The sequence below is a fragment of the Manis pentadactyla genome, chromosome 9 (assembly GCF_030020395.1).
Source record: "Manis pentadactyla isolate mManPen7 chromosome 9, mManPen7.hap1, whole genome shotgun sequence".
Lineage (NCBI taxonomy): Eukaryota > Metazoa > Chordata > Mammalia > Pholidota > Manidae > Manis > Manis pentadactyla.
The window spans coordinates 102,748,135-103,806,667 of record NC_080027.1 but is presented as its reverse complement, the minus strand read 5'-3'; the positions used below and the strand labels follow the sequence as shown (position 1 = coordinate 103,806,667).

Sequence of the window (1,058,533 nt, the reverse complement as noted above, 5' to 3'; positions counted from 1 at the left end):
CCTCTCACACAAAGCTCCAGGAGTACCAGGAGCTCCACTCAGCCTCTCTGGGTGGTCAGGTTTCCTCCAGGTGACAGTGACAGAGACGTTCAAACTCTGAGGAAAGGTGAGTCACAGGGCTGGCTTCTGGGCTAGGCCTGTAGACCTCTCTGGCTGTACCCCTGGGTCCTTCGGCCATGTTCCTGAAGGTCTTTGACTAAAAGCTCCCCTAAACCTTTGTTTCAGCCATAAGCCACTTCCCACAGATGTGAGAAAGTTCCCCTGAACTATGCAGGAACATTTTGGCATCACCAGCCAAATGAGAACACACAGACCGGAGGAAAACCTCCAAAAGCAAGCAGGGAGAAAAACTAGCGTAGTTTAAGAGGGTGTACTGGCGTAGATTCAGGCCCGGTCTGGAAGGGTGGCCCCGGTTCATCCTGATTGTATCCACACTGGATTTGCTCATGTTTGGTCTGCGTCCCCCAAGCTTCAAAAAACAGCTGGGAAGAAGAAAAAATAAAACACAAAATACAAAATGAAATCAAAAAGAAGCTGATGGATTGCTGGAGCCTAAAAGCGAGTTTTCTACAGATGGCCCCACAGTAAAAATGCAGAGACCAGGTGTGAGGTGCCGTGGTAGAAGGACAAGCCTTAGTTCCTTGAGTCCCAGCCCCCAAACTGCCACCAAGGCCCCCGTCAGCTCACCCACTTCACAGGAGAGACTAAGGCCCCAGAGGCAGCACTGGCCAGAAAATGGACAGCAGAAGGACATTCTTTACTTACTCAACCAATCCCACTGGACCTCACTGTTTCTTCCCAGCAGGCCCAGCCTGATTTGTCATCGCCAGCATTTCTTATTAATTTTTCAAGGTCACCCCTTGCCTGAAGCCTGACTTCACTGCACCTGCAGCCCTTTGTTGTCCAAATGTCCTTGGCAAACCTCACAGCCTTTGGACAGGGATGTGGATGTATTTTCTCCAAACCGGAAATCCTCCCTCCTTCCCCACGCTTACTAAGGCTACCACAGAGCATCCAAATAATACAGCTCTTGTTCCTCAGACCAACTCCGTGGCCCCTGTTAACTTAATAAAACAGCTCCTCATTGTCGGCTATGAGGCTGGGCTGAGGCTAAATTTCCAGTTGAGAAACATTTAACTCTTTCCATCTCACTGGTTCAGTTCTCCGTCCTGGCAATGGTTCATCGGCACCATAGGCTCATGGAAGGCAGTGCAAACATCCCAGGAGGCCCAGAACTCCTAAGCCACTAGAGACAGTGTGGTCCAGAAGCATGGCCAGGAGGCAAATGTGTTTTCTTCTCATCACTGCTGCAGCAGCCCCCAGGGAGCCCCTGGGTTGCTTTTTAACACCCAGCCCTTGAGCACTAATAATGATCAACAGGACTCCCAAGAGCCCAAGGCTGGGAACACACCTTAGAGCTGGAGGGGACTTGAGATCATCTGTCCCACCCTCTCGTTTCATGCTCCCAGAAACCAAGGCCCAGAAAGGTTAGGCAACTTGCTCAAGCTCACACAGCTGCTAATTAACAACAGAGCTGAGACCACATATGGCACAGCCTTTTTAGTATTTCTCGCCCCAAATAAAGACTAAGACAAGTGGTATTTATTGCTCCTATTTTTCCAGATACTGTGCCAGGAGCTTTACATATATTACTTTGTTAAATACCCACCACAACGCTGACTCAAGTTTAACCATTTTACAGATGAGGGAATGAAGGGGCAGAAAAGTTGAATCGCGTCCTCAAATTCACACAGTTACCAAAGGAGCCGTAATGGCACGCTCGTCATCTGATTCTCAAGCACCTCAAGGCGTGTGCAACTCCATGAGGCTGCCACCCTTTTTATTTATTTAGCCAAGTGGCCACCATCCTGGATTTTACTAATGTTCACGCAAAGGAGCTTCTGATGTCATTTAAGGAAAAGGAGCCTTTGCATCCTTTTGCCATATACCCCAGAGGACCTCGGACCTTACTAGGAGGAAGCAACCTCCCCAAAGCTTTCCTTTTTTTCTTCTGTTTTCCTCTTTGGGAGGTGAGGGAGAGGTCCCCAGCAAGCTGGAAGGGGACGGTAGGGACCAGGACACAAACACTATCCCCTGCGCCCTACTCCTCCGGGCATCTAGAACCCACTTTCTCACCCAACATTAGAAGAGTGAGAAGTGCCAGAGTCACTCTTCTCAAACTGGCACAGGCAGTATAACCGGCATTGGGGGAAAAAATAAACATGGTACACGTTCCTGGAGTATTACTTTTACTCCAGAACTTGGGAGGAAAAGAGTTAAATTATTAATATTTTCAAGCCCATGCAGACGGTATCAATGCAGACATCCCATACATTTTTAGGCTAAAACCAGCAGGTTGCAGACTGATTTGGTCTCTCTCTTCTCACAGAGCACACCAGTGGAATTTTGGAGGAATGAGGCTAGAAGAAAGCAGGAGACAATTTTCTTTATTCTCTGGCTTCTCTTCCCTTCTCCTTACCTGCCCCCATGTCCGCAGTGGTGGTGGTGGTGGTGGCGGGAGGGGCCGTGGGGGTGGGTTGGGGGTCTCAGAGGACAGTGGGCTACAAGCTCAGTTCCCTCTGCCACTTTGGGGCATTTGGAAGGAATTGGTACTTGAGAACTTGTCTTTTTAGCTGCCAGACCCAAACTCCAGAAATGAACCCCTTTCTCTTAACTGAATGACATTTATATATAAAGGAACAGATCTTTTGAGGAGGCACTCTGCATTTTGTGGTCCTCTTCCCCAGGAGGGCTGCTCGAGCAGCAGCGACACCTCCACAGTAGATGCCGCAGACTCCGTGGTTTCTGCAAAAGTACCAGCCAAACAGATGCTCCCTTTCCCACCCACGGTCTCTCGGAGGCCTAGCCGCGGGCCACGGTCCCACAGACTCAGCGCTCAGAATCTGTGAGACCCTTCCTTCCCATTGTCCACACACACCCATCCAGTTATTCCAACCTCCAAGGCCCTCCAGGCCCCCAGGAGCCCCAGGTACTCGAAGCAAGTCACTGTGACTCTGAGGGAGCTGCTACCTGGAGCCCAGGCAGCCAACAGCCAGCCCGCTGGTCTCTAGGCTGCTGTTCTGAGAAATCATAAACACCAAATCCTCCGGTCCCTCTGAATTTGAGTTTGTCATTTTAACCGTTAACAGCCTTTTCAGGTAAAAATAACAAAGACCAGTTTACTGACTTTGTAGCTACAACATGCTTGGAAAAAACATTTACTTAAAAGAAAAACTGGGAGGAAAGAAAAAACAAGATGGGGTCCATACTCCTTCAGCGATGTACACTCAAATGAACTAAAATTACAAAAACGTAGGAAGGGAGGGAGAAAACCAGCCTCCCCCACCCTTTCACGGCGCTGTAGCTCAAAGACCGGAACCTCGCTTGTTAACCATTGTTAACTAGTATTTTTAGTCCTGATTGCTTTTAGCCTCTGTATAGTTCCTTTTTTAAACACATTTTCTATACGTTAATAAAAGATCCTGAGGGAACGGTGTGCATGCTGAGTCCTGTGGGGGGCCAGGGATGCACGCCTTTCTCAGGGTGGGCCTCCCTTCGCCTGCACTCTCGCCTCCATTCCTCCATGGATGTTCTCTGCACCACCCTCTGGGTAGGCCGTTCTCATTCCCGAAGGTCCTGCTCTTCCTCGGCACTCCTGCCCCCACCCCCTTTCGGAGTCTCTCATCAAGGGCTCACCGTCCCTGCCCTGCCCTCCTTCTCCCCAGCTCCCCGCCTCCCCTCCTCACCTCTCCCTCTCTTCCTTCTTTACCTCCACCTACTTGGAATTCTTCATCCCACCCTTTGTTTTTACCATCAGGAAAGGTCCCTGGTGAGTGGCGGATGCTGGATGCCCCAGCATCACCTGGACTGGTCTTGTCTACAGTTTCGAGGCCTTGATCAGCCGGAGACGGACTCACTGCCCGGCTCCCTCAACCCTGAGTGCCCAGTGGCAGCCAGATCTCCGAGGCTCTAGTGCCACCTACGGGGACGGGTGGAGAATATTTAGTAGGTCCACTTGCTGAGCCTGCCTACCCTCGGCTCAGTCCCGGCTCCTGTGACCACCTCCCTCTCAGGCTTATCACCCGGGAAAACAGCTTCCCTTTCTCTCCCTTGAAAATAAGCCCTGTGTACACGGTAAGATCACCTCTAACCTCCAGGAAACGTTAGGTAAGACCCAGCCAGGTAACAGCTGCAGAGGAGGGTCAGGGGGGAAACTTCCATCCAGGTCAGATCCAGAAGCACCCAGAGCCAAGAGTATAGAAGTGTCAGTAAAGCACGGGGTAGGTGCCCGAGATGTAGACAAGCCCTTTCCCTGGCACAGTGGGGTGGGGCACTGAGGAAGCTGTATGGAGAGCTCAGCTGGCTGTGTCTTACGAAAATAAGGGTTACCCAAGGGGCAGGGAGCTAGCAGGGAGCAGCATCAGTAACAGTGAGAGGGCATGGGGCAGCAAAACCTACAGGAGCAGGGCCAGGAGTGGTGGCGTCTTTCCGTCTGCCTGGCTCTCTGGGCGCTGGGGGGGACTTTGATGACAGAGTTCCCCACATGCGCCCAGGGACGGCCTGAGCACCGTGAATCCCAAGGCCAAGAGGGAGGGACCTTCCTCCACGGCCCCATGGTAAAAGGGAGACACAGGGAGAATTTCTAAAAAGGGACAGAAACCCAGCCTTGGGAATTTTTTTCTAAGTTCATTCCTCCTAAGTCTTTCCTAGACATCAGCAGGCCTCTCCTCAACTCGGGGCCATGTGAGAAACAGGGATAAAACCCCAGCTTCCAGCCACACAACAATCTCCCACTGCAGCGGCCCTATGCAAACAACAGCCAGGTCACTTTTCTTAGCCCTTTCCCTGTGCCTCATTTTCTCTTTCTTCATCATTTCCTTAAAAACACACTTCTGTGATATCAGACAAGAGATGCTTTAAAAACCTTTTCCTGGTCTTGAAATAAGCTATCCTGGGAACACATGCCTGTAACTCGTATGTTACAGGGGGAAGTGATATGCAGATAAAACCCATCATGTGATCTGCCCTGAAAGTTATCTGGAGTAACTAGAATGTAAACTAGACGCATAGAGCATCACAGAAAGGAATTTCAGGAATTAGTATGCATTCCTGAGGTGGCTGGATGCCAACATTATGCTTTAACTTAAATGAGTATAATTCACCCACTGTGTAAGACCTCTGGGTGCATTTACAACCATCTGAACACAGATGTAATTACTGCTGTGTTTTGGGGACAAAGAACTGCCACAGGTAAAATTGAAAGTGGATTATTAAGCAAGAAAAATGTTAACAGCATTAGTTATCAGGGCAATTACCAAGAACCCGACCTAAACACGGTAGTCTCTCTCTCCCAGTGGCTCTGGGGATCCAGTCCTTGGCAGCCACCGCTTTGCCAGTCGGCAGTAAGGCATCATCAAGGAATAGGGGCCCGTGGGGTCTGTCTTTCCTCTCGTGTGATATGCACAGTACACTCCAGTGTGCAGGATTTCAAGGAGTTATAAAAAGAACGTGCACTAGACTCATAAATCTATATATAACTGCATCCCTTGTTCCTCTTTGCTCATCTCACCTCCTGAGTTCAATGAACACCTACCATGGGCCATGCCCAGCCAGGCTCTGGATGTACAGAGGCAACAGGCCTGGTTCCTCCTTGGAGGGAGTTAGTCTCTTTTACCTTTCTGTTTCCATCTACTGGTACAACTCCCTACTCCCAGATCCCATTGCTTCAAAGGTTTTTAAAATAGAGTAGAGTAAAATTTCCAAATTTATATTTGCGTGTTCGTGAGGAACTAGAAAAAAATATACAGTAAAATAATCTAGTTAATTAGGATGAGGGCTGTCATTTCAATATTGACAATATATTTTTTAACTCAGACACGTTTCAAACACTTAAAACACTAAGAAAAGTGGCAATTAAGGAGCTTCTTGAATCCAAAAAGCAAACAGAACCTTCTCAAAGGACTGATGACTGTAGAATCTTCTTTAATGGGATAAGCTGCAGGGAAGGGGGGCATTCCAAAACGTTCTGGAACTTTTAGATGTTGATGACCTTTAATGCCTTAAACAAGAATCAGTATGATCAGAGATCACAGCTAAGCACTCATTCACAGCTTATGTGAAAGCTTTGGATCTTGCTCTTCATGATAAACAATAAGCCCTTTAGAGGTTTCTGGGAAATGAGTATAAATTACAAGAAATGCAGTAGCAATTATGAAAATTCAATATGCTAGCTGTAAAGGAAATTTAAAGATCCAAGAAAAACAGTAAGAACTCAGAGGGAATGTGTAAATTATGTCTACATGCAGCCCTTGCCTGGCATGATTTGTGACACACACTCACTTTTTATGACTTTTTTTCCCATAAATAAGAGCCACAGAGTAATAACCAAAACTTGTATTTACAACCAAAGGTACCCAGAAACAATTGGCAACAACCTGGGTTGCAAGGCAACTCAGCTGCCTAACTGACAGAACAAGGGGTCCCCGAAGAAGTCGAGGCAGAGCCACCTGCCTCCGACCTCCAACCCCCAGTCCCATTCTTGGAAAGACTTGCGAGACATTCATATAAATCTATTTTCAACTTTTTTTTGCCAACGAAATGACCTGAATTTTAACTCAGTTTGAAATGCCCATGCTTGCTATGGGGCAAGGTTTGGGCCTGTACTATTGACATTTTGGTCAGACAATTCTTTGTTGTAAGAAATGGTCCTGTGGATCGTAGAATCTTTAGCAGCATCCCTGGCCTCTACCCAGCAAATTCCATTGGACCACCACCCTCCATCCAAGTGGTAACAGACCCAAATATCTCCAGACATTGCAAAATGCTATTTTGCCCTCAGGGTCAAAATCGCCCTCTGTTGAGAGTCACTGTTGTAAGCAGATTTATCATAAAAAGATGACTTCAATCCACACTTCATTGAAACAACATTTTAAGAAGCTTCAGCCCGTCCATTTCAGTCCAAAAGGCAAAAGATTCCACCAAATAGAACACTCATAAAGCTTTTCTTTTAAAAGTTTTTATGTAGTTTATAAATGTTTGGAAAACATATATCTGTGTTTTATTTTCATTTGATTTTGTTGGAATTACTCTGGGCACTTTTCTGGTATGAGATTAGATTCCAAGGTAGGGAGGAGAATTTATAACATGGTGCTTTCAGAAAATGCAAGTTTGACTTGCAATGGTTCAGTTTGTCATGGCTCTCCAGGAATCAATTAAGTTCCAAATCAAGGGCCACTTGTAAATTAGACCTTTGGCTCTGTTACTTCACCTGACAGGCAATAATAAATGGCTAAATGGTATTGATTGTTTTAGATCCCTAAATACCTCACAGTCTATATATGTTCTAAATGTTTCTTAAGAAAAAAAAATATCAAAGGTAAGTTAGGCAGCAAAGACAGGAAAAGGGGAAGACTTTGTCCCCAAATTCTGTCTAGGACCAGGACTCTGGTCAACTGAACAAGGATGGCCAGTATCACTACCTATATTCCCCAGAAGAATGTGGATATCAAAGTCATGCCCCCAGGAGAGTGCTCCACGGTGTTAGGGAAAGCAAAGGGTTAGCCAGCCCCTGAGCAGAGGAAAACTTTGTGTCGCAAGAATAGAAATGGGGCCAAAGGGGAAACTAGCTGTCCATGAATAAAATCTACCATAGCCTCAGCATGTGGCTGAGAAGCACCTGCCCTAACCCCGTTACCCCCTCCCCCGACAAACAAGCACTTCCGGGACACGGGACACAGGACGGGGATGCAAGGAGGAATGCCAGTTTATTTCCAACTTTCTCGGAGACTTACAATGTTGATACTTCTTTCCTATTGTCCCAACCAGACCTGATGGGCCACTTGGCCTAGGTTTGTGCAGTTACCGAAGTCGATCTCGGTAATGCTGTGTTAGTTACGAAGTTAACGCTATGATAGTTGTGAAGGACATCTGCATTCAGGAGAGGATCAGCAGGCAAGTGTGACAGGCAGCAGCAGCCCTCACATTTGCTTCTCTTGGTCAGATGGGAGAGATCTGCTCTGTCTCTTGAGAGACTCTGACAAGGCCCCTTCCTGCAGGGGTGTACATAGCCCCAGAGCTTCAGGGCAAGGGAGGAAAACCAGGTTTGGCCTTGGGGCCAAAGGAGGTGTGCTTCTCTGCCTCGTGATCTTTTTCACCACAGGGTCAGTCTTCTCGCAGATGAAGAGCCACTGAAGCTCCAAAAGTACCCCTCCCATTAAATCTGGCTGCAACCCACCGTCAGATTTCCAGAACCACTGATACCTCTTCCAAGACCAAGCCACTTGGAAAAGTCAAGTCCTCCACTTGGTGGAATCAGAGTTTATTTTCTTTCCAAAGGGTTGGAAGGAATTGGGGAGGCACTGGAGAAGTGTCATGTGAAGATCATTCCCCTAATCTGTGAGCTCCTTAAGGGCTGAGCCTAGGTTTTCCATCTCAGTTCCCATATAGTATTTAGCCCCGTGTTCTGTACAGACTCAGTATAGAATTGATGTAAGCTGAATTGAATCAATCCTGCCTGACATCTAGAAAGAGGCTCAGTTAACAGTTTTAATCATGTTTAAATTTAGGATAGATCCCTAAAATAACATACTTTGAGACTAGCTGGAGAACAGAGGAAAGTACACTGGACTTTAGGTCAAAGGCCTAGTGATGAAACCACTTCTGCCCCGTACTGGTGACGTGCTCTGAGATAATTCCTTTTGCCTCTATGAAGTTTAGCCTCCTCATCTTTAAAATGGGAACAAGAGTAACGGTCCTTCCTACTTCACTGACTACTGTGTGGGGCAACGGGGAAGACACCAGTACTAGGAAGGTGCTAACTTGGTGAAAGTAGAAGGTGGTTCAAATCATCCTTATTTCTCAAATATCTTCCCAGCAAGGTTATGCCCTGAAATTACACTAACCTAGTTCCCAAAAGCTACTTACAGCCTTAAAAACAATGCCCTGAGCAAAGTAAAAGCACCACCTTGCTCTCAGGGATTAGCTGATGGTTGTTGGAAAACAGGAGGAGGGCAGGAGTGGAGGGGAGTCAATGAGAGGCGAGAGAACAAAAACAGAGGACAGGGCAGTGGAAGGAGCCACCGAGGCCAGGCCAGCTCCACAGGGGGCAACTCTTCCAGGGGGAGGGGTGAAGAGGCCCAGGCGTGATGAAAGGCAGCCTTCTATGTTCAAGAGCTACCGTCTGTCTAAGAACAGCCTGATTCAGTCTATTCCACCCACCCACCCTATCCTGAGACATAGAATCAGGACCAGAGAGACCCCAGCAGACACTCAACAGACACCCCTGAGATGCCCAATAGCATTGTTTTGTATGTGTGGGGGTGAGGGCTCCTCACTGTGCCCTGTATTCATCAAAACTCCCCCCAGGAGAGCACCCCTGTGGTTGAGGCCTGCTGGATTCAGGCATTAGTCCCCGACAAATTGTATGCTTCAATCACATAAATGATGGCTTTCAGGGAGGGGGCTTCTGTCTGCTTTCTGAGGAGCTGTGGACTTTGGTTTTGTTGAGTGGGGTGTCTGGGTATGGAAGGAACTGCTCAAGGAACAAACGGGCCGAGTGCTGCCACCGCAACCCCTATAGCTACATGGGTCCAGACACTTAGCTCCACTTCTACATGAAAGTGACATGTTTGAGGATATTGATTTGAAAAGGTAATTTATTCTGATGCCTGCATGTCTTAACCCAACCTTGACCTCAAATTTGCACAGAAGCCCTAGACAGGAAAGAGTGTCTGTTTCTACCCCTTAGAATGGACCTGAAACTTCCCATCAATGGAAGCTTGTGTCTCAGAGGAGCTCCCTGCCCTGCCCAGGCCCCTGCCCAACCCCAGGAGGGTGAGCCAGGGCTGAGCACTCAACTCTCTCCACATCCTCTCCAGGGGCCTGGGATTATCACATGCCAGTCCTGATTCTGTCCTGGTGCTAGAGGCAGCAAAGGACTCATAGACACCTACAGAGCAACTCACCTGTCCCAGGTCCTGACCTATGAAAAGAAGAGGAGCAGAAATTACCACATTCACACTCAGTCTGGGAACACAGACAAACTGGTGGTTCATCAGTTTGTTTTCACTCTGGTGGTTGTCAACTGGATTGTCCTGAAGGACCTCTTGCCAAATTCCCTTGGTTTTTGGTTTTCTGAAAATATTTTCACTTAGTTCTTATTCTTAAAATATCCTCATCCTGGGTGCAGAGTTTAAGGTTAGGAGTTCTTTTTTCTTAGCACATTGAAGATTTGATTCCAGGTTTTGATTGTTTTTGTTGAAAAAAATCAGTTTCCTATCTTACTGTCTCCCCCTACCCCCAGTAGATTTTAAGATTTTTCTTTGTTGTTGATGCCCTGAAGCTTCACCACAATATGCCTAGATGTAAATTTTGTTATTTATTCTTTTGGGGATTTGTAGGGATTTTGAATTTGTGGATTTTAATCTTTAACAGTTTTCAAGAACTCTTAACTATTATCTCTCCAAACATTGTCCCTATCCCACTCTCACCTCTCCTTCTGAACTCCAATTAAATTTTTGTTAGACCTTCACCTTCTATTCTCCATGTCTCTTGCTATCCCTTTTGTATTTTGTTTTCTTGTGTCTCTATGCTACATTCTGGATAATTTAGTTGACCAATCTTCAAGTTCACTCATTCTCTCTTGACTTCTGCCTAATTTAAGGTTAAACCCATTATTTAGGTTTTTAAATTTTATTATTATAATTTTCATTCCAATAAATTATATGTGGCTCTTCCTCAAGTCTGTGTTATATTGATTAAATTAAAAAAGGCCATGACAGCCTATGGAAACAAACCAAAATCTAAGCCTGTGACTACCTCAAGGTTATAAAGTCAAAGGTGAGAGACAGCCAATCACAGTCAACTAGTCTTTGAGCTACAGCCAACCAATGATAGCCTTACTTTTCTTCTGCACTCCTCTATGTCTTACCCTGGTGCCTGTCAGCAGAGTTCCTTACCACTTCCAGGTCGGTGCTGCCAGATTCTAGTTGATTTTTGATCAAAGAAATTCCTGAGTATTTCATGTGCTTGGATTACTGCTTGCTTTTACTGGACAGTTGGGATATTAATATTCTGGGAATACTTTATAATCTGACTTTAAGTTTTCTGGACCAGCTAGGTCACATAAATTTGACTTGAATGTCTATACAAAGGTCAGCTTATGACTAATTATCAGGGAGAGGGTTTCTTTTTGTTTTGCTGTTTTTATTATTATTATTATTATTATTATTATTATTATTATTAACAACTCCTCTTTTGTCTGGTGCCTTGAAATTCCTGTGTGTGGAAGGAGTTCAGGTGGATTTACTTCTGGCTCACATTTACACTTAGCCTGTGACCCACTGGGGTTCCAGGATTTGGGAACAAGCACTGGACTTTGCTTGCCTTCTCTCTCTCTCTCTCTCTCTCTCTCTCTCTTTCACACACACACACACACACACATAGGCATTTGTCCTAAAATACTGAAAACTGAAGTTCAAGACCATCAGGTTCAGCAATAGCCCTCCAGATAAAAACTTCGCTTACTTTTCTCTTGTGTCCTGCCTTCCTTAGATGTTGGGCTAATGAATCCTTGCTGCTATATTTTACCAGTTTTTCAACACTTTTAAGAAGATTTTTAAAACATACATCAACTAACATTTCCCATTGTTATTAGCAGTAAGACTGTTCCAGGTACCTAGTCATTATAATACCAGAAACAGAGCTATCCATTGTCAGAATAAGCGTGTTTGTAGCAAGGAGATAATTCAGAGTGAATTCCTACAAAACAGAATGCAGAGTTCTGTGACTTGTTAATTTTTCAAAGGGAAGTTGGAGAAATATGATGGTAATTGCCTTTACACACACATTTATACCAAAGAGAAGTTTCAGGCTGGTGGGGATTAGAGGTTCAACCTCTGTCAGTAGTAAGGTCTAACAAAACTAGTTATTTTCTAAGCCGATTTTATTAATTTTACAAATATTTATAGGGCATCTATTCTACTATCCTGGGGATACAGCAGTGAAAAAACCAACAAGCCCCTATCCTATTGAATATAAATTCAAATGGAGATTCATGTCTGTACTTCTCTCAGCACCATATTCTAGCCAGCAGTTATGTAGCACATATCACTGAGTGTCATATTTCCTGGGGACAACTCAGCAGGTGAAGAAAAATAATAAAGTGAAAAGGACTTTTTTCCTTTAACAGCAGTGCCCCAAAGATGATCTGTTATTTCTCTTTCCTCTGAGTTAAGTCTCCTTAAATCTCTGCCCTTTCCACCCGGGGCATAATTGGGAGCAACAAGGATACTGTATGTCCATTTGCATGACAAACCGCCCTGCAGCGGGTCCTGCTGCACTTGAGTTGCTGCCTTTGAGGAAAATCAGATCATCTTTCTCCCTTTATAGTCTGTGTCACATCACTGTGAGAGGTCTCACCCTTAAGCTTGGCAAGTGGATGGGAAGTTGGAGATACTCTTTAGTGAGTTGGAGGTGCCCAAATAAATTAAGTTTGTTTCAGGAATAGGTCTTGGCCTTAATTTCAAGTACTGACAACCTGCTTCTACCAGAATACACATAGCAGAGACTAAATACCATGCTGTGGCTGCCAGTTCAGGGCAGGGGTTCCCACTCTCTCACCAGCTATGATCTCAGGTTCACACTTAAAGATTCCAGAGACAAAAGGAGAGAAGTTTCTTCTTGACAAAGTCCTGCCCTGAAAGTTCCTATGATACAATATAGAAGGAAGCAGGGCATGAAATTACATGTGCCCTGTGAGCACCATGATGTGGGTCTTCCATGTTTGAAAAGGCCATAAGGCAGCATTTTGCAGCATGTGTTACTCAAAATCCTTTGAAATATTCCAAGGTTGGGGGTGGGATGTGATTGTTTATTTCTTCCTTAAATCTTCTCAAAGTGAACTAACGTACTAAAGTTTCTGAGAAGTTAAGTATCAAGATAGGAGAAATCATGTAATATTATCAGAACATTTCCAGATTTACAAAATCATTTGATGATGGAAACTTTTCTGCCCACATGACACCTAATGTCCACAAAAACACTTTGGGAAATTGTTGTGAGGGAATCATAGGGATCCTTATTTTTGTGTTAAAGCGATAGGATTATGGGTGCACCTTTTTCTCCCTTTCCAAATATTTTGTCATCTAAAGGGATGATTTTGCTTGTTTATTTTGGTATCAATAGTCTTAGTTACAAGCTGGGTAATTGAGGCAGACAGGGAAATATCAAAGGATATTGGTTGTGCTCATGGAGGCTTCAAGGATGATCAGAATCAGGTTTAAATGCCATGTCTAAAATTCCATCATAGAACTGACTCTATGAAGATACGGTTGTTGCTTCTACTGGACACAGACACCACAGCCCATTCCACTGTCCACGCTGATACTGGACGTCAGTACTGCTGCTAGAACCGTTACCACCACGGGCTCTGGAAAATGGACCCAGCTTCCAATGGCACCATTAGCCTCAGCACGACGGTGTCTGTAATGCCCCAGCTCTTTTGGATTCCTAGCTTCCAAGTCAAAGTTCACTCTGGGTGAATCTGACTCATGAACCATTAGTTACATTACTACAGTTCAGCTGTAAGGAAAGCTGAAATGCTGTCTAGCTTCTACTCTCTGCTCTCTGCCCAGAAATGCTCTCTGCTCTCTGCCCAGGTGGAAAATATCTCAAAGATAATCGGAAGAGGGATTGGGTAGGCAGCCAAAAATAATGACAAATGCCCTCCTCCTTCAAGTACTTTTTATCCTCCCCTCCCAACTTTCTTACTTCATATTCAATTATACTTTGGTCTCTCACCCCACCACATACATTCCTCCTCCATCTAGTCCATGTTTCCAGTACAAATATGAAAAGTTTCGGAAGCTAACCCACAAATAGTTGTGACTCTCTAGCAAGCTATGATACCATGTTATTTAACGATCCAAGTTCACTCAAACCTGTGGAGCTGTTGCTGCTGGCGTGTGACACTGGGGTGTGAAAGTTCTGATGAAAACCTTTTTTTGTTTGTTTTGTCTGTCCACTTCACCACCCTTACTCCAAGTAGACCTTTGGGGCTTCACTGTGCATGTTTGCATTTTGAAAGAGAATTGTTGATCTCCACAATAGTGGCACAAATACAGACCCACTCTCCTACCCTCTCCTAGCCGCACACGCAGCTGGCTGGGTCAATGTGGTGAAGTTGGGGGACACCTTCCCCAGAACTTCTTGGGATTCCCTGAGCATGTTCAGGGAACTTGTTAACTGCCAGGAACTATTCCAGTATCTTAAAATAACTGCCCAGTAATAGCCCTGGTATGCCTGGAGCCCAATAGCCAAACCATATCATGACTGAACAAGGTGGCAGAATGGGCCTGGGGTTTGAAGAAGCGAAGCATCCAGAGAGAAGTGCGATGTGGAGCCTGACATCCCCTTAACCAAGCCCCTCCTAGATGAGCTGCCCATCCTGGGTAAGTGGGCTGTGGGACAAGGAGAATGTGCCACTGAGGTCCAACAGCTCTGTTGTGCAAAACACTTCCAAAAGAGCAGAAGAGAACGGCATTGCCAGACTGGCCCAGAGGGAGATGGGCTCCAGAGGCTAACAGGCCACCTGGACAGAAATACAGCATCCCTGGTTGGCTGACATCTGCAGCCAGCCAAGCCCAGAGACGTCAGAGCTACTGGCCAGGCTCTTACAGCTGTTAGAAACTGCTGGCCCCATATACACTCTACCTAGGGTGACTCCAGGAAACCAAGGGAATATTTGGGATGCACAAACAAAACCTGTGAGGGAGGCCCCAAAAACATTGAGGAGAGAGACTCCTGGAAGCAAAGAACTTCCTGCCTGGATGGTAGGGCTCTGAGCATTGATATGTGGGGTATTACCATAAATCTGTTTTGATTTCAGAGCCACAGATGAGTTAGATCTGAACCTTCCAGTTACTGGGCTGGAGACTCCTTGTTTAAATTTTAATACACCCCTTTGGGTACTCATCAGGGCAGGAGCAAGATGTTACTCACATACCCCAATTCGTAATCCCCAACCACAGAGGGATCATTGTAATGAAAACCACACACAAGCTCAGAAGGAATGGCCTCCTCACCCTCCCTTTGCATATGTGGCCCAACTATGCTGTCTGTAGGTTGCGAGTTCACAGTGCTCACAGCTCTAGACTAAGGTCACACTCAGGTCAGATGAGGGCAATGTCAAGAAAGAATAGTCAGCACGCTTCCTAGGAGACCCCCTCTCCTTGTGGTCCCCCCATGTATGGCTGATCCAGGTAGGAAGACCCTCCATAAGGTCAAGGTTCCTCAGCCCTTGTTACCTTGTCCTGGTGCTAGTCGGGCACACGAACCATGCCTTTGCCTCTACTCTAAGTGCAATCCACATCTGCTCCTTGTTTGTATCTCTGTAACTCTTGGGATAGTGGTAATATTTGAATGGCAGCAGCAATCCTGTGCCACCAGAGGTTCCAGTGACAAATCAACACCACTGACACCAATGACAATCGATAAATATTACAGGGAGGCTTTCACGTTTCCAGGTAAAAAGTGTTGGCTCATGCTAAGAAATTACTGGAAGGATGAAGTAATTCAATACACTCTTCCCAGGTCCCTTTCAGCACTTCATCTGATTTAAGGTTTCACATTTTTAAAAACATAAAAATAATCTAAAGAATGCAGTAATAGAATTGGCCAGGGCCCATGAATCCCTAGAAATGTTCTCACGGCGTCTTTGTGGAAACCCAATGTTGTGTGTCTAAGTGGTCTCCCGGGTGAACATGCAGTTCCCTCCCAGGGAATGCATCTTGGAGCATGAATGGAGTTTAGTTTGGGTTAGAAGGTGGGTATTTAGAAATAACTAGTTTTAGCTGACTGATTCCTGAGCCCCGAGTACACTGCAGTCTGGCTTCTGAATATCTCAGTAGAGCTGCTCCAACTAAGGCGACTGATAATTCCCTTACAGGTCAAATCAACAGTCCCCTTCTCATCCTTATTTCACACAATCTTTCTGCAGCTTTGGCACCTCTCCTGCTCCAGCCCTTCGAGTCTCTTCTCCTGTAGCTGCTGGATGCTACTTTCTCTTGGGTTTTTCATTACTATTCCAGTAGCTCCTTCTTAGTCTCCCTGCAGCCTTCCCTCGCCCTGCCAATCCCTAACCTGTTAGTGTATCCTCCAGTGGTTACCCTTGGCCCTCTTCCAGTTTCATTTACTGTCTGTCAATGACTCCAGATCTCCGCTTCCCTCCCTACTGACCCAGCCCTTCTCAGTTGGCTTCTAAGCCAACTGCCTAAGGGCATTAAACCCTTGTGCCCTTAGGCATCCATTGCATATAGTTAATTCTTTCCTGTGGAGTAGCTATCAAGCATCCTGGGAAATAATTGGTAGATAGTCACTCAAATCTTTTCCTGCAGGGCTTAATTTTCTCCAAGAACCCTTTTGGAGATTGGTTATCACTGGACCCCCACAGCCAGCAGCCTAGGAGACATCTCCACTTGGCCATTTTACAGGTACCTCTGAAGCCAGACTTCAACAATAAATCTATTACCTTTTTTATAGTTCCTCTCCTCCTGTGTTTCCTAACTTGATAAAGATGACCACTATCCTATTACTCCCCATTTTTCCATTTTTACACATAATTTATTGATTTTCTAATGTGGAACATTAGGATAGAATGTTCTCTCCCACACACTTCTTCCCAACACATGCTTTCCATCCCTCCATGCTACTTGTAATTTAGAGTTTAGGTAGCATGAATATTTCATCTTGCTATTATTATGGTGATATTTCATATATTTTATAACTGAGCAATGTTATATCGTATAATAACTCATTCTTTCCTGCACAACTTTCTGTTTTCCCAGGAGTTAATAGCTGTGTTGCATGTTTGTTTATTTGCTTGGATTTCTATGAACATAACCTTAATTTCTTCTTCATACTTATCAATAATTCAGCTCCAGGCTCTCCTCCAACTGTGTAAACATCCTTGGTGTATTAGGCTTTCTATGAATTTTACTTCTTGAAGGAACCACCTATGGGTGGACTTGGGGTCTTCACTGTTGGCATCTCACTAGGCTCCCTGCAGAAGCCCTGAATACATGTACTTCTAGATCATTTTTCTTGGGTTGGTCATATTTACAGAGAAAGCTCTTTCCCTCTCTTTCCTGGAGAATAAATATATGATTGTTAAAATTCTAAGAGCCTGGTAGGAAATGAGGACTAGAGGTATCTCACTCTCGGTATGTAAACTTCAACTAACCACATTTTCAATACGATATCCCCCTATTCAACACAAATGGTATCTATTTTATCCCCTCAAGAGAATAACTCCCCAGTCTTCTGTCAGAGTGGAAGTGGGAGATCATCTTCTTATACAGATAGGGAAATGATTTGGGGGGATCCAACTCTTTCTTTAAAATAATCTGAACAAGTTATCCTGGCTTCAGGTCCTCTTTTACCTCTATTTCCAGAATGTCCATTACCTCTGATTCTTGAGATTTTTGAGGGGCAATCTGTGGCTCATATCTTCTTCCCATAGCGTTTTCCCCCCTGCTTGCTTGGAATTCAAAATTCCACTTTCTCCAGTCTGCTAAATCAGTTGCTACTCTTCCATATGTTGCTTAGCTTCTAAGATTTTGTTACTGTTGTATTTCTCCTGTTCTGTCGTATATTTATAAAAATCCCATCATCATCCCTTTAATAGAGTTTTGGCAAGAAAGGATATAATACAAGTGTTCAATTTATCTTCTTTAAATAAATAAAACCCCCTGACCTTTTAATTATATCCTTGCTACTCTTCCAAACATACTCTACTTGTGGTTCTTCAAATGTACTCTTCTCTCTCCTCCTCTCTCATACACACACACACACACACACACACACACACACACACACACACACATTTTCAAGTTACTCTCTTCTCAGATTGGCTTTCTTACCTCCCCTTCCCCACATCTGCCTGAAGAACTCTTGCTCATCCTTCACCAGATGCTCTCACCTCTTCCAGAACACTTCCCAGGCCCCCTCTTGTGATCCTGCAGCTCCCCAGATATCTCCCTACCACAGCCCTCATCTTCCTGGAAAATGACTGCTTATTTACTTTCCTATCTTACCCACTGGACTATAAAGACACATCCTCAGGTCTTTCACAGGATCTTCTTCCTCCAGGGGTGCCTCCAGCCAAAGGAAGGTCTTTACCTAAGTGGGGAATGAGAGACTAGATGAGATGCTCCCCTATGGCTGTGTTCCAGACCAAGAGAAAGCTTCAGTCCAAACCATTAAAAAAACTGCTATTATTATTATTATAAAATCTCTCTACTACATTAGTCCTCAAAGTTAGACCAGAAATTAACTGCCCTAGAAATTATGTATAGTGCTTGGTAGTCAAAACACTGTAGCACTCATCAATTAATTATGATAATTTACCATCATTAGCTAGCTAATTAAATTTGAAACTGAACCTCCAGAGGAGAAAGACCAATTTGGAAATATCACTCCAGATGTCCATAGGCCCAGCTCCTCCTTTCTTGACCTTCCATAAAAAATAATAGGCTCTGGGCTGGAACTGAGCCAAGCAGCCATCCCATGGGTGCCTCCTCCTCATTATGCCATCTAATGACAGCAGCTCTGAGAGTGTCCTCCCAGGTGACGTACTCATCAGAATCACAGCATCCTTATTTTCGTTCAGAAACAAGAGACTGCCTGTCACACAAACACCAAATGCAGAGCCTCTCTAGCTCACACTTTGCCGTCAAAGGAGGAATAAAGTGGCTAGAACTGTAAACCAAGCAAGTCTTGCAGTGCTTGGAAGCTGCTTAAAAAGTGGTCTTTTGGGGGTGGGAGGAGGGATGGTGGAAACAATAGATGGAAAAAGGCTCTTTTACAAACCTCTGCTAGGGGAACTAATATTCTTCTAACAGTGCAGTCAGACTCCCAGATTTATTTCTCTTCCATACATCAGAGACATGACCTTTCACTTGAAATCTTTGGAGCTCTCCACTTCTCAATGCAAAATAAAGAGGAGAAAAAGAATTACCTTGTGTGTAGTGTAGCCCCACATATGCCTTGAAATTGCTGGAAGCACTCTCATGGAATGCAGACCAAAAGCCATAAGATGAGAGTCCTTTTGCTTTTCATGAGATGTTGCGTTCATATCTCATTATGGAACTCTCCCACCCCAAACTGTAGCTGGCCTGGCTATTTCTCATGTGTGCTCAGGAGAAAGGGGAGGTACAAATTGTCTCAGGATACAGGGATTTTCCTAGAAACATCAAAAGATTTTAAAGCTTTCTCACTGCCAATTGTTTATGATGCAGCCTGATTATGATGCTATTGTTATTATAAATCACATAATACTAATAAAGATGTAAAAAAAACAACTATTTTCAAGTGTTTTCACAGTTGATGTTAGAGCTTGTTATTACCTGAGGTAGGTTATATTTTCTAGATTGTATTATCTCCATTTTTATAAGGAGGCTCTTGTAGAGAAAGTGACTTACCCAAGGTCACAAAGCAAGTTGGTGATACAGCTGAGATTCTAATCCTAATCATCTGATGCCAGTTATGACAGAGCTACTCCCAGTCTCTCTAGATATAGGGATACTTTGAGCTGCAAATAAAAGAAGCCCACACTAAAAATCCAAAGGAAGAGCAGTCCTGGATTTGGTTGGTTCTGTGCCTCAATTATGTCATCAAGTACCCAGTTCTTCCCATTTTCTTCTCTACCCAGATTCTTCCATTCTCTTTGGGTCAGATGTCTTTCTCTCATGGTTTCAAGATGCTGCCACAGTTCTAGGCATCACCTATGTAGACAAAGTCCACAAAGAGAAGAGGGACTATCTCTGTAACATGGTCCTTTTTTAAAGCAGAGGCAATCTCCTCCACATGTCTCATTGACCACAATTTCATCACATGCTTTCTCTTCAACTTGCCAGTCACTTGGCAAATGATGCCATCGTGATTAGCTGAGTTCAATCAAGATTCAATGCCCTAAGTCTAAGAAAGGCCAAAACACTGCTGAAGAACATGGATTTCCAGAGGAAGATACATCATACTGGTCAGCAAAAAAGAAAGGGGAAATGCTCTGGGATTGGCAACCGAAATGGCCATCACTCTCACCAATATGACAAACTATTTATTTTCTGAAACATCTTGCTATCGAATAATGAAACAAAGCATCTGGCAGTTCTATAACCATAACTGGTTTGTAAATTTAGTGGGGTATGAGAGAGAAGTCAAAGTCCAACATGATTAAGTATGTGTGGTGCTAGGTACACAACACTGTAGAGGTACTCCACTGACTGAGGGTGAAGAAACTGAGTTATAATCCAACACTAATGGGCTGGAGAGCCTTAACCTGCTTACTTCTTCCTATTTTACATTAGATAACTATGCCTGCCTCAATCTCACAAAATTTTTATTAACAGAAATGGCTTACTAAATCATTATTGCCATTAGATTGAAGTCATTTTCCAATGAATAAATGCAATAGGGAGGATTTCTAGTTTTGAATTGCGTGAGTTTTCATCACACTCGGGCCTCCCCACCCTTGCCTTCTCCTCCCCAGTTCTCAGACAAACTTGGAATGTGTGTTGAGGATCCTCCTTTCCTGGTGCCTGGCTAAACCAAGGACCAGGATGTCTAATGGTAAGCATATAAGCAGCTTTTCAGAATTCCCCGTGCTGTACACTCATGAACCCACTGTCATTATGGACCTGCTGTCTTTGCATTTTAGAGAAGCTATGTGATGAGCGAAGGGTATTCAGAGATCATAGTGACAATATGTCCTCCAAATGAAGCCAGAAGACCCAGAAGGAACTGAAAGAAGGCTAAAAGAGCTCTGGTCCCTTTTGTTTGTTTGCAGGATGAGAGATGCTTCATCAAGCATTTTTACCTCTCATAAGATGCCTGGGAATCTTCTCCATTGCTTTTCCCACTCTCTGGTCACATCCTCTGGACTGAGATTTCTTCCCTGATTTTAACTTGGTTCTTCTGCCTGTCTTGCTCTTTGAGTCACTGAGTCAAACTTCACTGCTAGATCCTTCCTACTGCTGTGCCCAAATCACCTAATTTGTTTTTACTAAGAACCGTAGTTCTGGTCATTGCTCTACCTTCATTCCCATAATTCAGGAAGTTTTTTAACTGACTGCCTGTGAAAAAGTGTATTATAAAGCCATGTTCAATTAAATGGAAGGGACATAGAGGTCATCAATATCCTTGTTACTCAAAACATGATCTGCAGATCAGCAACACTAGCATCACCCAAAAGCTTATTAGAAATGTAGAATCTCAGGACTGCCCAGACCTACTGAACCAGAATCCACATTTGACAAAGTCCTTAGATGATCATATGCATAGTAAACTTTAAGAAGTGCTGATCTAAATAAACTACATTATTTCACAGAGAGATCAAGTGACTTCTCTAAGGTCTCAGAAAATTAGTGGCTGAACTGAACTAGATCTCAGGTCTCCAGATTACTAAAACTGCACCACACTATTTCTTAAATGCCATTGACTCATTTTTATACTTAGCTAGTTTACCCAGCTTTAATTTACCTATAAGATAGGCACTAACATGAAGGTATGTCAGTATTTGGCTTTCACATTCCCTTCTCTTACTTACTACTATCCATTATTTTGACAGCACAGCTTCAGAGTTTTCTACAGCCTTTTTATCTTTCATTCTTTATTTAATTAATTCACCAGGGCCTGCTCTGGTCCAAATAATGACTTGAGTAGAGCATCTCTTTGATGTCTTTCTAGTCACCTCTTGCTTTCCCATTTCCCCTTTTAGGACTCCATCAACTGGATTGGCAATCAGTCTATTTAACACTTTATTTAGAATTCTTGTACCTATATCTTAAGTGAAAATGTTCTAAAACTCTCTTCATTTTAGTTCTTGATGAAGACTTTGAGATTAATATGATGACTGCTTTGTAAAATGAATTGGGGAGTTTAATAATTTATTTTAAAACTATGGCTCTCCTAAAAGAAGGATTTAGTGGGTCATACTCTATGGCTCAACTGTATTTCAAACACTTCTCTAAGATTATCCTATTTGATGGATCATAACTACCTAAAATCATAAACAGAATAATCTTTTCTTACACAAAATATATAGCCATTTGCACCTTTGTGCAATTCAGTTCCTCTTGAGCAGATTGGAACATGTAAGGAAAAAAGGAAAAGGGGTAATATGCCCCTCAAACCTCCCACTTTATCCCGCACTGACCCTAATTTGAAATACATCATTTCATGTATCTGTAGTGCTGCTTATCTACCCATTCCCTCCACCTACGACACCTGCATTAGTTTTCTTCCAACCACTTGTGTCTTGTACCAAGAAGCCAAGGATATCAGGGTCTAGGAGTCACAGACTCCACTGAAATACATTCTTGGAATTTTCCCATCTCAGTGCTTTAAAAGTAGGGAAAGAGCGTTTGAACAGCTCACAGTCACACTCAGACCCTCTGACAAAGCACATGTCCGCATTTATGGGTAATTCTGAGGCCCTTTCTGCTCTGGAAAGATGTGGTCATGATTCATGTTTCTGCAGCAAATGACAAGAGGAAGAAGAGAGTCTGCCACTTATTAGCAAGTGTCCCTGCTGTCCTTGTCCACACATTCTCTATTTCCCAATTTAGAATTGTCTCTTAACCTCAGGAACAGCCTGCAGTAAGAAGTTCCTGGATAACAAAGAAAAAAATATAATTTTATCACTACCCTTCACACCCACTCAGTTTGCTTTGTAATTGGAAGAAGCAAAGGAATATACATGCAGTCTGAAGAATCTTAAAACTTACTCCTCAAAGACAAATGTTTCCTTATCTTGATTAACAGGTCAACTAGGCAATTGCTTCTCTAATGTAGTCTGAAGACATTAATCAACAAAAGGTCTGCCTACCTCATGCATTTCTCTCTCTCTGACCTGAAATTCTGCCACTAATTTGCTGATGAAAGGGCCCAACTTCTCTTTCTGTGTTGCAGGGATGGACAGGACATGAGACAGTTCATCTACATCCATGCCTTCCACAGTTTGCCTAGGACTAACTTTGCTTTAAATATTTCACATATGTTTGGACGATTAGAAGTGGTCCCAGGTGGGTAGTGGGGGCTCTGGAGAGGGGTGGGGGGAGTATAGAAATCACAGAAAGGAAAGCACTTCTTAACTGGAAAAGTCTCCCATTCTAATGCAGTGCTCTATAAACTCCAGGAAGAAGCAATGCTTGCAGTGTGTCAGCATCCTCAGCTCCAAGAATTTCCTTTTCTTGATGAGGGACCTCTTCTCATCCAGCAACTTGAGTAGAAGAATAAGGAGCAATGAACAAAAAAAGAAAATCAGCAAATACATCCTCTATAGTAGCCTGAAAATAAACATGTTTGTTTATGTGCATGCAAATTTTATGCAAGTAATCCAAGAATCATAGTGGCTTTCATTATTTCTTGCATGTAAGTCCATGGAGAAATCCTCCTATTATTACAACAGCACAAGACTGAAAACACAATTTGAGAATTACAATAGGATGTGAAACATGGGCACAAGGGTCAAGGTGGTCTTAGAGGAACCTGTAGGCAGTTGTTGGTTCACTCTTCAAATTCTGAATTGAAGCTACGAAGGGGACCAATCAACAAAGATACAGGAGACTGAACTTCCTAGAAGATATTCATTCATTTTTTTCATTCAGCAATTATTAAGAATTCTGGGCCAGGAATCCTTACTATGGACTGGTCACTGGTAGCCCAGATATTAATGTGACTGCTCTCCACAGTCATAAACAGAAAATTACAGTGCAATGTGGTAAACTGCAAGGATAGAAATGGCAGAGCCTTGTAGTAGACTCAATAAATGGCATCTACCTTAGAAAATTAGCTAGGCAAAGTGGTGTGTGTGTAATATGCAAAGGAAACAAAAGAAAGTTTCTGTTGATGGAGAACAAATTGGGAGGCAGATGCCAAGAGATAAAACCTGGAGAAGCCAGCGGGGGTATCTCAGGAAGAAACCTGTGTGCCACATTAATGAATGTGCATTTCACCCTGTAAATAAAAAAGTGGGGAGCCATGGACAGAATTCAGTCAAAGGCATAGCACACTCAAACTTAGTTATGCAAGTGCAATCCAATGCCTGCTGTGTGGAGGATGAGCTGGAGGAAGTCAACGATGGAAGTTGGGGCAGCAGTTATGAAGTCATTGTGGTTAGAACAGAGGTAATAGCGACTTGAACTGGGGGAGTGGCTGTGGGAATGAAGAGGCAGGAATAGGACTGAGAGCTCTGTGAAAGGCCAAACCAACCACATTTGGTGGTAGATTGAATGAGGAGAAGGGACAAAAGGGAGATGTTCTGGGGTGGCCCTCAGGCATCATACTTAAGTGATTAGTAAATGGTGGGGCCACCAATCTAGCTAGAGAATACTGGATGGAGGAAGTTTGGTAGAGAAGGTGATGAATTCAGCGTAGCAATGTTAGGTTTGAGAGGGCTGAGTGGCATCCTGGTGCAGATTCCTAACAAGTCATTCAATAGAAGGGTTTGAAGATCAGTCAAGAGGTCTGAGATTTAGGGATTATCAGCAGCAAGGTGATTTTTTAAACCATATAAGTGGATGCACTGACCCAGAGAGAATGAGAAAAATTTAATGGTGTAACCTTAACGAACAGCAAAATGTAAGGAAGGGACAGACAGACAGAGGAGTAACCAGCCACAAGGTATCTAGAGGAAAGATCATAAAGGACAGCCAAGGAACTAGGGCTACATGAACGACAAAGTAGTAAAGAGATTCAATAACCTGCATGAAATGCAGCAGAAATATAACAAAATGTAAACATCCCATTGGAAATGGAAGTTAAGAGATCATTGATAACTTTAGCTTGACTATTTTAATGGAATGATGGAGCCAAAAGCCAGTTGCATGACTTGAAACTCAAGTGAAGGAGTGGAGACAGAAAATACAGCTCACTCTAAACAGTTTGCATGAGAAGGAGAGGAGAGGTTTGTTGAGAGCTAGAAGAAGATGTGGATTTAAGGGAAGTTTGAGAGCAACTTGAGCAAGTTGAAAGCCTTAGAGGGAGAGAAGTAGGAGATAAAGGATAAAGGGGGGTGTGAATGATGTGACAAAGTTCCAGAAAAAGCAATAAGCACCAGGATCAAGAACCCAGGTGAAGGGTTTATCCTTAAGATGAGCAGAGAACTTTCCACGGCTAGAAGGGTTAATATGACATTTGGAATCCTTTGGGGTGCAAGCAACAGAAAAATCCAATCAAAAGAAGCTTAAACACTAAGGAAATTTATTTTACATACCAAAAATACAAACAGTAGGATGGTTTCAGGCTAATTCAGTGGCTTGAAAATATCATCAAGGACCCAGATTCTTTCCAAGTTTCTGCTTTGGAACCCTCAACACATCAGCTACTCCCATTATGGTAAAAAAAAAAAAAAAAATCACTGCAGTCACCCTAGGTTACACAGACAGCAATATCCTAAAATCAGGAGAAAAGAAAAAAGAGATCTTGATTCCATTTTGAGAGAGAGAAAAATTTTCCCAGAAGCCCCTCGACAGACCTCCATTCAATGACCAGCATTTCTTTACATGGATAAGCCAAGGGTTGACAAAGAAAATGAAATAGTTACAATTGTGAGTTAGACTAATTTTGATTCATCCCATCCTTGAGGCAAGAGCCCAGCCTCCCTGAAGAACAGGGCCATCAAATACCCAAACCACACCAGGGTGCTGTTATCAAAAAAGAATTGATGGGCATGGCTATTGGGTAGGCAACCAGAAGTGTCTGCTACAGTGGGGAAAAATATGGAAAAGTTTGTATCCAGGGGTAGAAATCATGTTTAATTCCCTCAATTTTCTAGAGTGTCTGTTGAGAGTGAAGGACTAGGGATTGAGAAGGAGATCTGAAGAAATAGATAGTATATGGAAGTCACTGAAGGGAATGAGAGAAAGAGTTCACTAAAGACAAAAAGCGTTGTGCTAAGAGACAAGCTGAGATGGGTAACCCTGAACTTTTCAACGTGCCAAGCTACGTATGACTATTTTTCCAGTATATTTCCCTCCTCAGGTGAAGGACGAAGGAAGTAGAGAGTACTAGTACCATTGGTTCCAGGTTGGAATTTTATGGGTGATCTGACAGAAGGATAAAGATTGGAAAGGAATCAAAGATGCTTGTGAAAGAGTAATTCAGATCTCTCTGTATACCTGGGATCTAGGTTGTATAGAAAAAAAGTAGAGTCATAAAGGTTCAAATAAACTGTGGGAAAATGAAGTGACAAGAAATGCATAATGGGAAAGATATTGTGAGAACAGGACATTGCGTCCAGAGAGTAGGATACTGTAGTGTTACCCAAGCAAGTTTGGTTGAAGAGGAGAGAAACAAAGGGCATTAGAGTAAACAAGGTCTGGGAATTTGGAGACTGTTGGATTGGATATTAAAGAAGTGCTAAGCTATCCTAGAACTCTGTCTGAAATAAATATAATAATAACTGACAGCCATCCCAAAATTGTTAGTGAAGGACACGAACTAACCAGGAAATAGGCAGATGTCAGTGACCAGGATGAAAAGAACATGATATGCATGGGTAGATGCCCTGGAAGGAAAAAGAGCTGCTTCCTGCAGGTTGATGAGCATTGGTCTGGAGGCAGAGGTGAGAGTCAGAAAAACAACAGACTTTTTCTTGGGAGGATGCAGCCTGGGATATAGAAGAATGGACAGCGTCTATTGGTATAGGATGCAGAAGAAATTGAAACATCAAGGAAATACAGGTCCCAGTTAAGAAAAGGAAGTTGAGGGGTCTTCTTAAACTTCTTTGGGAATGAAAAGGAGTGGATGGTAGCAATAGAAAGGGGTCATATGTCACCAGCACCCCCAAAGAATTCTCAGGTCCTCAGTAGTGCAGACGACAGCCTGACTCAAAGTTAGCCTCCATTTCAATAAGTCTAAAAGTCCTCCATCTATTGAGGGAGGATTTCAATGTGACCATGACTTCTACGCCCTATAAAACATTAACAATATTATTACTATTGCAAGGAAACCTTCTTATGCCAGAGTAAACGAAAAATAAAGGTGTGAGTTTAGATATGAGAAAATGTGGCTCTGAGCAGGAATTTATGTTTCTGCTAAGCTGGCTCCTGCTTACACTCTTTGTCTTTCTTCATTTGCATTTCTGGTTTCTTTTCTCATTATGGTCACTATTTACTTGACAGATGATAGAAGGCCAGGGGAGGGGAGGGTATGATTAGCATATAAACAAGATTTTAAAATAGCTGGAACAGAGAAGGACGTCAGAGCCTGTTACTCCCTGGAGACTTGACCTCAAAATAATCAAGAGGAGCATTCTTAGGCAGCCCTAAGTCAGCCCTAAGAATGTCCCTGCCTTGCCTTGAGTGACCCAGGGTGGGTCACCATTTAACTTGGCTACAAGCTACCAATAGGTCTTTCATTTAACTCTAGGGTTCAAGAGACTTAGCAGAAATACATAGAACTTGAAGGAAATGTGGAAAAAGTTTTAGAAATGAAGACTTGAGACTTAGACAGACCTAGGTCTGAATGCCAGGTGCCATGCCAGACTTTACTTCCCTCAGCAATTACATTACTTGAGCTGAGTAAGAGAAGTCACCATTTAAGGAAAGTCAGCTACAAGATCGACTTCCTTACGTGAAACACCAGATCCCCAACTGCACCAGCTACTTGGGGTAGACTGTGTTCCTACTTGGCTTTTATTTCCATAAATTTGAGAAATGACCTCATAGATTCATTCATGTAAGACACCTTCATGAAGCAACTACTGGGTTCCAGCTACTATTCTAGGCCCGTTGGACTCCACCACAAAAAAGGTAGACATGGCTCTATTCTCAAGGAAATTCAATTCTAGTACTAGGAAGACGAGCAAGAAATAAGGAAACAAATCAATAAAATATACAATTTAGAGGAGTAAGAAGAAGAATTATGAGGCAAAATGAAACATGAGCAGGGATAGAACATGGTGGGGGAAGGTGGAGTGGACCAGGGAATGCTGTCTATTTTTAAAGTCTTCTCTGAAAAAGGGACTTTTGAGCAAAGACTTGAATGAATCAAGGGAAGGAACGAGGTGGAGAAATAGAGGAAGAACATTTCAGGAGGAGAGGAAAGCATGCGCAGAGGCTCTGAGGAAGCAGCAGGTTTGGGCTATTCAAGGCAGAGCGAGAGGGCAGTGTGGCTGGAGTGCAGGGAGACAGGGGTAGATTGGAGAGGTACAGGAGGGTCACATGGGGGAAGCCTTCATACTGTGGAAGGGAATGTCAATTTCCTTCCAGCCTTTTGTGGGAAGGCACTGGGGACCTCTGATCAGTTTGTCTCAGGCCTACTGTGTGAAAAATAGACTGCAGGGGAAAGTGTGGAAGCAGAGAAACTGTCTGAGAAATTACTGCAGTTGTCTAGAAGAACAATGATAGTGGCCTGAACCTGGATGGTGAGAAGTGGTAAGACTCAAGGTGGAGTGCCTCAATTACACACACACCATTATTATTCAGATGGAGTTCTTCAGCTCTAAGATTTGGAAGCACTTTCATTTTTTAAACTGATAATTGAAAGAGCTCACTAGGTACTTCATCAATGCCCCCAGAGGCAATGTTTGGCATTCCATGCCTGCCCCTGAGTCCAGAGAGGCCCAAATCACCTGGACAGCTCTATGGGTGGGGAGATGAGTGCCTTTGATTTGATCCCAAAGGAGAGCTCCGTGTAAAGAAGGGCCAGAAGGCCTCTTGCTTCTCTGCTTAGGTGGAAAGATCAGTCTTGCTCATCAGCCATTCAACTATCCATTGAGTTTGGAGGAAACCTTACTGTTGTGATGTGTTTCTTGGAGAACAATACAGTTGAACATTTGCAGCCTGAAAAATATTCCTTGATATGCAGAAATAGTTTCTGGGAAAAGGGGTTCCATAAGGAACCCAGGATCTTCTTCTGGAAAGGAAGTCACACAGACTCTAACACCTCTCCCCCAAGGATTTAAAAGGAGAGGAACAACGGTAGCCCTGACCATGTTTTGCTGTCAGGAGAAGATTCCAAAGACTCCAAAGACAAGACAGGCAAAGGGTCGCCATGCTGGGAGCCCAAGCTCATCATAGGAGCCTGAGGTTTATGGGGCTGGGTCAGCTCTAGGATAGCATGTGACTGAGGCAGAAGGAGCTTCTGGTGGCCCCCAGTGTCCATGGGAACACTTTAGAACAACGCTTAAGAGGAGAACATAAACTTAGAGAGCTGTGACTTTGGACCTCAAGCATGGCCATCCTCAACAGAAGTGACAAGAGTCTAGGCCTGTGCAGATGCCACATTGTGGGCAAATAGTTTTCAACAGGGGCACCATGTGGCAGTGACAAAAATAAGTAGCAAGTAGCATAGGACAGATTAGACACCCGTTGTCACTTCTTGATGTTTGAAAGCCCCTTTAGATTCCTTTGGACTGAGTGGGCCCCTGGTCTTCACAGAAAAAAGAAGAGGGAAGGGCCTCAAGATCCTTAAGATGAAATGCTGCACCTCCTGAAAGTAAGGACTGGTGAGGACTGTAGTGGTTAACTGAGGAAATAAAAAGCTCCATGTATTTAGTAATGGACATATATATGATATGGTATGTATAGTATACATGTGGTAAGATGTGTGTGTGTGTGTGTGTGTATGGTTATGCATATGTTTATAATATACTGCCTTACAATCATAAAAAATTGGCACTGGGTATCTTCACTAGTAGGTCAATGGGTGCTTTTACTTATCTTTGTATTTCTTTTCAAAGTTTCTATAATGAACATGCCTTACATTTTCCCAAAAAAAAAGAAAAAAATAGATCAAATAGAAAGAGCATATTTAGTCCACACCCTCCCAAAGCCACCCAAGTGCCCCTGTGGGTTACCCCAGGAACCTTTAACTAATGATGACTTCCAGGTGCTTTTGTAGCTCCTGTGATGGCCACAGGTACTGAGTTCTAGGCCAGTGAGTAGCCAGAGCTGCAGCCCCTCAGCAGGAATCCTGAGCAGCCTGTCTTCTGAGCTGAAGGGAGCTTCCCCAGCACAGAGCAGGACAAGCGGCAGGACCTCTGCTACAGATCAGGGCTCCCTCGCAGTTCAGGTGGTCCCCTTGAGGTACCCACCTACCCACCGGGATGTCAGGTGGGGATTTCCCACACAGGCTTTCCGGCCTTGCACGTGTACCAGAGAGTTTCACTTCAAGAACCAGGCATCACACCCACAGAGCAACAAACAGACCCTCTCTTGGGTGATTTGCATGCCACAGGCCATCCTTCTGGGTCCACTCATCGGGACAAACATTGACGTACTACCTTCACGCGGTCAGAGCTCTGAGTACAAGTCTGAGGGGATACAAAGATGAAAACCCTGACTGCAGTTCAACAGACCTCCAGTCCAGAGGGGGACAGGAGACAGCAAAGAGCCTCTGACCTGGGTAGAACATACTGTTCAAAATAGAGATAAACAGATGAACTCATGATTGACTTCCTCCCACACCAACCAAAACTACTTCTATTTGGTGTCAGGTCCTGCCTTCCACACCTCTCTGAAATGAGTCACCCTTGCACCCACTCCACCACTTCTGCAATGGTTCTGCCTCTCCAGCTCTCACACACTGGCCACAGACCACCTTTCAATGCATTCTTCATTCACTACCAGAAGGATTTTTCAAAAATCCATGCTTTCCCCCTCTCCTCATTAAAAAGAGTCAACAGCCCCCCATTACCTTCTGTGGGGAGTCTTAAATCCTTAGCACAACATTCAGTGCCCTTCCTTTCCCAATATAACCTGCCTTTCAAGACTGAGCTCTCTCTTTTGATTTTCTTCTGCCCTTCAGCCCCCAGCAAACCCTTACAGCCATCTCGCACCCCTACACACACACACACACACACACACACACACACAGAAATACTCTAGCAAGACCAGACTTCTCAACATCCCTCAAATACAAGCCAGCTTGGAAGATCCTTTTCCTTAATTTCTGCCTGTCAAAGTTCTACTCATTCTTCGAGGTGCAATTTAAATGTCTCCTTTTCCATGGAGCCTCCTCCAGACCTCGAGTCAGAACGAATCCTCCCTTGGAACACAATAGCGCTTTGCTTCTCTCTTCTTAATCACACTCGACCTACTCCCCGTGTGTCTCCCCAGTGTAAAACCTAGCACATAACAGACATCTGTTTGCTACTTACTAAATCAAGAAGCAAATCATTCTTATCTGTTTTCAGTACAAAAAAAATATTTAGGAAACATCATGGCTCAGGCAAAGGTCCTCAGATCCTAGATGTTTATAAGGTCCAAGGCTTGATATCCTGATATCAATCTTTACAATTTAATTTTGTTCAGTGAATTTACTTACATTGACTTCTTCCCTCACCACACACAAACACACACAGGCACAGACATACACTGATTCTGTTATTTCCCTGGAGAACTCTGATTAACACAGCAATCAACCCTCCACAGGCTGGAAAGCTAAGCAACTCTCTCCAGCACAGAGGGCCCGGCCCCAGTGGTATTGACATGACATGTCAATTCAGCGCAGTTATTCACCAAGAAACACTTTTTTCCAAGCCTTCCGTGTGGAGGGATATCCATTAGTGTGACACTCCTGACCCTCTCCACCCCTCACCCACCTGGTTGGTGAGTTAAATGGAGAAACCAGACAGAGTTATCCAGCCCCTTCCTTTCCTCTTGATTCCCACCACCTTTTCATGCTCTAAGTCTTACCTGGAAAAATGTCCCGCCATGCCTGTCCAATCCTGTGCTCAGTGAGCAGGGCCATTTTTTCTCAGTATAAGATTTACTGTCCAACTCAGCCTCTGTCAGTAATAAAGGCAATATTTTTTCTCCATTCTTACCTTTTGTTTGCTGTCTAGAGCTCTGAGCAGAGAAGAGCCCCCAAGCATTGTTTGACTACACAGCTTTTGAATTTTATCTACCTGAGCAATAGTCCTGGGGGGTCCTTGGGCATCTCCTAAGGACCGGGGCGGGGGACAGAGCTGATGGGGTCTTGAGGTCGCCTTCCAACTCCTCTTGGCACTAAGCAGGACTACTGTGTAACTGTTTGGTTCTGCCTGGGGGCAGTTATGAGAAGCAAATAAGAACACGTGCGTGAATATTTCTGTAAAGTGTAATGTGAATGTGTAAATGTGAGGTGGTACTATTCTCGTGGCTGTTGTAACCCTGCCGCCGCAGGATCCAACGCTCGCCCAGCGAAGTTCCAGCAACCAAGTCTCGGCACCCTAGGAGCTCTCTCCCACGGCCTCTACCAGCCTGTGGATCAGCAACCTCAAGGCACCGGCCGTGTGTCCTCCAGGCCCCACCAGACACTCAGTTGCATAGGGCAAGATAGAGAAGAGTACTTCCCCTCCCCACACGGTGTTACAAAGTTCTTCAGGACTCATGAGGCAGAAATGTTCTCACCTAGTGTTTCGTGGGTCTACGGGAACTCTCCTTTCCTCCTGCAGCTAGCTCCCTCTCTCCCTGGGGCCGGGAGCCAGCGCTGGGAAGGAACTGCCTGACGCACACCAGGCTCAACCCATCATTCCTCACTTCAGAAACCTAAGGCCCTGCTGCCAGGCTAAGATTCTGGTGCTCGGTTCCTGCTGCCTTGGGATGAGGGGGTCTCCTGGGAGGTTCCTGAGTCCATGGCTGGACCACTGGACCAATTTGCCATATTCCCAGACATGCGTGAGTTCCAGCAGCAGTTACAATACACCCCCTCTTACAGTGACTGACATGGCCAGGCTTCAGTCCCCTCAGGCACTTACACTGGTGCCCTCGGGGAAGAGGGCCTTCCCAGTCTCATCCCATGTCCTGGCCAGACCTGCTCCCAAACTGACCCCTGGCCCCCTCTTCCCTCCTCTCCTCTCATCTCTCTCCACCCATTTACTTGTCCAAGAAGAAAGGGAGTTGGTGGGGGGTAGTGAGATTTGGAGGAAGTCACACGCAAGAATCAGCCTGGGGATATTTTTACCCCATTGCTCAGGCAGATAATACATTTCCTATTCTGCCAATCCTCAGAGAGAGTCGGGAGGTTTCACCCTGTGCTGTGTGCACTCGTCTCCCTTGGGAAGAAGGAACATTCCAGCATGGAGCAATCCCACGCCCACAGTTCAGGCTGCAGCCTTAACTCCCGCCAGCTACGACTGCCATGGGTGGGTGGAGAGCACGAGACAGATGGGGCACCTGCCCTTTTAAGCCCGGCCAGAGAAGCTCTGCTTCCCCAACAGTAGCGGGAGTGCCACTTCCAGCTGCTGGCTCCACTTGGTGGGAAATTCTCTGAGCAGAATCTCGTCCTGTCTGCAGCTTGAGCTGGTTTCCTTCTCTGCAGGTCATTCTCTGGGAGGGTGGGGGGAAGACTTGGGAAGAGAAGCAAGTTTCAAGCCAAAAAAGGGTCAGGAAGGGTTTTATTCTCTTCCAAAAAAGGACTGAGCCAGCAAGCCTAGGCACTTCCCTTCACAAGCTGCGGTGCTGAGGACACTATAAGTTGTCACTGATTGTCCCCGATCTGGACCATAAGAGGCCTCTGATGCCTGACCCTGGGCCCTGCTGATGGAACATACATGGCAGATGCTATGACTGCCAGTTCCTAAGGAACACAGCTGGGCAGGAAGCTGGACCCTCACTCTGGGGGTAGGGACAGGCGCTAAAGTCAAGAGGCACACCTGGAAGGACGCTGTCGGAGGGTGACAGGAAAGACCTGAGAGAGCCCATGGGGACCCTGGCACAAGGGGTCCATGCTGCTGTGAAGTGTGGTGTTATACTTGCCCTGAAAACCCTTCCCAGCTGTCTCTCCCACTCGGACAAAAACAAAATGTCAAGTAAGAGGGAGGAATATCTGTTTACAAACTGGATGTGCTAGAAACGTCACTGAGTTCTTTTTACTTTAATTAAACCAGAGTCCCTCACCTTCTAGTCTGGCATCCAATCCAGTCAGGGTTGTGCCAAGGAGATGCTTGCCAAAATATTTGTGTGGCCCCTCCAGCGCACACATGACCCCTTGAACTCTAACTTGACAGTGACTTTCATGCAACCTTAGAAGGGAACTGCAAGGCCATTCCCTGTAGGACCCGGGATCTCACCGCCCCCAAGTGTACCATCCCCTCCAAAACCTTGCCAGCTCCTCAGAGATACAGTCAGGGAGAAGACCAGGGGTCCCCACTCCTTGAGGGGCTCTCTTACTGCTACTTCCTCCCCAGAGGGAAAGAATCTCTCCCTCTCTCTCTGTTACTTCTTCCCCTTCAAAGGTCCCAGACTCCCAACCCTCTACCTTCCAAGAAACTCAACATGGTGTCTACACAAGCTTGCGGTTGTGACTTCAACCTGGAACAGAAACTGCTTAAAGCTTCATATAGTGGGGGCTGCACATGTACATTTTCATTTCTGAATCCCCAACACCTGGCATTTTAGCTACACCCAGCAAATACTTGTTGAATGAATCACTGCATGTGAAATGTACTCTTTATGATGTCCTAGTAGGTAGGTCAGTGCTGAATCATCTACACAGGCCCCTATTTCCCTTCTCAGACACTTCTGCCTCCCTCCAGCCCTGCAAACATCCCTGATCCATATCAGTGCCCCCCCACCCATGAGATGGGTCCTCCCCAACCCTAAAGGGAAACTACCTGTTTCCAGAGACCATATTATAAGATTCTTGGAGAAAAGGCTGGGAATGCAGGTGAGTGTGGAGAGTGTGACCAAAGGAAACAAGTTAGCCAGTCAACCTCACCTCCAGGCCGGCATCACTGACTCTACCTTTAATGGCTGTACTCCAGCACAGCATGCCCCCCTTCATCCCTCCCCTCTTTGTCCCTTCCTCCCACGGAGCCCATTCAATATGCACTATAGATGTCCTCAGAAAGGAATTCTGTGCAGAGTCAAGACATGCCTAAGGCACACAAATAAGCAAGAGAGGCGGGTGTACTCATCTCATTGTCGTCAGGGACAGTACAAGTGGGCATACCAAATTTTTCCCAGAGCCTAACAGTGTCAGTCAACAACTGAGAAAAGCAAGGAATGATCACAGCCCCATCCCCACCCCTCCCTGTCCCACACCAGCAGAGGAGGGCAGCTCCAGACAGCATGTTCTTAGGAGACCTCACTCCCAGAGAAGAGCAGAGTGACAACTCTGTGTTCCAGGGCTATCCACCAGGGCACTAGACCTAACTCAGATGGGAACCTTGTAATGATGCTTTGCAAATGCTTTTCAAATTATCAGGCTCCACCAAAACTCCATTCTCAGTCACATTAATCTCTTCCCTCCCCACATTTCCTAAAAGAGCCTCTTGCAGCCCCCGCCCAGTCACTCCCTCCTCACACAGTTGCCGTTCCAGGGGCCAAAGGGACGGTCACCTGCCAGCTCTGCAAGAGCACCCAGAATCAAAGGCGAGCAAACAATGCAAGTGAGTGTAAAGGTTCTCTAGAAAGGTGAGCACTTTAGACAAATGTTACTCAGAGGTCAGCAGGGTCACCATGCTCCTTAAAATACACATCTATTTGGCCCAAACCCCTGCTTATATCTTAAGGGAAAATCTAATGCCCGCCATGAGATTTCTGCAAATTGCAAAGGAACCTATATTCTCCTCTCCCCTCTGGCTCCAATTTCATGCCCTCACTGAATTCTTATTCTCTGCTCTCCATAATTCTGTACCTTCTTCACCCAACCCTGTCCTCTCACCTAAAAGCAATCAATTTTTCAAGCAATGCACGTTAGTAGAATTTTTATTGATGGTTTGTAGGTCATGAGGGATGGGTTACCCTTTCTCACCATGTAGCAAACAACCTAACATCTGATACTAGCTGTCCCATTTCTTGAACATTCTTTAGGGATTTTTCACAGGCCATGTGTTAATGTGGGGCACCGCGACTCCAAGTTTCCTCTCTCCCCTGGGAATTCTCCCCACTTCTTGCTCAGAGCTTGGTAGCTCCCTTCCCCATCTCACATATTCAAAGCCCACCTAGGTGTGCAAGGAGACCAGAGCCCTTTGGCTCCTTCAGAAGCATCAGCCTTCAAAGACACTTGCTTTAAATAGTGACCCTTTTACTTTGTTTCACCAAATATATATATATATATATGTGTGTAACGTTTTTTTGTTATCATTAATCTACAATTACATGAAGAACACTATGTTTAACAGGCTACCCTCCTCACCAAATCCCACCCCCACACCCCATTACAGTCACTGTCCATCAGCGTAGCAAGATGCTGTATAATCACCACCTGTCTTCTCTGTGTTGCACAGCCCTCCCCGTGCCCCCCCCCACAACACTATACATGCTAATCATAATGCCCCCTTTCTTTTTCCCCGCCCTTATCCCTCCCTTCCCACCCATCCTCCCCAGTCCCTTTCCCTTTGGTAACTGTTAGTCCATTCTTGGGTTCTGTGATTCTGCTGCTGTTTTGTTCCTTCAGTTTTTCTTTGTTCTTACACTCCACATATGAGTGAAATCATTTGGTACTTGTCTTTCTCTGCCTGGCTTATTTCACTGAGCATAATACCCTCTACCTCCATCCATGTTGTTGCAAATTATAGGATTTGTTTTCTTCTTATGGCTGAATAATATTCCATTGTGTATATGTACCACATCTCCTTTATCCATTCATCTACTGATGGACACTTAGGTTGCTTCCATTTCTTGGCTATTGTAAATAGTGCAGCAATAAACATAGGGGTGCATCTGTCTTTTTCAAACTGGGCTGCTGCATTCTTGGGGTAAATTCCTAGAAGTGGAATTCCTAGGTCAAATGGTATTTCTATTTTGAGCATTTTGAGGAACCTCCATACTGCTTTCCACAATGATTGAACTAATTTACATTCTTACCAGCAGTGTAGGAGGGTTCCCCTTTCTCCACAACCTTGCCAACATTTGTTGTTGATTGTCTTTTCAATGATGGCGATCCTTACTGGTGTGAGGTGATATCTCATTGTGGTTTTAATTGCATTTCTCTGATGACAAGTGATGTGGAGCATCTTTTCATGTGTCTGTTGGCCATCTTTATTTCTTCTTTAGAGAACTGTCTATTCAGCTCCTCTGTCCATTTTTTAATTGAATTATTTGCTTTTTGTTTGTTGAGGTGTGTGAGCTCTTTATATATTTTGGATGTCAACCCTTTATCGGATCTGTCATTTATGAATATATTCTCCCATACTGTAGGATGCCTTTTTGTTCTATTGATGGGGTCCTTTGCTGTACAGAAGATTTTCAGCTTGATATAGTTCCACTTGTTCATTTTTGCTTTTGTTTCCCTTGCCCATATATGTGTAACTTTAATTCTAACTCATCAGAAAGCAAAAGAAATGCCTTCCATTTCACTTTATAAGCTCACTCCCTGCTTTGTAGCATTTTCTGCTTACTGTCCTTTAGGCCCTGAGCCTCCAATTCCATTCATGCCTTCCCTACCTCAGACCTAACCCCAGACCAACATCAGCAATTAGCTCTTGTAAATAGTGTCAAAATGTCTTGGCATCACCACATTACAGCTGCTGCATACGCCTCTGACATCAAGTGGTCTAAACCAAGAGGTTTAATCTGGAGTCTAGGAAACTCTTAGGAAATGGGTATAACCATACAATGTCCATGAATCTTCCCAGAACTTTATGCAATTATGTGCATTTTTCTGAGGATGGGATTTATACCTTTAATAAGCTATTTCCCCCCCAAAATTTTAAACACTATCAAGCAGCCAGTTAACAGGACCAGGTCTGTTTAAACAATGCAGCCTAAGGTGCTAAGGTTGCCTTAAACCAGGTTACTACTTAACTGGCAGTATGGCAAGGACAAGAAATCATTATGAAAAGACCTAAGTCTTCAAAAATGGCCACTATAAGACTTGTACAATATCAACAGAAATTAAGAAAAGGAAAACACAAATGTAGATTCTTGGTTTTTTGTGGAGTTTTTAAAAATGTGATTCAATAAGCTAATGCCTAATAGCCAGTGCCTCTTCACAGACATTGGCAAAGTAATTCTGACCAATTTACTCCTGTATTTCACATACTGAAAAGCCTGGTTTTATCATCTTAAAATATTAACCATAAAAACAAAGATGAATCAGACACACAGATTTATTGTATCACTAGAAAACAACTTAGCTCAGACACAACAATGGCAACAAATAAACTCAAAGTTAAGGATGGATGGAAGCCTAGAACCAATTAAAACTAAACGGGAAAGAGATACAAGTTTGAAAATCAAAGATAAGGGTTGGTAATTATCCTGCCATCTAACCAAATACACAACTGCTACTGTTCTGGGTGAGCTGATATATTTTTAATTATCATATCAAGTATTTGACTCTAGTTAGAAAAAATGAAATTGACCATAAAATAAATTCAGCTCTTTCCTCCATAATTCAGAGAGAGAAATATGCCTTTTTGCCTACACAGTGTCACTACACAAAGACACAGTGGTGCAGGGCCATTAAAATTGCATCATAAATTGTAGAGAAAGAATGCTCACCATCTCCTGATCTGTGTTTACCTCATATTAATTCTCAATTGAATGTGGAAATGTTTAGTTTTGCCTCATTTACATTGTGAATAGTATTACATGAGATTATGAGAAGCAGATGAGAAAGAAAGCCATTAAAATTCATGTAGTTTCAGAGTCTTAGCTGAACTTGCCCAATGGAAGATAATACTACCCTTAGGTTCCAGGCAAGAGAGTTCCTGGCCTGGCCGTATGTGTTAGAGGGGGTACCATACCTCACAGCACACACACACACACACACACACACACTTAATGAAGAGCTCTGTCTTGGGATCCGGTGCTCAGTGCTGGCAAAGAGCCCCACAGAATCCCAAACATCCACTCTTGTTACTAGCACCCTGCAGGCCCCAGGGAAATACTTCATACCTCTTGCCCAGTCCTCAAAGCAGAAGGCAGCTGTGTCTGAATGTCATGAAGGTTTGTAAGCTTTGTCCTAAGAGACATTGAACCATGGGGAGAATTTGGGCAATAGAAACACTTAGATATGAGAAGAGACAAATTAACTTGTCAAATCCTTGCTCTCAGCATAAATGCACTACTTCTTGCTTACTGAATGATTATTTCCTAGTAAGTGCCAGGTGTCTGTTTTCTTCCTTCCCTTTGTTCTAATTAAAGGTTCCAGAAATATTCACAAATGATCACACTCTTTGCAACAGATGCAGGCAGCAGCTGAGGAGCACTTTGCAATACTAAACAAATCATATTACACTTAAATTTGTTTATATGAGTGAAGCATGACACCAGTATTTTTATTGGTAACTAGAAGAATACTTAATGTGAAACTGTACATGATTTTATTTGTATAAAATACTTTAAAATGTTTAATTACATTTCAAAAAAATCAAATTGAAATTCAACTTTATCAAAATATTTACACTTGGTGCTTCTTCAGAGAAAGTAGAATAGACAGAATTTGATGTACCTATTCCTTCCATCACATACAAATAAAACCATGGCCATTATACATAAAATCAAGATAAGAAGACTTGGAAAGACACATAAAAGGAGGCAGACTGACTAGAGATGTCAGAACCCAAGGAATGACAGAGTGGTCTGTCAGTTGCCTGGATTTTCTTTTGGACCCCTAGATCCCAGACTTAGAGCTAAACAACCCAGCAACTCTGAAACACCAATAGGCAGACAAAACAAGCCTCAACCCAAAGCTTTCTCTTTACTGACAAAGGAAAAGGAAAAAGGCAGCCTAGCAGACAGGAAACTTTTTAGAAACTCAACCCCAGTCAAACACCACAGAAACTATCTATGGCCCTACTCTCACCCGCATCAGCAAAGTCATAGTAGGAACCTAGACTTCACCCTCATGAGACTATACTGAGGTGCGCCAGCACACTTGGGTGGTGTCAGAGAAGGTCAAGTAGGGTGCCTGCACTTTTGTCCTCACTGGCCAGTAATGAGCTCTTCCCATCCCCGTGATGTCAGTGGAGATCACACCGAGAGCATGGACTTCTACCCCATCCAGCAGTAACAAGGAGCCCCTCTCCTTCCCCTTTGGGGTGCTGTCAGAGGAGGACTAGTGGAGAGTCAGGACTTTACCATATAGCCCAGCAGTAACAAGACTGCCCTAACTGCAGAGTTAGTGGAGACCACATGGGGAACTGGACCTCCCACCTCCACCTGGCAGTAAGAAAAAGCAGCCCTCTCAGGAGTCACTTTCAACAAAAGGCAGGTGAGGAACCTGGACTTCTACCTCCACTTTGCAGTAATGAAGTGGTGCCCCCTAAAACACCAAGAAAAAAACCAAAAATCTCAGAACATAATATGAAAATGTCCAAGTTTCAGCTGAAAATCACTTGTCATAACAACCAGGAGGATCTCAAACTGAATGAAAAAAAGATAATTAATCGATGCCCACATTAAGATGAAAGAGAAATTAGAGTGATATCACAAGTATTTTAAAGCAGTCAAAAAGATTTTAAAGAAGCTATTAAAAGTGCTTCAACAAACAATTATGAACATGTATGAAACAAATAAGAATATAGAGTCCCAGCAAAGAAACAGAAAGTGTCAACAAAGAAATAAAATCAAAATAGAATTATAAAATATGTTCAAGTAATTTACAAGAAGGAAAAATAAAATAAAGAAATGAGAAAACAGAGAGAAGAGTGAGAAAACAAAAAAGACTTCAGCCCAATATTTACATTAAATGAAAATGATCAAAATATACCAGTTAAAAGACAGAGATAGGAAGAGTGGATTAAAAACATGACCCAACTATATCCTTTCTACAAGAAACTTATTTCAAATATAACAATATAAGCAGGTTGAAAGTAAAAGGATAGAAAAAAATATATAATGCAAATGTTATCCAAAGGGAAGCAGGTTGACTATATTAATATCAGATAAAGTAGAGAAAATTCAAAGCACAGAAAATTACCAGACTCAAAGGTGGATGTTAAAAATGATGAAAGTGTCAATTAACCAAGAAGACATAGTGGTCTTAAATATGTATGCACCAAACAACACAGCTGCAAGATACATGGAGCAAAAACTGATAGAACTGAAAGAAAAAAAAACAAATAAATTCACAATTATGTTTGGAGACTTCAACACCCTTCTCTCAATCATTGTTAGAATAACTAGGCAGAAAATCATTAAGGATATAAAATAATTCATCAACACTATCAACCAACAGAATCTAATAGACATTTATATAGAACACTCCACCCAACAACAAGGGAATGCACATTCTTTTTGAATGCCCACAGAACATATACCATAGATAGAACATAGCCCGGGCCATAAAACTAACCCTAACAAATGTAACGACACTGAAATCATACATAGTATGTTTTCTGACTACAGTGGAATCAAACTGACCCAAGTAAAATCAATAACAGAAAGATAACAGGAAAATCTCCAATACTTGGAAATTTAACAACACACTTCTAAATAACTCATGGGTCAAAGAAGTCTGAAGAGAAATTTTTAAAAAACATTGCGGCGAAAGAAAATGAAAATACAACATATCAACATTTATAGGGTACAGGTAAAACAGTACTGAAAGATAAATTTATAACACTAAATGGATTCATTAGAAAATTATTGATACATCAATGAAACAAAGAGCTGATTCTTTGAAAAGACCAAACAAATTGGCATTATTCTAGCAAGACTGAGAAACAATAAAGAGAGAAGACACAAATTACTGACATCATGAACAAAACAGAGGATATTGCTGCAGACTCTGCAGGCATCAAAAGGATAACAAATGAATACTACAAACAAATCTACACGCCAATAGACATTTGGACCAATTCCTCAAAAAATATAAACTACCACAACTCCCCCAAAATGAAATAAGTCATTTGAATACCCCTAGAACTATTAAGGAAATTGAATTTTTCATTTAAAAACTCACAGAAAAGAAATCTCCAGGACTATATGGTTTCACTGGAGAATTCTACCAAATACATAATGAAGAATTGACACCAATTTTTCAAAATCTCTTCCAGAAAATAGAAGAGGAGGGAACCCTTCCCAATTCATTTTCGATAGCGAGTGTTACTGTGATAACAAAGCCAGACAAAGACAGTATATAAACAGACCAATATTCCTTATGAATTTAGACACAAAAATACTTAACAAAATATTAGCAATAGAATTCAATATGGAAAAAGAATTATATACCACGACCAAGTGTGATCTATTCCAGGGATAAGAGGCTAATTCACTATTTGAAAAGAAACTGAGGTAAGCCACCAATCAGCAGACAACACATGATTATATTAATCAAAACAGAAAATTTGACGAAAGTCAACATTCATTCATGACAAAAAGTCTCAGAAAAATAGGAACAGGAAACTATCTTAATTTGATTAAGAGAATCTACAAAAACTTACAACTAACATTATGCTTAGTAGTGAAGACTGCATGCTTTTCCCCTAAGATCTGAAGCAAAGCAAGGATGTCTCCTCTCACTACTCGTAGTTAAAATGCCAGAAGTTCTAGCCAATGCAAGAAGCAAAGGAAATAAAAGGCATACAGATTAGAAAACAATGAACTATGAAATAAAACTATCTGTACCCACAGATGACATGATTGTCTACAGACTATCCTAAGGAATCTATTTTTAAAACACTTGTAGAACAAATAAGTGAATTCAGAAAAGTCAGAGGATTCAAAATAAGTATCTTAGAAATCCATCATTTTTGTATACACTAGCAATGAACACATCTAAATTAAAATACAACACCATTTAAAATCATACCAAAAAAGCAAATACTGAGGTGTAAATCTAATAAAACATGTATAGGATTTGTATGCTGAAAACTACCTAATGCTTATTTAAAAAATCAAAGAATATTTAAACAAATAAACATACTATATTCATGGATTAGAAGACCTAAAATAGTAAAGATATCAGTTCTTCCCAAACTATTACACAGGTTTAATACAATTCCTATCAATATCCCAGCAAGACTTTTTGTAGATATAGACAAGATTACTCTAAAATTTATATGGAAAGGCCAACAGGCTTGGATAGCTAAAGCCATTTGAAATAAAATAATAAGGTAGGATTCAGTGTACTCTATTCCAAGACTTATTGTGTAGCTACAGTTATCAAGACTGTGTGATATTGGTGGAGAGACAGGTGCACAGATCAGTGTAACAGAATAAACAAACAGCCCAGATAGAAGCCCACACAAATACACCCAGGTGATTTTTGACAAAGGTGCAAAAGCAGCTCAAATGAGGAAATACAGCTTTTATAACAAATGATATACTGGAGCAATTATGCATCCACAGGCAAAAAAAGAAAAAAAGAACTCTGATCTAAATCTCGCACCTTATACAAAATTTAACTCAAAATGGAGCATAGACTTTACTGTAAAACACAAAACTGTTAGAAAAAAAATGGCAGAAAATCTCCAGGATCTAGTGCTAGGCAAAGAGTTCTTAGCCTTAATATGAAAAGCACCGTCCTAAAAAGGAAAAAGTGATGCATTTCCAGGGAGAAAGAAGTGAATGAGTGAGAGAGGTGAGTGTGTGGCTAGTAAAAGGGCAACATGAACAATTCTTGTGGTGATAGAAATATTCTTTATCTTAACTGTATCGATGGTTGGGAAACTGTACTGCAGTTTTATAAGGTCATATTATTGGAGAAAATGAGATAAAGATTATATAGGACCTCTCTATAGTATTTCTCATGATCTACAATTACCTCAACATGAAAAAATCTACTTAAAAACACACTTATAATTTAAAATCTGTGTTTTTCTCTTAAATGTAATATAAAATTGTAAATGCTTTAGAAAAAAACTTTTTCAATAATCTTAAATTTTCACTTAATATTTACTGCCATTTACATTTGACATAAATACACTCAAGTGTCATTCTGATATCATTCTCTTGTTTAAAAATCTTATCATGATTTTCCAAAGCCTAGAGGATAGAAGCTCCTTAGCTTCATATTCAAGGCCATTCCTTGTCCACCAACCCAGACGCACTCTTCAGCGCTGCCCACTTGCACACACTTGTCCCTCCAGTTTCTGACTGCTTGGCTTTCCTTGACTGTGCCTTGCTGTTCCATGCTTCTCTGTCTGCTCACTCTGCCCCGCAAACACCATCGTAGTTTCAAAGGATCAAAGAATTTTCATAGTTGCCAAAAGTCAACTATAACCCACCTCGTCAAGAAGTTCTTGCCTCTTCCTCACCTTAAAAGCACAGACCAGAAAGAATGCACCATCTCTGGCTAGTCGCCCTTCAACTTATACATCAATCTTAGTATCTAACACTCAGTTGCTAAACATATCGTTTTCCCTCTTTTGGTCTGTGAGCTCCTTGAGGACGGGGACTGTGTAACATCCATCTTTGCATTTCTGGTGCCTCAAATTGTGCCTGGCACATAGGTGATGGTCAAGTAAATGTTTATGGAATGACTGAATATCAAGCTCAGGCAACTCCTCCATTTTGTTGGTTCCTTGTTCTCCACTTCTCTCATCCTTCCCTCACTAAAATTCAATTCTCAGTCTCCTGAAGTCCCTTAGACTTTGTCCACAGGACTAATATGGACTAAATATGTGGTCTTGTAGTCAGCTGTATGCATGCTTGCCTAAGAGTTGTACAAGAACGGACACTGTGCATTTTTCACACACTCCGTAGACACATCAAAGAGCTCAAAATTCACTGATAAACAAAATTCTCAATTGAGTGAATGAACCTTGAGTGACCTTGAAATACTTTGTAAATTACACAACATAGGTTTGTTTTTTTTTTTTTACTTTGCTCCAGGACATTCTATAAAGAGAGAGAGAGAGAGAGAGAGAGAGAGAGAGAGAGAGAGAGAACAGAAAGATATACATACCTTTTATAAGGAGCACAAATAAAAAAGAATAAATATGTGGTTTGAATCATGAACATCACTATACAGCTTTTCAGTTTGGGGTTAGATCCTGTAAATCATTCTTTGGTGCTGATGGAAGGTGTGGGGGGAGAAATCATCACATCATTTCTAGCTGCTGAGAGAGGAATCCCCAGTGTGAGTCCTATTTCTCACATAAAGGTGGAAAAATGACACAAAGACAAGTCAGAATCATCAAGTGGCACATTACTTATTTTTGTACAGTTCCAGCCTTGAAGAATTTAAAATCTACTTTTGGTTGTAATCATTCCATACTTTTGCCTTTGGGATAGTTTAATGTAATAAGAAAATAATGCATGGAGAAAGAATGTGGGCTTCAGCTTCAGATGGGCCTGAGTACAAAGCCCTGGCTTGACCCTTTGCTAGTAACTAGAGCCTGCCATCTCTGAATCCACGTCCTTAACTGTAAAATAGGGATCAGACCACCTACACAGGAGACAGGTGTGAGAACCAAATAAGATAATGTATGTAAATTGTAGAGCATAATACCTGGGCACATAAATATTTTTCTCATTTAAACTGCATATGCTGCCAAAGTTAGATCACCAAGAGAATACTTTAGAAAAGCTGATATGTGTTAAAAAATGTTATATACCCTGCAGGCTCTCAATAAATACTTGTTGACTGACAAATGTATTGTCAAAGTGTAAAACCACAGAGACGGAAACAGATAACAGCATAACCAGGTAATTTGGAGTCAGCACAGAATAATGATTATGCTTCAGTAAGTATTTCATTTTTTAAAAGCCATCGTAAAGGAAACTGGAAATCATTTGGAAAAAAATCAGATTTTCTTTTACCTTTGCAAGTTTATATGAACACAGTACCCAACATGTTGGCATCTTGCTGGCAAATTGGAAGCAAAAGTGTTCCAGGTGCCAAGGGGTGTATGCATTCATGATGGCTGTTGCCCCCTCTTCCCACCTGACCAGGGAGCAGGAGACCAGGCCGCCACTCACCCGTGACTGGAGCACCTGCTGGGACACTTCCAGGGCATCATCGTCCTGAAGACATGGTGCACCTATCAGTTACTTACTGACCTTTACTATGTGCCAGTTGCCACGCTAGGCTCGGGGACACCAAGATGGATGGATCATGAGCCCCATCCTCAAGGAGAGAGGTAGACATAAATAAACAGCTGCAACTGGAGAGTGATCAGCTATACTTGAGGCATATACATGGTGGCACAAAGAAAACAGTGGTCCGTTTCCTGAGGGAGATAATCTTAATCTCAGGGGTAGTAACAGTTGAGCTGAACCTTCAAAGATAAGATGCTCACAACACCAAGAGGGTGAGGGCAGTCCAGGCAGGACAAAGGCTCAAAGTCCAAGTAAAGGGGCGAAATCAGGGAACTGTGGGTAGTTCCATAAGAACTGGGCATTTATGTTATACATGATGTTTGTCTATCTAGTATTTTATATATATGTTTACACATATATATGTAGAGAGAGAGAAAGTATATACATATCTTACTACCCTTGTGAAATTGTCAGCAAATAATTATTCTCATTTTACTGATGCATGCAACACAAACTTACACTCCCTATTCTATGAACTCATCAGGTTCACCTACTATTTTTAAATTAAACACCTGGAATTGTCCTTGGTTATAGGCCATTAAATGGTCATGAAACAATGTCTTGCACCTCATAGTTTCCTGCACCCGTATACGACAGGCCACCCACAATTACGATGGTCCTGGGGAGGGATGGGAGGAAGGCTGAAGGATGGGGGATGCAACTTCCCACTGTGGGCACCTCAATGGCCTCCTCCCCACCCCAAAAAACACCAACATCTTGGAGACATAAAATATTTTGGAACTTTCAGATATACAGTAGAACTGTGAGTAGTACAGGAGTCAGCCTCGCACACTGTGAGATCTAACGTAGGCTCTTTCTTCCACAATCTAAAAGTAGAACATTTTCCATCAAGATAAAGAAACAAGACAAGACGTGCCAGTTTGTGAAGAGACCCACAACACCTCAGGGTCCTGTGCATTACAGAGGACCTTATTCCTGCTACACAAATAGGCAATATGCTGCAGTGAGCCTCCCCCATGGGCGCCACTAAATGATCTCAGTCTGTCTTCCCAAGGAAGCCAAAGTGAGACCAAAGCATATGGTGAAAGAATCGGTTGGGCTGTTACAAACTGCATTTCTTAGGCATCGTCAAAATGTCCCTACGGTTGCATTAAAATTGTCACTTTGAAATGTCATCTACTCAATTTCATTTCCCATGCTTGCCACAAAACAGTTATGTGACCTTTCCCAAGGTCACATAATTTATCTGGGCTTCTGACTCCTCTGCAATCAATGAAGACCTGGACTCAATAACCTCTAAAGTCAGTTCCCATTCCGACAGTTTACAGCTCCTCCTTTTTACCCCCCATCTAGTGATCTCAAGCCCCTGGTACTAACAACCAATTGTCTCAGGAAGCAGAAACCCAACCCGTAAGTCCCCAAAAGCACATGGGTGGAATTGGGGCCCAAACAGCACAGTTCATTTGAAATGCCCCACACGCCCATCTGGTCAGTGTCTTTGCCCACCACCTCGGGCACATGTGTGCTGGATGTAAAACCCAAGACAGTTGCTTACTCCCAAAGGGGTAACTTAAAAAGCAAGGTTTGCCTTGCCCTCTGTGGTTTCACTTCCTGCCCGGAAACAGAGCTCAGCACTGCAGATGGGGTCTGAGATAACACACATTTCTAAGACAGGTTCTGCATTCAGCATGGTTTCCTTTGCTGTGAGATAATGATAAACACTACAGAGCCTCTCCTATTTGTGGGATCAGGCAGAAAGCACAATCTGGATGGACTTCACCCTGGATTCCCTCCTTCTGGATGAAATGAGTAGGACATGTATCCCGGAGTTTTGGTGTTAGATGGAGCCCCACGGCAATGATTCTCAGCCATGTGGAACCTACTGGGCAGGGGGAGGAGAGCCCCCCAAGGGTTCCAGCTGGTAGGTAACAGGTGCGAGGAGTGCAGCTGCTCTGAACCCCCCACCCAGGGAGACCTTAGGGTTGCCCCAGCAGAGCCCACCACCAGCTCACTGGGGCAGTGAACTCTGTCTGTGTATTTGTATGGGCATATAAGGCAGTGTTTAAAAGCATGGATTATAAAGTCAAAGACCTGGGTTCAAGTCCCATTCCTGTCCCTTACCACCTCTGTGACTTGAGCTCTGTAAGCCTCAGCTTTCTCATTCGTAAAATGATGCTACTAGTAAAATCGAATCATAAGGATCATTGTGAGGACTAAACAGTGAATGGAAACCACTGAGGCTCAGTAGCGTGCAGTACAGCTGAGCCTACTTCAGCCTGAGACCAAAGGAAAAGTTAATACTACTGAGCTTGTCTTTATTTAATATCTTGATAGTTTGTTCATTATGCATGTTTTTTCATTTAAAAAAATATTGCATTGAAGTATCTTGATCACTGAGAGTTTTTTGGAACCCTTTAAAACTTTCACACTCACCTATGAAGTCAATAAATGTTTGTTTGCTATCATTTCACCATTATCACACAATGACTACACAACACAACTTAGCACTTGATTATCTAGTGTCTCATATTAGTCATTGTTCCAAGGGCTTATGTCCTGTTTTCCCAGCTAATCTGTACACTTATTAAGGGCAGAAATTGTGGCATAGGTCTTTCATCCCTACAACTGCTGAGTAGGTAAGAGATTCAAGTAAACTCCTGCCAGTGATGTTCATGTCCTATGGTTCACAATTTAAGACTCTACTTTACTGTAATTAGTTCGTGTGTTTGAAGGGTTTGTTCCATGATCCTTGAGGGCAGGGCTGACATCTGGCATTTATCCTATGTCACATCTGTCATAAAGCTTGGGGGGACAGAATAAAAGACCTGACAGGGACCTTTGAGTTCCCCTCATTCCATCTCCTTGCTCACTTTACAAATAAATCATCTGATGCCTAAAGAGGTTGCAAGATGTGGCTAAACCAATCAGTGATAGCATTGAGTTGAGAATTCAGTTCTCTTGGGCTCTTTCCACTTCAGCACTTTGCAAACTTTCTTCTCTTCTCCATTCCCTTCAGTATCAAGCACAGAGTTGTGCATGTAGCAGACTTGAATATATGATGTAGATTATTGATTTCTGGAACTTGAATGATTTTTGCTTACAAGTGCAATATGGTGTCACAGCCTGGGAAAGCGTATGCGTATTTACCAACCATCCATATTTCCTGGCTCAGCACAGCAAGGTGGTTATAAGAATACTGGATTTGGAGTTGGAGTTACACAGCTCTGAGTCAAGTCCTGGCTTCACTATTCATACCTATTTGACCTTGAATGAAATTAAGTTTCTTAATTTAATTTTCTAAATGTGAACATAATAATGGTATTTACCACATGGAGTTATGAAAAATTATACAAAATGAAAATATGTAAAAAGTATTGTAGGCTTCCTGACACATGATCAATGCTATCACTATTGTAAAAGTAAGCCCCAAGAGTTAGCTGGGCTTTAAGGACAGATGGATAGAGTTATACATACGGTTGTGTACTATACCCACATTTTTATATTATGATAGATAAAGATTGGGAATGAGGAGCTAAATTATTAGTGAAGCACTTATGCTTATGCTCTATCCATCCAAAGAAGCCCCATAGATAACTCTGATGCCCACTAGATTCTGTGGGATCTCAGCTCCATATAACCATTGACAGGGTCCCCTCCCCTACAGTCCCCTGCCACCAGCTGCCTAGCTCCTGAAATTTTGTAGATTTCCAAGAGCACCAGGAGGCCAGGCCTGTAGACTATAAAAAGGGACCTGTCAGACTCAAGAATATCAAAATACAACTGCGTTTGTTGTTCTATTTGAAGAAAAAACAAACTATATTAACAAAGACGCCCAATTCACAAGCAGAAGCCCAGACAAATACACGACACACCATAACTTGGAATGTCACCAGCACAAGCCTGGTGCTACGAGCCATGGACAGATTGACCCAGGGAGACCAACTGAGTTCACACACTACTCGCCTACTTTTATTTTCTTCTGCCCTCAGCACAAAGCAAGACTCTGAGCCCAAACTCACATGGCTCTGCAGAAGAATGTGAGGTAGAGGTCTGAGTGACAAGTATCCTGTTTTTCAGTGCTTAGGACTTGGGTGAAAAACAGACTTAGATATCCATTATTTCCGATCAAAGACCACAATGTTCTGCATTTTTCCTGCATGTTTATTCCAAAATCCTCAAGCCACTTAAGCTTGTCTGGCATTAACAGCCCAAGGAAGCAGCTAAGAGTTCATTGAGGCCACAAAAACTTTAAAGAGCACTTAGTATTCAAAGCATTTTGGAAAGAAAAATGAAGGAAAATAGAAATATAACTGTTTTCATCCTGGGTCAAACCCTCCATTGGCATTCTGAAAGTTCTCTTAAAATTCATGATTTCCCAAAAGCACTGTGGTATCCTAAATTGGATCCCCCCAAAAAAGGACATTAGTGTATAAACTGATAAAATCCAAAGAGTCCATAAATCAGTTACTAGAACAATATCAATGCTAACTTCTTAGCTTTGACAAGTGCACCTTGGTTACATTAGATGCTGACATTAACATCACTAAGCTATTTCATCTTTGAGTGAAAGCTATTTATCTTTGCGACTTTTTTGCAAATCTAAAATTATTCCAGAGTTTATTCAAAAAATTAGTTTTAAAATGGCAAATAAAAACAGTAAGTCAAGATTTCTTTGCTGAAGAACCTTTGTTTGGTGGGGGAGGGGTGGTAGGGATCACTGCTCTCTTCCACCATCAAAAACGCATATTGAAAGGACAAAAGTCCCTAGCCTCTTGCCAGCAATCGACCAAAAGATGGTGGCCAGTGCCTTTTCTCCTCAAGGTAACATGGTGGGAAGGTAACGAGAGCTGGGGGCTCTAGGATTTGGGCTCTCAGTCTGTAAAATGGGGATCATGGCACTCCTTCCAGGCTTCCCTGTGGAGAATAAAGGACATGGCTGCAGAGCACTTGACAGTCAGGATCTGGGCATGGGGCATCTCCCTTTGCTCCTTCTCAGGATACCCCTGCAGGCAGCTGCTGCCAGCCCCTCAGGGAAACTCTTACAGGGGTCCCTCTGGGTGGAAGGACATCTGATCTGTCTTGTCAGGCAGGGCTCCCCGTGTTCCTGGCCTCCTGAGGACCTGCCAGATGGCTGAGCACCTTGACAACGAACTGGGGTCCCTGAACCTCACTTATAGAGAGCAGCTTGCAGTCTGCTGGGCTCTTTCCAAACCCTCTATCCTTGTGCCACTTTTTAAAGAACAGCACACCCATCACTCTGTAGGGATAGGAAGACAGCAAGGCCCAAGCTTTACTTACTGGGTTACTTTAAAGCAAGTGTGATACGAGATACAATGAGCCGTGAGCTGAGGCTGGGGTCCAGCCCCTGTCCACCAACGGACACTGTGCACTGCCACGTGGTGGCTCATTTCGAGAGCAACCTTTGCTCCCCTTGTCTTGACCCAACTTTAAGTACATCCACTTTGACGCACTGTCTTTTGCTTTAAGGAAACTCTCAAGCTAACGAGACCTTGTCATCACGTGGGTCTTTGAGTCACTGCATGGAGCCTAACTGTTTTCCTGGCATTCTCTGGTCTAGCACATAGAGCATATTCGGTGAAAGTCCCAAGTTTTTATGTCCTACCTCCATAGGTTGTGAATTTTCCTAATCTCTAGTCCACATATTCTGCCTTACTGATTCTAGAAAACATCCAAATTTCCCAGAAATTTGAAATGTCTCAGTATGCAGTCTCTCTCACAGAACCTCTTCTCCCCAAGGTTCTTGCCAGCCCATGGGTTTTCTTCAGAAGTGGTCAGGGTACCTTGCATGTGTGCATACTGTCACAGACATTTTTCATGCTTTTTGTCCACTTAACATCTGAGCCCTTTTTCTATGTTTGAAATTTCCCTGTCCCTGAGAAGTATAGCTAGTCTCCCTCTATGGAGGTTAGCAGGATAGCTATTTGCTTACTTGCCTCCCTTGCAGCTGGGGGGCTGGCTGTGAACTAGGCCGGACCAATCAAACGTGCCTAGTCCAGACTTTAAATTGTAAACAAGTCACACAAAAAAGCAGGAGTCATAGAGAATCCACACTGGCAACAGGGAAGGCTCCATCCTGCTTAGTGACATACTGGTGGTGGCAGATTCATGCTCAGCAGGAGCATCACTGGGCCTTCACCATACCAGTTCTCCAGCACAATTTGCATGTTTCCCATGGCCAAATAGCCTCTGAACCTGGTCCTTTGACTTTTCTGGAAATTCTACGAGACAGCACCTACTTCATGGGTCAGTAACCTGTGTAGTCACACAAGCCCCCAGGCTCAGCATGGTCCTGGGCTTGCTTTAATGCTCTGCTGTCCATCTTCTAATTCAAAAAATTTTTGGCCTAGAGGCCTCACATTTTCATTTTTCACTGGGCCCTACAAATTACATAGCAAATTCTGCTGTGAGCAGCCAATATGCTGTAGGTCAAGGAGTTCTTAACCTTTCGTTTGCTACAGAGTCCTTTGGTGGTCTGGTGAAGCCTATGAAGAATATAAAGAATGATGTTAAATGCACAAAATAAAATACATCAAAGCCCATTGTGCCGAAATATAGTTAAAAAATATATTTTTTAAACAAATATATGATAGCATAATTTGTGTGCTTTTTAAATTAGTACATTAAATAAATCCAGTGGCAGATCTAATAACTGCTGGTACCCAGAAGTAGTAATGAGTGGAAACAATATTTTTGGAATGTCTGTAACACCTGAAATATGTGACTTGAAAATATCTACGATTTCTGAAGGAGCTAACATCATAGGAACCCAGTTTGTTGTCTACATTCAAAACTTTACAAAATGCTAAATTAATGAGAAAAAAAATTTTTTTTAAAGTGATCCAAGTCCCCGAACCCCTAAATCTTAATTAAAATTAAGTTTAATTTTAACTTAACTTTAAAACTTAATTAAAATTTAATTTAAATAAATTCCCTTTCTGCTTCCATCAGTTGAAGCTGTTACTCTGTTGCGTAGGACAGAGAAGCATGTAGGTTACAGGTACCCTCTGTGACCCAGGTTCCAGGACCTGCTCTGGGTATACCAGGTTCTCACAGAAAACAAGCAAATGCAATAGTCATAGCGGCTCTGGGTGAGTCAAAGATGCATCCCACAGTGATCTGCCTTTAGAATCCGGAGTGATGACACTCCAGGAGACTGGAAAACATGTGACAGGCCCTATGTGGTATTAATCAAGTAATCTAGATGGCTGAGCAAGTGGAGATCCCTTCTAGCTGGAAAGACCAACTATTAATCACATTTCTATATTACATGAAGGGAGAGAAGACACATGGTAGTAGAACTGTAGCTCCAGAGCCCACAGCAAGCAAATAGAATGCTGAAGGGCTCCCTTCCTTGATTTCCCAAATCCTCATCCAGGATTCCTTGCTCTAGCCTAGATCACCTCTTAGGTATTTCAACATCCATTTGTTTTTTGTGTATCTCAAAGGAACTATGTTCAAAACATACCTCCCTATGCACAGTTCTATTGTTCCCCTTCTGCTCCACCTTTTGGCAGTGAGGACTCAGAAGCCCTTTGTGGCAAAGGGAATAGATATCTTTTGGACACACTTGAGAAGCCTGGGTTTGTTAGCAAAAGTGGAAAACAATCCATTTGCAGTTATCTTGAACTTTTCAAAGTTGTTTCATATCCATTATTACACTTGAGTTCTGGGTGTATACTGTTATCCCTATTTTATAGAAGAAGAAACTGAGGGTCAAAGAGGCTGTGATTTGCTCAAGGTCACAGAGCAAGGAAGAAAAATGCAGGTTTCTTGCCTCCAAGCCCAGTGTCTGTCTCTAAAAGGAAGTACATTCATGCAGATCACTTAAAAAACAAGATACCTAAACCCCTGATTCTGGAGGGCAGGTGTCAGCTAAGAGGGGAGAGGCTCAAAAATCAAAACAGATCACCAAATCCTCTGGCCCCAAAGAGGCTTCCATTTGAGCCCCCAACATAGGACAGAATTCACTTGGCCAGTGACCAGCGCACAGTCCTTCCCATTCCTGCCTGGGAGTTATAACAACAGCCACAGCAGGAAAAGGGTTTCATGAACATAAAAATAAACAAACTTTCTATTCTTAGCAGGCTGCAGCTGTGAGAGCTTCATTATTTGCTTTTTAACTGCAGCATTCTGAGGGAGGAGCCACAAGGGTGGAGGATGTGGGGCACAAGGACAAGTAGGGGCAGTCGCACTGGGAGTCAAATTTTCCATTGCAGAACCTAACTACATGCAGGCCGTAGAAACCAAGGTCCAGCCTGGAAGTCGCCGGAGTCTGCAGGTCTGGAAAAATTGAACCGCGTCCACCAGGAAGCTGTCTGGTGATTGGGCTCTTTTCTGGCCATATATAGAAATGAATCATCTTTTACCCACATGGTTTTTAGAGCCACTGAAAACTGTGTTGCCTAGCGACTCCGTCAGAGGAGTGAAAGATAAGCTTTTAAGTAAGAGACCTTTTTCTCTCATTTTAGGCTCTAGCTAGAACCTGTGTGCATCTCACAGGAACTCATATCCAGCATCTTCCAGGCTTAAACCCTGTGTCGAGAATTTTCAATAAGCGCTTGCCGACAGCTGGCAACATCAGGAGCTTGAGGAAGGGAGGTGCAGAATGATGGCAGCTGTGCTTGCTCCTTTCTGTTTGCCTGGAACAGGACTGGATGCTGTGAGAAGGGAGCTCCAAGGCCACCACAGAGGAGGGCAGAAAGGTCCTTTTCTTATGAATGTCACAGTGCCTTTAGGCAAAGTGTATACCTGCTCTGATTTCAGAGGTGCCTGTTTAGCCTCACCATTCCCTGACCCCATGTCACCTTTAATTATGTTCTTTTCCTCTTGTGTGCCTTTCCCTGTAGAGTCCTGACTGCATCTTCAGTCCTTTGAGAGGATACAGAAAAGTAGACCCCAAAGCAGGCCTGAGGAAGGGAGGAACGAGGAGTAAGGGCAGAGCAAGGGTGTGCGCGCTCCCGGCTCGGAGAAAGCCTCCGCGGCTTCCCAGGGGTGGCCAGGCCCAGGGCTCCAGTCGGCGGCAAATGTGCCCAGCGCCTCACCGGACCGTCCCCGCTCACACAGAGCATGCGGGCAACTGCTTCCTGTGGGGCCTGTCCTAGGATGCCTGAGGGGAAACCCTAGGATTCACTGAGGTGGAGCAGAGCCTCCCGTACTTCTGCCTCAGTCTTGGAGGGTCAAGGTCTCTTCAGAGGAGACGGTGGCTGAGTTGGGACCCAGACAGGTAGAGACTGGGTAGGGGTAAAGGTTGCCCCACGTGAGTGTAGCTCTCAAATAATAACATGGCGAGACACATAGCAGGGCTAAATCATACAAGAACTTAACCCCAGCACCTCAAAGATAATTGAGTTCTACCTCCCAATAACATTCACCATGTTACTCAGTAACATTACTGAGCAAACCAATTGCTGTGGAATCACAAGAAAAAACACAGCATCATAACCTCTTTGATGGTGAATTTTCACAATTAATGATGTCAGGTTGTTAGAATCTTGGGGTTGGAAGAGGTTATATGGGCTACTAAGTCCTCTCACCACGTGGAGCAATCCCTTCTTCAGCATCTTGCCAAGAGGTGCAGCTTCTGCTCAAATCTGCTCAACGCAGAGCTCTCCACTGATACAGGCAACCAGTTATTTAGTTCATTATTTTAAAGACAGGGACTAGAGGACAGAGTGGTGTTCTACCAGGATGGAGTTTCCGACTCCAATCTCCCAGTGTTTCCAACTTCCAGTAAATCCTACAAAAGGCCACAAGACTAGCTTTCTTTGAAAGTGGTCAGTCCATTGTTGAAAATATGCAGTGACCCCCAACTACTGATATACAAATTTCTCTCCTCTTTCTAAAAGATTAGAAGAGCTCATATTCCAAATATGACAGTGGTTATCTTTGGTCACCAGGCTTATGGGTGAAATTTTGTTTTTCTCTTTCATATTTTTGAGTCTTTCCCTAGTTTTCTACAGTAGAGAGAGAGATTGAGAAAGGATCATCAAATGATTAATGCTATTTACAAAAAGTTCCACCATGTTTATTCCTTTTTTACACCTTTTTCAATGCCAACCAAGAAGACTTTCACTCACTTTCCCCATCTTCAAATTCTGCATATCCTAGATTCTGGCAACCCACCTCTATTAGGAATGTTTCCATGAAGTGTTTTGGCCCTACTGCCCTTAAATCCAAATTATAAAACTTAGCAGTTTATTATAAACAGCTTTCTACCATCTGCTAATCATTTCATGGGTCAATTCCACATTAGATTGTAAATCCCTTAAAGGCTATATCATAGGGCACAATGCACAGGTTATAGTAGGTTCTTCATAAATATTTGCCAGCAGGTATGGATGGATGATATTCCACTGGGTTGTATTGATTAGCTCAGTTGGTTAGAGGACATTTCCAACGGTTAGAGCAAAGCCTCTGATAAGTTTTATATGTCATCTGATCCTATGATTCTCAAACTGGGAAATCCATATCCCTGGAGGTATATGGAAAAATATGTCAAGTGTATATGAAGCCACAGATACTAAATAATGTCTTGCTACAGCAACAATTTCCTACCTTTTAGGGATAGTCTGGTGGAAAAGTCTGAGAAGCATTTTTATAGTCATGCTTTTCCAAGTACAGGAATTCCCTCCGAGGCTGATTTCCAGATTCTGCTTGAGTTCATCAGATTAGGATTTGCTTTAGGTACTTTCACATGACCAGTAGGTCTATACTCCACCAAGTGTTCCTGGAATGTATCATTCATCCTGTATACAGCAATTTGGAGACCACTGGCCTACAAGCCAGAGAACCTTGGTTCTCATCCAATTATGCACCTACTGTGTGCAACCAGCTTCTTCCAGCCCCAACTTCTCCCCTACCCTGCCCTCCTAATGAAAGTTAGGTTAAATTAAGTATTACATGTGAAATGTCTTTGTAAACTAAAAATTATGTGTAAGTTCCATTAGTACTGTTGTTATTACCACCCCAAAATCAGTTGGTTTGATTGTGTCCTACAGACACAGAGGCTGCCTCCCAAACCTGCCCAGTTGAATGTGGGTAACAGTGGAGAGCTCTGAATTCAGAAAATTCTGGGTTGAAACTAGACTCTAGACTGAATTCCACCAGACTAGAGTCTCATCCATTTTTGTATATATCACACTTGGCATGTGTGCCAAATAAATGTGTTTCTAACTATTTATTGGAATCTCTGCCTACCATCTACCTTGCATTTGACAAATTTTTAAGTTTTCCAAATCTCAGTCTCCTCATCTATTAAATCAGTATAATAGTACCTCATCGCATTGTTAGAAATTTAAAGACAATGCACATAAGCTACTTAGTATGGTGCCTGGCACACAGAAAGCAATAAGACCATGGCAGTTCAAACAGAGAGGGCATGAGTGCATTTCTGCAACTTAGTAAATGAAGGCTATTACATTACTTTATGTTCTTGTCAGCCCTTTCTCCTACCTGTTATGAAACAGCCAGCCTAGGGAGAGGAAGTTTGTTTGTGGCAACGTTGATGTTCTGAGTCACTGAACTAGTTAAGGAAGCAAATTTCAAAGACACAATTACTTTGTGGGCCCTCCGGGTAAGAAGAATAAACAATTTCAGCCTTCACAAAAACTTCTGCCAGAATGAACGTGCTAGGCAAGGCCAGCTGGGGTTTCCCAGACGTCTTTCTGACAAAGTGACAAGACATGTTTTACCTAATCCATGTAAATGCCCTATGAAACCCACAGGATGGGCTCACTCAATAAGCTGGTTAGTAAACCCATCCCCAAGAGAAGACCCGAAGGGAACCACTAAGAGAGGTGCAGTGAGAACTCTGGGGCTCTTTTCTGCCCTGAGACCCCATCAGAAAAATGAAATCGGGAGGTCCCCTGTTTACACTGGAACAAAACTGAGGCTGAATCCCAACAAAGAGCACTGAACAGTAGTGCTGGTCAGTTTACAACTGCCAGCAGTGGTACTGTAAAAACGGCTTTCAAGATTCAACTCTGGGGGGCTGTGCACCAGGAAGAGGAAATGAAAACTGAGCCCCTTCATGCCCAGAAGTATAAACGAAGGGCCTTCCACACCAGCACCACCCAGCAGTCCCACGAGGGGAAGGGGTGCTCTATCTCTAGAACTTACAGGAACGCTAAAGAAAAAAAAGCACGAAGTTCATGGAAGACAGGGACAGTCGGTATGTGTGTGGAGACATGTGGATTATCAGAGGAGACATCCAAGAGCTCCTTAACTTATCCCAGTGCCACGATTTGGATCTACAGCCATAAAAGTAGCATTTTTCCTGGCACCCTGATTGCAGCACTGAAGACATTCAGGATGTTGCATTAGAAAAAGCTCCCAAGAAAAGTATATTGTTACTGTTCTTTTTAGAGGAGCTTTTATAATTAATTTATGTCAGAATAGACAGTTTGGGAGGGAAGGCCTGGACAGAAATCTAATCACAAGAGATAAATATTATAACCAGTATGAAAACAGGCTCCCAAAACCCATTTAGAAGTCCAAAGCTAAAATGAAAAAGCAATGCATTTTAAAAGGGCTGTAACGGGTGGGAGGTGTGTGTGGGGGGAGGGGGGGACAAGGAAATGCTTTCCTAAAATGATTATAATTAAGCTGGAAAACTTGCTGTATTTTGGATAACCTGCTAAACACACAAGACTAAAAATAAAAGATAGTATCTTCAGAAAATATGTCACTAAGGTAAAAAGAGCAACGGCGTACTGCCTTCATGAGGCACAGGCCACAGCGGCTGCAGAATTCAGGAGGGAATGTTGGTGCCACCCAGGGCTCAAATCCAAGCTCTGTCAAGGTCAGGACTCATGCCCACAAAGAGCCCACGGACCCACAGTGTGAGGCCTATTGGGCCACCCTGATCTCCCAACTGCATGGGGCATATCTCAGCTTCCTGTGGCTCTCCTTTATGGCTCTGCCACTCACACGTCTGAGCAAACCCTCTGGAATCCGTTTACGTTGCCAACTTGTGCCACCTGTGGGAGAAACCTCATTCTGTAAATTCATTACCTCCTGGGTGGTGGAGTACTTCTGCTGACTTGTCCTGAACTTGCTTTGGTGGTTTCCAAGATGCTGCTGTATTTCAGGATCTGGTGAACAAGCCCATGCTCATCTTACCCACACCATTCATCTTACCCACACCATTTATAGGCAGATCATTTCCTCCTCACAGCCTGCACCTTGTCCACAGCCCTTCTGACTTCCAGCCAGTTCCTCAGAGTATCCTGGCTGCCAGTCAGTGACATTCTGTAGCCCTGTTTATGCTTCTAGACCCTCACCCCAGGGTCACAGGCAAGAATACCACAATTTTAGATGAGAGTAAGATAATGTTCTCAATTTTACATTTTCCATACCTGAACGATATGCTTATTTCTAGGCAACACTGTCCTGGGTGCAGGCAGGTCGATGCTGGTCAATAGTGTGAGCCAACCTGTCTGAAACGGGGCACTGCCAAGAAAGAGACGCCAGTGTAGTCAGTCCTTGTCTTCACAGCAGGCCATATGGAATACCCAGTGCTTTTCGCAACCATATGAGAGGGAAGAAATACCTTTTGTCCCCATCTCACTGATGTGAAACTGAGTTGGGCAGGTGCTGAAGTTTGTAGGAGGTGGCCACTCAAATTTTCAGTCTCTGTTCACCAATCTGCTTATTTGGGCTTCTTTTTTTTTTCTTAATTAGATGTTAATGCTCCATTTCACTCCATCTAGAGCCCACTAACCTCTTGACTACCTTCAAATATCTTTACTGAAAGCATGAAAAATAGTGAGGATGAAGCAAAATGTAACAGCACCACGGTTGCCTGGACTCATTCATGAGTTCGTCAGAGTTGGGATTTCACTGCCAGGAGAATAAAATAGTAGGTGAGTATTCTAACTTGCTTTTTCCTAAGCGATGCATCACCCTCCCAGAGTGAGAACATTCTGGCCAGGTGCCCACCCCTTGTCTTCCTCCATAATTTTCCTAATAGTGTCAGTCCCTCACCAGACTTTGCAGTCTTGGCCATCCAGCACGAACAAGTCCACACCTTGCTCACCCATGAGTCACCAATTTCCCTGCCACAGAAGCTGTTGACTTTCCTCTTTTATGACATGACACACCACAGACATAGCACCTTAAGGATAGGCCTCTGTTTTCCTACCACTGATAGCCTCGCTCAAGTCAATTGCTCAGTTTCTTGTTTCATTTCTTCCTGTTTTCTCTTAAAAGCAACCTTAATATATATCCCTTGGGCCACAACCTGGAAGGTTCTAGATTTCCAGGGAAGTATTTTGTATAGCCTCCCCTTAACAGGCCTCATTCCGGGCCTGAACATGGACCCTGCTCAAGAGAGGAACACCTCCACAGGAGGTGACCACCTCCTCTCCTTGATGACATTGTAGGTAAACGATGCCTCAGGGGAGGGGAAGGGACAAAACACTTGGACTCAAATCTGGGCCCCACCATTTATTAGTTCTGTGACTTTGAGAAAGTTACTTACTTTCTCTGTGTCTCAGTGTCCTCATCTGTTACATGAGGATAATACTACATGTGGCAATGCATTGTGAGAGATTGAATAATATTGGAAACTCCTGGTACAGTGTCTGGTGTCCTTCCTCAACATGGAAGGAAATGTTCATTTCCAAAACCTTAGGCCAGCATTAGAGGCCTCATTGCCTGCCCTGACGCCTGTCTTCCTCAATGCTCTCTTCGACTCTGTACGCCGGCTTTAAGCTGCTAGAGTGCTAGAGGAACCCACCCTACGTAGGTAGTCAGTGAAAGGCTGCAAGTGTGACTACAGATTGAGCTCTTCCTAGCTTGGTAAACACATCTACTGGGGGAAGCCCCTCGGTATGGACACTTCCAAGGAGTCTTTCAAGCCCAATCTTCCCATCTCTGCGGACTCTACCTGACTCCATGTTAGCCTACCTGCTCCTGGAACCCACCATCCCCCTTCTTGTTTAAATCCAGACTGAGTCCACTCCACCTGGATTTCTGGGAAGGAGGTCTCATGTAATCATCTTCCACTGAAAAAAACCTTTTTTTTCTCCTCGTTTCCATAAATGCCATCATCTTTGGCATTTCTGACCAGAAGGCTAGGTTTTTTCTTTGGCCTTTCAGCTCAGAGCCATTTAGTTTCTCCTGCACTAGTGGAAGGGTATCTCTTGTTTCCCAGTTGAAAAAGTTGGCTGCACCAGTCACTTTAACGCCCACACACAGAGGCCAAAGGACACCAACGCTCAAGCACAGTAGGTGGAAGGCAAGACCCAGCTCAGCACTGGCATCTGGCAAACGGTCAAGAAGGCAGTATCTCAGGTCTGTATGATGGAGAGACCCCCCCACGTGACTCTGAGGAGACCCCCTCCATGGCCAGGTCCTGGTTTCACCCCACTTTCCTTCCACAGTAACACTGGAGACACTGAACAAGCCCCCAGCCCTGGGTCATTAGAAGCTATGTGTCTGGAATCCCGCATCCCACGCTGGCGCAGGCCTTTAAATTTTCTAGCTCTTCAGGGGCTTGAAAAGGGATCCATGAAGGTCTGAGGAAAAAGTGAACAGAGAGCAAGCAACAGAGGGTGCCAGGGGGAAAATCTCTGAAGACTTTCTGAAGGCAGTTTTCCCCTCTGTCTCTGCTTTTGGCAGCCCCTGATGGGGCAGCTTCCCTACTGCCAGTGGCACCTGGACTTGGCGGTGTTGGGTGCACCCCTGAACACGCAGCCGTGCACTAGGAGAGCCAGTGGTTTCTGCTTGTGCAGACAAGGCTTTGGAGCTTCTCCCCACCTGCCCATGGCCTCCCTCTCCCACGCCTCCCACCCCCCTTTTTCAAGAAGGCTGCTCGGGGCTGTATTCATTGAAGCCGGGGACCCTCCTCCCCAGAACTTAGTCTCACGTCGCTGGGGGCTCTGGTGTGTCTGGAAGAGCGAAGGCGGACTGCTCCTTCCGCAGGAGAGGCCGCGTCCTGAGGGCGGCGCGCTCGGGACTGAGGGGCACTCCGCGCAGGGGCGGGGCTGGGGCCCGGGGCGGCGGGGCGGGGGGCGCGCGGGGCGTGTGCACCCACGGCCAAGGGCACCTGGTCAGCGGGCCGCCCTGGAAGCTTGGGCCCAGCCCAGCCCAGCGAGTGAGTCTCATTCAGGAAGTTGTGCCTCTGACATCAGGGGCAGGACGGAGTTGGAGTGAAACCTCCAAAATGTGAGGCGCCGGCCGGCGGGCGTGCCAGGAACGCAGAGGGCGCCCTTGCCCGCGCGGGCGGCGCGACGCGGCCCCCACTGACCCTGCCCTCGGCCCGGCCGGGATCGCTGACCGCCCCGCCGCCCCGGGACTCCCCGGGCCCCGCGCCTGCAGGAAGCCCTCCGGGGAACCGAAAGGTGGGTCTCGAGGCGGCTCGTGGTTGAGTGTGTGTTTGATCGTGTTAAGCTGCCTTGGGTTTGGAGGGGAACTTGCCGCTCACTTCTTCCTTCAGCAGGGAGGGACCAGCCCCAGGGGTCGGTGAGATGAAGGACCGTTTCTCGGAAGCCTCTTGCCCCTCTGCAACTTCAGTCCTAGTCTGTTTCCCTTTCGTGCGAGGATTCTCCGCAGCCTTACCTCTGCTGGGGGCCGCGTCCCCGCGGGGTCCCGGGGGCTCGGTGGAGCCCTCCCACCCAGTCGAAAACGGCTGCGGATAGCAGCGGTCTAAAGGGACAGAGGAACATTTTTGTTTACTGCTGAAAAAGTCAAGGCCTGAAACCCTCCGAAAACCGTCCGAGGCTTATATGTTTCTAAATTATTCTAAGTGAAGCCAAATTTTCAATGAGGCTAAGAAACTGGCGGAAACGAAAATATGGCCTGGAGCCAGGGCTGGAATGGGAACCTGCCTGCTATTCCCTGAGCCTCCAGGCGGTTTTCGGTGACACAGATTGCTTCCCAGTTTCTTTGACTCTCTATAAACAGTCCCCCTCTCAGCTCCCCACCCATCCCATGAAGCTAGCATTGAGGACATAGAAAAAATGTTTCTCTAGTATTTCGAAGAGCTTCACAGGAATACCTATGAAATAATAGAGTTAAATAAACTATAGACATTAGCTAGTGGGAACACCAGCCCTGCCTAACTGAAAGGGAAACCAAAACAGACGAGCACAGCTCGAATTTCCCAGGGAATGCCGGCAGCCAGCACCTTAGCTACCTTGCAGACTGCTCCACGGATTCCGTACAACTAGGGGGCTGGGGAGTGTGGACAGGGCACTCGAGCATCTCAGAAGCACCTTCCTTCCAAAGCTGTTGCATTTCCTTCAATCAACTAAAGTTTATAAGAATCCAAAGCTAGTTTTAAGACCCCTCTTTCTGAAGTCCTGTTGGATAGTGGGAGAGCCATGAGTTATAAGGAGCAGGACCTAAAAGTAGTATGGATGCATCGTGTTTCTAACCATTTTACAAATGGTTTGTAAGGTCCACCGAAAGAACTCAGCAAGGGTATTAGCCTTAGCATGAGTCAACCTCCTAGGCTGCTATGACTTCCCTGCTCAGTACTGGGTGATGCAGGCAGCCGTGCTGGAAAATCTGACCAAGTTCTTCATTTTCTCTGAAATTCTGGCTCCCCATCCCCACCCCAGATACAATTTTTAGGAAAGAAATAGATGTTTCTCCAGCTTCCCAAATTTGTCAGTATTTTGACTGTGGAATAAAGGGGATGACTTCTGCCCTTTTCCCTAAAGACTAAAACCAAGAGAATAATGAACATTTAACAAGCTAAGCTTCTTATTTCAACAAAGAGAGATGTACATCCATCCCATCCATTCATTCGACAGTTACTGTACCTACTGTGGGCCAGACAGTATGCCAGGACCTTGAAGTCCAAAGACCATGAGACAGTTTCTGCTTTTGAAGAACCAAAATCTGGTGTAAATGAGACAGATACAGAAACAGAATAATACACATCATAAGAGCAGTGGTTGCAGGACACTGAAATGATCCAAAGGAGGGAGGGATAATCTCCCCCCAGGAATTACCTGGGAAGTCAACACTGCAGAAGTGATCAATGAGCAGGGTGTTGAAATTATTCCCAGGAAAAGGGTTTTTCAGGCAGAGGAAAGTATATGCAAGGTGCAGGGCAGGTTGGGGGGAACTGCTAGTAATAGGGATCATGCTACTATACTAAGAACAGTGAGCTCTTTCTGTAGCAGTAAGATGTCATTTTGGTTTTTAAGCTGGAAAAGGGTATGGTCAGATTTGTGTTTGGAGAGAGAACTAAAGGCCAGATGGAAGCTGGCTTAGAGAGACAGGAAGCAGAGATAAGGAAGACCACGGCTAAAATAATGGCAGTGGACACTGAGGACAGGGAATGGATCTTAGTGGAGTTTAGGAAGTGGAGTCAGAATTAACCTGGTAACCTGGTGAATGTGGTAAAGGAGGAATGCATGGAACAGAGGGTGAGTATAAGGTGTTAAGTTGGAGATGGGAGCATGCATGGTGACACGCATGGAAATCACATGAACTAGGGAGGGGTGGGCTTAGATGGCAGATTTGTGGTAGGAGAAGGCAATGGACACTTTACACACATTTCAGTTGGCTATGCCCAGGGGATGTCCAGGCAGAGATATGTGATAGGAAGTGGGGCCTGGGGAGAAATGGAAGCTGCTCCAGTTTAACTATCCCAGATGCTGTAAATCAAAGCAGTGACGAGACACTGCTAAAAGGCCTGTGCTCACAGTCGGGAAGACCACCATGACACTGAAGAGTCTTGGATTCGTCCGTAGTGGCCTACAGATATTATGTTTGTATTATATGGTGACATCCAGGTGACTCTCTCTAGACTCCCAAGGCTTTCCTAGGATGCCTTGCAGAGTGAAATCTAAAATGTTGGAGAGAGTCCTGGGTTAATGGCACATAGTTGTACAGGTGCATTTAACCAAACAAGCGAATCTCCAGGAATCATTTCCCCATGTGAGAAATGAATACTTTGACTTGACTGTAAGATCTGCCAAGACCTCTCCAGAACTTGTATTCTAAGCCTCGCTACTACAGCTGCATGGAGAGCCCTTCTATAGTTAATACAAGAAGGATGGCTTTCTCAGACTAATTCTAAACCCTCAAAGAATAGTTCTATAGGTCTGGCTGCCACTGCCCAAATCAGGATCTTATGGGACCTGGTGTGGAAGAGAAAAATCTTGAACTTGGAGCTAGACAGACGTGGGTTCAGTTCTTGCCTTCACCACTTATTAGCTGACCTTGAGCAAGTCTTTGAATCTCTCAGCTTCATTTCCTTTACATTTAAAATGAGGATAATTATTACTCATCAGGGCAATGGTTAGAATCAGAAGCAAATCGAAAAGGCAAGTACATTTAATGTGCTACTAAATTGTAAGGTTCTATAAAAATGAAGGAATTTTATTATTATTACGAATCTTGCCCCTTGATGCTTCCAAATCAGATGGACTGTGTGAGTGTAGGATCTGGGCAGCATCTTAGGCCCAGACTTACAGCTTTTTAACTGTACAAAATATTTTAAGGCAGTAATTATAAAAGTCTCCTTCTGTCATATCAATGGCATGCATCTGTTCTGGCCACTTTTTACTCCTTACCTTCAGTGGTCAGAGCCCAAAGAAGTGAGCACTTTGCGGATGCTCGTACAGGTTGTGCACTGCACAAGGACTCCTGAGAGCTCACTGGGCTGAAAACAGCTGGTATGCCACCTTCTAGAACATGGACCCACCTGACTTGCAGCTGAGTCCACCCAGAGAAGGTGCTTTTTCTTCTCACACTAACCAAGGTGCTGGTTACACCAGCCGTGGCCCTGAATCTGAGCATCATTTGGTGTCTTGGATGTATCTGTGGTTTTTGTCTGCCGCAACCAGGAAAGCCTGACATAGTGAAGCTCCAATTTTATGCCAACTTCAAAACTTTCAAGTAAACATACTTCTGATAGGGGCTGGCTGTTGATGAGGAAAAGGAAGTAACCATAGACCCAAAGACCTCAAAATGGAAAAACACTGTAGAGATGAGTCAGCCCCGCCCCTTCACTTCACAGATGAGCAAACTCTGGTTCAGGGAGACAAGTGTGTACCAGGTCAGCAGCCGGTTGAAGAGGGACCAGAATCCAAGCTCTGTCTCTCAGTTAAGGAATAGCGGACACAGGTGTTTCTCTCTTTGGTTTCTATCACCTGGAACTTCTGTACCTCACACACAGACCCCCAAATGCTGGCAGAGGTAAAATGAAAAGACTGAACTTGGAGGCTGAATCGTCCCCAGGTGGCCTCTGGGGTAAACCAGGAGCCTGTCTTGGAGACATGCAGGCTGACCTCATCCTTTCAGGCAAGCCCCAGGCCACACCCATCCCTTCTGTTTCCTCAGCCTCAGTCCTTACTCCTTTCTCAAGAATCCCCAAAAACCTCTCCAGAAGGGAAACAGCCTTGAGTGCTTTAATTAACTAAAACCCTTTTAGTTAATTTCATCATTAACTAAGTGTTCCATGAAACTTGTCACAAAGACTGTTCCAAAGACCCGTGGACAGGTCAGCATTCTCTATCAAATACCGACAACACAATTCACCATTCGCTGAGAAATCTCCCGGTGAATAACAGGAGCTCCTGAGACTCACCTCAGGCACAGTCAAAGAGATCAAACAATTGGCAGATAGACTTTATCTCTGTCCAAGCAGCAAAAGGAAAACCTACAGCAGATTCTTTGAAAGGCAGTCCCCAGGGCCACAGCCCAGCTCAGATTTCTGACTTTTCGCGCACATCTGCCTGAGCCATCTGAACAGAGCACCACCTGGGGACATGGCTGAACCTTTAGTGGAGACCTGAGAAGGCAGCTGAGTTCCAAACACAGGATTCCTTTCCCAGGGCAATCCCCCAGGGGCTGCAGCAGGGTCCAAACCGAATCCCAGTTCCTGGGAAGAGACTTCCTCCCACGACTGTAAGCAAGCTGCTCTGTGGAGTCTCCTGCTAAGAAATGGAAGAAAACCCAATCATTGCTGTATTTCCTGGTCAAAATTGAAGATTGTGTTTGTAGATTTGGCCCTTTTGCAGAGTCTCCCCGTTGCAGACCTGCCCCTGATCTTTACTACCGATAACTTCTTCCTGTTAGTATGGTTTTCAGTTGACTTTTATTCTCCTCCAAAACAGCCCTAATTTCAAGGTGGAGAGGCTTAAGGAATATCTACCCAACATTTCTTCAGTTTTCCAAGTGAGTCATAAAATTGTCAGAACAGAGGGAAAAACAATGTCAACAAAGACAGTTGTATGATACAGTACTTCTAGTTTTTTTAATTTGTTTTTAAAAGGAGAAGAAAAGGAAATTCATTTAAAAATATTTTTAATTTAAAAATTTTTTAATTTTTTGCATTTTCTAATTTTAAAAATGTCCTGGGAAGGGACAGTTGGCAGTACACAGGTTTAGAGATAGGTGCAGAGGCTGGGGGTTGCAGGCAGAGAAAGAAGCAGTGGAAACTGGAACATTCCATTAGCTTTAGTATTATGGAAACAGAATGGCACACGGAGGACATGGTGTGTCTTAACCTAAATGACGTGTGACCACTGTGGCCACCGTACATAAGAGAAGAGAAGGGTACAATGCAAGTCAAGGCCACAAAAGCAGGCTTGCTTTTCCCTCCCCAGCCTGAGTGAGATCCTGAGTCTGTGTCCTGCTTGTGGTTTCTAATCTTAGATTCCTATGCAGCTCCACCAATGGGACAAAATACCAGCAGCTTTCAAAAGCCCCACTGCTGTAAGAGCCCTGGCCATAGCCCAGAGTTTCCAGACACTCATGCACACTGGCCTGAAATCTCCCAGAAACTAACTCTGAGGTCACAGCCATCTTCTCAGTGTTTAGGGACCCGGAATAAACAAGTGCTCATCCAAGCTTGGTGACTCCCATGAGTTTTGGGCATGCATGCTAGGCTGTCAATAGCTATTCCTTGCATGGCACTGCCAAGAATTTGAGGCATGAAAAATAACAGCCAGGTGGCCCTCACCCTGCAGGTTGCTTTATGGGCATGTTGCAGCTGTTTAGTCAACATTATGCTAGGGAGAAGTGGCAAAGCTGAGAGAGAACACATCATTCTTAAGGTGCCCTGCAGACTCAGCCGATCTATCAAGCCCCTTTCTTGTAAATGGCTGAGCTTCCACCCTCCCTTCTCTCTGTCTACCATCCACTCCCAACCTGAAACTCTCCCTCTGGCCCAAGGTACAATCTGCTGAGCAGCCGTTGCCAGCGCAGCAGCGCAGGGGTCTAGATGGAAACCTCCGGCTAATTCAGTGGATGACCCTCCCCATTCCATAGTGAAACCTGCATGGGAGAGGGAAACATATTTGCACTCTGCACCGCCTGGACATGACCTGCTCAGAGCTCTCCTGGTTTCCAAATTAGAACCTGAGTTCCTGCTTCGTGGGCTGTTTGGCCCAAAGCCTCTGTTTCCAAAAAAAGGCAGTGATGTGCCCGGTGCCTGGGGTACTTGCTGACTTCTAGCTGTTGTCATCTTCGTAATTTAGCACAAGGACATTATTGATCCCTCTGAGGGAAGAGCTGACCCTTACTGGGTTTTCAGTGGGCAGATGGCACAGACTCCACAGCTGGCCGTGGAAAGACTGTCTTACTTCCAGACAGGCACTGCATTTTCCCCACCCTGTCTGGGACAAGGGAAGGGGACACAGTAACAGACCATGTGCCACATGAGGAAGAAGGTCTGGTGCTTCTGACACATTTTCTAGGAATCAATTTCAGTGGCTTAAGAAGTATTATTCCTTTAATAAGGAATATTTAGACCACTGAGGTATGTGGTCACTCAACATTTGATATTGGAGTAAATAAATAGATGCACACTAGAAGAATAATTGATGATTTTTTATACTAAACAGTAATGGGAACTAGACCATTCTTTTCCATTTATCATCTATTAGCTTTCAAGAGATTTGTATTATCTCCTCCCACATTTTTTAAATTGAGGTAAACCTCTTATTACATAAAAACCGTTTTAAAGAGAAAAATTCAGTGGCATTTAGTACATTCCTGACATTGTGCAACTACCACCTCTGTCTAGTTTCAAAACACTTTCATTGTTCCAAAATAAGCCCATAGCCATTAAGCAGTTCCCTATTGCTTCCTCTCCCCAGCCCCTGGCCACCGCCAAACTGCATCCGGTGTCTACAGATTCATGTATTCTGGACAGTGTCACATAATTGGAATCATACAATATGTGACCTTTTGGGTCTGGCTTCTTTCACTTAGCATGTTTTCAAGGCTCATCCATGGTGTAGCAAGTATTGATGCTTCATGCGTTTTCATGACAGAATATTCCATTGTATGTATGTACACTATCTGTTCATCTATTGATAGACATTTGGGCTGTTCCCACCTTTTGGCTGTTGTGAACATGTGTGTACAAGGATTTGTCTGAGTACCTGTTTTCATTTGTGTGGGGTATGTGCCTAGATTGTGAAATTGCTGGCTCATATGGTAATTCTGGATTTAACTGTCTGAGGAACCACTCACCTGCTTTCCCTTCTTCCACATTTTTATCAATATACTTATAAATTCACTTTCCTTTCTTGGGAATAATAGGCATACTAAGGGGCATGCTTCCCCGGGCCTAGTCTCTTGTTTGTTGCCTTTGATTTTGTGCTTTGAGAAAGAGGAAAGCTGCCCCTTGTCCTAGAGGTGCTCAAGAGCCCCTTGTCCTCTCATTTAACTGTCATGACAGCTCAACTATTATCCCTATTTTATAGATAAGGAAACCAAGGTATCTACCAAGAGCTAGCTGCTCTTCCCCTGGCCCCAGAGTATTATCCATACGCCTCTTCTACAAAGAAACTCTGCAACTGCTTCCACTGATCAATACAAAGATGTTCTATTTCTCAGGCGCTCATGGTCTGTTTTGCAGATGGCTAGACCAAGAGACAATTATAAAGCAATGTAATCAATGCTAGGAGATGTGGACCCAGAGCAAGAGCCCTTACCCAGCTCTGGGCAACAGACTTCCCAGAGACGAGGAAATCTCAGTTAAATATGTTATGTTACTTATAAACCTTTGTGAACCTTGGTACGGTCTGACTCTCCCCCAGTCACCCTTCGGCCACCACTTCATCATTCTACCCCAGTGCATGGCATCTGGCGCCTAGTAGCTGCTCATTAAACACAGGTTACTAAACATTTGCTTCTGCAGGCGGAAGATACAGTGCCTGTCACACTGTTACACAACTCTACACCTGGGACCTATACTTCAGCTCATAGTCTCTCTCAGACCAGATGTGGCCCAGGGGTCAGGGGAGGGGATGAGAAAAGGCCTAGAATGGCTTTTGTTACTCTCTCCCTTCTAAACAGGCTCCATGGGCATGAGAAGACAAGAGAGGAGGGGAAGAAGCCTGGGGAGATGGATGGGAGACTGTTCAAAGGGCATTGGGAGGAGTCTTCCTAGGCCCTGGAGAGAGACTGTGGGGTCGCACAGGATCCCAAGGGAGAATAAAAAGACTGGGTAAAGCAGCTTCCAAAAATGAAATTTCTCCATTCTTCTCAAGGTTGTATCATTGCTTCAAAGACTCCTAGCTGGTGGCTGTGCCTTATCTGAGGCTGCTCATCCCTGCCAGTGGGCACAAGAAGCAGCAGCTTCATGGAAGGGCTAGACCCTCCGCAAATGGTAACTCTCCCTCCACTGTCCAGGGAGCCCCAGTGAGGTCTGGCTGCCATCCCTCGCCTCCAGGAAGCCATGTTCAAATCCTGTCTACCAAAGGAGGATTGGAGAAACACTTAAGAGGGCTGGAGGCCTTGCATTAGAAGGCAAAGGCTGCCCCAATGTGACTCTGGCTGCATTTTTCCCATACATATTCCTTAAACATCATTGTGTGTGCCTGACACTATGCTAGAGACCATGGGGAATTTAAAAACCAAAAGTGAACAACAGGCACAGACCCCACCTTCAGAGCCCACCACCTGCCACCTAGGAGCTGGTGAGCGCCTAGCTGCAAATCCTGCCCCATGAGGAATAACCTCTTCCTTGGGATTAGAGCCTGTCCTGGATCTCTGCTTGCCAGCACCACCATCCCTTTCCCCACCACCCAGGCTCTAGACCGTGCTACCGCTCCCTGTGCCTGACACCTGCTTCATCCCTGGTCGGCTGGCTCTCAGGCTCCAGCAACTTGCCTTAGCCACAAGCTGCTGCATTTGGCACCAGCCCCAACTGTGAAAGTCTGACCCACTGCAAGGCCTTCTTGTTCTATACAGGCCCCAGTTGTGGACCCCTCAACCTACTGGCCCCTTACCCTGTTATACCACCCATGAACTGGCCCTGCAGAGGCCTGTGCTAAGCTTGCATAGATATGAGGGCTCAGGGCACCGGTGAGGAATGTGGGTGCCCTGGCCCCGGGAAGGTAGCGCAGAATCCTCACAGAGACACTCTCAACTCTGGTTCTTTTCCATCCCCCAAGATCACAACCAGTCAGTCAGTCTATTAACCAGCCAACAGGCATTTATTGAGCATCTACTATGTGCCAGCACTGAACTAGGTACTGGGGTTCCCAGAGGAAAAAAGCTCTCAAATGTCTTGCAGTCAAGTGGGAAAGCAGACCTGGGCAGTGTCTGTACTGAAAGCACAAAGTAACCTCGCCTTCACTGTCAGGGAGGGAAGGTGGGAAAAAGGGAAAGAAATGTTCAACTCTGATGATCTCTGCGTAACCCAGGATTCTGGAAAAGGCCCCCAGGCCACTAAACCCTCCTGTTCTTGTCCCTCTGGTGGACACTGTACCCCGGTTATTGTTGCTATAGTTTTTCAGGCCAGAGCATGGCTGCCTGGCTCTGCCTGACATAACAAAAGGCATCTTCCGTGCTGCACACAGGGGTCACCACTGTGGTCCCTTTTGCATCCTTGAGCTCCTCACCACGGGAGCATAGCAGGGATCCAAGCTCAAATGCCTACAGGCCTGAGGACAACGTGAACATTTACTCTGCGCCAGGCACTGTTTTAACCACATTATACAGATTGTCTGATTTCCACAACAGTCCTCTGATGTATAGTCTGTCCTTGTTCTCTTTTTATAGCTGAGGAAACTGAGGACTTCCCAAGGTCAGACAGCTAGTGAATGCAGGTGGGGCTGGCTTTGATCCAGGTTGGCCTACCTAAAAGTGTGACACAGGCGGTGTGGGAACACAGGGAGAACGTGCTGTGCAACTGGAAAGCTCAGCTCAAACAAGAGGTGCTCATGGCCAAATTAACCTCCCAGCCTTCCAGTTTGCAACCTCTGGTCTAGGTTTTTCCCCTTGGACAAACATCTCATATGGTTTCCACAGACATTGTGCTAAATATTAGTAGTATAGCTACATGTGTTGGTTAGCCAAGTGTGTGTGTGTGTGTGTGTTTTGAGAGCTAGATCCCTCTGAACTTGTGCCAACTAGAACCAGCTTCGACTGGTTACCCTTGTGACCCTAGATTTGTAATCAGGATTATCACCAAATTCAAGAATATATAAAGGGATAAAGTGTGTAGGCCCGGGAAGAGGAGGGGAGGAAAACCCACCGTGCGCTCAGGTTCTCACAGTCATCTCCCTCACAGGCAAACCTGAAAAGCATCCCTCACCATAGTGGGGGGCCCAGCACAGCACCAGCACCCCAGCCCTGCCCCTCGGCATTCAACAAGGAGGGGAGGAGGGAGAGAAAGTTTCCCCTAGCAGCCGCAACCCTGAGGAACCCCGGCCATGGGCTGGCGGCTCACTGGACTGTCATGGATTCAAGCAGCTGGCTGGGAGAGAAGCCTGAGTGAGGGCAGGGCCCCAGTGCCTTGTTTGAGTGTTGCCATGGTAACAGTGGGAGGTTGCAAGGCCCCAGATCTGGGCCAGGGCCCGGGGCCACTTTGATTGGACTCTTTCTCTGAGCCAGCTGTGCTTCCTTGAGCAGCCTGGAATCCCTTCCTCCGGATCCTCACTGCATTAATTGCCCTGCTCCCCCTGCAGGGGCCAACTCAAATCACACCCCTCTGGAAGCCTTGCCTGGATCCCTCACTGGAATAAACAGCTTGCTGCTCCCATAACCAGTGTTTGCATTTCCTTTGAGACACATAACCAGTCATGGTTTTGAGTTCTTCTCCTATGCTCATCCGTCCCCCCAAAAATATAAATGCTTTGAGTTCACAGTCTATATTTTTAGTTCAATATAATCTGGACTTCCTTTCCCAGATGAACGGCAGGTTTCCATTTCTTGTTAGGCAGCATTATCTGGAAAAGCCTTAGAAAAGAGATGGTTTCTGTGCACATAGCAGCTACTCAGCAGATGTGCTTTGAATTGGATTGTCTGCTGCTGGACTGCAGGGCAGAGAGGCCGTTCTTGGCCCCCTCCCCTCAATTGTTTCAACAACCCAGGCTCAGGAAAGGAAAAACAAGGCCAGCAAAGGGAGTTCCTCCCTCTGGGAAGAAACAGGAAGAGCCTTTTGCAGGAATAAGAGTGAGATAGTAAGACTTTGAGCACTACGCACATGTACTTTCTCAACAGGCTTGGTTGGCAACTGGAAGTCAGCGAATGAGATCACATAATTCATGAACACCGAAGTGTCAGAAACAGCCAATCAGGGCTTTCCAAGAACATGGCAATAGTCTAACTTCCAAGTGATGTGATCAGTATGGCATCCTAGGGGGCCGTGTCCAATCTCCATTTGGGGCCAGCAATCTTTGGAAGTCAGGTCTCACTGCTGTCTTCTGTTCCTTGGCACTGACAGCAGCACTGGGGATTCAAAAGTAGCCATTCACCAGACACCTGCAGTGTGTCTGCATGCGGGGGAGGCCAGCACATCTGGTATCCAAATACCCCCTAACTGGGTTGAAAAAGTTCTCCAACCCCAGAAGATTGAAATTGCACTTGGTGGATTTTTTTCTTGAGTCTCTTCTATCTGGCCACAGTGCTGCATGTGAACCCAGACACCAGTGTGGAAGAGTAAAACAAGCCCTGGATATTGAGGGGAAGGAGAAGTGCCCCATCACCCTTGACCAGCTATGAGACCTTGGGTATTTAATTTCAGTGAGCCTCTGTTTCTTCATCTATAAAAACGCTCAGTCATTAACTCAGCAAGTATTTTTCAAGAGTAAAACACATCCCAGACATTGGGACACTATGATGGGAATAGATTCCATCTAGAAAGGAAGAAGGATGATTAAATTAACCATTAAACTCAAGCCAGTTGTGCTGTGGTAGCAACATAGGGATGGCATGGGGCACAGGGCAGGGCTGTCACCTTCGTGAGGTCACAGGAGGCTGCCCAAGGGAGATGATGTTCAACAGAGACTTAGGAGAAATCAGGGGATCCGGCAGTAGTGGTTGGGGTGGGATGGGGGTCCCATATAAAGACGTTTGTTGAGTTCCCAAATCAAGACAGGGAGCACACATCTCAGTCAGTCTGAGGAAAAGAAAGCTTGGTAAACTGTGGAAGGGACTGCTTGCTACTCTTTGCTCCTCCTCCGTTGCTGTTTAGGAGACAGTGTAGAGAAGAGAGCACCGCACTGGGAAGTTGGATGACTAGAACCCTGTGTGCCTTTGGCCACTAACCAGCTTTGCAATTTTAAACATATTTTAAATAAATTTCTGCTCTTCAGTTTATTCATCTGTAGAAAAGGGCAAGAAAAATCCTCCCCTCCTTACGTTACTGTGAAGAAATGTTTGCAGAAGACTTTAAAAAAAAAATGAGTTGTAAGTGCAGGGGCTCTTATAGGATTTCCCCCAGTCATAAATAAATGCAAGCCCTTTTGGCATCAGTTCAAAGACTGGAGAAGTGACTGCATCGCAGTTTTTATCCCCCCCAACCCTTCATTCCCAAGGCATCAGGAGATAAATAGCTGTTGCTTTCTGATCAGTTTGATGATATTTCATTTCAGTTCATAATCAGATGTTGCATAAGGGAGAATATATGCTATTATAAAAGAGTTTTTTAATTGTAGTATCAGTGATTACTGAGCCTGGCTGGTTCGGGCAGATGCTCCTGAAGCCGGGGGTGGGGGCTTAGTCCTGCAGAATGCCAGGCTCTGGCCATGATGTACTTTGAATTACAAGCGGGATCAAGTAAGAGACCCTCTGGAGACCCCACTGTGTCTCCTCTGCCCACCAACCTCAAGGCCTCTCTGGGGCCCATTTCCAAACCCACATTCGGCCCTCAAAGCCCTCTGTCGCCTCACCACCCTCGCCTGTACCCCCTCATTCCCCACTCTTCCTCAGAAGTTTCTTCACTGCCATCCCAGTCCCAAACCCTGATGTACCGTCTCTGTCCCTTTGCTCTTGCTGTCCCATCCTGTCTGGCGCACCCTAACTGCCCTTCCCCCGCCCAAACGTCCAACCCTCCATGTGACAGCATGCAGCACAGCGTGGGGCCAGCACAGCCTCCAGCCCCTCCAGACGGTCCCCCCTGAAAACCCAAGCCGACCTTGGCCACTCTCCTTTCTCAGGGTGCATGCGTTTTGACACTGCCTGATATTTACTTTGGTCTCCAATTGCTATGATGATTTTTGAGAATTAAACTTGGAAGAGCATTTTCAGTTTATAAAGAACTCTTCATGTATACTATTTGCTTGTGTGACAATACTGGATGGTGAAAGTATTATTATCTTCCCATCCTAGAGATGAGGAGCCTCAGGTTTGGCAGCTCAGGGACTTTGCACTATCACCTGGCACGATGCACAGTGTTCTAAATAGTATTAAGAAACTCTCGTAGGTTAGCACCATTCATAGGTTTCTTTGTTTCCTCCCAGCACCATGTTGACATTGTAGATACATAACCAGCACTTCTTGATGAACTCCATATGCAAGTTCAGGAAAAAGAATTCAAAGGGCTATTTTATTGATGCAAATAATTGTTATTACTATTATTAGCCTCTTCATATACAAAGAACAATCTACCTGCCACATAATTTTTATCCCAGTGACTCAGTAAACAACCTAAAGGAGCCTCACACATTCTATACCAACCTCCCCACCCCAGGGTCAATCAGAGGGCAGCCTCAAATGTGGGTTCCACTCCCTCTGTTCAAACCAAGCAGCACAGCCCCACTGCCTCCTGGCAAAGTATGAAATATGTTTGCAAGGACTTGCTGAGCAAGATGGACATGCTTGGCTGGCCCTTGGAAACCTGGGACCATTTGGGCACATGGAGGATCCAGGTTGCCCAACACCCCACTACCAACCAGGTGAAAGAGCCCCCCAGGTAGGCGTGAGGTGGAGAGTGTGGCCATCCATCCATCCATTCGTGGGTGGAGGCAGGAAGGCTTCCCAGCATGGGAGCACATTTCCCAAGAATTTCAGGCCATTTTGACCACCTAGCAGGATAGAGAAGTGATGTTTTTAGCCATGTCCCTACCTCTGCCCAGAAAAATACCAGTTAGGACTCTAAACTTTGCACATTTCCTAAGAGCCTGAGAACCTGTTTGCATGCAGTGTCTGCTTTGGCACAAGAACCCTGTGAGGCAGGTATCCACTTCCAGTGGTTTGTTTACTTTAGAAAGTATGTGCTGATGCTCAAGCCTTCAGAATAGATGAGAGAAGTGAGAGGAAAACCAGCCTCCCCTCCTCCTTCCTCAGAGGCACCGCCACTCTCATTTTCTTGTGTATCTGTCCAGATTTGTTCTGCACTCTGGAGGTGAAGAAACTGAGGCACAAAGCAGCTGAATGACCTTCCAGAGGACACACACTGAGTCTCAGGTGAGAACTTCCCATACCACATTCCCTGCACGTCTCCTGTACCCCCAGCTCTCCCATGATCTTTTAGCCAAGAATTCAGCTCATAAGAAAGCCTATAGGGGTGTAAACAAATAAATTCAGATAAAGCCAAGGCCAGAACCAAGCCCCGCAAGCTCTCCTCCGAGGACCCCACCCCGCCCCATGACACCAGCTACAAGGACACCGGCCCCCTTCTCGGGGTTTCCCAGCTAACTCCCATCCCCAGGACCCTCTCCTGCCTTCTAACCACACTGTTCAGACTGTTTTGCTCTATCAGTGTTCTTCTCATGGGGCACTCAGAGACCAGGTCTGAGTTCCCTGGCCTCTCCCACCATCCACATGTGCTTTCTGGAGAGTCCTGTGAAGCTTTGGGGGTGTCCAGGCAAGGATGGAACAGAGGTGGCTGAGAGAGCGGAGTGAGGCTGTGGAGCCGAGGGAAGGGTGTCTGTGTGGGTGTGGGTGTGCACCTCACTACCTGTGGTGCAGCCCCCATGCCCCTGCAGTCCTGAGTTTAAGCCTTTTCTTCCTTCCATACTCCCAAAGCACCTTTGTGTTTCAAAGGCTGAGAGGGAGATGTGTGGGGGGAAAGGGGGGCAAATGGAGGAGATCAGGGTGGAGTAAAGCCAGTGGCAGTTCCAAAATGTCTCTATAGTGGGAGCTTAGGAGTAAAAATCTAATTCCATCAAAGCCCCTAAAGCTGTATTTGATGAAACTGGGAAAATACTGTCCGTATCAAAGGAAGAGGGTGCTGCTTGCCTGAGTGGGTGTTCAGTAAATACCTTAGTGCAATCGTGAATGTGCTCTGCAGTCACCAACAATTATCTACCAAAACTAAAAAAGTGTCTCCATATGACATTCAGGATGCAGGTTTAAACCTGCACAGTCAGGAAGTGAAGGTTCATCTTCCGGTGACATTAACATCTCTGCACAACCTGCCCTCTGGGACGGAGCCTGCAGCCCAAAGCCTGGGGAATCTGAGCTGTTCCACACTGTGCATTCCACAGGGCTTGGGTATGACTGGAATGAGAATATTTCTGCTCACTCCCTCTATGATTTGGCCTTTACATTGTAAGCCTTAACATTACAGTAAGGTAGCTTTTGACTTTTAATTGCCCTGAACTTCTGTTAACATTAAATGAAGGGAGGAAAACGGAAGGAAACTAAAATCATACCTATATTGCTTTTGAGTTGCATAATTGTATATTTTTGCCACTCCATTAGTTTTCAGCTATTCCTGCCTATAAACCTCTCCACCATCACCTCTGAGAAAAATAAGTAAGCCAGTCATTCAGTTATTGCTGCAAAGTTTGCAGACCACTAAGTTCTCTTCTGTAATATTCAAGAGAATTATGCAACTTTAAATTTAAAGTCTGTTTTTCAATGACCACCTGTGTGGGGGACCCTGAATCACACAAGTACATGGCTGTCTCCTTGCTTTTTCAAAAAAACAATCTTTCCCTCCAAGAGGCTGTGACATTTGGAGACTTAAATGTCAGTTACTGGAGGCAGCCACAGAGCGTTCCCTTTATTGGTGGACCAGAGAGGGGACCACCCCTCCCCAGCTGCCTCTAACTTGAAGATGACCTCAGAGCCTAGGCTCACGCTTTCCAAAAATAAAGCTTTACATAGGCGCTTTACCACACCCCAAAAAATATATTGGATCCCAAACCTTTTACCAAATAGTTCTGAAGAGTGAAAATGGCTGTGTTACCCAGGGACTTCACTGTAACCGTGGCTACAGGCTTTCCTAGTACTAATACAAGGATGCAGTCAGACGAAGTAAGTACAGACAGATGGCAAACACAGTATGAGTAGTGTCAGACTGAGTGCCCACAAATTCTCCAAACTGGAAATGTAGCTCCTAAGGACTCTGATTCACAAAGGCCTGGCATGGGGAGTGGGAAGGGCTGTACCTGTGAGAGAAGCTCAGGGTTCTAATTTTAGTTTAGTTTTTAAATATAATCCTCTAACATACCACGACCTTGCATTTAGATGGCGATTTCCCTTCTCAGTGCTCTTTGACGTGTCTTGTCTCCTTCACGACAATCGTGAGAGACATCTGGGATGATTCTTCAGAACAGGAAAGAGCCAAAAAGGCTTAACCCATGTGCCCAAGGTCAGAGGCTCAGAGGACAACTGAACCAGGATGAGAATTGGGTCCCCTGACTCCTTGCTTAATATTCATCCCATTCACCCTCTGCCAGCCTTCTATGTGGTGCTCGGGACATTTTAATATGTTAATCCCTCTTGCAAACATCCTTTATTCTTATCATTTGTCTGATTAGCTGAAGACCAGGGTCTTCCAGTCAACCTGGAGGTTACGGCTGGACAGTAAGGCTTGCCTTTTGCCCTTGTCTGTCTTGTTCAAGCCCCCTGGGCAGTTTTCCTCTACACAGATTACAGTACAAAGAAGAGGGAATGCAGTCCCCACTCCGGAGGGAGTTTTTGATTCATGGGCCGCAAATTTAAAATGCCTTCAGGGACAAGATAGGTGGCAGGACTAGGTGAGGCAGGCAGGGTGGGGACTAGGGGGTGGCATGGGGTGGGGTGGGGGCAACTGAGATTGAAGGCTGTTCTAAAGTGCCAGCAGATTATAGCTATATGAGAGGTTAGGTCAGTGTGGCACACTTGGGGGAACTAGCTAAAAACTGATCATTTTATATGAAAGCAGAGATAGAAAAAATTAAAATAAAAGTGCCTACGGGTTGAATATAGCTCCTAGACTGCCAGGGAGGACTCTAAGGCATATTTTGGCAGTTCCCAGCACCACCATATGTGGTATATTGCACTTCTCTCCTTACATTTTTGGCCCTATTAAAATGTGAGCTCTTAGAGGTCACACAAGACTTCTTCATTAATGAAGAGTGTATCCACAGACTGTGGCACACATGTCAGGGTTTCAAACATCTGATGGGTTCGTGACTGGGTGAGCACCCCATCATCCTAGAAGAGAAGGTCCAGAGACTGAGGTCCTCAGCCTCCTGAGAATGGTGGCTCTTTTGCACAATGGTTACAGCATGGTCTTTGGACTCGGATGAGACCAGAGTCAGACCTCTCCTGCACTTTAATGGCTCCATGGCCTTGGGCAAATAACTTAATCTCTGATAGCCTCGATTTCCTCATCTGTATATTGGGGATAAAAAGAAGCCCTTCCTGAGTTGTTAAATCAGGCCACATCTTTAAAGCGTTGATTGCGCACTTAGTAAGAACACAGCAACAGATCGTCCTGTTCCTGTGAAAGGTGATAAGATACCTTGCCAGACCTCTGTTCTGAGGCTTTGGCCCTGACGTATCTATGCCAAACGAGGCTACTCAAAGGAAAACAAGTGAGCATTCTAGGTGAAATGAAAAGAAGAAAGTTGATAGTGAAGGACAAAACAAGGCCCCCAGGAAACTAGATCTTGGAGGTCAGGATGGCTGAAAGGGGGAGATGCGGCTGGGAATGAATGGACATAAAGTTAACAAGAAAGCAGGGAGAAGCAAATGTTTCTGCCCTGATTCCCTAGGAGTTAGCCAGGTAACTAACTCTTTAAATCAGTTCTGTGAAAAATTGATCAAATGTTAGTTAGAACAAAATATTTCTTTAATAAATGCATGTTTTCCACATTACACACAATAGGAATAGTATAATAACACATATAGTGCTATACAGTTCTCAAGGCAGCTTTAAGGCATCTACTGTGTGAAACATACCTAGGCTGCATGCTTTACACACATTATCTCTTGTATTCTTCCCAGCAGTGCATTCATTCACTCATCCATCCATTCATTCATTCGTCCATTCAACAAATACATCTTGCCAGCCCACCTTCTACAAGCACTGTGCTAGGTATTCAGGATGAAGATTGTCACACAGTGGATAAAACACCTACCCCACTGAGAAATGTGCTAATAGCTCTGTTTACAGAAGAGAAAACTAAACTCAAAGTGCTCAAGCACCAATGTTTGTAGGGGAGGCAGTGTTCTTGACTGCATGTTTTTTGGTTTAAGAAGGGATCTCAGGAAGATATTGACTTGCCAACAGGCTGGATATATTGTTTGTATTCATTTACATTTAGCACAGTTGGAATTTTCAGAGAATCAAAGAGACATGATTTCTAGTGTTTAATCCTAAGGGTGACTGAAAAAGAGTAATTATTTGCAGAGTCTATGGCAAGGACTGTTTGGAGACAATGTAATTAGGAATGAGAAGAGAGAAAAGGAGGGAAAGAGAAAAAGCAAAGGAGAATAAAGTGGCTACAGATTCAAGGCCTTCCATAACAGAAAGTCAGAGAAAGCCCAGATGAAAACCTTTTAAACTCTTTTCATTGTTCTTAAACCATGCTCTCATTACTTCCCTGGTATCATCTTTGAGTAGAGAGAGAGTGTGTCTTTTACCTCCCCTGTATCCCTAGCATAGCTTAATTAATACTATTGATTGAAAGATTGACTCACTTGAACTTGGAGTGAAATGGAGCTTTTTAATTTTCTTTTCTGCTGAACCTGAAATAGAGCATATAGTAATTAGGAAAGGATCCCTTGTTATCGGAAAGTCCCAGGTACAATGAGCTTTTTGTAACAGCAAAAGGAAGGTAGGTGATTATTTAGGAGCTGATAAAGCACCCCCAACACATACACTGCTTTCAGTGATACAGGGTTTTCTTGATCATCATTTCCTCCTTAAATGAATGCGTTACCTGGCTGGCGGATCTGGCTGAACTTGTGGTGGCTAAATTGTAGGTAACTGTCATCAAAACCCAGCCACAGATGTGACTGATGGTCACATTTCTATGCCCTCAATGACCTGGGTTGACTCAGTAATATTTTTTCAAGATCTCTTTCCTCTTGGGACTCCTGGATTAGCTGGCATGACTGACTTCATTCATTCAGCTAAAGGACAGACTCCGGGCATCCAAACAGAGCAAAATAGACAAGGACCCTGTTCTCACTGAGCTCATTTTCCAGCACAGAAAGATGGTCAATAAATATGTAGACTAAAGTGACATCAGCTATGAATGAAAAATTTTACAGTGGGAAGTATTACAGAGGCAATGACAGGATGGTGTGGGGGAGGTGGGCGGGGGTAGGGCTGCTTACATGACTTGGTGAAGAGGGGCTTCTTCAGGAGGTAGCATCTGAAGTCACATGTGGGTGGAAATGTGTTTGAGCTGAGCCCTGAATATCATGAAGTAGTCAGCCATGCCAGGATCTGAGAACAAATGTACCAAAGAGACAACCAGGGTCTTGAGGGGGTGGCTGGTCCTGAAGTAAGGTGTGCCCGGGACCCAGTGAGAAGGGAACACAGGTAGATGAGAGGAGGAGGCAAGGCCAGGTGACAGAGGTGCTTGTGACACACGTGTCAGGAGGGTGGATTTCACTCTATAGGATTTGGGATGGTTCTTTTGGCCAGCCTGGAGTTTGGGGTCAAATAATAAGGGCTCACATTTATTACCAATGTCAACTCTGAGAGGCTCGACCTCTACTGACTCATTTAGTTTTCCTAACAGCCTATTATTATCAGCTCCACCTCACAGATGAGAAAACAGAGCCCCAGAGAGCGAGGGTAAGTAACCTGCCATGTAACCACAGGAGCGTTAGTGAATAGCAGAGCCAGGATTCAAATGCAGGATACTAGGTCCCAGAACCAGCACCCTGAAGCGCCTACCTGAACCCCTCCTGGGTCAGAGCTGCACTGGGAGAGTGGGTGAACTCACTGCATGTCCATCACAAGCATTATCATATCAGCACTAGCTTTTCTGGCACTTGTATTAGTCAGGATAGGCAACTGATACAGCACATAATCCTCAGATCTCAGGGGCTTTACCCCACAAGGCTTGTTTCTCTCATTCCACTGTTCACTGTGGTGGGTGCCTCTGCTAGAGTCAGAAGATACTGGTTCTGGCCATGGTCCTGCCAACTGTCAGGTGTGTGACTTCCAGCAAGTCACAGACTCTTTTGGGGCCAGATTCCTTATAGTAAAGCAAGGGAACCCAGCCAGATGGCCCATATTTGGATTCTCCCAATTCAGAATGTTTATATGATAAAGAATCACTTTATTATTTCTGATACCATGGCACCTTAATCATTTTATATTGATACCTGTTAGGCTGGAGGAAGGAAAAACAAGGACATGCAAACAGAACAGAGAGATACCATAAAAGGAGAACAGACCAGACCCCCAAGGTCTGTGCCTTATATGGAAAGGGGACAGCTCTCCCTGAATTCCATCCTTCTGATGTGCCAACTAAGGTCCGGATGTCAGCCTCCTCCCTCTTGGAAGGAAAAAAAGTTTCTAGTTGTCTATTATGTCACCTTTAGCCAATCATACCTCTCCACGCCCCCTAGGATAGCTTGCTCACTCCTCCCCCTGCTAACGCCTTATAAGCCCCCACCTCCCTGACTGGGTGTGACTTCCCCGGCCTGTAATACCCAGACTGGGGAACATCACCCGGGAATTGTGCTCAAATAAACTGCCTGGCCCTTTGTTGCCTCTCATCGCCTGCTTATTTCAGCTAGAATTTATCTTACAATACCTATTTGTGCCTTTATTCAGAACTACTATCATAATTATACCATTGATTCTAAGGGAAAATACTACTTTCTTCTAATAATTAATATCTAATTACACACATAAATGTATACTTGGTTGGGGGGCAAGCCTCCAACTTTATATTAGGATTAGCTACTTGAAGCAATGAATTAAATGGGGAAAAATACAGATCTGTATTTCATCATGCCAGGAACCAGGTTTAAGTTATAAATATAACATTCTACAAGCAGATTATTATTGTGATTTGACAATTTTTATACAAAACAGTACTTATATCTATGAGAGGCATACTTACATCTATTAGTTGGCCAGGTGAGAACCATCCAGAGTGGCAGAGTTCATCACTCCTGACCGGGGTCCACTCTGTGCCCTCCCTGCCCACCTTGGTTTCTGAAGTGTGAGGTGTTATCATGACCATGGAGATCTGCAGGGATGGCAGGGAGATTTGGGGAGCCGGGCTGGGCAGGCAGGGTGGAGAGGGCTGTGGCTGAATAAAGTATTTTAAACCCCCAGGAGAGACAGCAGCGATTCAGGTAGATGACAGTTTGATGGTATTCCCATTTTAGAAAAAAATAAAATACACTAGGCTCAGAGACCTGAGAAGAGACTGGGGCTAGAAGAGGAAGAGCAGAGCCCAATGCAGGGACATGTCCTCGTGTCCCCCTGCCTGAGAGCTCTCCTGCCACTTCCACTGAGAACATCGCCCTCACCCCGGCTGCTGTTTTCCCCAAACAGCTGTAATCGTCAGTCTGTTCTCTCTCACTTTGGTGACAGTATTCTTTACGAAACACAGATGGATTATGTCCCCTCCTTGCCTAAAACCTTGGAGCTCTTACCGCATACACCAGCCATTAACAGGGCCGAGAAGGTGCTGTAGGTGTGTGCCGCTGGCTGCTGGGCCTCAGAGCACCTCGCTGTCCCCCCGACTCACTGATGCCACATGTAGCCACACTGTCCTTTCAGGTCCTTTTCAGGAAAAATAATGGGTCCAGTTTGTCATCCTGAAAAAAGCACAGTAAACACTTTATTTCCCTGTGTTTCCAGAGTTTGGGGGGACTTTTTATCGCATATTAACAACTGAACCCATGGCTTTAAATTTAGAGGCACTTCACCTGAAAAGATATCTGAGGGTTGAAGAAAAGCAAACCAGGCATATTACTTGAAAGTGCTTTAAATAAGTTTATTCTCTGTTTTGAGACTTTGCAGAGACCCTGGCCATGTCTTCACCATTTTTAGCAATTCAGAGCCTGCCCCTCCTCCCCATGGGAATCACTCATTTTCCTAGCATCACGTGCTTCTTGTCGTCGCACTTACCATATTAGACCTTCACACCTGTCTGCATGGTTCTCTGATAAGTGTTTGCTTCCCACAAGACAAGGATCAGGTCTGCTTGCCTCTGGAGGCCCAGGACCCCACTTGTAAGAAGTGCTTCCTAAGTAGGCATTGGCAGAATGGCTGAGCAGACCCCATCCAGATTGTCCTTTCCTTTTGGTCTCTTCCCCTTAACCCTGTCCAGGCCAAGTCACTTACTCCTCCCCCTGTGTTGTTCCCATGTGCCTTTACTCAGAACCTGACCACGGGCCTCATCACCCTGAACTTGTATGTTTGTCTCTCCTCCTTGCTAGACTGGGAGGTGCTCAGGGTCTGAATGCCCGGAGCCAGATACAAAGTGAGTATTCAGTGAATGTTTATTGCATAGAATCATGACGTCCAGGAAGACAATTCTGGCCCAGATGCCCCGACTACACGAAAGCAAGAAATAACACCAAAGGAGGCTCCCCACAGCAGGCTACACAGCTGCTCTGTGTGAAGACAGACCGCCTGCCCATGGTCCATTCCCTCATTCAGCACGAGGCTCCTGTGTTCATAGAAGAGGGTCAACTTGCTTATACAACAGTGTTTGACCTGACAACTGTCCAGAAACCTTTGGGCTGTTTGTTACAGACATAAATTCCTGGACCCATCCTAGACCTATTGAATCAGGGTTTCAGGAGCGGGGTCAGGAACCTGCATCTTTAACTCCCCAGGTGACTTTTAAGCAGCCAGCCTGGCCACAAGTCTGTCATGCTGTCACCAAGATCCCTGGGTGAACAGATAAAGCAAACATGCTGATAACCCCAACACAAGGTAGAAAACTCAATGAAAGCATTTGAGGAAAAGTCTGCCAACTTTCAGTTATAAGATGGCCCCCAGCACATACCCTGCAGCCTGAGCTGCATCAGAGGAACCTTTTAAGGTTCCGAGAGGCCTGAAGCTCCTGCCTCTCCCCACCCGCCATGAGAAGACTTAAGATTTGGACCATTGGAGGTCACTCTGGAGGTGATCTCAGGGATTTTAATTGGGCACCATTTTGATCCTTATTATTAGCATTTCTAGAAAGCATCTACTATCTAACAGGTAGTATTCCACAGCTTTGCATATATAATTTAATCTAAGAAATTTGGTGCAAAGTAGAATGCTCTGCCTCCTGCTTGGGGACCTCCAGAAGGAACACCAGTCCAAGGGTGAGCCCTGGACATGACTCTGGAGCTGCTCTTGGCCCATGGGAACAGATCAGACCTCCCTGGGAAGGACCCATCCCTGTACACGTCCAGGGGTTACAAAGCCTGGCCTGCTGAGGGCTAGGCACTCCTCCCAGGCCTCACTTGATGAGCTCAGCATGCCCCCAGATACCATGAGATGTTCCCCAAGAGGCTTTCTCTATCCTTTTTGCTGAGTGCCAGGGTCTAGAATTAATGCCACAGACCGACCTGCAGACCAGCCTTAAGTAGAGAGGTTACCTGTGAAGCTCTGTGAATGGGGTGGGTGCCATGGTCCTTCAGCAGTAAATTTAGGCTCAGAGGTAAGGAAGGGTCGGAAGAAAAGCTTAAAGATAGAATCAGTCCATTGTTATCTGGAGATAACCCATGACTTTATAGATTGTTTTAGAATATTTTGCAGTTTACAAAATGCATTAAATACATTGAGTTCTTTTAATCCCCACAGCATCATTATGAGGGAAGCTTGTTAGTTTCATTTTGTAGCTGAGGTTCAGTAATTCACCAAGGTCATAGGGACGACCTAGAGCTCAAACCCAGGTCTTCTGTTTTCAGGATCATTATTCTCCATCAGTACCTCACACACAGGCAGATAGCAGGTTGTTGGAAGCACAAAAATGAGTAAATGACTTTCTCCCCAGCCAGATACTAAGGAGGCTCTGCAGACAGGGGGTTTCAAGGAAACTGAAAGTAACTTTTCTCCTGTCTGTCTCCTCACACCCACCCCCATAACCACAATCAAACAATCAAGATTGGTTAGCACCTATTGTTGATTTTATAGATGAATAATCTTTTAAACAGTGTCAGTATTAGTTGAGAGCTAACAAAGGATAGTGTCTCCCAGGTGCATTTCTGAGGCCCAAAGTGGCTTTTACAAAACATTCCAAGGCAGCTTTAACTTTTAATTCATACCACCAAGGAGATAGTTGATTGTTTCCTGGAAATGCTAACAATGCAGAGCGCATAAAATACAAATGAAACACTATAGATTAGCAGAGCTCAGCAAGTAACCTGGGGGGCCTAGAAGAGAATTCTCAGATTAAAAAAAAAAAAAAAAAGAATACTTTTTAATCGAATTTTCCCCAGACTGGGTTCCCAAATGTTAATGGATACCCTCTATGGCTATATGGAGAAAAGATTCAAATTTGTACCTTTAGGAATCTAGAAGTGAATTATTGGCTTAGCTTTAGCTTGAAAAGAAATCTATTTATTCAAAGACTATTTTAGGTGCCATGGGATGGATGAGTTTGAGACAAAGGTTGGAACGGGCAAGAAAGCCTGGGACTGGGAAATAAACACGTGATCCCTCAATAATAACAACTCCCCTGGAATTATAAAATGAATGAGGCTCTGTGATACTGGAACCCGTATCTTTATCCTTCATTGCTGAATCCTTAACACAACAGAGTATGTGTGACACGTACTGGGTACTCAATAAATGTTTGTTAAATAGATAAAGACCACTCTTAAAACATTTTTCAGAGCTTTTCAGATCCTGTTATCTTCTCTTGAGGGGAGCTCTGATTACAACACCCTTCTAATAAACACACACCTCTGTGAAAACTCCAGCCACAACCCAGTCTTCCCCTCTCCCACCCTAAGCCCCCAGGCTTACCAGAGAGCCCCTGTTCCACTCATGTTCTAGACATTTCTCTGCCTAGAACCACTGAACGTCCTTATTTCCCACGTTTCTCTGTCAAGGCACTACTCATCTCCAAGGTCCTCCTCAGTGGCTCTACCCTCGTGAAAACCGCCCTGATTTTTTCCGTGGGCTCGATGCCCTCCCCACCTCCCTGGCTGGAACCAAGCATGGGCCTCAGTGCACTTAAGCCTCCTGCAGGGACCAGCACGGCCCGGCACAGAATGGTTTGCCAAAAAATGTGGTATTACTATTCTAATTTGAGTCACAGAAGTGTAGTGCGAGGAGCATTTGGTCCCAGAAAGGTCTATGTGTGGGTCAAATGAGAGAAAAGCATCCAAAGTCTTCCCATCACAGAGGAAAAACCCTGTTGATAGGCAAAAAATATGGGGTCATACAAGGCCTACTAGACACAAAGGCCGTGGCCGAGGGAGACGAGAAACAGAGACACGTGGTGTGAGGAGCAGCAAGGCTGCGGGCGGCTCGGGGTCCCCAGGACGCCTCGGGGGCTGTTCTGTAAACAGAGGCTGTGGGCTTGCTGGCACGGCACGCGGGCAGGTCCACAGCTCGCGGCGTTCCCTGGGCTGCAGAGCTGCGGAGGCAGAGCCTCTGGGGCGGGATGTTCGTCTCTGTTGCACACTGAGTTTCAGTTTGGGCGACCATATGCTTTCCGTGAGCATCCATTTGGGCAGGACTGGATTTTTGTTACATGTATCTTCAGACATTTGTGAAGTTTCTAACAATGGGAAATAAGTCTCTTTGCCGACTTTTTCTACAACAGACTGCGATAAAAATTAAAGTCAGTCTGGGGAATAGCCACGTATCATGAGATTCTCTAAATCCTGGGCAACTTGCCGAAAATGGGTTAATTCTACACACAGGAGTGAGGCACCCAGAGCAACACCTGTGAGGGGCTCAGCCTGGGGGATGTGGGGCCAAGCTTCCCAGGATCAGCAAGGCCAGCTCTGCTTGTCACTCACCGTGTGACCTGTACCTCTGTCTCTGCAGCTGTAGGATGCAAGGAACCACTGTACCTACTTCAGAAGATCCTTGTTAGGAAGACTAAGTGAGATAATAGGGGGAAGGGCCCATGACAGTCACCTGCTTATCAGTTCTTCTTACAGCAGTACTTCACCTCCAGGGGCCAAGTGGCACAGTAGCGGGTGCTAATTGACACAGTTGCAGAAATGTATAAGTAATGTTGTAAGGGTGTGGGGCCCCATGCTGGCACACTAGGACTGAGGTCAGGTGGGGCTTGGATGGACGCACGGGCACGGGGTGCACGGGACACCTACTGAGTGTGTTATTCAAGGAGTTAGACCTCGGAGGACAACTCCTGGGGTACCACGTGTAACTTGTGCATCCCACGCAAGTGGGGCCGCACGTCTGTGCTCATGCAGGACAACAGAATGAAGCCTTGGCTTCAGGACGCCTCTGGACACCCCCTGCCCACCACAAAATACCATCCCGTTGTTCCCTTAAGAGATACAATTCAAGCAAGAGTGATTAGAAAAGTATTAAGTGAAATACAAAGACAAGGTCCAGGCATACCTCGGGGAGATACCCGGTTTGCTTCCAGACCACCCCAATAAGGTGGATGCGGCAATGAAGCAAGTCAAATGAACTTTTTGGTTTCCCAGCACATAAGAAAGTTGTGTTGTTTACAATATACTGTAGTCTATTAAGTGTGCCGTAGCCTTATGTCTTAAAAAAAGTACATACCTTAATTAGAAAAATACTTTATTGCTCACCATCATCTGAGCTTTCAGTGAGTCATAATCTCTGGTCACAAATTGCCATAACAAACATAATAATGAGGGAAAGGTTTGATACATTATGAGAATTACCATAATGTGACACAGAGACATGAAGGGAACAGCTGCTGTTGGAAAAATGGTGTGGATAGACTCACTCCATGCAGGGTTGCCACAGAGCTTCAATTTGTATTAAACACATTATCTGCAAAGTGCAAGAAAATGATGTACACCATAATGCCATCATCCTTCACTTTTCTGCCCGCCCAGCCATTCGGGAGAGCGCTGGCCCATTGTCCAGTGGTCTAGGTGTTCATCCCAGCTCTGTGTGGCTTCAGACAGGTTACCTTCCCACTCTGGACCTCAGGTTCTTAATTCTTCAAGTGAGAGCCTTGGAATGGTCCCTAAGGTCTCTGGCCTGAAAATCAATGACTCTGATTTCTGGGTTCAGGGCAATATCTTGCACCAAGAGGCCTCTTAAATTTCCTTGAACCATGCTCAGTCCTGTTTGGACACAGAACCTGTGGATTCCAGAACCAAAGGAGCTTCTAAGACCTTATACTTGAGAACTGAGGCCTAAGACATGCATGGAGAGGTGGCAGGGGGTGCTAAAAGAGTAAGTACTCTGTACAAGCACACAGAACAGCCCTGAACTGAGCTCAGGATGGAAGTAGGGAGTCATCCAAGGACCCCTTCCCAGTTTCCAAGCACCATTGCTGAGCAGCCTGCAAGCTCCCTTCCATTACAAAGAAAGGCAGCCGGCAGGGCAGGAGACTTGAGCATAATGATGGGAAGAAAGGTAAAAATAGAACCAGCAGGTGACCCCACACCCCAGAGCACAGAGTGTCCTTGTCAGGTGCAGGAGTGGGGCAGGAGGAAGCAGGAGACACGGAGCAGGGAGGAGAGCATGAAGGAAGGCAGCGGAGAGGCAGGACAGGGATGATGGTCTCCTAGCCTGGGGGAGGCCCAAGGCCCCGCAGCAGGCAGCGAGACTTCCCATTCCATCATACGCTTCAGCTTTAATAAGTGTCGAAAATGTCAAGTTGTGTGTGTAGAAGGTCAGATACAGGGTCGTCCTGCGGCGATATGTGTTCAACACCCATCAGGTGAGCTGCAGTGGAGAAAAGATTGAGAACCGCTCTTGTGGAGGAACCTAGGGAGCCAGCCCCTAACCAGAACACCAGATACACTGATTCATCCAGTAACTGTTGAGCACCTATATATGCCAGGAATGATATACTATTAATTTTTATATCCTAAGCCCAACATGGTATGTACAGAACAAGAATTAGTTAGTACATATTGATTAAAGGCATGCATTTATCTTATTTATCGTGTCTCAATACAGTCGCAGTGAACTCTGGAAATCTTCAGTTCCCTCCCCTTTCCCAAGCCTAAAATCCATTATGTCATTAGAAATTGCAGACCATTCCCACTGCATTCCTCTGACTCGTGTGTTTTGCCCTCCTCAGGTGCCGTCGGTGGCATGCCAAAGCCCAGAGCTGGAGGAGGAGTAAACTGGGCGAGGCTGCGTCCTCTGGAGCCCAGGATTTGCTAGCGACCTGAGACTCCCCTGGCCCCAGGCTAGCCAAGCGCCATGGGGAAAATCAGTGCCTTCTTTAGTGCCATCTGGGACACCATCCTGACCAAACACCAGGAGGGCCTCTTCAACACCGTGTGCCTTGGCATTATCCTGGGGCTGCCACTGCTAGTGGTCCTCACGCTCCTTTTCATCTGCTGCCATTGCTGCTGGAGCCAGCCAGGCATGAGCGGTCAACAGCCAGAGCAGAACAAAGGGAAGAAGAAGAAGAAGAAGAAAAAGAAGAAGGCTGAAGAAGACCTCTGGATCTCTGCTCAGCCCAAGCTCCTCCAGATGGAAAAGAGGCCGTCCCTGCTTGTGTAGCTGGGCAGGAAGCAGAGGTGTCCTCCCTGCGGACCAAGCCGCCTTCCATCTACATGCAAGGTCGGGAGCAGCGGCCCCTGAACTGATGCACTCAGGTCCCCAGAGGAACTACTCAACCAAGGAACAGACCTCAGAGCAAGTGCACCCACGAAGGGGATCCGTGGGAGGACACGGGCCTTTCTGGGGCACTTCGCAGCCATATGCCCAAGAGCAACGCTCTTTACTACAGACTCAGGTGTGCCTTCCCCCTGTGTCTGGCCTGTTCCATATGCAAAAGCACAAGGAACACTTATCCATACATTTTGACATGTCTCCCACATGCACACACATGCACACAGTGTGTACCACACACACACACACACACATGAATTCAGGCAATAGATACCTGGCAAGTATATTCTATTCACCAAATAGCCACTAAATGTCTACTTTGTGCAAGGCCCTGTGCATAATCTGCTCTTGCAAAAACATCTCATAGGAGGGCCTGTCCAGATTTGGGCACGTGTGCACAATTATATAACCAGACAAGGCATTACATATACCACTCAGGGTAGAGATGTGTGCCTTCCCATTCCTAGCCCTTCATAGTTTTTTACTGGAAATTCTTGTATTTGGACATTCCAGCATCCTGGTGCAGTCCCTTCCCTGTATTATAATACACACCAAGTTCCCAGGCTTCTGACCTCTTACCTGGGAGGAAAAGTTTAATATGTGATGAATCAAAATTCGTGGAAAGCTGTTGTCCTGGGACTCATACCCAGGTCCTCCTTACCACTGGTAGGTATGCAATGTGGCCCAAGACCTTGCTTTGAGATGCTGTCCCCGGAACCTCGCAGCAAGGCACCCTTCTCCAAGCAAGAGCAAACAGCTCTTGGCAGACTGCTAGCAAGATACAGAACCCAGGTGTACTCCATTCACTTCCTGGACTGCCGTGGTGTACCTGTGCAAGGTGTGCTTTACAAATGGAAAGGAGGTGGCACACTTGAGCCAGATGCCTCCTATGTGACCAAAGGTTCTCAGGTGGGGAAGAGAGATGGTCACCCATACAGTCCCGCAGAAGGCCCACTGGAAATGATTTTATAATTTTGTAATGGATGCATAGTATGTTGCAGGTGGGATGCAGAAGTTACAGAGTTTAAATGAAAGTAGGATGAAGTTATATAGAGGTTTATTAATATTTATCTTGATGCTAAGGCAAGTGCCTTGCACACAGTTGGTACTCAGACTGGCTGTGGATGGTGTTGGATATGTGAAGATGTTAAGGGTCAACATGTAATACCTCGTCAATTCCCCCAAGTGACCCTCTCTTCTAAGTGAGCCCACTAATTGCTGCAATGGATGGAAGCTGGGTATCAAATTCTGCAGGAGGATGAATGCAGAGCAAGGGTCAGGTGGGCATGGGCACCCTGAGGTCCATGAGGACGTGTAAACTAGGTCTGCAGTGAGTTGAGGAGAGGGTCTCCCTGCCCTGCTGAGATTGGGAGGCCTAGCTAATGCACTTGTATGATGAACTGGTTGGTATTTTGATTTTATTGTGAGCATCTTGCAAAGATGGGTAATTCCCAAATTAGGAACAGGTTGTGCTCTGAAAGTTCATTTGCAGATCTGCTGGGTAGCTCTCTTGAAATATTTTCCCACCTAAATGGTGTTGAAATTGCGATTTAATTAATTAACTAAACTATGATATTTATAGTAGCAAAAAGCGGAATTCTGTAAGAGTGTGTTAGTGGGAAAATGTACTCTGTTTGCTTACTCGGACCACCTGGTACTCACCTGCCCTCCAGGTTCACGCCAGGCCTGTGGAGGGCAGCGTCTGGTGGTGGCTGCTGCCCCAGAGTCTTCTAGCCTGTGACTCTGTGAATCACAAAGCAGGCTTCTCAGACCATAGGACCAGTCACAGCCACCCTCTCACACTAAGTGGCCCTAAAACCCCAGGCACTCAGGCCGCTGCTCATAAACCCCTGTGACCAGAGAAAGAAGCATTCTCTGATTTTCTGTCCCCTTGTCACATGGCTTGTCATGGAGCATCGGGCAGTCCCCTTCCCATCACAGGGTGACTATTTGTCTCCCCACACCAATCGCACATGCTCCCCATGTCCACCGCTGCCCACCAGGACAAGCTCCCCTTCCTGTCCCCAGCTGTCAGTCCCCCTAAAGTGGATGAGCTGGGGAAGGCGGAGAGGCTGATAGCAGAACCTGGGTGTCAGATACAATCTGGGCAAGTGGATCACCCAGATCTGGCCCCACAAGTAACATGGTTGCTATGGCAACTGGCTGCTAGTTTGAATGAGGATGGCAGTCGGTTGTCATAACTGTGACAGGGCCTCTGTGTCCAGGTGCAGCGCCCTGCTGTCCATCGCATGGACTTGCTCTACCTCTGGGCGTGAAACACCGAGAAACTCCCCTATTGGCTGCTTCCTTAGCCAGGACTCAGGAGACCCCAACCCTGAATGAGTCTCATCGCCTCCCCCCAGCCTCCCCTGACAGCCTTCACAGAGTACCACACCACTGCCCAGTGCAGGACGGGCCCTCGAAGTGCGTTAAGTGGGTCATGGAAGGGGCCCGAGGCGATTACTGGAACCCACTCCCTTCTGCACTTCGTCTTCCCATACTGTTTCCTTCCTCATTCCCACTTTCCCCACCCCTGCCCTGTTCCATCCTCTCCATGTTTAATCCTTCCCGGCTTCTGTCCCAGAAGTGCAGTGGGGGCTGCCTCAGGACCGAGCCCGTGGCCCATCTTGGGGAGGGGGGTGTTAAGCTAATGGAGGACAAACAGGATTGTAAGCAAGAGGTTCCTAAACCAGCACAGGCTTGGGGAGCAGCCCCCAGGCCTAGGATTTGAACAGCTTCAGCCCAACTCAGCAAGGAGGTCTTCTCACCACTGCTCCACAGATTCGCTTTTTAATTTTTGGAGGGGGAAAGCAAAGGTGTAGAGAAAGGGCAGTCACCTTTTCAAGAAAAATATAAATGGTCCAAGTTGTATAGTATTTGTCAGTATTTCTTTTTTCTGGAAAATTCAAACACATAAAAGAAAATTTTATTTAAATAAAATACTTTGAAAATAAAAGTCATGCCTGGCCTCCTTACCTGCTGGAATCACTTTCTTGACATTAGATAGAACCCTGTCCCAGACATCATGAAATGATGGAGGCAGCATCTTGCCCTTGGATACAAAAGACCCAGCCGGCCAGGTTCCCGCCTTCCTGAGGCAGCCGCAGCTCAGAGGACAGGAAGGTACTCTACCTCTGCCTGCACAGCAGACACCTCGGAGGCTAGGCACCCGCCCACGTACCAACTGAAGAAAAACACACTGGTGTTCTTGGGAACATTCGGAGAACATTCCCTTCAGTGCAGCCAATGTCTTCTTAAAGGAAAAGAGAAAAACAGCAAAAAGTAAGTAAAAATAGACCTCTGAGTTAAAGCCGGTTCTGGGAAGGGGAGAGATCAAAAGCCTCTGTAGTAGCTGCTAGGGAGATATGGACAGACAGATGATGATAGATAGACAGATGATAGATAGCTACAGACAGACTGATAGACACACATGTGTTATGTGTGTTTGTCTTTTTCCAGGTTGGCTGTAGCTTTGCATTGGTTGTGAAATGTAATGACTTAGATGCTCCTAAGTTCTCCCTTGATGCTGCTAAGCTGGTCATTAAAGCCAGTCTGTCTAGAGCAGTGCTGTCCAATAGAATGTGGAAAGATGGAAATGTTCTATATCTACACCGTTCAAATGGTAGCTCCGTGTAGCTATTTAAATTAAGTAAAATTAGAGGTGCAGTAGCTGAGCTACATATTTCAAGTGCCCATCTCCAGGTGTGGCTAGTGGCTGCCATCCTGGAGGGCATAGGTCTAGAAGCTCATGGGGGAAGTGGTCAGACATGCTGGCAAAACACTGCACTTACTGCATGGCAGCCAGGGCTGAGGAAGGAAGGTGGGTGGCACAGGTTCCCCAATTGCTTTATCTCTTCCAAGGCAGGCTGACATTTCTGTTGTTTGTTTTAGTTGAAATCTGGGTTCCCTTCCCCATCATCCCACATCCTATGACAACCCGCAAACAGAGACTCTCATTCAGGTCTCTGTTTTCCCCCAGGACTTCCAAAACGTTCCAGTGTAGAGGAGGGAATACTGCCCAGAAGCCATCTCCAGGGAGCAGCTGCTGTACCCCTGAGGGGATACCAGAGCTCAGTGCCACCAGCTCCCACCTCGCCATGCCCAGGATGATGACCACTAGGCAGGGTGAGCTGGGCACAGGGAACATATAGCTTCATGCAGCAGATCGCAATCTGTGTTCTCATCAGGAATCTACGACTATAATATTCATGGTATCCTGCCCGGGCCTGGCCCACCCTTGGGGGTGGGAATATAGATTTGGACAATGCTATGAGCATTCTGAACTCACCAGAACACCACACTGGTCCCTTGCCCTTTGACTACTATTATTCCCAATTTCAAAGTCACAGGATTACAAGACTGAAGCAGCACAGCTTTCAGTCTCTACCGTAGATTCATAGGAATGTTTTCAAATAGCTGTGATACTTCACCCAGGAATGGCCACTCATGCATGCAGCTAACTCTCTCCTGGGGGGGTCTTTATTCCTAACTTCTTTGACTCTTCACTAGGTGTCAACACACTAGATGCCAATGACAGAAAGTTGTCCTGAGGGGCACACAGCCTGGGTTGGGGGACAGACAATAGACCGTTAGGGTCTGGTCACTGCTTCCTCAGAGGGAAGTTCCGAAGCTGGCATCGGGACAGGCTACGGGGGATCTCCAGGCCCTGTCTAGGGAGTTGCAGAGGTAGAAATTGGGATCATGGGGCACCGTGTACTGCCTGCAGCCTGCAGGACTGCCTGGAGGTGTGCTGAGGGTCAGCGTGACGAGGACCGCCAGCAGTGTGGGGGGCTGGGATGCAGAAGCAGCCGTGTCCCACGTGGGTCCTAACAGATACCCCATTGGTGATGGGACTTGGGCTCTCGGCATCATCTCCGTGAAGACTTAAGACAATGCAGAGCTAGTGCTCATCTCACAAGCACAGGGAGATAAACGCATATGAAGCGTTTAGCACAGGGCCCGGCTTATGGCACATGCTCAGTATAAGTTAGTTGTTATTATTAAGGGTAGAAGGAAGATCATGGGAGAGTTGTGTCCTAGAAGTCAAAGGAGAAGAAACTTTTGAGAAGAAGAATCCGTGGATTCAAGTGGTGCAGACAGATCAGATGAGAATGGGGTTGAAAATAATATATTTCTACTCCCCTTGGTGTGTGATATGTTCCCTTCCTTCACCGCACATTGCACTGTCTGTGATACTACCAACACTCCCAGATTGCAGTCCGTGTCTGGCAGGTGCCTATCCTGCCTCACCCCAGCCCCCTCTGCCCACGACCAAGCCACCCTGGGTGACAGCGCCCCCTGTTGGCCAGATCAAGAGAGACCTTGAGTCTACACTAAACAGTGTTTCCCTTAGAACAAAATCCAGCTAGATCACTGGCTGTCGAACTAAATGTGTGAAAGACTCACTGGGCTTTCTGTAATAGTCACAAATTATTCAGGGTCAAGACTGCCCTGAGCACTTGACAGGTAAGGGGTTGTCATTACCCTAAGTCTTAATTGTTGCAAATATATTTTTGGTAATGTGTTCCATATTTTATACCACTGCGTATGAGAAAGTGTCCCTAACCAACAAATCTTCCCCATTGCGGCAAGACCAGACTACATTGTGATAGTGAATGTTCCTGTGTTCCCAGCTCTCCACTCCCATGCCCACCAGCATTAGAATTAGCCTGAGGCCGGAATAGTTAACTGTCTTATTCACCACTCTGTCTCCAACACCTAGTATGAAGCCTAATGCCCACTACATGCTACATGCTAAGTAAATCCACTGATGAGGGAAAAAAAGAAAAAAAATCACTGGGGTGTTTCTTACAAGTACTGATGCCCAATCCTCTCTGCCCTTCTGGAAGATTTATTAAGTCTCGGGCGGGGCCAGACAACCTGCTCTTCTAACGAGCACTTTAGGTAAATGCCAGTGTTCCCTGAAACACACCTTGAGAAATATTACCTAGATATTCAGACAACAAAGGAACTCTATGATCATAGAAGTTTGCAAAACATGCATACATCCCCACTCCTCCTTGAAATGTGTAACCCATGGATTACATTAAAGGTTCTAACAGGTATTATAATAAAGAAGCTGGTGTTAAGCCACTTACCTCAGAATTTTCCCAGGGTTATCTGACCGGGAAACCTCTTCTGTCAGCACACATGGAGGAGCAAGGGTTCCGAGGAACATCGTTTGGGAAGTGCTGCCATGGAGCATGTGTGTACCCCATGTTTCATCTCATGTCTTCACTGCTTCTTCCTCAACTCCTATTAGCCCCAAAAAAGTCCTTTCTGAAATGTAGACATTCTCCTTTACTTTCATTAACCTTTCTTTCTCACTCTGCTCTTTCTCTTTCTTCCATTTGTGACCCACAGTAATCCTACTGGTGGCTATTCACAGCACATACGCCTTACAGCTGGCTAGAGAGACACCTCTATCAAGGAAGAAAAGGAAATCCAAAAGTTTTGAATGAAAGTGTAGAGACTAAAGAGCCAAGGCCTCTAGCTTACCATTCCAGAGCGCTGCACCTTGCCTAAGAGCACTTTCATTCTTACTTGCTTCTTGCAGCAGCCAGTGTAGGAGTAAGTCAGGACTGATGTCATTCCCATTTTATAAATGAAGAAAATGAGGTTCAGAGAAGGCATGCAATTCACCCAGACCTGGAATGGAAACTGAAGTTCTCAGACTCCTATTCTAGGGCCCCTTCTGTATACCTGGCATCGTGATCCAGGCCATTCCACTGACTTCAGCTCCCCAAAGACTGTTAACTTTCAGGAGCACCTCCCCTGAGTCAGAAGCATATTGGCTACAAAAAAGGACCATGCCTACCAGCCTTTAGAGTCCCCACACAGCTCCTGGAGATATTCCACAGCCAGCTTCCTGTGTCTCCTTACCTTCCTCTAGTCAAACCTAAGGTTTTTCACCTACTGAAATAAAAGCCTGGTTTCGTTCCTTTTTGTTTCCTGCTTTTATTGAAATTACAATACTGCAATGCCATTCTTTTCTACCTGTAATGATAAATGCCCTGCAATTTATCTGTATTATAGAATTAACAGGTTTTTGTGGGATAACCTGGAAATCTTCATACAACACTGGAATTGAAACTCAACCCATCTCCCATTTCCCTCATAGAAACAACCAGCTCACAGAAGGACCTTGGGAAGTGGATCCATTTGCACATTAAGAACTGCCTAAACACCTCTTCCAGGGGTACCCCTGTCCCGTCTCATGTGCCACTGCAGGCCAGCAGGCCAGGTCAGGGGAGAGGGTCCAGGTGTCCCTAGGCAGTCTCTGCAGGGTATTTCCCAGTTATCTGCTTTGTGCATTACTCCATCAGTAACATGCCTGCACAGCCGAGCACCGGCTGGACGCTGAGCTGTCCCCACTGGTCGAGTCTCCAGACCTGGTCACGCAGGAATTGCCCTTCAGGAGGAGAGGTGTCGCGAAGGGAGAGGTTCCCGATAGGACAGCACTGCCATCTGCTGGCCTATCTGGGAACAGCATGCCCCCCGCCCAGGACTGCTAGTCCCAACCGGCCTGACCGGTGCCTGTATTGACACAAACTCCTTCCTGATCAGGGGAGGATTTCCTCCAGCAGATGACTGTGTTTCACCAAGGGCTTTTCATCATTCACACCTGCCCCTCCTTCTGCCCTACTGTGCCTCCACTGGCAGCTCCCCCATCCACATTCTCCCTTTCCGCACATACCAGTTCCTTTTCCTTCCCAACATCCCCTTGCTCACTGTCCCTTGAGTCCTTAGTCTTTCTCCCGGGCTCCTTCAGCATTTTCTGGCTTTAATGGTCCTTGAATCCCTCAGAACTCTAAGTAAAAAAGCAGAGCGCTTGATGTCACGTGACAAACTCTAGGGCCCTACTCCCAGAGGAAGCCACTGTCAAGAACAAACAGCTCTAAACTCCGCCACGAAAGGACCCCTCCCTTGTCTTTACCGCCCTGCCCCTCAAATACTTTTGATTCTTCCTCCTGAATATATTTTTAATCTGAGCCTTCTCACCTTTCCCACCATTTCAGCCACAGGCCAAAAGAGCCATTACCTATTGCCTATGCAAACCCCTAAACCCCTCTGTGAATCTCCACCCTTTCCCCAAAACCTCTCAACACCTCGTGACCACTCCCTGTCCTGCACCAGACCAATCTTTCCAAAATACAAGTCTCCCTGTAAGAGTCATTCCAAGGCTTGAACGCCTCTGAGTGGTCTCCACTGTCCAGCTCCTTCATCTCAGCAGGATTCTCAGGCGTGGTTGCAAGTTAGAAGCCCCTAGCTTTAAAAAGATCAGATGCACAGTTCTCAGCTGAGAGCCGCTGAAGCCGAGTCTCTGGAAAGGAAGCAGGATCTGGCTATCTAACAGGGCCTCAGATTCTGACGGACAGGGAGCTGAGAAGCACAGCCCTCACAGGGCCAAGACGAGTCCCTGCCCATCTCTCTCTCCAGCTGGGCTCCCCACCAACCGTCCTCACTCCACCAAGAAACCGCCCTCTCCCCAGGAACGCACCACACTCCTCTGCCCATCTTTGCCACCAAGTTTCCTCTCCGAGGCATCCTGCAACCCCGGGCAAACTCCGACTCATCCTTGCAGACATCACACCCGTGAGGCTTCTCCAGCAGGAGAGGCTGCTCCCAGGGGGCCATGCACACCCCTGCTGACCTGGATTCCCCGTCACACCACCCACTGTCATGGTTTGTCCCCACAGTGGTCCCCACCGCACCACACGCTGCTCCAGGGCAGGGCCCGCGTTCTGTCCACCTCTGCCTGCTATGGTTTTGCATGGAATGGGCAATGGCTCAGAAAACTATCACCCGCTTTTGATATTTCGGTCCTCACTTCCATCCTAGAGCTTGGCTTACAGCCTGTCCTTTCTGTGACAGCTTTTGTTCCTCCGGCTTGTCCTAAAGGGTGAGAATCACCCCTTAAGCTTCAAAACCCTGAAGGCTCATAACCTGACTCTAAGAAAAGTCTTTACCCTCTGAAATGCAGGTTTATCCAGAAACCCATTCCTGGGGCCCAGATTCAGCTACCAGAGCAGGAGCCGTCAGAGCTGGTTATGATAATGAAGTTAGGCATGGGGGTTCAGGGCTGGAATGTCTCCTCAGTCAGATAAACATCCTTGGAGAACAAAGCTCCCTGCCCCCCCACCCCCACCGTCCTCCTCCACCCCAGGAGAACCTCTGCGGGGCCACCTAAGGGTCTCTCTGCCTGTCCCTCCAGCCAGCACCCCTTTCCCCTGAAGGCCTCATCTTGGCCAGTGGTGGAGAAATGCTGCAGAGAACATGGCTTCTATCATGGATGCCCCTGCGCCTGAGCTGCTCAGAGCGGTCCTTGTCCAGCAGCAGCTCCCAGCCCAGATCTGCAGAGTCAGAGGTGTGGAGATGAGGCCTAGCAACTTGTGATTGACAGAGCACATTTTCCAAGCGTGTTAGAAGTTGAGAAACATCACCCACCATGCACTGCCCCAGCTCTGAATCATCCCAGGGTTTGGCCCATTTGCAAAGGAGACCCTTCTTTTCCAGAAAGACTACACCCACTATGATGCACATGGGTTCCTGTGTCACCAAAGTGAGGACCATCTGTGCCAACAGAAAAGAGGAATCAGAACCAGGGAGTGGTACAGAAGGACCATTAAGGCAGACAGGGAGACAAAGATGGATCAAGACTAAAGAAATCTGGCAGGTCTCCACCAACATCTCCTCCCCGGGGAGCCCTGCACAGTCAACACCTCCAGCACCTGTCTCTACCTCCCTCTTTTAATCCTGTAGTTTTCTTCCACAACTCTTAACCACTTCTTAAAATTGTACGTTTATTTGTTAGTCTCCACCTGTGGAATATAAGCACAAGGGCAGGAACATTGTGTTTTGTTCATTTCTATAGCACTAGTGTTTAGAGTAGAAATTGGCACTTAACAGGGCTTACTCGATATTTATCGGAATGAATGAGTGAGTGACTGAATAAATGAAAGCTCACACACTCCATTAGCACAAGGACAGTGTCTGGCTTGCTTACCTCTGTGAGCTCACCTCTGTCCCCCATGTGCCTGGCATACTACCTTGTAAGAAGCAGGCAGACAGATTCTCATTAAATCAATGAACAGAGTGCGTGCACATCTTTTAATGATCAGCACCTACCCTGGAACCATATTCAATTCAGACCACCCGTTATCAGATCTAGGAGGCACTATGGCATTGCTCAAGCGAGTTTGGAGATTGGGGGAGGATGCTGAAAACTTTAAAGGTTGACAAGAACTGTTTTGAGAGCATGGCTTGGCTTTCAGCCAGAGGTTAAAACATGGAGAGCCCGAGGCAATAAACAACACCCATGGTAGGGGGGTGGGCTGCAGCTTTTAGGGCATTTGCCTGCCTTCCCACTCACTCAGTTATCCTGGTTCCAAATGCCATTATTTGCCATCATTCAAGTAAGAGACCACAGCCAACTGAATTCCATCATAATGCACAAATTGGACCTCCTCTTGCACTTAGGTTAAATTTAGATTTCAAGTGCACTTCTGTGGGGAAAACGACACAAGGCAAATTTTTCTTAATCAAGTGGTTTCTTTTTTTTTTTTCTTGAATAGGATTTTAAATTACTTCAATGGTCACAGACTTTGCTACAGAAAAAACTTCCAAAGTGATAGGAAAATAAGCTCAAAGGATGACTTTGCCAGGTCTCCATTCAAACACTACGTTCTGGTGCTAAGCCCTTTCAAGCCCTGAAAACCCCGAGATCCAGCAGTGCAGGGGGCCGGGGAGAGGAGGGAGGCTGAGGACTTGACGGCATGAGAGGGAATCCCAGAAAAGAGTCTTTGGGAGGAACCAGTTATCAAGAGACTCAAAGTATTTAAAGTTGAAATGAGTGAGAATTTATTCACAACATATGCAGATCTATGAAAGTGATTATGCAAATAGCTGGAAAGGGGGCACTTAAAAATAGCAGCAATGTGGAAGCTTTGGTTTCCAGCACGCTGGATACTAGTCAGAACTTAGCTGCACGTGAATCCATCTTGGTCTCTTTGGGTCCCCTTATTCTTCTTCATAACGCCAGCATGTTCTTAAAGAAAAGGGGGCAGACTGACATCTTTTTCCTCAAAGCCCAGTGGAAATGGGAGGTGACAAGCATCAGGCTACCTCAGCCCCTTGGTTATCAATGAGAACTCCTTTAATGCTTCTTTATAAGGAGGAGACTTGTATTAGCAGAGCTTTATATAGATATAGATATACCAATTTCCAGAGATTTCCAAATCAGCAAAGTACTAAATGATCCTTTTCTTCTCCTTTTTCCTCTTCTTTTTTTTTCCCCTAATTCTGCATATTTGTTACTGAAGACAGACTGAGAAATTCTGCAGTCCCAGTACTGGCTTCCCATATACTCTGTGCAACTTCTATGGTGCTGATTTTCAGGCCCCCAGTACGAATGGGCAAAAACGCAGGTGACGGGAAGTAACCTCTGTTGTTTGAGGCTCGGTGACACACTTCATCCTGCAGGTTATCCACCTCAGAACCAGAGCTATAAGCATGCTTCAAACTTCCATTAACCAGGCGCCACCCCCACCCCCCACCCAATACAAAGCCCCAATCCCCGGGCTGCAAATAGGACTCAGAGGACTGCTCAAACTGCGCATCAGAACGTTCTCGAGTTTTCTCCCAGTGTCCGCTTCTTTCTGTCCGGGACATGCTCCGTGCTGTAGCCATGAGGGCGGATTTTCAATTCCACATAAGGAATGGAGAATTCATGTCCTTTCCACGGCTCCCAGTTCACCCCCTACATAAAAAAGCCAACATCAAGAAGAGGTGCTTGGGAGGAGGGTGAGGCAGGTCACAGTACAAAGGAATGCTTCCTTGCTAGGGAAACCACTCCCTCTCTGCTTAGAGGAGGGGAAAGAGGGGCAAGTGGTGACTGGAACAGTTATGACCAGAGGAAGGGCAGACGCTGGAAACATGCGCCCTCTGCTGGGCAGCTGAGTTTGAGAGGCTGCCGACTTGGAGGCCCCTATGGGTGGGGCTGGGGGTGGGGGGTTGAGCCCAGTGGGTGGGTGAGGCCGGAGCAGCAGCTAAGGTAACACAGCGCCCACCTGGCCAGCAATGATCAAATTACCCTGGCCTCACTCTTGTTCTTTCCAAAAAATTAAAGGCAAAAATAAACATATTAATTGGCCAATTGTGTAAAATCATTTTCAATTTAGACTGTTTAGATATTAGGTCTGGGGTAACGAATAGCCTGCTGAAAACTAAATTTCATTTTATGTCTTTTGACTGGTGATCACAATAATATTTAATTCACTTAATAACCTTGCAACCTGGCCAATAAAGAGCCCAAGTGACCAATTTTATGTATTTTAATTTGTGAAGTAAATAATAAACAAGAAGCTAAATGCCTTGCAGACTGTGAAAAGCACATTTACCAGATGAATGTCTTTTATTAGCAAATATGGGGATGGTTTAGGGCATACTGGTTGCTCATTTCAAATATCTGATCTCTGATCACAGGCCTCCCTGAGTCAGCCCCCACGCAGCCCCCATGATTCATGGGCCTACCCTCCATGGCTTCCCTGGGGGCAAATTTTTTCTTCCCTTTGAAAAATCACATAAGGATTTGGAAGTCCTGCTGCCTTGTCAGGGCCACAGTAACCAAATGTGCCTGGACTTTGGATGTGCTGATATTTGCAGTAACATCAGTACAAGGTGAGTTCTGGGAGAGGCGGCCCCCAGAAGGCTGGGATCAGGATCCAGGATGGGAAATTTACAAACCCAGGATGGGGACTCCCAGAGATCATGGAGGGGATGGATTACTGAAGAGTAGGAACAAAGATGCAGTTTTCAAGAAGCTGTGAGGCAGCAGGCAAGAGATGCCTGGTAGCCGGCACTGAGTCAAGATGATGTTCTCCGGCCACGCAAGTTTGAGAAATCACTGGTAGGAAAGTTTCAGAGCAGGGGAGGGGAGGGGAGCCCTTGAGAACTCTCAGCCCTGTGGGCACGCTCCTGAAATGGGGACACTGGTTCAGCACAATGCTCTGCGCTGACTCTGAGTGGCTCTGGAGGAAGCAGATCAAGGGTGGGTCTGGTCTAAGGCAGAAAAGACTCTGCTTTCCTGGTGATCAAAAGACTGGAGAAAAACAGCTCTGGTTTAACTAGGAGAACAACTAGGAAGAGTCATGAAATGTCTGTTATGGATGGAATGTTTGTGTCCCCCTAAAATGCATATGTAGAAACCCTAATCCCCAATGTGATGGTATCTGGAGGTGGGGCCTTAAGGAGGAACTGGGTTTAGATGAGGTCATAAGGGTAGGGCCCCCATGATGGGATGAGTGCCCTTTTAAGAAGAGGAGGAGACCTGAGCTCTCTCTCCATTGTGTGAGGACTCAGTGGAACGACAGCTATCCAGAAAGAGAGCTCTCACCAGGAACTCATTCTGCCAGCAACTTGATGCTGGACTTTTGAGCCCCAGAACTGTGGGAAATAAATGGCTGTTGCTTAAGTCACGCACTCTGAAGTACTTTCTTATAGTTGCCCGAGCTAACTAAGGGTCCTGTGTAAACTAGCAAAGGGATGGTGTGTAGCCCATACCACTGGTCTCTATTCAGCAGTGGGCCACCTGAGCTCCCCCCGCCACACGCGGTAAGCATACAGTAAGTGCTGGCAGGGATGCAGAGCAGGGCTGCCACAGATGGGCAGAGAGGGCCTTGAAGCCAGGCAAGCTGGGCAAAGAGGCTCTCTCACCCTGAATGAAGGCATCAGAAAGGTGGGGTAGAACAGAAGGTGTCACTTTGGGGACTGAGAGTGGGCAGAGCCTGGGACAAGAAGTTCACCTGTCACCTACCTCACTATGCTTGGTCTCCCCGTATCTGCCATTGGGGTTGGCCAAGTGGCAGTTCTTGTACCACCAGCCACCATGATGTGTCAGGGCACAGTTGCTGAGGGCGATATCATTGTCTCTGTCAAAAGTTGTAAACTTCCATCCATTGTGGTAAGTAAGAGCGTCCCCTGCAGGAGAGAGGAGATGAGAAGTGCGAGCCCCGGCTTTGCCCCTGAGTGGGTGGGAGCCCGGCTCGAAGGAAGACTCAGAGGGAAGCCTCTGGATGCGAGGCCGCCGAGGGTCCCGTCAGCCAGGGCACTCTTCTCTCAGAAGGGCCAAGACAAGGACACGACACAGGCCCAGTGTCTTTCCCAGCCAGTCACCCAGCTTCAGGCCTGTTTCTCCAAAAGCCTCAACAGCATTTGTGGAATACGTAAGGATCAAACTCTTCAACCCCCCTCACAGCACCTGAGCACCCCTCACTCAGCTGGCCGGCTCCCAGCCTCCCTGCCTCGGCTCGGCCATCCCCCCAGCTACCCAGACTCGAGCTCTGAGCCACATCGGGCAATCCTGGCATGCCCCTTATCAAACCATCGCCTCTCTGCAGATCACCCGGAGCACCCCCTGCTCCCACAGCTGCCGCCCTGGGCCTGGGTTCACACCGCAGCCTTCCCAGCCCTTCTGAAGCTCAAGCGTCTGTTTTCACCCTCTCAGGCCTAGTGTCCTCCTTCCTCCCATATAAGGGTGATCATTCCCCCTTGCTTGGCAGGCCTGTACCGTAGCTGCACCCTGGGCACGACCTCACAGCCTGCTGTCCCAGGCACCCTGCCTGCAGAGGACACAGGCCCACCTCCCATGCCTCTGCTTTTTCTCGGCCCACACCCTGACCGATCCTCAAAGCCCAGCTCTGAAGAAGAGTCTCCTTATTGATCCTCCCACACACACACTTGAACTCTAAGAGCCCTTCTGGACACATACATACAATTTAGTGCCTCATACACCCTGTCTGGAATCCACTTTAATTAATTACTTCTATTTCTATTTCTCCATCAGTCTTATCATTCTTTCATAAGTTGATTTTTTAATTCAGTACAAGGGGCCATAAAGGCCCATATCAATCCCAAGCTTAACCAGGTTCTGTTTCTACAACAACGATGCTAACATTTACATCTGAGCTCTGCGTTACTGATCATCTCCACACATACATGCTTATTGGTACCCCACAATAAGCCTGCGAGGTGGGCTGGGCAGCTTTTAGTCCCTTAAGGAAACAAATTCACAGAGGTCTGACCCAAGGATTTGTCAAGGTCACAAACAGCCGAGCCAAGACTCAAATCTTGGTCCTTGGATTCCAAGTCCAGGGTTCTTTCTGAGTCACCAGTTTGCCTACAGCATCCTTATTTCAACAGAGAACTTGCGTTATGCTAGCAAGAGCAAGCCATCGCCTTCAGTTCACAGCAGTGGTTCTCAGAGGGGATCCCTGGTCCAGCAGCTCAGCATCACCTGGAAACTTGTTAGAAATGCACATTCTCAGGACTCACCCCAACCTATAGAACCCAAAACTGCACTCTGTGCTTTAACATCCAAAGGGATGACAAGATGCAAGCTAAAGTTTGAGATCTTTTGCCTTGTGACTTCACTCGTTTCTTCAGGAGTCCTCAGGATGCCTGCTCTGGCCTAGCACCACGCTAGGACCAGGGAACACAAAGAAGGCCCTTTGTCTCAAGAGCAGATAAGTAAAGAATTGCCAACACCTTGTGAAAAGGGAGGGTCCCAATTTGTCCCTCTGACTTAGCAGCTTGAACAGCAGCTCCTCCATGCCTCACAAGCACGGGAAGAGCGAGCACAGGGCCAGGTAGGCCACTCCCGTGATGGCACACCTAAATGACTCTGCCCCCATGGGTTTGTCCAATCACAGAAAGGCACACTGTCACTCTATTCACACACATTTCCTCTTTGCAGAGAGTTAACTACAGCTTAAAACCACACACGATGGCTTTCTTAATGATCACAGATTACCTAACTTGCACAGAGAGTTCCCAGAGCTATTTTCTCAGAATCTGTGCAGAGGCTACTGCTTAAAGATTCATTTGTGGTTATCCAATCTTGGGCACTGGGATAAAGAAAGATGAAGAGGCTTTAGCCAGAGGGTGGGGGTGTTACCTGCAGATGGATTTTCTCTCTTTCTCGGCCATACTGAGGTCCGGAGTATAAACACTGAGTATACTTGTAAATCAAAAAATAACTTTTCTCTAGTCATCAGGCCCCAGCTGGGACAGTATTCTGATTTACTGAGTATATCTCCTCTAAGTAAGTTAAAGCAGAAAAAACAACGGTGGCTAGACAACCTCTCTTTTATAGGGGTTTTAGAAGAAACCATCTGATGAGAAATAAGCAACCCTCACTTCTGGTACAGTGACTCTGGGGGGGATGCTGGGTGTTCCCAGGAGGTGGTTTGGAGGAGTTGGTAGTGGCCCATAAAAGCCCACTGTGGGGCCACCAAGCTGTCATCCATCTCATCAAAACATCACACTGAGATGGAACTCTTCTCCTTCCTGAGCCAAGAAAGATGGCCCAGCAGCTGAGCCACCTCAGCCCAGGAGCAGCCACCCACGCACAACCCTAAGCTTCACCCGCCCACAGCTTATCTGGGCCTTGTGCATCTTCCACCCTGGGACCAGGCACGGGCCAGTGATGGAGTGGGTGGTGCCATCTCCGGGTTTGCCTTTTATTCTCATACCCAACAAGTTTTTCTCTCTTCTCTAGTTAAGACCAGTATTTTAAAATCTGCTTCAAAGCAAGGATGGTGCTGGCATTTGGGTAGAACAATTCTTCCCTGTGGTTCTTTAGCACGCCTGGCCCCAGCCCACTAGATGCTGGTAGAGTCCCTCAGTCACATTTGCAAGTGCTGCAGGGGTGGCCCCACCCTTGGTTGAGCCCTGCTGAGTCTGCCGCAGGTGGGACTTGGAATCAGCTGTGAAAGTAGACGTCATTCTGCACCAGGCCAAACATCTATTTATGTTTTCAATATAATCACTAAAGAGAGGAATGGCATCTTGAAGGTAAAGCTCATGAGATGTGCCTCAACTCCAAGATTCAGAATCAGAAACTAAATGTATACAGCATTGCCCTGCTGGAGTCTTCCTGTCTTGATGAACAATGGGCTCTCTCTTATGACTCCAGGGAAAACAAAAGTTGAAGGGCCACCAAGTCCGAGTAGAGGACAACTCTTAAACCATTTAAGGATTGCATGTCTCTAATTCTAATCAGGGTGGTAACAGAATTAAAAGCTGGAGGAGGGGCTGGCGTGTGCACAGAGATACCAAAATGTTTGCCTTCTGTTTGAATGCCCTGTCCTCTAAACAGTACTCATCATTTAGAACACGAGCAGCCAGGAGCTTCCTAAATTTCAAAACCGTCCTCCGGGAACCAATCAGCATATACAAGGAAAGATACAGCTCCACTCACCCCAGCCCTGTAATTCTGAATGTAAAAGTAGGAGCAATGGTACACATGGGAAGACTGAATTGCTGCCTAAATGCCGTGTGGTGTGAATGTCTCTCAAGGGTTCCTATTAAAAAATGCATCCTCCACTGACCAGCACTGAACAACCTCACAATAGGAATTATCCCCTAATCACAGTTAAAATGCAGATGGAGTATCTGGGAGGAGAATTACATTAATTCACGAATATGTTGACTCCCTTTCATTCATTTTCCCATTAGCATCAGTTCATTTAGTGCATTATTTTAAGACAGGCTGCTAGAAAGGTCCATTTCAATGCTAGAGGAAATGGGAATAGGAGACCTGGGAGGCAGGCTGGAATGAGGTTCGCGGCCAGGGGGTGGTGAGGGCGCTGCCGTCAGGGAGAGAGGTGGGACACGGGCCAGAGGGGCCGCCCGACTCCACGGTTGGCCTGGGGAAGGTCCCAAGGAGGGAGTCATTGAAGACAGACACTCTAGCCTGAGAAAGGGAGGCTAACTGATCACCACGGTCAAGAGTGAACAGGTCACTGGAAAGAGAAGAGGACCAGATATTCTCCAAGTGGATGGAGGCCAGAGCAGGAGGCGGCGGATCTGAGGGACCCTGCAGCATGAGCCTCTCTGCACTGAACAGTTGGGAGGTCCTGGGGCCAGCCATGGAAAATGGTCCAATCTTATCTAGAGCTGGGAGAGCAGGGCCGCCAGAGTTCTTAAATCCTACAAACGGCCTCTATAAATCCCCACATTCAGTTATATCCTTATAATCACATGAATGTCCACCTGCATTTCCCAACTGTATTTTAACTGCCTTGTTTCTAGGCCTAACTTCTGTGTTTTATACTATCCTTGCAGTGGATGTAGGGTCCATGCTAAGCACTTGCAGAATTCATGTGATTTTTTTTCTTAAATTACAAGACCTGAAAGAAATTTTGCACTAGCAGTTGGTAGCTTCAGATCATGGCCCAGACACTCAGAAGTGTCTGTTCACAGTCCTCAGCCATCAGGGGGTTCTTGAGTGGACAATTTTGAGAAGGCCTGCAAGGCTTCAAGAGTCCAGCCCCATTTCCTGGGCCTCAGCTCAGCCCTTGCTCACCCCTGGATGCCTCCAGGCCTAGAGTGCCCTTCCTTTCTTCCCTTCTCAGTTCTAACCTTGAGAGCCCACTGAAGCCCACCGCCCTGCAGGAAGCCCCCTTTAATTGCCTCAGCCCCCGGCGTGCTCACCTCCTCCACACTCCTGCAGCTCCTTGTTCTCCTCACCACATACTTGACTTCACAGAACTTATTTGTATTAGCATTTGTCTGTTCACATGTGAGTCTAAAGGGAGAGCCCCTTACCAACGTCTTATACAGTCATTCAGTCAGTATGGCTGGTAACTCATTCCAACCTAGTTACACGAAAGTCAAAAACATGCAAAGCCAAACAGACTTACTGGGCTAGGGTTTTAAAAACTATAAACACGGGTTTAAAATATAATATTAAAGTAATAACTGCCCCCCCTCTCTTAAATAAAATATTCAATGGCATAATTCCAATACTCCAATACTTGCTCAATTTTGTTCTTTTCTTTCACAACTGAACACACCATCAACTGGCTTAACTCCAATGAGCAGCTAATTGAGGCTAAGGATGGCTCGCTGTCCGCTGAACTGCTAATTTCTCTGTTGTCACAGTTGTAAGAAGTTAATGAGATTCACATATCCTATTGTTTGAATCAGCACTTTCATTTTTCTGTCTTTATTTATGGCAAAGTGCCACAAAATATTTAAATGTTCACACACACACACACACACACACACACACACACACACACACACACACTGTGGTGCAAGGATGGCTCCACACCCCTGAAACTGAACGAAAGGGGAAGGGGGACAGGCACCATGCAGTTGCTCAGAGCATGGGTTCTTCAGCTTATGTAGCATAGCCCAAATCTGGGGAGTGTAAGAGGAGGGTTTTTCCTGGTGGAGGGGATGGATGTATAACGCACAAAAGTTTCCATTTTACGGTGGTCAAGGATTGTTTCAACGACTCTGCTCACCCCAGCCCCCTGCAGGGAGCAAGGCCTTTCCATGCCCCAGATCATGGCATGTGGCAAACCAATCTGTAGTCACACAGACAGCAAGAGACTCCTTTTCCTTACCAGCAGGACGAGACGCTTTTCCTTACCTGCCGTGCCTCTGTATTTCCCGACAGTGAGCTTGTACCGCTCCTTGCTGGAGGCCACTTGGAAGAAATCATATATGGCATAGGCGGATTCGTTGGCGGTCTGCAAGTCCACTCTCACCTCATATCGGGCAGGAGAGCCAGTGGTGAGGCTGTGTAGCTTGTCAAGTCCTAAAAGTAAGGAATAGATTTCCAGCAGCCAGTTAGCCGACTCGTGGGAGCGCTCACCACCGGCACACGAGCCTTTCAGCCCCGCAGTCACCTTAGCCTTCACCTCCACGGCCAGCAGGAGCCCTCCCCACATTGCCTCTTTCGCCTGCTCATTTACTCCTCTTATTTTCCTTGAGCACAGTCGTGCTAACGAGTCTGGGAACCATGTCCTCTGGGAGGGAGTAGTCAGGGTGACCCTGGGATGAACATGGCCCCCTTGACTCCCCCCCTCTGAAGCCTGGACAGCTCTATTCAGGGCCCGCTTGTCTCACCACGTGGGGGGAGGCCCACACCTCACTCTATGGTCTCCAAAGAGATTTGGTACCACGCGAACCACAAGCATCTTCTACTCTATCAGACAGTGAGCATCCCAGTTATGATTTTTTAATGCTTCATTTCCCAATTGATGTACTTGGCTTTTTTACTCTCTGTGAACATCTGCTCAGAATAGAGCAGAAGGAAAAGGGAAAAAATAATGATGGGCATTACGAGCAGAATTTAGGGACTATTTCTATAACCTCCCAACAACAGCCCCAAATCCCAATCGAGCAACTGCTTTTGTCCTCTGCTGTCTGAGAAGCTCGGGCCCCAGGCAGCTCTTAGGGGGCTCGGACGCAGCATAAGGAGCAGCTGTGGCAGGCCGGCCCCTCCCCAGCGCGGAGCACACGAAGGCCTCCCAGCCGCGTGCCCCACCCACACACTGCTCGGAGGGTTGCTCGGTGTGCCCTGCCACTTGGACCTCATGCTGAGTGTGGTGAGCTTCCCTGAGCAGCCTGACCAGCTTTCTGAGGGAGACATCTCCCCTCCACAACCAGCCCTCCTGGATTCTCAGGGATCATACCAAGCCAGAACTCCTTCATGGGGTCCCCGAAGCCTTCCACATAGGTCCGCCAACGCTTGAAGAAATCCAGCTGCCCCGTGTTCCGCCGCTGGAAGACCTGACGAGAGAGAGGGCTGTCTTGCACCGACACACTTGAACAGACATGACTGAGGGAAGGAGGCTGGCGGCAGGGCCCGGAGGCTGCCCTGACAGCGGACAGAAGGTAAATCTGGCAGATGCAGATCCTTGACAGAGGAACTAAGAGAGAAGGAAGCCAAGGAAGATTCTTGGGGCACCAGATGCAATTCTGAGATGGGGGCTTTCAGAGAGGACAGGTTATGTGAATGCACGTGAGCTCACTGGGGACACGGTTAGTGTGAGTCACTCCTGAGTAGCCTGGTGAATGAAGATGGCATGGGAGAGGCAGATGTAAGAGCTTGAGTTCTAGAGAGACCTAGGCCACACCTATGACGGTGAGGGTATGTCTGAGATGATGGTAGGTGTTCACCAAGGCCCACTCCACACTCCCTGGGCACACAGGAAGACTTCCTTTTCCAGCCTCCATGCAGTTAAGCTGCAGCCATGTGACTTGTTCCCACCATAGGACTGTAATGGGGAGCACTGGACGGGGGCTCTCCGTGCTCTCCTCCATGGCACACGCCATGGTGCGTTGGCAATGGCTCTGTGCAGCCAGGGCAGAGCCGCACGTCAGAATCAGCTTGCACCACTGAATCACCACTTAGAAGGGACTGCCAGAGACAACTTTGCCACAGAAAACATAGTTTATGTTCTCATACCATGGAATTTGGTGTTGAAATTTGGTGTAGAGGAGTGCAGCCCATAGAAAGCCACTGGGACAGAGAGAGGAAAATGAAGCCATTGGAAAAGGATGAGACCACCTTGGAAGAAAACAGACAATGAAAAGAGAAAATGGCCTGGAATCAAGCCTTGAGGACCTCCAGTATAAACCAGCCACATGGGGACGGGGTCCAGCAAGGAGCAAGTAGAGACGTAGAAGGATGATAGGAAAATGTGCAATCACCAAGAGCACGAGGAGGAAGGGGCAGTCAAGGGGGGAGATGCTGAGGAGAGGCCAAGGAACGTATCTATCCCATCCGTAGGCATTAGTGACACAGAAGTCAGTGGTGACCTCGGCCAAAGCTGTGTGACTGAGAGATGAGGGCAGGAGCCTCAGTGCAAGGGGTGGATGAGTGAGACCTGAGGACATGGAGGCCTAGCTGCATACTGTATCATGGGAGTATGGGTGGTTTTATTTTCAAAAAGTCCTCTATTTGGGGAAGGAAGGCAGCTCCAGTCAGAATAAACTGGCTTCTTTTACACAAAGTAAGCCTAAAACATACCCAAAAGCTGAGCACTCAGAGTTTACAATTAGAAATGATACTGCATATAATTCCTCATGACTCTGAGAGCCACGCTAAACAAACAGCATCTCATCTAACCTCAGAAAGGACTCCGGAGTTCTGGAAAGCAGGAATCACACTCTTTCCTCTACCTACTTCCCTTTTTATTCATTCAACCAGAGAAGCTCCAACACAAAATCCATCTCCCTCCTTTCCACCATAGCATGTACTATAAGTAAAACACATTATCTTGACTTTGGTAAGATAAACCTCCTAATGTTTGTGCATCCTTCACATTTTTCTCTGGGGAAAGAGCAGGCTGCCTGCAGCAATGCTGGAAGCTCCGTGTGGGAGCTCACATTTAACTCCTTCTGAAGCGCTGTCCTTGTTTGCTGGCCCACTAAGGCATCAGTGTGCAGGGGAAGCCCTAAGCCCTCGGGCAGAGTGTGGCCACCTCCTGGCAGGGGGTTGCTGAGTCCATCATTTCTATGACTGAGCCTGGGGTCAGTTCACTGACAAACAGGTTAGAAGGGAGGGAAATGCCTGCCTCCGAGGTGCTGGGAGAACTAAGCAAGATGGTGCGTGTACAGGTGGGGCAGGAGGGGTAATGGCAAAGAACTGCCGGACAGAACTTAGGAACGACCAGGGCCAATCATTACACACTGCACGGATGCTGCGGCTCTTGGTCCCCTTTTCTCCTGTCCATCTTTCAGAGACCTCCCCTTCCTCTCTTGGCTGCCTTCATTACTTCCATCATTTATTCAGTTAAGTAACAACTGTTTTTTGTGCCTTTGCTAACTGCCTGGCTCCAGGGCAAGCAGTGACCCCACTCCATGGATGTGAAAGTTCAGAAAAGCAGTCAGAGTCATACAGCTAAAATAAGTAGTGGCTGATGTTAGGATAAAACACAGATCTCATCTTTCCATCAGAAAGTTTGAAAATACCAGCTCTACTGAGTCTATTTTCCAAAAGGCACTTCTGAAGATTTTGAGGTTAATTGTTAATTTCCTAGCATGATGCCTAGTTTCCAGTTCCTTCCGTGGGACCATTCCTGTATCACAGACAGTGGAATCCTAAGGCAGATGTGTGTTTGGTTCCAATGTATATAGAGTCAAATTATGTTTCTACGTGCATAATTAGTTATCTTAAAAGTCCGGCTCCAATCCAGTCCTGCCAGTCTAGGACAGATGTGTTGCAAAGGCATTATTCAGTCAGTGAACATGGTGCCCAAGGATGACAGGAGCTTTCCAACTGATTTTTTTTTTTGTAATAATGCTTCAGCTTGGCTAGAAAAATATTTTTTTTTAATGGTTCTGATACTCTGCATCACGCTTTAGATCCAACTTTACAATTACTAGTTGTGTCCTTGGGCAAGTTTGCTAACCTTGACAAGCCTCACTTCTGTAAATTATTAGATCAAGGTGTTAATAGTCCATTTGTCATGCTCTTAAATCAAGGCTTCAGCAAGATCATTAATCATGATAAATCATAAAGGATTGAGGCCAGAGTCTGGCACATACAGATATAATAAGTTATAATTATATCTCAATGAATGTTAGTTTGCATTTTATTATGTCAGATTCCAAATGAACTGACCCACAGGGATCATTTGTACATCTTGATCAGGCAGCCTTAATTGACTCATTCAGAATCTAGTCTATTTCCATTCTATGAGATAGAAACACTTTATAATGAACCATTTGAGATAACAGAAGCCCCTAAGCAAATAAATCTCAAGGGGAAAAAAAAATCTCTTTCTGTCTGGCTTTATACTACAGAGCTGTCATTGTACTCTAGAATTTACTTGATGCCATGAATGATTAAATAAGGAGAAAAAAAAATGAAAATCTCATTTTAATGCCTTGGAGAGAGCTCAAATGTAGTCCTTAAAACTCATAAGATGGAAAACAAAGACAGAAATATTTGAGACGCTCAAATGTTCCCTGATCGTCCTCATTCCGGCCTCCCACCCACAGACATGGCCTCAATTACCTTAGGACAGAGTTCTTCTGGCTTGTTAATCAAATTGTATTCTTGCTACCTGGGTTGGAGAAGAATTTCCTTAAAAGGATTTTAGAAGCTCAGTTGAAAAGAGCAATGTACGAAGGACATCTTTCGGTGACAAAAGACTCTTGAACCCAAGACACATGGACACCATCGGTAAAAGATCTGGTGGAGATGGCAGGACTCCACGTTTTCCAGAGCTATGAGGAGAACCCTACAGAACTTCAGTTCACGTACTACCTCCAGGAGTCTGTGTCCTCAACAAGACTTGGGAAGGGTGGGGGACTGGAAGTGGCTTACAATGCAGAGTGATTTTACCATTTCTAGAATTGACCTCAGTGTTCTAGTGAGACAGGGACCGTAGGCGTAGTCAGAGTAGGGTGAGAGACTCCAGAAAAAGCAAAGCAAAATAATTACAGTCAGAGCAATGTAACTACATGCAAGGAAACCCCCTACCAAAACTCTGTGTTAAACATTAAGCTATAGAGTCATTCTTCAGTGAGATCAGTTAATATTCCCTAGATAAAGAAGAGCAGCACATGTTTTTATTATGTTAATCATTTGTAATCATGTGTAAGACTTACTTTAGCATGCTAAAAGGCCCAGGCCTATGTGCTGTCTTTCCTCCTTCAGACCTGATGAAGTGATTTGCAAACTAGGCAACTAATTTAGCATGCAAGCCCAGTCATCAACAACATAGTAAAAGGCAGGAAGGATTCTGCCTTAAAGATAAGATTGCATTTTAACACCCAGGAAGTTAACAAGTAAGATTCTTAACTTGCTCTTTAGCAAACAATATCTCAGCCCACCTTGGGGGCTGAGCAGGCAGCCTTGTTTGATATGCTCCCAGACCAAGGCACCGGTATCTCAGGGAGAAGTCAGAACAGGAAGTTTAAGTTAATTCTAAATATTCAGGGACCACTTAACAAGTCCACATCCCTAAGCCTTTATCCGGTTCCCAAAAATCCTCAACTGCCTATAAAACCCCTAGACAACGCACTACCACGGATTCCCTTGGAGCTCTGTCCTCTCACTGTATCTCTCAATAAAAGCCTCTCCCTGGCTCTCCTACCTTAGGTGTTTGCGAAATTCATTCTTTGACTCTGCAAACAAGAGCCTGGGCATCACTAGCAGCAGTCATTTGTGTGGGCAGGATGTAAAAGGCAAGCTCCTTGAGGGCAGGGACTTTGGTCTTCGTTTTGCTGCTGGTTCTTGAGTATATAAGACAATGCTTGACACATAATAGACACTCGATAAGTATTTGTGGGAAAAAGTCATGGGTATTCCCAGGGAGAAGGACTAGCAGGTCTCTTTCCAAAAGTTGCCCTAGACAAAAATCTCCTTCCTTATAAGAGGCTGGCTTCCAAAAAGCCCATACTAGACAATAAAAACATCCTGCCACTGGGCAATTATGGGCACAAAAGCAAGGAAGGGACTGACTTCAAGCCCGAAGGGAAAGAATGCTGATGGCTACAATGTTGCTGATGAAAAGCAGCAGGTACTGCCTACAGGTCTGGTCAGGTGAAAGACCTCCCAAGTTACGTTCTGTTCCATTATTTTTAAAAGTCAATTGGGATGTCCCCCGACCAACTCAAGTATTGCCTTTTAGCCATCGGATGCAGCTGTGTGGGTAATAATTTTTCTTCCTCACTGCTTATCAGATGGGATCATTTTATCCGTGGCTGCTCAAGTGTCTGGTTTCCTGGGCCCCTGAGCGAATGTGTGAATGAATATAGTTTGAGCACCATGAGATTATGCTTTTTCCTTCCCACAGTGAGTGGCAGATGCACAATGGGTAAGGCGGCATGCTGGTTTGGAGCAGTGAGAGGCTCTATCTGTTCAGGCACAGCGAGAAGGGGCTGAGGCGTAGATGGAGAAATAAGATAGCAACCCTCAAAGCAGCTCTTGACATAATTGAATCAGGCCAATGCGATCAAAGTAGGTGCCATGTGGTTTAAACCAACAAGGGCTCAAGAGAATAAAAACTCCACACAGAAAAGGGACAATCAGAACACTGCCAAGTTTCCTCCTTTCAGGCTTTAGCCTTTCAAGTAAAGTCTCAAAGGCCTTGCTTCCATACTGTGGAGCTGAGATGCAAAACCTGGACAAAGGGTCCCAACTCAAAGGACTGAGACCCCAAAGAGGTCACGCATTTCCACCGTGGATGGCCTGAGATGACCCATTGGGAAGACCAATGATCTAGGAGGCTGGAGTTCTGAAATCTGGTCTCAAGTTTGTCATTGACTTGAGTGACTTGACTAAGGCACTTCTTGTGGGGCTTAATTTACCTACCTGTAAAATAGAATAATCTCTCTTATTTGTGGGTATCTAAAGCTTTTGTGTGGGGGTATAATTAGATAGTGATAAATTCTTCACAATCATCGACCTGAGTTTAACCAAGTCTGCTGGATCCCAGTGTGAAGTGCTTCAGGCTTTATTCTTGACAGTGGAGCAGGGCGGGGGGCTCTCTAAAAACAGCTGTAAGTCTCCAAAGCCCCTCTCTCCCAGGACAAAGAAGAAATAGAGTTCCCTAGGCTGAGAAACAAGGCCCTGCCTGAGCTGCCCAGGGCTCTGTGTGACTCACAATCCAGCCGCCTCCATCCGTGTCCATGTCACAGTACACCTGCAGGGGCTGGCTGGCGTCCCCGTGCAGGTAGATGGTGTACAGGCCACTGGCGGCGTTGCTGTTCTGCTGAACTTGACTGCAGTCTGAAGGGTGTGGAAAACGGGCACCAACTGGGGGCCAAGCAAAGGAATGGGGTCATTAGGAGAAGGGAAGGAAGAAGGAGACTGGGGCTAGTCCCCTCTTTTAAGATAATTTATTTTGTTTAGAAATTATTTCATAACCTACTACTTTGTTTCTTCCAGCTCTTCACTCACATCTTGTTTTTCTCTCTCTCTCTCTGATCTCATCAAACCCTCCAAGTACATTAAAGATAAGCTTAAGTTCACACCACTTGCTCCCCTGGCTCGACTCCCCCCACTCTGCTAAAGGAACACTCCATTTCACCCCTCCATCAGTCTCTCTACCACGGGACGGATTTCTTTTGAACCCATAGCCCCATTTCCATTTCCCTGCGTCTAGAGACCCATGGCTCTGTATCTACTCACTCCCCCTTGGACACCTTCTCTGGCTTTTACAATGCTTGTCCTCCATGGCAGCCCCGTTCAGAGTGCAGAGTCCAGCTTACCTGTGGAAAGGGTGGTGGACACACTCCTGCTCCGGCGATCACCCTTAAAGGCAACCAAGGAGACAGGGTAGGCGGCACCCTGCTCAAGGCCTTGCAACTCAAACCTCTGGTCATCTCTTCTGAGCTGCACTTCCTACCAAACAAAGGGGACAGTAGACAGTCATTCTGTTTATCACCCCAGTGCCTAAGTGTCAATAGCATTCCCTGGTACTAATGACAGATGCTCTGTGAGGGCACAATGTGCTGTCTTTGCGGGTTTACCGGCAGCCAGAATTTCTCTGGAGGCCATGCCACAGAGATTCAGCACTGCTGGGAGCACTAGCTGGGAGCCAGAACCAGACACTGCCACTGGAAAAGTGTCTGCCACGCCTGCCAGGACCTCTGCCCTCCAGATACACACTAGGGTACCACCCACACCCACCGAGGGCAGCAAAAGGCCAGCAATGCCAGGCTGAGGAGTTAATAGGGGAAGTGAAACTGGCCACGGGTATCCGTGAGGCAGGGAAATAGACGGCTTTTCAATCAACTTCCTTCTGAACCTGTCCTGCTCCTCTAAACACAGGGTTGATTTTCCTAGCAGGGACAAGTTACAGAAATCTGATGGCCTTCAGATTCCAGGTGGGAGGTACCTAAGTTTTGAAATAAGGGCCAACCAATTCATTCAAATACATATTTATTGAGCACTGGCCATGTGCCAGGTCATAAGCATTTTAGATACAATGGCAGACAAAACTGACAAAAATCCTCTGTCCTCACGGAACTAACATTTATTGGGAAGACAATAAACAAAATAACATGGGACTAACATGTGGCCAGGAAATATGCAATGGTCAGCTAGGCACAGGCCCAAAAGCTAGTCTGATAAAATGAGACCACATACGTGAGGTTTAGAAATGACTGTGTTTAGTGCTGTCCCGTGCCACAGCAGGTGATCAATAAGGATCAGCAGGTTGCCATGAGACCAGCCATCGAGCTGGTTGGTCCAAGTCAACCGCATCATATGAGGACTGGGATGGATATGAAGAGAAAAAACAGGAGGTATCTAGTACCTTAATGGTGCCATCTGGGAACTGGTAGGTCAGAATGTAGCCATCGATCTCAGCAGCAGGGGGTGTCCAGATCAAAACCCCTCCTGACAGTGTTACAGCCAATGGACGAAGGTTTCGGGGAGGGTCGATGTCTGTATATAAAAGGTCAAGCAACTGTTATTACTAAGATGCGACAGAGGTGAAGTAATTTTTGAAGTGCTTATGTAAAGGAGGAGGGCTAGAAAGGGAAAACAAGATGTGAAAAAAAGCAGAGCCTGCTTCTGATTCCCATGCACTTTCGCACTCAAACAGCAGAGCGAACGCATGGGTGGGTGTGCACACACTGAGACCGGGAAAGCCAAGGCTCAGCAGAAATCCCAGTCAACAGCCTAATAACTGGTCAGACGGCGCACTTTTATGAATGGAAATTTCCATTTTTGAAAAATCATTATCACAGAAGGTGATTTTAATTTAGAAGTTTCAAAAAAAGATGCCTCTGGGCTATTTTCTACCCAGTAGCATTTCAGCTAAGAACAGAATTGCAGTATTTTAATAGAAATCAGACAGCTGTTGTTTATGAATATGGATGTTTTGACAAATTCTGAGTTTCTGTAATATCAGCTTGGCTGAATTTTCTAAAGCATAACATCTGGTATGGATTTTATGCTATCCATCACATGGAAAAACTGAATTTCCTGATTTCATAATTAAAGCAAAACCTTAACTATTTAAATATCCTAAGCTGGCTTCTGCCACTTCTTTGACCCACCTCCCATCCCTTTGTTATAGACTTGAGATGTCTGTCTCACTTATTTCCACATTTCTATGAAGCTAAAAGATGATAATGTTGTTGTCTTTAAAAATGGGCAAAGTGATGAAAAGAGAAGATAAAAAAGGAAGAGAGGAAGAAAGAAGCGAGGGAAAGAGGAGGACAGAGGGGAGAGGGGAGGAGAAGGTACTGGTCACCTCCAGAGAGTGGCACTGGGTATTACGAAGTCTGTGATGTGGAAAAGATTCTCTTTCTATACCCCTTTGTTCAGTTTAAATTTTTTTACTATAAGCATGTGTTACTTTTATGATTAAAAACTCATGCTAATTGTAACTAATAAAAATAGTAAAGAAATTCAGGACACCTCTAATTCCAGTTAGAGTTAGAGAATCCCACTGGGTTCTGGCATGATGTGCTCAGCCCCAGAGGGACTGGCCCGGCCTTGCCCAGACTGTCTGAAGAGGACCACGGTCTTCGGCGCAGGGGGCACAGTGATCTTCTCAGGTCCCACAGGGGCCAGATGTCCTCAGGTGAAACAACCGCCTGCCTGCTTCCCCTCGCCTCCCCCACTTATGGAGGAAGACTCTCTTGACAGGTGTGGAGGGTTCCGTGTCCCAGTCTGTCACACACCTGTCAGGGCTGTGGTGGTGGCCTTCCTGCTCTCCCGGTCCCCCTTCTGGGCCCACACGTGGACCGTGTACTCCACGCCCGGCCTCAGGCCCGTCAGGGTGGTGCTGCTCTGCTCCTTCCCCACCGGCACCTCCCTGGTGTCTCCATCAGCAGAGGAGTAGCGCACCAGGTACCTGTCGATGACGGCCTGCACCGGGTCCCAGGAGACGGCAGCTGTGCTCTCTGTCACCTGGCTGGTCACCAGGTTTTGGGGGCTGTCAAGGTCTTTTTGAAAAGCAAAGACTGAATTTCAGAGACAAAGGAGGCATCCCACTACCTCACCACCAGTAACTCTCCATCCAAGTTATCTTTAATAGCAATACAATTCCATTTAAAACAGCAGGGAAAGGCCCCTGGTTTCCATTTTCCAGGGAAACAAACCACTGGGTATTTAAACTCAAAGGTATTAGATCTTCTCCAAGTTTATCAAAATGGACATTTTCTGTCCTTTTAGTTCCCACAAAAACATGAATAAAAGTCTCCTGAGCAACAAGATAAGCCACTCAAATTTCTGTTGAAGCAACTTCTTTTGTTACTCCATGGCATTTGGTTACTTGTTTCATAGAATTTGAGAGCTAAGAAGTCACATCTTCTAGACCTCCTTGTTTCTACATATTTTTAAATTAATCTATTCATTTTATTGAGGTACCTATAATAAAATGCACAAATCTGATGAATGTTGAGATGTGTATAAACTTCTCGTCTTTCACAAAAGGGAAGGAGAATGGAGGCCCAGAGAAGTAAAAGACATGCCCAAGATCCCCTCTTGTCTCATGTGAAACCCAGACTAGACCCTTGCTGCTTGAATTTCAAGCCCTCCCACCTTGGCAAGGACTTTGCTTCTTTTCACCTACAATCGCCCCCATCAGTCTTTTCCTCCACCATCAGACAGACAAGCTCTAGGACCTGCCATCCCTCTGCACCCCTTAACTGACAGCCTTCTCAGGGAGCTGTCAGCACAGCTCCCATTCACTCCTCAGCTCAATGAAGCCTGGTGTTTTTCTACACCACACCACCAAAATGGCAAGTTAGGACACCATCTTCATAAATCCAATGGACACGTGCTATCTCCACCTTACTCGGCTTCTGAGCAGCATTTGGCAGAGCTGGTCCATTCCCTCTGTCTTGAGACACACCCAGCTCTTGGCTTCACGCTACCCCAGTTTTCTCCTAATTCCCTGACCCCTCCTCCCCTCCTCCTCGTTCTCCACTGTTGACAACGTGAAGATGTTGGGGTTTCCAAGACTCCCTCTCTTTCTCTCTTTCTACACGTCCCCTGAGGTGATCTCAACCACGGTCTCAGCTTTAAATACCAACTGGATGCTTTCAGCTCCCCAGTGTGTATCACGTCCGAGCCCCTAACTAGTATCTATAACCACATAGTCACTACAGTACCTGGCATGTATTAGACAATACAAACTTATAAAATCAATAAATACATCCCTCAGTTAACCAAGGAATCTCACAAGTATCTGAAGCTTAAATATCTGAAAGTCTTAACATTCCTCTCCAAACCTATTTCTCTCTCAGTCTTCCCTCTCAGAAAATGATGTGTAGCTCAAGTCAGAAACACATGGCATGCTTGATTCTTCATTTTCTTCCTGCCCCACATCTCCTCCATCAACAAATACTGTCATTTATTCCTCCAACATATGAACTCAGGAATCCCCTTGTCTCCATCCCAACTGCCATCACACTTGTCTGAATCACCATCACCTCTCACCCTGACCTCTATGATAGCCTCCTTACTAACTCTCCCATGTATTCTTGTCATCTCTCCTATTTATTCTCCTCACTGTGGCATGAATTACCTTTTTTTAAACAAATACTCCATCATGTTACTCTTCTTCTAAAAAATATAGCATGTTCCCCCTTCTAAACACCATGTGGTCCTGCATGATCAGACCCCCACCTCCTTCCCATGGCATCTCAGGCCCCTTCCTTCTCACCCTCCATCCTCCAGCAACACCAGCCTCCTCTGAAGCCTTCACCCTTCATGCTGCTCCAGTTCAGGGCCATCACGCTGCCCCTCCCTCTGCTAGAAATGGCTCATTTCCCCAACAGCCATTCTCCCTTTCTTCCATAAGCATGCTGTCCCACAGACCTCTCTGCAAGAACAGAAATATTCTGCCATCAGCCCGATCCAATACAGTAGCCACTAGTCCATGTGGCTCTGGACCATTTGAAATCTGGCTAGTCCAACTGAAGAAATCATTTTTATTTTAATTATTTCTAATTCATTAAAATTTAAATAGCCATATGTAGCTAGTGACTAATGTGCCGGACAGGACAGTATAACAGAAGCTTAAGCTGGGCACATGGCTATCCAGCCAAAGACTGCTTGCCCAGCCTCCCTCGTAGTGAGGTCTGACGCCATGTCCTGGATTGGCCAGTGCAATGTGAGAAGAGCTGGAAGGGGGATGAGTGATGACTGTGTAGATGAAGTCAACCCACTAGGGGTGGCTGAGAACAATCCAGAAGGAGCCTGGGTCTCCTGTATGTGGAGCCACCCCATCAGCCCTGGCCTCCTTACACTAACCATTCCACAGGAGCGGAATAAACTTATTCTTCTTCAAGTAACTGTGATTTGGGTGTTTTTGTCAAAGTGTATCTCAGCTATTACTCACCCTAACCCATTTAAGAACTATCCCTACCCTGTTATTCTCTATACCAACATGTTCATCTATTTCACAGAACTTTTCAATTTATAGTTATACATTTGTTTGCTTGTGATTGTCCGTCTTTCCCGCTGGACTTCCAAGAAAGTAGGAATCACATTTTTTTGTTGTTGTTCACCACTATATCCCAGGCCTGGCACCTAGAAAACGTGCATTAAAATTTAGCAGCATATTGAACACAGAACTCCGGCTGCCAAGGGTAACACTTGTTTCTTTAAACTACACACGATCTTTTAAGTCAAACCTACACAAAAGAGCTAAACAGTCCTTTAATCCAGTGTGAGAATTTTATATTTGTTTTATCTTATTCCCTATAATTTTCTATAACTGAGAGGCACACTGGCTGAAAATCCAGTCTTTAAGAAAGACTTTTAAGATATTCATGGGACTGCCAAGTATGGAACCAACTTACTATGCTCTGATCTTTCTTTAGGTGAATAAAGCTCTTTACAGCAAACTGTCCTAGAAGAGAGTACAGTCCCTGAGGTCACAGACCCCAAAAGCAATGCTGTCATTATTCAGCAGCAACAGATCAAACCACAGTGAGGACCCTAGTTCATTATCCTCCTCCTTCCTGTTACCTGTCGGGGCCGTGGTGTTGGCCTTCCTGCTCTCCCGGTCCCCCTTCTGGGCCCACACGTGGACTGTGTACTCCACGCCCGGCCTCAGGCCCGTCAGGGTGGTGCTGCTCTGCTCCTTCCCCACTGGCACCTCCCTGGTGTCTCCATCAGCAGAGGAGTAGCGCACCAGGTACCTGTCGATGACGGCCTGCACTGGGTCCCAGGAGACGGTGGCTGTGCTCTCTGTCACCTGGTTGGTCACCAGGTTTTGGGGGCTGTCAATGTCTGAAAGGAAAAGTACTAATCAATATACATCATGAATAGGCCACAGAGTGCAGAAACTCATGGCCCTTTTGCTTGGGGTGAGACCCTTTCATATTTTGTGGCCTTTCCATCACATATGCTCTAACTGCTTCATGGACATGTATCTTCTCTCCCATCATAGACTCTGGCTCCTCAAGGAGAAAGCACAGCAGACCAAACCCTGGGAATCTAGGCTATTACATCTACCAAATTTTAGCAAAACAAATTTCTTCATTCATTTAGTAAGTATATGTCAGACTCCCATAAGGCTCAGCTCAGGGGGTGTACAAGCTCCAACTGCTGAAGATCTCTTTGGTCACAAGCAGCTAATAATTTCATTTCTAGAATCACATCAGTGAAAAACCTCCCATTTCATAAAACAAGATTCTTACAGTCGGATGCAAATGTAAACTTCTAAAAGAAGGGGGCTGTGCCCTATTCCTCTCAGGGTTCCTGCTGCTTGGTTGAGAAGAGGGCACATGGAAAGTACTTAATACATATTGTTAAATTAATCAGCAAAATTAAAACCTGGGTTTAAAACCCTTCAGCAAATCTTAGATTCATTTGTAATGCTGGTTTGCTGGTTAAATCATGGTACAGAAGTATAGTTGCATATCTGTTCCACAATAAGATAAGAATGTCACATAAAAGTTAGCCTTTTCCTCAAAACCAGAATTATCATATGATCCATTTATAATAAAGCAAACCACATATATATCTACTTGCTCTGGTAGATACAAAGTCTACTTTTCTAAGGTTTAATCTTCAACATATTCTATTAATATTAACAACATTTGATTTTCATTTTCTGTTCCCAATCAAAACCCAATGAGAGACAAATACTGTCCACAAAAGACACATGCAATCAGAGGAGGAGTGACTGGACATGAGCTTCCAATCACAGCAAAATCATAGCTTGGAGACTGCCATGTGGACTTGACTTGTAAGAAAACCAGTTAAAGGGAAGTCAGGGATGCTGTGTGCAGTCCATTATAAAGGGACACCAGCCTGCCGGTCCATAGATCATTGATTCTGCCAGTGTCAGGGCAGGAAAAGAAAATCTCACCAGCCATAGGCTTAGCATGAAACATCTCACATTCCAAAGGAAAGATGCACCATTACCTGTCGGGGCTGTGGTGGTGGCCTTCCTGCTCTCCCGGTCCCCCTTCTGGGCCCACACGTGGACCGTGTACTCCACGCCCGGCCTCAGGCCCGTCAGGGTGGTGCTGCTCTGCTCCTTCCCCACCGGCACCTCCCTGGTGTCTCCATCAGCAGAGGAGTAGCGCACCAGGTACCTGTCGATGACGGCCTGCACCGGGTCCCAGGAGACGGTGGCCGTGCTCTCTGTCACCTGGTTGGTCACCAGGTTTTGGGGGCTGTCAATGTCTTTAAGAAAATGTTGGAAATGACTCAGCTTTGAATCCATGGGAGAAATACTCACCACCCCATCACCATGATTTTCCTGTACTTGAGCCCTCTTAGCACAAGGCAGTGGGCCTCCCATCCAGAGCCCCTTATGCGATTCCAGGGAGAAATCAACCCCTGGTCCTCAGTTTCAGAGGACGGCCCATTACGTACTTTCCTGGCTTTGAGGTCCCTAAAATGCAGGAGAAATGATGGCTTCTTAGAATCATCATGGCACATCAAGACAATCAATTAAACATCTGCCAGGATGGTCAGGGTACCTAATTTATCATTTCTTCAAGGGCCACTTCACGGGCAATCATTCTGAAAGAGTTCTCACAGCGTTGCAGTGACTGGGTCCTATCAACATCGTTGCTGACTCTGCTAAACACATGGCTCCTGGCCAGCTCTACCTCTGCCTGCTAGTGGGGGGAGTGGTTTCATCACCGTCAGGGAGGAGCAGCCCACCGAGTTCACCACCAGAACTCATTTTTTTTTTTTTTTATCTTTAAGACTTTCTTTGCAAAAATCTCTCATGTCAGGCCACATCTTTGGGTACCCTGTACCCTCAAATCCACATGCTCAAAATACAATTCCAGTTGAGCATCTACTCTTGTTACCTGTCGGGGCCGTGGTGTTGGCCTTCCTGCTCTCCCGGTCCCCCTTCTGGGCCCACACGTGGACCGTGTACTCCACGCCCGGCCTCAGGCCCGTCAGGGTGGTGCTGTTCTGCTCCTTCCCCACCGGCACCTCCCTGGTGTCTCCATCAGCAGAGGTGTAGCGCACCAGGTACCTGTCGATGACGGCCTGCACTGGGTCCCAAGAGACAGTGGCCGTGCTCTCTGTCACCTGGTTGGTCTCCAGGTTTTGGGGGCTGTCAAGGTCTGAAAGGAAAAGCTTACTTTAGCAAGCACCAAAGAGTGAGACACGTGGCCCGGGTGAGGCAGTTTTCTGTCCTAGAGGTTTTCTGTCTCCTGTGCTGATTTTCAGGTGTGTCATGGGCATAGACCTTCTTGCCTCAGTTGGACTCTTGGCTCCTCCAGGAGGCAGCACAGGACAGTAGAACGAGCACTAGGTCCACAGATGAAGAGCTAGGCTCTCATTCCAGCCCAAAGAGGCAGAGTAGAGGGGCAGGAAGAGCCTTGGGCTGGAGCCAACCACCAGGGACTTGGCCCAGCTCTGCTGTCAGCCAGCTATGTCCCTCAGCAACTCCCCTGCCTCTGCCTGGGCCTCAGTTCCTCATTTGTAAAATGTGGCCATTACTAAATAGATTTTAAGGAACCTAATATTCCATGAATATTCCACAAATCTGACTCTATGAATCATCAGCTAATTTTGTGACTTGTAGGAATCATTCACTTCCCTGTATTTGAGGTTTCTCAACTGCAGAATGGGGAAACAGACTTCTGCTCCACCCATCTCAACAAATCCCTCTGAGGACCAATAAATGAGGAATATAAACCTCATGCATTGTCTGGGAGCAATTGGGCAGTTCCCCTAAAATTTAAACACAGAATTACCATATGACCCAGCAATTCCTCTTTCACGTATATACCCAAAAGAACTGAAAACATATATCCACATAAAAATTTGTACACAAATGTACACGTTATTTACAATAGCCAGAAATCAGAAACCCAAACATGTGTCAACTGACAAATGGGTAAACAAAACATGTTATCTCCATACAATGGAATATTATTCAGCAATAAAATGAAGTGCTGGTATATGCTACAATATGGATGAACTTGAAAATAGTATGCTTAGTGAACAAAGTGAGTCACAATAGGCCACATATTATGTGAATCCATTTATATGAAATGTCTGGAATAAGGAAATCTATAGAGACAGAGAGTAGTGGTTTCCTAGGGCTGGAGGAAGAGGAGAGGGGGAGTGTCTGCTAATGGGTGTGGGGTTTCTTTCTGCGGTGATAAACATGTTCTGAATCAGATAGTGGCGATAGCTGTACAATTCTGTGAATAAACTAAAGACCACTCAATTATACACTTTAAAAGGGTGAATTTTATAGTATGTAAGCTATATCTCAATAAGTTTGGCCTTCAAAAATGAGAAAACAGAGATGGAAGAGCTTTAAAATTATGAACTGTTATTGTATATAAGTATAACCTTAGGGCCTCAGGACAGAGCACAGAGTACACAGAAGAGGATTTATCCTCTATGAAAGAAATAACCCTTCCTTGTTTCAAAAGCAGATCACTGCAAAAGCCATTTCCCTAAAGGATTTCATTCACAGATGCCAAAGTATATGGTTTCTTTATGTTTTCCCTTTCAAGAAGAAATATTTCATGATTGATCACAAAGGAAAAGTAAATATTTGGAGGAACAGTGGGTAGGTAGGCCCAAGCACTATTTTAAGAACAAAGTATGAGGCCAAATATGAGCTTATTTTGAGGTAATGTGTGACAGTGAGACAGTGTGTGTAGTTTGACAGCAATCTACCATCCTGCTCTTCCATAAATCATCAATTCTGCCAGTGTCAGAGCAGGAAAAGAAAACTTGACCAGCTACAGGTCGTTAGCATGACAAATCTTACATTCCCAAGGAACGATGCGCCATTACCTGTCGGGGCCGTGGTGTCGGCCTTCCTGCTCTCCCGGTCCCCCTTCTGGGCCCACACGTGGACCGTGTACTCCACGCCCGGCCTCAGGCCCGTCAGGGTGGTGCTGCTCTGCTCCTTCCCCACCGGCACCTCCCTGGTGTCTCCATCAGCAGAGGTGTAGCGCACCAGGTACCTGTCGATGACGGCCTGCACTGGGTCCCAGGAGATGGTGGCCGTGCTTTCTGTCACCTGCTTGGTCACCAGGTTTTGGGGGCTGTCAAGGTCTGAAAGGAAAAGCATACTTTAGCAAGCACCAAAGAGTGAGACACGTTGCCTGGGGCAGTTTGCTGTTCAAATGGTTTTCCCATCTCCTATGTTGGTTTTCAGCTGTTTCATGGACATAGTCCTTTTTGCCTCCGCTAGACCTTGGATCCTCCAGGAGGCAGCACAGGGCAGAGTCAGAAGAGCTGTGGTTCCAGACACTTCAGCTGTATCTGCAAGGGCCTCAGCTGCTGCTTTGTGAATCTTGGGTGTCAGGTTGCATGGACTTTAAGATTCTTTTGAGCATTAAAGTTTAACTCATGCATCTAATTTTATGAATTATTAACTTGTTTTGTAATCTTGGGCAAGTCGCTTCACCTCTTTGCATTTAGAAAATGGGGTTGTTCATAGTTATTGTGCATATCCCTCTGGGTAGCTCTGAAAACCACGACAAAAAATGTCATGTAGAAAGGGCCCTTGAAAATATTAAAGTATTACACTATTTATCGAAAAAACAGGCAGGGGGAGAGAATGTTAGTGCATATCTTGTAGAGCGGTTGTGAATATTGCATGAGTTAATAACATGCCCCTTATGATGGTTCTTGGTACAGGGTGGATGCCCAATGACTGTAAGTTATTATTACTAATGATTTCAGCTTATTGATATTTTATCAATGTAAGAGACTATCCTCCTCCATACCACACACAGAGAAGGTATTCAAAAATGTATTCACCAAGAAAATAATAGCATTTCTTTCTTCCAAATGGTTCATTACAAGAGTCATTTCCCTAAAGTCTCTACTCCTGGGCCCTATCACATTTGTGCAATGGTTATGTTCAAGTGGGACTACTCTAATCTTGGTTTAGGCCATGACTCCAAGAAAACTGGTATCTACACTCCAACATCAGGGTCCACAGCCAAGATGGAACCAACAATTTTGTTGCCCTTTACTGACCACCCATCTCCAGTCTATGAGAAGTTGGAGAGGCCAAGAGGTGAGACTTACAGAGTGGATTTCTTTGGAGAGAGTTACACTGTAGTCCCATGGGTGAGACCCAAGGCTCAAATAAGCAGTTGCAATGGGATCCCTTTCAGAGCTAGTTATATACACCCTGGAGCAGAGGTGCTCTATCAGGGGCACTCAGCAATGTCTGGAGACGTTTCTGGTTATCACAATTCAGTGTGGGATGAGAAGCCTGCTGGAGTCTGATGGGTAGAGGCCAAGATGCTGTGAGACATCCTACAGCACATGTGACTGACCCCTGTACCAATGAATTATCCAGCTCCAAATACCAATAGTGCCCAGGTTGAGAAACACCATCCAAAGCTCGGGGAACACCATGGGCTGGTGTTTGACATGTACCTCAAACATCCAAGAGTTGAGAAAAAGCTGGTTGCCCTGATGCAGAGCAAGGAGAGTCTGCAGCATTGCAAAATACCTGTACCTCCGGTGGAGTGGACAAAGGATGCATATGTGTTCCCCATGGACCAGATGTGGGCCAAGGAAGGGGAGCCCATGAGGGACTATTTCAGAAGCTGTCCAAGAGGATTGCCTAGAGGAGTGAGGTGACCCCACCAAAGGGCATTATAGTGCACCCCTAGATGTGTGGCAGAGGAAGGGGAGTAGGAAATCAGAAGGAGAGATGCCTTTGCTCACAGGATCACTACAATGAAAGAGCCAAGCAGAACAGGACAGATGTGGTGTCTCAAGAACCCAGAGAAGGGTTCCATCTAGGGAAAAGGTCGGCTTTCACACCTGTCAGGCGCCACAATGGTCACAGTCAGACAAGATCCTTTACCTCTCCTCTTCTTGATTCCTTACCTCTGTCACTCCCAGCTGTGCCAAACACAAATGGGCCAGAATATGGGTCAGAAACTGCAGTTAGCACGTGGGAAGAACAAGCCTTTAAGTGCAAGAAAGGAAATACAAGAGAAGCTGAGCCCATGCCCTCCCCATGGCAGGCTGTCGGCTCACAAATGGCCCAACTGAGGGAGGGAAACTTTCACTTTAAATGAACTCTGTAAAATTATATGGACACAGATATTCCAACTACTAAAATTACTAGGATCTAATTACTAAAGTGATATATTTTTAGTCAGGGACCAGAAGTGACTAGATATTTGCTTATTTTTACCTAATAAAAGATGATTACTTCCGCCTGAAATGTTCAGCCAAAGGGCAGAAACAGAAACAAGCTCAACAGAAAGGGTTTAAACAGGTGAAGAGGGAAAAATAGATGGTTTTGGGTCACAATCTGCAGATCGGGCTCCCTCAGCGTGATAATTACCTGTACTTTCTTCATATTTATTCCTTATCAAGGTGAAGCATTTAGTGGGTCAATAACAATAAAGATGTCCAGGCAGAGAACAAAGGACCAAGAGTAATAATACCAGTATTTAAAGATGAAACTTTGGAGACCACAGATGAAATATGCATTCTAAGAGAAGTCATTCAATGCGAGCAAGGGGCGCACAACTTACTATGCAAGGACACCAACCTGCTCTTCCAAAAAACCTTCCTTTATGTGAAGATCAGAGAAAGAAGTCTACACAGACCATGAGCTTAGCAGTGACACAGTGACAGTTCATGAGGCATTACCTGTCGGGGCCGTGGTGTCGGCCTTCCTGCTCTCCCGGTCCCCCTTCTGGGCCCACACGTGGACCGTGTACTCCACGCCCGGCCTCAGGCCCGTCAGGGTGGTGCTGTTCTGCTCCTTCCCCACCGGCACCTCCCTGGTGTCTCCATCAGCAGAGGTGTAGCGCACCAGGTACCTGTCGATGACGGCCTGCACCGGGTCCCAGGAGACGGTGGCCGTGCTCTCTGTCACCTGGTTGGTCACCAGGTTTTGGGGGCTGTCAATGTCTTTAAGAAAATGTTGGAAATGACTCAGCTTTGAATCCATGGGAGAAATACTCACCACCCCATCACCATGATTTTCCTGTACTTGAGCCCTCTTAGCACAAGGCAGTGGGCCTCCCATCCAGAGCCCCTTATGCGATTCCAGGGAGAAATCAACCCCTGGTCCTCAGTTTCAGAGGACGGCCCATTACGTACTTTCCTGGCTTTGAGGTCCCTAAAATGCAGGAGAAATGATGGCTTCTTAGAATCATCATGGCACATCAAGACAATCAATTAAACATCTGCCAGGATGGTCAGGGTACCTAATTTATCATTTCTTCAAGGGCCACTTCACGGGCAATCATTCTGAAAGAGTTCTCACAGCGTTGCAGTGACTGGGTCCTATCAACATCGTTGCTGACTCTGCTAAACACATGGCTCCTGGCCAGCTCTACCTCTGCCTGCTAGTGGGGGAGTGGTTTCATCACCGTCAGGGAGGAGCAGCCCACCGAGTTCACCACCAGAACTCATTTTTTTTTTTTTTATCTTTAAGACTTTCTTTGCAAAAATCTCTCATGTCAGGCCACATCTTTGGGTACCCTGTACCCTCAAATCCACATGCTCAAAATACAATTCCAGTTGAGCATCTACTCTTGTTACCTGTCGGGGCCGTGGTGTCGGCCTTCCTGCTCTCCCGGTCCCCCTTCTGGGCCCACACGTGGACTGTGTACTCCACGCCCGGCCTCAGGCCCGTCAGGGTGGTGCTGCTCTGCTCCTTCCCCACCGGCACCTCCCTGGTGTCTCCATCAGCAGAGGTGTAGCGCACCAGGTACCTGTCGATGACGGCCTGCACCGGGTCCCAGGAGACAGTGGCCGTGCTCTCTGTCACCTGGTTGGTCACCAGGTTTTGGGGGCTGTCAATGTCTTTAAGAGAGGTGAAAGAATGTATCATTTATCAACTCTAGTTCCTGAAAGGCCGACTGCATACACAGCCAAATTATGACCTCAACAAATTTCACAGTCTGTTATATGTCAATTATTAGGATAACTTAAGGGTTTAATTAAGCAAGTGGTCTGAAATTCCAAGACTGAACTAACAGCATTTAATGAGCAGTAGTGTTTTCAGACAAAGTCAACATAAAGTCTCAATGCTAACAATTTTCCCCACAAGTTGCCTTTGGATAAAAAGAATTGGTCTTCATATACAAATGTCTCCTTTACCCTGAATTTATATAATACACTCTTTCAGTTCCTGACTCATACCTGAAAGCAATTATAGTTCAATATATGTCTGCATGAGCTCTAATGTTTTCTTTGGGAAGAAAAATAACCCAGAAGGAGGAGCTGTCAGTTCTTTCCATATAAAACATTATGTCTGTGGACAGAGAATCAGGAGACTTTCAAGTTGATGGTATTTGATGTCTGGATTATTTGTAGAGTATGTCTGGGTTCCTATGCAGTTAAACTGGGCTTGAATCTAGGCTCCACCACTTCCTGGATGCTAACTTTGGATGGAGTATATAATTTAAGTCTCAGTCTCATCATCTCTAGGAAGAAAGAAATATCAGTACCTACCTCAGAGGTTATATACTGAACACCAAATGAGATACAGCATAGTACATGCTTAAATATAAGCTCTTTATTATTGCAAATGCCACTTGATGTCTGAAATACCACTTTCTCCTCAAAATGTAAACCCTTAGAAAGTCAAAAAATCTAAAAACATGGATGCAAGGTTAGCATGCGTTTATTATCCTGTTTCAAAAACCACCTGCTCAAAAGGCTGAGCTTTCCATGGTAGCAACTGCACTTCACACCACAACCTGCCAAGTATGGCCGGGCCAGCTCAGTGGAAATCATAGCCAAGGGAGATAACTTGCCTTAAGGAAAACAGAGTTCAGAATGCACTCCTGACATATAGGAACTAACAGTTTAGCTCCTGGGGTACTGAGCTGGCTCTGATGCTCTAGCTTCATCCTTCAGTTCCCCACCACCCTCCTGTCCACCACAAATACCTCTTAAGATCACATTATTAAGAAAGCTGCACTTGAGAAGGACCTGAACAAACACTTCTCCAAAGAAGAAATTCAGATGGCCAACAAGCATAGAAAAGATGCTCCACATCACTAATCATCAGGGAAATGCAAATTAAAACCACAATGAGATAACACCTCACACTGTTAGGATGGCCAACATGCAAAAGACAAGCAACAACAAATGCTGGCAAGGATGTGGAGAAAGGGGAACCCTCCTACACTGCTGGTGGGGATGTAACTTAGTTCAACCATTGTGGAAAGTAGTATGGAGGTTCCTCAAAAAACTAAAAATAGAAATACCATTTGACCCTGGAATTCCACTCCTAGGAACTTACCTAAAGAAAACAAGATCACAGATTCAAAGAGACATATGCACCCCTATTTATCACAGCACTATTTACAATAGCCAAGATATGGAAGCAACCTAAGTGTCCATCAGTAGATGAATGGATAAAGAAGATGTGGTACATATACACAATGGAATATTATTCAGCCGTAAGAAGAAAACAAATCTTACCATTTGCAACAACATGGATGGAGCTAGAGGGTACTATGCCCAGTGAAATAAGCCAGGCAGAGAAAGACAAGTACCAAATGATTTCCCTCATTTATGGAGTATAATAACAAAGCAAAACTGAAGGAACAAAACAGCAGCAGACTCACAGACTCCAAGAAGGAACTAGTGATTACCAAAGGGGAGGGGTGTGGGAAGGTGGGAGGGGAGGGAGGGAGAAGGGGATTAAGGAGCATTATGATTGGCACAGGGTCATGTGGAAGGCAGTATGGCATGAAGAAGACAAGGACTGACTCTATAGCATCTTACTATGCTGATGGATAGTGATTGCAATGGGGTATGTGGGGGGTACTTGATAATATGGGTGAAGGTGGTGTAACCACAATGTTGCTCATGTGAAACCTTCATAAGATTGTATATCAATGATAACCTTAATAAAAAAAATAATTAACAAAAAGAAAGTTGCACTTGAGATAATGACAGGAAAACAAGCTGTCATAGTCCTACACCTTAGGCCTTATATGCTGCTCCCACTGCTGACACCACCCAGCCTTCTAGGCTCCATGCAGCTGTCCCCTCCTCCTACAGTCTTCCATCACCCTGCTCCCATCCCAGTCTTGCAAGGTACCCTTTATTCATGTTACTATAGTTCCAGGGACATCTGTTTGCTCTAGAACATAACTCATTGCATTTTATCATTTTATCTTTCCTCTCTACCTGCAGGATTGTGAATACCATATGAGCACACATTAATGTCTTTTATCTTTGTACTCCAGAGCCTAGCTCCACAACTGAACACCCCTGGGAACACCACACCTCAGTGGCTCCCAGTAAGCTGGGGTGCTTACACCCCCCACCTGACAGAGGGGAAAGTTCTTCTCTATTCCAATTCCCACTGTCTTAAAAAACTGACCCACACGTTCTTTCCTTTCACAACATTTAAAATCCTGGTAAATGGAAAGCATATGTAATATAAACCAGGAGTTGGCAATCTACAGCCCACGGGACAAATCTGACTCACTGCCTATTAGTAATTAATAAAGTTTTACTGGAACACAGTCAAACCAGTTCATTTACATATTGTTTATGGCTGTTTTCTATTTTCAGTGGTAGAGGCTGCATAGTTCCAGAGAAACTTTATGGCCCCCAAAGCCAAAAATATTTACTATCTGTCCCTTTACAGAAAGTTTGTTGAACCTGACTTTAAACAAATCTAGATTTCATCATCATTACCATCACCTTCTTCTCCTTCCCTTGGAGGAGGCAAAGCCCACCCAGACCCAGGAGTCCATGCACGATGAAATGCTTCAAGGGCCAAATTCCAATTAATATTTGCTATGGACTGAATGTCTATATCTCCCCAAAATTCATATGTTGAAGCTCTAACCCTTTGGGAGGTGATTAGGTTTAGATGAGGTCATACAGATGGGCCACCCCATGGCGGCATTAGTGCCTTCAGAAGGAGAAAGTGGATCTTCCTCTCTGTACTATGCATGGGCACAGGAAGAAGGTAGCCATCTCTAAGCCAAGAGGAAGGCTCTCACCAGGAACTGAATCGGTCAGCACTCAGATCAAAGGACCTCCCAGCCTCTAGAACTTTGAGAAATGATTTCTATTGTTTAAGCCACCCAGTCTATAGTATTTTGTTATAGCAGCCCAAGCTGACTAAGATCCACTCCAAGAAATAATCACTATGACTTACACACACTCATTACATGTCAGGGACTTACATGATTTAACTTGCACAACTCTATGAGGTAGATGTAACCTATGCCCCATTCAACAGGCAAGAATCTAAGAAAAAGAGGTGAAGTAATTTTCCCAGAGCCACTCAGCTAGCAAATGGTAGAGCTGGGGTTAAAACTTGGACAGTCAAGCTTCTGAAACCACATTCCTAACTAATTATCTGCTTCACTCCACTAAGTGACTGTCCAGAACAGAGCCAAGTCAATAAGCGAATCCTTTCCTGTGATTTCCTGTCAAGTGTTTAGAACCTCAAGTGGACTCCAGGATTAGGTTTCTCTGAATTAGGGGTAGTGCCAGAGGAGGGTATAAGTAGAAAGAATGTCTGGGATATGCCTGGAAATGTCTGGGAATGTGCAGTCTTGGGACACCTGCAGGCCCAAGCTGAGCAGACAACTGGGTGAAGTACAGGGACCCTTACAGTGTCTGAAAGTTTAACGGCAGAATCGGTCCATTTGGCGAATGTTGACTCAGGGTGCAAACCATTTCCATGGTCTGAAAGAGAGTTAAAGATTATAAGCAAAATGCCTGTACAGTCACTGCGAACTGAGATAAGCATTCAAATTCACTGTCAGCCACATGTTTTGAGTTTGAACAGCCCAAAAAATGAAAATCAGAAAGTGTTACTCTACTGTGAGAGTTACATAAGGAATTCTAAATCAAATAAGTGTGACCTTCTGTATCAAACTAAAAGGCTGGTCTCTTTTACTGGAGGCTATAAAGGAAAAATCTCATAATTATGAATTTTGAAACTGCTTTTGCAATCCCCTCCCATACCTCTGTAAACAAAAGAGCTGATGCCAGGTAGGTTTCAGCCTCAATTCAAAATAGACCTTCTCCCATGTGGAAAGCTGCTTATGCTCCGTGCTTCCATTACCTGTGAGTGCCTCCGTGTCAGCCTTCTCACTCTCCTGGTTGCCCCTCTCAGCCCACACATGGACTTTGTATGCTTCTCCCGGCTTCAGGCCGGTCAGGACGGTGCTTCTCTGCTCCCCAGGGACTGCCGTGTCCTTGGCCTCCCCATCAGCCGAGGTGTAGCGCACCACGTACTTATCTATGACAGCCTGGACTGGGTCCCAGGAGACCACCGCTGTGTCTTCTGTCACATGATCAGTGACCACATTGGTTGGACTGTCAATTTCTTCATAAAAATATAAGAGAAAGAAAAGTCAGAGAAGACCTTGACTGGTCAAGATCACAGATGCTTCAAGATCTAGTTTGGGTGACCTAGTTTCATAGTCTACACAATCCAGGAGGATCTATTCATCATCTGTGGCAGGTGAATAACTGGCACATGCTTGAACCCTAAGCAGAGAAAGGGCTTCTTGATGGATAAAACAATCCCTTCCATTTTCAGACTACTGAACACATTAGAGAAAACTCCTCCCCACCATAGGGAAGAAGGCAGCTTAACAGGACCAAAACCTCCCTCTCTGCGAGGAAGGGATCACAGACAGTTTTTCCATGGAACAAAGCCTTCGGGTAGCTCAACCACTGGACAAATCATGGATGAAGCACAGTCCTTCCCCAGCCCCAGCTTCCTTCTCAGGTTGCAACTTCCTTCCTGCTGGACACTGGCAGCCCTGATGGGACCTTTATCAGAGCCGTTACAGGTCAGAGAGATTTAAGACAAGACTTGTAAGGCTTGGAGGTGGGACTCACCTTTGAGTGTGTGTGTAGTTAGAACAAAGGTGAGGTCTACTTCAAAGAGATCTAATTTACAAAGCTGGGTATACAGAAGAGGCTTATTAAAAGCGGCAGGCACATCAGGAATGTGTATTCCACTTAATAACCAGATTCACTGCAGGGTTGGATACGGTTTGGCTGTCCAACAGCACATGTCCACACTCCTGCCCATGGCCACAAGCATTAGGAACAGATTTCTCCATTCACAATGCCACTTATGAGTCATCTGGTTGACACAGTAGAAAATGGCATAGCCAGGGTCTAAATCTATGGGGATGTGGGCTGGGGACAGAGATGGGGGACAGAGACTATGCCACTGGTTTGGAGATGAGTTCATGGAAGAGATGCCTTCAGACTACAGCAGCTATGCATTTTACAAGCTTGCTATCTCAGCCTTCCTTTACTGCTTTTCATTGTGATAATAAAATTATTTAAAAGGCACAGAGAATATCCCTGAGGTTATGGCCTGGCTTCAAACAAACCCAGGTTCCAATGCCATTCACTGGTTCACCTTGAATCCCCTAAATTTTATAGGCTTTAATTTTCTCACCTGTAAAATGGGAATAATAATGCTTACAATGCTCCTATAAGGATGGAAGATAATGTCTATGAAGCTCCACCATACCTAGAAGATGGTAGGTACTCAAATGATCAGTGACCACATTGGTTGAACTATCAATTTCTTCATAAAAATATAAGAGAAAGAAAAATCAGAGAAGACCTTGGCTGGTCAAGATCACAGATGCTTCAAGATCTAGTTTGGGTGGTCTTTAATATTTTTTGGCATTTCTAAAGCAGACTGCCTGAGCAGACAGAAATCATTATTTTCCAGCCACCAGGTATATGTGGGTGGCTATACATGAGAGCAGAGCTCTGAATGCTAAAACATCTTGAAACATGAAGGAGTTTGGGAAGGAAAGTTTCAGGGGCTGGGCCATTTCATACAGAGCATTATGTTTGAACGTAGTAACAAATGAAAAAGATAATAGGAGCAGCAAAACCGCCATTTCATAGCAGAGTGTGAGGGGAGAAGTTCTGAGAAAAATGTCAGTGCACGAATAGGAGACGCTGAGCGCTCTGCTGTGCGTGGGAGCTTGGGAAGTTAAAACAAAGCAAGTCATCCTTTCTTCTATACTCACCATGGAGAGGCATGACTCATGGGAGTTATTAAAAGTCTCATAATCATAATAAAAAGAACTCATAATCCAAAAAAAGAGAGAAAGGACTTGAAACTCATTTAGTTCAACCTTCCATCTTACAGATGGAGAAGCTAAGGACCAAGGATCAGCATCATCTCGTAGTTAGTAGCCCACCCTTCCTGTCACTGGATGTGAGGTGGCCATGAGGGTGTCTGATGGAGAAGTCCAGGGACAGTTCCCCCTGAAGACACTGGCCTGGCTGGTGCTTCTGCTCTGAAGCTGACTTGCTTCTAAAACCTTGCTTTTCTGGAAGGTGCTTCAGGGCACTTCGAGTGTGTTAACAGACAGGGTGAGGACTTTCAATCAACCCTTTCCCTTTTGTGGAATTAGTTCCACTGAGTGACTTCTTAAATGGAAAATACCTGAACTGTGTCATTTCCTCCCTGTACATGCTTATGCTGTTTTTATATTCCAGTGTCTTTTTCCATCTCGTGGAATGCAAAACATTTGGAGAAAAGAGAGATTTCTTTTTCCCCTCTTAAATTAATTAGCAGTCTAGCCAGGTTTGAGAGTGTTTCCTGACCTTAGAATTTTTGTCTTTTTTTTTAAATGTCGGCATAACACGTGATGCAAATTTATTTGCAATCCAATAAAATATCCCATCCTGCTTTTAGAATATAATTGACAATAAAAACACATCCTGAGTGCTCACATTCTAGTTGGGATAATATACTTGAAAGGTTAACTAGCAATTCAAGGGCATATGTGATTAAATGCTCTGGGAGCTCAGGACAGATGGCTGCCATTTAATGTGGTCCTAGACAGCCTCAGGTTGGGGTCAAGCCCGGAGGGGATGAGCAGCATCATTGCAGTGAGCCCCTGAGGGGCAGGAACCAGGACCTATCATCTTTGGAAGAGCGGATGTCTCTAGGGCCCAGTGGTACTCTGCAATTATATGAGTCAAACTAATTGATAGCTCGAGTTCATTGATTCCCAACTGAATGAATGAATAGCTGGAGGTAACAGTGGAGGGTTTTCTATGTTGGGACAACAATATGAACAAATTCAGTTGTAGAGGTAAGCCATCTGTATTTAAAAAAAAAAAAAACACACAAGAAAAATCCAGCGGTAGGAAAGCTTCCTGTTGGCAAATATGGAAAATGACAATGACGCAGGCTGGACAGGCCCAGGAAGCCAAGATGAAAGGGGTCCTGCATTATCCAAGGGGAATGAGGAGTCACAGACATTGTTTTAGTTAGGGAGCAAACAGCAGGAAAATTAACCAGAAATAGCGGCAAGAAGGTAAAAGTAGAAGCCACTTTAGCTTTGTGTCCACCCAAGCGGATGGACCCTCCTAGGATCCAATCCCACCTCTGCATTTCCTGGCTGGGCCATCCTGAGCTTTCCTTCTCTAAGTTTCAGTTTTCTTTCATGTGATTTAGAAATAATAATAGGACCAACCACACGGGATTAAGGTCATAAGGTCACAAATGAGACAATTCAGGAAAAGTGTTAGTAGGGAGCCTGGTGCCTAGTAAGATCCCAATTAATTCACAGCTAAAGAGAACGCCCTTGAGAGCAAGGAAGTGCTTGCCATTTCCCATCTCACTAAAATGTTTCACCAGTCCACTATTCAGGCACGCTGCACAGTCTATATTGTGTGGCTCATTAATTAAATTATATCTTGACCTTTACAACTGCCCAACCAAAACTCATTTACACTCCAGATATGCAATCCATGAGGCAGCCAAAATATCGAATTCAATTCCTGCACCAGCCCACCCTTGTTCTCAGCCATTGCCAAGACTGGCTTGAAAAAAACTAAAAAACTTCTCAAGGAAATCTCAAAATGCAAAGACCCCTCCTTTGCTGGCTCCACCCTGTGGCATTATGTTCTAGATCACCGGTCCTTGACAGAGGCAGGGTTAGTGCAGGAGAATCACAAATAAATATGGGCTCAGGCATTGCCTGAAAACTAAAAATTATGTAGGATATCCTGAACGTCTTACAATGATTTCAAATTCTTTTCTGATTAATAAATTACAAATTTATTGTCAAATGTTACTGGTTTATAACATTGTCATTATATATTTCTCAATTCACAGATGTTAAAAATACCACTGCTGCCATTTAATATTTTTTGGCATTTCTAAAGCAGACTGCCTGAGTGTGGCTGTCAGGAAAAAACACAGGAATGACAAGTAAAAAAATTATAGATCATCTGTCTTAGGTAATATGGAGCTCTGTGCTTAGGCCCCAGATAATAAATGCCTTAAAAATAATCCAGTGATTGAAGCTATTAAAATAAGCACAGCAGTGTCAGAAATGGCCTTTCCCCTAGACCCCAAGATCCTGGGGGAGATTTTCATTGGTAAAAAAAATTGAAAGAGGAGAGGTGTGCTTCCCCTTCCCTGCCCTGCAAAACAAATGTCAGTACACAGAGACAGACTTTTGCTGCACACAAATCCCAGTTTTTAACCAGAGCCAAGAAAAATATCAGAATGTGAACATGAGACGTGTTCACAGTGCCTCCAGGGAGCTCTCACCTGTCCTGCCATTCAGGAGGATTGGCTTGCCCTCCAGTTCTCCTCTCATAGGGACAATTGTGATCTTATACTCCGTCCCGGGCTTCAGACCTGGAAATAAAGCCAACCAGCCAGCGCTGGGCGTGAGTACAGGCTCCAGACCCCTACTCCGAGCTCAGCTACTCCCCAGGATTTCTCTGGTCGGGGGGATAGGAGGGGCTCCACTTCTCATCTAAAGAGTAAAAATCCACTTAAGGCAGAGAAGCAGCTACAGGCCCAGTGGAATCTGGGCCTCATGGAGAGGGCTTGCAGGCTAGCGGGAGGGCGAAGGGGATGAGATGAAATCCATCATCTTTGGTGGGCCACCTAGCACTTATCTCCCCATTTATAGTCCCGATGTTTTTGGCTCCCAACCAACCACCTTCTTCCCTCAGAAGTTTCTGTCCTCATTGTAATAATTAGCCTAATTTTTTTCCTCTTCCTTTTTTTCTTTTTCATTTCTTCTTCTTTTTTTTTTTATTTCTCTGTAACAGCAACTTGAACAATTGTTCTTCATGACACAAATACTCAGACTGCAGGGGCAAAATGCAGCAAGTAGCAGCCTGTGTGAGGCACACACACTATTTTCCACTCTACAAACACTGGGAACCCCAAGAGGTCCTCTCAAAACGGAACTTAGGGAGTGGATGGAAGACCAAGGCTCCAGAGGAGGACTTACCATGGGGTTAATATGCCTTGGGGCCCCTGCGCCTTCAAGGGCCACTTTCAAGGCCCTATGTGGGATTGAGTATTCATGACTGTGTTATTTTTCTTAAAGAGGGCCCTGAAAATTGTATGTGCTTCAAGAGTTGCAAAACGTGATCCAGTCCTGCATGGCCCCGTTTCTTTAGCAGCCATCTGATTCCCAGGCCTCAGCTGGACAAGGACCTCTGTCCCACCAAGGCCTCCTACCAAAACTCCTTCCACGCGTAGTGCTGAACAAACCAAACCAATGTCTCTCCTTCACACACACACACACACACATACACACACACACACACTCACTCACTCACTCACTCACTCACTCACTCACTCCCTCACTCACTCACTCACACATGGTTCTTCCTAAAGGAGCTTCTGTGGGCCATGATATCCACTGTGATGTACACAGAGTTTTCAAGAGGACACTGGCCCTGGAACGTGCCAGCCAGGCGCCCTGAGATTCCCGAGTCAGCTCTAAGGAACTGCAGCAGGTCTGCAGGCTCCAGAGTGGGCTCACGTCTGGGAGGTTCCGTGGCCAGGGTTCAGGTGATTCCTAAGGCCCCAGTACCTTCTGTGCACTTGAGTGGAGGACATGGCAGTCCCCTCTGTACACACTGTCCCACCTCAGCACCCACAGCGCACATTTCACAACCCCAGCCTTGGGTCTTACCCGTGATGTCGTAACGGCTCTTGGGGTCCCTGCTCTTGGGCACGGCAACCTCTGCCACCTCCTGCCCTGTCATGGGGCCATACTGCAGCTTGTAGTAGTCCACCTCAGCTGCAGGATTCTCCCACTCCACATCAAGCGAGCTGGCAGTCTCTTCAGCCACCCATGCAGAGCCCACCACAGCGAGCCCTAGGGCAGGGGACAGGGAGGGCAGGAGAGAGCAGCGAAGAGCTGCAACTGGCAGGCCTGGAACAGGCTGGAGGCTACCAGTCAGCTCCCTTCCTTGGCTCATTGCGGGCAGGCTTCAGCCCCAGGACACAGCCCTTCACTAGTGTCTTAAGAACTACCTAGGTAGCAAATAAGCTGTTGGCTTTCACTTTATCCATGGAGGACAGACTCTGTCCCGGGCAAGTCCCCTCTACCCAGTCCTATCCCATCAGATGCTGTGTAGCCCTCGCTGTCTGCACTGCTTTGGCCAAGCCCTGAGCCTCTCCTCAGGCCAGTCATCCAGGCCCCTTGGACCAGGGCTCACACTGCTCTGAACTTACCCTCACCCTTTAGCTGCCTTACCCTCAAAGACTCAACCCCAGCATGAGAAACTCAGGCTCTTCCAGGAAAAGTTGCAAAATGTATCTCAGATTCCTACATTAGCACACTGATAATACAACCAGCCCCTTCCTCGGTCTCCCAAATTCTCCTGAGGATCAAACCTAGGGGAAACTCTAAAGTAGGTACATTTTAACTTGGTCCTTCAGAGTATCCTTCCTGCCCTTTCTACCAAATTGGAGCACCTCCACCAGGTACCCAATGTCCTCAGCTGCCCAACCTGTCTGTCCTCAGAAGGAGGAGGGTGATTGTACACATCTATTCTAGTAAAGTATTAATGGCTAAATGTTACCCCTCTGCTCAGAAGAAAAAAGAAATTATAATGATTAATACAAAGGATATGTATATAATGATTAAACCAAAGGAATGGGTTGCTGATGTGGGTCTAAGGGAAGAACTTTTGGGTTGTGGTTGGAGAGGGGACTGGGGTCTTTGGGAGCACTTTGAGTTCCAATGGCCATGTCCCTGGCAGACGCTGCCTGGTCTGAAGTTTGGAACAGACAAGACAAGTCCCCAGACTCTCAGCCTTGCCCCCTTTCTGTCACACCCCCACCTGCACCGTCTTGGCAGTGTTCCCACCCAGGCGGGCTGAGCGAGCATTTGTCAAGCATGTGGACAGAGAATTTGTGCATCAGGCAAGAAGTGACCTTGGTGATCTCAAGATCCCTTGGCTCTGGAAGTTTCTCGTTCACTCTGCTCTGGACAAGGAACCTCCCAGAACCTTTTCTCTGAAGCATTTCTTCCCATCCACTGGCTTCAACCTGCCCGTCTCCAGGGTCTTCCTTCAAAGATGGGAATTCCTTGAGGGAACAGGTCAAGAGATGAGTAACTACAGCGACTCAACGATTACAGATCTAGAAGGGTCCAACATGGCTAGCAAATGAAAAAGCAAGGACTTAATGAAAACATTCAAGATTATTATGGGGATAAGTTTCTCTCAGACTGAGGCTCCCCTAAGGAGCAAATAAGGATGGATTTAACTTAGATCAGACAGAATGATGAGCTTCACAGTTTCAGTGTTTTGCAAGTCCCTGGAGCAAGAAGCCAAGAGGGGCTGCCTTCAAAACCGATGTCTCCCCTCTTCATCAGGAGGCTTTGGACACTGACCTGTGTGAAGGTGGAGGCAGCCACAGACAAAAAGAGGAGAAAGAGCAAAGCAGCCCAGAAGCCAGAAGCTGGCCAGGCTCTCTCGGTAGGCTTCGGATGTTCTCCCATCCAACACAAACAATTTCACAGAACACCGATAAGCCACTCTCGGGTCACAATGGAACAAGACAAAACACACCATATCTGAACACAGACAAAAAAAATGGACATGGTCCACACCACAAAGATGACTAAACATGCTCCCCTCATATGAGTGACGGCTGCTTCTGTACCAGCGACACTATGGCCTCCCCCTAGTCTGGCCTCTTTCTAGATAAGATTCACTAAGATACCAATCATAGAATTACCCCCACTTCCTGACAGCGTACAATCCCAAGCAAATCCCTGCTACCTTAAATCTTCTCCCAAATCATCTGACACAACCCCCAACTTGATACTGGCCGGCCCTTGTAACACTCTGTTATCCAGACCCCCATAGCCCCCATGGTGTGCGTTCTCCCACGCTCTGATGGTCAATAAACCCAACCTGTTCAGCACCAGGGGTCTTAGCTGGAGGGCATTGGCAAAGGCAATCACAAATTGTTCTTCCAGGATGACAAGGCCCTCATGACCCTTTCCAACACTGAACCACCTCTGTCCCCACCACCAAGTAGGATAGGAAGCCTGATATTTCTGCAAAGACAGCTGTGCCAAAGGCCCTGCCATCCGAGTCTCCCTGGCTCTTTCCCTAGGAGTTTAGGGCAGGGTGGAGGCAGCTCATTTGTATTAGCACCTAGAACAGTGCCTGACACACAGTAGATGTTCAACAAAGTAAGTTGAATGAAAGAATGAATCAGAAAACTAGGTTTCTCCAAGCCTTTGAGATCAAAGCTGCCTTGAGAACTTTCATGAGGAGATAAGAATTTCTAAAGAGTAAACAGTGATGCTTGTCCTTCCAAACATTTTGGTAGCATTTGATGATGCCCTGGAGATCTGTCTGTCCCTCCAGATCCATACTCTATCATGCTTTGTATGGCAGGAGAGAGAGTTCAGGCTACTGATCTCCTCTACTCCCTCTGGACAAGGACGTGGTGGGCTGCCTGCATCCCTCTACATCAAGAGTCCCTTCGGGCAGCTCTCTCCTACAGCTCTTTCTGGGTCCCAGGACTAATTCTCATTCACTGCCCTTCGGGCTGGAGTGGATCTCCACTGATGCTCATCCCGAAATCTTTCAACATCTAAACCCCACCCACATCTTGTAAACAAGCTCTTCATTAAACTTTCCTAATTACCCTGTTTGTTCCCCCTCTTTCCTGATGGGATAAATCTGACACAGGTTGCTTCAGCAGATCCTCTCCCATCCCAACCTAAACTGCTGAAGGACCTCAGATGCTCAATGAGGGCCTGGGGATGCAGGTGTACTCCTCAGCTCTTGTGCAGGGGTGCAGGGCAATCAGACCTTAGTACTGTCAGGGATGGAGAAGACCCCTGAGCCCTAATCCAGTAGATTCTATCACTGGTGAGGAGGACCCTCTAATCAAGGAGTGGAGAGAAGGGATAAAGTACTGAGATTTTTCTCCACAACCTAGGATTGCCACAGCGGTGTTTTTCAAACCCCAAATCAGGGCAATGGCCTGACCATAAAAAGGGCAATTGTGGGGACAGTGGGAAAAAAACATTTAAAATGGGGTCTCTGCAGGGAGCATTTGGCTGCTTCCTCACCCGTGGTGGCAAGTAGATGCTGTGGGCTGCTGGAAACATCTTTCTGCACGTTGCGCAATGAGACTATGTACTTGGTTCCAGGCAGCAAACCCAGGATCTCGTAGACGTGCTGCTCCTTGGGCACCTGGATCTGCTTCACAGAGAGCTCCTTCCCCAGGGGGTAGTAGCTGAGGATGTAGTGATCCACCTCACTGGATGGCTCCCAGCTCACCAGCAGGGAGTCCTCCGTGCTCCTGAGCAGCTGCAGTCCCTGGGGGGCAACCACTGCACACAGAAGAGGAACAGGTTGGGAGAGGGTAAGGAAAGAGGGCTGGGAATCCACAGCCAATGTGTATTCACTGAGCACCTCTGTATACCTATCACCCTAATGGTGGGCGTGAAGGATACCATTCTGGACCCCCAGATGTTACTGGCTGGGAGTTAATACTGATCCCCTCCCTCCTAAACACACACACACACACACACACACACACAGTCGTTAGATCATATAAGACTACAGTCCTCAAACCAGCGTCAGCATCACGTGGGTACTTGTTAGACGTGCAAATTCCCACCCCAGACCTGCTGAGTCAGAAACTCGGGTGGCCCCGGCCATCTGTGCTGTAACAAGCCCTCCAGGGCTTCTGAGGCAGGCTAATGGCCCAGACCCCTGCCTAGGGCAGAGTGGGACCGATGGTAAATGGGGACGAGCCAGGCAGGCCGCGCGCGTAGGCTCTCACCCTGCGCGCAGTCGAGGCCCACGAAGCCCTCCTCGCAGTAGCACTCGCCCGTGTCGCAGAAGCCGTGGCCGCTGCAGTCGCCGGGACAGCGGCGCTCACTGCAGTCGTCCGCCGTGAAGTCGTCGTGGCACCGGCAGACGCCGCGTACGCACTCGCCGTGGCCGCTGCAGTTCTCCGGGCAGGCGCGGTGCGCGCAGTCGGGCCCCAGGTAGGGCTCGTCGCACCGGCAGCGGCCGTCCTCGCAGCGCCCGTGACCGCTGCAGGCACCGGGGCAGGCGGGCCGCTCGCACTGGGCGCCCTCCCAGCCCTGCTCGCAGCGGCAGCTGCAGTTCTCCGGGGAGAAGGTGCCGTGGCCGCTGCAGGAGCGGCTCAGACCTGCGGGAGAGGAAGACAGGGGCTGGGGCTGGGGCTGGGGGACTTGTGAGGGGGACCCTGGAGGAGCAGGCTGGAGACTCCTGGGCTCTTTTCTTGGAGAGTGGGATCCCTGAGAGAGGCAGGGGATCTGCCCTTTCCAACCAGGCCAGATGGTGACCTGGGAAATCTACAAATGGTTCCTCCTTTTCTGCCTGAAAGGCCACACGAAATACTGTTCCTTTTCCCTTCTTGTACCAAGAGCTCCTGTGAATTCTCCTGGGTCTCTCCGCTCCTCATGGTGATAATTATTTAGTGCCTTTCTATGAAGGAGCCTTAAATGCTCAAACCCGGAAGTCAGCAGGCCAGCTTAGCCTACGGGGTGCCTCGGGGCTGCTGGGGCAGGCAGGTGAGACCCAGGCTGGGCGGGAGCTTGTCCTATCTGGGCTGGAGGGGCTGGACCTAGCAAGGCTGGGTCCTGGGGAAATGAGCCCAAATTGAAGCCTCAGAAAGCGGGCCTGTAGATGCTACAAACTAGCCTAGCCTCATTATCGGGGTGAACGGTGAGAGGAGGGGTTGGCCCGGCTCTGCTCTTGAACCCGGGATACCAAGAGGCAGTAGGAGCGCAGGTCATCAGCCCTGTCCCTTCACCAGCCCCTGCTCCTGCTTCTCCGAAGACCCCCTTTCCTTCCTAAAAGCTTTTGACATGGAGGCTCCTTGGGGCAATTCCATGCTGTTTCATTCATGGCAGCGTCCTCCCGTGCCTGGTTCTGTGTCTGGCATATGGAGGTGCTCTCAACGGGAGCAATAAAAATGTATGCCAAAGTACCACTCATTATTATCTGGATTGACCTGGGCAGGTTTATGTTTTAAGAAAAAGTGGTGACGAGGGGCTCACTATAAAACCAAATTGTAGTGCTTTATTACTAATAAAAGCATTAACAATTTGCTAGATGTCTACTATGGGCCAGGAATCTTACGTACATCACTTAGAGTACTCAGGAACTAAACTAGTTTAGAGAATTATCCTCACTGGACAGTTGAGGGAACTAAAGAATTTGCCCAAAGTCACAGCTAAAAAGTGGCAGATGGGAATTACCCCCAGTCCTGTGTAGCTGCAAGGCTGTCAATCTTTCCCTCTTTACCCAATTGCTTTCCCTTACAGCTGAGACTGAGTCCATAGGTAAAACAGCACCAGGAAGCCTGCTTGTCTGGAAGCAGTAGCCAGGAGCCCAGACTCACTTGAAGAGTTGCTGGACGCCCCCTGCTCAGGCTTGTACATGTACCCTGAGCTAGGGCGAATGACGAGACCCAGGGAAAGCCAGATGGACAGGAGGCAATGTACCGGACTCAGAAAGCTCATGAGGTTAGTGGACCACCTGGCACATAGAAAGGGCTCATTAAATGTTCACTGAATGAGTAACAGGTGGCAAGCTCACCGGCAGCCCCTTGGCAGCAGTGCTGGAGGTTACACTGCTCCTTCACCTCGGCCATCTCTTCCTCCAGCTTCTGCACCCGGGCCAGGAGGTCCTGAATGCTGCCTGCCAGCTCGCACTCCTTCTGCGGCGTCTGCAGGCGGATGTTGTGTCTGAAGATGATGTTCTGTTCCTCAGCCTCCCGGGGGACTGGGAGCCAGGCCCCATCGTCACTGAGGGGTGGAGGGTCTGCCTCCACCTGGACCAGGGCCGACTTAGGCACATCAATCTTGTAGGTATGGCTGACGGTGACCTGCTGCTCCTTGTCACTGCAGCCATGAGGCTCGAGAGTGGCCGGGGCTGAGGCCACCAAAAGCACAGAGCCAAACAGGAGCCCCAACAGGGAGCAGAGCTTCCCCTGGAAACCCATCCTTGGCGAGATGGGGAGCAGACCCTCCTGGAGGCCTCTATCCTGAAAAAATGCAAAGAAGGCATGGAGATTGGCTAATGGAAATTGGCCTTTTTAATGTATTCACAGGGTCCACAGGAAGCTGTGACACCAACAGGAAGATGTCATCCTGTGTCTCCTGAGGATCTGAACTAAATTATTTTTGTCCCCTCCTCACCCACTGCACATTCCTCCCTCCTATCTTTGCTTACACTGTTCACATGAGCTAGGTGCCTTCTCTTCACTCCTAATCCTGTACTCACCTGCACTTGAAACGGCGAGAAGAACTTGGATTGAGGTGCTAGGCTTCAATGGCCCCATCCTATCTGTACATCAACTCTAATACTATCCTCCCCAACAGATAGCTGCACGTAGGTCACATACTATATGCCAGGCACGACTCTACCTGTTCTGTGTTTATTACCTCATTCAATCCTCACCACAACCATTCGTGGAATATACTATTATCAACCCTTTTTACAGATAGTGATATCAAAGTGCATTACTACCAAAATGACCTGCCTATAGGCACACAGCCAGAGAGGCAGAATTTCAGCCCAGGCAGTGTGGCTCCAGAGCCCATGTTTGTCACCCCTATGTCGTGCTGCTTTGCACATGAAGAAGCCAAGCCCAAGGGACTGAGCACGCTGTCCTGAGTACCATGGCCAGGAAGGACAAAGTCTATACTCAGACCCCGGGCCAGCGTCCTGCTCAGCACCTCTGCCTGAGAGCCAGCCGAAGATCAGACTTTCTAATAAAACACCTTCTCTGTGAAGTTGTTTTTTCTTGTCTCATGCTCTCCTACTTCATCCTAGCTGGAAACTACTCACCTTCCTTCTGCTAAGCATGTATTAGTCCCTCTGTGGGTCTCTTGATGGTTTACCTGTGTCATAGTTACTCTTGTATATCAAGCATATGTTACTCAGTTTGTCTTCCCACAAGCAGTAAGCCTCTTAAGGACAAGACCCAAGGCTGATCCTCTCAGGGTCCTCCCAAGGCCGGAAGCCAGAGTCACACACGCTGTGGGGTTCAGTCACCCTAAATCCATTGGTGCTCAGGTGACCTGCTTAGTCAGTCAGGCCAGGCCACCAGGGCCAGAGCAGGCTGTTGGGTTTGGCCTCCACGCCCCCCAGCAGGGTGGGCCTTCAGCTCCAATAGTGTGCAAAGCACCTCTCCACAGCCCATTTCCCTGAGCCCCAGCCCCCACCTGGGAGGGCACACCCTTGGTCATTAACAGGCTGAGGCAGGGCCGACCGTGAGATGCCTCGTGTGCCACTCCCACGTGCTCGCAGGCACTGGGTCACCGGAAAGCCTCTGTCAGGGTCACAGCCACTCCCATCTAGGAACCAAGCGGCTTGGCTGCCTCTTTCCAACAGGCTTCTGGGACCAACGCAAGACTCAGAAGCATTTGTACAAGAGACGAGGAAGTCAGGAGCCCAGTCCCTTCCTGGTGGCTGTGTCCCGCTCAGGCCCAGGCTCTGCGTCCCCATCACGAGAGGCAGCTGCGACCTCCATAAGGGCAAATCAGACAGGTCTAGGGGCCTGGTCTTGCAAAGGCTACTTATCCGGAGCTTTAGTCTCATCCAGATGTGGGAATGAAAATGCCTACCGCACTGCAATGTAGGAGCAAAGCACTTAGCCCCAAGCACAGAGTAAGGGCTCTATGGCTGTTTTGAGGTTTATTTTGTTTTCAGTTAGATACTGAGTGTGACTTCCTTTTCTTTCTCCTTTTTTATCGTGAAGGGTGATTTTTCTACTGAAAAGGGCATACAACATCAATCATATAGTTGTACTGGGTTGTCATAAAGGTAATGACCCTGAAATCACCATCCAGGTTAGAGCTAGAATCCTGCTGGCACCCCAGGAGGCCGCTGCGGGCTTTCGCCTGATGCTGCTTCTTCTCCAACTCTGTAGTTAGATTCCAGCTCTAGTCAGAACGCAGTAAAAAAAAATTGACCTGGGCAGATAACTCATTTGGTCAGAAAAGGAAGAAACCCTCCTAGTCATTAAACCAAATTCTAATACTATGTAAAATCTTTAACTTGGAATAGTCATCATGTATTTAGTATCAGGAAGCAGAGGAAATAGAGGAAGAAGGGCTCTGGCAGAATTATTATTAAAAATAACAATAATGATATTAGAATATTTTAAATGTTATTTGTCAAGCTGCTGCTGTGTGCCAGGGATGGCCAGGTCATTAACTGTCGTACCTGCTATGAAGATTGGTGCCACTCTCCTTTCCTGGGTGAGGGACCAGCTGTGGAAGATAAAGTCACTTACCAGAGGTTGTCCAACTAGTTAAGTGGCACCATCAGGATTCGAACCTAGGCCCATCTGATTGCAAGCCTGTGCTTGCTCTGCATAGACAGGACATTCTGACACAATAACAGATGAGGTCAGTATGGATCTGTCCCCTGCAATTTCCTCCTTTGGGCAGATGTCCTGTATATTGTACTCAAGAAATGTACTACCACTGCAAACTAAACAAAACAGCACCAAAGGAAGTTCTTCATGTAACCCCTTCCCCCACTCAATCCTCCTTGGCTCTTCCTGTTATTCAAAGCACATGCTATTGATGATGATGATGATAGCTCACCTTTTCTGAGCACTTACTACATCCCAGGAACTGGACTCAACACCACCTTGTAGTAATGGGATGGTCAGTGGGATATTTCTTATTGCAGTGGGATTTGGACAGTGGGTTGTAAGCACCCACATGTTTTAAAGAGACATGTTTTAGAGGAGGTTTTCTGGGGATGGGGAGCTGGGTGAATAGGGGGTAGACAATGAAGTGCCTTCTCCTTGCTGGAAGGAATTCAGGGATAGGAAATTTACCTGGAACAGCCTGCATGGCAGAGAATGGAAGGAAGTCATGGTGGGAGAGGCCTGCACCCCAGGCTTTGGGGAGACCAGCTTATGTAAGTCTTGCCATAAGTCAAACCGATGCCACAGAAATAAGGCTGAAGGGGACCAGAGCTGGCAGCCCTGCAGCTCAGCAGGAATGCATCCCCTCGTGGGCAAAGTCAGGTGGTGGTGCCAGTGGGTAGAATGCAGACTGTCTGCTGAGCCCACGAAAGGTTCCCACAGGAGGGGGTGGTGTAGCCAGCCCTGGAAGCAGCTGCCATACAAGGGTCCCTGATGACCAGACAGAACTATGACAGCCCCAAGTAAATACAAATACCTTTTCCCTTCTCTTCTGACCCCCTTCCCTGCCTCAGTCGGCAACCTGGGAAGCCAGAAGCAGTCACGCTAGTTGGGGACAGTTAAGGAAGGAAAGTACCCTGCCTTTCCCAAAACGGCTCTCTTCCAATACCAAAAGCAGAAAAGCTCTGGAATCAGCTTGCGACTTTATCTGAGGATGGAGGTGAGGATTGCCAGGAGAGTGAGCTGGAAGGCAGGTGTGGGATGAAAATAATGGTATTTCACAATTGCTACCTTCAAAAGTTCAGCCCAGTGATAAAACAGTCACACCCATGTTCTCCGCTTCCTCAGACTTCCTGAGACTGAGGCTCAGAGGCATGGAGCAACATGCCCTTGATTATGCAGCCAGAGTGCAAGGTGCAGATTCAAACCTGGGCACCATGTCCACTAGATCCTTGACCTGTGCACCCCACTGCAGCCCTCCCCGACAACCCCACACACTGATGTCAAAAGCACCTTCTTTGTACTGGACAGCATGCAAGTTTCCACTGTCCAGAATCCCCTTCCTGAGCAGCAATAGAGCTAAAAAGGCAGACCTAGACTTCTCTGCTCACTCCTGCCATCCAGCCACCCATCCCCACCCTGTAGCTCACTCTTCTCCAAGACAGAAATGGATGCAGATGGTTTTCTGAAAAAGTTCTGAACAATAGCAGAAAAGCCGTAAACTGCAGCAAGGCAGCCCAAAGCCCAGTCTCGTGGTGTTTGTGTTTTAAAGCCTGGAATATGAGAAGTTCCCAGAAGGCCTCATATGAGCCCTCAGTGTCGCCTGCCCTGCTGCTTTGCCTGTAATAAGATGTCTTCATGAATTACAGCCTCTGGGCTTCCACATGTTGAGCTCAGATTTTCCTGTGCAGGGTGGTTGCTAGAAAGACGATGGGAAGGCGGGGGAATCCTCGTCCTGGGACTTCTGTCTAGTGTAATGAGCAAGAGGAGAAGCCTTTGGCTGTCTCTCCAACACGTGGCAGGAGAGATTCCTGCCTTGTGTAACAGCGTTAAGGGTGGGATGACTTCATCTCTTTCAGTATACCCAGCCGACCGCAGATCGCTCTACCAGGGCACGGAGGGAGCGGATAGGGCAGTAAATGTTCCCAAGAAAAATGCAGGATAATAAGTTTCCAAATGGGGATGATTATTCTACTAAAGATAGTTTCTCACGGAAAGTAGGGGAAATGCTGTAGGAATGTATGAAGCAAAAGGGGGGTCATGCAAAGAGCATGCATGCGGGAAACCAGGCGTCCCCAAGAATCCTTGTCATTGATGTGGATCACGTCTTTAATTCTGCCTGCGGGAGGGGTGTGGGTGATGTGGGGAGGTGGGGGGCAGAGACACATTTAGACTCAGGACAAATGCTGCCTGGTGTGTTTTTTTTTTTTGAGGAAGGCTCTTTGAGGTGTGTGTGTCTGAGCACAGCTAGATAGATGATCCCCCAGTTCTGCCTGGGAGACATGCTGATGTTGAGGGCCCTGCATGTGTAGTCTACCTCTTCTCTCCTGGTGGTCCCCCCTACTCTACCCCTGTGGCTTTGGTTTCTAGCCAAACACTGACAGCTCCCAAATCTGTTTGTGCGTTCCCATCCCAGACATCCCTGTAAGCTCAAGGATGGCAGTGGCCATGACTGTACTGATCCCTTTTGTAAACCCAGCCTTTCAACATAGTCCTAACCAAAGTAATATTTTATGTATTAAATAATAACAGCGTGTGTGTGTGTTAGCTGATGGGTACTGTACCAAACACGTTATAAACATTATTCTCAGTTAATCCTCAAAATCCTGGGAGCCAATTGATAACATTTTTTGTTACTGGTGCTTACAGAGGTTAAGTAATTTGCCCAAGGACACACAGCTAATAAGCAGCAGAGATCAGATCAAACACCAAGTCGGTCCACTCCCTGGGTCTGTGTTCTTCTCTTGTCTGTAATATATACTGTCCCAAGTGAAAAATCCAAAGAGATTACCACATGTGACAGAGACCAAATGTCCTCGTTGCTATCATATTTAAGAGAGGGGTTCTGAAAGTAAAGGAAACCCAAGGCTCACTGGTTGCTCAGTTAAACATTAATTGCTTAAAAACTGAGCCTCCATTTTCTCTGAGCAGTGCCCAGGATGATCCCCGAGAAAGAGAAATTAGATTTTCCCCCATAGGGAGGTTAAATCCTGGTCACTTGGTCATGAGAAGCTGGAGGCAACACATAGCAGACCAAGACTTCTGTCTGCAGGGGCAGCTGTCAACCAAGGCTTGGCCAGGGAAGGACGGACTCTTGGGTTCTGGATGGTCCTTTCCTGGCCTAGTGCTGATGGTCTCTGTGTCACTTCATTTTCTCCAGAGAAGGATACACACCCTGGTCAGGAATAAAATATGCCGATTTCTAGCCACCATCATAGATCTTTCTACTTAAATGCAGGCTTTCTGTGGTCCCTGTTACCTCATCCTGCCTTTACAGTTAACCACAAGCCAATGAGAACACTGCTTTGGGTTTTAGAAAAACCCTGTTATCATGGATTTCCATGGAGTCCCTTAAAAAGATATTCTTTCCCCGAATGACAGGGTGGACATCACTGACCTATGAGGGAAAGTGAGGGAGGTGTGTGGCTAGGGATGCATCAACATCACAAAAGTCACCTGGCAAACATGTCACTCCTTCCCCAAGGTCTCTTGGGGATATTCTGCCAGTGATCAACTGTTTGGGCCCTGGGTGACTCTGGGGTCTTCTGACCCAAGTGCTTGGTCCCAGAGAACAAGTTCCCAGGTAGCTGAGAACCCCCCCTGGCTCAGCTCATCCTGGAGCCCTAGGCGACCGACCTGCTCCGCACACCTTCCTCCTGCAGTGCACAAGCCCTGACGGCACACAGGGTGGGATTGCTCCCTCGGGCCAAGCTCCAGTTAAACCAGGTACGTGCAAACTTTTTATTTCTAGTGTCTGTGACCCTGAGCTCTTTGCACAGGCAGTCTGCATAGGATATGAGTTACCTGGGTGTGGGTGGGAATGAAACATTGGTTTCTTGTGATTAAGACTTAACGTGGTTACTTTCCAGGCATCATTTTGTCCTTCACTCTTCTCAGTGGAACACACCCAGCAAGAGCCCAAGAAACCCTGTGGAGGACACGCCCCGCGGTGCCAGACACCATCAGCTAGAAAAGATGAAGGATGGCATCCGTAATCTGGCCTCAGTACCCAATCGCCTTTTCATGGGTGGCCACAGGCTGGTGTGGCTGCTTTGTCCTGCCCACCAAATCTTAATCCGCCTTGTGGAGGCTCAGATAGGTGGGTGATGATAGCTACCACGTTCTAACCACTTGTGATGTGCCAGCTCTGTGCTCAGCACTTTCGAAGCTCTTCCTGAACATCAAGCAAAGATGCTCATTTACCCCACAGGGATGACACTTTCTCTCAGAAAGCCCTGCCTTTTGCTTTCATGGAAATGCACAGGCTCACACACATTCAGAAGAGCAAATGGGCACAAGGGCACAAATTCAGGGACCTGCCTCCCCTGCACCCAACCAGACCCCCAATCTCCAGAATGACTAAGTATTGCTTTCTACACAATTAGTCCCAGTCCCCATGGGCATGAGGGTATCTGATGACAAACTGTGCTTCTGCTGAATGATAATGAAGGGAAATTCAGGATGGAAAAGTTACAATTCTTTTCCTGAGTTGAATGTGTGGTTTGCCACATTTTGAAATAACTTTAAAGTGCCAGCTTTCTATCAGAGAGGAGAGGCTTTTCATCTCCAAGGACTTGCACTGCTCCACCCACACTCCCCAGGTCTCTCTTTGAGACCAACAGCTCAGACCCAGCCGGTGGCTGGTTGGCATTAGCAGTGAGTCTGCAGTGGCGAGACTGAAGTCCCTGCCTTTGGAGGGATCAGGCTGAGATCTGAGTACAGTCAGCTTGCAGGCCGGTGACTCCAGATGCTGCTGCAGAACCTGAACCATGATCTCATGTCTGTATGCAGATCCCACAGGAGCCAAGGCTCTGCATGGACAAGAGTTTCCACTGGGTCTGGGCACGATTTCCTCAGGCATCTTCGGTGGAACATACCTCAGTCTACCCTACATTTCAAACCACAGAACAGGGCTGGAATGGAAACCAGAAGCCACAAGATGATTTGAAGTCATCCTGTCCTAGTTTCCCTCCTTCAGGAGTCAGCTGCAGCCCACACACTTGGGAAGAGAGCACGATTCAAAGGCATACAAAAGAATGTCAGGTAAGTTTTTCCCTCTGCCCTGGGAAAAATGACACTGATATCAACTGATTGATGGTCTCTATTCTTTCCTGAGTTCCTGCCTCCAGCTCCCCCACCTTGATCCTGAGCCTCCAACAAATGCCTAAATGCCAAGCCCCCCCCCACCCCCGCCGATTCTTTCCATGCAGATTCCGTGCTCTGCCTGCCACCAGCCTATAGTGCTGGCTAAGCCAGTGACACCTGAGTCCTGCGTGGTACCCTGGCTTCTCCAAGAACCAGTGGACGTGAGGCACTGTTGCTAACCTAGGTCTGGATCCAAGAACTTTGTTATTTTTCTGTGACTCCTTGTTCTTTTTTAGTGTTCATATAAGCTACTCAAGTTTCATGCTTTTAAGTGACTGTACTCACTCATTCTCTCTCCTTCCCCTACCTCTGTCCCAAGCACAAAAATAAATAGAGAAATAAAAAGGCTTCCAAAAACTGGACCACCACATCATTTCTTCAAATGTCTCAAAATATTTTCTTTGAGGCATTGTAAGGGTAATAGCATGGGAATTTTGGCAAAAGATGTTGTCCTCTTACAAATAAAAAAACCGATAAAATTAAATTTTTGAATAAACTTCAAAGCTTGTCAAGTGCATTTACAAACATCATCTTAACTGGCATATACAAAATCCAGGAAAGAGAAAAGTTATGATAGTTTCCTGATCACCACTAAAATAAAGATTTTTTAAAAAGTGAGGTATAACATAAATTACAAAAAAAGAGAAGCCTTTGACATTGCAAAGAAGCTGACAAAGAAATAAAGATGAGAAGGACATGTTAGACTTAAAGGAAACATTTTCCATAAAAATCTATTAATCTAGGTAGAAATTGCTTTACAACACAGGACATGTGGCCAGGTAAGATGTACTCAGTCCCCTTGAGGAACTGACGGCACTATTGTCTAAGGACATGTTAGTCGGGTCCTGGAATGAATTTCCTAACGGACTTTTCACTCCTCATGGAGGAGACAGGGGACTAGTTACACTGCCTGGATTTTCAGACCCCAGAGCTGGGGCGCCTGAGTTCATTCCCACCTGTCCACCTCCCTCCCTCTCACAGGTAAAGCCTTTGGAGGCTGGCGCGCTTACCTCAGAGGCTGCCGGGCCCCACTTCTGATGCTTCCGCCCCCTGGGAGCCGGGCCCGTGGGCTTGCAGACCTTGGTGCTGGTCTGTGCCCTCCCTCCTTCTCTTCACTCCTCAGCTTCCCTCCCTGGGTTAAATCCTGTCCAGGCCAGGGGAGGAGTCAGTGAGGGTTTCCTCTCTTCCCATCAGGGACTCAGTTAAGATAATGAGCAAGTCCTTCTTATTCTAACTAGGAAAGAAAAAATAATACACATTTTTCCCTTCTTTTCTACATTGGTTATGCAGCAGCTAAAAATTCTAGAGGCTGTTTCCATTTAAGTGGATCCAGAATAAAGCTGTTAAAAGACTTCGCGTGTCTTCTGGCCAAGAGCTGGGTCTCAGGGTTTGAAAGTATGCGTTTTTAACGTCTCTTTCTCTTTTTTCTGTTTCGGGCACTCTGGGACTTACTGCCCACAACTTTTAAAATGGGAAAAGGCCTTGGGCATAGAAAGAAATGAGCAGAGACCCTCAGGGACAGAGTCTCCTGTGAGCCCACCCACTCCCTCCATCAGCTCACAGCTCTGAGTGGTAGGGCTCTGAGGACGGCTGAGAGCAAGAACGGCAGACCCAGGGTATCCAGTTCCACAGCCGGTGCAAGAGGCCCCCCCACCCCACCCCAGCCACGGAAGAGCTCCCTCACCAGGAAAGCCTAATGGTACCCATTTCCTGCCACCCTTCCTCTTTCCCCATCCGATGGACAGACCCTAATCCTTCCGAGGAGCCAGAGCTATCGCGGTAGGTCACCACCGACCCTTGCTGCTGTCTCCACACTCCACCCCTCCCCTGCAGGCCTGACGCTGACCTGGAGTCCATCCAGATCTACAGCACAACGGCAGGAGCCCACATGGCTCGGCTCACCTACGTGGGCATCAGATGGCATTGGGGATAAAGAGAAGGAAGAGGACAGGAGAGAGAGGGGTTCAAGTGCTGCCTTCAGAAGCCTGAGCCTGCATCCAGAGCCAGACGGCCTGTATCTGCAGCTTGTGTCTGCTGCTTACAGATGAAACCTTGGACTTAACTTCTTCGTGCCTCAGTTTACTCATCTCTAAAAAAGGAATAATAGAGTTGAGGTGAGAATTAAATGAGCTGATACATGTAAGGAATTTCAACAAGTCCCAGGGACACAATGAGGATCCAATAAATGTTAGCTTATCACATTTATTGTTGTAATTATTATTATCATTTTTTAATCCTTCTGTATACCCCATGAAGCAGTCTTTGATAATCTCCATCTCAATCAGATGGGTTCATCATTTTTTACTTACAACAACAAATGGTCTTGCTGTCTGCCCTGAAATTGAGGCCAGCTACACACAGAGGTGACCACTGTGGTGTGAAATAGGGGCCCCCAGAAGTTCCCCATCCCCTAAATATTTCTCTTCTTCCTTAGGCCTTTTTTCTCTTAAATAAGAGTTTCCCCCTGGAGGCTTCTAGGACCTTGCTGCCCCTCCAGTTGCTGTCCTATTCTTAATTTTCTTCCACTAATCTTCCCCTAATGAGTGGTTTTTGCCCACTCTTTCCATCACCCCACCTTCCATACCCTAAATAGGTTTAACTTAACCAATGCAACAGGCCCAGAAGAGACCACCTTCCACCAGCCTGTATTAATCAGGAGTGGGACACGTAGCTATAGCAGAGACCACCCTCCCCCACCCCAATGCAGCAGCTCAACAAGACAGATGATTTCTCTCTCACATAACAGTAGAAGAAGACTACTGTGCAGGGCTGGCAGGGCAATGCCACCACTCACAGCGCATGGTCACCACTCTCTAGGGTCATCTCCCAGCCAGTGGGAAGCATAAAGGCATGAGGGCAAGGAGAATGCTTGCCCATTCCTTAAAAACATAAAAAGAAAATCTTTTTATTTTACAATTATTTCAGACTTGCAGGAAAATTGCAAAATATCACAAAGAATCTCCCTATAACCATCAACCACTTTCTGTAAATGGTAGCATGTTACCATATTTGTTTTATCATTCATTCTTCCAATATATTTTCTTTTCTAAAAGACTTGAGAGTCAAAGACATGATTTACCTCTTTTACCCTTTACCTCTAAATAACTTCAATGTGTATTTCCCCCAAACAGGGAGATATTCTTAAATAACCTTGATACAATGATCAAAACATGGAAATTAACAGTGATACAATACTGCTGGATAATTTACAGACTGCACTCAAATTCCATCATTGTTTTTCCAGTGTCCTTTAGCATAAGAAAAATTGTACTGATGCAGGACCTGACTGGCTCAGGATCACTCATTGCATTTACTGTCCTGCCTTTTGCGTCTCCATTAACCTGGAAAGATTCTTCAGTCTTTCTTTGCCTTTCATGACCCTGATACTTTTGAAAAATAAAGGTCAGTTATTTTGCAGAATTTCCTCAGTTAGGGTTTGTCTGATATTTCTTCATAACCAGATGGGCAGGAGTAGTGCAGAAGTTGCACGTCCTTGGTGCATCTTGTCGGAGGCCCTTGCTATCCATCTTCTGTACCAATGTTGGTGATATTACCTTAGATCACGTGGTTAAGCTGGTGTCTGACAGGTCTCCACCTTAAGTATCTACCCCCTTTATAATTAATAAGAGTCTTGTATGAAGATATTTTGAGATCATGTAAATATTCTGCTTCATAATGTACTTTTGCCCAGGAGTTTCAGCACCCACTATTGCTTCTGGCCTGAAACAGGTACTACGATGGTAGCTGTCAGATTGCACTTTTTCTAATTCCATCACTCTTTCTGTTAATTAGATGGAGTTCTACTATAAAGAAGAGACTTCTTTCCCCTCCTCCCATTTTATTAATTAATTATGTTATTTATCTATATTTATACTGACTCATGTATTCTTACCTTTTATTCTATGGTATATATTTCTGGGAGTGCCATTACTTATTTTCTTGCTCAAATTGTTCCATATTTGGCCAGGGAGAGCCCTTCTGGCTGGTTCCTGTGTCCTTTTCACACGGTCCCATTATTCTTAAAGTATTTCCTTACTTTCTGGATGGCAAGACAGTCAGGCCCATCTTGTACTTCTCCTGCCCCAGCCCTAGAATCAGTTACGTTTCCACGGAGCCCTGTTTCCTTTCACTGGAGAATGAGGCACATTTTGGATAAGTGATAGAAGCCTGAAAGGGGCATACACCACTTCCATGGTACACCTTTGGGCAGAGTGTAAACACATGATTACACAGAGCTGCCAGAGAGCCTGGCATGTCTCCAGGTGGGGGGTCATGTGTCCAGCTAAAGCTCAGGAGCCCATAGTAAAAGAAAGGAAGGGAGAATGAGCACTGGTAGACAGCTTGGCTTAGGCCAGAGCCCTCCCAGATACCACTGCCTGAACCGTGAACTCGCATCCTCCTTCAGAAGCTCTCACTACTTACAAGATGAAGCTTCTAAAGTTCCCTTGTAACTACCCCATCACACCCCATATCAAAGTTCATCTCCCACTGTTTACAAATGGTCAGCTTGGCCACTCAGCCTCCCCTCGGTCTCTGTTATACACAATGCCCTTCTCACCTCTGCTCCCACTTCTTGAGGTACTTTCTTTGGGAAAATACTAGGGATCTTAAGGGTAGGTTTGCAATGAAACAAAGAAGCAAAAAACCAAATACAGGCTAAACTGCTCTGTGTGGAACGAACAGGACTTGGCAGGGGAAAATCAAAAGATTGTGGAGGTGCTGAGGCATGAGGGCAGAGGCTGGGTTCTGGGAGTGGGACCCCAGAAATATTCCTTAGAAGATGAAGTACTTTTAAGAACAAGAATGTCTGTTGAATATTAAAGTGTTTACTTTGCTTTATATAAATACCTCTTCATGCTCCCAAAGCTTAGGCTGAGTCTTCCATACACACAGATAACTTTTTCTGACTTGTCTGAAGGGGAGAAAAAAAAATCAAAGCAAAGGAAACAGGACTAAGAGGGAGCAACGATCCAGAGCCAGGCATGTCCATAACCCACAAGCCCCTTCACCCTGTCCAGGACAGAATTCACAGAAATCCGTGATGGGAATGAGGGGTGGGGGTGCTTTGGATTTCCCACAGGTCGTAGGATGGGGTGCCATTTGGAGCCAATTTTATTTCACTAAGAAACATGACTTCAGCTGCCACCTAAGTTGCAGGATTTCTTCTCAGTCCGCCTTATTTCCAGACAGGGCATTTCCGGTTGGCTTTCCCACATAAAGGCTATGTTTATACAGAGCCTCCTTAACTTCAATATGTATGACTTTGTATTACAAAGTACATACTAGGTTACCTGAAATTCCATCACGACTAGATTATTCCTCCAAACATATCAGATCTAAGCCAGAGTGGTAAGCACTGTTCCATTTGCTCCCCAACAGCCTTGCCCTTCCCCTTTCCCAAGAGAACCCAATTTATATCCACGCACCTCCTCCTGATCTTGGGCTTCAGGGGAGTCTGGGCCCATTCTCAGGACGGTCCTGAGTGATTTAAGCCAACCAGGTAATCCCGTTGCTCTGGCCACTGACTGAGTCAGACAAGACCATGCAGTGCGCTGGGAATCAGTGACGTAAGGAGAACGCAGCTGGAGGGGCTTCAGGGAAGGTTCCTTCACTTGAAAAATACATAAATGATCAAAAGGAACCAGACATTGTCACATCTTTATAGAATGCCTGAAAGTGTACCAGACACCTTGTACCAGATACAAGGGGGGCTAAACAAAGACGAAGAAAATATAGCAAGGATGGAAGAGCAGAAAGATGGAAGGACTCTGGCCTTTGGATGACATTGCTAAGCTGCTAAATGAACTACCCTTCAAGTTTTACTACCTCAGAACTTTCTTCAGTGTAAATTTTTTTTCATAGAGCAAAAGCATTCTAAGGAATCCAACACTGCTCAGTTACTTTCTTAGCAGGTAGCAAAGTGACTGTATTGACATCCTGCTGAGAACACAGAGAGAGATGCAGGGAACCCCAGGAGGAAGTAGTCACAGCCAGTGAGAGGCCACAGCTTGGAAACAGGGAGGTCAGTTCGCAAAGCTCCCTGTTCTTTCCGCTCCACTGTGTTGCCTTTAGGCTGGGAATCCATGGTATACTTAAAATGGCCACAGATTATTTACAGTACCTCTCCACAAGAGGGTGAGTCTGTTTCCCCACTTCTTGAACCTGCCCTACCTTTGTGATTTCCTTTGTCAAACAGAATGTGGCTAAGTGACATGATTCTGAGCTTGGGCCTCAAGCAGCCTCGCAGCTGCCACTCTCACCCTCTTGGAATACAAGTGCCTTCTGAAGGATGGAAAGGGCACAGGGGCATGGAGGCCTGGCCACCCTAGCTCAGGCCCCGGACACATGCCAATATTATGTGGGCCAGCCCAGCCCAGCCTCATCCAAACTGACAACCCACAGAATTATGAGCAAATAAGTAACTGTTGTAAGTCACTGTATTTTGGAGAGGTTTGCTATGCAACAAATGGAAAAATGATACAGAGCCTATACCCAAACTAAAGGAATAATTTAACTGGAAACTAATTTCAATCCGTTATGTCATCGAAATAGTATAACCCATTCCAGAACGACCTGGAAAAAAACAAAGCTGCTGGTCCAAATGTGGGTTCAACCAACATGTTTTGAGAAAAATGTAGGAAAAGCATTCCAACTGCAGTCATCTCCAATTTTATTTGTCCTAAGAAATTACCTAAAACCCAACAGACCAATGAGCTGGCTCTGAGGGAGCCTTAATCCGCTGTGTCTGAGATCTGGAGCTGGTCACAGCTGGTGTGGGTCTTTTTGAGCTAATTGGAAGGTATGTGTTAGTATCTTCAATTAGGATTCTGCTGAATCTAAATGAAATGAAACCAACCTGAACAGACCTGCACTGTCAAGATCTTGTCTCAGCTCTCTTGCTCTGCTACACGTTATGCATATTCTATACACATATTGACACCTTCTATTTGGGGGTAGATTCTGTGGTGGATTCTCTAATAGTGCTTCCAGGGTTGTACCATCTTTGACTTCAAATGTGTAAGTGCCCACAAAACTAGACAACAGAATATGGCATTTATCAAGGAGGAAGGTTTATTAAACCTTTCAAGGCAATGAAAATTTTGATTCTTCTTTCATCCATATTTTCTCCTCTTGGGTCAATATTTGTTGATATCCACCTCAGTAGAGGTTAGTGTACTATTAATCTCATTCAGCAGTAACAGTTGCTGTGAGCCAATGACCAGAAATGTATGGGGCCAGAAGGCTGGATTTGCAGCTAGGGGCCTGGAACTGTGGAGGAGATGGTAGTTTGGTCTTTAAAGGGCTTTTCATGCATTCCTGACCCATAGATGGCTAATTTGTGATACCACTATAATTTTCATATAAAAGTAACTTATTACTGTAGACTAACTAAAACATGCAGAAATACACAGAGAAGAAAATGAACATTTCCTGTAATTCCCACAACCAAAGACAACCACGGTTTTTTAAATAAATATATACATATAAGGAGAGATGTATCTGTGCACATATATAAAAAAAGATTAAACAATTAAGATTATATAAAATTTTTTCTGCTCTTTGCTCTTTACATCGTAATTTTTTTCCATTTTCTTATATGTATTTTCAAGAACTTGTTTTTTAATGTTGGATAGTATTCTAGAATGTGCACTAATAGGTGGGGGAAGGGTTTGACTACCAGGGGGCACAAAGGCATTCAGGGGAGAAATGGAAATGTTCTGTATCTCAACTGCAGTGATTGTCATGGGACTGTATACATTTGCCAAAACTCACTGAACTATATACTTTAAAAAGGTAAATTTTAATGCATATTAATAATATCTCAATAAAACTGACATGAAGGGGAAAATATTTACCTAAAAACTCACCTTATAATATGACCTCGTGATGCCCAGATCTTGGTCTACTCTAATTTCCCAGTCTTCACAGCACATGGGAATCACCTGGGAGTTCAAAAAATAAGATTTCAGGGTTGCAGGGAGGTGAACCAGAGACTCTGACTTAATTGGCCATGAGTCAGGCCAAGGCATCCTATTTTCCAAAAGCTTTCATGATGATTCTAAACTGTGTAGCCAGAGGTGATAACCATGGATCTGCATAATAAGCCATTTGGATCAAAGAGATAGGACAAGAAAAAATGGAAGTATAAATTTCAGAATCATAAAAGAGTTTTATAAATTTTGCAAACTAAACATTTATTGGCCCACTGATTATTATTTTTTTGTCCTTCCCCCTCCCAAAGGCCTGACGTCGTCATAGCACTGTTTTTATTGTAGTATATTTCACATACAATAGAACTTATCCTCTTAAACTATACAATTCAGTGGTTCTTAGCATGTTCACAAGGTTTTTTCTTAATCACTCTCATTTTTTTTGAGAATACTTCCATCACCCCAAGAACAAATCTCACACCCATGAATACTAACTGTCCATTTCCCCTCCCACCAGCCTGAGATAACCACTAACCTACTTGTCTCTATGAATTTGCCTATTCTGGATATTTCATATAAATGGAATCATACAATACATGACCTTTTGTGACTAGCTTCTTTCACTTAACATGGTTTTTTTAAGGTTCATCCATGTAGGTTGTATCAGTACAGTTGGCCCATGAACAATGCAGGGGGTAGGGTGCCAAACCCTTGTGCTGCTGAAAACACACATATAACTTGACTTCCCCAAAATTATACTAATAGCTTACTGCTGATTTAATGGTAGAACAGACTACTATCTACATATATGTCATGCATTTATGACATACCTAAATTTTTCTTAATTTTTTTAACTTGTAGGCTACACAGTTCATCTGCTTTCTCAAATTCTCCTACATCTCCAACAAATTTTCCAATATATTCATTTAAAAAGATCCATGTATAAGTTGACCCACACAATTCAAACCTGTGTTGTTCAAGGGCCAACTGTACTTCATTCCTTTTCATAGCTAAATAATAGTCCATCATTTGGATATACCATATTTTGTTCATCCATTCATCTGTTGATGGAAACTTGGGTTGTTTCTACTTTTTGACTATTATGACTCATGCTGCTATGAACATTTGTGAATGAGCTTTTGTGTGTGTGTATGTTTTCATTTCTCCTGGTATTAATCTAGCAGTGGAATTGATTGCTGAGCCATATAACTTTACATTTAACTTTTTGAGAAACTGTCAAATGGTTTCCAAAATGGCTACACCATTTTACATTCCCACCAGCAATATATGTGTTCCAATTTCTACATTTCCTCTCCAATACTTGTTATTGTCTATCTTTTTTATTATAGTCATTGTGGGTATGAAGTAATATCTTGAAGTTTTGATTTGCATTTCATTAATGATTAATGATGTGTAACATCTTTTCATGTGCTTATTGCCCATTTGTATGTGTTCTTTAGAGAAATGTTTGTTCAAATCTTTTGCCCACTTTTCAACTGGATTATTTATATTTTTATTGTTGAGTTGTAGGGAGCTCTTTATATATTTTGGATACTAGATTCTTAATGAATACATATTTTCTTCCCTTCTTTAGATTATCTTTTCACTTTCTTGATAGCTTCCTTTGAAGCACAAAAATTTTTAATTTTAATGAAGTCCAATTAATTTTTCTTCCATTTGCTGCTGTGCTTCAAGAAACCACTGACTAATCCAAGGTCATGAGGTTTACAAGTTTTCTTCTAAGATTTTCATAGTTTTAACCCTTACATTTAGGTCAATGATCCATTTTGAGTTAATTTTTGTATATGGTATTAGGTAAGGGTCTAACTCTAACTTCATTTGCACGTGGATATCCAGGTGTCCCAGCACCATTTATTAGAAAGACTATTCTTTCCCCCATTGAATTGTCTTGGCATCCCTCCTTGAAAATCACAGTCATGTACTTTTTTTTAAGTATTTCTCTCTGCTCACCTGGAAGAAATTTTTATTCTGTCAGTTGATTCGGAGCTCTATGCCCAATTGTCCATATCTATACACCAAAGGGTCCAGTGCCTAATAGTTGCGACTTTTAAGTGCCAGGTACCTACTAGGTCATTAACAGTTCCTTTTGATAAATTGATCTTGAGGTTAATCAATTTAGTAAACATACATAACTTGTTTCTGAACAAGCTGATCGAGATTATTCAAGGGGATTTCTCTGATCAGACAAAAGGACCAAACTGACCCGAACAGTCAACAATCTTAGTATTGGAATAAGGGAAGAATCACTGGGATGACATTTACCTACAAAGCAAGACCACAATTTTGTCTGGGTGTTTACCTCTCCTCCATGTTCCTCATGGTTAAATCCTGATTTATTCTAAGTTAATCATAGTAATCCCAGTTTCTTTCACATGGTTGATTCATGAAAGGATTTTTTGACCCACTTCTACCAAATGGGGCTTCTGGAAAAGTTTTCTTATTCAGAAGAATTGTTCTTTCCCTTTCCAATGGCTGTTGCCATGCTTTCCTGGAATATGCCAGTCATCTTATAACCAGCAGCATTGCTAAACAGGAAAAAGGATGACAGAGCAGAAATATGGGAAGAATCTGGGTTCTTAATGATGTTCTTAAGCCTCTGAATTAACTAACCTTGGCGCTTTCCTCCCCTGGGACTTCTCATTATCTGTGATAATATATTTCTTCCTGGTCCGAGTGCTTTCCTACTTGTACTAAAACCATTCTAACCAATACACACCTCTTGACCTCACAGGAAATGCCCTTAGAAGGTAAAACTTTAAGGGGACTATAAAATTTGAAATTCATTAAGGGGACTTTCCAAACTTAGCCCCAGATGAAGCTTCCCTGAGATCTGCAAGGCAACCTTCCCTCTAGGCTGATGATGGTGAGGAAAGTATTGTAACACATATTGAAATCAATTCCCAACCCTGAGTCCCTGGCTTCTTCAGGGAGGACAACTCATCTCCATTGCTTTTCTACAGAAGGAATAGAGTTTTGGTATTAATGCGTTTATATATTCTTATCCTCTAAAAATGTTTGGCTATGAAGGAAGGGCTTTTACATTCTAAGTGGAATGATGAAATCTCAACATCTTTGGATTGAGAGGGAGCCAGGAAAGACCACAGATCTGGGAGTTTCCTCCCTATGGCTGAGACCTCCAACACTGGTAGGAAGGAAATGTCAGTTGTATGTTGAAGGCAGCATGTATGGGTTTTTGAAAGACGCTTATGTGCCTAACTCCTCTCAGCTCCATGCCCAGTGGCAACACATTGGTAGTTTACAAATCAGCCACTGGGAGAGTATTTATGCCATGGAAATTAGGAAAGACCTTTTTCACTCTGGAGATCCAGCTGTTTAATATTACCAGCACATCATTAGAAATTCCTCTCCTGGTCATTCCGGAGATTAGAGATTCCTTTATACAACCAAGGTATCATAACATCTCCCAAACTTCACGGATGCAAATCAAAGAGAAGAAAGACCCCACTGTCCCTCCCTAAAGATGACCAGCTGCTAAAAAAATTACAGGAAAATCTAATCAATTTCTTTACAAGCTGAGTCATAGCCTCCCATCTCCAGTTTTCCTCTTAAGGCCAGGCTGTTCAGGCTGCTGCTGCTTTTTTTTTTCTTTTTTAACATAACTTTGATTCTTCCTAATAGCCTAACTGCCAACCTTCTGGCTTTTTTAAATTGTTGTTTTCTCATAGTGTAGGATTACAGCAAGGCTGCCCTGTGGTAAGTATTCCATTGCATGCAAAGGCATAGCCACAAGTAATGAAAAGGTCTTCTTGTGGAACTTCTGAGGTCACTCATTTGAAGCCATCTGTGGTCTCTAGGAGATGAATCTATGGGTGGCTCCCTGAGCGACCAAGGGACAGGGCTCCACAGGCTGCCTCTGCAGATGGCCATCCGCTGGCCCTCTCTCCTCCCATCTCCTCCCATATCTAACATCCCAAATCCATCTCCTGCCCAGCCTTACAGGTTCTTCTTTCTCCAGCCCACTCTTGCCAATTACACATTTGGAAAATGTAAAGCAGGCAGAATTTGTTGTCAACACTGTCATCCCTACTGGAGTCTAAAGCTGAAAACAGACTTTTTAAAAAATCAAGGGATGTCACAGATATGAAAAAAGGTATAGAGATGAGTGGTATCAACACTCTTGTCTCTCTACCCCACTTAGGAAATTAAACATGATAAACAATGTTAAAGTTTCTGCATATGCCTCCTTGATCGTAGTCCCCTCCCTCCAAGACAGAAACACTTTCCTGAAATCAGGGCTATCATTCCAGTGTGTGTCTTTATAAGTAAACCTAAACAGTAGATAGAATTGGTTTGTATGTTTGTAAGCTTTCTGTAAACGACATCATACAGATTGTATGTCTCCTGTATGTCTCTAGCAATTCTATCAATATTATGTTTTTATCCACATTCATATTAGTTTTCTAATACAGCAGTTGACCTTTGAAGAACACAGGTTTGAACTGCACAGATTCACTTATGTACAGACTTTTTTCAATGAATATACAGTGTTTGTAATTGGATGTAAGGCAGCAGATTCCACAAGTGATGCGGTAGACAGAAATAGAAAAGAAAAAATGTTGTATAGTGGCCTGTAGAAAGATCAAACCCACAACCTCAGTGTTAATAGCACCATGTTATAAACAACTGAACTAACTGGCCACAGTCTGGACCAGAGAGAAATGCCTGGATCTGAGAGGAGCTAAGGAGCCAAGATCCAAGCAATTCTGAGAAAGGAGATGGGAAGCCTTTGCCCCTTCAAAGCACCCCTATCAGCTTTACCTGATCCATCAACTGGCAGGTGCCAACCCCGGTAGGGACCAAAAGAGCAGATAACTTACCTTCTGCCTGCTCTTTGCTCTGTTGGACATTATAACCCTCCCATTTCTTTTCTACCCTTCATTGCATCTGAATTAAGTAATCCATTTTATATATAATAGGCCATTAGTAGTTAAGTTTGGGGGGAGTCAAAGGTTATACATGAAATCAGTGACCCTATCCCCTCAGATGTTCAAAGGTCAACTGTACTGAAAATGTAGTTTAAAACAACACACATTTGTTATCTCATACCTTCTGCGGATCAGCAGTCCAGGTGTGGCTTACCAGGGTCCTCTGTGCAGGGTCTCACAAGACTGCAATCAAGGTGTTAGCTGGGCTGCATTCTCATCTGGAGGACTGACTGAGGAAGAATCTGCTCCAAGCTCAGGTTGTTGGCATAATTCATTTCCTTGAGTTTATATGCCTGCGAACCCTAGCCTCTAGAGGAGACTCACGTCCCTGACATGGGACCCTCCTCTCCCTAGGCAGTTCACACCACAGCAGCTTGCTTCTTCAAGGCCAGGGTAATCTCTCACCCTACTCTGCTAAATGCAATCATACAATGTATAAGATTTAGCCCATCAATTTTTTCAATTCATTAGAATCAAGTTAGAGGTTTGCCTGCACTCAAGGGAAAGGGTTTGCACAAGTGTGGACAACATCACATGGGTATTACTGTGCTCTGTCTGTCTGCCTATGATCTATCTGGCACACTGTTGCTCTAGATTATTTACTTCTGCTGTTATATACTATTGATTCATATGAATACACCACAAAAATGATGTGTCTTCTTATTTTAATCAAACTACTCCGGTTTACACCCAGTTACAACATTTACTTATATGGCCTTGGGCAAGGTGCTTCCTCTCTCCTGCCTACTTCCCTGGCCTGACAAATGGGGATCCCAGTAGCACCTACACGAGTGGGATTAACTGAATCATTAATGTAACTCATTGGGAACAGTGCCTGGTGCATAGTAAGCACTCAATGAACACTAGCTGAGCCCATGGGATGGCCCTCTTGCACTGTCCTTCAGTTACTTAGTGGGCTTTTAGATTTCTTTTCTTTTTCCTTAAAAAAATCTCAAAATATGATATTTTAATGTTACTCTATCCACTGTATGTTCCACCCTGCAGTCTGGCACAGGGTATGGCTCGAACTTGTGAAAGTTCATCCCACCCTGTCGACAATCATATTACTTCTTGCCTTGCCTCTTCTCAGTATTTAGGGTTGGATGCCACTGGCTTGCAGGCCAGCTTTCCACAATGAGTGAAATGCTGAGCTAGAGGTGAGCAATCCTGAAAGGAACAAGCTGAACCTGGCCCTGGAGATGCTGATGGTGGGGGAGCTCCAGGGATGGCCTGGTTTGCAGCGCATTTATGCTGGGGGCTTGGTGGGCCTGGTGAGCTTGATGACATTCATGCCAAGGTCACAGGGGTGGGGGTGGGAATAGTGAATGTCTGGCCTCCTTACTTTTGAGTAACCATCACTGAGCAATGAGATTTCTAAATACTGATCTCTGGGAAAGCAGAGAGCAGTACTTTTATTCAATATGCAATTCTGACACCTGGCACCCACTTGGTACATACTAGAGGCTTACTAAGTAGACACAACTTCATCGTAGCTTTCCCTGGCGTCCAACCCTAGGAAAGCCTAGCGCAGGCTCTGCACACAATAGACAGTTGATAAATATTGAGGGGGGCCACTGAGTGGGGATTGTACCTCAAAATCGGTATTAGCCTCAGGGAGCTGAGTCACTGACATGTGTTCACCTATCTTGTAATACTTTTTTGTTATATTTCTGTAAGTGTACATGCCCTCAACAAGCTGCGACAGAGGAGAAAGGTAAATCACTAAGGAGGTACAACTCTGTCCTCTCAGGTAAGATGCTTTGTTTACAGTGATGAAATGTCAGGTGTCATTGTCATTCTAAGCAACAGTAAATAAATAGGAGGAACTAAGCTAGGCAGGGCACCATGCAGGTGAGATGGTACAAAGAGGCACAGGACACTGGCCTTGCCCACAAGGGTGCTCAGCAAGGCTTTGGCCAGGAAAACAAAAGCACTAACACGGGCGGGACAGAGACAAAGACTCCTCAGGTCCTCGTCTACCTTCCAGAATATCAGGAGCTTCTGGGACTGCAGGAAACCACCAGTGATAGTCTCTGCTGCCTCCAGCATCAAGGCAGGAAATTCCCAAGGGCCCACCTGGCTGCAGGTGTGCCTCCACAGCCGCAGGAGCAAGAAAAACACTTTGGCCTTTCTTTCTCCTTCCAAATCTCAGGCAAATGCCTCCCGTTGGTAGAATCCACCTGGGAACCCTGACAGCAAAGGACTCTGGGAACTGTGGTTCTCAGGGTTCCAACCCCTAAAATAAGGGTGGATATAGAAAGCATAGAACATTGAGCTGTCAACAGGCTATTCAACATAAAAGGTTTCCAAGTATAAATTTAGAAAAGCAACATTTGAAGGCAGTTAACCTTTGCTAAGGACCTTGGAGGCCAGACAAGCTGTGCTTAAAGACAAGCATTCATGAGAACTGGAGCCTTTGAAGAAGGCTTGGATAGAGTCATACCCTAAGACAAGACCTTGTTAAACAGGTGATGATAAGAGGAAGAGTGCATGAAGGTGAGCGTATATACATTTGTTCCCTCACTTGCTCATGCATTTGGTCATTCATTCAGCAAACATTTATTGCTAAGCACTGGCTCGGCACTTGAACTCCTAGACAGTAAGGAGCCAAAGATTAGTTTTCGGGAAGGAAATATGAGATTTTTAGTGTAGGGAGATCATTTTGAAAATGCCTGTGTGCATGGATAAAACTGAAAGGCCATGCACCTCAGTGCAGTGTGCTTGTCTCTGGATGGTGACATTGCGAGTCAAGATTTTATTTACTAAATCTCTCAGTGTTTCCCAAATATCCCACAATGAAGGTATATTACTTTTTATTGGAAAAAAAAGTTTTAAGAAACAAGGCACAAAGATCAAACTGGTAACAGTGTGGAAGAAATTCATCAAATATTTATTATTTGGTATTTTTTCTGACTAGGACAACCTTCCCTTCCTTTCCCCTTTCTCCCCTTCTCCTGGTTGCCTCCTATTCATTCCTTTGTTTTCCGTTGAAACTCTGTGCCCTGTAAAGCCAGCTTAGAGCTCCACATTTGATGCTCCAACCGCCCGACTCTCCTACCACCATGTGTCATACTTACAGGTGTAGGTTTGACATCCGTCTCTCTGACCAGAAGGTTGGCCTCACAGAGCAGGCATCATATCTGCCGGGTCACAGCTGTTTTCCAAGCATATGGGTCACTCCATAAATATTTTTGGAATGAATCAACAATGGCTTCAAAGGATGTAAGACTGGAGACACACAGATTAGTAAGGAGGCAATTATGAGAGTCTGGACAAGGGAGCAAGCAAGCCTAAACTGCACAAAGGGTAGTGCGATGAAAGGTCAATGTTTACAGTATCAGATCCACACAACCTAGTGATTTCTTGGATTCAGTCAACAAGAAGCAGCGATTTGGGGAATATTTTGGAGGTAGAACTGCTACGACTTGCTGATGGATTAAGTGTGGGAATGATGGTAAGGGAGCAATCAAGAAGGCTTCAAGAGTTTTTGTTTTGAGCAGCTGGATGTATGATGGTACAATTTCCTGAACTGGAGACGACGTGTAGGGGGAGGGATCACGAATTCCAAGATGGATGGGAAGAAAGATGGAAGAGAAATGGAGGATGAATCCCAGATTTTGGTTCAGGGGTCATTCTTTGAGGCGGGAAATATGGAAGGTGAACCAAGTCTAAAGAGATACATGAATTCAGCTTTGGACATGCTGAGTTTGAGATGTCCACTGAGATATCCAAGGAGATTATAGGGGTCTAGAATTCACGAGCGATTTCAGGACACAAACAGAAATGTGGACTGAGTGGTGGTAGTTGAAGCCATCAAGTGAATGAGAACACATAAAATGAAAAGGACAAGCTTAGGAAGTAGAGAGTGGCTTATTAGGAGTACTTTCCTCATCAAAAAATATATCCTCTCACCCAAGTCACCACTGACTTGAGTAAGCTGGAGAGTAAAACCCAGAATTTCAAAAGGCTTGGTTCTTACAGCCGACTCCTCAGCAATGATAAAGGACAAAAGACCTCTGCCAGGAACTCTCCTGGTCCAGCCAACTCCAAAACCAACTGCCGCTCATCCCACAGCCTTTACAAAGAGCCTCTGCTGCAGAGCTTCGGCACCACACAAACCATGTGTCAGTTTATATTTGGGAAGAGCCACCAGACAAATGCAGAAAAAAGGCTGCCCTTTCCATCATAATGTTCCAGAAGAAGAAGAAAATGGCCTAAGGCAAGGAGAAGACAGGCAGCATGACTCTTAAATCCTGGCAGCCTTACTTTCTAGCATACCACTGTGGTTTTGGGAAAGGTTTAAAGCTAAGCTTCAAAAACAATTACAAATGAAGGATCTGGCTGAACATAACCACAGAGGACAATGGAGACAAGTTGGGTCTTTGGAGAAGGTGTTGGGATGCATGGTGAAGATGTGAAGGTAGAGTAAGGCTTCTCAGCTGGTGCCTTGGTGGGCTGCATGCATTAGGGAGCATGCATGTCACAGGACGAAGCTCCTCTCTGTGAGGACTGGAAAGATAAATAGCAATTCAGACTGATGGAAAAGAGTACCAAAGATGCTTGGTGTGTGGCAGTGTGTTTACGAATGTCTGCGTGAGACTGCACTGGCATAAACACTTTGCAGACACACACTGTGGGGTGCCTTCAGAAAGCCCTAAGGCTCCAGTCACTGACAGAAGCCAGAAGCTGCACAGACGTAACTGGGAGATGAGCTGGACAAGTCCGCTGCCCTCGGGGGAAAGGGCTGGCCCTGAGAACTTGGTTCTTGGGAGCCTGGTTAGGGAGAACAGGGATGGAAGAGCAAGATCAGCCTCATCGTGGTGAGGTTCTTGGATCCAAGCTTCGGCCAGCCCTCCCCCAGCCCTAATTTCACCACGTGCCGGCCTCCTCTCCCAGTGGAAAGTGAGTGGCTGGGCTGTGGATAGGCACGAGAAATCCAAGAAAGTGGCATGATATGAATGGTACCCTCAGAGAGACAAGACATAAAACAATTAACAAATAACACAAAGGAATATATTAGCTATTTATGCCAGCAAAGCACAGAGGATTAAAAAAAAAAAATCCAGAAACACAATTTTAATTTCCTTTCCAAAAATAAATCAGGACAAAATTCAAATTCACCTGGTTTGACTGACAACTGGTAAACTCATCAAGGAGACAAGTCAGATGCAGGAACCTATTTCTAAATTCCTTAACCCAAGTTAGCCTGGAGGTGAGGTGGAGCACGGGACAGAACTTCAGGATCTTTGGGTTCTGGGGAGGAAGCCACAGAGCTGGGCCTTGGAGAGACGCGGAATGTAACGTGCACGTGCTCTCCCCCTGCTGCCTCCCAGGCTCCAGCCCGGGCCGCGGACACGAGGACACAGCACACACTTCTGCTGGGCAGCCTGCAGTCGCCTGACCATGCATCTCAAGGGGACCTCTGCCTTTTTGCTGACATCATCAGGCCTCACTCTGAGCTTTGCTGAGGTTTTTTTACCCTTAAATCCCACTAATTTATGGCTCTCTTTGATATTTTTATCCCTATCACTACCAAAAGCCATGCATTTCAGCTCAATTGCTAACATTTTTGCCATTTCATCAGGGTTTGGGAGTTAGAAAAACTAGGTTAGTGGAGAAATGAGAAAAAGAGGAACGGTCCGCAAGAGGGAAAAGCCACTTTCCTATCAACTGTTTATTCTCTTACATGAAAATTTACAAAGGACATTATTGCAAAAGAAAATGGGTGTGGCCCCGTCCCTGAAACCACAGCAAACATTCTGTGTCAGCCTGGGCCGCAGGCAGCTGGGAGGGAGCGCCCTGGAGGGCCTGGGTCAGATGCGAAACCTCAGAGGGAGGAGGCCTATCCCTCTGATAAGAAGAGAGGGAGGCACCCTCGGCTAGATCAGAAGGACCAACAGACTCTTCTTGACCACTAAGGGGATCATGGCCTTGGGCACAGAAGTAGCCTGGAGGGCGTGCTGGGGCTCTCCCGGAACTCACAGAGGCGGGAGGTCTGGAAGCCACGGAGGCCGGTGGCTCCGGTGTTCCATGGGTCTCCAGGTAACAGGCAGGCTCTCTTAGGCACTGTAGGGCACAGGAGAGGGACATCTGCTTGCATTCCCACCAGATGAATAAGCACGTCGTCATCATCAAGGGTCTGTCAGGTCTGGTTCTGTGCAGGGCAACCTACCTGATCCTGGGAATACAAAGGCCACGTCTCATAGACTTCACTTTCCTACCAGGGGGAAAAGACACATGCTTCATGACAGTGCTTTGGTGAGGCCTGTGAAAGCCCTTCATGCCCCATCATCCTCTTGAGGCAACTCTGGTTTCCTCTCCTCTGGAAAAGACAAAAAGTTAGGTCACTCCCATCACCACTGTGAGCATAGTCTTGCAACTGAAGGGAGAGACAGAAGGGTACTTTTTTCCAAATGACTGGGCTGGTAGGTAGTATCCATGCAGTCTGAACTTGAAGGAAAAGTCTTTGGGCAATAGAGACAGAATTTTGTGCCAGTTCAGTCCTGTCCTAATTAGCAGTGTCTGCTTAGGACATGGTCACAGGTAAGAGTTTGAATCATTTCAACCCAACAAATTATTTATGAGCACTCACTACTTACCAGACACTCTGCTAAGAACTTGGTATTAAGTTGAAAACAACAGCTTGGAGAACATGTCAACAAAGTACAATATTGAAAGAGTTGTATGCAAATGTATCAATCCCATCCTCTCTGACTTTGACCTCCTCCTGTGAGAAATTTTAATAAATACATGCTTACTGTTGCAATCTCTTGAAGTCAGGAGGGCCAAGTCTTGAGCACATAAATTATGAGTCACTCTTAATGGAGTCAAATAGGTAGAAAGGAACTGGGGGTGAGGGTAGAAAAGGGAGGTAATCAAAAGGCAGAGGCAGTAGTGGTCCTGACATTGTCACCTTGATGAAGTTACAGTGAATTAACATGGTAGGTTGAGTAGCGAGCCCCCAAAATTCATGTCTATCCACAGCCTCAGAATGTGACCTTATTTGAAAACAAGGTCCTTGCAGATATAAAGGTAAGGCTTTAGATAAGGTCAGATTGGATGCGAATGACCTAAATACAAAGGCAAGTGCTCTTTTAAGAGGCAGAAAAGAGCACAAAGACACACACAGGGAAGAACCAGGGTAAGAGAGCAGTGGAGGTTAAAATGATATAGCCACAAGCCAAACAATGCCAGGAGTCACCAGAAGCCGGAGGAAGCAAGGAAGGATCCTCCCCTAGAGCCTTCAGAGGGAGTGTGGTGTGGTTAACAGCCTGATTGTGAACTTCCAGCCTCTTGACCTGTGAGAGAATAAATAAATTTCTGTTGTTTTAAGTCAGCCAGTTGGTGGCAATATGTTATGGCAGCCAGGGGAAACAAATACAATGAGGAAAACCAGGCCCTTAGAACCAGGAATAGCTGAGCTTGAAAAAGGAGTTGATAGCGTGTACTTCTGCACACAGATATCAAGGCCATGACTCACCATGAAACCTCAGAGCGGGACGGAAGGGTTGAGAACCAGCTGCTGAGCTGCGCCTCACTGGCTCAGGACGATCCAAAGTATCCCTATCTCGAGCATCAACTTTCTTGATGTCTCTGAATCATAGCAGAATAAAAGAAAGGTAAGACAGCTGCAAGTCAGGGAGAGGGACTGGCAAAATGAGTGGGCTGGATGTCAGGCCCATAGGCTCATTGGCCGGTGCCAACCTGCACAGTATCCAGTGGCCTGCAGGCAGAACTAGGGAGGTAGGAAATCAACAAGTCCACATCCTCAAGTCAGGAAGCTATTGAATATGTGACTCAGAAAGGAAAAACCTCGTTGTATGCATATTATCAGCAACAAATATGCAAGCATCTCCTTGAAAGTGCTGGGAAGAAAATGTAACACTTTTTTTGTGCGTTGGGGGATGGTAAGCGGAAATTGAGTGCCATATCCGCTACTAATTTAAAATGTGCAAAATGTCAGTCACATTGCCTTTATTTAGACATCTGTCTTTACAATTAACATAAAGATAAAAAGGTTTTTCAGACACTTAGCCTACTCAGAACCCAATCTCACCACAAGATCTCAGGGTCTGCAAGTGCCAATTCTCCTCTCATCCTACCCAAATCCCAGGAGCGGTTCTGACCGGATGAAAAGGTTTTCAGTCCCCTCAGCTGGAGTAGACTAGCTAAAATGCTTCACACGGGATCATGTGACATGTGCCACATCCTGTGCCATGAACCCACTGATTTGTCATGTCTCTCCCAACCCACCTATCTTGTCCCCTGCTCTGCACCTCCCTGTATGGCAGAAACTATGATGTGCCTGGTGTCCAACTAAGCCTCTGAGTAGCTAAACCAAACTGAATGGAAAGGTTGCCTGACGTGAAGGCTTCATAAGGAAGGACCACCAAGGAAAACCTTGGATGCTGGATAACCCAGTGTGCCTGGAGGAGCTTGGCAGGGACAGGAAATGGTGCTGCAGAGGTCTGGCGCAGTGGGCACTGCAGGAAGGGGTTTGGACTTTATTCTGTAGGCAATGGGAGCTACCAAGAGCGAATAGTTGCAGTGTTTTAGAAAGTTCAGTCTGCTAGCAGAGTGGGGATGGGTTCAGTAAAAGTAAATAAACAAACAAATAAATAAAGGGGAAGCAAAAAGAGCAAGTAGGAATCCAGTAAATTCTAATTCAAGCAAGAGATGAAGAGGGGCTCACCTAGAGAAGCTGGAGCAGGAATGGAGGAAATTATCAAGACAATGAGAAGTAGCATCAACAAGCCTTGGATGATCTGTTGGATGGGATACTTTTGTCTTGGGCTGAGTTCCCCCAACTCCCCCACCACTCACAAAAGCAGGATCCAGGACACAGGTGTGCGCTAGTAGATCTAAGCGGAGACCCCAGGGAGCAAGAGGGAGGCATCAGGGCAGTGGAGGCAGAAAGGAGGCAAAGGCAAAGTAGGGAGGCGTTGGTACACTTGCCAGTAGGGCCCGTGGCTCTGAGACCTTCAAGGAGTCGTAGGAAAAATGTGATCCATAGGCTTCCGGCCCCAGTGGTTCAGGGTGTCCCCAGTGCCCACTGCCTTGCCCTTGGTAGCCATGATGTGAGAGTGCCAAGCAGGCTCCTGGCTCCTTAGGTGTCCCGTGTCAACCTCTGAGAAGCCCCAGGGCAGGAAGTGACAGGGGCCCAAGATAAGCCCGCGGCACTGACTGGCTCAAGGCACCTGAGCTCTGCTTTATATTTGACTACCTTTAACAGCACTCTTTCCTGCCTTTTGAACAACACATCCCACATTTTCATTTTGCACTGGACCCTAGAAATCATGTAGCCTGTCCTGCCTGAGTTCTACTAAAAAAAAAAGGCAAACTCAATTGCAAACACAGGTTCTACCTGATGATAGGTAACATTATCATGAACTTATTTGAAGGATAGTTGTGTGTGCATTTCCAGTTTACATCAAAAACGATCCCCACCCACCCACCAACCGTTGGAGCTCAGGTGTGGTATTACTACCACCTTGTGTTCAATTCGGTGCATAGCACAAAGCTCCGGGCGGGAACTCCAGGCAGCAGGCACTGTGGCTGCTTCCCCAAGTGCCAAGGCCCCAGACACTCCACACCAAGCTGGTGGTATCCAAAAAGGCAGCTGATCCATGCCCACCGTTTCAGAGCCAGGGCTGAAAAGGCCTCTGTGTGTCTGTGCCTTTCTCTCTGCACATCTTTTCCTTCACTCCCACCTTCCCCCTCCTTCTTCTAGCTCCTCTCATAGCTGTCCCCATAGAACACCCCCAAAAGCCCAAGAGGTTGGGTTCTTTTGGTCAAACCACATCCAGCTTTCTGTAGGCAGGAGGCCTGACCCCAGACCCCCAGTCTCTCCTGGAGAACCCTGCAGTCGTGGAGCCCTGCAGCCATGAAGCAGGTAAGGTGTTCAGGTCCTCAAAGCTGGGAGCCAGCCTGGACCAGACAAGGGCCCTAGGAAAGGGCCTTTGCCAAGTGTGCCTTGTCATCTACCAGTTACAAAATAAAAAGGAATAATTCACTAATCCTCCCCAAAAACAAAGAGGTTGAGGAAATATCAGTCATGAAGTATAGACTAGACACCCACAACTTGGTTGGTGGTAGACACAGAGGAGCCCAAGAAATGAAGCCCAAAGGGAGAGTGAATGACTTAGTACTAAATATGAATGAAGCAAGCTTCCCTGAATTCTTCATTTCTTCCTGCTTTGTCCAGGGTTCTGACCACACCTGTCCCCAATGATTAGCACAGGCAGTATAACTAGCAGAGGATATCTGACCCCCTCTTCTTGCACTGTGAGAAACACATTTTCAGATATTTTGGATGAAGTAATAGAGGCATGAAAAAGACAAGAACAGGTTAGTATTTTTAAATCAACTCGAACATTTTTGTGACTCTAAAAGTAAAGCATATAAATTATAGGGAAATTGAAAAAATTTAAAAACATAAATATAACTAGTTATCTGGAAACTCACCTATTAGTCTTACTATTTGAGTATATTCTCTTCTTAATCTTTTTTCTATCTACCTTACCTATACCTGTATCATTATGTATTTTAAAATTTGGAACCCATTGAAAATTTTAAACTAGAACCACAACTTGTTATTTCTTAACTCATTTAACTCTCCTCCTATTGTTAAACTTTTAAGTTATTTATTTGTTCTTACTATAAATAATTCCATGGTATGTGTGCTCATATATAAATTTTAGAGTTTCTCTAGGAATATTCCAAGAGAATATTGGCATAACTTGGTTGTTAAAAACTTTTAAATATATATATATATATTTATATATATTTATAACTTTTAAATATATTTATCTATTTATATATATTTTATAACGTTTTATAACTTTAAATATATATATACTTACATATATATATATTTAGAGTTTCTCTAGGAATATTCCAAGAGAAGTGGCATAACTGGGTTGTTAAAAACTTTTAAAAGACTCTTGCCAAACTGCTTTGTAGACAAATTACACCAACTTCTAAGATTAGGGTATGAAATAACCCATTTTCTCATTCTCTTGGACACTAGTGAGGTTGAATACTCTTAATGTAATTAGACATTCTGAGAATTGTCTACTTGGATTTAAGTTTGAAAATATGTTTACCTGTGTTTTCTTTTTTTTACACTTTGTTAGCATTTAACTTTTTAATTTACCTAAACTATATTTTGACAAATGGTAAGAGATAAGATATAATAATTTTCTGAAATCTTCAACCAGTTGTTCCAGTACTGCTTGCTCAATGATTTTTACACTTCCTTAATATATAACCAAATCATAATTACACTGGGGTTTTTCTTTCTGGCCTATCTATTCTAGTTCATTTACCTATCTTGTTAATTTTGGCACAAATACCACACTAGCTCAATCAATGTGGCTGTAAAATGTATGGCATTGTAATATCTGGTAAAGCAAGACTATTCATTAATTTTCCTTTTCAAAAATGTCATAGCTTTCTACCCCCATTCCTACCCCATTTATTCTTTTTTTTGTATGTTTTAGAATTACTTTGTTAAGAAAAATTCCAGTGGGGATTTTGATTGAAACAGCACAAAATCTATACATTAACCAATTGATACATTTTATAAATGAGGATTTCGTGACAGCTGCCAGGCCTTTATCCTTGAGCTGTTGCTTCTCCAGAAGACAGCACGGAGTGGGGATTAAGAGCATGGGCCTTGGCCTGCAACTAGCTCTGTGAGCTTGGCCCGTCACCTAACCTCTCTGTGCCTCTGTACAATGATTCTTGTTATTTGATTAGGCCTGGAGTCAATATGGTGACTAGATCAGTCTCTCACAATCAGATCTCAAAACATTTAAAACAAATTTTCATCTGTCCACCTGGAAAGTACCTTTGAAGCCTCCAAAGAAAGACTATATGGAAGGCCATATAACTGACAGTGGTGGATCTCTCCACCTATATCTAAATCTATAATCCCCAGTGGAATATAAGCATCAGAAGGACAGGGATTTTTCTGTCAGCCCACCAAACACACTCATACACAGTGGTACATAATAGGCATTTAGTATGTATTTGTTGAAAGAATATATGATGGTGGTTCTCCTGATTCTAGAATTCCAGGACAGTAAGGCCAATGGTCTTCCCCACTTTCTGTCAAATGGCCAGGGAGAACTGCAGACTCCTTGGGGAAACTCAAGACGAAGTGTGACTTCCTTAGGCCTTGCCAAGCTTCTCTACAGACTAATGGAGGAGGTTTGAGGAAAAAATTTTAAATTGCTTTACAAAACCAACATAATTAATTAAAGAAGTCCCCAGAGTCTTCTCTTACTATCTCAGAGCTTCCTATCTCACCAGCTATTAAATTGTTTTATTCTCATGACAGTGAAAAACAGCCTAATAAGATTTTAATGCTGTTTAAGATACCTGTACACAAATGTTCGTAGTAGCATTATTCCTAATAGCCAAAAACTGAAGCAAGCAAGTGTCCATGGACACACGAATAGAGAAACAAAATGTGCTATATCCATACAGGAGAGTATTATTCGGCTATAAAAAGTAATGAAGTACTGACACATGCTTCAACATGGGTGAACCTTGAAGACCTTATGTTAACTGAAAGAGCCCAGTCACAAAGGACAAGTGTATGATTCCACTTACACAGCATGGTCAGATGCACAGAGGCAGGAAGCAGAATGGCAGTTGGCAGGGGCTTGGGGGGGATTATTATTTAACAGGTACAGAGTTTTGATTTGGGACGACAGTTCTGGAGATGAATGGTGGTGATGGTTGTACAACGATGTGAATATACTTAATGTCACTGAACTGTACTCTTAAAAATGGTTAAGATGGTAGATTTTATGTTATGTATACTTTACCACAATTTTTTTTAAAGTTACTAATGCCATTTAAAGATGCTTTCAGAACTAGTTTTACAGAAAGGAAGCAAAAGGCCACTGTGCACGAAGTGGGCTCACCCACTTTGTGAGCTGTTTATGGAAGACAGCCCTCAATTGTGGGGAGGGAGAGACGTATTACATGGCTACGGCTGCGAATACATGCCTGCCTGACACTGGTCTGGGACTTCTCTGATTCCACCGTGACAGGGGCTCAGGTTGTCCTTTCCCGTCAGCTGGCCTCAGTCAGTCCCTCCCCAGTCCAACAGGTTCCCATAAACCAGAACCTCTAAAGAAAGGAGTCTGCATTCAGCTTCCCTTCTCCCAGAAGGCTCCTATTCAACAGTGTAGTTGTGAATAACACATGGCATCTCGCTTTATGCATCAACATATGTAAGCCACAAGCCTTTGCTAACACATACTCCTTGATGCTCTTCTGCCATAACGGTAGGTGGGTCGTACTTGCCTTACATCCACACAAAGGAAAGGGGCCTTTCAAAGGGTTTCAGTCCAGATCAAGTACACCCGCTATGAAGATGACCTGAAAATTACCTGTACTGAAGACTAAAAACAGCAGTTTTTAAACGGCAATGCTTCTTCACCCTGCAAGATGTTTCAAGTTCTTTCCACCGAAAGTTCTAATTCAGAATGCATACATACATACATAGTGTTTCTCCTAGATAAACAATTGGGAAATACATCGCCACTCTCAACATCATCTTTATCACCATTATAATGGGAAGAAAGGAAAAGATTTGCAAAATCTACAGGAAGGATGACCGAGGATTTGGCAATAATTCCAGGTTTCTGGTAAGTAGCACCCTAAACTCAACGGAAGGTACAGGAGGAGGAGGCGCAGGCTGAGCAAGACCGAGAAGGACTAGGCGGACGAGAAACCGGTGACGACGGAGTGAAAGGAGGTGGGGAGGGACGAAGGCAATCTAAGGGGGTCCGCAAAGCGGACGGGCGCTGAGCCCCGAGCCAGCAGCGCCACGCCGCAACCGCAGCACCGCAGCCGCGCTCGCGGGCTCCTGATGTACCCAAGCTCGGCTAAGCACCCCGGGACGCAACCCAACGGCGAGCCCCTCCTTTCCGTGGGCAGGAGACCCGCCGCCGCCCGGAGGCCCAGGCTCCGCCCCTTGCGTCCTCGCGCTCGGCAGCGTCAACACCGTTGCGGCGGTGTGACTTTTGCGGCGGACAATATGGCGGCCTCCGTGCTGGGCCCTCTGCTGCGGACCGTCCGGCAGGTCAGGCCCGAGCCCTCATCCCCACCACTCCTCCCGCGGGATCCCCAAGCCTGCGGGTCCCCCACTCCTCTGCCTCTTGTAGCGCCCAGGAGGGACTCGTCCAAGTGGTTCTCCCTTCGTCCACTTACCTCCTCCGGCTTAATTCACCGGACGCCCCAGCCACACATGTAAATTTAGTATCCGTGAGCGTATAATCCACTGACATTGAAAACTGCACATTGCTTACGATTTATAAGGAAGTGAGTGACGGTAGGAAAGAGAAGACGTCCGAGGAGGGAGGCTCCAGGGGGTACAGCGTTGAGATGAGAACCGAGCAAAGGAGACTGGAATGGAGCTCAGTGAGGGAGAAGGAAAGCCAGGGGAGTGTGGTGGCCTGGGAAGCAGGCGCTGACGGCATTTCAAGGAGCAGGAACTGGTCAACTCTGGTCAGAGCTGATAGGTCAATGAAAATAAGGTCTGAGAATTAGCCCTTGGTTTTTGCACCGTGGAGGCTATTGCAAGGCAGCCAAACCGGGAGACGTGCAGCTGGCTCTAATCGTCTCTCCTCTCATGAGCAAGGGAGGCTTTTTAAAGGAGCGTGGTGAAGTGCAATTGGTTGAGGGTTGGAAAATTCCTGCCCAGGTTTCTCCATGCCATAGTAATTTTCATTAGGTAATTAGTTGCATGCTGATGTGGAACACGTTTTCTCTTGCTGATAACAAAAATGGTCAGTGACCTTTAAAACATTTGTTAGGAAAAATGTTATACAAAAAAGAACGAAAGATTGTTTTTTTTAAAAATAAATATAAACCTGTTAGGAGACGGTAGAGAGGAAGTTGATTAGGAACAGTTTGAAAAAGAGTTGAAGGAAAAAATGTTTAATTTTCTTTTGTAAGTCTCCTTACCTTGCAATTTCATAGGTAGAAGCAAACCTTGCATTGCCTCTCAGCTGTTTGTTTCAGCCAGAATGATCTTCCCTGGTCTTACGAATATATGTTGTTCATTTCCTCCTTGGGTTTTGGATAACTTCACCTTCTCCCCCCTTCTTTCCTCCCAACTGTATCAAAATTTTGTCGTCCTTCAAAGTTTTACTGAAGCGCCCTTTCCCCTTGATACTTACTTCCAGCCACAGTGACCACTGATATTCATTCGACTCAGTCATGCATCAAATCAATATTGAAACTCCATTCATTGTTATAAAATTCCGCTATTTCCAAAAGGTGACTGTAGAATTGTTGTATTTCTCCATGACACTTTCAACATTGAAGGCGCTCAATTTATCTTTTAGTAGTTTGAAAAAAATGTTGGCTTTCGAGTATTCTCATTTTCAGTTTTATATTCTTGTAATGCTATACATACATTTCTTCTACAAACAGCTGTTACAGGAATTCATTATTTTCTATAACCTCAATTTAATTAACATGTAATGTCTAAGCTGGTTTGGGAGAGACTCGAGATTCTAGGGGCCTGTACTCTCTCTGCTTGTACTGTTAGAATGTAAACTGTTACCATATAACCATGTGACAATAGCCCACTGTCTTATTACTGGACAACTTGTGCTAAGAAATAGTAGGTTAATGGTAATTTCAAAGACCCAGCAATTCTGCTTCCAAGAATTCATCCTGCTGACATATAATACATGTGAGATGATTTACATAGGTTATTTATTGCAGCATTGTTTGTATGATAAATAGTGAAGTGTGGTCTAGCTGCTCACCAGTAGGTTGCAGGTTAAAGAAACTGTGATGAATCTGCGGAGAATTATAAAAAAATTTACTTCTACCCTTCTTAGGTCTCAGTTGGAGCCCCTATAACAAAAGACAGATTAACAAGAGAAAAGCATACAAATGTATAAGTTTTACATGACAGGGGAGCCTTCATAAGGAAATAAATACCCGAAGAAGTGGTTAAACCTGAATGTTTTTATGCTAGGCTTGATTTGATGAACAGTGGAAAGTCAGAAAATGTGGTAGGACAAAGGGTATGGGTTAAATTTCATGAACTGGGGGAAACTTAGCAAGACGTACTCATTCAGACTCCTCTCCTGTCCCTTGTCTGTGGAGGTGAGGATATTCCTTTTCCCCCAAGTATAGGGAGGTCACCTCTCACATGAAGGTATTATGGCCTGCTTCAGGAACATGGAGAGAGTCCTTCCTGTATTGGCTGTTTCTCAGATTCTTTTTTCTTAAAATAGTCAACATGCCAGTGTGCCAGATTTTGAGGTAGTGTGCCCTGAATTCCATCACATCCACACAATGAAATACGCAACCTAAAGAAAATGAAGCTTTTTGACATATGGATATGGAAAGATCTCCAAGGTATATTACATGCAAAAAAAAATGTGGGGAAGGGATGAAACATGCGAGAGGAAGTATATGGGTGTAGATATACAGACAAAAGTTTCTGGGAGGTTACACAAGAAACTAGTACAGTGGATACTTTTGGAGGTGGGGGATGGTCACTGGGCAGGTGAGGGATGAGGTGGGAGAGACGCCACTGGATGTCTTTATCCTTTTTTGATTTTGAACCATATAACTTAAAAAATTTCAGGAAATTTTTTGCCTTCCAACACGTTATTTGCATTATATTAATTACCACTGTTTTGTCTTAATGTACATCCATAAAAGTTATTTATTCTGAATTGTCTATTACTTTAAATTATTAAAGTGAACCAAAATTACTTAACAAGATATATGTATGGTCATAACAGTGATTAAAAGAGGATCACAGGATGGGATACACTGGTAGAGCCAGATCTGACTATCGTTCGTTCCTTGTGTCTGTCTTGTAGATGGTTCCTTCACCAGCTTCAGGCCAAGTACGAGGTTACTATGTAGACTGGAGAATGTTGCGTGATGTGAAGAGACGAAAAATGGCCTACGAATATGCAGATGAGAGACTACGGATCAATTCGCTCAGAAAGAATACCATTTTACCAAAAGACCTTCAGGTTAGCTATTTTAAGATTCCCTATCTCCACAAGATTGTTAAATCAAGGCACCTTTTATATTGTCTATTGTGACTTAGTATCAATATAATTTCTTGAGAATATGATAGATATTCCCAGTAAATATAAATGAATATCTTTGAAACTAATTTGGATAAGTTTCAGATTAAAGAGAACTGTTCATTCTTGACTAGCCTTTTAACCATTAGGTGATCTTAGAAAGTACTGGTACATGGTAACCACACAGAAATTGGGCATTAATTTGACTTAAGATCTCTCCCACACTTCATGCAATTCTTTCAACTCCCGAGACATTGGGTGGCTTTGCTAATGCACGGAGCCATGTGCCTAGCGTGTGGCCTGATCTGTTCCTTACCAACAGCCATTTCTAGCCTATCTTTCTGAACTCCTTTGCTTACCTCTGTGTGCTGAGGTGGCTTTGTATTTAGGATTACTTTCTTGCCATATTCCCTTGAATAAGGATGTGAACCCTGTTTGGTTTCCTGAAGCATAAGGTCCTGCATCTAATTGGTGATATAGAATACCTGCATTCAGATGTTTTATCAGGGAGTATAATTCAAACTAAACCCAACTTATCAAAAGCTCAGAGTTAAAAAAAAATTTATAGAAGTTGGCAGAATAATATACAAGCCATTCATTACTGTGGATTCTTTTAACTCTTGTGTAGATTAAGCTAGATGAGCAGAAAATTGAGTGCCCTGGACCACTCTGGTAGGGCTTTTACCATAATGGCATTAAGCTATCTGTCTGTATTTAGGAAATAAGATACAGCCCCTGAGAAACTCCGCTTATGATGTAGAGGACATTGCTTTGGAAGATGAGAACTAGCAATAGCCATGCAGAGATTATGAACTGTGGCAACTGATTGTTCCTGCCAAGTAGCTTACAAGTCAAATTTATGTCCCAGTTCTAACAAACTTAAAAGCTTTCACAGCATTTACTTTTGTCTCATTTTTCCTTGCCCGAACTTCCTCCTTTTTATAAAATGCCTTCAATTGTTTTGGGAACAAGGAGAGGTATGTATGTACATAATATGTAAAATATTTGTAGCTATTCTTCAAGGTCTGCCTTCATGAAACTACTTAATTCTTATGGCTTGGTCATTTCTCCTCTCCAGTTCCTTCTACAGAACTCTTCACTGACCTGTGTTTTATATAAATCTCTTTAAGTATTATAATGGCAACACATGAAGCAGCTTTTGGAGATCCGGAACTATTGTGAATTGTTAATAGTTTATGTTAATAGTGACTTTCATATACATTTTCTCAGTGTACCTTTAGTATGTTAGAGTAATTTTGCTTTTACTACAGTCTAGCACTGGGTCAATCATACTTGTCAGATTAAAGTGAATATAATACACATTAATATACACATTTTAAGCACATATATAAGAAGAAATCTCTACTGACAAAACCTTAGTTCAAGCTTAGTAATCTATTTTTCTCCCCCTTAACAATTTTTGTCCTTATCAGGTTCATTCTCTACATTATAAATGATCTTTTAAAAATGTAAATTTCACCTGATCCCTCATCTTTGCCTCTCCAGTTGTCAGTCTTTAACCCAAATGTCAAGGCTCTGTGAGATCCTACACTTCCTCCTTCGCCAGACTCATCTCAAACCATATTCCCTCTTACTTGATCTTTAGCTGAGAAGTTTCAAGGTTTCATGATTGTAAAATGATATGGGAAATAACCTAGGTTTACAACTCAAGGAACTAGAAAAAGAAGAGGGCAAAATAAGCCTGGAGTTAGCAGGAGAAAGGAAATAAAACCAGTACAGAAATAAACTAAGTAGAGACCAGAAAAACACTAAAGATCCATGAAAGTAAGAGCTAGTTCTGTGAAAAGATAAAATTGACAACCTTTACCTAGAATAACAAAGTAAAAAAGAAAGCAGGCTCAAATAAGATCAGAAATGGAAGAGGAAACATTATAATTGATACCACAGAAATATAAAGAATCATAAGAGATTGAGACAGTTATATGCCAGTGAAGTGGATAATCTAGAAAAAAATGGATAAATTCCTAAAAACATACAACCTACCAACACTGAATCATAAAGAAATAGAAAATATGAACTGACTGATAATTAGTAAGGGGACTGAATGAATAGTTATAAACCTCCCAACAAAGAAAATCTCATAGGTGAACTCTACCAAACATTTAACAAATTACTACCAATATTTCTTAAACTCTTGCCAAAAACTGAGGAGGAGAGAATTCTCCCAAATTCATTTTATGAGGACAGCATTACCCTGACACCAGTCAGGTAAGGATACTACCAGAAAAGAAAGCTATAGGCCAGTATCCCTAATGAATAAAGATACAGAGATTCTCAGCAGAATAGTAGCAAACCAAATTCACCAATACATTAAAAGAATCATACAACATGATCAAGTGGGTTTATCCCTGGGATGCCAGGATGGTTCAACATACTCAAATCAATAAGTGTGAGACAACATATTAGTAAATCACTCAACATATGCAGAAAAAAACATTTGACAAAATTCAACATCCTTTCATGATAAAAACTCAACAAACTGGATATAGAAGGATCATTCCTCAACATAAACCCACAGCTAACATCATATACAACAGTGAAAGATTGAAAACTTTTCTTTTAATATAATGAACAAGACAAGGATATCTACTCTCACCACTCCTATTCAGCATAGTGCTGTAAGTCCAGAGTAATCAGGCAAGTAAAAGAAGAAGAGCATCCAAATAAGAAAATAAATAAAATAGTCTTTATTTGCAGATGATAGGATCTTAAATGTAGAAAACCCTGAAGGCCACCAAAAGACTATTAGAACTAATCAATGAATTCAGTAAAGGTGCAGGAAAGAAACACAGTTGCATTTCTGTGCACTAACAACAAGCTATCTGAAAAAAATAAAACAGTCTCATTTACAATAATATCAAAACCAATAAAATACTTTGGAATAAATTTAAGGAGGTGAAAGATTTGTACTAAAACGCAGACACTGATGAAAGAAATTGAAGAAGACATTAACGGAAAGATACCTGTGTTCATGCATCAGAAGAACTGAAATTGTTAAAGTGTCCATACTACACAAAGCTATCTGCAGATTCCATCTCTGTCAAAATTCAATGGCATTATTCACAGAAATAGAAAAAATCCTAAAATTTATATGGAACTACAAAAGACTCCCAAATAGCCAAGGCAATCATGAGAAAGAAGAGCAAAGCTGGAGGCACCATTTTTTCTAAAGTTTTATACAAAGCTATAATCAAGATAATATGGTACTGGCAGAAAAAAAGACACATAGACCAATGGAACAGAATTGAGGGCCCAGAAATAAACACATGCATATATGGTCAACAAATATTTGACAAGGGAGCCAAAAATACACAATGAGAAAAGGATAATTTCTTCAATAAATGGTGTTGGGGAAACTGGATATTCACATGCAAAAGAATGAAATTAGACTCCTATCTTATACCACTTACAAAAAATTAACTCAAAATGTAAAGACTTAAAAGTAAGACCTACAAATATAAAACTACTATAAGAAAACATATGGAAAAAATTCCTTGACATTGGTCTTGGCAACAATTTTTTAGATACGACACAAAAGCACAGCAACAAAAGTAAAAATAAATAAGTGCACAGCAAAAGAAACAAATACGAAATGGCAACCTGCAGAATGGGAGAAAATTTTTGCAAACTATATCTGATAAAGGATTAATATCCAACATATATAAGGAACTTAGTAGTAAAAGAGAAAAACAAATCTGATTTAAAAATGGGCAGACAACCTGAATAGACAATTTTATAAAGCAAATGGCCAACAGGTACATGAAAAGATGCTCAACATCACTTATCCCCAAGGAAATGCAAATCAAAACTACAATGAGATGTCACCTCACACCTGTTAGAACGACTTGTCAAAATGACAGTAGATAAGCATTGGTGAGGATGTAGAGAAAAGAGAACACTTGTGCACTGTTGGTAGGAATGTAAGCTGGTATAGCCACTGTGGATAAGTGTGGAGGTCCTCAAAAAATTAAAAAAGAAACTATCATATCCAGCAATTCCATTTCTGAGTATTTATCTGAAGGAAATGACATCACTAGATACAGGCAATATATCTGCACCCCTGCCTTAATTGTGGCATAATTCACAACAGCCAAGATAAGGAAAAAGCCTAAGTGTCAATGGGTGAATGTGATACTCATTCAAAGGAAATATGGTATACATACAGTGCAATACTATTTAGGCATAAGAAACCCTGCCTTTTGCAGTAAGCTGGATGGACCTTGAGGATATTATGCTAAGCGAAAATAGAGAAAGTTTTAAACTCACTTGTATGTGAAATCTAAAAAAGCAAAACTCAGAAACATTGTAGAATGGTGGCTAACCAGAGGTTGGTGGGTGGGGGAAATGGGGAGATGTTGGTCAAAGGGTACAAACTTTCACTTACAAGAGGAATGAGTTCTGGAGATCAGATGGACATCATGGCGACTGTAGATAACAGTACTGAATTGTATAGTTGTTATTTGTACCATATATGTTCACCTGTATCAAATCACGTACACCTTAAACTTACATACTGTTAGATGTCAGTTGTATCTCAACAAAGCTAGGAAAAAATCGTATGGGGAGACAACAGAAATGCATTCACGTATATCCCAAATAACTTAAAAACAAGAATGTACAATGCCCTACTCATGAGAGCTGAAAAGTAGAAACTACCCAGATGTCCATCAATTGTACAGTGGATAAATGACTTAAAATACATTCACATAATGAAAATTACCACTGATTAGAATGAACAAATCATGACGTGCGCAACAGTATGGATGCATCTCACCAAAAAGCCAAGCAGAAATGAATAAAAAGGAATGCATACTCTGGTTACATTTGTGTAAAATTCACAAGAAAAACTCATCTGTGGTGGTATTCAGGTTAGCTGTTTACCAGGAGGTCAGTGACTCAGGAGGCAGAGGCAGGGCCTGGGATGCTGATAATATTGTTTCTAAATCTATTATTGGTTACACAGGTATATTTTGTTTGTGAAAAGTTAATCGAGCTTCATATATACACTTACAATTTGTGGATTTTTTTGTATGTTAAGATTCAGTTACATTTTTAAAAATACTATCGGGAGCATATCAAGTATCTGTCATTTTTCTGGTCTATTTGTTCCTACTCAGAGGTTCGGGTTCACTACTGTGTCCATGGCTATTTGGCTGGACTCTGGCTACAGTAGTGATTCTAGCCCTTTATTCTCTTCCTCTAAGCATTGACTTAAACATCTAGAATAAATAAATGCACATGATCAGTGTAATAATGTTGTAACTTCCCTTAGGAAGTGGCTGATGAAGAAATTGCTGCCCTCCCCCGGGATAGCTGTCCTGTTAGAATCAGAAATCGGTGTGTTATGACGTCCCGTCCACGTGGTGTAAAGCGGCGCTGGAGGCTTAGTCGTATCGTCTTTCGTCACTTAGCCGACCATGGGCAACTGTCTGGGGTCCAGCGAGCAATGTGGTAATCAGCTCCAGAACTTACTGAGCTTGCAGGGAAACCAGTTCTGGCAAGAAAAGACTTTTCAAATAGACAAAACCTAGTTGTTATTCAGATCCAGTATAGGAGTCTGACAATCTGCCTGATGCTGTCTGTAAATTAAATTACTTTCAAATTTTAAAATGAAGAAATTTGAATGTTTCATTCTGCCAGTGAGTTCTGACTGTCAGTGAATTATTCTCTTGGATTTAGTAAATTAAACATACTATTCCCATGCATGGTTCAAAGACTAGAGTAATAAAAATAGTTTCTGTGAAAATATGTTCTTTATGCTTGCCTTTTCCTTCTAACAACATGTAGGAGTTCCTATATTATTTAAGGGCATCATTTCATAAAGTATTATAATTAATCAAACTCACTGACACACAGCTCATACATGGCAGTTTGTAATCTTGGGCTGACCTGACCCACACAGCTCACTTTACTATTCATTGTTAGAGAAACAATTTGTTGGAAGGAACGAGCTGATGTTCTGCATTATCTAAGGCTCAACTTCTTTGTATGGTGGCTGAACAAAAGGCAGAATCACTGAGTGTTTTCTTGTTTCTTCTTCAAAGGCCCTTAGAACAAAATGTCTCTTTAAGCTACTGAAAATCTCTCCAAAGCAGAAAAGTTTTATTGGAATAGTATGTATTTTCTGTATTCATCTTTGACATCTGTAAAGGAAATGAGTAAAGGTAGCAAAGGTTGTCTTGTGCAGTAACTCAACAGTGTGCTCAGCCCAGTAAGAAAAATGCACACGGACTATTATGGAAGTATCTACTTAACATCAGGAAACTATTCCTGGAGCTGAAACCTGAACTTAAATCAGGAGGCAAGGAACGAGGAGATTCTTAGCAGGGCCTGAAAGGTATCAAACAGTGAAGCTGCACTCCTTTCAATGTATCAGAAGTAGGAAGCGCAAGATGGGCCATAGCATGGAAGATGTCAGATATGTGAAGGAGTTAAGACTTAATTTAAATGTCAACTGTTGGAGAGTTTTAAGCAAAGGAACAGCATCATCAGTTTGCTGGCAGCTGTGTGGTAGATAGCCATGAGAGGAAATGGCTACAAGCAAGGTACCTGGATAGGACATCATAAAGACAAGGCCTGAATGAAGGTAATAATATTAGCAAAGATGAGAGGACAGATTTTTTTCTAATTGAAATGTAGTTGATACACAGTATTATATAGGTTCCAGGTGTCCAACATAGTGATTCAACAACTATATACATTCTCAGTGCTCACTGCAACAAGTGTAGCTGCTGTCGACATACAGACAAATATTCTTGACTATATTTCCTTTGCTGTACTTTATAATTTCCATGACTAATTTATTCTGTATTTCAGTGTTTCTGCTTCTTCATCACCACCTAACTCACCCATCTCCCTATCCACCCTCGCCTATGGCAACCACCAGTCTCTTTGCTATATTAATGAATCTTCTGTTTTGGCTGTTTGTTTTTTAGATTACACATGTAATTGAAATCATATGGTATTTGTCTTCCACTGACTTACTTAATGTAATTACCCACTAGGTCCTTACCTCCCTACTGCTTTCCACAGTGGCTGCACTAATTTACATTTCCACCAACAGTGTAAGAGGGTTCCTTTTTCTGCACATCCTCACCAACACGTATTTCTTGTGTTTTGGATAGTGCCCCATTCTGACTGGTGTGAGGTGATGATCTCATTGTGGTTTTGATTTGCATGTCCCTGATGATTAGTGATGTGGAGCATCTTTTCATGTGTCTCTTGGTCATCTCTGTGTCTTTGGAAAAATGTATGTTCAGGCCTTCTGCCCATTTGCTACTCAGATTGTTTTTTTTGGTGTTGAGTTGTATTAATTCTTTATGTATTTTTGGATACTAGCCCCATATTGGATATATCATTTGCAAATATTTTCTCCAATTCAGTAGGCTCCCTTTTTGTTTTGATGATGGTCTCATATATAATATGTATATCAACAACTTGCTGTGCAGAAGCTTTTTCATTTGATTAAGTACCACTTATTTTTGCTTTTGTTTTTCTTGCCTGGGAAGACACACCCAGAAAAAAATTACTAATGCTTATATTCAACAAGAGTTTACTCCCTATGTTTTCTTCAAGGAGTTTTGTGGTTTAAGGTCTCATATTTAGGTCTTTAATCCATTATGAGTTTATTTTTGTATATGGTGTAAGACAGTGGTCCAGTTTTATTCTTTTGCATGTGGCTGTTCATTTGCCCAGACTCTATTTATGGAAGACACTGTCTTTTCCCCATTGTATATTCTTGCCTCCTTTGTCATATATCCACTGACCATGTAAACATGAGTTTATGTCCGGGCTCTGTATGTTCCAATAATGTATGTGTCTGTTTTTATGCCAGTACCATACTGTTTTTTCATTGAAGTATAGTTGATATACAGTATTATATTGGTTTCAGAATATTATATATGATTCAACAGGTATATAAATTACTAAATGCTCAACACAATAAGTATAGTTACCATGTCAACATACAAATGTATCACATTATTGACTATTTCCCATGCTGTACATTCATGCCCATGACTAATTTATTTTGTAATTGGAATTTTATATCCCTTTATTTCCTTCACCTATTTCACCCACCTCCCCCATGGCAACTACCAGTCTTCGGTATCCATGAGTCCATTTCTGTTTTACTGATTGGTCTCTTCACTTGCCATGTTTGTTAGATTCCACATGTAAATGAAATCATATGGTTTTTGTCTCTCTGCCTGGCTTATTTCACTTAGCATAGTACCCTCTAGATCCATCCATGTCGCCACACAGGGCAAGATTTCATTATTTTTGATGGCTAAGTAATAATCTGGTGTGTGTGTGTATGTGTGTGTGTGTGTAAGTACACACATACCACATCTTTGTCCACCTGTTGGTGGACAGTTAGGTTGCTTCCATATCATGGCTATTGTAAATAATGCTGCAGTAAACATAGGAGTACATACATCTTTTTGAATCTGATTTTGTTTTCATTGGGTAAAGTCCCATAAGGGAATTATTGGGTCAATTGGTATTTCTCTTAAGTTTTTTAAGAAAGCTTCATACTGTTTTCAGAGGCAGCTGCACCAATTTACATTCCCACCAGTGCATTAAGGGTTCCCTTTTCCTTACGTCCTTGCCAACAGCTTTTGGATACTATCCATTCTTACTGGTGTGAGGTGATATCTCATTGTGGTTTTGATTTGCATTTCCCTGATGATTAGTGATGTTGGGCATCTTTTTTATGTGCCTGTTGGCCATATGTATGTCTTTGGAAAAATGTCTATTCAGGTCCTCTGCCCATTTTTTGAACAGATTGTATTTGTATTTTTGGTGTTGAGTTGTATGAATTCTTCATTTTAAAAGTGAACCCCTAGTTAGATAAGTCATTTACAAATATATTCTATTCTGTAGGTCCCTTTTCATTTTGGTCATGGTTTCCTTTGCTGTGCTGCAGCTTTTTTGTTTGACAGAGTCCCCATTTATTTTTGCCTTTTTTTCTCTTGCCTAGGGAATCACATCTAGAAAAAATTACTAATGCTGATATTCAAGAGTTTATTGCCTGAGTTTTCTTCTAGCACTTTTATGGTTTCAGGTCTCATACTTAGGTCTTTAATCTATTTTATTTTTGTGTATGTTGTAAGACAATGGTCTAGTTTCATTCTTTTGCATGTAGCTCTCTAGTTGTCCCGACACCATTTGTTGAAGACAGTGTCTTTTCCCCATTGTATATTCTTACCTCCTTTGTCATATACTAATAGAACATATAAACTTTTTTTTTTTCAGGGTTCTCTATTCTGTTCCATTGTTCTGTGTCTGTTTCTGTGCCAGGACCATAGTGCTTCTCATCACTGTACCATTGTAGTATAGTTTGAAATCCAGGAATGTGATACCTCTAGCTTTGTTCTTTCTGAAGATTGCTTCAGTCACCTGGTCATTTAGTGTGGCTTCACAAAAATTTGGGGATTATTTGCTCTAGTTCTGTGAAAAATGCCACAGGTATTTTTGATAGGGATTACATTAAATCTGTAGATTGCTTTGGGTAGTATTGAAATTGTAACTATCCTTCCTATCCAGAAGCATGAAATATCTTTCCATTTATTTGTGTCTTCTTCAATTTATTTCATCAGTATCTTATAGTTTTCAAAGTACAGGGACTTTGACCTCTTTGGTTAGATTTACTCTGAGGTATTTTATTTTTGATGCAACTGTAAATGGGATTGTTTTCTACAAGTTCATTATTTGTATAAAGAAATGCAACAGATTTCTGTATATTGACTTTTTTTTTTTTTTTGAGAGGGCATCTCTCATATTTATTGATCAAATGGTTGTTAACAGTTAACAACAATAAAATTCTGTACAGGGGACTCAATGCACAATCATTAATCCACCCCAAGCCTAATTCTCATCAGTCTCCGATCTTCTGAAGCACAACGAACAAGTTCTTACATGGTGAACAAATTCTTACATAGTGAATAAGTTCTTACATGGTGAACAGTACAAGGGCAGCCATCACAGAAACTTTCAGTTTTGATCACGCATTATGAACTACAATCAGGTCAGATATGAATATTCGTTTGATTTTTATACTTGATTTATATGTGAATCCCACATTTCTCCTTTATTATTATTATTATTATTATTACTTTTAATAAAATGCTGAAGTGGTAGGTAGATGCAAGATAAAGGTAGAAAACATAGTTCAGTGCTGTAAGAGAGCAAATGTAGATAGATGATCAGGTGTGTGCCTATAGGCTAAGTATTAATCCAAGCTAGACAAGGGCAACAAAACATCCACGGATGCAGAAGATTTCTCTCAAAACCGGGGGGTGAGGTTCTAAGCCTCACCTCTGTTGATCCCCAAGTTCTCACCTGATGGCCCCCCTGCGAGTGTGCCTGTCTTAGGTTGTTCCTCCCTTGAGGAATCTTACCCGAGTATATTGACTTTATCCTTTGACTTTACTGAATTCATTATTAGTTCTTTGGTGGTGTCTTTAGTATTTTCTATATATAGTATGTTATCTGCATATAGTGACAGTTTAACTTCTTCCTTACCAACTGGGATGCCTTTTTTTTTCTTGTATGACTGCTGTGGCTGGGACGTCCAGTACTATGTTGAATAAAAGTGGTGAGAGTGGGCACCCTTGTCTTATTCCTTCCTCATCTTAGAGGAAAAGCTTTTAGCTTTTTCACCATGGAGTATGTTAGCTGTGAACTTGTCATATATGGCCTTTACTGTGTGAAGTATGTTCCCCTTATACCCAGTGATCATGAATGGATGTTGAATTTTGTCAAATGCTTTTTTAATTGAGATGATCATGTTATTTTTAGCCTTTGGTTATCTGGTGTATCACATTGATGGATTTATGGATACTGAACCATCCTTGCATTTCTGGACTAAATCCTGCTTGGTCATGTGAATGATCCTTTGATGTATTTTTAAATTCAGTTTGTTAATATTTTGTTGAGGACTTTTGCATCTACATTGGGGATATCGGTCTATAATTTTCTTTTTCTGTACTATCTTTGGTTTTGGTAAAGATTAATGCTGGCCTTGTAGAATGAATTTGGAAGCTTTCCTTCCTCTTCTGTTTTCTTGGAAAAGTTTGAGGAGAGGTATCAGCTTTTGTTTAAGTGTTTGTAGAATTCACCCATCAAGCCAACTGGTGCTGGACTTCTGTTTCTTGAGTATTTTTTGATTATCAATTCAATTTTAATAGTCTGTTCAGATTTTCTGTATCTTCCCATTTTAGTCTTGGAAGTTTGTATGTTTCTAGGAATTTATTCATTTATTTTAGGTTGTCCAATTTGTTGGCATATAATTTCCCAAATTCTGTTGTAATCCTTTCAGTCTCTGTGATGTCAGTTGTAACTTCTTTCATTTGTGGTATTTTTTAGTCCTTTCTCTTTTTTTCTTGATGAATCTGGCTAAGGGTTGTCAATTCTCATTATCTCTTCAAAGAACCAGCTCTTAGTTTCATTATTTTTTCATTGTTAGTCTCTTATTTCATTTATTTCTGCTCTGATCTTTTTTATGATATCCCTTTCCAACTTTGGCCTTCTTTTTTTCTAGTTCCTTTAAGGTTAGATTGAGATTGTTCTTGTTTCTTGAGACAGGCTTGTTTGTATCTCCATATATTTTTTTATTTCCCCTTTGATTTGTTCACTGATCCATTAGTTGGTTAGTAGCATGTTGCTTAAACTCCATGTTTGTGTTCTGTCCAGCTATTTTTTGTAATTGATTTTAGTTCACATAATTGTGGTCAGAAAAGATGCTTGATATAGTTACAGGTCTTTGTAAATTTATGGAGACCTGTTTTGTGACCTAACATTTGATCTATACTGGAAAATATTCCATGTGCACTTGAAAAGAATATGTATTGTGCTTTTGGATGGAATGTTCTGTATTTCTGTTAAGGCCATCCAGTTTAATGTGTCATTCAAAGCCACTGTTTCCTTATTTTCTGTGTGAATTATCTATTCACTGATATAACTGGGATGTTAAGAGTATCTTACTTTTATTGTAATACTGTCAGTTTCTCCCTTTATGTCTATTTATTTGTTTTAAATATATAGGTGCTCTTGTGTTGGGTGCATATTTACAATTGTTATATCCTCTTGTTGGACTGATCCCTTTGTCATTATGTAATGCCCTTATTTTTGTTACTTTGTTTTGAAATCTATTTTGTCTGAGTATTGCTACTCCTGCTTTTTTTTTTTTGCCTCCATATCCATATGCATGGAATATCATTTTCCATCCTTTCAGTTTTAGTCTGTGTGTCTTTAGGTCTGAAATTAATCTCTTGTAGGCAAGATATATGTGGGCTTTGAATTTATGCATTCAGCCACCCTGTCTTTTCACTGCCACATTTAGTCCATTTGCATTTAAAATGATCGACAGTTATATACTACCATTTTGTTAATTGCTTTTTGGTTGCTTTTGTAATTCTGTTCTTTTGCTCTTTGCTCTTCTGAAAATAACTAACATAATGGCTGATAGCTTTTTTTTGTATCTAGCATAGGTTTCTGGTTTGTGGTTACCTTAAAATTCACATGTGACATCCTAAGTATATAGCAGTCTATATTAAAGTTGATGGTTGCTTAAGTTCAAACACATTCTAACAGCCCATTTTTACTCCCCTCCCCTAAGTTTTATCTATATGATGTCCTATTTTACACTTTGATTCCAACTAATTTTTTTTTATTTAACTACTTTTGTCTATTAACCTTCAAGCTAGCATTTATGATTGATGTATTATTTTTACTGTATGTTTGCTTTTACCAGTGAAGTTTTTTCCATTTGTAATTTTCTTCCAGTTAAGGCCTTTTCTTTTCCTCTTAGAGAAGTCCCTTTTAACACTTCTTGTAAAAGTGAACTCCTTTCACTTTTGTTTATCTGGGAAAGTCTTTATTTCTCCTTCAATTCTGAATGATAAACTTGCTGGGTAGAGAATTCTTGGTTGCAGATTTTTTTCCTTTCAGCACTTTGAATATATCATGCCAATACCTTCAGGCCTATAAAGTTTCTGATGAACTATAAGCTTCTAGCCTTAAGGATTTCCCCTTGTATGTAACTCATTGTTTTGCTGCTTTAAGATTCTCTCTTTATAATTAATCTTTGACACTTTAATTACTGTGTATCTTGGTGTGGACCTCCTTGGGTTCATTTTGTTTGGGGTTCTGTTTTCTGCACCTTAGTATCTGTTTTCTTCCCCCAAGTTAGGCAAGTTTTCAGCTATTATTTCTTCAAGTTTTCTGCCTTTTTTCTTCTCCTCTTGGGCCTCCTGTAATGCAACTGTTATTAGATCATTTGATGTTGTGGTAGAGGTCCCTTAACCTATCCTTATTTTTCAAAAATTTTCCTTTTGCTATTCTACTATTACCCTGTCCTCCAGACAGACTTGATATGTTCTTCTCTTCTGCATCCTCTAGTCTGCTTTTGATTCCCCCTCGTGTACTTTTCATTTATTGTATTTGTCATCTGTGACTGGCTCTTTTTCATATTTTCCATCTAATTGCTGAAGTCCTCCCTGAGGTCATCCACTTCTCTCTGAAGTAAGGTTATCTTTATAACCATTGCTTTAAACTACTTATCAGATAGACTGCTTAGCTTGGTTTCATTCAGTTGAGTTTTGTCTTGTTGTTTGGAGTATATTCTTGTCTTTTTTTTTTTCCCCCAGTGAATTAGGTGAGACAGCTTCCTCTCCCAGCCTTGAGCATGTGGTCTTGTCAGAACATCCCATTAAGATTGTGTGCACCTGGCAGCTTTGGCTGGGTTGCTGAAGCCCCAGGAGGCTCAGGCCAAGTGGTCCTGTGGGGCATTCCATGTTGGTGCTGCTCAGGGAAGGGGGCCAAATGCACATGGGCATGGGTTTAGGAGTTCCGGGGTGCTCTCTCCAGTGAAGTCCACTGTGTGTGGATTAGGGTAGTCAGAGGCCGAGGTGGGGAAGAGTCTTCCCCAGTGTGCACCTCACAGCTGTCCCTTTGGCAGGTCTTCCAGATCTTTTGGGCTGAGTGGGGCTGCTTGGTGGGTTTATCTGAATATATTGTTGCTGGAGCTTCTCGAGCTTACTAAGGTGGAGGGAGAACACACAATGGCACTTGCCAGCACCTCTGATGCTGGAGGGAGTCCCTTTAAGCTCCCCTGCTGCTTGGTGTATACTAAAGTAAGTTGACTTCCTTCACTCAGCCCCTCAGTTCTTCCACAGAAGGAATTGTTCTGTATGTAAGTATAGATTCAGTGTATATGTGGGAGATGAGTTCAGGCTCTTTCTGTGCAACTATCTTTTATCTTCCTCCCTATTCATTGCTTGGTTCTGAACTGTCACTGCTTTTAAGACTTCTTGGTGGACCTTACTAGAAAATGTGGATCTTTTTTTTTTTAAAAAAATATGCCTAAATGTTAAGTTTATGTTGATTGTATACTTGTAAAAATCTTAGCTCCTAACATCCATCAATTTCATTACTGCTTAGTTTCAGTATAGTGAGCTTGCTTCTACTAACTCTGGTGAGTGCGGGGCAAGATTTCTGTATAGTTGTCCTTAGACTCCATCTCAGAAAATACTGTGTTCTAAAGTCACCTGAAAATGTTTTAACAACTTGATATGCATTAGGTTTGTTTTCAAATTTGGGGAGGTTCTTATTTAGCTTTTAAATTTTAGGTAGGTCTAAACAACTATAGAGTACTTACACAGATCCCCCCTCTTTCTTCCATACAGTTGAAGGTATGGGGAACTATCATGTGCCAACATCACAACTTTAATTATATAGAGGCTTTGTAATGTGTTCAGTATTTAATAATAGCTCTTCTGGTTATAGGCTGGTTTATGTTAATTTCAAGCCCTACCAAATTTTACCCTAGCAGTTCTACCAACCAAATTCTTTTAGTCGTAGTAGCTTAATACTCCTGATTTTTCCTCTGTGTTTAACTGCTTTCTTTTACTTATAACAGCAAATATCTCCAATACAATGTGAGGACAAGATCGTAGGTATTTTGCTTTTACTCCTGAATTTAGAGGGGGAGAGTAATTCCCTATGAAATCCCTGTAAGTGATCAGATTCATAGCTAAAAAGTAATTAGTCCTATACAAGATGTCTTTGTCTAGATTTAGCTTCAATTTATTCATAAATATATTTTAATCTGGAGAAAAATGCTTGTGACTGGATTATTAGTGTGTGGTGACACATGGTGTATGCATTAAGCTGCTAACAGAAAAGAAAGATCAACCTATACAGCAGCCTTGAAGCACAAGCACAAACTGGCATTTTATGCAAAAATTCAGGTTTTATTTTTAATAATTCTTACACTGGAGGGAGCTGATGTCAGGAACTTAAAAGCAAACAATAACTTTTCTATCTCTACATTGAACAATGGCATTTGCATTAGTCAAGACTTGCTTTTTTACATTTCACACAGAAATGCATTATTAATCTTTCTTGAACAAAATGACCAGGTTACTAAGGAAACCATCTTTGGAGGAAGTGTTTAATAAGTGTATTTTATTTAAATAAATCCTCCAGACAGAATGAAATGGAGAATTTACTGCCTTTACTTAGGAGGCTGTGTAAATGGTTATCTGTCAGATGTATCTGTGCAACTCACCAAATTTCTTTATTGAAAACATAATATTTCCACATCACAGTTACCAAATGGACTTTAAAGTCTCAAAATTCTGTGTCTCCTTTGGCTTGCTTCTCTCTTGATTCCACCCAGGCTTTATTAATGGTTCGCTTCATATCATCATCTCCATCTTCATAAATTTTCTTTAGAACATTCATCAATCCCTCACTAGGGTCTGTTTCATTGTCATAGGAGGGTTTTCTGTTAAAATACACAATCAATAATGGAGATATGTGTACATATATCAATGATCCCATTTACTGCCAAATTTTGTTATGTGTAATTTCTAGGTATGGAATGATACAAATCAGGTTAACACTGGTAGGAAGTGGAGGGGTGGAGACAATTAAAATAGCACAAAACTCATCTTAATGAAAATATACACACACGTTTGAAAGAGTGATAATCAAAACAGTAAGAGGTTATGTGATACTGGGATGTAAATAAGCCATTTACTTTTCTGTTTTAATTTTTTTAAAGTGTATTTTCTCATATAATTTGAAAAATACACTTTCACTAAGGGAAAAAACACAAACAGGTAACATGTGAACACATACTGAAGCTCAGACATTTTTAAATTAGAAAAACCCTCCTCTTAAGCCTGAGATAGATGGGTCTGGACCTGGTGTTAAAAAAAAGCACAGTCCTTAATGTAGTCAATACCTCTAGCTGAATCAATGCCCAACTGGGCCTTTTAACTTTAATTCTTCATTCACCTCATTTATTGTCAGATTCTGTACTGGGCACTGGAGATAAAGTTACAGTTAAGCCAGGGTCCAGTACTCGGGTAATTCACTCTAGATTTAAAATCAGTTCTACATGCAGTGCCTAACTCTAGCCAATCAATCACATCCTAAATGTACGCTATCAGAAGGGAAGAGTGAGAGAAATGTGTATGGCTAATGATTCTACATATCACCACTGGAAGAGAAAGAAAATTTCAAGCAGAGGAATGTTTCAACTAGAATGGAAATTATCTTGAGTATTTTTTTTCCTATTTTATTCTAAGAAAAAATATTTATTCAGTCTTTTTCACTCTACACCAGTGACAGTAAAACTACCTATCAGAAACTTCTGCATAATTAAAAAACCATACATGTTATTATCTGGGCCTCTCTGGTACTACTGAAATGAAATTTCTGGGAATATGCACAGTATTTACATGGAAGGACTACTGGCCTACAATTAAGAACGAGTACGAAAGAGCCAGCCAAACCTATAGACTCTTCACAACGCTACTTGCTGGGCCCTCCCCGCGTGGGTCTTGACAGGATATATAAGATAACAAGGTCAGTCATGGATATTAGGAGGTTAAGTGGTCAGATCACAGACTAACTGTTTTGTCCATAAACTACTAAAAATGTTTAAGCCCACAGAGTACATTAAAGTTCTTAAGGAGGTGAAAGCAGACTCACTCTTTCTCTTTGCATTCCTTCTCAACCTGAGTCAGGTAGTCCCACCGTGTGTTTTCCACTTTCTTTCTACATAAGATAAGAACTGTATCTGTCTTGACCTGGAAGAAAAGTAGGAAAACAGGTATAATTCAGAACACATGGAGATAACCATGAATATTTAGAAATTTATTTAGTTGATCAAGTTACTATTATGTGTAGGATCTGTTTTAGGTGCTAGTGATACATTTATAACTAGGTCAGAATCTGTACACTCAAGGAAAAATACCTTAAGTGAGTAAAAGTGGAATACCTTCAAAACTCAGTGCTATCAAGGCAAAGAGGGTGGAAATGGGCTGAGGGAAGAGCTTCACTAGGAAGAGCTCTGAAGGGAAATCTGAGCTATGGCCCAAGATCTGGGGGGGGGGAAAGGGCCTCACAGGCAGTTACTTCAGCAAGGAAAAAGGATCCAAGAAGGAATGATTACGGAGTTGGAACAAAAGGAATGACTAGATTTTGGTGATTGAAGAAGGTAAGAGGGATCAGAGAGAGGAAATCAAATTATGTAAGGCAGAACGCATTGATAAGGAGTCTGGAAGCTGGGAAAGCAGAACAAGAATGTACAACTCAAGCAATGATCCATACACCACCTAATGTCTTTTGAATATCCTTCAACTCTGGGATTAGTGGATGAAGAAGGGAGCCCTGAAACACAGTTAACACTCTAAAATTACCTTTAAGCTGCTTCAAAACTGTCTAATAAATACAGATGGCAAAATGACACTTCCATATACCAGATGCATTAAACTTCATTTATTCAAATTAGGTAGAAAAGAGGGATTATCTGAATTAGTGAAAAGTATGAAATCTTAAATATTTCTTTTTATAGCTTCTAACTGCAACTAGACCAAATAGTTAAGTCCTTTTTATGTATAAAAAGTTACACGTTGTGCTGACAGCAGCTACCATTTAAGCACTTTATGTGTACTGCATTTCAGTCTATCATTTCAACTTTGTGAAATTATTATTTCAATTACACAGGCAAGGAAGGAAACAGGCAGAGTGAATCAGTGAGTTGCCAAAGGTCACCGAGTAAGTGGCAAAAAAAAAAAAACTGCTATCAAATCTCAAGTCTTACTCTTAACCATTTAAAAGTTTATTTCCCTCCCAATTTTAATGCACTATTCTCACAATAATCTGCTCTTCTAGAGCAGGAGTTAGCAAACTTTTTTTGTAAAAGACCAGATAGTATTTCAGGCTTTGTGGGCATAAGGTCTGTTGCAGCCACCTGGCTCTGCTATCATAGCACAGAAGCAACCAGACAACACATATACACAAAAGCTTGGGGATGCACAAATAAAACTTTGTTTTTAAAACAGTCAACAGGCAGTAGTAGTTTGCTGATCCTGTTAGAAGATAAATTCTAGTTCCTCTCAATTCTAAATTGCCCAGGTTCAATTTAATAAGGCTTGATAATATGACAAAAACAGTACACTTACTTTTTTTGAACTGCCTTCCACAGAGATGGGTTTCAAGAGATTGTTCACAATCATGGAATAACTCTTCCCATTTAGATTCTTTACCAAAAGATCAAATGACCTACAGCACAACAGTGAACACATATTATCTTTTGGGTTCTATGAAAGATGCTCTACAGTTCTTGTGGAAAAAAGCCACCAGTTTTATTTTAGGATATGCATTTAGCCATGCAGATGATATTCGACTCACCCCTTCAAAGCAGGTGCAAGGGATAACTGAATTCTTAAGGCAATCTCTGACTTATTGATCACTGTCTTCCCAGTTGTGGAAACTCACCTCTCTGTGAAATGCACCTGCACATTCTCAGCAGGGACTTGATGAACTCCAGTCAGAGAGACATAGATTTTCACAAACTTCTCTGACTGATCCCATCCTAGTAACAACAAAAAATGGAATGTGAGTAAAGTAATTCTCGCTCTAGAACAACAAATATGTATGATCCATAATAAAACTCAATAAAATGAAAACCCAGTAACAGAACATGAAAAAAATAAAAATACAAGGAATTTTCTAGATAGGGAAATTGAGCTTCAAGGCAGTTAGGTAATCTACTCTAAGTTAGGCATCTACCTAATGGTAGAACTTGGCTTCAAATCAGACCCATTTTCTTATATCTTAGAAAGATATTATGATCATTAAATACATTCTTTAAGAACAGCTCATTTCCCTTTTGGAAACTGTTTTGTCCTATACCTGAATATTGATAATGCTCCACTAAGCTGGATGGCTAAATATCAGTATTATCCCGTTCCATAATTTCTACTTCTCCAAGCAGTTCAACAAATGCAATCTTAGCTTCCTCAATTCCCTTCCCTGACAAGGTAGAATATAAATTTTTAGAGTCCAACTCATCCAAATCTAATTAAGACTACTAAAGACTACCCTACCAGTATCTACTAAATGCCATTGCAGCATATAGTATCAAATTGAGTCTCTAACCTCCATGGTCAATGCAAATCATACAAATATTACATAAATAGCCTATTACGTTGTAAAAAAAAAATGTAAATGTATGTATATATATATAATCCATCCTCACTGCTATATAATAGATATGTAGTGTTAATCAAAAAGATGCCCTAGAGGGTTCTGTAGAACTTCATCTATTTTCTTCCTGTCCATTCAATCCATCCTCCTTGATAGCTTTTTCTCCCTAAACACAAATCTATGTTCCCAGTTAATATGCCACAATCCTACCACCTTCAGACCAGTTTGCTACAGTCAACTAAGTATATAGTGTCTCCCCTATAGTACATCTCTTGAATGAGAGACACATTTTTTAACTTATTTTTATTAAGATATGATTGATATACACTCTTATGAAGGTTTCACATTAAACACAATGTGGTTACTACATTTACCCATATTATCAAGTCCCCACCCATACTTCAATGCAGTCACTGTCCATCAGTGTAGTAAGATGCCACAGATCCACTATGTGCCTTCTCTGTGCTACACTGCTCTCTGCGTGATCCCCCACACCAAGTGTACCAAACATAATACCCCTCCTCTTTGGTAACCAATAGTTCATTCTTGGAGTCTCTTGAGTCTACTACTATTTTGTTCCTTCAGTTTTGCTTCATTGTTCTACTCCACAAATGAGGGAAATCATTTGGCATTTGTCTTTCTCTGCCTGGCTTATTTCACTGAGCATAATATCCTCTAGCTCCATCCATGTGGTTGCAAATGATAGAATCTGTTTCTTTCTTACTGCTGAATAGTATTCCATTGTGTATATGTACCACATCTTCTTTATCCATTCATTTACTGACACTTACGATGCTTCCATATCTTGGCTATTGTAAAAAGTGCTGCGATAAATTATAGGGGTGCATATGTCTTTTTGAATCTGAGAAGTTGTATTCTTTGGGTAAATTCCAAGGAGTGGGATTCCCGGGTCAAATGGTATTTCTATTTTTAGTTTTTTGAGGAGCCTCCATATTGCTTTCCACAATGGTTGAACTAGCTTACATTCCCACCAGCAGTGTAGGAGGGTTCCCCTCTCTCTGCATCCTCGCCAGCATTTGTTGTTCTTAGTCTTCTCGATGCTGGGAGACACATTTTGCTTCTATTACAATATTCAAAATACATACCTGTGCCTTTCATGTATCTATCCATGTCCTTTGCACATGCAATTCCCTTCCTTTTTTCACATTTGAACTCACCCTCCGAACTCCAAAGTCTCTTCTAACTCCCTGACTATTCCTGTCCAGCAGAATTACTTCATCAGCTGTATTGCTGTAATATTTGATACTCTATTCAGTCAAGCAATTATTTACTAAGTACATACTACTTCTAGGTACTGCGAGCATGAAGGGAAAGATCATCCCTGCCCACTGAAAGCTCATCGCTCAGATTCAAGGTATACTGCCCCAAAACAAAAACGTTTATAGGGGTGGTATTATTTCACTGTTATGGTCTTATAACACATATGCTATGTATTAGTCTTATGTCTGTGTCCCTACACCAAGAACAAGTATTGGGTCCTGATAACTGTTGTATATCCACAATCTAAGGACAACAGTGGCACATATTAGGTGTTCAAAAATGTTTCTTGAGTTTAACAGGATTCCTTTCCTCAGTTAATACTGATTGTCTAGCAAAGTACAAGGCAAAACAAGATGAAAAAAACAAAACAAAACACCAAAAAGCTGTGTTCCTTATATACTAAACATATTTCAGAACAGGTTCCTTCTTATTGCTATTCATCATTGTAATATATCATCTTGCACTCCTGTTAATAGCTTCTAGAATGTATCCTTTCCATCTCTTAAAAAGCACCTTACTAAGAACTAATGTACCTTCTCTTTCAAACCACCAAAAACAAAACTGTTAATTAAATTTGTTAGTGGGCCACAACTGAGGAATAGGTTGCTCAAAGGCAAAGAGCTGGATGTAGGGGAGTGAGTCTTACCGTAATTACTGATTTTCACTGTATATCCCGTTGTAATGGGGGCGACCACAGCAGCTGGCTTTTCATTGTCAAGAGGTTCTGCTTTCCTCTGTGATTTCTGTTGCATCTTGTTCTTGATTTCTGTCTCAATCTTGGATTTTTCAGCTGTAAGGGCATCATGTATTCTTTTTCTAGTGGCCTTTTCCAGCAGCACCTTCACCTCTTCTAGATCTTTCTGTAGCTGTGTTAAAAGATAGGTTAGCTAATGATAAATAATAGTTTAATATTTTGCCTCTGGGTCATTTCAATTTACTGAAATAAGAGCTAAGAATCAAGAGGTTCGTTTACATTTTCTAGGGCTGGGCTCCAACTTGGATTCCTTCCTGCAGCCTATTCAATAACACCAGCTCCCTCCCACCCCACCCCTTGAGGAAAACTTATGCTTGAAGTAAGGTAATCAAGCCTAAAATTTCCAGTTTGGTAGATTCCTATCTACCTTTGTTTCACAGCATTTTGTTTGTAAGATACTTTCGTGAATTATAAACGCAGGTGAAAAAATTATTAAATAAAAAAAAGCTCATGAATTTCCTTACAATATCCAGATTTAGGCATCAGATACTAGAGTTTTTAAAAATAATAAAACTAAAAAAATGAGTGAATACACGGGGAGTGTTGAAATGCTACAGCAAGTTTACCAGGGTAATCTACTCTATCCATGATTGTTCCTGACTTCCTACCCCAAATACCCAAATACCACACACAAAAGCTCGAATTAAAAAAATATATATTTAAAAAATAAAGATATTTCTACTTTTAAGAAAAAGTCTCATTCAGAAGCTCTGGGTTAATCTTATAGTTAAAAGTCTGGGACTTGGTTGCACAGTAGAGGAAAAAAACCTGGACCAACAATCCAAAATGCAACACACTCCTGGGTCACTGAGAAAGCCACCTGTTCTTTTTCTTATGCCAATACACTGCCTACTGGAGTCTATTTCTACTTCTTTCTTTCTAGAGAGCCAACATTTATGAAAATCAACAGTTAAAGATGCTGTTAGAAAATTAACGGGCTTAAGTTTTTCTCCCAGTTATCCTGACATACTGCAAACATGTAAGAGCTTTATAAGCAAGAGGGATTCATTTTTTAATTAAAATACACTTATATCCTCTGGCTTGATCCTAGCATTTGACATTATACATTATAGCCTGAGATCATATAAAAGGCTCAATATAAAAACTTTTAAAGTGCTCAATAACTCAGTGTAGTATCTGAAGAACAGAGTATGAAAGTCTTTGTTTTTTAGCAGTCTTATAAAATGCAAGAAAAACCAAATGTTTTTCTTTTACCACCCAAGTCTTTTATTATCTGATACAACTCACACAATGCTGTTTCACCAATCTGTACCTGAAAACATGGTTAGTCAAACTGTGCCCAACCTAAACAAACTCTACTCTCCCCAAACTATTTCTAAGATAAAAAGATTATGCAAACTCCTCTTTTAAGCATAAAAACAAGATGCTTTAGTTCAATCCTTTTTATTATAATGGTTTTAAAATTTCACACTCATTCTAATACCAACATGATAAATATACTGAAATATAAAATAAGCATATTTGTTCCCAGAGTCAGGGTTTAGTTTAAAACAACAAAAAAAGAAAATGTATCACGCCGAATAAACACGAGCTTTTACTTCTTGAATGGAATAGGAACCCTTTTTCTATCAGATTCAGAAAAGAACTCAGAATTAAGCCAGGGGTTCCCAGGCCCTCTTCATGGCCAGTTTTTCTCTCTGGAGGACTACAAAACACGGTATCCGCTGGAATCTGAAGCAATTTACAGCAAGCCCGTTTTAGGTAATTCCTCAGTTCTTCTATACGCAGATATGAAACCAGTACAATTGATCCCTTCACTGCTTTTCCTGAACACATAACTTTAAGCTGTCTTAGACTCAGCAGTTTCTCATCTAATTTATCCTGGCACTCATTTGTTTTCCTCATGTAAATCTCACATCCCTTTCATCCCCACACATAACACATTCAAGCTTTATCTTCTATTTCCAAATTTTTCACTAGGAGACATTTTAAAACCAAAGTTCCTCAAAATGGGCAAAGGACTTGAACAAATTATTTCTCCAAATATACACAGATGATCACCAAGCACATGAAAAGATGCTCGTATCAGTCATTAAGAAAATGCACATCAAATCCACAATTAAATAGTTCGCACCCACCAGGATGGCTACCACCACGATCCAGAAAATAACAAGTATTGACAAGGATGTGCAGACCTTAGACCCTTCTTATGTTGCCTGTGGGAATGTAAAATTGTGCAGTCACTCTGGAAAGGAATTTAGCAGTTTCCCAGTTACGGTATGACCCTGCAATTCAGCTTCTACAGAACTGAAAATATATGTCCACATAAAAAACTGTACACTGTATAATCACAGCAGCATTGTTCACAACAGACAAATGGAAACAATCCAACTGTCCACAACTGATGATTAAATATACAATATATATCATACAAAAGAAATACATGCTACACCACGGATGAACTTGAAAACATGTGCTACATGAAATAAGCCAAAAAAGCAAAAGGCCATATATTATAAGACTCGCAGATTAGGCAATCCAGAGGCAGAAAGTCGATTAATAGTTACTGGGGGGGAGGAGGGAGACTGACTGATCAATAGACACTTAATAGGCTTCTTTTGGGGATGATGAAAATGTTCTGGAATTAGATAGTGGTCATAGTTGCACAATACTGAATATACTAAAAAGCACTTAACTGTACTCTGAAATGTTAACAGCAGCAATAAAATGCAAAGTGTCTATATTTTTAATTGAGAAAGTCCCTTACTTTGAAGATTAACAGAGCCATCCACATGTACCCCCGTAAAGTCACTTCAAAGATTCCTTCCTCAGGACACATGGTACCATAACGCCTATCTTCAACAAATAAAGTTGTGGCAAGTTATCCAGAATAATACTTACACGCACACTTTCTCATTTAAAGCAGATTCTTCTACTTAAAAAGTCAAATGTGCGATTTCCCAGACTGTTCACATTAAAGAACAGATTTCCAGAAAACAAATCTAGCTAACAGATGCCCAGTACTTCACTGTGAACAGTATTATGTATTGACATCTACTTAGGCCAAGAAAACAGCAATGTAAGCATTACAATTCCCAGTTTGTAACCGCACAAAGTTAAGCCTCCCCTGTTAAGAGTTTACATAGCTTGGGGGCGGGAGGCTATTTCCCACCACTAGTTAAAACCAACTTGCCATTTACTTGTTTATAAAAAACGCGTATGGCAGATTGCTGTTTGCCAAGCAATGTTTTAAACACTTAGTACTACTATACTACTTGGTTTTCAAAACCTTATGAAACCTATGAGACGGATTCTACCGTGGCACAGAGCAGCACTGTAACTGAGGAACACAGCTACTCATTAAACGTAGAGAGAACATGACTCGGTGCGTGCCGGATTATACTTCACACCTTCCAATACTTCTGCCAGAAAACTGACACCTGGTTTTTGCAATCAGCCATAATTTAATGAAGCTTCACGCCCTAGGGCGAGCACAACGGGAACGCCAAGGCAGGGACCCGAGGAAGACGTGAAAGTGACCAGCTCGCTCAGGTCCGCCACCGGCGCTGCTGCAGCCGAGAATCGCCACAGCCCACTCGCCAGCACCGCGCCCAGCGGCAACTCCCCGCGCAGCTTAAACCCAGGGCCCGCAGGCCCGTCCCCGCCGAGGCCGCAGCAGGTGGGCGGGCGGAGCCTGCGCGGTGAGCGGACGCCCGACGGCGCAGGCAGGAGGCCGAGGCAACCTCCGTGCGCTCAGCACAGGAAACCGCGGCGGGGGACGGAGGCCAAAGCCCCTGCTGACCGGGTGAGGAGGATGGAGCCGGACCCCTTACCTCTTCCGCAGCTGAAGCCATTCCGGCTGGGTCCGTAAGGCCCAAGCTACAACCGCGCAGGGGAGGCCGGAAACGCCGCACCCAGAGCTGAGGCCGAACCGCACAAGCCGCAACCTCCGCGCACACCCGCTCCCTGCACGCGGCGCCTCTGGAACCTTCGCAAGGCCGTCGGCCCCGCCCCTAGTTCCGCCCGCCCCACTCGGCCCCGCCCTACCGAGCCTGGCCCCGCCTCGCCCCCTAGGAACGCGTGACTCTCGCGAGCAAACCGGAAGTTCGAGAAGAGTTAACGCCTCTTCCTCCCTGCCCGGGCAACTGTATGGCTTATACTTAGATCGCCTAAATTCTGGCTGCGCAGTCGCATCTCGAAACGGCCGCCTTCGCGTACCTTAACCCAATCCCGGAAATAACGTACGTACCTGTGAGATCTAAATCGGAAGTTGACTAGAGAGTCGGCTACTTCCGTGCCCTCTAGGACACCAGGCCAACTGGGAAGCCGTCTTGCCGGAGGTTAATCTGGGAGCTGCTGAGAGAAAAGGCCAAAAAAGGGTAGAAGAGACAGCCCATTTATGTTAAAACGGGAACACCAAGGTCTTGAGTGTGGAAGGTCCTGAAGGGAACAGTTGTTCATTGGCTCTGGTCCCGGAGGCGTCACCGCTAGTCAGTGTTACGAGTGATGACGTCATACCACGGTGGGTGGCGGGGTTTGGCTAGACACGTGAAGGGCCCGGCGGCGCCGCGGGAATAGACTCGGGGTGGTAAGATTTCGGTTCTTGGTGGCTGTTGTGCGCTTGCCGCCTTCTCGCGGACGGTGGAAGCACCCAGCTGGTGCCCTTTCCTCTTTACCGAGAATAATGAGAATTTCTAGGTCTCACCCCGCTTTAAGTGAGTCTATTGACGACTTTTGAAAACGTGGAGCTGCGTTCGGCAACTCTACTGGCCCTCGCATATCCGCAAAGTGAGGCCCCTGAAAAGCTCACTTTCCAGGTTTGCCTCTGGCAGCCTCCAAACGTCTGCAACACGGTTGAGAACATAAACAACAGCCCTTGGGGAGTCAAGTAGCCTGTATTCAGCTTTATATATTGCCTAAGGTAGCGAGCGATTAGAATCAGCAAATCAGAAGGAAAAAAGCTAGAAAAAGGCCATATGACCATCAGGGTAGTAAAGAGGAATCGGAAGTACAGCCCCCAAACAAATTACAGCTGCGCACCACGACATGTCTCCCAACCGTGACGTTGGGACGCACATATAGACAAGTTTATATCATTTGGTTCCATTTAAGTGAAATCTTAAAACAGCAAAACTAGTCCATGGTGTTAAAAATCAGGATAGTTTTTCCTTCGGTGGGGAGGACAATGACAGAAAGGAGCCACAAGGGGGCTTTTGAGGATCAGATAGTGTTTCTTGGGTTGGATGCTAGTTACACGTATGTTCACTGTGAAAATTTACATTGAGTAAACTTAGCATTTGTGTAGTTTCTATTCTATGTTATATTTAACTAAAAATTAGATTTATTTAGGCCCAGGGGAGAATTTTCCCGAAGTGACAGAAATGTTACTCTTGATAGCCACAGTTGTCAAAAGTCATAGAATGAAATACTCTTAAGATTTGTGCATTTTCTTGTATGTTAATTGTGTCTGTTTTTTAAAAAGTGCCCAGTGGAAACCCTGGAATTATTTAGGTACTTAGTGCAACTGTGTGAAAGCTCGACCTAATAGATCGATTTTTATATTTGCTTGATTATGCACCTGAGGCAACTCCTCACTCCAGGTATCTTAACATCACAATATTTTGAATACCTACTATCATTCAGTGACTCCAAAATCCATATTTTCAGCTCCACCACCACTCTGAGCTCCAGACTGTGCTCCATTAAGCACAAATTCAGCTTGTCTTAAAAACAAAGGAATGAACACCGCTCTCCCAATTTCTCATCCTCACGCCCCTCCAATCAGTTCCTCCTATTATTCTCCAGCTCTGTGAATAGTCACTTCATTCTCTTAATTGCTCAAGACAAGTAGCCATACTTGATCTTCAGTCTCAGTTCCTACAGCCCATCCTTGCTGGCTTTATCTTCAAAATATGTCAAGAATCAAACCACTTCTAAAACCTCCACTGCTACCACCCAAGAAAGACTAAGCTGTTACTATTTTGTGTGGAGGTTTAGCTTCTTAACTGGTTTGTCTGCGTCCCCCGTGCCTTTAGTTTTCAACAGAGCAGCCAGAATAATCTTTTCAAATCATTCTATCACTTTGCTTAAAACCTCCAATCACTTCCCATTAGGCTTAAAATAAAGTCCAAATTCCTTACTATGACCTAGAATGATTTCCATGATCTTATTTCACCTTTGTCAGTCTCATGTCTCACCTCACAGAACTCATTTCTTGCCACTCTCCCTTCTCTCTGGTTTAAACACTTGCATTTTTGTCATTCCTTGAATCCACTGAATTTGCTCTCACCTCCAAGTCTGTACTGTGTGTTTTCTTTCTGTCTGAAATGCTGTTCCTCCAGATCATCCTATAGATGATCTCTCTACTTATCTCAGGTCTCTCAAAGTAACCCTAGGGGGTTCTTCCTGACGATTATTTAGGGTTCAATCAGAGCAGCAGAATCAGTAGGAGACAGATACTCACACAGTTGTGGGAACTGGCTAAGCAAGTCCGAAATCTGTAGGCCAGATGGGGGAATGGCTCACCAGGCCGACTGCACCCAAGAACAGGTTGAAGCTTTCATCCACAGAAAGTCATGAAGGGAAGAACAAAGCGGCATAGAACTCCATTCTTCCGGGGAGGGGTTGGTGGGGGGAATCTCAGACTGGCTTTTAAGGCCTTCCAACTGATGAAGCAGTCCCACGCAGATCATCCAGAATAATCTCCCTCATTCAAAGCAAACTGATTAAGGGCTATAATACTATGTGGGAAATACCTTCATAGCAACACTTAGTGTTTGGATAACTAGGGAGTGTAGGTTAGCCAAGTTTACAGATACAAAACCATCCTACCCGCCATCCTACCAACTTCATCCTCATCACCCTCACAATTTCTCGCCACCCTCCTACCCTGTTTTTCTTCATAGTACTTTCTAACACCTGAAATGTATTAGTCCTTCCCTACTACAGCGGTCAGTTCTCTACTGCAGGGCAGTTGTGGGCATCGTGCTCACCCCTCCCCTGACACTGAGCGATGTCAGGAGACTTGGTTGTCACAATGGGGCAAATACATGGCATTTAGTGGGTGGAGGCCAAAGATGCTACTAAATAGCCTATAAGGCGCAGGGCAGTGCCCACACAAAAGAACCATCTGGCCCAGAATTTCAACAGAGCCAAGGTTGAGAAGTTCTGCACTAGTTTAAGCCCCACAGAGGCAGGGTCTTTCTGTTCACTCATTTCTCACACTTAGAACTGCGACTGGCACAGCAGGCAATCGGTTAATAGTACTTGAATGAATTTAATAGGCCTGGCAATCTACATTTTTAATACCCACACCCCTACCCTTGCAAATAATTCTTACCAGGAAGTTTGGGAAACAGGCCTAGATGTTAAGTAAAGACTTTAGATGCTTGACTTCAAATACACTTTCTGTTTATTACTGACTGACTTAGGGTTAGTTACTTAAACTCTCAGAAGTCTCTGTTTTCTTGTATCTAAATGGGGACTTGAATATCTAGTAACACTCTGGGATTAAATTAAGGTTACTCACATAAAAGCATTTAGCACAGTCCCTAAAAAAACAGTAAGCACTCTTTAAATGTTAGCTATAATTTATTACTAAGCCACCTATACCTATGTCCATGCTGTGACCTTATCATATCCTCCACTACCCATCTCTGAAACCTTAAACTCTACAAGGGCCACCTTCTGAACTCAGTTTTTTGTTTGCCCAGCACTCCGACTTCCTAACATGCTTATTTCCACCTCATCAATGCTGTAGTCCTTCAGCTCCTCCGTTTTTTCCTCTTTTGGCCCCTCAACCTAGATTTATGAGGATCAATGTTGCTATTCTCTTCTTAACTAACTCGTTTGGCCTTCCGTCATTCTATGCCTACTCAGCAAGACTCCAAGCTTGTGTTTTCCTTTCCCCTAAATCAGGCTGGTGACCACCCTCATTCTCTCCCGTATCTTCTCCCATCTTCCCTTTCTGACAGCCTTTCTGAAAACACCTCACATCTCCCATTCCCAAGAGTCAACAAAACAAACCCAGCTCTGCTTCTCTCCAGCTGTGTCCTATGATTGTCCTTACATCTGTCATACAGAAGCAAAACTGACTCCTTGTCCTTCTGCTACTGTGAGTACATCTGATCTCAAAGTAAAAAAAATTAAAACTTTGCATCCTGAGATAAACCAAAAACAAAAGATCATCAATAAGGCATACATACACACATCAAGGCTGTTGTATCGAGTTCTAGTTCCCCAAATAAATGAAACTGAGCCTGAGGCTCCCCTGTAAAATTAAATTCCCTAAAAGCAAACAACGTTTTAATCTTTTGCAGCGCTGGTGTCTAGAAAGATGTGATAATAGCATGAGAATTGTTTTTCCACCGCGAACAAACTAATTATGGGCTCTTTACTGGAAATTGTGTAATTTTTTCCTTGAAATATGTATTATTACTATTTGGTTAGTCCATCCTTCTAAAGCCTGAATATCTTGTACATTTTTCTTGCAAGTAAACTTTTAAAAGATTTTGCTCTGAGTCTCCATTGGACAGGAAGCTGACCCTTGAACAACAAGAGGGTTGGGGGCACCAATCCCCCGTACAGTTGAAAATCCACATATAACTTTTGACTCCCCCAAAACTTAACTGCCAATAGCCTACTGCTGACTGGAACGCTTACCATCAATTGACACGTATTTTATATGTTACATGTATTATATACTGATTCTTACAATAAGCTAGAGAAAATGCTTTTTCAAATTATTACAAATCTCAAAATTTGCAATATATTTATTGAAAAAAATATGCATGCAAGTGGACCCTCATAGTTCAAACCCAACTGTAGTAAGTCTCGTTAAAGTATAATTTCAGAAATGTGAAATCAAGACTCTCAGGAAAATATAAAATGAACATCTGGCAAATATTCTATTCAGTTCATTAGTTAATGAGGGAACCAACAAGATGTCAAAAGTGTATCAAAGTGCTGCATAGCTGGGTACTTATGGGTAGTTTCACAATGGAATGTTAGCGTAAGGTTGCAAAGTTAGATACAAACTGGTTGTCATACTACAAAGCAATAAACTATATAAGCTTTGGAATTACGTTTCTGAAAAGTAGGGATTTACATCCTTACCAGACAAAAATCTACAACATATCATTTCACTAAATGTAGAACTTCTAATCAACAGTGAACAGTGAGTTCCACCTACAATTCACATCAAGACCACTCATGACCTCTTAACTGACAAATTCAGTAGATATTTTCTGAATTATTTGTTTTACTTTTTATGTGAGATTTCTCAGTGTTTAAAATACCACATGCCAAACAAAAGATGTTTGTGGGCTGGATTTGAGACACAAACTGTAATTTTACTATCTCTGATTGTTTTTTAATACATGCTGAATTCCACGAGGAGCTGACTAGTCTCTTGGACTCCCAGAACAGAATGCAAATTAGAACAAAATTCAAATTGAGGTTCTCTGCCCCATCCCTCCACTTCCAGGGGCACCTCTGGGATTCTGTTGGCATTAGATGGCATCACCCACTGTGCTGTACCTTGGAAGACTAGCAACAGTCACCTAAGCCCGGATTAGCTGATCAGATTTCTCCGAGATCTTGGAATTGGGACACTGAGGTGCTAGTCCATCTCTGCCGGTCACTTGGAGAGAGGGCAGGGGAACTTGGCAGTTGTGCACTTAGAAGCAGGGAAAGCCTGTTTTCAGAGAAGCAACAGCAGATGAGCACCACCTGGGGCAGGACAAGCAGAAGAGCGATTAAGAGCACAGCTCCCTAGGTTCTGGACAGCTTCCAGTCCCAGTGCCTCTTCAGCCCTGCTTTGTCTTTGGTACCTATGAGATAAATATTCCTATTTCCTTTTAATTAACTGACTCATTTTAATTAAGGTAGCTTGTGGGAGTTTGTGACTTGCAACCAAGGACTCTATAGAGAGGAAAAGAGGGCACTTGGCAGTGCTGCTCTACAAGACCTCACTTTGTAGGGTGTGGCCTGCAGCAAACCTGGGCATATTTTTCTTTCTAAATGGCCTGGAGGCTACTGTCAATAAGAAGTATTACATGAACACTGGGTTCAGACAATTCAGAATAAAGGTACATGTGGACCTCAGAACAAATGTTTATTACTGCTTAATGGGGCCAAAGGGGCAACACAAAGGACTAAAAACATCACTGACTTACAAAAGCACTCACTTTGTTACCTTCTTGGCTGAATTTGTTTATTTCACAAGGCTTCATTCACACATGAAAACAAGATATTAATCCAATTCAAGTTCATAACGATTATAAAAGTAAACATTTGTGGGGACAATGTACAATAAATTGCACTTTTCTTAACAAGCATTACATTTACATTTATAGTGTACTATACATAAGACATGAGAGTATGGAAACACCTAATTGGTCAGTGTTTATAGAGGAGAGAGGCTGCTAGCTGATATTTCTTTTGTAGTCAGTGCTGCTTGGGCTAATCAATTCCTTTATTCTAGAACCTGTTTTCATTAGAGAAGCTGTGGGCAAAATCATGGAATTCATAAATATAGATGGTGCAAAATTTCTACCACCTCCTCAGCAAGGGAAAGGTAGGAGCTGAAAGAAAGCACATGGGGCTGACTGAGAAACTCTCTCATGTGGACTAAAGATCCATGTGTTAACGCAAAACACCAAAATACAAAACTGATGCCAAAGGCTATTGGGGCATCTTAGATTCTGGGACCATCTCTAGCCTGTGCTTTCATGACACCAGAGTCTTAATGCATTTATATACTTATAATTCAATTTCTTATATTTTATTCCATATATAATATATAGTTATTAAAAGTTACATTTTAATGGAAAAGGTTTTACATATTAACATATTGCCAATGAAAAAGAGAAGTAACTTAAAATTTTCTACTCAATGATTCTGTTTTCAGAATACCACTAATTATAAACCAGGGATGGTGGTGGAGAGAATGGAACAGGTTGAAGATGTTTTATAGCAGGGAGCAAATCTGTTTGGAGATAAGCTTGCATGTAATCATTTAGATGAAAACTGAGAAGGGACCTGACTGCCGTCACTAAGGTCCTCCTGCTCATCCTCCTTTCTCGTTACAGCTCAAGGTTGCCACCAACCTATTGAGGTGCAGCACACACCAAAGTTTTCATTTTGACAGTTTCTGAAAAACAAGGGAATTCCTATGGTAAAGGGCATTGCCTGTATTATTTGGAAGCCCCTGTGAGAGAGGAAGGATGTTTGTATCTGATTGTAGGAAACAGGCCACTGAGCTGTTGTCTGGCCTTCTGTATTTATCACCAGTGTGAGTTCAGTTACATAGTCCCTGGGTATTCAAGAGGCAGGGAGGGCATACTCTATATAAAATTCCACCCATCACTCTCACACACATATTCCCTAACACACATACACCCTAACACACTCACACACACACACACACACACACACACACACACACACACACACACACACACACACACAATATTTAAAACAACAGAGTCTGTCCATTCTCTCATTTACTTGTAATCCAAGCAAGAAATTCAGAGCTGTTTTGGAGTGTTTTTTTAAAAGAGTGATCATCTTGTTAAGTAATTAAAAGTGTTCTTTCCCAGAGAGACCAAACAAACAAGGTATTTGCTTTTTCCTTTAAAGGGGCCCTGAAATCAGACAGCCACCTTAGCAGAATAGTTACTAGACTGATTTCAGCTAAAGAAAAAAAACTCAGTCCCTTACATGAGTTGCACATGTTATTCTCATCTCAGTAACTTTTCACCTCCTTGAAGAAGCTTTCATCTCTTGTGCCCTAAACTGTGTTTTCTCTTTTTTTTTTTACTTTAAGGGCTTTGCAACAGGGGTTTGAGAAAAATAAGTATTAATACATAGTATAAAAGAATGAAAATTTTGAAAAAATTGAAACAAGATAAATACTATTAATATCCCAACATCAGTACAAAACTGCTTTTCTACTTTACAGAAATTTAAGAACACCAATGAAAAAGAAACTGCTAACTTAATAGCTAGGAGAGGGGAAGAAAGATTTTCATTATATGTAAAGGTAGGTCATAGGCCTATATGACATTCTTATTAGTGTTTCTGATAGGCACTCCTATACAGAACATTAGATAACAGAGAATTTCTTTGCATTAAATTACATGTAACTAAATATAACTGAATTTGTGCCATGGCTCAGGATGTGGGAAGCTAGCAAACATATGCACTGCAAAATTCAGCTTGGTTTCTTTTAGCTTTAAAGAATGTGTTAAACAAGATTCTAAAGATACAAAAGCTAATGAACTGAATTACAAAGTTGAAATTCACTCCCTTAATTTATTCTGTAGAATTTAATGAATAGAGAAATCATCATTTTTCAGAATACTGTAAAATGTTGAATGTTTGGTGGAATGTTTTATACAGTGTATCCTAGGAAAATGTGAAAAACCCTCTAGAATATTGAAAATTTTCTGGATATTTGGGCTGGATAATCTAAAAGAAATTCTGGATAATCTAAAAGAAATTCAAGAGAAGAATAGCAATTCTCCAATGTACTTCAAAATAATATTTAAAAATCAGAACTAGCAGTTACGTAATGCTGAGATGCATGAGTTTTCAAATAATAAAGGATGAAGGACAGGTGGTTTGGATTTTGAATTTTGTTTTCCATCTTTTACTATTGCTACTGACCTAAAGGCAATGCAGTGAGGAACAGTTTGGAGGTATGGTACCAATACACATACCCAAGTATGATATGGAACTGGAAAAGAAAAAAAAATCTATAGATTGCAATTATGATCTTTTGAAATAATTTAAAGAACATGCAAAGGACAGATTTATTAAATATTTGGAATGTATGAGTTTTCAATACATCATACCTGATGATTTTGTTTAGAGGAAAAAATACAAGGGGCTATGAAACTGAGCGAGGTTAACAGGTAAGCACTGGACCCAAAGCCTTTCTACTTCTCCCTAAACCACCATTTAAGGAAAATTATGCAAGTTAGGCCTACTGTGGAATGTGCTGATTTTTGAAAGTTAAAAAGAGATCTGTACAATAGAACTGTGAGATGCACAAAATATAAAAGAACATTTTTAATTTAGCTGGCCGTTTGATAAGGCAACTTGTACAAGGCTTCTTGAAATCAAAGCATAAAGTACCAGTAAAGCCAACAAATTATACTAAATGATTTATACAAACAAGTACCAATGCAATTTTCTAGCCATTATACTAATATATATATGATATATATCATATATATATTTGCTTTACTAAACCACTATGTAGGGAATCTTTACATTAACAGAGACCCTTGGAATGCTGGATTATTTTCCTTTTTTAGTAAAAGGAAATGAATATTATGATGAAAGGTATCAGAATAACAACAAAAAAGCGAATTCTGTAAGAAAGTATTATTTGATGAGTGTAACAAAGGATAAGAAAAAACCCCATCAGTTTTATGAGCTGTAATGATATGAACACTTACCAATGCAGGGGGCTTCACTTTTTAGAGAGGGAAGGATCCACCATGAGCAACTTGTAGTGCAGGCTCCTGGATTTGAGGCGGCTCTTATTTTTACTTGCAAGAGTGTGTTACTTTTAATTGCAACATATGGCACAGATGAGAATCACAATGGCACTACAGAGTTTAAGATCCTTTGCAAATAATATGTTCAACAATGAAGCCAAGGATGAGATTCACAATAAATGTTACTGTACATAGCAGACAGTAGTTTGGTAGGCATCAAAGGACCAAAGGCCTCCAAAAGAGCTTAGAAAATGGAAAAATTCGATTTGCCCTTACCAGAGGATTCCCTGCAAGGACTATTTATATAGACATGTTAACTATAATTGAAAAAAATATTTCCATCAACTTTTAAACAACAGCTTTACCTTTCCATGAGATAGGTATTTCTATAAAGATTTCATAGTCAATCAAAAATGTTACAAATGCATTTGCCTCTTTTCACCTTAGAGGGACCAAGGACACATTTTTAGGGAGCTACAGAAATCAGGAAAAGTTGCCTAACAGTATATTAAGATGATGTGAAGCTGACTTCTATCTAGTTCCTATTTCATAACTTTAACAAAGGTACAGTATATTAGTGTTTCCTTGAGCAAGTATATGTCAACATTCAATGAAATACCCTGTCCCTGGTTCTGTATTCCAGTCTAAGCACAACGGCTGAACCTGGGCCTTGCTAGGCTTCCCTGGTGAAGGTTCCCTAACACTGCAACTTGGAATATCCACTTTTGACTTTAGGTTTTGCCAGAAGTCACAACTGTGTTCATACTAAAGGAGATTGCAATTACCAGGCAGAGTTCTTAAAAGAATGTGTTAGAATTCCAGGGCTAAAATGACTTATTTTATCCTGTGTTTATTAAAATCTAGTTCCTTTTATCAACAGCCTATCTTATTCCATGATTCTTGGTATTTCATTTCCAGATGTACCCAATGGAAAATGAAAATAAACTAATTATCTTGGGAGACTGCTCAGTCCCAGGTCTGTTCTTTCCTGTGACCTGATTATCACTATCCAGGGAATCAGTTTCAGGAGGAAACCTAATAGTGGTCATGACTGGCCCCACAGTGTGCTTTATCAGAATGAATCCTGAAAAGTTAAGAAGTTTAGGTTTCAGTCTTTTTTTTTCTGTGACAAATATCTTCCTGTCACTTTAACCTTGGAATAGAAGACATCTCCATTTTTATGTATGATAAAAATAATTATGAATAATTAGTTCTAAATAAAAAGCATTTGGTTCTAAATAACTTATTTTCAACTAAACATCAGGCATATAAAATAATATAATACCATGATGGATCTGAACACAGCCTTCCATGAAGAAGCTTGAAACGGGTATTCAACACAGATCAGTTTAAATAACATCCCTTTGAAAAGTGTCGTACAAGAAAGAGTGAGAGCTATGCAAAGATTCTGGCTTGTTTTCTGGCCTGCTTTATTTTCCTTCACAGGGGACACCAGGGAGAAGCCTGCTGGGTTTCTGTCGCTCTGACTGCTGTGCTTGGGTGCGGCGAGAACTATGTGCTCTCCTTGGGTGGCTGGGTCACCTGTGGCAGCTGCAGTGGCTGGGTGCCCGTGGCCGTTTTGATAGAGTTCAGGGTTTTGCTAAACCAAGAGTTTTTGGCAGCTTGGATTTCATTCATAAGGGCTCCTCTCTGATGTTCAAGTTCCTAATCAAAGAAAAAATATCACCTGAGTTACACAAATGTTTTCTATCTGAGTTATATAAATGTTTTCTCTCTGTCAAAAAAACAAGAGTATAGCTTTTTGGAATCCCCAGGTCTATATAGCAAATGGTTTTCCTCCCACAAAAGCCAGGAGAGATTTAATTGGCTTCTTAATGCAAGAAGAGTTTAGTGCTGAAAGAGTTACCACTCAACCCAGAATCTGCACTTTCTCTGAACAGTGAAATGAAACCTCATTTTAGTTTTACCCCCTGCAATTTTAGGTCCAAATTTAGGTTTAGGTTGCAACCTGAGGTAATATATTTAAGACCACAAATAAAACATTTAAGTGACTGTATTTCTGCTGGTGCAAACATGAATGAGTTCTCATTCCAAACCCATGGCTTTCGCACCAAAGAGCATCTAAGGTCCAGCGCAGACACAGTTAAGAGTTGCTAGCGTGGCACAGGTTGGGGCATACGGTGGTGGGGAAAGATCACTGGTGAAAAGGAAATGGGAACAGTCCATCTAAAAGCAGGACTATTTTTCTAATTATGTTATCCTCTAACATGGAAAGGGATTATGGGGAACGGGATTTGGCAAAATCAGGTGAAAGTGACAAGAAGCTCCAAAGCTAGGAATGGGCGTCAGCCGACAGCCCACTGTCAGGGAAGGGACGGTGGAGGAGCCTGCCTTTCACCTGCAGGGTCAGCTGCCGAGGGACTGACTTCAATGAGAACACACCTTGGCAACAAATCTCGGTAGATTTAAAAAGCGTATGCTTAAATTCTCAAAGATACAGTTTTAATTATTAAACCTTCATTTGAAATTAAGGGTTTGTTTATACCAGTGTTTATTAAAAAATAATGACATAAAAACTATGGCAAGACACATCAGTGGGCAGGAAAGAGATTCATCATATCCATAACACCTCAGGATTCTGAGCCAGACGGTGCATTCTGAGGCACTAGAATACCCTAGACCACTGTTTGCTTTCTCTTGTTCTTTACCGGATCACCAACCTGGATCTTACACTTGGCCTCCACCAGCTGCAGTTTGGTTTGTGCCAATTCCAGCTCCATCTCCCTCAGCTGCTTCTTGAGTGAGTCCTTCTCGTCATCCAGTTCGAGTCCCTGGTCCTCTCTGCTTGTGGCTGCTAGTTTCAAAGTGCCCTCCTTGCTGAAAATGTCACTGCAATGTTTACATGCCATCATTTTACCCTGAAACAGCCAAAAGAGAGGACCAACATCAAACTCTATGTCACAGCATAGATCACCTCCTGAAACGATACAGGCTTTTTATTTGGGGGTTGCTTGTTGTCATCAAATGCAGGCCCACTTCTAAAGGTAATTATTGCTCTTGTGCTGCAACCAAAATGGATCTAATCAGCACAAAATGCAACTGTCTGTGAAGAGTGCTCCTGTTTCTTCAAGTATCTCTAGAGAGACCCTGGGAGTAGAAATATGATGGTATCCCTTTGAAATATGTTCCAGAAATTTTGTGCTACCATGACTCTTAGATCCCAAGCCCCATGTCATATCCTCTACAGGCAGGACCCTCACTACAGCTAATGCCTCCAGCCCCATTTGATAAATGAAGAAACTCAGAGTTTAAGTAACCTGCCTCTAGTAGACCGAGGACGGTGATTATAACTAACCTAGATCTACCCCCCCCACACACACACACACAAAGCAACTCTCCCCATGCTTCTGTGTCATGGGGCACAGCTCCACCATTCAGGCCTGCAGTGCCTTCAGTGTCTTCTACTCAGTAGCTTCTCCTTCATTTCACATTCAGCCCATAATTCTGTATCCCAGGCCCGAATCTTTGTCAGTCACCTTCTTGACCCCACTGATTTCCTTCTTACTGTGCTTTTTAGATTACTGCTTGACTAATATTCATTAAACCCTTAAAAGATATCTTATAACTCTCTTAAGAACCTGTAAGAGTAATCAGCCCAGAACTGGCACTAAATAGACACACAGAAGTATTTGCCATGTGTTTTTGGTTGACAAAATATTTGTTGACCAAATGAACAGTTAGTGATGGCTTTTCAGTCTGGGTCTTAAATGATTAAAAGTTTACGGAGCTGGGTAAGCAGTTTTATTAGGTGAACCATATGAAGGAACAGATTAATCTCATGATAGGGAGGACATTCCAGCAGCGAGAACACTGCAGGGCATCCAAGGTGACAGCTCAAGCAGAGAGTACATAATGCACCAGGGAGAGGTACGAGGTGAGCAGAATTCTCCACGGCCATGTTGCAAAGGTCCTTAAATGTAATGCTATTGATTCCTGACTTTATCCTATAGGAAAGGCATTCACTTCATGAAGCCTGTGCCACATGCCGGACACAGAGCTATGCACCTCATGATGCCGAGTGTGCCAGGCATGCTGAGGTACTAAGGTACAGCAGAGACTGCAGATTCCCACCCAACACCCATCTCGTCCTCAGCAACAGAGCCCTGATTTTATTTGGGCTAGGAAAATGCCTAATTAAAAGGTGCCATTTTCCCGGACTCGCTTGAAGTAGGTGTGGCCATGGAAGTAAGTCCTGATATGTAAGCAGAAGTATGGTATGGAACTTCTAAGAAGGCTACTTGGAGAAAGCTCACCCAGCTGGAGGTGGACCCTTATATATCCTTGCATCTCCTTCTGGCCCAAAATTCTACCATCGAATATGGGTGTGATGGTGGAAATGCCAGTTGACAGGCTTGACTTTTAGGTGGCCTTGCGGATGAAAGCCCATGCTGAGGATGTGGGTCACCGATAGCTGACGAGCTGGATTTCTGACGAAACCAAGGCTCTTTCCCCTATCAGATTCCTGGTGCATGAGATAATCAACGTATTTTGTGTTCCAGCCAATGTTTTTCAGGTTTCGTGTATGTGGTCAGTCTAATTCTAAACAGATACACAATGTGATACAGTCAAATTTATATTTGGGAATGCTCATTCTGCGCATAGTGTAGAGGATTAATTGAAGAGGGGATGGTGATAGAGGAGGACGGAAAGTTGGGAGCTATGGCGTCACACGAAACAACAGATGAAGGGAAACAGCCCTGGGGAAAGAGGAGGCAGTATGACCAAGTACGGACTAGTACTGACTAAGGGTATGGACTGTAGTGTCTGACTCCCTGGCCTCAAATCCTGGCATTGCTGCTTAGCAGCTGTGTGACCTTGAGCAAATGAATTACCTATTTCGGTAATCATCATCAATTAAAAAAAAAGATATAATAACTCAGTCAAAAGAAGATATAACAGGGCCTGTCTTCTCAGGCAGTTGTGAGGGTTAAATGGGATAATACGCATAAAATCTTGGCACATCACAATCAGTTGGTGTTTAGTAAGTGTTAGTTGCCACTCTTTATTTGGCTAAAACAAGTTCAAATTCCTCTTCCTGAAGTCATGGCCTTTCATTAGGTAACCTACCTACTTATCCGGCATTTTCCTCTGTTCTGTAACATGCACTCTAATCACATCAGTCCCCTCAGTGAGATACTGAGAGGCTCACTGCAATGTCTGGGTCTTCTTAAGTCCTTTTTAAGAATGTCCTTTTTAAGTCCCTCTAACTGAATTCTACCCATCCTGCTCTAGTCCACCCTCCTTCATAGAGTCATCTTTGGTCTGTGGTTCTTACAATTTTACTTTCTCTACCCCTCTGATTGTCAGTGTTATCTAACTTGGCACTTAGATCCTTTTGAACTATCTCTTAAATGTTTCACGGGCATATGTATAACTTGGCTCCTGTAGGAAAACTCTAAGTTTTTGTCATATATAATTTCTGTAAAAATACAGAAGTCTAATAGCTATGTCTACAATAGATGCTCAAGAAAACCTTTACTGGGGGATCAGTATAAATCCTTGATTCATTTTTACTTCCAGAGATTTTAGTTCTGGACTAAAAAGTTAACCATTTTATGCCAAGACACTTCATCAACTGAGTCTCAGTCCGTGTTCCTACACTGAACAAAGAATGATAAAGGATAAGTAGGAAGAAGGGCAAAGGAAGACCAGAAAGGGATGGTATGAACCCAAATTTCAGCAGCTTTGGGAAGGGAAACCACTAACTCTATACCCACTAATAATCACAGGCTTTTTTTTTTAAACCTGAAAGAAGAAAAAAACACTTCTGGAAAACAATGTCAGAACAAGGTTTATGTTTTCAATTCTCATGCCTCCGATTTTCAGGTTATTAACATATAAATATGTATTTTTGAGCATGTATTGTGTAAGTATTAAGCTAATCACTGTATACACATTACCTTATTTATTCTGCAAAATGATCTTCTGAGGCAGGCCATGTTATCTCTATTTTATAGAATGCAAAATAAAGCTTAGAAAGATTAAAATGTCTTGTCCAATTAAATTATATGCTAAAGTGACCAGAAGGCATTTATTTACTAGTATGAAACCTGAATATATTCAAATGGAAGTGTGTCAGGTTTCTGTAACACAGGTCCCAGCATGGGCTGTACAAGCACTGCCTCTTAAGCATACCGTTCAGTTTACCCTGGTTTGTACAGATTAAACACTCCTTTTTTCAAATAGACAATCAACATAGGGAGTTTTACCACCAGGGGGCAGTATGTAAACAAAGCTACAGGTTTTCTTGCAAAACAATCCTCTAAAGAACCAGTTACCCAGCACGTGTTTTCCAGCCAATTCCTGCATTTCTCTTTTGTGCCTGGTGCTTAGGGTTCACGAGAGCAATCGGACAATCCTACTGGGCTGCATGCTGGAGTCACATCAATCTGGGTGCAGTCAGGAGGCAGGCTGCCCAGGGTTCCCAGGTTTCCCCCATCCAAGAACCCCCAGGCGGCTCTGGGACAACCCTGGAGCCCCACTGCCTGCCCCTGATAGCCAGTAAGACTTACGGGCACTTCACCTTTCAGGTGGCAGGGAAGAGAATCCACCCAGATCAGAAGAGCTACTATTCTTCAAATTTCCTAAATCACTTAAAACAGAGCGGGAGGTGGGCGTGATTCTACAAGCTGTCCTGCCTGTGGGTGTCATCATGTAAGGGGATTTTCCTATCAGGTACTTACTTAAGACTGACTTTGGAAGAAGTTATCACAAAACTATTTCACTGTTCCTCACCTTTACCACTTCCAGCTCCTCCTTGCTGGATGCCTGCTGTTTCTCCAGTCTGGTACTTAACTGGGAACAGATCTAAAGAAAAGAAGAGAGTTTCTTTACTGGAAAGTAGAACGACTCTTGCAGCGTGTGCACGTAACTGTTTACCAACTCACACGACCCTAGCATCTCTGATGCTAGAAGGGGCTCCAGATGAAAGTACATGTCTATCTTCATTAGTAGACAAACACATGGGGTAGTTATTTCTGTCAGTAGCCTTTGAAATTAGTTTCAATCAATCCCAGTCCTCACTTTGGAATCAATCTATAGAATCTTTGCTGAGTGCCCACTCTGTGCAAGGTAAAATGCTGAGAATCTGAGGAAAAGAATTCTGAATGAGAAATGTGTCTACAGCCACGAAGAGAGTCTCTGTTGGGTCTTCCAATCCAAATGTTTCTTAAAGTGGCAGAGTGAGTAAAGCAAAGGTAAAGTGACCAGGGAATATAAAGGCTAAACTCGTATCAAGTGGTTTGGCAACATAGCATAAAGTGAAGAGCCTAGAAGTCCAGCTCTACTGCTTCCAGCACTGTGTCCTCGGGCAGATTCACTGGCCTAAGCTGCTGTTTCCTTGGGACTGAAGTGTTGTGCTGTGATAATCAATGGAAAAAAGTATATGTGAAGGAATTAGTATAGCACCTGGCCAAGTTTAAGTGCTCATTAAATAAATCTCATTATTTTGAATCTGAAATAAGATGCTAACAGCGAATACTAGGAACAGGTAGAAATAAGTGTTTTCGAAGCCAAAACACTGTTTAAAAAAACTACTGGAAGTTCAAATTCCTTGAGTGAAATAAAATCTTTTAATTTTGAAAAACATAATAAAGTTAGGGGATGCCAAATTTTACAGTACAATTTGGACTAGAAACATAAAAGGTCTACCTCTATTATCAAAACACATTTAAAAAATCCCAGTCTATTCAAAAATGGCTCTAGAGACCAGAGCCTTCTTGTTCAGTTCAGTGTCCAGTTTCTGCAGATCCAGTCCTGTAGACAGCAAGCAGGACTGTCCTGGCTGCTGATAAAAACAAGCAGTCTCCCTAGTAATTCTGGCAAGCCATATGCCCTTTTAAATAAACCCACTGTGAAATATAGCCAATTCCAACTATAAAATACATTTACATTATGTTTTGTATCCTAATTACCTTCAAACAGATTGGGCTGTTGCCTTTTACATTACGTGAAGTGCATGCCAGATAATATTCAAGGATAGTCCCACTATTACTATTTTGAAGAGTGTTGCATATGGCGGCCACCCATGGCCTAACATGGTGAAGAAAGAAATGCCTTTGCTGTGATGGCAAGTTCCATGGTACATGGTCTTTAACCTGTGTTGGTTAATGTCTAACCATCCCTTCTTCTAGTTACCCAAATTCAAAATCTCAGGATCACTTTCAGTGTTTTCCCTTGTCTAGCAAAAAATGACTACTTCTTATATCTTCCTCTGCTCTGTTGGACTACCATTTTCTGTAGTTCAGGGCCCTACATTTTCTCACCTGGACTCCACTGTTAGTCTCTTACTGGTCAGTGTCTTTGCCTGTGAGTCTCTCCACTTGGTTCTACATTTCTCACTGGGACAGATTAATGCCAACAGTATGTTCCTGATCACAGCAGTTTCCTGCTCAGACATCCTACTACAAATCTGAGGAACCTTCCTTGAACTGGGCCCCAGTTCACCTTTGTTTCTCTTCTGTACTCAAAATATGCCAAACACAATGATTTCTGTTCAATGACCTGTGCCTCCACACCTTTGCACATGCTGTTTCCCTTTCCACCATTTCCATCCTCTCCTTCTCCATCTCCACATACCCAAATCTCACTCAACCTTTGAAGCACAGCTCAAATCACCCCTTCTCCAGGAATGGTTTCCTCATTTCTCATATTTAATAGGTTCCCTTTCCTCCTATTTATGCACAGGTACTATCTCCCTATTACAAGATCAGCTTCTAGAAGAAAAAAACTGAATTAACTCATCCTTTTTCCCCCAAAGAATCAAGTCTCTCATATAGCAGGCATGAATAAATAAATATTATCATAGGAGAGTAAGGCAGCTCTGAATCCTTATCTCTATGTTATCTCCCATAAAGAAGAAAAATCCATTTGAAAAGATGTTCATAATATATGAAATGAACTAGTTCCAAAAAAAAGCATGAACATATTAGACATTTTTATTTAGACAGCAATAGTGTGTACTCAGTATATTACAGTGATTATTTCTAGTTGGCAAGTTTAAGGGGAGTTTGTTTTCTTTGTGCTTTTTTATACTTGCCTAATTTTCTACAAGGAACATAAATTTCATTTATAAGAAGAAAATACTTTTTAAAAAAGGGTAAGCATCAGAATTTGAAGTCCTCTAGGAGGGAGGAGACCCCAGTGAAATTGTTGGCTAAGTAGGTGACATATAGTCCTTGATTAATTCTGGAAAACTGGAACTTACCTATTCTATTCATGGTCTCAGCAATGAGAGGAGTCCTCGCAATGGCCTAGCATGACCAGCAGAGACGAGACAGTATGACTCAAGCTGGCATGAGGGTTTTCTGGGCCACTCTGGTGATGGGGCCAGACATGCCCTCAGGGACAGCAAGCCCTCCATTACATTTTAAGGTTCACAGGAGGGGGGGTTCCTGCTAGCTTTGGCCTCCTTTGGGTGAGGCCACATAGCCATGTAGACAAAAAAGCTCCCACATTCTATACTGTGACATCAAAGGACACACTGATCCCCCAGCTATTGCCATTTCATACAATCACTGAACTTTACTCCTTGGCAAAGAGGCAAATGTTACTAATGTGGTCTACTGGAAATTAGCTTCTGAGTAGGGCACAGACAGGATCCCAATGGTAATAATAAAGTTTCTCGTTCCTCTAAATCTACCAAACATTGTAAACAACCAAAAGATTGTTTTGCTCAATTAACCATTATCAGTAAGCATTCCAACCACTGTCTATTTCAGAGGAGGCAGCAAGCCACTGAATTTAAGGAGTGCAGTGCAGGCACTGTTCTGGAGATTCTAAAAACAAAAACATTTTTTCCCGACGCAAAACAAGAATAATTATTTTTATAGCAATAAAAGCCACAGCAGCACATTACCTGTTTATACTCAGCAATGATAGCTGTGGTCTTCTTTATTTCATATTCTGCCTTTTCTAGCTGTTTCCTAAAGACTTCTTTTAGCTAGAAAGAATGAGAATGAGAAACAGCAAGACTCAATCAAAATCTTAATAAATTTCCACAAACATCTATAGTCAAGGCTGCCCGACTGAGAGTCAACAACAATGTTAACAACTATATAAAATTTCCCCATTGAAGGTGCTTCTTGATCATTTAGAAACCTAATCACCTTACTTTGTGAATATAAAGTTAAAAAAGTGTATTCAGAAGCTATCTTTATCCTTAGGAGAGTCTAAAATCATCAGGGCAGCGTTCCACGTATTCTTGATACTATATAATAAATTACTAAAAACTATTTCAGGCCTTCCTATTCACAGTCCCCAACTGTCACTGCTGTTAACTCTCTGAAGGTAGAGCAAGAAACTTTTGGACTGGAGTCAGGAAAGATGGGGGAAGATAAGGTTCCTGAGGTCAGGAGATTCAGGTACTAAAGAAGCAGTGACTTTAAAAAGAGCTAAAGTGACACACAATGCAAGCACTTGTTACAGTCATAGAAATACTAAATTATGAATGCTAAACTTAAAACCAGTTATTTTTGTAGCCTGGCAGCCCTAGAATTCCAGGTAGAGGGGAAGGTTAAGGCGATGAGAAAGCTCAGGTACCGCTGGGTAAGTAGGAGGGAATTCAATTCTTCCAAGTTGTTGATCAAACAAAAACCAACTTTGGCTAATTACTTTAACTACATAATCAGAATAAATAGATGCATTCTGCATTGCAGCCTCCCAAATTGTGAATGGGGTATATACTCCTGATAATTCACCAATTATTGCAATTTGTAATTAGACTGTTAATCATTAGAAGATTTCTGTATTTCTATGTATCTGTTACATTGAATTATGAAAGCAACTTGTAGGTTATATTGATTCAAACTTAGTTGTTTATATTAATCTCTATTGTCTATCTTACATAATTTGAGAACATAAACCATACCCTTCTCTCTCAGTGACAAGACTCCACTGCCTTCAGGACAGACTTAGCTGAGAGGCTTTGAGTAAGGGGCTCTTACGTTCTCTAAGCTATTATTTCCTCATCCGTCAAATGAGAATAATCCCCATCTCACAAAGGTGCCATAATGACTAAAACAGAACATACATGCGTATATAAACATGTGCACACACACACAAAGGGAGGGAGCAGGGATTAAATTCATTTGCTAATAGCTTCATTCGTTCCTAAAGAAATAAAGTAAGCCCAAAAGAGGTAGGAGGTAAAGAAAAAAACCCATCAAAAAGGCTTAGATCAAAGTGGATAATTAGCTCCTGAAAAATTTTGAGTATATCAAAATTACGAATCTCGGTCCACAGTAAATGCCAAGTCATTTCATCATTTTCCAGTTAAAAATAAGTCAAGGAACACTTTTTCCAAACCCTAAAAGATGCTAAATGACACATCCCTTCATCAGTAACTTCACTGGAACTTTTCCTGCTTGGACGTAGGTCTTTGAAATGCTTTGTGTTCGGTTTTATATTCAGTATTATTGATGTCTTGGAATGAAACTCATTAGAATAAATGAATTAATCATGGCTGGCCAGGACTGACAGAGATGGAGGACACTGGGGAATGCTCTTCTTCAGGGCAGCGGGAGGCATCAAGGCCTTGGGCGGAGGGGCCCCTCTACCACCCATCCGGGACTCCTCTGCGATGGTGGGCCTGCAGCTGCTCAGCCTCACAGCTCACATGAAGGCTGTTGGGTGCAGACTTCAAGGCTGATGCCTAAAGCGTTCCTTTTCTCATACCTCCAAGGAATAAGGCTTGAGAGCTCTGCTGGCAATGCGGGCACCCCTTCTTCTAAGTCATGAATCAGGCAAATTAAGTGTGACTGACTGAGGCAACTCCCAGCAGAGATCTCTGTAGGCTGTCGGCTCAAACCACTTCAGAAAAGTCAGTTACCTTGGAGACGCAACATGAAATTTGCAGAAGTGTCAAAGCTCTTGGATCATCATTCCAAGTCACTAAACTTAGAGAAAACTTAACACTCTTGCTAGACATCTCAGGAAAGGCAAATTCCTAAAAGCTGTTCAAGGGCAGAACGCTGTCTCCGCTTCCAACACCCCTCCAAGAAATGCTGGGACCCAGTGCCACTCACATGTGCAGCTTTAACATCACCCTTGATCTAAAATAAATCTGATTTCGTGACAGGTTTACCGAGGTGGTCCGCTGCATACAGCAGAACGCCGGGTAAGGAAGGGCCCGCCTACGCCTTTTACCTGGGCAGTCTCTCCCTCTTGCTTCCTCTTCTCTTCCTCAGTTTCCACCAGCCTCTGTTTGGTCAAGAGAAGCTCCTTATTCAACACATCTGCCTTGTCTTCTGCCTGCAACCAGAGCACATCACAATCATAGAGGGTAAAGAAAGTGCATGTATATTTTCTCCAAACCTAGTCTCTAGTTGTTATTGTGCCACATTAAGTAGCACACCATTCCCATCCCTCCGAGCTCACCCAGGGGTGGCTGCTTTCCCTGAAGGCTAATTACATACCAGGCACTTGGCACACACCTCCCTGATCCTCATACTGTTTTACAGATGATGACGGTAAAGTTAGGAGAGGCCCAATAACCCGACTGGGGCGCACGTCTACCAGAGTCATGGTCTGAATTCAGACTTGAATGGCATCAAAGCCCATGCTCTTTCTGAATGCCTCCCACGTTTTCAGATGTCACAACTGCACTCAAGCTGACTGTGGGATGGACTGGATGAATGGGTGGAGGCTCACATGGAAGCTTCTCACTGGCCGCGCACAGGGGCACGTGGATTCAGAAAGCAGTAACAGACAGGCTGACCCATGGACAACAGGGGAGAAAATCCCAAGACCCGGTAAGGAAACCGGCCACTGGGCACTCACACAGGACGGTGAGCACGCACATGCCATGACGGAGACGGCCACATGAACGGAATCCAAATGGACAGGACCCTATTTCTACAATGGCCAAGGAAAACTCAGGGTGAGTCCTCTGGCCTTAGCTTAGATACAGAGCCCACGCTGATGAGGAAAGCACTGTGTATCCATTTAACTTAGTTAACGTGAGTGTGTTTTACACTCCATGGCCCTTGCCGCACCCTTGGGGTCTCAGCTTCCAGCTGTGACCTCAGCCCTGTCCCTCTCAACCCTTTCTTAATCAGCTCCTCTCATGTTTCCCTGGATGGCACTTAGCACAATCTGTAACAACAAATTACATGTGTGACTTACTTGTCTGGCCCACTAGACATTAAGCTCTGGGGGACAGGATCCACTTGTCAGCTTATCCCAGCACCGCATCCAGCATTAGGTACCCAGAAGGCACTCCATATTGATAAGTGAATGGATGGGGCTCTCTGAGGCACTGCAGAAGTGGACTGTGTGGAGGGGATGTGGCTGAGTGCCACAGGATGAGTTCAGCAGAGGAAACCACAGACAGAGAGGAGGCAGCTATTTGAAGAAGCTATCCCTGGCTGACAGCAGCAAAATGCTATCCAAGTAATTGTGAGAACGGGCCAGGTGGCCTTCTGTCTGTGTTTCGCCGTATCTCCCACATGTCCAGATGGCCAGGCCAGCACAGTCTGCTGGGTACTGGCAGAGAAACTGCATTCCAGCTTCTCTGTTCTCACTGTATTTTAGCTCCCGATGTCCCATATCCCAGGGGTTAGAGCTCTGTTTTCAGATAATTTGGAACTGTCAGATAGTTAAGATAAAAAACCTCTCAGTTTGTTCTCTAATTTGACGCTCAAATTTGTTCTGATACATTAGATTTTAGGCAGGAAATCTACACAGAGAAAGAACACCCTAAAATCAGATGTGAGCCTCAACAAATGCAACATACATTTTGTAAATTAAGTATTCTTGAATTGTTATATTATTCGATGTAGATTATGGAAATTCAAAACTACGAATTCTAGATCTACAAGCCAGACGACTGAAGTTACCCACAGAGCAGGGAGACCCTTCCCAAAGTCTCTGATGCAGGGGCCCAGTGAATCAGGAGCAGCTGTGCCGAGCATTTCCGTGTTCTTGAAAATCTAATCAAATCTGTTCCCTACAAGTTCTCTCCGCCATACCTGAGTGACAGCCCTGCTAATAAAAAAGATTACCATCTTACCTCCTCTTCCAGTACACTGGCAATTTCCATTTTGTGAAGAGAATAGTCCTTTTATAATATACATAATGACACTGAAATAAATGTTTTCTAAGTTTGGTTTCTTAAAGAGAGATTCACTCAGACTTTTAGCCTTCCGTAAACTTCTGAACAGTCAATGCTACCCTGCCATTCAGTAACAAGCTTCTTAAATTCTTCAGCATATCTAGACATATTATATTTTACATTTCTAATCCCTGAGAAGTCCTTACTTAAGGAGTCTGGGGGAGGGAGAGTTGTCAAAAGAGAAGGTTCTGTCAGAGAGAAAAACTAAGAGCCTTGGGCTAGGAGCGAGCAGCAGGCCCCAAAAGGATAAATGTAAGGAATCATTTATTTTTTAAAAGTACCTCATTACTTAATTAGTGTTTGTTTGTTTTCTGTATTGTTTCAAATGCCATCTGCTCTCAGGTTTGTCTAATGTTTGCCAAAGTGTTGTTATTTTAAAAAAGAGGTTTGATTTTGGTAAACTGGGAATGGAAAAGTACCTGCACACGAGGGAATGGGCCCAGGGTACCTCCCCTGAGGGGGGGCCCTGCCCTGCAGACAGCGGGCCGGCATGTTATAGGCACATACACCCTGCTGCCCATCAGATGTTGGCGGATCTGCATGGAACGGCAATTTTTATTGTTTCATCTAAATAATGAGCTTCAAAAGGCAGAGGGCCGGGTCTTATCTACTTTTTGAAAAAGAGGGAGAGAGGTATGAAGGGAGGGAATAGGAGAGAGAAGGAATGAATGAAATAATCGTTTCTTCAGGGATTGGTCTAGTATCTATACGATGTACTGAGGCATTGAATAATCAGTTACTTCAGGAGTACCAATCAGTACAGCATCATTCCAGACTGGTCCACAAAACGGATTTTCTTGGTGGTGAAACAAATTCTTAACTATGTTTTTTTCTGGTGATTATAAAGTTATAATGTATATTATGACTTAAACAAGGGTGGTTTAGAAATTTAAGGTATTCTTATAAAAGATAATTGAAAAAAATGAAAGTATAAAGATGAATATACATATTAGATTTATTCTTATCACCTAGAGATATCCAGTCATAACATTTTGATATATTTCCTCATAGGCCTTTTTTTCTGTGGAGCCTTATTCTAGCCTCCTTTCCTATGTGTGACTCTATGCCAGCCACATCCCTTGCAATTAGATGCAAACATTATATACAGATAAATTCAGTTTTAAAAAAACATTATTATATCATTACCTCCCCATTGTTTTTTAAAAACGATTCCAAAAACATATGCTTTCACTGTCCCCTTCTACTGAACACATACATTATTCCTATTTTTTTCTTATAAGTAACACTGCAGTAAACAACCTTGTACACATATTTTTGACCAAATCTTTTTCTTAGGATGACTTTCCAAGACACATATATATATATATCAGTTTCCTCATTTGTAAAATGGAAGATTAAAATAATACCTGCTTAATGAAGTCATTAGGAAGATAAAATGAGATAATGCTAATAAATTGCTAAATATAGTGCTTGGTGCCAAGTAGGTACTCAGTAACTATTTTTAAAATCTTTTAAAGGCTTTATATATACTATCAAATACATTTGCCACACAACTTTCAAATTACAACTTTCTCCATTTCACTGCATTCCCAATTTTCATTTAAAACCTTCCTCATTTAGTTAGCATCTTAAGAAAACTATTAATGGATAAAAAGATTCAAAGTGGCAGAATCAAGTGTGCCTCGAGGCTGTTTGTAAAGCTAAGGAAGCACCGAGAATTTCCCGACGGTACCGACGCACGCCTGGGTCTCTGAGGGCGTAACCGTGCGGCAGAGGCCGGCTGGGCGTGGCCGCACTGCACGGGGACCTCCCTGCCTCCCTCGGTTCCAGCTTAGTCACACATTTTTCATACCACCTCCTACAACATCCAAGTAGGCTGGCTGACTGGGGTTTGAGGTTAAAGGGGCCCCCTCCCCGCCCCCTCCAACCGGGGCCACTTTTTCTCCCTTCTACGTCCTGTATCCCAAGCAGCAGTTTCTGTTTCTGTTTCAAACTCCATTTAGTATTGACTCCTTCGGCTTCCTCCTCTTCCGCTTTAGTTCTGTTCTCCTTGCCAGGGGTCTTATTTCCCATCTTACTATGGTTAAAACTTCAAGCTGCGAAATTAGCTGTTCATTGTGGAGGGACCATTTTTAAACACTGAAATAACTCCTTCAATTTTAAACATTTGATCAACTTTCTATTATTAATGGGTCTGCATTTTAAATATTGTCATGGAAGAGTGAGAGCACAGGTGATACCTCTTTTCTACATATCCAACAGTATAAGTCTCAATTTTTCTGACCCTGTACCATTTTGCTGGGAAGATTTGCTTTTTTAAAGAAAAGACAGTGATAATTTTAAATCTGCAGAAGACTCCTTCCATATTGCCAATTACCTTTGAAAACACTGGAAACAGAACACAGGAAGTCCTAAAGCTGTCAGTACTTGGAAGGAACAAGGGAAGTTAAGCAGTTTAAGGTCTTTCTAGCAACAGCTAATGTTTATTAAACACATACTACTGAAGTGCTTGGCCTTATTTAATTCTCATGCCATTCCTATAGACCCCTTTTTGTACCTATAGTTAGGTGAAGAACTGCCCCGGGTCACTGGGCTAGTAAATGGCAATGCCAGGGTATACATTCCCAGGCAGTCTTGGCTCTAAGCCACGAGGATGCCTGTCAATCCAACAGTACATATATCTTAATGTGCATATTTCATATGGAATCTTCCCATTTATTGTAGATGAGAACTCTTCATGGAACAAAAAGTAAAGTGCCTGCCAATATTTAGAATGGCATTAATATATGCTCGGTGACTGATACTCTCAGGTAATTACGCTGGCAGCCCCTTGGTTTAGGAAAAGCACAAAGAGACACAAGAGAAGTTTAGAGGCATAAAAAACTATGTTGGAGATGCTGTCTGGAAATGACCCGAACCTACCTCAAAGGCTTGCATTTCCCACCCTCTCGGGCTGCACAAGCAGTCCCCTCCCCCTCCCACCCCCCATTCATCTGTCAAGCAGCTCAGGGTCCAGGACAGAGGGGGGCCCAGCGGGACTGTGGCGAGTGTGGCTTGCTCCTTGCCCTCGATGTGGGCATCATGGTCTTATCGCTACCTCGTGAGTGACAGGTTTACCTGATCCAAGTCATTCCGCAGAGCAATTTTGCTGGTTACGAGTTCGTGGGCGAGGTCATCATTCTCTTGTTCTAACCTCATGCTGGCCTCCTGTAATCTGCGGTTCTCCCTCTGCAGAAAAAGAGCAACAGCCAGAGGTGGGCATTAGTGCCTGGAAATCCTGGCAGGAACAAATGGGACTGGCGAGGTTCTACAAGCAACGACAAAGTGAACGTTTGAAGGTGTCAAAAGAGAAGGCGCAGGAGGTACAGGAAGGCAGGAAGCTGTCCGGGAAACAACAGTGAGTTAAGCTAGCGGTGCAGACGTGGTGCTCCACCCAGTGAGACTTACAGTTTTCCCTGAAACCCTCCAGACAAGACTTCATTATAAAAAACACACCACAAATAGCAAAATTTCCAAACATACCCGTCCTGTGAGGTTTTCATACAGACCTAGAACACAGACACAGGCAATTCTTTATTTGAAGCATGCACGGTAATCCAACGCTTGACCCCAAAGGAAACAGTGAGACGCAGTAGGGGTGAAAATGGGGACCCACTAAATATATCTTGCAATTGTTTTTCCAATATCAGGGTTCAAACTAACCAAATATATTTAAGAGCACTAAATTGGATTCCTGGGCCCATGACTTTGCGATCAACTGACATTTTTATTTTTTGGGTAAAAATACATTTACTTTTCTGAACAATTTTTGTGTTAGAGTAACAGTCCTTATAATGTTTCTAAATGTTTCTCTTGGTTTTTCAAAACTTCAGATTAAAAGATTCTGGGTAAAATAAATTGCTGAGCTGTTTTTCTCCCCCCTTCAACTGCCAGGAAATACCTGAAACCAAAGTTACATGATGAAAGCCCGCAGTCACATTCTTACGAAGCAAGGTCTCCCCTTTTCTAGCCATGGTGAACCTTGTACGTTCATGTCTATTTTCAGAATAGCGACTTAGTGTCTTCCAGTCCAAATATCAAAAGCACTTTCTTTGTTACTATTAGCAGTTACAGAGGACTCAAAAGAGATCTGACAGGAAAGACTTTGATGTGATGAGACCTTCCTGTTTTTCAGACTGACACTCCTACCAGTGTTTTCTGCAAGGGCGGCAGAAACTCAGACACAGCAGCATTGCACAACCAGAAGACACATCCGTGCCCTGGAAGGCAGTGTCTCACTGCACAGTGGGTGGGGTGAGGTGGATTTTAGCTCCTCTGGGACAACCCAAGGTTTGTTATATGGAAAAAGGAAAACCTAATTTCTTTTAGACCTTCATGGAGGCAGAGGGTCCTGAAATAGGGCCACCAGAGAAGCCAGAGGACAGACCTGCACTGTGACAGGGTCTATTTCTGTCTTCTCTTCTGGAAAAGGTAGACTGAGATAGTTGGTGAACATCAAAATGCTTTTGAAAAAGATAGCTACTGAAAAACATAAAAACAATCCCAGATTATTTAAGTCCTTTGAAATAAATTCATGGTAGAAGGACATAGAAAATAGCAGTGAAAAATTACTAATGACATTAGAAATACTTATGTTGTAGAAAATAAAAAGACAAGTTGATGGAAAATCCCATTTTTGTAACAACATAAATAACATAAACTGTGAGTAGTGGATCATTTTTATTGTCTTTAAAATGTTTCTAAGTTTTCTACAATGACTGTATAATAAAATACATGTGTTAAAAAAGAAGTTTAAAAAGTTGTTTAAAAAATAAAAAGTGATCCAGAATTTGAATTCTACTGGAAAGGATGAAATGCCTAAAGGAGAATTTTTTTAAGTCCACTCCTGTGCAAAGCACATATTCTATGCAAAACTGTACTGGATTTTCCCCTGTGATCAAGATACAATGTAACCCCCTCAAAAGCACTGCCTTGCCAGGAACTTTCCCAGAATATTCCTGAGAAGACACTGTACATATTTGTAGGGGCCAATTGTACTCCTCAAATTCTGTCTGACCCCTCAGTCTACACAAGTTCTACCCTGCCACAGAAGCATAATAAGAGGACAGACTAAAATATAAAAAAAGCCAGGTGTCTACAGCTCAATTATCAATCTTTCCTTAAGTAATGCGGATGCCAGCAGGGGCTAGCATTAAGTCAGTCTTTCATTCTGATGTATCTTACCCCTTTGTGTAGAAACAACTCACATACTTATTGACAAAGTATTAGAAAAAATGTTTCAGAAATTTTTCCAATAAACGTCCTCCTTGCCAAGGAGTGAGCAGCAAACACCCAGCAATTTCATCAGAACCTATTTCCCAACGCACACTGTCGGCACTGAAGAGATCGCTCTCATTTCTTGATAAATCCCTTCAAAAGAGGCCAGGATGAAACTACTTCAATACCTCTTTCTGAGTTAAGTGTCCTATTTCTACTGAAACTCCACATGCAGAACTCCAAGGTGCACAAAGCCCCCAGCTATTATTTACACGACATGCATTTGGCACAAGTGAAAATGTTGCAGCTACACCAGTTTCTCAGGCCACAATGACACACTGAGGGCTGAATTACCATAACCTCCAGGTAAGGGCCCACGTTGCTCATGGAAAAGCACTTTGTTCTAAGTATTTAAAAAACACACCAGGGAGGCTACTTCACAATTGCCTGGAGATAAATGTCTGATGGGTTATATTTTATAAGCAAGAGAGGTGAGTTCTGCTTCTGACTGGTAACTTCCCAATTACAGTGACCTGCAACTCGAACCCTTCCTTATAGACACACAGCTAAGGGGACGGGTGGGTGGGGAAGATTTGGATGAAAGTATGAATGTCTGAGAGTCAATAAAAGCCAAACAGCCTAAGGGGCACACCTACTGGCTTTTGCTTTAGCAAGAAGCTTCTGTTCGTGTCTGCAAAGCAAGCAGCATGGTGGCAGTGTGAGATGCCTGATCTGCACTCAGACACATGGGAAAGCAAGCCGGGGGACAAAAATGCAGTATCGTCCTCCAAAGCATGAACCGGGGTGGGGTGGGGGCACACGTCCCCCCGAGTCCTCCAGTGCCACCGAGTGTAAGGCGGCGAGTCACAGCTGCTGAGAGGGAGACTGTCCAGAAGGCGAACTTGCCCATGCTCACCAAGGGTGAAAGGGCAGCTTCACTGCTTGGCTGTCTCTTCCAGCCTTCCCCGAGGAGCTAAAACTCTTTTCACAACTGACTGATTCAAGTTTTTGCCTGTATACCAGAGTGAAGAAAGTGGAGTTTTGAAGGGCTTGGGGAAGCTGGTGACTTTGCTTGGTTCACTCTGAAATATTGGCCAGGACTGCCTATCCAAGGGAGGCTGAAGCCAGCCCCGTTAACTTCAAGTCAGTCCAGAGACACTCACCTGCCCTAAATTTGCACAAGCAGATGTGCCGAAAGCTCAGAGCCCATAAACAAAACAGGCAAATTGCTTCCCTTGCCTTTCAGAAAAGACTGTAGGAGATGCTGCTTACACAACCCTGTAACTCACATTGCACTGTTTGAAATATCCTCCATCTCACACAAATGACACCCCTGAGCAAAAAGCAGACAACTTTCCTCCTTGATTCCCTTCCCTGGCATAGAGGACAGACAGTTGGGAAAGTTTAGTTAGTAACTTTTGGGAGGAGGATACTGCATTTTTCAAAGACAGACGTTGATAGCACAGACATACACAGATGAAAAACTTACCTCCTCAAAAGTCACAGACCAACTACCGTTTTCAATCATAGGTACAAAGACAATTGAAAAAAAAAAAGAGTATCAAATGAAATTGCACACCTACTAATACAGTTAGGAAATGGCAATAACAAAAACAGACACTTGTTAATGCTATTTGGTATTTTGCTTTTCCTTGGACTGTCTTATACTCTAAAACTGCAAACATTCACTAGCCACTGGGCAAGTCTCAAGTCAGGAAGACTGATACATGAAGGCTCCTCCCTCTGCGCAGTGCAGTTGCAGTCTGCATGTCTGTGAACATGCGGCCTGGGGACTATTCCCAGCTACCGGGTGCGTTGTTTATGCTGTGTTCGCCAAGTTGGGTGGAAGGAACTTCCTTATATGACAAGGTCGGCAACCTTGCAAAATAGCTCATTTTCAGGCCACTCAATGAAATTGCTGGGTAGGGGACTTCATGAAAAGAAAACGGATCCCAGGTCTCCTTTGTAGCTAAGGGCTGAAGTTGGGGTGAAGCAGTAAAAGAGATGGTAACTGTCACTGATTCCAAGATGAGAAACCAGAGAAATATGAACTGGCAATTTCAAGAAAATAAACTAAGCCTTAAAGGAAAAAATGATGGGGAAGGAGTGGCTTTATAAGTTCTAGATCTGTATTTGGGATGTGTTGTCTGTTGCTAGAGTGAATTTTTGGCACATGTTTTCAAAGACACTTAAAGGTCAGGAGAAAATATTTTCCTAAAAGTACAAGTTTATCAGCAATACACACTTAACTCTCATATGCTTTCCTTTGGATATCTCTTTCAAAAGAGACGAAAATCATATTCAAATCTCAGTGAAGGGTTTTTTGGCATTCAAAGACAAGTGCCTAAAGGTGAAATGTTTAAATGTCTATATTGTCTCTAAATGAAGACCTCAAAAAGAAACTCAGGATATTAAAAATCATTTTATGCTCTTTCTTCACCCAACATATCCAATTTTATCTTTCTGGTAGAAATTTTGAAAACCTTAAATGTCAGATTGAAAACAAAATCGTCTCGGTAGTAACTAACTGGCAGTTGGCAAACCAGACTGCATTTCTTTCAGGATTTAGAGAATCTTAGATTATATTCTAGCACAGGGGTCAGCAAACTTACAATGTAAATGGCCAGATAATAAATATTTTAGGTTTTTGGGTGATATGGTTTTTGTTCAGACACTGAACTCTGCTATTGTTATGCAAAAGCAGTCATAGCTAGTAAGTACACAAATGGGTGTGGCTGTGTCCCAATAAAACTTCATTTATATAAACAAGCAGTTGGCCAGATTTGGCCCCTTAAGCCATGGTTGGCACCTTTCTGCTCTACTCTAGTACACAAAAAAAATTTTTTTAAAGCAAATGCGTTACAGATGATGTAGAAACATATTAGTATGATGTAGTTTTCTCAGTAATAGAAACAGGAAGCAAAACTTACTAGAAACTGAAGAAAAGTTTTAGAGAATTGTGAAGATATCAATATACATGCTCAGAAATTCTTAATAGGCATGAAATGTATACCTTCCCCAAGGATTAAGTATAACTCAATCAGCAGACAAGCATGTTGAGAAACCATCTTCTCCGTCTCAGCTAAGCTGCTCAAGGAGCCTCCAGAGGGTTTAGGGTGGCATTCTCCCCCATCCTACACCACTCCGTTCACCAGATCATCCAAGTGCAAAGGGTCAGAATGGCAGCCTTCTCAAGTTTATCACTAGTTATCTCAGGCAGATAGAAACCATCCTCTCGACTATTACTATTCACTAAAAGCTTATTATTTCATAACATAAATATTTCCAAAAGCCAACGGTCTCTGTGATGTGGGTAAAGTAATAAAAGGTAAGTTCATTTCCACTGGTAGAAACAAATTATTCAAGGATGGATTCACTTATCTTGACTTTCCTGAGTGAGGAAGAGCCCACCACATAAGAAAAAGGGAAATCTTTTTTTTTTCCAGGTAAGCAGTTTAGCAGAATTTAAATTTCTCTACTTGTCAAATTAAAAACAAAATTGGTTTAAATTTTTTCATTAGAAACACAAAGATAGAAATAAGTTTTACTTGAAGTATTTTGTTTTGTTTTTACCACGTATAATTAAATGGCTTAATTTTAAATTACATGCAAGGCCAGTTGCTCTACAGAAATTAGTATGTGCAAGAAAAACTTTTTGTAAACTCAGAGGAATCATTTTCCTCCTGTTTGAGTTAAATTTTGATAAAAAATTACTCTCTCAAAATGAAGTTAAGCATTCTAAATTTAATTACATTGAGCATGGATAAGATATTTCAAATAGCAATTACATATTTATAATACTATCTGTGTACCAAACCCAAGAGAGGTTAAGCATTCCTGACTCTTTCTAGGATTTGCCCAGGTAATAACATACCACTCATTATGCTTTGGGAGATTCACTGAATTTAATTAATCAGCTGTGCTTTTTGAGGCTTAACCCACATCTGTGCAAGTAGTTCTTTAATTAAAAAAAAGCATATTATCTTCCAGAGGTAGATGAAGGCTGTAGTTCTCTATAAAATACTATCAACAGATTACATCATTAGAAAACCAACTTTCCCCAAATGGAAACAATTCATCTCCTTAAAAAGAAAATATTTTAATTTCTGAAATTGGTAAATGCTTATTAGGGGCTTGGCTATTAATTTTTAAGATGTACTAAAACACCAACATATATTCATGAATGTTTGTTTTCTGGGGACTTGTATGAAAATGAAAATGTAAATGATGTATTTCTACACATAAATTTTTATACTGTACTTCACTTCATTTGAAATCAATCAATAAATTTACAAACCAAAATATGAGTGCATAAATGCTTCTATACAGGTTTGGCTTAATGACAATAAAAGAGGCTTAAATTAAATATTCTACATTCTTCTTTTAATAGTTTCTTTTCTGTGTCTTGGAGTCTCATTATGAAGATAAACAGAAAGAGTACACCAAAGGCTGTTAGCAGTCATTACGGAGCTTGCTGAGTTTCAAATATAAACTGATGCCAAGACCAGGTAGTATAGGTAGTATGTATACAACTGCATGACTTATGTACGTTCATGTATGTGTATATATATGAAGTGAATATATATGTAGGTATGAAAATGAATGTACTATATTGGCCTTTCCCCTATAAATGTGGGTACACATAGGATCTGTAGGCATTAAGTAGCTACAATTCAGACACAAAGGTCTGACCTTTCACATGTCTGACCTCTGGTGTGACTTTATAAAAGGAACATGGTGGGCTAGATGCCAATCCTCTTGGAATATTTCATTTGTTTTTTTTTTTTGAGGTATAATTCACATGCCATAAAATTCATCTTTTTAATGTACAATTTAGTGGTTTTAGTATATTCACAAAGTTGGTTCAATGAAATAAAAAGTGAACATTTCCAGGACACAGATCTTATTTTTGACAGGATTAAATTTACAAGACGCTAAGAGGTATTTTCTAAGACACTTTCCTCCTTTAAGATAATTATAATTTGCTTCTTAAACTAGATACTCAATATCTGAGAGAACAAATCTGTTGATGGTTCGAAACTATGTTGCCAATTGTCACCTTGAAAACGTGATTCTAATTTGAGGACTATAACTTTACCAAGTGTATCACCAGTACAAATGTCTGGACATTATTAAAATAGCATAGAGATATTAGTTGTTGGATATATTGATAAGCTATTGCAATAATACAAAAGAAGTTAGCTATAGAAGGTATCTGATATGCATCAAAACAAGAAACCACAACTCAAACTTAAAAGTAATGTTTTCAAAACAAAAACAAAAAAAGTTTAATTCTACTTTGACCTCTCAGTAAAGATTTTATACACTTATAATCTTATGAATGATGAGTACTTTTTAAAAGATAATATGTATTGTACTAGTTACACATGCCTGCTTTGACACAAAAAGGATTTAACAATAAGTTCAGGCCAGACTGATTTTAAGTATACAGTTTGAGTCTTTCCTTGTCCTCTCTTCTATTTTAAAGCACTCTTCCTAGATTTTATTCATAACGATGGCCCCAATAAGAACATTAGAATAATACAAGCAGTAGGAGAGCTTCATTTTGGACCTTAATAATATTTTATAATTACTACCTTCAAGTATTTCTAAAGTTGTATGCTACATGAGCTAAATTAAAGTTGATTTTATTGGCAGGGGTGGTAGTGGAAATTAGCTTTAGGCCTTATTCTGTGAGCACCTTATGTATTAACAGTTATCTACCGCAGCAGTATGTGAGATTTTATTGTCCGTTCTTCAGCCAGTTCTATAAACAAGGGAAGAAACACACTGATGTTAGACTATTGGGAGAACTTATCATTAGAACCTGGGAGAAATAGGAGGAAGATAATGAGGGGCTGGCAGAGCAGATCCATATAAAGAGATACTTTCATAATACTTGGGTAATTAGAGGCAATAGGCCTAATAAGGCTAATAGCCATTTATTCAATACCATCTACTTGCCAGGTACTTAACTTACAACATCCCTCATCCTCACAACAATCCTTCAAGATGTTTATACACTATATGCTACACGGATGAGGAAGCGGCTCAATAACTATTCCAAGATGCTGAATAATGGTATAGGGATCAAAAGCCCCAACTGGGATTCCAAGTTCTGTGTTTTGTTTTGTTTTTAAAGAAAGTCAGCATTTGAACTCAGCTGACCACAAACCCATAAACTCCCTCCACCATGACCCTCTGTGAACCCCCCGTGGCTATTCAATTTAGCAATAGAGACAAGAAGCACTGTGCAACTATTGCTGCCCATGTGCAGCTCTCTGACCACATCAAGGCAGCCCTAGTTACCAAAGTGGAAGTCATCCCACTGTGGGATTTAATCGATGATCTATTCCAGCACCTTTTGTGGCAGGACATTTCAGCAATGGTGGTATGTATGGCAAAAATACAACACTCTCTTATCTTAATGAACTGATGTGGACAAGGGAGGGAACCATTAACCATCTGTAGGAATTTGAAGAATTAAAACACATTGAAGAGGGAGAGTAATATTGGAAAAAGTTAAGTTAGAAAGCAGTGTTTCCCCAAGACTCCATCATGGAACAGTGTTGCTAATCACCACTGAAGAGGTCTACCTTTGGGAAAGGGCTCATGTTTTAAAAATACTGCAATCAACGAAGATATTAAACAGAACTTTGATTCTGAAACTGCATACTGTAGGGAAACATACCGTTACCCATACATTCTTTTGTGGAAATAAATGTCGCAACAAACACCATCAGTGTGAGTAATACACCTTTGTGGTTTTTTATTTTTCCTTCCAAATGAGTTTGTATTTTTAACATTTGCTACAGACAGAGGTCTGGAACATTCTTGTGCCAGTCTTGGAACAGTTCACCTTCTAAAAGTCTCTCTGGATGTGACCATACACAGCTAAAACAGTACTTTGCCATTTTCCTTTTTTTCTCATTTTTGAAAGTAGTTGATAGCCACTTTCTTTCTTTCTCTTTCCCTCTCTTTCTCTCAGCTTCTCATGAAGATCCCCAGAATAAATGCAACAGGTGGAGTTACCTACAAATATACAAACTGAAAGAAAAGAAATATTATGGTTGGCAACTCAGCAGTCTCCTGCAATGAAAACATACCTGGACATTTAGCATAGTCAGAAAATGTCTAAATCAACCGAGAAGGAACACAGGGAACTGAACTCCACAACTGCTGTGCAGGATGAAGAAGGCACTCCGCTCCGACGGGCGACCCCCGTGTCCCATACCTTGTATCTGTCCATTGGGTCTTCCTGCTGCAGCTGGCTCTCCCGCATGGTCTGATATTCTTTCTCATATTTCTTCAACTTCTTGGTTGGTACCTGCAGGGATTAGAGGAAGAGCATGTTAGACAAAGAGGTCACTGAGGAAAACATTTTCTGATGCGTTTTCTGATTCTAATGGAGCACCCCCAACTCAAAGTAGGGGAGAAATCTAGATCAGAGAGCAGGGCTCTGCAAGCTTTTTCTGTAAAGGTCCAGACAGTATACATACTAGGCTTTGTCAGCCATAGAGGCTACGTGACAACTGCTCCACTCGGTTGTTAGTGCACAAAAGCAGCCATAAGTAATATATGAAAAAATGGAGTGGCTGTGTTCCAAAAGTTTACTTAGGAAAACAGTAGTTTGTCTATCTCTGTTCTATAATCTTGCTGATATGTCATACCTTATTCTTGTTAATGTATTTAACAGTGCTATTAATTCTGTTAACTACCTTTAAGTAAAACTCACCCAGAGGCTTCAACCGTGTTGAGAGGGAAAATAATTGTGCAAATTAAAAACTGAGCAACAAATTGTTTCAAATGGAGTTAATATACCAGTGAGAAAGAAGATTCTAAAGTTCATCACTGAAAACGCAGAGCATACAGAACCATTGTGCTATATAATGTAACAGAAAATCATCTAAACAACTTCTCTATTTTTTGTTAAAATTGTTATCCTTAAAAGACAGCAGTCTACTCTTTCCTGAAAAAAGACTAGAATCTCACAGAATGTCTGAATTCTAAAAATAATAAACAAATGAGTATAGCATAGTATAAAGGTCATAGAATTTGGCACTAGATAGGCCAGGGTCTGAATGCCTACTATGTTTCTGTTAACTGTGAAACCCCTTGGCAAACAGGTATTTAGCCCCTCTTAGGCTGAGTTTCTTCATTTATAAAATGGCAGGCAAATAAATTTCTACTTCATAATGATTGTCAGGAGAATTAAGGGATATAACATAAGTAAAATTTCTAAAATAATGCCTGGTGCACGCACTTTTTAAAGTTATTTTTAAATATTCAATAAAGTTAATGGGTTATTATCTACTAGAGTCCATTTATATCAGATTAAGTCTGCTTTCAGGCTTTCCTTGGACAATAAAAATTATATAATTCTTTTAGACATCAAAGTCTTCCCTCAGTGTTAAGGTCCTAAAGGTTAAGTGACTGGAAATTAAGAAAAAAACTAATTTTTAAAAAGATAACAAATGTACTATTTTGCTGAATCCCTGGGGACTCAGTGACGGCAAGGAGGAGGTGTGATGCCCCTCAGTATCTGTCATTGTACTTCTACCAAAGTCATTTGGCCCATATGAGGCCCTCAACAGATTGTTTCTTGTCAAGTTCAAAATATGGCATTACACAACATGTACTATGTGTATGACAGAAAGCAAGACAGAATGCAAAGCACCCAGAATGACTATAAAATTATCTTATGGTTTTCTTGGTGAGTGTTAATTCTCTGGAATCCAGCCAGATAATTTGTTCAATAAAGAGCAAAGACATCACGTGCCATTCCCCAGCTTTCTCTAATTGCTCTGTCCTCCCCATCCTGGAGCACTCTGAAGTCCTGGATTGTCTGCTTCTCACCACTACTGGCAAGTTTTACCAACTTAGTCCAAACTTGATAGACAGTCTAAATCATTCAACAACTACGTGATGACAATATTCATCTGGCTGATGGGGGAGAGTCTCCCCAAACAAAAAGGAAGGACATTTTCCAGGGTGTAACTGAACTGCAAAGCCACTGTTGAATGTCGTCATGAGGAACTACAATCCTTTATTCCCCCATCTCCAGAGACCTTCAACAGCACACTGTGACCAGTGGAGCACAATCGGGAGGGAAGCACCACCTTCCAGCTGTGTGGCCTCAAAATCATCGGACAAACAACAAGGAAAATACACACGACCATGTGCTAACAAAGTAGCAGCAGCCACATTATTTTTCTTGTCTTTGAAGGTGCCTCAATTTCCTCTAATTTTCTTTTCTCTGTATTAATTCCTACACTCTGGAGAAATAAAACAGACTCTCCAGATGAAGGGGCAAATCATTAGCACTGAAGTAGCCCTGAAGCTGAGGAAAAAAGGAACGAAATCTCCAAGTTTTAAGCAGTGACAGGTGTTTTGTATGACAGGGGGGTCAAGGGGAGAATTGAGAGCTATATACCATGTCTACTCCAGCAGCCACTCACCCACAAGATCACAAGTATTTTGTTGTTTTTGCAACTGAACACTCGCACCAGTGGGTACCAGGATGTACATCTGTCCTATATATGCAAGTATTTTCTACATGGTTTTAAAATGGAACCACTTGCCAAGAACTGAACTACATATAGTAAGCTTATTCCTAGAAAATTTCTGAAACTATTTAAGAATTCAATCTATTACTTATATATATATATGTATATGTATATGTATACTTTACATGTAAAAGAGTGTCCTTTTAAAAGTCATTCCTGCTACTTATGTTGAGGCTCATTTCTAAGGAAAATTTTTTAAAAGTGCATTAAACACCCTCAGTAAGCTGATCCTTTACCATCTGGCTGAGATTCTGGGATGTTTGGCTTCATCTTGTTCAGGGAAACAGAGCAGGTTCCCAGAACAGTATGTTGCTAGGAAACCTCCCAAGCTTATTTATCTTGGGCTGTGGGGCGATATTGAGCATCCACCTGTGACTGGAACAAAGTGAAATGGGGAAAGGGTGCAGGAGGAAGGACAGCTGAGATGAAACTCCTGATATTCAGGAGATAACCAAAGAAAACAGACTTGCCATTTTTAAAACTATATTTCAGAACAAAATTGATTTTACTTAAGGGAATGTAATATTGAACTTGAGATTATTCCTTACCAGAGAAAGAGACAGAAAAACCTCTTAGCATTCAGTTTTAATCAAAAGAACAAAAAGTCACCAAGAATTATTAAAACTGAAACAATCTATTATCTTAGGAGCAATATAAGTATCTCACTTCTTAGGTTAAATAAATGTAATGTAAGTGTGCACTTGAAGAATGTGTTAAGAACCCTCAATCCTTTTAACAGTCTACCTAATTTGGAGTCCAGTTCTACTAACCATCCATCTTCTTTTCTGCCTGTCCAATACCTCATACTTGGCTAAATACAGGAAATGTCCTCCAAGAATCCACAATTGTTTGATAAGTACAACTGATAACAAGCACTCAACAGTTCAAAATGGTATTTATTAAAAACAACCAGAAAGTAGAACCACCCCAGCAAGACAACCCTTATTGAGTGCGAGCGCCATCATTTAAGTAATCAGCCAAGATGCAACATTTTGGACTTGACAACTACATTTAAGGAAGGCAGCATTTAAGACAGAACCAGTGTTTTCATCATTATGATATTCAGATATTTCACGATGTGCTCGGCCCTGACACTTAAGTTCGTAACACGACCATTTACACAGAATTCATATTGAAGCTGGAGGGACCTTTGGAGACTGTCTGGTACAATCCCTTTCTTCAGGATGAGGAAACTGAACCCCTGTGGCTAGAGCACCAGACGGCCCAGCTGGCTGTGGCGGAGAATCTGGGATATGGGCGGGTCTACTGTCTCTCTGGCCTGTACTCCTTTCTGGATATTGGGCTGTAAGGACAAGTGTTTCCCAAATGTTAAGTCGTTTGAATACCATTATTCCATTATTTTTGCCATCTCCAAACACATTTTACTATGTGTTCTTTAAATCAACTAATTTTCTTACCCAAATTTACTTTATAAGAAAACAATCAATTTGAAAGAGTCAGTACAGACAACTGGGGTAGGCAGAAAACCAGCCTCCCAAACACGTCTGCTTTCTACTCCTCAGAACCTGTGAAGGTGTTCTTTACACGGCAAAATCGACTTTGTACATGTGATTAAGGTTAAGGATCTGAGATGGGGAAATTATCTTGGATTATCTGGGTGGGCCCAATGAATCACACAAGACATTAAAAGAAGACTTTTCCAGACTTCAGTCAGAGGACATGTGACGACAGCAGCAGAGCCAAAGGAACTGGATGTCGCCAGTTTTGAGGCTGGGGGAAAGAGGTCTGTGAGTCAGGGACTGTGGGTGACCTCCAGGAGCCGGGAGAGATGAGGACATGAATGGATGCTCCCCAAGGGCCTTCAGAAAGGAATGCAGCCCTGCTGACACTGACGTTAGCCCACTGAGACCCGTGTTAGACTATAGGCTACAGAACTGAAAATGATACATCGATGTTCTTTAAAGCCTCTAAATTTGTAGGTATTGGTTATGGTGACAATAGGAACCTAATACAACATATCATAAACAATAGCTACTATTAATTGAGCTATTGCTTACAAACAAATCTCAGTTGAAAGTCTTAACACTTTTGCTGAAAGCAAGATTAAACTTCCCTGCCCTTCATTTCACAACCAATAGTGAATTTGTAAACTTGTGTTACAAATTCCAGAACAGCAAAATACATAGCAGTAAGCAAAGACAAAAACAACTTCACCCCAGCCAGGCAGAGTCACTGAGTCCCTTCCTACCACTCCTCTTGTATCACTAATGACAACTGGTTGTGCTATTTGTTCAGTTGCCCCCAGTTCATGCTGCAGACCTGTGTGATGTCCATTGTTATTTTCTATTATGTTTCACCATGTTGCATTTTTCAAATGCCTGTTTAGACCTTCTAAAAATGATTTCATGACCAGCAGTCTGAAGGCCACTGCACTAAATCAAAGGGTTTTTTCATCTATTCCCCTGAGGATCATACTCACTGGGTGGTAATACAAAGCCACTGAGGAGGCTTTCCTAACTCCCCTCCTGGTGGCCAGTACTGTCACCTGCCATTACTGATGAAAATGGGTCCTAAGCACCTGTTACCAGGAAATACACAGCAAAGAGCTCAATGAGCTTAAGGGAAAGGGCAGTAGTGGGGAGCGTTAAACAGTGACCTTCAACATTACAGGCACAGAGGAAGCACAACTGTACTAACCTGCTTTTCTCTCCCAGTGTTAATCATGCTGGTCTCAGCTGGAGACACGGGAGGGGAAGACTGAAAAAGAATGGGGGCAACTTTCCTTATTTCCCATGCTCTCCCTCTTCTTGTCATTTAAAGCATGTATTCCTTCTTTTTATGTATGACTGATGGAAATCATACACTTATATAAATTTTTGTTACATATCAATTAATTTTAGATGAGCTTCCCTTAATGATCTTTACCTCACTAATCATACCTACCTGGGTTATTGCCTTATTTTATATTACTGCTTTAATTTTACATTATTTTGAATACTCCTTTTAATACCTGAATTTCTTCTCCTCTTACATACAAGATTTGCTTAGGTTTCCTGATTATCAAATGTGACCTTTAACATTCAAGGTGTTCAGGTACCTTGAAACAGCACACATCTTCAACTCTGGATTGTAATTCGTGTTATACTAGAACTCTTAAGTAACGAAGTTGTAGCACTCTGATTATATTAACTTCAGGAAAACTTAGACACATAAAGGAGGGAAACAAGACAACATGCCAGAAGCCCTGGGTGGAGATTATTCAGCCTGACCTATCTCTGCAATGTAGATGGCATGATCTTCAGCATAAGCTGATCTTCTGGAATAGTACATCAGTTTTGTGAAAAGTTGACTCTGAATTTAACCAAGAAAAGAATCGAGGAGCTACTACTGTTTCTCAAGGCAGGGGGCACCTTGGGTGGGGGTTAGACTCTGTGACCCCTTTCTGAGGCCCTAGCATCCTTGGCCCATTAATCCTCTCACCGCTTCAATGTCAGCAGTGCCCTTCAGTCACTGTGACAAGCAGGATGCCCACACACCTTTCTAAACCGGGAGGGGAAGGCACCAGAGGATGGGAAGTGTGAAGGGTCTGAGCTCGAGAGAAGTGGGATTCCCACCGCAGAACTGTCAACAGACACAAAGGGAGGCTCCCAGTTTCAGCGCTGTGCTCATATAGATTCTCATGGCCCTGGCCCCTGCTGTTCTGGATCAGGAAAAACATGGAATGTCTTCATGTCAGAGGATTTCCTGACAGTGTTAAAGCTGTAATTTAGAAAAGTCTATACTTAAGCCTCCTAACAACTCTGTGAGGTAAGTATTATTTGGATTTTTCATATAAAAAAACTGAAGAGCGGTAACTTGCCCAAGACCATAGGGCTGGTAAAGAGTCAGAAGCAGGCCCCAGGCAGCCAGCCTCGGAGGCAGCCCTCACTGACGGCTCTGCTCTGCTGCCCGGGACCAGGTGATTGTGGCAAAGAAAGTTCCTCAAGAAGTTGACAGTCTGGATACAGGGCCAAACATGTGTCTAATTACCACATAGTTTTAAGTGCCATAAGAGAGGTTCACAAAAGGTACAAGGGTGGCCAAGAAGAAATCTGTTGGAGGGGGTGGGGAGCAGTGAGGAGGATTTTCATGGTGACACGTTTACATCAGCTTCCTTGCTGGTTAATAACATCGGTATCTCCCCTGTGCTAGATTTTAACAATGGGTCATTTGCTTGTAAGAGCTGTTATTGAGGGCTTGACAAATGGCCTCTCCATTTCAGAAATAAAACATACAACAATATTTACTGATGGATGCAAATGTGGGCAAAGTAAATCACTCTTTAAAAAAATGGTTGATGAGAATATTCATATTTGACCTGATTGTTTATAGTTCATAATGTGTGATCAAAACCGAAAGTTTCTGTGATGACTGCCCTTGCACTGTTCACCATGTAAGAACTTATTCACTATGTAAGAATTTGTTCACCATGTAAGAACTTGTTCGTTATGCTTCAGAAGATTGGAGACTGACGAGAATTAGGCTTGGGGTGGATTAATGATTGTGCATTGAGCATTGACTTCCCTATACAGAATTTTATTGTTGTTAACAACCATTTGATCAATAAATATGAGAGATGCCCTCTCAAAAAAAAAAAAATGATGTACTGGAGATATGTCTTTACATAGAACAGTGAAATATATATCTGTAAATATGTAATATGTATATATATTTACCTATAGTTGACCCTTGAACAACATGGTTTGAACTGTGTGGGTCCACTTATGTGGGTTTTTTACAAAAATATGCTGGAAAATTTTTTGAGATTTACGACAGTTTGAAAAAATTTTCTTTCCTCTAGCTTACTTTAAGAATATATTATATAATACATATACATATAACATGCAAAATATGTGTTAACTGATTGTTTATGTTATCAGTAAGGCTTCTGGTTAACAACAGGCCATTAGTAGTTAAGTTTTTGGGAAGTCAAAACTTGCACATGGATTTTACACAGCACAGAGGGTTAGTCTTCTAACCCCCAGGTTGGTCAAGGGTCAATAGTTTATGAGTATTTTTTGTATAATTTTATGTAATATATATATATATATATATATATATATATATATATATATATGTACATGTATATCTGTAAAATATGTGACTATTATAATGGATCCAATTTTAAGGGTTCAATAAAATTATCTAGTTTACATTGAAAAAAAAAATGGTTGATGAGATCTGATTATTTTCCTCATGGTCAGAAGTCTGAGTGCCTAAAAAATTAACAAGCCAAAGGTACCAGCTATTAGGTATTGCTATTGCTCATTTTGGATAATTTCTTAGGATGAATATAAATGATCCCATTTAATATATTAATCATTGGACAGAGAAAGAAATTGAAAAAATAGGTAAGAAATATAGTACCACATTTCTTGGTGATTTGGGGCTGGGGGATTGCTGAGAGTTTCCAATGCAGTCCCTTCAGAAAGGGCTTGTCAAGATCCGAACAGGAAGTGGGCCAGTGGTAACCTCAATTCTAGCAGACGATTTGCGGTAGGCTCAGGGACTTGGGAAGAAATAGACAGGAAGCAATCAAGAGAAGACGACATCTAAGAAGAGGGACCATGCTCTCTCTACAGGTTTCACTTAATCCTTTTCAAAGTTAGTGTTCAGTAAAAGCAGCTCGGCCCTTTTTGAGCTTTTAGCACTACAAGGTGCGCGAGCATCATCAACGGTATTTAACCCTACGGGACCAAGAGGAAAAATCCTTCAGAGAACATAAGAACCTATAAATGATCATTAATTGTATTCTTTTTATAGTTGAGATGTAACTGACATATAACACTATATTAGTTTTAGGCGTATGATGTAATGATTTTATATTTGTATATATTGCAAATGATCACCAAACAGCTCTGTCTTGTGCACAGTCACAAACTGGTTTTACTTATGATGAGAGCTTTTAAGATCTACTCTATTGGAGACCTTCAAATGTACAGTGGTGTCACCATGCTGTACATCATATTCCCATGACTTACCTATTTATAAATGGAAGTCTGTACCTTTGGGTCCCTTCATCCATCCCCCCACCTCTGGCAATATTAACTGTATTCTAATACTTAAGAAACAGAATGGTTTCAAGAGTGGGGGACAAGGGAAGTACTTATTTCCTGCAGTAACTCTAGCCTAATGCCCAAGGCTTCTAGACTTCAAATTACCAGGCACTCTTTCCTTAAATTCCATACATTGCTGTCACAGAGCTGTCTTGCTGTCATCTCATCTGGCGTGTTCAGCTCTCCCAGTCACTCAAGTGCACACGGTGCACACACCTGTGACAGGTTCCTGGGCTTATGCATAGTTGTATGATGTGAGTCACTGTCTAACATTTATGGCGTGCTCCTGAATGTGGTGTGCTCATCCAAGTATCTATGAAAGCTTCTGAAATACCAATTTCCACTTTCATTCCCACGTTCTGACTTAAGCTGTTTGGTCCCAATGCTGTAGTAACTTTAAGAGACTCTGCATTTTATAGAAGCTGCCTCTCTGTTCATTTCTAATTGCTCAGTCCTATATATCTAATCTTGTACACTACTTTTATGGAATTCCTTGGTACTTCTGCTCTACACTTCACTATCATAGATAATATCTGAAGGTAGGGTAATTTCTTTACTAGCTATGTGCAGCCAACTCCTAAATGTTTAGTTTCCAGCCCAGGACTTCTACTGAGTCCAACCTACATACCCAACTGTTAACTTCATATTATCTTTTGGATGTTTCACATTTGAAGCATTTTACACCTGGACTCATGACCCACTCCCTACCTCCAACCTGTTCTTCCATTGTTCATCTTGCATCCAGTTACTCATTCCAGAAGCCAGAAGTCACCCTTGACCTTTCCCCACCATTGTGAAACCAATTACTAGATTCTATAAAGATTGCTTCCAAATATCTTTCCAGCTTTTCCTCTGCTGAACCTCATCGGCACTACCCCAGTTCAAGCCATAAGCACCTCTCATCACTGCAGTAACCTCCAAATGGGTCTCCTTGTCCACAAGTGCTCTGCTCCAAATCCTTTCTCCACTGGGCAGTCACCTCTCTTTCAGGATGCAAATCTGATGTCATTCCCCTTCCTAGATTTTTCAATTGCTTCCTGCTGCACTTAGGATAAAGAGAGAAATACTTGACACAGTTCTGCCAGCTCTAAAGGACCTGGTATCCACTTCTCCCTCTCAGTCTTCATGCAAAATCTCCAAAGTTACCCCAGGAAGTACATAAAAGGACACACATAGGTGCAAAAGACAGTTATTAGAATTTCTAGTTTTTACCTTACCAAATCTCATCTTTTAAAAATGTCTTTATTTGTCGTGGTCATGGATAGGAAGAATTAATATTGTCAAAATGGCCATCTTGCCTAAAGCAACCTACAGATTCAATGCAATTCCTATCAAAATATTGACAGCATTCTTCAACGAACTAGAGAAAATCATTCTAAAATTCATATGGAACCACAAAAGACCTCGAACAGTCAAAGCAATTCTGAGAAGGAAGAATAAAGCTGGGGGGATCATGCTCCCCAACTTTAAGCTCTACTACAAAGCCACAGTAATCAAGTCAATTTGGTACTGGCATAAGAACAGACCCATAGACCAATGGAAAAGACTAGAGAGCCCTGATATAAACCCAATCATATATGGTCAATTAATATATGATAAAGGAGCCATGGACATACTATGGGAAAATGACAGCCTCTTTAACAGCTGGTGTTGGCAAAACTGGACAGCTACATGCAAGAGAATGAAACTGGATTATTGTTTAACCCCATACACAAAAGTAAATTCAGAGGCGGAGCCAACATGGCGGCGTGAGTAGGACAGTGGGAATCTCCTCCCAAAAACATATATACTTTTGAAAATACAACAAACACAACTAGCCCTAAAAGAGAGACCAGAAGACGCAGGACAGTGGCCAGACTGCAGCTACACCAGCGAGAACCCAGCGACTGGTGAAAAGGGTAAGATACAAGCCCCGGCCCTGCGGGACCCGAGCGCCCCTCCCCCCAGCTCCCGGCGGGAGAAGAATAGGCAGAGCGGGAGGGAGACGGAGCCCAGGACTGCCGAACACCCAGCCCCAGCCATCCGGGCCAGAGCGCAGACACAGTACATGCCCAGGGGGCCCTGGATACTGGGGGAACAGGGAGTAAGACCTCTGAGCGGGTGCCGAAGCTGATGCCCCTGTGACAAAGAAAAGCGGGGGCTTTTAGAAAGTCTTAAAGGGACAGGGACTTAACAGCTTGACGGAAACAACCCAGGTCACAGTACAGCAGCTGGAAATTACAGGGAAAACCGGGTGCACTAACCCCCTGGGCAACAGCTCTGAGACCCCTCACGAGGCAAACAGTCAAGCAGCCCCCCCATCCATTACCCCACCGGGCGCTGCGAAAGCAGAGAAGCAGCCTGAGACAAACTCCGCCCACAGAAAGGGAAATTTCTCCCTTCTGGCCAGGCAAGACACAAAGACCCAGTCTACACGCAATTACCCAACACAAGCCACTAGGGGTCGCAGTTGTCCCAGTAAAGAAAGGCCAGGAGCAAGTGAAAATTTTGGCCCTCCCAGCTGAGAGTCAATAGCACCTGTCAACATGAAAAGGCAAAAAAATATGATCCAGACAAGACTAACCCAGACAGCTTCAGCATCTGCTACATCTTCCCCTGAGAAGGAATCTGGGGAGATAGATTTAGCCAGTCTTCCTGAAAAAGAATTCAAAACAAAAGTCATAACCATGCTGATGGACTTGCAGAGAAATATGCAAGAACTAAGGAAGGAGAATTCAGAAATAAAACAAGCTCTGGAAGGACTTCAAAACAGAATGGATGAGATGCAAGAGACCATTAATGGACTAGAAAACAGAGAACAGGAACGCAGAGAAGCTGATGCAGAGAGAGATAAAAGGATCTCCAGGAATGAAAGAATTTTAAGAGAGCTGAGTGATCAATCTAAAAGGAATAATATAAGAATCATAGGTATTCCAGAAGAAGTAGAGAGAGAAAAGGGGATAGAAAATGTCTTTGAAGAAATAATTGCTGAAAATTTCCCCAAACTAGGGGAAGAAATGACCTCTCAGACCACAGAGGTACACAGAACTCCCATGACAAGGGATCCAAGGAGGGCAACACCAAGACACATAATAATTAAAATGGCAAAGATCAAAGACAAGGACAAAGTATTACAAGCAGCCAGAGAGAAAAAAAAGGTTACCTACAAAGGAAAACCCATCAGGCTATCATCAGACTTCTCAACAGAAACCCTACAGGCCAGAAGAGAATGGCATGATATACTTAATGCAATCAAACAGAAGGGCCTCGAACCAAGACTACTGTATCCAGCACGAATATCATTTAAATATGAAGGAGGGATTAAACAATTCCCAGACAAGCAAAAGTTGAGGGAATTTGCCTCCCACAAACCACCTCTACAGGGCATCCTACAGGGACTGCTCTAGATGGGAGCACTCCTAAAAAGAGCACACAACAAAACACCCAACATATGAAGAAGGGAGGAGGAGGAATAAGAAGGGAGAGAAATAAAGAATCATCAGACTGTGTTTATAATAGCTCAACAAGCGAGTTAAGTTAGATAGTAAGACAGTAAAGAAGCTAACCCTAAACCTTTGGTAACCACAAACTTAAAGCCTGCAATGGCAATAAATTCATACCTTTCAATAATCACCCTAAATGTAAATGGACTGAATGCACCAATCAAAAGACACAGAGTAATAGAATGGATAAAAAAGCAAGATCCATCCATATGCTGCTTACAAGAGACTCACCTCAAACCCAAAGATGCGCACAGACTTAAAGTCAAGGGATGGAAAAAGATATTTCAAGCAAACAACAGAGAGAAGAAAGCAGGTGTTGCAATTCTGGTATCCGACAAAACAGACTTCAAAATAAAGAAAGTAACAAAAGACAAAGAAGGACATTACATAATGATAAAGGGCTCAGTCCATCAAGAGGATATAACCATTATAAATATATATGCACCCAATACAGGAGCACCAACATACCTGAAACAAATATTAACAGAACTAAAGGAGGAAATAGAATGCAATGCATTCATTCTAGGAGACTTCAACACACCACTCACTCCAAAGGACAGATCCACCAGACAGAAAATAAGTAAGGACACAGAGGCACTGAACAACACACTAGAACAGATGGACCTAATAGACATCTACAGAACTCTACACCCAAAAGCAACAGGATACACGTTCTTCTCAAGTGCACATGGAACATTCTCCAGAATAGACCACATACTAGGACACAAAAAGAGCCTCAGTAAATTCCAAAAGATTGAAATCCTACCAACCAACTTTTCAGACCACAAAGGCATTAAACTAGAAATAAACTGTTCAAAGAAAGCAAAAAGGCTCACAAACACATGGAGGCTAAACAACACGCTCCTAAATAATCAATGGATCAATGACCAAATCAAAATGGAGATCCAGCAATATATGGAAACAAATGACAACAACAACACTAAGCCCCAACTTCTGTGGGACACAGCAAAAGCAGCCTTAAGAGGAAAGTATATAGCACTCCAAGCATATTTAAAAAAGGAAGAGCAATCCCAAATGAATGGTCTAATGTCACAACTATCAAAATTGGAAAAAGAAGAACAAATGAGGCCTAAGGTCAGCAGAAGGAGGGACATAATAAAGATCAGAGAATAAATAAATAAAATTGAGAAGAATAAAACAATAGCAAAAATCAATGAAACCAAGAGCTGGTTCTTCGAGAAAATAAACAAAATAGATAAGCCTCTAACCAGACTTATTAAGAGGAAAAGAGAGTCAACACAAATCAACAGTATCAGAAATGAGAAAGGAAAAATCACAACAGATCCCGCAGAAATACAAAGAATTATTAGAGACTACTATGAAAACCTATATGCTAACAAGCTGGGAAACCTAGGAGAAATGGACAACTTCCTAGAAAAATACAACCTTCCAAGACTGACCCAAAAAGAAACAGAAAATCTAAACAGACCAATTACCAGCAACGAAATTGAAGCGGTAATCAAAAAACTACCAAAGAACAAAACCCCCGGGCCAGATGGATTTACCTCGGAATTTTATCAGACATACAGAGAAGACATAATACCCATTCTCCTTAAAGTTTTCCAAGAAATAGAAGAGGAGGGGATACTCCCAAACTCATTCTATGAAGCTAACATCACCCTAATACCAAAACCAGGCAAAGACACCACCAAAAAAGAAAACTACAGACCAATATCCCTGATGAACGTAGACGCAAAAATACTCAACAAAATTTTAGCAAACCGAATTCAAAAATACATCAAAACCATCGTACACCATGACCAAGTGGGATTCATCCCAGGGATGCAAGGATGGCACAACATTCGAAAGTCCATCAATATCATCCACCACATCAACAAAAAGAAAGACAAAAACCACATGATCATCTCCATAGATGCTGAAAAAGCATTTGACAAAGTTCAACATCCATTCATGATAAAAACTCTCAGCAAAATGGGAATAGAGGGCAAGTACCTCAACATAATAAAGGCCATCTATGAAAAACCCACAGCCAACATTATATTGAATAGCGAGAAGCTGAAAGCATTTCCGCTGAGATCGGGAACTAGACAGGGATGCCCACTCTCCCCACTGTTATTTAACATTGTACTAGAGGTCCTAGCCATGGCAATCAGACAAAACAAAAAAATACAAGGAATCCAGATTGGCAAAGAAGAAGTCAAACTGTCACTATTTGCAGATGACATGATACTGTACATAAAAAACCCTAAAGACTCCACCCCAGAACTACTAGAACTGATATCGGAATACAGCAAAGTTGCAGGATACAAAATCAACACACAGAAATCTGTGGCTTTCCTATATACCAACAATGAACCAACAGAAAGAGAAATCAGGAAAACAACTCCATTCACAATTGCATCAAAAAAAATAAAATACCTAGGAATAAACCTAACCAAAGAAGTGAAAGACTTATATTCTGAAAACTACAAGTCACTCTTAAAAGAAATTAAAGGGGACACTAACAGATGGAAACGCATCCCATGCTCGTGGCTAGGAAGAATTAATATCGTCAAAATGGCCATCCTGCCCAAAGCAATATACAGATTTGATGCAATCCCTATGAAACTACCAGCAACATTCTTCAATGAACTGGAACAAATAATTCAAAAATTCATATGGAACCACCAAAGACCCCGAATAGCCAAAGCAATCCTGAGAAAGAAGAATAAAGTAGGGGGGATCTCACTCCCCAACTTCAAGCTCTATTATAAAGCCATAGTAATCAAGACAATTTGGTACTGGCACAAGAACAGAGCCACAGACCAATGGAACAGACTAGACAATCCAGACATTAACTCAGACATATATGGTCAATTAATATTTGATAAAGGAGCCATGGACATACAATGGCGAAATGACAGTCTCTTCAACAGATGGTGCTGGCAAAACTGGACATCTACATGTAGGAGAATGAAACTGGACCATCGTCTAACCCCATATACAAAAGTAAACTCAAAATGGATCAAAGACCTGAATGTAAGTCATGAAACCATTAAACTCTTGGAAGAAAACATAGGCACAAACCTCTTAGACATAAACATGAGTGACCTCTTCTTGAACATATCTCCCCGGGCAAGGAAAACAACAGCAAAAATGAACAAGTGGGACTATATTAAGCTGAAAAGCTTCTGTACAGCAAAAGACACCATCAATAGAACAAAAAGGAATCCTAGAGTATGGGAGAATATCTTTGAAAATGACACATCCGATAAAGGCTTGACGTCCAGAATATATAAAGAGCTCACATGCCTCAACAAACAAAAAACAAATAACCCAATTAAAAAATGGGCAAAGGAACTGAACAGACGGTTCTCCAAAAAAGAAATACAGATGGCCAACAGACACATGAAAAGATGCTCCACATCGCTAATTATCAGAGAAATGCAAATTAAAACTACAATGAGGTATCACCTCACACCAGTAAGGATGGCTGCCATCCAAAAGACAAACAACAACAAATGTTGGCAAGGCTGTGGAGAAAGGGGAACCCTCCTACACTGCTGGTGGGAATGTAAACTTGTTCAACCATTGTGGAAAGCAGTATGGAGGTACATCAAAATGCTCAAAACAGACATACCATTTGACCCAGGAATTGCACTCCTAGGAATTTACCCTAAGAATGCAGCAATCAAGTATGAGAAAGATCAGTGCACCCCTATGTTTATCGCAGCACTATTTACAATAGCCAAGAATTGGAAGCAACCTAAATGTCCATCGATAGATGAATGGATAAAGAAGATGTGGTACATATACACAATGGAATACTACTCAGCCATAAGAAAAGGGCAAATCCAACCATTTGCAGCAACATGGATGGAGCTGGAGGGTATTTTGCTCAGTGAAACAAGCCAAGCAGAGAAAGAGAAATACCAAATGATTTCACTCATCTGTGGAATATAAGAACAAAGGAAAAAGTGAAGGAACAAAACAGCAACAGAATCACAGAACTCAAGAATGGACTAACAGGTACCAAAGGGAAAGGGACTGGGGAGGATGGGTGGGTAGGGAGGGATAAGGGGGGGCAGAAAAAGAGGGGTATTAAGATTAGCATCCATAGCGGGGTGGGAGAAAGGGGAGGGCTGTACAACACAGAGAAGACAAGTAGTGATTCTACAACAGGTTGCTACGCTGATGGACAGTGACTGTAAAGGAGTATATAGGGGGGACCTGGTATAGGGGAGAGCCTAGTAAACAAAGTATTCGTCATGTAAGTGTAGATTAATGATTAAAAAAAAAATGCAGTTCCTATGTGTTGACCTCTAATGAGTTCTACACAATGATATAAAGGACATATAAAAGTGTAGGCAAAGGGTCTGTTTGTGTTTATACAGAGGATCAAAGCCTAATTTGGCTACCCCGAAAATGAACTAAGATACGATATGAAAAAGAACTTCCAACATCAGCACTCTCGGGAAGACTCATGACAGAAGATGATCAGAAAAAAAAAAAAAAAAAAACTTCAACAAAGATCCACGCACTGTCACAGGTGTAGATGCACTCATCCCACCAGTTCCTAGACTTGCCATGGGAAAGATGAAGGAGATATCTAAGCTGGCCTGTGCATGCAGTAAAACAAAAATTGGACTGGATCTATACTGTTGGAACTCAACCAAGAATTAGGAGAAGTGCAAATTGTAGCACTCCAAAATCTTACAACCACAGACTATTTATCGTTAAAAGAACATATGGGATATGAACAGTCCCCAGGAATGGGGTGTTCTAGTTTATCTGAATTCTCTCAGACTGTTTAAGTTCAGTCGGACAATATCCACCATATCATAGATAAGTTTTCACAAATGCCTAAGGTGCCTAACTGGTTTTCTTGGTTTCACTGGAGATGGCTGGTAATTACAGGTATGCTTTGGTTAGGTAACTATATTCCTATTATGTTAATGTGTCTGCACAATTTAATTAGTCGTTTAAAACCTATCCATGCTGAAGTTACTCTACAAGAAGATATGTCAAAGAAATAATCAATCTTCCCAGGTTTTCTTCTGCCTGCTACTTCTATAGCTTTTCTTCTTCCTACCTAATCACAACCTTTAAATAGAACTCGTGCCACATGTCGAATTTACCGAGTATCATAATTCTTCCAAGTGGTAAAGACACCTCAAGACAAAAGCTGGGCATTGAAGCCACAGGGCATAAATATGCAAAGAAGTAAAAAGCTAACCTTTTCAAACGATAAGGCTTCTCTCTCACTTACCAACTTTACATTTCCCTGTATGGCCCCGGAAGATGACTGGTTAGCCAGAGACAGGTAAGATTCCTCAAGGGAGGAACAACCTAAGACAGGCACAGTTGCAGGGGGCCATCTGGTGAGAAAATGGGGAGCAGCAGAGGTGAGGCTTAGAACCTCCCCCCTCATGTTCTGAGAGAAATCTTCTGCATACGTGGATGTTTATTGCCCTCGTCTAGCGCGGATTAACACTTAGTCTACAGGCACACACCTGATCATCTACATTTGCTCTCTTACAACACTAAACTCTGTTTTCTACCTTTATCTCGTATCTACCTACCACTTTAGCATTTTATTAAAAATAATAATAATAGAGAAATGTGGTACCACATATAAATCAAGTTTAAAAATCAAATGAATATTCATATTTGAACTGACTGTGTATAGTTCATAATGCTATAACAAAACCGAAAGCTTCTGTGATGACTGCCCTTGCACTGTTCACCATGTAACTTATTCACTATGTAAGAATTTGTACTCCATGTAAGAATTTGTTCGTTATGCATCAGAAGATTGGAGACTGACGAAAATTAGGCTTGGGGTGGATTAATGATTGTGCATTGAGTATTGACCCCCCTATACAGAAATTTATTGTGGTTAACAACTATTTGATCAATAAATATGAGAGATGCCCTCACAATATATATATGTATATATATATATATTTATATAAACACACTTCCAATTGTAAAATAAATAAGTAACCGGGATGTAATGTATAGCATAAGGAATATAGTCAAAATATTTTAACAACTTGGTATGGTGATACCTGGTACCTAGAATTATCATGTATATAAATGTTGAGTCGCTGTGTTGTACACCTGAAACTAATGTAATGCAATGCTGTTGTCAACTACCCTTCAATAAAAAAAATAAATAAATAAATAAATAAATAAAAAGTAAATTCAAAATGGATCAAAGACCTGAATGTAAGTCATGAAACCATAAAACTCTTAGAAGAAAACATAGGCAAAAATCTCCTGAATACAAGCATGAGCAACTTCTTCTTCAACGCATCTCCTTGAGCAAGGGAAACAAAAGCAAAAATGAACTCATGGGACTACATCAAACTAAAAAGCTTCTGTACAGCAAACAACATCATCAACAGAAGAAAAAGGCATCCTACAGTATGGGAGAATGTATTTGTAAATGACATATCTGACAAGGGGTTAACACTCAAAATATATAAAGAACTCACATGCCTCAACATCCAAAAAGCAAATAACCTGATTAACAAATGGGCAGAGGATATGAAGAGACAGTTCTCCAAAGAAGAAATTCAGAAGGCCAACACACATATGAAAAGATGCTCCACATCACTAATCATCAGGGAAGTGCAAATTAAAACCACAATGAGGTATCACCTCACACCAGTAAGGATGGCCAGCATCGAAAAGACTAAGAACAACAAATGCTGGTGAGGATGCGGAGAAATGGGAACCTTCCTACACTGCTGGTGGGAATGTAAGCTAGTTCAACCATTGTGGAAAGCAATATGGAGGTTCCTCAAAAAACTAAAAATAGAAATACCATTTGACCCTGGAATTCCACTCCTCGGAATTTACGCAAAGAATACAACTTCTCAGATTCAAAAAGACATATGCACCCCTATGTTTATCACAGCACTATTTACAATAGCCAAGATATAGAAACAACCTAAGTGTCCATCAGTAGATGAATGGATAAAGAAGATGTCATACATATACACAATGGAATAGTATTCGGCCATAAGAAAGAAACAAATCCTACCATTTGCAACAACATGGATGGAGCTGGAGAATATTATGCTCAGTGAAATAAGCCAGGTGGAGAAAGACAAGTGCCAAATGATTTCCCTCATTTGTGGAGTATAACAACGAAGCAAAACTGAAGGAACAAAATAGCAGCAGACTCAGAGACTCCAAGAAGGGACTAGTGGTTACCAAAGGGGAGGGGAGGGTGGGGAGGAAGGGAGAAGGGGATTGAGGGGTATTATGTTTAGTACACATGGTGTGGGGGGGTCACAGGGAAAACAGTGTAGCACAGAGAAGACGAGTAGGGACTCTGAGGCATCTTACTACACTGATGGACAGTGACTGCAATGGGGTACGGCTGGGGACTTGATAATATGGGTAAATGCAGTAACCACATTGTTTTTTCATGTGAAACCTTCAAAGAGTGTATATCAATAATACCTTAATTTTAAAAAGTTTTTAATGTCTATATTTGTGCCTCTTTTATTAAGGTACATGAACAAAATTTATTGAAAAATGAATACATATGCATAATATATATGGTACGTGCTTGAGTTACTTTTATGCCGGGGATGCACAATCCAAAGGCTTTAGAGACCAGCACTCTCCCCTCCTGCAGCCTGGTCTTCCTTCAGTTCCCTCAGCGTTGGGCTCCTGTGTCAGGACGTTGTGCTCCTGTCTCAGGGTGTTGAGCAGTGGTGCTCCTGTGGGTCCAGCACATTCACCTCAAGATTCTAACTGAAGAGTCCTGAGGCATGTGGTCAGGAACTCCATTCTCTATTTTTAAAAAGCTTCTCAGGCAATTCTAACATACTGTCTGTTTAAAACCCACTGGATTGAAACATCAAGTGCTAGAAGGGGTGAGTGAGAGACAAGAGTGAACTGGTCTGAAGCATAAATCAGTTTCTAAGGGAGTATCAACTCTGCATTTCAAATAACCAATTTATAAATATTAGAAGACAATAAATTTGTAAGACCAGGAAGGACTATTCATAATGTTCTGAAATACCTCAAAAGCCAATTATACAAACAGTTTGGATATAAGGATAAAATCAAGTTTTAAGTAAAGGACGAACCATATGCTTCCAGAACAATTATTTAAGCAACAGTTTCAATATTATATGTAGGATGGTTTAGGGGTTAAACCGGCTTGCATCTGAACATTGCTCTGTCAAATACTAGCTACATAATTTTATAAGCAAATAATTTAAACCTCTTATTCAGACCTTCAATTACTTTTTAAAATAGGGCTAACAGGAACAACAACTATGACCATCTCCTTTGGTTGAGAACATAACACATGCCATGGCCCTGGGCTAAGCACTTAACGTATTTTATGTTACTTAAGTCTTGCAAAGTTGAGCTGGGTTTCCTACACCCATCCTCTAAAATGAATACACTGAGAAAAGACTGACTAACACGCACAGGGGCCATAACAATGACTGAACCAACAGATATTTTTGACACCAAAGTTATAACCTTAATTGCAATATATACCTGACATCGACACAGCCTGCCATCTACCCAGCACCTAGGACCCTTGTTGGGCCTCATCAATAGCCGGCTGCAACAGAGCAAACCAACTGCAGAATGAGGGAGATAATACTTTCACACTTGAGCCTAAGACATCTGCCTTCTTACCTAGCAAAAAGTAGCTCAGAAAAATAAAAACACCTTCACTCTGAACTTGCTGGGCAAGCTAGAAAAAAGACAAGGTCAACTGACTGTACAGTGGTTGAACCAGGAATTTAACTCTGAGAGAATCTGGTTCAAAATTCCATGACGTCTCAAAAGGGAGTAGATTGAAATGATCTATTTTCCTCCTCTTCCAGCCTTCTGAAAAAAGTATTGAGGCATAAACTACCCAGGAGATTTACAACCTAACGCAAACTACCTGAAGGTATTATAATCAGTCAGCACTTAGGTGGGACACAGTTTGAGGCCTACAGCCCCCCTGAGAATGCCCTTCTTCTCTGTGTATTATTTCCTATACTTCTTTCTTTCTGTTCCCACTGCTTCATGTACTGATTTGTACAACAAATGTGGGGGTCTTTTTCTTTGGCTACATGCAATGGGTGGCAGCTAGGTGACAAACAATCCTTCCATTGGCTTTTAAATCTGTTTTTTTCAAATCCTTTGCACTTGAAGGAAAAATGACATTTTGCTTGTTTTAAGCGATAAAAATTCTTATCTCACTATATTATCCTCAACTTTAGGCTGAATTACGCAAATTGTTTTCTGTGTGAAGATTAACAAGCACTAGCATCTGAGTCTGGCATACATACTGGACGGTTTCATTCATTTTGGGAGGAGGTACTCAAAATCCAGTGTGATACCTCAAGAAAAGTTCCACTTCTGAATGAGCTTTTGTTTACAGATTTACTGCCTGAAATTTTTTTTTTTTTACCTTTTTTTTTTAAATTAAGGTATCACTGATATACACTCCTGTTTTGTGAGGTCTGCTCTGTTCTCCAGGTGTATGCAGTCTGGCACAGCCTTCTTTCCTGTTGCTCTTTTAAGATTAGTTATATTAACTATATTTTTGTATTATATGTGGTTTTGGGAGGAGGCCTCTGTCTCACCTCTCATATCACCATCTTTAATACTCTGCCTGAAATTTTTATTACAGTGCTTGGAAAATAACAATGACTACCAAGTGCTAAAAATTAAGGTGATGAGATGGTATACAATACACTCAACCTGGTTACACATTAAATGGTATTGGGAGTAGATTAACCAGATGTAGTCCCAAAACTGGGCCACAGAAAACTGATACAGCCAAGCATTCAGAGTGAGCTAATCAAGCTTATTTAAAGTAGACAATGAGACAGAAGAGAAAGAATTGTAAGGACGCCAAGTAGGACACTGTTCTGTACCGTCACTGAATGCTACATTCTCTCTAACAGTGCTCGCCTTTGCACCACAGAACGCTTAGAAACTTGAAACTGTACTTTTATGTCAGTTGCCACTGGTAATTAGATCAATAGTAAATATACATACCTCTTGATAAAAATACTGTAGGCAGAAGATATTTATAAGAAACTTAATTCAAGACTGATATACCAAAAAGTAGCTAATAAGAGATGTTATAGAGCAATCTGAGTAATTCTGTCTTTACAGAAATTCAACTATACAAACTATCTGAGAAAGAGTGAGAAAGAAGAGAAATGGGGAACCTTTACCATATTTATCTACCTTTAAAGGCTGTAAATAAAGTTAATTAGACATCAGTATAGCAGCATTAAACTGCATAATGACTGCATTGCTATTTTAATACATCAACTTTTTAACATGAGAAGAAAAACTTATCCCTAAGTTTTTAAAAGATCATCCATTCATTCACTCATTCAACAAGTATTTATTGACCATGTATCTACTATGTAGCAGGCATAGCCACCCAGGACCAAATACACAGTCTGTCCTCTTAAGGAGCTTATAGTCTGGTGGTGAAAGTCTTTAAAGAAGTAATCACACAATTTAAATAAATACTGCACTTACAAAGTAACGTAAGTTCTGAGGAAGAAACAAAGGTGGAGGGGTCACAGCACACACGGCTCTGAGGCTGCGCGCTCCTCTGCGGGGGTGGCTGTGAAGCCGATACCTGAAGGTAAATTAGCCAGTGGGGAGCCAGTAGCCAGAGTGCTCCCAGCAGAAGAAGGGAAAGAGTAAGACTGGATACCTAATGTGCCAAGACCAGTACAAAGCAAAAATCGAGGCTCCTTATTAAAAAAGTGAGACCTACAGTATGGTGACAGTAGAGCATTAAACCAAGGACGGGACCTCTGTGACCATGCAGGTCACATGCCCATGCAGCCAGCTCCAGGACAGATGCAGTTTGAAGGATTGCAGGCCTGCTTCAGAGAGAAACGGTGAGCCAAGGCTGAGCAGGTACTAGGATCGTGGATCACAGGCACCAAGCCAAGGTCCAGGGCCACCAGGGACGAGGATCACAGACCAACCTGCTGCTTCCTCATAGTTCCCCAAATAGTTATTAAAGAGCTATTGTGTAAGCCAGGCAGTCATGCAAGCACTCTGCTGAGTGCCAAGAGGAAGATAAATAAGATAGTCTTGGCTTTTAAGGAGCTTACAAATAATTCTGTAATTGAGGGTAGAATGTGGTAAGTTCTACAAGAGGGTATAAGCACCAATCTGTGGAAGACTGAAGGCATGAAGTTTACCCAATTGAGGTAGAGTACATAAACACACAAGCAGAAGGCTTCACATAGACTAGAAATAGCACTCTTCTGCCCTTAGAGCAATGATTCGGCCATGCCACTGTAGAAAAAGCAAACATCCAATCCAGTACCTCCTGCACTCCAGGCACTGAATTCTACCAGCTTTACATGTATTCATTTCAGCCTCACATTTAGGAACTAGGTGCCATTAACATCCTCACTTTACAGAAGAGGCAATAGAGACCTAGAAAGGTTAACTAACTTGCTCAAGGTCACACAGCTAACAAGGTAGGGATTCATTCCAATCTGGGCAGTCCAGGTCCAAAGTCCTTGCTCCAAACTATTATGCTACACTACCATTTTACTAACATTGTTTTATCTTGCTTTTTTTTAAAAATCTATGTGCTATACTTACACCCTTTTAATTTTTTTCTCCCTAGTCTTTTGCTGTCACTTTAACCTTTTTATCTACCTACATATACTGTCTCAAATTGGCTAAGAGATATATGACAAGAAAAATAATTTTCTTAAAGAACTTTCCATCTCTATCCTCTAGAGCCAGGGTTGGCAGGAACAGCAATATGAAATACATTAGGTATGAATTTCTGGAAGAAGAGGACATAGGCAAAGCCACTTTCCTCTGCTACTGATGACTGTCCCAGTGCACCTTCATACTGATGGCCAACCAGAGCTAGGGTAGCTATGGAAAATTACTACTGGCTCCCTAGAACTGTGCACGCTGAATTAATGGGACTCTGGGAACCCACACAGAGTCCCCCGTGACCCAATGCTGGATCTGTTCCTTATAGAACTGGGAACTGCATGTGTGTGCTCATTAATTCAACTTTTGTGTGCAAGGTGCTAGCCAGATGCTACATGGGTTACAAAGATATCTGACACAATCCTATCATCATGAAATGTACAATAAACTTCAAAATTTGATCACTGCCATCACAGAAATATAAGCCTCATGCTATTGTAGTTTAGAGAAGAATGTTTTCACAAATCCACCAGGAAATTTAGGACAGACTTTAAAGAGGAGCTAGCATATAGGCACTGTCTGGAGGGAGCGACTGACCATTCACAAGTGCTAAGATTTACCTTTTTTTTAATCACCTCACACTAGTCGGAATGGCTACTATCCAAGAGACAAGAAATTGTAAGTGTGGGTAAAGATGCGGAGAAAATGGAATCCTTGTGAACTGTTGGTGGAAAAGTAAATTGGTGCACACACTACAGAAAACAGTATGGAGGTTTCTCAAAAACAAGAAATTGAAATACCATATGACTCAGCAATTCCAGTTCTGGGAATTTACCCAAAGAAAACAAACTTGTCAATTAAAAAAGATATGCACTCCTATGTTTATTGCAGCATTATTTACAATAGCTAAGATAAGGAACCAACCTAAGTGTCCATCAATAGATGGATTAAAAAGATGTGGTACATATATACAATGGAATATTACTCAGCCATAAAAAGAAACCTTGCTGTTTGCGACGATATGGATGGACCTAGAGGGTATTATGCTCAATGAAATAAGCCAGGTAAAGAAAGTCAAATACCATATGATTTCACTTACATGTGGAATATGAAAAACAAATGAAAAAACAGATGACCAAAACAGAAATAGACTCATGGACACAGAGAAGAGACTGGTGGTTGCCATGGGGAAGTGGGGGGAGTAGGTGAGTGAAGTGGGTGAGGATAAAGAGGTGCAGACTTCCAATTATAAAATAAATTAGTCATGGAGATAAAGATACATAGAGAATATATATAGTCAACAATGCAATATTTTTATATGATGACAGGTGATAACTACACTTATGTGGAAGTATTTAGTAATGTATATAATGTCGAACCACTATGTTGTATACCTGAAACCAATATAATACTGTCTATCAAATATTTATTAAAGTTAAAAAAAAAATCTCTCTTCCTTCCTTCTTTGATATTGGTAGCCTCCAAAGATTGGTGATAAACAAGGCCATAGCTTCTTCCCCACTACCTTTCTACCAGGAAAGAAGCATCATTTGTGAGGTGGCAGTTCACAAGCCCAGAGTACTCTGCCTCAGGCACCATTCTGCAGGTCTGAGGCTGCCTGGCTTCTCAGGATCTTATCAGCCCATGCAAGGCTAGAGGGACCTATATAGGATTTCTAGCCAATCCATTTAAAATTACTTGATATCCTTTATAGTAATTAGAAAACCTTCTAATGTAGATTTAAACATTAGTAGTTAAAATTTACACTAGGTTTTTCCTCACTAGGGTCTTTCCAATGCCAACTACCTATCTTAGGCTGTATATTCCCCTATCAGGGTGCTTCAAATATATCAAGTCCAAGATGTAGTCTAAAACTAACACACATGATATCACACTGTGTAGGATGTTAATTACAGAGAGTGTAACAGTAGGGCAGGACTGTAAGAGGTACAGAGAGGGTAGGATATGGAGGGAACAACTCATTATTGCTTCTTTCTTTCCTCATTCTAAGAGGAAGTAGTAGGAAACCGCTGTAAGCAAGGGTATGGAGCTAAGAAACATGGGCCTACTAACTGTGCTCAGCAGTTAGGTTTGGGTAAAAACCTAGGTGTGGGTAGATGGCACAGGTGTATGGCACCTGCAGAGCCACCTGGGAAGAATACACTGGAGCCAGAAGATCTAGGTTACTGTCAGTGATGAAAGCGAGAACCTACTTTGGTAGTTAAGTGATCATATTTTCTAAAATAAAAATCAGACATATTGGGTCAACAGATGTTTGCATCCATTCTGGATATGAGAAGTAATATGAAATATGAAAGAACCTAAAACACTAAAAAAAAAAATTTATTGTTAGCTTATAGGGTTTAGCAGGCAGAATATTTGACATTAGAACTATCTTTAAAACAAGTCTTATCCTAGGAGTGGTAAGTCACTGAGGTTTTAAACAAGGCAATAGAGGGATCCAAATTGTACAAATAGGAATCTTGTGTAAATGCTGTATATGCTGAACGAGAATGGGGGTGAAGAAAAGGAAAAAAGGTGGAAACTGAAAGAAGATTTAGAAAATTATGAAAATAGTTTGGGAGAAAAGACCTCGGTGAAGAAGGTGACAGCAGAAACATAAAAGCAGGACTGTTAAAATCGATAAGTAGAGGTCTTCAAAGCCAATCTTCCTGGCCATTTCAGTTTAGTCAAATGACCTTTCCTTTCCTTAAACTTCTTCAGAATTAGTCTCTACCACTCATTCAATAATCACACATGACTGTAATGAGCTTTTCCCGGGATATGAGTTTTCCTAACCTGGTCAGGATACCTTAAGGCAAAAACACAAACAACAAAAATAACCACAAAATTCTGAGAAGGAAGAATAAAGCAGGGGGGATCTTGCTTCCCAACTTCAAGCTCTACTACAAAGCCACAGTAATCAAAACAATTTGGTACTGGCACAAGAACAGAGCCACAGATCAGTGGAACCGAATAGAGGGTCCAGATATTAACCCAAACATATATGGTCAATTAATATACAATAAAGGAGCCACGGACATATAATGGGGAAATGATAGCCTCTTCAACAGCTGGTGTTGGCAAAACTGGACAGCTAGATGCAAGAGAATGAAACTGGATCATCTAACCCCATACACAAAAGTAAATTCGAAATGGATCAAAGACCTGAATGTAAGTCATGAAACCATAAAACTCTTAGAAAAAAACATAGGCAAAAATCTCTTAGACATAAACACGAGTGACTTCTTCATGAACATATCTCCCCGGGCAAGGGAAACAAAAGCAAAAACAAACAAGTGGTACTATATCAAACTGAAAAGCTTCTGTACAGCAAAGGACACCATCAATAGAACAAAAAGGCATCCTACAGTATGGGAGAATATATTCATAAATGACAGATCTGATAAAGGGTTGACATCCAAAACATATAAAGAGCTCACACACCTGAACAAACAAAAGCAAATAATCCAATTAAAAAATGGGCAAGGATCTGAACAGACACTTCTCCAAAGAAGAAATTCAGATGTCCAACAGACACATGAAAAGATAGATGCTCCACATCGCTAATCAGCAGAGAAATGAAAATTAAAACCACAATGAGGTATCACCTCACACCAGTAAGGATGGCCACCATCCAAAAGAAAAACAACAACAAATGTTGGCGAGGTTGTGGAGAAAGGGGAACCCTCCTACACTGCTGGTGGAAATGTAAATTAGTGCAACCATTGTGGAAAGCAATATGGAGGTTCCTCAAAAACTCAAAATAGAAATACCATTTGACCCAGGAATTCCATGCCTAGGAATTTACCCTAAGAATGCAGCACCCCAGTTTGAAAAAGACATATGCACCCCTATGTTTATCGCTGCACTATTTACAATAGCCAAGAAATGGAAGCAACCTAAGCATCCATCAGTAGATGAATGGATAAAGAAGATGTGGTACATACACACAATGGAATATTATTCAGCCATAAGAAGAAAACGAATCCTACCATTTGACTTGGGAATCCCACTCCTTGGAATTTACCCAAAGAAAACAACTTCTCAGATTCAAAAAGACATCTGCACCCCTATGTTTATCACAGCACTATTTACAATAGCCAAGATACAGAAACAACCTAAGTGTCCATCAGTAGATGAATGGATAAAGAAGATGTACATATACACAATGGAATATTATTCAGCCATAAGAAGAAAACAAATCCTACCATTTGCAACAACATGGATGGAGCTAGAGGGAATTATGCTCAGTGAAATGAGCCAGGCAGAAAAAGACAAATATCAAATGATTTCACTCATCTGTGGAGAATAAGAACAAAGGAAAAACTGAAGGAACAAAACAGCAGCAGATTCACAGAACCCAAGAATGGACTAACAGTTACCAAGGGAAAGGGACTGGGGAAGATGGGTGGGAAGGGAGGGATAAGGGGGAAAAAAAAGAGAGGGGAATTACTATTAGAAGACATAATGTAGGGGAGGCACGGGGAGGGCTGTACAACACAGAGAAAACAAGTAGTGATTCTACAGCATCTTACTACGCTGATGGACAGTGACTGTAATGGGGTATGTGGGGGAACTTGGTAATGGGGGGAGTCTAGTAAACAATGTTCCTCATGTAATTGTAGATGAATGATATCAAAATAAATAAATAAATAAATAAATAACCACAAGAAAACCCTCCTGTCTTTTTAAACTTGGCATCTCCTGTTTCACCCTGACACAAAGCTGAATACTTAGTAGATACCGACCTAAAGCCGATTTGTTTAGTTAGGTATATTCTTAATGTCTCATGGCTCCAATGGATTTTGTTAATTCGTAAAAATACTGAAATAAAAAAGGCAGATGAAGACCATGCCCACATATTTTCCTTGAGTATGACACAGAGCTGGGAAGTGGGAAGACACAGAAATCCATTTAACATAGGATATTTTTGTTACCAAAATGAGAAGATTGTGATAACCAATTAAAAACGGCAGTTTTCCTTGATATGTTTGACAGAGCCAATAATTACCTCCACTCTGTGGGGCAATTTCTAAAATAGTGCATAAGAATGAGACTGTGAAGAGATCTTTTATGCTATGTAATTGGATGCCATACCCCAATTGAAATTCATTTCTTTAATCTTAGGGGGAAAGCCTAAGAAGAGAGTAGAAACATGCATATTAAATGCTTACTACATGAAGAATAAATACATACCTGGTAATCAGTAACAGTATGTCTAAAAGAATTCTCATTTTGGAAAAAAGGTAATATTATCAAACTAACCTAAAAAATTAACTAAGCCATCTTCTATGTAAAGACCAGATCATGGAGAATATATTTGAAATTAGGTTTGGCACACAGGTAAGAAAAGACCATATGATGCTTTTTTTTTTTTTTGTCCTTGTTCAAGGTCTATCGACTATTGTTTACAACACATGAATGACTGCTCTCCAAAGCCTGGGGTGGAGTGACATTTATATTACCATTTCCATGGAAACTGTGGGGAGGCCATAAAATTAAGGTATGAGGAAATGTGTATTTCAGCCCTCACTTCCCCTCCACCTGTCCAGCCCTCATTTCCATGGGAGCAGCAAATGAGAGGCCTCCAGCAGCTGAAAGTGAAAGCTCGGCGCAGACTGCAGCTGCTTCAGTGTCAGCCGAGAGCTCCAAGTGACAGTTTACGGCAGCTGTTAAAATTTGAAGTGATGTTTTCCCTAATAAATTCCCCACCATAATAATTTACAAGGCGGAAACTGAGTGTATAACTAGTACGAGGAAGAACACTCAAAGGATCTTTTGAGGTGCATCCTGTTAACTGTCTTCTATAATTCCAGTATCATACAGCATTTCAAAGCAAACGACTTGGGTGGGAGATGCCGCGAAGTGAAGAGTGTGCCCATCAAGGCACTCTGATGCCACGACTCCCTCCCGAATGTGTGAACTGGGGAGAACTAGGCAAACAGAGGGGAGGAGGGAAGGGGGAGGGCAGGAAGGGATCTGACTTAACTTTTAAAAAAGACTTAATTACATTTTACTCAAGGAACTGTGTGAAGGTTGTAAGCTACACCTGGAGTGGGAACACCGATACAACTGAAAAGGACAGGCCAGAACTGGCTAAAGATTACCCGTGTCCTTGACATCCCAGGGCTTTAGAAGACACCCGTAAAATGATTTACAGGTGGAAATCTGTGTTACAAGCTTTTCGGTCAAGGAGAAATACCCTCATCAATACCCAAACTGAACATCATCCTTTTCAACATACATGCAGATCGAAAAAGAGAAAAAAATGAAAGAATTCTCCTTGTTTTAATTGTCCATAACTCAGTTTTATCTCTAAGGTACTTTTCACTCTTTTTGGAGAGGTTGTTCACTGTAACTTAGCTTCTACTCACACATGCCTCAGGCAAATAAAAAGCTACATGCAAATACAATTCAACAGCAGGATGGCAGGGGTGTGAGCCAACATGATAAGGAGGAATATTAGAATAGACCTCTGGGGCCTGCACAGGCTTCTTACTCTAACCACAGTCTCCAAGGTGGTATTTCTAAAACCAGAATGTGAGAATTAACTAAAGAGGTGCTCTAAAGTAGGGTATCTATCTGGTTTTCACTGTTGATTCAAGTAAAGGCTAATTCTGCTTATGTCAAGAAGCACATACTAAGGTAAGGACCTTCTTATCACATAGCACCAGGTAGTAATACCAACACTCATAAGACAGAGTTTCTAACTGCCAAATTTCTGCAATATTTCTTAAATGGAAGTATTGTTATTTTAGAATTAACCTTATTAAAAAATATATGGTACCTCTCTTAACCATCCCTCACTACTACAGACCTTGATGTGCATCAATACAGGCCAAAGCAGTTGATAAATTCTGGCACTTTCTAATTCTCCATAAATGTTTTTTTCTTTCTCTTTTCATAAGCAAACTTTCACTGGCAAACATAATAGGAGAGTTTTATGAAGCACTTATAAAGTATACAGTGATTTAGGTTCATAACATAGATAGGAACTACTGTGAAATTAGACAAGTCAAAGCATGCTTTAATTTAATCCAAATTGCTTTTTTCTGGCTAAAAACTATAATTTCCTTGGCCTTTGTGTTCTCATAAATTCTATAATCAGCACTAGTGGTTGACTTTTTTCCTGGGGACATTTTCCACCCAGAAACAAAGCTGAAATCTAGATGCGGAGAAACTGGGCTCATGAAGACTTGCTCCTTCCTCACCACAGGGCATACATTGACAGCTAGGACTTCAGCAAAATTACACAATATTACAGTATCATGGCTCTTAGGGGGCCTCTCACAAACATGGTGAAATCACAAAAGATAAATTCTTGATTTAAAATTCTGCTAGATCATACATTTTGGAATACTGTTTCTCAAACTTCCTTTTTCATCGCTACCAACTTTCCTGAGATACATTTTCAAGGGCTTGTTTCTACATGCAAATATATAAGGACTAGAAAACAGCCAAACTTCGCATTAAGGGACTTAATCTCCTAGACTTTGTATATTTGAATGGGTATGTACTTATATGTATCCAGAAAAAGTGGATATGTAATGGGTATGTACTTATATCTAGTCCAGAAAAAGTCAAAAGTATTACACAGCTAGATATTTGCAAAACTATTATTCCCATGAAATCAGAAGAGAGAACCCAGAAACATTTGCAAAATTTTTGTAAAAAAAATCATAAAGACCTTCTTTGAAAAGAAAGAAAATGAAAACTAAGAAGTATCAATCACTTTTTAGGAAGAGAATCAGCTTTAATCCAAGGGAACCTTTAATTTTAATTGCAAGTATTTTTAATTTGGGAAATGTGTCATAATTATGCCTTTTTACTGATAAAAAAAGCTAAAGGATATAGAATATATCTGGCCCAGGAATCTAAACAAAGAACAGACTTCTTGGCTAATCTAGTTGAGGTGAAAGTTACACCACTGAACTGACTATGCTTTGCTTATAGTATAAATACAGATCTTTTGCTTATATTCATGCCATTCAAGAAAAGAAAAGATTTTCTTGTTGTCAAATTGTTTTAAAGCAGAACCTCTTATTCACCTGGAATGTAAACCTCCATGTCTAGATAGAGTCAATTTATGAAGCATATTTTTTCTTACAATCTAGGACATGTGAAGAATTTTTCTCCCAGCTTTATTGAGAAATAATTGGCATATATAACTGTGTAAGTTTAAGGTGTACAGCATGTTGATTTGATATATTTATATATTGTAATATGATCACCACCAGAGTTTAGCTGATATCTCCATCATGTCACATAATTACCATTTCTTTTTTGTGATTAGAACATTTAAGATTTACTCTCCCAGCAATTTTCAAGTATGTAATACTGTTTTGTTAACCATAGTCACCATTCTGTACATTAGATCCCCAGAACTTATTCATTGTATAAATGGAAGTGTGAACTCTCTGACCAGCATCTCCCCATCTCCCCCACCCCTGGTAAGCACTATTCTACCTACTCTCCTCATAGCTGAATAATATTCCATTGTGTACACACACACACACACACACACACACACACACACACACACATACATCTTCTTTATTCATCGATTGACAGGCTTATGTTGTTTTCCTGTCTTGGCTTTTGGTGAATTACACTGCAGTAAACATGGGAATGTAGATATTTCTTGAAATCCTCCTTTTATTTCCTGTATTACCTGAAGAAGAAATGCTAAATCATACAATAGTTTCTATTTTTAGTTTTTGAGGAGCATCCATACTGTTTTCCATAGTGGCTGCACCAGTTTACACTCCTACCAATACTGCACAAGGGTTGTACAGCATACTGTTGGTGACTGCAGAAAACTTAGCCAGTATGGGAGAGTAGCAGTTGATTAATTGTAAATGCTTCTATGGTTGGTAAATGAGCTTAAAATAAAAACTACAACCTCCATTGTTCTGACATTGCTCTTAACATTTCTGATCCCTGCTTTAACTGTTTCCATTAGGCCAATAAAAAGGTTTCTAAACCAAAAAGACAAGGACAAGTTTAATTCTTCTATAATTTCACAACTTTCCCTGCAGGGTTGGGCTTTCCACAGCTGATGAGCTGAACTAGACAGATATTCCACAAATGCTGGGATGGCTGCAAAACCCTAAAAATGATCATAGTTGACAACTAGGGAATCTTCATTGTGTACTGATAACTGGGATGCAGAAGGGAATGTGAAGTAGTGACCCCATCGCTCCCTAGAGTAGTGAGTAGTGAGTCTGAACACTAGTGTGCACCAGAGTCTCTCAGAGGGCTTGTTAAAGCACATATTGCTGGGTCCTAATCCACAGCTTCTACTTTAGGACATCCAATAGGGGGGCTGAAAAGCTGCATTTCTAGTAAGTTTGCAGGTGACACTGACAGTCCTAGTCTAGGAAACACACTTGGGGAAACTCCTCCAGTTACCTCTCACTGGGGCAAATTCTTAGTACTCAGCAGTCATCCGATTTCCCTCTGTATCCAAATGCATGAAAAAAGAATGCAGGGTGGCTTAGGGTAAGTAGACTGGACTCAAGCAAAGTGAGGAGGGTAACCATTGAATGGGACAGCCTTGTGTGAAACCTTAGAGCCAAAGAGGGCTGAGGAGGGCATTTACACAGAGAGGCAACCTGGCACAGGTGCGTCGGAGCCCAGGGTAAGATATCCACGAGGGGGTGTGATCTGACATGGGGAGTTAGAGCCTGAGGGGGGTGTCCACACAGGGCAAGGGGTCAGGAGGCACAGCAGAAATGGTAGACTGGGCACATAGAAGCGGACTAACCGACTAAATTAAAGATCCAGATTTCTCAATGCCAGAGAAGGGAGTGATAATAATGGAATGGGAGAAAACTAGAATGAACTGTGTAGTGCTGGACTGGAATAGAGGTAATGGTGCACAGTCAGAGTTTTCAGGTACACAGAGAGCAAGATACAGTTGCAATGCGCATGCGTGTGCGTATTCCCTAGCTCTGTCTGCCGAGTGCTCCCAGATGCAATGATACTTCCCAGGTGAGCATATCTACCACACAGACCTTGGTTTCTAAGTATCATTCTCAACCAAAAGAATGACAACTAACTACTTAGAGAACACCTGCTTCCAATGCTAAAGCCAGGAAAGCACAAAAACATCCTACAGTATCTTGCTGTCCAAAAGCAACTTAAGCTCAAAGAACAATGAGAACATGTCATCAGGACACAAACCATTTAGAAGGAACTTCTAATGGCCTAAACCAGGATAATTTGACTATCAAAATAATGACAGTAACAAAATAGAATATAGAATAAAAGAGAAAATTATGAGTCCACATAGAGAGAAATGAAATGGAAAGTTTTATTAGGAATGGGATATTTAAATCATTTCAGAGTATCTACCCATAAAATTCTTATTAGTTATGAAGGGAAACAGAGCAACTTTATATGCAAAACCTGGCAGAAACCACCTGTAGTCAAATGATCAAAGAGAGGATCACCAATAATGGGACAAATTAAAATCATGCTCCATCTGATAAAATGGATACAATGAGAAAAAGAAGAGCATCGTCTCTGATTTTTCTGGTCAAAAATATGTACCTTAAATCTCACCACAAGAACCATCTGATAAACTCAAATTGAGAGATACTCTACTAAATAACTAGCATGTAATCTTCAAAAGTATCAAGGTTATGCAAGGCAAAGAAAGACTGGGAGACCTCAGGTGGCCAAAGACAGTGCCTGGCTCAGAATTCATCTTTTAAAAAGTCTTTTATATATGTATGCATATTATGTGTGTATGTAAATTAAATATTCTTTTTGAAAATTTTAAAAGGATTGACTTTCTGGAGTAGGGAAAAGAGAATTACCAGATGGTCCCTATGCATTCTTTCTAGTTTACCAGTTGTAGCCTATTTATTACCTACCTGCTTTTCTATCATCCAGAGTGCACAGAATAGAATTTGAGCGTGTATAGCTCAGAACTTCACTGGACAGGCAAATAACCACATACCCAAAAAACATGTGATCAGTCTAAGGAAAGCTATTTTATAATTTAAATCTTAAAAATTTAAATCTTATTTTAATAAGAAGGCAAGCCTCAAAAATCTACAACTGGACACAAAAAAAGGAGGCAGACAGTATCCCCAACAAAAGACACCAGAATGTGCAGTCTTTCTTTCATGCAGTATTTATGCCACCTGATGCAGACTCAGACAGGAAGTCATAAGAAACAATATGTTTCAGTATTTTTTCTTAAAGTCATATATAAACGAAGCCTTCTGGTATAAAACGGGATTCATCTTTTTGTTTCCTACAGTGCCTAGGAGATTTTGGCAAGCAGTAAATGTAATCTCAAGTACTATCAGTTTATTTTAAAATAAGTCGAGATGGCTACAGTTTACTGATTAATCAGAATCTTTCACACCTTTAGGCAAAGAACAGAACAGAGCTAGATATTGTTATATAGATACAAAAAACTCTCTCCCTTCCCCTCCCATCATAAATACTCCAATTGGCTGAGACAAATAATTCTGGTTCAGTATAACTGAGTAAAACACACAATAGCTGTCTTCCCTCATCTCTTTTTAAAAAACATCTAAGTCTTGCCAGAGTCAAAGCAAGCTTTGATTTGGCTCAAAGCACTGGCTTCTATTAAGCTTGAAAAGCCTCACAAAGACAATCACTGAAAGAGGATGTGTGAAAAAGCATTATCTGTTAGAAGCCATAGAGAAGTGAGCTCCCTTATTCAAAGAACTCAAAGCTAGGCTTAGAACTAGAGTATTACAGTATCAATCTTATCATTAGAGCTAGGGATTCTGAATTTTTTTCCCTAAAATATAATGCCAAAGACACCTGCATCAACTTTCTCTTTTAAAAGAAATGAGAAATGTTCATCTCATAAGAAAATACTGGGTTTCACTGGACACATATCTTCATTCTGATTACTTAGAGCCTCCTCCCAGAGGAGGTACAAGTGTATTATTAAGCACCCTGAAAATAAATGGAATTATGTATTATGGGCAGCCACATGCCTTTTGTCACTCTGTTTTAAAAGAGGGAAAAATGAGGGGATGGTTTTTTAAATGTTTCTGGTTAAAATTTAATCAAAACAACAAACTCTCACTCAACTTGGGGATAAAAAACAAAAGCAAAAACAAAACTCTTCCCCACTCGGTAAGTGGAAACCTAGCACAGCCCTTCAGTTAGACTTTGTTTCCTATTCATTTGAATTTCAACAATGTACCCAGTATTAGATTACTGTTAACTTCAGTAGGTATGACCTTAATATTATGGTTGTAATTTGTTAAGACATATACTTAAGTATTTAAGTGAAATGATATATCAGAAATTTTAATATTCCAGCAAAAAAAATGTGAGGAGAAACGAAACAAGAAAAGCAGGAGACTGATGTTATTAAAGCAGGGTGACAGACACATGGACATCCATGGTACTCTTCTACTCTTTTGTGTGTTTGATAATTTCCATAATGAAAAGCCTTTATTAAAGCCTTGGGTATAATTATGGTAATGACACAATAAATTCTGGTCTGGGTTTAAGTCCTTTCATTTAAAACACTGGTTTAGAAATCTAACTCTACCTTTGATGTACCAACTACCTAATACTATAACTAGAGATATTTAATAACTACAGTCAATCTCAAATATAACAAAACCGTTTTCATCCACACTCAGATTATACTGTGGGGCAAACATTTAGTATAAGACATAAAGGCTTATATGGTAAATTGGTCCTATTTCCTACTGCCCAAGTTGTAAGCGATCCCATTGTAAATGAATTCCATTTTGTCAATTTCTGGAGCAGAGTTCTTTCAGACACATCTTTCCTTATCTCCTCCTTCACATAGAAAATAAAGAAAATAAATACCAACTAAATTACCACTCAACAATGACCAAATGAAGCTCATTAATTTTTTTGCTTTAAAATCTATAGGAATTAACACACCTGTTAAATGTCTAGTTTCTAATCTAACTGAAGCACACAAACCTAGTCAATTGTTTTTTTTACCAGTCTGAGGAACAGAGTCCTTCTTCAGTACTGGCAAAGGGGAACAAGGAACAGAAGGCATTAAGTAAAACAGGAGTCTGGCCTCTCAGACAATTCATTTCCAGCACCCCATCCTCAATTATTTCTAGATACTTTTTGGTTTGCCAAGCACAACTGTTAAAAACCCAGTAAGTAGCAGACTAGAACTAGAACAAACAGTCCTAAAATTTATATGGAACCACAAACACCTTGAATAGCCAAAGCAATCTTGAAGAGAACAAAGCTGGAGGTATCATGCTCCCTGATTTCAAACTATACCACAAAGTTATAGGAATCATAACAGTAGGGTACTTGCACAAAACCAGGCAAACAGTTCAGTGGAACAGAACAGAGAACCCAGAAATTAACACACGCTTATATGTCAATTCATCTATGATAAAGGAGATAGGAATATACAATGGTGAAAAGAAATCTCTTCAATAAGTGGTGCTGAGAAAACTTAACAGACACATGCAAAAGAATGAAACTGGATCACTGTTTAATGCCAGACACAAAAATAAACTAGAACTGGAATAAAAACCAAATATGAGAAACCATAAAACTCCCAAGGGAAAACATAGGCAGTGATCTCTTGAACATTGACCTTAGCAGTATTTCCTGGATCTGTCTCCTCAGGCAAGGGAAACAATAAAAAACACACGGGGCTACATCAAACAGAAGTTTCTGCACAGTGAAGGAAACCATCAACAAAATGGAAAGGCAACCTACAGAATGTGAATACGTATTTGCAAATGATAAAACCAATAAAGGATTAATATATAAAGAACTCATGCAACTCAACATAAAAAATCAAATAATCCAATTAAAAATGAATAGACCTTTTTTTCAATGAATAAAGATGGCCAACAGACACATGGAAACATCCCTAATCAGCAAGGAAATGCAAATCAAAACCATGAGATATTACCTCACACCTGTTAGAACGGCTATGATCAAAAGGTAAGAAATAACAAGTGTTGGCAAGGATATAGAGAAAGGAGAACCCTCATATACTAATGTTGGGATTGCAAACTGGTGCAGCTGCTATGGAAAACAGTATGGAGATTTCTCAAAAAATTAAAAATAGAAGTAACACACAACCCAGCAATTCCACTTCTGAATATTTACCTAAAGAAAATAAAAACACTAAAAAGACATATGTTCCCCATTTACTGCAGCACTATTTACAATAGCCCAAATATGGAAGCAACCCAAGTGTCCACTGATAGATGAATGGAGGAAGAAGATATGGTGTACACACACACACAAACACACAATGTAATATTACTCAGCCATAAAAAGAATAAAATCTCATTTGCAACAACATATACAGACCTAGAGGGACATGATGGACTATAATGAAGTAATAAATACACAGTTTAGGGAATAAAAGCTATGTTGATGATGACTAATTTTTAGCATATTTGAACAGTTCTTATCAGCTGATAACTAGCTGTATAAAACCAGAGATTCTCATCTTCATTTCTGGATTACTTTGACATAATCTTAATTAAACCTGACCTTTGCAGAAAATAATCCCCTTCAGGCCTATTAATGCTTATATCTCAAAAGAGGGAAGAACTTTAATGTTACCTTATAAGTAAGAGTATGAGTGGGAGAAGGTATTTTTACTTTGAAGAAGTTTACATTTTATTATATGCCTCAGCAAGTGAAAATGGTGAGAAAGAGTTGGTAGATCCATATACAAACACATGGAACCAATATAGCTAGAAAAAAAGTCATTACGGATAATATCTTCATAAGGGAGAGGACAATATGAAAGACAAATTCAAGCAGGCTGATAACACACACGCACATAATCACAAGAAAAAAAACTGTATGGTGCGAGATGTTAACTAAAACTATGGTGGTAATTATTTCACAACCTATACATAGATCAAATCATTATGTTGTCCACCTAAAATAAACACAATGTTCTATGCCAATAATATTGCAGTAAGAAAAGAACGGTGACGAATTAAAAACAACATACACATATTAATATAGTGTTACTGTGTTATTAATGGTAATATGAGTTTGCAAACGGCTGCCGTAACAGAACACCGTAGACTGGGCAGCTTTAACAATGGAAATAAATATATGTTCTCCCAGTTCTGAAGGCTCAAGTCAGAGAGCAAGATGCTGGCAGATTTGTTTCTTCTGAGGTCTCTCTACCTGGCCTGCAGACAGCCGGACTCCCGCTGTTTTTTCACATGCTCTCCGCTCTGCCTCCTCTTGTAAGGACACCAGTCATATTGGTAGAGGACTCACTCACATGACCTCATTTAACCTTAACTACCTCTTTCAAGACTCTGTCTCCAAATACAGCCATATTCTGAGGTGCTAAGGGGTTAGGACATCGACATAGGAGTTGGGGGAAGGGGCACAACTCGGCCCCATAACCATAGTTAAGCAACAAGCTTTGGAGTTAGGTTTGTTTTGAGTCACAGTCCGGCCACTTAGCAGCATTCTGACCTGGACATGAAGCTTAACCTCGCCATGCCTTGGTCTCCCATAAAACTGCTGTGAAGAATAAATGGGATAACCCACAGAAGTGCTTACAGAACAATGCCTAATACTGAGTACGCATTTTTAAATAATTAAGTCAACACAGAGATACGGTTTTTAAAATAATTCTTGCATTGTTTAGTCCACTAAAATCTTTCAATCTTCTCGTAAGATAAAACCTTGTTCTTGGAATACACTAGTTCCTGGAATCCCTGAACTACCATGTGAGACACTCAGGCCACTGAGCTGTGAGGAAGCCCAAATCTTAAGGAGAAGCTGAAGGTGTTTCATTCAACAATCCCAGCTAAGTTCTGTCCTTGAGTCATCCCATTCCAGTCAACTGACACAAGAGGGAAGAACCTCCAGATGATTCTGGCCCCTAGTTTTTTAAGTCACCTCTGGCTGTTTGAGTCTTTCCAGATAAGGCCCCAGATGGTTATAAAGTCACACCCACCACACCCTGTCTGAATTCTTGACACACAGACTCTGTGAGCATCATGGCCATTGCTTTAAGATACTGTGTTTTGGGGTAGTTTGAAATACATAAAGTAGAACTATAGATTTTAGATCACCAGAACTTCAGACTCATAGAGACAGAGGCTACACATACTATACAACATGTAACGTACTGCATATATTATATGTTACAGATATCAAGAGGTATAGAGTCAGAAAAACAAAGGGGACTGTAGAAAGTATATAATCAATCCCCTGATTTTAAAGATGAGGAAAGGGAAGCCAGTCCACAGTTGCCTGATGAGTGACAGATCTGGGACATGCTAAAGTTTCTCTGCGTCCAGTCCTAGCTCCTTCAAAAACACAATTACTTCCTAATATAATTCTGTATTATAAAAGCCTCTTACTATTATTAAACTGTAACTTTTCAGGATATTTACATGTTTTCTGTTCAAGGCCAAACATAATTAAATTTCTGGATACAGAAAATTTACCCTCTTTCTCTGGCACATGACAGATTCACAGTAGATGTTTTATTTGAAGTGAAGAATCACTAAAACAAGGTGGCTCAAAAATTTTAAATAGTACAGGCTGGCTCTTTCTTCAGTATTTGTGTTTGAAAAACAAACATTTTCAGCTTTGGAATAAATTTTTGAAGTTCTAAAACTATGACTGCTTTCCCATTTAATTTCCGGAAATCTCACTAAGGGCAATCTTTACAGTCCTGATAATGGTACCTCAAATGTAACTGCTCATCTTCTGATGTATACACAAAATATATTTATAAATTTAACTATACATAATATAATTGGAGGAATCACTCTTGCTTTTTTAGTAATATATTTTCAGCTGGATACATGGCCTTCAGCTCAAGATTATGCCTTCGAGCCTTCTTTGCATCTAGGTATGTATGGCCATGTTTTGGCTGATGGAATCAATAGAACTGATATGTGAAACTTCTTTCAAAGAAGAAGCATGCTCTCCCTTTCCCATTTTCACCCTTCCCTCCAATTAGAATATGGACCTAGAAAATGTGGTGATGAGTCTTCCCTACCATGAAGATAAGGACAACATTCCTGACGATGGTAAAGCAACAAGATAGGAAGAACCAGAATTCCTGACCTCAGCACAGCCACCACCACATTCCACCTGGACTGCAGACACTCAAACTGATACTGAAAGGAAAAAATGAAGATCTCCCTTGTTTATTAAGCCACTACCTGTTTAGATCTCTTTGTTGACCTATATTTCAATACAATAAATAGTACATTTTTGTGACTATAAGTTTTTTTCTCCAGTTTTGGCCTTTCTGCCCTCTGGACTCTCATCTGGCCTGAGAATACAATGCTTTGTTTAGCTCCTTTATTGCTGTATTCCGTGATGTGTAAGTGTTGTGAAGTCATTTCAGGTCCCATCATTGACTGGACTGGATGACAAAGCAAGAAGGTAAATTCACATATATTACTGTGAAAGCCTTAAAATCTAGACTGGTGAGGATAGACATACAGATCAATGGAACAGAATGGAGTATCGTGAAATAAGCCTTTATATTCATGGCCAATTGATTTTTGACAAAGATGTTGAGGAAATTCAATAATCTTTTCAACAAATGGTACTGGGTCAACTGGATATCCCTAAGCAAAAAAATGTATGTAGACTCATATCTCACACTATATAATAACAAAATCTAAAAAAGAAGAGAGCAAAATGGATCACAGACCTAAACATAAGAGCTAAAACTAAAAAATGTTTACAAGAAAACCTAGGAGAAAATCTTTATGATTTAGAATAGGCAAAGATTTCTGTGATATGACACCAAAAGCAAACTCCATAAAAGAAAAAGGAAGGTAAACTCTTCTGCTCTTCAAAAGACACCATTAAGTAAAATGAAAAGTCTTAGATTGGGAGAATATATTTACAAATTACATATCTGCCCAGAATATATAAAAAACTCTCAGGACTCAACAAGACAAAATAACCCAATTAGAAAATGGGCAAAAGTTTTGAACAGACATTTTACTAAAGACGATATACTAATGGCTCATCAATACAGGAAAAGGTTCTCAACTTCATTAGGGAAATGTAAATAAAAACTTCAAACTACTGCACACTCAGTTAGAATGGCTATAATGAAATAGAATAACAACAGCAAGTGTTGTTGAGGAGATGGACAAAGTGGAATTCTCATACACTGCTGCTGGGCATACAAAACATTATAGCTGCTTTAGAAAACAATTTGGCACTTTCTTTAACAAGTTAAACATAAGGATCTGAACAGACACTTCATCAAAGAAGAAATTCAGATGGCCAACAGGCATAGAAAAGATGCTCCACATCACTAATCATCAGAAAAATGCAAATTAAAACCACAATGAGATATCACCTCACACCAGTAAGGATGGCCACCATCCAAGACAAATAACAACAAATGTTGTCAAGGTTGTGGAGAAAGTGGAACCCTCCTACGCTGCTGGTGGGAATGTAAATTAGTTCAACCATGTGAAAAGCAGTATGGAGGTTCCTCAAAAAAACTCAAAATAGAAATACCATTTGACCCAGGAATTCCACGCCTAGAAATTTACACTAAGAATGCAGCACCCCAGTTTGAAAAAGACATATGCACCCCTATGTTTATCACAGCACTATTTACAATAGCCAAGATACAGAAACAACTTAAGTGTCCATCAGTAGATGAATGGATAAAGAAGATGTGATACATACACACAATGGAATATTATTCAGCCATAAGAAGAAAACAAATCCTACCATTTGACCCGGGAATCCCACTCCTTGGAATTTACCCAAAGAATACAACTTCTCAGATTCAAAAAGACATCTGTCCCCCTATGTTGATCACAGCACTATTTACAATAGCCAAGATATAGAAACAACCTAAGTGTCTGTCAGTAGATGAATGGATAAAGAAAATGTGGTACATATATACAATGGAATATTATTCAGCCATAAGAAGAAAACAAATCCTACCATTTGACCCGGGAATCCCACTCCTTGGAATTTACCCAAAGAATACAACTTCTCAGATTCAAAAAGACATCTGTCCCCCTATGTTGATCACAGCACTATTTACAATAGCCAAGATATAGAAACAACCTAAGTGTCCATCAGTAGATGAATGGATAAAGAAAATGTGGTACATATATACAATGGAATATTATTCAGCCATAAGAAGAAAATGAATCCTACCATTTGCAACAACATGGATGGAGCTACAGGATAGTATGCTCAGTGAAATAAGCCAGGTGGAAAAAGACAAGTATCAAATGATTTCACTCATCTGTGGAGTATAAGAACAAAGAAAAAACTGAAGGAACAAAACAGCAGTAGACTCACAGAACCCAAGAATGGACTAACAGTTATCAAAGGGAAAGGGATGGGGGAGGATGGGTCAGAAGGGAGGGATAAGGGGAAAAACAGGGGCATTACTATTAGTTGACAAAATGTAGGGGGGGGCACGGGGAGGCCTGTACAACACAGAGAAGACAAGTAGTGATAGCATCTTACTATGCTGATGGACAGTGACTGTAACGGGGTATGTGGTGGGGACTTGGTGATGGGGGGAGTCTAGTAACCATAATGTTGCTCATGTAATTGTAGATTAATGATACCAAAATAAACAAAAAACAAACAAACAAAAAACATAAACTTACCACACAGCTTAGCAATTCCACTCCCAGGCATCCACCCAAGAGAAATGAAAGCATATGTTCACACAAAAATTTGTATGGGGATGTTCAGAGAAACAAGATCCATAGTAGCTGAAAACTAGAAACAAGTAGAAAGTCTACCAACTTAGTGAATAAATAAACAAATTATGAGAAAGCCATGCAATGGGATACTATTATGCAATAAACAGGAATAAACAACTGATGCATGCAACAGCAGAGATGACACTCAAAATCAACATGCTAGGTAAAAAAGAAGCCAGGTACAAAAGACAATGCATTATATGATTCTACTTCTATGAAATTTCTAGAGAATGCAAATCTGTAAAAACAAAGTAGACTGTGGACAACTGGGTCTGGGGGATGGGGACTGACTGCAAATGAGGATGAGGGAAACTTTGGGGATGACAAAAATGTTCTAAAACTGGATATGGTGATGGATGCACAACTCTATAAATAATTATCCTTCTTGAGTGTCAAATGAGTTCATGCATGTCCATCTAAAGATTATCTTTCCCAGACTTCCCTGAAGCTTGGTGAAGACATATGATGATGTTTGGCTATAAGCAAAGGTGATGGATGTTGTTTTGCACTAGTGAGTGCCTTAAAAGGGAAGGTAGTATCCCCCCTTCCTTTCCCCTATTGGCAGTGAGATGGCAACTCCTGTACACAACACATAGCAGCAGTTTGTGAGGATGGCAACCATCCTGTTAGGCTTTGACCTCTCGATCCTGGACTGCGTGTGAGAAACCACTGGAATTTAGGATAATACAATTACATATAGAAAATGAACAATGAAGTTCACCACTCAACATTTGTTAACTGTAAAGTATCTTAGGCAGCAGCTATCTTTATGAACTGCTTGCAGACCAGCAAAAAGAATGCTCTTACCTAATTAAAGAAAAGTTTATGCAGCAACTTCTGCTGGTTTCTAACATTTAAACTTGCTGTAGACCAATCTGCTATCTATCATGGGAAATCTATTGTGGACAAGCCTATATCTGTATGTGTTGAAAGAATGTTCCAGAAAGTTACTAAAGCTTTGTAATTTGCTTCTAAAATTTTTTAAGTGTTAAGACATTTTCTACAATGAATTGCTGGTCTTTTTCATTTCATGCAACCACTGGCATTAAAATAGTGCTAATAAGTAAAAAATCTGCCCCTTTTCTTTTTTCTATAGTTATTCCAAACTTTAAGATAGTTAAAAAATACAAAAACCTTTTGTAGACAGCTCATTTATATAAAAAGCTAGGTATTTACTTGCCTGCCACCTGACTAAAATAGAACCATGGCAGGTTATCAACCAGGAGAGAGCAGACAGTCAGAAGGCAGTACCCTTTTCTCTACTCTAGAAAGTGCAGGGTTAAGCCTTGCAAAACTTCCACAAAGTAATGGCTTGGTAAACATATTTACCTTATGGGGAAGATTGTATCTCAAAAACAGGTATGTTGTTCTTCAGGCAAGACAAGAAAAACTTCCCATCCTAATCGGCAGTCCACACAGACAAACCTTTCATCTCTAGAAACACAAGTTTTAGTATTGCTCCCTCACTCATGGCAATGATGTAAAAATCTTAGGGGGAAATAATCAAAATCCCTTACAACTATATGGTTTTATAACCTGGTCCTTATCAATAAGCATGTATAGTGGAAAATGAGTAGCTACCTCTACTTAAAGCCAGTGGTACAGTCTGTGTCATATATAGAGATAGAAGTTTTCACACAGTGCTAGGCAGTATTTAAACTGAATTATTATGTTCCTTAGTGGGTATACCAGATGACAATGGAAATGACAGCAGTAAGAGGTTGATGCCATTGAAATGGCACATATTTCAATTCTTTTCACTATTTTCTAGGTTAAAAATCTGAACAAACACACTATAAATACCTGAAATAAATTTTATTGTTAAATAAATCATTTTCTGACTATCTTGAAAAGACCAGAATTCACAGAAAATCTCAACAAACAGGCATGCCTCATTTTAGACCAATATACACTTTCCATAAGAAATAAACCTACCTGATTAGACACAGCAGGCACTGGCCCAAATACATTTAGTTTGTACCCTTTCATATCTTGCTTTTAAGTCATAAGACATTTCTAGATATAGGTGTGTTCTTTGCTGAGAAAACTGAAACTTCTTTGAAAACAATCAGAGACTGTGTATTTCCTTCTTTGCTCTCTCTTGCAATAGGGCATGGCACACCCTTGCCACTTATAAAGGCACAGTTCCAACTTACCCAAGGATGGAACAAAGATATCCAATACTTTGGTCATATCTTTTGGTTATTCTTTCAGAACAATGGATGTGAGCTGATCTGTCCATATTCTCTTCCCTGGTCATTTTTGTGAGATAAATCTGAGAGGCTCTTAGCAAAGAAAAGTAGTAAAATCTACAAACAATATAATCATCCATCTCATGTGGAGCATATGGCTAGTATCTCATTAACACCTGCCAGGCTTGGACAATGCTATTGACCAATCTTTTATGTTTTCTTTTATTTTTTATCAAACAATGAGTTTGTAAAAACATAAATGCTTACCCAACTCAAATCTGTACTTTAAATTTTCAAAGGTAAAAATCAAATCTTATCTATATACTTATTTGACCTACAAAGCAAAAGCAAGGCTGCCATGGGTAGGAGGTACTGTAAACAGCAATGCCAGAAACAGCACTAAGAGGAAGTTTCCAAAGTTTGTAGGGCTTTTTGCCTTACTCTAAGCCTAATCAGCACATCACAGGAGCTCCAGGAAGAAAACTGAGATATCTGGAATAAGACATGTCCTGGTTCTGGGAGTAGTTCACAAATCACCTCCGGTGTCATCTATATCTTCATTCCCCACCATCAAAGCATGCACAGCCTGATTACCTGGGAGCAGTAAGGAACTCTTACTGTCTTACTGCCTCAATATTCAGCAGCTTAGAAGAATCAAAGGAGTAGCAAGGGAGCTTTGAATTTTATAACAAATAATTATTCAATTATAAAATAGGAGTATATGAATGGGCTATTTTCAGTATCTTGAAATCTAATAACACAGATGATGTCATTACTAAGCAGTCAATATGCTTACAAAATCTACCGCCGGTCTTATAAACATTCTCAGGCTCTAAAAGCATTAGTTAAACATCTGAAAATATCCTTTATAGGTAGATGGGACACTCTTATACAGAAAGCTAAAGCTTATAGAAGGTAGAAAACAAGACTACTCAACTCATACAAATTTGCATTTCGATTTAGCTATTACGTTATTCTGCATATATTCAACTAGACAGTTTGCACTCATTAAGGTTTTCTTTCTTAAATAGATGTTTTTATGAATTTTATGGCATCTTATCAAGTGAAAATACCTTTGACACAGCTACAAAAAACAAGCTGGACTTCATCAAAATTAAAAACATGTGTGCAAAGAACATTATCAAGAAAGTCAAAAGGCAATCTACAGAATGGAAGAAAATATTTGCAAATCATGCATCTGATAAGGGTTTGATACCCAGAATACATAAAGAACTTTTATAACTCGACAACAAGAAAAAGTTAAAAAATGGGCAAATGACTTGAGTAGACATTTGTCCAAAGAAGATATGAAAATGGTTGGTAAGCACATGAAAAATGCTCAACATCACTAGTCATTAAGAGCAATGAGATACCACTTCATATTCACAAGGCTGGCTGGAATCCAAAAAAAAAAAAAAAAAAAAATGGGAGAGAGAGAAAGAGTACCAGAAAACAAGTGTTAGTGAAGGATAGGGAAATTAGCACTTTTGTACGTTGTTGGTGGGAATGCAAAATGGTTCAACTACTGTGGAAAACAGCATGGCAGTTCTTCAATAAGTTAGATATAGAATTATCCTATGAACAAGCAATTCTGCTCATAGGTATATACCCAAAAAACTGAAAGCAGTGACTCAAATGAGATCCTTGTATACCCATGTACACACTTCAGCATCAATCACAATAGCCAAAGGTGGAAACAAACCACATGTCCAACAACAGATGAATGGGTAAACAAAATGTGGTCTACACGTAAAACAGAATGTGTTCAGCAATAAAAAGGAATTAAGTTCTGATACCTGCGACTCTTGGGGCCACGGGCAGGTGCCCTAAGATGTACCATTGACATTCATTTTATGTCAGAGCAGAAAACAATGGAGGCCCAAAAGACTCAGGAAAAAACTTTGGCCTCCCGTACCCACTCCCCTCAACAGCATAAAATGAATTTAGATAGAGGAACTGCTCCAGAAGGACAGCTGTGGTCGCAGATAACTGTGTAATAATAAGAACTAGGTGTGGTAGGGAGGACGGTGGCAAAGTCTGTTAAAATTCCTCTCTGTGCTCCATTGTTTCTGTGTGACCCATCAAACGTTTGTTTACCAAACATTTACTCTTTCAAACTCCTGTGAATTGCTTTCCTTCCCTACCCGCCTCTTCTTAGTTCAGGAAAACATGTATACCACTCTGTCCTGACTGTCTTTGGAATCTTACGTGTATAGATTCCCTGTATGTATGTAACAGAACTTTGTTTTTTATCCTCTTAATCTGCTCATATCAATTTGATTCTTAAACCAGCTAGAAGTACCTTGAAGGGTCAAGGAAAATTCATCCTGCTCAACACTGCAATACAGATTAACCCTGAAAACATTACACTAAGTGAAATAAACAAGACACAAGGCAAATATATATGATTCCACTTACATGAAATACCTACAACAGGCAAATTCATGGAGAAAGAAAGCAGATTAGAGGCTAGGAGGAGTTAGGAGGAAGAAGGGAAATAAGGAAAAAACTGCTTAATGGGCACAGAGCCTCTATGCTGGGCAGGGGGAAAAGGGGGAAACAAGCTCTGGAAATGAAGTGGTGAATGTAATTAATACCACTGAATCTTACACTTAAAAATAGTTAAGAAGACAAATTTTGTTATATTTATTTTATCACAATAAAAAATACTTTTCAAAAAAGTAATTCTATATTAACTTATTGAGGAACTGCCATGCTGTTTTCCATAGTAGCTGAACCAATGAGGTCTGACTTCATACCCACAAGGATGGCCAGAATTACAAAGTAAGAAAATAGTGTGTTGGCAAGGATGTAGAGAAATTGGAACCCTCATGCCTGGTGGTGGTGATTTACAATAGCCAGAAGGGGGAAACAGCCCAAATGTCTATCAGCAGATGCATGGATAAATAAACTGCAATGTATGTATATGTGTGGTGGAATATTATTCAGTCATAAAAAGGAATGAAATACTGATATATGCTACCATGTGGACGAACCTTCAAAATATTACACTAAGTGAAAGAAGAAAAACACAAAAGGTCACATATTGTATATTTCTATTTATATGAAATATCCAGAATGAATAAATCCACAGAGACAAAATGTAGATTCTACAAAGATCTAGAAGAAAGGGGAAGTGGGGACAGACTGCTTAATGGGCATGGGGTTTTTACCTGGCATGATGGAAATGTTCTGGGACTAGACAGAGGTGGTGGATGCACAACACTGAAAGTACTAAATGCCACTGGATTGTTCACTTTAAAATGTTACAGAGGGTGGAATGATGATTATGAATAATGTAAAAGATGTTGGTCAAAGGATACAAACTTGAAGTTATGAGTAAGTTCTAGAAACCTAATGCACAGCATGATGACTATAGTTAATAATAATGTATTATATACTTGAAATTTGCTAAGAGAGTAAGTGTCAAAGTGTTCTCACAGCCCCTCCACCCCCACCATACACATACAGGTAACTATGAGAGGTGATGGATATATTAACTAGCTTAATTTTGGCAAACATTTTGCACTGCATACACATTTCAAAACATCATGTTATACACCTTAAATATATACAATTTTTTTTTTCATGTTTACCAGTTTATTAAAGGATAAGGATTCAAATCAACAACCCAGTGAAAAGATGTGTAGGGAGATGTCTGAGCAAAGGAGCATCTTGACTTTCATGGAACCTTGGGCCCTGCCATGTGACACATGGCAGCGGCCTTCAAGTGTTGAAGCTCTCCAAAAAGGGGTAACAGGGCCAAAGTGCTGTTCTCTTGGGGTTTTACAAAATGCTTCATAAATATATACAATTTTTATTTGTCTATAATCATACTGGAGAATACAATAAAAACAAAATGGAAAATATCAGGTTATTTATATTTCACCTAAGGAAAGTATTATGAAAGAAATTCTTTGAGAAGATCTAATAATTGAAGAGACTACAGACTCTTAGTGTCAAATCCTATCACAGAGCTTTCTAATAAGTACGCCATATGCTCCATTTAAACAACGGCTTTTTAGCATCTCAAAACTTTTATAATGGCAAACTTTAAATTATTCCTTATAAGCAAAGTTTTTACAGTTGCTTCCCAAGCTAGCTCCATGATCATATTCTCTGAAAATGAGTCTACATCCAAATGTCACCATTCCCAAGACAGCGGATACTCCTACTGTTACAAAATCTTACAGTCCAAAGGTCTCAAATTGGAATTTTTTAAATCCATTTCTTACCCACCTATACCCACCACTATATACCTTTCTATGGTGATAGTACTAATTCATTTGCTTAGAATTCTTTCTCCTCATTTCCTACCCAAACATTCTGACTTCCCAGCTGCACTGTCATGTATCTTAAAGTCTGTCTTCAAGAAAGTAGAATTTGTGGGAGCTCTGTATTTTAGAAAAATACCCATCTGATATTAAAATGAGTTTCTCAGCACATACTCAGATACACATTCTCACCATGATCTTAGTATAAAAGGCTCCTGCATTTCACTAGTAGCACATAAATCCAGAGTTGTAACAGGACAACCCCAACTACAGAACAATATGCAATTCTGCTGCACATCCGGGTACTGAAGCTTCAGGTGCAGGCAAATGCTTCTGAACACTAGTAACATAGATCATACATGTGTGTCTCTGGGGATTCCCAGGATTTCCCAAACTCTCTTGGAGGAAATAATCACTGTTGCCTCTCCACCTCTAATACACAGCAAATTCACTTCAAAGGATGCATACGACGGAGAAGACCACACAGCTGCTGGTGTCACAAGGCTGGAACTGGAATTTCAATGCCAGTTTTATCACTAAGCTCTGAAGCGTTAGGAAGGTTCCCTAATATCTCAGACCCTTAGTTTCCTCATCTGTTAGTCAGATGTGTACCATCTGCTTTAGGAGGTGGTGAGAACCAAATAGGATAAAATAGGCTCCTAGCAGTTTGGGACAAAGTAGACACTAATTAAATGCATGTTAGTTCTCTTTTCCCCCTCACCATTGTATCACGTTAGTTTTTCCATCTCCCATTCTCCCCACCTTGAAGGCAGATTCGGGTTTTATTTATTTATTTTTCTAGCACTCACACCTTACATAACAGCTGACATAAAGTAGGTGCTCAATAAATGGAATAAAAGTTAAGTATGACTATCTATTTTAATTCATTAAAAACGTTTCACCTATTGAAAGGTTTTATTCCTAAAATTCCTTAAGTTTTAGTCCTAAAATTTCCTTTACTATTTGCTGGCATGGGTGATGACTGTTCAGTTAGCTCTTACCTGTATACCCTATATTGTATATTTCTGTCATCTTGTACATTTTAATTTTATCCCTAATGTTTGATAATTTTGCTTAGTGGAAGGAGATCAGTATTTTAAGAAGTTCCAACTACTCTTACTTTCTGTGTATTCATCCCAGAATTTTTTTCTGCAGTTCTTTTTGTCCAGTTCAAATATAGCAGACTGCTTAATATTGCATTATTTTAGTTAAGAAATTGAAATGACTAGGTAGAAGTGGGTTTTCTAAACCGTCTATTTTAATAAATTATACATAGTGGTTAAAAATCATTATTCCTTTGAAATAGATATTTGTGGTAAGCTTCTGATATATAGAATCCACCTCCCCTCCTTATAAGCACTCCTCTCTCTCCCTTTTTCACATTTTGAAGAATTTCAAATGTACAGTAAAAGTAAAAAAAGAAAAAAACCTTTACAATGAACATCCATCACCCAAATTTTACTTTGAAGATTTTCCTGTATTTGCTTGATCACATCTGCTCCTCTCTCCCTCCATCCATCCTTTCAGCTTATTTTTGTGATGCATTTCAAAAGCTCAGACATTAGTATTTGTCTGTCTAAATACTTGAACATACATATCATTAGAGATTTGTTTCTCATTCTTCTTGCCTTTTTGGGTAAAATTCACATACAATGAAATGCACAGCTTTTAAATACTTTAAACCAATGCATACACTTATGTAACCCAAATCCTTACCAAGATGTCAAACATTCCCATCTTCCATCCAGTTTCTTTTTGGACTGGGTTTTAGCAAGCTTGGCTCCCACCTCCCACTGCTATTTCCATGAGAGAAGCTGAAGGGTCGGTACAGTAGGGTCACATCTGTGACCTCACTACCAATCAGATGCTCACCTCTTGAGTTTTCAATGTGAAGCACAGGGTACAGACTGCCCAAATAGAATGTCTGGAGATTCACTGATGTCACAACAGCAGGACTCAGCCAAGATTTCCCCCAGTCTGACTTCCAAACTTTCCTGTCAGCTAAGCCTATTCCTCACACATTTCATTTGAGCCTGTAAGCAACAAACAGCTATTCGGTAATAGCTATTCGCTAATAGTTTCCTTAGGAAACTAAGGGTCTATTGCATGCAACCAAGAAAACCTGGCCCACTGATTATTAAATACTTCTTTACAAAGAGTGAAATGTTCTCTTGAAACCAAAGGCATTAGAGATCCAGAACACTACAGTAGCCTAAGTGGCACAAGCAGACATCATGTATGGCTTAAGTTGTGCTATTGCTAGTCTGTGACATACCAAGAGAACAGCTCAATACTTCAAGCATCTCTTCAATAGCAGTTTAAATTGCTTTTTTTTTCAAACAGGCATTAAATTATGTAATAAATTAAGATTCCAAAGTAAATCTTAATTAAGGAGTGAAAGTTAATATAATTCAACTTCCTTTCTGATGCCTTGATTTCCTCATAACATACCCCAGTGAGTACATACTGCTTAAACATATGTAGTACTTTATGGGAACACCTACGGATATTCAGAGGAATTCACTGACTTCCTGGTGAACAGTTAGTTCTGTTAGTTTTTTTTTTCCCCCAATACTGAGCTCAAATCTGCATCTCTAGCAGCCTCTACCCAGTAACCATGATTCCACCTTCTATTCCAACTTCCACTCAGGAGTCCTGCAGGAATCTGAAGACTATTACTGTGCCTCCAATAAACCCCATCCAAGCAAGGATTGTTTCCCCTGTGACAGGATTTTACCAGCCTGAAACCTCCACTCAGCTATATTCCAAGTGTTTTAGTATCACGGAATCCATGACTATGATTTCCTTCTTTTTCATTTTCTACATTTACAATTTTTTCCACAATATGTCTATACTTCCTTTATGAAGACAAAATGACTTTAGAGAAAAAGCCACATCGTAGGAGGCATTAAGGTACTGTCTCTAAAATACTGACTACAATATGCTTTATGATGAAATTTATAGTCCAATCTGAAAGGAAAAATACCAAAATAGAATCAGCAGAGTAATGAGAAATATGGTTACTTCCTTCTAGTCATGACACTTCCAAATTACTGAACTCAAGTAGAGATCTCTGATCTGAAGGGGCTAATACAAATCTCTCACTGCAAAGATGAGAAAATTTAGAACTAGAAAGGTCAAAGGAATTGACAAGTTTAAATTGTTAGCCTAGTGGGTTTAACAATGCCATAAAATTAATGTCTTCCATGCTTAAAACCTTTTAAACAGCCTTCCACTGCCTTTGCACAAAGTCCCATTTCCTTCGCCTGACATTAAGGCTCTTCACGATCTGGTTCCTACTTTCTTCTCCAGACTAATTTCAAGCCCTTCCCTGCTCCGCTCACCTACATTCTCTGTTTGTTTATTTGAGTTCTTTGGCTCACCTCTGAGATGCAAAATATACCCCCTCCTCTTCCTGGAACAATTTCCCCTCACCCTCTCTCCTGACTAAATCGCATCTCCCAGATCCTCCCTGATCTCCAACTTGGATTAGTTCTCCTTGTATGTTTCCATAAAACCTCAGATCCCTGAGTTAGATTAGGTCTCCCCATGTGTCCCCATAGGCCTCAGGATACCCTCCCTTCACAAAACTGGTAACCTGTTTTAGGTGAGGATTTGTTCAGTATTTATCTTGCCTGCTAGATCATAAACCCTTCGAAGGGAGGAACCCCTGTGAAGGGAGGAACCCCTGCGAAGGGAGGAACGACATTTACCTCGCTCTCTGCTGTCTCAGCAGTAACCCACTACTGGGCCCAAAGTACATACTTAACAAATATTCAATTTTTCAAAGGCTTAAATTACCTTTAATTGCCTAGAGTATTTATTACAATGCTGTTAACATGCTACACTACACAGAATTCTTTAGGATTCAAAATTCATCTATTACCCTTCACCCTATTATGTTTCATGAACACAATATTCTAGGCAGATCTTTCTGAATCTTGATTCTGTCAACCAATATGATAGATATCCATGTTGGGGCCTCTATAAATTTGATAAACATGCCATAAAAAACATATTGCCTTTTACATAATTGTCTTTCCTTTAAGAAGCTGTCCAAAGATAATTTTCAGTATAAACCCCTTCTGAATCTATATCTGCTCTTCTAAACTACTACTTTCTAGACTATAAAAGTTTTTTTTCATTACACTATAAGTAGGTCTTAGCTTTGTTCACAGAATTATTTGAATAAATAGGCTGAAAAATGAGATTCGACACAGATGGCAGCAGTTACATTTGAACAATAACTTTCTCATTAGCCTTCTCCACAATCAGGGAAATTCAAAATAGAACTGTTGAACTGGTTTATTTATTCACTGTAAAGTATGCCTGCTATAGAACAAGTTTGTCTTTCCAAGCATAGCACAAAAAGTCCAGTAGGAAACTTTGAGAATTTGGACAAGCAGGTTTACCTTAATATCCAAATACCCGAAAGCGAATAAAGATCTGGTAATAATAGTGCCAATCACTGTTAGAGCAATCATTCCCCTTCAAGATTTATGCTTCAGAAATTAAGAAACTCTAATTATAGATTCAATGTCTAACTTACCACCTTCCTCAGACACTGCTAAAGTGTAGAGCAGTTCAGAATTCTGGTAATCAAAGGGACAATCACAGGACTAATGGGTGAACTGACTCCCAACGGAGTATGAAGCACAACACCATGCACTCTGAATAATGATGAAGGGCACTGCCCTGGAGCCGGGGAGTCTCTGCTCAAATTCAGACCTCACTACTTTCCAGGAACATGTCCTTGAGCTAGTTATTTAATCTGTGCTTCAGTATGACCATCTGTATAAGAGCAGCCTAAAAATGTGTACCTACCTCATAGAGTTGTGAAAAATAAATCAGTTTAAAAAGAATGTTTTAAATGAATTAAGTTAAATGAAATTTTTAAATAACAATGTTATTCTTTTGATTCTGGGTCTATTTTAGTACTACTCAGATGAAACCCAGGTTGTAATGCTGAAGGACCTGTGGGCCCTGCCCTTTACGGGACTTACCATGCCAATTCCCTTTCATCTCAGTGTGTGCGTATTCTCACCTCCTATTCCTACTCCAAATCTCCTAATATGAAGTCAGTGCAGAATCAAGAAAGGAAATGAACTCTTGCCCTTTGGAGGGGTAACGAACACACCAAAGGCAAGTTCTCTACAAGCAGCGGAAGACTGACAGTCTGCACAAGCAGATGGATGGGCACGTGCTGGTGTCACAGGCTTCGTCACACCTGTCCCGGCACAGCTGGGCCCAGGCTCCTGAGACCAGATGCAAGCTGAACCCTTGAGTTTGGTCTGAATAAACCACAGGGGAAACTTCTCAGTATGAATTCATAATTATTTTAAACAACCTTCAAATATGTTCAATATACAAAAAATTTCTAACTATATAGGCTAAAAGATTGAGTAGACTGAATGTCTTCCTTTCACTCTGGATGGAATCAGTACTTTCATTTTATATTGTTTTTATTTCTGTTTTCCCTTTGGAGATTATTTACAGGATGCAACAAGGGTCATTTATTATGGGATACTAACAGCACTTCAAATCTATATAGCCTTTAAAACTTTAAATACTTTTATTCTCAACTCTGCTGAGAATACACAGAACTGTTTCTATTATTTCCAGTTAACAAAAATTAAAAATTTTCATTCAATTACTCCATTTACACATTTGACCTGTTTTGGGAGAGTATCTACCATGTTTAGATCTGCGAAGAGTTGAGAAAAAGTCTTCATCTCTTGTTAAATGTCTGTTTACAAATGACTTTTCTCCCCTGGGTCCAGCCTCAATGACTCTTCTCGCATTAAGTGCAGCAGCCAAGCTCCACTTCCATCAATGATTATAAAGAGTGCTCACCTCCCAACTTAATGGATCAAAGTCCATTTTAGGAGAAAAATGAACTTGTGGGTCCAGCTAACTCTCAGTCATGCCCCTCTCAGACAAAACATATGCTGATGTATTCCAGCTTTCCTTCTTACCCTCTCTGTATCTTCCCACCACTGGGAAGGCTGGTCACTGAAAACATTTAATTCTTGTGTAACAATCTTGAGTGCTAAGTGACACCTTGTCTTCCAAATCTCCTTTGGGGAGTTCAAGGCAATGGCAAATTAGACTATAAATTTACAGACAGCATTAATACTTTAAATGGAAGATATATTTCCTATCTCTTCCATAAGAAGGAAGCTAAGCAGCCCACATCCAAGAGAAAGCAATTTGCACCTTTTATGCAGGAACAATAAAAATGACCATTTTTCATGAAGGAATCAAACTGATGCATGGGACTGTTAGGTCAGAGGGCACTGCAGAGCTCTTGGGCTTTAAACAAAGGCCGTATCTTAACTATTAAGAGAAATTACACTGATTCCAGCATTTATAAAATATTGTATGGCTTTTAACATTACCTTGGATATACTGAATTCCAAATTATCAAAATTATTGTCACAGTGTATCCACTAGGAGTATTTTAATCGCCAGCTCAATAAATGGATCTGGGACCTTCCTTCTTTCCCCCTTAAAATCTTAGGATGAAATTAAGGAGGGAAAAAATTATTCAGAGGTGCCTTAGTGCACTTGTGAAGCAGCAGGATGCACGTGTTCAAACACAGCATTAGTGACTCAGAGATGATATTTTTCAAATCCTTCCCCCAAAGAAAGACAGCCTGGAAAGAATCTGCCACAAACTGTTCCAACAGGCCCTGAAAGTAAAAGACTTGGCTACTAATAAAATTCGGATTATTCCACAATTAGACTTCTGAGAATGAATAGTCAGATTCAGCTTTCTGAAACTTAATATCCTTCCAGATATTCAATACAGTTGATAACTGTTTAGATCCTGATTAGAGAAGCTGCCAGGTCACAAAAAGGAAAAGCAGCACCTGTAATTGGGTTCCATCTAAAAGGTTTGCAGGAAGACCTTTAAAGAAAACAAAATAAAATGGCTCTTTATGTTTCTAAAAAACATAATTTGTTTAAGAGAAAGCCTTCATTGTACAGTCTGACATTAACAATTGGGCTGTGAGTTATGCAGTAATATGTACCAATTTTTCTTCCTGTAAGGAATCACAACAATCTCTTCACAGGTGGCAGTCTCTGGAAACCACTTTGTTTCATTTTCTAACCTAATACACATATTGATTTTCTTTTATTGTTTTAAGGACAATGGGAATTATTGGATGTGGCAAATCTGTGAATGGTAAACTTCTAAATCATTTCTGTGTTTTAGTTTTTATTTATATGTATTTTCTAAATTTTGTATGATTAACATATTATTTTAATCATTGATGAGGAAAAAACCTTTAAATTACAATAAGACCTTTAGAAAATGGACCTATTTGGCAATCTTCATTTTAAGGAAATAGATACAGCTCATCTTTCTGTAATATGTATTTGTCAACTTTATTACATCATTTCCTTACTCAAAATCTTCATCTGTAGAATGAAAAATGTAAATTCCTTAGCAATACACTCAAAACCTTTCATGACCAGCTCCCACTCTCTTACTACTTCCTGGTCTTGCTCCCATATACTAGCCAGATGGAATAAGATGAAATGCCCAGCCACACTACCTCTCTTACTACTCTGTGCCTCTGAAAATGCTGTTCCTTCAATCTAAAACATCTTTTCCCCCACCTGAAAAATCCCTCTTTCTTTCTTTAGAATTCTGCTCAGAAATCCACCTCTTAATGGGCACAGATATAGACTGCTGGTTGGAAAAATGATACATCCTTTAAGAAGAGCAATTCGGCCCACCTATTGAAATTACAAATTACTATACCCTTCAACCCAGAAATTCCACTCCTAGCAATTTAACCTACACATATACACGCACATCTGTGAAATGGTGAGATTATTCACCACACCACTGTTTGAAGCAGCAAAATACTGGACACAACCCTACATACACATACACTTGGAGTTGGCTGAATATATTATAGAAATCCATACATGAAATGCTATGCAGCTGTCAAATGAACAAGGAATCCTTGATGCACCGACATAGAAAATTCTCCAAAAAATACAGGCGATCTCATTTTATTGTGTTTCACTTTATTGTGCTTTGTAGAAAACTGCAATTTTGCACAAATTAAAGATCTGTGGCAATCCTGCATCTAGCAAGTCTACTGGCACCATTTTCCACCAGCATTTGCTTGCACATCTCTGTCACATGTGGTAATTCTTACAATATTAACCTTTTCCATTATTATTACATTTGTTTTGGTGATCTGTGATTAGCAATAACAACTTGTGGAAAGCTCAGAGGATGGTTAGCATTTTTAGCAATGAAGTATTTTTTAATTCAGGTATATACATTGTTTTTTTAGACTTAATGCTATTGCTCACTTAAAATACTAGAGTATAGTATAAACATAACTTTTATATGCACTGAGAAACTAAAAATTCATTTGACTCGCTTTATTGTGATACTCTCTTTATTGCAGTGGTCTGGAACCAAATTCACAATACCTCTAGGTATGCCTATACTGTAAGAAAAGCAAAGCACATGAATGGGACGCCAAAAGTTCTGGAAAAAGAGAGAGGAAGAATACATACAAATTTGCTTATATTTGCATAAACTATTTCTAGAAGAGTGCCTCTAAAAAACCAGTAACATCACTGGGACAAACCATTGTATTCATCTGATACCATCTTATATTTGTTGAGAGTTTAAGCCATGTGAATATACTACTTATTCAAAGTAAAAGTTTAAAAAGCAAAAAGTTAAAAAAAAAAGTGTCTACACCTTTATGAAAATATCTCTATTTCCCGCAGTCTCCTTCATCATTTCCTTTTCATTTATTAGAACCTTTATTGACCATGGATACTATGTGCCAGTTGCTATGGTAGGTAGAAAATAAAAACAACCTGCAAGGAAAGTGAATCTCAATGTACAACTCAGAAAAGCAGAGAGACCATCTCATTTCGGTGAGTGCCCAGCATAGAAGACAGGTGCACAGAGGAAGTGCAGGCATCATACACATGAGTCATAGCGTTCACACTGCTGGTTCACAGTAACTGTTTACTTGGCTGCCTTCCAAACTAGACTGTCACTCTGAAGATATCTTAAAGGTTAACATAGTGCTGATTACAAGTTTATAATATGTGTGGTGATGGATGTTAAGTAGACTTGTTTTTGTTTTATGTTTTGCATTATGTACATACACTGAGTCATGCTGAACACCTGAAACAAAAAGGAGGTTATATATCAAATATGATTATTTTTAAAAATCTAGTGTTTCTCTATTTTGGTAACTGTATTTCAATATAATTGGTTTCCTTTATAATTTTGTGTATTGTATGCATTTAAGAAGTTGTCTGATAAGGGGTCCATGGACTTGACCAATCTCCCAAAGAAGTCCATGATCCCAAAACTGTTAAAAATCCCTGGGCTATAACATAAAAAGATGGATCAGGATGGAATAAAAATGCTGGCATACCACAGCTTTCACTGAAGAAAAGAGATTTATGTTTTTAATCACCTTTGGGAGGGATGAGAAAGAAAAATGCCATTTCACTCCAAAGTTTCAAGTAAAATGAAAGAGAGTGTTTGGTAAGTTTGTATTTCCGATCAGGTTTCATTGTGTTTTAATTGAGTATATGTCATTTTCTGATGAAAAATCTGTGGATATACAGGTTTTGTGAATATAAACTAGGTACACTGTTGAGAAACATAGCGTTCAGTTATTTTAGACAGCTAACGTAACAATAACAATAACATGAAGGGTCAGTCAATTATTATATATGTGGTAGATGACTATGCAGCAAAGAATCACTTTCCCCCCTCCAACCTCTATGGTGAAGTATACCTTCCTGCCCCACTATGCTGGAAGTGGCCTTTTGATTTGCTCTGGCCAGTGGAACATGGACAGAAATCAAAGTGTGCTAGTTCTAAGCCTAAGCCTTTAAGAAACATCAAATGTTTCTGCTGACCCCTCTGGGAACTCCTAGATTCTGCCATGAGAAGATATGCTCCAGAGAGCCTACTGATCACAGAAGAATAAGAGGTGTGGAACACATCAGACTGAAGCTGGAACCTGGAACTAAATAAGGGTCCAGCTATACCCAGCTATGCCCAGCCAAGATCAGCCAAAGTCTAGCCACCCAAAGGATTCATAAGGCAAAGAAAAATGCTAACTGTTATTTGCCACTGAGATCTATGGTTGTCTGCTATGCAATATCTGACTAAGAAAATATGATAAAAGTAATCTTTAAAAACCTTGCCTGATTCTTCTCTCTCTTACCAACTTTACATCTCCCTGTATGGCCCCGGAAGATGACTGGTTAGCCAGAGACAGGTAAGATTCCTCAAGGGAGGAACAACCTAAGACAGGCACAGTCGCAGGGGGGTCATCAGGTGAGAAATTGGGGATCAACAGAGGTGAGGCTTAGAACCTCACCCCCCCTGTTCTGAGAGAAATCTTCTGCATACGTGGATGTTTTATTGCCCTTGTCTAGCTTGAATTAACACACATAGTCTACAGGCACACACCTGATCATCTACATTTGCTCTCTTACAACACTAAACTATGTTTTCTACCCTTATCTTGTATCTACCTACCACTTCAGCATTTTATTAAAAATAATAATAATAAAGAGAGAAATGTGGTATCCACATATAAATCAAGTATAAAAATCAAATGAGTATTCATATTTGAACTGACTGTTTATAGTTCATAATGCATGAGCAAAACCGAAAGTTTCTGTGATGGCTGCCCTTGTACTGTTCACCATGTAAGAACTTATTCACTATGTAAGAATTTGTTCTCCATGTAAGAACTTGTTTGTTATGCCTCAGAAGATTGGAGACTGACGAAAATTAGGCTTGGGGTGGATTAATGATTGTGCATTGAGCATTGACTCCCCTATACAGAATTTTATTGTTGTTAACAACCATTTGATCAATAAATATGAGAGATGCCCTCACAAAAAAAAATAAAAATAAAAATGAAAAAATATAAATAAATAAATAAATAAAAGTATACACTTCCAATGGTAAAATAGTAAGTAACCGGGATGTAATGAATATAGTCAAGATATTGTAACAGCTTGGTATGGTGATAGCTGGTACCTAGAATTGTCATGTATATAAATGTTGAATCACTGTGTTATACACCTGAAACTAATGTAATGTAATACTGTGAGTCAACTACCCTTCAATAAAAAATAATTATCTAAAAAAAAAAAAAAAAACCTTGCCTGATTAACTAATGCTCTCAAATCCCTCTATAAAGAAATTTGATACCCTGGGCATACTGAAGTCTTGTGGCTATTAGGTTATTTCCAAAACTGAGTTTATGCTTTAAAAAGAGTTAACTGCATTGGTTCTAAAACATGTTTATGTTCATAATAAAATGAATGTGAAAAAAAGCTGAATTGCTATTTCTATAAAACTAAGTTGAGTGATTTGGGAAGACCTGGCAAAGAGGAGTGTTTAAATATAAAGTCACTGTCACATTAAATGGTGGCAATGCTACCATTAAAAGATATAAAAACAGTTATAAAAGAACTCTGAAAGTCTTCATTAAAATGCTTCTTAAATTTATTTATTACCCTTCTTAAGGAAACTGAAATGAGAAGTATTATGTATTTCAGAATTCCTATTCAAAGGGCATTAAGGGCCCTATAACACATTGATAATGAATACATATTTATGTTTTAAGTCAAAATAAATATTTCAGTTAGTATGTACTATTTTTTGCTTTGTCTCCTGAGCCAACGTTTTCTATCAACCAACCAACTGCAGTCCTGACTTTGTGAGGTAAGAGGGCTCTTCAGGATTTCAGCCTCTTAGAAATCCTACTGTGGGCGTTACAATAATCGGGGCTTGGTATTATTTTATATTTGCTGCAAATCCTGTTTAAAGCCAGCTTGTGGACCTTGTATTCAGTACGAATTCTACAATTTGATTTCATACTGAGCTTGAGCACTGCTGAGTTTTTGATCTAGTATCTCTAATAATTTAACTATCATTTTAAGTCTCTGTTAATTAAGCCTAAAATCTGGCTCATTATATTTTTAAAATATAAGGATATCATGTCAGAAGTAAAATCAGGCTCCTTTTTCTGGCTTACAAAGCCCTATACCATCACCTGTCCCCTAATTTCTTACCCAGCCTCATTTCTTACCACGGTCTACTGGTTCATGGTGTTCCGTACCATGATACCACACTGACCCTCCTGTTTTACAAATATGTCAAGCTCTTTGCCACTTCGGGGACATCCTCTCAGTTTTCCTTTACCTAAGCTCTTCTTTTCCTGATTTGCCCATGGATGTCAATCAGATCTGAAATGACACCAATGAGGCCCCTACTGACTACCCAAAATAAAGCCTCCAATTAATCATTTCTGATTATATCACTCCATTTTAGGACTCTGCAAAATACTTATCACTAGCTGGTAAGTGATATCATTACCTATAATTTGTAACTTACTTCTCCAAGTAGTATAAAATTCACAGTTGATACACGTTTTTCTTGTTCACACCTAGATTCTTAAGGCCAAAAATATAGCATAGGACATAATAGCAGATCAATGAATATCTCTGTTTGATTATTAAATGGAATACAAACATGGGAGTTAAAACAAGCACCCACAAATAAGATTTCTCAACCAATGCAGACAAGCTATGGTTTTAAAAAACAAAGAAATAAAAACTTAACATACGTCTTATGTCAACTGTCCCTACACCTTCCCTAAAAAGATACTTTGAAAAGTATTGACTTACAAATCAACCCCACCCCAGTATCAAGTACAGAAATACTATGTTTCAACAATCTGAAACAGGATTAAATTCAGAGAAGTTCTAATTATTGTCATAGAAGCTAGTTCAATAATTTCATATTTATTAGCAAAACAACCTAAATAATTTTTGGATGATATATGTATTTATAATCTTACCCAAAGTTTATCTCTTTTTCTTTCAAGATTTTGTGATGGAAGAATCAGTTTGGAATAACATCAACTAATATACATAAACCTCTTACTAAGTGCTAGTATTCTTAAGTGTTTTATATGCATTAACTAATTCTCACAACAACCCAAAAAGTGCTTCTAATGTTCTTCCTTCTAGCTATTTTATAGGTAAGAAGAATTAAGCTCACAGAGGTCAAGTAACTGCCCTAAGTCAGTGAGCTATTTAGAAGCAAGATGGGGTTTGACTCAGACAGTCTGGCCCAGAGTCTGTGTTCACTCGACTCTACACTGTGTCACATGCTATTAAAGCAGATTTTCTCTGAGGAATCTGGAGTTGTGATTCAGGGATAGCAACTTAGCTCCCTGCAAAAGACAGAACTGGATGCTATATAGCAGTCATATTCTGCCATGGGAATGAAGTGCAGAGAAAACCTGGGGAAAGAGGGATAAAGAAGAGGCAGAGAGAGAAGCTAATTAGATGGCAAGAGACAGGGAGAATGCTTGCCGGCATTAGTCCAGTGCCAGCTCGGGTATGTAGCTGAACTCCTACCCTTGTGTTTAAAGGAACACACCCTGGTATCCATATGACAAATTCCCTTTCTTGTTCAAGCTCAAGATTTTACTACTTGCAACCTTAAAAACCTTAACTTCTATCATTAACTCCTATCATACCTTCCCATATCACAAATGAGGGAAAATAAGGCTCCTTGTTCTAAACTAAAATTGATGAAATATTGCCAAAATATGTACATGCTAAAAAAACAATGAGAAAAAAAACTGTTTGCTAACATTTAAAAAAAAAATATGGGTGAATCTTAATTCGCTTTGTTTTATTCTAGGCAATATTTGAAATGTATATCCAGTGAAGATTTAGAAGTAGCTGTATTGATTTCATTGTTCTCCCCACCTCTGGTGCATTGAAATTGCTCTGATTTTTTTTTTTTAATTTGGCATGCTAGATGAAATTTATGTGCCAACCCGCTAATGAGGAAGTAATTTCAGAATGCTTACCCTCATCTCCCATGTACAGAATAGAGAAACGGTAGCTCCCTGAAAGAGCTCCTTTCCTTTGCTGGCTCAGTGCTGCTATTTCAGTATCTGTCAGTTAAGAACACATACCCAGTGCCAGAACAGTCCAGACATGTGTTAGTCTGGGAAACAGCTTTCGTTAATGCACAGAGTTCCATCCACTGAACACCAAGCCTTTTATGGTGATACTGTGACCTAGAAACTCTAGACACGGAACATGGTAAAGCTAGACTGCGCCATCTTTCTTCCTGACATTCTTAATATTCAACTTTCCCCTGCAAGTAGACACCAGAGCAATCTTTCCAGTTTTGTAAAGTGGGAAACTTACAAGAATTTTCACCTTATCTCAATCATTTCCTCTTCTTTCATAGCTCAGCTGCTGCAGCTTCCCAAGCAGTATTACTGTGTCTATCCAGGGAAGAACTCACTGACATGTATGGCCTAATTTCTTTATCTCACTGCCGTTGTTAGGTATCTGACTCTGACACTCATCAACTCCTTTCACCTGCATTGTTGTAATGCCCTTTAAAATTCTTTCCATGGCCTGCGCGGCCTGTTAGTCCATTACTGTCAGGTTATTGCGGCTATAATCCACACATGTACTCACCAGATGGTTTAGCCCACATAAATCCCTCCTACTGATTCTACATTGCCTCTCCACCATACTGAGGCTGAAACATAATAACCTGCACACCATCTTCAGAGCAGAAGGCTTCAAGTTTCCTGTAGGACTGACATCCTGATAGTGACACCCTCATCCAAGTAATTCGCCAGGACAACCCAACTAATCCGTTTCTTCTTTTGCCCACTGCCCTCCTTCTCCCACATCCTATGTGCCTTATCAACTCATTCCACTCCTTCCTCTAGGCCTTCCCAAACAGTCTGAATACCCCTTTCTTTGACAGAAGGGGAGACAGAAGGAGCTTTTATTGGGCTAAATACTCCACAAGTGCTCTACATTCATCCCTAAGTAATCCAGTGAGGTACTACTACTATGTCCCTCGTTTTCCAGATGAGAAACTGAACAAAAATTTACTAGCAAGTAGCAAATGTAAAACTTAGACTGAGGATGGTGTAACTTTCAAGCTCCCCAGAGAGTTAAGCCTTTGCACAAACTGCTCCCCTGCTCAGAAAGGAGGTCCTTCCCCGCCTACCGGCTGCCAGGCACCTGGTCAGCCTTCATGCCTGACTTGAATCTCCCACCCGGCTTTGAAGGCTGCTTTCACACTATTCACTGGTCGTGATTATTCCCCATCTGGTCCTACTCCAGGACAGCAAATATCACCCCCACAAATATGTACTTTGCTTTTTTTACTTGACTGTGAGGTCTTTGGAGGAAAGGGTATTATTCTATTCAACCCAGCACATTGTAATAACCCCAAAATGCTTGCAATGTTACATATGGGTCTCTATTAACATATATCAGCAAGCAATGTTCCCTTCATAACCACTTCATAGATTTAAAAAGTTGAAATAATTCAGCAGAATAGAAATTAACATTTAACCTGAAATATTCAAGTTGATAGATGTGCATTGGTTATTAGGCTTTTCACTGTTTAAACATTAAATCATACATTTTGAATTTAAATACATATTCAAAGCTTCCTTTGGAATGTATAATAAATGTAACAGGTGTGATCTTTTCCTGTTATTTATACTAGTCAGGTATAAAAATAACTGGAAATGGTGTAAGTGGTAGAGGAATGCTGGCCACCCCACTCACAGGCCCTGAGGCAGAGGAACTCCAGAGGCCCCTCCCTCAGTTGTCATCACTCCCTGGGTGAGCACCTTGGGCACAGGGGGTGGGACAATTTTGTCTCAAAATGCAAACCACTTAATTTTCACCAGTGACTAACCAAAGAAAATGTGATCTGTTGGATTTAAGGGGAAGCAGCAATGCTGTGTCTATTGAGGCACCTTCCTAAAGGGTCATTTTGGAGTCACTTTGACTATATTGGATTTTCACCTTACATATCAACTTATCCATGTGTTAGAAGTTCTTAAGTTCTGCTAGTGGTGACTCTAGGCTTTAGTTTATGTTAGTAGATACAACGTAGGTCTAGGTAGTTTACTTTGTGTTTGTGTGGGGAACTGGAAGACGAGACGCTCAGCTTCCTCAACCTTTTTTCTTACTTGTGATTTGTCTAAAAGGACCCATGTAAGGGAATTTATTATTTTCTTGCATTATCATTCATTTTTAAGTAATCAGTAGGATATAGCCATATTTTGCAAAGTATGGATCGAGATATATCTGAAATCAATTTAGTGACTCATAATAACCTTTAAATGATTAAATAGAATAGAAAAAAAACAATATGTCACATGTAGCGACAATATTTCAAATTAAGTTAAATTTTCTTTCAGTCTTGTGTATATAATGGTTTGCAATGTATATTTTTACTATGAGTCTCCATCAGAAATGTCAGAATGCCACAGGGCTACTTATAAACAAGAAAAAATTCAGTGTCCGCATCAAAACCACTGTATGGGATTTTACCGTTTAAGGAGCCAAGATACCCCCCATTATGAAAGAGTCCAATTACAGAATGATATTTAATTAATTCTGTATTAAGAAAACTTCTAAATATCCTTTGTAATAGTCAACCTAAACCCAAAGGATTTCATGTTATCAAAAATGTAATTTGCTTCACAGTGCAGTATCAGGTTAAGAAGCAATTTATTTTATACTATAGAAAATCTGAGTATCTCATATAATTTAAAAGGTTCATCTCAAAGCAAAAAATTCATTATGGAATCAAAAGCAAATAATAAATATTTTATCTTAGCACGATTGTAGTGTAACTTTTCCAGATAAACCAAACATCACCTTCAAAAGCCTATACCAGTCAATTCTTTTAAATTTAAAATCTGATCAAGATAACTATCTCCAGAAAGTTGTATAATTAAATTTAACACCCCAACATATATATTATTTAAAAGTTTGGTATACAGAGAACTATTTTGTGTCATTATCATACCTCTGAGTTTTTTCCATATTATTGACCAAATTTCACATCAAATAAGCTGCAGGGTTAGGAGTACAAGTCCCCTTCGGGGAAGATGAAGTTGCATCAAGGCATAATATATATGAATATATTAAATATTCATAAAGGGAACAGTGTTTTCTGGTAAGCACATCAATATTCATTCATTCTCTCTCTGTGTCTCCTGCATGTGTGTGCGCACATACCCACTCCACACAGCATCTTGTACTCCCTGAGCATGAGATGCTCTCTCTGACTCATCTCTGTTCACCTCTTCAGCCCCCTCTGCCCTCTACACTGTGCCACTTTACATCTCTGTTCTTGTTTCTTTTTTCCTTTGGCCTGGAAAATGCCTACAAGTTTTTGAAGACCCAGCTTAGACTCCTAAAGAGGGTCTTGATAACACCATCAGAAACAAATGAAGTAGAATTCTGAATTCTTTGGTAAGTTTTCATGGTGGAATACAGTGAGATTAATGGCTAAAATGAAGTTGAAAGGTTATCCACAATGATAGCCTATCCCTATCCTGAGTTGCTACATACATTGTGGTTAACTAAGGATTGATAATCATCTCCATTTATGCACATAATTATAAAAATAGAAATTATATATTAAATAGGAAAAGAATGCAATAGGCTAGATGTTTCTGTATTAAGAACACTTGTAGGAGTACCTTATGGATCTGTATTTGTTTTGCTTTTGCTTTTCTAGCTGATTCCTTTAAACTGCATCTACAAAACATCTGTGAAAGTAGGGAGAGTATAATGAATCCTTACGTACTCATCTCCCAGTTTCAACAATTACCACAGTCTCTACTTTCATCCAGATCACCAACCCTTCTACTGGATCATTCTGAACTTTTGCAGACATTTCATCCCAAACTATTTCAGTATGTATCTCTAAATCATCATTTTTAACACAATTGTAACACTATTACTGTACAATTGAATAATTCTCTTAATATCATTGTACCTAATTAGTGGTCAAATTTTCCCCTGATTATCTTAGAGATGTTTTTATCAGCATCTGAACAAGGTCAGTACACTGCATCCGGTTGATATAACCTTTAAGTTTTTAAGTCAATCTATGAGTTGCTTCTTTATTTTTTAATTGCAATTTATTGCTTGAAGAAATTGCCATGTTATGTTTTTAAGGTTCCCATGCCTGAAAACAGAATTAAGTTTTCAAACTAGTAAGCTAACTCTTATGATGTAAACTTTCATTCTGTTGCTTGTGATGAGTACTATTAAATATAAAGAATAAGAGGTTACAATGGTAGGAAAGTTTGTTTAAAAGGTATGTAATCACTGATACCTTAAACTTAATAGCCATTATAAGGATAACATTTACAAAGAATCAACAAACATCTGCAAGAACTTCATTTTCTTTTATGCCAGAACATAGAAGAAGACCCTCAGAGTAAAAAAAAAAAAAAAATTACAAATATTAAATACAAACTATAATTACACTAGAAGTTACCTTCATAATAGTTCTTAGTAATAAAGACTGTAAGTTATTTGATTTTTAGAGAGTTCAATTCTCAGTGTTGATTTATGACATCCAGGTAAAAATGTTCATACTTCAAAAACACTGAAATACATGTGTGTAAATGTAGGTAGCCCTCACCTAATAATCATATGTATACACACAAGGCAACCTGTGGGACGATGGGATGTCCGGCACTATAAAGCTCCTCTTAACTTTGCTACATATGAAAACATTAACCTAAATTTCACTCCTAAAATATTTCAAACGTACTAACAACACATAGTAATGTTTAGTTATGTAAAGAAACTACTGAAAACCTGTAGGCCTTGTTATAGCCTATAACACAAAGCCAACAATACTTCTATTTTAATTCCCAGGAAGCAATGCCTCAATTGCTACAGAAGCATTAACTATCATATTGGAAAAGAAAAACCAGCCCCCAGAGTAGTGTGCAAGGCACCACCTACCATAGACCTGGGCTTGCTGATGGCCACCAGACTAGTAAGGAGGTCTTCATCGTGCAGCTGGCTGAAAACATGGGCGTCATAGGCAACCATAATGGAGATTTCTTCCATCATCTTGCCAGCTGGCCTTTCCACAGCAGCAGCTGCTGTCCCGGCTTCAGACCAGACTATCCAAGGAAAAAGCCTCCCGAAGCTCAGTGCCAACACACACACAGCCACCTGAGTTTGAGGGTGGAGTGTCAAAAATCCAGAAGGAAAAAAAAAAGAGAGAAAAAAGCAGCTGCTATCACAGGCTTGTCTAGCAATTTACTGCCAGGAGAAAACTAAGGGAGGCCTCTTATCTATGGAGGAAGTATATACTATAAACACCTTCTGCATTCTTAACACGGCAGCTGGAAAAATTCAGTTTGGGGAAATCTTCTTTAAACTTCCAAAAGAGAAATAAAAAAGAGTTTCCTAACTGGAAATATCCTCTAGCAAAACTGAAAAAAAAAACATAAAAACCACACAAAACAAAAAACTGGTTTATGTTATTTTCTTGGTAATTAGAAATTGTTAAAGTTTTATCTTCTTCAATATTATTTATATCAAGTTTCTTCTTGGAGAAGTAGACTTTCTTATTGCTTATTTTTTCACAATCACAGAAAACAGTTGGCAACCTTTAGTTTTTCAGAATTTATTGAATTCCTTCCTGATGCAGTTAAAAATTATCTCCTGAAGTATGGGGAAAAGAAAGATCCTTTTTCCCCTCTGAGTATTTCTGTTAAAAAAAAAAAAGTACCAAAATATAAAAATGAAACAGGGACCGCAAAATCAATTAATAAATATTTCCCCTTTTTCCCACTAAAAAGCACAAATGTTTTAAACAGAATTCTTGATTTTGAGAACTTGGTTTTTTGTTGTTATTCAGAAAGCAACACAAAGGTCTCATTTCCAAACTGATCGTTTTTCTATGTAAAAGTTCTCATCTTTTATTTTTAAGCTTAAAGGTTTCTTTTAATTACCTAAATTGGCAAATAGCCATGAACTGTTGGTACCTTAGCCACCAGAAGCATTTCTTTTAAGTAGGCTGGAGACTGTAAAAGAACCTCAGTGTGGCCTGATGAAAAATTTTGATAGCTGCCCTTAATTATCATTACAAGATTGCCTAAATACCAGGAAAAAATAATGAATGCTAATTGCAAGAAAAAAAGTACTAAGCAAATAAAAAAGGAGGGAAGCAAATAAAGTGCCTCCAAAAGTTGTTTTTTCAATACTTCTAATTAGCTATTCTCTGCTTTTTACAGTTTACAACAGTACAGTTCCATGAGAAATATTATGTTAGAATGAAAAATCAGTTTGACAGTGTTTGTCTACAATCAAATACAGACACTGGTTGGAATTTTTAGTCCTAGCGGTATTATGTTCTTTAAGTCTGTTTGCTTTCCACAAAACAAAAAACTTAGGGTGGGATTTATAGTGTCTGGTTTTCCTTGTTTTCCTAAAGTAACTTCACCTACATTACCATGATTACTCAGACACACACACACACACACACACAGGGAAACCCACCTTACTGCTAGGAAACAGAAGTGAGCCTAATAGGCTTAAACAGAAAATGCAATACTTTAAATAAATCCTCAAGATTAAAACAGCTTCAAACTGTTTGATCCTTGCTGGAGCCAGTAAAGCATTTTTACTTCATTTCTTTCCCTTCAATGCAGCTTTGTCTTTTAAAGATTATTCTGTTAAATACTTTTCCAGCACATTAATCTTAACACTGACTAACGAGTAAAAATTAAATGATAACCAGGAGACAAGGTATTCTAAGGCATCCGTGCAGTTCATACCTTTCAAATTCCTTTTTATATTTTCAGAAGTACTTTAAAAGATACTGTGAACCTCTTCATGCATTCATTAGCACCCGAAGATTTCAGATTTATCTTGAGACAGCATTTTCTAGATGTGAAAGCAATTGCTCTTCCTTTCATATTTTTCTTTGCAACAGTGACTCAGTGCTTCTACCCTGGTATCGGAATAAGGTGCTCTGACAAAGACACCTGTTGTGGAAGGTAAAGAAACTACTTCCCATAATGCCTTACTCTCTGCTGGCAACCGCCCAAGGGCAAACAAGAATTATAACCGCGGCTGAGCAGTTGCTTATGCACCTAGGGGACAGCACATTCAGCGTGACAATAGGTAATCTTCTCGGGTAGGAACACTGTAACCCAAGCAAAAAAAGGGGTGGGAAAACAGTATCAAATCTTTCAGGCAGTGTGTATTAAACTCATAAAACATTTAAGGCATCACGGCTATCAAGGTGCAAACCATTTTTAGAAACATAATCAAAGGCTGTAAAGATAGTTCTACAATTTAGCAAACAGAAGCTAACGGCTTCTAATAGTTCAGTCCTTTTTAGAATTCCACACAGGTTCTTAGGTAAACAATTAGGTATTTTTAAAGGCTTCTGATTTATCGCAAAGATTGTTCTAATTATCCACAGTGGCTAGAATTATCCATAGCATTTCATTTCTAAATCTAAGAGGTCCTCCGCTGTAGCCACAGTGCACACATTTTTTAGAGTAAGGACTCCCTAAGTTTGATGTACATCCCCTCATTTTTTTGTCAGCCTTAAAATGTTCTTCCATACTTACTTTTGGAGTCTGGAAAGGAAAATTCAGATGTTTCTTTGCTCATACAACTAAATGTATATTTGTGATCCTAACAAAAAGCAAACTCTGAATTTGCATACTTTAATCATGACTAAAAACTGATGATCTATTAAAAAAAAAACTGTATTGGCTTTCTCTTTTCCTTTAGACATTTTCCCAGAAATAATAGCTACAATATTACAGTAGTCTCAGATATAATAGCTGCAACGCCCTCCCACACTTCAGGAGCCTTTGTACTCAGTCTTGTTTACCAGTCCTTTACTCCCTTCCACGTCTTACTCTTGCCTTTTCCCCAGCGAACTGAGACCCACTGATTTCCCAGGATTGTTTCCACCTTAGTTCCTGCAGTTATGTACTTCCCACTGTGCAACCCCACTGAAAAAGGCATGGGGATGGGGAAATTACCTGAGATCAAGGGGTGTAGTGTCGAGAACACAGCTGGCTGCTACAGTTTACCAGCAGAGGATTGCGTATCCAACCGGCAGCAGAAAACACAGCTTTGGTAGTAACCAACGGGTAGTCCCCAGGTCAAGCAGGAACTAGCTAGCTGTCTATCCCAGGGCAAGTCATTTAACCTCTCTAGGTTTCAGTTTCCTCATGGACATGTAAATTGAGAGGGATAGAATAGATCAGAGGTTTTCACATATGCTATGTCAAAAGCAGTGTGTCCTTTTTCCCTCCACTAAATAGGCTTATGAGGATTTGAAGGTGGAAATACCTTTTCCTTCTCTATCAGAATAAAAAAACAAAGGGTAACATTAATCCCAGATGTCAAAAAAATTCCCCCAGGGTTGCTATAATGTGTGCCAACAAATGCGATCTACTTGGACCCTTTGGATTTTCTAATATCTTATTTGCCTATAAAAAAGGATCCAGTGACAGTTGTTATACTTCATTTATCAGTCATTCTTTACAGTCTTTCTATTCAGAGGCCAAACTGGCTACAAAATAGGTTTCAAAACCTCTACAGATCTCACTAAGATAAGAAAATACCGATGATAAAATATCTCCATTTTTAAATGCTTTAAGATTTCACCCAGAAACATTTTACTCTGGTAGCTAATTTTGTTCCAAAAATCATTCTTCTAGGATTATTACTTTTTAAAAAAATATACCTGGATTCTAATGAAGGAGTATGAGTCTAATAAACCTTTCCTGGCCTTCGGAGAACATCCTCAAGTGTCAGATGTAGACACAGCCAAAACAAAAATCAAGAAAAGCCTACTCTGAATAAGATGTGAACATGGTTCTCTCTCTGTGTTCTCCCCAAATGCAGCAAAGTTGTTTCACTGTGGGAGTAGCATTTTCTTACTCGCTAGTCAAAGCAGCAAATACATTAAAAAAGGATCACAATCATTAAGGAATTATCACACTCCATAAGAGAGACTGTTAAGACCCTTTTCCCACGCCTCAGGTTCTACTTGTTGAACATTCTCACCTCAACAGCCATAAAATCAGAATAAGATGGAAAGGAGGACAAAACCACCATGACAGAAATATGGTCTAGAGGGCAGAAAGGTCTTCCATGGCTCACACATGTACAGGCAGAGCCCTGGAGAGACCCTGTTCTTCCTTCCCCAACAGCTCTGTCTAACCACTCATGAATGTCTTTACAGACGTTCCTAAATAACTCAATATAAACATTCATGAAGTACACATGACTCAATTTTAAGTGATCTTCACAAAATGTTCTTGGTATTGACACAGATTTAAAAACTGTAAGACAAAATTCAACAAGCAGTTTCTTAATCACCAATATTCCAAATAGGTTTCTATTCACACTTAAGATTGCATATTACAAAACCCAAGTGCTCTAAGATAAAATGAGAATGAGAAATCACAGAAGTTATCAAGAGAAGAAAGCTTTTCAGAATATTTTGGATTTCAAAATAGTCCAGTAACACACACTGAATTTTTACAAAGGGAAAAGAACAAAAAGTCAAAGATAAGCAAAATCTCAGTTCTCTTTAAAGTCATGTAAAGGTAAGTAAAGAAAACCATTATTCTTGTGTCACATTCCAGCCATTCAGCTCATTATCTTTCCTATCTTTCCTAGCAATTGCTAGGCAAATTCAAAACCTCAGAAAACACAGATTCCTTAAAAAAAAAATCCTGGCATTAAACTAAGAAAACCCAGTGGACTTAAACAAGTACTGGGTATCTTACTTCCTCATTTGCATCTCAGTACGAAGAAAAAGGGTGAGGTAGATTCCAGAGACTATGAAAGAAGAGCTGCAACTCTTTGACAATTGAGCTTTTTATCTCATTTCTAATTTTAAAATCCACAGCCAACTGTTAAGAACAAGACCACAGGCCCAAAATGTAGTTGCTTATGCTAAGCCCATGTTAGCAAATAGACTTAATTACAATTTCGGTTCTCCCAGAAATGGAATCTTAAACCAATCATCTGGAATTGTCTGATGAGCACTAGTTATCTGCCTGACAGACCCCTGCTATCCTCTAACCCAGAGAGGTACCTTGCAATAACCAATCCACTTTTTTGCCTAGTGTTAAGTCCTAGTCCCTGCTCCTGTCTGCTTATGAAAGTTTTTCATTCGGTACAGCTTCTTGAGCTCCTTTCTCTCTGCTAGCCTGGATTGCCCCATTCATGAATTGTTGAATAAAGCCAGTGAAATCTTTAAAATATACTCAGTTCAATTTTGTTCTTTGATATGATACAATCACTTAAAGTTTCCCTAACCAAAAATAAGTGTTTCAAGTGCTCCTAAACATTCACTGATATTTACTATCACCCAAAGTAAGGATGATTTCAGATATGTCTAAAAATACGAGTTATGCCTCATCTTGTCTCATTTTGAGAATATACAACTGAATTGTAATTACAAATAACCTTACCTTAATTTCCTAAACAATTCAAATAATGTTTTAAAAAGTATTACTAACAACCACATCAAACTATTTGTTTGCATGAATATTTGAGATTCATTTTTTCCCAAGATCAGAAGGTAGATTTAGGGAACAGCAATAAAATATGAACTTGTTTTCATTTGTCTCAAGTTCTTCCTGTAGCGTGGGTGACCCCAGCCTGGTAACTCTCTTTCCAAAAAGCCCTCAGGTCCCTGTAGTTTAAAGCTTGTAGCAGTGAAGTTGGCTAAAATCCTGCAGTTGAAATTTGATGAATTTGATGGTATATGAATTTTATCTCAATTAAAAAAAAACCAATAGCATTTACTAAATGCCTGTAATGTGTATGAGGGACGGCTTACAGAAATAGTAATGTAGTAATATATAATCAAGTTATAATACTAATATTTACTAAAAATTCTTTTATAATAATAGTAGCTAATATTTAGTAGGTAGTCCCTACATCCTAAGCATAGAATATCTCAGTTCATCTTCATAATAAGTCAATCATCTAGGACTATAATTATCCCTGTTTTATAGATGAGGTAACTAAAGGGTGGAGCAGTTTAGCGATTTGATTTAATTCTCACAGCAAAAATGGAGATGATAGGATTCAAAAACAGGTATGTCTGGCTCCAAAGTACATGCCCTTGATCACTATAAGGGCAAAAACGGAAGTTAATAAATATGCACCAGAATCAACCATGTGCCAGACACACTATCTCCTTGACACACATGCAGGCTAGAGTATACGGGACATTATATCTGTCACATAATGCAATAAGTGATATTGGGACTGTAATAGAAGAAAATCTCTCTGCAGACAGAAAAGTCTTCGTGGACAAGATGGACTGGATTTGGATAGGCAAAATGAAATATTTTTTTTTCTACAAGGAAAATAAAATTAGCCTGGCCAGAGTAGTGAATTAATATTGGGTACAGTAGGAGATAAGGTTTCAAAGGTAGATCTGAATCAGCATGTGGTAGGTTTCAAGTATCAGCTCAACACATTTGGAATATATGGTGTGTAGGCCAAGGGCATTACTGAAGACTACAGGGTTCCTGCTTTTCTAGCCTCCATTTTTGTCCTTAGAGGAAGGATGTATAGTGTAATGGTTAACAAATGTGCTCCAGAGTTCAGAATAACCTGGTTTGATGCTTGGCTCTGCTAACTGTGTGCCACAAGTAAATTACGTAAGCCGTCTCATCCTTGGTTTTCTCATCCATATAATTAAGAAATAGTAATAGTGCTGATATTCTGAGCAATAATGAGATGATAATGCATGTAAAAGCCCTTAGTAAGCTGCCTCTCTGGAAGGTGTTTGGTTAATGTTACTTGCTGTTATTTTTTTTTATCAGTAGTAATAAAAATGATCTCTGGAGGGACAAGATTATCTGCTAAAAACTGAAGATGAAATTCTAACCTTTAGAAATGAGGGGGGTTGTTCTCAGTATACAAGCACACAGTCAATGCCTCCATTTTCTGTTTCCTTGTCTCATTAATAAAAATCCAGGAGGGAGAGATAAAAGGAGCCACACAACTCCAATCCTCTACCAGTTTTCCCTAGACAATTAAATATTTCTAGATGTTGCTTTATTTGGGAGCAATGTGGTAATTTACATGTGTCCTTCTGTCAGAAATAACTAAGGCAGGTTGGAGGAGGTAAAAGGCTGATGTATGGGGAATCCGCTATCGCTCAGCTGCCCTCTCCAGTTCCTGACACGCAAAGCAAACAGCATAATCAATTACCTCTTATTAAATTGAGCAATGTGACAAGAACAGGGAACAAAGAGAGCATTTGTTGTGTAACAATATTCATCTGTTGTAACCTGATCAACAAAACAATATTACTAAGGGCTATCATGTGAAAATACATAATCATTCTTTAAAATTTTATTATAATAAGATTTCCCACTGTTCATTTCTACATTAGAGTCAAAAGAAATATCCTACGCAATGGTTTATAGTAGTAGCTTATCCAGAAACTTAGAACTGACCAATAAAACTATAATCCACTTCATTTCAAATATATCCACTGAGTGTGACCAGGGGTAAAGGGGGAAAGAGAAGAGAAATAACATATTTATTATCCACTGTGATGGGATGGAGCTTTAACAACATTATCCCTTTTAGTTTTTACAACAATACTATGAAGCTGGTTTTATTATCTTCATTGTACAAAAGAGAAAACGATTGGCCTGAGAGTTTAAGTAATTTAAGGTCACACCACTAGTAAATCATGATCAAAACCAAACTACGTGATTACAAAGACTCTGGTTTTCTTATTTTCTTTTCCCACCTGTAACAGTTCATCATAAGATGAATGCAAGAAAGAAAAGAGTAAACTCAACTTGGAGATCCTGAAATAGAAGCTTTTAAATTTTCAAAGCCGGACTCTGTATTTCTCTTCGTGTTTTGCTTTTAATATTTTATTACTGTATATTGAAAATATGAACTAAAAACTCATATTGCACCTAATAATATTATTTATAAGGCATTTGAAAATATAAAGAAAAGGGAAAACCTCCAGGCACACTATTCACAGTGTGCTGCGGTAGAACACATCTTGTGCGTGGAGGCAGCATCACTCCAAGTATCTATCAATGGTAGCTTCCACGATGTAAAAATTTGGCTTTTTGTTTGCTTTAAGAGCAATAGTAAATTGCTTAATTGGCTAACAGTAAAGTAACAAAAAGGTCTGAATGACTTTTCATGGTGGTCCCAGTAGCAGCAGTAATGCCCAGGCATTCTAGTTCAAAAGGCAGTTTGGTACATTCTTAGAAAACTAAACACATCTTACTGTGGGAGTTCATCTTTTATGCTCAACCTGAAGTATTGTCCTCAAAAGTAGGTTTAAGAATTGTCCTAAGTATCATTATAAAGACTCTCTCTCGAATATCATTAAGATTATAAAAATAGCTAAAGTCTTTATGCTTTGATAACTCTTCAAATTAAGCAAGAAATTAAGAAATAATACCTACATAGTAGATATAGTACCTACATAGCTGCCCAAGGGTTTACTGTCAGTCACAAATTCTAAAACGATAACCACCTTGAGTCCTAAGGATATACAGATTCTTTGATACATTTTCCTTATTTAAAATGCCTGCTGGGATCTAAGAAAACCTTTAAATGTTTAGGTGAAAAAGGTCTATTACCAATTAACTAAAGATAAAATAAAGTATCAGAGGCAACACAAGCAGCTGTCAATTCCCAAACTGCTAGTTACCCTTGCCTTATTATGTCATCCTAATTATCCTGTATTTAAATCTTCAATGTAGTTCTTAAATATGAATTTTAAATATTCAAAACTGCTATGAGCTATTCTTTTATGTTAAACTTAGCATGCACTTGTGGAGAATTTTAAGTATGCAGTGCAATATGAGATTATGATTTATAATACTAAAATGACCAACATTCAACTATTATTGAAAAGGTGGTGAAATAACAGTTACTTTAACAGGATGAGACTAGGGGAGTGTTTATATATCAGCAAATCTGTATACATGAACAGGTTGTAAAACTGAATACAAATATGTATTAAATATTAACGGCATGTGGAGAGTTTCACTTTATGTAAATAATAATGCCTTTTGCTTCTCCTAATGGCCAGAGAGTTCTCTGACACTTCACTGCTTACTGGTATCTCTACTCCAAAGAGTATAAAAGTAGACAAAAAAAAGAGAAAACCCTAACTGGTGGCTAACTAGTAGATGTTATTATTATATTTTTTTAATTAATGGGCTTCATTTTTTGGAGCAATTTTAAGTTCACAGCAAAACTGAGTGAAAAGTGCATAGAGATCCTAGATTCTTGCTTGCACCCCTGTCCCACAGCATTCCCCTCCATCTACTAGCCAGAGTGGTTCATTTGTTAAAACTGATGAACCAACACTAACACATCATTATCAATGAAGTCCACAGTTTACATTCCCTAATGTATCATTCTATGGGGTTTGACAAATGCATAAGCATATGTATTGATCATTATCATATACAGAATAATTTCACCACCCTAAAAATCCCAGCAACTATCTTTTTACTGGTACTCATCTTTTTTACTGTCTCCATAGTTTTGCCTTTTCCAAAATGCTATATAGCTGGATTCATACAGTATGGAATCTTTTCACATTGGTTTCTTTCATCTGGTAATAAGAATTTAAAGTTCTCTTCATATCTTTTCATGACCTAATAATCCATTTGTTTTTAGCACTGATGAATATTCCATTGTGTAGAGAACCACAACTTAGCCATTCACATCGATAGGACATCTTGATTGCTTCCAGGTTTTGGCAATTTTGATTAAAGTTGGTATAAACATTTGTGCGCAGGTTTTTATGTGGATGCAAGTTTTCAACTTATTTGGGCAAATACGAAGGAACATGATTGGTGAATCATACAGTAAGATGTGTTTAGTTTTTTAAGAATGTACCAAACTGCCTTTTGAAGTGGCAGTGCCATTTCACATCCCCACTGTCAAAGAATCAGAGTTCCTATTGCTCTATATCCTTGCTAGAATTTCTGTCAGCGATTTGGATTTCCACCATTCTAATAGCTGTGTAGTGGTATCTCATTGCTGTTTTATTTTTTTAATAAAAAATTTTAATTGAAATATAGTTTATATATAATATTATATTGGTTTCAGATGAACAACTTAGTGATTCATTACATACATTACTAAATGATCACCATGATAAATGTAGTTACCATCTGTCACCACAGATATTCTAGTATTAGTGCTCTATTCCCTATGCAATATTTCCACCTGTGACTAAATTATTTTGTAATTTGAAGTTAGTAACTCTTTATTCCCTTCGCATATTTCACCTATCTCCCCTTCCCATGGTAACCAACCGTCTGTTCTCTTTATGAATCTATTTGTTTTGTTTATCGATTTCACATGTAAGTGAAACCATATGGTATCCCTCTTTCTATGACTGATTTATTTCACTTAGCACAATACATTCTAGGTCTATGCATGTTGTCTGAAATGGCAAGATTTCTTTCTTTTTTATGGCTGAATAATATTCCATTGTGTTTATGTGCCACATCTTCTTTACCTATTTATCTCTTGATGGACACTTCAGTTGCTTCCGTACCTTGGCTATCGTAATAATGCAGCAATAAACATAGGGATGCATATGTCTTTTCAAATCAGGGGTTTTGTTTTCTTTGGGTAAATTCCCAGAAGTATAATTGCTGGGCCATATGGTATTTCTATTTTTAAATTTTTGAGACCTTCATACTGCTTTCCACAGTGGCTGCACCAATTTGCAATCACACCACAGTGTACCAGGGTACCATTTCTTCCACATCCTCACAACACCTGGTATTTCTTGTCTTCTAAACAGGAGCCATTCTGACTGGGTGTAAGGTGATACATCATTGTGGTTTTGATTTGCATTTCCCTGATGATTAGTGATGCTGAGTATCAGTCATGAAAAAGATTGACCATCTGTATGTCTTCTTTGGAAAAATGTTTATTCAGGTACTTTGCCCATGTTTTTACTGGATTATTTTTTCGTGTTGAGTTGTGTGAGTTCTTTACATATTTTGGATATTAAACCCTTATCAGGTATCTCATTTGCAAATATCTTCTCCCACACAGTAGGCTGTCTTTTCATTTGTTGGTGGTTTCCTTTGCTGTGCAGAAACTTTTAGTTTCATATGGTCCCACTTGTTTATTTTTGCTTTTGTTTCCCTTGTCTGGGGAGACATATCCAGAAAAAAATTTCTAGATTCAAGAGTTTACTGCCTATGTTCTCTTCTAGGAACTTTGTGGTTTCTGATCTTATATTAAGTTCTTTAATCCATTTTGAGTTTACTTTTGTACATGGTGTATAAGACAGTGATCCACTTTCATTCTTCCGCATGTAGTTGTCTACTTTCCTAAACATCACTTATTGAAGAGACTATCTTTTCTTCATTGTATAGTCCTGCCTCCACTGTCATATATTAATTGACCATAGAGGCATGGGTTTATATTTGGGCTCTCTCTTCTGTTCTGTTGGTCTCTGTATCTGTTCTTGTGCCAATACCATACTGTTTTGATTCCTATAGCTTTGTAGTAGAGTTATTTTTATCCCCAAACCTTAGTTTTATTCAGTGACTTCAAAATTTTTCCAACTATCTTTTTTTTTTTGAGAGGGCATCTCTCATATTTATTAATCATATGGTTGTTAACAACAATAAAATTCTGTATAGGGAACTCAATGCACAATCATTAATCAACCCCAAGCCTAATTCTCAACAGTCTCCAATCTTCTGAAGCATAACGAACAAGTTTTTACATGGTGAACAAGTTCTTACATAGTGAATAAGTTCTTACATGGTGAACAGTGCAAGGGCAGTCATCACAGAAACTTAAGGTTTTGATCACGCATCATGAACTATAAACAATCAGGTCAATTATGATTATTCGTTTGATTTTTATCCTTGATTTATATGTGAATCCCACATTTCTCCCTTATTATTATTATTATTTTTTTTTTAAATAAAATGCTGAAGTGGTAGGTAGATGCAAGATAAAGGTAGAAAACATAGTTTAGTGCTGTAAAAGGGCAAATGTAGATGATCAGGTGTGTGCCTATAGACTAAGTATTAATCCAAGCTAGACAAGGGCAACAAAACATCCACGGATGCAGAAGATTTCTCTCAAAACAGGGGGTATGAGGTTCTAAGCCTCCCCTCTGCTGATCCCCAATTTCTCACCTGATGGCCCCCCTGTGACTGTGCCTGTCTTAGGTTGTTTCTCCCTTGACGAATCTTACCCATCTCTGGCTAACCAGTCATCTTCTGGGGCCATACAGGGAAATGTAAAGTTGGTAAGTGAGAGAGAAGCAATATTGTTTGAAAAGGTTAGCTTTTTACTTCTTTGCATATTTATGCCCTGTGGCTTCTATGCCCAGCATTTGTCTTGAGGTATCTTTACCACTTGGAAGAATTATGATACTCGGTAATTTCGATATGAGGCACGAATTCTACTTAGGGGTTGTGATTATGAAGGAAGAAGAGAAGCTATAGAAGTAGCAGATGGAAGAAAACATGGGAAGATTGATTATTTCTTTGACATATCTTCTTGTAGTGTAACATAAGCGTGTATAGGTTTTAAATTACTAATTAAATTGTGTGCACACATTAACGTAATAGGAATAGAGCTACATAACCGAAGCAGACCTACAATTACCAGCCATATCCAGTGAAACCAAGAAAACCAGTTAGGCACCCTAGGCATTGTCTAAGTGAATTTGAATATTTTGAGAAAAATCAGACAAATTAAAACAACACATTCCTGGGAACTGTTCATATCCCATATGTTCTTTTAACAGTAGATAGTCTATAGTTGCAAGATTTTGGAGCGCTGCAACTTGCACTTCTCCTAATACCTGGTTGAGTTCCGACAGTATAGATCCAGTCAAATTTGTTGTTTTACTGTATGCACAGGCCAGCTTAAATATCTCCTTCTTCATTCCAATGGCAAGTCCAGGAACCAGTGGGATGAATGCAGCTACAACTGCAACAGCACCAGGATCTTTGTTGAAGTTTTTTGATGATCATATTCTGGAATGACTCTTCCAGAGGATGTTGATATTGGAAGTTCTTCTTCATATTGTATCTTAATTCGTTTTCTGGGTAGCCAAATTAGGCTTTGATCCTCTGTTAGTCCATTCTTGGGTTCTGTGATTCTGCTGCTGTTTTGTTCCTTCAGTTTTTCCTTTGTTCTTATACCTCACAGATGAGTGAAATCATTTGGTATTTCTCTTTCTCTGCTTGGCTTATTTCACTGAGCATAATACCCTCTAGCTCCATCCATGTTGTTGCAAATGGCAGGATTTGTTTTCTTCTTTTGGCTGAATAATATTCCATTGTGTATGCGTACCACATCTTCTTTATCCATTCATCTACTGATGGACACTTAGGTTGCTTCCAATTCTTGGCAATTGTAAATAGTGCTGCGATAAACATACGGGTGTATCTGTCTTTTTAAAACTGGAGTGCTGCATTCTTAGGGTAGATTCCTAGGAGTGGAATTCCTGGGTCAAATGGTAAGTCTATTTTGAGCATTTTGAGGAATCTCCATACTGCTTTCCACAATGGTTGAACTAATTTACATTCCCACCAGCAGTGTAGAAGGGTTCCTCTTTCTCCACAACCTTGCCAACATTTGTTGTTGTCTGTCTTTTGGATGGTAGCCATCCTTAGTGGTGTGAGGTGATACCTCACTGTGGTTTTAATTTGCATTTCTTTGATAATTAGCGATGTGGAGCATCTTTTCCTGTATCTGTTGGCCATCTGTATTTCTTTTTTGGAGAACTGTCTATTCAGTTCCTCTGCCCATTTTTTAATTGGATTATTTGTTTTTTGTTTGTTGAGGTGGGTGAGCTCTTTATATATTTTGGATGTCAAGCCTTTATCGGATCTGTCATTTACAAATATATTCTCCCATACTGTAGGGTACCTTTTTGTTCTATTGATGGTGTCTTTTGCTGTACAGAAGCTTTTCAGCTTAATATCGTCCCACTTGTTCATTTTTGCTGTTGTTTTCCTTGCCCAGGGAGATATGTTCAAGAAGAGGTCACTCACGTTTATGTCTAAGAGATTTTTGCCTATGTTTTTTTCTAAGAGTTTTAAGGTTTCATGACTTACATTCAGGTCTTTGATCAATTTTGAATTTACTTTTGTGTATGGGGTTAGACAATGGTCCAGTTTCATTCTCCTACATGTAGCTGTCCAGTTTTGCCAGCACCATTTGTTGAAGAGACTGTCATTTCCCCATTGTATGTAAATGGCTCCTTTATCAAATATTAATTGACCATATATGTTTGGGTTAATGTCTGGAGTCTCTAATCTGTTCCACTGGTCTGTGGCTCTGTTCTTGTGCCAGTACCAAACTGTCTTGATTACTATGGCTTTGTAGTAGAGCTTGAAGTTGGGGAGTGAGATCCCCGCCACTGCATTCTTCTTTCTCAGGATTGCTTTGGCTATTCGGGGTCTTTGTTCCATATGAATTTTTGAACTATTTGTTCCAGTTTGTTGAAGAATGTTGCTGGTAATTTGATAGGGATTGCATCAAATCTGTATATTGCTTTGGGCAGGATGGCCATTTTGACGATATTAATTCTTCCTAGCCACGAGCATGGGATGAGTTTCCATTTGTTAGTGTCCCCTTTAATTTCTCTTAAGAGTGATTTGTAGTTTTCAGGGTATAGGTCTTTCACTTCTTTGGTTAGGTTTATTCCTAGGTATTTTACTCTTTTTGATACAATTGTGAATGGAGTTGTTTTCCTGATTTCTCTTTCTATTGGTTCATTGTTAGTGTATAGGAAAGCCACAGATTTCTGTGTGTTAATTTTGTATCCTGCAAGTTTGCTGTATTCCGATATCAGTTCTAGTAGTTTTGGAGTGGAGTCTTTAGGGTTTTTTATGTACAATATCATGTCATCTGCAAATAGTGACAGTTTAACTTCTTCTTTACCAATCTGGATTCCTTGTATTTCTTTGTTTTGTCTAATTGCCATGGCTAGGACCTCCAGTACTATGTTAAATAACAGTGGGGAGAGTGGGCATCCCTGTCTTGTTCCTGATCTCAGAGGAAAAGCTTTCAGCTTCTCGCTGTTCAGTATAATGTTTGTAGTAGAGTTTTAAATTAGGGAGCATGACACCTCCAGCTTTGCTGCTGTTTCTCAAAAAGAAAGAAGCTTTGGTTTTTCGGGTTCTTTTGAGATTGCATACAAATTTTAGGGTCATTTGCTCTAGTTCAGTGAAAACTGCCATTTGGTATTTTGATAGGTATTGCACTGAATTTGTAGTTTGCTTTAAGCAGTATGGCCATTTTAACAGTGTTAATCCTTAATTCTTCCTACCCATAAACATGGAACAGATTTCCATTTATTTGTGATTTCTTCAATTTCTTTCATCAATGTTTTATAGTTTTCAAAATACACATATTTCACCATCTTGGTTCTATTTATTCATAGGTATTTTATTCTTTTTGATGCAATTGTAAATGAGACTGATTTCTTAATTTCCCTTTCTGTTAAATCATTTTTTTGGTAGATGTTATTTCTAATCATCACTCTCAAATGACTAGGCTGTGGGAATAAATTGAAGTTAAGAGCTAAAATAAATAAAAGTTCCTAAAAATGTCTGAAAATTTCAGTTATCAGATGTTTTAGTCAAAGTTTCAATTTTCTATTCCCATGTATAGAGCAGAGCTCCCTAAATGAATGTTGCTGAGAAACTGGCTATGAGTTTGACTAAATAAACACAATGTTAAACATAAACTTCTAGTATTAAACATTATAAAGAAAAAAGTGAACCTGCCTGTTGTCTGTGCTTTGATCCAAAGAATTGAAGAATTAGTAACTGGCTTCTTTTATTAACTATTTTATTCACTGTTAACAATCTTCTGAATTTCTTTTTGCTGAGGAAAACTGAACAGCAAGCTGGTCTTAATGTTAACTTGTTAATGTTCAACGAGTTTAAATCTCAACCATAACATTTTTTTTCTTTTCTTCTCTCCATTCTTATTTCATTATCTCTCTTCTCCACTCCTATTACTACCCCTCTCTCTCATACACATCCCTTTGAAAAGATTACTTCTGTCCTAAATTATTTGACTATTTGGCACATACTGCATTTACATCAGGTAACTTACTATGTATACATCTTTACATACATTTTTAAACTTAACTCCAGTTATTCTACATTGTTCTCTTTAAGGGATGACAATATAAATGAAATCTGAACACAGTATATGTGGTCTTCCAGATCACAGTTGATAAATGAGTCTAGTGTTAGCCAATTTAGACAGTTGTTCTATTATAATTAATATATCTACCAGTAATTCAATACTGCTTTACAAAAATACTTTATTTGGGTTAACATTAAAAATACATAAAGAATTCATATGCCTCAAAACCAAAAATACAAATAACCCAATTAAAAAAATGGGCAGAAGACCTGAACAATATTTCTCCAAAGAAAAAAAAATACAGATGGCCAACAGGCACATGAAAATATGCTCTACATCATGAATCATCAAAGAAATGCAAATCAAAACAACAATGAGATATCACCTCACACCACTTAGAACGGTCACTATCCAAAAGACAAGAAATAACAAGTGCTGCCAAGGATGTAGAGAAATGGGAACCCTCCTACACTGTTGATGGGAATGTAAATTGGTGTAGCCACTATTTAAAGTAGTATGGAATTTCCTCAAAGAACTAAAAATAGAAATACCATATGACCCAGTAATCCCACTTCTAGGAATTTACCTAAAGAAAACCAAATCCCTGATTTGAAAAGATATGTGCATCCCTTTGTTTATCACCACACTATTTACAATAGCCAAGATAATGGAAGCAAGCTAAGTGTCCATCAGTAGATGAATGGATAAAGAAGAGGTAGTATATATACACAATGGAATATTATTCAGCCATAAAAAAAGAAATCCTGCCACCTGCAACAACATAGATAGAACCAGAGGGTATTATGTTAAGTGAAATAAGCCAGGCAGAGAAAGATAAATACCATAGGATTTCACTTATTTGTGTAATCTAAAAACAAAATGAAACAAAATGAACAAAATTGCAGTAGACTCTTAGTGAGAAGGGTCTGGTGGTTAACAAGGGGGAAGGGTTGGGGTGGGTGAGTGGAGAGGGTAAGGGGCATAAAGGGGCACAAAAATTCTTAATCAGAGAGGGGCGGAAGATGGCGGCGTGAGTAGAGCAGCGGAAATCTCCTCCCAAAACAACATATATCTATGAAAATATAACAAAGACAACCCTTCCTAGAATAAAGACCAGAGGACACAGGACAATATCCAGACCACATCCGCACCTGAGAGAACCCAGCGCCTCGCGAAGGGGGTAAGATACAAGCCCCGGCCCCGCGGGAACCGAGCGCCCCTCCCCCCAGCTCCCGGCGGGAGAAGAGCAGGCAGAGCGGGAGGGAGACGGAGCCCAGGACTGCCGAACACCCAGCCCCAGCCATCCGGGCCAGAGTGCAGGGCGCTCGATACTAGGAAAACAGGGCAGCAAGAACAGTGAGCAGGCACTGGAGGCTGGGTGACAGAGGACATAAGAAAAGCGCGCGACCATTTTTTTTTTGCTTTTTTGCTGTTTTGTTTTGGTGAGCGCTTTTTGGAAGTCTTAAAGGGATAGGGACCCCAATACTAGGGAAACAGGGCAGAAAGACCGGTGAGCAGAGGCCTGAGGCTGGCACCGGAGAATAAAGAAAAACGAACGAACACCTTTTTTTTTTTTTTTTAATTAAAAACTCTTTTTTTTTTTTTCATTAAAAAAATTTTTTTTTCTTTTTTTTTTTTGGTGGGCGTTGTTTTGTTTTGGCGGGTGCTTTTTGGAAGTCTTAAAGGGGCAGGGCGGGTCACTTAAACCAGAGGTTGGGAATCCGGGATCTCTGGGCACACTAACCCCTGGGCTGCAGGGAGCAGGGAGGCCCCTTACGGAGATAAATAGCCTCCCAGCAGCTCCTGCTCCAACGAGACTCCACCATTTTGGAGTAGCTGCCCGAGCCAGGCCACGCCCACAGCAACAGCGGAGATTAACTCCATAGCAGCCGGGCAGGAAGCAGAAACCCTGTCTGCGCGCAGCTGCCCAGCACAAGCCACTAGAGGTCGCTGTTCTCCCAGGAGAGGAGGGCCACAAACCAACAAGAAAGGAAGTCCTTCCAGCCGTCACTCGTCCCAGTTCTGCAGACTATTCCTATCACCATGAAAGGCAAAGCTACAGGCAGACAAAGATCACAGAGACAACACCAGAGAAGGAGACAGACCTAACCAGTCTCCCTGAAAAAGAATTCAAAATAAGAATCATAAACATGCTAATAGAGATGCAGAGAAATACGCAAGAGAAATGGGATGAAGTCCGGAAGGAGATCACAGATGCCAGAAAGGAGATCACAGAAATGAAACAAACTCTGGAAGGGTTTATAAGCAGAATGGATAGAATGCAAGAGGCCATTGATGGAATTGAAATCAGAGAACAGGAACGCATAGAAGCTGACATAGAGAGAGACAAAAGGATCTCCAGGAATGAAAAAATATTAAGAGAACTGTGTGACCAATCCAAAAGGAACAATATCCGTATTATAGGGGTCCCAGAAGAAGAAGAGAGAGGAAAAGAGATGGAAAGTATCTTAGAAGAAATAATTGCTGAAAACTTCCCCACACTGGGGGAGGAAGTAATCGAACAGACCACAGAAATACACAGAACCCCCAACAGAAAGGATCCAAGAAGGGCAACACCAAGACACATAATAATTAAAATGGCAAAGATCAAGGACAAGGAAAGAGTGTTAAAGGCAGCTAGAGAGAAAAAGGTCACGTATAACGGGAAACCCATCAGGCTAACGTCAGATTTCTCAACAGAAACCCTACAGGCCAGAAGAGAATGGCATGATATATTTAATACAATGAAACAGAAGGGCCTTGAACCAAGGATACTGTATCCAGCATGACTATCATTCAAATATGATGGTGGGATTAAAAAATTCCCAGACAAACAAAAGCTGAGGGAATTTGCTTTCCACAAACCACCTCTACAGAACATCTTACAGGGACTGCTCTAGATGGGAGCACTCCTAGAAAGAGCACAGCACAAAACACCCAACATATGAAGAATCGAGGAGGAGGAACAAGAAGGGAGAGAAGAAAAGAATCTCCAGACAGTGTATATAACAGCTCAATAAGCGAGCTAAGTTAGGCAGTAAGATACTAAAGAGGCTAACCTTGAACCTTTGGTAACCACGAATTTAAAGCCTGCAATGGCAATAAGTACATATCTTTCAATAGTCACCCTAAATGTTAATGGGTTGAATGCACCAATCAAAAGACACAGAGTAACAGAATGGATAAAAAAGCAAGACCCATCTATATGCTGCTTACAAGAAACTCACCTCAAACCCAAAGACATGTACAGACTAAAAGTCAAGGGATGGAAAAACATATTTCAAGCAAACAACAGTGAGAAGAAAGCAGGGGTTGCAGTACTAATATCAGACAAAATAGACTTCAAAACAAAGAAAGTAACAAGAGATAAAGAAGGACACTACATAATGATAAAGGGCTCAGTCAAACAAGAGGATATAACCATTCTAAATATATATGCACCCAACACAGGAGCACCAGCATATGTGAAACAGATATTAACAAAACTAAAGGGGGATATAGACTGCAATGCATTCATTCTAGGAGACTTCAACACACCACTCACCCCAAAGGATAGATCCACTGGGCAGAAAATAAGTAAGGACACGGAAGCACTGAACAACACAGTAGAGCAGATGGACCTAATAGACATCTATAGAACTCTACATCCAAAAGCAGCGGGATATACATTCTTCTCAAGTGCACATGGAACATTCTCCAGAATAGACCACATACTAGGCCACAAAAAGAGCCTCAGAAAATTCCAAAAGATTGAAATCCTACCAACCAACTTTTCAGACCACAAAGGCATAAAACTAGAAATAAACTGTACAAAGAAAGCAAAGAGGCTCACAAACACATGGAGGCTTAACAACACGCTCCTAAATAATCAATGGATCAATGACCAAATCAAAATGGAGATCCAGCAATATATGGAAACAAATGACAACAACAACACTAAGCCCCAACTTCTGTGGGACACAGCAAAAGCAGTCTTAAGAGGAAAGTATATAGCAATCCAAGCATATTTTAAAAAGGAAGAGCAATCCCAAATGAATGGTCTAATGTCACAATTATCGAAATTGGAAAAAGAAGAACAGATGAGGCCTAAGGTCAGCAGAAGGAGGGACATAATAAAGATCAGAGAAGAAATAAATAAAACTGAGAAGAATAAAACAATAGCAAAAATCAATGAAATCAAGAGCTGGTTCTTCGAGAAAATAAACAAAATAGATAAGCCTCTAGCCAGACTTATTAAGAAGAAAAGAGAGTCAACACAAATCAACAGTATCAGAAACGAGAAAGGAAAAATCATGACGGACCCCACGGAAATGCAAAGAATTATTGGAGAATACTATGAAAACCTATATGCTAACAAGCTGGGAAACCTAGGAGAAATGGACAACTTCCTAGAAAAATATAACCTACCAAGATTGACCCAGGAAGAAACAGAAAATCTAAACAGACCAATTACTAGCAATGAAATTGAAGCGGTAATCAAAAAACTACCAAAGAACAAAACCCCCGGGCCAGATGGATTTACCTCGGAATTTTATCAGACATACAGGGAAGACATAATACCCATTCTCCTTAAAGTTTTCCAAAAAATAGAGGAGGAGGGGATACTCCCAAACTCATTCTATGAAGCTAACATCACCCTAATACCAAAACCAGGCAAAGACCCCACCAAAAAAGAAAACTAGAGACCAATATCCCTGATGAACGTAGATGCAAAAATACTCAACAAAATATTAGCAAACCAAATTCAAAAATACATCAAAAGGATCATACACCATGACCAAGTGGGATTCATCCCAGGGATGCAAGGATGGTACAACATTCGAAAGTCCATCAACATCATCCACCACATCAACAAAAAGAAAGACAAAAACCACATGATCATCTCCATAGATGCTGAAAAAGCATTTGACAAAGTTCAACATCCATTCATGTTAAAAACTCTCAGCAAAATGGGAATAGAGGGCAAGTACCTCAACATAATAAAGGCCATCTATGATAAACCCACAGCCAACATTATATTGAACAGCGAGAAGCTGAAAGCATTTCCTCTGAGATCGGGAACTAGACAGGGATGCCCACTCTCTCCACTGTTATTTAACATAGTACTGGAGGTCCTAGCCATGGCAATCAGACAAAATAAAGAAATACAACGAATCCAGATTGGTAAAGAAGAAGTTAAACTGTCACTATTTGCAGATGACATGATACTGTACATAAAAAACCCTAAAGACTCCACCCCAAAACTACTAGAACTGATATCGGAATACAGCAAAGTTGCAGGATACAAAATCAACACACAGAAATCTGTGGCTTTCCTATACACTAACAATGAACAAACAGAAAGAGAAATCAGGAAAACAACTCCATTCACAATTGCATCAAAAAAAATAAAATACCTAGGAATAAACCTAAACAAAGAAGTGAAAGTCTTATACTCTGAAAACTACAAGTCACTCTTAAGAGAAATTAAAGGGGACACTAACAGATGGAAACTCATCCCATGCTCGTGGCTAGGAATAATTAATATCGTCAAAATGGCCATCCTGCCCAAAGCAATGTACAGATTTGATGCAATCCCTATGAAACTACCAGCAACATTCTTCAATAAACTGGAAGAAATAATTCAAAAATTCATATGGAAACACCAAAGACCCCGAATAGCCAAAGCAATCCTGAGAAAGAAGAATGCAGTGGCGGGGATCTCACTCCCCAACTTCAAGCTCTACTATAAAGCCATAGTAATCAAGACAATTTGGTACTGGCACAAGAGCAGAGCCACAGACCAATGGAACAGACTAGAGAATCCAGACATTAACCCAGACATATATGGTCAATTAATATTTGATAAAGGAGCCATGGACATACAATGGCGAAATGACAGTCTCTTCAACAGGTAGTGCTGGCAAAACTGGACAGCTACATGTAGGAGAATGAAACTGGACCATTGTCTAACCCCATATACAAAAGTAAACTCAAAATGGATCAAAGACCTGAATGTAAGCCATGAAACCATTAAGCTCTTGGAAGAAAACATAGGCAAAAACCTCTTAGACATAAACATGAGTGACCTCTTCTTGAACATATCTCCCCGGGCAAGGAAAACAACAGCCAAAATGAGTAAGTGGGACTATATTAAGCTGAAAAGCTTCTGTACAGCAAAAGACACCATCAATAGAACAAGAAGGATCCCTACAGTATGGGAGAATATATTTGAAAATGACACATCTGATAAAGGCTTGACGTCCAGAATATATAAGAAGCTCACACGCCTCAACAAACAAAAAACAAATAACCCAATTAAAAAATGGGCAGAGGAACTGAACAGACAGTTCTCCAAAAAAGAAATACAGATGGCCAACAGACACATGAAAAGATGCTCCACATCGCTAATTATCAGAGAAATGCAAATTAAAACTACAATGAGGTATCACCTCACACCAGTAAGGATGGCTGCCATCCAAAAGAAAAACAACAACAAATGTTGGCGAGGCTGTGGAGAAAGGGGAACACTCATACACTGCTGGTGGGAATGTAAGTTAGTTCAACCATTGTGGAAAGCAGTATGGAGGTACATCAAAATGCTCAAAACAGACTTACCATTTGACCCAGGAATTGCACTCCTAGGAATTTACCCTAAGAATGCAGCAATCAAGTATGAGAAAGATCAGTGCACCCCTATGTTTATCGCAGCACTATTTACAATAGCCAAGAATTGGAAGCAACCTAAATGTCCATTGATAGATGAATGGATAAAGAAGATGTGGTACATATACACAATGGAATACTACTCAGCCATAAGAAAAGGGCAAATCCAATCATTTGCAGCAACATGGATGGAGTTGGAGGGTATTATGCTCAGTGAAACAAGACAAGTGGAGAAAGAGAAATACCAAATGATTTCACTTATCTGTGTAATATAAGAACAAAGGAAAAACTGAAGGAACAAAACAGCAGCAGAATCACAGAACTCAAGAATGGACTAACAGGTACCAAAGGGAAAGGGACTGGGGAGGATGGGTGGGTAGGGAGGGATAAGGGGGGGAGAAGTAGGGGGGTATTAAGATTAACATGCATGGGGGGGTAGGAGAAAAGGGAGGGCTGTACAACACAGAGAAGTCAAGTAGTGATTCTACAACATTTTGCTATGCTGATGGACAGTGACTGTAAAGGGGTTTATAGGGGAGACCTGGTATAGGGGAGAGCGTGGTAAACATAATATTCGTCATGTAAGTGTAGATTAGTGATACCAAAAACAAAGCAAAAAAAAAAAAACAAGGGCAGTTCCTGTGTGGTAACCTCCAGTGAGTTCTACACAAGGGTATAAAGGACATATAAAAGTGTAGGCAAAGGGTCTGTTTGTGTTTATACAGAGGATCAAAGCCTAATTGGGCTACCCCGAAAATGAACTAAGATACGATATGAGAAAGAACTTCCAACATCAGCACTCTCTGGAAGACTCATGCCAGAAGATGATCATCAAAAAACCCCAACAAAGATCCACGCACTGCTACAGCTGTAGATGCACTCATCCCACCAGTTCCTGGACTTGCCATGGGAATGAGGAAGGAGATATCTAAGCTGGCCTGTGCTTACAGTAAAACAACAAATTTCACTGGATCTATACTGTTGGAACTCAACCAAGAATTTGGAGAAGTGCAAATTGTAGCGCTCCAAAGTCTTACAACTACAGACTATTTACTGTTAAAAGAACATATGGCATGTGAACAGTCCCCAGGAATGGGTTGTTTTAATTTGTCTGATTTCTCTCAGACTGTTCAAGTTCAGCTGGACAATATCCATCATATCATAGATAAGTTTTCACAAATGCCTAAGGTGCCTAACTGGTTTTCTTGGTTTCACTGGAGATTGCTGGTAATTACAGATATGCTTTGGTTATGTAACTGTACTCCTATTATGTTAATGTGTGTGCGCAATTTAAGTAGTAGCTTAAAACCTATACATGCTGAAGTTACTCTACAAGAAGATATGTCAAAGAAATAATCAATCTTCCCATGTTTTCTTCCATCTGCTACTTCTATAGCTTTTCTTCTTCCTTCCTAATTACAACCCTTAAATAGAATTCGTGCCTCATATCAAATTTACCGAGTATCATAATTCTTCCAAGTGGTAAAGATACCTCAAGACAAATGCTGGGCATAGAAGCCACAGGGCATAAATATGCAAAGAAGTAAAAAGCTAACCTTTTCAAACAATAAGGCTTCCCTCTCACTTACCAACTTCACATTTCCCTGTATGGCCCCGTAAGATGACTGGTTAGCCAGAGACGGGTAAGATTCCTCAAGGGAGGAACAACCTAAGACAGGCACAGTCGCAGGGGGGCCATCAGGTGAGAAATTGGGGATCAACAGAGGTGAGGCTTAGAACCTCACCCCCCCTGTTCTGAGAGAAATCTTCTGCATACGTGGATGTTTTATTGCCCTGGTCTAGCTTGGATTAACACATAGTCTACAGGCACACACCTGATCATCTACATTTGCTCTCTTACAACACTAAACTATGTTTTCTACCTTTATCTTGTATCTACCTACCACTTCAGCATTTTATTAAAAATAATAATAATAAAGAGAGAAATGTGGTATCCACATATAAATCAAGTATAAAAACCAAATGAGTATTCATATTTGAACTGACTGTTTAGAGTTCATAATGCATGAGCAAAACCGAAAGTTTCTGTGATGACTGCCCTTGTACTGTTCACTATGTAACTTATTCATTATGTAAGAATTTGTTCTACATGTAAGAACTTGTTTGTTATGCCTCAGAAGATTGGAGACTGACGAAAATTCGGCTTGGGGTGGATTAATGATTGTGCATTGAGCATTGACTCCCCTATACAGAATTTCATTGTCGTTAACAACCATTTGATCAATAAATATGAGAGATGCCCTCACAAAAAAAAAAAAAAAAAAAAGGACAGACTTCCAATGGTAAAATAAATAAGTAACCGGGATGTAATGTATAGCATAAGGAATATAGTCAAGATATTGTAACAGTTTGGTAGGGTGATAGCTGGAACCTAGAATTATGTATATAAATGTTCTACCACTGTGTTGTACACTTTAAACTAATGTAATGTAATACTGTGCATCAACTACCCTTCAATAAAAAATAATTATTTAAAAAAAAAATTCTTAATCATAATATAAGCTGTTCACAGTGATGGTAGTACAGCATAGAGAATACAGTCAGTGATTCTGTAACATCTTCCTATGTTGACAGTAACTGCACTAGTTGGGGTGAGAATTTGATAATGTGGGTAACTGTTGAACCACTGTGTTGTATACTTGAAACCAATATAAGATTGTATAACAATGATACTTCAATAAAAAAAAAAACACTTTATTTTATGTTAGGGTAATACCTTACTGAAGAAATTCCATTAAGAAAAAGAAATACCTCTGATATATGTAGTAGGTAATTTACATCCCATTACACAGGATGATATTCTAGGGCTTATTTCCTGGGAAAGAAAATGAGTTATAAATTTGCCACAAACCTCTGTAAGAGAGAATTCTAAAGCAGCCATTTGTAAAGGAGCTCCATTCCAGGAGAGAAGTTCTGTTTGAAAGTATGCAGCTTCCCCGTATGTGGACTGCCTTAGCCTTATTAACGTGAGTGCCCAGTGCTCTTTTTATTATTAATGTATTTGTAGAAGTAGTCTTTAACTTTACAACACCGCAGAATACAAAGGGAGCAGTAAGCAAATTTACTGGGATTTTGTTTTTATCCCAGAGCGGTTGAACAGAACTAGAGTAAAGAAAACAGGTCTGAGATTTGGATAATAATAAAGTTTCATATGTTATAGGTGGAAAACTTAAACCTCTGACAAGTGAATATGCCAAGGCTAAGCAACAGGAGTCTGATAGGACATTTCAATGTGACAGCACCACTTTCCACCCCAAAGCTCAGGTGACTCTTCTGAGATACCTCTTGGTCAAATAATCAAAAAATTAAACCACTATTGGCAATAGCAAACATATCAATTCAATCTCCAAGTATTTCCTTTTCCTAAAACCGTAATATCTTTCATCTAAAAAAGTAGCTTCTTAGCATTAAAAAGCAATACTATGGAATTCTGTATCCAATGAATTAGAAAAATTTCTTTACCCAGCATATACTGTTGACAGGCTATTCTGCTGGGAAAAAAAACCTTAAGCATATGATGAATATAGAGCAATGTTACTAAGAGGTCGACAGGAAAAAAGAGACATTCATGTTAAATATACTGTTGTTTTTCTTTTTGCTTTTGCTACAAGGAGCCCACATATAAATTAACAACAAAAAGGAGAAATCAGGAGAAATTCAAAAGTGAAACAAACTCCTCTTGATTTTAATGGTCAATAAAGAAGTATATAAATTAAAAATTAAACCCCTCAAGCTTTTACTAGATAGATATAGGCTTATCCGTTATTTTGGTGGTTGCTAAGAAACTTTCTCTTCTATAGGGCTAACATGAAATTAGCAGATTTTCAGAAAAAGATACATTAAATGCAAAATTGGGGAAAAGCATTTGAAAAGCAAAAAGGAAAAAAGTTTTAATGTGCTAATCAGGCTGTGAGAGAGGGTTAGTGCTTTTTGCAATAGGGGTTAAACATTTTGTTTTCCACTAGTGCCAAATGAGATGGTACTTTAGCACATTAATATTTTAACTTTATTTAAATGGTGATCATTATACTCATCTCCTCACTCAACAGCCTAATTATTTTGAATAGCTCAAATTAAAAGAGAAAAGGATACTCCAATTATTACTACTAACAGTGATCTCTATGGATTCTTTACCAATATTTTCCTCAAACCCACATTTTTATGGTATGTCACAACCCTGCTTTGTATTTTTAAAAAACATTATCTTATTGTAACATGAAATTAGTAAAGCTACAGCTTCATGATATTGCTTTAACTACTAAATGCCTGAAAATTTTGTTCTTTAATGTCAATACTTTGGAATAACTCTTTACAGATCTCTGTAAGTAAAGAGGAATGCTGTTTAACCTATAAATATAATAGTATCAACTTTCTAAGAAAGGAAAAAGGCAAATAGCTGAAGGGAAATTACTGTGAAGTTCTACTGTTATAGCAGAAGAAAAGATACGAAACAGAATACAGTTCTATCACTGTGAGGATTTAAGGGAAAATTCCCTGCCCTATCCTGTCCTTTTCCTCATTTTTAATATGATAAAAGTTGTATAAATGATGTAGGGATTGCAACTGCTGATCCCCTAATTTACAAAATCAATTCCTCCCTGAGTCTTTTTTAACTCTACATTGAGAAAAACTTGATGCAGCAGCAAATGAGAGTCAGCTTTAATAGATGAGTCGATGAAAAGAACCTACAAATGTGATGAACATCTTCATGAAGGAGAAGGAAGAGCCTTTGGATCTGGGTTGTAATCATGCCTTGTATTGGTTCTGCAATCACACCACCATGTGAGCTTAAATAGGCAGTTTATTTTATTTTAAAATAAGAGCAGTGCACTAAATGATTGGTTGGGTCTATTTTGCTTAACAGTCTATGACTCCCTTTGAAGCATACTATCATATAAGGATTGTTACCAATCTATAAAAGAATTAATCTTTAAACCTGCTCAGATGCACCCTTAAATACTGAGGTAGGGCAGGGACATGGGACAACCATCACGATTAACTTTTCCTGCCTATGAGGAAAAATGCCAATATATAAACAGTATAGTAAGAACAGGAGGGACTCTGTTTTAAGGTTAAGATTACATTTTAAAAAACATGTTTAGGAGGTAAGATTCCTAACGTATTTTATGGTACCAGCCAAAAACTGACCCTATCTTAAGTCAGGACAAGTAGTCCTAAATGGTATGTCCCCACTGCTTGAGAGTAACCACTATCTTGGAGAAGAACAGGATCAATACATTCTTTGTGTTAAGTTTATCTTAAAGAATTATCTAGAGGACTGACTGTGGATGGTGATATAATATCTCTCACCAGAGGAAGACATCATCAGACCACATCAAGCCTATGCCCCATCCCCGCGCCCCCCCCTTTGCCCCATTCTTGAAAGCCTTAAAAGACAGAATCCTAAGCCCTTAAACGTTCCTGCTCCTGAGGTGGCCCACACCCTGCTTTCTTGGAGTGTGTACTTTTTGCCTTAAAGAAAGACTCCTCACTGCTCAACTTAATTGCGTTTTGTCTCTGTGCTCTTCAATGGTAAATGTCATTGTCATTTTGCTATTTCATTCAACTTTCTAGACTTAAGCACAAGTCTTCACTTCCTGTGTCTTAGGCAAGTAGGGAAGGGCTACTGAGGTCTCTGATTTGGGCTTGCAAGTTTCCATCGCCTGGGTGACCCAGACAGGACTGCAGTTGTAAGATCATGCTCTTTAGTAGGCTGCCTGAAAATCTTCTTTCTTTGCCTTTGGGAAGTTCTCAGAACATAATCTCACTCCATCCAGTGCTCTGTGGTTCCCCCAAATCCTGGGGTGGTAAGGGGCTTAATTCCCACGCCATGCAAATTTAAGTGGACACTGGATGCTAGATGACCCTGGCTTCAGGAGTTGGCAAGGAATTTGTCCTATGCCAAGCAGGAGTTCAATAAGCTTCCCTTCCCTCCCTGTGTTCTTTCTTGCTCACTGCTGAAATTCACTACTATTCTTGTTTTAATGAATTCCTTCCTTACCTATATTTGTCTGACCAGTTCAAGAATTCTTCCTTATTCAGAGTCAAGAACCCTCCCTGATCCAGGGTGAGGTTTCACCTAGTGCTCAGGAACAGACCTCCCCAGACACAGCTGCCCAGCAACAATATCAGTTATTAGTGATAAGGAAAAATCCTGAGATGTCCTAAAATTAAATGACATACTGGATGAAGAATGGGAGAAAGAGACAAGGAAGTTGATCAGTCAAAAGCTGTGGACCACAGATAACAAGAGACTCTAGCTCCTGTATGAGGTCACTTCAATTATCTAGAAGGTTCCTAGAACCACTGTATCCCCCTTTCCCGTGAACAATGCCTCATCACCAATAGCTAATCAATGAGTCTTCACCAGGGACTAACCACCTATCCCCAAACTTTCCTCTCTTCATATTAGTCCCTCTTCCTTAATTACAGCCAAGGTAAATTTAAAGAACTTTCTCCTTAAAGCCCCTTATAAATACCCTGTTTCTTGAGTCTGGTTGCTTCTGTGAACTGGCCTTGCTGCTGGAAATGCAGAAACTTCATCCCAGGACTCGGTCCTTTCACCGCCTGCATGTGCAAAGGCTCAACAAGCCCTTTAATTTTAGAGATCTCTCAGTCTGTAGAGTTTTTGATTTGTCAGTAGGATCTTGGGGTGCTTTTCTCTTTCTGTTTTCCCATTAGCAACAACATTACCTCAGACCAAACTCAAGAAACCATTGTGAAAAATCTAATTGTCCAAATAAGAGCAAAACACCAAGTCAGTAAGCAGTTTATAAAGAAATGCATGGCTAAGTTATAAGTTTTAGTGGCCTTTGTTTTCAAGACCTACCAGAATTAAACAGGTGCAGACACTCCAAATTACAGAACTTTTATGCCGATTCACAGAGTCATATGCAGAAAAGTTTCTCAACCTTGGCACTATTAACATTTTGGGATGGATACTTTTTGTTGTAGAGAGTTGTCCTGTGCATTTTAAGATGTTTTGCACCATCACTGGCCTCTACACACTAGATGCCACTAGAATCTATACTCCAAGGCTGTAACAACCCAAAATTTTCCAGAAATTGTCAAATGTCCCTTAGGTGACAAAACTGCCCTGAGTTGAGAACCACTGATAAATAGTAAATTAAAATTATGGAGAGGGGTTATTTTCTTTTAAATCTTAAATTGACCTTTAACCATTAGACTTTTAAGAATAATTTCTGTGATTTCAGACCCTACTGAAAATTATCATAAATGAGTCATTGATTAATATCTGTGAAGAGCTTTCTTTTACTTTGACAGGTTTTGCCTCATAGATAACAACCAGAATATTTAAATATTCTTTTTGGTTTTTAGCTGTATTGAAGTATTCTTGACAAATAAAAATCATACACATTTAAAGTACACAATTTGATGTTTTGGTATTATTCTTAAAATTGGAAAATCACAAATCAGTTACCAACAAATCTCCATGCCTTTAGGGGGTAAGGCAGGCCAAAGCTCACAGAGAATAAGAACTAGAGAAGTAATGGGTGTAGTTTTACAGCTCGAACAAAGTCAGTGCTTTCTTTCAAGGGGGAATTATTGCTGGTGGAGACATAAAAGCAGGTGACGATGGGCAAACAGAACCTCCTCCCTGGGTAGTAGTGGACAGAACCCCCTTCCAGGTTGATGTTTTATGTTATTTGATAATCTCTATTTGCTGTTATTCGACAGAATGCAGGGTGGGAAGAAGGATGTGTGTTGAGTACACTTTAAACTTTTATATGTGGAAAGTTTTTCTTACATGTTCATCCTGAGGTTTTTTAATCTAAAGGTATAACTTAATAAGTAAAAGAGAGAAATAAAAGACAGGTCCAGTAAAGCATAGTGGTTGATCTTTGGTTGCTTCTGTACAGGTTTTAAGTTGTATTTTAAATCTGTTCAGGTGTTTCAATGTGTAATTGGTCAGACTGACCTGAAAGCATCTGGATGGGAACAGGACTACATAACATACCTCAAGATTAAGTTACAAATGATCTTCCCATTTAAACTAGTCACTTAATGAATGCTCTGTCACTACAACAAATAAAAATGGGTCATTGCATGAACATCAATCTATCATTAAAGGCTTAGAAACAATTCAAATACTAGAAGGCAGTTAATACAACTTCACTTTTTTAAGTGGTAGTTCAGTGAAATTCAAGAGGACATATGGTTACTGAGTGCCTCCTATGTACAAAGCAGAGCGCTAAACACCTGGGGTATAAGAATGAAAAACTAAAGGAAACCAGATTTTTATCAATAGGAAGAAAATGAAAGAAACTTCCATACATAATGTAAATAAGTATATAAACCCCTCATTCCCCATATAAACACAAATACCTTTTAATCTCAATCCATTTTTAAATGTCTTTGATTTGATGTTTCTGTTCACTGCCCTTAACAGTCTCTCTTTCTCAAGAGCCTGTTATCTTTCATAGTGCTGAACACAAGGTCCACAGAAAATAAGTGGAATGCTTACTTCAGGATTTTATGAAATCACAGGTGGAATTTAGACTCCTATGACATAAGAGCTACGCATCCTAAGAGCCCCTTTGGAGCCCTCAAACTCAACAGTTTATGTTAAAGGGCCCAAATAAAGCTGTTCAGTGGTGAAGTTAAGGTGGTCATCAGCCCTCTTGCTCTTAAACAAGGGCCCGAATGGAAGCCAAAGCCCATCTTGCCTTTGGCCTATATGTAAGATACAATCATACCCAGTCTTCCACAGAGGACAGCTAAACTCTTAGATATGCTTAAGAAAGATGGGATAAGATTCCTCCAGCACCTTTTAGTCTGGAGAAGCTCTAGGCCTAAAAGGGTCATTACAAGTAGTCTGCGGTGGCCACCCTGGTTCAAACTTGCTATAGTTGCCCAAAACTAAACCAAAAATGTATTATCTCTACTACTAATACATAGGACCTAGGCTCAATAGTAATTTGATGCCCACACTTAATATAAAATCAGGCTTTCCTCAAAATAGGATTTTAGGTAATTTATTCTCTTTATTGAGAATGTCAGATCTTCAAAAGGGTTTGAATAGGAGAGAAAGAGAGAACATTTCACAAGCATTTTTTTTTTTTAAAAAGCATGGATATTGAGTATTGCAGTCAGATTTTTTTAATAGGCAAGAAGTTTTATTTCAAGTTCACTGGTGGAATCTATAAATACATTACTCATTTCCTGGTTGCTTAGGCCATTAAGTGTCTAATCTATTTCCTGAGCTGAAACTAGCTAATGGAAAAATATTTAGAATACTAATCATCTATAATAGGGGCATTTGGCATCTATTCACCCAAAACATATTCTTGGTCATAATTCCCTTCATTAACTTATATGGTTTCTAATGGAATAATCTCACCTTTTTTTTAACAAACGTTTATTTTTAGGCACTATTTTTTTAAATTTAAGTATAGTTGGCATACAATATTATATTGGTTTCAGTTGTACAATATACTGACTTGACAATTACATTATAAAATGTTCATCAAGATAAGTGTAGTTACCATCTGTCACCATACAAAGTTATAATATTATTGACTGTTTCCCCTATGCTGTATTTTTTATCCCAATGACTTTGTTACTTTATTCCTAGAAGTCTGTACCTCTTAATCCCCTTTACCTGTCAATCACCTCACTTTGTACAGTGAAATATCTTCACTATTAAAACATGGTACTTAGCTCCCCCTTCTCTCCTCCTGTTAGGGCACCCCTCAATGACATTCTTTAGCCTCAACACATATGTAATATAAGGCTGGGAATTATACTACTTGCTTTTCTACCAAGCAACTCATTAATGAAATCACTGAACAAAAAAATAAAAACATGAGGTTGGTATTATTTCACAACAAAACTGAGATTTTTTTATTTACGCAATGGAAATTTGTTAAATAAGCTTATTATAACACCTATTTCCAATACTGCTCCAAAGCTGCAAAGGTTCAAGTTACTGAAAGCAAACTATGATGTGCTGAGGCTGATTTACCATGGAGAGCCTGCCATCTGACATTCACAGTGCTTCTCAAAGTCTCATTCCCACAAGTTTCCTTCATTTTTGTAGTCAGCCTATTGTTGTTGACTATCAGCCTACCTCTGACACATCTGTTACCAGGTGGAGGGTTCAGAGGGCAAACTAACCTTTTATATTTAGCCCAGGAGAAGCATTATTCAGTAGGTAAACATGACAGAGGAAAATCCCAAATGTAGGAAAGAGCTGAGCATGACTGTAGGATGACCTGTACCAATTCCTCCCTTTCTTCAGCAAAGTTCAAGAATTGTGTTTGAAAATAGTCTACCAGAGCCAGGTTTGTGCTTTTGAGAAAATTGAGCCTTTGAGTTGAGTGTAGGTGTGCGGTACTCATGAATTATACACAGTTCTGAAATCTGAGCCCACCAGAGGAAACTCCCTTTAAATCATGATGTATAAAGTATGGTTTATACAGAAGATAAAGTCAGTATAAGGTGTAGTTTGATTAGATAAAAAGATTACTGACTTAAAAAAAAATACCCTTTCTTTCAAAATAGCATTCTTATATTATATAAGTTATTACATTTTCCCAACTCAGACACCAATCAGTTATAGCCATTTAATCTGTTTTGGTACAGAGCATTAATATAATTGTTGTTCCTCTAAATGCCTCAATCCACAACAGAATTAGCAGTAAAACAGAATAGCAATGTTCCTTTTAGAAGCATCTCATAAAAAACAAAACATTTAACGTCGTTTTCTAAAGAAAAATAACAAATTTCTGCTAAAAAAATGACCAGTGTCGTCTTTAGAGACATCTGATTATCAAAGTAAAATAAGTCTTTGTTCTGTCTGCTAAGTCACACCTGGCACAGTTACTAAAATCAGTGGTTAAATTTTCCCTCATGGATTTCACATTTATCATTGACAAATCTTTTCATATAACACATTGCCCAGTGGTGGTATACAGGAGGCAGAAGCATTTCCTGACATCAGCAGGCTTACAGCAAGCCTCTGGAATCAGTCAGGAAAGGAAAATTACACAATGTAACTTATCAAAACTCAGTATCAGAGACTGGCATGTGTTATGACACCTGATCATGAGACTCTGCAGCTGGCCCCCTGACTCTGACTTGATTGCAAATGTTCTGTGCTTTTCAACTCAGAATCTGAAGTGAAGGAGATCACAGAGACAATTCCCTACACCCGTGAATCTTCCTCTGCTCTTTAGAGGCCTGAACAGATATGATTTTTTTCTGCAGTTCTCGGAGTCAATTAAATACAAATTAAATATTTGATTCCCACATCACTAACCTCGAATACTTAATTAATTAAAAGATAAGTTTTACTGTCTGACAACTTTAGGTAAACTATATTCAGTCTCAGATAAAACTGCTGGTGTAACAAATTGGGGCAACTCAAGTGAGAGACTCTAGAAAAATTTAAGTAGTCAAAGAATTAGTGACATTTGACCACTATCATGACCAAAAACTATTCTGACTAATTTAAAACCTAGGTCACATGAGCCCAAGAATTTTTAGAAAGGTAGGGTTAATTTCTTAAGATATCAAAAAAAAAAAATCCAACTTCTTCACTGAAAGCAGGCAAGATTGCTTAAAACAGAAATACCAAAAAATTTGCTTTCAAGATTATACTCTGAACATGGAAAAAAAAAAAAAAAAAACAAGACAGGTGTGAAAAAGGATGATTTGCACCATCCCACCACATCCAGACTGGAGGGAAGATGGCTCCATCTCTAAGTCCTCATAAAGCCCCACATATACAGAGGTTTTAAAATCTAATGTATTCTCTTAGTTTTCTATTACTGTGTAACAAGTTACCATAAACTTATGGGCTGAAAACGATACTCTTCATTATCTCATAATTCTGTTGGTCAGGAATCCGGGTGGGCTCTGCTGGGCTCTCCAGGTCTCACATGGATGAAATCAAAATGCGGGCTGGGCTGGGCTCTTATCTGCTGCTCTCTCCGGTTGTTTTTAGAGGGTTGTCCCTTGCAGTTGTGTGAGCGAGGTACTATTTCCTTGCCAGCTCTCACCTGGGGGCTGCTCTTGGCTCCTTGACACTGCATGAATTCCTTCTCCTATGATCCCTTCCAGCTTCAAAGACACAGTTGTGCTTAGCGTCCCCATACTTCCTATCTCCTTGACTTCCCTTCTGCTATCAGCCAAAGAAAGCTCTCTGCTTTTGAAGGCTCACATGATTAGATCAGGCCCATTTAGATAATCCAGGATAATCTCCTATTTTAAGGTTGACTGTGACAAGTAACAACAACAGAACTCAGACCTCATCATATCCACAGGTTCCAGGAATTAGGGTGGGACATCTTTGGGGGACCATTTAAGAAATTCTGTCTAACAAAATAATAAGTAAACAAAATAATAAAAACAAAAATAAAAGCCAACTAGTTTTGTGAATTTGTTAAAATGTGAAACAAATCTTCATACATGAATAAACATTTGCAAATGGTATAAAATAAGAAAGGTACAAAAGGTACATAGTAGGAGATAAGATGTCCTTCTAATACTCTACCTTAGGCCCAGTTCCATTCCCTAGGAATTATAACTGTTCCTTATGTCTCTTTTCAGAGCTATCCATAGTAACGAAAGCACATGTATTGGGGAGGGCTGGTATTATCTGTTCCTGAAATATTTGGTAGAAGTCCCCTGTGCTTCACTTAGGCTTTTTTGGAGTCAGAGGGAAGTCTTCCTGTGATAAATAGTTCAGATTTTTTAAATATCTGAGGTTATGTTGATCTAATACCAACCAAATTGATTTCTAGTTTCCTAGAACATCACCCATTCCTTCCAGATTCTCAAATTAATATGCACAGGATTGAGCCAAATATTTTCTTGATTCTCTTACTCTTTTCTGTTCCTATCATTTCCCCATTATTATTTCTCATTCTATGCTCTCTTCCCCACCTTTTAATTTTATTAGGTTAGCTAAAGATTTATCTATTTAATTGATTTTTTAAATCAAGCAGTTCTTTTATGTATTTCTGATCAATTTTCTTTTTTATAATTAGGTTTTACCTATATTCCTACCTTCCACTTCTAAGGTTTATTTTGTTGATCATTTCTCTAGCTTTTTGAGTTAGGAACTCAATTCAGTTATTTTCTTTCTTCATTAAGATAGATGCTTCTGAACGCTGCTTTAGCCTGTCCCACGGGTTCTGAACACACAGCATTTCACTGAGCTTTTTTCCCCTAGATTTTCTATAATCTGTTCGGTTTCCTTTGTGATCCAAGGGTTATTTAAATAATTTTTAAAGTGTTTTTGGGTGATAAAAATTTTTTTTCTAATTCTCAATTTCTAGTTTTAGTGCAATGAGATTAGAGAATGCTGCATATATTCATTTTGGCTTTGGAGTTTATTAAAGTTTTTTTCATGATCTTTTACGGTGAATGTTTTATTCAGCATTTAAAAAGGTCTGATTCTTAGTTTTCAGGATACAAAGTAACAAATAGCAAATAATTATTTATTCGTTTTATTTGGGTTTTCTTTTTCTTATTTTTTGTTAACCTGATTTCTGATGAACTACAGGAAGTGAGTTAATGTTTCCCACCACTAACATGTAACTGTTTCTCTTCATATTTCCTACAGTTTTGCTTTATAAGTGCTGGTGGTATATTGATGTTACGAATCCTCCTTTTTTGTCTTATTTAAAGCTTTTCCACTCCATCTAATCTTGTCTAATATTAAAGATGCAAGCCTTACTCTTCTGTTTGTGTTTTCCCGATAAGCTTTTCCGTTTCCCATCTTGTCTGTGCGATTCTTTAATAAGTCCATTACTCTGCTTCTTCTTTAAGCCTAACCAGGGCCCTAGGAGCTCCTGCTGCCAGCCCACACACCCATTCCCAGTAGTCTAAACTGGGCATCACTGGTTTGTTTGACTTGGATCTAGAGCTGTGGGTATTTTTCTTCAATTGCATTTACTGTTCCTCATTACATACTGTGGTTTGGGATTGCATGTGTCTCCTAGTTTCTTTAAAGATAGTGTTCATAGTTTTTTTGTTCTTCTAGTGCAGTTGGATAATTTATAAGAGAGGAGGATAATGCCACCATATTTGCTCTGCCATTTTATTTGGGGGGAGGCGTATTGTTTTACTGTCTGTATATACTCTGCCATTTTAAAACTAGACTCTAGAAAAAAATTTTTTGCTAGTTCTCCTCCCTTATCCATTCCCAGCATCAAGCTCTCTGGCCAAAGGCCACACTGTGCTCTGCAGATTTTTCTGCTAACAGTATTTTCTGGGGTCCTGGGCACCCCAAATGGAAAGCAGTCTCTTATCTGGCTCTTTGAAATTAATCTCAGGTTGTTTCTAGGCTACTCTACACTGACTATCTATACCTTCCCCAGAAGCTTCTGAAAATTCTACTCTGATCTCTGACTCAAGTCTCTCTCTTCAGTTCAGTTTAGTCTGCCTGACAGTATATTTTTACCAGCCAATTAAAAGCTGATATTAAACCTTAAGACAAACCAATGGCTGGGCCACATTAGGTGATCAAATTAGTGTTTCACCTACTATGTGCAAAGCCCTCTCCTGGGTGTTGGTGAAGCATATGAAGATGAATGCCTCAGGAACTCATAATCTAGTAAGAAAAAATGAGAAATACTGTTCTTACACTTTTTTGCTAAATGTACATTTCCACATAGTCTCCTCAAATGCCATGTAGTGTCATCAGCATTATCCATCTTCCTCTGGGCCCTCTGTGTATCACACTAACCTTCTTAAACAATTAGAGGTCAACTGCTTTTTCCTGTTCAAAGTCTGTCCCCCCTCTTTGAAGAGCATAAAGCTGCTATTGTTCACCCATTCTTGCCTTGGTTACAGAGGCAGAACAATAAACACTGAATACACAGAGCAGTTGTGTGAATTAGGATCCTCTGGCCACAAAGAACAGAGACTCACTCAGATTATCCCAAGTAACTGTGTGTGCACATGTACACATGTGTGTGTGAAACAATACCAGTGGGAAGATAACTTTAAGATTTCACATGAAAATAAGGAATGAAAGGATCATATTGCAACGCCTCATAATAGTTCAGGGAAAGCAGCTTAATCAGGTCTCATGAGAAGTACAGAACATAGATTGAGGAATTTCAAATTGTGATCTCAAGTTTTCCTGGGTCAGACAGATGTGCAGTGATTTGGTTAGTTCCTTATGCCTTTGAAAGTAATGATTTATTAATCATCCTCTTCCCTACAGGTATATCTTAAAATCCTTGTATCCACACATACACACACTTTTTAAAAACTTCATGACTTAGCTTTTACTTACTCATCATTCTTGCTTACTCATGGTTTCTACTTAACCATGTCATCTTTGCCTGTCTTTTTCCTGGTTAGATATTTGACTTCTGTCCCTATCAAATAATTCTTACTATCTCAAATTTAAAATTTCCTGAGAGAAGATCTAATCAGTCCTCTACGTCACCATAAAATGGCAGATAAAGCACTCATGCCAGGTCATCTAACAGGTCAGGCTTCAAACAGACTGGCTGCTTGAGGTCAAATGTAGATGGTAAGCAATGCAGAACATGGTCACCCCATATATGCTTAGAGCTGATGTCATCAGGAAGGAACTGTGGATAGAATCCCTCAGAAAAGGACTGCGTGGATACAGATACTCCTAGATTTAGCCTACCTAGTACAGCGCTAAGCTTTTCTCAGCTTTTCCTCAAATGATTACCAGCATCATGCATTGTACCCCAGGTTCTCTATGAGTTCCAAGAAACATTAGCTATGTGAAAGAGATACTCTTATTTTATTGCATTCCAAGCTTATCTCTTATACTTACATGCAATACTTACATGCAAAATAAAAGTTCATATACTATACTACCAATAGCATGAGAATTAACATAGCCAGCTAGAATTATATTTCTATTCCTTGCAAAGTGTTTTATCAAATAGCATTTACCGCTAGGTTTTCAAAGGGTCAAAGTGATTCATATACCTGTTTCTATTAAAGAACATCCATTCACTATGGTCAGGGACTGGTATACCAAGTAGATACCAGAGCTTCCTTATAATTACATTTCTGCCACCTAAAACCACATAGAGAAAAAACTTTTACTTTTTACTTATGACCATTTAGACCTGAATTTCACAATGCTTATCACAATCCCTAAGAGAACAGGTTTTATTATCATCTTATAGACTGGAAAAGAAAATAATTCCAGAAGCCAACAATGCCATATTCTAGATCAGAGGTATACTGGATTCAGAGAATAAACTGCTATATGGCTTCAGAGTTTCAACTTGGGTAAGCTGTAAACTTTAGCCTGGCCTTGCGCCTGAACTGAGACAGTAAATGCCTGACTTGGTACAGACATCTGTTTGCCCAAGTCAAGCCATATGCCACTGGAATTAAAGAGGAGGCAATTATCCACAGGGTCAGAATGTATTTCTTTAAAGTTCCTATTGGGGCACATGCCCAACCTGTCCCTGGGTGTGTGATTTGCCTGATTCTTGCAAAATTATAAACTCTGTCAATCATAATAATCTTATAGGTTTTTTAAGAGTACATAAATTGGAGATACATTCATCAAACAAAAGGAATATAAATTCAGATAAACTATTTATATGATGAACATTATCACAATGATGTTCTTCATAAAAATATATTCAATTGCCAGATGATGATCCATACCTTAAAGGCACATCACTGATGTAGTTAAAAAGAAATTCTCCATAGTGAATAGTTCGGAAAATGCACTACAAGGAACACTTTTCATACTAGTCAGACACATACCATACTACTTGCAGCATTCATTCAGTTTCCAACCAAGGAGTTACTAAGCACTTACAATGCCAATATACCAGAAACTATCCTGGGTATTTAGAATATGGAACTGAATTTACCTCTTACCTTTCCTCAAGGGAAAGAGTCATGAAGATCTAACAAGGCAAATAGACTGATAAATAAATAATAAGAAAACAATGTGAGAGTATATAAATTTGGTTATATGTGAATGTTAAACTAGGCAAAGAAGGGAGAGGTGATCAAGATCTTCATCAACTCTGATTTACAATGAGGGTGTTATCAACAAGTGAGAAGAAGTGGCTGCAGGAGTATAAATCTTTGGAATGAATTACTGGGCCAGAGAGAGGGGGAGTAATGGTTATTTTACATTGAGAAGAGGAAGCAATTATATCTTTCAACTCCTCTCTTACATCTCAAGTATCTCAAATTCCTTCACTTGCTCTACAAACCTCCTAACATCTTAATCTACTCATATTGCCTGGTCACACATGACAACCAACATATATAGAAGAAAAATGAGAGAAGAAATGAATGAGAATAAAATTAGCACCTTGGTATCATCTTGAAAGAAAATCACCATCTTCTTATAAAGTGATGCTAGCTGCTGAAATATGTAAATCACAGAATCTTGGTGATTTAAAGGAATATTAGTTTATTTTTTGTTCAGGCAAATTTCAGCTGGCAGGAGGGTGCCTTTGGAGGTTCTTGAACTATGTAGCCACTTAGGAACTCTGACTGATGGAGATTCTATCACCTTCAACATGTGATTTCCAAGGTCACTTTCCTGCCACTATCCAGCAGGCACAACGGGGTAGACAGAGAGCATGGAAGCTAATGGAGAGATTTTTTTCTTCTTCTTTAATAGCCAGGCCAAAGGAAGAAATGTACATCACTTTTACTCTCATTCCTCTGACCAGACTCAGTCATATGACTACACCAGTTGCAGAGGAAGCTGGGAAATGTAGTCCAAGCTGCATCAGTAGGAAAATAGGAGTGGTGAACATTAGCCAATCTCTGTCTCAGGGTCCTTCCCAGAACATCAAACTTGATCTGCAAATACACCCAGCTCTTCAACAACTGAGGATGTGGATTTAAATGAAGCATTCATTACAATTAGATCCTACTACTTAACAAATTTGTCTCCCAATGAAAGGTAAGTCTTTATTATCATTACACACTGCCTTATTACATATGAGTTCAACTACATAAACTTACTTTAAAATCTCTTTAGTTCTATTATACTGACTAGTGGTACTCTCTCCATTTGCATTTCTTACTTGTCAGACTTAATATTTCTAAAATTTAACATCTTTAAAACTGAACTGATCTTCCCCTCCAAGCCTCCTCTTGACTTCGCCAGCTGAGAAAAAGACCTCTGGACATCCACTTATTCAAGCCACATGCTTGGGGATAATTCTTTATATCTTATTCACTCTCCAACCCCATCCAATTTATTACAGGTTTTACTTTCAAAATATACCCTGAATCCATTAATTTATTCCTATTTCCCTTAATGCAGGCCAGATTCACTTCCCACCTGGATTACTAGTTGTTTTCTCTCTACATTTATCTTAGAGTAGCTCTCTTCTTTTACATTTTCTCAGTCTTTTCTTTCTCACATAAGTCAGATAATCTTTTGAAAACCCTACCTAGGATAAATTCCAAAATCCTAACCAAAGCCTGCCCTGCAAGAATCTGGGTCCTGGATTCTTGTCTAACCTCATTTGCCAGCATTTATTTTGCTCAATCTGTACCAGCCTTTCGGTTTCTTTAAAGGGCCTCCCCACATAATGCTCATAATATTTCCTCTGCCCAGGAGCTTTTTCTTTTTTTTAACATGAAATACATTTCTTTACCATGAAATATATTTTCATATAAAAGAATGTAACTGATGCGTATGACTCACACTCATTCATGCACCAAGGCCGAGACAGGCAGTTATCCCAAATGTTTCCCTCTAGGAAGAAGAGGTGTATAGGGAAGAGCTTTTTTTTCACCTTGATAGAGAAGTCTTTCAAGAAGTCCTGGCTTTGTCTTTGTCTTCTGCACAAGGTCTGCTAAAGCCCAAGATCTAGGCCACCAGGATTGGCAAATGCCCAAAAAACAAACTACAGGTTTAGAATTCACTTGTATCTTAGGATTTGGGTTTTCACATAATTTCTAGCTCCTAAAAATTTTCCTTCTTTTCCCAACAAATCAACCACACATTTAAAAACATATTCTAATTATTTTATCCAGAAGTTTGAGATGTTCTGGACCAGAAGGGTTTATAGTGACCTCAGTCCAACATTTTGCCAGAAACAAAAGATCTACTATTGCATATTTTACTACTACTCTTTAGTTGACTGTCTCCTATTAATCTTTTAGAGGTTCAGAAAATTTCCATTTTCTCTGAAAAGTTGTCCTTGACCCTCATTCCCCAATCTAAATTAGTTTCTATTTTCTATCTTGTAATGAACTTGTCTTTCCCTCTGCAACCCTTATTACAACTTCCGACCATGCATTACTTTTGTGTTACCTGTCACTTCTATTACCTTGTAAGCTCCAGGAGGACAAGACTCTTGTCTGTTGTGATTACTACTGAATGAATTGCCTAGCACATTACTAGGACAGAGGCCGTGTCTAGGACAGGAACCTTAAATCTTATTAAGCAAAAGAATTAATAGATGCAATGTAATGTAATCAGGTTGCATCAGAATAGTCTTCAATTCTGGAAATGATCAATAAATACTGGCAATATCAAATAATTATTGACTGCTTTAAAAAACTATGCAGTTTAGTTAGCATAAGAGAGATAGTAAAGCACAGACTCTGGAACCAGACTATCTGGTTTCAAATTTTGGCTTTGTCATTTATTAGCTAACTGGCCTTTGTTGGAGACTTAAACATTCTGTGCCAGTTATCTGGTCTGTAACAACTGGGTCAATAAGAGCACTTCATGATGTTAAGGTGATAATTAAATGATAAATTTGCCAGGCATCCAAGGACACAAGATACAACTGTTGTGGCTGCTATCTTTATGAAGTTAATGTTAACCACTGGTGCCTTCAGACAAAAATGGCAAGTTACATAGACTCAGATGGGAAAAACACATAGGAGAGCAAGCTGTAGCAAGGGACTTGGGTTGCTGATGCACCAACAAGAGACAGGAGCACAGACACATCCACGAAGGAGACAGGGAGGAGCTGACCACGTAGGTGTCTAGCGCCAGCATGCAGACATCACTGACACAGTGATCAGGAGATAAGGGGCTGCTAGGGAGAGACTGGGATGGGCCTGCCACCTCCTTTTGCAACAAGCTCACAGCACTTAGTTCACTCGATCCATCACCAGCTCTTTGTGGAGAGGAAGTCTTTGGATCTGATTTCGGGCTCAGTTCATCAAAAATACTTGGGAGCATCAGCCAAGTAGGTATGATTAAATTGTACACCTGTTGACTTCAGCAAGCATCTCCTGGCATTAAAGGCAAGTTCTCCCTAAGGCAGCAGTTTTCTGATGAATGCAAACTCTACTCATGGATCCTAGTTTCCATAAGACAAAATACTAAATTCTTCCTCATTTTCTTCTGTCTTCCTTCTTTTTGCAATTGCATTTTTCCTCCAAATACTGAGAATATATTACACAATCTCCTCTCTTGTGCTCATTTCCCACCCCTCAGATAGGGATCCATATAAAATAAAATAAAGTCTTTTGCATTTGGATCTTGTGAATTATACTGACTACTGGTCTGATTATTTTAAAATAAAGTTTTACCTTTTCTAAATATAAAACTAGTTATTTTTTTTAGTCATCCCAAAACTATCTACCATAGCCCTCCACGAAAAAATTGCATTAAGATTAGTTTAACTATGTCATCCCTACTGAGAGTTTAAGGTTACACATGTTGGGATAAAATGACTACAGCTGAGACCTGAGATGAATTCAAACAAAAACAGATTAACTAAGTCCCACAAAGGAGTCTGCCTACAGCAAAGCACTGAACAGCTAGGATGGTATCATGTGAGAAGCTTTCATTTAGTTCTAACATATTTTCAATTGCTAAGTGTCAGAGAAAGAATATAAGGTTGTTCTTTCTTAAAACAGGGTAAACTCACACTACTGCCAGAAAAAAAGTATGGGACATATATCTTGAAAAATCAATTGTAAAAGTCAACCTTAACTTCCTACTACAATCAGAATATGTGAATCTAAAGGTCAGCTTCTGTTCTACTTTGGCCAAAAAAGTTGGTATTTTAGGAGATTCAGATTAGTCTCTGAATCTTTGATTAAAATATTCTTATGTGCCATATTGTCTTAAGAAAGTGTTTATGTTCACTTTGGTAAATGTATTTTTTTTCTTTTCCCAGTGATTTATGCTACCTAAACAATTCTTTCTAGAGTTAACAATGTTTGATAGATAATGCACAGCACAACTAAAAGAAACCAAAATCTTAAGAAAATGAAATAAAATTAAATAAACATTTGATTTTTCTTTTTCCCTCACCCCCTGCCTCTGGCAACTACCAGTCTGTTCTCTGTATTGATGAACTTGGTCTTTTGGGTTTGTTTGCTTGACAATTCTATACATAAGAGAGATCATATCATAACTGTCTTTGTCTGACTTATGTCACTTAGCATAATGCTAAGGTCCACCCATGTTGTTGTAAATGGCAAAATTTCATTCTTTTTTATGACTGAATAATATGTGTGTGTGTGTGTGTGTGTGTGTGTGTGTGTGTGTGTAGTGTATGCCACTATTTCTTTATCCAGTCATCCATCGATGGACACTTAGGTTATTTCCATATCTTGGCTATTGTAAATAATGCTTCCATGGACATGGGAGTGAATATATCCTTTCAAAGTTAATTTTTTTTTGGAAAAATACATAAAAGTGGCATTGCAGGTTCACATGGTATTTCTGTCTTTAAATTTTTGAGGAGCTTCCATACTGCTTTCCATAGTGACTGCACCAATTTACATTCCCACCAACAGTGCACAAGGGTTCCCTTTTTACCAAATCAATACTAGTTATTTCTTGTCTTTTTGACAGGTACCCATTATCCTCATCAATATCCTCATCAATACTAGTTATTTCTGCCTTTTTCACAGTAGCCATTCTAACTGGTGTTGAGGTGATACCTCACTGTGGTTTTGATTTGCATTTCCTCATGATTAGTGACATGGAACATCTTTTTATGTGTCTGTCAGCCATCTGCATCTTTGCCTATTTTTTAATCAGATTTTTCTTTTTTTCTATTGAGTTTATGAGTTCTTCACATTAAAGAACATGATTTATAAGATACATGATTATAAAATACATGATTTGCAAATATTTTCTTCTATTCAGCTGGTTGCCTTTTCATTTTGTTGATGGTTGCCTTTACTTTGCAGAAGCTTTTTAGTTTTATGTAGTCCCACCCACTTGTTTATTTTTGCTTTTGTTGCCTTAGCTTTGGGTCAAATCCAGTAAGATCCTCACCAAGACCAATTTCAAGGAGCTTAACACCTAGATTTTTGTCAAGGAGTTTTATAATTCCAGATTTTATGTTCAAATCTTTAATCCACTTTGTGTTAATTTTTGTGTTTGATGTAAGATAGTGGTCCTATCTATTTAAAAAAAAATTTTTTTTTTTTTGCATTTGGCTGTCCAGTTTTCCCAGTGCCATTTATTGAAGAAACTATCTTTTCCCCATTGTATAATCTTGGTTTTCTTGTCATAAATTAGTTGGCTATATATGCATGGGTTTTTTTTTCTGAGCTCTCTGTCCTGTTCCATTGGTCTATCTATCTGTTCTTGTGCCAGAGCCATAATGTTTTGAGTACTATAGCTTTTAATATAGGTTTAAATCAGGGAGCATGATGCCTCCAGCTTTGTTCTTTCTCAAAATTTCTGTAGGTATTCAAAGTCTTTTGTGTTTACATATAAATTTTGGGGTTGTTTATTCTATTTTTGTGGAAAAAATGCAATTGAAATTTTGCTAGGAATTAAACTGAATCTGTAGACTGCTTTGGGCAAGATGGACATTTAACAATATTGATTCTTCCAACCCATGGACACAGAATATCTTTCCATTTATTTGTGTTTTCTACATTTCTTTCATTAATGTTTTATAGTTTTCAGTATATAGATCTTTCACCTTTTTGTTTAAGTTTATTCCTAGGTATTTTATTATTTTTGATATAATTATAACTGTGGTTCTTTATTTCTCTTCCTGATAGTTTATTATTTGTATATAGAAACTCAAAAGATTTTTGTGTATTGATTTTATATCCTGCAACTTTACTGAATTTATCAGTTATAAAAGTTTTTTTGATGGGTCTTTTAGGGTTTTATATATGTAATATCATGTCATTTGCAAATAGTGATACTTTAACTTCTTCTTTCCCAATTTGGATGCCTTTTATTTCTTTTTCTTGCTTAATTGTTCTGGCTAGGATTTCTAATACTATGTTGAATGAAAGTGGCCACAGTGGGCATCCTTGTCTTGTTCCTGATCTTACAGGAAAGGCTTTCAGCTTCTCACTATCAAGTATGCTATAAGGTAGAAAACTAAACCTCTTAAGCTTCCTCTGAACTCTGGAAGCCAACTTTCTGATGTATGATAAATTCAATATCACAGGCTGGATTTTCCTTTTAATCAGAGTATCCCTATTCAAGTTTTATTAACAATTCATAAGCAAATAATTGCTTCTGCTATCAGATGTCAGAACTTAAACAGATGTCAGGCTTATTCATACACTTGCACTGGATATTTTTTTTTTCAATTTATAAAAGCAGTATCTGTTTGTGGTAAAAGAAACTGCATAAAAGGATACTATTGAAAGTATTAATAAATGAAAGTGATCATTATTTAATAGCAAGGAAGTCTCCTTTCCACACCAACCTCTCAGCCCTCTCTTAGAAACTAGTTTTTTTTAATGTACTTAGACATAAATGCATGTATGTGGTAGATTATTATTGGAATTGTTTTTGATCAATAATGCTGACTGGCATCCATTTCCCATGTGTGGTCTCCTCTGACACTGGCTATATGGCATGCTTTGGTCAGTGTGACACTAACAAATGTGACACAAGCAAGGCCTTGGCAAGTGCTTGTGTAATGGGCCTTACCTTCTTAGAAACCTGAGACCACAGTGTTGTGAAGAAGTCAAGGATGAGAAAAGATGTGGAAAGAAAGATCCTACCCTGAGCTGTCCCACCTGCTGAATGCTACCCCATGAATGAATCCAGAGATAACAACAGATTAACTACCCAGCTAGCTAACAGAATCATGAGAAATATTTTTTTGTAAACCAGTAACTGTTGGTATGGCTTGTTACACAGCAGTATGTAACTAATACAATGTGCAAGCATAAATATGTTGATATACTATTTACCTTCCTTGAATTCCATTTATGAAGAATAAAATACATTTGAAAATTATGAAATAAAGAGAATTTCAGGAAAATACAAACCATGATTGTAACTTCATACATAAAGAAGGAACAGACTAGTCTGCCTTTTGGAATCTATAAAAGCAGTCCTTTAATTTTAAACTCTATTAGATATTCTACCTGTTTAAAAAGGCTGTGACAAGTACATCTTAGCCTCAGTTCTTTCAATAGTTATTTTTACCACAGACAACTAAGAAGTTTATGCAAATGTAATTTGAAAAACTTTTAGTATTCTAAAATTATTGAATAATGACCTGAAAAATCTAATAGTTAAAGAAAAGGAAGGGTATCTGGTTACCCACATCATCAAGGAAGAAGGTTGACCTTTTATCTCAGTCTTAGAAATCTATAAAGGTCGAAAATTCACAAATTCATATATTATGATCCCTGTCATCTACACAGTATGATAGACACCTTCTTTAAAAGCATAATTCAGATCAAGAAACTTAGCTATTTCAGTTTTCTGTAGGAAGAAACCTGGAATACTGTTCAGTGTAACACATGAGGATTTTCCCTGTTTATTTTCAGAGATGATTTAAAGTCCAAAATTCTTCCTTAGGACTTGTTAACTGGATAAATGTTTAATGAGTGACTTCTTTATCCCAGCTACTATGCTAGGAGTTGGATCAGGTACAGGGTATCCAGAGAGGGGCAAGTTACAGTCAAACCCTTGAAGAACTCACAATGAGAGAAACTGAGGCAAGATGAATATAGTAATAACGGCTAACATTTTTTATGTACCAACCATGCATCACACTGTGCTAAGTTTCTTATATATATTATTCCACTTAATCCTCAGAGTACACCTATTACACAGATAATATTATCCTCATTTTCACAGAAGAGGTAACTGAGGCACAAGGAGTATGTGACTTTCCAGCAATCATACAGATCATAAAAAAGCCAAGATTTGAACTCCAACAACATGGCTTCAGAAAACCATATTCTGAACTCCACTGTGGTGTTCTAGTGGAGGAACTGCCAGAGCTAAAATAAATAACAACTGAGGCTCCCACAGGAGGGAACATCTAGTCTGGGTCCTAAAGGGGGAACAGGGATTTGCCTGACCCTGTAACTTCAACAGGAATTTATACATCACTTAGCCAGGGCTTCACACATATGCTTAGCTTTATTAATTCTTACAACATTCTTGTACAGTAGGTATTAGCTTCATTTCCTAATGAGAAAACTCATACTCAAGGAGATTAAGTAACATTTTCAGGATCACTCAGTCAGAACTGAAGTCAGAATTCAAACCTAGACTTTGTCCAGGCACTCCACAGACACAAAGTATTCCAAGGACAAGATGTGACAAGGCTAGGACGGGGCATGGCCTTCACATATTGGTGTGAAAGAAGGGGATGTATGCCAAGCTGAGGGGTGGGGGTCCATCCTGCAGGTATAGGGAGCCAGCAGTACTGTCTGAGATGAAGAGTGGTAAGAGGAGGCTGGTTTTCCAGGCTGACAACTCTGGTGGTGGTGAGTTGAGGAAAGTAAAGAAGACAAAAATTAAGGCCAGAGAAACCTGTTAGTCCAAGGTGGCTAGAACAATCCAGAAAAGCAATGTTAGAGGCCTGAAATTTTAAATTCTGAAGGTTCCACAAGGATCCTACAATGTTTGATGAATTTCTTCAAAGTTTTTTCCTCACAGGAACATTGTGTACAATTTGGTTTCCTTAACAATAGCCACCCTAAAATTTGGTGAAATACTTTAGAATAAAAGGTTTTATGTAAATTATTTTAGAAAACAAATGAAGTCCCTATTTGATATGTAGTATTCAAATTATGTTTTGCTTACAATACTCATTCTATCAGAATATAGACTTTCTATTATCACTGGACCTCCTGCTAAGACCTAACTTATTTATTTGCACAACTTACTGTCTCTCTTTTAAGAAAGGAATGGAATCAGATGTGGTTGTGTAAGATATGATACACACAAAAGCAGGGCTTAAGTAAGTAAAGGCAACAAGACCACACCAGAAGAGGGTATAGACGGTAAATCAGAACTTTAAAAAAGCTAACATGCATGCCAGGGGAAATTTCTTGCCAACCAAGTGGGCTGACAGAAGTGGAGCATAGAGTTGTGAAGAAAAAATCTGAGAGTGTAGGAGAAGATGGGAGAACTTGGGTATGCTGACAAACATAGGAAATTGTCATGGGTTATCAGATGTGGGAGATACAGTTCAGGGTTGCCAAGTAAGACTTGTTTTCAGAGAAACTGGTATTCGGTTGACTATGAGAAAGACAATGTTGTAGGTTGAACTATATGCCCCCAAAATTCACATGTGGAAGCCTTAACTCCCAGTACTGGTGTCCTTACAAGAAAAGGAGATTAGGACACAGACAACATAGACCAAGGGGTGACCATGTGAGGACATGGCAAGAAGGCGGCCATCGGCAAGACAAGGGGAGAGGCCTCAGGAGAACCAAACCTGCCCACACCTTAATCTAGGACTGCCAAGCCTCCAGAACTGTGAGAAAATTTTCTGCTGTGTAAGCCACATCGTCTGTGGTATTTTATTATGGCAGCCCTAGCAAAGCACTGCAGACATGAAACAGAGCAGCCATGAGGCCCAGAAAAAAGTACTGCCTTTTTAAGAAGCAACCTAATGAGAAACATCAACATGTATTAAGAACTAGTAGGACATACAGCAATCCTGAGGGCAAGGGATGATAGAGGATACTGCAGTGCCAGAGAAGAGAATGGAACACTGCACACAACATGTTGATAAATGAGTTGAACCTGCACCAAGTTGAGTAACTGAAGCTTCTTTTAACCTAATCATGAACACCATGATGATGATGATCATCACCATCACCATCATCAGCACCATCACCACCATCATCACCATCACCACCACCATCACCATCACCACCATCATGAGCATCACTATCATCAGCATCACCATCACCATATCATCATCCCATCATCACCATCCCCACCATCATCAGCATCACCACCACCATCATCACCACTGTCAACATCATCATCATCCCATTGTCACCATCATCATCATGATCAGCAGCAGCAGCATCACCATCAGCACCACTACCATCATCAGCGTCACCCTCACCACCATCACCAGCATCACTATCACCACCATCACAGTAACAGTGAAAAACAAGTATTTGAAGGAGAGCATGTGATCCACATATTACAGTGATCTGGGTAGGAAGTGGTAGAGGTAGGGGAAAGGGAAAGTGCTAGACACTCCAGATGAAAGAAATAGCTCCCTTCCGTGGCTGGTAGCAATAAAAGTCCCCAAGCCAGAGGAACTGACAATGAGAAAGGATCACCCATTTAATCACAACCATCAGCTGCAACTAGGAATATAAATTTTCCCCTCAGTAGTTTGTTTGCCATTAAGTGGAGCTTCAGAAAGCTTGACCAGCAACAGCTGGAGGTATGTGAATAACACTGAAAATTTTTTAGTATCTTTTTTGGGCTGCTATTCTCATTTACACATAGTTTCCAATGTTTCAGATGAAATGATTTTTTACAGGAGGGGCAAGGAAGAGGAGAGATAAAGGCCTAATAGTGAAATAAGTAAATTCTCCAGGGTATTAATTAGACTTGGTTATTTGCCAGTTAAATGCTAAATGGGTACATGAGTTGGTGAAATGAGAATATGAGTAAATAAGTAATTACACTGTAATGATACTTTATGCTCCCCAGAGGAGAGGGTACCGGCATCTGAAAGAGCTGTGGTTGAAGTAGTTGGAATACTAAACCTTCAGGATTCAATGCCCAACCTGTTTTAAACACCTAAGACATTTAAATTCATTTTTATTGCTACCTAAAAAAAATTCTAATTATTTTCAGTGAGCAGAAACAAGGGCACAGAAACACCATATCTATTTTCTTGTCTAAATCAGATTCCCCAACACAAACTCTGAAGCACACTTTAAATATAATCTTAATATGAATTCAAATAGATAAAAAAATCAAAGAAATGTGGATCTCATTGTAAAGAGTTGTGGTAAAATTACTTACTACCACTGTTTCCAAAGAGTAAAGACAAGTTCTAACTTTATTTGTCAATCATACCAATTAGATAAAAGATAATTGGCAAACTGTAGAAAGGTATATGAAATATGAAAATTCCCACTTAAGAGCATAGCCATTAGTCTTTCTATGTCTTTAAAAGACTGCTGAGAGTGAAATAACTATGGGGGAAAAGTACTTAAAACTGGAAGGGAGATAAACTCCTAGTAGAAATAGCAGTTCTGCAATGTTCTTTTCATTGTTAATGCTTCATGGAAAGCTCTGAGGACACTGTAACAAGTTTGGAATATGCATACAAGGGCAAAATGCTTTATTCCTATGACTTATTATTTCTTTTTCTAAAAAAAGAGACAACCACATAAAAATCTATTTTTATATCCATTTATCTCATTTTTCTTTGGGGAAGGAGAATTTAATGATTTATATAGATTAGTTCATTATACAATAACCAGGTTTACCCATCAAGTTAATTTTTTAAATGTCTATATGGCTTTCTCCTTAATAAACTGAAAGAAAATGACTGTCATAAGTAGGTATAATGGTAGAATGATGGCAGAAGTAAATAAAGGAGATAAATGCATTTTAGCTGAATAGCCAGTAAAGCTGCACTTCCTAATGTGGAGGGTGCCTGATACCTGGGCACCTGGAGCTGTTGCCTGTTTTCTCCACTGTTATCAAGAGTTTCAGACATTTACATATCCCCTGCTCATTCTCACAATACATGATTTGTGAGAGGCAAGATTGATTTGTACTAATCACTGTTTTGGGGAAAAACAAAGCAATGCCCCAAATAGGGCACACTGAGGATTATGAATGTTAACAGAAGCCTCAAAGGAAATAAGAGGTAAATGTTTTGATAGAGAAACTACCTCATTATCAATTTGTCAATTATCACATCTTTGTATCCTCTAACTTAATAAACATTTCTCCAGAAGAAGATCTTGATACTTTTTTTATCTTTATTTTTTCATTTCAACAATTTTTTATTAAGGTATCACTGATATAGACTCTTAGGAAGGTTTCACATGAGCAACATTGTGGTTACTATTTTCACTCATATTATCAAGTCCCACACACACACCCCATTGCAGTCACTGTCCATCAGTGTAGTAAGATGTTACAGAGTCACTACTTGTCTTCTCTGTGCTATACTGCCTTCCCTGTGAGCCACCTACATTAAGTGTGTTTATCATAATGCCCCCAATAGTGATTCTATAGCATCTTACTAAGCTGATGGACAGTGACTGTAATGGGTTATGTGGTGGGGACTTGATAACAGGGGGGAATGTAGTAACCACATGTTGCTCATGTGAAACCTGAGCATAAGATTGTATGTCAATGATACCTTAATAAAAAAATAATAATAATAACACCCTCCCCCCGCCAAAAAATTCAAAAAATGAACCTTTTCTATGGTGCATAGAAGGACACACTTTAGATCCATGGAGTCAACAAAAGCTTGTGTGGCCTCATTGACAATTCAAAGAAAGCCTCTATTTGGGAGATTACCTTGTTTACACACAGCAACAATAGCCAGAAATAAATAGCAAACTGAATGAAGAAAGTAGAGGTAAATTGCTTTTAATACAAATACTCTTTATAGTTTTGCTCTAGTGTGAAAGTTATTTTCAAATGGTTAAATTCAAATCTATGGTTACAAATATGGAGATCTCAGAGGAGAAAAATCTTAAATTTCTAGATAAACAAATTCACCACATTCCTTTAAAAACATGATTTTTGAGAGGCAAAATCAAATTGTATTAATTCACTCTAGGAGAGTGGGTAATTATCCATCAGAGTATATAGGTAACTGAGCTGGAGCATAGCTTAGGATTTTCTGGGGCAAACAATTTCCATGGCAACATCCTGTTATTGGTGGCTGCCTGTCCAGCATGGGGTAAGATAACAATTTTTGTGTGTGAGAGGAAGATGGCAGGGCGAGACTTTGTTTTTAGCCACTAGAGGCCCTCCTCATTTCCCTAGCTCTTATTGCCTCTGGCTTCTTTACTTCTACAGTGCATTTCAAATCTCTACGATTAGAGTAAAATGGTAGCAACGGTGGCACTGTTATTAGGACAGAGAGAAGCAGTCATAGGAGCTGGCGGCCATGGATGGCAAAACTGGAATGGTTTTGCTGACACTAACCTGAGCGACCAAATGAAAATCTTAAGCACAGGTCAGTATTATCTTCCAATGTCACTAAACGGTCTTTAGAATACAAGTTTTTGAAGAAAAGATGCTTTTATTCCTAGGTAACCACCACCGAGTGATTTAACGTCCTCCCTTACCATTCTACCTGCTTTTGGAGTTCAACAGTTCTCTGTGCCTCTCCGCCGCCCACTTTTCTTGAAGCCTCTCAGTCCCCATCTGCCCTCACTTTTCTTTTTACTAGTGAGACTCCATTATCCATCGTGTCAACCATGTTCCAGTTATGAGCCTCATCTCCCTGACCCTGTGGTGGTGGTGCCACAGTCATGACTACCACTTCCTGAGAAGTGACTGTTAATATTCCAAATTATGTGAGCCAGTTAAGTCATTGGTACCCTGAAATTGGCCATGTTGGGAGCACTTACAGCATGGAACCTGGCAAAAGCCACAAACCAGGTACTCCCTTTCATTTGTCTCTCTTCCCCAAGATCTGGTATATTAATGTACCACTGCTCTGACTTTGAGTGTCTTTCTTTTGCCTCGTGCTGGCAAACCTCAACTCTGGTCAAAACAACTGTCTGCCTTCTTCACATATACATTTGGGTGGCTGAGTTTCTCTAGAGAAACTCACAAAACATTGCAGATTTTTGCCATGATGAATTCATGATCTCCAGCAATATGATTCTTTTGTGTTTTTCCAGTTAGTTCTTCACATCCTCTACAATATCTATCTAAAAGCTTTCCCATATTCTTTAAACCTCTCACTATGCTGTATTCTCTTCATTCTAGAATCTTAATTGTAAACAACAGAAATGGAGTATTTCAATTTCCTCCTCACCAAAATGCACATTCCCTTTATCCCTACCTATTCTTTGCTCATTTCCTCCTGCTGTAAAGGAAGAAAGGTCCGTTCTTTTAAGTCTAATCCCTTCCCTCCTCAAAGGCCTATCTCTGTCAATATAATCTCCTTTGTTTATCAAATCTTCAACTTTTCTCTTTCTATGGACTTTTCCTTCTTATTTGAAAATGGAGTGGTCTAGTCCCTAAATATCAACCCTTGTTAATCTCTGAGCTATAGTCAAGTCACACTGGCTGTCTCCTAGTTTCTTGAAGATACTTTTACTTCCTCCCACCTCACGATGTTTGTACATAATCTTCCTTCAGTCTGGATGCTTTCTAATCTCAGCTCAGAAGCTTTCCCTAAATCACTGGGTCAAAGTCACGTTCCTTTGCTCTTTGCTTACATATATCCTTGTTATATCCCTTGTGAGCACTTATTTCACTTTATAATTACACATTTATTGTGATTATCTAGTGAACATTTCTGCACAACGGTATAAACTTCCTGAATTCAAAGAAGGGAGCATACCTGCTTTTCTTCAACCTTGTAATCCTTGGGTGTACCACAGTACCTGGGATACAGCATGGGCTGAATGAGGAAACTAATTCATTGAGGATTTTAGTATTTAAAGAATCATCTTTCCCATCCTCCAAAAATCCATCTCAGTCTCATGTCTACTTATCTCTCTCTTGACTTACTCTTTGGCTTGCTGGCTGTCTCTTCCATCCCCCATATAAATCTTCCGAGAAGAGTTGTTCTATCTACTCTTTCCATTTTACTCATCTCCCATTTATTCCTCGAATCATTTTATACTTTTATACTTCATCACACCACAGAAATCACTCTCGCTAAGGCCATTAAGCACCACATTAGCGTGAACTATTGCAGAATGCCCACTTCCCATTCCTCAGTACCTTACATGACCTCTGGGTATCATGGACACTTGTTCAACTTTTCCTTCTTGAAAACAACCACCTTTCCCCTTAGTGTTCACACTTCATGCTCTTCTGGGTTTCTCCTGCCTTCAAAGTCTCACTGGCTTCTGTTCCTTAGCCCATCTTTTATGCTAATGCATCTATTCTGAACCCTTCTCTCTGCTCCTCTGTGAGAATTCACCAGCATCCATGGTTTCAATGGTGATGACATCTACTTTTAGCTCAGATCTCACTTTACTATCCACATGCCTACTTGATACTTCTGTGTACTTGGATATGAATTTGTGGCTATTCACCATAAACCTAGCATGGCTGACACTTACCTCATTATCTTCCATCCTTGCAATCTGGTCTCCTTTGTTGGTTCCCTTTTGCAGTGTGATTGTGATCAATTTGCCTAAGTAAGGATCCTGAGTGTCATCACTGGCTCTCTTCCCCTGCCCTAATGCTCACATTTAATCACTATCTGTTGATCTGAGCTCTTGCATATCTCTGGAATCTGTCCATGTCTCCCTGGCCTGTGACAAATACTCTGGTCACTTCTCATCTGGATCAATAGCAACTGTCTCTGAGTTGGTCTGTCACCAATATCTAACCTACTCCTTCCAATCCAATCTCCACATAGCAACCAGAAAGAACCTTCTAAAACATAAATCTGATCATTTCCATCTCCTACTTAAAATACTTCAATGCTTCCCAGCACTCCCAGGATAAAACCCAAATTGCTTAAGATGGCTTACATGGCTCTGTGCCAACTGTCTGACTTCTGCTTTAACCCTCTAGTCTTCTCTCCAACTAATCCCCTCCTTCCCTATTCTGCAGTCACGAACTATGTTTAGGTCTTAGATAACTGCATGTTCTCTTACTTCTGCATATTCTCTGCATGGAACATGCTCCCCGCTGCCTCTAACCCCCTGCAAATCCTTCAGGTCTCATTGTAACTCACTTCCTCTAAGAAGTCCTCTTCATACTTCCTGGCACGCAACAGGCACTCAATAAATGACCTTTCTTTCCTAAATCCATTTTAGTTGAAGTCAGACTTTGCAGTTTTAATTTTGCTCAAATTATTTTACTAATAAAACACAAACTAAATAGGCTGATTTATAATTTAAAACATTCTTTTATGAAGATCTACCAATAGAGTATTTTGAGAAATGAGAAGAACTTTGCTATTAATGAGTTTCATCATAAATGTGACTTTGCAACATTATTCAAAACCAAAATCAACTTTAAAAAAACACAACAGACTTACTAGTCTTTGGAGAGTAATTCTCAGGAAAAGTTTACATGTCCATAGCCCTAAGGTATATAATCGTACTCTAACCTATGCTACAGATGTTTTACTCTTTAATTATAAAGGTTATACATATATGCACTTGAACATATATATAGGTCTCCCATTAATAAATTATTATGCTCTGTAGAAATATCAATTTGTTTGCCAAGTTTAAGGTTGTCACACAGTACAGAGGCTAATTTCTTTGAGCCACTGACTTCCCTTTAAGAATTCAATAAAAGCTATATATATCAGGAAAAACAAAAGGCTCATATGCTTATACAAAGAAATTCAAATTTCTACTGATTTAGAGTTCATGAAACCAATATCCAAGTTTAAGAAACTTTGCAATAGCAAAAAATTTTCACTATTGAATTATGACATTGACAAGAGCTGACATCCTGGAAAAGTGCAAAATAGTCACATATTAAATGATGAAATGACTTTTTAAAGTCAAGTCTGATGGGTCAACATATTTTCTAATTTTAGCCTGTTAGAAACCATAGGAATGAGAGGGTATCAGAATAATTTTAAATCATGTTAATTAAATTAAAAAGAATAAACAACAAAATATATTCCTGATATTTAATATTACACAGGTTTTAGATGAATAAAGTTACTTATCCAATCCAACCTGGCTTATAAATGCATCCTTTTGGTTTACTCACAGAAATAAACCACATACAGAGCTAATAAGCTATTTTTCACCTGCAATTATTGCACCTATTTTAAAACCAATCAGTTCACTGAAATCACTGATCACCCAGTTTCTTAAAAGAAAGAAATTCATTTTCTTGGGTAATTGAACAAGAACATGTCCATTCAAAAAAGACACAGTGAAGAAAAAAGATGGTGGCGTGAGAGGAGAGACAGAGGCTTCCTCCTAAAACTGGATACAATTAGAAAATTTAATTGGTGCAACTAATCCTGAGAGAGCAACAGGAAAGATGATGGCATCAGACTGCACACACCTGGAGAAAAGAGCAGACCTCAGCTAACAGAGTAATGCACCAGAGCTGTGGCTCTGCAGGACCCCAGCCCCTCCCCCACCCCAGCTCAACGGCGGGAGGAAGACAAACAGAGCAGGGAGGGAGCGGAAGGCTTGGGACTGCTGAATACCTAGTTCCAGAGATCTGCTCTGGGAGCACAAACCTACATTTCATGGTGCTTTCATGAGACTCACATGACTACTGGGTTGGAAAGTCAATACAGGCAGAGTTCCTGGGGAGACTGGGATTCCGGCTGCTTGTGGAAAGCAGGGATCCAAATCTGGTTGCTCTGGGACAAAAACTTATACCTGAGTGACCGGCCCACTGGCTCAGGCAGTGGAGACAGGCACAGGAGCCAGGAGGCAGGGAACAGCTCTTTCCTACCCCCAGGCACCAGTACCACTACCCTGCGACCCCCGACATTGCTTCAGGGGCTCAGCAGCTCCAGAATAGAGCTTCTGGACACTAGAGGGTGCCATGTACAAACATGAAATACCAAAGGAACCTTGTCCAGAGTAAAATTGTTAATACAACTCCCAAGAAATATTTAAATGATATGGAACTCGTGACTCTTCCTGAAAGGGAATTCAAAATAAAAATCATCAACATTCTAATGGAGGTACGGAAAGACATCCAAGAACTCAGGAATGAATTCAGGTCAGAGATCCAATTGTTAAAGAACACGATGGAGGGTATTAAAAGCAGGTTGGATACGGTGGAGGAGACAATAAATGAAATAGAAACTAGAGAAGAGGAATACAAAGAAGCTGAGGCACAGAGAGAAAAAAGGATCTCTAAAAATGAAGGAATATTGAGAGAACTGTGTGACCAATCCAAGCGGAACAATATTCACATTATAGGGATACCAGAAGAAGAAGAGAGAGAGAAAGGGATAGAAAGTGTCTCTGAGGAGGTAGTTGCTGAAAACTTCCCCAATCTGGGGAAGGACATAGTCTGTCAGGCCATGGAGATCCACAGATCTCCCAACACAAGGGACCCAAGGAAGACAACAGCAAGACATATAGTAATTAAAATGGGAAAGATCAACGAAGGACAGACTGTTAAAAGCAGCCAGAGGCAGAAATAAGATCACATACAAACGAAAGCCCATCAGGCTAACATCAGACTTCTCAGCAGAAACCTTACAGGCCAGAAGGGAGTGGCATGATGTATTAAATGCCATGAAGCAGAAGGGCCTGGAACCAAGATTACTTTATCCGGCAAGATTGTCATTTAAATTTGAAGGAGGGATTAAACAATTTCCAGATAAGCAAAAGCTAAGAGAGTTTATCTCCCACAAACCATCTCTGCAGTCTATTTTGGAGGGACTGCTATAGATGGAAGTGTTCCTAGGGTTGGATAGGTGTCACCAGAGGTAGTAAAATCACGGTAGGGAGGGTGGAGCAGCTGATTGCGAGGCAAAAGCAAAATTAAATTGACTATCCCCAAAGTCAATCAAGGGATAGACAAAAAGTACAGAATTTGATAACTAATATATAAAGAACGAAGGAGGAAGAAAAAGGAGGAGAAATAGGAAAGAACCTTCAGATTGAGTTTGTAACAGCATACTGAGTTAAGTTAGACTCTTAGATAGTAAGGACAGTATTCTGGGACCTTTGGTAACCATGAATCTAAAGCCTGAAATGGCAATAAGTACATACCTATCGATAATCACCCTAAATGTAAATGGACTAAATGCACCAATCAAAAGACACAGAGTCACTGAATGGATAAAAAAACAAGACCCATCTATATGCTGCTTACAAAAGACTCACCTCAAACCCAAAGACATGCACAGACTAAAAGTCAAGGAATGGAAAAAGATATTTCATGCAAACAATAGGGAGAAAAAAGCAGGTGTTCCAGTACTAGTATCAAACAAAATAGACTTGAAACAAAGAAAGTAACAAGAGATAAAGAAGGACATTACATAATGATAAAGGGCTCAGTCCAACAAGAGGATATAACCATTATAAATATATATGCACCCAACACAGGAGCACCAGCATATGTGAAACAAATACTAACAGAACTAAAGGAGGAAATAGAATGCAATGCATTCATTCTGGGAGACTTCAACACACCACTCACTCCAAAGGACAGATCCACCAGACACAAAATAAGTAAGGACACAGAGGTACTGAACAACACACTAGAACAGATGGACCTAATAGACATCTACAGAACTCTACATCCAAAAGCAACAGGATACACATTCTTCTCAAGTGCACATGGAACATTCTCCACAATAGACCACATACTAGGCCACAAAAAGAGCCTCAGTAAATTCCAAAAGATTGAAATCCTACCAACCAACTTTTCAGACCACAAAGGTATAAAAATAGAAATAAATTGTACCAACAAAGGAAAAAGGCTCACAAACACATGGAGGCTTAACAACATGCTTCTAAATAGTCAATGGATCAACGACCAGATTAAAATGGAGATCCAGCGATATATAGAAATAAATGACAACAACAACACAAAGCCCCAACTTCTGTAGGACACAGCAAAAGCAGTCTTAAGAGGAAAGTATATAGCAACCCAGGCATATTTAAAGAAGGAAGAACAAACCCAAATGAATAGTCTAATGTCACAATTATCAAAATTGGAAAAAGAAGAACAAATGAGGCCTAAAGTCAGCAGAAGGAGGGACATAATAAAGATCAGAGAAGAAATAAACAAAATTGAGATGAATAAAACAATAGAAAAAAATCAATGAAACCAAGAGCTGGTTCTTTGAGAAAATAAACAAAATAGATAAGCCTCTAGCCAGACTTATTAAGAGAAAAAGAGAATCAACACACATCAACAGAATCAGAAATGAGAAAGGAAACATCACGACGGACCCAACAAAAATACAAAGAATTATTAGAGACTGCTATGAAAACCTATATGCTAACAAGCTGGGAAACCTAGAAGAAATGGACAACTTCCTAGAAAAATACAACCTTCCAAAACTGACCAAGGAAGAAACACAAAATCTAAACAAACCAATTACCAGCAAAGAAATTGAAGCGGTAATCAAAAAACTACCCAAGAGCAAAACCCCCGGGCCAGATGGATTTACCTCGGAATTTTATCAGACATACAGAGAAGATATAATACCCATTCTCCTTACAGTTTTCCAAAAAATAGAAGAGGAGGGAATACTCCCAAACTCATTCAATGAAGCCAACATCACCCTAATACCAAAACCAGGCAAAGACCCCACCAAAAAAGAAAATTACAGACCAATATCCCTGATGAACGTAGATGCAAAAATACTCAATAAAATATTAGCAAACCGAATTCAAAAATACATCAAAAGGATCGTACACCACGACCAAGTGGGATTCATCCCAGGGATGCAAGGATGGCACAACATTAGAAAATCCATCAACATCATGCACCACATCAACAAAAAGAAAGACAAAAACCACATGATCATCTCCATAGATGCTGAAAAAGCATTTGACAAAGTTCAACATCCATTCATGATAAAAACTTTCAGCAAAATGGGCATAGAGGGCAAGTACCTCAACATAATAAAGGCCATCTATGATAAACCCACAGCCAACATTATACTGAACACCGAGAAGCTGAAAGCTTTTCCTCTGAGATCGGGAACAAGACAGGGATGCCAACTCTCCCCACTGTTATTCAACATAGTATTGGAGGTCCTAGCCACGGCAATTAGACAAAACAAAGAAATACAAGGAATCCAGATAGGTAAAGAAGAAGTTAAACTGTCACTATTTGCAGATGACATGATATTGTACATAAAAAACCCTAAAGACTCCACTCCAAAACTACTAGAACTGATATCGGAATACAGTAAAGTTGTAGGATACAAAATTAACACACAGAAATCTGTGGCTTTCCTATACACTAACAATGAGCCAATAGAAAGAGAAATCAGGAAAACAACTCCATTCACAATTGCATCAAAAAGAATAAAATAACCAGGAATAAACCTAACCAAAGAAGTGAAAGACCTATACCCTGAAAACTATAAGACACTCTTAAGAGAAATTACAGAGGACACTAACAAACGGAAACTCATCCCATACTCTTGGCTAGGAAGAATTAATATTGTCAAAATGGCCATCGTGCCCAAAGCAATATACAGATTCAATGCAATCCCTATCAAATTACCAACAACATTCTTCAATGAACTGGAACAAATAGTTCAAAAATTTTTATGGAAACACCGAAGACTCCGAATAGCCAAAGCAATACTGAGAAAGAAGAATGCAGTGGCGGGGATCTCACTCCCCAACTTCAAGCTCTACTACAAAGCCATGGTAATCAAGACAATTTGGTTCTGGCACAAGAACAGAGCCACAGACCAGTGGAACAGATTAGAGACTCCAGACATTAACTCAAACATATATGGTCAATTAATATTTGATAAAGGAGCCATGGACATACAATGGGGAAATGACAGTCTCTTCAACAGATGGTGCTGGCAAAACTGGACAGCTACATGTAAGAGAATGAAACTGGATCACTGTCTAACCCCATACACAAACGTAAATTCAAAATGGATCAAAGACCTGAATGTAAGTCATGAAACCATAAAACTTTTAGAAAAAAACATAGGCAAAAATCTCTTGGACATAAACATGAGTGACTTCTTCATGAATATATCTCCCTGGGCAAGGAAAACAAAAGCAAAAATGAACAAGTGGGACTATATCAAGCTGAAAAGCTTCTGTACAGCAAAAGACACCATCAATAGAACAAAAAGGAACCCTACAGTATGGGAGAATATATTCGTAAATGACAGATCCAATAAAGGCTTGACATCCAAAATATATAAAGAGCTCATGCACCTCAACAAACAAAAAGCAAATAATCCAATTAAGAAATGGGCAGAGGAGCTGAATAGACAGTTCTCCAAAGAAGAAATTCAGATGGCCAACAGACACATGAAAAGATGCTCCATATCGCTAGTTATCAGAGAAATGCAAATTGAAACCACAGTGAGATATTACCTCACACCAGTAAGGATGGCTATCATCCAAAAGACAAACAACAACAAATGTTAGCGAGGTTGTGAGAAAGGGGAACCCTCCTACGCTGCTGGTGGGAATGTAAATTAGTTCAACCATTGTGGAAAGCAATATGGAGGTTCCTCAAAATGCTCAAAATAGACTTACCATTTGACCCAGGAATTCCACTTCTAGGAATTTACCCTAAGGATGCAGCACTCAAGGTTGAAAAAGACAGATGCACCCCTATGTTTATCGCAGCACTATTTACAATAGCCAAGAATTGGAAGCAACCTAAGTGTCCATCAGCAGATGAATGGTTAAAGAAGATGTGGTACATATACACAATGGATTATTATTCAGCCATAAGAAGAAAACAAATCCTACCATTTGCAAGAACATGGCTGGAGCTAGAGGGTATTATGCTCAGTGAAATAAGCCAAGCGGAGAAAGACAAGTACCAAATGATTTCACTCATCTGTGGAGTATAAGAACAAAGGAAAAACTGAAGGAACAAAACAGCAGCAGAATCACAGAACCCAAGAATGGACTAACAGTTACCAAAGGGAAAGAGACTGGGGAGAATGGGAGGGTAGGGAGGGATAAGGGTGGGGAAGAAGAAAGGGGGTATTATGATTAGCATGTATAATGTGGGGGGTGGGGGAAAGGGGAGGGCTTTGCAACACAGAGAAGACAAGTAGTGATTCTACAACATCTTACTATGCTGATGGACAGTGACTGTAATGGGCTTTGTGGGGGGGACTTGGGGTAGGGAAGAGCCTAGTAAACATAATGTTCTTCATGTAATTATAGATTAATGATAACATAATAAAAAAAAAAAAAGACACAGTGATGCAGGAATACTAAGTTCAAAAATAATTCATATCCAAAAACACTTTATATTATTTTTGACAGAAATTCTATCTTTAATTTTAAACAGGTTATAAGATAAATTATGACTTCCACTTTCTTGTCTACTACATGCCTGCAGCCACATTTGTCTGTGAGTGCTCTAACACACGGCCTTAGTCTGTAAGCCCATTATTTCCTAAAATTCTCAGGTGCCAGCACAACTGCTGTAATTATGACATGATGACTCACATCTCTACCACACTCCCACTTCCATTACTCAGTGTAACACCTCATCCTCCACAGCCCCTCCCGGGTTGCAGTATACAGGAATGGGGAAGAGGGAAGTGGTGAGAACAGTGGAATAGGCCTTCAGTGTTTTTTCAAAACTGCAAGCCGCTGTGAAACTGATTTAGTGGGTTGTGACCAGCTTTTCGGTTTGAAGATATTCTAGGGGGAAGGGGAGAAGCTTAAAATGAATAGAAACGACTTAAATGAATACAATGAAATAAAATTAATTTAAAATAGAATGCAATATAGTAGAAGAGAAGATATCAGAGTACTATACATTGTAAGGATAAGTATCTCTTCAGATATATATGTGTGTATTTATGGTCAAGGTCTTGATATAAAAGCTATTTTTAAATGTGGGTCTCAGTTTAAAAACAATCTTAAACCTTTAGATTGGAGACCTATGTTCTAGTCTCAGCACAGCCTCCAAATACTGTCTTGCTTATATCTTCCTTCTCAATTTCACCTCACATCTGCCTCATAATCATGTTATAAATTAAAATGGTGTCCTGAAACAAAATCAATAAATAAAAACCTGTCATATTTCTATGCACTAATAATGAACTATCAGAGAGAGAAATTAAGAAAACAATCCCATTTACAATTGCATCTAAAGGAATATATATAAAATATCTGGGAATAAATTTAACTGAAAAGGCTTAAGATACATACACTGAAAACTATGACATTAATAAAAGAAACTGAAGATACAAATAAATGGGAAGATATTCTATGCTCATGGGAAGAATTAATATTCTCAAAATTTCCATACTACCTACAGCACTATACAGATTCAATGCAAACTCTGCCAAATTTTCAATGGCAATTTTCAAAGAAATAGAACAAATAATCCTAAAATGTGTATAGAACCACAAAAATCCTATATAGCCAAAAAAATCTTGAGAAAGAAGAACAAAGCCAGAGGTATTACCAAATTGGGGCAGGGTGGGGTGAAATGGCTGATGGGGGTCAAAAAGTATAAATTATTAGTTATAAAATAAGTCATGGGGATATAATTTACAGCATGGTGATTATAGTTAATAATACTATATTGCATATTTGAAAGTAGCTAAAAGAGTGGACCATGGAAGCCCTCAGAGCAAGAAAAAATTTACAACCACAAGTATACCTGTTTTACTGTACTTTGCCCTACTGAACTTTGCAGATATTGCATAATTTATAAATTCAATATCTGTGGCAACCCTTCATTGAGTAAGTCTATTGATGCCATTCTTCCCATAGCATTTGTCTCGGTGTCACAGTTGGTAATTCTTGCACTATTTCAAACTTTTTCACTACTATTATATTTGTTATGGTGATCTATGACCCCTGATTAAAACTCTCTGAAAGCTCATATGATGGCTAGCATTTTTTAGCAATACAGTATTTTTTAATTAAGGTTTGCATACTGTTTTTTTAGGCATAATGCTATTGCACACTTAGTAGACTACAGTATAGTGGAAACATAACTTTTACATGCACTGGAAAACCAAAATATTCACTTGACTCACTTATTGTGATATTTGCTTTATTGTGACTGTCTGGAACTAAACCCATATTATCTCTAGGATATGCCTGTACATATGGTGATGGATGTTAACTGGGCTTATTGTGGTGATCATTTCGCAATATATACAAATATGAAATCATGATGTTGTATACCTGAAATTTAGTGTTATGTTAATTACACCTTAGTTTTTTTTTTAAGAAAAGGTGTCCAGTGGGTACTGTTTTAAATATCTAAGAAAAAAGTACTCTCTTTAGATAATGCAAAAAAAAAAAAAACCACCAAAACAACTAAAACCAAAAAATAAAACAAAATAACAACCTTATTATTACTTTGAAAAATATATCTATCTGTTCTTGTCCTTTGTACATTCTAGGAACAGCTCATTCAGATCACATTTTGAACTTGCTTTCTAACATTTTATGTTTCTGTGTCTTTCAGATCCCATGTCTCTGGCTTGAAATTGTTACCTCCATCCTCTAAGGAACTTCATAAATTATATTGAGAAAAGAATCTTTCCCTGTAAATTTCAAAAATTTGGATAATTTTCTTGGGATTTGTGTTTCCAATATTTCCATGCTTCTAGATTTCCTTTGTAAATACTTAACTTTCTACCTTATCTGTACCTCTTAACTCCATATTCCTTTATTCTTAGAAATTAATGTTCTATTTTAATAGACTCCTACAGCATTGCTCCAGTTTACAGTACTTTTCTCTGACAGCTCTGGAACAATGAGCTGGCTGAAACCTACCTTTCAAACTTACTACCCACAAAATTCAGTCAAAGCCATCATGACCACTGGAATATATTTTCAAAGACTACAGATAAATGTGGCTTACACTTGGTCATTTGGCCCAGCCACATAAAATTATCATTTCTGAAGGCCTTAAAAGTTTGCAATTCAGGATGAAGACTTCAGAGGTCTACTTTCTTAAAATCTTTAGAAAATGATCTCTTTTGATATAGAATTCATTTGAAAAACAACATAATTTTTTACTACTCAGTTATTTACTTTCAGCCTTGAATTCTACTTTTTAACATTTAGAAATCACTTCAAAATTCAAAACAAAAATGCTACACCAAAAAAGTGTTATAGTGGGTATGGTACTTAAATGAAGTCTACGTCAAAGTACAATTTAAGTAATGAGCTTAATAAGTCAACAGCAACTCTGTCTTCTAATCACTCAATCCAAAATCTTTGGAATCATCCTGACTCCTCTTTTCTTCTCACACCCATCTCTAATATATCACGAAATCCTGTTGGTGCTAACCACCCCCATCTCCACTCCATCTCTATCCCCAACATTATCACCCTGGTTCAACTGATCACATTTCAGGATTACTGTAACCTGCCCTGTCTCATCTTCTTACTTCTGCTCTTCCCTTCCTAAGTCTGCCCTCAATGCAGTAGGCGTTGTGAGACTCTAAAACCTGAGACAGATCATCTCACTTTCCCACTCAAAACCCTGTAAGGGCTACCCTCTTCACTCAAAGTAAAACCTAAATCCTTACAGAGGCTTACATTTTCTGGTTTCTTGTGAGCTCTCTAAGTTTCCTCTCCTATTGCTTTCATTTTCATTCCCTTCACCCCAACTATATTGGCCTTTTTGCTGTCCTCAAACCCACCAAGCATGAGCCCGCCTCAGGGTCTCTGAACAAGCTATTGCCTCTGCTGGATTGCTCTTCCCCTAGACATCTCTCCTTCACCTCCTCAATGAGGTCTATTCTACCTAAGAATAACTGTAACTTTCCCTCTCCCCACCAATCCAATCTTGTTTGTTTTGCCCTACTTTTTTCTTCACAGCTATTTATCACTTTCTAACATATTAAACATACCCCTTATTTAATATGCTAATTGTTTATGGTTTGTCTCCCTCTGCAAGAATGTAAGGTCCATAAGACTTGGGATCTTTGTCTATTCATTCAGAAAGTAAATTTATGTTTATGTTATAGTTAGATAGGAAGATTTCCTAGTATATTCCAGAGGTACAAGAATTGGTTCCAAAATTTTTTTAAATGTGCTCTCTCTGTTGATACCACAACTTTCTGGATAGAGATGTCTATTTCAGATTATTTTATGAAATTCATTTAGTTTTACCAGACATACGATCAGAAGCAATGTATCCACAGTTATGTGGCAGGTGTGGGATGGGAATGGGCATATCAAGACATCGCAGATCCCGTACAGAAAGGAAAGCACTGTCTAGGCAGGCTTTTCTTGCTTTGTCCTAAATAATCTTAAAACAGATGGCAAAAGCTAACTACTAAGTCTGCTGCCATGGAAACCACTATTACAGCAGCTCATCTTAAAGCCACACCTATAAGATAAACGTTTGTCTTTCTATTGTTACAATCTTAACCTGCCAAATTTCACTCTAAGTCTAACTAGAAGGGACAGGTACTCTGCACATACGAACTGACAAAAAAAGTCTGAGAAAGACTAATTAATAATAATACCACCTTAAACATAATCCAAATCCAACATATGGAGAAAGGGTTTTACATAATTTTCCATGTTACTCTGCATTCAAGTTCTGCCTTTATTTTATATTCATGTGTCTTACCTTAATGTTGCAAGCTTGCTCCATCAATCTTCTTGCATTTTCCTCTGCCCTGTATCTCTTTGGAAGCTGAACTCTGAAAAACTTTAAAGCACCTTCAAAATCAGCCTGCAGAAGATCTTCCTTTGAGGTCTATAAAATAATTATGAAGATTCATTAGGACATGCCGGGCTGCATTCAGGACAAATACATTGAAAGAACAATTTCTATTTTCCTGGATGTACTTTTATAGCTAAAATCTAGGTGAGTTGCAAAACTTGGAGGAAGAGATTTATAACCTCTTGACATAAATTGAAGGATGTCACCATAAATCCTAGAAGCAACAGAAGAATTAACAGGCTAATATATTTAACTCTCATTACCTGAAGATTAGAATGGTGGATCCTGGCAATGCTAAGCCAAGTTACATCACTGAGAAAAGAAAAATGGCAGAAAGGAAAACATTTGAACTCTAGGGCTAATGTGTGACTTTAGCTTGCTGTCATTTTAAGGATAGACTAGAAAGCTGGCTGAAGACATAAACAATGCACCAAAGTACACCAGAATTCTGAGATAAACACCCGGTGGGAAGATGGCTCTCCAGCTCATGACAATAGCAGATCAAATGACAAAAATATGAAATTGATACCACAACTTAAAGGATGTTATGAAGATGTAAATGAAGCAAGCCACTCAACTACTGAACTTCTTATGAAAACTGTTTGCAAAATGTACTTATTTAAGAAATAACCACTTAGATATAAATATATGCATGCACAGAAAAAAGATGGAAAGGAATAAAATAAAATGTTTCTTTGGACAGTGGGACAAGATTTTTCTTTATATTTTTCTGTATTTTCTGCTGTAAAGATTTTATAATAAGAAAGATAATAAATATTTTAATAAACAAGTAATATTTGGCAAACACCGTGGTACAAATTACAGATTCAGGCAGACTGGCTACACAGAAGTAAGCCAAAAAGCAATGAGATGTTTTAAGAGTTAGATTTAATTGACAAAGAGTTTATTAATAAAAAAAAACAAAAAATAATGGTTTGAAATCACAGAACTATGCATCAGTTCAAAATATTATTTTACTGACATTCAAATGTAAAGTTGATTAACCAAAGAAGACTGCACTGGAAGAGAATAAGAAGTCAGAAATGCCTGCTAGCTACAGGCCTGACTTGTCATCACCTCCCTGTCCAAGCTCCTGTCATCTCTCAGGTGGGTCCCTGCAGGAATCCCTTAACAGGGCTCCCTGTATCTGCTCTTGCTGCCCGCTACCTACTCTCCTTATAGCTGCCAAATGATACTCTTTCAGATCATGCTGCTCTTCACTGTAAAGGCTCCAGTTTCCACTACACTGTGCTCAGAATAAAACCCAAAATATTTACTAGTGCCCACAAGGCCCTTCACCTTCCCCTCCAACCTCACCTTGAACCACAGTTTCAGGCACACTGTTCTTCAATCTGGTTTTTGTACATACCAAGTTCATTCCTAACTGAAGGCTACTGCCCTTGATTTTCCCTCTGCCTGAAATATTCTTCTCCCAGATCTGCATAAGGATGGCAACTTTCTGTGATGTAGATTTTAGCTCAAATGTAAGATCTGAGTGAGGCCTTTCCTGAGCATTTAAATTCTTCCCTCACATCCTGTCAAGTAATTTTTCACCAAGTCACTTTTTAGTTTTATATTTATTTTCTTCCTAAAGAAAGAAAACTTGTCTCTGTTGTTCACTGCTGTAGCAACAGTGTCAAAACTAATACCCAGAGTATAGGAGGACTCAAAATGTACTGAAGGAAGGAATGAATAAATTCTATTTTCATCTCTCTTTCACCGTGTATAGACATATAATTCTTTTCTCCCCATCTCCCCTCCCCTTTAAACAGAAACATGTAAAATAAAATCATATACCAATTCATATACCAGGCATTTTCAAAAGGAGAATACGTTGGCTCAGCTTTAGAAGAGACAGGTTACATGAACTAGTAACCGGGAAGTAGAGCTAGGCTAACAGTGGCAGTGAAAAATCAAGCTTCAGTATATGACAGACTTATTTCCTCCCTCACAGATACTTAGACATGATAGCAGTAAGTTGTGGAGAGAATGCTTATCATGATTGCATGCTATCAACTCACCTTAACTTGGTTGGAAAAGGCAGTTACTGGAAACAACATCAGTCCAAAAGAGGGCTCCTCCAACTAAAATTTCAACTGCAGATTATTGGGAAAGCATTTAGCTACCAGTTATACCAGACAAACTGCATTCCTACTCTTCCTTTTTCATATGTAATACTGGTTCTGATGACTAACTCTCTGGTAATTAATGGGAAAATTCAAGATGAGCTGCTTATAGAGTTTATAGGGGAACAGGATGAGCAGCTTTCCTCACTACTAAAAAGTTCTCTGAGGGCACTACTTCTATGTCCAGTGCAACTAACCTCTAGTTACCTGGTTAACAGATGCTCCAAAATGGTGGAAAGCAGTCTCTTGTCTACAAACAGCAGTAAGGTTACCTAATTTTCTGGTAATGCCCCAGACTTAATTTCCAGGCTCTGAGTTCATACAGAAGCAGAAAGGTTAGGATGAAAGATGAGTTTTCATACATCCTGTGACATCTGACCTCTGTCCAGGCAGGGATGGCCATGTAGACAGAGAAGCTGTTTGGAGGAGGCTATGGTCTCAAGGGAGGTGCAGCAAGGAGCTCCCCACCTGGGCTCAGGCCAAGTCTCTGGAAACCAGAATTCAGAGCCTGTGACTGTCCTAAGGCACTGTCGGTGTTAATGATGTTCCAGATCATATGGCTTGCCCAACTCACTTAAGTCCAAAAAGAGAGTTCAGACAATCATGGAGCAGGGAGGCTCAAGTAGACAAAAGTGTGGAAATTGTATCATATTCCATCCTCTAACCCAGTCTCTAAAAAGTACAATTAAAAGGCAATTAAAGGTACTCAAACAAGGTTACAAAGGTTGGAATAATTTCATTCTAATTTGAACTCATGGTATTGGGTAAGTCTTCACTATTCTCCTACTTAAAAAATGAGAATATCTTCAACCCTCAAGTATTTGAAAATGAAATAAGATATGAAATAAGAGTGCATTTTGTGAACCTCAAGACTAATATAAGGGATGATGGCTTGGAAAGTTATCTCTGTGTTGCTCAAAGATGCTCAGATACTAATATTTTAGTAGCTAAAAACAGTAGTACCCTGTTGTCACTGACATTTTTAATTCCAAAAAAGCAGTCGGTCTCAGTTGAAAGAATTTATATTCTTCTCAAGGACTGAAATAAAGCTAATTTCATTGGGAATGAAAAAGACATGCCACAAGACAACCCTTGGGGAAAAAAATGAGCCAGTAAGCAAAAAACATATAAACAAAAACCTTGCTTGCCAGTGTTCTAAAAGACAACCTTTAGTCCTATTCAGATAGGTTTTTTTCTCCAATTTTCTCTTTAATATCTTCCATAATCATTAAGTATCACTTCAAATGCCTCCATATGCCATAAGTAGATTATTAGTTTATGGGGCTAAACTCCCATTTACTGACAACTGTATCTGAGAGGTTTTTCCTTCTACAATAGAGAAATAGATAACCCTTGCTTTGCAAAGACTTAGGTGCCTCACTAAGAATTTATCAGAAAATTGGTTGTTTTTTGATACATTTAAAAAATCATAATTTGTATACATATGTGTATTCTACATAGGAAGGTCATACATTTTTTTCACTTACTTAATATATTAATATATCACTTACTTAAATATATTTTTTATATTCACTGCCCCCAAAAAAGGGAAATATTTTTTAAAGGCCTAACAGGTCTCACCACCTAGAGATAAACATAATTAACATAATTAACATTTTGCTCATTGCTTATAGTCCTTTTTTTCTATCCCTACACACATATATTACATACATTTAACAAAGATTGAATCACATCATACGTGTTACTTTAATATATATGCTTCACAAAAGTCAAGAATTTATGTAATAATATTAGTCCAAAATATAAGTGCTGTCTATGAAATTAAAACATGATTTCAATCATAAAAACTAATCAATAATGAGCTGGGTATGGAGATGCTGACTTAATTAATGGTTATAATTAGGTTTATGATTGTATGAATGCTCATCTTCTACCCCGACAGTGAAGTTAACACATGATTTTGTGACAAGACCCAAGCTTTAAAAATGCACCCCTAAAAGGCAGACTAACATTTGAAGAACTAAACCAAGAAGCCAAAAGAGGCTGTACAGGCTCCTGGATATCATTAGTCACCTGTGCTCTCCACACAGAACCTCATTGGGCTAGAAGACTTGCTTGAACCTGGAAAAGCTGTTCTTCATCTGGGAAATTCTTAAGAATTTGTCTATATCACCTTCAGAACAATTGTGAGGTAAGAGTAAAATGATGAAGTGCAATTACTTCCCCAACATTACTTGTTAAGTAATGTTAGCCAGAAGAAAATATAGATAAGAACTAGGGAAATTAGAATAAGCAAAAGCATGTTTTCTTCCTTTGTAAAATAAAGGAAAGAACTCTATCAGCTTTTAAATAAGAATAAGTAATAACTTTTGAAAATTAATGGCTCTACCAGATATAAACCCAAGCATATATGGTCAATTAATATACAATAAAGGAGCCATGGGCACACAATGGGGAAATGAAAGCCTCTTCAAGAACGGGTGTTGGCAGAACTGGACAGCTACATGCAGGAGAATGAAACTGGATTATTGTCTAAGTCCATACACAAAAGTAAACTCAAAATGGATCAAAGATCTGAATGTAAGTCATGAAACCATAAAACTCTTAGAACAAAACATAGGCAAAAATCTCTTGAATATAAACATGAGCAACTTTTTTTCTGAACGCATCTCCTCGGGCAAGAGAAAGAAAAGCAAAAATGAATAAATGGGACATCATGCTAATAAGCTTCTGTACAGCAAAGGACACCATCAGTAGAACAAAAAGGCATCCTACAGTATGGGAGAATATATTCATCAATGATTTTTCTGATAAGGGGTTAACATCCAAAATATATAAAGAACTCACATGCCTCAACACCCAAAAGGCAAATAACCCTATTAAAAAATGGACGGAGGATATGAACAGACAATTCTCCAAAGAAGAAACTCAGATGGCCAACAGGCACATGAAAAGATGCTCCACATCACTAATTATCAAGGAAATTCAAATTAAAAACACAATGAAGTATCACCTCACACCAGTTAGGATGGCCAACATCGAAAAGACTAGGAACAACAAATGCTGGCGAGGATGCGGACAAAGGGGAACCCTCCTACACTGCTGATGGGAATGTAAACTAGTTCAACCATTGTGGAAAGCAATATCGAGGTTCCTCAAAATACTAAGAATAGAAATACCATTTGACCTGGGAATTCCACTCTTAGGAATTAACCCAAAGAAAACAAGTTCTCAGATTCAAAAAGACAATCTGCACCCCTATGTTTATTGCAGCACTATTTACAACAGTCAAGATATGGAAGCAACCTAAGTGTCCCTCAGTGGATGAATGGATAAAGAAGAGGTGATACATATACCCAGTGGAATACTATTCAGCCATGAGAAGAAAAGAAATCCTACCATTTGCAACAACATGGATGGAGCTAGAAGGTATTATGCTCAATGAAATAATGTAAGCTGAAAAAGACAAGAACCAAATGATTTCCTTCATTTGTGGAGTATAACAATGAAGCAAAACTGAAGGAACAAAACAGCAGCAGACTCACAGACTACAAGAAGGGATCAGTGGTTACCAAAGGGGAGGGTTGGGGGAGTGTGGGTGGGAAGGGAAGGAGAAGGGGATTGAGGGGTATTATGATTGGTACACATGGTGTTGGGGGCTCACGAGGAAGCACAGAGAAGACAAGTAGTGACTCTGGGGCATCTTACTACACTGATGGACAATGACTTCAATGGAGGTATAGGGGGGACTTGATAATATGGGTGAATGTAGTAACCACAATGTTTTTCATGTGAAACTTTCATAAAAGTGTATATCAATGACACTTCAATTAAAAAAACATTTTTTAAAAGAAAATTAGTGGTTCTACTAACACTCAAGTTTGCTTCCCAAACTTCCTGTCAAATCCTTTTAAGTGACGATATGAAACGTGTTTACCAACTCTATTTTCCAAGGTAACATTACTTCTTCCTTCATTTGAACAAAATACATAAAAATTACCTGGACAACAAAAATACTGAAACAAATTCTACTTCTAGTTCTTTTCAAGTAGGTAGAAAGAAGCATCCAAAGCAAAAAGGTAAATAGGATGTTAATTGTAAGTAGCCTCCCTACTCACCCCAGGAAAATAAATTAAGAAAATTGCAATTGGAAAGTAGATTTAGGACTTATTTAGACATAAAATTAGATTTTTATCTTTTGGGAGGCACCAGCAGTCTACATGGCAACTTTTACAAGTGGGTGTTTAACTTTCTTTAAAAGTTGTAATCTCCCTTCAATGAGTAATCCTTGCAGCATTTAATACCAGAGATAAAAAAGGAGACATATTTTCTCCTCTGCTCTTCTATTCCCTGCTTAAAATTAATGTTTTAAGAAAGCCTCCAAATTAAAAATAAAGCTAGGATGCAATTTGACAGCCTAAGAAACTTGATGAAAATTCAAATGGCTACTGAAGGGACAGTTGGGGCATTTCCTTCAATACATCAGCCCTGCTCAGCCTGACAGTCCTTTGGATTCACTGTGCACAATGCCAAGGTACCAGTATTGTAACTACATCCAATGTTGATATTCATATATAGTGATCTGGTAAGGACTTCCCATGCCATGTAATGGCAAAAAGGAAAAATCTTGAGGAGGAAAAGGGAGATTTTGAACAGGAGTAAAAGTGTTTCCTCTTTCTGCAAATTTCACATACTTAAGAGGATGTACTCTGGCTATGTGCCACTGCTGATACCACTTTGATTGTGTTTTTCACATTGAAAAATTCAGTGCAAGAGTATCACATTTTAAAGTGATTTTTTTTTTTTTAAAGAAGGCAGGGTGGGTGGAAAAGAACAGTTCTAATATTTGAGTGTTAGCTCTAGATGCTTCTATTTCAAACTTCTCATGATAAATCTTTCTTTAAGGGTCTCTGATAAGGAAGAAATTCTAGGTTTATGTTAGAGGATTATTTGAAAAAAATCTAGGCATGGTTCTCTTTCTCCCCTTCACTATTTTCACCACTAACAGCTTTTTCTTCCTTTAGTTATAGTGTCTAACAGGATATCTGTTCAGCTGAGAAATATTTTTGGAGGTCTCAAAATCATTTGGAAGCACAAATTTTAGAAGAGGGAACCATTACTAAGCTGGTATCTAGAATACGTGTATCTCTTGCTTTGGTATTTTAATTCACTAAAGAAATGTGTGTTTGGTAAGTCTGCACACAGAATTTATGCCTTGTGATACTATGTTAAATGAAGTCCTTGTACCTGATTTATTAAAGGGAAATTGTTCTTTACTAGGTAGGTATACCTTTGAAGGACAAGGAGCAAAAATTCCAAATATGCTTGGGGTTCTAGAGTTTGATGGTCCCTCTGTGAATCAGGGAACAATAAACAAGGAAGTCCAAATCTAAAATATTGTCTTGGAAAATCTCCTTCTACTTGATCAGTTCATTATGAAAATTAACTTCTTATATGTATGAAAAAAAACTACTAGATTCTTAAAGCAAAATAACGTATTTATATGTACTTATCCCACGTGCACTCATATTTAAAACATGACTAAAAATCTAAACTTCAGTTCTACCTCTTGAGTAGTAATGGAAAGACTGCAATATTGTGTGTGGCAGGATTCCTCTTAGGACCACCCTGTGCAGATTAGCCATCTATCCCACATCATTAGCCAGTCCAATAACACAAGGCTTAATAACTGTACTCCCCCCTGGTACACATGCCAAACTCTGAGCAGTAACTTATTGGATAGCTGATCTCGGTTCACAGCCTTATTGCTAATCAAAGGGCATGTGATTTCCAAAAATGTAGAGTACCCCAGTTGTATCAATAATCTTTAAAGTCCAACACTATATAACAAAGTCAGAGATTTCCAAATGGTCCTGTAGCCAACTCAGCATATACTTTTCACCTGTGCTGCACATGGTGCTTGCACCTGGCCTCTGAATGTTAGAGCCCAAAACAACATGAGGGGGTACCACCTCAGATACTACCCGCTTAGGCAACCACCCCCACAAAGATCTGAAGCTTAGGAACCTAACACCCTGTGGATTTTACTGTGGACAATTTGTTTTAAACTACAGGCAGTTTAAATTTATCCCTGATGCAGGTTTAAGTATGAGAGAGATCCTCAGTTGTCAATTTACGCTTTCCTTCAAAACCATGAAAATGTAAATATCAAAGGAAGTCACTGGTGGAAGCACGTGAGGCACAAACTTGAGAAGGAATCTTTAAGAACATGAAAATATATTAGAGCCAGACTGGTTCCTCAAAGAGATGCAGACTTTGCGGAAATATATTTTAGCCTGGCTCAGTGTCAAAGCTCCTGAAATAAAATGTTTCTTATTTCACTCTTTTAAAAAAAAAAGTCCTTTTAACAGAATCATGAGTCTTCAGTTTTCTCCTTTATTAAGAAAAAAATGTTACTCAGGGAAAACAAAATTCAAGTGTGCACTGATGACCTCACCTGGGCATTGAAACATATATACTGAGCTCTTTCTATGTCTTCCTTAAGTGACAAAGGAACTGTGTTTCTCAAAAATCCCACTCTCCTCTTATAACTGCATGCTGGTTATGGCATCTAACCTACTCTTGCAATGATAAACAGACTAGCTTCAGGGTGGGAAGTCTCTTATGTATATGGCTACCTAATGTGTCTGTTATGATTATACAGGAGAGACTATATTTAAATGCAAATACATCAAGAAGACTGAATTATAATTGTAAAGGTAAGTATAAACAGAGATGAACTGTAGTGGAGAGAGACGTGGAAGAAAAGTTAAATTCAGTCAATATTGTACTTTTGAAGAGACTCAAATGTGAGAGAACCACAATGAAGGAACAGTCTAGAATGGTATTAAACTCTATTGTATAAGATGGACAAAGCTATATTATTCTTGTTCGATCACCAAATAATGGTATAGGACTACTGCAGACCAATTACATTATAGAACAGTTGCTAGGTATAGTTTTCAAACCACTAAAAAGAAACCCTGCACCAGTGATTGTGGGTATTTAATTTTAACTCTTGGTAGGAAGTGAGGAAGGGTGTTTTCTCTCTTGCTCAGGAAATCAAAAAGCAAGCAAGCCAGAATTCCCAGATTCACAGCACAGAGCCAACAGCTTTAAGCCGTTCCATAGCTACACAGTTCAAACATCCCAGGAGAGCAATTTCCAATTGCCTAACCAAGGATTTTTAGGGGATAAAATTCCCTACAAAAAAGACCCCTATTAAATAGGAGCTCAAATGGAGAGGTTAGAAAGCAAACCACAAGTAGTCCAGATAAGTAGCAATAGTGTCTGTTGTAAAATTTAACCCTTTGGAGACATAAATAACAGAAAACCTACATCAAGCACTTGAGTATTCTGCTTCATTACTAAGCCCAGTCAGCCAGAAACACCCCCCACCTTTATTTCCCCCTTTTTGCTGCCACAAGGAGAAGGCCACTAACGTAGCCCTGGGCTCTTAGAAGAGAGCCCTATCTCCTCCAGCCAATTAAGGAGTGGCATGAACCGGGCTCAGAGCCCCAGTGCAGTGGCCACTCAGCACTTCCTTCTTGGTAGAGTGGGGAGGAGATGAAAACAGGAGATTGCAAGCTCTTCCAGGGATACAAGGAATTTTCACAGATGGAGGCACATTCCCTACAAAATGAAGTTCAATGAAAAACAGTCTCACCGCCAGAAGTCGAGGCACAAACAGACGATGCCCCATCCCCAGAAGTTCCAGCACGCGACAGGCATACTCATTCACCAGCTTGCTCCTCTCGTCGTGCATGTCCTGGGACTTTTTGACAGGAGGTGTGAGCTTAGCAGCTGGGGCTGGGCAGGGCACCCCTTCTTCCATGAGCAGTAAGTAGGTATCCAGAATGAGAAAGCTGGATCTCTGATCCACAATGTTAAGAACTGCAGTGAGAGGGGAGCCTGGCTTAGGTCTCCCCGGGAGCACGCACGAGCCAGTCTGTGCTGGGAATTGTCAGCTAATGTCTCCACAAAAAAAACATTTTGGCTAAATTATCCACTGTGCACGAGCCCCCAAGTAGACAGGAAAATGAAATCAAATACTGATCTAAATAAAGAACAGCAAAAACGATCAGAGGCAAAAGGATGGCCAAGAGTGATGCAGGAGAGTTCAGGTACATGTGTACAGATGCATAGGCTGCTTAGAAGGGTCTAGCATGTGTGTGTGCGCGCGCGTGTGCGTGTGCGCGTGCTGAGCATATGTGTGAGAGTGTCCGTGTGTGTGTGTGTGTGTCCGTGTGTATGAGCCGACAGCAGCAGTAGCCAGGAAGCCAGGGCAGTTGTGAAGCTGCAAGGAGAAAAGGATGAGCTCATTGCAATCCTTGATTCGTGACAAGCTGCCGCCGCCGCCGCCGCCGCCGCCTACACGACTGCCTCTCACGAAGGGAATCAGTAATGAAGGGGCAGGGAAGGGAGGGGAGGGAGAGGCGGGGGTAGGTGAATGAGCATGCAGAGGGTGTCTCAGGGGAGAATGCTGTAATAGGAAGCCAATGGCAGCCGTTGGACAGCTGTGCTTCCCCCTCACAGTCCACCTTCAATCAGTGTTAGTCTGACAGCTTATGTTGTTGAATCCTAGACCCAAAGACAGAAGAACTAGCCTTTCATAACATGTGATGCTCACAGAAAAATCAGACAGCCTGCCAGCTAAAAGGCTGACCTTTATCCACTCCTGCTTTCTAATGATAAAAGATGAAAGTCTGATTTTATACTGCGTATTTAAAGCAGGATGCACCAATCCTTGTTAGGTTACTGAAATCTCTGCAGAGAAGGTTCAGGGCAAAAATCATAGCATATGGACAGAAAAGCAAGAACTGATGAGCATCAGAGAAATGACACACCCTCAACTTGAAGTGTTTATGCAAGAATAATGACTTTTTGCAATGCCAGGATGTGCGGAAGTATTTCAGTGTTCTGGGAAGGCTACTCACAATTAAAAGGCTGATTTTTATAAACATATAATATGATAAAACATAAAAACTTACAACATAATAATAAAAGTATACATAAAAGGAACCACTAAAGTTGAGATTCTCAAAGCAAGAAATAATTTTCTGAAGCTACATAGCCAAACTAATCCTTCTCTAGTACTAATATAACAGAATTTTCCATAGTTTGAAACTTTATAATCTTAGTATTACAGTATTATACTAATTTTCTTGATAAGAATAATTAATTGCAGCCAAATAAGCAAAATCACCTTTAGGACAGTTTCTTAACTTCATCCTAACAATTAACTAATCTGTATTCAGGATCTTGGTGCTACAGTTCTGCATGCAGCTGGTCTCATGAACACCAGACCAGCTTCTCCATGTGAGCTGCAGCACAGTACAATGAGGAATGGGGCTCAGAGAGCCAGAGCAACTTCCTCCTGGGTCTTAGTTCCCTACTCTGACAAATCAGTTAATGGAGCTCTGCAAGTAACACAATAGAAACGTATTTCTCAGCATCTCTCTGTGATCCTGGTTAAAGAAACAGATTAATTATGGAATTGAGGTTAAAGGGAAATACTGCCTCCCTTAACAAAACCTCAAGAAAACAAAAAAAATTTTTTTTTGGTAAAACATTTAAAGAAGTAATTAGCAAAATATTTGAACATATTTATATATTTTGTCAAGCCTTTTGTTTCTTCCAGAACTGAGTTCTTAAAAAAACATACAAAGATTTTAATGTATTATGATCAAAACCATTAGAGTATGACATATACAATATATACATTGCAGATCCCTAAGGTTTTGGAGGAAATGTCTGATGAGCTACCCAGGGTGGGGGCTGAGGACTCGTTCAGCTGGACGGGGAGACTGTAAGGAATAGGGCAGAGGTTCTGGGCCTTCCATGCCTCACCCCTACACACAAACACCCCTCCCAGGGAACAGCTCCATTTTTATCTTGTTTACATACAGGAGTTCTGCATGAGATACTGCCTGAGGGCTGTGCTGATGCTATGTGAGTGGGAAAGGCACTGGCACAGAAGCTTCACATTTAGGAGCAAGAGGACATTTTGACTTACAAAGGAAGGAAGAATTCAGTGATTCTTTGCTTACAGAATTTTTTTTCTGACTGATTTTTTTTTTAAACTATATGGGAGATGTTACCATCCTACTGACTTGGTCCCAAAGAACACTGATAGAAGCATTTATTTTTCCTTATATAAACTATAAACAAAGAATTTCTTGCCCAAAAGGAGTCTAGTAAAAAGAAGTAAAAATTAATCAAAGGACTACGGAATTGTATGGTTTAGCTCTGATGCTCACAAAATAAGTTAATACTATGGTTTAGCTCTGATACTTATGAAAGAAATTAATAATACATGTACTAAATATTAAATGTTACAATTAAAACATGGTATTTTAATAAGCAAACCAAGTTACCTTAAGACATTCAGGCACATTTAACAAAATGCTGTGTAAAAGGTGTGACAAACAAGCGGTCATTATTTCAGTTTTCCCAATCTCTCCATCATCCTTCTCCCCCAAAGTGCATTATTCTTGACGTGAAGGTGCAGATTCAGCCTTGGGCCCTGAGTGGCCCCTGCCAGGATGGTAATAGTGGTTTTAGGGGGAGGCAGCATGGCTCCAGACACATCTTCCCCAATCAGTATGGGGAACTGGGGCCTCCCAGGGCCCTACGGAAGGCTCTGGGGATCAGAGCAGGGAGGGGCCTGAGGACCAGCGGAGGAAAAGGGGGCAGGCCCAGCTGACCACTCCCAGCAGCCGCTGGACCAAGATCCTGAAAGGAGGGTGGAGCTGGCACCACTGGGGGATGAAAAGTCATAGCCGCTGACATCCAGGCCTAGTGCTTCACTCCTGATCCAGCATTAGAGAGGGAGGATGCAGATGAGGAGACAGCTACAGCACAGAACAACTACAGCTCCACTGCCACGGACCCAGATGTGCGGACCTGGAGTAATGCACAAAAAAGATGGAGACAGCAAGTGCCCAATGGGAAGATGTGGTACTGAAGGCCCTCCAAGCCCAGCAGGCATCCCTGCCTGGAAACAATAACACGGAGCTGCCACATCTCCCTGCACCCCAAGCCACAACCAGCATAGGACTGAACTCACCCCAGGCTGTCATGTCCATCCCCATCCTCCCATCTCCCTTTCATCAAAAGAAAGTAGACGTCTCAGAGACCTACTTACTCAGTTCTGCACATATGGGAACATCAGCCAAGCCAAGCCCACCTCATGGAGGATAGCAGACCCTTTATACACAGCCACAGAAACAAGCCAACAAAAGTGTCATCCTTGCTTTTAAAATATCCATAATTTTCAACCCAGGTCCTGGTTTCAGGTTGTACTTTGAGAACAGGCTATTGATCAATATCATGTAAAATTCCTTTTAGAACATCACTTCATGAATGGAAGAATGGATTCCAGGGATTTTTGAAGCCCTAGAGGAGTGACTCATCCCAGTGGGCATTTCTCCTTCTTCCTTCCCAACTCCCCAAATAATTTACTGACTGTTGATGAGATTCAGCAATAAATATTGTACACTTTTGAGAAATACATTTTTGAGTTATAAAGTGTCCAAAAACGAAACTAATGATAGAAAAGAAACTTTTCTGAACTAATCAGTTAATAATACATGATTTTTCAAATTTCCTTATACTATCATAAAGGAAATTAAAAGAAAAATTATGTAAAGGAAGCTCAACAGCAAGTTGAAGATAATATGGGAAATCTGGATGAATCATCCGCTGAGACAGAGTGAGAGAAAAGTAAAGAGGACCAGGCAGTGGTCCCAAAGCCATGATCCACAGAACAGAAGCCTCACTCCCGTGTGCTGGAAGCAGGTGGATGGCGGTGACGCCCAGTTACAGCCTGTGCTTGAGTGCTCTTCCTGAGCTATTCCACTGCGCATGACTGGGGGACATGCAGAACGCAAACAGACTTCCACTGTAAAACGAAAAGCACATATGACTTAGGTTACGGAACTTTAATTAAGAACACGGAATGCAAAGAAACATGTTAAGTAGTTACTTCAGGGGTCTTAAAGGTGAACAAGGAAACACTTTTCAACCCACAGGAGCTTAAAATCAGGGAGGCATTCAAACACAAAGATAAAGAGGGATGTAGACACCATTAAAGGAGGAACACACCATGTGTTCTAGTCATGTCTTTGTTGTCCACAGAGGATGCAAACAGAATCAGGCTTATACTAGTGGGACTGGCTTGAACCTAAATCTGAAAGTAATGAGATTAAACATGTCTTTAGGAGCTAGTAATTACATTATCTTTCAGTCACATTTACTAGCTGTATTACATAGCTAATAATATAATCTCAGAGCTTCTGTTAAATGGCAATATCACCTACCTAGCCAAGCTGTTCTGAAAATGTAACAATTAATGCATACAAAGGAATCTCTCATAGTGCCTAGCACAGAGTAGGTGCTAGGTAACTAGTAATTTCCTTCATTCTTTCCAGGAAGTCACCCAAAAGACAGTAAGTCTAAAAATGTATTGTGTTCATCTGGGTTAGGGTCTAGAAAGATAAAAAAGACTCTATAGCTGTATTAACACTAGAAAGACCGATAGACAAGCACTGGTAAAAGACATTCCTGTGAGACCAACTGCCTCTTCAGTTCACTTCAAGTTTAGACACATTAACAATAAGTAGCAAATAATCCATGCTCTTCTCAACTAAGAGAGGGAAAATTGCAAAAACTGAATTCTATAGCTATTTCTTTTTTGAAAACTGTCTGATAGAACAGTTTTAAAAGGATGAGGCTTCAATAATTTGGCAAGTTCCTAAGATCTAACAAACAGGTCAAATAACAATGACACAGTGTGTAGTATTGGTATCCTGGCATTGTAAAATCTCACACAACTCAAACTCCACCATTCAAGTCTTGACTCTGCTCAGTGGTTCTGGAGGTAGAAATATTTATCAGAAACTGTTTCTAATTTTATGTATTATTCAAGCTACTTGAATAAAAGGCTAAAGTGAAATGTAATAAGACTGAACATACAAGTTATATCAGAGGGAAATGAGTATCATTATTTTGTAGTTGGAACTCATACACTTAAGAATTAAGAGTACAAAATAAAAGAAAATATACAATTAATTGACACTGTGGTGGGTGCTTCAGGTAACAAGTTAATAAGAATTCAGAGAAAACAAGATGCCTATAAAATACTAATAGACTTACTTAGTTATTTTGGAATATTCTGGCCTTGGAAGATTTAAGGCATAAACATCTTAAAGGAGTTTTTTATTGTGTTTTGTTTTTGAAAAGAGCTTTTCCCCATGAAAGACAATTTAATAACATTCTGAAAAGTCATTGCTATTACCTTATTACCAATCCTTGCAATTAGATTCTATGTGGTGCCTTTATTAATGTAGGAACTACTTCTAAAGTCTCTTAAAGAATTGGTCATTCTGTCTTTACTTATCTTGACAATGATTCAAAAAGGCTGCCAATTACTGGACATTTATTTGTTTAAAAAGGACTACTCATGGGAGATTCAAGATGGCAGCATGAGAGGTGAGACAGAGAATTCCTCCCAAACCAGATACAGTGTGAAAATATAGTTCATACAACTATCCCTAAAACAGCAACAGAAAAGAAGGCTGCACCAAACTGCGTACAGACCTCACAAACAGAGCAGACCTCACAAAACAGGGTAACGTACGAAAGCCTTGATCCAGTGGGACCCAAGCCCTTCCCCCACCCCAGCTAAACAGCGGGAGTAAGAGAAATGGAACAGGGACAGGATGGAAGCCTAGGACTGCTGAACATCCAGCCCTGGAGGTCTGCTTTGGAGGACAAACCTACATTGTGTGGTGCTCTGGAGGTTGATGGGGTTGGGGAGCTGGGACAGGGGGAGTGCTTGAGACACAGAGATTCTGGCCATTTGTGGAAGACAGGGATACACATATGACTGTTCTGGGACAAAGGAAAGCAGGTGGTCTGAGAGGCTTCCTAGCAGCGAGAGGGCTGCTGAAGGGGCGGGGTTTGCACGGAGTTTGCTACATGGGAGAAGGAATAGGTGGACAAGGTTGTCAGGGGGCACTCTGCCCAGCAGGTTGGGAACTTTGAGGAGCTTCAGGCGTTCCATCCCCCTGGCTACCTACTCAGCTCCAAGGCCCCCCGCTGTGACACATAGCCTGCTGCACCTTCCTCCTGGCCTGCCGGCACCTGCTCGCAAACTGGCAGTCACTGCGCTGGCATCAGGCCAGCCAGAGGGACGCCATGCCTAAAACAGAAAACAGACGCCAAGCACAGAGGCTTATACCTGTGTGCTCCACCAACTGGCTCTGATACTGGAGACAGCAACTGCAGCTGGGAATCAGGAAAAGCCCTTTCCTCCCCCCAGGCACCAGCGCCACTCCTCTACAACACCCAACATCACTTGAGGAGCTGAGCAGCTCCAGAGACTAGAGCTTCTGGGCACTAGTGGGCACCACAGAGAATTATGAAACATCGAGGAACCTGGTTCATACCAAAATCTCACAAACTCCAGAAAAAGGGCCAAATGAAACTGAACTCACCAATCTTACTGAAAAAGAGTTTAAAATAAAAATCATAAACATGCTCATGGAGGTACAGAAAAACATTCAAGAACTCAGGGACAAATTTAAAATGGAGATTCAATCATTAAGAAATTCCATATCTGAAATGAAACATACAATGGAGGGATTTCAAAGCAGATTAGACGTAGTATAAGAGACGGGAAATGGAATAGAAATTAGAGAAGAAGAATAAAAAGAAGCTGAGGCACAGAGAGAAAAAACGATCTCTAAGAATGAAAGAATATTGAGAGAACTGTATGACCAATCCAAATGGAACAATATCCACATTATAGGGGTACCAGAAGAAGAAGGGAGAGAAAAAGGTATAGAAAGTGTTATTGAGGAGGTAATTGCTGAAAACTTCCCCAATATGGGCAAGTAGATAGTCTCTCAAGCCATGGAGGTGCACAGATGTCCCAACACAAGGGAACCAAGGAAGACATCAAGACATACAATAATTAAAATGACAAAGATCAAAGATAAAGACAGACTTTTAAAAGCAGATAGAGAGAGAAAAAAGATCACATACAAAGGAAAACCCATCAAGCTACCATCAGATTTCTCAACAGAAACCTTCCAGGCCAGAAGGGAGTAGCATGATATATTCAATGCAATGAAGCAGAAGGGACTCGAACCAAGAATCTCTACCCAGCAAGGTTATCATTGAAATTTGAAGGAGGGATTAAACAGTTTTCAGATAAGCAAAAGCTGAGAGAATTTACCTCCCACAAACCACCTCTACACTGCATTTTGGAGGGGCTGCTATAGATGGAAGTATTCCCAAGGTTAAATAGCTGTCACCAGGGGAAATACAATCACAGCAAAGTAGAACAATTAACTACTCAGCACACGCAAAATCAAATCAACTACCCCGAAAGTCAATCCAGGGATAGACAAAGTGTACAGAATATGATACCTAACATAAAGAGTGGAGGAGAAAGAAAAAGGAGGAAAAAAAGAACCTTTAGGTTGTGTTTGTAATAGCATATGAAGTGAGTTAAGTTAGACTGTTACATAGTAAGGGAATTACCCTTGAACCTGTGGTAATCATGAAACTAAAGCTTGCAATGGCAATAAGTAAATATCTATCAAAAATCACCCTAAATGTAAATAGTCTGAACACACCAATCAAAAGACATAGAGTCACTGAATAGATAAAAAAACAAGACCCATCTATAAGCTGCCTAAAAGAAACTCACTTTTTCTAACCCAAAGATATATACAGAATGAAAGTAAAGGGATGGAAAAAGATATTTCATGCAACTAATAGGGAGAAGAAAGCAGGAGTTGCAGTACTTGTATCACACAAATTAGACGTCAAAACAAAGAAAGTAACAAGAGAAAAAGAAGGACATTACATAATGATAAAGGGGTCAGTCCAACAAGAGGATATAACTATGATAAATATCTATGCACCCAACACAGGAACACCTACATATGTGAAACAATTACTAAGAGAATAAAAGTGGGAAATATAATGCAATGTTTTCATTTCAGGACACTTCAACACACCACTCAACTCCAAAGGACACATCAACCAAACAGAAAATAAATAAAGAGACAGAGGCGCTGAACAACGTATTAGAACAGATGGACCTAACAGACATCTACAGAACACTTCATCCAAAACCAACAGGATACACATTCTTCTCAAGTGCACATGGAACATTTTCAAGAAATGATCATACACTAGGCCACAAAAAGAGCCTCAGTAAATTCAAAAAGATTGAAATTGTACCAACCAGCTTCTCAGATCACAAAGGTATGAAACTAGAAATAAATTATACAAAGAAAATGAAAAAGCCAAATACATGGAGGCTTAATAACATGCTCCTAAATAATCAATGGATCAATGACCAAATAAAAACAGAAATCAAGCAATATATGGAGACAAATAACAACAATAATTCAATACCACAAAATCTGTGGGGTGCAGTGAAGGCCGTGCTAAGAGGGAAGTATATTGCAATACAGGCCTACCTCAGGAAAGAAGAACAATCCCATATGAACAGTCTAAACTCACAATTAACGAAACTAGAAAAGGAAGAACAAAAGAGGCCCAAAGTCAGTAGAAGGAGGGACATAATAAAGATTAGAGTAGAAATAAATAAAATCAAGAAGAATAAAACAAAAGAAAGAATCAATGAAAGCAGGAGCTGGTGCTTTGAGAAAATAAACAAAATAGGTAAACACTAGTCAGACTTAAAAGAAAAAAAGTTTACACACATAAACAGAATCAGAAATGAGAAAGGAAAAATCACTAGAGACAACAGAGAAACACAAAGAATTATGAGAGAATACTATGAAAAATTATATGCTAACAAACTGGATAACCTAGAATAAATGGACAAATTTCCAGAAAAACACAACCTTCCAAGGCTGACGCAGGAAGAAACAGAAAATCTGAACAGACCAATTACCAGCAACAAAATTGAACAGGTATTCAAAAAACTACCTAAGAATAAAACCCCTGGAACAGATGGTTTTACTGCTGAATTTTATCAAACATTTAGTGAAGACCTAATACCCATCCTCCTTAAAGTTTTCCAAAAAGTAGAAGAGGAGGGAATACTCCCAAACCCATTCTACGAGGCCAGCATCACTCTAATACCAAAACCAGGCAAAGACACCACAAAAAAGGAAAATTACAGACCAATATCCCTGATGAACATACATGCAAAAATACTCAATGAAATATTAGCAAACAGAATTCAAAAATACATCAAAAAGATCATCCATCATGATCAAGTGGGATTTATTCCAGGGAGCCAAGTATGCTACAACATTCAAAAATCCATCAACATCATCCACCACATCAACAAAACGAAGGACAAAAACCACATGATCATCTCCACAGATGCTGAAAAAGCATTCAACAAAATTCAACATCCATTCATGGTAAAAACTCTCAACAAAATGGGTATAGAGGGCAAGTACCTCAACATAATAAAGGCCATATATGACAAACCCACAACCAACATTATACTTAACAGTGAGAAGCTGAAAGATTTTCCTTTAAAGATCAGGAAAAAGACAAGGATGCCCACTCTCCCCACTTTTATTCAACATAGTACTGGAGGTCCTAGCCACGGCAATTGGAGAACACAAATAAATAAAAGGTATCCATATTGGTAAGAAAGAAGTCAAACTATCCCTGTCTACAGATGACATGAAATGTGTATAAAAAACCCTAAAGACTCCACTACAAAACTACTAGATCTAATATCTGAATACAGCAAAGTTGCGGGATACAAAATTAATACACAGAAATCTGTTGTATTCCTATACACTAATGATGAACTAGCAGAAAGAGAAATCAGGAAAACAACTCCATTCACATTTTCATCAAAAAGAATAACATACCTAGGAATAAATCTAACCAAGGAAGTGAAAGACCTATACTCTGAAAACTACAAGACACTCATGAGAGAAATTAAAGAAGATACCAATAAATGGAAACACATCCTGTGCTCATGGATAGGAAGAATGAATATTGTCAAAATGGTCATCCTGCCTAAAGCAATCTACAGATTCAATGCAATTCCTATCAGAATACCAATAGCATTCTTCAACAAACAACAGCAAATAGTTCTAAAATTCATATGGAACCACAAAAGACCCCAAATGGCCAAAGCAATCCTGAGAAGGAAGAATAAAGCAGGGGGCATTATGCTCCCAGACTTCCAGCTTTACTACAAAGCCACAGTAATTAAGACAATATGGTACTGGCACAAGAACAGACCCATAGACCAATGGAATAGACTAGAGAGACCAGATATAAACCCAAGCACATATGGCCAATTAATATATGATAAAGGAGCCATGGACATACAATGGGGAAATGACAGTCTCTTCAACAGCTGGTGTTGGCAAAACTGGACAGCTACATGTAAGAGAATGAAACTGGATTATTGTCTAACCCCATACACAAAAGTAAACTCAAAATGGATCAAAGACTGGAATGTAAGTCATGAAACCATAAAACTCTTAGAAAAAGCATAGGCAAAAATCTCTTGGACATAAACATGAGCAACTTCTTGAACATATCTCCCTGGATAAGGGAAACAAAAGCAAAAATGAATAACTGGGACTATATCGAACTAAAAAGCTTCTGCATACCAAAGGACACCATCAGTAGAACAAAAAGACATTCTATAGTATGGGAGAATATATTCATAAATGACATATCCAATAAAGGGTTCACATCCAATTTATATAAAGAGCTCATGCACCTCAACAAACAAAAAGCAAGTAAGTCAATTAAAAAATGGGCAGAGTAGTTAAACAGACACTTCTCCAAAGAAGAAACTCAGATGGCCAACAGGCACATGAATAAATGCTCCACATCGCTAATCATCAGAGAAATGCAAATTAAAACCACAATGAGATATCACCTCACACCAGTAAGAACGGCCAACATCAAAAAGACAAACAACAACAAATGTTGGTGAGAATGTGGAGAAAAGGGAATCCTCCTACCCTGCTGGTGGGAATGTAAAATAGTTCAACCATTATGGAAAGCAGCATGGAGTTTCCTCAAAAAACTAAAAATAGAAATACCATTTGACCCAGGAAAGGAATTCCACTCCTAGGAATTTACCCTAAGAATTCAGGAGCCCAGTTTGCAAAATACATATGCACCCCTATGTTTATTGCAGCACTATTTACAATGGCCAAGAAATGGAAGCAACCTAAGTGTCCATCAGTAGATGAATGGATAAAGAAGATGTGGTACATATACACAATGGAATATTATTCAGCCATAAGAAGAAAACAAATCCTACCATTTGCAACAACATCACAGGAGCTAGAGGGTATTATGCTCAGTGAAATAAGCCAGGTGGAGAAAGACAAGTATCAAATGATTTCACTCATCGGTGGAGTATAAGAACAAAGAAAACACTGACGGAACAAAACAGCAGCAGACTCACAGAACCCAAGAATGGACTAACAGTTACCAAAAGAAAAGGGATTGGGGAGGATTGGTGGGAAGGGAGGGATAAGGGGGAAAAAGGGGCATTACGATTAGCACGTATAATGTGGGGCCAGAACACAGGGAAGGCGGTATAACACAGAAAAGATGAGTAGTGATTCTATAGCATCTTACTAAGCTGACGGACAGTGACTGTAATGGGGTATGTGTTGGGGACTTGATAATAGGGGGAGTCTAGTAAACATAATGTTGTTCATGTAATTGTACATTAATGATAGCAAAATAAAAATTAATAATAAAAAAAAGGACTATTGATGGTAAGTCAGAAATCTGAAACCTCTAGTCACTGGATTGGGTTATATATTTTATAACGACAGAATAAGTATACTTTTTTCCAAGAAATGTTAATTAAAATATTTGAAAACAGTCTTAATTTGCTTTTCTCCAAGTCAACCAGCCCTTCTGCCAACTGGGGCTCTGATAAGCTCGTTTTTGGACTGTTCTAGACTGTTCACAATCCTACCTCCTACCGCAAGGAGACATTTTTTGGACAGCGTCCCTCAGTAAACACAACCCACACTGAAAAGAATCCTTTAGATATGGTAACAGAATCATTAAACAATGCAATGTTATTAGACCCTAGAAAAAAATCGAAGTCTCCCATGCTTATCCAATTGAAAAGACCGAGGTAGTAGAGAAGTAACTGGGTCTGGATCATAAAACTTGTCTGAGGCACAGCCAGGAAGTCAAGGTCCCAGAGCCCAGATGCAAGGCAGTGAACCAAGCATTTCCTGTGTAACTTGCCATCTTTCAATTAACATAGCCCATTAAAAACCAATATTACTAGGAAGACTGTGCTTTATCATTTTATTCCACATGGAATTGGTCTGGAGCCTATGCCTACTGTCTGACATGAAAGAATCTAAAATGCTGAGACCTGAGTTGAGTCAGGGGCATCCAAAAGCCTGCCTTGAGAAGAGTCACTCCTAAACACACTCTTGTGATAATAAAGTGCAGCCACCTTCTCAATTTTTTAATTTTGTTTGGTATCATTAATCTACAATTACATTAAGGACATTAAGTTTACTAGGCTCCCCACTTCACCAAGTCCCCCCCACATCCCCATTCACAGTCACTGTCCATCAACATAGTAAGATGCTGTAAAATCACTACTTGTCACCAAGTTCACAGTCACTGTCCTTCAACATAGTAAGATGCTGTAGAATCACTACTTGTGTTCTCTGTGTTGCACAGCCCTCCCCGTGACCCCCCAACACTATACATGCTAATCGTAATGCCCCCTTTCTTTTCTTCCCGCCATTATCCCTCCCTTCCCACCCGTTCTCCCCAGTTCCTTTCCCTTTGGTAACTATTAGGCCATTCTTGGGTTCTGTGCTTCTGCTGCTGTTTTGTTCCTTCAGTTTTCTTTTGTTCTTATACTCCACATATGAGTGAGATCATTTGGTACTTGTCTTTCTCTGCCTGGCTTATTTCACTGAGCATAATACCCTCTAGCTCCATCCATGTTGTTGCGAATGGTAGGATTTGGTTTTTTCTTAGGGCTGCATAATATTCCATTGTGTATATGTACCACATCTTCTTTATACAATCATCTACTGATGGACATTTAGGTTGCTTCCATATCTTGGCTATTGTAAATAGTGCAGTGATAAACATAGGGGTGCATCTGTCTTTTTAAAACTGGAGTGCTACATTCTTAGGGTAAATTCCTAGAAGTGGAATTCCTGGGTCAAATGGTATTTCTATTTTGAGCATTTTGAGGAACCTCCATACTGCTTTCCATAATGGTTGAACTAATTTACATTCCCACCAGCAGTGTAGGAGGGTTCCCCTTTCTCCACAACCTCGCCAACATTTGTTGTTGTTTGCCTTTTGGATGGTAGTGATCTTTATTGGTGTGAGATGATATCTCGTTGTGGTTTTAATTTGCATTTCTCTGATGACAAGCAATGTGGAGCATCTTTTCATGTGTCTGTTGGCCATCTGAATTTCTTCTTTAGAGAACTGTCTATTCAGCTCCTCTGCCCATTTTTTAATTGGATTATTTGCTTTTTGTTTGTTGAGGTGTGTGAGCTCTTTATATATTTTGGATGTTAACCCTTTATCGGATCTGTCATTTTCGAATATATTCTCCCATACTGTAGGATGCCTTTTCGTTCTATTGATGGTGTCCTTTGCTGTACAGGAGCTTTTCAGCTTGATATAGTCCCATTTGTTCATTTTTGCATTTGTTTCCCTTGCCCAGGGAGGTATGTTCAAGAAGAGGTCACTCATGTTTATGTCTAAGAGATTTTTGCCTATGTTTTTTTCTAAGAGTTTTATGGTTTCATGACTTACATTCAAGTCTTTGATCCATTTCGTACTTTTGTGTATGGCGTTAGACAGTGATCCAGTTTCATTCTCTTACATGTAGCTGTCCAGTTTTGCCAGCACCATCTGTTGAAGAGACTGTCATTTCCCCATTGTATGTCCATGGCTCCTTTATCGAATACTAGTTGACCATATATGTTTGGGTTAATGTTTGGAGTCTCTATTCTGTTCCATTGGTCTGTGGCTCTGTTCTTGTGCCAGTACCAAATTGTCTTGATTACTGTGGCTTTGTAGTAGAGCTTGAAGTTGGGGAGTAAAATCCCCCCCACTTTATTCTTCCTTCTCAGGATTGCTTTAGATATTCGGGGTCTTTGGTGTTTACATATGAATTTTTGAACTATTTGTTCCAGTTCATTGAAGAAAGCTGTTGGTAATTTGATAGGGATTGCATCGAATCTGTATATTGCTTTGGGCAGGATGGCCATTTTGACAATATTAATTCTTCCTAGCCACAAGCATGGGATGAGTTTCCATTTGTTAGTGACCTCCTTAATTTCTCTTAAGAGTGTCTTATAGTTTTCAGGGTATAGGTCTTTCACTTCCGTGGTTAGGTTTATTCCTAGGTATTTTATTCTTTTTGATGCAATTGTGAATGGAATTGTTTTCCTGATTTCTCTTTCTATTGGTTCATTGTTAGTGTATAGGAAAGCCACAGATTTCTGTGTGTTAATTTTGTATCCTGCAACTTTGCTGTATTCCGATATCAGTTCTAGTAGTTTTGGAGTGGAGTCTTTAGGGTTTTTTATGTACAATATCATGTCATCTGCAAATAGTGACAGTTTAATTTCTTCTTTACCAATCTGGATTCCTTGTATTTCTTTGTTTTGTCTAATTGCCATGGCTAGGACCTCCAGTACTATGTTGAATAACAGTGGGGATAGTGGGCATCCCTGTCTTGTTCCCGATCGCAGAGGAAAAGCTTTCAGCTTTTCACTGTTCAGTATGATGTTGGCTGTGGGTTTATCATATATGGCCTTTATTATGTTGAGGTACTTGCCCTCTATACCCATTTTGTTGAGAGTTTTTATCATGAATGGATGTTGAATTTTATCGAATGCTTTTTCAGCATCTATGGAGATGATCATGTGGTTTTTGTCTTTCTTTTTGTTGATGTGGTGGATGATGTTGATGGATTTTCGAATGTTGTACCATCCTTGCATCCCTGGAATGAATTCCACTTGGTCATGGTGTACGATCCTTTTGATGTATTTTTGAATTCGGTTTGCTAATATTTTGTTGAGTATTTTTGCATCTATGTTCATCAGTGATATTGGTCTGTAGTTTTCTTTTTTGGTGGGGTCTTTGTCTGGTTTTGGTATTAGGGTGATGTTGGTTTCATAGAATGAGTTTGGGAGTATTCCCTCCTCTTCTATTTTTTGGTAAACTTTAAAGAGAATGGGTATTATGTCTTCTCTGTATGTCTGATAAAATTCCGAGGTAAATCCATCTGGCCCGGGGGTTTTGTTCTTTGGTAGTTTTTTGATTACCGCTTCAATTTCGTTGCTGGTAATTGGTCTGTTTAGATTTTCTGTTTCTTTCTGGGTCAGTCTTGGAAGGTTGTATTTTTCTAGGAAGTTGTCCATTTCTCCTAGGTTTCCCAGCTTGTTAGCATATAGGTTTTCATAGCAGTCTCTAATAATTCTTTGTATTTCTGTGGGGTCCGTCGTGATTTTTCCTTTCTCGTTTCTGATTCTGTTGATTTGTGTTGACTCTCTTTTCCTCTTAATAAGTCTGGCTAGAGGCTTATCTATTTTGTTTATTTTCTCGAAGAACCAGCTCTTGGTTTCATTCATTTTTGCTATTGTTTTATTCTTCTCAATTTTATTTATTTCTTCTCTGATCTTTATTATGTCCCTCCTTCTGCTGACCTTAGGCCTCATTTGTTCTTTTTCCAATTTCGATAATTGTGACATTAGACCATTCATTTGGGATTGTTATTCCTTCTTTAAATATGCCTGGATTGCTATATACTTTCCTCTTAAGACTGCTTTTGCTGTATCCCACAGCAGTTGGGGCTTTGTGTTGTTGTTGTCATTTGTTTCCATATATTGCTGGATCTCCATTTTGATTTGGTGATTGATCCATTGATTATTTAGGAGCGTGTTGTTAAGTCTCCATGTGTTTGTGAGCCTTTTTGCTTTCTTTGTACAGTTTATTTCTAGTTTTATGCCATTGTGGTCTGAAAAGTTGGTTGGTAGGATTTCAATCTTTTGGAATTTACTGAGGCTCTTTTTGTGGCCTAGTATGTGGTCTATTGTGGAGAATGTTCCATGTGCACTTGAGAAGAATGTGTATTCTGTTGCTTTTGGATGTAGAGTTCTGTAGATGTCTATTAGGTCCATCTGTTCTAGTGTGTTGTTCAGTGCCTCTGTGTCCTTATTTATTTTGTGTCTGATGGATCTGTCCTTTGGAGTGAGTGGTGTGTTGAAGTCTCCCAGAATGAATGCATTGCATTCTATTTCCTCCTTTAGTTCTGTTAGTATTTGTTTCACATATGTTGATGCTCCTGTATTGGGTGCATATATATTTATAATGGTTATATCCTCTTGTTGGACTGAGCCCTTTATCATTATGTGATGTCCTTCTTTATCTTTTGTTACTTTCTTTATTTTGAAGTTTGTTTTGTCTGATACTAGTATTGCAACACCTGCTTTTTTCTCTCTGTTGTTTGCATGAAATATCTTTTTCCATCCCTTGACTTTAAGTCTGTGCATGTCTTTGGGTTTGAGGTGAGTCTCTTGTAAGCAGCATATGGATGGATCTTGCTTTTTTATCCATTCTATTACTCTGTGTCTTTTGATTGGTGCATTCAGTCCATTTACATCACCTTCTCAATTTTTAACTGAGAAAACACTCTCTTCTTCAAATAGGTAGAGATGCTGCATCCTTAGCTTAGCCAGCATTTCTATGTAAGAACAGATTTCTTGAAGCCATGTTAGTGATGCAGGCTTGAAAATGGAATGCTATCTTAGTTCATTCATCCCCTTCCCTAGGAAGTTTATGTAAGGCTCCTATTTATTTTGAAGCTTACGCAGAAGGTATAAATAAGTGTTAGCAGAGGCCTGATTTTTAAAAATTTGATCAGATTAAAATTATGACATAAAGAACCTAGAATATTCCTTGATTCTCTCAAGCTGGATCAGCAATTTACTTTTTATTTTTATGTACATGTGTGTGTGTATTTTCTCATTGCTATTAAAAATAATGAGGTGCTGTCTTCATCTTGGTAAGTTGTGAAATGCCTCTGCCTTCTTCCCACGGCCCATCTCCAGTTCAGTATTAAATTTGCTATCTCTGCCATCTCCATGTTACATAGAATACTAAGTGTAGCTTAACAACTGTCACTGTGAAAAACAGTATTTTCAGTGGAGGATTTATATGGGTCAGTCCATGTATTAGCAAGTGAATTTGTTTCCACAAATATGAATATGTCAAGATGGGACATTTTTTTTTTTAATAGACAAGTCTATTTTGAAATAAAGATGGCAATGGATTGTATGGCCATACTATATCCTTCTCTGCTGCCCAACCAACAACTTATGACTTCAAATGGATGCAGCAGAATTTTAGAGGTAGCAAAATGGTGAGAGGAATGTTAAAGGAATTCCTACCCAGAGGCGATCTGCTTCCTCTCCACCTCCCTTGTGAGTTCAGCTCTGGCGTAAGTTCAGCACTGACACAGGTGGTCTCACACCATGACAGTCACAAGTGAACACATGCTCATGGGTCCTTCCTGCTCGGTGAGCTCCCTTACCTATCTCATACTCATATTTCCAAGCAAGGCCCAACACAGTCACATGTGCATCACAAATAAGTCTTGATAAATATTTAAATGACTAAAATTGTGGACAATAATAATTGCCATTTATTTAGTATCTACAAAGGCTAAGAACTGTGCAAAGCCCTTAGAGTGTGCATTATTGCATTTAATCTTAACACCCAATTATGCTCATTTTTACATAGAATGTACCTGAGCTTAGTAAAGTTAAGTGACTCGCCCAAGAACGTGTAGTAACTGCAACTATAGCTTTTGATTACTTCAAAACTGATACATCAGTGTTTAAAATATAATCTGAGACATTTGAAAGAAAGAAGGAAGTAGAGTTAAACAGGCCAGATCCGAGAAGCCAATCAAGTTGGCCCAGTAGAAAACAGCTGGATTTGCATAGTCATGTCATGATGGATATACTGAGAAATAATGTATTTGGGGTTCTAAAAGAAATGACAAGAAACAACAACAAAATAAAAACTTAGGCGCAAAGAGCAGCATCTGTGCTCTGGAGATCTTATGCACACTCTTCTATCTTATTACTGCTGAACCACACGATCATGTGATGAGCGCTGTCTCCAGAGCCCCCACCCTGCACACCATCCCCTTCCCGGATACATGCAGCCTGACGTGTCACTGAGGCTCAGCATCCAAAGTCACCACTTCCTCCCCAGGACAGTTCCTCCGCTTCCATTTCCTGTCCTGACCAACAGTATCCTCATCTACCTCACTACCCCAGCAGACATATGGCCACCAGCCTGGAGTCTTTTCACCTCCCCTACCCACAACCTATTATTAACTCTAGTTGATTCAACCTCCTTGACATCTCTTACAACTATTCCTCTTCTTCATTCCTGATTTGAGATCAAATCTCTGATTTGAGATCAGCCCTTAGTATGACATGCTAGGGCTTCTACCAACTGCTGTACTTAAGTTCCCTGAAGTTCCCCACGCATGTCAGTAACTCCACGCTTCCAAGCCTTTGTCTTTGCCATCTCCTTTTCTTGAACTGAGCTTCGCCTTGCATCCACTTACCTTTTCCTAATATGTCAAACTCAACTCTGGTATCACATTCAGCAGGAGCCACTCCCTCAATCCCTCAATAGCTGCCTCTCCTGTTTGCCCTTTTTCTACCCCTGCTGTCTCTCTCATAGCACTTGCAGGCTTGTACTTCAAAGAGTTGCAGTGAAATGAATGCTTAGGGGGTCTCTTTCCCCTGCTAAGGCACTTAAAGATAGTATTATCCTTCCTTAGATAGTATTATCCTTCCTTAGTCCTAGAAACTCAGCAGAGGCAGTTACTTGACACACAGTGGCTCTCCCATAACTGTTTGTTGAAATGGTTCAGCATTTGAAATGAATAAAATATGATAATTCTTTAGGGGAAGGATAAACATTTCTCTAATTACATATATTAGTACCTTAATATTTTTTAGCCTTTTTAAATGCTCTTCCCTCTTTCTGGAATCTTTTCTTCCATTATTTTTCCTTTAAAAATTTTAATAACCCTTCAAAATGTTGTTATGGGAAGAACAAAGCTGAGATGTCAGAGACCTGGGTTTAAAACCAAGATTTGATGTCCAGTAGCTATGTGACTTCAGGAAAGTCTCAAAGTCTCTTGGAGCCTCACATTTCATTAAGAAAATGAGGTTTAAATAGCAATCTGATGAAGTTGCTAATGGTATTAATGTCTGTCACATTTCTAGCTTGGTAAACTGGGATGACAGTAAAGATATTAACGAATAGTGAAAGCACTGAGAACAGGAAAAGATAGAGGATGAATGGAATTAGGAAGGAATCTGAGGAGATGTTCCATAGGCCATGGGAAATATGAATCTGAAGCCAAAGGATGGGTCTTGGAATCACTGGTAGTCATATGCAAGTATGGGAATGAATGAGGTAAAGTCAGGAAAATACAACAGTTGTGAAGAGACATTCTCATAGTATGTCTTGATATTCTTTTTAATTATTCCAGGGGTAATTTACTAACTAGTTGTATAATTATATTAGGGAAGTAGGGAATTTTACTAGGGAAACTAGAGAATATATGATAGGGAAATAATTTATCCTACCAGACAGTAAGTTCCTGAAGGGCAGCCACTGTATTTGCTTCACTCACTTGTATGTTCCAAGCACCCTGTACAATGACTACATACAGAAGGAGCTCAGGAAACAATTACTGAGTTGATGAATGACTGAGTCTCATACAATACTCACCTATGGGCTTTCTAACCATTTGCTTGAAATGTGGTGACCTAAAAAAATAGCAATGTAAGAATACAAACTCCTAATAAAAATGTGCTGAGGAGGGGTGAAAATGAAACTCACGAGTCCCTTTTGTAGGCCCTGTTCCACCTACTTCTATGCACGATCTCATTTCAATCCTATATTATGATGCATAACAATCACTGCTATAATAAATGATTTGCTCATATTTTGAAAAATCAGTATGCCCCATCTCTACAACATCCTTTTGTCACTTACCCTTAGCTTTCCAAATCCAAGTTATATTCGAGTCTGTCAGCCTGATCTACAAATCATCTTGATCTGCTCTCTTTTCCATCTTTACTGTCAGTACCTGGGCCCAAACTGCCATCATTTTGGGCCTGGCCTGTTGAAACAATGTCTTAACTAGACTCAGTGCTTCTACTCTCACCTCTCTTCAACTCATGTTTGGCATATCAGAATTCCTCAATCAAAACAATGCTTTAAAACCATAAATAGATCAAATTTCTCTCTGCTTAAAATGTATACTGGCTTCCCATTGTACCCAAATGCCAATGCTTTGCTACTGCTTATATATCCCCACTGATCGGGCCCCTGCCGAGCTCTCTGACCACATCTCCTCCCGCCCAACATCTTGCTTACTCGCTCACTATGCTGCAGTCACAACTGGCCTCCCTTCCGTTTGGAACATATAAAGCTTTCGCCACATCAGGGCTTTTGTACTTCCTATTGTCCTGATCCTCATGGCTGGCTCCACTGCATCATTCAGCTCAAAGTCATTTTGCTCACAGAGTCCATCTCTTACCATCTTATCTCATGGAGGGCAGTAACACATTAGATTCCCTTGTATTACTTCTTCCATGACATTTATCATTACTTGAAATTGTTTACTTCTTTCTTATGTATTATCTCTCTCCAACTAGAAAATATCAGGGTCAGGCTCACAGGGGAGAGGAGAAAGAGCTTCATATAAAACTCTTTAGTGACAAGTTATTAGAAAACGATATAAACATAAAATTAGATTCTAATCTTAACTTCTTTCATTCATTCATTTTACTTTAAGAGATATTATTTTACAGGACACAAAGCCTTTTGAATCTCTCTTTTCTTTAGCAACCAGGAGTCAACTAAAGTGACCCCTTGACATTTATAGATGTAGTATTGTATTTATTGCATTAGGTCTCCCTAAGAGACCCCTCAAGGCCACAACAGAGCATCTTGTGGGTTTGTGGAAGAATGAATTTAGTTATTCCTGTAGAGCAGATGGTGAGCAAGCTTAGCCTACAGTCTTTCTTCTTCTCAGTTATTATATATATATATATATATGTATGTATGTATGTTCTTATGGCAAGGCAGTTATTTTATCTCAATTTTATAAATAAAGAAACTGAATTAAAAAATCATAGCGGTATTAAAAAAATTAGGAAATTTAAGAGCATCTTAGAATATATCCTTTATCAAGTTTTTCTTCCCTCTGAACCCATGTCTATACACATTAAAGAAACAGATCATATTCCAACTTCATGTTAACTGTAAGAATGCCATGATTAACACCAAATGTTATGCTTCCAAAAAGGCTACTATTAATCTATAATCACCATAAAGACTGGCCACAGGAAATGCAGAAACCATGTGGATATGGCAAGTAGCTGAGTCACTGTGGTTTTTGATGAAGGAGAGAGAGGCTTCTATATTTAAAAATAAAGATATGTTAATATTGGTTTTTAAAGTGTCCTGCAAGCTTTGGATAATACAATACATACTATAGAACTGTCAACTACTTTAGGAAGGAGAAGGAAATAACAACACAGAACAGTCAGAAACAGCCCGCAGATCCAGTGAGGACAGGGAGGAATAAATGAGCCCAGGGCAAAGGATGAAAGAGGAAATACTCAGTTCTCCATGTACACGCCCTGAGCCCAGAGCTGTGCCTGGTGCTAGGTGGAATACAAAACAAGCACATGGTGTGATCTCTATCCTCAATGGCATTACAGACTTTATGGCAGAGTCAAGACCCACAACTAGGACAATTAGAGGTCCACATGACAGGAGCCAACAGGTTTTTTTGGGGCCAGAAGGTACATATGAAGCCAGATTGTGATGAAAATGGGATGTGAGGGGATAGGCTGATACTGGGCAGTAAACAGGTGAATGATACAATGAAGACCATTTTTTAGAAAGATTAATCTGGTAGCAGAGGACAGAGAGGTTTAAGAAAGGAAGAAGACTGAAGGTAGACAAGTCATGAAGCTCTCGCAGTAAGCCAAGTGGGAGAAAATGAGAGCCCGAACAGTGTGGTTGCTGTGGAAACAGAGCCAGGCCTGAATCTGAGAAGCACCATGAAGGAAAAACAGCTCCTCATTATCTTTGTGTAAGTTTCCAAGTACTCGTGGCTTATTCTGTCCCTCTTTATATAACTCACGTACACCAAGCTGCAGAGATGACAGGGGAGGGGAGAGAGGGGCACCACACAGGAAACAAAAGGCCCACAGTGCGCGGACACAGTGGCTTTCTCGAAGTTGGTGACTTTGAAGTACAAAGTTTGGTTAAAAGATCAACTGATTTGGTCACTTTCTCTGAAAGTCTAATTATTAATGAGCTCATACCATAATACATAAGGCTGAACCAAGCAGAAGCTGATACGGCAGCATTCTTCAGCTCTCCAGGGACCTATGCAGGTCCTTCCCTTCAAATTGAAGAGAACATGACCAGTAAGTTTTTTATTCCCATCTCCCTGACAGCACCTGGGGAATGCTGCTCCACCCTTTCCACTCCTGTTACTATAGCCTTGGTTAAAGAAGCCTTCATTATTTCTTCCCTGACTATTCTAAGTCTCCTAACTAGTCTCCATATTTACTATTAGTTTCTTCACATTAAAGTCTCTCTCACTATCTCCAACATTAGCTTCCCAAAACACTGGTATTTAACCACATAACTGTCTGAAGGAACCCTCTGGCCCACAGGTTCAAAAGTTAGCACAAAACCCTACACATGAGACACCTTTTCGGACAATCTTTTCGGACAATCTAGAACTATCCTACCTTTCCAATTACACTCGTGCTTAGTGTTCTTATGGAGTTTCTTCCCAAATATGCTGTGTTTTATAATGCTTTTGTTCCTAACATTTGCTGTTCTCATTGCCTAATTTCATTACTTATCTTCTCTTGCTAATCTTTCAGGACTTAAATGTTACCTTCTCTTTCAAGCCACCCTTGTCATTGCCTCCCACCTCTGCCATCCTGTCCCATTTATATATAACCATACAATAACAATTCTTCTATTGCAACTATTTGTATACCTGTGTGTCTCCCCTACTTCTTCAAGAATAGACTAAGGTACATAAATGAAATTTCAATTAACCTCTTGAGATTAAATACAACATACTTAGCTTTGCATCTCCACTATCCAACAGTTCCTAGTCATGGTGGTCGTAGATCATTTAAATAAATATTATGAATGAATGAATGACTAATGCTCAAATAAAGAAGCAAGATATAAATAGAATTAAAATAGCTTAAATTTTTTGAAGACATATTAAACTAGAGGATGGTAAGTGTGTATCTCTTTTATTTAATGTCTAAAGTAAGTAAGACGAAAGGTCAAAATGATTTCTAAAAGAAGAGAGGGAAAATACTGGCACATAATAAAACAGTGAAAAAGCCGTACGAAAATAAATAGAATTCAATGTATTAGCAATATGCTCACCATCAGTTGGTAGTTCCTTCAGGAACAAGTCTATCTTGGAGGGTATGGAGGCTCTTACCATAAGATAGGCTAGTTCTCTGGAGGTGGATCAATGGACAGACCCACATACTTGACAGGAAGGACAGAAATGGAAGTCCAGAAGTTTTTGTTTTAGTTTGTATTCTAATGTGTAAAATGTATTTGGGAGGGGAATGTTATATAAAATAATATTTTCCATTTCATGTGGAAACAAAGCGTAAGTGTTGATGAAAGCACTACTTACTTGACTATAAGGAATAAATATTACAAAATCAAATCATTAAAGTTCCTCAACAACGGTTTCTAAACAATGTTAACATGTACCATACTAACATTAACATAAAATACACCTTTTAAAAAAATATCTGATTGACAAGTTTATTTGCTGAAAAGGGCAGATGCTCAGAATTTAATAATAACAGGATTGAAATCAAATTAAAGAAAATGACATGGAAATCACAGTGGTTAATGGAAAACACTCCCATATGTCTCCCTTATAAGATATTACATTTAGAGAAGATAAAAACTACAACTGAATGGGTAAGATATGTGAAATGCAATTAGCCAGGCTAGATAAACAAATTAACCAAAGAATTAAGTCCCAATTTGCATTTGTTTTATATTTACATATAGTTTGTATCTCTTTTTTTCCCATCAGTGATACACTAGGTTATAATGTTCTGATCAGGAGGTACCACACATTTACATGAAAGTTGGAAAATCCAGCCAACCTTCAAGAACTGGAGTCCAATACATAAGCATTTCACTATATATGTAAGACATGAGGCCTAAGGGCACGTGTCATCATTGTGAGGCTTAGGGTCTTCACATATCCAAGGGGAAGTAACAGATTGTAGAAACGACAGAGTGAGCCCTTGAATACATGTACTCCAAAGCTCCTGCAGGGCCTGAGTGGTCCTGTTCTTAGAGGAGACATTACTCTTCATTAAGCTCTCAAGAGATACCAGTATCAGCTTTGCTGTCTTTGCTCTGAAATGAGAACACATTCTCCAACAAGAATGCATCAACTGCAAGTGTGCTCAGCAAGAACTTCTGATTTCTTCTCTTTACCCTAAAATTGCCTACACAAAGCATAAAATACCAGGTGTTGATAACCAGTTATATATATAATCCCTTTATTGAAATCGCTTATTTTATTAAAGTCATAGTTGAATGAAAATCTAACCTTAATCTAAGAGTAGGACTTAATTCTCTATTTTAAAATCACTTACCTGGAACTATTTTGAAATACTATAATATATTCTACGTAAAAAAGAAGAAGGTAAGAACTTTCCAAGAGCCACCTTAAATGTCATCAAGAACAAGATGGGTTCTATCTGAAACACACCACCCTCCATTATCTTATAATTAAGGAGGAGGCATTCATAATTTAAAAATTAAGAATAAATTCATTGGTGGTTTTTTTTCCAAGGCTGCTCCTTTAAGATGGAGCTGACTCAGTCATGCAAGGACTTGGCAAACATATAAAAGCCTAGCAGTCGGTAAGTATCTACTTTACTCCTCACTTGCGTACCCGCCCCCATCTCCAGGCAGCCCTCCTTTACACGGATAGCCCATGCTTGTCTCAGTTACCTCCTTAAATTAATCTGCTTAACTCTCAGTCTTTACAGTGTATGACCATCTCTGGGTCATGTTCCCACGACCAGTCCCACACTTGCTGGGATCAGACTCTCCCAAGTCCTGCCACAACAGGGGAGAGATCTCAGACTTGTGATGTCAAGGTAACAAAGAAATCAGAGATAAGGTCGATGTAATAAATTGACAAAGAATGCTAAAGAGATAGGAGAATAGAGGAAGAGTAGTGGAATCTATAGTTTATTCAAACAAAAGAGAAAAAATACCAAAGATACAATGATGTTCACTTACCACTCAATTATCAACAGAGAATGGTGACACAAATTTCAAACTCAGGATTAACACAGATTTGCATGTGTATTGTAATTCTATTTGTCTATCTCACATATAAGGAATATACTTAAGTTTAATGACTTCACTGAAGTCATTCAATGAAGAACTGACTCAGAAAGAGCTAGGAATATATTGAGTCCTTAACTGATATTCTCTCATCCCTCAATCCAATCTACTATACCCATAAAATGCCTAATCTCTCCTATGATACAAAGTTCCACATGTACAGAAATGATGCAAAGCTGACCCAGAGCAAAAAAAGACATGAGCAAACGAGTTTCAAAGAGTGTCTCAAAAATTTTTAAAGAGCATTTAAGTAAAGGTGTTTAAAGCACTCACTTTACAAAGTAAGCCATAATGTGACATTATTTCCTGAAAATTATCTCTATTTAGGACTGCAGTATAAAAATAGAAGAAGGTAAGTGATGCTCAGAACTTAAATAAGCTGGACTTGACAGCCATGTAGATTTAGAAAGGCTGAAAGGCTATTCCCAGACAGAAGGCAGACAAGCAACGTGAGCAGATCGTCTTGAGTCCACTGCCAGTTTAACTGGAGTACAGATACGTGATGAGGCTAGAACCATCCCCATGAATGGTTTTCAAGAACAGACTAAAGAACCTAAATGCATTTTCAATCTTTAGGAGTCAGTGAAGTTCTCTTAAATAGAGAGAAAAAGGAGAAAAAGGGATGGAAATTGTCTGAGGCTGTACTTAATGTTGATCAGTTTAACTGTGGGAAATGTTAATCGATGCATGATTATTTAAATAAAAATGCTTAATTTGGGAAACAGACTTTTGTATTCAAAAGAAAGAAATATTTAGCATATATAATCTTTGAGAAAAGATCTGTATTTACTGTATAAATAATAAGCAAAACAAGGGTTAGTGTGGTTTCTTTCTCTCCAATATAAAATCTTAAAAACAAAGCATAGATCTTTAGGGAAAAAAAATCAAAACTACGTCAAATATTGCTTTAGATAAAGTGTATAACCCACATAAATCTATCAACTGGAAAAAGGATGATGCTAATCCTTTGACCCTTTGCTACTCTTTACGTCAGTCCTGGAATTAAGGATGCTTGTTGAACATGAAGAAACGTACTTGCCACTCTGGGGACTAAAAACTAAGCTTCAGACTGTCTTTAAGAAATAAACATCTAAGCAGACAATGCAGGACATACACATATGAAACATCTAAATAAAATGAAAGAGAATATGTTAGCATCAAAGTGAATAATACATTTTGTAATTACAGCAGATGCTCATTTCAGGCATAAGGAGTCAGGAACCATCCTTAACAGAGGTAGGGTTTAAGCCAGAATATAGGGGCTAGGAAAGTTCTGTATAAACACAGAAAAGGGGACATGATATGTGAAATAAAGATGCTTTCAGGACACAGTGCTAGAGTTTACATCAAAGACTTGATGGGAGAATGTAAGATGAATAAAATGTAATAATCAAGGACATGATGTAGAGATGTGCAGCTCACTGTCTAGGTAAATGGTGCCCCTGAAACTGTGCTGTACATAAGCTGCCTAAAACCCAGATATGAATAGTGATAATGATAATGAAGAAGAAATATCAAAGGCCTCTGACAATTTTACATAGGGTGCTGAAGATATAAAATGGGAACTTGAGCTAGGACAAAATTTAGAAATTATTCTCTTTGGAAAGTGAATTTATGCAATGCAAAACTATGGAAGACTCAAATATTTATATACTGCTAAAAGTCAAGGAGAAAGAGGAAACCACCAAAACAATGGGCAGAGTCAGGGACCTAAAGATAATAAAATAGTCAAAGAATAGAATGGTACCATATCTGCAGAGTATTTTTGTTTTCTGTTTTTCCTGATCAGCCTAACTGGAGAGTACGGTTCGGTGGGAAGTAAAGCATGAAAACTTCTGATATTTTATTCATTCCCATGTTGTTTTTCTCAGCAGCTACTGCCTTAAGACACAAGTTAACACAACACTCTGTTCAGCTGTGTATTTTTCAAAGAGATTGTCAATGTCACCTAAATTGTCAAATTTATTGTAATAAAATTGCTCATAATATTTTCTTATCTTTCTTAATGTTTGTATAATCTGTAGTGATGTCATCTCTCTCATTCCTTTTGTTGGTAATTTGTGTTTTCTTTTTTTTTTTTTTTCCTGGTCAGTCTGTCTAGAGGTCTTATTAGGTACATAAATGTTTATTATCTTGACATGCATTTTCTATTTCTTAATCTCCTCTTTGTCCAGTTTCCTTTTTTTCTCTGCTTCTTTTAGATTGGATTTTTTTCATTTGTTTTATTTTATTCCCTTTTTGGGCTCACTAGGTAAAACTCTTTGTACTGTTATTGTTATTTAGCATTGCTTGAATTTATCACATTCTACCCTCAAGTGATATTTTACACTTCAAATGTACTGTGTCTTACAATAGTATACTACCATTTCTTACCTCTTAACCTTTTTTCAGCATTACCATATGTTTCTCTTATACATGTGTTATATACACCACAGCACATTGTATTATTTTTGTTTAAACAGTTAATTATATTTTAAAGATATTTAAATTACAAGAAAAAAGTCTTATATATATATTCATATAGTTATCATTTGCAGTGTTCTACATTCCTTTGTATAGAATAGAGTCCTGTTTTTATCAAATATCATTTACCTTCATACAGAGGATTTCCTTTAACATTCTAATAATTCACATCTGCTAATTATGAATTCCTTCAGGTCTTGTGTCAGAACTTTGCCTTAGCTTTTTAATGATATTTTCAATTGTCTGTTTAGTACTTTAAAGATATTGTTCCACTGTCTTATTGCTTGCATTGTTTTAAAGGAGAAATCTGCTGTAATCTTATCTTTGTTCTTCTATAGATACTTTTTCTCTGGCTTCTTTAAAGATTTTCTCCTTATCACTGGTTTTAAGCAAACTGATTATGACATGACTTGCTGTAGTTCTTCATGTTTCTTTTGCTTGGAATTCACTGAGCTTCTTGGATCTATGAGTTTATAGTTTCCATCAACTACAGAAAAATATCAGCCATTATTTCCTCAAATGTTTCTCTGGCCATTCTCCAATAACTCTTCTTCAGGGACTGCAATTACACACCAGAAAGCCTTTTGAAGTGTCTCACAACTCATTATTCCTTTCTTTCCTTTTTTTTATCTATTTATTTTTATTTTGGTATCACTAATATACAATTACATGAGCAACATTGTGGTTACTAGATTCCCCCTATTATTAAGTCCCCACCACATACTGCTTACAGTCACTGTCCATCAGCGTAGTAAGATGCTATAGAGTTACTACTTGTATTCTCTGTGTTATACTGCCTTTCCCATGCACCCCCACTATATTATGTGTGCTAATTGTAATGCTCCTTATTCCCCTTACCCCACCCTTCCCTCCCACACCCCCCAGTCCCTTTCCCTTTGGTAACTGTTTGTCCATTCTTGGGTTCTGTGAGTCTGTTTAGTTCCTTCGGTTTTTTCTGTGTTCTTATACTCCACAGAGGAGTGAAATAATTTGGTACTTGTCTATCTATGCCTGGCTTATTTCACTGAGCATAATACCCTGTAGCTCCATCCATGCTGTTGCAAATGGTAGGAATGTTTTCTTCTTATGGCTGAATAATACTCCATTGCATATATGTACCACCTCTTCTTTATCCATTCATCTACTGATGGACACTTAGGTTGTTTCCATTTCTTGACTATTGTAAATAGTGCTGTGATAAACATAGGGGTGCAGATGTCTTTTTCAAACTGGGCTCCTGCATTCTTAGGGTAAATTCCTACCTAGGAGTGAAATTCCTGGGTCAAATGGTATTTCTATTTTGAGTTTTTTGAGGAACCTCCATACTACTTTCCACAATAGTTGAACTAGTTTACATTCCCACCAGCAGTGTAGAAGGGTTCCCCTTTCTCCGCATTCTCACCAGCATTTGTTGTTCCTAGTCTTTTCGATGTTGGGCATCCTAACTGGTGTGAGGTGATATCTCATTGTGGTTTTAATTTGCATTTCCCTGATAATTAGCGATGTTGAGCATCTTTTCATGTGCCTATTGGCCATCTGAAATTCTTCTTTGGAGAAGTGTCTGTTCATATCCTCCACCCATTTTTTAATCAGGTTATTTGCTTTTTGGGTGTTGAGGCATGTGAGCTCTTTTTATATTTTGGATGTTAACCCCTTGTCAGATATTTTATTTACAAATATATTCTCCCATACTGTAGGATGCCTTTTTGTTCTGCTGATGGTGTCCTTTGCTGTACAGAAGCTTTTTAGAATGATGTAGTCCCATTTGGTCATTTCTTACTTTGTTTCCCTTGCCAGAGGGGGTGCATTCAGGAAAAAGTTGCTCATGTTTATAGTCAAGAGATTTTTGCCTATGTTTTGTTCTAAGAGTTTTATGGTTTCATGACTTACATTCAGGTCTTTGTTCCATTTTGAGTTTACTTTTGTGTATGGGGATAGACAATAATCCAGTTTCATTCTCTTGCATGTAGCTGTCCAGTATTGCCAACACCAGTTGTTGAAAAGGCTATCATTTCCCCATTGAATGTCCATGGCTCCTTGATTGTATATTAATTGACCATATATGTGGGGGTTTATATCTGGGCTCTCTATTCTGTTCCACTGGTCTATGGGTCTGTTCTTGTGCCAGTACCAAATTGTCTTGATTACTGTGGCTTTGTAGTAGAGCTTAAAGTCAGGGAGCATTGTCCCCCCAGCTTTATTCTTCCTACCCAGGATTACTTTGCCTATTCAGAGTCTTTTTGTGGTTCTGCATGAATTTTAGAACTATTTGCTGTAGTTTGTTGAAGAATGCTGTTGGTATTTTGAAAGGGATTGCACTGAATCTGTAGATTGCCTTAGGCAGGATGGCCATTTTGACAATATTCATTCTTCCTATCCATGAGCACAGGATATGTTTCCATTTATTAGTATCTTTTTAAATTTCTCTCATGAGTGTCTTGCAGTTTTCAGAGTATAGGTCTTTCATTTCCTTCGTTAGGTTTATTCCTAGGTATTTTATTCTTTCTGATGCAATTGTGAATGGAATTTTTTTCCTGATTTCTCTTTCTGTTAGTTCATTGTTAGTGTAACAGAATGTGACAGATTTCCACGTATTAATTTTGTATCCTGCAACTTTGCTGAATTCAGATATTAGATCTAGTAGTTTTGTAGTGGATTATTTAGGGTTTTTTATATACAGTATCATGTCATCTGCAAAAAGGGACAATTTAACTTTCTCCTTGTCAATCTGGATGCCTCTTATTTCTTTGTGTTGTCTGATTGCCATGGCTAGGACCTCCAGAACTATGTTGAATAAAAGTGGGGAGAGTGGGCATCCCTGTCTTGTTCCCGATCTTAAAGGAAAAGCTTTCAGCTTCTCACTGTTAAGTATGATGTTGGCTGTGGGTTTGTCATATATGGCCTTTATTATGTTGAAGCACTTGCCCTCTGTAGCCATTTGTTGAGAGTTTCTATCATGAATGGATGTTGAATTTTGTCAAATGGTTTTTTAGCATCTATGGAGATGATCATGTGGTTTTTGTCTTTCTTTTTGTTGATGTGGTGGATGATGTTGATGGATTTTCAAATGTTGTACCATCCTTGCATCCCTGGAATAAATCCCACTTGATCATGATGGATGATCTTTTTGATGTATTTTTGAATTCGGTTTGCTAATATTTCATTGAGTATTTTTGCATGTATGTTCATTAGGGATATTGGTCTGTAATTTTCTTTTTTTGTGGTGTCTTTGTCTGGTTTTGCTGTTAGAGTGTTGTTGACCTCGTAGAATGAGTTTGGGAGTATTCCCTCCTCTTCTACTTTTTGGAAAACTTTAAGGAGGATGGGTATTAAGTCTTCACTAAATGTTTGATAAAATTCAGCAGTGAAACCATGTAGTTCAGGGATTTTTGTACTTAGGTAGTTTTTTTATTACCAATTCAATTTTCTTGCTGGTAATTAGCCTATTCTGATTTTCTCTGTCTTCCTGTGTCAGCCTTGGAAGGTTGTATTTTTCTAGAAAGTTGTCCACTTCTTCTAGGTTTTCCAGTTTGTTACCATATAATTTTCATAGTATTCTCTCATTATTCCTTTCTTTTTTAAAATTATTTTTTACTTACTGCAATTACTTTTGAATAGGTTTAATTGTTACATCTTCAGGTTCACTAATCTGTTATTCCGCAATGTCTAACCTACCGTTAATCCCATTCAACATATTTCCTAGTTCTATCAAACATTGTAATTTTTATCTCTTGAAATTCAACGTGGGTCTTTTTTTAGACCTTTCATTTTTTTACTTAACTTTTTGAATATATGGAATAGAGTTATAATTACTCTATTAATGTCATTGCTAATTATAACATCTGGGCTTATTTTGATTGGTTAGTTTTCCTCTTCACTATTGATCAAAATCTGCCTTGACCACATCAATGAAGATGATTCTAAGAGACCATTGAGTAATGTTTCATACCAGGGGTGATTTTTGCCTCTCAGAGGACATCTGGTAATATCTGGAGACATTTTTGTTTGTCTTAATTTGTGAATTGCTACTGCCATCCAGCAGGTAGAGTTTAGAAATACTGCTCAACACCCTGTTCTGCACAGGAAAGCCACTCACAATAAAGAATTAGCTAGTCAAAAAACAATACAATAATTCAGATAATAAATTTCAAAACACATTAAAAAGATCACTGACCACAGTCAAGTAGGATTTATCACAAGGATGCAAGGATGGTTCAATATCCATGAATCAATCAATATGATACACCACATTAACAAAAGGAAGGATAAAAACTATCAGAAAGAGAATTAAGAAGACAATCCCATCTACAATTGTATCAAAAAGAATACTTGGGAATAAATCTAACCAAGAAGATGAAAGACCTGTACTTTGAAAACTATAGAACACTGCTGAAAGAAACTAAAGACAACACAAACAAATGGAAGGCTATTCCATGCTCATGGATTGGAAGAATTAAGAATTAATATTGTTAAAATAACCATCACACAAAGCAATCTACAGATGCAACACAATCCCTATGAAAATAGCAATGGCAATTTTCACCAAACTAGAACAAATGACCCTAAAATTTACATGGAACTACAAAATTCCCCAAACAGCGAAAGCAATCATGACAAAGAAAAACAAATCTGGAGGTATCACGCTTCCTAATTTCAAACTATATACAAAGCTACAGTAATCAAGACAGTATGGTATTGGCATAAGAAAAGGTACATAAGCCAATGGACCAGAATAGAGGGCCCAAAACTAAACCCATGCCTTTATGGTCAATTAATATGTGACAAAGGAGGCAAGAACATACAATGGGAAAAAGACAGTCTCTTCAATAGATGGTGTGGGGAAAAATGGACAGTTACATGCAAAAGAATGAAACTAGAACACTGTCTTATCCCATACACAAAAATAAACTCAAAATGGGTTGAAAAACTAAATATAAGATCTTAAACCATAAAACTCCTAGAAGAAAACACAGGCAGGAAACTCTTGGATTTAAAAAATTTTATTCTGGATATGTCTCCCCAGGCAAAGGGAAAAAAAGCAAAAACAAAGAAGTGGAATTAAATGTGAAACTAAAAATCTTCTGCATGGCAAAAGAAACCATCAACAAAATGAAAAGGCAACCTACTATATGGAAGAATATATTTGCAAATGAGATATCTGATAAGGGTCTAATACCCAAAATATGTAAAGAATTCAGACAGCTCAAGACCAAAAAAGAAAAAATCCAATTAAAAAATGAGCAGAGGATCTGAATAGACACTTTTCTAAAGACAACATACAGATGGCCAACAGACACATGAAAATATGCTCAATGTAATTAATCATTAGGGAAATGCAATTCAAAACTACAATGAGGTAGTACCTCACACCACTCAGAATGGTTCATATCAACAAGACAAACAAGTTTTGGGAAGGGTGTAGAGAAAAGGGAACCTTCATACACTGCTAGTGGGATTGCAATTGGTATAGCCACTGTGAAAAGCAGTATGGAGGTTCTCAAAAGACTGAAAATAGAAACACCATATGACCTGGCAATTCTACTTCTGGGAATCTACCCCCAAAAAATGAAATCATTAATTTAAAAAGATATATGCATCCCTAGGTTTACTGCCACATTATTTTACAATAGCAAGATATGAAAGTAACTGAAGTATCCGTCAACGGATGAATGGATAAAGATGCAGCACATATATATCTATATCTATATCTATATCTCTATCTATATCTATCTATCTATATATATAATGGAATATTATTCAGCCATAAAAAGGAAGGAAAGCATGTCATTTGTAACAACATAGATAGACCTTGGGGGTATTATGCTAAGTGAAATAAGTCAGTCAGGAAAAGAGGACTACCATATGGTTTCACTTATATGTGAAATCTGAAAAAAAAAAACCAAAACAGAAATACAGTCATAAGCACAAAGAATGGATGATTGATTACAGGGGTGAGGAATGAGTGAAGTAGGAGAAGGGGATAAAGAAGTACAAATTTGAAATTATAAAAATATTTAGTCACTGGGAAGAAAGCATAACATATGGGACTACAGCTCAAAATACTTTAAGATCTTGATATCGTGACAGCTGGTGACTACACTTATCATGGTAAGAATTCAGTAATGTATATAATTGGTGAATTACAAAGTTGTTCACCTGAAACAGTATAGTATTATATATAAACTAATATCTCAATAAAATACCATTTTACACCTTCTATGATGGCTATTATTTAAAAATGTTAAAAAAGTATTAGACACCAATAAATGGAAATCTATCCTGTGCTCATGAATAGGAAGAACTAGTATTGTCAAAATGACCATTCTCCCTAAAGCAATCTAAAGATTCAATGCAATCTCCATTAAAATATCAAGAGCATTCTTCAATGTACTAGAACAAATAGTTCTAAAATTCATTTGGAACCACAAAAGACCCTGAATAGTCAAAGCAATCTTGAAAAAGAAAAAAAAGCTGGGGGGATTATGCTCCATGACTTTAAGCTCTACTACAAAGCCACAGTAATCAAAACAATTTGGTACTGGCACAAGAATAGACCCATAGATCAATGGAACAGAATAGAGAGCCCACATATATGGTCAATTAATATACGATAAAGGAGCCATGGATATACAATTGGGAAAAGACAGCCTCTTTAACAACTGGTGTTGGCAAAACTGGACAGATAATATGTAAAAGAATGAAACTGGATTATTGTCTAATTCCAAACACAAAAGTAAACTCAAAATGGATCAAAGACATGAATGTAAGTCAAGAAACCATAAACTCTTAGAAGAAAACATAGGCAAAAAATCTCTTGAATATAAACATGAGCAACTTTTTCCTGCACACATCTCCTCAGGCAAGGGAAACAAAAGCAAAATGAACAAGCGAGATCACACCAAGCTAAAAAGCTTCTGTACAGCAAAGGATACCATCAGCAGGACAAAAAAGGTATCCTACAGTATGGGATAATATATTTATTAATGATTTATCTGATAAGGGGTTAACATCCAAAATATATAAAGAACTCATATGCTTCAACACCCAAAAAACAAATAACCCAATTAAAAAATGAGTGGAGGATATGAACACACACTTCTCCAAAGAAGAAATTCAGATGGCCAACAGTCACATGAAGATGCTCCATATCACTAATCATCAAGGAAATGCAAATTAAAAACACAATGAGATATCACCTCATACCAGTTAAGTTAGGATGGCCAACTTCCATAAGACAAGGAACAACAAATGCTGGTAAGGATGCAGAGAAAGGGGAACACTCCTACACTGTTGGTGGGAATGTAAATTAGTTTTGCCATCATGGAAAGCAATATGGAGGTTCCTCAAAAAACTAAAAATGAAATACCATTTGACCCAGGAATTTCACTCCTAGGAATTTACCCAAGGAAAATAAGATCCCTGATTCAAAAAGACATATGCACCCCTGTGTTTATCTCAGCATTATTTACAACAACCAAGATATAGAAGCTAACTAAGTGTCCATCAACAGATGAATGGATAAAGAAGATATGGTACACATATACAATGGAATATTATTCAGCCATAAAAAGAAAACAAATCCTACCATTTGCAACAACATGGATAGAGCTAGAGCATATTATGCTCAGTGAAATAAGCCAAGTGGAGAAAGAGAAGCACCAAATGATTTCACTCATTTGTGGAGTATAACAAAGCAAAACTGAAGGAAGAAAACAATAGCAGAATTACAGACTCTGAGAGAGACTAGCAGTTACCAAAAGCAAGGGGGTGAGGAGGGTGGGTGCAGAGGGAGGGAGAAGAGGATTAAGAGGCACTATAATCCGCAATCACAATATAGGTAGGTCATGGGGAAGGCAGTACAGCATGGAGAAGACAAGTAATGACCCTATAGCATCTTACTACACTGATAGACAGTGACTGCAACAGGGGGGTGAGGACTTGATAATATGAGTGAATGTTGAAGCCACATGATGTTCATGTGAAATTTTCATAAGATTGTATATCAATGATACTTAAAAAAAAAAACTATTGCTAAGGGAAAAAAAAAGGAATTACCTGGTCCAAAATGTCAATAGTATTGAGTTTGTGTAACCCTTCTATAGAACAGGATGAAAGAACCTGAGTGTGTGAAGAACTCATGGAGCTGAGCTGCACACAGGCCTGGACCACAGGACAACCTCTATAGTCTGTCACACAAAAAGAAAAAATCCTTCTTTCTTATTTAGCCACTGCATTTTGGGTTGGTATGGAAGTTTCATCTATTCTCTAATTACAGAAATTAGTACCCAGAAGTGAGGTGCTGCCAAAATTTAAATTTAAAACAAGTTTCTTGGCTTCGCGGTTGAGTGAAAGACAGGGCAAGAAAACAAACACAGCAGGCGGAAAATCCTTTTAATGTCATGTCACAATATTGGCAAAACTGTTGCCTGTGACAACATAAAAGGTAGAAAGCATAGACCATGTACATATCTATGATAACTGTCAGTCTAAGGAACAAGTTGGAAAGTGGTCCAGTAACATGAACAAAGCAAGTACAGTGAATTTAAGCCTCTGGGTTTGAAAATATAACTGGTCCCCCAAACAGAGGATAAATAGGTTTTATATTTTTTTCACTAGTATCTCAGCCAAAATACAGAGCCAAACAAGAGGCAAAGATCAAATTATGAGTATAGCCTTGCCAGTTGAGCTTGTGGTTTTTCACTGCCTCAGGGTAATTACTAAAAAAATGAGAGAAGAAGAGAATAGGCCATTCAAAACAGACAAATAAATAAACTATAAGACTTCAGAACTGATCTTTGGATCTGTTTACTCAAACAAATTGGATGCAAAAAACCGAAAGCCTACAAAAATATCAGGGGAATTAATCCCCAAAAGAAATCAAAAGGCTGCTTAAAAAAGCTTTTGTATGTTTGATCCTTAAAACAACTCTCAGGCTTCCAAATATGCAGACAGGAAGCAAGCATTGAAAACTGTACAGCTTCCAAGGAGAGTGTGGTCTCTAACACTAACTTTAGATGTCACAATGGAGGAAAATGAATAACAGTATAGCTCCTAGAGATTAGATTCGGGAGCAGCCAGATGGGCTAGCCAAGGAAACTTCTCTACAAGGGAATATTGTAAACAGGTCACAACTATGGCCTGTTCCTCACGCCCCCCTTGTCTGAATTAGAGCTTTTGCTGCAATTAACCTTTCCCTACCACTCCTGTGCACTAGACGTGAGATGAGCGGATACGTTGTCACTGGACTCTGAGGAATCATCCCAGACCTGACAGACAGCACTGTGTGTCATCTGGAGACACTTGGCTTTGAGCACATGAGGTAACCAAATGGGACTTTCGAATGTCCCCTTTGGGAGAGAGGGAGTATTTATATGGGAATAAAGGTGATCACAGATATCGAATGGCCAGAGGAGCAAACTATGACTAATTGCGAATTATTCTCTAAAAAAATTTCCCCTTCCTCCAGAGACATAAGAATTTTCACAGGGCACAATCTGCTGAGACTGTCTTTCCTAGTTCCCTTGCAGCTAAGTATGGCCAAAGACAAAATTTTTGTCAGTGGAATGTGAGCCAAAGTAATATATTCAACTTCCTCACTAGTTGCTTAAAAGGAATTACTTGCCTCAAATCTTTGCTTAAAATTTCCCTCTTCCTCCAAAGTGAAACTTGGATGTGGCACTGATCTAGTTTTAGCCACATACATGAGGATAATATTCTAGGAGATGATGGAGCAAAAATATATGGAAAACCTAAGTCCCTGAGTGACCTTGTGGAGCTCAGCTGCCTGCCTTTGTGGGCAACCAATCCTCCTCCTTCTGGACAGGTACATGTGAGAGTAATCAGCTATCTTATTTAAACTGCTATACTTTTATGGTTTCTCCTTCATGTGCTCTTTCTCTTTTTATATAGCAGCTTAGCATATACCCTAATTAATCAAGGTATATACAACACAAATAAAAGATTTTGTTCTACATTCATTTGGCCTTGCCAAAACCAAATTTCTTTAGTCAAAGGAAAACAAGAAAGGAGAAAAAAAGAGTAAGCCTATGGGGTTTTTGGTTATTGTATTTCCAGTAAAAGTAGCGTATTTCAATCTTTCTCAATCTGCATAAACCAAGAATCAAATACATTTTTTAGATGCTAAAGTTGAATTTCCTCTGACTGGTTATACTACTGTGATAATATCAATCAATTCCCACAGTGAGTCATCAACTCTGTCAGCACTTTAATGAAAAAAATTAGTCTACTTCATACTGAAAAGCAATAACAGAGACTCTAGGAGATAAAAAGGGTCATAAAAATTTATTGGACAGTGACATCCTCTCACAAAAGTCTCCTGATAATATCTCCCTCCAATCAGCTCACACACAGTGATTAGTTGGGGTGAAATGGAGCTTGAGTAGGGCATTAAACAGGATTCAGAATGGCTTTATACACCTTAAAGGCTATGAAAGAAGAAATGGATAGGCAGAACTCAGGAATCAAGTATTATTCCAGCCAGTCAAAATACAGAGTATTTCAGAGAGGGGCGGAAGATGGCGGCGTGAGTAGAGCAGCGGAAATCTCCTCCCAAAACAACATAAATCTATGAAAATATAACAAAGACAACCCTTCCTAGAATAAAGATCAGAGGACACAGGACCACATCCACACCTGAGAGAACCCAGCGCCTCGCGAAGAAGGTAAGATACAAGCCCCGGCCTCGCAGGAGCCGAGCGCCCCACCCCCCAGCTCCCGGCGGGAGAAGAGCAGGCAGAGCGGGAGGGAGACAGAGCCCAGGACTGCCGAGCACCCAGCCCCAGCCATCCGGGCCAGAGTGCAGGGCCCTCGATACTGGGAAAACAGGGCAGCAAGAACAGTGAGCAGGCACTAGAGGCTGGGCGACAGAGGACATAAGAAAAGCGCGCGACCATTTTTTTTCTTTTTGCTTTTTTGCTGCTTTGTTTTGGCGAGCGCTTTTTGGAAGTCTTAAAGGGACAGGGACCCCAATACTAGGGAAACAGGGCAGAAAGACCGGTGAGCAGAGGCCTGAGGCTGGCACCGGAGAGTAAAGAAAAACGAACAACCACCTTTTTTTTTTTTAATTAAAAAAAAATTTTTTTTTTTTTTAATTAAAAAAATTTTTTTTCTTGTTTTTTTTTGTGGTCGTTGTTTTGTTTTGGCGGGTGCTTTTTGGAAGTCTTAAAGGGGCAGGGCGGGTCACTTAATCCAGAGGTAGGGAATCCGGGATCTCTGGGCACCCTAACCCCTGGGCTGCAGGGAGCAGGGAGGCCCCTTACTGAGATAAATAGCCTCCCAGCAGCTCCTGCTCCAACACGACTCCACCATTTTGGAGTAGCTGCCCGAGCCAGGCCACGCCCACAGCAACAGCGGAGATTAACTCCATAGCAGCCGGGCAGGAAGCAGAAGCCCTGTCTGCGCGCAGCTGCGCAGCACAAGCCACTAGAGGCCGCTGTTCTCCCAGGAGAGGAGGGCCACAAACCAACAAGAAAGGAAGTCCTTCCAGCCGTCACTCGTCCCAGTTCTGCAGACTATTCCTATCACCATGAAAAGGCAAAATTACAGGCAGACAAAGATCACAGAGACAACACCAGAGAAGGAGACAGACCTAACCAGTCTTCCTGACAAAGAATTCAAAATAAGAATCATAAACATGCCGACAGAGATGCAGAGAAATACGCAAGAAAAATGGGATGAAGTCCGGAAAGAGATCACAGATGCCAGAAAGGAGATCGCAGAAATGAAACAAACTCTGGAAGGGTTTATAAGCAGAATGGATAGAATGCAAGAGGCCATTGATGGAATTGAAATCAGAGAACAGGAACGCATAGAAGCTGACATAGAGAGACACAAAAGGATCTCCAGGAATGAAACAATATTAAGAGAACTGTGTGACCAATCTAAAAGGAACAATATCCGTATTATAGGGGTCCCAGAAGAAGAAGAGAGAGGAAAAGAGATGGAAAGTATCTTAGAAGAAATAATTGGTGAAAACTTCCCCACACTGGGGGAGGAAGTAATCAAACAGACCACGGAAATACACAGAACCCCCAACAGAAAGGATCCAAGAAGGGCAAAACCAAGACACATAATAATTAAAATGGCAAAGATCAAGGACAAGGAAAGAGTGTTAAAGGCAGCTAGAGAGAAAAAGGTCACGTATAAAGGGAAACCCATCAGGCTAACGTCAGATTTCTCAACAGAAACCCTACAGGCCAGAAGAGAATGGCATGATATATTTAATACAATGAAACAGAAGGGCCTTGAACCAAGGATACTGTATCCAGCACGACTATCATTCAAATATGACGGTGGGATTAAACAATTCCCAGACAAACAAAAGCTGAGGGAATTTGCTTTCCACAAACCACCTCTACAGAACATCTTACAGGGACTGCTCTAGATGGGAGCACTCCTAGAAGGAGCACAGCACAAAACACCCAACATATGAAGAATCGAGGAGGAGGAACAAGAAGGGAGAGAAGAAAAGAATCTCCAGATAGTGTATATAACAGCTCAATAAGCGAGCTAAGTTAGGCAGTAAGATACTAAAGAGGCTAACCTTGAACCTTTGGTAACCACGAATTTAAAGCCTGCAATGGCAATAAGTACATATCTTTCAATAGTCACCCTAAATGTTAATGGGTTGAATGCACCAATCAAAAGACACAGAGTAACAGAATGGATAAAAAAGCAAGACCCATCTATATGCTGCTTACAAGAAACTCACCTCAAACCCAAAGACATGTACAGACTAAAAGTCAAGGGATGGAAAAACATATTTCAAGCAAACAACAGTGAGAAGAAAGCAGGGGTTGCAGTACTAATATCAGACAAAATAGACTTCAAAACAAAGAACGTAACAAGAGATAAAGAAGGACACTACATAATGATAAAGGGCTCAGTCAAACAAGAGGATATAACCATTCTAAATATATATGCACCCAACACAGGAGCACCAGCATATGTGAAACAAATACTAACAGAACTAAAGGGGGATATAGACTGCAATGCATTCATTCTAGGAGACTTCAACACACCACTCACCCCAAAGGATAGTTCCACTGGGCAGAAAATAAGTAAGGACACGGAAGCACTGAACAACACAGTAGAGCAGATGGACCTAATAGACATCTATAGAACTCTACATCCAAAAGCAGCGGGATATACATTCTTCTCAAGTGCACATGGAACATTCTCCAGAATAGACCACATACTAGGCCACAAAAAGAGCCTCAGAAAATTCCAAAAGATTGAAATCCTACCAACCAACTTTTCAGACCACAAAGGCATAAAACTAGAAATAAACTGTACAAAGAAAGCAAAGAGGCTCACAAACACATGGAGGCTTAACAACACGCTCCTAAATAATCAATGGATCAATGACCAAATCAAAATGGAGATCCAGCAATATATGGAAACAAATGACAACAACAACACTAAGCCCCAACTTCTGTGGGACACAGCAAAAGCAGTCTTAAGAGGAAAGTATATAGCAATCCAAGCATATTTTAAAAAGGAAGAGCAATCCCAAATGAATGGTCTAATGTCACAATTATCGAAATTGGAAAAAGAAGAACAGATGAGGCCTAAGGTCAGCAGAAGGAGGGACATAATAAAGATCAGAGAAGAAATAAATAAAATTGAGAAGAATAAAACAATAGCAAAAATCAATGAAACCAAGAGCTGGTTCTTCGAGAAAATAAACAAAATAGATAAGCCTCTAGCCAGACTTATTAAGAAGAAAAGAGAGTCAACACAAATCAACAGTATCAGAAACGAGAAAGGAAAAATCACGACGGACCCCACGGAAATGCAAAGAACTATTGGAGAATACTATGAAAACCTATATGCTAACAAGCTGGGAAACCTAGGAGAAATGGACAACTTCCTAGAAAAATATAACCTTCCAAGATTGACCCAGGAAGAAACAGAAAATCTAAACATACCAATTACCAGCAATGAAATTGAAGCGGTAATCAAAAAACTACCAAAGAACAAAACCCCCGGGCCAGATGGATTTACCTCGGAATTTTATCAGACATACAGGGAAGACATAATACCCATTCTCCTTAAAGTTTTCCAAAAAATAGAGGAGGAGGGGATACTCCCAAACTCATTCTATGAAGCTAACATCACCCTAATACCAAAACCAGGCAAAGACCCCACCAAAAAAGAAAACTACAGACCAATATCCCTGATGAACGTAGATGTAAAAATACTCAACAAAATATTAGCAAACCGAATTCAAAAATACATCAAAAGGATCATACACCATGACCAAGTGGGATTCATTCCAGGGATGCAAGGATGGTACAACATTCGAAAGTCCATCAACATCATCCACCACATCAACAAAAAGAAAGACAAAAACCACATGATCATCTCCATAGATGCTGAAAAAGCATTTGACAAAGTTCAACATCCATTCATGTTAAAAACTCTCAGCAAAATCGGAATAGAGGGCAAGTACCTCAACATAATAAAGGCCATCTATGATAAACCCACAGCCAACATTATATTGAACAGCGAGAAGCTGAAAGCATTTCCGCTGAGATCGGGAACTAGACAGGGATGCCCACTCTCTCCACTGTTATTTAACATAGTACTGGAGGTCCTAGCTACGGCAATCAGACAAAATAAAGAAATACAAGGAATCCAGATTGGTAAAGAAGAAGTTAAACTGTCACTATTTGCAGATGACATGATACTGTACATAAAAAACCCTAAAGACTCCACCCCAAAACTACTAGAACTGATATCGGAATACAGCAAAGTTGCAGGATACAAAATCAACACACAGAAATCTGTGGCTTTCCTATATACTAACAATGAACCAACAGAAAGAGAAATCAGGAAAACAACTCCATTCACAATTGCATCAAAAAAAATAAAATACCTAGGAATAAACCTAACCAAAGAAGTGAAAGACTTATACTCTGAAAACTACAAGTCACTCTTAAGAGAAATTAAAGGGGACACTAACAGATGGAAACTCATCCCATGCTCGTGGCTAGGAAGAATTAATATCGTCAAAATGGCCATCCTGCCCAAAGCAATATACAGATTTGATGCAATCCCTATGAAACTACCAGCAACATTCTTCAATGAACTGGAACAAATAATTCAAAAATTCATATGGAAACACCAAAGACCCCGAATAGCCAAAGCAATACTGAGAAAGAAGAATAAAGTAGGGGGGATCTCACTCCCCAACTTCAAGCTCTACTATAAAGCCATAGTAATCAAGACAATTTGGTACTGACACAAGAGCAGAGCCACAGACCAATGGAACAGACTAGAGAATCCAGACATTAACCCAGACATATATGGTCAATTAATATTTGATAAAGGAGCCATGGACATACAATGGCAAAATGACAGTCTCTTCAACAGGTGGTGCTGGCAAAACTGGACAGCTACATGTAGGAGAATGAAACTGGACCATTGTCTAACCCCATATACAAAAGTAAACTCAAAATGGATCAAAGACCTGAATGTAAGCCATGAAACCATTAAACTCTTGGAAGAAAACATAGGCACAATCCTCTTAGACATAAACATGAGTGACCTCTTCTTGAACATATCTCCCCGGGCAAGGAAAACAACAGCAAAAATGAGTAAGTGGGACTATATTAAGCTGAAAAGCTTCTGTACAGCAAAAGACACCATCAATAGAACAAGAAGGATCCCTACAGTATGGGAGAATATATTTGAAAATGACACATCCGATAAAGGCTTGACGTCCAGAATATATAAGGAGCTCTCACGCCTCAACAAACAAAAAACAAATAACCCAATTAAAAAATGGGCAGAGGAACTGAAGAGACAGTTCTCCAAAAAAGAAATACAGATGGCCAACAGACACATGAAAAGATGCTCCAATGAGGTATCACCTCACACCAGTAAGGATGGCTGCCATCCAAAAGACAAACAACAACAAATGTTGGCGAGGCTGTGGAGAAAGGGGAACCCTCCTACACTGCTGGTGGGAATGTAAGTTAGTTCAACCATTGTGGAAAGCAGTATGGAGGTACATCAAAATGCTCAAAACAGACTTACCATTTGACCCAGGAATTCCACTCCTAGGAATTTACCCTAAGAACGCAGCAATCAAGTTTGAGAAAGACAGATGCACCCCTATGTTTATTGCAGCACTATTTACAATAGCCAAGAATTGGAAGCAACCTAAATGTCCATCAATAGATGAATGGATAAAGAAGATGTGGTACATATACACAATGGAATACTACTCAGCCATAAGAAAAGGGCAAATCCAATCATTTGCAGCAACATGGATGGAGCTGGAGGGTATTATGCTCAGTGAAACAAGCCAAGCGGAGAAAGAGAAATACCAAATGATTTCACTTATCTGTGGAATATAAGAACAAAGGAAAAACTGAAGGAACAAAACAGCACCAGAATCACAGAACTCAAGAATGGACTAACAGGTACCAAAGGGAAAGGGACTGGGGAGGATGGGTGGGTAGGGAGGGATAAGGGGGGGAGAAGTAGGGGGGTATTAAGATTAACATGCATGGGGGGGTAGGAGAAAAGGGAGGGCTGTACAACACAGAGAAGGCAAGTAGTGATTCTACAACATTTTGCTATGCTGATGGACAGTGACTGTAAAGGGGTTTATAGGGGAGAGCCTAGTAAACATAATATTCGTCATATAAGTGTAGATTAGTGATAGAAAAAAAAAAAAAGGGCAGTTCCTGTGTGGTAACCTCCAACGAGTTCTACACAAGGGTATAAAGGGCATATAAAAGTGTAGGCAAAGGGTCTGTTTGTGTTTATACAGAGGATCAAAGCCTAATTGGGCTACCCCGAAAATGAACTAAGATACGATATGAAAAAGAACTTCCAACATCTGCACTCTCTGGAAGACTCATGCCAGAAGATGATCATCAAAAAACCCCAACAAAGATCCACGCACTGCTACAGCTGTAGATGCACTCATCCCACCAGTTCCTGGACTTGCCATGGGAATGAGGAAGGAGATATCTAAGCTGGCCTGTGCATACAGTAAAACAACAAAATTGGACTGGATCTATACTGTTGGAACTCAACCAAGAATTTGGAGAAGTGCAAATTGTAGCGCTCCAAAGTCTTACAACTACAGACTATTTACTGTTAAAAGAACATATGGAATGTGAACAGTCCCCAGGAATGGATTGTTTTAATTTGTCTGATTTCTCTCAGACTGTTCAAGTTCAGTTGGACAATATCCACCATATCATAGATAAGTTTTCACAAATGCCTAAGGTGCCTAACTGGTTTTCTTGGTTTCACTGCAGATGGCTGGTAATTACAGATATGCTTTGGTTATGTAACTATACTCCTATTATGTTAATGTGTGTGTGCAATTTAAGTAGTAGCTTAAAACCTGTACATGCTGAAGTTACTCTACAAGAAGATATATCAAAGAAATAATCAATCTTCCCATGTTTTCTTCCGCCTGCTACTTCTATAGCTTTTCTTCTTCCTTCCTAATTACAACCCTTAAATAGAATTCGTGCTTCATATCAAATTTACCGAGTATCATAATTCTTCCAAGTGGTAAAGATACCTCAAGACAAATGCTGGGCATAGAGGCCACAGGGCATAAATATGCAAAGAAGTAAAAAGCTAACTTTTTCAAACAATAAGGCTTCTCTCTCACTTACCAACTTCACATTTCCCTGTATGGCCCCGGAAGATGACTGGTTAGCCAGAGACGGGTAAGATTCCTCAAGGGAGGAACAACCTAAGACAGGCACAGTCGCAGGGGGGCCATCAGATGAGAAATTGGGGATCAACAGAGGTGAGGCTTAGAACCTCACCCCCCCTGTTCTGAGAGAAATCTTCTGCATACGTGGATGTTTTATTGCCCTGGTCTAGCTTGGATTAACACATAGTCTACAGGCACACACCTGATCATCTACATTTGCTCTCTTACAACACTAAACTATGTTTTCTACCTTTATCTTGTATCTACCTACCACTTCAGCATTTTATTAAAAATAATAATAATAAAGAGAGAAATGTGGTATCCACATATAAATCAAGTATAAAAACCAAATGAGTATTCATATTTGAACTGACTGTTTAGAGTTCATAATGCATGAGCAAAACCGAAAGTTTCTGTGATGACTGCCCTTGTACTGTTCACTATGTAACTTATTCATTATGTAAGAATTTGTTCTACATGTAAAAACTTGTTTGTTATGCCTCAGAAGATTGGAGACTGACAAAAATTAGGCTTGGGGTGGATTAATGATTGTGCATTGAGCATTGACTCCCCTATACAGAATTTTATTGTCGTTAACAACCATTTGATCAATAAATATGAGAGATGCCCTCACAAAAAAAAAAAAAAATAGGACAGACTTCCAATGGTAAAATAAATTAGTAACCGGGATGTAATGTATAGCATAAGGAATATAGTCAAGATATTGTAACAGCCTGGTAGGGTGATAGCTGGAACCTAGAATTATGTATATAAATGTTCTACCACTGTTTTGTACACTTGAAACTCATGTAATGTAATACTGTGTTTCAACTACCCTTCAATAAAAAATAATTATTTAAAAAAAAAAATACAGAGTATTTCATTTCATGATCATTCTCGGTAGTGCGTTTGTTTTCATTAGCCAAAATTCAATTATTTGTTGATGTAACAATGTCTCTGCCTCTGTCCTCTTCAAACAGTGACCTTTTAAAATTGGGACAACCATCTCTGAACACATAGTTGATGGGGTTCAGAATACACTACCCCAAAATACAGCACCTTGGCATGTTGAGTATTTTAAGCTGAAGGAGTTTACAGAAAGCAGAGGCAGGCAGGTTTCTCTGATTGCCCCCTCCCATTCTCCCCTGAGGCTACATCTGGAGGAGAGGCACCTCCTCATCTCCAAGACAGGGATACTGAGAAGACCCTAAACACGCAGGCCTTGCGAAGTTTTCCCAGTTGATTACATTTAGGTTATAGCCTGCCCTCCTTGTCCTATCACATTTTCCTATGGCTTTCCACTCTTCATCAAACCTAGCATAGAAACACTCAAGTTGAACCAGTTCTTCAGGTCTTCTTTCCTTTTGAAGGCTCCTGTGTATGTAAAACATATTATATAAATGTGCATACTTTTCTTGTGTTAACGTGTCTTTGTCAGTTTAATTTTCAAAGCCAGCCAAGGACCCTTTGAGGGTTGAAGAAAACGTTTTCCTTCCCTTCACAGTCTTCAAACAACTTGGATAAAAATCTTCCTTACAATCATATTACGATGTCAGCATGGATTTGTGAAATGGAAGCTGATTTCACTACAATTTAAGGGTCTCCTGCTACAATATGAAAAAGCATGGGATTCTGAGTGAGAGCTACTGGGACTGACTACCATGTGGGAATAAGAATCTCTTCTTCACAGGGCAACTGTAAGGTATACAACACACACTCAGACTGCAGGTCAGTACCTGAGATTATTGACTGTAAGGTAAGAAAGGCCCAGTTCTGAGTCTGGTGTGTCATTTACTTATTTGAATGCTTTTAGCCAAGTCACTTAATTTCTCAAAGCCTTTGTTTCCTCATCTGTAAAATGGGGATATTGACTCAGACCAACCATTTCATAAATTAGAGAACTGTCTGTAAGCTGTCAGGTTATAAATGCTCAAGGATATATCACTGGGTCTTGGTCAGTGATTTGAAAGCAGAGCAGGTGCACAATATTGTTTACTGACTGATGTTTAAAGATTCAAGAGACCTCTTCCCTTCCTGATGAGATCAGTTTCCTTTTAGATGTTTTGATAAAGTCGCTTGTGACTTGATTGTGGTAACCTTGGAGCAGGTAAACCACACATTGTCCTTTTTGTGAGATATTGGAAGAAAAGGCGAATCCAATCCAAATCTAGGAAGATTTGACTTAAGACCTTTTGAGGAAATTAAAGACTTTGGGTTATAATCACCAAACCTCATGTGTGCTTATAAAGGTTCATGCCTGTGGCATGTATTCCTTGTTTTGTTCAATTTATTTCTCTTCCTCCAAGTGTCCTTAAAATTAAAGATCATATATTACGCTACATGAAATAAGCCAGTTACACGAGGACAAATACTGTATGATTCTACTTAAATGAGGTTCCTAAAGTCAAAGTCACAGAGACAGAAAGTAGAATGGTGGCTGCGAGGGGCTGGGGGCGGGAAGAATCGGGGAGTAAGTGTTTAATGGACTCAGGGTTACCATTTGGGAAGGTGACAGAGCTCTGGAGATGACGGTGGTAATGACCGCACAGCAATGTGAATGCACTTAATGTCACTGAATTACATGCTTAGAAAAGTTAAATTGGTAACTTTTATGTTATATTTTACTACAATAAAAAAAAAGAAAGGTCATGGAGATTAGTTTAAAGTACTTAGCATAGTACCAGGCATATTTTAAGTGCTCAAAAATGTAGGTATATTACGATTAATTTTATTTGTTAATTATTTTTGTTCCTTTTTCCTTTTTTAATTGAAGTATCACTGATACACAATCTTACATTGGTTTCAAGTGTACAACACAGTGGTTCAACAGTTAACCATATTATTAAATCCTCACCCCCTCTAGTAGAGTTACTTTCAACACAGAAAGATGTTACCGAATCATTGGCTGTATTCTCCATGTGCTTCCATCCCTGTGATCAACTTGTATAATGACTGAGAATTTTTGTGCCCTTTTTTCCCCTCACCCTCCCCACCTACTCCCCCCAACCCCTCCACCATGGTAACTACCAGTCCCTTCTCAGTGTCTATGAGTCTACTGCTATTTTGTTCACTTTGTTTTGTTTTGATATTCCACAAATAAGTGAAATCATATGGTATTTGTCTTTCTCTGCCTGGCTTATTTCATTTAGCATAATACCACCTAGGTCCATCAATGTTGTTGCAAATGGCAGGATTTCTTTCTCTTTTACGGCTGAATAATATTCCAGGGTGTATATGTACCACATCTTCTTTATCCATTCATCTATTGACAAACACTTAGGTTGCTTCCATATCTTGGCTATTGTAAAATAATGCATCAATAAACAGGGATGCATATATCTTTTTGAATCAGGGATTTTGTTTTCTTCAGGTAAATTCCTAGAAGTGAGATTACTGGGTCATACGGCATTTCTAGTTTTAATTTTTTAAGGAACCTCCATACTATTTTTAGTTTTCTGAGGAACCTCCATACTGCTTTCCACAGTGGTTGTACCAATTTACATTCCCCCAACAGTGTAGGAGGGTTCCTATTTCTCCACAGCCTTATCAACACTTGTTATTTCTTGTCTTTTGGATAGTGGCCATTCTAACTGGTGTGAGGTGATATCTCACTGTGGTTTTGATTTGCATTTCCCTACTGATTAGCGATATGGAGCAACTTTTCATGTGCCTGTTAGCCATCTGTATTTCTTCTTTGGAAAGAAGTCTGTTCAGGTCCTCCGCCCATTTTTTAATCCAGTTATTTGTCGGGTTTTTTGGCGTTGAGGCATATGAATTCTTTATATATTTTGGATGTTAATTCTTATTGGATAAATCATTTACAAATATATTCTCCCATACTGTAGGATGCCTTTTTGTTCTACTGATGGTGTTCTTTGCTGTACAGAAGCTTTTTAGTTTCATGTTGTCCCACTTCTTCATTTTTTATTTGCTTCCCTTGCCCAAGGAGATGTATCCAGAAAAAAATTGCTCATGCTGATGTTTAAGAGATTTTTACCTTTGTTTTATTCTAAGAGTTTTATGGTTTCATGTCTCACATTCAGTTCTTTGATCTTCTTCAAGTTTACTTTTGGAGTTAGACCCTAATTCAGTTTCATTCTCCTACATGTAGCTGTTCAGTTTTCCCAACACCAGTTATTATTTTCTCTATTGTATATTCATGACTCCTTTATCATATATTAATTAACCAGACATGTGTACATTTATATCTGAAATTATTTGTTAATTTTTTGCAATGCATTTGAGAGTTCATGCTTCCCAATTACACAGCTATTGATAATACTTGTCAGACTTTTTTTATATGGATCCAACATATTACTTGGGTATCTGGAAACATCTGGTGAGGAGAATGATAGTTACCAATGTGTTTGCACTATACACACACCTTACACACACACACAATCATATTTCATAATTTGGAACAAACAGGTTGTTCACATTCAAGGATGGTGCTATAGAGGCTTTTAAGTGGGACTGAAAACAATTTGTATTCATTTTTAACTATTAATACATTAAATATTCCTTTACTACTTTTATTATATTGCTCTGCAAACTCTTTTTATGTGAGAGAAAAAGAAAAACTTCAGCCAAACATTTAAACAACAAACATGCTATTTTTAAGATGATTCTTATCTATTCATTAAAGGATTGACATGGTTGTATACATAGGGTGTGTGTGTGTAATATATATATAGAGAGAGATAGTATACATATATATACACTATATATAGGGTGTGTGTGTGTAATATATATATAGATATATACATAGATACAGCATTGCTTTTCGATTGGTAACACAGAGATTTAGAGTCTTAGAAAACATATTTTCTTTCCCCCTTATTTTATAAATCAGAAAGTTAAGTGCTAGAAAGGTTAGATGATTTGATTACAATCCCACAGGCAACTAGTGGCAGAAACAGAAGCAAAGGCCTTCAGAACCTCATCCCGTGCATCACCCTCCAATGCACCGCAGCAAAGGACTTGCCTTGGCCAATCTTCCTCATGCCTCTTTGGCATGCTGTCCATTCTGCCTAAAATGCCCTCCTCTCAGTTTAGTTGACACCTTTAGGAAATCCTTCCTGGTTTTCCCAGAATTAATTTGGCAGCTCCTGAAGCTCTCTTTTAATGCTCCAGGGTAATCACCCTGAATTGTAACTATCTACTTCTCTGTCCTCCCCCATCAGACTCGGGACAACTTGAGGTCACAGACTGTCTTTTCTGCTCCCACACCTGACCCAGGACCTGCCGATGAAGGCATTCACTGAATGTCCATTGGGTAAGTGAGCTCAGCAACCATCACAGGCTTCTCCAAAGGGAGCCAGGAAAGCTGGGATCAAGGACCCAGGTGGGAAGTTAACCTTGGGATGAAGTCAGAGCATAACTTCAAAGATGAGGATAGAGCACAGCAGAGGAGGAAGATGGAGAGAGATTTTTAAGTAAAAGGGGGGAAAGCTTGAATAAGTTTGTGCAATAAGTACTTAGTTCACTCACTAAAACTGGACAAGGAGGACACTGGATTTCATTGTTATTCTGTCAGGTAACTTCATATTTATTAGGGTACATTAAGTTCATATTAATTACTAACAAGTTGGAACATGGCATGCTTAGTCAACTAACCTCCCGCTCTGGCATTCTGGATTGTCTCATGAGAAATAATGAGAAATCATTTCAACAAATTTCTGGTATTATATAATACATGCATATACTATAATGATAAACATTTTTTATATATAGACGCCTAACCCATAAAATGTATTATTTCTAGAACTTTAGAATTACTTGAGTATCTCATACTATTAGAAACCTCCATTTGTGCTTACATTCTAAAACTAACTATTAATAACCTATCGCCGAACTGAAGATATACCAGAGAAAAGTTACAAGCAAACTAAACATTCAGTGACAAATTATGTTGGACGGGGAAGCCAACTGAAAGGACTATCAGTGTCACAGAATTGGATGAGCTGAATGATGAGCTTCTGTTCCCAGGAATGTTTTGCTGCCACCAAGAGGACAACAGGCATTCCTTCTTGGGAGTTACAAGATGAGCTGAATGTGCAAAAGTCATTGCAAACTCAAAAGAATGTCTATGGGTTGCTTCATTTTACCTGGGCTTTAGATTTCTAATTTTGTAAACTGAATGGCATGTGCAGAAACCACAGCCATAATTTCAGTCTTGTCTTATGTCACCATCTTCATGCACAGAAACAGGACCTTTAAACCCAGGTTACTGAATCAAAGACAGAGGAGAACTGAGATCCACTATGCATTTTCAAGGTGTTTTGCTCTTCACTTATCTTTCTTTAACCCCCCTATGGTATTCAGATATGGTCCTGTGGGGAAACAGCCTCTCGGGCATGGTTGAGCCTTCTTTCCATCGCCAACAGAAAGGGAAGGGGGAATGGTCCTTTGGAAGGTCAAAGGAATACTTAACTAATGAGCATGAAACTAAGTAGTAACTGACTTTTTACCTCTCAAGTAAACAAGGCCCAGTTTTGGAATTTTTCTGGTTCTCTATCAAGCCATTCCCCCCATTCCTCTTCTGCTAATTTGAAGATACTAATAGTAGATGAGTTATGCCTTATAAATTCACTTTTCTGATTCGAGTGATCCTTAATCCAACATGAATTAGCTGAATAAAGATTCAGATCCCAACTCAGGTGCTTTACCTCCCTTTTCAAGGAACCCTTAATACCACCAAAGTGAGCTGACTCTAAAAACTCTCTAGTAGAACCAAAAGGAGTTGGTGACTTAGTAAAGGTCAGAGATTAAGAAGAGAGTTAAAGATAACTTTGAAAAGAGAGAAAGATCATCAAAAAATGTGGGAAGGTGTTCTGGAAAAGATGCAATATCTGAGACTTAAAAAAGAATTAGACATGATAGGAAAAATCAGAACTTTGTTGAACTTCCTTACATTTCTTTAAAGTTTAATATTGTTTTTAGTCTGAATTAAAAAATACTTTCATGGCTTAGGTACTCTAAATGTCTTATTCCAGCCCTATACAGAAAGTACCTTAGAAAGTTTTGGTTCTGATTTAATGACAAGAAAAAAACTTAGAAGTAGAGATTTACGAATTCACTAAAAAATACTTGCAAATATGTTTCTGTTATTTTATCAAGAATATTTTAAATAGTTTCCTAACTTCTAAAAAAAATTTGGCATAACAATTGTTCACGTTTAAACTCAAAATGGTTTAATGACCAATTTAAAGTACATTTAATGAGGGGCACAATAATTCGCAATCACAATGTAAGTTGGTCACGGGGCCAGTAGTACAGCATGGAGAATAGAGTCAATGATTCTATAACATCTTTCTATGTTGACAGACAGTAACTGCATTACAGGAAGTAACATTTAATAACATGGTTTACTGTTGAACCACTGTGTTGTACATTTGAAACCAATGTAAGATTGTGTATCAATGATACTTCAATTTTTTAAAAAAGTACATTTTGTGAACTTCACAAAAAACAAACGTTTTAACAGAATAACAGAGGAGAGATAGCAACCCACTTCTTAAGTTGCATAGGGCCCACATTACATCATGCCTTTGTTTTAGATCAAGGTATTTGATGGTTAAGTACAGAAGCTCCTAAAATATCTGGAGGCTCTCCGAAGATGTCAAATCATTATCTTTTGAGAAATTTGCAAGAACGATTGGGAATTTAGAGTTACCTTGTGAATACAGCAGTAATCACAAGGTGACAACATTTATTAGGCAATAAAATTTTTTATATACTATCTTAAGGACTTTTATGTATCATCCTATTTCATTCTTACAACATCCCATAAATTCATTTCTATTGTTATCTTAAAACTCAGATTCTAACACTTAAGTTGCCCAAGGTCACACTAGAGCTGAAATTAGAACCAAATCCATCTGAATCCAGTGTCTGCAATTTTAACCACTGTATTTTACTGGGAAAAGGGTGAGCCCACATCTTGTTATAAACAAGGCAATTATCGCCTTCAATAAAGGAATGTCATCCTTGACTGAAGGACAAAAACCAGCCAGGTTATTTTCACCATCTCTGCAGCAAATGTTCTGCTGTTAGCACACTGTTAAAGCTGCGCTGATATGTTGATATAAAATCCAACAAGATAATTACAATTGAATTCTAAAGTGTCTTATAAATTTCTTGCTATCAGAAAAAGAACTGCAAATTGAAATGTAGCAGTTTCTTTTTTAGTTGGTATATTACAGAACCTTTCTAGTAATTCAATTATATGTTTAGGTACCTCCAGGGATGTTATTATGGTAAGAAGTAGTAAAAGAAAAAATCTGGCATCATTTTGACAGGAAACAGGTTTTAACTTTTTCTCTTATATCATCCAACTCGAATGAATGAAAACACCTTTATATGTTACTGGAAGGAGTACAATAGCAAGATTAGGTGGATTATAAGAAAAACAAAGAAACAAACTCTAAATGAACAGTGACATAAAGGGATGACAGTACAGGAGTGGATCCGAGCTATTCAGAGAAGTCCTTTTTTTGTTGTTCAAGAATCCAGAATGAGTCAAAGGCTATACAATGAATTACAGCCAGTTCCAAGGACAGAGAGGTAAGACAGCTTGGTAGCTTCAAGTTAAAAACACACTTACCTTTAGGAGAGCCAAGGCTACATGAAAGATTATGTTCAAACCCTGAAATAAAAAAAGAGAGTCAAAATCAATACTGCCATATATATCACTATTTCATTATTTTCCCAAGACTTCCATGTATCTTTAATATAACCCCTAATTGCTTTCATCTTCACATACAATAATAATTAAACCATGACATTTTTTAAAAGGTCTGTTTTCCTTCTCGGAGAGGCTTACAGCAAATTTTTGATGCTATTTAATTAATGATCCCTTCAAGATACCCTTTGGGAATCCCACTCCATGTTCACCTAATTCTGCTGTATTCTCAACCTCACTCCCAAACATCCCCCCACCTCCTTGTTTTCACAGGAGTAGTGAAATCTCATAAATTCTCATAACAACCTGTATTATGATTCTCACTTTCATAATATGACCTTGACAGTCTAAGGTTATATATGTATTCAGTAGCAGGCAAAGATTATCTCCCAAGCTTCCTAATGTCTAGTTTAATGGCACTTTCACCTCAAGGGGCTGTTGTGCCAGACACATTAAGCACTTATTTGGTGACCAAATGATTGAACTATGCTAGGACTCCCAAATTTTCTGTGATGTAGTTTTTTCCCTATGGATCTAACTAGACTAATTTATAGAATCTTCATCAAATTATAGTAAGAAATCTTTTTCTTCAATTATCTCAAAGTCAAACTATTGGACAACTGAAGTTTGAAATATACAAATAAGAACTTAGAAATAATTTTAAAAAATCAAGATCTCTAAATAACCAAAACAGCTTTCACTAACACTGATAGAAAAATTTATTCAAGTTTTAATTTCATATAAAGATCAAGTTAGTTTGGTGATATGATTTTATAGTTTATACATACCAGAAATAGACTAAAAGATAAAAGGTGTGCTTGATGGGTTTAGCACTGCAGAGACAGTTGTCAAAATTAAATATTAGATCTGACAGAAATGGAAGATACACTTTAAAAATATATAAAATGTATAGCTGTCTGGGCCCATTTAGTGGTGCCTTCAATAGTTAAAAGTAGTTCAAAATGATAAGCCAACAGTATTAATGAATGCTTCTAATTCATTCAAAATATTGTGCTGAACAAGGGAGCATAGTATATATTTCAAATAAAAAGTAGATAATTTTTTTAAGTTTAGGAAGCGAAAGAGATAATTTCCAGTTACCAGAAATAATTTATGTGTCAAGCCTTTAAATAAGTTCAGAATAAGGTATTACTGCATTTGCTTACATGAAGCACTAGACATTACCCATAAAAATCAAGAGAAGTAAAGACTTAACAAGCTTTAAACTAAAGTAGAACAGTATGGCCAGAGTATGCAAAGACACCTTTGGACCTTTAAATTGTTGGAAATCAGGAAAAATGACCTATTCTACCAATTTCTTTATTCACAACAAAATGTATCCTGATAATGTAAATGCAAGCGTTGATCCTTAGCCTCCTAGCCAACAATGATATGAATTATGAGCAAACCACCCTTCACTGTTCCAAGCCGCAAGCCCCATTGTTACTTAATTCTGCACTTACATGATCCAATCTTTGTCTAATTTAGCTGAAATATATTTTTGAAATACATTTTTAAAGAGAAAGATGTCATGCATTTTCAAGATGACTCCCCTTTTCAGGAATATGTAATATATGGCAATTTCTTTGTTACCAAGGGGTAAATAACTGTTCCTAATAGGACTCGAAGGATTAAAACATTCAGAAAATTAGTAAGAGTAAAAATAACGAGTAAATATGTTATTATGACTACTTAGCAGAAGGTCTAACTCCAAGTACAAGATAATAAATAAGAGCCAAAATCCATGGGACATTTTCTATATGTCAAGATCTGAATTAATTACATTGAAAAACTATCTTTATTAAATCCCATGACAATCTAAATTCCATTTTACAAACAAGGAAATTAAGATTTAGAGAAGTTAAAGTAAATATCCTGAGGTCACATAGCTAGTAAGTGGATCTGAACCTAAACAGTGTAACTCTAGAAGTCATACTCTTCTTTATGCTCATTATAGTAAGTGAAGTCACTGTCTGTCACCCTACAAAGTTAGTACAATATTATTGAGTATATTCCCTATGCTGTACTTTTCATCCCTGTGACTTATTTATTATACAATTACAAGTTTGTACTCTATCCCCTTCACCTATTTTTTCCTTGCTCCAACCCCCTCTCCTCTGGCACCCATCACTTTATTTGTATTTATGAATGTATTTATGAGTTTTGTTTGTTGGTTTATTCATTTGCTTTTCAAATTCCACAAGTAAGTGAAATCATATGGTGTTTATCTTTTTCTGTCCAACTTATTTCACTTAGTATACTATCCTCTAGGCCCATCCATGTTGCTAAAAATGGCAAGATTTCATATTCTATTTTATGGCTGAGTTACACATTCTATTTTATTTATGAAGTTACACAAATAAATGGAAAGATTTCATATTCTATTTTATGGCTCAGTAATATTCCATTGTGTACATATACGACTTCTCCTTTCCCCATTCATGTATTGATGGACATTCAGGTTGCTTCCATATCTTGGCTATTATAAATAATGTGGCAATAAACATAGGAGTGCATGTATCTTTTAAATTAGTGGTTTTGTGTTCTTCAGGTAAATTCCCAGAAATGGAATTATCTGGTAATATGGTATTTCTATTTTTAATTCTTTGAGGAGCCTCCATACTGTATTCCATAGTGGCTGCACCAGTTACATTCCCACCAACAGTGCACCAGGGTACCCTTTTCTCAACATTGTCACCAACACTTGTTATTTCCTGTCTTTTGATACTAGCCATTCTAACAGGTGTGAGGTGATTGCTCACTGTGGTTTTGATTTGCATTTCCCTGATAATTAGTGATGTTGAGCATGTTTTCATGTGTCTATTGGCCATCTGTATGCTTCCTTTAGAAAATGTCTATTTAGGTCCTCTGCCCACTTGTTATTCAGATTTTTTTTTTTTTTGGTGTTGAGTTACATTAAGTTCTTAATATATTTGAGATATTAAGCCCTTATCAGATATATCATTTACAAATATATTCTCCCATACTGTAGGTTTTTTTCATTTTGCTGATGGTTTCCTTCACTGTGCAAAAGCTTTTTATTTTGATGTTGTCCTATATGTTTATTTTTGCTTTTGTTTCCCTTGAAGAGACATATCCAAAAAACTATTGCCAGAGCCAATGTCCAAGAGATCACTGCTTATGTTTTCTTTTGGGAGTTTTATGGTAACAAATCTTACATTTAAGTCATTAATTTATCTCTATTTTTATTTATGGTGTAAGGCTGGTTTTCATTCTTTTGAATGTAGCTGTCCAGTTTTCCCAACACCATTTACTGAAGACACTGTCTTTCTCCATTACATATTCTTGCCTCCTTTATCACTGGTTAATTGACCACATAGGTGTGGTTAATTTCTCAGTTCTCTGTTCTGTTCCATTTGTCTATGTGCCTGTTTCTGTGCAAGGATCATACTGTTTTGATTACCATAGCTTTGTGGTATAGTTTGAAATCAGGGAGCTTGATACCTCCAGATTTGTTTTTCTTTCTCAAGATTGATTTGGCTATTCAGGGTCTTTTGTGGTTCCATACAGATTTTAGGATTGTTTGCTCTAGTTCTGTGAAAAATACTATTGGTATTTTGATAGGGATCGACTCAAATCTCTGGATTGCTTTGGGTAGTTTGGACATTTTAACATCTTAATTCTTCCAATACATGAGCATGATATAATTTTCCATTTATTTGTGTAACTTCATTTTCTTTTATCAATGTCTTATAGTTCTCAGAGTATAGGCCTTTTTCATCTCCTTGGTTAAATTACTTCATAGTTATTTTATTCTTCTTGATGTAATTATAAATAGTATTGCTTTCTTAATTTCTCTTTCTGATAGCCCACTGATTTCAATCATCTCAAGTTTATTAAGACTTGTTTTGTAGCCTAACATGGAATCTATCCTGGAGAATGCTCCATGTGCACTGGAAAAGATTATGTATTCTGTTTTTGGATTGAAAGTTCTGCATATGTATCTGTTAAGTCCATCTGGTCTGATGTGTTGTTCAAAGCCACTCTCTTCCTACTGACTGTTTTTTTTTGTCTGGGTGATGTATCCTTTTGATGTAAGTGGGATGATAAAAGTCTCCTATGATTATTATATTACTGTCAATTTCTCCCTTTCTGTTAATATTTTTTTTATATTTACATGCTCCTCTTGGGGTGCACAGATATTTGGAATTGTTATATCCTCTTGTTGGATTAATCTCTTTCTGATTATGTGATGTACTTGTCTCTTATTACAGTCTTTGTTTTAAAGTCTATCTTATCTAGTGTAAGTATGGATCCTCTGGCTTTTAAATTATTTTTGCTTCCATTTTCATGGAATATCTTTTTCTATCCCTTCACTTTCAGTATGTGTGTGTTTTAGGTCTGAAAAGAGTCTCTTTTAGACAGTATATAGATAGGTCTTTTTATCAATCCATTTAGTTATGCTTTTGATTGGAGCATTTAGACCATTTACATTTCAAGTAATTATTGACAGGTGTGTATTTACTGCCATTTTGTTAATTGTTTTCTGGTTGCTTTTGTAGTTCTTTTTTGTCTCTTGTTTGCTTCCCTTGTGATTAACGGCTTCTTTAGTGTTATGCTTGAATTCCTTTCTCCTTATTGTTTTCATGTGTCTATTGTAGGTTATTGGTGTGGTTACGAAGAGTTTCAACATCCTAAATATCTATCACTGTTTAAGTTGATGGCGACTTAAGTTCAAACACATTCTAAAAGCACTACATTTTGACTCTCCTGCTCCATGTTTTATGTATACGATGTCATATTTTACACTTTTTAATTTTATGAATCCCTTAATTTTTTAGATAGGATTTTACTAGTTTTGTCTTTTAGCCTTTATATTAGCATTATGAGTGATATTTTAGTACTTTTATGAGTACCTTTACTATATGCTTGCTTTTACCAGTGAAATTTTTTCCTTTCATAATTTCCTTACTTCTAGTTATGGCTTTTTCTTTTCCACTTAAAGAAGTCCCATAACATTCCTTGTAAGGCTGGTTTAGTGGTGATTAACTCTAACTTTTATTTGTCCGAGAAGCTCTCTTTATCTCTTCATCAATTCCAAATGATAACTTTGCCGGATAAAGTATTCTTGGTTGTAGGATTTTTCCTTTCAGCACTTTGAATATACAATGCCAGCCCCTTCTGGCCTGTATAGTTTCTTCTGAAAAATCAGCTGACAAGTCTTGTGGGGTTTTCCTTGTAATTAATTCGTTCCTTTTCACTTGCTGCTTTTAAGATTCTTTCTTTATCTTTAAGCTCTGCTGTATTAATTATTAAATGTCTTGGTGTGGACCTCCTTGGGTTCATCTTGTTTGGGGACTGTGTTTCTGGACCTGAATGTCCTTCTCTGAATTAGTGAAGTTTTCAGCTATTATTTCTTCAAATAAGTTTTCTCTTTCTCTCTTTTCCTGGGACCCCTATAATGCAAATGTTAGTATGCTGGATCTTGTTGCAGAGGTCCCTTACACTACCATCATTAAAATTTTTTTTCCTTTTTGCTGTACAGCTAGGATGATTTCCACAACCATTTTCCAGATCGCTGATCCATTCTACTGCATGCTTTCATCTGCTGTTCATTCCCTCTAGCATATTTTTCATTCCAGTTATTGTATACTTCAACTCTCATGGTTCTTTTTTATATTTTTTATCTCTGTTGAAATTTTCACCAAGTTCATCCACTCTTCTCTCAAGTCCAGTAGACATATTTATAACCATTACTTTGAACTCTTTATCAGGTGGATTTCTTACCCATGTTTCATTTAGTTCTTTTTCTGAAGTTTTGTCTTGTTCTTTCATTTGGAGCATATGTACCTGTCTTCTCATTTTGTTTTGACTTTCCTGTATTTGTTTCTATGAATTAGGCATATGTAGGGAATATGTAGTCACCATGGCCAGGATACTCACCTGGATGCTGATTCATGCCTGTACCCACTGTGCAGGTACAATGCTGTCTCCTACTTATATAATATATCTTGCCCCACTGTGCAGGTGCATGCTTATATAATCACTGGCAGTAAGCCACTATTGTCTATGCTCTTATAAAAGGATGACCGCCAGGTGTTTTTGCACAGAAGTGATTTCAGCACTCAACTGGCCACCACACAAATAAAGCCTGGTATGAACCCTTCATCTCACACTCTTGTCATCTTTTGGTCTCACCAAATCCAAAGTTAACCTGCCAGAAGCCAAGCTCCTGTGCTACAGCATAACAGCTACCTCTCTCAGTCTTGAAGGAGTGGGCTTGTGTAGGAACAGCTCCTCTAGACTCTGTGCGCCTGGTGACTTTGGATGGATGGCTGGAACTGTAGTGTATGTGTCTCTGTGGTCTTGAGGTTCTTCATGCAGGGGGTGCCCTGGCAGGATGACTGAAGCTGAAGTGGATGGAGGCCAGGTGGTCCCGGGGAGCTTTGTGCAGGGGCTGCCCTGGTGGAACTGTTGGAGCTGGTGTGGGCTAGGGTCCTGGAGCTTACTGAACAGCCAAGCCTGGTAGAGCACCTGGACCCTGCTCCCATCTGTGCTATCAAGGTGAAGGGGCAGTGTAAACGTGGTGCTCACCAGCACCTCCATCCCCAGAGACACCTCCAGCAGCTGTCCCACATTTGGTGGAGAGTCTAAGGTCAGTAAATAGGTTTCCTTTACTTATGTTCTAGCTGCCCTTTAAACGTGTTTTTTCTTTTCTTCCTTCAGTGCAAGCAAATCTGCACACAAGTCCCTCAGGGTGCCCCTCCCTACTGTAGGTCAGAGCAGCAGGGTGGGTTTCCACCATTACTGTGTCTCTGCCTCTCCTGCTGTTCCTACGTGGCCTCTCTATCCTTTGCTGTGTAGAAGCTATGCAATCAGCCCTTAAGTCTTCTTCAGGAGGAATTGCTTTCTATAGAACTGTAGACTGAGTGTCCATGAAAGGAGGTGAGTTCAGGGTCTTCCTATGCCACCACCTCAGACCCTCTAGAAATCATACTCTTAAATACTAAGTTAGAGAAGATGGCTCAAACAATAAGTGAATGAATGAATAAATTCTTTACCTGGTATTATTTAGTGTGTCCTCTAATTCCTAAAGGATTAAAGTGATTCCTTCCACTCAAAAGCAAGTAAATCTTGATACTAGAGAGTAGAAAGATAACAAAAAGGTGTTTTCTACCCAAGCCAAGTTTTACTATTTGTCTCCACACTGAAAAACACAAAACATTGCTGACTGCTTGCAGGAGGTAAGGTCATGGAAACTCAGCTTGTTGTGGAAAGAAAGGGTCACCACCTTCCCCCAGTGGCAACAGACCAAGATCTGATTTATGTGTATGAGGAAGTGGCTCCTTAATCGACTGGGAAGCTGCTGCTTCAAAGTTCAGTCACAGCCTGACAAAATCTTCACTTTCAATAACACCTACAAGTAATTGCCCCAAATTAAATAATTGCTCCAAAGTGCAGAGCACTGTGTTCCCGGGTAGGCCAACAAGTGAGCGCCCACAATCCTGCATAAAGGAAGGCTGACAGCAGAGCACCCACTGAACAAAGACACTGAACATTTGGGCTCTGATGAGCAGGCGACCGTGGGCTCTGAGGGAACTGACAGATTGCATAAGAAGCTGTCAAAAACTGTGCTGACAACTCTGAGGAAAGCTAAAAAGGTAGTGTCAAAAAGTGCCAAGTGAGCACCTGGGTCCTTAGGGATCTAAACAAGAGGGACACCAATGTGGACATGGAAAACCCTAACAACAAGGTGGTAAGGAATGATCAAAGCAGAAGGGGCCAAGGTAAATGCAGCAGGCCTGCAGACGAGTACAGCAAAAGCTATAGCAGGTGGGTACTGCCCTCTCTGACCTGCCAACATGGGCCACACCACCAGGAAGGAGTTATGACTAAATGAGATGGCAGATAAATGGCCTATCAAAGGAACTGAGCACTTAACATGTACTCAAGAAATGCTGGCAATCATTATTAGGTTCACATATTTACTGTCTGCCATACCCCATATTTTACATATATATATTTTCACCTCATTATCTCAACAACTCTATGGCAGGAAACTGAGGCTCAGGGACATCACACTGTTAGTAAATGATAAAACCAGGACTAGAACTTAACATCTGGCAGATAAAAAAAAAAAAACATGCGTTTTTCACTAATTCTATCTCTATTGCAAATTCAGTGAGACTTTGGTTAGCATATCTGTGATGAATTAAAGATGGTCAGAATTCTTTCTATTTCCCCATTGAGAGGTGGGATCTCTGTTCTTTCCGCTTAAATCTGGGCAGACTATGCTACTGCTTGGACCAACAGAATGTGAGAGAAGTGAAGCTATGCCAGTATTTGGGGCCCAGGCCTTGAGAAACTGATGGCTCCCATGCCCCAACTCTTGGAGCACTGGCTCTTGGAAGCCAGCCATCATGTACGAAGTGCAATTACACTAAGACCTCCATCCCCTAAGAAGCCAAACAAAAAGGAAAGGGCTAGCGCCAAGGATCACCAAGGTTCCAGATACACGAGTGACGATGTCATCCTGAAAGTGAATCCTCCAGCCGGAGGTGCCCCAGCTGATGCCATGTGAACCACACAGCTGCCTCCTTCCTAAATTCCTGACATGAAATTGCAAACAAATTAAGTGACTGTTTTTCATTTTAAACATCTCATTTTAAAATAATTTCAGATTTCAAAAAAAATGTGCTGTATACCAAGAATTCCTGTATACCTTTTTTCTGGCTTTGTCAAATGTTAACGTCTTATATAATGAGAGTACAACTATCAAAACAAAGAAAGTAGTATTCAAATTTTGTCAACTGTCTCACTAATGCCCTTCTTCTGGTCCAGGACCCAGTCCTGGATCAAACATGGAATGGCTGTTGCGCCTCTGTGTCTTCTTTCATCTGGGATAGGTGACAGATCTTTCATGAACATAATACTGTTGAAGAGTACTGCAGGAACTCTGACACTGTCCCTCCATTTGATTGGCCTGATGTTCCCTTATGACTGAATTCAGGTTATGTTTTCTGGGCACAAATACCACAGAAGTGATGTTGTGTCAATGCATGATGTCAGGAAACTACATAACATCAGTATGTCCCACTCCAAAATCATTGTCTTAAAGCCACTCAGGTTTGGTGTAACTTGTTATGCGTATCACGTAACTAGAACAGAATTCTTCTGGCTTCTCTTTGATAGATTTCTTCTGTGATAATTTTTCCACAGAAAGAAGTGACAGATAATTACCAAAGAAATAAATACTAGCTGCTCTTAAATAAAGGTCCCATAGAAGGAATACTATAACATTTAGAAAAAAAATTTTTTTACTTTATTTTGCTTCTCATACTGTAAACTCTTTAAAAACTCAATCTTTTAGGATGACTAAATAATGGACTTTGGTGGAGTGGCCAGTAAAATGAGGTGGTGGTGTGGTTCCGGGGTTTGTTTCTGGTTGCCCACTAGAGGTCGGGATTGCAGCACTGAAAAGCAAGCAGCCGCTAAAAACAGATTTCAGGGACCTCCACAGCAGCCGTGGATGCAAATTCATTTAAGCCCTAATGTTTAAAAACTCTCAAGGCTAAGTACTCCCCTGTGTGTACTATTAATGCCCTAGTATAAAATACAGTAAAACTTGGATGATTCCCACCTTTCCTTTCCCCAGTTTTATTACATATTTTCCATTTTTATTATAGATTCAATTGTTAGTTTTTTTAAGGAGTGGCAAAGAAGAGAGTTCAAGAATTTGAGGGGTGAGAAATAAATGTAACATATGAATGCATCTGTCTAATTGTGGGTGATTTTTAAATCTTTGCTTGACTTGCCTTTGTTTTTATAAATAAGTACTGAATAAGGTAAATCTACAAAGTCTGAGTCCTTAATTATGAGTGACTCTGGGGAGAATTCTTAGAGATTAATAACATCTGAATTAAATAAACTTTTCAGAAACAAGGTAGGTAAAATAAGAGAAACAAATAAAACTAGAGGATATGATAAGCATTCATCAAAGCTGTGTGCCAGGCATTCTGAGGACTATTTAGTATATTCAAGCATTTGTATGCTTACACAGATGAGTAGTCATCCCTACACCAAGGGGCTCCCAGAGTAGGATAGGGGATAAAACTATAAACAGGTAACACACCAGCCCCAGATAATAAAGGAGAGCTGTGACCTGGAAAACACTTTGTATTTCCTATAGAAGATGCTCTATTGGCAATGAAAATTGGCAATCAACCTTCTGTTCTCCTCAAATCCCTATAAATCATACTGAGACTTGGATTATATTGTCTCCAGCTATGGTTATTAGTTAACCATCTCTGGGGGGTTGGGGCTGAAAATTCCAGTCACCTTCAGAGGTAAGCAGGAACTGATATTTTAAGTACTCCCAAAGCAGAATTATATTAAAAAGAAAAAAAATAGAGCTCAAGAATTTGCACTTAAATCTACAGTTGAGAGGATTTAAAAGCCTCAAGAAATTGTATGTACTTTTGCTGGTGGTAAAGCCAGTGGAAATTTGCACCTAAGCTAACAAACTAGGAGTACTCTGAATAGTAAACTCTTAACACCTCCAAGGGAGAGGTTCTGAGGTTTGTATCTTGTTGGGAAACACTTAATGAATCTTCATCTTTGGTGACCCTTTCAAAGTCTTTTTCTGCCCTCAGTATTTGGGTAAATTTCAATGAAGCAGGAAATACAAGGTGCAGCAGGGGCAGAAGTGATACACAAGGAAAGCATTGAAAAGGAGTTTGAAAAGTGAGATGAGGTACACAGCTCCACTGTGGCCACCATGTCTCTGTGAAGGTGTAAGAAGGGTGTTACTAAACTTATAACTTTTATTTTAATGGCCAGATGGAGCAGCTCTATCTTTTCTCACTTCCTGCCTCCTACAGCCTAGAGCCACCAGCAGCCTGGTGTGAATAAAAATGCAGTGCAAACTTTAGGAATCAGGATGTTACATCCTGGGAAAAGCCAAGGAGCCCAAGTTTCTTTCTGCCTCAGAGAGAGATGTGGCATCTTTCTGTCAAGAACTACATAGGATTTAGCACCAAACTAAACACACCACTGTACAGGAGCCATTACATGGTAAATCTTAACTGCTACCATCAGTGTAGCACTTATTGCAAAGAACTGAGTACACTGTTTCATTTGACTGTAACAATATCTGTCAGATATATAAGCTGATATTAACACCTCTCTTTTACTAAGGCAGCTCAGTCATGCTAGGTGATTTATCTGAATTCACAGAATCAGGACTGGAATGACAAGCTTCCTGATGCTAATTCAGTTCTTTATTCTTTAGATGAGTGGTTTCCAACCCTGGTAATTTATTAAAATCACCTGGGGTGCTTTTATAACAGTGACACAGGAGTTTCAGCATCACTTAAATAAAAATTTCAGGGTAGAACCTGGCCACTTGCATTTTAAAGAAATTCCCAGGAGTCTCTAATATGAATCCAGACTCAGAACTAAGTATTACCTCAACTTTCTAGTCGATTACACATTAGAATCACCTAGGAAGTTTTAATAACACCTCCAAGTCTAATATAATTGGCCTGGGTGTGCTGGGTATTTATACTTGATAGCCAAGTGTGAGAACCACTACACAATACCTCTAACAAGCACATCTTAAAACTCTTAAAGTCTGCCTATAGCTATTCCATAATATTTAAAATGTTTATAAAGGTCAGTTGTGCAAAGTTCTTATAGTCGAACATCAAAATTAAATGTCACTAAAAATAATGAGAATTACATTGTAATGTTATTTTAGAGGTATGAATCTAGCTGAAAATGATAATAGAAGCAACTAATGTATCTTTAAAAATAAGACTGATATTGCGTTCAGTATATTTTAGAAATTGTGGTCAGAGAAATGAAGACCTTAAATAATCTCTCTGGACCCTATCAGTGTCAATCGTGCATTATAAAAAAAAGAAAGGAACATACTCAATTCTCTAAGGAACAGTCCTTTGAAATATATTCATGTAGGTTATAATCCACTAAGAAAACATAGTTGATGCTCCCCACAGTAAGTAAACCAATATACTGGATTTGAACTATGCAAAAAAATCTCATCAAGTACTTAAAATATCAAGGTAAATTACATTTCATGCATTAAAAAATGAATAGATATGATGCATATTAGATAAAATGATCAAATAGAAGCATGAAAGTTGGGCTACACTGTAGGCTAGTCTATATGCCCCATCAGGACATTTGCCTGCAGAAAAGAAATAGAGTGGTCACTTTGAAAGTTGTTGAAAATAGGTAATTTGTGCCAAATTTCACAAATGTTGTCAGTGATTTCTGTCTGTGCATGTGTGTACACACCTCTATAAGGTGATATTCTATTTTAATAGGAAACAATATACAACTGGCTACTTAAAAATACATAGAAAATATAATGGAATGAGTTATGCTTAATAAAAATACAAATGAAAAGATCTGAAAGTGATAAAATTTGACAGATTAATGGTGAGAAAAGAACAGCATATTATGAAAGATTAGCAAAAAAATTTCAAATTAATATATTAATTTCACAAAACAGGCCATAGAACTATTTCAGAGTAAACAAGCTATCAATATTATTTCCTTTAAAAATTTCATGGAAAATAAAAATTTGTTCATTATAAGTGTGTCCCCAAACTTTAACATAAACACATAATACTTTTTTGACCAGAAATCGCATTCCTAACTAGAAGAGACACCACTATTACTATGCATGCATGCTTTCAAAAACAGTAGTACTTTTTTCCTGCAATCTGAAAACTTAATCCTGAAACCAAAAATGTTTATGAAACAAAACAGAAATGACTAATTCTTAAATGTAACACGATATTCGGATGAGCAATTGATTTTCCCTGAATACTAAAACAGTTATAAGTTCACAAAGGTCCTACTTTCTATAGCTTTATGATATTTCTACTCAGGCATTTTTCTCAGCAATCACAATAATTTAAAGTATGCTTCTCCTAGTTATCCATTCACACATCAGGGATATGTAAAATCTAGAACCTCTGACCATCAAACCATAATAATTACCCATTCTTTTAGAAATAAAGTAAATGACTTTCTACTATATTTACAGTTAAGTACTATGATTTATGTAGCAAACCATTTTTGTTGTTGTTGTTAGTAGTAATCAGCTATCATGGAACAAAATACCCGGAACTTCAGGTTCCATGAAATATATTCAGTCATTTGATTACTTTAGGATATAAGTCAGCTCACTTAACAAGTAAGCTGAGCTGTAAAATGGATTGGAGAGTTTGTTCCCTTGTTGGAAGCTGACCAAGAAAAAGGTGCCTCAGCTAAGGAGGCAGATAACCACATCACTCATATCGAAGGAAAACCTGGCCTCACATCAAGAAATTATATTGGGAACCACAGATCTGCCTGCCATAATGAGAAAGGGATGCCCCCATTTAAGAAAAGATGGAAAAAATTAGATCAATTAATTTGGCCTGAGATCTACTAAATGACAAAACACAAGTTAAAAGTGAGAGCTATGTAACAAGGCAAAAAGACCTAATTAGCAAAGGACACTGTAGCAATGGGAATATAGTGATTGCTATAAAAATTCTATAATTACAGTGAAAAGGTCTAGAAGCCCTGTGAAATTCATTCACATTTAAAAATAGTAAAGTAAGCCTACTATTAAGAAGTCTGGAAATTCACTGTAGAAATTCATTAACCAAAAGTTTTAGAGCAGGAGTTAAAAAGACGTGTCTCAGTTCCATTTCTGCCAGCAACTGGCTTATTAGGTAAGTGTTTCAGCCTCTCTGTAAGTTTCCTAAATAATAAAATGAGGAACACTGGTTAACAATAACAAAGAGGAGTTTGTTAAAAGTTCACTCCTGGACCCCACCCTAGAAGATTCTGATTCATCAAGTCCAGGACAGACATCAATGTCTATTACATATTTTAGTGCCCTCTACCCCACTCCACAGATTCTAATAATAAGCTGGCTTTAGGAACCACTGGTTTCCACATTTTTTAAGAGTTAAGAGAAGCCAAAGAAGAAACAGTTAGACATATTGGTATATTTCAAACTGAAGTGGGCCTTATCCAACAAGTGAGTAAATTTGTATAGACATCCTTGGAGAATTGTGAGTTTGGTTCAGACTACTGCTGACAGCAAATACTGCACCTTACACTTTAATGTTTTGGAGATACCTTCTTTCCTTAAACCTCAAGATCCAACTTCTGCTAGCTTCAGACTTATTTCTGCAGCTTCCTCCCCTTTCCCAGGCTTTACAGAATTGAAGAGAGTCAGGGCCTCACTGTGGGTTAGTTAGGCTTTGGCTTAAGGAGATGTTGTGGCTGATTTGACCTTGTATCCAGACCACTGGATATTGCTGATATCCAGTCTCCATATCAGCAATAAGGCTGTCTTACTTTCTTATTCATGTGTTCACTGAAATAGCACTTTTTAAGAGTGCTATTTAATTTTCTTCAAAACTTTTCCTTTGAATTCACAACTTGGCTGTTTGGTATAAGAGGCCCAGCTCTCAGCCTGTCCCAGCTTTCAACAAGCCTTCACTACTAAGTTTAATAATTTCTAGCTTTTGATTTAAAGTGAGAGACATGAGACTCTTCATTTCACTTGAACACTTAGAGACCATTGTAAGGTTATTAACTGGCCTAATTTCAATATTGTGTCTCAGGGAACAGGGAGTCTGGAGGAAAGGCAGAGAGACAGGGAACAGCCAGTCGTTGGAACTGATGCAAAGACACAGATACACAAAGTGAGCAAATGCTGGGGAAAAATGGGGCCTCCAGACTTGCTCAGTGAAAAGTTGCCTGCCATAAACGTTCAGTTTGTAAAAAATGCAGTATCTGTGAAGCATAATAAAGCAAAGTACAAAAATGAGGTACGTCTGTATGTCATTTCCTTATTCCAGTCACTGTTCTACTTGCTGCCATTCTCCTTTTCCCCGAGTTGCTGGGGTGCAAGTAACCATGTTCTGATTCTTTCCTGAGATCTGCCATCTTTAATTGGACTTAATTTCCCAAGCTCCTTGCATCAGGGACCTCACTGCCTTCCCTTGAAGGCCTTCTGACCAGGAAAGCAGCTCAGCTTAAGGTAATCACTTCCTTGAAACTCCTTGATTGGGTGTCTTCTGACTCCCAAGCCCCTCAAAGGAGATTTACTGATGTCGGTTTATGTTCCTACCATTCCCTGTCCACATATCTTCTATTAAGATTATTGCTACATTCACTTCATACTTAGTTGTTTATGCATATTCATTTCCCCCACAAAAAGGGAACTCCTTTCAGGCCAGGGACTATGTTTTACTATTCTTGATAACCTCATAACCAATCTAGAGCTGAGCGTATAATAAGCACTTAGTGATTTTTCTATTAATTTAATTGAGTTTATTTTATTCTCTGGGTGATTAGAAATTGGGAAGCTTTCTTTCTAAGGGAGGATCACCATGCTTTCCATATGAAAATGAAATGAGAAGGGTTCTAAAAGAACAAGATACTATTTTCCCAAATTAAATGAGTTTTCTCTCTCCCCACTTTTTAAAAATGAAGACTAAACATATATATATGATCCAAAGCTATCTGAAGAATTAATAGGAAAGGTACAACAATTATAAAGCATATAAAATAAGCAAAGATGATTTGTACTACATATAGTTCTATTTTGTTGAACAGCATGAACAGATGTCAACCCATGACTGGCTTCTAGTTCTGGTTGACCCAGGGTGTAAAGAGAGGTCTTGGCATCCATCCTCAGTCACACAGAAAGCAAGGAGTTAAATGATCTGATATCCAAGAGATGAACACCAAGATAGCTTTGATTCTAGCTCACCTCATCTTCCACATCACTTATAATAAATTTCACTTGACTTTCTCCTAAGACCGAGTTTTTATCTCCTAATTGAGTTTTGGTTCTGAACTCTTATCTTTAGACTGCTGTCCTGAGAACCTGCTCAATCCTTCCAGGCTCTCCCAGTACAGGGACCTTACTTTACTGTTGCCAAACCCCTCTTTGGAAATGAAGTCCTGCTTCCAAATCCTATCCCTTTGGCTGGGGTTTTGAAAACTTTATGGACCTACCTCCCATGCTGAATATTACTATCTTCCGAGATCTCTACAGTCATGCTTAGCCTTCCGGCTAGAAGCTATTCATTCTTTCAGTACACTAGCATTTACCACGAAAGGCCAACACCTGTATTAGGAGACATAAAGATAAACACAGACCTGCCCTTAAACACTGCCTGCTCTCAAGGCATGAAGAGATTCCCCTACCTGACTGGCCACTATTTTCAAGTCCCTTTTGCAGGATTCTCCACACTTTCTTTTCTAATGGTGGGTGGTTCAGCATTCAACCTTTGATCTTCCTCTAATGATATGCACTCCCCAGGTGATCCTACCAAGGCCTGTGGCTGTAAATTCTGATGGCTCTCAAAACAGCATCTTTAGTCCTGCCATCTCTTCTGAACTCCAGACTTAAATATCCAGGTGTCCAAGATGTTGGTTTGGATGTCTGTATAGGAATCTCAGACATGTCTGAATCTGAACTCTTTATTTTCCCCATACATTTGCTCTTTTTCTTTTAAATATTTTTTATTAAAGTATCATTGATATGTATTTCTTATATTGGTTTCAAATATATAACACAGTGGTTCAACAGTTACCCATATTATTAAATCCTCACCCCTACTAGTGTGGTTACTATCTCTCAGTATCACCTGCTCTTTTTCTAATCGTTGCCACCTAATTTAACATGGCAACTGCATTCTTCTCGTTGCTTAGGCAAAAAAATCTTAGACTTCTTTTCCTTTCTCTCACAGTCAACCCATCACCAAACCTTGTAGGGTCTACTTGCAAAATAAATCCAATATTCAACTATTTCTTATCATCTCTACTGCTCCCACTCTAGCTTCTTGGCTGGATTACTCTAATAGCCTCCTAGTCTCCCTACTCCTACCTCTTGGTTTTCCACAGTTTATCTTCCACACAGCAGCCAGAGTAGCTCCCTTAAAAGGGACATAAGATCAAATTATTTCTCTGCTCAAAATCCTGCCTTTTTCTTTTAACTTAGACAGCTTCATTAGGTCAGAAACACAGACTGACTCATTTTCCCATTGTCCAGAACAGTGCTCGACACATAATAGACTAAACAAATAGTTGTTAGATGAATGAATGAAAGTACAACAAAAGAGATATGTGAACAGCACAGGGGGAGCTTAAAGGTAGAAAGATGAGTCCCTCTCGGGTAAACCGGGAAGGGGGGCTTCACAAAGCAGTGGCGGTTTGAACAGATTTTGAGGAATAAACACAAATTGGTCAGGCTGAAGTGCTGCGAGGAAAGCAGTGCAAACCAACAGCACGGCACCTGTGAAGGCAGAGAGACATGAAGAAGCATGGCACGCTGCGGGGCTGCATGTGACTGGGTGGCCTGACACGGAAAGTGTACGCGGCAAAGATGGGGACTGAGGCAGGAGAGGTAGGCGGTGCTCCACCTGCGGCTGGCTTTCCTTGACCCTTGCAACTGTCAGGAGTTTAGTCCGTGTTATTATCTCTTCTAGAGACACATGGGAGACATAAAAGGCAGTAGAGCACGGCGGGGGGTGGGAGCTAGGAGACGGACTCTGGAGACAGCTTTCCTAGGTGTGGATCGACCTTTCACTTCCTCCTAACTTACGATTTGGAGCAATTATGTAAACTGTCTCTGCCTCAGTTTGTTTCCTCATGAACGGCACCCACCTCACAGGGCTGTTGTGAGGATTATTAAATGAGTTACTATATGTAAAGCACTCAGAACAGTGCTGACACACAGCTAAGCACATGTCTGAACACACTAGCACAAAAAAGTCCTCAAGGTGGAACTCCCCAGAATTTTTATAAGAAATTTCACGAGCTCAAGGAATATGCTACGTATTTTGATAAAAGCTGACATGTACATTTTTTTGTATAACTTCTTAAAAATACTTCTCTCCTTTCTCCCAATCAATTTGATCGTATCAAAGACTCAGTCCTAAAAGGAAAAGCTGAGGTCACTAGGAAATGGAAGTAGCTAGCACCTTAGAGAAACAGATCAAAGGATTAAGACATTTTAAAAATGGACAGAGAGGCGTTTAGAGCTTTTGCTTCTAGAAAATGATAGAAGCTAATTTAGTCCTTGGCATTTATTTCTTAATTGCTAGTTGGAATTTTAAAAATGTTTTCAATAAAACAGACCTTAATTGCTCTTAGTAACATAGGAGGTTTTCTACGGATAAGCTGCTGTTTTGCCACTAACAGTCACTATTAGACAATTAGACAATGCAAAATCAGTGAGCTGGACAGGATCCCTGGAGGTACAGCCGCTCAGGTTTTGACATGTGAAATCTCAACCACAGGAAACAGATACTGACAAAAGCCAGAGGGTTTGGGGAAGATAACCAGGAAGCCAAACACCCCTCCGGTTCCAGTGTTTACTGGCTTCGTTGTGTGAGTGGATCTGCCTCACATCTAACTGATGTTCCTTTTGCTATAGTATAAATTTACTTGTTCTGTCCTAAAAGGAAACAGAGTACACCTGGTCACAGTTTTTCCATGTCACTGAAGATAATTTCGAGGGTACCCTTTTCGAGGTCAAATATTCCTAATTCCTTTAGTCTGTCCTCCTATGTACTAATGGTAAATTCCTTTGCTGTTCTCTGGTGAACTCTCTTTAAGCCCTTCCTGAATTTCCTTATAAATAATTAAACTAGATAGTATTCTTTAGTATAAGTCCAAATAGTACAGACTGCTACTGAGGAATGATGTATTATATTCAGAGTATTAGACATAAACCCTAATCCTAAACTGTCTACTTTTGCTTTCAATTTGAGACTAGCCACAGGTCTTATAACCTTTTCTTGCCACGCTTAATACAAGTCCTCTGCTTTTAAATAAGGGTTACTGGCCTAACCTACCTGTACAGTACTTTCCCAGTCTCACCATCCGTGATTCTTTATGATTTGGATATAGCAGAAACACTTGATTTTCTGTTTTCAAATTAAGAACAGATTGAATAGATTTATAGAGATATAACTCTTTAAGTTCTAGTTCACCAGGAGATGTAACAAGGAAGGCACAAATACTACCAGGGCAGAGTCTGGAAACGAAGCCTCATTACAGAATATGCCTATCATCTAGCCTTTTTTAGACTGGAGGAGTTTCCAGGCATCTTGCAAACTTGAACAGAGGATGAGTTTATGGGTAAAAGAAAAGTAAAGACGGACAGCAGGAATGGTATGGAAAAAGAAAGTCTTACATTTAAGATCTAGGGTATAAAGCTTTTTGTTTTGGTTTCTGGCTTATCCATTAGAAAGAATATTTGTCTCATAAAGCATTGTAATCTATTTTTCACAAATGTTGAGAAAAGAGAATTAAAAGTCCCAAAAAGATTTACCAAAGTAGGAAAATTCCTTTTCTAGACAGCCTAAAAAAAAAACAGGACAAACACTCATTTTAGAGAGCTGTGACAGTGAAACCTAGTAGCCACACAGCAATGCTTCTGAGGGCGTGAGATGTCTGTAAGGCTAGCTATCCTGGTGAGCCCACACTGGCACACTGGAAATGTGAGTATTCAGGTGTAAATACAATCAGCTCAGGCAGGGTGGGGAATCCAAACATCAAGAGAGAACCACTGCATATTCAACTCACCAGAAAAAATCTTATTTGAGTCAAGTAATTGTTCTAGAGTTTATATTGAGTTATTGGAACTAATGTTTAGCTTTTCCCATTAGAGTGCTGTAAAATTTTATAGACAATATAAAGGGAAATAAATAGAAAACAAGTTACAAATGGAAATAAAACTTGCAGTTGGATTGGTTGAATTCTGAATTGATTCCAATTAAGTATCTGAAGGTTACAATGTTAGAGATTACAGTACTTGGGCAATAAGTTATTGGGTCTTGAATATAATTCTCTAAATGGTGTTACTGCTGAGAGTAAAGAAAAAGAAATCAGTCTGCAGTGTCTTCTGGAGAGACACTCTGGATTATTCCTCTTCTGCTTAACAAAGAAATGTAGCTCCAATGATTGGTACATGACATTAACTCTGTGAGAAGTTAAACCAGGATCTTTCCTAGCTTTTTTTGTTTGTTGTTTTCTAAATCCTTGCAACATTGGCATCAAATAAGAGTGGGTTGGATGTGGAGCCTCTCAGTTTCCACGCCCCAGAAACACCAACCATGATCTGAACTGGCATTTAAATAGAACTGGCAGATGATTCAAATGCATATTAAAAATTGAGACCCACTCACTAAGTTCCATCCAGTCTGAAGAATTTATGACGCTGTAATAACAAAATCTGACTCTAGACAAAGGTGTCTTTGAAATAAGGTAAAAAGGAAACTCACTGAACCTGAAAATAATATAATGCAAGGAAAGGGCTGTGCTTAGGTATATGACAAATATTATCTCATTTGCTCCTCACAGTGACCCTGAGAGATGATATTATCTTCTCTTTACAAAGAGGAAACAGAGGTGCTAGGAGGTGAAATGATTTGCCTGAAGCTACACATCCTGTAAACAGCAGTGCCTGGCTGGCTGGGAAACCAGATCCTTTACTCCAAATCCTAGGCTCCTTCTACATCAAGGACCAGCAGAAGGATTTCAGATAAGGTGTCCCGTGTAGTCACAAAAACAAACCAGATGAGGCTTATTCAACCAACCCACGAACATTTACCAGTTACTTACTCTGGGCTGAGAACTGTGCTACTCTAAGAGGAAAGATAAGATACATGAGCAAGAAAACAAAATTAAGCAGAATGTAATGAGTATAAAATCTTACGATTCATGTGAATACTAGAGATAACCAGATTTTAAAAATTATTTTACATAAAAAAGGTAAATAAAACAATAAAAATTTTCAAACAGGGCACATGCCTACATTCTTCCATTTCATCTCTTCTTGCATTTTTCCTTTAGACAGTATATATTTATTCTGCCTAGTGACTCAAAATATAATCTACTTCCCACAGACAGCAGATGGCACCATGCATCAGTGAAAGAATGACAAAAAGGCAAGACCAAGCTGTCAACACTGATATCTTTTCAAAAATGACTCAAAATTTCTAATTAGCTTTATAATAGTAACAGATAATTTAGCAGACTTCATTTTGAAAATTCACTTCAGATGAAGTTATGATTGATCCAGGCTTGTTGTTCAAAAATTGTGAGGAAATGAAAGGGGAAAGCACTTTCCTAACTTACAAAAACTCTGCTGCAAATCATTTTGCAAACAGTTTATTGATAGAGGTTATAATAACCTATTCTGTTTATTAATAGAGGTTATACTTAATAATAATTAGCCTTGATTAACCCTAACATGAATCCTAACATGAAAACCCCAACCCATATCTGGAAGGATAAAGATTCAAAGGGAAAATCTGAAGTGCTAAATTATTAAACGAACACATCCAATATATAAATTAAGGGCCATAAAATAATTAACATATTTACAAAAATGATTTTTATCCATAGAGATCATTTGTGGTATTACCAACTACAGCTCATACAGAATTACATTTTTTGCCACCAAACCACATCACAATTCTGTTCTTTGACTCCAAACACTCCCAAGACCCGTCCCAGAACACAACAGAAACCTAGGAGGCATGCTAACTGAAACCCAGACTGTTAAGGGAGCCCTGCCCTTCTTTGACTCAGCAAGTCAGCAAGCACACAGACATGACTTTGGAGGATATTTCATTCTTGGAAATATATAAAGTACCTTTTTACTGAGACAAAAGAGACAGTCCATATACACAACTTCCAGAAAAGTTATAAAAGGAAAATGAAAGAGTAAAAGACAAAAAAAAAAAAAAAGTTAAATGTTATATATTACTGATGCTTCCAATTTTAAGTCTCAATTCTACTAAATCTGTTTTTCCAAACAGAAAAGTTGCAGGGAAGAAAACAGAAAATCGTGTTTTCGGAAGTAAAACAACAAACTTATCAAAAATTTCCTGCGATATATACTTCTTTCTCAACCTTTAAACTATGTCCGTAGTGCTTTGGGAAGAAGATAGTTTTCCACTGTTCCAGACAAGTGTTTTTCCTGGGTAAAAACACCAATAATACTTCTCAAGAGTTTAACTTACAGTTAGCTTTGACCTTCAATTGCACAAATTCAAACAATAAATGAAGGAGAATACAAACTCATTTAGGAAAGTGATTGGCTCTAGGTAGGGCTCTTTCCTGACTCAGTTCAGTTCTACTCTACTCCACCTCCTCTTTCCTCACTGAGCTGTAAGAATGCATCAGAGTCCCCAATCCTTGACAACAACCATGGCCTCTAGGTCTGAAATGCAAGTTCATGCACCACCCTTCATCTCCTCTGCTGACACACTGAACTGACCGCCACCAGCTCTCACATGGGCAGCAGTCCCTGCTGGTCTCCTGGGCTCCCTGCCCTCTGCACTGCATTCACAACAGCCATGGTTGTCTCCAAAACACTTAGACGAGACCGTGCAATTCCATGCTTAAAGATCTACAATGGCTTCTACTGCACTGCGGATGAAATCCCATGTCCTCCTTGACATGGCCACCGAGCTCTCCTATTATTTGGGTCCACCTACCTCTGGGCCAACTGCTCTGTGTTTGCGAAGTTCTGGCTTTAGTTCCTCCCACCCGAAAGCCTCACACATGCACCCCCCCCACCCATCACAGAGAATTCTCCTACTCATCTTTCACATCTCAGCTCTAAATGTCACTTACTCATATAGACCATTTTCACAACCCTAATCTAAAATAGGTTTTACTTATTAAAAAATCTAAGGCAGCTTGTACTTGCCCTTCATAGCACTTATTATAATGTATAATCATGTTTTGTATTTATTTTTCTGCCCATTAGCCTGTTTGCTCCACAGATGCAAAGACAACATGTGTTCTTTTAACCATGTTGTCTGTTAGGATCAGAATCAGGACATATTAGGCCCTTACTAAATAAATGAAAGATTGAATGAACGGATAAGTCATTCCCTTTAGTGAGTATCTCTGGTCCCTTAGGTGTTAAGTTGAAGTTATTAGTTATTATTTTTCTAGAGACAAAAGACAAAGCCTCACTTCAAAACAACTTGGAAGCAAATGGTGCTGTTTTGGGCTTTCCTGGCATCCTCTGAACTGCTATACACACTAGTCTGTCTCATAAATGTCTGGAGTTGGATGTCATCCACTTTTCAGTCCCTTTCAATGCCTCTGAAAGTAAATTACTTGTGAGTCCTTTTAGACTCCCATATAAGCCTTTAATAATCTAACAAGAAAATCTAGTTATCCTGCTGACATAATGCACCACACTAATGTATTATGACTCTTTTTCCCCAAATATGAGAAACCACCTCAAAGAAAAGGATATCTGTATCTATATATAAAATAAAATCTAAACATTTTGCATATATTGTATGTGTTCCTTCCCCCATAATTCTACAAAAATGTAGTACTATTATACAATTTGGCATTATACCACATCACACTTAAATGCATACCTACAGCAAAAGAGAAAAGGCACAAGAGGGAGAGGATAGACTTTTAAAAGCCACAATCCACAATGTTGGCATTCACTCCTAACGTTTAATTCTCACTGAATGTGTCAGCTGACACTGTACCACTATTTTGGCTCTCCCAGAATTACCTTTCTAAAACATCTATTTCATCAGGCCATTACTCTGACTTAAACTTTCAGTGGCTTCCCATTCATATAACTCTGCTTCCCAAATTGCAGTGTACCAATTCGAGGTACAGAGAGCTACATGTGAGGGAGAAGAAGCCAAAGCAAATGCTCATATCCTTGGACATTCGAAGAAAAAAAATATTTATACTAAAACAGCCCCTGATCTACTGTAGAGAAAAATACAAAATTCAAAAATGAGGTTTTAATATATGACAATATATTATTTTAAAGAAGCTTCAAATTTGGGAGACTGTGAAACACATAATAGACATTCAATGCATGTGTCAAAAAGGCATCACAGAGGACTTCATTCATTTATTGTATCAGTGGCGACTTTCAAAGCCCAGCAATCCTGGGACTGAACAGTGGACACCCCAGTGGCCCCAGTTTGGATCAGATGTTCCCAGTTCTCATAAGCTCACCTCTAATATATTATTCTTCTCAGATAACATTAGGTTGAACCACAGGAAATTACCAATATTCAATAATTCTGGATCAAAAAACTGGCAAATTCCTATGGTTCAACATAATATAAAAGTTTTTCTATCTTATTTGTATCTGATGACCCCAACCTGCTTCCTTCCAAAAATATGTTAGTTCTTTGCCTCCATCATCAAGTTCAAGTTCTGTGACTGGCCTAAAATAGAACACAATAAATGCTGGCTTAGGGCTCCACGTGGGTCAGTTTGCACACAATGACCGTAAGCAAGCAGCTTTCCCATAATATTCTGGAAGACAGACTAGTAATACGACTCCCTCTCCTTCAGGCTGAGCTGCAAAGACTCCTGTTGGCCATTTAACAGGACTGTCAGCACAAGACAGAAAGAAGTGCAAAAAACTAGTCACGCTCATGTTCCCACGCAGTGTTTGCCCCCACTGAAAAAACTACTTGTCCTACAACATACTATTGGGCTTACATATAAGAAAACCATTATAATAAAGCATCATACAAGTGTAGAACCTTTTAAGCTTGATCATCTATTTTTATTGTCAAAGAAAGAAGTAGGCCAGGCCAAAGTAAGAGTACTTGATATAAACCATAAAGAATAGTATCAAGCTGCACTTCTTTTTTTAAAAAAAGGTATTTGTAGATATGATATTTAAAAAGCTTTGATACTTTGGAAAAGGAGAAGTTTTAGATTTCCAAGAGATTTTTAAGTTTTATATATAGGGTTATGTGTATATTTATATACATATGAATGAAACTATTAATGATCATAAACCATTTTACAACTTAAGTGAAGACAAAAATCTGAATAAGCCCCTAAACAGTCTGCAATGGAAGAATGTAGATTTGTCTTAATTCTCTATTTGGTAACTGCTACCTCTAAAAGTTTCTACCTTGTTCTTTGCCCAAATCTTCATGAAGTAAAATATCTACCTATTTTTTAATCATAAGTTGCCCTGCTGCTGCACTGCTCTGAAACAAATCTGATGGAGGTACTAGTCCCAAGGGAGTTTAGCTCTTAAAACACTCATCCATTCTCTGTCAGCTTGGCTTTGCTGATAGGTTCAAGGTAACATCTGACCCAAAAAGCCTTGGAAAAAAACAACAGACCAACGTTTTTACCCCTGGTATCAACACTAAAAATACTGCAGCCACTAAAACATGGCTGGATATTTCCTGTAAATTTTGTGTTTCTCTGAATTCATTACCTCAGACTATTATTTTACTTCCTAGAATTTGCCAAAGTAATGAATTCTAAGAAATGAAAAAGTGCACTGTCTCATGCCTCTCCATCTTCCTCTTCTCAATCTTCCAGAGAAAGGACTATGCCTATAAAATTCAATAACTCCCAAATGAGACAGAAAACACTTCTTCCAATAACTATTCGTTACTGTTATTGTTTATGATTAAAATGATCCAAAAGCCTATATCCTTTAGCGCAAACACATTTCAGTGTGTAAGAACATAAAACTGATCAAGCAGCATCCCTTAAAATTTTACGACTTAGGAACATTTGTTAAACATGTAGATTTCTAAGAGTCATATCTTTAAAGAATCTTGAGTCTAAAGTGGGTCTACAGAATTTGTAGGTTTAACAGACACACCCCAATCCCCCCAAGTTACTTTTTAAAGTAAGATATAATTTAAATGCCATAAAATTCACCTTTTAAAAGTATACAATTCAGTGGTTTTTAGTATTTTACAAGGTTGTACAATTCCTACCATCTAATTCCAGAATATTTCATCACCCCAAAAAGGAATCTTCTATCCATTGGCAGTCCTCCCTCTTCGCTGCAGCTCCTCACAATTACTTACCTACTTTCTACGGACTTGCCTATAAATTAATATAAATGGAATTATGTAATATGTGACTTTTTTGTATGGCTTCTTTCACGGAGAATGTTTCTAAGATTCATCCATGTTGTAGCAAATGTACCAGTTTACCATTCCGTTTTATGGCTGAACAATTTTCCATTACATAGGTATACCACATTTTGTTTATTCATCAGTCATTGACATTTGGGTTGTTTTCACTTTTTAGTTATCATGAATAATGCTGGTATGATCATTCATGTGCATGTTTATTTTTGGTGAACCTATGTTTTTATTTCTCTTGGTTATATACATAGGAGCTGAATTGCTGGGTTATATGGTGACTCTATTTTTAACTTTTTTAGGAATTTCCAGACTGTTTTTCAAAGTGTTTTATCATTTTACATTCTCACCAGCAATTTATGAGGGTCTCAGTTTCTTTACATCTTCATCAATACTAGTTTTTGTCCATCTTTTTTACTAGAGCCATACTAGTGAGTATGAAGTGGTATCTCACTGTGATTTTAATTTGTATTTCCCTGATGGCTCACGATGTTAAACATCTTTACATGCACTTACTGGCTATTTGTATATCTTCTCTGGAGATCCCTCACCCATTTTTAAATTGGGTTATCTGTCTTTTTATTGTTGAGTTTTAAGAGTTCCTTATATATTCTAGATACAAAGCCCTTATCAGATGTGTGATTTGCAAATACAGTTGACCCTTGAACAACGCAAAGCACCGAACCCCCACCCCCTAAGATGAAAACCCACTTACAACTTCTGACTCCCTAGAAACTTAACCACTAATACTCACTATTGATCTGAATCTTTATCAATAACATCAATAGTCTACTAACACATATCTTGTATATGTATTATGTACTGCATTTTTACAATAAAGTAAGCTAGAGAAAAGAAAATGTATTTACAAATTGTCACAAAGGTCAAAAAAAATTTTCCCGGGTGTTCATTGAAAAAAATCTATGTATAAGTGGATCCATGCAGTTTAAACCCATGTTGTTCAAGGGTCATGTACTTTTTCCCATTCCATGGGTTGTTTTCCAACTTTTTTGATAGTGTCCTTTGAAACAAAAAAGCTTTTAATTTTGATGAAGTCCAGTTTATCTGTTTATTCTTTCCCTTCTGCCTAGAATGTATTCTTCACTCTTTATATCAATTACACTGATGAAAGCTGTCTATGAACTACATTTTGAGAAATACTAGCTTATGCCTTCAAGCATAACTACAATTCTTCTATCAGTATGTCTTGTTTCTATAAATACTATAAATGCATTTGAAATATGGGCTTTGAAAATAAATATTAAAATTTATTTATCATGACTTAGAATCACTCCTACCAACTGCACATTTCTCCCACAGAGAATAAAATTTCATCTTGTTATCCACATCAGAGGTCACAAACTGCAGCCTTTAGCTGAATTTGTTCTGATGATCCATTCTATTTGGCCATATAGTATTTTTACAAGTGATTTGAGTTCTTCTACATGAAACATGTATTCTCCAGTTCATAGCAGTCCTCACTACCTCATCCATTTCACTCATTTTTGTGCATTTGACTTGGCCATATCTGATCTAAATAAATGCTTAAAATAGTCCTTTTAAGGAAAAATAGGAGAAGTTCTGAGTTCTTTTGTTGTAACCAATACTCAATTTTTTCCTTCAAAATTCACTGGTATAACTGGTCAGCTAGCAGGAGACTTCTTGTTTATTTCAGTATTGCATTGTATAATCATGCTGTTCTCATATTAAGGAGATTCTCACAGAACAAGTAATATTTTTAAAATTTCCATGCGTTGCACTATCAGACACAAACAGAAAGCAACTATATTGATTTCTGAAAAAGAAAAAAATATCTGGAACAATAACTAGATCAATATTTCTAGATAAGTGGATAGGCAAAGTAATATCTGTCGTCTAAAGGAGACCTGTTTTTCAGAAGCCTGATAATTTTGTGTATTTCAAGGATGACTCATGATACCTGAGTATGTTCAACATTATTAGCTTCAACCCACAGACACTTATTTTAAACTATTTACTTTCAGGTCGAAAGCTTATTAATTATTAAAATTTGATTTTATTTAATTGATAAAAGTATTTAGAGGTTTCATCAGTACTACTGGATATCTATCATTCTTTTACAAAGAGACATTAATATTAATAATGATATTTTAAATAGATTTATAAGAAAACAGATCCTGTACACAAAGAATGCACTAATTTTTCTGTGTATTAAGGATTCTTATGGTGAAAATGCACTCTTTCCTACATGTTAATTAGAATCAACAAGAGAACTAGTCAGAAGTAGTATGTACCTACTTCCCTTGGAGATCAACTAGACTACGACCACTAAATGCTTTAAGTGACAAATAACTGCCAGACTGTGACACAGCCCAAGCTGCAAACCAGTAGGTCTAAGAGCCAACGGAACATGCAGGAAATTGTTTACTCAATTATGGAAAAATTTCTGGCACTATTCCAGTTCAGCAAAGAACAGCAAAATGAGCTGTATTACTAGAACATGGAAAAGAAACAAAATGTCAAGTAGACTTCTAAAATATAAGAGCTTCTGAAAACCCTACTGAGACAATCCCAAAAGCAGGAGACCAGAAAGAACTATTATGCCTCTTTATAACCAATGCTAATCGGCAGCTTTAGTATGGGTAGCTGGATATTCTATGTCTAGATATAATTAAGAGACAATGGGTAAGTGATGTAAAGATCAAACCATTGTTTAGTTAAAAAATGCCAAACCATGCATACTGATGGTAAAGTACCTGAAAGGAAAAGCTAGTGAAAAATACCACAAACATCAGAAGAAGCCATTTCATGTTGAAATTGTTAGACCAAAAATTCGGTTAGACTAAGACAGAAGTAATTTCTAAATACTATTATTTTTTTCTCTTAAAACTCAAGAGCAAAAAGTTATTTTTCAACCAAAAGAGAAAAATATTTTTCTCATTAATTCTTCATTGTTATTTTCCTTCAGCAAATATTTCTTGTGTGTCTACAAAGTGACTAGGTATATGGTAGTGCACCAAAGAGGCATGGCTTCTCTTTTTAGAAATTTATAATCTTGCAGGAGAAATAGACATTTGAAAAGCATTACACAGTAAATAAAAAAGTAGGGTACTAGCAGAGAAACTCTAAGTATGGACTACTTAAGAATGGGTGACCAGGAAAAGCTTCTTAGAGGAAGTAATATTTAACCTTAGACCTGAAGGAGTTAGCTAGGTAAAGAGTGAAGAATACATTCTAGGCAGAAGGGAAAGAATAAACAAACATTTTCAATCTGAAAAGATCTTAAGTGTTCCAGAAACGGAAAGAAGGCCAGTGTTCAAGTATAGTGAATAAAGGAACACTGACCCAAGGATAAGGAGGAAAGGGCAAGATTACAGGCCAAGTGAAATGGTAAGAGTTTTACTTGGTGGGAAACCACTGACAGATTTTCAGAGGAGGAGTGACATGCCCTGATAGGTGTTTTATGAAAATCTCTTTGGATGCTATGGAGAATTAATGGGATAGAGGGAGTCAAGTGGGAAGACCAGTTAAGAGGTTTTTGAACAGGACATGATACTAGTTTGAAGAGAGAAGACAGCTTTGAAAACCTATTTTGGAAGTGGACTTGATAAATCAGTGAGTACAATAATATTTTCCAACTATGTTCAATTATAAAATGCTCAGATATACATACATATGTAGTACAAATACAGACATGCGTGGGAATAACAAACACCGAATTTTATATAATGTTTTTTTCTCTAAGGAAGGCAAAGGAGAGGGTGTTTGCTCAGAGAGAGCTCATCTTGTTTGTATTGTTTTATGTCTTAACCAGACAGGTAAATACACAGGAGTTTGATGTCGCTGTATATCTTCATGTTTTTTCTTGTATGTTTTAAATATTTAATCACAAAAATAACAGAATATGTTTAGTTATTTTGTTCAATCAATATATACACAGTTTAACCACTGAGTTTTTCTACAAAAAAAAATACTATAAAGTAATGTTAGTTATTCCAATTTATGAACTAAAATAATTTTATTGGAAAAAAAATATGTCACCCTACAAAGTTAAGTCAGTGATCTTTGTTCTGATTATGAGAACTAAACACACAACAACTAAATACTGTGACTTACTGAAGAGGTTCAAAGAATATAAAGTCTTTCTGAGTCTTCAAAGAAATGTGGGTCTAATGAAGCAAAATACCATTCCTATTCTTAGCAATAAACATGTACCTTTCCTGTAAAGTAGTATGTTTGACATGCTTATTTTCTCATTGATCATCCTTCATAATTATCCACCCACTATATTTCTTAAGGACTGAACTTGAATGTTTCCAAGGGTATCAAAACCTACTTATAGAATAAACACTGTAGAGAAATTATAATCTAAGCACTGTGAGGATGAAGCATGGAACAAATACATTCCCCAGTCACTTCATGACATCATCTCTCTCCAAGATGTTCCCTGAAGCACGGAAGCTATAAACCAGCCATCCTTCCCTCTCACCACCACATTCAGAGAAAACATGTCATCAGTAAAATCTACTCCAGATGATCCTTCAGCACATTCTGTCCTCTCTACCTGTGAAATCTGTCCAGAATTCAACGTCTTCTCACTACCTCCGCTGCCACTAAGTTGGTTCAAGCAACTCAACTTACTGAATTGCCTACTGTCTCCACTTCTCCCTCTGAACTCCCCCACAATCTTTTTTCAACAGTGCAACTTGAATGACTGGGATAAAATGGATATCAAAGCATTTCACTGCCATACTCAAAATTCTCCAGGGTTTTCCCATCTCAGTCCAGTAAAGCCTAAATGCTCTACAATGGTCAAAAGTCCATGTAAGATCTGCCACATTTCTCTTCCTTCCTTCATCTTTCTCCATGGCACTTACTACCTCATATACTGTATGTTCTCCATAGTCATTTGACTGCATTTTCTTTACTGTTGCATTCCCAAACTTGAATGTTGCCAAATATTTAGAAGGGATGCACTAAACGTTTCTTGGATGAATGAATAAATCAGTGAATATGCCTCTGAAAGTCACGGGAAGCACACACAGTGGTTCTACTATTTTAACTTGAGGTTTCTACCTCTCTTTGTAATGTCAGAATTAATGAAAACACAAAAGTTGTAAGACAACTGATGTGAGAACCATCAAATGCCTTGTAGATGGGAAAGAACTTAGGGTCCTGAAACGAGATTTGAGAGAGTTTTTTTCTAGTCCCCAGGATTTCTATTGATAAGGAAGGAAAACTTTAAAATAGCCTTTACAGTATTTACTGGAGAGTCAAAGCATTTTTTCCCTACTCCTGTGGCCAATTATTACTCTTACAGTTGTCAGAAAAAAATTTATGTTTATATTCCCAACATTCCTTATACCAGCCCATTTTGATGCATTTAAAATTCAATGTATTACTTAAGGTGTTAATACCACCATAGTAATTATATTGTAATACATAAATATATCAAGCCAACTCATTGTTTATCTTAAATTTACACAGTGTTATATGTCAATATCTCAGTAAAAATTCAATGTATTATTGTATGAGAGAGGACACTGGAGCAAAGAGTAAGAATATTGTATAATGAATCTACTCTTCAGATAACAGCTTCAGAAAACTGCTTTGAAAGGGGGATTACATTTGATGTTATTTAATCAAATATAATACTGTCATTTTTTTCATTATCCTAAGAAGAAAGGAGAGACAGGAAATAGACTCTAATTTAAAGGGTCTATAATTTCCATAAATTTCCTGAAATATCAAATTATTATATAAAGCTGAATATATTTGATACTCTAAAAATTGAACTATCTGGGAAAAATCAACTTCAAACACCAGCTGTTAGTTACCTTGTTAAGACTAAAAGAAATACTATTTTCCTTATGTCTTTTGAAAGAAGGTGAAAGAAAAAAAACACTTTTGGAGGACTACTTGAATCACTAGTCAAAAGGAAATAGAATGAAATTTCCATTAAGGTCAATGGCAAGAATTTTGATTTTAGCAAAGAAGCATCTCCACTGGGAGGAAACAAAGTTAATTAGAAAAATAAAAGAGCTGACAGCTAGCTATCCCTCTCTTAAAAATGTCTGGAAGAATTAATATTGTCAAAATGGCCATCCTACCTAAAGCAAGCCACAGATTCAATGCAATCCCTATCAAAATACCAACAGCATTCTTCAAGAAACTACAGCAAATAGTTCTAAAATTCATATGGAACCACAAAAGACCCTGAATAGCCAAGGCAATCCTGAGAAGGGAGAATAAAGCGGGGGGATTATGCTCCCTGACTTCAAGCTCTACTACAAAGCCACAGTAATCAAGACAATTTGGTACTGGCACAAGAACAGACCCACAGATCAATGGGACAGACTAGAGAGCCCAGATATAAACTCAAGCATATATGGTCAATTAATACACAATAAAGGAGCCATGGATATAAAATGGGGAAATGACAGCCTCTTCAACAACTGTTGTTGGCAAAACTGGACAGCTACATGCAAGAGAATAAAACTGGATTATTGTCTATCCCCATACACAAAAGTAAACTCAAAATGGATCAAAGACCTGAATGTAAGTCATGAAACTATGAAACTCTTAAAACAAAACATAGGCAAAACTCTTGAATATAAACATGAGCAACTTTTTTCAGAACACATCTCCTCAGACAAGGTAAACAAATTCAAAAATGAACAAATGGGACTACATCATGCTAAAAAGCTTCTGTACAGCAAAGGACACCATCAGCAGAACTAAAACGCATCCTACAGTATGGGAGAATATATTTGTAAATGACATATCCGGCAAGGGGTTAATATCCAAAATATATAAAGAACTCACACACCTCAACACCAAAAAAGCAAATAACTCTATTATAAAGTGGGCAAAGTATATGAACAGACAATTCTCCAGAGAAGAAATTCAGATGGACAACAGGCACATGAAAAGATGCTCCACATCGCTAATTATCAGAGAAATGTAAATTAAAACCACAATGAGATATCACCTCATACCAGTTAGGATGCTGAACATCAAAAAGACTAGGAACAACAAATGTTGGCGAGGATGTGGAGAAAGGGGAACCTTCCCACACTGCTGCTGGAAATGTAAACTAGTTCAGCCATTGTGGAAAGCAATATGGAGGTTCCTCAAAAAACTAAAAATAGAAATACTATTTGACCTGGGAATTCCACTCCTAGAAATTTACTCAAAGAAAACAACTTCTCAGATTCAAAAAGACATATGCACCCCTATGTTTATCACAGCACTATTTACAATAGCCAAGAAATGGAAGCAACCTAAGTGTCCATCAGTAGATGAATGGATAAAGAAGATGTGGTACATACACACAATGGAACACTATTCAGCCATAAGAAACAAATCATACCATTTGCAACAGCATGGATGGAGCTAGAGGGTATTATGTTCAGTGAAATAAGTCAGGCCAAGAAAGACAAATACCAAATGATTTCCCTCATTTGTGGAGTATAACAACAAAGCAAAACTGAAGGAACAAAATAGCAGTAGACTCACAGACTCCAAGAAGGGACTAGTGGTTACCAAAGGGGAGGGGTGGGGAAGGGTGGGTGGGGAGGGAGGGAGAAGGAAATTATGGGGTATCATGACTGGTGCACATGGTGTGTGGGGGGTCATGGGGAAGACAGTGTAGCACAGAGAAGACAAATAGGGACTCTGTGGCATCTTACCACACTGATGGACAGTGACTGCAATGGGGTATGGGGGGAGGACTCGATAATAAGGGTGAATTAAATAACCACATTGTTTTTCTTGTGAAACCTTCATAAGAGTGTATATCAAAGATACCCAAATAAAAAAAGAGAGAAGAAAAAAATCTCTGAAATCAGCTAGTTAACTGAAGAAATTGAGAAGTAACTAAAAGGGCTATACAGGTGGATGGAGCAGATTGGAGCGTAATCCTTACCTGAATATTTGCTATGTAGCAAGCACAGTGCTAGGGACTTTATATTCATAATCTCAGTTAATCCTTAAAATAAACCTGGGAAATAGGTGTTGCGAGGTACATTTTATAGAGAAATAGACTGAGACATATATAGGTAAAGTAATGTGAACCAGGTGATACCAGAAGGGTGAATCAAAAAGCCAAACATCTTATCTCCAATGTTAAAGTTCCCTGCTGCTTCTTCTATAACGGAATACATTGTTGGGTTTTCCCCATCAGGGTAACTTCTCTCTCACATCAGCACAAAAGTGATTCAGTCTCGGATCAAGCTCCATCCTTATCTGTATGCAACTTCAGAGATCACGTGAATGACTTCAATTACCAAATGGGTTTCATTCTGTTCCATGTTTATGAACTCTAGTCTGATCCATGACCTGCCTCTTAGACCCCAAAACAAAATAAAACAAAAACCTGCACCGATGACAAGGAAGACTTTTACTGACTGAATAAAAATAAGTCAAAAGGTAATGCTCGGAATACTTGGGAAAGCTGTTTGTTGCATGCCTATGCCAGCAACTCCACTCCTATGTGCACCCACAAAAATGCGTGGATATGTATAACAAAGGACAAGTTCAAGGATATTCATGGCAACACTACTCGTAATAGTCCTATCTGCAAATGACCCAAATGCCCATCAACAATAGAATGGAAGAATGGAAACAGTGTAGTATATTCACACAATTGAACAAATAAGCCATGCTTAGATTCAAATCACAAAAATAATGATGGGTGAAAAAGCTAGATGAAAAAAATTTCATATTGTATGATTCCATTTAAATAAAGTTAAAAAACAATCAAAGCTGACCTACAGTGTTAAAAGTTGGGGCTGTGATTCCTCTTTGGAAGGGTAGGAACTGAAGGGGCAGTCAAGGGTGAGGAGGGCTTCTGAAACACAGATAATGCTCTGCTTTTCTTTTGATCTGAGTGCTTTTCACACTAGTATGTTTGCTTTGTCAAAAATTACCATGTTTTATGCTAACTTATTCTGTTATACTTCATTAAAAAGTTCTTTAAAAACGAATGTTCCATTCTTGATGGTTTAACAGTACAGTATTTATAGTTGTTAATATTTTTATCCTTTTTCTTATCTCTCCACATATATGGGAGCAGACAATATAATATATATTCTTTTTAAAAAAAATAACTTTCATTTTAATATCTGGCTAAATGAAATCTACAGTGAATCTTATTCATCTCAATATAAGAAAATGCATTTTCAAATTCTAGTTTCAAATCCTATTTGCCATCCACTTTCACTAAGTAAAGGAATTAACCCAAGTCACCATATATGCAGCTTTAAGTAAACGTTTTAAATAAAACTATTCAACAACTAGGAGTTTTTAAGTCAGATTGCATTGCCAGAGCCTATTAAAATTATTCCCTTTTCTGCTCCTAAATTAACTTCATATTCTTTACCTCAGGATGAATGAAGAAATCCTTAAAAGCATAAAGCTTGGATAAAGAGACACAAACTTTCAATTATAAAATAAATTAATCACAGGGAATATAGTCAATAATATTGTAATATTTTATTGACACTAACTAAACTTATTGGGATGAGCATTTAGTAATGTAATGATCAAATCATGTTGTACATCTGAAATGAATATAATATTGTATGTTAACTATATTTCAATTAAAGAACAAAAAATAAGTGAAGTGATTATATAAAAATAATATATATGTAGTAAAAAAATACATAGCTTTGAAAAACATGAAATGATAATGCGCTTTCTAAGAGTAAAAGTGTCAAGCCCGATGGCTTTCTTTCTAATTTTGCAATGGATCTTTGAGCAAGACACTCTGCAGACCAGGACATTTTTTTGCCAGCATGATAAATTTTGAAAAATCAACACTTTTCCATCTAAGAATGTCCTAGCCTTCCATTTGTAACTAAGTATTGATTCATAACATCAAGATTTGAATTGCTTTCTTAAGACAGAATATGACAAAAACAAACACCTATGGATAATTCTGTAAAGACTATGCTACCATTTTTTCTTTTATACTATTTTATCACATATGGAGGGATAGCTTTGATATAAATATTTTACTAACTACAAGAAAGAAAGGGGCAAAGAGAAACCACAGACAGGCAGGAAATAGCAGTTTATCTAAAAATTTCCTTTGCAAAATATTCCTCTGACAAAGATGAGTTAGTGGAAAGAACGAATTTTCTGAAGCATACTACAGTATTGTTCCCAATAAAGTTTATTTTGAAAAGCTACTTACTCTGTTATGGTATGTTATCCTTTATTTCCCGGTTACCATAATGCTGTGATTCAACCTACTCTAGTTTTGGAAAGCTGTGCAACTTCCTTAAACAGCTACAGAGTACAGGCTTAATGGAAGGGAGAGCAACATTTATGATGTTCTTATTAATTTTAAGGAGCATTAAGATCTTTCAAACATTGTGATTATAAATCACAGTTGGCAAGTGTTGTGAAGGTTTATAAATTTACTTTTCTCTATCATATGTGTTGCTAATTTTCTTAGCGACTGGCATTAGAACTTCAAGTATCTTCAGAATAACATGTCCTATGAAACTGTGAATGGGGGTTCAGAAGACACATGGATATATGTGCTCTAATGTCACGTATGGCACCATTCAGTTAGAGACAATTTAGAAAGTCACCATTCCAGTGAACTAAAAGATAGTGTTACTACTCTACCTAAAGTGACTGAGAAATACAATTTAACTGGTATGATAAACCTTTTTAATGTCATTTTCTTTTCTATAATGAATACTATAGAACTAATCTACTGTGAAATTAGATAATCTCTTCCAGAAAAAAATAAATAAATAATGAAGAAAGATTAAGTATTTGCAAGCTCTTACTGTATATAAAGGTAAAATTCAAGATGTTATACCTTCACTTTCCTATTTTTATAAGCATCAATAAATACTAACTTCAGCCCAGTATGCAATAATCTATGAATGTTTATTTATCAAAAGTAACCTTTAATATAATTCTACCTTGTTTTAAGATTACAGAACTCAAAGATATGAATTTGGTTTTTACTAACAAAGAGTATTACACTAAATAAGAGGTGTGTTCACCACACCGACTTGGACAATCAGGCAAAGTAGGGTTTTAGTACTGATGCATAAATTTGCTTTGTGTATAATATGATTATACCACTTTGACATTGAGTAAGGTTTTAAGCTCCTAATACCACATTCTTCATTTAGGTTAAATTTAGATAGGCATTTTGGAAACTAATTTTTAAGTAAAACAAAAAAGGAAAATTAATATTTTACCAATCAACTTCTCTAGCTATTATAAATTCAGAATTGGGGAACTTATTCTGTGACTCTCAGCAAGTCACTCAGCCATTCTTTGTCAAAATATGTTACAAATGTTTGGAAATCTTATGGCTTTACAAAATGCTGTGCAACCTTCGAGTATTAAGCAACTGCCAATCAGAACTTTTGAAGAGCAAAATCCAACTGTGCTTGTGTATAAAATGGTGGTTACTGCTGTACTAGGTTGAGAAATAATAGTTATGTTTTATACATCTTATATATTTGACATTTTAAATCTTATTTTTATAATTAAATGTTTAGTTCCTAGGATGACTAAAATGGTAAGACTTTTAAGAAAGAGAAAACTTTAATGAAAAGGAAGTTATTACCGGGGCAGAGCCAAGATGGCGGCGTGAGTAGGACAGTGGGAATCTCCTCTCAAAAACATATATATTTTTGAAAATACAACAAATACAACTAATCCTAAAAGAGAGACCAAAAGACACAGGACAATAGCCAGACTACATCCACACCTGCGAGAACCCAGCACCTGGTGAAAGGGGTAAGATACAAGCCACAGCCCGGCGGGACCCGAGGCCCCTCACCCCAGCTCCTGGTGAGAGGAGAGGAGTTGGAGCGGGAGGGAGAGGGAGCCCAGGACTGCTGAACACCCAGCCCCACCGATCCGCACCAGAGCGCAGACACAGTGCATGCGTGGGGTGCTGGAAACTAGGGAAGCAGGACAGTAAGACCTGCGAGTGGGTCCCGAAGCCAGCGCCCCTGTGACAAAGAAAAGTGAGTGCTTTTTGAAAGTCTTTAAGGGACAGGGACCCCACAGCTGGACGGAAGCATCCCGGGTCACAGTCCAGCAGCTGGAAATTCCAGGGAACTCCGGGTACACTAACCCCCTGGGCAACAGCTCTGAGACCCCTCACGGAGGTAAACAGCCAAACAGCCCCCCGTACATTACCCCTCCGGGGCCCTGCCATGAAAGAGCATCAGCTGGAGGCTGGCCATGCCCACAGCAAGGGAGCTTCCTCCATACCGGTGGGTAAGATACAGAGACCCAGTCTACATGAAATTGCCCAACACAAGCCACTAGGGGTCGCAGTTGTCCCAGTAAAGAAAGGCCAGGAGCCAAGTGGAAAGAGGCTTGACTCTCCCAGCTGACAGACCAGTCAATAGCACACCACTGCACCTATCAACATGAAAAGGCAAAAAAATTTGACCCAGATAAGACTAACCCAGACAGCTTCCACATCTTCTACATCTTCCCCTGAGAAGGAACCTGGGGAGATAGATTTAACCAGTCTTCCTGAAAAAGAATTCAAAACAAAAGTCATAATCATGCTGATGGACTTGCAGAGAAATATGCAAGAACTAAGTAGGGAGAATGCAGAAATAAAACAAGCTCGGGAAGGACTTCAAAACAGAATGGATGAGATGCAAGAGACCATTAATGGACAAGAAAACACAGAACAGGAACGCAGAGAAGCTGATGCAGAGAGAAATAAAAGGATCTCCAGGAATGAAAGAATTTTAAGAGAACTGTGTGACCAATAGAAATGGAACAATACCTGCATTGTAGGGTTACCAGAAGGAGAAGAGAGAAAAAGGGGTAACAAGTGTCTTTGAAGAAATAATTGCTGAAAACTTCCCCAAACTAGGGGAAGAAATGGCCTCTCAGACCACAGAGGTACACAGAACTCCCATGACAAGGGATCCAAGGAGGGCAACAACAAGGCACATAATAATTAAAATGGCAAAGATCAAAGACAAGGACAAAGTATTAAAGGCAGCCAGAGAGAAAAAAAAGGTCACCTACAAAGGAAAACCCATCAGGCTATCATCAGACTTCTCAACAGAAATCCTAAAGGCCAGAAGAGAATGGCACAATATACTTAATGCAATGAAACAGAAAGGCCTCGAACCAAAAATACTGTATCCAGCACGATTATCATATAAATATGAAGGACGGATAAAACAATTCCCAGACAAGCAAAAGTTGAGGGAATTTGCCTCCAACAAACCACCTCTAAAGGACATCTTACAGGGACTGCTCTAGATGGGAGCACTCCTAAAAAGAGCACAGAACAAAACACCCAACATATGAAGAAGGGAGGAGAAGGAATAAGAAGGGAGAGAAATAAAGAATCATCAGACCATGTTTATAATAGCTCAATAAGAGAGTTAAGTTAGACAGTAAGATAGTAAAGAAGCTAACATTGAACCTTTGTTAACTAGAAACTTAAAGGCTGCAATGGCAATAAGTACATACCTTTCAATAATCACCCTAAATGTAAATGGACTGAATGCACCAATCAAAAGACACATAGTAATAGAATGGATAAAAAAGCAAGACTCATCCACATGCTGCTTACAAGAGACTCACCTCAAACCCAAAGACATGCACAGACTTAAAGTCAAGGGATGGAAGAAGATATTTCATGCAAACAACAAAGAGCAGAAAGCAGGTGTTGCAATACTAGTATCAGACAAGATAGACTTCAAAATAAAGAAAGTAACAAAAGATAAAGAAGGATATTACATAATGATAAAGGGCTCCGTCCAACAAGAGGACATAACCATTATAAATATATATGCACCCAATACAAGAGCACCAACATATGTGAAACAAATACTAACAGAATTAAAGGAGGAAATAGAATGCAATGCATTCAATCTGGGAGACTTCAACACACCACTCACTCCAAAGGACAGATCCACCAGACAGAAAATAAGTAAGGACACAGAGGCACTGAACAACACACTAGAACAGATGGACCTAATAGACATCTACAGAACTTTACACCCAAAAGCAACAGGATACACATTCTTCTCAAGAGCACATGGAACTTCTCCAGAATAGACCACATACTAGGCCACAAAAAGAGCCTCAGTAAATTCCAAAAGACTGAAATCCTACCATCCAACTTTTCAGACCATAAAGGCATAAAACTAGAAATAAATTGTACAAAGAAAGCAAAAAGGCTCACAAACACATGGAGGCTTAACAACACGCTCCTAAATAATCAATGGATCAATGATCAAATCAAAATGGAGATCCAGCAATATATGGAAACAAACGACAACAACAACACAAAGCCCCAACTACTGTGGGAATCAGCAAAAGCAGTCTTAAGAGGAAAGTATATAGCAATCCAGGCATATTTAAAGAAGGAATAACAATCCCAAATGAATGGTCTAATATCACAATTATCGAAATTGGAAAAGAAGAACAAATGAGGCCTAAGGTCAGCAGAAGGAGGGACACAATAAAGATCAGAGAAGAAATAAATAAAATTGAGAAGAATAAAACAATAGCAAAAATCAATGAAACCAAGAGCTGGTTCTTCGAGAAAATAAACAAAATAGATAAGCCTCTAGCCAGACTTATTAAGAGGAAAAGAGAGTCAACACAAATCAACAGAATCAGAAACAAGAAAGGAAAATTCATGACGGACCCCACAGAAATACAAAGAATTATTAGAGAGTACTATGAAAACCTATATGCTAACAAGCTGGGAAACCTAGGAGAAATGGACAACTTCCTAGAAAAATACAACCTTCCAAGACTGACCCAGAAAGAAACAGAAAATCTAAACAGACTAACTACCAGCAACAAATTTGAAGCGGTAATCAAAAAACTATCAAAGAACAAAGCCCCTGGGCCAGATGGATTTACCTCAGAATTTTATCAGACATACAGAGAAGGCAGAATACCCATTCTCCTTAAAGTTTACCAAAAAATAGAAGAGGAGGGAGTACTCCCAAACTCATTCTATGAAGCCAACATCACCCTAATACCAAAACAAGGCAAAGACCCCACCAAAAAAGAAAACTACAGACCAATATCACTGATGAACATAGATGCAAAAATACTCAACAAAATATTAGCAAACCGAATTCAAAAATACATCAAAAGGATCATACACCATGACCAAGTGGGATTCATTCCAGGGATGCAAGGATGGTACAACATTCGAAAATCCATCAACATCATCCACCACATCAACAAAAAGAAAGACAAAAACCACATGATCATCTCCATAGATGCTGATAAAGCATTGGATAAAATTCAACATCCATTCATGATAAAAACTCTCAACAAAATGGGTATAGAGGTCAAGTACCTCAACATAATAAAGGCCATATATGATAAACCCACAGCCAAAATCATACTGAACAGCGAGAAGCTGAAAGCTTTTCCTCTGCGATTAGGAACAAGACAGGGATGCCCACTATCCCCACTGTTATTCAATATAGTACTGGAGGTCCTAGCCACGGCAATTAGACAAAACAAAGAAATACAAGGAATCCAGATTGGTAAAGAAGTTAAACTGTAACTATTTGCAGATGACATGATATTGTACATAAAAAACCCTAAAGACTCCACTCCAAAACTACTAGAGCTAATATCGGAACTCAGCAAAGTGGCAGGATACAGAATTAACACACAGAAATCTGTGGCTTTCCTATACACTAACAATAAACTAATAGAAAGAGAAATCAGGAAGACAATTCCATTCACAATTGCATCAAAAAGAATAAAATACCTAGGAATAAACCTAACCACGGAAGTGAAAGACCTGTACCCTGAAAACTGTAAGACACTCTTAAAAGAAAATAAAGAGGTCACTAACAAATGGAAACTCATCCCATGCTCGTGGCTAGGAAGAATTAATATCATCAAAATGTCCATCCTACCCAAAGCAATATACAGATTCAATGCAATCCCTATCAAACTACCAACAGCATTCTTCAATGAACTGGAACAATAGTTCAAAATTCATATGGAAACACCAAAGACCCCAAATAGCTAAAGCAATCCTGAGAAGGAAGAATAAAGTGGGGGGGATTTTACTCCCCAACTTCAAGCTCTACTACAAAGCGACAGTAATCAAGACAATTTGGTACTGGCACAAGAACAGAGCCACAGACCAATGGAACAGAATAGAGACTCCAGACATTAACCCAGACATATATGGTCAATTAATATTTGATAAAGGAGCCATGGACATACAATGGCGAAATGACAGTCTCTTCAACAGATGGTGCTGGCAAAACTGGACAGCTACATGTAAGAGAATGAAACTGGATCACTGTCTAACCCCATACACAAAAGTAAATTCGAAATGGATCAAAGACTTGAACATAAGTCATGAAACCAAAAACTCTTGGAAAAAAACATAGGCAAAAATCTCCTAGACATAAACATGAGTGACCTCTTCTTGAACATATCTCCCCAGGCAAGGGAAACAAACACAAAAATGAACAAATGGGACTATATCAAGCTGAAAAGCTTCTGTACAGAAAAGGACACCATCAATAGAACAAAAAGGATCCCTACAGTATGGGAGAATGTATTTGAAAATGACAGATCCAATAAAGGGTTTACATCCAAAATATATAAAGAGCTCACACACCTCAACAAACAAAAAGCAAATAACCCAATTAAAAAATGGGCAGAGGAACTGAACAGACAGTTGTCCAAAAAAGAAATACAGATGGCCAACAGACCCATGAAAAGATGCTCCACATCGCTAATTATCAGACAAATGCAAATTAAAACTACAATGAGGTATCACCTCACACCAGTAAGGATGGCTGCCATCCAAAAGACAAACAACAACAAATGTTGGTGAGGCTGTGGAGAAAGGGGAACCCTCCTACACTGCTGGTGGGAATGTAAATTAGTTCAACCATTGTGGAAAGCAGTATGGAGGTACATCAAAATGCTCAAAATAGACTTACCATTTGTCCCAGGAATTGCACTCCTAGGAATTTACCCTAAGAATGCAGCAATCAAGTATGAGAAAGACCAATGCACCCCTATGTTTATCGCAGCACTATTTACAATAGCCAAGAATTGGAAGCAACCTAAATGTCCATCAGTAGATGAATGGATAAAGAAGATGTGGTACATATACACAATGGAATACTACTCAGCCATAAGAAAAGGGCAAATCCTACCATTTGCAGCAACATGGATCGAGCTGGAGGGTATTATGCTCAGTGAAACAAGCCAAGCGGAGAAACAGAAATACCAAATGATTTCACTTATCTGTGGAATATAAGAACAAAGGAAAAACTGAAGGAACAAAACAGCAGCAGAATCATAGAACTCAAGAATGGACTAACAGGTACCAAAGGGAAAGGGACTGGGGAGGATGGGTGGGTAGGGAGGGATAAGGGGGGGAGAAGAAGGGGGGTATTAAGATTAGCATGCATGGGGGGGTGGGAGAAAGGGGAAGGCTGTACAACACAGAGAAGGCAAGTAGTGATTTTACAACATTTGCTATGCTGATGGACAGTGACTGTAAAGATGTTTATAGAGGGGACCTGGTATAGGGGAGAGCCTAGTAAACATAATATTCGTCACGTAAGTGTAGATTAATGACACCAAAAAAAAGAAAAAAAGGCAGTTCCTGTGTGGAGACCTCCAATGAGTTCTACACAAGGGTATAAAGAGCATGTAAAAGTGTAGGCAAAGGGTCTGTTTGTGTTTATACAGAGGATCAAAGCCTAATTGGGCTACCCGGAAAATGAACTAAGATACGATATGAAAAAGAACTTCCAACATCAGCACTCTCTGGAAGACTCATGCCAGAAGATGATCATCTAAAAACCCCAACAAAGATCCACGCACTGCTACAGCTGTAGATGCACTCATCCCACCAGTTCCTGGACTTGCCATGGGAATGAAGAAGGAGATATCTAAGCTGGCCTGTGCATACAGTAAAACAACAAATTTCACTGGATCTATACTGTTGGAACTCAACCAAGAATTTGGAGAAGTGCAAATTGTAGCGCTCCAAAATCTTACAACTACAGACTATTTACTGTTAAAAGAACATATGGGATGTGAACAGTCCCCAGGAATGGGTTGTTGTAATTTGTCTGATTTCTCTCAGACTGTTCAAGTTCAGTTGGACAATATCCACCATATCATAGATAAGTTTTCACAAATGCCTAAGGTGCCTAACTGGTTTTCTTGGTTTCACTGGAGATGGCTGGTAATTACAGGTATGCTTTGGTTATGTAACTGTACTCCTATTATGTTAATGTGTGTGCGCAATTTAAGTAGTAGTTTAAAACCTATACATGCTGAAGTTACTCTACAAGAAGATATGTCAAAGAAATAATCAATCTTCCCTTGTTTTCTTCCGCCTGCTACTTCTATAGCTTTTCTTCTTCCTTCCTAATTACAACCCTTAAATAGAATTCGTGCCTCATATCAAATTTACCGAGTATCATAATTCTTCCAAGTGGTAAAGACACCTCAAGACAAATGCTGGGCATAGAAGCCACAGGGCATAAATATGCAAAGAAGTAAAAAGCTAACCTTTTCAAACAATAAGGCTTCTCTCTCACTTACCAACTTTACATTTCCCTGTATGGCCCCGGAAGATGACTGGCTAGCCAGAGACGGGTAAGATTCCTCAAGGGAGGAACAACCTAAGACAGGCACAGTCGCAGGGGGGTCATCAGGTGAGAAATTGGGGATCAACAGAGGTGAGGCTTAGAACCTCACCCCCCTCTGTTCTGAGAGAAATCTTCTGCATACGTGGATGTTTTATTGCCCTTGTCTAGCTTGGATTAACACATAGTCTAAAGGCACACACCTGATCATCTACATTTGCTCTCTTACAACACTAAACTATGTTTTCTACCTTTATCTTGTATCTACCTACCACTTCAGCATTTTATTAAAAATAATAATAATACAGAGAGAAATGTGGTATCCACATATAAATCAAGTATAGAAATCAAATGAGTATTCATATTTGAACTAACTGTTTATAGTTCATAATGCATGAGCAAAACCAAAAGTTTCTGTGATGACTGCCCTTGTACTGCTCACCATGTAACTTATTCAATATGTAAGAATTTGTTCTCCATGTAAGAACTTGTTCGTTATGCTTCAGAAGGTTGGAGACTGACAAAAATTAAGCTTGGGGTGGATTAATGATTGTGCATTGAGCATCGACTCCCCTATACAGAATTTTATTGTTGTTAACAACCATTTGATCAATAAATATGAGAGATGCCCTCACAAAAAAAAAAAAAAAAAAAGTACACACTTCCAATTGTAAAATAAATAAGTATTCGGGATGTAATGTATAGCATAAGGAATATAGTCAAAATATGGTAACAACTTGGTATGGTGATAGCTGGTACCTAGAATTATCATGTATATAAATGTTGAATCACTGTGTTGTACACCTGAAACTAATGTAATGTAATACTGTGTGTCAACTACCCTTCAATTATAAATAATTATCTACAAAAAAAAAAAAAAGGGCAGAGGAGCTGAATAGACAGTTCTCTAAAGAAGAAATTCAGATGGCCAACAGACACATGAAAAGATGCTCCACATTGCTTGTCATCAGAGAAATGCAAATTAAAACCACAATGAGATATCACCTCACACCAGTAAGGATGGCTACCATCCAAAAGACAAACAACAACAAATGTTGGCAAGGTTGTGGAGAAAGGGGAACCCTCCTACACTGCTGGTGAGAATGTAGTTCAACCATTGTGTAAAGCAGTATGGAGGTTCCTCAAAATGCTCAAAATAGAAATACCATTTGACCCAGGAATTCCACTTCTAGGAATTTACCCCAAGAATGCAGCACTCCAGTTTGAAAAAGACAGATGCACCCCTATGTTTATCGCTGCACTATTTACAATAGCCAAGATATGGAAGCAACCTAAGTGTCCATCAGTAGATGAATGGATAAAGAAGATGTGGTACATATACACAATGGAATATTACTCAGCCATAAGAAAAAAACAAATCCTGCCATTCGCAACAACATGGATGGAGCTAGAGGGTATTATGCTCAGTGAAATAAGCCAGGCGGAGAAAGACAAGTACCAAATGATTTCACTCATATGTGGAGTATAAGAACAAAAGAAAACTGAAGGAACAAAACAGCAGCAGCAGCACAGAACCCAGGAATGGACTAATAGTTATCAAAGGGAAAGGGACTGGGGAGGACGGGTGTGAAGGGAGGGATAAGGGCGGGAAATAAAAGAAATGGGGCATTACGATTAGCATGTATAGTGTGGGGGGGGCACAGGGAGGGCTGTGCAACACAGAGAAGACAAGTAGTGATTTTACAGCATCTTACTATGTTGACGGACAGTGACTGTGAATGGGGATGTGGGGGAGACTTGGTGAACGGGGGAGCCTAGTAAACATAATGTCCTTCATGTAATTGTAGATTAATGATACCAAAATAAAATTAATTAAAAAAAAGGAAGTTATTACCAACACCACAGGAATTTCAAGAATTATAAGAGAATTCTATGAAAAATTATATGCCAAAAAATTGTACAATGTAGAAGAAATGGATAAATTCCTAGAAACATACAATATTCCAAGACTGACTCAGGAAGAAACAGCAAATCCAAAGAGATCAATAACTAGTAATGAAATTGAACTGGTAATAAAAGAGTCCCAACAAATAAAAGTTGAGAACCAGATGGTTTCACAGCTGAATTTCACCAAACATTTAAAGATGGGTTAATACCTATCCTTTTTAAAGTATTCCAAAAAAAGAAGAGAAGAGAATATTTCCAAACTCATTCTACAAGGCCAGTATTACTCTAATAACAAAACCACACCAAGATTACAAAAAAAAAGAAAACTACAGACCAAAATCGCTGATGAACACAGACACAAAACTCCTCAAAAAAATATTAGCAAATCAAATTCAAAAATACATCAAAAAAATCATTCACCACTACCAAGTAGGATTTATTCCAGGGATGCAGGGATGGTAGAATATCGGCAAATCAATCAATGTGATACACCACATTAACAAAAGGAAGGATAAAAACCATATGATCATCTCAACAGATGCTGAAAAGCATCTGACAAATTCCAACATTCATTCATGATAAAAACTCTCAACAAAGTGGGTACAGAGATAACATAACTCACCATAATAATAAAGGCCATATATGAAAAACCCACAGTTAACATCATAGTCAATGGTAAAAAGCTGAAAGCTTTTCCTCTAAGATCAAGAATAAGACAAGGATGCCCACTCTCACCACTTTTATTCAATATAGTACTAGAAGTCCTAGCCACAGTAATCAGACAAGAAAAAGTCATCCAAATTGGAAAACTGTCATTATATGTAGACGACATGATACCCCTAGAGACTCCACGAAAAAAATATTAGAATTCATAACTGGACTCAGCAAAGTTTCAGGATACAAAATTAATACATAGAAATTTGTTGCATTCCTATATTCTAACAATGAACAAGCAGAAAGAGAAATCAGGAAAATAATTCCATTTACAATTGAATCAAAAGAATGAAATACCTAGGAATAAACCTAACCAAGGAGGTGAAAGACCTGCACTCTGAAAACTGTAGCACACCAATGAAAGAAACTAAAGACACAAATAAATGGAAATCTATCCCATGCTCATGGATAGGAAGAATTAATATTGTCCAAATGGCTGTTTTGCCCAAAAGCAATTTACAGATTCAATGCAATCCCTATCAAAATACCAACAGAATTTTTTGATGAAATATAGCAAATAATCCTAAAATTTATATAGAACCACAAAACCCCAAATAGCCAAAGCAATCTTGAGAAAGAAGAAAACCTCCCTCACTTCAAGCTATACCACAAGGCTCCAGTGATTAAAACAATATGGTACAGGCACAAGAATAGACCCATAGATTAGTGGAACAGAATAGAGTTCAGAAATAGACCCATGCGTATATCATCAATTAATACATGACAAAGGAGCCATGAATATACAATGGGGAAAAGACAGTCTCTTCAATAAAATGGTGATGGGAAACTGAACAGTTACATATAAAAGAACTAAACTAGATCACTATCTTATACCACACACAAAAGTCAACTCTAAATGGATTAAAGACCTAAATGAAAGAAATGAAACCATAAAATTTTTAGAAGGAAACATAGGCAAGAATCTCATGAACATCAGCATGAGAATCTTTCTGGAAACATCTCCCCAGGCAAGGGAAACAAAAGCAAAAATAAACAAGTGGGACTACATCAAACAAAACAGCTTCTGCCCAGCAAATGAAACCCTCAACAAAACAAAAAGGCAACCTGTCATATGGGAGAATATATTTGCAAATTATATATCTAACAAAGGGGCTAACATACAAAATATATAAAGGACTTATACAACTCAAAACCAAAAACCCAAATAATCTGATTAGAAAATGGGCAGAGGACCTGTACAGGCAGTTTTCGAAAGAAAATATACAGTTGGCCAATGAACACATGAAAGATGCTCAACATCACTAAACCATTAGGGAAATGCAAATCAAAACCACAATGAGATACCATCTCACACCAGTGAGAATGGCTACTATACAAAGATGGGAAACAACAAGTGTTGGCGAGGATGTGAGAAAAAGGGAACCTTCCTACACTGTTGGTGAGAATATAAATGGGTACAGCCACAGTGGAAAGCAGTACAGAGGTTCCTCAAAAAACTAAAAATAGAAATACCGTACAACCCAGCAATTTCACTTCTGGGAATTTACCCAAAGAAAACAAAATCATGAATTCAAAAAGATGCCTGTACACCTATGTTCACTGCAGCATTATTTACAATAGCCGAGATATGGAAGCAACCCACGTGCCCATCAACAAATAAATGAATAAAGAAGATGTGGTACATATATACAATGGAATATTACTCAGCCATAAAAAGAAGGAAATCTTGCCATTTGTGACAACATGGATAGACCTAGAAGATGTCATGCTAAGTGAAATAAGCCAGGCAGAGAAACACAAATACTGTATATGATTTCACTAATATGTGTAATCTAAAAAACAAAACAAATAAACAAAAAAAGAAATAGGCCCACAAATACAGACAACAGACTGATGGTTACTATAGGAAGGAGAGTGGGAAGATGAGTAAAAGAGATGAACAGGAAAAGAGGTACAAACTGCAAACTATATAATAAGTTAGTCCTAGAAATATAAGTACAACATAGAGAATATAACCAATAACACTGTCATATCTTGGTATGGTAATAGGGTAACTACACTTATCTTGGCCAGCATATAGTACTGTATATAAATATCAAGTCACTATGTTGTACATCTGAAACCAATATAATACTATATAAAAACTTTATTTCAATAAAAAAATGAAATAGGAAACCATATAAAAAAAAGTAATACAGTACTACAAAACTGTCTTGATTACATTAGGTTTATACTTTTGATTGCTCAGCTGTTTAAAACAACTGAATTTTTATATACATACATATTTCCAATTTAAAAAGTTATCTGGGAACTTTCTTATCACTGCTAAGACTGCCATACATTTTGATGGGCAGTTTATGATGCACATATATATATATATATATAAAATACTAGTTATTTTTTAAAAGAGTAAAGTAAATAAATGTGGCTATCTAAGGAACTAAAAACAGTAAAGAAACAAATATAAATAACTAAGTAATTATGTAAATTGGTTTTGAAATATTCTACTGTCTAAAAATGTAATTATATGATATAGAAGCTTCAGTTATCACTTCTCTGTTACCAGGCAGGAGTCTCAAACACCACTTACAAAGAGATATCTTATAAACTGATAATCTAATTACTATAAAAATTTCATCTATATTCAGTCTTAGAGTATAACTGCATTACTATTAAAAACACCTGATTCTAAATTCATCCATTTAACTTTAAAAGTCCTTCATATTAGTAATACATTATTACAGATATAGTCTTATTATGAATTTAATTACAGAACTCTAATGACCTCATTTTACATTGTAGCAATTTATATATGTCTGAATATTTTCATTTCTCACAAGTAATAGAATTATAAGTAAGAGAGTCATTACTAAAAATTCAAATAGAACTTTCTGGTCAGTTTTTATGGCTTAATGTCATAGGAAAAAAAGAAAATGAAGAAAATTGTAACCATCTTAAGTAGAAACTATTTTCTGTTTTGGCTCAGATATGGGAGAAGGGAGTCACTCTACCTCACAAAGCAGTAAGTCAATGATGTGGAAGACCATGCAGAGTGGGAACTTGGCAGTGAAAAGAGTAAGAAACCACTGCGATGCATACATATGAGCTTCCAGGTTCAGATCACAAAAATGGTTGTGCAGGTCCGGTAACTGCTCCTAAAAGTCAAAGTGGAAAATTAAGGGGAAGGAACACTGGAGAAGCTTTATTTCCTGCCACATCTGCAATTTATGACAAGCTTTCTATGATTGCTCTCAATTTATGACAGCATTTATTGGATTTTACATAACTACATAAAAGTGATGACAGGAGATGAGAACTGGGGATATGACAGATAATCAAGGAAAATGAAGACAGACTTGTTTTGAACAAGTGACAAAGATCATCTCTTGCTCACTTGACTATTCTTGTTTCTCGGGAAATGCTTGCCGTGACAGAATACCTGCAGTCTAATGAACATCATCATCCCTCCAGGGTCAAGTCACAGCAGCACCATTTTGGGTCCAACTACTAACTAGCTAGAAAAGAAATGTATCTTCTCCTTGGGGACCATTTAACATCAACATCATCTGGGTTCTATAATATCACTTCAGCATATTTTGGGGGTACTTAGAAAAGCCCAAAACATAACGAAACTTTTAAAAATCTAATTTTGACAAATTAAGGATGGCAAAATACAAAAATGGTGCAAGTGTATATTATATGAAATTAGATGTCTCCTAAAATTGCCTTGATGTGAAGCTTTATCTTTTTACCCGTAACACAAGTAAATTTTTTTCAAAAGCATGAAAGGCAAGTACAAAACATTGGCATAGCTATTCCCAAACTGAAAGACAAAGGCAAAAATTTTTTAAAGTTCACTTAAGTTTTATTTTCATAAACAGACCACAAAAACAAAAACCCAGGTCTTGAAAAACACCCAAATGTGCCCATCAGGTACTTTAATGGAGTGTCCTAATGGCCATCCAGTCAACACACTAAAAATGCTAACAGAAAAGTACGTTTGGGTTTCTTCACAGTACCACGAACTTGATATTCATTCATTAGGTACATTTTTTGATTCTCGAAGGTCTTAAGAACACTGACCTTAAAGAAACTATGAACTTTTGTAAATTAAAGGTCAATGAAAGGCTAAAAGTGAACAATCCCAAATATTTGCTTGGAAGAATTAAATCTATAAAAAAGAGCCTACTGCTTCTAATGTCCATAGTCACCAGATTCTTTTACAGTCTTTATTTCCCCTTAATGCCCATTTGTCCTCTGCTTACAGTTCATTTGGCATTGTTCCCCCACTTTATTTCTTCTTTATATTTAAAGTTGGCTACTCGCCTACATTCCCTTCTCCCAGTAAAGCTGCCCTCCGTTTCACTGCAAATTCTGTTTTCCACCCACATTCAAGTCTTTCAATCTCCTAGTGACTCCACTTCCCTGTTTAGACATCTATGGATCTGCTGATAGGTCATGTCACGGAGCTCTTACCAGTATCTTCTACTGCCATATCCCATTAATCTTCCTCCCCAAGCACTTTACTTTTCCTCAATATGGAATCAACATATTCATGTATTTCGGTCACATTTTTCCTGGGTTCTCAGTACCTTACATATAGAGAGAAAGCCATATATACATGCAGCATAGATCTATTATAAATTTAAGATTTCCAACCTCAGGAGGAATTTCAAAGCTACTCAATAATTCCTTTTTCAGTCAATAATTTTGCCCTTGCTCACAACCTTATTATGTAATATCTGACATATATATTAAGGAATATGTGTAAAAACTTACACATACATTTTATGAAACAGTAACAACACTGAAGTCAGGAAATTATATGGGAAATTTTAAAAAATATGTCCCTACATTACAATATTTTAAGTGTTTTTTTCTTCTCTAACCAATAGCCTTCTGTCTCTTCAAAGTGTTCTCCACATGTGAACCTAAATATGGTACTGTTGCTAATTAATATAGAGAAAGCTCTTAAGAATATCAATTTTTATTCTGTAAATATCTTCATTTCTTTACAAATAATACTCAGCAATTCTTCACTGACTTACTATATTAGCTCTTCAAAGTATACTATAGTTGAATACTTGAAATGGAAGACTCTTAAAAATATCCAAATGTTTAAATAAATATTAAATAAATATTTTATGATAAAGACCAACATAGACAATGGTCAGAAACCAAATCCATTTACATTTTCTGTACAATTTCATTAAACCTTCATAAATCATTACTGTTCATCAATTTTATTAGACTTTTTCCTGTAACTTAACAAATCTCTGAGTGATTGAGGTTCCTAGTTCTTATTTACCTGCATTAGTCTCTCCAACTGATAGAATTTGCAATGAAGATCTTCAAAGTTGTTTTTGTAGAGGTCTCGTAAACCATAGTCATACATGATTTTCACCAAAACACAGAATGCTTGTTCCTCTGGCATCTAAAGGAAAACAAATGCATATAGAACATGACTGAGTGGCCTTTGCCCAGCATGTCAGAAAAGTGCCTTTATGTTATTAGGCCTCTGCATTAGTGGTTGAAGATCTCTAGTGAGTGAAGTTCTTAAGAGACAGTCTTCTGCAGTAACATTGGTAAACTTGTGTTCAAAGCTTCCAGCTTCCTCACTTGAGATGAATTTCCCTCTTTTGTTAATTTTAATCATCCTGTTATTCATTCATTAAGCCATATTAAAAATAGGTAATACAGTCATGTCATTAAAAAAGCAAATCCATATTAGAGTATATAAAAGTCAAAGCCTCACTCTTCTCTTCCTTTGTGTGCGTTAATCCCTGCACCTGCCCCCACCTCTTTTTCAGAACCTTATAATTACTCAATAATTCTTCATGTATCCTGCCAGGGTTTTGTTATGCAAATAAAAGGATTACATTTCTTGTTTTAATTTTCCCATTTGCTACATAAAAGATAGCATTCTATATACACTGCTACACATCTGGCTTTTTTTTTTCCTCAATAATATTCCCCAAAGAGGGATTGCTGGGTCAAAGGGCTAAAAATGCATTTTTAATTTTGATAGTGCAATACTGTTCTCCCAAGGTCTTCATGATGTTATTTTTCTTTCTATAAAAAACAGCTTTCAGGAAAGAATCTTAGGAGCTTCCATCATTAAGATTTATGTAACAAAGTCTAATAACTCTCCCAGAGATATTTTTATCTGAACAGAGAATGAAGTTTGAAATCAAAGAAACAAATCTCTATATTTTGGTACAATAAGCTGAAAGACTTTAGTGAGGGACATATCTAGTACACCAGAAATTACACCAAGAAAACAGAAAAAGTTGTCCTTACTCAATGTCCTAGGATGAAACGATTATGTAAACATTTACTTTAAATGTCACTTCTTTCAAAGTCTGATCTTGGTTGATTATGGTATTTGACACTTTTATTAGACTAACTTCCTGTCTGAATAACTGAATCAAGTAGAGTTCTACTTACCCATTTGGAAATATAACTGTTCATTTAAGTGCCTATACAAATTAATCACTTCTATTTTCTACTTATAAACCTTGAAATAATGTAAATTAGTTCAAAAACACCTCCTAAAGTTAAGTAAGTACACTTAGCTGTTACCATTTTGATTCTCTAAATATTTGCTCTTTTTTTTTTTTTAATCTATGAGTTGTTTGGGGCCTTGGCATTGCCTCTGGCTATTCAACTTATATTCAGCTTATATTCAGTTATTAAGAAATAAGTACACTATATCCTTTACTCCTTTAGCAATTCTATCATTCAAGAAACATATGCACATTGTAGGAGACCAATAAATGCAAAATTCCCTTCTCTGCTTTCTTGAACACAGAGACTATGTACATCAACAACTACCAGAGTGCTTTATACACAGGTACTCAAAAGAATAAAAAGAATAAATAAGTGCATGGTTAAAATTTCTATGCAATCAAAAAATTACATAAGTAAATTTCTATCCTAAGGCCTCTCTACTGTTAAAATTACTTATAGGAATATATGTTCCAAAAGGAAGTACCAGAAATGTTCTACTTTTCATATAAATGACAGCACTTCTTATGCATTACTGAGAAGAATGCCTTCCTTCCAGTTCCCCACTCTTCATAATTTAAATAGTGACAGGCTACACGGTCCAGGCTCCCCTCGGAGTTACAGCAGGCAAGCTCAGGATGGGTGGGGGTATACTATGTAGCAGAGCTGTGCCTTTGAAATTTTATTTATCTTTAAAGATTGATCATGAATGACAATTAGAACATGAAATCTTTGTTATTCCCTTTAACCTGATGCTTTCTCTGAATCCCAAAGCTCTTTGTAGCACATAGTATAGTTAATTTGCATGCCCCTACTAACCTCTGGATCCTGTTTTAACTTTGCATCCCCCAAAGCTCTTAGCATAGAGACTTAAATAAATAGCAAGTGCTAAGTATTTAAGATAACCTCCGCAAAACTCTGACTACATCCACCTTTACCAATGAAGGCATGTCAAACAAGTAGAGCAATCCACTGCAACTATAAAGGGAAAAGCCAACAAAATGTAAAAGAAAGAAATTGGTGTGAAAGTGTAAATAAGGGGAAGCCAAATCGAACTATATTCATTTGATTTCTTTTAAAACTATTACAAAGGCTAAATATAAGAAACTTTTGTATTATCTCTATTTTGTATTGGCTATTAAGCTTGCACCTCAATTAGCATAAAAATTCAATTAAGATATGCAAATCAATACCTAGCTGTATTATCAAACCTCACCTTACTGCAAGAATATGCTCCTGCACTAGGTAGTATGGTAACATCTGCCTACATTTTTTTAAAAAGCACTAAAATATTTGACTTATTACAATGACTAATATTTCATTAAATTAATGCAATTTATCATTGATACACAATTGGTCTGAAGTACAAAAATAAAACACCGAACAATATATTTTTTAAATAAAATATTAAGATGTTGGAACATGGCAGATTTCTAATATTCAATATCCATCTTTGGGGTGAACAAGTTTTGTCATGGAATCAGTGTTGTTTTACTGGGGAAAGGAGATAAAACATTAAAATCCTATAAGTTAAGATACCAAATTATCATCCATGGCTCTATGAAATACAAAATTAAATACCTGCCTCAAACACATAATCTGAGAATCAAGCATGATGCAATCACTGTTTGGTAACAAAAGTTGATAATCTGCCGTGTGTACTAACTGAATGGAGACGGTCTCCAAGCTTCACTGCAGTGAATTATAAGACAAAGGACTCTAAGTACTGGTCTTCCAGACTCACCTGATGTAACATACATCAAGATATTTTCTGAAGTAAAATTATATGTTGATAATTTTAAATAATCCCCATATTTAGAATAATCAAACTGAATTTTCCTATTCTACATGACTGCATTTCACATCTTCCTGTAATCAGTGTACCCTTTTCCATGGAGGCAATGAATATTCTGATGATTTTTTTTTTGAGTTTTCTTCAACAAAGGTGGACCCTAGTGACTATTTTGAAAATTATAAACTCATGAATCTTCATTTTATGTTTACACAGTGAAAAATAAGAAGGAAAACTAGATGTTTATCTTTTAAATCAAATGTATGCTACAATACATTTAACTTGAATGTCTATTTATAAGCCATAAAATACATTGTACAACACGTTAATTTGCTGTGTGATCAATTTAAGCTAATAGAACCAGGGCCCAAAAGAAAACTGGCTGGGCAAATTATTAATTTTAGAAGGAAGAGCAGCAGATACCACTATTAGATGAATTCATTCAGAACCCTATTTTAACCATCACAGATAATTCATAAAGTAGGTATTATTTTAACATTTTAAATATTAGACTAGTGAAGTTTAGAGAAGTTAAGTAATTTGCCAATAACTACAAATCTATTGAGTAAAGCCTAGGTTCAACCCCATGGCTGCACTCCTTTTGAGCCAGGTACTAAATAAGACTCTACACTCGTAATATAAAGTATCCAATATTCATAAAAACCCTAGGAGGAAGAAGATTTTATTTCCACTTTATAAATGAAAAAACTGAAGTTCAGAGAGTTTAGGAAACTTGCCAAAAGTCATATCATTTGAAAGGTATCAGACTACAATTCAAATTCATAGTTGAGCTTTGTATTATCCTTTGAAGGCATTCAGCTTGGAAAGGCCAGAGAAATCTAAGATACAAATTAAATGGGAGGTTTTTTTAAATCTAAAATGTCTTGAGTATATTTACTCACAGGGAGAAGATGCTGGGAAATGGCTTAGAAACACTGACTCAAGGATGAAACCAGAGCAGGAAAATCTCCTGGATTATAAAGGAAACGGGATTTGGGAGTATAGAAGGACTTATTAAAAAATACACTAAAACTCTCCTAGTACAGACATCAGTATAAGATGATGTGAAGCATCTGTCTAGCATCCTTTCTCCTCATCATCTGATATCAAAACCATTCCCTTGTTCAGGAGCTGATCAACTTCACTGTCAGTACTGAGGTGGACTCAAGACCTGGGCCAGGACAGTCAGACTACCCTCCCTTCACAGCCTTAGTAATTGATTCAGGGATGGCAGTTTCCAGGGCAAGCCAGTCAGAGTCTTCCAGGTACTTCTTTTTTTTTCTAATGCAGGAGCTATAAGCAAAAGATGGTACCTTTTAATGAAGTTGTGAAACTGAAAGTATGTGAAACCAGGCCAGCCAGCAGCCATGTTGTCCACTTTGTGGCCTGCCCATACAATTAAGGCGAGAAAATTTAAGCAGAACAGAGATACAGAGAAACTGATGACAAAATATGAGCTCTGGAATCCAACCATATTAAAATTACCTCTACCCTGAACTTCCCAGTTATACGAGCCATTAAACTTCCCTTTTCTTTTAAGCTACTCTAAGGTTTGTCACCTGTGGCAGAGTCCTGGCTAATACAATGGCACACCACCTCTGACTTAGGCACACGTGAAGACACAAGGCAGCCTCTGCCTTGTCACCTTGATCTCTGTGGAATACTTACTTTCAGGAAAAGTGAGAGGAAGCTCTGCTTCTCATTTCCCAAGCCCATTGCTTAGGTCTTCTCCTAAACCCATCTTTTTTGAGGGGTGCATTAAAGGATAACATTTAAATTGTATTTTACTTTTAAATACAACTCACAGAAAAATATTTAAAATTAAATATACATTTCAATGAAAAAAATGACTGAAGAAAAAACAAAAAGCTTTAAGCATTCATGCAGCCACCAGTCAGGTTAAGAAATAGAATACTGTCAGTACTCCCTGAAGATCCCTTAGGTTCCTTCCAAATCAGGACTCCCAGTTTCTACTCAGAGAAATCACTATACTGAATTTAACAGAATCACTCCATTGGTGGTGTTTCTGTTATTCCATCTATGTAGCATCCTAAAAATAAGAGTGGTTTTGTCTGTTATTGACCTTTATATTTATACTAAATGAAATCAAAACAAGTGATACCAAATACACTTCATTTTCTTACTAAACCTTGTTTGTCTGATTCATTCACATAAATCTATATGGTATGAAACATTCATTTTGCTGCTGAATAGTTGGGTTGTTTGACTATTATAAACATTAATCCTAGGATAATTCTAAAACATGATTTTGCTGTACATGTGCATAAATTTTACTATGGTATATACCTAGGAGTGAAACTGCTAGGTATGCATATCTTTATCAGATAAAGCCAAACTCATTTCCAAGGGAGTCGTACCTACTCACAGTTTTTTAAAAAATTCAATAGTTTTAACTTCAATCATAATGTAAATTAGTCATGGGGATAAAATACAGTATACAGAATATAGTCCATAGTTTTGTAACACCTTTCTATGTTGACAGATAGTAACTACACTAGTTGGGGTAAGGATTTAATAATGTATATAACTGTCAAGTCACTATATTATATGCTTAAAATCAACATAATACTGTATATCATCTATAAGTCAATTTTAAAAAATCAAGAAAAAAAATTCAATAGTTTTAAATATTCTGGATTATCCAAAAATAACACTTTATGCAGTTAAAAAGATTCCATATATGAAAATATTTATATATATATATAGTAATTTGACCTTAAAATGGAACATGATTTTCTGAAAGTTAAAAAAGATGTTCACCATTTGATCCAGGAATTCCACTCCTAGGAATTTACCCGAGGAAAACAGGATAACAGATTCAAAAATACATAATGCACCCCTATGTTTATTGAAGCACTATTTACAATAGCTAAAATATGGAAGCAACCTAGCTGTCCATCAGTAGATAAATGGATAAAGAAGATGTGATACATATACATAATGGAACATTATAAAGCCATAAGAAAAAAACAAATCCTACCATTTGTAACAACATGGATGGAGCAAGAGGGTATTAGGCCCAGTAAAATAAGCCAGGCAGAGAAATAAAAGTACCAAATGATTTCACTCATCTGTGGAGTATAACAACAAAGCAAAAACTGAAAGAACAAAACAGCAGCAGAAACACAGAACCCAAGAATGGACTAACAGTTACCAAAGGGAAAGGGACTGGGGAGGATGGGTGGGAAGGGAGGGGTAAGGGGATTAAGTGACATTATGATTACCACACATAATATAGGGGAGTGCATGGGGAAGGAAGTATAGGACAGAGAAGACAAGTAGTGACTCTGTAGCATCTTTACTATGCTGATGGACAGTGACTATAATGAGGTATGTGATGGGGACATGATAATAGGGGGAATGTAGTAACCACAATGTTGCTCATGTGAAACCTGAGCATAAGAGAGTATATCAGTGATATCTTAATAAAAAAAGAGGGGGGGAAAGAGAACCAAGATGGCGGCGTGAGTAGAGCAGCGGAAATCTCCTCCCAAAACTATATATATTTTTGAAAATACAACAAATACAACTATCCCTAAAAGAGAGACCAGAAGACACAGGCCAACACCCAGACTACATCTACACCTGCGAGAACCCAGCGTATCATAAAGGGGGTAAGATACAAGCCGTGGCCTGGCGGGACCCAAGTGCCCCTCACCCCAGCTCCCGGCAGGAGGAGAGGAGTCAGAGCGGGGAGGGAGAGGGAGCCCAGGACTGTTAAATACTCAGCCCTAGCCATCCGCACTGAGACACACAGTGTGTGTGAGGGGCTGGATACTAGGGAAACAAGACAGTAAGACCTGTGAGCAGGTCCCCGCAGCCAGCACACCAGGGACAAAGAAAAGTGAGTGCTTTTTGAAAGTCTTAAAGGGACAGGGACCACACAGCTGGACAGAAGCATCCCAGGACACTTAGCCCAGCAGCTGGGAATCCCAGGGAACTCCGGGTGCTCAAACCCCCTGGGCAGCAGCGCAGCTTGGAGACCCCTCAAGGCAATAAGCAGCCTTCCACCAGTTCCCCCTCCAACGTGGCTCCGCCATATTGGAGAAGTGGCCTGAGGGTGGCCACACCCACAGCAACCACAGAGCTCCACAGCAGCCAGGCAAGAATTAAAAACCCCGCCTACACGCACCTACCCAGCAAAAACCGCTAGGGGTTGCTGCTCTCTCAGGAGAGGAAGGCCACAAACCAGCAAGAAGAGACTTTCTCTTAGCCAACACATGCGCCAGCTCCCCACAAATACCTCTATCGCCATGAAAAGACAGAAGAATTTGATACAGACCAAGATCACAGAGGCAGACCCTGAGAAGGAGACAGACCTAACCAATCTCCCTGAAAAAGAATTCAAAATAAAGCTCATAACCATGCTGATGGAGCTGAAGAGAAATATGCAAGAGCTAAGGGATGATGTCCGGAAGGACATTACAGAAATGAAACAATCTCTAGAAGGATTTATAAGCAGAATGGATAAGATGCAAGAGGCCACTGATGGAATAGAAAACAGAGAACAGGAACGCATAGAAGCTGATGCAGAGAGAGATAAAAGGATATCCAGGAATGAAACAATATTAAGAGAACTGTGTGACCAATCCAAAAGGAACAATATCCATATCAGAGGGGTACTAGAAGAAAAAGAGAGAGAAAAAGGGATAGAAAGTGTATTTGAACAAATAATTGCTGAAAACTTCCCCAAACTGGGGAAGGAAATAATTGATCAGACCACAGAAGTACACAGAACTCCCAACAGAAGAGACCCAAGGAGGACACCACCAGGACACATAATAATTAAAATGACAAAGATCAAGGACAACAACAGAGTTTTAAAGGCAGCTAGAGAGAGGAAAAAGGTCACCTAAAAAGGAAAACCCATCAGGCTTTCAGACTTCTCAACAGAAACCTTACAGGCCAGAAGAGAATGGCATGATATATTTAATGCAATGAAACAGAAGGGCCTTGAACCAAGAATACTGTATCCAACACGATTATCACTTAACTATGAAGGAGGGATGAAACAATTCCAAGACAAGCAAAAGTTGATGTAATTGGCCTCCCACAAACCACCTCTACAGGGTATTCTAGAATGACTGCTCTAGATGGGAGCACTCCTAAGACTAAATAGATGTCACTAGAGAAAACAAAATCACAGAAAAGAAAGCAGACCAACCAAATACTAACTAAAGGCAAAAAATAAAATCAACTACCCACAAAAGCAGTTAAAGGAAACACAAAAGAGCACAGAATAAAACAACCAACATATAAAGAACAGAGGAGGAGGAATAAGAAGGGAGAAAAATAAAGAATCACCAGACAGTGTTTAAAATAGCTCAATAAGTGAGTTAACCTAGACAGTAAGATACTAAAGAAGATAACCTTGAACCTTTGGTAACCACGAATCTAAAGCCTGCAATGGTAATAAGTACATATCTTTCAATATTCACCCTAAATGTAAATGGACTGAATGCACCAATCAAAAGGCACAGAGTAATAGAATGGATAAAAAAAGCAAGACCCATCTCTATGCTGCTTACAAGAGACTCACCTCAAACCCAAAGACATGCACAGACTAAAAGCCAAGGGATGGAAAAAGATATTTCATGCAAACAACAGGGAGAAAAAAGCAGGTGTTGCAGTGGAATCAGACAAAATAGACCTCAAAACAAAGAAAGTAACAAAAGATAAAGAAGAACATTACATAATGATAAAGGGGTCAGTCCAACAAGAGGATATAACCATTATAAATATATATGCCCCCAACACAGGAGCACCAGCATATGTGAAACAAATACTAACAGAACTAAAGGAGGAAACAGAATGCAATGCATTCATTTTAGGAGACTTCAACACACCTCTCACCCCAAAGGATAGATCCACTGGACAGAAAATAGGTAAGGACACAGAGGCACTGAACAACACACTAGAACAGAATGACCTAATAGACATCTATAGAACTCTACATCCAAAAGCCACAATTTACAATAGCCAAGAAATGGAAGCAACCTAAGTGTTCATCAGTAGATGAATGGATAAAGAAGATGTGGTACATATACACAATGGAATATAATTCAGCCATAATAAGAAAACAAATACTACCATTTGCAACAACATGGATGGGGCGAGAGGGTATAAATTAGCCAGGCGGAGAAAGACAAACACCAAATGATTTCACTCATATGTGCGGTATAGGAACAAAGAAGGATTGAAGGAACAAAACAGCAGCAGAATCACAGAACTTAAGAATGGACTAAAAGTTACCAAAGGGAAAGGGACTGAGGAGAATGGGAGGGAAGGGAGGGATAAGAGTGGGGAAAAAGAAAGGGGTTATTATGATTAGCATGTATAATGGGGGGCACGGGGAGGGCTGTGCAACACAAAGAAGACAAGTAGTGATTCTACAGCATCTTACTACACTGATGGACAGTGACTGTAATGGGGTTTGTGGGGGGACTTGGTGAAGGAGGGACCCTAGTAAACATAATGTTCTTCATATAATTGTAGATTAATGACAACAAAATAAAAAAATAAAAATAACAAAAATTTTAAAAGGGGGGGTCCTCTGAGTTAGTGTAAAAAAAAGGGTGGTGGGAGAAAATAAAATATGTTCAATAAAAAAATTTTAAACTTTTGAATATGTTAGAAAAGAAATTGGATTCAAAAATCATGGAAAATATTTTATATGATTTTTAGAATAAAAGAAATATATTAAAGGACATTACTTACTACACTTCCAATTAAGTAAAGACTAATATTGTAATGATATTATTATTGTGTATTTAACTTCAAAGGTAGTGAACACTATAATGGTTACAAGAAATCGGTGCTATAAAATGTTTTTCAGAGACATATTCTTCTCAATGAAGTTTAATCTTCTCCAATTGTAAATGATAAATAACTTAATTTCATCAATAGATAAAACAGCATCTACTGTAATGAGTACTTAATTCTTCTACTGCTTAAAATACTGTAAGTCACAAAGCTACTATCAAAACACCTGGAAATTTCCAAGTACCAGGAGAAGCTAATTGTTCCTTAAAACTATTTAGACATGGGCAAACCTAAAATTCTAAAATTTTGTTTTTGAAAACACTTTCATTTTTGGTCTTTCTTTCCTCTTAGGCAGTGACTATGAAATATAAATGACCGGGAGTGAGGATAAGACAGTGTCCCAAAAAGAAGCAGGTTCTGATGATGATTAATGTGGAGCTGCCAAAGGAAGTCTGGCAACAAAAAGAAGAAATAGCTTATATAACTGATAAAAAATTAGTCACTAGGACCCTAATAACATATCTAACTAGAACCTGAGATAGTGTATTTGATGAATTGTTTAGGCTAGACTATCTTCTTCTACCTGCTTAAACCATGGAGGCAAAAATAAGGAAAAACAAAAATTACAGTTAACTGGAGGGGCGGAAGATGGCGGCGTGAGTAGAGCAGCGGAAATCTCCTCCCAAAACAACATATATCTATGAAAATATAACAAAGACGACCCTTCCTAGAATAAAGACCAGAAGACACAGGACAATATCCAGACCACATCCGCACCTGAGAGAACCCAGCGCCTCGCGAAGGGGATAAGATACAAGCCCCGGCCCCGCGGGAGCCGAGCGCCCCTCCCCCCAGCTCCCGGCGGGAGAAGAGCAGGCAGAGCGGGAGGGAGACGGAGCCCAGGGCTGCCGAACACCCAGCCCCTGCCATCCGGGCCAGAGTGCAGGGCGCTCGATACTAGGAAAACAGGGCAGCAAGAACAGTGAGCGGGCACTGGAGGCCGGGCGCCGGAGGACATAACAAAAGCACGCGACCATTTTTTTTTTTTTTCGCTTTTTTGCTGTTTTGTTTTGGCGAGCGCTTTTTGGAAGTCTTAAAGGGATAGGGACCCCAATACAAGGGAAACAGGGCAGCAAGACCGGTGAGCAGAGGTCTGAGGCTGGCACCGGAGAATAAAGAAAAACGAGCGATCACCTTTTTTTTTAATTAAAAAAAATTTTTTTTTTTTTTAATTTAAAAATTTTTTTTTTTTTTTTTTTTGGTGGTCGTTGTTTTGTTTTGGTGGGTGCTTTTTGGAAGTCTTAAAGGGGCAGGGCGGGTCACATAATCCAGAGGTAGGGAATCCGGGGATCTCTGGGCACCCTAAACCCTGGGCTGCACGGAGCAGGGAGACCCCTTACGGAGATAAATAGCCTCCCAGCTGCTCCTGCTCCAACGCGACTCCACCATTTTGGAGCAGCTGCCCGAGCCAGGCCACGCCCACAGCAACAGCGGAGATTAACTCCATAGCAGCCGGGCAGGAAGCAGAAGCCCTGTCTGCGCGCAGCTGCGCAGCACAAGCCACTAGAGGTCGCTGTTCTCCCAGGAGAGGGAGGCCACAAACCAACAAGAAAGGAAGTCCTTCCAGCCGTCACTCGTCCCAGCTCTGCAAACTATTCCTATCACCATGAAAAGGCAAAGCTACAGGCAGACAAAGATCACAGAGACAACACCAGAGATGGAGACAGACCTAACCAGTCTTCCTGAAAAAGAATTCAAAATAAGAATCATAAACATGCTGACAGAGATGCAGAGAAATACGCAAGAGAAATGGGATGAAGTCCGGAGGGAGATCACAGATGCCAGAAAGGAGATCGCAGGAATGAAACAAACTCTGGAAGGGTTTATAAGCAGAATGAATAGAATGCAAGAGGCCATTGATGGAATTGAAATCAGAGAACAGGAACGCATAGAAGCTGACATAGAGAGAGACAAAAGGATCTCCAGGAATGAAACAATATTAAGACAACTGTGTGACCAATCCAAAAGGAACAATATCTGTATTATAGGCGTCCCAGAAGAAGAAGAGAGAGGAAAAGGGATGGAAAGTGTCTTAGAAGAAATAATTGCTGAAAACTTATCCAAACTGGGGGAGGAAATAATCGAACAGACCACTGAAATACACAGAACCCCCAACAGAAAGGATCCAAGGAAGACAACACCAAGACACATAATAATTAAAATGGCAAAGATCAAGGACAAGGAAAGAGCTTTAAAGGCAGCTAGAGAGAAAAACGTCACCTATAAAGGGAAACCCATCAGGCTAACATCAGATTTCTCAACAGAAACCCTACAGGCCAGAAGACAATGGCATGATATATTTAATACAATGAAACAGAAGGGCCTTGAACCAAGGATACTGTATCCAGCACGACTATCATTCAAATATGACGGTGGGATTAAACAATTCCCAGACAAACAAAAGCTGAGGGAATTTGCTTTCCACAAACCACCTCTACAGAACATCTTACAGGGACTGCTCTAGATGGGAGCACTCCTAGAAAGAGCACAGCACAAAACACCTAACATATGAAGAATCGAGGAGGAGGAACAAGAAGGGAGAGAAGAAAAGAATCTCCAGATGGTGCATATAACAGCTCAATGAGCGAGCTAAGTTAGGCAGTAAGATACTAAAGAGGCTAACCTTGAACCTTTGGTAACCACGAATTTAAAGCCTGCAATGGCAATAAGTACATATCTTTCAATAGTCACCCTAAATGTTAATGGGTTGAATGCACCAATCAAAAGACACAGAGTAACAGAATGGATAAAAAAGCAAGACCCATCTATATGCTGCTTACAAGAAACTCACCTCAAACTCAAAGACATGTACAGACTAAAAGTCAAGGAATGGAAAAACATATTTCAAGCAAACAACAGTGAGAAGAAAGCAGGGGTTGCAGTACTAATATCAGACAAAATAGACTTCAAAACAAAGAAAGTAACAAGAGATAAAGAAGGACACTACATATTGATAAAGGGCTCAGTCAAACAAGAGGATATAACCATTCTAAATATATATGCACCCAACACAGGACTACCAGCATATGTGAAACAAATACTAACAGAATTAAAGGGGGATATAGACTGCAATGCATTCATTCTAGGAGACTTCAACACACCACTCACCCCAAAGGATAGATCCACCGGGCAGAAAATAAGTAAGGACACGGAAGCACTGAACAACACAGTAGAGCAGATGGACCTAATAGACATCTATAGAACTCTACATCCAAAAGCAGCGGGATATACATTCTTCTCAAGTGCACATGGAACATTCTCCAGAATAGACCACATACTAGGCCACAAAAAGAGCCTCAGAAAATTCCAAAAGATTGAAATCCTACCAACCAACTTTTCAAACCACAAAGGCATAAAACTAGAAATAAACTGTACAAAGAAAGCAAAGAGGCTCACAAACACATGGAGGCTTAACAACATGCTCCTAAAGAATCAATGGATCAATGACCAAATCAAAATGGAGATCCAGCAATATATGGAAACAAATGACAACAACAACACTAAGCCCCAACTTCTGTGGGACACAGCAAAAGCAGTCTTAAGAGGAAAGTATATAGCAATCCAAGCATATTTAAAAAAGGAAGAGCAATCCCAAATGAATGGTCTAATGTCACAATTATCGAAATTGGAAAAAGAAGAACAGATGAGACCTAAGGTCAGCAGAAGGAGGGACATAATGAAGATCAGAGAAGAAATAAATAAAATTGAGAAGAATAAAACAATAGCAAAAATCAATGAAACCAAGAGCTGGTTCTTCGAGAAAATAAACAAAATAGATAAGCCTCTAGCCAGACTTATTAAGAAGAAAAGAGAGTCAACACAAATCAACAGTATCAGAAACGAGAAAGGAAAAATCACGACGGACCCCACGGAAATGCAAAGAATTATTGGAGAATACTATGAAAACCTATATGCTAACAAGCTGGGAAACCTAGGAGAAATGGACAACTTCCTAGAAAAATATAACCTTCCAAGATTGACACAGGAAGAAACAGAAAATCTAAACAGACCAATTACCAGCAACGAAATTGAAGCGGTAATCAAAAAACTACCAAAGAACAAAACCCCCGGGCCAGATGGATTTACCTCGAAATTTTATCAGACATACAGGGAAGACATAATACCCATTCTCCTTAAAGTTTTCCAAAAAATAGAGGAGGAGGGGATACTCCCAAACTCATTCTATGAAGCTAACATCACCCTAATACCAAAACCAGGCAAAGACCCCACCAAAAAAGAAAACTACAGACCAATATCCCTGATGAATGTAAATGCAAAAATACTCAACAAAATATTAGCAAACCGAATTCAAAAATACATCAAAAGGATCATACACCATGACCAAGTGGGATTCATCCCAGGGATGCAAGGATGGTACAACATTCGAAAGTCCGTCAACATCATCCACCACATCAACAAAAAGAAAGACAAAAACCACATGATCATCTCCATAGATGCTGAAAAAGCATTTGACAAAGTTCAACATCCATTCATGTTAAAAACTCTCAGCAAAATGGGAATAGAGGGCAAGTACCTCAACATAATAAAGGCCATCTATGATAAACCCACAGCCAACATTATATTGAACAGCGAGAAGCTGAAAGCATTTCCTCTGAGATCGGGAACTAGACAGGGATGCCCACTCTCTCCACTGTTATTTAACATAGTACTGGAGGTCCTAGCCACTGCAATCAGACAAAATAAAGAAATACAAGGAATCCAGATTGGTAAACAAGACGTTAAACTGTCACTATTTGCAGATGACATGATACTGTACATAAAGAACCCTAAAGACTCCACCCCACAACTACTAGAACTGATATCGGAATACAGCAAAGTTGCAGGATACAAAATCAACACACAGAAATCTGTGGCTTTCCTATACACTAACAAAGAACCAACAGAAAGAGAAATCAGGAAAACAACTCCATTCACAATTGCATCAAAAAAAATAAAATACCCAGGAATAAACCTAACCAAAGAAGTGAAAGACTTATACTCTGAAAACTACAAGTCACTCTTAAGAAAAACTAAGGGGATACTAACAGATGGAAACTCATCCCATGCTCGTGGCTAGGAAGAAATAGTATCGTCAAAATGGCCATCCTGCCCAAAGCAATATACAGATTTGATGCAATCTCTATGAAACTACCAGCAACATTCTTCAATGAACTGGAACAAATAATTGAAAAATTCATATGGAAACACCAAAGACCCCGAATAGCCAAAGCAATACTGAGAAAGAAGAATAAAGTAGGGGGGATCTCACTCCCCAACTTCAAGCTCTACTGTAAAGCCATAGTAATCAAGACAATTTGGTACTGGCACAAGAGCAGAGCCACAGATCAATGGAACAGACTAGAGAATCCAGACATTAACCCAGACATATATGGTGAATTAATATTTGATAAAGGAGCCATGGACATACAATGGCGAAATGACAGTCTTGTCAACAGGTGGTGCTGGCAAAACTGGACAGCTACATGTAGGAGAATGAAACTGGACCATTGTCTAACCCCATATGCAAAAGTAAACTCCAAATGGATCAAAGACCTGAATGTAAGCCATGAAACCATTAAACTCTTGGAAGAAAACATAGGCAAAAACCTCTTAGACATAAACATGAGTGACCTCTTCTTGAACATATCTCCCCAGGCAAGGAAAACAACAGCAAAAATGAGTAAGAGGAACTATATTAAGCTGAAAAGCTTCTGTACAGCAAAAGACACCATCAATAGAACAAAAAGGATCCCTACAGTATGGGAGAATGTATTTGAAAATGACACATCCGATAAAGGCTTGACATCCAGAATATATAAAGAGCTCACACGCCTCAACAAACAAAAAACAAATAACCCAATTAAAAAATGGGCAGAGGAACTGAACACACAGTTGTCCAAAAAAGAAATACAGATGGCCAACAGACACATGAAAAGATGCTCCACATCGCTAATTATCAGAGAAATACAAATTAAAACTACAATGAGGTATCACCTCACACCAGTAAGGATGGCTGCCATCCAAAAGACAAACAACAACAAATGTTGGCGAGGCTGTGGAGAAAGGGGAACCCACCTACACTGCTGGTGGGAATGTAAGATAGTTCAACCATTGAGGAAAGCAGTATGGAGGTACATCAAAATGCTCAAACAGACTTACCATTTGACCCAGGAATTGCACTCCTAGGAATTTACCCTAAGAATGCAGCAATCAAGTATGAGAAAGACCAATGCACCCCTATGTTTATCGCAGCACTATTTACAATAGCCAAGAATTGGAAGCAACCTAAATGTCCATCGATGGATGAATGGATAAAGAAGATGTGGTACATATACACAATGGAATACTGCTCAGCCATAAGAAAAGGGCAAATCCAATCATTTGCAGCAACATGGATGGAGCTGGAGGGTATTATGCTCAGTGACACAAGCCAAGCGGAGAAAGAGAAATACCAAATGATTTCACTCGTCTGTGGAGTATAAGAACAAAGGAAAAACTGAAGGAACAAAACAGCAGCAGAATCAGAGAACTCAAGAATGGACTAACAGGTACCAAAGGGAAAGGGACTGGGGAGGATGGGTGGGTAGGGAGGGATAAGGGGGGGGGAGAAGTAGGGGGGTATTAAGATTAGCATGCAAGGGGGGGTAGGAGAAAAGGGAGGAATGTACAACACAGAGAAGGCAAGTAGTGATTCTACAACATTTTGCTATGCTGATGGACAGTGACTGTAAAGGGGTTTATTGGGGAGACCTGGTATAGGGGAGAGCCTAGTAAAGAAAATATTCATCATGTAAGTGTAGATTAATGATAAAAAAAAAAAAAGCAGTTCCTGTGTGGTGACCTCCAATGAGTTCTACACAGTGATATAAAGGGCATATAAAAGGGTAGGCAAAGGGTCTGTTTGTGTTTATACAGAGGATCAAAGCCTAATTTGGCTACCCCAAAAATGAACTAAGATATGATATGAAAAACAACTTCCAACATCAGCACTCTCGGGAAGACTCATGCCAAAAGATGATCATCAAAAAACCCCAACAAAGATCCACGCACTGCTACAGCTGTAGATGCACTCATCCCACCAGTTCCTGGACTTGCCATGGGAATGAGGAAGGAGATATCTAAGCTGGCCTGTGCATACAGTAAAACAACAAATTTGACTGGATCTATAATGTTGGAACTAAACCAAGAATTAGGAGAACTCCAAATTGTAGCACTCCAAAATCTTACAACTACAGACTATTTACTGTTAAAAGAACATAAGGGATGTGAACATTCCCCAGGACTGGGTTGTTTTGATTTGTCTGATTTCTCTCAGACTGTTCAAGTTCAGCTGGACAATATCCACCATATCATAGATAAGTTTTCACAAATGCCTAAGATGCCTAACTGGTTTTCTTGGTTTCACTGGAGATGGCTGGTAATTACAGATATGCTTTGGTTATGTAACTATACTCCTATTATGTTAATGTGTGTGCGCAATTTAGGTAGTAGCTTATGACCTATACACGCTGAAGTTACTCTACAAGAAGATATGTCAAAGAAATAATCAATCTTCCCATGTTTTCTTCCGCCTGCTACTTCTATAGCTTTTCTTCTTCCTTCCTAATTACAACCCTTAAATAGAATTCGTGCCTCATATCAAATTTACCGAGTATCATAATTCTTCCAAGTGGTAAAGATACCTCAAGACAAATGCTGGGCATAGAAGCTACAGGGCATAAATATGCAAAGAAATAAAAAGCTAACCATTTCAAACAACAAGGCTTCTCTCTCACTTACCAACTTTACATTTCCCTGTATGGCCCCGGAAGATGACTGGTTAGCCAGAGACGGGTAAGATTCCGCAAGGGAGGAACAACCTAAGACAGGCACAGTCGCAGGGGGGTCATCAGGTGAGAAATTGGGGATCAACAGAGGTGAGGCTTAGAACCTCACCCCCCCTGTTCTGAGAGAAATCTTCTGCATACGTGGATGTTTTATTGCCCTTGTCTAGCTTGGATTAACACATAGTCTACAGGCACACACCTGATCATCTACATTTGCTCTCTTACAACACTAAACTATGTTTTCTACCTTTATCTTGTATCTACCTACCACTTCAGCATTTCATTAAAAATAATAATAATAAAGAGAGAAATGTGGTATTCACATATAAATGAAGTATAAAAACCAAATGATTATTCATATTTGAACTGACTGCTTATAGTTCATAATGCATGAGCAAAACCGAAAGTTTCTGTGATGACTGCCCTTGTACTGTTCACTATGTAACTTATTCATTATGTAAGAATTTGTTCTCCATGTAAGAACTTGCTTGTTATGCCTCAGAAGATTGGAGACTGACGAAAATTAGGTTTGGGGTGGATTAATGATTGTGCATTGAGCATTGACTCCCCTATACAGAATTTTATTGTCGTTAACAACCATTTGATCAATAAATATGAGAGATGCCCTCACAAAAAAAAATAAAATAAAATAAAATAAAATAAAAAAGAATATATCATATAGAAATATTTTTTTAAAAAATTACAGTTAACTATTTTTTTTTTGGATAGTTATTTTTTATTGAAGGTTAGTTGACACACAGTATTACATTAGTTTCAGGTGTACAACACAGTGATTCAACATTTATATACATGATAATTCTAGGTACCAGCTATCACCATACCAAGTTGTTACCATATTTTGACTATATTCCTTATGCTATACATTACATCCCTGTTACTTATTTATTTTACAATTGGAAGTGGGTATATTTGTGCATGTGTGTGTGAGTGCATCTCTCATATTTATTGATCAAATGGTTAACAACAATAAAATTCTGTATAGGGGAGTCAATGCTCAATGCACAATCATTAATCCACCACAAGCCTAATTTTCATCAGTCTCCAATCTTCTGAAGCATAACAAACAAGTTCTTACATGGAGGACAAATTCTTACATAGTGAATAAGTTACATGGTGAACATTACAAGGGCAGTCATCACAGAAGCTGTCGGTTTTGCTTATGCATTATGAACTATAAACAGTTCGAATATGAATACTCATTTGATTTTTATACTTGATTTATATGTGGATATCACATTTCTCTCTTTATTACTATTATTTTTAATAAAATGCTGAAGTGGTAGATAGATACAAGATAAAGGAAGAAAACATAGTTTAGTGTTGTAAGAGAGCAAATGTAGATGATCAGGTGTGTGCCTGTAGACTATGTGTTAATCCAAGCTAGACAAGGGCCATAAAACATCCACGTATGAGGAAGATTTCTCTCAGAACAGGGGGGGGGAGGTTCTAAGCCTCACCTCTGTTGATCCCCCTATTTCTCACCTGATGGCCCCCCTGTGACTGTGCCTGTCTTAGGTTGTTCCTCCCTTGAGGAATCTTACCCATCTCTGGCTAACCAGTCATCTTCCAGGGCCATACAGGGAAATGTTAAGTTGGTAAGTGAGAGAGAAGCCTTATTGTTTGAAAAGGTTAGCTTTTTACTTCTTTGCATATTTATGCCCTGTGGCTTCTATGCCCAGCATTTGTCTTGAGGTGTCTTATACCACTTGGAAGAATTATGATACTCAGTAAATTCGATATGAGGCATGAATTCTATTTAAGGGATGTAGTTAGGAAGGAAGAAGAAAAGCTATAGAAGTAGCAGGCGGAAGAAAACATGGGAAGATTGATTATTTCTTTGACATATCTTCTTGTAGAGTAACTTCAGCATGTATAGATGTTAAACTACTAATTAAATTGCACACACACATTAACATAATAGGAGTACAGTTATGTAACCAAAGCATACCTGTAATTACCAGCTATCTCCAGTGAAACCAAGAAAACCAGTTAGGCACCTTAGGCATTTGTGGAAACTTATCTGTGATATGGTGGATATTGTCCAGCTGAACTTGAACAGTCTGAGAGAAATCAGACAAATTAAAACAACCCAGTCCTGGGGAATGTTCACATCCCTTATGTTCTTTTAACAGTAAATAGTCTGTAGTTGTAAGATTTTGGAGCGCTACAATTTGCACTTCTCCTAATTCTTGGTTGAGTTCCAACAGTACAGATCCAGTCATATTTGTTGTTTTACTGTATGCACAGGCCAGCTTAGATATCTCCTTCCTCATTCCCATGGCAAGTCCAGGAACTGGTGGGATGAGTGCATCTACACCTGTAGCAGTGCGTGGATCTTTGTTGGGGTTTTCTGATGATCATCTTTTGGCATGAGTCTTCCCGAGAGTGCTGATGTTGGAAGTTGTTTTTCATATCATATCTTAGTTCATTTTTGGGGTAGCCCAATTAGGCTTTGATCCTCTGTATAAACACAAACAGACCCTTTGCCTACCCTTTTATATGCCCTTTATATCACTGTGTAGAACTCATTGGAGGTCACCACACAGGAACTGCTTTTTTTTTTTTTATCATTAATCTACACTTACATGATGAATATTTTCTTTACTAGGCTCTCCCCTATACCAGGTCTCCCCAATAAACCCCTTTACAGTCACTGTCCATCAGCATAGCAAAATGTTGTAGAATCACTACTTGCCTTCTCTGTGTTGTACATTCCTCCCTTTTCTCCTACCCCCCCTTGCATGCTAATCTTAATACCCCCCTACTTCTCCCCCCCCTTATCCCTCCCTACCCACCCATCCTCCCCAGTCCCTTTCCCTTTGGTACCTGTTAGTCCATTCTTGAGTTCTCTGATTCTGCTGCTGTTTTGTTCCTTCAGTTTTTCCTTTGTTCTTATACTCCACAGACGAGTGAAATCATTTGGTATTTCTCTTTCTCCGCTTGGCTTGTGTCACTGAGCATAATACCCTCCAGCTCCATCCATGTTGCTGCAAATGATTGGATTTGCCCTTTTCTTATGGCTGAGCAGTATTCCATTGTGTATATGTACCACATCTTCTTTATCCATTCATCCATCGATGGACATTTAGGTTGCTTCCAATTCTTGGCTATTGTAAATAGTGCTGCGATAAACATAGGGGTGCATTGGTCTTTCTCATACTTGATTGCTGCATTCTTAGGGTAAATTCCTAGGAGTGCAATTCCTGGGTCAAATGGTAAGTCTGTTTGAGCATTTTGATGTACCTCCATACTGCTTTCCACAATGGTTGAACTAACTTACATTCCCACCAGCAGTGTAGGAGGGTTCCCCTTTCTCCACAGCCTCGCCAACATTTGTTGTTTGTCTTTTGGATGGCAGCCATCCTTACTGGTGTGAGGTGATACCTCATTGTAGTTTTAATTTGTATTTCTCTGATAATTAGCGATGTGGAGCATCTTTTCATGTGTCTGTTGGCCATCTGTATTTCTTTTTTGGACAACTGTGTGTTCAGTTCCTCTGCCCATTTTTTAATTGGGTTATTTGTTTTTTGTTTGTTGAGGCGTGTGAGCTCTTTATATATTCTGGATGTCAAGCCTTTATCGGATGTGTCATTTTCAAATACATTCTCCCATACTGTAGGGATCCTTTTTGTTCTATTGATGGTGTCTTTTGCTGTACAGAAGCTTTTCAGCTTAATATAGTTCCTCTTACTCATTTTTGCTGTTGTTTTCCTTGCCCGGGGAGATATGTTCAAGAAGAGGTCACTCATGTTTATGTCTAAGAGGTTTTTGCCTATGTTTTCTTCCAAGAGTTTAATGGTTTCATGGCTTACATTCAGGTCTTTGATCCATTTGGAGTTTACTTTTGTATATGGGGTTAGACAATGGTCCAGTTTCATTCTCCTACATGTAGCTGTCCAGTTTTGCCAGCACCATCTGTTGAAGAGACTGTCATTTCGCCATTGTATGTCCATGGCTCCTTTATCAAATATTAATTCACCATATATGTCTGGGTTAATGTCTGGATTCTCTAGTCTGTTCCATTGGTCTGTGGCTCTGCTCTTGTGCCAGTACCAAATTGTCTTGATTACTATGGCTTTATAATAGAGCTTGAAGTTGGGGAGTGAGATCCCCCCTACTTCATTCTTCTTTCTCAGGATTGATTTGGCTATTTGGGGTCTTTGTTGGCTCCATATCAATTTTTGAATTATTTGTTCCAGTTCATTGAAGAATGTTGCTGGTAGTTTCATAGGGATTGCATCAAATCTGTATATTGCTTTGGGCAGGATGGCCATTTTGATGATATTAATTCTTCCTAGCCACAAGCATGGGATGCATTTTCCATCTGTTAGTGTCCCCTTTAATTTCTCTTAAGAGTGACTTGTAGTTTTCAGAGTATAAGTCTTTCACTTCTTTGGTTAGGTTTATTCCTAGATATTTTTTTTTTTTTGATGCAATTGTGAATGCAGTTGTTATCCTGATTTATCTTTCTGTTGTTTCATTGTTAGTGTATAGGAAAGCCACAGATTTCTGTGTGTTGATTTTGTATCCTGTAACTTTGCTGTATTCCGATATCAGTTCTAGTAGTTTTGGGGTGGAGTCTGTAGGGTTTTTTATGTACAGTATCATTTCACCTGCAAATAGTCACAGTTTAACTTCTTCATTACCAATCTGGATTCCTTGTATTTTTTTGTTTTGTCTGATTTCCGTGGCTAAGACCTCCAGTACTATGTTAAATAACAGTGGGGAGAGTGGGCATCCCTTTCTATTTCCCGAACTCAGAGGAAAAGCTTTCAGCTTCTCGCTGTTCAATATCATGTTGGCTGTGGGTTTTTCATAGATGGCCTTTATTATATTGAGGTACTTATCCTCTATTCCCATTTTGCTCAGAGTTTTAATCATGAATTGATGTTGAACTTTTTCAAATGCTTTTTCAGCATCTATGGAGATGATCATGTGTTTTTTGTCTTTCTTTTTGTTGATGTGGTGAATGATGTTGATGGACTTCCGAATGTTGTGCCATCCTTGCATCCCTGTGATCATTCCCACTTGGTCATGGTGTATGATCCTTTTGATGTATTTTTGAATTCGGTTTGCTAATATTTTGTTGAGTATTTTTGCATCTACGTTCATCAGGGATATTGGTCTGTAGTTTTCTTTTTTGGTGGGGTCTTTGCCTTGTTTTGGTATTAGGGTGATGTTAGCTTCAAAGAATGAGTTTGGGAGTATACCCTCCTCTTTTATTTTTTGGAAAACTTTAAGGAGAATGGGTATTATGTCTTCCCTGTATGTCTGATAAAATTCCGAGGTAAATCCATCTGGCCCGGGGGTTTTGTTCTTTGGTAGTTTTTTGATTACCGCTTCAATTTCGTTGCTGGTAATTGGTCTGTTTAGATTTTCTGTTTCTTTCTGGGTCAGTCTTGGAAAGTTGTATTTTTCTAGGAAGTTGTCCATTTCTCCTAGGTTTCCCAGCTTGTTAGCATATAGGTTTTCATAGTATTCTCCAATAGTTCTTTGCATTTCTGTGGGGTCTGTTGTGATTTTTCCTTTCTCGTTTCTGATACTGTAGATTTGTGTTGACTTTCTTTTCTTCTTAATAAGTCTGGCTAGAGGCTTATCTATTTTGTTTATTTTCTCGAAGAACCAGCTCTTGGTTTTATTGATTTTGCTATTGTTTTATTCTTCTCAATTTTATTTATTTCTTCTCTGATCTTTATTCTGTCCCTCCTTCTGCTGACCTTAGGCCTCATTTCTTCTTCTTTTTCCAATTTCGGTAATTGTGACATTAGACCATTCAGTTGGGATTGTTCTTCCTTCTTTAAATATGCCTGGATTGCTATATACTTTCCTCTTAAGACTGCTTTTGCTGTGTCCTACAGTAGTTGGGGCTTTGTGTTGTTGTTGTCGTTTGTTTCCATATATTGCTGGATCTCCATTTTGATTTGGTTATTGATCCATTGATTATTTAGGAGCGTGTTGTTAAGCCTCCATGTGTTTGTGAGCCTTTTTGCTTTCTTTGTACAATTTAGTTCTAGTTTTATGCCTTTGTGGTCTGAAAATTTGGATGGTAGGATTTCAGTCTTTTTGAATTTACTGAGGCTCTTTTTGTGGCCTAGTATGTGGTCTATTGTGGAGAATGTTCCATGGGCACTTGAGAAGAATGTGTATCCTGTTGCTTTTGGATGTAGAGTTCTGTAGATGTCTATTAGGTCCATCTGTTCTAGTGTGTTGTTCAGTGCCTCTATATCCTTACTTATTTTCTGTCTGGTGGATCTGTCCTTTGGAGTGAGTGGTGTGTTGAAGTCTCCTAGAATGAATGCATTGCATTCTATTTCCTTCTTTAGTTCTGTTAATATTTGTTTCAGGTATGTTGGTGCTCCTGTATTGCGTGCGTATATATTTATAATGGTTATATCCTCTTGTTGGACTGAGCCCTTTATAATTATGTAATGTCCTTCTTTGTCTTTTGTTACTTTCTTTATTTTGAAGTCTGTTTTGTCTGATACCAGAATTGCAACACCTGCTTTCTGCTCTTTGTTGTTTGCATGAAATATCTTTTTCCATCCCTTGACTTTAAGTCTGTGCATGTCTTTGGGTTTGAGGTGAGTCTCTTGTAAGCAGCATATGGATGGATCTTGCTTTTTTATCCATTCTATTACTCTGTGTCTTTTGATTGGTGCATTCAGTTCATTTACATTTAGGGTGATTATTGAAAGGTATGAACTTATTACCATTGCAGGCTTTAAGTTTGTAGTTACCAAAGGTTCAGGGTTAGCTTCTTTACTATCTTACTGTCTAACTTAACTTGCTTGTTGAGCTATTATAAACATGGTCTGATGATTCTTTATTTCTCTCCCTTCTTATTCCTCCTCCTCCCTTCTTCATATGTTGCTTGTTTTGTTCTGTGCTCTTTTTAGGAGTGCTCCCATCTAAAGCAGTCCTTGTAGGATGCCCTGAATAGGTAGTTTGTGCGAGGCCAATTACATCAACTTTTGCTTGTCTGGGAATTGTTTAATCCCTACTTCATATTTAAATGATATTCGTGCTGGATACAGTAGTCTTGGTTCGAGGCCCTTCTTTTTCATTGCATTAAGTATATCATGCCATTCTCTTCTGGCCTGTAGGGTTTCTGTTGAGAAGTCTGATGATAGCCTGATGGGTTTTCCTTTGTAGGTGACCTTTTTTTTCTCTCTGGCTGCCTTTAATACTTTGTCCTTGTCTTTGATCTTTGCCATTTTAATTTTTATGTGTCTTGGTGTTGCCCTCCTTGGATCCCTTGTCATGGGAGTTCTGTGTACCTCTGTGGTCTGAGAGGCCATTTCTTCCCCTAGTTTGGGGAAGTTTTTGGCAATTATTTCTTCAAAGACACTTTCTATACCTTTTTCTCTCTCTACTTATTCTGGTATCCTTATAATGCGTATATTGTTCCTTTTCGATTGGTCACTGAGCTCTCTTAAAATTCTTTCATTCCTGGAGATCCTTTTATCTCTCTCTGTATCAGCTTCTCTGCGTTCCTGTTCTCTGTTTTCTAGTCCATTAATGGTCTCTTGCATCTCGTCCATTCTGTTTTGAAGTCCTTCCAGAGCTTGTTTTATTTCTGTATTCTCCTTCCTTAGTTCTTGCATATTTCTCTGCAAGTCCGTCAGCATGGTTATGACTTTTGTTTTGAATTCTTTTTCAGGAACACTGGCTAAATCTATCTCCCCAGGTTCCTTCTCAGGGGAAGAGGTAGCAGATGCCGAAGCTGTCTGGGTTAGTCTTGTCTGGATCATATTTTTTTGCCTTTTCATGTTGACAGGTGCTATTGACTGTCAGCTGGGAGGGCCAAACTTTTCACTTGCTATTGGCCTTTCTTTACTGGGACAACTGCGACCCCTAGTGGCTTGGGTTGGGTAATTGCGTGTAGGCTGGGTCTTTGTGTCTTGCCCGGCAGAAGTGTAGGAATTTTCGTTTCTGTGGGTGTTTTGCTTTAGGCTGTTTCTCTGTTTTTGCAGCACCCGGAGGGGTAATGGATGGGGGTGGGGTGGGCGGGGCTGTTTTGCTGTTTCCCTCCGTGAGGGGTCTCAGAGATGTTGCCCAGGGGTTTAGTGCGCCCGGTTTTCCCTGTAATTTCTAGCCACTGGGCTGTGACCTGTGTTGTTTCTGTCTAGCTGTTAAATCGCTGTCCCTTTAAGACTTTCAAAAAGCACTTGCTTTGCTTTGTCACAGGGGCATCAGCTTCGGCACCCGCTCAGAGGTCTTGCTGCCCTGTTTCCCTAATTTCCAGCCCTCCACGCATGCACTGTGTCTGTGCTCTGGTGCGGGTGGCTGGGGCTGGGTGTTTAGCAGTCCTGGGCTCCCTCTCCCTTCCGCCGGGAGCTGGGGGGAGGTGTGCTGAGGTCCCGCCGGGCCGGGGTTGTATCTTACCCCTTTCACCAGGCTCTGGGCTCTCGCACATGTGGATGTAGTCAGGCTGTTGTCCTGTGTCTTCTGGTCTCTCTTTTAGGATTAGTTGTTTTTGTTGTATTTTCAAAAATATATATGTTTTTGGGAGGAGATTCCCACTGTCCTACTCCCACAGCCATGTTGGCTCCCTACAGCTAACTTTTATTAAAACTTGTTAATAGGCAGGTTGGTCAGTTAACGGAATTATCACACATCCTGTCAATTAAAATTATAATGTTTTTCATTAACACCAGGTTGAACATCAGTTAATCTCTCCTTCAGGATTCTGAAGGTCTTTCTATATTTCCAGTTACTTGATAAGCCATGGTAACAACTGCATAATTCTATTATTGTAGAAAGTGTGAAACTGGCCTGCATTTCTATTCATCTTGTGACATAGTTTAAAAGCAATTTTGTTGCCATGTGACCCTTGTATTATACAGGAGAGTATATAAGGCAGAACAAAATTCTCAGTATTTGAACTTTCTAATTATTTTAGAAATAAGTTATTTTACTGTCTTTCTTTCCAGGTGGAGGTGTTTTCAAATAAAGATGAACTTAAAATTAATTAAATCACTGTCAACTCTCTGAACAGATTTTTCAGAGACATATTCTTCTCAATGAAGTTTAATCAATGTACTGTAATGTTTTTTAACAGGGCTCTGGGTCTAAAACTGGTGCTAAACTGATACATTCAAAAATTACCTTATGGGAAACAAAGCTTCACCACCCATGGCTTGAACATCAGCTTCTCAACAGAGTGCTTACAAAGGTTCTTTTTAGAAGAAAAACGGCTCTGAACCTTGGTGAACACATCCATGTCATTCCTTACAGCCTCCAGAACCTTGTGATAGGGACTTAGCTATTCTAGATACTAGGCGGGTTTAGTGGTAGAAGGGCCCTAAAATTTGTGGCCATAAAGTGCTTGATTACCACAAGGAATCACAAGAAGATAGGCTATGGAGATACCAAAGAAAGAAGCATAGTGTGCAAAAGATCAAGAATAAACAGATGATAATGTAACAGAGGAAGAAAGCAAACTCAATTAAATAGAGTAAATTAATTACAATAGAACCACTGTGTATCATTATTTTCATTAGAATCAAGTTATCAGAATTAGGACCGTGAATCTACTGTAATTGCTTTCCAGAATGTAAACCTAAAAGAAATATCTTTTAAACTTCCTGGACCCCTCTGCTACATTTGACAGTAAGCATTTCTTCCTTCCTACAGAAAATCAGAAATTCTTCAAAAATTCCTCTTCCTCCTCAGCCTTTCAAATACCTGGTGTTTCTAGGCTCTATCTTGTTCTTTGATATCCATTCTGAGATTATCTGACTCACTCTCATGATTTCAGCTGTGATTTCTCTCCAGCATCAGTGTCTAGAATCCAACGGGATGCTGGACAGCTTCACTCAGATGCCCCCAAAATAGCCCTAACTCAAAGAATTGAAAATAAAATTCATCATCAACTCCTACTCTTTTTTTCTACATTCATTCTCAATGAATGTATTTTCTATCTCAGCTCGAAATACCACAATCCATACAGTCACCAAAGTTAGAAATTAGACATGTTACCTTTGACCCTGACTTTGTCAATCAATCGATAAAACTTATTATCAGTTTTGCCTCCTGCATGTTTCTCAATTCCGTTTCTCTTTCTCTGGGCCCCAACACCTCTTATTTAGATTGATACTTCCTAACTGGTCTCTCTGCTGAGCACATTCTCTTCAATTCCACCCTCTACACAGGTATAGTAAGAATTTACCTGAAATGAACATCTGACTTCCATTCCCTTGCTTCAAACTGATCAACTGCCTCTCATTAGCTTCAGAATAAAGCCCACATTTCTTGACATGATTACAAGGTCTTTGCAATTTGGTCCCACCTGACCATTTCTACCTCATGCCTCTCCCTGCATATAATTCTTATAGTAACAGTACAGAGACTATAATTTCATATTGTTCCCTTTATATGCTATGGCCTCTCGTGTTTCCACATACTTACTCATGTTGTTTCTTATGCCTCACAGTCTCTACTTCTTCCCTTTCCTCTCCTGCCTCCTCCGTCCTCAATTATTTATGTCTTGGCAAAGCTATCATCTCTTCCAGAAAGATTTTCCTGAAAGCTCTGGCAAAGATGGGTGGTAATTCTCTTCTCTATCCTCTTACTCTGTGTCTTGGTCTCACTTACCATACCAAAGTTCTTTTTTAATGAACATCAGAAAATTCAATGAAGACATGAAGAAAGAATAAAACTAATAGGTATGTGCCTATATTACCTGCATCTCATTGACCATGAGGCCTTTGAGAACACAAATGATGAATTATTCATAATTGTAATCCCACTTCCAGACCCAGTTAAATGTTCTGTTAAATGAAAGTAACTGATGCTCAATAAATGTTCTGCTAAATGAAAGTAACTGAGAAGAAAGAATATACAAAAATAAATCAAAGAAAAGATAAGAGACTTCCTTGCCACATTCCCTAATAATGGTCCTGGTCCTGCTCATATTTGGGCAGTTACACTGACTTTAATGCTAGAAGTATCTAGTTTAAAAGACCTCCAAATAAGCAAGTTACTCCCTTCTAGCCAATGATAGTAATTCTATCAAGAAACTGTCCTCTTCTTGACATCAGACCTCTTATTTTATCACCAAAGGTATATTTTTAAAAAGATATGCCATGTGTAATCCCTATCAGGTTAATGGAAAATAGGAAGAACAAAACCAAGTAGAATAAAATAAACTTGGCAGCATCATGCCATTTTTATTACATGGAAAATTACTTACATGCAGCAGCAATACAGCAGCAAGAAAAGACTGTCCTTGGCAGTACCCAATGTCCTCATCGTAGACAGAGTAGGCCTGGAGAAAAGAGGAAGAGAACGAAATATCACAAACATTCACAGACTTTAACGTAAGTGCTAGCTCACATCAGGCTGCTGCTTGTTCCTGTCCCTGGGCTGTCCACCAGTTTCACCTCCTTCAACTTGGATGTGTGAGTCATTAGCACAGTGGGACCCCCCCCCCCCGGCAAAGAGGCTGCACATTTCCTAAAGCAATTCTAGATGCTTCATTATCCCAGACTCATTAGAATTTGGAATAAAGTACTTCTCAGAGCACATAAATTAATTTTAAAAGACCCATTATGGTTTGTGGTCAGGTGAATAGACCATGAGACAGGAGCAAAGAGCAGAAGAGGGTGGGAAGGTTCTAGAGTTGGTGTGGGAGTTCTAATGCACTATAGGGATATGTTAAACCTGCTGAAAGTGTCACGCAGATCCCCTGATCAAAAAAGTCACTATCTATAACCTCCAGACTTTATCAAGACCTTCTGCACTACTCTCCCACCTTCCAGAAAGCTGCAGAGTAAAAATGTCTCCTCCCATCTATACCACTGGGGCAAATCAGAAACACTGAGCATTGCTCCAAACTTTCACAGCATGGCTGACAGAGAGCTTCATGCCACATATGCACCCACTATGACAGGTGTTCTAGCTAATCACCATCTTTAACATCATTCTAACTAGGCCCATTTGCAGGATATATATATTGCTCCCTGGCAAGCAGCTATCATGCCATTTAACTTAATATTCACCTTAGTTTTCAGAGGAAAGGAAATAAAATTGTATACTTAGTAGTATGTATTAACTAGTACTTCAACTGCTGAGATTATAATTTTTTTAAAAGATAATCTGTACAAGTTTTTAAGAACTTGAATAAGTGACAGCAGGCAGAGTGTGCTAATCAAAGAGTAAATAGGAATTAGTAGCTTTTTCTGTAAAAAAAATAGTAAATATTTGAGGCCTTGAGGGACACTTACACATCTGCTGTACATTGTTTGGTTTTTAAACAACCCCTTAACACACAAAAAAACTTTCGTATTTCAAGGATGGTACAAAAGCAGGCAACATGGGTCACAGTTTACTGAACCCTGATTTAAAACAAAAATAATCATTCAGGGACCACCACATTTAGTTTTAAAAGGCAAACATCCCAATCATGGTGTTTGAATCCTGGAAATATATCCCATCTCATGTATCCTTTCCATGTTGTGATTCATTTTAGTGGGGGAATTTCCATTTAATGTGCTTTAACACAATGCATTATGATTTTGAATAGTCTCTGTCCAGGGCAATGATTATCAAAGATAACTAGGGAGGGATTTTTAGAGGGAGGGTAAGTATGGTATTTCCATATGCCAAAGTAGTCAGAGTACAGGGTCCAGAACCCTTTTTTTTTTTTACTTAAAAAAACAAACTGTATTAAAATACAGCTTGTAGTCAGTGAAATGCATATATTTAACCACATAATTCCTTGAGTTGGGTCATTTCTATAACTCCAACATTATAAATTATATCCATCATTTCAGAATTTCCCTCATGCCTCACTGCAGTCAAACCACCTCCACCCCAGGCAACCACTGATCTGATTTTTATCGCAATGTATTATTAACTTTGTATTTTTTAAAGTATTTCATATAAATTGACTCATATAATATATACTCTTCTGTGGCCTCTTTTAATGTTTCTGAGATTCTTCCATGTTGCATGTATGAGTTCATTCCTTTTCACTGCTGGTTAGAATTCCACTGTTTGATCAAACCACAGTTGTTTATCCAATCCACTCACCCACTGATGAATATTTGGGTTTTTACCAGTTTTTGGCTTATATGAATATAGCTATTATAGCTGCTATGTATATACAAGGGTTTTTGTAGATATTGGTTTTCATTTTCCTTGGGTAAATACCTAGGAGTGGAGGTTCAAGGTTCAAATGATAAGTATATGTTTAAATTTATAAGAAATTACCAAACTATTTTCCAAAGTGATTGCATAATTATTACAGCCACACAAGCAAAGTGTAAGAATATGCACTGCTTCACATCCTTGTCAGTCCTTGATTTGCCAGTCTCTTCCCTTTCATTAATTCCTTTGGTTTTTGACTCGCATTTCCCTGATGACTGTGCTGTAGGACATAGTAACGTGCTTTTCAGCAACTGATACGTAGTTTTTGTGACTCTTCAAGTTCTTGCCCACTTGTTTAATAGGCTGCTCATCACATCCCTGTTGATTCATGGGAGTTCTTTAAACATTTGGTTTACAGTCCATTGTCAGACATACATATTGCCAGTATTTTCTGCCAGTCTGTGGCCTGCCTTTTCATTTACTTAATAGTGTCTTCTGCAGTACTACTGTTCTCTTTTAACCTTTTCCTGCTAATGATGATATTATCACAATCTCTTCTGAGAGAAAAATTAGATCATGGAATCATTACCTAATGAATCTGAAAAGAGCTTTTTTCCATTATCACCAGTTTCCAGAGCTCTAATTTTAAAAATTGAAAGATGAATTAGCATCCTTTTACTAATTTAATTTTCCTGGATGTATACAGTTATCTTTTGATTGCTTAATTTGCAATTTCATCCAGAGCTCATGGGTGTGTGTGTATGCGTGTGTGTGTGAGTGTGTATTAGGGATTAAAAGGTGGACTGCAGACAGAGAGAATAAAGAAGGAAGAAAAAGGGAAGAAAGAAGAGAAAGGTTCTCATACTCTCCCTTGTGGGAGCATTCCTGAGGGTGCCCTGTTGCTTCCTTTTCCATGAACAAAGGTTTGTTGCGAGATCATGTTACATTAGTGATAGTTATTTTCAAGGCTCTCCTTTCCCCATGACAGATGTCCAAGTTGAGGATTCCTTAAAATTGTGGATCTCCAAAAGTCAATCATGCTTCATCAACCCTGACATCACTGACTAATGTTTGATGTCTTTATATAAATATAATTAAAATGAATTGAGAATTGTGCTATTTATATGGTCATTTGTGTTACAAAAGAAGTCCATTAGAAAATGAAGGTCCATGATACATTAGACAGAGAAGGTATGAATTCAGTGACCCCCACAGGCCATTCTCTGTAGAGAGAGCCAAGGATCAAAGTGCAAAGTAGTAATAAATTGATCTTACTTTGTACTTGTTTTGTGCTTTGGGGTTAGGTTAGCAGCAAAAATGGCTTTTCAGAAGCCACTTATTAAATTGATTATATAATACACAGTGTGAAAAACACAGTGTTCTAGCACGTTCTTTCCCTTAGAGTTCTTCGAAGTACTGTTTGGCTTAAGTCTAAGCCTTCTCTAACTGAGTTGAACTGAATCCTTCCCTTCTATTTAAAACATGCCTCTCTTTGCACCACACGTTTCCTTACTCTTAAGCTTAATTGTGACTCTGGCCAGATGCCTTCTCAGTCTGACTTTAAAAAAACATATGGGTACTACTACTGTAATGGAGGAATCACTACCATGGGTCAACCTTTCCTTGGGTAACAAATTTTAGCTATATCTGGATAACTATATAAAACAAATACCTGAAGCACTTAAGAGCTAAACAAAAGCAGGCAGAAACTGGAATGATGGTGGGTAAAATGTCCATTCTTTATGCTTTTGTTGGAGGTCAGGTACAAGGGGTACCACACCAGATGGCTAAAACTTGCCTATAAAAGTTTAGTTTCATTGGCTTGAAAAAACAGACTAGTTAGGGTGATAATAATAGCTATAAAGTGAAAGTAGAAATTCTAGAAAAAAAGAGAGTTATAGAAGAGAAGCCCCTACAATGTAAAATTACAATATTTAAGACAGTGTAAAATTGATTTAAGGATAGACAAATAACCAGTAAACAACATAAAAAGTCCAGAATTACAGCCATACTTAGACAATCAGTTGATTTAAACAGTTACAAAGATAATGCAATGAGAAAGGAAAATTGTTTATTATGTATACAAATAAATATATGAAAACTGTTTCAACAAATGCACTTGAATAATTGGATATCAATGTGGGGGTAAAAACAAAACTTTAACCCTACCTCACTTCATATACAAAAATTAAATCCTGTTATATAATAGTTCTAAACATAAAACTAACACTATGAAGCTACTCAATGAATCATAAAATACCTTTGCAAAAGTTTCTAAGCCAGCGCACAGAAGCCCTAAATATAAAAGAGTAAACTGATACAGTAGATGTCATCAAATTTAAAAACCTCCACTGAGGAGAAATGGGAATCCTCCTACAGTCTTGGTGGGAATGTAAATTACTACAGCCACTGTGGAAAGCAGTATGGAGGTTTCTCAAAAAGCTGAAAACAGAAATACCGTTTGATCTAGTAATTCCACTTTTAGGAATTAACTGAAGAAAACAAAATCCCTGATTTGAAAAGACATATGCACCCCTATGTCTACCACTGCACTATTTGCAACAGCCAAGATATGGAAGTAACCTAAGTGTCCAACAGTAGATGAATGGATAAAAAAGATGTAATACATATACACAATGGAATATTATCCAGTCATAAAAAGAAAAGAAATCCTACCATTTGCAACAACATGGATAGATCTAGAGGGTATTAAGTTCAGTGAAATAAGCCAGGTGGAGAAAGACAAATACCATATGATTTCACTTATATGTAGAGTATAAAAACAAAGCAAAACAGAAGGAACAAAAACAGCAAAGACTTATAGACACTGAGAAGTAACTAGTGGTTACCAAAGGGGAGGGGTTGGGGCAGGTGGGAGGTTATGAAGGGGATATAGGAGCACAATAATTCACAATCAATGTAAGTTGGTCACGGAGATGGTAGGACAGCATGGAGAATCCAGTCAATGATTCTGTAACATCTTTCTATGTCGAAGATCATAACCACACTAGCGGGGGTGAGGATTTGATAATGTGGGTAACTATTGAACCACTGTGTTGTACATTTGAAACCAACATATCATTGTATATTAAGGATACTTCAATTAAAAAAAACCTCTACTGAGGAAAAGCCACCATAAGAAAATAAATAGGTAAACTACAACCTAGGGAAATAGTTGCAAACAAACCAGAAAAAAGTCTGAGAAAGCGTGACCTGTGTATTATGTGCCCAACATGTTGCTAAGTGCTTTTCCATGTTCTCAATTAATCCTCACAAAGCCCATGAGATAAGTAAGACTTAGAATAATTAACGTGGGTAAGGTCACAGAGCTAAGAGCCAGAATTTGAACACAAATCTGTTTGAACACAGAGCCTGCTCCCTTAATCTTCATTATATCACTGCTATAGACTGCATTCCCTGAAAATTCATGTTGAAACCTAATCCCCAGTATGATGCTATCTGGAAGTGGGGCCATTGGGAGGTAAGTAGATCATGAGAGTACAGCTCTCATGAATGTGATCAATGTCCTTATAAAACAAACCCCAGAGAGCGCTCTCAACTCTAGTGCCAGGTGAGGACAGGGAGGGAGGACGCCCGTCTATGAGGTGAGACAAGAGCCCGCGCCAGACGCCAAGATGCCAGCACCCTAATCCTGAGCTGCTGAGCTGCAAGGACGGTGAGAAGCAAATTGCTGTTTAAGCTACCCAGCGAATGGTACGGCAGTCCAGGCAGATGAAGCCAGTCACTGAGACTCAACCTGTGCAGAATTATTCTTCTTAGATGTTTATGTGTTTCGGTCCATGGAAAATGGGAGGGCCTATGCTCTGATTTGCTTTCAGGTTCCACAGGGATGAAGGATAAAACTTCATATCCTCAAGAAAAATGACAATCTAATCAAGGGGCAGCTTAATCTTTTCAAATCTATGGCTTCTGAGTTTAGGGAAGGTGGACGTTTAATTTCTTTATGTAATATATTTATTAACATGCTGACTAAACGCTAAAACTTGGACATGAAAACAGAGAGAGCTGGTGAGGCTTAATCTTTTTGGTACTAGTGGTTACATATAATGTAAATTCTTCTTAATCAAATAAATATGGAAACACACTTGACTTTTTTGCCTTGTGAATAATTGTTATCCGTTGATAGCAATGCTAACTTTGAAAATAATTTTCCAAAACTGAAGCTTTCTTTCCCAACCCAAAACATACAATAATCACTACAGCTCTTGAATTACCTTAAAACCATTATGGAAAGTTTTTAGTCTTACAGCTAGATTATGTCTAAAGATCTATCTACAAGCCTCTTTCCCCATAAACACTCCTACACAAACCTTTACTACATTGGTACAGGAAATACAGAATGGCATTTCTCTTTTGTCCCAGGAATGGGCAACATACAGTATTATTTTATCAGAAAGGTACACTTATAGGTAAAGATTGAAGGAAGCTTAGATTCACAGGACGCTTGAAAAGGAAATCAGAAGATGATCTCTAACAACACAGAGAGGGTGCTATGTGGGCATACAAGAAAGGGTCAAACTTCGCAAACTGATCCCCATTTGGCTTCTTGGCACTGCTAAAGTAACTGATGTATCTCCTGATTTGCTGGCTATTGACAAAGAGAGTTCAGTTAGTCAGCTTTAAATGTGACACATTTCTCCAAACACTGAGAATTGAGTTCACGACTTTTTCATTCAAGATCTAAGAGTAACACTGAAAGCAGGTAATACTAACTCAGATCTCCTCACTTTAACAGGAGCTTGATAATTATGTAAAGCAACTTGCCATTTATTAGCTAGACAAATGTTTCATCTATCACCTACTGTGAGCTTCTGCCAACTTGAGGTCAAAACATCAAACAAATTTGGATTATTATTCACAGCACCAGTAGCCCTTAAATCAGTATGCCAGGGAAATAGCCAACTGTAAAATATGTGGAATAGATTTATTCACAAACTACAAAGAAATCTGTTTCCACATAATCTAAGAGGCAAGAAGAGATACCAAGCAAAGACTATTTTTAAGTAATGTCACAATAAGCTAAATAAAAGGAGCACAGAGTGATAAGAGTTGTAAGACACTGGTCATCTAAAAAAAATTAGGGTAACATTTAAAGCAGAGATTATTTAATACAGCATTTAAGAATACAAGGGGCTTTTCAAAGAATCTTTTAGCATTAATCTAACTACTAAACAGCCACTAACATTTATGTATTAACAATTGCTACCCACTGCTCTAGGTATTTATTTATATTAATTTATTTAAATTCTTACAATGACCCTCTGAGGTAAATACTATTAACAGCCCCCTTTTATAAAAGAAAAATAAGTCCTATTAATATCCTCCTTTTATCCAAGGCACAGAGAAGGTAGATAACTTGTTCAAGGTCACCCAGTTAGGAAGCAGCAGGCCAGAACTCAAATTCAGGCAGCTGAGCTCAAGGTCTTTGCTACTGTCACTGTACTGTCACTGGATCTTAATGATTGCTGACATATACGGCAGAGTTCAGGTAAGCAACCATAAAACCTTATGATAAAACAAATGTTTTTCTTTTTGCTATAAATATTCATGACTAATCAGAGAGGTGGCTTTAGTTAAAAAACGTAGAAGAATGGCAATCACAAAATTTAGGATAGTGGCTGACTGGTGGGGGAAGATGAATCTGAGAGGAGCACCTGGGAGTGTTCAAAGATACTGGTAATATTATATTTCCTAAATTGTAGAATGAATGTTACTTGTATTATCAATATTTAAAAATTATAAATACAAACTAAGTGTCCTCATTTGAATATATGGTATATTTCATAATTAAAATTTTTAAAGTTGCTTATTAGTAATCTTCTACTCAGTGGTTTATGTTAATATTTCAATTTGGGTGACATCTTTAGAATATAAATACATGAAAGACACAAATCAAAATGATCAAAATAGTGAAATAGAGAGCCAATGAGAACTACTCTTTTTTGGAGAAAATTATATGTATTTATAGTAGATTCTCATTACTTGCCATAGTTCTGTTTTATAAAGTTAATGCAAACATGGAATTAGTGGATATTGAATCACTGCTCATAGGGAGTAAAAGAGGATTATGCTTCTGCAAGCTCTTAGTCATGACATTTTTGGCAACCAATCAACACATAATCTTGTTTTATTTCTATTTAAGGACACCTTATTTAATATTTATTGTTGATTCATTTTTAATATTGAAATCATGGTCAACAGCACTGTAAGTCATACCTGAACAAAATTTATCTAACATACATATTTTTCTCCATTAGGCACACTGCAGCTTTCTTGGGCTTAGCATAACTAGACAGTACTTCAGCACTACACTTGGGGCCATGTCAAACAGCAAAATCGCCAACACCAAGGTTATCAAAAGCACAAAAACACTGCATGAAATATACTGCAAAAGGACAATATTGTTTACAGTATGAGAGTTGAAACAAGAATCTGAACTTGGAATGTATGCATTGGGCAACTCGGATTTTCCACGCAGTGCACAGGCACATATTGAATGACCACAAAAGCACCAAGGGTATTGACTTTGGGGTTACAAATAAATTTAGCATGTAGGAGAATTTGCAAATATAGACTCTATGAATTCTGTGTGTAGTGGGGAGGGGTGGGGGCATTTATCCTCTGGGATAAATATTTATATCTATTTATCTATATCTGTATACCTTTGGGGATATATATATATATATATATATATATATATATATATATATATATATATATAATCTGGCTTTATTAAGAATACTTTTTGTAAGCTAATTCAAAAATAAATTATTTCAGCTTAATTTTGGGTATGCATGTGAGATCCTATATAGGATTAAGCTGAAATAATTTATTTTTGAATTAGCTTACAAAAAGTATTCTTAATAAAGCCAGATTTTTATTGATTAGAATGAAGAAATATTAATTTTAAGAAGGGCCACAATTATTAGAAAAGCCAAGTGAAAAATTAATATAGATGTATTCCCATGCTATAATTTAAGTTTTAAACTTTGGTTATAAATATAAAATATATAAAATAAAAATATATAAATCAATATTTTTATTAAACATTTTCAGTACCTATTCTTCATCATATTCCTTTCCTCCCTGCCTTTAGAATCATAATCAATGATATGTTTTCCTATTACTTTAGTATTTGGTACAAGGTGTCCACAGTAATTAACAGCTCATTTACCAGTATTTTCTTTGAAACTCAGAATGTGTTTTCCCATAAATGCAATACTGTTATGAGATTACGAACCTAGATCACAAAATTATCCCCTAACTATAGTGCCCAGGACAGTAAGATGTTAATAATAAAGTACTCTAAAGTCGTTTGTTAAAAAATTTCCTTAAAAGTTTTCTAATAGTAGATCTTAATGCCAAACACTTCAAATTCCAACTCTGCCACTTTTAACTTTCCTAAGTTTCAACTGCTTTGAGGCAACAAATATTTACTGAGCATCTACTATGTGTAAGAAAGTAGTGAACAAAATGGACCAAAAAACTTTGCTCTCATAAAGCTTAGTTTCTAGTGGAAAAGGACAACATGCATGTATGCATAAATACATATGTATGTTTGAATGTAGTAAGTGTGGTATAAAAAGTAAAGCAGGAAAAGGGGCTGAGGAATGCAGGGTTAAGAGGAGATGGCAATAAGGAGGGTGGTTAGGGCAGGCCATACTGAGAAAGCAACACTTGAGCAAGGAGTCAAGAGAGACGAAAGAGCAAACCATACAGACCTCTGGGAGAAGAGTGTTCCAAGCAGAGGGAACAGCCAGAGCAAGGGCTCTCAAGTGTAAGCAAGCCTGGAATGTGTAGCTGGGTCAGAATGCATGATGAAGAGAATATAACACATGAAGTGTACAGCCGTGTACACTGCAAGGGCTTTGACTTTAACAATGGATGAAACAGAAAGCCACTGAAAGCAAGAAGACCAGGCAGAGAATTGTAATTTAGATCAGGGTGGCTGCAGCAGAGGTGGTGAGAAATAGATTCTGGATACATTTTGGAGACAGAGCTAATAAGATTTCCTAATGGATTATATGTGTAGTGTTACATGCCTTTGCATGGTTGCAAATGAGTGTGCCACAGGACTGGAACATTTCCTCACATGGAGCTGAGGAGCCCTCATAGCCTGTGATGGGCTTATCACCTTATTTGGGAATATCTTTCTCTGTTCAGGGCTTCATGTGAACTTTGAACTTCTTTGTTCTGCTCAAGAGTGTGTGTGATATGACACCTGGCCAAGCCCACGGTTATCTATGTTCTCACAAGGAGGGAATGGGGTCTTTTATTTGCATAACAAGAGGAGTGTATGCAGATCTTCTCCCTGTGGCAGCAGTAGTGTTAAAACTCATTCGTGGTGGGAGAATGTCACTCACTGTAGAAGCTGATCTTGCTTTGTCTCTTTTCTGTGAAAGTAAAGCATTGTTCCAACCAATGCCTGTGTGAATCATGTCTTCCTTAGTAACCTCAACCCTGCACACCATGCAGTGTGTTGCCATCCTTAGACTGCTGCTCCTGGTGGTAGGTAACAGTTGTCACTTTCTCAACATGTAGGGTAAGAGAAAGAAAGGAGAGTCAAGGATAATGCAAGGTTTCTAGTCTGGGCAACTGAAAGAATAGTTATTATTAACTGAGATGGAAAAGACTGTGGTGATACTTTGTGATTGTACATACATTTGTTTTGTGACCAGACCATTATCAGGGCAGTAATATAGGTGAAATCCTAACTGAAATGAGTTTAGGAAAGAGTTGGAGGAGAGGCACTGGTTACAGCAGTTACAGACAAATCCTTTTGAGGACTTTTTCTGATAAAGTGGAGCAGATAGCTTAATCTGAAACACAAAGATAATAATAGAAACCACCATATAAGTTTATTTGAGGATTAAACATAGTGCTTAGTGCATACTAAAGAGCTGAATAAACTGCAGCAATGACAGGTCAAGGAGAATTCCTATGCCCTTCTTCTAAATTTCCCATTTGAACCATCATTAGGATGAATATAGAGCTGTAGGGATGGGGTCTAACACATCACCAAAACTCTTACATATTCTTAGTTTCACTGACTTTTTTTTTTTCACTGACTTCTTGAGAATGATCAGGCCACCCTCCACAAATTTGTTTAGAGTGACATAAGTTGCCCCATTTTTTCTCCTCTTTGAAACCAGGTATCCCAATGTAAGTCTAAGTCATCTTTACAAAGTCTCTTTAAAACTCATGAGGGATAAAAAGGATGAAAAAAAAAAAAGTCATCACTAAAACAACGTAAGGATTCCCCTTCTCTTCCTGAAACCATTTGGCAAAGCAAGACAGATGTGACATGGTGTGGTGGCCTGGCATGGGTTATCAGACCCTAACCAGGTGACAGGCCATCCATGTGGGTAAGTGAGTGGCCAAGAATGGGTAATCAGTGCCTGACAGGATGAGGAGTACATGCAGGGGTGACACTCTGGCACAGGGTTTTAGAACCTGACCACGGTTAGGAAGCCATTTGTGCAAGAAAAGAATAGCAGCATCAATGGGAGATTGGTTACATACAAGAATGTTGATCAAATAAACAAATATACTAAGGATAATGGGAGCTAGAGTTCCCATTGTTAGACAACGGAGTTATAAATTTGGGCAGGAAGAACACTGGCATTAATCTGCTGGTGTTGGATTGGAGATAGAAGTATACCTATAAGTCCATGGTTTTCAACATATGCAAACATATAAAAACAAATATGGGCAGTTTTATCAGCAAAAAAGGCAGAGTAAGGATCCCTGAAAGTGTGCTCTTCAATAACAACAGGAAAAATGGCAAAAATTGTTATAACCAGCTTTCTCAGCAATCTACAAATTGATCAAAGGTTTGCAGCAGTCTAGGGATCATTTATCCCAGAAAAGCAACTAAATATCAGTAAAAACAGGAAACTTCATAACTTGCCATGGTTCTGTCTGCTGCTCTGCAGTTCCACAATGACATCCCTTGAAAACTAACAGCCTATATTTGCAGTGAAAACAAGCAACCTGGCAGCCATCAGAGGGAGCAAAATGGGGCTAGAGCTCTTGACAAGAATCACTCCCAGAGAATTATAATTATTTGACCTGTCTAGTGGTTCCCTGAAGACTCCACTTGCAAGGTTCACTTAACATGAAAAGCTTCTTCCCCAGTGCCATTTGTCAAAAACAATTACAAGCAACTGTTTAATTTCGTGATTGCTTGAGGTTGTGGATAAAAGTTGGACAAGACAACAGACTAACCAGAAATCATAAATGGAAAAGCTGTGGCATGAGATGTCCATAAAGGTTTTGAAAGGCTCAGACATATTTTTGAAAATCTAGAGGGCCATGCCCATGTGTATGGCTGTGCAGATGCCCAAGGCTTTGTGCCTTCTCAGGAAAGGACTGAGAAGGCTCTGTCACCTCTGGCTGACCCTGAGGCTCTGCACAAGCAGGAAATGCAGGCAAGACATAGTTGCCACATGGCTGGCTAAGTCACGAAGACATGCCCAAACACACACACACACAGCCTTTTGGCAAAAACCGGGAGCCATACTGCTTCCAGGCATTTAAGGAAATCTCTGTCCAGTAATTGGCTGACCATCACACAGAGACTCCAGGGGCTACACATGACAAAGAGTACAGCTTTACAGAACTATTCACAAAAGTCTCCAACCAAACAACAAACAATAACAAACCTGGCAAATATAGAGAAAGAAAGTGGATTAATGGATTAATGGCTGCAAGGGCTGAAGGCAGGGATGAGGGAGAGTGGTTTCTAATGGATCCAGGATTTCCTGTGGAGTGATGGGAATGTTCTAGAATTAAATGGTGGCTGCACAGCCTCATAAATATATTAAAAACTACTAAATTGTACTTATTTATAAAGGGCCAGTTTTATGGCATGTGAATAAAAAAAGAAAATACGGTTGCAAATGTATGTCTTATGTGCATGCCTATCTATATCTATACATATATTCATTTGTACATACATTCCCTAGCTCTGTCCACTGAAATGACTCATGAGCTCTGACATACTAGTAGCAATGAACACACATAGTATATAGACCTTAGTTTCTTACTATTTTTGACTAAAGAGAACAGGGCGCCTTGTAGAAATGGCTTGTTCTAGACGTTGGGCCTAGAATAAGCCTAGGACATCTTTCTGAGCCAGAAAGAAAGCACAGTTTACAGAATGACAGAGTATGTTAAAAGGGCACAGAAGTCAAGCTTAAATGTCTCCCACTGTCCAAAATGAGGATAATCTGACAGAAAAACAAATAATAATGCTAAGAAAATATAATATACTGAATAAGAATTCATGTCCATTTGAATATGATATTACATAAATAATAAACATAAAGTCTGTTGAGGAGGATATTTACATAGTTGCAAATTACCTCACACAAAATACTTATTACAAAGGGATAAAGACTAACTTCATAGTGGATAAGCCTGGTGAACAGTATTTTATTTATGTGATCATAGTGATCATTATCAATAATTGGAAAAACCATAACTTTGCACTAAGAGGAAGACATAAGAACAGATCATTCCTTCTACATTATTCCTGCCAAAGATGTATAACCTGAAAGAAGAGAGGGGATAGAAGAAAGAAAAGAGGGGATGTGAACTCAACAGTTCAAGCAGGTTTATTGCTGAACCTGAGAGGGACCCCTCTGTTCTGGGCAGCAGAACAAAGGAAAGGGGTCTCTAACAGGTCAAGAGGCTTTTTATGGCCAGGGTTTTTGGTGCGCTCTTTGAGGGGAGGGGTCAGGGAAAGGTGGGCTTGTGGCTTGCTGACATGTTCTCTGGAGAATGCCTGTAGCCTAGGTAAAATGACACCTAGGTCTCCTGAGATGGTAGGTGGGCTTATTCAAAAGGTGGTACTCAGGTCTGGATTCTATCACAACCTGAATCTGACCATGAGGAGACATGAGACAAACCCAAACTGAGGGACTTTCTAAAAAAAGCACTGGCCTATAATCTTCAAAAGTACCAAGAAAGTGAAGGAAAGAGTGAGAAACTGTTCCAGATAGAAGGAAATTAAGGAGACACAACAGCTGAATGAGATGTGTGATTCTGAACTAGATCCTTTTTCTGTAAAGGACATTATTTGGACAATTAATGAAATCAGAATAAAGTCTAAGGCTTAGGTAGTAGCAATCCTATCTACCTAAATAGTAATGTTACTATCCAGATCTGGATGTTGTATTATAGTTATGCAGGAAATACTCTTGCTTGTTATAGAGCACCCTCAAGTATTTGGGGGTGATATGGCATCATGTTGGCAAATCATTCTCAAAGAGCACAGGGAAAGAAAATTCTGCATTTGCAACTTTTCTGTAAGTTTGAGGTCATTAAAAAAGCATAAAGAAATATGGAAATACACATACATGTATATAAATAAATTTGACAGAATCATTTTGTCTGTTGATTCCAATTATAAAAATTTGGGTTTTAAGAAGGTTATTAAATTTGTCCTATATACTGGTAAAAAGGAGAGTATCCACACAGGCTCTAAAAATAGATTTACTGATGTGGAATAATCTAAACACTGGCAACGATAAATGTAGAAGACTAGATGTACTCACATTCACTAACAAAGCAATTTTCTTATCTAACATAGCTGGCAAAATTCCTAGATGTAAGTTTCCTTTTATATAACACTTTTTTTTTAAAAGGGCCCTTGGCAACAATTTAAAAGTGAACTGATACACTTGGTTTTTTAAAAAAGGAAATGTAGAATAAGTTCACTACCACATCCATTAAAAAACACTTAATATTCTTATTATAAGTAAATTATTGTGTGATTTTTATGGTAAATTATTCAGAATATCTAGTTTTCATCCTGGGACTTTAGATTTTTACAAAATGGTAGGTAAAGGACATCACAAAGGAGCCCTACAAAATAAAAACAACAGCCCTGCTCTTAAGGAGTTAGCCTGAATTATTTTTATAGATAAAATTACTTTACAGAAGAAGGAAAATAGTAGAAATAAGAGAGCTCTTTTAGAGTTTATGTACATTAATTTTCATCTAAAATAGTAGTATGGTGACCATGAAAACACACCTTTCTGATCTCCAACAGCAGGGAACATAATTGACCGAGGGTCCTAAGTGCTGTGCTCTGAAATCCATACCTACATTTGCAACAAGGCCACACTTCCCACAGGCTGCTCTCAGCCAATGACTGAGTACAACCAGAATACTAATCAAGCCAGCTTCTGGGAGACGTGGAATCTCATGGGGAACTTCGGCTGAGGACTCCCCCAGTTGGCCTTGCCAATCTGTCCTTAGAAGTACATAGTCTAAGACAATTCCTCTTAATCTTCCTTCCTTCCTCTCTTCTTTCCTTGGGATCAGACTAGCACTATGGTCCAATGGTACTCTTACACATTTAATCCTGTTTTGGTGACAGGCTTCTTAGAGGATCTGGATTAATACAGTCAGTTTCATTAAGTCAAGACCATAGAGTTAATTATATTGACACCTGTGTAACTAGTACTACACTGTGCTCTCTGAGATAAAGAAAAAGAAAATGTCAGAGATAGCCTCTTCCCTCAAAGACTGAACATACTGCAGGAAAGACTTAAATGAAATTAATCAGATAATGTACAAAACATAATCCATGATAATTATCTAAACTTTTACAGTATTTTTAAATCTGTAAATCACTGTGAGTAGAAGTGGGTAGGACAAGCTTCACAAGGGAAGTAGGCAAATAAGATCTGGACAGATGGGATGGAGGAGGACAGCAACTCAGATTCACACCCTTCTAGGTCTTTAAAAGATGCAGGAAGAGGCCTGGTTAACAAGGAGGCTTCAACATTATAAAGATATTGCCAACCACACAGCAATTAGTAAACAGGAAATGAGGCCCCATAATTCTATAGCTAACCCACTCAGGAATAACTGTGTGTTTATTGTTTAGAATATTTAAGGCTTTTGAATCTAATACAAAAACAGATGGCTATTTTGAAATAAATCATAAATTCAGGAGGCACACCATCAGTAGCTTTTTCAGGTTTTCTGTTATGTCTTTGCAGATTAGTTTTGTTTTTCCTTCTCTATTTTAAAAAGTAATCTTACTTTTCTTCCTCAAAGAGTAGTGCTGTTTTCTAAAAAGAGTGATTATAAAGAAACCCTTAGGATACAGACAATCCCTGTATTCTAATTTTATACATTTTTATCATCCTTATAATCCTACCCTTTCTCTTCTTTATTCTGGTAATTGTGTGATGGCTTCAATTAGCCTTTCAGCTGAAAGACTACAGGGTCCACAGAAACTACAAAGCTATTTCAAGAACAGACCTTATGGGACCAAGCACATAAAGAAATTTTTTTAATCTCTTCAGACACTCTCAAGAGCATTTCAAATCACTCGTTCTCCTTCTGAGACTCTAGCTTCACAAGCCTGACCTTTCATTGTTACAGTTTCAGAAAAATCCGTATTTAAAATAACATCCTATCTTTTCAGTTGAGTTCTGACTCATAGAAGGTCTATTCTATTAGTATGTATATTAAAGAGGACAAAAAAACCCACAAAATAATCCCTCAAATATGACTTTAGCAATCCTAACAAACATAAAAAAAAGTTTTTGAAATATTGTAAGCAAAAGCTAAGCATGAAGTTAACCCCAAACACACATATACAAATACACACAGAATAAAGCTTTTCAACTTTAGGTTGCTAAGTTTTCTTATACGTATTTGTACATGTGTGAGCATTGCATTTCTTATTCTGAATGGCTATAAACATAATTGTCCCTGGCAATGAAGCAGAATTAGAATTATGTAGAAAATGTAAAATCAAGAGACAAGAGACAATAGGAGTATATTAATGGGTGATCAGATATTAGAATTTATCAGACTTGGACTTTACAATAACTATAATTAATCTGTTCAATAAAAATGAAGAAAAAAATAATTTCACCAAGGAACTGGGATCTATTTTTACAAAGAATCATATGGAAATTCTAGAACTGAAAAATAAAACAACCAAAATTAAGAATTCAATAGATTGGAGAGATTAGTAAAATTAACCAAATGGAGACATCAAAAAAGGATGGAAATATATAACTTAGAATAGGAGATAGAAGGGACATGGTAAAATATGAATACTTGAAGGTCCAGAATAAAGGATAGAGGCAAAACAGTATTTGGAGAGATACTCGCTGAGTATTTTCTAAAACTGACAACTATGTTAAGCCATAATATAAAGTGACAAACTTCAAGCAATATAAAGAATCCATACCTAGGGCACATCAAAAAATACTGAAAAAATCAAAGATAAAAGAACAAAATTTTAAAACAGAAAAAAGATGCATTACATTTAAAGAAACCATGATAAGATTGACAGCCATCTTTCAACAGAAATGATGGAAGTCTGAAGACAACAGAATAACATCTTTAAAATGCTAGGGAAAAACCCTGTCTACTTAGAACTCTGTACTAATAAATAAAACTATCCAAAATAAAAACAAAATGAAACTATTCCAAAATAAAGACAAAATGATGAGGCCCTCAGACAAATAAAAAATTAGTTTTCACTAGTAGACTTTTACAAGAAATATGAAAAATAGTTCTTCAAGCAGAAGGAAAATGATCCCAAATGGAAGCAGGCAAAGCAGGAAGAAATGCAGAGCATGAGGAAAGATATATAGGTGAGTAAATCTAAATGAATAATGACAGTTTAAAACATAAAAAATAATATCCCATGTATGTACATTTGAGCATGTGGCAGGGGGTCAAGGAGGTAGTGATACATGTACAGAGTTAAATATAAGACAATAATAGGAAATCAAGCAGAAAAGTAATATATAAAGTTAAAGAGATATAAGGTTCTTGCATTATTCAGAAAGTGATCAAAGTACTCATTTAAGGTGGATTCTAAAAGTCAAGAATGCATGTTGTAATCTCTAGAGTAAAACTAAAAGTATAAAAACTGTAAAACTAATAGTTATAGAAGGTGGGAAATGGGGAAAAAGGAGGGAAAAAACAAACAGGTGAAACATTTATAGTACAAACAGTGACATATTAAGTTACAAATCAAATATGTCAGTAAGTTTATTAAATGTAGATACATCCAATACCCCAATAAAAAAACAAGATAGTAGAGTTAGTTAAAACAACAAAACTCAACTATAAGATGCTTAAAAAAGATACACCTTAAGTATAAGGACTCAATTGAAAGTAAAATGATATTAGAAGTCAAACAACACAAAATAAAGCTAATATAGCCATCTTCACATTGAAGTACATACTAGCAATGAGATATTTTATAATGCTAATAAAGTTAATTCAGTATGAAGACATAACAATACAAAATTTGTATGTACTTAATAACAAAGTCTCAAAATACAAAAAGCAAAATTTGACAAAAACTAGAAGGAAAAACAGACATCTAAAATCATAGTTGGGAAATTAAGCACAATTTCATCACTAACTGAAATGAAAGCATACACACACAAAAAAGAATAAAAGAAAAAAGAAAAAGAACAGTTACTATAAGAAAGATGAGAAAAAGCATGATTACAAAGTTTATCTAATTAACCTCAAAATAGGATACATTCAGGTCATAAATCAAGTTTCAACAAATTTCAGAAGTTTTGAAGTTATACAAAGAATGTTCTTTAACCATAGTGAAATAAACTAGAAATCAATACCAAAATATAATTTAGAAATTACCCAATGTGCTGGGTCAAAGAAATCAACATAGATATAAGAAGATACTTAAAACTAAATGGTAATAAAATATGACATCAAAACTGGTGATGTTATGATGGAACACTACTCAGCAATAAAAAAGAATGGACTACGGAAATTCTCAACTACATGGTTGAATCTCAAGAGCATTATGCTGCATGAGAGAAGCCTGGGGTGTATATTATATGATCCATGCATGTTAATTTCTGTAAAATGGAATAACTCTGTAATGGCAGAAAGAAGACAAGTGGTTACCTGAGGTCAGGCATGGGTGGGGGGACTGACTGGGAAGAAACATTAGGGAACTTTTTGGGATGATGCAAATTTTTGGTATCTTTTTTTGACATGCAGACTTTCATTGCAAAAGAAAATTATTTGACTCACATATGATAAAACGTACAAAGAATGTCAGTGTTCCTCTGGCTCTCTTATACTGAGGTATCAAAAACCCAAATAAAAAATACATGAAAAACATCTTCTCATATTTTTAATCTTTTTATCATTACCCTTTAGAACAACTGTAATTTTTTTTGGAAATGGCAGCATTTTCTTTCTTTTTTGAGGTAAAATTGACATATAACATTACAGTAGTTTCAGATGTACAAAATGATTCAGTATTTCTATATATTGTGAAATAATCACCACAATACATCTCATTAATATTCATCACCATCATGGTTACAGATTATTTTTCTTGTGATAAGAACTTTTCAGATCTACTCCCTTAGAAATTTTCAAATAAGCAATACAGTCCTGTTAACTATAGCCACCATGCTGTACAACACATCCTCATGACTGGAAGTTGCTACATCTTGATCCACTTCACCCATTTCACCCACTTCCAGCTTCTGGCAACCACCAATCTGTTCTCAGATTCAAAAAGAGGCAATACTAAGATATGTAATAGATATCAGAATGGTGGTTACATTTGAGGAGGGAACCTGAAGGGGAAATAAGAAAGGCTTCTAAAGTGCTAGTAAAAATCTCTATTTCTATCCTACAGTAATTACACAACAGTGTCTACATGGTAAAAATTCACTAAGTTACGTTCTCAATATTTTTGCACTTACTTTATTATAGGTATAGTAAATGGTAAAGTTTTTTTAATGGTAACTGAGCTCTAAGGTTATTTTAAGGAAAGTATTACTTATAAAAAGAAAGGGCCAATAAAGGTATAACTACCTCACAGTACAGTATCCATTCTAATTTCGGTAGGCATTTGGGTTTGTGGGTAAAATTTAAACATTTCCAGAATATCTCGCCTGGCTTTAGTATATCTGCATATCAATAGGCGTTCAGAGATGGAAAGAAGTATGGCTTTAGTGCATTTGCATCTTTCCTCAGGGGTAGAGAAGTTCATCTCCATATCAATGGGTGATTACCTGGGCAACAGAGGGCTTATCTGTAGCTGAGAGGTGAGGGGGAGGGCAGGTGTAGTTGCTGCCAGAGCAGAGAAGAAAGATGGCATGAGACCGCAGTTTGTGAGAAATAAACAGGTTTTAAACTTTATTTCTCCCTTTGACTGATTTTAGTTTTTAGGGGTATTTTGCCCTGGGATTTCCTTTCCCCAGACTTATAATTGGCGTAGTATTGGCAGGATTCCTATGAACCCAAAATCTGTCATAATGGGTGCGACCTTTGGGAGGGCCGCCCCTAGAAATGATGGAGAGAAGTGGCGCTCGCGTTGAGGGACATGTGTCTACACTCATGTGGTCGTGGAGGTGCCACCACCACTGCTGGCCACGCTGACCCCGGCCTGTGGCCTGAGCCTAAGGCTACTGCTTCTGCCACTGCTGCTGCTCTTGAAGCCGGCCGGAGCCTGACCACAACCATGGAAAGGAGCAGAAGTCCGGGTCACCTTGATAGAGAAGCAGCTGGCTGCTGTGTACCACACCTTGCTGGCTACAGAGCCCATCGCCAGAACAGCTCTGACCAAGGTAATAACCTCCTATTCCATCACAGGGTGGGTGTGAGACTGGACCCAAAGGCCACGGACTGGCATGGCACAGACACCTTAAAAGACAATGTGGGCCCATCGGTGTGGCTTGTCTTTCACCTTTGAAGAAGTCAGCTGAGCCCGGAAGGAGTGCCCTGCACATTGTGCAGATCAGCAAACCACCAAGAGGGACCTAGAGCGTCTCTCTGCAGCCTATGGTCGGTTGCCGGTTACTGAGAGTGATTGAGGTACCCACTTTATTGGACATGTGTTGCAAGGATGGGTGCAGCAATTAGGAGTAAAATGGACATGGCCCTGGACATTTCAACACATGGATCGGCGATGGCTGGCTCTTCTGGCACCTTGGAGAAAAGGCCTGGAAGCTGGCCTTCTGTGTATTCCTGTAATAACAGCAAATTGGCCCCTGACAATCATGGTTATTTGCTTCTACGGTCTTTGTGTCCTGGATGCGTCTCCTGACTGCAGCTGCCACATGATGGCTGGAATGGGTGAGCTTTGGACTTAATCTGCATGGGACTTTGAACCTAGCTGAATCCTCTGGCTTGAGAATTATGAGTGTGTTGCTGTTGTCAAGAAAATAATGTTTAAAGAGAGGCCTGACTGTCTAATGCTTGGTAAAAGTTTTGTGAGCAATCTAGCATGATTGTTAGGAATGAGTAAACAAGTGTAGAAATGTATTTTTGTGCTTAGTGAGAGACTGTGCTGTAAAGTAACCTAGCTGAATCCTCTGGCTTGAGAATTATGATTGTGTTGCTGTTGTCAAGAAAATAATGTTTAAAGAGAGGCTTCACTTTGTCTAATGTTGGGTAAAAGTTTTGTGAGCAATCTAGCATGATTGTTAGGAATGAGTAAACAAGTGTAGAAACGTATTTTGTGCTTAGTGAGAGATTGTGCTGTAAAGTACATTTACTTGGTCTGCATAGGCTGAATCCTCTGGCTTGAGGATTATCAAGATTTTATTGCTGTTGCTATTGCATGTTACTAGATTGGTCGGAAGAGGGATCAAGTAAATTGTAAGGCGAGATTTCTGGAAGGGTGGATTGTGGGTAAAATTGAAACATTTCCAGAATATCTTGCCTAGCTTTAGTATATCTGCATATCAATAGGTGTTCAGAGATGGAAAGAAGTATGGCTTTAGTGTATTTGCATCTTTCCTCAGGGGTAGAGAAGTTCATCTCCACATCAATGGCTGATTACCGGGGCAACAGAGGGCTTATATGTACCTGAGAGGTGAGAGGGAGGGCCCATGTAATTGCTGACAGAGCAGAGAAGAAAGATGGCCTGAGACTGCAGTTTGTGAGAAATAAACGGGTTATAAACTTTATTTCTCCCTTTGACTGATTTTAGTTTTTAGGGGCATTTTGCCCCGGGATTTCCTTTCCCCATACTTACAGGGTTGTTCTCAGTATAGATAATGCTGACATGTACACCCTTGTATTAAAGTTTTGTTGTACTTAAGTGTGCATTTCCATTAGGTATATACTAGAAATGGAATTTCTGGGTCAAAGAGTATAGACATATTCACCTTCAGTAGACACTGGCAAATAGGTTTTCAAAGTTTCACCATTTACATTCAACCAGCTGTATGTAAGAATTCCAGTTGTTCTGTATTTTCATCAATACTTGGTAAACTTAAATTTTACCATTTTGGTGGATGTGCAGTGTATATCACTGTGTTTCCATACACATTTTCCATGGGTCCACTGAGGATGAGTGCCTTTCACAAACTCCTGTCCATTAGGAAATCCTCTATCACGACAAACCTGTTTGTCTTTTGCTTATTTTTACAATTGGGTTTCTCTTATTATTTTGTACAAGGTTTTTTTCAACTAAAAAAACAAACAAAATTACTACCAAACTTGTAGGAAAACAGATCAGATTTGTGGTTATGAGAGGTGGGGAATGTGCAGGGGGGAATTAGAGGAAGGTGGTACAAACTTCCAGTTATAAGATAAATAAGCCTTAGGATATAATGTACAAAATGATGACTATAGTTTACACTGCTATATGGCATATAGGAAATGTATTAAGAGAGTAATTCCTAAAAGTTCTCATCACAAGGACAACTTTTTTCCATTTCTTTTTATTGTATTTATATGAGATGATGGATGTCAACTAAATCTATTGTGGTAATTATTTCAGAGTATATATAAACCAAACCATCATCCCTTAAACTTATACAGTGAGGTATGTCTTGACATATTTCTTGACAAGACAGGGACAAAAAAAGACTCTTACAACTTACAATCAGTGAGCTACAAGAAAAAGCCATTAAGTGTGATATCCAATTTCTATTTATTATTCTTAGATGTCTCTAGGGTCTTATCAAAAACCTTTGAAGTTCCTAAGCATGAAAGAGATTATGGCACCCATTCCCCTGAAGTAATTCAAATAATCTTTAAAAACGGAATCAAAACTTATATGAAATTTACATAGCTTCTTTCTAGAATCTCATATTGTGAAATTCTAATGAAATAATTAAAAAGAAGCTCATTTTTCTTTTGTGGTGCCCCAAAGTACGTCTTTGGTCTGTCTTCTGAGTAATCCTGTACTGGCTGTCTCAGAAAAAAAATTTTTTTAACATTTGCCTTGACTAGAAGCTGTATAATTCCTACATTAGTGAGGACCCCATTGGTGCCCCTGATCTTCTCTCATTATTATTTTTTCATAAGACATTTACATATATCAGCACATATGGTCATTTTCTCCTTGCATTTAAGTTTTTAGTTTCACAGAAAAATATTTCCTAGCCCTCTGGATTTCACTTACAGTGATGATGCTGAAATCACTTGCTATTTAAATACTGTCCCTCTAACACTGAGAAAAGCCACTACAGTACAAAGTCTGCAGTTAGACCTGCCTAAAAAGGAATACCAGTTTCATAATCTCTTATTTGTGGATATAGGTAAATCCTTAACCTTCCTGGGACTTTGTTAGCTTAAGTATAGGAACAGAAATATACTGTTTATTTCCAGGATAATTGTCAAAACTATGTAATATGATACATGTAAAAGTGCCTAGCATAGTTTCTGGTGCATGGGAGATATTAAATAAATCATAATTTTTCTTCATTGCACAAGTACAATCATAATAGTATTGTAGAAACACTACAGAATTTCATGTTAACAGTTCTGGGTTCAAACTAGCCTCTGCCATTTAGTGCCTATGAAATTTTAGGCCAATTATTTTATTTCTCTGAACTTCATCTATAAAAAGTGGGAAATTCTACTTATCCAGTGGAGTACCTGTGGGAATCAAATAACAGTATGCACAGGAGAGCTTCCTAAACCAGAGCGCTTCACAAGTTTCTACTATTATTATCGTGTTTATGTTAGTCATCATCTGAACATCAGGAAAGTTCTTCAAGCCTTCCAGTATGGCCTGAGAGAATTCATGTTCCTTAAGGAAACTAATTTGTATGAGAATACTTTGCTGTCTCTCAAGGTCTTCTGAAACTACTTAATTCACAGCTCATTAGGATGTGTAGGCAAAGTAGAGTGACCCCAGGGCTTCAAAGGATTCCTCAGCAGCCTCCTATTTAGATCCAGCTTAGAAGGCTGCTGTAATTCAAAGAAGCTTGCCAGCAACTCAGGGGAGAGAGAGGAGGTACCCAAATAATGGAAAAGACCTTGATACTCCAAGGGCTGCATGATTTCCCCAAGGTACAGCTGTAAACTAAATCTTTCTGGATGCATTTTGATCCAGAAATACCTATCATTCCACACCAAAGGGCCCTCATTCTGGGGACAATCAGTTTCTAAGAATATGACTAGGAGGAGTCCCAAAGGTTACTCACACTGTTGGGAAAACTGGATTATGTAGTGTAAAGCGTAGCAGACTATAATGTACTCAGTAAATGCTGTCATTCAAACTAGGGATCACCCAAGTCCCCTAAGGAGGAGAGGTGTGTTACAAACAGTCAAATAGAAAACTACTGAAAATGCTATTAACTAAGTGAAAAATAATTCATCCCTGTAACCACAAATACCCTCCTAAGTCTAGAAAACAATAAAAGTAATGTATGATTATACCTAATTTTACAAGAGTCAGGGGTCATTGCATTCTTCAAAATCGTGCAGCAGATCCCTCATTATTGGTACCAAAATACCTGAAATGTTTTAGCTCTTGTATTAAATCCAATATTGTTTTGAGAAAATTATTTGATAAAACAGGTTGTTTATTTTTGTCCTTCAACAAACCATTATCCTATCAAATTATTAACCCAGATAAATAAGGATATTGATCTCTCTATAATATATTTAGTACCTCCCATTCAATTCACAGCAGTAATGCCTTTTTCAGAAAGTAGTTGCACTAATCAGAAGAGCAGAAAAAGCAACTTGCCTCGAATTAACTTGCATACCAACAGTCAGTTCAATTTACACTGTTGTGAAAAATAATTTTAGCTTATTACTATGACTGACTGGTCTTAGGTCTTATAAAGAGATATATATCTAAAAGTAAATCACTAAATGTACTCCATTTCATGTGTGCATGAAACACACCAAAACACAGTAACAGTAAGTCAGGTTAAAGTCTTCAAGGTTAAATTATACTCCTTTATAGCTCTGATACTGACAGACAGGGCTATATTATATTATTTCAAATGTTATATATTATATATCAATTTCTGAGCTAAAAATTGTTAAATTCTGCATTCATCTATATTATTTTAGGAATTTTTTTTTAAAAAAACACTTAGAATCATAGTAAATTGTAATTGGGATAATCTTAGCACACCCCATACTAACTGAGGAGGAAATCCAAAAAGTGATTTTCCCAGACTTAGATCTGCTTATGGGAGAAATCAAAACCAGAAGCAGATTGCCTGATGTTCAGTCCTTTAAACTGTGCCAACCTGCTTCCCAACTAAAAACAGACTTTATATCATATGTAAATTAGAAAAATGCTGAAGATACTTGGAGTAATATTTTTTCAAGGACATTATTTTAAAATATGTTATTATCTAACTAAGAAAATGAGGGAAGGAAGAAGGGGAGGTAATGGAAGGGAAGACAATGGAAACCTTTTCATTTTCCAAACCCTATAAATTCTAGTATTATGCTTTCAATTCAACTTTCACACATAAGTTTAAGACAACAGAATAATCTTTGAACCATTTCAATTTCTTCCTACTCTGAAAAAGATATTAAGAGGCAAAAACCTGAAATTGACAGGGCTATTAAAACATGACAGCAAGTTTTTAACAGTCTTCCCTCTAATCTGACAGTTCAGATCATTTCTCATTTCACCAGAGCCACTGAAAACTTTTCAAATACAAAGTCAGACTCTCATATCCTTGAAACCAGAATTGATTTCTACACTTACTGTAACTGAAAAATTTCTTAAAAATTTCTGACTCAATTTAAGAGCATAGATTATTTTACTTCTATAGGCTCCACTGATAGGGAGTTATCAGAAATCAATGAGGTAATGTGAAAATACTCTGTAAATTTGAAATCATTACATCACATGGAAAACACTGTATTAAAAAAAAAGGTCTATTTAACTGTATTGCTGATGTGAGTAAGATGCACACCATTCTTAGTGGTAAATCATTAGATGCATTTCCTTTATAATCAGGAGCAAGACAAGGATGCCTACTATCATTGCTTCATTTTAACACAAGAATGTAGGTTCTGGCCAATGCAGTAATACAAGGAAAAGATTTTTTTAGAAAGAAGAAGAATTGGAAAAGAAGCAAAATTATCCTTATTTACAGATTATATAACAAAGTGGCTGATTTAAGATGAAGACATTATAAATGTTTATTCAGTTTTATACATGGTATCCAGAATGCAAACTCAGGGGTATATTGCTGAGAGTGTGAGGTATGATGTTAGATTATCCTAAAAATAAAAATAATAGAACAGGTATATCATACTAAGTAGCCTTAAACGTCACACATAGTAACTTTCAGGGATATGGGATGGTCATAAAATAATGACTATGGCTCAAAAACACACAAAAAGCAAAGGAAATGCATAAATTCTCTGAGAATATTTAACTCTAAGCTACTTGTAAGTATGCTAGCCCGTTTGTGAGTTATCACCACCACCTGAGAATCCCCTGCGTGAGTGCTGGACTATTAAATACAGATCAAGAGGAGAAGGAATTTGTCAGTTACAAACCAAGTGGTTCACGTGGTAGGACCCCAGCAAATTCTGGGTTCTCTAACATTTTCTGATATATTTATCTCTGCTCTTCTCCATTATCACAGAATGTTGTGAAATCATGTTTAGTTAAACATGTGTTTTAGTACAATATTACAAGCCTTAGCAACTTTTATTTACTCTCTTTAATGTTAAAGTGTTTTTAATATGATTCTTCTGTTTTCCACATTTTCTCAAAATTCAGTGCAATTTAAGCTACTCAGCACTTATAAGATCTTAGAGTTCCATTTTTGTAATATTCTTTACTCAGAAGGAGCTTTAAAACTGCCTAGTCATGTTGCAAAATATACACTGATAATCTAAAATGGCTACACAAGCTGTGTGATTCTAATGAATATTTTCAAATGAATTAAAGGTTGGATTATTACCTGCAATATTAAAGAAAGGGATATCTACCAACTATTAAATGTACCAACTATTTAAATTTTATCTTTATGTTTAGTAATGTTTCAGATGTTTCCTTTCTAAATATATATAATAAGGCAAATGCTGTTTTTATTACAATGGAGCAAAATTTTAAGTCAGAGGCCTCAAATGCACAGAAACCTCTGTTTTAGTTGTGCAAAAAAAGTATCTAGTATCAGTCCGAAAATTGAGGGAAAAGTGACTGGCTGAAAATATGCTAAATGTTAGGGAAAAAATGTTCCATATATAATAAGCCAGGCCCTTTTAAATAAACTTAGAAACCATATAAATTTTAATATCTTCTTTACTTAGGCCAGAAGCTAATTAGCTTGTAGAATTACAAAACCAGTAGAAATTTTTTTTAATAATCACTTTTGCCTTTTACAAGCATATAATAAATATATTATACATTTTTTTCTGGTGGTCAAATGGTCTTTGTCATTTTTAAAACTAAATGATTTACCACTTTCCAGAAACCAGTACACACTCAGATTTTAAGTTATTTATGCATTTCTAGGTCAGTATGACATACCCATATAAAAACAGATTTCTGATCGGTGGTATATTTATAATACATTAGGAGGAAGAAGTAAGAGGAGAGAAGGGAGGGGTGGGAGAAAGGAGAGAGGAGAGGAGAGGAGAGAGGAGACAAGACAGGACAGTAAGTGGCAGAGGGATAAACCACAAACATTCAAAAAGGGCTTTAATGAAAGCTGAATTGCCAGTTGCAGAATTAAATATCAATCCTATTTGGTTAGCATACAGAGGCAAGTGCTTTTACAAGTGCCATTTAAAAAAACAACAGTAAATATAAATCAACACTGGTATATTATTATACTTCTGACAACCTACTAGCTAATCCCTGCTACTCAATAAAAGGCTAAATTTGATTATCCAGCAACTGACGACCTCGCTTACAAATCACCCTTGGTGTGTGCCTTTTCTCCATAATACAAGATTTTTGTGCAGTTCACTCTTCATTAACATTCTCTACTAGAATGGTAGGTGAGGACAGTATTAAGTATACCCATCACACTTCATAACACATCTTAAGTTTAAGGATACAGAGTAAAACTTTGCTTAATGGACTTTGCAATTTTGAGTTTTGGTCTCAACACTTAACAGTATGAGCTGACTATATATCATGATTTAAAAAGTCATTCTGCATTTCTGATGTAACCTTGAGAAGTTAATCTGATAACTATTCTCCACAAGAGACAGAATATATGTATCCAAGCAGAGCATATTTACTGGAAATCAGGAAATAGTTTTCTTCCAGGCCTACTAAAAGGGAAAAAAAATAATTCAAAATGGGACATCAAAACTGCACAAAGATTCAGAGTATATGAACAATATCAGAGAACTGACCAATATTCAAAATCAGGCACCACATTACTGTTTCTTATTGTTGCCTATGGTCAAAAATTGAGACAAATGCCACATTATTCTGTCAGAAAGGCAGAGTCACTGGGACTCCTCTGAGCCTTCACTGCTCTAGCCTAAGGGGACCTTCTGCTCCTTTCCCATTTGTGAGTAGCAGAGCCAACCTGAGGCCACACTGTGCCTCTTCCCTCACAAGGAGGTACATAACACACAGCCAGAATGTCCCCTCTAGGACACAGTACTGAGGACCTGGTGGTGTAAGGGTACACAGAAAACATGGCATAGTGCAAATAAGAAATGAATACAGATAAAAAAGATCTAAAAATATTCAAGATGGTTCCTAGAATACATCCCTGTAAAATGAGTTCAAAAAAACAAGGTGGAGAGCCCTACTTTGCAGATCTTGTAAAGTGATTCCTGGCCATCTCCTCCAGTATCTTTAAAGTAATCATGTGCAGGAAATGTACGATGGATATCTCGAGTAATAACACTCTCCTGGGCTGAGTCCTGAGAAAGAAAAAAAAAAAAAAACCTGGTCGTTAATGTTTTTTAATTGTTTTAATTATGAAAAATAAGATAAACACATATTTCAAAAAAAAATCCAAATGGCACAAAAAAAGTACTGCCCCTTCCCCCAAAACCCTGCCTACCATCCCAGACCCACAGTCCCACTCACCAGAGGTAAAAACTATCACTAGGTTCTTTTGTACCCTTCCATCCATCTACCTAGAGATGTGTGAATGTATGTCTATGTGAGGGAGAGGTGTGGGACGGAGGTTGAATACACATCTCTCCATCCTTTGCTTTTTGAAACACAAATAGATGCAAATTATCTGCTCCTTTCACATGATAGAAGAATTTTTTCAATATTCCTATCAATACATGCAAATGCATTTCATTCTCTTTAAGAACAGCTATTATTAAAAAGAATGAGGTGCAGATGGATATATCATTTATTTAATATTCTCCTACTAATATTTTTGCATTTTTCTATTTACATTACAAAACAATATCACTAAGAACATTTTTATACATAATGTTCCAGTATAGGTTCCTACATGTAGAATTGCTAGGTCAAAGGATATATGCATTTCCATTTTTGATAAAGGTACTTTCCCTCCAGAGTGGTACCAATACATCCTCCCAATAATGGTAGAGTATGTGTTTCTCTACATCTGCCCAATACCCCATATTATCTTTCTGAACTTTTAACAAGTAAAAACTCAGACCACAGTAAAAATAATACCAATTTTTCTCCTGTGCTAGGTTACCCAACTCACTCCAGAAAATAAAAAGTCCAAAACTATTAAGATGACATATACTTTAAAGATAAACTAGAGACTTTTTTCCAAGAGATTCAAGTTCTAAAAGCTCAAATTGAGTAAAATTCTTTGACTTATAAAAGATGATTAATTATTCATTTGATTTCATTTTATTCCTGTTAGTTACTTATCTATTTAAATGTAAGAAAACAGAATGATGAAAATATTCTATAGAATTTAAGGAATCAAAAAGGACTACTACTGCGAATTAAAACTATTGTCTAATGTCTTGCTTCTGTAAAGATTTGAACAAACTCCCTCTCTCAATTAAAACAGAGAAAGGAGAAAAATGTTTAATACATGAGTTACTTTAATGAATGCTATTTCCGTTCCTCTCTCTAGCTAAGAAATATGTAAGAAGCGGCAGCTGAGTAGCTCCAAGTCAGTGCCTTTTCTTGCTGCCTTCTTCATTTCAGCTGCTATATCATGCTGGGTGGCAATTACATCTTATATCATGTATAGAAAGGACACAAACTGAAAAGTTCCAAATTTGCTAACAAATACCACATATATTACAAATCAATCCAGAGGAAATTCTGATGGCTTACAGGAATGGAACACGAAAGCTGAATAAAAATGGAACTTAAAAAATTTACCATAATGTAAGTAAAAGGATACAGAAAATTTATATTTATCAAGGTAAACGTAGTTTTTAATGATAAAGCAAATTTGGAGGTGAGATGGGGGTATAGAACAAGGTAAAATACACAGGAAATGTATAAAGAGAAGTATTATGAAATGTATGTGTCATCTGGTTTGATATGGAGTCTAAGTAGGAGATCTAGTACCAGGTAGAGGAAAGTTTTCACCACCCAGGTTTTTTCCAATAGAAAGGGTTCCCTTTCCACACAGTAACAGCTCAAGTTAGAAACTATTTGAAAAGATGACCTATGAAACTGTTACTACTGTGTGAACTACTGTGAACTATTTCAGGGGCAAACATGGGTGCAGTGGTTCACAGGATAACTCTTCTTGCACTTTTCAAGATGTTAAGGGAGATAAATCATTGGACTGTACTCCCTAGAAACTGCCTACTCATTTGGCATTATGCTGCATTTAAATGACACCAACAGTCTGACTCAGAGAAAGGGATATTGACAAAAAATTTCTAGAAAGTAACTTTGCATAATACTGAGCAATTTTTTCTATGCATACTTGAATCCTCCTTGTTATAAAAAATAAAGGGGAAAACCCAACTGAAAATAAAAAGCATACACTTTTCCTTACTTAATAAGCTTTCCCTTCCTAGAATTACTGTTAAATGCTTTCTTTGCACATGTATTTCTAGAGTTTTCTTCCTACATACTGCTCTTGGGTCACTAAGGGAATAATTTCTGGAACTTCACTTTATGAACTAAATAAGCTTCTTGCTACATTGTTCACCATCTCTTTCACAGAAGTGAAGGCCACTAAACTCTTATGAATAGATTAGTATGCATTTAATAGATTAATATGAAATTGGGTACTTGACTAAAGAAAATCATTGCTTTTGAACTGAAAGCTAAAGTTAACTACTTTCCAATTACCCATAGCATTGGCAGTAGGAACAGTATATGTTTCAAGAATCCACACCTCTTACCCCAAATTCACTCACTTATTCATTCAACAAATATTTGAGTCAGGGAGTCCCTAAACCTAATACTCTATAAAAGGAGAATAAAATGATTTTTCTCTCCAATATTAATTCCCTTCTTTTTAGACTTATTCCAATACAGTTGTCAATTTTTACAAGAAATAAAATGAAGAGAGAAATGAATAAAGACAGACAATACATAGGCCAACTAATTCACCATCTAAGTATATGCAATTAAAAGATTTTATGTGAAAACCTTTTTTTAATATGGCTAAACACTTCATAGCACAACCAAAACTGACATAAGGTCATTTTCCCAGATGGCCCCCATAAGCAGAGACTCCTTAGATTCTGTCAATTAGCTTAAGAATAAGAGGGAAGAAGTCAGCCCTTCACAGGCAGCTATTTCACCAATATCTAGAGATTCACAACTTAACCCATGATTTACTTCCCAGTCAATGCAGCCCCTTTCTGAGCCTCAGTACAGGATGATGGTGACGTAGTGGCTTTGGGGACAAATTCAGTTTGTCTATTTCTGGCTACTCCACTTAATACCTATAGGGTCTCAGACAAGTTATTTAATCTCACTAAACTTCAGTTTCCTCATCTGTAAAATGGAATGACAATATCAAATTCATGTTGTTTAGAATAACATAAATCGAGTATTCATTAAAGAAATGAAAATAATAATAATTTTTTTGTTAAGAGCCACATGTAACTTCAAAATTTTGGGTAAATACATATTTAAACATCCTCCTGTGTTTGCACACTTTAAATAATAAAATAAATCACAGTTTTTCTTTGGATATCATGAAAATTATTATTAGAGCTTCCAGATAATGAACAGCTCTTCTGAATTTACCACTGTATCTTACGTGTCTTAAATTATCCTTGTTTCTTTTAATCCATGAAGAAAAGCAAAAGTGCACAATTATTTGAATAAAGTGATGTTTTTATCAACTAATACACATTCTGGCCCCAGATATACCCAAAAATACCCAGAAGGAGAACAGGAAGGGCAGGGTAGAGTAGAAGCTAAACTGCCAGAGCAGCTACCATTTCTAGCATTACTTTGGAAGTTAGCTTCTGAGAATCACAGAAGGGTTGAAATCAATGCTATGGAGAAGACAAATGCCACTGCCACTATTGCACGTGCCCCTTCTGGACCACCACCATGAAGAATGTGACTAGTAGGCAACATCCTTGAGATCATCTTCCACTTGCCTAAGGAGGGGTCAGGTTGAGCAGCACAAAAAAAGCCAACTCAGCCTGGAAACAGGATGTAGTAGTGAGGAGTTTGGAATAAAGCCTTAAAGGTTGAGCTTTATGTCTCCCCACCACCCGACACCCTTTACCTTACCATCACATAGAAACTAAATTTCTATTTAGTTTGCCATTCAAAAATTTTCCTTTATTTCCAAATCACTAAGTTATTGACTAAGTTATTTCCAAATCACTAAGTTATAAGACTAAATTTATCTTCAAAAAAGACATTGATCTCTAGTGTAATAAAATCCATGGTCCAACAAAGGATATAATCCAGCTTGTTGAAGATCAGTTTAAAGCCAACTCTGAGAGGTATGATAAGTAGTTCAACTAACTTCTGATCATTTTAAGTGGATTTTATTTACAGCCTGTTATTAAGAGTATCCAGCATAATGTATGTACCCTGGCATGATCATAATCCTCTTAATTCCTGTTCAAAGAGAATCATCACTAACTTATTCGATATGAGAAAGAACTGAATACAGCATTCAAGTGTCAATATTAGGAATTCAGGTTTGGACAACCTACCTATTATTTTTTATGAGACAATTTCTGGGCTATCAACAACTGGAAAGGTATTTTAGTGTGGATATCTGTTTCACATGTGACCCTAGTGCAAGATGAAGTGTAAAAATAATATTCTGACAAATGAACACCTTGACTGCAACTTAATTTGCTATATTTTTTACAACAACAACACAGCGTCTGTTCTTATTAATCCCTATTGTCAAATCCAAGGTATAACTGCATTTTCACTTTTCATCGACTGCAAAATCATGTCAGCTTTGTAGTATCATGCCAATTTGTTAGTGTCACTATAAATGCTAATGTAGATGAGGCCTAGCCACAGTCAGCAGATAAATGATTCAGAGCTTTAAAAAATTTTGAACTTAGAAAGTGCCTTCTATTCCTACTCCACAGGGATCCTCTTTAGTTCTATGTTGGAGCTACATCTATGGTAAAAAATCTCACAGACTGGGCGGTTTACATGTCCCTGAAAGCAGATGGGTTTGCAGCGGTGGGTCTGATTTATTTGCCTTGATGTTTGCCAAAAATCCAAAGAGGCAGAGATGAAAGGAGAAATGTAAAAGTGCACTCTAGTTTCAAACGTTTTGTTAAAATCATGAGCTAGAAACAGTAACACAGAAAGAATGGATCATTGCCCGTCTTCATTCCTTGAATATGGGGGGAAGTCTCAGCCTAAGTGGGGTAATATGGAAGCAAAGAAATAAATGTCAACTAAATCATATTGTGAGCAAGCTGCTTTCCAGTCATTGCACACAGATGCTGCCAAATGCCTCAGAATCAAAGCCTGACACAAAGGTCAAAATATAAGCCACATTCTGGCTTCATCTACAAATAAATCTCTTCATGGAAAGTAGCAAAAATGAGAACTAACCACAGGAGGAAGAGAGAGGAGAGGAGGAAGGGCACTTTAAGACCAGTCAGTATTCATGATGGATACCTTGGTCCTGAGCAAAGTGCTAGGCCTGGAGCAGAGAAATAGTTGAATAGAATGAAGCATTCCCCATTGTGAGGGGAGCCTCAAGACAGCAGAGCAGAAAAGAAAGATGGAAATCACTCCCACACACACACAAAGGAAGCAAATACAACTAAACCTGCAAACAAACAGAAAACTGCAGAACACATCACCTACACCTGGGGAAGAAGAGAAGGTGACACAGAAACAGGTGAAGTGGCAGAGTCGCCACCAAGAAAGGCTCCAGCCTGTCTACTACCCCAGCCCACAGGTGGAAGGAAGGAGAGGGGAGGGGACAGGAACCCAGAAACTCTGCAAACCTGGCCCTGGACATCTGCTCTGGGAACATGAGTCCACACTGCATGGGATTCTGGTGATTAGTGGGACTGGACACTAGGGACAGCTGGAACATTCTGGGAAGCTGAGACACCAGCCACACTCCGCTGGTCCTGCCAAGACCCAAAACAGAGGAAGCACTTGGAAAGATTTGCCAGCAGTGGGAGGGGAGTCAGAAGGGCAAGGGCTAGATGGGGCTGTCTCTGCATGAGAAAAGGGCCGGTGGATGATATTTTCCCAGCCACCCCTCGGCCCAGCAGGTTGACCACTCTCAGGTGTTCCATGCCCCTCACAGGCAGTTCAGCCCGAGGCATCTTCCTGCAAGCTGCAGATGTGCCAGCCCACTCCGCCAGCAAAATATAACTTTGCTGCCTGGCAGGCACAGGGAGACTCTCCCAGCTTTCCCCGCCCTGTTTCAGCCTAACTGGGGAGGCACCTAGAGGAGCCAGCTCAGAGAGCTTCCTCCCCATGGGTGCCCAAGCAGGGCGCTGCTCACTTCATGGCTGCAAGGGGGAACCCACGGGACTCTCCACCTCCACACTGGTGGTGCTTCCCACCACCCAACTTGCTACTGCCACTAGTCTGCACACCACCCAGCAAGCGATCTGCCTCTGCTGCTGCACACCCCATGAGTGTGCCACACCCACTGTGTGGCTCACCACCACTGCAGAGCACCCAGGACTCCACAACCAGATGATTGCCACCATGTCAAGCCCATGCACCAGGCTATTGTGCAACTCACCCTGCAACCTCATGCCCATCCCATTAATCCAGCAGCCCCACCATCAATGTGAGCAGGCAGAAAGTGGGCCCGCCCACAACAATCCCAGCAAACCACTGCTCTAATCACATAGGCCTGGCTGAGGCAAACCACTGGCCTCAGCACCCTACGATAAACCTTTACCAGCAGAGAGACAGAAAAGCGACTTCACCCATTGCCAACCAACAGCAACTGGGTCTTGGGGCTCCACAGCAAAGGAGAAGCAGGCACTGGCAAGGAAAGAGTCCTGATCTTCTGGACACAACAAGATGGCTTCATCATAAAGTCATTACTCTCTAGACCAGGAAGCACAGCAGGTCCATCTAATACAAAGGAGGAAACAAAGAAACCCCAACAAAATGAGGAGGCAGAAGAATATATTCCCAACAAAACTATAGGCTAAGACACCAGAAAGCGGGCAAAATAAAACACAGACCACCCATCTTCTTGATAAAGATTTCAAAGTAAAGGTCATAAATACATTCACTGATATGCAGAAATGTATTAAAGATCTCAGGGAGGACTTCAACAAAGAGATACAAGAGCTGAAGAATACAGTGACTGAAATGAAACACAAATTGGAGGGAATGAATAATAGATTGCTGCAAGTACAGGGGACAATCAATGAGGTAGAAATTAGAGAAGTGGACGACAATGAAGCTGAAGAGCAGAGAGGAAAAAGAATCTCTGGGAATGAAAGAATGATAGGAGAGTTGTGTGACCAATCCAAATGAAACAATACTCACATAATAGGGGTACGAGAAGGAGTAGAGAGAGACAAAGGGATAGAAAGTCTCTTTGAGGAAATAATTGTTGAAAACTTCCCAATCTGAGAAAGGAAATAGGCATGCAGGTCATGGAATCACAGAGAGGCCCTAACAAAAGGAACACCAGGGACAACACCAAAACATATAATAATTAAAATGGCAAAGATTAAGGATAAGGAGAGTATACTGAACGCAGCCAGAGAGAGAAAAAATTTTACTACGGGAAACACCATCAGGCTATTAACAGACTTCTCAGCAGAAACTTTACAGGCCAGAAGGGAGTGGCATTAAATATTTAATGTAATGAAAAAGAAGGACCTTCAACCAAGAATCATCTATCAGCAAGATTATCATTTAAATTTGAAACAGGGATTAAAAAACTTCCAGGCAAATGAAGGCTCAAAGAATTTGTAACAACAGAACCAGCATTACAGGATATGTTTGTTAAAGGGACTTCTGTAGATGGAAATGCTCCTAAATAGTTTTGATTATGACATCTAATACATAAACTGTGCAGAACATAAAAGAAAAAAGTACTTTTACATTGTGTTTGAAATAAAGCAATCAGAACTTAATACAGAGTGTTATATAGTCAGGAAGCTATCCTTGAGCCTTGGTACTCAAAAACCTAAAGCCTATAATAGATACACAAAAAAATAAAGGAGAGAAATCCAAACACAACACTAAAGAAAACCACCAAATAACAGGACAAGAGTATAAGAAAGGAAGAAAGGAATAGAGAAGAGCTATAAAAACAAACAGAAAACAATTAATAAAATGACAGTGAGTACATACCTATCAATAATTACCTTAAATGTAAATGGACTGAACGCACCAATCAAAAGATACAGAGTGGTGGAATAGAGGGAAAAAAAAAAGACCCATCTATATGCTTCCTACAGGAGACTCATTTCATACCAAAGACATACACAGGCTAAAAGTAAAGGGATGGAAGAAGATCTTGCATGCAAGTAACAGGGAGAAAAAGCAGGATTAGCAGTACTTATATGAAACAAAATAGATTCCAAAACAAAGAAAGTAATGAGACAAAGAAGAACATTACATAATGACAAAGGGGTCAGTCCAACAATAGAATATAACCATTAAAATATCTATGAAACCAACATAGGTGCACCTAAATATGTAAAACAATAACAGAATTAAAGGGGGAAATACATTACAACACATTCATTGTAAGGGACTTTAAACACACCACTCATATCAATTGATCAACTAGTCAAAAAATAAATAAGGAAACCAAGGCACTGAATAATACATTAGATCAAATTGATTTAAAAGACATCTACAGAACACTCCACCCAAAAGCAGCAGAGTACACATTCTTCTCAAGTATACATGGAATGTTCTCCAGAATAGGGCACACACTAGGATACAGAAAGAGCCTCAATGAATTCAAAAGGGTTGAAACTGTATCAAGCAACTTCTCAAACCACAATGGTATAAAACTAGAAATAAATTAAACAAAGAAAAAAAAATACCTATAAACACATGGAGGCTAAACAATAATCAATGGATCAATGACCAAATTAAAAGAGAAATCAAGCAATCCATGGAAAAAAATGAGAACAAAAATACAATAGTCCAATATTTATGGAATGCCACAAAAGCCATTCTAAGAGGGAAGTACATAGCAATACAGGCCTAACTCAAGAAACAAGACCAATCCCAAATAAATGGTGTAAACTGACAAAGAAAGCAGGAAAAGAACAAATGAAATCCAAGTAAGTAGAAGGAGGGATATAATAAAGATCAGAGAAGAAATAAATAATATAGAGAAAAATAAAACAACAGAATAAATTAATGAAACAAAGTGCTGGTTGCCTGAGAAAATAAGTAAAACAGACAAACCCCTAGCCAGACTTATCAAGAAAAAAAGAAACAGTACACAAATAAACAAACTCAGAAATGAAGAATAGTAACAACAGATACCACAGAAATATAATTATTGGAAAATACTATGAAAAATTAAATGCCAATAAACTGGACAACCAAGAAGAAATGGACAACTTCCTAGAAAATACAACCTTCCAAGATCAACACAGGAAGAAACAGATAATCTGAACAGACCAATTACTATCAATGAAATTGAAATTATCAATGAAATTGGTAATCAAATTACCCAAAAAACAAAAACCAAGGACCAGACAGCTGCACAGCTGAATTATACCAAATATTTATATAAGAGCTAAAACCTATCCTTCTTAAAGTATCCCAAAAAGTACAAGAGGAAGTAATACTTCCAAACTCATTCTATGAGGCAGGCATCACTCTAATACCAAAACCAGCCAAAGCTACAAAAAGAACATTATAGACCAATATCTCTGATGAACATAGATGTAAAAATACTCAACAATATATAAGCAAACCAAATTCAAAAATACATAAAAAAGATCATCCATCATGATCAAGTGGGATTTATTCCAGGGATGCAAGGATGGTACAATATTTGAAAATCCATCAATATCGTACACCACATCAACAAGAAGGACAAAAACCTCATGACCTTCTCAATATGTGCTGAAAAAGCAATTTACAAAAATTCAACATCCATTTATGATGAAAACCCTAAAAAAATTGGGTACAGAGGGCAAGTATCTCAACATAATTAAGGCCACATATGACAAACCCACAGCGAACATCATACTTAACAGAGAAAAACTGGAAGCTTTTCCTCTAAGATCAGAAACAAGACAAGGATGCCCACTCTCTCCACTTTTATTCAACATAGTACTGGAGGACCTAGCCATGGCAATCAGACAACACAAATAAATAAAAGGCAGAAGTAAAGCTGCCACTGTGTGCAGATGACATGATATTGTACATATAGAAACCTTAAAGAATCCACTCCAAAACTAATAGAACTAATAACTGAATTTAGCAAAGTTGTAGGATACAAAATTGATACACAGAAATCTGTTGCATTCCCATATACTCACGATGAACTAGCAGAAAGAGAAATCAGGAAAACAATTCCATTCATAATTACGTCAAAAAGAATAAAATACCTAGGAATAAACCTAACCAAGGAAGTGAAAGACCTATACCCTGAAAACTACAAGACACTCTGGAGAGAAATTAAAGAATACACCAATAAATGGAAATACATCCCATGCTCACGGATAGGAAGAATTAAAATTGTCAGAATGGCCAGCTGCCTCAAGCAATATACAGATTCAATGCAATCCCTATCAAAATACCAATGGGATTCTTCAACTAACTAGAACAAATAGTTCTAAAATTCATATGGAACCACAAAAGACCCCAAATACACAAAGCAATCCTGAGAGGGAAAAATAAATCTGGGGGAGATTATTTTCCCCAACTTCAAACTCTACTACGAAGCCACAGTAATCAAGACAATTTGGTACTGGAACAAGAACAGACCCGTAAATCAATGTAACAGAATAGAGAGTCCAAACATTAAGCTAAGCACATAAAGGAGCCATGGATATACAATGGGGAAAGGACAGCCTCTTCAACAACTGGTGTTGACAAAACTGGACAGCCACATGTAAGAGAATTAAAATGGATTACTGTCTAACTCCATACACAAAACTAAACTTGAAATGGAAAGACCTGAATGTAAGTCATGAAACCATAAAACTCTTAAAAGAAAACATATGCAAGAATCTCTTGAATATAAATATGAGTGATTTTTTCCTGAATACGTCTCCTCAAGCAAGGGAAATAAAAATAAAAATGAACAAATGGGACTACGTCAAACTAAAAAGCTTCTGTACAGCAAAGGACACCATCAGCAGAACAAAAAGGCATCCACCAGTATGGGAAAATATATTCGTAAATGACTTATCCAATAAGGGGTTAATGTCCAAAATATATAAAGAACTCGCATGCCTCAACACCAAAAAAGCAAATAACCTGATTCAAAATGGGCAAAGGAAATGAACAGACACTTCTCCAAAGAAGAAATGTAGATGGCCAACAGGCACATGAAAAGATGATCCACATCACTAATCATCTGGGAAATGCAAATTAAAACCACAATGAGATATCACCTCACACCAGTTAGGATGGCCAATATCCAAAAGACAAGGAACAGCAAATGCTGGCAAGGGTGCAGAGAAAGGGGAACCCTCCTACACTGCTGGTGGGAATGTGAATTAGTTTAACCACTGTGGAAAGTAATATGGAGATTCCTCAAAAAACTCAATATGGAAACACCATTTGACCTAGGAATTTACCCAAAGAAAACAAGATCCCAGATTTAAAAAGACATATGCACCCCTATGTTTATCGCAGCACTATTTACAATAGCCAAGATATGGAAACAACCTAAGTGTCCATCAGTAGGTGAATGGATAAAGATGTGGTATATATACAAAATGGAATATTATTCAGCTGTAAGAACAAAACAAATTGTACCATTTACAACATCATGGATGGAGCTAGAGGGTATTATGCTCAGTGAAATAATAAGCCAGGCAGAGAAAGACAAGTACCAAATGATTTCACTCATTTGTGGAGGATAACAGCAAAGCAAAACTGAAGGAACAAAACAGCAGCAGACTCACAGACTCCAAGAAGGGATTAGTGGTTACCAAAGGAAAGAGAGTTAGGAGAGTGGGTGGGAAGGGATGGAGAAGGGGAGTAAGGGGCATTACAATTACTACACATAATGTAGGGGAGTCAAAGGGAAGACAGTACAGCACAGAAAAGACAAGTAGTGTCTCTATAGCATCTTAAAACGCTGATAGACAGTGACTGCAATGGGGTCAGGAGGGGGACTCGATATGGGTGATGTAGTAACCACAATGTAGCTCATGTGAAATCTTCATAAGATTGTATATCAATGATATCTTTTAAAAAAAGTACACGTGTAAATAGCAATGGAACGAAATGTATGCCAACAGGCAAATAAATAATATGGGTAATGTAAGCTACAGGAATTCAGTAAAGACAATGACTGTGAAGGGTTCAAGTGTTGACAACAGCCTTCGACAAGAGATGGGGACTGGGCACTGTGGACAGGATAGGCTCAACAAAATGGAAAGATCTTAAAAGAATACACAGACAAGCGTGGTGTGAATGAGGCTCTAGAATGGGAAAGCGCCTGCCATGCCTAGGAGATAAGACTACTTATCTACAGAAGGGAATTCATAAGAGGGCAAATTGAGTGGGATCTAGAAAATGAAAAGGTAATCTTAAATGAAGATGTTTTAACTTAATCCTATGGACAAGGAGCCATTTCATCTGCCACAGCCTTTATAGTTTTGTAAATGTTTGTTTCTGTTTGGCCTCATCAGCTTTTACTCTCTGAAAGAATTAACCTTACCCAAAAAAGAGGGCTGGCTTTTGCCATTGGCTACTAGGAAGTGATATCGAGGTCTGATGGGAGGTCTTTGTCTGCACGAGAGCCCTAGCCACCCAACAGTCTGACAGCATGACTTATCATGGGGATTTGAGCCATGCAGTATCTGTACATCTATGCAGAGGTTGCAGATTAAAGGTCAGTCATGTGGACAGTACATGAATGAGCTCCTACAAGCACTCTGGACAAGATTTAAGTGAGCTTCCCTGGCTGGCAATACTCCATGTGTGCCATAATATACTGATGCCAGGAAATCTATGTTGTCTATTACTCCATGGGGAAAGGAATAAGGAAGCTCCATGTGTGATACTTTTCTTGGACTCTGCTCAGTGTGGCTGGCTTTAATCTGTTCTCTTCTGCTGTAATACACTGGCACCATGAGTATAAAAACCTCTCACTGAGTTCTGTGAGTGCTTCCAGGGCATCACTGAACCAGTGGGTGACTTTGGTAATACCTTGAACTTATAACTGGTGCCAGAAGTGAGGACAGTCTTGTGTCGACTATGCTCCCTCTCTAACTTTGAAATTGGTTAAATTTTAACAGGTTAGCCATCAACAGATAGGAAGATCTCAGTGGTATTCTCACCAGCAAATTTTCTCTATTCAAAGGTATGTATCATTGGCTACTTTTTCTTCTGTCTTTGACAAAAATATTATTCACAATAAAATAGTTCCCTGATAATATGTTAATTCAGATGACTTTTAAAAAGTCATCTTTAATGTAGAACCTCATAGGTTAAAAATACTACACAGCAAATTGACCATTTGACAACTTATTCACTGAGCTTCTTGAAAATCTGCATGTGATCAATGAAATGAAGACCACTAAATTAAAAGTAGGTCACACAACCACTGAAGTGATCCTATAATTCACTCACATAAAGGGTCCTCAAGAACCTCAAAGAAGAGTGAATATAATTGAGTGATAACTTCATTCCTAAATAAATGTCTAAAATGGCTTTTAAAAATCCTTTAGGATCACTAAAGTTACTCTACCTTGGGAAATGAATTTTGGAAAAGGCAATAAATTTTTACATGAAGTTATATAATGGTCACTTTGCTCCTTTTTAATAACAGCATAATGTTTCCATTAATGGAAGTTTTTACTCACCTATGAGTAGAAGATGCCTATATGGTGAGCACCACAATAAAAACAAAAGACACAAGGAAGGGCTAAAAACAGAGGGATTTGTTCCTAAGAGACTACAATAGTTCTTGATTGTAATGATTATTTCAATAAATTAATATACTAATTCCTTCTAGTAAGTGTACAACAAAGCATTTTTTTGTTTTACAAATTCTGGTAATATTACAACTTTCTTTTCGGATACTCTGTTCATTTTTCTCTATTCAATAGGGTCAAATTCTATTTCTCCAACAGATTTCTCTGAAAGTAGAAGAAATCTTTTTATAATAGGGCACATTTGAAACTCAATTAGTCCTTTTTGGAATAAAGCCAAATCATGAGTAGAAAACTATTTTTATTCTACACTTTATTTCTCTATATGGATTCAGAAATGAGCATTACTATTCTAAGAGTTAAGAGATTTAGGTAAATATATATTCTAGCACCTTGATGCAATGTATTCTCTTTTAGTTTCTTTGCTGATTCCTCCTCTGCTTACTCCTTATCTGGTGGTGTTACATCCTTGACCTTGTTCTTTGCTCAGTCTTGATGCTCTCCCTGGGAAAACAGATCCAGTCCAGTGATTTCAATGACCATCTGTCTTCTCTCTCCTAGATCTTTACTTAACTAAATGTCAAACTTTACCAGTTATCGGCAATCATTAGAGAAGCTACTTCAGAACCCATATTCCCAGATCTCACCTAGATTTAATCTATCAAAATCTCTATAATACTTCCAGGCAATCTTTATTTTTAACAAATATATCTATGTAGCCGTGAGCAAATGTCCACAGATTGTCATCTGGGAACTACTGGTCTAATAGATCTACCATCCTAAATGTAAAACATAAGTCTAAAACTCAATTCAGAAATTCAGAATTCCCCATATAAGCAGGTGTCCTTTCATATTATCAGTCTTAATGGAATGAGCTTCCCTGTTTGAGCTGACACACAAAGAGTTATTCTGGAGTCACCTCCCTTTTCCTCTCTTGGTCAATTGGTCCTTTCATCTTCCACTCAGCTATTGTAATTAACTGGTATCTAAATATCCGCACTTGATTGCAACCTCTAGGTAGACCATGATCAAATGTGTTCAAAACCCTGACACATGAGAATCATTACAGATATTATATAAACTACAAAAAAAAGAAGGATCTCCATCTTAAAATAGAAATTAGAAACTTATTTCATTTCACCTGAATAACACCCCATTCTGCAAAGTCACACTGTTCTTTCAAGCTTTAATGCTTTTGTGCAATTTCCTCTGCCTTGGGTGGCCTGACTTCCCACATTTTCCCCAACTGAAATACTGTCCATTTATAAAGGCTCATATAAGACTTCATCCATGGTACTTTCCTAATGATCCCAAGTGAAAATAATACTATCTTCCCTTATGTACTTAGAATTCATATTTACCTTTGTTCCTCTGGTGCATGAGACTTGTAGGTTCTTATTAAATGGGTGCTGAATAAACAGAGTAAGGGAAGCATGGTGAGCATATATTCCCTATGATGGAGAAACTCAAGTTTTATAATTTCTGCTTTGAATTTAAAACTCTCTTTTGACCTCTAATTTGCACCAAAACCAAATATAATGATAAGGACTTCAAAACTAAAATTTCACAGAAGAATGCATACCAAAATATTCTTACTCTTAATACCAAAGATGACACTTGAGAATAATTACAGATATTATATAAACTACAAAAAAAAAGAAGGATCTTTTTTTAAATAGATCTTAAAATAGAAATGAGAAATTGTACCACTATTGGGATTGCCAAAAATCATCATTACAGAAAGCTGTTTGGGGTTTTCTTATTGAGTTCCACCAAATTTTCTATGAAAAGCAGTAAAAGATAAAGATATTTTCAAATGCTACATTATTTTAAATGAGTCTTTTTGCTTTAATAATGACAGGTGATGAATCACATAATTAATGTGTTCAAAACCCTGCCAGAAGAAAATTACACTAAATATGATGCTTTAAAATCTGAAGTGTCCTTCAGAGATTACGTGTTAACTCTTTCCCAGCAGAATAGCTTGAATTGGTAGACTGACATCAAGGTTAGGCAAGTATCAGGAAATTCTTTCCTATTCGTTGTACTTTTATGGATTATAGTATTTTATAGGCTTAGCTACTTTACTTTTCTTAATACCATATTACATCAAAGGAAGATACAGATCTTCCTTTTTTTTATTTTAGGACCCTTTAGAAATTACAAATTAAGACGAGTGTCTTCTATACTCATTAAATGAGAATTTTTTCTATCTTTTGAACTGCTAGTTATTTAGGTTCCATAACAGTGGCGTGAGCACAGAGATAAATTATATTGTGGTTTATCTCACTTTTGAAATACCACCCTCTCCTCTTATATCAATATATGTATCTGCTTCTGATTTAAATGCATCACAGATTTTTATGTGTGATTTTCTTTCTTATTAGACCCAAGTTGCTAAGAGAGGATTTTTAAAGCCTGAATTACTAATAAAAGGAATTGTAACTGCTATAAAAACAAGGAAATTGAAAAGGTGACTCCACTTATTTCCCGCTTATTAACGTGCCAACTGTAGAAGGTACGCTAAATTGTTTCAGTGGCTATGGGGGCTGAAAAGTTTCTTGCCAGGCATTTGTCTGGCACTGTTTTTTTATTTGGCCTGGCTGTAAAATACAAGCGTTCTCATTTCTCCAAAGCTTGAAATGGTTGAAACCAAGCTACACACACATAAAAGTTCCTGTGTTGCATGGTAATTAGGTATAATTGGTAAATAGTTCACAATATGAAAATAACGAACATTATTGTTTAGACAAACCAAGCATTGTTTAAGTCAGCTAGGACATGTGTCCTTTTCTGGCACCACCACTGAAGTTCAAGATATTATCACTTCATGCTTAGATTATTTCAGTGACCTCTGAATCATCACAGAAAAGATTTTCAATCCTTCAATCAGCTTGTACAGTACTTTAAATTAATGTACCTAAAGCACTGTTTGGCTCCCATGTAGCATCCAAATCCATCTAAAATATAACCCCACCTGCTACCGTCAAATAGAAAAAAAAAAAACTTATTCCATTTCATCTGAATAACACCCCATTCTGCAAAGTCACACTGTTCTTTCAAGCTTTAATGCTTTTGTGCAATTTCCTCTGCCATGGGTGGCCTGACTTCCCACATTTTCCCCAACTGGAATACTGCCCATTTATAAAGGCTCATATAAGATTTCATCCATGGTACTTTCCTAATGATCCCAAGTGAAAATAATACCATCTTCCCTTATGTACTTAGAATACCAAGTTGTATATACTTATATAAAACTTACTGCATATTCCCTTGGGGTAAGACATATTTTTCTTCCACTAAGTTCCTGGCCACTAGAGATAGTGCCTTATAGTAACACATGTACATGTAGTACCTAATACATAGTAAGGGCCAAACACATACTCACTGAATAAATGATACCATGAATGGGGGAAATTGTCTGTGTTGCTACTTAAGTGGGTCTTACCCCACACTAAGCCACAAATGAAACTAGGTTGGGGCAGATTTTCCTTTCCTGGGCACCCGTGAAATGCTTTGAGCTAGCTCCTTGGGGAGAGGGGCTATAAAAGCCATAAGTCAGAATGTTAGCTGAAGTGATTGCTCCATGGCCAGTGCCACGGTTAACATTCTCACCCACGAGAAACAGACGGCTTCATTGTGCAAAACTCTATTTTGCCAGGGGTTACCTGAAGGTAACTTCAGAGCAAGTAATCACATGTTAGTTCAAAATGCTAACTTCCTGATGATTAGGAAAGAATAATCAAAGAATCTTTACATAGACTCATCATGATAAACAGCACACATTTTGCTTAAATCTACCTTCAACCCTGCATAGGCTCTTAAAATGTTTTATGAAGATGTTGTAGTGCTGCGATCACCTAGGCAGCCACTGTGGCATCTACTGAGGACTCTGGCTGTGATACTGGGTTCAAGGCTGTGATGGTAAATAAAATGGGGATAGCATGAACTGGAGAACCTGTCACATGTGTAGCAAACCTGAGGTCCATGGGGAAAGGAAAGGAGTGGTGGCTGGTTTTGATTCTTTAAACAACAAAGATACAGCATTCTGACCTGGAGTATCAGTCAAGAGGACATCTCTGCTTTTGCCACTAAGAGACTGTATAACTCCTAAAAGTCATGAAGATGGAGATGGGACGGGGTAAGTGCACTGAGGCAGAATCAAGGAAATGTCAGCAAAGTGAAAGTGGGTAAAATGATGGTATTGGAGAGGGAGAGATTTCAACAATATTTTATGAGTAGAACTCTTAACTTGTTAGCTTTTTGTTTGCATTTTACTGAAGGATTTAAGTAGGGCAACTCTTACAAGAACGAGTGCCCTATAAAGAAAATGTATTCACTTCAATGTGTTCAGCTATAATGTCAGTTTTAGTTGTCTTGTCATTTTCTAATTCCATAAGGGTAAAAGGTACTGTGCTTTGCCCCAGCTTTAGGGTTCCCAGATAAAATAGAGGATATTCAGTTAAACTGCCATGGGATTTGATATTATATGGCACATACTTATTTATATTTAAAAAATTAGTCTTTACTCATCTGAAATTCAAATTTAAGTGGGTAGCTTATATTTCTACTTGCTAAATCTGAAAGCCTTACCAAATCACTAATATCACAGTACTGAGAAAAATCAATTCCTGAGTACTCTTCATCTATCATTTTGTTCTTGTTAAAGGTGCTTCTAATTACTTAGACTGAAATTTACTATATTTGATATGAACTAGTCACATTTGAGTCCTCATGCAAGCTGTGTTAAATTTACTTTAATAAGAATGAACAAATGTAAGTTAAGTGCCACAGATAGTGCTATGAATAGGCTCAGAAATATAGGTTTTAAACTATAAAAGACTGAGAACAAAACAAGGACATCTAGATAACAATGGACAGACACCATTATTAGTGAGAATATCAAGCCTGTGAGGCACAGGAAAACTGAATTGATGATCTGGAAAATAAGATCAAATTAAGATACAGCAGACTGGTCATGGTCCCTGAAGACATGAAGGCAGGGAACAGATAAAGATTCCTACCAGTGAATAGAAGACAGAGATGCTGGGATGTTAACCTAGTCAACATTGTCTCTCCTCTGTGCAAAAGCCAAATAAAGATCAATCAATTAACATCTGAATAACTTTTCTGGTCAAAGAAAGCTGCTTCAAAATTAGCATAAAGACGCACCCACACATGAGATTTTAGTACTGTGCCTGCGTTATGAAGGATTATTTAATGCTCTGGTATTTACATTGCAAATACTGATACGAAGAAGTACCAGGGTGCAACTTGAAAGGCTTGGTTGCAGTGGTTGGGACACAAGCAACCATTACATACAGCAAAAAAAAGGTAAAAATTAATGGGTTGCATATTTTAAATAAATGTAAGCATCCACTTAAATATTCTTATTTTTCTGAATTTAAAAATTGTATTGAAATTTCACAAAGTAAGTAACTAGCAGGCACTACAATGTCTGATCATAATCGTGCACTTTTAAACTGTTAGTCTTTCTTTAATTGAAAAATGTGATTTTTCTTCTATTATATTCTTTAAAATAGACAATTTAAACAGAAACTTAATACACACACACACACACACACACACACACACACACAATCTACTTCCTCTGAAACATTTTCATCAGCTACTTTTATCTTTTGGGCAGCAAGCAACGAACCACAGCAGGAGCTAAGCCCCTGGTTCAGGATTGACAGCTCACATCCCACCCCCTGGGGCTGAACTCCCTAGGCTGTGGTGGCTTCTGAAGGTAAACCACACAGGCTATGACCAAGCAAAACAGGGGCACTAAAAAATAAGGAGCAAAATTATCTTGGAAGAATTTGATATTTCAATCAAAAACAAAATCACTAAGGTAGTCAAAATGGGAAAAATCTGACTTTGCTGGAGCTTCTTAAACTTGCTTCACAGAATATCCTCTGCAAATCCATTGCCTCTGGCTGGGCCTGGTGTTCCCATGCGATCCACAAAGACCATCTGTTCTTTCCTCCAATAGGCAAACTTGATTGATTGTCTTTTATGTGCCCTACCTGCCCAGCAAACCATCACATACTCCTCCAAGCAGGGATAGAGAGACAGACAGAATCAGAAGAAAAGACTGGGCAAAATTAGCCCCCTTTGTAGGGGCAGGGTGGGTCAGGGTCCTGAAATTAGTTAATGTGACATATTCAAAGCCAGGCTACATAAAGTAGCTTAGGTATTGGTCTAGAATCAATACTGTTCAAAGGAAATAGAGTGCAAGCCACATACATAATTTAAAATTTTCATACAGTCTCATTAAAAAAGTAAAAATAGGAGAAATTAATTTTAATAACATTTTATTTAACAGAATGAATCTGAAATATTACCATCTCAGTCTATAATCAACATTAAAAATTAGCAAAAAAAAATTTTACGATCTCTTTTTCCATTCTAAGCTTTAAAATCTGATATGAAACTTTTTACACTTTACAGTATACATCAATTCTAATTTACCACATTCCAAGTACTTGATGGTCTATGTGGCTAGCGGCTACCATACTGGACAGTGCATGCCTAAATTTTAACTCAGAAACCACACTCTGTGCCTTCAATCCCTTTGGCAAACTTTTCCCTGTCTAAGAGGTAGGAAATGGGTCTTTCAAGTAAGGGAGTAAAAACATAGAAGAGAAGGATGGAAATGAGTATTAGATAATAACCATGATTCAATAAGGGAGATTTAAAGTTCCTGTGGCTCATGGAGAAACTCCAAGAATGGCCATATATTTTCTTAGCCCCAATCTGTGCACCATGACGCCATATTTTAAGTTTTGTGTATGATCTATCTGCCTGGTAATGTCAGAAGGCTAAAAGAGTTGCCCAACTTCCAGGTGCTAGATTACTGCCCTCAAGCCTCAACAAAAGATAAAAGGAACACACTGAGATAGGCAGGAGAGGCAGCACCAATCTCAGCAAAAAAACCCACCCCTCGCACAGCAACACACAATAAAGAGGGCTCTCACCAGGCTGGTGCTTCTTCTAGAGTTAAGGGTTGGTGCCCCACATTGTGGACCCCAACCCCTGGGAAATGAATTGAAGAGATGAGCTCCCAAAATGTTTAGCCTGGAAAACCAACTGGGTTGATGTCCAGAGGTTCAAAAGTGCAATAGGAAATTGAGATTCCCCTCTCAGAGGGTTTGTGTGCAGTCTCACTTGCCCCAAAAGCCAGCAAAAAAATAGCAGTTTGAAAAGTACCCAGAGTATATGCAAATTTGACCTTGAAAGCCACCTACAAACTATGTAATCCAGAGAAGTTACTTAATGCCGTTAAGCTTTGTTTTCATTCTCCCTATTCCATGTTCAAAATGGTGATGCTAATTCTAAATGTCAAAATTGTTATAAAATTAGATATTATGTATGCCAATCATAGTGTCTGACACATAGTAAGCATTCAACTCATGGCAGATATTATTAAACCTGGAAATTCTATGCTTCTCTGGCATGAGGGAGATTCATTTGAAGATCTGGGGGCACTGGCTGGAGGGGTAGGGGACAGTTCTGATGTTCCCCAGAGACAGAGACAGAGTTGCTGACAGATGCCATGGTCCCACTCTCCACACAGACTGATAGGACAGGCAGGCAAGCCTGGACATGCCATTCTCCCTCTGCCTCCCTCTAGGACAGGCAAGCACAAATGGTCGTGGGTGCTCCCACTCCCTAGCTAAACTCAGGCATGGATAGTTGTGACACTACCCAACACCCCTCATCCTCTGCCCATGGCTGGGGCTAGTAAACACAAGTGGTTCAGCATTCTCCTGCTTCCAGCCTACTGCTGGCACATGCACACAGACAAGGCATTCTTATACTGCACTGCTGAACCCCATGGGCATGCACAGTGAGATTTTCCTGCTGCCTTTCTGAAGCCAGTGAGTGTGCTGAGACCTCTATACTGCCCAGCTGTCTTGTTAAAGCCACTGGGAATGCACAAAACACAAAGGGGACACTCCTTGATCACCTGGCTCTGGTAAACAAAAAGGCTAGTATTCCAGAACTCCATGGGACTGTAATAACTGGAAAGACAGTTCCTGGCAGGCCACTAACTTCAAGGCCCTGCAAAGACCCAGACTGAAACACAACCCTGTTCTTCCTGTGAAAAAGGACTATTAAGTTAGCCTGGAGCTGCAGTATCAAGATAGGCTTCAGGTTTCTCACATAGCTAGAGACTAAGGAAGTGCTCCCAGAGAACATAAGCAGGGTGATACCACCCTTGAGCACCCTGTTGGTCTCACTGTAGCTCAGCGACTCTTCCCAAAAAGGAGCTTATATACTCATCTGGAGCCCTGATTTTTGCAACTGTCTCCCAGGGGACACCTCCAGATCTCCTATTCTGGAGGCCAGTAGGGATTATGATTTCAGTCCCACAGGACTGTATGTTCTATACTTTCATACTGCTGCCTGAGGGTCTGCCTTCCAATCAACCTGAAGCTAGTGTTAAATGAGATTCCTCCTCTAGCATTACTGACAGGTCTTGGCACATCCTCAACAATGGGGGCATATCAAAAATAAATGAGGTGGTTTAGATAGTCAAAAGACTCAAGAGACAATCAAGAGCAAGGGCAAGGTTGAATGGAAAGGATCATCACCAACACAAGGCCACTCTTTCAAGACTGGAGAGGTAGCTATTTGCCTAATATATAAAAATAGAGAATCAAGCAAAATGAGAAAACAGAGAAATGTCTGTCAAATGAAAGGAAATATGAAACCTCAGAAAAAGACCTTAATGATATGGAGATAATAATCAACCTGATGAAGAATTCAAAGTAATCGTCATAAAGATGCTCACTAAACACAGGAGAAGAATGGATAAACACAGTGAAAATGTCAACAGAAAGGTAAAAAATATAACAAAGTCCCAAACAGAAGTCACAGAAATGAAGAATTCCATAAATGAACTGAAAAATATACTAGAGGGGTTCAACAGCTGACTAGATAAAGTAGAACAGATCAGCAAGCTGGAAGATAAAGCCATAGAGCTCACTGAGAGCCTCAAAAAGAAAAAATAATTTTTAAAAAGTGAAGATAATTTAAAGGAACTCTAGGACAACATCGAGCAAAATAACATTCACATTACAGAAGTCCCAGTAGTGGGACTAGAGAGAGAAGAAAGAAGAGAGAAAGAAAGGGGTAGAAAATGTATTTGAAGACATAATAGCTAAAATTCCCTAACCTGAAGAAGAAAACGGACATCCAGATCAAGGAATCCCAGAGAGTCCAGTTAAGATGAACCCCAAAAGATCCACACCAAGACATATTATCATTAGAATGTCAACAGTTAAAGAGAGAATCTTAAAAGCAGCAAGAGAAGAACAACTTCTTATGTACAAGGGAGTCCACATAATACCATCAGCAGATTTTTGCAGACCAGAAGGAGTGGCATGATACAGTCAAAGGAATGGAAGGAAAAAAAACTGAACAAAGAATTCTCTTCCTGGCAAGGTTATTACTCAGAATTGAAAGAGAGATATAGAGTTTTCTAGACAGGCAAAAGGTAAAGGAATTCATAACCACTAATCTGGCCTTACAATAAGTATTAAAGAGACTTCTTTAAGCTGAAAAGAAATGGCACTAATTAGCAACAGGAAAACATACAAACATAAATACATAATAACGGTATTGGCTTAATCACTTATAAAACAACTAAGAAGGTTAAAAACATAATTAGCAAACTTAAACTACAATAATTAATTAAGAATTACATAAAAATGCAAAAAGTGACATCAAAAACAAGAACATGGGAAAGAGGAGTGAAATATAGTTTTGGAATGTGTTCAAATTTAAGCTGCTATCAATTTAAAATACTGTTATATAATAGGGTGATTTATGTGAGCTTCATGATAACCACAGAGCAAAAACATATAAAAACACAAAAGAAAATGAGAAACAGATCTAAACCTAACACTAAAGAATGTCTTCAACCTAAAAGGGAAGAGAGAAAGAAAGGAACAAAAAGAAAGTATAAAAAACAAACAATAGGGATGGTAGTACAGCATGTAGAATATAGCCAATAATTTTCTAACATCTTCCTATGTTGACAGATAGTAACTGTACTACTTGGGGTGAAGATTTAATAATGTAGGGAAACTGTTGAACCCCTGTGTTGTGTACTTGTAACCAATGTAAGATTCTGTATCCACTATATTTCTATAAAAAAAGAGGTTACACGATATGTACACACTACATATGCTTTGCACAAAAAAACAGAAAACAACAAAATGGCAATAAGTGCATAGCTGTCAATAATTATCAAATATACATGAACTAAATCCTCCAATAAAAAGAGTGGCTGAATGAATTAAAAAACAAGATCCATCTACATGCTGCCCACAAGAGACTTACTTCAGACCTAAAGACACACACACACACACTGAAAGAGAAGGGATGGAAAAAGGTACTGCATTTGTAAACAAAAGGAAAGCTGGTATATTCATTATACTCATATCAGACAAAATAGATATGATTTTGTCTGTTTGATTAAAACAAAGACTATAACAAACGACAAAGAGGGACACTACATGATGATACAGGGATCAATCCAGTAAGAAGATATAATATTTATAAATATATATGCACCCAACATAAAAGCACAAAATATATAAAGCAAATATTAACAGAGTTAAAGGGATAAACTGACAACAGTAATAGTAGAGGATTTTAACATCCCACTTACATCAATGGATAGATCACCCAGAAACAGATAGTCAATAAGGACGCATCAGCCTTAAATAACCTATAAGCCCAGATGGACTTAATAGATACAGAACATTCCATCCAAAAGCAACAGAATATACATTCTTCTCAAGTGCACATGGGACATTCTCTAGGATAGATTGCATTAAGACAAAAAACAAGTCTCAATAAATTTAAGTCTGAAATCACATCAAACATCTTTTCCAACTAGAATGGTAGGGAACAAAAATCAATTAGAAGAAAACTGGAGAAACAACAAATACAAGATTAAACAACATGCTACTGAACAACTACTGGGTCACAGACAAAATTAAAGGGGAAAACAAAAAAATACCTTGAGACAAATGAAAACAGAAATATGATATACCAAAATCTATGGGATTAAGAGAAAACAGTTATAAGAGGGAAATCAATAGCAACCCAGACGTACTTCAAGCAACAAAGAAAAATAACAAGTAAACAATTTAATTTTATACTATATGAACAAGAAAAAGAACAAATAAAGTCAAAAGTTAGCAGAAGAAGGGAAGTAATAAAAATTGGAGCAGAAATAAATGACACTAAAAAGACAATAAAAAAGATCAAGGACACTAAGAACTCATTCTTGGAAAAGATAAACAAAACTGAGAAAACTTTAGCTAGACTAAAAAAAAGTGGTTCAAATAAATAAAATCAGAAATGAAAGAGAAGTTACAACTGATAACAGAAATACAAAGGATAACAAACTATTATGGACAATTATATGCCAACAAGTAGGACAACCTAGAAGAAATGGATAAATTCCTAGAAATTTACAATCCTCCCAAACTGAATCATGAAGAAATAGAAAAATTGGAATAGAATGGTTAGTAGTCAGGAGGCTGAATCAGTCATCAAAAGCTCCCAACAAACAGAAGTCTGAACCCAGATGGCTTCACAGGTGAATTCTACTAGACATTCAAAAATTTAATACCTATTCTCAAACTCTTCCAAAAAAACTGAAGAGGGAATGCTTCCAAACTCATTTTATAAGGCCAGCTTTACTCTGATACCCAAACCACAAGAATACCACTAGAAAAAGTCACCCAAGAGAGAAATCTGGGAGTCCCCACATATCCCTCCTCCTGTCTCACTGTTGTCAAAATCAATTACAAAGCCCTATCTGTTCTTTCTCATTATACACTTGTGACCCCTGCATTTCTGCATTTCTATTGCCCCTATCTTATTTCACTACCTCAGTTTCCTCTACCTAGACAATTATAAAATAATTTTCTTTTAAAAATAGATTTCTTAAGATAAAATTGACTTATGGAAAATTCACCATTTAAAATATACAATTCAAATATATTCACAGAATTGTGCAATCATCACCACAGTCCAAATTTAGAACATTATTATAACCTAAACACAAACCTCATACCCTTCAGTCATTACTCCTTATTCCCTCCATTCTTCCCAGCCCTAAGCAACCTCTACTTTATGATTCCATAGATTTTCCTATTCTGGATACTTCATATAAACATAATCTTACAATATGTGATATTTTGTGACTGATTTCTTCCACTTAGCATAATGTTTTCAAGGGTCATCCATTTGAATCACGTGCCAGTACTTCATTCCTTTCTATTGCTAAACAATATGGATATGCCAGATTTTATTCATCACTTTATAGACATCTGGGTTGTTTCCATTTTTTAGCTATTACAAGTAATGCTGATATGAACATTTGTGTGCAAGTTGTTATGTGAACATATTTTCAATTCTCTTGGATATATATTTAAGAGTAGAATTATGAGGTCATATGATAATTCCCTATTTAACCTTTTGAGGAACTGCCAGTTTTCAAAAGTAGCTGCAACAATTTTTATTCCCACCAGCAATGTATGGGGGCTCTGATTTCTCCACATTCTTGCCAACACTTGACTTTTGGATTACAGCAATCCTAATGGGTATGAAGTGGTATCTCATAGCGGTTTTGACTTGCATTTCTCTGATAGCTAATGATATTCGGCATCTTTTCATGTGCTAGTTGGCCATTGGTATATCTTCTTTGGAGAAAAATCTATTCAGACCCTCTGTCCATTTTTCAATTGGGTTATTTGTTTTTCTTTAGTTGAGTTGTAAGAGTTCTTTAGATATTCTGGATAGTACACCTTTATCAGATAAAAGGTTTGCAAATGTTTTCTCCCATTCTGGGTTGTCTTTTCACTTTCCTGATGGTGTTCTTTGATACACAAAAGTATTAAATTCAGATGAAGTCAGATTTATCTATTTTTAATCATTCTGCTGTGCTCTTAGTTTCATATCTAAGAAAACCACTGTCAAATCCAAGGTCATGAAGATTTAGCCCTATGCTTTCTTCTAAGAGTTTTATATTTTCAGTTCTTAAATTTAGGTCTTTGATCCATTTTGAGTTAATTTTTTCATATGGTGTGAGGTAGGATCCTTTAATAATTTTTAAACCCCTCTACCAATCTTTGGTCTTGCTGCCAAAATGATTTTTCTTAAAAGAAAACAAGCAACAAGTCCTATCCCATCATCACATAATTAAAATCTCTAAATGGTTTTGTCATATCTGTTGCAGTGATCCTTAACCTTGTAGGATTAGAGAACCGAATGAAACCTATGAACACCTTCCCCAGTTAGTGTGTATGTGGATATACATGTGCACATGTACACTAACACACACACACACACACACACACATACCCCTTTGCATGTAATTTCAAAAGATTCACAAATGCACTAAAACCCATCTAAACACCACCAGCCCAAAGAATAAAGTCTAAAGTCTTTTGCAGTCCTTTACCACTCAATGTTCCCCAGGATCTGCTCTGACCCTCATTCTAGTCCCCTGTCCTCCAGTCTCCAAACTGGCTTCCCAAAGATTACCATTAAAAGCTCTCTGACCCTATCCAATATGTCATGCTACATTATAATCATATTTCTTTGCACATATATACTATTCCTTTTGACCAAAACATACTCCCTCAGCTCACATGACTGTGTTAAACATTAAGTGTGATATCTGTGCAAGTGAGTCTGCAATATAGAAGGTATAATGTTTGCTAAGTCTTGAAGAGGATTAGCAAATGTTGGGAAATTAGGGCTATATTATATTCCTAGAATTTTTTTAAGTGACTGTGTTATATCTCTATTTTTCATTCAATAGTTAATTTTGGAAAATCTAGTATGTGTATGTATGAAAATTACATAGCACAAGTGATAATTAGTCCAAGTAATAATTAGTCTAAGGGAAGATAAACTGATCACAAAACCATCTCACTTTTATAAATTCCTCTTGTAAGTTTTTAACAGGATCACACTGGTTGAAGTATCCATTTCAAGGAAGTAATGACATAACACAGAGTTTATCTCAGAAAATAAACATTGTGTCTTTGGGAAAAGGGATTCAATTAAAAGGGTTACTGAATTTTCACACACACACACACACACACACACACACACACACACACACACACACATATATATATGTTCATTCCACCACATCAGTGATCTTTCCTAGATATCATTTTAAAATGCATCAATTTACATATATTTTGTTAGTTAAAATTACTACTTCTGGAGATGTAAATGAAGGGAATGAAATCACTATCTAAAGAGATAGCTGCCTCCTATGTTCACTGCAGCATTGTTCACCATAGTTAAGACAGAAACAACCTAAGGGTCTATTGATGAATGAATGGATAAAGAAAATACGGCATATATATAAAATGGAATGTTATTCAGCCAATAAAAAGGAAGGAAATCCTGTCATTTTTGACAACATGGATGAACCCTGAGAGCATTACTCTAAGTGAAACAAATACTGTATGATCTCACTTATATGTGAATTCTAACAAACTCACAAAAACAGAGAAAAGATTGGTGGTTGTCAAAGACAGAGGGTGGGGGTGGGGGGAAATGGGTGCTGGTGCTCAAAAGTACAAACTTCTAGTTATAACATTAGTAAGTCCTGGACATGTATACTGTGTGTGTGACTATAGTTAATAATACTGTTTGCATATTTGAAAGTTGATAAGAGGGTAAATCTTAAAAGTTCTCATCACAAGAAAAATAAGTGTAACTATGTGAGGTGATGGATGTTAACTAAACTTATTGTGTTGATCATTTCACAATATATACATGTATCAAATCTTTACATTGTACACCTTAAACTAATATACTGTTATATATTAATTAAATCTCAAAAAACTGGGGGGAAAAAAACCAACAAACTAGTACAAAACTAATACCAAGGGAAACCAGTACCTTGGTGGGGGCAAAAAGTAGTCTCTTAAAATTGTAGATCAAATATCCATAGTTGTATCAACTGGGAATCAACCCTTAAAAATCAAAACAGAACAAATAGTTCCAAAAGTGTGACATATTTGAGCGGAAAATTTCAGGAAGATCAATGTAAAATCACCAAAGAGTAACTGGGTAAATTTCTAGGAGGAATAGTTATCTAAGGGTGGTATGCAAGAACTGCCTCTATCCTGAGGAAACTGCACATTCGATTTGTGGAATATGACTAAGGGAAGGCATTAAGAACAATGAAAGATATTAGCAGGGAGCCTAGAAGGACTGTTCTGAAAATGTATAACTTTTTACACTTAAAATCACTAAAGCTGACTTGAAATCCCTAATGGAAAATGTTATAAAACACAGGTATTGACATTTTAAACACCTAGTAAGGAAATCTAACAAACAAATTAACAGATTGTGATGTTAAATTTCACTGAGTTTCCTATACAGATTTTTAATCTTTTTGTCTAAAAAGAGATTTTGATTGGGTGAATGAATTAAATACATAATGCTTGACAAATTTCAGAGTTTCATCACTTAGGGTGTTAGAACATGTATTAATTAAAGAAAGGTGTAGAAAAAAATGAAAGGTTGGTAATTACATGCAAGGGCATAAATCAAGTCTAATTTCATCAAGGCTAGGGCAAAGTCACAAATAGAGAGACTTTGATAATTAAAATGAAAACTTTATTTGATAAACTTCATATTATTAAGCACTCACTCTCACAATAATAACTACATTGCCAAAATAAAAAAATTACCTTCCTTACACAAACTGCCTCAGTCTGAAACCTTGTGTGTGAAAGAAAATAGTGGTACTTCAAAAGTCATAATGTAAATAAATGATTATAATACAGATGAAATATCCTATGTTTCTTATACTTATTTGTGATTTTAAAAAATTCCTAGTTTTACAGCGTAATTTTTTTAAGTACAATGGACAAAAGAAAATATTCTAAAAGGCAAGCGTGAATTGTGCTTTTATTTCTTTCATTTTTCATTTTATAATTATATTTATTTCAACATTTTAAAGAATAGTGTTCCCACTATTTAAGCTGTTTCCAACTAGATGTTTTCTGCAACATTTAAGCAAATGTTGGCAATTGAAAGAAGAGAAGCTGGATGTGATTGGTTAATTAAGATTTCAAAGAACCTGCTGCTCCCTAGAGGGGAGGCTAATTTCTCATTTAAAAGCCCATTTATAACTCCAGCTCTGAGAAATGGTCCTAATAAAATTCACAGTTAAGTAGGCCTTCAAATGCATACCAGCCATTAACATTTGGGCTGCCTGCTGCTAGCAAAATATTAATATTTGATGGTACAGCATTTTCATTTTCTTAGACAATTTAGCATAAATCTGTTTCATGGTCTTATGAAACAGCTTTCTTTACGTGTTAAGCAGATTAAACTCAAGTTGTAATGGTTGGTTTTAGAATGACTTCAAAATTCTGTAGTTTACAGCCACTAGGACACTATGTATTTTCTGATTAGATTACTGCAATATCCCTTTCAATGACTGCAGAAAGATATATTATTTTTATAGGACAAAAACAACTTGTGGTAGAGTCATTTGAAAAGGAAAAGAAGAGGAAAAAGGGCCAGGAAGAGAGCAAAGGGAGAAGAGAGTAAACACTTTTACCTTACTAGTGTTTTCCAATTTATCAAGCGCTTGATATATGTTCCTCCCTCATCTAATGCTCACAGCAATCCTAAGAGATACTCAGATAATTATACCACATTGCCAATGAAAAAACAAAAGCTCTAGATAAATTGTTACACTTTAGTCACATGACTAGAAAATGGCAGAACAAGATTAGAATCCAGGCCTTGTGTTAAAAGAACTTGTATATTTATTCATGTAATATCTGAGCTACGCCTTAAATTTTCAAAAGCATAAAAATGTAAAGGGTGTGCATGTGAGAGAGACAGAAAGAGAGAGTTAGAGAAAGACAGAGAGAAAAGAGATAATGCCAGGCACAAGGATGTGCATGGATAAAGGCATGAAGGCTTGCAAGTGTTTATGGCCCATTTCCTTCCCTAGACAGCAATCTCATCAAGCACCAGGGAATGGGGCTTTGCTCACCACTTACACCTCCAGGACCTAGCAAAGGGCACCATAAATAGTGGCTGCACAAATCATTGAAAGAAAGAAAACAAACTAAAAGAGAATGGTGATAAGGACATCAGAGAAAGGGAAGGTGTCAAGAAAGAGAACTTAGTATCAGATGTCACAGATACATCTAGATAAGAACTAAAATCCCTCCTGTGGATAAAACAAGGAGATTGATGCTGACTCTGAAGGGTGGAAGGAATTTTCTAGTGGAAAGGACAGACAATGTTCTGTGACTTAATCTCCATCTCTTCTTTGGTGTTTTAACTAGAGGAGGTTAAGGAATTGGAAATCATTTTCTGGGCATAACAGGATCAAAGTGATACTCCTCTCAGGTCTACAGAAAGACCAGGAGAGCCGGGGGAGGGGAAACAAATTATGTCCCTAGTATCATACCTAGGCAAATGTTATCCCATCTGGATACAAACTCTAAAAAGAAAGAGGTGGAAAAGACCTAAGAATCTGTTCCACCCTTCCTTCCACCTAACGAAAGAAGTTTGACTGGTTTCTTAGGCACAAACAATGAAGTCTGAACCTTAGGTTATTTTCATTTCTGGTTGTTACTACTTAAATATTAGGAAAAATAAAACATGACCAAAAATTAAATGGTACAAAAACCTATCAGTTGTTTGGTTATGATACCTAAGAAGAGAATTTCAACAGTGAACAAAAGATGCCACATCAGTATCTATAATAATTACTACATAATATATTTTTCTAAGTAATAAAAATACCTTACCATTTTCACCTGTGATTGCTCTACATGTGCAAAAACAAAACTGACACAATTGAAATATGAGCTATAGTCCCTGAAAAATGAAACTGCTGATACCTCCTTCCTGTTTAAGGCTTCAATCTTCACATCAGTAGGAGAAACACATTTCTTTATTCTTTGCTCCATCAAAGAATAAAAAGACTAGTCCTGAGATCTAAGAAGGTTGTTACTTCCATTAAGTTAAGAACAAGATCAATATGAACCTTGAGACACGGATCAATAAAAAAAGAATGCGAAAGGGATTTTAAACTTTCTCATCAAATTGGTGGTGTGGGAAACTAGAAAGGATGATGCTTTCTAACTGAATTATCATTTTTCTTTTTCTGTGTATCAGTATTTTGAATTATATATCAGGAAATATATGGCTTTTGCTTAAAGTCAGTTAACCAGGGCAATGAAATGAGAAAATGATTTTTAAATGTCTGCAATTCTTAATTATAGAATAATTATAAAGAAAGCAAATTTATTACTTTCAAGTTCCACCAGGAACAGAAAGGTCCTGGGGGACCTGCTGTAATGACCAGATAAGGCTGCCTGCATTAGCATGCCTCTTATGTGTATGGTAATCAGTATTTCCAAGACTGAAGCCTGCTCAGAAACATCCCGTTCTTCTAACGATTTAAAACATTCTCTTTCTAATCTTGCTCACATTATTAGTTTGCACAGGCAATGAAGAAAGAATTGTGGTAGCGAAAGTAAATTTCATTGCAGGCACTGTTTACAATCCTTACTTAAGAGTTTAAATTAATAAGGTGTTTACTAAGTTTGGTTTTACCTTTTCTTAAACATTCCTCTGTTAAGCACTGATTACTCTCAGCAATTTTTTTTTTTTTTGCATTCAACAGTTGATTATGGTAAAAGAAGACAGAACAAGTTTGAGACCAATAGTGGTCATTTCATATCATTTCTACCTACATCTCATAAGCAAGAAGAAAAAAAATCATTGTGAGGCAAAAGTCTACCATAATATAGTGAGATAATAATAGAACAAATCTCTTCAGGATAGATTTTTGAAAGAAAAACATCCCAGTGCCTTAAAAAGGACTTACCCACAAAAATTGGTATTCAGTAATTTCTTATCCTAAGAGCAAAGACCTCTTATATAACCACACTACAGTAATCAAAAGTAGAAAACTATCAGCTACTTGTAATGCTAACATCTTTTGAAGCCAGATTTAATTTCAAATGGCCCTTGACATTGGGAAATGACCTTACAAATTCTGCATATACTAAAACCAATGATTTAAAAAATAATGGCAAAGTGAAATGGACACTGGCCTGGGATTCAAGATGTTTTGCTTTTTCTGCCATCACTAGTTATGTGTCTTTAAGAAAGTCACTTAATCTCTGGATCTTGGTTCATTTACCAGTAAAATAAAGAAACCAGCTACTGATCACCACAGTCTCTCCCAAGTTCCAACCTGCTGTGATTCTGTATAAGGACTACTAAAAGTAGAAAACTACTGTTTGCTTTTCAATTCAAAACAGGAGATTTTCAACGTATTTTTCTGTCTTAAATTTCACTGCCAAAGAAGTAAAGCGAGTCTCAACCAAGAGCATCCATTCTCTTGTGTTGAGAACTAAGACCTTTGAAAACTATATGTTTGGACTTCTGTTGTGCCTAAAGGCACGAATCCCAGAAGACCACCAAGGAGCCAACACCTATGCAAAAGCAAAGAGCCTTTATTCGAGCTAGCTCGAGCTCAATCTCTCATCTACACCAACGCAGTGGCAAGATGCCAGAGAAAGAGAGCGAGTTTCAATACCACAAAGGTTTTATGGGGTTCTAGGGCAGTTGGTGGGGTGATGGTCGTGGCTCTGGCTGATTGGCTGGATCTAGGGGTAGTTGGTGGGGTGATAGGTCGTGGCTCTGGTCAATTGGCAGGGTCTAAGGGTGGTGGGTGAGCTCCTTGCTGACTGGAGAGAAGACCAAGCTCCGATTGGGTGAAATAGGATCTGGGTCCCGATTGGCTGAGGTAGGATCCAGGCCCCAATTGGCTGAAATAGAATCTGGGAGCTTGCCCTTTCACTTCAATGTATTTAAAACACAAAATTTAGAGGATTTAAAGGAAAATGTAAGATGTTGTATAAAAACAGGCAGTGTCATCATATCAAACATTTGTACAATTCCTTAAGGTTTATAAAGAACTTTCATGTTATCTCATTTATCTTGTCAAGATGGAGAGCTGTTATGTTTCCCACTTTACAACAGTCAACTTCCAAGACGGTACTAGGATTGAGAGACTTTCTACTCCACAGTCCATGCTCTGTCCACTCTACCACATTAACTCAAATGTAAATAGAAACTCCCTAGATCTCACTTTAATTTAGGAAGGAATATTTTTTAAGAAGTATACTTGTAAGCTGTCACAGTCCTATTAGATTAGGAAAGGACAGCAAAAACTTTGCCAGTGTATAACATCAAATTTCTTAATTTTTTATTTGAAAGATATTACTGAAGAAAGTTTAAGTGAAACTTTAAATAATTGAAACTAATCCTGAAAAGATAAGTGTTTCTGTTTGCAACTGAAATAAAGCCATGTTGCAGCAATGTAAAGACAATTTATAATTCACTTGGTTCTCAACACTGAAATTACCTAATTCTTAATGAATACAGGATATTTCACATTATTTCTAATTTTTATTGCTCTTTTAAGACTCAGCACCATTCTATCTTAGACTGAATGACAAGCTTTTATCTCAAGAGCTCTGGTATAGAATAATACTTAGAAAGACCGTATGATCTTGAAATCCTCTAGGAGCAGGCATTGATTATTAAATAAAACATCTTTATCCACTAGTAGCTGAGATAAAAAGCTTTGTAATCATTTGTTTATCATTCAGATAAACCAGTTTATCTAAAAACCAAACTAAATCTTATCCAACCTCCATTACTGTGATACTCCTATAAGTAGTGATGACTGAATTGTTTAATTTAGAAAGCACTTTAAGTTGAGGATTTCTGTGAACATGTAACACTGGTAACCTTATATCTAGTTCTAGTCAGTACTTCAGGATTGTCTGTCAGTAACTGATAGAATTCCAAGAGTTGCGACATCTTTAAGTTGCTTCTTAAAATCAGTCATAGAATAACAGTCCTGCAGCATCTAAAAAAACCACATTTACTTTCTATCAATGCTTTCCAGAATTTAGTTTTTTCATCATAATACCTGCATTGGTCCTTAGCTTAAAGATAGGCGCCATTTCTCCAAAAGCTATTTATAAATCATTGATTTTGATAATCAAACTACTCTTCTACGTGTTCTCCTTTTGTGACAGGATGACATTCTCAGGATTAGGAACATTTATGCAAAGGAAAAAAATGTAAGAAATCCTTTCTAGGAGGAGGCGTAAGAAGCAAAATTTTCAAGTTTCTCACTTTGCTGAGAGAAAACACCAGTGGATTCTTGAATCCATTTATAGACACATGCCTAACTAAACTCAATAAATTTGGCTTCCTGAATTGTAATGCCAGAGTCAGTTTTCAACAATTCTTTATAAAAATCAGTGTACATCTGAGGGTTGCCAAGTTACAGTAAACAAGGTAATATACCGAATGGGTAGTTACAACAGCCTCCAGAATCGGAATGCCCACATCGAACTCCTAATTCTTCCCTCAGTGATCTTTGTTAGAGAGGATTCAAATTGCTGACAAAATAACAGAAACCCCAGAGAGAAGTCTTTCTTCCTCAAATAAATGCCCAAAGGTTGGCAGTCCAGGGCTGTCGTTCAGAGCTCTCCTCCCCAAAGTTCACAGGGACCTAGTTCCTTCCAGCTTTCTGCTCTGTCATCCCTACGGTGCACCCCTGGTCTTCACAGTCAAAGATGAGCCTCAACTGGCCCATAACTATGACAGGAGAAAGGAGGAACAGAGAAGCGGGAAAGCAGCAGAGGGTGCAAGCCAGTGCTCTTAAGAATGTTCTCCCAAATTACCCACAACAATTCTTTTTGCCACAACTAGTCACACTTAACTGCAAGGGAGGTTAGGAAATGTGGGTCACATGCCAGCTGGAACTGTTATTGTTAAGGGAAAAAGTGAAAGCAGATATTGGAGTACTAGCTGACTCTACCACACTAACCACGTGATTTTAACCACTGACTCCTCATCTGTAAAATGGGAACAATAATGGAATCTCCCATCATGAATTTACTGTAAAAGGAAAAAAGGAAACAATAATAATCAATATAGAGTGGTTAGTATAGTGTCTGGGACATAATAAACCCAACAAAGTAAATAATTATTTTTCTTCAGATGTTTTTCTTTTGCTTACTTTTTTCCTTCCAATTGCTAAAACATTATATGAACTGTTTTGTTTACCTATTTTTAACCCAATCCCCAAATTATCTGCACAGTGTAAAGAGAGTGATCTCAAAGCAGTGCTTTCAGCAAGGCCCCTCCCCTTTCTAATGCTCTTGCCAACACACAAAACACGCACACAAACTTTCTCTTTGTTTCAAAGAAAAATTTAGTGACATCCCACTAACTAGACTCAAGTGAAAACTCCTTCCAGAGCTATGCCATGATCTCATTACCACCCCAATACATCCCAATACCTTTCCAACCATATTTCCTCTAAGATCCAAAGTAGATCCTACTTATGATAATAACAAAATGAGGACGACTAAAAGTACTAAATTAATAGAGCCTATCACTTCTTGAAGGGTTTTTTTGGCCAAGTAATGCACTAAGTGTCTTAACATGAACTCTCTCTTTTAATCTTCATATAATCCTGTGAGGTTATCACCGTCATTATCCCTGGGTTATGTGAGGTAAAGAAGCAAACTTATTATGCTATACATATTTGATTCAATGGAAATTTTAACTTACTTTGGCAGTAAAACTATAAAACAGCATAAGTGTTCCCTTAGGCTGAGACAAACACCAAAACCCTTACAGAAAGCACCAAGGTGGCTTGCATGCAGCTCCAGGGTGACCTTTTGTATGAAAAAGAAGGTCACAAAAAACTGAACTATGGGAAGATTAACACAGACTTTCAGAACATGTCAGAGCCCCAAAGAATGGCAGGAATGAACTGTCCCTGCCTTTACATATATGACTTAAAGATTTCTCTCCTCAATTTTTGGACAAAACTCTCAGGAGAGAGGAGAATATTTTCCTTAACCCCTTTCCCCTTTAGGTGATGGTAAGAAAGTGGCTGCAAATGACTGCAATATACTTTTTGGGCTGGGAACAGTTAAAAGGCAGGGATTAAACCAGCATGCTCTCTTTTCTTCTGAAGGAGGGGGCTGAGCAGTAGGACTGGGAATGCCACCACTCTGACTGCAAGATGTTGTGATCTATTTGCTTCCATGGTCTCCTCATCTTTCTGTCAGAAAGCAGCCAGCCCTCCTGACAGAGCAATCCTCCTTTTCCAATGTGTATCCTGAAAGGCATGAGACCCTAGCCCTTAAGAATGGTTCCATACTTCCATATGGATCTAAAGAGTCAGCTTAACTTCTGGAGGCTTAGAATTCTCAGGCTACTGTGAGCCTGGTATAAAGATAAAGGAACCACGGGGACCCTAGCCTGGGCAGTCTGTCTTCACATGTGACCAGAAGGGCAACAAGATGATGTAACTCAGGTACAGGCTTTGACCTGATCTAGAAAGGAACTGTTCAGCAGGATGCTACCACCTGCCTTTTTTCAAGGTTATAGTGGAGGTGCAGGTCCTCAAATTGGGGAACTAGAATGAAAGGGGTGGAGGAGGGGTCACAAGAGTGAGGAGAAGAATCCCTGGAGGATGGTCTTGTGGTATACAGCATATCACTGGTTCAAACCAGAACCAGTACCTAAGCAAGAGCTACACATATGCATCAAATCGACAGAAGTGATGTTGGACATCACTCAGCTTCAATCAAGCCACTCAGCTTCAATCAAGGTATCTACTATAATTTCAGCAATTTACAAACTGAACGTATCAGACCTGCTATGAACCAGAAGAGTTCACCACAGAATCTGAAGCTTGAGCCTGGGCTGAACCTCCATGAGGCACTTAAGGAAATCATGAGCAACTCAGCATCACCAACCATGGGCAGCTGCAAAGGCCACTGCACAAGCCAGTCAGGCTGTCCTTTCCAGGCTACAGAAATTAGCATCTGGATGCAATTTAGTCCCTTTGCACTAGTTATACACTTCCCAAAACATTCACGAAATTCGAGAGTATATACAGATGGACCAGATCCTCTGTAAACATAGGGCATTAAAGGAATTCTCTTACATACCTATAACTTTCTATCAGCCATAAAGATTCCTTGATGTGCTCAATTTTTGGATAGTTCAAGAGTTCAGACACATGAAGCTCCCTTTACAGAAATGCCCCTAACTCACTAGTACAAACCTTCAGATTCCTCCTTCATACCATAAGCAATGTTATTATATGTTTATATTTGGCTAATGAATACCCAACAACTAGCAGAAATCTGCTTTCAAAGTTCAACTCACTTTATCAATCTATAAATAATTCCAAATTTCTTGAGCCCTCAGCAAGAAACAGGACCCTCCTTAAGACCCAACAACAACAACAAAATGATGTGAAATGTATAATCTTATTTCAAGCTTTTAAACCTGGTGCCAGAATTCTGTTCAGATTGCTTCCTTATTTGGGTTCTGATTCATATTTCAAGCTTGTTACCACACAGCCAGGGTGAGGAGAGGGAGAGAGGGCCACGGTAGATCTCCCAACTGGCCTCCTGTCTCTAGTCATTCTTTTCCTTATTTCACCTGTAGATATCACCAAATTAGTACTTCTAAACCTCCATTACATGTTTTTATTTCCTACTTTTACTTATCAGTATATTCTAATCTTCCTGAAATAGACAAATATAGGGAAATTATTTTTCAAAGTCAAAAGGAAAACTCAGCTTTCATTATTCCCTTCTCAGAGGAAAATCCAAACACAAAGCCTTCCACAATCCTGACCCCAGAGCCTCCCTATTCTGACCATTCATTGATCTTCTACAATGAATCCTACACTCTAATAGAACGGATCTATTCACATTCCTTGAGTGCCCATCATCTTCTTACCCATTCCTGTAACTTTGCTCTTGCACCTCTACCAAAACACAGTCCAGTCTCTAAGCCCTGCCCTTATCAAAATCATCTTCACCCACATAGATTCCATCACTTTTGATTCTGTTTACATATACTGCAAACCAAGGGTGATGTTATCCCTCTCCTTAAAACTTCCCCAAACCAAGAGTCGACAGATAATTTACTGGCAAGGATTATTAGTTGTTTTCCTATAGAAACAATATACCCATATCTTTACTAATCACATTAATCATTAGGAAAACAGAACAACACATCCTATATTTTCTTCTTGGCAAATAATACATGTGCAACAAATGTTTGTTGCATGAATTCCCAAACATACTTAAAATGCTTTATGTATACTAGAGGTGTTCGATAAAATTTGATGTTTACATGATTAAGGGAAATGACTGCAAGGGCTTTTATCACAAGGCGTTTGAAGGGTATCTTATCTACATTATAAAGACATTATGGAGTGTTTTAAAGTTTGAAAATGTTGATATTACTTTAGGGTGTGTTAAGCAATAATGCACAACAGTTAAAATTAAGTATGAAAGATAATTTGCACCTTGGCATAATCCTTCCAAAAAGGCTCTAAATATATATCCCACTTATTTAATGTGTATATTATTACTTTTTCAATGCTTAACTCTAAACAAAGAGTTCTTATTTATAGAGAAAGTATCATTGTGAGAGAACACTTGCTATTTTTTTTATCCATGACCAAGGGAAGCCCATCAGGACATACTGCAATGCCATAAGCCAGGCATCCTCTTATTCTAACTGCTGGAAACATAATTAAGGAACAATAAACAATTTCCTGCATGCTGGCCTTTTGAACTCCAAGTGTAAGCAAAAATCCATCAACATGAAAAAGGTTATGCAACTATCACCATTTAGCATACTCAAGAGTTATTAAGCAACAAAGAGCAAAAAGAGTCATGTCACCAATTAAATTTAAAGAAGCCTTTGGTTTTCTTCCTTTGAGGCAGGTAAGATCTGTGCCACAATCTCCCCACTAATAAATATTTTGAGACAAGCATCACTCAATTTAGAAGAAAATTTAATTTTCATCTTCAAGGAATATACTGTGAGAAGACCAAAAGAAATTATTTCAAACAAGTAAAAGATGTCTTTTTAAAGAAGGGAATTACAGTGTGTAAAACCAACAAAACACTTCATCCTATGATATATATTATGCCATATTTTACTTTCACATAAGAGTACTACTGCCTTTTAAAAATCTGCCATCACAAAATTTCAAGGAGTTCACTTGCAAATGCCAAGAGGTTATATGTCTGACTGATTTCAGTTTTATATCCCTCAGGTCAGAAAAAGGAAAATTTAACTAATCATGAACACAGTGCAAAAAACATTTTTAGATGAAAGGGAGAACTTCAGATAAGGCAGGTTGAATACTTTAAAGAAAAAGAAAATTTTTAAAAAGGTGCCTTTTCAGGAAGGCAAATGTGAGAAGTTTTTAGAAATAATACCAAGGATATTCTCCAATTTGCAAAACTAATTGTTTTATATTTGAAAAACACTGGTGATTCAAATGAAGAGAACAAAATGAAACTACAAAAACCGGCTGAATCTGGCTATAAACCAATTCACTCTTGAGGCTATAGGAATAACTAAAAGAGCACTGAATTGTCATTTTCATTAAAGTGACAGACTGATTAATATCCAAGAGAGTAATACTAATTGTAATTACTGTGGTTCTATGATTCCAGTTGAGAATTTCCGCAACTCAGCCCGTGACAAATAATGGTCTACACTTTTTGTTTCCTGCACTGTTTTGATGTCAGGATAATACTCATAAATTGAGTCAGGAAGTGTTCCCTCCACTTTTACAGAATAGATTGTGTAAAATTGGTGTTAATTCTTCCTTAAATGTTTGGTCAAACTCTCCAGTAAAACATCTGCAACTGGAGATTTCTTTTTCAGAAGACTTTAAATTATAAGTTCAATTTCTCTAACGGTTAAAGGGCTATTTCAGATAGTTTTGTGATTTTTCAAGAAATTTATTCAATTATTCTAAATTATCCATTTATGGGTGTAAAGTTGTTTGTAGTATTCCCTAGTTTTCTTTCGAATGTCTGCAGGATCTGTTACTGATATCCCCTATTTCATTTCTGTTACTTGGCAACTTGTGTCTTTTTTTTCCTTTTTCAGTTTTGCCAGAGGTTTATCAGTATTATTGGTTTTTCTCAAGAAATCAGTTTTCTGTTTCATTGGTTTCCCTTTTTTTTAAAACTATTTTAAGGATTGTATATATATATATATTTTTTAATTAAAGCATTACTGTTATACAATCTTATGAAGGTTTCACAAGAACAATATGTGGTTTCAATGTCCACCCACATTATCAAGTCCTAACACCCCACCCCTATTGCAGTCCCTGTCTGTCAGCATAGTAAGATCCCCTTCTCCCTCCCCACCCACCCTCCCAAATCCTTTCCCTTGGTAACCACTAGTTCTTTCTCAGAGTCTGAGAGTCTGCTGCTGTTCTGTTTCTTCAGCTTTGCTTTATTTTTATGTGTCACAAATGAGTGAAGTCATTTGATACTTATCTCTCTCTGCCTGGCTTATTTTACTGCGCATAATACACTCTAGCTCCATCCATGTTGTTGAATATGGCAGGATTTCTTTTCTTTTTATGGCTGAATGATACTCTATTGTGTATATGTACCACATCTTCCTTACCCATTCATCTACTGATGTACACTTAGGTTGCTTCCATTTCTTGGCTATTGTAAATAGTGCTGTGATAAACATAGGGGTGCATATGTCTTTTTGAATCAGGGATCTTGTTTTTCTTTGGGTAAATTCCTAGGAGAGCAATTCCTGGGTCAAATGGTATTTCTACCTCTAGTTTTTTGAGGAAGCTCCATATTGCTTTCCACAATGGTTGAACTAATTTACATTCCCACCAGCAGTGTAGGAGGGTTCCCCTTTCTCTGCATCATCGCCTGCATTTGTTGTTCCTTGTCTTTGGGATACTGGCCATGCTAACATGTGTGAGGTGATATGTCACTGTGGTTTTAATATGCATTTCCCTGATTAGCGATGTGGAGCATCTCTTCATGTGCCTGTTGTCCATCTGAACTTCTTCTTTGGAGAAGCATCTGTTCATATCCAACGTCCATTTTTTAATCGAGTTATTTGCTTTTTGGGTGAGGAGACATGTGAGTTCTTTATATATTTTGGATATTAAACCCTTATTGGATAAGTCATTTACAAATATATTCTCCCATACTGTAAGATGTGTTTTTGTTTTGCTGATGGTGTCCTTTGTTGTACAAGAGCTTTTTAGGTTGATGTAGTCCCATTTGTTCATTTTTGTTTTTGTTTCCCTTGGCCAAGGACATGTGTTCAGAAAAAATTGCTCATGTTAATATTTTGCCTATGTTTTCTTCTACGAGTTTTATGGTTTCATGACTTACATTCAGGTCTTTAATCCATTTTGAGTTTACTTTTGTATATGGAGTTAGACAATGACCAAGTTTCATTCTCTTATGTGTAGCTGTCCAGTTTTGTCAACACCAGTTGATGAAGAAGCTATCTTTTCACCATTGTATATTCATGGCTGCTTTATCATATATTAATTGAGCACATATAAAAATCAATATGGATATTCAAGATGGCAGAGTGAAGGTGAGACAGACGACTCCCAAAACCACAAATAGTGTGAAAATATAATTTTAATACAACCCTAAAACAGCAACAGGAAAGAATGCTGAACTAGACTGCATACAGACCTCATGAACAGAGCAGACTTCATGAAACACGGTAATGTACGAAAGCCTTGAACCAGCGGGACCCAAGCCCTTCCCCCACCCCAGCTCACCGGCGGAAGGAAGAGAAAAGGAGCAGGGAGGGGGTGGAAGCCTGGGACTGCTAAACACCAAGCCCTGGAAACCTGCTTTGCCAGCGGAAACCTACATTGTGTGGTGCGAGCGGAAACCTACATTGTGTGGTGCTCTGGAGGTTGGGGAGCTGCAATAGGCAGAGTGCTTGAGAGACTGAGATTCCGGCCGTTTGAGGACGGGATCCACACCCAGCCATTCTCTGACAGAGGAGAGGCAGGCAGTCTGGGAGGCTGCCTAGCAGTGGGAGGACTGCTGAAGGGGCGGGGTTTGAAGGGAGCTTGCTGTGTGGGAGAAGGGAGAGCTGGACAAGGTTCTCTGGGTGCACTCTCCACAGCAGGTTGGGAACTTTCAGGAGCTTCGGGCACTCCTACCTCTGGATGGCAACTCAGCTCCAAAGCCCCCCACTGTGACACGCAGCCTGCCGAGCCTTCCTCCTGGCCTGCCGGCACTGGTTCACAAACCAGCAGTCACTGCGCTGGCACCAGGCCAGCCAGACGGAGGCCCTACATACAATAGCTAGAGATGCAAAGCACAAAGGATTACACCTGTGTGCTGGGCCCACTGGCTCTGATACTGGAGACAGGCACCGCAGACAGGAATAAGGAAACAGACCTTTCCTCCCCCCAGGCACCACCTCTGCTCCCCTACAAACCCCAACCTCACTCTAGGGTCTGAGCAGCTACAGAGACTAGAACTTCTAGGCACTAGAGGGCACTACACAGAATTATGAAAAGTCAAAAGAATCTGGGTAAGACTAAAATCACGAAAAGCCCAGAAAAAGGGCCAAATGAAACTGAACTCACCAATCTTCCTGAAAGAGAGTTCAAAATAAAAATTATAAACATGCTTATGGAGGTACAGAAAAATATTCAAGGACTCAGGAATGAATTTAAGTTTGAGATTCAATCAAGAAATTCCATATCTGAAATGAAACATACAATGGAGGGATTTAAAAGATTACATGTAGTAGAAGAGATGGTAAATGGAATAGAAATTAGAGAAGAGGAATACAAAGAAGCTGAGGCACAGAGAGAAAAAAGAATCCCTAAGAATGAAAGAATATTGAGAGAACAGTGAGACCAATCCAAATGTAACAATATTCACATTAGAGGGATACCAAAAGAAGAAGAACAGAGAAAAAGGGATAGAAAGTGTCATTGAGGAGGTAATTGCTGAAAACTTCCCCAATCTGGGGAAGGAGATAGTCTCTCAAGCCATGGAGGTGCACATATCTTCAAACACAAAGGACCCAAGGAAGACAACATCAAGAATATAATAATTAAAATGGTAAAGATCAACGATAAATACAATCTTTTAAAAGCAGCTAAAGAGAGAAAAAAGATCACATGCAAAGGGAAAACCCATCAGGCTATCAGCAGATTTCTCAACAGAAACCTTCCAGGTCAGAAGGGAGTAGCATGATATATTTAATGCAATGAAGCAGAAGGGCCTTGAACCAAGAATACTCTACCCAGCAAGGTTATCATTTAAATTTGAAGAAGGGATTAAACAATTTTCACATAAGCAAAAGCTGAGAGAATTTACCTCCCACAAACCACTTCTACAGTGCATTTTGGAGGGACTCCTATAGATGGAAGTATTCCTAAGGCTACATAGATGTCACCCAAGGGAAAGACAAAGAATACAGAATATTATTTGTAACATACCAAGAAAGGAGGAGGAAGAAAAAGGAGGAAAATAAAAAGAACCTTTAGGTTGTATTTGTAATAGCATACGAAGTGAGTTAAACTGTATCTGTAATAGCATATGAAGTGAGTTAAATTAGACTGTTAGATAGTAAGGGAATTACCTTGAACCTCTGGTAACCATGAATCTAAAGGCTGTAATGGTAATGAGTACATACCAATCCATAATCACCCTAAATGTACATGGTCTCAATGCACCAAACAAAAGACAAAGAGTCACTGAATGGATAAAAAAAAAAAAGACCTGTCAATATGCTGCCTACAAGAGACTCACTTTAAACCCAAAGACATACACAGAATGAAAGTGAAGGGATGGAAAAAGATATTTCATGCAACTAATAGGGAGAAAAAAGCAGGAGTTGCAGTACTTGTATCAGACAAAATAGACTTCCAACCAAAGAAAGTCACAAGAGATAAAGAAGGACATTACATAATGATAAAGGGGTCAGTCCAACAAGAGGATATAACTATTATAAATATCTATGCACCCAACACAGGATCACCAACATATGTGAAACAAATACTAACAGAATTAACGGGGGAAATAGAATGCAATGCATTCAAATTAGGAGACTTCAACACACCACTCACTCCAAAGGACAGATCAACCCTACAGAAAATAACTAAACAGACAGAGGCACTGAACAATGTATTAGAACAGATGGACCTAACAGACATTTAGAGAACACTCCATCCAAAAGCAACAGGATACACATTCTTCTCAAGTGCACATGGAACATTTTCAAGAAAAGATCATATACTACGCCACAAAAAGAACTTCAGTAAATCAAGAAAGATTGAAATTGGACCAATCAGCTTCTCAGATCACAAAGGTATGAAACCAGAAATAAATTACACTAAGAAAATGAAAAAGCCCACAAACATATGGAGGCTTAATAACATGCTCCTAAATAATCAATAGATCAATGACCAAATGAAAACAGAAATCAAGCAATATATGGAGACAAATAACAACAATAATTCAACACCACAAAAATCTGTGGGACACAGGGAAGGTCGTGCTAAGAGGGAAATATACTGCAATACAGTCCTACCTCAGGAAAGAAGAACAAACTCAAATGAATAGTCTAAACTCACAATTAATGAAACTAGAAAAGGAAGAACAAATGAGGCCCAAAGTGAGTAGAAGGAGGGACACAGTAAAGATTAAAGTAGAAATAAATAAAATTTAGGAGAATAAAACAATACAAAGAATCAATGAAAGCAAGAGCTGGTTCTTCAAGAAAATAAACAAAATACATAAACCCCTAGCCAGACTTATCAAGAAAAAAAGAGACTACACACATAAACAAAATCAGAAATGAGGAAGGAAAAATCACTACAGACACCACAGAAATACAAATAATTATTAGAGAATACTATGAAAAATTATATGCTAACAAACTGGATAACCTAGAAGAAATGGACAACTTTCTAGAAAAATACAACCTTCCAAGGCTGACCCAGAAAGAAACAGAAAATCTAAATAGACCAATTACCAGCAAAGAAATTGAACTGGTAATCAAAAAACCACCTAAGAACAAAATTCCTGGACCAGATGGTTTCACTGCTGACTTTTATCAAATATTTAGTGAAGACCTAATACCCATCCTACTTAAAGTTTTCCAAAAAATAGAAGGGGAGGGAATACTTCCAAATTCATTCTATAAGGCCAGCATCACTCTAATACCAAAACCAGGCAAAAACACCACAAAAAAAGAAAATTGCAGACCAATATACCTGATTAACATAGATGCAAAAATACTCAACAAAATATTAGCAAACCAAATTCAAAAATACAGCAAAAAGATCATCCATCATGACCAAGTGGGATTCATCCCAGGGATGCAAGGATGGTACAACATTCAAAAATCCATCAACAACATCCACTACATCAACAAAAAGAAGGACAAAAACCACATGATCATCTCCATAGATGCTGAAAAAGCATTTGACAAAATTCAACATCCATTCATGATAAAAACTCTCAAGAAAATGGGTATAGAGGGCAAGTACCTCAACATAATAAAAGCCATATATGACAAACCCACAGCCAACATTATACTTAACACTGAGGAGCTGAAAGCTTTTCCTTTGAGATCAGGAACAAGACAAGGATTTCCCTCTCCCCACTTTTATTCAACATAGTTCTAGAAGTCCTAGCCATGGCAATCAGACAACACAAAGAAATAAAAGGCATCCAGACTGATAAGGAAGAAGTCAAAATTGTCCCTGTTTGCAAATTACATGGTATTGTACATTAAAAACCCTAAAGAAACCACTCCAAAACTAATAGATAGAATATCTGAATTCAGCAAAGTTGCAGGATACAAAATTAATATGCAGAAATCTGTTGCATTCCTGTACACTAACAATGAACTAGCAGAAAGAGAAGTCAGGAAAACAATTACATTCACAGTTGCATCAAAAAGAATAAAATACCTAGGAATAAATTTAACCAAGGAAGTGAAAGAGCTATACTGTGAAAACTACAAGACACTCTTGAAAGAAATTAAAGAAGAAGAGAGGGGCAGAAGATGGCGGCGTGAGTAGAGCAGCGGAAATCTCCTCCCAAAACAACATATATCTATGAAAATATAACAAAGACAACCAACCCTTCCTAGAATAAAGACCAGAGGACACAGGACAATATCCAGACCACATCCGCACCTGAGAGAACCCAGCGCCTCGCGAAGGGGGTAAGATACAAGCCCCAGCCCCGCGGGAGCCAAGCGCCCCTCCCCCCCAGCTCCCGGAGGGAGAAGAGCAGGCAGAGCGGGAGGGAGACGGAGCCCAGGACTGCCGAACACCCAGCCCCAGCCATCCGGGCCAGAGTGCAGGGAGCTCGATACTAGGAAAACAGGGCAGCAAGAACAGTGAGCAGGCACTGGAGGCTGGGCGACAGAGGACATAAGAAAAGCGCGCGACCATTTTTTTTTGCTTTTTTGCTGTTTTGTTTTGGCGAGCGCTTTTTGGAAGTCTTAAAGGGATAGGGACCCCAATACTAGGGAAACAGGGCAGAAAGACCGGTGAGCAGAGCCCTGAGGCTGGCACCGCAGAATAAAGAAAAACGAACGACCACCTTTTTTTTTTTTAATTAAAAACTTTTTTTTTTTTTTAATTAAAAAAAAAAATTTTTTTTTCTTTTTTTTTTGGTGGGCGTTGTTTTGTTTTGGCGGGTGCTTTTTGAAAGTCTTAAAGGGGCAGGGCGGGTCACTTAATCCAGAGGTAGGGAATCCGGGATCTCTGGGCACCCTAACCCCTGGGCTGCAGGGAGCAGGGAGGCCCCTTACGGAGATAAATAGCCTCCCAGCCGCTCCTGCTCCAACGCGACAACACCATTTTGGAGTAGCTGCCCGAGCCAGGCCATGCCCACAGCAACAGCGGAGATTAACTCCATAGCAGCCGGGCAGGAAGCAGAAACCCTGTCTGCGCGCAGCTGCGCAGCACAAGCCACTAGAGGCCGCTGTTCTCCCAGGAGAGGAGGGCCACAAACCAACAAGAAAGGAAGTCCTTCCAGCCGTCACTCGTCCCAGTTCTGCAGACTATTCCTATCACCATGAAAAGGCAAAGCTACAGGCAGACAAAGACCACAGAGACAACACCAGAGAAGGAGACAGACCTAACCAGTCTCCCTGAAAAAGAATTCAAAATAAGAATCATAAACATGCTGACAGAGATGCAGAGAAATACGCAAGAGAAATGGGATGAAGTCCGGAAGGAGATCACAGATGCCAGAAAGGAGATCGCAGAAATGAAACAAACTCTGGAAGGGTTTATAAGCAGAATGGATAGAATGCAAGAGGCCATTGATGGAATTGAAATCAGAGAACAGGAACGCATAGAAGCTGACATAGAGAGAGACAAAAGGATCTCCAGGAATGAAACAATATTAAGAGAACTGTGTGACCAATCCAAAAGGAACAATATCCGTATTATAGGGGTCCCAGAAGGAGAAGAGAGAGGAAAAGAGATGGAAAGTATCTTAGAAGAAATAATTGCTGAAAACTTCCCCACACTGGGGGAGGAAGTAATCGAACAGACCACGGAAATACACAGAACCCCCAACAGAAAGGATCCAAGAAGGGCAACACCAAGACACATAATAATTAAAATGGCAAAGATCAAGGACAAGGAAAGAGTGTTAAAGGCAGCTAGAGAGAAAAAGGTCACCTATAAAGGGAAACCCATCAGGCTAATGTCAGATTTCTCAACAGAAACCCTACAGGCCAGAAGAGAATGGCATGATATATTTAATACAATGAAACAGAAGGGCCTTGAACCAAGGATACTGTATCCAGCACGACTATCATTCAAATATGACGGTGGGATTAAACAATTCCCAGACAAACAAAAGCTGAAGGAATTTGCTTTCCACAAACCACCTCTACAGAACATCTTACAGGGACTGCTCTAGATGGGAGCACTCCTAGAAAGAGCACAGCACAAAACACCCAACATATGAAGAATCGAGGAGGAGGAACAAGAAGGGAGAGAAGAAAAGAATCTCCAGATAGTGTATATAACAGCTCAATAAGCGAGCTAAGTTAGGCAGTAAGATACTAAAGAGGCTAACCTTGAACCTTTGGTAACCACGAATTTAAAGCCTGCAATGGCAATAAGTACATATCTTTCAATAGTCACCCTAAATGTTAATGGGTTGAATGCACCAATCAAAAGACACAGAGTAACAGAATGGATAAAAAAGCAAGACCCATCTATATGCTGCTTACAAGAAACTCACCTCAAACCCAAAGACATGTACAGACTAAAAGTCAAGGGATGGAAAAACATATTTCAAGCAAACAACAGTGAGAAGAAAGCAGGGGTTGCAGTACTAATATCAGACAAAATAGACTTCAAAACAAAGAAAGTAACAAGAGATAAAGAAGGACACTACATAATGATAAAGGGCTCAGTCAAACAAGAGGATATAACCATTCTAAATATATATGCACCCAACACAGGAGCACCAGCATATGTGAAACAAATACTAACAGAACTAAAGGGGGATATAGACAGCAATGCATTCATTCTAGGAGACTTCAACACACCACTCACCCCAAAGGATAGATCGACTGGGCAGAAAATAAGTAAGGACACAGAAGCACTGAACAACACAGTAGAGCAGATGGACCTAATAGACATCTATAGAACTCTACATCCAAAAGCAGCGGGATATACATTCTTCTCAAGTGCACATGGAACATTCTCCAGAATAGACCACATACTAGGCCACAAAAAGAGCCTCAGAAAATTCCAAAAGATTGAAATCCTACCAACCAACTTTTCAAACCACAAAGGCATAAAACTAGAAATAAACTGTACAAAGAAAGCAAAGAGGCTCACAAACACATGGAGGCTTAACAACATGCTCCTAAAGAATCAATGGATCAATGACCAAATCAAAATGGAGATCCAGCAATATATGGAAACAAATGACAACAACAACACTAAGCCCCAACTTCTGTGGGACACAGCAAAAGCAGTCTTAAGAGGAAAGTATATAGCAATCCAAGCATATTTCAAAAAGGAAGAGCAATCCCAAATGAATGGTCTAATGTCACAATTATCGAAATTGGAAAAAGAAGAACAGATGAGGCCTAAGGTCAGCAGAAGGAGGGACATAATGAAGATCAGAGAAGAAATAAATAAAATTGAGAAGAATAAAACAATAGCAAAAATCAATGAAACCAAGACCTGGTTCTTCGAGAAAATAAACAAAATAGATAAGCCTCTAGCCAGACTTATTAAGAAGAAAAGAGAGTCAACACAAATCAACAGTATCAGAAACGAGAAAGGAAAAATCACGACGGACCCCACGGAAATGCAAAGAATTATTGGAGAATACTATGAAAACCTATATGCTAACAAGCTGGGAAACCTAGGAGAAATGGACAACTTCCTAGAAAAATATAACCTTCCAAGATTGACCCAGGAAGAAACAGAAAATCTAAACAGACCAATTACCAGCAACGAAATTGAAGCGGTAATCAAAAAACTACCAAAGAACAAAACCCCCGGGCCAGATGGATTTACCTCGGAATTTTATCAGACATACAGGGAAGACATAATACCCATTCTCCTTAAAGTTTTCCAAAAAATAGACGAGGAGGGGATACTCCCAAACTCATTCTATGAAGCTAACATCACCCTAATACCAAAACCAGGCAAAGACCCCACCAAAAAAGAAAACTACAGACCAATATCCCTGATGAACGTAGATGCAAAAATACTCAACAAAATATTAGCAAACCGAATTCAAAAATACATCAAAAGGATCATACACCATGACCAAGTGGGATTCATCCCAGGGATGCAAGGATGGTACAACATTCGAAAGTCCATCAACATCATCCACCACATCAACAAAAAGAAAGACAAAAACCACATGATCATCTCCATAGATGCTGAAAAAGCATTTGACAAAGTTCAACATCCATTCATGTTAAAAACTCTCAGCAAAATGGGAATAGAGGGCAAGTACCTCAACATAATAAAGGCCATCTATGATAAACCCACAGCCAACATTATATTGAACAGCGAGAAGCTGAAAGCATTTCCTCTGAGATCGGGAACTAGACAGGGATGCCCACTCTCTCCACTGTTATTTAACATAGTACTGGAGGTCCTAGCCACGGCAATCAGACAAAATAAAGAAATACAAGGAATCCAGATTGGTAAAGAAGAAGTTAAACTGTCACTATTTGCAGATGACATGATACTCTACATACAAAACCCTAAAGACTCCACCCCAAAACTACTAGAACTGATATCGGAATACGGCAAAGTTGCAGGATACAAAATCAACACACAGAAATCTGTGGCTTTCCAATATACTAACAATGAACCAACAGAAAGAGAAATCAGGAAAACAACTCCATTCACAATTGCATCAAAAAAAATAAAATACCTAGGAATAAACCTAACCAAAGAAGTGAAAGACTTATACTCTGAAAACTACAAGTCACTTTTAAGAGAAATTAAAGGGGACACTAACAGATGGAAACTCATCCCATGCTCGTGGCTAGGAAGAATTAATATCGTCAAAATGGCCATCCTGCCCAAAGCAATATACAGATTTGATGCAATCCCTATGAAACTACCAGCAACATTCTTCAATGAACTGGAACAAATTATTCAAAAATTCATATGGAAACACAAAAGACCCCGAATAGCCAAAGCAATCCTGAGAAAGAAGAATAAAGTAGGGGGGATCTCACTCCCCAACTTCAAGCTCTACTATAAAGCCATAGTAATCAAGACAATTTGGTACTGGCACAAGAGCAGAGCCACAGACCAATGGAAAAGACTAGAGAATCCAGACATTAACCCAGACATATATGGTCAATTAATATTTGATAAAGGAGCCATGGACATACAATGGCAAAATGACAGTCTCTTCAACAGGTGGTGCTGGCAAAACTGGACAGCTACATGTAGGAGAATGAAACTGGACCATTGTCTAACCCCATATACAAAAGTAAACTCAAAATGGATCAAAGACCTGAATGTAAGCCATGAAACCATTAAACTCTTGGAAGAAAACATAGGCACAAACCTCTTAGACATAAACATGAGTGACCTCTTCTTGAACATATCTCCCCGGGCAAGGAAAACAACAGCAAAAATGAGTAAGTGGGACTATATTAAGCTGAAAAGCTTCTGTACAGCAAAAGACACGATCAATAGGACAAGAAGGATCCCTACAGTATGGGAGAATATATTTGAAAATGACACATCCGATAAAGGCTTGACGTCCAGAATATATAAGGAGCTCACACGCCTCAACAAACAAAAAACAAATAACCCAATTAAAAAATGGGCAGAGGAACTGAACAGACAGTTCTCCAAAAAAGAAATACAGATGGCCAACAGACACATGAAAAGATGCTCCACATCGCTAATTATCAGAGAAATGCAAATTAAAACTACAATGAGGTATCACCTCACACCAGTAAGGATGGCTGCCATCCAAAAGACAAACAACAACAAATGTTGGCGAGGCTGTGGAGAAAGGGGAACCCTCCTACACTGCTGGTGGGAATGTAAACTAGTTCAACCATTGTGGAAAGCAGTATGGAGGTATATCAAAATGCTCAAAACAGACTTACCATTTGACCCAGGAATTGCACTCCTAGGAATTTACCCTAAGAACGCAGCAATCAAGTTTGAGAAAGACAGATGCACCCCTATGTTTATTGCAGCACTATTTACAATAGCCAAGAATTGGAAGCAACCTAAATGTCCATCGATAGATGAATGGATAAAGAAGATGTGGTACATATACACAATGGAATACTACTCAGCCATAAGAAAAGGGCAAATCCAATCATTTGCAGCAACATGGATGGAGCTGGAGGGTATTATGCTCAGTGAAACAAGCCAAGCGGAGAAAGAGAAATACCAAATGATTTCACTTATCTGTGGAATATAAGAACAAAGGAAAAACTGAAGGAACAAAACAGCAGCAGAATCACAGAACTCAAGAATGGACTAACAGGTACCAAAGGGAAAGGGACTGGGGAGGATGGGTGGGTAGGGAGGGATAAGGGGGGGAAAAGTAGGGGGTTATTAAGATTAGCATCCATAGCGGGGTGGAAGAAAGGGGAGGGCTGTACAACACAGAGAAGACAAGTAGTGATTCTACAACAGGTTGCTACGCTGATGGACAGTGACTGTAAAGGAGTATATAGGGGGGACCTGGTATAGGGGAGAGCCTAGTAAACAAAGTATTCGTCATGTAAGTGTAGATTAATGATTAAAAAAAAAAAATGCAGTTCCTATGTGGTGACCTCTAATGAGTTCTACACAATGATATAAAGGACATATAAAAGTGTAGGCAAAGGGTCTGTTTGTGTTTATACAGAGGATCAAAGCCTAATTTGGCTACCCCGAAAATGAACTAAGAAACGATATGAAAGAGAACTTCCAACATTAGCACTCTCGGGAAGACTCATGCCAGAAGATGATCATCAAAAAACCCCAACAAAGATCCACGCACTGCTACAGCTGTAGATGCACTCATCCCACCAGCTCCTGGACTTGCCATGGGAATGAAGGAGATATCTAAGCTGGCCTGTGCATACAGTAAAACAACAGATTTGACTGGATCTATACTGTTGGAACTCAACCAAGAATTAGGAGAAGTGCAAATTGTAGCGCTCCAAAATCTTACAACTACAGACTATTTACTGTTAAAAGAACATATGGGATGTGAACAGTGCCCAGGAATGGGTTGTTTTAATTTGTCTGATTTTTCTCAAACTATTCAAATTCAGTTAGATAATAACCATCATATCATTGATAAGTTTTCACAAATGCCTAGGGTGCCTAACTGGTTTTCTTGGTTTCACTGGAGATGGCTGGTAATTACAGGTATGCTTTGGTTATGTAACTATACTCCTATTATGTTAATGTGTGTGCGCAATTTAAGTAGTAGCTTAAAATCTATACATGCTGAAGTTACTCTACAAGAAGATATGTCAAAGAAATAATCAATCTTCCCATGTTTTCTTCCATCTGCTACTTCTATAGCTTTTCTTCTTCCTTCCTAATTACAACGAATTCTTAAATAGAATTCGTGCCTCATATCAAATTTACCGAGTATCATAACTCCTCCAAGTGGTAAAGATACCTCAAGACAAATGCTGGGCATAGAAGCCACAGGGCATAAATATGCAAAGAAATAAAAAGCTAACCATTTCAAACAATAAGGCTTCTCTCTCACTTACCAACTTTACATTTCCCTGTATGGCCCCGGAAGATGACTGGTTAGCCAGAGACGGGTAAGATTCCTCAAGGGAGGAACAACCTAAGACAGGCACAGTTGCAGGGGGGCCATCAGGTGAGAAATTGGGGATCAACAGAGGTGAGGCTTAGAACCTCACCCCCCCTGTTCTGAGAGAAATCTTCTGCATACGTGGATGTTTTATTGCCCTTGTCTAGCTTGGATTAACACATAGTCTACAGGCACACACCTGATCATCTACATTTGCTCTCTTACAACACTAAACTATGTTTTCTACCTTTATGTTGTATCTACCTACCACTTCAGCATCTTATTAAAAATAATAAAGAGAGAAATGTGGTATCCACATATAAATCAAGTATAAAAATCAAATGTGTATTCATATTTGAACTGACTGTTTAGAGTTCATAATGCATGAGCAAAACCAAAAGTTTCTGTGATGACTGCCCTTGTACTGTTCACCATGTAACTTATTCACTATGTAAGAATTTGTTCTCCATGTAAGAACTTGTTCGTTATGCTTCAGAAGATTGGAGACTGACGAAAATTAGGCTTGGGGTGGATTAATGATTGTGCATTGAGCATTGACTCCCCTATACAGAATTTTATTGTTGTTAACAACCATTTGATCAATAAATATGAGAGATGCCCTAACAACAACAACCAAGAAAAAGTACACACTTCCAATTGTAAAATAAATAAGCAACCGGGATGTAATGTATAGCATAAGGAATATAGTCAAAATATTGTAACAACTTGGTATGGTGATAGCTGGTACTTAGAATTATCATGTATATAAATGTTGAATCACTGTGTTGTACACCTGAAACTAATGTAATGTAATACTGTGTGTCAACTACCCTTCAATAAAAAATAATTATCTAAAAAAAAAAAAAAAAAAAAAAGAATGGACTAACAGGTACCAAAGGGAAGGGACTGGGGAGGTTGGGTGGGTAGGGAGGGATAAGGGGGGGAGAAGTAGGGGGGTATTAAGATTAACATACATGGGGGGGTAGGAGAAAAGGGAGGGCTGTACAACACAGAGAAGGCAAGTAGTGATTCTACAACATTTTGCTATGCTGATGGACAGTGACTGTAAAGTGGTTTATAGGGGAGACCTGGTATAGGGGAGAGCCTAGTAAACATAATATTCGTCATGTAAGTGTAGATTAGTGATACCAAAAACAAAGCAAAAAAAAAAAAAAAGGGCAGTTCCTGTGTGGTAACCTCCAACGAGTTCTACACAAGGGTATAAAGGGCATATAAAAGTGTAGGCAAAGGGTCTGTTTGTGTTTATACAGAGGATCAAAGCCTAATTGGGCTACCTCGAAAATGAACTAAGATACGATATGAAAAAGAACTTCCAACATCTGCACTCTCTGGAAGACTCATGCCAGAAGATGATCATCAAAAATCCCCAACAAAGATCCACGCACTGCTACAGCTGTAGATGCACTCATCCCACCAGTTCCTGGACTTGCCATGGGAATGAGGAAGGAGATATTTAAGCTGGCCTGTGCATACAGTAAAACAACAAATTTGACTGGATCTATACTGTTGGAACTCAACCAAGAATTTGGAGAAGTGCAAATTGTAGCGCTCCAAACTCTTACAACTACAGACTATTTACTGTTAAAAGAACATATGGCATGTGAACAGTCCCCAGGAATGGGTTGTTTTAATTTGTCTGATTTCTCTCAGACTGTTCAAGTTCAGTTGGACAATATACACCATATCATAGATAAGTTTTCACAAATGCCTAAGGTGCCTTAATGGTTTTCTTGGTTTCACTGGAGATGGCTGGTAATTACAGATATGCTTTGGTTATGTAACTATACTCCTATTATGTTAATGTGTTTGCGCAATTTAAGTAGTAGCTTAAAACCTATACATGCTGAAGTTACTCTACAAGAAGATATGTCAAAGAAATAATCAATCTTCCCATGTTTTCTTCCATCTGCTACTTCTATAGCTTTTCTTCTTCCTTCCTAATTACAACCCTTAAATAGAATTCGTGCCTCATATCAAATTTACCGAGTATCATAACTCCTCCAAGTGGTAAAGATACCTCAAGACAAATGCTGGGCATAGAAGCCACAGGGCATAAATATGCAAAGAAGTAAAAAGCTAACCTTTTCAAACAATAAGGCTTCCCTCTCACTTACCAACTTCACATTTCCCTGTATGGCCCCGGAAGATGACTGGTTAGCCAGAGACGGGTAAGATTCCTCAAGGGAGGAACAACCTAAGACAGGCACAGTCGCAGGGGGGCCATCAGGTGAGAAATTGGGGATCAACAGAGGTGAGGCTTAGAACCTCACCCCCCCTGTTCTGAGAGAAATCTTCTGCATACGTGGATGTTTTATTGCCCTTGTCTAGCTTGGATTAACACATAGTCTACCGGCACACACCTGATCATCTACATTTGCTCTCTTACAACACTAAACTATGTTTTCTACCTTTATCTTGTATCTACCTACCACTTCAGCATTTTATTAAAAATAATAATAATAAAGAGAGAAATGTGGTATCCACATATAAATCAAGTATAAAAACCAAATGAGTATTCATATTTGAACTGACTGTTTAGAGTTCATAATGCATGAGCAAAACCGAAAGTTTCTGTGATGACTGCCCTTGTACTGTTCACTATGTAACTTATTCATTATGTAAGAATTTGTTCTACATGTAAGAACTTGTTTGTTATGCCTCAGAAGATTGGAGACTGATGAAAATTAGGCTTGGGGTGGATTAATGATTGTACATTGAGCATTGACTCCCCTATACAGAATTTTATTGTCGTTAACAACCATTTGATGAATAAATATGAGAGATGCCCTCACAAAAAAAAAAAAAAAAAAAAAAGGACAGACTTCCAATGGTAAAATAAATAAGTAACCGGGATGTAATGTATAGCATAAGGAATATAGTCAAGATATTGTAACAGCTTGGTAGGGTGATAGCTGGAACCTAGAATTATGTATATAAATGTTCTACCACTGTGTTATACACTTGAAACTAATGTAATGTAATACTGTGCGTCAACTGCCCTTCAATAAAAAATAATTATTTAAAAAAAAAAAAATGAAATTAAAGAAGAAACCAATAAATGGAAACACATCCTGTGCTCATGGATAGGAAGAATTACTATTGTCCAAATGGCCATCCTGCCTAAAGCAATCTATAGGTTCAATGTAGTCCCTATCAAAATACCAATAGCATTCTTCAATGAACTAGAGCAAATAGTTCAAAAATTTATATGGAACCACAAAAGACCCCAAATAGCCAAAGCCATCCTGAGAAGGAAGAATAAAGCTGGGGGAATTATGCTTCCTGGCTTCAAGCACTACTACAAAGCCACAGTAATTAAGACAATTTGGTACTGGCACAAGAACAGACCCACAGACCAATGGAACAGACTAGAGAGCCCAGATATAAACCCAAGCTTATATGTTCAATTAATATACGATAAAGGAGCCATGAATACACAATGGGAAAATGACAACCTCTTCAACAGCTGGTGTTGTCAAAACTGGACAGCTACATGTAAGAGAATCAAACTGGATCATTGTCTAACCCCATACACAAAAGTAAATTCAAAATGGATCAAAGACCTGAATGCAAGTCATGAAACCATAAAACTCTTAGAAAATAACATAGGCAAAAATCTCTTGGACATAAACATGAGCAACTTCTTCATGAACAAATCTCCCCAGGCAAGGGAAGTGAAAATGAACAAGTGGGACTATATCAAACTAAAAAGCTCTGTACAGCAAAGGACACCATCAGTAGAACAAAAAGACATCCTACAGTATGGGAGAATATATTCATAAATGACATATCCTATAAGGGGTTAATATCCAAATTATATGAAGAGCTCATGCACCTCAAAAAACAAAGAGCAAATAAGCCAATTTAAAAAAGGGCAGAGGAGCTAAACAGACACTTCTCCAAAGAAGAAATTCAGATGGCCAACAGGCACATGAAAAGATGCTCCACATCGCTAATCATCAGAGAAATGCAACTTAAAGCCACAATGAGATATCACCTCACACCAGTAAGGATGGCCAACATCCAAAAGACAAACAACCACAAATCCTGGCAAGGATGTGGAGAAAGGGGAACCCTCCTACACTGCTGGTGGGAATGTAAATTAGTTCAACCATTGTGGAAAGCAATATGGAGATTCCTCAAAAAAGTAAAAATAGAAATACCATTTGACCCAGGAATTCCACTCCTAGGAATTTACCCTAAGAATGCAGGAGCCCAGTTTGAAAAAGACACAAGCACCCCTATGTTTATCACAGCACTATTTACAATAGCCAAGAAATGGAAGCAACCTAAGTGTCCATCAGTAGATGAATGGATAAAGAAGATGTGGTACATATACACAATGGAATATTTTTCAGCCATAAGAAGAATACAAATACTACCATTTGCAACAACATGGATGGAGCTAGAGGATATTATGCTCAGTGAAATAAGCCAGGCAGAGAAAGACAAGTATCAAATGATTTCACTCTTCTGTGGAGTATAAGAACAAAGAAAAAAACTGAAGGACAAAAGAGCAGCAGACTCACAGAACCCAAGAATGGACTAACAGTTACCAAAGGGAAAGGGACTAGGAAGGATGGGTGTGAAGGGGAGGATAAGGGGGAAAAAGGGGCACTACGATTAGCACACATAATGTAGCAGAGGTGGACATAGAAAGGCAGTATAACACAGAGAAGACAAGTAATGATTCTGTAGCATCTTACTATGCTGATGGACAGTGACTGTAATGGGCTATGTGGTCGGGACTTGATAATAGGGGGAGTCCAGTAACCAGAGTGTTGTTCAAGTAACTGTACATCAATGATACCAAAATAAAAAAAAATCAATATGCAATTGATTTTTGTATCCTGATTTTGTATCCTGCAACTTTACTGATTTTATCAGTTCTAACAATATCTTTCATTGTGTGTCAGGGTTTTCTCCATATATGATCATGTCTCTGCAACAGAAAGTAATTGCACTACTTCCTTTGTACAATTGTACCTCTTCCTTTGTACTTTATACAGCTTGGCTTTGTTTCCTTTTCTTATTTAATTGCTGTAGCTAAGACTTCCAGTACTATGTTGAAAAGAAGTGGCAAGAGTGGGCATCCTTGCCTTGTACCAGATCTTAGATGGAATATTTTTAGTTTCCCCCTACTGATAATGATATTAGATGTGGGCTTTTCATATACAGCCTTTATTATGTTGAGGTAAGATCCTTCTATATGTGAAAGTTTTAATTAAATATTAGACATCTCGTGGAGGGCATGTCTACTGGTGATGAACACCTAGTTTTTGTTTGTCAAAGAGAGACTCAATCTTCATTTAAAAAAATATATATATGAGGTATAGTATTCTTGGTTAACAGTTTTAGTTCTCTTTCAGGACTTTGAATATATCATCCCACTTTCTCCTGGCCTACAACCTTTCTGCCAAGAAATCCACTGAGATAGTCTTACAGGGATTCCCTCACATGTAATAAGCTGTTTTGCTCTTGCTACTTTCAAACTTCTCCTTTTATTGTTGACTTTCAACAATTTGATTATAATGTGTCTATGTGGTGACTTTGGCGTGATACTATTTCGAAACCTTTGAGCTTCATGAATCTGGATTTCCATTTCTCTCTCACGATTTGGGAAGATTTCAGGCATCATTTCTGCCACTTTTTTACCCTCTTCTGGGACTCCCATAATGCATGTATTAGTTTTTCTGATGGTATCACATAAATCCCATAGGCTTTTTTTCATTCTTCATTCTTTTTTCTCCTCTGCTTGGATAATTCAAAATGGCCTGATTAAGAGTTTGCAAATTCTTTCTTCTGCTGAATGAAATCTACTATTTAAGCTGTCTTTTGCATTTTAAAAATCCAACCTTTATTCTTTAGCTAGAGAATTTCTTTTTGGTTCTATTTAAGATTTCTCTTTCTTTATTGAATCTCTCATTTTGGCCACATGTATTATTTTCCTGATTTCATTGAGTTTTCTTTCTGTGTTCTCTTGTAGCTCACTGAACTTACTTAAAACAATTATTTTGAATTCTATATCAGGAAGTTCATAGATCTCCATTTCCTTGGCACCAGTTACTAGAAAATTATTGTGTTCCCTTGATGGTGTCATTTTTCTTAGATTTTTCATGTTGTTTATAACCTTGCATCAGTGTCTGCATATTTGAGGATACAGTCGCCTCTTCTGGACTTTGCAGATTGGCTTTGTCAGGGAAAGACCTTCATCTACAGCGGGTATGAGGGTACTGGCTCAGTGAAGTGTGGGGGCTCTGGCTCCATGGGGGTGTTTTAACAGCAGGTCTGGCATCTGGCAGCAGTGTAGTCTCCATGCAGTTCTGACAGCTGAGGCCAGCACTGGCAAAGACCAGGAGTCCTCAACAGCTAATGCTGTGGGTGTCCACAATGGCAGCATGGGCTGCTGGGGTCCTCTTGTTCTCCTTTTCCCCCAAAGGGAAAGTATGGGCCAAAGAGATCCTTGGTGGCAGGTAGGGCATGCAGGTGCACACATAGCAGCTGCAGGATCTGGGGCACTTGTGCCAATGATGACACAAATTTCTGGAGCATCCATGGTGCTGGGGTTTGAGCTCAGCAGCATGTAGAACAACTGAATCTCCTGGAACACAATTGTGGGCACACTCACTGCCATGGTGGAGATAGTGGCCAAGGTGTGGGCACATGCAGGGCCAAGGCTCAGGACTTAAGGACATGAATAACCACAGTAGAGATGAGGGCACAGGCACATTTGCTACAGTGTTGGCACTGATATCCAAGGCATGTGTGTGCTGAGCAGCTGTGGAACCAGGGTCCAGGGCATGCATGTGGTTGAACAAGCCAAGTATTGACTTTGGCTCTGAAGTGAGCGGGGCTAATGTGTGTTCCTCCTGGGAGGTGGGGCACAGCAGCGGCTCACTCCCTCTGTGGGGCAGGGACACGGAGCACCGTGGACTTTGGGCAGCTGTCAGCTGGGTTCACAGTCGGTGAAGATTGTGGGGTCCTCAGTGACAAAAGCTGCAAGTATCTACAGAAATGACAAGGATTGCCAGAGTTCTCTTGTTCTCCTTTTCTCTTGTGGGGGGAGGTCACACCAAGGGAACAAGGTGGAACAGGTAAAATGTTTCCTATGCTTTTTTATGCATGGTTCTCAGTTTTTGTGTTCCATAGGGGTCTGCAGCTCCCCTATTGTATTTCAGAGCCTTGCTAGGCCTATTTTCATTGGTGTATAGTCGTTTATTCATTGTTTTTGTAGTTTGTGTTCGGAAAATGAACACTGGGATCTCCTAGTCTGCTGTTTGCTGCCATAACTCACTATTGTTTTCTTAATTTCCCAATTTCCGTTCTTACCTTTATTATTTTCTTCATTCTACTTGCTTTGGGATAATTTTCTCTTCTTTTTGTAATTTCTTGAGGGAGAAATTTAGGTTTCTTGAGGGAGAAATTAGATTTCTGATTTGAGAAACTTTCCTGATTTCTAATCTAAGTATTTAGTGCTACAGATTTCCCTGTCAGCATTGGTTTAACTACATCTGATATATTTTGATATGTTTTATTTTTATTTTCATTTAGTTCTATGAACTTTTAAAAATTTCCTTTGAGACTTCCTCTTTGACCTATGTATACTTTTCTCCCTGTTGTATTTCTGTTGTTAGAGAACATGCTCTGCATGATTTCGATTCTTTTAAATTTGTTGAAAATTGTTTTATGGCTCAAGATATGGTATATCTTGGTGAATGTTCCACTTATATTCTGCTATTATTGGGTAGCATGTTCTATATATGCCAGTTAAGATTCTACTGGTTGATAGAATTGTTTGGATCTCTTACATCTCTGCTGATTTTCTGTCTAGTAGTTCTATCTGTTGCTGAAAAGGGACTTCTAGGTCCACTTATATTTTAACATAATTTCTTTTTTTTTTTTTTTAGATAATTACTTTTTATTGAAGGTTAATTGACGCACAGTATTACATTACATTAGTTTCAAGTATACAACACAGTGATAAAACATTTATATACATAACTCTAGGTTCCAGCTATCACCCTACCAAGCTGTTACAATATCTTGACTATATTCCTTATGCTATACATTACATCCCGGTTACTTATTTATTTTACCATTGGAAGTCAGTCCTTTTTTTTGTTTTGTGAGGGCATCTCTCATATTTATTCATCAAATGGTTGTTAACGACAATAAAATTCTGTATAGAGAGGTCAATGCTCAATGCACAATAATTAATCCACCCCAAGGCTAATTTTCGTTAGTCTCCAATCTTCTCAGGCATAACAAACAAGTTCTTACATGGAGAACAAATTCTTACATAATGAACAGTACAAGGGTAGTCATCACAGAAACTTTCGGTTTTGCTCATGCATTATGAACTATAAGCAGTCAGTTCAAATATGAATACTCATTTGGTTTTTATACTTCATTTATATGTGGATACCACATTTCTCTCTTTATTCTTATTATTTTTAATAAAATGCTGAAGTGGTAGGTAGATACAAGATAAAGGTAGAAAACATAGTTTAGTGTTGTAAGAGAGCAAATGTAGATGATCAGGTGTGTGCCGGTAGAATATGTGTTAATCCAAGCTAGACAAGGGCAATAAAACATCCACGTATGCAGAAGATTTCTCTCAGAACGGGGGGGTGAGGTTCTAAGCCTCACCTCTGTTGATCCCCAATTTCTCACCTGATGACCCCCCTTCGACTGTGCCTGTCTTAGGTTGTTCCTCCCTTGAGGAATCTTACCCGTCTCTGGCTAACCAGTCATCTTCCAGGGCCATACAGGGAAATGTAAAGTTGGTAACTGACAGAGAAGCCTTATTGTTTGAAATGGTTAGCTTTTTACTTCTTTGCATATTTATGCCCTGTAGCTTCTATGCCCAGCATAGATCTTGAGGTATCTTTACCACTTGGAAGAATTATGATACTCGGTAAACTTGATATGAGGCACGAATTCTATTTAAGGGTTGTATTTAGGAAGGAAGAAGAAAAGCTATACAAGTAGCAGGCGGAAGAAAACATGGGAAGATTGATTATTTCTTTGACATATCTTCTTGTAGAGTAACTTCAGCATGTATAGGTTTTAAGCTACTACTTAAATTGCGCAAACACATTAACATAATAGGAGTATAGTTACATAACCAAAGCATACCTGTAATTACCAGCCATCTCCACTGAAACCAAGAAAACCAGTTAGGCACCTTAGGCATTTGTGAAAACTTATCTATGATATGGTGGATATTGTCCAACTGAACTTGAACAGTCTGAGAGAAATCAGACAAATTAAAACAACACATTCCTGGGGAATGTTCACATCCCTTATGTTCTTTTAACAGTAAATAGTCTGTAGTTGTAAGATTTTGGAGCGCTACAATTTGCACTTCTCCTAATTCTTGGTTGAGTTCCAACAGTACAGATCCAGTCAAATTTGTTGTTTTACTGTATGCACAGGCCAGCTTAGATATCTCCTTCATTCCCATGGCAAGTCCAGGAGCTGGTGGGATGAGTGCATCTACAGCTGTAGCAGTGCGTGGATCTTTGTTGGGGTTTTTTGATGATCATCTTCTGGCATGAGTCTTCCCGAGAGTGCTGATGTTGGAAGTTCTCTCTCATATCGTATCTTAGTTCATTTTTGGGGTAGCCCAATTAGGCTTTGATCTTCTGTATAAATGCAAACAGACCCTTTGCCTACACGTTTATATGCCCTTTATACCCTTGTGTAGAACTCACTGGAGGTTACCGCACAGGAACAGCCCTTATTTTTTTGTTTTGTTTTGTTTTGTTTTTGTTATCACTAATCTACACTTACATGACGAATATTATGTTTATTAGGCTCTCCCCTATACCAGGTCTCCCCTATAAACCCCTTTACAGTCACTGTCAATCAGCATAGCAAAATGTTGTAGAATCACTACGTGCCTTCTCTGTGTTGTACAGCCCTCCCTTTTCTCCTAACCCCCCTTGCATGCTAATCTTAATACCCCCCTACTTCTCCCCCCTCTTATCCCTCCCTACCCACCCATCCTCCCCAGTCCCTTTCCCTTTGGTACCTGTTAGTCCATTCTTGAGTTCTGTGATTCTGCTGCTGTTTTGTTCCTTCAGTTTTTCCTTTGTTCTTATATTCCACAGATAAGTGAAATCATTTGGTATTTCTCTTTCTCCGCTTGGCTTGTTTCACTGAGCATAATATCCTCCAGCTCCACCCATGCTGCTGCAAATGATTGGATTTGCCCTTTTCTTATGGCTGAGAAGTATTCCATTGTGTATATGTACCACATCTTCTTTATCCATTCATCTATCGATGGACATTTAGGTTGCTTCCAATTCTTGGCTATTGTAAATAGTGCTACAATAGACATAGGGGTGCACTGAACTTTCTCATACTTTATTGCTGCATTCTTAGGGTAAATTCCTAGGAGTGCAATTCCTGGGTCAAATGGTAAGTCTGTTTGAGCATTTTGATGTACCTCCATACTGCTTTCCACAATGGTTGAACTAACTTACATTCCCACCAGCAGTGTAGGAGGGTTCCCCTTTCTCCACAGCCTCGCCAACATTTGTTGTTTGTCTTTTGGATGGCAGCCATTCTTACTGGTGTGAGGTGATACCTCATTGTAGTTTTAATTTGCATTTCTCTGATAATTAGCGATGTGGAGCATCTTTTCATGTGTCTGTTGGCCATCTGTATTTCTTTTTTGGAGAACTGTCTGTTCAGTTCCTCTGCCCAATTTTTAATTGGGTTATTTGTTTTTTGTTTGTTGAGGCGTGTGAGCTCTTTATATATTCTGGATGTCAAGCCTTTATCGGATGTGTCATTTACAAATATATTCTCCCATACTGTAGGGATCCTTTTTGTTCTATTGATGGTGTCTTTTGCTGTACAGAAGCTTTTCAGCTTAACATAGTCCCACTTACTCATTTTTGCTGTTGTTTTCCTTGCCCGGGGAGATATGTTCAAGAAGAGGTCACTCATGTTTATGTCTAAGAGGTTTTTGCCTATGTTTTCTTCCAAGAGTTTAATGGTTTCGTGACTTACATTCAGGTCTTTGATCCATTTGGAGTTTACTTTTGTATATGGGGTTAGACAATGGTCCAGTTTCATTCTCCTACATGTAGCTGTCCAGTTTTGCCAGCACCACCTGTTGAAGAGACTGTCATTTTGCCATTGTATGTCCATGGCTCCTTTATCAAATATTAATTGACCATATATGTTTGGGTTAATGTTGGGATTCTCTAGTCTGTTCCATTGATCTGTGGCTCTGCTCTTGTGCCAGTACCAAATTGTCTTGATTACTATGGCTTTATAGTAGAGCTTGAAGTTGGGGAGTGAGATCCCCCCTACTTTATTCTTCTTTCTCAGGATTGCTTTGGCTATTTGGGGTCTTTTGTGTTTCCATATGAATTTTTGAATAATTTGTTCCAGTTCATTGAAGAATGTTGCTGGTAGTTTCATAGGGATTGCATCAAATCTGTATATTGCTTTGGGCAGGATGGCCATTTTGACGATATTAATTCTTCCTAGCCACGAGCATGGGATGAGTTTCCATCTGTTAGTGTCCCCTTTAATTTCTCTTAAGAATGACTTGTAGTTTTCAGAGTATAAGTCTTTCACTTCTTTGGTTAGGTTTATTCCTGGGTATTTTATTTTTTTTGATGCAATTGTGAATGGAGTTGTTTTCCTGATTTCTCTGTCTGTTGGTTCATTGTTTGTATATAGGAAAGCCACAGACTTCTGTGTGTTGATTTTGTATCCTGCAACTTTGCTGTATTCCGATATCAGTTCTAGTAGTTTTGGGGTGGAGTCTTCAGGGTTTTTTATGTACAGTATCATGTCATCTGCAAATACTGACAGTTTGAATTCTTCTTTACCAATCTGGATTCCTTGTGTTTCTTTGTTTTGTCTGATTGCCGTGGCTAGGACCTCCAGCACTATGTTAAATAACAGTGGAGAGAGTGGGCATCCCTGTCTAGTTCCCAATCTCAGAGGAAATGCTTTCAGCTTCTCGCTGTTCAATATAATGTTGGCTGTGGGTTTATCATAGATGGCCTTTATTATGTTGAGGTACTTATCCTCTATTCCCATTTTGCTGAGAGTTTTTATCATGAATGGATGTTGAACTCTGTCAAATGCTTTTTCAGCATCTATGGAGATGATCATGTGGTTTTTGTCTTTCTTTTTGTTGATGTGGTGGATGATGTTGATAGACTTCCGAATGTTGTGCCATCCTTGCATCCCTGGGATGAATCCCACTTGGTCATGGTGTATGATCCTTTTGATGTATTTTTGAATTCAGTTTGTTAATATTTTGTTGAGTATTTTTGCATCTACGTTCATCAGGGATATTGGTCTGTAGTTTTCTTTTTTGGTGGGGTCTTTGCCTGGTTTTGGTATTAGGATGATGTTAGCTTCATAGAATGAGTTTGGGAGTATCCCCTCCTCCTCTATTTTTTGGAAAACTTTAAGGAGAATGGGTATTATGTCTTCCCTGTATGTCTGATAAAATTCCGAGGTAAATCCATCTGGCCCGGGGGTTTTGTTCTTTGGTAGTTTTTTGATTACCGCTTCAATTTCGTTGCTGGTAATTGGTCTGTTTAGATTTTCTGTTTCTTCCTGGGTCAGTCTTGGAAGGTTGTATTTTTCTAGGAAGTTGTCCATTTCTCCTAGGTTTCCCAGCTTGTTAGCATATAGGTTTTCATAGTATTCTCTAATAATTCTTTGTATTTCTGTGGGGTCCGTCGTTATTTTTCCTTTCTCATTTCTGATACTGTTGACTTGTGTTGACTCTCCTTTCTTCTTAATAAGTCTGGCTAGATGCTTATCTATTTTGTTTATTTTCTCGAAGAACCAGCTCTTGGTTTCATTGATTTTTGCTATTGTTTTATTCTTCTCAATTTTATTTATTTCTTCTCTGATCTTCATTATGTCCCTCCTTCTGCTGACCTTAGGCCTCATCTGTTCTTCTTTTTCCAATTTCGATAATTGTGACATTAGACCATTCATTTGGGATTGCTCTTCCTTTTTGAAATATGCTTGGATTGCTATATACTTTCCTCTTAAGACTGCTTTTGCTGTGTCCCACAGAAGTTGGGGCTTAGTGTTGTTGTTGTCATTTGTTTCCATATATTGCTGGATCTCCATCTTGATTTGGTCATTGATCCATTGATTATGTAGGAGCGTGTTGTTAAGCCTCCATGTGTTTGTGAGCCTCTTTGCTTTCTTTGTACAGTTTATTTCTAGTTTTATGCCTTTGTCGTCTGAAAAGTTGGTTGGTAGGATTTCAATCTTTTGGAGTTTTCTGAGGCTCTTTTTGTGGCCTAGTATGTGGTCTCTTCTGGAGAATGTTCCATGTGCACTTGAGAAGAATGTATATCCTGTTGCTTTTGGATGTAGAGTTCTATAGATGTCTATTAGGTCCATCTGCTGTACTGTGTTGTTCAGTGCTTCCGTGTCCTTACTTATTTTCTGCCCGGTGGATCTATCCTTTGGGGTGAGTGGTGTGTTGAAGTCTCCTAGAATGAATGCATTGCAGTCTATATCCCCCTTTAATTCTGTTAGTATTTGTTTCACATATGCTGGTGCTCCTGTGTTGGGTACATATATATTTAGAATGGTTATATCCTCTTGTTTGACTGAGCCCTTTATCATTATGTAGTGTCCTTCTTTATCTCTTGTTACTTTCTTTGTTTTGAAGTCTATTTTGTCTGATATTAGTACTGCAACCCCTGCTTTCTTCTCACTATTGTTTGCTTGAAATATGTTTTTCCATCCCTTGACTTTTAGTCTGTACATGTCTTTGGGTTTGAGGTGAGTTTCTTGTAAGCAGCATATAGATGGGTCTTGCTTTTTTATCCATTCTGTTACTCTGTGTATTTTGATTGGTGCATTCTATCCATTAACATTTAGGGTGACTATTGAAAGATATGTACTTATTGCCATTGCAGGCTTTAAATTCGTGGTTACCAAAGGTTCAAGGTTAGCCTCTTTAGTATCTTACTGCCTAACTTAGCTCGCTTATTGAGCTGTTATATACACTGTCTGGAGATTCTTTTCTTCTCTCCCTTCTTGTTCCTCCTCCTCGATTCTTCATATGTTGGGTGTTTTGTGCTGTGCTCTTTCTAGGAGTGCTCCCATCTAGAGCAGTCCCTGTAAGATGTTCTGTAGAGGTGGTTTGTGGAAAGCAAATTCCCTCAGCTTTTGTTTGTCTGGGAACTGTTTAATCCCACCGTCATATTTGAATGATAGTCGTGCTGGATATAGTATCCTTGGTTCAAGCCCCTTCTGTCTCATTGTATTAAATATATCATGCCATTCTCTTCTGGCCTGTAGGGTTTCTGTTGAGAAATCTGATGTTAGCCTGATGGGTTTCCCTTTATAGGTGACCTTTTTCTCTCTAGCTGCCTTTAACACTCTTTCCTTGTCCTTGATCTTTGCCATTTTAATTATTATGTGTCTTGGTGTTGTCCTTCTTGGATCCTTTCTGTTGGGGGTTCTGTGTATTTCCGTGGTCTGTTCGATTATTTCCTCCCCCAGTTTGGGGAAGTTTTCAGCAATTATGTCTTCTAAGATACTTTCCAACTCTTTTCCTCTGTCTTCTTCTTCTGGGACCCCTATAATACGGATATTGTTCCTTTTGGATTGGTCACACAGTTCTCTTAATATTGTTTCATTCCTGGAGATCCTTTTGTCTCTCTCTATGTCAGCTTTTATGCGTTCCTGTTCTCTGATTTCAATTCCATCAATGGCCTCTTGCATTCTATCCATTCTGCTTATAAACCCTTCCAGAGTTTGTTTCATTTCTGCGATCTCTTTTCTGCATCTGTGATCTCCCTCCGGACTTCATCCCATTTCTCTTGCGTATTTCTCTGCATCTCTGTCAGCATGTTTATGATTCTTATTTTGAATTCTTTTTCAGGAAGACTGGTTAGGTCTGTCTCCATCTCTGGTGTTGTCTCTGTGATCTTTTTCTGCCTGTAGCTTTGCCTTTTCATGGTGATAGGAATAGTTTGCAGAGCTGGGACGAGTGACGGCTGGAAGGACTTCCTTTCTTGTTGGTTTGTGGCCCTCCTCTCCTGGGAGAACAGCGACCTGTAGTGGCTTGTGCTGCGCAGCTGCGCGCAGACAGGGTTTCCGCTTCCTGCCCGGCTGCTATGGAGTTAATCTCCGCTGTTGCTGTGGGCGTGGCCTGGCTCGGGCAGCTGCTCCAAAGTGGTGGAGTTGCGTTGGAGCAGGAGCAGCTGGGAGGCTATTTATCTCCGTAAGGGGCCTCCCTGCTCCCTGCAGCCCAGGGGTTAGGGTGCCCAGAGATCCCCGGATTCCCTACCTCTGGATTAACTGTCCCGCCCTGCCCCTTTAAGACTTCCAAAAGGCACCCACCAAAACAAAACAACCACCACCAAAGAAAAAAAAAAAAAAGAAAAGAAAAAAATTTTTTAATTAAAAAAAAAAAAAAATTTTTTTAATTAAAAAAAAAAGGTGGTCGCTCGTTTTTCTTTATTCTCCGGTGCCAGCCTCAGGCCTCTGCTCACCGGTCTTGCTACCCTGTTTCCCCAGTATTGGGGTCCCTGTCCCTTTAAGACTTCCAAAAAGCGCTCGCCAAAACAGAACAGCAAAAAAAATAATAATAATAATGGTCGCGCGCTTTTTTTATGTCCTCTGGCAACCGGCCTCCAGTGCCCGCTCACTGTTCTTGCTGCCCTGTTTTCCTAGTATCGAGGGCCCTGCACTCCGGCCCGGATGGCGGGGGCTGGGTGTTCGGCAGTCCTGGGCTCCGTCTCCCTCCCGCTCTGCCTGCTCTTCTCCCGCCGGGAGCTGGGGGGATGGGTGCTCGGCTCCCGCCGGGCCTGGGCTTGTATCTTAGCCCCTTCGCGAGGCGCTGGGTTCTCTCAGGTGCAGATGTGGTCTGGATATTGTCCTGTGTCCTCTGGTCTTTATTCTAGGAAGGGTCGTCTTTGTTATATTTTCATAGATATATGTTGTTTTGGGAGGAGATTTCCGCTGCTCTACTCACGCCGCCATCTTCCGCCCCTCCCATTTTAACATAATTTCTAGTGATCATATCCAACTTCCTTTATTCTTTTGTCCACTGAATATTCACTAATAAATGTTGAGCAGGTGTACTGAACCAGTCACATTGATTGGCTAACTTGCAGAAGCCTGGAGCTATCGTTGATTTGTTAATTTTCAGAACTGTATTTATTGGAGTGAAGTTGTTATTGACTTGCTGATTTTCAGAGGCACAGTCATTTGAGTGAAGCTGTTGCTGACTGCCTAATTTTCACAGCATGTGTACTGATCCAGAGTTATTTCTAATTAAAGATGGTTACTTATTCATGACTTGGGACTTCAGGCAAAGAACAGTCTTTTCCTTTCTTGAGCATAAAAATTAAGGACTTTTAATTCTTAGTTTCCTTCAGAATAACCTGCCGGAGAGACCATATTAAAGGACTACACAGATCTGTATTTACAGAGGTATAATTTTCAACTAGTGTCACCATTTATGACTTAAGTGTCAATTGCTGTGGTAAAAAAAAATAGCTCTAACTGCTGAGTTTTTAAATTTTACTGAAAAATGTTGACTACTTGATATTTAGTGCTTCCTAATAAAGTCAATACAAAACACATAATAAAATCATTAAGTACAAGATGCCTAATTACATTGACTGTGTAGGAACATGTGTATCTCGATACAGACTTTGGACTTCAAGTAATAAGAACCATGGACATTTTTTAAATAGGAGAAAGACATGATTATACTAATGTTTATACAGGTTGACAGTTGGTGGGGGACAGAGGGATAATGACTAAGAGAGGGAGATTAGTTTAAATATAACTAATTCAGGAAAAATATTAAAATGAAATCCTTCAATTATTATAAGTGTACTTCCTTAAACTAAGGGAAGTGGGGAGGATAGAGGAAGGTATTATCAATTGAAACAGAGCTTGGCCTCTGGCTACTTTTAGTCTCAAGGGTTTCAAACTGGTACAGTGCTCAATTCCTATTTAATGGCAAAGCTAATTCCTCTATACTAGTTATAGAAAAAAACCTAAGCTTCTAGAATGATTCTTAGTTTTAGGGTTTCAGGAACAAGTTGGCTTGGCTTTTCAATAGTTTTACTTCTTCAGCTTTTTCAATTTCTTGAGATCTCAAGAGCTATTACTAAAAGGCTTTCACATCATCTCTGCACAATTCTAAACATTAGAACAGTGACCAAGTTTGCACAAACTCAAAGTGGCTTTTCTCTTCACCACCATTCTGTTTTAATACCTGTATAGGACTGTATTATAATATTTAAAATCCAGTCTCCTCTTTCAATGCATTCTTACACTATCTTTCAAGTACCTATAGCAACCACTTTTCCTATCCTCTGTAAGCCAAGAAAATTTTGAGTTACACTTTCTATAATTTTCCTAATCAAGAATACAGAAATAGCCAAATAATGCCCCACCCTGTGGAAATAAGGCTACCTCCTCTACCTTTTGTTGAGGATTACTAGTATATGAAAAAAAAAAAGTTATATGTTTGAGAAGAGTGAGATGCAGGATGACAAGAGACATTAGCAAAAACTGCCAGCATGGTTGCCTCGGCTTCCCCACAATTGACTGTATCACTGATAACCTGACAGATGGGTTTGAGGGCAACAATCTAGTTTTCATTGCTTCATTTCACTGCTCACAGGACTCAGGGTCAGGGGTTCAGGTATTCTGACAAAATGACTTAACATAAGCTATATAACATCTGCCTATATCCTATTTAAGTGATCCCTCATTAAATTTTTAAATATTCATGGCATAAACACAACAGTAAAAATGTTTCATAGTTGTGAGATTCTCTTTTTGTAGTCGAGGTCAATGTTACAGTTTTAAATTATTTTTCAAACCTTTTGGCACTTCTAACTAAGCTTATAAAATACCAACAGGAGATTCAGGTATACTTTTAGTGTTATTGAAACATGCAGCTAAAATAACAGCAAGTAGTTACTGAATGTTAAACTTAAAAATCAGAAAAGTGATAAGGAGACAGAATCTAAAGTTTTATTTGTAGTTAAGCTTTCCAACCAAGATGAATGAGTTAATAAGCAAAGTGAGGGAAATCTAGCCAAATACTGAAATATTGGAAGATGGGTGACATATAGAAGCCCTCTGCAAATTTATGTGGGGATGAGAAAAGAAAAATGCAGAAACAGATGAAGAGTAGAGAGAGATTTTACTCTTCAGGAAAACTTAGAGAATAGTTCCATTTGTAGACTGGAATGAGAAAATCGATTACCATATTTATCTCTAATACTAAGTGTATAATATGATATATCAATAAATAAACAAGTTCAGAGTTTCTTCAGTATTTCTACTCACAGTCTTAAAAATCCTAATTGACAGAACTTTCAAAATAAGGATTATAGAGCACTTTAAGAACAGAAACTATAATGTTACAAACAAACTAGGAAGGCAAACAATTTAATGAACATTATATAGCAAAGAGTTTAGAAATCTATTTGGCTTCATTCTGTAGATCTTGCTTTTTACTATTTAATCTCCACCTTGACAGATTATACATATGGGCTCTAAAGTGAACATGTGTGACATCAACCTAGGAAGTGGTCCATAAAGTCACCGCTAAACTGTAACCTCCCATACACAGAAAGCAGCACTCATGTTAAGCTGTCAAGAAACACTGACAAATTTAACATTAAACCTCCCACCACATTGGTGTTTTAGGACATACTTGTACAATTAAAGTTCATGAAAGGAACTAGAACAAAAAATGTGAGATATCAGAATACCTAACTTAACAACAAATTATAGCTAGTGACAGGACGCCATAGAGACCTTCAGAGAACCTGACTTGCATGTTAAGATCACCTTTGACTGGGTAAATAGTCTGTCTCAATGTGAAACTAAATTTAATCTCACTGAAAGACAAAATAAATATGATCCTTTTCAAATATAATATAGTAGGCAATAAACTGCTGCATCTGAAGTCAGTTTAAATATTAAGACTGTGACTACATATCCAAATTTTAGAGAGAAATTCCCCATCTCTAAAAGTTTAGGTTTACTCTCAAATTACATTCCTTTAAGGTAAGTCAAGCTCTGCAGTAGAAGAAATGCTCACTCTCTTCACCACCTCTCCCTCCATAATACTAAAACATGCTAACATTCATTGAGTGTGGGCTTATTCTGTGCCAGACACTGTACAGGCACACAACACCAGCGATAGAGGAGAAGCTACTGCCATTCTCACTTTTCACATATAAAGAAACATCACTGCCAGCAAGATCAAGAGTAAGGATTTGAATCCAGGTCTGTCTGATTTTAAATTATGTTAAATCTTAATTTTAAAAAGTGAACTAAATGAAAGTCTACTGGCTTTAACTGCTTTAATCTTAATCCAAAGGATGCATGCAATTTAAGAAAAACAAATAACCAAACACATCAGCTCCATAATCCTTTCCCAGTTTTTGTAAAGCAATTCTAATGGTTCTAATGCCCCCACAACCAAATGAGGCACCTTTAAAAGAGCCTCGAGTGTAGCACAGTAATAAGAATTAAAACCTCTTAACTACTAAGCTCAATCTCCAACTAAACCCAACTATGTATGATTTCTCCAGGAAAATATTATAATACCTAATATGTGTTTACTATGTGTCAGTACTAAGTTAATTATTCTTGAAAATGATACTCTAATTAGTAGTAGTTACTATTCTGATTTATAAAAAGGAAACTAAAGCATTAAAAGGTAAAATAGCTTTCCCTAGGTCACAAGAGTCTAAAAAGTGATTTGAATACAGAACCACTGCACTAAAATAATATGATTTTCTGTAACAATTTCAGCTCTCCCAAAACTTCAGCAAATTTACCATGGTCTGGTATTAATATCACATTACAAAAATGAACTTATAAATATAAAAGGTTACATTCACATACATATATATGTGCTATTACTGGCCCAGTGGCTGTAAATTATCTGATATTTAAACAAAATTATCACTCAGTTGTATTCAAAACTTTTTATTGCATACACAAAATCCCATTATCTTTTTCTATAAATTTGACCATTTTCCTTCCAGGGAGTTCAAAGTAGTTCTTTGATAAATAACATAATTTTATAACACAGAGTGAAATATCATTACACCCACACTGTGGGTAAAAAAACACTAAGTCATAGAAAAATTAAATGTCAGGCTGCAATTCAGAGAGTAAATGGCAGCCCTGGGAATAGAATACAAAAATCCCTAGATTAGTGGTGTGTCTTTAGGTTCATACCTCAAAACTTAGACATTTATACAGCATATGCCATACAGGATATGTGGCACACAATGTAGGATTTGAAAAAATATTTTTAAAAATCATTCTTAGGTAGCTTTATAACCTGGCAGAAAAGAAAAAAACAGAGGTATGAAGTATCATAAGGGAAGTAGGAGGTACATACTAATAAAAACTACAAAGAGATTTACAAAGAAACCAAAAGAAGAAATATTATGCTCAGGTTGAAACAGAATAGCTTCAAAGGGAGCTGGCATTTAATCTATACTTTAGTAACAGTTAAAATGTTCACACATAAGGCAGAGAAATGTGCATTCCAGATAGAAGTATCATCATAAGCAAAGAAATGGTTTTCCCAAAGAATAGTTCAGAGAATGCTGCACCACAGTGCACGTTAAGGAGGCAGTAAGAGTGGAAAGGCAGGCTCGCAGCAGACAAGGACATTTTCAAGCATGCTAAGTCATTTGGAGTTTCTCTTCTAAACTAAGGAGAACACGGACATTATATAATAGGATGTGAGCTTCTCAAAGATTGTTCTGGCAACATCTTTAGAAGACTGTCTAGGGAAGAGAGTAACTATTGGGTACATACTTGAACAATGGTGTCCTTGGAGTATGTGAAAGCACTGGAAGATCATCCTTAAAATTCAACTTTCTTGGAAGATTTGTAGAGTTGGAAAAAATTACCACTTTTTGCGCTCCTTAAAAGGTCTTTACACATGCATTAGAATCACACTTCCCACACTGATCACAAGCAATATGGAATAATATATAAACTCCCATGATGGCAGAGCATTAGGGTTGTGCCCTAAGGCACCACTACCCTCCTCTCCACTCAGTAATTAGCTCCCGCTCCTTCTCTGACTGATCAGAGTTCTGAAGTGGAAATGCTTGAGAAACACTGTATATGGTTTTAATAATGTACATAGGAAGGTCTAAAATATGGCAATTACAGGTAGAATGGGAAAGGGGGGATGGGAAAAAGCGATAATTAGAGGTAAGGTAACGGTAGCCTTTCTTCCTTATCCTTGCTGCCCACCCCACAACCTTCCACAGAACCCTGCACACTGGTGGTACAGCACTAACGACGTTACATCACAACTGCCTGCCTGTGTAAACCTCACTTCAACACTTCAACTCAGACCACCTCAGGGGCTGTCTTGGCTGATTGCTGTATCCCTACTACTTTGCATGACCTTGGGCATCTTGTAAGTCTTCAATAAATGTCTGTTAACTAAATAAGTATAGAAGTGATAGATGAAATGGTATCATAATTATTCACATTTCCCTTTCACAGAGGGAAGGCACTTGACCTCCCATTCCACTTGAGGATCCTGCTCCTTCAACAATCAGGCCCAAAGTGAGAGCTCTTAGCTCGGGTGAGGCCTGCTGTGGTCAGAGTGGGAGATGCCTCCAAAACACTCCCCAGTCCTGTCCCCACAAATTTCAAAGGAGTACTCAGCAGCAGCCCATGGGATGTCCTGGTACCTCTAACCACCCCTCCAACTTCCTGAGTGAAGGGGCACACATGCACCGATGCTGTGTACAAAGCCGCAACACGTCCTGGTGCCTGGGGCAGTTATCCTGTGTGATGTCCTGGAAGGCCCCAAGATAGCCTCTGCAATGTCAATTAGACTTGCTCTGGATCCAGTGAGCCAAGGAGTTAATGATGTTCTGTTTGAGTGTGAATATAAATTTCGCATACACTTATGTTTAAAATATTTAATCTAAAGGTACTGGCTCTAAAGTAACATTTCTTAATGGAGTCATGGTCTACCACCTATAAACCTAGTGTATCACTATCTCCAGAGAAGATTATAAAATTCCTTCCTAGGGCCACAATAATTATGTACAACATTTTTATTTTCAATAAAATCTTTTCCAAAATACATAGAAATATACAGTTTATAAATAGATCTCAACAATAAGGGTCATAAATCTTAAAAACATCGATATGTTTTAATGAGCTTCAATTATAGAATTATAAATAAGGTTTGGGGAAAATGTGACTCAATAAGTTCAATTTTATTATCAGAGGTTTTGAGAATGAGAAGACTGCAAGAAAGAATCTTTCTTCTTCCCTTCCTTCCCTACTTATTTTCTTTCTGGAATCATTACAAAAAGAAAAACAAAGTACTCGCTACATGTAAGGCACAGAAGAGAGCCCAGACCTACCTTCACAGGTCTGGGAGTTTTGCAAAAGACGATAAGCACAGAAAGAATCCTACTGTATGGGATCTGATTAAGTCTGATGGTACAGCAAATAACCAAAGTTACAAGAAATTTTGTCAAAATTAATAAAGAATAAGCATAAGTTTATTAATTAGGTTACTTAAGGTGGGCTACTGAAACTATTTCTTCCCCAGCTTGTAATACTTAAAATGAGGAAAAGACAAAACAAAAATATTTTATCTTCATGTCATTGTAAAAAGTCAGCGAGCGTGTAGTGCTTTAAAAAGTAAAATACACATGATTCTTTGTACTTCATGGAGCAGTATTAAAGTTTCTATTAGAATATACTCAACAATAGGAAAATGACTAAATACATGTAATAAAGTAAAATTTTAAAAATTATAAATAAAAATAAAAGCATACTACACAGTCACTAAACACTATGTTATAGAAAAATATTTAGCACCATGGGAAAATGTTCACAATGATTCAAGTCAATTTTTTTTTATTAAGGTATCATTCATATACAATCTTATGCTCAGGTTTCACATGAGCAACATTGTGGTTACTACATTCCCCCTATTATCAAGTCCCCACCACATACCCCATTACAGTCACTGTCCATCATCATAGTAAGATGCTATAGAGTCACTACTTGTCTGGTTAAAGTAAAATTTAAAAACAGGTTAAGAACAGAGCATAGTATATAGAAAATACACATGATAGTAAGAACCATCGGTGCATATTCCCCATGAAGAGGCAGGAGCTTTTCCTGAAATTCAGGAAAAATAAACAGAGATTTTCTGTTTCCTTCAAGAAACCTGTGGTTCTTCAACTCTGGTTTTGCAATTTTTCATCCTGAACAACCAACAGTTTATCAAAAGAATGAAATCTTTCCATTTCATCTACTCACAACTCCTTCTAGAAATGTAAAAATAGATTTGCTACATATATGCTTTCTCCAATATCTGCATTTTCATTATCCAGATTAATTTTATTAGCCATCTCTCCACAGAAATAGAACTGCCAGCTTTCTTCTTCTTTGTTATTCTTTTCATTTTTCATTGCCAGTGTTCTATAAATGGAAATCTTTTCTTAAAATAGAGGTCAGTTATTCTGTTTACTTTCCTGCCCAATATCTAAGCTTAATATCCAATGGCAAAATAATAGAATAATTATAATTTCTTGGCATTTGTGTACATTTTCCAATACTCCAAAATTCTATTGAGAAATACAAAGTGTAGAAAATGACAGAATCCAATTTAGAAAATTCTATAAAGAAAGGAAAACTAAATTTCCTTTCAGAATCAGGAAGTGCAAGAGTTGGTAATGATAGGTAGCATTTATTAAGCACCTCTAGTGAGGACTGGCTGTAGAGGATGGGGACAGTCACACAGACATGACTCTGTTTCCCTAGAATCTTTTATCCATATCCACAGATGGGAAGGAGGGATATTCCTTAGGAAAATGGTCCTTAGCAGCAGTGAGTTCAGGGCTACAGGCTCCACTGATTCCCCCAGTTAGCTTTTGTCTTCTGAGAGAATATGTCCCTTTTACAGCAGCCCCAGGTTAAAGAAGGGTAAACATTAGACTGATAGAGCTCTATGTTTCTCAAACCATATTAAGCTTCTATGTACTTGATTCAACCTCATAATATGAAATGTCATAGCAACTCATTCAACAGCCTCCCACATATATATATAGTCTATTTTTAATTGAAACTTCATCTAAGTCATAGAAAAACTGGCAAAATACAAAGCTCAGCTGGGAAGACATATCTCAAATTACCTTTATGGTCTTCTTAGGGAGGAAGGAAAGGCAGCACACTATTTCAAAGAAATCAATAAATGAGATTATTGGGCTTTTAAATTAAAGAACCAACTTCAGAAGTGGCAAGATAAAATTTCATTATCTACTTATTCTATACCTTAAAAATCTCCTCAGTTTTAGATAAATGTCACCTTATATTACCAAAGAAAATTTTTGATACAGGGTGAAATAAACATACATCTGAATCTGCTCTTTTCCCTATTAAAAGAAAAACTGAATTATTTAACAGGTCTAAGGTAAAATCCTATCAGGCAAAAATTCAGATACTCTACCCTTTGCTCAAAAGATATAATAATACCTCTTGCTAACTATTAGAAAATTTCCTTAAAGTGACTATAAAATATTCTTATTTTAACATAATACACACTCTTTTCCAAAAGAGAGTTTTGCCCTCTAGTCCCTTACTTTAGCTGTTATCTAAAAACAACTGATCAGTTTGATCTAAAAGTTACCATGTGTTAACCTTATTACTGCTTGCTTTGATGAAAATCAGTTTTTTAAAAGGAAAAATATAATTCTTCCCACATGAAGGTAATCTATCATTCTGAAGCATCCTGGAGATATGTCACAATTTCACAGAAGGTACATATTCATTCCCTCCCTCCCAGGCTCCCTACCCTGCCTGCCTCTATCCCTCAGTCTCTTTCCACTCATTTGCACAAAGTATTTTTGCTTTGGAGTTTTTCATTCTCAAACTGCCCCTTTAAGGAATGTGACATAAACACTAAGAAAGGGCCGTACATTAAATTTCTAGAGTGCTTTTTACCCTTGACACTCGAATTATTCATTTGAATAAATTCTTCAAGTACAGACCTCATTAATAATTAAAATGCTGATGAAAGGTATTTGCAAAGAGGAAAAAAATGTTATGTTAAAAATCTGAGGTCAAATAAGGATAAGATTTCCTATAGAAAATACACATCCACATTATTTTAGCATTTATGAATTCCATTAACATGAGGCTATCATATTCATTTAACAAATATTCACTGAGTGTCTACTCAGTGCCTTCTATATGCAGACAGTATTCCACAACAAAATGAAGAAAACAGGAATTTTTCAAGGACAAAACCTTTTTGATTCTTATAAAATTAATCACATTCAGTTTAGTTTTTAAATATGCTCAATTTTTCTACAAAGCATTTGGAAAAACTTGAGTTTTCTAATTGAATGGAAACCTGACAAGCAGTTCTGAAAGATGAAAGCCTATTGTCAAAGCATTTTTCATAACCACAATGAATACTTTTTCCTCTGGAATTAATCCTTAATCATTTAGGAATTGCATGTTTTATAAAATTAATTACTTCCCCTCAACTACGAAAACATAACTTTTAAGAAGGAGAAAGGTTGAAGAAATTGGGAAGTGGAGGGCTGTAAATCTGTATATATGGAAGATACAAGATGTTCCCACTGAACTAAACTAAACAACTCAGTTCTTCCAAAAGAATTGTGAACACCTAACAGGCACCAACTTCGTTTTCTAGGATCCTCTCACAATGGCAGCTACCCCAGCTGAAGACAAACGTGCTCTGGCACATCAATCGCCAACTAACTAGGAATCTACATGCTGGCTATTGCATAGCTCCTGTGCACACTACAAGCAATCATTGCTGATTGAATACCTATAATGTGCAGGGCAGTCAGTTCTCTGAGATCCTAATAGTGCAGACTTGCAAACTACTGTGCCTCCTGCACCATTATGAAATCCTGAGATATGGAGAGAATTCCTTTTAAAAATGACTGGTACAATCTTGAAAAACCCGAAATTTGTACATAAATGGGGCTGTCATAAAAATATTGTTTGATTCATTTATTTTAATTTTGACGTATGTACAATGGAGGAGAGAGGTGGTAAACATGGCATCCCCTGAGAAATACAAATATTAATTTAGAAAATCCAAGGTCTAGTCAAATAGGATAGTGTTAACTAAAACATTAAGGATTTTAGAGTGGATACCATTCATTCACATCAGGAAAGTGGTACCTTAAAGTTCCAAAGTCCCAAAGGGAGAAACAACCTCTAAGCATAATTTCACATAATCATGAAAGCTTCCATACCTAGAATCACGACCCCTATTTTAACACAAAAACTCAATCTACTGACATACACAAAGGTTGTAATTTCCTAAAAGCAAGGGACATAACTAAGACATTTAAAAGCCTTTGAATTTCATTTTCTTTTTTTCTCTCTCTCTCACACACATGGACACAAATATCCAAAGAGATTAACAAAACTGAATACAACCAAATTCTACAGTCAGAATGAATACCCATTTCTTTGTGTGTGTTTATGGCTATTTCTTTTTAACTTTTAAATAATTCGATCTTTAGTAAAATCCAATTCTGGACACCAGAATCTAGTAATGTTTAAATCCAAGTGAAAATAAGAGACTAAACAAATTCAAATATATCCTCAACTTCATTACAAATAAATAGCTCTACTTCTATTAAAGTGAAAAGAAAGAAAAAAGAAAGCTAGTAAACCCTCTTTAGAATTGCCTGTGTCTCTTTAGGACCAACACCAGCATCCATGATCGATGCTTTGTCTGTCTCTGCATTAATCACTAAGGTAAGCATGTTGATTTGTATCCTCCAGATTATCTTGACGCATATGTCTTTTCCTAACACTGTGTGCTCTTGCTGCATTGTGGTCAAAGTTCTCAAATTCTAATAGGTAGTGTAAAGCCAGAAAATGAACCTCAGGATTCACTTTTAAACCATCTTTAATCTTACTTCTTACATATCAATAGGCCTACATTCCCTTGATACTTAATTTTACTCAATGTTTAGGCATTAAATTGCTTTTCTTAATTCCTCTACTAGGTCTCATTAAGTGCTTTATTGCTTCTTCCTGCTTTTATTTGTATAGGTTAATTATAGTTATCACTATCTAGTTTTCTTCTTGATACACATTTTTATCTTCATTTTGTCTCTTGAGGTTTTCTTGACAACAGTAATTGCATTCCATTTCACTGTACTTTTCATTTTAAGATACTCTAGTCATTGCCTTTCTCTTTTGGCTATTAATACTTATAGAATCTTAATAAGAGTCCCAAAGGCTTTTCTATTGAAACAGAAATGTTCTTACCTTAAGTTAACCTATTTTCATCTCTCTGGCCATTGTAGAAAGGTTCATTTATATGGGCCCCCTAATGATACAGCAAAAAACTTAACCATATTCAAAAGAGAATATGCAAAGAGTTATTTGGGTAATGGCACCAAAAACCTAAACTTCTGCAATTAAATTAACCAAAGATAATCATATTTCTATTAAAAATAAAAAGAACTGCTTCATAGAACACAAATACTTTACATATGTGCCTTATAATGCAATATATCAAAACTAGAAGAAAAAAATCATTTTGAAAATAATTTCAGAAATTATTTTGTCCTAGTGGAATGAGAAAAGACAATAAAGAATACACACGGCATACATACCCTGAAACAAATTGTAATTTAAGAACTACCACTCACCTTCGAATCTAAACAGTTGATGTACTTAGATTTTATTCTTTATCTTATAATTACTGAATCCAATTTTGTGTCCTTATAATAATAGAATTAAAAAAACTAAATATTATCTACAGTTCACCTAAGTATAGTTAATAGCTATTAAAAAAAAAGTTGCAAAGTACCTACTAATGACAAATGATCCATTTTTTTAGGAAATAAAATACGTTAATGTAACACAAAAGTCCCCCCAGGGGAAAAGATACTGATAACGATAGTAATTTTAATAATGGCTGTTAATGTTAAATGCTTACCATGCACTAACTATGTCTTATGCTTTGGGCTTTACATGCAGTAATTCTCAGAACAACCCTATGAGGTAGGTGCTATTATTATTCCCATTTTACAGATGAAGAAGCTGAAACACAGTGAGGTTAAATAAATTGTCCAAACTCACAAAGCTAGGAAGAGGCAAAGCCATCCATGCCAGAAACTCAGGAAGACTGGCTTCAGAGCCTGAACTCTGAACTCCTATGCTATTTGTTACAATATAAAAATTGTATTTAAGGCAGAGGGCCATGGCTTGGCAAACTGGAGTCCAAACCACTTTAGTTTTCAACTGCAGGAGTTATATAGAATTTCAAGTACAGTAAGGCTTAGCATCTAATCATATTACAAACATTTTATACTATTACCTAGTGACAAGGCTAATATTTACTAGTCAACAGATGGTTGAAAGCTGTCTTAAAATGATGCATGAGTATTACTTTGAAAATGTGACAATTCAACGTAATGAGTGTCTTAAATAAGCATAAGCAGAGGAGTGGCAGACAAAAGAGCTCTGCTATCCTTTAGATCAGAGGTTCTCAAAATGTGGCTCCCAAGCCAAGAACATCAGCACTCAGGAGTCTGGCTCCTGGATAGAAACTTATGTGTGATTTTTCAGGCCTAACTAAAGGCAATTACAACGGCTTTATCAGGCAAATTTTATGGGGAAAGTCACACTCCCAAACCGCAGACGGTACACAGCCAAGGTACTACAGTCTCCAATTTTGTGTCAAGGACTCAGGCACCCTGGCCAGCCACGCGCTTTCCCCTATTTACATCCCTAGGCCAGGTGCCCTCATTCCTACATCTCTGGCAGCCCCAGTGGTGAGGTAGACACCCTGAAGACCTTTTTCCCCACTACTCAGTACTTTTCTGCTCCTAATCTTCTCACCTCAGTGTCATCAGACCCCATCTGGAGCTTTTTGTTCAAGGCTCTCTCAACAGTGAGACAAACACATGCCTGTGCTTATACACCTGACCTGCAACCAGTGTGGCCTTACATGGGGGAAAATGAAAAAGAGGAGTCAGTGTTTACTCCATTTTTAGACTTTTGCTTATTCCATAGAAGTAAATGATTAAAGGCTGAATTAACTCATTCATTTTTGGCTTGTTGCCCTACCCCAGTTGGACGGAATAAGAAATTCTGGGGGTATAGCCCAGCAATCTGTGCTTTAACAAACCCTCCAAGTGATTCTGATCCAAATTTTAAGAGCATTGCTTTAGAGAACCAGATTTTAAGAGCAGTGCTTTACAGAAACCCTCTCCCCTCTTTCAGGTAAACAGATGACTCCAGTTTATTTCTTGGACTATTTCCTAAGAGTATGAAATGATCAACCGAACTCTTAGCTCAGAAACTTTTGAAGGAAATAACCTAAGGTTTATAACTGCTTCCTTTATCCATCATCTTTCCAAAAGTGTGCTTTAACCGTTAAGATCCTTATTTTTATTTATTTTAGGAAGTAAGATAAATTCTTTATATTAAGAGAAAACCATTTATACCTATACCTAAAAGGTGCATGCAAATTGGCTTAAATGCAGCAGAGAATACTAAACAATGCTTTTTTATGTTAGCTTGGGCTGCTGTAATATAGATTGGGTGGCTTAAACGACATTTATTTCTTACAGTTCTGGAGAGTGGAGTCCAAGACTAGGGTACCAGCATGATCAGGGCCTGGTGAAGGTTCTCTTCCTGTTTACAGATGGCTGTCTTCTCATTGCATCCTCACATTCTGAGGATAAAGAGACTAGCTCTTCCTTTTCTTATAAGGACCCTAATCTCATCACTGGAGCCCCACCCTCATGGCCTAATTAACTCCCAAAGACCCTTCCTCCTAATACCATCCTGTTGGGGATTAGGATTTCAGCATATCCTAATTCAGGGCACAGGGGGGAACACAAACATGCATAATATTTACATATCAAATTAAAGTCCATAATACTTAAAGAATCAAATTAAACTGTGGCATTCAAAACTTGTGTTTTTCTTAAAAACAGACAGATCTCCTTTCTGGTTTTCATCATGCTGTGAGCACGACCTCAATGAATCAAATTGCATGAGTTTGTTAGAAACTCCTTGGTAATAAGCAAATGAGTAGAAAATATGGTATCTTTGAAAATTACCAGGGTATCAGTGAACTAGGATGACAAGGAATTAATACAGTTCATTATGTTTAACTCACAACCAAAAATAAAGTTTTAGAATGGAACGTTTGTATCAAATGCAATGCAACAAGTCAGAATATTGAAAAACTCTCATAAAAAAAAAAGGAGGTTCCTCACATTATCTTTGACATTTGCCTATTCATTAGTTATAGTTTAACTGCTTCTGATTTCAAATTACTTCGCCTGTTTTTAGCCTCCTTCTAACTCCAACTTCCAGAGGTACCCAGTGTTTCAAATTCTTGAGCCTTATGAGATCTTGGTATACAAATCAGTTTTCTAAGTTTTCCCCACTGCCAATTTATAATTTAGCTTTCTCGGGTCTGTTAAGTTAGCACTCATGGATCTGCTTTCCAGATTCAAAATTTTATAACTTACCTCCTCTCTTATTTTCTTTGTCCTTGTGAGTTTTTATTTTAGAATGCCTTTATTTTCCTCTTAGAAGGTTTTTGAGAAGAACCTGAGCTATCAGTATGTGTCATTCCCAACTAGAATTCCTTTTTATTTTTTTGCTGTATTTCAAAATGCTATGTATTTGCTATATTTCAAAAATTCACAAAGCAAGAAATTAAATTTAGATTGTAGCTGTCCCTTTCCAAGCCTAGCTTTCTATAAGCTCCTATGTATCAGAAAATAAGCCATAGAATAGTGAAAATTTAAAATAAACTGTAATTTCATCTAAATTAAACCAACAAAATCATATGACATTTCATCATGATTTAAAATGGACAGAAGTTTTTGCATAATTTAGAATATGACTAAATAATCTGCTAAATTCTGTAAGATAAATTCTAGCCGGAATAAGCAGGCAAAGAGAGGCAACAAAGGGCCAGGTAATTTATTTAAATACCCCCAGGTGATGTTCTCCCGGCCTGGGTACTACAAGCTGGAGAAGTCACGCTCGGTTAGGGAGGTGGGGCGCTTATAAGGGATTAGGAGGGGGAGGAGTGAGCAAGCTATCTTAGGGGGTGTTGAGAGGTATGATTGGCTAAAGGTGACATAATAGACAACTAGAAACTTTTTTCCTTCCAAGAGGGAGGAGGCTGACATCTGGGTCTTAGTTGGCACATCAGGATGGAATTTCCATATAAGGCATGGACCTTGGGGTCTGGTCTGTTCTCCCCCTATGGCATCTCTCTGTTCTGTTTGCATGTCCTTGTTTTTCCTTTCTCCAGCCTAACAGATTCCTTTATGTCCAATCAAAATATTTTTTATGACTGATTAAATCAAATGACTTTCTTCAGTCTATAATATAAATTCTTTATTTTCTGAATAAATGAATTTTATTTGCCACTATCATCAGCTCACTGCTATATTTCAGATTACCTGGACCATCTAAATTCTAAGAATTTTAATACATTGCTTTTTCAACTCATTTTGTTTTTGATAATAAAACCTTTTTAATCAAATGTCTAAAGGATAAGAAAGCCTAGATAATTCACATGCTATTTTGATTTTGAATACAAAAATTCTTTCAACTTTCTGATAATATAAAATACTGGAGTTGTGAACAACCAATCTTTTAAAAAATAAGGAATTAAATGTGAAGCAGTTATTTTGTGGGGGGTTTTATGGCAGTCGAGAAATCACTGAGAGAGTGAAAAATAAGTCACAGTTTAAGTAATATTTGATGCTATTAAATACTGAGTTCTTATCATCAACTGATTTTATTCCTAGTAATTAACATGCCCTCTGCACCAAGTTGCTGTGGAAGCACAACTCCACTGAACAAGAAATTCCTCCAGTTCTGCCATGAAGAATGTTGCTGACCTGAAATCTTTATTTTGAGAACATGGAGAATATGTAATTTTCCAGTTCATGAATGTATAATCAATACTTGGACCTGCTTTCCAATATATAGTAGGAGTTTTGCTCTCAAGACACCTGGGGCCTGAGGCTTCTTACTTCCTTAGCCCTTTCATAAATGAAAACATTCTTGATAAGAGCCATTTCAGCAGGGCTCACCTCAGGCAAATTGGCTCCAACTATAAATAGTAAAATCTGCCATCTGCCTTTCTATTCTTGTGCTGAATGCAGTGCTGGCATTGTGTTCACACTTCACTGGTGCCAGGCCTGATGCTGTATGGCCAGCAGCAACAGAAAATAATAGTGCAAGACAGAGATAATGAGGTGAAGAACAGAAATGGTACTACTATAATTAACTGCTGTTTTGATATTCACCACAATAAAGCATACACAGTGGGTGGAGAGAGCCGAAAGCCACATTTTGTCTGAGCCTCATACGTGGGTTTGAAATCAAGCTGTTGTTAAAGAAGAGCCCAGTGATTTTTACATTGCTGAAGATTAATTAAAACGTAAAGAACCTAAGCAAGTTAGCAATATATTCTTGTCATGTTAGCAAGAGGCTCCATAGTGGTACCATGTATTTTTTATTCTAATGCTATTTAATGAGGCATTTCTTTCTATAATCATGGTCATTTTCCTGTTCTGTTTTAAAGAGATAAGCTCCTTAGTAATTTAAAAAAAAAAAAAGCCCTTTTTCTGTACCTGACCCTTCCCACTCTCTCTGTTCTGAAACACCATGAAGATGCTCATTTCATACATAACTCCCATTATTTCTCTTGGGATATTTTGAATCCTCAGCTATAGTATGACAAACAATTCTTTTCAGTTTTGCCATTACAGACATCTGACCTATTTTAAATAGAGAGTGACTATCAAAGCAGTCATTTGTACCTTGGAATTGAAGAGGAATGTAGACAGGAATATATTGTATATTCCTATATTAGTAACCCTGTTATTCCTGTATCAATAATTACTGAAGCCAGTAAGCCTATTTATATAGCTAACAGCCAGCTCCAGGAGGCACCATTCACTCCTAGAGTAAATGCCGTTCATATAGAATACGAATGATGTCCCCTAGACTTGTGCAATATGGCAGTACTAAATATATATTTAATACTGACGATATGAGATGAAAACAGAGTTGATAAACAGTCCAATACTATGGCTCTCAACACTAACCATACATCAGAAACACCTCAAGTTATTTAAAAATACTCTTGTCTGAGCCTCATCCTAGGCCAGTCAAATCAGAATCTCAGGTGACAGGGTCTTGGAATTGTTTGCAGCTTTGTGTTTGGCACATTTTCTTTCTTTGTTTTTAACTTCCCCAAACAGCATCCAAACAACCACAAAAAAAAAATGTATTTTTTACAAGTGAGTATAGCTTAAGGGGCCTATAGGACAACAGCAAGCAGAGTAATGTACTGTTGAAGTTGTAACATACAACCAGGACTGAAAACCACCTGCCAAATGCTGTAAATACCTGATCCAAAGTTTTTAAAGACAGAAATGAATGATTTAACCCTCTGACACCATAAGAATTTTTACCTGGAAGGCTGGTCCACGATGTACCTGACTCTTCCCACTCTCTCTGTTCTGAAACACAGATGGCAGCACAGAAAAATCCTGAATTTACGTCCTCCCAAGGACACAACAAATCTACAGCTACATATGACACAATGCCTTCTGAAGAAGGCCCAAAAAGTAGCTGAAGCACTCCTTCAAAAAAAAAAAATGATAGGTCCCACAGAGAGATGGGTTGGAGAGGCAGAGACACAGTCTCACCAAAAACTCCACCCCTGGCATGATGTCCCACAACTGTGAAGGGATTCATAAATTTGGAGTTTCTTCCTGAGGTCGAAGGACTTCATGCCCCACATCAGTTACCCCATACCTTGGGACCTGCACAGGACAGATGAGACCCCAAATTGTCTGGCTTTGAAAGCCAATGGGGCTCATGTCCAGGAACCAAAGGGCTGTAGGAAACCGAGATACTCTCTTAAAGACCATGCACACAGATTCACTCACCTGGGGGTCCAGTGCAAAAAGCTGCAGTTTGGAATTGCCCAGACAACATGAAGGAGTTTCATTTCCTAATTTTAAACCTTCTGCTGGACAGAGAGGCCTACCGGGACTCTCTCTGGGGATGGAGGTACTGGCAGGTGCCAAAAATACCTTGCTAGTATCAGTGACCAGTCCCCATGCCCTCCCGCTGTCCTGTGGCAGCCAGCTGGTACACCCACCCCTGTGCTACACTACCTTGATAAAGCTGGTGGGTACACCCTAGCTCTCCTGCTGCTCCATTAAAGGCAGCAGATGCCCCCTGGCCCTACACTCTCCCTCTGCCTCAGTAAGGCTGGCAGGCATGTACAGTCCATGCAGGGGACTCTGCTCACCATGTAGCACTGATAGCCAGGGCAGGTGTACATTCCTAGGTCCTATGGCAGGACGGTAACAGTCGGAAACAGCTCTTGGCAGACTACCACCCCCAGGGCACTACACAGACAGCAGACTGAAACATACCCCCAGTATTTGTGTGATAAAAGCCTATTCACTTGTCCTGGATCATCAGCCTAAGGGGCAAGCTTCAGGTTTGCCACAAGTCTAGAGCCAATGGAGGTGCTCACAGGGAATGTTGGCCCAGGAATATCACCATTGCAATGTCCCTTATTCTTGCTAGAGCTTGCTGGTCCCTTCCAGAAAAGAGCTTATAGAGTAGTCTAGAGTCACACTTTTTACAACTGCTGCAAGGGGCCACTCACCTCCAGGGTGCTCGGTTTAGAGACCAGCAGGGTTTACAAATGTGGGTCCCATAGGACTATATATATTTGCATACTTTAAAGGCTTCTGCCTGAGTGTCTCGTTTCCAATCAGGCTGAACTGGGTGCTGACTGAGATCCCTCCCTTTGGAACATTAACAGTTCTTGGTATACCTCAACAAATGGGAATAAATCAGGCTGCAAAGACAACCACAAAGATTCAAGAGACAATGAAGAGCTCAGGCAAGTTAAATCAAAAGGTTCATTTCCTACACAAAGCCACTCCTTAAAGACTTGGAAAGGTAGCTATTTCATCTACCATGTATAAACAAACATAGGAAGTGAAGAAAATGAGTTAACAGAGGAAAATATCCCAAACAAAAGAATAAGATAAAACCTCAGGAAAAAACCTTAATGAAACAAAGATAACTAATTTGCCTGATTAAGAGCAAAGAGTTCAAAGAAATGGTCATAAAAATGCTCACTGAACTTGGGAAAAGAATGGACATACACAGTGAGAACTTCAACAAACAGATAGAAAATATAAGAAAGTACCAAACAGAAGTCACAGTGCTGAAGAATACAAAAATTAAACTGAAAAAAACACTAGAGGGGGTCATCAGCAGATGCGGTGAGGCAGAAGAAAGGATCAGTGATCTTCAGAACAAGGCAGTAGAAAACACATCCAAAAAGCCACAAAAAGAAAAAGGATTTTTCAAGAGTGAATATAGCTTAAGGGCCCTATAGGACAACATCAAGCAGGAAAACACTTACAGTATAGGCAGAAAAGGAGAAGAGAGGAAGGAGCAAACCACTTACTTGAAGAAGTAATGGCTGAAAAATTCCTAAACATGGGGAAGGAAACAGACATCCTGATTCAGAATGCTAAGAGAGTCCAATTAAGATGAACCCAAAAAGATCAATACCAAGATATATTCTCATTAAAATGCCAAAAGTTAAAAGTAAAGAGGGAATTTTAAAAGCAGCAAGAGAAAAACAACTTGTTACATACAAGGGAGCCCCTAGGAGACTACCAGACCATTTTTCAGCAGAAACTTTGCAAACCAGAGGGACTGGCATGATATATTCAAAGTGCTGAAAGGAAAAACCTTCCTAACAAGAATACTATATCCGACAAGGTTATTATTCAGAATTGGACAGATAAAGAGTTTACCAGACAAGCAAAAGCTAAAGGAGTTCATAACCACTAATCTGGCCTTACAAGAAATATTAAAGGGAGTTCTTTAGGCTGAAAAGAACAGTAGTAATTAAGTAGTAACAGAAAATACATGACAGTAGTAACAAGAAAAAAATAAAAGATCAAATCTTACTGGTAAAGGCAAATATATAGTAAAGGTAGTGAATTAATCACATAAAGCTAGTGTGAAGGTTAAAAACAAAAGCAGTGAAGATAACTATAACTACGAGTTAAGGATTCAAAAAATAAAAAGATGTAAAATGTGATATCAAATATATGGGAGGCTTAAAATGTAGTTCTAGAATATGTTCAAACATAAGTTGCTATCAATTTATCAATTTACTTATTTATTTTAGAGTAGAATCTAGAATTTTTTTATTAACGTAGCATTAATATACAATCTTATGAAGGTTTCACATGAGCAACATTGTGCTTACTACATTCACCCGTATTGTCAAGTGCTCCCCCACACCCTATTGCAGTCACTGTCCATCAGTGTAGTAAGATGCTATAGAGTCACTACTTGTCTTCTCTGTGCTACACTGTCTTCTCCATGATGCCCCCCACTGTGCCAATCATAATGCCTTTCAACCCCCTTCTCCCTCCCTCCCCACCCACCCACCCACCCCGACCCCTCCCCTTTGGTAACCACTAGTCCCTTCTTGGAGTCTGTGAGTCTGCTGCAGTTTTGTTCCTTCAGTTTGCTTTGTTATCATACCCCACAAATAAGTGAAATCATTTGGTACTTGTCTTTCTCTGCCTGGCTAGTGGCTATCAATTTAAAATAGACTACTATATGCATAAGCTGTTATATGTGAGCCTCATGGCTACCACAAGTAGATACACAAAAGATAGTAAACAAGAGCACTAAGCATAACACTAAATTTAAAAAGGGCATCAAACCACAAAGGAAGAGAGAGAAAAAGGAACAGAGAGGAACTACAAAGCAACCAGAAAGCAATGAACAAAATGGCAACAAGTACATCGCTATCAATAACTACTTTAAATGTAAATGGATTAAATTCTCCAATAAAAAAAGTGACTGAATGGATTAAAAAAAAACAAAACAGATCCACCTATATGCTGCCTACAAGAGACTCACTTCAGATTTAAGGACACATATACACAGACTGAAAGGGAAGGGATGGAAAATGATATTCCATGTAAATGGAAAGCAAAAGAGAGCTGGGATAGCTACATTTATATTAGACAAAAGAGACTTTAAAATAAAGACTATGGTAATAAACAAAGAAGGACATTACATAAACATAAAGGGGTCAATCCAAGAAGAGGATATAACATTTGCAAATATTCATGCACTCAATATAGGAGCACCTAAATGTGTAAAGCAAACGTTAACAGACTTAAAGGGAGAGACTGACAAAAATACAATTATAAGGGACTTAATACCCTGTTTACATCAATGGATAGATCATCTACAAAGAAAATCAGTAAGGACACATCAGCCTTAAACAACACACTGGAGCAGATAAGCTTCATATAAATAGTCAGAACATTTCAACCAAAAGCAACAGAAGATACATTTTCTCAAGTGCACATGGAACATTCTCTAAGATAGATCACATTAGAATTACAAAAGATGTCTCAATAAATTCAAGAAGATTGAAATCACATAAGCACCTTTTCTGACAATGTATGAACTGGAATTTACAAGAAAAAAGCTGGAAAATTACAAATATGTGGATATTAAACAACACACTGTTGAACAATGAATGGGTTAATGAAGAAATCAAAGGAGAAATAAAAAAATACCTAGACAAAGGAAAATTGATGCAACATACTACGGTCTTCAGGACGCAGTAAAAGCAGTTCTAAGAGGAAAGTTCACAGTGATACAGGCCTATCTCAAGAAACAAGAAAAACTGCAAATAAACTATTTAACTTCACACTAGAAAGAGAAGAAAACTAGAAAGAGAAGAAAAAACGAGGCCTAAAGTTAGTAGAAATTTAATTTCATTAACAAGATGAAACTAAAAATCATATGATCATCTCAATAGACGCAGAAAAAGCATCAGACATATTTCAACATCCATTTATGAAAAAACTCTCAACAAAGGGGGTATGAGGGAACATACCTCAACAGAATAAAGCTACATGACAAGCCCACAGCTAACATACTCAACAGTGTAAAGCTGAAAATTTGTCCTCTAAGATCAGAGAGCACAGAAATAAACCCACATATATATATATGATCATTTAATTTATGACAAAGGAAGCAATAATATACAATGGGAAAAGAACTGTCTCTTCAATAAATAGTGCTGGAAAACTGGACAGTGACATGCAAAAGAATAAACTAGATCACTATCTTCTACCATACACAAAAATCAACTCAAAATGGATTAAAGACTTGAGTGTAAGATCTGAAACCATAAAACTCCCAGAAGAGGCAGGAAGCTCCTTAACATTGGTCTTGGAAATGATTTTTTGGATTGGACTCCAAAAGCAAAGGCAGCAAAAGCAGTCATAAATAGGTGGGACAACATCAAACTAAAAATCTTCTGCACTGACAAGGGAACCATCAATAAAATGAAAAGGCAATCTAATGAATGAGAGAAAAATATTGCGAGTCATAGTCCAGTAAGGGGTTAATATCCAAAATATATAAAGAACTCATTCAACACAATAACAAAAACATAAACAATCTGATTAAGAAATAGGCAGAGGATCTGAATAGGTATTTTTCCAAAAATACATAGAGATGGCCAACAGACAGATGAAAAGATGTTCAATATCACTAATATCAGGGAAATGCAAATTAAAACCACAGTGAAAATCACCTCACACTAGTCTGAATGGCTATTATCAAAAAGACAACTAACAAGTGTTGACAAGTATGTAAAAAAAAGGGACCACTTGTACACTTTTAGTCAGAATGTAAACTGGTTCTGCCACTATGGAAAACGGTATGGAGATTCCCTAAAATATCAAAAATAGATCATATGATACTGCAATTCCACTTCTGAGTATTTATCTGAAGAAAATGAAAAAAACACTACCTCAAAAATATACATGCACTCCTAACTATTTCCAAGTTTTAGATGCAGTATAAGTTTGCTGGAGTGAGCCTCTGAAAAACCTGCCCTTCATAGGTTATAACCTCTCACTGTGGAGGTTAATTGATACAGTGCTCCAGTGAATAAGTTTGCAGATACTCCCTTTCTAAGAATCAGCCCACCAGTATATATATTAACTTTTGTAGTATAATAGAAAGGACTAGTTTTGTGAAGACTTACAACCAGGAGCTGTATCTGGTTGACCCCTTCGTACCAATTCATCCTCTACCCACAGAATCTGAATTTCTCATTGCACCTATATCTATATTGTTCTAGGTACACCACATTCCTTCAGAGTTTTACTCGTTGACTCTCTTCCCCACCCAGATGACCTCCTTCTTCTCCTGCAAGATCAGAATTCATGTCTATTCTAATAAAGTAATCTTGCTTATGAAATATATTATTTTTTAACATTTGCACATGCCATCCCCTGGCTTTTAATACATTCCTTTGATTTATTTCCTAATAGTTCTATCTGTTTTCTAATGTACCTCCCCTCATTTCAACCTCTGCTTAAAACTCGTAATTTTGATAAAAATGTCTTGGTCAAAGTCCAGTGATTAGAAGGAACAGAGTCCAGTTAAATTAGTATAGGCAAAGGGGATTTACCAAGAGGACAGAACTCTTACTTAGAACCCAAAATCAGGAAAGAAGAACTGAGTCCCATGAAAGATACCTTTCAATTCCTTCTTTTATTCATTTACTTTTCCATTTATTCAACAAATATTTATTGAGTACCTGCTATGTGCCAGGCATTGCCTCAGGAGCTGAGCATAAAACTATGAACTAAACAAGTGAAAGGAAAATCACTGCCCTCATGAAGCTTATATATTAATATGAAAAGACATATGGATAAAACAGAATATAAAATAAATATGTAAGGGAAAAAAAATCACTCCATTTGACTAAGATATGGCACACGTGTAAAAAAAGGTTAAAGAACTAGACTAAGACAGGCACTGCAAGTGAGACTGAGAATTGTGGTCTTAGATTAAGATGCAGTAAAGACCCCAAAGAATTTTTTTTAAACAGGGTAATGGCATCATCAGACCAGGGCTTAAGGAAGCAGATTATGAACAATGGGTAGAATGAACTTGGTGGTGGGGTGCGGGGGTGGTGGGCAGGGCAAATATAGCAACAATTCCTACATTCCTGGTGAGGTGTGGGCCTGAACCTTAGCAATGGGCAGTGAGAATGGGATAGAGGAGGTAAATAGGGTGATGGCTGTTAAAAGCAGGAAGGACATGACTTTTTCACTGGATATGTAAAAATTTTTTAATTATAAAAAGTGACTTGTAAGAGATGGACTGAAGTGGGGGAAAGAACTGAAGATAGTTTATTGAAAGATGCCTGTATTTAAGGTTTGAGAAAAAGGGGTAATAAATGATTTCTCAGAGAATTTAAGAAGAGCATTAAAAAAAATCAAGCAATCTCAACTTAGATTACCACAGTGCATTTTTATACATTACCTGAGGAAGAAAGGAGGAGGAGGTGTAGGGGTTAGGAGATTATATATATAAAAAAACATAAAGTTGGAACATGACAAAGGAGAGGTAAGATGAATGTTTTTAATTTACAAGCTGTTACGTTACTAGGCCACATGTACTTCCCTTCTTCAGAGGGATATAGATGTATAGAACTCAATTTACCTTACTCAGTAGTACCCACTAGGCTAGTTTTGACTGCACAGAGATTTCTAGGCTAGAGCTCACCATTCTGAATGTAAGCCATTAAACCAAAAATAAAGAAAAGGTATCTGAGCACAAAGTTTTCATCATTATTCTTCAAGCCTTAATTATCTTTCTCCAACACTGAGACTAGCTATTTTTACTCAGAGATCTTCTGGCCAAATATGCTCTAATTACCTTGCCCTGAATAGACTCTGCTCATCCCTATTTATACAGTGCTTTGAACGTTTAAAATTTACCAGTAATTTTTAAAAGATGGCATAATACTATATCACTCCAATTTAATTAAACACAAATGTGCTCTTTTTTCATTCCTAACAAAATGAACACAACTAAACAATTTCATGTTTTAAAGAAGCACTAAAACAAGCACTGCTTGTAAATAAACAGGCATTGTTCTTTAGAGTCATATAATATGTCTAATGTCATTATGTCCAGGGTGGGAAGAAAATAAGTTTTCCAATAAAAGTATGTGGCATGCATTCAGAAAGGACAAACATTTCTTTGAGATATCCTCATACTAGACATGTATCACAGATATATTACTGAGTAACTTTTCTAAAGAATGTGCTGTAACTATTTCTCTAGCACTCCCAGGAGCAAACACCCCACTCAAACTGAGAACTGGGGAAAATATAATTGAAAATGGCATGCCAATTCACCATTTGTCATCAGCTCTTAACCACTTTTCCTCTGACTAAGGTACTAATTTAGCTAAAAAGCAATCAAGACTCTTCCAAAGAGAAGATTGCAGAAATTATGAAAAACTATATTAAGAAAATAACCCTAAGATTCAAGAGCAAAGTAAACTGCATAACTGTATTGGTTAGGGAAAAAGCTGGGACCCATGAGCAAAGCAAATAACAGATTTACTAAATACAGGCCACAGCACCTGGAAGTCCACTACAGGAAACCACATTTAAAAAATCAAAGTTCTCTGCCATGGTGGTGGAATTAACGAAATAAAGAAGAGATGTTGAGCCCTTGTTTACAGCAACCTGCTTCTGAAACACTATAGGGAAAATACGGGCTCCCCTTCCAACAAAGTGGAAAGTGGCAGAGTCTTTGTTATCACCGGCACAAGCCAAACATATGAGAAATCAGGAAAAAGAAATGCTTTTAATTGCTTCAAGATGTCATGCAGTTGCTTTTTTATGTACTTACAAATTTAAGGCTCATGAAACACAAGTACAACATGCTAATTCATAGGTACCAAAAACACATTCATGATAAAGTATGCCTTTACTGGCATGACTGCTGTAGAGGATACAAAAACTGAATAAAATGTAGTCTCTGCCTTTTAAAAAATTGTAACTGTGTAAGAGAGATGACTATCTGGTGAATATAAACTGTAGTACATTAAAATACTTAATAGTAAATCAAAATTCACTGACATTTTATTACCTACCATCAGGTTATAGGATTTATTGACCCCCAGGGGCACTCGTCTGATTCACTTTGAACCAGTTCACTAGATTACGGATTATCAAGGCCATTGCAACTCTCATTTTTTTCCTCTCTGGTCTTTTGACTATTTGCCCCTCCACAAGAGCGTGCCATGACAATAAGTCAGTTTTGTTTTGGTTTTTTGGTTTTCTTTCTCTCTCTACCTTCCTCTCTCTTCCATTTACTTTCCCTCTTCTTTTACCTCTCCCTTTCCTCTTCTCTTCTCTTCTCTCTCTATCTGTCTTTCTCTATCTCTTTCTTGATTGCAGGTATAGTAAAAAGAAGTTGCTGCATGGAAGTTGTTGAAACTACTGACATTTAAGAGATGAAGGTTATCTGCAAGAACAAATTACCTATAATAGCTGTCCCCTAGAAGCAGATAATAAAAATTGATAGAATGGGGTATTAGGAAATACTCCTGCTTTTCATGTATATTTATTTTTTACCAAAGTATCTTTGATATACAATCTTATATTGGTTTCAAATGTACAACATAGTGGTTCAACAATATCCTATATTATTAAATCCTCACCCCCACCAGTGTGATTACTATCTGTCAACAGAGAAAGATGTTACATAATCACTGACTATATTCTCCATGCTGAGAAAGTTCTCCTACTATACCAGCTTCCTTCATTGTTCAAAAATTAAAGTTAATAAAAAATTCATAGTATCCTAAGAATTCTAGAATGGCATTTTCCTCAAAAAGAAGACATAGACATCCTGCCTAATGCAATCTACAGATTCAATGTAATTCCAATCAAAATACCAACAGCATTCTTCAATGAACTAGAGCAAATAGTTCTAAAATTCATATGGAATGACAAAACACCCCAAATAATCAAAGCAATCAGGAGAAGGAAGAATAAAACTGGGGGAATTATGCTCCCTGACTTCAAGCTCTACTACAAAGCACAGTAATCAAGACAATTTGGTACTGGCACAAGAACAGACCCATAGACCAGTGGAACAGAATAAGAGAGCCCAGATATAAACCCAAGCATATATGGTCAATTAATAAACGATAAAGGAGCCATGGATATACAGTGGGGAAATGAGAGCCTCTTCAACAGCTGGTGTTGGCAAAACTGGACAGCTACATGTAAGAGAATGAAACTGGACCATTGTCTAGCCCCATACACAAAAGTAAACTCAAAATGGATCAAAGACCTAAATGTAAGTATGAAACCATAAAACTCTTAGAAAAAAATATAGGCAAAAATCTGTTGGACATAAACATGAGCAATTTCTTCATGAACATATCTTCCCGGGCAAGGAAAACAAAAGCAAAAATGAACAAGTGGGACTATATCAAACTAAAAAGCTTCCGACAGCAAAGGTCATCATTAGTAGAACAAAAAGACATCCTACAGTATAGGAGAATATATTCATAAATGGCATACCCGATAAGAGGTTGACATCCAAATTATATAAAGAACTCATGCACCTCAACAAAAAAAAAAGCAAATAAGCCAATTAAAAAATGGGCAGAGGAGCTGAACAGATACTTTTCCAAAGAGAAATGCAAATTAAAACCACAATGAGATATCACCTCACACCAGTTAAGATGGCCAACATCCAAAAGACAAACAACAACAAATGTTGGCAAGGATGTGGAGAATGGGGAACCCTCCTACACTGCTGATGGGAATGTAAACTAGTTCAACCATTGTGGAAAGCAGTATGGAGATTCCTCAAAAAATAAAAATAGAAATACCATTTGACCCAGGAATTCCACTCCTAGGAATTTACCCTAAGGATGGAGGAGCCAAATTTGAAAAAGACATATGCACCCCTATGTTTATTGCAGCACTATTTACAATAGCCAAGAAATGGAAGCAACCTAAGTGTCCATCAGTAGATGAATGGATAAATAAGATGTGGTACATATACACAATGGAATATTATTCAGCCATAAGAAGAAAACAAATCCTACCATTTGCAAACAACATGGATGGAGCTAGAGGGTATTATGCTTAGTGAAATAAGCCAGGTGGAGAAAGACAAGTATCAAATGATTTCACTCATCTGTGGAGTGTAAGAACAAAGAAAAAACTGACGGAACAAAACAGCAGCAGACTCACAGAACCCAAGAATGGACTAACCGTTACCAAAGGGAAAGGGACTGGGGAGGATGGGTGGGAAGGGAGGGATAAGGGGGAAAAGGGGCATTATGATTAGCACACATAATGTAACAGTGGGGGGACACAGGAAAGGCAGTATATACAGAGAAGACAAGTAATGATTCTAAAGCATCTTACTACGCTGATGGACAGTGACTGTAATGGGGTTTGTGGTGAGGACTTGATAATAGGGGGAGTCTAGTAACCATAATGTTGTTCAAGTAATTGTACATTAACGATATCAAAATAAAATAAATAAATAAATAAATAAAAAGAAGGCATACATACTATACTACATACTGTCCAAATGGGTTTATTTTTCCCCACTGAAAACTTCTGGAAGCCAGAACAACCAAGTGTTTTAGAAACATTTACAAAAGGAAACTATTATGCAATAGAAACATTTTAACAAAGTACCCTAATTGTTAATATATATCTGCTCTCCCAAAATGTGTTTTTTTAAATAACCAATAATGACAACTTACTGTCATTGAACAACTAAATCTTCTCACAATGCATAATATACCAATCTGAAAAGCAACTAAAAAGATTTATGAAGATATAGGGAGGAAAAGCCATGTGATAAAATTAAATGAGTTGCAAAGATGGAGTAGTTCAAAAAATATAGAGTCTCAAAGGATGTGAAAGTTTTTGGGTCTTTCCCCAGATTCAGCCCCTGCAATAGATTTTGACTCATAAAACATGAACTAAAAGAAGCACATTTACAATAGCAAATGTTCATTCCTCAGTTTTGATCAGTAACATTGCTTTTCTAATAGTGTTTTAATCAGACAATTTTCATTTTCTTCCACTCAATTAAGGCAATGGATTATATAAAACAAATTACAAAAAAGCAACTTGGTCTTTAATTTAAGCTGCAGGTAAGAATGTGGGGGTCTCGAGTCATCATTTCTATTCAACCATCAACCGGGTCTACCAAATCTTTTACAGAAACCCAAGTCCTAATGAGCACTGAGTTTTCTCACCACAACTCATGGCTGTTGTGCCTTCTCTCCTTCTCAACCACGGGCTGAACTTTGCCAAGATATAAATCCATGAATGATAATACTTATATCAGAGGGTTATGGCAACCATTAAATGACAGTGCATGAGAATTACCTGAGGCAGAGGTACTTCATAAACTTTAGTTCCTGTTTTTCCTCTTTAACTCTACTTACTACATCTCACTTTTATAATAACACAGTGACAACACTGTGGTTGTCTACCAGTTCCTTTCACTCTGAATGCTTGCAGAGTAGGAACTCTATATAGTTCCTGGCAAAGTAGGAACTCATCTTTGTATCCTTGGTGCTTAGCATGGTAGCTGGAATACAAGGGCTCAAGTGAGTCAACTGTATTAACAGAACCTGTTGACACCTGAATTGACTATACATAAGCAGCAGGATATAATAATAAAATGAACACTGTTCTACTTAAGAGGGAACCTGCCATAAGCAATTTACGTTGGGTAAATCACTTAACCGCTCTAGACATCATTTCCTCACTTGTAAAATAAAAGGTTTGGGTGAAACGAACCTAAAATTCCCCTCCAGCTTCAAAATTTTGTAATTATATGACTGTGACTCTAAACAGAAGTTTACATACATAAGTTATGAGGGCCTACAACTTATAATATTATAATGCATGAACTTGTAAATTATAAATTATATACTATAAACACAAATATGAGTTATAGATTTATGATTATAAATATAACATGTTATATAATTACATATACAAACTATGTATTTGTAGCATTATAAAATATGAACTTAAATATGATAAGAACTTAAAGAAGAGCCTTAGGAATACAGATTAAAAACAGAAAGAAAGCCAAGAAAGTAAAAAGTGATACATGTTTCAGGGCTGCTTTTATTTCTTCACATTGAACAACACTGCAACTGCTGCCCCTCTACTGCTAGCAGCAGCTACCATTTACTAACCTTCAACATGTGCCAGGTGCTGCATTTAACTCTGATGTAAATTTTATAATTTCATTTTCATGAGAATGCAATGGGATAATTACTATTGTTATGCCCAAGAAAACTGAGGCTCAGAGTGGTACCCAAGGTCACAATTGTTGAAGCTGGAACTCAAGTCTAAGTTTGATGCCAAAACCTATTACAAAGAATCTATGCTTCTAGATAGCCCTAACCTTTCTAATTCTATATAAAATATAATAACCTCACCACTATAAATATCTAAGTATTGACCTTGAACAAATAAGAAGGATGACCCACATAAGAGTCTTTTCTATACCAAAATATACCTCTAATATTCCTAAACGTTCTAAATCATACAATTGTATACACTAATTTGAAAATCTTTGATGAGTATAAGCATCTTTCTGCTGTGCTATTTGAAATTTATTAATTCACATAGACATGATCAGGGGTTTTAAATTTGAATTTCTATGTTCTGCAAGATTTCCTCAAGAATATATGAGCTATATTATATCCTAAGCTACTTCCTAAATTATAATGCATTATGTGTGGTAACTGATCTAGCATAAAGGAACTCTGTTTTCATTTTTCCCAGTTCTACTGTGCACGTTGCACTGTGACATCTTAACCTTCGTAAGATTGAAAGAAAAACAACTTTCTATGAACAACTTATTAATGACTAGGAATCCTATTCCATTTATAAAAACTAACTCCTAATACTATCCCAAAGGAATTTAGAATATAAAGAAAAACTGTTGCAATACAATCCATAGCACATCATCAATTAATATTGGCTAAGAGATTGTTCCTCTGTGAAGACAGACTTTTGAATTGACAAAAATTATAGAAATCAATGAAAATTACTAAATCAAATTCATTTCATGGTCTGGCATTAGATAATAGATACCAAAGAGTCAATTCTTGGATTTTACTAAGGAGAAAGTAATACTAAATAATCACAATTAAAATTTTGTTTCAGTTAGAATATGCTTATTCCTCATACCCACAAGATTCAATAAATCTTTTCTACTGATTAGATTCACTGGAATCTACACAGGAATAATGGGAAATAATTAGAAGGAAGATTATAAAACATATTTGATTTCAACAAGCTCATTCTATCAGTTAACACAGTTAACCAACATGTGCATACTGCATACTAATTACCAGTAACCAGTATTTATGGAAGCACATGCATATTTCCATAAACAGGTTTCATGTAAATTGGTATATAACCTGACTTCCTTACCCGTATCATTATATTGTATCTTACTTGGTCAGTTACCATATTTCAATATTAAACAAAAAATACAAATCAGTTAGTTCAAACCTAAAAATCTTAACAGAGCTAAATTATGATATCTTTCCAAAGCATGATTCATTCACAACTTGAAAAATATGGAATAAAAATATAAAACTACTTTTTTTCAAATGTGATGAATGTAATACTCATGAAATTAACAGGATCTTGAAATAAATCAAGCCTGTAAGGTAATGTGCTTTCAGGAATTTTATATTCCCTTGTGGGAAATACTGCAGTAATCACTGTGTAGTTAAGACCTCTGAGATAGAAATCAGTTAAGTAAAATCACTGTGAAGGCAGCCACTGCCAGGGCTACTAATACTGTAACATGTAACTCCCTGACATTAATAGAGATACTCAGCTACAGATGAAGTGGCTAATCAGTTTTTTCAGTTAGGCAAATCAATAACCAACCTACACAGGATTCTTGGAATCTTTTGTCCAAATGACAAGGCTGCTGCTCTTTCTAAGCACTCTTTGTTGGGCTAACTGAAAGAAAAAGAGCAAGGGAATCAGCAAGAAGCTGCCAATGACAAAAGGGCAAAGAGTGGGAGGGGAAGAAGAGCATGAGGTACAGGCTCAGAGCACCAGAAAGACTTCAGGTGATAAAAGGAAGGAAAACAGAACTCATACAACACAGAAGGACTAGAAAACTAATGGGACAAGAGGGTGGGGGAATGCACACAAAACACAGTGGAAGTATGAAGAAGGGCCGGAAGCATGAATGGGAGGCAGTGGGAAGCGATACAGCTTCCTTGTTAAGAGTATGAACTCCAACGTCAAATTGCACTTGGAAGTTCCTTAATTTCCTTGTGCCACTTTCTTCATATAAATGAACTGATCCTCACAAAAACATTAAGTATGGGCACAGTGCTGGGAACACACATAGGACTCATTAGTGTTCATTATTATTATATCTAATAAAAGAACTACATCCAGGTAATTGTGATATGGTGAATATACAAATGGAATAAGATAGCTACAGGTAAACAGAAGTTACTATATTTATACTCAAAATTTCACTAAAAATAGCAGAAGCAATATAGAAGCCTATATATGTTGCAGTCATGGTTCACCTTCCATGTGGTAGAAGAAACCAAAGATACTCTTCTGTAGCATATATATGTGGTGGGGAGGGTGTGTGTGTGTAAGAAAATATATATGCTATGACTCAGACTGTATGAAGAATATAAAATTTCATTTCTTTTCCACAATTTATGTAATTGTACTCTTAAGCATCCATCCCCTCTAACAGTGATGAGTGTGAATAGGGTTGAGGGTTGTTACAAATTTATCAACTAAAGACAACTCAGCCTCTCCTAGTTTAAGCAATCTCTTTCAGGTAAACAGTCATTCAATTAAAAGTTCAATCTTTAAGGAATCTCTCCATCCCTCTTCTTCTCAGATGACAACTAGTTACAAGGAAGAGGTTGAATTGTCTCACGGCCATAGTAAAGGGGAGATGATGTTGATCACTTTATAGGTCAGGCAACTGACTGGCTTCACCTTAGACATTTGCCATTCCACCTAGTTGCTGTATCCTATGCTTGCATCTGCTGAGATTTGGCCAATGTTGGCGGCTGATGATCCTGAATTTCTCTATGGACTCCTTGAAACTTGCTCTGGTTTTGAGGTCCTCTGGTTTTAAGTCCAGGTACTCTGCAGCAACTGTGCTGTGTTTACAGGCTTTGGCTAGTCTACGGTGCTCTTAGAAATTCTCTATCCCTAGAGAGTCAGCTTCCTCAGGCCATCGTGTTGTTCTCAGATTCTCTCCTGAAGCTAACTAGTTGTTCTTAGTATCACCATCACCAACATCAGCAACACCTCCCTGTCACCTACTTCTGATTTTCAGTCTCTGAAAAGGTGTGTAGGGGAATGAAGACACTGACCCATGGCTCTCCTCAGCACTAGGGAGTATTTCTTCTTCTGGTATGGCAGAAGTTGCCCACCTGAGTCCTTTATATACCACTGCTTATGGTGAAATGATGTAGAGATTTTCAAATTTTGCTCAATACATCCTGAGGAATTTCGAGAATTTAGAATATCCTTATTTCTCTCAGAAAATCCAGATAGCCATGACTACTATTTTGTATATACCAAAAAGAAAAAGAAGAACAACATTCAACTTAAAACTCAAGAGTTAAAAATACTAGATTTTGACCTAGCAATTCTACTCCCAAGAATTTATCATACTGATAAACTTGTGTGTAGGCAAAATGTTGTATGGTCAGGTTTATTTACTGTACCATTATTTGTTAAAGCATATGATTAGGGACTGAACAATTCACCACTCAGTTATGGTTACTATAGCTGATAAAAAATATGAGGTAGTTTTATAAGTACTGATAGGGAACTACAGCAAAGACATTGTGGGAAAAGAGCAAGGTATACAAGAATGTAACCTGTATCTTTTGTATGCACAGAACTTAATGAGAGAGAGAAAGAAAGGATGGCAGCCAGCTGGGGGCAAAGGAGGGTGATAAGATTTATGTAAAATTAAATTCTTCTGTACCTTCAGAATTTTGTTACTATCCATGTATTTTACATTAAGAAAATTATTTTTGAAAAACCTGAGAGCTGAGCAAATGACTCCTTTATTTGAAGCTACATCTACTCTTATCCTTAAATAATGCATGCCATGATTTCATGGGTGAATAGGGAAAAAAGCCCTGGAACAGTAGGGCAAAGGCTATACATGGAACAAAAGTGTATTGTTTTAATATTCCCCAAAATTGCTTATATCACAATAGAAACTAGGTAAAGTTCCACTCTCTGACAGACTTCCATCCCATGGATTTTTGAGACTGGAAAAAGGAAATGAGATTTCACTGTATACATCTCAGAAGGAGATCAGTGTCTATCACCATCACAGGTGGAAAGAGTCCAGGGACTAGAGTAAATTCTCATTACATGCCTTATAACTCAAGCTGGACGGTCTCACATGCTTTGAGGAACATGGCACCTTCCCAGAACAATTTACATCTCTTCTAACAGGAGGAAATTGGGTGCATTAAGGTGATAAATGGTAAAAGCTAAGCTAGTTCCTTACCAGAGGTGTTTTCCCACAGAAACTGAGCATTCCTCGGTAGGCGGGACTTGGAAGGGTATATCAGACATGACTCACTCCCCCGTCTTGACGTGTTTGTGTAGACAGTAAAAGCCTCTCCCATTTTCCTTGGCTATGGAAAGGGTGAGAGTACCAGGTGTCTCCTATAGCCCTTAATAACCCAGGTTCCAGGGTAAAAGACAGTCACTGTGTGAGGAGGACAGAGGCATTTTTAAATAAAGTGTTTCTTTAAAACAACCTTCTAAAAGACCAAAGATTTTGGCTGCTAGGAATTCTTTCTATTGGTGAAATTAATTCTCACAATAACAGTGAAAAACAAGGAAATAAATCAGCTTTATTAACTTTAATTATCCAAACTGGAGGCAAAACAACCTAGTGGTTAAGATTCTAAAGCCAAATATAGAAAGGCCCAAATCTCCAGAGAATCATTTCATTTCAGTGGAAAACGATAAAGCCTCTTGTAAATTATAACTACTTTGTGGAAATTATCTCAGAGGAACTTTATTTCCCTAATAAAACAAGAACAACAAAGACAATTCAACTGAGGATGAAATGAGCAGTGTCAAAGTCTACCAACCATTTCTGCAGTGCTTTAAATAGCAGCAAAACAGAACAAATTTCCTTTCCAACCTTGTTCTTATCTTATAAGAAACAGCATCTATTGGCCCAAGGGAAAACAGTACACAACACAAAAGCAGCCTGGCTGAAGGTGGCTGTGGCTTTATCTGCAGGAGCCCATCAACCAACATAAACCCACTTAATTCTACATAAACCCTTCCAAGCCTCCAACAGAGTATTATTTTCAAAAGGAAAGAAATAGATCAATACTACTCTCTCTCTTAAAAAAAAATTATACACAATCAATGTTCTAAATATACGTTCTCAAAAATACTAGACTCTGAAGATGAAAAGTCACAGAAAAATGAAATTAATTCTTGAAAAATAATATCGAAGTGTAAAATGGCAACTCCCCCCAAAAAATATTTAAATTCAAATATAAAGGTGAAACAGATAGTCTTGAGATTAAATGTCAAGTTCAAAGTTTGGATAAACTTCAACAGTTTATTTAAAAATGAAGTAGATTTTACTATTAGAGATTGCACTCTGCCTATAATACTACCATGATGTTTAATACTGGAGAGGGTCATGAACTTCAATAAATGGGCAGATAAAGAACCTAAAAACAATATTTTATATCTACTTAGCTCCAATATATTATTTTTAAAACATTTAAGATTGCTACTATATTTCACAAATGTTATTCAATAAATATTTATCAAATACACGTTATGGCAGGCTCTGGGATTGTGACGGTGAGCAAAAAAGGGCAGTGCCAGACCTCACGGAGCTCATGGTCCAGTGAGAAAGACAATTAAGTTGGTGATAATCCTGCAGTGCGTTAAAGCTATGTTGGAAGGCAAAGTGATATGGGAACACAGAGCAGGTACACCCGTCTTTAACACAGAGACTTTAAGGATCACTAGGACTTCTTCAAAGGGAAAGAGGAAGAAGGTGTCAAGGAAAGGGAGCATTATTTGCATGAGAGGAGGGGCAGGGTAGAATGGGGGTAAGGAAGAAGAATGTAGTGCATCTGAGAAACTAAAAGCAAGTCATTTCTTAGGAAAAGCAATAAAAAAACATTCTTTCACTCATCAGCTCTAATTGTTCATTCATTCAATTAATATTTATTAAGCTCCAATAAAGTTAATTTGTATATCCAGAACCACAAGACGGAGTCCAGCCCAGTGATCTGGTCCATGTCAGAAATCTAGACCTAAGTCAAATCTACAGTTAAGGAAACATCTCACTGAGAAGGACACCTAACACCCACCCATCACAAACCTCCAACCCCAGTTTAGCGCATTTACCTCGTCCTAGCAAATAGGACCTGCTAGCCTTAGAAGGAAATCCCTGACTTCCCAGTCAATCCTGCCCTGTTCCTGAGTTAGCTCTTCTAATACATTATAAAACTCTCTTGCCCAAAATCCTTCAGGAGAACCACTGCCCTACTTTGGAAGCACTGTATTTTCCCAATCTGCGCACTGTTTTCCCTTGAATAACGGACATCCAAGTCATTACTAAATTGTTTTAGCTTTATTTAACAACCAGTATTTAGCAGCCCTGTTCAACAAAGGAGCTATCTTTGTTTTATTCAAATTATAAAGCTTAAATAAAAGGAAATTGATACATCTTATAAAGGCTATTTCTTATTGAAATGAAAACTTTACACAGAATTCCCCTGAAAAACAACCAAAAAACAATTTTATTGTCAGACTGAGTAAGTTCCCTGTGAAGGAATGAAGCCTTGAAATAGTGGGTTATTTATTTTCCTGTTTTTCTTATCTTATTGCACCTGAACTTTCAGGATGTGTGCAAGTATCTTAGAGTTCAGGACGCCAGAAATCTAACCCAGCTCTCACTGGGCTGGAATCAGCTTGTCAGTAGGGCTGCATTCCTCTGCAGACTCCACAGGGAGAATCTCTCTTTTCTTAACTTTTTCCACCTTTCGAGGGCTGTCCATACTCCTTGCTTATAGCTTCCTTCCTCCATCTGACAATGGCTAATTAAATTATTCTCCTATCACATCACTTGCCTCTCTCTTTTGCCTCCTTTTTATATTTTTAAGGACCCTTGTGATTATATTGGGCCCACCAGAAAAATCCAGAAAAATGTATTTTAAGGTTAACTGATTAGCAACCAGCTACCTTACTTGCTCTTTGCCATTTAACCTACCATGTTCATAGGTTCTGGGATGAGGATATGGACTCTTCTGGGAGTCATCATTCTGCCTCCCACAGTACATTAAACAAACATTTAAGGTTACTGACTATGCACAGCATTGAAGGATGTTGGACTCTCTCCTCCTGTGACTTTTATCTGCTAGGGTAGGTAAGAAATGTGTACAAAATTATGCTGTCAAGGAAAAAATGTACCCTAAAAGTACTTCAATTCGGAAGTAGATGACTATAGAAATAAGAAAGAACAGTTTTGGGTCAGCAGCTTGAAGGGATGATGATGGCATATGAAGTAGGTCTTAAGGCATTGGAAGGATCTGTAATAGGTAGGGATGAGTATGGGGTAATACTTCAAGTGGGGGCTTTGTGTGACTAAGTGGAAGTTAGATAAAAATGGGAGACATATTTAACAAGTCTCATTTGGAGTAAGCAAAGAACAGTCAGTGGGAAGCAGCAGGAACTGAGGATGTCAAGGAGAAAGTGGTCAAAAATTCAACTGTGGCTGAGATGAAGGAACACAAAGACACAGAGGCCACTTGTAATTAGAGGCTCATCGGTGATCTTCAAATGTGCACGCTGTCCAAGTGCTGGTGGAAAGAGCTGAACTGCAGATTACAGCAAGTACAAATGATTCTTTTGATAAACCTGAAGTTGAAAAAAGCAAAATATTTTTTTAAAAAGAAGTTTGAGAAGACACCAAGATAAAAGGTTTAGTAGTCCACAGTATGCCAAGCTGAAGTAGTCAATGTAACTGAATAATGAAAAATACAAAGATCAGATCAAAAGAAACAGGTTGCAACCCTCATACCAATACCTAAAGGTAAAAAATTTTATAGTAAAGCTGCTGACAATGTTAAGAATCTCTATTCTAAAATTTTAATTTTGGAAGGGAATGGTGAGGCAAGATTCACCTACAAACCTCATTTTACAAATGGACTACTGGATTATCTCCATTAAAAATACTGTGTTTTCACTCTTACCAGATTCCAATATGAAATTTCCTAGAAAATTCCACAAGAAAAATTACATAGGCTCTCAGCAAAATAAGAACTCCAAAACAAAGCCTATAGCAGTAACACTGATTACCCAGCACATCAGAACAATGAATTACTTTTCCTCAAAGCTTTAGTGATGGTTCCCCTCAGAAGAAAAAAATACATTAACTGCTTGAATTCTTAAGACAGGAACTTCCAAAGGCTCTCCTAAATGTATGACAATAAAAACATGTTTTCAGTGTACTGGAACAACCTAGTGACTTAAAGACACAATTTGTTAAGCAGGAATCACACGTCCTTAAAGTTTACATCATTATAACTGTCTCTCTTTTAACATAGGTTGAAATAAGATTTCTGAAGGTGTTATTCTTAAAGTGTAAGTAACAGTTATTCTATGCCCATCTTTTTTCTCCCTCCTGATAATATAGTCTTTTAAATGCCTCTATTTAAATAACCAGTAAGAATATAATTAAATATCTTATCATGTAGCACTGAGAAACTATATCTGACTTAAACACAGGTTTATTACATGTTCCAAGAGCACTCTTGTCTGTTGCTACATCTCCCAGGAGATATGAAACAACACTGGCACCAAAGGAATTATGAGAACAGTGGTGGTAAAATTCTGCCATGTAAGAGCAGGTGACTGGACAACAGAAGGTCTGCTGAATGTGCCTCTTCACTAAGATATTTTTCACATTTTTTTCTAAACTTCCTGAAGATGCTTATAGATGTTGAAAAAGTGGATTACAGAAAACAGTAATAGTGAAGAAACAAGCAAAAATAAAGAAAATGGCAAATATAAAAATTTGATTCAAACAGAATAAAATATATAAAGAATAAGAACTATCAAGTACTGAGAACATTAATAGCAACTCTTCATTTTCTAGTAATTTCACTTAGTGAAATCAACTATAAGTCATAGGAACTATTAACAAACACACAGAATGACAGGAAACATTACGAGTCCCTGAACACTTAAAAAATGAAGGGTACCCCATGCCTGCCTTGAAGATAGTTCAGGTTCCATTCAGGTCACTGCAATATGCTGAGTATCACAATAAAGTTGAAGTCAAATGAATTTTTTGGTTTCTCACTGCATGTAAAACTTATGTTCACAATATACTGTAGTAGTGTACCATAGTACTATGTCTAAAAATGTACATACCTTATTAAAAATGCTCTATTGCTAAAAAATGCTAACCATCATCTGAGATTTCATCAAGTTGTAATTTGTTTGCTGGTGGAAGGTCTTGCCTTGAAGTTGATGGCTGCTGACTGAGCAGGGAGGTGTCTGCTGAAGGCAGGTGTGGTTGTGGCAATTTCTTAAAATAAGACAACAATGAAGTTCCCGGCAACAACTGACTCTTTCCTTCATTAATGATTTCTCTGTAGCATGTGATGCTGTTTGATAGCATTTTACCCACAGTAGAATTTCTTTCAAAACTGGAGTCATTCCATCAAACCTGCCACTGGTTTATCAACTAAGTTTATGTAATATTCTAAATACTTTATTGTCATTTTAACAATCCTCACAACATCTTCACCAGGAGTAGATTCCATCTCAAGAAACCAGTCTTTGCTCATCCATAAGAAACAATTCCTTATCCGTTCAAATTTGATCATAAGATGGCAGCAATTCAGTCACATCTTCAGGCTCCACTTGTAGTTCTAGTTCTCTTGCTGCTTCCACCATACTTACAGTTAATTCCTCCACTCAAGTCTTGATTGAGCCTCTCACAGTCATCCATGAGGATTGGGATCAACTTCTCCCAAACTGCTGTTTATGTTGATATTTTGACCTCTTCCCATGAATCATGAATATTCTGAAAGGCACCTAGAATGGTTACTCCTTTCCAGAAGGTTTCCAATTTACTTTGCCCAGATTCAACAAAGGAATAATATCTATGGCAGCAATAGCCTTATGAAATTTATTTCTTAAATAATAGGACTTAAAAGTCAAAATGACTCCTTGATTCATGGGCTGCAGAATGGATGTTGTGTTAGCAGGAATGAAAACAAGATTAATCTCATTGTATATCTCGATCAGAGAGCTCTTGGGTGACCAAGTGCATTGTTAATAAGCAGTAGTATTTTGAAAGGAATCTTTTTTTCCAAGCAGTAGGTCTTAATACTAGGCTTAAAATATTTAGTAAACCCTGTTGCAAACAGATGCTGTCATCCAGGCTTTGTTTTTCCATTTCTAGAACACAGGCAGAGTAGATTTAGCATATTTCTCAAGAACCCTAGGCTTTTCAGAATGGTCAATGAGAACTGTCTTCAACTTCAAGTCACCAGCTGCATTAGCCCCTAACAAGATTTGCAGCCAGGTACTGACTTCTCCTCTCTAGCTATGGAAGTCCTAGGTGCCATCTACTTCCAATAGAAGGCTGTTTTGTCTACAGAGAAAAATCTGTTGTTTATGTAACCACCTTCATCAATTATCTCAGCTAGATCTTCTGAGTAACTTGCTGTGGCTTCCACTTCAGCACTTGCTGTTTCACTTTATATTTTTATATTTTAGCAACAGTTTCTCTTCTTAACCTCTGGTAGCTTCAAACTTTTCTTCTGTAGCTTTCTCAGCTCTCTCAGCTTTCATGGAATTGAAGAGAGTCAGGGCTTTGCTCTGGGTTAGGCATTGACTTATGGGAATGTTGTGGCTGATTTGATCTTCTATCCAAACCACAAAAATGTTCTCCATACTAACAATAAAGCTGCTTCACTTCCTTATTCATGGAAGTGGCACTTTTAATTTCCTTAAGAACTTTTTCCTTTGCATTCACAACTTGGCTAACTGATGCAAGAGGCCTAGCTTTTGGCCTGTTTGGGCTTTTCACATGCCTTCCTCACTAAGCTTTATCATTTTTAGCTTTTGATTTAAAATGAGAAACATGTGACTCTTCTTTTCACTTGAACACTGAAAGGCTCCTGTAGGATTATTCACTGGCCTAATTTCAATACTGTTGTGTCTCAGGGAATAGGGATGCTTGGAGAAAGGGAGATAGAGACAGGGGAATGGCTGGTCAGTGAAGCAGTCAGAATAAACCCAAAATTGATAGTTTGCCATCTTATGTGGGCGTGGTTCATGGTGCCCCCAAACGGGAACAACAGTAACATTATATTGTTATGATGTGATGATCACAGGTCACCATTTCCAATATAATAATAAGGAAAAAGTTTGAAATACTGTGAGAATTAGCAAAATGTGACACAGAGATACAAGTAAGCAAATGCAATAGGAAAAATGCAGCCAACAGACTTGCTTGATGCAGGGTTGCCACAAACTTTCAACTCAAAAAATGGTAATATCTGTGAAGCACAATACAGCAAGGCACAATAAAATGAGGTGTGCCTGTATACTTGTGAAAAGCATCATTTCTGACTTGCTCATTTCATTAATTTCAAAGTATTTTAATTTGGAAGGTTTTGTTACATATCTGAGAAAAATTCCTGGGCAACTGAAGCTTCAACTGTAATAATAATATTTCATAAATACAACAGACTATTATTTTAAAAAGAATTCAAAAATGAGCTCTAAATACATGGAAAATGGGCACAGTAGGGATTATCCAACCAAATTTCTGATTTGTGAATGATCTTTCTGCCTCAGTTAAATGAGGTAAAGTTATTTACTTCTTACTGTTCTCCTAGGTGTTAGAACATACTACAAAAGAGTTATCCTCCTGGGACAATTACTCATTTAAATTAATTTCTAAATATTACACCTAATTTCTCACTGGCTCTTCTGAGGAACTTGACAGTAGCAAGCTCTCTTAAGAGAAACACATTTCTGCCCAGCTAAAAGGCATTTCCCATCCTCATTTGTAATTAATAATTGGCCAAGTGAAATATAACTGCTGCTACTGAAGTGTAAGTCAAAGTGTTCTATGACAGTTAAATGGAAAATCACCTTTAAAAAAGGAAACCATTTACCCTACTTTCCCTCTTTCCTCTGGTTAGAATGAAGACTTGATGGCTGGAGCTTGAGCAACAATTCTGAACCACAGGGTAGACCCTATGAGATGGCAGAGCAGCAACAAAACAAGTTTAGGTTCTTTACATTATGAGCTGCCTCATAATCTTGGGTTATCTACCTCCAGACTTTATTTCCATGAGAGGAAAATAAACTTCTACCTTCTGTAAGTCACTGTTATTTATAGTATTTTGCTTTATGTAAGTGAACCTAATCCAAACCAACACAATGTTCATATCCTAACAATTACACATCTGGCATATACTCAAAAGTTTAGACCAGTGCTGTCCAACACAGCTTTCTGTGATTATGGAAGTGTTCTGTATCTTTGTCATCTAATCCAGTAGCCACTAGCTACACTTGAAATGTTCTTAATATCTGAAACAGAATTAAAAATTTTCTTTCAATTAATTTAAATTCAAATAGCCACATGTGGCTCCTGTATTAGCCAATGGAGCTCTAGGCATCAAAGAGCATCAAATTTGCAACTGAGTTAATCCAAGATAATATGTAAATCCTCCCTAATTTACATATAACAATACAGTAAAATTCTAAACACTATCTCATTTTCATAAGAGACATGCCTGTAATTACATTTTGCTAAACAATCTTATTATGTCTACCTTGAGTCATACCTGCAGAAACTCAGAAAATGTTAATTGTGAAGATGAAGATCACTTGTCAGTGGGTCTATGTCTTGCCAATGCATTTCAGCCCTGTACAAGTTCACTATGGATTCAATGAAACCAAAAAAATGACAGTGGAACATTCCTGGGGTAAAAGGGTAAAATATCGAACTTGATTCCCACCGTGACAGGTCAGTCTCTAGAATCCCGTCCACCTCAGGGTGAGTCTGCATGCAGCAAGCCGGTCTCTGCCTCTGGACCTCTCTGCCCCCACAGCTGTCTCAGTCTCTGTCCTTGACTCTGCCACCGCTCCAGCCTCTGCTCCCCTGCAGCCTTGCAGCAACCCAGAGCACTGGGCGGAGCTCTTTATAGAGAGTCAAATACAACGTATTGCCTACACATGTATAGTGAGCAAGCCAACCAGGGCCAGGTGAGAATCCTGGCCATAGGAACCTTCATTTTCTCCACAGTTTATAACACAGACTTTCTACTTTAGTACAAAAAGATATCCTGATTTTCTTCTCAGTTAGAAAGCCTCTTAAAATGTGACAGGATTTAAGTACTTTTTACATTTCCTTTCCATTCATGTTCCCTTAACTCAAAGCAGCTGGAATACATAAAGAAATATCTATAAAAGTGCAATGCCTTTTCAATTTGTTAGCAATTGTCCTAATATCATAGGTCAACATAATATTGGAGACTATCAAAGCAAACTAACTCAAATTTCAATAAATCTTCCCAGCATGCAATGAAAAATTCTTTGGTCTGCTTTAACAACTACCAGGTAGTGCCTCCCCAATACTAACAACCTTTGTGTTAAGAGGTATCAATATTATGGATTGTAAAGCACAGTTCTTAGGTTATTAATAAACTAGAAAGTTCACAACAGAAAGGCACCTCAGAAAGGTCACTCAGTTTATATCCTCATCCCAAAGAGGATTATGCTTTATGTTAATTGCCCCTAGACATGTTTGTCTATCTTCTTATCGCCTTTCCCTTCAGGCAGAATTAATCTTTCTGTGATCATGAAGTATTTTGTGTGATAGATATCCTTCTCACACAGCACTCACTATACTAGGTCATGTTGGTTTTTAAAACTGTTTTGCTCTAGACCTTGAAACTCTCAAAGGCAAAAGAGACCTCAGAGAGGTACCAAAGTGGAACAAAATCACCCATAGGTAGCACAAAGAAATGTGCTCTTGAGGGCAGAGGAGCAGAAAAGGTGTAATATAATCACAGCTCACTAATCCCATGTTTCTATCCAAGGCTGGCCTTGGTTATGATCTGCTTTAATTCAATTCAAACTGTAATTCATTTTTGGGTATACTTATGTTTGCTTAAAATTTCAAATTGCAACATCATATGCAAATTAGTGAATAAATGAGATAATAAATTTAAGCATATGATGGATTAAGCCTAAAAAAAGCTTTTAAATCACTTTGGTTAACATCACAGTTTCCTGAGCACAGTATTCTAAATGGAACTCACTGTTTCTGATAAGATTATCTAATAATGGTAACCTCTGCACAACCCTTTTGTTTTAAACAATTTGTGCAGAATAAATTAGGTGTTATATAAATACCACCCACATTCTTAAAATAGAGACATGAGTAGATAAAGAACCAATTTTGAAGTTATGAAAAGATGTCATCTTTAAAAATTTACTTTGAAAGACTTACTTTTAGAATTTAACTGCTGTCAAATTAAGATGACAAACAACCCATTAGTCACCTGAATTCCTGATTTTTTTTTAATTTGAGAATGAATTCTGTGTTTTATATATTGAATTCTTATCTGATGGTTTCAACCCAAGGCAGGTTCACTATGGATTCAGTGAGACCAAGAAATGACAACAGAATGTTCTTGGAGTAAAAGGGTTTATATTTGACTTTACACTCACAGTGTTGGTCAAGCACTAAATCACATCTGCATCCATCAGTCTGCAGGTCTATAATCCACCTCTGTCTCTGCTCCTGCCCAAAGCACTGGGTGGAGCTCTTTATATAGTGACTCAGTCAATAATAGTTCATTGCGTACAGGTGTGAAGCATTAGCCTAGCAGGCCAATTACATTATCATGTGGTTTGGGGTCTGGTGAGGATCCTGGCCATAGGAACTTCCATTTTCCCCACAATGGAACAGGCCAAAATATTGTGAATATTGTGAACTAGGTAAATATAATAGCAAATAATATTAAAGATAAAGATGTAGCTTAATGAATGAGCAAATACCCTGGTCAGAATATCCAAGAGAAAAATCAGCACTGGCAATCCATTCACCATAATTTAATATACCTACTCACCTATTACTTAAAACCAATTATCCAATTAAGACCCCTTCAGTGTTAATTAGGGAGTAAATGAAGCTATGGTCTTCCACACAGATGTATTATAATAAATTATGCATCCTCTTCCTGAGGCAATGGAAAAGAGCAGAGAAATATGCAAAATTATATCCCTGCTTCCTTGTTAATCAAATACCAAATTGGCATTCACAGCAATCACTTTTCAGATGGGCTTTTTATTGTATCTTTTGCTTTAGAAAGCTGGCATTCCAGAAAGGACTATGAATTTCCATAGCAATTCCAAACTTTAATTTCACCTGTACCAAAATCTGAGAAATTTTGAAAAATGCAGATTCCTGGGCTCCAAAGCCCCATTAAAATGGACCAAAAAGGAGTGGCGCCCAGACATTTTTAGCAACAATCTCCCATGTGATTCCAGTGCATGCTAATATTTGAGAACCACTGCCTTAGAACAAATTATTCCTGTGATACTTGGTATATATACTAAGAATCACTGGACATACAGGTATTACCCATACTTTCAAAGTATGTCCCTGTCCTAGATCAGGATCAATGGCATCACCTGGGAGCTTGTTAGAAATGTAAATCTCAGGCCCATCCCAGCCCTGGAGATTCAAAATCTGCATTTTAACAAGATCCCCAAGAGACTCATTTACATTGAAGCTTGAGTTGTACTGGTCTAGAGCAGTTATTCTTGAGATGCTCTTGTCCTGAAGCACCTTACATCAGTCAAATAGCAAAGTATATTAGAGAGACTGCGGTAAACACCTGAAATTTACTTTATAGTAAAATAGGCAATGTCTTGCCAATAGGTTTCAGCCCTGGGCAAGTTCGCTATGGAGTCAGTGTGACCAAAGAAATTGACAGCAAAATGTTCTTGGGGTGAAAGGGTTTATTATCCAGCTTGTTCTCTGGCGGTAGGTCAAGCACTAGCATCTCTGCCTCAGCCCAGAGCACTGGGCCGAGCTCTCTATATAGCTCAATAGCTTATTGCCTACAGGTGTGGAGGTGGCAGCCCAGCAACACGCCAGTTACATCATCAGATGGTTTAAGTTCAGTGAGGATCCTGGCCATAGGAACCCCAACTTCCCCACAGGCAATCAAAGCCAAAGCTCTGAAATGCACAGGTACGATCCTGAATATCTTTTGGTGAATTTTAAAATGTTCATGATAATACCATTTCCATTCTTCTCTAGCAAGCATTGCATTAACCATGGAAGACAGAAGTCATCCAAAATACAACTGAGAATAGACAAAAGCTGAAAAAGAGAGGTTTCATAAGCAGCAATAGTTTGTGAGTTGCTCTGGTCCCCAAATGAAGATCCACTCAAGATAAAAAGACTAATAAAAACCTTATTTAATTCAACACATCCTCAACATTGTTTTCCCATGTATGAATGCAGATTGGAATTGTGGATAAAATGAGAGTTCCTGTGGCCAGGATTCTCACTTGGCCCTGATTGACTAGCCCACTGCACACCTGTGGGCAATACATGGCTGTTGACTCTATATGAAGAGTTCCGCCCAGTGCTCTGCACACAACATGGTGGTACGGCTGCAAGGCTGCAGGAGAGTAGAGCGGAGGCTGGAGTGGTGGCAGCGCCGAGGACAGAGGCCCAGAGGATGACTGTGTGGGACAACTGTGCAGAGAGGCCAAGAGGACAGCTGTGTGGGCAGAGGGGCCCAGAGGAAGAGACCAGCTTGCTGAATGCAGACTAGCTCTGAGTGAATGGGATTTTAGTGACTGACCTGCCACCTGGAAATAAAGTTGGGTATAACCCTTTCATGCCAAGAACGCTTTGCTGTCAATTTCTTTGGTCACACTGAATCCATAGCGAACTTGCCCAGGACTGAAATTCATTGGCAAGACAGAATGTAGTTAAAATGACTTGCTGAGAAAAAAACAAAAACAAAATATTAAGAGACAGTCCTCCTCAAATCTTTTTGTTGTTGCTATTTTTTAATACAGTAGGACACAAATCAGAGAGAGGACTGAAGTCCAAAAAGATAGGCTTGAACACTGGACAGGCAGAACAGGAGGTAATATGCTGCGGATAAAGTGAAAGTTCCTGTGACAAGGATTCTCACCTGGCCCTGATTGGCTAGCTCACTCTACACATGTGGGCAATACATTATTATTGACTCTATATAAAGAGCTCCACCTAGTGCTCTGGATGACATGGTAACACGGCTGCACGGCTGCAAGGGAGCAGAGATGAGACTGGAGTGGTGGCAGTGCCGAGGACAGAGACTGAGGCAGCTGCAGGGGCGGAGAGGCCTAGAGGCAAAGACCGGCTTGCTGCATGCAGACTCGTTCTGAGTGGATGTGATTCTAGTGATCGATCTACCACCATGAGAATAAAGTTGGGTATAAACCCTTTCACCCCAACAACATTCCACTGTCATTTCTTTGTTCTCATTGAATCCACAGTGAACTTGTCCAGGGCTGAAACCCATTGGCAAGACATATGCATATTCCATATTACTCTGCCTGACAAAATATGCTGCCTTATAAATAACATTTCACATAAAAATGACAATGTATTTTCTTCATCATAGAAGCATATCGAATTAGTTATAAAATTTACTACTAGTTAATAACACTGTCACCACTCAACAATGAACACTGGGAATACTATTCACAAAATCAATTTACTTACAAAATGTTTGTCTTGCCAATGTGTTTCAGCCCCAGGCAAGTTCTCTATGGATTCAGCGAGACCAAGGAATGACAATGGAACATTCTTGGGGTAAAAGGGTTTATTACCCAGCTTGTTCTCCTGGAGAAAGGCTGAGCACTACAATCACATCTGCATCCAACAGTCCGCAGGTCTGTAACCCTCCTTCCTCTCTGCCTCCGTCCAGACCACTGGGCAGAGCTCTTTATATAGTGACTCAGTCAATAATAGCTTATTGCCTATGGTGTGGAAGCAGTAGCCTAACAGTGGGCCAGTTACATCATGAAGTAGTTTAGGTTCAGGTGAGGATCCTGGCCATAGGAACCTCAATTTTCCCCACAGTATACTATGCAGGTTTGACATAAATACTCTTTAAAAATATCTTTGGAGAACTGATCTCTAAGCACTCATTTAGGCACTGATATCAAAGCACTTATGGGAATCTTATTACTGTCAATATAGTAAGTTCTATGTGGCATCAAGTAAAAAATAAATGTGAATATTTTCTTTAATAATTTTTCTATTACTGCATGTTATGGCAGGTTCCCTGTTGTATACTATAACATTAACTGATCATTACCTCAGCTTTAAACATAAATTTCTATCACAGATTATGACAATATTAGTAGAGAAAATATTTTGCCCAGATGTCCAGTACCTCTCCCCTGTCTCAGTACACTGAAAACTTGAGTTTGAAAACAATGCTACAAGAAGCAAATACCAGAAAATCATGTGAAATAGCTACCACTTACTTGTTGACTTTGAATCAACACTACACTCAAATATACACTACTTCCTTCCTCTTCTACTTTCTATGTGAGAAACAAGAGAGGAATACAGTGCTTAATTCATCACTCAGAAGTCCTAAATGTTAGACACTGATGATTACTATGTGCAAATATCACAACAATGGCTTTAACCAAGAAAATAATAGCTCCCCGATGCTCAGAAGTACAGTGGAGGGATCTGCTTATGAACAACATAACAGTAGCTGCAACACTGTTTGATCACATACTTCAATAGTCTGGCTGCCACTCAAACATATAGATTAGCTGCAGAAATTTGTGAAAGAAGCCTTCCCAGTAATAATTTCTACTTTTGTCTGGTAGCCAAAATAATACTTTAATTATAATAATCTGGCAGAGGTCATATGCACAGCTTTGCTTTCTCAGCACACCCAGTTCTGCTCTTGCGACTGTGGTACTAGAGCAGTACCATCCTTGATCCAGGAAAGAGGGAACACTGCCAAAGACCCTGTATTTCAGAGGAACCTAGGTAACACACATAGCCCAAATGAAATCTATGAAAGAACATGTGGGTGCCTTCTGCCACTTGGATCTGGTGCTCAGACTGACACAGTGTGGCCTGTGACCCTGAACATCTACTCTCACAAATAACACACTTCAAGCCACAGAATGGTGCTTCTACACACCTCTTGCCCTTTCCTCCTCAAAATAAAAGGGGATTATGCCAGAATGCCCTAAAGGTTTGTGGGTACACTGCTGCTGAAGACAGAGACAGATAGGGCTTTGGAGCTTCAGGAAGATTTAAGCAATGAAAGCACTTAGATAAAAGAGGAATTAATTAACTTGTCAGATCCTTCTTCGCAGATATCATGAATGCAATAAATCCTTGCTTAACCAAGTATCATTTCCCAATGGTGCCAAAGTCCATTTTCTTGCTTCACATTTTAATTTGTGGTTCTGGAGTTTACTCACAAATTAACAGTATTTGCAAGAGTTGCACATAGTGGCTGAAGAGTATTTTACAATATTAAGGAACTCATAAATATCTTGTGTTTTGTCTTTTTTTTGTGTGTGTGTGTGTTTTATCTTTTATATCAGTAAATAATTCTGCACATATTAAAGAAAAATAATCTGAAAATAATTATTTTTCAAAAAATGTTTAAATTTGCATTAATTTATATATTTGTAAGAATGTATTCACATTTTGATAAAATATGTGAAATACTCAGGTAGTCAGTAAACTGCTCCAAAATTTACTATTAATATCTTATTAATGAAATGAATACAATTAAAATGAAAACAGTATAGGCATAATCAACTTTTTAGAATACTTAATAGTTTTAAACTCAAAATACTGAAGATTAGAAAACTGTGATAAGTGAGATTTTTTTTCTTACATAGAAACGTTTTCAACTTTTGTGAAAAGTTCCCCTTATAAATTATTATGAATGCATGAAAAAGTTAAAATTTACTCTGACCTTTCCAAGGTCACACTAGCTAACCTGTGTTGGACCAAAACAAAATTCCTGTCTCCTGACTCTCAGCCTAGTGCTCTTTCAATTTCAAATTAGGAAGATTTATAAAGTTCATCTTACATGGAATATACAGGTTTACACTTTAATTTCTTGACCTGTAGGTAATTCATGTACAGTAGGAAGAAAATGGCTAATGACTTGATGGGCCTTAAGGTGCCAGGAATCTTCACTTGGTATCCTTACAAATAGAAAACATGTAGTCAAAGTCATTATGTTTACCTTAATTGTTTGCCCTTAATTGTTTGGCACCCATCATTGCAAGCTTTTAAAAAATAGTATGGTATGTTTAGCACTTTAACGATAAGAGCTGCTCAAAACAAACTGATGTGTAAGTCCAAGATATTACTGTTAAATGCCTTAAAAACACAGTCATAATGTCTGACAAGATACAGTGATTGGGAAAGAAAATCTAATCAATCATTCAACATACATAAAAAGAAAAATACACAATGGGAATCTTGAATAATCAAGCACCTTGCTATTTCAAGTGTGATCTTTGGATAATAGCACGAGCATCGTGTAGGAGTTTATTCACATAAAGACTCTCAGGCACCACCTCAGACCTACTAACTCTGAACCTGCAATTTAACAAGATCCCCAGGTGATTCATCCCCATGTTAAAGTTTTAAACACGACTGACCCTGCAGGCCGTCACCCCAGCTTGTATATGACAACAGCTATGATTAAATATTTATTGATACATATTGTATTATTAGGCACTACACATGTTATTTACTTATCACAACAAAATAATAAATATTATTTGCCTTTATAGATGAAGGAAATAGGGGTCAGAGAAGTTAAGGGATATGGCTATGGTCAATCTCTAAATTAGTAGCAGACCCTGAATGCAAAGTCCCATGTTATTTCAGTTATACACTGCCTCTCTAGCCACTGGCCTCCTGAAACAAGAAGTACCCTCAACTGTCATTTGTCAATGTCAGGAATACTTTAAGAAGTACTATGAAGGGAATAAAGCAACAGTATCATGACACTTTCTATGGGATTCTCTTTGATTAATCAAAGCGCTTCTACTATGCCGGGTTTTATGGTGAGTTATTGACAGAGAAAGTTTTAAAATAGTGATAATCTAGTTGGTGAAATAGAACTAGCTCACACAAACTAACAGAACCACCATTAAAAATTAAAATATAGGTAGAGGGGCGGAAGATGGCGGCGTGAGTAGAGTAGCGAAAATCTCCTCCCAAAACAACATATATCTATGAAAATATAACAAAGACAACCCTTCCTAGAATAAAGACCAGAGGACACAGGACAATATCCAGGCCACATCCGCACCTGAGAGAACCCAGCGCCTCGCGAAGGGGGTAAGATACAAGCCCCGGCACGCGGGAGCCGAGCGCCCCGCCCCCCAGCTCCCGGCGGGAGAAGAGCAGGCAGAGCGGGAGGGAGACGGAGCCCAGGGCTGCCGAACACCCAGCCACAGCCATCCGGGCCAGAGTGCAGGGCCCTGGATGCTAGGGAAACAGGGCAGCAAGAACAGTGAGCAGGTACCGGTGGCCTGGCGCAGGAGGACACCAGAAAAGCAAGCAACCTTTTTTTTTTTTTCTGTTTCGTTTTGGCAAGCGCTTTTTGGTAGTCTTAAAGGGATAGGGACACCAATACTAGGGAAACAGGGAAGCAAGACCGCTGAGCAGAGGCCTGAGGATGGCACCGGAGAATAAAGAAAAACGAGTGACCACCTTTTATTTTAATAAAAAAAAAATTTTTTTTTTTTAATTTAAAAATTTTTTTCTTTTTTTTTTTTTTGGTGGTCGTTGTTTTGTTTTGGCGGGTGCTTTTTGTAAGTCTTAAAGGGGCAGGGCGGGACACTTAATCGAGAGGTAGGGAATCCGGGGATCTCTGGGCACCCTAACCCCTGGGCTGCAGGGAGCAGGGAGGCCCCTTACGGAGATAAATAGCCTCCCAGCCGCTCCTGCTCCAACGCGACTCCACCATTTTGGAGTAGCTGCCCGAGCCAGGCCACGCCCACAGCAACAGCGGAGATTAACTCCATAGCAGCCGGGCAGGAAGCAGAAACCCTGTCTGCGCGCAGCTGCGCAGCACAAGCCACTAGAGGCCGCTGTTCTCCCAGGAGAGGAGGGCCACAAACCAACAAGAAAGGAAGTTCTTCCAGCCGTCACTCGTCCCAGCTCTGCAAACTATTCCTATCACCATGAAAAGGCAAAGCTACAGGCGGACAAAGATCACAGAGACAACACCAGAGAAGGAGACAGACCTAACCAGTCTTCCTGAAAAAGAATTCAAAATAAGAATCATAAACATGCTGACAGAGATGCAGAGAAATACTCAAGAGAAATGGGATGAAGTCCGGAGGGAGATCACAGATGCCAGAAAGGAGATCGCAGGAATGAAACAAACTCTGGAAGGGTTTATAAGCAGAATGAATAGAATGCAAGAGGCCATTGATGGAATTGAAATCAGAGAACAGGAACGCATAGAAGCTGACATAGAGAGAGACAAAAGGATCTCCAGGAATGAAACAATATTAAGACAACTGTGTGACCAATACAAAAGGAACAATATCCGTATTATAGGCGTCCCAGAAAAAGAAGAGAGAGGAATAGGGATGGAAAGTGTCTTAGAAGAAATAATTGCTGAAAACTTCCCCAAACTGGGGGAGGAAATAATCGAACAGACCACGGAAATACACAGAACCCCCAACAGAAAGGATCCAAGAAGGGCAACACCAAGACACATAATAATTAAAATGGCAAAGATCAAGGACAAGGAAAGAGTTTTAAAGGCAGCTAGAGAGAAAAAGGTCACCTATAAAGGGAAACCCATCAGGCTAACGTCAGATTCCTCAAGAGAAACCCTACAGCCAGAAGAGAATAGAATGATATATTTAATACAATGAAACAGAAGGGCCTTGAACCAAGGATACTGTATCCAGCGCGACTATCATTCAAATATGATGGTGGGATTAAACAATTCCCAGACAAACAAAAGCTGAGGGAATTTGCTTCCCACAAACCACCTCTACAGAACATCTTACAGGGACTGCTCTAGATGGGAGCACTCCTAGAAAGAGCACAGCACAAAACACCCAACATATGAAGAATCGAGGAGGAGAAACAAGAAGGGAGAGAAGAAAAGAATCTCCAGACGGTGTATATAACAGCTCAATAAGCGAGCTAAGTTAGGCAGTAAGATACTAAAGAGGCTAACCTTGAACCTTTGGTAATCACGAACTTAAAGCCTGCAATGGCAATAAGTACATATCTTTCAATAGTCACCCTAAATGTTAATGGGTTGAATGCACCAATCAAAAGACACAGAGTAACAGAATGGATAAAAAAGCAAGACCCATCTATATGCTGCTTACAAGAAACTCACCTCAAACCCAAAGACATGTACAGACTAAAAGTCAAGGGATGGAAAAACATATTTCAAGCAAACAACAGTGAGAAGAAAGCAGGGGTTGCAGTATTAATATCAGACAAAATAGACTTCAAAACAAAGAAAGTAACAAGAGATAAAGAAGGACACTACATAATGATAAAGGGCTCAGTCAAACAAGAGGATATAACCACTCTAAATATATATGCACCCAACACAGGAGCACCAGCATATGTGAAACAAATACTAACAGAACTAAAGGGGGATATAGACTGCAATGCATTCATTCTAGGAGACTTCAACACACCACACACCCCAAAGGATAGTTCCACTGGGCAGAAAATAAGTAAGGACACGGAAGCACTGAACAACACAGTAGAGCAGATGGACCTAACAGACATCTATAGAACTCCACATCCAAAAGCAACAGGATATACATTCTTCTCAAGTGCACATGGAACATTCTCCAGAATAGACCACATACTAGGCCACAAAAAGAGCCTCAGAAAATTCCAAAAGATTGAAATCCTACCAACCAACTTTTCAGACCACAAAGGCATAAAACTAGAAATAAACTGTACAAAGAAAGCAAAGAGGCTCACAAACACATGGAGGCTTAACAACACGCTCCTAAAGAATCAATGGATCAATGACCAAATCAAAATGGAGATCCAGCAATATATGGAAACAAATGACAACAACAACACTAAGCCCCAAATTCTGTGGGACACAGCAAAAGCAGTCTTAAGAGGAAAGTATATAGCAATCCAAGCATATTTAAAAAAGGAAGAGCAATCCCAAATGAATGGTCTAATGTCACAATTATCAAAATTGGAAAAAGAAGAACAGATGAGGCCTAAGGTCAGCAGAAGGAGGGACATAATGAAGATCAGAGAAGAAATAAATAAAATTGAGAAGAATAAAACAATAGCAAAAATCAATGAAACCAAGAGCTGGTTCTTCGAGAAAATAAACAAAATAGATAAGCCTCTAGCCAGACTTATTAAGAAGAAAAGAGAGTCAACACAAATCAACAGTATCAGAAACGAGAAAGGAAAAATCATGACGAACCCCACAGAAATACAAAGAATTATTAGAGAATACTATGAAAACCTATATGCTAACAAGCTGGGAAACCTAGGAGAAATGGACAACTTCCTAGAAAAATACAACCTTCCAAGACTGACCCAGAAAGAAACAGAAAATCTAAACAGACCAATTACCAGCAACGAAATTGAAGCAGTAATCAAAAAACTACCAAAGAACAAAACCCCCGGGCCAGATGGATTTACCTCGGAATTTTATCAGACATACAGGGAAGACATAATACCCATTCTCCTTAAAGTTTTCCAAAAAATAGAGGAGGAGGGGATACTCCCAAAGTCATTCTATGAAGCTAACATCATCCTAATACCAAAACCAGGCAAAGACCCCACCAAAAAAGAAAACTACAGACCAATAGCCCTGATGAACGTAGATGCAAAAATACTCAACAAAATATTAGCAAACCGAATTTAAAAATACATCAAAAGGATCATACACCATGACCATGTGTGATTCATCCCAGGGATGCAAGGATGGTACAACATTTAAAAGTCCATCAACATCATCCACCACATCAACAAAAAGAAAGACAAAAACCACATGATCATCTCCATAGATGCTGAAAAAGCATTTGACAAAGTTCAACATCCATTCATGATAAAAACTCTCAGCAAAATGGGAATAGAGGGCAAGTACCTGAACATAATAAAGGCCATCTATGATAAACCCACAGCCAACATTACATTGAACAGCGAGAAGCTGAAAGCATTTCCTCTGAGATCGGGAACTAGACAGGGATGCCCACTCTCTCCACTGTTATTTAACATAGTACTGGAGGTCCTAGCCACAGCAATCAGACAAAACAAAGAAATACAAGGAATCCAGAATGGTAAAGAAGAAGTTAAACTGTCACTATTTGCAGATGACATGATACTGTACATAAAAAACCCTAAAGACTCCACCCCAAAACTACTAGAACTGATATTGGAATACAGCAAAGTTGCAGGATACAAAATCAACACACAGAAATCTGTGGCTTTCCTATACACTAACAATGAACCAACAGAAAGAGAAATCAGGAAAACAACTCCATTCACAATTGCATCAAAAAAAAATAAAATACCCAGGAATAAACCTAACCAAAGAAGTGAAAGACTTATACTCTGAAAACTACAAGTCACTCTTAAGAGAAATTAAAGGGGACACTAACAGATGGAAACTCATCCCATGCTTGTGGCTAGGAAGAATTAATATCGTCAAAATGGCCATCCTGCCCAAAGCAATATACAGATTTGATGCAATCCCTATGAAACTACCAGCAACATTCTTCAATGAACTGGAACAAATTATTCAAAAATTCATATGGAAACACCAAAGACCCTGAATAGCCAAAGCAATCCTGAGAAAGAAGAATAAAGTAGGGGGGATCTCACTCCCCAACTTCAAGCTCTATTATAAAGCCATAATAATCAAGATAATTTGGTACTGGCACAAGAGCAGAGCCACAGACCAATGCAACAGACTAGAGAATCCAGACATTAACCCAGACATATATGGTCAATTAATATTTGATAAAGGAGCCATGGACATACAATGGCAAAATGACAGTCTCTTCAACAGGTGGTGCTGGCAAAACTGGACAGCTACATGTAGGAGAATGAAACTGGAACATTGTCTAACTCCATATACAAAAGTAAACTCCAAATGGATCAAAGACCTGAATGTAAGTCATGAAGCCATTAAACTCTTGGATGAAAACATAGGCAAAAACCTCTTAGACGTAAACATGAGTGACCTCTTCTTGAACATACCTCCCCGGGCAAGGAAAACAACAGCAAAAATGAGTAAGTGGGACTATATTAAGCTGAAAAGCTTCTGTACAGCAAAAGACACCATCAATAGAACAAAAAGGATCCCTACAGTATGGGAGAATATATTTGAAAATGACACATCCGATAAAGGCTTGACGTCCAGAATATATAAAGAGCTCACACGCCTCAACAAACAAAAAACAAATAACCCAATTAAAAAATGGGCAGAGGAACTGAACAGACAGTTCTCCAAAAAAGAAATACAGATGGCCAACAGACACATGAAAAGAAGCTCCACATCGCTAATTATCAGAGAAATGCAAATTAAAACTACAATGAGGTATCACCTCACACCAGTAAGGATGGCTGCCATCCAAAAGACAAACAACAACAAATGTTGGCGAGGCTGTGGAGAAAGTGGAACCCTCCTACACTGCTGGTGGGAATGTAAGTTAGTTTAACCATTGTGGAAAGCAGTATGGAGGTACATCAAAATGTTCAAAACAGACTTACCATTTGACCCAGGAATTGCACTCCTAGGAATTTACCCTAAGAATGCAGCAATCAAGTATGAGAAAGATCAGTGCACCCCTATGTTTATCGCAGCACTATTTACAATAGCCAAGAATTGGAAGCAACCTAAATGTCCATCGATGGATGAATGGATAAAGAAGATGTGGTACATATACACAATGGAATACTACTCAGCCATAAGAAAAGGGCAAATCCAATAATTTGCAGCAACATGGATGGAGCTGGAGGGTATTATGCTCAGTGAAACAAGCCAAGCGGAGAAAGAGAAATACCAAATGATTTCACTTATCTGTGGAATATAAGAACAAAGGAAAAACTGAAGGAACAAAACAGCAGCAGAATCACAGAACTCAAGAATGGACTAAGAGGTACCAAAGGGAAAGGGACTGGGAAGGATGGGTGGGTAGGGAGGGATAAGGGGGGGAGAAGTAGGGGGGCATGAAGATTAGCATGCATGGGGGGTAGGAGAAAAGGGAGGGCTGTACAACACAGAGAAGGCAAGTAGTGATTCTACAACATTTTGCTATGCTGATGGACAGTGACTGTAAAGGGGTTTATAGGGGAGACCTGGTATAGGGGAGATCCTAGTAAACATAATATTCGTCATGTAAGTGTAGATTAGTGATAACAAAAACAAAACAAAACAAAACAAAAACAAAAAAAAAAGGTCAGTTCCTGTGTGGTAACCTCCAGTGAGTTCTACACAAGGGTATAAAGGGCATATAAAAGTGTAGGCAAAGGGTCTGTTTGCGTTTATACAGAAGATCAAAGCCTAATTGGGCTACCCCGAAAATGAACTAAGATACGATATGAAAGAGAACTTCCAACATCAGCACTCTCTGGAAGACTCATGCCAGAAGATGATCATCAAAAAACCCCAACAAAGATCCACGCACTGCTACAGCTGTAGATTCACTCATCCCACCAGTTCCTGGACATGCCATGGGAATGAAGGAGATATCTAAGCTGGCCTGTGCATACAGTAAAACAACAAATTTGACTGGATCTATACTGTTGGAACTCAACCAAGAATTAGGAGAAGTGCAAATTGTAGCGCTCCAAAATCTTACAACTACAGACTATTTACTGTTAAAAGAACATAAGGGATGTGAACATTCCCCAGGACTGGGTTGTTTTAATTTGTCTGATTTCTCTCAGACTGTTCAAGTTCAGTTGGACAATATCCACCGTATCATAGATAAGTTTTCACAAATGCCTAAGGTGCCTAACTGGTTTTCTTGGTTTCACTGGAGATGGCTGGTAATTACAGGTATGCTTTGGTTATGTAACTATACTCCTATTATGTTAATGTGTGTGCGCAATTTAAGTAGTAGCTTAAAACCTATACATGCTGAAGTTCGTTACTCTACAAGAAGATATGTCAAAGAAATAATCAATCTTTCCATGTTTTCTTCCACCTGCTACTTCTATAGCTTTTCTTCTTCCTTCCTAATTACAACCCTTAAATAGAATTCGTGCCTCATATCAAATTTTCTGAGTATCATAATTCTTCCAAGTGGTAAAGATACCTCAAGACAAATGCTGGGTATAGAAGCTACCGGGCATAAATATGCAAAGAAATAAAAAGCTAACCATTTCAAACAATAAGGCTTCTCTCTCACTTACCAACTTTACATTTCCCTGTATGGCCCGGAAGATGACTGGCTAGCCAGACACGGGGTAAGATTCCTCAAGGGAGGAACAACCTAAGACAGGCACAGTCGCAGGGGGGTCATCAGGTGAGAAATTGGGGATCAACAGAGGTGAGGCTTAGAACCTCACTCCCCCGTTCTGAGTGGGTCATCAGGTGAGAAATTGGGGATCAACAGAGGTGAGGCTTAGAACCTCACCCCCCCGTTCTGAGAGAAATCTTCTGCATACGTGGATGTTTTATTGCCCTTGTCTAGCTTGGATTAACACATAGTCTACAGGCACACACCTGATCATCTACATTTGCTCTCTTACAACACTAAACTATGTTTTCTACCTTTATCTTGTATCTACCTAACACTTCAGCATTTTATTAAAAATAATAATAATAAAGAGAGAAATGTGGTATCCACATATAAATCAAGTATAAAAACCAAATGAGTATTCATATTTGAACTGTTTATAGTTCATAATGCATGAGCAAAACCGAAGGTTTCTGTGATGACTGCCCTTGTACTGTTCACTATGTAACTTATTCATTATGTAAGAATTTGTTCTCCATGTAAGAACTTGTTTGTTATGCCTCAGAAGATTGGAGACTGACGAAAATTAGGCTTGGGGTGGATTAATGATTGTGCATTGAGCATTGACTCCCCTATACAGAATTTTATTGTCGTTAACAACCATTTGATCAATAAATATGAGAGATGCCCTCACAAAAAAAAAAAAAAAAAAGTACAGACTTCCAATGGTAAAATAAGTAAGTAACCGGGATGTAATGTATAGCATAAGGAATATAGTCAAAATATTGTAACAGCTTGGTAGGGTGATAGCTGGAACCTAGAATTATGTATATAAATGTTTTATCACTGTGTTGTACACTTGAAACTAATGTAATGTAATACTGTGCGTCAACTACCCTTCAATAAAAAATAATTATGTAAGAAAAAAAAAAAAGAAATCACTGTAAAATTGAAAAAAAAAAAATTAAAATATTAAAAGTACAAAATGACACTTTTCAAACTAAATACATAAGTTCCAAATAAAGTACTGAATAAACTTTAATGTAACCTTTATTAACTACATAATAATATGGTAAGATTACATTAGGCACTAAAGATCTAAAATTAATTTTAAAAAATAGACTTTGAGGTTAGAGACCATGAGCATACGCATTTAAGTATAAAACAAACTGATCAGGATTACATGATACATGTACACAAAATGCCACACAAATAATTCCACCACGCCTCACAAAGGGGAGAATGAGGTCAGTCAGAGGTCTAGAAAAGGCTTGGCTAGGCCATGAAAGAACTGATGGAAATGGATTAACTCCACGGGCACTCATTTTCTCATCTATAAAACAAGGGAGTTTGCAGCAGTCAGTAATCTCCAAGACCATGTAACATTCTCTGCAGGAGTCTCAGGGTTCCTCAACCTGCTTTGATCAGAGCAGCTCAGCCATTATATGTTGTATACATTATCTAAAGAACATTTTGTTGGCTTTAAAATAAAATTGGAAAACTCTTTTAAATTCCAGCATTATGTAATTACATAAGACAAATTATGCTTCCTTCAAAGAATGTCGAGTCTGCCAGGAAACTAACTCTATTAACGGCTCAGAAGCATCTGAAGTAAGAGATCATCCCAAGGAGAAAAAGGGCCGAAGTGCTGCAGGAAGAGAAAACACTGTCAGGGCATCTTGTCCTATGGATGCGCTTGAGCCTCCACTGAATCTACCTGCCAGTTCTAACTGGGACTTGCCCAGAGCTCTGGACAGCAGATGCTACGCCAAACACAAGAAAACAAGATGCAACTTGAAAAATCTCTTTGAGACGCTTGAAGTACAGGCAGGAAAGCTTTGGGAGTCATGTTCTGGATTATAACAAATCCACTTTTGTCATGGTGGGAAGAGCTGGATTTTTACTTTGGTGATGAAGACCAGAGCATGCTTCTGTAGAGCTCCAGGGAAAACAATACACACCTGGCATATGAGAAATTCTACACATTGACATGGCTCACAGTAGTCCTTTGCTGTCAAAAGGCAGTCCTCAGAGCACAAATGTCAAATAGCAGCAGCCTCCCAGGAGGCTATGGCAGACATCCCCAAACTGCAAGACGGCCAGCACAGGAGAAAAAGAAAGGCTGGTAGTACCAGCTGGGCTCTGGAGTACACAACATTGATATGGCAGAATCAGAAACCTACCAAAACTGTGTGAATATGTCTGTACCATGGTTCTGCCCCTGTTATGCTTAGGAAACACAATTTGGGGGCTGGTAGTTAAGGAAGGAATATCATACTTCTAGAAGATACAACAAAAAGACATGATTGACCAAGGATGTTTCTTGTACTTAATTTTTTAGAGGGAGTAAATTTGCTAGTATTATCATTTTTACTGCATGAAGTTCTTAGCACTACTTTGGAGACCATGAAAAATTACCTGTCTCCAATTATTTAAAAAGATTCCCCCTTTGAATGGTAGGCCTCTGACATCATGACAAATCAGAGAACAGGCCAAATCCTCTTTTATTTAATTTTATATTTTTCTTTCCCCATCATAATTTTTTATTAGACTTACATCTTCATCAGTCAGCTGAAATGGACCTTTATGTTTTTCTTGTTTAACATCAGTAACTGAACAGCAAAACCTTGGATAAAAATTTAACACAAATTCATGTCACAGAAGTCAAGAAATAATCTCCATTTTCAAATTTCAACTAAATATTATCCTGAATATGGTACTAGATAATACTGTTCTTCTTGCTGAGTTTTTCAAATCCTAATGGTTTACCTCATGGCTCATTTCATATAAAGAAAGTTAAAAGTCCATTTAAATAGGATGCAGATTTTCACAAACAATGAATTGCTCAAATGGCTCTCTTGGAAATTAAATTAACACAGCCCATTTCATTTTCAACATGTTGACATTTTAGTCCAGTCTGTTACTTAACAAGCAAGTAAAAAACTTAATCTCATGGTAAGTTCTAGAGTCCTTCCAGAAACTGAATAAAAATTTAAAAACCTTTGTCTTGATAACATCTGGCAGGGGGTGGGGAAAAAAGGTAACAATATGTATGTATGGAAAAGGACTAACATTCCTACTATATATATATATATATATATATATATATATATATATATATATATATATATATGGAACTCTCACAAATTGATACTAAAGAACAATCTAATAGAAATACAGATTTAAAACATATATAATGCACAAAAGATCTTTAACTCAAAATTTATAATAATATGGCCATACTTCTTTAACCTGTCCAGGAATTTTTTACTGAAGGAGTCATAAATATATTCTTACTATATTTGAGAAGGTAATCTAAAATACTGCTCCATAGTTTGATATTAAAGGAATGGTAACATTTGACTGTATTCAGAGTTGTTTTATCTTCCAAAACTTGTCAAAAGCATCCTTATGTGTGACCAACTGAAGGTAATGATTAAGGTTTAAATTTGTTTCTATTATGTATAAACTTCATTAATGAAAACAGAGTGACATATATGCAATTTTCTCTTTCTAGTTTAAAATATTACTGTGCAGAAAAGAGTTAACATAGAAGGCTTGAGACTGGTTTTCTAGAAAGGCCTGCTGCAAGGTTGGCCATTTGCTGGCATCTGGAAACTCGAATTTGGGGAGGGTTCCTGCCATTCCCTAACTGAGAAATATGGTTTACTGTGCCTAAACTGTTTGTACAAACAAAAGAGTTAATGTTGAACACCTACTTTCTTTCTGGGAGTTTGGACTATTGCCACATGCTAGGCAAAGGGTTTATGTGTGACTAACTTTAGAAAAAACAAACAAACACATATTTCCAGGCTCAGGTGAGCTTCCTCAGTTTGCACATGATGCTACCTGATGCTAGAGGAACTAAGCTGGTCCTGTGCAACTGTATGGGGAGAAGATTCTTGGAAGCTTATGGCTGGTTTCTTCCACACTTTGCCTTCTCACTTTCCTTATTTTGCTTTGTATACCTTTTACTATAATAAATAATGGTTATGAGTATGACTATATGCTGAGTCCTGTGAGTCCTATTAGCAAATCAACAAATCTGCTGTGGTCATCTTGGGAACTCTCAACACAATTACCCTTTTTTAAAAAAATTGAAGTATTGTTGATATACAACCTTATCTTGGTTTCAAATATATAATGGTTCAGCAGTTACCCATATTATTAAATCCTCACCCCCACTAGTGCAGTTACTATCTGTCAACATAGGAAGATGTACAGACTCATTGGCTATGTTCTCCATGCTGTACTACCATCCCTGTGGCCAACTTACATTATGATTAAGAATTTTTGTGCCCCTTTATCCCTCCACTCTCTCCACCCACCTCATTCTCTCCCCCATGGTAACTACCAGTCACTTCTCAGTGTAAACAAGTCTACTGCTACAACACAATTACCCTTAAAACACTTTGGGGAAAGTGGATAAATAACCCATTTCATGACTCATAAGAAATCTCTTCCTCATCTTTTACTCCCTGTATGTTGTTAGCCAACAAATCCTATAGACTTTTTAAAAAATAGTATCACTTTCTTTCCATTTCCACCATACCCATCTCTGATTTCTTTCCAGTCACCACTCCCCTTGCCACCTCAAGCTCTGATTATAACCATGGTTTCTCTCTCAGTCTGTTCTAGCTGCCATAACAATCTAACACAGTCTGAGAGGCTTAAACAACAGAAATTTATTTCTCACAGCTCTGGAGGCTGGGAAATCCAAGATCAAGATGCTGGCCAGTTCAGTTTCTGGTAAGAACTTTCTTCCTAGCTTGCAGACAGTTGCCCTCTTGCTGTGTCTTTACCGGGTAAAGAAAGCACTGGGGTATCTCTCCCTCTTCTTAGAAGGGCACCAGCCCTAATGTATTAGGGCCCCACTCATAAGACCTCACTTAACCTTTACCACTTCCTCACAGGCCTATCTCCAAATACAGTCACATTTGGTGTTACAGCTTCAACATGAATTTGGGGGACACGAGCATTCAGCCCATGCAGTCTCCTATCTGGTCTGTCTGCCCCCTGTAGTGAATTCTGCATTCTGTAGCCACAGTAAGCTTCCTAGGAGACTGTAATCATTGTGAGTCTCCATGCTCGAAGCCCACCAAGAAAGGTCTCTAACACGTGTGGTATATAGAGCAACTGCTTTAACCTGGTGAAAACAGAGCCAATATCTAACACTTAAATGGGATCTGCTTTGGAGGTCAATAAATTAAAGCAGTTTGTTCAGTATTTAGTTCTGATTTGGATATGTTCAAGTCCTTTTAATGTAAGTGCCTACTATTAAATTCTAATAAATACCTACTTTTCTAAGATTTTGGATAATTTAGCAGAATTTCTAACATATGAAGTAGTTATCACCTTCCTAAATAAATTATCCTCTAACAGGTATACTGTGTATTTGAACACAAGTTGAGTATTTTTACCTTTCTTCTCTTCTAGAAAAGGTGAAAGCTGTTTTAATATCATCTTTACATCTTTAGTCTGAGTCACACCATAGGCTTAAATTTTTAATTGAACTAGAAAGGAATATTAATTGTTCAAGACAACTAATATGCCATCAGTGGAATGATCACATTCAATCAAAAAGAACCTTCAACAGTAAGACAGCTAAGTGCTGAGTATGACTGAATTTAAACACAAAAAACTGCATACAACAACAAACTTTTTAAATCCTAGTAAATTCTTCCCAAAGAAATACCTCATATTAAAACAGTATCAATACATCAAGATATTTTTTTCTCAATATCTGCTATGCATAAGCCACTGTGCTAATTTGTAACTTTGAGGGATACCCAAAAAGCTTAATACAGATTGTCAGCCCTCTTAGCTCCTGACTAGGAATATAAGACAAATACACAGGCAAAAATCCAACTTTTGAGGATAGTTAACTTGGCTAGGACACAATGTCAATGAGGTCATGGATTTAATCTGTGTATGCTAACTGGGGTGCCCTCTTCTCTAACTAAACACTGCATTCTAGAATGTCCCTGATTTCAAGGAGGGCCAAGAATTACAAGATATAAAACTAATAAGTCATCATCACTTCTGGAAAACTAACTCAGCATCATCATTTGTATTTACTTCATTGATACAAATAAGTTTACACAGAATGTACATATGTAAATTTCTTCTTAACTGAGTTTTGAGAGATTATGAACAAAGAGTAACTGATTTAAGCCTTGAAATTCAGAATCAATTTCTAGTTGATGATAGAGAGGTTAAGAAAGTGGATCAAGACAAGAAATGGTACCTTCTCTCTGAGATGGGATGCTCCTGAGCCAGGACATGTGGGTAGGTACCTGCTGACTTGAAAGATGACCTACATATTTAAATTCCGATGTCTAATTTCCTAAAATTCCAATGTCTAATTTCCTAAAAAGGTTGAATAAAATAAAATATATGAAGATATTTTCACAGTGTTCATCATATACTAGCTATTATAAATGTTATTTGTCTTCCCCACTAGAGACAAGTTTATTCTCTGTGCTAACAGAGACCTGAGAACCACAGCTAAATACCCAGGCAATTTCCAACTTTACTTTCAGCAACCCATGTCCGCATCTCATATTAAAAGATCAGTATTATTGATACTCTTTGAGGAATTGTGGACCACCAGGAAGATGATAAATAACTAGAGAGAAGACAAAGTTTGTTTTCAATAAGGAAATATGGTTTTCAGAGATGGTAGGTTTGATGTTTCATTTAGTAAAATTCTAGACAGATGGGCTTGTAAGATGTAAAAAACAAAGATGTTTCCCTAGGATGTGTCCATCCCTAAGAAAAAATGGCAAAAACCTACCGCTGTGTATGTATGCCTGCATTTAAAGGGTGTAAATCAGGAAAGCTCAAGACAGAATATATTTAATTTCTGTAAGGCTGACAACTCCAGCTGCTGTTTTGCTACTTATTAGGCTCTTCTTCATATGAAAGGCACTATGGTAGGTGATTTATTTTCGTTATCTCATGTACCCCCATGAAGCAGGGAACCAAGAGTCAAAGAGGTTGTTAGGTAACATACCCAGTATTACACAGATAACAAGAGACAGAATGAAAAACTAAAACCCAAATTAGCTTGACTGTGGAATGCAGGCCAAAAGACTATGTTTCACTCCCTAGCAAACACCTCATGAAATAATTGAAAATAAGAGGGAAAAAAATGGAACTAGATATTAACACTAGATAAAATGGGAACTAGATAGTAAGTAGAATTAGAGGTAGATGAGCAGCCACTCCCCAAATGTGCTAATTAAATAAAGCAAAATCCATTTGGAAGGAACCTTTTTGCTAAATTCTGCTCTTGGTACTCTTCTGTTTGCATCATTATCCCTGTCTTGAAAGATAACAGAGATGGTACGCTGATCAAATCTGTAACAAGATTCAAAAAGATCCCATAAAACTAGAAAGAGGGTCTAGTAAGTGAGATTAAATTTTATAGGGATGACTGTAGAGTCCTGCAATTAGTTTCAATAAACTGATTTTCAACTTCAAAGTAGAAAAGATCTGGTTGAAGCATAGTTCAAAAATGGCAGGCGCTAGCAGGTCAGAAGCCCATCACAGACAGGCCTTTGCAAAGTGCCAAAGGCCATGTGTGTTGCTGTGGTGGAGGGCGACTAAGACATTTGGAAACCAAAGTATATGGAGAGGTAGCCTCCCATCACCAAGCCTTCTTTATCCTACAACCCAGCTTTATTTTCTTCATGGCATTTATATAACCCAAAATTATCTTATTTTTTTACTTGTCAATGTCTTAATTTGGAATATTTTTGTTTACCTCTATTTTATAAGCCCTGTTGAGAAAAGATAATTGCTCTTCTTCACCACCGTACTCCAAGTACTTTGAACAGTGACTTGCATCAATAAGTATTTGCTGAATGAATGAATGAGCAAAGTACAGAGAAATAAAGATTTTTTAATCTGGGAAGAGAAGGAAGATAAAAGCAGTTTTCACATATCATTAAGAACCATGTCAAAAAAGGAGATGACTTACTTCTGTTTTTCTCCAGAGAGATGACATAGGATCAGATGGTGGGTATTTCAAGAAAGAAGATTTGGGCTCACAATCAGGAAGCATCTTCTAAGTCACAGAGCTGTCTAGCAGCTGAAGAGGCCACCTTTCTATAGTTATGAAAGAATTCTTAAGTGTAGGAGACTGTGTCCGTAAGTCATCAGTTAACCTAAAGCTTCTATGAGTCAAAGTACATTAAGAATGTAATAAACATATATACGAACATTGAAAGAAAGTGTTTAAATAGCTACTAAGGGACAGTGTCTTAAAAGACAGTAAAGAAAGAGTCATACAAATACGACTCCGAATGAGATGGCAAATGAGAAAGAAGGAAGTCTTTATAGTCTTTTATTTAATGAGCATTTATTAAATACAGAGCTGAAAGCTGGAAATCTAGGAAGACACTGGTACCAGTGAAATTAAGAAGAAAGCAAAACAAAAAGAAATGGTCAGTTTAAGGAATAAAAGTTGGCAGTAATGAATGTCCTTAGGTACATCAGACTAGAGGACAGGTACAAGGCCAGATTTATAGAGCTCCATTTCAGAATATTTAGCAAAGGGATAATTCAATCCCTGAGAATGGATGGGCTTTCTGTGGAAACTGAGAGAACAGTAAATTAGGGATAGGGAGAACACCACAAAATTTCAGCTCTGTAATGATCATTTTTAAATGTCATCCAATCATTCATTTGTCCTTGGGCAGAACTGTACTTAAATAAAAACCCCAAAGGGTCATTATCTTTTATCTTCTTAAAAATCTAACAGGCATTCTTAAAAACCTCCCTGGAAAATATGTTCCAAATACTAAATGTATCTAAACTGCACTAGTGGGGATGACGATTTAGTAATATGGGTAACTGTTGAACCACTGTGTTATGTATTTGAAACCAGGATAAGAGTGTATATCAATGGTACTTCAGTAAAAAAAAAACGGTATCTGTACTAAAATCTGTCTATATTTTAAATGTAGCTATGGAATTCAAATGGTAAAATTCCTTACAGTAAATGCTATCAAATAATCACATATTAGATTAATTTTTATTTGCTTAATAGAGAAGCAAAAGAGGACTCAAACATTTTTTTCTTAGTCTTTTAAAAATTTGTAATTCAATAGTGTAAGCTTAGAAAATAATATGTTGTCTCCTGACAAGTCCAAAATATCTATTTGTATTATATCAAATTGAATGCTTTCAAATGATGAAAAAAGGTTTCTACATTTCCTTAAATGCCCTGATGTTCTAAAATTGGCAGCATCTTTCTGTATCAACTTAGACATTATAATTCATGAAATTTAAATCATGAAGATTTAGTTTTTTCCAAGTTGTGTTTTGTTGCTATAATTGTTCATTCTATTTTCAATGTTACACAATCATAAGCAAAGCTAAACATAAAAATTAAAGGAAAATTAGGTTCTATAAATTGTATAACATCACTATAATTTAGCCATTTGGGAGTCTGGGACCTACAAAATTTAAAACTATTATGCAATTAGTAATCATGAGGAAAAAGGAGAGGTAAAGTTACTACGTTTCTTATCAAAATTATAAAACAAACTGTTGTTTAGAAGAAATCAACTTTAAGTAGTCAGGTAAGGTATATTTCAAAGGAAAGTATGCTGTTATAAAAAAATAACAGGTCTTATCTCATCAAAAAGGCCTACATTCAAAATTGTATCTATGAGCATAAAAAAGAGCTGAATGACTTCCCTTGAAGTATGCTGTAGGAAATGATATCCCACCAATATCCTACATCACTTACACTACATATATATTCTAGTAAATGTCAACATAATGTAATGTACAGAAAAGAGTTAACAGAGCCCGCCTGAGACTGCCTATCTTTAGAAGAGCCTCCGTGCTAGGCTGGCCCTTAGCTGGCTTCTGGGATTTTAGCTGATAAACAGTTCCCTACAATGATACAAAACTTCCCCTAAGTTGTAAGAGTCATTCATTGTGCCTGGACTGTTTGCGCAACCAAAATGGTTTATGTTAAATGTTTGCTTGCCTTCTGAGAATCTGGAATTTTGGTAGACGCTAGGCAGACAATGCATACGTGACCAGCCTGCAGTAAAAATCCTTGAGTGCTGAGTCTCTAATGAGCTTCATTGGTACACAGTACTTCCCACTGCTGTCACAACTTGCTGGAGGAATTAAGTGTGTATGTGTGCTCCACTGGGAAAGGACTCTCAGAAGCTCCTGTCTAGTTAACCTTTGCTAAATTTACTTTATAATCCTTTTGCTGTAATAAATCTTAGCTGTGAGTATGACTGTATGTTACATCTTATGAGTCCTTCCAACATATCACCAAACCTGGGGGCAGTCTTGGCAATCCTTAGCAAAGATACTTCAAAAGTGATTTTTAAACATCAGTTATCTGGATTTATACATTAATGATGTTCACCACATTTGCAGATTGCAAAACTTTAATGAATATATTGGAAGATACAAAGAAGTTTGAAAAGGCTGGGACAACTGAGTCACCTCTAATATGATGAAATTTAAGGGGGGTAAGATAAAGATAAGGTCTAAAACTGTGTTTTAAGAAAACACGAACTATTGTACATGTAGGGAGAAGGAACATACAATTAAACAGGTATGAAAAAGACTAAGGGGTTTATTGAAAATAAGTCTAATATGTTAAATGGTAAGATATAACTACCAAAGATACCTAATTTACTTCTGTGCTGAATAAACATCAGTATGGCATATACAAACCAAGGGAAAATGATAATCCATTCTCCTCTGCCATTGGTTATACCATATAGAGAACATTATACTCAGCTCTGACCACCATATAAACAGGGATATATTATAGAGCACATTCAGAGAAAGCTGGCTATCAGCTTAATAGTTTATAAGGAATGGTTCAAGACTAAGAGAAGACTGGAGATAGACACAGTGGTTCTACAATGTATACAGAAGGTTCTTGGGTAAAACAGAAATTTTAATTTTTTCTGGTAAGTCAGAAAGACATTCATTTCAGCTGAATGTAAATAAAAATTACCCTAAGTCCAAAGCTACCCCAAAGAGTATTTGACCTCCTTTAAAACACATATTTAAAGCCTACAAGTCCCCTGAATGTGGATTTTGGAAGGAAGAATTCAATTAGAGTGGATAGCTATATAAAATGATACCTATTTTGATAACCTTTCAACTCTTCTAATATGCTCTTTTGCATAGCCTCTCCATTTATAGATTACTAAATTAGCAGAGGAGAAAAGGATTTTGAAGTAATCTTCAGTCCAACCACACCATCAACTGAGTTGGAGGGGTAAGGGGGAAAGACCCCAAAATACAGTTAATCCAGACAATTCAATTCAACTCAACTCAACAAATGAATAACTTACTATACAGACAGCACTTGACACTCAGCTCAGTAAATAACTGATTAGCCACTATACACAAAGCACTCAGGAATCAGAGCCCATGAGAGAAACAAAGGGAAAAGCGTGAGTTCTCCAGAATGGTAAAGCCACTCACCCAACTGCCACTGCTCCAGTCACCACTGTGGGCACTGTACCCACGGTTCTGCATGCCAGGGAAATTCAAAGTATCAAAACCATACATGGGGTCCTTGGTCCTTAACAGCTGAAGTCTTGATGTCCACACACAGTCCAAGGATACAGGCCTCAGAAGTCTCTGCTTAGGAAAAGGTAGTAGGGATACCACTGCTATGACAGTCGCAGAAGAATACAATGGAACAAATGTTTGACATCTTTCTCAAACCCCAGTATATATAGGTGGCTGTATGGCATACACAGTGTACAATGAAATAGGCAGTGTTGAAGATAGCACCAAGATGGGAGAACTGCATTGGCAGAATTCAATGTTAAAATAGCAAATGGTCTTAAAGCAGCAGCACAGAGCACAAAGTGAACTAATAAAAGTGAGATGATATGAGCTCAAAGACTTTTGAAATACAGAATGTGGGCACTTTGGTTTAAATGAGCCTCAGCAGACTCATCCTAGTTAAATTTTTCTTTTCTTTTCATGCAAGGAAGAAAAATACCACATAGACCCACATTAATGTAGCAACATCCGAGGGGGGGCAGTAAAAATCAGTGCCCTTTATCTACTTGTTAATGTAGAATTGCTGCTGGCAAATTTGTGGTGAAACAACATAGTTTGATAGTTGCTGGTGTGAAGATAAACTGGCTCACTCCTTTTGGAAAGCAATTTGGCAATATGTATAAATAATCTTAAAATATCTTCATACAGTTTGACTCAGTATTTCTTCTTCTTAAAAACTGTAAGAAAATAATACAAAATGAGGACAATGTTTTGTTTATACAGATGTTCATTAAAAGTATGTAATAACATGAAAAAATACTTAAGATATAAACAACTACATTTTAAAAAATCCCTTACACAGAAGAAACCCTAGTCCGTAGTGGAAAACCAGAGGAGAAAAAAAAAATGAAGAGTTGTTACAGTTAATTATACATGGGGAAGTGGAATTACGGGTGATTTATTCTCTTTTTAACCTTTCAAATATTCCCTATATTTCCTTAAGGAGTAATATATTTTTAAAATTAACAATAAAAACAACTAAAATGAAACGTGACTGAGGACAAAAAGAGGGGAAATTGGTTAATTAAAAGGGACGAGAATTAGGAGGCAGAATTTGGAGATAAATTTACAGTGCTTAACTATAACTCATCCTTTTACATAATTGTCTGAAATTAAAAGGTCTTAACTATGGAAGGGCAAGTTGGTAGATATACAAAGAAACAGGCAATATCTTAACATTTAAATTATCTCTATAAGAAATCCTTTAGGGCTTCTCTAAGACCACCAGTCAGTCCATTGACTCTTCTGAAAAGGCAGGAAGACCGAATGATCCTCAGAGTTCTTTCATTTAAAATGAAACTAACTGAAGTTCTCCCAGAGCAAACAGCCCCAGTTCCAATGAATGACATAGTTTCAACTTTTGTAAGTAGATGTGAAACAAAATTACAAACTACAAGGTAGCTTAAAAGATTACTCACTAAAAATAGTAAATCACTTAAAAAAAACAAATGGCAACATATTTAAAGTAAATCATGGCTTGATAAAGTGATGAAGAGATCTAAAATACTATTTTCTCATATCAGAAATCTTAAGTGATTTTTGAAAATATTTACATTGGTTACTATTACAATGATGGCCTTGGACCTCAAGTTTTTGTTTTTCAAGTTGCAGTAATGTTTCTCCTTTCTCCACGGGCCATTGCTCTTCATATTTTTATTTGTATTTTCATAACAAAAAGTTTAATATATACCTCTTTGAGAAAATCAAAGAACTATAAAAATACAATTACATTAAGATAACTTGGTAGATATCATGTATCAAACTCCAAAATAATCATGGTCATAACAATGAAATTGTTCTGTTTATTATTTGACTGACAAAGATGTATTTGTCAGAGAATAATACTTATAAGACAATTTTTTAAAGTTACTTTTCTAGAGTGTACTCCAAATTTGTGTGCACAAAACTCCACATGCATGGGAAGACAATATCTATTAGTTTAAAAGAAGAGCTAAATGTTAGTACTAATACACAGATTGACATGTTTATTTCATAAATATACACCCTAAGAAACCGTGGTGTGCCAGCATAGTTTGAGCACCACTCAGCTATAGAATACTAAGAACACAGCTATCTAACGGAATGCTAGAGCCAGAGGGGTTAGAACAAGAGAGCTAGAAAGGACCTGTCTAGACACCACCACCTTCACTCTCTTTAAAAAAGAGATAGGAGCACTTTTCAATTCCATTTTCTATACCAGATTACTTAACATTTTACTGAGTACTTACAAGACAACACTTTTGGGATACAAAGATGAGTAAGACATACTTCATGCTTTCAAAGAATTCGCAATCTAGAGGAATTTTTAACAAATACTCCTTTGTATTTGGAAATTAAATTTTTACCAGTTAAGTTTAATGTCAGGAATTTCCAGTATAAATTATATACCTTTGTACCACTGAAAGATTAATAAACATTCCTCAACTTTTCTTCATGTAAAAAAAAAAAACCAAACTAATGGAAACCTGATAATTTACTATTTTTTAATATTCAGTTTTATATGAAATCATCCTACTCATTTATTTAGAGAAAATATATGATGAAGAAATCATTAAGATGTTCAGCCAGACTATATTTTCAAATGATGGTTCTCCTATCTCAGTGACTTTGAACAGTACCTAGTGCATAGAAAGCATACATAAGTCCTTGCTTTTACTCTAATGACCAAATGAAGTGTGTCTTCAATATAAACATAAAACTCACATATTCACTTTCTCACCCATTTCACTACCCTTGTGGAAAACCAGAACTTTCTGAAAGTTTAAAACACCATTAGCTAAAATGTCTAAAACCATAAAATTCCTTTTGCTGTAATAAATCTTAGCCATGAGTGCAACCATATCCATCCATTTCCTAACTTATAAATTACCAAGAGCTTAATATTATACAACAATGCAGAATTAGAAATTCTCCTAAGTCATATACATTTTTGTTGCAAACAAGTTCAGCTCCAATGCAGTTAGATTGTCTGTTCTTTAGTTTTCTTTCTTACTGCCAATTAGAATGCTACAAAAGAAACCTGCTTATTTATAAGTCAATTTCTTCACACTAAAAGATTATCTTTTATTGAAAAAAAGTTTCACAAATGCTTTTGAGTTTAAAGATTATATCCAATGTTATGTATTATTTTCTCCATAATTTAAAATGTTTGTTTATACCACATTAGCAGTTGAATAAAAAGACTAGGAAGATTCATATGCAAAGAACTTCAGCAAAATAGGAAAAAGTATAAATATAATAAGTACATTAATTAACTATAAAAGTTAAGATTAATTAATTAATTAGAAAGAGTAGGTCTGTGTTTCATTTTAAGTATTCAGTTGACAAACCACTGGAATCAGAGGAGGAATCAATGTCTAGAGTGTTACCCATATGCCAGAAATTTTCCTGATTCCTGTATGAATCAGACTGAATTAAAAAGCACTCCTTCTTGTGAAATCCTTAGCAATTATAAAAGCAACAACATTCTATTATTATGTGTGCCATATAAAAGATATTTTAAATATCTTATAATGGGGTCAGGAAATATTTTTCTGAAAGGGCCAGATAGTAAATATATTAGGTTTTACAGTATATAAAATCTCTGTCACAACTACTTTGACTCTGCCATTGTAGTTAGTATGAAAGCAGCAAATGGCAACAACATAAATGAATGGGTGCAGCTATGTGTCAATAAAACTTTCTTTATAATAGTAGGCAGTGGACTTTGATCTGTCAACTCCTACCTTCTCCTACATTTATCTATATGTAGCCCATATATCCCCTATTAGTCCAAATGCTCTTGGAGAACTGAAAAACTTTTTTACTTATAAATTTCATTATCTTGCACAGAATTTAGTACAGTCCCTAACACAGTTAAATGAGCTGATACATACTTAAAGAACAAATGAGTAAGTGATTCTATTAATAAAAATATAGGTTCATACCATACGATCAGCTTGACTGAAAGGCAGACAAGTTAAAACCTACCTGTCATAAAGATAAACCCTCATAAAGTGATATTCACCTGTAATCAGGTGACAAATAGGAAAAACAACTCGAAGCAGCAGTGGCCCAGAATGATACCTGAGTTGGCAGAATGTGTCCCATGTGCAGTCTGTCAAGCCACTTCGAAGTTAATATTCCTTTCCCAGTCTCAAAGCTTATACTTTACACCTAATGATTTTACTCTAATCAGATTTAATCCATATAAAAGAATATTTTCTTTTTAATAGACTGCATCCCAAAGTTACTGTGTTTCTCCCCCACAGCATTTTTGTACCATGTTGAACAATGAACGTTTATTTCCTTTCCCTTCACTTTAATAATTTCTCAAATATCCTAAGGTGTCATCTGAGACTACAGCATCCAAACACATGACTACATACTTAATTTTATTCATCTTTTTAAATGCATCAATCCCTCTAATTCTCCAATCTACTGCATTGTCTCTAAGATTTTTTTTGCAATCTTTCCCTCAAATTCTGGAAATTAGAAAATCTGCCCCCTTACTGGCTTCCCACAACTTAGTAAGTTACTCTTTGGACTTAAAATTAGGGTCCATGAGTACTACAGGATGACATTTTATGCCCTGCACATAAAACACAATCAACAAATACTTACTGTCTTAACTTGTCAATATGGAATGCAAACATACTTGGATAATTCAGATTTCAGTAATTTGGATTTGCAATGATTCATCTTGGAAACCCTCTTAATGAGTACCATAAGTTAAGTAGTCATAAACTGTCATGGAAATTTTAAATATTTAAGGGAATAGGCTTTTCAAATAACTCAGTAAATTATTTTATATTCAAATGGTGCATATACTAGAAACTAAGGAAAGGCTTCACCTCAGGACATTTATAAGGCAATCCTGTGTTAGTCTAATTAGAGTACCTTTAATTTTTCTGTAACCATATTATTTCATTGAAATAAAACTGAATTATATATTTAGAAGTTTTATTTAAAATATCATGAATTCAGACTGATCTGATTCCAAGTACTATTTTACAGACTATACACATGACATATGACTTCAATAACATTGCAAATCCATTACAAAGAACACTCAGAGCATAAAGTGCATGACTATGACATGTTTACTTTCCAAAAGGTCTAAGAGTATGATTTTGACCATTTTTCATCAGTAAGATTATAATTTTTTAAATACATGCTAATACCATTTAATTCAGTCTATGTATTTCTTAATACTTTCAGTAGATAACTGTTATGTTTTAAAAGGAGAGGTAAATTGTCATTACTCTCTAAGGACAAAAATTGTTTAAGAAATTTCAAAACAATGAGCAATACTGATAATACGTCTCATTAAAATTTCTACGATCTCAAAATCTCACCTTCAACATACAGTTAATTTTAAGGTAATCTTTCTTACTTCATAAATTAAAATACAGAATTTCACATGGAATTTTTCTAGCATCAACTAAGTCAGTCTTCATTTTCTAATGGAGGAAGAAAAGTCAGGTCACTTGACCACCAGCCATCCATAAGTACATTATTCAAGAACCTTATCTCACAAGCAAACCTACTGCTACACAAGACATATGATCAGCAGTATGTCTAGCATGATATTGGTAGGGTTACTGAAAAATCTTACATCAGATTTCTGTATGTGAAATGAGACAGCGCTTACTCACAGAAGCTGTTAGAATACATCTAATTCATAATGTCAAAGGCATTACACATGTTCAAAACCATTTTAAGATTCTTCAAACTGTAACTTGCAGCATTTTCTAACCATTTCTTAACCCAACATTTCATAGGAGAGGTGGGTTCTTGACTCCTTTTCCTCATGATGCATTGAATCGTTTGAACATACCCCACGTTAACATTCCAAAACTGGAATGTCATGTGTAATCTTACTGAAGAATGTTCCTTCAAATCCTAATTGTTTTTTTAATTAAAGATGTGTATCTTTATGGCAAAAGTAACTAAATACCTTACAATGACTACAAATTGAAAATGCAGGGATGTTTTCCCCCTATGTTTATAATATGGTAAAAGCATTAAAACAAATACACACACACACACACACACACACACACACACACGTTAGCACTGGACATCCTGGACTTCGAAATCTATGAAAGTAAATCAAGATAGAGTCCTTCAGAAAATTTTAATGGTTTGTTCAGTTACGAGTGTTAAATCACATTTACAACAGAGAAAGGCTGATATGTGAAGTTTGATGACAAAAACAGAAGCCAGGACAAAACCCATTAAGTAACATTACATTCTAAATGTGAATCTTCAAAATGTACTTTTCAAGATTTATTTCCAAATAAATATACCTGGAAATCCAGTAAAGTTTTTTAAGATCTTGTACATGTAGGAAGTTTTTTATTTAACTGCCCTGGACAATGAAGTAGGGAGTGAGATAAAACAAATCCTTAGGATGTCAAGTTTTTCCTCAAAATCTACTTGAAGAGAGCAAAAATTGAATATGTATCTATTTGTGATTTTTCATTTCAATACAAGTCATATTTTAAAATCTAATTTATGGCACAAACATTGCACGAAAACCTACATGTATGTTATACAGTAGTTGTTTTCTTCTAAACAAGAAACTATGTTCTATTTTGAAATTGATAACTTCAAGCAATTCTAAAAACTAAATTTTGAATCACCTTTTCCTTGCCAAAATGACAAATATAAGAAAAATCCAGGGGCTTAGTGCCTTTGTAACAGATCTTGCTTTGTCTTTCTTTCCACCATGTAAGGATAAAGAGAAGTTAACTTTCTGCAACCTGAAACGGACTGTCACCAAAACCCAATCATGCTGGCTGGCACCCTGATCTCAAACTTTCAACTTCCAGAAACATGAGAAATAAATATTTGTTATTTAAATTTAAAGGAAAAAAAGAGGAAAGAAAAGAAAAACCCAAATATAATTTATCTTGTTAACATAGTAAAACCAGGATTTTGAGGATTTTTTTACCTCCTTCACAAATTATCTTTTAATCTTCTCCAAATCTATCATTTATAGTATCATTTTTTAACCATTTTAGCATTTTTAATCATAACACTCCAGAAAGAGTAAATGGAATAACTGAGGAAGCTATTAGTATAAGATGTTAAGATCTAAAATAACTATTTTAAACTTCAAACTCTACTAGGATTATAAATAAATGTTTTTAAATTGTATTTTACAGAGAATATATATGAATACTTGTTTGTATCAAGTATAACATCAAACAAATGCACTGGTTATCTCTTCCTACCATCTGCACTGCATTCAAACATCTATTCTGAATTTTAAAGAACAGGCTATGTAACTTTATACATATTTTTTTTGTGTGGGTCTCCCAACTAAAATAATGTCACTACTTTGAATTTATAAAGTATATTTGGGCAGTTTTAACTGGCCTTATCCTCACTTACACTTACTTAAGTAGAAAACATAAAAGAAAATTAGTCAAAGTTCCCAAGTCAAAAATGAGTGTGATTTCTCTTGCATAAAGCAGCATTTTGGGAAGTTGTAGAATTTAGCAAATATTTCCATTCAATAAGTTCTACCATCATGTACTCCATTTCTTGATACTTATCACCTACAAATTTTAGAAATTTAGAATCTCAAAACTAATTGGCTCCCATTTACTACAGTGAAAGTACTGATATCACATAAGCCTTTTGTGTTAGATATCTTTCAGACAGCACCTCAGATTGCTATGCAATTTTCTCTCATCATCACCTTCATGAGGAATCATAGGTAAAAACAGTGCCTGGCACATCACTGTTATTAATTATCATTACGAAAAGCCACATGAGGAAAATGCAATAAACCCAGCCTCTGATTTGTTGTACAGAGGATCTACTGAGTCTTTCCTAACTCTATTTACACATCAAACACAGAATTTTATACTAAAAGTTATAGATCTGATCTCTGGAGATGGGGAAGTGAAAGCAGAACCTTGCCTATCTGTGGAATGCAGTTTAACACACCAACTGGACCCTATTTCCCTAATGCAAGGCCACATCCTTCTGTTATATAAGATGTGAAAAATGCTAAAAGGTACCATCCGCGGTACATCAGAAAAATCTACGGTGAGTTTCAGATTCAGCAAATAACACTTCAAACTGACTGCATTGAAGCAAAAATAAATCAAGAACATCTAGTATCATGAGTAGAAGGGCATCATATTTCTCTGAAAAATTTACCTGAAATAAAAAATATTATAGAAGTCAGAAAATGATATAAACTATCTTCAAAAGAAAATAGTATTGAGACAAAATTAGATGTTACTCTTAAAATCAACAAAAACTGTTTGATGAAATGTCAGAATATTTTTTAGTCAGCACTCTTCTTAATAAAACAATTTTCCCAATGATAAAAGAAATAAGACCTAATTATATCACTTTAAATATTTTAAAAGACAACCACTTTTACTATTAAAGTTATGAGTATTTTAAAGAACAAAACTAGCACTAGATAAAACTTTCATTTACAAGAAACACTAAAAAGAGAATCTTTTCTTTCCTCTTTTCTCATCACTTTGCCTTCCTCAATGTATATATATTTAGTTATAGAGAATGCTGTATTCTATGCATCCTTCTTAATTCTAAAAGATTTGCTCAGGGAAAAAAAGCAACTGTCAGAACCTATACATCAGTATATTGCATTAACTCAGTAACGTAAGACCCTGTGCATTGCAATGGTGCTTCCCAACATCAGTGATGTTATGCTTCACGTGTTATACTAGCAAATTCCCCACATCTTTATCTTCCTTATCTATTTCTCACATACTTGAATATTTTTCAGGTCTAATGATTGGCATCCAGGGTGGAGAAAGAGGAAAGTCCTTTAAGGCAACAAATATATTTATTTCTAAACTTATATAATTATGATATGTGATATAGTGATTGGCATCCAGGGTGGAGAAAGAGGAAAGTCCTTTAAGGCAACAAATATATTTATTTCTAAACTTATATAATAATGATATGTGAAGACTGAATCTGCTTATTAATCTTTGTTTCTTCCAGGTAACACGTATACGACAAAAATACCTTAATTTCTATTTAGTAAATGAGGAAAACTAAAATGCAAAGACAAATGGCAAGACATTCCTGAACAATCCTTTCCTACCACTACCAACCTGATGAAAGAAAAATGTTTACCATATTTAATACAATAAAGTAAGGAGGTAGGTTAACCTCAAATCATTCCAACACTGGCTTGCTGGATATCTTTAATCTCAAAGACATCTTCAGGAATAACTATACCTGGGAAATAAGCTTTCAGAAATTATGGAAGTTTTCTATTTTTAAAGACATCTGAGTTTTAGCTGAAATCTGAGTTCAAACAGATTTGGGGGAACAATACTATTTTAGAAAATTCTAATACTCCATGGATTAAATCTGTTATAAAATACTGAATCTTAAATTGGAATTATTGATCTTTAAATTGTGATGTCAATAAATATGGCAGCCACGAAGATAATAAGACAGCAGCTACCACATTCTGAACATTTCCTACGTGCCAGGAGCTGTGCTGAGCATGAGCAAATAGATTCCATCATCTCATTTAGCCCTTAAATCCAGCCTAACAGGAAGGTACAAGTCTCTGGATTTTACTGATGAGAAAACTGAAGACTCAGAACATTGAGGATTTTACCCAGGGCCAGTTTACGAAGGCAGGATTTTAGCACAGGTTTCACACAGTAATAGGTTATAAAGCTTTCCAACACTACATAACTTTAGAACCAACTTCACAGATAATAACCTTTAGTAACAGACTACAACATTATTGTTTGGCTGTCATTTGTAACCAAATTGGATAATTATCATAAAATTCAGCATAATGATGAGAACAATGACTATGCTTTCTATTCTTAAAGCACATTAATCTAAAAAAAAGAGTAGTTTCAAAATAACTATTATCTCATTACATAAACACATATTAAAAAATGTCAAAACAAAGTTAAGTGGCTTGCCCTGGAGTCACACGTGAAACATTATAATAAATGAAGAATCTAAACCTAGAACTTACTTTATAGAGGCGCCCTTATCAGCCTACAGCAAAGCATTCCTGTTCTATTCTTCTTCAAAAAAAACTTTTTTGCAGTAACAAATTTATAGAGATTTGAATATTCAATGAAAACTTAACAAAAATGAACAAAAGTAATGTCCAGGAAATGCCATGTCCCAGGGTTTTGGTCTGATTACAGAGTAAACTGGCAAGTTTGGGCTTATCAGATTGCTGTTTTAATAAAAGAGAGTTGTAAGACCAAGGAAAAGAATACAAGACAAGGAAAGAACTGAAGCAAAAGATTTAGGTGAGAAAAAAAAACTCAAGAGAAATTTTGTAGGGAAAAGTTACAGTCAGAGGTACAAAGATTTGAAGGTGTATGGAGAAAAAAAATGGAAGTGTGATATAGTGGTCAAGTGTACAAGCTTTGGCCCCAGCCCAGCTGAGTGTGAAGGACCCTCTGCCATTGACTGAGTGACCTTGCATAAATCACCTTTGTTTAGTTTCCTCATCTCTAAGGTGGGAATAATAACCGTACCTACTTGTCTCAAAGGACTGCAGTGAGAATTAAATGTTATAATTTATGTAAAACTTAACACAGTGCCTGGCACATCACTGTTATTATCATGAGGAAAAGCCAGATGAGGAAAATGCAATAAACCCAGCCTCTGATCTTGTTGTACAGAGGATCTATTGAGTCTTTTCTAACTCTATTTACACATCAAACTAAAGGAAATCAAAATCTTACTCCTAAATAACACATATAATTTTGAAAGGTCTGTATATGATAACTGAAAAGTTAGTATTATGTTTCCTTGAACTTCATTTGCCCAGAACTGGTCTGAACTTAAAAGGCACAATTCAACTTATCTAAGATGCCACTTACAAACAGGGAAAAATAACTATTATAAACAACCCAAACCACAGAAATGTGAAATAATTAAATTTTGATCCCCAAATAAGTAAACTCTTGTTCTAAGTAAATGTTTTATTAAACTGAAGCAAGTCTGATTTTGATATATAGAATATTATTTTATTCTTTATTTTAAACCTTTCTTACATATTTAAAAATACACATGGGATCATAACAACCTCAATAAAATGATGACATTTCTACTGAAGGACCTCTGAAGTCAAACCAGCAGTGTACAAACATGATTGGCTTCCAATATGAAGTCATAGGCACATTTCATTAAATGCATTTCATAAAACAAATCAAAAATGCTGAGAAGAAAAATACTCAGTAATTTGATATAAATTTTAAAATATATGTCAGGCGGGAAACTTATGATAAAAAAGTAAGATTTAGATGTTTTACCACTCATACCTGCTTCATTACTAATTCCCCAAATACCATTCTGATACATCTAAATCCCTGATAATTTATTACACAATTCCATTTAGCACACTAAAAAATAAGTTAATCTCTGAATTTGAAAACAGATCATTACAAAAGACAATACTAACAGCTCTTACCTGTATTTAATAATTAAGTATATTATATTCTCAGTAGCACTAAGAATGCAGCTTGGTATAATATATCTAAATAACAACTATTTTCTCTTAAAAGAAGTTTTTGTATATTTTTCTCCAATGTTGATAATTAGGCAACATTGATCTATATATTGTGCTAAGAAAACATTAGGCACAGATCACATAATATAACTTACATTTTCTTTGCTGTAAAAAATATAGTATGTGCAAATGCGTATCACACAAATGACTAGTGGACACAACGGTCAGCTTTGTAGAACACCAAAAAAGGTTAACATTTTGCTCTTAAAAAGAAAGAAAAAAGGACCCACCAAGTAGTTTGAAGAGCTATCCTTCACTTCTGGGTGAGTACTCTGCATCTGCATTAGAAGTATTTGTGGATATTCTTGAAAAAATGACAGCAACAAAAAAAAACTAGCAAAAAAGACATGACATGAGCTAATTTAAAAAGAACCCAGTAAAAATATTTCCAAAAGCCATTAAAAATATTTAACACAATATCTCAAACAGGCTATGGATTGCTTTGCTGGAAGGAATAAATTCTTAAACATTATGATTGCTTTATGTAGTAGATTCTTTCATTAGCTAAGACACTTCAGGATTAAGGTACCAAAGGATGCAGACCAAAAAAAAATGGAAAGAAAAAAAACAGGCTGTTAGGAAGGGGGTGGGGAAGCATAATTTTATCTAGAAGAAACAAAAACACTGCTTCTTTTTGTTCATTGCAGAAAATTTGTGCTGCAGATACTATAAAAACACAAGGAAAGGGTTGTGTGGTAGGTAGTAAAATACAACTCTTACTATGCTTCCTCCCTGGAGAGACCACTTATGGGTTGCAGGTTTGTGTTTTAAAAGTATACTTTGATGCAAAAGATTATACTTTGCCACATATATAATATGTAGCATTTTTCTATAAAGAGCAATTTACATAATTTCTGCAACACAAAGAGAGTGAGTGAGAGAGTCAGAGACAGACAGAATGAGAGACAAAGACAGAGGAGAGAGTTCAGTTGGACAGAGAGAGACGCCAAGGGGCTGTGCTCATGTCCTGTGGAAGATCTGAGATACTTTTTTCCTCCTCAGTGCTTAATTTCTTGCTACTCCACATGTATACTCACACAATAATTATCTCAGGAGATTATCCTCTATACATCCTTTTCTTTAGATTTTTTCCCATGACAAAAGGAGAGAGAAAAAGAAACTTTTAGTCCCTTCATCTCACAGTCAACTATTCAAATAAATATTTCTCTAGTGGCAAATTTCCAGACGAATCAAGAGTACATCCAAAACCACCATCAGATTACATTTGATTTACTGTGTAGTTCTCTTCAAATGGAGCAAGAGTTAGCCCGTTTCCTAGGTTTGGGGTCTCGTGCTTCCTGACCCTTCACACACATACAAGATATGCACATTGTCTCAGACAGTCTTCGGAGGCCCAGCCGGAAAACACTGTTGGAAAGGCTGTATATTACACAGTTACAAAAACTGTTACTTATAGCAAGCCAGGTTGTCAGGAAGGACAGTGTTGGATTGTCCAAAACCCGGGAGCTTTCTAGAAGAAAGTAAATGATATAGGGGAGCCACAGCATGTAAAACACACTGGTTATCCGAAACAGAACCATGGCATAGCGACGGTCAGGGCTGTGTCCAGTCTCTCCAGAGGCATCCACCTCGTGGCTAGGGAACCGGGCCCTCCGCTCATTTATCTCTTTGGTGTGCTGACGGCAAATTTTGAAAATGTGGAAGTAAGTGAAGCAGACAACAAAGGCAGCAGGCGCATACAGCAAACAAACAATAAAGCCAGTAAAGTAAGCACTGGTGAGCCAGGAGGTGGCACACCATTCAAAAATGTCACCGTGGTAGCCAGGTTTCCCCCAACCAAAAAAGGAAGGCAAGAAAATTAGGCAAGAGTAGATCCAGATTAAAATAATGCAGATTCTCAGGCGGCAAGGGGTGACCAGTTGATTGTAGGAAAGAGGCTTGGTTATTGCAAGATAACGATCCACACTTATACAAGCCAGACATGCCATGGAAACACTTTTTAGGACGGAGATGATATATCCAAAAACCTGGCAAGTCAGTGACTCGAGGACACCTGTGGAGTAGTGGAGAAGTGAGAGAGTAGGAACCAAGCAGCTTACTCCAACAAAAAGATCAGCATATGCCATCGTCTGAATGAAATAGCTGGTAGTATAATGGTGTAAAAGTGGAGCACAGTGAAAGACAAAGATGACTGTTAAATTCCCAGCAATGATGAGAAACGTCAGCAAGACAATAACAACTGTCTCAAAGATGCAGACATCCACTGCACTGTAGTGGCCAAAGCCAAGCGGGCAGGAGTGACGTTCAGACACATTCACAACGCCACTGCTCATGTTCAAGATGCTCCATTCAGTCCACCTGGATTCATTCATGGCTTGTAGTTAAGGGACCTGCAGCCCTGGCTAGAGCAGGCAGTTGCCCTGCCCAGCATCTGTTAAACTCTGCCCATGAATGTCTCAGCATCAGTTTCGGTGGACAGCAGCAGAGCTTCTGTCGGGGCTGAGCATCCCAGAGAGCACTGAAGCCTCTTCATCAGCCTCAGCGCAGCGGTGACACACCTCAGCTTTGGGCGGGGAGGGTGGGGCATAAGCTAGACGGAAGGTGAAAGAAGGTCACTGATTAGCTTCTTCCAGGGCTCCCGCACAACTTTTTGCAGACACAAAGGACACAAGGCAATTCTAGAGAATATGGATTTCTTACTATCTTGCACTATGAAAAATTAAATCTGTAAAAAGAAAAAGAAATCAATTGCCAAGGGAAGAAAAGCTTTTGTAAGCTGTTTGTTCTCAGAAAAGTAGTTTATTAGGGATCAACCAGAAAAAATGAGAAAAGAAAAAGTCTTTAATTGTCTCAGTTTCCTGTTTCAACTATCATGAGAGGTGGACTCATATTTTAGAACTTGAATTAAGATCTCAGATTTGGTTGAAAAGCTAAGAAAAAGTTCATAGTGGCAAAGAGTGTCTTTGGGATCAGTTCAGAGTTTGATGCTGGTGGGTCAACTTTATGATCCATTACTCTCTCATTTCTTTAAAATGCTAAGACAAGCCCCCAGTAAGGTTAATTCCAAAAGACTCATCTTTATTTCAGCACAAAGGAACAGAACAAAGGTAACAGACTCCAGACTGCCCTAGAACTCTCATGAGACAAAAAGCATATTTCCAGTAGGGAAGATAATATGAAATATATTAACACCTAAAAAAATATGATAAACTTCTGAATTTTTAATTCTGCATGCATTTTTTAAGCATTCCAATGAAAACAGTTTTAGTCCATTACAGTTCAGTTACTGGTGCAACCACCAGCAATGTAATACGTACTTCTTCCTTTTCAAAAGCAAAATAAATCACTTTTGCAACTAATTTTGACATCAATAACTGAAAATAACTTTATCTGATATGCCACCTTCCTTATATAATGAAGCATGATCACAAAATATATAGCTTAAAATTATTTCTCACCTGTGCAATCACACCTATATCTAGTATTCATATATAGATATGGATGTAAATATATATGAAATTGAGATAAAAGAAACTTCCCTATATACTCTGAGCTTATGTGACTAGAAATGCTGCCATTATTTATTACTTAAGTATTTCTAGTAAGCTTCACAGTCTACGTTTCTGTATCTTTTTCATTAGGTGATTAACACATTAAATCATTACTTTAACTAAATCTTCCAAAAGTGGAAAATTACCTTGTTTGTTATATTTGCCGTTATACAGCAGCCATATGTTAAGAAAATGACTCTTCTATTTCTGCATTCTATTTTGAGCAAGTGCTCAATTAATGCAGGGGCCATTAGGTAGGTTATAAGACGGTCTTGTTTTAAAATACCTCTAAAGCATCAAGATGAGTTTAAATCCTAGAGTTTGAAATACTGAAAGGCTGGCAGGATAAAATCCATCCAAAAGGCTTCCAAGGTCATTCTGGTAGCAGGTTAACATTTGTCAAAAGTCTGTTTTGAAGTACAGGTATTTCAGAGAGTCTCTTGTCAGTCTTTGTTGCATACCTTCTGAAGAAATTACGTGCTTTAGAAATAAAACATTTCCTTCAGGAACAATGCAGCAGCTTAATAGAAAGCATTCTTCTGAAAGTTATTTTCTCATGCACCATCAAGTCATTCAGGCAAGTCCTTTTTTTGTAATAGCCACAAGATATTCCTCCTTGTACATTCCTAGTTTCACTTATCACAAAACAGTTTTCTCGTTACAGGAATAAGGCAGTGCTTCTCACCTACATCCACTCTTATCAGCTGGTAGGCTGGGCTGCTTGATTCATAAGTCCGATTTACTGAGATGCAGTTACCAGGATGTTGTCAGTATAATTCTTCACAATCTCACAGTATCACTGTCTCCACCTGAGCCGAAGCCCTGCTCCTCCTCCTCATCCTGAGCTGATGCAGAAGAACTCACCATCAGAAAGGTGACTCGGTCCTCCTGCCCCAATCAACAGCACAGCCAATGGCTACTGCAGCTGAAACTGTCACTAGGTAACAGTTGCCAGGCACATGCAGGCTTATAGACTTACACGGCAAGCTCCGATCAAGATTGACAAAAGAGGACAATGGAACTGGCCGATTCTTATAACATATTAATGGCATGTATAAATTTCTAGAGGTATTCTCCTTATAGCATTTGTAAAGATCATTTCCCATGGACAGGACAGACAAAGCAACTGGGATATACCTTTAAGCCCTATAGAGAAACTACCACAAGGCATTATGACACTAAAAAGTCAGCAGTAATCTAATGCTCATTGGCAGAAAAACTTATTAATTATTAAAAATCAGCTAAGCCTTCATGAACTCAAATGATTTAGCTACAATTTTTACTCTTTCAAAAAACAGTTACAGTTCTGATTAGAAGTTAAGTCATGTCATAATCTCTTCAAACTTTGCCACACCCACACTAAATTGCTGAATTTGATGTATTTAACTGTACAAAGCAAGCATTGGAACTAACACCTCTCTACTCAAATTTATTTGGGGAAATATTAAGGTCAAATACAACCCCAGAAAAGTAGGCTTTAGAAATAAACAGAGTAATTTTTTAGTCCACTCTTTGGTCTAACATGAAAAAGAGACAAAAAACTTTGTAGTTCAGTACCTGGGCTACCCATACCCAAGTTAGAAAAAAGCAAATTAAGCTCATTTATTTGATGAAAGTTAAAAACATTTCCACTTATTTTAACTTACTGTAGGCAAATATTCACTATTTTAAGAATATTTCTTACAGTAATAACACTTTTGTTAAAAGTAACTTAGAACTACTTTACAAATATTTTCAGAATTATATCAGGAAAATTAAGGTGAAAATAGAAGATAATTAACATTTACTGAGCACATTCCATGCACCAAGCATTATGCTATGTGCTTTTTTCTCTCTTTAATACCTTAAATCTCTATGAAGTAGGTATCCATCATGACTGTTTCCAAAGGAAGAAGTGGGTACTAAAGAAGGTAAACAAAATTGACCTACTATTACAGACTCATGAAACTAGGATTAAAACGGGTCAGAACTGTCACTCTTAACACCCACACTGATGAGCCCCCTTCTTCCTTCCCTCTCCTTTCCACTGATGGCTGCCAGTCAGGAAATGCCAAAATAATTATTTTGGATTTCAAATAAGGATTTCTAAAAAAAATAGAAAACCTCTTCTTTCCTCCATGGTGAACTGTCTTTCATGAAAACCACGTTATTGTTCAAATCTTCAGAGATTTAGGTGAAATACAGATGGGAAGCACATTTTTCATTAGCAGAAGAATTTATAAAATAAGAATAACAATCTTAGAGCATGTACCATGTTGACATTTAAAGTAAATATTTATATTTCATATAAAAAGGCTAGAAAGCCCTAAAAGCATTTTGACTTTTAGGGATTTCTAAAAGCATGACAGTCCAACAAGATTGGATTTAACTAACATTCTCTTTTACAATAATAATACATATTCAAAATAAAAATCACACTAGATAAATATTCATGAATGTAGACAGGCCCCTCATTCCCTATGAAGGAGAGTTAAATACTAAGCTTTACTACAAAACCATTGAAAAACAAAATGCTATCAATTTATTAAAGCTACCTCAAGTCGCCAAAATCTAAACACATCATTTTACAAGTACCAACTTCACATATTTTGTTAAAAGTTTTGAGTTGTAATACACCTAAAATCAGGGAAATGGCATTAAAAAAAAAACCTCATTTAGTAAAATTCAAATACTAGATTGCTTTAGTTGACACATTTATTTTCAAAAAACCACCACTGGCAGGGAGTTGGGTCTAAGAACACTCAGAATACAATCCATATTGTTCTTGCTTCCCTAGGCAGATGGTAATAGGAGAGGGAGGGTTCACAAAGCAGTGCCACTGATCCACAAGGCTTCCATCTTTCCTTCCACCAACTTCCAAGAAGCTGCTAGATTTTCTCCTTTTTAGAAACTGAGTCCCTTTTCTTCCTTTCCATTCTTTTTTCTGATCTGATTATAATAAGGACTAATTTATAATGTGAAACTCTAATAACAGAAGAGCATTACTATCATATTTACACAGATCATTACATCAAGCATTCTTTGCTTTTGTATCAGGCATAATTCTCTTCATTTTAGGTGTCATTAGATGTTTTATTTTTGCCACCCTTATTACAATTGTTATCAACCACCTCCCTCTCTTTTCAACTGATGAATGCTAGTCAGGAAATTTCTAAGAGGGATCATTGTTGGGATTATTTCAGAATTACTTCTAACGGCTAAAACTGTAACTTCGAGATGATACATTACGGGTGTTTGAATTTGTATTTATACTGCAGATGTGTTTTACACATTCTTTTATACGTATCAATATTTCATTATTAAACATCTAAGCAATCTGAGCAGCTACTCAATAGGACCTAAACAACATAGCAAGAGAGGGGATACTGGCCATCAGTGGTAAATACAGTAAACGAATGGCGGTGATCAACAAATAGAACTACGCAACCAATACGACATCCTAAAAAGTAAACAAATATAGGATGAAATAAAAGTTTTTTAAATATATTTTTAAAGGTACAAAAAGTGATGAATTTGGAATTTATCTGTTTCTTCAACTACTCCTCTCATCTGTTAACTTTTCTCCATCTGTACCACCACTACCCTAAGCAAGTTGGCATCATCTTGTGCGAACTACTGCAGTGGCTTCCAATGTGGTCTTGTTGTCTGTGGCCTTTCTTCAATCCACTACGCAGAAAATAAAATATTCTTCCCAAAATGCAAACCAGATGATATCCTTCCCCTGTTTAAAATACCTCAGTGGTTTCACACTGCCCTTAAGATAAATTCCTAAAGGGTCTTTAAAATCTGGTCTCCCTTTACCTATCCAATCTTACTTCTTTTCTATATTGTCTAGGATTAGCTAAACTGGCTCCACCTCCCCCCACTCCATCCATCCCCCAAGTCCCACTTTTACCTGCTGCTCCCTATTGCCTCAGGATAGCTGTACCTGCTGCTTGTTAAGCCATGACACTCATTTAGTTAATTCAAATGTAGTCTTTAATGTTTCACTGCAAACACCACTTCCTCTGGGACACCTTCCTTTAACTCTCAGATCAGACAATTATACCACACTTTCACAGTGTATCTATTACATACAATTTTGTCTTCCAGACTAGACTGTACGCCCCATGAAGGTAGCAACATCTGTTTTGTTGCTCATTATAGCTCAAGTGCCTACAATACAGTGATGGGCATGGAATAGGAGCTGAACAAAAAAGTGTTTAATATAATTTTAATATGAGGCGTATAAAAATAGCTTGAAGAGTCTACAAAAAAAAGCAGAAATACACATACCCAGTTTTTTGTGAAGCTCAGAATACACAAGCTTCACAAGAAAGCTATAAAATATATTACCAAATTAAGGGGAAAATAATTAGCCTTCTACTATATTCAAATTAAGGGTGATATTATTCATTGTACCTCTACCTAAGCCAAATTCAATATGAATATTTGACTAGTGCACTGAAAATCATATCTAGCAAGTGGTAATGATTTATTTACTTATCATTTTAAGAATGACAAATGCTGCAAAATGCAGTATCAGGGTCTTTTAAATGTACTATTAAATGTAGTATCAAAGCAATTTGGTCTAAATGCTAAGGAAAAACAAACCTCTGAAGAGACACATATGACAATCCACTGGTTTAGTTACCTCTCACAGGCAGAAAACAAGTTTATATTGTTAACTTCATTTCATTATGTAGCAAGTTACTAACAATTAAAAATATTTAACAATATTAAGTTAGTGGCACTACAGGAGAAAACTTCCTCAACCTGAAAAAGACACACTGTGGGAAACCCTAGAGCTAACATGACATTTAATGGTGAAAGAGTAAGTCCTTTGTCCTTAAGTGTCCTTAAGACTTAGGCAAAGGTGTATGCTTATACCATGTCTATGCACATTATGCTGGATGTCCCAGCCTGTATAATAGACAAGAAAAAGAAATAGTTAAGCTATACCAGAAAAGGAAGACATGATTGTATACATAAGTAATAGGTTTAAAAATCTACCCAAAAGCCGATTAGAAATAATGAGCACAGAATACAAGGTCAGGATACAAAATACCTTGTCAAAATACAAGGCTGATATAGAAAAATCATTGCATTTTTATATATTTGCAACAAACAATAGTAAATGAAATTTAAAAACAATAAGCCATTTATTTTTGGTTTACTGCCTAAAGAAACAGAAAATATGGATAAATTTAACAAGAGATGTGTAAGACCTCTACCTGAAAACTAAAAGATGTCATTGAGAAAAATTAAAAAGCCCTCAGTAAATGGAGAGACATATCACCTTAATGGATTAGAAGACTCAATAATGTTAAGAATTCTCAAATTGATTTATAGATTTATTGCTATTTCAATTAAAATCCAAGCAGGTTTTCTATAGAACTAACAAGTTGACTATAAAATTTATACATAAACACAAAGGACTGACCTAAGATAGCTAAAACAATCTCTTGGGAAAGGATTAAAAAAAGTTGGAGGACTGGCACAATCTGATTTCAAGACTTACTACAAAGCCTCTAAAACAAGCCCAGGGGAAAAGAAAATCTTCTCTTTAAAGGCTTAAAGGCTACTAGAAAAATATGGACATCTGGGGAAAAATTCAGACCCCCTTCCTCATACCATACACAAAAAATTGAGATGATCATAGATCTACACATAAAAATTAAAACTACAAATATATAGCTTCTAGAAGAAAACATCCTAGAAGGAGAATATCTTCATATTAATGACATGACAGTAGACAGAGATTTCTTAGGATACTGAAAGCAATAGCTATAAAAGAAAACTTTGATAAATTATACTTAAAATCAAAATTCTGATTTTCAAAAGATACTAAGAAAATCTGTAGCCAAGTCAAAAGACTGGGACAAAATATTAGCAAAACATATACCTAACAAAGGACTTGTATCCAAAATATATAACTGACTCCTATAATATGTTAATAAAAATGCAAATAGCCCAATTAAAAATGGGAAAATATTTGCATAGACACTTCCCAAAGGGATATACAAGTGGCCATCAAGAAAACAAGAAGTGCTCAGCATCAATAGTCATCAAGAAAAGGCCAAGTAAAATCACAAGATACCATTACATACCCACAAGAATGGCTAAAATACAAACACTGACAAATTACTGTGTGTTGGTAAGGATGCAGAACCATTGAAACTCTCATAAATTGTTAGTGGCAATATAAAACGGTCCAACTTTAAAGACTTTGAAACAGTTTGGGAGTTTCTTTTAACATTAAATAAATCTACCCTATGACCCATTGAGTCCATCCAATAGAAACAAAACCATATATTCATGTAAGGCTTGTATAAATATGTACATAGCAGCTTATTTTTAATAGCCAAAAACTATATCTTGAAAGCTGTGGGTTACATGCATACAAGTCAAAACTCATCAAAATCCAACATTTAAGGTATGTGCATTTCACCTATTATGTAAGCTCTAGCCAGAGAATAATAAAGCTATGATCACACCAGCATGTTTTAAGTGGTTCACTTCTCTGTAAAACCACCAAATTAGAGCCTTAAATTACTTGAGTGAACTTAAAGGCACTGCTAGAAAATCATATATATTGATGTGTAAAAATAAAAATATGAGAATTCTCTGAAGCAATGCCCCATCACCAATAGATACTGAAACGTCTTAAAGAACAGACATTGCTGGACAGAGTAAGTGCATCTAGCCTGAGCCTCCTTTCACACTCTCTCCATCAGTATACGTGACTCATGGCTCAGTGTTTGTGCTCACAGACACAACAGCCCAGATGCAAGTGAGACACTGAGTGAGAAGACGCTTTATTAAATGCCAGTTATACAACGCTCTGAGACTGCCCTAGCTACTGGGAGCTAAGACAGCTGGCTGAGAAAGCAAAACCTTTGAGCAATTCCATTCTCTCAAATCAATCACAAGGGAAAAATAGAGAAAGAAAATACTAATTTATGTGTATGCTTGACTCTAAGTGGGGAAAAACCCTTAGCATAAAATATATGATTAAATTCATATATCTAGTCAAAAATAGTATACAGAGCAACAAAATAAAACCATGCACATTTTCCCCCAGTCATGTTATTACTTTTAACAAACATTTATTAAGTTTGAAGACTAGCAAACCCTATGACTTAGAGAAGAGAGTACAGGCTTTAGAATGAGCCTGATTCAGGTCAGCACATTGGCTGCAGCACTATGAGTATTAACTACGAGACCGTGGGTATGTCATTCTCTCCAGAAACCTCAGCTTCGAACTGTAAAATGGTGATAACTACCTCTTAAAGTTGGTTAGGAAAATTAGAAATTTTAAAAAGCATATAGCAGTTGCTCATTCAAAGCTGACTAAGAGTAAGATAAACATATTCTTTACTATCAACAGGCTTTTTAAATCACTTCTCCATAAGAAACCATACTCACAAATAACCTGTTGAGATTAGGAAATCAGTAACAGTACTTTCACTTTGCCACTGAATTGCCATCTCCCTCAACATTCCTTTTAAAAAGTACATTCTTAAAAGAAATACAATATCTATACCTGACCATGCATCTTGGAAAGTTTACGTGATTAGCAACACAGTAATATAAAAATTACCAAATCGTTGTCCATAAAAACCTTAGTTGCATGGATCTGCAGTTCCCACATAATTTGAGGGTTTTTCTTCACAAATTCTTAAAATTGTTTTATTCTATCAAATTTTACATTTAAGTCTTCATAAGATGCATCATCCACTCTTCTGCCTTCTAAAACTGAGAATTCTGAACATAATTTAATGTTTGCCAGGTAGGCTGGGGTCATCACTGTTAATATCAATTAGAACATTGACTATGTTTCAATCATACCCTTGTAGCTACTGGATTCAATACACATGTATATACAGATATATATATATCGAGAGAGACATGTTTAAATTCCACAAGTACTCAGGCACCTAGAGAAGAATATATAGCTCCGTACATTTTCTCACTCTATTTGCATAGCAAATATAGCATACTCCTCCTTCCTCTTCTAATTTGCTACTTTTAATTTCTAGAGGCTTAAATATCAGAAACTAAGCTTATAAGAATTTTTTTTTTCAAAGAGTAAATATTAGTATTGCTCTATGAGTAAAGTACCACAGCTCAGGCCTGAGTGGTCAGTTATTTCTGGATAAGTAGGGTAGTTACTCTTTTAATATGACAATAGACCTGATAAATACTCTTAAAAATAACACGGGCAAAAAGGAAATTACAATTTTTCTTATATCTTCCATGTAAGAGCTATCCATCAATCATGTTCTTCTCTTTATGGAACAAGTCTAGAAATCAAATTGTTTACTAAGATATTTGTATCAATGAAATCCCATGAAATGTTAATATTATCTCACAGAAAGGTTCAATACAGCCACCTCTCTTTAACTTCTGTACAGTAAAAACACAGAGGGAACAGCTAAACCTTAAAACATCTCCTATGAACAGTCTGTTAAAATTATATGAAAACAGAATAGCACAATTACATTTTAAACAATGGGTTCACATTATAGGAAAGAAATGTTGATTCAAATTCATTTTTAATTGAAAGAGATTTTTCCCTTATAAAAGAAAATTGCTATTTTTTTTAAGATATCTTATTGTTATGGCAACTCAAGTGCTAAAAATAATAAGGAAATATCAAAGTTGTTATAGCAACTGGAATTTTAAAAAGCCATGAAGTGTAAAATAATCAAACCTTTACTTGGCTTGAAATGCAACATCTATGACTCAGTTTTCAAAAGAAAACTCGAAATACTCATGCTCTTGTCTTTACAAGTTGTCTCTGGAGTCCAAAAGAACAAAAACCAAGAACTTCAGCATAACAGTTGAACAATTTTTTATATTCCTTATATCCTTCATCATTCTATACAAATTCAACAATGTGGCTTTGATAACCATACAAAAGTTAACCAAACTTCATGAATAGCAGGAAATGTTGATTCCTCAATAAATGCATGTTGAACTGAACCCAACTATTCAAAGTTTGCACAAAATCTGGATTTCCTTGTCTTCTAACCTGCTTCTTATCTCTAATCTTTACTGCTACACTCTAGAATACACTCAAGGTGGATAAGATCTACTCAACTGCCAAAGTGCTTTCTCCATATTCATCCAATTACAGCTCAATTCAATTACAATATTACTGAAGGCCTATTGCATGCTAGGTATTATGCAAAGTTCTGGAACCCTGTCTCACAGAGATCACAGTCTAATAGAGAATGGACAAAAATAGGCCACCATCACTGGAACATAAAAAGCAATGAAGAGATATAATGAGATTATTAGGAGAAAATTTATGAAGGTCCTATAAGCACTGGCAAAGTCTTTGAAGGATTTAAACCAGAAAATAATATAAATTGTTTTTCCTGAGATAGCCAAACTAAGAAATTAAAAAGTTAGATTTACATACACTTTGCATTAGAAAATCAAGATAAAGTTTTTACTTTCATAGTTTCATTTGTTCTTTCTAATAACTAATGACCAAGATTTGGGTGATAAATGCAGTAACAGATGGTGCTAATATAGCCCCTTTCTCCAACCTGTATGGATTGAAGAGAACTGGCTGGGAACAGACCCCCAAGTATGTTTCTCCATACCTTGCTGCTTTATTTGTACTCTATACCCATCCATCTACTTCTTAATATTTTTCCCAAAAAACCACTGGCTTATTTTTATACCAGCAGTTGTTCACCTTGTGAAAAGTAAAGATGACCTTGAGAAGCTCAGACCTGGCTCAGTGGGAGAAAGGGTCATCATTTCCCCAAGACCTAGAAAATGAGAGCTGCAGCACGTGCCAGCTGGTGAAGATTGCTGTTGTATTTACATGGAGTCTGATAACTGCAGAAAATGAATGCTTACAGAAACACAAACTCTTCCCTCATCTACCTTACCCAATAAAGACAATGACTAGTGATGACAACAGCGATTCTGATTCTAAACCCTATATATACAAGCCTATTGCCTTTTATTCAAATGATATAACTGTTATTGTTCTTTAAGTGAATATCTGCAATTCCTTGTTTTATTCATAATCCATGCTTATTTATCATCCAACAAAATCTTATTTTTCCTAATTTTTTACAAAAAAGAATACACTCTCAAAAACAACAGAAACTAATTTGATTTCACATAGTTGTATTAAATACTTAGACTATACTACCAAATAAGTTATTCAACAGTTAATTTCATCATTATACTTAACAAAGGAGTAATTTATATCCATGTAGAGGCTGTATGACTAATTTTCTAACATTGTTAGATTTCTACTAATTTATGCCATATATATATATATATGTAGTGTCCATGTATATGTATATAGTATACATTTTGTAATATGTTTCAAACTGGAGTCAAAGGAATCTTTGAAAGCATATCTTTAGTGGTCCATGAATACTCCATATTTTTTAATTTTCAATTTTTATTTCCACAACAATCTGAAAGCTTTACTAGAAGTAGATTCTGATAATCTGACTGCATCTCATTACAAAGTATTGTTATGCAATACTGGTGCCAAATTTGCTGAAGCATTTACTATTGTGCTGGAGCCAAGTAGTTCTTCATTTGTTACAGGCTAAAAAAATAGAATGTTTAAAGAAGTTTAATATGTAAATGATGTACGAAGTGATCACATGACCTAACACCACACCATATGTAAGTTCTTCCAGTGGGCTGGAAAAGTGTGCTGGGAAAACTGAGTCATCTGAAAGCACATGGCCCCATAAGCACAACAAGCTCAAAAGAATCCATAGCTTCAGGATCCTAACAATTCAATTACAGAATAACAACTTCACCAATAACATTAAATTAATATGGTAAATGGTAAATGTACATCTTTGTTGATTTTACAGTTTATGTATATTACATTTATTATGGTTAAAACAGCTAAAAGTATAAAGAGTTTATATTTAATTCTATATTACCATCTATTTAAGTAATATTGAAATAATGTTTATAATCAACACTGGTGGAAGAAGAGTATTGAGGTCTTTGTCTCCCCATGAAATGGTGAGGTATATTATTCAAAATTGAAAACCCTGACACATACAGTTGATACTCAAAAGACATCTTTTAATAATGATTATTAAGTACTCTGGCAATATAGGTGAAAGGGAAGCAAAGTTAAAAACAACTATTTAAGCAGGTTGATGAGAAACTAACAGTCTTTGAGTCAATTGTGCCCACTTACAAATCATATGAACAGATGGAAAAATGTTATGAGAAATATAATTACCATAAGATGCTCATTTATACATACATTTGCTTTAAATGAAAGCACTAAAGAAATGCCTTGATTTATTACCCCTTGTCCACAAATCTTCCCCAAACCCTCTTTCCACCTCACACTACATTGTCAGCTCCTAGACCTGGACAATTGTCTCATTTATCTTTGCATCGCTCATGGAGTCTAACACACAGTGCTCAGTCATAGATATTCAGTACCTGTTTGTTGAAAGGATAATGTTTCTGTTGACCCAGAACTCCCCCCAAATCAAAGATCTCATAATGCTTTATAAACAGACATGACTGACTTTATAAATGTATCATATAGCTCACTCAAGATCATATTAAAAATATGATGGAAGAGGAAATGTCAACACAAAGCAATGAAATGAAAATGTAACCCTCACACCAGGGATGTATTAACCACAAGATCACAAAGAGTCTGTTGCAGGGTCTAAAATAATTTACCTAGCAATTTAATTCACCAGCAAACAAAGGCTGAGTGCATCTGACCATCTTCATAAGCTCTTCTTAAGTCTTTTATTATTGCTACCCTCAGTGGCATGCCCAGTGCCTGGCACATCATAGAAGGTAATAATATTTGCTAAATAAGTCAAATTTTCCGATTTATGTTCCTCTCCTGCTAAATATCAAGACAGAAGATTATTTTATAAAGTTGGAGCTTAATCTAGAATGAACGGCAGGATTCTCTTAAAATATCCAAAATTGGGGTGGTTTAAACTCACCAAAAATATAAAGGTTTTCAAAAGAAAGCTAAAAATATTTTATACCTTCTCATCATTTATAGGAGAATAAAGAAAATGAGAAATCAAATGAATTGGCCTACATCTGCCAGTACAACTTTATTTTTCACCAGGCAGTTTCAAAGCTAAGTGGCTAAAGTGATTAGATAGCACAAGGAACAACTCAGAACACTGAACCTTTGACAGAAATCACTTTTAAGAGACAGGAAAAAAAAAACCTAATACGCTGTTTTCAAGACATGCCTAAAAGAAGAATGAATTATACTAAACTGGCAGAAGTCTGGTAAGAAAATATCTCTATTGAGAAGGATTTGAGATCAAAGAAGAAAATGTGTTTAAATTAGAAGACTGAAGTAGGGGTCAGCAATCAGCTGGGCAATTTTTGGCCCTCTAAGCAGCACCATGCAACAAAGTTTACAAATGTCTAAGTTGGAAGATAGTGACTTTATATAAAATGAATGTTCACACACACATATACACATATACATAGAGACTAAATGTCCCTGTTAATCTAACACTGACATCTCCACAATGCCAGCTTCAACCCAGCAGAGCCCTAGATGTTTTCAGTAATGATCATAAGACAGGCAAAATCTTGCTAAGTGTAGCTCAACAATATGGACTCACATTACAATTGTTACCATCCTCTGCTTTTCCTTTCACTCTCTCCTAGCTATCCCGACTTTCAGCTGCTGAAATAACCTGTATAATAAGCAGTATAAAATAAATCATTTAGAGAAATAGTTATTTGAAAATTGAATCTTTTCTGAAAAAACATAATTCTGTTCAAAGAAAAATATGCCTTTGGTTAAAAGTATATTCTCATAGGATACAGCCCATGATTCTGTAAATTCTCTTTATGTTGACAGATAGTAACTGCATTAGTTGGGGTAGGGATTTGATAATGTGGGCAACTGGTGAACCACTGTGTTGTATCCTTGAAACTAATATAAGATTGTATATCAACTATATATACTTCAATTAAAAAAGTAGATTCTCATAAGATTTAAATATGCCAATAAGACGCTAGAATTTAAAAATCTGAACACTGTCACCATTTATAATCCCCATTTACACTAGGATAAAAGTGCTCATAGGATTTTATTCAATACCCAATATTCTGAAATTGCTTATAGCAATGAGATAAATTGACTTTGAATTTTTTTATCATACATAAAGTATTTCCAGTGCAATGCCTTTTAAATACCAAAACCTTGAAGTATTGATACTCCAGCTTCTCAGCAGTCATCATGGCATGTAGCAAGGTGTATTTGTGATAGAAAAGTTTAAGAAAATTTTAAGAAACCACCTACCCAATATCCCTAATATGTCTTTATACTTATAAACTCAATAGCCCTAATTGTTTAAATGCTTACATATGCAAATCTTATCTGGGTACCAAAAGATGGCTGCAGAAATGCAAGGTATTCCAGTTACAGTAATGGGTTGGAATGACATTTTCCTTAATAACTCCTTTTGTAAATGTACCGCCCAAGCTGAATGTCATTATGGGACTATTTATAATTCAGAGCTTGCTGTCAAGATGATTTTATACCCTGACATGACACTGAGTAGGCTGGTAACAGCTGTATGCCCCAAAGGGAAAGGAAACTATGGGTGTTGTTCAAGAGCAAGGGTATTAAATATGGAGTATTTCTTACAGAACTTCATGAGAATCATGAGGCCTAACTGACTGTAACATACAGTAAAAATGTGCCACTCACTCAATAACAATTACAATAATAAATGTTATCTCACCAGTAATGTTTCTTCCCTTTAAGTAGATGACTCTTAATTATAATTCTAATCCTTTGAGCTTCCTAATAAACTAGATGTATGGCATAATTAAAACTAAGGTCTTAGCTGTGCACAAAATGGGTGTTAGGAAAGTTCGAAAAATTTTAGACAAGCCATGTACCCAGTATCCCTGAAAAGTCTTTACATTTGTCAATTTTAACTTTGCATAAAATGGTTTAACCAACATGAACAGAATCAAGAAAAAATTATAAATTACTAGGTAACATTAGGATGTACCACATTTGTGGAAAACAGTGGTCTAAATCCCACCATTTATTAAAGACTACTGGACAGGACAATCAGACTAAGGTGTTTGTTTTTGTTTTGTTTTTACTTAGCTCTTTAAAAGTATATTAGAAGAAAAATTATTAGGTTCTGCCTAATTTGCTTCTTTACATTTTGGGGGATTTTCAAAAGCATCCAAGTTTGTGGAAAATTCTGAATACAATTATTGGCAATTTATGTCTCAAACAAATGTTACTAGAAACTAGAGAAGACATCAGATGGCAGGGAGAAAGTCTCTTGATCTCTCCTAGTCCCAAATGCCTAATATGTCTCATTTACAAAATGAGATGCTTACCATGTGAAGCATGCAATAGCAACACTGGATGCTTTTTAAAGTTCTAGAGAGCCTGAAATGTTTACATTCACAAGAGTGCCTAGTAAGAATATTATAAATGTGGTCTTGGACACAAAGACTGTAGATACAATAGTTACAGAAAACTACTGATAAAGAATAACACATAACAGTATCTGTTGGTTATACAGGTCAAATCCTGTTTACAGCGAATGTCATAACAAATTCAACAAAAGTGAAAAGATTCAACATGACAAAAAGATTCCCAAATGCTGTGGCTGATGACCTACAGATCTCAAATAATATTCAGTATATAACAGTATTCCTTACCAACTGAAAGAGGAAAAAAAAAACCTAGAGAAAGCCCTCTATTATTTGCATGTCTTAACCAACAAAACCAATTTTAAGTATTTGGTTGTACATGTTAAATGATAATCATGCTGTTGGCTTATTTTAATTCCACAAACATGCATTGTTATATACTGCAATTTTATAATAATAATAACACCAGTAAAATGTTAATCAGGGGCACATAGGGAACATAAAGGTGTGCCATGGGATATGCTGTATATAGGTCAATAAAATGCATTAAAGGCTGGGATTTATTCCTGTTTTTATTTCATAGTAGCAAATGAGACATTGCAGAGTGTGACTTCAAGGAGATTACTGCATTGAATGAGGCTTAAATTACTGAGCACCTTCTTCCAGCACCTATTTTGTTTCCCTCCTGTGAAACAAAGGCCAACTGCAGCCCAATTTTTGTTTAAAATATGGTTATTGTTTATTTTTTTTAAATACAGCTGTGCACACATGGCTGAGATGCCTTACATTAAAGTCTGAAAAGTACTTGATAAAACTTTTCTGGAAGTCAATACAATTTGTATTTTTATCATTATCAAAAGGCATTTAATAACTAAAGAAATACAGAAATGATCTGGATTTTAGGGAGGACAGGAAGGCTAAATCTGCATTTTCCTAATTTTATATCAAGGTTGAGAATGGAAAAGAGGCAGAGCTTAAGCTATGAGCCAGTGTCTCTACTTTTTAAGTAAAAGCATGAAGTAAAAGTAAGACATAAAGTTTATCTGAGAGTGAGGCACAGAAAGGTTACTCTTTTCACACCATAAGTATGTCTTGTTCTAGGCCAACACCACTGCACACAGCAGCTTTACAACTTCTTTTTGGCAGTGGGTCAGGAAGAAAAGTTAAATATACATATATATATCCTAGGTACAGGGTAGGCCATAAGAGCACAGACATACATTTGTACTCATCATTTAGTAAACTTTTCCATGAAAGCCTACAGTATACCATGTTTTCTTCCTGAAATCCTTTGATTTTCGCCAAATACATCTTTCCTTGTGAATGAAAGTGACTTTTCCTTTAGGAACAAGTATGCTTACTTCTAAGCTCATTCGCCTTTGACCTACATATCGCAAAATAAATATTTTTTTCTGTTTCTGAAAAGAGGGAAAGTTTAGTTGCAAACAGATGTCATATATAAATCAAAAGTAAAATGAACACTCAGTCTACCTTCTGTACTTAAATTACCTAGAGAAGTTTTTCCAAAATTAAATTTGAGAGCTTGGCAGAAGAAAGAATATAGTTTTTACAGAACAGTACTCAATACTATGAAGGAAGGAAAGGGTATGGAGAAGGAACGGAAAAAAGGCAGGGGAGAAAGGAAGCAAAAAGGAGGAAACCTTCAAAAGACCTCCAAAAAGGTTATACAGAATGTATTTTAATCCCAAAGCATATTACTTAGCATTTAAATAGCCCCTTTCGCCCAGAAGTCTTTTAAATTTTTTCATCATTTAATTTAAAATTCAAAGTAAAGATACACGGCACTTTGGAAATACTACGCAGTTCATTCTGAGAGATGAGACAGAAAAAAGTTTTAATCATAGTTCATGTTCCAGAAGAAAATAAAGAATAAAATAGTCCAAAAGACATCAGGAGGTACTGCCAAAAGATTTATTTACCTCCTTATCTGCTGATTCAATAAAGTGTTAAGTGTTTCCTACAACGTCGTATGCAGTCCAAAGATAATACAGAAAAATGTAGGTGAGATAAATGTATTTTCTATATTGTTGTAGTCACCTATAAGCACTTTGGAAATACTACGCAGTTCATTTTGTGAGACAGAAAAAAGTTTTAATCATAGTACATTTTCCAGAAGAAAATAAAGAATAAAATAGTCCAAAAGACATCAGAAGGTAGTCACCTATAAGCAAAAGAAGTGCAATATAGAGAACAGACTCAGAAGCATTAGAGACCTAGGCTATCTTATCATTGTCACTTATGTACCCGACACAAATACATTCTTGTAGCTTTGGCTTTCTCATCTGAAAAAAGGGTAATATATCGATTGCCTTGCTTATCCCCGACAGTTAGGTGGAGAATTAAGTGAGGAAATATTTATGAAACATTTTAGAAAAAAATTGTAAAGTATGCTAAAAATGTCATTATTTTTACCAATAATACTTAAAGAAAATATCTTAAACCAGATTCTAATCAAAGAAGAATGGATACCTGACCAATATAAAAGTATTTCATGTTAACTTCCCTTAGGCCTCTATTTTCATATCAAATAAAAGGGGGGGAGAACAATTACTGGCCTAACTCAGTATTATGTAAGGTTTCCATAAGGGTAAAATTAGAAAATATACAGAGAAAACCTTATAAACTGTGAAAGGTTATTTCTATGGACTAAATGTTTGTGTTCCGCCGAAATTCATATGTTGAAATTCCAGCTCCCAAGGTATAACATTAGAAAGTGGGCCCTTTGGGAGGTGATCAGGACCCTTATAAATGCTCCCTTGCCACTTCCACCCTGCGAGGACAAAGCAAGAAAGCACTATCTATGAACCAGGAGGTGGGCTTCACCAGACAATCTGTCAGACTCCATGATCACAGACTCCACAGCCTCCAGAACCACTAGAAATACATTTTTATTGTGTACTGGCCTACTTTACGGTAGGCCTATATGGAATTCCTACTTTATGGTCTTTTGTTATTATAGCCCAGACTAAGACAGCTTTGAAATATAAATTATTATTATTATTATGAACCTTATTTTTTATTATAAAAACTTTTTTTGGAAGTTGTTCAAATGTTTTTAAAAAATTACTTAAATCTTGATCTTTATTAATTAAGCACAGGCAATGTAGACACAAGACAATTCTCACCCAACAGACAGAGAAGATGTTCCAGTCTGTTACATTTCAATATACAAGCCTCCAAACTGGAAGAAACCACAGCAAACTCTTTTTTTTCTTATGAAAAGTAATCTGAAGCATGTGCTTTTAAACAGGACAGCTCTACTGCTTTACTATGACTTTGGGCAAATTATAGAAAATCTCTGTGCTTCAATAGCAACCTTACAGGGTAGGATTAAATGATGTGTTACATTCAGTAATAAATACTCAAAAATATTAGCCATTATTATTACACATCATCAAAGCCATTATAAAATTTCTGCCTCCTCAGAATAGTACTGCAATAAGCCTCAGAAGAATCATTTTTGCTTTTCTTCAAAAGCACTAAAGCATGATACACATGGGAGTTGTGCTTCTGGTATGACAGGATAACATAAGCTAACAGACCAACTATACACTCTAAACTAACTACAAAAAAACAACTCACTGAGGGCTCTGGAGGGAGGAAAGGAACAGGTTATGTCCTAGAGAAGCTGATCAAACTTGGAGAAAAGGAAGAGCTGAGACAAGCCTGCGTTTTTTCAGCTTTGGCATGGGGGCAGGCGGCAGTCACAGTGCGAGGCAGCGTGGCTTTAGTTCCAACAGAAAGCCCACTATCTTTCCTGACTGAGAGACCAGGGGCAAAGCCCAGGGTAATCACAACTGCCACAAGGTGAGGAAGGAAATAATGGAAAGGAAAAAGCCAGAAAATGAAAACCCTAAATTCTCTGTATAACATCTGCCCCAGGATCTGAGGAGACAGTATCAACAGAATCCCATTAGTAAAGTAGAGAACTGGGGAGTAAGAGGTGATTGAAGAAATAATGCCCCAGATCTTTCCAAATTTGGTGAAAGACATGACTTTACAGATTTTAGAAAGCGTGTGGTCCCAAGCAGGACTAACACAAAGAAAACAATGATGAGGCATATCACAGCCAAACTGATAGAAAACCAAAGCGAAAGAGAAAACTCTTGAAAGCGGACAGAGAAAAACAATATATTATATACTGGAGAACAATGATTCTAATGATGTGGGACAAGCTATGTAATTTGTGGGTAACAGTACAAAATGAAAACATGGGGCCCACTGTTCAAAACTATTAAGATTTTCAAGACAGCAACAGAAAATTTAACCAAGCACAGAGCCCTTCTAAGTATGGGGCCCTATACAACTGCACAGGTCACATAACAATGAACTCAACTCTAGAATGATAATTTACTTTCATCAGGAATCATGGAAGCTAAAAAATAGTGAAACAGCATCCTCAAAAACTGTCAACCCAACAGTTTATATCCAAGAAAAATATCCTTCAAGGGTAAAGACAAAAATAAAAACATTTTCAGGTAAAGAAAAACTATGTTGTTATCAACAAACTTGTACAATAGAAATGCTTAAAGAAATTATTTCAGCCTCAAGGAAAATGACAGCAGGAACTTGGATCTTCAGGAATGAATGAGCAGCACAGAAAAAAAGTAATAAATATCTGGATTTTTATCTTTATCCTAAATACATCACTGAAAGATTTTTTTAAAGAGTTCTCTCACTGCAGTGTGGATAACAGGCTGCAGGAAAGGGGAGGTGTGAAAATACGTAAGTGGGAACACCATTTAGAAAGCTACTGTCATCGCCTTGGAAAAAGATGTACGCAGAACTCTAGCAAGAGCAAAGAAAATAGGGAAAGCCCATGATTGATGTAGCATAAAATCTATGCTCTTTCCAACTACTCCAGGCCACACTCAATATAAGGCAAAAGCAAAGTATTTTCTCTATTTATGACACGGGCAGCAGACTAAGCTTAGCTGAAGCTTCATTCTTGCGTTCTGTCCTAGAAAGGTCCCTAGAAATATGTTCATGTCATTATATGCTTTTATAGAATTTGAAAAAAAGAAAAAAGATTATTTTCCTTAAAGGGCTCCTCCCTCCAAAAAACTGTATATGCTTCAGGCTCAACAAAACCTGAATCCACACTGGATACTCAGAGAAAACTAAGTAACATAAAAGGAAGGGATGAAAGATATATTAGAAATGAAGATGAAAAGCAATTTTATAAATCATCTTGAGCATTTAGAGTAATATTAAACATGTCTTGAATGACTGTCATTTAAAAAGCACTCCCACAAATTAAATTAGTAACATTCAAACTAATGTTCTCCAAATCAACAATCCAGATTAATATATTGCAGAGTCGAATTCATGGTCATAGATTCACATAATTATGTCTATGTCAGTGCTCAACTTTGTCACAAATAATATCTGAACTCCTTTTCTTCCTGGGAGTGATTTTTAAAAGCTAATATAAATACAGAAGCTCTTTGAGTGAATGCATTTCATATGTCTCACTTCATTTCCACAACAAAGGCACTGGCCAGGTTTTCCTGAAGACTATCACAGTATCTTTCTGTCTGGCTACATCTTTACCCATTTCCAAAAAGGAAAAAAATAAACAAATCGCCCTCCAATAACCTTAAATTATGTGTTAAGCTACTATCTCCATGACAGAATTTTTTAAATTAGTGTGGCTTGCTCTTTCACTTAAGGACTCTTCTCTCAATACAACCCGACAGAAAGAATGAGAAACGGACTTACCATCCTGGGGAGTAAAATGTATTGCGGTTTTAAATGTGAAGGGTCGAGCAGTACAGGAATGAAGAGTAATGGAAGTAAAATTTAATTCTTGTTCTTTGGGCTCAAATGGAAAACCTAAAAGGCTCCATACATTTTGAGAATTAAAGAAGCCTGAGTCAAAAATGAAAGCTGACAGCCAAAACTCAGGAGAGAAAAACCATTCAGAAAAATAACTTTCCACTTCTTTGATTCTCTGACTTTCCTCCCTTCTTTTCCATCAAGTGAAAGCCAAGTATCAGATGATTTAGATGTTATGTAAAGCAAAAATTAAGAAGAAAACCCATGAACTTTATAAGGCAATTATGTTTAGTCCATTTTTATGGTTATTTTATATTTATTTACATTGCATTCTTTTGATAAGGAACTATTTTAACTTTTAAACTATATTGTCTCATCTGTCCATTTTTTCATAATATAATAGAGTTCAGTTATAAGATCTCTATTATAATTAAGGCTATCCAGGATTATAGAAAACTTTTCAAATTACTTTAAAGAAAATAGTAAACTATGTTGTAACTTTTTAGCATATTTATTGTTCTTAACTAAAGTAAGTCAGAAGTAATTAAATGCATTCACTGAGCTTTGAATGAATAAAGTCATTCAAAAAAATATTTCAGAAACATTTTAGGGTTTAAGGTCTAGCTCGGACCGACCTTTGCTACTCAAATTCTCGTTCATGGACTAGTAGTAGTGTTGGTAGTAGTCTAATAACACCTGATGTGTTATTAGAAATGATACTCGTACACCCCACCCCAGACCTACTGAATCAGAAGATTCACAGGTGCTCTGATGCACATTAAATTTTCAAGTCTGTACTAGATAATGTTTCTGGCCAAAAAAATGCAAAAGTGAAATTAAAACTGAATGTAAATAAGCCAAGGACAGATTATCAAGAACTGACTTGGGGATTTAGTGATTAAATCAAGACATATGAAGAGATGGGATTTAGCATGTTAGATTGTATTCTAAGGATATACTCTACATAGGATCAAAGTGACATGATGGTGGCTTTTAATTTTACTGCCATATTTTAACAGGACTAAGCACTCTTAAAACCCTTTGGAGTGTCTCTGAAGCATCACAAAATTCTCCTTAGAGAACCCTTAAAATTACCAAGATGAGCATGGGTTCCCCTGTTTTCCATGGATGTTTCACAGTAACAGGCATTAGAGAACATCTCCATTTCCAGAATAAAAAGTTATGGTCATGATTTACTTGTAACCATTCTCTCAAAGTATGAGTATGCCACCAGAAGACCCTATATTCAAGAATTGCCAGTAACTTAATACACCACTGATTTTGGCACAAACTGGATAAATTTAGCACCAACAGAATCTTTCCTCTTATAAGGTAATAAAATAATTCCATGTAGAGTTCTATAAACAACATCAGTGGATATAAATAATATCTACTATGTTGGGGCTCTCTTGTCCCCTCCTGGCATGAGCCAGGAGCTCTGTTCTCTCACTTTATCTCTAAATAAATATCTCTGCCTTGCTATCCTAAAAAACAAATAAATGGTAAATAATAATAATAATATCTACTACTTTGTTGAACCTGAACATGACCTGTTACCTGAGAAAAGTAAGTGACTTGAGCATCTAATCTGGGTAGTGCAACATCATGTTGGAGTGATCCACAGCTTTCATGCACTGCCACTTGTGCACCAGGATGGTGAGTACCAACACAGGTGCAACCAGAACAACCAGCAAAACAAGTTGTGCACATGTGCTATCATGCCTCAGCATTTGAAAGGCCATCTCTGGAAAGTCAGCAAGTTGCCTCTTAGTATTTAGTCTCTAAAGGTACTATTTAGTGACAAAAACTTGGGTAAGCCTACAGTTTTATCACAATATAAAGAAGAAATACTCTCTATGACTTTATGCCTAATCAATGTTCAATGAAAAATATTAAAAAGAGTTAGAAATTAGATAAATTACAGGTAACTCCCATTTATATTTCCAGTTATGACACACATCTTTCATTTGACCTTGGACTGAATATTTAGACTTTTAGATATCTGCATTAACTATAATACTATTATTTGAAATCAATCGAATACATAGATAAGTCACAATGATAAATTAATGTTTCTAAATTCTTAAAATTAATATATTAAACAAATGACAATACTTCAAATAAGGTGAACGTTTGAGTAGCTGAGTTTTACAAATTAACACAAATCCACATACCCAAAGTTTGAAGGAAACCCTAAACAAAAATAGGAGATATGAAACCTGAATAAAAGCTATGGCTCCTGACTTTAATAATGTTTTGTTCAAGATACTGTCTTGCTCCCATCAGACACATCACATCTATTATTTAGGTTAGTGGCATCTTGGGGTTAGTAAGTTTTTCTTTCTTTGTTTAAACAAACTATGAGTAAAATAGGAATGCATCTACCTTTAAGAAGCAATTACTCCATCATGCACAAACTGTTTGCCCTGGCTAAGCATACCATGAAGTTTGTAAATATTAGATTGTAATGTACCAGCAATTTGTACAAGACTTACTATCTTGAACTGTAACTGCATTGGAATAATAACACAGAATAAATTGACCCCCAAAGGGCCACAATTCAAATCAGCTTCATAAAAATATACTCAGAATCTTCTATGCACCACTGGGTGAAGGTAGGAAAATGAGAAGGATACAAGGAAGAGCAAGTTACAATTTCAACCCTTATTGAAAGGTGGCTTTCCATTTCTCCTCTTCCTAATTTGTGCAACTAGCCCATTTTAGAAACTAATAAACTTCTGTATATGTGTCAAAAGATAAGAAGCACAATTAACAAAAGCAACATTAAGAATTTATAAAGTTCAAAGTAGTAGTACATATGAGCAATTACCTTTTGGGAAATTAAGAAATATCTGATATGCTGGACGTAAGAATCATGGGACAATTTCAAACACAATCCTTTGAAACAACAACACATATATATGTAAAGCACAAACCTTGTGAAATTAACACACTCTCTTATATAATGATTCTCTAAGGAGACTTCAGTTAAAGCAAATAAACTTTAAAGCTACCAGAAATGCCAATATGATTTAAACATATAAATCTAAATCACTAATAGTTGTTGGATATTTATGTTTATTTTGATCTTACATGACATATGCTTGTTTATACTTATACATATCTACATACATGCCCAAATGTTGTCTACTAAGATTATTTCTAAGTAGCATGGTTTGTTCAGGATTTAAAAACCACGGCAAGATTACAAGTTAAAAAACTTTGCAGATCAACCAAAATATTCTAACTCCAAAATTATTGGTACTATGTAAATTTATAAATGAACAGAAGTCCATTAAAAATCAAAGTTTATCACTGCAAAATAAAGTCTGCTAGAAATCATTCTTAATGACCTCTTTCAACTAGGACATAAGCAGTTAAAGAATGCTGCTGGAGAACAAGTAGCTAAGTCTACATTTTCTTTCTGTAAAACAGTCTGAGCAGGCAGCTGATGAGCAGTTTCCTTTTTAATTAGAGTCGTTTCCTGATTAATTAGTCCCAGAACACTTAATGCAAGACTACACTATGCCACTGGGATGAACAATTCTCCTCATGGTACTTCTAAGTATCATCTTCTCACGAGGATCAAGCTCAATCTATTTTCTGTTCAAATGGGAAAGTGTTTATTCACAGAAGTGAGGGGGGAACCTATACAGCTCAATATCAAGAGATACATCATCAGCCTGAAATGAAAAAAGAATATGTATTATCTAAGGGAATTCATGCAATCCTAAATTTCAGGTTCTGGTAGTTTTTCTTTACTCAGAAAACCTTGGTTTTAAATAGCATGTAGTAAAGATCAATTTCTCTCTGACTAGGTGATCAGCTCTATGGGACTGAATGAAACAGAAATTTTGTAAACGTACTCAAATCATCCCTGTACATACTTGAGCTTGGAAACCTGCGAAAGTAAAGACCTGAGGTTCCCAGAAAGTAAAGTAAAAAAGCTACAGAGACTTTGATTAACTAATCTGTATGAAGAGATGCAAACTTTAGAGTATCTAAGTACCAACTAGACAAACATATAGAAAAATTAAGGTATGCTTTCAATTAAAAATTGCCATTATGCTTTTCAAACAGAAACTGAAGATTTATACAATTAAACAGAATTGCTCCTTTTCATATCATCTTTGCAGGTATCAAGGTAATAGCTTCATGATGCTGTCTTCAAAAAAAATCAGTCATCTATTAAAAGATTTAAGTATTTTCATAACATGTCAGAAATCAGCCTCTTAAAGGATAGAAGTGACTGAATTATTCTAACAGTAATAACAAGTAAAGTTCTCTCTTATGGAAGAAATTATGCACATACATAATATTCTGACCCAGAAATTTTAAAGTTTAATGCAACTTTTACCTAGTCTGCTCATCATTCATTAGGAATTAAAATGTTTGTATGTAAAAAATTAAAATCTGTTGTGTGCTTAATAGAAGGTACTGACAAAATAAATAGTGAGTTTAGAAAAAGTAAAGGCTTAAAATACAGAAAAAAAGAGTCAAATGAAAATTACAATAAACTGTTATGGTATATTATCCTTTTAAAATTGCAAAAAGCTGAATTAATTACAATACTTAGTTTGAAACATTCTATGGAATAAATACATATAATTTAAGCCAAAAGGCTTACAGAATAAAGCTTTAAAGTCTAAAAAAGAGTACAGCATCAATAATATCCCCAACATGGTATTTATGTAGTATCTTCCTGAAGAAACTCAAGATATTTCACAAAGGAACTGAATTTTTTTAAGGACTGCAATAACCTTAAATTTACTCAATGGTCTTTTGGTTTCTCCATTTGTTTATTTTTTTCTATTTTGGCAAAAGGAAGCAGGAAGTAGGATATAAGTTTGCAAAAGGAGAAAGACTCCACACCATATTTTCAGGTATTTGTGTGTGCATATTGATATTTATATCCCCATTCCATGAGCTCAAAGGAAGTAATTATTTTATCTTACAGTGAAAAAAACTGAATATATTAAAAAGACAACTTTTCAATGTGATTTTTTAGAAAGTAAGACTTCAATTAATCAGTTCTAGTCTATACCTTGAAATGTTCTATTAAAAAAACATTCATAACTTCTAATCCAATTCTTCAATTACAATGCCATAGCCAATTAACCCCTCCTTTGTTTTTTTTTAAACCATGGAGCACTGACCTATAGAGTTTAATTCATGTAGTCATTCAACAAATACTTATTAAGGGCTAGTGCCAGGCTCTGGGGATACAAAGTACCACAAAATGACAGTTTCTCTGTGGTGACACAGTCTGTCCAGTCAGCTGAAAAATCAACTAAAAGCCATGCGAATAAACAAGCAGCCTAATCTGAGAAATTCAACAGGGACATAAAACCTAGCAAATATTGAACAACACATAATGAAAAACACTTTTCAGAACTATGTTATGGACATATAAAAAAGGAGGCAGGCAATAAAGAGAATGGTAAATATGATGGAGAGACAAAGAAATATAAACTATAGAAAGATAGAAAAAGAGAAAGGGAAGATATGAAGAGATTCATGAAGTAATCAGGCAAGAAGCTGAAAAATGGAATGGTTACCAAAACACACACAAATATGCAATATGTTGGGAGGGTGCGTTTTTGGTGCCTGCCTCAAAGGTATCAGTTGCGTGTCTCTCTTTTTAAACCTTTGACACTAATTAATAGTAAACATACCTAAACATAAATTGGAATGGAAAACTAAATCAAAGCCAACAGCAAAATCCCTGGAGAAAACTCATCAAAATGTATAACCCAAAAAAATAAAAATACGCTCTAGAAAAATATGAAGAGAAGGTCAATCAAGTTATTATAAAATTGGGATCTAGGATCACACTGTAATCCCTAACTCTTGAAAGTTTGTGACACTTAAGAAAAATATCAGTGCTTTCCTCTGATCCTTAATTCTCTAGCTATAAATGTAGCTGTTTGATACTGAATGATCCATGCTTAATAACTCAGAAGTCTTCCCTCAAAATTGTACTTCTAATTCTATAATGTGAAAAATGAAGGTAACAATAGAAAAACATCTTTTTCCTCAATTTATCTCAAAACTTTAACTGTGCTTAAAGAATAACAAAAACTATATGTTACTGGTAACAGAACATTATCACTTAAGTACATGAAAATAATTAAGAATATGCATTTAATGTTTATAGAAATATGTCAGTGGGGGGAAATTTTTCAGCTCTTAGATCCACTATAAATGAGATTTTTTTGCATGTATGTATCAGTATAGATATAAAAGAAAAGAAAAGACCTCAGGGCATAAAAGAAAATTTGATAAGAATTATGCTATGAAAAAATAATAAGCAAAGATATTAAAACATAATAAAAACCATTGCTGGGAGCAGGGACTGAAGATGGCGGCATGAGAGAGGAGATAGAAACCTCCTCCCAAAACAACATATAATATGAAAATATATAAAATACATCAAATCCTGAAAGAAGAACAGGAAAGAAGGCTGCAGCAGACTATTTACACCTGGGGAAATCAGAAGACCTCAAGGAAAAGGGTAACATATGAAAGCCGTGATCTGGAGGGACCTAAGCCCTTCCCTCACATCAGCTCACCAGAGGGAAGAAGAGAAATGGAGTGGGGAAGGGGTAGAGGCCTAGGACTGCTCAACACCCAACCCTGGAGACCTGCTCTGGGAGCATGAACTGACATTACATGGTGCTCTGGAGATTAGTGGGGTTGGAAAGCTAACACTGGAGGAATACTTGGAGAGACTGAGATTCCAGCCATTTGCAGAAAACAGGGATCCACATCCAGCTGCTCTGAGACAAAATAAAGGCGGGCAGTCTGAGAGACTTCCTAACAGCAAGAGGGCTGGTAAAGGGACAACGATGCACAGAGCTTGATGCTTAGGAGAAAAGACAAGTGGACAAAATTGTCCAGTCACACTCTGCCCAGCAGGTTGGGAACTTTCAGGAGCTTCAAGTGCTCCATGCCTATGGCTGCCTACGCAGCTCTGAGGCATCCCACCATGACACACAGCCTGATGCATGTTCCTCCCAGACAGCACTGGCTCGCAAATTGGATGCCACTGCCATTGGGCAAACCCAGCCAGAGGATAGCCCTGCCTTCGGAAGCTATAAGTGAAAGCACAGAAGATTCGGATTCTCCCTGCCTGCTCAGCCCACTGGCTCTGGCAGTGGAGACAGGCACTGCAGCCAGGAAGCATGAAAGACCTCTTTTCTCCCAACAGGGACCAGCACCGCTCCCCTGTGATGCCCGCCATTGCTCCAGGGGCTGAGCAACACCAGAGAGTAGAGCTTCTGGGCACTAGAGGGTGCCTTCAAAAAATAAGAAACATCAAAGGAACCCGATTCAAACCAAAATTCCACAAACACCAGAAAGAGGCCCAAGTGAAAATGAACTCATCAATCTTCCTGAAAGAGATTTCAAAATAAAAATTACAAACATGCTCATGGAGGTACAGAAAAATATTCAAGAACTCAGGTAGGAATCCAGGAATAAGATACAAATGTTCAAGAATACAGTATCTGAAATAAAACATACAATGGAGGGATTTCAAAGTAGATTAGTTGAAGTAGAAGAGGCAATACATGAAATAGAAATTAGAGAACAGGAATACAAAGAAGCTGAGGCACACAGAGAAAAAAGGATCTCTAGGAATGAAAGAATATTGAGAGAACTGTGTGACCAATCCAAATGGAACAATATTTGTATTATAGGGCTACCAGAAGAAGAAGAGAGAGAAAAAGGGATAGAAAGTGCCTCTGAGGAGGTAATTGCTGAAAACTACCCCAATATGGGGAAGGAAACAGTCTCTCAGACCATGGAAGTCCACAGATCTCCCAAAATGAGGGACCCAAGGAAGACAACAACAAGACATATAGTAATTAAAATGGCATAAAGGTTAAGGACAGACTATTAAAAGCAGCCAGAGAGAAGAAAAAGATCACATACATAGGAAAGCCTATCAGGCTATCATCAGACTTCACAGCAGAAACCTTACAGGCCAGAAGGGAGTGGCATGACTTATTTAATGCAATGAAGCATTAGGGACTCGAACCAAGAATACTCTATCTGGCAAGATTATCATTTAAATTTCAAGGAGGGATTAAACAGTTTCCAGATAAGCAAAAGCTGAGAGAATCTACCCCCTACAAAACATCTCTACAGTGTATTTTGGAGGGAATTCTATAAATGAAAGTCTCCCAAAGGCTAAATAGCTGTCACCAGAGGTAATAAAACCACAGTGAAGAAAGTAGAACAGTTAATTACTAAGCAGATGTAAACTTAAAACAACTACCCCCAAAGTCAGTTAAGGGGTAGACAAAGAGTACTGAATATAATACCTACTATATAAATAAATGAAGGAGGAAGAAAAAGGAGCAGAAAAAAATAATAACCTTTAGATTGTGTTTGTAATAGAATACTAAGTGAGTTAAGTTAGACTGTTAGGTAGTAACAAAGTTACCCTTGAACCTTTGGTGAACACAAAACTAAAGCCTGCAATGGCAAAAAGTACATGCCTATCGATAATCACCCTAAATGTAAATGTTCTGAATGCAACAATCAAAAGACATAGAGTCACTGAATGGACAAAAAAACAAGACGCATCTATATGCTGCCTACAAGAGACTCACTTTAAACCCAAAGACATACCCAGATTGAAAGTAAAGGGATGGAAAAAGAAATTTCATTCCACTAAAAGAGAGAAAAAAGCAGGAGTTGCAGTAATGGTATCAGACAAAATAGACTTCAAAACAAAGAAAGTCACAAGAAACAAGGAAGGACATTACATAATGATAAAGGTTTAGTCCAACAGGAGGATATATCTATGTACCCAACACAGGAGCACCTAAATACGTGAAACAAATACTAACAGAATTAAAGGGGGAAATAGAATGTGATGCATTCATTTTAGGAGACTTCAACATACCACTAACTCCAAAGCACAGATCAAACAAGACAGAAAATAAGTAAGGAAACACAGGCACTCAACAACACATTAGAACAGATGGACCTAACAGACATCTACAGAACACTCCACCCAAAAGCAGCAGGATACACATTCTTCTCAAAAGCACATGAAACATATTCAAAAACAGATCATACACTAGGCCACAAAAACAGCCTCAGTAAATTCAAAAAGACTGAAATTACAGCAACCAGTTTCTCAGACCACAAAGGTTTGAAACTAGAACCAAATTATTCAAAGAAAACTAAAAAGCCCACAAACACATGGAGGTTTAACAACACGGTCCTAATTAATCAATGGATTAATGACCAAATAAAAACAGAAACCAAGCAATATAGGGAGACAAATGACAACAATAACTCGACATCATAAAATCTGTGGGACATACCGAAGGCCATACTAAGAGGAAAGTATATTTCAATAAAGGCTTACCTCAGGAAAGAATAACAATACCATATGAACACTCTAAACTCACAATTAATGAAATTAGAAAAAGAAGAAGAAATGAGGCCCAAAGTCAGAAGAAGGGACATAATAAAGATTAGAGCAGAAATAAATAAAATCAAGAAGAAAAAAACAATAGAAAGAATCAATGAAATGAACAGCTGGATCTCTGAGAAAATAAACAAAACAGATAAACCCCTAACCAGACTTATCAAGGAAAAAAAAGAGTCTGAACACATAAAAAGAATCACAAATGAAAAAGGAAAATCACTACAGATACTACAGAAATACAAAGAATTATTAGAGAATACTATGAGAAATTATATGCTAACAAACTGGATAACCTAGAAGAAATGGACAAATTTTTAGAACAATATAATCTTCCAAGGCTGACCCAGAAAGAAAAACAAAATCTGAACAAACCAATTACCAGAAACAAAATTGAATTGGCAATCAAAAAATTACCTAAGAGGGAGTAGAGCCAAGATGGCAGCGTGAGTACGGCAGCGAAAATATCCTCCCAAACACATATATGTTTTTGAAAATACAACAAACACAACTATTCCTAAAAGAGAGACCAGAAGATACAGTACAACAGCCAGGATACATCTACATCTGCGAGAACTCAGCGCCTCACAAAGGAGGTAAGTATGGGAGAATATATTCATAAATGACAGATCTGATAAAGGGTTGATATCCAAAATATATAAAGAGCTCACACACCTCAACAAAAAGTAAATAATACAATTAAAAAATTGGCAGATTAATTAGTAGTTTAAAACCTATACATGCTTAAAACCTATATACTCTACAAGGAGATATGTCAAAGAAATAATCAATCTTCCCATGTTTTCTTCCGTCTGCTACTTCTATAGCTTTTCTTCTTCCTTCCTAATTACAACCCTTAAGTAGAATTCATGCCTCATATCGAAAATTATGGAGTATCATAATTCTTCCAAGTGGTAAAGATACCTCAAGACAAATGCTGGGCATAGAAGCCACAGGGCATAAATCTGCAAAGAAGTAAAAAGTTAACCTTTTCAAACAATATTGCTTCTCTCTCACTTACCAACTTTACATTTCCCTGTATGGCCCTGGAAGATGACTGGTTAGCCAGAGATGGGTAATATTCCTCAAGGGAGGAACAACCTAAGACAGGCACAGTCGCAGGGGGGCCATCAGGAGAGAAATTTGGGATCAACAGAGGGGAGGCTTAGAACCTCAGCCCCACTGTTTTGAGAGAAATCTTCTGCATCCGTGGATGTTTTGTTGCCCTTGTCTAGCTTGGATTAATACTTACTCTATAGGCACAGACCTATCATCTACATTTGCCCTCTTACAGCACTAAATTATGTTTTCTACCTTTATCTTGCATCTACCTACCACTTCAGCATTTTATTTAAAAAAATAATAATAACAAAATAAGGGAGAAATGCGGGATTCACATAAAAATCAAGTATAAAAATCAAACGAATAATCATATCTGACTTGATTGTTTATAGTTCATGATGCGTGATCAAAACCGAAAATTTCTATGATATGACTGTCCTTGCACTGTCCACCATGTAAGAACTTATTCACTATATAAGAACTTGTTCACCATGTAAGAACTGGTTCGTTATGCTTCAGAAGATTGGAGACTGTTGAGAAATAGGCTTGGGGTTGATTAATGACTGTGCATTGAGTCCCCTATATAGAATTTTATTGTTCTTAACAACCATTTGATCAATAAATATGAGAGATGCCCTCTCAAAAAAAAAAAAAAGGACATGAAGTAATGTACTTAATGGTGATGAATATGTTCCATCTCATGATTGATACTCCTGTGCATAATCACCATTAAATATTTTAATGGATTCATTTTAAAAATAGAAGTGAATATCTTAAAAAGGAAATTGTGTCCACTACTGTTAGTGGTGAGGCAACTCCACGTAGAATAAATAGATGTCACCTGCAAATATAACAAAGAAAAATTGGCAGAGGAGCTAAACAGACACTTCTCCAAAGAAGAAATTCAGATGGCCAACTGGCACATGAAAAGATGCTCCACATCACTAATCATCAGAGAAATGCAAATTAAAACCACAATGAGATATCACCTCACACCAGTAAGGATGGCCAACATCCAGAAGACAAACTACAACAAACGTTGGCAAGGTTGTGGAGAAAGGGGAACCCTCCTTCACTGCTGGTGGGAATGTAAATTAGCTCAACCATTGTAGAAAGCAGTATGGAGGTTCCTCAAAAAGCTCAAAATAGAAATACCATTTGACCCAGGAATTCCACTTCTAGGAATTTACCCTAAGAATGCAGCAGCCCAGTTTGAAAAAGACGCATGCACCCCTATGTTTATCTCAGCACTATTTACAATAGCCAAGAAATGGAAGCAACCTAAGTGTCCATCAGTAGATGAATGGATAAAGAAGATGTGGTACATATACACAATGGAATATTATTCAGGCCTAAGAAGAAAACAAATCCTACCATTTGCAAAAACATGGATGCAGCTAGAGAGTATTATGTTCAGTGAAATAAGCCAGGTGGAGAAAGACAAGTACCAAATGATTTCACTCATATATGGAGTATAAGAACAAAGAAAAAACTGAAGGAACAAAACAGCAGCAGAAACACAGAACCCAAGAATGGACTAACAGTTACCAAAGGGAAAGGGACTGGGGAGGATGGGTGGGAAGGGAGTGTAAGGGGGTGGGAGAAAGGGTGCATTACAATTAGCATGTATAAGGTGGCCGGGGGGGCATGGGGAGGGATGTGCAACACAGAGAAGACAAGTAGTGATTCTACAACATCTTACTACGCTGATGGACAGTGACAGTAATGGGGTTTGTGGGGGGGAGTTGGTAATGGGGGGAGTCTAGTAAACAAAATGTTCCTCATATAACTGTAGATTAATGATACCAAAAAAAAAAACTACCTAAGAACAAAACCCCTTGATCAGATGGCTTCACCACTGAATTATATTAAACATTTAGTGAAGACCTAATACCCGTACTCGTTGAAGTTTTCCAAAAATGAGAAGAGGAGGGAATACTTCCAAACTCATTCTATGATGCCAGCATCACTTTAAGACCAAAACCAGGGAAAGACACCACACACAAAAAAAATTACAGACCAATATCCCTGATTAACATAATTTCAAAAATACTCAACAAAATACTAGCAAATCGAATTCAAAAATAGATTAAAAAGATAAGCCATGCTAGGGATGCAAGGATGGTAAAATATTTGAAATCCATCAACATCATCCACGTCTTCCACAAATAGCAGGACAAAAAGCACATGAGCATCTCCACAGATGACGAAAAAACATTCGACAAAATTCAACATCCATTCATGATAAACTCTCAACAAAAATGGGGACAGAGGGCAAGTACCTCAACATAATAAAGGCCATATATCACAAACCCACAGCCAACATCATACTTAACAGCAAGAAACTGAAAGATTTTCCTTTAAGATCAGGAACAAGACAAGGATGTCCACTCTTCCCACTTTTATTCAACAGTTCTTGAGGTCCTAGCCATGGCAATTAGACAACACAAAGAAATAAAAGGAATCCAGATTGGTAAGGAAGAAGTTAAATTGTCACTGTTTGCAGATGACATGATTTTGTACACAGAAAACCCTGAAGAATCTACTTCAAAACTACTAGAACTAATAACTGAATTCAGCAAAGGTGCAGGATACAAAATTAATACACAGAAATTTATGGCATTCCTATATACTAACAATGAACTAGCACAAAGAGAAATTAAGAAAATAATTCCATTCACAATTGTGTCAAAAAGAATAAAATACCTAGAAATAAACCTAACCAAGGAAGTGAAAGACCTATACCATGAAACCTACAAGACACTCATGAGAGAAATTAAAGATACCAATAAATGGAAATGCATCCCACACTCATGAATAGGAAGAATTAATGTTGTCAAAATGGCCATCCTGGCTAAAGGAAATCTATCAATCTATAAACACAATCGCTATCAAAATACCAATGGCATTCTTCAATGAACTGAAGTAAAACATTCTAAAATTCATATGGAACCACAAAAGATCCCAAATAGCAAAAGCAACACTGAGAAGGAAGAATAAAGCTGGGGGGATTACATTCCCTCACTTCAAACACTGCTACAAAGCCACAGTAATCAAGACAATTTGGTATTAGCACAAGAAAAGACCCACAGCCCAGTGGAACAGAATAGAGAGTCCAGATATTAACCCAAGCGTATATGGTTAATTAATATACAATAAAGGAGCCACGGATATACAATGTGGAAATGACAACCTCTTCAACAACTGGTGCTGGAAGAAATGGACAGCTACATGTAAGAGAATGAAACTGGATTATTGTCCAACTACATCCACAAAAGTAAATTCAAAATCAATCAAAGACATGTAAGTCAGGAAACCACAAAACCCTTAGAAGAAAACATCGGCAAAAATATCCTGAATAAGGAGCCAAGATGGCGGTGTGAGTAGGGCAGCAGAAATCTCCTCCCAAAACCATATATATTTTTGAAAATACAACAAATACAACTATTCCTAAAAGAGAGACCAGTGGATACAGTACAACAGCCAGACTACACCTACATCTGCAAGAACTCAGCATCTCATGAAGGGGGTAAGATACAAGCCATGGCCCAGCAGGACCTGAGGGCTCCCCACACCCCAGCTCCCCAGTGGGAGGAAAGGAGTCGGACACAGGAGGGAGTGAAAGCCCAGGACTGCAAAACCACAAGTTCTAGTAATCCGCACCGGGAACACAGACACAGAGTGCACAGTGTGCCGGTTATTAGAGAAATGTAAAAGCAAAACCTGCAAGTATATCCCCCGCAACCAGCTCCCCTGGGACAAAAGAAAAGTGAGTGCCTTCTGAAAGTCTTAAAGGAACAGGGACCTTACAGCTGGACGGAATTGTCCCGGCACACTCAGCCCAGCAGCTAGGAATCCCAGGGAACTCCAGGCACCCTGAACCCCTGGGCGGCAACACAGGTCCAAAGGCCCTCATGGCGATAGTCAGCCTGCCAGTCATTCCCCCAGCCAGTGCGGCCCCCAACACAGGGGCCCAGTAGACTGAGAGTGGCCATGCGAGCCAGCGGTGGTGGCAGAGCAGCCCGGGAGAGACCACAGCCCCAGCAGCCGCCACGAATGTCCTTCTGGAATGCAGCCACCTGGGCCAGACCCAAAGGCCGCTGCCAGGGCACAGCTGCCCGGCGCAGGCAGAAGAAACTGGGGCAAGTCGCAAAGGGGCGCCACTCTCACAGAAGAGCACACACGGAGTGCCTGCCAATCCCCCCAGGGCTCTGGGTTACCCTGACGGCAACCCCACCCATGGCACCTGAGGGGATTAATCCAGAGGCTGCTGCAGGAGTGCAGGTAACCAACAAAGGCAGCGGAGAAGGGAAAGGTGACCAGCAAACAAGAAAGGACTTTGTTCTTCCAGCTGACACACGTGTTACCTGCCTATAGCTACCTCTATCGCCATGAAAAGGCAGAAGAATTTGGTAAAGTCTGGAATTACCCAGTCAACCCCAGAGAGAGGCCCTGGGGAGATAGATTTAACCAATTGTCCAGATAAAGAATTCAAAATAAAGGTCATAACCATGCTGATGGACCTGCAGAGAAATTTCCAAGAGCTGAAGGAGAAAGTAGGGAGAGAAAATACAGAAATAAAACAATCTCTGGAAGGATTTAAGAGCAGACTGGATGAGGTGCAAGAGGCTGTTAATGGAATAGAAAAGAGAGAACAAGAATACAGAGAAGCAGAGGCAGAGAGAGATAAAAAGATCTCCAGGAATGAAAGAATATTAAGAGAACTGTGTGACCAATCTAAACGGAACAATATTTGCATTATAGGAGTACCAGAAGAAGAAGACAGAGAAAAAGGGATAGAAAGTGTCTTAGAAGAAAGAATTGCTGAAAACTTCCCCAAACTAGGGGAGGAAATAGTCTCTCAGACCATGGAGGCTCACAGAACTCACAACACAAGGGGCCCAAGGAGGACAACTCCAAGATAATAATTGAAATAGCAAAGATCAAAGACAAGGACAGAGTATTAAAGGCAGCCAGAGAGAGAAAAAAGGTCACCTACAAAGGAAAACCCATCAGGCTATCATCAGACATCTCAAAAGAAACCTTAAAGGCCAGAAGAGAATGGCATGATATATTTAATGCAATGAAACAGAAGGGCCCTGAACCAAGAATACTGTATCCAGCACGATTATCATTTAAATATGAAGGAGGGATTAAACAATTTCCAGACAAGTAAAAGTTGAGGGAATTTGCCTCCCACAAACCACTTCTACAGGATATTTTACAGGGACTGCTCCAGATGGAAGCACTCCCAAGGCTAAATCAATGTCCACAGACAAAATAAAATCACACCAAAGAAAGCAGACCAACCAAATACTAACAAAAGGCAAAAAATAATATCAACTACTCATACTAGCTTGGATTAATACTTAGTCTATAGGCACAGATCTAATCATCTACATTTGCCCTCTTACAGCACTAAATTATGTTTTCTATCTTTATCTTGCATCTACCTACCACTTCAGCATTTTATTAAAATAATAATAATAATAATAAGGGAGAAATGTGGGATTCACATATAAATCAAGTATAAAAATCAAACGAATAATCATATCTGACTTGATTGTTTATAGTTCATGATGCGTGATCAAAACCGAAAGTTTCTGTGATATGACTGCCCTTGCACTGTTCACCATGTAAGAACTTATTCACTATGTAAGACCTTGTTCACCATGTAAGAACTTGTTTGTTATGCTTCAGAAGATTAGAGACTGTTGAGATATAGGCTTGGGGTTGATTAATGAATGTGCACTGAGTCCCCTATATAGAATTTCATTATTGTTAACAACCATTTGATCAATAAATATGAGAGATGCCCTCTCAAAAAAAAAAAATCAACTACTCATAAAAGCAGTCAAAGGAAACACAAAACAGTATAGAATAAAACACCTAACATATAAGGAATGGAGGAGGAGGAAGAATAAGAAGGGAGAGAAATAAAGAATCTTCAGACTGTGTTTATAATAGCTGAATAAGAGAGTTAAGTTAGACGGCTAGATAGTAAAGAAGTCACCCCTGAACCTTTGGTAACCATGAATCTAAAGCCTGCAACAGCAATAAGTACATATCCTTAAATAATCACCCTAAATGTAAATGGACTGAATGTCCAATCAAAAGACACAGAGTAACAGAATGGATAAAAAAGCAAGACCCATCTAAATGCTGCTTACAAGAGACTCACCTCAGACCCAAAGACACACACAGACTAAAAGTCAAGGGATGGAAAAAGATATTTCATGCAAACAACAGGGAGAAAGAAGTAGGTGATGCAGTACTTACATTAGACAAAATAGACATCAAAATAAAGTAACAAGAGATAAAGAAGGACATTACATAATGATAAAGTGGTTAGTCCAACAAGACGATATAACCATTACAAATATACATGAACCCAATACAGGAGCACCAACATATGTGAAACAAATACTAACAAATTAAAGGAGGGAATAGAATGCAGTGCATTCGTCCTAGAAGACTTCAACACACCACTCACTCCAAAGGACAGATCCACCAGACAGAAAATAAGTAAGGACACAGAGGCACTGAACAACACACTAGAACAGATGGACTTAACAGACATCTACAGAACTCTACACCCAAAAGCAGCAGGATACACATTCTTTTCAAGAGCACATGGAACATTTTCCAGAATAGACCACATACTAGGCCACAAAAAGAACCTCAGTGAATTCAAAAAGACTGAAATCGTACCAACCAACTTCTCAGACCACAAAGGCATAAAACTAGAAATAAATTGTACAAAGAAAACAAAAAAGCTCACAAATACATGGAGGCTTAACAACATGCTTCTAAATAATCAATGGATCAATGACCAAATTAAAACAGAGATCAAGCAACATATGGAGAAAAATGACAACAACAGCATAAAGCCCCAACTTCTGTGGGATGCAGCGAAGGCAGTTCCAAGAGGAAAGTATATAGCAATCCAGGCCTCTTTAAAGAAGGAAGAATAATCCCAAATGAATAGTCTAAAGTCACAATTATTGAAACTGATAAAAGAAGAACAAATGAGGCCCAAAGTCAGCAGAAAGAGGGACATAATAAAGATCAGAGAAGAAATAAATAAAATTGAAGAGAATAAAACAATAGAAAAAAATCAATGAAACCAAGAGCTGATTCTTTGAAAACATGAACAAAATCGATAAGCTTCTAGCCAGACTTATTAAGAGAAAAAGGGAATCTATACACATCAACAGAATCAGAAATGAGAAAGGAAAAATCATAACGGACCCCATAGAAATACAAAGAATTATTACAGAATACTATGAAAATCTATATGCTAACAAGCTGGAGAACCTAGAAGAAATGGACAACTTCCTAGAAAAATATAACCTTCCAAGACTGGCCAAGGAAGAAACAGAAAATCTAAACAGACCAATTACCAGCAAAGAATTGAATTGGTAATCAAAATCTACCCAAGAACAAAACTCCTGGTCCAGATAGATTCACTGCTGAATTTCACCAAACATTTCTGAAGACCTAATACCCATCCTCCTTAAAGTTTTCCAAAAAATAGAAGAGGAGGGAATACTTACAAACTCATTCTATGATGCCAGCATCACTCTAATGCCAAAACCAGGCAAAGACCATAACAAAAAAGAAAATTACAGACCAATATCCCTGATGAACATAGATGCAAAAATACTCAACAAAATATTAGCAAACCAAATTCAAAAATATATCAAAAGGATCATGTATCATGATCAAGTGAGATTCATCTCAGGGATGCAAGGATGGTACAACATTTGAAAGTCCATCAACACCAACCACCACAACAACAAAAAGGACAGAAACCACATGATCATTTCCATAGACGCTGAAAAAGCATCCGACAAAATTTAACATCCATTCATGATAAAAACTCTCAACAAAATGGGTATACAGGGCAAGTACCTCAACATAATAAAGGCCATATACAAACCCACAGCCAACATCTTACTTAACAGTGAGAAGCTGAAAGCTTTTCCTCTAAGATCGGGAACAAGACAGGGATGCCCACTCTCCCCACTGTTATTCAACATAGTACTGGAGGTCCTAGCCATGGCAATCAGGCAAAACAAAGAAATACAAAGAATCCAGATTGGTAAAGAAGAAGTCCAACTGTCATATTTGCAGATGACATGATATTGTACATAAAAAACACTAAAGACTGCATTCCAAAACTACTAGAACTAATATCTGAATTCAGCAAAGTTGAAGGATACAAAATTTGTTGCTTTCCTATACACTATTGATGAACTAAAAGAAAGAGAAATCAGGAAAACAATTCCATTCACAATTGCATCAAAGAGAATAAAATACCTAGGTATAAACCTAACCAAGGAAGTGAAAGACCTATACCATGAAAACTACAAGACACTCATGAGAGAAATTAAAGAGGACACTAACAAATGGAAACTCATTCCATGTTCATGGCTAGGAAGAATTAATATTATCAAAATGGCCATCCTGCCCAAAGCAATCTACAGATTCAATGCAATGCCTATCTAAATACCAACAACATTCTTCAATGAACTGGAACAAATAGTTTTAAAATTCATATGGAACCACAAAAAACCCTGAATAGCCAAAGCAATCCTGAGAAGGAAGAATAAAGCAGGGGGCATCTCGCTTCCCAACTTCAAGCTCTACTACAGAGCCACAGTAATCAAGACAATTTGGTACTGGCACAAGAACAGAGCCACAGACCAGTGGAACAGAACAGAGAGTGCAGATATTAACCCAAACATATACGGCCAATTAATATATGATAAAGGAGCTATGGACATACAATGGGGAAATGACAGCCTCTTCAACAGCTGGTGTTGGCAAAACTGGACAGCTACATGTAAGAGAATGAAACTGGACCATTGTCAAACCCCATACACAAAAGTAAATACGAAATGGATCAAATACCTGAATGTAAGTCATGAAACCATAAAACTCTGAGAACAAAGCATAGGCAAAAATTTCTTGGGCATAAACATGAACGACAACAACTTCTTCATGAATATATCTCCCCAGGCAAGGGAAACAAAAGCAAAAATGAACAAGTGGGACTATATCAAGCTAAAAAGCTTCTGTACAGCAAAGGACACCACCAATAGAACAAAAAGACATCCTACAGTATGGGAGAATATATTAGTAAACAACATATCGAATAAGGAGTTAATATCCAAAATATATAAAGAACTCACATGCCTCAACACCCAAAAAGCAAATAACCCAATTAAAAAGTGGGCAGAGGATATGAACAGACATTTCTCCAAAGAGGAAATTCAGATGACCAACAGGCACATGAAAAGATGCTCCACATCCCTAATTATCAGGGAGATGCAAATTAAAACCACAATGAGATATCACTTCACACAAGTTAGGATAGCCAACATCCAAAAGACAAGCAACAACAAATGCTGGCGAGGATGCAGAGAAAAGGGAACCCTCCTACACTGCTGGTGGGGATGTAAATTAGTTCAACCATTATGGAAAGCAATGTGCAGGTTCCTCAAAAAAGTAAAAATGGAAATACCATTTGACCCAGAAATTCCACTCCTAGGAATATACCCAAAGAAAACAAGATTCCACATGCGAAAAGACAAATGCACCTCTATGTTTATCGCAGCACTATTTACAATAGCCAAGATATGGAAGCAACCTAAGTGTCCATCAGTAGATGAATGGATATAGAAGATGTAGTACATATACACACCAGCATATTATTCAGCCATAAGAAGAAAACAAATCCTACCATTTGCAACAACATGGATGGAGCTAGATGGTATTATGCTCAGTGCAATAAGCCAGGCAGAGAAAGACAAGTACCAAATGATTTCACTCATATGTGGAGTATAACAACAAAGAAAATAACTGAAGGAACAAAACAGTAGCAGACTCACAGACTCCAAGAAGGGACTAATGGTTACCAAATGGAAGGGGTTGGGGAGGGCAGATGGGAGGGGAGGCAGAAGGATATTGAGGGGTATTATGATTAGTACACATGGTCTGGGAGGGGTCACGGGGAAGACAGTGTAGCACAGAGAAGAGAAGTAGTGACTGTGGAATCTTACTATACTGATGGACAGTGACTTCAGTGGGGCATGGGGCAGCCTTGATAATATGGGTGAATGTAGTAACCACAATGTTTTCCTTGTGAAACCTTCATAAGAGTGTACATCAATGATACCTTACTAAAATAAAAAATAAATAAATAAACCCTTTCACATCCCCCCAAGAAAAGAAACCATTCCCATTCGAAAGAAAAGGGAAAAATAAAAGGTACATTTTCTTAAAGAATCTTTCAGTAATTCTTAGTGTCCTTTAATAAAAACCTTCTGACAGTTAAGTTTACAGTACAGCACAGTGAGTACTGTTTGTTCTCCTTGCCCACCTTATTTTGGTTAATAAATTTTAAAGAACTATAAATTTTCTTCAGAAATTTTTGTAAACTGTATGGCTGCATCAGTAATGCACCAGGACAAGAGTCTGTGGTTTTTATAAATACCAATGGTACAGACCCAGCTGGAATAACCCCATTCTATCAAAAAGCTCATTTTCTGCAGCCAGACAAGGTGATGACAGAGAACGGAGCAGCCATGTAATTAATTGAGAATCTTGCCTCTCAATGGAATCCAGCTCAAGTGTTATTTGACTAAGATATTGCACCGAAATTTTCAAAAATAAACCATGTAAAGAAAAAAGCAAACATCTACCTAGCTTTATGATGTACAGAGATTAATTGTGAAAACTTACCAAATAAAAAATATGTAACTGATACCATAATCTGACTTTTCAATTAAATATTCACTAAATGTCATTCAATCCTAAGAAAAATACCAATTTAAACATTTCCTTTTAAGAATATCCAGTAATTGTAGTTATATGTTCCACCAAAATAGAGTAAAAATTTTTTCTTTAGCTACATGTTTTATTAAAAGCCATCTATTACAATAATACAGTGGAGAACAGAGAGAAGACAGGCTTCCCTCTAAGCAATACTAAGAATCCGAGAAGAATAAACACAGTGAAGATTTATCTATCCATACAACCCTTAAAGAAAGCAGAGAACTTGCAGAATCTTAAAATAAGCCATTCTCATGGCTGTTTTTTTTTCAAAAAAGATTTTGACACAACTACCAGAGTAATATTTGCAACTATTGCCTTTTTTGCTCTCTGATAGAGGTTTGAGCACACACTCACTATAGTTTATAAAATTGGACTTCTTTGCATGTTTATATAGTTTTATGGTTAGCCAATAAATGCTATTTTTCAGTTTACCGATTTTAAAAATTAATATGCTATACCATCCTAGCATAGAATGTGGTACACAACAGGTACTCAAACATTTATGGAATAGACACTATAATATTACTTGTTAAAATTCTATCACATCAACCCTAGGTGACCAATTTTTCTCTTATGATATCATTTTGATATAACGCTTTCTGAGGTTTTTCATTTCCTATATTTATTATAACAAGAACAAAGTTTTATTACATTCTTCCCATTTAACAAGGGGACAAACACTATCCATCAACAGTAGACACAGTTGGCCAATTGGGGTGGTAGTGAGAGAAGGAAGAGCACACAATGGCACTTTCTAATGCTCCCTGGATAATCCAAACTAGCAGCCAAATTATAACATTAGTTACTCCTACACTGTACTCCCTCCCCTATCCTGCTCAGACATATTTAAGTGCCACCTCAGACATCAGCTTCCCTGTGAAGTCTTCCCTGGTTCACCCAAGCAAAGCTGTCACTTTCTCTTTTGTATTCCACACACTTGATTAAGCTACCTATTATAACTTGCATATTATATTACATAGTATATTATAACCTATAAGATACTCGATCTATCCATGAACAGGCCTGGGCTTCCCCAAGCTACATGCCTCAGGGGGTGTCCTCTTTTCCTCCACATTGCCCTGGAAACCAGAAAGAATCTGGCCCATAAAATATGCTCCGTTAAGAGTTATTGAATTCTCATAATATAAGTTGGTAACATGGATGGTAGTACAGCAAAGAGAATAGAGTCAATGATTCTGTAATATCTATCTATATTGACAAACAGTAACTGCACTAGTTGGGATGAGGACTTAATAATGTGGATAACTGTTGAACAACTGTGTTGTATACCTGAAACCAATATAAGATTGTATATCAACTATACTTCAATTTAAAAATCTAAAAAAGTAATTAAATTGAGTGAATTACTAAGTACATGAGATTAATACCTGCCTTGCCATCCTGATCATATCAGACAGTCATTAGGAGTGGTTTTTAGAGACTATCATTTGACTTTATGATATACCTAAATATGCAATGCATAATCACTAAAAGAATAATTCATATAATCACTGAAAAGTCAAGTTTTAGGATTCAAATGTTCCATGATATTTACCAGTCACAAAAAAAAATAAAGAAAAAGAAAAATCTGACATTTCATACTTCTAAAAAGACTCCTTCTCAGTTCCATCAGCTATTATTCACATCGTGTGCTCTTGTGAAAATTATGTGACTACAAGTTGCCTAACACACACACATATTAAAGTAGAAATATACACTGGCACTAATATCCATTATTACTATTATCATGTTCACGATGTAACATATTGGTTAAAAGAGCGGAGCTAATCTTGAATGCTTACTATGTGCCAAGCACTTCATCATTTTACTTGATTCCCACAACTGTGCCAGGAGGTACTACTATTTATCCCTACTTTACGAAAGGTGGATCTGAGGCTGAGAAAGTTGGGATAACTTCTCAAGTTCACAAATTAGTATGTAGGAGGGATGAGACTCAAATCCAGGTCAATTCAGCTTAAATCCTTTAGAAAGAAAGTGTGCGTGCTTGTGCATGTGTATGTGTGTGTGTGTGTCCATGCACCTACATATACACTTTTTCAAGAGTCATTTGGAAGTGAAACAAGAATTCAAGTAGTGGAGGGAAATGGCTTATGATGACACTTGTGAAAGCTTATCAATTAAAAGCCTGTTTTGATTTTAAAGTATAAAGTATGAATGCTATAAATTAGATCACTTCTACAAAAGAGCACAGAACTGTATTTGCTCTGTTACATGAATAGTAATCAGCAGACTTGATGGATAACTACACCACACACACCATGTAATTAAAGTACACATACAGCTCTGCAAAGACACATAAAATTCAAGTTGCCCTACATAGAAGCCACAGGGCATAAATCTGCAAAGAAGTAAAAAGCTAACCTTCTCAAAGAATATTGCTTCTCTCTCACTTACCAACTTTACATTTTCCTGTATGGCCCCGGAAGATGACTGGTTAGCCATGGACAGGTAAGATTCCTCAAGGGAGGAACAACCTAAGACAGGCACAGTCGCAGGGGGGCCATCAGGAGAGAAATTGGGGACCAACAGAGGGGAGGCTTAGAACCTCACCCCCACTGTTTTGAGAGAAATCTTCTGCATCCGTGGATGTTTTGTTGCCCTTGTCTAGCTTGGATTAATACTTACTCTATAGGCACAGACCTGATCATCTACATTTGCCCTCTTACAGCACTAAATTATGTTTTCTATCTTTATCTTGCATCTACCTACCACTTCAGCATTTTATTAAAATAATAATAATAATAATAAGGGAGAAATGTGGGATTCACATATAAATCAAGTATAAAAATCAAACGAATAATCATATCTGACTTGATTGTTTATAGTTCATGATGCGTGATCAAAACCGAAAGTTTCTGTGATATGACTGCCCTTGCACTGTTCACCATGTAAGAACTTATTCACTATGTAAGACCTTGTTCACCATGTAAGAACTTGTTTGTTATGCTTCAGAAGATTGGAGACTGTTGAGGTATAGGCTTGGGGTTGATTAATGACTGTGCATTGAGTCCCGTATACAGAATTTTATTGTTGTTAACAACCATTTGATCAATAAATATGAGAGATGCCCTCTCAAAAAAAAAAGAAGAAAACAAATCCTACCATTTGCAACAACATGGATGGAGCTAGAGGGTATTATGCTCAGTGAAATAAGCCAAGCAGAGAAAAACAAATACCAAATGATTTCACTCATCTGCGGAGTATAAGAACAAAAGAAAAACTGAAGGAACAGAACAGCAGCAGAATCACAGAACCCAAGAATGAACTAACAGTTACCAAAGGGAAAGAGACTGGGGAGAATGGGAGGGTAGGGAGGGATAAGGGCGGGGAAGAAGAAAGGAGGTATTATGATTAGCATGTATAATGTGGGGGGTGGGGGAAAGGGGAGGGCTTTGCAACACAGAGAAGACAGTGATTCTACAACATCTACTATGCTGATGGACAGTGACTGTAATGTGGGGGGGGGACTTGGGGTAGGGGAGAGCCTAGTAAACATAATGTTCTTCAAAAAAATAAAAATAAATAAATAAATTTTTTTTAAAAATTCAAGTTGCCCTAAAACATACATGACCTTCTCTATGTCAAAGGGCTCATAATATGTGAAAATGTGATCATTACTCAGGTGCTCCTCAAGCCAGCAATAAAGATTTAATCCTCAGTTCAAACACTGTACATTCTGTTTGCTTGTTTCTATATGGGCACAATCCTTTTATCATCTTTTCAGATCACCACAAAAGTATGAAGAATGCTAATTTAATAAGAGTAATAAGAAAACTCAATGATACAGAATTTACGATTTCGGAAATATGTGGTACAAGTCTGATTCATCAACCATGGTGGTGCCCTCAGCCTCTGATAGAAGTCAAAGCAGTAGACCGACAATGATTGAAGCCTCAAGTCCACTTTAAAATAGGTAAAGACCTATCTTAAAACGGATGACTTGAAGTTAGGTGCTTTAGAAATTTACTATTATTGATTCTGTAAAGGACTATTTAGATCTTTTGTATCACTTGGGAGGTTTAGACGTGTTTCCTGATAGAAACAGAATAATTTCTGAAGTAAATTATAACTTTCCATACAATAAACAGCATACAGTAGAGAAACGGGACAACACTGCTTTTATTTCTTTAACCTTTAATTACCCTTTATGATTAATGAGAGGAGAAATACAGAGCAAGAATTTTTTCTCCACAGGATCTTTAAGACAGAATGTAGGACCCCCTATGCCTTTCATTTGTTTTTGAGTTTTCTTATGTATAGGTCCAAATATTGACTCCGTTATTTACTAACAATGTCTCTTAATTTCTCTGCACCTCCTATTTCCTTGGTGGTAAAAATGAGAGTTACATCAGTGAAGCTGTCAGGCTTACATGGAAAGAACACATGAAAGCATTAGACAAAATGTCCATCACACATTCCATTAATCCTTCACCAAGTATTTCCTAGCATCTGCTGGCAGGCAGTCCTAGTGCTGAGTGCTAAGACAACCCCACTAAGCAAAATCCACACACAATCCTTACTCACTTAGAGTTTATAGTCTAGAGCGCCCCCATGGGTCATACTGAACTTCCCACAGCTTCTGACCATGGCAGGAACTTTTCACAACTCTGTGTCTTTATGCAAGGCATTGCTTCAGCCTAAAATTCCTACTATTCATTGCTCTTAGGCAGAATTGGCTCTTAGGCAGAACTGGCTGCTCTAGTCTCTGCTCCCTTACCACTTTGCTCATACCTGTAACAGCACTGAACCATGTTACCATCATTTCTCTGCTTCCCACCTCTCCCACTGGACCGCAAACTTCTACAAGGGCAGGGTAATGTTTTACTCTTCTTTACATCTCTAGTGCTCAGCATAGTGCCCAACACAAAAGATAGCTTAATGTTTGATGAATTAAAGAATGAATTAGTCACACAAGTAAATAACAGGGCATTGCACATATTTTGTTTTTCTCCTTTCTCTTCATTTCTCAAATGAATGTCCTGAAACCTGCCCAGACTTAAAAAACCCACAATAATCTCCTGATTTCCTAGAGTACTGTTCCATGCCAATCATTTAACATTTAAGCATACACTGCCTTATAATTTTCCTCATCCCCTATCACTAGTGCCTGCCATGTGTTAGGCTTGCTCTGAGTAACACAGGGGCAGAAAGGTCACAATCTTATTCAACTTAGCTCACTGAGTCCTGACAACTCTGTAAAATACATATTATCAAGCCCATTTTACTAATGAGGGGATTGAGACTGAGGACAGTTAAGCCACAAGCTAGTAAGCAGCAGAACCTGAAATGTGAACCCAGGGTCTCCTTCCACAATGAGCACCATCTCCTCCCAAGGTGGAGGTGCCACTTTCATCCTGGCAGGTGCTCCTGAAAGCACCTCTGGATGCTGGAATGTAATGTGGGTCAACGTAATTCTCCATGATTTCAAAGTTACAGGTTTTCTGACTGGTACAGCTTTTCTGACTGGTACTGCTTGGTCTTGGCTCAGATTAAGGTTATCAGTTAGTCTACAGCTCCTGTCCTGGTTCATCTTCACTTGAACCTAATCCAGAGTTTTTCATCCTCTTTAACTTTTCATCCCTGTAATCATTTCCTACCAGTCAAAAAAAATTTTATGAAGCTTTATTTTCTGTAGATTACATTACAAAAAACAAAAAGACCTGAGAGTGTGAATGTTCCTCACTGTAATCCCAGCCCACTTCCCTGTTCAATATTAGTCTGCAGCCTTGACCCACTGAGCACCTGGTGAGCTCATATGTATTCACCAGCAGAGTACATATGTACGCTCTTGGCTACTAGTCCTTGCTGTCTCATTTCTACCTGGAAGCATAGAGAAAGGACAAAACTATTTTTTTTAAATACTGCCATCATTCATGTTTTATTACTATTATTATCTTTGGCTATGAAGCAAGGAAGACAATGGAATTAAACACACCACTGTATTTCTTCTCACAGAATGCTATGATTTGAGAGCTTGAATAAAGGCACATGATGAGAGCCACACATTTCTATATTGTTCTATGAAAATGCTGTTTTTGATAAATGGCACTGTTAACAGAAATAACATTAAAATTTTTCTGTTGTCACTGATTTATAAACTGAATGTAGAAATATTTATTATGCTACCCTAAATTGTACATTGTTAGTCAATCTCAAGTGGCAATTAGTAAACATTTGCTGTTCTCAAGTAAATGAGCTCCTAAGCTTACATAGTTTTTATAATAAATTATTCCACAACAGATCTCAACTACTGCCACGACTAACTGGCAGAAGCTGTGGCAGAGAAAAGTAGCAGTCCACCTAGTATCTATTCTTTCTTCTTTACTAAGAAGCCCATATTCCAGTGGGTGGAGGACAGCAGCAATGCCCTCATCTTCTTAAAAATATGTTTCCCAGCTTTCCATGGAGATAGTGGCCATGCAACAGAATTCTGTTCAAGGAGATGAAGTGGAAGTAAAAGGTGAGAGATATGGTTCAGATATGCCAGAGAGGTCTGGCCTCAATCCAGGCTCATGGAAGGGAACCTCTAAACCCTTGGAATTTCCCAAATTTTAGGAGTGTTCTTCTTACTCAGTGATATGGCCCCTCTAACCGTATCTGATAGTTTATGCTAACAAGGTGACTCATGGGGGCCCCTAGATTGTTTACACTAATAAGAGGACTTGGCATGGAGGCTAACCACACCAGAAAGACCAACCATGTGAGTGACAGGTAGGAGCACTGAGCCAGGGGATATCAGCCCGACCTCAGGGGAGAGGAGGAAAGAGAGTAAAGACTGAGTTCCAGCAGGTGGGCAATGGTTCAATCCATCACACCTATGAAACAGAAGCCCAATAAAAACTCTTCACATGACAGCTTTGTGAGCTTCCTGGGATAGGAATTTTCCCAATATGTACCACTACACATTGATGTCAGGCGAGCAACGTGTCCCTGAGGCTGATGCAAGCTTCAGGTTTGGAGCCCTCTCAGTCCCTATGTATCTCTTCCTTTGGCTGGTTTGGATTTGTATACTTTGGTCATTAAAAAAAAAGCATGTAATCGTAAGCATAACACTTTGCTGTATTACTAAGGGAATCTAGGAGGACCCACGAATTTGTAGCCAGCTGGTACAAAGTAAGAGTGGCTCTCACTTGGTCCCCCAACCTTGAGGCTGGTGTCAGAACTTCAGGCAGACTCTTCCCTTAGCCTTAATTTTGGCTGCCTTTGCCTTTCCACTCTGTTGCAACTTCAGACGTAGAGCAGCCACCTTGTGACAAGGTGAAAAGCATATGCCAACTGTATCAGACAGGGTTTAGTTAGGGAAACAGAACCTGCTCTGGGTGAAGGGGATTAAGAGATACAAGTCTCCAGTTTGGAAATAAGTAAGTCACAGGGATATAATGTACAACACAGGGAATAGAGTCACTAGTATTGTAGTAACTACAGTGACAGATGATAACTACAGCTATGGGGATTATTTCATAATGTATGCAAATACTGAATCACTATGATGTACACCTGAATTTAATAGGATACTGAGTATAATTATACTTCGATTAAAAATATTTTTTTCCTAACGTCTCTATTTTCCCAATTTTCTACAGTAAGCAATTATAGATTACATTTATAATGAGGAAAAATAAAATAACCCCTTGATAATTTTAAAAAAAAAGAGTGTGCTCTAAATATTTCCAAAAGGATTTGATGCAAGGACTTAGGTACTTAAACACTGAAGAACTAGAAGACCAAAAGATTGGGGACACCAATGACCAATGCTAGCTTTCAGGCTTGACACTGCAGCTATGGTCCAGGGAATCAGGGAGTGGATGCTGCCACTCGAAGGCAGGCAGGTGACTCAGAATGGAATACCTAGAGACAAATGCAAAATCTCACAACTGGAAAAGCCCGGGCCTCTACCTACTACTGCCAGAGAAAGTATGGCTTTTCCTCCCTCCAATCTTTATCCACAGAAAATAAATCACAGACAGAGCCCAGAGTAAAAGGAGTCTGTGAGTATTTTATTCAATAGAAACTTTTTTGACATTCTGTCTCCTTATCTTAACCTTTACTTGCAAACTGTATATTCAAAACTACTGTGGTTCTTGATATATATGCTAGAGCTTTTATCACATACATAAACAGGTACTATATTGTCAAGAGTTCATAACTAAAATTGTAGGAGACCAGTCCTTATTTTTCTCCCAAAGTTTGAATCTTTAGAGGTATGAATTAACAAAGACTCTTAGTGGAGGACGAGATACAGCAGTAGCTGCTTATGCCAGGAGAAGCTTGTTATTTATATGAAGAAGTGATCTGACACTCAGAGTTATGATCTCCAGACATTTTTGTTCCAATAAGCCCATCAATTAAAACTTTTCTGAACATAAACATCATATATATGTTTTATATATATATATATATATATGTGTGTGTGTGTGTGTGTGTGTTTTATTCTTATTATGAACAAGTACTACTATGTTAATATAGGTAATATAAAGCATTAGAAATGTAGGTAAGATGTTAAAAAAAGTAAAAACAATGAAAAAACTTCTGCTTCAAAAAAATACTACAAAAATATTATTCAATATTGAATATAGGTCATTTTTAAAACTTTATCTTGTGTGATTTATCCTACTGAGATAAACTCCACATAATATAAAATTCACATTTCAACGTGTACAATTCAGTGATTTTTGGTATAGTCACAATGTGCAACCATCACCACTATCTAATTCCAGAACATTTCCCCATATCTGTTACCAGTTATTCCCAATTCCTCCTTCCCCCATCCCCTGGCAACCATTTGTCTACTTTCTGTCTCCATAGATTTGCCTATTCTGACTATGTCATATAAACTGAATCATACAGTATGAGACATTTTTAGTATGTTTGTTTAGCAGTTTATGAAATGGCACTTTGAAAACTTGTTTCAAAATCAGTTTTTTCATTTGTGGTTTTCATCACTGTTATATCTGAAAAAGACTAACAAAGATCCAAGACCCAAGTAAAGGTGCATCTTTTACTCAGTCCCACCCATCAATCATTTTGTTGAAATGAGGCTAGGAAATTACTCATTTTCTCAAAGAATTCTTATGACTAAATCAAAAGGCACTCTAGTTTTATATTTAACAATCAGTTTCAAATTCACTGCGACTACTTCAACAAGTTTTAAACACATTTGGAATCTCTGATTCCACGTTTTTAAGGTGTTAAGAGTTTTATTATGATGTATATAGTTTTCAATGACAAAAATCATGAAGTGATGTTTAAATTGCCAAATGTTTCAAATGTCCTTCTCCATCACATAAGTTCATCTCCAAAAGTAATTGCTGCGTCATCCATTATCATAACATTAATCCTTACTTGAAGGGACAGATTAGTATGGAGTTTTTAGTATCTTGATATGTAACATCCTGTGACAACAATCTTTAAACCACTCACCCATCCTATGAGGGTTAAGTTGAAACTAGACAACCTGTAAATGCACTTAATGTAGCACACACAAACTGCGAGAAATTTGCAATATTCAGAGTGAATATGTGAATGTGCACAGCACTACTACTCCACTCCAACTTGTTCAAGTCCCTTCTCTCAGGTCACTCCTGAACCACACTGGACAAGTAAGTGGTCATCAGACCCAAGGACCTAGTGAGGTCTCAGTACCATGGCACAGTACAGCTCAACATCCTTTGTGCTTGTCATTTAAAAAATACAAATGGAATTTTAGATACCACACACACACACACACACACACACATCAATGGAGCATCTCACATATCCTGCTAAAGAAAACACTAAACATAAAAATGGAAAGGGTTTAAAAAAATATGAATTTAGCAGGGATTGAACATACCAGGCACTTAGAAAATATAAATATCTGTGGAAGGGAGGGAGGCAGTGAAGGAAGGAAGGGAGAAGGAATTAGAGGCGCTAAAAAATTTTAGAAGTTGATGTATCCCGAGGAACAAATCTTGATTATTGAAAACCTCATTTATGAATACAGAATGTTTTCAAAACAAAATGTTACTACTATTTAAAAATTCATGATTCAGAGTAGATTAAGGAAGTAGGAAGTAAGACATAAGAAGAAAGTCTAGGATCAGTGGTTACCTCTACTATGCTCTAAAATCAGCTTTTTGGACATAGGCGGAGGAAATTACATTTGAACCAAGGACTTCTGAAAGAATAAGGATCTGAGCAGCCATCCATAACATTTAAGTGTAAGCTTACATAAACACAGAAGGGTTTTTTTTTACTTCATTTTAAGTTAATTTAACTTTAAAATTATACTAGAGTACAGTTACACTGTGTACAAGTGTAACTATACATAAAGTCCATAAGAACAATTAATTGAAAACACTTGAACCATGAATACATTCCAATTTGGTAAATAGTTATTATAAAGTCACTTGAACAAAAAAATGAAATCCAAGGCATAAAGTGCTCAAAGATGACTACAGGGCATTGTTTACCACTTTCCAACAAAGGTTAAGTTCAAAAGGCAGAACCACTCACTGCGCAACACCTCACTGCACAACACCAACATAGTTTTTAGAGAAATTCAAAGCATTTCTGACTTACTGGAGCTATGAAAACAGGATTTACTATGTTGTCCCATCAGAATAATAAGAAAAGAACTTCCTACCTTGGTGATAAGAAGTCGGTATCTCTCCAGCATCGCCTGGTTGTCATGGCAGCCAGCTAACAGCTGCCACACCTCTGCCCTCAATGCTTCGGGAACGCCACTCTTCACCAGAGTGGACAGCCCTTTTGGTCGTGCACCAAGGTTACTGTGCCTGAAAAAAACAAGAAAATAAACCACTCATACTCCCTCCCCAGGTGCTCAACTGCTGCTGTTATGGAAAGTTTATGTAATATATAAAGTATATATATTAATGAGTTTACACAAAGGTGTTAGCCTGGGTAGAGAGAAAAATGGGAGGCAGGGGCATGAAATAATGGGATGTCTTCAATTTTTCTTGCTCCTATCTTCTTCATTTGTGAACCATGCTCTTCCACTATGAAGGAAAGCTTTTTTTCTTCCTCTCATGAACTTTTTTTTAATCATCCTATGAGCTTATTCATAATAATGAATGTGTGAGCTATATATACCTACACAACATTTCAAGACAAAAAGAACCCTCTGAATCCCCTGAGATGAATGTATGGCACAGTGCCTAAGATTGCGTGTATGACAGGGGATGAGAGAGGGGATGCAGGGAGGGGACCACAGGCTGATCACAACTTGACTATACCCCCTCATCCAAAATGCTCCCTACCGGAAGGACCTAGCCCTTTCCTACAAAACTTATGCAATTCTGAGCTGGGGGAGCAACATGTACTTATCAGTCTTGCGCATTTCCAAGGGTGTTTAGAATTAGAACAAATGCAAGTTATCTCTTGTCATGAAGTCAATGATCACATAGTAGGCATGCTACTATGTTAATCTGCCCAACTGAATAAGAAATGGAATTATAGTTTCCAGGCTCATGAATATAAATTCCTTTCCTCAACTTTTTCCTGGTGCCTAGCTTGAACCTGGAATTAAGTTCTATGCCTTCTGCTCAGAGTTTATCTCAATTTGCGCTTGCTGCTCACATTTGATCTCTTAGAACTGACCGTAGTGTAACCAGATGGACGCCAAACCTTGATGTACTCTGGTTTGACCTAACATACAAGGCTCTGGCTTCAAGTTTTAAGCCTGATAAGTAATAGAATCCATGTATATTTTCTAAAATCAGCCTCCCACCTATTTCACCTACTTCTCTAGCTTATACACATTCTTCCACCACCAGCCCAGACCTCAGTTGTGGGCATGCCCTTCCTCTGAAAACATGTGCTATGCTTTCCCCATTTGTCATAACCTGGCTACACCGGAAAAACTGTAATAACTTCCATAATTCAAAAGTTTAACTAAACTCATCCCATTAGCAATTTTAATAAACCATCAGATTTATATCCATTCTGCTTTCTTTCAGCCTCTTCAAGGAAAATTTTTTACTGTTGAGTTAGATAACTTATTAAGCTGACAATACTCATAGCCTTGAAGCAAAAGGAAGTAAAAAGAGATACAGTTTGTATGTTTTAAGAGGACACTGCACTAGTAAAGAATAGAGTTATGCTGCTAAGTGAAAAAACGCAGATTTCAAAATCATATATATGGTATTATTTGAAATATGCATTCTCTCTTTCTCTAACACATTTTGAAACCTGCTTTTAACATACATAGAAAAAAATATGGAAGAATAGAATTCAAAATATCTGTATAGAACTATGAGGGAAAGAACTCCATCTATTTGCCCATGCTATTAGAAATATGTACAATGACCTTAAATTCTTTTGTAATCATACAAGAAAAAGTCATTTCAAAAAAATTGGAGGCGGAGCCAAGATGGCGGCATGAGTAGAGCAGCAGAAATCTCCTCCCAAAACCACATATATCTATGAAAATATAACAAAGACACTCTTCCTAGAATAAAAACCAGAGGACACAGGACAACATCCAGACCACATCCGCACCTGAGAGAACCCAGTGCCTCGTAAAGGGGGTAAGATACAAGACCCGGCCCGGCGGGAACCGAGCACCCCTCCCCCCAGCTCCCGGCGGGAGAAGAGTAGGCAGAGCGAGAGGGAGACGGACCCCAGGACTGCTGAACACCCAGCCCCCGCCATCTGGGCCAGAGTGCAGACACAGTGCATGCGCGGGGAGCCCTGCACACTAGGGAAACAGGGCACCAAGAACAGTGAGCGGGTCCCGGAGGCCTGGCGCCGGAGGACATAAGAAAAGCGAGCGGCCATTTTTTATTTTTTTTTTTCTGTTTTGTTTTGGCGAGCGCTTTTTGGAAGTCTTAAAGGGATAGGGACCCCAATACTGGGGAAACAGGGCAGCAAGACCGGTGAGCAGATGCCTGACGCTGGCGCTGGAGAATAAAGAAAAACGAGCGGACATTTTTTATTTTTATTTTTATTTTTTTAATTAAAAAAAAATTTTTTTGTTTTGTGGTCGTTTTGTTTTGCTGGGTGCTTTTTGGAAGTCTTAAAGGGGCAGGGCAGGACACTTAATCCAGAGGTAGAGAATCCAGGGAACTCTGGGCACCCTAATCCCCTGGGCTGCAGGGAGCAGGGAAGCTTCTTACGGAGATAAATAGCCTCCTGGCTGCTCCCCCTCCAACGCGACTCCACCACTTTGGAGCAGCTGCTCGAGCCAGGCCACGCCCACAGCAACAGTGCAGATAAACTCCATAGCAGCCGGGCAGGAAGCAGAAGCAGAAGCCCTGTCTGCGGGCAGCTGCCCAGCACAAACCACTAGAGGTCGCTGTTGTCCCAGGAGAGGAGGGCCACAAACCAACAAGAAGGGAAGTTCTTCCAGCTGTCACTCATCCCAGCTCTGCAAACTATTCTTATCACCATGAAAAGGCAAAACTACAGGCAGACAAAGATCACAGAGACAACACCAGAGAAGGAGACAGACCTAACCAGTCTTACTGACAAAGAATTCAAAATAAAAATCACAAACATGCTGACAGAGATGCAGAGAAATATGCAAGACATATGGGATGAAGTCCGGAGGGAGATCACAGATGGCAGAAAGGAGATTACAGAAATGAAACAAACTCTGGAAGGGTTTATAAGCAGAATGGATAGGATGCAAGAGACCACTGATGGAATTGCAACCAGAGAACAGGAACGCATAGAAGCTGACACAGAGAGAGATAAAAGGATCTCCAGGAATGAAACAATGTTAAGAGAACTGTGTGACCAATACAAAAGGAACAATATCCGTACTATAGGGGTACCAGAAGAAGAAGAGAGAGGAAAAGGGATGGAAAGTATCTTAGAAGAAATAACTGCTGAAAACGTCCCCAAACTGGGGGAGGAAATAATCGAACAGACCACGGAAATACACACAACCCGCAACAGAAAGGATCCAAGAAGGACAACACCAAGACACATAATAATTAAAAGGGCAAAGATCAAGGTCAAGGAAAGAGTTTTAAAGGCAGCAAGAGAGAAAAAGGTCACCTATAAAGGAAAACCCATTAGGCGAACATCAGACTTCTCGACAGAAACCCTACAAGCCAGAAGAGAATGGCATGATATATTAAATGCAATGAAACAGAAGGGCCTTGAACCAAGGATACTGTATCCAGCACGACTATCATTCAAATATGATGGTGGGATTAAACAATTCCCAGACAAACAAAAGCTGAGGGAATTTGCTTCCCACAAACCACCTCTACAGAACATCTTACAGGGACTGATCTAGATGGGAGCACTCCTAGAAAGAGCACAGCACAAAACACCCAACATATGAAGAATTGAGGAGGAGGAATAAGAAGGGAGAAAAGAAAAGAATCTCCAGACAGTGTATATAACAGCTCAATAAGCGAGCTAAGTTAGGCAGGAAGATACTAAAGAGGCTAACCTTGAACCTTTGGTAACCACGAATTTAAAGCCTGCAATGGCAATAAGTACATATCTTTCAATAGTCACCCTAAATGTTAATGGGCTGAATGCACCAATCAAAAGACACAGAGTAATAGAATGGATAAAAAAGCAAGACCCATCTATATGCTGCTTACAAGAAACTCACCTCAAACCCAAAGACATGTACAGACTAAAAGTCAAGGGATGGAAAAACATATTTCAGGCAAACAACAGCGAGAAGAAAGCAGGGGTTGCAGTACTAATATCAGACAAAATAGACTTCAAAACAAAGAAAGTAACAAGAGATAAAGAAGGACACTACATAATGATAAAGGGCTCAGTCCAACAAGAGGATATAACCATTATAAATATATATGCACCCAACACAGGAGCACCAGCATATGTGAAACAAATACTAACAGAACTAAAGGGGGAAATAGACTGCAATGCATTCATTCTAGGAGACTTCAAAACACCACTCACCCCAAAGGATAGATCCACCGGGCAGAAAATAAGTAAGGACACAGAAGCACTGAACAACACAGTAGAGCAGATGGACCTAATAGACATCTATAGAACTCTACATCCAGAAGCAACAGAATATACATTCTTCTCAAGTGCACATGGAACATTCTCCAGAATAGACCACATACTAGGCCACAAAAAGAGCCTCAGAAAATTCCAAAAGACTGAAATCCTACCAACCAACTTTTCAGACCACAAAGGCATAAAACTAGAAATAAACTGTACAAAGAAAGCAAAAAGGCTCACAAACACATGGAGGCTTAACAACATGCTCCTAAATAATCAAAGGATCAATGAACAAATTAAAATAGAGATCAAGGAATATATAGAAACAAATGACAACAATAACACAAAGCCCCAACTTCTGTGGGATGCAGTGAAAGCAGTCTTAAGAGGAAAGTATATAGCAATCCAGGCACACTTGAAGTAGCAAGAACAATCCCAAATGAATGGTCTAATGTCACAATTATCAAAATTCGAAAAAGAAGAACAAATGAGGCCTAAAGTCAGCAGAAGGAGGGACATAATAAAGATCAGAGAAGAAATAAACAAAATTGAGAAGAATAAAATAATAGCAAAAATCAATGAAACCAAGAGCCGGTGTTTTGAGAAAATAAACAAAATAGATAAGCCTCTAGCCAAACTTATTAAGAGAAAAAGAGAATCAACACAAATCAACAGAATCACAAATGAGAATGGAAAAATCACGACAGACTCCACAGAAATACAAAGAATTATTAAAGACTACTATGAAAACCTATATGCCAACAAGCTAGAAACCTAGAAGAAATGGACAACTTCCTAGAAAAATACAACCTTCCAAGATTGACCAAGGAAGAAACACAAAACTTAAACAAACCAATTACGAGCAAAGAAATTGAAACGGTAATAAAAAAACTACCCAAGAACAAAACACCCGGGCCAGACGGATTTACCTCAGAATTTTATCAGACACACAGAAAAGACATAATACCCATTCTTCTTAAAGTTTTCCAAAAAATAGAAGAGGAGGGAATACTCCCAAACTCTTTCAATGAAGCCAACATCACCCTAATACCAAAACCAGGCAAAGACCACAACAAAAAAGAAAATTACAGACCAATATCCCTGATGAATGTAGATGCAAAAATACTTAATAAAATATTAGCAAACCAAGTACAAAAGTCTATCAAAAGGATCATACACTATGACCAAGTGGGATTCATCCCAGCGATGCAAGGATGGTGCAACATTCGAAAATCCATCAACATCACCCACCACATCCACAAAAAGAAAGATAAAAAACACAGGATCATCTCCATAGATGCTGAAAAAGCATTCGACAAAATTCAACATCCATTCATGATAAAAACTCTCAGTAAAATGGGAATAGAGGGCAAGTACCTCAACATAATAAAGGCCATATATCATAAACCCACAGCCAACATTATACTGAAGAGCAAGAAGCTGAAAGCTTTTCCTCTAAGATCGGGAACAAGACAGGGATGCCCACCCTCCCCACTGTTATTCAACATAGTACTGGAGGTCCTAGCCATGGTAATTAGACAAAGCAAAGAAATACAAGGAATCCAGATTGGTAAAGAAGAAGTTAAACTGTCACTATTTGCAGATGACATGATATTGTACATAATAAACCCTAAAGACTCCACTCCAAAACTACTAGAACTGATATCGGAATACAGCAAAGTTGCAGGATACAAAATTAACACACAGAAATCTGTGGCTTTCCTATACACTAACAATGAACCAATAGAAAGAGAAATCAGGAAAACAATTCCATTCACAATTGCAACAAAAAGAATAAAATACCTAGGAATAAACCTAACCAAAGAAGTGAAAGACCTATACCCTGAAAACTACAAGTCACTCTTAAGAGAAATTAAAGGGGACACTAACAGATGGAAACTCATCCCATGCTCGTGGCTAGGAAGAATCAATATCGTCAAAATGGCCATCTTGCCCAAAGCAATATACAGATTTGATGCAATCCCTATCAAATTACCAACAACATTCTTCAATGAACTGGAACAAATAGTTCAAAAATTCATATGGAAACACCAAAGACCCCGAATAGCCAAAGCAATCCTGAGAAGAAAGAATAAAGTGGGGGGGGATCTCACTCCCCAACTTCAAGCCATAGTAATCAAGACAATTTGGTACTGTCACAAGAACAGAGCCACAGACCAGTGGAACAGAATAGAGAGTCCAGACATTAACCCAAACATATATGGTGAATTAATATACGATAAAGGAGCCATGGACAAAAATGGGGAAATCAGAGTCTCTTCAACAGATGGTGCTGGCAAAACTGGAGAGCTACATATAAGAGAATGAAACTGGATTACTGTCTAACTGCATACACAAAAGTAAATTTGAAATGGATCAAAGACCTGAATGTAAGTCGTGAAATCATAAAACTCTTCCAAAAAAACATAGGCAAAAATCTCTTGGACATAAACATGAGTGACTTCTTCATGAACATATCTCCCTGGGCAAGGAAAACAAAAGCAAAAATGAACAAGTGGGACTACATCAAGCTGAAAAGCTTCTGTACAGCAAAGGACACCATCAATAGAACAAAAAGGTACCCTACAGTATGGATGAATATATTCATAAATGTCAGATCTGATAAAGGCTTGACATCCAAAATATATAAAGAGCTCACACACCTCAACAAACAAAAAGCAAATAATCCAATTAAAAAATGGGCACAGGAGCTGAACAGACAGTTCTCCAAAGAAGAAATTCAGATGGCCAACAGACATGTGTAAAGATGCTCCACATTGCTTGTCATCAGAGAAATGTAAATTAAAACCACAATGAGATATCATCTCACACCAGTAAGGAAGGCTACAATCCAAGAGACAAACAACGACAAATGTTTGCAAGGTTGTGGAGAAAGGGGAACCCTCTTACACTGCTGGTGGGAATGTAAATTAGTCAACCATTGTGGAAAGCAGTATGGAGGTTCCTCAAAATGCTCAAAATAGACATACCATTTGACCTAGGAATTCCACTTCTAGGAATTTACCCCAAGAATGCAGCAGCCCAGTTTGAAAAAGACAGATGCACCCCTATGTTTATCGCAGCACTATTTACAATAGCCAAGAAATGGAAGCAACCTAAGTGTCCATCAGTAGATGAATGGATAAAGAAGATGTGGTACATATACACAATGGAATATTACTCAGCCATAAGAAAAAACAGATCCTACCATTCGCAACATCATGGATGGAGCTAGAGGGTATTATGTTCAGTGAAATAAGCCAGGTGGAGAAAGACAAGTACCAAATGATTTCACTCATATGTGGAGTATAAGAACAAAGAAAAACTGATGGAACAAAACAGCAGCAGAATCACAGAACCCAAGAATGGACTACAGTTACCAAAGGGAAAAGGACTGGGGAGAATGGGAGGGTAGGGAGGTATAAGGGTGGGGAAGAAGAAAGGGGGTATTACAATTAGCATGTATAGTGTGGGTGGGGGGAATGGGGAGGGCTGTGGAACACAGAGAAGACAAGTAGTGATTCTACAACATCTTACTACGCTGATGGACAGTGAGTGTAATGGGGTTTGTGTGGGGGACTTGGTGAAGAGGGGACCCTAGTAAACATAATGTCCTTCATGTAATTGTAGATTAATGATAACAAAAGAAAAAAAAAGAAAAAAAGATTGTATATCAATGATACCTTAATAAAAAAAAAAGTCACGTAAGGTCCTATCTAGTAGCCCTAAGACTCACTGACAGCTTCTAAATCTTAATTAGACTACTGTTTAAGAAAAGATATTACAAGAGCAAATTTTAAAATTTTGCCAATCTTTGTGTAATGGGTATAAACTTCTCTCCATTAGGCAAAGTTTACCCTTTTCATATGAACTGTGATGACACAGCTGCAATAATGAGACAAATAAGACAAAAATACTTGGCACACTGTAAAAGATCCAGTAAATTTTTTTTAAATCTAAAAACCAATTATCTCAGTTCTTTAAAATTGTTCCCTCTGATTCTTTCAATTTCTTAAAGTCCGCTACTAAAAATGTAACTTGGGAAAATGTTTTATTTCTGAAAAAATATACACACTAAATTATAGCTGAGAAACTGATCAACTCTATCTACCTCAGAAATTTTTCTCCATTTGGAACCTCCTCTCCATAATAATTAAGGCCTGTAAGCTTGGTATACACTTAATCAACCCACACAATTACCTAACTAGTTTTTCTATTAACAGTTTCTTCCTTCTCCAAAGTTACCCTGCTAAATAATAAAATCATCATAGCAATTTCAGCTTAGAAGTATTTTTTGAGACTGTGTCATGCTGATAACACTGAAGTTCAATGGTGGGCACATAAGGTTTTATTGTATTTTTTTCCCTACTTTTGTGTACATATGAAATTTTCAATTGGGTCTTCAGTGCTTACAAAAGCATTCATCTGTTATATCACAATTATCTATTTAAATGTCTACATGCCTCCACAGGATGGTAAATTCCTTGGGGATTGGAATTATCTCCTATTCATCTATAAATCAGCACTGTCTAGTACAGTCCTGAAAGATGATTTTTTAAGTTGGATGAAACACTCTTAAAATGGTCAAGAAATGTGAAACTGCCTCAGTGTTTCAGTTATATTGTTAAAATGGTCTGTTATGAGTACACATTCTTACCCTTCTTGATTATGAACCTCAAAGTTAGGAACTGTGTCTTGATCTACATATCTCCTAGAGCTTCATAAATGCATATCGAACTAAGTTATAAACCTTCCATGTTATCAACAGAATGAAGTCTCAATTTTCTGTTTATTTAGTCATCAAAGTATTTTGTTTTCTTACCCACCGTACTGCCATTATCATGATCTCTCTTTAAACTCATACTAGAAGCCTGGCAAGGGAATCGATTCTCATAATTTATTCTCTCTTACTAAAACTTCTACATGCTCCTATAAAAAACCAGTCCAGCAACTTAGCCATATTACAGAACTGGCAGCCTGTCCAACTGGTCAAAAAAGTTCTGGCTCTGAAGCCAAACTGTCTGGATTCAAATCCTGGCTCTGTCAATTACTTACTATGTGATCATGGGCAAATTACTTATTGCCTATGGTATCTTGAGCAAGTTACCTATTTGCTACCACTGTTACATATTTTTATACTAGCTACCTAACATAGCTGTGCCTCCTCTCTAAAATTAAAATATTAACAGTCCTTACCTCAGAGGGTTGTTGGGAGGACTAAATTAACTAAGGCATCCAAAGGGCTTAGAACAGCACCTGCTATGTAGTAAGTGCACCTGAGTCAGTTGTTACTTTTGTAGCCAGGTGTACCTTTCCTCCTGTTCCAATTAACTCTCTGTGCTCCTAAATATCACTCCTCTCTATTAGTCAACAATTTCATCTCTTCCTGCCTATTCATCAACTTCTGTGGCAACTGTGACCACCTCTTCCTCTGGCAGTTATCAAATTTTCTCATTTCCAACTTACAAACATACTATAACCTACTGGTTGTGCTTTCTTGGGCTCCTTTGCACAATCCTCATCTTTGCAACCTCCAAATACTGGAGTGGTCAAGGGCTCAGTCCCTGGGTGACTTCTCTATCTACATTCACTCCCTAAACAATCTCATCCATTCTAATAGCTTTTAAAACCATCTATACACAATGGATCCCAAAATCATATTTCTATCCCTACTTTCCCCTTGAACTCCATCTTATATGTAACTAATGGGCACATTTACTTGGATGTCTAAAAGGCATCTCAACATTTACAAAATCTTGATTTTATCCTCCAAAGCTGTTCTTCTGTCATGTTTTTATCTTTCAAGTTTAAGAAAAGGAAGGTCTCCTACTTGTTTAAGCCAAAAACTTTGGCACCATTGGTTAGTTATTTCTTTTTCTCAGGCCACACAGAAAACACACCTAAATCTATCAGCTCTCTCTCAAAATACATCCAGAATCTGATCACACGTCACCTTCGGCTATCAGCTTAGTGTAAAACAAAATCATCTCTCTCATGGATTATTTGCAATAGTTTTTAAATTATTCTGTCTGCTTTTATCTGTGCTCTTGTAAATTATTTTTCACTTTGAAGCCAGAATGATGCTTTTAAAATGTTTAATTCAAAACACCTCACCACAGCATGACATGATGAAGACACAAAGTGGTCAAGTAACTTTTCTAACACAAATTAATCTACTTATAATCTAACAAGAAATGTAACTTACATTCAGTTTTAAATTATATCAGTATAATCAAGTACCAAAATATAGGTATATAAAATGTTCATAGAATCAAAGGGATAGAAATCTGTAAAAGGCAGGATTTTTCATTCATAGATACATTCAATAATCTGTTGAGCACCTACAATATTCCAGGCACTGTGACAGGTGCCTGTAAGACAACAGTAACTTTGAAGAGGTCATTTGCTTTTGACTTAACTTTGAAGGGTTAGAATAGAAAAATTAGTTCAAGATAGTGTTCCTATATAAATTAAATACTAAAAATCAAAGCAAAGAGAGAGGAATGAGTATGCTAAGGATAATGAAGGTGCTAACCTGAGAGGAGAAAAGGGTACACTTCAAATAGCTATTCTCCATATAAGCCATATATGTCATTCTTGAATTTTTTCCTTTTTATTTTCAATTTTCCTTTCTTCGTTTACATTTTTTTTTAGTTCTGACATGTTCTGTCTACTACACAATATAAAATAAGTGTTTCTTTCCCCCTTCTTTTCTCATTTTTTGATGTCGTGGTAACATTTTGTTCTTTAGCAACTACAATGCTCAGAATTAATACTCTCGGCTTTTTTTTTGCCATTTACTTAAGGTAAAATTTATGCAGTGTAAATTTCACCCTTTTTAGCATACAGTTCTGTGAGTTTTGACAAATTCATAGAGTTGTGTGACCCCACTATAACCAAGATATAGAAGAAAAATCTCCTATATCCTTTTGTAATTAATGTTACCTGACACCCTAGACCTCGGCAACCACTGATACATTCTATCATGATACTTTCAGTTTTCTACAATTTTATATAAATGGAATTAGACAGTATTAGGACATTTGAATCTGACATATTCACTTAACATAATTTTTTTGAGATCCACCATGTTGTATGATAGTTCATTCTTTTAATTGCTCAGTAGTATTCCACTGAATGGCTATACCACAGTTGGTTGACCCGTTTACCTATCGGAGAGCATCTGGATTATTTTTACTGTGGTGTGATTAAGAACAAAGCTGTTGTACACATTCATGTACAGGTTTTTATTTCACTTGGGCAAATACATGAGAGTGGAATTGGAATTGCTGGAAGTATGTATTCAACTTTATGAGAAAATGCCGAACTATTTTTCAAAACACTTGCACCATTTTGCATTTCCACCAGCAACAAATAAAAGCTGAGTTCCTGTGCACCATTGTCAGCCCTCGGTAGTATTAGGGTTTCTTTGTTGTTGTTTCTGATTTTTGCTTTAGCTGCTTGAATATGTTTAGTGAGATAGTAGTAACTTGTTGTGGATTTAATTGGCATTTCTCTAATGACTAATGTTGTTGAGTATCTTTTCATTGGTTTATTTGTAATCCAAAATATTTTCTTCAGTGAAGTGTCTGTTCATCCTTTGCTTATTTTTAAATGGGGTTGACTTTTTAGTATTGAGTTTTCAGAATTTTTTAAATATTCTGAATGCAAGTCTTTTATCAGATAATGAATTTGCAAACATTCTCTTTCAGTGTGTAGCTTTTCATTCTTTTCCTTATATTTTGAAGAGCAAAAGTTCTAAGTTCTGAGGAAGTCCAAATGCATCAATTTTTCCTTTTACATATCATTCTTTGGTGTCACACCTAAGAAATGTCTGCCTAATTAAAGGTCACAAAGATTTCCCATGTTTTCTTCTATTACTTTTATAATTTTGGCACTTATGTTTAAGTCCAAGATCCACTGTGAGTTACTTTTCAATATGGGGCAAGGTGTAGCCCAAGCTTCTTTTTATTTATTTTTTATCTTTTTCATATAGATACCTGAAAGGACTATCCTCTCTCCACTGAATTTCAATTACACCTTTAAAATCAATAGACCATATATTTGTGGGTCTATTTCTTTTTGTATATAATTTTGTTGAGACATAATTCACATACCATATAATTCACCCATTCAAAGTGTACAACTCAGGGGTCCTAATATATTCACAAGTTGTGTAGTCATTACCACAATCAATTTCAGAACTTCCATCACCCCAAAAAGAAACCCTGTACCCATTAGCAATCATTTCCCACTTCCCCTAACCCCAGTTCTGGACAACAACTAAGCTACTTCCTATCTCTATAAATTTGCCTGTTCTACATACTTCATATAAATGGATTCATATAATTGGTCTTTTCTGACTTGCTTTTCTTAAATAGATTAATGTTTACAAGGGTTATGCATGTTATAGATGTACCAGCACTTCAACTTTTATAGCTAATAATCCATTTATGGATACAACACATTTTATTTATCCTTTCATCACTTGGACATTTGTGTTGGTGTTGGCTCCACTTTTTGGCTATTATGAATAATGATACCATGAACATTAGTGTACAAACTTTTGTGTGTACATATGCTTTCAATTCTCTTAGGTATATAACTAGAAGTAGATTTCAATTTCATATTGGAATTCTATTTAACCTTTTGAGGAACTGCCACAATGTTTTCCAAAGTGGCTGCACCATTTTACATTCCCATTAGCAGAGTGAGAGGATTTCAGTTTCTCTACATCCTTGCCAATACTCATTATTTTTTTTTATAATACGCATCTTAGTGGATATGGTATCTCATTGTGGTTTTGATTTGCATTTCCCTGATGACAAATGATATTGAGTACCTTTTCATGTGTTAGCTGGCCATTTATGTATCTTCTTTGAAGAAATATCTATTTAGATTGACTCTATTTCTGAATTCTCTATTCTCACAGACCTTTGTTTCTTATTATCAATAATGTCTTATTTACTGTAGCTTTATGGTAATCCCTGAAATCAGGTAGTGTAAGTCTCCCAAGTTCATTTCCAATATTGTTTTCTACTCTAGTTACTTTGTCTTTCTATATAAATTTTAGAGTCAGCTTGTCAGTTGCTACCCAAAAAAAACAGCTGCTAGGATTTTTATTGAAATTGCTGTGATTCTATACTTACAGTATGGGGAGAATTTAAATCTTAACAATATTGAGTCTTTCATTCCATGAACATGGTATATTTCTCCATTTATTTACATCTTCTTTGATTTCCTTCATTACTGTTTTCTAGTTTTTCAATGTACAGATGCAGGATATAATATGTACAATTTCTACCTAAATATTTCAATTTTTGTCTTGTCCTTTCGTATGTTTTTAAATTTTTTTCCAATTTTTCATTGCTAGCATATAGAAATAAGATTGATTTTCACATATTTACTTTGTATCCTACAACCTGGCAAAAACTCACTTAATTTCCAGATTTAGTTCTGCCAATGAATAATGATGTATGATTGAAAAGTAGAAGGAAAAAAATTTCATTACCAACAGTAGCTATACCACAACTCCTGAGAAATATTAAAAGCAGTCAGGCTTTCTATGAAGTACTAATCTCTCTACAAAGACCAATTATATAGTGTTCTCTCATCAGCTCAGAGGTCTGGTATTTCTTCAGAAGTGAAGAACTAACCAAATGATCCTTCCTTGTTAGATCTTTCTAAACTGTAGCTGTTCTGAGCACCTTCAGAAGCCTTAATAACCAATTGTGCAGCCCTCTAATTTAGAGGTCTGTGCACCAAGAACTCACAAGAGCTTCACTGAGTTCTTGGATTCCAGTAACAATATTTTTTCCATTTCTTTCCTCTAGTCCTAGAGGTTACAGCTCTTCCTACTATTTGGATTACTTCAATGTCCCCTGTCTTTCAGCCTTTCCACACACTATAAACCCATCACCTGCATTAATACCCTTCTGATGGAAAAGCCTAGCATGGCTTCTATTTTCCAGCCTAGATTCTGACTAACAATCTTCTTCCTCTGATGAGTACCCCTTTCCCACTCCCAACCCCTAACTGTCCTATAATACTCTATTAACTAATGAAAAAGATTCTCACCTTGACCAAACTACTCAGGCACCCTGTACTTTCTTCTCTAATAGGCCCTGACTCCTAAGCTTTTACCTCTGCAGTGTCCAATTTTGGCAAGAGTCCTATTGAGTTGGTTTAGCTAGCATCCCCCATCCTCAATATCTGAACACCCTCAATTTCTAATTGAGTTATTCATCTTCCACCATCACCAGCTGATGTCTGATTATCCTAATCTGCCATCAGCAAGAATCCACGTTAGGTGAGTTTATCTAGGATCCCCCCCATAATCTCTCATATTACCTCTCAGTAATTTTTCATCCACTGACCTCCACCCTGCCTCTTGGCTATAAAATCCCATTTTTCTTTGCTGTATATCTAGAGTTGAGCCCAATCTCTCTCCCTACTGCAAAACTTCAATTCAGTGGTCTGTATACCCGTCATAATAGTCCTCCCTTGAATAAAGTCTTCTTTACCATCTTTAACAAATGTCATGACTAATTATGCTTTAACACTAACTCAGGGCCATCTAAAATGGAAATTGTTCTTCTTAAAATAAAAGGACCAGTAACACTAAATGAAACCAGTAAAAATGAGATAAATTTAGATAGGTGAACAGGTAACAATACTTACAGGAATCATTCAGCTTCTAGATATAGTGTAGGGAAAAACTGTGAAAGATTCTTGATATGGGCTAAAAGGATTACTGAACAACCTTTCAATGAAAACTGGAGCTTCTGGGAATTACCTGATACCATAGGGGTGTGTGCCCTTGTCTTTGACTAAGCTAATTCTAACAGATAGAAGATGAGGTATAGAAAACTATTAGCAATGCAAAATATTTTTGTCCCTAGCTATGCAAATGATCCTATTTCTTGGCAATGCAAATGAGTTGCAGGAAAAGAATACAAATCTCTAAATCAAATTCTCATTTTGATTGGTTCTAATATCTTACTTTAATATCCATTAATTAATGAGTTAAACTCTCTGAGATGTGTTCATTTTATATTTATATGTATAAGATAAAATTAAATTTTCTTTGTTTAATAAAGGGGAGGCAGCTTGCCCTTCATTCCTCCTAGGGCATCTCCATAAATATAAGCTGAACACTTTGGTCAGGAATTTAATAAACCTAGTCTCCAGATTTTACAAGAGAAGTCATGAGCCTTCTAACACGGAACTATAAATGTGTATCTCCTAAATTAACTCAGGAGTCTCTCAATATATGTACTGGAGATTATCATAAGGAGCATTCATCTGTCTCTTAAGAAGATAAAAAGAAGTTTTAATTGTTCATTCACCTACTTTACTGTATAAAATGTGTGAAACTCTGCCCAGACTCTGTTATTTTTCCTGGATTACCTGCATGCATGGTATTTGGTATGCATACTTAATAATATATTGTGTTTTCTAGATGTCTATACTGGTACAGCTGAGTTTCTTTGTTGGCAACATTTTAAAATTTTACTAACATATAATAGTCATGACCATCTTTATTAAAACTTACTTATATATAAACAGAGTATCATTTTTTTTAGTCCTAGATAAAATATCCCAAAATATAAAATAATAGTTTTTAGAAAGAATATAACAGACTGAGTTATAGCTTATAATAAGTGGTGAAATGAATAAATCTAAGCTCTACAGACCCTTTTAATAGACTTACTAGAGAAAGGAAATGTGATACTTTAACAATAGACATATACATGTACTGGTAATAATGCAGAAAATTGACTACTCTGAGCAAAGTCATGTCTGAGTAAAATAATAAGGTAAATGAATCTCCCAAAGGTAAGTTGTGGAAGACTTAGCCAAACACAGAGTATCTATGAACTATATTTTAACTTTTATGTTTTAAAGTATTAACATATTATTATAAAGATATATAAACACAAAGATTTTAATAAAACAAATTAATCAACTATATAAATACATAGTTTTTCAATAAGAAAAATAAATTTTTACCATCTTCCTAGCAATTCTCCCCAGGAATACAGGATTTTCTCAGGACAATCCTTAGATACATCTCCTGTTCCACTTGAGAGTTCATTATCACTCTCTGCAGGAGAAATATAAAAACATGTTATATTTGATATTGATATATTATAGAACCAGAAACATGACTATATATCTAATAAAAAGCAATACCTCTGCTTATATTATACCCACTGCAACAAAAACTTCATTAACAATTTATTTTTAATGCTAGATATTTTCATAGTATAAACTTACAAAAATTCTTACCCATGATTTACAAACTATGAAACTGAAAATCAATAGCTTTATCTAAATTGAGTAAAATTGTAAAACTAATGGTAACACAAATTAGAAATGGTAACAAAATGGTAACTCTCAATTAAAAATTCCTAAGTGAGGCTCTACTCACCAGATTAATATTCTCAGCATTATTATTTTATTAGTGAGCCAACAAGTTCTAAAATTGAGTCAGATTTTATATATACATACATATATGTAAACATATAATATGTAAATGATACACACAACCAGAAATCTTTAAAAAAAAATTGAGGTTTTAAGGATATATTCATAAGCACAAGACATTTTTGACTAAAGGAAAGATGGAACTATTTGGCCTTTTAAAATGACAACTTCATAAAACATCCCAAAATGTATAATAATAACTTTAGAAGGAATAAAATATGATGAGTTACAGTTTACAATCAGTGATGAAAATGAGTAATTCTGAACTATAAATCTTTTAAGTGGTAACACAGTTGATAGAGACAGGAAATGTAATATGCACAATTTATTTTATTTATATAGCAAAGCCTTTGACACAATACTACACAGAAAAGGCTAGAGAAGTATTGTCTGTGTGATAAAATAAGCTAGATAAAAATTGGTGGATAGTAAGTAGGAAGGTTTTACCAATGCTGTTACAGTACAATACAGTACAGTAAGAACTGGAATTAAGTGAGTCTCACAGGGATCTATGTTAAGAACATTATTACTTAGCATACTACTAATCGAATGATCCAAGTATAAACTAGTTCATATCAGTGGATATATTCAACACCAAAACACAATGTAATAAATAAAGGTTCATTTAGCCAGATTAAAAGGTTGGTCATAGACATGTAAAAAGATTTTATCCGGTATTTAGCAAAATATAACCAAAGCATAAGCACATGCAAAGGCAAATGCTTCAACATCTTTAGGATCATCAATAGATGAATGGACAAAGAAGACACGGTACATATACACAATGGAGTATTACTCAGCCATAAAATAGAAATCCTGCCATTTGTGACAACATGGATGGACCTAGAGGATATTATGCTCAGGGAATAAGACAGGCAGAGAAAGACAAAATCATATAATTTCACTTACATGTAGAATCTAAAAATAAAGCAAAACAAAATGAACAAAATAGCAGTAGACTCACATACACTGAGAAGTGACTGGTGGTTACCATGTGGGAAGGGTTGGAGTAGGTGAGTAGGGAGACTGAGGGGGATAAAGAGGTACAAAAAATTCTCAATCATAATATAAGTTGGTCACAGGGATGGTAGTACAGCATGGAGAATATAGCCAATGATTCTGTAACATCTTTCTATGTTGACAGATAGTAACTGCACTAGTGGGGGAAGGATTTAATAATATGGGTAACTGTTGAACTACTGTGTTGTATACTTGAAACCAATATAAGATTGCAAATCAATGTACTTCAATTAAAAAAAAAAGAAATTATGTGAATTCACATAATCACAGCCAACAGACAAATCTACAAGTGCATAGGAGTATATGTGAATGTTCATGAATAGATATATCAAAGATTCCTATTTTTATAATTCATAAACTTTTATGTCTAGATAGATACAAATACAATGTAATGTTTCAGGCATTATTAATATAATTTGCATGATAATAATTTATATAATTTGAGAATGATAATTTGCAGAAACCATTTACACAGACTAAAAATGTATGCATTAAAGTGCAGTGCTTCTGAAGAGAATCCTTTTATTTCATTCTGGAGAAAATAATTTGCTCTTTTACTTAAGTATTTATTCCCCTATGACTCAAGGGAACCTATGACTTGAATATATTTTCTTGTAGATATTTTAAATAATATACTATAAAAACATATAGTAAATTCAAATTTAATTAAATAAGGAACTATTTAAGAATGCAGCATTTAGACAATTCTCTTCTTGAAATTTTAGTGAGCTTCAAATTCATATGTTTTTGCCTTTTCTTAAATAAAACATCATCCACCATGTAATTGGAAAATTAAAACTTACATATAAAAAAAATGAACAAAAGAACAGTAGACTCACAGACAATGAGAAATGACTGGTGGTTACCATTAGGGAGGGGTTCAGGTGGGTCAGTAAAGGGGATAAAGATGCCCAAAATCTCAATCATAATATAAGTTGGTCATGAGGATGAAGTGTAGCATGGAGAATATAGTCAATATTTCTGTAACATCTTTCTATGTTGACAGATAGTAACTGCACCAGTTGGGGTGAGGATTTAGTAATGTGTATAACTTGTTAAATCACTGTGTTATATACTTGGAACCAATATTAGATTACATATCAAGTATACTTCAACTTCCAAAAATCTAAAAAAATATTTTGGACAACACCAGATAAACAAGAATTATGGGGGATATTTTATTCACAAAGTGAACATTATTCTGGATACTGGGGTGAAGTTCAGGAGGACAGACACCAGCATCACTGCTCTAGAAATATCACACATAAGTAACTCTCAGCTTGGCAGCAAGTTCATCATAAAAATAATAAAAATGAGAGATTTTCAAAAAGCCAAAGCAAATGAAGTAAATTACTAAGTATCGGAGGAATAATATAAACAGAAACAAATGTAGCTTTAATACTAAAATATCCTAAAGAATTATCCCATATAAACAACTATTCTTATGATACTTAGAATGTTTCATCTAAACAGAGGCACTTTTGAGAGTTCAAGGATACTCTTAAAAGTTACACTGGAAAACAGGTTAAACTTACACTATCTCAAGCAAACTAGGAGTGCTGGTCACTCTCCTTATAAATTAGTACCAGGTACAATATAAGTACTTATAATATACATTGGTATTCAATTAAGTAGGGTCTAAGATGGTCCCACTTTATACTCTATTTTGCTCCACTGTAAATAATAATATGCCAACATTCAAAGTATTTGATGAAGTTTTACATGCTAAGTTGGAGGACAAAATTTAAGAACACAATGAAAAGTTAAAATAAAAAGGAAACAAACACTATTGGACATCATTATTCTTAATTGTAATAAAAATCATGAAGTACAACTGGTAAGACTCTTTAAGATTCTTATTATTCTTTTTGGGAAAGGAATCTCTAAGCATGAAACAAAACTAAGATGCCATAGAAAGACTGAGAAATCTGATGAATAATGATATCTAGTGTTGATAAAAGCATGGGGACACAGGGAAGAAGACTGATGTTTAAATAACAGCAATCTTTTTTAATTTATTAAGATTCAAAATTAATATACCATTTGATCCAACAACTCCATTTGTAGAAATTTATTTTCCAGAAATACATATCCAAAGAGAAAAACGTAAAAGGATTTTCATCACATCACTTCTTGTAATAGCAAGACATTAAATTAATAGGAATTCATGGTCTAACCATTCAAAAGAATACTATCTACTAGTTTAAAAGAACTGGTAAATCTTTATATGCTAATATGAAAAACACCCAAAATATATTATTTTACTATGAAAAGCAAGAAAGAAAAGAATAATTTTAAGCATGGTTTTATTTTAGTAAATAATACTACTTATATGATTATAAGACTAAAAATAACTGTAAGATTATATACTAACCTATTAACAGCGATTATGTTTTGGCAGCTAACCATCTTATCACATGGTAAACAATAAATATTTAGGGAATGCATCTTTTACTTTTAAGCTTCACATTTCTGTAATATTCTAATATTTTATAATAAGAACATAACTATAAACATGGGGAAAGGATTTTTATCTTTTAAATAATCCCTATTCCTACATGAAACAAAAATCTATTATTGTAAACCCCTACTAATATGCCATAAAATCATCACTGATAGCAACAATGTATTGTGTCTTCCTAACAATCCCCTATTATTTTCCACCACAAAAAGACATCAGAACTGTAAAAACCTAGATTAGCAGAGGACAGCGACAAGGAGAAGGGAAGAAAACAGGTGCCCTCAAGAAAAGAGCCCTGATGAAAACTAAAGCACAAACAACAGCAAGTCAGGGACCAAATACTGATGAAAAATAGGATGTAGCTGAGGCAGATAGGAATCCCAGGATTTTCTGCCTTTTTAATCTATATTCTAGGCACTATGCACTAAATTTTACAAACAATAACTCATTTTGTCCTCTAAACAACCCAATGAGAAAGTCATTACTAGTTTGCCACTTTAAAAAATGAGAAAGTTGAGGCACAGAGATGTTAAGTAACTTGTCCGAGGTTACCCTGCTAATACTGATAGAATACACTCTCAGTTTGAATCCCATCAAATACTACCTTGCCTTATAGTTTTTCCTATCATGTTTTTTTTTAGGAGGCTGTGCTTGGCATTTAACAGGTACCAGTCCATGCTAAGTGCCACTATCCAGTAAATTCTGGGAACAGAGCCAAGAAAAGCCAAGTGCCTTTAAAGCAATATGTCAAAGAAACACTACATTGGGAGCAACAGATTTAATAGAGAGGTTTCAGGGGTGTAATTCCCCTTGACGCTCAGGAGAACAAAAATGAAACTGATATCCAAAAGACTTCAAGAGTGTGGGCCAGATCTTTCTTGCTTGCTTCAGAAACTACTGACCATGAATGTTTTAAGTACTTATTGGCCATCCTACTACATGGAGAGAAAGGAACTGAAGGAAAGGAAAGTTTTGACTATGCTTTAATAAGACAGAGTCTCTACATAGGATGAAAGAAATAAGAATGAAAATGATACTGGAGACCCAAATGCAGGAAAAATAAATAAATATTGAGGAGGTTAGCAAGTAGAACATGACAAAGGAAAAAAGAAAGAACAGAACCAAGCAGGTATGTAAAAGGGCACCTCAGGAGGTTTTGAAAAAGCAATTGTACCCCACTCTACATAGAAAAAAAAGGGGGGGAACAGATAACAGAAGGCAGGGGATTCCTATTTTCTTGACTAACCCCTAACTGTCCATCAAAATTCACGTTAGGGGTTACCTCTTCTGGCTGGGCTAAGCACTCCCCCTCTTGGCATATTCTATCACAGCACTTAACATATTATATTACAATTGTCTATTTTCCTCTACATATTCTCCAATCAGACTATCGAATTCTTTGCAATATTTGACTATAGAATATCGTATTCTAACCCAAAAAGGGGTTGATATCCAAAATACATAAAGAGATCATACAACTCAACACCAAAAAACCAAAAATCTCATTAAACAATGGACAGAGGACCTGAACAGACATTTTTCCAAAGACGATGTACATATGGCTAAAATCTAGGCACACAACTTCTGGGCACATAAAAAGATGCTCAACATCACTAATCATCAGGGAAATGCAAATCAGTGAGTTATCACCTCATACCTTTCAAATTGGCTATTGCCAAAAGGGCAACAAGCAAGTGTGTGTGAGGATGTAGAGGAAAGGGAACCGTCATGAACTGCTGGTGGGAAAATAAATTGACACAGCCACTGTGGTGCAGTTGTAGGTCCAAGATGGCTGGCACAGAAGGACCCTGGACTTAACTGCTTCCACATACACACAAGTCTACACCTACATACAGACAATTCCTCCAGAACACAAACTGAGGGCTGAGCAAACAGCTGCTGCATAACACAGGAAACTGCAGGAGACACAGAGACATAGTAATAACAGGAACTCCACCCCACAACGCGGCAACCTGCAGTAGCCAAGGGTATCACTAAGGGACCCAGCACAGACTTGCCTGACCTGCAGCACAGGAAACAAACAAACAAAAATAAGCCATGGTTTAAAAGGCAACTAGACTAAAAGTAAAGGAAGCCAATTTACTAAAGCATTGACTGAATGTTGAAGGAACTACTAGGACTCTCTCCAGGACCGGAAGTGCTGGCCAACACCATGGCTTATGTCCCCACAACACACTGATAGCACATAGGGGAGGAAGGTACAGACATCCACCTCAGTGAGCCTCAGGCCCCTCATCCACACCAGCTCCAGCCACCTACAAGGTGGCCTCCATACCAAAACCCCAGTTGGTGCAGCCACTATGAAAGAGTATAGAGGCTTCACAAAAGATCCCAAACAGCCAAAGCAATCCTGGGAAAGAAGAACAAAGCTAAGGGTAGTATGCTCCCTGACTTCAAGCTCTACTACAGAACTACAGTAATCAGAACAGTATGGTACTGATGCAAGAACAGACCCATAGATCAATGAAACAGAATAGAAAACCTAGACATAAACCTGCACATATATGGTCAATTTATATATGATAAAGGAGCCACGAATATACAATGGGAAAAGACAGACTCTTTAATAATTGGTGTTGTGAAAACTAGACAGCTACATGCAAGAGAATGAAACTGGATTACAGTCTAACCCACACAAAAGTAAATTCAAAATGGATCAAAGACCTGAATGTAAGACATGAAACCATAAAACTCTTAGAAGAAAATACAGACAAAAATCTCTTGAAAATAAGCATGAAAATTTTTTCCTGGATACTCCTCCTCAGGCAAGGGAAATAAAATAAAAACAGGTGCAACTATATCACATTAAAAAGCTTCCAAATAGCAAAGGATACCATCAACAGAACAAAAAGGCAACCTACATTATGAGAGAATATACTCAGAAATGACTTATCTGATAAGGGGTTAACAATCAAAATGTATAAAGAACTCATATCCCTTAACATAAAAAAAATGAGTAATTCGATTAAAAAATGGGTGGAGGACCTGAACAGATATTTCTACAAAGAAGAAATACAGATGGCCCACAGGCACATGAAAATATGCTACACATAGTTAATCATCATGGAAATGCAAATCAAAACCGCAATGAGATATCACCTCATGCTAGTCAGAATGGCCACTATCCAAAAGAAAAGAAAGAATAAGTGTTGATGAAGATGTAAAGAAAAGGGAATCCTCCTACACTGTTGGTGGGGATGTGAATTGGTGCAGCCACACTGGAAAGCAGTATGAAGAGTTCTCAAAAAATTAAAAATGGAAATACCATACAACCCACTTCCACTTCTAGGAATTTACCCAAAGAAAACACAATTCCCTGATTTTAAAAGACATATTCACCTCTATGTTTATTGCTGCATTATTTACAACAGCCAAGTTACGGAAGCAACTTGGTGTCCAAAGTAGATGAATGGATAAAAAAGATGTGGTATGGGGCAGAGCCAAGATGGCAGCGTGAGTAAAGCAGCAGAAATCTCCTCCCAAAACCACATATATCTATGAAAACATAACAAAGACAACTCTTCCTAGAATAGAGACCAGAGGACACAGGACAAAATCCAGACAACATCCACACCTGTGAGAACCCAGTGCCTCGCAAAAGGGGTAAGATACAAGCCCCAGCCAAGCGGGACCTGAGCACCCGTCCCCCCAGCTCCCTGCGGGAGGAGAGGAGTCGGAGTCGGGAAGGAGAGGGAGCCCAGGACTGCTGAACACCCAGCCCCAGCCATCCGGACCAGAGTGCAGACACAGTGCATGCACGGGGCCCTGGATACTAGGGAAACAGGGCAGCCGGACCAGTGAGCGGGTGCCTGAGGCCGACACTGGAGAACAAAGAAATGCGAGTGGCCATTTCTTTTTTTCGTTGTTTTATGTTGACAAGTGCTTTTTGGAAGTCTTTAAGCTACATGGACCCCAATACTAAGGAAAAAGGGCAGCAAGAACAGTGAGTGGGTGCCTGAGGCCAGCGCTGGAGAATAAACAAAAGCGAGCGGCTTTTTTTTTTTCTTTTCGTTGTTTTGTGTTGACAAGTGCTTTTTGGAAGTCTTTAAGGGAAAGGGACCCCAATATTAGGGAAACAGGGCAGCAAGACCGGTGAGTGGGTGCCTGAGGCAAGCGACAGAGGACAAAGAAAAGCAAGCAGTTTTTTTTCCTGTTTTTTTTATTTATTTATTTATTCTTTTTTGTTGTTGTTATTTTGTTTTGGCGAGTGCTTTTTGGAAGTCTTAAAAAGGCAGGATAGGACACTTAGTACAGCAGCAGGGAATCTGGGGATCGCTGGGCACTCTAACCCCCTGGGCAGCAGGGAGCACGGAGGCCCCTTATGGAGATAAATAGCCTCCTGGCTGCTCCCCCTCCAACGCGACTCCACCACTTTGGAGCAGCTGCCCGAGCCAGGCCACGCCCACAGCAACAGTGCAGATAAACTCCATAGCAGCCGGGCAGGAAGCAGAAGCCCTGTCTGCACGCAGCTGCCCAGCACAAGGCACTAGAGGTCGCTATTCTCCCAGAAGAGGAAGGCCAGAAAACAACAAGAAGGGAAGTTCTTCCAGCCGTCACTCATCCCAGCTCTGCAAACTATTTCTATCACCATGAAAAGACAAAATTACACGCAAACCAAGATTACAGAGGCAACACCACAGAAGGAGACAGACCTAACCAGTCTTCCTGAAAAAGAATTCAAAATAAAAATCATAAACATGCTGACGGAGATGCAGAGAAAAATGCAAGAGCAATGGGATGAAGTCCAGAGGAGGATCACAGATTTCAGGAAGGAGATTACAGAAGTGAAACAAACTCTGGAAGGATTTATAAGCAGAATGGATAAGATGCAAGAGGCCATTGATGGAATAGAAACCAGAGAACAGGAACGCATAGAAGCTGACATAGAGAGAGATAAAAGGATCTCCAGGAATGAAACAATATTAAGAGAACTGTGTGACAAATAGAAAAGGAACAATATCCGTATTATAGGGGTACCAGAAGAAGAAGAGAGAGGAAAAGGGATAGAAAGTGTCTTTGAAGAAATAATTGCTGAAAACTTCCCCAAACTGGGGGAGGAAATAATCAAAGAGACCACGGAAATACACAGAACTGCCAACAGAAAGGATCCAAGAAGGACAACACCAAGACACATAATAATTAAAAGGACAAGGAAAGAGTTTCAAAGGCAGCTAGAAAGAAAAAGGTCACCTATAAAAACACATCAGGCTATGGTCAGCCTTCTCGGCAGAAACCCTACAGGCCAGAAGAGAATGGCATGATATATTTAATGGAATGAAACAGAAGGGCTTGAACCAAGGACACTGTATCCAGCATGACTATCATTTAAATATGATGGCGGGATTAAACAATTCCCAGACAAGCAAAAGCTGAGGGAATTTGCTTCCCACAAACCATCTCTACAGAACATCTTACAGGGACTGATCTAGATGGGAGCACTCCTAGAAAGAGCACAGCACAAAACACCCAACATATGAAGAATCGAGGAGGAGGAACAAGAAGGGAGAGAAGAAAAGAATCTCCAGACAGTGTATATAACAGCTCAATAAGCGAGCTAAGTTAGGCAGTCAGATACTAAAGAGGCTAACCTTGAACCTTTGGTAACCACGAATTTAAAGCCTGCAATGGCAATAAGTACATATCTTTCAATAGTCACCCTAAATGTTAATGGGCTGAATGCACCAATCAAAAGACACAGAGTAATAGAATGGATAAAAAAGCAAGACCCATCTATATGCTGCTTACAAGAAACTCACCTCAAACCCAAAGACATGTACAGACTAAAAGTCAAGGGATGGAAAAACATATTTCAGGCAAACAACAGCGAGAAGAAAGCAGGGGTTGCAGTACTAATATCAGACAAAATAGACTTCAAAACAAAGAAAGTAACAAGAGATAAAGAAGGACACTACATGATGATAAAGGGCTCAGTCCAACAAGAGGATATAACCATTATAAATATATATGCACCCAACACAGGAGCACCAGCATATGTGAAACAAATACTAACAGAACTAAAGGGGGAAATAGACTGCAATGCATTCATTCTAGGAGACTTCAACATATCACTCACCCTAAAGGATAGATCCACCAGGCAGAAAATAAGTAAGGACACGGAGGCACTGAACAACACAGTAGAACAGATGGACCTAATAGACATCTATAAAACTCCACATCCAAAAGCAACAGGATACACATTCTTCTCAAGTGCACATGGAACATTCTCCAGAATAGACCACATACTAGGCCACAAAAAGAGCCTCAGAAAATTCCAAAAGACTGAAATCCTACCAACCAACTTTTCAGACCACAAAGGCATAAAACTAGAAATAAACTGTACAAAGAAAGCAAAAAGGCTCACAAACACATGGAGGCTTAACAACATGCTCCTAAATAATCAAAGGATCAATGAACAAATTAAAAGAGATCAAGCAATATACAGAAACAAATGACAACAACAACACAAAGCCCCAACTTCTGTGGGACGCAGCGAAAGCAGTCTTAAGAGGAAAGTATATAGTGATCCCGGCACACTTGAAGAAGGAAGAGCAATCCCAAATAAATAGTCTAACATCACAATTATTGAAACTGGAAAAAGAAGAACAAATGAGGCCTAAAGTCAGCAGAAGGAGGGACATAATAAAGATCAGAGAAGAAATAAATAAAATTGAGAAGAATAAAACAAAATAAAAAATCAACGAAACCAAGAGCTGGTTCTTTGAGAAAATAAACAAAATAGATAAGCCTCTAGCCAAACTTATTAAGAGAAAAAGAGAATCAACACAAATCAACAGAATCACAAATGAGAACAGAAAAATCACGACAGACTCCACAGAAATACAAAGAATTATTAAAGACTACTATGAAAACCTATATGCCAACAAGCTGGAAAACCTAGAAGAAATGGACAACTTCCTAGAAAAATACAACTTTCCAAGACAGACCAAGGAAGAAACACAAAAGTTAAACAAACCAATTACGAGCAAAGAAATTGAAACAGTAATCAAAACACGATCCAAGAACAAAACCCCTGGGCCGGACGGATTTACCTCAGAATTTTATCAGACGCACAGAGAAGACATAATACCCATTTTCCTTAAAGTTTCCCAAAAAATACAAGAGGAGGGAATACTCCCAAACTCATTCTATGAAGCCAACATCACCCTAATACCAAAACCAGGAAAAGACCCCATCAAAAAAGAAAATTACAGACCAATATCCCTGATGAATGTAGATGCAAAAATACTCAATAAAATACTAGAAAACCGAATTCAAAAGTATATCAAAAGGATCATACACCATGACCAAGTGGGATTCACCCCAGGGATGCAAGGATGGTACAACATTCGAAAATCCATCAACATCACCTACCACATCGACAAAAAGAAAGACAAAAACCACAGGATCATCTCCATAGATGCTGAAAAAGCATTTGACAAAATTCAACATCCATTCACGATAAAAACTCTCAGCAAAATGGGAATAGAGGGCAAGTACCTGAACATAATAAAGGCCATGTATCATAAACCCACAGCCAATATTATACTGAACAGCGAGAAGCGGAAAACTTTCCCTCTGAGATCGGGAACTAGACAGGGATGCCCACTCTCCCCACTGTTATTTAACATAGTACTGGAGGTCTTGGCCATGGCAATCAGACAAAACAAAGAAATACAAGGAATCCAGATTGGTAAAGAAGAAGTTAAACTGTCACTATTTGCAGATGACATGATATTGTACATAAAAAACCCTAAAGACTCCATTCCAAAACTACTAGAACTGATAACGGAATACAGCAAAGTTGCAGGATACAAAATTAACACACAGAAATCTGTAGCTTTCCTATACACTAACAATGAACCAATAGAAAGAGTAATCAGGAAAACGATTCCATTCACAATTGCATCAAAAAGAATAAAATACTTAGGAATAAACCTAACCAAAGAAGCAGAAGACCTATACCCTGAAAACTACAAGACACTCTTAAGAGAAATTAAAGGGGACACTAACAAATGGAAACTCAACCCATGCTCGTGGCTAGGAAGAATCAATATCTTCAAAATGGCCATCTTGCCCAAAGCAATATACAGATTTGATGCAATCCCTATCAAATTACCAACAGCATTCTTCAACGAACTGGAACAAATAGTTCAAAAATTCATATGGAAACACCAAAGACCCCGAATAGCCAAAGCAATCCTGAGAAAGAAGAATAAAGTAGGGGGGATCTCACTCCTCAACTTCAAGCTCCACTACAAAGCCATAGTAATCCAGACAATTTGGTACTGGCACAAAAACAAAGCCACAGATCAGTGGAACAGATTAGAGACTCCAGACATTAACCCAAACATATATGGTCAATTAATATTTGATAAAGGAGCCATGGACATACAATGGCGAAATGACAGTCTCTTCAACAGATGGTGCTGGCAAAACTGGACAGCTACATGTAGGAGAATGAAACTGGACCACTGTCTAACCCCATACACAAAAGTAAATTCAAAATGGATCAAAGACCTGAATGTAAGTCATGAAACCATAAAACTCTTAGAAAAAAACATAGGCAAAAACTTATTAGACATAAACATGAATGACCTCTTCTTGAACATATCTCCCCGGGCAAGTAAAACAACAGCAAAAATGAACAAGTGAGACTATATTAAGCTGAAAAGCTTCTGTACAGCAAAAGACACCATCAATAGAACAAAAAGGAACCTTACAGTATGGGAGAATATATTTGAAAATGACAGATCTGATAAAGGCTTGACGTCCAAAATATATAAAGAGCTCACCCACCTCAACAAACAAAATACAAACAATTCACTTAAAAAATGGGCAGAGAAACTGAACAGTTCTCCAAAAAAGAAATACAGATGGCCAACAGACGCATGAAAAGATGTTACACATCGCTTAATTATTAGAGAAATGCAAATTAAAACTACAATGAGATATCACCTCACACCAGTAAGGATGGCTACCATCCAAAAGACAAACGGCAACAAATGTTGGCAAGGTTGTGGAGAAAGGGGAACCTCCTACACCGCTGGTGGGAATGTAAATTAGTTCAACCATTGTGGAAAGCAGTATTGAGGTTCCTCAAAATGCTCAAAATAAACTTACCACTTGACCCAGGAATTCCACTCCTAGGAATTTACCCTAAGAACGCAGCACCCAAGTTTTAAAAAGACAGATGCACCCCTATGTTTATCGCAGCACTATTTACAATAGCCAAGAATTGGAAGCAACCTAAATGTCCATCGATAGATGAATGGATAAAGAAGATGTGGTACATATACACAATGGAATATTACTCAGCCATAAGAAGAAAACAAATCCTACCATTTGCAACAACATGGATGGAGCTAGAGGGTATTATGTTCAGTGAAATAAGCCAAGCGGAGAAAGAGAAATACCAAATGATTTCACTCATCTGTGGAGTATAAGAACAAAGGAAAAACTGAAGGAACAAAACAGCAGCAGAATCACAGAACCCAAGAATGGACTAACAGGTACCAAAGGGAAAGGGACTGGGGAGGATGGGTGGGTAGGGAGGGAAAAGGGGGGGGAAGATGAAGGGGGGTATTAAGATTAGCATGCATAAGGGGGGATGGGAGAAAGGGGAGGGCTGTACAGCACAGAGAAGACAAGTAGGGATTCTACAGCATTCTGCTATGCTGATGGACAGTGACTGTAAAGGGGTTTGTAGGGGGGACCTGGTATAGGCGAGAGCCTAGTAAACATAATATTCTTCATGTAATTGTAGATTAATGATAAAAAAAAAAAAAGCAGTTCCTGTGTGGTGACCTCCAATAAGTTCTTCACAATGGCATAAAGGGCATATTAAAGTGTGGTCAAAGGGTCTGTTTGTGTTTATACAGAGGATCAAAGCCTCAATTGGATACCCAGAAAACGAACTAAGATACGATATGAAAAAGAACTTCCAACATCAACATACTCTGGAAGAGTCATTCCAGAAGATGATCATCAAAAAACGTCAACAACGATCTGGCGCTGTTGCAGTTGTAGCTGAATTCATCCCACTGGATCCTGGAATTGCCATTGGAATGAAGAAGGAGATATCTAAGCCGGCCTTTGCATACAGTAAAATAACAAATTTGACTGGATCTATACTGTTGGAACTCAACCAAGAATTAGGAGAAGTGCAAGTTGCAGTGCTCCAAAATCTTGAGACTACATACTATCTACTGTTAAAAGAACATATGGGATTTGAACAGTTCCCCGGAATGTGTTGTTTTAAATTGTCTGATTTTTCTCAAACTATTCAAATTCAGTTAGACAATATCCATCATATCATAGATAAGTTTTCACAAATGCTTAGGGTGCCTAACTGGTTTTCTTGGTTTCACCGGAGATGGCTGGTAATTGTAGGTCTGCTTTGTTTATGTAACTGTATTTCTATTATGTTAATGTGGGTGCATAATTTAATTAGTAGTTTAAAACCTATACATGCTGAAGTTACTCTACAAGAAGATATGTCAAAGAAATAACCAATCTTCCCATGTTTTCTTCCGCCTGCTACTTCTATAGCTTTTCTTCTTCCTTCCTAATTACAACCCTTAAATAGAATTCGTGCCTCATATCAAATTTACTGAGTATCATAATTCTTCCAAGTGGTAAAGATACCTCAAGACAAATGCTGGGCATAAAACCCATAGGCCATAAATCTGCAAAGACGTAAAAAGCCAACCTTTTCAAACAATATTGCTTCTCTCTCACTTACCAACTTTACATTTCCCTGTATGGCCCCGGAAAATGACTGGTTAGCCAGAGACGGGTAAGATTCCTCAAGGGAGGAACAACCTAAGACAGGCACAGTCGCAGGGGGGCCATCAGGTGAGAAATTGGGGATCAACAGCGGTGAGGCTTAGAACCTCTCCCCCCGTTTTGAGAGAAATCATCTGCATCGGTGGACATTTTGTTGCCCTTGTCTACCTTGGATTAATACTTAGCCTACAGGCACACACCTGATCATCTACAATTGCTTTCTTACAGCACTAAACTATGTTTTCTACCTTTATCTTGCATCTACCTACCACTTCAGCATTTTATTAAAAATAATAATAATAATAAAAATAATAATAATAAGGGAGAAATGTGGGATTCACATATAAATCAAGTATAAAAATCAAATGAATATTCATATTTGACCTGATTGTTTATAGTTCATAATGCGTGATCAAAACCAAAGGTTTCTGTGATGACTGCCCTTGTACTGTTCACCATGTAGGAACTTATTCACTATGTAAGAATTTGTTCACCATGTACGAACTTGTTCGTTGTGCTTCAGATCGGAGACTGATGAGAGTTAGACTTGGGGTTGATTAATGATTGTTCATCGAGTCCCCTGTATAGAATTTTATTGTTGTTAACTGTTAACAACCATTTGATCAATAAATATGAGAAATGCCCTCTCAAATAAATAAATAAATAAATAAAATAAAATACACGAGATGTTTTCAACAATGTGAAAAAAAAAAAAAGAAGTGGTACATATACACAATGGAATACTACTCAGCCACAAGAAAAGGGCAAATCCTACCATTTGCAGCAACATGGATGGAGCTGGAAGGTATTATGCTCAGTGAAATAAGCCAAGCGGAGAAAGAGAAATACCAAATGATTTCACTCATCTGTGGAGTATAAGAACAAAGGAAAAACTGAAGGAAAAAAACAGCAGCAGAATCACAGAACTCAAGAATGGACTAACAGGTACCAAAGGGAAAGGGACTGGGGAGGATGGGTGGGTAGGGAGGGATAAGGGGCGGGAAGACGAAGGGGGGTATTAAGATTAGTATGCATGGGGGGTGGGAGAAAGGGGAGGGCTGTACAACACAGAGAAGACAAGTAGTGATTCTACAACATTTTGCTATGCTGATGGACAGTGACTGTAAAGGGGTTTATAGGGGGGACCTGGTATAGGGGAGAGCCTAGTAAACATAATATTTGTCAAGTAAGTGTAGATTAATGATAACAAAAAAAAAAAAAAAAGCAGTTCCTGTGTGGTGACCTCCAATGAGTTCTACACAATGGTATAAAGGGCATATAAAAGTGTAGGCAAAGGGTCTGTTTGTGTTTATACAGAGGATCAAAGCCTAATTTGGCTCCCAGAAAATGAACTAAGATACGAAATGAAAAAGAACTTCCAACATCAGCACTCACTGGAAGACTCATACCAGAAGATGATCATCAAAAAACCCCAACAAAGATCCACGCGCTGCTACAGCTGTAGATGCACTCATCCCACCAGTTCCTGGACTTGCCATGGGAATGAAGAAGGAGATATCTAAGCTGGCCTGTGCATACAGTAAAACAACAAATTTGACTGGATCTATACTGTTCGAACTCAACCAAGAATTAGGAGAAATGCAAATTGTAGCGCTCCAAAACCTTACAACTACAGACTATCTACTGTTAAAAGAACATATGGGATGTGAACAGTCCCCAGGAATGGGTTGTTTTAATTTGTCTGATTTATCTCAGACTGTTCAAGTTCAGCTGGACAATATCCACCATATCATAGATAAGTTTTCACAAATGCCTAAGGTGCCTAACTGGTTTTCTTGGTTTCACTAGAGATGGCTGGTAATTATAGGTCTGCTTTGGTTATGTAACTGTACTCCTATTATGTTAATGTGTGTGCACAATTTAATTAGTAGTTTAAAACCTATACATGCTGAAGTTACTCTACAAGAAGATATGTCAAAGAAATAATCAATCTTCCCATGTTTTCTTCCGCCTGCTACTTCTATAGCTTTTCTTCTTCCTTCCTAATTACAACCCTTAAATAGAATTCGTGCCTCATATCAAATTTACTGAGTATCATAATTCTTCCAAGTGGTAAAGATACCTCAAGACAAATGCTGGGCATAGAAGCCACAGAGCATAAATCTGCAAAGAAGTAAAAAGCTAACCTTTTCAAACAGTAAGGCTTCTCTCTCACTTACCAACTTTACATTTCCCTGTATGGCCCCGGAAGATGACTGGTTAGCCAGAGACGGGTAAGATTCCACAAGGGAGGAACAACCTAAGACAGGCACAGTCGCAGGGGGGCCATCAGGTGAGAAATTGGGGATCAACAGAGGTGAGGCTTAGAACCTCACCCCCCCTGTTCTGAGAGAAATCTTCTGCATCCGTGGATGTTTTATTGCCCTTGTCTAGCTTGGATTAACACATAGTCTACAGGCACACACCTGATCATCTACATTTGCTCTCTTACAACACTAAACTATGTTTTCTACCTTTATCCTGTATCTACCTAACACTTCAGCATTTTATTAAAAATAATAATAAAGAGAGAAATGTGGTGTCCACATATAAATCAAGTATAAAAATCAAATGAATATTCATATTTGAACTGACTGTTTATAGTTCATAATGCGTGAGCAAAACCAAAAGTTTCTGTGATGACTGCCTTGTACTGTTCACCATGTAACTTATTCACTATGTAAGAATTTGTTCTCCATGTAAGAACTTGTTTGTTATGCTTCAGAAGATTGGAGACTGACAAAAATTAGGCTTGGGGTGGATTAATGATTGTGCATTGAGCATTGACTCCCCTATACAGAATTTTATTGTTGTTAACCATTTGATCAATAAATATGCGAGATGCCCTCTCAAAAAAAAAAAAGTACACACTTCCAATTGTAAAATAAATAAGTAACCGGGATGTAATGTATAGCATAAGGAATATAGTCAAAATATTGTAACAACTTTGTATGGTGATAGCTGGCAGCTAGAATTATCATGTATATAAATGTTGAATCACTGTGTTGTACACCTGAAACTAATGTAATACTGTTTGTCAACTACCCTTCAATAAAAAATAATTATCTACAAAAAAAAAGAATGAATACTTGCCATTTGCAACAACATGGATAGACTTAGATGGTATTAAGTGATATAAGTCAGAGAAAGACAAATACCACATGATTTCACTTATATCTGGAATTTTAAAAAATAAATGAACAAACAAAACAAATAGTTTCATGAATATAGAGAACACTTAGTGGATGTGGGGGATGGGCAAAATAGGTGAAGGGGATAAAGATGTACAAACTTCCAATTATTTAAAAAAAAAAAGTCACAGAGATAAGAAGTACAGCATAGGAGATACAGTCAATGATACTGTAATAACTTGGTATAGTGACAGACAATTACATTTTATCATGGTGAGCATTTCATAATGCATATAATTTTTGAAACATTATGCCATACAGTTGAAGCCAATATAATATTGCATATCAACTACACTTCAATTTTTTTAGAAAAACACTATGAAGCTTCCTCAAATAATTAAAAATAGGACTACTATATCATCCAGTAATTCCACTCTGGGTATTTTTTTGAAGAAAATGAAAACACTAATTCAAAGAGATATATGCACCCCTCTGTTTATTGCAGCATTATTTACAATAGCCAAGATATGGAAGCAAACTAAATGCCCATTAATAAATGAATGGATAAAGAAGATGTCATACATATATGTGTGTACGTATATATCACAAACACACATATATACACACACATACTGTAGGGAAGTTAGGGTTGCTATGGCCACGATCCTCAGTGAATTTAAACCACCTGATGATGTAACTGGCCTGATGCTAGGCTACCACTTTCACACCTTTAGGCAATAAGCTATTATTGACTCAATATAAAGAGCTCCATCCAGTGCTCTGTGTGTGACATGGTGGCATGGCTGCAACGCTACAGGAGAGCAGAGCAGAGGGTGGAGTGGTGGCAGCGCTGAGGACAGAGGCCTAGAGGATGGCTGTGTGGGACACCTGTCCAGGCAGAGAGGCCCAGAGGATGGCTTTACAGGCAGAGAGACCCAGGGACAGATGTGTGGGCAGAGGGGCCCAGAGGCAGAGAGTGACTTGCTGCATGAAAACACACTCTGAGTGAACGCGATTTTAGTGATTGACCTGCCACTGTGGAAATAAAGTTGGGTATAACCCTTTCACCCCAAGAACATTCTATTGTCATTTTCTTTGGTCACACTGAATCCATAGTGAACTTGCCGGGGGCTAAACCCATGGGCAAGACAATTAGCAAAGTGGGCAGGGTTCATTGTTGACCAAGGAAAAAGACAGGCTGCCCTTATGGGAGGGGTGCTTCAGGGGGTTGTCACTGTGAATGGGGAAGACAGTGGATTGTCTCCCAATGGGTATGTGGTCTGAGGTGGCTTGCCTCCTGGAGGACTGGGCCCCACCCCAGGATTGGAGGTAAGTGGAGGTGATACCTGCACAGTAAGGATAACCCTTGGTATAGTAAGTAGGTCTTTTGAGAGACAGAGTTCCCATGAGGCAGCAGGGACTGTGGGTTGGCTGCTTCTCACGGTATTAAAAAAGTCTACAGAAGAGGACATGCTCCTGAAAAAGACCCAAGAAATGGAGGCACGAGAATGCAAGCTGCAAACTTCTGTGGATTCCGAGGAAGGAAATGGCACTGATGTGAGAGGAGGCAGCAGGAGAACGCCAGCAGCGAGGTGCCATTGAAGAGGTAAAAGATTCCTTACAGAATAAGACGGCAGCACTGCCAGGTGCTCTGAAGGAGGAAAAGGCCATCAAGGAAAAAGATGAACTCCTGAGGGAAGCACAGGCAGAGGTGGCAGGAGAACACCAGCTGCAAAACATTGAGATGAAGGTAAGAGAGCTGCTGAAGACTGAGCTGGCATTGCTGCAAGGCACGGTAGAAAAGGTAAAGGTTGTAGCAGAGGAGGCACTCAGGGAAAAGGAGAGAAAGGGCCATCAGCCCCAGAAATGAAGGAGCTGGGGAAGGATAAAGGGGTGGTGTTGGAGGCACTGACCCCTCCTGTACTGAAAGCATGCCCAGTGGTTGTAAAGAAAATAAATACCAGCAGCTGAAAGTTCCCCAAGGAGAGGAGCAGCCCCCTCCCCAGGTCGTGGAGCACTCTATGGTCCATCCCTGTACTCAGGCTGAGCCGGTGGATTTAGGCTCCCAGTTTAGGCAGAAGGCCTCGGAGTCAATATCAGCTTGGTTCCTGCGTGTGTGGGACTTAGGGGTGGATGGAATTGTTCTGTCGGGATCAGAGATGGAAAAGCTGGCTTCCCTGACAGTTGAGCCCACCTTGAGGCAGCAGTTACAAAATGCACATCAAACTCCAGGGAATCACTCACTCCTCGACTGGTTTATGGCTGCACTTCATGCTCTGTGGCCCAATCAGGGTGATTTACCATCCTCTCCTGCTAGATGGCAAACATATGCTGACTCCAACAGGTGTTACAAGAGCTAGGCATAAGAAATGCCATTTATAGTCCAGAGAATTATGGCCCAGATAAAGAGACCTTCACTACTGGGATGAGAAATATTGTGCTTCAAACAGCTCCCACATGCCTCTTTGGGTCTCTAGTGGCCATTCTTTCCCTTCACTTAGCCCTATGGATAAAATGAGAGTTCCTGTGACCAGGATTCTCACCTGGCCCTGGTTGACTAGCTCACCACACACCTGTGGGCAATACATGGCTGTCGACTCTATATAAAGAGCTCCGCCCAGTACTCTGGGCGCAACACAGTGGCACAGCTGCAAGGCTGCAGGAGAGCAGAGCAGAAGCTGGAGTGGTGGCAGCACCAAGGACAGAGGCCCAGAGGACGGCTGTACAGGATAACTGTGCAGAGAGGCCCAGAGGACGGCTGTGTGGACAGAGGGGCCCAGAGGATGGCTGTGCAGACAGGCCCAGAGGCAGAGACTGGCTTGCTGCATGCAGACTCACTCTGAATGAATGGGATTTTAGTGACTGACCTGCCACCTGGAAATAAATTTGGGTACAACCCTTTCACCCCAAGAACGTTTTGCTGTCAATTTCTTTGGTCACATTGAATCCATAGCAGACTTGCCCGGGGCTGAACCCCTTTGGAAAGACAGCCCATAAGCAAGGTGACACGTACAGTAGCAGACTTAGGAGAGGCTGAAGCAATGAGAACACAGAAAAAAATAAGGTTACTTTCACAAGTCAAATAGGATCTTACTAGAGCTATGGCAACAACTGAAACCAGAGCATCAGTTCTAGCCATTAAGACCAAAGAGGCAGAGGTCAGAGGCAGAGCCATAAGTCCGGCCTGTGTGCCTGCAAGACTTTTTGCTGGAGAGACTGGGGAAAGAGGGAATTGTAAGGCCCACCCATGGTTCTTTTGGTTAACTTATTTGAGTAGAACTGGTTTGAATACAGCCAGGATGACCACTTAGTGGCAATGGATCTCCTCAGGCTTGAGGGTTATTATAATTTATGATTTCTGTTATTTGTATATTGCATTATGTTGTTGTGGAGTTTGATTACAGTGCTTCAGCTTTCTCACACAAGGACCACTGCAGAAGATTAAGAGCATGTAGATTTTAAGGGGAGAATCCTGGAGGGGTGGAGTGTGGGGAACTTGGGGTTCCTATGGCCAGGATCCTCACTGAACTTAAACCACCTGATGATCTAACTGGCCTGTTGCTAGGCTACTGCTTCCACACCTTTAGGCAATAAGCTATTATTGACTCTATATAAAGAGCTCTGCCCAGTGCTCTGCACACCACATGGTGTTACAGCTGCAAGGCTAAAGGAGAGCAGAGAGAGGCTGGAGTGGTGGTAATGCCGAGGCCCAGAGGACGGCCATGCAGGCAGAGAGGCCCAGGGGACGACTGTGTTGGCAGAGGGGCCCAGAGGCAGAGAGTGGCTTGCTGCATGCAAACTCACTCTGAGTGAACAGGATTTTAGTGATTGACCTGCCACTGTAGAAGTAAAGTTGGGTATAACCCTTTCACCCAAGAACATTTTCCTGTCATTTTCTTTGGTCACACTGAATCTATAGTGAACTTGCCCAGGGCTGAAACCCATTGGTAAGACACATACAAACACAAATGCACACACATACACATGCACACACACAAATGGAATATTATTCAGCCATAAAAAATGAAACAGTGCCATTTGCAACAACATGGATAGACCTAGAAGGTATTATTCTAAATGAAATAAGTCAGACAAAAGACAAATGCTGCATGATTTCACTTTTTTGTAGAATCTAAAAAACAAAACAATAACAGAAATATATACAGGAAACAAACTGTTGGTTACCAGATGGGGGAGTAATTAGAGCAGCCTAATACGTGAAAAGGATTAAGAGATACACACTTTCAGTTATAAAGTAAGTAAACCATGGGGATGTAATGTACAAGCATAGGAAATGTAATAATACTGTAACAACTTTGTATGGTGACAGATGGTAATTAGACTTACTGTGGGGAACATGTAGTGTATAATAGGAAATCACTATGTAAACACCTGAAATAGGACATGATCTGTTAATTACACTTTAATTTTTTAAAAAAACATTCCAGGTTTTTCTTATTATGCACTGATTTGTAAGATGCAGACAGCAGAAACCAACTATGCAACACCAAAGGAAAATACAACAGATATAAATTTTTTGATCAAACAAAATAAATATGTATGATACTTCAATCACAGTAATTTAAGGACTCTCAACTTATGCCATTCCCTGCTTTGAAAAAAAATGGGGTTTATATTAGCAATGTTTTTCATCTTAATCATAAAAGGAAAATTTCAGAATACCAATAGACATCATAAAAGGAAAAAATATGTATACACATACACACAAATATCAATAGACATCAAAAAAGGAAAAAATATACACACACATACACAGTGCTTTTCTTCTGATCAAGTTAAAAATGAATTACAAAATTAGGGGCAAATAAGCATAAACCTCATTTTTCTTTTCAACTGAAGGATTACTCATAATAAAAAGCTGAAAAGTAAGCACAGATAAAATGTGACTACTGAGGTTTTCAGAGATTTTTCCCTTTATTCTTTTATAACAAATGACTGCTGAAAATAACACAGGCAACGAGACACTGCTATAAACTCTCTTCTAAACACATTGAGGAAAAAACACAACAAAACAAAACTTTACTAATCCTGCAAAACCTACAGGACCACAAGTCTGTATAATGATATCTGTCAAACTAGAATAGTACAAAGTGATTTATTTACTTAGTAGTAAATAATGTCATTTTGAATAGCCAAAAACTTAACATTTATATGACCTTGAATATAATCTCTCACTTCTAACATTACAGAGTCAGACTATACTCCTATATGGAAACTGATAAACAAATATAAATCATTAAAGTAAAATAAAAGATCACCGTTAATTTCTGAAATGTTATAATATTTCTCACTGTGAAAAGGAAGTTGATTTATTATCGAGAGAAGATTCAACGCAGAGGAAACGACAAACTGCACAATTTCTTCAACTAAATCATCATCACTGTCATTCTGATCTAATTACAGGTTTCTAATTAATAATCCCTGCAGTTGCTAAGCATAAGTGATTAATAAAAATGTATCATTAATCATTGAAATCTGTCAACCATACTCAAGAGAACTAGGGCAGCCAATACACCTTACTTTTTATCCCTATTTTTTTTTTAAGCCTCCCTAATTTGTACAGATAACCAGAATGGAAAGAGGCTAGGCTACATTTGAGGCTAAGTCTCTTAACAATTCTTAATCATGAGGCTAGTATATTTTTTCATGTGTATGTGTATATGTGTATTTCATTTTACATTTTTCCAGGATATTACTGAGTTAGAATTCCTTTAGATAGTTACATTCTGTATTTCAGTTTTTTGGAAATACATTTCAATTTTCTGCCCATTTTCCTTTTTTTTTTTAACTGCTTTATTGAACTATGACCAACATATAAAAAACTGTAGGTATTTAATGTATATAACTGACGTGTTTGGAGAGAGTAGCATACCTTATAATAAGAAAAGTTGAGCAATGTCTATTTTAATGTATTATCTATGATTCTTTTTCCAAAATAAACTGAGGTGTAGTGAAAAAGGAAGGAAGTGTCTGGCAGATGATAAAAAAGATTATATATAAATAGTATAGTAAAGGATCATTTTTAAACACATCAAAGAATGACTTTTTAAAAGGCAACAATTAACAGAAAAGAATTAAGCTAGGATTGGAGATAATCAGAAGCAAAGAGGAGCAGAATAAGAACCCATCAGGATAATTCAAATTTAACTAATGGGTAGAAAGGGAGCTCACTAACATCTACCATGTGGTGCTGGACATACTCCAAAGCTAAGTGAGCAGATCACCCTCTTCAACCATGAGTATAACTCTAAAAGGCAAAATACTCACAAATAAATAAAAAAGGAAGGGGAAATGCCTACAAAACTAGCCAAATCAGCCAAGTGAAATCAAGTAGTCAAGGAAATAACAGCGAGATCAGATTCCTATCACATTTTTTCATTCACATGTTCTTATATTTCCCCCCTAACAGTCCATACTTCTGAGTATGAATCAAGTTGAGTTACAGAGAAAATTAGGTAACTAGACATGGTAAAAGCAGAGTAACTATCCATCCATCGCTCTCTCTGTATGTATGTGTATGTAAGTATGCATATGTGCCCACAGATGAATAAGTACATACACACGTATATATGTATGTGTATGTATATGTATGTTATGTTTGTGGAGAGGGAAAGGAGGAGGGAGGGAGAGAGAGAGATGGATAAATGTTTCCAAAATCGGGGAGGAGAACATTGGGAGAATGTAAAATGTAGAGGAAATGGGTTCTTTTTAAGGGAAAGCATATTAACAGATGAAGATATTGCAAAGTATAAAACACAATGGGGGAAAAAAGCAGAAACAGCCAAAATAGAAGCTGGCTTTAATACAGACTGGCTCTTAGACATAAGGGCTTTAAAATTCAAAAGTAGCAGTAAAAGTATAATTGTGAAAGTAACAGAAAATGATGAGTTTTTAAGAAAAATTCAAAAGTTGGGGGTAAAAGTGCCATCATGATGGGCCTACTATGCATTTTCTACATGGCCCTACCATAATACATCTCCCTGTAATGGCCTGAATACTTGCCTGACTTTCTTTCTAGACAAACTTACTTGCTTAAGTAAGAGACTATTCTAGTCATCACTGTATGCCTCACCCTATTAAAGTACTTGGCAATTGGTATGTACTCAATAAATGATGAGTAAAATAACACAATTATTCTCAAAACCTATGTATCAACTGCCTACATGACATTTCCATTTGGATATCTAATAAGATCTCAAATCAAAACTCTTAATTTTCTTCCCATACCTATATTTGCCTGAATCTCTCACCCCAATTTCATAAATGAAAGCATTATCTCACCTGTTTAAGCTGAAAATCTCCAAGTTATTCTTGAAACTTTCACCTTCACCACCTACTTTTAACCCAACTCTGCTGACTCCAGCTCCAAAATGTATCTCAAATCTACCTTATTTTCCCATTTTCCCACATCTAAATTACAACCCTGGTCCAAGCCTCCGGCTCATTTTGGCAGAGATTTCTGTAAGTCTATATGGTATCCCTGCTTCACTGAATTCTACTCCCCACGTATACAGCTCGCATGGTGTTCTGAAACAATGAATCAAACCTTTGTCTCTCCCCAGCTTAAAACCCTTCAAAGGCTTCAAAAGAGAAAAAAGAAAAACTCATCACTGTGTCTTCCAGGAACTTGCATCATGTCCCCTGGCTACCTGTCCATGTCTGCCTTGTACCACTTTCTTCCTTGCCTCCTACCTTTTGTCGTCTATCTTCCATTCTCCAAACACACCAAACGCACTTTCACCTTTGAGCCTCTACACTAATTGTTCCCTCTCCTGTAATGCTCCTTTCCCCATCTTCAAATGATTGGCTTCCTTTTGTCACTCAGATCTCAATTTAAATGTCATCTCCTCTGAGAAATCTTTTGCTCAATACCCAGTCTGAAGTAGCTGCCCAGACCAATCAACCAATTCTAATTATCTGAATGGCATAATTAGTTCTTGGTACTTTTCTTGTTTATTTATTATCTGTCATCTCTCCCCTAATTAGAAGTAGAGAAAATTTTTCTATCTTATATGTCAAAGGTCTTCAGGATCACCCCCCAGTTCAACAATTCACAAGAAGGACTCACAGAACTCAGTATATAGTTGTAGTTTAACTTATGACTCATTACAGTGAATGAATACAAAGCAAAATCAGAAAAGAAGAAGGCACATTGGGTGAAGTCTGGGGGAAACCAGGTGCCAAATTCCAGGAGTCCTCTCCCAGAGGAGTCACGGAGGACACTCATAATTCCTCCACAGTGAGTCGCAGCAACATGTGTGAAATGCCATCCACCAGGAAGGCTCATTAGAGCCTCACTGCCTGAGGCTTTTATTGGAGTTGGTCACTTAAGTTCCCTCTGCCTTGCATATACAAAAATTTCAGACTCCAAAGGAAAAAGGTGTTCAGTGTAACCTATACTGTTATACAAACAGGTTGAGCATAGTGAGCCACTCTTCTCCAGGAATGGAGGGACTCCAACTAAAATCTAAGTTTTCAAATGCAGCCAAGGGCCAACCTCACAAGAAGGATTTTCTAAGGATAGCAGTCTGAAGCCTGCTATGTTAACTCTTTTCTGCACACTTATTTACTCCTGTATCACCTATTCTAACATACATTAACAGATTTTTTTTAAACTGCTGTTCTTCACTGACTCTAACATTTCAAAGTGGTTTCATTCATGTTAAGTGAATGCCACATACTAGGCAACAGGAACTCAAAAAGGAATAAAATGCCATCTGCCCCCTAGGAACTCACACTCTAGAAGGTAAGATAAATGAATGCAAAATACCATACTTATAACAGAGTCTTCTAAGGATTATTATAGTGGTGTGTTCAAAGCACCATAAGAACAAGATGGCAGAAAGACTAAAACTGCCTCAGTGTCTATATAGGAAGACTTCCAGAAAAAAATCAGAGAGAGAAGAAAGGACCTACTTTAGCTAAAAGTGACCAAAGATGACTATTTGAAGAAGTAACACTTGAGCCCAGAGCTGGGATCTAAATGATGAGAAAAGGGCAGCTAGCAGATACTCTGAGGGAACAAGGAACACCACAGGCAATGGCACTGGGAAAGATCCATTCCAAGGAGCGCTCTAAGCACCTAACACACAGCAGACATTCAATAAACGGTGGCTGCCATTGTATCATGTCCTCTACATGAATTAAGAAACTGACAGTGTAAGAGATTAGACATGTGAAGCCCATGCCACTAGCACGATTGTATCTTATTTGTATCTACCCTATCCATTTAAAAAAAAAGACTTGAGGCAGAAGTTAAAAACAGGTACAAGTATAAAATGAAGCAAATATCAATTAATCAATTATTCACTTATTCAAATATTTACTATGCACTCGCTAAATGGCCAAGCTTAAAAAGGTAAAACAGACATGCCTCTACACTCTAAGGAACTTATATTCTAGGAGAAAAAAAAGGAAATGAATATAGCTACATGAGAACAGAGCAGAATACATGCTAAAACAGAAGTAGGAACAGAAAAGCCAAGGGTTGATGGCCCAAGAAAAGATGCCTTAGGTAGATCAGAACACCAAAGCTAACGCAACAAACTACAGGTAAATGAAAAACTAAGCTTTAACCTTCTCCAAAAACAAGACCAAGAGGGAGAAAAATGAAGGGTTTCATGACGAATCTTACTGGTGAAGTAAAAAATAATTTCACCAAGAGAAATACCTCTTCGTAAGTGTGTGAGCAATTCATTTCCTAAACCTTCATACAAAATACCCTGAGTAACATAATAAATCAAGTCCTACAAGACACTTTTACCACACCTGCAGAAATACGACTTATATCAACCCTTGATTAAAGCAAAAAATATGAAATTACCTTGACATAGAAGGCCTTCCATTACCCAACCTTTGTACTTCCTCTAATGGTATTTCCTAACATTTCTCACCCTTGCAAATGAACTATGTATAACCATTTTAGTGCACACATAATGCTGCTTCCCATCACACAGTTTCCTCTGTCCATTCTCGTGCATGATACTTTTCAGGGCACACGGTGAATTCTCAACTGAGGACACACATCTCTGAAGTAATATATTGAGAATTACTGTTCTACATATACTGTTTCAATCTGGAAACATTACATAGGATCTGATATATTAATCTTTTCATGAGTATAATTAAAATCTGTAATACAGTTCTTTACTTAAAAAGAAAAAGTGAACATGCAATAAAGTCCAGCATATAAATGTGACTTATATGAAGGTCAGACACTCCATTAAATTCAAACTACAATCCATATTTCTGCTCCTCTGCCTTAAAATCTGGTTGTTGGTCACAGTAAAAGGAATGGGAATCTGTTGCATCATTCTATGATTATTACAGTGCATTATTCTACTTATGCAAAATATCATCCTCTTTCAAGAAAAGTAGTGAAAATGAAACTCAAGATTTCTTTAAAAAGAATTTTAATCTCTTAATTGATAACATAACTATTATAAATATTCAGCAGAAACTTACTTTGGGAATGACCATGGGTGCATACCCTTCAAAAGTATCCAAATTCTAATTATTGGTATCATCTTGTCTTTCTCTTAGCGTCTGTACTTCTATAATATCTTCTATTTATTTTACATGTGTCTGTTTCCATCTCTAGACCACCAGCAACTTGAAGATAGGAATGAACCTTAAGCATTTAATACAGTGTATTACATATAACAGGTCTAAGTATAATTGGCTGTAGGAAGGATGGAGAAAAAGAATCTGGAAGGAAGGGTAAGTAGACCAAGCAAGCTTGGGAAAGGTGGCAACAACTGAGAGAACTAGCACCAAAGAGTCATAAGGTTATGGGGAGAGAGGCAATTACAAAGACTATTAAGCAGGTTATTGATGGGCAACTATGAAAACTAACACCTTTATTTCTCTGATGTAAAATTTGTGGTTTTTGTGCAAAGGGAAAGGATAAATTAAAGCTCAAATTATCTGAAGCCAAATATCTTTTTTAAAATACCATTCAAAAAACTGTAATGTGCTCAAATGGGTACCATTTAGAATTATTGAATATGTACCTGCCTCTACTTACAGTACAAAGAAAGCATTAACAGTATGCTGTGTAACCCCTCTGCTGACATACACTTTACAAATATTTACGCCAGCTCCAGTATTAGCTGATGTGCTATTTTTAGCATGAAGTTTTCAGAAAGCTCAGCAATCCTCCTGTAGTTATAAGAGATATGAGTCGCTCAGCTCCCAAAGCCATGTTCCAATCATGAGAACACCGTATCTCCCAGGTATGGCAAAAGTCATAGTTTCTCCAACTGAAAAACTGAGCTCTTTCCTTCTAGATACTAACTGCTGCTAAAGGAATGGCATATGAATTACATGTTCTTTCTGCAAATAGTTAAGCTCTCAATCCTGCTTCAACTAAAAGAGTTAACACAAAGTAATCAGGAGCCTAGATTCTGGTGCTAAATCTGTCACTTAAGCTCAGGGGTCTCAGTTTCCAGAACTATAAATAAGATAGTTCAGTATAACTAAATTCAAGTAACACTTGTTGAGTACATTCTGTGTGCAAGCATATAATGCCTTAGTTGTTGCCAAAATTTAAACATTTTAATGATTTGAAGTTAGCAAAATTTTCCTGACTGTAACAGACTGCACAAAGAGAGCCAACAACTAGCACCTTCCCCATCAGGGCTTTTCATGAGCCACCTACCTCCCCAAGCCTGCCCACAGTCATGCACTTGGAAGTCAAAGCTGCTATCAGCAATTTCTGGCTACAACCCAAACCCCAGCATAAGGCCGGTAAACAATGGGTGTCTGCACACTTGGTCCCACCTGAAAGGAGGCAGTGCCTGAAGAGAAAAAGGAGATTCAAGCAAGGTCTGAAAAACAAATAAGAGGTTTTAAGAAGAAAAATAATCACAAACTGTGTGACCTTGGGCAAGCTGCTTAACCTAAGCTTCAATCTTTCTATACTAAAAAGATGGATGAAATATCACCTCATAGGGCTGGTGTGAGAATTAAATGGAAAATTTACATTGTTTTTTATATACATTTTCCAGTATAACTAATAACTAGAAAGTAGAATTATCTGCCTTGTGAATCAGTTAAATCTGTTTCAACCCAGACCAGTCTACCTGCCAGGTATTAGCAATTCTACTTCAGGACAGGGAAAGCAGTAAATGACTCTTAAGATCTCCTCTAATTCAAAGATTCATGGAAAATACTTAGCTGTATCGGCATCAGCAGGGTGTGTGAATGGTCGTACTGAGGTGGTCACTACAGTCTTTTAGTCTGAATCCTAATCACTAAACTGGCAGCAAATGAGTAAGATGGCCACACAAGGCCTCCTAAACACAAGGTCTCTGAAGTGGCCTTTGCAAAACTGCAGACAGACCCTCTGCAGCTACTTCTGAAATAAATGTCCAGAGGCTAGAGAGGGCTCACTTCACAATATGAAGAACAGCTCTAAAATGCAGAAGAAAGTCCTAGGATAAATGTTCAATGAAAGTGAACTCTTATAATTGCAATTATCACATCACAGGAACAGTCTCCAGGGACCACCACAAAAATAAGTTTCAAGTACTATGTGCTTTTAGGCACCCTATACATCTTAACACTACTGACAAACTATAGGATCCACACATTTCACTAAAGGTCATTCTCCAGAACATTTTAAGTTACCTCAGTCATTTGAAGCATGATTAAGAGGTCTGGATCATGCGGGGAGAAGGGGGATAAAAGGGCACAATAATACACAATCACAATGTAAGTTGATCACGGGGACTGTTGAACCACTGTGATGTACATTTGAAACCAAATTGAGATTGCATACTAACTATACTTTAGTAAAAAGAAAAAGAAAAAGAAGTCTCAATCTAACACAAATACATTTTGATTTATTTCCACCACCCCAAGTAAAGCAGGTACTGAACAAAGATGAAGCTGATGGTTTAGGCGCTCCAGCAACATGTAGGAGGGAGGGAGAGAATCCTAGAGGAAAGCAAAAATTCCTTCCCGTCAAATAGGATGGACTATTTCTGGGTTTCCTAGTAGTTCTGATATGCATATTCATGGTATGCTGGTATCCCACAAAATATACACCTCTCACTGGGTAAAAATCCAGAAAGAATGGGTGTGATTGGAAATAAGAAATGGTTTTTTGTGAATCTTCTCCAACACTACAACAAAAATAATCCTTACTTTCTTCCTGATTTCCCTTAGACTAGTATGCAAACAGATACATAAAACAAATGATATTTTTAGAATTTGACTATAGGTATTATAAAATATTAAATCTCTGACAGCAAGAGCACCTTATATGAGGTTTTAAAGTCATATAAGCACTTACAAAATGAAAAGCTATTAGCCTAATAAACCTAAAATATGCTCAAACTCCCTCTGTAATAATAGAAAGGTAACAAAATGAGATGCTACTTATCACCAATTAGAGTGATATTTAAAATATTTAAAAGGCTGATAATATCCTCTGTTGGTGAAGGTATGAGGGAAAGGATGCTCAGGTACATGACTAGAAGGGGCATAAATTTGCAATCTGTCTAGAAAGCAACTCAGGAGTACTGATCCAAAACCAATAGACTGTACACACCACAGCAATTCAATTTCTAGAAATCTATGTTTGTGCTATATTTGATTTATTACCACCACCACACCAAGTAAAGCAGTTGCAGTCAAAGATGAAGCAGGCCTGGGGAGGCTGAGGGGGATAAAGGGGCACAAAAATTCTCAATCAGAATATAAGTTAGTCACGGGGACAGTAGTACAGCATAGAGAATATGGTCAATGATTCTGTAACATCTATGTTAACAGATAGTAACTGCACTAGTGGGGTGAGGATTTAATAAGGATAACTGTTGAACCACTGTGTTGTATACCTGAAATCAATATAAGATTGTATATTAACTATACGTCAATTTAAAAATGGGGGGAAAAAACTTCATGCCAATACAGAAAAATACATAAATAAAATGTTACTGGTATATTAAGCTGCAGCCAACTGTGAATAAATATTCTTATCTCCCTCTTAACATGCTGGATGATCTGGACAACATTTTCAAGCACATACTTTACTGAACCACTTAGGAAAATATAATTATACATTAAAATGTTAATAAAATCATATAAGTCCCTATCAAAACTGTGTGGCATTTAGCCAGCTGCACTGACCCTTCAAGTACAAAGTTCACTTATCCATCACTTAAAGGCCAACCTTACTATCAACAGAAACATTTGTAAGATAATATTAATATTAAGCCTTCCAATCTTCAAAAAAGTACCAGTGTATAACTTTATTTAGAATATGATTGCTTTGCATACAAATATGTGAGACTGCTACACATTTAAAACATATTTCATTAAAATAAAACAAAACAAATCTTCAGATCATGAGATAAATTACAGTTGATGCTTGAACATCATGGAGGTTAGGGCACCAACTCCTCACCTAGTGGAAAAAAGTTATAACTTTTGACTCCCCAAAACTTAACTACTATAACCTACTGTTGACTCAAAGACTTACTAATAACATAAACAGTCAATTAGCACATATTTCATGTTACATGTATATGTACTGTATTCTTACAATAAAGTAAACTAGAGAAAAGAGAATTTTTTAATAGCTGCAAATCTCAAAAATATTTTCCAATATGTTTATTGAAAAAATTCATTTATTAGTGGGCCTGTGCTGTTCAAACCCATATTGTTCAAAGGTCAGCTGTACTTTCCTTAAAAAAAGAAACAACAATCAAGAATTAAATTTTGTATTAATTCAAAACTTTGGATTTCAAATATTTTCACCCAATTCCCAATTATTCTGTGAATTAAATTAAATAGGAGAAAGATGTTTTAATGGAGGCAGAAAATCTCATTTCACTTAAACTTCAAGGATTTCAAATAAAACATCTTTATATATAATTGACCTCTAAATAATATCGATGAGAAACATGAGTGTTATCATCCAAATTTGATGTAGCACTGTGCTACATCCAAAAATTGCTTAACCAAGTTTTACTGAATTCAACCTCTCCCTTATCTTCTAATATTCTTTCCAGTAATAATCATATCCTATATTTACAAAAAGTGGTGATGGAGAAATTACAAAGGCAGCATTGTGACAATGTCTCTAAGACAAATTACAAATTAATTTTAATCTCCATCTATAAGTATACTTGAGACATGAAGGCAGGCAAAAAAACATGACATTAGCTAGCATGCAAAAGAATTCAGAGGCTTTGGAACTGAGGCATTTATTACAGTGGTTAGAAAAATAATGGACAGCTGCATGCATACTGGAATGACATGAAAATAGCACTACTTAAGAAAGAGAACTAAGGATAATTTTCTATGGGGGTACTGGTTAATTCAACTAATTTTCTAACTTCTGATATGAATATTTTAAACAAGTCATGGAATATAGAAAGGGAAACATCACTTAATTCTTCACAGTGTATCTTTACATTAATACAGTTCAGCCAATATAAATACTCAAACAAATCTGACAATACAAAAACAAAAGCACCACAAAAAGAAAAAATAAACTTATAAAGTTTAAAAACTAAATACTGGCATTTCAAAATAAACACTTACGTAATTAACTCTTTTCTAAAAGAATACAAAATTTCACAACTCACATTTATTATATTCCCGCTATAAACTTAGAATTTAAACCTCATGCAATATATTTATATTATAAAATCTTTTGAATAAAATTGTCTTTCAGACTGATTTTTCTTACCAAAGATTCTGCACCATATTAACATTGAGGATGAATCCTTCTTGAAAGAGCTTATATAACAATATAAAAAAAGTTTATGATCTCAAGATATACTATTTGTATTAGATGATTCATTTATTACAGTTTGAATTAAATGCATATTTGGGACTTGCCAAAACAACCAACAGGACATTTGAAGCTTGAATATTAAGAAACAGTTTAGGCACACTTCAATAGCTGGATGAAAAAGATGGGTGATTGCCATCACACCTATATGAGGAAACACTAGCATACTTTTCTTCTTCTCTTGCTATTTCCCTCATTTCCTTTCAAATTTATTTTTTATTAACAACAAAGTCAATTCATGAAATTTGAGTTGCTCTGCTTAACGTTGTTTCAAAATGCAAAAAAAAAATTTTTTACTTTTTTAGATACTTCCCAATAGAAATACACTAAAATTTTACCACAGTATTCATAGTAAAAAGTTCTAGAAAAACAGTTTATTTTGGAGCACTAATACACAGGGCACTTATTATGTAACAAAACATAAATAACAAAAAGTAGTATCACCTATAATATGGTCCCATGTTATATACACAAGAGAAAGTATAGTAACAACAGTACATTCCGTAGAGTTTCAGTAATCACATAAAACATACTTAAAGCTATTTACAAATACACTGATTATCAAGGTTGGCCAACTGTTCTGTAAAGAGCCAAATAGTAAATATTTTTAGCTCTATCATATATTCTTCTCTTTCTCCTTTTTTTTGGAGGGCTGGGGGAGACTGTTGTTATTACAACCCTTTAAAATATAAAAATCATTCTTAGCACAGGAGCAATACCCAAAAAACAGGCTTTGGGCCACACTAGGCCAGTAGGCCATAGTTTTGCCAACCCCAGGACACTGTCAGAATAGCTATTCATTTTATCTGCTTAAAGGTGAAAGAATTTTTAAATGCCCAGTACTAAAGTTTCCAAAGGAACAATTTCACTAAAAATGAGAGTGTATTGATAGTAAATATAAAAAACTATATATTTCAAATGTAAGTATTACGGAAATCATTCCCATACATATTAAACACATTAGAATCAGATTTCAATGTGCCAAATACAGAATTCTATCAGTTAAAAAAAAAAGATAAAACACTTGATTTCAGTGAATTTTCTACCAATGAAAAACAGGATAATAAAATTTCCAGGCACAAAAATACTGCTGAAGGAAGTGATTAAAATATATTCTTTGTTAAACTGAAAGGTCAATTACTCTTTAAAACTACATGAAGATTTTTCTTGGTAAAAGACATGCAACCTAGAAATGGGAGAATGTAGTTTACTTTCTATTGAATGCTGTAGATTTTCATTCTTTAGAGGCATTGTATTTTAAAATGTAACAGTATATATAAGGTGGAATAAGATTAGACCTTAAAAGACTACTTATGAAATAAACAACACAATTTTGTATTTTAGATTTTTTAATGAAATACAAATCACAGGGGAGGAAATTAATATTAAATGATTGAGTCCAGTTGTTTGGGGAAGCAATAATACTCAAGAATCCAATGGTTAAATCCAAGTTGTTTTTGGAACACCACTAGTCATCTACAGCGGAAAAGGTCAAGACCACAGATGACCCTCTGATCAATCTCACAGCACTTAGGATGTAAGCCACACATTTGGCACTTGACTACACTTGGGTCAGATGCAATGCACACTGCAATGGTTCATAATATTACTTTATTCCTGCAATGATTTAAAAATGTTTATTCTCACCTAAAATGTAAGGAACCAAGCATAGTGCTAAATACGCAGGTACACAAACATTTCTTAAATAAATGAATGAAATTAGTTAATATACAAATATGCTCTCTTTCAGGGCGAGCTAACCCAGCCTTTGAATATGGCAATTAAAGACAGTTATGACTCAGTCATCCTTTCCTGGCAATTATTTCCCTAAAATTGTTCATTTTCTATTTCCAGGACTACCATCCTAGTTTGATTTTACCTCCTCAAATTAAGCATATATATCATAGATTCTTGACTGTTCTTAACTGCACTTTACATGCCATACTGCCAGCTTAATCTTCCTCATTCAAACCTTTGCTCACGCCATGCCCTGGCTCAAAATCCCCCATTGCTTCACACAATTAAAGTCATGTTGCTCAATGTTTCTTGAGAGGTTCTCCAAGGCCCACCTTCAGCCTGCCTCTCCAACCTTGCTTTCCCTGCCACACAGGATTCTCTCTGCATATTGTGCTGGCATCTATACTCCTTGTTTTCACAAATGTCAAAACACTATGCTTCCCACTTTCTACTCTTCCAAATCCCATAAACTCTTTTAAACTTTCCCTAACTTGGTGACTTGAAAGTGAATTAAAACTACCATTTACTGCTTACCCACTGTGCTAACCTCTCTGATAGGCACAGGGGTAGATACAAAAATGAATAAGGATTCAAGCTTCCCAGAAGGAATTTATAGTCAACTAGAAAAGAGAAGACACATGTAACTGCTATTTAACATGGAATACCATAAGTGTCATTAAAGATGCACAAGCAAGATTATAGTGGAATTCTATATTCAGGAAACAAGAGATCACTTCTGATTGGGGATAAGTAGAGGTATCATAAGGAAAAAGTCATGTAAACTGACAGTTGACACCTGGCTCCAACAGGCAGAAAAGGTGGGGGTGTAAAAAGCAGCAGCAATAGTTCAAGAAAAGACACTAGAAATCTACAGCAAATCAATGCTCTTATAATTCTATCATGTACTGTTTTGAAGAGTTTAGATCATTTTTGTTTAGCTAATACTGTATACATGTATGTCCTTGATAGGACCTAGTCCAGTAGGAGAAATGAGATATAAATGTATAAGGAGTAATAGTACCTACCTTGCACAGTTATAGTGACAAGTGAGGTTAACATGTATGGAAAAGTGGCTGGTATATAACAGATCCATGAAAAATGAGTTTCCTTCATCTCTGGTACAAAATTCTCTGTGACAGGCAGTTTTAAGATGATGCCCAAGACTCTTGCCTCCTGTTGTACATCCCTAGGTAACCCATACACTTGAGTGTGGGTGGGACATGTGAATAGATGGATAGCACAGCTTTGACTAGAGTGTGTTATATTGCAAAGGTGATGGGATTATGCAGATATAAGGTCCCTGACCAGTCTGACTTTGAGTTTATCAAAGAGAAACTATCCCATATGGGCCTGACCTAAGCAGGTAAAAACCTTAAAAGAGGGCTTGGACCTTCCTTTAGAATAGAGACATTCTTCTGGGGGTCTTGAAGAAGCAAGCCACCAGGAGTTCTACAGCTGCAAGGAAATGAATTCTACCAACAATCACATGAGCTTTGTAGAGAACCACAAGCCCTAGGTGAAACCAAAGTTCCATTTGAAACTTTGATTGCAGCCTCATAAAACCCTGAACAGAGGACCCAGCTAAGCTGTACCCAGACCCCTGATCAATGGAAACTGTGAAATAATAAATGTGTGTTGTTTTAAGATGCTAAAATATTGGACAACTTTTTATCAAACAAGAAAACTAATACACTCTCTCCCTCTGCTTTCTCTCAAATACCTTCCCTAAATTAACACATAAATTTTTTAATAATTTTAACTCATTGAAACAGATAATGTAAAAATGCAAGAGTGTAACAGCAATATTATAAAGGCTTACCTCCCTCTCCACTCCCATTCCCACACACAATTTTATCAACATGGAAAGTATCTGATTGGTAAAGAAGTAGTATCTAGCACACCAAGATTGTTTTATTGAAACATATTTTGCTTATTGGTATAATGGATATAATAATAGTATGGACCTTATATAGGACTGATATGAGGATTAAAAGAATTTATATAAGGAGACCATTTATATCCTTGTTTCTCAAAGTGTGGTGAACCAAGAGCAGTGGCATCTGGTAGGAGATTTTTTTCTTTTAGAAATGCAGATCAAGCCCCATCACAGACCACAAAATATATAACTTCATTTTAACAAGGTCTCCAGATAATGCCTTTGGCACACCGGAAGTTTGAGTAGCACTTCCTTAACCAACGATTGCCACACATAAATGCTACATGATCATTTTATTTTCTTAAACTACTCTTTTTTTTCTATATTCTCTTTCTTTTCATTTTAATATAGAAATTTGATTTGCAAACTGATTTCTATAGTAAAAACTGTAATTGCCTTTTCTCTCATCAGACTATGAATTAAGAAATTGAAAGAAAAATCTATAGTTTGAGAAAACAGGCATACCTTGTTTTATTGTGCTTTGCTTTATTATGCTTCCCAAATAATGTGTTTTTAACAAATTCAGTTTGTGGCAATCTTTCAGCCAATGAGTCTGCTATTTTTCCAATTCATTTGCTTACTTTGTGTATAAATATGTCACATTTTGGCAATTCTCACAAACTTTTCTACTATTACATTTGTTATGGAGATCTGTGATCAGTGATCTCTGATGTCCCAATTGTAAGTGTTCTGGGTGCCATGAATAGCACCCATATAAGATGGCAAACTTAACTGATAAATGTTATGTGTGCTCTCACTACACCACTAACCAGCTGTTCCCCCATCTCCCTCTCCTCAGGCTGCCCTATTCCCTGAGACACAACAATATTGAAATTAGGTTAGTTAATAAGCCTACAATGGCCTCTAAGTGTTTAAGTGAAAGGAAAAGTCACATACCTCTCACTTTACATCAAAAGCTGGAAATGAGATCAAGTTTAGCGAGGAAGGTGTGTCAACAGCCAAGACGGGCTGAAAGCTAAGCCTTTTGTACCAGTTAGCCAAGTTGTGGATGCAAAGGAAAAGCTCTTAAGGAAATTAAAAGTGCTACTCCAGTGAACACATGAATGATAAGAAAGTGAAGCAGTGTTGCTGCTGATATGGAGAAAGTCTGTTGGTCTGGATAGATCAAACCAGTCACAACATCCTTTTAAGCCCAAACCAAATCCAGAGCGAGGCCCTGACTCTCCCCAATTCTAGGAAGGCTGAGAAAGGTAAGAAAGCTGCAGAAGAAAAATATGAAGCTAGCACAGGTTGATTCATGAAGATGAAGGTAAGAAGTTATCTCCAAAACATAAAAGTACAAGCAAGTGCTGACGCAGCAAGTTATCCAGAAGATCTAGTTAAAATAATTCCTAAAGATGATTACACTAAAACAATAGATTTTCTGGGTAGAACAGTCCTCTATTGAAAGAAGATATCAGATAGGATTTTATAGCTAGAGAGGAGAGGTCAATGCCTGGCTTCCAAGGTTCAAATGATAGGCTGACTCTCTTGTTAGGGGCTAATGCAACTAGTGACTTTAAACTGAAGCCAAAGCTCATTCACTATTCTGAAAATTCTAGGGCCCTTGAAAAATATGTTATATTTAACCCCCTGTGATTTAGAAATGGAACTACAAAGCCTGGCTGACAGCACATATGTTTATAAAATGGTTTACTGAATATTTTAAGTCCACTATTGAGACCTACTGCTCAGAAAATAAGAGATTCTTTTCAAAATCTGACTGCTGACTGACAATGCACCTGGTCATCCAAGGGCTCTGATGGAGATGTGCAGTGAGATTAATGTTTTCATTACTGCTAATAAAACATCCATTCTATAGCCCATGGATCATGGAGTCATTTTGACTTTCAAGTCTTTTTACAAAACATATTTTATAAGGCTATAGCTGCCATAAATAGTGATTCCTTTAATGAATCTGGGAAAAGTAGGTTGAAAACCTTCTGGAAAGAATTCACAGTTCTAGATGCCATTCAGAATATTCATGGTTCATAGGAAGAGGTCAAAATATCAACATTAACAGGAGTTTGGAAGAAATTGATTTCAACCCTCATGGATGACTTTGAGGGGTTCAAGACTTGAGTAAAAAAGTAACTGAAGAACAGTGGAAATACCTACAGAACTAGAATTATAAATGGAGTCTGAAGATGTAACTGAATTGCTACAACCTCATGATAAGGATGGGTGGGTAGGGAGGGATAAGGGGGGGAGAAGTAGGGGGGTATTAAGATTAACATGCATGGGGGGGTAGGAGAAAAGGGAGGGCTGTACAACACAGAGAAGGCAAGTAGTGATTCTACAACATTTTGCTATGCTGATGGACAGTGACTGTAAAGGGGTTTATAGGGGAGACCTGGTATAGGGGAGAGCCTAGTAAACATAATATTCGTCATGTAAGTGTAGATTAGTGATAGCAAAAAAAAAAAAAAAAAAGGGCAGTTCCTGTGTGGTAACCTCCAACAAGTTCTACACAAGGGTATAAAGGGCATATAAAAGTGTAGGCAAAGGGTCTGTTTGTGTTTATACAGAGGATCAAAGCCTAATTGGGCTACCCCGAAAATGAACTAAGATACGATATGAAAAAGAACTTCCAACATCTGCACTCTCTGGAAGACTCATGCCAGAAGATGATCATCAAAAAACCCCAACAAAGATCCATGCACTGCTACAGCTGTAGATGCACTCATCCCACCAGTTCCTGGACTTGCCATGGGAATGAGGAAGGAGATATCTAAGCTGGCCTGTGCATACAGTAAAACAACAAATTTGACTGGATCTATACTGTTGGAACTCAACCAAGAATTTGGAGAAGTGCAAATTGTAGCGCTCCAAACTCTTACAACTACAGACTATTTACTGTTAAAAGAACATATGGCATGTGAACAGTCCCCAGGAATGGGTTGTTTTAATTTGTCTGATTTCTCTCAGACTGTTCAAGTTCAGTTGGACAATATCCACCATATCATAGATAAGTTTTCACAAATGCCTAAGGTGCCTAACTGGTTTTCTTGGTTTCACTGGAGATGGCTGGTAATTACAGATATGCTTTGGTTATGTAACTATACTCCTATTATGTTAATGTGTGTGCGCAATTTAAGTAGTAGCTTAAAACCTATATATGCTGAAGTTACTCTACAAGAAGATTTGTCAAAGAAATAATCAATCTTCCCATGTTTTCTTCCGCCTGCTACTTCTATAGCTTTTCTTCTTCCTTCCTAATTACAACCCTTAAATAGAATTCGTGCCTCATATCAAATTTACCGAGTATCATAATTCTTCCAAGTGGTAAAGATACCTCAGGACAAATGCTGGGCATAGAAGCCACAGGGCATAAATATGCAAAGAAGTAAAAAGCTAACTTTTTCAAACAATAAGGCTTCTCTCTCACTTACCAACTTCACATTTCCCTGTATGGCCCCGGAAGATGACTGGTTAGCCAGAGACGGGTAAGATTCCTCAAGGGAGGAACAACCTAAGACAGGCACAGTCGCAGGGGGGCCATCAGGTGAGAAATTGGGGATCAACAGAGGTGAGGCTTAGAACCTCACCCCCCCGTTCTGAGAGAAATCTTCTGCATACGTGGATGTTTTATTGCCCTGGTCTAGCTTGGATTAACACATAGTCTACAGGCACACACCTGATCATCTACATTTGCTCTCTTACAACACTAAACTATGTTTTCTACCTTTATCTTGTAGCTACCTACCACTTCAGCATTTTATTAAAAATAATAATAAAGAGAGAAATGTGGTATCCACATATAAATCAAGTATAAAAACCAAATGAGTATTCATATTTGAACTGACTGTTTATAGTTCATAATGCATGAGCAAAACCGAAAGTTTCTGTGATGACTGCCCTTGTACTGTTCACTATGTAACTTATTCACTATGTAAGAATTTGTTCTACATGTAAAAACTTGTTTGTTATGCCTCAGAAGATTGGAGACTGACAAAAATTAGGCTTGGGGTGGAATAATGATTGTGCATTGAGCATTGACTCCCCTATACAGAATTTTATTGTCGTTAACAACCATTTGATCAATAAATATGAGAGATGCCCTCACAAAAAAAAAAAAAGAAGGACAGACTTCCAATGGTAAAATAAATTAGTAACCGGGATGTAATGTATAGCATAAGGAATATAGTCAAGATATTGTAACAGCCTTGTAGAGTGATAGCTGGAACCTAGAATTATGTATATAAATGTTCTACCACTGTGTTGTACACTTGAAACTCATGTAATGTAATACTGTGTGTCAACTACCCTTCAATAAAAAATAATTATTTAAAAATGAAAAAAAAAAAAAAAACTTGTATGCATGAGGAGTTGCTTCTTCTGGATGAGCAAACAAAGTGGTGGTTTCTTGAGATCTACTCTGCTGAATCTACTCTGCTGAAGATGCTGTGAGGATTGCTGAAATGACAACAAAGGATTTAGAGTATCATATAAACTTAATAAAGCAGTGGCAGGGTTTGAGAGGATTCTCTCCAATGATGAAAAACTCTGTGGAGAAAATGCTATCAAACAGCACTACATGCAACAGAGAAATCATTCATGAAGAGGCAATCAATGTAACAAACTTCACGATTGTGTTATTTTAAGAAATTGCCACAGCCACCCCAACCTTCAGCAACCACCACCCTGATCAGCCAGCAGCCATTAACATTAAGGCAAGACCTTCCATCAGCAAAAAGAGTGATGTACTGAAAGCTCAGATGATGGTTAGCATTTTTTAGCAATAAAGTATTATTTAAATTAAGGTATGTACATGTTTTTTATACATAATGCTTTGTAAACTTAATAGCTACTACTGTTGCTAACTTTCATATGCACTAGAAAACCAAAAATTTCATTTGACTCACTTTATTACAATATCCACATTATTATGATATATCTGCACTATTATCATATCTGCTTTACTGCAGTGGTCTGGAACCAAATCCACAGTATCTCCAAGGTATACCTGTATTTTGCTTTCTAGTTAAAATGATTAGAAGTAGTATTAGACAGCTAGTAATCACTTAAAACAAGGGGGACTTATGTTTTAGGTAGCTTTTTAACCAATACAAATACAGAAACAAAAAAATGCAAAGATATACTGAACATAAAATGTATAGCCAACAGTTAAGTTTACCTACCATTACTGTGTATATGGTCTTTTCTAATTACTTGGGCATGTGTCTCAAGGGAAATCACATCACGTTTGCTATCTGTTGCCTTTTCATAATTTGCGATCCATGCTACAAGTAACTAAATACAAGCATGAGGTCAACAAACAGAAAGCCAGTTTGAAATTCAGAGGAAGCAATACCGAGTACCTCAAATTTCAAAAGCTAAAGCAACTCAGAACAGAAATAAAGGTGAAAAGGTTAATTTTAAAATAATCCCTATAATGTTGCATTGCGGGACTTAATTTCAGCTAAAATTCCTTGCATTTAAATTAATACCCTTTAACACACTTCATTTTTTGAATAGCATTTGAAAAATATGCAGATACCTTAATTCATTTTACTTCAGATCTTTCCCAGAAAATTAAGAGCAATTTTAGTCTTTTTAAATCTGTATACCTTTTTAGTTAAATTACAGGCTAAGGTAAGACAATTTAGAATGACGTGAACTTCCACTTTTGCTTTGACAGGCAAATTGTCAAAAATAATTAAATAAAAGAATACTCCAATTCCCCCTGGCAGGAAAACATTTCTATGCCACCTCCAGCTCTAACTTTTGATGTTTGCGTTGACAGAAATGTCAATTACAGAACTAATAATAAAGTGTATTGAAAATGCATGAAATGCATGATCTATAAAAGAAAAGAAACTATTACTTCCTACTCTGATTTTTGTAGCTTTTTTTTAACATAGGTGATGGCTAATAGACAAGGTGACATCTCACATAGTGAAAAACTGTTAAGATCAGAAGTGAAAAAATTTTAGAGGAAAAAAAGAAATCTGATGACTTGTCCTTATTCAAACCATTTATAAGAATGAGAAATTGAAATTTTCATATTTTTCAGTTTCAAATGTAATTCCAGAAATATTACTGTTTTTCTATTCATTCTTAGTATTGAATCATTTTTGAGGCATTATGAAAGGAAAAGTATTCATTCATTATTATTATATTTATTTTAATAAATATTTATTTTTATTTATTATTTGCTCACTTATTTCTTATACTTTTTACTGCGTAGGCAAGATCTCATTGAGAAGGTGGCTTTTAAGGAAAGATTGGAAAGAAGGGAAGGAGAGAACCATGTAACAATCTAGGAAAAAAGAATTCCTAACAGAGGGAACAGGAAGTGCAATAGAACAGAGGCAAGAGTTCCCCTGGTATGCTTGAAAAACAGCAGAAGGATGAGTGTGGAATTTGTGAGGCAGAGAGTGGTAGGAAATGAGGTCAGAAAGGTAAAAATCAGAGAGGAAAATTGCATATGACCTTGTAAACCATGGCAAAAGAACTTTAGCTAAGTGAAATGAGAAGTCAACAAAGGATTTAAGAATAGAAAAAGTAATAGGATTTGACACATTTCAGAGGATGACTATGGCTGGTATGTAGAACACAGATTAGAGGAATAGGCATAGGGTAGAAGGCAGGAGACCAGTTAGGAGGTATTAACAATAATCCAGTACAAGAAATGATAGGGCCAGATAGAGTTCAGATCTGGATTCCGAGATTTGGAGCCAAGGACTTGCCACCTGTTGACAGGGGAATACTAAAGCTTGGTTGTGGGAGAATCATGCATCAGTTACTTCCTCCATCTGGAACATAGACTCTCTCCATGGAAGAGAAAGAAGCACAGCTATTTAGAAGTCAGAATTCTGGAAACACAACTCCATTACACACATGTAAGGCCTCATATCCAACATGGACATGTGACTAGTCAGGGTCCTCTCTGGACTCTCCTGATTGTGCACAGCCTTGCACATGTGCACAGATTTCCAGACATCAGTGATCTGTAGGATCTTATGAAAACCCACTTATTCCTTAAATCTCCATGTTAAAATTCTGAGCAATCTGTGGCTTTCCTCACCCAGAATCACAATTTCATGCTATCTGCAACACTGGCCTTCCTTTTTTTTGTCCCAAATATCACTACTGTTTCCAACAATGTTCCAGAAATATGAGGTTTTCCCACATTTACCCCAAATCCAGTAAACCCTTTTCAGGTAGCAAAATAAACATTCTAGTTTTCATAGCTTGCCCCACCTTTTTAAAACTACCATGACTATAAGACAGTGGTGGGAATGATCAGAAGGTGAGCAGCTAAAACACCACACACTGTTCTTAGCAAAGATTCACTAGCTTTTCCTGAATAAATGCTTCTCAATTTTTTGTATAATTTGGTGACTTTTTCAACTCCTTAACTGGTTGGTTTTCTGACAGTTTTATCGACTTCTGTCATTGTTTTTTGGTAAGTGAATCTGCCTAGCTCCTCACAGCCATGCTGCATTAAATATATTTTAAATGTTATTTGCCTGAGCAACCTATTAAAAATGTCATAGAACATATTTTGAAACATTTCTAAGTGTAGAAAACTGTCACTATGTTAAAATTATTATTTTCTTTTGACTGTTAACATGCCTTTGTTGAAGAGCTTACTCAAGTGGACTTCAGAGGAAAAAGTCTCTAAGCAGAGTAAACAGCATTTGCAAAGACACAGAAGCATGTTGGGAAACTGTATGGTTAAGTGTTAGAAGGGTAACTACTCTCTTTTTAGCTCTCCCCTTCCAACTACAGATGAGCTCAAATATCTAATACCCAAAAAATGCACTTTCCCGGCCAGATACACCCTAGTGTTTTTGTCCAGTCCCTTTCCTCTTCTTCTCATCAACATTCTTGAAAGAACAGTTAGAACACTTTTATCCCCTTCCTCACCTCTAGTCAATCCTTGATCCATTACAATGAGGCTTCTTTCCCAACTTTATTAAAATCACTCATAGGGGTTCCGTGACCTCTCAAGTTTACCAAACCAAACTAATAATCTTTGACCCATATCACACTGAACATCCCTGTTCCACTCACCACACTGCACATTGCTGCCTCCTTAGTCTATTACACTGTTAGAACAATTCTGTGGGTCAAAGGAGAATACCTTCATTGTGCGTGTCATGAAATTCATGGGCTTTAGGGTGAAACTGACATAGGTTTGAATTCTGTATATTATATTCATTAGCCCTATGATGTCAAATGATTTATTTAAAATTGTTTAGTCTATTTCCTCATATCAAATATAAAGATGACAATAGTAATTTCTCAGGACTAACATAAGTAAAGTATGAAACTAGGTTATATGCTAATAGATACTCAATCTACATTAGCTAGTTATCCTTTTAAGTTAGTGGATAAAAAGGGAGCAATTTTTATTTACTAAATTGGAATAAAAGGCAAAATCACATACTACTAAATTGTATAATGTATTCTTTTTGAGTGGCACCTGTCATTCTATTATGTTAGTTCTCTCCCAATTCTAGTTCCACAAATTTTCATCTCTAAAGGGAATGCCATTTTTGCAAGACATTACCTGAAATCTTGCATTCACACAACTTTCCAGTAGATCTTTGTCATACCTGTTTATTCTCCTTCCTGAGCACACAGCTCCACTGTATTCCCCAGCCACCCCTGTGGCACTTACTTAACAGAAAAGAATATGTACAGCTTCTAGGTCTGGCCCCAAATTCTCCTGTATGTGATTTCTGGTCCTTTCCTCATTGTGTTGGCTGGGATGGAGATGACCCAACAGTGGTCCTGGAAGTCTTGTATAGAATACAATGGAGTCACATAATGGAAGTAAGACCTGAACTGTGTGATCAACAGAATACTATGAAAGTGATGTGTGTGATGCCAAGGCTAGGACATAAAAGGCACTTCTGCTTCTATCTTAGTCTCTTATATTGCCATCTGATGGAAGCTAAGGACACCCAAGCAGCCCCTATGGGGACCTACACTGAGAAGATGCAAAGTTTCCTGCCAACCACCAGCAGATTTGAACAGATTCTTGAATCAAGAAGATACACAAATAACAAATATTATGTGAAAAGATGCAAAACATCATTTGTCATTAAAGAAATTCAAATTAATACCACAAGAGACCACTACACATCCACTAAAATGCCTATAATTTTCAAAATTGACAATGACAAATGTTGATAAGGATATGTTACAACTAATTCATATGTTACTGATAAGGATGGAAAAGGTCCAGCTACTTGAAAAACAGCTTAGTGGTTTCTTATAAAGTTAAATGCACACCTACCATAAGACCCAGCCAGTCCACTCCTAGACATTTACCCAAGAGAAGTGGAAGTACCTATTTACCAACCACTTGTACTCAGATATTCATAGCAACCTGATTACTACCGATGGCTACAATCAACTCTAAGGTCCACTAACTGGTGACTAGATAGATAAACAAATTGTGGCACATTTTTACAATAGATTACTCAGCATAAAGAGGAACCAATTACTGAATCAACATTGACAAATATCAAAGCATCATGCTATGTGAAAGATGCTATATACAAAAGACTATGTACTATATGATTCCTTTAATATGAAATTATACGCAAGGCAAAACATGGTGACAGAAAACAGATCAGTGATTGTCAGGGACCATAGATGAAGGAAAAGATGGACTGTAAAGGGTCATGAGGGAAATTTAGGGGGGCAATGGAAATGTTTTGTATCGTGATTCGAGTGGAAGTTATATAATGTATAGATGCATCCATTTGTCAAAACTGAATGAAGTATACACTGAAACCAGCAACATTCTATTGTATGTAAATTATACCTTCATAAAGTTTTTTTTATGAAACACTAAGAATAATGTCTAGCATAGAATAAGCACTCAATAAATATTAGCTAAAAATAACTATCATATTTATGGCAATCAAAGACAGGAATGGGGTCATGGAGAAAAAGACTGAGACTTCTAAGATGCTTTTTCCAAAGATGGTATAAATTCAGAAATGTATTTTTCATAAACCTTATCCTACAATCAGATAATAATAAGGGCTTGAAGTAAAGATCTGTCATTTAGCTCTAGTTTCTATAAAGATTACTGAGCACAGAGCCAAATAAAGTGTGACCTCATGAAGTTGGAGGGCATGTCCCAGCAGCATCTGTGTAGTAAACAGAGCAGATATATCATGCTATTTCAAAATTTAGTGGTAAGGATTTAGGCAGCAACAAAAAACAATCAGAACCGAACAATGTCAAATGAGAAGCAGAGCATGACATATCACTGAAATTCTAAAAACACTTGAGAGAACTTCAAACTTCTCATTAACCACTTCAGAAATACTTGAAATAAAATAGGAAAAGTTGACAGATAGTAATGTACTAGTTGGCGTGAGGATTTAATAATGTGTGGAACTACTGAATCACTGTCTTTTATATTTGAAACCAATATAATAATGTATACCAACTATACTTCAATTTTTAAAAATACACTTTAAAAAAATAGGAAGCAAAACAGCCAAGTGAGGCTGTCAAATTCAAATAGCTGTGTAAGTGGCACTGGGACCATGCAACCAGGAACCAAGCAGACAAAATTCTCTCTGCACCCAGCAGTATCTCGTCTAAGAGTAGCAGAGACAGGAATGATCACTACTCCTCCCCCAAACTTTGCACAAGCACAGACACAGATATATACACATACACACACACACACAAACACAAACACACACACATACATACATACTTGAGGATTATAAAGCAGCTATATAAAGAGAGGGGACTAAGTTAGTTTCACTCTTACCCTCTTCTGCTTCATCCTCCTGGGGTGACAATGGACCCCCTCCACTAGTAGGAGTGATTGGCTCCTCCTTCTCAGACTCTCGCTGCAGACTCACCACTTCGTATATTGCATCTCCAGCATTGCTATGGCATTTTCCCTCGGACTGAGAAAGATAAAAACATCTGTTTCAATATTAAAAATTTGAAGGAAACACTGAAAGATAGTGTTTCAATGGTTCATTCATTAAACAAAGATGAAATGAAGAGCAGATTTGATCTACAGCATGCCTGAAGTTGAAAATATTTATAAAGTGCACTGTCTGTCACATGATGTTCTACATGCACAGGTCTTCTAGTATTATTTTAACCAATATGATGAAACCTTCTAACCATTTGAAAGAATTCCATTACTTTTTATCAGAAAAACCTGAGACACCATGGACACTGAGACAGACAGATGAGCAAGTGATGCTAGATTCTTAGAATCAACTACCTCACACTGAGGTAAAGAGGTAGCAGCTACATCTGTCAACTAATTCATGACAACTTACTTTATAAGTGGTTTGCATCCTAAATGACCCTATTTTGAGGAGGAAAAATAGGGATCCAACTGCCAATCAACCAATTTAGCATGGCTTACAAATCCCTAGACAAATTGGCCCCTGACTCTTCTAGCCTCATCTCACACATGAAGTTTATTAGTACATTGCAGCCACACTGGCCTTGATTCAGATCTGGGAACCTCTAAATTCTTTCCCATCTCAAGGCCTTGGGACATCTTCTTCTCTCTGCGAATACAGCTTTTCTTACTACTATTTGCTAACTCACACCAATCCTGGATCCTTACCTCTAATGCCACTTCTACAAAGAATCTAAACTAAGTTCCCCAGGTTTTTGATTCTCATCATACCCTGTCCTTCCCCTTTACTGCAGTTATCACAGTGTAATTACACATTTATTGCTTTTTTAATGATTGTCTCACCCACAAGACAGCAAGCACCAACAGGGAAGGGTTGTATTTATATTCAATTAGAAATAATATGGTACCTCACACACAGTAGGTATTCAACAAATACCAGTGGAATGAATGACTACACTAATGATAGAACAAATAAATTTTGGAGTGAGTCAAAACAGATCTGGATCTGAACTCACATTTCACTAGTAAGATGCACAGTCTTAGGCAAATTACTTAATTGTACTGAGTCACAGTACATATGTCAGTAAAATGGAAATAATACTGCCTCTAAATTGTTAAGAAATAATACTTTGGACATTTGCCAAAGTGTCTGGAAAAAGTTTTTTACTATTGTTATTATTTCAATGTTTTTGCACCACATGAGGCTCAAAAGAACACAAAATAAGAATAATATAGGCATATGAAGAAGATATAATCATCTCTAACATCTACCTGTACTATAATCAATTTAAATTATAAAAGCATAATTATTTTTTAATGCATATATAGCTGGAGCTTTATTAAAATCTAGCATACTCTATACATTCAGTATCTTTTTTAATTTAATATGTGTTATAGAAACCTTCCCATGTCTCATTAACGTATTTTTTTTAAGAGCTACATAACATCTCAGGGTCCAGACATACCGTAATTTATTTAATAGTTTCCTATTGGAGAATATTTAGACTGTGTGCAATTTTTTATAATAAAACAGCACTGCAGTGAACATCTTTGAACATATATCATGGTGTACTTGGCATAATGTTTCTCAGAACAGATTCCTTTGTTGGGTCAAGGTTGTTAAATTTTATTTTTTTTTTTTTAAATTTTTTATTAAGGTATCATTGGTATACACTCTTGTGAAGGTTTCACATGAAAAACCAATGTCGTTACTACATTTACCCATATTATCAAGTCCCCACCCATACACCAATGCAGTCACTGTCCATCAGTGCAGCAAGTTGCCAGAGATCCACTATGTCCCTTCTCTGTGATACACTGTTCTTCCCGTGATCCCCCACACCATGTGTACTAAACATAATACCCCTCAGTTCCCTTCTCCCTTCCTCCTCACACGCCCACCCACACCCCTCCCCTTTGGTAACCACTAGCTCATTCTTGGAGTCTCTGAGTCTGCTGCTATTTTGTTCCTTCAGTTTTGCTTCATTGTTACACTCCACAAATGAGGGGAATCATTTGGCATTTGTCTTTCTTTGCCTGGCTTATTTCACTGAACATAATGTTCTCCAGTTCCATCCATGTTGTTGCAAATGGTAGGATTTGTTTCTTTCTTATGGCTGAATAGTATTCCATTGTATATATGTACAACATCTTCTTTATCCATTCATCTACAGATGGACACTTAGGTTGCTTCCATATCTTGGCTATTGTAAAAACTGCTACGATAAACACAGGGGTGCATATGTCTTTTTGAATCTGAGAAGTTGTATTCTTTGGGTAAATTCCAAGTAGTGGGATTCCGGGTCAAATGGTATTTCTATTTTTAGTTTTTTGAGGAACGTCCATATTGCTTTCTACAATGGTTGAACTAGTTTACATTCCCACCAGCAGTGTAGGAAGGTTCCCCTTTCTCTGCATCCTCACCAGCATTTGTTGTTCTTAAGTCTTTTCGATGCTGGCCATCCTTACTGGTGTGAGGTGAAATCTCATTGTGGTTTTAATTTGCATTTCCCTGATGATTAGTGATGTGGTTCTCATGTGTCTGTTGGCCATCTGAATTTCTTCTTTGGAGAACTGTCTCTTCATATCCTCTGCCCATTTGTTAATCGGGTTATCTCCTTTTGGGTGTTGAAGTGTGTAAGTTCTTTATATATTTTCGATGTTAACTCCTTCTCAGATATGTCATTTACAAATATATTCTCCCATACTGTAGGATGCCTTTTTGTTTTGTTGATGGTGCCCTTTACCATAAAGAAACTTTTTAGTTTGATATAGTCCCATGAGGTCATTTTTGCTTTTGTTTCCCTTGCTCAAGGAGATGGGTTCAGGAAGAAGTTGCTCATGCTTATATACAGGAGATGTTTGCCTATGTTGTCTTCTAAGAGTTTTATGGTTTCATGACTTACATTCAAGTCTTTAATCCACTTCGAGTTTACTGTTGTATATGGGGTTAAAAAATAATCCAGTTTCATTCTCTTACATGTAGCTGTCCAGTTTTGCCAACACCAGCTGCTGAAGAGGCTGTCATTTCCCCATTGTATGTCCATGGTTCCTTTATCATATATTAATTGACCATATATGATTAGGTTTATATCAGGGCTCCCTAGTCTGTTCCATTGGTCTATGGGTCTGTTCTTGTGCCAGTACCAAATTGTCTTGATAACTGTGGCTTTGTAGTAGAGCTTGAAGTTGGGGAGCTTAATTCTCCTTGCTTTATTCTTCCTTCTCAGGATTAAAGCATAACTACTTTAATTATTCACTGTTTCAAGAACTCTCAACCACAAGTCAAATTTCAGGTGTACTCAAATCATTTAGGAAACCATAAAAAGTTAATTTTTTCATTGCATAAAAATAGAGAAAAAAAGAAGACAGTCACAAGAAGTTAAATGGTTAGGTTTAAATCAACCAAATTTGTATTGCATTTCTACTATATTCAAGACACACAATCTCAACTCCTAGAGCAACCATTAAAATAATCACACAAAAAAGTAAGTAAAAAATGAAATACTAACTAAATGTTCAAATAATCCAAAAGATGGCAGAAAAAGAGAAACAAAAGAAAAACAGGAAACAAGCAGAAAACTAATAATAAAATGGTAGACCTAAATTCAAACATACCAAAATTAAATATAAATGGCATAAATATACCGATTAAAAGAGAGAGATCATCAGATCACATTAAAAACAAGACACAACTACATTCTGCCTACAAAAACTCATTTTAAAATAAAAAACTCACTTTAAGTATAATGATACAGGCAAGTTAAATGTAAAACAAGGGAAGAAAAAGTACTATAAAACACCAATCAAAAGAATGCTGAAGAGACTATATTAATAAAAGCCAAAGCAGGGGGGCAGAGCCAAGATGGCAGCATGAGTAGAGCAGCAGAAATCTCCTCCCAAAACCAAATATATTTTTGAAAATACAACAAATACAACTATTCCTAAAAGAGAGACCAGAAGATACAGGAAAACAGCCAGGCTACATCTACACCTGCGAAAACCCAGTGCCTCGCGAAGGGGGTAAGATACAAGACGTGGCCCGGCAGGACCCAAGCGCCCCTCACCCCAGCTACTGGCAGGAGGAGAGGAATCAGAGCAGGGAGGGAGAGGGAGCCCAGGACTGCTAAACACCCAGCCCTAGCCATATGCACCAGAGGGCAGACACACAGTGCATGCGTGGGGTGCTGGAAACTAGGGAAACAGGACAGCAAGACCTGTGAGCAGGTCCTCACAGATAGTGCCCCTGGGACAAAGAAAAGCAAGTGCTGTTTGAAAGTCTTAAAGGGACAGGGACCCCACAGCTGGACGGAAACATACCGGGACACTTAGCCCAGCGGCTGGGAATCCCGGGGAACTCTGGGCACCCTAACCCCCTGGGCGGCAGCACAGCTCACAGGTCCCTCACAGAGATAAACAGCCTCCCGCCCATCTCCCTTTGACACGGCTCTGCCATAGAAGAGAAGCAGCCTGAGGAAGTAGGGAAGAGCTTATTTCACAGTGGCCAGGCAAGAATAAGAAACCCCGTCTGCGCACAACTGCCCAGCACAACCCACTAGGGGTTGCTGTTCTCCCAGGAGAGGAAGGCCACAAACCAGCAAGAAGGGAAGTTCCCCCAGCCAACACATGCGCCAGTTCCCCACAAATACCTCTATCGCCATGAAAAGGCAAAAGAATTTGATACAGACCAGACTAACCCAGACATCCTCCCCTGACAAGGAATCTGGAGAGATAGACCTAACCAATCTCCATGAAATAGAATTCAAAATAAAGGTCATAACCATGCTGATGGAGCTGCAGAGAAATATGCAAGACCTAAGGGATGACGTCTGGAAGCAAATTACAGAAATGAAACAATCTCTGGAAAGATTTATAAGCAGAATGGATAAGATGCAAGAGGCCATTGATGGAATAGAAACCAGAGAACAGGAACGCATAGAAGCTGACACAGAGAGAGATAAAATGATCTCAAAGAATAAATCAATATTAAGAGAACTGTGTGACCAATCCAAACGGAACAATATCCGCATTATAGGGGTACCAGAAGAAGAGACAGAAAAAGGGATAGAAAGTGTACTTGGAGAAATAATTGCTGAAAACTTCCCCAAACTACAGGAGGAAGTAATCATTCAGACCATGGAAGTATACAGAACTCCCAACAGAAGGGACCCATAGAGGACAACACCAAGACACATAATAATTAAAATGGCAAAGATCAAGGACAAGGACAGATTTCTAAAGGCAGCTAGAGAGAGGAAAAAGGTTCACCTACAAAGGAAAACCCATCAGGCTATCATCAGACTTCTCAACAGAAACCTTACAGGCCAGAAGAGAATGGCATGATGTATTTAATGCAGTGAAACAGAAGTGCCTTGAACCAAGAATACTGTATCCAGCACGATAATCATTTAAATATGGAGGAGGGATTAAACAATTCCCAGACAAATAAAAGTTGAGGGAATTTGCCTCCCACAAATCACCTCTACAGGGTATTTTAGAGGGACTGCTCTAGATGGGAGCACCCCTAAGGCTAAATAGATATCACCAGAGAAAATAAAATCACAGCAAAGAAAGCAGACCAACCAAATACTAACTAAAGGCAAAAAATAATATCAAATACCCACAAAAGCAGTTAAAGGAAACACAAAAGAGCACAGAATAAAACAACCAACATATAAAGAATGGAAGAGGAGGAATAAGAAGGGAGAGAAATAAAGAGTCACCAGACAGTGTCTATAATACCTCAATAAGCAAGTTAAGTTAGGCAGTAAGATACTAAAGAAGCTAACCTTGAACCTTTGGTAACCACGAATCTAAAGCCTGCAATGGCAATAAGTACATATCTTTCAATAGTCACCCTAAATGTTAATGGACTGAATGCACCAATCAAAAGACACAGAGTAAAAGAATGGATAAAAAAGCAAGACCCATCTATATGCTGCTTACAAGAGACCCACCTCAAACCCAAAGACATGCACACACTAAAATTCAAGGGATAGAAAAAGATATTCCATGTAAACAACAGGGAGAAAAAAGCAGGTGTTACAGTACTAGTATCAGACAAAATAGACTTCAAAACAAAGAAAGTAACAAGAGATAAAGAAGGACATTACATAATGATAAAGGGCTCAGTCCAACAAGAGGATATAACCATTATAAATATATATGCATCCAACATAGGAGCACCAGCATATGTGAAACAAATACTAACAGAACTAAAGGAGGAAACAGAATGCAATGCATTCATTTTAGGAGACTTCAACACGCTACTCACTCCAAAGGATAGATCCATCAGACAGAAAATAAGTAAGGACACAAAGGTAATGAACAACACACTAGAACAGATGGACCTAATAGACATCTATAGAACTCTACATCCAAAAGCAACAGGATAAACATTCTTCTCAAGTGCACATGGAATATTCTCCAGAATAGACCACATACTAGGCCACAAAAAGAGCCTCAGTAAATTCCAAAAGATTGAAATTCTACCAACCAACTTTTCAGACCACAAAGGAATAAAACTAGAACTAAATTGTACAAAGAAAAGGCCCAAAAACACATGGAGGCTTAACAACATGCTCCTAAATAATCAAAGGATCAATGACCAAATTAAAATAGAGATCAAGCAATATATGGAAACAAATGACAACAACACAAAGCCCCAACTTATGTGGGACGCAGCAAAAGCAGTCTTAAGAGGAAAGTATATAGCAATCCAGGTATATTTAAAGAAGGAAGAACAATCCCAAATGATTGGTCTAATGTCACAATTATCAAAATTGGGAAAAGAAGAACAAATGAGGCCTAAAGTCAGCAGAAGGAGGGACATAATAAAGATCAGAGAAGAAATAAATAAAATTGAGAAGAATAAAACAATAGAAAAAAATCAATGAAACCAAGAGCTGGTTCTTTGAGAAAGAACCCACAGCTAACCCACAGTTAGCCCACAGGTAACATCATATGGAACAGCAAGAAGCTGAAAGCTTTTCCTCTGAGATCGGGAACAAGACAGGGATGCCAACTCTCCCCTTTGTTATTCAACATAGTACTGGAGGTCCTAGCCACGGCAATTAGACAAAACAAAGAAATACAGCAATACAAATTGATAAAGAAGAAGTTAAACTGTCACTATTTGCAGATGACATGATACTGTACATAAAAAACCCTAAAAACTCCACTCCAAAACTACTAGAACTGGTATCGGAATACAGCAAAGTTGCAGGATACAAAATCAACACACAGAAATCTATAGTTTTCCTGTACACTAACAATGAACCAATAGAAAGAGAAATCAGAAAAACAATTCCATTCACAATTGCATCAAAAAGAATAAAATACCTAGGAATAAACCTAACCAAGGAAGTGAAAGACCTATACCCTGAAAACTATAAGACACTCTTAAGAGAAATTACAGAGGACACTAACAAATGGAAACTCATCCCATGCTCTTGGCTAGGAATAATTAATATTGTCAAAATGGCCATCCTGCACAAAGCAATATACAGATTTGATGCAATCCCTATCAAATTACCAATAACATTCTTCAATGAACTGGAAAAAATAGTTCAAAAATTCATATAGAAACACCAAAGACCCCGAATAGCCAAAGCAATCCTGAGAAGGAAGAATAAAGTTGGGGGGATCTCACTTCCCAACTTCAAGCTGTACTACAAAGCCACAGTAATCAAGACAATTTGGTACTGGCACAAGAACAGAGCCACAGACCAGTGGAACAGAATAGAGACTCCAGACAGTAACCCAAACATATATGGTCAATTAATATACAATAAAGAAGCCATGGACATACAATGGGGAAATGACAGTCTCTTCAACAGATGGTGCTGGCATAACTGGACGGCTACATGGAAGAGAATGAAACTGGCTCATTGTCTAACCCCATACACAAAAGTAAATTCGAAATGAATCAAAGACCTGAATGTAAGTTGAAACCATAAAACTCCTAGAAAAAAAACATAGGCAAAAATCTCTTGGACATAAACATGAATGACTTCTTCATGAACATATCTCCCTGGGTAAGGGAAACAAAAGCAAAAATGAACAAGTGGGACTATATCAAGCTGAAAAGCTTCTGTACAGCAAAGGACACCACCAATAGAACAAAAAGGTACCCTACAGTATGGGAGAATATATTCATAAATGACAGATCCATTAAAGAGTTGACATCCAAATATATAAAGAGCTCACGCACCTCAACAAACAAAAAGCAAATAATCCAATTAAAAAATGGGCACAGGAGCTGAACAGACAGTTCTCCAAAGAAGAAATTCAGATGGGCAACAGACACATGAAAAGATGCTCCACATCACTAGTCATCAGAGAAAAGCAAATTAAAACCGCAATGAGATATCACCTCACACCAGTAAGGATCGCCACCATCCAAAAGACAAACAACAGCAAATGCTGACAAGGTTGCGGAGAAAAGGGAACCCTCCTACACTGCTGGTGGGAATGTAAATTAGTTCAACCACTGTGGAAAGCAGTATGGAGGTTCCTCAAAAAGCTCAAAATAGAAATACCATTTGACCCAGGAATTCCACTTCTAGGAATTTACCCCAAGAATGCAGCAGCCCAGTTTGAAAAAGACAGATTCACCCCTATGTTTATCGCAGCACTATTTACAATAGCCAAGAAATGGAAGCAACCTAAGTGTCCATCAGTAGATGAATGGATAAAGAAGATATGGTAGATATACACAACGGAATATTATTCAGCCATAAGAAGAAAACAAATGGTAGGATGGATGGAGCTAGAGGGTATTATGCTCAGTGAAATAAGCCAGGCGGAGAAAGACAAGTATCAAATGATTTCACTCATATGTGGAATATAAGAACAAAGAAAAACTGAAGGAACAAAACAGGAGCAGAATCACAGAACCCAAGAATGGACTTATAGTTACCAAAGGGAAAGGGACTAGGGAGGATGGGTGGGAAGGGAGGGATAAGGACGGGGACAAGAAAGGGGGCATTACGATTAGCATGTATAATATAGGGGGGAGGCATGGGGAGGGCTGTTGCAACACAGTGAAGACAAGTAGTGATTCTACAGCATCTTACTACGCTGATGGACAGTGACTACAATGGGATGGAGGGGCTTGGTGAAGGGGGGAGCCTGGTAAACATAATGTTCTTCATGTAATTGTAGATTAATAACAAAAAAAAAAAAGACAAAGCAGACTTCCAAGCAAGAAAAAAATCACAAGGATAAAGGACATAGCACAACAATGTTAAAAGGATCAATTCAACAAGAACACTTAAGATTCTTGTAAGTGTATGCACCTAACAACAGCGTATGATATATATATAAAGCAAAAATTGATAGAAATGAAAAGAGATGGATGTTTCCACACTTAAAATTCAAAACCAACATTTCTCTCAAGTAATCAAAAGAAAAAGTATATAAAAATTCAGAAAGGTTATACAGGAATTGATCATCACCAACAATAGTATCTGATATTTATATACCTCTCCACTCATCAACAGCAGAATACACATTTTTTTCAAATGCACAAGGAACTTTCACCTTGACAAACCATTTCCTTTTTATAAGATACATTTTTAGAAAGTTTTCAAAATGGAAATCATAACTAATGTTTAGTGACCATAATTAAATTAAATCTGGAGGAAAGGCTTGTGTCCTGATGGAAATCAACACAGAAGTATATCTGAAAAAATCCCCAAATACTTGGAAACAAAATAACAGACTTTTAAATTACATGGATCAAATTCAAAGAGGGATACTCAAATTAGAAAATAGTTTGAACAGAACAAAAAAATGAAAATATAACAAATCAAAATTAAGGAGATATATCTAAATAGTGTGAATAGAGAGATTTAGAGCTATGAAAGCTTGTATTTCAAAAAAGCCATCCAAAAATCAATTATCTAAGCTTTCCTATTAAGGAACTAGGAAAAGAAAGACAAAATAATCCAAAAAAAGCATAAGGAAGGAAATAAAGATAAAAGGACAAATCAATAAAATCAGGGAAAAAAATATATAAAATCAATGAAACTGAAAGGTAATTCTTTGAAAAGATCAATAAACAGATAAACTGGCAAGGCAAAAATGATAGAAGATACAAATTACCAATGCCAGTAACAACAGTGGATATCACTACTGACCTCAAGACATCAAAAGGACAATAAAGAAATATGCAAACAGACCTATGCATATTAATTGGACAACTTAGATAAAATGGACTAATGCCTTGAAAGCCACAAAATCCCTACACTTATCCAAGAAGAAATAGATAAACTGAAAAATCCTATATCAGCTACACAAATATGTAGTTAAAATCTTTTTGAAAATGAAAACTCAGGAAACAGGAAAAAAGATGGTGGAGTAAGATGCAAAGCAGAAATCACCTTCCATACACACACCAAGGAGGCAACTACAGCAAGTACAACTAACCCTGAGAATGACCTGAAGACTGCAGAACAGACCACCTCTACCTGGTGAAGAAGAGAAGACTTCACAGAGAAGGGTAAAGTGGTAGAGCCATGATCCATTAGGACACAAGCCTTTCCTTCATCACAGCCCACAAGGGGGAGGGAGAGGAACAGAGCAGGGAGGGGATAAGCACTCATGAACTATGCACCTGAAGAAAACAAAATCTCTGACTCAAAAAGATATATGCACCCATATGTCTATTGCTGTATTATTTACAATAGCCAAGTTTTGGAAGCAACTAAAGTGTGTATCAATAGATGAACAGATGAAAACAATATGGTACATATACACAATGGAATATTATTCAGCCATGAAAAAAGAAAAAATCTCACCATTTGCGACAACATGGATGGACCTAGAGAGTATTATGCTAAGTGAAATATGCCAGGCAGAGAAAGACAAATACCATGTAATTTCACTTATATGTGGAATCTAAAAATAAAGCAAAACAAAATTAACAAAAGAGCAGTAGACTCATAGATATTGAGAATTGACCGTGAGAGAGAGGTTGGTGGGGAAGGTGAGGGGTATAAAGGGACACAAAAATTCTCATTCACAATATAAGCTGCTCACAGAGACAGTCGTACAGCATGGAGAATATAGCCAATAATTCTGTAACATCTTCCTATGTTGACAGACAGTAACTATACTAGTGGGGGTGAAAATTTAATAATATGAGTAACTGTTGAACCACTGTGTTATATACTTGAAAACAATTTTTGATTGTATATCAACTACACTTCAATTAAAAAAAGAAAAAAGAAAATGAAAACTCTAGGCACATATGGTTTCAATGACAAATTCTACTACATTTAAAGAAGATATAACCCCAATGCTAAAAAATCCTTCAAGGAACTATAAGGGACTAATTCCCAACTCACTGCAAAAGGCCATTATTTCCCCATACCAAAACTAGAGAGGGTATTAAAAGAAAACTACAGACCAGTATCTCTCATAAGCAGATACAGAAATCTTCAACTATTCCCAATCAATTACAGCAACACATATAAAAAATAATATATCACAACCAGTGGGATTTATCTAGGGAATGCAAAGATGGTTGGAAAAAATAATCACTGTAATCTACCATATTCATAGATTAAAGAAAAAAGACCACATGATTAAATCAACTGATGCAGAAAAAGCATTTGAGAAAATTCACCATTCACTCATTCATGTTAAAAACTTTCGGTAAACTAGGAATCCAACGGAATTTTCTCCACCTGACAAAGGGTATCTTTCATAAACCTATAACTAACATACTTAATGGTAAAGGACTGAATGTCTTCCTCCAGAGAGTAAGAAAAAGCAAGGACCAATACTGTCACCACTCCTACTCAGTAATGTATGAAAGTCCTAGCTACTGCAATAAAGCAAGAAAAATAAAGAAAAGGCAGACAACTTGGAAAGAAAGAAATAAAACTATTCTTATTTACAAACAATAAAATTCTTTGTCAGGGGTCAATAAACTTTTTCTTTAGAGAGCTAGATAGGAATATCTTAAGCTTTGCAAGCCATATGGTCTTAGTCACAATTACTCAACTCTGCATTTATGGAAACTTGTTATAACAGTGGTAAAATATTTCATCTGTACTTGGTTACCTATGTAAGCATAATTTTCTCTATTACCATGATCCCATGTAGACCTAAACATTCTATCTAGCAATTGAGTTCCAAATACGGAATTTTTTAAATATACTTTTTATTTCCAATATTTACATATTTTTAGATAACTAAAAATCAATCTGCCTCTATTATAAAATAATGGCCTGGTTGATGTTAGAATGAATTATAGCACTTAGCAACATGACTGTAAATACACAGTAGGTGCTCAATAAATGTGGTTAGCTAAGTCACATTACAGCGATTTATATAAATAGTGTCTAAACATTTTCAAAATGATACACTATCATCAAATAAAAAGTACAATATGATGATATCTCTATTTATAAATCCTCTAAAGCCATGGGTCTTGGCACTGGCTATAAGTGAATAAACTAGACCGGGGCTTTACACACTAGTCAGCATCTTTAGGTGGGGTTCTGGATCTGTATTTTTTTTAAGGACTACAAGTGATTCCAATGCAAAACTAAATTACAAACTACTGTCATCAAGATCTTTCATTTCTAACAAAAATGTCTATATTTCAAAAATCACAAGTCATAGAGTCAAATATTCTCACTAAGCTGCAGATCTATATGATCACATGGAAAAAAATAAGTTTTCACGCAGCTTGTACTTGCTTCTACACAATTACAAATGAAAAAAGCCAATCCTAAACAGAAGTGCCATAAATTGGCAAACTATTCACCTTCCACAGACTTACTTTCTGACAACCTTAAAAGTACCCTACCAGTCTTGTTAATTTTCAGCTTTCTGAAATTAGAACAGTTATTCTCATTACTCAGTTACTCCTGGATATATTTTTCTAATTTTATGGAAATACAATTGACATATAATCCTGTATAAGTTTAACAAGTACAACATAATGATCTGATATATTGTATATACTGTGAAATAATTTCCACAATAAGTTTAGTTAATGTCCATCTCCTCAGTTACTCCTGATTACACCTTTATTTAAATAGGTTTAAATCAACATGCACCCTCAAAAGATAATTTTCCTTTTATGCTTTTTAACTCTAATAACTGACAAAAAGGCTTTGTCTCCAACTAAAAGGACTGTCAAGACACCTGAAAGCAAAGAACAGATTTGGGAAGAGCACAAAAAAACATTAATTCAAAAGTAAGTCCACATTTAGCATAGAGCCCAAAGCAAGCATAAATAAGGCCTGGATTAGGAAAAAGGTTTAAGAAAGGGCAGCTATTCTATCTCTATCGGTCTCATGCTCTCCTGGAGAAGAAGGAAGAGGTGGCTCACTTTCCTCTATTAAAGGCCAAGCCCAGGAGCTTCTAAGAATCGGTAAGACTCTTTCTTGTAACTCCTGTCACAACCTGGTATCTACCCTTTTCTTACAGACAAGGTTCCTCCCACCAAACTAGACCATGACTAAAACCAGAAGACAGGAAGCACAGGGAGATGGCTTTGGGGATCTGCCATGAGAGAAACTTTTCCTCTCCCTTAACATTTGACCTCCAGCCTCACTGAGTTTCTCTGGTATCATGATTTGCCTCTCAGTTCACTGTAACTTACCCTCCTCTCCTGTTTCTTGAGACTCATCTGTTTTCTTAATCTAAATTCTATTCTTAGCAGACCAAAAGGCAGATCTAAGGAAGCAGAGTGTGCCACCCCAAAAATCTCTTTGGCATAAGGATTATTTTAGGATTATTACTTTTTAAGAAACTGCAAGCACAAAAAACTCCAAAAACCAAGTAGAAGTTATCTATTTGTAAGAGACATTTTGACAAGGGAAATTTCCATTTGTAAGGCTGTCTCCCTCTCCTAAACAGGAAGAGAGGGATGACTCTAAACCTCCTGAAATTCTTACCAATGGAGAAGGCAGGGACTTAAGTCTGCATAACAACCTTACTCTTGATCGCTGTGCTCCTCCTGGTAACCTCCCATAACTGACTCCTCAAGCCAACATCTTTTGTCTTTAGCTGAAGATGGTTTTTAAAGTGATGGCTTGGGCCATTTCAGAGAGTTCCTCAGTTTTCCTGAGTCTCTCCCATATGAACAGGAGGTATACATGTTATTAAACTCTTGTTTTTCTCCTGTGACCCTACCTCATATCAATTTAATTATTAGGCCAGTCAAAGAACTTAGATGGGAAGAAGGGAAAACTCTTCCACCCCTACACAGGTAAAGTACTTAGAACAGAGCTCAACACACAGTAAGTGCTATAGTAGTGTTCCTTTTGGTTACTGTTTTGTGCTTTTAGATGATACAACACTTTGGGCATAAGACGATCTAAACTGCAGTACAATATGCAAGTAACAGTCCAGAATGACTAAAACAGAAAAGTGGCTTCCATATTCTATTCTAGTGCTACTCTGAAAAATCTTCCTGAGTGGTAGTAATAGGGATAGCAAGCATTCAATACTGATAACACAAGCTTGTAGGTGTCTTCAGACATTGCATTCCCTTGAAAGGTCACTCCCTGGATCTTCATTTGGGGGGTTCCTTCTGAAGTAGGGCAGCGACATGGGACAAACATCATGATTACCTTTTCCTGTCTATGATGAAAAATGTCAAGATTTATCGTTATAGTAAGGAGGGCAGGGACTCCATCTGAAGGCTAAAATTATATTTTAAAAACCAGGGAGTTAGAAGGTAAGATTCCTAACATATTCTTTGGTAATCAGCAATAACCCACCAAATCTTAGGGCAGCGGAAATAGTCCTAACTGGTATGTTCCCAGTGCTTGAGAGAAACCGCTTATCTTGAAGAAAAACAAGATCAATAAATTCCTTGTGTTAAGTTTATCTTACAGAATTATCTAGAGGACTGACTGTGGATAGTGACATAATGTCTCTCACCAGAGAGAGACATAATAAGACCACAAATCAAGCCTATGCCCTACAATCCCCCACCCACACTGCCCTTTGCCCCATTCTTGAAAGCCTTAAAAGACAGAATATTAAGCCCTTAAGTGTGACTCCTCTCTGAGGCTGCCTGCACTCCCCTTTCTTTGAGTGTGTACTTTTTAAAATAAGGCCTTCTTACTGCTCAACTATTATGTTTTGTCTCACACTCTTGCAGTGGTAAGCATCTTTCTTACTCTGACATTTCATTCTATTTTCCAGACTTGAACACAAGTCTTCACTCTCTCTGTTTTACTGCAGGTAAGTAGGGAGGGGCTACTGAAAGCTCTGATTTGGGCTTGTAAGATCCCATTGCCTGGGTGACCCAGGCAGAACTGCAGTTGCATAATCATGTCCTTTAGTAGCCTCCCTGAAAATTTCCTTTCTTTGCCTTTGGGAAGTTCTCAGAACATAATCTCACTCCATCCAGTGCTTTGCAGCTTCCCTAAGTCCTGGGGTAGTAGTGGCTTAGTCCCTATGCTGTGCAGATTCAAGTGGACACTGGACACCAGGTGACCCTAGCTTTAGGAGCTGGCAGGGGATATGCCCTTTGCCAAGCTTCTCTTTCCTTCCTCTGCTCTTCCTTGCTTTCTGCTGCCTATTAGGCTCCTGCCATTCTCTGCTGGTCTAGCTTTAATGAATTCCTTCCTTACCTACACTTATCCAGCTTGCTTTTAAATTCTTTCTCATTCAGAGTCAAGAGCCCTCCCCCATCCAGGTTGAGGTTTCACCTAATGTGCAGGGAGAGACTTCCCCAGATGCAACTGCTTGGGAATACTTCTTGTTCCTCATTTGAATGTCAGTTCCTCAGAGAGGCCTTCCTCGACTACCCAATATCCACCCAGTCATCACAGCACTCTGCTACTATCCACTATCTTGCTATTTGCTGGCCTACCTGTCTCCTCTATACATACTCCTTACATTAGAAGGTAAACTCCATAAAACAGGGACCTCATCTGCAGCATTTATGACTATATCCTCCAATGCCTATAGAAGCAATTACCACTACATCCCCAACTGTGTCTATAGTTACAAAGTAGGCACTTAATAAATGACTATTGAGTGAATTAGTAAGTAAATAAACAACTCTACATTATTTTTATGTCCATTTTACACTTGAATAAGCTGAAACTCACAGACACAGCTACCGAACAGCAGAATGAGGAAGTAACTTCATGCCTAGTATTACAATAAAATCAGTACTTCCATATACCTTTTTCTGTCACTTCATAGTCTACAAAGTGATATCTTTATTTGCTAAAGTACATTCTGCTGTGCACACAGAAAATGACACATATTTCCTCAAATGGGACTTCTTTAAACCGCCACTTTGTGTCATTCTACTGCTGTGCTCGTGCTCCCTCCTTTTTCTAAACCCCGCAGCATTCTGTACATTATTTTCATTTGTTATTTATTATATCCTCCCTTGTAAAATGGTAAGACATATATTTCCTTATTAATAGGAGATGACACAGAGATCCTTTGGGGGTAAGAGTTATATTTTCAATATCTTATCCTCATTGTGGCCTCTACCACAAATACTATAAATTTCTTTGAATTAACTTAACTACAATAGTCATGGAGTCATTTGTGCTAAAAGCCTTTTATGTAGCTAATCCAAATGTCATAGAATTGTATAGATAAAAAGCTTGAGCAGTACTATTAACCCACATTCTTATTTTTTAATAAGGAAACGAAGGCTTACAGAGCTGAAAGGACTTCTCCAATAGGATTTATGTTTGTTTGTTTGTTTATTATTGAGAACAAGCCTCATCTGACATACGTATTTCATATACAGATTCCAAACCCTTATTTCATGTATTAAATCCAAAATAAATCCTACACACCACATATCTATATGAGAGTATGTGATTCCTTTTTAATCAAATATAAAATTCAACATCTTTTCAAGCCAGATATTCTAATAACTAAGTACAACTTAATTTTTTATTATTATTAGCGTTTAAGAATCTCCATAGTAAGCAGCAACACATGCTTTTTAGAAAATGTGTTCATCATGGTAATCGGATATGCTAATAGAATTATTTAAATAATTTAAACCTTACTAATTCTACCTCGTATGCTTTGTATCTCTAGAAATGTCGATCTGCATTAAAATATGCTGTGCTAGCCTCAAAATTTCCTAAACTATGCTAATGTAAATAACATTTAAGATTACCTTTGAAATGAATATTATATAAGCATTTATTTCTTCATAACATTTTTTTTCTGCAATTACTTCAAATTATTCTTTGTAGTTTATCACACATCCCCAAAATAAGCAAGAATTCAGAAACCACCCCCTACATGTTTTCACTGCTGTGGTTCAGTTGACCCCTTGAGAAAACTGAACTCTGTTTTCTAATAACTTCATCTAAGAATCTAAATCTGCTCCTATTTTTCCTGAAATTTTCTCATAGAGCCTAATAATGAAATAAATGATCACTAAGTTCAGTGAAGTAAGTGTTTTATTTTCCAAGCTCCTATCTCCATATGCTTCTACTCTTTTATGCCTAAAGTAACTTTGCTGTTATTAGTTTTTACTGAATTTTGGCACCAGCACAAAGTAGAAAACATTTTTATGCAGAACAACATAGCTCAGAATGTTGTACACCATTATTGTGAACAAAAGCAGTAACCTCTGGTCACAGGAAAGCATTTCATTTCAAAATGCTGAACAAGTAGTATTTTAAGAGTAATGTAACAGTCTTAAACACAAGAATATTATCTAGACCTAAAGAAAATATATCTGATTATGAAATAAGCTAAATTTCATTATTAAGTCATATCCAAGTAGCTCTCTTGCTCACATTACTCTCCAGGTGGTGATAAGCCTTTGCTTTCAGTTATTAAATTGTCAACATACTAAAAGAATATAAGTCTTTACATATATGGTCAATTAATATTTGATAAAGGAGCCATGGACATACAATGGCGAAATGACAGTCTCTTCAACAGGTGGTGCTGGCAAAACTGGACAGCTACATGTAGGAGAATGAAACTGGACCATTGTCTAACCCCATATACAAAAGTAAACTCAAAATGGATCAAAGACCTGAATGTAAGCCATGAAACCATTAAACTCTTGGAAGAAAACAGGCAAAAACCTCTTAGACATAAACATGAGTGACCTCTTCTTGAACATATCTCCCCGGGCAAGGAAAACAACAGCAAAAATGAGTAAGTGGGACTATATTAAGCTGAAAAGCTTCTGTACAGCAAAAGACACCATCAATAGAACAAGAAGGATCCCTACAGTATGGGAGAATATATTTGAAAATGACACATCCGATAAAGGCTTGACGTCCAGAATATATAAGGAGCTCACACGCCTCAACAAACAAAAAACAAATAACCCAATTAAAAAATGGGCAGAGGAACTGAACAGACAGTTCTCCAAAAAATAAATACAGATGGCCAACAGACACATGAAAAGATGCTCCACATCGCTAATTATCAGAGAAATGCAAATTAAAACTACAATGAGGTATCACCTCACACCAGTAAGGATGGCTGCCATCCAAAAGACAAACAACAACAAATGTTGGCGAGGCTGTGGAGAAAGGGGAACCCTCCTACACTGCTGGTGGGAATGTAAGTTAGTTCAACCATTGTGGAAAGCAGTATGGAGGTACATCAAAATGCTCAAAACAGAATTACCATTTGACCCAGGAATTCCACTCCTAGGAATTTACCCTAAGAACGCAGCAATCAAGTTTGAGAAAGACAGATGCACCCCTATGTTTATTGCAGCACTATTTACAATAGCCAAGAATTGGAAGCAACCTAAATGTCCATCGATAGATGAATGGATAAAGAAGATGTGGTACATATACACAATGGAATACTACTCAGCCATAAGAAAAGGGCAAATCCAATCATTTGCAGCAACATGGATAGAGCTGGAGGGTATTATGCTCAGTGAAACAAGCCAAGCGGAGAAAGAGAAATACCAAATGATTTCACTTATCTGTGGAATATAAGAACAAAGGAAAAACTGAAGGAACAAAACAGCAGCAGAATCACAGAACTCAAGAATGGACTAACAGGTACCAAAGGGAAAGGGACTGGGGAGGATGGGTGGGTAGGGAGGGATAAGGGGGGGAGAAGTAGGGGGGTATTAAGATTAACATGCATGGGGGGGTAGGAGAAAAGGGAGGGCTGTACAACACAGAGAAGGCAAGTAGTGATTCTACAACATTTTGCTATGCTGATGGACAGTGACTGTAAAGGGGTTTATAGGGGAGACCTGGTATAGGAGAGATCCTAGTAAACATAATATTCGTCATGTAAGTGTAGATTAGTGATACCAAAAACAAAGCAAAAAAAAAAAAAAAAAAGGGCAGTTCCTGTGTGGTAACCTCCAACGAGTTCTACACAAGGGTATAAAGGGCATATAAAAGTGTAGGCAAAGGGTCTGTTTGTGTTTATACAGAGGATCAAAGCCTAATTGGGCTACCCCGAAAATGAACTAAGATACGATATGAAAAAGAACTTCCAACATCTGCACTCTCTGGAAGACTCATGCCAGAAGATGATCATCAAAAAACCCCAACAAAGATCCACGCACTGCTACAGCTGTAGATGCACTCATCCCACCAGTTCCTGGACTTGCCATGGGAATGAGGAAGGAGATATCTAAGCTGGCCTGTGCATACAGTAAAACAACAAATTTGACTGGATCTATACTGTTGGAACTCAACCAAGAATTTGGAGAAGTGCAAATTGTAGCGCTCCAAACTCTTACAACTACAGACTATTTACTGTTAAAAGAACATATGGCATGTGAACAGTCCCCAGGAATGGGTTGTTTTAATTTGTCTGATTTCTCTCAGACTGTTCAAGTTCAGTTGGACAATATCCACCATATCATAGATAAGTTTTCACAAATGCCTAAGGTGCCTAACTGGTTTTCTTGGTTTCACTGGAGATGGCTGGTAATTACAGATATGCTTTGGTTATGTAACTATACTCCTATTATGTTAATGTGTGTGCGCAATTTAAGTAGTAGCTTAAAACCTATATATGCTGAAGTTACTCTACAAGAAGATATGTCAAAGAAATAATCAATCTTCCCATGTTTTCTTCCGCCTGCTACTTCTATAGCTTTTCTTCTTCCTTCCTAATTACAACCCTTAAATAGAATTCGTGCCTCATATCAAATTTACCGAGTATCATAATTCTTCCAAGTGGTAAAGATATCTCAAGACAAATGCTGGGCACAGAAGCTACAGGGCATAAATATGCAAAGAAGTAAAAAGCTAACCTTTTCAAACAATAAGGCTTCCCTCTCACTTACCAACTTCACATTTCCCTGTATGGCCCCGGAAGATGACTGGTTAGCCAGAGACGGGTAAGATTCCTCAAGGGAGGAACAACCTAAGACAGGCACAGTCGCAGGGGGGCCATCAGGTGAGAAATTGGGGATCAACAGAGGTGAGGCTTAGAACCTCACCCCTTAGAACCTCACCTGAGAGAAATCTTCTGCATACGTGGATGTTTTATTGCCCTGGTCTAGCTTGGATTAACACATAGTCTACAGGCACACACCTGATCATCTACATTTGCTCTCTTACAACACTAAACTATGTTTTCTACCTTTATCTTGTATCTACCTACCACTTCAGCATTTTATTAAAAATAATAATAATAAAGAGAGAAATGTGGTATCCACATATAAATCAAGTATAAAAACCAAATGAGTATTCATATTTGAACTGACTGTTTAGAGTTCATAATGCATTAGCAAAACTGAAAGTTTCTGTGATGACTGCCCTTGTACGGTTCACTATGTAACTTATTCATTATGTAAGAATTTGTTCTACATGTAAGAACTTGTTTGTTATGCCTCAGAAGATTGGAGACTGACGAAAATTAGGCTTGGGGTGGATTAATGATTGTGCATTGAGCATTGACTCCCCTATACAGAATTTTATTGTCGTTAACAACCATTTGATGAATAAATATGAGAGATGCCCTCACAAAAAAAAAAAAAAAAAAAAAAAAAAAGGACAGACTTCCAATGGTAAAATAAATAAGTAACCGGGATGTAATGTATAGCATAAGGAATATAGTCAAGATATTGTAACAGCTTGGTAGGGTGATAACTGGAACCTAGAATTATGTATATAAATGTTCTACCACTGTGTTGTACACTTGAAACTAGTGTAATGTAATACTGTGCGTCAACTACCCTTCAATAAAAAATAATTATTAAAAAAAAAAAAAAAAAAAGAATATAAGTCTTTAGATAGGAGGGGTAGTTTTTCTCATAGGCAGATGGTTTATGCTTTCTTAAAGTCCACAGAAGACAACAAGAGAAAGGAACGAAATACTTAATGAAAGAAGCCAAGTCACTGTGCTGATCATCTTGCTTGGCTTAATAAATGCCATATTACTTTTTAAAATGCACTGGAAAGAGTATATGTAAGTAACAAATCTCTCCTTTCTGGCTTACAACTTGAAATGTTTAAGTGCTAATTTTTTAGAATCAATCCTCTTCACTGAACTAATAATTCAAGTTTTTGATGAAGGCCTACAATAAACCACCCACTTGCATTTAGTACCCAGATGGAAACATTGCTTTATTCAGTTTTATATCCTTTGATGTGGTCTCCTGATAAGATACACTTTGTAGGACCATACAGAGCAAATCTGGAAATAAGTTGTAGCACCTACTCCTCTGTCAGGCCTCAGGCCAGGGGGTTTCTCCAGGAAACTTTCCCATGTCTCCTAAATCCAGTTCCCTTGTTACATGCTCTCCTCTCTCCCTGTAAGTAGAAAATGAATGAAATGACAATACCACTGGCCTTAAAAGGACACTAATTAGTAAGTCCTACTTTCAATACCTCCCCACAGCCCACAGGTAAGTCCTATATTTGAGAGCAGGAAAGTTGGAAAGAAAAAATAATTTTGGGACAGAGAATCCCACCTCATTTGGAGCTGCCTGCCAGGAGTCTGATCTAATCCTCTTTGAGAACAGGACTAGTTTTGGGCTTATTCAATAAATCCAATAATCCCAGAAGAAACAGTTCTAGATGTCTAAGTCCAAATCATTCAAAACTAAAACTAACTAATTCTCCCTTGAGTCCTTTACATTAGGAATGGCCTGGACTCAGATTTCCCAAGGTAACCTTGAACTGCATCGTATTCTCACCTTCTTCTTTCTACCAACACTGTCTAGTCTAGACAAATATCTACAAATTACTGTCAATTGCCACAAACCAACCCAATCTCTAGAGTACAGTAAGAGGCTAGTCCGGCCTTACAGCAGCATAGTGTGACTTACTGTAAGAAGCTGTAGTTTCAACTCCTGCAATAATGATCCATATAAATTTTAATAATTCATTTAACTTCTCTAGATTTCAATTTTTTCATCTTTATTATTTCTCATCAGAGTAAGTTTGTCTTCATATACATACCAGTGAACAACCATTTGCCATAGCTTTTCATACTTTTTCATGAACACAGATTATACCACTAAAGTTTGATACCATCTTCCTCATATCTGATATTCATCTAAATCAGTCTTATATTTAGTAGAACTGAATATTACAAGTAAAACCAATTTTTTAAATTCACAATAAAGAGACCTTGTTTAGTATTTTTAATGTTTTATTACTAAGAAAATTCTCATCTCATGGTCCTTACCACTCAGCCTTGACTCAACATCAGTAGTTTTAAAAATAAGAAAGTAACACTTAATAATAAAAATCTACTCTGCATACATATTTTTGAAATTTATATAAATATATAAATTGTAGTATTCTCATTTATCTTGCCAATATATATGGGGAGAAGTTAACTTTTTATCATATCTCAAGAAGGAAGATTTTACATCACAAATAATTTATTAACTGTCACTAGAAGAATGACAACGACTTACTATACAGCTCCTTTATTCACTCATGCAACTGTGAATAATAATTTGGCTCAAAATGATGAATCATCTGAGTCATAAAAACTAAGCTGCAAAAAGAAAAAGAAACAAAAGAAGGATGAGAGGAAGGGAAGAAAATATGTCGTAATAAAATATGTAATAATACTAGGGAGACTGAAATTTTGAAAATTCATCATATAATCTTCAGTAGAATATGCTTCCCATACATCAAAAAAAAACAGTCTAAATAAAAGGTGTGCCAAATCAAAGCTCCAACAATTTTACAAAAGATGAAAAACAAAATAATTTCATAGTATCTAGTACACATACTGGAAGTCCTAGCCACAGCAACTGAATAAGACAAAGAGATAAAAGGCATCCAAATTGGTAAGGAAAAAGTAAACCTGTTATTAATTACAGATAACATAATATTATATAACTGGACAGCTACATGCAAGAGAATGAAACTGGATTACTGTCTAACTCCATACACAAACTCGAAATGGATTAAAGACCTAAATATAAGACATGAAACCATAAAACTCTTAGAAGAAAACATAGGCAAAAATCTCTTTAACATAAGCATAAGCAATTTTTCCCTGGACAAATCTCCTTGGGCAAGGGAAACAAAATAAAAAATGAACAAGTGGGAATACATCAAACTAAAAAGCTTCTGTACAGCAAAGGACACCATCAACAGAACAGAAAGGCAGCCTATAGTATGAGATAATATATTCACAAATGATTTATTCTGATAACCAAATACACAGTTAACATCCAAAATATATATATAAAGAACTCATATGCCTCAGCAACAAAAAAGCAAGTAACCTGACTAAAAAATGGGCAGAGGACCTGAACATTTTTCCAAAGAAGAATTACAGATGGCCAACAGGCACATGAAAAGATGCTCCACAAAGTTAATCAATCATCAGGGAAATGCAAACTAAAACCACAATGAGATATAACCCCATGCCAGTTAGAATGGCCACTATCCAAAAGACAAGAAATAACAAATGTTGGCAAGGATGTGGAGAAATGGGAACCCTCCTACAATTAATAAATGTTGGAGGGAATGTAAATTGGTACAGCTACTGTGGAAAGTAGTATGGACATTCCTCCAAAAATTAAAAATAGAAATATCATTCAACCCAGTAATTTAACTTCTAGAAATTTACCAGAATGTTTACCCCTATGTTTATTGCTGTATTATTTACAATAGCCAAGTTATGGAAGCAAGCAAAGTGTCCATCAAGAGACAAATAGATAAAGAAAACATGGTACATATACACAATGGAATATTATTCAGCCATTAAAAAAGAAATCCTGCCATTTGCATGGATAGACCTAGAGGGTATTCTGCTAAGTGAAATAAGCCAGGTGGAGAAAGACAAATTCCATATGACTTCACTTACTTATGGAATCTAAAAACAAAACAAAACAAAACAAAATGAACGAAATACAAGTAGACTCGTAGACACTGAGAAGTGACTGATGGTTACCATAGGGGAGGGGTTGTGTTGATGGGTGGGGAAGTGAGGAGAATAAAAGAACAGAAAAATTTCAACCATAATATAAGTTGGTCACAGGGATTGAAGTGCAACACAGAAAATACAGCCAGTGGTCCTGTAACATCATTCTACGTTAACAGATAGTAACTGCACTAGTGGGAGTGAAGACTTAATAATGTGGGTAACTAATGAACCACTATGTTGCATACTTGAAATCAATTTAATATTATGTATCAACTATACTTACATTTTTTAAAAACCTTTAAAAAAATTTAAGAATATTTAAAAAAACCCAAAGTATCTAGTATATGAAGCCTAACTGATCCATGACCATTTTTTAACATGAAAATGGAAAGTGTCTTCTGTATTTGTTCATTGAGGTTTGCTTTTACCACACTACATTTCACATATTACAGCATATGAAACAGCAGGCATTTTTAAACTTGGGAGAGCAGGACTACTAACAGTATATAAAGGTTTTCCATTATTCAAATAGAGCATTGTGCCTTCACAAAACAGACGCTATTGGAAACTCAAGTTATTTTTCACTGATACCTTTTCTCTCACTACAAACAAAGATTATGCATTTTTACCTATGAACACTGTCCAATTTAGGTATGTAGAAAGCCTAATTTTGTTCATTTAATTCTAAAATAATTTTATAACCCTACTGATAAGTCAAACAATATATTCATATAACAGTATAGGTAAAAATGACTATGACAATTAGGTATTCAAAATTTTTCATTTCAACTTTATATAGATATATCTCTGTACCCTCTTTGGTTTTAAATAATTATAGATATAAGAAATATAAGTTATTTAAAATATAGAATCAGTATTTCCATTATTAAGTATGTTGATACTTTACAGGTATGCATCAGATTTTTAAATAAAATAAAGAACATTAAATATTATACTACTGGGGGTTTTTTTCAACTTACATTATGTAGATGATGATTTCTCAAGTACTCTACTCATTGACTCTAAATATCATCTGATTATTTGTGAAATCTTATCGCTTTTTATTGCTACTTAAGGAATTATCTTGACATTAAAAAAGAATGTTAGAAAAAAACATTTGTGTTATGATATAAGAACAAAAAGGACTTACCTGTTTCAACCTCATGAAGAAAGTCTCTGTAAAAGTCTTTCTGCTGAAATACCAAAATCGCTCATTTGCAGGGTACACGCGTACTACTGTTTCCAGGAGAAAGCGAACAGGCTCCACCACCTCAGTGACTACCATATCCACTGCCACAGTCATGTACACGCGTTTATCTGCAGTAGAAATTTTCTGTGTTTAATGCTGGCTTTATTACTCCTTGATTATTTAAGAAAGTTAAGTTTCCTCACTTGTGAAAAAAATAAGGCTCTTTACAATCATGTTACGTTCTATGTTTCATTTTAAATGTTTCATTGTCACACTTTGATTAAATAGTTAACCACATATTCCAAGTGTGTTTCTCAATGCTCATGATCCTTTCTTAATCAGTTGTCCAAATCATCCCTGACAACTTCAATTTTTTCTTCCCCAAATCAGGTCCTTAAATAAGAAACAAATACAATAAAATATCAGAATGTTTTTTGCACTAAAACTATCTTTCCGATTTCACAGAAAACCAGGAAAACCACAAAGATTTGTCCTTTCATCTTATAAAAACAGATATTTTAAATGACTAAGTTTGTTTGAGGAGCTGCATGGAAAGGACTGTCAAGTTAAATTTTCATATGCTAAATTTATGTAGCAAAATGTTATTAAAATGAGTATTATGTTGCATGATTTAAGGGAAGTCCCTGGAGGTTTGTCAGTACCCTCATTGTTCGTAACATATAAATACCCTCAGGAAAATCACTGATCAAAGTTCTAGCAAAATAGTTCTGTGCAGTTTTTATATACACAGTTGCCCCTTAAACATGACAGCAGCTAGAGGAGTTGATCCCTGTGTGGTCAAAAATCTGCATGTAACTTTTGACTCCCCAGAAACTCAACAACTAATAGCCTACTGTTGACTGGAAGCCTTACTGATAACATAAATAACATACAAAGTCAATTAATATAGACTTTGTATGTTATATATATTATATACTGCATTCTTACAATAAAGCCAGGAAAAGAAAATGTTTTTTCAAATTGTCACAAATGTCCAAAATTTTTTCCAATATATTTATTGGACAAAATTTACAAAAAAGTGGACCCATACAGTTCAAACCTGTATTGTTCAAGGATTAACTATAATATAGACTAATCATAGCAAGCACTTTTAGACAACAGTATAGCATTATCAGTCAAAATTTCAGTTACTATCTTGAATGTTTACTTGGCTACAGCCTTCCTTTAATTTGAATCTAGAGTCTTCTAGGCCAGTGTCTACTGTTTTTCTTCAGTTTAACTATGATACAGATTTCATTTTATTTTATTCACCCTGCTTAAGATTCACTGGAGTTTTTTATCTTTGGCTCTGTTATTCCATATTATTGCATCATTTCCTTGTTATTTTTTAAATATTTTTAAAATTTATTTTATCCACCATGTTTAGTTCTCAGTTAAATGAAATTTCAAAGCTTACCCTTAAAAAAAACTTTCAATAGTGTTTTTCAAAACATTATACAATATTTATACTCATCAACTACATTTCTATTAATATCAAATTCAACAAGAAATTTACTATATTCTTACTAAATACAAGTATTCTACCTGTCAATTCAAGAGAAACTAGGATTTTCTAGACATTATACTTGCCCTGGAAGACCTTAAAATCTAAAAGGAGTATTGCAGAGGAGTAAGAGGGAATAATATAACAGAACATAACACACAAACACAACTGGGGTACTGAAAAGATCCAAGACATTTCATCTCTCAGGGCTTTAACTTCTGTAAAAAATCAAACTTTGATTAATGAATTCGCTGACTAACTTATATTTTAAGGACACCATTTGGGTATTTCAGATATCATGTCAACATTTCCCTATGGCATATGAAATAATTTTAGATTTAAAATATATTATCTTTTGGATCAGAATATTCTTGTAAGATTGCATTATATAAAGTGTATGTTAATAAAATAAATTTTTTAAATGTTATCTTTTGAGAACCAAAAGTGTATTAAAATACAAAATGAAATTGATCACAATAAAAACCAATAAAAACTGCTTTTATAACTTATTTGCAATTCCTATATTTATTCTTAAAAATTATCAACTGGCTTATTTTTCTGTTTTGTGTTTACTTTCTGAATGATTATAAGAAAGAAGTTTATAGGCTGGCATTTACAAGTCTGTGTCCAGAAATAACAAAACATGGTATAAAAATTATTTATTCCTAATATATAAACAGCTAAATTTTATATAAACTACATTATTTTTCTCTCTTTTTACCCCTTATTTTGAAATAGACAGCTTGATGCGTAATCAAATGCATGCAATTTGCAGAAATAGTAAATACTATAAGAAATTTAAGAGTAATTATCATTTCATATTCTTCACTAATATATTTCCATATCAGTATTTACTAATGCTCCTGTATTTACCAAAAGTCTACTGTGGTTATAAACTAAATAATATAAGACAAAGACCTAACAAACTGATTATTTTTCCAATATAAATTATTACTTAAATCATAGTGAATAATTTATTATAAGATTATAACTCATGAGGTAAAACTTTAAATTTTAGTTTAAAGACAAATGATGGAGAGGCAAAAAAATTAGTCAATTAGGGCATTACAATTAGCATGTATAATGTGGGGGGGCACGGGGAGGGCTGTGCAACACAGAGAAGACAAGTAGTGATTCTACAGCATCTTACTACGCTGATGGACAGTGACTGTAATGGGGTTTGTGGGGGGGACTTGGTGATGGGGGGAGTTTAGTAAACACAATGTTCCTCATGTAATTGTAGATTAATGATAACAAAATAAAAATAATAAAAAAATAACTTGTCAATTAACAGATACCTGGTTAAAGCAGGAATAAAAATAACACAATGTGGAAAATGAGATATGTGATTATAAGTTCTGTTCAACACTAGAAACATTAACAAAATGAAAATGTAAGCAACTAGAAAACAGTGTTTGCCATAAATGAAATCCTTTATATACTTACTAAGATCCCAAAGGTCAAAAGAGTGGAATGTATTACTAATAAATGAAAAATTGTAAGTAATTTATAAATAAGGGGGGGAGTTAGAACAGTTATCAAGGATATGCAAAATTTCAGAATTTGCTTTCATCATTTCTTTCATATTCTTGCATCACTGATCCAAATAAATGCTACAATGACATATGAAACACAAAGCCCAAATACTTTCTCCATAATTAAATAAAATTCATTCACATATCTTTGGGGTATAGGGGGATTATTTTAAATAGTGGAGGTTTTCACCATAGATGTATAAAGTATGAAAAAGAACTTCAAAATCTAAATAAGAAGAAAAACTCCATTTTAAATGAGTACCAAAGTTTTAAAATTATGGCAAAACAACACTGTCCATAATACAAAATTCAAAGCAAATATAAGGAATCTTTCCAGAAAATTCACCTTTGGGGGTTTCTTCATTAAGTGCCAAAAATATTGGTACATTGGGATTCCACATGCCAGTGATAACATAAGCTCTGCCATCATAGCTCTTTCCCATGGATTCCTGTAAAAGTACAAACAGAAATCACTGAGAATACATACATCAAGAAAATCACTATTTAAAATTACAAGCGTATCTTACTTCAAGCAATCCAATTTACTTTTTAAAACTTGGACTTAAAATCAAACGAGGTATTTCTTTGTAAATTTTTTTTCACACTATAAAAGAATTTCTTTAAATATTAAAATCTACAACTTTCTTCAGAGTTTCCATTTAGGCATGTACCTTTTGGTTAAAAGGAGATATACCCTTAAAGGCTGACTCACAAGAACATAACACTGGTATAAGGTTATATTTAACTTTATCTTAGCCTGACTGTCAAAATCTCACATATGTACACATACAAGGATATACGGAGTTTTATAAAACTACAGTTTAGACCTCACCGAAGATAGCTGAATTAATAGCTAATCACAGGAAAAGAAGTTAGCACTTTTCTCCCAATGCTCTAATTGGAAGAAAATTGTAATATTTGAAAATAGTAATTTACTTGGTCATAATTAATACCTTTAAAGTTTTTACTTTGTATTATTTGTATGTCAGATATTTGTACACTTTCTTACAATCATAAATCAACATTAGAGACTAATTCTGGTGTGTAAATCAATACCCCACTTCATAGCTATTTCCCGCTACCCTTACACTTATTTCTTCCTTCTTCCCTTCACTCTTGAAGACTTTTACCAGGCCAGCAACTCCTATAGTGAAAACAAGGCCCCATACAGTTGTTAATAGTACAGTTGTCCCTCAAACAAGTTTTGAACTTCTCAGGTCCACTTGTATGTGGATTTTTTCAATAAATATATTGGAAAAATTATTGAAGATTTGGGACAATTTGAAAAAACATTCTCTTTTCTCTAACTTACTCTATTGTAAGATATAGTATATAACACATATAACACACAAATTATGTGTTAATTGTTATCAGTAAGGCTTTGAGTAGGCTATTAGTAGTTAAGTTTTTAGGGAATCAAAAGTTATACATGGATTTTTGACTGTAAGGGAGATTGATGCCCCTAATCCCCATACTGTTCAAAACTCAACTGCATGTGTGTGTGATGGGGGTAGGGGAAGTCAGAGGTTATTTTATAGGAGAACAAAACAGCACACGAATATGAAAGCATATTATCTACAGTACTTTTAATTTTCTGTACCAATTTCCTAATATTACCAATAGAGTGCTAAAAGGATCAGACCAAAGCAAACAGAAAACTTTTTTTTAGTATTATGCCTACAGAGATTTTTATCTAAATCTTTACAAAATTATTTCAGTCATTTGGTAATTACTATGTATATTTTTCTCAAGTACTGATGTTTCCCTTACTAGGCTGTATAGCTTGAGTACAGGGCCCCAGTCCTGCAGAGATGAAGTACATTCAAGGCCACACAAAGCCACTCAGCACCTCCAATACAGTCACATACTCATATCCTCTCTTCCTCTCCACTCCCTCCCTCCCTGGTGCCTATCCTCAACCTCTACACTCTAAATAGACCTCCACTCTGAATGAGAACGGGCGCCTGACCCCACAAAAAAAATAAATAATCCGTTTCTGAATAAGAGCTTATACTGTGTTTGCATCCAAAATGATGAGCTAGACCAATCAAGTTTGTTCTTTCAATTAACAAATACCAAGGAATGTGGACAGTTAGCAGTGGAGCTGAAAAGTTTCAATAAGAAGTCAGGCACTAACAGGCCACATATAAAATGAAGTTATAAGGTACTGAAATTATAAAGTAGGAAAAATATATAAAGAACAGCACAGTGTTAGAAAACTGCTAAGGGGTTAGGAGAGAAAATGGAGGAAACGCACAAAAAAATCCTTAAAAATAATCAACCATGCAGTCAAAAAACAAAGGTAGATACTGGGAGGCAGGGAGGGAAGGAAAAGCAGAGAGAGAGAGGGAGGGGGATGTAAGAGAAAAAGGGGGAGAGAGAAGAAAAGAAGCAGAGAGAGGGAGAGAGGGGGATGGGAAGAGAGGATGCAGAAAGGAGGAGCAGCCAGAGGCCAGAGGGCAGGAGAGCAGCGCAGCAGAGTAGAGAGCTGGAGCCTAACCAAGAAGCTCACAAAATAAGCCAACGGGCGGGCGGAGGTGAGAAACAGGAAGAAACCAGATGGCAGAGACGGCTTCCCAGGTCAGGTACAATCTCATGAAGATCAGCAACCTCTTCTCTTTAATGTGTTCTCTATGGACCTTTGTTTCCTGTAACCAAAGTAGCCTAACTAAAACAACCATATTTTTATTTCATTGTAGTCCTCACAGTACAAAACTACAATTAACAAAGTATTATACATCAAAGCCCTCAATAAAAATTTCTCCTCATCAAGTCTGACATTTCTGTGATGGAACTAGATATTCCCATCACATGGTTTGGTTTGGTCCCAGCCCAATAAATACACTTCTTCACAGGCTTTGCTAAAGTCTCAGTTCTTCCCTACTCCTCTGCCCTGCCCCAAACAGGGCTGATGAGGTCAAGGACAGCAAGTAAGGGACATCAGGATGACAAACACTGCCTAAAGCAGGCCAGGCTGCCACCAGATGCCGCCTTCTTAGGAAAATAAAGTAGGAAATAGAGAATGTGACAGTTTGCAATGAGAGCACAGGCTGTAAGACAGAAGCCAAAGAACCATGCAGTGAGCCATGAGCAAACTACTCTCAAGTCATGGGCAAGCTGAAGTTCTGAGGTCAAGTAGGCCGACAGAAGGCTGAAGCAGATAAATGGTACTAGAAAGAGGAAACACACAGAAAAAGTAAAAAATGTTTAAGTTGATGCTAATCCATTCATTCATTAAGCATGGTAAGAACGAACCATGTTCTTACGCCTGTGAAAATCCAGCAAGGAAGACAAAATGGTCCAGACCTTATGGAGCTGACGGGCTAATGTTTCCCAAATACTATGCGGCCCATTTGTGGATCACATAATCACTTCAGTTGATTATGACCAGCCCTTTTAATCAAATAGAGGAAAAAATGGCAGAGTTCATCACACATGTAAAGGTTAAGAATTGTTTCATGAAAATTTTACTTCAGCTTTTTACACATAGAGATTACACGTGTATTAGACTATAAGGTAAAACATATTTCTTAACTATGAGTCCAGCTACTATTCTAGTGTCAATAAATGGTTAACTGTAATGATCTACAGATTTTCTGAGGCATCTCTAAGACTTTAATTTTAAATTGTGTTACAGTTCCATGAAACCTAGCTCTACTGAGTGTTCAGCTCTTCCTGGTATCTTGCTGTTAGCCTTTTCCTAGGCATCAATAGCTGTGGATGAAAAATTCTTATTTCCTTATTCCTACTCTACAATTATCCTCACCAAAAATAATCTTACTACTGGAAAAAAAATGGAGTCTCTGTTATCTGTACCCCCAAGAAAACCTAACCAATATTATATATATATATATGATTTTCTTTGTATAATACATATAATATATACAAGTAATCCATCTATTTGACTAAAAAATGTATTTTCATTTTATAAATATGATTTTCTCTTTCATGCAGATCTTACATAAAATTTAAAAATTTATAGAAAAGTCTCAATTTATCTTATTAAAGAGTATTAACAAGAAAAGTCAGCATTGCTTCAAAACTATTCAAGACAAAAGGAAGTCTCCCACATTCTGAAATTAAATATAATTGTGTATTTTTCCAAAGTTTGTTAGAATTAACTATAAGAAAGTGAAATCTGTTTTCAAAGTTGACCACATATTTGGACATGTAACAGAAGCATAAGTATTAACATCTTGCTCTTGAGGACAGAACTAACACTAATTAGGGAAAGTTACAAGAACTATGATTTCAGGTGATTACAAAGAAATACCTTTGTAATAACCAGAACTGTCTCATAGTATTCCCTATAAAATAATGAGTTGCTTCTTATTAGATGTAGTCTAGTGGAAGCTTAATAACCATGTATAAGATAGCAAGAAGATTAACAGCACTGGGTAACAATAAATCACAACTGATGATAATTGCAAACACAAAGCCTCCCAACTTGACCACCTACTTGCTGTACAGATAAGCCCACTTGTCTTTCCAGGAACTTCACTGCTCATGAGCCCTGTGATTTCAATATGGACTCTTAAAGGTGGAAGACCGCACTGCAAATGAGACACATAAGACTGAAGGGCCTCAGATGCTCAGGCCAGGCCTGTAATTCTGTACTCTGAATTTAGGTTTTACAGAAAAGTCTCTGCCAGTGATTCATCTTAACATTTTAAACTCTGGAAGACCAAGGCTAATTAGGATTTTATAGCTTGTAAGTGTTTAATGTTCCTGAAAACTACCTCCTCATGGAATTTGGAGGCTCCAAAATGCTCTGGCTTGTCTTAGGTAAGACTACTTGCATTAGTGATACGTTGTAGAGAGAGCTGGAAGAGACATGGATCAACAGCCAATTTGTTTTCACATTCCACGTAACCTGTTTCCTTGTCTTACCTACCCATGTAGTGCTTCCTTTATATTTCTGTGGCACATTACACCAACTTTATGAGAACTTGACCCATTGCTGTAGTTACATACTTAAAAGGTCTGTTTCCTTCATAAGACTATGAACCCACAGATGCTAAGAGTTATGTGTTACCATACCTAGAACCCCAGCATTTCACACAATGCTTGGCACACTATTAGGTACTCAAAAAGGCTGAATAAGCCATTCTAGTACCACTAGAAGATCCGTGTGGTGTTACCATAAAAATACTCAAAAGAAAACTTGATATAATTGGTGATATTTAACTGGCATTTGCAAAACACAGCTGAAAGGAAAAAAACATGCAGTACTTGCTATCACTAAATGTAAGACTCTCAAAGTAGGTAAAGCACTTTCTACTTAAGATGACTATTTCCTGTAACATTTCTAAATCACAAAGCAAATGTCTATTACTTGAAGTATTACAAGGTATTTCAGCTTGAAAGTTAAGATGACTTGCTATTTTTACAGCAAATATCAATTCTTAAATACATATTAACCCTTACGGGCATTCCTTAAACAAATACCAACTCCTGTAGTAAATACACTTTGTTAAAGGACAGGTGATCAAGGAGGAGAAATTTGGAAAGGGAGATGCTTTAAAGAAAACAAAAGCATCCATCACTCAAACTAGTAACACTAACATAAATGAAAGCTACTATATTCACTCTGCATATGTCTGGTATAATCAAATACTTGTTATTTTTGGCTCAAAGAAAAGACATCTTCCTAAGAAGCCAAACAGGTGAATAGATGGACATTGTCATAACACCTCCCTTTTATTTGCTTTCAACTTGCATAGGATTTTTTTGGTGGAAATTTTCCTGTATCTCCCACTTATAAATAATTTTAAGTTTGGATTCCCAAATTTAAGTATCACTATCATACAGCTGTAAGTTAGAAACTACCTTGACAATATGATAGAATTTTAAAATAGAAAATACTTTAAAAGTATAAAATAACTGTCATCTATACTTGGTCAAGATGCTTAAGATTATCATTACCATATCCAGTAAATGCATGTCACTGTTCTTCACGTTTCGACCTGGGCTTAATAACATTCCAAAACATCTGAAAATATTGGGGGAAAAAAAGGAGAAATAAGGTATCAAAAATATATAGAAGCCCAGTGAGCAAAAAAAGCTTTTTTATAGTAGCTATACAATCTCAGCTCTGTACTTACAAATAGCTTTAGTCTTTTAGAGAAACACCACAAAAAATAATTCATTAAAATACATAATAAAATCACATGGTAATACGTTACTAAATTCCCAGATCTTTATTTTTTCATGTAAAAGATTACTAATGATCAAAAACTGTGATTTAAAAAGGCCACAAATTATTGACACAATTAGTAAATACAGTAGTGAGATATGAATTAATTCTAAGCAAAAATGAAATTTTATTTGCTTTAGTTATATCAAACATACAGGTCATCATCAACTAACCTAGTTAATTAAGAAAGGACATTAAAAAAATAAAATAAAAGACACTGAGCTCTCACTTTGCATCAACTCAGATCAACAGAAACAATTCCCATGGCCCTCCATAGGGATGTTCACTAACTAGCCTGTCAATATTGTATCCTCAGTTTGGAAAGAAAAGAAATTAATGAAAGACACATATCCATGATATTATCCAACATACTTTACACTATTAACTATTAATTCATTCATTCATTCCATGCTCCCTGGTGCTAGAGAAGTTTTAGGAATTCCACCAACACTACCACTTCATTTGCAAATGATTTTCATAAGCTCAAAAATTCAAATAAATCTAACATTTTTATATCAGCTTTATGTAAGAAATAGAAAGTCAAGAGAAGTTGAACATGGCTAAACATGGCCATGATCCCTCTACTATGAATTCCTATAATAAAGACTGTACAAATTAAAAGTTAATTAATCATGCAATTCATTGTGCTATTTCTTCTACTGTAGCCTTAAATTCTTGCCAATCAAGAATAAAAGAGTTAAATTCTTTTTCAGATATAAAATTTGGTCCCTCCACCTAAAAGGTCAGGTCAATGTGGACTAAAGACTTATCTCACATTCCCTAAAAATTTTGCTTCAGTTTGTATCTCTAATGGTTTTAAAACAATATTCTATATTATAGGGTTTTAAATCACAAAATAATAATATATTCATTGTAAAAAGGTAATGAATACCAATATGCATAAAGAAAAAATAATTTCTCCTTTCTCTCTCCAATCTCTGCTCCCTTAGGAAACAATCCTAACATCTGAGTATGCATCCTCCCACCTTTCTTTTTACTCTTTTTAAAAATTTTTAAAGTTTTATATCATTTGCTTATCAAGCACTTGCAGGTAAATGATACAATTTTATATTTCCTTAACATAATTTTCCTAAGTTATACTTAGGAGCTGCAGAAGTTTAGGTTTTCCTTATATGGCAACATATATCACCTTTGATGATCTTTGATGCACTGCTGTTTTCCTGAGTTATAAATAAAAAACCCACCAATAAGCAGTGTTACCTTATAGAAAGCACCTAGCCCCCTTAGGCCTCTGTTTCCTTTTATAGAAAATGAAAGAGGTATAATAATATATGAATTCCAAGGAGTTCATTCAGCACTAACATTGCCTAATTTTTTTTTATCAAGATGTATTAGTCATTTCCAAAATTATATTTCATTAAAGCATATCAGGTTTCCTATGGAGAAAAGCAAGGTCTATTAGGAATAATGTGTCAGTAATTAGATAGATATTATTAGTACCACAAACACTTAATGTGAATATTAAGTGTTTCACTAGGGAGTTCAAAGCATTCAACCCCTCTCACTAACTCTATAAATAATGCAGAAAGCATACAGCTATCACACTTATTTTCTCAAGCAGCTCACAGTCTATTGGAAGAAGAAAATAAGTAAACAGGCAGTTTACAACCTGATATGGTAAGTTCTATGATAAGTACAGAATGTTAAAATAATACAGAAAGGAGACACACCCAACATTATTTATAATAAAGTAAAAACTGACCTAACCCAAAATTTGAAATCAAACTTTCAGAGAATGAGATATTATACTAATAATTATTATTATATTAATTATAGCAACTGTTTATTAAATACCTATAAGTCAGACATTACTATATTATTGCATAGACATTTCAAAAAAGCTTTCATAAGACAAATAATAAAACTGATTTTCAGAAAGTAGGAGTGATTTGTCCAAACCACACATTATTAAGTTAAAGGACTTAGAATGTGTGCATATACCTAGGACTCCAAAACTGAATCGTCTTTCACACATTATACTCTGCCACCTCCCTAGTCTATCAGTAAAAAAAAAATTATAAATTCCCTGTGTGATCCTGGGTAAGTCACACACTTCAAAGTCTCATTTTTCTACATTTCTCAAATACAAATATGAACCACTGATATGTTCACTATGTTAATGTAAAGCAAATGAAAAAACTCATGGTGAAAGTACATTGTAAACTACAGAGCACTTGTCAATTATAAATTATTACAATTGCAACTACTATTAAGAAGAGAAAGTTCAGCCTTCTATAATAGATGAGTTTTTGCCCAAAACAGAGATTTAAATAGCTTTAACCAGATTAGCATCCATATAAACACCAAAAACACAGCACATCTAGCAATGCTTTAGACTTAATTTATGGAAAAATGAGAAAAATAAAGATATGTTAATGTCCTGCAATAGGAAACTAATTTTTTTATCTTTGCTTTTAGTTCATCAAATCGTTAGGATGCTATATACCACCATGAAGACTATGGATAAAAATTAAGAAAGGAGGCAAGGAAAAGGAGGCAAGCATTTGACCAGTATCAGTCAAAGAACACTGTAGTCTCTTACTAGATGAAAATTTTGTTAACAATTGCAAAAGTGACATGTATGACAGAAGGGGCTAAACAGAACTACAATGAAGAAAAGCTGTAACTCAATCATAGCTTTTCAGAACAATATAAAAAACACTAAAAACTAAATTCCATAAAAATTATTATACCAATCAGTGTCACCCTAAAGAAGTCAAAAGAAAACATGGTTGGAAAAGTCTTCTACATGAGAATTGTTGCAATTGTTTTTTCTTCCTAAAGAGATCAAGTAGAGAAAGAGATGCAGGAAGAGTACAAGAGATACACTATGCACAGTGTGTAGAAGCATACAAACTCAAATTGTGCAAAATGACCTTATAATCAATGGAGAAAATTATGATTGTTCTGCAACCTTTAAACATCTTTGTCAAAACTTTAAAAACTCGCTTACTGTCAGATACAAATATAGGGAAATGAAAACGTATAATTTAGTTAATACCTTGTCATTTAAAGCACTTAGAAACACTGAAAATTAAAGTATGTTATTTCTTTGGAAACAATTAAGAATAGTTTGAACAGAGCTTGTTTTCTTCCTGTATAATTTACAATACTGAGTAAGCATTTTTCCTATGCTTTGGCAAACTGTCACACTCCTTTCTAAGTTTGAGTGTCAGCTTCCAGTATTTTATCCTTTGCACTTCAGTGTTGTGAAAAAGTGGGAGTTCCTTTAACATGAAGTTTTTGCTGGCATTGCTTCCTTTCGGATATGCATCCTTTTCATCACAACCACTCTATTTATGCTAATAAATCCATCTTCACTAAGTTTCTCTGTGGCTGCATATCTGGAGCCCACTGAATAGTGGCATTGTCAAAACTCCCACAGGCAACTATTTCTTCTGTAACTCCACCGATGTCCTCTTCAAATCCTACATAGTTACTTGTGTACTGTAGTAAAAGTTTTGCCACACTACATGCATACTATTACTCTTTGCTTCCTGTCATAATGAGTAAATGTTTTCAATTATGTGCTTTTATGTCATATTGCTTCCATAACTCAGCTTAAAAAACTGCATGATCTCCAGTCCTCTTGCAATTATCATTTCCTTTCAATATTGCAACTAAACTTCAAAACTCTGCCTTGAACACTAGCAAAACTCACTGGAATTTTGTTTTTCTCCTGCAGTCTTCAACCCAAAGCAGAAGTAAAATGCTCCATTTCAACCATAAGCAGCTTTCTATTCCTACTGAAACTTAAACTAAAAGATGATGAAGTGACTTTATTGTGTTTTTTGTATTCATCAGACTCTCAATAGCTGACACCATTCCTTTACTATTTCATATGGCTCATACTAAGCTTCATTCATCCTACCTTCATTTTGCTGTCACCATTTTCAAATCTCCTAGGATCACATGCAATTTCACTTACAAAATTACCGCTTTTCATTTCTTTGCTGCACTTTTATCTTTGTTGGCCAGCTTTCAACTATCTTTTTGTGAAACGTTGCACAGGTTATTTATTCACTAAGAAACAAGGAGGCAACACAACAACATACTTTGCTGTCTGTGAGTGACCTAAATAACAGATGCACTGTTATTAAAATTCATCAAGAGACTCTGAAAGAAGTGATGCAACTGGTCACTCATCGTGTATTTATGTAGTAACCTTAGACTGAAGATTCACAGCGAAGTCTTTACTTTGTGCAATTAATCACACGTGGCTGGGGAATTGGTGTTATATAACTAAACCACAGTGACATAAATTCGTGCATTTCATAACTGCAAAGTAAGGACTGCCTGTATATACACAGGTTCTAAAAAGTCTAGCCAAGGTTTTGCCTTCTCATGGTGGCAGTCTACTATGATTTCTGCTTACCAGTCACAAAACATCAACAGTCTAGTAAAAACCCTGAATGTGGTAGTAGTAATGGTACCATTAATAAACAGCAAGCACTTATTAAGCATTTATTCTGTGTCAGGGACTATTCCAAATACTTCACAGGTATTATCTAATTTTAACCTTCCAATATTCTTCAAAGGGAAGTATTATTCACAATTTACAAATTAGAAACTAAAGCACAGAGAGGTTAAATAACTTGGTCAAAGTCACTGCAGAGTGAGGACTCAAACCCACAGGAGCAACTCCTTAGTTATTGATCTTAAAAACATCACTCTACTACCTTCAGTGCCATGAGTAATAGAAGACATCTTTCCATTAGGGTTGTTATCAGGAAGAGAGACTTAAAAAACTGGTATTCCCTTCTTTTCATTCATCAGGAAGGAAATTTTATTTATTCCCCAAAAATTTCCTGAACTATGAGGACTAATTACTAGGAAAAAAATAATTGAAAGTAGGTGTTTAGGATTGTCTTAGATCTCCTACCAGTACACAGAATTCAACCTACAAGGCAGCTACCAAAGAAGAGATAACATCTTTAGGTCCACTTTTTTTTCTAATTATCAACCAATAAACTTCAAGAACCTACAACAACCCCCATACTATCCTTGGGCAATAATGTTCCCACGAACTCCCACATTAATAACGGATCAAAATTCATAATGCAGAACCATAATTCAAATATGAATATTTTTACTATCTTCAAATACAAAATAAGAATTTAGCTATGGTCAGGTAAAAATACAATCTTAAAAATAATTACAACAATCAAACCAATAAATTTTAAAATCTAACATCTGGCTTAATCACTGCTAAAAACATTTAGTAAAATTAATTATTTTGCTTTACTATTCAACAGGACTACATACATAGGAAATCTGAAATCGAATAGTGATACATTACTTGGGTTTTTGCATATACTAGGTTTAAGAATCAAAATAATTAAAAGCCAAACTACAAGCACTTTTAAAATTGAATATACTTGTAAACACAACTCAAAAATATCCAAAAGCATTAAAAAATAACAGTAATAACATTTTCCTTCTATACCCACTGATGATTAACAAGGGCTGATTCACAAAGGTAAATGAAATGTAGGTAAAGTTAAGATGAACAGCAAAAAATTAAAAATTTAATTTTATGAGAAAATTTAAAGTATAAACTTCACTGATTTTTGGCAAAATAAGAATACTAGTGATCCTACCTGGGGTTCCTGCTTCAAAATTTTTCTTTCTCCAAGTTGTAATTTCACTTCTTTATTTTTTCCTCTAATTATTTTTTCTTTTCTCTATACTTTCTCCTATTTCTATTCATATATTTTCCCTTCATTCCATTCCTCTAGAGTTTTTTATCTTACTTTATATAGTTGGAAGAGGAGATGATATGACTGACTGATGAGTTGAATGCACAGTGAGAAAGAAAGGAGTCAAGGATCACTAGATAGGTATTGTAGTGTCAAGAAAAACCTACATATTGAAACTGCCAAAAATTAAGACAAGCCTAATAATTAAAGTGACAGGAAGCCAGGAGTTAAAATATTTAAAGAATGATTACCCAGGCCAGTTTTCCAGCCTGGGTAACTGGAAGGATCAACCTACAAGTTAATAATACTGGAGGAGACTATGGGAAGGACCAATTTGGACAGGGTCAGGAATCAAAAGTTTGAGTTTTGAACACATTAATTTTGAGATTCCAAATGAAGATCTGAAGTTGTTGTGTAAATGAATTTGGAGTTTACAGGAGAGCTCAGGCCAGAGACTAAAAATTTGGAAGTCATTTATTTATAGATATATTTAAAGTCATGAGACTGGATGTAGCAACTTAAGGAAGAGTATGGCAAGGAAAAGACTGCTAGAAAAATGCCATTAAGAAGGCAGCCTGGGGAGATTGGAGCCAAGATGGCGGTGTGAGTAGAGCAGCAAAAATCTCCTCCCAAAACCACATTTATCTATGAAAATATAACAAAGACAACACTTCCTAGAATAAAGACCAGAGGACACAGGACAACATCCAGACCACATCCACACCTGCGAGAACCCAGTGCCTCGTAAAGGGAGTAAGATACAAGCCCCGGCCCCGTGGGAACCGAGCACCCCTCCCCCCAGCTCCCGGCGGGAGAACAGTAGGCAGAGTGGGAGGGAGACGGACCCCAGGACTGCTGAACACCCAGCCCCCGCCATCCGGGCCAGAGCGCAGACACAGTGCATGTGCGGGGGGGCCCTGGATACTAGGGAAACAGGGCACCAAGAACAGTGAGCGGGCACCAGAGACCTGGCGCCGGAGGACATAAGAAAAGCGAGCGGACATTTTTTTTTTTTCTGTTTTGATTTGGCAAGTGCTTTTTGGAAGTCTTAAAGGGATAGGGACCCCAATACAGCGGAAACAGGGCAGCAAGACCGATGAGCAGATGCCTGAGGCTGGCGCTGGAGAATAAAGAAAAACGAGCGGCCATTTTTTATTTTTATTTTTATTTTTTTAATTAAAAAAATTTTTTGTGTGTGTGTGTGGTCGTTGCTTTGTTTTGGCAGGTGCTTTTTGGAAGTCTTAAAGGGGCAGGGCAGGACACTTAATCCAGAGGTAGAGAATCCGGGGATCTCTAGGCACCCTAACCCCCTGGGCTGCAAGTAGCACGGAGGCCCCTTACGGAGATAAATAACCTCCAGGCCGCTCCCCCTCCAACGCGACTCCACCATTTTGGAGTAGCTGCCCGAGCCAGGCCACGCCCACAGCAACAGCGGAGATTAACTCCATAGCAGTCGGGCAGGAAGCAGAAGCCCTATCTGTGCGCAGCTACCCAGCACAAGCCACTAGAGGTCGCTGTTCTCCCAGGAGAGGAAGGCCACAAACCAACAAGAAAGGAAGTTCTTCCAGCCGTCACTCGTCCCAGCTCTGCAAACTATTCCTAATACCATGAAAAGGCAAAACTACAGGCAGACAAAGATCACAGACACAACACCAGAGAAGGAGACAGACCTAACCAGTCTTACTGACAAAGAATTCAAAATAAGAATCATAAACATGCTGACAGAGATGCAGAGAAATACGCAAGAGATATGGGATGAAGTCTGGAGGGAGATCACAGATGCAAGAAAGGAGATTACAGAAATGAAACAAACTCTGGAAGGATTTATAAGCAGAATGGATAGGATGCAAGAGGCCATTGATGGAATTGAAACCAGAGAACAGGAACGCGTAGAAGCTGACATAGAGAGAGATAAAAGGATCTACAAGAATGAAACAATCTTAAGAGAACTGAGTGACCAATCCAAAAGGAACAATATCCGTATTATAGGGATACCAGAAAAAGAAGAGAGAGGAAAAGGGATGGAAAGTATCTTGGAAGAAATAATTGCTGAAAACTTCCCCAAACTGGGGGAGGAAATAATCGAACAGACCACGGAAATACACAGAACCCCCAACAGAAAGGATCCAAGATGGAAAACACCAAGACACATAATAATTAAAATGGCAAAGATCAAGGACAAGGAAAGAGTTTTAAAGGCAGCTAGAGAGAAAAAGGTCACCTATAAAGGAAAACCCATCAGGCTAACATCAGACTTCTCGACAGAAACCCTACAGGCCAGAAGAGAATGCCATGACATATTAAATGCAATGAAACAGAAGGGCCTTGAACCAAGGATACTGTATCCAGCACGACTATCATTCAAATATGATGGTGGGATTAAACAATTCCCAGACAAACAAAAGCTGAGGGAATTTGCTTCCCACAAACCACCTCTACAGAACATCTTACAGGGACTGCTCTAGATGGGAGCACTCCTAGAAAGAGCACAGCACAAAACACCCAACATATGAAGAATTGAGGAGGAGGAATAAGAAGGGAGAAAAGAAAAGAATCTCCAGACAGTGTATATAACAGCTCAAAAAGTGAGCTAAGTTAGGCAGGAAGATACTAAAGAGGCTAACCTTGAACCTTTGGTAACCACGAATTTAAAGCCTGCAATGGCAATAAGTACATATCTTTCAATAGTCACCCTAAATGTTAATGGGCTGAATGCACCAATCAAAAGACACAGAGTAATAGAATGGATAAAAAAGCAAGACCCATCTATATGCTGCTTACAAGAAACTCACCTCAAACCCAAAGACATGTACAGACTAAAAGTCAAGGGATGGAAAAACATATTTCAGGCAAACAACAGCGAGAAGAAAGCAGGGGTTGAAGTACTAATATCAGACAAAATAGACTTCAAAACAAAGAAAGTAACAAGAGATAAAGAAGGACACTACATAATGATAAAGGGCTCAGTCCAACAAGAGGATATAACCATTATAAATATATATGCACCCAACACAGGAGCACCAGCATATGTGAAACAAATACTAACAGAACTAAAGGGGGAAATAGACTGCAATGCATTCATTCTAGGAGACTTCAAAACACCACTCACCCCAAAGGATAGATCCACCGGGCAGAAAATAAGTAAGGACACGGAAGCACTGAACAACACAGTAGAGCAGATGGACCTAATAGACATCTATAGAACTCTACATCCAGAAGCAACAGAATATACATTCTTCTCAAGTGCACATGGAACATTCTCCAGAATAGACCACATACTAGGCCACAAAAAGAGCCTCAGAAAATTCCAAAAGACTGAAATCCTACCAACCAACTTTTCAGAACACAAAGGCATAAAACTAGAAATAAACTGTACAAAGAAAGCAAAAAGGCTCACAAACACATGGAGGCTTAACAACACGCTTCTAAATAATCAATGGATCAATGACCAAATCAAAATGCAGATACAGCAATATATGGAAACAAATGACAACAACAACACTAAGCCCCAACTTCTGTGAGACACAGCAAAAGCAGTCTTGAGAGGAAAGTATACAGCAATCCAAGCATATTTAAAAAAGGAAGAACAATCCCAAATGAATGGTCTAATGTCACAACTATCGAAATTGGAAAAAGAAGAACAAATGAGGCCTAAGGTCAGCAGAAGGAGGGGCATAATAAAGATCAGAGAAGAAATAAATAAAATTGAGAAGAATAAAACAATAGCAAAAATCAATGAAACCAAGAGCTGGTTCTTCGAGAAAATAAACAAAATAGATAAGCCTCTAGCCAGACTTATTAAGAGGAAAAGAGAGTCAACACAAATCAACAGTATCAGAAACGAGAAAGGAAAAATCACGACGCACCCCACAGAAATACAAAGAATTATTAGAGAATACTATGAAAACCTATATGCTAACAAGCTGGGAAACCTAGGAGAAATGGACAACTTCCTAGAAAAATACAACCTTCCAAGATTGACCCAGAAAGAAACAGAAAATCTAAACAGACCAATTACCAGCAACGAAATTGAAGCGGTAATCAAAAAACTACCAAAGAACAAAACTCGCGGGCCAGATGGATTTACCTCGGAATTTTATCAGACATACAGGGAAGACATAATACCCATTCTCCTTAAAGTTTTCCAAAAAATAGAGGAGGAGGGGATACTCCCAAACTCATTCTATGAAGCTAACATCACCCTAATACCAAAACCAGGCAAAGACCCCACCAAAAAAGAAAACTACAGACCAACATTCCTGATGAACATAGATGCAAAAATACTGAACAAAATATTAGCAAACCGAATTCAAAAATACATCAAAAGGATCACACACCATGACCAAGTGGGATTCATCCCAGGGATGCAAGGATGGTACAACATGCAAAAGTCCATCAACATCATCCATCACAACAACAAAAAGAAAGACAAAAACCACATGATCATCTCCATAGATGCTGAAAAAGCATTTGACAAAGTTCAACATCCATTCATGATAAAAACTCTCAGCAAAATGGGAATAGAGGGCAAGTACCTCAACATAATAAAGGCCATCTATGATAAACCCACAGCCAACATTATATTGAACAGTGAGAAACTGAAAGCATTTCCTCTGAGATCGGGAACTAGACAGGGATGCCCACTCTCCCCACTGTTATTTAACATAGTACTGCAGGTCCTAGCCATGGCAATCAGACAAAACAAAAACATACAAGGAATCCAGATTGGTAAAGAAGAAGTTAAACTGTCACTGTTTGCAGATGACATGATACTGTACATAAAAAACCCTAAAGACTCCACCCCAAAACTACTAGAACTGATATCAGAATACAGCAAAGTTGCAGGATACAAAATCAACACACAGAAATCTGTGGCTTTCCTACACACTAACAATGAACCAACAGAAAGAGAAATCAGGAAAACAACTCCATTCACAATTGCATCAAAAAAAATAAAATACCTAGGTATAAACCTAACCAAAGAGGTGAAAGACTTATACTCTGAAAACTACACTTCACTCTTAAGAGAAATTAAAGGGGACACTAACAGATGGAAACTCATTCCATGCTCATGGCTAGGAAGAATTAATATCGTCAAAATGGCCATCCTGCCCAAAGCAATATACAGATTTGATGCAATCCCTATGAAACTTCCAGCAACATTCTTCAATGAACTGGAACAAATAATTCAAAAATTCATATGGAAACACCAAAGACCCCGAATAGCCAAAGCAATACTGAGAAAGAAGAATAAAGTAGGGAGGATCTTACTCCCCAACTTCAAGCTCTACTATAAAGCCACAGTAATCAAGACAATTTGGTACTGGCACAAGAACAGAGCCACAGAACAATGGAACAGATTAGAGACTCCAGACATTAACCCAGACATATATGGTCAATTAATATTTGATAAAGGAGCCATGGACATACAATGGCGAAATGACAGTCTCTTCAACAGATGGTGCTGGCAAAACTGGACAGCTACATGTAGGAGAATGAAACTGGACCACTGTCTAACCCCATACACAAAAGTAAATTCAAAATGGATCAAAGACCTGAATGTAAGTTGAAACCATAAAACTCTTGGAAGAAAACATAGGCAAAAACCTCTTAGACATAAACATGAGTGACCTCTTCTTGAACATATCTCCCCGGGCAAGGAAAACAAAAGCAAAAATGAACAAGTGAGACTATACTAAGCTGAAAAGCTTCTGCACAGCAAAAGACACCATCAATAGAACAAAAAGGAACCCTACAGTATGGGAGAATATATTTGAAAATGACAGATCTGATAAAGGCTTGACGTCCAGAACATATAAAGAGCTCACACGCCTCAACAAACAAAAAACAAATAACCCAATTAAAAAATGGGCAGAGGAACTGAACAGACAGTTCTCCAAAACAGAAATACAGATGGCCAACAGACACATGAAAAGATGCTCCACATCGCTAATTATCAGAGAAATGCAAATTAAAACTAGTGAGGTATCACCTCACACCAGTAAGGATGGCTGCCATCCAAAAGTAAAACAACAACAAATGTTGGCGAGGCTGTGGAGAAAGGGGAACCCTCCTACACTGCTGGTGGGAATGTAAATTAGTTCAACCATTGTGGAAAGCAGTATTGAGGTACATCAAAATGCTCAAAACAGACTTACCATTTGACCCAGGAATTGCACTCCTAGGAATTTACCCTAAGAATGCAGCAATCAAGTATGAGAAAGACCAATGCACCCCTATATTTATCGCAGCACTATTTACAACAGCCAAGAATTGGAAGCAACCTAAATGTCCATCAGTAGATGAATGGATAAAGAAGATGTGGTACATATACACAATGGAATACTACTCAGCCATAAGAAAAGGGCAAATCCTACCATTTGCAGCAACATGGATGGAGCTGGAGGGTATTATGCTCAGTGAAACAAGCCAAGCGGAGAAAGAGAAATACCAAATGATTTCACTCATCTGTGGAATATAAGAACGAAGGAAAAACTGAAGGAACAAAACAGCAGCAGAATCACAGAACTCAAGAATGGACTAACAGGTACCAAAGGGAAAGGGACTGGGGAGGATGGGTGGGTAGGGAGGGATAAGGGGGGGGAAGAAGGGGGGTATTAAGATTAGCATGCATGGGGGGGTGGGAGAAAGGGGAGGGCTGTACAACACAGAGAAGGCAAGTAGTGATTCTACAATATTTGCTATGCTGATGGACAGTGACTGTAAAGGGGTTTATAGGGGAGACCTGGTATAGGGGAGAGCCTAGTAAACATAATATTCGTCATGTAAGTGTAGATTAATGATACAAAAAAAAAAAGGCAGTTCCTGTTTGGAGACCTCCAATGAGTCCTACACAAGGGTATAAAGGGCATATAAAAGTGTAGGCAAAGGGTCTGTTTGTGTTTATGCAGAGGATCAAAGCCTAATTGGGCTACCCCAAAAATGAACTAAGATACGATATGAAAAAGAACTTCCAACATCAGCACTCTCGGGAAGACTCATGCCAGAAGATCATCAAAAGACCCAACAAAGATTCACGCACTGCTACAGCTGTAGATGCACTCATCCCACCAGTTCCTGGACTTGCCATGGGAGTGAAGAAGGAGATATCTAAACTGGCCTGTGCATACAGTAAAACAACAAATTTGACTGGATCTATACTGTTGGAACTCAACCAAGAATTAGGAGAAGTGCAAATTGTAGCGCTCCAAAATCTTACAACTACAGACTATTTACTGTTAAAAGAACATATGGCATGTGAACAGTCCCCAGGAATGGGTTGTTGTAATTTGTCTGATTTCTCTCAGACTGTTCAAGTTCAGTTGGACAATATCCACCATATCATAGATAAGTTTTCACAAATGCCTAAGGTGCCTAACTGGTTTTCTTGGTTTCACTGGAGATGGCTGGTAATTACAGGTATGCTTTGGTTATGTAACTGTACTCTTATTATGTTAATGTGTGTGTGCAATTTAATTAGTAGTTTAAAACCTAAACATGCTGAAGTTACTCTACAAGAAGATATGTCAAAGAAATAATCAATCTTCCCATGTTTTCTTCCATCTGCTACTTCTATAGCTTTTCTTCTTCCTTCCTAATTACAACCCTTAAATAGAATTCATGCCTCATATCAAATTTACCGAGTATCATAATTCTTCCAAGTGGTAAAGATACCTCAAGACAAATGCTGGGCATAGAAGCCACAGAGCATAAATATGCAAAGAAGTAAAAAGCTAACCTTTTCAAACAATAAGGCTTCTCTCTCACTTACCAACTTCACATTTCCCTGTATGGCCCCGGAAGATGACTGGTTAGCCAGAGACGCGTAAGATTCCTCAAGGGAGGAACAACCTAAGACAGGCACAGTCGCAGGGGGGCCATCAGGTGAGAAATTGGGGATCAACAGAGGTGAGGCTTAGAACCTCACCCCTTAGAACCTCACCTGAGAGAAATCTTCTGCATATGTGGATGTTTTATTGCCCTTGTCTAGCTTGGATTAACACATAGTCTACAGGCACACACCTGATCATCTACATTTGCTCTCTTACAACACTAAACTATGTTTTCTACCTTTATCTTGTATCTACCTACCACTTCAGCATTTTATTAAAAATAATAATAATAAAGAGAGAAATGTGGTATCCACATATAAATCAAGTATAAAAATCAAATGAGTATTCATATTTGAACTGACTGTTTATAGTTCGTAATGCATGAGCAAAACCAAAAGTTTCTGTGATGACTGCCCTTGTACTGTTCACCATGTAACTTATTCACTATGTAAGAATTTGTTCTCCATGTAAGAACTTGTTTGTTATGCCTCAGAAGATTGGAGACTGACGAAAATTAGGCTTGGGGTGGATTAATGATTGCGTATTGAGCATTGACTCCCCTATACAGAATTTTATTGTTGTTAACAACCATTTGATCAATAAATATGAGAGATGCCCTCACAAAAAAAAAAAAAAAAAAGTACACACTTTCAATTGTAAAATAAATAAGTAACCGGGATGTAATGTATAGCATAAGGAATATAGTCAAAATATTGTAACAACTTGGTATGGTGATAGCTGGTACCTAGAATTATCATGTATATAAATGTTGAATCACTGTGTTGTACACCTGAAACTAATGTAATGTAATACTGTGTGTCAACTACTCTTCAATAAAAAATAATTATCTACAAAAAAAAGAAGGCAGCCTGGAAGAAAACCTAGTATAGCAGGAGAAAGCTGGCCATAAGAGCATGGACATTTCATCCAGGAACTAAGAGAAGAGGCAGAATACATGGTACACAGGAGACGGATGGGTAGACAAGGTGATGGGGATATCTAAATTTATATTCTTACTGCTTCTACCTTTTTAAATAAAAAAAGATTACTGACAGGGTAAACATGGGTAGAAAAACATGAGGGAGGTTTAAAAAGAAGGTATGAAATAGTCCAGGAAAGAGATAAACAGGTTGTCTAGTAAAATAGGAATGCCAGCAATACTGAGGTACACCTGAGGTTATGGTCATGACCTGAAGTGAAGCCAACCACTATGGTTTAAGGTGGGGGTGGGGTGGGAGGGGTGGCAGTTCTCCCCAGCTGCATTCATTCATAACAAATGTCAGCACAATGGAGAAGCTAGCTGGAATTAACTAGAGATGGGAATATGCCAGATGAGCAGGAAGATGGAAAGAGGGCGAGTTGTGGTAGCATATAAAGGAATAATTTACAAAGACAGATAATGGAATCTAAATTGGGGAGAGGACAGTAACACATAACACATGAAGTGAGTGGGTGAGAGACAGGAAGACATGATAGAACCATTGATTATTAGTCTCACTGAGATCAAAGAATTAATACAATTAAGAAAATAGCAGTGAATTAGATACAAGATAGTGAGATACCTGAAACTGAGATTATGAAGGGAGTATAGTTACTGGCAACGAGAAATTCCAGAGATGCCCACAGAAGACGGTGGTTGAGGGAGGTGGGAGAATATGATCTCAGGACAAGAAAAGGTCAAGAAATAAGAGACTAGGTTATTAGAAAAACCTACATAGATAATGAAACTGCCAAAAATAAAGACAAGCCTAATAATTAGAGTGACAGGAAGTCAGGAGTTAAAATCTTTAAAGAATGATATGAATCCCAAGGATCTGCAGATTAACTCCAACTAGAGAGGCTAGCAGACAGTAAAATGTGATGGTGTCAACTTTGAAGCTGGGAGTTTTAAAAGAACAAGTAACAATGGTCTAGAAGAAGCAAGGATGTGCAAGAAGGATATGCACCTCCCGCTGGAGGAATAAGGGGTAGGAAGAGAGAAAACAGCCATCATTTGAAAGGGCTTTAAATGAAGCAGTGGCCTCAGGTGTAAGACAGGTGGTATAAAGTGAAGCTAACATTCAGAAATAAAAGGATGTAAAAGGAAAGCAGGAATTGTGCTGATGATGGAATGAGTCAAGAGCATAGACTGGAATACTTTAGGAAGTCGGGCAAAGGGGGAGATGAGAGTCAGATGAGGGGATATGCAGGGTCATATGGATTAAGTTCTGAGTATTAATGGAAAACCCAGGAGTCCTAAACACCTTACAAGGCCTCAAAGAAATAGAAATAGCTAATTGCAGTGAGGCTGACGCTTGAGGGTAGGAAGACGGATCTTGGCAAGATCACACAGAGCTCTGGAGTACCCTGCTTCCTTCCATTTTGGACAGGTAAGCTGCACAAGTCCAGGGGCAGCCTTACCAGAGGAATGTGGAGTTCTGGGCACCCTCTCAATATTACTGATGGAGGTAGGAAGGAGAAGGAAACAGGAGTGTGGATAAGGTTTTACTTGAAGCACATCAAGAAATGATTAATTCTTGGAAACCAAAGACACTCTTCAATTGATGTTTGCAGAACTGTAAACCCAAATATGTACTTATTAGTCATTAGCCCATAACCTCATCTCACAAATGCTACTGCTCCTCTAAAGACAAGATCCAAAAAAGGTATCCTATGTCCTCATAAGAGACCTTCAACTAGGGAAATACTCTCTGTAATCAATAAAAGCTACAAACATGCACACACCAAGGAAAGAAAGAGTGATTTTTAAATGTGATTCCTGGGTAAAAAAACTAACCACAACAAAGTCCTCTTGTGTTGGGGTCCCCAAGACAACTTCAGATTCGGTGATTTGCTATAAGGACTTAGAACTCAGCATGTAGTTGTACTTATGCCTATGATTTATCAGAGTGAACAGATAAAAAACTAGGAAAGAAGGGGATTAAATATGGCAGCGTGAGAGGTGAGACAGAGGCCTCCTCCTAAAACCACATATACTACGAAAATATAATTAATACAACTAATTCTGAAAGAGCAACAGGAAAGAGGGCTGTGCCAGACTGCATACACATGGAGAAAAGAATAAACCTCATGGAACAGGGTAATATACCAAAGCAGTGGCCCAGCAGAACCCAACCCCTTCCCCAACCCCAGCTCACAAGCAGGAGGAAAAGAAACAGAGCAGAGAGGGAGTGTAGGCCTGGGACTGCTGAACACCTGGCTCTGGAGATCTGCTCTGGGAGCACAAACCTACACAGCATGGTGCTCTGGTGATTAGGGGAACTGGAAAGCTAAGACAGGCAAATTCCAGCTGCTCATGGAAAACAGGGATCCATATCCAGCTGCTATGGGACAAAAGAAAGGCAGGCAGTCTGAGAGACTTCCTAACAGCAAGAGGGCTGCTAAAGGGGCAAGGACTGCACAGAGCTTACTGCTCAGGAGAAAGGACAGGTAGATAAAATTGTCTGGGAGCACTCTGCCCAGCAGGTTGAGAACTTTCATAATGTCCAGGCACTCCAGCACCCTGGTAGGCTACGCTGCTTCAAGGCTCCCCTCTGTGATACACAGCCTACTGCGCCTTCCTCCCAGCAAGCCCACACCTGGCTAGCAAATCACCAAACTCTGCCCAGGCATTAAGCCAGCCAGAGGGAAGCCCCGCCTACAGCAGCTAAAAACGCAAACCACAGAGGCTTATACCTGTGTGCTGGGCCAGCTGCTGGTCTGGCAGTGGAGACAGGCATAGCAGCTCGGAAGCAGGAAACAACTCTTGCCTCCCCCCAGGCACCAACACCGCTCCCCTGCAAGCCCCTACATTGCTCCAGGGGCAGAGCAACTTCAGAGCATAGAGCTTCTGGGCACTAGAGGGCGCCATACACAAATATGAAATGCCAAAGGAACCTGGTTCAAAGCAAAATCTCAACACCAGAAAAAGGGTCAAGTTAGACTGAATTAATAAATCTTCCTGAAAGATAATTCAAAATAAAAATCATAAACATGCTCCTGGAGGTACAGAAAAACATTGAAGAACTCAGGAACGAATTTAGGATGGAGATTCGATCACTGAGGAACACAATGGAGGGTACTAAAAGCAGATTAGATATGGTGGAGACAATAAATGAAATACAAATTAGGGAAGAGGAATACAAAGAAACTGAGGCACAGAGAGAAAAAAGGATCTCTAGGAATGAAAAATTATTGAGAGAACTGTGTGACAAATCCAAACGGAACAATATTCGTATTATAGGGCTACCAGAAGAAGAAGAGAGAGAAAAAGGGATAGAAAGTGTCATTGAGGAGGTAATTGTTGAAAGCTTCCCCAATCTGGGGAAGGAGATACTCTCTCAGGCCATGGAGGTGCACAGATCTGCCAACACAAGGGACCCAAGAAGGACAATACCAAGACATATGATAATTAAAATGGCAAATATCAAGGATAAGGACACGCTATTAAAACCAGCCAGAGAGTGAAATAAGATCACATACAAAGGAAAACCCATCAGGCTATCATCAGACTTCTCAGCAGAAACCTTACAGGCCAGAAGGGAGTGGCATGATATATTTAATGCAATGAAGCAGACGGGCCTCGAACAAAGAATACTTTATCCAACAAGATTATCATTTAAATTTGAAGGAGGGATTGAACAATTTCCAGATAAGCAGAAGCTGAAAGAATTTACCTCCCACAGAATATCTCTACAGTGTATTTTGGAAGGCCTACTATAGATGGAAGTGTACCTAAAGTTTAATAGCTGTCACCAGAGGTAATAAAACCACAGTAAAGAAAGTAGAACAGTTAACTACTAAGCAAATGCAAAATTAAATCAACTATCCTGAAAATCAGTCAAGGGATAGACAAAGAGTACAGAATATGATTCATAACACAACAGAGAATGGAGGAGGAAGAAAAAGAAAAAGGAGGAAGAAAAAAAGAACCTTTAGGGTATGTTTGTAATAGCATATGAAGCAAGTTAAATTAGACTGTTAGATAGTAAGGGAATTACCCTTGAACCTTTGGTAACCACAAATCTAAAGCCTGCAATGGCAATAAGTACATACCTATTGATAATCACCATAAATGTAAATGGTCTGAATGCACCAATCAAGACACAGAGTCACTGAATGGATAAAAAAACAAAAGTCCCATCTATATGCTGCCTACAAGAGACTCACTTTAAACCCAAACACATACACAGAGTAAAAGCGAAAGGATGCAAAAGATATTTCATGCAACTAATAGAGAGAAAAAAGCAGGAGTTGCAGCACTTGTATCAGAGAAAATAGACTTCAAAACACAGAAAGTCACAAGAGACAAAGATGGACATTACATAATGATAAAGGGGTCAATGCAACAAGAAGACATAACCATTATAAATATCTATGCACCCAACACAGGATCACCTACATATGTGAAACAAATACTAACAGAATTAAAAGGGAAAATAAAATGCAATGCATTCATTCTAGGAGACTTCAACATTCCACTTACTCCAAAGGACAGATTAACCAGACAGAAAATAAGTAAGGAGACAGAGGCACTGAGCAACACATTACAACAGATGGACCTAACAGACATCTACAGAACTCTATACCCAAAAGCAGCAGAATTCAGACTCTTCTCAAGTGCACATGGAACATTTTCAAGAATAGATCATATATTAGGCCACAAAAAGAGCCTCAGTAAATTCAAAAAGATTGAAATTGTACCAACGAGTTTCTCAGACCACAAAGGAATAAAACTAGGAATAAATTATACAAATAAAATAAAAAATCCCACAGACACATGGAGGAGTCACAACATGCTCCTAAATAATAAATGGATCAGTGACCAAATAAAAAGAGATCAAGCAATATATGTAGACAAATGACAATAATAATTCAAAACCACAAAATCTGTGGGATGCAGCAAAGGCCATGCTAAAAGGGAAGTATATTGCAATACAGTACAGGCCTACCTCAGGAAAGAAGAACAATCCCATATGAACAGACTAAAATCACAATTAACAAAACTAGAAAAAGAAGAACAAATGAGGTCCAAACTCATCAGAAGGAGGGACATAATAAAGATTAGAGCAGAAATAAATAAAATCAAAAGAATAAAATAGGAAGAATCAATGAAAACAAGAGCTGGATCTTCAAGAAAATAAACAAAATAGATAAACGCCTAGCCAGACTTATCAAGAAAAAAAAGAGTCTACACACATAAACAGAATCAGAAAAGAGAAAGGAAAAATCACTACAGACACCACAGAATTACAAAGAATTATTAGAGAATACTATGAAAAATTATATGCTACCAAACTGGATAACCTACATAAAAATGGACAGCATTCTAGAAAAATACAACCTTCCAAGGCTGATCTAGAAAGAAACAGAAAATCTGAACAGACCAATTACCAGCAACAAAATTGAACTGGTAATCAAAAAACTACATAAGAACAAAACACCTGGACCAAACAGCTTCACCGCTCAATTTTCTCAAACATTTAGTGAAGACCTAATACCCATCCTCCTTAAAGTTTTCCAAAAAGTAGAAGAGGGAATACTTCCAAACTCATTCTGTGAGGCCAGCATCACTCTAATACCAAAACCAGGCAGACACCACAAAAAAAGAAAATTACAGACCCATATCCATGATGAACATAGAGCAAAAATATACAACAAAATATTAGCAAACCAAAATCAAAGATATATCAAAAAGATCATCCATCGTGATCAAGTAGGATTTATTCCAGGGATGCTAAGATGGTACAATATCTGAAAATTCATCAAAATCACACAACACATCAACAAAAAGAAGGACAAAAACTACATGATCATCTCCATAGATGCCAAAAAAGCATTTGACAAAATTCAACATCCATTCATGATAAAAACTCTCAACAAAATGGGTACAGAGGGCAAGTACCTCAACACAGTAAAGGCTATATATGACAAACCCACAGCCAACATCATACTTAACAGCGAGAAGCTGAAAGCCTTTCCTTTAAGTTCGGGAAAGACAAGGATGCCCTCTCTCTCCACTTTTATTCAACAAAGTTCTGGAGATACTCACCACAGCATTAGGCAACACAAAGAAATAAAGGGCATCCAGATTGCTAAGGAAGAAGTTAAACTGTCACTGTTTGCAGATGACATGGTACTGTACATAAAAAACCCTAAAGAATCCACTCCAAAACTACTAGATCTAATATCTGAATTCACCAAAGCTGCAGGACACAAAATTAATACACAGAAATCTGTGGCATTCCTATACACTAACAATGAACTAGCAGAAAGAGAAATCAGAAAAACAATTCCATTCACAATTGCATCAAAAAGAATAAAATACCTACAAATAAACCTAATGAAGGAAGTAAAAGACCTATACCCTGAAAACTACAAGACACTCTTAAGAGAAATTAAAGAGGACACTAACAAATGGAAACTCATCCCATGCTCTTGGCTAGGAAGAATTAGTATCGTCAAAATGGCCATCCTGCCCAAAGCAATATACAGATTTGATGCAATCCCTATCAAATTACCAACAGCATCTTCAACGAACTGGAACAAATAGTTCAAAAATTCATATGGAACCACGTAAGACCCTGAATAGCCAAAGCAATCCTGAGAAGGAAGAATAAAGTGGGGGAATCTCGCTCCCCAACTTCAAGCTCTACTACAAAGCCACAGTAATCAAGACAGTTTGGTACTGGCACAAGAACAGAGCCACAAACCAGTGGAACAGAATAGAGACTCCAGACATTAACCTAAACATACATGGTCAATTAATATACAATAAAGGAACCATGGACATACAATGGGGAAATGACAGTCTCTTCAACAGATGGTGCTGGCAAAACTGGACAGCTATATGTAAGAGAATGAAACTGGATCACTGTCTAACCCCATACACGAAAGTAAATTCGAAATCGATCAAAGACCTGAATGTAAGTCATGAAACCATAAAACTCTTAGAAAAAAACATAGGCAAAAATCTCTTGGACATAAACATGAGCGACTTCTTCATGAACATATCTCCCTGGGCAAGGGAAACAAAAGCAAAAATGAACAAGTGGTACTATATCAAGCTGAAAACCTGTACAGCAAAGGACACCATCAATAGAACAAAAAGGTAGTATGGGAGAATATTCATAAATGACAGATCCGACAAAGGGTTGACATCCAAAATATATAAAGAGTTCACGCACCTCAACAAACAAAAAGCAAATAACCCAATTAAAAAATGGGCAGAGGAGCTGAACAGACAGTTCTCCAAAGAAGAAATTCAGATGGCAAACAGACACATGAAAAGATGCTCCACATCACTAGTCATCAGAGAAATGCAAATTAAAACCACAATGAGATATCACCTCACACCAGTAAGGATGGCTGCCATCCAAAAGTAAAACAACAACAAATGTTGGCGAGGTTGTGGAGAAAGGGGAACCCTCCTACACTGCTGGTGGGAATGTAAATTAGTTCAACCATTGTGGAAAGCAGTATGGAGGTTCCTCAAAAAGCTCAAAATAGAAATAACATTTGACCCAGGAATTCCACTTCTAGGAGTTTACCCTAAGAATGCAGTAGCCCAGTTTGAAAAAGACAGATGCACCCCTATGTTTATCGCAGCACTATTTATAATAGCCAAGAAATGGAAGCAATCTAAGTGTCCATCAGTAGATGAATGGATAAAGAAGATGTGGTACATATACACAATGGAATATTATTCAGCCATAAGAAGAAAACAAATCCTGCCATTTGCAACAACATGGATGGAGCTAGAGGGTATTATGCTCAGTGAAATAAGCCAGGCAGAGAAAGACAAATACCAAATTATTTCACTCATATGTGGAGTGTAAGAACAAGAAAAACTGAAGGAACAAAACAGCAGCAGAATCACAGAACCCAAGAATGGACTAACAGTTATCAAAGGGAAAGGGACTCGGGAGGATGGGTGGGAAGGGAGGGATAAGGGGGCCGGCGGGGGTGGGAAGAAAGGGGGCATTACGATTAGCACGTATATTGTTGTGGGGGGCACAAGGAGGGCTGTGCAACACAGAGAAGACAAGTAGTGAGTGATTATCATTTTACTACACTGATGAATAGTGACTGTAATGGGTTTGTGGGGGGTACTTGGTGATGGGGGGAGTCTAGTAAACATAATGTTCCTCATGTAATTGTAGATTAATAATACCAAATTTTTTTTAATTTAATTAAAAAAATAAAAAATAAAAAAACTAGGAAGTCCCTTTCTCCTGTAGTGTCTCTCCAGCACCCTCTACTGGCACAATTTAATAGTGTGCTGACTGCAATGAAGAAATGTATGAACTTCCACTATGCAGACTAAGAGGGCAGATTTGGGACCTAGAAGCAATAAATTAATAACTCGCATAGGATACAGTTAAAATACCCCATCTCTATTATGTTTAGTACATATGGTGTGGGAGATCACAGGGATAACAGTGTAGCACAGAGAAGGCACATAGTGGATCTGTGGCATCTTGCTGCACTGATGGACAGTGACTGAATTGGGGTACAGATGGGGACTGGATAATATGGGTAAATGTAGTAACCACATTGTTTTTTCATGTGAAACCTTCATAAGAGTGTATATCAATCATACCTTAATAAAAAAAATTTTTTTAATAAAATAAAATACCCCATCTCTTCTAATTAATAAACACCCAGGTGAGAAATTAAAAATTTCTTAAACAAATTAAAAAATTATTTCCTTGATGTAAATCAAGAATGTAAACTGGTTCAGCCACTATGGAAAAAATGTGATGGAGTTCACCAAAAAAATTAAAAATAGATAGACCATATAATCCAGCATTTCCACTTCTAAGTATATACCTAACAGAAATGAAAACAAGAAATAAAAGATCTGCATTCCTGTGTGTGCTGCAGCATTATTCACAATAGCAAACATATGGGAACAACCTAAGTACCCATCAATGAATAAATGAATAAAGATGTGGGGGGATGGTGGGGGGGTAGGGGGGGTAGGGGTGTGTATGTGTATACAGGTATGCATATATACACACACACACATAAATATATAATGGAATATTATTCACCCATGAGAAGAAAGGAAATCCTGCCATTTGCAACAATATGATGGACATTATGCCAAGTGAGATAAGTCAGATGGAGAAAGACAAATACTGTATAATTTCACTTACCATAGAGTCTAAAAAAGCAAACTCATAAAAATAGAGGGCAAAATGGTGGTTACCAGGGGCTGGAGTGTGGGGAATAGAAGAGGTGTTTAAGGGCACAGACTTGCAAGTAGTAGCAAGTAAGTCCTACCAACCTAAGGTGCAGTACAGTGAATATAGACAATATTATATCATATCAAACTTACTAAGAAACTAGATCTTAATTATTCCAACTGCAAAAAAGAAATGATAATTATGTGAGGTGACAGGTGCTTTCACAATAGAAATCATATTACAATATACAAACAAATCAACGTTGTACACCTTAAATTTACACAATCTTATCTGTAAAATATATTTCAATTTAAAAAAAATAATAAACCTCCACATTTGAACAACCTAAAGCTCCTCAGCTAAGACCTGGTAGCCCTTTTGTCCATAACTATCTTGATTTAGTCACCTTAAGTTAAATAAAGGTAGGTAAAGATCTCCTGCCACTAGAAAAATAAATAAATTAGTATAGAAGTATAGTACAACTTATAACTCAAGAAGAGCTCTAATAAAAACTCCAATGAAAAGTCCATAGATTGTACCAATATCAATTTTCTAGTTCTTATATTGTACCATAGTTATAAGTTGTTACCACTGGGGGAAGCTTCATAAACTGTACATGGGCCTGTCTGTACTGTTACTGTAACTTCCTGTGATCTATAAACATTTCAAATGTAAAAGTTCATTAAAAAATGACCTCCAAGACATCTATATCAACTTATAATTATAGAAAATAATGTGTATTTCACCCTTAACGTGAAAATACATTCTTAAAGTATGATGCTGAAAAGGCACTAGTATGATATGCATACTTCCATAGTGCCACCTTCCTCTACTAGGTGAAGCCAGCAGTAGCCAGCAATGGAGGATATTTAAAATTCTGTCCTAATTATATATTCCAGCCCAAAGGCTGAGATAGATGGTTCCAATTACTCCCATTCCAAAGCATCTCATAATGCCAATAGATTTTTACCAATTGTCACTTGAAATAACTACATGTCAGAGACTAAAGTATTTTTGTATAAATACACCCTCTTTTCCTAGAAAAAGAGAATAATCTTTCTACTAAAAAGAAAACTCAAAGAGGACAAATGAGTAAGTTCATAAAACAGCTTTTAAAATACTAGGCAGACTTTAGGTCACCCTGCTAACTTTTCTCATTTTCAGGATGGAGAAGAACGATGTCCTTTGAGAAAATTTAGAGCATCTAAAACCCATAAGTTTGTTAAAAGATTTCATAGTTACATTAATTTACGTGAGAGAATAAAACAAATCAAGCTAACATATAAACAGCTTGACATCGATGAGTTTCTTTCTAAATAAAACTCTTAACTCACTAGGGTGAAGGCAAAAATAAGTGCTAGGTAAATTCAGCAAAAGACCCTCAGAATGGTCTAACATCAAATTACATCAGCGCAAGAATAACAAACAGTTGATGTTCCACCATCCATCTACTTAGTGATGTCAAATCATACTAGAAAATTTTTTTCTGTGAAGAGAGCCCCAGGCGATTTTTTTTTCCCAGTACTCCTTGACTTGGAAATATTTTCCTCAAGAAGTAACACAAGGAATGGTATGGTACCTGTCAGTCACTCACTCTATGAGGTATAGTACTTGACACTTGAATTCTCATTATATGGTTTTTGCTGCAAGCCAGCCAGCACAAATTAATAACTGAAGCAGAATTTACTATCAAAACAGGCATGTCTCTGAATTACTCTATAAATGATCAAACTGTCCTTCTAGTAAGAATGTGTGTTTTATATATACATATATATATATATATATATATATATACACACACATTTACTTTTTATTGTAGATGTAATGATTGCATTCTGCAACATTAGGAACAGATAAAAGTGACTCATGGAAATCCTTTCTTTCTAGTAGTGTTGGCCCATGTTATTCAGTACAGAGCTAAATATTTATGGCAAATATAATACTTGCACTCTGCTTGCTGTATCAACACTTCATTCTGGTTCACACAGGAAGCATCAGGGCAGATCCCTGGGAGTAGAGTGATCCAACAGACCTAATACCCTGAAGCCAAAAAATCTCTTCCCAACTTACCTTTCCACAAGGCCTAAGATTATCATTAGAAGCCTCTTCTTCTTAGGGAATTTTTTAAAAGCCCATTTTGTAAATGTAAATGGTACTATGTGTCCTGAATCATTATACACAAAACAAGAAGCAGTATTTGGCAAAAATCAACTACTCAGTAAATTAATATAGCAAAAACTGAAAATTTTCCCCTTACTTTTTGGGTATAAAGCCTACATAACCAAGACAAACAAGTGGAGGCAATGCAATAGTGCTAGGAATAGCATAATTTAAATACTAAAGTTTTAAAAATCCACTATCGACTTACTAATGTGCAAGAAAATCATTTGCAACCTTTCTACCTGTGCCAGTAACAAGCCCCGCAGAAATGCAGCTCTCGGGCAGAGATGACTGCCATTTCTGCTCTGGCAACACTAGAAGACCTGCAGACCTGCTCAGATCTGCCTGCACTGCAACATGCTGACTGGGGCCTCGCAGTGATTAAGCTCAGGTCTCCCTCTTCTCACACACATCAGATTACAGTCATCTTGGCTTCTCCTCCCAGTTGTTATTGTTGGTTTTCTCTTCTACAATGAGATAGGGTTTTCTCCCAGGGCATAGTGTCCCTGGGTCTGTAGCCACTGAACAATCACTGGGATGTCCCAATATCTATCATCTCATTTTCAAATTCTGCAGAAAATACACTGAAGAATACCAATTTATTTACTCTCTAACTGGTCTAATTGTAAACACAGTATATAATCAAGATTTAATTGGGTACCATCTTTAAGAACATATGCTCAAGAACCAGACGACCTTGGTTTAAACTCTGGTTCTACCAGTTTCTGACCAAGCGACCAACGTCACCTAACCTAGAGTCCGTTTCATCATCTGCAAAAATGTGGTAATAATTATAATACCTTCCTCACACACTGTTATGACAATTAAGTTGTACAACTGTCAACACAGTTAATATTCAATAAATGTCAGTTGTTACTATTTTCCCTTATGTCCAGTTCCTAAACAAAGATTAATGTGTAAACTCTAACATGTGAGTAACTCCAAGCATAAGAATATTAGAAATGTTCAAGATGAGAGAGCAGTTTTCACACATCCTCTAAACAAGACAAGATTCTATCAGGTCCAATATTCTAGTACAATGAATTCAGTCAATACTCTTAACTTCATAAAATTCATATATACCTCTTACTCATTTATTCAACAAGTTTTTTTAAAGAGGCAGTAGAGAGTAAGAACATGTATTCTGATAACAGACAGACTCAGGTCGAATATTAATTTTATGACCATGGGCAAGTTACTTAACCTCTCCATGCCTCAGTCTCGCCAACTATACAATGAAAATAATAGTATCTATACTTCACAGGTAGCACCTAGAACAGTGCACAGCACAGAGAAAGTGCTAAGTAAGGATTAATTAGATGACCATAAAGTTCTGTGTTCCTAGCACTGTGCTAGGTGTTGGAGATTCTGGGATAAATGACATAGTATTTGCCTTCAAAGAGGTCAAAGCAGATAATTTCAGTATATCTGTCAAATATTTACAGATGAAGAAGGCTTACACCTTTGAATGCACAGAGAAATAGCTTCTTTCATAATAAAAATTAATATTTAATTAAAACAAAATACTGAAAATTAGAATGTGGAGTGGGTGACAGGCACACTGGAGTTCAATACATTATTCTTTCTACTTTTGTCTATGTTGGAAATTTTACATAATGAAAAGTTGTCTTTAAAGATGATAACTCATTTTCTTCCCCCAAAAAAAAGCAACAACTGTAGTTTGAAGGATGTCCTTTACTGCTTTATACTACAAATGAACTGTCAGCAGCAATGTTTAAGATTCACAGGTGTTAACTCTTGACAAGATTGCCACCTCCTGTATTAGCTTCAATTCCACTATTTATATTTGATGATTTAGGCAAAGGTTTCTTTTTCCAGAACAGGTAAATCTGAATATTTACAAAATTTTCCATATCACAGGAAATCTTGTCTGTTATGTTGAGCAAAGCATTATATGGGGAAGACTCATTAGCCTGATGCAATCTCAGTCAGTTTTGGTTTGGATGTTCACAGAGGTTATCTGTCAGTACGAGTGAAAAAGGAAGCAAAGAAACTTAACATGGATTTAATAATTATTGCTCGATATTATCATCAAGATTAATTATATTAAAATAAAAGCAATATAGTAAGTGGTTAAATATGGAATGAATTCTTTTAACTGTCCTAATGCTATACAAATGGGTATCTGTGACTTAGGTAAAATTTCTAGTGATTGCAAAACCACACCGATTCAAAATTGCTTTATCTCAAACGACTTAGGCAGAAGTTGAGAAAATGTGCTCTGGAAAAATGCCTGAAAATTACTCAAAAAGTAGTTTACATGATGATAAACACCTGATGGTAAAGGATTATTGAGGAGAGTCTGAATAAAGTCTTATGAATATAAGAGGGGGCAAAAAGCAACACTTGTTATTACTTTATGTAATATGTTTTAAAGTGTGTGTAATTGTTTAAGTTAACCAGAAAACATAAGTAGGCATTCAACTACTTCACTGACAGTCATGGAGATTTCTATATTCAAGTCAATCAAACTTGGGAGCCTCTAACTGGAAAAAGGGCTGCCTTACATACAAGCACAGCACAGGCGTCTATAGCTGAAGCATAATATGCCACATAACCCCAAACTCCAAGGTTTTTAAATAATGTTTATTAAGAGTTATATTAGGCAACACCTAATACTCCTTTCCCTGTGTTACAGCAGACTTACTAAATGGGAAACTGCCTTTTATTTAAAAAGAAGTGCTGGGGGCATGTCCTGAAGACACAGGGTTTGAAGGGGCTCTTGCTGTCAAATTCTGAGACAATTTGAGCACCAAAATAATTAAGCTCTTTGTGAATTATTGTGGGGAGTAGAGGGAATTCAAGAGTCTATACCAATAAGTAGACAATGGAGAGCTCTGGCTTATATCAGCATGCTAAGGGCTAACTGGTATATCTAGAGAAAATGCAGGAGAAAAAAATTTTCATTTTGCATGCATCATAGTAAGACTGGATCAAACAAGAATCATAAATGAATGTTAAATTGACGAGGAAATTTTGATGAAAAGAAGAGTATTTTCATGTGTCTCCCCACAGACTACTTACCAGTTGCAAGAGAGGTGAGAAAAAGAATTACAGTGGAGAAATCAGACATTTTGACTGGGTAATCAAAATTAACATCACCAGTCAGGCACAGATGGTCATCAAGCACCTCCAGGTACGATACATTAAAGAAAACATCACCTGTGCAGCAATAAATAATGCGGATCTAATCATGAGGGAATATTAGATAAACCCAAAATGAGCAATGTTTTATTAAAAAGAGGGGAAAGGGATGTATTCTTCAAAAATGTCCATATCATAAGAGAGAGAGAGAGGCTGTGGAAATGTTTCCAGATTAAAGAAAACTTTAATCAGATTAAAAATAATGGCAACTGAGTGCAGTATCTGACCCCAGTGTAAATCCTGACCTGGAGGTGGGAAAGGGTATTACTGGGTTAATTGATAAAATAGACAAATGATAGGTTGAATAAACAGTACTGTATGAATGTCAGATTTACCTGAGTTGATACATATGATGTGGTTATATAAAAGATATTACCCCTATTTTTAGGAAATACACATTTCCTACAGAAGTATACAGAAATGAAAGGTCATGATGTAACTTTTAAATTGTTCAGAAAAACAATTGTGGGGGGTGGAGGTATGTAGAAGGGGAGAGAAAGATCGACAGAGACAGAGGAAGAGAGAAACTGAGAGACTGAGGAAGTGGTGCAAAGCAAATGGGGTAAAATGTTGATAAGTGATTCTGAGAAAAGAATATACAGGTGTTCTCACTACTAGTTTTATTTTTTTAGCTCTTCATTAAGTTTGAAATTACGTCCAAAAAAATATGAATACATTGCTGTATCTACTAACAAAAAAAAATTTTCTCATCATTCTAAGACTAAAATATTCAAAATCAACAATACCTTTAATCTCATTATTTTTTATCAATTTTTAAGAACCATTAATTTTAAGACAATTATTTTTTATACCACTATGAAAGGAAAAAAAGAAGAAAACTGTAATTATAAGACAGAATTATATAAGAGAACTTTTCCTGTTCTCTGGATGCTGGTAGTAGGATCCAAACATGGGAACAAAGTAGAGTTAAATACCTGATGTTCTAAAGAAAGCTGCAGATAATTGGGGGCCAGAGACTCCTAGATTTAAAGGGCAAAGGGGGCCATGATGTCAGCAACCAGCACCTCAACAGGCTCCCCCACCTTCACCCCAGTCTACAGAATATGGTTATGGTATACAGCAGTCTTGATGAAGCAGCTCATCTTTCCCTCATCATCATCACACCAATTTCTCCCACTCCTTGAAACCAAGTGAAGAGGGCTTTTTTAAATTTCCATTTTCTTAAACATCCTTAAAAATACATCCTTAGATAGTGATGCTTTTGTTTCCAATAGGACAGATTCCTAGAATGGGACTGATGTGTCCAATTATAGGTATTGTTTTATCTTTATAGATGTTACCAGATCAAGAATGTACACACATTTTACCCTTTTCCCCTTATCCCCACCAGCTCTAGATGTCATTTTTGCCAATCTGATATCTTGTAACCTTAATTATATTTCCCTATTTGTGAATCAGAACATCTTCATAAATATGTTTATTAGACTCATAAACAGCTTTCCTATGATTTATCTATTCATACTCTTGCTTTTTTCCTTTTCTTTTCTGCCAATTGTTAAGAAGTGTATGTGTATTTACCCTTCATCTGTCATCTCCATTACAAATGTGTCTCCCAGAAATATCCATTGTTATTCTTCCTTAATAGTATCTTTTGTTCTGCAAGTTTGTCTCGTTTAATGTGGTCTAATATAGGTATAAATATATAAATGTAAACACACACATATTTTTGTGTGTGTGTGTTTATATATTTAAAAAATATGCATCTTTTAAAGCTTCAGAAATCCCAATAACTAAATGGACTTTTTAATTATCAAAAATGACTGAGAATTTAAGGTATTTATTCAACATGTAAATAAGAGACAGCAGAAAAAAAAGGATGTGACCAAACAGAATTGAAGCACTTATTGCTGAAAAATGAAGCCATTTCATGAGTATTTCCCCCATCAATTGAGATTTTCGATAACTAGCTACATCTAATTTATTTAAGTGGGAAAATCATGATAACTCTCATTCTCATTTTTAAAGAGAGAAACTGAAGTATGGTGAAAAGCCACAGAGACTAATACAGTTAGATTCAATAGCTATTGTCTTTTGAAACACAGTAACAATGTCAACTCAAGTTTTTGGTAGCATTTTGGAGCCAGCTGCTTACCTTTCAATAGCTAATTCTTTGTTAGAAAGTTGCCTCACTGTAATCACAACCTTCTTCTCTATTCCTTGTTTTATTTTGAAATAAAATTTATCTCTATCCTTAGGTACAGGACTGAAACATGCAAAAAGAACAGAAATTATCAATACAAATATTAATACAATAAAATAATTTATTCCAAAGTTAGAGACAGCAAAGTATTTAAGCAACAGCCTCTTAAATGAACTAAACTCTCATCTTGCCAGAGTTAACTATACATTTGATAGTAGGCAAAACAGTTACTATTAATTTTTAAACTAGATTTATAAGAGCCTCATATTTTACCTCTAACCAAAGTTAGAACCAAGATTTTTTTTAATGACATTACAAATTTTATTTTTGAAATGTTAATGACATTATTTATGTAATTTACCTAATTATTTTTTAAGACACATATCTGGTGTAGCTGGTTGTGTGGTCATAAGAGCCTTTAACATAATGAAACCCAAGGCAAAACAAAGTGAAAAGAGCCTAATTTTAAACATCTAGAATTTGAGATGACTCTGATATATCCAAGTAAGAATAAGTAAAAGATGGACAAAGACATACAGATTGGTAGCAAATTAAATTCTAGCCTAGCACAGAAAAGACAAGTAGTGATTCTATAGCATCTAACTATGCTGACAGACAGTGACTGTAATTTGGTATGTGCTGGGGACTTGATAATGGGGGGAGTCTAGCTGCTTATGTAACTGTACATTAATGATACCAAAATATAAATAAATAAAAATTCTAGCCTAGGTCAGTTTGCCAGTTCTTAAGCATTAATTCATTAAAATAATGAATGTCTAAAATATGGCTGTCTTATCTGAAAAGGAAAAATATCTTTATCAACTTATTTGACCTAATACTCAGTTTCTGTATCTGTAAAGAACAGAATGAAATACCTAATAATTATTGTTAGAATTCAAGACACAGTTAAGGCACATAGGTGATCTTTAAAGAGTGTAACTGTGTCCTATTTATCTGCCTGTTGATGAACTAAAGAAAAGCATTTCAAATATACAATAGAAGGAAATGGTTAATTAAATGAGGATCAAACCACCCAAATACTTTGCTAAATTTTGATGGAAAATTCCACCATAAAGTTAAAAGAAAAAAAATGATACATATACAATTGCATAAAAATATCCTCTAAACAAAGGCAATAAATCAAATATTAAAAATGATTGTGGCTGACAAATCTATAGCTTTTCATTCTACTTTTATTATTTTACTGAGATTTTAATAATAAATATCAGTATTTTTAAATATTAAGAATACCATTTCCATAAAATATCTTGAAAAGTGGGAGAACAGTGAAACACATTTATTCACCACTCAAACATTTATTTATCATTCTAAAGCTTTACACCAATATTGTATAGTTTCTGGAACTTTCATATTAGACAATACTATATCTCAGGTACAATACCAATTTCTATTCTTTCCAAATAATCTCACCTAAAGTTTCCTTTTCCATCATCTTCTTTCACCTCCAAGGAGACACTGAAGGTAAATACATCACTGTCGGGGGCAGGAATAATTGAGTCTTTAACATCAGACACTTGTCTAGAAGAACGTTTGAATGCTGTAGAGAAACTATATAAAATTCTGCTTACCTAAAAAAATTAAAATGAAATACCATTAGGCAAAAGTTTAACCATATTTTGATACCCTGCTCTCCTAATTCTTAAATCTCCAACTTGCCATCATCACAATTTTCTTAAGCAGATAAAGCAGATATACTCTAAGCATATATATTTTTATATGTATCATATATATTATATAGCTTATAATATACAGTATATGTAGACCAAGCATACAACATGTGTATACATGTATATAGAGTTTGCTTTCAACTCCAGCATTTAAACATAGTAATAAAAATGTTTAAATAATTTGAATTCACAAAAGAATATATTTATAGATGTTTCTAGGCCTCATCATATACTATAGTGCAATGAATGAATCCTCAGATAATTACTAGAATACTTCTGGCATCTAAATCTTCCCATTGAACACAAAGTCTTAGTTCAAGTCGTCAATTTCTCTTTTAACTTTCCTCAGCTTCACAGGACTACACACTGAGGCAGAGAAGAAAGCAAACAGTGGTTTTGGCAATAAGCAAACTCAGTAACATGATTTAAAGAGCTTCCAGTGTTGTCACTCAAACTTGTGGTATAAATGCATTGCAGGATTCCCAGAACAAATGCTAAAATGGTCTTACCTACTATTATATTACTATTAAACTATGTTGACAATTGCTTGAAAAAATATATAGGCCCATGGCTTATACTCTCTCCATAAAATGGAGAAGTATTCTAAACCCCATACTCTTCCAAAAGTTATTCTCTTCCTTGGTTGCAGAAGAAGTGTCATACTATCTCAGACTTATAAAGGCTGAAGCACAAAAAAACCTTCCAGGCCTCTCAGGCCAACCATGAGTTAAACACTGAAAACATGAAATAAGAGTTTGACCTCCACATTAGGAGGTACAATTAAATAGACTTCTCTGAATACTAACAAATCCTTCACTTTAGATGCATTTGAATTATTCATTGAATTATATTAGTCTAGGACAATAATATTTTGTAATTTGCTTGAAACAAGAACACTTTCATCAACAGAATTTCTTAAAGCACGGAGTCTTTCCTTATTTTTCTATTTTTGTTATGTTCATATACTCTACTTTTTCTTATGCACAAGTCTATCACATTCAAAAACAAGTGGTTCTCACATACAATAGCCATGTATACATCTATTAATCAATGATCACCCTAAACCACCTTTCTAATACCAAATTAATAGTTTCTTAAATTAACTGACTTACAAACTTTTAACTGTATAACAATGATGCCTACCAGCCTAAGTTCAACTTCAGCTGTAGCATATTTGTAATTCAGTGCTTGTAAAATTTTTAATATTTTAATGTTACACAATTATAATTTTATAAAAATGAGTGAAAACAACAAAAGTGGCAAAGGATTGATACTAAGAACTAAGGCCTCAAATGTTACCCAATTAAAACAATGATAAATTCACTCATTCATCTAGCAAATATTTTTTGAGCTCCTTCTATGTGCTAAGTATTATTCTAGGTGCTAGGGATACAGCAGTGAAGATGGAGCCTACTTACCACCACATGTAAATTGAATGTGTTTGGGAGAGGTGAGAAGGAATAGGTAAGCCAAAGACAGAAATGTTTAGCCTCAGCTGGACACTGATTTGACTTTGCTCAACAATTTAAGTGTTACAGAGGAAAACAGAATCAAACAACATGTTAGAAGTAAGTCATTAGAGATCATGCCTCCAAGGTAAGGTGTAATAAGCTATTTTTAGTTTGTGGGAGTACTCCCCACTTCATAACCCCAAATAAATATGCAGTCTATTGCTTACTTTTTATACACTCAACTTCAGCATATTTTTAAGAACACATAATATATGAAAAAACGCCTGCACCTAATTTTTTATATATTAGTAGAGTCAAACCCCAACCATATTTACTCTTTTTTCTCCTCTCCCTTATCTTCTTACAACTATTTCATTTTCTTTGTGTCAGAGTATTATTAGCAAGCTTACCACATGAGGCCACACTAAAGCAGTCAAAGAACTTAACAAATTCTAAAGCAGATGGCAGGGGTCAGGAATTTCTCTTTAAAAAAGTTGAAGTATATGGGGCCAAGCCAGTAGAGAATGATGGTAGGGAATCAGACTATACCTTTCTCTCATTTTGGAGGAAGGACACAACAGTACATTAACTTCACTAACAGAAATCAAACTGCACTTAATCCTAATCATGTCTTATTAAAAGTTCCTATTTCCAACAACAAGGTTAAAATAATTTGTGAATCCTAGAGTCTGTGAATAAGCTGGAATGGTGATCTAAAGATTGGTAAGGTAGAGTAGCTTCAGGAACAAAGATTGTCAGTCTATAGTTACTGGAACTAACTGAACAATCAATTACACCATGAAAAGAAATTTAAAACATGTATGATAGCAAGCATTTTTATACATGTCACACTATTTAATACACAAACACATACACATCTAGAACACGCATTTTCTTTGCAGAAGACAAAGGTTTATTGAGAAATAATACAGTATAATTTTTCCCCAGAAAGCAGTATCTATAGAAAGCAATAAATAAGCATAAAACTATCTCTTGGGGTCATCATTGATGCTGTTTTTGAAGATGCTAGAAACAGGACACATGTAGATATGTGGAAAGGAGATAGCTTAAAATCTTCATTTTGGTAGAATTTTTAGTAATTTTATTTTCCTCTTTACCTCAGTATTTTACAAATTTTCAAATATGTATTACATGTTAGCAGTCCAAAAAATGCTATTAAACAAAATGACATACACTTAGAATAAATAACATAGCCAATTTTTCCAAGATAAAGCCTTTTCACTAATAGTGATGAAAGAATCAACTCTTCTAAAAACCACATATCAAAAAAATGTTCATCTAAGAAATAAAGACAGAAAAATCATTCTGTAGAAGATACCTTGAAGGATATGTGTTAAAATTTTTAAAACAACTTGATCAAATACATTTTGATTTGTTTCAGCAACTCACTGAAAGGAGCTAAGAGGCATTTCATTCAATAAACTTTTTAAGTTATAAAAACCAATTTATTTAGGAAAATACTAACATAACCTCTGAATTACTATCCATAACAAGGCATTCTGCTAAAATACTATCTCAACGAATATCTATTTAGAAATAATATTTTCCCACGCAAGGAATAAAGTTTCTTTTATATAGTGACATATCAGCAACCCCAAGAAAAACCAATGTGTTAAGAAAAAAGATCTTTCCAATGATATGCTTGATATTTATGATGAAATACCTCTGAATGCCTTTAATAGCTGATAACAGTGCTTCTAAAATAAAAGAGAGAATTGCTAGTAATGGTAGTATGTTAAAAACATACAAACAAGGAACATCAAAGAAGAAACCATTTTGAAGAAAATGGTCACACTGACCAGAAGAAATAAATTCTTAAAGAGAGTCAACTAAGCCTTTTAAAGTATCTTTAGAAACAGGTTTGTATAATGTATCCATAAAGATGCAACACAAATAGGTGCATCCAAGCTTTTTTCACTATTGCTTTGTCTGCAGTTCTTCAGCAGAAGCCTCTCATGCCATTCTCCCTGTACAAAGATCATCAGCATCAAGATACTTCTGGCTGGATTCCCCTACTCTTTTGCTCAAAGAAATCAATCTGCTCCTGCAGAGTCCTGCAGAAGAACAGAGAGAGTAACAAGGCAAATGCCCTAACCATTCTGTGGGAACCCCTAATCCTTGCTCACAGGTCCAGCAGAGCCATCACCCTCACTGGGCTTCCCCTCTGCCACTGTTGATGCCTGCTGCTTGCGGGGTTTTATGGTGAAGTAAGACCATCACAGTGACAGTTGGTAGAGGTAGCCATGCTGCTACTCCTGCTTGAGAGGATGTCCTTTTGCCTTTAACTGACAGAATTCTTCAGCTCATTCAGGGACTCTGCAAACAATGGAAGACAAATAAATTAGCAACACTGCTGCATAATACACATTTAAGCAATAAAAGTGGCTGTAACATACTCCTGAGCTATCTTTGCCAAATGTCTGTGCCCATCAGGGGAGACCCGAATACTAACGATTAAAGTTTCCCCTCACCAGAGAACAAGAAACTTCTGAAAACCAAATAACCAGACAACCAGTAAATGTAACTAAAAGATTTCAGAGTTATTAAAAAGGTAGTTATTTTTAAGAGGAAGATGCTGGACATCTGTGAAACAGAAAGGCAGTTGGACTGTGAGGTACATGATTTATAAATCCCTTTATAAAGCAGGGCTGAAGGACAAAATGGTTACACTGACCAATAGAAATAAATTATACTGTGTGTTCTTATATTTAAGTGAAAGGAAATTTGTTGCTGAAAAATACATGGGTCTTCAGAGTCAAAGACTTGCATCTGAAACACAGCTTTGTCATCTATTCTTTAGCCTTGGGATAAACAAAGGATAATCACACAGTTTATCAGCCAAACTAGAACTTTTGAGAATAAAATGGAGTGTTATTAATACACTGGACAAAAGGCGTAAACTAGGACTGCTCCAGGCAAAGAGGAGCATAAGATCACTAGTCAATAAATACCATCTGTACCATGGAGATGTTATAAATATCAAGTAGATGCTTAGCACAGTGCCTGGCATAAGCTCCGTATTTATACTGGCTTATTTTCTTTATTTAGAAAGATCTCTCATAATAAGTTTAATGACAACAGTCATGTATTTCTCCTTCAAACAATGAATTTTACCATCAATGCCCGTAATGTAATACTATGAAAAATGGACTCTAAAAAAATAATACATGGACTCACTTTCTCACAACCTGCAATGTCCCAAATATCTCTCTAGAAATACAATTAATACTATTTAATACCATATCCAAAATGTGCAAGCTAAGAATTCCCCACAACTCTGTCCACTGCTTACCCGCTATTTAAGCTCTCAAAAATGACAAATATTTCCCCCACCCATAAACAAGTGGATGCTATAATCCAAAAAAAGTTTCATACCATCACAGTGATGAAAAATGCTTGTAGGCAGTTCCCTTTCGTTTCCTTCTACAGCAGTGTTTCTACCTCTCCCAGCAGCAGGTTCTCCATATCTTCAAAGTTCATTTCCTTTCTGTTAAGCAGCAATGATCCAGAAACCACACAGGTGCTTTAAACGATGGCTGCCAACATGAAATGCCAGGACTCTACCACCTGCTTCCCCACCTCTGTAGTAGAGTTGTAAGGATCAGAAACGACCCTCATTCACACACACATTCATACTCAGTCCTTCCAAATGCCAGGCACACATGTACTCATTGACTCTCCATCACACCTTTTGACCAAGCAGTCAGTATATATATGAATATATAATGCTGGGATGAAATAGATTCAGGACTACCTTAAAATTACAAAAAAAACTTTAACATCTTATACAGGCATGGGTTCTGGAAGAGAATTTCTATGGCTATAATCTAAATTATGTGTGTCTGGGCATGTTCACTTTAGTATAAAAAAAATTAACCACCAGAGCATAGTAATTAGCATACCCCTCATGCTTGGTATCAAACACACAGAAACCTACATTTCTATGAGTTCCTATGTGGTAACCAAAAATAAACTCTCAGAACTCCTGTGAATATGATGGTTTATGTTTCATAGTAAACAGAAATAGAATTAACTGCTGCTTTCAGCATCTTATACTGCCAATTTATATTTCCAAAAGCAAACACACCTGAGACCTTGCCCATCTAAACCCATTTATTAATGCCTTTGAAACAGTTATAAGCACTAAAGTTCTAAAAGTGCAACTTAGTTTTAATTTGGGAAGAATTCAATAGATAACAGAAGAGAATGCAATTTCAACATGTATTTAACAAAAATCGTTTGATTCTGAACTACTTACTTCTCCAGTGGAAGAATAAATCACCAGTTAATAATTACCAGGTTGAACTTAATGGCATCTTCAAATTACTACAAATGGATACTTCTGCTATACATGAACATTTGTATTGTTAAGTAGGTCAGTTCTAAAGAGCAAAAGCCAGCCTCTAAGTGAACGAATGTAATAAATAATTACTGGTGAAAACTACAGAGATCTACAAAACAATCTTCATGCAATATCTAAGTGAAAGCAATAAGCAACTATCAGGCCCAACAGAGAAGCAGATTTTGTTATAGGCTCTATTTAAAATCACATGGACCAACTGACTTAGGCAAAATAATAAAAGAGGTGCAAAAATAGTCCTCCTATCTAAGCTTGAGAAATTACTAACATGGTGGAGTAGGAGGACAGCTCTGTTACATGCTGCAAGTGCCCCAGCAACACCACTTCAGTGCACAGTTACCAGATTTAGCTTTGCATATTCAGTTCTCTGCCATTACAAAAATTAACTTTCTCTTTAGAAATATGCTCCAAATTTATGTAATATCGTAGTCATACATACTAATTTATAAAACAGTGAGATCAGAATTCAGAAATATTATGCCTCTTTACTTACTGCCTCTTTAATTTCACAGGTGAAAACATGTATCTGAAAATCTTCTGATCCATGGGAACTCTCTGTAAATGCAAAGCAGTTGCTCTCTGCTGTCCCATCATGTCCACGTGCACAGAATAACACTTTATAGATTGGGAAAGAAGCTATCTCCATATTGTTGGATTGGTCTATGATTCTGCAAACGATGATAGATGAGATAAAATATTATCTATCAAAGAACAAAAGCCAACAGTTTTACTACTCCAATAAACATGTAAACATACTTATCTTAAAATCACAAAATAACCCATATATATATATATATATACACACAAAAATTATTCACCTTCTTTTGACAATTACTTAATTTTTCTGTTTCCTATGATCCAATTCATTTACTCCCAAAGCCAAGTAGACACTGGCTGGAAAAAAAATTTGTGTCACCCATCCCTAAATGCTAGTCTTGTTCTAATATGGCAAAAGGAATGCCAGTACAGAAAAGCACAGACCACCCTCTAGAGAGTTCATTTCTTTTTAGAGCAGCACCTGTGTGTTTATCCAAGCCCGAGGTCAGCCTTCAACCAAGACCTCTTTCACCCCACAAAAGATCAGAGTGGTTCCAAAGATGAACTTAACAACAGAGGTAAAACATCTGTGGAATTTAGGAGCAAATAATTGTCTTTTCCTGTACAAATCCTAAGCCCTAGATTGATCTAAAACTCAAGATGAATTCAGGATGTCATTCTGTGTAACTGAGGGGTACCCACTAAGAAAAGAGAGGAAAATCAAAACACTAAATCTTTGTCAAGGTGTGTTTGGCACTTTGAAACTTAACAGATAACATTAAAAGGCATTTTGACATTTTTAAGATATATCATACTAACAATACTATCTACAAAACCCTTTCCTGAAAAATTCAAAGCATTTCTTATCAAAACCTTATAAATACATATTATTTTTTTTTGTTACTTAGAATTTAACTGTTTTGTCATATTCTAAATTTTAGACAGGCAGGCAAATCACAAAAGGTTTGAAAAAAGATTAAATCAGTCTTCAGGGAATATTATTGTTACACAATAGAACAAGTCATAAGAAATTTCTCTTGTATATTTCTCAGGTATATTTGGTCTTCATCCACAGTTCCTGAAAACACTTCAGAGTTAAAGGTGAAATGGATGTTGCAAGGTTGGAGGCACCGGAGGGAGGGGTGAGCACGTCGGACACTGATGACGTGCCAAAGACCCCGGCTGCTGCCCCTCCCAACCTGAAAAATGTGCCTTAGGCTAGCCAATCCTCGCATAAATCTATGCTCTGCCTCCCCCTACCTTCTTTAAAAACTCCCCGCCTGTCTAGTTGCGACTTCCCCAGCCTGTGTTTCAGACTGGTGAACCTCGTCCGGGAATTGCGTTCAAATAAACTGCCTGGCCCGTTGTTGCCTCTTGTTGCCTGCTTATTTCAGTTAGAATTTATCTTACAGATGTCTTTCCGTGTTAATGAAACTTTTGAACGCCACCCAAGGTCAGGGAATGGAGGCTGAATCAGCCAATGGCCAATGATCCCGTCAATCATGAGAATGCAATGAAGCCCTCACAAGAACCCATGAGAAGAGCATATTGCACTCTTGGATCCTGTTTCTCTGTCAGAGAAAGCTTCCATGCTTGGGGAACCAGAAAGATTCCTCATGCCAACAAGCCAGGCTCCAAGCTCCACGAGAATAGCAGCTCCTTTATTTGGGATCTTGCTCTATATTATCTCTTCATCTGACTATTAACTTATATCCTTTAGTGTTTTCCTGATTTCTGTGAGCCGCATTAGCAAATTAATCGAACCTAAGCAGGAGCTCATTGGAACCTCCAATCTGAACCGGATTGTCAAAAAGCACAGGGTAAACTGCCTGGGGCTTGTAACTGGCCTCTGGAGTAGGGGGTAGAGGGCAGGCTTGTAAAATGGAGCTCTTAACCTGGGGAATCTGGTGCTGTCTCTGGGCAGATAGCATCAGAATTGAGTTGCATTCTCAGATACTGCTGGTGTTGTGCATGGGAAATGCAACAGGAAGAGAGACAATAAACAAAAAAGCAAATAAATATATACTATCAAGTCAAGGGAAAGCACTATGAAGGAAAAAAAGACCCAGTAAGGGGAAACAGAGGGATAGTTATATGATATAATCAAAGGAGGCCTTTTTTGATAAAATGTTTATTGATGTGAAACTGAAAAGTAGCAAAAGAGCCACTGAGAAACCAAAATTGCTTGAGCAAAAGGAAGAGAATATACGTAGGCGCTGCAGCAGTAATCATGACTGGGTTTGAGAAAGAGCAAAGAAGCTACTATGACTGGAATGTAGTGAATGAATGTAGTGAGAGAGAATGAGGGGGAAAGAGCAACAGAAAGGTGAGTTGGAGAGGGAATGAGTGAAGGTTAGGAGAGGAGTAGGGTAGAAGATCAGGTCAAAGCACTGGGTCATCAGTGGCCAGACATGGTAAAGATTTTGAATATACTCACAAGGGTAACTGAAGGCCACTGGCTAGAGGGCTAAGTGTAGGAGAATAATATTATCTGACTCATATTTAAAGAACTTCAAGGTTCACAAGACATCAAATATTATTCCTAATTAAGTATGAGAAAAAGTCTTTTTTCTTCTTTCTAGTCTGATGTAAAGAGCTTAAAATTTAAGGCTTACTCTAGCTTTTCAAACCACTGATAAGATGAAGGAAGGTTTTCATGTTCCTTCAGAATATTCAGGTACTTTTATGATTATAGTTCCATTTTTAACATTCTTAGCATAATTTTGCAAATGCCTCTTGCAAATAAGAAACAGTCTGAGCCTAAACATGGTCTATTTTGCATGCCTACAGAGTAAAAGTGAATTCACACTATGTCCTAGGCCTGATTTATGACATAACATTATCACCACCATCCAAAGAGCTTCATACATGTCAAAGGAGAAATAAGGACTAGAGCTTACCTCACAGAACCTTCTGGAACATTTGGCACATACAAAGTAACAGGAAAGGGGTACTGACTGGAAGATTTCATAGTTGCCATTGCCCGTAAGGCCTCCACTTCATTACGTGGGGAAGAAACCTTCATACACCCTAAGTAGGTCAGTTTGTTAAATAAAACGCTATCTTCTTCAGGTAATTCACTTGGAGAAGATGGTCTAGGTGTAGACATTTCTGAAGAAAGTTAAAAAAAAGAAGCATTCAAAAGTTACTGCAAACTTCACAGTATACTTTTGCCTACTGCCCAAAAATAAATCAAAAATTGCAAACGAAATGTAGTCTCTCAGCATTTTCATTTAACATTTATACCCTATATCTTAATTCATAGTTCTGAAATGCACCATTTTGCACTTTTAAATCTCTCAAAGCATATCTTACTTAGCTATAGTTTCTTTAGATGAAAAGAAAAAAATTCTAAGCTGTGCACTTTTTAAAAAATCAAAAATCTGGAATTCATATGAACAATAAGGTAGGGAAAAAAACACTAAAGACAGTGGGAATTAGCCTAAAAATGGAAACTATAACCACTTAAAAGTTTATCTTGGCTGACAAAGATCCTGCATAGCACCAAATTTATTAAGCAACCCCCAATTCCTAAGTAAAAGTAAACAACATTATTAACCTGTTATATGTCATACTAACAACAGAAGTCAAACTCCTTGTTTTGCTCCCTGCTGGCTTGCTGGCTTCTATGAACTATGTAAGTGTTCCAGCAGAAATTTTTCCCCCAAAATAATTATTTTGGTAAATGATCCTATGATTGCTTCCACCAATTCTCCCCCTAACCCACCCATTAATGAGTTCCTTATAAAATAATTTTTCACTTTAATTCTAAGCACAACATGCATCAAAGGCCCAGTTGTGGTTGGAGACTATCCATGTGTCAGGTGGTATTAAACTCTCCCTTTGCTACATTCTCCATGCCCCCCTAAAACCTAAATTCAGCTAGTCTCCAATCCTTCCCTGTCACCTATATCCATGTTGCACAAAATTAAGCATGCCTGTCTCACCCTAATTAGATCCTTGCAGCATGCTCAAATTCTCACTACCAGGATTGCACTTGCAGAAAATTAATAAATAATTCACAAAAGACATTCCCAACCTCCCCATACCAGCTCCCAAACATACCAAAACATGCAACTTTGCTTGCCTTTTTTTTTCTCTATTGAAAAACTGAAGCCATTCAAAATTAATTACTTCATCTACCATGTTCTTCAGTCACTGAAACATGTTTTTTCCCCTTTTGATAAGTACAAATACATTTTAAGGCTGATTGCTAACAAACTTAGATTTATTATTATAATCCTACACATATATACCATGAATTTTTGTTAAAGTAGCAAGCATTTATGCAACAATTATTCACAAGGTATTGTGGTAAAACCACACCTCAGTGACTGATGAGCTTAGTAGATCCAGTACTTCAAGTGGTCTATTATGTGTAATTGGAGTCCTACAAAAGAAAAGACCAAAAAAGAGAAAAAGCTTTTCGAAAAGACAATTATTTTACAAATATGTATAACTCAGAATCATAAAACTCTGTATACCCCAAATGTAGAAAAAGTACAGAAGTGAATCCAAAACAGACAGATGACAAAATTAGCAGACAAGGCCTTTGAAATAACTATTAAAATATAAAGGATTTAATGAAGAACATCTAACAAAATAAGGAGAAAAAAGAAGCAAGAGAACTTCTAGAACTGAAAAATACAAGATCTGAAATGAAATATTCCCTGAGTGGATATAAAAGCAGTTTTGAAATTGCAGAAGAAAATAAGAATGTTAAAGAAGTTCTTTGGAAGAAAGGAAAATGATACCAGAGGCAAATTGAAGAGCACCAAAAGTTATAAATATGAGGGAAAGACTTTTTCCTTGCTTTTCAATTTCTTTTCAATATAACAGACTATTTAAAGCAAAAAAAAAAAATAGTGTATCGTAGAATTTTTAACACATGTATAAGCAAAATGAATGAAGCAAAAGCATAAAGTCTGCAAGGGAAGAAATGGAAGATCCTTACGATATACTTGAAGTGGTAGAATAGTATTAAAACACAGACATGTTAAAGAGTTGAGTTATAACCCCAGAACAGCCACTAAAATAATAAAACAAGATTATACGGTTAATATGCTAGTAATGGAGATAAAATGGAATATTAAAAATACTCAATCCATGTGGGGGGTCATGGGGAAGACAGTGTAGCAGAACAGAGAAGACAAGTAGTGACTCTGTGGCATTTACTACACTGATGGACAATGACCGCAACAAGTTATGGGGGGGACTTGATAATATGGGTAAATGTAGTAACCACAATGTTTTTCATGTGAAACCTTCATAAGAGTGTATATCAATGATACCTTAATAAAAAAAAAATTAAAGCCACCTGGAGCGAGAGTGTGTGTCCTGTTAGCTTGGGATTGAGTGGGCAAGGGGAACTTCCAACCACCACACACCCTGTCCCATCACCCCTACAAAAAAAAAATACATATATATATATATGTATTCAATCCAAGAGAAGGCATGAAAAAAGGGGGAGAAGAAAAACAGACAGAAAGGACAGTGGGAGCACTTACAGTCAAACATAACAAATTACATTAAAGGTAAACAAATGGTTGAACACAGGGGTCATCAGCTTTTTCTATGGTAAAGAGCCATGTTATAAATACTTTAGGCTTTGTGGGCCAAGAGTAAAAAATCTAGGATATTACGCAGATATTCATATAAAAAGAAAAAACAGCCTTCCACGTTTTTTTTTTTTACAAAATTCAAAACTTTATTTATAGACACTGAAATTTAAATTTTATTTAACTTCCATGTATTACAAAATATTCTCCTTTTGGTTTATTTTTAACCCTTTAAAATTTTTTAAATAATTTTTACCTCATATTGATGACAGTGGGCAGAATTTGGCCCATAGGAAGTAGTTTGCTGACCCCTGGTCTAAACATACCAATTAAAAGACAGTTCATCAGACTGGATTTAAAAAACAAAGCTCAATTATATGCTTTCTACAAGGAACACACACTTTAAATATAAAGAAACAAGTTGATTAACAGTTTTAAAAAAATAGAAATAGAAACACCATGCAAACACTGATTATAAGAAAACTAGAGTGGCTATTAGTATCAGAAAAGTTAAGACTTCAAAATAAGGAATATTAACAGAGGATAGAGGGATATTTTACAATGATAAAAGGGTCAGGAAAACATAATAATTTTAACTGGCTATACACCCTAAAACCAAGAGCTTCCAAATACCTGAAGCAAAAACTGGCAGAAGTGAAGATGCTCGAACTTGAACCAGTCAAGCTGAAGTAGTAAGTGTGCTATAGCTTCTCTCTCTTGACTGAAAACACTGAACAGAACATAAAAAGTAACAACAGAGGATTCTTCTTAAAAAAGTAAACAATAATAGACAGACTGGAGAGAGGAGTCAAAACTTGAAGAACTACCAGAGTAGTGTGAGTTGCCTTTTTTCCCATCCTTTATCTCTCAGATTTGACCTAATAGCAGCCCAAGTTGCGGAAGTGTGCTGTGAGCAGCAGAATTGAAAAAAATCCAATCTTTCTGGCCAAAGGACAGAAAAAGGAGTTCTTATAAACCAGAGAGTGTTTAGGGAATTATAACTTTTTTGTTTTTCTTCTTTTTCTCTCCAAGTTCTACCAACAGGTCAGCCCCAGTTATGGAGCTGCCCTGAAGGGGGTAAGAGAGTACCACAAGCATCTAAAACTTGGAAGAGAAAAATCTGAGTCAACATCTAGAATGCCTAAACAAACAAGCCTGCGCCTCTGATTCAAAAATGTAAAAGGAAATCTCTGTTATTTTTTCTCTTTTCTCTCACTGCTTTGTCCTAAAGTTGACTCTTGACATGCAGAACTACCAGACAGAACAAAAGAAATAAAAAGTCCAAGTGAGAAATCTCTGTCTTTCTACTCTGGGAAAGAAGGAAAATGGACCCCAGGAAACCCAAGAGTGTAAGGAAAACCCCAAGGAGGAGGGAGCTGAAAAAGGTAATCCCTTAATTTTGTATATGAACACAAGTCTTGGGCTTACCACCATGCTGTACATGTGTGGAAGAAACCAAAGATACATAGCAAAGGTTCTGAGAACTGTGCTGACTTCGGAACCAGAAAGCAAGACAGAATTTGCAGTCAGGATGTAACAAGGCAGACTGCCTGCTAAAATAAAACAAAATTAACCTTCTTTAGAGGATTTTATCTGGAAACAGAATCTCAAAATGTAAGATTCAAAGTCTGAGAAACATTCCAATTATGGAACAACCAAAAAAAAAAAAAAGTGACCAATTCTCAAGGGAAAAAAAATTGACAGATACCAGTCCCAGGATGATGTAGCTGTTGGAATTACCAAAGACTTAAAAATTGGTAGTATAACCATGCTCCATGAGATAAAGGTGAACACAACTGAAATGAACAGAAGCATCCAAATCCTTGGCAGAGAAGCAGAAAATGTAAAAAGAACCAAGGTAAAGTTAAGAACAGGAAAAATAGAATATCTAAAATTAAAAATTTACTAGGGCTCAAAAGAATGGAAATAACAGTAAAGAGTGAACTTGAACATAACTGAAGAACAGAGAAAATTATTGGAAAACAATGAAAAGAGCCTTAGGAATTGTGGAACAATATGAAAATATCTATTATCTTTGTTTTCTGGGTCTCAGGAGGAGAAGAGAAGGATTAGTGCAAAAAAAAAAAAAAGGAAAAGATTTGTCTAAGAAATAATGACTGAAAACTTCCCAAATTTGATGAAAGATATGAATTTACACATTGAAGAACTTAGTGAACACTTAACAAAGATAAACTCAAAGAAAACCACACCCATATAAGTTTATAAAACTGCTGAAAAGCAAAGATAAAAAATATATATTGAAAGCAGAGAAAAACAGCCAGTTAGAAATAGGGAAACTGCAGATTTCTCATCAGAAGCTATGGTGACAAGAATAAAGTAGAGTAACACCTCAAAGAAAACAATTATCTAAATGTTTATCAAAGGGCATTGCTCCATATATCAGGGGTTTTGCTAAGGTGTTTCAGCCGAGATAAAGGGCCTACACCCCTGCCCCATGCCCATGTAAAGCAGGTGTGTTTAATTAACCTGGATTGGACTAAGATTTTATGTGACTTTATTTTGGAGTTCAAGATTTCTAATACTAATGATGATGACAATGATGACAAATATTTTATTTGGTACTTAGTTTGTGTCAGGCATTTTATAAACTACTTTATATGAATAATATCATTTAATCCTCCAAATTCTTATGAGGCAGGTTCTATTTTCTCTCTATTTTGCAGATTAAGAAACTGTTAGAGAAGTAAATAGGTTGCCAAGGTCATATAACCACAGGCAGAGCCAGATTTCAAACCCAGGTCTGAACTCCAGATATCATGTCTTAACCTCTATGGAAGGTCTAACTAAAATACGATTGATTAAAAGCAAAATGTAATTCTTATTCTTCTAATTACAGAGAGTATCAGCTCTTCAAGGGAAGGAACTGTTCTATCCTGTTTCCATTCCCAGCACGTACTAACAATGTCTAAAAGACTAGACTCTCAATATATATCAAATGAATTTTTAGAGCCAGTAGTCCTTTTAGCAACCAATTATAGCAAACACACATCATCCTGGGCATCACCTTAACCCTATCTCATCCACAACTAAATGAATCATAACTGCAGCCTTCACATAGACAAAACTCAGGTTAATTATCCAGTCATAACTAGTAGGGATCCTGAGTTGAGCAGACAAATAGCAAAACATTTTCAGCAAAGCAACACTTTTGAGACCTGGTAAAATTGTACATTAGTGAAAGGAATTCATTTCTACCTAAATATAAATTCAGTCCTATTCAAGTCACATTTCTCCAACTTCAGCATCACTTCCTCAATAGAAAGAGTAACAAAGAGCATGAGAAAGAAAACTCAGCTTTGTAGCCAAAAGTATTTTAGTACATTACAGTAAACTAGCAAAGATCTTGTGTTAAGAGCTGAATCCAAGTAGCCAGAATATAAGATCATTGACATTATGTGCCCTTTTAAAACAACCACAACAATTCTGTTAGCAAAAACCATATTTATTCCACCTATGACAAGGCAGTTGAAATGTTTTTAATTCAGGCTACTATAACAAAATACCAAAGACTCGCTAACTTATAAACAGACAATAATTTCTCACAGTTAGGAACTCTAAAATTAAGGCACTGGCAGACTCAGCATTCAATGTGAGGCCACTTTCTGGTTTGTGGCACTTTTTCAGTGTCCTCAGCGGCAGAAGAGACAAGCTAGCTCTCTGGGTTCTCTTACAAGGGCACTAATCCCAATCATGAGGGCTCCTCCTCATGACCTGATCACCTCCCAAAGGCCTACCTCCTAATACCATCTCCTTGGGTGTCAGGATTTCAATATATGAATTTTGGGAAGGGCAAAAACATTCAGACGATAGCATGCCTTTTTACTGAAAATGAAAACCAAAAATCTAGAAAAGAATACTAAAAAGTTACTTGTAAAGCAAAGGAAATTCCCAAGGTCTTCAGTGAAAGATTTTTCAAAATATATTTAGTGTAATGGGTGTTAGGAACACAAAAAGGTAAACAATACATAGTCCCTATCAAATATACTCAGAAATAAGAAATTATCCAAGCCATTGCAAAGGATAATTGATTCTGACAACTCATCAGAGCTAACTTAGATGACAAAAGGCATTTCTTCTTTTCAATTAAAATATTAACCAAAAAAATAACTTAATCATATGAATACTGATATGTATGCTTTGGGTTATTTGGAAGAAGTAGGGATTTAAGAAATTTAAAGGATAAAGCAAAGCACAATGAATGATACAATCTCTCATGTTCCCTTACATCAAGAATTAACAAAAATTAATACTTTGTAAGGTTTGTTTCCAATCTCATAAGTTTAATGTGTGTGTGTGTGTGTGTACATAAACTTAAATCTAGCCATGAGTATGACTATATGCTGGGACCTATGATTCTTTATAGCGAATCACCAAACAAAGGGGTGCTCTTGGGGATCCCCAACACATTGTGAATATCTTCTCCTAGACTGTCATTTAACCATATTTATTATGGCACCTTTCTCATTCAAAAGATTTAAGTTTTTAATGTATTAAAATACAACTATCTTTTATGATTTACAAAAATATTCTCCAATTTTTCTTCTTAAAAATTTATTTTTCACATTTAAACATTTCATTGACTAGGAATAAACTCTGTGTATGGTGTAAGTTAGGGCCATCATAGCCCATCTGTGTAGCACTTTGCCTTTATCTATACTTACCCTACACCAACATTCAGAAATGGAACAGGAGCACCCTTACCCAGTCAGAATAACCTCATCACCTCTGGCAGTGTCACATATTGAGGGACTTGAATGTAACCCATCAGTTCATGAAATTCCTCAAACTACCAGGAAATGGTTCAATTGGTCCAATCACAGTAAAACACTCAACTTTTGTTCACTGGGTAGAAGAACAGAGCCTTTCTGCCACCAGGATGAACAAATCACCTGGCCTTAATTAGCTATTTCTGTTGCTAACCACTTTGTGACCATAAAGGAAGCCAATTAAGGAGAAAGGTCATGTGGAGAAGATCAAAGACAGTTTACAAAAGAACACCTTCAGAGTCCAGACCAAAGGACACCCATAGTATTTAAACCAGCTAAAGTAGGAGTTGTGTTTAGTTTGGTTTGGCTTTTCATGCACACAAAACCACTTTGACTTAGAAGCTGGTATTTCCACTATAAATCCTATTTGAAATAACTGTCGTCAAACTGAGCAAAAAGACACATCACATAATATGAAAGACTGTGTCCATTACACTATTCTCTCATACCCAAGAATTTTTTTCATTTGTTCAGTAAGTATTTACTGAGGGCCTACTATGTGCCAGGTACTAGAGATAAAATGAAGTCCCTGACAGTGTTCCTGTTCTCAAATAACACTGTGGGGACTGATTCTACAGGTAGAGTCAGAAACCTTAGAACCAAAGTAAGAACTCCCAACTAGAACTGGTCCTGTTCTTAGAAAACAAAACTAATAGGATTTTTCTAATTTTCATCTTAAAATTTACATTATCACTTGATCCCATTTCTCTTACAGTTTCTAAGAGTTCAATACAATACCAATATTCGATGGATCCAAAATTAAATGAAGAGGTGGCTTATTTGTTTGGCTGACTGAAACATTTCCAAGTGAACGGTCTGAAATCTCACTGCAATCTTGGCAATCAACAAGACTGCTTTGCCCTTTCTCAGAATCTCTTAAAATCTCTTCCATGGCTTTTTCCAATTGTTCATCACCATTAGAAATAATCTATAGACAAGGAAAGACAATTCTGTTTCAATCATATTGTGGTTCTGAAGCTTAACGAAAATATTTCATTTCTAGAAGAAATTTAAACAATCTAAATATTCAGATTTAAATACAGTTACTGAATAATACCAAGAATTTATACAGTTCTACCTAACTACATCTGATCTCCGATCTTATTTAGAGAGTTCCTTTTCTTTATTTTTATTTTTTTAGGAATACATTCTAAAAACCAGGTAATCTTAAATGTATGTATTTTAAAAGGGAAAATGGTAAGTAAATAAACAGTGACTTACTGTGAATATCACTTAAAAGAGCACATTTCTTTTTACCATAGCATAAACATATTTCTGATCTCTTTACAAACTTTGCTTGCTAGCTGTTAAGAGGGTATTACTAATTTCTTTACATTTAAGTTGACTCATCTTTTTCTTAAAAGAAGTGAGACATCAAGCCTAACTAAATAAATGATGTTTTAATTAAATACTTTAATACTAATATAGATATTTGAATAAATTTAGTCATTTATTTAAATGTAAATCCCTTGAAAAAATTGAAATCCATTATTTTAACAAAGCTGTTTATCCTCAACATAATATAAAATAGGTATTTAATAATTTGATTTTCATAAAATTGTATTAGACTGATATACTAATATAACTTTGATACCACAGTTAATAATAAAGTCATTAAATATTAAGGTCATAAACAATATGTAGCACTTTTGATTAATTTCTCTATTCCTATTTCTAGAGGTGGTTATACAGTTCTTGTGCATGTACACCTAGGTTTGGTTCTTTTTCTTTGAGTTAAGAAAGGCAACAGAGATGGAAAGAAAATCATATCGAAATAAACTCAACTGCTAAAAACAGTAAGACATAAACTTAAAAAATATTCAAACAAGTCAACCAATAAACCACAACCAGAATGTTATGAGCTGATCTAAAACACAAAAACCATAGTCTCAGAAGTGAAAGTAGAATATAACTATTTATATAATTAACTTTTAAAACCCAGCAATAAAAGACACAAAAAATCCAAATGAATTTATGTAAGATTCAACCATTAAATCTAATGTGCCAATTATCCTTCCCTTCTATTCCTTCTTTCAAAAATTCCAAATTAAAAGCAAAAAAACTTTAAAAATACACCAACCAAATAATTAGTTTGATAAAATAAATCTGGATAAATCAAACATTGATTCTCTTCTCAAGGACAGTAGTTGAGAAAAACCTTTGGATTTTACACATCTCCTAAGTTTCGCCTAGTAAAAAAGCAATAATTTAAAACAGTATCATTTGTAGAAAAGAAATACCTTCAGTTGAGGTTTTTCATCATCTCTTGTAGATGTATCATCTGCATGTTGAGAAACCAAAACAAATTCTTCGCTGTTTTGTGTAGCCACAGGATCCGATGACCCAGTAACCTTCTGTAATGAAGCTCTGACCTCCATTTCAGTTCAAAACTTCTCTTCTCACATCCACCTGATCAAACCACAGAGGCAAAAAAAAAAAAACAACTATTGAATAAAAACATGAACTAATAAATACTTGATCAACCCTTGTTCTTTAAAAATGGTTCATGTGAAGAAGAATTCTGCTGGCTAGATATTATCTCAAAACTAGGGAAGCTTCTTAGACTAGGCCACATAATGGAAATGTACTCTCTTCACCCTGAGTTTCCAGACTAAAAGAACCATATTGTTCGCTGAAAAACAGCAGAAACCTGCCCATATCTCAACTAAACAGACTGACTACTGTTTGCCTCCATTTCTCCTAGAAATACTGATTTTGTTCTTTTCAATAAATAAGCATGATACTAGAAATATCTACAAATACACACAAAATATATTCACTTAAAATCACTTTATTTTTAAATCTCAATGTCTCCAAAAACTTTCCTCAAAACCAAATGTATACATTACATTTATTTTTTGTCACTGAGGTTGACAAATCAATAAAGAATTCAACACCTTATACCATATATCTTTTCTTTCCTAGACACATTACCACTGATCATCAGGAGGGGGGAAAAAAAGGCCAGAGATTTCACATTGCATTCACATTGCAAACAATGTTTCAGTAATTAAATACAGTGAAATTTTCTGGATCCAGCTTTACTTTACACCACAAAATTCAACATTCTCTAACACTTCCAGAAGTTCAAATATTCTAATTTTTGAACAGGCCCTTTTCAAATTTTGAAGCAGGCCCTTCCTATAATAATCCAAATGTCTCTAAATTTATGATTTGGAATCCAACTCTACTTGATTTCCAAACGGAATTCTTATCAGTATCTTAAATGTGACCAAAGTGGAATTCCTAATGTTTCCTCCAAACTGATGTTCCTCATCCAAACACAACTAATTTTAATTGCACATGTACACTACATAACAGACACTGTATTCAGCACTCTGATTACATGACTGAATAGGCAGAAAAGTTGCCTGTAAGGTTATTTCAAATCATCCTAAATGCTGTGAACAAAATAAAGCAACTTAGTGTGACAGAGCAGCTGCAAGGAGTATAAGGGCGATCTTAAGTGGTAGGAAAGGACTCCCTGAAAGGTAAATATTTAGACTGGAACCTAAAAGACAAAAAAATCCATTTATTAAGCAACCTGCTCAGTGACCAAAGGGGTAATGTGATAAAGAGGTAGGACAAGCAGGCTGGAACTAAAGAACACAGGACCGTGTAACTGTTTTAAGTCTGCTGATCCATGCCAAAAACTACCCAGAAATGTTCTTTTCCATTTGGTTACTTTTGTTCATGCCTCATATAAATATGGCTGCAATATCTCATTTTGCCATTAGGTGACACTAACATCATTGCTCTTGGCCGAAAAAAAAAAGAAAAGAAAAAAAGATTTACTTCCCCTTCAAGCTATGTCTTAAAAAATTAATTACCTTCAAATTTTATCAAAAATCAAAATTTCCAATAATATCAAAGTAAAGTATAATTACACTCGTAGGTAGTGTACCTAGCCATCATTTATTTCCGTAATGCCTTAATGTCCTTCCTTTTCAAAACCCTTCAAGCACATGCATCTGTCCTCTCAAGGTTTTCTCATTTTGTATATTACGTGTTTCTGAAAATGTAGTATGTGTTACATGCCATATTTTACCCTTGCAGGCCCTTCCTATAATAATCCAAATGTCTCTAAATTTCTGATTTGGAATCCAACTCTACTTGATTTCCAAATGGAATTCTTATCAGTATCTTAAATGTGACCAAAGTGGAATTCCTAATGTTTCCTCCAAACTGATGTTCCTCATTCAGATTTTCCACTTCAGTAAATAATACCACCTTTTATCAAGTTGCTCAAACAAGAAATCTGGGTATCATCTTTGGCTCATCTCTACTTTATTCTTCACATGGACAATCATGTCAGCCCCACCTCCAAAACAAATCCTACATCTATCTCATCTATCTCCATGACCTAATCCAAGTAATGTTCTCATCTACTATAAAACTCTTCTAACCCATATCCTACCACCATTCTTCTCTCTAATCTACTCTTCACATGACTGCCAAAGAAATCTTTTGGAAAATAAATTGGATTACTTTAGAACTCCAAACTGAAATCTTTTCACTAAATTTGAAATGAAATCTAAACTCCTTCCCAGGACTTACAAGGACCAGCACACCCTTGCCTCTGTCACTTTATCACTACAGCTCTTTAATCACAAAGTTCTTTCCCACTTAGGGTCTTTGTTCTTACCACTTACATCCATATGGCTGTCTCCTACAGGTTGCCAGCTTTCATTCATCCCTTCAGCAAATAATTTAATGAGTCCCTACTCTGTACAGGAAACTACAATGGGAACTGGAGACTAAACGATGAGTTAAGACCAATGTAGTCCCAGTCTTCCTAGAGCTAATGTTCTTATGGAAGAGATAAATAATATAAATAATAGAAGAAAATAAATCAGGACCACATATTAGAGTAAGTACTACAAAAGGTGATGAGAAAGCAAGAGGTAATGTGGACCTGGCTGACATTTGGGCTTAAGAATGAATGAGCCATGGAAAGAACTAGGGAGAAAGACCTCAAGCAGAAAAAGTTGCAAATACTAAAAAGCCCAGATGTGAGAAAAGGCTACTGAGAAATGGAGAGGAGGCCATGAAAGCTAGATCATAATGAGCATGGGTGAGAGTAGTAAGAGATGAGATATGGAAAGGAAGACAGAGAAATTGAGGCCAATTATCTAAGTATCTTCATAAACTCTAAGTTTATGCTAATGATAAGTATCTTCATAAACTGCCTCCCCAATTTCAGCTCTGTTTTGTTTACCAGGGACTATCCCATGCCTAGTGTAGTGCCTACTATGTAGTAGATGTTCAGATGGGTGTTAAACAAATTTTGTTAAAAGAAGTAATCAGGCTAATGTTCTCCCAATCAGCAAATGTGGAGTCGGGATTCAAGCCAGGCAGTCTGGCTTCAGAGTATATGCTCTGAACCACTACGTGATATTGCCTCTTGAAGACTCCTCATATGTTCTTGAGACCTAGGGTTGGTATCTTCCTCAACAGAACATCACTAGGAACATTGAACCTTCTCCACAGTATTCCTCCAACTTATCTGTCTCTTACCCAAAAGCATTCTTCTTAGATAAGTGATAGGTAACCCTGAATTACCATGTTAATAAATACTAATGGTTCATTAGTATTAATTCTAATTAATACTCAATTCAAATAAGATGTCCACTTTTAACCTCTTCAGACACTGCCCAGAGCTTCTCATTGTACTCAGAATTAAGATAGTTCTCATTACAAGCATAAAACCCTGCCTTGAAATGCTTTATGGACACTTCTAGAAGCCTGCTTCATGCTACCTTCTTGGGTTGAACAATGCTTTGAACATCAGTATAGAGATGGCATACTTATCAAGTTTACACACAAACACAAAAACCTGAGAATACAAAATCAAAGCTTTAAAGTATTTTAGCAGGCAAGTAATTAGATTTAAGTGGAGAAAGAATAATCTTTTCGGCAAATGGGGCAGAGGTAATTAAATATTCACATGGAAAAGAATGAAGTTGACCCCTACCTTACACCTTACTCAAAACTTAATTCAAAATGGATCACAGACTTAAATGTAAGGGCTATTACTATAAAACTCTTAGAACAAAACATAGGACTAAATCTTCATGACCTTGGGCCAAGCAATAGTTTCTGATATGACACCAAAAGAAAAAGAAAAAAAACAGATAAATTGAACTGTACCAATATTCAAAAATTTTGTACTGAAAATGATACTATGAAGAAAGTAAAAATAAAATCCACAGGATGAGAAAATACTTGCAAATCATATTATCTAAAAGAGTCTTATATCCAGATTACATGAGGAACTCTTTCAGTTCACTAATAAAAAAAGGCAAAAAATCCAACTTTTGGTTCAGCTAAAGAGCTTGGAAGTCATCACTCCCTTCCTTAATACAAAAAAAGGCTGGGCTAGATGAAAAATCAATTAGCTTTCCCTGGGTCCATCACAGAACTGAGCTCACCAGCCAGACTGCCATACCAAAATCTGGAGAGATGGGCAATTCAGTCATAGCAACTGAGATCTGTTTACCTGAAGCAGAAGCTGCTGGAGCCATAAACCGATAGATAGTAAGACCTAATACGGTAACTTCAACAAATTGCTGGATACTAAGTTATATCTGGGTGTAGGAGGGGAGACTGGGTTGTGGGAGGGTGACTTGAAATTTTTTGCATGTTAAGTTTTACTTAATAATAAATAATAATAAAGAAGTGAAGGAAGGAAGGGAGGGAGGGAGGAAGGAGGGAAAGAGAAAGGTGTAATAACTATATTCGTTTTAGACAAAGAAGACTTCAGAACTAGGAATATTATCAGAGATAAAGAGGGGCATTATTTAGTGACAAAAAGTCAATTCTCCAAAAAGACATAACAATTCTAAATGAGTAAGCACCTAACAACAGAGTGTGAAAATACATGAAGCAAAAACTGACAGAACTGAATAGAGTGATAGACAAATCCATTATTATGGTTGGAGACTTTGATACCCCTGAGATTGACAGATCAAGCAGGCAGAAAATTTGTAAGGACCTGAAGAGCACTATCAGTCAATTTGATCTACTTGACATTTGTAAAATACCCCAACAGAAGAATACACTATTTTCTACAGGGAACATTCACCAAGGGAGACCCTATTCTGGAACATAAAACATGCCATGACAAATTTTTAAAAATAAAGATAACATTAATATATTCTCTAACCATAGTGGAATTAAACTAGAAATTAGTAACAGGAAGATAACTGGAAAATTCCCAAATATTTGGAAATTAAACAACACATTTCTAAGTAACCATGAGTCAAAGATGATGCAAGAGAAACTTAAAAATGCTTTGAACTAAACAAAAATGAAAATACAACTTGTCAAAAGTTGTGGAATGCAATGAAAGCAGAACTAAGAAATTTGTTGCATTGAATGCATACACTAGAAAAGAAAAAAATTTCTAAAATCTATGACCTAAGCTTTCTTAGAAACTTTAAGAAACTAGGAAAAGAAGAGGAAATAAAAAGAAATAATAAAAAATATAACAAATCAATGCTATTTCAACAGGAAAGCCATATAGAAAAACCAAAACCAAAGGTGCTCTTTGAAAAGATCAATAAAATTTATAATCTCTGGCCAGACTAACATGAAAATGAAAAGACATAAATAAATAATGAAAGAAGGGTCATCACTACCAATTCCCCTGCACATTAAAAGGATAATAAAGGAATACTACAAATAATTCTGTGCCTGTAAATTTGGTGACTTGGATCAGTCACCAGTTCCTTGAAAGACACAAAATAACAAACTTCGCACCAGGAAAAACAGATAACCTGCACAGCCTTATGTTTTTAAAGAAATTAAACCAATAATAATAACCTTGCAAAAAGGAAAGCATCAGACACAGATGGCTTCACTGGCAAATTCTACCACACATTTAAGGAAGAAATAATAGCAATTCTCTACAATCTCTTCCTTAAAAGAGAAGAAACAATTCCTAATTAATTCATTCTATCAGCCATCATTATCCTATTACCAAAACCAAATTACAAGAAAGCTATAGACAAAATTTATAAAATCATATCCAGCAATGTATAAAAAGAATTACACCCCAGGCATACAAGACTGGCTCAACATTCAAAACTTAATGAATATAATCAAACACATCAATAAGGTAATGAAAAATTATTACCATGTCAACTGATACAGAAAATGCATGTGACAAAATCCAACACTCCCAACAAGCTAGCAATTGATGAAACATCCTCAACTTGATAAAGAATATCTACAAAAAAACTTACAGCTAACATCATACTTGAGAGAGACTGGACACTTTCCTCATGAGACTGGGAACAATGCAAGGAAGCCCTCTTTACCCACTTGATTCAGCTCCATAAAAAAAATGGCATATAGATTGAAAAGGAAGAAATAAAGATGTCTTTATTCACAGATTACATAATTATCTATGTAGAAAATCCCAAAGAATTTACAAAAAAAAAACCCTATAATTACTAAAACAAGTAAAGGAAGGTCACAGGATACAAGGTCAATATACCAAAGTCAATTAATTCCGTACATACAAACAATGAAAATGGAATTTGAAATTTTTAAAAAGCAATACCATTTACAATAGCACAGAAAAACAAAATACTTAGGTATAAACCTAAAATATGTGTAGGAGCTGTAAATTGAAACCTACAAAACACTGATGAAATTAATTGAAGATCTAAATGGAGAGACACTCAGTTTTCATGGATAGGAAAACCCAAAATTAAGATGTCAATTCTTCCCAACTTGAGGATTTAGAATCAAAAATTAACTTGCTGAGACTGAATGACTGACTGAGCACTCAACTACAAGGTGAACTATCTGCACAAGGGCAGGAATCATGTCTTTTTTTATTTTATTCACCAACACATCACCAGCACAGTGCTTACACATACTACGGGCTCAATAAATATCTGTTTAATAAGTAAGTCAATTATTTTGGATATAGCAGATGGACTACTGCACCATGTAGGAAGTTGGACTGAATGAATTCTAAAGTCACTTAATCTAAAGATTCTCATTCTGTGTGATGTGAAGAATTCCACTCCAACAAGTCAATTCAAAATGTAATTTACTAAGTCCACTATTATACAGCAGTATGCTAAGCATAATGTTACTTTATATATGGCAATCTGCTATTATTTCAGAGCAAATGAAACAGCAGTTGGAAAGTCTGCAGGGGGTCCTTTAAATAACATGGAGCTCACTATACTGTGAACTCAAAACTGATAGACCCATTTCCACTCAGCATGTAAAACAGGGCAGTGCACAAAAGCAAAACTGCTTTTTGAAGCACTTAGTTAAAAGTCTGTCCTATTATATTCCAAAAGTTAGGATATAAAACCTGACAAAGGATTTTTATATCTCTTCATATAAAAAAAAATAACAAAACAGGGAACATTTTTACTTTAGGGCATTTTAAAGGTATATGAGAATAAGGGACAGAAAACTTACCAGTGCTACAGAAAATTGGATATATATTTCTCCATAATTCTGTGCTTTGAAGAACTGAGTCAGTCCTGGAAAAAATTACCATGACCTCTGTTTACTGAACAGTCCATCCACTATTTTACATATTTAGGCAAGAGACACACCAATATGTATTCTGTATGCCATGCTTCTATTCATGCTCTTCTCCCTTGCCCTGAACCCAAAAGAGCTCACTAAATATTTTTGACTGATTTAACACACTTATTCCCCACACCTACTGCAATTCTACCCAGTGAGATAATTTTTAATTCTTAAATTCCACATCACTTTTGTCAAATGAGCAATATAACTAAATTAACACCTCATTTGGATGCCTAAAACTATGATTTTCACATACACTAGAAACAGTATAACAACATTCAGCAAAGACTAACTGGAAGCTATCTTCTTCCCAAAATAACCAAACACATTCAGAAGTATAAAATCATGGTGCACATGGTCCAATTTCTTTCTATGCCAACTGTGGTTAGCCTGCTTCTTGGTTTTAGATTATGTGTTTGCACCTATTCATCTTCAAGTAGCTCTTGAATGAAAAGAGAAAACTGAAAATGTGAGTGTGAATAAAAATTGTATGGGCTGGGATATTAGACATGAAAATTAGAATGACTATAGTCAATCCATTATAATGGTAGAAATAGTACATATTCTTAATTTACAATAAGAAAATTAGCATGAATAAGTTAGAACAGCATTTACCAAACATAATTCTGTGCTTTGAAGAACTGAGTCAGTCCTGGAAAAAATTACCATGACCTCTGTTTATTGAACAGTCCATCCACTATTTTACATATTTAGGCAAGAGACACACCAATATGTATTCTGTATGCCAGCATGTCCCCGCCCCTGAAAAGGGCACAAAAGAACCTTATTAATTCATATTAATTCATACTAGATTTGAAGTGATTAATCTGCTACCTTTACAATGTATCTACCTTTACCATTGAGATTTAGATTTTGCAGATTTTTTTTTGGTTACTAATTAGCATTCTTTCCTTTATTGAAGAAGTCCCTTTAGCTTTTCTTAAAAGGTTGGTTTAATGATAAACTCCTTTGCTTTTGCTTGTCTGGAAAACTTTATAACTCCTTCAATTCTGAATGACAACCTTGCCAGGTAGAGTATACTGGATAGGTTTTTTTTCTTTCAGCACTTTGAATACATCATGCCAGATCTGCTGATAGTCTTATGTTGTGGGGTGGTGGTGGGGGTACCCTTGTATGTAACAAGTTACTTTCTCTTGCCCCTTTTAAGATTCTTTATTTAAAACTTTTCACATTTTAATCATAATTTGTCTTTGTATGGGTCTCTAGGTTCATCTTTTCTGGAACTCTCTGGCCTTTCTGGATCTGAATATCTGTCCTCAGTAAGGGAGGTTCTCAGCCATTATTTCTTCAAATAAGTTTTCTGCCCCTGTCTCTCTCTTCTCCTTTGGGACCCAATAATGCAAATGTTAGTCAGCTTCATGTTGTCCCATAAATCCCTTAAGCTATCTTCACTTCTGTTCATTCTTTTTTCTTTTTGCACTATAATTGGGTGAGTCCCACTATTATGTCTTCAAGTTCACTGATCCTTTCTTCTGCTCTATGTTGCCTGTTATTGAACCCCTCTAGTGTATTTTTCAGTTCAGTCATTGTATTCTTCAGCTCTATGGCTTCTATTTGGTACTTTCTTATATTTTCTCTTTGTTGAAGGTCTGTATTTATCCATTCTTCTCCCAAGATCAGTACTTTGAACTCTTTATCAGAAAAATTACTTATCTCTGTTTCCTTAAGGTTTTTTCCTTAAGTGTTATCTTGTCCTTTCATTTGGAACACATTCCTCTGTTTCCTCATTTTGCTTGACTCTTGTGTGTTTGTTTCTGTGTATTAGATAAAACAGCTACCTTTCCCAGTCTTCAAGGAGTGGCCTTGAGTAGGTGATGAACCTTATCATTCAACCTTGCCAAAGCCCTTTGTTGTCTCTCAAACTTTTGTGATTGCCCAAGCAGCCTATTTCATTTTTAATAGCTCCCAGTTTTTGAGGGTATGCCAAGACCTGTCAATGTCCCAAAGGGGCAGGATCTCAGTCAGCACCTAGATTCAGGCTGACTGTAAGTCTGACCCTCAAGCAGCAGCTTTTAAAGCATATACATATATACAGTCCTATAGTACCACAAGAATAAGCCCTGCTTACAATTAGACCAGACAATCTGGAGTTGTTCCCTGAGCAACGGTTGTAAAAATTGGTGCGCAAAATTGGTTCAACATTCAAAAATCAATTAATGTACTCCACCACATCAACAGGCTACTATAAAAAAAAATCACATGAGCATATAGATGAAGAAAATCATTTGACTAGATATAATATCCATTCATAATAAAAACTCAGTATATAAGAAATACAGAGAACTTCCTCAACTTGATAAAGAATATGTTCATGGATGACATGATTGTCCACATAGAATATCTGAATGAACTGACCAAGAAACTATTGGAATAAGTAATTACAGCAAGGATGGCAGGCTATAAGCTTAATATACAAAAGTTAATCACTTTCCTATATACTAGAGAAGAAAACGGGAAACTTGAAATTAAAAACACAGCAGTACCCAAAAAAATGAAATAGATATAAATCCATCAGAATGTATACAGTTGACTCCTTAAACAACATGGAGGTTCAAACTCCAACCACCCCCACACTTCATCTCTCTCCCAATAGTCAAAAATGCACTTATAACTCTTGACTTCTCAAAAACTTAATTATTAATAGCCTACTATTGACTGTGCCTTACTGATAACATAAACAATCAACCAACACATATTTTGTATACTATATAGTAAGCTAGAGAAAAGAAAATTTTTTTCTAATTGTTGCAGATCTCCAAATTGATCTGTAGGTTCAATATACTTCCATCAAATTTTTTAAAAGAAGTTCTTGTGAAACTTGATGAAATAATCTAACCTTTGTGATGGCAGTTAAGGGCAAAAGCTCTCTAAAGACAGACTGCCAGGGTTTGAATCCTGGTTCCTAAACTTAAAGTGGTCTTAAAGTAAATATTAAACCTATCTGCATCTCAATTTTTACATCTGTAAAATCGCAATGTTAATACCAACACCTCTATGTTGCTATGAGGACTGGGTGTGCTAATACATATAAAAAAATTTGACCTACATTATGCACTCAATAAATATAAGCACTCAATCAACATCTGAAAGAAAACATAGGGAGAAATAACCAAGAAGCTTTGGGAGAGAAGGAGAGAAGATATATTACAAGATAGTAGAAGATAGATTAATAGAAATTATATAATACTAGTATAAAAAAACCACAGGCAAATCAAAGCAACAGAAGAGAGAATTCAGGACCCTACTAGTATAAGTAAGAATGTGATTTAGGATAAAGGTGGCATGTTACAAAGCATAGTGAAAGGATGAGTTTATTTAAAACATCAATGGAAGGAATGGATTTTTCAATAAAAGACAATGGGACAACTTGTTAACTATTAGGAAAAAAACTAAATGTGATTCTTACCTGTAACCAAATTCCAAACAAATGTCAAAAGGATTTTGGTTATTGTTAAATGACTAGGTGAAAAAAAAATGACTATTTCAGCTATCAGGGTGGGGAAGAACTAAGTATAATGTCAAGGAAGAAATAAAAAAGAAAAAGACTGATAAATTAACTTGATAAATGTAAGCCTTCTACATATCAAATAATACAAGCAAAAGTTAAAGACAAAAGCTTGAAACATGACATGATATTACCCTAAATGTATAACAAGCTGCTAACCCACAGGAGAATATAAAAGATATTCTTTCTTAAAATGTATACTCAACCTCCATTGAATAGTGGTACACACTAAAACTACCCAACTATACACCTTTAAATGATAAATTTTATGGTATGTGAATTATATCTCAAAAAAAGTCAGTGTAACTGACATTTACATGCAAACCTCCAAAAAAAGAAGGAAAATACATGTAAAATGACTGTTACTCATCAGAAATTTTATGCTTAGCAAGAATGTTCTATTAAACCATAGTGTGTGTTCCAAGATTCTTTTCTCAAAAAAAACAGAAGGGGGGTTGCACACAAGTACATATTATGTCTCCCTAATAAGCCATGAGATTTCAATATCCAAAAGGACATGCAAACCTTTTGCTAACATTCTCCGTGTCTGAGAACCTTAAGAGAGCATGGTACAGTTTCGGTTTAGAGTAAGTGATTATCTAGTTTTTTACATTAGTCACTGGGGCTTAGCAAATTCTAATAGTTGAATCCTTTCTTGTGGGAAAACTGCTCATGACTTTGCAGACCTAATCTGGTGGTTGAGCTACCTGGTCCCACTGACAGCTATGTTCATACAATAAAAATATAACAATATCTCATTGTGGTTTTAATTTGCATTTCTCTGATGATCAGCAATGTGGAGCATCTTTTCATGTGCCTGTTGGCCATCTGAATTTCTTCTTTGGAGAAGTGTCCGTTCAGATCCTCTGCCCATTTTTTAATTGGCTTATTTGCTTTTTTGTTTGTTGAGGTGCATGAGCTCTTTATATATTTTGGATGTCAGCTCTTTATCGGATCTGTCATTTATGAATATATTCTCCCATACTGTAGGATGCCTTTTTGTTCTACTGATGGTGTTCTTTGCTATACAGAAGCTTTTCAGCTTAATATAGACCCACTTCTTCATTGTTGCTTTTGTTTCCCTTGCCTGGGGAGATACATTCATGAAGAAGTTGCTCATGTTTATGTCAAAGAGATTTTTGCCTATGTTTTTTTCTAAGAGCTTTAGAATGCAGCAGCCCAGTTTGAAAAAGATATATGCACCCCTATGTTTGTCGCAGCACTATTTACGACAGCCAAGAATGGAAACCAACCTAAGTGTCCACCAGTAAATGAATGGATAAAGAAGATGTGGTACATATACACAATGGAATATTATTCGGCCATAAGAAGGAAACAAATCCTACCATTTGCAGTAACATGGATGGAGCTAGAGGGTATTATGCTCAGTGAAATAAGTCAGGTGGAAAAAGACAAGTATCAAATGATTTCACTCATCTGTGGAGTATAAGAACAAAGGAAAAAACTGAAGGAACAAAACAGCAGCGGCACACAGAACCCAAGAATTGACTAACAGTTACCAAAGGGAAAGGGACTGAGGAGGATGGGTGGGAAGGGAGGGATAAGGGGGAAAAGGGGGCATTACGATTAGCACACGTAATGTAGGCGGAGGGGCACAGGGAAGACAGTATAACACAGAGAAGACAAGTAGTGATTCTGTAGCATCTTACTACGCTGATGGACAGTGACTGTAATGGGGTATGTGGTGGAGACTTGATGATGGGGGGAGTCTAGTAACCATAATGTTGCTCATGTAATTGTAGATTAATGATACCAAAATTAAATTTTATGTATATATATATAAAAAACAATAAAGAAGAGCCACCTTCCACTTTTAATTAGGAGTTCTGTGTTGTCTAGGCAAGACAAGTTGTAGGTTGTCTACCTCAAAGATGCAGATGACTGTCACTTCTCTATAAAGCCTCTATATCCTAGAGACAACCCAGAAGAGCAGGATTTCTCTTTCCAGGATACACAGGGCAGAAGGCATCTAGGGGAAATCAGAACAGCATCTCTTTATCCTGAGCCCAAACCTTTGTTCTACAAAACTTTGTTCTACCTCTGTTCTACAAAAATAAGAGATCACAAAAAAGTATATTCTAATATACATTAATTTGTATTTCATAAGAAAATATAAATAATGTTAAGCTGTTATTATAAACTTTCATTTTTATAGAAAAAGTATAACTGATGTGATTCTAGACCAAGTACTCAACTCACACAGCCATCAGTGTCAGGGAAAAATGTAGCCAGTGGGAGTTCATTTCCAACACCAGAAAATACTACTTACCTAACTTACAGGCATTATGCCTAAGATAACTATCATTCACTGAGTACAAATGTATTTATAATACTTCCAAAAAACACTGTAAGGTGGCTATTATCCTCATTTTATAGGTATGAAAACATGAAAAAAACAGTTGTCAAGTAATTTGCTCAAGGTCGCAAGGTTAGGATATAGCTGAGGCAGAACTCAAAACCAACTCGACCAGACTCCAAAGATACCTCTCAAAAGCATAGAGTAATATCTAATATTTATTGAGTGCTTAGTTTGTACTATGCACTTTATATTCCATCTCATTTAAACTCACACTGTGAGGCAGAAATACTATTAATCTGTCTTCATAAATGAAAAACAATAGAATGTTAAATGACTTACCCAAGGTCACAACACTAGCATGGCAGTCTGACCAGAGAAGCCATATTCTTAACCACCACCACTACCCACACACAACAATTTAAGATTATTACATAGTAGGCACTGTGCTATACATTTTTTTCTTTTTCATGTAATCCCTCCAAAAAATACTAAACTAGATTTTTTTGAAGAAAAGCAACCATTCTTCCTCAACTAAAACATTCTTTTCATTTTCCATTTCACTGACTTTTTCAGATGGTGATTTTAAGACAAAGTAGCTTATAATTAGACAACAAATTTAGAGATCTCAATACCTTAAAAATAGAAATGTTCTATGCTGCCATTTTATCAATTGTACAACTTTCTTTCACCCTAAAGTGCAAACACATCCTAAATTTACAATTAACTCTGCTTTTCCTTTAGAAAACAGAGTCAGAAGCTGGTAGTAATTATCAGCATTTACCAATTTTACTATTTGTCAGTTGCTCTGCAAGGAGCATTGTACTTGTTAATTAGTTTTTTAGCTGGGATTAAAAAAGAATTAAGTAATTCACCCAAGAACCACCCAACCAGTAAGCAATGGAAATGAGATGCAAACCCAAGTCTACTCTAAAATAGACTATTCTTGAATTACACAGTATATAATATATACTAATATAGTATGTTACTATATTAGTAATTTATATGTTAATATAATATATTACCATATTAAGAGTAACCTGTATCTAAGAATAACCTTGGAAATAAGAAACTAGTCACTCCATCTTTGAATTATTTGAGAAACACTTAAATGATCAATTGGTTAACAAAAAAGTACAAAAACACGGAACACTGGATAAAAACTTTCAAATTCTATAAATGGCTAATCATGGCTTTCCAACTTTGAAAAAATGGGGAAACTATAATGTGTCATTATTTCTGAAGATGACCCTCCAAAATTTGAGAAAAACAATGAAACACTGGCCCAAAAGATTCCAAAGAATCTTTTTAATGTACATGCCATGGATTCATTAATTCAAATATTTACTGAAGTCTACTATATATTTAACACTACAAGCTGGGAATTTAGAAATGAATCAAACTTATGGGTTCTTTAGGCCATAATACCTTAGGGACCCTACAGCTTCTCAAATTGCCATATATACCTTGTGGATTACTCAATCTCTTTAGAAATAAAGGAAAACAGAAATTTCAACTAGGCCAAATAATTCTCCCCCACTCTCCCAAAAATATTGCTTAGACTCTTATAGCAATCCATTTATCCTAGGCAGCTATTGAACTTGAATACAAAAGTAATTCAAAACATAAGAATTTTTAATGTCAAAATAGGTGAGGGAATAAAGAAACGCAGACATCCAATCAAAAAATATATTAGTCATGGGTATACACTGCAAATATAGTCAATAATATATAGTATCTTTGTATTGTTGACAGCAACTACACTTACTGAGGTAGGAATTTAGTAATGCATATAATTTGCAACACTATGTTGTACATCTGAAACCAATATTTTATATCAACTATATTTCAATTTCAAAAAAAAAGTAAGAATTAAAGGGACAGCCCTAGTTGCATATGACAGGTTTACAAATGGAAGCATTCATCTAGAGCAGATGAAACAATTGTTCCTATTCCCAGTTCCCTAAATCACATTACAAGTCACAAAGCACACAACTTCCATGTAAACTTAACATGGGCAAAAAAAGAGAAAAAAGAAAGCCATTATTTGGTCTGAGTTTTTAATTTTTTTTCACCTACCAATTCAGTCAATAATTCTTTTCGAAATCTTATAAAAGAGCCCTCATAATCTGATGCTTTTAAGAAGAAAAAAAGAAAATATCTCCATATGTAATCAAAATATCTGCCATTAAAATCAATCTTATTTGAATTCAAATATTCAAGGCTTTCACAATTTCAATTATCAGGATAACAATTTTCAACTCTACTAATTTTTACAAAGATGGAAAAAAGGACATAGAAGAAAGTTCCAGCTAAGTTATACTGAGTTATATTTTTATCCCAAAGCCAAATTCTACCAAGAGGTTATATAATACTTCAGTTTAAGGGAGTGAGTAAAATTACCTAATTGGTTCCCAAGTCTGTTGCTACATTTTAAAGCCACAGTCAAAACTTCAAATATAAAAAGATGCTCCAATAGTCTGAAAGATACAAGCAAGTGCAAAGTGTTCAGTCTAATTCTATCAATCAGTAAGTTAAAAGTTGTTACAGATGCTCTAACATAGAAGTCTCACTTCCTTAGTTAAGTTGGGAAGATAAATTTGATTTTCCTAAGGCATTTTTACATTACTAAATTGCTAGGAGATTTGAAGTTCAGTTTAACCACAGATATTTTCATTTAACCTGGCTAAATTACAGCTGGTAATAGTGAAATAAGCAAGTATTTCTAACTTTAAAAACAGAGTATAGGTGACAAATACAAAAAAATATGATTATTTCTTATGGGTATGAGTAGACTCAGATAGTAAATACAAACATAAACATAAACATAAACATAGTGATGCTACTTAATATAACCAATCCTTTCTTGATTCAAAAAGTTTACACTTGGGAATTTAACAACTGTAAATCAAACACCCAAGCACACAAAGTAAGAAATCAAAGGATTTTTCTCCCCACTTAAATTCTCCAACCTACCTTTCTAACACACAGCTACATGTTATTTGCTGTGCTTTTTTCCTAAAGGAGAAAAATGAGGCAGTAATCCTCTCCTATTTTGAACAAAGGAATTTATATAAAAAGTCAAATATATTATATCAAAATTACCACCTCTAAACCAAGTTCTACAAATGGGAAATTGTTTCCATCAACACAGAAAGCAGAGTAGTTGACTCTACATCTGAACTTCACTTATTTTTCAAATATTAGCAAATAACTTTTCTCCCATTAGTCAAAGCCACCTCAGCACCTTTAATTTCTGTTCCTGACTTTTTTATTCATGTGTATCACTTAAGTAATTTATATGTAATATACTAGATATTGGTAGATATTACTCTTTCATAATAGCCCTAGCACACAACTTCAGTAACACCTGATGTTGTGACAAACCAGTAGAAGATAAAAGTTTTTAAAAAATGAGACCTTTTATAACTTGTCATAGTACTGTCAAAATATATCAAACTCCTTAAGCCAAGAAAATATTTCAATGTGTTCTATCAAGAGACTAATGAAGATAAACAGTTGGAGAAACACAGAAATGAAACTTGTACTTGATATATCCAAAAATAAAACAACTTAAGAAACTCAGTAAAGCCATGTATTAAATGGCTTTCTTCATGCACATTTTTACAACCAAATCAGTAAATAGTAACTGGTCCAGAATTCCCTCCCCAAAGAACAATATAATTTAGTACCAGAAATCTCAGGCCTTGTTACAATTTCTAGCACCAAACTATACAACTAAACTTATGTTTTAACCACTTTTCTTTCCATAAAGGGGCTGTTTATCCTGTTACATATATTCAAACCTTAATGAAGTACCTTAGGATCTCCCTTAACGTATCTGAGTAAATGAGTATATAGCAAAAGGCAAGTCAACAAATATTATTAATCAATAATTATGTAGAAGGCATCGATATAGTGTAGGAAAGGTCAATGCTTTTTGTGAACTCTGCTATACTCATTAATAACACCTTTTTTTTTCAAAATATCAACACACTGGCTCAAATTAAAACTCCTATTTCAAATTACACTTAAGACACACAAGAACAAATGTTCACTAACTGACCCATATTTGGGGGCTTCCTTCCCCCCAAATATGGAGAATATCATTGAGATTTTTACTCTGACAAGAAAATAAAAACCTATAATAGGTAGTCTGTATAGTATTCATATGGTCAAGTCTGCAATATAAAGGTACATCCACATAAATGTAATTGTAGTCTTTTGCTTTTAAAATGAGTAGGTGAAATATGCAATATTAATTCGAGGTGATACATGTTTTCTATTAACAGTACAATTAAGGAATGTATCAAGTATCACATACTATGTTATATTTTATTACTATTATTTACTAAATGCTCCCTATAAACCAAACAGTATTGGGCATTTTAGTGATCTTTTTGTTTATGTTCACAACGATCACTGTTTTCCCACCTTACAAATGAAGGACCACATTGAAAAGATTAAATAATTTGTTCTAGTTGATAAATCTAATTAAGTATGGAGTTCAGATTTGAAGCAGCCAAATCAATCTCACTTCATAGGTCTGTCTCCTACAATGACCCACCCCTCTCACTGCTCAAGTCCCATGGTGACAGGGCGAGGAGGGGTGTGTGGAGGGACCAGGTTTAAAACACGCCTGCCTAGTTTCCCGCCCAAAGTTTCCATCTCAGGGGACTGTGGCTATGGCAGGTGTCATGATTCACTGCACTGAAAAGGAAACCCTATTCCTCTGTTCTTCTAAGTATGGGCTTTCACTTCTTGCTAGGTAAAGTAATAATAGTGGAATCCTCACCATATTTTACAATACACCTCTACGAGGAATAAAGCTCAATATTTTGTCTCACGTTTAGGTCCTTGTTTCTGTTCTCAATTAGTTAAGAACCTGGAGAGGCGCAGAAGTAACTTAGGCAGACCCTCTTAAGCCTCCATCTAACATGTGCAGTATAGTTAGATAAATAGCCAGTGCCTAAGACCAAGCCACTGTTAATGAAATACACCAGCAATATCAAGAGAACCAGAGGTACAGGCAATATCATTCACAAAATAAGCCAGCACCATAACATCCTTTTATATCTAACCATAAGGTTTCAGAGCCAATCTGTTTTTGAACATGCACTTACTTTAATCTATGAAATCTTCAGGCCATTTGGTCTAATACTCTGACCACTCTGAAAAAAAAAAAAACACAAAGTCAACAACACTAGCTGTTGATGCTGCTCAGAAATTGGATTCCATCTGTGTACTCAGTTCTACACTCTAATTCCAAGCTTTATAGTCTGGTCCATCTTTCCCTTTATTAATATAGGAGCCTTCCTAGACCTTTGCTTACTTTGATGAGCCAAATGTTTCCCTGTGTACAGAACGCTCCTGACTCAGCCTTTCTCTGTTATTCCAGGAACTTCCCTGGTTATGCCCCAAGCATCTTCCAGTATTGTTCTCTGTTCACGGGCTGATGAAGACCAGCAGGCAACAAGCAAGGCTGAACATGGCATACCAAGCAGGTAAAAGACCATGGTTAGAGTCAAGGAGAAAGTCAAGAAGAGAAAGAGAAAAAAAGCAGAAAACAAAAAATGTTTTATGATCTGACAGATAAATCTGTTTTTCCTCAAACCAGTATACTTAATATAAAGATAAAAGCTAAACATTTACTGCACACAGTTCTTAAATATGGTGTACCCTTTCAAATCAGAGTGTTTCTGGTCATGCAAAAACAAAACCATTATTAAAAAGGAAAACTTTTACAAATGATGCCTGCCATTCTGCTTATCCCAGCACATCTTATTGAGGGCAACATATCTTTAGACATATAACAAATCAGAACTGAAGTAAATTAGTTTAGCTTTAATTACCTATGCTCTACTTCCAGTTCTCTAGAGGGCAAGTATTACTACATTATGCAGAGTCACAAGGAAAATCTTAATTACTTTAGGAAAAGACTGTAATTATTAATAATGGTGCTTATGATCTTCCTAGCTTTTCAAAGCTTTCCTCAAGATGATGAAAATCCTCAAGATAGTATCAATGAAAAATGGATGACTATTTTAAAAGGATAAGCAAAATTTTCTCACCTTTTTAAAAAGATTCTATTTATTTTCATATAAAATTTGCATGTTCTATTATCATCTGAAATATTTAATGTCCTATCTTTTATTAAATATGATGCATATTGGATGTACTTCCACTATTCTATAAACTACAAATAAGGTGACTAAGTGCATTTTATTTATTAATGCTCCTACTGTGCATGAAACATTGCATGCAATCAGTAAACATTTAATTAAGTCTACAAATTTTTAACCTTCTCATATGCTAGACACACTGTAAGCACAAGCTATTATACCATGGTATATCTAATCTATATGACCCTTGCCTTCATGCTTCCTTCAGTCTTGTAAAAAAAGGCAGAAAATCAACAAATAAACACTAATATACACTTATCAAAGGTGGCAAATAAAATGATGGAAAATAACAGGGTAATATTAGTGGGAGGAGTATCCTACTTCAGACTGGAATACTAAGGGAATACTAACGATGCCTATCTAAGAGAAGAGGTCATTTGAGATAAGATTCTCCACTCAAAGATTTGGAGAAAAGATCATTCCAGGTTATGAGAACAGCACGTAGAAAGGCTCTAAACCAAGTTTCAAAAATTGAAAAGCTAGTGTAACTTGATCACAGAGAACTAGAGGAAGAGCAGATTTCTAGACACTGGCAAGGAGCCAGATAATGTACAGTTGTGTACCATGTGTTAAAGAGTCAAGGTTTTATGCTAAGTGCACTAAAAAATCTAAAATGAAGCCCTATAGGTGAGGTGTATGTAAGAAAAACCAAGACACAAAATGTTAGGCCTTGACCCTACATCAAAGCTTCGTAAATGAAAGTACACATAGATTTCAAGTTAACATGTTTAAGGTATGATATGTGTTATGTTTTCTTGATTCCCTACTTTAAACAACTTTTCCAAATACCATCACCTAACACACATGATCACTCTCTCTTCCCTTTACCTTTATATGTCCATACTAGCAGAACTACAATTGAGCAATAAAATGGTCAAATAGGAAAGAAAATAAAAGTACATGGATATGGACAAATTGGGAAATAAACCTCTGAATAACTGAAATGACTACTACTTCTGCTGGTTGAGGTGGAATTGGAGCAGGGGTCCATGCAGAAGACACAGACATACTTAACTATAAATTTTAACCATTCTTTATTGTTTAAAGCAAAACAATGACTGAAAATAAAACCACAGTAAAGGAAGTAGAACAATTAACCACTAAGCAAAAAGCAAATGAAAAATTAACTACTTACGAAGGAAGTCATAGACAAGAGATACACAAAGAATACAGAATATGACACCTAATATATAAAGAGTGGAGGAGGGGAAAAAAGAACCTTTGGATGATGTTTAAAAAAGCATAATAAGCAAGTTAAGACAGACTGTAAGATAGTAAGAAAGCTGCCCTTGAACCTTTGGCAACCACAAATCCAAAGTCTACAATGACAATAAGTACATATCAATCGATAATCACCCTAAATGTACATGGACCGAAAGCACCAATCAAAAGATAGAGAGTTACATACAGAATGGATAAAAAAACAAGACCCATCTATATGCCACCTACAAGAGACTCACTTCAAACCCAAAAACATACACAGACTAAAAGTGAAGGGATGGAAAAAGACATTTTATTTTAATAGGGAGAAAAAAAAGCAAGAGCAACAGTACTTATATTAGACAAAATAGACTTCAAAACAAAGAAAGTCACAAGAGACAAAGAAGGACATTACATAATAATAAAGGGGTCAGTCCAACAAGACAATACAACCATTATAAATATCTATACACCCAACATAGGAGCACCTACATATGTAAAACAAATAATAACAGAATTAAAAGGGGAAATAGAATGCAATGCATTCATTTTAGGAGACTTTAACACACCACTCACTTCAAAAGACAGATCAACCAGAAATAAAATAAGGAGACAGGAGCACTGAACAACGCATCAGAAAAGATTGACCTAACAGACATCCATAGAACACTCCACCCAAAACCAGCAGGATATACATTCTTCTCAAGTGCACATGGGACATTTTCAGAATAGATCACATAGCAGGTGACAAAAAGAGCCTCAGAAAGTTCAAAAAGATTGAAATTGTGCCAGCCAGCTTCTCAGACCACAAGAGTATGAAACAAAAAATAAATTACACAAAGAAAACAAAAAAGCCCACAAACACATGGAGGCTTAACAACATGCTCCTAAATAGTCAATGGATCAATAACCAAATAAAAACAGAGATCAAGCAATATACAGAGACAAATGACAACAATAATTCAACACCGCAAAGTCTGTGGTACGCAGTGAAGGCAGTTCTAAGGGGAAAGTATATAGCAATTCAGGCCTATTTACAGAAGGAGGAAAAATCCCAAATGAACAGTCTAAATTCACAATTAATGAAATGGGAAAAAGAAGAATAAATGAGGCCCAATGTCAGTAGAAAGAGGGACATGATAAAAATCAGAGAAGGGATAAACAAAATTGAGAAGAATAAAACAACAGAAAGAAGCAATGAAACCAAGAGTTTCTTTGAGAAAATAAATAAAATAGACAAACCCCTAGCCAGACTTATCAAGAAAAAAAGAGAGTCTATACACATAAATAGAATCAGAAATGAGAAAGGAAAAACCACTACAGACACCAAGAAATACAAAGAATTATTAGAGAATACTATGCTAACAAATTGGATAATGTAGAAGAAATGGACAACTTTCTAGAAAAATAAAACCTTCCAAGACTGACCCAGGAAGAAACAGGAAATCTGAATGGAGCAATTACCAGCAATGAAATTGAACTGGTAATCAAAAAACTACCAAAGAACAAAACCCCTAGACCAGATGGCTTCACTGGTGAATTTTATCAAATGCTTAGAGAAGACCTAATACCCACCCTCCTTAAAGTTTTCCAAAAAGCAGAAGAGGAGGGAACACTTCCAAACTGATTCTATAAGGCCAGCAACACTCAAATACTAAAACCGGGCAAGGACACCACAAAAAAAGAAAATAAAATACGAAGATCCCTAATGAACACAGATACAAAAATACTCAACAAAATATGAGCAAACCAAATTCAAAAATGTTTCAGAAAGCTCAGCCATCATGACCAAGTGGGATTTATTTCAGGAATGCAAGGATGGTACAGCATTCAAAAATCCATTAACATCATACACCACATCAACAAAAAGGACAAAAACCACATGATCATCTCTACAGATGCCGAAAAAACATTCGACAAAATTCAACACTCATTCATGATAAAAACTCTCAACAAAATGGGTATAGAGGGGAAGTACCTCAACATAATAAAGGCCATATATGACAAACCCATAGCCAACATCATATTTCACAGCAAGAAGCTGAAAGCTTTTCCTTTAAGATCGGAAATAAGACAAGGATGCCCAGTCTCCCCACTTTATTCAACATAGTTCTGGAGGTCCTAGCCACAGTAATCAGACAACACAAAGAAACAGAAGGCATCCAGATTGGTAATGAAGAAGTAAAACTGTCACTGTTTGCAGATTACATGATACTGTACATAAAATATCCTAAAGAATCCACTCAAAAACTCTAGAACTACAATTTGGTACTGGCACAAGAACAGACCCATAGACCAGTGGAACAGAATAGAGACTCCAGATATAAACTCAAGCATATATGGTCAATTAATATATGATAAAGGAGCCATGGACATAAAATGGGGAAATGACAGCCTCTTCAAAAGCTGCTGTTGGCAAAACTGGACAGCTACATGTAAGAGAATAAAACTGGATTACTGTTTAACCCCATACAGAAAAGTAAACTAAAAATGGAACAAAAACCTGAATGTAAGTCATGAATCCATAAAACACCTAGAAAAAAATACAGGCAAAAATCTCTTGGACATAAACATGAGCAGCTTCTTTATGAACATATCTCCCCAGGCAAGGAAAACAAAAGCAAAAAAGAACAAGTAGGACTACATCAAACTAAATAGCTTCTGTACAGCAAAGGATACCATCAGTAGAACAAAAAGAGATCCTACAGTAAGGGAGAATATATTCAGAAATGATATATCTGATAAGGGGTTTACATCCAAATTATATAAAGAGCTCACACACCTCAACAAACAAAAAGCAAATAAGCCAATTAAAAAATGGGCAGAGGAGCTGAACAGACACTTCTCCAAAGAAGAAATTCCAATGCCCAACAGGCACATGAAAAGATGCTCCACATCACTAATCATCAGAGAAATGCAAATTAAAACCACAATGAGATATCACCTCACACCAATTAGGATGGCCAACATCAAAAAGACAAACAACAAAAGTTAGCAAGGATGTGGAGAAAGGGGAACCCTCCTATACTGCTGGTGGGAATGTAAACTACTTCAACCATTGTGGAAAGCAGTATGGAGGTTCCTCAAAAAACTCAAAATAGAAATACCATTTGACCCAGGAATTCCACTGCTAGGAATTTACCCTAAGAATACAGCAGCCCAGTTTGAAAAAGACAGATGCACCCCTATGTTTACCATAGCACTATTTACAATAGCCAAGAAATGGAAGCAACCTAAGTGTCCATCAGTAGATGAATGGATAAAGAAGATGTGGTACATATACACAATTGAATATTATTCAGCCATAAGAAGAAAAAAAATCCTACCATTTGCAACAACATGGATGGAGCTAGAGGGTATTATGCTCAGTGAAATAAGCCAGGCAGAGAAAGACAAGTATCAAATGATTTCACTTACCTGTGGAGTATAAGAACAAAGAAAAAACTGAAGGAACAAAACAGCAGCAGACTCACAGAACCCAAGAATGGACTAACAGTTACCAAGCGGAAGGGACTGGGAAGGGTGGGTGGGAAGGGAGGAATAAGGGGGAAAATGGGGCATTGCTATTAGCTGTAGGGGGTGGGGGGACATGGGAAAGGCAGTATAAACAAAGAAGACAAATAATGACTCTACAGCATCTTACTACACTGATGGACAGTAACTGTAATGGGGTATGTGGGGGGGACTTGGTGATGGGGGGAGTCTAGTAACCATAATGTTGTTCAAGTAATTGTGCATTAATGATATCAAAATTAAAAAAAAAACTCTAGAACTAGTATCTGAATTCAGCGAAGTTGCAGGATACCAAATTAATACACAGAAATCTGTAGCATTCCTATACACTAACGATGAACTAGCAGAGAGAGAAATCAGGAAAACAATTCCATTCACAATTGCATCAAATAGAATAAAATACCTAGGAATAAACCTAATGAAGGAAGTGAAAGACCTATATCCTGAAAACTACAAGACACCCATGAGAGAATTTAAAGAAGATACCAATAAACAGAAATACATCACGTGCTCATGGATAGGAAGAATCAATATTGTCAAAATGGCCATCCTGCCTAAAGTAATCTACAGATTCAATGCAATCCCTATCAAAATACCAAAAGCATTCTTCAACTAGAACAAATAGTTCTAAAATCCATATGGAACCACAAAAGACCCTGAAGAGCCAAAGCAATCCTGAGAAGGAAGAATAAAGCAGAGGGTATTATGCTTCCCAACCTCAAGCTGTACTACAAAGTCACAATAATCAAGACAATTTGGTACTGGCACAAGAACAGAAACACAGACCCCAGACATAGAGAGCCCAGATATAAACCCAACCATATATGGTCAATTAATATACAATAAGGGAGCCATGGCTATACAGTGGGGAAATGACAGTCTCTTCAACAACTGGTGTTGGCAAAACTGGACAGCGACATGCAAGAGAATGAAACTGGATTATTGTCTAACCCCATACACAAAAGTAAACTCGAAATGGATCAATGACCTGAATGTAAGTCATGAAACCATAAAACTCTTAAAAGAAAACACAGGCAAAATTTTCTTGAATATAAACATGAACAACTTTTTCCTGAATGCATCTCCTCGGGCAAGGGAAACAAAAGCAAAAATGAACTCATGGGACTACATCAAGTCAAAAAGCTTCTGTACAGCAAAGGACACCACCAGCAGAACAAAAAAGGCATCCTACAGTATGGGAGAATATATTTGTAAATGACTTATCCGACAAGGGGTTAACATCCAAAATATATAAAGAACTCACATACCTCAACACCAAAAAACAAATAACACAATTAAAAAAATGTGCAGAGGATATGAACAATTCTCCGAATTAGAAATTCAGATGGCCAACAGGCACATGGAAAGATGCTCTACATCGCTAATTATCAGGGAAATGCAAATTAAAACCACAATGAGATATCACCTCACACCAGTTAGGATGGCCAACATCAAAAAGTCTAGGACCAACAAATGCTGGTGAGGATGCAGAGAACAGGAAACCCTCCTACACTGCTGGTGGGAATGTAAACTCATTCAACCATTGTGGAAAGCAATATGGAGGTTCCTCAAAAAATTAAAAATAGAAATACCATTTGACCCAGGAATTCCACTCCTAGGAATTTACTCAAAGAAAACAAGATCCCTGATTCAAAAAGACACATGCACCCCTATGTTTACCACAGCAATAGCCAAGATATGGACACAACCTAAGAGTCCATCAGTAGATGAATGGATAAAGAAGATTCCATATACAAAATGGAATACTATTCAGCGTAAGAAAAAAACAACTCCTACCATTTGCAACAACATGGATGGAACTAGAGAGTATTATGGTCAGTGAAATAAGTTAGGCAGAGAAAGAGAAATACCAAATGATTTCCCTCGTTTGTGGAGTACAACAACGAAGCAAAACTGAAGGCACAAAATAGCAGTAGACTCACAGACTCCAAGAAGGGACTAGCGGTTACCAAAGCAGAGGGGTGGTGGAGGGCAGGTGTGGAGGGAGGGAGAAGGGGATTGAAGAGTATCATGATTAGTTCACATGGTGTCAAGGGTTGTGGGGGGTCATGAGGGAGACAGTGTAGCACAGAGAAGACAAGTAGTTACTCTGTGGCATCTTACTACACTGATGGACAGTGACTGCAATGGGGTATGGGGTGGACTCGATAATATGGGTGACTGTAGTAACCACATTGTTTGTTCATGTGAAACGTTCATAAGAGTGTATATCAATGATACCTTAATTTTAAAAAAACTTAGCAGAAAAAAAAAAGATTATGAACTGCCTAATTATTCTAGATGCCAAATTACAATATTTGAATATGCCTGCTTTATTAAAATTGAAGCATTACATATTACTATTTTAAAACTTGAAAGGAATAAAACAGCATTTCATTTTGCTTTAATAAGCATTTCTTTGATTACTGATAAGATCTAACATTTTTCTACCAGTTGCTTGTAAGTTTTATTTCCTCTGCTATCAACTGTTTGCTCATTTCCTTTACCCATTTCAAAAATTGTTTTTGTTCATTACAATAACAAAGCTTTCTCAAGTGACAAATGAAAGGGATAGCTGTCTAAAATTCTAGTCACATGGGCCAAATGAAAAACTATAGTTTATAATCCCCACTGTCTTCCAGAAATTACTACAAACATTACTTTTTATTTAAACTCTCATTTAACTTATACATTATCTCAAGGTTCATTTCATGTAAATCATAACTCTCAGAAACTAAAAAGTTGAGAGGACTCAAATTTCCTGATACTTAAAGCAAGTACGAAAAGATCAGTTCTACCTACTAAATGGATATACCATATAAATTTATCTTAATATATTTGATCATCAAAACATTAATCATGCTGCAGATCTCATCTCTTTAATAAAACCAGATATACCAAGAAACCTGACTACAATCAGAATTCACTGTACAGTGCTCTCAGTAATCTGGCAAATATAAATATGCACTACTGGTTTCAAGAGAAGACTGAGTAAGGAAGTAATTAAGTAACTCAGTACAAACTCATCAACACCATTAGAACAGAACACAAAGCTCACATCAAGCTAATAGCAAACCTTTAAATAGCAGGGATTTTATAGATAATCTAATTCGATCTCTTTCCTCCCCAATCCCACACTCATTTTGCAAAGGAAGAAACCAAGGCAGAGGAAAGTGAAATAACTTTTGAGAAGGTCTTAAAGATAGTTAGGCCCAATAATATCTGCTTCATTCTGTAATCAACATAATTTTACTGAGAGCTTTATTCCAAGCTCTAAAGATAAAACCAGTTCAGTCGTTGTTCTCAAGGAGTTTATATGCTGCTGAGGGCAGGGAAGAAAAGAGTAAATAAAAAAGGAAGGAAGGAAGTTAGTCTCTATGACAGAGACAAGCATTTTGAATTAAACCACATAGGGCAATGTGGCAGAGCAAGACTAAAGGATCAAGGGACCAGGTCAGATGGGATGTTTTGGGAATGATGCACAAAAAATTAAGAGAGAGCTGAGATCTGAATGACAAGAAGTCAGCAACAGGAAAATCTAAGGAGACAGCATTCTGCTTAGAGATTTTCTTAAATCCAGTATTAGTCAAGGTACAGAGGGGATGGGAGGGAGACATAATTCTTTTGACCTAAATCTGTGCCATTTAAGTAGAAAAGATATTACAAACATATTTAATAATAAATATGGCACTAATTCGATTTTTTTTAAGTGATACACAAATTAAGATAAAATACTGTCATAGGAAAATATCTAAATCATGATTTAACTTAATCTAATTTGGAAAGATACATAAAATAACCAACTTTTCCATGAAAAAGTCATTTGAAGGTGACAAAAACACCTTAAAATTCATAATTTTTTAAATCCTTAGAAGATACTGTGAAGGAATTACGACAATTCTAATAAGGATTTTCAAATAAGATGAAAAAATTAACTTCAGTCAGAAACTTGTTTCCAACTTTTCTATTAATTTTTGACACCAGTATATACAACTTAAGACTTTTTTTTTCCAAGCAAAACTATTTACCTTAAACAAATGATCCTATGCTCAGAGACTAAGATGTTTGTTTCAGCCAACAATTCTCCTCTTTTTAAAAATCAGTTACTTTTAATAAACATATATATGACTTTCAAGTTACTAAAAGACAGTTTGTGCCTTATGCTTCTTTATGTTCCTCCAAGCACCTGACACTGTGCCTTGCAAACATAAGAGATGTAATGAAATGGCAGGTACAACTAGCAGTACCAACAGTATAGATTTCAACAGCTTGTGCCATTAAAAGGGAAAAGAGGGGGAAAAAAAATACTTCATTCCTAGAAATGTCTCAACACATTATCACAGAAAAACAATTCAACAATCCACAGCCTTGAATAAATTGGACTCAACTCAATGAAACATCATTGTCTAATCAAGAAAGTTTAGCACTGTAAGCATTTTAATACCTTTAAAAAATACCATCCATCTGGTTTATGAGAATTTAAACAGGAATATAGATGTTAACACCACATCTTATCCAATCTGGTTCCACATGTAAGACTTCACATAAAGCCACAGGCCCTCCCATACATGTCTCCCATTTGAGATAAAAAAATACTGGTGCAAAATCTCTGCCATCATCTCTGAGGTCACCCAATACTCCCTCTTCCTATGTCTTTATTTGCTGATGTCAGTTAAAGTTACTGGCAAACAAGAAATAATAAGGATTCTGGCTTGGTAACAGGGCTGAAAATACCTCCCATGCATGGAGCACCTTCACTTTTTTTATTTCTTAAATATCACAAAGTCATGAGGTATTATTACTTTCATTTTACAGATATATAAAACCAGAAATAAGGCTACTTACCCAAGGTCACTCAGCTAGTAAGTCTGTCAGATTCAGGGTTCTTTCCTTCCCAAGAAATAGATCAATAACAATCTCATCATAAAAGGGTTAAGATGACAGCACTAAGAGGCATAGCTACCACAAGTAAACAAGGTCAGAAGGCAGCAAGTCCAGGTTGAAATATCATCTTTTCCATCTACTTTCCACCCACGGCCACCATAACAACTAAAAGCTTGACAAGGGCTGGAGAAGTTTTTCAGGTTGGTAATCTAATTTGGAGACTAAATAATTTGCTGCTATCTAGCTCGAAGACTGTATTTTTATATATTATTGTTCATTTTAACAGATTTTCATTTAATAGGGTTAATGGCAGACCTCAACTCTAACATAGCTTATAAACGCACCTGAAAAGCATTATTAAAAGTCTCACTAGGTACAAGATACAACAAGAAAGAAAGGAAGATGGAGGAAACATTTATAAAAACTTAACTATGTGCCAGGAACTGAGCTGTCTCCTCTACAGTAATTAACTTATTCAAGATAAATAATCCTATGAAGTACTGTTACCCCCATTTTACAGATAACTTACCCAATGCCACTTAAAGCCAAGATTCAAACCTATAGTAGATCAATTTCATAGCCCTAAACAGAATGGTTTTTGCTCTGGAAAGCCTATACTAAAGTCTAATATAGAAACAGACAAGTTACAATACAATGTTATTAGTACCATAACAGGGAGGAAAATAGGGTGCTCTGAAAGTACATAATTAGAGATTTCTAAGAGTCTACATTCTCAATGAAGGCTTTCAAGATAATGATATCTATGCTGAGGTCACAACTACAAGTCATCCAGAGCAGAAAGACAACCTGGTACACACTCTAAAAAATACTTGGTACCCAAATGATCAAGAACATTAACTCTGATACCTTATACAAGTAATTTCTTCAGTGTTATATAGCAAATACTATGCTGAACTAAGTCTAGTATTCCATAAAATTTGCAAGTCTATGTATGTCATACATAAGAAAATTAAATCTAAGGTTATTCAAAGCCCTTTGGAAATCAATCATTCTGGATAAACAATTTGAAAACTGAACTAAGAGTTTGTTGTCTGGTTTCATATGCTATTTCATACAAAAAAATCCTTATAAAATAAGAACCTTAATACCTTAACAAATGTACTATATAGACCATATATTTAACCTTTCCTTGCTAAGACATAAGAAACTCTCATTATTATTCTATATTATTAGAAATACAATGGATATCTTAAAGCTAATTAGGTTGAACAAGGCTATTTTCTGTATATTAATGATGGTTTTAGATTTTGTTTTTATATGTACAGTTTTTCCTAGTTCTTCACTGCTGTCATGTCAGCAATCTCACTATCCTATTCTCAATACATATGTTTATGACAGCATCTCACCACTACTAAATTAGTCCTTCATTTAATCTGCTCCTTAAAAACTACAATTATCACATATAAAGTAAAAATAAGTTCTCAGTGAGAGCTAAAAAGAGCTTTATTTAGAAGGAATTACTTATAAAAATTTGGGGTTTCATAATGTTTCAGAGAGCTGCCACCAGGTCTTCATGGGTAATTTTCAAATTTTCATACCTTATCTAAAATGTCTCTCTTGCCTTCTTTGAACTCAACTCAGTATTCCATGCAGCCTTACCTGAGACCCAAAGCCAAGTTAATCCTCTGAAACTTTCCTGTAAGACACATCCTAGGCAGCCCCATCCTTGCTTTTACTCTACAGTATTTGTGTCTCCATCCAGTATGACTGTCAACTCCTTAATAGTCTCTTATCTCTGCTTCTCTATTACGGAACCCATACCCTGATTTATAAATGCAGTTTTGTTTTGTTGAATAAAACAATGTCATAGAATGAAACAAACTATATAAAGAGCTATAAAGCCATAACACTGCATACAATAAAAATGACCTTTCATACCCATAATGAAACTTTCTTTTGAAAAATATGCACTCCAGAAATCTAAATTCCAAGGAAAGTCATAAGAAAAGTACTATGTAAGAACATACGGAAACATACTATTAAACTGTTGTAGCCACTGTATCAAAAAAACTATGTATCTTGGGATGAAGAAAACAAAAATGCATAACCATTTTTCCCAGGCAAATTTATACTTGTTCAACCTACACACAAAACGCTGACATTTAAAGAATGGTGACTGTTGATTCAAGCTAAAATTTAAAAAGTTATTTTAGGGGCATCTAGTTACTCTGAGGTATCAGAATAGAAGAAGTTACCCTTTACAAAGACTCAGAGATTCTTGATGTTGGAAGGTTCTTAGAGGTTGCTAGAGGCTATCCAATCCACTTTTTATTCAATACACTCTTACATTTCTGCTTTTCGTCAGTGATCCTCTTGACCCACACAAACTATGCCTTCTACATTGCAAATAGGAGCCTATCAAATATTTGTTTGTTCAATGTACTTTATTTTATGGTTCAACTTAATTTAGTGATTACAAAGTAATATATGTGCTTATGTATTTCAAAGATTTTTTTTAAGCTTCTCAAAAATTATTCAGCAAAATGAAACCAGGTATATTATAGGTGTTTTTTGGCAAACCTTACCTTATTGATTCTCATAACCACCTATAAAATAGGCAGGGCAGGTATCAACATCCCCATTTAAAGAATCATTAATATAGAGTAGAGAGTCACTATGAGGCTCATTTAGGAGCAAGAGAGACCTACCTCTTATGAGCTATGTGATCCTAAGTAAGTTGCTGACCTTCTCTAAGCCTGTTTCCTCATCTGCAAACTGGGAATATTATAATATTTCCTACCTCATACACTCATTGTCAAGACTACCTCAAGTAGTAAGATATTATTATCTCATTATTCTGCCCTCATTTTAAGCACATTATCTAATATCTCTCGAAATCTCATAGCAGCACTAGGTCAAGAATTAAGGTCCCATGTTCTACCTACCTTGTCTTCCACAAAAGCAAAAAATGCTTTAGTTATTTGCAGCTTAATGACTATTTTTCATACCCCACCCATTGGTCAACCAGTAATAACAAAGTTCCACTGTGATTTGTATGCAAACATAATGAACTTTACATGCAAAAGCTATCACATTAATTTTTAAACAAACTGGTTTCTCTAACCTACTATTATTAGATTATCTTTTAAAAACTTTATCTGGTATTTTCAAATGATAAAGATTGCTATTTTATTGTTTGTGAAACCAACTGCAGCAGGAAAAACCTGTTTCATCTATCAAAACTATTGTTGATGTTAACAAGAAATATAAAATGCATGTCAGAATTAAAAACAAAAAACTTAGAGGCCTCAACTCAGTGAAAAAATTAAGCTGCATAACTCATGCATCAAAATTGTACAGGTTCACTAGTATTGGCAAATGTGTGGTTCTAAGGATTTGAATAATATCTAATTTCCTATTAACTTTACCAAGAAGCTTGCGTTAGTGTTAGGGTGGAGAATATTGTGGGGGAAAAAATGAATGGAGGCAAGAAGACTTTAACTGAACTACAATTCAGTACCAACTTGATAGCCAGTAATAATATATCTTTGCTCAGAAAGAGTAGGACAAAGGCAAATCAAAACATTAGCCCAAACATAACCCTTAACAGCAGGGCAAATATGAGACAATTAAAATGAAAAGAATACAGTTCATGAGACAAGAACTATGTGGAAATAAAAAAATTAATGAATGCAGTCTGATGGCAAACAGCTGCTGAAACAAAATTACTACAAAACAACCTAAGAAAACATACTGTCTGCTAGTATATGCATAGGCTCCCTTCAGTGGCTGACTTTTCACTAAACTAAAACAGAATCTATTCAAAGTGTCATCGGAGGCTAAATTTATACAAAGAAACAAACTACTCAAGGAAATATCTAATAACCACTCTACAAACATTTGCATTTATACCATGCTCTTAGCAGAGGCCTCAACGTGACAAATACATCTTGAAGCATGGAATAATTTTCTATATGGTTTATAAAAACTGATGTTGTAAGTCTTTTAAACCTTCAAAACTGAAAACCACAGGTTTGTACTTTTTCTAAAAATAGTGTTTGTTATTTGCATCCCCTGTGGTGGAAGTCTGATTTTAGTGTCCTGTAATTTCGCTAACTGCTGAAAATGAGGGCAGAATATGGGTGTTTGTGTTGGGTGGGGAGAGGCTGAGAAATCCTTCACTGGTACATGAATGTATTCTACACTTGCCTTATAAAATATGCTCCTTTCCTGGAAATTTGGCATATAAAAAAATCCCTTTGGATTTGCATTACTTTCACATTTGTGACTATTTCACATGACGGTCTTCAAAGAGCCAGACCACTTGTTTTTAGCCATCTGCCAGATAGACTGTATTTTCACCACAAATCCCAACAACTAGTAGGTGTTGTGTGTGTAGACATTTATATATATATATATATATATACACACACACACGTGTGTGTGTATATGTGTATCTTTAGAAAGTGTGTGTATATGTGTATCTTTAGAAAATGTTTGCATAGTTTAAATTAAGAAACAACAGCATCATTCTTTGTACTACAAAAAGTAATGATAGAAAACTTGGAAGGATTTTAATAAACTCAATTTGGGAAAGCTTAACCCGTCTTGAAAAAAAACTCTGTGCTGACATGATTAGCTTCTCTATTCAACTGGTGTGAGCTATCTGAGGCATGCTGCATGTGAACTCTTATCATGCTATCTGGAGTGAGCTCCCTTACGGAGCAATTCACATGAAACTGCTGAAACCTAAAATGACAAGACAATATATGTATCAGAAGCCTAAATAAATGAGGAGCACAGTATGGCAAAGACACAATTCATATTTATTTTGGAACCAAAGCTCATCCCCAAAATTCTTGGCCAATCATCCAGAAGTAGCCCAGCTTTTTACCAACCAAATACTTATTTACCATAGTAACTTCATCACCAAGATTACCAAAATTTTCCACACATTTCCCACAGTCTCTGTATGTGTTGTTACCTAGGCAACACTAAAAGGGCTTTTACCTTTACAGACCTGGTGGGTCAAAGAGAAGTAAAGCTTCTTCAAATTGTGTATCATTTTAATTAGAAGCAGTAAGTGTGAAATCATCAGCATACAGAAAACCTTGAGAACTATCAACAGTGTGCTTCAATTTGATTGACAGCACAACTTACTGTCATTTACTTTCATTTACCTTCATTTCTAGCCACCTAATTCCCCTATGGTTTAAGGCAAGCGCCATCCAAAACTTCAAAACATAATCATACAGACTCTCAAACACATAAATGCTGAAATCTAAAGAACTTCTTTGAGTAAAGAATCTATCATTCCTCACAACTGGCTGTGGTATAAAATACCCTGCCTTGCTGCCCTAAATTCTGAAAGCTAGTCAGCTCTGCTGTGGATCTGTATAAACTGTCTTTCTGGCTGAACCAGACCTGCCTCCAAAAATTAAACTCCAGTCATTCAGAAATCATATTTTAGAAGGTGCTTTGATAAGATTTTCAAAACTGCTTCCTGCTCTATCTACTATAACCAATTTGATGCTACTTGGCAAAACAAAAAATAATGATCTCTCCTTACAAAAAAAATATTTTCCCTTTCTTTCCAATAGTTTTGGGACTGGTAAACTCAAGGTTGCTTCCCTAACACTAATAACCTTTACCTTCAGCTTTTACTCCAAGTACACTTAAGTGCTGCCTGGGTCATGAATACAGCATATAAAACGTATTTAATGTTAGGAAGTACTGCATGACTCCAGAGACAAAAATGAAAGTTAAGCTGAAAAGCAGAAAGGAAAACTGGCATTCAAGGCTTTTTCACCATCTGGTGCTGACTCTCTCTTGCCCAGCTCTTTCCCTCTACCCTTCTGATCACTCTGGTCCTGGCCCTGAAAGACCTTTCTCTACATACTATTTGTCCTATTTCCATTTCCACATGTCCAAATCCTACCCATTCTTCAAAGCATGGTTTAAATGTCAAGTCTTCTCCCATCCTTACAACTAAAAGTAATCTCTCTAAACTCTTGCAGCACCTTATCTTCATCCGTTTGCCCCGTTGTTACTTTCGGCCTTACATTATCTTTGTTTCCATATTTAATCTGAAACATAAGCATAAAGGCCTCAGGGTCAAGGTTCATGGACTATTCGTCTCTATTCAAACTGCTTAACACAATACCTTGCAAATATTAAGCACTCCAATGGCTTGGGTTAGTAGAGAGACATCCACTAGAAACAACTCTAGATAAGGAATCTGGAGACCTGGCTTTGCTAATAACTAGCTATATGACCTTGAGCTTCAATCTTTTAGTATGTTATCTACAAAGTGAACAGGATGAACTGAACCAGTTTTTAATTATGGACTGTTATCCATGAGAAGGCTATAAAACCAATTGTGGGGTCAAACCAAGCATTTTTTTCAATGAAATGAAACAGAATAAAAAATATCAAACTGTTAGATGCAGTGGTGTGCTGTAAATGCTTAACAAATGGCTATTCAGAAGGGAGAAAAAAAGTCCTGTAATGTACCAATTGCTGATCTCCCTGGTGTAAATACTCCTACCATGGTCAATTTCAAGCTACCACCAGGATGTCACTGAACAGTGGAGCTAGGTGGTAAGAGAAAGGCACCACTGCTTGTCAGTCAGCATGATGAGACAGCTCCAGCAAGGTCCTGAAAAAGAGAACTATTATTTCACCAAACTTTTCGTTCAAGTTTGTGTGTGTGTGTGTGTGTGTGTGTGTGTGTGTTGAATCAGTGTACAAAAGTATTACTGTGAGTCACAGTCAAAACAGTTCAGCTAAATAATCTAGTTTCTACCATGTGCACTACACAATTCAGTAAGTCTTACTCTTGGTTACCTATGTAACCTCTTTACCACCAAAAAATTTATATTTCTGTTCAAAAATGAGAGTAAGAGAGATGCCTATTGATATCACTGGAAGGCAAATTCCAGGGAGTGGAAATTTGGCCTAAGAAACATCAGTGAAGAGCCAAGGTTCTCAGCCTTTGTTCAGCCCCACACACCTGAGGGACACAACACGCTGCTACCAGTAGCAACCACTCATTTAGCAAAGGGTTGTTGTGGGGAGAGACGGAGAGGGAAAAGTAATCTATAGTATGAAAAAATCCAAGTAGTGATATTTGTGCCAATGCCTCCACCCCACTGAGGATCGAGTACAGAGAAAACCAGTGCTATAGGTTTATTTCTATACCTGATGCTTCCCAGCCAAATTCTCCAGCACAAGCTTGCTTTCCTCAATGCACCTCCAATCCTGAGAATTCCCTACTAGAATTAAGTTTTTTGCCATGGACTGGAGTGCTTGTTTAATTTAGAATAGACAAGGAGGAAAATAGCAAACAGTTGTTAGGCTTGATATTCTGGGAAAACCAGGCTTTTACTGAAGAAAAAGAAAAACTTTCCTATTTTCTTACTTGTTATTTAAGCTTACTAAACTGGGTAAGGAGAGAGGAAGTTTCTTGAATATATTTTTGGCTGTACTATGTCTATCACAACAACAGTCTGTAACCAGATTTTTCATGAGTGTTTATGAAGAACTGTGTTTTCTATTTTTAAGGCTATTTAGAAAACAAGAAGGCTCAGAATTTCAAATATACTAATAATCTTTGCCCAAATCTAACTCCAAATTAACTGAATACATGCCTAGAAGTTTCCCAGGAAAATCCCCAAAAATTGTACTAAAAAACACCTAACGAGGACAAAAAGGAGTCAGCATGAGCAGAAACTTGCTATATGCAAACAATTACGGCATCCTATCTGTTGAATGAGTGCAATATTGAAAGTAAATGAAATATGATAAGAGAATGTTGAGATGCAAGTTCTGCTTAATTCCATTAACTCTACCTTATTAGAGTCCACTGATGTTCATGTACTTATACCCAATATCAAATACTGACCATAAAATGAGAATTATTCCCCACTCTGAAAAGAGTCAAGTCAAGCAATGTCTTTCTTCATGTCACAATATTAAACCTCTTCTTAAAAATTGAGTATGTTTTACCATAACTCAGGTGCAAGTCTTTACTTCTCTGCCTCCACTATCTGTGGCAGCAAATGCTCATAAAACTATCTCTGTAAAAAATTCCTGAGCATCTTTGCAGTACCACAGCCTGAAGCCTTGGGCTGCTGGTCATCCTCAGACCCAGTGGCTGACCTAGTAATATAAGGCAAGAGATACATACATGTAGCAAGTCAGTACAACTTGTGAGACATAGCAAAAATGCTCTGGGCTTGGGAATCCCATAGGCTACATTATCTATTTCATTCTTCAAACGCCCTCCATCCCGTCATAATCATCTGCACAACACTTCAAGACAATGGTAGGCTGGAATGCAGGCCCAGTTCTACACCTTCAATACAAGAAATTTTTGCTATTTAGCTACTACTCCCTTCAAAATTAATCTCTAGAAGCCTGGCTATCTCCCCCTCATAATATTTTTACTTGGCATAACAGAATTCCTTCTTTTAACTATTCCCAGGAAATGGATAAAAGGACCTTCAGCTTTAATGCTGTATCATCTGAGTTCAAATAACTATACAGCAATTGAACTAGTTCAAGTTTGGGTTAAGGCAAAGAAAAAAAATTTTATTACAAGTTTTTAGAAGGCACACATTTAGAACTGCTGAGCTGATAAACATGAAAATTCTTGTTTCACATGCCTAATAAAATTCTGTCATTCCAGTAAAACACTTCAGAATGGCTACTTGAGTGAAAAGAAAATGATCTGAATCATGAAACAATTAGCAAAGGAACAAAAATTCTCAGAATATCACAACTATAATAAATAAAAATTCACCCCCCCAAAAAAAAATTCCCATCAAATAAGTCAGGCCAAGAAAACTTCATACATTTACAGTCACGCCTTTTTATGTTGATTGGTGTATTCACTGTGAGTCCCGGTAGTACTCAGGACCTACTACCTTGTTTCCAGCTTTCTAGAATACAGCGTAGGCTATATATATATATTCACACATAAGCACTGACCAACTACATCCACTTCTTTCCCCCTCCTCCCATGACTTAATACATATCAGAGCACATTTTGAACTGATTTAATATAAACACCAGTCTAACTGTTTCAACTCCTCTAGCAGGTAAGCATTTAATACAATTTGGTGATAATGTATACATTAAACTAATCTAGTCTTTTCCCTTTGCAATTTAATTATCAGTTTCACATGGGGCTTTCTATTGAAATAATGAATCATAGGCCAGTTTTCCGGGGCTAGCAGCTTCTGGACCAATTTTCCATGGACGAAAATCCACTTTTAATTTGACCACAAGCACACGTCATGTTTGTATCACGGTATTGGATAGTCTACAGAAGTGTAACAGAAGCCAGATATAAACACTATTACGAGAAAAGTCAGGGGGTTTTCATGAAATTGTTTTCAGAATTGTAACAGGCGACTACCTACCTTCCATCATGTACAAGAAAAAATCCACGTGTTAAAAATCCCTAAACCATCCAGTACCAAAAAGGCAGGCCTTGAAATCAGTTTATCAACAGCGCTGAAATCTGACACACAAGCAAAAGTTCTCACCAACACTGTAGAGGTTGGTTTCCCTTCACTTACATGAAACCCTCAACTGTGCAATTGACTACCTAAATTTTAGCACTTGATAATCCTATCCCAGAGGTACAAGGAGAATACACAGAGCACCTGGACACATTGCCCTGGGATCAGAAACAAACCCTGTCAGTCCATCCCCTACCACTCGGCCACCTCCCGCAGGCGGTGGCCCCTTTCCACATGCTGACGCACAGCCCAGCCCTGCACCGTTGGCGACCAGTGCAAAGTACTAGCCCAGTCTTAGAAACTTTGGTTCAGTTATCAGGACACTGAGCACCCACGACCTGGACGGGGGATGTTTGTTGTGGCCGGGCGGTCAACTCTGAAGCGGGGCATTCCTTGCAGGTAGAGATCTGCCCGGGACGCAGCCCATCTCAGGCTGCTAAACCAGAAGCATCAACCGCAGGAGCAGAGCAAAGTACCGGGCGGAGACCCAGGAGCGCGAGGGCGAGACACGGTCACGAACAGAAGCCAGAGTGTGGGTAAGACAACACCCCAACCACACGCCCCCCGGACTGCTGGGGCTGCGAGCCCCGCAGCGGGCACCGCGCAGAGGCGGCAAGGGGGGACGCTGCCAGGGGCGCGCGACTGGAGGCGAGCGCCAGTCACCACCACCACCCCCCAGGTGAGGGGCGCCGACCCCGCCCGCCGGCTCGGGCCGCCACCCGGGACAGCCGCGGAGTCCGGGAAGCGACCGACAACCCGAACCCGCCCGTGCCCGCCTCCCGGGGTCCGCCCGCATCCCGTCCCGGGCCCGGCCCCCACATCGACCCTCCTCCGACTCACCCCCGGCGCCGACACCCCCGGCACGGCCCGCGGCTCCGCGCCGCCCGTACGCCCGCCGGCCCCTCGGAGGCCGCCCTCGCCTCACCTCCTCACGTCTCCGGGACCAGGGTCGGAACAACTCTGCCTGGCGCCCACGTCCCACCCGCCGCCCGCACTCCGCCGCCGGGCCCGTCCCGTTCGCTCCGCGGCTGCCCAAGCCCTGAGAGGGCGGAGGGAGAGAGCCCGAGGGGAGGGGAGGAGGCCGCGGGCAGGAAGAGGCGAGGAGGGGGCGGGCTGAGAGAGGGAGTCGGGAGCGCGCCCGTGCGGTCCCTCGGCGCGGCGTGCGCGCTCCTGAGAGCTGAGGCGCAGTCTCTGTCTCCGGCGGCGACGCGCACACGCCCCTGCGGAGCCGAGCTTCGGCTGTGGTCGGAGTGACGACCTGCGCGGGCCTGGGTGGTTGGAGTGGGGGCCCGGGAGGGGGCCTTCCGGAGCGTACCGCGTCCCGGAGCCCGCTCTTTCCCGAGCCCTGCCCTGCGGCCACTGAGTTCTTAGATAATTATGAGTCTAGGGAGATTACGTTGTTGCTCGTACACTTCGTTTGCATATTTTCATTCTTCATGCCCAGGAATCCTCAGGGAAGTCCCTTAAAGAATACTAAGTTTTCTTGCCTGTTAGTCTTTTCTGTGCCTCTTTCAAGGTGTCTTGCGTGCATATGAAGCGCTCTCTGGCTGGTTTTGTGGGACTCGGGGGAGATTGAAGAGGGAAATAACCTTCGCGGAAAGAACAGGAAAGCGCTAACACTATTGTTTATTTTTGGGAAGAAAATGTGCCCTCATCACCTTTCTGTCCTTTGGGGTAACAAATGTGGGGTACAAATAAGTAGAGATTAAATAAACCAACTTTTTCCTCGACAAATATTGTACTGATCCTTGTGCTGTGGAACTCTTCCCTTCCTAGATCCTGCAGAAATGATCTGTAATTTTTCTGAATTTCCTCAGCGCATTGTTTCTGTAGGTTTGTGGCACCTAATATTTTCAACCTTATCTACATAAATCTGTGCAATATTTTATCCCCCTAGAGAATCCTTGAGGACCTACTTCATTCGTTTTCATATTTCCACAATGCCTAGCATAGTACCTGACTCAGAAAGTACTCCAGAAATGTCATGGTATGAGGGACTATAACCCAGCAAGAGTTCAGCATACGCCCAATGATTTCAGCTGTAGAATGACTTCTATAGTTTAAAATTCTCCCTTCAGCCCCACTTCAATTCCCCTGCACTCATTTCCCCACCTAGATCCAAAAGCTACCCTAAGAAATGTGACATTTGTGCAAAAGCCCCTCTCTCTCTCAAGTTCTTTTGTTTCCCTTTTTCCTAATTTAAATGTCTATAGATGCTGGGTCATATCAAGAGTGCTGCAATTCTTTTGTGTTGCCCCCACCTACTGGGGACCTTCCCAGAAGGTCCTTTAATCTATCTCTGTATCCCAAGAGTCTACTTAGAGCTGAACCTGACTCAGTAAATGCTCAAAGTTTGATATTAATACAGTTAGGGTTAGAATAGTGTCTTGCCTGAGGCTTTCAGCCTTGGGCAAGTTCCCTATGAATTCAGGAGACCAAGAAATGACAACAGAACATTCTTGCGGTAAAAGGGTTTATACCTGGCTTTATTCTCGTGATGGTAGGTCAAGCACTAGAATCATGCCTGCATCCAACAGTCTGCAGGTCCATAATCCACATATGTCTCTGACTCTGCGCAGAGTACTGGGCCCAGCTCTATTATATAGTGACTCAGCCAATAATAGCTCATTGCCCATGGGTGTGAAAGCATTAGCCTTGCAGTAGGTTAATTACATCATCAAGTAGTTTAGGGTCAGTTGAGGATCCTGGCCATAGGAACTTCCATTTTCCCCAACAAATAGCTCAAAAATCATCAGTATCTATTAAAAAATAACTCAACAAGTATTTATTAATAAGCCAAAAGTAGGTACTAAGCCTCTACTAAATAAAGTACAAGTAAAATTACCCTGGGTACCACGAGGAAGTCAACAGATGAAAAAGAATTTCTGCCTTGTGATTCCTTCTAACTGGACAAAAGCTTTTTGACAAAAAGGGCAATACTGTGGGAACTATCTGCACTCAATAAATAACAGCCCACAGAAAAGGAAATAAATATTTAAATTAATTAAGTCCAAAATAAGTTTAGGGTCCCCCATAAATTCAGTTCCATATGCCTTTGGCAACAATAATAATGTCCAAACGTTAGCCGTTACCACTTGATTTTAGGAGCTAGCATCTAAGTCACTACTGTAGGATCAATCTATGTGCCAGCTTGCTACAAAAACAAAAACTGTCCCATGGCCACATGTTGCACCTCTAATCACCAGGGGTCATTCTATAAAACTGAATCATTCCTCACAGTAGAACTTAGATGTCACAAGACAACCTAGATAAGACACCAGTCACAAGAGAACCTAGATAAGAGACAGTGAAGGTGATTTGGTACAAAGTGATCCTTACCAGTAGGAAAACAATTCTAAGTACTGCCAAAGAATTAGTAACAAAGCATTCTTCATATAATGTGTGCCACTCATTTCTCTCCCCACTAGGACTTCTTTTGCAATAAATGTATGTTAACAGGCCTGGTCCATGAAAGGACTGAACCTCTCACTTTGGGGGAAGATGTTATAAAATATTCTAGCATGATTCATAACATGACAAACTGGTGGCATAGGTCCAGATCTAATGCACAAACACATTTTGTTTGGCCTGCTTGGTGCTGGAAAAATTAGGCAAAGTTAAAAGCCAAAAGATTTCACACGTATTCTAGGCATCTGTTTTTAAAGTGAGAGATTTTTGTAACAGTGGGCTTATGTTTTTACATGGTGGCAATCAGCTACAGAACATGCATTCTCTTTTCCCAAAGTTTCCACATTCCCAATTGTGCCTTACACTGCCCTACTTCCCTCACATGGGTCTGCAACTCCCAATTTTAAAAATCATAATATCAAAGGCTGGAAACAAGTTAAACAATGAACAAAAGAGCAAGAGTTTAAACTATGGTATTTAATGGGGTGGAATGTAATATTGCTTTTATAATGGGCACCCCTCTGCAATTGTGAGGAAGCTAATGGTCTAAATGGACGTAGGCCCAGCTCCAGCTTCAGGTGTGAGCCCTAACTAACATACATAATCAGCTTAACCCAGTCCTCACCTGACTGTCAGTGTTCTTGGAGCGGTGTTCTTCGAACGCTAATGCAGTTCTAAATTAGTCCAATCATAAGGAAGGCCAGATCTTGCATTTGTTGGAGATGAAAAGTGCTCTCTGTTTTACTATGGCTGGTGTGATGGGAAGAGGTGAATTCAAAGTTACTGCAGCCACTTTGCTACCATGAGGGAAACCAGCCTGATGATAAAGCTGACACGTGATGGAAGAGCTCAAACACACCTTGAAGTCTACCCCTTCCTCTGGATTTAGTAAATTCTGAGTCAGTATGTCATCTTAGGTATTAAAGAAAGTTTTAATTTGGTTTTTTTATTACTTGCAGCCAAAACTAAATTTTTTATTCATGTTACAGAAGAAAAAGCTGTAGTTGTATTATCTGACTCTTTCTAAGGATACATAACCAATGAGATGAATAATGACAACCCACCTGGTAAAATTTTAGAGTCTTGAAAGGACCTTGACCACCTCCAAAAAATCATTTTTTAACTAGGTTCCCTGGAACCTGAGAATCCATCACTGCACTTTTTTCTTACTTGTACTTAAATCCTGTTTAAGTCAACATACCCTGCGGATTCTTCATAACTCTAATCAGCAGTCATGTATAAATTAGTTCATTGTATGGTTTTTGAGTGGTGTTTTACTAATGGTAAGGAAGATTAGAAAAGAGACACTGGAATCTGAGAATGGAGAGAATCACAGAGAGAACAAAGATACAATCAAGGGGACAAATTTTTATATTTTATGTTTCACAGTTTTATATGGGGCTGAAATTCACAGAGTAGTTCAGGCAAATCATACTAAGTTTATCTGATAAAAAAAAAAACCTATATTACAATCACTCTTTTAAGACTGAATAAAAACAAAATCAATATGTATATTGGGGTCAGAAAGTTTCCTCACCAGTGGAAAAGGCAGGCAGAGCAAAAAATGTCTCTCTGAAGAATAGTTAACATACTACTTTCGTTATTTGATAAGAAATAAAAAGGATACCTATCAAAAACTCTTTTTTCCATACCTTGTGGCAGGTGTCTGAAATTCACCTCAACATCAGAGACATTTTCTTTGGTCTGGGCATTGATCCTCTTTAATATAAAACAAAATTACCTTGGGAGTTTATTTTTTTAAATGTAGACCTCTATGCTCAACCCCTAACAGATTCGGTTACTCTGGGAGAGGCCCCAGGGCTTGCCTTAACTTTTTATTACAAAACTGTTAAAGCACATAAAAAGTAGAATAGTATAATGAATCCTCATGTGCCACTCAGCTTGAACAATTATCAACATATGACTAGTTTCCTCTTTCCTCACCTCTCACATGGATTTCACCCATAAATACTTCATTATACAGTCCTAAAAGATACAGATTTGTTTTTGCAATCAATAAAATCTAGAATGTGGGAAACTCTACAGAACAATTTCCCTTAACAAATAAATTGCATAAATAAAAATGGGAAGAATGATGTGTTGAGCTTGCTTGGATGTTGGTTTTGTTTTTCACAGCTTCATGAGGTATAATTGCTCTACAATAAATGGCATATATTTAAAGTATAAATTTGACAAGGTTTTACCTATGTATACACTTACAAAATATCACCACAGTCAAGATAGTAAATATACCCATCTCCCAAAAGATTCCATGTGCCTTTTGGTAATTTCTCTCATCTGCTCCCCCGTCCTCAGACAACCACTGATCTGCTGTCACTATAGTTTGCATTTTCTAGAGTTTTCTACACATGGAATCATACAATATGTGTTTCTTTTTGTGTTGCCTCTTTCACTCAGTGTAATCATTTTGAATTCACTCAGGTTTTTGCCTTGTGCTCTTCCAGTTATTAGTCTTCATGTTTCCAGTTTCAGTACCCACAGTAGGACATCAACTGACCTTCAGCATGACCTTGGCTTGAGCTTCCTTGGATGCTCTGTTTTACTATTTTCCTTTCTCTAGAACTTGGGGATTTCCCCCTTTCTTGCTCTCAAAATATCAGAATTTTCAACATGTATTTTTTCAATTTTTTAGGTTATTATCTAGCATTTGTATAGTTTTGGAAAGGTAGAGTCTTCCTGTATCAGCCTAGCATGCCACATTAATCTGAATTTGGTTAATTTGTTTAACAATTTTTTTAAAAATCTACTGGAAAGGAACTCCCTTTTAACAACATATAAAAAAGAAACCATTTTTAACAAGGCAAAGAAACCGTAGAGTCAAAGTGGGAGTTTGTTTCTATGCTGATGTGCAGCTATTTCAGCAGTTCTTGCTCCTGATGAATTCCTTACACCAGGCATACAAACATAGTTTTGGCAGTGACCCCAAATTTCCTTGAAGAATTTGCCACAGCCCTAGAATTTAGATTTTGGAACATACAAGAAATATTCCTTCTACACATATGTTTTGCAGAAAAGCAACTTCAAAAATTAAAAATACTTTAATGGTAAAAGGAAGAAAATGACCACTTTCCTCTTCTGAGTCAAGGGAAATCCACACCCTCTCTACCACCTCCCACCACTCCCCCTAATATAATTTTTTTAGTCCCTTTGCCCTTTGCCACATAAAAAATGTGAAAAAAAGATTTATGTCTAAGTTCTATGAGAGTCTATCTAACATAAAAGTTATTGAGAATTATTAAATGACAAACACTGTTGCTTTAGAACTTATTAAAAGATCCCTAACACTTTCTCAAATTCTTCAGTTTCAGAAAGATTCTTAATACTCTTCAACTCTTTGATTTGATGACATTAGCAACCTCCTGTGGAAGATTTTAGTTTATGATATTTATACCTTTATACATCCTTGCTAGTAATTTCAAGCTTCATACCAACATCCAGATTTTAGGATTATTTTTAATAAAAAGTGTATCCTGTGATTATATTCATGATATCTTATTTCATATGTAAATGATGAGTAAACAGATGTTCACTGTGTTATTCTCTATGCCTTTTGGTATATTAAATTGCATAATAATTTTTAATTTAATTCCACCACCATTTTATACCTTATTTTGATAATCTTTGATCTTTTTTATAGAATTAATAACTCTCTTTTCTGTGCCCCCACAACTGGCAAATACTTTCTTACAGCATCTGTAACACTTAATTTAAAATTTTTCTTGACTATCTCCACTAGATTTTAGCTCCACTAGATTTTTTTTTTCTTTTTAAGTATTAGGAAAAAGACAATTTTTTTCCTAGTACCTAAACATTCAGTAAACATTTATTGTATGAAAGATAGAATGAATGAATACATTCACAAATTTGTTCTAAAAATTACTGAGCTACTTCTCAATGAAGCAGGAGCTTAAATAATATAACAAATTACTGAATTTCCTGATAATCACAAATTATTTGGTTGCAAGTGACAAAAATGTCCTCTACATAGAGAAAGCAAGCATTTAAATAAAATTGTATCTACATTACAATTAAGGATCTTTACCAGTAATTGTAATTTATTAGTAATTAATGTTTGACCTAGACATTTTATTAGAAGAAAGATATTCAAGTCTCTATGTCAGTGACTCATAACTGCTTGCCTCAACATCCATTTTCTCTTTCCATGTTAGTAACAAAACCCCAAACTTATTCAAGATTAGAATGTACATAGTTAAAAGACTACAATTCCTGGCCTCCTTTGCATGTATTCTGGCAAAAGAGAATTAACTGAGAAACTGTCATCAAAGAGGAGTGCGCTCTTCTCGTTTCTTCCCTCCTACTACTTGGAACATAGACATGATGGTTGAATCTAGCAACCATCTTGAACCAGAGTACAAGAGGACACTGTAGGAAGGGTGGTGTGAGGAACTCAAAGTTTAGATCCCTGATGACTTTGTAGAACCTCCAACCCACCTGAAATACCAACTTCAAAACTTCTTTTACAGAGAGTTAAACCTTGTATATGTAATGCATTATTATTTATTATTTTTGGTTTTACTCACTGCAGCTGAACCTAATTCTTACCCTTAAATCTCATTTTAGGGTCATACCCCTTAATTGATTCACATGATTTTAGAATGGAGAAATAAAATAGTTTCATAATAATGTAATTCCTTTAAGATGGAAATTCTTTATCTGGATCCATCATACCTAGAAGGATAGCTGATACAGAAAGTTTGGATGAGAATTTCAGTAATTATTTTATCTTAATAACCATGGTTATTAAGGTATATTAATAACCTAAGAGGTATGTTTTAAGTCTGTTTTTGTTTGATAATCTTTTTACTGAAAGTATACTGCATTTTTTACCCTTAGTAAGACTGAATTTTTTCATTCAAATTTTACATTTACTTCTTCCATAAAGTATGAATATTCTACATTTACTTATTTCAGAATTCTACTGAAATATAAGTGACTGGTGAATGACACTAATACAAAAATTGTAAATGTTTTTTGTAAGTTTGCACTTGTAATGCTAATTTCCTCCTACAGCTTGTACCTGCAAGTTCTGAAAGATTTCCACTAAATGTACAGTGGAAAATATTGAGCTAGTGTGACATTGTGAGATAAAGTCAAAACATAACTGCTCTCTTGAAATTAATTCAGAGGGGTGAGTTTTTCCCCCTGCCACTAAGATGAAAATTCCAGCTAGTCTCATGACTTTTCTGCTCACTTGTCTCACAATCACTTGAAGTTATAAAATTGAACCTCAATTTGACATTTAGGAAGGAAAGTCTTAGAGAAAAAGAATGTGCTCAGCTGCTTCTCTTTTCTGCTTACTTTCTCCCATATTCAGTAGCTGCTATTATTGACTCTCTGGGTTGAGTACAGGGAGGGAATAAGGAAAAGGGAGCAGAAAGGTCTTACTTGGCTGGCACTCTAGTGAGATGACTTTGTACTTTCTGGGACTGGCAGATGTTTAAAACTGATTCTTAGTCTTGCGGTAACTTGTGTGAGTTCTGCAGAAGCTCACATGCCCAGCCAATCAAGCTACTTCTCCAACAACTCTGACACAAACCATATATTGTATTCCTCTTGCAGCCACTTCTTCCTTAGCCTCAGATTTTTCAGCTATGCACACCATACAGTTCTTTCTGTTAGAGCCCAATTGACATCTAAAGCAGTTCCCTTAGAAAGAAGTCAAAAAGATCCTCCGGACCAGCTGTTTCTTTCCTGTGTGACCCACATTGGGTCTGTGGGAAGCTTTATGCATCCTTTGTCCCAACAAACTCTTGGGGAGTTTACTGGTTCCCATGCAACTGGGTATATTGTCTCTAGTTCTAAAGAACCTGTCAGACCATCCCTTTCTGGGCCTCTCAATTTTCCTGGGGTGAGTCAGACATCAGTCCTTTATACCCCATATTTCCCACCGTAGTTCTCTGAATAAACTTACTAGGCCAGAGGTGAAAGGACAAGTACCCTCCCACCCTTCACCTTCATGAGAGGGGCAGAGAATGCACAGCATAACTTTTCTAAAGAACAACTCTTTACAATGTAGTCTTGATGTCCACTCTGTCACCCCTGTGGTTTTAAGAACCATCTAGCCAGTGGAAAACTGTTTTGAAATTTCCACTTGGTGGCTTGATATTTCACTCTGAGAAATCACACCTATTGCACTGGAAGGCTTCTGTCAAAATTTTCTGCGTAACCTCCTGTTATGTCTGTTACAGCTTCAGGATTCAAATAGCCAGGCTTTTCAGAGACATGTTTAACCAAGAGAACATTAGCACAGTTTTCTTATAAATTATGCCTTAAAAAATAAAATCCTTTATTAGAACAATAGGAATACAAAATATAGTAATAATCACAAAGTAGTCACTTATATACAAAGCAAAATTTGTTATTTTTCTCTCTGATCAGTAACTTTTATCGATAGTTTCTTTGAATCCCTACATCCTCTTTCCCATTCCACCATGAATACTTTCAAACCTAAGAAACCTTTCTCTAACAAACTCTGAATTCTTCATTTTGCAGGGAAAAAAAAATCTCAGAATAAATATTTGTCTGCCCTCTTTAAAATTAAATACCTCTTTTAAAATCAAAAACCCTTCTAGATATATGTGTGGCTTCTTCAGTTTGTGGAATAATTCCAATGACTGATTATATTATAGAGCTTGCTACTGAATTAGATTTCTACATATTTTAACTTTCTGTTATCCAAAGACTTCATTTCCTTCGAAGTGGAGAAACAGAAAGGAGAAATGGGAAAATGTAGGCAGATAATAGACTATGTCTGGTCATTGGTTCCCTTATTACTCTTTTCTCTAATCAGAGTAAGCTATAACAACCTTTACTTACCACCCCCACCCTCCAAATTCTACCTTTTGAGGGAGATTACTTTAAAGTCTTCTCCTTCCATCTTGGTCAAAGCTTTCCATATTATTTACATATGGTCATTTTACTAATGAACATTCCCATTAATTCATTTAATAAAGGTATATTGAGTGCTTCTTAGGTAGAAGGTGCTGTTCTAGGTAATGTGGATACAAGAGAAAAGTCTAGGGCCTTATGGATACTTGAAGAAAGTATCAGCAGTTAACAAATAAATAAGGAGACATTGTAATATAATGTTAGGGGGTGGTAAATGCAGTGAGGAAAAGTAAAACAGTGTAAAGGAATGGAAAATGCCATTTGAGATAAAGGACTCTTTGGGGAAGTGTGAGGAGAAAACCTAATGATGTGAGGGTCAGTTAATACAAAGGGCCTGAGATGGCAGAGTCCTGGGTGCTCTAAAAACAGCAGAGAAGCCAGCATGATTAGGGCCAGTAGTTAAAGGAAAAGCAGTAAGAGATGAGATTGGGGGAGATGAGATTGCGGGTGGGTGGAGAGGGATAGCTAGTAGTCAAAAGGATAGAAGCCTTGCAAAACATGGCCAATCTTTGGTCTGTACATCTTAGATTTTGTTCCAGGTTGATGGAAAGCCAATTTGAGCAGGAGAGAGGCAAGATCAGTTCTATGCTTTAAAAAGGTAGATCTGGCTCCAGTGTTGAGAACTGGCTATAGTGAAGCAAGAATAGAAATATGGAGGCCAGTTACCACACTGATTTAGAAGACCAGATGACAGATGATGGTAGTGAGAGAAGTGGAAAGAAGTGATTGGATTCTGGATGTATTTTGATGATAGAGCCAATAAGGTTTGCCGATGACTGAGAGTTTAAGAAAAATCAGGGCTAATTTAAGAGTTTTGGCCTAAGCAACTAGGTGAAGGACAAACATTGGGGAAGAAACAAATAGAGTTGAAGGACAGACACAGAATCTAAAGTTCAATTTTACATTTGACATTTGACAGCAATTAGACATCCAAGTGAAGATTTTGACTGCAAGATTACATATATGATCTTGGGCAAAAGCTAGAGAGAGAATTTGAGACTCACCAGCGTATAGATAATTTTCTTTCTTTCAAAACAATTTCAAGTTATAGGAAAACTACAAGTACAGCACAACTTCTTTTCTTAGTCATGTTGAGTCAATGTGGACTCAGTAATGATCCAATGAGAATGCTGACCTAGTACCCTGTTATCACTTAATACTTTAGTGTGCTCTTCCTACAAAAAAGGACATTGTCCTGCATAACCACAACAAACCTGTATTATTACCATCTAATCCTCAGACCTTATTCACATCACAACGTCCTTTGTATCAAAAGGACTCGGTTCAGAATTACATACTGATGGGAGCTGTTCTGTTTCTTTAGTCTCCTTTACTCTGCAACAGTTCCTCAGTCTTCCCTTGATTTTCATCACCTTGCCACTTTTGAAGATTACAGGCTATTTATTCTGAAGTACATCCCTCAGTTTGGGTTTTTTTGATGCTTCATCATGACTACATTTAGACTTTTCATGCATGTATCTTTATCAGGAATATTACAAAAGTGATACTGTATTCTTCTTGCATCCTATATGGTGGTGTGCAGTTTCAATTTGTCTCATTATTGATGATGATCATTTAAATCACTTGATTATGAAGCAGTATCTTATAGGCTTCTCTACTTTAAAATTGTTCTTTTCCCCTTTGTAATTAAGTGTTCTGTGGAAAGGCAATTTGGAACTATGTATAACCTATTCACCAAACTTTTGATGTATTCATTTATTAACTTATATCGCTTTGACTCATAGTTTCCTATTTTATTTAATGGGTTATAATCTGTTCCTATTATTATTTAATTTAATGCTCAAAATGTCCCAGAGTTGGCCATTGGAAACCCCTTCATTCTGGCTCCTGTGTTTTTTACCCCCATCATTCTTGGACCACTTTGCTTTCTGGCTCAAAAAGATGTTCCAAGTTTATCTTGTAGTTTAGCTGCCCCAGTTCTGGAATCAGCCACTTCTCCCAGAACCCTGGTTATTTTTGTGGATAATAGGCAAAATCCAGGGATAAATTGTGTTCAATTGTATTGGGGTGTTGATGTTCCCAGGCCCTTGAGTGGACAGAGCTAGGGAATATATAGAGATACAAAAAGACACACTTCTAGATCTATATTTATTTCTATCTATTATCCAGCATCTGTAACCATGAATTCACACAAGTGCATCAAATCATAATCCAACACCACAATAGTTATTCTAGTTTTCTTCTTTTCCGTATGACAGTGGGAAACCTGGTTCCAACTTGATAATATATTTACATATGTAATCAATTCCCCTGCAAGCAACAGATCTTCCAGCCACTACCAGTCCCTTCCCTGCATAGATACCTTCTTCACCCATTCAGGCTCTGACAGCCACACCTGCCTGCCCTTACCATTTGAATGCCCCCCTCCTACTGCTGAGGCTTTGATTCCTCATGAATGACCAATTCTCTGTGTGAATCCCTAGTAGCCCACATAAGGCTGCCCCTTGCATGCACACCCTCACTTTGCTCAGCTATGACTATCCATGTTAGGCAGTCCTCTATGTAGGCACCCTCCTTTCCTAGTTAGTCACCAAAACCCCTCACTGAGCCTCTGTGATTCTCCCGATTCAGGCCCAGTGACAACCTTGCTCTCTCCCACTTAATGGCTTTGGGAAGGGAAAGGAAGGAAATAAAAGAAAAGAAAGGGAAAAGGGAAAGAGAGTTATATGTAGACAGATACATACATACATACATACATACATACATACATAGGTACATACATATAGTTTGAAAAGACAGGAAACTGGTGAGATCTCCTGGGGAATGAGGATAGTTAGAGGAGAACTGAGCCTTGGGGAACTCCAAATTTGACATTTACTTGCCAAATAATGAGGAAGAATGTCTAACAGAGTAGACTGTGAAGAAGGAGCCAAAGAGACTGGGGGAACACCAAAAGAGAGAAGTTTCATGAAAGCCAACGTAGAATGTGTTCCCAGAAGATCAACTGTGTTGTGTACAACTAAGAGGTGCAGCATGACGAAGACTGAGATTTCAGCACGGGATTAAGGGTATGGAGGGCAATGGTGTACTTGGTGACAGCATTACCAGTGGAGTGGTCAGGATAAAGGCCTCATTGGAGTGAATTTAAGATAGAACGAGAGATGATGACATGGGGACAGCACATGTCAAAAAAGTTATTTTGAGTTTTTCTGTAAATAGGAGTAAAGAAATGGGGCAGTGACTAAAGAAGGATGTGAGATCAATACAGGTTTCTTTGTATTAAACGAGAAATATTAAATAAATTTATTCTAATGATCCCACAGAGAAGGGGAAATTGATACAAGAAAGAGATAGGATAATTTTAAGAGCAAAATTTCTGAATGGTCAAAAGAGGATGGGACCCAGAGCACAAAAGGAGGAGTTGGATTCAGACAGAAACAGGAACCGTTCCACTTTCGTAATGGGAGGGAAGGTGAGATGCTGGGCAGAAGGTAGAATGAGTGGTGAGAGGCTGTAAAAGTTACCTTCTGTTTCTTTTTTCTCAGTGAAATAAAAAGCAAGGTTATCAGCTGAGAAGAATGAAGAGGCTTGGGAGGAAATGGCAACATCTGGGAGAGAGGAAGAATCAAATGACTAGGGAGATGTAAAAATGGCAGGACCGTATTAGTACAAAGAAAAATGCATTACATTTTATATATGAAAAAAAAAAAGGCAGGTCTACCATGAGAACCCTTATGAAGCTTGAGGTCATAATTTTAAAGTGAGTCTAGTCATGACGATTATTTTTTTTCTCCAGTATATTAGGTGCAGGCACTGAGTAGGTGGGAAGTTGTATCACACCAGGTTTGGGGTTTTGCCAAGCAAGTACCAAAGGAGAGAAGGGCAAGCATGTTGACAATGTGAGCTACGATTGCTCACAGTACAAACAGACCATCTCATGAAAGACTTTATAAAATATTAGCCATGTAATGTTTAACAATGCATTTTAGTAAAAAATTTAAATAATTATCAAGTAGTTTCACCATAGTGACATATGTATATGTGTATATATATATATATATTTATTTATTTAACATGTAAATATAGAAATAAAATATCATCTTAACTAACTGACAATCACATTTAGAGATAATATTGTGTGTGTACAGGAATTATAAATACTAAATAGAGAAGTTGATATGATTATCGTAATGAATATTGTCACTATACAACTCTGAGCTTTATAATAAATGGCTGTTGTTTCTTATCTCAAAACTGAATGTAGTTTAGGAAATACTGGCTAAATTTTTCCCTGGCTAGTAGGTTTAATGTTTTAACCCTTTAACTATTAGTTCAGTACTTTATTATTTCATTCCAAAGATAGTAAAACAAGGCCAGTAGGTGGGGTCCATGGGTTCTGACTATGTGACAATAGTTACTTGTATATCCCAGATGGCTCCACTTTTGACATCCAGATGTGCCTTAGGCCTCAGTCCCTTTTAGAACTGGGTGGATCTAGGTCTTTGTATATTCATTCATTCTCTCACTGTTACTTGAACAACTGCCTGTGTTGGCTCAGTAGGGGAACATAATAATTAATATGTTATGCTTTCTACTGTCCCAAGGTGTTTCTTAGCAGTAGGTCAGATGATGATACATGCACACACATAAGTCTATAAAGCAGTTTGTGACGAGTCTTATATTTGTAGATAGAAGTTGAATGCTATAGTTATACAGAATGATTGTTCATTCAGAGAGAATGAACAAAGAAGGCATTAAAGAAGACATAGTGTTTGAACTGGGACTTGAAGGGTGGCAAAATTTTGAAAGAAAGAGAATAGAATAAGAAAGCATTCCAGGCAGAAAGAGTGGCTTGAGCAAAGACATTGGAAGTAAGTAAGAAATGGGTGGAAAAAATAACATGCTTTAGAAATCATTTGACAGCAAGAACAAAAATATGCTTGATAAAGTTTAGATAAATTAGGATTTATCTAAATTGAAAGAATTTCTCATAGATTCAAGAATGGGCAGGAAGTTTATCTGGGCCCAATAAATGCTGGAACCAGGAACTATAAAATTAAGACCCAAGGTTCATCTTCCTTCATTTCTATTTTTCATTGTCTATTTCTTTTCTCTCTCTGTCCACCCTGGAATATTAGTTTGGGTCCTCCAAGACGTAAACACCAAGATGTACACATAAGACAAAAAAACACCAAAGCTCTTAGCACTCATTCCCAACAACCTGGCAGAGTCTCTATGACCCATTTCCAACTTACTGGAAGGGAGAATTTGAATTTGGGGTCAAATATCCACATAGCTATTGCTAGGCAGTATGAGGTCACATAGAACTAACATGGAAACTAGGCCCTTCCTACAGCAACAGCTGAGGATAATATGGAGTTTCTTAAGAATGCTAAGTAGAGGGGTTAAACAAGAGCATCTCTATTTTTAAAAATACTCGAGGTGGAATAAGATCTGGGTTTGAATCATGGATCTGACACCCTTACGATAATGTTGTTTTCTTAGGTGATAGTTACTCTTTGTATATGGTGCTGCCTTATCTGTTAAAGGAGGATTAATAATACTTTATGGGACTATTGTAAGAATGAAGTGATATGATAAACATGAAAACTCCTTGAAAATTGTGAAGCCCCATACAAAGTGAAAGGGAGAAAGGACTGAAAGAAAAAGTAGTCCAGATTTGATAAATCAGGGTTGTCAGATTTTTTTTATAGTGGAATGCATGATGAATTAGAGCAAAGAATAGGGAGCCAGGGACTCTGTTAGGAAGATATACAAATAATCAGTCTGTGAGGATGTGGTAGCAGTTCACAGCAGGGATGAAAGGCAGTGATGGTAACAGTACAATAGCAAGAGTACCAATAGAATTAGGATAGAACCATGTTAGAACTAGAATAGTAATGGAATTCGGTAAGAAAGTGGATATGAAAATAATTTTGGCACTATGCAATATGAGCCATTCCATACAAGTCAACTCCTCATCAACTTATGGAAAAGGGAAGAGACTACATTTCATTTAGGAATACCCTTCAGGAAAGAGAACTGGGTTACTTGCATACGAAACTCTTCTGAAGGAAAGAAGATAGAAAAATGGTTCAACAATACTTTTGAGCCAGAATTAGCCTTGACAGGGGAAAGGGAATTTGTTTACCAAATTTTGTTTATGGCTCTTTTCCCCCAAAATTTAATGCTTTATTAGAATTTAAGTGACATAGAATGAATTGCACATACTTAAAGGGCATAATTTGATACCTCCTGACATATGTATATACCTGTGAAACTACTGCCACAATCAAAGGAATGAATATATCCTCACCCCAAGTTTTCTCATGCTCTTTATAATCTCTCCCTTCTGCTTCTCCCTGTCCATCCCTGCCCAGGCAACCACTGATTTGCTTTCTGTCACTACAGATTAGTTTGCACTTTCTAGAATTTTATTTAAGCAAAATCACATACTCTCTGGCTTCTTTCTTCAGCATGATCATTTTCAGATTCATCCATGTTGTCATGTATCTCAATACTTTATTCCTTTTCATTGCTCAGTAATGATAGTCTGCTTTATGGATATATCACAATTTGTCCATGCACTTAGTGATGAACTATTTGAGCTGAGGGAACTGGATTTTTAAACCCAGTTGTGTCTGACTTAAAAGACTGTGATTTTATCTACCATGTAATATACTTTATTATGGACTGATTGTTCTCCCCCTGCCAAATTCTTATGTGGAAACCCTAAGCCCCACATTTGATATGTTATAATCATAAAATTTTAGAGCTAGGAGAAGCCATACGAGATCATTTTTTCACACACTTCTGTTTCCTAGATGTGGAAACGAAGCAATAGTTAGGCTAACTGACTTGGCCAATGTTTAGGATCAGATAGTCGCAGAACTGGGACAGGGCCTAGTTCAGCACAGGGTTCTACCCTCCCCCTACCATCCATGCAGGCCTAGTATGGAGAAAGAGCACAAAGCTTTGCTCTTTAAGGAAAGTTTCACTGACTTTTTAAAACATGAGAAGGTGAGAATTATAATTAAGCAACATCACCAATGAAATGTAAATAATGTAATGGAGTACCCTAATAAAGCAAGTGTTTAAAAAAAAAAAAAGGAAACCCTAACCCCAATGTGACTGTATTTGGAGATAGGGCCTCTAAGGAGGTAACTAGTGTTAAATGAGATCATATGTGTGGCACCTTAATCCAATAGAACTGGTGTCCTAGTAAGAAGGGGAGGAGTCACCAGGTGCTCATGCTCATTCTCTCTCTCTCTCTCTCTCTCTCTCTCTCTCTGTCCCTGCACAGAAAAAGGGTCATTCATGTGAAGACACCGTAAGAAGGTGGCAAGTCAGGAAGAGAGGTCTCACCAGAAACCACCCTTGCCACCCTTGCTGGCTCTTTGATCTTGGACTTCCAACTCCCAGAACTGTGAGAAAACACTGTTGTTCAGACCACCCAGTCTAGTATTTTGTTATGGCAGCCTGAGTAGACAAATACATACTTCATGTGAAAGAATTAATGATATATCAATTTCAACCAGTGAAAAATGAACCCTGGGTCTTCCCCCACCAAAATCTGGTCCTCTGTTTGCATGCATGATCTCTCTGGATGGTACCACCATTTAATCTGTTATGAAAGCCCCAAACCTAGATGCTCTTCTTGACATTTCTCTCTCTCTCTCACCTGTTCCCCCATTTTCCAACTCATCTATCGGTTCTACCAATTTCACTCTGGACTATTTCTTGAACCCAGACACCTCTCTTTTCCTCCACTGACGTATCTCTACTTGAAGTTACCATCCTCTCTTACCTGGACTCAAGTCAGACTGACCTAACTGATTTCTGCCCATCCACTTTTGCTTCTCTGTCATTCATTCTCCACATGATACCTGGAGTGTTCTATTCAAAACCAAAATCAGATTTCAACCTTCTACCAAGAATAGTTCCCAATGCTCCTGGAAAAAAGACCAGATTCCCTCAGTGGCCCTTCAAAATCTCCCTCTCTCCAGCCTTACTTTCACAAGTTATCTCCCTCATTCTCTGTTCTTCAGCCACATGAGCCCTTTTATTCCTTAAATATATCTACTCCCAGCCACTGGGCTTTTGTATATGCTATTTCCTCTATCTGGACTCTGGTTGACCTTCTCTGAATCATCACTTCATCAGAGAAACCTTCTAGGACTTCTCTGCCTAAGACAACTCAACCCATTATGTACCTAAAATTACCATAGTAATTTATACTTGCCTGTGTGATTTTCTTATTAATGTCTTCTTCCCCAAAGCCTATATAAATATAAGAATCCTTATCCTGAGATGCAGAAATCTTCTGGAGTGGTCCAGTGATGCCCTGACATGATGTAAAATTCTTCGTGCATTGGCCAGGTATACTTTTTTATGCAGAGAAAGCCACAATTTATATCACTTTTTCATCCATTAGAAGGAAATTAGACTCAGCAACTGGTCCATTTTCTTATTTTTCATTGGCTGGAGCTCCCTACTTAAAAGTTGGAAAGAGGAAAGATGAATAAAAGAATTAATGCTGTGCCACATTATGATGTAAAATTCTAACCCCATTGTATGCAAAGACCGTGTTATATAGAAAAATTAGGAAAATGTTTCTTTTCCTCCTTATTGGTACTGCTCTGAAAATTGATGTCTGTCCTTGGAAAATCAATGTGTGCATATGTGCCTGATCCAGTGATTGCCTCCCAGATACTTAGATTATCAAAGCTCTTTCTAAACTCTAGACCATGCAAGTGGACATAGAAGAGAAAACCCATCCAGAACCCTCATCCCTTCCCCATGGTATTATCCTAAACTGAAACATGCAAGGTGGGGAAATATACTGCTGAGGAATACTCAGATTCATAGACTACCAGGAAGGAGAAGGAGAATGTGGACTAGAGTCTATAATTCAAACTGTTAGCAGCAGAAAAATGAATGGTGCTCTCTAACTGGATGGAGAATGCCTACCTGAGCAGCAGAGTGTAGGTGGGTGAATGCATAATAGGCATGGAGCAACTCCTCACCCTGCACTTTTCCCAAATATACCAAGGAAGGCAATTAAAATGAGCAAACAAGGGGAATCTGAGGCTGGGTTGTGCCCTGCAGAAGGAAACACAGAGAAGTCATAGAAGGAAGTAAGGTTATGCAAGAATCCTTCCCATAGGAGAAGACATCTGAGCTGCATTTTGGATTAGTAATATTCTTCATAAATTGCCTAGCAAAACCACTAGAAATCACGACAAACAGCACTTAGGGAACTGAAGAATAGGTAAGTGAATATATTTCCACAAAGAATATGAATATGAAGCATATGGTCCAACACCTGATTTGGCAACAGGACAGGATATTTGAAATTGGGACTCTCCAGAAAAAGAGAGCATATGGTCAGTCTAAGTATAGGGTGTAGCTTGGGAGAAGGCTCTAAGGTATGAGAGGAATGAGCCAAAGAAAGGGTGGCTGTGTGTACTGAGATTAAGCAAATGTCTAATGTCATCAACATTGATTGCAGAGAGTTAAAAATAGAGCTAAGATATAGAAGCCAACCAAAATGTCCTGAAGAGTTTCCCACCCACCCTCCCGCTGGTGTGACACATGTGAGCAGCCTCCAGCCACACCCAGCAGGTCGGCTTTGGAAGTGGGTGATGATAGATTTTGAGGTAATAATGGACGTGAGGGCCAGCAAAACACAGCAAGGTAGTTGGGAAGTCAGCAGCATATACTGCTGCAGAAACACTTGATTGCATTTTCTCTAAGCTCCCACCTGTGGCAAGTACCAGCCTTGTAACTATTTTATTTAATAGTTTATATGTTCACCAAATAGAAGCAAAAGACAAAAGATAGATCTTTTCTCCTTAAGAGGGAGACAGTATTTTTAACCTAAAGAGAAAATGCATTAGATTAATTGCATTCTGCTACTCCCTGCTCCACCTTTTCCTGTTCAAGGTATAAATTCCTAAGCATCTATATTTAAAATAAATAATATAATATTAGTATGATACTTCATGGAAAAAGAGAAAATAAGATTTGAAAATCTAAGGACTTCTTGAGAAGGAAATGAAAGGGTGAAAATCGGCTGGAAACCTATTTCAGGGAGAAAGTCATTTGTAAAAACCAGATATCTTGGTGATGATGATGAAGGAAACAACAATTCTTGCAGGGAGCAGTAATTACTCTCAGAATTGGAGTTTACCTCTGCATTTCATGACAAAAGTAAGCAGTTAATCTCATACCACCACACTGAAGAAGATGGGCACTTGATAGGTACAAATTCAAAAAAGAAAAACTACCAGGCCAAAAAAATGTATTAAAATGCTTAGCCTCCCTGCTAACCGATAAAGCAATGAGATAGCTCTCTGTTTATCAAATTTTAAAGATTAAGAAGAGCAATAACACTGAGTGTTGCTGAGGGTGGAAGTACACAGTTTCATAGATGACTAGCAGGGGCATAAAAGACTTTTCTGAGAAGCTCTTTGACAAAATATAAGAAAAAACTTAAAAATGTGCACAGCTTTTGATGTGAAGATTCTCCTTCCGAATATTCATTTGGGGAAATATTCATAAAAATTTTCAAGGATAGGTATATAATTTTAATCGTATTGTTTATAAAAGCTAAAAATGTTCATTGATGACTTGTTACGATACTTCTATACCTTAGAAAGTGTGTGATCATTTAAAATGATATTATGCATATATACATGGAAAGAACTCACAATACTAGTAATAAAGTAGGTTCTGAAATAGTGTGTATAGTTTGACCCCAAAATTTTTTAAATTCTATAGCTATACACATGAATGTTGAGTACCAAAATGTTAACAGTAGCAGAATTACAGGCACATGTTTCTAATTGTCTTCTTGTAGTTTGTATTTTTCTTTAATAAAGATGTTTTATTTATGTAGTAATATTTTAATAACCTTTTTATGAACAAGAGTATCCTCACTGAAGATTTTCTCTCCAAAGAATGAAATATCAAAATGCAGGGATATGAGGAAGTCATGAAGGTGAAGCTGAATGGGAGGTGCGTGCTTCTGGTAGGCTCCAAAGATGGAGAGTTGAGTGGGGTTTACAAGTCACCACTTCCTTCTAATTATTTTTAATTTAAAAATTCTTCATCTAAGTATAGCACAGGGAAGACAAGTAGTGACTCTATAGCATCTTACTATGTTGATGGACAGTGACTGCAATGGGGTATGTGGTGGGGACTTGATAATGGGGGGAATGTAGTAACCACAATGTTGCTCATATAAAACCTGAGCATAAGATTGTATATCAATGATACCTTAATAAAAAAAATTCTTCATCTGGAGAAATAAAGCTCCATAAAAATTTGGGGGGTTGGAATGGGATGGGAAAGGGTAAAGAGACTCAAAGATTTTCTGACAGCAACTTTACTTTTAAGTGATTTTACATTCTGTTGATATTTACCTCATCCCTAGGGGCAAACAGTTCATGATAGACTCAACCATCAGATATCTTTCAGGATTTAAAAACAAAACATTAAGAATAATCATTATTGATATGCTTACAGCACCTTTCAAAAATATTACAATTTTCACTAACATCAAATATCATCCATAATAACCCTATGAACTGATCAAACCAACATGATTGATACGGTCATTGTGAGACACAGGTTTCAAACTGCTCACACACAAAGGTATGTTTCAGTCGAAGTGCTTGGCAGCAGGAATAAAGAAAAATTCTTGCTGATTTAAGCAGAACAATAGTTGATTAAAAGGACATTGGGTTATACTCCCATAAAAATTTTTTTGAAGATACCAGGTGGCTCACAGGATTGCTGGGAGGACTGAAAAACCAGGCTTGAAGCTCAGCATCAGGGATGAACCACCCACAGAACTATCTGGTAAGAAAGTTGACTGGAGTAACCAACCATCCTGGTTTTCCTGGGAATGGTTTCCAGGGATTCAGAGCTTTCCATGCTAACACTGAGGAAGTGGTGGGCAAACTGACAAGGTGCTCACCCTACCACTGGTGCCACGGATATGAAGCACAAGACAATACAGTTTGCCCTTTGACTACTTCTGCTTTGGTAACTAGAGTGCAGTCATGTTCACTGCCACTAGGAGGGAGAAGGGGAATGAGTGGGAGGGGGAAAGACAGAGGGAAAGGGAGAGAAAAACACTGTTGCTTTATTTTCAGCTTTGAATCAATGGTCAGCAAAGATGTCTGAATGACAAGCCCAGGTCACATGCCTGTACCCTAGCTGCAAGGGACACAAAGTGCATCTCTGACATCTGCCTCCACTGTGGGAGACATCTTTACTTGCCACCAAGATTTACAAGATGAGGAATTCTCTAAATACAGGGAAGCATTTCAGGTGGCTCAAATAATGACTAATTTCCACTACAATCAGCATCCAAATTATTTTTAATTCTCTGATATTATTTATGAACACTAAGGTGACCATTCATCTACTGTATGGTGGTTTCTTTGATTTGAAATTAACTTTTCAAAGTCAAATTAATAGAATGTTACTATAATATTACCGTATTTATTTGGCCACGCAATAAATGATGTAGTTATAAACCACAACTGTACAGTGAACATAATCCTATACTTAGGCTGTAAAAAATTTAATCCTGACTTTTGTTCATCATAAAGAATTGTTCCATTTCCATTATTTGCCCAGGAAAAGTTTTCTTTCTCTTTTGTTTTTAATATTTGTAGAGGAGACCAGTAGTTTTACAAAGGCTACAGTGTTTGCCAAGAAGAAATGGATTTTAATGGAAACCTTTTATCTGGGACAAACCTTAAGAAAAGTAATGAACAATGTGTTCCACACAACTCTTCAGCTTTCTCCCTTACATTTATTGTGGTCAAATGATTTGAGCAAAGAATTTCAAGTCAGTGCTCATTTTTCTTAGCTGTTCATTTCTCTTACAGAACTACCTTGAAGAAACCCAGTAAGATATTTTGTTTTCATATACTGAACTATAAAATAGGAACACCCATAATTAATCAAAGATACAATTTTTAATGATAGATGGTAAAAACAAAAATATGGAACAAGAGTTCTGGTCCTGCCTTTCATGATATAGTTGTGAGGGCTTGGCCATGTCACTTAAAGTCTCATGTCTCAGCTTTCTCAATCTACAAATGGCAATAATACCTGCATATATTCCAAACTATGTGTGGGAAAGCATTTTTAAAAGTATAGAGCAATAAATGCAAAGTGTTTTTATTGAATTATATCTTCCAGCACTTAATACTAAAAATGCAGAGTACTTCCTTTGATTTTATCCAGAAAATATGCCTCTGAAAATCATTTTAAAATTATAGAATCTAATAGATAAGTCCCTGTAAGTTTGTGGTTATCTTCTGTATGGAAGATTTTAAAATGGTAATTATTAATGTGGTTTTCTTGCACTTACTGATTCCTAGACTCCATTGCTTCAAAAATTTTTTGAATTATATCTGTAATCCCTGAAGTCCTGAGGATACTCTTCTGAGGTTTTTTTTTAAACCTGAGACGTCCAAGAAAAGATTCCATACAGGAGACAACCATTAACACAGGAAGAAAATAACAGATTTGTTCTACTTAAAATAAGTGCCCCCTATTGGAGGTTTAGAATATAAACTCCATTTATAATGAGAAGGAACAAATGGAGAGGAGGAGAATCTGTTGAAAGACATTTGCTTGACAAAATATACGGTATCTACTTTGCAAAATTACCAAGTGCCTAAAGACTAGAAAAGTACTCACATACCCGCTGTGAAGAGGCTCTTTGTTTTCTTGATCTCTGGCCCTTTAAATAGTGTCTGGATAATCTCATACTAACTCTCTGGAGTTGTGAATTTACAGATTAAAAACTGCTGGTGTAGGACAGCCATGTGATTAATCAAGACACTAGAAGTACAAGCAAGCAGCAAGATGCTCATTCTGGCAACATCATATTTTGATCTCTTCAGTATAAAAAAATATATCTCAAGCCCACTCCTTTACAAAAGTTCTTTCTGTATCTCAACCTTGACTGTCTAAACCTAAATGGAATTCCTTTCTATTTTTGCTCCCCTTTCAACAAAGTGAAAGTTGAATTTATACACCAGTTTTGTCTTTCATCCATCAACACTTCAGTTGAAGACAAACTATACTGCCTGTTAATCTCAAGTGGGATGAACCCTTCTGACTCTTTCCTCACACCTACTCTGAGTCTATTTATCACAAGAGTTTGGTTTGGAGTAAATGATGTAATTTAGAACAGGTGATGCTGTCCGTTTCTCTGGGTGACCTTGAACAATCTCTCAGATTCTTTTCCTGGAGAATGTAATGTAGTTAATAAAGAACTACAGTTGTCCCCCCCTTATCTTTAGGGAATACATTCCAAGATCTCCAGTGGATGCCTGAAACCTCAGATAGTACCAAACCAATTTTCCCCCTATGCATACATATTTATTATTCAAATTTAATTTGTGTATTAGGCACAGGAAGATATTAACAACAATAAGGAATAATAAAATGGAACAATTATAACAATATACTGTCGTAATAGTTACGTGAATGGGGTCTCTCTCAAAATATCTCATTGTACTGTATTCACTCTTTCTCTTGTGATGACATGAAATGATTAAATGTCTACATGATGAGACAGAGTGAGGTGAATGACATAAGCATTGTGAGGATCTTACAGATTTAAAATGACTTGCTACAATTCCTGACACATTTTTTAAAGACTCAACTCAAAAAACAATTAAGAATATTCACCATGACAGTGACTATAATGGGGTATGTGGGGGGGACTTGATAATGGGGGGAGTCTAGTAACCATAATGTTGTTCAAGTAATTGTACATTAATGATATCAAAATTTTAAAAATTAAATTAAAAAAAGAATACTCACCACGTGTCTTGCTAATGGGTTTCAGCCCCAGGCAAGTTCACTATGGATTCAATGTGACCAAAGGAATGACAATAGAACGTTCTTGAGGTGAAAGGGTTATACCAACTTTATTCCCACGGTGGCAGGTCTGTCACTAGAATCCCGTTCGCTCAGACCAAGTCTGCATGCAGCAAGCCTGTCTCTTCCTCTGGGCCTCTCTGCCCCTGCAGCCATCTTAGTCTCTGTCTTTGTCTCTGCTCTCCTGCAGTCATGCTTTTTTTACTCTGAGTTCTGAGCACTGGGCAGAGCTCTTTATATAGAGTCAATAACAACGTATTGCCCACATGTGTGTAGTGACCACAGGAACCTTCATTATATCCACACCATGTACAAGACATGGTGAAAAATAATAGCTAAGTTATTATTGTTATTAATATTTTAATATAATATGTAACATTAATATTAATGTTTATTTTATAATACATTATTTCTATATTTAATGTAATATATTAATATATGGTTGTATAATATTCAGTTATTAATGTGATTGTCAATTTATTTTTCGTTTTCATTTTTAAGTTCACAAGTTTTACAAGATATATTAAAACAAAAAGCAGACCTCAATCCTTCGACTCATCATTTTCCTGTTTCCAAAGACAACCACTTTCAACTGTAGATGGTTTTCCTCCTATATATTTCCACACTCCAAATAACATGCTTATATTGCTACATCACATTCATTTAGTTGTAAGCATTCTCTATTTTTCGTCACCCTGCCACAATTAAATATATACTTCCACAAATCAGTTCCCGTTGCTCCTCATCACAATATAGTGATTGGATAAATATATAGTGTTTATATTATTATGACTATATATGCTTTCAGAACAGAATGATGTAGTCAACTATGATCATTTTCCTTCCCTACAAAATGTTTTGCTTTCCCTGGAGTTAGTAATTTTCATTTCTGTGTTTAGTTAACCTTCCTTTAATTTAATTCTATCAAACTCCCTCTAGTTGTTTTTAATTTATTAATGTATTCTATCAGTTTCATCTTCCTAAGTATTTCTGTCTCAGGACCTCTGACCTATTCTGACTTGGTCTTGTTGCATAGCTATTATCCTAGGATCTCCCTTGACAAACATCTTGGAGATCCCTTTTACTTCTCTTTTAGGATAGAACTCCTTTTTTCATGGAGCACAACCTTCAGTAACTTCACAAGAAAGGATACATGGCAAGTAAATTTTTTGAGACCTTGCTGGTCTGAAAATGTCTTTTTTCCCTCTACATGCATATTGGGTATAGAATTCCTGGTTGAAAATAATTTTCCTTCAGAACTTTGAGGCTATTTCATCCTTGCTTTCTGCCTTCTAGTATTGCTACTGAGGAGTCAAAATACAATGATCTTGATCCTTTATATGAAATCTCTTTTTTCCCTTTTTGGAAGTTTGTAGGATCTTCTCTTTGTCTCCACAGTTCTGAAATTTCACAGTAATGTGTTTGACTGTGGGTCTTGCTTCATCCCTGGTGGTATAAATTCAGTGAGATCTTTCAATCTGAAAACTTATGAGTATAAGTTCTGGGAAATATTCACAAATTACCTTGTTAATTCCTTCCCAATTGTTCTCTTATTTTTCTCTCTGTCTGAAACCCCTGTTTTCAGATGTTGGAACTCTTGGACTTGTTCACTCAACTTTTTTTTTTCTTTCTTCTTTTTTTTTTCTAGCTTTAATTTTTTTTGCTCTATTCTCTGGAAGATTTCCTCAAATGGATCATCCAAGTCTTCTGTTGAGTTTTCATTTATGCTACCATAATTCTAATTCCAAAGAATAACTTTTATTTCTGAATGTTGTTTTTATGTAGCATCTTGTTTCATGAATGTAATACCTTCTCTTGTATTTAAGTTTTTTCTCCTTGGTGTAGTGGCTCTTTCTTCAAATTTTCTTTCTTGTTTTTGCTCATTATGGTTTTTATCTTTCTTTTGTAGGATTTTCTCAACTTTCTGGTACTCAGTTGCTTGTTTGCTCATATTTAAGAGTAGGACACTAAAAGCTACTTGAAGGCTTTAAGCATATGTCAGCTCTGAATTTTAGTATGAAATGACAGGGCTGAGTCATTTGTTGAGGAATCCCTGAATTGGTATCATTAGCTTTCTTCATGGACTAGTCTCATCCCCAGAGAAGGATCTTCCAATCTCCTGCCTAGAGGGTCTAGGGCTGACTGCCAGTTTATTGGAGCTAAATGTGGTACCGAGGACTTAGGACTCAGCATTCAGCTTATACTCACATTCCCCCGTGTTTGGTATAGTACTTCCCATACAACTGTGACTGATTGCCCTCAAACCAGAGACTCTATTTTACCCTCTTCGCAGACGTCTTTAGTGTTTTTGTGGGGTCAGGGAGTAGATAATCAATAACATGGAGTGAATGACAAGATTTAGCTATCTGCTTCTTCATTAGCTTTCAACTAGTCTACCTTTTTCTCACATTCCCCCTACTTTCATTTGCATTTCCAGAGGTACTTGTCCTGCTGATTCCTAGCATTTTAAGCATTTCTACAATGCAAATCTGCTTAGTTATTGCTTTCCCCCTGCTAGTTTAGGAGTCCACTTTCTCTGGATTCCTCCCAGCAATCACCCATCTATCTGCTTCATAGATTTTTAAATGACATTTTTTTCCCTGTTTTCTAGCTTGTCAGTTTATGGTCTTAAAAATCTTTTTTTTTTTTAACTAAGACTTAGTGGAGTTTCAGGAGTGAGCAAATTAAATGCATGCGTTCCCTTTTACTGAGAACCCCCAATTAATTTTTTTTTACCTGGAGACTAGTGAATCAAAGGAATTTATTCAAAACCAGGGCCATTAGAGAGACGCCAGCAAAGGCTAACAGAGCTCTCCTCTTATTCCAGTGGGCCCTTATGAAAGGAAAATAATGGCATGCCACTCCACACAAAAGAATTTTAATAGAAGCCTATTAAAAATGGGTACAGTGAAGCATACTACTAATTAATTATTTACTTCTACAATATTTAGACTGTACTATTAGTAAAAGCTAGTGACTGCTTTTTTATTAATATACTTTTTTGAGAGTAGTTTTAAGTTTACAGAAAAATTATTTAGACATTACAGAGTTCCCAAATATCCCCTCTCTACCCCAACAGAGTTTCTCCTGTTATTAACATCTTGTATTAGTGGAGTACATTGTTACAATTGAAGAACCAATACTGACACCATTAAAGTCCACGGTTTCCGTTAAGGTTCATTCTTTGTATTGTATGGGTGTTTGGGTTTTGAGAAATGCATAATGTCATGTATCCAGCATTACAGAATCATACAGAATAGTTTCATCATTCTAAAAATCTCTTGTGCTCCACCTATTCTCCCCAAACCACTGGCAATCAATGATCTTTTTACTTTCTCCACAGTTTTGCCTTTTCTAGAGTATCATATTATTGATATTATACAGTATGGAGCATTTTCACACTAACTTCTTTCACTTATCAATGTGGTTCCTTCATATCTTTGTGTGGCTTTATAGCTTATTTCTTTTTATCACTGTCCATCATCTGGATGTACCACCATCTCTTCATTCATTCACCTACTGAAGGACACCTTGGTTCCTTCCAACTTTTGGTAATTACAATTAAAGCTGCTGTAAACATTTGTGTATACGTTCTTCTTTGGACATAAGTTTTTGTTGAGTCTTAAGAAATCTTTGTGTATTGTGGATATGAATATATTATCACACATGCATTATGAAAATATTTTCTTCCAGTAGATGGCTTGTCTTTTTAGCCTCTTCACAGTGTCCTTCACAGAACAATCTCCAATTTTAATGAAGTCCAATTTATCAACATTTTCTTTTTATAGATCATGCTTTAGGTGTCACATCTAAAAAGTCATCACCAAACCCTAAGTCCCTTAGATTTTCTGTTATTTTATGGAAGTGTTATATTTTACATTTCACATTTAGGTCTATAATCCATTTTGAGTTAATTTTTGTGAAAGCTACAAGGTCTGCATCTATATTCCTATTTTTGCATGTGGATGTCCAGTTGTTTCTATACCATTTTTTGAAAAGATTACCTTTTTTCCTTTGTGTTGTTTTTGCTCCTTTGTCAAAGATCAGTTGACTATTTTGTATGGATCTTTCTGGACTTGCTACACTTTTCTATTGATCTATTTGTCTGTTCTTTCATCAATACCACACTGCCTAAATTACTGTAGCTTTATAGTAAGTCTTAAAGTCACTTGGTGTTAGTCCTCAAACTTTGTTTTTCTTCTTCAGTATTGTGTTGGCTATTCTGAGTCTTCTGCCTCTCCATACAAGTTTTAGATTCAGTGTGTTGATGTCCACAGAACAACTTCCTGGAATTTTGATTGGGATTGTGTTGAATCTATAGATCAAGTTGGGAAGACATGATATCTTGACAATATTGAGTTTATGAACTCTATTATGAACTTGGAGTGTGTCCATTTATATAGATCTTTGACTTCATCAGAATGTTGTAGTTTTCCTCATATGGGTCTTATGTATACTTTGCTGTATTTATACCTAATTGTCTCCCTCTCACTCTCTCTCTTCCTGGATCATATATAGGAAAGCAATTGACTTTTGTACATTTATCTTGTATTTTGCAACTTTGCTATAATTGCTTATTACTTTCAGGATTATTTTTATTGATTCTTTGGGATTTTGTACATAGACAATTGTGTCATCTGTGAATAAAGACAGTATTTTTTTCCTTTCCAATACCTTTTATTTCTTTTTTATTGTCTTATTGCATTTTCTGGGATTCCAATGTGATGTTGAGTAAGAATGGGGAAAAGAATTCTGATCTGGGGGGTGGTTCATAAGTAATTTAATCAGACCCCTAATTAATGAAAGCAGCATGCCTACAACTCTAATGTAGAAATATCAAAAAGGCACTCTGAACAGAAGATTCCACATGCATCACTGGCATAGAACCAAGAGCCTCTCATTTCCCTTCATCACCTCTTCCAAGCTTCCCAGCATGACTTATATGACATCAAGCAACATTCAAATCTAGGTGAGGCCTCAAGCATACTACCTCAAAATAAATGGATCAAACTCAGGGCGTTTTACCAGGGGGAAGGGTTATGGATGATTCATTCAATAGATGAAATGTCTGTGAGTAGGAGGAGGCTTTCCCAAATAGAGACAAGTAAACCAAACAACATTCCATTTAGTGGACTATGCCTTACAATAGCTTGAAACTGGCAAGAGGTGACTTGTAGACAATGTGACCATACAAACAAGTTTGCCTGATGTAGTTTTTGCCTGCTGTCTGAGTGTAATTATTAATAGTGCCTCTTTCATTATTGAAGGTGTCTTACTTTGGAAGATATATGATCACTCTACTGATAGGGGAAGTGGGAACAGTGAGGAAAGACCCCATATACTCAGGTAGTTCTCCGGAGAGTCCCCCAACCCTCTACTTGCTCCTGTAGGCTACCAAATACCCATTGTTAAAAAAGAAAGAAACACCTTATAGTTTGGTTAAACATTTATACATGCATTAATAATAGGTCTTCCTAGAATCTGAGATACTATAACCATAGTTATTCAAATAGCTGTCAGAGGCTTTTAAAGCTAGAAAAACCTCACATCTCCCCACTGCTCACTTTCATCCAGGCTCCTGTAAATTTAAAAGTCCTTCTCTTGTCTTTGAGAAAATTCCCATGCAGTGAGGAGTCAGGTGTAGCACTAACCTGCTCCAGTCCACAGGAAGACCCCTAGATATTTAGGTGATCTCATAGTTGATGTTTGGAATTAGATCAAAACATTTTTTTCCCCATTCAGGGTCTCCTTCCTGCTACTATTCTGAATATTAAAAAGAGTCCTCGGTGAGAGGAACTACCTGGTCAATCGCAGAAAAAGTCAATCAACAAATAATTTTTGAATGACCTCTATGTAGGTCTTGGGTATGATATCCTTGAATACAAAAGCTAGCACCACAGTCAAACAATCAATACATCAGATAATTACTGGAAAAGACCATATTACACATATAAATAGTATTGTAGAAGTACAAAATAACCTGATAATTTATGCAGTTTAGACATGAAGCACAAAAGGAGTTAGAGAAGAGAGAGTTGAATTTTTAGAATAAGTATTGGAAGAGATTTGGTTAAAAGGACAGATTCTCTGTTTCTCTTTCTGTGTGTGTGTGTGTATGTGTGTGTGTGTGTGTGTGTGTGTGTGTGTGTGTGTGTGTGTGTGTTGGGGTGTTAGTAGTGAAGTAATGAGAATACATTTGAAGTACTCAAAATTGCACCTCTCAGGTTAAATTAGAGCTATCATGTTGATGGAAACAAAAGTAATAATGGGAAATTAAATTGTACTTTCATGAACTCCAGCTGGTATAAATCCAGTGCTGTTTATAGAAATACAAGAAGGAACCAAAGTTGAAGAGGGCCATCAGATATTAATTTTTAAAGGCAGATTAGGAAAAGAATCAACTAAGTCTTTTAGAAACTAAAAATATCATAGTTGAAATCAAAATCCCAATGGGCATATTACTTAATCTGGCTGATATTTATAAAAAGAGCTTCATGACTATGTCACAGGATTGTTTGGCAAATGTAAAAAGAATGTACTTTAATCTGAGTTCTTAGTTGTAGGCAATAAAATACCACTAACACCAGATATTGTATCATCAACAGATAAATGTACCACTCTGCTCCAGGGAGTCAATCTTTCTGCAATCTCCCCTGAAAGTTCCTCGTGGACCCCTCACCACTAGCACCTGCTAAAAAGTTCCAGAAGGATGCCTCTGATTGGTGCCAGAAATGCAAAGCAGGCTGGGAAAGCAAGTATCTGGAATGTCCTTTTCTCTAATAGAAGACAGGAACAGAAAGAACTTCAAACACTGGGTAGCCAAAAAGAAAAAGGCGAATGTCACTGTAACCAGCTCTAGTAACCACCCAACATAAGCAAACACACTTCTTCCCATTCTTATACCATTAAGTACTTCTGCTCGATATACTCCAACATAACCCTCAACGACTGAAAACATGTTCACCATTTCCTCCAAATGGAGACTTCATCAGTTACTGCAATGATTGGTAAATGGTAGTAAACTATTTTTTGTAAGCTGTTGTTGTAAATAAAGTTGTATTGGAACACAACCATACCCATGTGTTTACATATGGACTGTGACTGCTTTTGTTCAACAATGGCAAAGTTGAATAGTTGCAACAGACACTCTATGTCTCACAAAACCTAATATTTACCATGTGACCTTTTGCAGAGCAAGTTTAACAACCATTAAACTAGTGTGTCTAGCTTCAAGTCCAAAATCTTTGGATAATGTCCCATAATTCCTTTAATTCTATCATTATTTCATCATGAAATTCTGTAACCTCTAGACTAAGTTATAAAGACTACACATCCCATATAAAACAAAGAAGAAAAATAGAAAATACTTAAAACAATCTTAAAAGAGAAATATATGAATTTATTAATTCAATAACTGTTTCTTGAACACTTACCATATGCACTTTTCTATACCCTGGAGTTACAGTATTGAACAAACACTCTGTTGGGAGTGAGAGGCAATAAATATCATTTAGATACTGATGAGGAGAAAAATATAATGGGTGGGAGAAGGAAATACATGGGAGAGCAGGAGAGTCGCAGTTACAGACAGGGTAGCCAGAGAGGGCCTTGTTAAGAAGCTGACATTTGAGTAAAGACCTAAAACAGATGACAAAATGAGATGAGATGAGATATGCAAACATCTGCGAAAGAACAACTGAGACAAGGGAAACAACAAGCACTGAGGCCCTGAGCAAGAAATCAGTGATAGTGAGAGTAGTAGAATATGAGACCAGAGGGTAAGAGCGGCCAGATGATACAGTCATAAGGTCATTATAAAAACTTTCACTTTTACTCTGACATGACACACAGGGGAGATAATACAGATCTATGCTAGAGTTCTTGTTCCTGAAAATGGTCATGAGACCATAGAAGGTATTTAAGACCATAGGAGGTATTTATGAATTCCCTTCCGTGTGATCTCTTTGCCTTTAGCCAGCTCTTCTTACATGGTAGGTGACTCATTCTTCATTCCTGAACTATCTGAGCCTTTGTTGATCCTGCCTAAAGAGGATGTTGTAGTTTTCCTTTACATTATACCTCTGACTATGTCAATAACAGAAGGAGCCCCAGATGATTATCTGGATTCCATCCATACTATTCCTGCCCCCATTTTGTAGCAACAATTCTATTTTCCCCCAATATCCAAAGTCAGTTACCTCAATAAATCACCATAATTCTCTTTTTTGCCAGTCGAGCCAGTGGCGAAATGAACCTGAAATGACCAGATATTAGTCTGAGTTTCAAATTCAATGGAATTGCAGTTATATTCCCTGGTAGAAGCATCCTTTTCTTGCTTTCTGAGACTACTAAATCATCAGCGCTCAGAGCTGCAGGAACAGGAAGCAAAAACATTTTGAGGAGACTATGATGCATTCATTTAGAAAATACCAACATCAGGCGTGTACTCTTTGAAACTAACAGTGTTATAAAGTAATAACAAAGAAACTGGAGAACTGTTCTAGATTTCAAAAGCTTAACAGACGTGACAACTAAGTGCAATGCATAATTCTTGATTGGATGCTGTATCAAATTTTCTAAAAACAACTATAAAATACATTATTGGGACAATTGAGGAAATCTGAATATAGGCTGTGTATATACACAATGCTGATTATCCCGAGTGTGAGAATTGCATTATGGTTATATATTTTATATATCATAGCTGATGTACACTGAATTACTGAGGAGTGACATTTACCCTCAAGTGGTATCAGCAAAAAGAGTGTGTGCACATATGTGTGAGGATAGCATAGCTGAAAGAGAAATAAAGCAATGTTAACAATTAGTGAATCTAAGCATTTGTGAACTCACTGAGCAACACTTGGATGGAGAGGGAAAGGGGCTGAATGACATCTATAGTATGGGTCATTTTGTCTACCTGATTACTGAGAGCTTCCTCTGAAGTGAGCATTCTCATGGGCCATAAATATTCTAGCATTCAGGGCCCATTCTGAGAATGGAAGAATCCTCATACTGCTTTTCTAAAACTACCTATCAGCAACCCTTCAATCATTTTACTCCCAAGTCCTGAACTTTCATCAAACTATTAGTTATGGCCCATGAATTAGTGTATTTATTACGTCACCTCTCTTTCTAAGCAAAATGACCAGTGCATGCGCTACTTCAAGTTTAATTGAAGGGGGTGGGTGGGGTTCTGCCTTCCTTCGTTCTTCAATATCTCCTCCGAATGGAGCTGAAATCTAGTCCTCCTCCCTAAAATCCAAACTCATAAACCTGCAGAAGACATCTCTACTTGGATGAATAACAGATATCTCCAACTTAATTTGTTCAAAAGTAGGCCTTTGATCTGCCCTTCTGGATGGGTAGAATGGTAATCCTTCTGGTTGGTGCCAATATAACCTCAATATATGTAAACTAGGCTGGGAATTTTTCCCCCTCAGTGAATGATCACAGAGAATTCCACATTAAGCCCTAGGTATGGGCAAAGGAAGAAACAGCAGAAAAGGCGCTGTAAATGTGAACCATCTACACAAATCACTTCTTGTATTTTGCATGTTCATGGCCCTACATATACTGCTTTCAGGTGATGGTGGAATGCTGATAGAACACCAGACTTCATCTCTAGGCAGATCTTACAACCCCTGGTTCATGGAAGGCTCCTCAGAATTCATGGCTCCCTGTATCTTATGGTCAGGTGTTCTGTCTCTACTGGAGACCATTATCAAAACAAGAGCAGCTTATTAAAAACAGAGTAGCTACTTGCCAAAAAGAGCATAGTTTTTCTGCCCAACCATTGGGTGCCTCCATTTCAATTCTCATTATAACTTGCCATCATCGCCATACAGCTCCCAAGCCCGCCTTGATCAGTTAGAGAAACTTCTCTCATTCTTGCACCCTCTCAAAGCTGAGAAACTTTTGTGTTAACCCCGCCAAAATACCATATTTATATGGTATATGCTGCCTCCAAAACCCAAGGGGGCTTACCAAGTTTTGTATCTCTTAGTGGTAGGGAAAGTAGCAACTTGGTCTGCATTTTAGAGGGAATATCCCAACTTATCCAGGCTGATGGGCAAGTATTCTGAACTTACGGTGCCCAAAGTATGGTTAATTATGTTATGTAGAGAATGCGCTAGTTTGTTAGGAGAATCAAAGCAGAACTATGAAGCAAAGCAAATCTATGATCTCATATTAAAAATTATGTGTTATATAAAATATAATAAAAATGTATGTGCATATATATATATACACATAATACATATACATAATTTTTTTTAGAAACAGCCTGTGGCTTGCTATTGATCCCTGGTAGATACTGAATGCATGCCCATAAGATACCTGGCACCCATCATGAACTAGTAGTATCTAACTAGTCACAAAGTCAAGCCTCAGCACACACCATCATCAGGTGGAAACAATATAAACAAACCTACACCAGAGCAGGTCCCAAAGTCACACGGAAGTCATCCATGCAGGCGGAAGGCGCTCCCAGCATGCCTTTTCTGACTTCACCGCCACACCTCCCACAGCCCACTTCTGTGGCCTCCTGAGTACTTCTTAATGATGACTTACCTGAGGAGGAAAAAAACCAAAATCATCAAAGTTAACAGAAAGCTCTGTATAGGACGGTAGCTCTTGCCCTAAACGGACTTCCATGACATTCAGCTCCATTTAGGTGAACCCCGACAGTGGGAAAGTGATATCCTCCGGCAGAGAAACACTTCAAAACTATAATTCGTTGGGTGGTCTGCTCCTGGTATCTGAAAACATCCTGCATGGTATGAGTTTTCCATACAACATTCACACAGAAGAATTCTGTGGGTCAATAGTCTGACACCCCATTTGATTAACAGGTCTTGGTTGCATCCCATCACTCAGAAGCAGTTGGTGCAGATCTTATAGAATGAACGGTGACATGGCTATTGAAAACTCAATTACATTGGCAGCTGGGGGATCATGCTATTCTGAGCTGGGAAGTTGGAGTGTGTCCTACAGGATGAAGTACATGCTCTAAACCTGTCACTAATATGAGGTGTACTTCCTCCTCTCCAAGAACCAAAGGAGTGGAAATGGGGATATGCCTCCCATAGTTTAACCAAATAGGTGAACAAAACGGCCCTTGTACAAAGTGTTTATTTCCTGTCCCCATGCCTTTGGGCTCTACTACTACTAGACTTTGGGCCCCAGGACTTTGGGCTCTATTAGAAGCAGTTTTAATAATTCAGGTAGGAGTACACTCACCAGGGATACACAAATTTTGTGGAGTAGACAAGTAGAAATGTCCTTTAATCAGAAAATAAAGAATCACAATTTAGATGAGAAGACAGGACTGAGATTCACCACATACCAGATGTGAAAGTGTAAGAGTAGTTAATCCTCTGAAGGAGAGTGCAGACTGAAAAGCCAGCCAAAGACTGTGCCCTGGGAAATCCCACAGTCAGAGGCTAGAAGGACTGAGAACAGACTGATGCAATCACAATAAAAATCAATGAGGCATTTCTTGTTTTAAATGGTATTGGACTAGCAGTCACTGACTCAGCCTTTCCCAGCTGCTGCCTAAACACATAAAAAGGCAAAGAAAAATGATAAAATTTATACCAATGCAGATCATAAAGAATGATAGGCCCCTTAATGCCAGGAGAAATTGCCGCAATTTATGAGGCTGGTGGAATTGGATTCAGAAAAGCAATTGGTGGCCTACCCATACTCTACTTCATGACACACAGCAGAACCACCCATCTGAAAGATGGTAGGAGGTCTGAGCATCGTTCCCCAATGTCACCTTGTTGACAGGTTCCATACAGAGTTGCAAACTGAGTGGCTGGCCCCCTTTTGCCTCCAAAGTCCAAAATCCTGCTTTGAGAGGTGGTTATAGTACTGTCAGAAGCTATCATCTTTCTATGTATATCTGGAAACTGCAACTTGCAAAATTCAGTGGGGAAGGATGAAGATGGGGATAGAAAGTCATGGTAGTCCACTGTGCCCTGATGTATCTGTCCCAAGAGCTTGTCACAGTGCTCACTGAGCAGACAGCAGAGCAGGAATTCCAGTGGTCTGGTTGTCAGAGACTCAGTTAGCTCCTGTCCCTCAGACAGTAACATTAGGGGCATGTGTCTATCACAGTTTAGCAAAGCCTTGTTAGAAAAACCACTGGGAATTACTCTGGATGTGGGAATATGAATGTGGCATCTAGCTGGAGACCTGAGGTGGAGCTAAAGGAAATCCATTTTACCTGTCTGGATATATGATAGGTATACTGGATCTAGAAGAGAAAATAAAAAGGAGAAAAATATTGTCTAAACTGACAAAAGGTCTTAATAATTCTTTCCAAATATGGCACTATGAAAAACTATCACATGCCTGTGTGTTTTATTTCCTTGGGTTAATTAACATTTCCTGCTCTTTCTCCAGAACCTAGTAGCTAAGGCCAGCCTTGCTGAACAACCTTCAAAAAAATATCCAATTTTTGAATTCACCTTCTCCCACAGACTTCATGTTTCAGATTATCATTTTCTTCTCAAGGCTGCTTGGCAAAGCTCTTAGACAGACTTCCCTTCACTCCCTACCCACAACTGGTGGTCAGCCTTCCCCACTAATACACAGCTAGCCCCAAATCCTTGGAACCCTGGTCTGTACAACACATTCAAGCTCTCTCCTTGCCCTGGAGAGATATAAAAAATAATACAGGAAAAGGAAAAGGAACATAATCTGGAAGATTCAGATTTACTTACCTTTGAAAGTGATTTTCTTTTAGAAAATTGTTTGACATCCTCAATAAGAAAGCAAGACTTTATGCCCTGATCAAAACAGAGTCAGAAGGACAAAACAAGAAAAGATTAGATAAAACCTAAACTGAGAATCATGAGTCAGTCAGTCAATGGACAGAAGCAATAGTAAATCAAAGACAAATGAAATAAAAACATCTGGACCTAGGGGATTAAAGATGGCAGCCTGAGAGGAGAGACAGAGGCTTCCTCCTAAAACTGGATACAATTAGAAAATTTAATTGGTGCAACTAATCCTGAGAGAGCAACAGGAAAGAGGAGGGCATCAGACTGCACACCCCTGGAGAAAAGAACAGACCTCAGCAAACGGGGTAACGTACCAGAGCTGTGGCTCAGTGGGACCCGAGCCCCTCCCCCACCCCAGCTCACCGGCAGGAGGAAGAGAAACGGAGCAGGGAGGGAGTGGAAGGCTTGGGACTGCTGAATACCTAGCTCCGGAGATCTGCTCTGGGAGCACAAACCTACATTTCATGGTGCTTTCATGAGACTCGCATGACTACTGGGTTGGAAAGTCAATACAGGCAGAGTTCCTGGGGAGACTGGGATTCCAGCTGCTTGTGGAAAGCAGGGATCCAAATCTGGCTGCTCTGGGACAAAAACTTATACCTGAGTGACTGGCCCACTGGCTCAGGCAGTGGAGACAGGCACAGCAGCCGGGAGGCGGGGAACAGCTCTTTCCTCCCCCCAGTACCGCTCCTCTGCGACCCCCGACATTGCTTCAGGGGCTGAGCAGCTCCAGAATAGAGCTTCTGGACACTAGAGGGCGCCATATACAAACATGAAACGCCAAAGGAACGTTGTCCAGAGTAAAATTATTAATACAACTCCCGAGAAATATTTAAATGATATGGACCTCGTGACTCTTCCTGAAAGGGAGTTCAAAATAAAAATCATCAACATTATAATGGAGGTACGGAAAGACATCCAAGAACTCAGGAATGAATTCAGATCGGAGATCCAATCATTGAAGAGCACGAAGGAGGGTATTAAAAGCAGGTTGGATATGGTGGAGGAGACAATAAATGAAACAGAAACTAGAGAAGAGGAACACAAAGAAGCTGAGGCACAGAGAGAAAAAAGGATCTCTAAAAATGAAAGAATATTGAGAGAACTGTGTGACCAATCCAAGCGGAACAATATTCGCATTATAGGGATACCAGAAGAAGAAGAGAGAGATAAAGGGATAGAAAGTGTCTTTGAGGAGGTAGTTACTGAAAACTTCCCCAATCTGGGGAAGGAGATTGTCTCTCAGGCCATGGAGATCCACAGATCTCCCAAAATAAGGGACCCAAGGAAGACAACACCAAGACACATAATAATAAAAATGGGAAAGATCAAGGTAAGGACAGACTGTTAAAAGCAGCCAGAGGCAAAAATAAGATCACATACAAAGGAAAGCCCATCAGGCTAACATCAGACTTGTCAGCAGAAACCCTACAGGCCAGAAGGGAGTGGCATGACGTATTTAATGCCATGAAGCAGAAGGGCCTGGAACCAAGATTACTTTATCTGGCAAGATTATCATTTAAATTTGAAGGAGGAATTAAACAATTTCCAGATAAGCAAAAGCTGAGAGAGTTTACCTCCCACAAACCATCTCTGCAGTCTATTTTGGAGGGACTGCTATAGATGGAAGTGTTCCTAGGGTTGGACAGCTGTCACCAGAGGTAGTAAAACCACAGTAGGGAGGGTGGAGCAGCTGATTGCAAGGCAAATGCAAAATTAAATTGACTATCCCCAAAGTCAATCAAGGGATAGACAAAAAGTGCAGAATTTGATACCTAATATATAAAGAATAAAGGAGGAGAAATAGAAGAGAACCTTTAGATTGTGTTTGTAACAGCATACTAAGTGAGTTAAGTTAGACTCTTACATAGTAAGGAAAGTAACCGGGAACCTTTGGTAACCACGAATCTAAAGCCTGAAATGGCAATAAGTACATACCTATCAATAATCACCCTAAATGTAAATGGACTGAATGCACCAATCAAAAGACATAGAGTAATAGAATGGATAAAAAAACAAGACCCATCTATATACTCCTTACAAGAGACTCACCTCAAACCCAAAGACATGCACAGACTTAAAGTCGAGGGATGGAAAAAGATATTTCATGCAAACAATAGGGAGAAAAAAGCAGGTGTTACAGTACTAGTATAAGACAAAATAGACTTCAAAACAAAGACAGTAACAAGAGATAAAGAAGGACACTACATAATGATAAAGGGCTCAGTCCAACAAGAGGATATAACCATTATAAATGTATCTGCACCCAACACAGGAGCACCAGCATATGTGAAACAATTACTAACAGAACTAAAGGAGGAAATAGAATGCAATGCATTCATTTTAGGAGACTTCAACACACCATTCACTCCAAAGGACAGATCCACCAGACAGAAAATAAGGAAGGACACAGAGGCACTGAACAACACACTAGAACAGATGGACCTAATACACATCTATAGAACTCTACACCCAAAATCAACCGGATACACACTCTTCTCAATTGCACATGGAACATTCTCCAGAATAGACCACATACTAGGCCACAAAAAGAGCATCAGTAAATTCCAAAAGATTGAAATCCTACCAACCAACTTTTCAGACCACAAAGGTATAAAACTAGAAATAAATTGTACAAAGAAAGCAGAAAGGCTCACAAACACATGGAGGCTTAACAACATGCTTCTAAATAGTCAACGGATCAATGACCAAATTAAAATGGAGATCCAGCAATATATGGAAATAAATGACAAAAACAACACACAGCCCCAACTTCTGTGGGACGCAGCAAAAGCAGTCTTAAGAGGAAAGTATATAGCAATCCAGGCATCTTTAAAGAAGGAAGAACAAACCCAAATGAATAGTCCAATGTCACAATTACAAAAATTGGAAAAAGAAGAACAAATGAGGCCTAAAGTCAGCAGAAGGAAGGTCATAATAAAGATCAGAGAAGAAATAAACAAAATTGAGAAGAATAAAACAATAGAAAAAATCAATGAAACCAAGAGCTGGTTCTTCGAGAAAAAAAAAAATAGATAAGCATCTAGCCAGACTTATTAAGAGAAAAAGAGAATCAACACACATCAACAGAACCAGAAACGAGAAAGGAAACATCACGACGGACCCAACAGAAATACAAAGAATTATTAGAGAATACTATGAAAACCTATATGCTAAGAAGATGGAAAACCTAGAAGAAATGGACAACTTCCTACAAAAATACAACCTTCTAAGACTGACCAAGGAAGAAACACAACATCTAAACAAACCATTTACCAGCAAAGAAATTGAAGCGGTAATCAAAAAACTACCCAAGAAAAAAAACCCTGAGCCAGATGGATTTACCTCGGAATTTTATCAGATATACAGAGGAGATATAATACCCATTCTCCTTAAAGTTTTCCAAAAAATAGAAGAGGAGGAAATACTCCCAACCTCATTCTATGAAGCCAACATCACCCTAATACCAAAACCAGGCAAAGACCCCACCAAAAAAGAAAATTACAGACCAATATCCCTGATGAAAGTAGATGCAAAAGTACTCAATAAAATATTAGCAAACCGAATTCAAAAATATATCCAAAGGATCATACATCACGACCAAGTGGGATTCTCCCCAAGGATGCAAGGATGGTACAACATTCGAAAATCCATCAACATCACCCACCACATAAACAAAAAGAAAGACAAAAATCACATGATCATCTCCATAGATGCTGATAAAGTATTTGACAAAATTCAACATCCATTCATGATAAAAACTCACAGCAAAATGGGCAAAGAGGGCAAGTACCTCAACATAATAAAGGCCATATATGATAAACCCACAGCCAACATCATACTAAACAGCGAGAAGCTGAAAGCTTTTCCTCTGAGATCGGGAACAAGACAGGGATGCCAACTCTCCCCACTGTTATTCAACATAGTACTGGAGGTCCTAGCCATGGCAATTAGACAAAACAAAGAAATACAAGGAATCCAGATTGGTAAAGAAGAAGTTAAACTGCCACTATTTGCAGATGACATGATATTGTACACAAAAAACCCTAAAGACTCCACTCCAAATCTCCTAGAATTGATATCGGAATACAGCAAAATTGCAGGATACAAAATTAACACACAGAAATCTGTGGCTTTCCTACACACTAACAATGAACCAATAGAAAGAGAAATCAGGAAAACAATTACATTCACAGTTGCATCAAAAAGAATAAAATACCTAGGAATAAACCTAACCAAGGAAGTGAAAGACCTATACCCTGAAAACTATAAGACACTCTTAAGAGAAATTAAAGAGGACACTAATAAATGAAAACTCATCCCATGCTCTTGGCTAGGAAGAATTAATATCGTCAAAATGGCCATCCTGCACCAGACTTGATGCAATCCCTATCAAATTACCAACAACATTCTTCAACGAACTGGAACAAATAGTTCAGAAATTCATATGGAAACACCAAAGACCCCGAATAGCCAAAGCAATCCTGAGAAGGAAGAATAAAGTGGGGGGGATCTCGCTCCCCAACTTCAAGCTCTACTGCAAAGCCATAGTAATCAAGACAATTTGGTACTGGCACAATAACAGAGCCACAGACCAGTGGAACAGATTAGAGACTCCAGACATTAACCCAAACATATATGGTCAATTAATATACAATAAAGGAGCCATGGACATACAACGGGGAAAGGACAGTCTCTTCAGCAGATGGTGCTGGCAAAACTGGACAGCTACATGTAAGAGAATGAAACTGGCTCATTGTCTAACCCCATACACAAAAGTAAATTCAAAATGGATCAAAGACCTGAATGTAAGTCATGAAACCATAAACCTCCTAGAAAAAAACATAGGCAAAAATCTCTTGGACATAAACATGAGCGACTTCATGAACATATCTCCCCAGGCAAGGGAAACAAAAGCAAAAATGAACAAGTGGGACTATATCAAGCTGAAAACCTTCTGTACAGCAAAGGACACCACCAATAGAACAAAAGGGTACCCTACAGTATGGGAGAATATATTCATAAATGACAGATCTGTTAAAGGGTTGACATCCAAAATATATAAAGAGCTCACGCACCTCAACAAACAAAAAGCAAATAATCCAATTAAAAAATGGGCAGAGGAGCTGAACAGACAGTTCTCCAAAGAAGAAATTCAGATGGCCAACAGACAGATGAAAGATGCTCCACATTGCTAGTTATCAGAGATATGCAAATTAAAACGACAATGAGATATCACCTCACACCAGTAAGGAACATGACTATCCAAAAGACAAACAAAAACAAATGTTGGCGAGGATGTGGAGAAAGGGGTACCCTCCTACACTGCTGGTGGGAATGTGAATTAGTTCAACCACTATGGAAAGCAGTATGGAGGTTCCTCAAAAAGTTCAAAATAGAAATACCATTTGACCCAGGAATTCTACTTCTAGGAATTTACCCTAAGAATAAAGCAGCCCAGTTTGAAAAAAGACAGATGCACCCCTATGTTTATTGCAGCACTATTTACAATAGCCAAGAAATGGAAGCAAACTAAGTGTCCATCAATAGATGAATGGATAAAGAAGATGTGGTACATATACACAATTGAATATTATTCAGCCATAAGAAGAAAACAAATCTTACCATTTGCAACTACATGGATGGAGCTAGAGGGTATTATGCTCAGTGAAATAAGCCAGGCGGAGAAAGACAAATACCAAATGATTTCACTCATATGTGGAGTGTAAGAACAAAAAAAAACTGAAGGAACAAAACAACAGCAGAATCACAGAACCCAAGAATGGACTAACAGTTACCAAAGGGAAAGGGACTGGGGAGAATGGGAGGGAAGGGAGGGATAAGGACAGGGAAAAAGAAAGGGGGTATTACGATTAGCATGTATAATATGGGGGGGCATGGGGCGGGCTGTGCAACACAGAGAAGACAAGTAGTGATTCTTCTACAACATCTTACTACACTGATGGACAGTGACTGTAATGGGGTTTGTGGGGGGGACTTGGTGAAAGGGAGACCCTAGTAAACATAATGTTCTTCATGTAATTGTAGATTATTGATAACAAAATTTTAAAAAATTAATGAAAATCAAGTTCTATAAAATTTTAGTGACCTTTTCAAAAAGAATTCCTTCAAAATGACCTTGTTTACTAATTCACTGTGTAAATAAAATCACTCAGAATTTCCACAAGCTCCTAACATTATCATATCCACCCAACCTACATCCATGCCCAGATACTGTCTTTCCTCCTGTTTCTAAAAATTAACTGTTTGTTCCTAAAATCAACCCCTCCATTTGAGCACTAGATCCCATTCTTTCTCATCTCACCTCATCAAGAACATTACTCTAGTTATTCTCCCCCCACCCTACTGCACTTCAATTCTCTGTCTCTACAGGATCATTCACATGAGCATGGAAACACACTGTAAAATCTCCCCCTGAGAGAGAAAGAGACAGAGAGAAAGAGAGATCCTCCCTTGACCTGACAGGCTTATCCAGCTGTCCCTCCATTTCTCTATTCTTACTACAACCAAACTCTTCAAAAGCACTGCCTGTATTCTCTGTTTACAAGTTCTACCCGTGTATTCTCTTAAAGCTTTTCCCATCAGAGTTTCAGCCCCATCATTCAACTCACACCGCCTGTGAAGGTCAACAATCACTTTTATGCGTCCAAATCCAACAGTTCAATTCTGTTTATTGATCTCTCTTTTCGCCTTGAAACACTCTTCTGCTTGCTTCCAGTAATCAGTTTGCTCTTATCTCGTTGGCCACTCCTCCTTTGCTGGTTCACCTTCTTCAACCTGATCTCTAAATATTGGGTTTGACTCTCAAACCTCCTTTCTTTTCTAGCTACAATCAGTCTTTTAGTGGGTGAGTGGACACATCCAATCTTAAGGCTTAAATATAAATTATATGCTGGTGATACCCAAAATTTAAATAAATCTATATCCTCAAGACCCACATCAAGAATCCTGCCAAACCTTAAAACTCACAAAAGCTAACTATTTCCTAGTATAGTTTAGAGGGACAATTGCAAGATCTACCGAAGGGAAGGAAATACCATATGCACAGAAAACACAGCAGTTAAAGGACAGTTTGTATTGTCAGAAATCTGGGAATCATGCTGAGAGTATGTTCTAGAGGTGTCAGTGCAAGGAAAAAAATAAGCTTGACTCTAGCTAAATTTATTAATGTAGGTACTCTTACCTAGGTTTGGAGATTTAGTGTTAGTTCAAGTTCCTGGATGTGATCCTAACAATTGGGTTGGTTGATGGTGTCCCTGGCTTCAGTGGTGGCCTGAAGTGAATGAAACTGAGATGCCAAAACCTAAGAACAGTGATCCCTAAGAAAAGGGAAACAGCAGACTGTTGTTGTTAAATAAGCAGAAGAAAATGTTTGTGAATTTGAAGGGACAGTAACAGAAACTATCCAATATAGTTTTTCTGTGTGTATATCCACATTTTTTTAAAAAGGACTAAAAAAAAAATGAACAGAGAATCAGCTTGAGATATCTTTAAGCAGCTTCAAGATACATATAATTGGAATCTCTGAAAGAGATTTACCTTTAAATATGAATAAACAACCAAGAACCACCAAACATCTGAAGACTGTCTAACACGGAAAAGACCAATAGAAATAGTCAAAAGGACTGGGAGAAAACTGATACAAGTAGGTAACAGAAAAAAACTATATCCCATTTTTAAAACACCATAATTTAATGTTATCAAAGAGATAAATGAAGATAGCATCCATGAAATAAGATGAATTTTTTTTCAGAGTTTTAGTATTATTTATTTTAAAAAATAATAGATTCTCATGGTATACAGCACAAAGGGTACATACAAAAGACGATTCATTGCAAAATAAACCTCCCTCTCACTTTGTTGCCCAGCCAAGTTCTCCTCCCAGGAGGCAAAGAGAGTGTCCCTCAAGAGGTAGACTCTACCCATAAAGATATTTTTACACAAATGATAGCATACTATAAACACCTTTTTTTTTTTCCTTTTGGATTTTTTTTTTTTAGTTTAAGTTATCTTGGAGCTCTTTTCATATCCCTACATAAGCCTCTGTTGTTGTTTTTTTTTAAACAAGTTCATAATGGATATTCCATTGGATGAATGTACCAAAGAACATTTAATTTGTTTCCATGGTTTGCTATTATAAGCAATGCTGTAATTTATAACTTTGTGTGTGTCATTTTGCATATGTGTGGGTATATCTGTAGGATAATTTCCTAAAAGTGGAAATTGCCTTCTTAAAGGGTATGTGTATTTTTTTAATTGCTTTGAGGTTTTACAGACATGCCAAGAAGTTAACAAATGGTAATAGAGCATTTAATGAACCTTTACATATGTATCCACACTGATAATCAACACCAAAGTCAAGATGTAGAATATTACCAGCACTATAGGAGCTTCCACCTTGACCACTCCTAGTCAATATTTGCCTCCCCCAAAGGTAATTAATAAGATGATATTTTCAAAAGGGATATGACATGCAGAGAAAAAGAAAATACTCTTGGGAATGGAAAATATAACAGAAATTCAAAATTAAGTAGAAGAGTTAGAAGACAAAGTTGAGGAAATCTCCCAGAAAGTAAGACAAAAATAGACACTGAAGAAAAATGAGTTTTAAAAAATAAGAAAAAGTTCAAGGAGTAGTTGAGCTCTGACATCCAAGTTCAGGAAAAAAAAATGGAAAATAAAACCACATAGGATAAATTATTGAAAAAATAATACAACAGATTTTCCTATAGCTGAAGGACAAGTTTTGGACTGAATGAAACTCGTTGAATACCTAGCACAACAAATGAAAAAAATCCACATCAAGACACATCATTGCTGACTTTCAGACCTGGGATTAAGAAAATATTCTAGGAGCTCTTAAAAAGAAATAAAAATCAAATGCAAAGGGTTAATGACCAGAATATAGCAGGAGTCAGGGAATAAATACTCTGTCTTCACTTCCTCCCTCCCTCAGATCTAATGCTGTGCTTCCTGTTGACTGAACCCAACCAAAGGCCAAAGCAGCATTCCTGTCAGCTTCTTGGGGAAGGTGCAAGCAGAGTGGAGAAGGGAGGAGAAGAATTGGAATATCCAGAGGGGTATATAGGACCCAGGAGAAGGGATCCAGTAAAGCACCAAGGCCAAGGAATTTCTCAACCTTAAAATGAAGCAAAGATTTGGATGACTACTGGGAAACATATTCCAGATTGGAACAAGATAGTGGAGAATGACAGGATGAATATCCCAAAATTTTAAGAAAGAGGAAAACCTGTAGTTTACTTGTTTAATGTTCTGAAAGGATATAAAATTCTTCCTGAGAATAGGAGAGCGATTTTTCATAATTGTGTAGTAAACTAAGCAAAGGAACTTGACAACTATTAGCTGAAGGAAAATAAAAAGTTGTACCAGAAAGGAAAAATGAATCTTCATACGTAGTTCAGCGAGAGTAGTGTGTATATAAAAACTGCAATAAAGACTGAGTAGTCATCTAACAATATGGCTAGATGAGGGGACAGCGGCGGCAGGGGAGGTTAAGTATTCATATGACTATGAATGTGGGCATGGTAAACAGCGGCAAAAAGGTAATATTTAAAACTGAAACACTAAGAAATAGCAGTATCAGCATGTTATTGAGAAATTTGAGTGCAAATACCAGAGCAGCAGGGAAAAGGCTAGAGAAAACTGTGACTATCAGGGAACTGAGTAAGAGATCAGTTGCAGGGGAGAGACCGGACTAGGGATTGTATTTTTCATTACAAGCCCTTTAATACTATTTGGCTTTTAAACTATGTACATGCACTAATGTGATAAAAATTTAAATTAAATAAAAATTAAAACAAAGTAAAATGTGGCCAACTCCTTTTTACTAGTATAGCAAAATAAGCAAACCCTTTTTGTTCCTATCTTCTTCCAGTTCCATAATTTCTGAGGTTCTTCTCTGTGCTCCAGGTCCCTTGTATTTATGCAGTGAAGATTATTTAATACCTTCACAAAGAATGAGGAAGAACTAATAAAAAATGATTGAAAGGTATCAAAAGGCCCAAAAGGATGGGAATCTAGTGTAAGTCTTTTTGACTGAAAATTGTTAGAACATGAACTATGGAATTATAATTCTCTATAATTATTGAAAAAGAACTATAGAATATGGCAATCTTCTTTATGTATTTCCTTTTTGGAGACTGGATTTTTTTATTAAACAAATACATTCTGCAAATGCTGTCAGGTATGGCTAACTACCAGAGTGGTTCTCAAATGCATTCACTCAGTCAGTGAATTCAGTATTCAAGACAAAAATTGTTTAAGGTAAAATATAACACAAATAATAATAAAACAATAATGAAAATTAACAGTAACTGAGCAGTTGCTAAGTGATAGGTTTTGTGCTGAGCCCTTTAGTTGCCTATATCCTTTGAATCTTCATAATCATCCTGGGAATTAGGTCTATTTCCTCATTCTACGTATAGGAAAGCCTTTTGAAGGATGAGTAACTTGTTCAAGGAAATGGCAGTCTGGATTTAAACTCCCATCTGTCTTACTCAAAAACCTAAATTCTTTTAAACTTCCAGTGTACTTTGAGCAACACCAAAAATGACAGCCTGGGAGGTGGGAGTGGGGAAAGATTAGAAATCACTACATCTTAAATTATTAAATTTTAGTCTAACCACAAGAAACGGTCTGGCTGCCAAATCTCAGGCAGGTGTAGAAGAGAAAATTAGTGAGGGACAATTGAAATTGCGAAAGAATGGTGTTAGTTTATAATATAAAACCACAGTAGATTGTCACATAAGCACAACTAGAATAAAGCAAACACATGTAAATTAACTCACCAAACACTTGTTGCGTGACCACTGAGCTGGTCCTTGAGCTGGGTACTGACAATTAATTTCTCCATGTGTGTAATACAATATACTCACGTCACGTAGGCAGGCAGACAGCAGTGGTCTGCCCTATCCTGGACAAGATCCTCCCCTTCTCACCTACTCCCTTGTCACCAGACGGCAGAACACGGCCCAAACCCCTCCTGTTTCTGGTTCAGTCTCCTGCCTTACCAGGGCTACACAAGTTGTAAAAGGCCCAACGGGCATTCCAGACCCCAATACAGGCTGGCCGCAGGAACACTAAGGCCCAGAAGGTGACCGAGCTACCTCGGGATTTATTATACGGTAATTATAATAAATTTACATTGCGGTTTTGGCCCTCCCATCCCACCCCATGAGTTTTGCCTGGGTACTTATGGGTAAGCACCTGCGCACTAGGGTAAAAGTTACATAACCTGCAACTACCAATCAACATGTCAGTTAAATGGTGTAAAACTCAGGGAGGGATTTTCCACCATTTTAAAAACCAACCCTTATCCTTATAGCAGGGCTGCTTCTGGTTTCCAGACAGCCTGTTCACCATCACTTCTGAGTATACTCTTGCTCTATCTAACGAACTACTTCAGATTTTTTAAGTTTGTCCCTTGTTTGGGTTCTTTCCTCCAAAAAGGTAAGGTTTGTAAAAACTCAACACACACATCACGCAGCACTTAGAAATAAAGAATTTGTTGAAGAATTACAGCAGAACCGGAGGTCCTTGTATAGCTGGGGATCATTCTCAATAATCAGTTTTTTAGGAGAAATTGTTATTCGCTGGCTGTTTCAATAGAGGGCACTAAGTGACCAAAATAGCTTGGAACTTCAGGTGGCAAAATAGTTTAAAGAAGCATCTTTCAGAACTGGGTAGTCACCATTTTAAAAAGCAAACCCAGTGTTCCAAAATTGGAATATGCCATGAACCAAAACAGAAAGGTCTGATGGATAAATATAGGCAAGGACACTAAGGTCAATATTCTAGATGCTTGCACAATGGTAGACATTTTTTGAGTGATTCTATTTACAAAAAGATTTCCGTTACTTATTTGCAATTCTCTGTTAGGGCCCCCAGGAAATGTCAGTTCAGCACCTAACATTTATAAGAGAAAATGGGTTTGAGCAGTGAAATAGGGCCAGAAATCAAAAAGCACCCACCACCCCCCTGCTCTCAATTGTTACTTACTAATCATATGGTCTGAGGACAAATTACTTAATCTAAGTTTCCATACCTCTAAAATAGCGATAATTTCTCCCCTGTTTATGAATATGAAAATATGTTGCAAAGTGTTATAAATATATAAGGTTCTGTTAAAGTAGGTAAGGAATAAAGTATACTATTTAGTATACTATATAAAGTATAAAAAGTACTAAAGCTGTTAGAAAAAAAAGAAATTCCAGAAACTAAATGCAATTTTACATATACCCTTTTGATTCCAGGCCTATGGAGATGGACTCTGGAAACTTCCGACGGTAGTGCATATCTTGTTAGTCCACACAGAATTAAATCTGTAGTCACACAATACTTTTTCCAGTCTTTTCTTGAGATATTGCAAGTCCCTTTCCCACTCATATTGAAGAAGAAAAACAAATTAATTTATGAAGATTTGCTAAAAGACCTTTTTATCGTGTAGTCACCTCTATCACCAGACAAACTTCCATTCGTTTACATGAACAAATTTCCCTGTTTTCAGGGAGAAAAGTGAATTCAGCTGATATGCTTTTCATTTTCTTAAACACACACACACACAGAATTTGCATGCCTAATTAGATGGTATGATCATTCACCATCACTTCCAAATTGCCTTGATGAGTAATGTTTGCATAAACAAGTAGGGTATGATTACATTTTACTTATGTATGAGAAAACTAAAGAACAGAAAGATCAAATGATGTGCTTAAAATGTCATAATATTCACTATGAAAATTTGCCTTCTAATCATCATAGAATTACCAAAAACCACTGGAACCAAATGGAAGTACTGGAAAACTAGCATTCTAAGTCCTACCTATCTTATTACTCATTTGTTTATGAAATCAATAAATTGATTTTGTTGCTTTATGAAATCAAATATATATGATCAACAAATTACATTACCAGTACCCAGCTCATTACCAACACAGAGGTCGTTTAATAGGTATTTGGGGAATTAACTTGCATGTACTTTGGTTTATTCTAGTAGGGCTCATGTGACATCTACTATATGCTGGGTCCTGTGGAAAAGCTTGAGTTACAATAGAGATAAAATAGAAACTCTACACATTCGTGGAGTTTACAATATAGGGGGAAAACAGATCCCAAACAATGTGAGAAGAAAAATATGTAATTGTGAACTGTGAACATTCTATGAAGGAAATAAACATGAGGCTACAATAGAAAATAACAGAGGAAAATGACCTGAATGGTGTTCAGGAAGAGTCAGTTCAGGAAAAGATGGTGGCATTGAAGCTGAGACCTGTAAGGAGGAGCAATGTTGTGGCTGTTGCAGCTCTCCTGATAGAGGCAATAAAAAAGCATGTGCAAAGACCCTGAGGAGCAAAAGATGTCCATGTGCCCAACGAACTGAAGAAAAATGGGATCATCAGAGCATAGCAAGCAAGGAAAGGGTGACTTGAAAAATGAAGTCAAAGAGATAAGTTGATAAGAGTCTGGATTTTATTCTAAGTAAAATATGAAGCCCCTGAAGGATTTCAAGCAGAGAAATTGCATAATTAGATTTGTATTTTAAGAAGATTCTTTTTCCTACCATGAGAAGAATAGGTTGGAAAGGAACAAGAGTGGGAACAGAGAGATGGAATAGGTATCTAAGGCAATAATAATCTCTCAAATAGGTGACAATGAACTCAACAAAGCTGTTGATAGAGATGAAAGCTGTTCATGAACTTGAGATGTATTTTAGAGACACTCATCATGCTACGGTTATTAATTGAACAATTTCTAAGTGTTTAGAAATGTAATTTGAGAGATGTAGCTCTCCCTCAAAATGCTCACCAGTTTAGAAACCAAAACTTTCCTGAATAAAACCATTAGAAAACAACCTATTGCTTAACATAATACAAAATTAACATAATACTAAATCTAAGGGTAGAAAATAATTTATTGGGAAGGACAGAGATAAATAATTTGGACTGTCAAGGTATCTTTATAGGTCTAAAATTGGAGATTCTTTCTGGGATACTAAGGATACATAAAGTTTAGATAAACGAACAGATTTAGACAGGGAAAGGATTTGAGCAAGATCAATGTGGCAGATAATTTGGGGGGGTTTCTGCTCTGCTCAAAATAATTCCCCCCTTCCTCTCAGAACTGACCCTCCTTCCATAGAAATGGGCACCTGGTAGCCATGTCTTATTACACGATTCCTACTCTTGTTTCAAGATTAATTAGACCACCCTGGATGCTTTGATCCAAACCAAATCAGGTCAATCAAATTCTCTATCTCAGAAATTCTGAATTGGGATTCAAAATAGGTTAAGTCAGTCCCCAGGAATGGCTGTCACTATAACATGTAAAATCAGGAGCCATAGGTGGGCAGAAAATTGGGAAGAAGCTAATCTACAAAGGAAAAATCCTGATTTCTTGGTTTTAGAGTGTACTACACCCTCCCAGAGTCTCTCACTGGAAACTTGTCCTTGTCCTTGAGTTCTGTGAGAAAACTCCATATCCTTCAAATGATTACTGTTTGCTTAAATCACTTTTAAGTTAGTTGCCATTAGATTTGTATTTTTAGAAGATTCTTTTTCCTACCATGAGAAGAATAGGTTGGAAAGGACCTATTCTTAGAACCTATATGATTAATCCAGGCCCAGTACAGTCATGAAAATAGGGATGATCATGATGAAGAGACAAGGCTGACTATAACTGCAGATCATCGTATACACAGAACATTGACCAAGAAAGAAAAAGTACAAGACTAGGCACCTTCTTAAACAAGCATACAGTTTGTGGAATGTGATGAGCAACGTACCAGAAGAGCAATAACCCTGCATAGATGCTGATATCCAAGATTCTTCAGGCAAAGAATGTAAGCAACATTGTGGGTCAGGAAAGGGAGTCACGAGTCAGGCGCTCGCAAACGCAAAAGTATTAATTTATGAAGACTAATTTGGCAAGATTCTTAAAACGGATATACTCCTTTCAACAAAAAGGATCTATCAAGTTTTTACTATGTGTCAGAGACTTTTTAGATAACTAGAAATAAAGTACTAAACAAGAAGGGCAAATTTTCTGCCCTCATGGAAATAACTCTCAGGGGAAGAGAAAGAAGAGGGAGAAATAAGAAAAGGGAGAAATATAAAATAATAAATTACTTAGAATATGACCCATGATTTCTAGGAATTTAACAAAGCAAATAATCAGCCAAATGTACACAGATGTAAGCACAAGGATATTGATACATTTCAATGTTATTTACAATACTAAAAAACTGGAAATAACCTAAAAGTCCAATAATAAGGGATTGATTACATAAATTATAGTGTATCCACAATGGAATACTACTCAGCCATAAGAAAAGGGCAAATCCTACCATTTGCAGCAACATGGATGGAGCTGGAGGGTACTATGCTCAGTGAAACAAGCCAAGCGGAGAAAGAGAAATACCAAATGATCTCACTCATCTGTGGAGTATAAGAACAAAGGATAAACTGAAGGAACAAAAACAGCAGCAGAATCACAGAACTCAAGAATGGACTAACAGGTACCAAAGGGAAAGGGACTGGGGAGGATGGGTGGGTAGGGAGGGATAAGGGGGGGGAGAAAAAGAGGGGTATTAAGATTAGCATGCATAGGGGGGTGGGAGAAAAGGGAGGGCTGTACAACACAGAGAAGTCAAGTAGTGATTCTACAACATTTTGCTATGCTGATGGACAGTGACTGTAAAGGGGTATATAGGGGGGACCTGGTATAGGGGTGAGCCTAGTAAACAAAGTATTCATCATATAAGTGTAGATTAATGATTAAAAAAAAAAAAAGCAGTTCCTGTGTGGTGACCTCCAATGAGTTCTACACAATGATATCAAGGGAATATAAAAGTGTAGGCAAAGGGTCTGTTTGTGTTTATACAGAGGATCAAAGCCTAATTTGGCTACCCAGAAAATGAACTAAGATACGATATGAAAAAGAACTTCCAACATCAGCACTCTCAGGAAGTCTCATGCCAGAAGATGATCATCAAAAAACCCCAACAAAGATCCACGCACTGCTACAGGTGTAGATGCACTCATCCCACCAGTTCCTGGACTTGCCATGGGAATGAAGAAGGAGATATCTAAGCTGGCCTGTGCATACAGTAAAACAACAAATTTGACTGGATCTATACTGTTGGAACTCAACCAAGAATTAGGAGAAGTGCAAATTGTAGCGCTCCAAAATCTTACAACTACAGACTATTTACTGTTAAAAGAACATATGGGATGTGAACAGTCCCCAGGAATGGGTTGTTTTAATTTGTCTGAATTCTCTCAGACTGCTCAAGTTCAGTTGGACAATATCCACCATATCATAGATAAGTTTTCACAAATGACTAAGGTGCCTAACTGGTTTTCTTGGTTTCACTGGAGATGGCTGGTAATTATAGGTATGCTTTGGTTACGTAACTGTACTCCTATTATGTTAATGTGTGTGCGCAATTTAATTAGTAGCTTAAAACCTATACATGCTGAAGTTACTCTACAAGAAGATATGTCAAAGAAATAATCAATCTTCCCATGTTTTCTTCCGCCTGCTACTTCTATAGCTTTTCTTCTTCCTTCCTAATTACAACCCTTAAATAGAATTCATGCCACATATAGAATTTACCGAGTATCATAATTCTTCCAAGTGGTAAAGATACCTCAAGACAAATGCTGGGCATAGAAGCCACAGGGCATAAATATGCAAAGAAGTAAAAAGCTGACCTTTTCAAACAATAAGGCTTCTCTCTCACTTACCAACTTAACATTTCCCTGTATGGCCCCGGAAGATGACTGGTTAGCCAGAGACGGGTAAGATTCCTCAAGGGAGGAACAACCTAAGACAGGCACAGTCGCAGGGGGTTCATCAGGTGAGAATTTGGGGATCAACAGAGGTGAGGCTTAGAACCTCACCCCCCCTGTTCTGAGAGAAATCTTCTGCATACGTGGATGTTTTATTGCCCTGGTCTAGCTTGGATTAACACATAGTCTACAGGCACACACCTGATCATCTACATTTGCTCTCTTACAACACTAAACTATGTTTTCTACCTTTATCCTGTATCTACCTACCACTTCAGCATTTTATTAAAAATAATAATAATAAAGAGAGAAATGTGGTATTCACATATAAATCAAGTATAAAAATCAAATGAATATTCATATTTGAACTGACTGTTTATAGTTCATAATGCATGAGCAAAACCGAAAGCTTCTGTGATGACTGCCCTTGTAAGGTTCACCATGTAACTTATTCACTATGTAAGAATTTGTTCTCCATGTAAGAACTTGTTCGTTATGCTTCAGAAGACTGGAGACTGATGAAAATTAGGCTTGGGGTGGATTAATGATTGTGCATTGAGCATTGACCCCCCTATACAGAATTTTATTGTTGTTAACAACCATTTGATCAATAAATATGAGAGAGGCCCTCACAAAATATATATATATATATATATATATATATATACACACACACACACACTTCCAATTGTAAAATAAATAAGTAACGAGGATGTAATGTATAGCATAAGGAATATAGTCAAAATATTGTAACAACTTGGTATGGTGATAGCTGGTACCTAGAATTATCATTTATATAAATGTTGAATCACTGTGTTGTACACCTGAAACTAATGTAATACTGTGTGTCAACTACCCTTCAATAAAAAATAATTATCTAAAAAAATAAAAAATAAAAATAAGTAAAAATAAATTATAGTGTATCCAAAAAATGAAGTACTACATCATAATTTAAAAACATTTATTTACTACATGCAAGGTTTTGTTCCAGTGTTTTATATATAGTAATTTATTTATTAAACACAAAAATCCTGAAGTCAATATTTTATTGTCATCTCCAATTTATGGATAAGGAAACTATGGCATAGAGGTTATAAATTTATATAGCTTATAAGTGGGAAATGTGAGATTTGAACCCAGAGAGGTGTTTGACTCTGAGTCTGAGTTCTGAATTATATTATCTCCTAAAAAACATTCCAATATGGGAGAATACCCATAGTATAATTTTTAAGTTAAAAAAAGCAAGAAATTGATCTAACTTTATACATATGTTAAAAATAAATTATATATTTATTGGTGCCCTAAAAAAAGGATTAGAAGGAAATATTTTGAAATGCTAATAAATTATTTTCTCTGGATGGTAGGATTCCAAGTTTTCATTTTCTTCTTTACTTATTTTTTATTTCCAAAACTGTTTTGTACTTAACGTGGATTCCTTAGTAAAAGGAGCGAAATTTGTGCTGAGACTTGAAGGCTGAAAAGAAATTCAGTAGAACTGGAAGAAAAGTAAATGGAAAGAGATTTTAGTTTTGCTACTCCAATCCCTGTAGTGAATCAGAAAGCAGGAGAAAGTGTAGTTTCTGAAAGTTGCTTTTTTCCAAGATTTTCTTAAAGAAGAGTTTTGTTGATTGACATTTGGGGCGTTTTATTTTATTGTTTTTACCAAATGAAACTGAGACCAAAAGAAGGAAGAATACACATCCACAAGAATTAATGATGGGAACATAAACAAAAAGGTTTTTCTGATACTCCAGGCACTTGCCTCCATTGTTAATAATGAGAAAAGGGTTTTCTAGGATTAAAAATGAGTGTTTCTGGAGAGTGTCTGCTAGAGAAAAGGATTAGGATGATTAGATTGAATTGCATTTGAACAGAGCCTTATAAACGCAGAGCGAGTGAAAATGACTAGACATCTTGTCATATGCATTGTCAACCAGTCACAAACTGGCTAAATTCTGGTAGTTGGTTTCAAATTGCTTAAGAATTGGTAGTGCCTGCCGTCATGGAGTTTCAGCCAATGACTTGGCATTAATTCAGAAAAGGATATGGGAGGGGGAAAAGTTTTATCTTAGTATCTATAGATTTGACACTCTTACTATCCTGTGTGGGAGTTACCTGACACAGGATGAGATAGGCTGTTACACTCCCCTTTTCTTGTTATATTTCCAGTCACATGATTTTCACGCTTTTCTGAATGATATCTCTAAAACCAAATGAATAAGATAAAAAATGTCTCTCCAGAAAGCCTGAATGTAAAGAATCAGTAGAAATAGTTCTTGAATCCAACGGCAATGTAATTCATTGGCTACTGCCTTTGTGTCAACAAGGGGTCCACCAACTGTGATTTATCAATATTCTATCCCCATTTCGCCCACACCACCCTCACACCCTAGGCGCTCACACCCTAGGTGCTTACTCTGCTTTACTTTATATCCCAGCATCTATCAGTTCCTAAAATTGTATCATATATTAATTTGTTTGTCACCTGTCTCCCTCACTCTAAGGTAAATCTGTGAGAACAGGACCTTTGTCTTTGATACTCTGTCTAGAATAGTACTATCATGGAAAAAGCACTCACTATATATTTATTATTGAATGTGTCAATTCCTATCTTTTTTTGTCAAATGACGTTTGGATTAAAACAAGTGGGAAACAGTTGGTTAAGAGGGACTTTGAGTCCAAAGCAGTTTACGTTTGTACCAAGGTCTTTGAAATAATGATAATTGCAATTACTTATTGAGCATCAAGTACGTGCCAGGCACTGTACTGAGCACTTAATCTACCTTATCTAATACAATCTTCAAAGCCACTATTACTATCTCATTTTGTAAATAAAGAAGCTAAGTGCTCAAAGGGTTGGGAAAATTGCCTAGTCTGGCCAGTGTCCAGGCCAAAGCTTGAACCCAGGTCTTTGATTTCAGAACCTGTATCCTTAAGCACTCTGTTACTGTGCCTCATGAAATTAAGACATTCCACACTATATTTAAATTCCTTAGTACCCAACCAAATTATCTATCAGGGTCCTAAAATTATTGAACTGCTCTCTGTAATTACTAAAGAATTAGGGGAAATGGGCCAGAAGTTAGAAGGCTGGTGGTGGGTAATTGCATTAATGCTTTTCAAGAAGTGTAAACTGTATAATAATGGACCACAAAACTATATAGTTTAGTTGTACCATCTATATAACAATCTTGATATTTGAAATACCTCTAGACTAGACATTTCAGTTTGTATACTAGCCACCACTTTTTGCTTAAATATTTTGATTTCCCACCTGGCCCCCAAAGAAATTTCAATATGTAACCCCTGAAAATTACAGAAATCTGTCCCAAGAGAAATTTAAGGACACACACACATTGTTTAGCATCACTTTAAAAAGAAGTAATAATTGATCATGAAGAGCCAGCGGAGGTTTACTATAAACTCATAAGACTAAATTTATTTCCAAGTTATTATAATGATTCTGAGTGACAAGGGGATCGTGGCAGCCAAAATAGAAAGTAAAATGTGGATTTTTAAAATATTCACCTTACAACATCTTAGAGGCAAATCCATCAGAAACTGGAAACAATGTTTGCTTCTGGGAAGGGAATGAGAAGGCTGAAAAACAGAGGCCGGATTACCTATTTTTCACGGCCTATCTTAAAGTATCTTTTGAGTTTTACAGCTTTAAGATTTTATGGGTGACGGAGCCCTTTTTAACACAAAGGCAGGAACTATTGGGTGTATGGAACAGAACAAATGAGCATAACCTCCTGAGTTTCTGAAAGATTCTCTGAGATGATGCCGAAGCCATCTCCCTGGCCTTTTTTTGTGACACAGAGAAACCAGCTAGCCTTTGTTCTCAATTACCACATGACATGGCATTCAGCTGCATGTAATCGAAGCTCAGTTGTTCCCTGCAGATGACTCAGCCATCGCTTGTCTTCCCGAAGATCTTGCCGTGTTGAATCCATTAAGTCACTGCCTAACACTCTGCTCTCTCCCTTTTTTTAAAGTTTTGGATTAGTGGACTAATGTTTTTCAGTTCCTCAACAACAATGAGAATGAGATTTTTAGGCTGTGAAGGTCCCCTCTCATCCTTTACCTTCTATTTCCCACAGACTTGAACCTTGAGAGAACAGAATTAAAGTTTCAAACCATTGTTTCATTTAGCTATTTGTTTTGAATGATTTTGATGTATCTTTGCTTTAAAAATATTAAATTTCTGACCTTTTAGCTACAACAAAATGCATCAAAAGATGTTATTAAAGTTCTCTACCTTTCCCAAACAATGAAATGTAATTACTGGAGACAAAATAACACACATAAACCCTAGTTGGGGAGAGGGGAAGAGTGAGAAACGGTGGTGATGATAGTAGGGGGAAGATTGGAGATGGGAGTATTTTAGCTGATATCCTATTTTCCTTAAATTTTTTTAAGCTTTAAAAATATTTTTATTGACAATAAAACAAAATTGTAGAGCATAAAGTATAGGCAATACCGTATATCACTGTTATAAATATTTGAATAATGTACTGATAAAAGGACTTTTTAAATTATGCTTAAAGGCTTATCTATTTTAGTACAACTAAGTCATTAGTTTCCTCTTCCTCCATAATAGGAAAAATTAGTGAGAATTTTTTACTATTATTTTTCTGTGCTCTGTTAACTGAAGTTGAAATACATTCTGAGTGTTTTCTTTCTCCTGAAAGTATTGTGTTTGAACTTTCCCCAAACTTAACACCATAAACTTAAATAAAACAACTTTGGTTTCATGTTTAAGACAATCATGTAAAAAATGATTGTTAACCCATTTTTTTATGTTGACAGATAGTAGTTATACTACTAGGAAAAAAAGGAGTTAATAATATGAGTATTATTATTCTCATTGACTATCATTAACATATTAATGTTGCACCACTATGTTGTATACTTGAAACTAATATAAGACTGTATATCAATTAAAAAAAAGAGAGAAGCAGGGAAATTTGAGTAAGCATTTAGAAACTGTATGTGTTTGTTGGACCTCATTTAAAAAAATGTGGCTTTGAAAACAAACAAAAAAAGAATGATTGTTAACCAAAGCAAATATACTCAGATTGCACAAACTGCAAAATTAATGTGAAATAAAATACTCAAACCCTTGGAGAGTATACCCCATCCATTCTGTTTCTTGAAGGCTAATTATGTGGTTTATGGGCTATATCCTTTGTTCCTTCTCACTCCAAATACACTCCAAAAACTGCTCATTTGCTTCTTCCCATAATAATCTAGGAGAAATAAAAGAAAGAACCAATATTTTAGCTCTTGCACTTACAAGAGGACGTGACTTTATATAGTATAGTGGATGCTGTGATCTGCTCTCCCAAAGGCCAGGAATATCAATCTGCTGCTGCCTCACAACTTCAAAACTCTCTGGAAATTCCCATCAGCTGAGGAAAGCCACTTTCCCAGAAGTTCATGCTCCCTTTCTGGGGGCAGTTCTCAGCCAATATCTGGTCAGTGTGAGGTTATAAATGTCTGACCTCTTGCCTCAGACTGAGACGATTCTAAAAGGATTCCCTGCTCCAGAACTTGTGGTATCAGTTGAAGCCTCCTTTGTGATTGCATCAAAGATCAACTTTTCCCCCTGTCCTCACTCCCTTAGAGGTATTGTCCCCGGGGAGCAGTACACCTCAGTAAACTTTTCTCTATAAGTCACCATCGAAAAGTCTGTTTCTGGAGAAACAACCTAAGACATGTATGTTTATTTCCCCACCTCCAGCAGAAATGAATTGACTTATAGTGATATGTCTGTACTCTTTATTCTTTTTTGTGAGTAAAACTGCAATATTTCCAGAATTTCTCACCTGTCCTTAGTTTATCTCCTTATCAATAGGTGTTTCCAAGGGGTGGAGAGAAGTTAATCTCCGTATCAATAGGTGCTTACAAAGTGGGTGGAGGGTGAGCGTGCACCAGACCAGAGAGCGTTGGTAGAGTCCTTTTATTTTTTATTTTTCCCACGCAAGAGATTTTATTATCTGAAAGAGAAAATGGCTGCCCCCAGGGAGAGGGAGCAGCAGCTCATGGGTGAGGAAACGCATTTTTAAGGAGTAGGGGTAGGGTGTGTTCTGGGTTGGTGATTAGATCTTAAGGGGTGGGGGTCTTAGTGCACCAGAATTTGCCTTCATTCCCATCTTTTTCTTTTCTCAGTTGGGCCTCTGGGGAACTGGGCATAGAATCTCATTCTCTAGCTACTTCCTGCTAGAAGGGGGCACAGATTCTGGGGTTAGCAAGGCCATCGCTGTAGAGTTGGGGAAGGGCGGGCATCCTGAGATGATTCATGATGTCATCTAGCTGGTTTCGCTATTCTTCGTGAGAAGGCCTTGATAGCCCTGGGGAGTAACAAATTACAGGCTGGTATTGGGCGAGAAGACGAGTGACTGGGAAAATGGATGGTGAGCTGGTGGAGGAGGATTGGGCAGTGAGGGTTCCAAAAGTAGCTCAGATTCCTGGAGGAAGAGCAAAGTCAATGGGAGAAGCTCATCCGAAGTTATGGCACCAATGAAAGGGTATCTCGCCATGACTCTCCTTACCCCAGAATGACTCAGGAGACATGGGCCCACACAAGAGATTTTATTATCTGAAAGAGAAAATGGCTGCCCCCAGAGAGAGGGAGCAGCCTGGTGGAGTCCTTTTGCAGCCAAGTCCCAGAAACACAGGCAAGCAGAAGTAGATGACTGCTTGTAAGCAATAAACGGCTTTCTCCCACTGTATTTCTTCCTCTGACTGATTTCAGCTTCAAAGGTTATTTGCCCTGGGGTGGGAACATATTTTCCCCTGGAGTTACAATTTTCTCACTGTTTTAATTGGCCAGTGAGTTTTTCTCCTGTTGAGACCTATAGCAGCATGTCCCAGAACTAACCTAGGATACAGAATCTTAACAGTAGCCTTATAATGAAGTCTGGGTTATGCCTTGCCTATTTTATAGCTACCCAAAACAACATTCTCAACTTACTCTGTGAGTTAAAGGGAAAATGGAGTCTGAAATTAAATCAGGCTCATTTACCTTCTTGGAGCTCAAACTCATGACCCTGGCATTACTTTGCCATGCTCGGCCCAACTGAGCTAATGGACCCAGACTGAAAGCTTAGAAGTGAGTTTAAAGACTGCTATAAATCTCTGCTACCCCCAGTTAAGGACAATCATCAAGAGTAATCTAAAAATTGTATTTTGAGAGCTTTTACTTTTCTCCAATAAGTTTTGGAGGAATATAGCAAGTTGAGCATATGAATTTATCTCCTCTCTTGCTTACACCCCCCTAAAGTTAAGAAAATGGAAGAAGAAACAACAGCAAATAAAAAATTACAACAAATTTTTGAAAAGCTGAAATCAGATGAAGTAGTGGTAATCGATTCTACAGAGCAGAAACAATAGCGCCAGGAAAAAAAATACCTTTTGTGGCCCTCTGGTGAAACTAGCTTCTGCCTAATCATCTTAAACTATGTAAACAGGACAAAGGGACCAAGGGAAGACAGAGATAACACAGGAAGAAAAAGCTATTTTTAAAACTCTAAAACTTTCAGAGAAGTAAGCAATTATATGACACTCTTTAAAAAAATACAGAATTCTATAAAAAATAAACATAGGACACAAAAGGTATCTTAGAAATTAAAAATATAATAGCCAAAATAACTGTGATTAGAAGGGTTGGAAGAGAAATGAAATGAAATCTCCCAGAAAGCAGAAAAAGATAGAAAAGAGAAAATATGAGATCTAAAGGATCAATACACAAAGGTCAAAACCCAAGTTGTAGAATTCCTGCAAAAGGAGAGATCTAATAGAGATGAATGAACTATCAAAGAAATAACAGTAGAAAAATCCCCAAAACTAAATGGCAGGAGTCTACAAATTGAAAAGGCCCTGGTACCGTGAGCAATGACTCAAAGAAACATTTACACAGAGGTTTGTCATTGTGAAATTTCAAAACATGAGAAATAAAGAGAACATTCTAAAACATTCCAGAGAGGAAAAAGAGTTTATATTTAAAGGAGCAGGAAAGAAAATGACATCAGAATCTTGTTATGGACACTAAATAGAAAATAATGAAGCAGTGCTTTCAAAATTCTGAGAAGAAAATACCTTTCAAACCAGAAGATAGATTACAGATATTTTAATTTATTCAAGGCCACCCAAAATGTATTTTCTGCCCATCCTTCTCTGGTTTTTACTAAGGATGTGCTCCAACAGAAAAGGGATATAGATTAAGACAGAGAGAGACATGGAATCCAGTACAATGGAAAACAGAACAATGAATTGTTCTTCAGTAGGTCCTTTGACTATAGCTTGTAAAACAAAGCACAAACTTTGGAATCAGGAAATGATGGCAAGTCCTGTTTGAAGGCAAATTCTGGTGCGCTAAGACCACCACCCCTTAAGATCCAATCACCAACGCAGAACACACCCTACCCCTACTCCTTAAAAACGCACTTCCTCACCCACACGCTGCTGCTCCCTCTCGCTGGGGGCAGCCATTTTCTCTTTCAGATAATAAAATCTCTTGCATGGGCCCGTGTCTCCTGAGTCGTTCTGGGGTAAGGAGGGTCACAGCGAGGTACCCTTTCATTGGTGCCGTGATTCGGATGAGTTTCTCCCATTGACTATGCTCTTCCTCTGGGAAAAATCTGAGCTGCTTTGGGAAGCCTCACTGCCTGACCCTCCTCCACAGGTTCACCATCCATTTCTCCGGTCGCTCGTCTTCTCACCCAACACTGGCCTTCAATTTGGTAAGTCTCCCCTTCGTGGTCTACTTAAATGTCCCTTTGGAACCTGGGAAGTGACCGCTCGGTGTCCAGCACCCCCCATGGGCTCCTCTGGGACAGGGGCACCCCCAACCACGACTTTCAGAGTCATGGTTGATCCCCATAGTCGACCTTTCTCTGCCTCCCAATGGTGAGAATCCTCATTCACTGAGGCCCAGTCTCCCTTTATCTACTCGTAAACTCCTGGTACCAGGTACCGAGCCTCCTCGGCGTTTTCACCTCAACCACTCGGTTAGAGGTGGTGACAACCTCCTAACTGAATCTGGTCTTCTCCACGACCTTCTCAATTGCTCTGGGATGCCTCAGCGACTTGTGAACTCATTCCCACCATGGGATCTGCCCCCTCGATTCCTGCAGATTCACCGCTGGGGTGCTTACTCAATAATCTAAAGCCCCTCCACCTCACTCCAGACCTCAAACCTTTTAAGCTTATTCACTACTGTAATGAGATTTGGCCACAGTATTCCTTGGACAATCAGTCTAAAAGGCCTCCCAATGGCTCTTTAGATCCTAAAATCTCCGTAACTTATACAACTTCTGTGAGCGCACAGGCAAATGGAAAGAGATCCCATATATTCAGGCTTTCTCCTACCTCCGACCCAAGCCCTCTCTCTGTCTCCCTTGCAATCCTAAACATCCTCTCCTCTCTCTAAAAAACTTCACCCCACCATCCCCAATTCCCACCACGTCCTCTGACTTTGACCCAGCTGATAAACCTCCTCCCTACCAATCTCAAACCCCTACAGCTCCCCCTCAACCACCAGTTCCTCTCCCACCCCAACCTCCTTCTCTGCAAGACCAAAATTCCAACCCTGCCAGCTCCCCTAGTGCCATTGCAGGAACAGCAGCACCTCCTCCTCCACAACCAGTGCCCCTTCCTCACCCAGTCCCATGCCAAGCCCTCCAGTCACTCACTCTCAAACCCAGATCCTAGCCCCACTACAGGAAGTAGCCGGTACGGAGGGTATCTCCAGGTCCATGTCCCTTTCTCTCCGACCTATCTCAAATTGAGAAAAGATTAGGCTCTTTCACCTCCAACCCAGCTATTTACATAAAAGAGTTCCAGTACCTAACTCAGTCATATGATCTTACCTTTCATGATATTCACATGATCCTATCCAACACACTTTTGCCTGAGGAGCGTAGGCGAGTCTGGGAACAGGCCAGAACTCATGCCGATGAGGTTCACCAAACTACTCCACCTCATCCAATTGGTGCTGAGGTGGTTCCTGACTGAGACCCTAACTGGGACTATATGGCAGGGGGAGTCACCAGTCGGGATCAATTCATCACCTGCCTCATGGCAGGTCTCAGGAAGTCAGCCAATAAGGCCATTAACTATGAAAAACTCCAAGAGGTTATTCAGGATAAAAATGAGAATCCCTCTATGTTCCTAGACTGCCTCACCAAAGCTCTTTTACAATATACAAACCTAGACCCTGAGACCACAGATGGGAGACAATTATTAATGACCTACTTCTTCACCCAGAGTTTCCCCAACATTAAGGCTAAACTTAAACGTCTGGAGAAGGGACCCTTAACTCCTCAGGCAGAAGTCCTGGCAGTGGCCTTCAAAGTATATAATGGAAGAGATGAAAAGGCCCTTAAACAAAAATATCAAATGCTGGGTAAGGCCTTTCAACCTACCCCAACCACTGGTGCTCGGGTATCCTCACCTCCTAGGAAGCAGCCAGGAGGACCTCCTGGTCCATGCTTCAAATGTGGCCAAATGGGTCATTGGGCTAGAGCCTGCCCAAATCCCCGGAAGCCCCCCGGTCCATGCCCTCAGTGCCGTCAGGAGGGACACTGGGCTGTTGACTGTCCTCGCACACTGAGAGGTGCCAGGCCATCCAGCTCTAACACTCCACACATAGACCTTCTGGGTCTGGCAACTGATGATTGAGGGGGCCCGGGACTCCTCCACCCGACCACTACCATCACTGTACAGGAGCCCAGGGCAACCACTGTGGTAGTGGGTAAGCCCATCTCTTTCCTTTTGGACACCGGGGCCCCCTACTCAGTCCTGAGGGAGTTTTGGGGACCTACCTCCCTCTCACAGTCCTCTATAGTCGGGGTAGAGGGCACACCTCATCAACCTTTACAAACTCCCATGCTTCACTGCATCTTTAGAGGCATTGGCCTCTCTCACTCCTTGTTGGTGATTCCCCAGTGTCCCATCCCCCTTATGGGAAGAGATCTTCTACTACACAAGGTTGGAGCTTCCATTACTTTCACTCCTGGACAGCACCCCAACCCTGACTCGCCTTCAATTCCACTTTTACCTGCCCTCCAACCCGCTGCAAACCCACCTCCCTCTCCTTTTCCTCTGCCACCCCATCTGGTCAACCCTGTAGTCTGGGACACCCTCACCCCCTCTGTCGCCACCTGCCCCACAGTAATTATCAGACTTAAAGACCCCGCCTCTTTTCCCTCTCAACCTCAGTACCTGCTGCCCCTCAAGATTTTACTGGGCCTGCAGCCAATTATCCAAGAACTTTTATACAAACGGCTACTACGACCAGCCAGTTCCCTTTACAACACCCTGATACTGACTATCAAAAAACCTAATGGCTCTTATAGGCTAGTTCAAGATTTAAGAATTATCAGTGCAGCTGTTATGCCAATCCGTCCAGTAGTCCCTAGCCCCTATACTTTATTATCCACTATCCCCACCTCTTCTACTTACTTCTCCATCTTTGACCTCAAAAATGCATTCTTCACAATTCTCCTCCATCCCAGTGGGACCACTTACATCTTCAACTCCACAGACTATAAATCCTCTAGTAATCTACTCTACAACCCAAACAGGACCTCCTTACAGCTGCATAAGGCAGCATATGTGCCCTACTCCAAGAACAATGCTGCTTCTACACCAACAAATCCGGTCTTGTCCAGGATGGCACAAAACACCTCCGTGAACAAGCCTCCAAACTCCTAGAAAACTCCCCTAACAATCCGTTCCCTTACCCCTTCAACTGACTCCTGCCCCTCCTAGCCCCTATTACCTTTATTATTATTATTATTCTCCTTTTCCTCTCCTGCTTCATTAACCTATTCCAAAAATTCATTCAAAATCACATTTTGAAAATTCCTAACCATACTGTCAACGAGTTACTCCTCCAGGGCTATCAAGGCCTTCTCATGAAGAATAATGAAACCAGCTAGATGACATCACGAATCATCTCAGGATGCCTGCCCTTCCCCAACTCTACAGCAATGGCCTCACTAACCCCAGAATCTACACCCCCTTCCAGCAGGAAGTAGCTAGAAAATGAGATTCTACGCCCAGTTCCCCAGAGGCCTAATTAAGAGAAGAAAAAGATGGGAATGAAGGCAAATTCTGGCACACTAAGACCCCTTAAGATCCAATCACCAACGCAGAACACACCCTACCCCTACTCCTTAAAAATGCACTTCCTCACCCACGAGCTGCTGCTCCCTCTCTCAGGGACAGCCATTTTCTCTTTCAGATAATAAAATCTCTTGTGTGGGCTCTGTCTCCTGAGTTGTTCTGGGGTAAGGAGGGTCGCGGTGAGATACCTTTTCACTGGTGTGTATTAGCTTTGTGACTGTGAGTCAGTTACTTAACTTCTCCAAGCCCTCAGTTTCCACACCTTTAAAACACTGTTACTAATACTTACAATATTGTATTGTTGATAAAATTAAATAAAAGGTCAGCAGGTGAGATAAATGCCTCGTAAAGTGCCTAGCACTTGACTTAATAAATGGCAGGAAATACTAATAGTTTGAGTTTTATTTTTTTGACATTTTTATCATCTTCCCATAAGTTTACCTTAAGATGTGTGTGTGTGTGTGTGTGTGTGTGTGTGTGTGTGTGTGTATTTTTTAATAAACTAAAGGTGAATTAAAATTTGGCTTTCACAATTCCAAAGGATCCTTTGAGATAACTGCTGTTGCCAAACAAGGGACTTTCTGGAAAGTGTTCCCATCATAATGATGATGTTTAACTAAGAGGAGCCTGGGTGATAATTGTTAAAGTGATAGGTACATGAAGTCTTTACTATATCATTCCATCTACTTGTGTCTATACTTGAAAATTTCTGTACTAAAAAGCTAGTATAAGGAAAAGGTGTTAAATCTATTTCCCTGAGCAAGCATTTTTTGGATATATCCATGATCACTCACTCAGTGAATCAACTTAAAAAAGAACAAGTCCATGTTGTAAATATTTCCACCTTATAAGTTTCACTTCTGTTTACATTTTTATTAGAAAGAGCAGCCTACATGACAATAATGAAGATCTTATCTCTCTTCAACCAAACAGGCTTTGGCCTGCTATATAGCTGAAGGAGAGACACTCCAGGGAAATCTAGGTAGAAAGTAAAGCATTGCGGAGTCAGCCCATGGCACACTTTCTTTGCGTTGATGCTAAATCAAAGCCTCAGTTCATGACTAGTGGTGCTTTATTGCTGAAGCACTTGTCTTGGGAGCCGCAAGACCGAGGGTGTAGCTATTAATAGATTCTAACACTCCCTTGTTTTTTCTGATGGTGTTTGTTGCAGAAGTCCAAGTGTTGCTTTTGGAAACCTAGATAAGCCATTTTTTGGATAATTTTTCTTACTGAAACTCTATTGGTGGTTTTATTTAAATAAAAAATGATGCTGCCTTTCCTGCTCTAAACTATTTGGCTGGGCTGTGATACATTAGATTGTGCCAAGCCTAGGCTGTGTTTTGCTGGTCCTTCAGGTGATTCATCTACTCTATACACGTAAAAATTATAGTTCACGAAGTTGTAAGAATTAATTAATGTTTGCTGTGCACTTTGTGGTCCTAAGATGAAAGGCACTCAAGAAATGCAGTGTGTCTACATAAAATAACGTCAGTACACATTGTAAAGAATGCTGAGAACTTTCTAAATGAAAGATATTAACTTCAATTATTTTTATTATGTTGGCAGAAGAATCAAACAGTATTTGGAGGAATACAATAAAACTCAGATTTTCAAGTGAAAATGTAACTGATGAAAGAAGGTAGTAGCCAATAATTCTGATTAAAGAAATAATGCCTTCTGCTGTGGGATACTAAATACCAAACAGAAAGAAACAAAAGAAAAGGAAGCCCATGCTCAATGTTAAAGGATAATGAAGATCCTTGATTCTTGAGATTCCTTTCCCATTGAGATAAACATTAATCAACTTGCCAAAAAGAGTTTATCAGAAACATCAGAAATATTTCATCTTATTTTACTCTTCATAGTTTTGCATGTGGTGAAGGAAAACAGTTCACAGAAAGAGAAGGGAGAGAGGAAGGAAAAACTGATAAATATAAACATCACCAGGCAAAGAAGAAACCTGGAAGTTTTTCTGTCCACCTTTCTGCTTCACTCTTCTTGATTAGGCAGCCCTAGGATATTTCCTTCCAAAAATCAACTATTACATCCATTCCCACCTGCTTCAGCTCAGATGGCTCCCTCAGCATGTCAGATCTGATTCCCACAGCAGTCCCCTGGCTGGCTCCCCGCACACTTTGTCCTTATTCCAAAACCATCATGTGCGAACTCTCTTTCCGCCCGTGGAGGCTTCTCCTCATCAGGAGAAGCCTCCTCAACCTACCCTGAGTTAACTCTATTCAGCTACATTGTTCTCCTCAGAAGTTATTCCTTCCTTCATACACTTTATACCACTGAGTTATCCTATCCTTCCCCTCAACCAATCTAAACTTAACCCATTCTTAAAGTTTCTCATCAACTTTAAAGTCTGCCCTGGCTATGCCAGCTCTAATTTGTCTCTTTTCTGACCTATATGGCATCTGGGCTCCTAGAACTTGCACCACAGACTTTCACGTTTGCTGCCCTTATGTCCTCAGTGACGCTGTAACCTCCTTGAGGGCATGGACTGTTCTTGATACATATTTGTGCGTCATAGAGTGAAGCACTTACAAGGAGTACAATAAACGTTTGGTCAGCTGACCTTGACTGTGGTCTACTGTTGTCTCCCTGATAAACCAGGATGGTGGGGTACAAGACCAGGGAGAGGAAATCCTGGGGCAAAATACCTCTAAAAACTGAAATCAGCCAAAGGGAGAAATAAAGTTTAAAATCCATTTATTGCTTACAAACTGCAGTCCTGGGCCTTCTCTTTCCTGCTCCAGCAGAAGCAAAACCAGCACTCCACCTCACCTACAAACTGCATTCTGTGGCCATTCTCCTCTGCTCTGGAGGAAACAAGCAAGCAAGACAGCCAGCAGCCCCTCCCTTTAAACTCTCTAGTTCAGACACACCCTCGGTAGCCCAGGTAATTACCCATTGCTATGGAGATGAACTTCTCTCCACCCCTAATGATATGCAAATGAACTAAATCCAGGGATGATATTTTGGAAATGTTACAGTTTTACCCACAATGGGGTCCTGTAAAGAGCCCTGACTTTGATGTTAGAGTTGAGTGAGAATTCCACCTCTGCCACTCATTTTCCACCTCTGTTGAATGAATGTACATAAGATTTTTCTTTTCTAACATCCAGAGTTACCAAGGCAAATACTAGTCATGGCCATCCTGCATCAGTAGTGAAAGACTCAGATCTGGAAACAAGAGCCATCAGGTTATGTCCTCTGACACGGGAGAAGAAATATTTAATCCACCATGCCCAGAGGCCAAAGGAAATATTACCCCCAAAATTTTCAACTTCCCTTGCTACAGTTCTACTCTTATTAATAACCCTTCTAGTTTTCCAGGTTCCCTGATACCTGGAAGAGTGAGTCCCAGATAGAAGAGAAGAGTTTCCAGATACTAGCAAGGAAAAAAATCACATGACATTATGAGTTTGGTCAGTGTGACTTGTCTTGGAGACACTCATCATCTTTGGATAATGAAGAGAATCCAATTTATGAGAAAAGTTGAATAAGTCACTGGGCAGTGGTGATCTTCCCAAGTATTCTGCCCAAGAGGGGCTGCCAGAGTAGCCAGCCTCTAAGCCATAATTCCACATAGCCCCCCCAGACCGTTTGTGGGTGAAATTGTAATATTTCCTGAATATCTTGCCTGACTTTACTGCATCTGCATATCAACAGGCTTTCCTCAGGGGTGGACAAACTTCATCTCCATATCAATGGGTAAACCTGGGCAACCCAGGGCTTATCTGAACCTGAGAGTTTAGGAGGAGGTCTTGTTTGATTCTGCCGGAGCAGGAAAGAGATGCTCTGGACTGCAGTTTGTAAGCAATAAATGGGTTTTAAACTTTCTTTCTATTTCGGTTTTAGAGGTATTTTGCCCCAGGATTTCCTCTCCTCGGATTCACACCGTTACACTCTTCTGTTTGTCAAGCCATCTGCCTCAATGCTGGGTATACCAGAGGAACCACATTGTTCAGTGGTCAAGAGAATATAGAGTTAGACAGCCTCAGTTTACATGAACCTATTACTAAGTCATCTTGAGCAGGTAGCCACTCTTGTGTCTCAGCTTCCTTGTGTGAAATAATGTTAACTGAAACCAGCTCACAAAGATGTCATAAGGAGCTAACATACATAAAATACTTCAAGCAGTGCCTGGCATAAAAAAGCTCAATAAATATTTATGCAAAAAGCAAGTTCCAGATGGGACTCTGATAAAATTGATTTAGCTCTTACTGACTCATTTTGGTAAAATACGAAAAATTAAGAGAAGAATTAAAGACCATGTAGAAATTTTGTGAATATTTGTTACTTGCCCGTTTCTTTCAGTTTCTTTTGACCACCAATTTGTTTCCCTACAGCAATTAACAAACTCTTTAAAAACAAAAAGGGCCTCTGGGCTTTTTTTCTGGAGGTCATTAAGGATAGTTAGAGAAAGCTGAAGAGGCAGCCTCTCAGCCCTGTGAGGATAAACACAGATTAGTGGCAACTGTGAAGAAGAAAGGAACACAGGAGGAATCCCATAAGCCTGAGGCAAGAAAGGTGTCCAGAGGTATCACTGGGTCTCAAGAAATGCTCCATGATGTCCTTATGAACCATAGCTTCCAACTCAGTGAAGGTCAACTTGATGTTTGCTCTCAACCCCATGGAGACAGACTGCAATCTTTAATAGATAAAATGTTGTTGATGGTAATATAAGTAAGTTGTTAGTTAATATCCAAGAATGTGCAAGACATGCTTTTTGGTGGACATTCACCAGATCAAATATATGAATCTAAGATATTTCTGGATGCTTTAGAACACGGAGGGGATTTTTTAAAAAACACCTCACTCCAACCTTCAACAAACATTTCTGAGTCTTCAACATCTTCTGAAGGTTCTGAAAGGGTATCTCCCCGCGACTCTCCTTACCCAGAGAGAGAGAGAGAACGCCTTTTATTGTGGATCGGCTTGACCTGTTGCCTTGGGGGAGGGTCGGGATGTTTAGACATAAGGTGGGGCAAGCCCAGGCATGATTCTCACCGGCTTCTGTGCTTGGGACTATGGGGTAAATGGAGGGTAAATTACTGTTTTCTTATGTGTTCAAAACCAAATTGATTTTTCGGTGTTATGCCAAGTTTCCACTAAGCATACTTGAAAATATGTTCTCTTGTGTCCAACTACATTGGGTGATTTTTTTTCCTCCTCTTTGGCAGCACAGCCTGAAAGGAAGGGAGCGACACACAGCAGCAATTCACCGGAGAATTCCGCTTTATTAGGGAAAGGTGCTGGGTTATATAGGAAGGGGCATGAACTGATTGAGGTGTCACTTCTACGGGGCTGGTGGCTATTGGCTAGTTGCTGGGATTAGGGGGGCGAGGGGTGATTGGGCTTCAGGTGGCGCCGGCGGGAACCGAGGACCCGGTAGAGAAGCAGGAAGTTCGCCATCTTATGGGTGGGGGCCCTTCACAGCCTATGAATTCATATTCTGGAGCCGACTATCAGCACTCAATTCCCTGCTCTACCACATTTATCTCTATCTCTATAAGAAGCTCTGTCAAGCAACTTATCTTTCTCTTTCCTCCATTGCCTCATTTGTAAATTGGAGATAATAATGATAATACCTTTTTATAAGTCTGTTGAAATAATTAAATGTCAGTTCATCTAATAACAATGCCTGAGACACAGTAAGCATTCAATTTAGTTGCTGTTACTTTTATTGTGGTTATTTATTGAATTGTCTAAAAATAAGTTTTAATACATCTTACCTAAAAGGTAAAGTATGGTGAGCATATGATTTTTAAAGGTATTGTAGCATAGATTTATCTGCCTATCCTATTTCTTCCGGTTCCATGTGGTCTTGATGGAATTATTAATCAAGATCCCCATTTTCTCATCTTTGAGATGGGGCCAATCCCTTCCTCCCCTAGACTTTCCTGCATATTGTGCTGCGAATGAGGTTGAGAGTGGGGAACCTCTCTTGCTTTTTCATTACAGACTGTAAGAATGTAGCCCTGGGACTACCAGCCATATTCTCTGTCCCCTTTCTGCTACAGAAGAGAATGATGCCATCAAACAAAGTGTCAGATAGCTCCAAGAGATGCAAAGAGAATGAATTTCTCCTTGCCTAAATAATCCAACAGTTACATGAGCCAGTACATTCACCCTTTTAGTAAAACTGGTTTGAGCTGAGCTTCTATCATTTGCAAAAAAACAAAACAAAACTGGATTTTCTAGCATAATTCCAATTTCAAACATTCTGTTTTATTGTTCCCTCAAATAATACTACTAATATAAACAGCTACCATGTATATGACTCTGTATATGCCAGGTGAAGGGCCCCCACCCATAAGATGGCAAACCTCCTGCTTCTCTTCTGGGTCCTCAGTTCCCGCCAGCGCCACCTGAAGCCCAATCACCCCTCACCCCCTCCCAATCCCAGCACCTAGCCAATAGCCACCAGCCCTGTAGAAGTAACACCACAATCACCCCATGCCCCTTCCTATATAACCCAGCACCTTTCCCTAATAAAGCGGAATTCTCCGGTGAATTGCTGCTGTGTGTCACTCCTTTCCTTTCATTGGTGCCGAAACCCGGGAGACGGGACACCCCAACTGGGCCCCATCTTCCCCCCGACACCAGCAGCAGCTTGCCCTTGTCCTCTTTTTCCGGCGCTGGCTCATCACACTCACCACTCCTCTCTGGCCTTTGGGTAAGTTTTCCCCCGAGGTGGGCCACTCTTCCCCGAGCTATTGCAGCGCCATTGACCGTGATCGTCCGGCAAGGCCCTGACGCTCGGGGACGAGGAGGGAACTCTCCCCGCCTTAGGCCTTCACGGCTGCGGCGGACCCTCAGCCCCCTCCTCCAACAGCCATAAACAAGGTGACTCCTTTGCGGATGAGAACGCTCCCTTCCCCCCACTCCTTCCGTTCCTTCCGCCGAAAACTCCTAGTACTAGGTACCTTGGACTCCGGCACTCTGCCTTCTTAGAGAAGTCTGGGTGACGACCCACACTTCCTAAGAAACCGACTCATATACGAGTTTCTGCAGACCCCCAAGGACCATCGGGGACGCCCTTTGTCTCCTTGCGGTCTGCTCCCAGTCCGAGGATCTCCGTTCATCTTCCACTGTTTGTCTCCTTCTCTGTCCTTTAGCCATGGGAGCCTCCTCATCCCTCCCTGAAAGTTCACCTCTTGAATGCCTGCTCAAGCATCTAATACCCTCTCCCTGACGCCTGATGTAAAACCAAAACTTCTCCGTAAATACTGCTCCCAAGATTGGCCAACATACCCCCTAGACAATCACAACCAATGGTCCGCAGGAGGAACTCTTGATCCTAACAACACTCGCGATCTCTTTAACTACTGCCAGCGCCTGAAAAAATGGAAGGAGATTCCCTATATCGAAACTTTTCGCCTCCTAGCTCAAAATCCCAGCCTCTGCACCACCTGTTCCCCGCCCCAAGTTCTCCTAGCTTGCAGGCCATCTCCCTCCCCTCCACACACTCCCAGTCCCTCCTCGATAACTTTTGACCCAGCCGACGAACCTCCGCCATACAGGCTTCCCCCTTCAGCCCCTCCCCCTCCTACAACCCCTCCGCCATCTTCCACCGCGGCCGCTGCCTCCCCCTCCTCTCCCACAACAGCCCCTCCCCCTTCCTCCACCACCGCTGCCGTAGCCGCTGCCTCCACCCCCACAGAAGCCTCCCGTTCACTCCTTTCCCCTCCTCTCCTACAACAGCCCCTCCCCTTCCTCCACCACCATCTCCTCCCCCACCTCACCCCCTGCAGTTCAAGCCTGAGCCTTTCAGCCCCCCTCTAACTAAGTTCCAGGAGCCTCCTCCATCTTTGCCCCCATCACCTGTTTCTCCCCCACAGACTGAGCCTGAACCCTTCAGTCCTCCTCAGACTCGGTCCCGAGGGCCTCCCAAAATTATTGCCCCCTCCAAGAAGTAGCAAGATCCGAAGGCATCGTGCACGTTCACGTCCCTTTCTCCTTAGGAGATTTAGCCCAACTGGAGAAACTCCTAGGTTCCTTTTCCACTGATCCCACGACATATATCAAAGAGTTTCAATGGACCCTCCAGTCATACAGCCTCACACATCATGACATATTCATGCTCCTGGCCAATACCCTCCTTCCTGAAGAGCACAGACGAGTTTGGGACTTCGCCCAAATGCACGCTCCCAAAACCCACAGGACTGACCCCACCTATCCCCCTGGCCCCACCACTGTCCCCGAACAAGACCCACACTGGGATTATAACACCGCCATGGGTCTCCACTCTCGAGATATTTTTGCCTCCTGCTTAATAACAGGTCTGAAAAAGGCAGCTCGTAAAGTAGTCAATTTTCAAAAGCTCCAAGACATAATTCAAAGGAGGGAGGAGACTCCCTCTGAGTTCTTAGACAGACTCACTCAAGCCCTATTACAGTTACCAGCCTGGACCCAGGAACGCCTGACGGAAGACATGTCCTTATGACATACTTCCTGGCTCAAAGCTACCCCGACATTAAAGCTAAACTCAAAAGGTTAGAACAGGGCCCTGCTACCCCACAGACTGAGATCCTAACAGTGGCCTTTAAAGTCTTCCATAACCGGGATGAGGAGAAAGAACGCTGTAAACAAAAGGCTGATCAGGCCAATTTCCAAATGTTGGCCCAGCTGATAAAACCACAACCTGGGCGCTCTTCTACAAACAAGCCCCCCCCAGGAGCTTGTTTCAAGTGCGGACAAGAAGGACATTGGTCAAGGGCATGTCCCTCCCCCAGAACTCCTACCACCCCATGCCCCAGATGCCACAAGAAGGGCCACTGGGGGTCTGATTGCCCAGCCACCCGAAGGGGAGGCTGGACGAACAACCCCCATCCTAAGCCCGCCATAGTGGGGCTGGCAGAAGAAGATTGACGGGGCCCGGGGGCTTCTCGCCCGACCATTTCCATCACCAAACAGGAGCCCAGGGTTACTTTAATAGTAGATAGGTCTCCCCATCTCCTTCCTCCTAGATACAGGAGCCACCTTCTCAGTCTTGTGGGAATACCAGGGCCCTACCACGCCTGCCATTACTCCTATAGTCGGGGTAGGAGGTAAACAGATTTTCCCATTAAACCCCCCCCTTTTATGCACAATCCAGGACAATCCCATACCTTTCTCCCACTCCTTCCTGGTTATGCCCCAGTGTTCCATCCCCTTACTAGGACGGGACATCCTTTCTCTCCTCCATGTTTCCATAACTATATCCACTCCCACAGCCCCCAGTACCCCCTTTCTGATGGCCCTCATAGCCGATGACCCCCCTCTACCCAATGAAAGCTCCAGTTCCGCCCTCATACACCCTGTAAATCCCAAAGTTTGGGACATTACAAGCCCCTCCATGGCTCTATGTCCTCCTGCCTCTATCAAATTACGTGACCCCTCTCAGTATATCTGTTAGGCCCAATACCCCCTTAACCACTTCGGCCCTCATAGGCCTCCAACCCATCATTCAAGATCTTTTAAACAAAAGGTACCTCAGACCCGCTCACTTCCCATTTAATACCCCCATATTAGCTGTTAAAAAAACCATTGGATCTTTCTGCCTTGTCCAAGACCTTCGCCTCATTAACATGGCCATGGTCCCTATCCATCCCTTAGTCCCAAATCCATACACCCTTTTATCGTAGATCCCTGCCTCGGCCTCCCACTTCTCAGTCCTAGATCTCAAGGATGCATTTTTTTCTATCCCTCTGGACCCCTCCTCCCAAGATTTTTTTGCCTTTACCTGGATGGACCCATACACAAGACATTCTGAACAACTCACTTGGACAGTTTTGCCACAAGGCTTCTGAGATAGTCCCCATATTTTTGGACAGGTCCTAGCTCAAGACCCCAAACAATTTCATCATGATCACTCTGAGTCCACCTTATTACAATATGTGGACGATCTTCTACTCTGCAGTCCTTTGTGGGAACAGTCTCAACTTGACACTGCCTCCCTACTTAATCTTCTAGCTTCCAGAGGTTACCGAGTATCCCCTGTCAAAGCTCAAATCTCTTCCCCTTCTGTCACTTACCTCAGATTTCTTCTATCTCAACAAAGAAAGTCCATTACCTTAGACAGAAAACGGCTCCTCTCTGACCTGCCCGTTCCCAAAACCAAGACAGAAATCCTTTCCTTTCTAGGCCTGGCTGGGTATTTTAGAGCATGGATCCCTAACTTCTCCCTGTTGGCAAGACCCCTATACGACCTCAGCAAGGGCCCCCCTGAAGAACCATTATCCTCCTCACCCCGACACTCCTTCATTAAGCTCCATCGAGCCCCTGTGGAAGCCCCAGCTCTCCATCTTCCTGATTTGTCGAAGCCCTTCTCATTATACATTCATGAGAGATCCAGTCAAGCTCTAGGAGTCCTAGGCCAATATTATGGCCCATCCTTTGCCCCAGTAGCTTATCTTTCCAAGCAATTAGACCCCACAGTTCGGGAATGGGCCCCCTGCCTACGGGCATTAGCCGCTGGACAGCTCTTACAGAAGGAAGCTCATAAACTGACATTCAGGGCGCCCCTTACCATTCTGTGCCCACATCACCTAAAGGATCTCTTAACCTACAAAAGTTTACAGACTCTCCCTCCCTCCAGATTCCAGACCTTACTGTCCTCTTTCCTCCAAAATCCAGACATTTCTTTCCTCCCCTGCCCGCCCCTGAATCCAGCCACTCTTCTTCCTGTACCCTACTCTCCTCATACTCCCTCGCATGATTGCCTGGAAGCCCTTCACAACTTCCTTCCGTGCCACTCCACGATCTCCGAAGGAGCCCTCTCACACTCCAACCTCATCTGGTTTACTGATGGGTCCTCCTTTAAACATGAGGGCACCCATTATGCAGGATATGCAGTAGTCTCCCTCGAAGACGTCATCGAGGCACAAGCCCTACCCCCCAGTACAACCAATCAACAGGCCGAACTCATTGCAGCCACCAGAGCTTGTACTCTGGCCAGGGACATGTCTCTCACACTGTACACTGACTCCAAATACGTATTCCATATTCTCTTGTCTCACGCGGCAGTATGGAAAGAACGAGGCCTCCTCACCACAAAAGGGAATTCCATCACTAATTCAGCCTTGATTACTAAACTTCTAGAGGCTTCACACCGACTCCCACACCGACTGGGCATAGTCCACTGCAAATCACATCAAAAGGATGACTCCCCCATTACAAGAGGTAACAATAAAGCTGACAGAGTAGCCCGGTCGGTTGCCCTATCAGAAGAAGCACCAGACAGCGATCCGTCTACCCCTGCAGTTTTAGCCTTATCACAAGACACCCTCTGTTCCCAGGACAGAGAGTCTCTCTTCTGCCTCTTACACGATCTGTTCCATCCTAGCCCCCAATCCTTAATCCATTTTTTACAATTCTTTTTTTCTCTCTCTCCTGAAGACAAAACCCTACTTGACCAAATCACCCACAGGTGCACCATTTGCCAACGCACTAACCCTAATACCCCCCTCAAGGCCTGACCCTTCCTGGCTCATCAAGCATGGGGTAATGTCCCCGCCGCAGATTGGCAAATAGACTTCACTAACATGCCCCCCGTACGGCACACCAGATACCTACTCGTGTTAGTAGATACATTTTCAGGATGGGTCGAGGCTTTCCCCACTACTAACAAACGAGCATCCGCAGTTGCCTCTATCCTCCTCACCCAGATCTTTCCTAGGTTCAGGATGCCCACTTCCCTCCAAGCAGATAACAGCCCTGAGTTCACTGCCCAAATTATTCAGAACCTCTCCAAGTCGCTCTCACTCCCCTGGCATCTACACTGTCCTTATTGACCACAGGCTTCGGGAAAAGTAGAAAGAGCCAGTAGGACTCTAAAAGACATCCTGACCAAACTATCTCTAGAACTACACCTTGACTGGGTTCGCCTACTTCCCTTAGCTCTACTCCGCTTTTGGGCCCTCCCAAAGAAACCTTCCTTCTTGTCACCCTTTGAGATCATGTACGGCCGCCCAATTCTACCCCCAGGGCTCCCTTCCCACAAAGGACCGATTCCTCCCAATATGGCCCTTCCGCTACTCTCTCTCCTCCGCACCGAATTGTGGAAATATCAAGATTGGCTCCTTCCTGATCCATCCGCCTCCCAAAATCCTCCTGTCTTACAGCCCGGCCAACTAGTGTTTTATAAGCCACCAGAGGATTAGCCCTCTCTCACCCCAAAATGGAAGGTCCACACCCAGTTATTCTCTGCACCTCCTCGGCCGCCAAGCTCTTACTGCCTGATAACTCTGTCACCCCTTGGATTCATATCTCCAGGTTGAAACCAAACACCCAGGACCCACCTTCTCTGGACACTCAAGACACATCAGTCACAATCCAGAGTCCTTCGGATACAGCCCAAGACGCTGTCTACTCTACCACGCCTCATCCCTCTGATCCCTTGAAACTCCGCATCTCCCGTTCACCCCCTTTGCCATCCATACCCGAATCATGACTTTTTCCTCCTTTACTGCTCTCTCACTTTTTTTCCTCATTCCTATTGTCTTCCCTGCCACCCCAGCCTCCTTTGTATGGCGATTCAAAGTCAGACAGACTTACACACAGCATCAAACAAAACTTACTACCCTCATTGCCACATCAGACTGCCCTCTGAAAGGCTGCTCCAAGCCTTTATACCTCCACTTTCCTCCCTCCACCGAAGTGTTCACTAGCAGCTACCTTTATTCTCCCTACCTCTGCTTCCTCTATGACCAAAAACAAGCCTATTGCAGGCGATGGCCAGACACCTACGGGGGATGTCCCTACAGGTCTTGCATCATTCACTACATGGGTAACTCCTGGTACCCACAGTATTACTCCTCCAACCGTTTCATAAAATATCCCAACAGCTCATGCTCCTTATTATTCCCAGATCCCTGGAACTCTTGATGGGCCACCGGAGTCACAGCCTCAGTTTACTATGGGGGGTCCTCGACCCCCCATGGTACCCTTCATATCTCTCGAGAGTACATTCCCTCTCATTCCCAGATCTCTCAAGTTGCATCCGACATTGGACATTCTGAAAAAGTTATTGTCCAAACTCTTGATGGCGCCTCTTCATCTTCTTATCCCTGCTCCTACTCTTGGTTACAGCTCATCCAAGACACCACCATCTTTCTCAACCACACCCTCAACACCGCCAATTGTTTCTTGTGCGCATCACTATGGCACCCACTGCTGGCCGCCGTGCCCCTTAATATTTCCAACTACTCCTTCCATGCAGAAGGACAACCCTTCTGTCCCCTGGCAGACATACCCCTATGGGAACCAGAATATGCAGATAATCTCACCATCCACTACTGTGTAGGCCCAACCCCTCCCCCCTCCAGCGCACTTCACTGTCTCTCTATCTACACCCCTACCTCCGGCTCTAAGACTTTTATGCAACCAGGTCACTTCTTTTGGTGCAATGGCAGTCTTTTTAACTCACTGCCTCCCAACTCCAATATACCCTGCATTCTCGTCACCCTAATCCCACAGCTTACACTTTACAGCATGGCAGAATTTCTTGAGCTCCAACCTCCCTTGCCCTCGCGCACAAAAAGGGCTGCTTTCCTTCCCATCATGGTCGGTATCTCTTTGACCACCTCAGCCATTGGGGCAGGGTTTTTGGGAGGAGACTTGGGTCACTCTCTATGGGCAATGAAAGATCTCAACGCCAAACTTGAGGGAGCCCTGACATCCACTGCCGATTCCCTGGCCTCTCTCCAAAGACAGGTCACTTCGCTAGCTAAGGTCACCCTTCAAAACCGGTGGGCCTTAGATCTGCTTACAGCCAAGAAGGGCAGCACCTGCGTCTTCCTTCGGGAAGAGTGCTGCTATTACATCAACGAATCCGGCATTGTAGAAACTGACATTACCAAACTCACCAACCTTGCCTCCAGCCTCCACTCTGCTTCCAATTCCAACCCATTCTCTTCAATACTAACAAACCCCTTTCTCACCTGGCTGTGGCCCACTGCAGGCCCCATAATAATCATTCTTCTCGCCTGTCTCTTCTTGCCTTGCATAGTAAAGTTTATCAAATCCCAAGTCGGTAAAATCTCTAATCAAACTTTCAACCAGCTTTTACTCAGGAGCTACCAGCTTTTAGCCACAGAAGATCCCTCACCCTCACGTGACCTCCTCACCACACGCTGAGATGGACCCCTCTCTCCGCTGGAAATTGTTCCTGGAAACAATGGCTGCAGATGCCTGGCTTCTGGCACCCGTATCCTCTTGGCACCATTGGAATCAACAAGTCCTCGACTTATGGTTACAGGGAACCTTCATTGATTTCCAACCTGAAGAAGTCCACATCTACTCGTCCTTACTGTGGGGAGTCCTATCAATCCTTTCCTCCCGGTCCTCAGGCCCTCACTCCCTTCTCCGACCCCGTTCAGCAGGAAGCAGTCAGAGAGAAAGCAACGTCCACAACCCCATAGAGGAGAAAGGGGGGAATGAAGGGCCCCCACCCATAAGATGGCGAACCTCCTGCTTCTCTTCCAGGTCCTCAGTTCCCGCCGGCGCCACCTGAAGCCCAATCACCCCTCGCCCCCCTCCCAATCCCAGCACCTAGCCAATAGCCACCAGCCCCGTAGAAGTAACACCACAATCACCCCATGCCCCTTCCTATATAACCCAGCACCTTTCCCTAATAAAGCGGAATTCTCCGGTGAATTGCTGCTGTGTGTCGCTCCTTTCCTTTCACCAGGTACTGTCCTAAACATTTTGCATGTTGTTATTGAGTTAAACCTCTCAAATAAGCTATAAATATGTGTTATTATTATCCTTTCAGATGAGGAAAGTGAGAAACAAAGAGGAAAAGTAATTTTCACAAGACCACATAGATGTAAAGGGAAGATAGGATTCAGATCACAGTAGCCTGAACCCAGAGTCCACACTTTCTATACCTAACCATGCATCAGGTAGTCACTGATCATAGATGTTGGTAGGAACTAAACACTCCAAAGTGTGCACTATGAAGGAGATAGAAAGTGGCCCATAAAGTACGTGTGTACTATACATCTATTCATATACTCAAATACATTTGAAATGCAGAGGGAAGGGCAAATAGCCCAATTATACCCCTGTATACTACTAAATGGAAAGCAGGCCAGAAAGTTACACTCATCAAGGATTTCCAGTTTAGGTTAGTTCCTTTGATATTCTCCTCCCGAATTCCATTCATTCCCCTCACCATTTTATGTTCTCTAACCCTTTTCCAACTTTAGAGAAGTCTGTCATGTTTTTCACTCATCTCTGGGATTCTTGAAATATTTGATGCCTCTACTATTTTACCTCCCTTTTCCTCTAGACCCGATTGCATTCTGGCTTAATGGCCACCCCCTCCTTCTGAAACAACCCTGGATAAAGATGCCAAGAAGTTCCTACTTGCCAGCTCCATTGAGCACATTAGTAGTATGTTACTTGACAGATACTTCTGGGGTTTTAAACTATTCATCCATCCTTCCTTAAAACCATCTCCCTTGGTCTTTGGATCTCACCTCTCCTCATTCTCTTGTTCCATTATTACTATTCTTTTTAATCTCTGATAGCGTCCTTTCCTTTTTTACCAACATATACTGATACTCCCATTCAACTTTCTAAACTCCGGTCAAATGTAACTTCTTCCAGAAAGCCTTTCCTGTCATCCACCCCCATAGAGTTCAGCAAATCTTCATCTGGTCTGAGTCTATGCTTTGTCCATGCTTGCTTCTGTTGCCCTACTTGTGCTATATTGTTCTTTATTTGCTACTTATAACTCTCCCCTTTGGGCTGAAAATTCCCATAAGAGATGATGTTTTTCATCTCTGTATCCCCAGCACTTAGCAAGTTTTCAACACAGAGCAGGTTCCCAGTAAATATTTCTGCATGAATGGATGGATTTGTTTGGTTTTCTGTTGTAGAATGTCTGCCTATTGTGACTCAACTTAACCTTTCTTCTATGAAACGGAAGAGACATAATCAAAAAAGAAGCCCAGAGGTGTAAATGACCCACTTAAGTCAGTGGACAGTTGGAAACCCAGTAGTGCACATCTGATACCTAGTATGTCTGAAGATCTATTTTCCTGCTAAATAAATCACTGGTGACGTGCGTGTGCTTGTGTCTATAGGGAATTAGAGAAGAGTAGGCCCCTGGTACCTGACACAAAAGTCAAAACACCTGATTGCTTGGCTCTATTGCTTAGCCCAGTGATCTTGGGCAAGTTATTTAGTTGACCTGGAGCTTGAATGTCTTTTCCTTTTATGATAATAAAAATCTCTACCCTGCCTATCTCACAGAATTGCAGTATGGAAATACAAAGACGCTTTTAAACTGTTTTTGGTTATCATACTAGTTGTAAGAAACATGAACACACTCAGATTATGTCATGTGGTGAAGGTTTATTGCAAGATACCTGGGGACTTTTTTTTTTAAGGTATGATTGATATAGACACTTATGAAGGTTTCACATGAAAAAACAATGTGGTTATTACATTTACCCATATTATCAAGTCCCTACCCATACCTCAATGTAGTCACTGTCCATCAGTGCAGCCAGATGCCACAGATCCACTATGTGCCTTCTCTGTGCTACACTGTTCTCCCCTTGATCCCCCACACCATGTGTACTAAACATAATACCCCTCAGTCCCCTTCTCCCTCCCTCCCCACATGCCCTCCTACACCCCTCCCCTTTGGTAACCACTAGTTCATTCTTGGAGTCTCTGAGTCTGCTGCCATTTTGTTCCTTCAGTTTTGCCTCATTGTTATACTCCACAAATGAGGGAAATCATTTGGCATTTGTCTTTCTCCACCTGGCTTATTTCACTGAGCATAATGTCCTCCAGCTCCATCCATGTTGTTACAAATGGTAGGATTTGTTTCTTTCTTATGGCTGAATAGTATTCCATTGTGTGTATGTACCACACCTTCTTTATCCATTCATCTACTGATGGACACTTAGGTTGCTTCCATATCTTGGCTATTGTAAAAAGTGCTGTGATGAACATAGGGGTGCATATGTCTTTTTGAATCTGAGAAGTTGTATTCTTTGTGTAAATTCCAAGGAGTGGGATTCCCGGGTCAAATGGTATTTCTATTTTTAGTTTTTTGAGGAACCTCCATATTGCTTCCCACAATGGCTGAACTAGCTTACATTCCCACCAGCAGTGTAGGAGGGTTCCCCTTTCTCTGCATCCTCGCCAACATTTGTTGTTCTTAGTCTTTTTGATGCTGGCCATCCTTACTGGTGTGAGGTGATATCTTATTGTGGTTTTAATTTGCATTTCCCTGATGATTAGTGATGTGGAGCATCTTTTCATGTGTCTGTTGGCCATCTGAATTTCTTCTTTGGAGAACCATCTCTTCATATCCTCTGCCCATTTGTTAATCAGGTTATTTGCTTTTTGGGTGCTGAGGTGTGTAAGTTCTTTATATATTTTGGATGTTAACCCCTTGTCAGATATGTCATTTCCAAATATATTCTCCCATACTGTAGGATGCCTTTTTGTTTTGTTGATGATGTCCTTTGCCGTACAAAAACTTTTTAGTTTGATGTAGTATCTGGGGACATTTTAAAAAGGAAAATAAAAGCAGAAAACTTAGCCACAGGTTTCAGCCAACCAGGAAAGAAGGAAGTGGTGACATTACTGGGTCACACAGAGAGAACGGGAACCTCACTATAGCTGCTGAAGTGGACAGGCTATAATGTGATTTCTGAACTGGAAGTTTCTTCAGGGTCCAGCACAGTGAAAGCATCTCCACTATGGAGAGAGCACACCAACCTTTCCTGAGTGCCCTGCCACTGACATGACGTTTTTTCTCTGTCTGTTTCCCTCAGGGTAACTTAGTGCCTTTATTCCTACTACCAACTAAATATATAGATCAGACTCCAGACAGATTGTCGGGAAGGACATGATGGCAAAGCTCTTGCTCCAGGTTCCCTCATAGGAAACCAACTGGCCAATAGCTGGCTGTTCTTGGATCAGAGGTACGCCTCTGGTCCAGTCAATGGTGGCCGTGGGGATAGAGCCAAGGAACAAACACGCCCCTTATTCCTACATCTAAGGCTCTTGTGTTAGTTGGCATTGTTGAAAATTTCCTTTAGAAAGAGTCTGTGGTACAGCTTGCCCTTTCAGTGAAATACACAGTACTTCAGTGTTTTTGAAACAAATGTTTGAAGTAAAAATGTTTGGCAATATTATTACTATTAATGATGGAATTCAAAGCTTTAAGCTGAAAAACAGTAAGATAATTTTAGGTTCTGTCCAGCAAGATGAAAGATGACCAGGGTGGGAAGAGAAGTCATTCAGTCCAAACTGGCCATAAACTTTAATTTTATAATGTTTATATTAGGCAGGTCCCATCAGGCCTACAGAAGCCACACCAAGTATTTAGAACAGAATTTAATGCAGGGAATTGTAACATAAGTGTTAGAAGAGGCATTCCAGAGATTAGCCACAGTACGCTGCCAGTTAGCTAAAGAAACAAAAGCAGGAAGCAATGGTAAAGGAGCCCAGGAACTAGGGTTGCCTCACGGAAGCTTGACCAGCAGCAGTTGGGACCATGAAGTGGCTGATGCCCAAGAGGCCATCTGAAGCAGACAGAAGGGGGCTTGAGGAGAAATAATTTTTTTAAAGTTTTTTTATTAAGGTATCATTGATATATACACTTATGAAGGTTTCACATGAAATACAATGTGGTTACTACATTCACCCATATTATTGAGTCCCCCCCATGCCCCACTGTAGTCACTGTCCATCAGCATAGTAAGATGCCACAGAGTCACTACTTGCTACACTGTCTTCTCCATGATCCCACACACACCATGTGCACTAATCATAAAAGCCCTCAATCTCCTTCTCCCTCCCTCACCCCTCCCCGTTGGTAACTGCTAGTCCCTCTTGGAGTCTGTGAGTCTACTGTTGTTTTGTTCATTCTGTTTTGCTTTGTATTTATATTCCACAAATAAGGGAAATCATGTGGTATTTGTCTTTCTCTGCCTGGTTTATTTCACTAAGCAAAATACCTTCTAGATCCATCTGTGTTATTGCAAATGGCAGGATTTCTCTTTTTTATGGCTGAACAATATTCCATTGTGTATATGTACCACATCTTCTTTATCCATTCATCTACTGATGGACATTTAGGTTGCTTCCATATCTTGGCTATTGTAAATAATGCAACAATTAACATAGGAATGCACATATCTTTTCAGATCAGGAATTTTGTTTTCCTTGGGTAAATTCTTAGAAGTCAGATTACTGAGTTAAATGGTATTTCTATTTTTAGTTTTTGAGAGAACCTCCATAGTGCTTTCCACAGTGGTTGCACCAATTGACATTCCCACCAACAGTGTAGAAGGATTCCCATTTCTCCACATCCTCACAAACACTTGTTTCAATTTATTAAATATTTCAGGCCACTCTCTTCTGGCCTGGAAAGTTTCTTCTGAGAAGTCTCCTGATAGCCTGATGGGATTTCCCACGTAGGTAATATTTTTTTCTCTCTCTGGCTGCTTTCAATACTCTCTCCTTATCCTTAATCTTTGCCACTTTAATTATTATATATCTTGGTGTTGTCTTCCTGGAGTTCCTTTTGTTAGGGGCTATCTGTGATTCCATGACCTGACTGTCTATTTCCTTCCCCAAATTAGGGAAGATTTCAAAAATTATTTCCTCAAAGACTTTCTATCCCTTTGTTTTTCTTTTCTCCTCTGGTACCCCTATTATGCAAATATTGTTTTATACGCATATTATGTGAATATTGTATCATTTGGATTGGTCACACAGCTCTCGTATTCTTTTATTCCTGGAGATCCTTTCTTCTCTCTGTTCCTCAGCTTTGTTGTGTTCCTGTTCTCTAATTTTCCTCTCATTGATTGTCTCTTCTACTTGCAGCAATCTATTATTCATTCCCTCTGTTGTATATTCCATTTCAGTTACCGTATTCTTCAGCTCTTGTACCTCTTTGTTGAAGTCCTCTCTGAGATCTTTAATACATTTCTGCAGATCAGTGAGCATATTTATGACTTCTACTTTGAAATCTTTATTGAGAAGACTGGTGATTTCCATTTCATTTAGCCCTCTTTCTGGTGTTGTATCCTATAGATTTTTTGGAAACTACCTCTCTGTCTTCTCATTTTGTCTGGTTTTCTATGTTTCTTCCTTTTTATTAGATGGATTTGCTATGCTTACTTGTCTAGAGAGTATTGGCTTTATGAAAAAGGTATTCTGTGGTGCCGAGAAGCTGAGGACTCATTCCTCTCCAGTGCCTGCTTCTCCTTTGCTGTGAGGCCTCAGTAGTTTGTGGGCAATGGTGGGGGAGGGAGGCCGCCTTTCTGTCTGTCTGCTGGCAGTGGTCTATCTCAGTTTGTGATAAGAGCAGGGGCTTCTGTTGGTATTGTTGTGGGCAGGACTGCCCTCTGCCTGCCCTGAAGTGATGGCAGGGCTCCTGGGTTAATAGGGTGGGCAAGGCGGTCACATGGGGAGTTGCACAATGGCAGGGTGCTCGGGATCCATGGGCACTCTGCAGCAGTAACAAGCTGTGTGGTGGGAGGGCTTGCCAGCAGGCAGCAGTAGTGGTAGGTTGCACACTGGGAGGTTGCATGTTTGCCCAGAGGCAGCAGGTACATGGTGGAAGGGCGAGGAGGTTTGCTGAAATGGGACAACTTGGAATCCAGAGCACAGGTGAATGGCTAAAGCGAGTTGCACAGCGGAGGCCAGGCCAGTAGCAGTGCACAGTTGCCGTAACAAGTCCTGTGGGTGCCCCCCACTAGCAGAGAGGTGCACAGCTCCTGGCTCGGCCCCAGTGGGGAGGAAGGAATTCTCAGGGCTGCTGCAGGCACCTCTCCAGTTGGGCTGAAACAAGGCTATGAAAGCTGGGAGAGTTTCCCTCTGCCCGCCAGGCAGCAAAGTCTGACACTCCTGGGCTGAGTGGGCTGGCACATTGGCTGTGCACAGGGATGTGCCTTGGGGCTGAGCCTCCAGCAAGGGTGATGTAACCTCTGGTACTCCTGAGAGTGACCTACCTGTTGGGCCAAGGGGTGGCTGGGGAGGTATGATCCACCAGTCCTTTCTCCTGCAGAGACAGCTCTGTCCAACCTCGCTCCTCTGGCAAGTCTTTCAAACTGCTGCCTCTGAGTTGAGTCTCAGCAGGACCAGCAGAGTGTGCCTGTCCTTGACAGGCGACTGGTGTCTCAGCCTCTCACAATGTTCCAATTGTCCCTGGTGTGCAGCACTACATTACCAGAATCCAGTGCAATGTGAACCTGTGTTCTTGGAGTAGATCTCCAGGGTCAGATGTGCAGAGTTCCCAGGCTTTTACCCTCACCCCGCTCCATTCCTCTTCCTCCTGTCTGTGGGCTGGGATGGAGGAAGGGCTTGCCGCCGGCTTGATCATTGCCACTTCACACTTTTCTGGGTGGTCTTCTCTTCTTCCTCAGGTGTGGGTGGTCTCTTCTTCACTCTTCAGGTTGTTTTCAGGATTCATTGTATTTGTTATAGTTGCTTCCTTGGTATGTGTGTGGAAGGAGGTTTCCACCTTGCCTTCCTACTCTGTTATCTTGAGCCCTACCCACTCCAGGTGTATATTCTTAAAAAGTATATTATTTAGTTTTGAATGTTTTTGAACTTCATTTAAGTGGCACCATAGTGATTACATTCTTCTATAATTTGACACTTTTGTTCAACATTAGCTTCTGAGATTCATTCATGTTGTGCATAGTTCCTGTTTGCAGCTATATTCTTTAGTGACACTGGCGTATAATGTTGTGCTCATCATGTTTTGAAATCAAGACTATAACTTTCTTTTAAAAGGAGGTAGGAATCCTTTGTTATTTCTTAGTTTCTGGAAAAACTTCTATAGAACAATAATTAATCATCACTCAAAAGTTTGGTAAACTCACCCATAAAATCTTTTGACCTGTTTTTGTTTTATTTTCTTTTGTTGTGAGGAAAGGCCTTAAGTACCATTTTAATTTCTTTTCACTTATGTATCTATTCAAGTTCTCTACTTCTTTTCACATCAATTTTGAAATTTTATGTATCTTTGGAAATTTTTGCATTTAATCTAAATTTTCAAATTTATGACTTATGGCTGTTTTAATTCTTCACTGCCTTGTAAGTTTCTCATGTCCACAAGATTTTAAAAATATTTTAACCAACTCTTGTAGTTGTTCTCAAAAGAGGGTTTAGTTGAATTCCCTAGTCCATTGGTATCAGAACTAGATGTTTTATTCTTTTTTTAATCTTCCAACTCCTGTTTCATCCTTTAAGCTGTATTTATTCCTAAAAACATTAAACTCAGTTATTGACTTTCTGTGTTGAATAATTCCAACATCTGAAAAGTCTATGGATTTAATTCTGCATGATGTTTCATGATGCCTTATTATCTTGGGCCCTTTTGTGGACATTATTCTTGTTCTTGTTTTGTTGTCATCCTTGTTGCTGTTTTACTGGAAATTATGCTTTTACCTTTGAAGTTTTGGTGGAAAATTCTTGAGGCCTGAGAGGCAGGTGGGTTCCTCCAGAACGGACTTGCCTTTACTTCTGTCGGGTGACTGGGGTATACTAATTAGGAGCCTCTGTAAATGACAAGATTACGAGATATTTTTGGCCTATCCAAGAAGTGTGAATTCAAACCATAAACCTGAAAAAGGGTTGGTTTATGGTAATGAATTCTCAAGGAAATTTTTTTCCCTCCATTCAGCATCAAAATTGAAAATAGGAAATTTTTTGCAGTCCCAAGGAGGTGAGAGGTAGACACATATAGCTCATTAATATTGAGGGTACAGCCTCTTGGGTCCTGGCTTTATGAAAGGAAAATCTCACGTTAGACTTTAGATCATCAATCCTGCTTTGTCTTTTATGCCCTGAGCCTTTTAGGATATAAAAACTGGCTTTCCCAGGAAAGGCAAATTCATCAAATGTTCTCAAGGAGAAACCACTCAGAGCTCGTCTGAGAACTCAGAGCTCCTTCCTTTATTCAGAACCTTGCCTACATATTCCTCAGTTTCTCACAAGCTTGTGTATTTTCATAAGACCTTTTTTAAGAAAATATTTTAACCTCCATTTTTCACTGCTTTCAGCAAGAGGGTATCTGGGTACCTGATCTGCAGTTTTGTTCTGTGTTTATTTTATTTAAAAAACTATATTATTCATGATTTCATAAACTACTTTTTGTATTAATGGTGTATAAAGAACACTTATATAAAGAATATTTAATTAATATGTGTCTGCAATCATTATTTAGTTATTCATTCATTCATTCATGAGGCCCTAATACCTATAAGACATTTTTGCTCCTAAGGATACAACAAAGAATAAGATACATAGTTTCTACATGTATGGAACTTAAATTTTAAAGGAGGGGAAATGTTAAACATAGTTACACAATTAACTATATAGTTACCAGCTCTTATTATAAGAAAAATATTAAAGGATACATTTAGACTGAGAATTCAGGGAAAGCTTCTCTGAAGAATTAACATTTAAAATAAAAACTAAAGGATGAGAAGGAATTAGCCAGATAAGGAGTGAGGGGAAGAGCTTCCAGGCAAAAGGAACAGCATATGTGACAGCTCTGAGGCAAGAGGGAGCATGTCATGTTTGAAAGATGAAATAAGGCCAGAGAGTCTGAAGTAAAGATCAAAGGGGAAAATGTTGAGGCATGAGCTGGAGAGACAGGCTAGGCAGGATCATACACGGCCCACTAAGCTGTGTTAGTCAGCTTTGTCTGCCATAAGAAAATACGAAGTTTAAGCCATAGACTAGGTGGATTAATCAAAAAAATTAGTTTCTCACAGTTCTGGAGGATCAAAGTTGTAAATCAAGGTGCCGGTATGGTTGGGTTCTGGTAAGAGTTCTCTTCTGGGCTTGCAGCCAGCCACCTTCTTGTGTCCTCACACGGTAGAGAGAGAGAGATCTGGCATCTCTTCCTCCTCTATCAGATCAGGGCTTCACCTTTAACCTTAATGACCTCTTAAAGGCTGTATCTCCAATACAATCCAGGTTAGGGCTTCACCATATGACTCTTTAGGGGTGGGCAGCACCATTCAGTCCATAGCATATGCCATGGATTTTTATTTCATTTAAGTGTGATGAGGAGCCATTGGAGAGCTTTGTGCAAAGAAATGACGCGATTGGTTTAGGCTTTGAAGGAATCAGTGTGATTCTTGTGTAGAAGACAGAAGAGGAATGATCAATTAAGTTATTGTAATAGCCCAGAAAAGAAAATATGGTAGTTGGATCTCTTTGGTGTCAGTGATGAACAGAGAACTCAATGAATCCTAATACAAATTTAGGAATTATCATTGTCAGTATTAAGTGATTGTTTAGAAGTGAGGAAGACCAAAGGGTCAAGGAGGTGTCTGGTGCTATGGCATGGGCACATGAGTGGATGGTGGCATAATTTGCTGATGTGAACAACACTAGAAGTTCAGGTCTGGAGCAGGAAGATCAATCTAAATCTGTTTTGAAATGCTAAGTTTGAGATGCCTATGAAACACCTAAGTGAGATGTCAAGTAAGATAAATGTGGATCAGAAGCTCAGAAGATAGGTCTGGAATAAAGATATGTATATATGTGGGCATTATCAGCTAGTATTTGAAGTCATAAGAGTGCATGAAATTGGACAGGAAGAGAGAACAGTATAAAGAAGAAAAAGGGCCTAAAAGTGAGCTCTGAAGAACACAATTTCCTCCCAACATTTTATTAGGAAAAATTTTAAACATAAAGAATCACAACGTGAGCAACCATATATCCATCATCAAGATTCTACAATTAACATGTACTGTATTTGTTTTACTCCATATCTGTCTATTCTTCCATTCATCTGTCTTATTTTTTGATGCATCTGAAAGTAAGCTGCAGATATTAGTACACTTTACCCCTAAACACTTCACCATGCTCGTCATTAACTAGTATTTATAATTTTTCTTTAAATTAAAATTTACCTATCATGAAATACATCAATCCTAAATGTATTATTTGATAGATCTCAACAAATGTATACTTGCTTATTTAACTATATATAAATGCCTGTCAGTATATAGACATTGTCATTACCCCAGAAAATTCCCTCAAGTCCCTTTCCAGTCAATCTCTAGCTTCACATTCCCAAAGGTAACCATAGTCTTGATATTTTTCCACCAAAGATTGCCTGTTCTAGAACCTCATATAAATGGAATTGCACAGTAAATACTCTTTTTCATGTGTACAGCTTCCTCACTTGGCATGTTTTTGAGATTCAACTATGTTATTGCATATATAATTAGTTTGTTCCTCTGCACTGATGAGTAGTATTTTATTGTATGGATATACCATAGTTTATTTAGCCTTTCTCCTATCGATGGACTCTACCATCATGAATAAGGCTATGAGCACTTTTATATAAATCTTTGTGAACATATATTTTCATTTCTCTTGAGTTAATGTCTAGAAGTAGAATTGCTCATAAGGTCAGAGGGTTGACAGATGGTGTATTTTGTTTTTCTGTCATAGGATCTTTATTTTACATATTAGCACTATAGCAAGAGAATCCATCTCACATACAAGTGGTCTGAAACCCCAGCCATTATGTTTACTTAAATACTCTCCAATGATCATTCACATTAAATATATATATATATACTAAAAACTTCTACATACCAATCTAATCTGAAAAACAAAACGATGTGTACAGTTTTACAAGGCCCCCTAAATAAAATTTATTTCTGGCTTAAATATGTCTAACTTATTTGAGGTCACATGATGGCAAATCCATTTTATAATCTGCAAAAGCTACTCAAGAAATCAAAAAACTTCATTGGATCCTTCTATAGTAGTATTTTTTTCAAAATTAATTTTTTTAATTGGGATAAAAAACACAATTTACCATCATACTCATTTTTAAGCATTCAGTTCAGTGGTGTTAACTATATTCACATTGTTGCATAACCCATCTCCAGAACTTTTTCATCTTGCAAAAGTGAAACTGTATATTCATTAATCGACTTCCAAACTTTCCCTCTCCCTTCCTTGGCAACCACCATTCCACTGTATGTGTTCATGAATTTGATGACTCTTAGGTCCCTCATATAAGTGGAATCAGACAGTGTTTGTCTTTTTTGCCTGGCTTCTTTCACTTAGCATAGTATCCTTAAGTTTCATCCATGTCGCAGCATGTGACAATTTCCTTCTTTTCTAAGGCTGAATAATATTCCATTATATACAAATCCCACATTTTCTTTATCCAGTTATCAGTAAAGAGACATTTAGATTGTTTCCACGTCTTGTCTATTGTGAATAATGCTGCAGTGAATGTGGGTGTGCAAATAGTTCCTCAAGATCCTGCTTTCAGTTCTTTTAAAAATATACTCACAAGTGGATGGCTAGATCATAGATGTTTTGTTGTTCTAAGAAACTGCCAGACCTTTTACCAAAGCATTTCACACTCATGAACAGCACTTAGGAGAGCTAGTTTCTCCATGTCCTTGCAAGCTTTGTGTGTGTTCAATCTTAGAACAGCAACATTTCAATGTCTAATGAAAGAGGTAGATCTGTTAAAGGAAACTGAGAAGTAGTGAGCAGAATGATAGGAGAAAAACCAGGTGTTATTTCATAAGATGGCAAAGGAAGCGAAGTTTTCAAGAAAGAGGGACTGATCACAATCACTTCATGTACTTTTGCTCTGACTCCAGTACATTTTGCATTCTACAGAGAGTTGTTTTTCCACAAGCAAAATTTACCATGTCTCTCCTTAGCCTTTCAGACTAAGTTGCCAGATTGAGTGAATAAAAATATGGGATGACCAGTTAAATTTGAATTACATATAAACAGCAGATAATATTTTTCAGCATGAGTATATTCCATGAGATACTTGGGACATGCTTATACTAAAACATAGTTGTTTATCTGAAATAGAAACTTCAGCTATATATCTGGAATATGAATTTAATTCAACAGCCTGTATTTTATCAGGCAAACCTATCTTAAAATAAAGTTCAAAATTCCTACTTTGGTTTCCAATGCCTACCTGCCTACCTCTGCAATATCTTCTTTGCTAGGCTCCTTCTGAATCTCTCTGCTTTCTCTTGCCAGACTGGATTTCTGTTGTTAGTTTTTTAAAGATAACACCCTTCTTCCTGCTTCAGTGCATTTGCATATGTGTTCTTGTCATCTAGCTGATTTCCACTCAACCTGTAGCTTTCAGTTTACATATCACAGTTCTTGAGCAAGCCTCCTCTGCTCATCTCAGAGTAGGTCAGTTCTCACTGTTAAATATGCCATGTACTTTGGACTTAAAACTTGTGGTTAATTATTTATAAATATTCTATCTTCCCTGTTAAACTGTAAGCTCCCAAGGAAGATCTTCTGCTTGTCTTGTTCACTCCTATATCACCACCACATAGCAACTGGCACAAAATTTGTTATCAAATGTTTGTTGTGATTGTGATAAAATGAGTGCAAATTCATTTCGTCTGTGATTTTTATATCATCAGTTGAGAACACATTGAGGCTCGATTAGACGTTGCAGAAACAAGGTTGCAAATCTCTGCAGAAAAGAATTACAGATGGACATTTCAATTGTGGTAGTTGAAATATTTTTGCAAAAATTTAGAAAAGAATCCTTTTCCCTTGTATTTTAGCAAAGAGGCTTTGCTCCAAATGAAGAATTCCTGTAAACATAAAGAATTCAAGAAAAAGTAAAAAGCACTTTGGATTCATACTAATTTTTAGTTGAGAGAGAGAGATTTATATGAGTCTTCCCATTGAGAAATTTGTGCAGTATTAGTTTTTAATGTAGACACTAAACATCCTTGACAGAATTAGTGAAAAAAACATCACATCAAAAGCTTGAGAGGAGTGTTTATTATTTGGGTATAATCAGTGAACTGAGTAACAGAAAGAAACATATAACTTAGGACACCTTCACTTAAGTTTAAGTGAAATGGATAGAGGTGTACTCTTAAGTTTTGAGACTGTAATGACTAGTGTCATAAAAATTAGGGCCCAAAGAAAGAAAATGGAGAACTCCATCAAGCTGAGGAAAGGGCAACTCCATGAGAAATGGAAAAACAGATTGTTTCTTTATTTCTGCACCTTTCCAACCTTAATTTCTGCACTTTTCCCTTTATATGGTCCCTATTTCAGTGGCCAGCTTAAACAGAGTTTTCTGGAAGAACATTGAGTGGCTCACAGTTATAATGGTAAGGGTGAGTTAGAGAGAACTGAGGAAGTTAAATAGCCAGAACCACAGCTAAAGTCAGTCCTGAAATGGCCTGTTAAGGGCACCACTGTCATTGCCAGTGGAATGCTGGACACTACTGCAGGGATTGCTGCCAGTGTCCCACCAGACTCTGGATATCACAGGTGTGAGTGGGATGAAGTCTAGTTACTTCTGTGTAACTCAGTCCATATTCAAAGTCCCAAGTAACAGCATCCAATTTGCCAAGCTCAGCTCACTTTCCTTCACCCTAGGATTGCTGGGATTGGGCAGTGGAGGGGTGGGCAGGGGGCAAGTATCTGGACTTTCAGGCCCTTATAAGCGGGAGAAGAAATCCAGCCACCCACAAAAATTCCCAGATGGAAAATTCCCAAACAGTGTAAGGAGGGAAAGGTTAGATGCTGCGCAACCAAAAAATTATAAATATTCAGTGTATATGTTCATATTTTAGGGATATGAGGACATATAAAATAATCTGGCCCTGTCCAACAGCTATTATTGTGTCATTTCTATAATTATAGACAGTAGGTTACTAAATTACTGATCACTTGATTTAGACATACCCCCCCCACATGCACGCACGTGCACACACTAACACACAAAATGATACACTGACTTTTCTTCTAAGTTTACTATTCCTACTGAGAAAGGGAAATAATTTTCTTTATTCTAGGTTAAATAAAGGAAGCAGTCACAGGTGTCATTTAATTGCAACCGTAACATAGCCCTTCACCTCAGAGGCTAAATCTGACAACAATGTATTCTAATGAAGAAATTACAATTAAGAGAAGGTAAATTCAGCCATGTAGAAAGCCATGAAGTTCTTACTTAAAGGACCTCTTTTAAAAGATGCTCCCTTATAATAGTCTCTTGCTGAAAAAGAGCTAATCTGGGACATGCTCTCCTCTTTACACTGATTCCTGAATGAGCCCCTGTGCTCCTTTCACTTTATCTGGTATTTGTAAATCAAGAGCATTAGGAAAACTGCTCACTTCTGAACTCAGTTTCACATGTAGTCTTGTATAGTCATCTGTTTATATGACAATTACTCATATGGGATTACTTACAAATGTCTGTTCTATTGCTGTTTTAGTTTACTAATTACTTGGAAGGCAAGAGCCCTGTCTGTTTAATTCATTGTGTTAAATACCAAACATTGGCCATACATGTAAGACTTTTTTTTTTAAGGTATCATTGATACCAATCTTATGAAGGTTTCACATGAGCAACATTGTGGTTACTACATTCACCCATATTATCAAGTGCCCCCCACCCCCACCCCACTGCAGTCACTGTCCATCAGTGTGGTAAGATGCTATAGAGTCACCACTTGTCTTCTCTGTGCTATACTGCCTTACCCGTGATTCCCCTACGTTATGTGTGCTAATCATAATACCTCTTAATCCCCTTCTCCCTCCCTCCCTACCCACCCTCCCAACCCCCTTCCCTTTGGTAACTGACATGTAAGACTTTTAATGTCTCTATTGAATATAATAATAATAAAATACTTTCCCTGACAATAGCAAATAAAATCTCTTTTCATATAAGACAGGGTTAGCAAGCAATTGTCTGGGGGCTAAATCTAGAACCCCCTGTTCTTTTTTTTTAAATAAAGTTTTATTGGAACACACTCATGCTCATTTGTTTACATATTGTCTGTGGCTGCTTTCCTGCTACAGTGGCAGATTTGAGTAACTGTGACAGAGATTATGGTTTGCAAATCCTAAAATATTTATTACCTGGTCATTTACCAAAAAAGCTTTGTAACGATTGATCTACTTTAGTGGTTCTTACCTCATATAATAGATGGGATCACCTGTAAAATCCAAAAAAAGGAAAGATCCCTGGCCCCACACCAACACCCCAAATCAGAATCACTAGGGTCAGAGCTGGATACATATCATTTTTGAAAGGTCAAGCATAACTGAAAATCACCAGCCTAATGCAACACCCAGTACCTAGTATAATTTTAATACCTCTCATTCATTCAGTGTCTAATAAATGTCAGGCATTGTATTAGATGTTCTACATGTATTTTCTCACTTTAAGCTCCATAAAAACCATCTTAGATACATTTTACAATCCTTAGTTTACAGTAAAGGAAATTGAAGCTTTCTAAGCTTAACTTGTACAAGCCCACACAGCTAGTAAGTATGGAGCAAGGGTTTGTGCGAGGTCTTTCTACCTGGTCAGTACCGACTACAGAAGGCAAATATCCAGGTGGAGAAGTACTCTGATTGTTATGCTTCGGATTTGCTTTTCCTCTGGAGGAACTGTAGGCATTTTTCATTAGAGGCATACCTTATTTTATTGCCATTTGCTTTATTGAGCCTTGTGGATATTGCATGTTTTATAAATTGAAGTTATGTGGCAGCCCTGCACAGAGAAAGTCTATTGGTACCATTTTTCCAACAGCATTTGCTCACTTCATGTCTCTATGGCATATGTTGGTAATTGTTACAATATTTCAAGCTTTTTCATTAATATTATATTTGTCATGGTGATCTATGATCAATGATCTTTGATACTACTATGGTATTGTTTGGAGTCACCATGAACCATGCCTATATGAGATGGCAAACAATAAATGTGGTGTGTGTTTTCTGACAGCTCCACCAACCAGCCATTCCCCCATCTATCTCTCTCCACTCAGGCCTCCCTGTTCCCTGAGACACAATATTGAAATTAGGCCAACTGACAACCTTACAATGGTCTCTAAGTGTTCAAGTGAAAGGAAGTGTCAAAGGTCTCTCACTTTAAATTAAAAGCTAGAAATGATTAAGCTTATTGAGGAAGGCATTTCAACCAGAAGAGGTTGAAATCTTGAAATCTAAACCTCTTGTGCCAGTTAGTCAGGTTATGAATGGGAAGGAAAAGTTCTTGAAGGAAATTAAAATGCTCCTCCAGTGAATATATGAATAATAAGAAAGCAAAACAGCCTTAATGTTGATATGGAGAACATTTAAACAGTCTGGAAAGATCAAAACACACATGACATTCTCCTAACACAAAGCCTAATCCATAGCATGGCCCTACTCTCTTCAGTTCTATAAAAGCTGGAGAAGTGAGTGACAGGATTTGAGACATTCGACTCTAATTTTCAAAGTTCTGCTGTGCGTAGAATGCCATCAAACAACATTACATGCTACAGAGAAATTGTTCACAAAAGGAAGAATCGACTGATGTAGTAAACTTCATTGTTGTCTTATCTAAAGATATTGCCACAGCCACACCTGCCTTCAGCAAACACAACTGATCAGTCAGCAGCCATCAACATGGGGGCAGGAGCCTCCACCAGCAAGAAGACTACAACTTGCTGAAAGCTCAGATGATGTTAATAGTTTTTAGAAATAAGTATTTTTAAATTAAGGTAAATACATTGTTTTTTTTTAACATAATGCTGTTGTACATTTAATAGACCACAGTATAGTGTAAGTATACCTTACATGCACTGGGAAACTCCAAAATTTATTTGATTCCCTTTATTTGTGTATTTGCTTTATTGTAGAGATCTGGAGCTGAACCTGCAGTGTCTCTGAGGAGTGCCCTGTACTGATGCTACACAGGCCTGTATGAGAATGGCTGCCTAAGTGTGGCTGTAGAACTCTCCTCTTGATACAAGGTAGCACAGCTGAGAAAAAACTGGAGCATGCAAGTAAGACTTTACTCAAACCCAAATGATAGCAAAAGATAAATTCGTGGAGAACGTGAAGCTGAATATTCATGTTCAATAAAGAGTTGACTATTGGGATGTCTTCCTATTTGGCTCCTGACCTCCCTCTAAGTAGCAGAGCTCATGTTTAACCCTAATACTTTGGAATTATAAAGAACTAAAGATTCCCCCAAGTCCAGATCCTAGAAAGCAGGGCATGGAGCAAAAGGAAGTTTCCTCTCCACCTTGCTTAAAGCACACCATTCAAATTCTGGTTTCCTGAATGCTTTACACATGCTTAACTGGCTCCTCACGACATGATAAACCTAATATTGCCCAAGACATATTGAACATACATTTGTGCTAGAGAATATCATTTGGTTACAAAGTATATTTGACCTCAATGTATCTACAATTGCTTATTTAGACAGAGCTCCAAAAGAGATTTAAGTTCCAGTGTCCATTTTCAGATAACTCTCATTGTGGTGTGACTCGGATAATTTTGGTAATCAGTTTTCTTATTCTAGTGCCCTATTTGTTGCTAATTTATACACCAAAAGTACTGATATTTTATGATGTTGAGAATAATTAGAAAAGAAAAGCTTCAAGTTTAACTGGGTAGATTTTAAACCTGTACCTCACAAGGGTGAATTTTCATAAGTGAGATATTCTTAAGTGAGCACTTATTGTTAAGGGCTGAATTGTGTCCCTTCCCCATCCAATTCATATGTTAGAGTAACACCCAGTGTCTTAGAATGCGATTCTATTTGGAGATAGGAAATTTAAAGAGGTAATTAAAGTAAAATGAAGTCATATCATACAGGTAGGTCCTAAGCCGGTATTTCTGGAGTTCTTATAGAAAGAGATTAGGATACACACAGAGTGAATACCACTGAAGACAAAGAGAAGATGGCCATCTGTAAGCCAAAGGGGCCTTTGAAGAAACCAAACTTGCCAACACCTCGATCTTGGACTTCCAGTCTCCAGAATAGTGAGATTTCTGTTGTTTAAGCCATCAGACTGTGGTATTTGTTCTAACAGCTGTAACAAATACAATATGAAAGCCAACAATATTCCAGTGAGTGTTGCCAAGTGTAAAGTGGAGTTGCGTTCTCCTAAAACACGGTTCAAAGTAAGGACTAGAATGGGTTTCTTTGTTGAAAGTTGTCTGATCTCTTTCATAAAGGTGTTCTGTTTATTACCAGCTTGGAATAAGTCTTAGAAGGTTAGCTGAAGTTCAGAGATGCTCAACGTTGGGCTGGAGTTCCTCTTGGAAGGTAGACCAGTTCATAAGCAACTTCAGGTTGGGCTCAGAAACATCATTTTATTTAGCTTTACTGAATCAGATCTACAGGGACCTACTCCAGAAATCCCAGGACTGATGTGGGCTACATCTGCCATGATTACTTTGTATTGTTACCCTAAATCCAAGGCAACCCCTAAGGCCTGGTTTGGGACTGGACTCTAAAGGTGAAGGGCAGGTCAGAAACTATTCTTTTTTTTTCATATTTCCTTAGTGCAATTGCTTGGGATATCTTCCTCTGTTATTTTCTAGACATTTATCTTAACACTGGTAATAGGAATGGACTGAGGAGGGAGTAGGTTGTGGAGAATCTATGTGCAGGCGGAGGGGAGGGCCGGGAGGATGGAGAGACTCATCTGGCGGGCCTCCCTCCCTGACTACTTAAAGCAATTCAGAAAATCCAAGTGACTCAGCTCTAGTACTCCCTATATTGTGCATGGTTCGTGTTTTGAGGTCCTGATTCCCTCCCCTTGCATAAATGATTTATACTGGAGAGGTCTTAGGTCCCAGCTGAACTTTAATGAGGTTTTTTAGTTAATCCAAACCCATTCTCATTCCCCCAATTTCCCATTCCTTATCTTTCCTCATTCCTACCCTGCCCTGAATTCCATGTCTCTGGGTACACATCTAATGTCATAGAAAGTATTGCTACCTGTCAAAAGATAGGTTCTGTGATATTAGGATGAAGATTCCTACAGCATCTTCCTTTCAACTTTCATAGAACTTCATACTTTCTGTGCAATAATCACCAAGTTACTTTCTACTCTAGTTACTTCCATGAATACCTTATTGTATTCCTCCTACTAGGCTGTTAAATTTCTTTATGGCAGGGACACATGACTCGCTCATCTTTGTATTTTTTTCTCCAATCCCAACCCTTCCTTCTCTCTATCCAGCCCTCAATAACATGGTGTTTATCTATAAACAAAAAGCTGGGTATGTAGATGATCTAGGCAACCTGTCTAAGTCTCTATATCATTTCTTGATATAAATGATTATCTAAGGTCTTGTCCAAGTTTAAAATTTTTTAAAGAAGTCATTTGGTGTAGACTAAAAAAAAAGGTTAGTCTCAAAAAAAAAAAAAGAACAAGGGAAGAATAATATAGTACAGGCATATCACTGAAAAATTCATAAGGCATTGTTTTTAACGTATTTATGTGTGACCTAAAAAGTAGCATTAGCATTAATTTTTTTTAAAGTTCACATTAAGAACAAAAATGTACTTGATGACTTGTCATCCTCCTTTGAATGATCAAGAACCTAAAGATTATGTCATATACATTAAATGTGGGTTTTAGACAATTAATGTGCTGTGCATAGTTCTAAATTCTTTACATGAAATGACTCACTTAATTTTCACAGTACACCAGTGGTGGAGGCCAGGCCAGAGTCTTTAATTTCTAGGCATTCCATATCAGAATTAAATAATAAAATACAAAATAAAACTAAAATGTTTAAATTGTGTTAAAACTGCACAATAGTGATTTCTAAGCATAAAAGACTATAAGACATTTAAACCACATTTAGTAATTCATTCTTATTTTAGTCCAAGATAATTCTCAAACATCGTTTCACTGGATTAATACAAATTTCACTGGATTAAAACAAATTATACAATTTTAAGAGTTAAAAAATGTAAATATATATTTCAATACGTCTTATTTAATCCCATTTATATTCTTAATACCCTAAAAAATGTTGCTACTACATAACAACAGCAAAAATTTTAAACAGCAAAATCAGGAAATAAAGAGCTTAGTTCAGTAGCTAAAAATCTTAGTGTTATTAACTAGGGAATAAAATTCATAATCTTTTTTTGCTTGCCAAATAACCGTATTATATTTCTTCTAAACAGACTAAGTCTCAAGGGACAAATTATTTTCTGTATATGACTAACTGTATAGCCTAACTGGGGAGTTCAAAGCATGTAAATTACTTCTCATAGATTAGTTTTCATTGTAAACACTTGTTTTTTTTCCCAACGCTGCTCTTCTTTCTCTGCCAAACGTTTCTGTTTAATTATATCATTAAAAATGAATTTTGGGAAGCCATTCCATTTTAAACTTATTTTTAACTGAAATACTGATGAAATGAAAATTAACTTAAAAATCATATTTTATAAGAGAACTTTTTAGGAGCTTTACCAACTGAGGTATAACTATTAATTGTTCAAAGAAATTATGTTATCTAGTTTGTAATGGTAGTTGGGTTACTCGATTCACTTAAACAGGGAAGTTGGCATGTTTGCTTAGCAACAGCCGCTAAAACCTTCTGTTGTGAAAGGTTCCCTAGGAGTGAGAAGAAGGGAGGAGAAGGAAAAGTAGGAGGAACAGATTAATCTGTTTTTCCTAGCAGGGGACTGAGGCCTAGCTGTTTGAGAAGGGAAAGGCTATCCAAGAGATCGCCTTCAGGTTAGCACACTAACCTAAACCCTCTGTGGTAGCTAGAAGTTTGCTGTGGACTGCGTTTACTATTTAGTAGGTTGTTGAGGTTACAGATTAGTCCACTTAAAAGGCAGTAAATTCCAATCATCAGAAAGACATCAATAGGTCTTCTAGAAAGAATTAGTAGTGGGAGGGTGTTGGCAAATAGAATTCTTCCCGGCTCAGAGGTGACATGTTTTACAAGTAATGCGGTGATTGAATTTATCAAGTTAAAGGCAGAAGCTTGTCTAAATATAGTACTTTCTTGGAACTAGCGGTGTATGCAGTGAAAAAAGGGCAGGAAAGCAAAATCTCTGTCTTGGCCAAGGGCTGAAGCAAAAAAAGGCGATAACGTGGAGGAGTAACTGGGAGTTTGAGGACCATCTCTCCTCTATTTTAGACGATTTATTTTGACATTAGGACTGCATGGTATGAAAAGAATCCCATTTCTCTCCCTTTTTAAAGCAAGGGTTTAGTTAAGCAGAATTGTCCCGAAAGGGTCTCCGAGACCCAAAACCAAAATGGCTTCTTTTCCGTAAGGGAGAAACTAGAAATAATCACTCGGTTAGCTTTTAGTCCCAGGAGCTCGTCCAAGGGCCGAATCCTTTCCTGCGCTCTCCCAGATGGCGCGC

General features: G+C 38.8%; 6 protein-coding genes and 2 long non-coding RNA genes across 22 annotated transcripts; 2 read left to right on the top strand and 6 right to left on the bottom strand.

Moving 5' to 3' along the window:
- Positions 1–59,293: 59,293 nt before the first annotated feature.
- On the bottom strand, positions 59,294–66,250 carry LOC118928654 (uncharacterized). The gene is made up of 3 exons (XR_005031311.2): positions 62,326–66,250; positions 59,449–59,645; positions 59,294–59,348 (listed from the first exon to the last, which is right to left on the bottom strand). It is a non-coding gene; the product is annotated as an uncharacterized LOC118928654 (long non-coding RNA).
- KIAA0040 (KIAA0040 ortholog) lies at positions 61,775–93,955 on the top strand. The gene is made up of 3 exons (XM_036918090.2): positions 61,775–62,242; positions 76,427–76,508; positions 90,458–93,955. Exon 3 carries the CDS (start codon positions 90,583–90,585, stop codon positions 90,886–90,888), a length of 306 nt encoding a protein of 101 aa, XP_036773985.1. The 5' UTR covers positions 61,775–62,242; positions 76,427–76,508; positions 90,458–90,582; the 3' UTR covers positions 90,889–93,955.
- Positions 93,956–101,835: 7,880 nt separating this feature from the next.
- TNN (tenascin N) lies at positions 101,836–157,212 on the bottom strand. Of its 4 annotated transcripts, XM_057507890.1 has the most exons (21): positions 157,010–157,211; positions 148,067–148,514; positions 146,277–146,651; positions 145,558–145,821; positions 142,147–142,332; positions 140,757–140,846; positions 136,263–136,526; positions 131,753–132,016; positions 130,853–131,116; positions 128,012–128,275; positions 126,052–126,315; positions 125,150–125,413; positions 123,746–124,009; positions 120,448–120,711; positions 119,070–119,200; positions 118,021–118,153; positions 117,414–117,565; positions 111,486–111,582; positions 110,438–110,605; positions 104,813–104,976; positions 101,836–102,757 (listed from the first exon to the last, which is right to left on the bottom strand). In XM_057507890.1, exons 2-21 carry the CDS (start codon positions 148,470–148,472, stop codon positions 102,617–102,619), a joined length of 4,419 nt encoding a protein of 1,472 aa, XP_057363873.1. In that variant the 5' UTR covers positions 148,473–148,514; positions 157,010–157,211; the 3' UTR covers positions 101,836–102,616. The 4 variants fall into 4 exon arrangements, with proteins under 4 accessions (XP_057363873.1, XP_057363874.1, XP_057363875.1 ...); XM_057507891.1 differs by lacking the exon at positions 126,052–126,315 and having other exon boundaries at positions 157,010–157,212; XM_057507892.1 differs by lacking the exon at positions 131,753–132,016 and having other exon boundaries at positions 157,010–157,212.
- Positions 157,213–161,373: 4,161 nt separating this feature from the next.
- On the bottom strand, positions 161,374–164,198 carry LOC118928648 (uncharacterized). Its single transcript, XR_005031309.2, has 3 exons — positions 163,868–164,198; positions 162,856–163,032; positions 161,374–161,610 (listed from the first exon to the last, which is right to left on the bottom strand). It is a non-coding gene; the product is annotated as an uncharacterized LOC118928648 (long non-coding RNA).
- An 18,645-nt stretch (positions 164,199–182,843) lies between these two features.
- MRPS14 (mitochondrial ribosomal protein S14) lies at positions 182,844–191,753 on the top strand. Its single transcript, XM_036918101.2, has 3 exons — positions 182,844–182,998; positions 185,769–185,927; positions 191,278–191,753. The coding sequence occupies exons 1-3, from the start codon at positions 182,954–182,956 to the stop codon at positions 191,458–191,460; spliced, it is 387 nt and encodes a 128-aa protein (XP_036773996.1). The 5' UTR covers positions 182,844–182,953; the 3' UTR covers positions 191,461–191,753.
- Positions 191,754–201,238: 9,485 nt separating this feature from the next.
- Positions 201,239–211,920, bottom strand: CACYBP (calcyclin binding protein). Of its 2 annotated transcripts, none has more exons than XM_036918116.2 (6): positions 211,757–211,920; positions 207,439–207,658; positions 204,801–204,897; positions 204,485–204,584; positions 203,010–203,107; positions 201,239–201,795 (listed from the first exon to the last, which is right to left on the bottom strand). In XM_036918116.2, exons 2-6 carry the CDS (start codon positions 207,542–207,544, stop codon positions 201,639–201,641), a joined length of 558 nt encoding a protein of 185 aa, XP_036774011.2. In that variant the 5' UTR covers positions 207,545–207,658; positions 211,757–211,920; the 3' UTR covers positions 201,239–201,638. The 2 variants fall into 2 exon arrangements, with proteins under 2 accessions (XP_036774011.2, XP_036774010.2); XM_036918115.2 differs by lacking the exon at positions 211,757–211,920 and adding an exon at positions 211,341–211,516.
- A 5,688-nt stretch (positions 211,921–217,608) lies between these two features.
- RABGAP1L (RAB GTPase activating protein 1 like) lies at positions 217,609–956,469 on the bottom strand. 11 transcript variants are annotated; one of them, XM_057507898.1, is made up of 29 exons: positions 956,238–956,377; positions 935,254–935,301; positions 932,534–932,610; positions 916,964–917,132; positions 915,462–915,651; positions 907,279–907,489; positions 904,335–904,509; positions 897,753–897,910; positions 896,274–896,384; positions 864,844–864,910; positions 859,265–859,367; positions 855,841–856,007; positions 830,265–830,406; positions 782,115–782,208; positions 765,790–765,940; positions 558,433–558,546; positions 529,529–529,603; positions 500,654–500,779; positions 498,357–498,500; positions 448,140–448,181; positions 383,621–383,749; positions 247,598–247,690; positions 238,225–238,335; positions 233,181–233,285; positions 230,893–230,976; positions 227,772–227,843; positions 223,697–223,894; positions 218,946–222,680; positions 217,609–218,908 (listed from the first exon to the last, which is right to left on the bottom strand). In XM_057507898.1, exons 4-28 carry the CDS (start codon positions 917,099–917,101, stop codon positions 222,528–222,530), a joined length of 3,153 nt encoding a protein of 1,050 aa, XP_057363881.1. In that variant the 5' UTR covers positions 917,102–917,132; positions 932,534–932,610; positions 935,254–935,301; positions 956,238–956,377; the 3' UTR covers positions 217,609–218,908; positions 218,946–222,527. The 11 variants fall into 11 exon arrangements, with proteins under 11 accessions (XP_057363881.1, XP_057363883.1, XP_057363882.1 ...); XM_057507900.1 differs by lacking the exon at positions 932,534–932,610 and having other exon boundaries at positions 956,323–956,432; XM_057507899.1 differs by lacking the exon at positions 932,534–932,610.
- GPR52 (G protein-coupled receptor 52) lies at positions 711,034–717,900 on the bottom strand. The gene has a single exon (XM_057507902.1). The coding sequence runs from the start codon at positions 712,415–712,417 to the stop codon at positions 711,332–711,334; it is 1,086 nt and encodes a 361-aa protein (XP_057363885.1). The 5' UTR covers positions 712,418–717,900; the 3' UTR covers positions 711,034–711,331.
- Positions 956,470–1,058,533: the final 102,064 nt, after the last annotated feature.

Excerpts from the sequence above, each read along its gene's own strand:
- KIAA0040 (XM_036918090.2), top strand. The coding sequence starts at position 90,583 with ATGGGGAAAATCAGTGCCTTCTTTAGTGCCATCTGGGACACCATCCTG.
- TNN (XM_057507890.1), bottom strand. The coding sequence starts at position 148,472 with ATGGGTTTCCAGGGGAAGCTCTGCTCCCTGTTGGGGCTCCTGTTTGGC. Across the intron at positions 124,010-125,149 it reads CACCACCACAGCCCCGACAG|ACATTGACAGCCCCCAAAAC; the intron begins GTAATGGTGCAT and ends TTTTCCTTTCAG. Across the intron at positions 120,712-123,745 it reads CAACACCACGGCCCCGACAG|ACCTTGACAGCCCCCAAAAC; the intron begins GTAACAGGAAGG and ends CTTTTCAAAAAG.
- MRPS14 (XM_036918101.2), top strand. The coding sequence starts at position 182,954 with ATGGCGGCCTCCGTGCTGGGCCCTCTGCTGCGGACCGTCCGGCAG. Across the intron at positions 182,999-185,768 it reads TGCTGCGGACCGTCCGGCAG|ATGGTTCCTTCACCAGCTTC; the intron begins GTCAGGCCCGAG and ends TCTGTCTTGTAG. Across the intron at positions 185,928-191,277 it reads TTTTACCAAAAGACCTTCAG|GAAGTGGCTGATGAAGAAAT; the intron begins GTTAGCTATTTT and ends AACTTCCCTTAG.
- CACYBP (XM_036918115.2), bottom strand. The coding sequence starts at position 211,361 with ATGGCTTCAGCTGCGGAAGAG. Across the intron at positions 204,898-207,438 it reads AGTGAAAATCAGTAATTACG|GATGGGATCAGTCAGAGAAG; the intron begins GTAAGACTCACT and ends TGTTGTTACTAG. Across the intron at positions 204,585-204,800 it reads CAGGTGCATTTCACAGAGAG|GTCATTTGATCTTTTGGTAA; the intron begins GTGAGTTTCCAC and ends GTTGTGCTGTAG.
- GPR52 (XM_057507902.1), bottom strand. The coding sequence starts at position 712,417 with ATGAATGAATCCAGGTGGACTGAATGGAGCATCTTGAACATGAGCAGT.
- RABGAP1L (XM_057507896.1), bottom strand. The coding sequence starts at position 917,101 with ATGGAGGTCAGAGCTTCATTACAGAAGGTTACTGGGTCATCGGATCCT. Across the intron at positions 498,501-500,653 it reads AGTTGGAGAGACTAATGCAG|GAGCAGTTACCGGACCTGCA; the intron begins GTAAATAAGAAC and ends TTTGACTTTTAG. Across the intron at positions 238,336-247,597 it reads ACCCAATGGACAGATACAAG|AGGGAGAACCGCAGATTACA; the intron begins GTATGGGACACG and ends CTTTTTCTGCAG.